Source organism: Diceros bicornis, chromosome 15, assembly GCF_020826845.1.
Source record: "Diceros bicornis minor isolate mBicDic1 chromosome 15, mDicBic1.mat.cur, whole genome shotgun sequence".
Classification (NCBI taxonomy): Eukaryota; Metazoa; Chordata; class Mammalia; order Perissodactyla; family Rhinocerotidae; genus Diceros; species Diceros bicornis.
This window is the reverse complement of record NC_080754.1, coordinates 16,400,338-17,553,770: the sequence shown is the minus strand read 5'-3', so window position 1 is coordinate 17,553,770 and position 1,153,433 is coordinate 16,400,338. Positions and strand designations below refer to the sequence as shown.

The 1,153,433-nt window shown below is 38.2% G+C and overlaps 4 protein-coding genes across 7 annotated transcripts; 3 read left to right on the top strand and 1 right to left on the bottom strand.

The window, feature by feature from the left end:
- Positions 1 to 458,386: 458,386 nt before the first annotated feature.
- Positions 458,387 to 994,315, top strand: ZBTB20 (zinc finger and BTB domain containing 20). The gene is made up of 12 exons (XM_058555832.1): positions 458,387 to 458,433; positions 530,419 to 530,515; positions 550,111 to 550,184; positions 550,408 to 550,504; positions 657,050 to 657,097; positions 768,843 to 768,942; positions 837,739 to 837,778; positions 944,267 to 944,367; positions 952,128 to 952,291; positions 952,662 to 952,849; positions 980,410 to 982,014; positions 992,716 to 994,315. Exons 9-12 carry the CDS (start codon positions 952,281 to 952,283, stop codon positions 993,135 to 993,137), a joined length of 2,226 nt encoding a protein of 741 aa, XP_058411815.1. The 5' UTR covers positions 458,387 to 458,433; positions 530,419 to 530,515; positions 550,111 to 550,184; positions 550,408 to 550,504; positions 657,050 to 657,097; positions 768,843 to 768,942; positions 837,739 to 837,778; positions 944,267 to 944,367; positions 952,128 to 952,280; the 3' UTR covers positions 993,138 to 994,315.
- Positions 994,316 to 1,021,468: 27,153 nt separating this feature from the next.
- Positions 1,021,469 to 1,040,560, bottom strand: TIGIT (T cell immunoreceptor with Ig and ITIM domains). 3 transcript variants are annotated; one of them, XM_058555829.1, is made up of 5 exons: positions 1,039,475 to 1,040,560; positions 1,038,118 to 1,038,447; positions 1,035,847 to 1,035,950; positions 1,023,579 to 1,023,807; positions 1,021,469 to 1,021,763 (listed from the first exon to the last, which is right to left on the bottom strand). In XM_058555829.1, exons 1-5 carry the CDS (start codon positions 1,039,536 to 1,039,538, stop codon positions 1,021,750 to 1,021,752), a joined length of 741 nt encoding a protein of 246 aa, XP_058411812.1. In that variant the 5' UTR covers positions 1,039,539 to 1,040,560; the 3' UTR covers positions 1,021,469 to 1,021,749. The 3 variants fall into 3 exon arrangements, with proteins under 3 accessions (XP_058411812.1, XP_058411813.1, XP_058411814.1); XM_058555830.1 differs by having other exon boundaries at positions 1,023,579 to 1,023,804; XM_058555831.1 differs by having other exon boundaries at positions 1,021,469 to 1,023,807.
- A 25,132-nt stretch (positions 1,040,561 to 1,065,692) lies between these two features.
- ZNF80 (zinc finger protein 80) lies at positions 1,065,693 to 1,067,009 on the top strand. The gene has a single exon (XM_058555535.1). The coding sequence runs from the start codon at positions 1,065,758 to 1,065,760 to the stop codon at positions 1,066,589 to 1,066,591; it is 834 nt and encodes a 277-aa protein (XP_058411518.1). The 5' UTR covers positions 1,065,693 to 1,065,757; the 3' UTR covers positions 1,066,592 to 1,067,009.
- A 49,619-nt stretch (positions 1,067,010 to 1,116,628) lies between these two features.
- DRD3 (dopamine receptor D3) lies at positions 1,116,629 to 1,150,751 on the top strand. 2 transcript variants are annotated; one of them, XM_058555534.1, is made up of 7 exons: positions 1,116,629 to 1,116,898; positions 1,126,804 to 1,126,916; positions 1,137,457 to 1,137,599; positions 1,144,681 to 1,144,877; positions 1,149,147 to 1,149,282; positions 1,149,382 to 1,149,429; positions 1,150,555 to 1,150,751. In XM_058555534.1, exons 1-7 carry the CDS (start codon positions 1,116,629 to 1,116,631, stop codon positions 1,150,749 to 1,150,751), a joined length of 1,104 nt encoding a protein of 367 aa, XP_058411517.1. The 2 variants fall into 2 exon arrangements, with proteins under 2 accessions (XP_058411517.1, XP_058411516.1); XM_058555533.1 differs by having other exon boundaries at positions 1,149,147 to 1,149,429.
- Positions 1,150,752 to 1,153,433: the final 2,682 nt, after the last annotated feature.

The window sequence follows — 1,153,433 nt, the reverse complement described above, 5'->3', positions numbered from 1 at the left end:
CATGAGGTGATATTTCATTGTAGCTCTGATTTGCATTTCCCTGATAGTTAATGATGTTGAACATATTTTCATGTGTCTGTTGGCCATCTGTATATCTTCTTTGGAGAAATGTCTGTTCAGGTATTTTGCCCATTTTTTAATTAGGTTGTTAGTTTTTTTGTTGTTGAGATGCATGAGTTCTTTATATATTTTGGAGATTATCCCCTTATCGGATGTATGGTTTGCAAACATCTTCTCTCAATTGTTAGGTTGTCTTTTCGTTTTGTTGATGGTTTCCTTTGCTGTGCAGAAGCTTTTTAGTTTGATGTAGTCCCATTTGTTTATTTTTTCTCTTGTTTCTCTTGCCCAGTCAGACATGGTGCTTTAAAATATGTTGCTAAGACTGATGTCGAAGAGCGTACTGCCTATATTTTCTTCTAGAAGTTTCATGGTTTCAAGTCTTACATTCAAGTCTTTAATCCATTTTGAATTAATTTTTGTGTATGGTGTAAGGTAAGGGTCTACTTTCATTTTTTTGCATGTGTCTGTCCAGTTTTCCCAACACCATTCGTTGAAGAGACTTTGCTTTCTTCATTGTATGTTCTTGGCTCCTTTGTCAAAGATTAGCTGTCCATAGACGTGTGGGTTTATTTCTGGACTTGCGATTCTGTTCCATTGATCTGTGTGTCTGTTTTTGTGCCAGTACCATGATGTTTTGGTTACTATTGCTTTGTAGTGTATTTTGAAATCAGGGAGTGTGACACCTCTGGCTTTGTTCTTTTTTCTCAGGATTCCTTTAACTACTCAGGGTCTTTTGTTGTTCCATATAAATTTTGGGATTCTTTGTTCTATTTCTGTGAAAAATGTTGTTGGAACTTTGATAGGGATTGCATTGAATTATAGATTGCTTTAGGAAGTATGGCCATCAAGAACACCATATTAAAGCATCAATGATCACAAGCTTGGAGCACACCTCACTTTAAGGAGACTGCTGATCCAGACATTTGGTCTTTCTAGCATAACCAGCAATTCACGAGGGTTCCATACGGCCGGTGCCATCACAGCGGAAAATGAACCCGCAAGACTATGTAGGTCTGCAGCATGCTCTCCTGTGTCAGTTTATGTAATTAACTTGGAATTGGCAGCAGTCTAAATACCCTCTTGTCATATCCATATGCACAAAGTTCTGTGTCGTCATCACTGATGGTCTGTACATCTAAATTCTATTTGTACAAATTACATAAATTAGAAGTATGTATAATAGGGTTATGGCTTTATAATCCCCATAATAAACATTGTATTACATTAAACCTGAATGTTATTTGATGATTTAATTTAGAAAACATAAGGTTATTTTAAAAGTCTATCTATCTATTTATTTAGTCAAAGTATAAGAGTTAACGTATGGATATAAGCCTATTTAAGTCTATAGAGTTTAGATGATAAGTATAGTCAAATATCCAGCAATAGGAAAAAAAAAAGACAAATGAAGGATGAGTCCCAATATGAACAGTATTTAATTGGAATGAGGTTTACTAACTGAATAAAACTGATCAATTTAGTGAGAAAGTTAAATGCTTGGTTATTTGATGCCAAACAGCAATTCAGATTCAACTAGCTATTTGTCTAAATATTTTCTAACTTAAAATTTTCATCTATTAATCTAAACATTTGGCTTTCTGACTACACATTAACATTTTAATAGCCACGGCTATTACATACATACATGGCTAGCCTTGTGTGGAAGTAATACAAGCAAGAGTGAAGACTCCAAAATAAGCATAACTTTGAGGCCAACGTGAAGTCAGAGAAAATTGATCAGTAGGGTTGGGTGTATGCTTAGGCTTGTCCTATCTACCCCATGGGACTTTGGTGCAGCTCCTCCAGCAGAGCTTCCAAGCCACATGTGACTCTGTCATGAGACTTGTAGTGTTTTAAGCATTCTCATTTCAATCTCAGGAAATTACATTAGATGAGATCCTACAGAGGACTCAGAAGGTTGAGGCCATTTTGGCTGAGAGAAATTGCAAATGTAGCTCCCAAGTCACATTTGAAAGGGACATGCCCAGAGCCAACTGTGTATGACTCAGTCCATTTTATTAAGCAAAATTTCCCTTTCATCTATAATTGATTAAATAAGAATCCAAACAGCTGTACCCTTCTTGGGTCCAGAGAAGGTGCCATATTTCTTTAAATTCAAACTCTGCAGTCCCAGGAAATCACTTCATCTAATCATTGATTCTATCTACTTTCATTCAGTCTTTTTTAAATGTTGGCTAGGACAGCCAAACTAACTTTTTCAATTACTCTGAGAAGCATTTGCCATATTCCCTAGCAGAAGAAATGAAAGATGTGTTTTAGAAGCCAGTAAATAGATCACAAAGACCCAGGCAGTCATAACCATTTTTTATTTATTATTTTTGATATAGCAGCTACTTAGTGCAGGAATAGACTTAGAAAAAGGTATAGATCTTAGTCAAGAAGCTAATGACCTATGTCAGACAGACAGAGCAATTTAGTCATAAAATACATCTGCAAAAAGGTAGATCTTAAAACAGGTTGGAGTGGTGCCTTGGATTCTTTTCAATTTGGAAGGGGTAGTGGAGGAAAAACTTTAATGATGGAGAATCAGTGATGCTATTCACCAAGGAAATAAGGAATTGAGTTATCCAGAGGGATCAGAAACTCTTTCATGACTTTATGCATTTATTTGATTCACAAAATTTATCACATCTTGTTCAACGATATGCTGATTATATCATATCTCCCTGCCCTGCTCCAGAATACACACATTATATATTGATTTTCTTAAACTCAGAGGCCAGATCTTATTCCTATCAGAGTACATAATACATAGTATATGCTCAGTAAATGCTTGTTGAATGAATAAATGAATGAAAGTATAGTTCTTTCAAGGATCATCTATACTCTGGGAAACAGAAGTCCTGAAATTGTTTTGTTTTTAAATGTGGTAAGAATGCTTGAGCAAGAAGAGTTAGCCTATGGAGAGAAAGCTAGCAAACAGAGATCCAGCAAGGCACAGGGCAAGGACATGTTGCTCTATGCCTTAAATGCAATTTCTCTTGCCACATTTTAGAAAAATTTCAACAAAAGTATAAACTGCTTTTCAGTGATTACATCAACACTGGCTTTGAGTTCCTTGTAAAGCTTGGGTTGGACATGAAACAGTCGATTTATTAGGGTCACACATATGCAAATTAATTTGCATTTTGCAATGTTCCTTATTTTAAAGATTACATGAAGATACATGTATAGCTACAGAAATGTTTCCACATTTTCATAATTCAATAAAAACAGTACTGTATAAGGTTCACCCCTGGAGCCATGGGAGCCAGCTTGGAGATGAGAGGGAAGAAGAGCAGCAGGATAGAGGAGGGGGCACCAAAAAGAAAAATGAGACGAAGCTAAAAATAAAATTTTCTGTCTCCTTAGTGGTTCTCCATGCTAGCCATGCACGTTGAAATTGAGTGCAAGGAGCTAAGGCGTGTGTCTGAATCATACGGTTAGCTCCTCTGTGATGTTCTAACACAGCCAGATCCCCATGGACTCATTGAATGTCAACATTAGCCATACTTCATTTGTTTTTCTGGGGTAAAATCACAAATTAGGCTCTAGAGGTATACTCGTCTGTACTTTGATTCCTATCCCCAGAATAGAACAGAAAGCATAAGCAGCCTAAGGAATCCACAGCTTGATTGGGTATAAAGATGAGGGCATAATGACAATAGTAAGCCAGGGCCCCAGTGGTGGGAAACAAGGTAAAATTGGATTGATTTCTCTGGAACCCTTACTGATGAGCAAACCTTTTAGTAACTCATTTTGCCTGTTTCCTACAATACATTTTTACAGAAATCTGGAGTTGAACCCTAAATATGTCTTCCACTTCACCTCTCCAACTAATTTGGTGAATGATGTAGGAAGCTGATTTGTGAAAATCCATCTGTATCTTAATACTATGTCAAGGGAATCTTGACTTACTGGAATATCAAATTCTGGTTTCTCCTCAGCAGGATTTTGACTAGAAATAACACTGTAACCATAGAAACACCTATTCAATGAATGGTCATAGGAGAAACGACATCACAATACCATTCAAAAAAGAAAAAAGGCAGAGAGAATTCCTTGCCAACTTTGATATAGAGGATTTTTCTCAACACAAAAGCACTGTAAAGTGCTTAGAGAGGAGACTGCAGCTTTTTTTCTGACTCACAACAAATAGACATCTTTTTACCTTTCATTCATTCAACAAATATTTTTTCAATGCCAACCACATCCCAGGCATTGTTATAGGCACTGCAGTAAACAAAGCAGACCAAGTGATAGATGCAAAGAATAACAACACAGGGAATGGAGATAGAGCCTTACAATATTATAAGAGGAAGCTATTTATTAAGAAAAAGCACTAAGAGACAGTGACAATTAAGCTGATACCTGAAGGAAGTGAGGAAACAAACATAGCAGATTTCTCATTCTGGCCAGAGAAAGTAGGATGTGTAAATACCCTGCAGTGGGAATACTTTTTTGGGTGTTGGAGCAAAAGCAAGGAGGCCTATGGGACTGGAATAGAGTGAAAGAGGGTGAAAGACTTAGGTGACAAGAGTGGGTAGTGGGCTCAGGTCATGTAGGAAGGCACAGGCTATAGAAAGGACCTGTGCTTTTACTTTGAGTGATAAAGGAATTGTTTGGAAGACTTACCCAGAAGAATAATATGAACTGTCTTAATTTTTGAAGAATTATGCTAGGTGCTATATGGAGATTAACTTGTAGTGGGGACTAGGTGAGAAGCAGGGAGACCAATTAAGGATGTTCTTAAAATAATCCAGAAAAGAGAAGACAGTGACTTGGGGAAGGCTGGTAACAGTACACAAAGTAGTAGTAGGATTCTCAATATATTTTGAAGGCAGAACTGACAGGATTTGCTGATGAAATGAATGAGAGTGCTAGCACAGTGCATTATTGGTGCATGAATGAATAAATAAATATTGATCAAATAAAAAACTCAGTCAAATCCAATTTGCTCTTTTTTTCCAGAGAAAATTGAAGCTGAGAGAAGCAAAATTACTACTTTTTTCATAACAGTGATAACATTTGCATTTACATAGTAGCCCTCTTCCATGGTGCTTATGACAATCTTTTGATGTGTCAAATTGTTTAGACTACAGTCGCCAGTTATTCCACTAACTGTGAAGGTATCTTGTAGATAAGATTAAAGCCCACAATACATTGACTTTAAATAAGGGCGATTATCCTAGATAATCTGGGTAGGCCTGATTGTCAATTGAAAGGTCTTAAGAGCAGAGCTGAGACTTCCCTGATGAAGAAGAAATTCTGCCTGTGGACATCAGCTTCAGCAGATGTCCGTGAGTTCTCAGCCGGTCCTTCCTCATGGTCTGCCCTATGGATTTCAGACTTGCCTAGCCAGACCCCACAATCACATAAGCCAATTTCCTGCAATGAATCTCTTAGTGCAATCTCCTACTGGTTCTGCTTCTCTGGTTGAACCCTGATTGATAATGCTGTGTTAAATGCTTCAAGGGTAAACTACTAAAGGGAAATAAATTATTAGTCACCTATTAGAGCTCACACTAACTCTTGTGTATTAAGTTTCCCACATATGTATTTTAGTTGCTTTGAACATATGTTGGATTTTCTGTTGTAATTAAAACTTGAACATTAAAACGAGTTCTTTGGGGTCGGCCCGGCGGCATAGCAGTTAAGTTCGCATGCTCCGCTTTGGTGGCCTGGGGTTCTCAGGTTCGGATCCCTGGAGCAGACCTATGCACTGCTTATCAAGCCATGCTGTGGCGGTGTCCCATATAAAGCAGAGGAAGATGGGCACAGATGTTAGCCCAGGGCCAATCTTCCTCAGCAAAAAAGAGGAGGACTGGCAACAGATGTTAGCTCAGGGCTAATCTTCCTCAAAAATAAAAGGAGTTCTTATACATAAAAAGATTGACATTGTACACCTTTCCATAGTAATCTCATCCTCATTCCCAGCTTTATTACCATCTGCTTGCCAATGACTCCCATATCTACATCACACTTACTAAACACATACGGATAGAGAAAGAAGCCAGTGCCGACTGCAGTGCCCTTCACTGGGGTTACTACAGTGATTCAGACACAATCTCTCTCTCAAGGAGCTCATAGTCAAATGGGCAAAAACGATGGATAAAAAGGCAAGTATAGAGTATGGTAAGTCCCAAAATAGAAGTAAGCCCAGAGGTCTGTAAGAGTCCAAACCTTAAGGAATTGGGCCGTGGAGAACTCAAAAGAAATGAAAGCTAGCTGATACCCAAAGGATGAGCAGATGTTGGTAAAGTCAGTAGTTTTCAACCATTGTTATGTATCAGAAACATCAAGGGAGCCTTTGAAAAATACAGATGTTAGTGTTCCATTCTCAGAGATTCTGATTTCATTGTTTTGGGGGTAGGTCCCAAGCATTGTTAATTTTTTAAAGCAAACTAAATAATTCTAATGGGAAGGAAGAGTTGAGTCACTGGCTTAGGTGAAGCTAAGGAGGATAGGCAAGGACACATCAGCAGAGTTATTAGCATGTTCAAAAGCCAGGAAGCAGGGATAGCATTTACCGTAGGTCCAATTGCCTAGAAAACAGACTCTGAGGCAGATATTTGCACGGAGGTTGTTTACTAGGGAGTGTTTTCCAGAACAATACCTATAAAAGAATGCGAGAGGCAGGACTAAGTAAAGGGAGAAATTGACAGAGACCTGGGGGAGCCCCGGAGCTCAGACCTGTGGGAGCCCTGAAGCTCAGACCTGTGGGAGGTCTGGAGCTGGGATATCCTTTCAGATTTATCCACATCAAGACAAGAAGGCTGGACCTTTGTACCCTGCATCATCAAGTCATTGAACTGGATTGCCCCTGGGAAAGGGTGTGGCCTTGGACAAGGCAGCTCCCCTTCAACCAAGGATAATTTCCAGGGAGCACCATGTCACGCTGTAGCCGCTGTACGTGTCCACTTCTTGACAAAATCAGAAGAGTACTAGTACATCACCTGAGCACCAACCTTATTCTTTCTGGACCCTGTTGTGCGACAGTAGCCTTACCTTCTACTGATGATCAGGATCAACTACCCCTACCAATACTGTGTTTCCTTTTTTTGTTTGCTGGACTCCTGGCATGAAGAAACTTAAGTGACCATGTAGTAGCCACAGCTTAAAGTTTAATGGGACTCTTAAAGGGAAAATAAGATCCCTTTAGGATTCAGGACCTAGTCTAGGACCTACAGAGCCTAAATGTTCATGAATGAGAATACATTCCTCAACTGAGTCACTGGGAGTGATGATAAGTGGAGCCATCCTGGACCCATTGGAGAACAAAACCAAATTGTCTTTGATTTAGGGAACATACTGCATCCTGAAAGATGGTACCCCATCCTCATAGAGTATCATCTGCAAGCCAGCACCTCAGCTGCTCTTTCAAAAGTCACTTCTACCACCTCTCAGACCTACAACTTCCAAGTAGGAAGAATGTAATAGGCCCAATGGATATATGGTCATGTGTCCACTGCTGCAACATCTTTGTCTTGTCTGAGGCTATGTTACAGTATATGGTATGGGTAGATCAAATATTCCTGTAAAACTTCTGATAGTGGTGCTGGCTGAAGCCCCACAGGAAGCAAAGGGAACCTCTCCCAGAATGTGTCTTTCCCAGTCAAAATGAATCACTGTAATGTACAGGATAGAAAGGTTCCAATGTAATTAACTTAGCAGCAAGTGGCTGGTTGGTGTCCTTGAGGGATGATGCTATATCAGAGACTCAGCTTTGGTCTCTCTTGCTGGCAAGCTGAAGAACTGGCAATGGCAATATCTTGATCAGCCTTGGTCAGTGAGGACCAATGCCCCTGAGTCAATTCCTTGACAATGATTAGTCTATTTTTGCATTTGTTATGCCAGCACAGGGGTGGCCAATAACAGAAGCTGAATGACATCAACTGGCTAAGTCATTTTGTCTACCTAGCTAGTTAGTGCCTCTTCCTTGTTTAATACTCTCTAGTGGGCATTATCAGGAGATACAAAGATATTAATACTTCATCTCTACTGCCATAGACAGACACACGTCTCTTCCCCAGACCTCCTTTTCCGTTATCTTTCTCCTACCAATTCCTCAATCAATCAGTCAAACTACAGGTCACTTCCTGTAAGTCTCTATTTATTCCTACTTCCAGTCATTTCTTTCATTTGTTTTTTCCCCCCAAAAGTGGAGAAACAGTTGTGACCATCTGAAGCTCTACTCATTGGGAGGATTTTCCCACATTGCTGACTCTTAGGGCACCTCTGAATGGGGTTGTAGTATAGTAGAAGTGCATTCTCAGCTTGGACCCCCATAGAGAGCCAATCCATCGATGAACCAGGTTTGTCCTTTTCCTCCTGAGTCAGTTGGTCAAAAGGATGCCCCCCACCCAGTACCCCCTGTAGCCACAGTGCGACCTGATAGAGAGATGTCTCTGTAACGGTAGTAGATGACATGGAGGTCTAGGATACCTGCAACTTACTTGTGCTTTCTTGCTCTCATTTCCAATCGTATATAGTTCTTCCATCTTACAATGGATTAATATTGGTTTGGCTGACTTTGACTTGGTAGGACTGAAAGACCTCAGATCATAATGGGCACTCCTGGCTCTGTGGTCAATTGATGTCCCATGATTTTCTTCTACAAGGTCCCAGAAACATGGCAAGAGTTATTTTGCAAGTGATAGTTTGTCTTTAGCTGTTTACTACAGATGGCATGGCCTTACTCTAGAATCTTATGTGGCCACTTTGCAAATTTTCTATTGGAGCTGACCACAAACTTCAAACATCCTTTCCCATGACAGATACCTACCATTAGTTCTGCAGGATCATATGTGCCAGACACGCCGCAGAGCCCTTTTCTGCTCTGGGCCTTAATCAAAGCTGGTAGCCTTGTTGTGTCACTCAGGGAATGGGTTGAGGCAGTATTTCCAAGTATGAAACGTGCCATCACCAGAACCCAAAGAGGCCTTAAAAACGTTGTGCTTCTTTCTTAGGGGTAGAAGATACAAGATTCATTAGTACATCTATTACTCCTAAAAACCTCTATTACTTCTAAAAACCTATATATCAGAGCTCTGAATTTTCATTAGATTTGTCTCCCATCCTTTGGAGTACATGTGTCTTACCAAGGCCTGCAGCATACTTGTCATTTCTTTCTCATGCAGTCCAAGTAACATGATGTCATTGATATGGTGGACAGATAATGTGCTGAAGAATAAAAAGTCTAGGTCCCTTTGAACTATATTATAACAGAGGACGGAACAGTTAACATAGCCCAGAGCAAGACCATAATATACTGCTGTCCATTCCACATGAACACAAACTACTTTTGATCCTTCTTCCTAAAAGGGATGACAAAGATCCCATTTGTCAGATTAATGGCTACATTTTACGGATCTGAGGCTGTGTTTATCTGCTCTAGCAAAGATACCACATCCAGCACAGCAGTTGCAATTGGGGCTACTATTTGACTGAGTTGGCAGAAGTCCACTATCATCTCCAAATATCCACTGTTTTTTTGTAGAAGACAGACTGGTGATTTGAATGGAGGATGTGATGTTACCCATGAATCTACTAGGTTGCTCATGGATATGATAGTAACCTTGCCTTGTTGGCAAAGGGATACGCCAGTGTAAAGGCCAAAGAACCAGTATAGCAATTCTTCCAGTGACCAAGTATGCCCATACCAATTTTACATTGGGGATCAGGGAAATGATGACATAGTGAGTCCATGGACCTATTGAACTCACTGTGAAATGGAACTAGACCAAGCTTCCATTTATTAATTGGCCCGTCTATGCTCCTACTCTAATTGACATCACAGTGATGTTTCAGGTTCCTGAATATCACTGTTAACTTAGACCCTGTGTACAAGACTACTCAAAATGACTGGATATACTCATTTTTCCCAGGGCATAATTATTCAAATAGTCACAGGTACCTTGAGGAAGTACTGAGGGAGTCGTAATCATATCTGTTTAATGTGGGGTTATGGGTGTCTTTCTCCTGGAGACCTGACTTGTCCTTCAAGCAGTGGAATCAGGCTGAGAACTGGCTCAGGTTCCAGAAACTGGACGAGGGATTTTGACTTTTTATTGGCATAAGTTCCCTCAACCTCTTGATTATCTATCTTTGACTCCTTTGATTGCATACATTGAGCATACCCTGTCGATTGCCTGTGGGTACGCTGTGTTCTATTAACCATCTCCTTGGGCATGGGTAGGTTCAGGCCTCCCTGGCTATTAATCACACTGGCCATTTATTATGACTATTGTGACCACCTTGCTTTTTATAGTTATGTGCCACCACCTGGTCTCTATTATTTTGGCATCCTCTCATTGCTATCAGGTCCCAATTCTAAAACAGCATCTTCCTCTGTCAGCCCTAGCCTGCAGAGGACAGCCACCACTGAGCGTCTCATTTATGCTGGTGCCCCTCTCATCAGTGCACTCTTCATCACTCAGGTAAATGGAGTATCCTATGGACCCTTAAGTCAAACACGGTTAGCAGATGGATTTTCTGCTTTACATAGTACATCCACTCTAGCATGCTCACTTCTTTGAACACTTTGATCTCTTTTTTTACCATGTACCATGGAAGTTCTAGTATTTTTAGTTAGTGTGGGCCATAGCTTCTTCTAAGCTTTTAAGAGCTATTCTAGCAGCATGTTAGCACTGTCCCCTGGGCCTTTGACAGGGTATTAAATCTTGCATCAATGGAGAATGTTCTCATATTAAATTAATTCTTCCTGATAAACAAACACATAGATAAGGAGAAGAGATTGGTGGTTACCAGAGGGAAAGGGGGTGGGAGAAGGGAAAAGGGGTAAAAGGGCACATATGTACGGTGACGGATGGAAACTAGACTTTTGGTGGTGAACACGATGCAGTCGATACAGAAGCTGAAATGTAATGATGTACACCTGAAATTTACACACTGTTATAAACCAATGTGACCTCAATAAAATATATTTTTTTAAAAAAGGAAAAAGAGAAAAAATTCTTCCTTATCCAAATTTATGTTTTGTCCTCAGTTCCCCTCTGCCCCCTCCTTGATCCAGGTCCTCAGGATCAAGTCCCATACATTCTCTCCTGGTCCTGTTGATACATGTTTCCCAGGTCCTGCAGAAATTTGAGTGTTTAGTTCCTTTCTTCCACTACTAGACAGACCAAACACTTCCCCAGCCAATTATGCTGTGACTTGACCTTAGTTATTGGTCTAGTGGACAGGAGGGAAGGTGGAGACAGGTGGAGAAAAAAGGGGAAGGGAGGTGTGGGAGTGTATGTTATCTTGCAATCTTGCAAGCAAAATAAAGTGATACCTTTTAGCAGGAAGAAATATGGCACTTCTGTGGTTTCAGAGGAAACTGAGGATTCAAGATTTTCAAGAGCATCAATCCAGATGACTTCATCCCAAGCCTCAGAGCCCCACTCCTTTTCAATTAAGGCCCTGACCTTGGTGAAGCAGATTTGCCAGGTTGACAAATCAATCTTTTCTGGAACCCTGCTACACTTAAAATCACATTCTGGGTTTGGTCCTCAGCGTTTCTGCCCTCAGGCCTTCTAGCTTTCTCAGTTTGCCCTCAAGTTGAGATTAATCACTCTCAGTCCTTCATTGCCTTTCTCTAATGCCTTGATAGCACCCAGCCAGAGCTGCCTGATTCTATGGTTTTTGTAATTACTACTTTCCGAGAACATCTCAAGTGACCAAGACAGTGCATCTGCCAGTACATTCTCTTTCACTGTCTATCCCAGCTTACCACTGATGAAAGACGTAACTTTTGCATTGCTACAGCGTTCCAGGAGTTATCAAAATTCCACCTACCACCAGTAACAGGGTCCTCACTGCCAGCCAGTCAAAGGGTAATATAGCTCCAAATCCCCTTTTAAAGCTGATAGGACAACTCTGGTACCAACTGTTTTAGGTCAGGCTTCCCAGGAAACAGACTGTGAAGCAGAGATTTGAATGCAGATTTCTCTTAGGAAGAAAAACACTTGTAAAGGGGTAATGGGAGAAGGATTAGGCAGAGAGAGAAGTGGAACAGCAATGCAGTTCCAACAGAGTCCTCAGCCCGTCCTATGGGGGAAGCTCTGAGTTGGAATGGCCTTCAGAATTGTTCCATTTTGAGGACTGGGCTTTATACTTCTGCAGTGACCAGTCATGGGATGCAGGCTGCTTCTGGAGTGGGGTAAAACTTTGTGCATGGCATCTCCCTTTGGTGGAAAGAAATCCCTTCAGAAATTCTCGGCTATAAGTAGGCAACAGCCTGCACTTCTGGCAGTTGTAGAAATGTATGCCTTGATGCCAAAGGAAAGATACATGTGGGGGACCACAGGATCTACCACAGCATGTGTTTTTGCCAAACTGCAAGTAGTTCAGGAGGGCGCAAGTGTAGAGTATGAGAGAGAGAGAGGTGTGTGATAAGGCCAGATGGGTAAGCAGCACCAGATCAGAAAGAGCCTTTGTCTTACAATGGCAACGTCCAAAGGGTAGCAAGACTCAACAGGTACTCAGACACAATATCTGGAGTTCAAGAGATCTTGATATAGAATTATCTTATGTCTGAGACTAGAGTTGAGAGTGGCTAGGGGAAGCCAGATCACCAGAGTTTGCATTCTAGCTCCATCTATGTTACCTTAAGTCCTCTCAACCTTGGTTTTCTGATCTGTAAAACACTCACAGGGTTGTTAGGAAGACTGAGTGAGATGACTCATTCAAAGCACTTAAACAGAGCTCTCTGAGAATGTTCAACCTTTGCATGGCCTACTAAACCATTTCCAACTTTGTTCTCAGTCAATCAAAGGATTAATCCTGAACTGACAAAACTTCTATCCCTATCTATCCTTTAAAAATACCTATGAAATAAGTGTGTGTGCAGTTGGAGGGAACTTTTATTATGTTACTATTGTCTTTCATAGCTGGAAAAATTGAAGGCTGAACTGTTAAGCTCTTTGGTTGAAATCCCACAGCAGGATGAGTCAGGATAAACAATTCAGATACTTAAACTCCTCATGCCACTGAGCTCTGTAACCACCACACTCATAACCTACTGGGAAAAGAAAAGGACACTGATGTATAATCTTAATCCTGTAACAGATGAAAGAAACTTCAGGGTCATCTTTCTGAAATCATTGCTCAAGGGGTTGGGCCCCAGGTGTTGAGAAGAGCAGACATTATGAGGTTTATTGAGAAGAATATGACAGGGATGCATTATCAGGTGACAGGGTGATGAGGTGGGTGATAGGATTGCACTTCAGCTCTGAGGTCAGCCTCGGGTTGAAGGAGGCAATGTGTTTGACTCTGTGGTGGGGGTGGAGAATGTTCAGTGGCTTCCGTCTGGAGTGAAGAGATGAGAGCTAATGAGCTTCCAGTCTAAGGCAGCAGCCTCTCCTGGGTCTGATCAGTTCTCTAAGTTTCCTGCCTTCCTCCTTTTAATGTAAATATCATTTCGGGAAGGGAGGGTGGAGAAGAAGCCCTGGAAATCCCATCTTTGTTAGTCGTGTTTAAAACAAAGCTACAAATATAATGCAGATGGAAAAGAGTGGGCATCCACCTAGTGCTGAGGGGGGATGGGATAGATACACTGAAAAGAGATGCATTGGCTGATGGGAGAAAGGAAAGAAGGGAAGGAGAGGTGTGACTGGCAGCAACTATCAAACAGAAAGATTTATTCTTTTCCTGAGAAGAGAGAAGACAGGTGAAAGCAGAGCTTGCTAAATATAAATGTCAGCTGCAGGCTTGAACTATAGGGAAGTGAAAATAGTCCTTGATAAAAAATAAAAAGAAAATAGTCATCAAACTCCCCTGTTGTCATCAGGGTTTTTTCATTCTTCTAATTTTTCTATTTGGAGTGGAGGAGGAGAAATTGGTAAATGACATAAATCAGGGCCTCTCCCTCTGCCCCCTAACCCAAGAGCCAGGAGTTAAAGATTTAGGAGCATACCACTGATAAGAATCATCTGGAAAGTTTGTTGAATATTCATATTTTTGGCCCATCTACAAAGATTCTAATCCAGGAGGTCTGGAGTGGCATCCAGGAGGATGCATTTTTAGCCAACTCCCTAGTGATGCTGATGTGAATGGTCCAAGGACCATGCTATGAAAAACACTACTCAGCATGGTCAGTGCTCATCCCATCTTTAACCCAATACTCGGGGGCATCTAGAGGAAATAAATCCACATTTGCTTGGCCAATCCAAATAAGAAACCAGGATCAGAACAGTATGATATGTACAGCCACTTCTCCTTTCCCTTAGAGGGTTTCTTCCAATCTAGGCATCTACAGAGGATAGCTCTTTCCAGAACAAACGATGGTCTGCCCCAAAGTTAATTCCCATTTCTAGCCCAGAAGGCAGAGATTGCTGGTAACTTTTTAAGTAGGAGGTTTTATTTTTTTACCTTCAAAAAATACTAGAACTTGGTTTGTACCCTATTAATAGGTATAATATCAGGTCCTGGCCCCAGAACACTTTCGTTATTTTCCAAAAGTGTCTGGAATTGCCACATCTCTTAACAAAAAGGGTGAACTAATTTTATCTCAAAATAATGGGAAATGGAAGGATGAAACAAATAAGATTGTTTCAGTAGGAATTATTTGTTTTTGTCCTTATTTTTATTTTTCTATTTGATTTATTTTTCAGTTAAGATAATAATATTAGGCTAAATTTAATTTCTGTTTTTTCGGTTTATAATCACCTAGGAAAGCGCTTTCTTCTTTAATTTGATGACTAAAACTAATATTGCACCAGCAGTTAGGCAAGGAAAGCCTGATTCTAAGTTAACCTCTTAACAACACAGAGTTGTTGGAGTTAGGCAATAATAAACCAAAATATCAATATCTAGTGGGCACACTATTTAGATTGTGATCTTCGGGCCCTAAAAAAAGTTCTCAGAGAGTACCTATCTACCTCTGTGCATCCAAGCCCTTCAAATTTGGGACAGGCATTGGAAGGCTCATGCTAAATCATTCCATTTCATATTAAAAAATGCTCTAGTATGCCCAAAGTGGAGGGGAAGGAAGTGGAGGAAACCTTCTCTTGAATCCAAATCCTCTTCCAAATACTACACCATTTCTTTTCTCTCTTCTACAGCCAAACTTCTTGAAAGAATTGTCCTTGCTTGCTGTCTCTCCTTATTGCCACCCATTTAGTCTTCAACTCAGTCCAGCCTAATCTGCAGCCCACCACTGCTTTGAAACCCCTCTTGCTAAGGTTGCCAATGCTGGCAAATCCAACCGTTACATCTCTGTACACATCTAACTTGACCCCTCAGCAACAGTTTCCTGTTCCCTTCTCTGATTGTTTGATACCATACTCTTGTTTTCCTCCAACTTGACGACTTTTCTTTATCAGATTCTTATTTGTTGGCATCTCCTCCTCTGCTTGCTTGCCCTCCTCTAAATGTGAGAATTCTTTGGCCTTCTGCAAGTCTCTGTGTACATTCTCCCCAGGTGATCTCATGCAGTTCTGTAATTAAAATACCATTGATAGCCCAGTTAATCCAAAATTTACATCCAGCTCTAACCCCTCTCTTGTATTACAACCTAATGTACTCAACTTGCTACTTAAACATAATATATCCAAATGAAACTCTTGATCCCCCTAAATATTACACTTCTATGTCTCCCCTCTCTATGATAGCCCCATTCACCCAGTTGCTCAAGCCTCAAACCTAGTTGCTAGCTTTGATTCTTCCTCCTCTCATCATTGCTCATATCCAGTCTCTCCAACTACACTGCTTCTCCCTAATTCAAGCTACCAGCACCTCTCAACTCTACTGCTGCAGTATTTAAAGAGATATTGGAGTCACTTGGCTTGTATCCTTGCCTCCTGATAATCCATTCTCTGCATAGCATCAGAGTGATTATTTTAAAATCAGATAATGACCTCCTTCGCTCCACACTAGCATCCAAGCTTCTCCTCACACTCTTCCAGACTCTGTGATTTTGTCCTTCCTATAACGCTTTCCTTCTCTTGCCTCAACCATATTAGTCATTTTAAAAACTTTTTCTTCAAAACTCTAAGCTCATTTTCACTTCAGGGTTTTCAATCTTTGTTTCTTCTGTCGAGAACCACCTCCCCCTGTCTCTTCATATGATCAACTCCTTCTCATCATTTAGATCTTAGTTCAGTTGTCACTTCCTCCAAGAAGCCTCCTGGCCACCCTAGCTAAGGCGGACTTCAGGCATCCCAGATATGCTCTCTCACATCTCCCTGTTTTGTCTCTGTGTACCACATATCATGACCTGAAATCTTGTTTATTTGTTTATGATGTATTTACTCCCCATACCCACTAGATTGTAAGTTCCATGAAGGCAGTAACTAGTGTTTAGGTAAGTGCCTGGCAGATAACAGAGGCATAAATAATAATGTTATGAATTTTAGGATGATAAACAAATTATATATTAGAGTCAAAGCCATAGAATGTTGGCAATGAATGAGTCCTTTATAATTTTTTTTTTTTGCTGAGGAAGATTTGCCCTGAGCTAACATCTGTTGTCAATCTTCCTCTTTTTTTCTTTTACTTGAGAAAGATTGTCGCTGAGCTAACATCTGTGCCAGTCTTCCTCTACTTTGTATGTGGGTTGCTGCCACAGCATGGCTGACGAATGGTGTAGGTCCGCACCTGTGATCTGAACCTACGAACCTGGGCCACCAAACTGGAGTGTATCAAACTTGAACCACTACACCATGGAGCTGGCCCCTATAATTTTTTTTTCACTTGTAGTAGTGGGTCCTGGTTGAGCCTTACTTGAAACTCATATATATCTGAAGGACTATAATAAGTTGGTGGGTGGGAACCTTCCTGGTGTCTGTTTTATTGATTGCACTAATGGAAGACATTTTTAAGAAGGAAGTTTGAGAAAATCCAAAGAATTCAGGAGCAGCTATGGAGTGGAAATAACAATGTAAAAGAGAGAAGACTCTAATTGTTTCTCGGTCAAATCACTAGGGATCAAGTCTATATGGAAGGAAGTTACCAGAAGAAGCAAACAGAACCATTTTCTTAAGAAATTTGGTAAAGCAGAAAGACACAAGCAATGTTGATTCAATATCCAGGTAGAAAAGTACACACTGTATTGAGAAAAGGGCATCTCAGCATCTCTACGCACCTGTTGCTCCAGCGCAGTGTGGAGAACGGGTGGTGATGATCCCTGTGACCTCTCTGGTTTGGAGCTTTGGGAGACAGTCCTACGGGCAGAAAGTCAGAGTTCTCACTTCTTGGCTCTGCTTTCTTAGGATTAGCTTTTGTCTTAGGCCACCATGTTCACAAATAGCTGTAGCAGAAACAGACATTACATCCTCTCTCATTCACATCCAATAGGAAGACAGTGAAAGTTTCTTGCTAGGAATCCTAAGAAAAACTCTCACTCTATCTCAACAACTTTGACTCAGTCATGGACCCATCCTTAAATCAATCACCTTGCTCAGAGGGGAGGTGCTCTGATAATGAGCCGAAGGCTGGGTACTCCAGGTCAGGGCTGGGCATCCCCTAAACTAAGATTGGAAACAGTGAGATGACTGTGGCTCAGAAAGTTGAAGTGATTTCTTTTCATTCATTCCTCAGCACTTATTGAGCACCCACCATATTCCTGGGACTCTTCTAGATGCTGAAGATACCATGGCGAACAAAGGACACGACACCTCTTCAATTGTAGCAAAATGCCCAAGATTTCAAAGCCACTCAATTACTTTATGGCTCTATGTTGGATAACCTACTCCTTTTCTGGAAATGGCGATGTGCCCAAGATGACTCTTTTTCACACCACAGTTGAGAGGAACCATTCAGCAGGGCTGTCAGTTCTTCTCATTCGTAAGTCTTGCATGATGTGATTCCCCTGCTACAAAAAGTTACAATCACCCAGAGCAACCATAACCTTTCCCCTGACCTCAGAAGTTGTCAGCTGCTGAAACTCTTTGTCTTCACCCAATATCCAAGCATATACACGGACGGAAAGGAGACTGTGAGGGCAGAAGCATGGAGGATGGGGTCATGGCTTCCTCTAAGCACCAGAGAAACTTCACCTGTGCCCTGCTGACAGAGGAGCATTCACTGAATTTTAATATAATGCTATTCTTTGCAGATATTTCATTTTTCGGGGAGTGGAAAAGTGAGGCATCAGAAGAAAGAATGCTGATGGGGGTTTGGGTAAGGAAAAGAGAGCTAATTAACATTTCCCTTCTGGGGCAATATGAAAACACCCACATTAAGGATAAATAGCTTGCTTGAGAAAATTCAACGTCAAAATTAAGTATGAATTATTGATGTTTAGTAAATCAAGAACTAACATTCTACTTTTACCCCCACCCCACGCTTTCTAATTTTGGCAGTAATTCAACACTGTCTTTCATGTCCAGAAGTCAGCCCTTCAAATACCATCTGATATTTTCATTTTATCTTCCTTTCTCGTTCTTATTCTCTCCTTTCTTATTTTTTCTCCTCTCTCCCCTTCCCATTCTCATTTCTCTCATTCTCTTGCTCCCCATCTTTTCCCTCCTTTTGGCTTTAGGGCGTAACCTAGCAACAGCTATTTCAATTTAAAAAGGATGGGAAGGGCCACCAGTGTTGCCAAGGTTACCAGTATTTCCTGCTGCCACTGGAGGAAGTAACTTGTGTGTCGATCATAATGAAATCAGATGCTCCAACACTTCCTTGCTCTCTGCATATATCCTCAACATCCAGAGATAACGAAAGAGTCTTCCACATCAAAAAGTTTTACCAAACTGCCTCACAGTGTCATGGACATTACCATTTAGTACGAAACTACTCTATAGCCCAGATGGTTATAGGAAAGTTTAGGGAAACATAAACTGGCAACAATGAAATAATTACAAATAATGAAATAAACATAACGGCAATAATAGATTTTGACATCATCTCAGAAGGCAGAGATTCTATTCATTTGATGTACTGTCAGATTTCCAATAACAACAGTTAAAAATATTGTAGCTGGGGGCTGGCCCGGTGGTGCAAGCCGTTAAGTGCGCGCGCTCTGCTGCGGCAGCCGGGGGTTCGCTGGTTCAGATCCCGGGCGCGCACCGACGAACCACTTGTCAAGCCATGCTGTGGCAGGCGTCCCATATAAAGTGGAAGAAGATTGGCATGGATGTTAGCCCAGGGCCAGTCTTCCTCAGCAAAAAAAAGAGGATTGGCAAATGTTAGCTCAGGGTCAATCTTCCTCACACACACAAAAAATATATTGTAGTTGGCCAACAGAGCCCATACTGTGACAATGACTCAATAGCAGATATATTTGCCTTTAAAAAATATAATAACCATAGTAATTTATATCTATATGCCATTATTTAGGTACTATATCAAACTTAAAAGATGAAAATCTTTTAAAAACTTCTCCAAATTATCCTTACCATTATAAAAAAGTAAAAATTCATTCAATGGGTTCTTTTCTGTTCATCATAAAAAGATAGCCATTAGTGTCCAGGAACTAATTCAAAGACTGCCTGACATCAAGCCTAGAGCACAAAGACGGGGCCCAGAAGACCTAAGACCAGCCTTCATGTGTGGCCCCTGTTCTGAACTCACATTCCCCAGACCAGTCAGGTTAAAAAATTTACAACTTTCCTACATCATAGCACCTTACATTGGCATACTCCCTTATAAAACCCTTGTCTTTCCTTATTCATTCCCACGACGGCTCTGTAAGGATGCACTTTCCCTATTTTATAGATGATCAAACTAAAAACCAGGGAGTTTGAGTGACTGAAGTGGCAGAGCACCCGACACCAGATCTCTTGACTCCTCTTCATTCCTAACTCACTGCACACCACCTTCCTTCCACCAGAGGCTGACGAAATGGGACCCATGCATGGCTTCTTCCTCCACTTCCTTACCAGTTTTTCCTGGGAGCGTTTCCTAAATGAATGATTCGCACATGATTCCTCCCCGGGGTCAATTTCCAGAGAACCCGGCCTAAGAAAGGCTACAACTCCTGTGGGGTGCTCTTTCTCCACGGCTCCAGCTCTCATTATTTCCTTCCCTTAACACTTCCTGCCTAGGATTGGAACGATTTCCACTGTTGCTAGTCCTGGGGTGCTTTACCAGTCTTGGTGGTTTCCTTAACCCTGCTCACACTCCCTCTGTAAGTCGTAGGTTAATTGAAGTCTCATGAGATGCCTTAGTTGGTTTCTGTTTAATGTAGACGCCATAAGTGATAGAGGCTCCTATGCATCTCCCCAATTTCCCTTTCACCCTTGCTTCCCTTCAATCCATTCTCCATACAGTGCCTGGAGTTATACTTTTTTAAATCTTAATTAGATCACATCACTCCCTCCTTAAAACCATCATTGAATCCCCATCATGCACATATAATGTTCAAGTTACCTGCCATCATATAGGATGTCTTTCATGCTTCAGCTGGTATCTTCAGCCTCAACTCTTACCACTTCCTTCCTAATACACTTATATTGCAGCAATACCCAACTACATGTAATTCCCAACACAGACCAGGCTGCATCTCACCTCTGTGCTTTGGTTCAACTCATGCTCCTCCCAAAGTGTGGCATGCCCTCTTCTCCTCCAAATATCACTAACTGATTCCTTCACTTCAAAGAAGTGTCACCTCTCCAGGAAGGAGTTCTGGGAATTCTTGGAAGATAGGGATTATTCATTTATTAATTTTTATACCCTCAGTTTCAGCCTGACACAGAAATAGAAAGGATGTTGAATGAATAGCCTTTCAAGGAGTGAAAATAGCTACTACCATGCTAAAGCATTTTGACAAACCCTCAATTATTATTGGAGATATCTTCGCAAAAGTGAACCAATAATGTTGATAATTGCCGTTTATTTGTGCCAGCTCTGTACCAGACACTTAACGCTTAATGTATGTTATTACTTAATCTTCACAACAAATATAAGGTATTATTACCCGTTTTTTACAGATGAGAAAAATAAAGCTCAGAAAGACAAGAAATATCCCTTAAGTCACAGTTAATAGGGATGAATTTCTCTCCTTCACAGAGAAGCATGTGTGTCATAACATGAAGGAGAATAGCGCCTACAATTTCCTGTGGGCACAGCCCTCACTCCACTTCCATTTACAGCCTCCTGATCAACGTGAAGATGGGGGATGCTTATTGGTTTCATCCATCCATGTTTACATTAAATTCACAAAACTTCAGTGGCATAATCAATACTTTATATGTACATCTATTTCCAGCTGTTTTAGAAGGCATTTTGTTTAGGGGCATTTCATCTGAAGAGATGGTAGAACTAGAGGCAGTCATATATTTACACAGGACGAATAAATCCTCACTCTATACTATATATAATAAAATACTCATGGAACATTACTTCCCTGCAAGAGCTACTACTACAGCTGGCATTCTTGTGAATGTGCTTCACCAGTTAGTTCTCTTTCGAACTCAGCAAGGCGCTGATCACACACACAGAGCCAGATTCAGACAATTAAAGTCGTGATTTGTTTTCGCTACCATCAAAACCTGATAACTAAATGGTAGTAGTAGTTAATGTAGCATTTTATAAGCAACAGTGAATTACCCATGGTTAGTGACTAATAATAAATTACAATGGTTATACTCAACACAACAAAAGTCTACAAATGGGAGATCATGTCACAAGAGTAAAAAAGAGAAAGTTTGAATCAGATTACACAAAATCACAGAATAGAAAACTCAAGAAAACAGCTCTGCCTCCTGTTGACTTGCCTATCTCCAGAGCTTGATTTTAGAGTCTCTTTCACCACTGTACAATGCGGCCACCACCACAGCAATATGGCTTTTCTCTGCACTCTCTCACCCCAAATAAGAGACCAACTTGTCCTGGTTCTGCCTAGCACTTGACTTGTTTTAGCACTGAAAATTCCACATCCCAGGCTTCCAGTTATGGTAATTGTGGTGGGCAGAACAATGGCTTCCCAAAGACGCCTGCATCCTAATCCCTGGAACCTGTGAGTATGTTACCTTATATGGTGAAAGAGACTTTGCAAATGTGAGTAGATTAAGGATCTTGAGAAAGAAAGAGTATATTGGATTATCCAGGTGGGCCCCATCTAACCACATGGGTCTTTGAAATCGGAGAACATTTTCTGGCTACGGACAGAAGGAGGTGTGACTCTAGAAGAATGGTCACAGAAACACAACATTGCTGGCTTTGAAGACAGAGGAAGGGGGCCTCTAGAAACCGGAAAAAGCAATGAAATGGATTCTCTTCGCATCTCCAGAAAGAAACACAGCCCTGCTAACACTTTGGTTTTAGCCCAGTGAGACCCATGTTGGAATTCTGATCTACAGAACTGTAAAGATAGTAAGTGTGTGGTTTTAAACCATGTTAGTGGTAATTTGTTATGGCAGCAATAAAAAACTAATACAGTAACCAGCTCATCCTGGTTTGCCCAGGACTGTCTCAGTTTTAAAACTAAAAATCCCACATCTTGGGAACCCCTTCATTCCTGGAAACCAGGACAATTGATTACCCCCATTTTTCATCCCCTAGTATTTGGGCTCTAAAATTCTCCATTGATACGTAGGTACTTTTCAGCTGAAATTACCTGGCTTCCCCAAAGATGCTCTAAAGCGGTGATTCTCCAACATTAGTGTGAAATCAGAATCACCTGGACAGCTTGTTAAACCAGATTGCTGGGCCTACCCCCAGGGTTTCTGATTCAGTAGGTCAAGAATGGAGCCTGAGAATTTGCATTTCTAACATGTCTGCAGGACATACTGATGTGCTCCTCTGAGGACCACACTTTTAAACCACTGTCCTAAGAGACAAAAACCTCTAGGACAACTGCAAATAGAATTTCATCTGTTTACCCACATGCTGGGCATAGAAAAAACTGAGATGTGTTTGTAGGCAGGCACAGATTATTAGATCTTTGACCTGCTAGAGCACCTGTGAAAATACTTCCACTATGATGTAGTGAAAGGGGTTCTGATGCCATTCTTGCCTTTTACAAACCTTTGGACCCTGGGACAGTTACCTACTGCTTTGACTCTCAGAATTGGAGCTAATCCATGTCAAGTGCCTGGCATGGTGTCTGGCATATGACATATGCTCAATAAATGATAGCCATGCAAGAAGCCAGGCCTTTCCAATATGTCACTCACACAGCTCATACAATCTAATGAGAATACGGAAGGGGAAAGTTTGCTGCTCAATCTTGGTGTGAGGCTTTGAAGTCTTGGTTATATCATTCAAATTCAGCAATATTCCCAGCATATTCCAATAATACAGGTTTCCTGAATTCTCCTACTTTTCTTTTTCTTTTTTATTTGTTGTTCCTTTTTTTGTGTATGAGGGAGATCAGCCCTGAGCTAACATCCATACCAATCCTCCTCTTTTTGCTGAGGAAGACCAGCCCTGAGCTAACATCTATTGCCAATCCACCTCCTTTTTTTCCCTTTTTCTCCCCCAAGCCCCAGTAGATAGTTGTATGTCATAGTTGCACATCCTTCTAGTTGCTGTATGTGGGACACCGCCTCAGCATGGCTGGACAAGCAGTGCGTCGGTGCGCACCTGGGATCTGAACCTGGGCCACCAGCAGCGGAGCTCGAGCACTTAACCGCTAAGCCATGGGGCAGGCCCCCTCTCCTATTTTTCATTCATTCAAAAACATGTTTGAAGCACCTCTTATGTACAGTTCTCCAAGTTAAACACTGTAGTCCCTTCTAAGTCTAGGATTTATTCATCTATTTATTCAACAAATATGCTTTAAGGACCTACACAGTATGCCAGACGCTATTGCATGCGCTGGCACTATAATGGGCAAGAAGAGAGAAAAGATCTCTGCTCCCAAAGAAATTATGTTTTAGGAAAATGAAACAGAAAAGAAAAGAATATAAGAGGAGAGGAGAAAAGAGAGGAATAAAAATGTCAGTGGTATTAAGTACTATGACAAGATAAAACTGACAAGACATTGCTTTATAATGAAAAGGTAATCAGAGACGTCCTCTATGATGGGGTGGCATTTGAGTTGAGATATGAATAACTGGGGGAAAATCACTGCAAACAGAGGAACATTTAGTATTATCTAAGAAGCAGTGAGCTTGGTATACACAAGAAGTAGCCAAAGGAAGAACAATGTGGATGGATCATAGACAGCAATGGGGAGAGGTATGAGATGGAAGGATTCTGTGATTCTATGATGTTGTAGATCATGGGATTTAGCTTCTGGCAGCAGGAAGCCTTATTAGGTATGAAACCACGGATTTTAAGGTGTATTTTGCATACATGGTTTGTTTCTTACCTCTGTGATTCTGATGGCCAATCTGGTTTCTGCATGTAGTAGACAGTGTTGTTGTTGTTGGGGTGAGATTCCAATCAGAGTGCTAGTCTAGCCACAGGAAGGTAAGTAATCTAGGCAAAACCAATCAAGAAATTTCCTGGGACTTTTCTAGCTGAAATTTATGGGGAACAGCTCTTTTTCTCACAAGTCATGAATCTTTAAAGACAAAATTCTGAGGCAGCTTATAGACATGGTTTCAGCCTCATGGGGAGTGCTGGAGTCAACGAGTGAAAAGAAAATAGAGAAGCAGAGTTGAAGTATGGGTAGACAGAGACAGACAGAGACCTGAGGCCTTCGTTTCCCTACATGAAGACCACCAGACCCTCTTTTTTCCCACTATTCCCTTAGTTTGGTTCCCTGAGACAAAAAGTTCCTCTATGGTTTAAGATAGCTTGAGTTGGGCTTCTGTCATTTCAATCAAGAGTTTTTACTGTTATGCAATTCATAGCCTCATCTTAAACCTGGGTGTTTCCCAGTTCCTGTCTTCCTGCTTCTTGCCCGCAGCCTCTTCAGACATCCAGCCTCTATCTACATTCAGCTTTCCTTGATTCTCTCAATCTTGGGAAGGGGTATGGCATAGTCATTAGGACCTGAGCTTGAAAGGAACAGACTTGTGGCTGAACTCCAGCTCACTTCAGACTACCTACCTGGCCTAAGTCAGGTTACTTAAGCAATCTGAGTCCCAGTTCCATCATCTGTAAGGAAATGGAAATAATAAGAGTGTTTACCCAAAAGTAAGCACACCCTCTTAAACTAGGGGAGGCAGGGGTTAAATGAGATGATGAAAGTCAGGCACTCAGCACTCTGCTCAGCACATAGTCAGTCTTCCATAAATGGCAGCCTTTGTTATAACTCAGCATTCAGATGCTACCAGTGCTCCTTAACTTCCCTTTGGGGTTTGCCTTCTGCTGCTGGCCAAATGGAATAAAATTGCTTTGTTCTTTTTCTTTTCCCTCCACTACAGCCCCACTGACTGGCTTATCAGACCAGATACTGTAAAAGAATAGTTGGACTGTGTGCCCATGCAGATCTAAATAAAACCTAGTTGTGTGACCCCCAGAGCTGGTGCTGTGTACTTGAGATCTCTGATGCTAATTGCAAGACATTGGGTCACTGCTCTGACATGAAAAAGTGTGAGATTGGCTGCACACAGTTTTACAAGCTGATAGGCTTTTGGAACTGAACTATGAAGCTATTCTACTATTGGAAGTATTGACAAGATAATATATGCAAAGCATTTGGTTTCCTTGGAAGACAGGTATGAGCAAAATACAAAGTAGGATTAATTATTGATTATCTGTGGGAAGGAGAAATGGGGAAGCAGAGACACATACTTCTCTTCTGGTATATTTCACATTCTGCCTTGTATTGCAATTATTTCTTATTTCAGACAGTAAGTTCCTCGAGATGAGGGGCTTTGCCTTATGAATTACTGTATCCCTTATAATCCCTGGCAAATAGGAAGTTACCAACAAACATCAGTTAAATGAATGTCAAGTGAATAACTGGAATACGTGGTTATTAACAAAACAACATTCACTTTGTGTGGAATAAAGAATAAGCAATTAAGGAGACGATGTAATATTGTGAGAAGAGAACAGGCTGTGGGTTCAAATTCAAGCTCCTCCATTCATCAGTTTTATAAACTTGGGTCGATACTTGATTTATTCATCTAAATAATAGGAACTTCAATGCCCATTTGGTACTGTTGTGGTGAGAATTAAGTATGACAGTGCCTGAAACTGCTCAATAAATGATAATACAATTATTAGTAGAATCCTAATGCTTCAACTAACTAACTTCCAGGTAGTTCTGTTTGCTTCCCTCTGGTGGACCAGGATACCTCTCTGAACTGCCTTGGTCAGAAGCTTCTTAAAATGTGCTGTTTTTCTCAATTATAAGTGGAGAACATTGCATCTTAAACTATTTTTCTTCCTCTTATTTGAATGTAATTAAATCAACATTTCAGGCCAAGTAAGAAAAAAACACTTCACACTTACTGTACTACAACTGGGCACATCTCCTGCTTTGGTCAGGGTTTCCAGATGGCTGCTGCATTCCCTTGGCTGTTCCTTTGCTTGTGAGGTTTTTTCTGGGATTGAGTTTGTTCTTAAGAGGCATCAAAGACTCTCGATGAAACACGGCAGGTGTTCTTTAAAATGCTTTTTAAATTTATTACTCAGTTAAAAAATGCATAGGAAGCAAATAAATCTGTTTGTAGATCCAACTCAAGAAGAAGCTAGAGTGATGGCACAGATAATTCACCCCTAAATCGCTCACCGGACCCAGCAAACTCCCAACGATTCAGTTTTTCGCTTGGATTTAAGGAAGTGAGCAACGTGTTTCTGCCCCCACCATCCGTGATGGATGTTCCATACAACCACCAAATCATCTAGTTCTTTATTCTAGGCCAATCTCAGAGAATTTTTGATGGGCTATTAGATGGAAAATTCAAGGTTTTGGATACGTGAGTAAGTGAGAGATGGAGGGTTTCCAGCAGCACAGCTCATAAAAAATAATCACATATCAATGGTAGGTCAACTTTTCCAGTGAAATGTCTTTTTTGTACCTCATTATGGCACAAAGAAGTCATTTTCTTCAACCTTGAAGTACCACACAAAAAGCTCCCTTATATAACCTAATGTCCCAAGTACTAGATAACAGAGCAGAAGGGAAGCTGTCTGTGAAAAACATTCCCGTGTTTCTCCTTTACTCTCACACAATTACCATGCAATACTTCTGACACCAGATGTGTGAGTTTTCCGCACATGAAACAGTTCTCCAACACCAGCTGGTGTCCTATAATTCAATTCTGACACTATCTACCTGGAGTTAGCATGGATCCCACAGGTTAAGGGCCCAGACTCACAAGACTGCCCTCACGTCAGACACTAATTGCAAGTCCCATGTTGTCACCTGTACTTTTGACCAACTGACTTTAAATAGGGGTTCCCATGACTTCCTGCTTGGGTTTGACAATTTGCTAGAATGGCTCACAGAATTTAGGGAAACACTTATTTATATTTACTGGTTTACTATAAAGGATATAATAAAGGATATGAATGAATAGCCAGATGCAGAGATACATAGGGATAGGTGTGGAAGGGACCTGATTGCAGGTGCTTCTGTCCCTGTGGAGTTGAGGTCTGCTACCCTCCTGGCATATAGATGTGTTCACCAACCCAGAAGCTCTCCATACCTGAACTTTTGGGATTTTTATGGAGACTTCATCATGTAGGCATGATTGATTAACTCAATCTCCAACCTCTCTCCACTTTCCAGAGGATGTGGGGTGGAGCTGAAAGTTCCAAACTTCTATTCATGGCTTGGTCATTCTGGCAAACAGCCCCCATCCCGAAGCTATCCGGGAGCCCACTCAGAGTCACCTCATTAGAGCAAAAGACACTCATATCACCCAGCAAATTCCAAGAGATTTAGGAGCTCTGTGTCAGGAACCAGGGTCAAAGACCAAATATTAGAACAAAAGATGCTCCTAGAGCTCTTATCACTTAGGAAATTACAAGGGTTTTAGGAGCTTTATGCCAGGGACTGGAGACAGAGACATATATATATATATATATATATAAATAATATATATAAATATATATTTTTTCTTTTATTTCACAGAATCTAACTACTCTATAAATAAAACACAAAAAGCAGTATTGATATATATGAAATGGGAAAGATGACTCTGGATTCTGCCTCCATATCAATTCTCCAAAAGTCAATCCTCCATGAGCAAACAATTGGCCAAATGACCAGCTAAAAGAATACCTGTGCAGGCTGGCTTTCATTTGGTCTTTATACAATGTTTTCAGAAACGTTCAATTTGTCTCTGACCAAGCTCCCTTCTACTGCAGCTGCAGACAGCAGAGAACAGTTATTTGGAAGGCTTCATGCACCACAGCAGTGACAAAGGACCTTTCCCATAGCCTGGAGCACTGTGGCCTGATCCACCACTGTCCCCAGCACAGTCATCATGGGTACAACTAGTCCACTCTTAGTGATAGGTGTCTTTTCCAGTGTAGTGTGTGGGCACTGCCTGCTTCCAGTTTGGTCACCTCCCCTTACCAGGCTTCCAGGGCTCTTATTCCATCCCCTGGCTACCCAGGAATCTCAACCACAGGTGTTCATCTGGATTCTACCCTCTTGCCATACCTGCCCATTTCCTTAGGCAACTTCCCCTCAACACCCTTCTCTCTCTTTTCCCATACCTTGGAACCTATCTGTTTTCCAAGGTGAAAGCTAATTAAATTGATAAACCAAGTGTATTATTTCTCCCAGGAGGCATATTCACGTTTTAGTGAGCGGCTTATGGAAGAACAGCCTATAAATACTAAAATAATAATAGCTCCCATTTATTGTGCATCTAATGCATATCAGGCACCAAGAATCACTTTACATCCATTATTTCTATTTCATGCCATAATCATAGAGGGGATATATTATATTTGCCATTTTACAGAATGAGGAAACAAGCAATTTGCCTCAGGTCATAGATCCAATAATGGACAAATCTAGAAAATGATTCTTGGTCTATCTGGTTCAATCTGATGGAGCATCTCTAATGCAGGACTTTAGGTCCAAAAATAATAAACAATAATCACAAAGCACTTTCAATGCCATAATAGTAAAGTGATTTGGGGGTAAATAGAGCTCTCAATGATCTTTATATCACACTTCGTTGTAGTTTCCTTCTCCATCTCAGCACATAGGCAGCTCTACCCATCAAGAAGACCTTGATCTAAACTAAATATCTTACTGGTCATTAATCCCAAGGTAAACAGATCTAAAGAGGTCTCTTGATCTCAAATTCTGGTAGGTCCTGAACATAGGGCCTCTCTCCTTTCTCTAGTTTAGCAATGAGGATCTCACAGGACAGTTCATAAAAGATTAAGGAGTAAGTTGGAAGACAGAATTCCACTGAAGCTAAAGATTAAGCCTGTTGAGCCCAAGGTGCAGCTCTCTGTGTCCATGGCAATGGCTGTGGAACCCAGGAAAGCACAGAATACAGGTTGGTCTCTGAAGAGAAACATGGTGAGACCTGGAAGAAGGTGGGCATGGCAAATAATCAGGAAGAGAAAGGTGTGGCCAAGAATAGCAGGGCAGGGTGTTCAGAAATGCTTAGTCTTCGAGTAATCTCCAAAGCTGAGAAAAGTTGGAAGTTCTGTCTATTTAGGTAACTGCTTTTCTGTTTTATTATGAACAAAGATTCTCACATCCCGAGTAAAGCAAGTTTATTATACCCAAGACAGTGCCATAAGAATATTTCTGTTGACACTGTACTCTAGAAAAAGTACAAGAGAAAGAAGAGTATCGTGCCCCAAAGGCAAAGCTAGAAGGAAGGGGTCCAAAGACATTGGGTTGTGGTAGTCAAAGGTTCAGCACATCCCCACATCCCCCTATGCACCATAACTTTGCATCCAACACTCCCACCCCTACACACACACATACACTCCCTTTCCCCATCTCACCCCAGTCAACTGGAATTCATTGAGCACCTCTTCCATGGAAGACCTTGTGTTTGCTAACTGTCAGAAATACAATGATACATGGAACACAGACTTGGCTCTGTGCTATTACCTCGACCCATAGAATCACAGAGCTGAAAGTAAAGGCCTTACAGTTGGACAGCATTTAAATCACTTTAAATTCTTGCAAGCCTTTCAAAGTCAATTTTTTTTTTTTTGGTGAGGAAGATTAGCCCTGAGCTAACATCTGTCACCAATCCTCTTCTGTTTTTTGTTGAGAAAGACTGGCCCTGGGCTAACATCCGTGCCCATCTTCCTCCACTTTATATGGGATGCTGCCATAGCATGGCTTGACAAGCGGTGTTTCAGTGCGCATGTGAGATCCAAACCCGGGGCCACTGCAGCAGAACCTGTACATTTAACTGCTATGCCACCGGGCAGGCCCCAAACTCTTTTTCTTTTTTTTTTTAAGGAAGATTGGCCCTGCGCTAACATCTGTTGCCAATCTTCCTCTTTTTCTTTTTTCTCCCCAAAGCCCTAGTACATAGTTGTGTATTATAGTTGTAGAGTTGTAGCTCTTCTATGTGGGACACCGCCTCAGCATGGCTTAATGAACGGTGAGTAGGTCCACGCCCAGGATCTGAACCAGCGAAGCCTGGGCCGCCAAATCTGAATGTGCAAACTTAACTGCTACACCACTGGGCCAGCCCAAAGTCAAACATTTTTCCAAAAGTCCTGCTGCTAAGTCTATGCACCTAAAAATAGCAGTCACTAACATTCTGGGACCACATACCCTACTGGCCCCTTCATATACATTCTTTAACCCTCACAGCAACCTTCTGAGAGAGGTATTATAATCCCTGTTTTACAGATGAGAAAATTGAGGCCTGGAAATGTTAATCAGTGACAAGGCTGGACTATGCAGGGAAGTCTGATTCCAAAGCCCATGCTAATATTTCCTTTATTCTACTGCCCCTCACTTGCTTTATACCAGAATGTGGCAAAAGCTGGTGGTCTGGGGTCATCTTTGTAACACTGGTGCAGAGCAGGTGCCCTGTGCTTCCCCTGAAATCATAGTGGGTAGAAGGATTGGCATGGCAACCTCCCCTTACATTCCACCAGGGGAAATTTTGATCTTTTTTAAAAGATAAATCTAAAGAGATGACAACAACCAAGGATATGGCCCAGGATTACAAAGTGAATGGAGGTCAGTCTATTTTCTAAGCAATAGTAAAATAGATCCCTAAGGCAGGTAGGATTGCCATGTGGAGATGATGTGTAACAGCTCAGTCTTCGAGAGCTGTCACAATGCAGTGAAAGGCAGCAGAACACCTTTTATTGAGTCCCTAATCTGCCACTTACTAATTGTGTGACCTTGGGCAATCACAGCCTCTTGGAGTCTCAGTCTTCTCATCTCTGAGATGGCCATCACAATGCCTCCTTCAGGCCTGCTGTGGAACTCAACAGAATAACATTTGCAAATCAATTCAAAAACTGCAGGTGTTTTCACAAAATGGAGTATTTTAAGTTATTTCCAGTTTCATGGAGCTTTCCTTTAAGTAAAATTATATAACTCTGTTCTTTCTCTCTCCCTGCCTTTCACTGTGCCATTTTCTCAGAAAGTCACAGTTTTCAGTATTCAAGGATAGAATGTGATTTCTTTGTGATAAATCATTCAAACAAGTGGATAAAAAATGTCCCTGAAAAAGAGACCAGTATGCTCAGATCGACAGCTAGTGGCATCTGTGACAGATGCTCAGAGCAGCACCTTCTTCTCACCATGGGCCTCAGGAATCCTGAGCTGGAGTGGCAGGCGAATCCTGCTGTGTCCTCCTGGTTTTCCTCTCTTCAGGCTGGTGCTCAGGGAAAGCAAACTCCTTCCCCAGTCGCCTGAGGGGGGAGATGCCTAATTACCATGTTTCTGATTTCCCTCTGGAAGGCTGGCGCCAGGGCCTGAACTCAGCTCTCCCCCAAGTCTCCAGAGACACATGCTCCTGGAAAGCCTCAGCCGTCGCCCTTCCCCCACCACACACACACACAGGCACACGCACACTCCCTTGAGAACACAGACAGACAATGGCTGTGAGCATCAACCCTGCCCCGCCCAACACCACCACCCTGAGACCAGGATGGAGACAGGAGGAAGACAGTAGGTGACTGGCAGGGGCGCTGCTCTGCACAGCTGCTCTGCACAGAATACCTCTTGAGGCTTGGACCAAGCCTGTTTCAAATATTCCATTCACATGGATATTCCACCACTGCACTGACAGCTTTTCCCTGGTGAGCAGGCCCCAATTTTCATATTTCTTCTCGTTGCTTTTAGAGAGCTTGCCTTGTAAAAAAATCTCCCCTCCCCCCACCCTTCCTGGTATTACTCCCGAGAACATTCCTGACTAAGGCTGTTTCCAGCCTCCGTTCCCTGCCCCCTCCCTTCTATTGCTTGGAGAAACTATACAGCGAAAACTCAGAAAATATTTCATCCCCCTTAGGAAAAAGCAGTTTGAATGTTTTAGCAAAGAAATCACTTCAAAAGCATTTGCTTCCACCCATCCCCTCCACCAGCCTGAGAAGTGAGGAAATGAAGCCATATTCTACAGTACAGACACCAGCAAGGAGTAAATCAGCAGCCCAGGGACTGCAGCAAGGGGCGCTCTGTTGCGTAAATACCAGCCACAGCCCATTAAGTGGAGCTAGTTTAACTGGATCACAGGACTTTCCTCCGGGCTTCTAACCCCAAGGGCTCCCATTACTCTGAGTGTCTGTCCACAGCATCTTTCCCTCTAGTGTCTATAGATTTCATCCATATGGTTTCCTCTTCTCTTTCACAAAATAGATAATGCGGACCCTGCTAAACAAGAAGAAGCTTCAGTCCAGTGTCGTGGCACCTGCTGGTAGCATCACGTAAAGCTACAGCTTGATTGGTTCTGACCACATACTACGTTGCCGATTGGCTTGTCTTTTTTCTTTCCTTCGCTCATCTTTTCTCCCCTTCCTCCCTTCTCTGCCACCCTCTTCCTCCTTTCTTTTTTAGAAAGGAGGAGGTTAGGAAGAGGTGGAAGAGATGAGTAACTGTAACTATAGTAAAATTATGAGCTGTTTCTTTCAGATCATTGGCTCCAATTAGCCTTCAAGGCAAGGACCAGTCTTAAACTCTCTTTGTGAAAGACTGTGGGTTTCTGTCACTGGGAGGGAGGGAAACTATGGTCCAGCAGTATCAGCATCCTCTGAGGAGTGAAGAGTCTCAGGCCCCACCCCAGACCTACTGAATTAGGGTCTGCACTCTAACAAGATCTCCAGGTGATTCAAATGCAGGTTAAGGTTTGAAAAGCACTGGTCTATAGGATGGTGACACATCACATTCGTCTACCAGGACTTTTCCTCTTCACCACAAATCCTCACTAAGTCACAGGGAACAAGCTCTGCTGCTCTGTGTGTAAAATTCCCAAGTTCAGAGGCTCCACTGACAAGATATACACAGGATTCTGCACAGGCTCAATGAGCTACAGGGAGCTGAAATGTAGGGAATGAAACACTGGGAAAGGGGTCCAGCGGCTTCCTACCTGGAATTCAGTGCTGCCCAGCAGCTCGGCTTCAGCTGAGAAAGGACTCTCCAGGAGGCTGCCTCAAGTCCAAGTCTTATCAGCTGCTCAATAGCCCGTGAGCCCCTTTTGATGCTGGCATCATGGAAGCAAACCTGGACCAGAAATGAGCAGACCTGGCTACAGTCTCTTTTCATCTCATCCTGGTTTTGTACAAGTCACTAGATTTATTCTCAAGTTCTTCATCTCTACAGTAAGACCACTAATACCAGCTTAAGCCTGTCGCATAAGTTAGTTGTGAGGATCAAATAAAATAACATATTTCAAAACACTGTGTAAACCACAGAGCAGTATTCAATGGTTATTTATTATTGTTAATTAATATAGAATCGTAGAACAGATGTAGCTTCGGATTGGAAGGAAATTAATAGATTTAATCTCCTTCCTTAAACAGGAATCCCTTCTTGCTAGTAAGAGAAATCACCAACTGATTTTCTCCTTCCAGTCCTATGACCTCTGAAAAGGAAGAGTAATAAAAGGATGAATGGCTGGATGGACAGACGGACAAATGGACATCTATTGAGCATGGACACTGTATTAGGTATTTTCACACATATTCCGCTCATGCTTACAAGAGCGTGAGAGCACACAGACATCCTGGGATGGATGCTGTGGTGTACCGCCCCCTTTGGGAATGAAGGACTTATTCTTCCAGCTACTGGGAGCTGCTGGCAGAAAACCCTCAATTATTAGACCCCTTTGGAGATTACTTTGGCTAAAGAGAGCTGCTTCATCCCAGGCTGCATCCAGTGACTGCTCAACACAAATGTATCAAGGCCCAGCCCTCTTCTCCAACTCAAGACAGCGCTGAAGGGTCATCTCATCTGTTTTCCATTGAGACTGCATCAAAGCTCTACTTGTCTCTCTGCTCAGTCCTGCTTATTTTCCTTCCCTTCCATTAGGATCCATCCCAAGAGCTAAGATCCATCCTAATAGACCACCTATTTGATAATCTCCATCTCAGGGCCTGCTTCCCAGGGTACCCAACCTGTGACACATCATCATACTCATTTCTTATGCTTTGAGCCTATCTTGTCAACCACACACATTCACTGAACACCCTTCAGATCAGAGACTATCAGAGACTCAGGAAAACAGAGACTATCCTATCAAAGCTGGAAGGAAACTTGGGGATCACTTCATCCAACCATTTCATTTAACAGAAAAGATTCTGAGTTTAAGTAATTTGACCAAGGTCACTCCGCTAGTTAATGGTAGAGCCAAAACCAAACCCCAGGTCTCCTGACTAATGATCCAGTATTTTTTCTATTGACTAATAATCCAGTATTTTTTCTATTGCACAATGACGTTGTCCTAGAAAGAGAAAAGGCCTATATCCACACCTGAGGTAGAATGTAGCACTCTACATCAACTCACAAAAGCGAACAACAGAGCATTCAGTAACTAACTCTCTTGCTGTAGGTTTTTGGCACGTTTTCACAAACAGATACATTAACATTTCAAAATGTTGCTGGTTTCCTATTCTTCCTTAAGATAAGTAACCAGATACTTTAGTCTTTCTGAGCCAAACTCTATTTTTTGTAACGTATTTGGGTTGGAAGATGACCCAAAACAGATTCAACAGGCTCTGTTCTGGGATCCCACAGGGGCTGTTCAAACGCAAACTTTAAGTTGCCTCAAATCATTTCTGTGAATTATCATCCTGATACTAGGCAAAATGATCATAATTCAGATGCTGGGTGAAGACACAGAGCAGGCCTGGAGGATGAGCAATGAGGGCTCCAAGGGGGAAATAAGAAAAGTAGAGATACATATGTTTCTTCTTAGGTTGTAAATAGGGCATGACAACTTTTCTTTCTGTAATAGCTGTGACAGTCTCTCCTCGGTATGCCCATAAAACCCTGTATAGTCTTGACTTGGGACTGACCACACTGGATTATGATTACCCTTTGTGGCCCTTTCTCCCCACTAAACTCTGAGTTCTCGGCAGTCAGGCACTGCGCCTCTTCACCTGAGTGCCTGCACATGATCAGCTCTGAATGAAATGTTTGCAAATGCATGAGGAGTTGAATGAATGACCACGTTGTGGTCTCCTTATTCTTTCCTCAAAACAGCTTGCCCATAAAAGCCTTATAAGGCCTGAGGATCTGAAGGGAGTCTGGAACAAAGAGGGGCTTTAAGAATTATCTTGTGTTATCCCAATATGTTGTATATATTAGGAAAATAAGCCAAAAGGCTGAAGGGGTGGGAGGATTGTGACCTTATGCTATCGAAAGAATCATGTTTTATTTGGGCTAAATGCTTAAAAGGAATAAAGAGGAGCCAAAGTTTTATTACTCCATACTTTTGCCACCTCCCCTATGTAAGGATTTTTAGCTCCTTCTTCTCGTGTTTTAAATCTCCCCATTGAAACCTGCAAAATGCCTTCTAGTCTGAACCTCAGGATAAAACTAAAGAAACAAGACCCAAAGTTACAGTCACAGGCCCCACTCTACAGAATAAGGGTCTTCAGCCACTGATCCTTCTGCTTATGTGAGATGGGATGGAGCGCAGCTGGGATGCCTACCTCCCGTCTTATTAAACAGGGTGCTAATCTGATCAGAGACTTGGCTTAACTGAGGCTGACTACATTTCCTCAGGGTTTTTGCTATCCCTGAGGAGCAAGGGAGTCAGGATGCAGATCAGAAATATAAGTGCTTTCACTGAGGCATGCCTAGATTTGCAATTCAATTCAGCAAGGGGGAAAAAAGATGAAACACGCTACTGGGCTTAGGCTGAATGCCACGGGGTCACTGGGTTCTTTAGCAGCAATGACTATTCAAAGGGGGAGGGAGTCAGGATCTAGGGCAGGGTAAGAAGCATCAAATGTATTCTCTGTCAGTCTGGAGAGAGAAATGCCTCCTGGGAAATGGAGAAGATTGCATCACCGACTTGATTAGCAGAAGGAGCTGGCTAGGACTAGTTGGCATAATCTTATGCACTGCGATTTTCTCAAACACCCCCATCTTCTACTGTTGTTGTTACTTCTGTGGATTATCAAACAGGCTATCAAACCCCAGCCAGGTGGAACTGGATAATCATAGAAATATCATCAGCCTTGTTATTATTTTTGTTTTTGTAATGCTACCAGTTTCCAAAAATGTGCTTTACATGAAAGTATTTTTTATTGTTAGCATTAATAACGCAACTCTGGGGAGCTCGAAAGATAGTGTCAGCATAGAATTAGCAGCAGATCCCTGATGGTAAAGCTCAGAACACAGGTGGGCTTAAAATAGAACAGAGGTCAGGCACTCCAGGGAAGTGTGAGATTCAGCATTAGAAAATGAAGAATTAAGAAACTAGAAGATGAGAGGGAAGTAGTACAGAAGCATCAAGAAGCCTACTTTTGGATTAATTTAGTGTGAGAAACAATTTAGGGATGATTTTTATCCAAATTGTCATTTCATAAAGAATTAAGTGGTATAACTTGGTTGCCTGATTATTAAACTCAGAGGTGAAACATTTTCTACACCAGACCAAATGTATATCTGATCATAAAACTGGAGAGATGAGGATTAAAATCCTCTGCTTGGGATATCCTAGAGCTGTAAGGTACACCTTAACTATATCCACCCAATGGGGCCAAAATGGTATAGGCTACAATTATCTCACTTTATTTAGGCAGGATAAAATACCAGAAGTATCCAGAATAGCCACCTAAATACCACAAAGCAAGTGTAACAAACTTAATTATGCCTAACATTTGAGTAACCCTTTATATTCTTCAAAATGCTTCTGTGGCCCTCTTGGCTTCTTGTAGTAACTGAGACAAGTATGACAGTATTATTATATCCATTTTGCCATTTCATCTCTTTTCCCTTACTGTCACATTAATTAGTGGCAAAAGCTACGTAGGCAAGCTTAGGACTCATATTTGCTAACTGGTTCTATGGATTGGTTTCATTATAACAGAAAGTCCAGAATTTCATTTTAAACATGTGCTTTTGGTACTCAAACCACGTTCTATGCACAGTGGAGAGTCTGTCCACCATGACAGTTCATCCTGGGGAATGAGGACTCTCAGGACATCTGCCTCCCTTCACCATTGATCAGTTCATGCCAATCACTGCAACTAAGTACAACCATAGAAGCCAAAGAGGACTGTGAGTGTTCCAGTCCCAGAGTCACACTATAACCAGCAGGTAATTCACATCACCCAAATCTGCCAAAATAGAGAATGTTACTCTTCATTTGTGTAAAAGTGGGCTTTTGCACAATCAAATGACAGGTCCTGATGCACAGACAGGGAGGTATAAAGGAGAGAAACAAACTGCCATCACCCCATTTCTATTTCATGTGCCACTAGATAGAACTGATTTCTAGAGAAAATCAATTTAAAGAGTCATCAGCCTCTGGACCACTCAGCATGACTCCTGCTGCCTTTAGAAAGGTCTCGAAAACTCTTCTATAAGACATCTTTCCTTAGATCTTTAGCACAAGAAAAAAAAAAACCTAAGAGAACCTTAAATATATGTCGAATATATTCAACATTGGCTATATCTAGAGAATAGAGTTGTGGGGACACTTTTCCTTTCTAATTATTACATGGTTCACAATGTTTCAATTTTTTTTTTTTTTGTGAGCAAGATGGTCCCTGAGCTAATATCCGTGCCAGGCTTCCTCTACTTTGTATATGGGATGCCGCCACAGCACGGCTTGATGAGTGGTGTGTAGGTCCATGCCTAGGATCTGAACCCGCAAACCCTGGGCCGCCGAGTGGAGCACACAAACTCAACCACTACGCCACGGGGCCAGCTCCCAATGTTTCAATTTTTACAGATTATGTATTAATTTTGTAATCAGAAAATATCAATAAAGACTAAAGAGAAAGAGAGACCATATAGGTTCCAGGCCAATGTTATCATTTTAGAACTAAAACTCAGTGTCAGAGAGAGAATTTGGTTCGTCAAAAGTTGCGTGGCTGGTTTTTGGCAAAAATAACTCATCTGGTTAACCAGAGCTATTGAAGCTTTTCCTCGGTGTCCTTGTGGTTAGAGCCTGGCAGATGACTTTGAAGATCTTTATTGGTCTAATAACCCACAGTTCTAAGAGTTGGAAGGTGTTTTAGGAATATGGTCTCCTTAGGGTGGTCCTATTATTTAATGCCTAAAATAAGACATTTTGCAGGTGACAGGGGAGTGCCATTAATAATTATTCCTAGGGGCCAGCCCGGTGGTGTAGTGGTTAAGTTCGCACACTCTGCTTCGGCTGCCCGGGGTTGGTGGGTTCGGATCCCGGGCGTGGACATATGTACCACTCATCAAGCCATGCTGTGGTGGCGTCCCACACACAAAATAGAGGAAGATTGGCACAGATGTTAGCTCAGGGACAATATTCCTCAAGATTGGCACAGATGTTAGCTCAGGGACAATCTTCCTCAAGCCAAAAAAAGAGCAAGGATCTGCACTTAGGTATCGGGTGCAGTGACTCAACCAGCCTCCTCAGGGGGAATGAACCTTCATAAGAGACCAAGACAAAAACAGGCTTCTTAGAGTTCTTACAAAATTCAATAAAGAAGCTTTTTAAAAATAATAATAATAAATAAATAATTATTCCTAGACATCAGGTAAAACCCAGAATCCTCTCAGCACACTGGATTGTATCGTGACTCTGTCCTTAATAGACAACTGATTTCCAGACCCTCATTGGGATTTCAAACTTTTAACTTTACACCCAGTTGCCAATATTATTGAGAGTAATAGGTGACACAGAAGGAAATAAACTTCAGCCTGTTAGTATCTTTTCAACATTTTTGGAGACATGTGAAATAGAGGAACAAAATTTAAAGAGTTCACACTCTTTCTGTTAAATGGCTAATTGAGGCCAGAATTAGAGTAAGATATTAAATGAGCTCTAGAATATCACCAAATGTAGTAAGGTTTGAAGAAGTTAAAGTAATGGTAGGGGAAAATTCTGGAAGGAAAAGAGAAGGATAGAGAACTGATCCATGATGGGTATACTGTCTAGTCACATGATCCTCTCAAAAGCAGTATTTATAACAAAAATAATAGTTCAGGCAACAAAGTAAGTGGATAACATTGATAAAATATTACCAGAGTAAACATCATGACTCGCTGTGACAAAAGTGCTGAAATCTAAGGATGCTATGCAGATATCACTTCCATATTTTCTGGCTTGCAGGCTGTTAAATTCCCAGCCGTAATAAGACATATTAATGGGAGGTTGGAAGTTAAATAAATATAATTTGAGCAAGCCAATTCTCTGTGGTATGCTTTCTGTAATAGATGAAAAGCTAACTGAAATGATTAGCCATTGTAGAAATAAAGCATTGATCATGTAATAATAATAAGACTTAGCTTCCAAACAGCATGAAGCACTATTTAAAAACAATCTAAGATACCATGTCATTTGGTCCTCTTAGCAGCCCTGAGAGGCAGAAATTATATTATTGTCCCAATTTTATAAGTGAGATGACCGTGGCCCAGGGCAATTAAATAATTTTCTTATTGTTTTACCTTTACTAGAGAAACTGTAACTGGAACCCACTTCTCCTGATCCCCCATTCACCTCATAATCCAGTGTTCATTGTACTTGAATGCCTAGAAAAAGAATTGACCTTGAGAAAGCTGTGGGTTTAGTGACTTCTAAACATCCATTTTGGCCAAAGTCCATCTCTTTGCTTTTCATATCCCCCAGGGATAATCTATCTCACTCGGCCCCTATCCATTCACCATCTGACCTGCCATGCTCCCTGAAAATTGCAACTGTGTTTTACCTTTGGAGTAACCAAATTCAATTATAGTTTCTGCCTTTGTGTTTCCTCAGCCTTTTTTCCTACACAAATTGATGGTGACAGCAGCGATACCAATTCAATTACATACCATCTTCTGGTTCCCAGTAATGATTCTGAGTAGGTCAACAAGGACCAGCTAGGAACAAGAATGACCGTGAATTAAAAGGAAAGGATAAGGAGTGAAAGCCTGAAATAGAAACCCATTTTCACCCACTGGGAAAATTTGAGCCAACTTCTCTCATAGAACAAACAGGGTAAATCATGGAAAGAGAAAGAAAAGAGTAGGTTGGTCAATTTAGGAAAGAGGATCTCTAGAAAGGATTAGAGAGCTTTACAATTATATTGTCCAGGTGAGCAAAACTTGAGGGGTACCAAACCAATAACATCCTATCAAACAGCTCAGTGTTATAACAAACATGTCATAGTAGAGTCAATTATTTTTGGCATTTTAATTCATTTAAAAAATATTTATGTATTGAGCTCTCACCATGTAGCAGGGTGTTCTAGACTAGAGTGTAGACACTGCAGAGAACAAAACAACAAAATCCCTGTCCCCATGGTGGTTACATTCCAGAGAAGAAGACAGATGGGTGATGTAAGTGACATGAAGAAAACAAAGCAAGGTAAAGGGACTGATGACAGTCATGTGATAGGGACATGCTATTTAGGTAGAGGGGTCAAGGAGGGTGTCTCTGCGGAGGTGCCATTTGAAAAAGTGAATGAATTGAGGCACAAATGTGTAACACACTGCCCAATTCATTGAGGGCCAAACAGTAATTACATCTAATTGTTTAACCTATGTGTATGTGTTTTAGTAGCACCAACTTTAACGGTTACTATTTTTTAACCATCACCTACTCTGGAAATGACTATAACAGGCTAAAAAATAATTGTTGTCTCTCAAATGCTAAACTGAATCCTCTATACAATGGAGCCAGTTTACCAAGTCAAGTAATTTTTTTGTTTTGTGTTTTTGCTTCCATGACAAGCCCTTAGAAACCAAGTCCCAAATAATCTTCCTCTTCCCCTTGTTCTCCTGCATGTTACCTGATTGTCCACTTCTGGTCAGCTACTTAACCTTTTGTGTTTATAGATTATTTTTGTGGGTTTCTAAATTGTTTTATATAGAAAAAAGCCAAAACAATCAATAATTTGTTCTGTCGTTTTTTTTCTAAAACAGAATTTTAACAGTCTAAAACAGAATAAAACAGTTTGTACTACTGATTTAAGTCAATTCAACAAGTATTTGCCATGTAAGCACTATTAGCAACCAAAATGGGAGCACAAAAAGGGAGAGAAAGATGACTAAAACACTGTCTCTGTTCTTAGACAACATGCAATGTAGTATAGTAGATAAGTACACCAATAACTATAATATGAGGAAGAATTGGATTTCTCTCTCAAAGAAAGAGAAATTTCTTCAAGTTGAGAGAAGTGTAGATGAGGAACATAAATGATTTCAGGGAGGAGGAAAGATTTGAGATAAGCCTTGAAAGCTGGGTAGGATTTCAGACTAAAAAGAGAACCAGAAGGCATTTCAGACCAAAGGAGGACTATCAATCTATTAATGAAGGCAGAAAGAGGTAAGGCACATTTGCAGAAGGACAAATACTCCAATTTGGTTGAAATGCATGTCATTAAGACTAAAGCAGTGACAAATAAATTAGACAGTAATAAATAGGCCAGCACAACATTATGAAGAACCTGGAATGCTGGAAGGCAATGGCAGCCACCAGAGAGTTTTGAATCGGGAAATGTCTCCAAGTATATCTAGTATGGATTGGGAAGCAGTAGACATAAGCTAGGAGACTGGCTAGGACCATATTTCTAAGATACAGAGGAGAGGTAAGGAAAGTCTGAAGTAGAGTGATGGCATGGGGAACAATTATTTTTGAAGAGAGACACAAACTTTTGACAGTATAATTAATGAGTCTTGGCAACTTGAGGCAAAATAGAGAAAAGTATAAAAGATTACTTTGAGAAAATAATGGCACCTTTTGTGGGAAGTTATTAAGAAGGGGCAATGAAGAGTTCAGGTTATAAATATGAAGGTATCTCTGGGACACGCAGGTGGAGATGAGTAGGTGGAAATCTGGGATTGGACCTGGGGGGAGATTTGGTGGAAGAAATCATTTCAAAAGTGAGAGTCATGGCCATGGGAGGAAATCAGAACATTAGGGGAAAAAGGGTAGAAGGAAAAGAGTAGAAAGCAGGGATCTAATCATAGGGGGATATTTTTGGGGGCAGCAGCAGGAAAAAGAACCAGAGAAGGAAGGAAATAAGAGCAGTCAGAGGTAGGATAGCAACTTACTTATGAAAACCAAGGGAAGTGACAGTTTCAAGAAAAAAAGCATAGTCAGTAGTATCAGATGTGACCTTGAGATTGAGGAGCCCTAGAACTAAGAAAAGACTGCAGGATTTACTACTTAACAATGGAGGAAAGCTTGTTTAGAGTAGGGCAGGTAAAAGCACATGTGTACACAAAGGAAAATGAACTAGAGAGCTTGTGTGAAAAGTGAAAGCAGGGTAAGAATTTTTAACACAGCACCAGGGGAAAGGAGTAAACTAACGCTTATCCCGTGGCTACTTTGTCCCAACACTGTGCAAGAATCATTGATGTTTTATTATTTATTTCTCACGTCAACATTGCGAGAAAGATGTCATTATTATTTTCCATTAAAGACGAAAATCTAAGGTGCAAGGAGGTTAAACAAGTTGCCTCAGGACATATACCTACATCCACAACAGGCCTGAAATGCTAACCCTTGTGATGCTAGGGCTGAAAGCCATGCTTTCTCCATGACACCACCCTGAGGCAGGAGGCCTGCAACTACATTCAATGGTTTCAACAGGGAAAAAGACCAGCACCTCCTCCTCAGAAATCGGAACAAAAGAAGGGGAAGATAGAATACGTACTAAAGGGAGGAGTCATCTGCTGTGGGTGATGGGTTGTAAAAATAGAAGGAAAAATAATTAGAAAATAGTGCAAAGTGAAGGAGGCAAGAGATCCTATAATGGTTGCGTAATTGAAACGACCTACCACAGACTGAAGAAGGAGGCATATGTGGCTAGAGCAGAGCTTGGAGGAGGAGGCGTTGAAGACTTGGAGGTCAGTTGGATAAAGAGCAGGTCATGGGAATAAAATAGAAGCAAAGGAAGGGCACGAAGTTGTGGTCAGAGTAGGGAATCGGGGAGTCAAGACCATGAGTGTGGGGCCATTGTGAGTGAGGTAACAAGAGTTTAGGAAATCAAAGAAGTATGGCATTAGGGTATTTACTGTAAAGTCCCAACCACCTAAATGGCCAAGTGTTGTAGAGGAGTAAAACACGAGAAATGTAATAGTCAAAAAAATACGAATAAGTAAATAATAAATAAATCACAAATAATTGTGATTCACATAGGAAAGAAAGAATGTAGCACAATCAAATGGAATAACCTTAAGGAAGATGTTACCATGTGAGAGGGGACTGAAAGTAACCACAGGGAGGCAAGGATATACTGACCACTGCTCCTGGTCATGAGAGACAGGGCAGATAAAAATCGACCTGGCTCCATCAGACAGGATTGGGAGAAAAATGGTGCCCCTGAAGAAAATGCTAAAAGGTTGTGCCAGATCTTTGAGGGAAGGTTTGAAGACAAAAAGAAATTTATCTACAATCAAAGGACAAAGGGGAAGGAACGGGTTGAGGGATGGATACAACATAAGAGGGCCTTTTAGATGCCACAGCTAAACTGAATAGAGATGTAGATATTAGGCAGCAGGATTCACATGCAGGGCTAGGTCAGGAAGTAGGCAAGAGGGGCTTCTTAGCAAACAGAGCAGGAGAAATCCAAGTAAATAATGATTAATGTAGGCAACTGTAGAACTAAATAGCCCCAGTTTTCTAATAGAAGAGGTAAAGCAACAGGGGAAGGGGAACCTGGTGTTTTACAAACCTTCCTCTGCAAGCGGATTATCATATCGATAAGGATTCACACTTCCTGCTGGGATAGGAAGGTGGATCAAGAAACCATATGAAGAGAACCACACAGCTGTTTGATGTCTCAAGTGGTTAGGTTAACAAGAACAAGGCAACTCTTCACGACCTCAGCTTAGGTCTATTTCCAAATGATGTCACTATTACTACTTTTCTTCATTGAACTTATCACAGTTAGCATTTTATTTACATTTGTTTGTTTGTTCATTATCTATGTCCACACCTCCCCCCCTCTAAAATATAAGCTAAGTGAGGTCAGGAACTTTGATTAATTTGCTGCTGAATCTCCAGCACCTAGAACAATGCTTAGTGTCTAGAAGACATTCAATAAATATTGATTGGCATTTGACTAAGTTAAAAAATAAATGAATATTGGCCAAACAATGGGCAGTAGTAATACAAAAATAAATGAGATACAGTCTCTGCTTAAAGGATCTCATGAAATAGAAGGAAAAACAGGTCAACAAATAATATAATACTATGGAGGCACCAAAGTGAGTATGATCAATTCTGGTTTGGTGGGGGTCACCATAGAAAACATTGCAATTAGAGAAATTGATCTTCCAAATTCAGTGCTCTTACCCAGGAGACACAAGCCAGTCCATGGGAGTAAAAATAAAACTTAAAAACTAATTATTTTTTATTTATATTTTTGTGTAGGTTTTGTAATTATATATGTAACAAATATACAATAATGAAAGTATATAATTTTGAATGTGTAAATTAGCATACCTAAATTTGGGTTGCATGCTCTTAATTTTTGTCTCATGGAGTACACAACTAAAATGTCACTTGCGGACTTGTGGATTAAATAAAGCCTTGCGCTGCATCTTAAAGATAACTGAAAATGTATCTTCCAGTCAGAAGTGAGACAGGGCATTCCAGAATGAAAGTAACAGTATTCTGGGAACTGTATGACATCTCATCTGCGTGGGCTTTACGATGAGCATAGGGAATTAATAGGAAACAGGCTGGAAAGCTATTGTATTGGAAAGGGGGATTATCAATGGAGTTATAAACAAAGAAATGGCAAGATGAGATTTTCATTTTCATTAGATTATTCACATCAATGGAGAACGAATTTGAAGGGTAAAGAACTGGGTTTGAACACAGGAAGCATTTTAGCAATTTGGGTAAGAAATGATTAGGGCCTAAACAAGTGCTGGGTTACAAGGGATGGAGAAAATGAGATAGATTTAGAACCTATTTTAAGGTAAAATTAGCAAATCTTGGTGATAACTAGATACAGGTTATATATAACTGAAGATAAAGTTTGACTATGAGAACAGAGACCTAAAAAATAAATAATTACAAAGAAGGAAGTTTACTTGTCTTGTATATAATAGAAGTCACTCTAGGACTGGCTCCATTCTCTTCTGGGACCCAGCTCCTTCCACGTCTCCGCTGTGTCATACTTGCTGTGGACTTGATTCCTCGGGATCAAAGATGGCTGCTGGAGCCTGAAACATCGCCTCTGTGTTACAAGCAGAAGAATGGAGGAAGGACAAAAATAGTGCATGCTTCCTGTCTTTAGAGAAGACTTCCAGAAGACTTCCGTCTACATTGCAGGTGCCAAAACTCAAGACACATAGCTAGGCCTAGTCGCAAGGTAGGCTGAGAAATGTAATCTTTATTCCAAGTACCAGAATACGTATTTTGGTTATTCATTAAAGAAGAGTAGATATTAGATGGCAATTTGCACTCTTTTTTTTTTTTATTTATTTTTTATTTTTTCCCCCCAAAGCCCCAGTAGATAGTTGTATGTCATAGCTTCACATCCCTCTAGTTGCTGTATGTGGGACGCGGCCTCAGCATGGCCAGAGAAGCGGTGCGACTGTGCGCACCCGGGATCCGAACCCCGGCTGCCAGCAGCGAAGTGCGCGCACTTAACCGCTGAGCCACGGGGCCAGCCCAACTAGCACTCTTTATAAGGGAGTAAAGAAAAGTAAAAATCATGGATAAATTCCAAGTTTTTAAGTTAAGTGATTGAGTAGATGATGGTGACACCAACTGAATGAGAGATTGTAAAAGGAGGAGGAAGCTGAACTCAATGATGAGTTCTTTTTTTGAAAATGCTGAGTTTGCAGTGCCTGCAAAACATACAAATAGAAATATCCCGCAAGCAATTAGTCACTGAAGAATGGCCTAGAATTAGATTTAGATGTCATCAATATATGAGGTAACATGACCAAAAAAGAGTGTATAGAATGAGAACTGAGAGCTGAGGATGGAACCCTGGTTGATGGGTAGGATGGGAAGAGGTTGTCAACATTTAAAAGACTCAAAAAGGAAAAAGAGCCTATGAAGGAGCCATAGAGGCAATAGCCAAGCTTTTCAGGAGAATATGCTGTGCCATAATCCAAAGGATGCAATGAGTGCCTCTGTGAAATGCAGCAGCGAGATGCAATAAAATACAAGGACTAACTGAAAAATAGCCATTGAATGTCACAATTAGAAGTCACCGGTAGCACTAATGAGAGCACTTTCATGGGAGTGGAGGGGGCAGAAGCTAGATGAGGTGTAAATCAGACTTGAGGAAGTAGGGAAAATGACCAGTGCTTCACAAACTTGAATGGGTATCCTAGTCACCTGGGGATTTGGTTAAAAATGCAAACTGTGAGGAAAGGCTCAAGATTCTTCATTTCTTACAAGTTCTTAGTGATTCTCTAGCTGCGGGTCTGCAGAACATATCCTGAGTATCAAGGTAGTGGACCAGTTGTTCTCAAACATTAGTGTGCATCAAGATCCCCTGGAGGACTTGCTGAAACATTCCTGGACCCCACTCCCAGACTGATTCAGTAGGTCCAGAGTAGGGCCTGGGAACTTGCATTTCTAAGACAATCGCAGGGGATGCTGATGCTGCTGGTATGTGGGGTCATACATGGGGAACCACTGCCAAGACTTCCTGTTTTGACACCAGATCAGAGAGACACGGGACCACAGCTAAAGAGATCTGGTATCAAGAGAGGGGAGAGAGTTTGTTGATATTTCTGTCTTCCTTTCACTGTTGATGGTAGCCATGCCAATGTATTCACACACTCATTGGATTAAAAACAAATGTCCACTATAGGCTGGTCTGATATATATTCTCAAGTTTCCTCCCTCTATATTTTCTCCACATTAGTCTGAATCATAGACATACTGCAATTCTTATTCAGCCAACCATCTGTACCTAGTTTCACAGTGTGTAAGTAAAATCAATATGTAATACAAAGAAATTAAAATATCCTAGTATTTCTAGCCAGAATAGTCTCCCCATCTTAAAGGGATGTTTTCTTCTTAGTTGGAAAAATCAACCTACTCCACTCAATCTCTTGTTTGTTTTCTATGTTAAAATTATTGGGTTACCTACTGATTACCAGACTTGGCCAATTGGTCTGATTATCTCATTACACATTTTCAACTTCTCCAGCTGTGAGTTACTCTTTATGTTGACTCTTTCAATAAAGAACTCTCTAAGCTTAGACAAATGATGTGTAAAGTGATAAACACCCACCAGCAATTGAACCTGAATACTTATTTAAAGCAGCGTACGTGGTACAACTGAGCCATGGATAGAATCCAGGAAATGAATTGGGGAGCTGTATCCTGAGGCTCTGAGGAAGTCCACAGCTCCAGACACATGTAAATGAAATCTCAGCGCTAATGTTAAATTGAATCCCATTACTATTTCAGGATATAGATATAGATATGGATATAGATAAAGATTAGATACAGACATAAGTAGATGGGATTACTTTGGGAAAATACCAAAGTAATGTCCTAGAGGAATAGGAATGAGAAGAAGAAGCTGGCAAAGACGTAAGATACACAGATAAATAAGACAAGCCCCCGTCACAAGAATATATAATCTAACATTGGCTGTCCCTTATGCCTACCTCCTTAGAGAGAGAGTGATACAGATGAGGTGTTGGTGTTTTTCCATAGTTCCGTTCTATGCTCAGTAGGCAGCATGGGAGAGTATTTGTCAAAGAATCCTCACAGTTCCAGCTTCTTCTATATGGTCTCCCGGTTTTTAATGGACAAAGTGGTTATGCTCCAAAGAGTCCCCCAAATAGAAAGAACTTAACCTACTACCTTCAGTATTTAATGCAGGCCACTTCTCTAGGCATGGTCACTTTAGGTTTTTATTGTCCAAAAAAAAAGCCACCTTAGAAGCCGTATGGGAAAAGAAGAATACTCTAGGATGGATTGGAAAGCTAAAAGTATCTTTATCATTGGGACCATGCCTGCATTAACAAGATGGTTGACAACCACCCTGTGCCTTGTTCAAAGCCTGTCATCTCTCCAGGCCTCCAACCCGTCCCCTCTGGCTTCTTCTCTGATCAGTGTGATTCTCTGTGTCTTTGCATAAAGGTCATGGAATCCTAACAGCTGCAAAACATACCGAAGGAGAATTAACTAGCTTGATTCCAACCTACTGGCTGAAATACATGACTCAGAATAAGAATCTCAGATTAGTAGTACAGATCGTCACCCCAGACGCTAAGAAATTGAGACACCTACATAACCTTTCTTGGAAAACGGGCTATCAATATCACTTTCTCAAAGCTCCTGGGAAGAATAAATAAACAATGAAGTGCTCAAAATTCCCTGGTGGAGGTGTTCAATTTCAGCCATAAGAGTTCTAAAGACAATTACAAGGACCAAAAACCATTTAGTGACACGTCTCAATTTTCTAGAGAACACATCTAAGATCAATGTAGGAAGAGATTGGATGTGGACAAAAGAAAAAAACACACAATTTGCTAAATTAACTAATTAATTGAAATAAACACATAAACCACACCTGGTTTCCAGTCATCTGGATAAGTTTGTGAGCACAGCTGGATCAGACAATTTGAAGTGTGGTATAGGCCTAAGGAGTTTAGGAGCAGCAACATGTTTATTTGTGCTTAAATAGAAACACAGATAGCTAGTCCAAGCAAGAACTTCCTCCAGAGAAAGAAACTACAAATAACCCATCCTTGGCTGCCAGCTAGACGCTATTTTAGACGGAGTAAGTCAGAACCGGCTGCCCGGCCGGTCCAGGAAAATTTAGAGGTGCTCCTCCCACACACCAGGCACTCATTAGCATGTCTACTCAGTTTCTCAATCATGTAACAGCTGAGAACAGACAATAGTGGGAAACTGTCACAGAGAAAGAAAAAAAGTACTAGAAAAGGCTGTTAATTAAGAAAAGATGGAGGGGGATATTTTTCTTTACAAAGAAATGCAACTCTTGGACAGAAGAAAAAAGTTTCATTAATAGAGTGTTTTGAGAGAAAACAACTCAAAGGAAAAGAAGTCATAGTAAAATATATTATCATCCTGCTCAAGAAGTTGAAACCATAGTCACTTGTTCCTCAAGCATTTATTGAGCTCTTACTGAGTACAATGTACTGTGCTAAGTCCTATGCGGGGAAGAGAAATGAAATCAGATAATTCCCACCTTTAGGCAATTGGAATTCAGTTGCAAGGATGGAATATTTTTATCCATAACTGCTATGCAAAATCAGGAGTGTCAGTCACCTGTGAAATGGAATATACCAGCTGTTCAAAACTGTTGCTTTACAAGGCACATTGCTAGAAGAGTAAAAGGATGATGAATTAAAATGCCATCCTTGACTTTAGAACAAAAGGAGTGTTAAATGTAGAAGGTAGAGTCAGGTTGATTGTCTTTTTCCACTTTCCTTTCCTAAAACCCATCAGCTCAGGAAAGCGCCCCTCTATTTACGGGCGGATCACTCACACCAGGAGCTATATGTCATTCACCCAGCAGAGAGTTCAAAGCCACCGTCTGGAATGGAGTTATCAGCAACATTAAGCAATGCAAGCCTGAGAGCAGTCACACAAGCCAGGTGGAGGCCAGTCCAAAGCAAATAGAACCAAGGAAAGCAAGACGTGCAACAAGGACTACTGGGGCAGCTAGTGGAAAAAAAAGTTGTGTACAAAAAAAGGGAGAGGCATTACCGAATTAAAAATCAGATCACATTTGATGAGAAACGGAGAATGAAAACAATTTACTGATTAATCATTATTACTCTCAATCACCACCTTATGAGGTGGCAATAGCAGTCCCGTTTTACAGAAGTAATGGAGACTTGAACAGATGCATAAGCTTACTATAGAGCACAGAGATAGGAGACTGTAGACCCACAATTCACTTATCAGCCAATGTGCTAACCACTATGCAATACTGACTCCCACTATGTGGAATAGATAGATAGCAAAGGGTTTCTGAGATTTACATCCTATGCTTGTGTTTCTTCACCTTCCATAGGTTTTAGGTTGAGCCATGTGTGTCAAACTTCTATAGGCAAAGAATAGCGCAGACTCGAAGCGAACGGTATGTTCAGTCCACAACAGACAGCAGACACTGCTATGCACCATCATATTCTACCCACCCAACTCCATTATGTCCCTCTTCTGGGAGTGTCATCCTAGAAACTTTGTTCTTTTGGATAGGCCAGAGTCACTTGAGAGAAACAAAGCTAAGCAATCACTAGCATTGCCCTGATGCACAGAAAACCAGACTCACACCTTCAAGAACAAAGTCCCTTCTTCAGAGCTGCTTCAGTATATCCAGCCAATAGCTACCTGCCCCTTTGGTCTCTGCAGGAAAGAGATTAGGGGCCAGGGCTCACGCTGGCCCTCAGTCAAGCGACTGGACATCCAAAAGGCTGGGGATGAGGAATACGACGTTCAGTTGGGGCACAGGGGCAATGCTGCCACTGTTTATTTGCAGGTTCCAATGACCTTCAACCAGCTAAGAAAATCAAAGTTGGGGACTGAGTAAAAAGCATGATGAGAAATATCCTAGTTTCTTAACATTTCTTAAGACCAGCTCTTAAATGTGCATAAATGTTAATTGTTTGAAAGGAGCAACTCCTGGAATTGAGGCTCAGTTTATTCCGTCATTGCTTTTAATCTCCGTGCTGAGTTTGCCTTCTAACACAGAGAGCGTATCCAAGCAGGAGGCCGAGAAGGAGAGCGCCAACAGAGCAGAGATGTGCTTAATGCAGACGCCATTAATAAATCACTGATAGTTAAGATATAGATTGGATGATGGGTGGCAGATGGGAAAGAGGTACGTCAAATTGCTTTTCTCATATAGATTATTGGATTAACAAGGAAGCAGCAGGCAAGTGGCAAACTGGTGTAACAAATTGCTATCATAAAAAAAAAAAATTGAACTTATCCCAGGGTGGTAATAAGTCTCTGTAGCCCATTACCCCTCTGGAGAGGTGCTAGAAGCCGGAATATCCCTCTGAGACGGTAATACGGAGAACACTCTCCATACTCCTCCTCTTCTCACTGCTGTACCTAAGCGCATCCGGTGAGGGGAGGGGCACGGGTGAGAGCCAGACTGCAGAGGGAAATGAATTAATGAATGTGGTTATTAGCAGGCTCATGCCCAGCCCAGTGATAAGTGGAGGTGCATATCACACCATTCTGGCAACCAATACTGGTTGCAATCAATACTGGTTGCAATCAATACTGCTTTCTTTTTTTTTGCCCCCTCCTTCACTTCCAACATGTTATTTTGAAAAATTTCAAACCTACAGAAAAGTTACACTAGTAGTACAATGAGCACCTGATACTATTTTGCAAGATTTCACCAATTATTAATATTTTGCCACAATTGCTTTCTCTCCCATTTTCCTTCTCTTTTTTTTTTTGGTGAACTATTAAGAGACAGACATCAAAATGCTTTATCCCTAAATGCTGTGGTATGTATCTGCTGAGAACAAGGTCATTTTCCTATATATCCACAGTGAAATTTATCATTTTCAGAAAACTTGAGCTTTGATACATGATATTATACAACATACATTCTGGGTTCAAATTCTCCAAATTGTCCGAACAATGTTTTTTATAACTTTTTTAAAAAAAAATCCAGGATCCAATCAAGAATTATGTATTGTTTCTTTGTCATGTCTTTTTAGTAATTCGTATTCTAGAACCATGCCTAGCCTTTTTTTTTTTTTTTTTAACTTTTAAGACATTGACATTTTGGAGTCCAAGCCAGTTGTTTTGCAAACTGTTTCTCAATTTAGATTTTTCTGATGGCTTTCTCGTGATGAGAATAAGGTTAAACGTTTTTGGCAGGATGAGTCCTTCCTAATGCATCACATCAGGAGACATATGTTGTCAGTTTGTCAAATTTGGTGATTCGAAGTTTGATCTTTCAGTCAAGATGATGCTGCTGGATTTCTTCATTGTAAATGTACCATGTTCCCTCTATAATTAAGAAATACTTCTGAAACTGGGTGATTATAAAGACCAATACTTTACACAATTGTTTTAGCAGGCTTTGATGATTTTTTGCTTGTATCAATTATTACAATGGTGACTGACAGCCTTAGAAAATCATCATTCTACATTTTTTTTTTTTACATTTATGACTTGCTATTCTTCTGTAATAATAACCTTTCCTTTCCTCTCTCCATCCACTCCCATTGTTTTTGGTACCATTATGGGCTCACAGAGCTTTTAAAGTAAGCCTATTTTACTTTATTATAATTATTATTATAATCCATTTCTGCCATTATTTATTTTGACACTCTAGTTGTCTCAAACTTGGTCAGTGAAAGCCCCTTTAATCTGAACTCCGTGCTTTTTTTGACGTTTTCCTATCAGCATTTGAGCACTTCTTTACTTTTTGGTGCAACTCAATGCTCCTAGCTTACCTTGTACTTCATTGCCCCAGACTTAGAATCAAACAGTTTTCCAGGGAGGCCTGGTTCCTTTGACTGGGAAAAGGTAATTAGAACTCAAGATTAGGACAATAGGTACATTCATTGCTACTGAGGTGTAATCGCCTCTGAGCCCTTGCACTTTACCCAGCAGGAAATTATATATTTTAATAAAGTCATGAGTTCATACTGATGCCTCCAATTTTAATCCAATACAACAGAGTTCTCCTTCCATTTTTCCTTAATTTTTTCTTCACTATCCTACCATTAGAACTCCATTCCCCTAAAACACCAATATATTCACTCATTTGCTCAATTCTACAATGCACACAAAATAGTTTCAACCTATTCCACTACCAACAATAGTTTCTTTTTGCCTTTAGAAAATATCCCACTGAGATTGGAATGCAGGGAGAGTACAGTGCTCAAAATTTACTTAAATTAATTCTGGCTTTGCTTCTTTGTGTCCATATTATCAATTTGATATATAGTTTAATTCATATGTTTCTATTTGTATTCAATTTTAGGATTTTTCTATATACTTGTGAATTAATATTCTCTTCTGAGTATGTAGAACATTAATGTGGTTTAAAAGTCAAAACTAGATTGCAAGGTAAACTTAGAAAAGTATCATTGCCTTTATTATTGTTTCCACTGTATTTCTACCCATCCCCAATAGTCAACCAATTTCTTTAGTTTCTGTGTTAACCATCCTGTGTTTCTTCTTGAAGATATTTGTATGTATGTATTCTTATTTCCTTTTCTTCTTACAAAAACGGTAGCATACTATTTTCACCTTGCTTTTTTTCACTCAGTGTGGTATTTTGAAATTAGAAGCTACTTTCTAAACCCTCTGGTTCTGTTCTACTCAACCTCTCAGGCAATGAAATCACATCTTAACTCTAGGTAAAATGAGTGGTTCCTTCAAAAAGGAGTGAAGAATATGAAAGACAGGTGGGCTGACATAATTTTTTAACTGACACAGGAATTTATGTACATGTCTTTCACTTAATATATTTCTAAGTGTGGTTCAAATGACCCCCCGAGTCTGAATTAGGTAAGGGTGCTCATTAAAAATTCTTATTCCAAGGCCCTACTCCAGACCTACTAAATCAAACTGTCTGTAGGGTAGAGCTCAGGAATCTGCATTTTAAAACTTCTGGATGATTCCATGAACCTTCAGAGACATTTAGGCTGTTATGAGTGAAATGAGTGACTGGGAAAACCACAAAGATGACTTATGACAAAGTTCTTTTCACTTGAGTGTCTAAGGCCACTTTTCCTCTGAGAGCATGGATTTTTTTTTTTTTTTTTTTTTTTTTAATGACAAGCTGGTTTCTTTTGGCGGAAGCTCTGAGCCAATGTCTCCTGATAAGCCAGAGAGATAAAGTCTGTATCCCTCTCAGATCTTTGACATGAATCAGACAGCTGGATGGAGCATATTAAAACCACAATGTCCCTTCCTCTAACCTCCGAATCTCAGGGTAAAGTTTCCAGGGAACACAGTGGCCTTCCAAATGTTCAGGTTCCAATCCATGCTACATTTCAGCCAATGGAAACAGAGGGACACAGGTGAGTGGTAACTTTAAGTATCACCAAACTTGAGCACTTCCATTGCTTCCCCCACCTTCCCTAACATTTTCATATTCTCCAAAAGTATTGTGATTCAAAGATGCCCAAGGACACACTGTCTCATCTAAAATTAACTGTTTTATAAAAAATATGAGATATTCTTGGGAGAAAGGTAGGAGAAATGAATCATCTACTCCATTTTAAAGCTGTGAAAACTGAGATGCAGAGGAACAGTGGGGATGAGAAGACAGCTGGCTGGAGCAACCTCCCAGACACTGGGAGAGCTCTTCACAACACTGTGAAGTGGGTAAACCTTGTCTTTAATAACTCACTTTTAATAGCCAGTGTTGATCAAGTACCTACTATGAGCCAAGGACTTAGCCACCTGCTTTACCTACTTTAGCTCATTTAGTCTTTATAACAACTCCATGAAGCAGATCCTATCACCATCCGTCTCTCACAGGTGAATCAACTGCAACTTGAAGATGTTGTTACTTGCCCAATCCACATAGCGAAGCAAAAGCTAAATCTATGTTGTTCTAACCAGAACTCAAGCCTTAACTGCTACACAACTGAAAAGGGCCTTCAGAAACATGATTATGAGTACTAACCTAGATGCTCAGTGTCTCAACCTGTTGACTGCCTGCCTAAGGATCTCCACTTAACACCCATCAGGATCTACCCCTCAAATTCCAAAGAGGCAGGGATTTAGGAAACTTGATTGTAACCTTAGCCAAGCCACTGTGCTTTCCTATGGTTCAGTGTCCTCATTCTGTAAAAACAAGAAGGATGGGTAAAAATTAAAAAAAAAATATATATATATATACATATACACATATTCCCTTTCACTTTTGATAGACTATAATCCAAATGTCATGTGCCTGATTCACATTTTTATATTAAGGTTTTAATAGTTTTGTTTTCTTCCTCTTTATTGTTTTAATATTTTAATGTACCCCCTCTTTATTCCCAGAAGGATTTGAATTCCAAAAAAGGCTAATATATTAACTCAAAGAAATGAGTCTCTAATAGTGGAAATTTTCAGGCAATGGAACCAATGAGCATTGGAAACCTGCTTTATCCTGATTATATTTCTTTTCCTGTTCTGAGAATGATTGTGTTCAGGAAATGCTCTCTGAGATAAGGCTGGATAAAGTGGGAACTAGGCCCAGCTCTCTTAAACTGGGTTGGCAGAAATGAGGTGAGAAAACAGGACCCACAAGCCAGCTGGCATACATGGCAGGGGTCCCTTCTAGGCATCAGAAATTCAGGGGAACCATAGAAACCATATGTGTGAGAAACACTGGCAGAGGAAGGATAGCAATCAGAATTGTCTTCACATTGGGGTAAATCCCGGGAAATTCGATCCGATGGCAGTTTCCAGGACACTTGTCTCCAGTGTGGGGAACAGAAACTCCTCTAACCTCCACCAGCTAATGAGACAAGAACCAGTTCCCTGGTCCTCATCCCTACCTGGTCTATCCTGGTTCAGGTACCCCTCAGTGGATGATTGGCTGACTAGATATGACCTGTGTTTCTGTCTACTGACTTTTTTTTTTTTTTTGAAGTAGCATTGGTTTATAACATTATATAAATTTCAGGTGTACATCATTATATTTCAATTTCTGTATAGATTACATCATGTTCACCACTAAAAGACTAATTACAATCCATCACCACACACATGTGCCCCATCACCCATTTCACCCTCCTTACTCCCCTCTTCCCTTCTGATAACCACCAATCTAATCTCTGTCTCTATGTGTTTGTTTGTTGTCGTTTTTATCTTCTACTTAGGAGTGAAATCATATGGTAATTAACTTTCTCTGTCTGACTTATTTTGCTTAGCATAATACCCTCAAGGTCTATCCATGTTGTTGCAAATGGCAAGATTTCGTCTTTTTTTATAGCTGAGTAGTATTCCACTGTGTATACATACCATATCTTTATCCATTCATCCATGATGGACACTTAGGTTGTTTCCAAGTCTTGGCTATTGTGAATAATGCTGCAATGAACATAGGAGTGCATATATCTTTACGTATTAGTGTTTTTGTGTTCTTTGGGTAAATACCCAGCAGTGGAATAGCTGGATCATATGCTGGTTCTGTTCTTAATTAGTTGAGGAATCTCCATACTGTTTTCCACAGTGGCTGCACCAGTTTGCACTCCCACCAGCAGTGTATGAGAGTTCCCTTTTCTCTACATCCTCTCCAACACTTGTTATTTCCTGTCTTGTTAATTATAGCCATTCTGAGGGGCATGAGGTGATATCGCATATTTGATTTGCATTTCCCTAATAATTAGTGATGCTGAACATCTTTTCATGTGCCTTTTGGCCATCTGTATATCTTCTTTGGAAAAGTGTCTGCTCAGATCCTTTACCTGTTTTGTAATTGGGTTGTTTGTTTCTTTGTTATTGAGATGTATGTGTTCTTTGTATATTTTGGATATTAAGACCTTATCAGATATATGGTTTGCAAATATCTTCTCCCAATTGTTAGGTTGTCTTTTCATTTTGTTGATTGTTTCCTTTGCTGAGCAGAAGCTTTTTAGTTTGATGTAATCCTATTTGTTTATTTTTTCTTTTGTTTCCCTTGCCTGGGGAGACAGACAGGTATTCAAAAAGATGCTGCTAAGATGGATGTTGAAGAGCATACTGCCTATGTTTACTTCTAGAAGTTTTATGGTTTCAGGTCTTACATTCAAGTCTTTAATCCATTTTGAGTTCATTTTTATGTATGGTATAAGATAATGGCCTACTTTCATTCTTTTGCATGTGGCTGTCCAGTTTTCCCAACACCATTTATTGAAGAGACTTTCCTTTTCCCATTGTATGTTCTTGGCTCCTTTGTCGAAGATTAGCTGTCCATAGATGTGTGTGTTTATTTCTGGGCTCTCAGTTCTGTTCCATTGATCTGTGTGTCTGTTTTTGTGCCAGTACCATGCTGTTTTGATTACTATAGCTTTGTAGTATATTTTGAAATCAGGGAGTGTGATACCTCCAGCTTTGTTCTCTTGTCTCAGGATTCCTCTGGCTATTCGGGGTCTTTTGTTGTTCCATATAAATTTCAGGATTACTTATGCTATTTCTGTGAAAAATGTTGTTGGGACTTTGAGAAGCATGGCATTGAATCTATAGATGGCTTTAAGAAGTATGGACATTTTAACTTTAATTCTTGCAATTCATGAGCTCAGAAAATCTTTCCATTTTGTTGTGTCTTCTACAATTTCTTTCAACAACGTCTTATAGTTTTCAGTGTACAGGTCTTTCACCTGTTTGGTTAAACTTATTCCAAGGTTTTTTATTCTTTTTTTGTGATTGTAAATGGGATGGTATTCTTAATCTCTCTTTCTGCTATTTCATTGTTAAAGTATAGAAATGCAACTGATTTTTGTGTGTTAATTTTGTATCCTGCAACTTCATTGTATTCATTTATTATTTCTAATAATTTTTGGTGGATTCTTTAGGGTTTTCTATGTATAAAATCAGGTCATTTACAAATAGTGACAGTTTTACTTCTTCCTTTCCAATTTGGATCCCTTTTATTTCTTTTTCTTGCCTGATTGCTCTGGCTAGGACTTCCAATCCTATGTTAAATAAGAGTGGTGAAAGTGGGCATCCTTGTCTGGTTCCTGTTCTTAAAGAGATAGCTTCCAGTTTTTCACAGTTGACTGTGATATTAGCCGTGGGTTTGTCATATATGGCCTTTATTATGTTAAGGTACTTTCCTTCTATACTCATTTTATTCAGAGTTTTTTATCATAAATAGATGTTGTCAAATGCTTTCTATCTATTGAGATGGTCATGTGCTTCTTATTTTTCATTTTGTTAATGTGATGTATCACATTGATTGATTTGCATATGTTGAACCAGCCCTGCATCCCTGGTATAAATCCCACTTGGTCACGGTGTATGATCTTTTCAATGTATTGTTGTATTTTGTCTACTGATTTTAAGCTTCATGAGGACAAGATAGACATTATTTTGTTATTCCTCACAGCTCATAGCTCTTCTACAGAGCAGGTACTAACCGTTATGTTGTATTCAAGGAAGAATAGAAAATAAAGCCAAGATTCCAAGCTGGAGAAACCCAATTTATATTCCATATAAAATGAGTCACATATAGACCTAGTTCTTTTTAATATTGCTCGTAATTCATTCAGTCATTCAACAAGTATTTATTGAGTACTTACTATGTACCAGGCACTCTACTAGAAGCTGAGGCCACAGCAGTAAACAAGACAGGTACCAAGTCCTGTCCCTTGGAGTTGATTACACATTGGTGGAGGTGGGGAATCAACATGTAAACAAACAAATAAGCATTTCAGATAGTGAGAACTGTTATGAATAAAATTGCAATATTGTGATATATAAGAAAAATATATATTTGGTTATCCAGATAATGAAAATATATTTTCGTATCTATTTGTCTTCCTCCAGGGGTACCTAGCTTGCAACTCCCAAAACTCCTTGGAATTTCCTAAGAGATGAGAGTGATAAGGGTGTCTTTTGTTATGTTAATGAGGTTATTTTTGGAAAACACTCAAGGATGTGGGCAGGTTGCCAGTGGAGCCAACCATGTGATTAGAGGGTTAGAACTTTCAGTCCTAACCCCTGACCTTGCGGGAGGGGAGAGGGGCTGGAGATTGAGTTCAATCACCAATGGCCAATGATTTAATCAGTCATTTCTATGTAATGAAGCCTCCATAAAACCCCAAAAGGATGAGGTTCAGAGAGCTTCCGAGTTGGTGAACACATGGAGATTTGGGGAGAGTGGTGTGCTCAAAGAGAGCATGGAAGTTCCACACTCTTTTCTCATGCCTTGCCCTATGCATCTCTTCCATCTATCTGTTCCTGACTTATATCCTTTTATAATAAACTGGTGATCTGGTAAGTAAAATGTTTCCTTGAGTTTTGTGAGGTGCTCTAGCAAATTAATCGAATCTGAGGAGGAGGTCATGGGAACCTCCAATCTGTAGCCAGTCTGTGAGAAGCACCGGCAACACCCTGGGCTTGCGACTGGCATCTGAAATGGGAGTGCAGGGAGGGGTCAGTCTTGCAGAATGCTTAACCTGTGGAATCTGATGCAATCTCTGGGTAGATAATGTCAGAATTTAGTTGAATTGCATTGCTTGTTGGTGGTGGGGGATATCACTGCCCCCCAACATTGGAATTGGGCCCAGGAAACCAAAAGAAAAATAAAAGAGGATAATTGAATAGAAAAAGATTCAGATAGAGCAGGGTAAAGTACTTTAGGCAGGAGAATCTGGGCAGGACTGTGAGCAGGTGAAGGGCTAAGGAATTCCGAGCATGTTGCACATGGCCTCTGACTTAAGAAGGATCTCAGTGAAGTTTGGAAACTATTTCTAAATTCATCAAGAACTTTTGATAGTAGTTATAAAAGCAATATGTACACTTGCTAAAACATTTTTATAGCATAGTAGGATATAAAAAAAGCAATATCCTCCCCCAAACCCTACTACTCAAAGCAATACTGTTAACCATTTTCTTGGGTATTCTTCTAAATATTTTCTATCTATGTATATATAAATGTATATATATGAATACCTTTATATACAAATGGCAACACATCAACTTACTCTGCTGAACCACTCAGATCTCCCTTCAAGAAAGAACTCCTTGCCCAGTTGCAAGTGATGTGATGAGGTGACAGCCTCCAGCTTTTAAGGTCTGCCTCAGCTTTTGGCTTTTGAGCCAATAGTGGTTTCATCAATGACTGAGCCAGACTATGGTAAAAAGACCCAGCCATTTCTACCCAATTGAGACTTCTCTAATAAGGCACATTTAAATTACATCTACTTTTGCTTTGCTTTGTTTTGTTATTAAAAACAACGTAGCAATTAGCATCTTCAAACATATATCTTCATGCACGGGTGAGTGCCCGTTTTTCTCCACCCTCTATCTAATACTGTTCAACATCTAACTTTTAATTGGTGCTGTGGGAGATCAAGATTTGGCCACCCTGAAATATATCTCTTTACCTTGATTGTTTTCTCTGAGGGACATTTGACCTCCCCCACTAACTGCCTAAAGAATTTGACATGGTGGCTCCTTCCTGGAACAGATCTTCTATCATGATGGCTGTAATGATAATGTAAAATAGATGTTACAATGGGAGGAGCACCAAGCCCCTTTTATCAAAAAACTCTATCTCTCCCTGACCACATTATCTATAGATGACCCTGAAAAGAATTCTCTTCTTGCCCTCTGAAGTCCCAGACCACTACCCACCCCCAACACCTTCCTTGCCTTTAGCTACAATACTTAAGCAAGCAGCTTAGACAGAGGGACGAGTTGCTCATTTCTGAGTTTCTCCCATGTATACATGGTATTAAACTTGCTGTTATTTTCTCCCGCTAACCTGTCTTGTTGATTATTTGGCCAGCCATAAGAACCTTAAGGGAAAGGGCAGAGGGGGATTCTTCCTCTCTCCCCACAGTGCCAATCTGATAAAAGAACAATAGCACTTCACTAACATTATAAAGAGGGTCTCAGTAAAGCTTGGAAACTATTAGCAACTTCCTAATTATGCATAGGTTCAGAATTAGTTTGTATCACTCCGCCATTTGTACTATCTATGAACTTCCTCTACACGTTCTTTGCCCTTTTTCTGCCAGATTGTTGGATCTTTTTCTTATTGATTTACTGAATTGTTTTGTAAAAGAAATGAACTGTTTTCCACAAATGTTGCAAACACTTGTCCCTGTTTGTGGTTTGATTTTTAATGGCATTTTTCCCATTCAATAGTTTTAATTTGCAACAAGACACATTTATCTATTTTTTCCAATATATCTTCTGGGTTTTGTATTGTGACTTAAAGTTCTTCTTAGCTCTAATAATATTTTCAAAATAGGTCCTTATCTAATTCTAATACCTTTAGCTTTTTTTTCCCCTTAAAATTTGAGTTTCATCTACAATCTATTTTGATATAAGTAGTGAAATAGGATTTCAGCTTTTTTTCCCTCACCAAATTATCCTCATCATTTTTGAATAGTCCATCTCTTCCACACTAATTCTAGATTTCTCTTTTATAATGAACTAAAACCATATATATCTATTTGGCTCTATTTCTGGACTTTATATTCTAATCTACTGTCCTATTTTGGTATTCTTCACTCATTCCAAACTGTTTTTTTATTATTATAGGTTTATCATCTTTTAATAGCTCTTTTTAAATTATCTTCTTTCTTTAAGATTTCTCTGGCGACTCACTCATGTTTATTACCCATCTTACATTTTTCTGTTATTTTCCACAGATATCTTTTGCTTTTGGGGGAGTAGCTAAAATGTGAATCTAAAATTAATTCAATTTCATCTTCAAGTTATTTTTTCAGGTTATGTTCGGGATTATTTCAAGTTCTCTTCCCCAGTTTTACTATCTCAAATGAGGTAGAATTGGATTTCTAGAGTAAACAAGCTTTCCGTATTATAAGGTAGTTTACAAGATGTTACCATGGGGGGGAAGAAACTGGGTAAAAGATACAGGGGCTCTCTCTGCGTTTTTTCTTACAACTACATGTGAATCTACAATTACCTCAAACTTAAAGTTGTGGTTTTTTTTTTTAGCTAGTACAATGTCTGATACACAGCAGACGCTTAATAAATGTTGCTTTCCTGCCTCATGCCCTATAGCCCTTCAACATAATTTTTTTTAATGTATTCTTCAGTTTCTGGGTAGGCATTCATAAACATGTCCTTAAGGCAAATTCATTTAGCTTTGAGCTAAACTATAAAATGGGTATTATACTCCCACATCTCCAGGAGACTGATTTGAAAAACAGCTATTGCAATTAATCACGCACTAAATCATATTAACCAGCTACTGGATCATGGGACCTTTTCTAGTAGGGCTTTTTAATCTTTTTAGCAATTCCTATCCTTAATCTCTTTTCTGACTTCGCAATTTCTCCACAATCACTAGCTTCGTCTTTCCTTTCTCAAACTATAAGAAATAGATGACATATGAGGATGCCATGTAGCTTTGCATGTGTATTTTTGAAACCAGAAAACCTTTATGCTTAGCACTGTTCCAGGAAAGACAGGTTACTGACAATGCTAGTCCTAGGGAAAATCAGGAGGTAAGTAAAACTTGCCTTGCACCCCAATCCCATTGCCCTTTCCAATATCCCTGCCCCCTCCAAGGAATTCCGGGGGGGGGGGTTGCTGTGTCCTTTTGCTTCCTAGAATCTCTCTAATCTCAACGCACTCAAACCAGCTCTTGGCTATGCTCAACATGTATCCCCACCTGCAATATTGTCAAAGCTTAGTTCTCTCCTGTCTGTGGAAATCTTATTTCAGAAATTGTTTAATTTTCTTGCTCAAAATGTTCTATGAAGACACAGAGGGCCCTTGAGCTAAAGCAGTGTAAATGTGAAACCAGCTGGTAACAACAATCTGGTAGGTCAATGGCCTTTCTATTATTACGTGTGAATCCATTTCTACGTGTTCTAAGCTAAAGGAGAAGAAAGTTGTTCTGCTCTTCTAAAGGGTGAGAAAGGATAAGAAACATGTTCAGCAGAAATGCATGTTGGGAAACTCCCCCAGTGCTGGCAGATTGGGGATTTAGTCCTGACAAGATGAGCAGTTGTGCCTGGTGCATCTCACAAAGGAAATTGGCCTTTGGACAGTAGGAGAGAGAAAACTAGAAAAATAAAAAACTAAGATCAGTGATTGAAAAATTAGATCCACGGCTAATAGGGGTAACTCTCTAATGCTGACATACATCATTTTAGACAGAGAGACAGAGAAGGTAAAACCACTTGCTCCTAAAAGAAAAAACACCAAGACCTTTGATACCAAGATAATCAAGACTAAATCTCAACCAAATTTCAACAAGGAATGAGATTCAGAGGAACAATCTGACCACAACGTATTGTTTTGTCAGGAGTAGATTAAACTATGCCTAACAATCATTAGGAGAGTGTAAGAAATGTTCTATTTTCTTCTACTGGCATTTATTTCTTCAGAAAAAAAATTTCAAACTTTTAAGTTGTTTTAAAATTGTTCTCTCTCACACTGGCCAACGAGTTCAAGTGCTTATTAAAGCACATTGCTCTTGATATGAAAACGCTTGATATGAAACATCTTTATCTCAATTTAATAAGTCCAAATTTTAGGTTCTGGGAAGACATGGCAAAAGAAAATAGTCTTTAGAGTAAAAAATCTGGTTTAATTCATAGCTTAGCTATTAACTAGCTATGTGATCCTGGGCATATTACTTAGACTATAAGAGTTTGTTCCTTAATTTGTATAATGAATAACATATTACTAACCAATAAGATTTTGTGAGGGAATTAGAGATAATATATGCAAAATGGTTAGCCCTATGCAGGCACACAGTAGGGACATAATAAATGGTTGTGACTTTTATGATCTTAGCACATTCCAATCCCCTGTGGCCAGAAACTTGTTTCCAAATTTAGCTTTTCTGAATCATAAATAAACCTATTTTCCAAATTGTTATAAAATTCAAAGGATATGTCACAGACAATGCCACAGTTCCTTTCCCTCAGAGATGACCCTCTGCTTTGCAACAGCGAAGGCTAAGTTCCTGCTGAGTTAGTCATGGCTTCAGGTGTTAGTCCTTCTTTTGTTCAACCATAGATTCTCATTCCTTCATTCAACAATCTATCTGCCATGACTCAGGCACTGCACTAGATCAGAGAACTCACAAATTAATGAGATCATTACTATTTTCATGGAGCTCATGAGTGCTCACAATGATTTAACATAAAGAAAAAAATGCTTATAGATGTTTACTAAGACATTAATTTCTATTAATGTATAGAATTAAATTTAGGTAAATATATATGTATATATGTTTTGTAGTAGATTCCTTTATGTCTCACACCATGGGTTTAGTTAAGAAAATAGAAACCATGCCGATTGTTTAATAGAGAGAATTTAATATAGGGATTTCCGTAGGTTTTGAAGGACTAGAAAAAGGCAGAAAAGAACCCTGAGTTAATACAGAGGAAGTGACTGCAGAATGCAGCTGCCACCCCTAGGGCTGGGATAACAAAAGGATATGGGGAATTAGAACAAAGAAGTTTGGAGAACGGCCCCACAATGCTGAGACCCAGAACCTAGATGACTCAGGTGCTCAGAGGAGGGTCCCTGGGGAGCTGGGAAAGACATTTGTGAGGAAAAGGTTGAGTATGAGAGTATGGAGAAAAAACTGAGAACTGAAACAAACTGCTGTTGGAACTAGCCTCCTGCTGCTAGGGCAAAGAACCATTGCTGACTTGATAGTGATAGGAACAGGAAGCCAACATGAAGAAGCATGACCCTTTTCTTTCCTTTGTCCTGTCTTCCCATCTCCCTCACGTGTTCTCCATTGGCAGAACCTCATGGGAGCCAGTTGGCAAAGCAGCAACGTGGTCTGCAGTGTCCCAGTCACAGCGTCAATGAGCAGACTATAGAAGAGTAAGCTTGAATTTGAAAAATAATAGCTTAATAACCGGCACATTATTTTGTTTTTAAAAGTCTGTTATTTATCCATAAATTCTGCTCACAGTTGTTTTAGGCCAACTTCAACAATAATATCTATTCATGTACCCATTAAACTAGGTGACAAAGGAGATTTTTTTTAAAAGACTAAATAAACGTCAAGAAACCTTGACTCTAGGATTTGCTCTGTCAGTATCCGGTATTAAAAAAAAAAAAACTAAGAAAAAGTAAATAATATAATTTTTTTGCTGTTTCGGAAGAAATCATAAAGATCAGCTAATGTTGCCCATTTGTTTTACAGAGTATCTTAGTAATTTTTATACAATAGAAATTCAATACCATCAATATTCCAAAATTAACAGGAATTTTTTGCCATCAAAGCAACGTATTTTGTTTTCTGTGAAATAGGAGTGCTGGACCAAATGACCTTGACTCTGTCCAACACGTGGTTTGTCCGTATCACCACTCTGCCAACATTCCCCCCACCAACTGCACCCAATCATTCAGTAAACATATAACTAAACGTTAGGCATTGTGCTAAGCCCTGAAAATGGAGTTCTTGTCTTCAGGAATATTATAATCTATAGAGAAAACAGAAAGACAAACAGCAGATTATAAAATAGTGTTTTAGGTGTTCTGATGGAGGTATGCACAGAGCATTAGGCAAGCATGGAGGAGGGGCATTTAATCCAAACTAAATGTGGAGCTTGAGTTGACTCTTGAAGGAAGAATGAGAATTAGAGAGTTGAGAGAGAATAGGAAGAAAAGGAAGGAAACAGGTGTCCATTCCAGGTTGGAGGAATAGCAGGTACCAAGGTTTGGACATGAGAGGGAGTTGTTTTCAGTGCCCACCAGGACAAGTATAAAGTCAAGACCGATCACAAGTGTGTCAGTACAGTTTCAGCTGCACTTAAGAAATTCCTAGATAGCAACATTTTTAAAGCAGTATTATTTCACACAACAAGAAATCCAAAAGAAGGCAGTTCCAGAATTGGTTAATTAGGCAGCTTAATAATATCAAGGCCCCCCCACCCCTTGTGATTCTTTGTGGATTCGCTCTTTTGTGATTCTCTGGCCTCTTTCTCCATGGCTCCAAGCATCATATCCTTAACACAATACACAAAAGCTAGAAGAAAAAGCAGACCTTTCTCCTTATACATTTCTCACCTTTTTAATCAGGGAGAATCATCTTTCCCAAAAACCTCTGTAGGAGCCTGCATTTCCCAAAAAAAAGAGAGCCTAGAGTAAATGCCTTGCGTGGAGGTAGATATTTTTGGGAGAGGGACTGGTATGAATGAAACAAGGGAGGAGCGAATGTCAATGCAAAGGTGCATTATTATGCAGGCTACTACCATAGAAAATTGTGGCTTGGTCCTACTGGAGTCCTCTAAAGAACCGTGTAGGCTTCCCTGAAGGGCTGTCAGGCCAAGACACAGAAGAAGGAAATGTTTGTCTACCAGCTTCGTCCCTCATTAGACAAGAGTTGATCCAAAGAAGTTAACAGTGTGTTGCATTTCCAGTTCTATGAATGCATGAATATAGCTGAGCATATTCCCAAAGTGTGTCCCATAGGGAGGTACAGAGATGGTCCAGGGCAGAAAGCAAGAAATTCACAGAGAGAAAATGCTGTGAGCTACAGTTAGATGCACATCCGCTTATAGCAATGGCCAGAGCAAAGAGGTAAGCTGAGAGAATGGGAGGCAGTACCCACGAGGTCTAACACACCTCCCAGAGGACTTTTCCTCAGTCTCCACTGGTAAGGATTACACCATGGCCCATCTCAAAAGCACAAAGGATGGTAGGGAGCAGTGATAAAAGAGAGCTGCAGACTTATCTTCCAAAGTGTTCCATCAATAGATAATGCCTAAAATTTATGCATGTTAGAGATACAGAGGTATATTCAAAAGAAACAGTTAAAAGTGTTGAAAGAATTTGCCTCTGCAGAGCAGGAAGTGGAGATGCAGAACACTGTTAACTTTTTTTTTTTATGTCTTACAGTCTTTGATGCCTTAAATAAAATTCATGTTTAGCTTTGATTAAAGAATAATTAAATTTAAAAATTGTATGTGGAAGCTAACAGACACCGTGTAACTTACATAATTCATATACTTTGTGCCTTCAAATGCCTTTGGTGGCCCTTGAAATGGCCTTAGAAAGAGCAGAGTAAGGGACCACCACTAGAATATAGTGCATAGCTTGTAGTAACGAGTCAAGAGATGCTTAAGAAAGAAATGGAGAGAGGGAAGGAAAGAATAGGGGGTAGAAGAAAGAAACCCCTGATTAGCACTACCGTCATCACCACCGCATGTCTTTGGTGCAATGGAAAAGAGTCCAGGGCCGGCCCTGTGGCGTACTGGTTAAGTGCGAGCGCTCCACTGCTGGCCACCGGAGTTCGGATCCCCTGCGCACACAGACGCACCGCCTGTCAGGCCATGCTGTGGCGGCGTCCCATATAAAGTAGAGGAAGGTGGGCACAGATGTTAGCCCGGGGCCAGTCTTCCTCAGCAAAAAGAGGAGGATTGGCATGGATGTTATCTCAGGGCTGATCTTCCTCACAAATAAATAAATAAATAAATAAAAAGAGTCCAAACACAGCAAGACCAGCCTGGAGTTTTCAGTTTAGGGACTTCACTATGAGATATGCTTGACATAGTTACAATAAAGACAAGAAGGGAAACCTCGGATTGATTTAGTTTTATCTTTCTGTTCTAGATTCCAAGTGGATGAATTTAAATAATGGTATAATGCTAGAGTCTTAAATATCAGGGTTGTGCTAAGCACATAAAGAACTCCTCTGATAAACACCTATTGTCCAGGCGAACGAAACACAAACAATCATCCCTGCTAGATCTTAGTCATTTAGTCTTCAAACGCTGCTACACAAACTCTTTAATAAACAGTAAATAAAAAATGAAAAAAATGACAATTCTCTTCAGCAAAAAGATAATAGTCAACGAATTTCTGAATTAAATATACTGGAATATCCTTTAATACAATGACATGCTAAATTCCATCTTTGTGTCCTTGATGCTTCCTATGATGCCTGGCATGTAGGAGGTACTTTATAAATTATTGCTGAAGTGAATTAAACTGTATTGAATAGTGGAATTTATTTGGCATGCTTCCCAGTTATTCCATCTCATATTTACCCTTGCCTTTATTTATTCCATACTCGTGTATATAGATTGGCACGTTTCCTGAATTCACTATTGCAGACCTCAGTAATGAAGGAGAGGAGAAAGAAAAAGGAAGAGGAAGGATGAAGGTGGGAGGGAGAAAGAAGTGTGGGGGAGAGAGAGGGAAAGGGGAATGAGGGAGGGAGTGGAGGGAAGAGAAAGGGGATTGAAGCTTTGAACAGGGTCCCTGAGGAAGAACTGGGGTAGGAGAGAATTGACTCAGGGTGATTAAAATGGCTCTTGCAACATTCTTCAACAAGTGGATTGAATCATTCTACTTCATTCCACTTCTACAACTTCTCAACATCTTCAAATTTCCCCGCCCCTTTCATATTCCTTTTTAAAAAATTTTCCCCATTGTGAGCTTTTATCTAAAAAAGAAAAAAAATTCAAACAATTGTCTTCTTTACATTTCAATATCTCCACGTCCTCATTTCTTTCATTATTTTTTGTGTTTTTTAACACAAAACTGATATCCAATAGGTTGGTTTAGATGTCATGGACATCTAATTTCCCAAGCCTGATTGACCAGATAAGAATGCTATCTTCAGCACAGCTAAATACATCAGCAATGGAATGCTGTTAGCAAAAAATACTAGGCTTTAGAAGACTGAAGCATAGCATATTGGATTGGATTGTAATCTCCTTTCTACTTTTAATATTCGTCTTTCTTTAGTGGAAAAACTGCTCAAATTTTGGTGCCACAAGTGAAATGTGATATGGGGTCCTTGGAGAAATTCTAGATGACAGAAACATAAATGATTCCAGATTAGTGGAATGAGTATCAGTGTGAAACCCCAAACGAGTTGAGATTATATGTCTTCAAGAAAAAAAAAATGTAGGAAAATTTAATTCGTTTTTGAGATATTATTAGCTAATGTAGGACTGATGGTGGGTGGTTATTTTCTGTTTCTATTAAGGAAAGAAAAAGTGGGAATAAGCTTTATTATCAACCAAAATGATATAAATTTGAAGGAATCTCTTAATTCAAAGGTTATTAAAACCATAGACAATTTTACCACATCAAAACTATCCAGGAGACCTGGTGATTCTGCCACAAATATCCAAGGATTTTGGATCACAGTCCTATTTCATATTCTACAGCCTCTGAGATAGTGAGTTAGCAGATGGCTTTCTTATTTAGCCATGTTATGTAGAAAGTCCACCTTCCTACAGAGAGAGGAATGTCACATAGGTAAATTAACCACCGTCTCTGGCTAAGTCATTGCGTCCAGTTTAATAAAGCATAACTCACAATAGTGAATTTTACAAACCCAATCTCTTTTATTCTCAGGATAGTTAGTCAGTTCATAGCCTGGGTTCTCAGGGATACTGTCTCGTTATGCTCCAGGTATAATTCCAGTCTCCACTAACAACTGAGTCTTGATTTACAAGTTCCCCTGAGTTTCCTACCCCAAAATCTTTTAACATGTCTCCCTCAAGTCAATTTTCTTACTTAAATCATCTACCACCATCATAATCTTCCTCCTCACACGTACAGAGTATTATATTCATTTAGTCTTTTTCTTTCATGTTCCGTTGCTAGTCAGGCTCATTATAAAATTCACATTTACAAACCCAAAATTTCATCTGCATGTTTTAAATAACTCACAACTAATGTGGAAGTAGGAAAATCCATCCAAGTGGTTGGTATTCTCAAGTCTTATCTTTATCCCAGGCTGCCATGTTATTCCACTTAAGCTCCAGGACCGATCTCATTTTCTCCAATGGCTTTAATTATTACTTGTTCACTGATGACTCTTGAACCTATATCTTCAACTTATCTCCTGGGTTCCTGATTTAAACATACAACTGAATATTTCAACTTGTATGTCTAACTGCAATTCAAATCCAACTTGTCCAAATTTAATGATTAGTCTCCATCTTCTTCATTATTTGTTACACCTTCTGTGTTTTCCATCTAGATGAATGTTATGCCGTTTCTACCCAGTTCTTTAACTCACAAACTTGGTAGTCATCTTGTATTCCTTTTTTCCCTTTTGCACACCTATATAAAAAAATCAACAAGTTCTATCAATTATACTTCTTTAATTGCTTTCAAATACGTTCTCTTCTCCTCATCCTCAGCATCATTATTTTAAATCATCATTACAGCAGTCTCTCACCAGGACCCCCTGCTCCAGACTTGCCTATATCCGATCCATTCTTGTCCTATCACCATTCATTCATTTATTCAACAAAAACTTCATAGGGGCCTACTATGTGCCTAGCTCTGCTCTTGGTTCTGGATTTTACCTTTGTATTCAATGTGACCCTACCAAAATGAAAATTTGATCATGTGAGTCTCTTGTTTCAAATCCTTTAATTTTCCAGTGTCTAGAAAAAAAATTCTCCAGTGCCTAGAGTCTTAGGATAAAATCTAAACTCCATAGTATATCTCCTTGTCATGGCCCCTGTCTACCTTATCACTGTCATTTCTTGCCATTCCGCCTTACCTCTACTTCCACTTTATTTTCCAGTGATATTTTCCAGTCATTTGCAATTCCTCCACTGCTCCATGCTCCTACTCACCTCCTGGTATCAGTTCTACCTTCTCTCTCTGTTTGGGACGCCCATTTCCTCCACTGGAGTGCTTAACTCACAATTATTCTTCAAAACTCACTGTTGGTATTTTCTCCCCTGAGAAGCTTTCTTTGACTTTGTTCTCCTGTCTAATCTGACTGAGGTGCTTCTCTCCACCTTGCTCCCATACGTCCTGTACTCACTTCTGACATAGCACATGCTATTGGTATTCGCCAATTTGCATGTCTACCAATCCTCTAGACAGTGAGCTCTTTGTGGGAACATGACTTATTTGTTTTAGCATCCCTGGTGCTTAGCACATGGTAGGTGCCTAATAAATATCTGTTAATTGAATTTTTGGGTACTTGGAAAGATGTCTATGAAAGGAGATTGTGAATACACATTCACTGTTTAAAAGGAGGCTGATTATTTTCACGGATAGTTTGAGATCAGTGGGAGAAATGAGCAAAAACAGATGGAGGAAGTGAAGCCATTTAAGATCACTTATCTTTTTTAAAAGAAAGTCACAACATTCTTGTGAAAGAAGTGGAAAAGAGGAAAGGGCACTAAGAAAGTAATTGTGACTTATTTTCACTGAGGTCTGAAGCAATCAGAAAATGCAAGGTATGGGCATTGTAATAGCCTGAAGGGGAGATGATATTGATGTTGTTATTGCTTCTTATATATCGAGAATGAAGGCAAGTGATTAAGTGATGAGGGAGAGGCAATAACTTTCCCGGGTTATGATAAGTAGGGCTGGGTGCCCCCGGTAACCTGATTATGGTTTTCTGCTATATTAAGTTGGCAGTGCTGAGCACCGTGCACCTGTTTTCCACTTCTTGCCATGACTAACAATTTGCCTCTTACATTCTAGAGACAGCCATTCTATAGAAGCACTTGATTAAGTGAGCAATGAACAAAATTAGATAATGATATAGCATCCAAATGAGTCAGTAAGAATTCAGCCAAACCACAGTCTAAACCTTAGGAAAACTGTTTGCAACAAACCATATTTATGAGGAAATGGGGAGGGGTAGGAAGCATAATGTAATCAGCGTTCAATGTGCTTGTGTTAGTTCAGGTAGGAAAACCTTACTAAGGGTGTCAGACGTTTCATCAACTGGGCATGAAGTCAGTCCACCCTGTTGATTCAGATCAGCTGATTCTGTAGAACCATAAACTCATGGAGCTGAAATAAGCCTCTGAGATATCCTGGTCCAATTCTCTCATTTTACAGGTGAGGAAATAAAAGCCTAAAGATATTAAGAAAGTGTTTACTTGAAAATTACTTTGCATGCTCTCCTTCTATGGTCCAGATTAATAAAAATTCTCTCTTTACATTTCAAATGCCCTAATCTTAGTTTAGGCAGTCAGGACACTGCCGTTGACAAAACCTCTCATGTCAGGAATCTCTTTTTTCTCGGCTCTCACCACAATAGCTACATTTCCAAGCTGCCGCTTTCCTGTAATTATCACAATAGATTTACGTACATTAAAGATTAACGTCAGACTAAATAGTGAGGCTGTGTGTGTGTGTATACAAGTCAGGACACTAAACATAGATGGGAAATTCTTCTTGTCTTTGAAGAAGTCTTTACCTCTAAATGCTTTAACCTAGTTAGCCTGTTACTTGGAAAGAATAGCTGAAAAAAGGAGTTCGTCAGATAAATATATGGATCTGTGAAGGTCACAGTGAAATAAAGTCATGGAATAAAATATCCATGGCAACTGAGTAGCCTCCTTTCCAGAACTTCTAAGAGACAGATGAAATTTCCAAAGAAAATATGTTGGGGTCAGAAATCAATGATGCAGCTATTAAAAATAATCTCAGCCATGTTCTTCTTCTTCTTCTTCTCTTAGGCTGTAGTGGTACACTTGCAGCTAACCAAGAACCAAAGGCACTCCTCTTAATTTTATTCTTCTTTTTCAAAATATATCCCTGGGAGAAGGATCCAGGCTAACTCTTCCTAGATTGGAGAGCCCTGGACATTAACAGTCTCGAGTTAGTGGGACACACAGAGCTTATCCTGACTAGCAATGAGTTTTAGGGAGTTACTCAAGCCAGAAAAGGCAATTTGGACTTTAAATTCTGCTGTCTGTCCAGGTAGAGTCTTTTCTGCTGAATCCAGAGAATTCTTGCCAATTTGGACAGTCACAGTTTGTAGTGTGGATTTCTGCCCAGGGAAGCTGGATGGCTACCAACTCCTGCTTCACAGAGAACCATCTACACTCCTGAGAAGTTTTCTCTTGGTCATGAACCACACAGAATGAGGTTTAAAAGGAAGTTTAACATGAGGGAAAGCAGCCCTGTGGGCAAAAGTTACCAATGGCATCAATAGAAAAAATGGACTACTAGATGATTTTGAGAAGTACGAGCTGGGTCAACCCTAGAAAACCTTTGGAAAGAGGACAGGTACAGTGGTGCAGGGAAAGTTGAGGTTCACCTTGATATCCTCCCAGTTCTGCCATTATACCTCTTTACTCACTCCTTTTTTTTTGATGAGGAAGATTGTCGCTGAGCTAACATCTGTTGCCAATCTTCCTCTTTTTGCTTGAGGAAGATTGTCGCTAAGCTAACATCTGTGTCAATCTTCCTCTATTTTGTAAGTGGGATGCTGCCACAGCATGGCTTGATGAGTGGTGCGTAGGTCCATGCCAGGGATCAGAACCTGTGAACCCTGGGCTGCTGAAGCGGAGCACACAAACTTAACCACTATGCCACTGGGCCAGCCCCTCTTTACTCATTCTTGATACCCTAATGAAATAATTAACAAAAGTTTATTAGGCATCAACTATATGCAAGATGTTGTGCTAGACAGTGCATGTAGAACTAAAGAGGTGTAAAAAAACCTCCTGCACTAAAAAAGCTTATTATACAGTTGGATAGAAAAGACAAGAAGGCAAGCAAAGTAGAGTGTGATAAAGACTAAATGAATTTTACAGAAAAAAGGTGTTATTCTACAAGAGATTATGTGTTTCTAGAAAAGAACCATGGGACTTGAACTAGGATTACAAGATGGTAGAGACACCAGTTGTCATTCAGTACCAGTTTTCCTCTTTATCTTTACTGAAAGAAACCTGAAATAGAATTCTATTTGTATGGAAACCAAGTCAACAGACAGTATTTCCCAGCATACTATACACCTAGTTGTAGCCATGTTATTATGTTTTGACCAATAATATACAAGCGCAGCATTGTGTAGACAACCAGAAAGTCTCCTTAAAGGGACATGAATCGGCATGCAGAGGCACCAGTTTTTATACTTCGTCTTTTCTTCTTTCTCTCACTTAGAACTTTAACATGATGGCTGAGCTACACAGCCATTTTGAACCAGAAGATGATAACCTGGTGGATAGAAATCACATTCTAGGATGGTGAAGTTAAAGGGGCACAAGAATAAGTAGAGAATCTGTAGTCTTTCAAGGTTAAAAGTCTAGACCATAGGTTTCTAAAATGGTGGTGTTGACCAATCATAAAAAAAGTTCTTAAAATAGGGAGGGACAAGCCTTTATATGTTTTAAATATAAAATTAGGAAAATATTCACCCTCCATCATCATCATTTCATATGAGTAAACATTTTAACATTAAAAAATAAGATACTGTGTAATTTCATAATAACCATAGTTGAATGAACTTAATGTTAAGAAAAATTCACATTTTATCCTTATTTTTATTTCAAGATGGACCAGCAACAATGCTTTCATAGAGGAGCAGAAGTCTACACACAAAGGTTTGGAAATTGTGGCCCCAGGCTTTAGAAATCTTATTCTAGAGTAGTATTTCCCCAAATGTGACATTTAAGATGATTTTGAGTGGTAAATGAGATGATTTGGGGTGGCATATGGAAAAAGTTTCACATTATCCGTAGACCAGGCAATAAATAACATTGAATCACATAGTGAAAAAAGTTATGATGTCTTTTTCTGTTTTCCTTCAGCTCTTCTGATTGGAGAGGGAGACTCAGTTTGAAACTACTCAGTCAGTGATCCAACACTAAGGTAATCTTCCACTTAATAAAAAGGAAGTGGATATTAATATCAGAGTCTGGCAAAAGTACAGGTAAGAGTAGTTACAATTTAATTAACATTGCTTTGTTTCCACTATATTTATAATTACAGTTACCTTCTTTTTATACTAAAAGGTTTTCCATGTAAACTCTTTCAAAAGTTTCCTTTTAAGACATTTATAAAAGGTTTTTAAAAAGTCAGTCTATATAAGAAAATATATTAAGTAGCTAATCATGTGGTACTTGAATATACCAAAACTCATGAAGATGTTACGTGAATTACTGAGTAGATGGAAACCCAACTCTTTGAGGGCCATGAAGACTTACCTGGTAGATGGCTTCACCCTGGAAACCTGGGTAATTAGTTAAAATGAAACAACTTGGTTCAGCCAGAAGAGCTTGTCTCGCTTTTGGGTTCTGTTTGGCATCCCTTTGGCCTGGCTTTTCCTGACCTCCATTGCCCTGATCTGGTTAACCTGACCCTAAATCTTGTCTAGTCTTATCTGAAACTCTAATCCATTTTGCTGTGAAACCTGTGCTCACTCTTCCTCCCTTGTCCAATCCTGGACTGCCACCAAACTGCTGCTGACTTACCTTATTCTACCTGGTAGACGGACTGTGTCCCATTCTGAGCTCTCACTGCCACTTTTACTAACATGCCCACTCCTCTTACTTAACCCCACCTCCATGCCAGGATTTTATTTATTATCAATCTGAGACCTAACTAGTATTATCAAACTTCCACTCAAAATTCTAAAGGACAGGTTATAATTAATGTATTTTTCAGAAAAGCAGAGAAAAAAACATTTCTTTCCATAGTCTACATTCTTTTTGAACCAATCCAGTTCAGCTTAGCCTAGTCATTAGCTGCATCATTCCATAAACTAGATATATTCCCCAAATACTATGTTTCTTATCAAAAGAGATTTTGACTTCATGAAATAAAAGATCATTACAGCTTCTAGAACCAAACCAAACAAAAATCTTCTAGTAGAGCCTAGAGAAATATTCACCTTTCTTCTGTTCTACGAAGCCCATTAAAACTTCAAGTTTTCAAATAGATTTCCTCTCAACGGTCGATTTTTCTCTCCCTTAAGAGTACAGTTCTCTGACTCCAAAATATCACATTTAGTTTACCAGCTCTTAAACAAATGTTGTGAAGGTATCAGGCTTAAACGTTGTCTAATTAACCCTCCATGTGATGCTTAAACTCCTTCTCAACGCAAAACCTCTACATGGAAATGGCTTTCACCTAAAAATGTGTTCTACTGCCTTGAAAGCTTTATAGCATTTGTTGTTTTTCTAAAAGTGATGAGATTGCACTGGGACGTCTGCACACTCAGGCTGAGGCCTATTTCTGTCTATCTGAGAGATAGATGGCCCAGGTTGGTGAGATGTGTTATCTGCAGCAATATAACCATTTGTCTTATTGTAGAAGTAACTGATCCATACAGAGATCAACTGATGACTTGGCCTCTTTATCACCCTGAACCAAGAGAATCATCTGGACCAAATACTAACAATTACAGTAGTAAAACAGTTATTTGGAGGAAGATATATGTCTTGAAATTAAAATTTTAAAAGAAGTCACATTAAGGTGGAAACATTAAGTCACTGCAAAATTGCAAAGTTGCATTTTAATAAAACTGTATTTGGCTACACCTCCTAGTTTCCATTCAAAAGAGAGTGGAAGGGTATTAACACTTGATAGATGTCAGTAATTATGCTAGGCATTTTCATCTACATTATCTTATTCAAGCATTACAATTCATAGAGATTCAGTTTGAAGGAATTTGCTCAAGGTCACACAGCTAGTAAGCAGTTGATCTGTGATTCAAAAGTTTTAGTAATGGTGGGTACATAACACTATAGATTTGTCAAGATTCATGGAACTGTACAACACAAAGACTGAACCCTAATGTAAACTATGGGCTTTAGTTAATAATAATGTATCAATATTGGCTCATCAATTGTAATAAATATACCACATTAATTCAAGATGTTAATAATAGGGGAAACTGTGAGAAGTAAGAAGTATATTGGAACTTTCTGTGTTTTCTGCTTAATTTTTCTGTAAATGTAAAACTGCTATATAAATAGCCATTTATTTAAAAAATAACTAAAAAATAAATAAAAGATACACACGCATTTAACTGTCCAATCATTCTCCCCACTTTCTCCCTTAAACTCACTCTAATCAGGTGTTCCATGGTCCCACTCTCCATGGACATTGACCTTCTCAAGGTCATCTGAGACCTACATATTGTTACATCTAATTCTCAATCCTCATGTCACCTGACTCACCAATAGTATTAGACACATTAATCACAACCTCTTTGTTGAAGCACTTCTTCACTTGGCTTCCAGGCATCACATCCACCTGGTTTTTCTCCTCTTCCCTGGCCCCTCCTGTTCGGCCTTTGCTGATCTCTTCTTTTCCCTCTGACCTCTTGACATTGACAGGCCTCAGAACTTAGTCCTTTTGGCTTCGTGACTTCTCTGTCTACCTTATTTCCTTAGTGATTTTATTTAATCCGATGACTTTAAATTTAGATTATATGTTGGTGATTCTCAATTTTGTAGGTTCAGAGACTTGGTCTCTTCCTAAACTCTACATTTATATAACTAACATCTTTTATTACTTAGGGTTCTCCAGAGAAACAGAACCAATAGGAGATATATATATATATATATATATATATATATATAATTTATTATAAGGAATTGGCTCACATGATTATGGAGGCTGGCAAATCCAAATCTGCAGTGTGGGCTGGTAAGCGGAGACCCAGGAGACCCAATGGTGCAGAGGAAGATGAATTTCGAAGGTGGTCTGCTGGAGAATTCCCTCTTGCCGGGGAAGCCGGTCTTTTTGTTCTATGCAGGCCTTCAACTGATTGGATGAAGTCTACTCACATTATGAAGGGCAGTCTGCTGAACCCAAGGTTTTCCAATTTAAATGTTAATCTCATCCACAATCACCCTCCAAGTTATCACATAAACTTAACCATCACACGTCTCACCCATAATATGACCAAATCTGCTCCACCTGTTTTCTTTCCTCAGCTTCACCCTTCCACTTGCTCATGCCAAAAACCATGTAGTCGTTCTAGGTTTGTCTTTTCTCTTATACCCCACATCCAGTGTTTCTTCTCTTCACCTCCACCAATCCTACCCTGGCCCATGCTGGCATCATCTCCTCCCAGGAGGACAGCAAGAGACTCTTAACTGTTCCCTGACTGTTTCTCTTTCCCTCCTCCTCAGTCTGTATTACTGTTCCTCAAACTGTATCGTGCAGAGAAATCACCTGGGGATCTTGTCAAAGATTCTGATTGAGTAGGATGGGGTGGGGCCTGAGTGTCTCCATTTCTCACACGCTCCAGGAGATGCCAATAGTCCTGGTCCACAGACAATACTTTGAATAGCAGAAATCAGAATGATAACTTTAGAACATAAATGAAATATCGTTTCTCCTCTGCTCAAAATAATTCAGTGGCTTCCCATTTCACTCAGTGTAAAAGCCGTACGCCTTGCAGTGGCCAACAATCCTAAATGATTCAAACTCCCCTCTTACCTCTTTCACCACCGACTACTTCTCTCCCCTTGCTCGTTCCACTTCAGCCACACTGGCCTCCTCAGTGTTCCTCAAATACTATAGCAAGATCCTATCTCAGGCCTTTCCACTAGCGCCTCTCTCTGCCTGGAAGGCTCTTCCCCAGCAAGCTTCAATAACCTTTATGTTTTGGCCCAATTGTTGCATTTCAGTGAGTCCTACTCTAACCACCCTATTTAGAATTGTAAGCACCTTCCCCATCCCCAGCACTTCCCATCTTCCCTGCCCAGCTTTATTTTTCTCCATAGTACCTTATCACCTTTACCCTACTCTATAATGTGCCCACTCATTAGCTGTATTGTTCATCCCCACCATCAAAGTATAGGCTCCTTGAGGGCAAGGATTTTTGTCTATGTACTCACTGCTGTATCTCCAGCACTCAACAACAGGGCTTGCACAAAGTAGATACTGAATAACCATTTATTCAATAAATGAATTCCAAAGGCCACGCTTGTTCCAGGACATTAGCCTGTCTCTCCAAAAAAAAAAATCTCAACAAAGCTTTAGAAGAAACATATTCAAAAGAAAGTCTTCATATAAGCTACATCCAAATGGAGAAATGAATACAGTTTTGATTTAGAAAGACAAGTGCAGGTAATGCTTGTTAAATACATATAACTAATGCCACCAATGTAGTATAATGCAATGTAGTATAAACAGTATAAGCTTGCTCTTATTAAAATATATACTGCATACAAAATGAGAAAGGAAGAAATATTAAATGTTAGCAGTGGTGAGCCCATGGGTAATAAATATTCCTATATTTTTCAAATTTTTTAATAAAAGTATAAATAAATCGATAGTAAAGATTTTAATCTATGCAATATAATTATATGTTTGTTCTACAGTGTCAAAGTGTAAACAATTATGGTTTCATTCGTAGTGTGCTAAAATAGAAATAAGCTGTTGTATTAATCCAGATTCTTTGTCTCAAACCTCAAAACCCACCTAGTTATTTCAAGCAGAAGATAAATTGATTAAAGAGGAGGATCATGGGATCTCCAGAAGCTCACAGCCAGAAAATCAGGCTGAGGCTCAGCTCTGAGGCGGATTAGCCCTGAATAAGAGCCAGATCACTGTCAGTTCCCTGAAGGTGTGATCCACCCATCGCAGGGCACAAGCAGACAGCTCAGTTCTCAAAGCATATGAGATCCAGAGGCTACCACAGGAGCAGCTCCACCCCTGCCCTTGACTCTCCATGCCCACCACACTCCACCAACCCTACCAGCCACAGGGATTACAAGCAGCAGCCCCTTCTTAGGCCATATGCCTGTGCCTAGTGGCAAGGGAGGCTGGGAGACGCATTTAGGACTTTTGTATAGGAAATTACCAAAATGTAAGAAAAGCACTTAAGAGGTATTGAGCAACCACACTTACGACACTGGTGTAAGTCAGACCTCAAACTCAGGTCTCTGGGTTCAAAGCAGTGGTATGCAAGAAAATGTTTAATGACTGGCTCTATGGCCTAGGAAATATCTGATTCCTAGCGTTTGTCAATTGCCATGGTGTAAATACTCCCCACATGGCTGATTTCTAGCTACCAACAGGACATCATTGAATTCAGAGTTTTGGGAAGAGATGCACAGGAGCATTCTATGCCAAAATATTTCCACCATACAGATATGATAGATATAAATATCCTCAAAGCAGAGCTAATAGTACAATGCAGTAAAACAATTGGGAACTGATAAGTTTGGAGTACTTATCATCTTTGCTTTAATATAATTTAATCAAAAATGTATATAATTTAATTTTTATTAATGGATGTTTAACAACCGGCTCACAGGATATGTGAACGTTTAAGAATTGGCTCTCATGAGCCGGAACAGCCAACTCCAGCATACCACGGGCTCAAGGTAGATATTTTTTTCTAACACAGCTGGTATCTTTACAGTCTTGGACATCAAAAATTGTACAGATTTGCTTTTTCTAAACTAAATTAGATAATCTCTTCATTTAAGTATAAAAATTCCTAATGTATTCTTTAAGAAGGGAAATGGAATTCCTGTTACCTTCTTTGATTTCTTCTCATTGCCATTGGGCATCTGCCTTAATTTTTGAGTGCCTCATCTAGGCTTCATCGTTAATGTTTAGCTTCAGAAGCTGTCATTCTATCACAGCTCTGATGGCAAGTCTCTCCTTGCCTATTAAGGCCTGCAGGGTCAGAGGTATACATAAACCAGTTAGGATTAGGGCCTTTTCTTTCCTTAGTATCCAGCTAACTTCTACTGATTCTCCAGGTCCCAGTTCAGACTTCACTCATTTGAGGAAGACTTCCTGGAGCTTCTCATGTCCTAATGCAGCCAAGGTTAGAGGTAGAGGTCCCTCCTCCGTGTTCCCACAGAAACCCACACTACCTCTACCATAATGCTCAAGACACTGATCATAATTTTTGGAGATTATTATTTTACTTGTCTGCCTTTATAAGCACTTCAAGGACAGAGACCTGCCTTATTGTCTTTCTATCCCCAGTACCCACTTAACACAGTACCAGGGATGCAGTAGACACTCAATTCATCCACCCATTAGTTCCTTCTTTCACTTACTCAACACATGTTGAGAATCTACTAGGTACCGGTTACTGTTTTATGTGCTAGACATATTACAGTGGGGGAAAAAAAACTCTTGTAATTATAGAGCCAACATTATAAAGGAGGTGTAAGTAACATACAGTGTGTTGGATGACGATAAGTGCTATGGAGAAAAAAGTGAAAAATATAGGGAATGCAAGGATGGGTGGGGTGGTGGTGATGAATTTTAGGTAGGTTTGTTGGAGAAGACCTCACTGATAAGTTGACCCTTGAGCAAAGACCAGAAGGAGGTGCGGAGGCTAATGTGAATAGCCAAATACAATTAGGTCCCTCTCTACTTTCACAGGACAGTATAAAATAGGATATTTTTGGCTAATGTTTCTGACATGGATTCTTGGATTCTAGTAGGCCTGCATCTCCAAACAGCCCCCAACCGCCAGAGCAGTTGCTATCTCCACACGTTAGTCTCTCCTTCCTCTACCTCCTTCTCCATTCAGACCCTGGCTCCTCTCACTCCTGTCTGACTCATCCTGCTGTTTCATTCTTGGTCATATTTCTGTGTTCTGACTCATTCAACTGTAATCAATGAGAATTTACTTCCTATGTGACCAGCACTATGCTAAGTGAGAGGAAAGATTATAAAAAAGCACAATGTCCTTGAGGACCTTCTGTCTAAATACAGACAAAAGAGACATAAACAAGTCCCTTTTCTTGACAAACAACTGTGTCGATGTGTTTCTACCTATGAAGTGATCTCTATTTTGCTAACAAAGAAAATGCATAACATCGTGTAAAAGGGAATATACCATGATATACATTGAATTGGGAACAGGTTTATTCATTATCAATGCCTATATCTTCTGATTGTTGCCCAAATACTCGTCTTAAAAATGACATTTTTTAGCAGACAGGTAGTAACCGGATATGCATTATTCATGTACTCAAAGCATCTACAACATCTGTATTTTGGCAAAATACCCACCTCTCTTTCAGATCACACTGTCACAATTACGGAGTGGCTAAGAAAAAACAACTGGGTCTTTGTTGTTGAGCAGTTAAAGTTTCCATATAGGTGAAGTTTATTTTTATTGATTTAAAAAGAATATGCAGATTTGTCCAAATTGGATTTTTATTTGTTCATGTTTTTCTGATATAAGGGGGCTGTGTTTTGCAAGCAGGGCTGTATGAGTCAGAGAGAACATTTCCAGCATCCTGTTTTGTTATAAAGAAAGAAGAAAAAGGATTAGCAATTGAACACCTGCCTGGTGCCAGGCACTGTGGCACATACTTCCCAATATACTATCCTATTTAACATATGCCGTCTTACGATCTGTGTGCACGTGCACACACACACAAATATGGAGGAAGGTTTAAATCAAAGGAAATTGAGTTACTGAGAGAGTTTGAATAAGTTTTTCAATAAGACATAGCTTGTGAGTAGCAGAAATGGGATTCCCATCTAGGTGTGTGTTTGACTCTGAGACACATGGTTTTTCCACGTTTGATGCTTCTCTCAGATGAGGGTATCATACTGATGAGGCCAAAGCCATGAGGTTGATCATTACTTTGTGCAACTATAGTCCAGGCCACAGTCTGTCCCCCTCCATTCTCCAGCTTCAGGCTACAGCTTTATGGATCCAAAGCACGGTTTTAAAAGATACCAAATGAGAACGTGTAAACTAGATGAGTAGAAACTCATACTGACCACTGGATAAACAAGGCTAAACTCATGCATTGATGATGGGTCATCAGTGCCATCTTTGTTGTGTTCAAAGGCTAACACAAGCTGACCTCTATCTTCTCATATATGTATGTCACTCCCTGTCCTTCAAATGGCAGGGCACTATCACTCACCATGTCAAAGGAGGGAGTTACAAGGATTCCAGCTGCCTAGATCAGGAGAGGAAATGGTCAGATGAATTTTGACTAATCATAGCCTTCTTAGTAGAAGAATAACCAGACAAAAATTGCTGCCCTTATGTGTCTGCTAATTCACTGCTGCCCTTTGGGGATCACAGTCGTGAGTTCTGAACTTCAATCTCCATCTCTGCTGCTTTAATGTAGAGGATGATGCTGTGTGTGTGCGTTTATGCTGATATCTGGATACACATATGGCAATGATTAGAGTGGTTAATTGATAATATAAACTGAAGGAGTTCTAGGGCTCCTTCAGGGGAGATTAAATGAATCTAAATCCTAACAAACAATAAATCAGTGGTCCTCAATCTGTGCTGTAGCTTATGTGTCCACCAAATGTTGAGCAATGTATAAAACTTATTTTTACAAATGAGTAAACACACTGGTTAGTAATATCTGCCAAATGGACCATTGAAATAGGTGGATTTTGACACATTTTGAGGAATGAGGTACAACTTGATGCCAAGTAGGAGATAAGAGGTTTAGCACTAAATCAAGCCTGTGGCAAGGAGAGACGGTTTGTTTCCCAGAAGATCTAGAACTTTATTACATGAGTGTATAAGACAGTGGGATCAGTTAGTTATACAATGCTAATGCCCAATCAAGGGCTATTGGAAAAAGAACAGAGGTAGAGCTTAGGGGTGAATCCAGAACCCACTTCTAGGGACTTAGTTCTATTTATTTATTCATCCATTGAGTCTATTAACAAATATTACTAAGCACTTACTATGTGTGATGAAAGGACCAGTCTCAGATAGAAATAATACTGGCAATAAATAGCTCTAGAGTTCAATCAGGGCCTTGAATCAAATGCGAAGAGCATCATAAATGCACTGCATTTTTCCAATTCAATGTATGTTTATCTCTCACCTATGCAGGAGCCACTGGGGACATTCAGTGTCTTGTAACTTTTAATTGCTGATGAGCCTTTGGCAGGTGTGGCTTACCCTAATGGACTGAAGATGTATCACGTGCTTTTAGTGATATCCGGAAAAGTGTCCCGGTTAATGGCAAACCTCTTTAATTGGGCTTTTATCAGGTCTTTCTCTGCTCCCTCAAAGAAGAGGAGGCTACTGCAATGAGATCAGTGCGGGTTTTAGGGAATGCTGGCACATGCTTCCGAAAATGAATAGAGGGGCAGCTTTTTTTGGTATCATTGAAAATCACTTGCTGGAATGAATTTGATATGGATCTGCCACAAGGGCTGTATTACTGATGGATGACACAAATGAATTCGTAGCAGCGTCTAAGCCTATTGATTCTATCTCCTCTACATTTTGAAAGCATTGTATGGCCAGTAGCCTGAGGCTTTGCCTCTGTGCAGGACATTTGGGAGAACTGACGACCCCAGAAAATGAATGGGCATCTGCTCACTTTACTACTATAGGTGTATTAGTTTGCTAGGGCTGCCACAAAAAAGTATCACTGGGTGGCTTAAACAACAGAAATTTATTGTCTCACAGTTCTGGAGACTAGAACAAGACCAAGGTGTCGGCAGGGTTGCTTCTTTCTGAAGGCTGTGAGAAAGAATCTATTCCATGCCTCCAAATCTCTTCTGGTGATTTGCTGGCAATATTTGGTGTTCCTTAACTTACAGAAGCATCACCCTGATCTCTGCCTTCATCTTCACATGGTGTTCTCTCTGCGTGCATGTCTGTGTCCAAATTTCCTCTTTTTATAAGGACAATAATCATACTGTATTAGGGATCTACCCTTCTCCAATATGACCTCATCTTAACTAATTACATCTGCAACAACTTTATTTCCATATAAGGTGACATTTTCAGGTACTGGAGTTAGAACTTCAATATATGAATTTTGGGGAGATGTGATTCAACTCAGAACAATAGAGAAGGAATAGACAAGAACCCCATATCCTGCTTCATGGAAAGAATATAATAGGCTATAGAACAATCCCAGAGGCCACAACCATGACTGTCACTCTATAGATAAACCTTACAAAATTTGCAAACCTGACTCAAATGTATAAGTAATACAAAACAAGTCATTTGCTCCATTCCAACTTGTCAACTCTGTCTTCTGGCCATTTTACCCAATCTGGGAGATCTGCTTATTAAGGTCTACTTGTAGAAACACTTAACTAAATAGATCATTGAGGTGGAGCAATTTGCTTTAGCAAAGTAATACTTAGATTATATCCTATTTTTCACATTAGTTCCATTGTAATATCACAGGAATATTTATGGAAAACACTTGTATATAATCAAGCAAAGTAACAACTATAGAAAATATTTGTATATCATATTTCTCAAAGAAAATTTTTATTAAAACAATAGTAAAATAATCACGAAACTCTAGTAAATTCGAAGATTCGAAGACACTAAAATGAAACTGTCAAGTCACACATGACATCCTGTGAGCAGATGTTATCTGCCCCATATGGCAGTCCTCTTAGCAATTTGGCTGAGATTGTCACCAGCCTCAAGCTACACTAACATTTCTACCTCTGCATTCAACATAGATATTCTACTTTTTCATATTTTTCTTTATCAGTTGAACTTAGTGGCTGCTTCCCCCAAATCTCTGCTTGGTGAGACTTAGAGTTGTGAGAATGGTCCAGGTGGAAGAGATAGGAAGATATAATTTAAGAGTTGAAATATCTGATCCTTGCTTATCATTGGAGCTCAGCCTAAAATCTGCTAGGACATGTGGTTGTCTAGCAACCAACTAACGTCCTGTAATGATCTACAAATTGATGCCTGTGCTGAATGAATGTTCTAGTCCAAACCCAAAGCTTTATATAGTTAATTGAAAGCTAATGTCCTCATTAGTGGCTGTTAGCGAGACTCAACAAGTGCAGTTTGCATGTGCTAAGTGCTGAATATTTATTAGATGTGTTGTTTAATACAGAGTGGGAGGAACTGAACAATCCATCTGGTGGCAACTAGGAGAATAAAATGGTGGTTTGGAAGTGCCCAACTCATAAATACATTCAGGACAGCTGAGGCCCATCCTCCTGTTCACCGCAACTGCCTTAATCTGCATCGCATCTTCCTAGTTCCTGACTTCTCTCTGCTAAGAGACTACCCAGTTCAGACTACTTCTGACCTCGCAAGTAGTGCTCAGACTTATTATATTCCCTGTCAGTCATCTATTGTTCATCATAAAATTAGCAGGAAGAAAACGAAGCTTTGTATATCTATAAGGCTCTTTTTGTTGACATTAAAATAAGGGTAAATTTAAAATAAAATTAAAACTTAAGATAATTATGTTTGCCTTAATTTCTACTCGCACAACCACCCTGAGCTTCCAGGACTCATCTTGACATGTTCCTCTTTTTTTTTTTTTTTTATCCTTTTTAAAAGAGATAGTTACTGTAAGAAAAATCCGCTAATGATATAAAAATGTTAAGTGATTGGTACTTGCTAAATTATTCAGTTGAAACACTGACCATCTATTGTGAATTTAGGATTATGTTAGAATCTGTGGGGGGTAAAGGAGAAGTATTCCCTGCAATTCTTCTTCCCCATCATCAAGGAACCACCTTCTTCTTAAGTGTCACAAACACAGAACAATTTTTTAAAAAATAAAGTAGGATTTCCAATTATTCCCCTTTTCTACTCAATTCCATAATAAACCACTCCTTTCACAGTGTTCCCACAGAACTTACTTCTATTATTAGTTCCATAATAGCCTGACTTAATTCTGTCTGCTCTGATACAGTGTCTTCAGGTCGCGGACAGCGTCGTCTTCTTTGTACCATATGGACCTAGCATGAGCAAACATTGTACCCAGAGCACGGTAGGTGCTCAATGAGTATTTGTCGAATGAATGAATGAATGATTAAGTGATTATTTTATATTGTCTCATTGAGTCCCTCAGTCTATTAACACATGTCTCTGATGTTCGTACATAAGTTTAAGGACATCTGTAGGGCCACTGAAGAGAAAATGCTATGTGAAATTAATGCCCTAGCTTCATGTCAAAACTCTGCCTTATTAGTAACTTCAACCGATCAACTTAGATATCAAGTCAGTCCATCAGCAAAAACAGATATCTTTTGGTAGCTTTGTATATGAGTACTATCCAACAGAGCCTTTGAGATGATATAAACTTTCTTTGCCCACACTGTCCAATATAGTATCCACTAGCCATATGTGGCTGGTATGACTGAGGAACTGTTAAATTTTATTTAATTGCAATTAATTTAAATTTAAATAGCCACATACCATATTAGATAGCACAGTTCTATATGGTTCAGAATGTGAAAGGACATTAAATACATCCCAGTGTTTTGCCGTTAAACACATCCTAAAGTGTTGCCACAGATGATAACACAATTTAGCTTCCTGACTTGTGATGGTCCATATTTCTAGTACATTTCTTTGTCTAATGACACAGAAATGGACTAAGAATGGATAGAATTTTTGCTTTACTATGGGAAACTTCCATTCTGAAGCCAGAATTTAGCATTACATTTACTAATTTCCTTAATTATCTGATGTCATTGAAAAGCACCCATGATTTGATGGCAGCTTTTCAGGAAAAACGAAAAAAAGAGAAAATCTCTACCATTTTTCAATACAACTTTCTACATTTCAGAAATACTATAATATGAAATATGTATATCTTAGAATTTTAAAAGAGATTTATTTAGGCTTCTAATGTAGAAAACATGTGACAAATTCACTGTGTCTATAATTCTGTTTAAAAATATAAGTTGCAACAGCTACTACAATCTTGAATAGAGGTTTTTACTCCTCTTTGAAAAACAATATAGTTTTCAAAACCATGTATGCTTCAAATGCTTGTTCTTTTTAAGCTTTAAACTAATTAGTATTTTTATTAAATGTGCTAGATTTTTAACACTTTTTTAACACTCAGAATTTCTGGAAGCATTGGTGTTATTCTCTGCCTTTCTCACTACCCTTTTTAACCTCTCATTCTCTTTCCTTTTACACGTGGCTCCTTCACTAAGTCCCTAAATTCTCTCCATCTCTAAGGGATATTTCTACTATTGATTGCATTATTTAATTACAGCTTTGTTCTTTGCTTTTAAACCAATAATTCTTTATCTCTTAAAAAATAACTAAATTCAGTTGTTTTTATAATTCACATAGCTCTCAATTAATTTTGTACTTCACCTCAGCAGCCCTCAACTTTTTTGTGTTCCTTTAAAAAAAAAAGTCCTTTCATAGCAAAGTCTTTGAGTGTAAAAAATTTATATTTTGCAAATTCAGAAAGAAAAAAATTTACTTCACTAAAGTAATAATTTGCTTAGACAAAAAAGAGAATTTTTTTCAGACACACCAGACCCAAAGGCCAAGTGTCTCTGTGGCTATTTTAACTTATTCCCTACCTTAAACACAAGTCCTAAATGTTACATCTGGCAATGAACTTGTGTTCTCCTAGAAAAAGGTAATAACACCAGTAATAAAATAATAATGTGCGTGCTGTGTGTCAGGCTTAGGCTCTCTGTTTCTGTCTCTCTCACACACTCAAACACACCACTGGGGGACACCATTACTATCATTTCTCAAAGAATAGAAAACAAAAGCCAGGAGTCACAGCCAGTAACTGATGGTGGGAGAAGTAAACTCCACAGACCTTACTGAATCTTCCAAATTCTCTTTAAAATAACCATCCAAAATTCCTTAGGACCTCAAATTCAAACTTCTAGCCAGTCAGCCCAATAAGATTTATTCAGTTTCCTTATATATACAGTACTATTCTTGGTCCTAGTACAGAAGGGAATCTGTATATTACAGGATTTTTCTTTTTACATGTAAGCCTACTTTCCTGAAAGCTTTTTTTTAAGAAATAGCTTTGTTGAGATACAATTCACATACCATAAAATTCATCATTTACAACATACCGTCTGTGGTTTTCGTATAGTCACAGAACTCAACTATCATCACAATCTAATTCCAGAACATTTTCATCACCCCAAAAGAAAATTCTTACCCATTAGCAGTTACTCTATTTTCCCTCTACCCCCAGCCCCAGGCAACCACTAATCTATTTTCCCTTTTTATGAATTTGCCTATTCTGAATATTTCATATAAATGGAATCATACAATATGCAGTCTTTTGTAACTGGCTTCTTTCACTTAGCATAATATTTTCAAGGTTCATTCATGTTGTAGCATGTATCAAGAATTCATTCCTCTTTATTGTTAAACAATATTCCATTGTATGGACACACTTCATTTTATTCATCCATTCATCAGTTGATGGACATTTGGGTTGTTTCAACTTTTCAGCTACTATAAATAATGCTGCTATGAATATTTGTACACAAGTTTTGTGTGAACATATGTTTTCATTTCTCTTGCGTATAGACCTAGGAGTGGAATTGTTGAGTCATATGATAAATCTATGTTTAACATTTTGAGGAACTGCCAAAACTGTTTTCCAAGTGCCCTATTTTACATTCCCACCAGCAATGTATGAGGGTTCCAATTTCTTCACATCTAGCAGCACCCATTCTTACATCTTATCACATTCTTACATCTTAATAAAGGGGAATTTCACACAAACGTGAAATTCAGAGAAGACTGTTCAAAGGTTGATTTGTAATGCTGGTAAATTTCTCCAGAAGGAAAAAGGAAAAGGAAAAGAAGAGTCCAATAAGCTAATATTTGGCCAATTTGATTTCTGGCCTGGAGAACATCTTACCTAAATCTTGATCTCAGAGTTTCTTTCTCAACATGCTCAAAATATATATAATTATTTCTATCATCATAGTCATTAGGTTATTTTTCATTTTTTGGTATTTCTTTTGCTGAGGAAGATTAGCCCTGAGCAAACATCTGTGCCAGTCTTCCTCTACTTTATATGTGGGCTGCTGCCACAGCATGGCTGATGCGTGGTGGAGCTCCACGCCCAGGATCCCAATCCATGAACCTGGGCTGCCAAAGCGGAATGCACCAAGAACTTAACCACTATGCCATGGGGTCGACTCCAAGTATTTTTAAAAAATATACCAAAACTAGTGGTCATTAACCATGTTGAAAGATTACATTTTGTCATTATCTGACCTAAAGATGGCCTTTCTATCTAAATTTTCTAAATGGTAGGCATTTCAAACAATATTCTCCACATTTCCCTACAAAAACAAATAAAAATCATCTCCAGGAAAAACTGGTCTTTTTGTACATTCTCAGCCTAAAACTTTGACTTAAAAATGTTTAATTTGTGTAATACAGCATATTCCATGGTGCCTAGAACAGTTTTGGACATACATTAGGAACTTAATAAATACTTACTCAATGAGGGAAGAAAGGAAGAAAGAAGGGAAGGAAGAAAGAAAGAAGGGAAGGAAGGAGGGAAAGAAAGAAGGAAGGGAGGGAGGGAGGGAAGGAAGGAGGGAGGGAGGAAAGAAGGGAAAGAAAAGGGAAGGAAGAAAGAGGAACAGATGGAAAGAAGTCAATTAAGAAACTTAAGAATGCCCCTGGGATATAGAAAAGTAGGTATTCTCTAGAGTATAAGAATATTCAGAAAGCCAGAGTCTGCACAAATTAAGTACCTCCAAAGTGTGTTGTATAATATCATAATATATGAAGCTTCATTAATATCTGCCTACATATGACCAGAGATGATTATAACTTAGTTTAAATATTCCTGGTAGCTACTTGTTTCAGTGACTAAATAGAAACCTGGGATCTAGAGGAATGTTGATATATTATTGCTAGACCCATCAGAGAAGCTTATAGGAGAGGACTGGACACCAAAGATAAACAGATAACTATAAGAAGGTGTCAGTGCCGAATGGTTTAAAAGAGAGAAAAGTTTAAAAAATATAATTCCTGAGAGCTGGTAGAAAAATAACTTTGCAAACTAAATTGAAATTCCCAGATATAAATCTGAGATATTCCAAAGGCCATCACCTTCAGTTTTAGGAAAGCTCTCACCATTAAGTTTAGCTCGTGTGAAGGGAGAAATACACATAAAGTAGAGGCACAATGATTAAGGGATGAAGAGACATGAGAGTAGAAGCCAGTTCTCCCAAATACCAAAACTACAAAACAGATATCATGAGATGACAAGTGCGACAGAACAAGCCTCTCCCCAAAACATCAAATGTCTACATCCTTTAAGCCAGTCTTCTCTTTTATCAACCTTCCTTCATCTAGAGTTCAAACTGGAAAGAAACCAAAGAACTAATCTGTATTAAGTACTATGTTTACTCCTCCCAAGAGTATTTGTATTTTATTTAGGGTCAGTCCCTTCTGGCCAAGCAAATGATACTCTATTGGTACTTGCCAAAGTGTTAGAGTCAGGTGACGAGATGCATTTTAAGATGTCTGGGGAAGGAGTGTGAAGAAGGAAGCAGAGGACCTCAGTAGCTCCTCAGTGCACACATCGTAGTTAGTCACCTTCACCACCTTTTGCAAAGTAATCTCTACACATATAATTAGGGGAAAATATGGCACATACCAAGTAGATATTGAAGCTATCAATTAATTGTACTATGGAGACTTGGTCTGATTTTAAAGGACCAAGAAAGTTTGAGAAAGTGTAGAGTATAGGCAAGTAGACTGGGTGATAATCCATGGTGTAAATTCTCGTTTCTGGAGTCAGGGTCAGGAAACATGGATTTGAATCCAACTGTGACAAAAAGTTTGTATAATTCACTTTCTCTTTTTTTTGTTTCATCATCTATGGTGTTAAAGCATCATTTTTGTCTTATTTGTGTGTGTGTGAGGAAGATCAGCCCTGAGCTAACATCCACGCCAATCCTCCTCTTTTTTGCTGAGGCATACTGGCCCTGGGCTAACATCTGTGCCTATCTTCCTCCACTTTATATGGGAGGCCACCACAGCATGGCCTGACAAGCAGTGCATCAGTGCGTGCCTGGGATCCGAACCTGGGCCGCCAGCAAGGGAGCACATGCACTTAACTGCTACGCCACGTGACCGGCCCCCTAAAGTATCATTTTTTAAAGGTAAAATCATGTTACTCATACAGATATAAAATGAACCATGTCCCAGATTTTAACGAGGAAACTAGTAAGATATTACAACTAGTTCAGAAGAGAACTCAGAGTGCCACACAAATGTCGGCAGATGAGGAATGCTGAATTTACAAGTGAAACACTAGTACAACTGATCTCTATCCATAGGGTGATAATCAATTGCACTCTATCAGATGCATTTCTATGGACAGGAATTATGTGCATTACTATCAGGTTTTTATAAGTTAACTTTTATCTTGGCAGAGTTGTAAAATATCCTTATCAAAGACAAGAACTAGTCAGGGCATCCACCAAATTTTAGTCTTTTAAAATTTTTCCTTATAATAGGTTAGATGATCTCTTAGGCTCTTTCCAATTCTAATATTCAATCAGTTTCCACAATCAATAAAAGGAAAAGTAGAGAGAAGAAAAAAGGGTAAGAGAGGCAATGAATTGAAAAGTCTGAAAAAACTTAACTTACACATTGATAATCTAGTCTTATCACCAATAACCTTCCTCCTGTCTCACATTCCAGAATTGTGTGCTTATTATTAATAGACACCATACTAGTTTAAACAGAAAAGGGGAAAAAACATAAATCACAAGAGACTCTAAATTTATTATATTGGTGGATAAATGGCAAAACCTTCATTGCACATTCACAGGATGCCAATGAAATACCATGATCCTTGGTTGAAGTAAAATTTGTTCTTGGTTAGACTGACAAGGGTAATTAATGCTTCTATAGAAAAGCCCTGATCCCAGTTACTTTATGTCACATGAAAGAAAATTCCCCTATCCACACCTCCCTCATTTGCGGTTAATATTGAGTTATGAATCACATAATGACAGCCCTGCAGAGACAGGCAAAGTGGGGGCTGAGCTTAGCCGGCAACATGAAGCATACAGCCAGGGCTGCAGGAAATAGCACATTCACCTTCCCAGAGCAGCGCTGAGCAGGACATCTTCCATAGGTTATGGTCCAAGAGAAGGATCTCCAGGGCTCTTCTGAGGCCACTGGTTACATTAGCATCTGTGCGCTATCTAGCCAGGTAGACCCCTCTCCCTCTCACACCCACCCCTTCTTTTCTTCTCTCTCTCCTATCAGGGCATGTCATTTAGAAGCAGGCCACACCATTAACGCTATGGCTGAAAGGAACAATTATATGGAACTCACACAGGAGTTATTTAAATGAGCATTTTTAAGTTTGCTAACATTTATTGAACATTTCCTCTATGTCAGGCACACTATATTCATTATCTCATTTAATCTACCCAACAAATCCATGAGGTAGACTCTGATATTATCTCATCTTATAAGTGAAGGTGGTAATTAATTTGCCTAAGTCCCATAGCTAATAAATGGCAAAGTCAGGGCTCAACCCTGCGTCTGGCTGATGCCAGACTCCACACTCTTAAGCATTGTGCACATAGCTTCATCTCCACCATTCTTCCCTGCTGAGCCCTAACCAGACTCATGAGTGGGTAAAGAGTGATTCTGCTTCCCTCAGAAAGATAAATGGTAGATTATTTTATACTGCCCCATGCTGAGCATGACCAGACACTCTCTCCAGGCTGTAGTAAGCTTAGATCCAGAGCACATGTGTGCAGGCAGAAAACTGAAGACTTTAGGACACACAGAACTGATGCTGATCTGCCTCCCACTGCTACTTATTTTTTTCTCAATGAGCCCACCCTAATCAAGAGAGGGATGCAGGATTTGCTTTTTACCAAAGTTTGTTCAGTAGGGTTTTCCTTAAGCAGAATACAGTGAGGTCTGAGAGTTCTTTGCAAGACCTCACAACCCCACAATCCCATCTATTAGAGTTCCATAATTCTCATTGTTAGAAATTCTCTCTACAAGAAATTCTTTCCTTTGTAGTAAGCATCACAAGGCAAAGAAATTAGATCAGGTTTTGAAGGAAAACAAGTCTCACTTGCATTCTTCTTTTTTTTATTTTGGTGAGGAAGATTGGCCCTGAGCTAATATCTGTTGCCGATCCTCCTCTTTTTGCTTGAAGAAAATTGTCCCTGAGCAAACATATGTGCCAATCTTCCTCTATTTTGTATGTGGGATGCTGCCACAGCATGGCTTGATGAGCAGTGTGTAGGTCCACGCCCAGGATCTAAATCCATGAACCCAGGCCGCTGAAATGAAGCAGACGAACTTAACCACTAAGTCACTGGGCCAGCCCCTCACCTGAATGCTTTGTTAACCAGGTAAGTTCCTGACCTCCTTTAAGCCCGTTTCTTCATCTGCAAAAGGACAACCTAGTGACCAAAAAAAGTTGGTTGTTTAAACTTACCCTTTTAAATGCAAAGTCATATGAAATTACTCTCCCTTTCTTGCAATTTAATTTGCAAGATAATCTTTGTCTTCAGTAGACGTTGGGAAAATCGTGGTTCTGGTAGAAAAAGGGAGACTCAAAAATTGAAATAATGAACATTAAAAAGAGAGATGAAAAAAGTACCAAAGACACACATTCCCTAATTCACAAAATCACCTCGAGAGGAGAGTCCTTTTCTTTAAAACCTACAACACAGGTGGTAAAGAGAGGAGGTGAGGGAAAAGATGTTAATACAAAGGATTTGACAATGCAAAGAACACCAAAGCATATGTTTATTGCCTGGGCAAAAATCTTTTCTCTCATGGTGCACCATTGCCTTCAGGCTTTATACACATCTTGAACACAACAGACTTTCAAGACCACACAAAGCCCTAGGGCAACATTATATGTAAATAGTCATCACCGCATCTTTAAACAGTACAAAATGGAGATGGTGCATTTATATTTCATTTTGTTTTTCAGTTACAAAAAAGACCTGGCACATCAACCAACTAGCAGAAGCTGTGAGTCAAAAGACTAACTACTAGCCCATAAGAATGTTGAGGTCAAAAAAAAGCAATATAGGAACCATTACCTGTCATTGTCTCTTCCAGCCCAACTTCACTCCCCACACACAAACACCCATGTCCAGTATGTTTTGTTTAACTTAACAAAGGAATAGAAGACACAACTAAACCATCTGTATGATTGTGTACAATTCACTTCTCTGTTAATTAAGACTGGTGCCTTGCATTGTTGGACTCACAGGGATTCCCTAAGGCCCAACCTGTCACTAGCTCTGTATCATTTCTTTTCTACTGCCCTGTGTCTTTTCTCTCTGATGCCCATATTGGAAAGAAATCTAAAAGTAATTATAATGGATGAGTCTATTTTGTTTGTGCTTCAAAGAGCTTCTAGGAACAAAGCCCACAGAGAAAGAGTATTTACTAGGATGATTCCACATTTAACTAAGCGATCTGTGGACTCCCAATTGAGAAAAATGGTTTAAACATCACAATGCATATTTATTGAGAGCTCACAGGTATGCTAATGCTGGGCTTTTGTTATTTTTCCTGGCAATCACAACTTCAGACAGAAAAAAAGGCACTTCTTATTGAGGAAAAGGCACAGGGGTAAAAGTCAAAAGACCAGGGATTCTGCTCCAGAATCTGGTACATTCTATTTGAACCCCTTCTGTGTTCTTCCCTCTGAATAGGGTTTGCTTGACTGCCTCAAAGCATTATGGTAAGAATCAAGAGAGATCATATATAAAAAAATGCTTTATAATCTGTTAAGTATTATATAAATATTAAACTATAATAAAATCATTATGTTAAAAAACAAACACACCCTGGAACTTGAATGAAACCAAGGTAAATCCCACTATTGCAATTAAATCCTCCCATCTTATAAAATGTACAACAGCAGTAGAGACAAAATAGATGTTTAAATAAGACTTTCAGGATCTGTGTGATTAGTTATGCTCACTCACTAGCAAAGCGTCCCACTACTCCACCTCAATCTCCCAGTACACGCGGCTCCAATTCACCCCTCAGCAAAAGTACAGTATATGTAATTTTTCGGTATTGCTTATGAACACAGAAACTGCAATGTCAAACCCACCCATGTCAAGAGCTGAAGTATGGCGGCAGAGAGGGTGTTTCCAATGACAGGTGCACATAGCACACAACGCCAAAATTTGTCTCCAGTTGCTTCCACCAGTCTAACCATTCCTGTCCATCTCACGGGTGTCACATAGTGTGACAGTACCTGGAAAAAAGGGAATATTTCCCACCTATCTCCAAATTTCCAAGGTGGGAACGGTGGGTATTCTAATTATTGGAAACATGTTAAAACTATTGAGAATAAATAAAACTATACAGACTGTGGTTAAATGCTATTTAAATTGCATCATTTAAAAATGCAACAGTTTAATCAAAATAGAAAAATTTATAACACTGAAAATTTTTAAGTATTTTAATATAACTTAACCAACAATAACACTTTAATCACACCATTTCCACCTGGCTGACATTTTTTGTGTGGTCTACACACAATTGTTGATGTATATCAACACTGCATCATTTTGCCTCACTTGTGGCATAGACTTCCTTTAGGGTAGCTGCACAGTTCACAATAATTGCTATTTCTCTGATAACTAGACCCAATGCACAGGAGTGGGTTCTATAAACTATGTCTATACTATGAGACCCTATCCCCAGTTCTATTTGATTGATCTAGAGCAGACACCTGTCTTGAAATTATCTCCCAGAAATTTATACTTTTGAACTAAGAGGCACAATTATTTTGGGCCAAGTATTGGTGCTTTGGAGAAGTGGCCCATTAACTGAAATCTCTAGAACTTGCCCAGAACCTACTCTTCCCAATGATTGGTTGTTCAATTCTTCCTTGGAATCTGAAAGATAGACTAGTATATGTCCAATGAATTCCTTTTTAGCTTAGGTTATTTAGAATTGATATAGCTATTTGCAATCAAAAGAATCTTAACATAGAAATTGTTACTCAAATTTATTTTTTCTTGGCTCATTGTAGTAGGCAGAATTCTAAAATGGCCTTCCAAGATTCTCACATCCTTGTGTACAATCCCTGTATAATTCCCTCCCCTTAAGTGGAGGTATAACCTGTGAATATGATGGAATATCATTCCTGTGATTAGGTTACTAATCAGTTGACTTTAAGTTGATCAAAAATGAGATTATCTGGGTGAACCTGACCCAATCAGGTGACCTCTTAAAGGAGACTGAGTCCTTTTTGAAGTTATAGAGATCTGAAGGGCTTATGCAGGGGGTCAGGTGACAAGGAACTGTGGTAAGCCTCCAGAATATGAGAGTGGCTCCTGGCTAAGAGCCAGCAAGAATGTGAGGACCTCAGTCCTACAACCAGAAGGTTGAATTCTGCCAACAAACATATGAGTTGAAAGAAGATTCCACACTCCAGAAAGGAATGCAACCCAGTCAACACCTTGATTTTTGCCTCAGGAGACCCTGAGAAAAGACCTAGCTAAAACCATGCCCAGACTCCTGATCCACAAAAACTGTGAGATAATAAGTTTGTGTTGTTTATAAGACACTAAGTTTGTGGGAATTTGTTATGCAGCAATAGAAAACCAATATAGTTATCCATTATTTTGTCTGAGATTACCTGTGGTTTCTCTCTTATATCTGCAATGATTTGAAAATTATCATAGCTCTTAGTGGCTATATCACTGGAACAATCTCTTATTTTCTGCTCCCTCTCTTTCCCCTTCTCCCATCTCTCCCATCAACACTTCTGCCCATACCTGGTTCAGCATTCCTGAGAGGCTGGCCCATCAGCCAGGGTTAGGAGAACCAACCAACTGTGGTTCAGAACCTCGGACAGCAGCCCACGTACTGCCTGCCGATCCCTTCCTCCACACCTGTGTTCTCCACCTTGCCTATCTAGTCATAGTTCTTTCAAGCACATAAATTATGTCGTACTGCCTACCATTCTTCCTGTTTCATGCCCTCTCTCCTGAATACCTACAGTCAGTGACCAATGGAGAAGTAAGACCACTACACGGATCAATGTCTGCTTCTGTTCATCGTTTATACCCACCGTTTCCAGGACATTTTCTATACTATTTCAGCCTAAACTGACCCTTCTCACACATTATTTTTTACAGTATTTGTATATATCATCAGCTCATGTAGATTACCTTAATCCTCTCTATCCATTTAATGTTCTCTTTTCCTAGCATGGTTATAACTAATTCCTTAAGGGAAAGAATTATATTTTGTACATTAGTATAACCTTGAGTACAGATCAATACATCCTTATTGGTTGATGGGACAATACATAACATCATCATCAACTTTAGTCTCAGAGAAAAAACTAAAAATTCGATGAGGAAGGATTTCCACCCACTGGTGTGCATTCCCTGTATAATCCTCTCTCCTTAAGTTCTATCTTAGACCCATGTCTGAAAAGATAAGGACTAGATGTGAGGAATTGTGGAAATAAAACTCATGGACACCGCTGAGTTCCATGCCCAAACTTTCTCAAACATCAAAATGGATGAGAACCACAAAGATAAAGGGTTATGTCAGAGTGAACAAAGCTCTCCAGGAACCCCTTCTGTTTCTTGGAGGCAGAGTATCTAGGGTAGTGGTGTTGACAGGCAGTCAGCATGGGGGAAGGAACCAGCCAGATCAGAGAATCTGAAAAGGACTCTCCCAAGATTTTATCTACCCCCTGTGGAAACGGCCATAAAAGTACCCAGAAACAATCTATGCTTCCATGCAGGGCAAAATTATGCTCCTTAGCAAGCTGCATTGCTAACCATTGCAATACAGCTTCATTGGAAGGGTTCTGGGTACTGAAATTCTTGCTTATGTGATCCCTCTATTTCTGAACCTCCAGCTCAGATTATGTAACTCTTTATGCAACCCTGCATTGCAGGACCTAAGAATTTTCTATTTTTGTCAATGTAGGGGCTTTCTGAGAAAAGGCATGAGTGTATGCTGCCACACTTTACAGAAGTCAGTTCTTGTTACTATACAATATTCTCAGCACTGACCAAAAGAAAAATAAATAAAAATTTGTCGTCAAGAGAAAGTGATGCATGTAAACATATAATTATACTACAACATGAGAAGTGACATAACAGAAATATCAACAAATTGCTATGGTAGAGACAAAGGGAACTAACTCCCCCGGGAGAAGGTGTTAGGTTGGAAGATAAATACCAGAACAAATTGGAAAAATCATACAAATAGAAGTTTAAAAAGTTAGATATTTTGTGGGGGATGGTAATAATGGGGGAAGCTATGTATGTGTGGGGGCAGGGGTATATGAGGAATCTCTGGACCTTCCTCTCAATTTTGCTGTGAATCTAAAACTGCTTTTTTTTTTTAAGTCTTTTTTAAAAAAGTAAATGAATAAACAATTAAATAGAATTAAATTTTAAGAAGTTAGACAATTTTACAAACAATACCAAACAGAAAAAAAAACTAAAACTTCTGGAACTGAAACATTTAATGTGGGGGAAAAACCTGGGGCTCATTAAAAAGACTGCATATGCCAAGGACTTACTAAGAACAGTGAGGGTCAAGAGTCACGTTACTGATTTTAGAGTCAGATGGCATTGTGTCTCTTTCCCCAGACCATTTTCCATGATTTCTGCTCTGCAGGGACAAATTTGAGTGGTATTTTATTTGCATGTCAGACTAGGATGACATTGATCCAAACAGACACCAACACAGAATTGCAGAGGAAGCCCTTCTGAGTCAGTACTGCCAAAGGAGGATACCAACAAAGGCACAAGTGAAGCCACGAAGTACAGGCAGTGTGTGGGCATAGGTATGTGGGAAAGGATGTCAACACCATGAGTCAATGCCTGAGGACAAGTGGAGGTGGCCATACACACAGGGAAGACAGAGGCAGAGGGCCCAATGTGGAAATGAAGGAAAGAGAGATGAACTGAAGCATAGATGTTAAGTTACATGATAGAGAAGGAAGGAAGAGAAAGAGAAACAAACAGAAGGCGAGAAGTAGATGGGAGCAGAGGTTCAAAAACAAAGAGACAGAGAGATTGTCCACAATGCCAGCTCAGTGGGCAAAACTCCACTGTTTGCTTCTGGATTTCACAAGACTGTCCATTCAGCATGTTCTATGGAACACCATGCCCTAGAAATATTTTCTATTTTTTTCAGAACAAGAAAGAACATTTCTCTCCCTCTATCTATCCTGCACCCCTTCTCCCCATTGTGAGATTTCAGCAATATTTCTCTGTATCTTGAAAGCATATATATAACAGATAACCTATTATCATCATTCCAATATTTTCAATGAATTTCAGAATTTTCTGATGGAAGAATTGGAACTTGCAGAAGGGAAATCTTGGGCCAATTCTTTAAAGGTAACTTCAGTCACCTGGGAAGAGACTCACATTAATTATACTCTTGTGATCAAGCAACAATCCCTGTTAGGATAGCCAAGAACTGGGCAAGGGATATCTGCAGCTATATTTAGCTAAGGGCCAGTTTCCACTTTGCACTCCAGTTCAGCCTGTAACACCAAAGAGGAATGTCAGAGCAGCACCATCAGGACTCCTGAATGCAGCTACAACATAAGGCTATGGTCAGACATAAGAGTCCCTTCTGGCCTTTGAAGACCTGCCACAGGAGAGTGGAGGGGGACCTGCATGCCTTCTTACTAACGGGAAGAAACTTAACTCCAGTAGAAGGAGAAAGGGACAATTTCTGTAGTCACCTTCTTCTCTCCCTAGCCCTTATTAGAAAAATGTGTCTGTTTTCTCTAAAAACTGTAAAATCAGACAATCATCTTCCAATTAGGTGGACCTATCTACAAAGGTCATTTAGTCCAATACCCAACTTATAGTGGAATCTCATCAAACAGAAAAGAAAAATAGGCCCATAAAAAAGAAAAAAAATGAGATTCCTCTATTGGCCACTAGATTTATGACAACATATTCTCTAATTCTTCTCCTAGACTAGCAGTTCCAAGCTGTAGGAAAGGGTCATGAGACTGGGCTGGACTCCAGATGGGTAAAATATGAGAGACATGATACTGCACATCCCATGGTGAAATTAAAACTAAGAGCCAATCAAACAACATCTCAACCCAAAAGAGCCGGGAAGAGAAGCAGAAACAAGATAGGAGGCAATAGGACCAAGAGAGTGGGGTCCATCCTAGGAGTACTTCCTCAGGGCAGGAACTCATGCCCCTAATCCACCTGAGCAGAGGGACTCTAGGAGCAAGGGCCAGGTGCCACTGCATCCCTGATCGGTGATTTTCCAGCCACTGGTTGAATCCTTTCAATGCCTGAAAAATTACAGCTTTGCCAAGCAACCTATTTCACTGCAGATTCCTCTGGTTACCAGAAAAGATAATCACAAGATCTCTGTCTCTCCATTATCTCTTAATATCACTTTTATCTTTCTGCAGCAGCAGGCTTTGCCTGACTTCTTACTCTTCTTCTTTCAACTCAAGCTCTTTTATTATTCTTAGTTTTTTTCAAAAATGAGCTCCTGCTGGATTTTTGCTTTCCTCAACTATTTTTCCAGGTGCCTGACACTCTTTTTTTGTATTCATTTTCGATGCTCCTCTTGCCATCTTGAGTGTGGGTCCATTAAAAAAACTGAGCTGGTAGGTGCTCTCTGTGCAGCCACTTGAGTTTCTAACTAGATCCCTTCTTTTCCTTCTCATAGAAATTATTCACAGTTGTATTCAGAATTTTATTTATTTTTCAAGTGTTTCAACCCTTTGAGCTATAGAATTATATTTTATCAGTGTGTTTATTGTAGAAGCAGAGATAACATTGTTTCACAGTGAAAAAGACCAGAGATCCTGAGGTGCACAGAAGGCATGCATTGATGGTCAAATGAATACCACAATAGATGCTCCCTTCTAGGTGGCCCCTCAGGAGAGTTACTGCATAGAACAGGAGAACAACAGCACCACATGAGAAGTGGATGCTGAGCTGGGCCCACTCACTGGCCAAGTGGTTTGCATTTGCTGACCAGGCTTTCAAGATGAGTGATTCTAATTTTTCCTTCAACAAAATCACAACTCTCAATGAGTCACGGATATTTGGGTGGCTTTAGAGTGGGTAAAATCACAGATGTCAAATCCACAAATGTTAAAAGCCTACAGCAGGGATCAAAACACAAATGTTTATAGGAGCCAGGAAGGACACATAAATGAATAACTCAAGGTGGATGTAAAACAATAGAGAGTGGTAAAGGCTATGTTTAATTGGGAAGGAACAATAATCACCATCATAGCAAACATTGATATGGCACTTATTTTGTAGGAGGCACAGGTTGAAAAGCTTATACACATTAATATATTTAACCCTCAAAACTACCCTATGAGTTAGGTTCCCTTATTATCCCCCAATTTAAAGGCAAGAAATGTGAAACTCAAAGCATTTAAGTTAAAATCACATATAAAGGGGTATCTACTACTCAAGTCCAACAAATTATTGCCTTTAAGATTAGTGGTCCAATGCTGTCAAATCTTGTGACTTTATAAGAGAAGCTAGGAATTCAAATTTGTATGTGAAATCTTAGTTTTAAATCATGGATCATGATCTTTAAACATATTTTATGGATCAAATATGTCCAGCATTCAGCCCAGAGGACACTAGTTTGTGTTTTCGGTATTTAGTACACTTTAATAAGGGGATCTTCCTCAAGAAAGATGTCTCTGCAGTTAGCAATTTCTACATTTTCTTTCTGGAAAACTATAAGGAGTGACAAGATTAAGAATTCCTTATGAACAATGGAATGAAATAATTAATTAATTAATTCCTGGGCCATAAATTCTTTGAGTAGATGCACACATCATATTGCTGCTATACAAAAGCACAGTTTCTGAATTCCAGAATGGCACACAGACACACACACACACACAAAAACTATGTGTACAGCAAATATAAATAATAAGCATCTTTTATAACTAAGCTTTTCAAATTCCTTTCTGAATCTCCTGCAACTCAAGTGCATTACAAGCATCCCTACCTTCTTTCCCTCCTCTGATCCACGTCCAAATGAGGTGCTGCTGAAGCCACAGCACTGCCTGTCAATTTACCTACAATTCCAGTCCACTCAACTGTCCCACGCCAAAAAAACTCTCAACCTCCCCAGGGTTCCAATAACATTCCAAAAAGTCCCTTCTGGGTTTCTCTACTATCTTTCCAGAGACAAAAATATTCCTCTCAGGAAAAGCATACAGTGTAAGAACAGTAAGTTCATAGAGTCCAGCTTCTTTCTTTTAAAGGTAAAATAACAAAGCCTTAAAGAAATAAAGCAACTTGTACAAGAGGTTATCCTAACAAGCAATCTGTGAGCCTCATTCCAGTGTTCTATCAGATGAAACAATTGGTTTACCATATTGGAAACTTCCAGAGTTTTAGTGTATCCTGAAAGCAAATACATACAAAATTTAGGTAGTTTTTGATTTTTTCACTTAATGCTTTTCCCTGATACCCGTATCCCCCTTTTTCCTCTCCTGTAACCACTGTTCTTTTGTGTTCTCTCTGCTAACTTTTATCAGCCTTCTCATCACGCTGGACTACAATGGCTCTTTAGGTGTTTGCCCTGCTCCCCTCAACTCCTTCCTCTTGGGGACGTTGGATGGGCCTTTTTAGTGCTGTGAACCCAGGGTCCCGCAAGTTACTGACAGATGCATACTGAGCTGTCAGAAAAAGTTAGTTTAATGAATGGATGAGTAGATGCCCCTCTATGCCCTTTGGGAGACACAAGGGAGAACTGATATCTCTACCAAGATGCTGAGTGTCTGAGGATGAACTCTGCCACAGAGGAAAGAATAAACTTTCTCAGTGACCTTTTCCTTTGAGAGAGGTGAAAAAGTGAATCTCTCTTCCTAGACAATTTCTTTCTATGATGATGGACTCTTAAGGAAAGTGTGATTGTTTTACCAAGGATGACTCAAGCACCTGTAATACCAATTGATTTTTACAGATAATCTGTTCTGTTTGAACATGGACTCTGGTAGAGGGGACACGGGAGGAAGCAATAAGAGGACTCTCTAGGTTTGGTCCTCATATAGGGTACAGATTAGAAATGGGCTTGCTTGCCTGCTAAGAATGAGGTTTTGGAGGGTCAGAAGCCTATACTACGTATGTTTGATGGTGTTTTGAGGCAGGTTTGTGTGTGTTTGCATGCTTTCTTTTCTTGGGTCCTTTAGCAAAATTCTTTTTCTAAAATTCATCTGATCTTAGCTATATAAAGGAAGAGAATAGTTTTCCCAATGCTTGTGTCATAAAGAAAGGGAGAGCAGCAGTGTCAGCAGAAATAATATAAAAGAACCCCAAGGGCCTCTATACCTATCCTTTGAACACAAAGAAAAGACAGATTAGAGATTATAGAAATGAGATTTCTCACGCAGCTCCTCAAAATGTTTCATATTTAGCAATTTCTTTCAATCCTTATGAGCACAACCTCAAATTAGAACCTCATCATTTCCAATTTGCATCATTTCATTATCTCCTCATTGGTCTCCAAGACTCCAAGTCTCACCCCTCCTATCCTCACATCTTCCAATCCATTCACCATGTTCTGGAGTAATCTCTCTGAAACATTCTTTTTTTTTTTTTTTTCTGATTCTGTCACTTTTTTTTTTAATTGATGTTTTAATAGTTTATAACATTGTGAAATTTTTGGTTGTACATTTTTGTTTGTCCATCACCATATACGTGTCTCCCTTCACCCTTTGTGCCCACCGCCTACCCCCATTGCCCCTGGTAACCACAATACAGTTTTCTCTGTCCATGTGTTGGTTTATATTCCACATATGAGTGAGATCACACAGTGTTTGTCTTTCTCTTTCTGGCTTATTTCACTTAACACAATACCCTACAGGCCCATGCATGTTGTTGCAAATGGTACGATTTTGTCTTTTTTTATGGCTGAGTAGTGTTCCATGGTATATATATATATACCACATCTTCTTGATCCAATCATCAGTCGAGGGACATTTAGGTTGCTTCCATTTCTTGGCTGCATAACGCTGCAATGAACACAGGGGTGCAAAAGCCTCTTTGGATTGTTGATTTCAGGTTCGTTGAATAGATTCCCAGTAGTGGGATAGCTGGATCATAGGGTATATCTATTTCTAATTTTTTGAGGAATCTCCATACCATTTTCCATAGAGGCTGCACCAGTTTGCATTCCCACCAGCTGTGTATGAGGGTCCTTGTTTCTCCACATCCTCTCCAACATTTGTGGTTTTTTGTCTTGGTGATTACAGCCATTCTAACGGGCTTGAGGTGATACCTTAATGTTGTTTTGATTTGCATTTCCCTGATGATTAGTGATGTTGAACATCTTTTCATGTGCCTATTGGCCATCTGTATATCTTTTTTGGAGAAGTGTCTGTTCATTTCCTTTGCCCATTTTTTGACTGGGCTGTTTGGTTCTTTGCTATTCAGTTGTGTGAGTTCTTCATATATTATGGAGATTAACCCCTTGTCAGATATATGTTTTGCAAATATTTTTTTCCCGCTGGTGGGTTGTCTGTTCATCTTGATTCTGGTTTCATTTGTCTTGTAGAAGCTCTTTAATCTGATAAAGTCCCACTTGCTTATTTTTTCTTTAGTTTCCCTAGTCTGGGTAGGCATGTCATCCGAAAAGATTCCTTCATAACCAATGTCAAATAGTGTGTTGCCTATATTTTCTTCTATGAGTTTTATAGTTTCAGGTCTCACCTTCAGGTGTTTGATCCATTTTGAGTTACTTTTGGGAATGGTGATAGCAGATGGTCCACTTTCATTCTTTTGCATGTGGCTGTCCAGTTTTCCCAATACCATTTATTGAAGAGACTTTCCTTTCTCCATTGTATGTTCTTAGCTCCTTTGTCGAAAATTAGCTGTCTGTGTATGTGTGGTTTTATTTCTGGGCTTTCAGTTCTGTTCCATTGATCTGTGTGTCTGTTTTTGTACCAGTGCCATGCTGTTTTGATTACTATTGCTTTGTAGTATGTTTTGAAGTCAGGGATTGTGATGCCTCCAGCTTTGTTCTTTTTTCTTAGGATTGCTTTAGATATTTGGGGCCTTTTGTTGCCCCATATGAATTTTAGTATTCTTTCTTCTATTTCCGTGAAGAATGTCATTGGGATTCTGATTAGGATTGCATTGAATCTGTAGATTGCTTTAGGTAATATAGACATTTTAACTATGTTTATTCTTCTAATCCATGTGCATGGGATGTCTTTCTATTTCTTTATGTCATCATCGATTTCTTTCAATAATGTCTTGTAGTTTTCATTGTATAGGTCTTTCACCTCCTTGGTAAGATTTATTCCTAGATATTTTATTCTTTTTGATGCAATTGTAAATGGTATTATCTTTTTGAGCTCTCTTTCTGTTAGTTCATTATTAGCATACAGAAATGCAACTGATTTTTGTAGATTGATTTTGTACCCTGCAACTTTGCTGTAGTTGTTGATTATTTCTAATAGTTTTCCAATGGATTCCTTAGGGTTTTCTATATATAAAATCATGTCATCTGCAAATAGTGAGAGTTTCACTTCTTCGTTGCCTATTTGGATTCCTTTTATTCCTTTTTCTTGCCTAATTGCTCTGGCCAAAAGCTCTAGTACTATGTTGAGTAGGAGTGGTGAGAGTGGGCAGCCCTGCCTCATTCCTGTTCTCAGAGGAATGGCTTTCAGTCTTTCCCTGTTGAGTATGATGTTGGCTGTAGGTTTGTCATAAATAGCCTGTATTATGTTGAGGTACTTTCCTTCTATACTCATTTTGTTGAGAGTTTTTATCATAAATGGATGTTGTATCTTGTCAAATGCCTTCTCTGTGTCTATTGAGATGACCATGTGGTGTTTTTTCTTTGTTTTGTTGATGTGCTGTATCACGTTGATTGATTTGTGGATGTTGAACCATCCCTGCATCCCTGGTATAAATCTCACTTGATCATGGTGTATGATCCTTTTAATGTATTGCTGTATTCGGTTTGCCAGTATTTTGTTGAGGATTTTTACATCTATGTTCATCAGCGATATTGGCCTGTAATTTTCCTTCTTTGTATTGTCTCTGTCTGGCTTTGGTATCAGGGTGATGTTGGCCTCGTAAAATGAGTAAAGAAGTGTTCCATCTTCCTTTATTTTTTGGAATAGTTTGAGAAGGATGGGTACTAAATCTTCTTTGAATGTTTGGTGAAATTCACTGGAGAAGCCATCTGGTCCTGGACTTTTAGTTTTTGAGAGGTTTTTGATTACTATTTCAATCTCTTTGCTTGTGATTGGTCTATTCAGATTCTCCATTTCTTCTTGGTTCAGTTTTGGGAGGTTGTATGAGTCTAAGAATTTATCCATTTCTTCTAGATTGTCCAATTTGTTGGCATATAATTTCTCATAGTATTCTCTTATAATCCTTTGTATTTCCATGGTATCCATTGTAATTTCTCCTCTTTCATTTCTAATTTTATTTACTTGAGGCTTTTCTCTTTTTTCTTAGTAAGTCTGGCTAAGGGTTTGTCAATTTTGTTTATCTTCCCAAAGAACCAACTCTTTGTTTCTTTAATCCTTTCTACTGTTTTTTTGGTCTCAATTTCATTTATTTCTGCTCTGATTTTTATTATTTCTCTCCTTCTGCTGACTTTGGACTTTGTTTGTTCTTCTTTTTCTAGTTCTGTTAGGTGTAATTTAAGGTTGCTTATTTGGGCTTTTTCTTGTTTGTGAAGGTGGCTTGTATCACTATGAGTTTCCCTCTCAGGACCGCTTTTGCTGCATCCCATGTGATTTGGTATGGCATATTTTCATTTTCATTTGTTTCCAGATAGTTTTTGATTTCTTCTTTGATTTCATCAATGATCCATTGATTGTTCAGTAGCATGTTGTTTAATCTCCACATTTTTGTCACTTTCCCAGTTTTTTCGTAGTTGATTTCCAGGTTCGTAGCATTATGGTCTGAAAAGATGCTTGTTATGATTTCAATCTTCTTAAATTTATTGAGGCTGGCTTTGTTGCCCAACATATGGTCTATCCTTGAGAATGTTCCATGCACGCTTGAGAAGAATGTGTAGTCAGCTGTTTTTGGATGGAGTGTTCTGTATATGTCTACTAGGTCCATCTCATCCAGTTTTTCATTTAAGTCCATTATTTCTTTATTGACTTTTTGTCTAGAGGATCTATCCACTGATGTAGTGTAAGTGGGGTATTAAGATTCCTCTACTATTATTGTGTTGTTGTTAATATCTCTTTTTAAGTTTGTTAATAGTTGCTTTACGTACTTTGGTGCTCCTATGTTGGGTGCATATACATTTATAAGTGATATGTCTTCTTGGTGGAGTGTCCCTTTTATCATTACAAATTTCTTTCTTTGTCTCTCTTAACCTGTTTTATCTTGAAGTCTACTTTGTCTGATATGAGTATGGCAACACCTGCTTTCTTTTGTTTGCCATTAGCTTGGAGTATTGTCTTCCATCCTTTCACTGTGAGCCTGTGCTTGTCTTTAGAGCTGAGATGTGTTTCCTGGAGGCAGTATATTGTCGGATCTTGCTTTTTAATCCATCCTGCCACTCTGTATCTTTTGATTGGAGAGTTCAATCCATTTACATTTAGGTTAATTATTGATATATGAGAGCTTAATGTTGCTGTTTGCTAGTTTTCTCTTTGTTTATCATATGTGATTTTGTTTTGATTATTTGTTTAGTGGTTACCTTGAGGTTTGTATAAAAAATTTTGTGTATGAGATAGTCCATTATCTAATGGCCTCTTATTTCCTTATACTAAGTCAATTCAATCACTTTCCTCTTCCCCTTCTAAGTCATTCTTGTTATACCTTATTCTATCTTGTGTTGTGGGTGTGTGTTTACAGTGATGAGGTTATATTTATTTTTGGTGAATTCCTTCCTTTGATCTTTGATTTTGGTATTTAAGTGGTTGCTAACCTATTCCTGTAAATATCTACTATTTTTCTGATTTTGTGTACCTATTTTTATCCTTGCTCCAAGCTTTGTATTCCCTTTCTTTTCTTTTTTTCAGGCCTGAGGGCCTTCTTGAGTATTGGGGGTCTTGTGGCCGTGAACAACTCCTTTAGCTTTTGTTTATCTGGGAAAGTTACTATTTCTCCATCATATTTGAAGGATATTTTTGCTGGATAGAGTATTCTTGGCTGAAAGTTTCTGTCTTTCAGTATTTTGAATATATCATTCCAGTCTCTCCTAGCCTGTAAAGTTTCTGTTGAGAAATCTGCTGAGAGCCTGATGGGAGTTCCTCTGTATGTTATTTTTTGTTTTTGTCTAGCTGCCTTTAATATTGTTTCTGTGTCATTGACTTTAGCCAGCCCTACCACTATATGTCATGGAGTGGGCCTTTGCCTGTTGATGTATTTAGGCGACCTATTGGCTTCACTTACTGGTATTTCCTGTTCCTTCCCCAGATTTGGGAAGTTCTCAGCTATTATTTCCTTGAATAGGCTCTCTGTTCCTCTTTCCCACTCTTCTCCCTCAGGAATACCTATAATTCTTATGTTACATTTCCTAATAGAGTCAGCTATTTCTCAGAGACTTTCTTCATTTCTTTTTAGTCTTAGTTCTCTCTCCTCTTCCATCTGGAGCATATCTGTATTCCTATCCTCTATAATACTAGTTCTTTCCTCCATATTGTCAGCTCTGTTCTTTAAAGAGTCCAGATTCTCCTTTATTTCCTCCATTATGTTCTTCATCTCCATCAGTACTGATTGGTTTTTCTTTATGATTTCAATCTCTTTTGTGAAGAAACTCCTAATCTCATTGAATTGTTTGTCTGTGTTATCTTGTATTTCGTTGAGGTTTTTTATGATAGCTATTTTGAAATCTCTGTTGTTTAGGTTATGGATTTCTGTGTCTTCAGGGTTGGTTTCTGGGTGCTTGTCATTTTTCTTCTGGTCTGGTGATTTCATGTACCTTTGCATGGTGGTTCCTGTATTGGCTTTGTTTTTCCTCATCCTGGAAACATCTAGTTGCAATTTCCACCCGCCGCCACCATATGGGGGTTAAGGGCTGTGTAATCTGAGCCCCCTGCACTCTGCCCCGGCTGCTCGCTGTGATCGGCCGGCCACTTGGTCTGGTCTGGTCAGCTGAGCTGCAGTGTCCAGCATGCGGGGAGGGGTGTTCTCTCTCTTTTGCCCGCTGGGTCCCTGGCATGTGGGGCTTCTCACTTGCCCCTTGTTATCTGCTCTCTTGGGGTGCTTAGATGTTGATGGTACCCCTGTAGCAGTTCTGAGTCTTCTGTGTGGGAGTTTCCCACTGGCTGAGAGAGCCCAAAGAGCTACGGTTTCCCTGCACAGGGGAACCTCCCCTCCCGCCCCTCCCCCCTCTCTGGGAGCCACGCAGACCAGGATTGCTGATCTGATGGAGAGGAAGAGGAGTTCTCCTTACCTGTCCCCACTTCCTCCAGGGGCCCAGCACGTTCCACTCTCAGATGTGCGGCATTGTGGATCTTTCCGATCTTTCTTTTCGCTGTCTAGGAGACTGTTGTTGGTCTGTGACTGTTCTTTTTGTTGTATCTTATTGGGGTAAGAGTTTATGGGAAAGTTCACTCCGCCATGACACTGACCTCACTCCTGAAACATTCTTTTATTCCTGACCAAGTTAAGCTTTAGCACTATTCTCTTGCTTAAAATCCTTCAATATCTTGTATGAGGCCAGTGTTACCTTGACATCAAAACAAAAGATATCACACAAAAAGAAAAGTACAGACCAATAGCCCATTTAAATATAGATACAGAAATCCTTAACAAAACACTAGCAAACTGAATCCGATAACATATAAAGGGGATTATACACCATAAATAAGTTGTATTCATCCCAGAAATGCAAGGTTGCTACAACATATAAAAATAAGTCAATACACCACATTAATAGAACAAAGGGCAAAAACCATAGGATCATCTCAGTAGACAGAGAAAAATCATTTGACAAAATACAACAACCTTTCATGATAAAAACATTTAAACTAGGAATACAAGGGAACTTTCTCAACCCGATAAAGGACATCTATAAAAAACTCACAGCTATTATCGTACTTAATGGTGAAATATTGAATGTTTTCAGCCTAACATAAGGAAAAAGACAAGGCTATACACTTTTGCTACTTCTAGCTAACATTGTACTAAAGGTTCTAGCCAGGAAAACTAAGCAAGAAAAGAAAATAAGATGCATCCAGATTAGAAAGGAAGAAGCAAAACTATCTCTATTTGCAGGTAACATGAGCTATTATATAGAAAATCCTGGAGTATTCATCAAAAAATTATTAGAACTAATAAATTACTTCAACAGTGTTGCAGGATACAAGATCAATATATAAAAGTCAATTGTAGGGGCCAGCCTGGTGGTGCAAGTGGTTAAGTGCACACGCTCCACTGCAGCGGCCTGGGGTTCACCAGTTCAGATCCCGGGCATGCACCAATGCACTACTTGTCAGGCCATGCTGTGGCAGCGTCCCATACAAAGTAGGGGAAGATGGGCATGGATGTTAGCCCAGGGCCAGTCTTGCTCGGCAAAAAGAGGAGGATTGGCAGATGTTAGCTCAGGGTCGATCTTCCTCACACACACAGAAAAAAACTCAATTGTATTTTTTTTTATTTTTTGAGGAAGATCAGCACTGAGCTAATATCTGATGTCAATCCTCCTCTTTTTTCTGAGGATGATTGGCCCTGAGCTAACATCCTTACCCCTCTTCCTCTACCTTATACGGGACGCCACCACAGCATGGGTCTACAAGCAGTGCCTCCGTGTGCACCCGGGGTCCAAACCGGCAAACCCCGGGCTGCTGCAGCGGCGCACGCACACTTAACCGCTTGTGCCACCGGGCCAGCCCCTCAATTGTATTTTTATACACTAGCAATGAACAATCTGAAAGTGAAATTAAGAAACCCAATTTTTATAATGGTACCAAAAAGAGTAAATACCTAGGAATAAATTTAACACAAGAAGCGTAAGACATGTACACTGAAAGCTATAAAACATTGTTGAAAGAAATTAAAGAAAGACTAAATACATGCATAGATATCCCACATTCATGTGTTAGAACTTAATATTATTACGATAGCAATACTTCCCAAACTGATCTACAAATTTAACACAATACTTATAAAAATTCAGCTGTCTTTTATGTGGAAATTGACAAGATGGTCCTAAAATTCATATGGAAATGCAACGAACAAAGTTGGAGGACTTAACTGTCCCAATTTCAAAACTTTCTACAAAGCTATAGTAATCGAGACAGTGTGGTATTGGCATAAGGTGAGATATATAAATCAATAGAATAGAATTCAGATTCCAGAAATAAACCCTTACATTATGGTCATTTGATCTTCAACAAGGGTGCCAAGATAATTCAATAGGGAAAGAATGTTCTTCAACAAATGGTACTGGGAGAACTATATATTTACATGCAAAAGGATGCTGTGGGAACCCTACCTCATTCTGTATACAAAAATAAACTCAAAATAGATCAAAAACCTAAATATAAAATCTAAAACTATAAAACACTTAGAAGAAAACAGAGTAACAAATCTTTGTGACCATGGATTAGGCAACAATTTCTTGGATACAGCACCTAAAGCACAAATGATGAAAGACAAAAATAGATTAAATGGAAAACCTTTTTGTTTTAAAGGACACCATCGAGAAAGTGAAAAACAGGGGCTGGCCCAGTGGCGCAAGTGGTTAAGTGCGCTTGCTCCGCTGTGGTGGCCCAGGGTTCGCCAGTTTGGATCCCGGGCACACACTGACGCGCTGCTTGTCAAGCCATGCTGTGGTGGTGTCCCATATAAAGTGGAGGAAGATGGGCATGGATGTTACCCTGGGGCCAGTCTTCCTCAGCAAAAAGAGGAGGATTGGCAGATGTTAGCTCAGGGCTGATTTTCCTCACAAAAAAAAAAGAAAGTGAAAACAACCCATGATGTGGGAGAAAATATTTGCAAATCCATACATCTGATAAGAGACTTGTATTCAGAATACATAAAGAATCCCTACAACTCAACAATTAAAAGATACATAACCCAATTTAAAAATAATGTTATGGACTGAACTGTGTCTTCCCAGAATTCATATGTTGAAGCCCTAACTCTCAATGTGACTGTGTTTGAAGAGAGGGTCTTTACAGAAGTAATTAAAGTTAAATGAAGTCATAAAGCTGGGGCCCTAATCCAATATGGCTGGTGTCCTTATAAGAAGAGCTTTTGAGGTGCATGCACAGAATAAAGGTTAAGTGAAGACAGTGATAAGGTGGTCATCTGCAAGAAAAGGAGAGAGGCCTCAGGAGAAACTCAACCTGTAGATACCTTGATTTTGGACTTCCAGCCTCCAGAACTGTGAGAAAATAAACTTCTCTTGCTTAAGCCACCCAGTTTGTGGTATTTTGTTGTGGTAGCTCTAGCAGACTAACACAAATGGGGAAGGGATTTAAATAGACATACAAATGACTAGTAAGCACACGAAAAGCCCAAGATCAGTAATCATAAGGGAAATGCAAATCAAAGCCACAATGAAATGCCACTTCACACTCACCAGGAAGGCTAAAATAAAAAAGACAGACAATAACAAGTGTTCATAAGCATGTGGAGAAACTGGAACTCTCATATATTTCTGGTAGGAACGTAAAATGATGCAGCCATTTTGGAAAACATTGTAGCAGTTCTTCAAAAAATTAAACAGAAAGTTACCATACTACCCAGCAATTCCACTCCTAGATATATATCCAAGAGAAATAAAAACGTATGTTCACACAAAATTTGTACACACAAGTTCATAGCAGCCCAAAAGTGGAAACAACCCAAATACCCACCAACTGATAAATGGATAAATAAAATATAGTATATCCATGGAATAGAATATTATTCAGCCATAAAAAGGAATGGAGTACTGCTACATGCTACAACATGGATGAACCTTGAAAAAATTATGCTGAGTGAAAGAAGCTAGTCACAAAAGACCACATATTATATGGTTCTGTTTACATAAAATTTACAGAATAGGCAAATCCGTAGAGACAGAGATAGATTAGGGGTTACTAGGGGCTGGGGAGGAGAATGAATGATGAGTGAATACTAATAGGTATAGAGTGTCTTTTGGGATAATGACAATGTTCTCAAATTAGATTATGGTGATCATTGCACAACTCTGTGACGATACTAAAAGTCACTGAATTGTACACTAAAAGGTGGATTTTATGGTACATGAATTATATCTCAACAAAGATGCTACTTTAAAAAAATACTTTTTAGAACCTCCCCTTTGACTACGATTTAAGTCAAAGCTTCTTAATTGGTCTTCTAGTCTTTGCTTACCTATCTCACCTTCTCTCTCACCACTTCAACATCCTCATCTATCTTCTCTTAAAAGAAGGCATTCCCTTCCTTATCTTACTGGAAATTCTTACTCATTCTTTCATACCCAGCTCCAAGGTCACTTTCTCTGCAGTCGTTCCAATCAGCAGATTTGATTACTATCTAATTTCTGCCCATGCTGTATATTTTGCATACTTCTGAGCACTTACGTTTTTTCTAAGGACATTAGAAAATTTTTCCTCTGTGGTCACACATACAATGGGATTGCTGATAAAGATGTCACCATTTTAAAAATCATGACATGAAGCCAGCCCTAATGGCCTAGTGGTTAAAGTTTGGTGTTCTCACCACTTCAGCAGCCTGTGGTCCTGTTCACGGAACCACACCACCCATCCGTCAGTTGCCATGCTGTGGCGGCAGCTCACATAGAAGAACTAGAAGGACTTACAACTAGAATATATAACCATGCACTGGGGCTTTGGGGAGGAAAAAAGAAAAGATAAATTGGCAAAAGATGTTAACTCAGGGTGAATCTTTCCCTGTGAAAAAAATAAAAAATAAAAAATAAAAATCATGGCATGTTAATAATTAAATGAAATGCCATGATGCTTGGCATTTGTTGATAGTTGCCTACAAATGACCACTTGATGATGCCATGGTGCCTTACCTACACAATAAGAACAGAGAGCATGGACTTTAATGGAGAGACTGGAAATAAATTTATCAGAGACTACTTCATTTTCTGAAAATATAAACTTCATGGAGAAAATGCACATGCCACTGAGCAGAAATAATTGTATATAAAGTGAAAAAAGTTGAAAGCTAAGATACAGAAAATTGGCAAATCACATATATTTTCAAAAGGTTTGTTTCATCACTTTCTCTTTGGCTTCTGCAGATGCTGTTCCAACAAATCCTGATCATATGTGGTTTCACCACAACTGTTATCTTCAAATAAATGGGTATTTTATGATAAACAAACATTCAATGTACTTTTTTAGTGCTACATTATGCTTGTTGCATTTTCCAGGAAAAGGATGTACACTATAAATCCTGAATTTTTGCTATGATAGTACATAAAATGTACTCATTATATTTGTGTCACTACATTTTTATATTTTTATGTAATTTTGTTTTCCAATTTCAGGTAAATGATGAGAAACAACTTATATTAATACATTTTTACTAATATTAATTTTTAATACATCAATTAATACAATTGACTTATATTAAATGAAAATCATCCAAGACGTAAATAAAAGTCCTTACGTGTGGCTGGGTAGATTGAAAATAAGAAAGTACTGATTAGTTTTCTGGGAGCAATCAAGATTAAGAATAGTCATAACACTAATTTTTCTTGGTGTGTCTTGAAAACAGTAATCCACTGATTCGTTGATACACCAACTATTTAAAAGAATGGAAGTAAGGAGATCTCAATTCCACATCTTCTCCAAGTGTTATTATTAGTAGTGGGAATATAACTGAGCCATGATAGGAGACACTGTCAATACTGTATATTAGGCCCAGAGGCATGTACAACCTATGGAGTCTAATAACAGCAAGGTAAACACAATTATAATTGAGATTGATATTGAACTTTAAGTTTAGCAGTGACTTTCACATACATTGTCTTTTTCATTTTCCTAATAGCCTCTGAAGTATTGAAGTTGGGTTCTATCCTCATTCTATAGGTGAAAAAGCTAAAGCCGGGAGGTTGAATAAATTTTACACGGTCAAAAAGTCATCCCCAGAGGCAGAACCCAGGTTTACTAACTCCTTTCCTGGAGCTCTTTCTGATTCTCCATTGTGAAGCTGCAGAGCTGCGTGAAATGGAAAGGATGGCGAATGTACTAAGGACACTAGAATTGGAGAATAACACCTAGAAATTATATTCAGGTACAGGTATCAAGTCCCTATGATTTGTCAAGCTCTGTGCTAGATGCTATGAAAACAGTGATAATAATAAGATAATAAGATGTAATAATATGCTCTTATGTTTCCTTATCCAACTTGACATGCATTATAATGGAAGTAGGGACGCCATGTACCCATTGACAAGTGATATTAACATATACAGAATATTGAAAGAGTGGTTAAGAAATAAAAGGTAAGCCAAGGGATATATATGGAAAGACTGTCCTTCTGCAAGACAGAGAGAGGAAAATACCTTAGAACCAAGTGCTTTCTGGCTGGACAGGATTTCCACTCTTGACCTAACACTACAAAAATAATAGTAAATCTTAAAATATACTGATATCCTGCCTACCAACAAATCACAAATTTGCTTTCCATGATCCATTATTGAAGCTACTTCTTTTTAGTTTTAACTCTCTCTTTTTGGACTATTGAGTTTTATAAGATTACTACCTATTCTGTGAAATATTACAAACTTTTATATATTTAAATTTACCCTTTTAAGTTTTAAGGATATGTCTTAGTTGGCTCAGGTTGTTATAACAAAATACCTAGACTTGATGGCTTAAACAACAATAAAGAAATTTATTTTCTCACAGTCTGGAGACTAGACATTCATGATGAAGGTGCTGGCAAATTTGGTTTCTAGTGAAAGAAATGTAGACAGCCAGCTTCTCTCTTTGTCCTCATATGGCCTTTCTTTGGTGCATGTGTGAGGAGAGAGAGCGAGTTCTCTGATGTCTCTTCTTCTAAGGACACTAATCTTATGGGATCAGCGTCCCACCCTTATGACTTCATTTAACTGTAATTATGTCCTTAGAGGCCCCATCTCAAAATATAGTCACACTGGGGTTTAGGGCTTCAATATATGAATTTTGGGGGGATACAAACATTCAGTCCATAACGGATACTTCCTCTTAAAATACTGAATTTTTTAAAAAAGTATATATTCAGCCTAATTCTGCTCTTCAAATTTTAAAGCTTTTGGTCTTATTTTCCCTCAGACTTCATCTTTCCAAGCTGGAGTCTAAGATTTACCATTCCTCTAAATCCTTTTGATCAATTTAGCATCCCTCCTCTAGATCTACTGCTTTTTTTAAAGTCAACTTCATTGAGATACAATTTACGTATAATAAAATGCACCTATTTTAAGTGTACAGTTTCATGAATGTTGCTAAATGTATAAATATGTATAACCATCATCACAATCAAGAAATAGAACACTTCCATCATCCTAAAAGCTCCCTTATACCCCTTAGCATTAATCACCTCACCCGTGGCACCAGACAACCACTGGTTTGTTTTCTCTCACTGTAAATTAGATTTACCTGTTCTCCATTATCCCACAACTGGAATAATATAGTATGTACTTTTTTGCATCTTGCTTCTTTCACACAGCATGTTTTTGAGATACACTCATGTTACTGTATATATCAGTATCTCTGTCCATTTTATTACTGTATCGTAGTATTCCAGTGTGTGTGTCATATATAGCTCATATATTTACATATATGTGTGTGTATGTGTGTTACAATTTGCCCACTAACATGTTGATAGATGTTTGGGTTGTTTCCAGTTCTATACTATTACAAAAAAAGCTACGATGGATATTTGTGCATAAATCTTTGTGCAGACATACGTTTTAATTCTCTTTAGTAAGTATCTGGGAGTAGAAATGCTGGGTTCGTTGTAAGTATAACTTTATAAGAAACTAGCAAACTGTTCTTGCAAAGCGCTTGTAGCATTTTACCTTCCCACTGGCATATATGTGAGTTCCAGCCACTGCATTCTCCACAAAACTTGGTACTGTCACTCTTTTTCAATTTTTAGTCATTTTAGTTGTATGTAGTGGTTTTAATTTGCATTTAAATGATGGCAAATAATATTAGAGAGTTTCACATGTTTATTGACCACTCACATATCTTCTTTTGTGAAGTTTTTGTGCAACTCATTTTAAATATATATCATGCACATTTGATATATGTATTGTGAATATTTTCTCCCAGTCTGTGGCTTGTCTTTTCATCTTATTATTAAGAGCATAAATTTTTAATTTTGATGGTATCCAACTATCAGTCATTTTTAGTTCATGCTGCTGTGTCCTAAGAGGTCTTTGCATAGTCCAAAGTAGTGAAGATTTTTCTCTTACTTTTTAGTAGTGTTACAGATTTTGTTTTTTTGTGTGTGTGAGTGAGGAAGATCAGCCCTGAGCTAACATCTGCCAAACCTCTTTTTGCTGAGGAAGACTGGCCCTGGGCTAACATCCGTGTCCATCTTCCTCCACTTTATATGGGATGTCACAACAGCATGGCTTGACAAGCAGTGTGTTGGTGTGTACCAGGGATCTGCACAGGCGAACCTCGGGCCGCTACAGCGGAGCGCGCGCACTTAACCACTTGCACCACCGGGCCGGCCCCAAGATTTGTTTTTTTCTAGAAGTTTTAGGGCTTTAGCTTTATTTTGGGTCTATGATAAATTTAGACTTAATTTTTATGTATTGTGTGAAGTGAGGGTCAATTTTATTTTCAGATAAACATCTAGTTTTTCAGCACCATTTGTTTAAAGGAGTATACTTTCCACCATTGAATTGCCTTGTCATCTTTGTGGAAAATCTGTCGAACGTATATATGTGAGTCTATTTCTAGTCTTCTGATCTATATATTCATTCCTACATAATACCACACAATCTTTATTACTATAACTTGATGGTAAGTACTGAACTCAAGAAATGAAAGCCCTATCACATTGTTACTTCTTTTAAAAGTTGTTTTGACCATTCTAGATCCTTTGCATTTCCACATAGACATTATAATTAGACTGTTAATTTCTACAAAACACTAAAGCAGTCTGCTAAAAGTTTTATTGGGATTCCATTCAATCTATAGATCAATTATGGGGGACCTGACATCTTATCAACATTGAGTCTTGGACATCTTTAGGAGGCCATTATTTATCCTTCTACGAGGTAGAAGTGAAATTTTCCTGCAGCTTTCTCTATCTTAAGCAGAAGGGGAAACTTTCTGGTTCTTTTTTATATCATCTAATTCTCTCCTTTCCATGTTTATGTCTTTTGTTTTTATTTAATCAGTGTGCATGTTTATAACTACTTTAAAGTTTTTGCCTGCTAATTTTATCTTTCTGTATCTCTTCTGTTTCTATTAATTTTTCTTCTGGTAATGGGTCAGTATCTCTGCTTTGTATCATATCTGTTAATTTTTTGTTGGATGGTGGACATTGTGTTTTACATTGTTTAGTGCCTGGATTTCTTGTCTTGCTTTAAAGAGTGTTGAAATCTGTACTGACAGGCATTAAATTTACTTGTGGGTCAGCTTGATCCTTTTGAGGCTTGTTTTTAAGCTTTTTAACAGTGGAGAGGTCTAGGGTATTCTTTACTCTAGGGCTTGTTCACACTTACTACAAAGTTGCAACTCTTTTGGGGTCTCTGGTGAATACCCCAGGTATTCAACAAAGACCCCTTTCTTTGGCTGATTGGAATTTGAAAGTGTCTCAGTTCTGTGATATCTCCTGGAATTGTTCAGCTTACGTCTCCCCAACAGCATTTTCCTGGCCATGTGGAGTTGTGCCTTATATCATGCACAGCCTCATATTCATCAGCATACATAAGGGACCCCTATGAAAATTTCTGGAGCTCTTTCTATACACAGTTTCCCTCTATCCAATTCTCTGCTCCACAAATTCCAGACACTATCTTCGTCTCTCCAACCTCTGATCTCTCTGTCCTTGACTCAGTGAGCACACCAAGCTTTGCTTTGATTTTCTCTTCCTACATTCTGGTCTAGAAGGTACCTTGAGGGTGCAAGCTGGGGCTACCATAGGGCTCACCTCATTTGTCTCCTTCTGTAGGAATCACAGTCCTATACTCTTGTTTCTGGTTATCTGTTGGATTACAGTGGGAGGGCAAGTTTAGAACAAGTTTCTCTAGCACAGTCATGGCAGAAGTCCTTTCAACTTGCCATCATTTTTAAATGTACACCGAGTAATGCAACAGTAAATGCATGATGGTTTCTTACTATGCTGAGAAAATATTATACTAAGCTTCCTAATTAAAAATTATTCTCTTCCAGATAATACCCAGAACATCATTGAAATTTTTGCCATATTTAAAGCATCATGAAGATCCCTTCAAGGAATGGTTTGTAGTATGTATTTTATTTTTTTAAGCTAGAATTTATTTGAAATTCTTCATCATTCATGAAATAGAATAAGCCAAAAGAGATTAAATTGTGATTCCTTCTTATAGTGGATAAGGAGCCAAAAAAAATCTCTTCAAAATCAGTTGTAAAATCTTCCTTAGAACAAAGGACTTTTTACTCTCCGAGAGTAGCCACCTTCGGAAGGGTAGCTGTAGGAACCCTAGAGTCACTAAGGATAGCCTGTCCTAGGAGGGTGATTAAATAACCCCACTGTTTGATGACAAATGAGTAGTAAGACCATTTTGTTTGGAAGGTTTAGGAAGAAGAGCATTCTGACACACAGGATAAGCACCAGAAAAGGAATCTCAGCACCAGCTAATCTCTAGAAGGTGATGTGAAGCTGAGTGCTAAGGCTGAAGCTTCAGAACTCCAAGCATGCGGCACCCTACTTTGAGCATTGGGTAAGCATAGCCAAATAGACTGTGTAAGACCAGTCTTCATCTGTGGACATATTTGGCAGTAAGAAGCAACACTGGTAGTGGACTAATCAGACTCCAATTCTTTTTCCATGAGAGAGTGGTGGGCCAGCTCCTCTTTGGGACTGTGTAAGTAGATTATAATGGTAAGCTCTAGTGATTCTGGGACATTTCAAGACGTCTTGATTTCCTGCTAAAAGCAAAGGTGGAGGCTCAAGTGGTTAATTCAAAATATAAAATTGTATGACCATATTTGTGCACCACAACTATAGCACATTTCCTATTACCTACAGACTTGACTATTTTTAGTGACATTATCATAAAGAGTTTTTCTAGAGTATTTATATGTAATTTTTTAAAAAAATCATTCAATTTACACACAAAAAATCTACAACATCCCTAGTAATTCATACAGCAAGTATCCTTACAAGAGTTAGCTCTGAAAAATATCTAACTTTCTAAAGCGAAAAACTTATAATTACATGCAGTACTATGATGCATATAATGATATTCTTTTTTTGATTTCTGTGATTATTTTAGCAGAAGGTCAGTCGGTACTCACGTCTGATAAAAAATAAAGGTGCTAAGAACTGAATGTTCAGATCCTTGTCACCTCTAATGAGAAAAAGCTACCTGGTGTGGATAGATATTATCACATTTCGCTTGTGTGTAGGGAAATGACTTCATCAAACATCATAGTTTTTAAAGAACAAATGGAATGATTTCCATTCAATGATATTTTGTATAATCTTAATTAACAAAGAGAAGGTTGAAAAATGGCAAGGAATAGTAATACTGTTTAAAAATAAGTCTCTGATCAATAAAATAGATGTCAGTATATTAGACACTCAGAAAAAAGTGTAAGTCAGATTTCTAACATTTACTCTCTAACTCTGTGATGATTACTTTCAAATGTTTGTCTCTTGCCTTGACCTCTCCCCTAAGCTTCAAATCCATACATTCACTTGTCTACTGGACATATGTACTTCGGCATATAACTGAGAACCTAAATTTAATGTGTCCAAAATGAAACTCTTAATTTTCACCTCTGCCCACACTACCCTAATTGGTTCCTCCAACAGTTTCCTGCACGGCCCCTACTTGACCAAGCTGAAAAACTAAGAGTATTCCTCAACTTCCCAGTGGAGATCATTCAATATAAGACTATTCTCTCCATCATGCTTTCCTCTTGGCTGCTTCCATTGTTAATCCCTAAAAAACTTCAAATCCAATTTGAATTTTTAGTGAAGAGAAACAACAGAGTCCTCTTCTAGTATCAAGCAGAAGATTTTCCATTTTCAGGACCAGAGTCAAGTTCAAAAGGCACTTATCCCCCTCTGATTCTATCAAGCCCCCTCAGCTAAATCAAGGCAGCACTTGAGCAAAACTACCTGCTAGTGCTATGTGTGTAGTGGTGTACTTTTGTTTCCTTTGATAGCTATGACAAATTACTCCAAACTTGGTGGCTTAAAAAATAGAAATTTATTCTTTCACAGTTCTGGAGGCTAGAAATCTGAAATCAGTTTCACTGCACCAAAATCAAGGCGTTGGCAAGGCCACCCACCCTCCAGATGCTGTAGGTAAAAATCCATTTCTTGTCTCTTCCAGCTCCTGATGACTGCCAGCATTCCTTGGTTTGTGGATGCATCACTCCAATCTCTGCCTCCATGGTCACACTGCCTTTCCTTCTTCTGTCTGTGTAAACCTCCCACTGGATAAGGGGGTTTCTCTATGCCTTTTTATAAGGTTATGTGTGATTGCATTTAGGGCCCACCTGGATAATCCAAGATAATCTCCCTATCTCAAAGTTTTTAATTTAATCACATCTGCAAAGCCGTTTTTTTGCCGTATAAGGTAAAATTCCTCTGTTCTAGGGATTAGGATGTGGATATCTTTTGGGAGGAGGCATTCTTCAGCCCACCACATTCATATAAGTATTTCAGGCAATGCCTTTAAACATATCACTGGATGAAGAGACCTAGGGTTGGATTACAAATCCAACTCTAATCATTTCTTTGTATATCTAGAGGCTAAATTGATACCATCTTTCCTAGATACAGTAGAATATAATCTTTTTAATATTTTTCCCAACCTGTCAAAACTATTTATTATTACCTATAATACAGTTGCAAATAATCAATGTTTATATTAAGTCCTACAAATAATTTATTCTTCCTGGAATATTCCAAGACTTGTCAGCTGGTTGTCACTGAAGGCATGCATATTGACAGACTCAATGAATTGAGTTAAAAATTAAATCCATCTTCTTTATCAACAGAATGTCTCACAAAGGATCTTTCTTGTTGATTATCTTCTATTTTTAGAAAGGAGAATTGCATCCTAGACATGGCATCTTATACCATCTGTGTTTTATGTTATTTAGGGAACCATAGTGATTTATTTATATTTCTAGTCACTTCACGGTCAGAACTTTCGAATGTCTACTTTTGAAACAAAGCTGTCTCACCCCTGCAAAGGGGCTCCTTTTTTCCACCTAACCACTAAGTTTAATGTTATGGATTGAGAAAGTTCAGTGCGGTGGAAAGATCCCAGAATTTGTGGTCATAGAACCAGGGTTTCACTTCTGACTATGCCATTTTCTCAGCTCAAGCTTCCTCATCTGCATAATGGAGGTGGTTACAACAAAATCGACAGAGCAATGTCGTTAAGAGAATTAAACGGAATAAGTATGTTTTGTGAACTATAAAATACGATTCAAGTTATAATTAAGATTACCTTTGAGACTTTTCCCATAGATGTCTTTGAAACAGGGTTTTATTTCAAATGATCCTCTGTTCATTAGTTTCCACTTAATCATTCAACACTTACTGAGTACCTACTGTATATTAGACACTGTTCTTGGTGCTAGAGAAACAACAGTAAATAAAGCCAACTAAGTCATTGCCTTCATGGTACTTACATTCTAGTAGAGACCACCAAGCTCTAAAGTCCTATCTTTAGAGACTTTTGCTAAGAAATTTGCCCTTTTAGGAGTCTGTTTTATTCTGGTTTATGGAGAAGTCATACATGGACTCATTTTCCATTCACTCAACAAATCATCGTGCATCTACGATGTGTCAGAATTTGCTATGGATACATTCCTAAAAATGACAGTCCCTTCCCTTGAATGGCTTAATTCAGTAGGTGAAATAAAGTGGCAATACTACTAGAAAGAGAGAAAGGGTGCAGCACTCTATAGGAGCTCCTAAGAGGGAGAATTCAGCCCAGGCCAGGAAGTCTTGTCTTTTCAGAGGTGATAACCTCTAAACTGGGTCTTGAAGGACTAACAGGATTGGTGAGGGAGAGGTGAGATAGGCATTCCCGCAGATAACTATCAAGACAAGTAGTTCTGTGGGCATATGAGCAGCCACAGATGAGAATATTGTGGCATGGGACCGCTCAATTACAGGGTGATCAAATAATATCCTCTACAAATTTTGGAAGGATTCTTCCTCCCATCCTCCTCAATAATAAAGTACTTAGCAGTCTCATTGTTAAATTATTTTTATCAGTATTTGATGCCTATTAGTTGACATGCTAGTAAATGTCCTCTTTATGTTCCAATTGAAGGACTGAATGGGGAGTCAAAATATTCTCAATCGACGGAGTAGGAAAGGCCTTTTTGACACTATCTTTGCTTGGTAAGACCAGGCAGGTTTTTCACTACAGAATTAGCTTTGACATTTGTCTTGATACTTAACTTCTAAGCGACTCGCCCATAGTTCTTATAATTCCCTTGACTAATAATAGAAACCGAACTGAAGTAGAGCTAAGAATGCTGATGGAAACTAAACAGATTCAGCTGTGGCTTTGGCAGCGGTGGGGACTAGGTCAATTGTAATGCCTTTCACTGATCAGGTATTTTTCATTTCCTATTTAGCCAATTCACCCTATTGAAAAGCTGCTGATTGACCTTGTATCACTGGTTCTAACCATTAATTGGGCTGAATATTTATTTGGGCAAAATATTATTTTTGTATATTAGCCCCAATCTTATTTTTGAATACTTTTCTTTTTCTTTTTTTTTCAGTGAGGAAGATTAGCCCTGAGCTAACATCCATTGCCAATCCTCCTCTTTTTGCTGAAGAAGATTGGCCCTGGGCTAATATCCGTGCCCATCTTCCTCTACTTTATATGTAGGACGCCTTTATATGTGGGATGGCTTGATAAGCGGTGCATATGTCCATGCCTGCGATCTGAACCTGCGAACCCCAGGCTGCCAAGGCGGAGCACGCGAACTTAACCACTACGCCACTGGGCCAGCCCCAAATACTTTTAATCATTTTATGATTCTTCACTTTAGACTAGACATATATTTTATGTTACAAAAAGCTATATATTCTTGTAAAATTGTCTGTAGAGTCACCAAAGTTCTATGTGACCAAAGTTTATCTTGCATGATGTCTGGATTTTCTGTTCCACAGATGCTTTCAAAGTGAAATCTTTTTTATGATGGTGTGTGGTTCTATTGCCCTTTCATGGCCTGTTTCTGTTGTACTGAGGAATATCAAGAGTGTGGTATTGGTAGAAATCTGATGGTTTTATTCTCTTCCTCACAAAGAGAGAATTTTCTCTTTTTATTATGGAAGCATGGGTAGTGATTACCCATTGGTTTGTTGACTGAATGTAAAACATGCCTTTGTTATGACTTCTGGCTTTTGGGAAGGTGTCATCCTTTGATTCAAACTTGAAGGGTGAGATTAAGCTAGTTAAACTTGGCACTATAATAAATTACTAACCCCATAAAGCATTCAATGAGGGGGGTGGTTCTAAGATAAGAATAACCCCTTTCCCCTTTAACTCTCTGTGGAGATGACTGTCATCTCACCACTTGAAGTATTAAGCATGGCCTTGGTTGTTTGTGTGATTTATCATTAGAATTTGTTCTTACTGCTCTCTCCACTACCTCTCCTCTATTATCAATTGATCTGACACCTCCACATTTTACTGATACAATTTGTTCCATTTAGACATCCCCTGAAATCACTACAATTAGGTTTCTTTTACAACTCAGCGGATTTAGGAATTTAAAAGTCCCCTCTTATTGATATAATACACCAAGAACTATGGTGCCAGAGCAGAGGGCATTTATCACAACAAAAAAGAACATCAATGCAGAATATTTGGATTGGACAGACAGAGAGCTATGATACCCTATAGACAGTGCCAGCATTTGGAGGAAACAAAATCTTTGGCGAAAATCATCTGATAAAGAGCCAGCACTGAAAGGCTATGTTTCCATAGTGACATCACAAAGATGGCAGAGTAGGAAATCCCAGCTTCTGTCCTCTGATGACAAAGATCAACAATTAGACAGCTATCCAGGAACAAAGATGGCTGTGGGACGGCTCTGCAGTCCACTTAAGATGCCTCAGCAGCATAACGGAACAAAAAACTTGAGAATAACTGCACAACGAAGGAAAGAAGAACAGCTTCATTTTGCCTGTATCATCCCATCCCCCAAGCAGGCATTGCTCTGCAACAAAAGGGAACTCCCCAACTGGAAAGAATTCCCCTCACAGGGAAAGGGAAACCGAGGTGAGTGACCAGGTTCCTCAGCATTTCCGGGTACCGCACAGAGAACCCACTTCGTTTTCACCCCAACCAGAGACAGGCAAAGCTGAGATGAACAGAGACAGCTAGGAACAGGGAAGAAAAGCAGAAGCTACCTATATCATCCAGCAGCAGAAGTGACTGCAGTTCCCAGCGACCAGCTCTGCAGACAACTCCGGTAGCTTTCACCATTGAAGAAACCAACAGCCAGCACAGCTGCTGAGGACCCCCGGCAGATTTCATGGGGGCAGGGGGATGTTGTCCCACAGATATTCACATTTGCTGATGCCAGCCACCTGAGTCCCTCCCTGTTCCCTCCTCCCCCACTCCTCACCCCACCCCAGCTGGAGCTTAGGACCCACACCAGCAGCCAGTCCAGGCCTCTGGAGCTGTCTGAGTGCAAGACGACAGCCTAGACCCTGGCTCCTGACCCTCATTGCCATTTGAGCACCCGTGGCAAATTCTGCAGCCATGGAAGTGCACACCAATATTCAAGACCTCCACAGCCTCTTTTGGGTCTGGATTCAGCCTTATCCCCTGTCACTAGCCTGCACCATTGGGCTTGCCTGCAACTAGCCCCACCAACTGTCCAACTACATGCCCCAGCCAACCCCCATCACTGGCCTCCACTGCTATGCACACTCCCATAGAAAGACTGCATGTATATTTGGTTCAACATATGAAAACCAATTGATGTGATGCACCATATTAATAGAATGAATGACAAAAGTCATATAATCATCTCAATAGATGCAGAAGAAGAATTTGATAAAACTCAACTTCTATTAATGATAAAAACTCACAATAAACTGAGTATAGAAGGAATATACCTCAGCATAATAAAGGCCATATATGACAAACCCACAGCTAATATCATACTCAATGGTGAAAGGTTGAAAGCTTTTCCTCTAAAATCAGGAACAAGACAAGGGTGCCAATTCCACTCCTATTCAGCATAGTACTGGAAGTCCTAGCAAGAGCAATCAGACAAGAAAAAGAAATAAAAGTCATCTAAATCAGAAAGGAAGAAATAAAATTGTCTCTCTGTTTGCTGATGACATGATCTTGTATACAGAAAATCCTAATGACCCCACCAAAGAACTGTTAAAATTAATCAATGAATTCAATAAAGTTTCAGCATACAAAATCAACATATAAAATCAATTGTATTTCTGCATACTAATAATGGATTGTCTGAAAAAGAAATAGAGAAAATAATCCCATTTGCAATAGCATCAAATAAAATAAAATACATAGGAATAAACTTAACCAAGGAGGTGAAAGATCTATACACCAAAAAATATAAGACACTGATGAAACAAATTGAAGAAGACATAAACAAATGAAAAGATATCCCATGTTTGTGGATTGGAAGGGTTAATATTGCTAAAATGTCCATACAACACAAAGCCATCTATAGATTCAATGCAATCCCTATCAAAATTCCAGTAGAATTTTTCATAGAAATAGAAAAAACAATCCTAAAACTCATGGGGAACCAAAAAAGACCTGGAATAGAAAAATCAATCTTGAGAAAGAACAAAGCTGGAAGCATCATATTTCCTGATTTCAAACTATATTACAAAGTTATAGTAATCAAAACAGTATGGCACTGGCATAACAATAGACACATAGTCTAAGGGAACAGAATCAAGAGCCCAGAAATAAACTCACACATATATGGTCAACTAATCAAGGGAGTCTAGAATACTAAATGGGGATAAGACAGTCTCTTCAATAAATGGTGTTGGGAAAACTGGATAAACACATGCAAAAGAATGAAATTGGATTCCTTTCTAACACTACTCACAAAAATTAACTCAAAATGGATTCAGCACTTAAACATAATACTTGAAACTGTAAAACTGCCAGAAGAAAACATAGGAAAAAATCTTGACATTAGTCTTGGCAATCTTTTTTTTTTTTTTTTTTTTTGGATATAACAGCCAAAGCACAGGCAAAAATAGCAAAAATAAAAAAGTGGAATGACATCAAACTAAAAAACTTCTGCACAGCGAAAGAAACAATCAACAAAATGAAAAGACAACCTATGGAATGGGAGAAAATATTTACAAACTATTTATATGAAAAGAGGTTAATATCCAAATTGTAAAAGAAACTCATACAGCTCAAGAGCAAAAAAAGAAACAACCTGATTAAAAAACGGGCAGAGGACTTCGCATTTTTTCCAAAGAAGACATACAAATGACCAAAAAGTAGATGAAAAGGTGCTCAACATCACTAATCATCAGGGAAATTCAAATCAAAACCACAATGAGACATCACCTCACACCTGTTAGAATAGCTATTATCAAAAAGACAAGAGATGCAAATGCTGATGAGGATGTAGAGAAAAGAGAATCCTGGTGCACTGTTGGTGGGAATAAAAATTGGTGCAGCCACTATGCAAAACAGTATGGAGGTTCCTCAAATAATTAAAATTAGAACTACAATACGATCCAGCAGTTCCACTTCTGGGCATACATCTGAAGAAGTTGAAATCACTACCTTGAGGAGATATCTGTGCTCCTGTGTTCACTGCAGCATTATTCACAACAGCCAAGATATGGAAACAACCTAAGTGTCCATCAACAGATAAAAAAAATGTGATATTAAAAAAATGTGATATTTATACATATATAAATATACAGATATATATAGAGAGAATGTAATATTATTAAGCCATAAAAAAGAAGGAAATCTTGCCATTTAGAACAACCTGGATGGGCTTGAGGGCATTATGCTAGGTGAAATAAGCCACAGAAAGAAAAATACTGCATGGTATCACATATGCGGAATCTAAAAAACAAAACATCAAATACTTAGAAATAGAGTGTAGAATGGTAGCTGCCAGTGGCTGAGGGGTGGGGGAAATGGGGAGATGTTGGTCAAAGGGTACAAACTTTCAGTTATAAGATAAATAAGTTCCAGAGATCTAATGTATAGCGTGGTTCCTATAGTTAATACTGTAGTGTCTACTTGAAAGTTACTATGAGAATAGAGCTTTAATATTCTCACCATAACAACAACAACAAAACGGTAATTATGTGAGGGGAAGGATGTGTTAACTAACCTTATTGTGGTAAATATTTCACAATGTTTACATGTATCAAATCATCACATTGTACACCTTAAACTCACAAAATATTATACATCAATTATATCTAATAAAACTGGGGGAAAAAGAATATAAATAATTAGCTAACTCCCTAACAGTGTACAAATGTATGTTTTGAAATTTTTCACAAAATGTTTGCAATATCCCTTAGATAAAAATATTACCAATGAAGGCTGGAATTGTAGACTATGATAAAAAAAAAAAGGGCTATGCTTTCGCCAACTAAAATTCAGCATGGTGCCAAGAAACAAGGGTGCTGAGTTAGCAGTTTATGCCATGGTAGGACAGAATGGAACAAGAATAATAAAGGATATGTAGAATCGGGTCCAAACTAGACAAGGACAATTCTTTTAGCTCCACTAGTGAATGGTTATCATTTGTTCTTCCCTGAGGAAAAACTGGAAATTTATATCAGATCTCATCACATATCCTTTAGTTTTCGCTGTATGGGTGTGTTAGTTTCCATTTGACACTGTAACATATTGCCACACACTTGGGCACTTGAAACAAATTTATTTCAAATAAATTTAAAATACGTAAAATAAATTTATCATCCAACAGCTCTGGAGCTCAGCAGTCAGGAGCTGCGTTTCTTCTGCGAGCTCTAGGGGAGAGTCCATTTCCTTGCCTCTTCCAGCTTCTAGAAGCTGCCCACATGCTCCCACCTTTGCTTCTGCCTTCACGTCCTCCTGATTCTGACCCTCCTGAGTCCCTCTCATAAGGACACTTGTGATCACATTGGGCACACTTAGACAATGCAGGACAATCTCCCAATTTCACAATTGTTAGCTTAATCACACCTGCCAAGTGCCTTTTACCATGTAAGGTAACATCTTCACAGGTTCCAAGGATTAAGATTTAGATCTCTCGGAGGGCCATTATTCAGCCTACCACAGTGGGCTGAACTCAACAGTTCTTTTCACAGATTGAGGGTTAGTTAAGAATAGTCAACAAACCCTTCTTGTCACACTTAATCCAATGCAGCTCTACCTGACTCAGATTCAATTGTGGTATCCAGGAGTCAAATCTGAGTAAGCAACATCCTACACAAAATTGTTTTAGTGAGATTTCTTTTACTCTAAAGCTCATGTGTGCTATGTTTTACACACTATATTCCTTCATTCAAGGCACCGGTATAAATTTTGAACTGCCAAGAACAGAGCCATTTTCTAGTCAAATGAAGACTTCCCGCCTTAAATGTTAAATAGCAGCTATTAGGCAGATTATCAATTCATTTATAATCCCTGAAGTTTTACCATTTTATCCTAAATAACATGAAGGAAAATGATCAGATCCTTCACTGAAATCAATAGGCGCTAGGTCAATGACCTTGCCTGAATTAGCAGTCAATCACTGCTTTAAAATGATATGAAATCAAAGTGGCTTCATTCATATTTGGTGAATGGATGTTGGTTTCTAGTAATCACCACATTCTTTTCTAAAGGTTCGCAAGACTTCTATTTAAAAGTTTAATCCCAATTGCTGATAAAAATTAAAATTCAGTTGTTTGGTTTATACTTTCTGTCATTAACATGTCTCTCTTTAAAAAGTGGAATAACATATTCAAGTCTTGAGTTTTCTTATACTTTTTGATGCCGTGGACCTATAGCTTCTTCTTACTCTACATAGCCAGAATAATCATTTTGGTCCTCTCATTTTTTTCTCTTTCTCTAAAGCTTACCTCATTCACTTCACCTGTGCTTTAGGCTTCTTGGTGTTTTTCTTATATTCCTGTTATTCTTTTATATTCATCTTTCATCATATGTCTCTCTTTGTATTTCTTGTAAAAGTCTTTTACAAACCTGGACTCAGAATGGAATATCTATGCAACTACATTATTTTCCTTTGATGTCTTTCCTTTTGCTTTTCTCATTGAACTTTTCATAACTTTTGTATAGTTCAAATTATATTTATATAACTTTCCACCCTCCATCATCTATTTGCCTTTTCAGAGTCTCAAGGAAGCATTTTAACAATTGGCTTTTATAGTCTAGGGCACATGAATAACTAAGCCCAGTGTTCCTTTTCTTTGGTATTAGGCTTTTACTGTTCCATGAATCAAATTTTCCTTCTTAGTTAAAATCAAGTTCAGGATGGTATTTGCCTATATCAAATCTCTTACTTTCTCAGTAATAAAATAGTCTGGTAGTCAAAAATTTATCAGATGCCCTCCTTTTGGCCAAATTAGGCTTCCAACAGATTTCAAGAGAGCTGAAGTCTCATGAAACACCAATATCTATCTTTAGAATCTGCCATATAGAAGCATACTTTGTTGAGGAAGTCTGTGAAACATCACACAATATCATTTCAATTTATTTCTCTTCCTATATTATCCAACTGCTCTCTGCCATGCTTACAAACTCAAATTCATAAATTTGCCTACAGTTGATATATTTTTTTCTGGGAGGAGCTTCTCTTCACCTCTTCTTTTTTGTCTATTTTGAGTTGCTATATTCCTGTCTAGAATCTAATAACACGCTTAGTAATACCTAAAATTGTGTTTACCTCCTTGACAACATATTGGGTTCAATTTATTACCCATTTTGGGGGTGCTAATTATGCATCAGTCTAAGGCCCAAGTATCTTTCAAGATTTGTTTCCATGCTGTTTTCACTTAATAATACCTGGTCTCAATAATCATTTTGAAAAAGAGGTATCATTACATACAGCTGATGTTAAATAGAATCCACACCCCAAAGCCTACCAATGAGGAATAAACAGATCCTGGCACATTTGCACAGTAGAATATTATAGCTAGATAAAATACAAGTATATAGACGTTGTCGATACATGGAAACAACTACAGCCTTGTATATGGAAAATGTTTCAGGAAAGAAGCAGATCACCACACTGATTCCAACTATGTGAAATGAATACATATAAATTAACAGCAATTAGATCATTTGGAGAATGTAAATGGTTGTTGTCTAGTCTTCAACAGCAGTTTGGGGTATGTTCAAGGTATTAAGATTTTAAAACCGCAACTAAGTCACCGAAGAGTCTATATCATATTTTTTAGATGTAAAATGAGATAGCTTTATCCAATCAAAGTCCACTCCAGTTGCATCATTAGCTAACCTAGATGTAATAGCTGAATCACTGAAATTCCTGTGAAGTGGCCTGGGACCAGAGCAGAGGAAAAAAGATAATTCCTTTGCTGTTTTTTGTCTTTTATATGTATGTGTATGTAGCATATATATTTTCCAGAAAGATCAAAGATTTTAATTGGAGAGTTCATGAACTCCTAGGTTTCTTAAATGCAGCCAAAACTAACTTGCATCAGACTCATCAGACTCATTTGGTGGTTTTGTAAAAAAGGGGCATTCCTGGTCCTTATCTGGGCCTATTCCAATCACAAATGCTGGGGCCTGGAGCCTGGGACTCTGCCTTTGTTGATAAGCACCTGCACTGATTCATAGGCCTAAATTTTAATGACTATAGATTATCATGAACGATTTCAAGGGCTTCATCAATCCCCAAATCCTGAGTGCTTGATCATTTTTCATGGCTGTCATTAGATTTTTAATGAGTTCCTGACTCCCAAAGCTAGATGGATCCAGGAGAAATTTTGAGATGCCTCTCTCACAAGCATGCTTTTCCGCAATAGATGTGGATAAGTTTTAGACGGCCCAGCATGCTTTGAGAGAGAAAAAATGAATCCCCAACTTTTTCTTGAAAGATATATTTGAGAAACAATCCTTTTCTACTTTTTGTCTCAAATAAGGTTTACTAATTGAATGAACCATCTGAAAGACCTATTTTCCACATAAACTGATCAAGTTCAGAATTAGATTTGATATTAACAGGCCTGATTTTCTACAATGATGAGTGCTGGTGATTAATAATGTAGGATGTGAGTTATGCCCACAGTCGTTATTTTACAGTAGATCTAAAAATCTTTCCATAAGTCACTGAGGAAAATCAGCCAAGTCCAATGCAGAGATTAGGCAGTAATGTGTGTCACTGAGGATATGAAAAAATGTTTCTCGTTTAAGAATGGCAATTCTTAGGTGGCAAATATCTTTAGCACAACTTTTCTAAATGGAAATGGACATGTTTCATTGCCAAGATTTCTATGGCAATGAAAATGATCAAGTTCTGTTCCAAGTTACACTGAGACTGTGGACTTCAAACTTGATAATGATGCTGTAATGGGAATAACTTTGAGGAGAGAGGGTGAGCACATTTTGAATTTGGAAGTCAGAGAATAGACTGTCATAGATTAAAAAATAGAGCCATAATATTTTACAGCCCTTATGGTCAAGAACTAGAGTCTATTTTCCCACTCTTTGGAGCTGGTAGTCTTATGACTTGCTTTGACCAATAGAATGTAAACAATTCTGGCACCTGAGCCACAGTTTCCATAATTGGAAACTCCACTTCCACGTAAAGAAAAGGCTAAGCTACTGAATGAGAGATCACATGAAGAGAGATACCCAGCCAACAGCCAACATCAAGGCCCAAGACATGTGAATAAGACCATCTTAGACCCTCTATTCATGACTGAGAGAGAACACAACTGCAGCTGCATGAGTGACACCAGGCGAGACCAGCAGAAGAATCACGGTTGATCTCAGCCAACACAGAGAATTTTGAGAAATAGTAAATTGTTATTTTTAAGCCACTAAATTTTGGAGGGCTTTGTTACATAGCAATAAGTAATGCATGTTGCAATTTTATTTTATTAAAGAAGTGGTAATAAAGACAGAGAAAGCACTAGAATATATTTCGAAGACAATAACTTATTGTGGTAGACAAGAATATTTGCTGCAAGACCACCCTTGAAAGAAGGACTTGCTGTTCAGCTGTGGGGCATGCAGTTAACAGACAGCCTCCAACTGCCAGCTCCTTCAGAGTTTACCTCAGCTGCTGACAAATGCCTCTTCCAAGATCTTGCCTTTTCTAGGGAAGCCCACATTCAGTGGCTGAGTGAGATGAGAATATAATGTCTCAGCAATTTCAGTCCAAAAGGTGAAATGCCGATGGGCAATTCTTAGCCAAGGCTTTTAAATAAGTTTGTGAGAATGGTTGTAGTAGGGAGTTTCTTTAAGACCATGAAGTATGATGGCAAGCACTAGCCCATACATGGTCAGCTTCTAGGTTCACTCTGATGAGGATTCCCATCATTACGTTCCGTCAAGACTGCTACTCCAGGTATGAGAGGGAAATGATGGGCTATGTCTCTCTTTACTGGTCAGTGACTGCCATGTTCTTGCCAGTTAGGCAAAGAAGGCAATTCTCACCACTTACCTGACCTCACTAGACTTCTTGTTACTCAAACTTCAGGAGATAAATGATAACAAGTCAGACCTTCCCTTGAGACTTGCATTCATTTGTTTAAAAATTTAGATTAGTTTTATTATTACAATAATATTGAACTACATACCCAGTGTTTTTCAAATCATTTACTCCTCACAAAGACTCATCAAGATGTGTGCATTATTCTCATCCTAAAAAAAAAACACTGAAGCTCAGTTACTCAAAATCACACAGGTAGTAAATGACATGGGGAGGATTTGACCCTGAGTCTGCCTGACTTTTAAACCCATGTTCTTTCTGCAGGGTTGCTGCCTCCTATAGGGCTAACCATTAATTGAAATAGGAGTACAATGTGACTGAAGAAAGGGCATGGCCCAAAGGCCTGCCATGTATGATTCTCCTTAGTACAACTAAGTGAGAAAGAGAGACAGAGACAGAGAGAAACGGAGCCAGAAAGGCGGGGGGGGGGAGGAAGAAGAAAGAAATAATCAGAATAATCAACTCCATGGGAGGAGAAGACTGGCCACGACATGAAAGGCTGGATAAAAGCCTATGAAGTCATTCAAAAGATGGAAAGAATGAACATGAGTGTCCCCAAACTCTGATATGTAAGGATTTAGATCCAACCCATGAAACTCGAAGTGGTTAATTTTAGGACAAATAAGAAGTACCACTTTATATGGCATTGAGTGAATTTAACAAACTCTTTTCCCCATTGAGATAGTATTGGCTAAAATTACAAGAGTTACAAGAAACAAATAATTTCATGAGCACCAGATTCTTAATAGTTTGGTAAAGGAACCCAGAAAATTTTGGGTTGGGTTGGAAAGAGAAACCCATAATGTTCAGTTCCCACAGCCCTTCTCTGATCCTTGGCCAGAGGCAGAATTCTGGACAGACCAGCCCTTCTCTGCCCCGGTTTAGCATTTCTTACATTCATTTGCTTGCTTCTGGGAGAAAGAATATGCTGCTTTGGCAAAATCTGTCCTGACAGGGCTTTGGATTCCATTTCCAAACACTGAAAATAATCTCCCTTAGAGACAGAGCTTCTCTCTTTGTCTCAAGGTCACTTGCTTGGTGTGGGGTGGGGTGGGAGTGGTCCAGGAGCAGTTGAGCCCCTCCCTCGACTCCCAGAGCAGTGTTCTTGTAAGCCCAAAGCCTCCTACTTGGGTTTAACTCCTAGATTTCTTGAATACAAACCTCATCTCTGCCCCTACATTGTACCTGCGGTGAAGGGGGTTAAATTTTTCATTCTCACTCTATCGTTGGTAGTTCAATAGATTTTTGTTCTCTCTTCATCTCCTGCCCCTCCCCTCTAGGGCTGAAGGCTTGAGGTTTAAGTCTCTCTTGAAGAAACGGCCATGCTTCATTTACTCCTTCTGCAGCCAGACTGCTGTGGATGTCATGCTTCTGATGAGACTTTAAATCAAGGTAAACATTAATCCCTCAGGCTGAAGCATCTACAAAGAGAAGAAAAATGTGTCTTCACCTCACAGGAAACACTGCAGTCAATCCAGGCCCTCTACTGTGTCCGCAGACCCCATACCCTCAGAGTTAATTATAAAGTGCTCCCTCTGGAATATATTAGAGGCCACATTTAATTTGGCAGGGAAAATATTTTCAAAAATCTTGCCTGAATACAAATGCTTGTGACAAGTAGTAGACAAAAATAAATAAACAAATTTGTGCATCAAAACAGAGTACTTTTGCTTTCAACAAAGAAGACCAATATAATCCATATTCCTGCATGACATGGGTGCAATGAAATGAAATGCAGACTACATGGGCCATCATGCAATCCAGTTAAATAAATCACATAAAAAAGAGCAAAACCAGTTTGAGAAAAGACTAAGAAGATGCCAGCTCAGGATTGCCGTTTCAGGCTGTCTTGTTCTAAATGTTTTAATTTTATCATATTTCATTCTAATTCACCTGGAATTTTGATGTTAGTTAAAGATATAATTTAATTCACTTTTTAAACTAATTTTATCAGCACCATCAACTGGAAAATTCTTTTTTTCATACTGATATAAAACATATATGCTAGGCCTGTGTCAAGGCTCTCTATTCTGTTCCACTGTTTTGTCCATGTTTCTGATACTCGCATCATACTGATTTGATTATTGTGGTTTATTGTATGTTTTAATTTCTTATAGACCAGGTTTCTTTATTTTACTTTCTAAATTTTCATTGCTATTGTCACCTATTTATTCTTCCAGGTTAAAAATTCACTGTGTCAAGTTCAAATAAACAAATCTTAATGGGATTTTCATTGAAATTAAATTGATTTTGGAAAGAATCGACATGTCATCTAGAAATACATCTCCACTAGATAAGTCTTTTCTTAAAATGTTTCTCATTCAACATTTGAGAACATCCCATCTATATTAGTCAAGACTCTTGGGTTGCCAGGAACAGAAACTCAAATTAAGTCATCTTTAAAAGGGGGGATCAATATACGCAAGAATTAATCCCAAATTGATCATAGTTTCATATGAACTCTAAAACTATGAATTGTTTAGAAAAAAAATAGGAGAAAATATTCATGGCGTTGGATTTAGCAAAAATTTTTTAGATAGGACACAAAAAGCATAAACCATGAAACAAAACAATTGATAAATTGAACTCGTTCAAAATTAAAAACTTCTGTTCTTTGAAAAACACCTCTAAGAAAATGAAAAGACAAGTCACAGGCTGGGAGTAAATATTTGCAAAACATAAATCTGACAAAGGACTTGTATCTAGAATATACAAAGTATTTTCACACTGTAATAATAAGAAAACAAACACAATAAAAAATGGGCAAAAGATTTGATCAGACATTGCACTAAAGATATGTGGATGGCAAATAAGCATATGAAAAGATGCTTAACATCATTTTTCATTGAAATCTCAATGAGATACCATTGCACACATATTAGAACTGTTCAAATTTAAAAAAAAAAAAAAAGAAAGAAAATATCAAATGCTGGTGAGCAAGCAGAGTAATTGGAATTCTCATTGCTGGTGGTAATGCAAAATGGTATAGCCACTTCGGAACACAGTTTGGAAGTTTCTTGGAACATTAAATATATATTTACCATATAACTTAGCAATCTTACACTTAGGTATTTACCCATGAGAAATGAAAACATATGTCCATAGAAAAACCCATATGCAATTATTTATTGTGGCTTTCTTCATAATCACCAAAAGCTGGCAATAATCCACATACCCATGAACCAGTGAATAGATAAATGAACTGTGTTATATCCATACAATGAAATACTACTTAGCAATAAAAAGGAACAGACTACTGATACTTACAAAAATGTGGATGGATGTCGAGTGCATTAAGCGAAGTGAAAGAAGCAATACTCAAAAGGCTACATACTTCATGATTCCATTTACAGGATGGTCTGGAAAAGGCAAAACTATAGGGACAGAAAATCATATCAGTGGTTGCCAGGGGGCAGGGTGAAGGAGATTGACTACACAGGGGCATGACAGAATTCTCTAGGGTGATATATCTTGATTGTGGTGGTGATTATACAATCTTTATACTGATCAAAATTCATGGAATGATTTAGCTGAACAGGGTGAATTTTACTACATGTAAATTATACCCCAATAAACCCATCTTAAAAGGGGGAGAGGTATTTATTGGCTCATATATTTAAGAAGTCTAGGTGTTTCCTGGTTTCAAGCATATTCAGGGCTGACTACTTAAGAAATATCCTTAGCCATACGTCTCCTGCCCTTCCTTCCTCCATGTTGGCTTATACTTTCCAAGTGGTGGGGCCCACCAGTTGCTCCCATCTTACAATGATCTTTACAACTCATAAACTCAGAACAAGATCCTCTCTCTCTTCCTGTAACAATAGCAATTCCCCCCAAAAGAACACTGATTGGCCCTACTGAGGTCTCATACCCACGTCTGGTCAATTAATACCTGCGCCCTGGGAAATGAGATACGGTGATCGGGCACCTTGAGTCATTTGCCCTCCCCTGTGGCAGGAAAGATGCCACATCAGAATTGCTTCATGTGCTAGAGGAGAAGTTTCCAAGAGGAAGGGGCGCCAGGCAGACAAAATAACAGATGTTCTGACACCCTCATTCTTGATTACCACGTATCAGTGATCTGTCTGCTGCTCTTGTCGCTCAACAATACTCAGTCAGTCCTCCCTCTTTCAAGCTGTGTTCCAAGGAATCTGCACAGCGTGTTTTCCAGATTTCCATCTTGTAGTTTTATGCTTTCACTTACAACACATCATCTGCTATGGATACTTCTCTTAACCTCCCCCTCTTTCCACATTGACCCCAACCCAGTGTCTTGGGTTGGAACGGCTCTTCCATATGCTGCGAGACGGACTTCAAGGTAGAATGTATTTGACTTCCAGTTGGTGATTGGACCTGCCACTCTGGTGATAGCAGTCCTAGGAAGTAACGCTGCTGCTCACACTCGCCTGGTTCTCAATTGACTCACTCAGCAGTCGCCCTGATACAGAGCAAGAGAGGACAAGACCAACAGGTGAGCTGGAGTCATCGCATGACTAATCTCACCATACAAGCCTAACCCTTGTCCAGTGCTGTCAGCCCTCTTTCAACTGCAGAGACTGATACACTGTCTGTGGGCTTTTTTAGGCCCCTCAGGAAGCAAACACTTACATTTTTAGAAGAAACCTTAGAGATGTTTAGTACAAAAGTCTAATTTTATAAATGAGAAAACAGAAACCCTGAGAGTTTCTTGGCCAAGAGCTTAGACTAGAACCTGGGTCTCCTTATTGACTGACCTTTGCCCTTGCCACTACTTTCTGATGCTTCTCTTTTTCTGAGATTTTCCTCTAGTTAATAATTTGTCTCTGGGGGCCAGCCTTGTGGCATAGCAGTTAAGTGCGCGCACTCCGCTGCTGGCAGCCCAGTTCGGATCCCAGGCGCGCACCCACACACCGCTTGTCAGGCCATGCTGTGGCGGCGTCCCACATAAAGTGGAGGAAGACCAGCATGGATGTTACCTCAGGGCCAGTCTTCCTCAGCAAAAAGAAAAAGAGGGGGATTGGCATGGACATTAGCTCAGGGCTGATCTTCCTCACAAAAAGAAAAAAAAATAAAATAAAAAATAATTTGTCTCTGGATATTTCTACCACAAATGAATATAAATGTTTTGAAATGCAAATCAGTCAAGGTTGCCACTCGTTTCGTCTTAGACTGTGATGTCTGCGTGTTATCCCGGGAGTATGTGCAGCTTAGTGAGCTTTAGAGTCAGAAAGGCTTGAATTTGCGTCCTGGTTATAGAAGTTGTTAGTTAGGTAACACTGGCAACTTATTCAGCCTTTCCTCATCTATAAAATGGAAACAATGATAGTATCTCCTTTAGAGGGATATTATGCAGAATAAGGTTTTTAAAATATTTAGCATAATACCTAGTGTGTATATACATATATACAGTCCTTACTTAGGAAAAGTAGCTATCTTATCAGGTTTTCTCTTTGGTCTATGCTTCTGCCCTAGTTAAGAGACAGGGTTTAGAAAGGAGGGAAGAACACAGAATTTTTGAGACAGTGGACCTAGTCAAACTAAAAGAGTGATTTCACTTAATGCTGCTTTAACGAAATATCAGTCTCTTATGAAAGTATTCGGTATCACTGTGACGGATATGGAAATGGGGAGGAAGAGGATAGTTTTAGGAAAAGAAAAGTAACTTTTGGGATTTCGCTAGGTAATATTGGAGTTTACTTTAGTCTCTTGGTCTCTTAAAACTCTGGGATGATACAGTAGAATGAAGGTCAGGTCAGGATTTGGGCAGCTAAATGACAGGGCGGGACAGGAAAGACTAGCCAAAATGACACAGGAGTGGAGAGTGGAGAGGTATTCATAGATAAGGTGAGAAAAAGGAAATGGGAAGGCATCTTGGATTCAGGCAGCAAAGTCTAGGAGATCAGCTGAACAGACAGCTGGTATAGGTCAAAGGAATGGAGAGTACAGTTGCAAGAACAAGTAGCAAGAATCAGAAAATTAATTGAAGATCTGAGTCTCATTATAAGGAGCTGAGACAATAAGCCATGGGATCAGGCGCTGGCCCAGTAGCGGAGTGGTTATGTTCGCATGCTCTGCTTCTGCAGCCTGGGGTTCACTGGTTTGGATCCTGGGTATGGACCTACGAACCACTCATCAAGCCATGCTGTGGCAGCATCCCACATACAAAATAGAGGAAGGTTGGCACAGATGTTAGCTCAGGGCCTATCTTCCTCACCAAAAAAAAAAAAAGAGAGAGAGACATCGGATCATATGATGGGGATTACTAGCAATGAGCCTGGGTTCTAAGAAGTGAACTCACCGTTGTCACTAAGGCAAGAATTCCACACATGTGCCCAGGACCAGGACTGAGGCCAGAGTACTGTAAAGCCTGCAGACGGGATAGAGGGGGGAAGACTGTAGGCCAGAACAGATAGTGAGGAAACAGTGTCCTGTTTATGAAGGAAGTCCTTCACAGCTTTCACACAACAACAGACTTTCACAATCCACATAACTTGAAATAAAGAAGAGGAAAGCACGATCGCAGAATTTATAAAGATATTTTGGTACATGAGCCCAAAGGCATTTAAAAAATATGGTCTTGTTTTTCAAAATTAAGAAAATAAACTGAATATATTAACAATAAATTTGGTATCACACTAAAACCCAAGTGCTATATTTGTAAATTATTTTCAAGAATACTCTATGGCTCTTAGCGTGCAGGTTAAATAGTCAAGTGGGAAGTATTCTTTGAAATATTCTATGAAATTCAGAAATGGAAAAGTCTACAGTCATGGGCAGTTTTGGAATTTCAAATTTGTAAGGATGTGTGAGGACCCTGAAAGGAACACCTTCATCCCTTGATACAGCAGAGTGTGTGTGTGTTTGGGGGAAGCAGGTAGAGGCATGGGTGCACTGTGTGGGCATGGGAACCACTAAAGGAAAATTTAGGGACTGAATATAAGGCCAATCAGTAATTACAGAAATCATCTAATGGTTTCAAAAGTGTGATATACATAGATCGAAAAACTCTGGGTTGGGGTGTCAGTGAGTAATCCAAGAGAAAGAATAAGGAGAAAGCTTAACCAGAAGCCCCTATACTCATTTCAACCAAACTGATTCTGCTTTTCGCGTGTGTTATGAATTGAGATTAATTCCATAGACCATTTTGTGTTAAACAAAGGACTCCAGTATTTATCTCAGAAAAATTGTAGAGGATTTTGAAATGGACTAGTAAAAGTAGCAATAAAATAGATTACTGGGTATCCTGTTGAGTACCCCTTTAATTGGAGAAGACTGCCCCTTTTATTGTCTTTGAGGTGTTTTACAATTCCATAAGTTATAAAATACTTACAATAATGCAAATGATTCCTGTCCATCGAAAGGCAAATGATTTTTTTTTGGTGAAATGTTGCCTTGTGGATATTAACCAGTTTTACATGTTTGTAAACTTATCTTATTACCTATACGTGTGTGCTGTTTGAACTATCTTGGGCACTGGTTGTCACATCTTACTGGTTCTCTCATTAATTAATGAGTTAATAAAAGTCTTTGACAAGTGTTCATTTTACATCAGTATAAGACTCATAATTTTATGTTTTTTAAAAAAATTATCCTTTAAAACTTGTAAATAACTTAAAAACTTTAATAATTTTATTCAATATTTTTAATTCAATAATATTTATAAAAAACTTATAATTGGCAGCTACCAATGCCAACACCATAATTCACAGATAAAGAAATTGTAGCCTAATGAATCTAAGTGGCTTGACAAAGTGACAGTCAACTGTTAGTGTCTACACCAAGACTAAAACTCAAATTCACAACTCTCTGCTCAGTGTTGATGCTGTTCATGTGAGAAAGTGACCATTGATATTTTAAATTTGATGAGAAAATTTAAGCTTATTAATACACAAAAGTTTACTGAATGTCAAAGTATAAAGATAAAGCCAAATTTTGTCACATACAACAAAATTAGCTTTACCTTATCTGAGAATATGTATACAATACCTGATTTAAACTTAAATAGGATATATCTAGATGGAAAACAAATTATTCTTTACCTCCCCAACGGAGGCCCCGGGTACCCAAGAACTCCTTGGGTCTGGAGGAATGACTCTTATCCTTTTTTCTGCCTCGACACACATGATGGATGAGAGTCACATTGTGACACACTCCTATGGGCAGAGATATGGTGGTCCATCCATTACATACAAATTCCAACACACTGGCTGTAACTTCCTTTTCTTTCTGCTTTCAGAGGGCATATCAGAATGAGAACAAATGGGTGACTATTAAGGGTTTATTCTGAAATACATATTTTAAAAAGGAAAATCATTGGTAGGATTGAATATTTACCAATTATTAGGAATAAATTATCTGAACATATTTCACAACCCTGGGACTCACTAGGGTATTTCACCTCCATGGTTGATAATCACTGGTTCAGAGAGATGTTAACCCTTCTTTTGAATAAAAAGAGCAGAAGTGAGTATCCACAATGAAAAGAAAGTGGAAATAAGCAAGGGAAAAAAAACATAAGAAAGAACAAAGACTTTAAAGGACATAATTGGGATTGAAAGCAAATAGATTTCTAAGGGAGGGTCCTAGACAGGAAAGGATTAAAGAAGAGAAGTAGAGAAAAGTAAAGACCAAATAAAGAACTTAAAGAACTGATTACAAAGTAAGTCTTTAAATATATTTTACCTTTTTGTGTTTTCTGATGTAGAAAGTCTATAGTTCTGTTATGGGTTGAATTGTGTCTCCCCAAAATTCATATGTTTAAATCCTAATCCCTAGCACCTCACAATGTGACCTTATTTGGAGATAGGGTTTTTACAGAAGTTTGTTGTTAGTGCCATTGAGTCGATTCCGACTCCTAGTGACTCTGTGGATAGCAAAGCTGAACCCTGCCTGGTCTTTTGCACCATCCTCTCACCTTCTGGTGCTCTGCTGCTATTCACAGGGTTTTCACGGCCAATTTTTCAGAAGTTTTTTGGAAGTTGGTGGCCAGGTCCTTGAAGGACTTCCTAGTCTGTCTTAGTCTGGAAGCTCTGCTGAAACCTATCTACCATGGGTGACCCTGCTGGTATCTGAAATACCGGTGGCATAGCTTTCAGCATCACAGCAACACGCAGCCACCACAGTATGACAACCAACAGATGGATGGTGTGCTTCCCTAACTGGGAACTAAATCCAGGCCATGACAGTGAGAGTGCTGAATCTTAACCACTAGACCACCAGGGCTGACTTTTATGGAGGTAATCAAGTCAAAAGGAGGTCACTGGAGTGAGCTCTAATCTGTACCCCTGGTGTCTTTATTAAAAAAGGGAAATCTGGAAATAGACATGCACACAAGAAGAATACCATGTGAAGATAAAGGCAGAAATCAGGGTGATGACTGTACCAGCCAAGAAACACCAAAGATTGCCAGAAAAGCACCAGAAGTTAGGAGAAAGGCATGAAACAGATTCTTCCTCACAGGTCTTAGAAGGAACCAACCCTTCCGACACATTGATTTTGGACTTCTAGCCTCCAGAACGGTGAGACAATTTCTGCTGTTTAAACCACCCGGCTTGTGGTACTTGGTTATGGTGGCCCTAGTAAACTAATACAACTCCGAGGCAGTTGCAGTGGCCTCAAGAAGATGGGCCCACGTCTATTCGGCAGGTAAGATGGCTTTCTCCGCTGAGGGTCTAGAAATTGGAGAGAATTAGGGACAGAGCAGACAGGGAACCAACAGCTAGATGGTGACTGCCTATTAGTGTTAATACAATGAAAAAGAAAGGAGGAAAATCAGACATTTTATTATGTATATCCAAAACACATTAAAATAATGAGAGGGTTACCAAGTGCTTCTAGGGTTCAGAATTATATTTCTGGCAACGAACAGGTCAGACAAGAGGGAGTATGAGATAAGCCTGAAAAGTCGACTCATCCAGCAGCCTGGTTCTCTCCAGGTCTAAAATACTGTCGAGAATGTGATGGCCTGCAGCTTGAATGGTAATTCTCTGGGTAAAACAAAACAAAATTAAAATGCATCTTAATTTTTAATTATTCTCTTTAAAAATGTGATTAAGTTCAGCCCTGTAAGTTTGCATGGGTAATGAATAAAGAGTTACCACGTTTTTTCTCACTTATAGGACCTCTGGCCTTATACACGAGTCTTCACATACCTTTCAAACAGGGGAGAACTGACTACTGGAATTAACAAAATTGTAGATTAAAAAATCAAATGTGTAGAAGAATATATGGAGGACAAAAAGGACAAAAAAATATATATGGAGGATAAAATAAATGGGCAAATGTGCCATCAGATTGTTAGACCAGTTTGACTATACTGCGCTACTATATTGTCATGTGAAAACTTCCTATACCATCCCTCCAGTCATCCCAGAATCTTGCTTTCTCATAACAGTTCTCTACTGTCATTAAGGCATGACTACTATTCCCTTATGCAGACCATGGCTAGTGGCCCTATGGAAAGAAGCGATAAGGGGCACACTGTCCTTCCTTGAAAGTAAATATGATATGATTTTTCTTGACTGGCAGTTGTTAAGTGGTTTTACCAAACTTGTATCACCATTCTGGTTATATGATATTCTCCTGTCTGGAATGTCCCCTTCTGGCATATTGCTTTTCCCTGGATCATCATTCCTCTTTGCTTTTCTCCTTACTTTGGTCTTTACTTCTTGTTCTTTGCTTCTTTCTCCCTTCTTCTTAGCTGTATTCACTTGCTAAATCAAGTGAATTTATATTTCATACTTCTGCTTCTGCAGAACATGGCGAAAGGTCCCACCACCTGTTCAGACGGACTCTTCCTTCTCACTAGGCCCAGATCTTATGTGCCTTAATCTTTCTTCCTCAGAAAGGACACTCTAATCCTGACATCCTTTATTCCATAGCTGAATAAATAATTGGAGTAGATGTGTCTGTTGTTGAGGAGGAAGTCAAGCTTCTTTCCAGTGTCTTCATAGATGCACAGTCCTACTCGTATCTTAAAAAAAGAATTAAATAAAGATATTTACTTGCCCATTTTCACCACATTTCTCTTCCCTTATTCTTGCTACTCAGTCACTTATGCTGTCAAAAAGACAATGAGACTAGAAATCAAAAACCCTGCACTTGAGTCCTAAACATTCTCTTGCTTTTTGAAAGGAAAATCTAGAAAAGTCATTTAACTTTTTAATATTCTTCCCTGAAAATGAGATGATTATCATCAACACTGACTACCAGACAAAATTATTGTGATAAAAGAATGCCTGATCTGACTGAAGTTAGCAAAATTAGCGTATTATGGATACATTAGACGTGTTACAATCTTGCCTGAGAGAAGTCCGTGAGCTGGAGATAAATGGGTGAACTAAACCTCATCTAAAAGGTTTAGAAGAAGCCCAGGTAAGATAATATTGGCCAGAAAATGGTATCAGATTTTGAAATGTTAAATAAATCAATGAAAAGGATTGTTAAAATAAGACTACCTGAGGACAGTTTGAGGAGGATGGTACCCAAAACAAACAAAATCTTCTGACCCTTTCTGGAATTCTCACTTCTCTCCTAATGAGCCAAATGTTTTTAACTCTCCCTGATAATTTCAGCCAACATTGATCTCACCTCTTCTTGAGTGCCCAGAGCACAGATGATCTATATCATTCACTTGGGCCCTTAATTAACAGGTTATTGCATACTGTCTTGATTTCTGTGCATTCTTCAATTGTTAATGTTCAACAGCTTCTTGGGTTCAGGGGATTTATACCTATTCGCAGGGCTGAGCACAGTGTTAGACACATATTAAGTGTTATCTCATTCATCTGCCTTTGCATCCTATCCTATGAGGCTTTCAGATTTCTGCTTCTCTTTCCTAGACTTTCTGCATTCTTGTATTTTCTTGGAAAAGCCAATTTTCTAAAATTTTCTTCTGGATCTTGCAAAATCCTTTTCAAAGTCATGCTTTTTCTTCTGAGTCTTCATAATAATTTTATTTCTCTCATTCTTTTGAGTCTTCACAATAATTTTATTCCCCTCATTCTGTAATATTTCTTTATACTCACCATGTTGGCTCCTACTCCCTGTATAGTTAAGTACTGGCTGAATCCTCTTCTTAGATATACAGCTTGGATTTCTATGAACTACTGGGTTGAAATGGACCACTTCCTGGTTTTCTGACACTCTGAACAGATGGAGTTCATATACACTGTACCCAGCACTCTCTCTCTTTTCTCAACTATTTACTTGTGAAGATTACACTTCCCATAATGCAATGCTCTAGACTCCACTCACCTCCTCATTCCTTCCCTTTTCTGGTGTTGTAGGTTCTAAGTCGATATAAAAAAAGAGATCTTCATAACAGTGTGAATATGCTTAACACTACTGAACTGTACACTTAAAAAATGGTTACGGTAAATTTTTAGTTATGTGTTTTTTTACCACAATAAAAAAAAAGAAAGAGGTCTTGACTGGGAACAAGGAAAAGGAAAAAGGGAGAAGACAGCATTATGGCTACCCCAAAAAGCAGCAGATAAGTGGTAGAGGGGTAGCTGCCCAAGTTATTACTTGAAACAGAGCTAGCTTTTGTGAACTAAGGGGCAGACTATGAGGGCTGAGGAAGGAGAGAGGAAGGTCTTCCTCAGTACTCTGAGTTGAGTATAATAAAGGTAAGCCACTAATTGTCTTTCAGTCTAGAACCAAAGACCTGTAGTAAATGGAAATTCCCTCAGATTCCAGCAACAAGTTGATTGTCAGTCATCATTTTCAGCGTCACTGAGAATTTCCACCTTTTTCCCACCTTCATAGGTATATTTGTAGGAAGACATGACAGAACCTTATTAGGAGCACTATCCAGGCGCTGGTTTACATGAGAAGCCCCATTTAAAAGAAAGCTCATTAAACAAATTTCAAGTCAACTTTCCATTCATGTTTTACAGTTTTCAACAAAAGAAAAGAAACATCAGCCTAATACCAAGCCCTTGAAAAACGTAGAAACTGATTAGAAAGGGAGTAGAAGCAGCTATGAACCATCAAGATGGGAAATGAGAGGTTTCAGGCATTTTTCAACATTTAAGGCACATCTAAGAACACAGAAAAAGAAGACATTACAAAGAGCCACCCTGGTAAGCTGGTTGCAAAAGAATTTTTAGTTAAGGGAATAACTGTCTTTAATACTGCGCTAATGAGGGCTAGATTGTTCATTAGCATATAACCAACATTCTGTTACAGTTTCCAGCTGTGCAGGAATAACTAAGAAAAGAGAAAACTAAGACAGCCCACTACTCTGTGGAATCATCAATCCATGTATAAAGCTTATAGATTCCAGAAAAAGATAATCACTCATTCCACAAATATTTACTATATACAGAACCAGGTCTAGCCTCTTGAATGAGCATAACAAGCAGCTTCTTCCACGGTGTATGATAACAGAGAATTTCAGTGCTCCTTCGTATTACTCAGATGCCTTCCTCTCTATTTCCTTTCTTTCCACCCAAAAGGCAATGTTCCCATTAACAACAACTCTTCCCATTAACACCTATGTTTTTCTCATATTAACTACCTTCAGAGGTAGGAAGAAGAAATCCAATCAAAAGGCAAGTTGCAGTAGGAGACATTTAATTTCCTTTTATTTTATTTAACTTCATTTTACTGGGCTCCTACTGTATAAAACAACCATGTAGGTGCTGTGAAACATGCACAGATAAACAAGACACTATTTTAGCCCTCAAGGGAGCTTTATAGTGGAGGGGGGAAAACTCACCTTAGCCCAAGAGTCTATAGGAAGAAACAATAAAAAGTAGGAGTTGATAGTGAACTAAATTGGGAGAAGGAGGTCTCAGGGTTCAGCCAGTGGCACTATCCCATCACTTTCAAACCCTGTCTCAGCAGTGAGGAGTCTTAGAGACTTGCTCTAATCTCCTGACTGGAGAAGAGGGTACATAGAGGGGTTTCTTTTAAATTCCATTCTGGATGCCCTACACATCTATATCAAAGCTTGAGGGCCCTCAGAAGGTCTGATCCTCTATAATTATCATTAGGAAAGCAGGAATAAGTCCTAACATAAGAGAATTGCAGCTACTTATCAGTTTTAGAAAAACATAAACCTGATTAACCCACTCATCTCTAAGTACAACAGAATGCAGCAAAGGCCTTGCAATGATGCAAAATTATGAGTGGTCTTAGGGAAAAGTAAATACTACTGTCCACTGCCTGACAAGTTGATTCACTTACTCATTCACAGTATTTATTGAAGACCTCTACATGCCAATCACTATTTTAAAAACTGAGCATAGATAAGATGGTATACAATCTAGATGACCAAACCCAGACCATCAAAACACATCTTCCCAATGCTTTGTTAGCTATGTGCCCCACTCTTACAGGGATGCATTTAAGCTGAAACAGTCTACATCTCAATGATCTGGGCCTATTTGGTCTTTGACCTCTGGCTTTCTTGTATTGCCACTGACATTAAAGATTCTTCAAGATATTCACTGGAGACTACCTCTATTATTAGAAACCATTACAATCAGAAAATTAGAATTCATTAACAGGCAGATAATGCCTGTTAATGCATTGCTACTATGATATATGGGACTATATTTATCCTGCCGTATAACATATCTGCTTCATCAGTGCAGGAACAGGATGATCTTTCATCTGGATGAAATAGCCTTGAAAGCTTCGTCACTGCAGTGCAGCAAGAAGCTACTAAAATGGTTCTTCCTAGCCTCTTTCTGCTGATTAAAAAAAAAAAAAAAGACTGCACCACCTCCCAAGGGCTTCGATGCAGTTGCTATAGCAACACTATATCTGAGTCAGAACTATTAACAATCACCATGGCAACAAGTGTCTCACTTGCCATTTCCAGAAACTCATTGCATTTGGACTAGAATCATCACACCATGTAAAAAGGGGTGGGATTTTCCTCTCACTAGGAAACTGGATACTTTTTTCAATAACTTATCCAAAAAGTGTTTTAAATAAAATAAAATGAAAGGAATTATAAGGGAATCATGCTGTCATAAGCTGATTATGCTCTTTTCCAAAATATTATAGTTTAATGGAAATAATGGTTAAAATGTTAATAATTGATATGATAGATTCGTTTTTCCCAATAGGATCCAATAAAATCTTTGGTATGTATAAAGTTCATTCCTATTTTGTAAATTCCAGTAACTGTTTTATTTCTCTTGCCCAGCTCTTTTTGTCTCTGCTAATTTCCCTTCCTTCACTCTGTCAGACACCCTCTTGAATATTTAGCAGAGCAGAATTCTTTAGAGATTTGTGGATCACACTTGTCAAGTTAGAAGCAGCAGAAAGGATCACACATATTTCTGGAATTGCACCAATAATGGAGTGTGTGGTACTCCATGAGAAGTGGTTACAGTAGAGCTTCAAGCCCATCCTATTTCCCTTCTTTTTTAAACACAAGGTGGTAAGATAGTAAGAATGGGCAGTGTCCAGATTTTCATCCAGAATGTGACCTCCACTGGTGATTGGACACTGGAACAGAGTCAACATATATAGCTCTAGTCTCTGAGATCTATTGGATCATCTTTGCTCTTGTGTCACCTTCCCTCCCTAGACGTCCCAGGGCACCTCTTCACCTCCTGATCCTAGTGCCCTCATCATACCATGTCATGTCACACAATGAGATTGTCTTGGGATCTTTGTCCTGGATCAGAGTTGCTATGGCCAGATAAGGTTGACGAGTAGCTTTCAGAATAGGTTTTCATGTGTACCAACAAAAAAAGGTGCAAAACCAAAACAAAAGAAATTTTCCTAAACCAAAAGCCAAATTACATCAAACTTCAAATCGATCTCTTTTTCTTTTCCAAGTATCTTGTTTAGTGAAAACAAAAATTCTGTGTGCTGATGTGCCCTTTATTCCCTCAGAGCTCACACCCAAGAGAATGGAGGCACGTTCCAGAACAAGCAAACTTTAGTACAGAGAACACAGCGCTACCAGTGATGGGAGAAGGGAAATGGAGGTGACCTTTCTTTTCACTGTGAATCCTAGGTTATTTGACTCTTCATGCTCAATATTTACTTAGAATAGAAGTTGGAGGAGGGGAGAGGCAGGTAAAATTAAAATGTCTTACTAAGCCAACATGATAGGAAGTCCTTGAAGAAGGACTCTCCAGCCTATTGTTGAGAGGTTAGAAGGACTGCAAGGTCGGGGTGACATTAGGTTGAAAGCTGAGAGCTATCCTGTAGCCCAGGATAAACAGTCATTCAGAAACAAAAAAAAAAGAGGTTGCATTTTATAATGAACCCACCTCTGAGTGACAGCCCCACATTGCTGCCTGGATTACAGCAGGCCCTGGATTACACAAGAAAATACAAACTAAACCTTCTCCAGAAAATGTGATACTGGAATGCTCAAATTTGTCAAGTTTTCTCTGAAATTCTATAATTTATATCCAGACTGCCTAATTGTTGATTTTTCAATAATTTCTTTTCCTGTGTTCTAAATGAAATCAATGCCCCTCTAGAAAAGAAACTTGCGGGCTTGTGACATGGTGTGGATAGTTAAGGGTTCAGCCACATGGTAGTCAGCGTAAGGGGCTTTAGCTGGGAGACTCATACTCTGTCATTTGCCATGGCTGTTTGGATACCAAACTGTAAGTAAATCGTAGAAGCACTAGATTTGAATTCAAAACACTTTTCCTCCCCTTATTAGCTGTGAGACAGTGATGAGTACATGACTTGATCACACTGACACATTTTTTCTCATCTTTGACATAGAGCTAACAACACCGAGTTCATAGAATTGTTTCTGTGATTAAATGAACTAATAGACACAAAGCACCTAATACAGTGTCTGGCACTCAATTAATACTATTATTATATTACGGATGAATTAAGTTTGTCCATATACTCATTGTTTCCTACTCAGATAAGACAAGATTTTTGCCTTAAAGATTGTTCTAACTTTATTCATTCATCTCATTATTCATTCAATAAACATTTATCTCTGAGAGGCAGAGACAAGATGTAGGCCTTGCCTTGTATTAGTTATAATTTACCAATGTTGAAAAGACTAGTAGGGGAGGGAACGCATTGCAAATGACATTTCAGTTTCGGAATTAAATAAGAGATTTTTCCCAGCTGGGTGAAGTGGTCATGCATTTATCTTTGTGAACTGCTCTCTTTCTCTAACACAACTTTTAATAGGTAAATATACCCATGGGCTTTTGTACTCCATTTGTGAAGCTATAGTATAGGTTGTTGCAATACTGCCATTAAAATTACCTAGTATAAAGTGTGTGTTACTCTTGGCTATAAAAATTAAAGTTCCCTATAGACTGGAACTTGGCAAACATAGTTTGATTAAGTTGGGCTATTTTTATTTTATACTCAAAGGGAAGTGACATGCCCTGGTGAATCAAGCTGTTTTGAAGTCAGAAAATTGGACCTCCCACTCCAAATCTGCCATTGAGTTATATTTGGAAAGTTCCTCAGTTTCTCCCCATTTGAAAAAAAATGGAGAACAGTTTCTGCCTCCTCTATTTTATTACAACGAAGGTGAGTACAAGTGTTAAATGTTATAATGAATCCCAATTCTTTCACACGCTATCTCAGAATGGGAACCTGGAAATATTGGTTCTACTGCTTTCTTATTCTATAAAATAAGAGCAAGTGAATACAATCAGTCCAGCCTGATTTAGCCATGTGCAAATAGACCTACCAAGCGTCACAGATTAAATCTTCTAGCAAACAGCCCATTCTAAAAGAATTCAGCCATGTTTGGCCACAATGAAAAAACGAGCGGACAGAGAAGGGAGCACAACCTCTGAGCCCCAGTTCAAACATTGTGTTTTGTTATTTGTACACTGCCATTGATTTTTCACAAATTTCCTCCTCACAACATTAGGAATAAATTGCTTTGAGATACATTCTGCCTTCCATTTCTGCTTTCAAGGAAGTTCATGCAAGACAGCAAATAGTTAAGTTTCTCTTTTCTTTACCACTTCCTTATGCATACAGACCCCTGAGGCTAAAATTACTTGGTTATCACCATCCTAAATCTTCTTCGGTAGAGGCCATCCTGAGCATAAATCAGCTGATGAAGTAGTGACACTGCCCAGGTCTAGCCTGCACTGAGAAGTCCTGTGATACCAGTTGGTTGCTGCGAGTCAGCAGTAATTCTCAATGAACAGAGTTCTGTTTTTCTCTACAGACTCTTTCCTGGTCTCTCCAGCTTGAAGATTTATCTTCTTTCTCATAGAACTTTCAAATCTGTTTATCTGGCAACCTCTTCAAAAAGGTTAGATGCTCTCTGTGGGCAGAAACTGTACCTTATGCTTGCTTTCCTTACAGCAGCTAAGACAAATCACTTGTATATTCTTGTTAACAAATGTTTTGATTTTAGAGTTCTATAAAGACAAATATTAATAAAATATTTCCTGACTGCTGCTGAGATATGGACAAGAGAAACTATTCCATCTGGGCACAGCGGTTGCAGCTTTCTTTGCAATCTTGCCTGTTGAGTATAGACAGTGTTTGAGGTATATATTGAGTCAAGACCCCTTGAGTAATTTTGTCTTATGTATATGGATCTTATTAGGACCAAAAGGCACATATGGCTCAACTCCAACCTAATTACTCAAGCTGTGAGAAGATAAAGTGAGAAAGACCTAGAAACATGGGCAGGAACCACCATTTTGAAGTATTAAGATTTTCCTTATGATTTAGATAATGCAAATGTTATAATCCCATATTCAAATTGACTCTGTTACTACCAAAGATCCACTCCAGACTTGGTGGTCCCTCTGACCCTCTGCTCTTATAAGAAGTGGGCATTCTCAGCATTTCAGGTTTAAAAACCTATTAATTAGGGTTCTTTGGTTGCTAGCAACAGAAACAACTCTGCTTAATTTGAGCAAGAATTGTTATTATTGGAAAGCTACTGGGCAATGCACTTGATCAAAAAGAAGGCTGAAGAATGCAACTTAGAACAATTAAAAACCAGGTAGCTCCTGAAGGTCTCAGCAGAATCTCTGTAGACACTCTTCTGCTGGAATGAGTGGACTCTTCCCCAACTCCCCCAGGAGAGAGTGATTAGCCAAGGTTAGGGCACATGCTCACTTCTTGGCTGCCCTGGAAAGCAAATCTGGCAGAAGGAACGTCCAAGGAAGCCCATGTTTCCATAGAGACAGGACAGGCAACTGAATTCACCTACCCACTAAGATCCACCCAGTGTAGGGAGATTTTAGAGTTCTTGCTACCCAATCTACCTCTTGCTACCCACCAAAATATCAAGAAGCTTAAAGCAATGGGAAAAGGATACTGGGTGCCTCCCAAACCACAAACATCCACTACAACCATTACCCCCATTTCTCTTCTGCTATAGAGTCATTATTAGATCTATTCTAAGTCTGTTAGCCCTTAATAGAAAAAGTGGAGAAATTACATATGCCTGCTGTTGAGAACCTTGCTAATGAACTTGTCCTGTCAGCTAGCCTAATTTTCCCAGTATACTACATTCGTATAAGTTTCTAAAATAAAGATTCTGCCTATTCTTCTGTGTCCCTATGTATCACAGCATGTAATCCAGGTGCTCAGTTGAGCAACATTTTGCAACATTGATACTATCCCCACCTGATTTGCTTGGAAGATGATGATAAGCAAAATGACACTGGCAGCTTTTAATATTTTCCAAGCTTAAAGGAAGAAGGATTCTGTAATATTAACATAAAGTTGGATTGGAATGAGCAGCTAAAGCCACTGGCTGTGCAAGGTTTATAATATCTAAACTCCCATCAAGCTGCCACCATCTCTCCATATGTCTCCTGGTCAATGAGAGCCAAGTTTAGGATTTATAAAAATCAGGGCAATGCCTTCTCTGGTCATGATACTTGTAAGTGAGCAAATGACAATGACCTACCCTATACCAAATCAGCATGTTTAGTAGCTGTCATCCAAAAAACACGCCAGAGAGCCAAGACAGCACTTGCATTCATAGAAGCCTTCAAAAGAAAGATTCTGCATGTCCATGTTCTGCTCTTTCTCTCTAATATTTACACACTATAATATGACAGCATAATGTATATTTACTCTGATTACTAGGTCATTTTCACTTCCCAGCTATTTGGCTGATAATTGCTATTCACTGTGTTTCCTAAATGCTAAATGAGCAACACACTAGTGCTGATGAAAGTTTTATGTGCCATTTTAGTGCTGTGCCAGGAAAAGAAGCTGGGACCACAGGGGTGCCAACCGCAAAGGCTTACTCTGTGCTGACCAAACCTTCGTTCCTCATTTTTTCATTCAACATTTCAGAAGTTATAGCTGCATTTATGTATTTAAATAGAAATAATAATTTTGTGATTTATTTATGCTGTTGGTTAGCCGACAAACTAAGTCCAAAAGATACTGAATTATCTATGTTTTAATTGGTTCTTTACAGTGAATACACAATCCAAATAATTGCCAATTCTTTCTTCTATCCTGTGAGTTTATAGGCCAAAAGTTTGGTTATCTTTCATGCAGGTTTGAAATGACTTCAGATGTCTATACCAGCTGTAGGAACACGCTGCTACTCTTTAAGATGTGGCATTTCCTGCCCGGTAGAAACCCTTTGAAAAAGTATTCCGCCTAAACTCCAATTTTAGATGTATCCTATCTGCAACTTTCCAGGCCTAGGCAAGAAAAGGAAGATAAAAGCTGAGGATATCACGCCTGGCTTTGTTGCCTGAGGTTTGGGGTGTAGATCAGCAACAGCACTGGAGTGACCTAACGAGTTTCATCCGCTTCTGGTTTCAGGCACGCATACATTCAGACATAGGTTTGCAGAGCTGTGTAGAAGAAAGAAATCAGACACTAAGGAGTTGAAGAGAGAGATTAAACTCACGTGTCTTTCATAAATAAAGCTCCAAGCTCACCTCTTTGGCTGCAGCCTTACTTTCCCCGTAAGGGGCAGAGTGCTATAGTGACAAGGGGACCCGAGTATAAAGGCAGGAAGGGGCCGGCCCCGTGGCTTAGCAGTTAAGTGCGCGCGCTCTGCTGCTGGCAGCCTGGGTTCACATCCTGGGCACACACCGACGCACCGCTTCTCCGGCCATGCTGAGGCCATGTCCCACATACGGCAACTAGAAGGATGTGCAACTATGACATACAACTATCTACTGGGGCTTTGGGGAAAAAGAGGAGGAGGATTGGCAATAGATGTTAGCTCAGAGCCGGTCTTCCTCAGCAAAAAGAGGAGGATTAGCATGGATGTTAGCTCAGGGCTGATCTTCCTCACAAAAAATAAATAAATAAATAAATAAATAAATAAATAAATAAATAAATAAATAAATAAAACATTTAAAAAAATAAATAAATAAAGGCAGGAAGGATAAAGAGGGCAAAGCGAGGCTTGGTATTCCACAAGTCTGCTCAAGGTAGGCTATGGAATGGATAATTACTCCCAGTGCTTGCCCCCTGGGTTTGCAATTTAAATTAGGTCGACATTGCTAGGAGGTAATTACAGGTGTTCCAGCAAAACCAACAGGGATGTTTGGGAGTTTCTGATTGTGCTTGTAGAGGTGCCTTGGCAGCAAGGAAAACTTAATATAATTATTTTTAAGCCACAGGAGAAAATGACAGACAACAAACAATTGTTTTAAAAGAGTGTCATAAATTCAAGAGTAAGTATTCTGTCATACATGCAGCTGGGAAAGTTAAAAGCAGAGTAGCCCTACTCAATGACAAGAAAAGCTATTCCACACCACCATCTCTTCCAATTTCCTCATTTCACCTTTGCTTCTACCTCCAAGTTCATTCCTTCTACAGCATTGTCTTACCTTGACCTACAGACGATAATTACAAGACAGCCAGACGTCACCATTTACTCTGTTTGGGGCTCCAAATATTTCTGGTGGGTATTGGTTTAACCCTCTGTTTGTCTTTGTTGTTGTTGGTTTGTTTGTCTGAAACTTCATGGAAAGATAACTGTGCTTGAGTAAGAACATTTGATTTCCATTCCCTTTTTACAAGCTAAGCAAGACATTAAACCCCCTGGGCCTTGGCATCTCTGTTTGTAGAATAACATCTACTATGCCTAACTCATAGGATGATTTCAGGAATCAAAAGACATGAATATAAAATATGCTTTATAAACTGCAAAGTGGAGGAGCAACGGGAGTTAATTCTTTTTAATTATTATTTTCCTGATTTTAGAAAATTTGAAAAACAGAGAAGTACAAACATGGACAAATTCCTTTCTCAGACTTACAGCTTTAAGTCGTGGCTAAAAAGTCTCATTCCTCATTTCTGTGTAGTCACTCACCTGGCAAGCCCCCTCCACTAAGGTGGCAGTATCTGTCACATTCATATGTTGGTGTCCAATTCTCTGAATTCAGAAAATACACAGGACGGGGCCGGCCCCGTGGCTTAGCAGTTAAGTGCACGCGCTCTGCTACTGGCGGCCCGGGTTCGGATTCCAGGCGAGCACCGACGCACCGCTTCTCCAGCCATGCTGAGGCTGCGTCCCACATACAGCACCTAGAAGGATGTGCATCTATGACATACAACTATCTACTGGGGCTTTGGGGAAGAAGAAAAGGAGAAGGATTGGCAATAGATGTCAGCTCAGAGCAGGTCTTCCTCAGCAAAAAGAGGAGGATTAGCACGGATGTTAGCTCAGGGCTGATCTCCCTCACAAAAAAGAAAATACACAGGAAATGGAAATTCCTGGCATATATTGCTACCCAGATTCTCCCTACCCTTTAAGAAGCACATCTTTCATGATGGAATGTGCCACATTAGTCTACACACCCATGCTCATGCAAATACTTCGTATTCTGATGTGCAATTGATTTCTGGATGCTCCCTCAGAATGCATATAGATGGGTTGTTAGGAAATTGTGGCGTCAATCAAGACACCACAAAAGGCAGCATTCTACAATGCACAGAAGAATACCTTAGATTTGTGGTAGGCACAGATCCTGGTGATTGGTCGGTATCTTTCTTGAGGTCTTCCGTGGTCTGGATCTATGATCATTTTGTTGGTTTGTTGATTTGTGTATGTGTGTGTTTGTTTTTCTTATTCCAGTTCCATCTGTGTTATAGGCAGTAGAAGGTATCCCCAGATATAAGCATTAAGGTCTTTATCAGTCTTGGTGTGTGGTCAAGCTGTGTTTTCATCCTTTCTTGTGTACTCATAAGTATTTTACCAAATTAAGAGACATAATATTTTAATTAACTAGTAAATGTCTTGCATATTGACCCAGAGGACATGTTTTATCCATTGGTTTTTATCCTGGCATCACTGGATCTGTAATGCCAGAGCATCTTTGTCCATGCACATTCTTCAGGATACCTGGACGGTGTAGCTAGGAGGCACTCTTGGAGTGGAGGCTGTGATAGATGAAAGAGTAGAACAGACATTGGAAACTGATAGCTGCACAAAATTCCCTAATGCAGTACCCCACTCTAAATTCCTGGCTCCCATTCCAGTGCTCTCTTACTATCTAGTTTCCATTTGCCACATGTGTCTCATCTATTATAGTTCCTTGCCTGAAAGAGAATTTCAAAATAGTAGGAGCAGAGAAAAGTTAAAGGCCTGATAATTATGTAGAAGGCAGGGTTGATGGTGGCAGGGAGCCAGCACAGGATAAGCCCTTGTGAGCACTTCTGTTTTTCCTCGAGTAGCGGAAAGAGCTCAATCACATTCATCAAAGATTAAAGTGCTTTGAGCTGCCCCTCCAGAGCACTTGGAAAGAGATGTCTTCTTCTCTCTCATCCAGAGCAGCTTAAGTTTTTCCAACCATCTATTATTTTTCTACATCTGGTACAGTTTTTCCAACTTTCCACCAGGAGTTCTTCTTAAAAACCCTTGGTCATTCAGAGACATCCATTTTTCCTTCGCTGAAAAAGCATAGAGAGGCTTGAAGGTCAGGAAGAGGGGAGTTTAGGGTTGATCTGCAAAAAATGTGAAGATAAGTTTTGTGTTCAGAACCCCTGGTTTCCTGCTCTGTGTCATGTGTCTGTGAGATGGTTCTGAAAATTAAATAGAATGAGTGTGGGAGCAAACCTGAATCACTCAACCCTGAGAGAAAGCATGTGTCTGAACCTGGTTCAACTCAATTCAACAAGTATTGATTGACTGCCTGGGATGTGCTATCACAGGGTTAGCAGGATAAAAAGCAGAAAACCTACAGAAAGGAGAGTGACTAAGGCTCTGTCACCTGCTGTCCTTGGTGCTGCCTTTTATATTACCTGAAGCTTGACTAACAACAACTCATGAATTAGGAAATTTTTGCAGTAAGTTTTTGCCTTCAGAAAGTTTTTACCTAGCCTTGGTAATGGGATACTGATTTTCTTTGGGAAACACTCTCTCTCACTTTCAGTCCATGACACTTGGTAAAACTGATTCCATCACCAGTTGCAGGAGAAGGCATGTGACACAGGCTAAGGCAATCAGAGCATGACATTCCCCAAGCTGCAGTGATTGGTCCAGAGAAGGGCACGTGATAATATCAAAGCCAGTCTCACATAATCCTGAGATTATTTTCCAGAGCCACCAGAAGAGAGATGCTCTTTCTCTGCTGAAGTTGCTGAAAGCAGAAATTAAGGGCTTGAAGCTGCCAGCAACCAAACTGACATTAAAAAAAAGAGATTGCCTCAGAAAAGACCTAATCCAGAGACAAGCAGAGCCAAGTACCAAAAGAGAGAATCTTGAAGCCATTGTTTAAGCCTTGAGATCCACCTTTTCCAGAAGCCATCCTCCTTGGATCCCAGTTACTTGAACCAAAAAATTCTCCTTCTTCTTAACCCAGCTTGAATTGGATTCATTGAGACTTGAGACTCAAAATTACCTGACAAATTTATTCCTATATTTGATGAATCATCCCAAAGGATACTAACTGTCCTTCCATTAGCCTTAGTTAACTGAAAGGAAAGATAATCATTAAGAAATCATATTTACGATTTTATGTATAACTTTATAAGCATGTAATTTATCTTAATATACCTTCCTATTGGGAAGGAACCCATAAGTGGATACCAAACTTCATTTATTAATTTGGAGTAAAGGGAAGAATATGCTTAAAACCATTGATCAAGAATGCAAGTTCATAGAGAATGGGAATGAATATTAGGGTATTGGCACATTGGCCAATGGTTTTGTCAACACCTTTTACCTGATACCGCCTGATAATTTAAGCACATGTAGGTACTCATCTCCGCCAACTATATGCAGTAAGGGACTAATCAAGTTCCAAAAGAGATCAGAAATTCTGCTTACCTGGTCTAAAAGATTCTGGGACAATATCAATCTCCTATTGCAGTAGCATAAATCTCCCGATCTCAATAAATCCACTGTTTATTACAGAGTATTTACTATCCGCCAGCCACCATGCCAAGAGCTTTACATGTTAAATATTTCATTGAAACTTCATAAGACCCTATTATGAATCCCATTAAAAATCAGGAAACTGGGGCCAGCGTGGTGGCATAGTGGTTAAGTTTGCATGCTCCGCTTCAGTAGCCTGGGGTTCACAGGTTCGGATCCCAGGCACGGACCTACACACCACTCATCAAGCCATGCTGTGGCAGCATCCCACGTACAAAATAGAAGAAGATTGGTACAGATGTTAGCTCAGGGACAATCTTCCTCAAGTAAAAAGAGGAAGATTGGCAACAGATGTTAGCTCAGAGCCAATCTTCCTCACCAGAAAAAAAAAAAAAATCAGGAAACTGAGGTTCCTGCAAATTAAACAGCTTAACCAAAGGTCAGCTATAAAGGGGAAGCTGAATTTGAAAACAGGTCCATATAATCCCAAACCTGTGACCTCAACTGTATTATTCTCAGCCCCTAATCTTCTCACTTTCCCATCCATTACACACCATCATGGTTACCAACTGAGCTCATAGAATCTTGAGTCAACTAACACAACTCAATTTCCTAAGGTTCTAGCCCTGCTCTGCCCCAAACTGCACTCTTTCCTCACCTCAATGCTAAGATTCCAACTGCCCAAACTCTGAGGATTTACTAGATCTCAGGGAGCACCTACCCAGGGATACTCAGCCTCAGTGTGAGAGAAAGGAAAGAGAGCATACAAGGAATCCTCTAGTCCCTTGTAACTCACCTGTCCTATTACAGACTCATCAGCAACCTCTTTAAACCAATTCCTCCCTTAAAACAAGCAACAAATCTCAAGTTATTGAGACAGCTTCCTCAAATGAAGTATCCAACCAGTTGCTAAATTCTGCAAATTCCCTCTTCAAGATTACTCCTGTTACTTTCTAATCCTTCTGCATTGTATTACCTGCTCTCCTTAGGACTATTATACGTTCTTCCTACCCAGTCTCTCTGTCTCTGATCTCTCCCTCCCTAATTCCTCCTAGAGATTAACCTAAAAGACCCTTTCTATCACGTTACTTACCAGCTCAAAAAACTTCATCTGCTCCCATTGTTTACTGAATGGTTTTAAAAAGTTTTAACATAGCTTCTAAGGACTTGCATAAACTGGCCTCTGTCTATTTTTCTCCCTCTTTGCCTCCCTAAATACACTTTTCTTCTAAAATGTTCCGGTTGCCAGCCCCTGAACTCAGCTTGCTTTCTCAGCTCTAGGATCCTGTTCACACTGTTTACTCAGCATGATATGTGCTTCCCCTTGTCTCCACCCACAGTGATTCTATTTCATCCTTAAAGACTCAGATTACATTCCACTTCTTCAGAACCCCCAACCAGAAATTACTCCTCTTCCTCTAAATACCAAAGGAGCTTACAGATATCACTTATTATTGATATTACCTTCTTTGATACTTATCATATACTGCCTTGTACTGCAACTATGCAAGTAGGGAGTTCATCCTCCCCACCAAATATTAAGCTTTTAAGAACAGAACTCACAACATACACATCTTTATGCCCTACTATAACACCTAGCCTAGAGCCTTGGCTATAAGAGATACTGCACAGGACTAACTGAATAAGTGAAATCTACGAAATGGGTAAAATGCTATTGTAGTCAACATCCAAGATGGTCCCCAAGGATCCTTGCCTTCTGGTATTCATGCCCTCGTGTTACCCCCCCCCACACTGAATAACCAATGAAACAGTTTAGAAATAACAGAATGTGACTTCCAAGGAGAAGTCACAAAAGATATTGTGAACGCCAAGAGTGACAATAATGTAAACTGTGGACTTTGGGTGATTAGGATGTGTCAGTGTAGGCTCATCAGTTGTAACAAATGCACCACTCTGGTGTGGGATGTCGATAATGAGAGAGGGAGGCTACGCATGTGTGAGGCCAGGGGATATATGAGAAATCTCTGTATTTTCTCCTGAATTTTGCTGTAAAACTGAAACTGCTCTAAAAAAAATAATGTCTTTAAAAAAAAAAGATACAGTAACTTTCACTTTGTGCTCTCTTCCATCACTTCCTCTTGGGGAAGGGAGCAACCATGTCATAAGGACACTCGGTTAGTCCTATGGGTTGGTCACATGGTGGGGAATTGAAGCCTCATGCCAACAGCCAGCACCAACGTATCTACTACATGAGTGAACCATCTTGGCACCCTTGCCTCCAATGACAGTCAAGCCTTCAGATGAGTATAGCCCCAGCCAACATCTTAACTACACTCTCTTCAGAGACCCTGAGACAGAATCACCAGCTAAGCTGCTCCAGAACTCCTGACCCATAGAAACTGTGTGAGATAATATATGTCTATTATTTTTAAGATCCTAAATTTTATAATTTTTTACAAAGCAATACATAACTAATACACAAGCCCATCATGGTAGCTGTAAACACAAGCATGAGAAAATTCAAAGAACTTCCACTGGGTTTGAGGAGAAGATGAAAAGAAAAATGGGAAGTAATAAAAGAAAGACTTCAAAAATTTGAATACCTGAGCTGTGCATGCAAGATTTTTCTGTTGCCAGAAACTATTAACAAAAGATTGTTTTCAGTATCCAGGTCTCCGTATGTTTCTGATCTGTGACCCATAATCTCTAGGTATGTTTGTAATCCCAATTACCATGCATATGATAAAGATTAGTGACTATCATCCATTAGCATTCCTATGGCCCAGAAACTCTTTTGAGATCTTCCCAACAACCCTAGGATATAGCTACTCTCATTATCCCCATTTTATAGAAGAGGCCACTGAGGCACACAGAGATTAAGTAATTTGCTCATGGTTTTAGATCGGGCAGGTGGCAGAGCTGGTTTCACATCCAGGCAGCCTGGATTTACAGCCCACACTCTGAATCACTATGCTATATGAGACATCATGCTTCCTTTAGGACTTGACATTACATACAACATTTCACAGAAATCACTTAAAGTATAAAATTAAAGTTTAGTTAAAATTGGTGACTATAACTAACTCATAGATTGGCCACAGCAATCCTCACTTGGTTACAAGATGGTCTTACTTTACTTCCTCTGATAGTAAAAATAGCGAAGTAAAGCTGAGAGTCTGTTTCATCCGGAACTCCCTCAAGAGACGCTCTCAAAGCCTTGAGTGTGTTTATCTCCAGCCTAGTGGGATCTGAAGCATCCTTCGATTCAAGTCGGGTGCATCAAACAGTGATGTTTGAATCCAGACTGCAATTGTTGATTTTCTAAATACAATAATTTATTTTACTCTTTTGTTGGAGTCTAGAAGGAATATGGTAAATAAGAAGAAAAGTACCCTTTAGGAGATATTTTTATTCAGCCTACTTTCACAAATGCTGTTCAAAATCCTGAAAAAGACACGAAAATTTGTAAAATCCTGCTCTTAAGGAGCTGATACTGTAATAGGTATAGATTGATTATAATAGTTTTTCATTATCAATAAGGATAAATTATATTGTAACAACTCAAAAAGGACATTAGGATATTTTTCACATCCCAAGCATCCAACAAAACCTTCCATAGGTTGGACCATAGATTAGAAGGTCAAAATAATAGAGCCCTTCTCCGTACCCTCAATAGAAATTTATCCAATAAACATAAAATATTTTCCAAATGTATTAACTTTGCTTTTTTATTTTTAAATGCAAAATAAATAAGCTATATACATACTTATTATAAGTAGAGAAAAAACGCAAAGATGTATTTAAAAACTTAAATCTCTTCCTTCACCCTTCCTCCATTCCCACTCTCCTAAACTAACCAGTTTATGTCTCTTTCCATACATTGCCCCACACCCATGCAAATATTTGTAAACATAAATAGAGTATTTTGTGGTGGCTGTCGTTTATTTTATAAAAATGGGATCGGAAACCCTACATACTACCTTCAACTGAATATTATTCCTTAATAATATACTATTACAGACGTTTCATCACGTCAATAGATGAACTCAAAAGAGTTAACTCATTCCTGGTAAAAGGTGCATAATGGTCCTAAACTACACGTCAGTTTATTCTACCACACTTCTATTGATGGCCATTCAACTCTTCTCTAGAAACTTTTGCCACTACACACAGCCCCACAGTTAAGCATTCTTGTACCAACGGCCTACAGTTTGCTTTTGTTTCTGTAAGATGAATCTCCATAGTGGGGTCATTGGGTCATGGATATACATTTTTAAATTTTAATAGAAATTTCTAGATTACTTTTCATAGCAAGGCTGTAGCACTTGACATTGCCAAAGCAGTCTGTGAGGATGTCGGTTTCCCTGTATCCTTGCCAGCACTTGATCTTCTAATTCTGTAGTTTTTGCTAATCTGATGGGTAGAAATTATCTTTTTGTAGCTTTAATTTTTACTTCCCAATTAATATGGTAAAGTATTTATACAAATGTTTACAGACCATTTAGATTTTTCTCTTCTCATAATTACTTATTTATATCTTTTGTCTCTTTTTCTATTAGGTCTTTTTTCTTATTAATATGTAAAATCAAATTGTATTGACTTTTTATCTGTAATTTGGGTTGCAAATAATTTTTTCCGGTTAACCCTTTATTTTTATAATTTTTTTATGGAGTCTATTACCATCCAAATACTTTTATTTTAATATAGTCAAATATACCTATTTTTTCCTTTACTGTTTCTCAGTTTGGTATCTTAGGTTCCTTCTAGCCCAAGATCATGAACGGTTTTCTAAATTTTCTTTAAGTATTTTATCATTTCATTTGCATCACATTCCTTTTCTTTCAATATGCTGGAGATATTGTTCCATTATCTTCCAGCCACCAATGTTGGAGATGAGAAGTTTCATGCTAGTCTCATTTTCTGTTTTAAATAAACTGGAGGGTCTAATATATTTAGGGTGTGTGTTTGCGTGTGTGTGTCTTTTGTTTTGTTTAACTATACTGTCTGAAATCTTGAAAATTCTCTTTACCTTTGTAATTCAATAAGTTCACCGAAGCATATCTAGGTCTGTGACTATTTTCATTAATCCTTTGATAAGCCCTTTCAATTTACAGACTTAAAAAGAAAAAAACAATTGCTTTTTAAATTTTCAATAAGTTCCTCTTCTTCTAACTCCCATTAGTTATGTGTTAGATCTTTGGGTTATTTAGTCCACGTCTCTCAGCTTTTCACTCATGATTTCTCTGTGTTTTTACTCTGTCGAGATATACCTTTTCCACTGGATCTTCCAAGTCATAAATTCAGTTCTAAGAAGTATTCTCATTTTTTTCAACAAGTTTTTAAACGTTTTAATTTCAAAAAGCATTGTTTACAGTCTTGTTGCATCTCTTTGCGAGTCCTTATTATATTTCTTTTTTAAAGCATCTTTGAACTCTTCTGTCTACCTGATTTATAGGAAGTCATTCACACTAGATGCTCACCTAGGAACCCCTCTGTGAGTGTCTTCTAGTGAAGATTATTGTTGTTTTTCCTGCTTATGGTTTTATGTTCCTTTAGCAGCCACACAAGTCAGATTATCCAAATTTCTCATCCAGGGGCAGACCACCAAGTGGGGAATCCATGTAGATTCAGAGGCAAATAAATATCAAATAGGGTCTCTGCTGAGCCACGGAGAGAAAGCATCTCTGAGAGCAGGTCCTCTCTCTATTGCAGAGATTGAGAGCAGGATTAAGAGGCCAGTAGGAAAGGGCTGCCTTCCCAAGAGGATGTGCAGGCTCTGCCAATAAATTCCTCATCATGGAACAGAAAACCAAGCCTTTCCAGAAAGCTCGCGATAAGGCAAACCTTTTCCTCTGCCGGTGGTCACCCACCCTAGCAGCAAGGAAAAGAAGCCTCTGCATTTGCTCTTCCCTGTACGTGATCCACTCCAATAGATCCCTGAACGATAATCCACCTCAGGACTTCATCAGGTTGCCTGCCCCAATACTGCATTGTTCCAGAGAGAGACTTAGTGGGAAAGAGGAAAAAGGGAATCCAGGATGTGTACTCAAGATAATGTATTCTTAGAATTTGATACTCAGCAGGGTTTTTTTTTTTTATATACCTTATAAGCACACATTTCTCAGGAAATTCTTTAAGAATATGTACCTCCAAACTATAGTGAATGCAGTTAATAAAAACCTGGAATATTCTTGAGCCAGCCCTGTTGGCCTAGTGGTTCAAGTTCGGCACACTCCATTTTGGCGGTCCAAGTTCGGTTCCCGGGCATGGAACCACACCACTCATCTGTCAGTAACCACACTGTAGCGGCAGCTCACATAGAACTAAAAAGACTTACAACTGGAATATAACACTATGTACTGGGGCCTTGGGAGGGAATAAAAAAAAAAAAGAGAGAGAGAGGAAGATTGGCAACAGATGTCAGCTCACAGTAAATCCTTCCTAGCAAAAAAGAAAAAAAAAAAAAAAACCTAGAATATTCTTTGTGCTTTTCTTTCCCTTGGATGTGAATTTCTCCTGGTCAGTCAGAGATATCTACATTTCCTCAAGGAGAATTGGGATGTTTATAGTAGCAGCACAAAGAGTTACGCTAGTCATTCTTTTTTTTTTTAACTTCAAAATGATCTGGTAAAGCCCCCTTCAAAAACAATAGTTTTGAGGGGGGCGGGGAAAACAATAGTTCTGACGGGAAAAAAAACAATAGTTTTGATTCACATGAATTTGGATTTGCAAAAGGTAAGATTTATTATGAGCAGAAAAGCTTTTGAAAAATACGCAAGGTATAGCTTTATACATAGCAATAGATGGTCAGACAGTAAAGACACCCGGAAGACTCTTGAGCGAGGACCTCTCTCTGAGGGGCACACTGATTGGCAGGTGCAAGGAGAATGGGATGGAGCGTGACCATGGATGAAATGGATAGAACCTAGAGCTGAGGGGAAAGACCTGGATACCCCTTAAAGGGGCACCACGTGGGAGCCAAACCCACATCTACATATGATCTGTGGCCATTCAACTGAGCACAACACACGTGCTGAGGTCCAAGTTGGACATTCTACTCCCTGCTATCAAGTGAGGTCCTGCATGACATCCTGAATTGTGCTCATATTTAACCATAACCTGAGACTTGACTGAATTCCATCTGAACTTTCTGGTATGGACTTCTCCAGGACACTTGTAAGCCCCTGAAATAGATGGTGTATAGCTTGATACCCAAAAGCTAATTGGTAGCAGTGAGCATGGTGAAGTCCTCAGCACTTGTATTTGGATGGGACTGAGCAGTGTAAAATCCACCCCGTCACATAATCATTTTAAAGGTACTTCTGATGGCCCATTTTATTTCCCCAAAAAAGAGTATATTACAAAGTAGTTTTAATGTTGTAAAGGCAATTTATTATTATTTCACTTTGAGTTTGAGGATTCAGGAATTCTAAAAGGATATAAATGTTGATAGTAAATAAAAGGAGTTACTTTTAGCATCTAGATATTATTCACTAGAAGGTACTAAGAATAGTTGAGTCACTGTCACTGATTCATACAGTGAATTAGTGTCACTATTTCAGGATATTACTCAAACTGACCCTTTTCAACTTCTAAAATACTTTTAACCAAATGAAAAAAAAAGTTAAAAGCAACCTGATGAAGCTAAAAAAAAATTATCATTATCAACCTTTATGTTCACAGTGTGTTTTTGGAGGAGAATTTTATTTTATTTTATTTTATTTTATTTTATTTTATTTTATTTTATTTATTTTAGAAAGTATCCTCTAATAACCAATGATGGATTGGGATTCAAAAGAAAAGATAATAAAAGAATGCTTCAACCTACAAAAATGTACCGGTCCCTGCTGTAAAGGAAATCATAGCTTGGCCTTGGCCTATATGATCATTCCAGTTCCAAATTGGAACACTAGACTACATTGTTCCTTATCTCTCCGTATGCTAAGAAACCAATTATGTTAAATAGTATTGCCTGAAGGGATTTTTTCAGAGCCGCTAGAGAAAGATCAATGCAATAACCTAGGACCTTAAACGTCAATATTTAGTTTTAGGAAGCACACAATTTTCAAAAATATAGTTTTGGTAAATATTACTTTTCATAACACAGACTCAATAATTAAAATTTTACAATAATATTCCTAGTGTGATCCTTTGGTGGACAGCAGCGGGACAAGCAATAAATTATAAATACCAAATATTTACTGAAATAATATTTCAAGGAAAACATAAGCCTCTTATCATATCAATCCAAAGGGACTTACTTAACTGACTACAACCTTTAATATAACCATCAATCGGAGGGGTTGGATATTCTCTCCCTCCATTTCCCACACACTGCAAAAAGCTACGCATTTCTCTGACTCAACATAAATAATAAATTGTGCTTTGTACAAAGATGAGCCTTTATTGTTCAATCCCTCAATCAAAATGGAAGTGCCAAATGGAAAACTATATCCCCAGGCAAGAAAAGGGTGCACTTCAGGAGATATGGGATTTAAAACAAAATTAATGTTGTAAAATAAGAAAGAAAAGCCTGAAATATATATCAGGGAAATAGTATCTAAATAACTTAACATTAGCAAAGGATCCTGTGAAAAAATAATGAGCTATTTAAAGCATATGTGCAGAACTCACCACAGGCAGCATTTCTTCAAAGGAAGGGGAAAAGCTTGATCTGGTTGGGGCTATGACCCTAATGGTGAAAGCTCCCGGTTCTGTCTCACATTATGCCATTGAAATTGCTGTGAGGATTTGAGCCACACACTGTGTCTGTTGGTGGGGCCTCAAGTATTTTCCATTCACCCCTTGTCAATATTCATCCACTGAATCTACACTATAATGAGGCCAGGGAAAGTCAGAAGCATAAACGCTTTAATAGCAGCGTTCTCAGTAGCGAATATCCAAAAAATACGGCCTATTTCTTAAATTTGCATTATGCCAAAAACATCATAAAATCTCTGGAGAGAATCAAGTAACTATTGGCCTCTTCAAGTAGCTTCTTGGTTGATAGAAACATATGGATTATAGCCCTTCCCTGTCTATATCCTCTCCATTGCTCTTTCCTCTGCACCCTCAAATAGGTGATGGCCTGATCTAAATTGGTCAAATAAGAAGACACACATTGGGCCTCAGCACCAAGTGTTGAAATTTTCAAAAGCAACCAGGAATGGCCTCAGGTTCCTTTTTGGACACTTATTGTTCCAGGAATTTGGAGATTTAAGATATGATCCAAAAATCCATACCCTGATTCACCTTAGGTCTCTCAACCCTGCGTTCCCTTCTGCTTCTCAAGGGTGTGTGAGGCCCAAGTTGCAATATCCAAGCCTAGCTTTTAGCTGGAAAGTGAAAACAAAGCAAGCCGGCCTTTCAGCCTCTTTGGTTTTAGGCCATTCAATATACATTGCTTAAGTAAAGGACTTCTCCATAGGGTCCAGCTAAATGCACTAAAGTTCTGCATTGGAGTTTGGATCCAATGCCTCAGGTGATAACAATTGTTACTTTTCATTGATTTACCTCCTCTGTGCAAATATTTCTTGGAGTCTTCCTATGTGAGAATGACCAGTAAAGATCTAGATGTGGATACTCTGGGTCTCTTGGCCAAACACCGTCATAATACTACCTTAACAACATAAAGGCATAGTCGCTTGCATATTGTTTTGACATGACTCTATTGCTACAAAAAGTACAAACTACAATGTCAGAATTTGAGCAGATACTTATAAGTCCTCTAGGAATTGTGAGTTGAGTCTACTGTTGTCTTAGCAATGAAGTTAGTGGGGAAATATTAACTAGTTTCTACCTGGATGGGAAAACACTTCTCTGCACCTTTTGCAGAGAGTGTAGACTGCCCGGGCCACTGTTTTGGCTAAGGCCATGAAACCAAAAACCATACCAGGGTTCAGATTAGGAACAGGCCAGGCTCAAGGGATCTACCTTAGCATCACTGTTAGAATTCACTTCTCACAAGTTCTGGAGACCCAGTGACCTCTGCTGGTCTAAGCTTCCCAGAGGTCCTTGTGAGGTCTAAATAGGACAAGAATTTCCACAGATTCTCAGAGTAACTTGAACTCCTTAAGCTATCCTCAGACCTTTCTTTACCTTTTGAAGAACATTGACTCATAGACAACTTGAAACAGGAGAATCTTCTGGATTAGCATTGGGTTCTGTGTGCATCACCCTTAATTTCTCTTCCAGATTACACTCTGCCCTGCCAACCACTACCACCAACTCTGCAGACTATGTCTTGTGTTTATAGCCGTGGACGTTTGACCTTTCTGGGGTTAGTGAAGTCCCTATAATTTTGCACCACAGTATGTTTTTAACTAAAAGCATTGCAGCAAATCCTATGCTTCTTTAAGTTACACAGAACATATGACAGTCTTAGGGGCAACAGTGGGACCCATAAAGAACCAGTCACATTGGCTAACAACATGCCTCCACTTAACTTGGTCTTTTCTAGAGAATCGTACAATTGCCAACCCCTTTCTGGTACCACCTTCTCCACCAATTATCTTATATGCAGATTTTATTCCAAAATCTCCAATCGCTGAAGGTCTAGTGTTCCTATGACTCCAGTCAATATGGTGCTGGTAGGAAGTCATCATCACCTCCACCAAATAGTTTCTATAAAAGCCAACTACAACTTCCAGTGTGGGGATTGACATGCCCTTTTCTCTTTAAGGCAATTCATATAGCAGAAAGAATCTGTGGCCTCCAAGTACAAGTCTTCTTTGACCCAATCTGATAGTTCATCATCTTGCTCCTAGAGCCTTGGATATTACTGGCTTCTAGCTTCTTGCTTTTTGGAAGCCTCTCAAATAGAACTCTCAGCATTCTTGACTGTACATTCTATAGAGTGCAGACCAACGTCCCCAAGACTTTTCACTTCCACAGTACACATTTCTGTCCATCAGCCTCCAACATTAACATCCCCAAAGTCTCCCTTCTCCTCATTGCTCAGCTTCCAAGTCTATTGGCTATTCCTGTTATCATTCTCTGGCTAAAGCTTAGTCTTCCTTAGCCTCTTTTAAGAACATGCATGTCCCTACTAAGTCTTCTAAGGGAGTTTGGGGGACACATTTTGCAATTATTCTTTTGGGAGTCATGAAGTGAAACAATTCCTCCTGGCATCATATATTATCACTTCCCTATGTAGGTGCTCCTCCTCTGGATACTGACACAGGCACAAACCTACTACTCTCCTTTAGGTTACAGTAACTCTTCTAGGCTATAGAGGTGCCTTGAAGGGCACTATAGTAGAGTCTCTTGCTATTTCTCAGCACTGTCCAAACCCAGATCTCTTAGGGACTGGGCAATAAGGCCTGTGGCCAACTGTTAGTTTTCCCCAATATCTGCTCTCCATAGCAATAGTTTTACCTGAGTACATGGCTACCTAACTAAAGACCTTCCTTAGCCTTCATTGCAGGTGAATATGTCCATATTACTGATTTTGACAAGTGGGATGTGAGAAGAAGTGATATGTGTCCCTTCCAGGTCTTGTTTTTAAAACAATTGGACCTGCACTCCCCTGACTCCTTTCTCCTTCCCTTTGGGAGATGGAAAGAAATGGAACAGCACTCTTGGACCCAGAGATAAAAGCCTGAGGTTGAGATTGGCAGAGCCACCTTACCACTCTGGACTACTACACGAGAGAAAAATAAATTTTGTCTTGTTTAAACCTCTGTGTTTTGAGCTCTATTTGTGACAGCAGTTTTAGTCTGTACATAGCAAATTCACCTCCCATTTATCTTCATATACAATACCCAAATCTCTTAGGTAGTAGAGTTTTCCAAGACAAACAAGTAAGCCCAACTCTAATAATAATCCTTGATTACACAATTCTATCATAAAGGACCTAGAAGGGGGCTAATAATAGTTTTATAACCCTCTGTGGTCAGCAAAGAAACAGACAACACTGCTTATAACTCTTTTGACCTCTATTCTGCATTTCGAGCTCAGGAAGTTTTCAAGAACTCCATCATTTCCAGACCTACACTTGGTCTAATTCAGTATCCCATGGCAGCAGAACTGTTCAGGAGTTTTCTTCACTAGCTATGATTATCTGAAGAGAGAAACAACTATGTCTCCCTTCAAAAGAAATATAGGTATGACCACCAATCATACATTCCCCAAACAAAACCTGAGAAGAGGAATTTGCTGAGCAGTTATGAAAATTTCCCCCTTATGGCTTCTAAATTGTTCCTTTACATCTCAGTCTGAGTATTAAGGTTAACCCCCAAGAGGAGTCCCACTGCAGTGTTGTTCTGTCTACTGGCGATAAGGGATGCTATTTTCTCTCTGCCGGGTACACAGAGAGAATATTTGCCTTAGTCCACATGGTTTATAAAATAGTGTCAACCACATATTCTCACCTGAAGTAATATTCTTTCTCAAGAACAATGATTTCACATCTCTTTTTACCCTTTCTGCTTCCTTCCTAGAGCGTCCTGTAGCAGCTCATCATGTTATCCCAAAACGGACCCATAACAACCATCAGGTAGGTTCTTCTGGAAGTGGAAGGAGAAAATATGAGGGGACTTTTATAGCAGTCATGATCCAGGGAATGATGGTAACTCTTCAGGCACGTGGTGGTGGTGGTGGTGGTCCTCCTCTGCCTTCTCCTCCTCCATCATCATCATCATCATCAAACATTACTATCAACCATCCTGTAAATCTTAATCTCCCTGTTTTAGGAATTGTGATTGGAGACAGAGAGAGAAATTCCTTACCAAAGAACTTTCAAAGGAGAGGAAATGAAATGTAAATTTGTTCTACATTTCTCAACATCTGCTTCAGGCATTTAAGATGCCTAGTAGGAACATGCTAACATCCTTTCATCTCTCTTATCAACTTATTATTATCTCATAACAACAGCCCAGAGTTCTTTTACTCATTCTACACACCATTCTAAATAAGCTACCCCTCCCTTTTCACATTCTCCCCTCCCATTACCTGCATTGTACAAGTACTACCCTGTTGTATATCCTATCTGAAACACACCGTTCTGTTTCTGTGCTGTCCAATCTATACCGATCACAATTGATACACATCGATTCCAATATGTTTCACAATCTGTCATGCATATGCCATTTAACTAAACAATCACAGTGAATAGAAGAATGGTACTTTCTTCTTTTTAACACTGAGTACAAGAGAACAACAATTATTGTTCTCTGGTTCCCTGTGTTATTGCTGACACGAGACATGGATAAATTAGTGCTCCACAGAGTTACACGACGCATTGGGATCATTTTGGAAAGCATACAAAAACCGTAAGTCAGTTCACTCTACCTCTTGCATTGCTATTAAACACCAAATCTTGGAAGCAGAAGGCTTTCTGACTGCTTTGATGTATGCTTCTTTCTGACTTAATTGCCCTAGCCCAATCATTCTAATGAAATGTTCCAAATCAACAGGAGCTTTGTGAAAGTAGTACCCTCATTAACACCAAAATGATTACTGTACCTAGTTTTACTGCCCATTATCCCTTAAAAGCGAACTGATAAATAATCAACCTTACAAAGTAGGAGAGAGCCTATATATTGACACACACACTCACAAACTTATAGGATTACTGTATTATTTGTTCAAGAAGCATTTACCTCGCATTCCCTCCCCCTGCACCAACCAGTGTATTCTGCTAGGATACTGAAACGCCGTACTCATTTAGCAATCCCAAAGCAACATCATCAGCCCTACAGCATGCTCTTTTGTTCAGCTCCTTTGCAATTCAGTGATATCTGAATAGTTTACTAGGTGACACCTGAAGGGAAAATAGAGAAAAGCAAAATTCTTTGTTTGAATTGTTCTCATAGTCCGGCTCATGTGACATAGAAATTAATGATCCTAAGGATTGTGTATTTTAATATATTATGATGTTGAAACGCTCAATTCTATACTGAGACACATAGGACTAGAATACAAAGTGTTTCCGGTAGAAATACGAAAGAGACAGAACACTGTTTTGCTGCTTTTAAATAAGCCAAATAGCTCAGTCTGAAAGGCTGTGTGTGTCAGTGTGAGGTAATCCTGCCCTCTCCCTTCCTCTCTCCCCCTTCTCTAGGGAAATGAGTCACACCTGTTCGCTGCCCTTGATATGATGTTTGATATTCTGAATTCCCATCAGCCCTGCACAGCTAGGATGATGTCAGCACAGTTGACATTGTTAGATCCCTGCTCTGCTTACATCAACTCCCTGTCGCTCGGGCATCAGATGAATGTGGCGAAGGGGAGAAGGCATCATCTTCTTAGCAACCAAGCCCACATACCCAGGATCCAGAAATGACATCTGGCACTTTGCTTTGGGGATTTCCAGCACTTCCCAGAATTTCAGCCAGATTGGAATACTGTTGCTCTGAGTTAAAAAGATATTACTTATCTTCCCATCAGGATGTGTATGCTTTTATAATATTTCAAATCAAAATGTTTATCACCAAAGCACTTTTTACCACAGTCCTCATCCCATATTTCCTCAATTCTTCTGAGATATCGTTTATTGACTTTTTAGAAATAATCTTATTTCTGGTTAAAAACAGGAAAGCTAAAATGAAACCCTTCTATCATCTTTCTACCTCAAATCAAGGATATGTATAATATAAGCAATCAAATTTGATGGAAAATAGAGATGATTGTGATAATTATAATAATAACCTCTTAAAATGACTCCAGATAAAGTATGGCAGTATTTCTGGGTCTCCTTTGCTAGATTATACCCATTTAACAAAAAATACAATAATACAATTAACTTAGACAACTGCAACCTATGCAGACATTCAGTCATATATTGATTATCTCAGGAGTGGGAGAGAGGAGGACTTTAGAAAAGATCTACAAGGATATTTTGGAAAGTATTGTGCTACATTGGAAGAACTGTGGTAGTACCATGCCACCCTTCCAGAGCTGTCAGAACTCAACAATGGAGATTAAATGTCTGCTTTCCAAGACCAATCTCTCCAAAGTATTGTAGGTATCTTGGTTACTTCATGTAAATCGTTGCAATTATTTTGTAGCTTTCTTTCTGCTCACTTACTTATTCATCCAACAAACATTTCTGGGTAGGATCCCTGTCTCCATGACACTTAGAGTCAAATAGGAGAGTAAGGTAAATAATCAGATAACCACAGTAGTATATCCTAAGTGCTCTCATGAGACCCCAGGGTGGGGGGCTGGCTGGGTGGCATAGTGGTTAAGTTCACGTGCTCCGCTTTGGCAGCCCAGGGTTTGCAGGTTTGAATCCTGGGAGCGGACCGATGCACTGCTCATCAAGCCATGCTGTGGTGGTGTTCCACATACAAAGTGCAGGAAGATGTGCACAGATGTTAGCTCTAGGCCAGTCTTCCTCAGCAAAAAGAGGAGGATTGGCAAGAGATATTAGCTCAGGTCCAGTCTTCCCCACCAACAAAAAAAAAAAAAAAGAGAAAGAGAGAAAAACAAAAAAAAAAGAGAGAGAGAAACAAAAAAAAACCAAGAAACCCAGGGTGCTGAGAGCAGGGAATTTTTTTCTCTAATGCGAATGATTTTCTTAAGTCCTGACACTTTATCCGTCAAACACTGCTTCTAACATTTTTAACAAGCATCTCCATTCAGTGCAGACAGTTCATTTGCCTCCTGACATGCCCATGTTACCTGGAGCATCGACATTCCACAAAATGAGAAGCAGGTATTACATCTGGCCTCCTGTGGCAGGGAAAATGAGAAGAGTTCAGAGAGATCTCTCCTCAAGTCTCAAGATCTGAATGGGTAGGGGCTAGTGATTGGGCAATATATATAGCACCTTGTAGTTCTCTCACCCCTCTCAGCAGATTCCTTTACAAGCTGTATTGTCACTGCTTATTTACTCCTCCCTCACCTTCAAGAGACTGAGCTCTTTGAAAGCATAATGTTTCTATCTTGTTTACCCTACAGTATCCCCACAGTCTGACCTAGGCCCTGGAACAGAGCAGGTACTCAGTAAATACTGTTGTTGAATGAATATTTTATGCTTTTGCATCTCTTCCTGATTTTAATCCTGGCTTTACCCCTATAGTTTATAGTTCAGTGTTTCCTACTCTTTTTTTATACTAAGCCACATAGGAAATGATAATATGTATAAGGCACACTATGGTAAATAGTGGGGGTAAATGGGGGAGGCTGCTCCAGGCTGCAGGCTATTAGCTCCAACCCTGCCTGATGCCCCAGGACCTCATCTTCCACAACCTACCTCCCCTCCCCCAGACTTAGGGGATCAGTATCAAGGTATATCTGAGACTCATTTGAGGCTCATCAAACGAAGCTCTTCTGATTTAGAGAATTAAAAAGGAAGAGTAAAATGTTAACATTCTTCACACGGCTTTTTGTACCCCAGTTTTCCTTTGCAACGTTTTGTAACATTTTTCCTGCTAACTTTCAGTTTTAAAAATATCTTTTTAAGAACAAATCCCGGTGCACTGCCGGTGGAATGTAAAATGATGCAGCCGCTGTGGAGAACAATATGGCAGTTTCCAAAAAAAAAATTAAACATAGAATTACCATGTGATCTGGCAATTCTACTTCTAGGTGTGTATCCAAAAAAATACCGAAAGTAGGGACTTGAACAGATATTTGTACACCTATTTCATAGCAGCAATATTCAACACAAGTGTCTACTGATGAATGCATGAACAAAATATGGTACACACATACAATAGAATGTTATTCTGTTTTAAAAAGAAAGGAAATTCTTACATATTCTACAGCATGGATGATACTTGAAGACATTATGATAAGTGAAATAAGCTAGTCAAAAAAGGATAAATATTGTATGATTCCACTTATATGAGATACCTAGAGTAGTTAAATTTATAGAGACAGAAAGGAAAACGGTGGGGCTGCCCCAGTGGCACAGCGGTTAAGTTCGAACGCTCTGCTTTGGCAGCCCGGGGTTCGCCAGTTGGGATCCTGGGCACCGACCTACGCACAACTCATCTAGCCATGCTGAGATGGCATCCCACATAGAGCAACTAGGAAGATGTATAACTAGGTCATACAACTATCTACTGGGGCTTTGGGGAGCAAAAAGGAAAAAAGGAGGAAGATTGGCAACAGATGTCAGCTCAGGGCCAATCTCCCTCAAAAAAAAAATCCACTCAAAAAAAAAATCCACTCAAAAAAAAAAGGATGCTTTAAAAAAAAAAAAAAGAAAGGAAAATGGTGGTTGTCAGGGGCTTGGGGAGAAGGGGCAAAGGAGAGTTATTGTATAATGGGTACGTAGTTTCAGTTTGGAAAGATGTAAAAGTTCTGGAGATGGATGGTAGTGATGGTTGCAGAACAATGTAAATGTACTTAATGTCACAGAACTGTACACTTAAAAATGGTTAAAATGGGGGCTGGCCTGGTGGCATAGTGGTTAATTTTGCACATTCCACTTTGGCGGCCCAAGGTTTGCAGGTTCAGATCCCGGGCACAGACCTACGCACTTGCTCATCAAGCCATGCTGTGGCAGCATCCCATATACAAAAATGGAGGAAAATGGGCATAGATGTTAGCTCAGAGCTAATCTTCCTCAGCAAATAGAGGAGGATTGGCAATGGATGTTAGCTCAAGGCTGATCTTCCTCACTGGAAAAAAAAAAAAAAGATTAAAATGGAAAATTTTATCTTATGTATATATTACCACAATAAAAAGTATATATTTTTAAATGGCATTATTCAAAACACTTAAAATGATAATGATTATTACTATATTTGTGGAACGATTAATGGAACGCTTGGATGCACTGTTGACTTGTTCAGACATCATGGAAGGCACTCTGTTTCTCATTTTGCAAAGTAAAGATTGTCAATAAATGTTCATTAATCCCACCCCTAACCCCAGCCCATCATTACTACCACCGGTATCTGTTGTCCAGATGGGTCCCTAACATTCCATACATTATGAAATCCTCAAGTCACTTCAGAATGGATTTCAACTTGACTTCTTTGTCACAAGCACAGATCCATACACTTTTCCATTCTCAGCCTTGCCTTAAATTTTTAATAAAATGTGATTGATTAACATTTAAATGCAAACACAAAAGCCTTGATCGACCTGCACTTACACTGATCAATGCTTCCAAGAAATGCAAAGGTCTAGTCCCTTGAAAATGGAACACAGTTTTGGACTGACAGATTTTCATAGCGTGCCGAGCATTAGATTAACACTTTTCTTATGATGTGTTTACACGGCACAGCATTCAACGTGACTCAAATAGCCTATCCTTTTGCTCATTTCACTCACTGTCTTTCCAAGGTAAAAATCACACATTGTTTTTTTCCCACTTTCATCTTAGACTATTAATTTAGAGTCCCTTTTCTTATTCTTGGATAAGAAAATCAAATTGAAGGCAGATGAAAGAATAGTCTTGTTGAGAGGGAGTAGAGGGAAGAAACTGGCCAACAAAAAGGGTCCAATTGTACAGTCACAGAGAATTCTATGATCAACTCAGGAAAAATAGTCAGAAGCATGATTATCCTATGTTGAAAAACTAAGTTTAGCATTTTAATCTCTTGAAGACAAAATATATAATTGAGACAAAGCAATTTGAAGCTTATATTTCAGTTGCCTCATCATTGTAGTTTCAACCCCTTACAAACTGCCTGGTACCTAGTAGGCCTTCAATTCTACTCCACAGCACTACCTTCTTCTAAATCAGTAAGTGATGCCAGTCCATGACAACAAGTTGCTTAGCAGAAGGGAATGTAGATGAGTAAAAAGTTGATTACAATACTTTCTACTAGACTGAGACTTGGCCCTAGGGGGTTAGGAAAGGTTGACTGGTAGAATTAATATCCACATTGAAAAATCATCATTATCATAATAAGTAGGAGAGGATAAGGAGGAGTCTGAGCTTTGTCTTGGGGCAATGGGGAGCTATTTAAAGGTTTTAAGCAGGAAATGGATATGATCAGATTTGCATTTGGAAAGATCTGCAGTTTAGAGATGAGATTGGATTAAAGGGAAAAAGAAGAGAGAATATAGTGAGATTAACAATTTTCTTAATCCCAGTGCCTCTTGGGTAAAGTTTTGAAAGATAAAATTTTGGCCAGGGAGAAGCCCTAAAGGTTCACTGGGTCCCGAGACTAATTGTGATCTCTCTCTGACCATAAACAACTTCAAATCAGAAATGACCCCAAACTAGACTTGCCCTGCTCATGCTCACTCTGCACCCAAAGCATTGGGCCAGCTCCTAGAGGGGCTCATTGCTTTCTAACTTCTTCTGAGAATCCCTTCCTGTGTGTTCCATAGATGCCCCAAATTCAACATGCCCCAAGCCAATGGCCTTTCTCTGTCATCTCTCTCTCCTTGACCACAGCGATGCATCCTTTATTTCAGTAAATAGCATTACCTTCTCTACCAGACACTTAAACCTAGGAATATTTGCTCTCCTAGATTTCTCCTTTTTCTTTACCATATACATCTATGTACTACTTAATTCTGTGTCCTAAATACCTCCTAAAAGTCTTGCTTCTTCTCTGACTTTATTGATTGTGCCATAGTCCAGACCCTGTCATGGTTTACTTCAACTGTTATAACAGCTGCTACTAGGCCTCACTGTGTCCAGACTCTCTACCCGGAATCCCCGCTTCACACTGTTTCTGCATTGAACTTTCTCATATGCAAACCTAATGATGTCACTCCCCAGTTTAAAATTAAAACTCAAATTCCTTCATATGGCTCTGTGTGGCTCTCAACCCCCTAGCCAAGCAGTTTGCTTAGCCTCATCTCTTGTCACCCCCAACTTTAGCATGACAGCCCTAGTCACCATCTCTTATTGAGACACTCTTACTTAAAATGTCAAACTCCACTTTCAATGTCAATTTCCCTGTGCCCTAGAAGAAATTAGCCCTTCTTTTGCTCTGTGCTTCAATAGCATGTGGTTTGGCTCTAACATTATTGCTTTGGATTGTAATTATTCATTTACATGTCTTCTTCCCGCCTTCTAAATCCTAGGTCTTAACTCTGGTTCTATGAGCTCCAGGATGAGTTTTGGGGGTTCTGTGCTCCTTCAAATAGCATGTGTAGTTCTGTGTGCGAGTGTGGGTATGCACATGCAGGTAATTTTCATCAGCTCTCAGAGATATCTATGACCCCACAAATGTTAAATATCACTGCTGTCCTAAACCACGAGCTCTTTAAGGGCACAGAACACATTGTGTGCTTTTTTCTCTAACCAGTTTATTGAAGAGTCTGATCTCAGTAGGGCATAAACATGAAACAGTTTTATTTTTCTCTAATCCTGACTTTGAACTATGTTCTGTCAAATCTTTTCTTCCTGCTCTTTAATGGCGTCTCAGACGGATTTCACAGCTTTCCAATCTCTTCCAGATATTAGAAAGACCAGTTCACTTGTTTGGCTCCTGACTCAAACAAACCAACTCTAAAAACACAGCTTTGAAACAGTCAGGGAATTTGAATATGGACTGGTATTAAAGAACATCATGAAATTATTGTAAATGTGATTTGGTGTAATCAAGTTGTGGATACACCTGTAAGTGCCTAAAGGTTAGAGATGTACGCAGAAGTGTTTTCAGACAAAAATTATATGATATCTGGGATTTGATTTATTACACTCCAGACAAAATGTCAACAATTATTGAAGTTAGGGAATGCGTACATAGTTATTAATATTATTCTTTCTACTTTTCTGTATGTATTAAATTTTTCCTAATAAAGTAATTTTTTTCTAAACTCAGTCCAATCCAATCTAAAACGTCACTCTCACTTATATCCAGTGATGTGCTGGCAAATGTTTAACAACTAGCTCTATGGGAAAAAAAAAAAAGCCCTGATTTGTAGCGTTTGCCAATTTCCATAGTGTAAATACTACCATGGCCAATTTCAAGTTACCAACGTGACGCCATTGAATTCCCAGAGTTGGGAAGAGATGCACAGTAACACACTGTCACAATAGTATTTCCACCATAACAATATAGCAGATGTAAATAATAGCATAAAGTAAAATGTAGTAAAACAATTAAGTGATGAGTTTTGAGTATTTATTGTCTTTGTTTTCATATAACTTATTCATTTAATTGTATGCTAGAATTTCATTTTTAATAATGGCTGTGTAACAACTGGCAAGATTCCTGAAAAGCTAACAATCTGCTCGCATGAACTGTTATGAGCCAGCTCCAGAACACCACTGCAACATCCTCCCCTTTCCCCACCACTTAAGGCAGCAAAAGTTGAGAATGACTGCTCTAACGTGAACAGACATATCTCCACTCCTTACTCATTACTGTGAACATACCCTCTTTTCAATCAGGCTAGGGAAAGGGAGAGGCAGATAAGTTACCCCATCTCCTGCTGCCCATCTCCCCTCATGCTACTCTGAATCCTTGACTCAGGGTTGCTCCTTGGATGACACACCAATTTGCTCCCTGTCTTCTTGAACACTGTATTTGCTTCAAAGTAGTTATGCACATAATTCTACAATATTTAAGCACTTCCATCTCTCATAAAGGAATAGCTTAATTTTTTTTTTTTTTGGTGAGGAAGGTCAGCCCTGAGCTAACATCCATGCCAATCCTCCTCTTTTTGCTGAGGAAGACCGGCCCTGAGCTAACATCTATTGCCAATCCTCCTGCTTTTTTTTCCCCCTTTTTCTCCCCAAAGCCCCAGTAGATAGTTGTATGTCATAGTTGCACATCCTTCTAGTTGCTGTATGTGGGACGCCGCCTCAGTGTGGCCTGACAAGCCATGCGTCAGTGCGCGCCCGGGATCCAAACCCGGGCCGCCACTAGCCGAGTGCGCGCACTTAACTGCTAAGCCACGGGGCCGGCCCCAGGAATAGCTTAATTTTTCATGGATTGTAGTTTAAAGCAAGAGGACAAGAGAAACATTTTTATTTCTAATAAACACTGTTAGGGTACGGATGCCTTAAATTACTGAGTGAATACACTCTTGGCTTAAGCTTAAGTACAACACATCCATTCATTACTAATGACCATTTCAAAATTTTAACTAGTCCAATCCCAGCTGTTACTGACACTTGTCTCTTCCGTACTTTAAATCACGTGACTTCAATTTAACAATGAAAATTCATAATATGTATTTTCATATCCCTGTTGAGAAGACTAAAGTTACTTTGACCACTTTTATCTCAGAAGAAGAATGACATTTTAGGAAGAAGGAACAGATAATAGAGTAATTCTGGCACAGCATTTTATCTTCACCAAAACAAAACAATTTACTAAATAGTACATACTGTACTTCCTGTAATCTTTACTCAACCTCAATAGTACAAATTTACATGGATTCCCAAGGTACAAATTATTTCTGACATGGCACCCCTAAACCACTTGGCTTATATAACAGATGACTCTTCTATGTAAAAAATAGGCTGTACTATCATAGTTGTAGACTGATAATGCTGGAAGGAATATCTAGCCAACATCTTAGCCCCAGAGATATTAAAAGAATTTCAGAGGCCAGCCTGGGGCATAGTGGTTAAGTTCATGTGCTCTGCTTCAGCAGCCCTAGTTCGTAGGTTCAGATCCTGGGTGTGGACCTACGCACCACTCATCAAGCCATGCTGTGGCAGTGTCCCATATAAAGTAGAGGGCCAATCTTCCTCAGCAAAAAAGAGGAGGATTGGCAACAGATGTTAGCTCAGGGCTAATCTTCCTCACAAAAACAAAAGAATTTCAAAGTTGCCACACACACACACACATCATCCGCTAGTTAGTAATAAACAAAAAGAACTAGTATTTATTGAGCTAGAACTAGAACCATTTGTATAAATCTCATTTAATACTTATAATTCTACTAAGTACTATAATACCCATTTGTAGACCAGGAGACCAAGATTCAGAGTATTTAAGAAATTTGGGGCGCCAGCCCGGCGTAGTGGTTAAGTTTGCATGCTCCGCTTTGGCGGTCTAGGGTTCGCAGGTTCAGATCTCAGGTGCAGACCCGTGCACTGCTCATCAAGCCTTGCTGTGGTGGCGTCCCATATACAAAATAGAGGAAGATGGGCACGGATGTTAGCTCAGGGCCAATCTTCCTCAGCAAAACGAGGAGAATTGGCAACCGATATTGACTCGGGACTAATCTTCCTCACAAAAAAAAAAAAAAGGAAATGTTCACCCATCTAGGAAGTTGAGAGAGCTTGGATGCAAATAAAATCTGTCTGACCCCAAAGCCTGCGATCGTTGCCCAAAATCATGCAGTCTTCCCAATCTGGGGCTCCACCCTGGTCTGCTGACTCTAAGGATCTTTCCACCATAACCCAGAACCACCTTAAAGCCCACACATAAAGCTTCATTAGTGCAAATCCAGGAGGGAGCAAGAAACAAGTCCTGATGCCCACCGAAGTAAGTAAAATCTTTCATCTACCAGCTCTCCTACGCCAATGTTGGAGACAAAAAAGCAGTGAGCTATTGAGATTCTTGCCTGTTACTACTACCACATCTGAAGGTGTCTATAAACTAATCCATACGATGCAGGTCAGGAGAATCTGTTAGCCTTTCCAGCCTCCAGCCTTCATCTCTGGTTCACTGCTAAAGCCCCATCACCTAGAATAGTGTGTGGACCATCAGAGGAGCTCAAGAAATGTGTTGACTGTGTAGATAGCTACTTTGGATGACTAGGATTGTGAACACGGCAAGACGTCTTAGTGCAAGATCCACAGCTTTTCTTGTGTTCTCCCTCGTACTGATTTAAAAAGGAAAAAAAAAAGTCCTTCACACAAGAGAAGGCAGTCATAAGCTAAACAGATGTGCTGCACTGCAGAAGTGCAGAGGTTGAACTGATAAACACACCAAAGTAAAAGGGGCTTCCCTTCCTGCAAATAAACGTTCCTTGCTTTTTGTGACCTTTAGGCTGAAGATTTTAAAACGTTACTGAAGAATGCAGGTAGGCTGCTGTGAGATAGTCATTCACTCATTGAGAATTCCCCAGAGGCTTCTAAACAAGTATGCACAGTCATTTTGTTTTATTTAGTTATTTATTTTTGATAGAGGCTTTCAAGGTTTGTGCCCTTTTCCTCAGCAATTTTTTAATTAGCGTATCTGTTACCTCCGAGTGGGACAGTTGCTACAACTGCCTGTGATGGCTACCTCATTGACATGCAGGAAGGATCTCGGAGACACTGAGCTTGAGAGAATCTGTAGCCTATCTGTCAGGAAATAACGGCGCTGAGTGAGCGCCAGGTTGTGGGCAGTTCTGCCGCAGAAGGTGGTGATGAGAATCAAGGAATGCATACATGTGAAAATACTCTGGAAACTGAACTGACTCAAAAAAGGAGGAATTGTTATTGAAGTGCTAATAATGGTGCCAAATTAATACATTTGCTATCATCATTTTTATAATTGAGTTTTTTGTCTTTTTTTTGGTTTTGAATCATAGACTAAAATGGAAACTTACGCTAACAGTCCAAGCAAAGTGATGTTGGGCTCTTATCCAAGCTGGTGCATCAAACCCTGCAGAGTGGCAGGCAAGTGTTCATTTTTCAGGATGGCCATGATGTCACTCATGAACAAATAATCACAGTGCAATTTGTCTGTGCTTTCCCTGTTTCAATAGCACGTCACCTATCAGCTATTTTTTACCTAACTGGAATATGGGTAGGATTGGCATGCACAGGGGACAAAAGAGCAGCCAAAGTCAACATCAGCAAATCCTATGAGCTACAGCATTCACCCAATCCTCCATCCTGATCGAACCTAATCACGCTCAGTTTGTGTAAAATTCTAATAAGCTTGTCTTTTTGGTTTCCAAGACCACAGCAGACTACAAGAAACACATTTTTATTACGAAGAGCACCTATTTGATCAGATATACTGTACAGTGACAGTAGTGAGAAAAGGTATGTGACAGTAGTGAGAAAAGGTATGTGTGTAGTGCCTGCAATATTAAAGGCAATTAAGGGTGGATACAAACTCAAAAATCATAGCAATCTAGGAAGAGTAATGTAAAAGCAAGCAGCCCCGTATACCCTGCCAGCCCTTGACAGCATCACTGCTCTACAGAATAATCATTGATGTGCACAATGATGACTTTGAGTCATCAAGAAAAGGTTAATGTTCAGCCTTCTTTAATTAAGAAGGCAGCAAAGTGTACAATCCATTTTAGAAATATATCCTGAATAAACACATTAAATTTTAAATAAAATTTTTAAGTAGACAAGGCTGTTACCTAAAATGACTATTTCCCTAATAGTTCTGACTCCCTGAAACTTTCACAAGTCCTATATCTTATTCTTCAATCTTCCTTACCCCATTCTCAGAGCTAAGACTACTTGAGGCCTTTCCAAGCATTTGAAACTAGTTCTTCCCTTCTTGGTTTACCTTTCAGCTAAGTGATCTTACCACGACCTCAAAACCCTTCCCTCAAAACATGTCCCAAGGCTCCTAGTGCTTGTGGCCACCAAAGCTCCAGGCTACACAGGTAGCCCCTACCTAGTACCTAGAGAGGCCTGAGAACTGAGTCAGTGAGATTAAGTTATTAGGGATACGAAGGAGGGTGCAGGGACCAAATGGTGAAGGAGAAACCAGGAGAATAATTATTCATTTTTTTTTTTGCTGAGGAAGATTTGCCCTGAGCTAACATCTGCTGCCAATCTTCCTCTTTTTGTATCTCAGCAGCCACCACAGCATGGCCCTTGACTGATGACTGGTGTAGGTCTGTGCCTGGGAACCAAACCTAGGCCGCTGAAGTGGAGCACGCCAAACTTAACCACTAGGCCACCAAGGCTGGCCGAAGAATGATTATTCTTGATTACAGCCTGCTATGGACTGGATTGTGTTCCCCTCCAAATTCATATGTTGAAGCCCTAATCCCCAATGTGATGGTATTTAGAGACGGGGCCTTTGGGAGATAGTTAGACATGAGGTCATAAGGGTGGGGTCCTCATGATGGGATTAGGGTCCTTATAAGAGACCAGACAGCTTGCTCTCTACCATCCTCCCACTTCTCCATCCCACAGGATGTGAGGACACAGCAAGAAGACAGCAATCTTCAAGCCAGGAAGAGGGTCCTCACCAGAACTGAACCCTAATCTCAGACTTCTCAGCCTCCTGAACTGTGAGAAACTAATTTCTGTTGTTTAAGCCACCCAGTCTATGGTATTTTGCTATGGCAGCCTGAGCCAACTAAGCCACAACCATTCTCCACCACTACACCTAGCAACTCTTGTTCACTGTTTGCTATCATCCCTTTAGGAAAGAATTTCAAGTTTTCACCTTTCTAACCGTGGGACAACATGGGAAGGAAACAATGTCCCCAGGGAGGGTGAAGGGCAAAGGAGTGAATGATGAGGCTGATCATTACATGCATATCTTCATCAACTCCTTGTTCCAGCAGGCTTTTGCTCTGCCCTGATATTCCCCCAGTGGACAACACCAGCCGTCTGGGCCTCTGTAGTAAAGGAGCTGGTAATAATTTTCTCTAACTATCTTAGGAGACAGGAAAGAGTAAAATTTAAACCACAGACAGAGACAAATAGTGTTTTTGGTAATAAGGTGGATTTCCACCAAAGACACCAGTTTTTTCAAATACGATCAGATAATCAAAAAGATTCCTGAAATGGTTTCCTTGCTCATAAAAGAAAAAATAAACTCAGCATTCAGGGTGCTCAAAGAAAAGAAACCAAAGTTCAGCCCAATAAACTCACCCTAGATGAGATCAGAGAAGGCTTGAAGTGCCACCGGGGAACAGCTGTGCTCAAGTCAGAGCTGAATGTTAAAGAGTCCCAATTCTGATTGGATCTCCCTGGAGCCTCCAAGATTGTCAAATGCTCATTCCCCCAAATATAAAATATCAACAAAACAACCAGTAACCAAGACTAAGCTTACTGTAGCAGGGAGAGCACCACCTTGACAGTCTTAGTAGCATCTTAGAAGGGAAAGAGAGAAGCTGGAATATTCATTGAGATTTTAAAGTCTGGTTTAAGGCAGGTCTTTCAATGATGAGGCTTGATTAGAACTGGGTAAGGATCATCATCTGATGGTTTAGAATTGGTAGACCCAGCAAGGCAGGTATCATGAAATGAGGAGTTGTGAGGTCTTGGGGTATAAACTGTTTTTGATGCTTTCTATTAAAGAGTTGATGGGTCTTTCTGGGAGTTCCTGGGATGAACAATAAATTTATTTGTAACTTTTGTCTTCCAGGGCAAGAGCATCCTGTGAAGAGTAGCAGAATATGCCACCGTAAAACATGCCGCTTTGGCATAAGGATTATTTTAAGCAGAAGGCAATTAAGAAGCAGACACAAAAAAAGCTCTCTTCCTTGTCCCTATTTGCCTAGAAGCAGGATGTAAATTTATAAAGTTATCCCCCCTCCACTCTCTATTGGGAAGAACAGAAGTTAATCACTGGAGACAACTCTAGACTCTTACTGGCCCAGAGATGGCACCAGAGGAATCTACATAATTTACTAACTAGCCTTCATTTTCCATTGGTTCCCCCGTATATATACCTTCCCACAATTTGCTGCCCCTAGAACTTCATAGTCGCTTTCCTTTATCTTGTCACTTCTCTAAAAATTCATTGTTCTTTCCTTAAGTTGCCATAGAAGCCCAAGTTCTAACCACGCCTTTGAGTTACTCACCTCTGAGTGCTCCCATTTGTAAGTGTGATGCACATGTTAAAAAACTCCTCTTTGTTTTTCTCTTGTTAATCTGCCTTTTGGGAGTCTAATTTACAGGGCCCCAGCTGGAGAACCTAGGCGGGTAGAGGGAACAAGCTTTTTCCTCCCCTACATGAGAATGATAAAGTAATATTGACGACAACAGTGGAGAGCCAAGTCGGTTAATGTAGCAGTAAGCTGTGTGGGTGGTTTCCATTCTCATGCCATGATGCCCCTAATTGTATTCAGTTGTGTCCATATCTGTTTTCCACCCATTTGTAGGCTCTTTCAGAGCAGATACTATATCTACCCCTGAAACATTGCCCATTGTCTTTTCTGTCTCTCATACTGTTTCAGCTTCAAAATCACTATCATCTCTAAGACACGTATATCTTCTAAAACTTTCTATTATAATTTACAACTCTTCTGAAGGCAAAAAGCTGCTAAACAAGATAATGAGAAACACCAGTCATGGGTTTTTCTAAATGAAAACTAAAATCATCTTAGATTCCCTGAGCAAGTTCAGTATAATTCATTCAGAGAGTGCCTGTTTTGAGTTAATTTTAACATGGATTGATTGTTAAGCCTTCTCAATTGTTTGCAAAACAGTGCTAAAATAAGATAGCTTGGGTATGTAAAAGTGTATTGTGTTTTTTTCCACAGCACTGTTAAGTGCTTAAGAATCACAATTGTAAAAATTCCATTTCAGTGTGTCTTATTTTTATTACACCAGTTTGTCATCAGCAAAACACTGTGAAGTTTCCTGAGGAGAGAAGAGTTCCTCTGCATTTGAAATGCCTCAGAAAGAAATGTTTTTAATTATCACTGGTATTATTTCAGATCCTATGTTAGTCACAGGTGCCCCAATGATGACCTTCCCTGTGAATCTGCTTTTATTTATATCTTGTAAAATGCCTTTGTGTTTTAGAAATGATGTTGCTCTTTCTTTCTCATTTTCATTGCATCTTATGTATCACTTCACCAAATGCTATAAGAAAGGGAATTTGAGGTAAACTAAAAGTTGATGGGGGGTTTCTCAGAGACATCTCTTGAAGCTGCGACAAGAATGCTCCAGGAACACAGCAATGGTTGGATCTTTTTACCGCTGTATTTACCATATCCAGCACTATGCCAGGCTAAACCTGTTTCACGTTCCGGATTAAAAAATGAGACCCTCGGGTGACTGGGCTGCTGAGAATGTGAATTTTACTTCTACCTCACATTATCACTCAATAACCCTTTATTTTCTTAAGTAATCTGTTTAGGTCTCTTCTTTGAGAGTCTCAGGCATGATTATAAGCCAAATGCAACACTGTGTTCTCCACAGTTGTCAAGTGATGAATTCCAGGGTCTCCTGAAGGCAGCAGAATGGTGTTATATGGGATTGCATAAGTCCAAATTGACCAAACCATGCCCCTGGCTCTTATATTTTATAATTTGTTTTCAGATCATGATCTGCACCTTTGTAAGAGTTAGAGGGGACAGGCTGAGAAATGCAGCCTCTAAAGATACGGGAGATAAGGTGAGCAGTGCCTTTTATCCAGCTATTAAAATCTCGAATGGTTTAACTACACTTAGGCAGATAAATGCCTACAGTTGTATTTCCCAAAATGTGGTAGAAAGTAATCAATAAATGTGTGAAAAGGGCACCTTCATTGCATACCTTTGAGAAAGCTGAATTAAACAAAGTTAAATAGATTTCTCTACTGCAGGATTTCTAGAGCCTTTAATATGTTCTGAGGGGGATATAGGATGCAATGTTTTCCCAGTTAAATGTTCTAGAGCCTTTAATATGTTCTGAGGGGGATATAGGATGCAATGTTTTCCCAGTGGAAAATAGAACACTTTTTCACAGAATATTTCTTAGGACTAATGTTCAAAGAAAAACCATTGGGAAATACAGGGCCAAAGAATTAATATCAATTAACAAATGGTTCCAGGTAGCTCTTTTCCAGCCTTTATCAAAAGCAGATGAAACTAATCTTCTCTTATTGATAATGCCTACCGAAGTCATGGGACTAATCTAAATAAATATAATGAGTTGTATACGTGTCCCCCACCATTTGCTGTGGCAAGGGAAAAAAAGAATATGCTTGTTAGATGGCCTGGGACACATGCCCATTCCTAATGTCCCCAACCTCTGGGAAGGTGGGAAAGGCAGTAGGGTCAGCTGCACCCACGTGGACTAAATGAAAAATCATTGGCTACTTCATTCACATGATGGTACCTACCTTATATGATTGTCAGGAGTAAATGAGACAATGTATTTAACACACTTTAGCACATTGCCTGGCTCATAGAAAGTGGTGAATTAGTGGTAACTGCTATTACAATAACAACATCAACATCATTACACCCTCTCTATTTGTTCAGGGCATGTCATCTTTTAGGCCTTCTAATCTAGAGCAACTTCTAATCTAGAGCAATCTAGAGTATCTAAATTATCTTTCAAAAATTCTTATCTGAGCATGCCACTCCCCAATCTCTATAGCACTCTATAGAATAAAGTTTAAAAACTTGAACACAGGGAGGTTTCTCTGTAGTCTGGTAAAAGTCTGCCTTTCCCAAGTTCATCTTCCACCTTGCCTGGTCCCATGGTCTCTACATTTCAGCCCTACCTCACCTTTTATCCCTGAACTCTCATACTTGTGTCTGTTTACTTATATGATGTGCTCCTGCTGTTCCCTCAAAATGGAATATGCTTCCCCTGACTCCAATTGCAAAAAGTTTTCAAGGCCAACTCAATTACTGTCTACCCTTGATATCCCCAGTTGGACTTAACCACTTTCCCCTCTCTGCTCTCATGCACTTTTTACCTCCATTATAGCACTTTCACACATCCTCATATAACAATGACTTATGCAAGTGTCTATTTCCATGCATTACTCTGGACTGTCTGTTGCAGGTGATAGAAAACTAATTTGAACTTGCTTGGGTAAAAACATGGAGACTAAATTGGAAATATCCTGGGTCACTCATGTAATTCATAGAATACATGAATAACTGAACTTCAAAAGGACAGAGATACATCCAGACTTCTGAAAAAAATTGCAACCACAGACAGAACACCACCAGAATTTTGTTCCAAAGACAAACTCACATCACAGTTTCTCTCTGTGGGTGGGGTTTCCTTTTCTCTGTGAAGTGTATGGAGGTAAAATTTACACATAGTAAAATATACCTTTTTAGTATACAGTTCTATGAGTTGTGGCAAACATATACAGTCATGTAACAACCATTATAAACAAGGTATAGAACGATTCTATCACCTTCCAAAACTCCCCCACGTCCCTTTGTGGTCTAACTTTCCCTGCAGTCTCAGCCTCTGGAAATCACTGATCTGTTTTCTGTCCTAACAGTTTTGCCTTTTCCAGAATGTCAAATGAAATAATACAGTATGTAGCCTTTTGAATCTGACTTCTTTCACTGAGCATAATTGCATTTGAGACTTATCCATGTTGTTGCAAGTATCAATAGTTTCTTGATCTTGCCTTATTACATAAACTAGGACCTCTAGCATGATGTTGAACAGAGTGGTATGAGTGGACACCATTGTTTTTTCCCAGTCTTAGGGGGAAACCATTCAGTAGTTCACTATTAAACAAGATGTTAGCTGTACATTTTTTCATTCATGCCCTTTATCAGGTTGATGAAGTCTCCTTCTATTTCTAGTTTGCTGAGAGTTTTTGTTGTTATTCTTGTTGTCTTAAACCATGAATGGATATTGAATTGTATAAAATTCATTTTTTTTTGCAACTCTTGTAAATAGTATATAGTTTTTCTCCATTAGTCTGCTGATATGATGAATCACACTGAATAATTTTTGAATGTTGAACCAGCCTTACATTTCCAGGATAAACCTCACTCAGTCATAATGTATTATCCCTTTTTTTTTTTTTTCCAGGAAGATCAGCCCTGAGCTAACATCCATGCCAATCCTCCTCTTTTTGCTGAGGAAGACCAGCCCTGAGCTAACATCTATTGCTAGTCCTCCTCCTTTTTTTCCCTTTTTCTCCCCAAAGCCCTAGTAGATAGTTGTATGTCACAGGTGCACATCCTTCTAGTTGCTGTATGTGGGACGCTGCCTCAGCATGGCTGGACGAGCAGTGCATCAGTGTGCGCCCGAGATCCAAACCCTGGCCGCCAGTAGTGGAGCATGTACACCCAACCACCAAGCCATGGGGCCATCCCCTATCCTTTTAATATATTGTTGGATTAATTTTCTAATATGCTGATGATTTTAGCTTCTGTTCATGAGGGATATTGATTTTTAATTTTCTTTATTTGTAATATTTTGTCTGTTTTTGGTATTAAGGTAAAATGAGTTTATGTGTTCCTTCTATTTTCTGGAAGAGTTTGTGTAGACTTGTTATTATTTCTTTCCTAAATGTTTAGCAAGAGTACTAAATTTCTTTGATACAGAGTTATTCAGATAATCTGTTTATTCTTGCCTGAGCTTTCTGATAGTTTCTGTCTTTCAAGTAATTTGTCCATGTCATCTAAGTTATTGGATGTATGGACATAGAGTTGTTATAATAATCCCTTATCCCTTTAATGTCTGTAGAATCAATAGCGATATTCCTTCTTTCATTTCTGATAGTAGTCATTTTTTGTCTTCTTTTTTTCCCCCTGTTCAGTCTGGGCAGAGGTTTATAATTATATTGATCTTTTTAAAGTACCAGCTTTTTGTTTCATTGATTTTATCTGTTGTTTTTCATTTCTTTGATTTTTACTCTTATCTTTATTTTTCCCTTATTCTGTTTGCTTTGAGATTTAATTTGTTTCTCTTTTTCTAGATTCTTAAGGCATAGATCATGGAATCGAGATCTTTCTTCTTTTCTAATATAAGCATTTAATTCTATAAATTGCACATATAGCACTGCTTTAGATGAATCTCACAAATTTTGATGTTGCATTATTCTCACTTAATTCAAAATATTTTCTAATTTTCTTTGTGACTTCCTCTTTAATCCATGGATTATTTAGAATCTGTGTTGTTTACTTTCCGAAATATGTGTGGATTTTCCAGATATCTTCTGTTATGGATTTCTATTCTGGTCAGAGAACATACCCTGTATAATTTCAATCTTTTAAATTTCTTTTGTTTTTTTTTTAATAGCCCAGAACATGGTCTACCTTGATGAATGCTGCATATGCATTTAAACAGTATTCATATTCTTTAGTTGTTGAGTGGCGTGCTCTATAAATGTCAAATAGTTCAAGTTGGTTGATACTGTTCATGTTTTCTACATCCTTATTGATTTTCTGTCTTCTTATGCTCTCAATTACTGAAAGTGTTGAATTCTCCAGCTATAATTGTGGACTTATCTATTTCTGCTTCTAGTTCTATCAATTTTTGCTTCATGTAATTTGAAAGTCTGTTGTTAGGTGCATATATATTTAGGATTGTTATGATTTCTTAGAGATCTAATTCTTTATCATTATGTAATATTCATGGGTAAGTTTTGAAGTCCATCACAACTTCATCACCCACAGAGATCATGAGCAACGCCAGATCCTGAGTTTCACATTTTGGCCCCCATCACCAGAGACTGACTGGTCAGTTTCCGAGGTAAACTTAAAAATTGACTCAAATTGATCCACATTTTAAGTTAGATACTCAACCCTGGAGCAATCAACAATGGCAAGATGGCAGAGTCTGTAAGAACATTGCATTTACCCCGTAAATTGCATGGTTGGAATGAGAGAAGGAGAAGTTCACAAGTGGAGGGATGCTGGGAAGACAGTACCAAAGGTGTCCACCATACTCTCTTCTAAACCATAAAAGTGCTGCAGGCATGACACTTGCCATATTGGTCCTGTTCAACCTATACAGAAGCTAGCAAAATATCCACCATGGAAGTTTTGGCCACGGCCTTCATTGTGGCTGCTTCCAGTCCAACTTCTCCCTCTGCCCAATCTTGTTTCTTTCCCTTCCCCAGCAGGTGTATATGCTGAGAGAACATCCTGGTACACTTCCCGCACACTCATCTCCGTTTCAGAGTCTGCTTCCCAGGAACCTGACTTACAACACAATCTCTTTTAAGAATCTAATAAAAGATATAGTTCTGCTTAGAAAAAATGACCACACAAACATTCAATTTTATGTAAATTTAGGACATTCACAGCACTATGATTCTCACCGTGGACCGAAAGAGAACAGCTTAAATCTCTCATTTTGCAGAAACCTAGGCCCAGAGATATCTGTAATTTGCCTAAGGTCATAGGATGACTCAATGGAAAAACTAGAGCTAAATCCTTGTTTCTAGTCACATAGTCAATTACATTTTCCACCACCTTGAGGAATTTGGGGCATTTGCCTATTTCTATATTTTTAAGTGCCCAAATTAATAACTTAATAATTATGGAACACATATGTTCCAAGTACTATGCTTAATGTTTGTCCCGTATTATTTCATTTAATCCTCAGAGGAAACTTTTGAAATAGACGCAATCATCCTCATTTTGCAAGTGACAGAATGAGGCTTTTTCAGAGTAACTTCCCAGAGGTAGTATGAGAGTCAACGTTTGGATCCAGTTGTCTTTCTATAGAGCCAGTTCTCATAACAGAAATACTATACAGCCGCATTGAAAATGTTTTTGCATATAATACATTTTATTGATTTTTCCACATATTACAGATCTATACAATAGGAAGCCTACACAAAATCTTGAAAACCTGAACTCATTCCAAATGGTTGGTTCATTAACTCACCAAATAACATTTATTGAGTGCTTACTACGTGCCAAGAGCCTCAATCAACAATGACCGAGAAAGATATGGTCTCTGCCTGTAAGGAATTTATAGTCTAGCAGGAATATAGACATTAAATTATTAAAAGTATAAATTTAGTTTCATTCATGCTGTTTAATTTTTGTATTAAATTATGGTAAAGTACAGAGTGCTATAAAGGCATTTAAAAGGGAGATCTAAAATAGAATCAGGGGGTTAGAGGAGACTTTCCTAAGGAGTGATATTCAAACTGAGAACTAAAGATGATTACAGGAGATTCAAGTGAAATGAGATGGGGTAATGTGCTTGGCAGGTAAAATAGGAATGGGACAGACAGGTCTCTATTTCAGTGGAGATAACCTTGTACCAGGGTTCTGATGGTTTTGACTACCCTTGCCTCCATCTGTTCTATTTTGAGCATGTTTTACCTTATTTGTACTATGTTCGTTATCTCTTCTTCAGTTCTATAATTATTCTCCTTGATGAATGAAAATGAAATATTGTTAGTAGTTCTCATTTTCTTTCTGGTACAGGCAATCATCTCTGTGGAATGACTTGAAGAAAATGCTGAAAGTAGTCTTTATCCCACTTCACCACCTAACTCATCAATACACACAGCTCTATAATACCTCCCACTCAGCCTCTTCATTTATTTAAGTAATTATGACCCTCCATGGTCCTCATTTGGAAAGGCAAATCCTCCTAGGAAAGACTATAAATGAAGCCCCTAAATCAGGCTGAATGATCTAATTACATTTTCTGCTTTCCTTATGACCCACATGAACAGGTGTCAGCAACATGTCCCCCACTTTTGAAAGGTTGTGAATTCCTGATGTAGCCCAAGTCTCAGAACTTAGTTTCCCCACCCCACCCCCCCATGACTGAATGCTTCACCTCTATCTTTGGTACTTTACAGTGCCACTTAAAAAGGTGTAGAGCAGCATTCAAGCTATTGCTAAGGGCGTTCTCCACTCTCCTGGAAGAGTAGCCAGACATTCCCACAACCAGCCAAGTGACTTTCAGATCTAAGAAGAACAGCTGCTCTTGGAGCCACTCAATCCCATGCTCAGCCCATTCTAGGCCCATTTGACGAGAAGGGCCATTTGCTTCTATTGCATGATCCTATGGTCCAAATTTAATATGTGACCTGAGAAACTGGGAAAAGACAAGACATTTACAAGAATTAGGGAGAAAAATGATAATGCAGAGACCTTAGGTAGATCTTTTAATTTCCATAGGTCTCACTTTTCTCAACTGTAAAATGGGACTAGATGGCCTAACAGATCTCTTCCAGCTAGGATGGACAACTTTTCTCAGTTTGCCTGAGACGGCCCTGATTTTAAAACTGAAAGTCTCACATTCTAGAGACCTTCTCAGTCCCTGGACACCTAAGGTAGTTGGTACCTAACTTTCTCCTCTGGTCCATGAGGAAGTCCTAACTCATCACTTGATACACATATATTTAAATTTACTGTTTGGTTTAAATGGTAATAGTCTCGACTTCATGAGAACACAAAAATGCAAATATTTTTGTCATATTTCTCACATGGGCTTTAGTCTTTTTATATTGTCCAATGTTTCATTTAACCAAATGAGTGCTAACAGAGTCAAAGGTTGAAGGTTTCTTTGTCTTCTGAAATTCTTGGATATACCACACTACTTGTTTTGACTCTGAGTTTGGCATGGCAGCTTTGTGTGTCATGACATCTTTCAAAAGTGGCAAAGCACAATGACATGATATCACCAGCCGTCTTCTCAAGAGCTGCTCTCCCAGCATCACTCATCTGACAAGACAAAGCACTTCACAAAATCTAACACTAAGAGTCACAGGTAATTGTAACTGCTACAAAAATTATCAGCTGTTATTTGATATTAATATTAATGTAATTATTTTTGTGACTCTTCCAAATTCATTCCATTTCTGGTCTCTGCTTAGAAAGGAAGCAATGACCTCATCCTTAGCTACTATTCTGAAATCAGTCATAGTGACTAAAACCCTTGTTTTCTTCACAAAAGAAAGAAATCAGATGACCTTTGCTCCGACCTTTGACTTGATATTTACAAAAGCTAATAATGGAGTGGGCAACACTCCTTTATCATTCAGGGACATTTGGTTAAGATCTACTCTTTAAAAAAAAAAAAAGTCATTCAGAGAGCTGTTTAGGGCTGTATACAGGAGGATGAAATCTAGAAAGGGACAGTTAATTTTGAATTTTGGCTGTCAACATCAATTTTCTCAAAACCAATCAAGTAGAACATGGAGGGGATATAAGTCAGTCACTAAAATCAGTGTTTGGACTAACAAAAGGGAATCAGTCACCTGGTGGTCTGGCGGTTAGAGGTCACAGAGATACAGTCTGACAGCTTCAGCATTAAGCCTCTCATTTTCCACTACCACACCCTCTGCTACTGCACCAGCAAGAAAAGAACTGCAGGCAACTGTGCATTAAACTCTAAAGGTTACTTGGCTAATAAAGAGAAGAATGCCCCTAAGATTGAGTGCAGTCATAGATCCCCATAGTGCATGTATCTTACTTCTTTACCCTTAAACAACCTCTATGCTTATAAAGACAGATTTTTAAAGGGCAAAAATTCAGAAGAGAAAAAAGGCATTTGGTAATTAAGACAATAATGGAGGCACACAGCATTCCTCTCTGTCCCCGGGGATCCCCTGGCAATCTTTTTCTCAGGGTATAAGTAGAGGTCTGATTCCTTTTGTTCATTCCAGCCACCGCCCTTTAGCAATCTGAGTCTGAGCAAGACTGCCACGCCCAATCATGGGACAAAGGCAGAGATAGGGGAACTCAGTGCATGAGGCAAATCTACTTTATTTATTGATGTGTAATGTGTTGGTCTCAATGACACGAAGGTGCAAATCATGTGTTATCTCTATAAACGAACAATTAAAACAGGGGTCTTAAAATATATGTATGCGCTAAAATGCTATCTGATAAAAGTATTCTTTTCCTAGAAAGAAAGGGATGCGGCCAAAGAGTTCTCTGATTTTCAGAAAAAGGGTGAATGCTGCCCCCTTTTGACTGTTAAGAGCTCTATATCCCATACAGCCTTAAACCTGAAACGTAATGCAATGGATGGAGTGTGGGAATACAGATCCCATTTCTGTAATGAGAAATCTGATTAAATCTTGGAAATGGGAAAGCAGAAGAGGGCTCAAAGTTTATCTAGTAAAACTCTTAATGGGACTTTTCTAGCTTCCTGAAGACTGATCATCTTTCATCCAGCCTCCTACATCATTTTAGTTGTGCCTCTTTCACAGACTCTTAATTCTGCCTAGAATAACCATTTGAGTTCACTATTCTGTTTCTCCCACTAGTAATAGATTCCTTCAGAGCCTAGGCCATGTATTTTTTTGCCTATGTAAGTGTCACAGTACCTACAAAGAGTTGTGCATAGTGGGTGCTCAAAAAATATATGTTTATTGAAAGCAAATGCTAGCTGAGGTCAAGATCACAGTCTAGTTATGAGTGATTCTCTGAGCCAAGTTAATGAGTCCACCTGGGGTTTAAACTCAGGATATTCACATAAGTGGTGTCATAATTTAACCTAGGAACTCTAAACATTTTGAGCACACACCCCCAATAAGTGTTATGCTCATTTATAAATTATATGGATCTACTACTGAACTATGTTATATACATCAAAAATACACGAAAAAATAAAAATTAAACAAGATGAAAAACTTAAGTCACACTACACAGACACAATAATGAGTGAAATAAACTAGACACAAAGGAGTGCATCCTGTACGATTCCATTGATATAAAACTCAAAAACAGGCAAAACCAATGTATAGCGTTTGGAGTCAGGCTAGATACCTTTGGGAGAATACTGATTAGAAGGAAGGATGTGAGTGACTTCTACGATGCTACTAATGTTTTATTTTTTGATCTTAATGCTGGCTGCACAGATGTGTTCAGTTTATGAAAATTCATTAAGCTATACACTTATGCACACATCTGTAAATATTATACCTCATTAAAAAAGATTTTTAAACAATATTTTTTTCAAACACCAGAAAACTGACTGGCATATTTCCCAGGGTACATGCCCCTCATTTGGCTTACCTCTGCTTAATTAATGAAGCTAATCAAACTCTTTCAGCTACTGGTCAGACAGGAAGACACATTCTATATATGGAAATTCTCTAGCAGGAATGTCTGTGCATCAGCTCCCAGTTGCTATAGCAACTACAGGGTACCTAACCTCCTTGAGGAAGAGTTTGTTCATCTTCCTGCCCCTCTCAGGTCCCTAAGATGTTATTACTCACTTGGGAAAGTCATTTCATGCATGTGAGCCTATCTTCTAGGGTGAAGGAGAGCGCTTTCACAATGAAGAACCTCATGTGCCTCCTACAACCTCAGATTTCTCATCTGTAAAGTGGAAAGTAGACTTCATGGTTTTGTAGGAAGGATTTACTACATTAAAACGTGAAGAAGACAGGACCTGGCAATTTGTTGACCCTTTAATAAATTTGTTTATTTAGTAAATGTCCTAAATTATTAGGAAAAATGTCCTGCTCTAGGAGTCAGAGGACTCACATCCTATACCCTTTCTGTCAGCCATTGCGTGAAACCTTAGGTACATCACTAAATGTCTCTCTGTCTTAGTTACTTCAACTGTAAAATGACCAGATGGTCTTTAAGTCACAAAAGTAAGCACTTAGATGTGAATAAAGACTAAAAGAACAATACAAAACTCTGCCAGCCAGTGAGCAGAAGTTCAATTTAATCCTGCTGCATGATTAGAATTTTATGACTTGCTGGTCAGTTGCTTCCTTGGCTTTTCACTTTATTACTACAATTTCCTGTGATAGTATAATTTCCTGTTTTCTCCCCTGCGTTCCTTTTACCTTGTTTAACCACATTGTGTTGTTGGACCATGAAGTTTTATGGAAAGGATTCCAAGGAGACATGAAGCCCTTTGTGACTGAGTGGTTAGCTCTGCTAACAGGACGCATCCTCTGACACATGGGAGGAAAATTATGGTAGTAAGAACAAACAAAAATGGTTTGGCCTGTGTTGAAAGGTGCAGCAAGAAGAGGATATTTTAAAAGGAAGGATGTCGTTATTACATTTGCAAAAGCAAAGTAGAACAATGCAAACCTACCGCTATAAAAAAATGAGCTGGAGATGATGTTATTCAAGAAAAATCTGTGGAATATTTTAAGCATAAGAAAGGCTAGTGAGAAAAACGGGAGCTTAGACCTCAAGTATAAGTCTGCTTTTAGAGAATAATCAAGTCCTCAAAGCAAGGAGGAACACTGCTCAAGGTAAATGGGCACAGCTCCAGAAAATATATTGATGCCTAAATGTAAATATCTAGTAATAATGCGTAAACGAAAAGATATAAAAGGGGTTAGAGGATATATAAAGATGCTATGCACTGTTCAAGACAGTGAAGAGAATAAAAGAATAAACAGAGGACTATGGAATTGTTGATATGCAGCCTTTCATATTTATCTCATTAATATTCTTGAGACAAGATCTGAGTAAAACTAAGATTAGACTACGTTAAGGACAGAGTGATGGATGAATATAATTGCAAAGAAGAAATACGAGAAAGAAAAGAAAATGGGAAATTAGAGTTAGCATTCAAAGACAATAAGAGTAACAGAAAAAAGCAACCCATGATAAGTATCCTTGTAGAGAAGAACAGATAACAAAAAAAAAGCAGATATTTTCATCTGAGGAAGGCTGAGAGGCCAAGGCAAATGCCAGAACTGTCCACGAGAAAGGTCAGGGCTATGATGAGTGAGGCTAGCTCCTCGTCGGGAGGGTGGTTGCTTTAAGCTTACTTTGGAGAATCCACCACCTGAATATCACCTAGATTCAGGTGCATAGATTTCTTTAACAAATGATGAAGATTTCTTCAGAGAAATTGACTTTGTCATGTAAGGCAAGGTTTTTCTGGCTGGCAGGAAGAGTTTATCAACTCCTAAAGCTGTATACTCCATTCAAGTACATATGTGAGACACTGGTAGGGAGATTCTGTGTGTCCTGAATGCAAAAGGAACTCTATTAGGTGAAATATCTCCTACATTGGTGCTTCTCAAACTGTATTGTAAATATGAACTACTTGGGGATCTTGTTAAAATGAAGATCCTGATTCACTAAGTCTGGAGCCTGAGATTCTGAATTTCTAAGAAGCTCCTGGGTGATACCCAGACCTGGGTAATGCCCATATCTGGATGATGGCCCAAGGGCCATACTTTTAGTATCAAAGTAAACAAGCACATTTTAAAAAGGGAAAGAAACATTAATAGCATGAGACATACGCCAAATCACTATTAATTGCAGCTAGAAATTGAATGGTTTATTTAATAAACAAAGATAACTAGATATAATTCCAGCCCTCCAGAAGTTCACTATTTGAAGAGACATTGCATTGTTTGTAGCGGTCCACACGACAAAGCACTAGAACAGAGATGTGAATATGGTGCTTTGTAGCACAGAGACGGGGGAGCTGACTGACAAAGTGGAGAAAGGAAAACAAACAGCTCGTACAAAAGCACAGAGGCGAAGAACTGCAAGTAGTTTAGTATTGCTTAAATGCAGAATTTATTTAGAAGAGGCAAGAAGATGATGATGAACAAGGGAGGCAGAGATCACTAAAGGTTTGGCTCTCCACCCTGAGGCATTTGGATATTATGTAATAAGCAATGTTACGCCATTGAAGAGAACAAAGTGACATAATTAGTTTTGTGTGTTTAAAAAGTTGTTCCTGCTACAGTATAGAGTATGGGTCATAAGTGTGGGTGGAGAAAGTATTGTAATAGTCCCAGCAGAAAATAATGGGGGCTTGAAATAAATGAATGGCAATGGGAACAAAGAGGGAGGTGCATATTCGAGATGTGTATTTAAGCAAGCTGCCAGAGTGCAAGCCAAGATACAAGATGAAGTACTTAACAAACCTCCAAGTAAAGAAAGGATATTCTTCCCATGCTTATACTCCAGAAGGAAGTTAACAGAGGGTCATACGTTTTAATTCGTGTCAATGATGTAACTATCTGTTTTGAGCAAGAGGATGATAATGACAAAATACATAAAATGAACTAATATTTTAAAAGAACTAGAGACATCACATGCTGTCTTGGCATCTGAAAAGATGGGATGGAAAGGAGTAGCCATTTTTTGCAACCTAAAACCAAGAAAATCTTTGTCCGAAGTGTGTAAGGGAAGTGAAGGCCTACTTCATAACACACTGCTTGGATAAATAGTGAGAGCCTGAATTAACCATCAAACAATGAACATTTTGAAGAAAGACAGAAAAAAATATGAATACATAACAGATGCTGCCCCAGGCTCCACTGATCTGAAAAGATTTCTTTCTAAAAAAATGTATGTGGGTCGTGATAGCAACCAAAAACTGCTTTCTGACTCAGGTTCTCATTAATATGATCCATGGAAGAGCCTTTCCCAATATCCTCCCGGAGGGCATCAGAAATAGTTCCTGAACAACCAACACTGGTAAATTCACCATTAGTGGGTGAATACCCACCATTAGTGGGTATGGGCCACGCAAATCCATGCCCTGGACTCTCCTTCATGGCTGCTTCCTTCTCTGTTAATATTGCCTGCCTCGGTATTAGCCTGTGTTACCAGCACTGGAGTTCATTCCCCAACTGGCATTTCAGCTACTCTCCCAGGAGCCAACCCTCCCCAATCACATTTAAGCATTGCTGTTTTCCCACCACTTCCCTGAGACTCCATCATTTAGGTTCCTGGACTCAATTCCAATGTTGGGGGGAGGGGTAGTTTCCCCACACCAGCAAGCAATTCCCCGACACCAGCTGGGTGCCCTATCATTCAACTCAATTCTGACACTATCCACCCAGACACTGCATCAGATTCCATACGTTAAGGGTTCAGTCCTGCAAGACTGCTGCCCCCTCCATCCCAACACACACACACACACACACACACACACACACACACACACAGACTTCAGACGCCAGTTGCAAGCCCAGGTTGTTACCTGTAGCTTCTGACAGACCAGCTACAATGACCTTCTCCAATTCAGGAGGCCAAACGCAAGTCCAGGTTGTTACTTGTACTTCTGACTAATTGATCAGAGGTTCCCACGACCTCCACCTTGGGTTGGATTTATTTGCTAGAACAGCTCATAGAACTCAGTTTACATACATTTATCAGTTATTATAAAAGGTTGATAAAAGATACAGATGAACATCCACATGAAACAGATGCATGGGGCAAAGAATGGGGAAAGGGAGGAGGAGCTTCCATGCCCTCTCTAGATACACCACTCTCCCAGCACCAAGTCTTCAACAACCCAGAAGCTCTCCAACCCTGTCCTTTTGGGGTTTTATGAAGGCTTCATTACATAGGCATAGTTGATTAAATCATTGGCTACAGACTCTGATTCAACCTCCAGCCTCTCTCCCCTCCCTGGAAGTCAGGAGGTTGAGACTGAAAGTTCTAACCTTCTAACCACATAGTTGGTTCTCTTGGCAACCAGACCTCATCCTTAGGTGAGGTCCAGTAGTCACCTCATTAACATAACAAGAGACACCTTTGTCACTCTTATCACTTAGGAAATTCTGATGGTTTTAGGAGGTTTGTGCCAGAAATGGGATGAGGACCAAACATATATTTCTTATTTTAAATCACACTATCACAGTCCAGAACACAACCATCAGCCTCAACTGAGCAGAAGGTGGGAGGAGTCCCCACCTCATACCACATGTAGACCTTTGCCCACTCTTCTCTGTCACGGGGCTTTGCTCTCACTGGCATTGTCTTCTTTTGGGTCCCATCCTCACTCCCAAAGATTTGCTTCTACCTTTACCACACTTCCCTGCCTTCTATCACCAGATTCAATCCCCACTCCTATCTCTGGTCCCTAGCTGCATAGCAAAGTGCCATAAGAACTGATATTGCTACCGCTGAGCCCATTTTGATTGGGAAAAGACCCAATACCCAACCGAAGTGCTTTAAGCGTGTTAGAAAAATAAAATGCTATCTATAAGAAATGCTTCATATTAAGTTAAGTCTACTGTGTGTTGTACTTCAAATCCAAGCTGTATAAGCCATGGTGATTACTAGAACTGGCCCTGGTCATGAGTGCACCTTACTCATTAAGGGGAAGGAACTTTCTCAAGAGTCAACAACTTCTTAATGGACAAGTGGAGCATCTTTTCCTTCTATGTTGGCTTTTGTGATACTACACTCTCCCAGTTCTCCTTCTGCATATTAGTTTTCTATCGCTGTCACAACAAATTGCCACAAACTTAGCAGCTTAAAACAACACCCGTTTATTATCTCACAATGAATGGGTCAGACGTCTGGGCACAGAGTGGCTCACCTGGATTCTCTGTTCAGGGTCTCACAAGGAAGAAATCAAGGTGTCAGCTTGACTCTTATCTGAAGGCTCTGCGGAAGATTCCACCTCCAAACTCATTCTAGTTGTTGACAGAATTCAGTTCCTTATGGCTGTAGGGACTCAGTTCCCTGTTTTCTTGACACAAGACCCCCTTCATCTTTAAACCAACAAGGCCATTTCTAATCTTTCTTAAGCTTAGAATACCTGACTTCTCCTTCTACTACCAGACAGAGAATGATCTCTGTTTATAAGGGCACGTATAATTAGATCAGGTCCACTTGGATATCCGGATAAGCACCCTATCTTAAGATCAGCTGATTAGGAGCCTTAATTACCTCTTCAAAGTCCCTTTTTTGTACCTAAGGTAAAAAATTCAAAGAGTATCCACAGGGGGTGAAGGTCGTCATGGAGGCCAAAATTCTGCCTAACACATCCTACACCACTGCAACTTATTGGATCCATTGTTAGTTCATCTCTACCTGTACTAAGGTTTTCCAACCTGACTACATATTATGATCACCAAGACAGCATTTAAAAAAAACTGAAGCCCAGTCCCTAAAACCAACTATAGTAGAATCTCTGGGCCTGGGGCCTGCCTCAGTAGTTTTTAAAAGCTCTCCAGATGATCCTAATGGCAACCAAAACTGAGAACCATTGATCGTCACTCTTTTCCTGGATCAGTTTATTAGCTGATATGCTTTTAATCATCACCACTATAATAATAGTTCTCTGGTCTACATCTTCCATCTCTGACCCCTCTTGCATTCCAGACCCAAATCTCCAAAATGCCTACTGATGAGGAAATCAGCCCCTCCATGATCATCAGACTTTCATGTCACATGTTCTAAAACTTTAAATCACAGCTAAAAAAGATCTTGACTATCTTTTCTCTCCTAGGAAACTACTATAACTCCTTTAGAGAAATAAAATATTTTTTATTTATATGTGGCCTTATAACATAACATACTTTTGGATGTATGCTATCAGTATTCTTTTCAGAAAGACGTTTGAAGTTTGCTCACCCATAACAAAGCCTCTATTCCTTCCCTGTTGAGTAGCCACTTGGTTCCATATTCCCCACCTGAACGTTGCACAAGACATTTCCCCCCTCTGACCACTAGGCAATTCTCAGAGAAGTCTTAGGATATAGCGTTGTATAAAATAAAGCATGTAATCTTGATGTTTTAAGGAAACAGGGTGTCATAGTTCCCAGCCTTTGGCTATGAATACGTCATTTCTTCCTTGGGGCAACGCCGGCCTTGTAAACAACGGTCTTGATTTTAAATTCTGCGTATACGTTTTCCCTCATAACAATCTAGAACAATTCAATGTAGGTATCCTGTAATGCCTTCAAATTCAACACATCTAAAATAAATTCGCCAACTAGTATATGGATTTGTTCAACTGTCAACTTAGACTACATGACTAAAAGATTCTCACAAGAGCTTAACTCTGCACAAAGCTCTCAAGTGAGCCAAATATTACTTGAAGAAAATAGGCACTCTCCACAGATACTATAGGTTTGTTTGTTTGTTTCAGGTTAAATCCTCAGAAAGTCATATATCCTCCAAGAAGCTAAGAGCAATTATTATATTCTTCAATTCACACTGTTTTTTTTACAACGAACATGTTAATTTTATAAACAAAGAAGCAGCATAGCCTATAGTTTGAGAAGCTGGTCCTAGAGCCACACTGCCTAGTGCAAATTCCAATGTTACTTCTTTGTGATCTCAGGCAAGTTACTCATTTTTCCAAGCCTTACTTTTCTCATATGCAAAACAGGATAATAATAGTAGCTTCTTAATAGGGTAGTTCTGAAGTTCTGCATAAATGAGATTATGCAGAGTAAAGCACTTACATCATAGTAGGCACTTTAAAAGGCTGGCCATTATTTTTTTTAAATAAAGTGGGTTCTTTTTAAATAAAATAATGTTACATATTGAGACTTCCTTAGTTTAACCCTATAGATACACTATCACCAAATTGGGAAGGCAGTCTAGCGCAGTGCTTAAAGAACAAAACAGCCTGCCCGGTTGTGGTCTTGGTTCAGATCCTAGCTGTGCTACTGAGTAACTACATGGCCTGACTTAAAACTGCTTAACCTTCTCTCTCCTGTGCACCTGCCATAATGTTAGAACCTACCTCATGGGGCTGTCATGGGGATTAAATCAGTTAATGTTTGTAGAGAATTTAGAACAAGACTTGGCACATAATAAGGACTATGTAAGCATTTAATAAATTTTAAAATGGTTACTTTAATTTGTTCCCAACTTTTATCAAGGGTTAATACAGCTGCTATAGTAATAACTATTTAAATAAGTTATAAATTCAAACTTATGAACTTAGTAACTTTTTAGTTACTTTCTTAAAAGACAGAGTTTACCATTTCTTTTCATATTCTCTCTTGTTGTTATATTTTGGAAGTTGGAAACTTCTTTTTTGAAACTCTTTCTCAAAGTTCTCATGATAAATCACCTAATTTAAAAATTAATGTTAATATTCTAATCACCTTATGAGTAACTTTGATTTCCTTTCAAGCTTCTATTTTTCCTCATTATGAACTTTCTGGCTGTGAGACTTTGTTGAAAAATCTCTGGAGTAAAATATATTTTCTACCTTCAGAAAAAAAAAGAATGTGTTTAGTTAAAATTACCTAAGAAAAATGGAACTTCATGTATTTTTTCCTCTTTATTCTGAAAATGAGAATCAAAATTATTGTGATTTTTGTATCTATAAATATAGTTTTCTTTATTTAGCAGATTGAAATATATCTTTTAAATATTAAAAATATAAGAATTGAATGTGTAGGAAATCTTTCTTTGAGAATATCCTCTGATTGGAACTCAAATCCTAAACTGAAATATCTTTTATCTCAATAAAAATGTTCTTTAGTGATTTCTTAATATGGTTTCCATGTTGCTAGAAATTCTTTTCTTGCTCTAGTATTCCCAATTATCTTCCGGTCAAAGCTTCTGGGGTTTTTTTGGTCTTTTTCTTTTTCCTTCTTTCTAGTTCTGTTTTTTTCTTGCATTAATTTGCTTTTGTAAACCAAAATGTAATTTTTGTTTAACAATAATCTTTCTATTTGTTTTAGTCCATGTGTAGACTTTCTTAGCATTTCCACTTTCTCTACATACTCAGCACAGTATTTTTGTATTGTGTACTTTGTATGACACAATATCAATTCTTCCATTATTTGATGATTAAGAAAACACTAAAGTTCAGTTACTTCTTTTGTTTTTTTTTAATTTTTATTTATTTATTTTTTTCCCCCAAAGCCCCAGTAGATAGTTGTATGTCATAGTTGCACAGCCTTCTAGTTGCTGTATGTGGGACGCGGCCTCAGCATGGCCGGAGAAGCGGTGCGCCGGTGCGCGCCCGGGATCCGAACCCAGGCCGCCAGTAGCAGAGCGCGCACACTTAACCGCTAAGCCACGGGGCTGGCCCATCAGTTACTTCTTTTGATAACATCACTATTTCTTCTTCAAAAACTTGTGTGTCCCATTATTGATACTTGTTTCACAGGTATTTCGAACTCTTTCACTTTACGTTCTTTTTCTCCTTCTCCTCTTCCTCACTTTTAAAAATGAATTTAGCCAGACAGGAGCACTTGCATGATTTATCACTAGATTACTCTTTCAGAGATCTAGCCCACTTTGCACTTTACTATTTAAAAGTTATAGATTCTCTTTAAATTCCGGGAGCATCTTCTCAAATAGTAAAAGCTCCAGAAGCAAATAATGGTAGTTTTTGAAAACAATTCTCTGCTTGTGGTGGCCTTCAGATGGGCCTCGCAGGCCTCCAACTATAGGACGTGTAACTGACCAAGGGTTCAGCTGCTGTGCTCTGAAATCCACCTCTCTGGTTACCTTGAGGCCATGCTTCCCAAGGGCCACTTCCAGCCATACTAAGCTAACAGGCCCATTGCTAGGAGATCCCAGATGCCTCTGAAGGCCAACTTTGGCTCTAGAACTCCCGAGTGGGCCTTGCTAGGCTGCTCTGTGGTCTAGCATGCTTCTATCCACACTTCTTTCCCTTTCTCCTGAACTCAGAGTTAGACTTGTATCTAGTATGATGGCTCTATCACCATCTTATCACACGAGCAATTTCCCTAATTAAGTTCATTTAATTAATCCCAGTTTGGCCTCTGTGTCTTAGAGGATCCAGACTAACACATTGCCATATATATATATTTAGAAATACCTGCTATGTAGGTCTAATGCCAAAAATAATGGGTTAACTGGAAGGAAACCAAGAAAAGTCAGGACATACTCTACAGAGCATGGGTCTACTCAGGTCTTCAGTTCACAATTCAATAAACCCATCCCATTCTAAATTAACTAGCCTTTTTCTTGTTTTTTGTTTTTTTTTTGGTTCCACTTGTTGTAGAGGGATGATGTCTGTATGGTTCTCCATCTACAAATCAGTCTTTCTTTTATTAGCTTCTGATTATGCTTAAAATATAAACTTCTTGGGGCCGGCCCGGTGGCGCAAGCGGTTAAGTGTGCGCACTCCGCTGCAGCAGCCCAGGGTTCACCAGTTCGGATCCCAGGCGCGCACCGACGCACCGCTTGGCAAGCCATGCTGTGGTGGCGTCCCATACAAAGTGGAGGAAGATGGGCATGGATGTTAGCCCAGGGCCAGTCTTCCTCAGCTAAAAAAAAGAGGAGGATTGGAAGATGTTAGCACAGGGCTGATCTATATATATATAAACTTCTTACCACAGCCACAAGGCTCTGCACAGATTGGAGCCCTGCCTGCTTCTCCAACCATATTTGGAACCATTACCATCCTCAATGTCCCAATCACATTGACCCTTCAGTCCCTAGAACACACTAGGCTCTTTCCCCCGCCTCAGAGCTTTCATCTGTGCTGATCTCTCTGTCTCAGTTGCTCCTGCCTCCACTCTCTCTGGTTAACTTCTACAACCTTCAGCTCTTAGCTTAAATGTTCCTTCCTCAAAGAGGCTTTCCTTGGTCCCCTCTCCCCACAAATTCAAAGTTATGAGCATCACATTGCTTTTCTAATAGATCCGCTTATCTTGACCTCTTAGCACTATTCACAATTTTAATTATTATAATTATTAATCTTTTATTGTGTGTTAAATGCACCACTAGATTATAATTAGTAAGCTGTCAGGAACCATGACTATTTTGTTTTCCCTTGTATATAGTGCCTTATACAGTTCCTAGTGGTGGATAAGTACCCTATCCATACTTGTTGAGTGAACTGACAAGAGATTTTCACATATTGGGGTATATGGGGTAGCTATCCTGGTTCAAAATGGATTCGGTTTGAAGGCTTGAACTAAAGAAGCCTGACTTATGGCCTACCAAATATACACTGTACATCTGCTTTAACCATTAGGGTAAAGAATGTACTCTTTTAAGATAAGAATGCATACTTTCCCTCCTACAACACCAGTATCCCTTAACCCACCCACACATATTAGGACTCCTGAAGATAAATTCCCTTTCCTGGACACCAGGGTCATGTTGACCTGCTAATTTGCAACTGAATACCTCTTTGAAACTTTGATGAATATGTATCCCGGGTGTGTTTAATGTATGTTCTTTGTTCTAAAAAGATATAAGACTGTACTGAAAACCATGTTTCTCCGGAGTGCTTTCTTCCTTTGTGGAAACTGACTTCCAGGGTTATAATCCTCACTCTGGCTCAAGTAAAACTCACTTTCTCTCTTATCTATAGAATGGGTTATTGACTATTTTGTGTCAACAGAACAAATAGATGAACGCAGGAACAAATTTCTTAAAACGTCTTTTGAACAACTAGGGTCATGTAGCTTGAGGGAGTATTGTTCTTTTTGTGCTCACTCCACTTTTTGATAACGAAGAAAGAAAACCTTAGTCATAGAATAAAATATCTTTTGACCTAAATCCTGTAAAATGTATACAACCTATATAACTATGATATCTCAGGGATAGATATTCTTCTTGTTAGTAACCAGATTACATGTTTCTATCTTTTCTGGCTTGTAACAAAGTGTTGGTCATTGTCACCTGCTTAAATCCTTAGGCACTACTTTGGAAAAAACTCTCCTGTATACTTATATCTGATTCCTTTTCTCCATCTCCCACTTGTCATTATTCCAGAGAGTAGACATAGCCTTCCAAACTGCTCTGAATTCCTTTATTAGCAGTGATAGATACTCCCTGATGACAGTAATTTCCTGAAATCCAGTATTAAAAGATCATTTTTCTCTATGGAAAACATTTTAACATTTCTATCAAAATTGGAAAAGCACATGCCCTTTGACCAAGCAATCCACTGAGGAATACTATACTGTCTTGTCAACTAATTATTTCCATGTGAGTTATTAAGTTTACTCTTTGCTGATGTCCTAATCCACAAAGGTCTCATAAGCACTCTGGAATTGTCTACGTAGCAACTCAAACAGCAGTCTTTCTTTCTGTGGCAAATGTCTATCCTTGTCCTCTCTCTCTATCATTTCATTTTTGCTAATGTTGTTAATAAATCAGTAAGGCTGGGTTCACTGGAACAAGATCCCAATCCTGTCATCTCTAAGAGAGAAAAGTCCCATGTAGAGGACACAAAAAATTTACTAGATCCAAATCTTTTGATTAATCTTAAACTGGATATTAGCAGTAGTCATCCTTCTATGAACATCAGAGATTTCAACTCTGAGAGAAAAAAGAATCATTCCAATTAGAAGTGTCATTCCAATTAGAAGACTCCTAGCCCTTCCATAAATCTGCATTATTATTCTATACATTTGAGAGTAGAGATTCTATCTCTACTATGACTGCTCTACTTGTAGTAAACCAACACGTAAGAACTTGGACTTTTGGAAATTCTCACAGACCCATATGGAACTTTTACTTCCACTAATAGTTTACCGCCTTCCCCAGAACACACAATTGTGTAATAGGTTCAACCCCACAACACAGCAGCATTCACAAATATCTTCATTATCTCATTCTTTCTCAGACCTTCAGGAATGTGTCCCAACCCATGTAGACTGTGCTCAGGCATGCTATGCTGTCAACAGTAGAAAAAGGAATGAAAGAGTTAGCCAGACCAGCAGACTTGGGGCAAAGGGAATTAACTTGGCTGTAGGGCTGGTCCCCAAAGAGGAGCGTAAATGTGAACCCAGTCCAGGCTTATACTGATATTCAGGGGATTCCTAAGAAGACAGGCACTATATAAAGAGTCTCTGGAAAGTAATATACTCATCATTGGGCAAATATTTGGGTTGCAGTTAGGTTAGCCCAATTGGAAAGAGAGCCTGAAAGTAAGGCCCAGCCCCCAGGGAAAGCAGATTAACAGGAAAAAGAAAGAGATCAGAGCACTAGGTAAATGGCATAGAGGTTACAGTAAGCCAAGACTACAGGCCCAGCAGGAAGCTGGATGGCACATCAACAAGGGAGCAGAAACCCTGGCACATGGACTAGTTACATATGCTGAGCATTACTGAGCAGATTGCCCCTTACCGCAAAGGCAGGTGGCAAAGGGCTTTGCCCAGGATGCTAAAACTCAGACTGGAGGCCACAGACTATTTCCAGACCCTATCCACTTGTTAATTTGCGCAATTAAAATTTGGTTTCCACTGGGTCAGGTAGTTGCAGAATTGAGCCTATAGAAGAAAGGTTGTTGGAGCTTCCAGCTGGACAAGACTGGGAAAGCAAGAACTAAGTAACATACCCCTGAGCAAATGAGGGCCGAAGGCCTAGGAGACACTTACATGCCTGTAGAACAGCAATACTCACAGATGCTACTCCACAGAAACCAGAATGCCTTCTTTCCATGGCAGAGGTGTGTTCAGTGATTAAAAAAAAAACCTTCTGTTCATTGTTTATTCCTTTGTCCTTGTGAACACGCCCACATCTTATTTTCAATCATAAAATTCCTCAGCTACTACTCCCTTATATAGTTTTTATGAATATTTTGTGTCTCTATCCCTCTCCTGAGAACAGGTTTAAAAATGAATGGCAAGCAATTCATTTGGTTAATTGATATATTTCAAGGTATCCACTTTAATTCCTTACTAAAGGTACATGAAGTATCTATAGTAACATCAACTATCTTAGTCAGCTCAGGCTGCTGTAACAAATTACCATAGACTGGGTAGCTTAAAAAAAAAACACATATTTCTCCCAGTCTGGAGGCTGGAAGCTCCGAGAATAAGGGGCAAGCAGATTCAGTTTTGGCGAGAGCTTGCTTCCTGATCTGCAGATGGCTGTCTCCTCTTTGTATCCTCACACGGCAGAGACTAGAGAAAGGGAGCAAGCTCTTATATCTCTTCTTATAAGATTGCTAATCTCATTCATGGGGGCTCCACTCTCAAGACCTAATTACCTCCCAAAGGCCTCATTCCCTAATACCATCATATTTCAACATATGAATTTTGGGGGACACAAACATTCAGTCTATAACAGACACATAATAATCTGTCTGGCTGCTTCCCTTAGCATACCCCTTCTACTCACTGCTAAGGTCACTTGCAGGCCACCAACATGTATATTCCTCTGGCTGGGAAAAATTGAGAGCCTCGGGTGACAGCCAACCTACCTTACTGCTCATCTTGCTCTAAGTTTATTGGGAAGGGCCTTGAACCTCAAAATTGGGGGTAACTTCATAATAGATAATTAGTGATATAAGTCATTAGTAGCATAAGTAGTTAGTAGTAATAACTGAGATCCTGTCTCACTTCTGTGACCAACCCTCACTTCCTACCAGAATTCCAGTGATTGGGTCTGTCTTGTTTACTGTGCCTAATTGATTGCATTGATTACACATTTCTTCATTCATTCATTTGAAAACTATTGATTGGAATCTACTCTGTGCCAGGTGTTACTCTACGTACTAGGAATACAACAGTGAGTAAAACAGACATAATTCCTGTCCCAGGGACTCACACTCTAGTTGAAGAGTTATCAGGGAGAGCAGTATAGCAGCATGTGCAAGGAGGAAGGTGGAACAAGACAAGGTGAGAGAGATTTAGTAAAGGGTCAGATCACATAAGGCCTTGTAGATCATGGTAGGGAGTCTGGATTTTATTCTTGGTGGTATGGGAAGCTACTGACCAGTTTTGAGCATGAAAGTAACATGATCTGATATACATTTTAAAAGAATCACTCTGGCTGGCACGTGGAAAAGCTAGAGTGGAAGCAAACAGGAAGACTAGGAAGCTATTGCAGTTGTACAAGGTAGAGATGGTGGTGGTTTAGACTAGAATGAGACATTTTAGATGGAAAGTGGGTCATTTCTGGCTAGATTTTTAAGGCAGAACTGACAGAACTTGCTAATGGATTGAACATGGGAAAGGAAAAAGAGAAATTGGGGATGATCCCTAGGTTTTTACCTGAGCAACTGCACGAAAAGATGTGCCATTTGCTATAGAAACATCAAGTTTGGGAGGTTCTGTTTTGGATTTTGAGTATGTTAAGCTTAAGATGCCTATGAGACATTCAGATGGAATAGGAAGGAATAGGAAGTTGGATAGATCCTGGAAGATGAGGGAGGAGTCATGCTGGAAAGAGGCATTTGAAAGCCACCAGTGGACTTGCGTAAACTTTTAAGGAAATATATTTATTACTGTGGTCCAGGGGAAGAAGAATTTATTTCCCCATGATGTAAATACAGTATGTTTCTTTGCAGTGCAACTTCCAACACAGAGCTATATTAGTTATATTCTTTTCTTATTTATTTATTTTTTGTGAGGAAGATTGGCTCTGAACTAACATCTGTGCCCAACTTTCTCTATTTTTTATATGTGGGATGCCACAACAGCATGGCTTGATGAGTGGTGTGTAGGTCCGTGCCCGAGATCCAAACCTGCAAAACCCAGGCCGCTGAAGCGGAGTATGTGAACTTAACCACTACACCACTGGACCAGCCCTTTTTATTTATTTTTTTGCTAGGAAAGATTCTCTCTGAGCTAACATACATTGTGGAAGGCTCTTTGGAAAATGATCACAAAATAGTTAAATTGTACATTTAACATATGCCTTGGTTATACACAGGTAGGTTATAATATATTGTAGAAACACGATAAACTTCTTGCTGTACATCTCATGACCCTTCTTATTGGGAAGTTCAGAGTTACTTTTGAGGCAAACTTCTACGCTGGTGATCAATATATTTATTGTATATCATTCAGTCTTTTAAGATGCATAGAGTTGATATTTTGATTCTGTCAAAGTGCTCTAATGTAGTCTTTTATTTACACCACATAGCTGCTTTCATTGATCAGGATTCTGCATTTGCAGTATTCTATTATGTATACTTTCTTTGTCATACTTTTATGACAATATTCTTGGGAGCTCACACTATCTACCTGTTATAAAATAATAATATTGAGAGGAAACCTACAAATATTAATGCCATTGTTTGAGGAAAAGGCATGGCAATTTTTATTTGATGGAAGTAAACATTGGCAGCTCATTAAAATTTGGGCTCAGAATTGTGGTCCAGAAAGCCAATAGGTCTTGAAATGGAATGTAATCTGCCTATGAACCCACAATCCCCCTAAATAACTTCATGACTTCTTAAATAACCTTGCCCAAAGAATTCTCCTAGAAGTGTATCTAGTAGATATGACTTAAGGAAAATCTGTCAAATTTTTAAAGATGATTACCTATCGAAACTTACTCATTAGCACTGTTTCTTGAAATGTGGCTCTTAAACCTCTTATATTAGAATCAGCTAGGAGGCTTATTAGACTACAGAACCTATGACCCACTCCGGATCTACCAAATCAGGATTTCTGGGGTGAGGTCCTAGAATCTGCACTTAAAAATAATTCCTTAGGTAAGTCTCACCACATTAAAGTTTGAGAATTACTGTACTAAACAATTAATTCTCAAGTTTGGTTTTCCATTGACATTAGTGTCAATTTCCAATGACTGAGCAAAGTGTTCACCTTTATTGTTTCACATTATATTTGCTCAGACTCTCCATGCTTCACATAGGAATGACATTTTGACAAGTACAGTGGCTAAATGTTTTTTTCTAGTTTTCCAAAGGCTTTAAACAAATACTTCTTGTTGACAACTCATTAAGATAATACGTATTAAGGTACAGAATTTCCAGAACACTTAAGAATATTGCCTTGGCCAGGATTGGGAATCACTTTTTATAGAGGATCACTGATCCACAGTACTGGGGGAAGGGAGGAAAAAAAGGAAAGTAAAACCACAAAAGGAGAGATCAACCTAATTTAATATTTTAAAGTAGAAAAGTATTCATCTGTTTTAAAATTTAAGAAAACTGTTTTCTCAAAATTGATAAGACTTTATTATTTTTCATAATGCATACTTGTTAAATCCACAATAAAGAGAAGGTGGAAGTTCTCTCATTATCTTATGCTTCGTATAAAATAATATGGATATCTCTATGGTGCCTCTACAGTGCTTAGCACATAGAAGGTACACAAAATATATATATATATATATATGGTTTGAATGAATAAGTGGCACATACAATATGTACATTTTCACATACTTTCTTGAAATCTATTTATTTTTCAGTTATCAAAATACCATAGAATTTTTCTGTAACAATAGAAATTTAATATTCTATTGTATTTTATGAATCATAATTCATTTAACCAATCCTCTACTAATGGACATGTACTTTCAATTTTATACTACTAAAGGCAACTCTAAAATAAACAATTGTACAATTGTCTGGTTATTTTTTGGGACAAATTCCTAAAGCAGAATTGCTGAATCAAAGCTTATATATATTTAAAACTTTAATACATGTTGTCCTCTTGAAATAGTAATTCAATAGCATTATAATTAATAACTGACTATTTGCCCACAATGGATTTTTGTCAATCTGATAGTCAATAAATATAATTTCATTATTTTAATTTATATTACTTAATTACTAGTGAAAATATATCTATTTTATAAATTTATTAGCCCTCTTGTATTTCTTTTATGAAATGCCTGTTAATGATCTTTAATTCATTTTTCTAATGGAATGAAATAGGAAATTTTAAATTCTAATTAGTAAAAATAACACCACAGCAAAACTCCAATGTTTCATAATCATAAAAGAAGGAAGACATACAGAGAGAACTGAAATCAAATAAAAATTGAGAAAGCCAGACATAAAATGAAACAGAAAGAAAGACAGCGAGAGAGAGAGAGGAACAAAGTCCTATAAGCAGCAGGATACATTGAAATGGACATGGAGAATACCAAACTCATATACATCTACAAAGGTAGACACACAGACACAAAGACACATGGAGATGTGCACTGATGAAGACACAGACAGAGATCAAAAGTAAATAGAGACACCCAAACGAAAAACAGACTGGGCACCCATGAAAAGGTACAGATCCATAGGCATAGCAAATGACACATAACCAGATGTATATATATATAGTGGTATAGAGAGAGAAAGTCACATAAAAAATACAGCACAAACACATGGAGACAAAACATCTACACACAAGAATACAGAAAACAGAGATGCAAGAAAAGGCATGCAGAAAGCCGACTCAGCACCATGGGGATAGACAGGCAGAATCAAGCAAGGCATTTCATGAGTTAAAACCCTGTAAGACGGTTTTTAAAGATATACTTACCAAGGCCTTTTAGATTTATGTGGCCTTATCATCCCTGGTGGCCAAAGTTAAGGTAATATGTCTTACTCTTTCTTCTGCAGATAAGATCATCTAAAATCAAGGACCAGATATAATCACAGAGTTAGATTCCCTTCTTTATTTTGGAAAAATACAAAAATGAACCCTACGAATCAAAGATACACAAAATAAAACAAATTCTTATTTTAGCTATTCCACATAAATGCACAAGTAATTTCTCCATTTTCTTTCTTCATTTAGACATAGTCATGGAATATGAAAAATAACTTTTTAAAAATGATGTAAACCCTATATAGAGAACCACAGGTCTCACTAAAGCTGCTTCTTTTACTAAACCCTAATGCCAAAATGATCCTAACAAATCTACCATTCTCTGAATTACTGATGGGAAGGAGATGAAGGAAAGAGTTAAAATAGCAACTGAAAAATAATCCTCTGAAGAAATTATGGTAAAGTTAATCTAATTTGTTTATTAAGTTCCCTTCTCTGAGAAGGAAGAAAGTTCAGAAACCACTGGTTGTTACCGTCACCTTAATATTGAGTTAATCAAATCAGCTGTGTGGAAATTCTATCAAACACTCATCAATCAACCACTATGAATGACCAAAAGCAAACAAACAAAAAGATTTAACTAGAAAACCATCAATTCAGCCTTGCTATACAGACACCGCCAAAGTATTGCAGGGACGCATAAATATTTTGAAATATGTTTAAATAATGTGTCCTGGCTGCCAGTAAAATTTTTCCAAGCAAATGTTATTGAAAATGTTTGGGCTATCCACAAATGTTTTTACAAGCATTCCTACTAGGCAACTACTGAAGCCTCAAAAAAATTTGGGCCAACAGGAGAATTCATAAGATAGAAGTGCTGAATAGAAGGTGACCTAGGGAAATGTAGGCAGGAATATTTGAGCTGTTGGGATGGTTCAAAAACAAATGCATGTTTCATGAAAGCTTTTGAAACAAATAGTTCTGGCTAAAAACAAACATTTGAACAGTGAGGACACACCTAACAAAAATGTTTGTTTGCTGATACTAACATTTTATTTGGCACATATTTGCCAGAGCAGAAGTGGGCAAAAATAAGATAAATGCAAGCATCTCACAGAAGGCAAAATTACAGTAAATTTCTAAGTGTAAGAAAGATGAGAACATTTGTTTACTGAACATAGAGCAAAAAATAGATATTTATGGCTTATTTAAAGTAATGACAATTTTACCAGCAGAAGATCAAAAGCACAAAAATATCCCTAAAGATTAATTATGTTGTACATTACTGTAGCTTTTATATCCATACAATGCTTCATAGTTCTTTTCAATTAACTCACATAACAATTCTCTGAGATCAGCTGACGACAAGTATTATTATCCCCATTTTACAGATGAAATATATTAGCTAGATAAGGCTGATCTTAGTACCTTATATCACATTTGCCTCCTGGCGTTATAAAATATACTTTAAAAATACTATATTCTTTTGTTGTTTTAGAAAAAAAGATTCATGGTATGCACTATTGACTAATATTAAGAAAACAACTTGTACGATAAAGGAGAAAAACTACGAATTGTAGGAAAATAAAGGTTTATTTATTGATGCATTTCTTTAATATCAATTTTTAGAACGCCTGCTGTCCACTCTGTTTTTAATCCTATATCACTGTCACTATCATATTCAGTCTTAAATACATAAAACCCTATTTACTTTTCCATTTTCTTTCTTAATTCCTTGATCTAACTGGGCTCAAATTCTAAATGTTCTATACAGAGGTTTACACTCAAACACAATTTTCCCCTTACTTGCCTCGCCTAAGTTTCCTGGTCTCTTTTCATTTCTTCTTCTCTTTTCCCTCCTCCTCTTAAATGTAGTCAGTTTCCTGGGTTCTGGCATCAGTTTGCTCTTTCATGCTGAGTCCTTTGCTAACTCCAATCCCCTGCAGGGCTTCTACTGATCCCACTAAGTGGTCATGGTGGGTTGGGAGGAGAGCGAGAGTACCTTTATTTCCGGCCCCACTTGTCTTACAGTTCAAATCCTAAATTTCCAATTGCATGATGGAGATCTCCACTTGGTATTCTCCATTAGTACATCTAACTCAAAATGTCTAAAAGAATATTCACTGATTTTCCCCACAGCAAGCCTAATTCCCCCATGTCTGTGGATGGCAATATCATCAACCATAGACTGAAAGTTTGTGTCTCCCCAAAAATCCATATATTGAAACCTAATCCTCAACAAGATGATATTTGGAGGTGGAGGCCTTTCAGATGTAATTAGGTCAGAAGGGTGAAGCCCTTAAGAATGGGATTAGCTCTCTTATAAAAGAGACCCCAGAGAGCTCCCTTTCCCCCTTCCTTCATGTAGGTTACCATGAGGAGACGGCAGTCTATGAACCAGGAAGAGGGCTCTCACTAGATACCGAATCTGCTGGCACCTTGATCTTGCCCTTTCCAGCCTCCAGAAATGTGAGAAATAAATTTCTGTTGTTTATTAGCCACCCAGTCTATGGTATGTTGTTAGAGAGCCCAAACAGACTAAGACATCACCCTTCTAGTCACGTTTTAAAAATCCCTCCAAATCCTGTGCCTATAGATCCAGCTGCTAAATTCTATTGATTTTACCTTCTCAATCTCTGCAACACACAACACTTTCTCTTTATTCTCACCAACACTATCCCAGCACTATCAACCACCAATTACCATCAACTTAACATTGGCTTCCTTGGGGCCAGCCCAGTGGTGCAGTGGTTAAGAGCACACCCTCCGCTGCAGCGGCCCGGGGTTCGCCGGTTCGGATCCCAGTCGCGCACCAATGCATTGCTTGTCAAGCCATGCTGTGGCAGCATCCCATATAAAGTAGAGGAAGATGGGCATGGATGTTAACCCAGGGTCAGTCTTCCTCAGCAAAAAGAGGAGGATTGGCAGATATTAGCTCAGGGCCGATCTTCCTCACAAAAAAAAAAAGAAAAGAAAAAAAAAAAACATTGGCTTCCTTACCATCTCTTCCGTTTTCCGTCTCTCATTTTGCTTGCTGTTGTCAGATTAACCATCCTAAAGCAATGCCACACATTGGTGAAGTAAACTGAAGCCCCTTGGACTGCTATTCCTTCAGTTTTATGGCAGTCAGGAGGAGTTAGAACTCAGCTTCAAGTACTTCTCATGTTTCCTTCTACTTCTCCAAAGAAGGATTGAGCAATCCAGCCAGCGGTGTGCTCTCAGGGGGTGGTCTTCACTATCAGAAAGGCTAACAGCATTTTATAATCTTTTCCCACAAGTCATCTTCACACTCTAGCAAACTGAACTCCTCTCTATACTCAATACATAGTCTACACTTTCTAGCCTCCATGTTTTTGCTCAAGGTGTTCACTTGAACACAGGAATGTTTAAACTCTCATCTCTAGTTGTCCAATTTTTTGCCTTCTTTATGATATAAACTAGTCCCTGAAGCTTTTCCTGATTTAGCCCCCAGCAGAAAGCAATCTCTAATGCCCACAGTATATTCTCTGAACCTCTTTCATAATTGTTAACAATTTCTGACACATAATATGTGCACATATCATCCTTACTAAAGAGTAACTTCTAACAACAGCTTTCAATCTTCCCTAACCTTATGATAGACATGGCATATAGATACTTGATAATTGCCAGATGAATAGATAAAAGAATGAAAGAGCTAGAATGGGAATCGGAGGATAACTAGAATATAACCAAAAAGCATAAAAAATGACTTCTCAAAACCTGTTTCAGGGCTTGTAATTTAATAGCCTTTATAGAAATTAATTGCAGAAGTTGTTGAATCTAAAAATACTACAGTTAAGTGTCACTTTGAGGAACTCTAGTGTATGTTGGGCAAGGAGCTAGGCACATTATTTTTGCAGTGGATCTTTATTGTTTTTGCAAATCCATTATTCATTCCTCCTTATTCTGGTTACAGCATCTAATTTTGATTTGGTATGCCTTCCCCCTTCAACTCTCAGTTGATGTGATTCAGATGGAGCAGACCCAGCTGTGTCTCAACAAAGTATATCCCCTCAGGCTACAAAATTGATGCAGCAATTAGAGTTCATCTCTGGACTTTTGTTTTAACTATTGGGAAAGAGGCACCAGGCTTATAAAATGTAAACCTGGAACTCCAAGGTCCAACTTGGCGACAGCTGCATGAGAATGAAATCAACACTAAGGAAAACAAAGATATGGAGAAAAGAGTTTGCAGAGGATGTGATCCAACTTGGATCCAGCTGTGTCTAAAGTTAAACTCTACTATTCCTTGCTTTTTTGTTTTTTTTTTTCCTTTTTTTCTAGCTATATGAGTCAATAAATTCTCTTTTGTTTAATCTAGTTTGTGCTAGGTTTCTGTCACTTGAAACCAAGAGTTCTAAATAATGCAATCTTATTAATTCTCACATCAGTCCTGCAAGGTAAGCCTTATTATTCCCCACTTAATAGACTGGAAAAAAACTAAAAACACAGATACAAAAAAAAACTCTTGAAGCTTTATAAATATGCCCAGAAAATTTAAGAAGAAAATTCAAAATTATTCCCCAAAATATTAATAGTATTATTCATGGGTACTGAAAATACAAATTATTTAATTTGTTTTTATTTTTAGGATTTTCTATATTTTCAAAATTTCTGTAAGAAACATATATTAGTTTTGTACAAAATAATTGTTTTAAAAATACATCATTATATATTTGGGATATTATTGCATAAACATTGTGTTATAACTTTCTTGATTATTAGGTCAGAAGTATTTTTCCATATCATTAAATTTTTTTAAAAATATCATTTTCATGACTCCAAGTAATTTCTTACTTGCCGTTATTTAAACATTTTCCTATTGTTGGGCATTTATGTTGGTAAAATTGTTTTTGCCATTATAAGTATATAAGCAATGTTGTAGTGAAAATATTTTATTACATAAATACTTCTTCACATCACAGATTAATTCCTCAGGTTAAATTTCCAAAATTATTTTCAGTTAAAAGGTATGAACATTTTAAATAACTCTTTATACATATAAATAGCCAAAATGTCTTCTATAAAAAGAGTTCAGATTTAAACTTGCATCAGAACTCACATCTCAGTTGTGAATTGACTGGTTTCCTCCACATCCTCACCAACACTGGGTATTATCACTGTTTTTAATTTGCCTATTCCAGAAGTTAAAATTAGTACTATATTATTTTAAAATCTGCATATCTTTGATTATTGATTATAAGAGCAATTATCATTGCTGAGTTTTAATATTTTTATGTTTCTCAACTGCTTGTAAATCTCATTTTACAAAATGCCTGTTAATGGTCTTTTCCCATTTTTCATTAGAGTATTCATCTTTTTTTTATTTTATTACAAATATTAACTCCTTTCTCTCAACTGTTTACCATATGCCTGAAATTTTTCTGTACAGAGGTAAAAATAAATTTTAATGTAGTCAAATCAAGTATTTGGCCTTTCTATTGCTACAATGTTTAGAAAGTCTTTCTGCTACTAAAAGGCAGGCCGATATTTTCCTAAACACTTCTCTTATTTGTGCATTTCTCTTTACCCTCACTCAAGTCTGTATCATCTATTCTTGCCTTTATCATCTTGAAATCTCATAATCTCATCTATTATTGCAATAGCTTCCTATCTCCTAGCATACCTCTGGCTCCATTCTAATTTATTTTTCTTAAAGAAATCAAAGTAATATTTTTACATGTGTTAATCTAACTGGGTCTTTCCCCAGTTTAAAAATCCCCAATGACTTCCCATTGTACTTGGTGTAAAAACTAAAGCCCTTAACAAGACTTTATGCAACACTAGCACTTGCCTAACTCTCAAGCTGCCGATCTCACCACTCTTCCCTTTAGTTTCTATTTCTAGTCTGCTAGACATCTTTCTACACATGGCCTTCACATGCCCTGTTTACTTTGCCCATCGTGGTCTTTTTTTTTTTTTTTTTTTTTTTTTTTAAAGATTTTATTTATTTATTTTTTCCCCCCAAAGCCCCAGTAGATAGTTGTATGTCATAGCTGCACATCCTTCTAGTTGCTGTATGTGGGACTCGGCCTCAGGATGGACGGAGAAGTGGTGCCTCGGTGCGCGCCCGGGGTTCCGAACCCGGGCCGCCAGCATCGGAGCGCGCGCACTTAACCACCAAGCCACGGGGCCGGCCAACCCATCGTGGTCTTTTAACTCTTTTCCTTCCTACACCCAGCTAGCTAAAATCCTTGAGGTCTTAACTGAAATGCAATTTCCTCCAGTAAGTCTTCTCTAATTCACTCTTTACACTTGTCTTGTAATTTTTGTAAACCATAGCTAACTTCTCCAACAGAATGTAAGTTCCATGACAGCAGGGATAAGGTCTGACTTCCTCAACACTATTCTTAGTGCCTACCAAAGTGATAGGTAGCATGTATTAAAAGAAAAAAGGAGAATGTATTATTTTACCAGTGCTACACTATTTTAATGGGTATAGCTTTGTAACATGTTTTAATATCTGGTTGGATATATCATCAAAGTTATTATTTTTAAAATGTAGTTTGAGTATCTTTGCCCATTTATGCTAATAGATAAGATATTTTGTCCCGTTCAAGGAGAAACATTATTGGTATATTTGGAATGACTGAAACAATAAATAAATGTGGGCAGAAAAGACAACTTTATCATATTTGGCCCTCTGATCCAGGAGCATGGCATGTTCTCCATTATTCAAGTCTTCTTTTATCACTTTGCTTATTTAGAAAATTGTTCATATAGATCCTGCATATTTTTCTTAATTTCTAAAAATTTCATAGTTTTGTTGCTATTAAGAATGAGATCTTTCTTCCCATATATTTTATAATAAACTATTTTATTTTAGAGAAGTTTTACCCCACACCCAGTTTCCTCTACTATGAACATCTTACATAGTTACTAAGGTACATTTGTCACAGTTAATGAACTGATACTGACATGTTATCATTAACTAAAACCCATACTTTATTCAGATTTCCTTTGCTTTTACCTAATGTCTTTTTTCTGTTTCAGGATACCACATTAAATTCAGTAGTCATGTCTCCTTAGGCGCCTCTTGGTTGTGATGGTTTCTCAAACTTTCCTTGATTTTGATGACCTTTACAATTGGGAGAATTATTGGTCAGGTATTTTGTAGAATGTTACTTGATTGGGATTTGTCTGATGTTTTTCTCATGATTAGTAGACTGGGGTAATGTGTTTTGGGGAGGAAACCACAGAGCTAAAGCAGCATGCTCAGACATCATATCAAGAGTATTTACTACCAATATGACATCGCTATTGACATTAACTTTAGTCATCTAGCTTGAGGTAGTGTTATTCAGGTTTCTCTACCATCAGGTTACTTTTTTTGGTCTCCTTTTCCATACTGCACTCTTTGGAAGATTCTCCCCTTATATTTTTAACTGCATATTTTTTAATAGGTGAAGATTATTGATTTTAGTATTTATATACTATTTTAAAGTAAATTATAAAGAACAGTCATCAAAACATTTATCAATTACAAAATATCAATAAAAAGAGTACTCCCATAAAAAATGTCCAAAAAACTCTAATTTTTTAACCTCATTTTATAAAAATACACTTACTTTGCTGTGGCTTAGCAGTATTTCTATAATTAATTTCTGGAAATATTGAAATTATAATTCCAACATTTTATGATTTTATAAAATAAGAACAGAAATTCAGAGCAAATGCCAGGGTAAAAGTACCATGAAAAGCCACTTGGTATAAAATTTGATTCATTTAGAAGTACAGATCTTGTATAGCCAGCTGCCTATCCAGCTCCATACCTATTGTGTTTATTGTGGCAGAATATTTGACTCTTCACCAAATATTTCAGTTCCTTTCTGTATTAGTTATCTATTACTGCATAAGAAGTTACCCCCCACAACTTAGTGGCTTAAAACAACAAGCATTTATTATCTCACAGTTTCTGTGGATCAGGAATGCGATGGCTTAACTGGATCCTCTGCCTCAGGGTCTCCCCCGAGGCTGCAATCAAGGTGTCAGCCAGGGCTGTAGTCATCCTAAGATCAACTGAGGGAGAATCTGCTTCCAAGCTCACTGCTTGGTTGTTGGCAGGATTCAGTTCCTTGTGGGCTATTGGACTCAATAGCAGGGTCTCAGTTCCATCCTGGCTGGGGGCCAGAGGTCACCCTCAGTTCCTAGCCACATGGGCTTCTCCAACACCGCTTGCTTCGTCAACGTGAGCAAGCCAAGAAGGCAAGAGAAAGAATGAGAACATGCCAGAGGGAGGGAGAGTGCTAGCAAGATGGAAGTAGCAGTCTTACATAACTTAATTATGGAAGTGACATCCCATCGCTTTTGCTGAATTCTATTTATTAGGAGCCAGTCACTAAGTTGAGCCCACACTCAAAAGGAGAGGATGACACAAGAGTGTGAATACCAGAAGGCAGCCACCACTGGAAACCATATCAGAAGCTGTTTACCACATCGTCCCTGTGATGTTCCTGCTGTAGGATGATTATACTTCCCTTTCTTGGTGAGCAGAGGAATGACCATGTGACTTGCTTTGGCTCATGAAATCTAGACAAAAATAACACACTTTATAATGTTTTAAAGCATTTAAAACCCTGTGTTATGAAAACTGCCTCAGAGAGGCTGGAAATTCTGGAATGTTGGAGTGAGGAGCTTAGCAAATCCTCTCACCAAAGAGCAACAAAAAAACTGGACACGTGAAAAAAAATTCCCAACTATGAAAATCAACCAAAGGCATACAATTAACTGAGAAACATCTATTCAAGAAAAACTACTGCACCTTGGGTAAGAACAGGTGGAGTGTATGGCATTTTAGCCAGGGGCTGCTCTGACACCACCCACAGGGCAGACGGGCCGTGGACACTACCATCTTTACTCCCAAAGCGGATTGACTTGATTTTAAACCGAGTGGAAAATTCCTATGTCCACGGCATTGTCAAAAATGATATTGATCTTGGTGACAAACAATCAGGAGGGACAATATCACAGGTAGCCTTAAATTGTTATTAAGGCTAGGGCAAGCAATAGACGGGCAGACTAGTCAGAAATTTAATGGGGAGAAATTAAGAATGAGACAGCTTTCCTCATACTAAACACAAAAATTAACTCAAAATAGACCATAGACCTAAATATAAGAACTAAAACTATAAAACTTCTAGAGAAAAACGTAATAAAAGATCTTCACGACCACAGGTTAGGCAAAGAGTTCTTAGATGTGACACGAAAAGCATGACTCATAAAAGAAAAAATTGATAAATTGGACTTTGTAAAAATTTAAAATTTTTTGTGTTTCAAAAAACACTGTTAAGAAAATGAAAAGACAAGCCATAGACTGGGAGTAAAGATTCACCAATCATGTATTTGATAAAGATTTTACCCAGAATGTATAAAGACTTCTTAAAATTCAACAGAAAGAAGACAACTCAAAAAACTGGTGAAGGATCTGAATAGATATTTCACCAAAGATATGGTTAATAAGCACATGAAAAGATGCTCAACTACATTAGTTATTTGAAATAGAAAATGTAAATTAAAAGTGCAATGAAATACCACTCCATTCACACTGGAGTGGCTATAATAAAAAAGACAAACAATAACAAGTGTTGGTGAAGATATGGAGAAAGCAAAACCCTCATATGTTGCTGATAGGAATGTAAAATGGCTAGTCACATTGTAAAAGTTTGGCAGTTTCTTAAAAAGTTAAACATGAATTCATCAAACAACCCAGAAAACTTACTCCGGGTATCTACCCAAGACAAATAAAAACATATGTCCACGCAAATATTGTATGTGGATGTACACAGCAGCTTTATATGTAATAGTCAAAAATGTGAAACAACACAAATGTCCACCAACTGGTGAATGGGTGAAAAAATGTGATATATCCATAAAATGGAAAATTATTTAGTAATAAAAGGAAACTACTGATACATGCTACAGCACGGATGAACCTCAAAAACATGCTAAGAAGTCAGACACCGAAGATTACATATTGCATGTTTCCATTCATATGGAATGTCTATAAAAGGCAAATTTTTAGACAGAAAGCCGATTAATTGTTGCCTAGGGCCGGGGGTAGGAATGGGGATTCACTGCAAATGGGATGGGAGATTTTCTGGGGGATGAAAATGAAATGTTCTGAAACTGGATTGCAGTCATCATTTGCAAAACTCTATAAATTTATGAAAAATTATTGAATTGTACTCTTAGAATGGGTGAATTTATGGTATGGAAATTATACCAGAACAAAGCTGTTTTAAAGAAGGAAACAGTCAGTGTATGGTTTGCGTCTCTCATTTCTGTGTCAAGATGACCAGTTATGTTCCAGATAAAGGCTGTTTCAACAGCCTGGGTCCCCAAATGAAGATACATGTGGAGCAGAGCTGCAGGCAAGCCATGATAGATGTGAACAAAAAAAACACCTTTGTTGTTGTAAACCACCAAGATTTGGGCATCATTTTTTACTCCAGCATAACAGAGCCTATCCTGACTGCCACACTTATCTTTCTAAGAAATAAAATGTATTACGACATATTTATATTAAACTCTTCAATGAAGAATTTCCATTTAAGGAGTAAAATTATTACTAAACGTGTTTTCTGTAGTTTCATAACGTAACTTTATGGTTCTTTAAAAATATAAAACTTTCTGTAACAATTTAGTGTTTCATGCAACTCTAAATCATGACAAAATTATTTATACATATTTGCATAGCACCTTACTTAGTGATGGGAATATCTTGATAAACAAGATCAACATGTCCCCTGCCTTCACAATGCTTATAGTCTAAAAAACTGCTTATTATCTGTATGCTTTGTATAATCTATGAAAAATAGATTATAATTTTATTTTCATATTCAATATCAATTCCTTTTTTTAAATAAAGCAACTAGATCATCTTTTCAGTCTAAACTTCTGTGACTATCACTTTTGACTTAGATAATTTTTAAAGTATTTTAATTTGTTGTCATTTTTATTTCCACCAGCAGGTGGAACCCTTTAGATTTAGTTTGTCTCTTACTTGAACACAGCAATATATAAGCCTTCGTGATTTCTTTTCATTTTAAGAATTATTTTTTCTTTGATTTAATATTTATTTCGAGAACAGAAGTTAAAGAAGGCAAGAATTGTCATTCCACATTCCAAAAAAATCTCTACATTAATGGAATCCACATCAGCATATTCAATTAAAGTTATAAGTTCACAGATACTTTGTCATAGAACACCTGTCATGGGGTAAATGCTTAAGATAGACTCTGTACTGCTAATGGAGACAAAATACGTATGCGCTAAAATTCAAGAGGTTTCCATCCTCTAGACCAGGGGTTGGCAAACTTTCTGCAAAGGACAAGGTAGTAAATATTTCAGGCTTTGTGGGCCGTAAGGTCTCTATTGAAACTACCCAAGCCCGCAGGAAGGCCTAGACCATGAGCAAGGCTGTGCTCCAATAACACTTTATATTTGTACAATAGGTGGGCTGATTTGGCCTGTGGGCCATAGTCTGCTCACCCCTGCTTCAGGCCTGTGGCTCCTACACTTGAGCATGCATCAGAATCCCCTGGAGGGCTTGTTAAAGCACAGATTGCTAGGCTTCATCTCTAGCATTTCTGATTAGGTAGGCCTCTGGCAGGGCTCAAGAATCTGTATTTCTAACAAGTTTCCTGGTGATGCTGATGCTGCTGGTCTGAGGGACACGCTTCACTTGGGAACCCCTCTTCTAAGCTATATTTTATCATTTCTCCTGCCTTGTTTTTGTAACATTTAAAAACAGAAGTAAAATAGACTTTTTCTTAACATGAACACTGTAAGATTTCCTAAAGAGATCATTTGGCAGAGAAAAAGGTTGGATGGGTGGGAAGTAAGACTATATTGTGATTTATCTGGTTCAATTATCACCATATATGATAGGGATGTTGTATTTTGTATTTGAGGATGATGCTATAAAAAACAGATCCTGCATAGGGTCATGGGCTGAAAATGTGCTGACTTCAGTATGAGAATGTGGCGAAAGAAGTACCCATGACTCAGAGGCAAACATTGCTTTCATCTTGATGTAATTCCTGTATTTTTAATGCCTATTTTTACATAGTTAAGGTCATATTATACATTTAATTTTGTAATATGCTTTTTTAAGCTTAGTGATCAGAATCATTTCCTCTTGTTATTAAAAACTATTTGTAAACATTTTAATGGATGTGTAATATTCCATTATATATGTATATAACCATATTTTAGAACCGTTCCCACCACCTCCATAATTCTTGGATATTTATTTTCTCCTCAGTCTTTTCCTGTTAAAAGCAATCTTGCAATGAACATCTTTGTGCATAAATTTGTCACTAATTTTCTTTTAAAAACTATTAATGGAAGTGGAATTTCTGGATATTTTTAAGGCTCTTGAGGGATATTGGAGTTATTTTGGTTATAACTTCACCCTTATTGTATAAGAGAGCCAGCTTCACTATACCCTATCCATCACTGGGCATTCCAGGCAGTTTTCCTAATTTATATATAAAACATAAAGTAGCAGTAATTGGCTCAATTTTCCTCATCAGATTAGAAAAGTTTCTGTTTAGCCCCTGTGTCTCCTGCACCAACCCCTTGTCCCATTCAGCCTATCTCATTTCCCCATCCTCCATAGAGTCACATATACAAAAACACAATTGCAAGATACCTGGATACAGGCCCAAATGCTGCCTAAGGCTGCATTCTCTAAGGTGTTCTGGTACTTGGCAGTAACACTTATATGCATCTCCGCGAATGTGCAGAGCAAATGCTCTACTCAAGGGCAAAACCACACCAGAGTGTGGCACTCCAAAGAATAGTCAAGAGACAGACCTCTCTAGCTTTGTGGCAGCCTCTCCCCCTGCATGCAACACAGCTTAAGTGAAGCCATGGTTGCTGAGTTGAAGCAAAACAGCACAGGGAAAAGGATGATTTAGCTTCTACAAGAAGCCACAAATGTGCTTCCACATCTATAGAAGCCCTCACCTCAAGTAAATTTCCCCCCCACCCTGAAGCTTGAGTGGAGAAGAGAGAAGCTTTATAAGCTTCCACTCTGCTTGGCTTTGAAAATAGTTTTTGACAAGTTTATGGAGAAAACTTGAAAGAATCTTATTGTCAAGGAAAAATAAAAACTCAGAAGTGTTCTGTGTTGATAGACAACTGAAGATCAGATGAGAAAGATGCTGTCCCTGAAGATGCCAGGACTGATAGATGACAACATATGCCAAATTCTCCCTCTACCCCCACCCCCCATGCCTTGGCATTTTGCAGGTCGTATGAACCTTGGACTCAAAACTGGGAGAACAGGGGTGTAATCCCAAAGTGATTGAGTTTCCACCACTCGGCAGAATGGGGTCTCAAAGTTGAAATTAAGTTCAGTTGAGAAATCAGAGATGAAAGTTACATTTTTGCAAGTTATGTGTGTACACTGAGACTCAAACCCAAACTCCTGTCATTTTCTGATACTCCACTACCAGGTATGGCACCAATTACGACAGCCTCTACCCTCCATGAAAAGGATATTCAGAATCGATGATGGATAAAATTGAGGTAAAAACATGCCTGTACAGTATGTATGTTTTCAAATAACAGGCTTATTGGTGAAAATAATATTGTATGATGTGTTCATCTGAGTTGATGGTTAAAGGAAGCCCAAATAATTGATCCACAAGCTCTCTATGATTATATCCTTGACAACATGACCAAATTTATAGAGAATAACAGCAGCAGATCCAAATTTCTGTATTTATATTTCTTGCTTGAACTTCATGATGAAAAACATAAAACTGTTCGGAGTTATTTTAACATTAAACACATTCATCCTTGGAATCCGAAAATGCTAATGCTTTCCTATGCCCATATGCTGAATAAAATTGAAAGTAAACAGAGCTAGCATATTTTGGGAATTGCTACTATAGTCATCAAACCAATTAAAAACTCATTTCAAGGTAGTTATTATAGTAGTATTTGTTGGTATTTATATGTCTGAAGAAGAGACACTTCTGTAGTGGTATGTTATACTACATATATTAACAATATAAAAAGAACCAAGAAAACTTATCCATTTCATAAATGCCAGAATTGGTTCATAAAGCCTAAAATTTTCAGAATCAACATCTTAAGGATGAAGTCCTTTCCGCACTATCATAAGTTTAACATTTTCAAATAAAATTATGTGTACGGTCATAAAAGTATAATAGATTAAGAATAATAATGTTGGATTGTCTGACTCATACCTATATAAGTATTCACTTATTTGACTAGATTGCCATAGCCTACTCATAAATTAAAAGGCTTTTAAAGAATTAATAGTACAGTTTGTCCTAGACTATAACATAGTTTACTGTTTCTAACATATTTACCTATAGAGAATGAGAAAAATTAAGTTCTATTGTAACAACCTTACCTCTATTATGCTAAATAGTATCCTAAAAGATTTTATAGAATAAGATTTTACTAGAAAGTTCCTCAGCCAGTTAACATTTTCCTGTAGTCAATAATTGTTTTTATGTAAGAATTTTGTCTTTTCAATCAGAGTAAGCACATAGAGGACGGAAAAATATTGTACATTGTACTTTATACCTCTAAGTGTGACACACATTGTAGATTTGAGCCATACCTTGTGCCTGGGAAAATCTCATTCTACATTTCAGGAAGCTTTACATGTCCTCTTCTCTTTTCCTTGAAAACACATTAACCGTAGAGTACCAAAAGAAAGTGTTATTTAAATAAAATCAAACTAAAATAGCTTGTGAGAGGCAAATCGCAGTAGTGGCTATCATGCTTACAAATGCCCCAAACATACTAATGGTGGTCATTCTTGCCCAGTGCCATGGGAAGTGGTGGATATGAAAAGTCTCTGTGTAGTCTCAACCTTCTCCAGGATACTGTAACAGCTACCCTGACATTCCCGGCCAGCTTCATGGAGCCAAGATCCTTTTCCAGAGGAAGTCCTGCTCCTGGATCCTGGGTTTTGGTACAAGTCACACCTGAAACTCCATGTGCACTTCCTGATCCTGTCAAATATCTATGTTGTCCTGCATTTTCTACAGCTGTCCATGAGAGTTTCTTAACATTACAGAAAAGTATGAGAAAGTCCCAGCTACCAACAGATTTGCTCTTCCAGTAGATGCCTGGGACACCTTCCCTTGCAGTTATACTGCCTGGCTTTGTAATCATTACATTGGATTTATCAACCATATTAGGACAGGTATAAGGAAGTAGATTCACAGTTGAGGAACAAAGGTTCCCATGGGGCTTTAACGTTTGGTTTTCATTACTTACCTCTATAAGAGATGATGGTTCTCTGAAGAGAGAACCTCTGAAGAGAGAACCATCTTCTTTCATTACTTATCTCTACAAGAGATGATGGTTCTCCAAAAAAGAAAATGAGAATCTACACAGATAACAGGTCCCTTTCCTTATATTAGAAGTCATGCCTCCCTTGAAGAAATGCACAAGGATGGTACAGAATATTGCCCAATTTCCAATATATACCAGAGGTCATGGAAAGGTCCCTTGAAAGCACAAGTATACAGTAGTTCATTATGGCACCTGGGGGATCCTACAATCCTGATCCATGTGGAGGACCAACCAGAATTACAGTCTAGGCTCCCCTTCAAACTTTCTTTAGTATTAAATCCTAGAGAACTTTGAGCTAATCACATCAGCAGTTCAGATTCTGAAGGAACGAAATTCGAAACTAAGCCCCATATGAGAAGGGAGGCTTGATATTTTCTTGGTGTGAGAGAGATCACTGAAATGAACATTTTTTGTTCCATCAGCTCAGCCCCCTTTTCCAAGTATTGCCTCCCTCAACTCGCCAAAACCAGAAATTTACAGAAATAGATGCCTCATTTCTAAAATGAGACCCATCTCCCATCTACCATTAATTTGTCCTGGGGTGCACATTTGGTCCTACTTGGGCAAATCACTTCTTGTCCCAAAAATTTGGCATCAGGGATATAAATAGAATAGTTTCCATCTAGGTGCTTGGACTAACCATAACAGGCAAGTACAAAGCTGTTGGCAAATACGGTTTCTACCAGTGGATGGGGAAGCAAAGGAAATTGATCTGTACCTTCCTGGAGTGGTATGAAACTGAACTTCCTAACTCTTTCTCTTTGCTAGGGATCCTCCCCTTTCTTCCCCTCTAGTTCATGTAAGGATGGCAATATAATCAGCGTATGCTTATCTCCACTTTGAGATCACATCTCTGCATAAAGACTCACTCAATTAGTGGGGGAAAAATCTGCTCCTGGCTTCACCTCCACAACTAGAAAATTAGTCCTTAATCAGACTAATTAAATGCTTTAAGTGTTTTTGGGCTCACAGTCAAATTTTTAAAGTTATATTAAAAATTTGTCCCAATTACTATGGGTAAAGATAAAGGCTGTTTTGTAGCTATTATTCAGGTGGCACAACACTTCTACATTAGAATCCTTCTCTTCCTACTCTCTACAACTAGATTCTTGCACACCTTGCTCACCGTTCAGGACACAGTTCAAATCCCTCTTTGCCATGAAGTCTCACTAGGCTATCAATTCCACAATGAGTACTCTTGCTTTGATCTCCCAGAGCATTTATTAGCAATATGCACTGCTGTTTTCATGTTGGTTATGGTGGCCCCTGCCACACACTTTCAAAGCCTTGTGGAAGAGGCAGCCCAAGGGAACAGTGTCCTTCATCACAAATTACTCCTCCTCCCCCCAACCCCAACAAACAGCCAGCTTATCTACCCTTTGACCAATGGCTGGCTGAGAAAAGCTCAGGCTAAATGAGGTTCCAATAATTAGCTAAGTCAAACAGATTCTCTCTCAGGAATTTCAACTTGAACTTTAGAAGAGAGGAGGAACAGAGGAAGATAGAGAGAAAAATAGACCCAGAGAGTAGCCATATCATATTAATGGTAGAGCATTGGTGCAGGGGTCCTACCAGCTGCCTTGAATCCAGGACAAGCCTCCAGCTCTTATCTTCCTATGATATCTTGGCATGGATCTTTATCCTGGAGCTCCATGAGATTCCATCTCTCTCATTGTTACATGAATTCTAATGAAAACTCCCAGTGAATTTCTATAACTGGAAATAAACATAACTAACTAAACCACTAGCCTTTTATTAGATGTTCTCTTTTGTCTCTTCTATGTTGCATGCCTGTCTATTTAGTGAGATTACAAGCTCTTTGAGGGCAGAGAGATTATGTATCTTCCCAAAGGAGCTAGCACAGTCTTCTGACACATTGAGATCCTCAAGAACATATTAAATTGGAGTGACATTCAATCCCAATAGTCTTTCTAAAATCAATTTTAAAATTATCCCAAATGTACTTGTTATATGCTATTTTCAATGACAGCTGAATTCTTTCTTTCAGATGTGGGATGTCCTACAAGACTTCTTCCCAGACAGCAGAAAGAACAGAATAGTTTATCTAATCTATTATTTTCTCCTGTATTTAATTTACCTCCACTAGAGACAGAGAATCATCCAGCAACTTTCTCAAACCACTGCTATGTATTCACAGCACCAAATGTCTGCTAGCAAAACTTTTTACCCCTCCGTTCTCTGCACAAATAAAAATCATATCTGGAGGTGAAAAATACTACGGAGAGGCAGAGTGAGAAACGAGGGTGAGCCAGAAAATACCAGGTAAGTGTATTGTCAGCTGTTTGAACGCCCCACCACTAGCCACGCCCACCTTGGGGAATAGAAGAAAGGGAGGTGGGTATTATCTCTCAGCATTCATCTCCACACTGCATTCCGACAGCACACTAGAGGCTCATTATATATAAGTATACAGAGTAACTCTACAAGGCTTAAGTTTTTCTCAAGTCTGTGATGTTTTGACATTTCAAACTATTAATCTTTAATAGAAAAGATAAATCAAAGGCAAGTTATCTTGGAAGTATTTTATTTAGCAATATTCTTAAATTACATCTCATAACTTTGATCCTTCCCTGGAAGTCTATACTTGAATCAGAAACTTTCACAAAATTTTAAAGCTTTAACTTTAAAAATACTCAATAAAAATGCAAGAAAGGCAGTAATATATTTTTAAATGTCTTCAGGATCAAATTACTTGTACTATTTTTTTCCAATTAAGAAAAAGAAAAGAATTGCGTAAATATGTCTCCTAACACCAGAGACTATCCTGTGTTTCTTTTCATTAGAATTAAGTCCCTGTATCAGCCACCCCTGCATTTGTCCTTTGAGAGCCATGCTAATTCTTACATTTTATGAAAGGATTGGGAGAAACTGTCTTTCTCCACCAATTTCTCTTAAAACATGATTTATTCTCTTGCAGCTTTCATTTCCAGAAAAACAGATATTGCTTCTGTCTATGTAAGAAATGCTATTGCTATAAATCTCAATTTTCCCCTCCCATTGGAAAATACTATCTAATCTTTTCATACTCTAAATAAAATTTCAGTTGTTAGTGTTCAAGAATTCTAAAATGTAATTTTTCTAGTCTATGTGTTCATGGCAGTAGACAAGACTTACTTCCATCCAGAATATAAAGCGATTGGAGATGTGATCTAAAAGTACATTATAGTACACAGCTATTGTTTGGCCTGCTCCCAGAACTCCTCTCTGCCTATAGAGACCCACTCATTCTCCACTTTTAGTTCAGCGGGGCCTGGATGAGCCTGAGACTTAAGTCAGCCAATGGAATTTTCTCAACGGGAAACCTCACTGGACTTTTGTTAGGACAATAAGAGAAATATGCATTCTGTCCCTCTATGATTGTGGGTATTACCTTTTCCAGTATGCATCTCACCTGTCTCCCACTATATGGCAAACTGGGTTGGGTGGGCCTGATACAACCCCCAACTCCAGAGGTGGGACCTGATTAGTATAAACCAATCAGTAGAGTTCCTTTCCCTCTTGCCCTAGATGTTGGTTCCAGGATAGGCCATGTCCTAAGTTGGTCCTCACAGAATGAAATACAGGACTTCTGTCCAACAGTTGAGGGCAAAGATTTGTTCTCTTGCTCTGACTGATGTGGTGTGCATCTGTGAGGGCTAGGACCATTATAGCTACAGCTGACACACGAAGAAGGGCAAAGAGAATCCTTGAGTTTGATCAAACCACATCCCAGTGCATCCAAACCACTGCACTAAACCTGGACTTCTATCTGTTATGTGAGCCAGTACATTTATTCTTTTTCGTTTTTTCTTTCTTTTTTTTACATATATTATTTAAACCAGTTTGTGTTGAAGATCATGTATACCTGAAGTTTTCATTACCATCTTTGCCATTACATGGAGACAGCCTGGCTGAAAATACAGTCAAAGTGGAGAAAAGCAGAGCCAGGAATGACAGCAGGAAAGACTGATGGCTGGGAACATCACTTGACATTCCTTCTTCATATGTAAATTAATAAAGTATCCTTTCTTATTTAAATTAACTTGAGTTGGGTCTTCTACTTGCAAATGGGAAATCCTGACTACTTCAACAGTATTTCTGGTTTGTAGAGTTTAGTGGCTCCAAAACTGTATTATTCTCCCATTGAAAGACCCATCATAACAACTAGATTTGAAAAGAAAATGAATAAATAAAACAAATATCATGATCTTTCAGAACTAAGTTAAGTACCTAACCATTGGTCAGAAAATCTTAATTTAAATTATTATTCAGACAGAATTATCAGTTTGCTACTTTAAAGGATAGTACTGACTAAAAAAGACAGAAAAAGCTCAAAAATGGTTTACATTCCATCACCCTATTAATACCTTGTTAGGTGCCCATTATATACGCTCCTATTGGGTGATTATTATCTGTATTACATTCCAGGCTCTAAAGGAGGCTGGCTCAAGCCTTCTTCTCTCTCCAACATCACCACAATAAAGAAAGGTTATATGGATCAAGGTCAAGAGTACTGCTCAGCTCCAGTGCTAAGAGCTAATCCTTCCAAGGATGTCCAAGAGGTTGGACATCCCTATGGCTTCATTCTTTTTTCCACACTGGTCATTTTTGAAATCGCCCCTTTTTGGCTGCTGTCTTTATGGGGGGATCCTATTCTCGGCTTTTCTCTTCTTCCATGAATCTATTATTGTCAGAGGAGTTGGGGTCCCTTCTTTCCAACAGTTTTTCTAGCTCTATCACCCCGAGGTCCTTACAAATGGACAGAACATCAGGGGAGTCAGATAAGCAGGCCATAAGTTCGATGGTTAAAATAGACATTGAAAGAGAGAGCAGCTGTATTGGATGATATTTCAACCAGCCTATCAAAAAAAAATCTCATGCATCAATTCTATTCCACAATAAATACCTCCACCGTAACCTAGATGTCAGTCGTAGTAAACTACTTGACATTCTCTGAATTCAGTATGCTTTCAACCTTGCTAAGCCTCAATTCCTCATCTGTATTAAAGGAGATAATAATTGTACTTAATTCATAAAGCTATTGGAGAAATTAACATATATATAGTCCCCAGGCACACAGTAAACATTCAATAAATGTTAGGTATTAAAACATAGCTCCAGGGGCCGGCCCGGTGGCGCAGCGGTTAGGTGGGCGCATTCCACTTTGGTGGCCCGGGGTTCACCAGTTCGTATCCGGGTGTGGACCTACTCACCACTCATCAAGCCATGCTGAGGCGGCATCCTACATAGAAGAGCTACAACTCTACGACTATGACACACAACTATGTATTGGGGCTCTGGGGAGAAAAAAAAGGGAAAACAAACAAACAAAAAGAAAAAAAAACATAGCTCCATCATGCCCCTTATTAGATTGTAATAGGATTATCATGTTTCTTTCAGTAGACTGTGTGATTCATGAGGGTAGGAATGCTGATGAATTTGCATTTATGCAAGCAATATTTAGCAAATAGGCTAAATATTAGGAAGTTCTCAATAAACATATGTTCAAGATATAAATAAATGAATGTTTAGAGTTCAGATTCCAATTGGCCTTGTGGGAGAATGGGAAAAAGACATTTCCTACAAATATTTAAGCCATATACAAATTATACCTAAATCATCATATATAAATGCAAATAACAATGTAATAATGTGCTCATTTTCAAGATATGTGCTTTGCATTCCTACCAAATTCAAATTTTATATCATCTCTGAATTTGAAGGGTAGGTAGTACAAACAACAAAGCAAGCAAGTACTGATCCACTGTGTACAGATTAAAGTAAATCAGGATGTTCATAATGAGAATCAGGAGATAGGTATAAATGTCTTTCCTTCTCTTTCCCTTGGTCTGCTCCTCTACGAAGAACTCAAACCTACATCAGGTATATGTACCACTTTTCTTACACTACTGATACGGGAAGCACTGAAATGTCTGAGGATTGACAGGAAGTAGAAGAGCTAAAAAGGGTTGTGATTATACGCTCCTGAACCTTCTATTTATAAGGTACCACTCCTTTGCTTGTCCCCCAAATCTAAATCATCCCAATTTCCTGAGAATATAACCACCTATTGCGAGTGTTTAGTTCTTATATGCTTTCAATGGTACTAGTCTTTCAATCAAATCCTTGAACATTTATAAAGCTCTGGGCTCCAAAAGCAGCCTTCTGCCCTATAGTGAGCTTATTAGTACTGGCCATAATGACAGATGTATATGGTTCCAATGAAAATTTTTAATTGAAAATAACAGTACTGCAGTCTCACAATTTTGAACATTATTTTCAAAGAGTGTAGCCTATGAAGGTTTGCAGGAAACGGTAAAATTAGAAGACAAGGAAAACATTTTTCATGATGACTCGTTTAAAAACTGGGAGGAAAAAACCTTACATTTTTAGGCGAAGTTTGTGATCTCTAAATAAGCCAAGAAAATCAAGTTAAACATAACATACTTGTATATTCTTAAACAACCAAATTTATTGTGTATCTGTATAAAGGTGCTGAAAATAGGCATCATATTTTTTTCAAAATATCCAGTTTTCATACTTTTATAAGTTTATTGTCATTTCCCCCTGTGGCTTCTGTACTTTCCAATGATTTTTATGAGGATGGTTGTTCACATTTGAATCTCAGGAAGACATCTTGTTTTGAAACTTAAAATTTCCTTGGCATTTAGAATATCATTCATTTGGTGCATTTCATAAACCTGGAAACATTAAAATTCTAACTAAGATGTTGAAGAAACACTGGAGTTACTAAAAGAGGTTTTAAACAAATCTTCTCTGGAAATCGAATCCAGAGCAGATTAATTTTCTGCACAAATAGTTTAGGAATGCACAGTTTGAAAACAGAAACTAATCTCTCAAATTTCCTTTTTGCTTTTTCCTACCAGGGGATGATCTTTAGTACTTCTTTCCCTGGAGGCATGATCCATTTTTGGCAGGGTTCACAAAGCTAGCGACTTCTGTCATAATGTAAAGTCATATTCTTCAAGAAAAAACAAGTCACCAAAGGTCCTTTTGTTCCTTTCTGCCAATTAGAAATAGGCAAAAAGTAAAAAAGCTCTCTATTAGAGAATAAGCCCACTGGATTTGCGGAGGGAAGCAAGGAAGGACCTGGTGGAGTTCACGGCCTTTCCTCTGACTCTAGCTTTCTGGCTGTGATTCTTGATTAGACGCCATTACATTTTCCATTGGCCTGTAAGAGATATGTAATTAATCTGTGATAAACTGAGCTACTTCCAGACTGAAGCCTGTTGCATGATTTCGAAAGATCTTAAAAAAAAAAAACAGATTTTAGGCTTGTTCTCTAAAAAACATTTAGCAATGTGGAAATCCTATTTGCTATCTCTGCCTCATCCACCCTAAGCCCCTGAAGGTCTACATGTTAGGTAATAGTTCAGAAATCCTTGAGCTATAGAAATTCAGCAGTTCAGTCCTTGGGTTACAGAATTGCTTTATAAGAAAGACCTACTCAGGATTGTTAAGACTTAGGGAGTTTTGTCCAGGATATTAAGTTCATTTTAAAAATGAAAGTCTTATACTCCTTGGACTTTTTTGAGAGTGTAATGATGAGAGTGGCAAGAAGTCTTCTGTGGTAGGATGAATAATTGCCCCTCTGCCCCAGAGATGTCCATATTCTAATCCCCAGAACCTGTGAACGTGTTACATAGCAAAAGGGAGTTTGCAGTTGTGACCAAGGATTTTGAGAGGGGGAGATGAACCATGCAGCCCAATGTAATCACAGGGATCCTCATAAGAGGGAGGCAAGAGGGTCAGAGTTAGAAAGAGAAGATGTTAGACAGAAGTACAGAGAAAGAGACTGGAAGATGCTATGCTGCTAGCTTTGAAGATGGAGGATGCGGCCATGAGCCAAGGAATGCAGATGGTCTCCAGAAACTAGAAAAGGCAAGGAAATGAATTCTTCCCTAGAACCTCCAGAAGGAACACAGCCTTGCCACACCTTGATTTTAGTCCACTGAGGTTGATTTTGGATTTCTGATGTCCAGAACTGTAAAATAGTAAATTTGTATTGTTTTAAGCCACTAAGTTTGTGATAATTTGTTACAACAGCAATAGGAAATCAATGCGTCTTCTCTAGTAGCTTTCCAACGTATACCAGGTATATGGACATTCTTTAACACTAAAAGTGGTCCTCGTGTCAACATTGAGGCATTCACTGAACAACAGAGCCTCAGAAAGGGAGAACCCTGCTGGGTAAATCACACTTAAATGATTGCTCTTTGGTATCATCATAAATTTTCCCAAGCTGAAATGTGATTTATCCAGTGATAGAAATTGCAGCAGACCTTAGGACAATAAGGGAAATAATTCCATCCTTACGTTTGCAGGAAAAGTTTGCAGGAAAGGGCTTGTTCTGGCCCAGCATGTGGGTAAGGCAAGAAATGCTTCTGATGCCACCTCCTATCCACTGCCTGGATGCCAAGAGTAAACTCTCTATTTCTCTTTTTTTTTCCTGAAAGATCTCTATAACAAAATTGCTGTAAGATTTGAAGCCCAGGCTTGTGTGCCCGCAAATGATATGAGCACAGAGAAAGGGGTTTTCACACTATGTTTGACCCCTAAGAAACCAGAGTGAGACCAGCCGTAGTGACGTATGTGTCAGGCACTAAAGCATTATCTACCTTGGAGAGAGACCCATCAGTTTTCAAAGCAACACTAGATGGAAGAAACAGCATCAATAGAAACCCTCCCCAGTGAATAAATCAGACATTCTGGTCATGATACAGTAAGTAGGAATGACCCCTCGGACTTAGTAAGTATCTCTGAGAATCTTAGACTCATCATTGGGACATTCTGAGCTGGGATGAAAGACACCCTTGCTCTATTAGATGATAGTTAGGAATATTTAATTCGAATGTTAAAAGACATGTGAGCTGGTTTTGTATGCTCAACTGGGCAAAGTGATGTATATTCATGCATAGCGGTTCCAGTTATGATGGTGTACCTTATATTAAACTGATTCTCAGCCAGAAATAACTATAAAAGCTGAATAAAATATAAACATATAAAATATTTGTTTGAAGACAACTGATACAGACAGGATTTGAGGGGCTATGATTCGTGAGAGAAAGGAAGCACAACAAAGAGAGCTCTAAAGTCAATCTGGCCTTTTCCCTGAGGGATTTGCGAATTCACAAAGTGAGGGAACAGAGTCTGAATAGAAAGCTACAGGCTCACGGGGTAGAGGCAAGAGAGGACAGAGTTTGCTCTGCCAAAGTGGTTGAAACTTGAGGGGTAAAATTTCAGAGAGGAAGGAATGACGGAGAAGAAAGCCCAACACCGTGCATTTCATGTCCCCTTAAGGAGTTTGTGTATATGCAAGAGAGTATTTAAGCTGTATATGCAGAGAGTAACTCCAAGAAATCCATCAGAAAACAGCAGCTACGAGGCTAGAGCCGAGCAGAAAATTCTTCCTTGGGAGACAGAGGATGGAGTTCAGAGATTGCTAAAATAGAGGAGAACCTGTGAATACCCAGACTTCCATTTGAGACTCCAGAAAGTCTATGCCTATGGAAATAAATCTGCCTGAAATAGACCTGCCTGAAGCAACACTATCACCAACCTTCATTGGGATCAAACTGATCTGCCTGCATTCTATCTGCCTCCCAGAAGAAAACTCTTGTTCTTCTCCAATGAAATTTTATTCAAAACAACCCTCTCCAATCTCCTCCTAAAACCTGATAAAAGTTGATCTTCCCTTTGTCTCTACACACTTGTCTGTGGTTCACCACAGTTTGCTTGTCCCAAATTGCAATTCTTCTGCTACTCCTGAATAAACTCATTATTTTTTTGAGCTGGCCTCAGTTTACCTCTTTATTTAGGTTGACATTACATGGTATCAGAAGGGGAATCCAAAGGAGGCAAACCCCTAAGGAACTAACGACCCTCGGAACCATGTGAGATACAAGTGAGTCAAGTGAGTCGCTTGTGCTCTTGGCTTCCACGAGTTGTGTTTTTTTTTTCTGGTTCAGTAAGTCTCCTTTCAAATTCAAGCTCCCTCCCTTTGGCTGAGCTCTCCAACTTTATTCAGGATCTGTTTCTGTTTTTATGAAGGCATCACCCTGCCTGGTGAGTACTCTTTTGTTTTTTATTCCTGTTTGTTGAAGCTTCCTGGTAAGTCAACCATCCCGTTCAAAAAGGAAAACAAGTGATTCCCAGTGTTTTAGAACAGCTGTTGAAAAACAGGCCCCCCACCCCCACAGTAAAGACGTTTTAGGGAATCCAAAGGCAAGATAGGCTCCACCTGGTCTATGGAATAAGCTCTTGTGCCTTTCTGGAAATGGATGAACTTTTGGATAATTTGAAATTGTACCAGCCGTTTTGGGGAAACTGTAACTTAGACAAATTCATCTTAAGGGGCACTCTTAGAGGATTCCAATCCTCTCTAGGCAATGAAATGCATTCATTGATTGGTATGCAAAAGCTTTTAAAAGATAAAATGTCTCCAAAAACAGTTCTAAAAGGATCCTTACAGCAAGCAAAAAAAAAAAAATCTTTAGTAAAAGACTTTGGCCATCTGAGCAAATAACCTTAACTTAGTCCATTTGCCAGAAACACAGTTTGGATCCAACTATTCTTTTGAGTTTCGTACCTGAGACATGGCTAAAATTTTTAAAACAAAAGCTATAAGATCTCTGTTTGTATCTATCTGTATGTTATATAAATCTATGTATATGTGTTATAGATATGCAATATTTTTCTATCTCTGGATGGTATTGCCAAAATTAATTTGTAAAAAGCTTTATTTAATTGGCTTAAAGAAAAATAGGCATTTATGTAAATTAAGTAAACTAACCCAAACATTTTCCAAGTTTTCACATGACCTGAGATAATCTTAGATAAATAAAAACTAATTTAAATTTATTGATTTAATAAAAGTAGGCATGTCTTCAAAATTTGTCAACAAGAAAAATAAGATGATGGTTAGCTATTTAATACCTAATCCAAGCATAATTGTTAAAAGCAAGTAATTTAAATAAATATAAATAAAATTGAAGTTTATACTAAGTTAAACTAAATAATGGATATTCATTGAACACCTAAATCATTTCCAAATAAGATAAACATTAAATGCTAAACATAAGTTTATCTACTTTTGGCTTTTTAATTTTTACAGAGAGACAAAATATATTTGGGTCTATTAATAAACATGTTTTATGCACATAAAAACTGTGAGGGGGCCAGCCTGGTGGCATAGTGGTTAAGTTCAACCACTCCTCTTCGGCAGCCCAGTGTTCGTGGGTTCAGGTCCCCCCCACAGACATATGCACTGCTCATCAAGCCATGCCGCACCAGCGTCCCATATATAAAGTAGATGAAGGTGCGCACAGATGTTAGCTCAGCGACAATCTTCCTCAAGCAAAAAGAGGAGGATTGGAAACAGATGTTAGCTCAGGGCCAATCTTCCTCACCAAAAAAAAAAAAAATTATAAGGAAAAGTATACTTCTAAAATTTTTGAAATGTGTTTATAAGTTTGCTAATTTGCTACAGGATACTAAGATATAATAATTCACAATTGCCTGCTTCCTAGTTTCCACTGGAAAGCAAAGATTACTAATAGTTAAAAAGGTTGGACGAAGAGCTGAAAATACAAAATAAATCAAAGAGAAAAATGTCAAAACACAGAGTAATAAGCATAAATTAACTCTGTGCAAACTGTGTGCACTGATGCTGAGAGAATGCAGGCAAAGCAACAAGTGCCCCTTTGGGAGATGAGAAGCAATGGAACTCTCACGAGAGCTTTCTGCTACTGTGGAAGGATTTACTACAACTTCTTGTTTTCACACTGTGGTCAGAGACCATTGGTGAATTATAATTAACATTTACTTAAATAGCAAATATACATATTGTCTATATTTGTCTATATGGACAAGTGGATAATATGTATATTCAATTTTATCTGTAATTTACAGGTATATTTATTATAGACATTTATTATCTATGTATAAATAAAAGAGAATAATTTCATAAAGTGCAAAATAGTGTGCAAAATATACTGAAAATGGGAAATACATGTCAGTTCATTAAACTTTTATTTCAGTTATTTATATGGTTTTATATGTATAGGTATATGCTGGGCCATAATGTACACTTTATTTCTTACTGTGGAATGATCCAACATTTTTGAAAGCTACTGCTCTTATGTCAAGTAAATTGAGCAACAAAGGGTCTATGTGGACAGTTGAAAAAGCCAATACAAGAACAGCCACCCTTTCTGCCCTGTACAAACAGTGATAATTCCCCAAGGCCAGGCTGTAACCACTCTTTGATAGGCTCATACTTTGCTTTGCCTTGTCTTTTCAGAATCACAGCCAGGCAGCAATCTTTTATTTAAAAGAACTTCCCCTATTTCTTATAACTATTTGCAAGGCTGGAAATTCTGGTGGTCATTTCCCAGATATTTATAGCTCTGCCATCAATAGAAGTTGTTGTCCCATCTTTCAGATCTTTATTCTGCCTGCTCAACTTCGAGCAGTGCTTTTCAGCAATAATGTGGTGATCTTGTTGCCCATGCCTGTTCCATCATTCCCATTTTAGCAGAGCAATGTCAGGATGAACCTATAAACACAAGGGAATCTCATGCTGTAATTTCTAAAAAGTGTGTGGTTTATTTTAACTATATTATGTAGAAGGAGTTTATATTCACTTAATGTAATGCATAGGCAATTATGCTATCCTCAAAGGTAAATCTGTAATTATTCTGTAACAACTGCCTTGCATCATTTCTTTTCTAGAAAGCTTAGTAAGTTTTTCAAATTGAGAAAACGACTATATATGTAGGCAAAGAAGGTAAGATGTGTGTTTTCGGTAAGAGAAGGTATGAGGAATGAGATGCATTTTTGAAGAAAAAAAAGAAAGTAATTTTGTTTGAAAATAAAATGATTGTTCCAGAATAAGAAAGAAAAAGAAAGGACAAACCCGAAACAGATAGTTGTAGAAGATTTGTGGAAAGTTGTAGAAGATTTGTGGAAAACGAATCTTGCAAAAGGAATTTTATGTTTGGTCAAGCTAAGATCAGAATAGATTTATTTAATTTAAAAAGAAAAAGAAAAAAGAGATAATTTTAATATCAAAAGTACACTGGTTCAGGAGCCGGCCCGGTGGCACAAGCGCTTAAGTGCTCGCGCTCCTCTGCGGTGGTCGGGGGTTCGCCGCCCCGGGCACGCACGACGCACCGCTTGTCAAGCCGTGCTGTGGTGGCATCCCCATATAAAGTGGAGGAAGATGGGCACGGATGTTAGCCCAGGGCCAGTATTCCTCAGCAAAAAGAGGAGGATTGGCCGATGTTAGATCAGGGCCGATCCTCACATTAAAAAAAAAAAAAAAGTACACTGGTTCAAAATTAGAATTTTGTTTTCTCTGTGTTAAAATTTTCTTAAATTATTGTTCTGCTCTTAATAAAAAAAAAGTAAACAAAGGTTTTTCTTTACCTTTAATGTAATTTGCCTAAAAGATTCTATGTCTTATGAAAATATTTCCTGTGCTCCACACTGTCTTATCAGATCTTTGATTACTTAGAAAAATTGAATCTTTTCAATATTAAATGAGATAAGGCTTTTTACAACTATATAACTTTCTGTTGCTTTTAAAATCTTTTAATTGTCACTTAGGTTTAATGGATAACTAAGTATTGTTTCACAGTGACTTATGATTCTTTTTGATCAAATGTTTTAAGCCTTTTGGTATTTTTTACAGGCTTCCCAAAAATCAAATTCTAAATGAAGTCTTGTTGATCTCGAACTAACTTTGGGATTTTTTCCAGGGGCTCCTAAACATCTCAAAAGACTTGTTCTCTCTCCTTATAAAAGAGAGATATTAAACTAATTAGGCTTATATGATATGATAAATTACATGGGAAGCATTGTCAAATAAAAAGTAATAGCAAGCCTTCTTTAAGTTGTGTCTGTATAGATATATAAGTATTCTAGAAATTATATGAAATTCTTAAAAATCTGATATATCTTGATATAATGTTATCAGTCATAATTCCAATTATTATAAAGTGTTGTATGTTACAAAAATAACCAAATTCCAAAAATAATGAATTCTCATCAGATCTTTACTAATGGGCATTTTTAAGTCTTTCGTCAATCATAGACAGTTACTGTTTTACTCTGATGCTTTGGCAAAAAATTGTGCCTGCAAAGGTGCTTCATCTTTAAAAGGATTCACAGAAAAAGACTTTGATAAGTACTCTGGAATACAGCTTTTGATAACTTTAAGATGATAACACTGAACTGGGTAAGAATTTCTAAAACTCTAATGGAAAATTGCTTTTATGTTTTATTTTCCAGATGTAAAGGACTCCTCTTTTTCTCCTCTCCTTTAAGCTACATATAACTTACTGCAATTAGGTAAAGTATATCTTTGCCACGAAGGTTGAAGCGTTTATCTTTTTCTCCCTACCTGATCCCTCCAGAATTCAGAAACTCTCAATGAGCATTCTTATTTCTATGGCAATATAATTATTTGCATAAGTTCAATAAGAATCTATTCTCCTTGTAGACAGGCCACTGCCTCCTCCATGGCTAAGATCCTGTTAGAAAGGATCATTCCTACCTGGAGAACCGCCCTTGAACTTTATAATGACGGGAGAACTCACTTTATAGGTCAAACGCTTCAACAGGTCTGTGTTGTTTGGCCGGTTTTACATTTTCACTGTGCCTACCACCCTCAATCCTTAAGGCTAATGGAACACACTAATGGCATCATTAAGACTCAATTGGCAAAATTTGTAGAGACCCTTCAAATACCCTGGCCAAAAGCACTACCATTGGTCCTTCTAAATCTCAGATCCACTCCTTTTGGAACCCATAAACTCTCCCCTTTTGAGATAATCACATGACACCCCATGCACCTGGCTCCTGCTTCTTTCGATCCACAACTGATAAAAGGAGATATACTTCAATATTGTAAATGCCTTACTGCTTCTGTTGAAAATAGCCATGCTTACTAGAGCCATCTTTTCGCAGCACACTCCCAGGAGACAAAATCCCTAAGCATCACTCCTTACAGCCCAGAGATTTCATCTACTGGAAAAGACACCTCCAGAAAGACTCTCTTCAACCTCCTTGGAAAGGTCCGTATCAGGTACTGTCAACCAACCCTTGTGCCACCAAACTCCAAGGAATAGACTCTTGGATTCACATGTCACATCTAAAAGCACCAAACTGTGACTGGGCCTGCACAGCAACTGGTGACCTAAAAATAAAGATTTCCAGGAATTGAAGCAATGACAGCTGAAAGGGACAGCTTTCCCAAGATGACCAGAATAGACCTGTCTACCTTCTTTCCCTTGCTCCTTCTCACTTTTTCTTCTAACCTCTCTTGTTTGGAAAGACAATGCTCTTATCTGTATTTCCCAATCTATTACAAAAGGGGAAAATCTCTCTGTTAGGTCTGTCACCAAAAACTCCAATCTGTTCACAGTGTCAGAGACCCGTCGGTCTTGTGTGCAACCAATTTCTCTTTGGTCCCAAATGCCACTGTCGATTATATCCACAAGCCTACGACTGTTACCTATTGGGTTAGGCTGTTACACACAGGTGTTCTCATACCTTGCTTCGACCTTTCTCCAACCATAACCATACTAGTTCAACTAAACACCTCCACCTTTGCCAATCATACAACATTTGCTTCCCCATGTTCTTTTCCTTATTTAAATACAACGTGTTCCCTGGCACCCAAGGAAAATACAAATGGGCTAACTCCTCTTTATAAGGCCTTTAGAAAGACCCCTTAGGATGAGATGAACTCTCATAGTATGTCATCCCAACTCCTCTGGTCCCTGGCTTGAAAAGTTCAATCAGGAAACTCTAGCTAATGAAGCTATCAATAACCAAGACTTAGCTAGAATCCTCTCTGCTCCAACTGGTTTTATCTTTGTCTGTGGTGGATGGCATTTCCCATGGGCATATAATTACTTAGATAGCTGGAGAATTGGAGGTCAGTGCTTACCGGCATGTTTAACTATAGCTTTTCATAATTATTTTTAAGCTTTCTATCTGTCTCCCTGTCAAATCTCTGCAGAAGTGATACCCCCATTAGGGTGATGCTGGCTCAAAGCTTCAAGATCATCTCCAACCCTTGCAACTTTGATAAGATATAGACTTGAGATGGAAAGTGCCTAAGAGTTCTCCCTCCTGCTCTTCCTCGTTACTTAAATGTGGTCTTGATTTCTAATTGCTGCGTACTTTCCCTCCTATGTGGGACATGACAGCCAGGAAAGGTCCTTCCTGGCACCAAGGGACAAAAGCTACTAAATGTGGACAACCTGACTCTTGATCAGCAATGCTTTCAAGGAAAGATCTTAATCAAAAGGGGAACATGTGAAAATAAATACAGGGAAACCTCATTTAACATGGAGTCAGGAAGCCCTGAAGGGGGAGCCCTCATGCGTGGACCACTTGTTGCAGCCTGCATAACCAGCAGGAAGAAGGAAAATAACAAGCTCTATTTGTATAGAATTCTTTGCATAAAATTCTCTCAGTCTCAGCTTCTAATATGTGATGACAAAAATGTTACTTTTCTTCTGGTACAAGGGAGGACATTTTTCACATGGGAATTTCATTTCCTGCTTTAAGAAAATGAAGGACAATCCTTCCCTGCCCCAGCAAGAATGCGCTAACCATCAGTTACAGCCAATACAAAACCACCATAATCTCAAACTCTTGTTCTTCTCCAAACTTTTATTCAAAACAAACCTCCCCAATCTCCTCCTAAAACCTAATAAAAATTGATCTTCCCTTTGTCTCTTCAGACTTGCCTGTGGTTCACCAGTTTGTCCTGAATTGTAATTGCTCTGCTATGCCTGAATAAACTCATTATTTTTTTGAGCTTGACTCAGTTTACTTCTTTATTTAGATTGACACACATTTTGAGGTTTAATTCAGTTTACTTCACTATGAAAGAAAGACTCATTTTTCTTTTAATATTCTTTCATTGGCTATTATCTCCTTAAGTTAATGGTGAGCACATGTATAGAAAAGTAGTACCTGTCTGAGTAAATGGCAAAAATATCAAGTGATGTATATTTCATATATGGCTGTGTGTGAAGAAAGGTGTAAGTTCTCTAACACCTCCTCCAAAGACCATTTCAAAAGTCACTTCTTCCATTAAGATATGTCCCTGATTTCTTACCCCTTACTCCTCAAAATGTAAATAGTATTTCTTTTCTATCTCCCATAGCACTTTATTTATTCCATCATTAAGAGTCTTCTCATTTTGGGTAGTAATATAGTTTTTGTATGTATATGTCTAATTAGTGCCCTTATTAGAATTTAAGCCCCCTGAGAGTAAGATGTGATATGATTAACTTTTGGATTCAGTATAGTAATGAGTTCAGTGTATTACAAATATCCCCAGATTCTTAGGAGTTAGGCATTCTCTCTTCCGTATTCCCATGTTGTATATACTACATATGTATACAGCATAGCAATTTGTTCTTTTACTTCTCTCCCAATACAGAGTGAACTCTTTGGAGAAAAATGCTAAATCTTGGGTATCTTTAGTTTCTAAGTTCCTGGCAATTTTAAATGTTCATAAATATATCTAGTATGAAGAATATGCACTTAATATTTGTTGAATGAATGAATGAGTAAATGGCATAGCGAAAAGAGGCAGACAGACTTGAATTTCAAAATAAGTCCTGCCACTTGTGACATGGATAAAACATTCAAAGCGTTAAGTGTCCTCATTTGTAACATACGAAGAATTCATTTACTACTAGTTTGGCTTCTTTTGATGCACTTTTCAAGCTTTAGGGACTGTAAACTATTTAGGAGCTATGAAGGCATTACATTAGGGTACTGACAGAAATTCCTTATAAAATCCTTCTCTAAGCAATCATCACTTTTATTTTCATTTTCTATCAATCACGGCTTTTTCATCACCCTTGCCTGCTTTCTTACCACATCATTCTTATCGTATCCTTTTTCACAATTCTGCTAATTGCTAAACCAAGAAAACATTTCTTTTGCCCCTTGACATAATTATGGAATTTTTGCTACATCTTTTGGGATGTTTGTATTTCTGTGTGTGTGGGGTTGGTGGTGGGGGTTTGTGCATGTGCAATGTAAATATAGAGATTGAGGCATTTCTTACAGACAGAAGCATTCTAACCCCAGATTCTAGCATCAGGAGAACTGGATATAAATAACCAACGTCTTAAAAAGGGGCAGTAACATTCAAGGCCTCACCTGATCACTAATATTTGAATTAGAATATTTACAGTTTTCCTAATGCTTTATCATTACGACCCTAACAACTTTCATGCCAATACGTTGAATAATAGCTTTAAAAACTGGTTGAAAAGGACTAGTTTGAAGTAGTACTTGGAGCAGCCATTGCCCCTTGGAAAAGTTATGGGATTAAGTATTTAAATAGCTTTGCTAAATTTTCCTGAATTTCCTCATGTGAAGCTGATTACTCCATATAAGATACAGACACTACATCACTTTTTAGTGAAGATTTATACATAAATTCTAAAATAATCTTCCAAACTCAATAGCAATTTGTACACTTCACTGAACTTCAAATTTGACATCTGATGCAATAATTTTGTGGATTCTGAGACCCTCCTATGTATAGTCCTTAAAAGATAGATCTAATGGTATTTATGAGGTCAAGGCCTTGCACATTTTTTTCACCAGGACCAATTTATTTTGCTTAGGTTCTGCCAAAGACCCTCTAATCAAAGGCATCAGTGTGCTTCCGTGTAAAATCTAGTTTTAGCAAGAAACCACTGTCAGTTTAGCAAGAGCACCCCCCACACCCCCCTGACCCCCACCCCTTCATGTGATCACCCTCAATATATGATCAGGTTCTTCAGCCTCCACCATCCCCCAAGTGATGACTGATAACTGTGGCCTGTGTTCAGCAAGAATCCTGTTATGTTGGTTTAGCCAAAACCTCCCCTTACCTTTAACGTTTCCTGAACGTTTCCTTTCAGTAATTTTCCATTCACTGACACGCCTCCCCCCCCCCCCCCCCCCCCCCCCGCGCCCTCCCTTGATCCTTGGCTAAAATTCCCACTTGCCCAATCTCTTCCTCATTGCAAAATTCTATCGCAATGGTCGGACCCATACCTATCCGATGATCCTGAATAAAGTCTGCCTAACCATCTTTAGCAAGTGTCACGGATAATTTTTTCTTTAATGCATGAGGTAAGTCCCAAGGTAGCCTAAAATAAAATTCAGAGGACTAATGCAAGTCTATTGAAAACTATACATAAAATGCATGTCCTATAAAAAATATTGTTTTCCAACTGCGAATACAGTATATTCTTTGCATGCATGGTATTTTTGATCAAGTCCCTTATTTTGTGATAAATGACTGCTGAGTTCCCTAAAAAGCGCAACTTTTCATTTTGGCAGAATTTTTTTTTCTTTGCATAGTGAAAGGGGAATTTTTTTTTTCCCATCTCAGCCCTTTTGAGGAATCCTTTTTAGGAATCTTCCCTGAGTTTCCTGCTGGCCTTGAGCCTCGTTTTTTTCCCCGACTCCTGAGTACTGCACCAACACTTGGTAAGAATCTGGCTCTGGGGAGTGCTCTGCTGAGTGACAAATGGATGAGGATGAAGGTTTTATTGAAGCATCTGAACCGCATTTAATTTTCCGTGTTGCTTTATTTGTTCCTTCCAGCCCTCAGGATATTGAATTTTGTGGGCTCCGGTTGGGTCGCTGGTACTTCAGGCGTCTAGTAATGGGAAACATAATCTACTCTTCCCGTTAGGATAATATCCTCATTTATATTAAGGGCGGCTTACTCTGAACTGTTTTACATACTGTTTTTCTAAACCTCTTGAAGGAGCGAATTTTCCCTTTAGGCTCTGGCATGGCTTCAGCGGCCTCTGGTGACCTCCCTGCTTGGCAACCTGCGCCCCGGCCCGCAGGCAGCAAGCCTGACCCAGTGTGGCCTCGCGCGCCGCCGCCTCGCCAGACCCTCTCTCTCGCCTCCCCTCCCACCGCCCTGGACCGGCTTCCATCCTGCTGCCTCAGCCGTCTGCGACAGCGACAACCCCTCCTCCTTCCCGTGGCTCCCCCCGCCAGCCGGCCGCGCCAGACAGCGGGTAACCGCCGCCTCCGCTGGGGACATCCCGGCTCCATAGGCCGAGCGCGCTCCAGACAGCGGCCTCTCACTGGCCCCTGTCGCTGCCCCTCACCCCGCGGCCCTCTCGGCAATTGGCCCCAGGCCGTGCTTCGTCATCCTCGGCCTCGTCTCAAGTCCCGCCTCCGTCGCCGGGTCATTTAAGTTTATCACAAATAAATAAATAAAGGAGGAAATAGAAATGCGTAGAAAGTAAAAGCAGTCGGGAGGGGGAAGGGGCGTGGAGGAGGACAGGAGGAGGGGCGGAGGAGTAGACAACCAAACCTGATCGTGTGTGTGTTGGCCAATCGAGGCTCACTCCAGTCCGGTCTGACGGGCTCTCTCAACCAATAGCCTTCCACCTCTCGGATCACTGAACAACGAGATACGACTGACCTTTCCAGAGTGGGCAAAGGTGCGGCAGAGGGGGGAGGAGTGGGAAGAATTTCGACCAATCGCCTGTTAACAATGCTCTGAGCGAAGTTTCCGTGCCCCAATGGCTGTTTGAGATAGCGGATTGGGGGTCTTCTAGCCCAATAGAAGGTGGTAGAGATGAGGGAAGAGACAGATGGGGGCGGGGACAGGGGAGGGGAGGAGGAAGAGTGTATTTTGTTTATGGGCGGCAACCTCACGAGGGGCGTCCCATTCTGATTGGCTGGCTGAAGCCAAGAGTGGCAAGAGAGCAACCCAATAGTGGGGAAAGATAGAGGGTTCGCCGCGTGAGGCGCCCAATGTGGGCCTTGTGCCGAAGAAGTAGGGGCGGGGGGAAGTTTAGGAGTTGAGGAAAGAAGATTAAAGAGCGCGAGGAGGTAACGCCAAAAACTCTAATTTGTTGTGGGGCGGGTGGGAGGGGTGTGTGCGTGCCGAGGGGGGCGAGGCGTCTGCGAGGCGCTTGGAGTGGGGGGCGGCGGGACGGGGAAGGAGGGGCGCGGGGTGGGGTTGGGGGAGCGAGTTACAGCGGCGAGCCCGCGGGCCGCCGGCCGGCCGAGCGCGCGCGTCCCCGCGCCCCGCCCCGCGCGCGCCCCCTCCCCCCGGGCGCCCCTGCTCGCGCCCGGCGGTGGCGACGGCCTCGTCCGACCCCGCGGGGAGGAGGGAGCGCGGAAGGGTCCCGGGTGCACGGAGCGGGCGGGGCTTCCCGCAGCTGGAAACGTGTGTTCTGCCTTCTTCTCTCTACTCCCTGCGCCTGGAGCTGCCGCTTCCAAGAAGAGGAGCTGAGGGGGACTAGCCGGGGCTCAGGAGCTGCTAGAGGCGCCCGCTTGTCTTCCGCCCCCTCCCTCGCGCCCTCCCCCGCTTGCCGTGGCTCTCGCGGGCTCTGGAGCGTCTTCAGAGACGGGGGGGCGGGAGGTGTCCGGGCCCCAGAGCCGCTGGACGCCCCTCCGGACGCCGGAGCTGCGGCCCCCGCCTGCTTCGCTGCTACGACTAGAGAGAAGGGGGCTTGGGAAGGGAAGACACGTCTTCCCTTCTTTCTCTCCTCCTTTGGGCCCCTTTTGGAAACATTAAAAAATGTTGACGCTTTTCGTTATAGCTGAGATAAAACGGTTGGAAGCTTTTTGAAAGTTGAAAAGAAATGCACTCGCTCTTACATCGTTTAATGCATTACTGTCTGTTGGGCTTCTGGACCTGTCCCACCGCCCACCCCACGCCCCCTGCTCCCCGAAGCTGTTATCCTTTTTAAGGATGCTGAAGAGGCAGGAGGCAGGGATTTTCTAAAAGTTCTATTGATAAACACACTTGCACAAACATATGCTAGGCACACGCATAAACTATAAACATTAGCTCAAAACACAATATGGCGTACAGCTACAGTACCTAGCATGGTAATCCGCTGATCTCTTAACACTGAACCCGGTTGAATGGGGTCAGTAGCAGGAGGACAGTTCTCCAATGAAAATCTGAATGAAACAGGAAGTAATTTGGTACCCTGTGGGTTAAGTACTGTCCTCAGAATCAGCACTGGCCCAAGCTGAATTGAGCGTGTTAACTTTTTTTTCTAGACAAGTGAAAATTGTCTTCACTACCTCTTACCATTAAAAATACCAAAATGATGCTGAAGTCGAGAGTGTTCTCACAGCGTGCTCATATGTAAGTTTCAGCTAATAAAATTAGCCGAGGTCACTCATTCCCCCGATGTTTTCAAGTGAACCCTATTCTAAAGTTACTATCATAACGTCTTGCTAATGAAAGTTTTAAAGCATAAATTATAACGCCCATTTTGTAAATAAATTCTATAGCTGTAAACACAATTTAAATGATAAGCAGTTATCATTAACAAATTTCATGGACGGTTTACTTTCCTACGTGTTGTTCTTAATCCCAAGTACCCTTTTGCTATCACGTGGGAATAGTTAAAATACACCTTCCCGCTCCCCACACACGTATAAATTTGACCAGTCCAGATTTGGCTACTTTCTGCATTTCTGCTTTACAACTAGGTATTTCTGTATTTCTAGGAAAAGAACAAAAAACAAGCAAACGAATTTACATTGATTTTTCATGCCTTTGTCATTTGCTCTTTGTCATTCTTAATCAGAATGTATCAAAGTTGATGCACATATAGTGCATGGTGATACCACTGTGCCCTCAGGAATAGTCTTCGCTCAGGAAAGCTTTTGGAATTGTCCTTGAAGAATTGCTGACGTTACTCATTGTTCAGTGCTCAAGGTTTAATTACTAAGATTGGGGTGGTGATTTCCATTGAGCTGAATTTTGGAGGGCTCTAGGCTTGAGGATACTATGCTCAAATAAACAGGTGAGAAGAAGAAAAGTGAGTTTTCTAGAAATATATTAGCTGCTCAGTGAGTCTAGCAGTTGGGTATTTTTGGTATTGTGCTTTCAGATCTCACAGACCAGTGGAATAAAGGCCTTTTGTGTATGAAGATCAGGTACTCGCTACCAGCCTCCAAAGCAATATATCCATTTCATGGTGAGGTCCTGATTTTAACAGACTAAAGAAAGAAGTTTAGAACTAAAAATTGTTAAATTTTATCCACTTCCAGGAAGAAGTCTTTATGCTTACCTGTCTAGTCCAGGTAGGATGCCAGTATTTTAAGATTACAGTCATGCAGCATAAGGACATTTTGGTCAAAAACAGACCACATGTACGATGGTGGTCCCGTAAGATTAGTACCATATAGCGTAGGTGTGTAATAGGCTATACCATCTAGGCTTGTGTAAGTGCACTCCATGATGTTCACACAGCAATGAAATCGCCTAAGGACGCATTTCTCAGGATTTATCTCTGTCGTTAAGTGACACGTGACTGTACTACTACACCAAGAAAATACAGGTATAGTTCATGTGTACACTGACTAGCTGCTGAAAGGCAGTGTGAGTTGAAGTGGAGTACTAGAGGAAAGAAAAACTTCCACGTGAGAGTTATGATTGGAGAGGCGGGTAGAACTACTGGTGGATGTGATGCCAGGTTCCCATGTAGTTGAGTCGCAAAGTTTTTGAGACCCACAAATATCCAACTACTTCTGCTGTCAAATTAATACGAATTTGACTACATGGTGTAGGAGTAAAATCTAAGAAAAAAGCCATTTTAAGTGAATTATTTTTATCTTGGTAGTGAAAGTCTTCAGAAGACTTTCTAACCAAATTGGACTTCCTAGAAAAAAGGCTAGACTGAATAATTAGATCATTTTAGAAGAGCAGTAAAAGATACAACTAAGTTCCTGTAAAGGATCTAAAATTTATAAATGAATTACAAGTTATTCCAAATATTTTAGAATGAGTGGTGAGGAGAGACTTCTTTAAAACATTTGACGTACAGAAGTGCAGCGTGTTGGGCTCTGCTTTATTCTCTGAAATAATCATGTTTTTCTGAAATGGATGTTTAAATTCATCAAATTGTTTTAGACGCTTGGGATGTAACAGTGAACAAGAGATAAAATTCTCTGCCCTTGTGGAGTTTACATTTTAATGTCACATATGCTTTGTGTACTTCAGGTTGCTAGGAGAAGAAATTTTTGGACGAAACTTGAAAACCCAGCTGTTTTCTTGTTTGAGGAAATACGATTTCAAAGAGCTTGCAGAAGTTTGAGGGGCAGGCGGATATTTACCAATTGTCAATGATAAGAAAGAAAGAGCTTACTTTATTTCTTATTTGTACCCTTCATTATTGTCATGAAACATTCTGCATACATTTCCGTAGGTCTTTATAACAGATAGGAGTTTTATTTTTTTCATAATTTTAAGCGTGCCTTTGAAATAAATAAAATGTTACTTTACATTAAAAAATCCGTGTCTTGAAATTTACTGTAAAATTCCCGTGGAGCTTTTGTCTTGTTAGCAAATTGTGTTAAAACATAAGCTAGAATATCTTAATTTTTTAAGTTAGAATTTGTTTTAGGAATATGTCTGAAAAATCAAGTGCTTAAATCTTTTTCAGTTGTGGTTTTATCAAGAGAAGATAGAACTTTGTTGTAATTAATTTATAGATGACATTAAAGAGAGAAAAAGGGGCCTGCAAAAAATGCTTTGTTATTTAAACCTTTCTTTCAAACTACAAAAGCATTTGATTGGCACTTCTTTGATTTAACAGACCATTTGTAATGCCAGAGGAACATTACAGAAGATTTTAGCATTACTTTAAATCTAATCATTTAGTCTGTAGGTGTAAAAATCCGAGGTTTCTAACAGAAGGAAACTTGGTGCCTGGTTAAGGGAGTATATGATTTAACACTGAGTTTATTGCTTCCAGTAGTGGGTGTCTCACCTTTCCAAAACCTAGTTCATAGTTCTCGAATAACAAGTTCTGATTTTCATTATTTTTCTCTGTCATGGTGAGTCTTGTTAGCCAAATACAAGTTCAGTTCTTAAGCAGGAGAACTTTTTTTTACACACAATCCTCCCACAACCAGTCCTCCCATCCCCTGCTGTGAAGGGCTTGTATTTCTCTGCCTACGTTAGGTTTCTGTTTATGCTAATTTGTAGCATAAGCACCTCTTCCAGAAAGGGTACATATTAATACACTTTAGGGAACATTGAGGTTGCCTCTGGCTATTTGTATACAGACCTGCCAGCATCTGAAAGCTGTAAATAGGAAGATTTAGGAAGAAAAGCAGAGACTATAACTAATGGAATATATTGTTTTAGCTGAAATCTTTTTTAAAGAGCCAAGTGGAAGAATGGTCCATAGAATGCTAAAAACTAAGAACTTTTCCTAATTCTAGTAGGGATGGTTGATCAATGTGTGTTTATGTGCATATGAGTATATGTTTATATATGAGCAGTTTTTGAATAAAGACATATTTCAGTACTGGATAAATTATTCCAGTCCTGCCTTGTGGTCCTCGCCGTGGAAGGCATTCAAAGTTCCCAGGTGATTTTTTTTAACTCACTTTGTTAGTTACCAAAACTTTGCTCTGAGCAACAAAGAAACACAAGCTAATTAAATCTTTGTAAATTTTTTAATAATTTTGGATTAAAAGTTATTTTGGAAGTTTTTTTTAAAGCATGATTACCAAACAGCCCGTAAAATGAATGAAATCTGAAGAGTTCTTAGAACCCTGGATCCACATAATAAGACGGTTGAGAGTTTCAAAGAGGTATTCATAGGGCAAAAGATAAAATCTTGACATCTGTCAAATTTTTATAGTACTAAAAAAGCATGACTAATTCTATTAATATTCATATTTTTAAGGTAAGTGTAAGTATGCGTACAGTGCATTTTAAGTCAAAATTTGGGGTGTTATTGGCTAGACACAGTCATTTCTTTGCCAGAGAGACTAGGCTGTGCAAGGGCTAACCATCTGTCAAGTGATAGAGACAAAGAAAGGTTTAATATACTAATCTAAAATTTCCACCAACTTGTTTTGAATTGTATTGTCATTTTGTTTTGGCCTTCATACTCTGTGTTGAGTATGCACTGGGTCGATCACCCCACTCTGTTTTATGAACAAACTATTCAAGGTCTAGATAAGGTTATTGTCACAGCTGATGAGATCGAGAGGCAAGATAAAATGTGTTTTGATTTTACTTTCATGTAATGATCAAAAACTCACAAGTGGGCCACCCACTAGCAGTTATACGAATGACTTCAAGCACACTTATTTTCACCCACCCATTCTGAATTTTGGATGTCTTAATTCTTTTGCTTTATCTGTTCAAGCCTTGTATTTCAAACCCATTCCTGAGCTGTGTGTGTGGGGGGAGAAAAGTGGCAACAGGAATCCAGATTGCCTGTTTTAGGTACAATATGGTGTGATGTGAAATTGAAACAGCAGATTGGTGAGAAACTTTAGTTTCAAACAAATATAAACTAGTTTGTTTAGTGAAATCATACACAAAACAGTAGTCTCCATTGACAGGGCAACGTTTTTTTTTTTCCCCAGTAATTTCCACATCGTGAGGTCACTGTGGTTCTTTAGGCCAGCAGTCTATTTCCAAGGTATCATATAAGAAAAGAAACCCTAATATTGCTGATTGTAATGGTATACTTAGATGTGGCAGGCTGAGGAATTATTTATAGCAGTGCTGATTATATCAGTACAAATAGCAATATTAATACTGTGAGTGTCAAACTCCACTCTTGACAGTATGAAGTAAACAGAGCTATAGTCAAGCAAAGCGGCCAGCCTGCCGCCACTGTCAGCTCATGGATATACGCTTCAGGGAAAATGCACGCACAGTTGGAGAATTGAGTGTACTGATTTACTCTCTCCTTCAATTACTTTTGACTTTTTTTTTTTAAAGATGTTCTTTATTTCTAATTCACACAGTATTGAAAAGACTTGGATTTTTAGTTTTGAAATTCTTGATATCCATTTTCTAACTGACTGACATTGGTAAGTTTCTAGAGACTTATTTATTTATAGTTAAGTGCTTTATAAATTATCAGAATTTGTTTTATATGTATCCCCATTTTTGGAACACAGATTACCATTGCAAAAGGAAACTGGAAGACCCTCTAACAATGTACAAAACAGAACAAAACAAAAACCACTGCTACCATGCATACACACACCTCATAAATCTCGGGCTTCTTTTAGACATTAAAAAATATTCTTTTCCATGGTTTTGATTTAAGGAAAAGCATAAATTTCCTTTGTAGTTTTCATTACTTCTAGTTAGTTTTTACAATTTTATGGTATTTTAAACTTACTTTACTAGGAATATAAAATCAAATAAGTACAAGTCATTAAATTCAAAGGTTTTTAGCTTAAGGGGACAACATCTAACCTTTCAGTCAACCCTCATATATTAGATTTAACTCTTTCACTTTACTGCACATTGTCAAAAATCTCAAATGTGGAGTTAGCAGAGATTATTCTAGTGCTGCCACTAACGTATGATCTTGGGCATGTCACATAATCTGTTTGGATCTCTGCCTTAGCTTCTTCATCTTCAGCATCCTTTTCAGCTCTAATAATATGAGCATATTTCTTTCAACACTTGAATATTTATTTTAGCCTCGGGTAATGTGACTGGAAGTGATGTTTAGGGTACCAGGAAAGAGTATATGTAGAATATTTGACTTTGCTTTTTACTTTTAGTTGTTGACGGAAGTTTTATTTTAATGATACTTGCTTTTGAATATGGCATAGTAGTATAAGTGTAGATACATAATATTAAGTACTTATAATCTTTTATAGTTGGTAGCTATAATACATTTATTAGTTTACATAACTTTTTCACCACTTCACTTATGAAGATAAATTGGTAATAGAATTTATAAACATGATTCTTTGCATTTTACTCCACATAAAGTTGCTTAACTGGGGAAAGCAGGTAATAACAGAATTAATTAATCACAGTAATTTTCTAATTCTATGAAATAATATTGATAGATAAATAGATGTATTTCTTCAAGGTGAGAAGGTAAACTTGGTTTTTGTGCCTAAGCAAAAAATAAATATACTTGGAGTTATCAGGAGCCATCTCTATATAGAGCTTATAAAACTGATAATTTTTAACTACTGTGTTTGATTATTGATCCTGCATTATACCCATCCAGGGACAGATTTACATAGGAGGGATGATAAGGTAGACAAAGTTGACTATTTGGATGAAGAGTAGTGGAAAGAATCTGTGTTAGTCTGTGTTAGAAAAGACTTTGCCAATGCTGCACTGGCATATATAGAAACAACTGCACACCATTTGTGTGTACTTACTTGATAGGTCTTTGTTTAATATAACCTCAAAGTTTTCATTTAAAATTAAAAATTCACTCTCAGTTTCTTTTTAGTTGATTCAAATTCCTTTTGCTTGTATGAACGGTAGTGAGAGGCTCAAAACCATCAAACACTTTACCTCTTCACAAATAGAAACAGACGGGAGAAAGCTATACTTAACAATCTCTGGATCCTCTCACTTCCCTACACTCACTCCCAGCTCCAGATGTTCCTGGTACTGATCATAATATTTTATAAATCGCCTCATAGACAGAAAATACAGCAAACTCTCCAACATATTAGGAATGCTAAGCTATCCTGGCCTACCAAATGTCTAGTTAGTAGGAAGAAATGGCAAGACAAGTTTTAGATCACCCATTGGGCATGAAAGGTGTTATGAGTACCTTAGTGCGTACAAATAAGGTAAAAAATATTCTAAGGAATATTTAGAAGGGAAGCTAAGTTTAGACTATTAGTTAACTGAAACCTAGCCACATGTGTTGAGGAATTATGTAGACTCTTTTCTAAAGACATTGGCACCATAAAGACTAGCAAAATTATTGGTGAGAAACAGAGTGAAAAGAAAATAAAACTCATTCTGTCCTTGTACTAAACAATAATACTAACGACAACAACAAGAGTAGTCAACACTTACTGAGAGCTTACTCTGTACCAGGCATTGGGTGTATCTGCATTTTCTCAGTTAATTCCATAATCCTATGTGATAGGTACTTTTATTTGCCATTTCTAAAATTAGGCTAAGGCTCAGAAAGGTTAAATAACTTGTTGAAAGTCACACAGCTAGTATAAAACAGCTGAGAATTCAAACTCAAGTCCAACTCTCGAGAACCTAAGCTCTTAATCACCACCCTATCACACCTCTATTCTGGGACCATTTTCACTCAGTGCTTGCCCAAATTAGTACTGGTCATTTTATTTCAAGAAAGTTATAGTGGATTTGGAGAAGGTTCCAGAGAAGGGCACAAGGTGAAAGAGCTGTAAGTGGGAGGAATGGTTGCTATGGTACAGTCTGTTTTTAAAATTTAACTCTTCAGTCTAGAATTACAAATACTGAGAGGGAATTTGTCTAAAGGTTTTACAGTGGATGGACGGGGTAGATGCTGCCTGATTTGGTTCAATGAGCAACAGTGGAGCTGGGTAACAGATGTTACAGCAGGCCGAGACAGTCATGAGTAGGAACAGGTCAAAGGAAGCAGTAGATACTGGGAGTACTGGGAAGGGTGAGGTAAAAAAGGAAAACTAAATCTAAGCAGACTGAGTAACCCCTGAGAACTAGGGATCATACTGGAAAAAAGAGTGAGGCAGAACAGAAACAGAATATGTTAAAAACTGCAGCAGATCCACTGACTTTGGAGGCCCTTAACGTTTATTGTTTGTGCCCTTACATTTGTTTCAGAAACCAACAGCTAGCTTAAATAGCTTAAAATCCCAAACTCTAGGGCCACCTAGAGTTTGGGATACAAAGACTGCTATGGCTTGGGCACAAAAAACATGATCATCAATACTTAGAATTAGGCAGTAAATTTAGGTGCATTACAAAGAAATGCAATTTAGCACAAAAGCCTATGTTGTAAACCTGAGAATAGCTGTCATTTATTGAGTACTTACTGTGTGTCACTCAATTCTGAAATCATTGTTTCTGGGGGCATTTATAATATAAGTTGCTCTCTGCTGTCCAGTTTTCAAATACAAGAAAACACCTCCCAGCTTTCCTGAGGATTTGATGAGTGAAATAAATTATACCTTTATTTTATTTCATTTCATTATGTAATTTAGCCATTGATCTCCTTCCCACACTCATGGAGTTTTAAACCAGGCTCCTCCAGGCTTAAGGTGGAATAGAGTCTAGACTTCTCTTATGTAACTTTAACTTTTCCTTAATTTGTCACTCTACTGAAAGAAAGGTTCATTTTTATTTGACAGGGTGAATGCATTTCTGTCAGAGTAATAGGCTCAAAGGATCAGCCCAGGTAAAGTCAGTGTACTTGAGTTTGGATTATATTTAGGATAAGCAGCATGAGTTAATGAAAAGGGAATTATAGAAACTTTTAAGGTGAATTTTTGTTATTTCAAATAATGTTAATGACATCAAACCATGTACAAACAGATATGTATGCTATGTATACATATATACTCATACCTTTGTCTACAAGGTACTAGAGACTTCAAAAGTTTTTAAGAGATAACATTCATTATTGAACTGCATTTATATATATTAGTTGGATCATCTGAATGGAGTCAAAGAATAATGAAAGATGAAAGTGCTATACAATCACCTATGTGACTTTACTTTTCCTTATGACAGTATATCTGATCTTTTCTTTGGACTCTTATTTTTAGTACATTAGGAAATATGGTACAATAATCATTTTGTATATTTCAAATAGGTACATCGCTAAGAAAAATATGTTAAGTTAAAAAGATGATCAACATTCAGTTTATGCATAACCCCTTTCCCCTTCAGGTTCAGTGTCATTGGTACTCTTTTGTTCTTGTTCTTTTGACTTCTTGTGGTAGCTAATCTTTTTAATAGCTGTGTTGTTTGCATCTCACCTTCCTATACATATCTGACCCTTAGAGAAATACCTTTGAAAACTCATGCTGTCAATAATTTTTCTTGTTCTGGTAAAGGGTCGAGAACAAAGCAATAGTATATTGAAGGAGTGATTTGAGCTGAAAAACAATATGGAAAAAAATGAACAGAATTCCAGGCCCTTCTGATTTAGATATTCTACATTATAGTCTCAAGATTTGTTATAAAGTGAATTGCTAAAGTATATAAAAGCCAAAATAAATGTTTTTTGTTATTCCATAATTTCATGTTATGCATACCTCTGTTTCTATCTATTATTTGTGTAATGATGAGTTTTATTATGCAAAAATGGGTGCATGGAGTGTAAAGTGAATTTGATTCCTTTTGGTGCTTTATATGCAGTTTAATTCATGACTCAAATTCTTTGACATTCATCACTCAAGAAAGGTAACATTCAGAATTGTACTACACTGAACTACAGTTCCTTAAGAGCGGGTACCATGTTTTACTAATCTTGAAAGCCTTAGTGCTTAGCATTGTACCTGGCACACTGGAGGGAGTCAATGTTGATCAGGCCCTTTTGTAGCTGTCCTAGGAAGATTACTTTGGTGCTTGCCTACCTGGCTATCCATTCCTGTATTTTCTGTTGACTGGTTCAAATTTAGCATTGTTACAATTGTTATTACCTATAATTGCCCTTCTCTGTACTTTTCTAAGACCCAAACATTTTTACACATGCTCATGATCTTTTATCCTTTTAGATTCTTAATGAAATTCTATCATGGCAGAAGTTCCAATAAAAAATTATATTTACCGTGATTCAAAGAAGAATTATATCAGATATCGTGCATCAATAGTAAAGCAAATCTACTACAATCAATTCAGGATATTGTGTTGAATAGAGTACACAGAATTACATTACCTAGTGATTCAAGGATGAAACCCAAATTTCATATCCTATATGATTCCTATCTGGATAGCAGGACAAACAACCCACATTATTTTTTGCACTTAATAGATTAAAATTGAGATTTTGAACATTTTATATGAGCTTCCTAATTCTTAAAAAAAAAGTTCATAGAATTTCACACAATTTAGCTAAAACTAAAATAAGTTTTAGCTTATTTTACCTTATGATCTACATTGTTTAGAAGTCTAGTCCAGGGAAACACTTTAATGTTAGGTGATATTATATCCTTAGCTCTTCTAGAAAGCAAAAAGAGGTAATTGGGCTGTGAACAACATAGAGGGTGAACCACTGTGCAGGATGCATGTTTAATTCCTATATAACAGCTGACATGCTTTCTCATATTTATAAGACTAGCTAGTTAGACACTGGGAAACTTACATGATTGGCCAAAGTCATAATTTGTCTTTCTGCTAACTGAAACTACAGCAAATTGATTTGAAGTTGTTTCCAAAACAAAATATAATTGTCCTAGAATAATTAAAACTGGGATTGCATTAACACATACTTCAAGTGATTAATAGCTGTAGTATATTTTGGGATCTGTATCTAAGAGCGTAAAGAGAACATATTGTCATTTTTATATATTCAGGAATATGCTTTCTGAGAAAAGTATTGATTCTTGGGAATGATTATGATGAATTCTCAGACACACCCCAGACCCACATATCTTCCCTCCCTCAACGTTTTTAACATTAAGGATTCTGAAAACAAGGTGACCTATGTTTGTCTATCTTCCCCTTCACTTCCAATTCCTGGCTGCCTTTCTGAATCAAATCACTGCTAAGATCTGTGAACAATTGCCGTGACACCTTGTTTAGAGAAACCTTGCTTTGAAACTCTTCTACCTTCAGTTGGGCAAGCAACTAGAGAACAGCACTGGAGTCCAGGGATAAAGATCAGAAAACAGTAGACATTGGGAAGAAGAGCTTGAGCTTCAGAGGTCTGTGAACCACTATGGGAGATCAATATTTACTTCTTTTAAGTATCCAAGTCTCCCCAACTAGCTAAAAAGCTAAGGTAGCTGAATATGCTGACTGAGTTTTCTTTGTCGCTAAGGCTGAAAAGAAATAGAGAGGACCACAGACATCTTCCTCCTCATGCCTTGGCAGGGAGCTGACAGACAGTCTACCTTTGCTTTCACAAGTCTGATATTTCTGTCATGTAGGATACTCCAACCACCACAGCTGAGCTCCAGTGAGTTTTCAATGAAAAATAGCAATCCGTTTAAGGGGACCCAGTGGTGAGGGAGGGAGGATCAGGTAGGAAAATCAGAGTACATACTCCAAGCAGCTAGTACTACTCACACAAATAAATGAAATCTGAATTTGAAAAAAAAAAAATTAACATTTAAGGAAATTCAAATACAGAACAAAAAAGAATTTCAGGTGCTAAGAAGATCACATCTCAATTGAACAACTCGCTGGAAAAGTCAAAGGAGAATATTGTTACTGTTGAAACATGCATCAGTGAACTGAAAGACCAAGTGCAAGAAATATATCAAAACACATAGAATACAAAAATAAAACTTAGGGGCTGGCCCCATGGCTTAGCGGTTAAGTGCGTGTGCTCCGATACTGGCGGCCCGGGTTCGGATCCCGGGCGCGCGCACTGACACACTGCTTGTCCAGCCATGCTTAGGCGGCATCCCACATACAGCAACTAGAAGGATGTGCAACTACGACATACAACTGTCTACTGGGGCTTTGGGGAGAAAAAGGGAAAAAAAGGAGGAGGATTGGCAATAGATGTTAGCTCAGAGCCGGTCTTCCTCAGCAAAAAGAGGAGGATTGGCATGGATGTTAGTTCAGGGCTGATCTTCCTCATAAATAAATAAATAAATAAATAAATAAATAAATAAATAAAACATGATGAAAATCTCGAATAAAAAAGGATAAGTCTTGGAGGAGAGATTAGAAGGCAAAACGTGCATAATAGGAATTATGGAGGGAAAAATAATAACAGATGGAGGAGAGGTATAATTAAATAATAGAAGAAAATTTCTCTGAGATTAAGAAAGATCAGAGCCTGTGGACTGAAAAGGTTTACTGATTTATGGTCTTGATTGAAAGAAAAGAAACACTTAGGCATATCCTGATAAAAGTTATGAACTCTAAAAATAAGTTGAAACATCTTACAAGCTCTCAAATGGAAAGAACAAGCTCCTATAAAGGGGAAAAATATCAAAGCATCATAGAACTTCATATCTGCAACATAGGAAGCTAGAAGATAGTGGAAGGACATCTACAGATTGCAAAAGGAAAATGATGACAATCCAAGAAATTCAATGCCAAGAAAGTTATTGTTTGCTAGTCAAGGTGAAAGAAATACATTTAGGGATAATCAAGGAATCAGAGCATATATAATTATTACACCCCATCTGAGAAAATGCCTGAGAATAGATTATAAGCAAACAACAAATTAACCAGAGCAAAGACTTCAAGATAAGGAAGATGAAGACGAGAGGAAATAGTGGTGAATAATGAGCATTTATATATAATTGTGTGTGTGTATAATTTCATTTGAGATATAGATGGCTAGTAAATATGTAATAAAATAGACAATTTCAGGCCTTTGAAATAAAAGGATCACATTTCTGTAAGTAAATTTTTAAAAGGACTGAACCATCTCATCAAAACTTAGTTAATGGAGAGGGTGGGCAGGAGGAAAGTAAAAAAGGAAGAAATGAGTGGTGGGTGATGAGAGGAAAGGAGAAAGAGAAGATGGAGGGAAGCGAATGTATCCTGAAGATCTCATTTATTTAGGAGAAAGGGAAGAGAGGATAGAACCTCTTGGTGGGGTAAAAAGTGTCTCTCATATATATATGTTCATTAGAGTAAAGAAAGAAAAGGTTAATGCAATAGAACATCATGCAATGGAACATTCCATATTAGCAAGAAGAAAATAGAATGCAGAGCCACTTGATCAAAGAAAAAAATGTGGAAAAGGGAAACAAGGAAACAATAATGTAAAATAAGAAAAAAGTAAAAGTAATTGGAAGATATAACATTGAGCACATCAATTATGTTTAATATAGATGGAGTAAATTCTCCCATTAAAAGACAGATGTCAGATTGAATTTAAAAACAAGCCACTCAAATTATAATACAAGAAAAACACCCATGACAAAGTTATAAAGGAAGGTTGTTTGTAAAATGGTGGGCATAAAAGACACCAGGCAAATGCAAACAAAAGGAAAATAGAAAAACATGAGTGACAACATGGATAGCAAAAGGGATACTATAATGAGAAAAGGCACAGTTTATGAAGAACCACATAAATCTGTACACAGCAGGTTTATTTATAGCAGATAAGAACATAAAGCAAAAACTATTGGAAAGGTCCAGACAGCTCTGTTAAACACATAAAAACAATGATTAAGAGAAATGAATAATTCATAAATTTAATGTATATGTAGAATCTGATATTCTTTAAATATTATTTGAATATCTCTGTGCTTGGCCACAAAGAAAAATTTATAAATTTTAGAAAGCAGAGATTTTACAGGACAATCTCTCATTATAAGCCAGTATAATTAGAATTTTAAAAGTTTTTGTAAAAGGTGACAAAAAAATTCTTAACTACTTAGAAATTAAAGAAAACACTCCTAAATAACTCTTAGAGAAAGACGAAGTCACTTAGAAAACAATGAAAGGAGAGTATTTTACGTAAAAATCTATGGAAAATAGCTGAAGGGGTTGTCAGAGGAAAGCTGAAAACCTTAAATGCCTTCACTATTAAGGAAGAGGAAAATAAAGGGTAATCTACTAACTTTAAGAAATTAGAATAAAGAATAATGCAAGATAGAAGAAGAGGGCATTAATTTTTTAAAAGATGAAGTTAATGCAATGGGAAACAAAATACAATAAACTGAAATCAATCTAAAAGGTGGATCTTTGGAAAGACCAATGCAGTACATAAACTCCATGTGTAGAAAAAGCAAAGAAGAAAATGAGCCCAGCAATTCCACTCTGAAGTGGAAGAGGATTGAAAGCATATGTTCACACAAAACTTGTACACAAGTGTTCATAGCAGCATAATTCATACTAGCTAAAAAGTGGAAGCAACTCAAACGTCCATCCACTGATGAATGGATAAATAAAAATGTGGTGTATCCACTCAATAGAATATTACTCACCCATAAAAAGGAATGATGTACTGATACAGGCTACAAGGTGGATGAACCTTGAAAACATTAGCCTAAGTGAAAGAAGCCAGACACTCAAGGCCACATACTGTATAATTCCATTTATATGAAATGTCCAAAATAGGCAAATCCATCGACACAGAAAGTAGATTAGTGGTTGCCAGGGACAGGGGGAAGGGAGGATGGGGAGTGACTGCATACTGGGTATAGGATTTTCTTCTGTGGTGGTAAAAATGTTCTGGAACTAGATACTTTGTGATGTTTATACAGCCTTGAGAATGTACTAAAAGCCACTGAATTGCACACTTTAACATGGTTAAAATTCTGAGGTTTATGTTATATGAATTTTATCTCATAGTAATAATAAAGTTTATGGAAAAGAGAATGAGCAAAAATAGACACTAATTAGGAATGAGACAGTAGACAAAACAGGAAGATGAAAAGAATTTTAAAAGAAATCTAAATGCAACTGTCTGGCAATAAATTTGAAACCTATGAGAAATGGAACACCTTTTAGTCAAATGCAAATTATAAAAATTGACCTAAGAAGAAGTAGAAAACAGATACCTATTAGTATAGAAGAGACTGGAAAGTTGACCAAATGTAGTCACTTAAACTTTAAGGAATAAATAATTTTGATATACCTTAAATTATTCTAGGCCATTGAGAAATATTGAAATCTCTCCTAATTTCATTTAATATCTAACACAAAGATTGTACAGAGATAAATTATAGTCCAATATTATGAAATAAATGCAAAATTTATATATAAAATATTAGCAAATAATATCACCAATAGATCAAAAGAATAATACACTAGGACCTAGAAGTTGTTCTTTTTAAAAAAAAAATAGAAATTGAAGCATGACTCAACAGCAGGAAATATAGTTCATTACATCACCAAGTTAAAAGAGAAAAATCATACGTTCATTTTAATAGATAGTGAAAAGTAATTTGATACAAATCAATAGATCTTCCTTTAAAAATCAATGAAAATAAGAATAAAAGAATTGCTTAAATATAATATTTTCATTCACAGCCAAGAGAAAATATAACCGGAAATGGCTAAATCCTAACAATATTTCAATTAACATCAAAACTAGACAGGAATCATCTATCAAAATTATTTAACATTAACTAGGAAGCTTTAGCAAATATAGTAGGCAAATGATATAAATGACATTAACATTTGTAAAAATAAGCTTAAAGTGTCTTTTTGGCTGATATGATCTGACCTACAAAATTGTAGAACTCTAAAGATCTAGAAAAATTAGTAAGAAAAGTTAAAAAGGTAGTTGGATAGAAGATAATTAGATGAAAATTTATAGCTTTTCTCTGGAAGTAATAGGCATCTAGGAAACTTTTTTTCCCAATAGGAAAAAGTTATTTTATTTCCCATAGAAACATAAATTAAAAAATGCTTAGTAATAAAATTATCAAGAATGATACAGAACCAATATGAAAGAAAGAGGTAATATCTTATTAAAAGACATAAAACAAGATCTGATTAAAGAAAGCACAAATTATGTTTTTGTATGGAAAAATAATAGCAAAATGTTAATTTTTCCGAAGTTAATATACTTAATGCAATTCCAATTAGATTCTCAATGGGGATTTTTTTTTCTGAGTTAGGCAATACTATTTTTAAATTACATGGAAGATTAAGTGCTAACAAAAGGCAAGAAAATATGAAAAAGAGCAGTGAAGAGGGACTTGCATTATACATACTAGAACATATTACAAAGTCAGCTAATGAAAACAATACAGTAATAGCATAGGAATAGACAAATAGATCCATGAACAGATTGGAGAATCCTAAAACAGATGACAATTTAGTTGGAAAATGATGGATCATTTAATTAATGGGATTGGCATAACAAGTTATCTTGGTGGAAAAAAAATAAAAGTATATTCTCATCTTGCATATTATTCAAAAATAGTTAAGATGAAAGGCTTAAATGAAAAAATAAAACAAAAAAAACTTGCCCAAGAGATCTAGAAGACTATAAAATCTTTTTAACAAGAATGAAAACCCAGAAAGTTTAAAATAAGAGTTAACATAGTCAATTACATAAAAATAAAAAACTTTTATATAAAAATTATTAGGAAAATATAGATTTGGAAAAGGATTTGTAATACATATTAATATGAAAAGTTAATATCCAAGAGTTCTTAGATATTTCTAAGAAAAAAGTTATGAAACAACCCAATGTAAAAGGAAAAGATAATACACAGAAAAGTAAATTTTATTGGTTAACATATGAGATGTTCAAATTCACTAGTAATTAGGGAAATTCAAATTTAAGTAAGAGTGAGGTATTGTGTCTTAGCATTTAAGGATTTTGTTAGTCTGATGGGTTTAACATTTATTGCTAGTGGTGATGGGGGAAAAGCGACTTTTTATTTGTTACTGGTGGAAATGTGATATGTTTTAACTTTTTTGAAATGCAATCTGATAATACCTATTAAAAATTGCAATTCAGAATATCCTTTGATTTAACAATCTCGTTCTTAGGAATATATCCCATAGAAATATAAGTATCAATATTTAAGAATATTGTATTTTTTGGTTTCAAAGATGTTACAGCTTGTTCATAGTCATAAAATAGGAGGAAAAGTAATTCTATTAGTAAAGTAATGCTAATAAATAATGGAAATTCACACCATGGAATATAATGCAGTCATTAAAAGATTTGAATTAAAGCTACCTCAGGTGATCTGGAATAATTTCCAGGAGTTATTGATGAGTAAGAAAAGCAAGTTATAGAAAAGTGTGTATAATATTAAATTTTTGTAAAATAATGACAACAGTCCCTGAATATGTATTTCATATGTAATGTATGCATATGTATATATCTGCTTTATGGTAGAGTTATTTGCAAAAGGGAGAATATGGAAGGGTGCAGCCTAAATTGTTAAAATGGATTATTTTGGATGGGAGGCAATGTAGAGGGAAAGGAGCAGAGAGCCAAGCAATAAAAGGAAAAGAAAAATTGCACTAAAAACACATTCAGCATCTTTTCATGTGCTTGTTGGTCATCTGTAAATCTTCTTTGGAAAAATGTCTGTTCAGATCCTCTGCCCTGTTTTTAATTGGGTTGTTTGTTTTTTGTTGTTGCTGTATGAATTCTTATATATTTTGGATATTAACCCCTTATCAGACATATGATTTGAAATTATCTCCCAATTGTTAGGCTGTCTTTTCATTTTGTTGATGATTTCCTTTGCTGTGCAGAAGCTTTTTAGTTTGATATAGTCCTATGTGTTTATTTTTTCTTTTGTTTCCCTTACCTGAGGAGACATGATATTCAAAAGGATACTGCTAAGACTGATCTCAAAGAACATACTGCCTATGTTTTCTTCTAGGAGTTTTATGGTTTTTAAAAGCATTCAAGTCCTTAATCCATTTTGGGTTAATTTTTGTGTATGGTGTAAGAAAATCCTCTACTTTCATTTTTTTGCATGTGGCTGGCCAGTATTCCCCATACCATTTATTGAAGAGACTTTGCTTTCTCCCTTATATGTTCTTGGCTCCTTTGTCAAAAATTGGCTGTCCATAGATGCGTGAGTTTATTTCTGGGCTCTTGATTCTGGTCCATTGATCTGTGTGTCTGTTTTTGTGCCAGTACTCATCTGTTTTGATTTCTATAGCTTTGTAGTATATTTTGAAATCAGGGAGTGTGATACCTCCAGCTTTCTTCTTTTTTTTCAGGATTGCTTTGGCTATTCGGGATCTTTTGTTGTTTCATATAAATTTTAGGATTCTTTGTTTTATTTCTGTGAAAAATGTTGAGACTTTGATAGGGATTGCAGTGAATCTGTAGATTGCTTTAGGAAGTGTGGACAACATGAAAAGCTGTTCAACATCACTAATTATTAAGGAAATGCAAATCAAAACTACGATGAGATATCACCTCATGTCCATCAGAGTGGCTATTATTAAAAAGACAAGAAATAACAAGTGTTAGAGAGGATGTGGAGAAAAGGGAACCCTCACACACTGCTAGTGGGAATGTAAACTGGTGCAGCCACTGTGGAAAACAGTATAGAGATTCCTCAAAAAATTGAGAATAGAACTACTGTATGCCCCAGCTATTCCACTTCTAGGTATTTATCCAAAGAACATGAAAACATGAATTCAGAAAGATATATGTACCCCTATGTTCATTACAGCATTATTCACAATAGCCAAGACTTGGACACAACCTAAGTTCCCCTCAATGGATGAATAGATAAAGAACATGTGGTGTATCTACACCGTGGAATACTACTCAGCCATAAAAAAGAATGAAATCTTGCCATTTGTAACAACATCGATGGACCTTGAGGGCATTATGCTAAGCAAAATGAGTCAGACAGAGAAAGCCAAATATTGTATGATTTCACTCATACGTGGAAGATAAAAACAACAACAACAACAAAAACACAGAGACACAACAACAAAAACACAGAGACACAGAGAATAGATTGGTGTTTACCAGACAAGATCGGGGGAGGGGGAAGGCGAAAGGGGTAAAAGGGCACATGTATACAGTGATAGATGGCAATTAGACTTTTGGTGGTGAACACGATGTAGTCTACAGAGAAATGGAAATATAATGATGTACCAGAAATTTATGTAATGTTATAAACCAATGTTATCTCAATAAAAATTAAATTAAAAAAACATTCAAAACCCCACTTATGCTTTTTAATAAAATGAAGAACACTTGAATATATATGTATAAAGAAATTAAATTAAAATGTTTAAAAATAATTATGACTACTTTTGGTGGTAATAATTTCGTATTTCTGAATATTGGCACCCAGGAAATGTTTTTTTCCTCTACATTCGCGGTTTCTTTAATTTTGTACCACTTGCTACCAGAATTTTCTACGTGTTCTAAAAAATGCTATATAATCTTCTAGCATTTCAGTCCAAATAAACTTATCTACAAATGATTTATAGTTGAGATCAAATCACACTCTATGAGTCATACCCATCTCAGGGCTGACATGCAGTCAATACCCTTGGCAAAGCTTTAGGTGCTCTGTTGCAGTTTGTTCAGTGTTCACTTTCTTTGGTTGGTACCTTCTGTGTCAGTTCTTAAATGTTTCTAATGTTACCCCTATCAAGTTACAAATTAATTATAACTACAATTATGCATGAATCGAAGACTTGCACATAGAGCTGGCTTAATAAATACTTGCTGATTTGATGTATTAGATCTTAGGCACAGTAATGATTTTAACAAGGTAACAAAATGTAGAAATGAAAGCATTTAAGGGTATTTAAGAATAAAACTAGAAGTCAGCATATGCTATGATTTTAGGCAAATCACTTGACTTCTGTCTCACAATCTTAATTTTTAAGATAGTGTATTTTCCTCACTTACTTCACACAATCTTTGTGAAGGTCAAGTGAAGTAATAAATGTCTAAGTGCTTTGAAAAACAATGCAGTGTGCAAAGAATGAGGATGATAACGAAATCTGAAGAAACTCATTTTATACACTTAATGGACATATATTTTATTTTATATATATGTTTCAAGTTACATGTTTGATAGTAAGCCTCCTCACATATAATGATAGAACATAGTACTGATGAAGCTATCAAAGCCTCAAACAGACAAAACAGTGGGATCCATGGAAAGTGTGAATACACTTAATTGCTTAAAGTCCAAGATGAGTCTCCAGAATTTCTTTGTTTATTTTCCTGGTCATTGAGGGAAATTCTTTATTCAAGTATATCTCCTGATGACTTCTTGTTCTAGTATAGAGATATTAATGTTTTGTGGGAAGTCTGGGCCTTCATCACATCTGGACAAAATGATAATGTGTTGTGTTTTGACTTAATAAATGGCCTTGGACAGCTAAGCACAGCTGTGTAATCTGTTGTTATATTTCAGTAGAAATTCTCTTCTTGTAATTTGTAACTGCAGTTAATAGTGACTATAGCATGAATACTTCAAATGGTAAAATATTTATCATCTTTTAGTAACCAGACACCAAATTTACCTTTGGCTAATTTTGGGGGAGTGTGTGACTCTCAGGGAATACCTATATTATGATTTATTGGTTAAAACCAACACTGCAAAAGAATAAAAACATTTACGTTTTTTTATTACAGAATCATAGGTATGATCTTAATACTCTAGAATCTATACTGTACTATTCAAGATACCTAGATTCTGGTTGGTGGAAAATGGAATGGATGAACGTGTTTCTCTAAGTCTAAATAAATGACTATACCTAACTCCAAGAATATGTCCTCATTTTAAAATTTTCTTGCCCCAGTGAGGCTTTTACTTTCTCCATAAATATTCTTGCTATTTCACTGGTCTAATATCCTTCAGTTTCTCTACCATTCTTCCAGTAATGGTGACGATGTTATAAGACAGCTGAAAAGATAGGTCTTAAAAGAGATAGTAATCTTTCTTTGCATTTCTTCAAATAGACCTTACTCGAGGCTAGTAGTAAAAACTACCTGAAACAGTTCTATTTGATATTATGTATTTCACTTAAGGAAATCATTCTAATCAGGCAGATTTGTACTTTGCATTTGTGTATTGATTATCTTTATTAAATATGAAATTAACAGCAATTGTGATAGATAAATATTTTTTAATATATCCTTCACTCTTGCTTAGCAATATTAGTGTTACTAGAGCAGTAGGACTTTTTAGAATACACTGTATGCATTCTTGGATGTATATGTCATTGCCAGTCATCTTTTATTTCTGTTCTTTTTCTGCCTCCTTTCAAGAAAATTTGTAACCACCAATGATTGGAGCAAATGTAAGTTGCAATTTGATAGAGAACAGCAAGGAAATCTTCAAGTTATCTGTTTATTCTGATCCTCAAGAAACCAAAGTGATCTTCCTTTAATTCTAAATATTCTTTCAGTTTCTTGTAACTCAGGAAAGAAGTTGCTTTCGCTTCAAAGTAAACCCTGAATCCCTGTATCTTCTGTCAATCTCTTCTGCTTCACTTTGGAATGGGCTGGAACCAAGTCATTATTTCTTAACACTGTAATCAACTTTCCAAAATGTGGCACCTATCATTCCATTCACTGGTCAGGCCAGTTTATTTTGTTTATCCTTCCAACTCTCTGAATTTCTTGGGTCTCTGATGCTTTATCTTAAAACCGTGGTGGTTTTTATTTTTTCTGTTTAGTTTTTTTTTTAAACTAAGTTTTAACATGACCAAATAAAAATGCTTACTTGGTTTTTTGTTTTTGTTTTTTGTTTTTGTTTTTTTTTGCTGAGGAAGATTCACCCTGAGCTAACATCTGTTGCCAGTCTTCCTGTATTTTGTATATGGGTCACCACCACAGCATGGCTGCCAATGAGTGGTGTAGGTCCATGCCCAGGCACTGAACCTGGGCCGCCAAAGCAGACCATGCTGAACTTAACCACTAGGCCATGGGGCTGGCCGAATGCTTACTTGTTTAAACGTTTAAATTTCAGGCTTTACATTTACTGTTGCCTCGAATAGTATCATTCCTTTTAGCTTCCCTTGGGCCTCGTCTTTGGAAATCAGTGGATAGTATAGAGTATGGTCTGTGAAACCAGCAGCATCCACATGCCTGGGACCTTAGAATGCAGAATCTCAAACCCCATCCCAGACCTAATGAATCATCATCTTCATTTTAATTCGATCTCAAGCATTCATATGTACGTTAACATTTAAGAAGTACTGTTAAACCATTTGTCATTTTTTTAAATTGGACTTCAGTTGCACAGAATTGGTTAATTATAATACAGTTCATAGTCATTGTTTCATTTATTACTCTCTTTTATTTAATTCTTTCATTCATTCATTTATTATTTTTAATCAAAATAAATACCTGTGAACTCAAGACCCAACCAAAGAATTAACAGCAATTTCCACCTATGTACTCTTCCCCTACTCACATCAATACTCCCCCAACCAGAGGTAACTACTATTCTCAACTTTATGTTTATTGTTCCATTGTTTTTTCAGAAAGTATTGTATATATAGGTATGCCACATATAAATGTGTGACTAAATGATATATCAATATCTTGCTGTATTTATCTCCCAGAATTTGCTTTCTTTTCTGCTCTCAACATTAAGTTATTAAGATTCACCCATGCTTTTGTGAGTAACTGTAATTCATACAGTTCATTTTCACTTTTATATGATATTTATGACAGTACCACAGTATATTTATCCTTTCTCCCATTAATGGGCATTTGGATTGTCTCCCATTTTTTTGCTAATATGAATAGTATGAATAATATAAACATTCTTGTATATGTCTCTTGGTGACATTTGCAAGACGTTCTCTTAAGTGTACTGAGATTGCAATTGCTGGATCATAGGGTATGTAAATGCTCAACTTTGCAAGAAATTTCAAATTATTTTTCCAAAATGGTATTACCCATCTACTCTCTCATCAACAATGTATAAGATAGCTCTGTTGATCCATATTCTCTTTAACACATGGTATTGTCAGAATTGTTAATTTTTGACACGTGAATGGATATCTTATTGTGGTCTGGCTTTGCATTTTCTGTTTACCAATGAAGCTGTGAACATGTATATGTGTTTTCTCTTCTGTAAAATAGTTTTTCATGTCTTTCACCCATTTTCTCCTTTCTTTTAATTTTTTATGGGTTTTTTTTTTATTTGCATGAGTTCTTTATATATTCTAGATACTAATTCTATTTCTTCTCCTGACTCATAGCTTGTCTTTTCACTAGCTTTCGGGTATTCTAATGAATAGAAAAATCTTAATTTTTATGTGGTCATACTTATTATTTTCTGTTATGATTAGTGCTTTTTCTATCTTCTTTTAATAAATCCTACTCTGGAGTTGATTTTTGTATATTATGTAGAGATTAAAGTTTAAGTTGTTTTCTAATGGGACACAATTTTCTAGCTCCATTTAATATTTGTTCTTGTCTTTCCTCAGTAATTTGCCCTGCCCCCTCTCATATAGCACAGGTTCATATAAGCGAGGGTCTGTTTATAGGCTCTCTTTTCTGTGATCTTGGTTGATTTGGTTATCCCTATGCCAATAACACATTTTATTAATTACTAGAGCTTCATAATAAATCCTTATATGTGGTAAGGAGAGTCCCCAAGCATTCATTTTTTTAATTCTACCTTTTCCTTAAATGTCAGCCTTTTCTTCTCTCCAGCTAAATTTTAATTTAGAAACTATATGCTTCATTTTTTATTTATGTATTTAACCTAGTTATCAATACATATATTTTTTAATATCTTCAAGTTTATCCAAAGCATTTCTTACAGTAACTGCTTATTTTGGTTTACCGTTTGTTAATGCTGCCTGCATGTGAAATCTAAAAGCAAAAACCCAACGAAATGTAATGCCAATCTTATAATAGTCAAACTAATTCAATTTGAATACCACTCCAAATTCAATTATTTATCTTAGGATTTCAAGTTGATATTGTAATTTCTTAATTTAACAAAATAAAAACCATAAACTACTCACTTACATTACTTTTAACAGTTTTTTATAAATTTAAAGATAAATTACCCTATAGAATCACATCCATTCAGGGATTATTATTATTGTTTTTAATTAACTCTTCAATCACTAAATGTCAGACAATGTTTAAGTACTTAATATTTTTAAACTCATTTGTTCCCTACAACTCCATGAGGTAGTTAATTTATTATTTCCATTTTACAGATGAGGAAGCAAAGGTTGAGAGAGGTTAAGTAGCTTCGTAGCTTGCTTATTAGGGCTTCAGATGGTATATCTAGGTAGTGCTAAGAAATGTTTCCTTGTGAAAACTTCATTGGGCTAATTTTATAGTAGTTAGATACCTCAGCCCCTCAGTTCTGCCTCAGCGCCAAATATTTTTATTCAGGAGAATTAAGTTAAAAACATTAACATCAAAGCCAATCTGGAGAAGGAACAGAAGATATAAAGTACATAGCCTTGAGGAAGTACGTAAAATTGCCTTGGAAATGGGGTATTGGATGTATAGTTACTGTACTAGGCTAATTGTATATGTGATATGGCATCAGGTCACAGGTCAGACTTAGCTTTGGCTAGTGAAAACTTCCTCACTCATTTTGCCTTTTTCCTTTCTCAGATGTCCAGAGCCTGTATAGCGGTATATTTGTCAGAGGATTGACAAGTATTCTGCTTAATGTTTCTAATAAAGACACATGCTTTGACAATTTAATCTGCCTCCATTCTTAATCCTTTGTGTTTTTAGAATGCTTACTTATTTTGTTTTCTATCTTTTGTGTCTATTTTGATTTTTAAAATAAAAATATATGATAGATAGGTAACTGATTGTGTGTTTTATTAATGTCATATATTAAAACATATTCGACTATTAATCTGCTATTCTAGGTATTATTTATTAAATTATGTGAAAGGCAAATGTTAAGGAGAGAGAAGTTGCTGTGAGACGGAATGAAAATAGGTGCCCACAAAAGAATTAAGAGATGGTGACAAAGAGCTGACATATGAGACTCCTAATATTTCTACTGTGTGCTGACCAGATATCTTAGGGGGATGTAGATTTAAGAAAGTACAGGAAAGAACCTTTGCTGACCTGGAGAGGATGCAATAGGGAGTGGTGCATGATGGCGCGGCGCACAGAGTTAGCCTGTGACACATCATTTGGAAAAGAGCAAGAGTTAGAACTTTATCGAAAAGCATACATGTTTTTCATAATGATTGGGTTTTTGAAATAAATTACTAGGCTCTGACCTTTTACTTGATACATTTTTGCCTTAAGGGTGGGTGTTTGATATTGGAAATTAGTGTGTAGAGAAGGCATAACTTAGAGGGGAAGCAGTAGTAGGAAAGTGCTCTAGCTATGTGAGTGGAGGCTTGTGGAAAGGTGATTGTCAGGAGAGGATGGACACCGAGGTATTTAAAATGAGATATAACCTATAAGGGATAGAAATATGTTAGTCAGAATGTATAGCAATTGTAGGAATGTGTGGTCAGAAAGAACGAAGAATAGGATGTGTGTAGATAGTCTTTACAGACAAAAGCAGGGCACACAAAGGCATTATGGGGCTGTGATACCTTTTGAATGAATTAAAACCTATGGAGAACCAAGGATCTCCTCAGAGATATAGGATTGTGCAGAGATATAATTTAGCTTGATTTACATGAAACATAGGAAGGAATATTTTTGATTGCGGAAAATTTTTTAAATTTAAGGGACAATGGAGAGCAAGAGAGAGCTGTATGCTAACATTTTGCTAATGAAGATAGAGGAGAGAATTAGACAGTCTCTGTTCATTGGATTTGTGACCTAAAGTCACTCAATTTGTAACTTTAGGTCATAAATCCAATAAGTTGAGAGGGCCCAAATTTTAGAAAAAGAATGTGTATCTTGATATTTAGATTCATGGTTTAAAACTTTAGTTGGGCCTCGCAAGTTATTTTTTAACTCCCCTCTCTCCATCATCTCCCATCTCTACCTCCTAATTTTTGCCTTTCATTTCATGATTAAACTTGAGACAGTTCAGCATGACGTTGTTCACATATTCTTTTCAATGAAGATATTTTAGATATGTGTGTATTTGCTGCATAGCCAGCTTCTAATAGTCTCTTCCCTCAACGTTTAGACAGGAAACTGAAGTGAGATTCTAAATGCTCAGAAGAATCCTCCAACGTCTAGAAATACATAGATTCATTAAGATTACAAAGAAGACCACTGAACTCGACAAAGTCACTTTATGTTCTAATTTAAAATTTCAAAATAAAAAAATGGGAAAACTTTTTCAAACACAACAAGAGATATCATGGAAAATAAACTGTTTTATTTATACAGTAAAAATAAACTTTGAGCTTTGAAAATAAACTGAGACTTGGTGATATTGAAATTTTATAAATCGTGCAAACTGGTCTTTCTATAGGTACTTATTGGAATATGGTAGGTTAGTGATGATGTGAATTTAAACATGATGAAATTAATCTTTATGTTCCTCAAAAATAAGCCCATTTTTAGAAACTATAATCTCAATGAAGCTTTACAATTTTTCTTGCCCCACTTCTTTGTGTCAAACTAAAAATGTTGGAAAATAATTCTTTAAAATATCCTCCTTCCCCATAGACAATAGTTCCATTGATTGTCAAATAATATATTTAGATTATCCCACTAACAGACTTTCACTTTATTATCCCTGAATCTTGTATTTATTTGCCTCACAGTCTGGAATCTTTCTGGTTCAAGTCTCAACGGATAACAGACTGAAAATATTGCTTCCATCCTTTCTTTTTATCTTTTCCCAAAGATGGTTCTGTTCTTCACCTTAAATTAGTTCAATCAGCAAAAAAAAAAAAAAAAAAGGATGCTGATGACAGTAGGTAAAATATGAAAGGTAAAATGTGAATTATTAAAATTGGATAATAGATATGAGAATTCATTCATTATACACTATTTTTGTATGCTTGAAAATGTTTATAATAAAAAGATTTTTAAAATGCTGTCAGAAAAAGAAAAAATAAATTAGCCCAACCAACAAGTAGATTTGTTGCCCAGTTATAACTAGATATGAATTTAGGGAATTTCAGGGCACAGACTATAAAATTGACTTTATCTCAACAGGTTATAATTTTATGTTATTTAGTATGGTCAGTCCAGGCTTTAAAGCACTTTGAATTATTACCTTACAGGTAAAAGCTTAGATCTGAAGCTACCAAACTGGAAAACCTGTCATCACTTCTCATTAATTCTGGTTTCAGCCCTTTTCAAATCTCTAGTCTATTTCTTTCTCCTCTGGTTAAAGCCGTTTTGAAATTGTGGCTATTCCTTGCCATACCAGCTAGGATACTTGAATCTGACTCAAAGATTTTCCATTTTGTACCTTTTTCTTTTTTTATTCCTTCAGTGTACTTAACTACCACCTTGAGTTAAATATGTTCTATTGTGCCAATCTGTTATAGTAGAAAGAGCACTGGATTGGGAGTCATGAGTTATTAGTCCCAGCTTTTCCATCAACTAACGTGATGATTTTGGGCAATTAGTTCACTCCTTAAAACCTTCTAATCTGAAATTCTCTTCAATTTCTCATTTGGGGATTTTTTAACCATTCAAATCTATTAAAAAAAAATGCCTTTCCTAGATTAAGGCACTGTGACACTCTGTCATTTGCCCCTGTCTCTTGATGGTCTCATCCCCCTCAAGTCTTCACATTGTATCTTTGTATTCCTAAAACAACTCCTATTGACTTTTTTTAAACTGAATTTCTTCAAATAGATGTTAGTTTTTAGAGCAATTTTAGATTTACAGAAAAATTGAGAACATAGTACAGAAAGTTCTATTATCCCATACCCAGTTTTCCTTATTATTAAGATTTTGCATTAGTATGGTATATTTGCCACAATTTATGAACCAGTATTAATATGTTATTATTAACTAACTAATTATTAACTAAAGCCAGTGGTTTATTCAGATTTCCTTAGTTTTTACCTAATATCTTTTTCTGTTCTAGGATCCCATCCAGGATACCACATTACATTTAATGACTGTATATATGTATATTTTTTAAGTGGGAACTCCCCCTCTTTTTTTTGAAGAAGATTGTCTCTGAGCTAACATCTGTTGCCAATCCTCCTCCTTTTTTCCTTTTTTCTCCCCAAAGCCCTGGTAGATAGTTGTATGTCATAGTTGTACATCTTTCTAGTTGCTCTATGTGGGATGCCACCTCAGCTTAGCTCAATGAGTGGTGCGTGGGACCGCACCCAGGATGAACCCCAGGTCGCGGAAGCAGAATGTGCAAACTTAACCGCTACGCCACTGGGCCGGCCACGAGACTTTATGTTTTGAGCAGTTTTAGGTTTACAATAAAATTGAGAGGAAGGTACAGAGATTTCCCATATACCCCTCTCCTACACATAGCCTCCCCCATTATCAACGTCACTCACCAGAATAGTACATTTTTTACCAAGGATGAACTTACATTGACATATCATAATCACCCAAAGTCCGTTTTTTACCTTAGGGTTCACTCTTGGTGTTATATATTCTATGGGTTTGGACAAATGTACGGTGTCATATGTCCACCATTACAATATCATACAGAGTATAATTACTGCCCTAAAAATCCTCTGTGCTCTACCTGTTTATCTACTTCCCCCACCTGCATTTGCTGGCAACCACTGATCTTTTTACTGTCTCTATAGTTTTGCCTTTTCCAGAATAATATGTAGTTGGAATTATACAGTATATAACCTTTTCAGATTGGCTTTTTTCACTTAGTAATATGCATTTAAGTTTCCTCCATGTCTTTTCATGGCTTGATAGCTCATTTGTTTTTAGCACTGAATAATATTCCATTGTCTAAATGTACCACAGTTTATTTATCCATTCACCTGGTGAAGGACGTCTTGGTTGCTTCCAAGTTTTGGCAATTATGAATAAAAGTGCTATAAACATCCATGTACAGGTTTTTTTGGGGGCCTAAGTTTTCAACTCCTTTGGGTAAATACCAAGGAACATGACTGCTGGATTGTATGGTAAGAGTGTGTTTAGTTTTGTAAGAAATCACCAAATGTCTTCCAAAGTGGCTCTACCACTTTGCATTCCTACCAGCAATGAATGAGAGTTCCTGTTGCTCCACATCCTCGCCAGCATTTGGTGTTGTCTGTGTTCTGGATTTTGGCCATTCTAATAGGCGTGTGGTGGTGTCTCACTGTTGTTTAAATTTGCATTTCCCTAATGACTTATGATGTGGAGCATTTTTCATATGCTTATTTGCCGTCTCTATATCTTCTTTGGCCTATTTTTTAAATTGGGGTGTTTGTTTTCTTATTGTTGAGTTTTAAAAATTCTTTGTATATTTTGGATAACAGTCCATTATCAGATGTATCTTTTGCAAATATTTTCTCTTGATATTATCTTTCACAGAGCAGAAGTTTTTAATTTTAATTTTAATCAAGTCCAGCTTATTGGCTTATTGTGGGAGCCATGACTGTATCCCCTGGAGTTTTTAACTCTCAGAGTTGTCCATGCTGAGCCTCTAGCAATTGGCCAATTACAGTTCAGGTTTCCTACCCTGGCACTGGTTCCTGTGACAGTTTCTGCTGGTGAGTCTCTGTTCCTGGAAGTTGTGACTCCCTGTGTTCGCCTGTCTCTCCAATTTTGGCAGCAGCTGTTTGCCCTGTTTTCACTTCTCTCTTATGGATCCAAGAAGAAATGTTGATTTTTCAGTTTGTTCAGCGTTTTACTTGTTATTGGGACAGAATGGCGACTTCCAAGCTCCTTACGTGTGGAATCAGAAACGAGAAGCCCTCCTACTGAGTTTTATTGGTTAAATGCCATATACAAATCTGATCCCTATTAGTAACCCTAAATAAGTAATTCACAATTTAGCGCTCCCGTTCCCTCTCTCTCCCCTTTTCTCTTCTCTCTCACTCAATATTCTCTTTTAGAATGGTGGTGTTGAGTAGGATAAGAGCAAGGAATCATGAAATTGTAATATTTGAGAACTACTTCATTCAATTTAGAACTGTTACATAAGAAGTTGACACCCAGGTAAGGTAGAAACAAACACAATGACACAACTAAGACTTATTAAATGCTCACTATATGCCTGGCATTGAGCTCATTGAGTTTAGCATCTAAGGGTTTGGACTCCAGAATTAGTCTGCTTGATTTAAATCTTGGTTCTGGTGTATTACTTGGGGGACCGTGGACCTCAAATTTCTCATCTGTAAAATGTATAATAATAGTACTTATAGGGTTTTGTGATTTTTAAATGAGATAATATATATAAAATGTTTAACATTGTCTGTCATATGGAAAAATGTTTGGTAAATGCTGCTTGTTACCCATTCTTGGATTACCTCATTTACTCATCATAAAAGCCCTGTGCTATAGGTACTTTTATTTCCCCATTTTAGAGATAAGTATGAAAAGCTTAAGGATGTTAAGGTATTTGTCTAAAGAAGTAAGGCCAAGACTTGAACTTAAGCAGTCTGAATCCAGAACACACACACCTTTAACTTTCATGCTCTATTTCCTCCTAATTAGTAAGAAACGGATATAAGAGAAGCTAAGGACTCAAATTATTCTTTTAGTGTTGTCTTGAGACTCTTGTGGTCATCTAAGTGATTAATCAGCTGTTTTGTTAGAGTTGGCTAGATGAAATGGTGATCTTGTTATATTGCAACACCCAATATTTTAGACAGCCCTATTTTTCCAATATTATTTTGTGAGTTTTTTTTTTTGGATGAATAGGTAATTATTTTATTAAGATATTTTTAAAACTATAAAATATATATGTACTATATAGAAAGTATTGAAAATACAGAAAAGTACACAGAGACAAATTATATGATTCCAATACTCAGAGACAACTGCTTCTTTTATGTGCACTTTTTATTATTAAAAAAAATTTTTTCCCCAGTTTTATTGAGGTGTGATTAACAAATAAAAATTGTGTATATTTAGGTTGTACAATGTGAATTTTTTAAAAGGGTACAACGTGATGATTTAATATATGTATACATTGTGCAATGATTGCCACAATCAAATTAATTAACACATCTATCACCTTACATAGTTACCTTTTTTTTTTTCCTTTTGTGGTGAGAACACTTAAGCTCTACTCTTAGCGAATTACAAGTATAGGATACGGTATTATTAATTATAATCACCATGCTGTACATTAGATCCCCGGAACTTATTCATCTTATAATATCACTTGGGAATAAATAAACTGATTACTGAGGAAATTTAGTGTATTACTGGAGAATATAAAGTTAGACCTTAAATTTTATTTGAAAGTCATTCTCCACCTTGAATGAACATAGTAGCTGTTATAAGTTTTCATATGGGCATATTTTCTTTAATTCAATGTTTTTATTTAAAAAGCTATATTCTAGGAAAGTGTTAACAAAAGTATTTGGCTGCACCAACTAAATTCTCAGGTCTTAGAACCACCAGTGATAATGATGTGAATATGTCCTTACTTCACTTTGAGCCTAGGTAAATAGTTTAATAAACTTTATTATCATTAGATATCACTTTCTTAGTATAAAACATTGTTAGTTCTGGCTAGGATTTCTTTTTTTAGTAGTTGGGGAACCAGGCTTGATGGAATGGTAGGTGCAAGTTAAATTTTGTAACTTACTACTTGCAAGATCTTGTGCAAATTATTTACTCTCTCTAAAGCTCAATTTATTACTGTGAAAAATGAGGATAATGTCAAATGACTTCATAGGGTTGGCAGTGAGGATTAAATTCAGTAGTCGATGTGAAGAGTTTTTTTAAGCTGTTTTGTGACAGACGAATATAAATTGTTGATGTAACCATTACTAGTTAGCAGAGATCTATAATGCAAAAAAAAAAAAAATTGAGAACCTCTGGTTTAGGAAGAAAAGAAGGAAATGTATTATCATTAATGAATTTTTGCTATGAGTCAAACACTTTATATCTATTTTCATTTAATACTTTTCCCCATTTTTCCTAATGGGGAAACTGAAATTCAGGAAAAACGAGTAACTTGTTTCGGGTCACAACTAGTGAATGTGGAAGCTTGATTTAAGTCAGGTTTGTTTGACTTTAAAGCCTGTGTTCTCTCTACCACAACACCCTGCTTCCCCTACACCTAGAGATGGAGTGTATCATCCGTGAATAATTAAGAATAAGATGAAAAGCTAATCTTTCAGGTTCTCATTAAGATACAATGATGCCTTACATTTATTATTCCTCCTTTTACTTTCTCTAAATATTTCAAAATGATTTTCTTAATTTTTCTTATAACAGCACTATGAATTAGGTAGAAAACTTTGTGAGATTTCAGATGTGATTAAGTAACTAAATATTGTATATCACAAGCTAATTTTTCTCTACCTCAGGTCACTTGTCTGAAAAAAGATTCATGCAGAACATTAATGGTTTGTAATGCAGTTCACAAGTGAATAAAATATTTTATAAAAAATCAAAATTCTTAATTTTAGTGAAGCAAATGGCATATTTCATAATATATTTCAATTGATTTTTTATAATACCTAGGCAATCATGATTTCAAATTCATTGATGAGCATTGCCCAGTTTATGCAGAAAATATCCCTGTGGAAACCAACGTTTAACCATTTCTTATCCTCTGGGGAGGGTCTGAGAGGAGGCAAGTTCCATGTAGTTTAAGTGATCGAAGTGGTATAGGTTACATAGAGGAATTAATGATAAAGATCACAGAAAATAAATTGCATTCAACTTCCTTCTCGGTCAGCTTTTCATAGTATAGCTTATTTTGTTGGAAGTACATTCTTTTTTACAGAACATTAGGCATATCAATACTCATATATAAATATGGAAACACATTTCAAAATCCAAATAGAAATTATTTTTGGATTATCCATACTTTAATTTTTATCTGTTAGTACAGATAATCGAGGGTTATTGTATTTTCAAAAGCTCTGGAGAGTATTATCCTTCCTGCAAAGGTATAATGGAGTATGTATAAAAACAGTAGCATGTTTTGCAATGCTTGTGCAGTTAATTGATCATTTTTGTCAATAATGGAATTTTCAGAATTTTTACAAACAGTAAACAGCAAGTTATGGTGACCTTCATTCCACATTTATTTAATTATGGAGCACTTAATACATTCAAAGCATTGTACTTTGCACTCTACTAAGATACAGGGATGGATACAACATGACTTTGCCTCCAGGAACCTTAAAGATTTGTGGAAGACAGGCATGTAAACAACCAACTCTATTTACCCTAACAAATATTCTTCATCTTGTACAATTAATCTCTCTCTTTTCTGGGGAAGCAAACTAATTTTTATCAGGTGTTCATTATGTGTAGACACTGTACTCAAGAATTAATACACTCAATGTGCTTTGAATAGTGCCTTGTACTTTGTAAGTGCTCAAGAAATATTATGTGTTATTATTATCAATCTAATATAATCACCAAAACAACTCTGTGAAATAGCTATTCTTATTCTCATTTTATGGGTGAGCGATACGAGACATGGATAAGTATAACTTACTTAAGGATACATAGCCAATAAGTATTCAGATCTTAGTCCAAGTACCATGTCTAGAGCAGTGGTCTCAAAAATAGTGTGCGCGCACTCTACGAAATATGCAAGATGACGTATTAGGGTTTGAGAGGATGTCGAAACTTTTCTGTATATTTTTCATTTAAGAAACCCAAGAAATAAAAGTTTACTAACCTTTAAGATGTAAATTGTTGCTGGCAATGTACAAGCATCATTTACATATATTGTGAGTTATACAAAGCACTCTGAGGGAAGAGTGAGAGTTGATTTGCTTTAAGATTTGGAAGTATTGAATTTTATCTGTGCCTTGTTATGAGGAGTCACAGATTACATTATCTAGTTTTAACTAAACCAACTCTTACAAAACACTGACTGAAAAAAATAGCAGAATAAAGATAATAATAATCTAAGCACATTTGAACAAGAATATCTCCAGTACATATTATAAACATTTTGTCAGCTACATCACAAAGTAAAAACAATGATGATTTAATCACGTTTGGCAATAAGTCAACCAAAAATAATAATCAAGAAGTCTATTTGAAATGTGTGTTTATATTCATTTCTCATTAAGGACAAACCTCACCCTTAGTGTATAGCATACTTTGAAGTATTTTCTAATGATGGTGGAAGGCCGTCTCATTGGTAAGGCATTAAAATCTAACTATCCAGATCATGAAGCAAGCAGTGTTTAACATCACATGATACTTAGTCCAGACTTTACAAAATCCTTAAATCAATGTTTAAAAGACTTTTGGGGATATTTTTTTACCTGAATAGGAAAAGACAAACACATATACCATTGGAAACACTGTTCTTCCCTCAATAGCAAATGGCGGAAATAGTGCATGAAAACATGACAACAAATTGTCTCACATTTATTTGTCAGCAAATGCTGTTAGAAGATGCATAGAAAACATTCCTGAAGATTTGGAGAAACAAGTGTTTGAACAAATTATACAGTGTGAAAGGTTTACTATATGTTAAATGAAAGTACTAATATTTCAGCCAACGGTTTTTGTTAAGTTCAATTTCAGCAATTGAAGATCTATGCTTTTATGAATCACTAAAAGGATTACTGGAGAAGAGTCCTGCTCAACATCAAAACACTCTCTAATTAAAACAATGCATTCTGAAAAAACTATGTTAACGTAGTTTAGAGTGTTGGAGTGGTTGGTTTGGTTGGAATGGAAAAAAGATTTCTGGGTAAGAATATAGAGCTGCTTCTACACATGAAATTCATTCATTCATCATTTATAAGCAATCTATTTTAGCAAATCACTGGAAGTCAAAAGTATACAGAAGTGCTGTAGAATGTCATTGGTATGATTAATTTGCTGCTGTTTTTTTAACAAAGCTTTAAAATGTAGTAGAAAACACAGAATCAAATATGAAAGAACCTTAACATTTTAGTAGAATTTTTACAGTACTTTTGTAATAAGATGGAGAGTGGCCATGAATATCGTTTGCACCACTCAAGGTTCACTGGTTATTCAGTGGCTGACTATTGAGAAGCAGTATCAAATTTACGGCAGTTGTGCATTTTTCTTTTACACAATGACAAGAGTTCTAATTTTGCTGACCTTTTCTGTGATGACAGGCGGCTGACAGTATCATGCCCTGTAACATATATTTTTGGAAAAAAAATAAACATACTCGATCTCTTTTTTTATAGTAGTGATACTAACAACGAATGAGAAGGTAACTGCTTATTGAAAGACTCATAGTATGGAAAGAATATTTTCATATTGAATGTTTTTAATTATTTTCATTATAATGTGATTCTGTTGCCAAAACCAAAGTAATTGTAAAATTCGTTGCTGCATAATTTAAAAACTGTACAGAAAATGTACCTGAATATTTTTTAAAACTCAGAGCAGAATTTTATAATTTGTTTTAAAATGAAATCTTCCAAATGAATTCTTTAAACAGGTTTTAAAATTCCTTTGTTAAAAAAATAAAAATGCTACATGTATCTCTTAGTTTATGAGAATGACTGACTGACATCTGGGAAGATGGAAACTTACTAGGCAACCGTCAACAAAATCCTTTACATAACTGATGTTTGGGACTGAAAATTGAGTACTGTGATGTAAGCAGCACAGCCAACGATGCTCTTCTTTCATTTGCATCTACTATTTTGTGAGGTTTTCCTCCATCAGGACAACCGTTCCAGCTAAGTATCACAATCACCTGAACGTAGCACTAGATTTTCAAATGACTGTTTCACTGAGTGTAAAACCAAGCCAAGATATAAAGAATGACAAATCTTTAATCAAATTACTTTGTCTAAAAATTTTGGTTTTTTAGTGAGAGCAAACATGCTTTAAAATTGTTGATAAATATGGCAAAATTAAAATTCATTTTAAATATTGTTTATTTCATCCTTTAAAATGCCTATTACTTCATACATTCTGTAATATATACGATATAGTAGTGTATATCTATAATTTAGAAATAATTATATATATATATATATATATATACATTGATTGATTGAGTGATTGGATTACGGGCTTACATTCCTCAGTCCCCAGTCAGAAAAACAGAAATGACTCAAAACAGAGGGACTTCAATCCAGAGAATTGGTTACAAAAGTGTTGGAATGTCTGGTGGAAGAAAAATGTGGCAGTGTTATTTAGCAACGAGTACCTGCATAAAGCAAGAGAAAGTTTTGTTACTCAGAGCTTACAAGCACTGTGCCGCTGAGGCAGCTAGACCACTGCTGCTGCTATAGCTGTTGGAATCACCACTGCCACTGGTTTGCAGGAAGCCAGGCGCCCGCACTCCTACTGACATGGCAAGTGCCCAGGAGTCCACAGTCCCGCCGATGCTGTTGTACTTGCCAAGGCTGCTAAAGCTTCCAGTCACCTGTGATGGCTGCTGCTGTTCTACAGCTGTGGTACCACTGCTGCAGTCAGCAGTCCTGAGAGCCAGCTGCCAAGAGCTCTGTGCTGCAGAGGCTGCTGAAGCACCATTGCTGAGATTGCTAGTGCCAAAAGGAGAAGGAAAAAAAAAATTCTCCTTTGATCTTCTCCCAGTGCTTCCCATTCTGGCAAAGCAATCTGGGAAATGTAGTTTTCAGCTTCCACTGCAGAAGAGAGCATGGAAGGGGTGGCAATGGAGTTCAGAACCAACAGACCAATGATCTACATTGAGTTCAAAATATTTTAACTGATGGGATGTATAATTTTTAAAAATTGGAAAATCCATTGCTCTAGAGTATAGAGGTAGTAGCTCAGTAGTAAAACTATATCTTATTTCAAATTTTATTAACTTGTTCTAGACAGTGGATTCTGGTTGTCTAAAGCTAGGGGTTGTTATTTAAGAAGCACACGCTGGTCATATATCATTCTTTACAGCCGGTATCTGTTTTAATTAGTTACAGTAACATTTCTTGCCGGTCTATGCCAATGCCTTATCAGCATATCACCCACCACTGCCTAAAAATTGCTCTGATTTATTTATTTCTCCACACTTATTAAATTAACTTTTAAAATAATAGTAATAGTGAAAATGTGGCACCTGGAAAACGTCATAATTTTCTTTCTTTATATCTAATGTTTTATTTTATAATATTAAACATTTTATAATATCTATTTTATTGTAAACATATTTTTAAACATCTGATTAAACTGCTAAAGCTCAAATGATTATCGAGTGGCATATGGAGCTAAATGCATTTATTGGTGGAGGAAATTTAGGTAGGGAAGTTTAGTTATTTTAGGCAAAAAGCACATATATTAAAATATTAGTTTAGAGTGGTTTATAGTTTATTTTAATTGCAGACTTTTAGATGTGACATCAGAAGAAGTGTGTATTGGAGTCCCAGACCATTAAATTTTTAAAATGAACTCCACAATGATGATGTATTTCTTTCTTAGCCCTTTTTATAATGAATACAGATTTAATTATGGGCCATATTCTTCTCTTATTGATTACTAATAAAAGTATTTCCTCAACTGGTGAGACACTTGTTTTATGTTTATATTCTACATAGGCTTAAATGATGTTAGGAGTATTATTTGTGTTGTAGAAGGTCCAATTATTACCTTTTAAGTGGTAAAATGTCATCAGTTTGAAATAGAGTAGGACATCTTATTTAATTTATTGATAAGTCCAAATTTATGAATAGTCAACATGAAGTAGAATTTGTTTTGATAATTTTGAAATACCCAATGTAATTATTGAAACAGAATTTAATTCATTTCAAAATTTTAATTTCACTAGAATCCTGTAAAACTTGTCTGATACATTATACTTTCTGAATGTGTAAACTCTGATTAATGAGGTTTTTCTGTACTTTTTATGAATAGAAATGAAGAAGATTGAGATTTGATGTAGATTCTTTTCCAAAAACTTGATATGACCTTATATGTTTAAAAGGTTATGGTTGTAACCCTATAACTTATTGAGGCTAAATGAGCTTTCTTAAACAAAAATAAAAGATACTGTTTCTATCCATTTTGGATCATTCCTATGGCCTGTTGCCTCAAAGGAGTTAGCAAGCTGCTATCATGCTGACTCTATTATTAATAACTGGCTTCAAAATTACTGGACAGATTGTTATTAATGTTTCCAACCCTTTAATCAAACTGGTTCATGATATGTCTCTTTCGTCACTTTTGAAAGTTATTTATTTGTATGCTGCTTTCCTTCTTTATCCTTTCTTAAATTTTACTTTGAGACACTTAATATACTTTTTCTCAAATATATGTAAAATAAGTATTGGAATTATCTGGGGAATACATATGCTTTCAGACCTGTTCCTATCATTAGTCTTTTTCCAAAATTTCTTCCTAATCTCATCAGTTGTTTATTCTAGAAATTTTTTGGAGTAATTTTGTTAAGCTTTCCCCCTCTATCCATCACAGATTCCATTTGGATTGAGTTGAGGCCTGACTTCTACCACTTATTAGCTATATGACTTTGGGCCTTTGTTGCCTCATTTACAAATGAAAACATTAATATTACCATTCTGATAATGCTGTTGCGAGGATTAAATGAGATAGTATCTGTGGCGCTAAGCACAGTTCTTGACACGTATAGTAGTGATCACTTTTATTTTAAGATTGCATCCTTGCTAATAGTAGCAACTTTTGTAGATTGGAAGAATGTGAAGACTGGGTGCTTGCATGTAGAGTCACCAGGCAGGACAGTAGTGATGTCCCCAGTCTGCTGGACAAATATCTATAGCCATTCAGGTGCCTCTTTTATATCTTCTATGTGACTTGTATTTTTCCTATATTATACACTCTGTAGTTTCTGTTTCTTCTTCCTAGCATATTTAATATAACCTGTACGTATGAATAAATTATTATGTAAGTGTTGAAACTTTAAAGACAGTTGCTAGCGCTGTCCTAGATTGTTTAGCAGAGAAGACTGAGCAGGGGGCAGGAAGAGTTCACAGAGTATATATGTCTAATACATTTTTCTAGAGCCAGGGACATATTGCAAGTGCTATTTTTATGTTTTTATCCTTTGATTGAAAATTTATTGATTTTGAAAGTACTTTCTTTCCCTACACTTCTAAAGATATTCATATCATTTAAGATCAGTTTATAGAGGCAGTAACAACAACAATAGCCATAATAATCTTGTAATTCAGACATTAATCTCTATGCCTCCTCTCCACATGCCTGTATTTCTCCTGTATATCTGAGGAAAATGATGATTGACTCATATCTGTATCTGAGTCTTTCTATGCTAAAGATACTTTTGATTTTTAACTCCTCACTATTCGCCATTTACTGGCCACTATTAACAGCTCCACTGGTCCCCTCCTTGGAACTACTGGAGTATTTTCCCTCTCATTAAGAATCTTCTGTGTTTGCGAAGGCTACAGTATAAGGGTGAATGTATGGCAGTACGTTCATTTTTCCATCCTTTTGTTCCTCATTACACTACTAAACAAGGCTTGATAGAATATATCAAGAGATCTGGAAGGTTTGGAGAGAAGAAGAATATTTGCATGGCAAAAATGCAAACTGCTTAGAATTAAGTATTAGGCATCACTCTTTTAAAAAAATCTTTTGGCCGCCTTGACGTTGGGAACTTCTCACTGCCCACATTTCTTTCCCGTCATTCTGGTCTCTTCCTCCTCCCCTCTCATCCCTATGCTCCCCTACCTTCAATTTGTTATTCATTTCTTATGCAGCACATTTTAACCTGACAAGAAGTGTTGTTCAGGCCCCACTCTCTGACCCCAACCAGCTTACCAAGGTGTTTTCCTCAAAGGAGATGGTTCCGTTCGTATGAGGAACACTAAGGCCAACTTCAGATTTATACTTGAACACTTATGTTGTAGATGTGAAAGAAATAATGGATAGGAGGCCAGCCCCGTAGCTTAGTGGTTAAGTGCTCGTGCTCCACTACTGGCGGCCCTAGTTTGGATCCCGGGCGCGCACCGATGCACCGCTTCTCCGGCCATGCTGAGGCCGCATCCCACATACAGAAACTAGAAGGATGTGCAACTATGACATACAACTATCTACCGGGGCTTTGGGGAGAAAACGGGAAAAAAAGAAGGAGGATTGGCAATAGATGTTAGCTCAGGGCTGGTCTTCCTGACACAAAAAAAAGAAAGAATGGATAAATGAAATGTAAAGGCAAGCTGAATTTTCTTCTCAGAGATGATGTGAATTAAAATTCTGCTAGCTATAGGGCAATACCTTTCTTATTCAACATTTTGTTATGAAATTTTTCAAACATACGGCAAAGTTGAAGAGTATTATTTTTTTGTCTACTATAGCCATTTTTGTTTTTCACAAGATCCTAAAGTAAGAATGTGTTTTATATGTGATTTAATACATTTAAAAAATATTATTTACAGGTTGTTTATATCATCCTTAGAACTCAAATTTATTAAAATTTTTAGTTAACCAAGGTTTATAAATCCCATGTTTTGTTGCTTTGTTTGTTCATTTCTTCGTTCATTCATTCAAGAAAACTTTGTGAAGCTTCAACTATATTCCAGATGTTCTGCCAGGTCTTAGACTGACAAAGCTTAATAAGTAGAGTCTCTGTTCTGGAGGGCCCCTCAGTCCAGGAGAGAAGGGAGGCACATTAAAGGAGAGATGATGACAGCACTGCACAGGGCATAATAAAGGTACACCCAGTGATGTAGTTTATATGTAATGCTCTGTTTTTGTTTTAAACGTAAATATTTATTGACTGGAACTGAAATTAGATAGGCTCTCTTCCCATATAAGGATCACACTACTGGTCTACTATTAGTAACTGATTTATCTACAATCTCTCCTACTTTTTCTTGGGGCTGATGGGATACAATTGTAAAACAGATAACCAAGATTAAGAATTATTACTTAATTAGGCCATATAGAGTTGACTTTATGACGGTGGCCTCAATGGCAAAGTCAGTGTACTAAGTAGTGTGGCACTTATCATTTTGACCCACGAATCTCAGACTTTGCTTTTCCATCCACGTACAAGGGCTAAAACTCTTGTTCTGTCTGTCATTGCAACCTGAATCTTATTTTCCCTCCTCCTCCTCCTTCTTCTTTTTAACCTGGGCAATAAAATTATCTTTTGGGAATGTTCTTGTGAACAATCTTAAACTATGCCAACACTTTTTCCTGTTCAGCCTCACATAATATAAAAACATTAGTGATGACTGAGAAAAGACTTGGTAAAAGTATTCTTGGGATAGTGGTAAATGCTTTTGAAATTAGTTGACATTCTTTCCTTTTCAAAATTAAAAAAAAAAAATCTCACCTTTCCTGTACCTTTAGAAGTATTCATTTGCCAAGACAACAGTCTCTGGTCAAAGTACATTGTAACTCTAATGAAATTTTGTGCTCCAGGGCGATAGCTATCATTGATTTCCACAATCAAAGGCTAGGGAAGCCACTAGCCATATGTGGCTGTTGAGCACTTGGAATGTAGCTAGTTCAAATGGAGATGTACTATAGGCATAAAATAAATGCTGGATTTTGAAGACTTGGTATGAAACAATAATGTAAGATATCTCAATAATTCTTATGTTCATTATATGGTAAAACGATAATATTTTAGATGTATTGGGTTAAATGCAATATATTATAAAATTAAAAAAAAAAAGTGCATGTACTGTGTACTTGTAGAAGACCCTTTACTAGGCACCTTGGAGACAGTGGATAAAATATACTCAATGGGTCTATAAACCACACTGTTTGAGAATAACCTGTTTGTCTCCAATCTAACCTCAGTACCTCCTGCTGTTCCATGAATGCATGTGCATACACACAGGCACACACCTCTTTCATAAGCCACATTTTAAATTTAGTTGTTTATATTTATTTTGTTGAATTTCATTTTTAGCTTTTTGAGGAAGGAGCATGAAGTTCAGGGCACTGCATTGTGTGGAATATCACATTATGTAGTGGCAAGATTATTTGCTTGCACTAATGTTGTTTACATGCTTGTCCCCCACCAGCCTGTGAAGTCTTCAAAAGCAGAAACTACGTCATATGTTTTTTTACCCTTTCCCCTCCCAAGTATAGTGTATGGCGCACAGTGGGCACACAATACATGTTTCATTGATGCACAAAGATCAGATCAAGGGTAAATTCTTTCTTACAGAATGAGTCATTAGTGTCTTTAGAATCTCTCTCTGAATAATTCAAAGTTAAAGCCAACTGTATAAAATCACATGATGGTATTATTCAGCATCTCTTACAAATCATTTATAATTGAATCCTTGCTTTTTCCATGACTTTCTCAGGCTATGGGAAACAGGAAATTTTTTAATTGTATTTTATTTATTTTTTATGTATTTAGTTTTCTAAACAATTATTTGCATAACATTAGCTATTTGATACTTCTACTAAGAAAACTTTAAGGACTATGTAGGGTTTTTACTTTTTAACACAGAGCGTTCAGGAGAATAATGTATGGGAACTATATATAATGCAAGTAGGCTTTATAAATTGATAACCTTATTGATTACAGGTTATTTTCCAGTTCAAGCAAATGGAAGCACATATTTATGAACATTTGGAAACAAAGAAAGGTGATTAAATGGATTATGTAAATTTTTAAATAGAGTTGTTAGACTCTTAAGCCAAATGTATTGAGAGCTCTGGGTGTAAATTAGAAGAGCAAATATGCACTATGCTATATTAGTAAGCAAGGTATAGTGGGGAATCATCAGAATGAGTTGGATTTGACTATACCCACAGAATCTTATGGCTAGATGGGACCTTGGCTATCATTAGATTTTGGGAGACAGTATGGTGTCGGGATTAAGCACATGAGCTCTAAACCAGACAGGCTGGGTTCACATCCCATTACTGCTATGCTATGTGATATCAGCCAAATCACTTAACCTCTCTGTTTCTTCACCTAGAAAATGCGACTAAAAATAATCCCGGACTCTCATAGGGTCCTTATTAGGATTTAATGAGTTAATAAATGAAAAGTATTTAGAAGAGTGCCTGGCACATAGTAAGCACCTAAGCATTAGCTATCATCATAACCATCACTATGTTATCCAGTTCAATTCCTCCCTTTAAAATATAATTTTAAATTATATATTTTACATATAAAATATAAATATATATATATTTTAAATTATATATATAAAATATACATTATATATAATAAAATATATATAATAAAATATATAATATATTTTATTATATACAAATATATAATTATTTTATAGAAAATATATAATTATATATTTATATATATATTTTTTATATGAAGAAATGGAAGCTGAAGATGGTTACATGACTTTTCCAGGGGACACAAACTACTTGTGGCGATGCTGGGACCAAATCCAGTTTTTAACTTCCTCTTTAGACTCTTTCTACAGGATGAAATTGCCCCATGGCATATCAACATATGAAACAATTTAATTTAATAGCTTTATAGCTTCCAGAGTCTGATAGTCAATTAGGATTATTGTTTCACGTGAAGCTATGGTTAATTCAATACATGGGTCTCTAGTCCCAACAGGGAGAGTGTATCTTGAACTCCAGAAAGTACTGAGAATGTGCTACTTACTGTGCTTGGAATTTAGTAAAGTGTGCAGAGATGGAGAAAGTGTTGAGATGTTATGCATTTTTTACTAAACCAAAATATTTGTTTTTCTTTTTTAAATTCAACTAGCTAGTTGCTCTTTAGAAAAGGTGAATAGCCTTCATGGTCCTTTGCATTCCTTTTGACTCCTGCTAGGAGAAATCATGTACTGTCTTCTTATTCTCCTTGGGTTAAAACAAAATGAAATAAACAAAAAATACCTAGAGCCATATTTATAAAAATCAGGACATACTGATGTCTAATTTGAATCACTCTGTCAAGCTGTGAGGCTTGTGTGCTTTTGTTAAGTGACATTTTCCTTCATACATTTGAATAAAGCTTCAGAGAAACAGTGGGCAATACTAGAAAACCAGAACTGCCAGGCTGAGCAGTAAGGGGCAAGATGGGTGCTGGTACCTTAGGCGCACTAAGTTTATTTTAGAAAGCGTTTTCTCAAGACATGTGACCAAAAGGAGGGGTCTGTTACATCCCCCTTCATGTATGTCTGTTCCCTCCTTATTAAGCAACCACTCTTGACAGGGGTAACACACTAGGATTGGTGGTTTACAATGAGAGTGGAGGGTCTGAGAGTTTTGGTTTCTTATTAGAATTTTCCCAGGTCAGTTTGCATGTGTGGCTAGACAGTGCCTTCTAATTTCTGTCCTATAGGTTATCTACCCTTAAAATAGCTAAAACTATATTGATCTCTGTTCTGAATATGACCGAAGGTTTAACTGACATTCTAAAAGATTTTCATGAATCAGGGGAAGATATAGTTGATCTGTAAGTTGTATATTGAAGTAATTAAGTTGTTTATTTTATTAACTGAAAACTGACTTTCAAAACTGAGTTTGTGCTTATATAGTAAAGTAGTTTTGTTTATGCAAAGGAACACTTTCTAATTTTTGAAGCATGGTAAAACACTAAACCATATAAAAAGAATGATTTTACAATTAATATACTTAATATACAGTTAACTATTGGTGCCCAAATGCAGGGTTTGAGTAGGTCAGATGCACTCATATTTTTCATTTTTACGTAAATTTTCTCTAGACTATTTAACCTCTATTGTGGTGTTCCTAAGTCCTATCTAAATGACTCACAGCCAAACTGTATAGAAACATTTTAAGGAGGGTAGCTATCTCAGTAGACAAGTGGAGTCTAGTTTTAAAAAATTGAGGGACAAGGAGAAGAGCCTGAAACTAGTTCTGTTTTCTGATATTTGTAATTCCATAGCTGCAAATATATCACTTATAGGAGAAAAAGCACCTGGGAGTCGGGAAAAGGGGCGGGGAGCACACGATGGGATGAGAAGTGTCATGCCAGCATTATTTTGGTTCTAGCACGTGAAAAAAAATTGGTTAGAGGTATCAGACAAAGAAAAACAGGTTTTTTTTTTTTGTCTTTTAAGGAAGATTTATTTAGAAGCATTGCTTATTTTTATTTTTCCCTCCTAATAAAAGAACAAGGGGTTTCTGCTATGGTTTCAGACTCATGTTCTATGAAATCTTGTCCTGCTTGTCGTGGACGCTCCTTATGGGATTTATTTCTGTTGTTGTAACACTATGTTGTATGTGCATTGCACCTGTTCATACAGAGTACATTGCATTGTGATGTTTGTACAGATAGATGCTTCAAATAAGAAACCAATCTGCCTTCTTCTAGACTACTAGTCTATTAGTTACTTAATTAAATTTAATTCTGTTTTTGTCTGCAGTTTTGTGTATAGTCTTGATATATTTACTGAGCAATGATTTCTTCTTTGCAGTTATCAGTTTTGTCTGAGATCAGTTTTCCTATTGTATGGAGTCTGTTTCTTTCAGAGCCTCCTTTAAGACTGCTCTGACTTTAAAATCATTACTAGGCTTTTGTCAGAGCAGATTTGTTGACACTCTTCTCACATTAAAACGATAAATTTAAAAGATTTCACCAATAAGCTCTGCATCTCACTATTTCCTGCTAATATGCAAAAAATGTATTTATGATAATTACATGTACTGTGTTCCAGAGCTGGAACAATACATTCCTCATAATGGAGCATAAATAAAGAAGGTGGAGCCAGCTGCTCTTAAACTGTTTATTTGCAAGCAGTAATGATATAGAGACTATACCTTTTTCACTGTTAGTCTGGCAATACTGAACCTGTTGCTGCATTAGACGAGTTGCATTTTGCTGGATAGGGGAAGGAGGGCTGTCTGCTGTCTGGTAGGAGGGCTTTGTCTGTGCCTTTCTCTCTCTGTTTCTTTCTGTTTTTCTTTCTCTCTCTCTCTCCTCTTCTCTCTCTCTCCCACTCGCTTGCTCTGTCTCTGTCTCTCTCTCCCTCTCTGCCCCCCCTCTCCCTCCCTCTCTCTTGCTCTCTCTCTCTCTTCCCGTCTCTGTGGTTTGTAAGGTAGGTTGCAGTGTGTGTATATACACAACATCAAGAGCAGGAAAATGGACTCATTAGGGAGGCAGGCAGTCATTACCACTCACACTGTACTTCCAGGGAGACACCGATTATGAGAAGAGAAACTCAGCGCTGGGGAAGAAGGTAGGGCAGACAACTTTCATAAAAAAAAAAAAAAAAATCCTGCTTCCTCAATCCCCCCTCTACCTATCATCTCCTTTAGCCCCCAATGCTTTTATTCTTTCTCCCTTGAATTTTAATTTCCAGATTTAAGTTTGACAGTGCTATTGCTAGCTTAAAATTTGGAACATCTATAGGAGGCCTATCCTCTACTATCTACTAATTTTCTTTCCACTTATTTAAGGGTGTGCCCTTGTGATTCAGTTTAATTACTTTAAAAATAATTACAAACAAACCTATTTTTCTCACTAAAGTACCAAATAAATCAGTATCTCTCACTCTTCTATAACAGACCCTTCCGTATGTTTGTTAGTCTCTTTGCTTTTCTGGTCTGTTTATGCAATTCCATCTGTCTGTCTATATATCACGTTGTCCTTATTTATTGCTAACTGGGTTTTGTTAGTTATGTGCCAATGAGTTTTAGCTGCAGTGCCAGTGTGGGCATTGCTAAAGTGAGACTCTTGTTCTTTGTTTTACATTGAAGTTTAAAGTCCATATTTACAATTTAAATCCTTGAAGCAGGTTGAATACTTTTTGCCAGCATATTTATTTGATGGCATTGGCCATAGGTGAGTCGTAGTCAGTGAGGGTGGGTAAGCATCTAGTAATTATTTTTATCATCCCGAACTCTTCTATATTACATCTGGGGTGTGTATTTTGAAAAGAATAAGGGTACTCTGTTTTGTAACTTTTATTTTGCAGATGGACTTTTACGTTTGTAGGGATATCACTGTGGTTAGTAAGAATGCAAAGTTTCTTAACAAGCAGTTTTTATCCTAGGACAGTTTCCTTTTAGTATGTTACTGTTTGTTTATGCTTGGGGAGGGCTGGCCATCTTTTTACAAAGTGGAAGCTATGAAGTGTATCAGGCCATCTTGTGCAACAACTGTAAGTATTCATTTAACATTTCGGGGACTATAAATAATGTATTTGTTATTCCAAACATAGTTTTGAGGTGCTTTCTTTTTCCTTTATTATTTTTTTCTTTTTTATGGTGGGAAAAGTTGCGTTTCACAACTAGCTGACATTGTTGAAGAGCTTTCCCAGCACAGTGTTCTTCGAAATTCAAAGGAGTAGTTACATAGGTCCATTTGAAACAGACTCCTTAATGGAGTTTTACTTGGACTTGTCCGAAAGTAAAACTGCTATTCATTTGATAAAAATTAAGTCAGATAGTAAGATACGCAAATGTTGGCAGCACATATATGAGCAATGATAGAAAATGGATGCTGATCTATAGAGATCTTTGATAGTAACAATCACCTTTTTCATAATAAATTATTTATTTAATAGAAGTGGCAGACTTTTTTTTTTTTTTTTTAATTCCATTAGGCCTCTCTGACAACACAAAGAAGTCCATAAAGCAATATTCTTAACCCACCTGGGACGCTAGAGCAGATTCCCAAACACATTCTCAAGGTTCAAACCTAGTAAAATGTTTATTAAAAATCCATTATTCCAAGAGGCTGGTGAACTGCTGCTGCTGAAAGTCTTTTTTTCCTTTCTTTTAAAAAATTTATTCAGAGACTTTTAATTTGCTTATCTTGCCTAAACTGTCTTTGAGGCTGGCAAGGCCAGCTTTGACCAAGAGTAGTACAAATACTAAGTATACTCAGGTCCTGTCAGAGATTTTTTTCCCTCTAAAGGTCTAAAGGGGAACTTTTGGGGGACTCTATTGAAAGTATATGTTAATATGGTACACAGGATATGGTGTTCCAAATGTGATTTCCTCCATTTCAGACTCTTGACCTAAAAATTTGTTTTAAAGTTAATATGTCAAAAGTGTGCATGTCTCATGCACCTGTCATTTTCTACATTAGCATTGTGAGGACTATCTAAAATTCTACCCTTTTCTTCAAAAGAAATCTTTCACATATGTCTTGATCAGCAATTCTTTTCTGTATACATGTATGGGTGAAGATATCTGTGTGCATATGTGTACATTTATGTACATATTCTCGTACATGTATGGATAAAGAAATCACGGATTCTTTGCAGATATGACATTTAAAAAATTTCTTGTTAGGCCTATTTATGTTAGCCAGAAGCAAACAAAAAATGGAGAGGCTTTTAAGAGAAGATGAAAATTTCTTTTAACCTTTTGGAAAGAATAAAAGAAAGTAAAAATTCAGTCATTTTTATGGTTGGCTTGATTTTTAGAATGTGTATATATTTTCTTTTGAATTATAATTCTTAGCCTTCATTAGATCAAAAATATTTTTAGTATGAAAAATAATCTTGGTCTTTTCTGGAAGGGATTGTCACAATCTAAATACAGCAGGACATTGTACAATGTACATAAGCAAACTTAAAACCAATGTACTCTGCTGTATAGGGATTTGGAAAGCTGAAAGGCTTGCGTCACAGGAGGGCTATAGAGTGCCAGAAAAATCCATTCACCAGCCTTACTGGTTATGGTGGACTCTTCCTATCAGCACATGAAATCTGCCTGTTGAGCGCCCTGAAGTCTTGGTCAGGTCACAGTGTGTTTCATTTTAATCTTGGAGCAGACAGTTATCTAATGCACTCACATGAGGAAGTGCTCTAAAGCACTTATTTCATGCTTTGCCATGCCCTGTAGCTAAAACAATTTGGTACTGAGTGACGTGTGTGCGCTTTTTAACTCCTATCCGATGAAAATCAGCTTTGGCTCCTCGAAAAGGACCAAAACAGTGGAATGCAAGACAGTATAATTCAAATGTTAAGCACATGCCAGTTTAAACTTTTTTTTTTTTAACTTAAGGAGAGAATCACTATGATTATTTTTAATATAAAGACTATATAATAACTTCCTGGATTTTTACTCATTAAGATTTCAAAAGTTGTGGATCTTGTCTGCTTCACATTTTTCTCCAAAAGCCTACATTCATCAAAAGGATAGCAGCTGCATACTTTTCTCTGAAATGTGAACAAATAAATGGCATTCCTGTTTATTTATCTATTTTTGAATTTTAATGATTAGTCCTTGTGCTAATTAACAAATTCCCGTATTCATAAAATCTGGCACTTCGTAAATATCCAATTGTGTGATTATCTACACATGTTCTGGCTTTCTACAAATATAGAAATTATCAGTGGATGTGTTTGTGGACGTGTTTATGGACTTGCCCAAGCCTGAGTAGTGGCTGGTCATGCTGCCACATAGGAAACCAAGTTCAGACCCTGAGCAAATGTGTTGCCCCAGGGTCTGGCAAGGTGTGTGGAAGCAGCATCTGGCTGATACTGCTAATAGTGATCCTTTCTGGCAAAGGAAGGACTGATGTTGACATTCTTTGAATGCCGCTAGCTCCAGCCTTCCTCAGTCGCAAGGGTGGCCTCTTTAGGTTTCAAAGTTAATAATGAGTATCAGAGCTGACTTGTCTTGGAGGCCACTTTAGAAATTTATTTTAACAAACTACATTTTTCAGTGGAAAATATACTTGACTGAACTTCTACAAAAGAAGTAAAATAGTATACCCATCCTAAGTTCCTTAACCAGTGAGGATCTAATTAGCATGAGAAGTTATAGTACTGAAAAGAAAGTCTAAGTATTTTCATTCGTGTAGTTGTGTAACTATCGCAAGCAAATTATAGAAATCAGACATTACTGACGTAGGAACAGCTCACCCTACATCAGGGACAATAAACACCAGCAGTTGAGCAAGTGTGTACATGCAAGAGTTATTAAATTAGAAATCAACCCTTTTAAATGATTTTTTCATATTGTATAAGCCATTTTGGTTACCTTATACAATCCGTAGGAATTATATACAGTGCTCCTGGAGTCAGCACTGGCCATTTGATTTTTTGCTTCCAACTTTCAAATCACATATAGGATTCCTAGGTATTTGGCAAAACTTGAAACTTGTAATTTTCTTGAAAACCTGTGTTTCATGCTTTTCCATTGCTTAAGTAATTTCTAACATTTTACACAATCCTTAGGGATTATAGCCAATGTCAAATAACTAGCAAAATCCTTTTAAGTCTTTACCAAAAACCCAAGGGCAATATCTATATCTTAGAATTCTAGAGAATGCCTGAATTCATATGTTTTTCTGTAACATAGATATTATACATGTAATCCTCAAATAACATTGATGCCAGTTATGTTTAATGTATCAAAAATATATTCCTTGAACTCTTTTACTCCTAATTTCAGCATAAGCAAGCTTCTAAGGCTGTGGGAAGAAATAATGCCATCTATTATTACTATCATGTATGTAGTAACCACGACAGCAGATGTTAGAAACAACAGTCAAGGGCCTAGAAGAAAAAAGTGCTTTTCTGCCACTCTAGCTGTTCAACTGTAATAATGAATAAGTGGCGTGCTATTTCTGCACTAAACTGTGGAAAAATTATGCTTGACTTTGGCTTCATAACCTCTCTTCTACTCCAGGATGAAGCCTTTTGGTGATTCTACAGTTCACTTGAAAGTAATCAGCTTGAGGACATGGAGCTTGCCTTTCTGGAATCTTTTGACACTCAACTGAAGCTCCAGCCTGGGGTGTTTTGTAGTTCAATTAACCAATGCAACCTTATATAACTGCTTTAACTCAGGGAAAGCTAGCTACTGACTTCCAAGTGAGAATACTGAGACAAGGAGCAAGGGCTGAATTCGTTGACCCATCTAGTTACCGGATGCAGACTGAAGATATTATTATTAATTTCTGAATATTCAGTCTTACCTTTGAAACTCTGATGGAAAGAGTGGTCATTATAACATAATGTCTTTACCTTCTTGATTAGAAGTAATTTTTGGCACTGAATCCTCTGTTGTCTCAAAGTATGATGAATTTAACGTACATGTATATATACACACATTATGCATGTAAAATGTTAAGAATCTATTTTAAAACTTTCCATATTAAATAACTAATGTAAGGATTTGCATTCACTAAATATAAAACTGTTTAATGGAGTTTGGGGTTTTTGGAAATTAAAAAGATGTCCAATAAATTGAAACTAAAAAATGGCAATAATTATGGATCTTATAAATCTTACAAAATAATACTGTTATGTTCTTCGGATATTCTTAATCTAAACTTTTTTAAAAACCATGTTTGAATTTAAATTAGCTAAATTTTAATTCTCTCTAATGTTTAGAAGGCTTTAGTTTTTTACTAAATGAGCCTGGATATTTGCTATTTTTACCTTTCCTTTCAGAAATGTTCTCTGAATTGCTGTTGTAATCAAATTGTGATTTGTTGTTGGCAAATTCCTTTTATAGTATGAACTTCTTTCCAGTAAATGAAATGCAACTGGAGAAAATTAAAATAATGTTGTCAGTTTGCTCAGGTACCAAATTAAAACTTAGTAAAAAACTATGACTGTTCTAGGCTATGTAATTTTTCTAGTAGATGTATGTACGTATGTGAAAACTGTATGGCTATTATTGTAAACAAACAAAAACATTTTATTTAGACACCAAGACATTTAAACAGTGAGAATATGATCTTCTCTTTTATTGTTTCAACAGGAAATAGGTAAATATAGTTGCAAGGGTGGCTTTATACTGTTGGGTTACTTTATTTGTTTGTTTTTAAATATTGGACACACTAAAATTCCTTTTGGCCCAGTAAATGTACTCTGGGTCTGCACATATTTACTAATGGCTCCATCTTCTTGGCCGTTTGCACCTATCACCTGGCTTTAGGTTGGGCAAAAAGAACTGCAATAGTTCTTACTTTTTCTAGCTTCTCAGATCAACAATGGCTTTATCCCCTCACCTCACCTCTAGAGGGGAGAAGAATAGAAATCATTAAGAAGCAAATAGAGATAAGAATATAGATAAATCTGATGGTGAAGGGAGTGGGTGCTTTTGAAGCTTCTAAATTTATAAGTATAAAGAAAGAAAAAGACTTTTTCCCCTCCCCGTCATGAAAGCCATCCAACCTGTCTGGCACAGCACTATCTTCTCCTGTTCCTGTCTGAAGAGATCTGCCTAAATTCCATCTCCACTCCAAGACAGATTCCAATGGTACCACCAAAAGAAGATGATAGAAAAGAAAGTCATAACATCTCACATTTCTAATACATTCCCTGCCAGGGTTTCTTCATACCTTTTGCCTTTTAAGCCTTGGGTTTGGAGTTGTGAGCAGATTTTCATAGTTGCTGGACAGATTTCATTTGTTTTGATAAGAAGTCTTCCCAACAAAGCGTTCCCAAGGCATGCTGCAGAACAGCATTGCGAGTTTAATTAAAACGGGTGAAGTATTGACTGAACCAGTTTGTGTATGAGTGTGCTTCCTCTCTAAAAATAAAGTCAAATACTTTTTATATAAAACAAAACAGAAAACAACTCTAAACTTCCTATCAGTCTGAATGAATTCAGGTTTCTTTTTACAAAATGGATTTTCTGAAACAGTGGTTTGACCAGCACCTTCTACTCTATCCCCTGCCCACTTGCTGCTTTGCTTTCTACAGGTTCTGTGAATGTGAAGAATTCGTTAGTTAAAAAAAAAAGGCATGTTGTTATAACAGGCTCAGAATATACCCATGAATATGAAGATGTGCTAGGATTTATATATAATAGTTTCAATCCTATCAACTTAGCATGGAAATATGTGAATAAAAGTTTTAGAAACTAATTCTTTTCCTACTATTTTGAGAGCAACTCTATGGTGTGGTAAAACAAACAAACAAACAAAAAAACAACTCTGCCCTGGAGAGCAGGAGGCATTAATTAATGCCAAGAAGGATTTAAAGTGGTTCAATCTGGAGGCCTGGTTTCTAGTCCTAACTGACTATGTGACTTTGAATAAATCATAATCTCTCTGTTCCTCAGTTTCCTTGCCTGTAAAATGAAGGGAAAAGCTCCTTTTCAGATTTTCTTTTATCTTAAAGAATGCATGATTTTATTTTAAATAGCTGTATATGTAGGTAATTCTGCTTGCATTTTCTACCTATAAACCGCAAATGTTTGGAGAGAAGTTTAGGTTGGTGATGATAGAAGAATAAAGGAAGTTTAGGCGACCTGAGAGAGCACACGTACTTTAATTTTTTGGTTGTTGTTGTCCTCAGCTTAGTAGATGTCACAATATATTATTGGGTCTATTTAATGATTCAATGAATGCAATAAACCAAAAATTGTCATTTGTCAGACAAGGTGACATAATGCCCTGTGGGTGGTTTGATAATAGAGCTGCTTTTAACTGAGTGAAGCACAACATGGTTACTGTGGCTCCATTCCTCCCCACTGGCCACTAGATGGAGAGGCGGTCCATGTCCATAGATGGAGAGGCGGTCCATGTCCACAGACTTGCCCATGGTAAACAGCACACTTCTGACTTTCTGTTGGCAAAGCTGCACTGTGTGCTTTTGGACATTTCTATGAACACACGTGATATTTTGCAGAAACCATCAGAGAATATGTTCTCTTCTCTACAGGCATGAAGTGATATTCATGAAATGCAAAATGTTTGCACCCTCTACAGCCACTGTTAACCCTGGTAGACCATGAGAAGGCCAGTATTACAACTCCAGTTTCAGTTGTCACAATAGGGCCTTTTGCCTCTTTCCAATTTGTCCATTTAGCAAGGGCCCTGAAATGAATGTCAGCACGACAGTGCCACCTTGTGTCCCTGTTGCTGTGAGAATAACTGATGCATGAGCCAGTGAAAAGGAAAGAAAGGACATTTACAAAAATTTGGCAAATTGTTTCAAGGTCTGATTTTGCAGTAGCTGCACAAACATCTATGTTTTAGTGTGTTTGGCAATTCTTACCACCCAAGGAAAAGTTAGGATGTGTGCACTTTATCCCTTCTCTCATCTCAGTGTATATTAAAAATACTTTAAAAATTCCAGGCACAAACAGGGATGTATTCAATTTAGAATTGGGGATGAAGAAGGCAGAGATGCTCAGAGATAGTTACCTAATTCTTACCACTTGTGAAGCCTCAAGTCAGTCATTGCAGAGAGTGAAGTGCTCCTTCCTGCACATTCTCAGAACAGCTTTTATATGCATACCTTGGTAATACCTCTTTTCACGTTGTATTTGCCATTGTTTGTGAGCGTATCTTCCAACCTAACCTGTGCTCCTTGAGGACAGTGTGTGTCTTGTTCCTCCTTCTGCCTCCAGAACTTTCTATGGCATTCAGCCCAGAGTCACTCAGATGTTTGAGGTCTGAATGAATGATTTTGTCTGGCTGCTTTATAACTTCTCATTTATTTTTATTTTTTTGAGTTTTAAATAACTTTAGAGCCTTTTCTCTTTGGAAAAACACCTTCAGATACCACCACCTCCTTTCCAGACATCCCTTTATAAATTTACTTTCTCTCACATAGAACGACCGTTTCTCCTTTTGATTATGAAAACCATGTCTTGCCTATTCATGACTATATATTGTAGTTGACTTTGAGGTAAAGATACTTCATTTCTAGTTCTAGCTTTATAACAAATTTGCTGTGTTGTCTTGGGTAGACACTTATCCTCTCTAGGTCTGTTTCCCATGCATGAAATGAGCAGGCTGGACTAGGTGATCTTAAGGTACTTTTGACTTAGGGTTTTTGTAGGGATTGAACACGTCAGTATTACTCTAGTTATATGTTTGGTTTAACAGTTTTTAAAATACTATGATAACTGAAAATTAAATTGCTAGTCTTTGAAAGTACTATTCGATATCCCATGTTGTCGAAGAGGAAACTGAGGCACAGGGCCTTTTCTTGTAGAGGGTTGACCTGCAAATGGCACAGTAAATAATATTATAACTGATGGGAGTTCCAATTTTTTGTTTGTTTTTAATTTATTTTGTTTGATTTTGGTTAATTGAGCTCTACTTTTCTTCTATCCTTTAACCATAAAATAAATAGACTACAGTAAATTTAATTAGCAAGATGAATCCATGCTTTGGTATAGGACTATCAACTACTTGCAATTTAGAGACTCTTTCATGCTATCTTGGCTTTTTTTATAACACTTAAAAATGAGTGCTAAGTTTTAAATTTCAGAATTTTTGCATGGAATTTATATCTGGAGTTTTCAGTCCACATATTACCATAAATACTAGCAAACTGTATGATTTTGGGCAAGTTGCTTAAGCTTTTTAAGCTCACTTTTTTTGTGTGTGCAGGAAAGTGATAATTAACATTAATAAATAACATTTATTAGTAAATGTTACCCTTCCTATTTACCTAACAAGGTTATTATAAGGATTAAATGAGTTAAGGTGTATGAAATTTCTTTATAAATAGTAAAACACTATACCAATATTAATAATATTTATCGTTACTACTGCTCTATGGTTAGTAGAAACCTGTCAAAGCAAAACAAACAAATTTAAGAAACACCGAAATTTGTGGCATTTCTAGTTGGAGTACTTCTCAGTTGTTGTAGGCTCTCTGGAGATGACTTGACATGTTTGCCCAATTTCTGATTTTTGGTTCAAAAACCTGTAAGAATACTAATAATGATAATGTTTATGAGCCTAAAGTTAGTGTTTTCTTTAGATAAAATTTTTTACCCATCAGTCATAAGTTCATTGTTGACAATGATATTTATTACAATAGAAAGTAAAAATTTTAAAATAACCAAATATGATGAAAAATATTTATATACCTTTTTGATATTGGAGTGTTGGACTCTAGTCCAGTGGTTCTTAAACCTTAGTGTATTTAAGAATTGCTTAGGGGGTTTGTTAAAATTCAAATTTCTGAGCTTCATCCCTAATGGGTCTGCGGTGGAACTCAGGCATCCTGGGTTGTAGGTGGTCCACAAAGGTTAGAAAATGCTACTTTCCTTGTCTATTGTACATCCTAATCAGCGGGGGGATTTTTAAATGCACAGATTTCTAGGTTCTACTCCCAGATATCCGAAATCAGAATCTTTAGACTGGTATTTGGGCATCTATATTTTACAAAAACTTCTTCATAGATTCTAATAATACCGCAAGATTGGAGAATCACTGCTCTTGTTTTCAGGGTATGTTGTTAAGAAATACTTACTAAATTCACCCTGATGGTTCATATTATTCCTTAACTGAATATAATCTCACTTTTCATAGAAGGGCAAAGTTAATGCTGCTATGCAAGAGAAGTTTAGGCTTGAAAAGCAACAATTACTACTCTTGCCCTATAACCCCAAAATTAGGAAAAGAAAAGTTACTGAGCACCTTTCACAAAAATTGCTTAAGTTAGTCTTTACACAACTCTGTTGTATATCTTGGTTTTCTGTGTATGTTACAGACAAAAAAACTGAAGCTCATAGAATAAATGCCAAGTTCACACAGCTGTTAAGTGTCAAAGCCGGTATTCAGAGCCTATACTCATTCTACTATATCATGTTATTTTTTTCCCTAATTCAGTAAATCTTTACCAGGTTCTTATTATGTTAAGTGATAATGTCTAGCTTTGAGGGCCACAAAATGTGTTACTGATATGGTATAATAATGATTGCTTATGCCATGTAAAATAAATAGAAATTCTTTTTCTTATTTTTCCATTAAGAAATCATTTTTAGCTGGAGGTAGAATTCAAGTTTTCTGAACGATCAGAAAGGGTCTACGTAGTAATAATAATCATAATCGTTGAACTATTGTATATGGGATCTCTTTTAACACCCAAGCCTTTGCTATGAGGTATTTCTTAACCCGGTTCACAGATAAGCCAGATTTGGGATGGTTAAGTGACTTACCCAAGATTGCAGATCTAGTAAGTGGCAGAACCAGATTGAACTCTGGTTCAATCTGACTTGAACAGCAAAGTTAGTGTTCTGAACCACCAGTATATGCAATTTCTAACTCTGCTTTACAGTTAACCTTCAGAATCGGCTGTTCCTCCATTTGATAAGTACAAGCCACTAAGTGCTAATTAAACTTTGTGGGACTTAAGTTCATTTCCTTTGTAGGGAACAAACCATTTTGCCATACTTAATCAATCCAGTAAATTTTTTTAAAGTCTAGTAAAGTTTGGTGTTAACAATGTATAATGCTTTAGGGAAATCATTAGAAGTGAACAATCTTTTATTTATATTTTTATTTGAGACTTGAAACTCTTTGATGGGACTGATTATTTGAATAAAAATTTCAATCTTATCTATTATGACATACCATGAAACACAACAATTTCATGACATAGCCATTGTTATTGGTCTTAAAACAATTGATTTGCATTTAAAATCCAATGAAAGTATTAATGGAATCAATGCAGCAGTGCTTCATAAAGTCTAAAAACTGATTCTTGAACGTTCCTGATATTCTTGTTGAAAAAAAATGCCTCCTAGTATAAAATGATAGCCTATGTATGCAGTATACTGTGCAAACTAATACAATTTCTCATTTACCTGATATATGAATTGCTAAAGATGTTGGTTTATACATTTTTATAGATTTAATAGTATTTTAAATACAATAGGGGTATTAACAATTTAAAGGAGCTCTGAAACATCTTTTAGGTGTGAAAATAATTATGATTTTACAAATTTTGATATGCATATATTTTGGGGATATTCTTAATGCCTCAATAATTATGTATTAAAAGATACATTTTTTAAAAGATGCACAAAGTCACTAACCAGGGGATGTAGTGTTGTCCTTAGCCGACCTAAAGTTTATTGGAAATTTGTATTCTATTTCAACTTTCTTTTCTAAGGATGGTCTTTTCCCAAATGGCATTCTTTTAAATTCTATCAAGTGAATGAATGCTAACCATGAAGAGAGAAGGGTGAAAATATAAAGTGAAGAAATTTACTTATACTCCTTTTTCAGACATTGAAATTAAAACATGAGTTTTTAGAAAGTCCCATTTAGCAGCAGAGCATAAATTGGAAAATTTGGTCAGCGATTTATTTAGGCTCCACAGGGAAAATCCTGTAGGGTGTTTTTGAATATCCTAAATTTATTTTGATTTGAGACCAGCTTAAAGGGCATGTCTATCTTAAAACAGTTCTCCATTTTCCTGAGAAAAATTCCAGTGGAGCTAGTTGTGGGAGGTAGTATCCCAACAATGAACCTTTTGGGGCCAAATAAGCACTTGAACACAACTTACTCCATCCCTTGCCTTAAACCAAAGCCTGTCTTGCCCACTGGGCTTGTTTAACTTTGACTGCTAATTTTATTTCTCTGCAGAGGCAAAGGAGACAGGAAAAAGGAGGGAAAATAACTGATGGCATGTGGGTGAGGTTTTGGCTCGGGGAATAAATTTTAAAAGATCCTAGCCAGTGTAGGGATGCGGAAAGCAGTTGGTGTCTGAAACTTACCCCTGTTTTGCAGATTAAGAAATAGAAACCAATAGAGGTTAAATAACTTGCCTAAAGTTACACAGCAATTTCCAGTGCGGGGGTTGGTCCTGGGAACTAGGGAACTCATTGCTTTCATAAAACAATTGGACAATCCAGCTTCTCTGTTGATCAAGATGTGCTTCTAATATCCCTCTCCCCTTTTCCTTCCATCTTTCTTTTTGCTACTGCTTTTTAACATCTAAAAAAATCATTCTGCTTATAATTTCAGGTTTAGAAGCTGGTTCAACAAATATATTTTGACTATTATGGTCATTTAGAACTAGCTGAGCTGTAAGGACAGTGTGCGTCATGTTAAGCCTTCTGTTTCTATAGTATTGGGATTTTATGTAAGGAATGAACATGGAACCAGAAAAAATAATGGCTTTGAATAAATCAAGTCTGAGCTCCTGGCAGACTTCTAAACATGAAAAATGTGGTGGGCACCTAGGGAAAAATAGACCATTGTTTTTTTAAGTCCTAATTGCAGTTGATCACAAGATTTTGAAATTAAACATATGCTAAGTTTTGATACTTTTTTTCCTAAAATAATGTCATTATATGGATTTAGGGTGGATAAGGGGACCATGGTAGAAATATGAATCAGTACTTTAGTCTTCCATAAAGGATTTATAACTGCCCCAAACATCCCCTCTGTTTGGACACTGTGGGAAAATTGCTTCTTGGCCCTCATATCACTCTGTCGAAGTTGTGAGTATATATGTGGAGTAAATTTCTCACTAATATAATAAATATTTGCTTTAAAAATTAGGTAAAACTTTTTTGATGTTGAAATGCCTGATGAGTACTACCATTTACCTCTTAATGCCATTAGTATGGTTCTAGAATATGAGTTTTATTAGGTTGCCAGCAACTAACTAACTGAATATGCAGAAGAGCTTATAAGTGATGCCATCATATTAGACATGGTAGGAATAGGCCCTACTGCACTAACAGATCCTCTAGATTTTTATTAGGAAATATTTAAGAGTTATTCAGAGCTCCAAAATCCCAGTGGAACTCAGGTAGATGTCCTCATATTGACCTATCTGCAGATTTGGTTTCTGTTCTAAGAATTGCAGTTTGAATTAACTGAGGTCAGAAGCAGCTACACATGTTATTCACCAAATGTATCCTATCTGCTTGCAAATAGCAGCTTGTTTCCTTTTAGGGTCTGACGGGGTTGTTGTTGTTTTTTATGTCTTAGTAATAGAGTCAATGGCAGCAGCACACATAGGCTAATTGTTAGAATTATAAGGCTTTGTTAGAAATGGAACATAGGCTTTTGGTAATACTCTTAAATTCACACCAATTGTCAGGAAATTAAATATGATTCTCTGAGAAATATATCACAGAAGGCTTAAACTAGAAGTTGTTAAAAAAAACCCAAAGACCTCTTCACAGGCATTCAGTTATTTTTGACCCAAAAAAGTAATTTTACTTTTATCTAGATCTTTCCTAAGACTTTAAGATGAAAGAGGAGAGTGACAGCCATAGGATGACAGTGACCTAAAAGTGTAAAATTATAGTTAGTGGAGTTTGTGTAATCCTGAGGACAAATATAATCCAGAATATCTATTAGTGAGCTAAAAGGGGAAATGCTGCTTTCAGCATACTGCAAATAAGATGCTTAATTAAAAGTCCCTAAAATATAACAACTTGTTCTTAAGAAATTACTTTGTGTCTGAAAAAATTGACAAAAGAAAAAAAGAAAGAAAGAAGCTGGTGGTGATAAATTTTTTTCTTACAGTTGGCTCTTTTAAAAATTATTTTTATAAATTCCTAAATTTGAGTGAAAGGGAGATGAGATTAGATTAATTACCATTTAAATATGCAGTTCCAGATTTGTAGGCATCTTCCTGAACCAGTATGGAAAGACCGTAGAAAAAAATCTAGTGTGGAAATGATATTTCATGTGGTGAAACAAAAACGCAAGAAGTTTCCTGTGATAATAAGGTGAAAGTGGTTACCAAAGAAACAAAAGTTTCTTATCACTCTGCCTGAGGCAAATGTGGCATATTAAGCTTAAAATGAATTCTCCTCTCCTGAATGCACACAACTCTTATTAATGTCTTGGAAATTATGCACACATAGGAAAAGAAGAATAAGATTTTCTGGATACGTTTGAATAAGCATCCATTGGGATATGGGGGCTATCTAATATCTATGGCTACTTTAGTGCTGAACTGACCAAAAATCAGTTTTTGCTATTTTACCTTTTACTTGGGTCTAACTTTAGACTGAATGACTTGTTTTCATCTTAAAAGAGGGCTTTCTTTCAGCGAGAGTTAGGTTCCCTGGTGGCCTGAAAGAGTTAATGCTGTTTCCAAGAGTGTCCAACTTACTTCCAGGGAGTGGTGTGTGCATGTGAGTGTCTGGCTCCAGGATGTTTGTTCACATCCCAAAACCAATTTGGCACAACTTAAAATGTCTGCTAGGGAGAGGATTCAGAGTGTTGTTAGGCCACGCAATTAGTGCTTTATTTCATGAGCACCAAATTCACCCAATAGTGTTTTGTTTTAAAGAAGAGCTTGAAATTCACAATAACGGGTTTCATTTATCAGAGCCATATGGGACTCACCATCTTTGGATATATTTGTAAGGCTTTCACAAAGAAGACTCCTTAGGCATCTCAGATTTCACGGATTGGAGGGCAATCTGGATGAATATCTTTTTTGGAAATGATGAACTATCTTTTTCATATGTAGTCTCCAATTTCAGTAATCCTTGAGAAGCTCAAAAAAACAGGAAAGAGTTAAGTAAACCTCAGCTTATTAGCTTTTACTGGAAAACAAAGACCATGATTCTTAGATCTGGTTCAAATGCCAAGTGTACCTTTGATGTTGCAATTGGGCCATCTAATCTTTGCAGTTTGTGATGTGGCATTTATGAGAAGGAAGGTGGGTTCTAAGGCTCAGCCTATTTTTGCACTTTTTGCTAGTTCTGTCATGGTCATATGTCAATGGTCGTTGGGAAGTTATCTGCAACATAGCAGACTGATAATACAGCATTGTAGTTTTTTTGATGTTTACCCAAGATTATTTCTTTGCTGCCTCCTCCTTTTCCATACTTCTCTGATCATTAGGGATCCATCTTAATGCAATATGTGCTTGAAAATGTCGATGTAAGTTGATTTTTTTGATAAATCTCATATTTTTCCACTGATCTGTAAATTTAGAGATTTAAAAATAAAATCAGATTGATCTTCATTTGGCAGCGGTTGCGAATACTTAATTTTTGGTTCCCAAATTCTGTTAAGCTATTAGTGACCTATAAACAAATATTTAAGTGTTTACTAATTAAAAATGAATATATTTTTAAAGGATAGAGTGCTATTGTGTTATGACAGGCAACCACTATTTTTTCAGGTTTCCAAATTTTTGTTTTCTCAGTTCTCTAGGCTTTCTTGTAAAGGGCACACTTGATTCTGTTTGATAAATCTGGTAAATTGGAATATTTGTGAGTCATAAATAGTACTATAACAATTACTACTGAGCTATATAAAGTCTAAGTAAACTTCGTAAGGATGGTAATTTCAGTTTTATTTTAAATTGTTATGGTAAGTTGGCAATTATTTGAAATAACTCTTGCTCATCTTTAAATACTCTTTTATTGTATTCAGCCTTATTTTATTATCCTCTAGTTTATTTTTTATAAAAACTTTTAACACTTCATTTGCTAATGATGTTTATATTAGCATGTTTTAGGTTTCCCAGAGAATGTCCACTAAATTTTGTTCAGTTATCAGCATGTTGAATTAAAATAAAATTCAGTGTATTCTTGGCTACCATTTAAACTTTATATTGATACAATGTCATATATTTTAAATACTATTTCAAAAAGTTTCAAAAATCTACTGCCTACCATCTGTTTCTTCTCTGATATGCATTATACACTACAGAGAGAGCACTTAGACCTTCATTACATAGCACACCTGTAGGGTGCACACTTGTATTGCTATATGTCATTGACCCCCACTGCTATAGGCCAATGAGGCTTCTCAACAATAGGTAGAACATTGGAATTATAGAATGAGCTATAACTGCTTAAATTAACTTGAGCATTAGTTGTGCTGGATGGCTAAATGTCTGATATTCTCCCTATATTTCATTCTTATAGTCAAATGTTCTAAAATCATTTAATGAGTATAATCAATTGTTAAAATACTCTTGGGATTATGTTATTTTTTTTTCTTACAAACATAGGTATTGTGACCCAATGAGGTTAAGTGTTGTTTTTCACTGAAAAAGTCATTTTGGAACTAAACATGAACGGGTTTTTTGGGCGATGCCTGGTGTTTTCCATAGGAATTTTGAAATATTTTATTTGGGAAAAAGATATAATGTTAGGATAGTGGTCAAAGGCAAAAAGAAATGAAAGATGGCAGAAAGACTCAGGATAGAATGTGTGGCTATAGATACAATGGTGTTTCATAGGTCTTTGGATTTAGTATATTGTGTAGGTTGTGAAGAGAAGGTAGACACATGGATTGAACAGGAAAATGTGGATGTAATGATCAACAGTAAATTTTTTTATGACTATTCCCACTAAAGGACAGATGATGTGGGAAAGAAGGACATAATTTGATGGAGTGTATGTGTGAATGGTAAAATAGTTGTATGCTGAGAGGAGAATGTGAAGAAAAGAGATAAAGATTATATGTAGTTATGTGGCTATAACTGCCTGGTTTTCTGCATTTTCATTGAGTTTCTGTTGTAGGGATGAATGGCTCCTATATATAATGTTCTTGGTATAAATAGAATCCATAAATCATTTGGGTTGAGCAGGAACTTTATTTGCTTGTGAAGATAGACCTGTTTGATTTTGAGGTGTGGTGTGCTATTATTCTCACTTTATGGGCAGAGTAAAGTTTATATTGTTTTTTTTCAAATTACAATATGAGTATAATTACGAGGAGCAGACGTGTGTGTGTGTGTGTGTGTGTGTGTGTGTACACATGTAAAGTAAAGAAGGACACTTTCATTTCTGTCTCTTTGTTTTTCTGTCTCTTTCTGTCTCTCCTGTCTGCTGCTTTTTGCTTGCCAGTTTTTCTTTGTCTCTATCATTTTATCATTGAACCCATCTGTGTAGAAAACAGAATGCTTGGTTTTCCAATTTTTAACGATTTTTTATTTTTTGTTGTTTTGTTCTCTCAACTTGTTTTCACCTCAAGAATTAAGGCTCAAGTATAAGGCATTTTAGTTCTCACATTCGAGAGGTGTTTCTGCTTTCTTTCCCGTCCGTTTGTCCATATGTTGACTGGTCTCTGATAGGCTGTGCTGTGAGACAGCAGTTTCCTCTCTGTGTGTGTGTGAAATTAGCTAATTGGTGTTAGTAGAAATATTTTCACATGTTTTATAAGCAAAGTGCAGCAAGGTATATAAATGTAGATACGATCCAGACACGCGCACGCTCACGACTGTCACTGCTCATGCATAGGCGCTCAGAAGTAATTAATGTTAATAAGATTTTAATGTGCTTGTGAGATCATAATGAGGAGAAATGAATGCTCTGATTAGGAAAAGGTAACTGTGTGTGTGTTTTGGCTTAGAACGAGATTTCAATTTTTATAAACCGCAATTTTAGAACTTGTTTGTGATTGCATCAATTGGTTTTTATTTTCAAATTAGAGGTCTGTTTAGCCATTTGAATGATTAACCAAATAAATGGGTGAAACCCTGATCATAAGGAATAGTGCAGGTTTTCATTTGCAAGGCAATGTTAGTGTACAGCAAGGCTGTGATCATGTCTTCTGCCAATGTACCATTTTTATGTTGTTTTTTTAAAAAGCTTTTTCAGAAGCTACTTGTGGAGATAGTACTTATTTTTATAAATGTAGATGTTATCTATATGTTCTGGACACACCAGTCAGACACTGTAACATTGTGTCTGAGATACATTCCTGCCAGTTAGTAATGGTGTATTCAGTGTCCAAAGAATCTATATCATGCTCTTGAAATGTTTATGGGGAAAAATGTAAAATAACCAAGATTTTTTTTCCTAAACATAATTTTTACAAATTTTAGAGGCTTGACATTTTTAATGGTAAAGAAAAATATCTCCAAGTAAGCAAAGATGCTGTCTCATCATGGGCTCAAATGCTATGCAGTCAACAGCCCACTATAGACTGGCTGGAATCCAGCTGGACACCAGGGGTCCTTCTCCACAACAAATTTTTTGAAGATATTGTTTACAGAGCTTTGGCATACATTTGCATTATTATTTTTTTAAATTATAAGATGAATTTAAATATGTATTAAGGGCCTTTGCCCTGTAGCACATAGAAATCACTTATGCATTTTTTAATATAAGTAGTGGATTAAGATATTCAAGGATTGTAATCTCTTTTAAAAGTAAGTATAGTACTGAAATGCGAGGATAAGTCTTGGATGTGAATTGGGATATGAGGTAGTGCAGTTTATTTCCAGCTAAATTCTACAGACGTGGTTTAGGTTCTCCTAAGTTTTGGTTATAATACTACAATCTTTCTGCTGGGGTTTAAAAATGATGATGAAGAAAGAGAAGGTGTTAGAGTTTGTTCTACTGAATGATTCTGCAATTTCTATGATTCCTAGAGGTGTGTTGGATTTTGCTTTCCCTGGAATCCATGGGAATGATGATTATCTGACCAAAAGAGTCATTTACCTTTAATATTGTTTAGTTGACTTTATTGGGTCTTATGTCATTGAGGCATAATTAGGAAAAATTTTCCCACTTGCAGTTTGTAAAGGAATTCATCTATGTTTTCTTCCGGTACTTACACAGTTTCCTATTGTAAATTTTCCCATGTGATCATGATATTTTTAGATTTTCTATTCTGTGCCATTGGTTTGTCTATTCATATGTCATTATCACATTATTTTAATTAGAATATGTTTTAATGTCTGAAGTGTTAGCCTCCCTCCCCACCCTCGCCATTGCTCTTCTTTTTCAAGATTTTCCTGGCTTTTCTTGCTTACTTGTTATTCCAAATGAACTTTATAATGAACTAGCAGACCTCAAGGGGGAAAAAAAAACCTGATGGTATTTTTATTGAAATTATGATAAATTTGTGAATTAACATAGGGATAATTAATATCTTTATGAGATTGAGTCTTCCTATCCAAGAACTTGATTTTTCTCTCCATTTGTTCAATAACTTTTGTGTCTTTCAGAAATGTTATATTGTTTTCCTTTTAGAGTTTTAAACATTTGTTACTAAGTTTGTCCCTTGGTGTTCTATTCAGTTATTTATTTACCTGTTTACTTATTTTTTTACATACTTAGTATCCTAAACAATCTTCTCTTCTGGAATATTTTCTAACCGGCTTTTTGTTTCTATATAGGAAGGCTATTGATTTTTGTATGTTAATTTTGGCCAACTCCCACTTTGAAAAATTTTTTTATTGTTTCTGGTAGCCTGAGATGGATTTGAACCCCCATCCTAGCACAGTGCTTGGTATCTGTGAGACCATGGAAAAGTTATTCTGACCCATTTTTCTCATCTGTAAATTCCAGATAAGAAAACCAAACTCTTAGAGTGATGGAGAGTAAATGAGATCATATAGTAAAGCACCTAATATTTTGCCCAGCACATAGTTGGCACTCAATTACTGATATCCATTAATAATGGAATGCAATATGATATGGTTTTATTCTTGTTTTGTAATATGTTTTTTTCATTATCATTCTTAAAGTATGGCTAATGTGCTACTGAATTATTGAAGGTTTATCGTATCAGAGTTTTTACTTCAAGAATGGAGTGAATTAAAGAAATGAAAAAAACTTAAACTTTCTGATTAACTTTTGTGATTTAAGACATTAAGGACTGAAGATTAATTCTGAGATTAGGGCATTTTGTAGCTTTGCACATATATTTCCATTACTTCTGTTTTATAATTATTGCTTGCAAGATGCCTTAGCTCTGGAGAGTAAGTGGAGGGAACTTCTTGATCACCTAGAGTGATTATTCAAAGCAATTTTTTGAGTGCATTGATTGTAGCGCTTGTTAACTACGTAAGTGGATGTGAGCAGCTAATTTAAAGTCCCATAACCATTATGTTCTACCTGGAGAATCTGGCAACCTGACTACAATTTCTTAGTAAACAACATACTAACTTGTGAATGAGCTCGTATGGAGTAAGTATTGAACATATATGAACTGATGGTGGTGTTGATGAGAATAATACCAGAATAATAAGCAGAATAATAGTGCTTGCCAGTCCATTGTGTAACACTTTTGATAAAGTTGATGAAAAAACACTAATTGACAAAAACATAGTCCAGTTTAGTAGTCTCATGACTTTTAAGCTTCTACTCTAATTTAATAAAATGGATACTAATTTTGCAAATACACTCTTTTAATTCATTTGAAACATCTGTTGTTAAAAAATGAGAATGCCAGAATTTCAGGGCTCATCTTATTCCTACCTCATGTTGTGTTGTGAGGTTAAGTGAGATAATGCACTGACATTATAATGTCATTAATAATAATGATAATGCAGGTGCCTGGCTCATAGTAAGTGCTTGAGAATGGTAGTTATTTTTTTTTTTTTTTTTTGGTGAGGAGATCAGCCCTGTGCTAACATCCGCCAATCCTCCTCTTTTTTTGCTGAGGAAGACGGCCCTGGGCTAACATCTGTGCCTATCTTCCTCCACTTTATATGGGACGCCGCCACAGCACGGCTTACCAAGCAGTGCGTCGGTGCGCGCCCGGGATCCGAACCAGCGAACCCCGGGCCGCTGCAGCGGAGCGCGCGCACTTAACCGCTTGCGCCACCGGGCCGGCCCCTAGAATGGTAGTTATTTTTAATTGCTATTATTTTATTATTACCTTTGCTAGTTCTTCACTCCCACTCTCACACACATATTTTCCTCGTATATATATCCTTACTAGTAGTGTTGTTCTCTACTTAGAATAAATGTATGAAATATGTCTCATAATGTTAATTAAAAAATAAGCATAAAACTATATATCTATCATTTGCCAATATTGAAACTAGGTAAGGGTGAAGTAAGACTCCATCCTTGGAGCCTGGGAAAATTTTAGTTGCTTGTGGATGAAATTTCTGAGGAGCTGCAAAGGTGAAGATTAATTTCTCTCAAAGAAGTATAGGTACATTTTGTCCATAGTTTGGAGTTTCCTGGAGTTCTGGCTCAGCACTCAGTGTAATTACTCCTCCACAGCCGCATGGTGCTCCTTGGTTATTCATTCATATGGAGAACAACATTGAGTACCTGTGAGGTATGAAACATTGTTCTGGGTAGTATGAGATGTACAAATAGCAAGATTAGTTAGATGAACTGTCCCTATTCAAGAAGCCTAGTAGACGATTCAGACAGGAAACAACTAGGTAATGTGCAAGGACTTTGGAGCCAGAGTACTTGGTTTGAATCCCTGCTCTGAAACTTACTAGTTGTGGAACTTTAGTCAAGTTATTTAGCTTGTCTCTGTTTCAGTTTCCTTACTGACAAAATGGGGCTGAAAATAATACCTACCGGATAGGATTGTCCTGAGGATTAAATGATTTGGTACAGTTACAGCATTTAGAGCAAAAACATAGCAAGCACTCAGTAAACGTTGGTTAAAATTAATATTATTCTTAGATAAAGAAGAATAAAATTAATGCCATGAGACAAAAAAACAAAGTAATGCAGTATTATAGAGGATGATAATCCTAATTTTTACTGGGGCTAGGGGCAATGGAATTAAGGGAGCTTTACTGGATGAAGTAATGTTTTAACTGAAACCTTGAAGTGTGATTTATAGGGCAAGGAAGAATAGAAGAGGAGAGATGAGTTGATTTCTAGGCTGAGGGGATCTTTGTCTAAGCGAAGATTTAAAGGTGGTAGAGCAATAAACATGAAAACTTCTGGGGATTCTGCAGTCAGAAAGACACATCTGAAGCCCAGCTCCGCTTCTTCTTAGCAGTGTGGCCCCGGGCAAGGCAGGCTCTGCTTGGGTCCTCCCCGCCAGAGATGTGGTCGGGTGGCTCTCTCTGGGCAGTAAGCTACAGCAATTGTGGGGCCGACCTCATCATGTGCCGCCTCTTCTCTAATATCTGTAAACCATTATTTTGCCTAGTTTTTAATGGACGAAGGCAGGAGGCTAAGTCCTGTTTCTGTTGCTCCATCATGTTCTGAAGCAGAGGACCAACATCTTACTTTCACTTTCCTCCTCGCTGAGCTGGAACTTATCATCTCGTTCTGCTAGCACCCTGTAGTTAGTTGCCGTTTTTGTACTCACTACACTGCATTACAATTTTCAGTTTACTTATCTGCCTCCTCACTATCCTGGCTTCTTTGAGAACGGGGACTATGTCTGGTTCATCTTTATCCCTGCTACCAACCCACTACTCTGTTTGGAGTCTGGAACATAGCAGGCAGTTAATGAATATCTTTTACGTTCAATTTAATTACTGCGAATTTTAGTTTAGTGCCATACTGTGAAAGACTTTGAATGCTATGCTAGAGTTTGGATTTAATCAGTAAACCACTGAGGATTTTTGAGGAGGTGAGGGAAATTCTCTGAGCCTTTTTTTTTTTTTTTTTTTTGAAGAAGGTAACTCTGGAAACCTAAAGATGGATGACAGAGGTTAGAGGTTGAAAATAATTAGATAACTTAGGATTCTAGGAATAACAGTGGGATACAAAGGGAGCATTGACAGGATCTGGTGATTGTTTGGGTGGGTGCTGCTAAAAGGAATGGTGAGAAAAATGATGACTCAGATTTTCACAAATGGTTGATCAGTTTCTTTAGAATGAAATATTAGGTTCTGTCTTCTTTGGCACCTAAATAAAGGATTTTATTATAAAAATTTGTGAGTAAAATTTCACAATGTAAAGAAGTAATTAGTTATAGGGATTTATCTAAATACTGTTTTAGTTTTTTACTAGAATAAAGCTTGGATTTAGAATATTTTATAATTCTTAGGGGAAAATGAATTATGGGTTTTATTTTATCATGGACTGATAATTTTCTATTGTACTACAAATATCGTTGTCTTTCTTTGTATACATTTTTCCTAATTAAAAATCACTTTCCTTTGGATGCTACATTTATATATGTTTTTCTTTCCCTGTTAGTTTTTAGGTTTTTCTGAAAGATTGCTTCTTTTAGTCTTTAGAATTTTCTGGTAATGGACTCAGGGCTAAAAGTTCATTTTGTGCAATTGAATCGGATAGTACCTGTAGAATGACCTAGAGTGAGGATTAATTTTTCTCAAATATATGTTAACTTAGATTTTGTAGCATCAATTTTCCTCCAAATTGTCTTCTGTTTTTGAGAGAAGTTAGAAGAGCTACTAAGAGAATAGAAGTGGTGGAACAAGAAACATTAAAACAATTATGGAAACCCTCCAATGCCAAACATTTCAGTATGAAATATAATCGTAACTATTGGAAAAGTTAAAACACTTGTAACAAGAACTTGTTTATAGTGGTCTGCAGGACATTAATTACAACTAATGGACTGAATATGTGAAAAGGAAATATTTCTCCCAGTGAGTTCTATTCACTTTGGCATAATCCTCTAAGGAAGTGCTGCTTCGTGTAAAGTGTGATCTAACCTGAGAAAAACGACACAGTGTCTGAATCAGCAATAGCATCCTGACAAGGTAGGGGAATATTTTTTATACTATATTCCATTCGCATTTCAGTTTCTTACGTGAACTATTTGTTACTCCTGTTATAGAGAATGACAGACAGTGACTACCATTTATTGAATCACCTTTTGTGCTAGTAACTGAGCTATGAGGTAAATATTATGTTATTATTCTTCACAACAATCTCATAAGGCAGATATTATTTACATTTTATCGATGAGGAATCTGTGGCTACGTTAGATTAATAACTTCCATAAAGGTACACATCTCGTTGTGGTGGCGTTATTCAGAATCAGTGATGTAATAGGTAAAAATGGATTGCTAAGTCTAAGATGTGTACTGTTATGTGCAATGAAAGGAGTTTTCTCACTTTTTTCCAGTAAACAGAGGAAGATGAGCTTTTTGGAACAGGAGTGGGAAAGGGGCAGTGGGGGAGGGCAAACGTTTGTGCTTTTGACTGGGAGGAGTGAGTTTATCAGAGAACAGAAAGCTAATGCCTCACTGTGGCATGTCTTCCCAAAGCCCCAGGTGCTGCTTTCGGCACCCCAGCGGCCCTGATGTCCAGGGCAGCTGAAAAACTGCATTATGCCTTGCTGGAGCCAGTTAAGGGACCAGGAACCACGGTGGCTGCAGGGAAGGTTCTTAGAACTTTTAACTCTGTCTGGAACACCTTTTGTGGGCAAATACTTACCACACCTCTTCCAGACTAGACTGTCAGAGCCCATGGGACCCAATGCCATGTAATAAGTGTTGCTTCAGTTTCACTACTGATCTGACCTCAAAGCCTATGGTCTTAAGCAGTGGGCTGTTTTGTATAATAAGCATATTATTCAGTGTACCTGCCTCAATTGCAGACAAACCCAACACCTATTCCTGCATACAATTTTCAACTCTGAAGTAACCTTTAGCTCCAGCCCAGAGGAAAAAACAAAACAACCCAATTATGTAATATGATCTCTTACTATAAATGGGGAACCCCAAACGTGTATAACCAATTAGGAATTCTCTAAGTTTCTTTTAATTGCAGAAATATTCACACCTGAGTGAATTGCAGAGCTAAAAACCCCTGACTCTCCCAAGTTCTGTTATAAAGAAGTGTAGTTATTTGCCTTAGTTTCAAAAGAATAATTCCCTAAGTATTTTAAAATGTTCAACTGGCTGCCCCAGCCATTCTCTTTGGAAGCTTCTTTCTCATACTCGTGGCACATCCCTCTGGCATGCATGACCAGCTGCAAGCTAAACCCTGTGGAATAAGAATTCTTTCATCCCTTTGTGTGATGTGTTTCATTTTCAGAGTTTGGATGATCCTCCTCGGCAACAGCAGCAGGCATTGTTAGTTTCAATAGGAGGCCTGGATGCACAAGAACAGCCATCATAGAGAGACAGGCTCTCAGGGTCCGTTCCTTCGTGCCGTGGTGCTGTGTTAGATCACTTTCCCCTACTGGATTAATGACCAGAAAAAAAGGGTAACAAACTATACCCGAAGGAATCCAATTAAAGTACTTGAACTTCACTGAGGTCCATCCTATTGTTTTCTTAACTTCCTAACCTCTGCTTAATTATTCTGACCAGTAGAAAGGAATAGCATAAATGAGAGAATTATCTCAAATTCCCTATTTTCTTTAGTTTGAAAAGGCATCAAAATTTTGTTGTATAAGATGAAAAATAATAATCTGTGTTTCATCTTGTTGAACTTTGTTGGGGTTAATTTTTCTATCTGTTCTCTAATATCTTCACCAAAGTCACTGCCAGGACTGGTTGGTTATATGAAACTGTTCCACCTTTAAAATTGCAGCTCTGTTCACAGTCTACACGGCAGCATTAGTTCATTCTGGGCACTTCGGCTTCCTTGAATCTCCAATTGATCCCACTCCCATGACGGTGATATTATTTTCCTGGTTAATCAAGAATTTATTTCTGCTCTGTCATCCATGCCACTTTAAGTGGGAAAGTAATTTAGGCTTTTAGCTCTCAGCCTCATCATTTGTTAAATGACCTCCTCTGACTCTAAAGTTCTGTGTCTAAAATACAAACTAAGATTTCTGGTAATCATAACTTACATTTGTGTGATGCTTGATAGTTTGCAGAGTGTTTCCATATGTTTTATTTTATGTAATTCTGACCATAGTTCCGTGAGATGGGGGAGAACAGGTTTTATGTCTCCCTTTTCAGATAAGGATCCTACAGCTCAGGGAGGTGAAGTGACTTAATGCCACATCAAGTAAGCAGTAACTGGCTGAACCTGAACTTTAAATTCAGAGTTTTTCCCACATAAGGTGATGGTTTCCACTAGTAGGAAGTTTCTTTTTTGAAGCCTAACTTTCTTCCTTTATTAATTATAAGTTTTTGTGTGTGAGTGTGTATGCTCATGCTCTGGGAAGGGGCTTCCTTATACTTAAAGGAGTTTGGGACAGAATTTTGTGACTTTGGTTTTTATCATTGAAGGAGTCTTCTAGGATTTCTGAGTAAGAAAGATAAGAAGGAATGTGTTACCTTTCTAGTATGAATTTTGGTGTTATTGTAAGCTCCCCTATCAAATTTGATTGTATTTTTCAATTGTAAATCCATTCTTCCAGAAGTCTAATATACCTACTAGATATATTCTTTGGGATTAGGAAAGATAAGAATATGGTAGAAGCCCTCTTAGCCAATCCCGCTTCAGGACAATGGGATACTCTCTGAAAAATAATGCATTTCTGTTTATCTGTTTACCTGCAGGTATGCTTACCTAGACTCATTTGTGTTTGTTTTCAAATTTATTTATGCCAGTTGAATGTGCAGTTATAACTTAATTATGCAAACTGATGAAATATGAGTAAAAAGGTATAAAAGGTTGTCGATTTTATGAAATTTAACTTGAATGCTTTGAAAAGACTTTTTAAAGGTGAATCACTAAAATCAATTACAGTCTAAATAGGAATGGGCTAGATAACTGTGAAAGATTTCCTGGAGTGGGGGTAGGAGATGAATGTAAAAATTCTGGAAGGCTCCTGCATTTAACTTACTTAGCAGATTTCTTTAAGCCTCACCAACTTTAAATAAATCAAAACCTTTAAACTCTCGCTGACTTTAAATAGATGACACATTGTGGTACGGTTTAAGCAAGAAGAATAATGTGACTTAGCAGATCAAGAGTCAATGACAGCCTTTGGTCCTACATCAAAAGGTTGATCAATAGGGGTAAATTTTATGTTTTAACTCTAAATAAGCTAAATATGTTAAAATTGCTTTAACCAACTTCTTTCTGTGTCTCAGTATCCTGTGTAAAATGAAGATGAAGGGCCGGCCCCGTAGCTTAGTGGTTAAGTGCGTGCGCTCCGCTACTGGTGGCCTGGGTTTGGATCCCGGGCGCGCACGGATGCGCCGCTTCTCCGGCCATGCTGAGGCCGTGTCCCACATACAGCAACTAGAAGGATGTGCAACTGTGACATACAACTATCTGCTGGTGCTTTGGGGAAAAAAAAAAAGGAGGAGGGCTGGCAATAGATGTTAGCTCAGAGCCGGTCTTCCTCAGCAAAAAAGAGGAGGATTAGCATGGATGTTAGCTCAGAGCTGATCTTCCTCACAAAAAAAATTAAAAAAAAAAAAAAAGAAGAAGATGAAAATAATTTTACCTAACAAGGATTTTTTTTGAGTGTGCGAGGATTAAATTTAAGAGATAATACATGCATAGCATCTAGAACAATGCCTGACACAAGTACTAAAAAAGTTAGCCATCAGGGCCAGCCCCGGTAGCCTAGGGGTTAAGTTTGGTGCCCTCTGCTTCGGCAGCCTGGGTTCAGTCCCTGGGGGTGGACCTACACCACTTGTCAGCGGCGATGCTGTGGTGGTGGCTCACATACAAAATAGAGGAAGATTGGCCACAGATGTTAGCTCAGGGTGACTCTTCCTCAGCAAAAAAAAGTTAGCCATCATCATCAACATCATCATCATCATCTGAGATTATCAGCTGTAGGGCTTATTATATACACTTATATTTAAAACATAATCTTCTGGGTCGCTGCTACCAGGTATTGGTAGCAAGACGTAATAGTTCCTTTTGGGTTGACAGTGAAACTATCCATTTCTACCCACACCCTACCGTTTTTTTAGGATTTATGAGAAGAGGAAGTTTGACTTTAACTACCTATTATCAGGAAACACTGAAACCTGAAATTGTACGTGAAACATAAGTGAAAGCGCTAGGTGTAATCTCAGCTGAAGACTAACAAAAGGGTTGGGATATGGAGAGTTTAAGGTGTATTGGTGGAGTTGTGTAGAATGCTTACACTGAGCCTAGGTCTAGCCAAGGTGTTTCTCACTTAAATGAACACTAAGCTTCACATAGTTCTCTGACAATTGTAAATAGAGAACAAACAAAGGGAAAGAAAAAATAATCTTGACCAAAAAATCTGGTAGCTAAAATTGAATAGTGTGATAGTCGAATACTGATTATAAGGATAGGCATTGTACTGTATGCCATCAGTTCCTGAATGCCTCTGCTGACTGGTAGGTTACAAGTTTTCATTCATGAATCCACATTTAGAAACTGCTTTTCGGAGGAGAACAAAGCTTTTACCTGCTTTCTTTCTGAATGCTGCCGCACACATTTTCATATCATTTCACATCCTGTTTCTCTACCTAAGAATGTGCTCCTCATAGGAAAGAGGCTCAAACTTCAGGGTCAGAGATAGCATCCACGCTACAGATAGTTTCCTACTTGGTTTGAATGTTATAATGGTTGATTCAGTGCTGGTGGTATTAGAATGAATGCACTATCAATGTTCCGTTTTTTATTATTATTCAAATAAGTGCTACTATTCACCTTCTGTAGATTATTTACATAGCACTTCCATAATTTTTATATTAAAACAAATAGGTAGCAAAGTGGAATTTAAGACATTTTCCAAAGTTGAAAAATTTTTTGAATGATATAATCTAAAGTTATAAAGTACCCATTTGTGTCCTTAAATATTACAAGTAACATCATTGGTCACTTTCTATGCCTATTATGGAATTTAAGTCTATTTGTTTTTTATATTGTAGTCCATCCTTACCTATCATAGAACTTTTGGATAAAAGAAATATCGTCTTTCTACTTCATGGCTCATTATAACATTGAGATTCCCTTAGTTCAGATAACATACATTTTCCTACTCATGAATATTATTCAAATTTCTCCTCCACTCTGTCTTTCCTGGGTGTTCATTTCAATCATTATATGTCCTATCAATTGTGGCTGTCCTCAGCCTTTTGCCCTCGGGTGTGGCTTCGTATGTTTTTCTTTGCTCTTCTGTATGTCAGCATTTGTTAACATGTATCCCTCTTTCTTATTTTTATTTTCTTTAAATTATTTATTTATTTATTTATTTTCCTCCAAAGCCCCAGTAGATAGTTGTATGTCATAGCTGCACATCCTTCTAGTTGCTGTATGTGGGATGCGGCCTCAGCACAGCCGGAGAAGCGGCGCGTCGGTGCGCGCCTGGGATCCGAACCCGGGCCGCCAGCAGCGGAGCGCACACTTAACCGCTAAGCCACGGGGCTGGCCCCATGTATCCCTCTTTCTAAACTACACTTTTATTCCTTAGTTTGTTGATTTAAATTTCACGCATTTTTTTCTTTAGCTACACCATATCCACACAGTTATTTTATATGGGGACAAGAGTGGAACTTATAAAAACTAGGCAGTATTCCAGAAAATAGCAGTCTTTATACTGAAGTACAATAGGCTTGGTATTCAAGCTTCTACCTAGTGAGGATCTACCTATTATGCCCTTTTCTTATGCAAGATATTTTTAAGGAGGTAGGATTCAAGAGAATTTTCTTCTTCATACGACATTCCTGTCAGTCAACATGATATTCAGAGCCCCTTGCTAAGCACCTTTCTAGGCAAAGAAAAGAGCCAGTCTCAGTTTGGAGATGTTCAGAGTACTCTGTTCTTGATTCATGTCCCTAGGGCCCAGCCCCTTGATGTTTAAAATTTCAGGTTGTGGATCAGGGCATTTCTGTCACTGGCCTGGGATGGTGCATTGCTAAACTTCAGATGATGTGTTAGTTACCTCCCCAGCAGTGTTTTGCTTTGACAATAAAATTGAGGTAGGCAAGCAAGTTGGCTTTAGTGCCAAACAATGGTCAGAACATCGTGGAACATGAGGTTGACGTGGTAGAAGAAATGTACAATTAGGTATATGTGCATGAATAATGGTGCTGTTTCTATTTTGTTTAGAAGGCAGTTTGGATATCAATACAATAATATGAAAGGCAGTAACTTGATCAAAATTCTAGCTAGGAAACTTCTTATTTTCTCCATTGGAGAGATGTGTGGAGGACAATCTAAAGATAAGATTACTGATAATGGGAACATCTTTATTTTACTTGTTTTTCAAATAGTATATGTTTTTTGGTTATATTTAAATTTTTTGCTATGTTATCCATTGAATGATTTAACAGATGCCCAAATAAAGATCAGACTAATGTTCCATATAAAGACCTGCTGGATTTATATAAACACACCTTTTAAAAAAATATGTGTTCATGACATATAATAATAAGGTCCATTGAATTATTGAAGTTATCAAATAGCAGATAAGCTATTTCTGCCTGGGTTTGTTGGCCTGATATTATCTATAATTTTATTTAATAATTCATTCATTCATTCAATGGGCATCTGTTATGTTGGGGATTATATTTGGTACCGTAGGGAATGCAAAGATGATTAAGACATGGCCCCTGCCTACTAAAATTTGTAATCTAGTGGCTGTTGTATAAAATGTTCTTAGATTTGGCCTTTACTATAATAATGTGTTAATCCCTTAATTATTTCACATGCAAAAGGTCTAATTATTATTGTCATGATCAAGTATTTAATTTGCATCTTCAGTGTTCTAGATGCTGAATTTAAAGTACTGCCAATACCTTTAAACACATTATAGTCCCTAAAAGATAACATAAAATATTATAAAGTATTATGGTAAACAGAACTTTATCAAATACTTTTTATAGGGTTAGTACTGGTTTTTAATCATATGACCCTCTTGCCTTACATCTGATTCCTTCTTTATTTGGGAGAAGAGATGGGAAAGGACAGTTGGCATTTGTTGGTGAAAATCCACTGGAAATCGAAAACCCAACAGAAGACTTGATTTCAACCTGGTTTCTAGTTCAGTAAAATGCAAGGTGAGGAGGAGGTGAAGACGGAGAGATATGCAGGTGCATACCCTGAAGCACCTTATATATGCCGTGCCAAGGAGCTAGAAGTGAGCTGGGATCTACTAAAAAGTTTTAAGTAAGGAAATGACTCCTTAGTTGTGTTGAGAAAAAACACTTCAGCAATTGAGTGTGGAAGAAGGACTGTAAAGAGAAGAGACTGGAGTCTGTGAGACCAGTTAGAGGACAATGAGTGGTAATGAGGATGAAATACAGTGAAGGGCCTGGACTGAAATAGTACTTGTGAAGCTGGGAGAAATCCATCAAGAGGGACGGATTCAAGAGATTTTTAGGTGGTAGAATTGCCAAGATTTGGGCACTGCCTAGATGAAGGGGTGGGAGTTGGGTGCTGTTAAGGAAAAAAAGAAGTTTAGGATGAGTATCAACATTTTTTGCTTGAGTATCTGAGGGGTGCTATTCATGGAGGAAAGGATTATTTTAGGAGAAGCAGGTTGCTGGCCAGCAGGAGGTCAGGGAGAGTGTGAGGGCGGGAGATAAGGAAGGATGTAAATAATTTGGTTGAATTTTAAACATAAATTTGCTTTGAGAAAACATGGTGTGATCCTGTGACCTGAAAGAGTAAAAATTAGGGTAAGTCTGCCATGTTGAGGCAGGCTTAGGAGAGTGACTTTCACGGGAGGGGATTGATTAGAGAATTTTAGTGGAAAATAGAAAGTTTGGAATCAGATATTTATTCTTAGAGTCATGGTTTCCCAGATTTTCTTTAATGGCAGTGTCCCCCCATTTTGTTAACCAAAAGCTATACTGGCTTATTCAAATTTTTTTTTATTTTTTTATTTTTTGTTTATTGCAGTAACATTGGTTTATAACATTGTAAAAATTTCAGGTGTACATCATTGTACTTCTATTTCTGCATAGATTACATCATGTTCACCACCAACTTGAACTTGAAAACACCAATTTGTAAAGGTACATGCACCCCTGTGTTCATTGCAGCGTTATCCAAATGTTTTAACCTTATGATGTGTCTGGGAGTCTTTGGAGAGTAGCTACTTTAAGGGGTTATCTATGTGAGGAGGCAGTGTGGTAATGAAAGCAAGTTCAAGTACCAGATGTATGCATGGCTAGTTAAATCACCTTGCATAAACCACTTAACCTTTTTGGGTTTCCATTTTCTCACCTCTAGAATAAGAGGATTGAATCAGATGATCTCTGAGATGCTTTCTAACAGTAAAAACCCTATGATTTTATGACCCTGTGAATAATAGGATGATACCTGTAGGATTAACATCTTTAGAAGCTTTAGCAACAGACTTTCAGTTAAAACTGGTGATCGAACACATGGTTTTCCTTGTTCCTCCCTACAAAGGGACTAAAAGTGTGAGTAAAAGACTGAAAAACATAGGAATCTACAAGCGTAAGGAAGAGGAAGCAATATATGAAAGAAATACAATTTTTGGAAGATGTAAAGTGGATGGAGGAATTAGCAGAACTGAGAATGCCGAACACAAGTGTCTCATTGTGCCAATGAGAAAGCAAGCCAGTTCATGCTCCAGATCTGGCTCAAAAATTGGAGGCAGTACTTCCTATGGAAGACAATAGCTGAAGTAAAAATAAATTATAATTAATATACTCAGAGAGATAGGAGAAGATAGTACTTCCACGAAATATGATAGAATGATATCAAAAAGGAATAATCAGAGAATAAGCACTCATAATAGCTGAAATAACTTTAATAGAAGGATTGAAATTTTTCTGAAAATAGAGCAAAAGGTCAAATAAATGGAAAATAGGAAAGAAAAGATAACATCAAGCAAACAGTTTAACAAGCCCAAAGTTTGATTAATGGGAGTTCCAGAAAACAGAGGAGAGCAAAGAAAATGATAGAGAAGAGATTATCAAAAAATTATAAAATAAAAACTTTTCATAACTGAAGGACGTGAGTTCCTAGTTTGAAAGGGTCTGCTGGGTGCCCACAAAAAATATAAAGCAGGTCTATATTGAAGAACATAACTGGAAAATTTCAGAATACCAGTAATGTATAGATGATAATAGAAGCTTTTAGAGAGAAAATATAAACCCTACATAGACATTGGCTCAAGAATCAGAATGGTATCTGATTGCTTAATGGTAACATTGAGAGCTAGAAAATGTGACTTTAAAATTCTGAGGGAAAATTACTTTTAACTTGTAGATCTATACCTAGCAAAACTATTAATCAGGTGTGAGGGTAGAAAAGAGACATTTTTAGACATATGATCCTCTAAATTTACCTTGCATTGTTGCTTTCTCAGGAATCTTTTGGAAGATGTGCTATATACAAATCAGGAGAAACTGAGGAGAAAAAAGGAAGACAGAGGAATCAGGAAATAAGTGATGAGAATGAGTTAAGAAAGGGGAAGGGAAGTTCCTGGGCAATAGCTGGGCATTGATCTTAAGAATAATCCATCCTTAATTGAGCAGGAAGATGGGAAACTCCGGAAAGGGATGTGTTCAGAAGGAAGAGTTGAAATTGATAGAATTCTTCATGTTTAAGAGTGTAAGATATTATATACAGAGAGATTTTACATTCTATTGCAGAGCTGGAACAGGGGGCAAAAGTGGCAGTATTGACTCTAGGAAGAAAAATTGTTACTCAAGGAAGGAAATGTATTAAAAATATACTAATTGGCTGAATATTGGGAGGATGAAAGGAAGGGAAATGGGTGATATAAGAGAGCTAAATCTTCATCTTCCATGATAGGAAATTTATACAGTATGTCTACAATTTACAAATAAAAAATAAGAATATAAACATATTATTTAGACATAAAGAGATAAACAGTAGAAAGAATTCTGACAAGGTGTCTCAAAGGTTGGGATATGGGCTGCTTTTTTTTAAATATGTAAATATTGTGGTACTGTTTAACTAGTAAACTATATAGATACATTACTTTGAAAACAATGAGATGATAATTTCAAAATTCTAACAGATTAGGAATATAAGTAATTTGGATTTTGATTTTTCAAATAGAAGAACAACTCCTGTTGAAGCGTACATATTTTAGTTATCTGGAGGTATTAAATGGTTTATACCCTGGCATTGCCGAAATTGAGACCTTCTGTCTCTTGAGAATAAATATTGTTTGGAGGGGTTTCCTCTTATCCCTTTAAGGTACACATGTTCTTTACATGGTAAAAGCTATGGTGAAGTGTCCAGCCCAGTAATGTAGTGGTTAAGTTCACGCGCTCCACTTTCGTGGCCCAGGGTTTGCGGGTTCGGATCCTGGGCGCAGACCTACGCACCTCTTATCAAACCATGCTGTGGCAGGCATCCCACATATAAAGTAAAGGAAGATGGGCACCAATGTTAGCTCAGGGCCAATCTTCCTCAGCAAAACAGAGGATTGGCAACAGATGTTAGCTCAGGGCCAATCTTCCTCAACAACAACGAAAAGCTACGGTGAAAAATCTAAAAGTTGTTGCTAGAATTCTCAGGCCTGAAGTATGTGTTCCAAATAAAAGAAAGCCATTAACTACTAATGACTAAGTAGAAATAGAAAACACATGAGTAAAGTTTCATTTGATTTGGTAGGTATAGTTATATAAGACAAATTAAACATAGTTTAACTTGTTAAACAAAGAATAGCTTTCCCTCATTCCAAGTAATGTCTAAATACTTAAGATTTTTTCCTATCAAAAACTTCACATGGCTAGTTCATGCATTCTCATGGAATGCTTTTAACTATTGACTGACTCATTACCTATTCATCTATGGTTAATGTAAAACCACTTTTGTTGTGGTTTACAAAAATATGGAGGTTATGTGATTCAGTACATGCAGTTCAGAATTTAGATTATCTTTCAGCAATCAAAAACATGCTTTGCCAAAAAATCCAGTATGAGTGTGCTCAAAATATCAAGTGCCTTTTGAAGTTTTTAAATAAAAAACTCCAACAACAAAAACCTAACAACAAACAAACGAAACCCCAGAACACGTCTTGTAAACAAAAGTGTTTAGCAGACATCCTTAAACCTCCTTGAGAGAATTTTTAGAGCGTAAGAGAGGCAGAGACAGAGACCGACCGAGGTAGGAAAGGAGGAAATTTCTCCTTGAAAATTTGTTTTTAAACCAAGGACATTTGGTGTTGAGAGGAGAAGGAGGAGAGGAGAAATGAAGAAAGAACATGATTTGTCTCAAAGATTTATTTTGTAATTGATTGTAGCTTATAAAGGTTTTCATTGATAGTTGTATGGGAGGGAGAATTCTAAGTCTCAATGCTGACACTTTGAAGAGTTGCCCTGTTGTTGCAGCTGCTGGGGCAGCCTTGCTCAAACATCAATGGTGCATTGTGGCAGCTTGCTCTGCCTTGCTGTTTCTGATGGACGTTCTCCAGGCAGTGAAGGGCAAAGGGGCTGGCAATGCTGGTAACTGGCATAATAGAAGTTGTTGGACCAGTTTGGAGAGTATGTGTGTGAACTGAACACTTAATGACAGATTCTCTGTTATGGTCAGTGTAAGTTCAGGGTCAGAAAGTACTTTGTGGTCAATTAATAGAGCTGGCAATATATATTTTTATGTTGTCTTTTTGTGTCGTAGAGTACATATTATTGTTTTTATGGAGAGGTTAGTAGAAGGGACTAATGTTTATGGACTGAAAAAAATTTGGTGTGTACTTAGATATAACTACACTGAAATTTTTCATCGTAAAATAAATAATTTACTGTTCATAATACTTAATTATGGATTTTTTAGGCTATCCTAATTAAATATTTTAGGCAATTTGTGAAAATCTGTTCCATTTTTTTTTTCAGCTCTCTTTTTGGTATGTCCAGTAACACCTCTAATTTACTCTTTTAGAATTATAAACTCTTAGAAAGGGTGTGAAACGTTACCTCATACCGAATAGATAGAGCCATTACCTGGAAGAATATGACATAATGTTAGGAGGTGATACAGAGCAGGAAGAGGTGACGAACATGTATTTTGCTTATATTTTTCTCTGCTAAGAGGAATAATCCTCAAATTGGAAGAAGGGAATAGAAATCAATGATTGAATTAGTTAGTAAGAAGCCATTATGGCAAATTTAAAATCAAAGTCCACAGAGTTTGGCAAATTTTATCCCAGAATGATAATAACCATAATTGGGGGGGGGGACCCTACACACTTATGTAATGTGTGTCTTTCAAAGCATTGTCAATATATATTTTCACTGGATCCTTATGGTAACCCTGAGAAGTGAGGAGGGATGATTATTCTCATTTTATAGGTGAAGAGACAGAAAAGCAAGCAACTAAAGAATTTTGAATAGTAGGCACTAGGTAGGTCAGACTCTTTTACTTACTCACATTTAATGTTCACTATACCCAAGAAGATGCTATTATCTCTATTTATAGATGTGTTAACTGAAAGTAAATAATTTTTTCAAGCCACACAGCTGTCCGTCAAAGCACCTGGAATCCAAACCTAAAAACTTTTGCTTTAAAGCCTGTGCTTTTTCCAGTGAAATTCATAACTTTCAAATATGATCACCTTTGGAGAGTCAGAAAGTACAAAATACTGTATATAAGCAAATGTGTAAAATCTTAAAGATGAAGACGAATTCTGTAGTCTACAGAGTTAACTTTGTTTATCTTCAGCAAAATTCTGAAATGAAATATTGAATAGATTATTTGTGAGCACGTGGAAACCAAGGTGATTATTAAGAGCCACATCATTATTTCAGCAAGAGCAAGTTATGTCATACTAATCTCATTTCCGTTTTTTGATGAAGTTAACTAGGTTATTAGATAAGAAAATGTTGCAAACATGTGTATTTTGGTGTAAGCAAGGGATTTGACAAAATGATGGCAATAGATTTAGGTAGATTCATAAGCTATTTGAAAAACTTTACTTAGATAGTCAGGTTTGATTTTACTTGTTTGTTTCTTTTGGGCAAATATTTATTAATGACCTACTTAAGAAAGCATACTCTCAGCTTAGATCTAGGGGAAAAACTTCTTGTAGAGGCGGCATTTTAACTGTACCTTGAGTTATGAATAGGATTTGTATATAAAGAAATAGGGAAAATGTTTGTAAGTCTAATATTTATTGACTATATACTCTGTTCCATTTATTCTTCAAACAATCCTTTTGAGGTAGATTCTGCACTATTTATTCTGCCTATTTAAAAAAATGATAATAAGGTACAGACGGTTTAAGTATAACTTCCTCTTTAAACTGTTGGAGTCAGGATTTGAACTTAAGCAGTTTACTCTAGAGTCCACACTCTTAAGAAATAGAACCAAGAAAATGGGTGTTAAGAGGAGGTTGTTTGAGTAATGATACACAATTCAGTATGGCTAGAATATAGATATGCCTAGGAGAAGATATTAAGTGATGTCTTTGACCTTGTTGTCGTCAAGGTTGTCTTTATGTATCAGTGATTTAGGTGAGAATATAAGGAATTTCTAGATTATTTCTAGATTATCTATAAAATTTCTAGGTTATTCAAAGATGAACTTTATAGGAATAAATATACTTCCTATATTTTGCTTCAAAATATTAATAACATCACCATGTACCACATGAAAGACATGATTCTTAAAAATAAACCTTGAAATTTGTATGAGACAATAGAGAGAGGCATATTTAAAAAACTAATGCCATCTTCTGCTGCACTGAAAGAATTATATGTTCTGTGCCTGGATATACTTTCCTGACCATGATGCAGAGAAGGGGAACTGAAGAAGAGCACAGTGAACACACTGAGTTGAGAAGACAGAAATTGAAGTGTGGGGAGACTGAGGAAGTGTAATTAGTAGGGTAGAGTACTGGAGGGGGGGGAGCTATGAAGAGAAAGAGCTCCAGAAATCTGCAACGCATTACCTTGAGTCTGTTGCTGAATACTAAGCTGTGTATGCCTTGGGTAAACCCCCAGGAGGCTGGGCAAAAAACAACCAGAGAGCTGCAAGATGGACCACTCCCGGAGCTTATACAGGGGGTGGAGATGTTTTAGTTTTGTTCAGCCGAAGCAAAAAGACCTTGTTAATAGCTGGGGAATAAGACACCAAAAGGACCACCCTTCATAATAGGGTTTAACAAGCTCTTGAGTAAGGCTACTCTAGACCTGTCCTAACAGAGCTTAAGAACAAGACTCCAGAGGACCAAACGGATTGACGAGCTGTTGAGCAGCCTTCCAGAAAAGCGTTTAACACCTTTGAAAGGAATTCAACAAAATCCAGCACTCAACAACATAAAATTTACAATAACTGGAATTAAACTAAAGTTTATTTTATATGAGAAGAAGCTGAAAAATGTGGCACATAACCAGGAGAAAAATCATCAATGAAAACGGACCCAAAAATGATAGACATAGTGGAATTTGAAGAAAAATGTTTTAAAACAACTATTAGAAATATGATCGAAGATTTAAAGGAAAACATAACTCTGAAGAGAAGAGAAATGGTTGATAGAAAAGGGAACCAAATGGAACTTTTAGAACTGAAAACATACTTGAAATGAAAAATTTACTGTATTGGCATAACAGGAAATTAGACACTGCAGAAAAACTATGAGTGAATGTGAAGATATAGCAACAGAAACTATTTAATATGAAGCACAGAGAGAGAAAAAAGTTTGAAACAAACAAGGAAATACAGCTTCAGAGACCTATGGGACACTATTCAGGAGTTTAACACATATGTTAGTCTCAGAAGGGAATGGGGATGGAAGGCATAAAAAATACTTGAATAATTAATGGCTGAAAATGTTTCAAATTTGATTAAAAATATATATCCAATGATCCAGGGATCTCAACTAAAAGCAGGATAAAAACCAAGAAAATCACATTAAGACGCATCATACTCAAATTGTTGAAAATCATTAATAAAGAGAAAATCTCAAAAGGAGACAGAGGAAACAGATGTATTACGTACCGGGGGAAGAGATAATTATCAAAGATTTTTTTTGTCAGAAATAACACAAACCAGAAGCAAAGAAAGTCAACCTAGAATTCTACAAAATAAAGACTTTTTCAAAGAGAAGCTGAAAGAGAAATCATCACCCACATAAATGAATGCAAGAAGTTTTAAGGGAAATATGTCAAGAAGGAAAATGATACCAGATGGAAATTTTTAATAACAAAAAGGAATGAAGAAGATCCTGGGAATCCCATCCCCAGGAATGGGAACTAAATGGATAAATATAAAATACCTTTTCTTCTTTTTAAATTTTATTTAAAAGATAACCAACTATTGGTAGGAAAAAAAACCCTACTGTATTACAGGATATGTAGAAGTAAAATATTTGACATAAATTACATAAATGATGATAGGAGCAGGGGAATGGAAGTATATTTTGTAAGAGCCAGACATTATATGTAAGTGGTATACTATTATTTCAAGGTAGATTTGATAAGTTAAAGCTACATGTTGTAAACCCTAGAATAATCATTACAAGATAAAACAAAGAAAAGACAAAAACAAACGAAATAAACAACAAAATAACAAGGCAGAAAAAGAGAAATAAAAGAACAGATGGAACAAATAGAAAAGAAATAGCAAGATGATGGACTTAAAGGTACCCATATCAATTAAATATCATTAAATACTTTAAACTATCCCATTAAAAGACAGAGATTGTCAGACTGGATAAACAGTAAGACCCAATTATGTGTTGTCTATAAGATTCCTATTTTAAATAGAAAGATATAGATAGATTAAAAATAAAAAGATGGGAAAAGGATATACCATGCTAACAGTAATCATAAGAAAGCTGGAGTGGCTATATTAACATCAGAAAAAATACACCTCAGGACAAAGAATATCATCATAGATAAAGAAGCTGTGTTATAAACAAATAAAGGTTAGTTAATCAAAAGATATAAAAGTCCTAAACATGTATGCATCTAATAACAGAATTTCAAAATAATTAAAGCAAGAACTAATAAAAATGAGAGGAAAAATAGATAACTATACTTGAAGATTTCAACACTCTTAGCAATTGATAAATATACAAAACAACCAGTGAGGATGTAGAAGACTTAAATAACACCGCCAATTTGACTTAATTAACATTTATAGAATCTTACACTTACCAGTAGCAAAATACACATTCTTTTTAGGTACACCTGGAACCATCACTAAGGTAAACTATATGCTGGGCAATAAAACAAGTCTCAATCAATTTTAAAAGATTGAAATTATGCAAATATATTGTTTATACACCACAGAATTAAATTAAAAATAAAAAAAAGAAATTTCCCTCTAAGGAAATATTGGTAACCACTGATGTAAATGATACACCATAAAATTGAGGAGGTAAGATTGGCTATGAAAGAGCTAGATAGGTGTGTGATTTAATTATCTGGATATAAACTGAGGATTCCTCCTAATACTCTCCTCATACCCATAGATAACATTATTTATAGCTTTATAAAAACATATATAAATTTTGAAGAGAAAGTACTTTGTAAAAAACCAAAAATTTCAGCATACAATACATGTCTTTCCATAAACTAATTTAAAAAAACTCAGCAATAGAAGAGACATGTTTGTCTTTCAAGGATATATGTGTATCATTGTACGATACATATGAGACTCTTTGCACATTTGTGTGATTATTTCTTAACAATAAAATCATTGCCAGGTCAAGCAGGGGTTGGGGGCACATACTAGATTGTGATATATACTGCCAGAGTGCTTGTCAGAGTATCTTGGCCAGTTTACCCTTTCATAGGGTTGTGGTAGTTTCTCCACCCCCTCATCAATACTAAATATTTTCAGTCTAAGCTGGGTAAAAAAGTAATATTCTCTGATATTTGGATTTTGTATTTCCTTTATTTTTTGAGTGTCTCTTTATGTTTACTAATCATTTGAACTTTTGTGAAATTTTTATTCACTTTTTTTTTATTTCGCTATAAGAACTCTGTTTTACACCCTTCCCCCCACATACATACTCACTCATATATCTCATTATTTTGTAAGACTATTTTAAAGACATTCACTTTTTGTCACATATCTATATAGTATATTGTTACCCTTTTGTCATTTGAATTTAACTTTTATATAAAATCATTTACTCTGCAGATAGTTTCAATTTTTGTGTAGTCCTATCTCTCAATATTTTCTAAGATTTCTTACCTTGGCATTATGCTAAGGAAAATTTTCCTACCTCAAGGCTATAAAAGTGTTTTTAATATTTTCTTTTAATGTTTTTATTGTTTGATTTTCTATAATTAATTTTAATTGTCAGTACTTATTTCAGTGTATGAATTTCACCCACTTAGCTAATGAAGTAAACATGAGCTAGCAAAATATTAGGAAACATGATAAACTTCTGTGATTATTAATGATAATTTTATGTTATTATAATAATATTAATAGAGAAATAACAAATAACATTTATTGAGCTTTTACTTTGTGCTAGTCATGGTATTTTTACATTTTTTTATCTCTATAATAATGCTATGGTTAGATAGTTAACGTCTATTATTTCATAACAGTGAAGAAACAGATTCAGAGAGCTACATAACCCACCTAATTTCTCATAGTGGGTGTTAGCTATCTATTATCATGTAACAAATTACCCCAAACATAAGGGCTTAAAACAACAAACATTTAATATCTCACTATTTCTATGGGTCAGGACTTTGGGAGCTGCTTAGCTGGGTGGTTCTAGCTCCGAGTTTCTTATGAGGTTGTGGTCAAGATGTTAGCCAGGGTAGCAGTCTTGTAAAGACTGGAGGATCTGCTTCCATGATGCCTTACTCACATGGTTATTGGCGAGAGGCCTCGGTTCTTTGCTGACTGTCGGTTGGAAGCCTCAGTTCCTCACCACAGAGGTCTCTCCTTAGAGCTGCTTGAGCATCCTTCTGACATGGCAGCTGGCTTCTTCCAAAGCAAGTGATAGGAGAAAGAGAGAGAGAGAGAGAAATTGCAAGGAGGTAGCAAAAATTTGTTAAAATTAAAATTGCTTTGTGGCCGTATATATTAGTGATGGGAAAAGGAAAGCCAAGAAACTGAGACTTGCATTTTGTACTTGGCTCTGGTCTCAGGGAGCCTCTGGAATGTTCACATGTTGTCAGGAAAACATGAAACCCTGTAAAAGCTCAGCCTTGAGGTTGAAGACCTTCAGCATGGACTAGCATGAGAATTGCAGCAGGTCCTAACGGTTCTTATAATTAGTTTCTATGTTTTTCCAACGCTAGTAACGCCTTATAAGAATAAAGTTATTGAGTGTGAAAAGGATAAAGTACTAAGAAAATTCAACAAGATTGCGTTACTTTTAGGAATAATTGTAGTGATAATAATAATTCCTTTAGGAGCCAATCTGGGAGCCATTCCTAGTTTATTTTAGGTTTTTGTATAGATCAGACTGTCAAATCAACCAGTTCTGTGTTATCCAAGTAATTGTTGTTTGCATGATAATGGATAACTTCAAATACTACTTCTGTTTTGGCAAATAATTAATTATGCATTGTTAATTTTCACTTGAACTGTGTAGACTTAGCCTAGAAAGACTAAACATAGAACATGATGCAGTGTTCTAATGGAACACCTGAGTGGGAAAAGATTTTGGGTTCGGGTTCTAATGCTACCAAATAGCTGCAAAAATCTGAGGTAATTCATACAATCTCTCTGAACCTAAATTCTCCACTTTTAATATTAGGGATTGGGTGAGAAACTCACAAACTTGCTATGATTCCAATCGTCGAGCTTAAATTAACAGAGCTTAAAGAATAAACCGTTATGACTGTTGCGGGTTATTTCAGCGCTTCCTTGGAAAGACAAATGAAAAAGAACAACCTATATTGAAAGTTGGAATGGTGTCTTTTATTGCTCATTATGAACAGATTGTTTGATATTTTTATCTTAATATGAAATTTTTTCCTGTCCAGCTATTTCTATGTAGTTTATTTCTTCATCAGTTGAGTTATAGGCTTTTTGTCTTGGGTGTATGAAAAATGCTGTATATTTCAAGGCCTTATATGTTAAAATTCTGAATATTTAATTTTACAAGGCAGATATTGACTAATGGAAGACAATGGACTATGATTGTTCCTATAGAGTAAATAACTAAGCAATTGAGCATGAAAGCTCAATTGAATTGAAATTACAATTATTAGTAGTTTATGGTAAAGATGGTGTTTTTTTTGGAGTATAGTGCCAAACTGATCACAAAATAAAGCAAATAAAAACTTTGCAACATATTCTGATAACAATACATTCTGTTATAGCTATTTTCATCTTCTTTTCTATTTGTTTTCGTGGGTGTTAACATATTGTATCTCTTAGAAGTTTGATTCGGAACTTAAGTATAAGGGACTGGTTCAGAGGACACTGAGATAATTTAAGTAAAGAGGAAGAATGATTCTCAGCTTTCAATATGGAAATTCCTGAATTATAGAATGAATATACACTGCAGTGAAAGGATGAAATACAGTGGAATCTTGTCAATAAATGTAAGTTAATATAAGCATATTAAATTTATATAAATTTAACCATATGCATTCATTGAAAGAAAAAAAGGAAATGTGTTTCTAATACATATTCCACTGAAATGAGCTCTTGCTCGTTAGTGAGCTCATCACTCTCTGAGAGAGACAGGAGAACGTGGTTGGCTTTGATCCCTGTATTCTTCCCATGTGAGCATCTTGCCATTCTGAATGATTGTAATATTTCTAATATTTGATGACACTTAAAAAAAATACCCCATAGCCCCTTAGATCAATCCAGCAACTTCCTATGGTGTTGAAATGAAACAAAAAGAAAACAAAACAAACAAACAAGAAAAACAGTTCTAATGATGAAGGAAGAAAAGACTCTGTTGAATTTATAGAAAGGAGGTGTATAGTCTCCAATGAGCTGCACATTTTAAAGGGATAGATCAAGTGACTTGGATTAGTGTTTCTCTTGTTTGGAGTTCACATGAAAACAACATAGGCTTTGTTTTGTACTTTTTTATCTGTATTAACAATATTTAGTTTAAGGAAGAATCACTATTCTCGAAAAGAGAGCCAAAGTGACTGAGAGAATCACGGGCACTGATTTTAGCATTCACACTGGTCTTTATTGTAGATTTATAGAGTAATAAAAATGGAATAACTAGAGAGATTGAGTAATTATAAAGATTTTAAAATTTAATTAAAAACTCAATTAAAGAATGAAACATTATTAATAATAACTAAAAACGATCCAAACCCCAAAATGTTGACAGGGCTTGGGATTCTGAACGTTTTTTTCTTCTGAAATTTCTGTCTTTTACATTTTCTAAATTTCTTAGAAAAGTATTTATAGTTCTATAGTGAAAAATTAAATATACTTCAAAAATTATAATAAAACTCTCAGAAATTAAAATTTATGAATTTTTAAATTGAATTAGGTGTTTTGCTTTTTTATTTGTTTGTATAGGACAGTCAGTGGTAGGAATGAAAGTTGGCAAGCTTCTTCCAAATAGAAAGTTCATTTTGTAGTTAAACTTTGCAAGAGGAAAGATGATGAATTCCCATTTAATAGTAAAACATAATTCTAATCTCATCTTTTTGACTCCGTATTTCTTTAGTACACAAAATAATACTGTGGTCCACGCCCTTCCATCTTTAGAACACTTTGGTATTATCAAACTCTGATTAAGCCTCATCCACTAAGATATCACTAATTCCAAATTTATGATAATTGGAAAAAGAACTTGCTGAAATTTGACTTAGGAAAAAGGAGTTTGTGAAGCACATTGAGATTATGACCAATATTACCAGAAAAATTTCTAGCCGAGTTAGGAGAACAAGCTATCTTTAAGATATTACTTTAGCACACTAATTTCTATTCCAACAATGAACTAACAGTTTATTAGCCTATATATTCATTTAAGAAAGAACCTCTAAATCTTAATACTGGCCCCTACCAGCCTTAATTTGCCAGCCCCCAAACTCCTACCCATCCATCACATCTCACCTTAGACATTACTTCCTCAAGGGAATCTTCTTGAGCATATGTCAAATCCCTTTCTCAAATGCTATCATAGAATCTCGTTTTTTTACTCCAAAATCTTGTCCCTACTGATAGTTATATAATCGTTTGCATGATTATGGATTAGTGTCTGTCTCCCACTAGGCATTAGTTACATGAAAACAGGGATTGCGTCTGTTTTTTTCTCCTCATTTTTATTCTAGGAACTAACATAGTCCTCAAAATATAACAGGTTCTTAATACTTATTTACTGAATTAGTATCTAAGAGTCCTGAATGAGTTATTACGCGAGGATACCCGGCGGAAAATTTGGCCAAGCTGCTTTAAGCTTGAAGCTTTAGCATTATAAAATTTGAATTAAATCGTTTATAGTTTAGATACCACCAGTTTGGAATTTCTGAATATTGGGACAGAAGTTTATATCTGAAATTGAAGAAAGTTCTTGCAAATGATAGAGCAACATTTAAAAATCAGTATTCTATAATTTTGTCTTCCTGTGATTCTGGATTGACTTTAGCTTTCTGTTGTTCTAATTGAGTTTTGTAGTAGCTTTCATTTTATTACCATCTTTTTATTGTCACTCTTTTCTGTAGATAACACTACATGGTGATATTCTAGCCATATGTCCATATCAGTTAACATATTGATCATAGCCTTTAATCAGAACTGGCATCTGTACATAAAAAATTTCGTTGAAAAATTCCCTAAGTTTACATGCCAATTAGCCTATATTCATGAGACCGTATGTGCTTGACTACTTGTGACAGGAATTATGGAAAGGGAAATAAAGTCAAGAAACCATTGTGAGATGCAGAAAATCAATCGATGTATGCATATATTCCCAAGTTATCTTAACATGTAAAATATATTATAAGTTGTTTTTACATAAAAGTATTTGATAGTGTAGTACTAGTTTTGGTTTCTAAGAGAAGATGGAAGAGAGCTTAATTCATTCAGTAATCCATTAAATCATACATTTATCAAATTCCATACATATCCCTAAATAAGATAACACTGATTATAAGTCAGTGGATTCTCTACTTTATCATAGAAAAAAATCTTTTGGGGGAGTTTTGGATACAATAGAAAATGTTTACTTATTTAACTTGGTAATTTTTTAACATATATATAATAAAAAATAATGTCATATAAAATAATATTTTAATTTACTAATATTTTTTCAGTCCTAATTTTATAAACTAGTATTATTTATGTTTTTATATATATTTTTAAAATTAGTATCTTTTTCAAAGTTTTCTGAAGCACATAATCTTAAATTTTATCTGTTATTTTAGTTATAGCGTGTTTTGAATCCAAGTGTGATACTGTCACTTAAAATTTCATTACAAGACACAAATTCTATTTGTATAACAATAGGAGATTTTTTGTAACATTTGTCCCTTACATATTTACTTATGACCTTTATGATATAACCATATGATTTTTTACTTTTCTAAGTGATCTTTGGAAACCTTATTGACATTGGCATCTAATATTTTCAACTGTGAATAAAATTGCCAGGAAGAAACACTAAATTTGTATTGATTTTTTTTGCCTCCATTTTTAACTGTTCTATCAGAATGACCTGTAAGACCATTCAAAACCAATACTGATTAAGGTCATTGCTAGCTAATACATCTTTCCCGAATAGTCTTTTGTTGTTTAAAATAAAGTAATTGGGAAGGTGACCCATAATAGGGAGCCTCCCTTCTGAGAAATAATATTGAGTAGACAGTTTGCCTTATATTCTGAAATATACTGTATTTAGTCAAAACATCCTATTTGTCTAGATGCTAGTGATATAAAAGTAATCATCAAATACGTCCTGTTCTCAAAGAACATATGGTATAGAGGGGGAGACACGCAGGTATCACACGTTTTCAATACTGTACAATAATTGCTACTGAAACAAGTTACCACATAGGGGTATGTAGGTGTATAAGAGGGGCACCTTACCTAAGCTGAGAAAGGCTTCCTGTAGGATGTGATGGGTAGGATGGCAATGAAAAGGTGAATTGGAGTTAGCCAGAGGTAGAAGTGTAAAGGGTATTGTGGGAAAAGAAAACAGCTTGTCGAAAAGCCTGGAGGTTAAAAAAAAGTGTGTGACAGGTCCATGGGCATGCTGACACTTCATTATGGCTGGAGTGAAGTTTGCAGGTGAAAATGTGTGTACCTGTGGAAGATGAAGTTGTATAGATAAGTTAGAACATGCATGGATTATTATAAATGCCTTTTTAGATTGAAGTCTTTAGTACATACTCTTTGGTAGATCATCCAAAAATTACTATTTTAAAACAGGTGCTTAAGAAATGCTCAATTAAGACATAATAATAATTCAAAAACAGTCACATCTTTATAAAGAAAGGAAAGATCATTGGTTTCACTTCTTGTGTGTGAGCAAAGACTGATGGATGACCTTTCATAGTAGGTCCTTAACCCTTAAGCTCTGTGAGAGTAACAACCGTGAATTTGATTCATTTTGTGAAGCTTATGTTTGCTTTGAAATGTACACAGTAATAATCATCTCAAGATTTGTTTTAATTTAACTGAGATTATTTATCTTACCTGAAATGACAGACACTTCTGTTGGGATATTGTTATAATTATCTTTATGATTTATCAGTATAAATCATCTGAACCCAAGGCCCTGATTTTGGCATAGGATTTAAACCACGTTAAGTAGGCAGGCCTTGAGTTGGTCTCGAAATGGGATGTTCCACAGGCTTTTGTGGGACCTTTTCTATCTTAGCCAAATGATTCAGGAATAAAAGACTAATTGGATTGAAGTAGAAATAATAGATTTTTCTTGTGTGTATAGATAGACTTCAAGTAAAAAGAGAATTGGTATTTGATATAGAAATTATATCAGCTATTAATAATTATTTATTTTGTTTATGCCAACATCATGATCGTACTATCTCTGGAATCAGGAAATTGCCGCAGTTTCAGGTAACTGCATAGGGAACAAACCTTGTAAACACTCAATTCCACCATATATAAGGTAAACTTATGCATGAGAGCAAGCGGTTCACCACCAATTAAATCATTATTTGGTGTTGAGTAAATTATGACAACATTCTGACAGCTTCAGATTCTTCGTGTTTCTAAGCGTTTCCTATAAAATATAATAATTCCAACCATATATCAGAAAATGCTCAGATTTCAATAACTAGAGAGATAAGTTATAGTCTGTACTCGAGCATATATTTTTTCTAAGGAAATTTTGGTTGCAATATGTATGGAGTAAGTAAACTCAGCAGGAGAAGAGCAGGAGGTAGCTTCTCCATGTTATATTTGTCCACCTTACAAGCCTACAGAAAATCCGTACATGAGGCAGAAATGTCTGGTGTTCCCAAAAGCAAAACCTTTTATGGTGTCCCTTTAATGAGTAAAAACAAAGTTATTAGCACTTCAGATATTATGTCAATACTGCAGTAGAAAAAAGTGAAGAATTGTTGAAAGGTGATAGCAAGGAAGAAGGAAAGACTTATTGGTTTTGAAAGAACCTGTGTTGCATATCTGTAATCTTCATTCCTCTTAGTTCTACTGTCAGACCCTCCTAGGCCTCTCATTTTGCATTATGTTTAAAGAAGTTGTGGTACTGGGACTGACATCTATAGCCATTAGAAGGTGGAAATTTACAGAAGGATTTGCATCCTCAAGTGGCACACACATGTGTGAGCTTGCTGTAAAAATAAAATGAACATTTAGAAAGAAAATCTACTGAAATCATATCTACGATGTGGTATTCTGTTTTGCTTGTTTGTTTGAGCTATTGCTCAAAAGAGTCATTTTCAGATGCCATCCAAGCCATTTTATCCCAAGGAAGCCCACATTTATACAACCTAGACTGTGCTTCTGAGTTTTGTTACTCAGGAGATCTTTTGAATGTGATCATGGCTGGTGTTTTCTTTCACAATGTTTCATAATAAGGTATTTGGATAAAGCATGTTTTTCAGTCACAGATGAAGGCAAGGAGGATTGTTTATGACGTGAATGGATTGCTGTTCTTGAAAGTTTCTCAATTACTTAGTTAGAGTAGTTTTCTTATTTGTAATAAAGAGCCATCTTTGCTGCATCACCTGTCCCAACTCAGACTTCTGGTTTTTGTTCTTTACAATAGTGTTTACCTAATTTGTTGCTTGTGGACCTGTTAGCAAGGGGCCCAGGAGTTTTGGTAATTTTAGAGAAACAAAAAGCAATGAAATTATTTGGTTCACACTCATTTCACAACATAAGAAATTATATTTTCACAAACTTTTGTACTTCAAGTTCACATATATTGTAGAAACAGCTTATCTCAACCAATAATCAGTTAATAGGATATAGCATATGATATGTCTTGGCTAATATATTTTTATATAACTTGCACTTTGAAATATAAAAGTATTGGTGAAAATTTTAACTAAATAATTCACAATAATATTGTAAATATAAATAGTCAATATTCTGGAGCAATACAGAACGTATATTTAATATATGCTGAGAAAAGTAAATATGCAGGTGTGACTATTTTATACAAGAAGTTTAAAAAAAACAGGTAGAAAAGTCCAATGATGAATACCGGCAGTCCTTTCCGCTCACAGCTCCTAGTGTGTTGGCTTTTCTCAAACTTTGTCAAAGAATCAAAGGAAGCTATTGCAGCTTTTTTGTCATTTTTAATGCTTTCTGGTACAAAACTTGATGACTTTTGTTGCCAAGGGTGAAAAGATCAAAACTACAAAGGCTTAATTCACAGTTGTACTCCTCAAAGCAAAAACAGATAAAAGTAATGCACAGGATTGCTTTAAAATTGGTAAATCAACCTTAAAGTTAGTGAGAAATATGCTTAGAGAGAAAGTAGAAGAGACTATTGATAAAATTCCTTTACCAAACCATATTGTTTGATTTTGGAGTATGTCAACATAGTGATACACTGTGGAAAAATAGATACCATCTAATGTATGTGCTAGCGGATAATTAAATTTTAAGTTGGGGGGTCTAAATCACCTCTTGGCATTTGTGCCGAGAACATCTGAAGGAGAAGTGCTTGATGACTTTTTGTTCCACTTATCACTAAAAACTCATATTCTACAGTAGAGATTTGTGTTTGTTTATTTGCAACAATTATTTTCTTAGCTGTGATATTGACTGGAAAAGTGTCATTGTTACAGTATGGGGAACCAGTCTTGTCCACAGCAAAATGGGGTTTTGTTATATGTGAATCAAAATGGTTTCTCTTGAAAGGCAGTTCATAAACTACAACGGCAAGCATGAATGAGGGATGAGAGAAATATTTCTTCCTAATACTTATAATGCCTATAAAGGCTTTCCTATAATTGCAAGGAGACTTGTCAAGTTGTATATATCAGTTCTTAAATAACCTTAACTTATTAATTTAAGGGCAACATGATTTTTTGTTGAGATAAGATAGCAGGATTTCTTTAGAATACAAACTCTAGTGCAGACGGCTCCATGATCACCGAGAATGTGACTCTTGCCCAACATTTGATGTGTTCTTTCATTTTGGGGGCAGGAGATTGATGCTACATTTTTAATGTGCCAAAGGATAGATTAAGAATCCATTCTTCTCAACATTCCAAGTTGAAACCTTCAGCTTTTGAGGTTTAAATAATTGTTGACTTAGCATCTGACACATGCTGAAGGTAGTCCTCAATGCGATGCTCCATAACCTCGGGCTTAATGGTTATTACAAATTATCCAGAACCACCTGACAGAGCCACATCTAACTTGCTGCTAACCCCAAAGACCTATAATTGTAAATCATGATTCTCTGATCAGTTAAAAAAAAGGAAAAAAAATTTTTTGTATAAAATTTTGCTTGATAAATGACTCAAACGACTTGTCATTGAGCCGGATAAAGACACCTTGATGAAAGATGGCAAACAATAGCATCTTCCAACTGAAATTGGTGATCCACAGGTTTGAAACTTCGTCAAGTGATCTAGCAGAAGTCAACAGTTTGAAAAACAATCTTAGAATCTTACAATATGAGAAGAAAGAGTAGAGAAAAATATTCAGATCAGAATTTAAATTTAGGGGAAAAATATGGAAATGGTAGGGAAAAAGAAATATCTTTATCCTGAAGATTTTTCCTAATTTTCTGAAAGGAAGAATTAAATCCTATTTTCATATCCCCTTCCTCTCTTATTTAATTTTCTATTCCTATTATAAAGCTCTTCCCTATTGGTGATATTCTGGAGAATTGATAGCACTATGAATTTGACTGGATTGATCACATTTTAGTTGCTTGCCAGTTTTTTTTTCCTTTGAGAAAGTGTAAAGTCAGTGCATACAATAAAAATATCAGTAGACGAATTTATTCTGTACAAATGTAGTTTTAGAAAAGTGTAGTTTCTTTGTATTTTTAATGGATATAAATTTTATTTGTTTAACTCAAATGAAAATAGCTCTATTGTTTTACTTATCATAAAAGTGAAGTATGCTTATTGTAGAAAATTCAGCCACTGCAAAAAAATTATATAGACCAAAGAAAAATCATCTCACTGTTTTAGTATTGTATATATGCATATATAAATATGTACTTATGTTTATATGCACATATAAATTGGATCATATGCTACATATTTTCTAGTTGGTTGGAATTTGATATAGAGAAATTGAAGAAGAATGTTCAATATGACTGACTTAATGAATGGATTGATAAGTTCTTACAGGAAAGTGAATGTTGGATTCCACAGAGCTTTTTGTGGTCCTTTGTGTGGAATGAGGATACTTCAGTGAGGGTAACATCTATCAGAGGAAGCCCAAATATGAATTGCTTTTTTCCCTGTTTCTCATGGGTATAGCACATTGCTTGCTGAGGTTGATGTTGAAAGAATATTCTTCCTTCTGATTTACAGGCACACCATTTCCCTCTGTAGCCCCTATAGGCTCTACCCATGCAGAGCACAAGATCTCTAATAGCAATAGCACCAACAAATATTTGAGTGTATACTGTGTCCCTGTTCTAGGTTCCTTACAAGCATTATTTCATTTAATCCTCACAATATCCACATAATGTAATCACTGTGCCCATTTTGGAAATGAGGAAACTGAGATTCTTATAGGTTAAGAGCAGCCTGTGTTTTCAATAACTCTGCTAAATAGTCAACAATAACAACAACAAAAATGCTATTCCAGGTATGCGTTCAACTTGGCACTGCCAATTGTAATTTAATCAGTGTAGGGTGGGGCTCTGGCATTGGGATGTTTTAAAAGGTTCCAAGTGATTCTTAGGGTTAGACACAATTGCAAATCACTGACATAGATAATGACCAAAGTAATTCCCTTTTTTACAAGATTTTAATAAATACTCGTTAAAGTCCAGAAACCAACATCATTTAGTGTAGCTGTCTTTCATTATTTTTATTCTTTCATTTTTAAAATTGTTGTTTATTTTGCCTTTCAGGTTAATCAGGTAATAGGACTGAGCCACATTAGGCTCTAACTTTTCATTTAAGATCTGAAGCTTGGAGAAAAGTTTGTGTGACTTCTAGAAATAAAATGACTACTTACCTTTATGTATCAAAACCAGCTTTATGGATTAAGTGATTTTTTTTTTCTCACTAGAGAATAACGGAAGGTAAACTTAGGCTGGCTGGCAGCAACATGCCAATGTTTAGTCTTATATGATTTGAAACCTTTTGAAAAGTAAATCATGATTATAGGGCTTATAAATTCAAGGAAGTAGAAATAATAGAGGAGGAATAAAGAGATAAAGAAAATGTGAAATAAAACTATATCTCAAAACTACTCCTAAGTAGTTGATGACCTCTTCTTTTCTGGTCCCAACTCCATTTTTACAATTCGTTTAAGGAAGTTATAAACTCTTTCAGAAAAGATATTTTCAGGGTTAAATATTTGTTTTTAAATTTAGCATATGTGAAATGTGCTGATTCGTTCTCATATCATAGAGAATTTATAAGTCAAGATTTGAAACATTGGCAGCATGAGACTCTATGTGTAGAAACAATATTTTCAGGGTAAGGCAAGGAAAAGAATGTACATTTCTAGAAAGATGCAGCCAAGAACTGGGAAAATCAGAATTTCTAGAGATAGAAATTAATGAAAAATTTTCACATGACATATCTTCGGTTAATTAATTTTTCCATTTGTGTTAAAACCAAAAAGTTAGGTTTAACTTTGGATCACAATACTTATGACCAAAGATATTAGTCCCTATTCTTTTGTATAACTTTTTTGTTTGGTTGGTGCAAAAAATGGCGTATGATGATAAAGCATGGAAAAGATATGGTTTCTTGGTGTAGATCTCATGGACGTTTTTCAAATTTGCAAAAAAATTACCTCTCATTGCTAGAATAAACTGTATGAGAAAAGGAAAACTCTTATATTCTCATAATCCATGATGAGTTATAATAGCTTCTTCCCCTTAGGAAATAGAGGGAGGGAGACCTTCTACGCTACTAAATATACAATTTCACTGTTAAATGTTCAAACTTTTGTGCCTAATTTTAAAAGTATGATGACACGGGGCAAGCAGAACTGATTTCTCTATAAGGAATTTATAGCCATTTGAAATTTTTTAGGTCCTAAATTAAAAATCATTTCTGTGTTTCTTGCTAGTCATCTCGTCGACAAATTACTAACTCCAACCAAAAAATGTAAAGAGCTTCTCCAATGTAGATTCCCTGGTGGCACTAAATATTGGTCATCATTTTCTTTGGCATGCAAATTCTTCCAAAATAATTCTCAGAAAAGCATGCAATCCAATTTATAGTATTTGCATTCTCTTTCCATTTTTCACAGATTTGCATAGAATCATCTGGTTCTGTCGTCTCCTTGTCTTAACCTTGTCCTAGTTCACAACTGTTTTTCAGTTGTGAAATATGACAAAGTGAACCAAGGACTGGACTTATAATCAGAAACTGGAGGTTGGTTTTGGCACTATCATTTATTAATTGTAACATAGAAACTGGGCAAGTAATTTAATTTATCTGAGCCTCAGTTTCACTCCCGGTAAAATGGGAAAAGTAATGTTTGTTCATATGGTCATGGTGGAGGTCAAGATGGAGAGGAGAGATGATAAATATGAAATGGCTTTACAAATTTTACGTGGTATACACATTTATATGTATTATTATTTCAAAATAAATGGCAACTTCTGCAAGAGAAGTTTAAAAGCACATTGAACTCAAAGTTGTACTTTTAATTGGATCTCAATATTTTTATCCTCCTTAAGTTAATGGCCTTTTACCCATTATGCACCAACATTGTCTTTAACTCTTTAAAAATGCTTATTCCTTTTACAGTAATCTACTTCATACCAATCAATCCAAATAGTGTTCATTCATTTAATGGAACTTTTGAATAAAGGAGTTATGTCAGAAGTATAAGCTCAGAAATAATAACTGACATTACAAAGAACTGGGCGCTCTATGCTGCCATTTGGCACCTATTAACTTACTCTTCCTGATGCCAGTAGCTGGAGGACTGAACTCTCCCTGAAGTGTTTCAAAGCAAAAACTAATATTTGAAAGAAACGAATTTCTCACACTGATGCTTATAAATTTTCTAAAATGCAAATCTGATCATGTCACCCTTCTACCTGGAAACATCTTCCCTTGGTGCTCAAGGTGAACCCAATTCCTTATACTGTCCTCAGGGATTTAACCACAAACTACTTAGTGAATCCTACTTTCATTCTGTCCTCACTCTACGTCTCACACTTCAGCTTTACCAAATTTGTTCCTGTTTCTCCCAAACACACCCTGTACTTCCATGTCTCAGAGCACATGGTGCTTCCTCTGTCTAAAATGCTATTCTCTCCCCTTACTATCTAGTAAAATCCTAGTAATCTTTTAAAACCTAGCTCAAATATCACCTCCTCTGTGAAGTCTTCCCTGATTCTCCGGGGAAAGTTAAACACATTTTCAGTATGCTCCCAGAGCACATGCTTATAGAATAAGACTCAGTACTTTATAAAATGATGACTTTTGCGTGTGTCCACCAAGCGCAACAGATTATAAGCAGAGGCGCTATCTTGTTCTCTCTTTTTGTCCGCCACTTTGCAGTCTTTGCACATACCAGGCTCTGAGTAAATATTTGTTGAGCGAATGACTGAATGATTCAGTCAGCGAGTCATTTATCACTTTGTCAGGCCATTCTATCTGAAGTAAAAACAACTTTTGAAAAGCCGTCACCATTGCATAAAATATTTATTAAATTGGGAAAAAGAACAACTTTTTAGTATTTTGCTAATAAAAATCAGACAATAGTAGGTTGATAACTGCAGATTCTAGGCACCCTCAGAAAAAGAAGTAAAGCTCAGCAAGATAAATATTTCAGTTGTTAGCTCTGAGAAGAATCATAGAATCACATGGTAAAATTGCTCGTAAGGGTAATCTAGTCCAACTCCCCACTTTTGCAATAAACGCTTCCAGTCTTCCTATGCTCACTGAAATCTCAGGTAAGTATCATCTCATCTGCGGGCAATTCTGATGTTAGGTCCTTATTTACTTTGAGTTGAAATCTGTATCTAATATTCTTAACTCATTATTTTAGTATATCTCTTGAGACCATGCAGAGTACATCTAATATGAAGCTTTCAAACATTTGAAAACTTTCCTCCTCTAATTATTCCCCCAATCCCATAAGTAGTAACATGCGATACCCTTGATTCTTCCAACCATTCCTTGTGTGTTATGATTCTAGTCTTGCACCCTTCCTTGTCCCCTTTCTTAGAATATTATAGTGATTCTGGGTCATTCTGTATCACAATATTGATCATGTCATCTGACCATTGCTGACGAGAATGGGGCTGTTATCTCCCTCTTTCTAGATAGTACTGTTATTCTGTTAGCACAGTTTAAGATTTAATCTAATTTTTTTAATGTTCATATCACATGTTTGACTCGTGTTGACCTTACTGGAGATACTATCTCTTCCTATCCAAGGATATGGCAACAGGTCACTGAGATATTATCTAATAATGATGTCAGAGAAGAAGCTAGTAATATTCAGTAAAGAAGGAGAATGCAAAAACAGAAAAAAGAATTAAACAAAAGGGTGAAAATTGTGTGAATTAAATATAAACGTGATCCAATGGCTAAAAGTTATTGCAAATATTGTGTTAAAATGCTAAAACTTTAGATTTTGCCACTTTCATATTGTAGACGTGTTAAGCAAATGTTGACAGTATTATAGTTTTTAGAACTACAATATAATTTAAATTTCAACATTTTTAGCTTTAAATATAACAATAATGTTAGTTTATCAAAAACATTTTTATGAAATTTGTGATTTCTCTAAAAGTGGATGCATTCTTTATATTTAGAGATAAACTTGTTTCAGGAAAATATACCTTTGATTTTATAATAAAAATTCAAGAAAAATGTGATTTATGTAGCAAAAAATATATTAAGAAAACTTCGTTGGGATGACTTTAGTCCATTTAACAAGTGATGCATGTTATTTTCATTTCTTACTTTCTTAAGTACTTAGTAATTTACTAAATAAGTACGTACAGTATATTTACTGATGTGAGTGGTTATGTTTCCATCTATTGATTTGTGATTTTTTAACTTTCTATTTAGATTGTAAAACCTGTATAGCCAATTCAGTTTTATTCTTGTGTTGTATTTGCTCTTATAGTCTTTTACGGTGTTATTGCACACACAAGGAACAAACTTTGTTACTGAAAATTGTTAACTGGGTTTGTGAGTACCTTCAGAATGTAGGTTATGTAGTACTTGCCTTGCTCTTAACAAATGCGTTTTGGATTAGTATGTAGTGGTTAACCCACCTTAAAGCTTACGTAAATTTTCCTTGTAGGTCTTTGAACTTGTGACGTTCATGGTCATGCGTAGGCTTTGGATTGGAAGTTTAACCCTGAAAAGCTGCTTATTTCTTTTTATACATTTGGCTATAACTTGGTAATATGTGACTATGTAGGTGGTAGTGGCACCTGCGTGAAACTTCAGTGTTTGAATATAGCCAAGTTTTCTATAGTTAGGATAACTGAGTTAATTATTTAATCATGATTTTCAACTCATTTGTGCTGTTTAGAAATTAAAATAGAATTCTCTGTATTAAAAAGACAAAGAATAAGTGTTTTCTAGTAGATATATTTATTTAAAAAAATAACACTCAAAGCAACATTTAAAGGAGTAGCCACATCCAGATACAGTTATGTGTTTTTCATACTTATCTTCTCCTATCAATCACTGCTTAAACTCCCTCTCCTCACCCCAGATTAAGTCACCCAATGTATTCATACCTCTGCTGAAAGCCTGCTAGCTTATATGCAGCTCAGCTTTAGTTGTTCTTTAGAACACTTTAGTTTCAGGTGTTCTGGCAAGAGGATTTTTACTTTAAACTACCAACTTTGTCTTAGTTTTGGAGATCCTATTCGCCTAGTTAAAATCCTTGACTTTGCATTCAGATAGATGTAGACTTCACAACCGCTCTGTGTTTGTGACTTTGGTCAGTTTTCTTGATCTCATGATCTTTGTTTCTAAAATAGGCAGACTTCATCAGGTTGTTAAGAGAAAAAATTGTGATATTTTATAAAGAATGATGAACATTGTGTTTGCCATTAGTAAGAGCTCAATAAATAGTAATTATCATAACTATATATTACTCTCCAATCAAATTTCTCGGTGTCATCCATTTAAATCAGTAATTCTCTTGTCCCTTAAAGATTGTCTTAATTGTAGCCTTAGTTTCATTGTAAACTTCCTTCAGGGATGAGGCTAAGTGTTATTTTGGATTGCTTTCTGCTAATCCTAGGGGATGCTCTTGGTTTACTTTTCATGCATTCATGATAAGTTCTTTGAGGGCTTAGAATTCTTCCATAGGATTTCTTTTTTTCATTCTCTTGGCCAAATTAGAAAAGAAAGTCATTACTATTTCTTCAGCCCAATGCTTTCCAGGGTGAGATTTCCATACTTTTGTTTTTTAATTTTTTGTTTAGTGGGGAAAGGGCAAGCAAAAGTTACAAAGTTTTCCTACTATTTTTTTCCCATTTTTAAAAATTGTGGGAAAATACTCATAACATGTTTACCATATTAACCATTTTTAAGTCGCACTCATATTTTTGAGCAACCATCACTGTCATCAATCTCTAGAACTCTTTTTGTCTTGAAAAACTGAAACTGTATACCCAGTAAGCAATAACTTCCTATTTCTTTCTCTCCCTAGCTCCTGGAAAATACCATTTTACTTTATGTCTGTATGATTTTGACTATTCTAAGTAGGTCATAAAAGTGGAATCATACAGTGTTTGTCTTTTTGTGATTGGCTTATTTCACTTACTGTAATATCCTCAAGGTTCATCCATGTTGTAGCATATGTGAGAATTTCCTTCCTTTCTGAGGCTGAATAATGTTGCATTGTATGTATATACCACATTTTGTGTATTCATTCATCCATCTGTGGACACCTGGGTTGCTTCTGTGTTTTTGCTATTGTGAATAATAATGCTATGAACTTGGGTGTATAAATATCTCTTTGAGACTCAGCTTTCCATTTTTTTAGTATATACTCAGAAGTGGAATTACTGGATTATATGGTAATTCTATTTTTAATTTTCTTCGGAACTACCATACTGTTTTCCACAGTTGTTATAATATTATACATTCCCACCAATAGTGTACAAGGGTTCTAAGTTCTCCACATCCTTGCCAACACTTGTTATTTTCTTTCATTATTTTTTTTCTGATAGTAGCTATCCAAATGGGTGTGAGGTGGTATCTCATTGTAGTTTTGATTTCTATTTCCCTAATGATTAGTGATGTTGAGCATCTCCTCAGATATTTAGTGGCCATTTGTATATTTTCTTTTGAGAAATGTCTATTCAAGTCCTTTGCCCATTTCTGAATCAGGTTGTTTGTTTTTTTTGTTGTTGTTGAGTTTTAGGTGTTCTCTATATATTCTGGATATTAATCTCATATCAGATATATGATTTACAAGTATTTTCTCCCATTCTGTGGGTTCCTTTTTTACTCTGTTGATAGTGTCTTTTGATGCACAAATTTTAAAAATTTTCATGGAGTCCAGTTTGTCTACTTTCTTTTCTTTGCCTTTGGTGTCATATACAAGAAATCATTGCCAAATTCAATGTCATGAAGATTTTACTTTGTGTTTTCTTCTAAGAGTTTTATAGTTTTAGGTTTTGCCTTTAGGTCATGGATCCATTTTGAGTTAATTTTTGTATATGGTGTTAGCTAAGGGTCCAACACAAAAACTCCATTCTTTTGTGTATGAATATCCAGCTTTCCTAGCACCATTTGTTGAAAAGACCATTTAATGGTCTTGGCACCCTTGTTGAAAATCATTTGACCGTATATACAAGGATTTAATTCTTGACTCTCTAGTCTATTTTAGTGTTTTATATATCTATCTTTATGCTGCTACTACATTGATTTTAGTGTAGCTAAAATCACACCGTAGTTTTTCAGTAAGTCTTGAAATCAGGAGGTATTAATTGTCCACCTTTGTTCTTTTTTGTTTGGAACTATTTTGGCTATTCAAGGTCCCTTGAGATTTCATATGAATTAGAATGTGTTTTTCTATTTCTGCAAAAACATCATTGAGATTTTGATAGGGATTGCATTAAATATGTATATCACTTTGGGGACTATTGCTATCTTAACAATGTTAAGTCTTCCAATCCATGAACATGGGAATTCTTTCCATTTATTTATGTCTTCTTTAATTTCTTTCCAAAATGTTTTGTAGTTTTCATTGTACAATTCTTTTACCTCCTTGATTAAGTTAATTCTTAAGTATTTTATTTTTTTTGATGTTATTGTAAATAGAATTGTATTCTTAATTTCCTTCTCAGATTGTTTTTTGTTAGTGTATAGCAATGAAACAAATTTTTGTGTGTTGACTTTGTATCTTGCTACTTTGCTGAATTCACTTATTAGTTCTAACAGTTTTTTTGTGTGGAATCTTTAGGATTTTCTACATATAAAGTCATATCATCTGCAGAAAGAGATAATTTTACTTTTTTCTTACCAATTTGAATATCTTCATTTATTTTTCTTGTCTAATTGCTCTGGCTAGGATTTCTAGTAGTATATTGAATAGAAATGGTGAAAGGAGACATCCTTGCTTGTTTCTGATCTTAGAGGAAAAACTTTCAGTCTGTCACTGTTAAGTATGATGTTCCCTATGAGTTTTTAATATACAGCTTTTATTATGTTGAGGTAGTTTTCTTCTATTCTTAGTTTATTGATTTTTTTTAATCATGAAAGGGTGTTGAATTTTATTAAATGCTTTTCCTGCATTAACGGATATGATCACGTAGTTTTCTCCCCCTTTATTCTGTTACTGTGGTGTAGTACATCAATTGATTTTCCTATGTTAAACCATCCTTGCATTCTAGGAATATATCTCACTTGGTCATGGTGTATAATCCTTTCAACATACTGCTGGATTCAGTTTGCTAGTATTTTGTTGAGGATTTTTGCATCAATGTTCATAAAAGATATTGTCTGTAGTTTTCTTTTCTTGTAGTGTTGTTGTCTGGCTTTGGTATCAGTAATAGAACAGTTTAAGAAGGATTGGTGTTAGTTTTTTAAATATTTAGTAGAATTCACCAGTGAAGCTATCAGATCCAGGGCTTTTCTTTGTTGGGAGATTTTTGATTGCTGATTTTATCTCCTTACTAGTTATAGGTTTATTCATATTTTCTATTTCTTCATGGTTTAGTCTTAGTAGGTTTTGTGTTTCTAGAAGTTTGTCCATTTCATCTAAGTTATCCAATTTATTGGCATACAGTTATTCATAGTACTCTGTTATAATCCTTTTTATTTCTGTAGAATCAGTAGTAATGTCTCCACTTTCATGTCTGATTTTAGTAACTTGAATCATCTCTCTTTTTTTCTTAGCCCATCTATCTAAAGATTTGTAAATTTTGTTGATTTTTTTGCAGAATCAACTTTTGGTTTTGTTGATTTCTCTATTATTTTTCTTTTCTCCATTTCACTTATCTCTGCTCTAATCTTAATTATTTTCTTTCTTCTGCTAACTTTAGGTTTAGCTTGTCCTTTTTTTTCTATTTCCTTAAGTTATAAAGTTGGATTGTTAATTTGAGATCTTTCTCGTTATTTAATGTAAGCATTTATAGCTGTAAATTCCCCTCTTAGTTTTTGGTATGTTATGTTTTCATTTTCATTCATCTCTAAGTATTTTCTAACTTCCCTGTAATTTCTTCTTTGATCCTTTGGTTGTTTAAGAGCATGTTGTTTAATTTTCACAAATTTGTGAATTTTCTAATTTTCCTTCTGTTATTAATTACTAACCTTATCTTGTTGTGGTCAGAGAAGATACTTTGTGCATATGATATCTATCTTTCTAAATCTATTGAGACTTAATTTGTGGCCTAACCTATGGTCTATCCTGGAAAATGTCCCATGTGCACTTGAGAGGAATATATATTCTGTTGTGGTTGAGTAGAATGTTCTGTATATGTGAATTACCTCATAATTGTTTTTTGTATTACTAATAACAAGTGATTTTTATGGTTTTCTATACTTCAAACATCCCTATTTCTACCCTAGCAAATATCTAAAATATTTTGTGTAATTTGTTCTCTTTGTAGCAACTGTATAACATATCTCCTCCTACCTCTTCCCCCTGCCCATATCTCTTGCATCTACACACTTCCCTTTCCCCATTACTCAGATTTAAAAACATAGGTTCCTTTAAAGACCTCTAAAGTGATTTCTTCATAATATCTGATGATATCACTCATTCAATCAATGATTTATTGTGTGCTTACTGTGAAGGCCATTTTATAGAGCGAACTCAATCCGGACCATATTACATAAAACAGATGCTATTATCTTGCCTTTTATTTCATGCTAAAAATTCTATAAAATATATATATTTTAAAGGATTAGGACCACCAAATAGGCCTGAGAAGTCATGATTCTTACCACTGGTTAATTTAGCTCATTTAAACAGTTTGAACTTTCCCACTTCCCTTGAAAGCTCATAGAGAGACAATTTTGTCTTGATGATAGGACACTAACTTATCTTTTGATAAGGATGTTAAAAGCAAGCAGTCTGATGTACTCAGGGTTGGATAGCATGCCCTAATTTTTGTTGACTAGTGACCTCTAAAACTTATTACATTTGAGCCTACTTAATATCAAGTCACCTAATGGAAGCACATTTCTTTCCACCAAATCATTTTGTACTAATTCAGTACAATTTTGCCCATTTAATATCAATTGACACTAAACGATTTCCTGTGCAATGTCAATTGAAAATCACTGATTTCCTGTTAATACAGCACTTAGTGTCAATTTCTGTGTGCAGCAAAAGCATTTTTTCAATTAACTACACCATATAATTTTTTGTTTTTAGTTGTTTGCATGGCCTGTTTGATAACAGGTTTGTGAAACAAAGACATAAGAAGGAGAAAAACATGACTTTCTTCCTTGGCATTAAATAATTTAAGTCTAATGATTTTATTTTCAGTCTATAGGAGGTGAAAAAGCTTACTGGAAAATTTGGAATATATCAAGCAATGTGGTAGTAAATTGACATTAGCTGTAAATAGGATTGTGTGTTTTTGGACATTGTATGTACTAAGCTATACGTAGAAAAATGTTTGACTACCAAAAAAATTTTTACTATCATCTCCTCTTATGATTTAGCTCAAGAAGACCTACTATTGAATACTTATTAATGAAAATTATTCTTTTTATTGTAGAGCGATGAGCTCATTTAGATGTCCTCACTACTCTTGCTAGAAAAGTGAAACAGCACCACCTTCACTAATTCATGAAAATTAGGAAAGCTTTGCAGCCTGGCACAGCTAGGAGAAGTACAGCTAAAGCTGTTCTGATTAGATAATATCAGGCTTGCTCAGTAACTGCAAGTATTCTGTAATACTTAGTATATATACACCATTCTGGGTGGTGGTGGGAAAAGAAGGAAATTGGAATTGACTCTCACTGTCCTAGAGAATTATGAAGAGAAGTATGTATATAAAAACATAGAAAATTATTGAAACATAAATAAAATAAGTATATATTGAATGTCTATTAAAATACCAAGCTGTTTAGCCAAGCACATTGTAGGATACCTAGCTAGAATAAGGCATCTTCCTATAAGAGAGCTCAACATCTGATGAGACAGGAAAGGTTCATAAATGAGAGATAATTAATTAACAATAACCTTGAAGTGATAAATTGTGGGACACAGTCTGTAAGTGGTGTGTGTCTTTAGATTTTTGAGAAGATCAATATATACCTGGGATACTCTAGGGCGAATCGTTGAGTTGTACCCTGAAGGAAGCTTCTGGTATGTCTTGGTTAGGAGTACAGAATGAATTCTCATTACGTAGCTATGTCTTTTTTTTTTCTTTCAGCCTTCTTATACTGTTTGATTATTTTTACATTGTTTGGCTCCCTATTGATATTAGCTCCGTTTTGAAATAATCCTGATTACAAGAGAATTCAGCAATAATTCAAACTAATGTATTTTGAATGTGTACTACATGATAGATTTAGTAATAGGCACTGGGGATGCAGAGAGAAATAAAATATAGTTTTTTCTCTTGAGGAACTTTAATCATAGGAGTAGAGTGATATATATGTATGTATGCATATATATATCTATATGTATATACACAGACAATATTAATATTATATAACAGTAATTTGATAGTGTGCAACATTATGCTATGAGCAAAGAGAGGGCACCTATTGCATGCTGGTAATTCAAGCAAAAGTTGTTGATATCTGAAATGATACTTGAAAAATTAATAGGTGATGTCTAGACAATGAGAGGGAAGATCTCTTTGGTCAGAGGGAACTGCATGGGTAAAAGTATGGAGATTATAAACAACATAGTGTATGTGGGAAGTCATTACACCCAACCATATATATCTTATAAAGTTGGGATCATAACGTATATACTGTTTTGTAATGCTTTCTTCGTTTATCAGCATATACTGATCATTTTTCCTAGGTCCTTAATTATTTTTCACAGGGCATTTTCTAAAGATTGCTACATGATATTCTGTCATATGTTTCAAATAATTTTTCTGAATTTGTTGTTTGCCTTTTAATTTTGTTTTTGCTATATAGACCTTTTCATTATTTTATGTGTTCAAATCTACTGTTTTTAAAAAATCTATTACATTTTCCTCGGTGGCTTCTGCCTTTGTTTTTATGCTTAGAAAGACCTTCTTCAACTCAGATTAAAAATTCTCCTATATTTGCTTCTAGTTCTTTTATAGTTTCAGTGTTTACATATAACTCTTTAAACCATCTGGAATTTTATTTTGATATACAGTGTGAGATAGGCTCTAAATTTACTCTGTTCTAAATATTTAACCAGTTGTCCCAGCACCATCAATTGAAAAATCTCTGTTTTCCCTGTTGATTTGAAATGCATTATTTATCATATGCTAAATACTTAATTTATAAATGGGTTTGTTTCATGCCTTTCTGCTCAATTTCCAGCCTTTCTATTTTTTTCTTCAGTTCTATCAATTTATGTATTCTTTACTTGGACTATGCTATTTTAATTATTGTGGCTTTTACAATACAGTTTAAACCTGTTAATGAGAGTTTCTTTTTATTGTTCTTTATTTTAAAACATTATTGACTACTCTTATCCAGTTAATCTTCCATAAGAACTTTCAAATAATTTAATCAAGCCCCCACTTCCCTTTCTGCCCAGACTTCTATTTCATTGGCTTCTGATAGAGGTTGCACTAAATTTATGAATTGTTTTGGGGAGAATTGACATATAGGTTTTTTAGGTGGAAATCTCAGGATTCAAAACTCTAAGTGATGGGTTCAATTTAGTTATATGTAACTATATATATTACACGTGGAAAGAAATGCCTGTATTTGACAATAAATATTTTTTGTTATTGTTTTTTGGCGTTTTTTTTGCTACTGTTATTGTTGCTTTTTATTCTCTGTATTTTGTTTTTTAAAAACCCACATCTTCTTTTCATATTGAAAAGTAAATTCTTTGAATTTTTTCTTTATTTTATCAATGAACAGAGGTGAGAAGAGGAAGGATAGTTGTTGCTAAAGGGAGGCACAGTGTCAGGGGAGATTTGCATTAGGATGAGGGTGATTTACATGTTCTGAAAAATACGGAGCCAGTAGAGAAGAGGACATTGAAGATAAGGAGAGAGAAGTGACAATTGATAGAGCAAAGTCCCAGAGACTTTAGGAGATTACAAAAATCAAGTATACAAGTGGAGGGGTTGGCGATAGTGGGTTGATGATAAATATATGAAACTATCACATGCATTGAGTCCAAGTGATTATCACAACAACTCTGTAATATAGGTATTATTGTTCTACACATGAGGAAATTGAGTTTTAAAGATGTTAGGTGAAGAACAATTAATTTCCAGAAAACTTTGGTGAGACGAGATCTGGAATTTGTACATTCGAAGTAAGCGAGGCGTTTATATATTTAGATGAAGTGATTTCAAACTACCAGGAGTAATTTAGGATAGATTGTCCACAAGCACAGTACAGTGAACGTGCAGAAAGTGGATGGGGGGAGCTGTCAGAAATAATCCTAGTCAAAATGGACCTTATTTAACTTACTTCAATTTTCTCCATTTTTAAAATTCTTGCCTTGCTCCGCAAACTAAACATTAGTTACTTATTCAACTTTCCATAGAGCTTTGAAATCTATAAAAATACTCATTCCTGGGTCTTCCATATCTCTCATTAAATGTCTCCAGATATTTAGATATATTGCTGACTGTGCAACATTCATTTACAACAATGTGTTTTTCTGTTCATAAAATCTTCAGTCTATCCGGCTACATTTTGTTAAGACACTTACTTTGGGTTAGGAATTGTTAGTATAGGGGGCACAAATATAAAAGAGGTTCCTATTATTTATACCAACTCTTTAATTATGACATTGCAGAATCTATAAAATTTCATGTCGTGCAAGAATCAGGAAATATTTATGCAAACTATTCACATATGTATCAAACCCGGAAGCAAACTTAGAGTATATTCTGGTTTAAGCCCTTCATTTTACAGGAGAGGAAACCCAGGTCCACAGATATTAAATTATTTTTTCCTATATAGATTATATTAAATAATCTGTTTTCCTCAATAAGTACAGTTTTGATTATGTGATTCCATGAATCATTTTTCTTGGTATATTTAAATATGTCTGATTTTGTTTTAGTCATATTATTGTGAGAATCATGCATTTCCAATTAGAAAACAATCCTGGGCTATTTTTTGTATCTGAGGTAAACCTTCATAATAACATTGAAGAATTAGGCAAACGTTGATAATTTTAAATTGATATAATCCCTATTTTAGCAATAGCGGTTACTAACAGTAACTACTACTACTGCTACTACTACTAACAGTAGTAATTAGATTGACTTGTGTTTTCTAAGTGAATAAGTATATAGCATGCTATGTTTAAAAAATGATAATGTCAAAGCATATAAAGGGAAGTTTTATGTGGAACAGTTAACCCCTTGCTGTTGTGATTGAAGTGTATGAGAAAGTTCTTGCTAAAATTTCTCTCCTAACAGCTTACTATACAGTTCTTGAAATCCCCACCATTAGCAACTTCTTGTTTTCAAATAGTGACTTGTTAAAATGCAAGAGAGATATGATGTACATGCTTTACCCTTTTAATATCCAGTATGAGTTTATTTGTGAGATTATTTTCCCGAGAGACCTGTCCAAGAGGTGTGCCTTGAGGGAAAGTGGGCTTAACCAACAGGTAAGTTTTAATGAGGAGGATAGAGAGGCGGGTTGAAAGTACAGGGAAAATCCAAGGAATAAAGCTGAGCACCCTGAGAAGCCAGATGCATAATGAGGATAGCAATCTGTTCTTACTTCCCATTAAGGGCCTTATCAAATTATATTGCAGTTACATTCCTACCTCTCCACCTAGGTTGTAAACTTTTCCATGTCAGAGAAGGCCTAATTCATCTCTTTATCAATAGCACTTACCATACACGGTTCCTGGCAAACAGTTAGGGTTCAGTAAATATTTATTGAATGAATAAAGGAAAAAAGGGAAACTAGGAGATCAGGCTAATTACATGGAAGAAAATGGGAGAGTCTGAAGACAAACATATCAGGTCCATTTTTTTGCCTTGACCAACATTGCCTCCTGCCAACAGTAGCCCTGTGATTTAGTTCCGCAAGAAGTGGAGAGCTATAAAAACTTTCTGCATGCTACAGATTAGACTGTGTAATAGTTGGGAAACAGGATGTAGATATCAAATATAAATGACTAGTTTTCTTTAAAAAATAATTTAATAAAATATGTTCATCTCCAAACTACTTGTCATTTAATATTTGATTCAGAAAGGAGATATAACTTGGAATCATCATTAAAACCAACGGAACTGGCATGATTGAGCTGTTAACGCTTGGAAGTACTCTTTAGTAATGATCTGATTGAAAAGAACACTTGCTTTATTTTAGCATCACTTTCCCCCTCTGCATCCATCAGCAGTATAATGTAAAAATCAGGAAGGAGAAAAAGAAAAGAGATAAAGGGAAAAAATGGGTAAAATTTGGAGATAGTGCAAAGAAATAAAGTGAGAGAGAAGAAAAATAAAAAAGGAAAGAAAGAAGTACAAAGGGTAAGGAGTTGTTGAAAACTCTATTTTGTCAGAGTTTACTCAAGTTTGGGTTTGTCTATGAGGTATTTTCAAACACCAAGTAAAAGGTGCCCTTTCCTCCTTTTGTATATTGCTTGTCTAATGGAATTGAAAATAAATACCTAGAGAACTTTACTCATTGTGAACAACTAGATGGTTTAAATTTCTCCTTTCAATAGTACAAACAAATCTTTGGAAATCGATACGGATTTAAAAAAAAAACTCTGGAAAACATTAGTTTACATCTACCAATATTATTTCTTCATTGTTATATTCATATAGCCAAAAGTTTAAGGTTATTTATAAAATTTTAAAAGTCTGTGTTTTAGTCGAAGATCATGGTCATTTTAAAAATAATGGGGCTGTTAAGACGAAGGCAGAGCTCTAACAGTTTTTAAACAAGCTGTTCTAGCACTTGAGCTCACTGAAGAATTTGGGTCTATACTGTCAGGAGAACTTGGGGGTTGAATATGTTTCATGGGTTCAGTCTCTACTTGGCTGGCAAGGAAACTAAATTCTGTGCTATTGCCCCAAACTAAAACCCAACATTGGTCACCTGCCTTGAAAAGAGTGTGGAGGGCTCTGCATAAATTCAGCATTACCATGGTTTACAATGACTACAAAAATGTCTTATCTCTAATCTCCATTATATTATATACACTCCAATAAATTATTCTGTGATTAAGAGTCTAATACGTGTATTTTCTCCTTGTCTCTCTCTTTCCCTCCTTCTCTCTTTCTTTCTTTCTCTCTCTTTTTACTTTCTCTCTCTCTGTATTTCTTTCTTTCTAACGTAGGACTACTTTGCAGCATAGGAGTAAACAAATATTCTGTGTTATATGGTCAGTGGTGTGGGTTTCCCAAATAATTGCTTTCTCTCTCTCTCTCTCTCTTTTTTTAAGGAAGCAGTGTATGTGGATTTCACTGGAAGAGGGCTATTTGGGCATTAGGTGGCAAGATTTGACATTGACTCTCAGAAACAAGTTTCTGTGCAGTGTAATAAGCCCTAGGGTTTCTGTTTCTTTCTTGTCTCAGTTTTATACTGAATCAAGGAGACAAAGAACAAGAAAGTCTTTCCTGTGCTGCAGTCCCCTCCTTGAGTGCCATTCCTTTCTTTGTTCAGAGACGAAAATTCGGTGTATTCTTCTCACACAGAACACAGCCAGTTTTTCTTTTGCTCTATTTTAAAGGGCATGCTATTTCTTGAACTGAACATTTATAGTGTAATTCCAAAATGAGATTTTTATTTACTCATTTTCATAGAAGATTTCTCTAAATTTTTTGCAAGAGATTTTTGGCTATAATTGGTCAAATTTATCTGTCTTCATTTCAAGGATCTCCATGGTACTGAAATTTCCTTTTAAAGAATCTGAAGAATGTTCAATTATATGTTGCCCATGAACATATTTACTTATCCCCCTTCTATCATGTCAGCTCTTCTTTCCAAGTGTTAAGCAGGGTTGCTAAAAGCTGTGTGTGTGTGCGTGTGTGCGTGTGTGTGTGCGCGCGCGCTGATGGAGGAGAAGCAGAGACAGAGGGAAAGTGGGCAGTCATTGCATTTGAGCCCATAGACCCATTTCTAGGGAGAGGGATTTTATTCTGCAGAATTTGTTTTTAATTCTCTGCTTTTAAATTAATACGTTTTTAAAAGACTTGATACAGTATGGTTTAAATTAATTTAAATAGAAATTTCCTCCTGTTTGGTTTATTTTTTGTTGTAATCAATTGGACGTTGAATTAATATCTATATAACTTTTGTATAACCCCAAATATTTCATGAACCAAAACATAAACATTTTCCTCTGTTATCTCAGAAATTAAATACATGTTTGAATGCCAAACAGTTCATAGCTGAGTGGATATTTAGTTGCTATCACTATTTTTAACTTGGAGTAAACTTTATTTTTAAATAAGAAGTTATTCATAGTGAACTGAGATTTATTGCCACCTACCTGATGCCCTTTTTTTTTTCTTGTGAGGAAGATCAGCCCTGAGCTAACATCTGATGCCAATCCTCCTCTTTTTGCTGAGGAAGACTGGCCCTGGGCTAACATCCGTGCCCATCTTCCTCCACTTTACATGGGACGCCGCCACAGCATGGCCTGACAAGCAGTACATCAATGTGCGCCTGGGGTTCCCAACCCCGGGCTGCCAGCAATGGAGCACGCGCACCTCACCACTACGCCATGGGGCCGGCCCCCTGAACATCTCTTTGCATTAATATAATTAACCCCAGTTTATAGAAGATGAAATTGAGGCCCAGAGAGAGTAGTTAACAACTAAGAGGACTTGGGACCTAACTGACAAATCTCTGTCCACTTCTCTGCATCTCCACTACTGCCTTCTTAGTGGAGGTTCCCATGATCTCCATCCTGGACCACTGGATTAGCCTCCTAACTGCTCTACCCACTAAACTGCCTTGTGCTTCCAATCCCTTCTGCATCAGAAGCAGGTTTATTGTTGGATTTTGTCATACTTCAGCGGCTTCTCATTTCGCTCAGAGTAAAATTCTGTAATATCTCTCCCTCCATTTCTCTTTAAGCTAAATGATTCCCACCAAGAATACAAATCATAAAATTGTTGAATCCAATAGAATATATTCAGTTTTGACCTTACTTTATTTCTCGGATGTTTTTAATATTTTTGACAACTCCTTTCTTTTAAAAATCTGTCTTCCCGTTGGTTTCATGATATTTTTTTGGTTTTTCTCCTGACTCTCTGGCCTCTTTTAACTTGCCTTTGCAGGCTCTTCTTCTTCCTGCACCTGTATGTTTCTTCTTCCTCTTCTTCCAACTTCCAACTTCTTCCCTCTCCCTTTCTCTCCTCGTCCTCCTCCCCCCTACCTCCCTCTTCCCTCTCTTGTTCTCACATCATACTCTTCTTTGGTGATTATATTCACATTTTTTGTTCCAACCATCATCATCATTTTGAACACTCATTATTTTGATGACTCTCAGATCTGTTGCTGCAGCACATATCTCAGTTATTCCATTTCTCTCCAGACTTCTACATACAGCTGGGCGCTGGATACCTTTAGCTGAATGCTCCATAGGCAGTTCAAACTTAACCTGTCTCAAACTGCAGATTTTATCTTCACTCTAAAGTGATACTTCTCCTGTCCTTCACATCTCTTTGAATGGCAACATCCTCCACCAAGATGGGCTGGAAGGACTTTGAGTTCAAGCCCTTCTCTTTATTCTCCTCCAGTTGCCCTGTAGACCTGTATGCTGGGGTTAAAGGCAGAGCTAGGAGAGAAAGTCTATCTCTATTAGAGGAAATTTATCATCAATACCCACCAATACTGGAAAAATAACCATGAGAATGCTCCTGATAATGAATAGGTAAAGTACGAAGGGCACGTCTTTGTAATTAACATTGAACATTTGAAAGGTGGGAAGGTCCTTGAACATTCTAAAAATCTCAAACATTAACCTTACATGTGAAGAAACAGTCCTAGAGATGGGAGGTGAATATCTAAGGTAATTAAAATCTAGATTCACTTCTGTAATTTTTGTGTCTCTTTGGTATTAGAAGTAACTAACTCTTTCTTGCCCCCAATCTATGTGATGCAAAACCTTTTTTTTTGTAGAAGATAAATCAGGGTGTAAGAGTGTAGAAGTCAAAGTCTAAACAAAGTATATATGTAATGTAAATTTCTGCTAGTGGAATTTACCCTACATTTAAAAATTTGAGAGTTATTTCTAAATTACCCTCCAAAAAATTAACAGCATTTACTTTCCCACTCACTATGTAGGTCTGTTTCCTACATAGTCACCAATGCTGAATATTATCCAGTTTTCAGAATTTTGTCAGTTTGATAAGGGAAAATGGTATGTGTGTAAATAAGATTGAACATCTTTTTACATGTTTCTTGGACATTTAGATATTTTTTTCTATGAATCATGTTTTCATATCCTTTGACTATTTTTATTTTGGGTTATTTGTATTTTTTCTTCTTGAATTCTTTTTTGTTTGTTTCTTGGGTTAGATTTTCTTCTGGAATGTATTCTTCAGATATATTTTTTCATGCTCATACTTTTCTCTGTACTTTTTTCACATAGTTATTTTATTTAATATGAAATGTACAAATCACTATATAACCCTTAATCTATATATTTGAAAATTGTATGGGTAAACATGCCTTGATGCTCTTTCCACTCTGCCTGAATCCAAACTTGTTGACTTATTTTCTGAGCTTTTGTCTGAGGAATTTTCCTTAAATGGAGCCAATCAACACAGGTGCTTAGATTCTCCTATTCACCTTTTCTCCCCACTATACTTTCTCATCCCTTTTCAGGCAGTGAAGACAAATCAGGTAAAAATAATTAGGTTTTGCTATTACAATATTAGACAATGACTTAGTCAGCTTGGGCCACTCTAAGAAAATACCATAAATGGAGTTGATTATCAACAATAGAGAGTCCGAGATCATGATGCCAGCATTGTCAGGTTTCAGTGAGAATCCACTTCGGGTTGCAAGCAGCTGAGTTCTCCTATCCTCACATGGTGGGAAGAGCAAGCTAGCTCTCTGGCCTCATCTTATAAGGGCACTGATTCTATTGATAAGGGCTCTGTCTCATCACCTAATTACCTCCCAAAGTCCCCACGTTCTGATACTATCATACTGGGTGTTAGGATTTCAACATATGAACTTGGAGGGGCGCAAACACTCAGTTCATAACAATCTAGGACCAGCAAGTAGGGACTATGTTTGTGCCTGTTCACATGGCTCTTCCTTCCAGCCTCCTCTTTCCTCAGGGGACTGTGTACTGTTTATTTTTTCTCTTTAGCTTTATATTCTACTAACTGCCTATTTATAACTAAAGGTAATTAGCCTTGGGAAATTATCATGGTTTTATCTTCCCTTTCCTACTTTCTTCCCAGTAAAGAAAAAACAAAATGACAGGAATTGACCATTTACTTTTCCCTGCTAAGGAAGTCTCAGGGCTTTCTAATCTTGTCCTTTTTTTATAATACCCCTACTCTCATCTTAGAGTTTTCATACTTAGTAAATATTTCTCCAAATTGGGGGCTGGTAGTAAAGCTTTTTCAGGATTTTGTGCACTCAAAAAAAAAAATCTATTTCTAGCAGGAGAGAATGTTGCAAGTTAGGAGTTATATCAGTTGTCTCTCTCCTTCCTTGGCTGCTACTTTTCTAAAATTATGGAAGGAATTTGTGTCCCTTCCCTTTATTAATTATTGCTAGCAAGTTTTTGGGAGGGAGGTAGTTGAGGAAATTTCTGTTAGAAACCTCCAAAATTTATTTTATTTTATTTTGAAAATAATAAAAAGCATAATATTGTGTGTGAATTCTCATTTTTAAAAAAAACTTTACTATGGAAAATCTCAAATTTGCACAAAAGAAGAGAGAATGATATAATAAATCCCTATCTGTCCATCACTTAGCTTCAATAATTATCAATGAATGGCCAATAAACCACATCCACCCCCAATTTTTTTTTTCCCCGAGGAAGATTTGCCCTGAGCTAACATCTGTGCCAATCTTCCTCTATTTTTTTGTATGTGGGATGCTGCCATAGCATGGCTGGTGAGTGGAGTAGGTCCATGCCCAAGATCTGAACCCGCAAACCCGGGACGCTGAAGCAGAGCCCACAGAACTTTAATCACCCAGCCATGGGGCCAGACCCCACCCCCGATTATTTTGAAGCAAATTCAAGATATCATAAAGTTTCATTCATAAAATGTCAGCATTTCAGGTATAGTTTTTAAAGTTCTTTCTTGGTCCTAAAAAGAGGTTTCTAGAGACATTCTCTTCGTTGGCTTTCTTTAAATTAGATTACCACCCCGATTCATCTATAGCCTAGTTTACAATTTTGTCTAATCAGAATACCCAGAAAGGTAGAGAAACAGAGAGCATTTGTAGTTTTGCTGCTTTCGTCATTTAGGCCCTGGTGTGTTGTATTTTGTCGTTAAATTATGTACACAAATTAATTCAATTCAATAAATATTTATAGAGGTTTTGTTGTGAATCATACAGTGACCTAGGTACTGGAGATGCTGCAGTGAACTAAGAAAGTGCTCTCATGGAGTTTATAGTCTAGTGTTTAAGAGGTGGCTCTCAAGTTCCAAGTGTCTGTTTATCAAAGAATGTTTCTCAGTGTCTTTTTTGTTTTTTGTCTCTTTGTTTAATTTTTGTTTTTCATTTGAGGATTAAAACATTTCTCATTAAAATGTTAGTTTAAGCATCTTATTGAGGAGTCTGGTGAAAGAAAACAAGACAAAACAAACCAGCTCTTTACTTTATGGCTTCACTTATAAACTTATAAAGTTGCTGTCACTTTATAAGAGCCTGAGGAAGTGATTTCAATGAAAACCTTATTGGCTGTTTTAATGACATCACATCTTGTAGTTCTTTTATGAGGAACATAACATGGAAGGAGTGGGGAGAAGTTTAGCTGGAGCTATGCTTGCTTAACTGCTGTGTGATGGGTCTCCGATGCCCTATACACTATTGCAGGTAGAAATCATTGCTTATTATTTTAATGTAAGTCTGATTGGAATGTGACTAATTACATAAGAGAGTTACACAAGAAACATAAAACGGGGATATTCTAGATCTGCTAATTAAGATGAGCAGTATGAGGTAAAAATAATGTACGGTTTGTGCACAAATAAGGAAACGTACTTTTCATTACTATATGATAGGGTTGATAAAGTTATTTTGGACTGAATTGTCAGTAAATATCTTCAAGAAAAGTTTATGGTATAAATTATTAGCTTAAGATGGCAATTTTGATTGCAATAGGCCAAGAAAAAGACAGTACGTTGTCACAGAGAGATGTAAATTGAACTACCTATTGGGGAAGTATGTTATTACTAATGCTGTCCCATAATTTCTTTTATATTATGGATCTAAAATGTTTAAATTGGGGCCGGCCCGGTGGCGCAAGCGGTTAAGTGCATGTGCTCCGCTGCGGCAGCCTGGGGCTTGCCGGTTCGGATCCTGGGCATGCATCGAGGCACCACTTGGCAAGCCATGCTGTGGCAGCATCCCATATAAAGTGGAGGAAGATGAGCACAGATGTTAGCCCAGGGCCAGTCTTCCTCAGCAAAAAAAAGAGGAGGATTGGCAGATATTAGCACAGGGCTGATCTTCCTCACAAAAAATAAATAAATAAATAAATAAATAAATAAATAAATAAATAAATAAATAAATAAAAATAAAATGTTTAAATTGTGTTATTGCATTCATCTTGTCACCTACTTATAATTTATTCAACAAATACATGTTGAGTAAATGCTATGTTTCAGGCATTGTGCTGGAATTTGGAGGTACAGTGGTGATGAAATTAAGCATGGCTCATGGATCTTATAGTCTGAGATAGATATGTATATATACACACACATACACATATACACATGTATACGCACACACATAAATATATTAAATAATCACACAAATATAAGAATATTCACTTTCAGACAATGCTACTAAATTGTGGTTAGTTTTGTACTGGCAAGAAATACTCAGTTTGTTGAAATTTATATTTCAATGACTTTTTCCAAGTTTAAACCGGTTTATGAGTAAGGTTTTTCTTTTTTTTTCCTCTTACAGTTTCAATTCCAAATTGAATCATTGCTGATTTGTATCCATGAAGACTTCTTATTTTGCAGGAAGTTTATATGTGCTAATATTTTCCATTAGTGCAATAGATTGAAAGATGCCTCAGTCGCCTGGAATTTATGCCACCAAGGGAAAACAGTGATTAGTGAGTTAAAAGTGTTAGGTCATTGGGTTAATCATGTTCTGCCAGAGTATCATAACTATCTTTTAAATAAGAAAAAATTTTAAGTTAGTAAATTTTTAACAAGTTAAAATTAACCAGGGACTATAACGGAAAGTAATTTCAGTAAGATTATTTATGCCCTCAATCAAAGTTTAAAACAAACAAACCAAAAAAGGTGTATATGTGACATCTTATTTTTTGAAGATGATTCTTTCCATCCTCTGGTCTTTGATCTCTAGATGAGCAGAAGCACATAAAGTGGCAATGGGGCCGAGGGTGCTAGATGTCTTGGCACTCATTAACTATGGCAATTAGCACCATTTAGGTTGACATATTTCCAAGATGAAAACATGAGTTGGACCAGACAAACAAAAAATGATGACAGCATTTGTGAAGATGAAATGACATTGACCAACAAGAAACAGAAAAGAAATAGCACTCACCTTTAGAAGACTTGGAATATTTGAAAAATTGATTATGTGATAAGACAGTTTCAACATAGCTACAATTCCCCCGGGACTTATTAATGCTTTGGTAGCATTAAAGTAAAATGAAAGACACCAGGGCAGTCCTCTTTAATAGCTTGCTGGCTTGAACCCCGATACATAATGTTCTTGTAATAGTTTATGGGTGACTACAGTAAATTGGTAGCGAATGTTTTCCATTTTTTGGCTCTTCATATCAGATCTGTTCTTAGAGAACATTCTGTTCTGAGAATATTATGAAGGCAATTGATCTAGTTTAGAAGTTGCCTGACAATTTTAGTATAGTGTTAACTTTTCTCCCCTCCAGATTGTGTGATTTTTGTCCTTTGAGCTCAGGTCAAATTATAATTAGTTTGGACTTCAACAGTTTATTTATTTATACTTCACATACCGTGACTAAATATTTTGTAAGTACTGCCACAAAGAAAGAAATATCTAGATGTTTTCCAATGCTTTTGTTATCTTTATCTATTTAAGATATCAGTTTAAGTCTGTCCTTTTTGACAGGGAAAACAATTTGAGACGGATTAATTTTGAGCCTAAGTAGCTTATTGATGAATCATTACTGATCATATTCAGGGGTTGTATTTGAAATAAGAGAATTATGGTGTACCAACAGAAATTACTAAATTTCAAACAAAATGAAGGCTGAGAATTGTCTGGGATTTAGTGAACTGAATTGTTTAATATGGGATGCCCCGAGGCATCGAGGGCATGCCCTATCTGTTTTTCAGTTTTTCAGGAAGCAAATATTCATGCTGCACATACAATAAAAACGAGTTACAGACTTAGAAATTGAAATGGGCTCAGTGTTAACATTAGACCCATGAAAAATTAGAGAACATCTGAGTACCTCATTCATTCTTTTAGTCTTCAGTGTGCCTATGAACATTTGTTTCATATAAAAGTTATATTACAAAACTAATGGACTGAGGGCAGAAAAAGAATGTGGAGAAATGTGAAATAAATCTGGATACATATGAAATGCAGGTGGAAGCTGTTTGAGGAAAATTCGTGGAGCAAAGTGCAGTCTCCTCCTACTGAGGTCCAGGCATCCAAAAACGACAGGAAGACTCAATGTGTTCCAAGTTATAGAAACCCGCAAAGAAAATTCTGGTAGGCCAGAGAGCTCCGAAGAGGCAGCGATGAAGCAGTGAGAGGAAAAATTGAGCAAATAAAAAAAAAAATGCAAAGAGGAGTTAGAAATAATTAGAGAAGAAATAGAATGCCTCAACAAAAACAGAGCTACAAAAATTCGGGAGATGTCAATACAGAGCAGCACAGCTGACAGAAAAGGATTTGAAAATTGTGTGTGCGAAAAGCAGACAACATGATTGGAAATTAAGTATTTGCTATTTCCTGTACCAGTTGAAGGGCAAGACATTCCTGTGCAACACAACTCTGCACTAGGATTAGTTGCACTTTCCCAAATGTATTTTGAAGTAAAAAGCTGAAGCCAAATGTCTTCAGCCACCTGAAATATCCAGGGTCTTATGTAATACACTGCCCATAGTGTTTTATGGCTTAGGAAAAAAAGACAAATTATATGTTAAAATTGATATGTGTGTGAGCATGGTTATGCTACACCTATGGGTTACCAAAAGTAATACCAATAGCAGTCAATCAACAAAATCACTTTAGCCTTAGTATTTAAAAAAACCCTTCAAAATATTTTGTTAAATCTCATGAAAGTGGTTTCAATGACAAAGGTTTCAGATCTTTGCAAATGATAATGAATTCGGAGACGTGTAATGAGAAACGCTGTAGTCAGGTCTAGACAGATTTAGATAAATTAATGACCCAACTAGTTGACGGCAGCCACAGTCTTTAACTTTGAGTAAAGGAATCTTAAAAGTAGTTTAATGAAGAAATATTTTTCTTTCCTTTTTCTTTTTAAAACATTTAGTTGTCTTTTTTGAGAGTGATAAAGAAAAGATGAAATCTAGAGGGTTTATTGTACTGTACTCATTATATTCTCTCTTCTGCCTTATACATAAATCTATTTTGCCTCTTCACATTTATTCATCTCCTTTAAATAAACGTATTGTACATGTAATATATATACTCTTTCTGTACGTATATGTGTGTGTATAATACACACACGCTCACTTCCATTTATGCTCATAGGGTAAGCCTTGTAAAACGTTTGTTGAAATAATTGTTTTGGTGGATTGATTTTACATCAAATAGTTTTATTACAAATGAAAAACTTTCTATTAAATGGAGGCTTCTTCTAATACTAGAATGAGGCAGAACATTATATAGCTACAGTATAACTTTATATGATTGGATGTCCTATTGGTTGTAGAACTCTTAGTTGATTTAAATTTTTACTATTAGATGCAGTCATGGGCTGCAGGTTTTTCATCCTTTAGTTATTTCTGTAGTTTGTATTTTACATTAATGGACAATTTTTATCTTGTGACAAAAGTCAACTTTACATATTGAGCGTTATTTGATTCTTCCCTCATATATTTGGAATGCCATTTTTAATTTAGAGTGTTTTTTAAAGGAAGTCTTTAACTGTTCTTTTCCTGGGTGATAGCTTGCATGAGTACAAAGATCTTGATGTTTGAATTTTAGATATAATCATCCTGATTTCTGCCTGAAATCAGGCCTAAACCTATGAAATTTAGTAGTAAAGATACAAGCATCCTTACTGAAAAAGCACTATCATTTTCTAACAAACTTACCATAAATATGGGGACAGTATATATTTTTTCCAATATTTTTTATATATAGCATATATGTGTACACAATGCGCATATGCAGAAAGTTCATTTATTTAAAAAACCCACTACACTTATGAAACATTAAAAATATTACTAAGTAAAGTTTCGTGTAATGAAGCTTTTCTTTTCATTGATGTTCTATATTGTGAAAATTTGTTTAAAAATTTTTGTACGATGAATGCACTTGAATCACTTTCCAAACGTGGATCTCTATTAAAATGAACATATTTGCATGTGTTCTGCTATACAAACTGAAGAGGTCTGTAGAAAGAATAATGCCATTATCTGTGTTGTTCTGTCATCAAGAAGTTCTACTTTACAATTCAAACAATCTACTCTTCTCCATATTCAAAAAAAGTCACCATCACTTAAATAGGTGTATTCTAACAGTGGAAATGTTTGTATCTTTGTCAAACTAAATATTATGTTGAAATATTTCACACATTTCCACAGAGAATGCTGTTATTAAAAAAAGACTGAGTAGAGACATTTCAAAAGTGGCTGGACTTTCAGAGCAAAATAAATATGCAATTTACATACTAGTATAATGATTTTGGGAATTTATTGCATTTTGAAAATTTTTTCTGAATAATAGCAGTGTTTTGACCTTTAAGACACATTTTTCAAAATATTTTGAATAAAAGTTGAGATATTTGTCCCAAAAATTAGAATCTGTCTACATAATAATTCAAGTGATCTCCCTTTTTAAAGACCTAATTTATGAAAATTTAGAATTTACAAAAAGAGATAAATTAAGGAATGATGGTTTGCTACATGGAAGAATTATGGTTTGCAAAATATTTTAAAAGAAGAATTTCTTTACAAAATTTGGTTTACACTTATTTAACATATAAAAACAATCAACTCCATATTCTAAAACTCGTATATTTTTTAAACAAAAGCACTGTCTATTATGTAATGGACTTTTATGCATCCAAATGAGTATTATTCTTTGCAAAGTAGTCACCCTGGGAGATATTTCTTCATTTAAGTAGTACAACCATTGCTCTAAACACTGTAATGTGTTGGAATTGCCTTCGGAGCCAACAACATATCTTTTTGAATATTCTCATTGACAACTACCCTTTAATTTGATTTGATTTTTAGAAATAGTCAAGAGTAATTTAGAGCTATGTTTACTGAATAGAAACAACTTTATTGCCATAGTAAAACCAGGTCTGTTCTGACTGGTACAGCTATCTAAACCCCTTACCTTCATTTCCTCATCTCCAACTCTACAACTTACTCCAACTTGGTGTCCTTTGCCCTGTCCACTCCATTCAAACTACCCTTTCTAAGCCTATGGCCTATCTGTTTTGGGTTTTCAAGAGGGGCATTTTTTTTAACATTATGGAAATAATAAAGCCGTTTATCTTGTGTGGCTCTGTGCAGTCTCTAAAGGCAGTTCCCAAAGAGAGGAAACTTATAGTACATTGAGAATGGTAGAATCATTGGACTAAAGATATTACCTCCACTGTGACAAACGGTACTTGAGTCTTTAACTTTTGGATGTCTGATATGTATCTTCAGTTCAGTGCAGTAAATATTTATCGAGCACATATGTTATGCAAAACACTGTAAGAGACGCTGAGGCAAAATGCAAAGATAAATAATGAGCCCAGCCCTGACTCATAGACAAATAGGGAGGGAGGGGAATACCCTTCAATGACTCTACTGCAAGACAGATTTCAGTGTTCCCTTGGAGTTGCAAAGGACTACATAAATACAGGAGAGAGGGGGATTCATTTGACCTGGGGCGTGACAGTTAACTTGAACCTAGAAGGATATAGAGTGAAAGCTTGACAGGTGGGGATAGAAGAAAGGACATTCTAGGAAGAGGAAATAACTTGTTCAGTTGTAGAGCAGAGTTTGTGTCTTTAAAAAAATGAACATTTTACTTTCTAATCACAGCTTTCAAGGTAAAAACTGTGCTATTTTTGACTTGACCAGCACTATAGGATTTGCCTAGATTTAATTCAGTTGAATCTCACAAACACTGTTTGTCTTTTGTTTTGTCTTTCTGTATGTGTGCCCTGTATGTTTTTCTTAGTGGTCATGTCTGTGTCTTTCTCTTGCTGTGTGTCTCCTTCCTTTCCTCTTTATCTTTTTCTCGCCTTCCCTATCTTTTCCATTCCCTTCTCGCAGTCTTCCTTCCATCTTTATTGTCTGTTATAAGGAATTGAAATATATCTGTTAAACTTAGTGGTTTTTTGTTTTAAATGGCCTTTTATTTTTTGGTGAGGAAGACTGTCCCTGAGCTAACATTCCTTGCCAATCTTCCTCTTTTTGCTTGAGGAAGATTGTCACTGAGCTAACATCTGTGCCAACATTCTTCTATTTTTTGTATGTGGGATGCCTCCACAGCATGACTTGATGAGTAGTGTGTAGGTCTGTGCCTGGGATCCGAACCCGCAAACCCCAGGCTGCCGAAGTGGAGTGGGCGAACTTAACCACTATGCCACCAGGCCAGCCCCCTAAACTTAGTAGTTTTATGTTTCCTGTTCTTAATTTTAGAATAGGTGAGTTTAACTTTGTTTTTCAGTTAATAGACTTTATTTTTTAGAGCAGTTTTAGGTTTACAAAAATATCTGAGCAGAATGTACTGAGGTCCTAGATACCCACTCACCCCTGTTACTCACAGTTTTCCCTATTATTAGCTAGCCTCATAGATTGGCATGGTAGATTTGTTACAATTGATGAACAAATATTGATACACTATGATTAACTAAAGTACATAATTTACATTAGGGTTCACTCTCTGTTATACAGTTCTGTGGGTTTTGACAAATGCATAATGCTATATGTCCACCATTTCGATATCATACAGAATAGTTTCACTGACTTAAAAATTCTCTGTGCTCTATCTATTTATCCCTCTCCTCTACACTCCTCCCTCTCCTGCCTTCGAACCCCTGGCAATATTTTTTACTATCTCTTTAGTTTTACCTTTTCCAGGGTGTCATATAGGTGGAGTCATATGGTATGTAGTCTTTTCAGACTAGCTTCTTCCATTTAGCAATATGCATTTAAGAGTCTCCCGTATCTTTTTGTGGCTTGATAGCTCATTTATTTTTAGTGCTAAATAATATTCCATTACAAACTGTATGTACTACAGTTTGTTTACCCATTCACCTATTAAAGGACAGACAACTTGGTTGCTTCTAGCATTGGCCATTATAAATGAATCTACTATAAACATTCATGTGCAGGTTTTTTTGTGGACATAAATTTTTCAACTGATCTGGGTAAATGCCAAGGAGTGTGATTGCTGAATCATATGGTAACACTATGTTTAGCTTTGTAACAAATTGCCAAACTGTATTCTAAAGTGGCTGTACTATTTTGAATTCCCACCAGTAATGTATGAGAGTTCCTGTTGCTCCACATCCTCACCAGCATTTGGTGTTGTCAGTTGTTTTGGATTTTAGCCATTCTAATGGGTATGGAGTGGTATCTCATTCTTGTTTTAATTAGTAGTTCCCCAGTGGCTTATGATGTTGAGCATCTTTTCATATGCTTATTTGCCATCTGTGTATTTTCTTTGGAGGTGTTTGTTCAGATCTTTTGCCCATTTTTTAAGTGAGTTGCTTTTCTTACTGTTGCGTTTTGAGTCCTTTGTGTATTTCGGGTATCAGTCCTTTATCAGAAATGTGATTTGCAAATATTTTCTTCTACTCCGAGACGTGTCTTTCACAGAACGGAAGTTTTTAATTTTAGTAAAGTCCAACTCATCAATTATTTCTTTCATGGATCATGCTTTTGGTGTTCTATCTAAAAACTCATTGCCAAACTCAACATCACCTAGATTTTCTCCTATGTTATCTCCTAGAAGTTTTATAGTTCTGCATTTTACATGTAGGTCAATAAACCATTTAGAGATAATTTTTGTGAAATGTATAATGTCAGAGTCTAGATTTTTTTTTTTTGCATGTGGATGTCCAAGTTGTTCCAACACCATTTGTTGAAAAGACTATCTTTGCTCCATTATATTTCCTTTGCTTCTTGTGAGATTAGTTGACTATATTTATGTGGGTCTATTTCTGTGCTATTTTGTTCCAGTGATCTATTTGTCTATTATTTCACAAATACCATAGTGTCTTGATTACGGTTGCTTTATAGTAAGTCTCGATATTGGGTAGCGTCAGTCCTCTGGCTTTGTTCTTCTTCTTCAATATGGAGTTGGCTCTTCTGGGTCTGTTGCCTCTCCATATAAACTTTAGAATCAGTTTGTCAATATCTACAAAATAACTTGCTAGGATTTTGATTGGGGTTGCATTGAATCAACAGATCAAGTTGAGAAGAACTGACATCTTGACAATATTGAGTCTTCCTATCCATAAGCATGAACTATCTCTCCATTTATTTAGTTCTTTGATTTCTTTCATCAGAGTTTTGTAGTTTTCCTCATATATATCTTGTACATATTTTGTTAGATTTATGCCTAAGAATTTATTTAATATTTTGGTGCTAATGTAAATGGTGTTGTGCTTTTAATTTCAAATTTCAATAGTTAATTGCTGGTATATAAGAAAGCAATTGAATTTTGTATGCTTTTAATGCCTGATTCTTGCTTTCTCTAAAAAAAAAAAAAATCCTAAACTAGTATAAATACGTTAAGTTACTTTTTCTTCCACATGGCTCCCAATTGTTCTTTTTTATGTGTGATTAGAAAACAAACAGCCTCCCAGAATAAATTCATAATACTGCTATTGGTCATAAGCTCATATTTTCCTTCTCATTTTGGGACTTTATTATGGAATGTATATCAAATATGGCATAATGTGTTTCTAACCACATTATAAGTTTCATTCTTGCATTCCATTGGAAATAAAAGAGTAGTTCTGACATTATTTTTTAAGATTAGAGGGCTAGAATTTATCTTGTAGTGCTTTACTTTTAAATTTTTTAAAAGTATTCATTTTAACAAACCTGGAAAACACTGAAGAGTATAAAAATTGTTTTCAGAATCCTACAACACTGGTAATGTTTTGGAATATAGGGTTCTGTGGTTTTTTGATTTGTGAGAAATGACATCAGGATTAGAGAGGGCCACTCTAGATATCATTTCTTCCTAGTAATGATCAAGGGTTGGGTACACATAAGATGAAAATTTATGCTAGTTCACTTATGGATAGACGTAAGTAGGTCCCTGCTGGTATTGATAGAAGGGCTCTGTTACCTTATTTCTTTTCAAAATCATTGTTTTTATTGTTTCTACTTCTTGACTTCTTAATTCTGTTTTTTTTTTTCCCCTGGTGTATTTTTTATTAATTTATTTTTTGTTAAAGTAACAGTGGTTTATAACATTATATGAATTTCAGGTGTACATCATTATATTTTGATTTCTATGAAGACTGCATCATGTTCACCACCCAAAGACTAATTATCGCCACCATACACGTGTACTCTTTTACTCCTTTGCCCTCCCCCCCCATCCCTTCCCCTTTGGTAATCAATTTAGTCTCTATATCTATGTGTGGCTTTGTTTGTTTGTTTATCTTCCACATGAGTTAAATCATACGGTGTTTGCTTTCCCCATCTGACTCATTTCACACAGCATAATACACTCAAGGTCCATCCATGTGGTCACAAATGACAAGATTTCATCTTTTTTATGGCTGAGTAGTATTCTAGTGTATGTGTGTATGTATGTGTGTATATATATACACACACACACATATATATATATACCACTTTTTCTTTATCCATTCATCTGTTGATGGGTACTTAGGTTGTTTCCAAGTCTTGTCTATTGTGAATAATGCTCCAATGGAAGCAGACATACAGGTGCAAATACCTTTTCAAATTAGTGTTCTTGTGTTCTTTGGATAAATACCCAGCAGTGGAATAGCTGCAGCATATGATAGTTCTAGTCTTAATTTTTTGAGGAATCTCCAGATTGTTTTCCATAGTGACTGCACCAGTTTACATTCCCACCGTCAGTGTATGAGGATTCCCTTTTCTCCACATCCTTTTTAACACCTGTTATTTCTTGTCTTTTTTTTTTTTTGTGAGGAAGATCAGCCTTGAGCTGACGTCCATGCCAGTCCTCCTCTTTTTGCTGAGGAAGACTGGCCCTGAACTAACATCCGTGCTTATCTTCCTCCACTTTATGTGGGACTCCGCCACAGCATGGCCTAACAAGCTGTGCGTAGGTGCGTGCCTGGGATCTGAACCTGGGCCGCAAGCAGCGGAGTGAGCGCACTTAACCGGCTGCGCCACAGGGCCGGACCCTATTTCTTGTCTTTTTAATAGTAGCCATTTTGACAGGCATGGGGTGATATCTCATTGTAGTTTTGATTTGCATTTCCCTAATAATGAGTGATGTTGAACATTTTTTGATGGGACTGTTAGCCATCTGTATATCTTCTTTGGAAAAACGTCTGTTCAGATCCTTTGCCCATTTTTTAATTGAGTTGTTTGTTTTTTGTTGTTGAGTTGTATGAGTTCTTTATATATTTTGGCTAGTAATTCCTTATCAGACATATGATTTGCAAATATCTTCTTCCCAATTGTTAAGTTGTCTTTTCATTTTATTGTTGATTTCCTTTGCTGTGCAGAAACTTTTTAGTTTGATACAGTCCCGTTTGTTTATTTTTTCTTTTGTTTCCCTTGGCTGGGAAGACATGGCATTCAAAAAGATGCTGCTAAGGCTGATGTCGAAAAACATGTTTCCTGTGTTTCCTTCTAAGAGTTTCATGGTTTCAGGTCTTACATTCAAATCTTTAATCCATTTTGAGTTAATTTTTGTGTATGGTGTAAGGTAATGGTCTACTTCCATTCTTTTGCATGTGGCTGTCCAGTTTTCCCAACACCATTTATTGAAGAGACTTTCCTTTCTCCATTGTATGTTCTTGGCATCTTTGTCGAAAATTAGCTGTCCATAGATGTGTGGATTTATTTTGGGGCTCTTGATTCTGTTCCATTGATCTTTGTGTCTGTTTCTGTGCCAGTACCATGCTGTTTTGATTACTATTGCTTTGTAGTGTGTTTTGAAATCAAGGAGTGTGATACCTCCAGCTTTGTTCTTTTTTCTCAGGAGTGCTTTGGCTATTCAGGGTCATTTGTTGTTCCACGTAAATTTTAGGATTCTTTGCTCTATTTCCATGAAAAATGTTGTTGGGACTGCATTGAATAGGGATTGCATTGAATCTGTAGACTACTTTAGGAAATATGGACATTTTTAACTATGTGAGTTCTTCCAATCTGTGAGCATGAAACATGTTTCCATTTCTTTGTGTCTTTGATTTCTTTCAACAATGTTTTATAGTTTTCAGTGTAGAAGTGTTTCACCTCTTTGGTTAAATTTTTTCCTAGATATTTTATTCTTTTTGTTGTGATTGTAAATGGGATTGTATTTTTGATTTCTCTTTCTGCTATTTCATTGTTAGTGTAGAGAAACACAGCTGATTTTCATATGTTGAATTTGTACCCTGCAATTTTACTGCATTTATTATTTCTAATGGTTTTTTGGTGGATTCTTTAGGGTTTTCTATATACAAAATCGTGTCATCTACAAATAGTGACAGTTTTACTTCTTCCTTTCTAATTTGTACCCCTATCATTTATTTTTCTTGCCTAATTGATCCGACTCTGACTTCCACAAATATGTTTAAGAGTGGCAAAAGTGGGTATCCTTGTCTTGTTCCTGTTCTTAGAGGGATAGCTTTCAGTTTTTCACTGTTGAGTATGATGTTAGCTGTGGTTTTGTTATATGTGGCCTGTATTATGTTGAGGTACTTTACTTCTGCACCCATTCTATTCAGTTTTTATCATAAATTGATGCTGTATATTGTTCAATGCTTTCTCTGTGTCTATTTAGGAGATCATGTGATTTTTATTCTTCATTTTGCTAATGTGGCATATCACATTGATTGATTTGTGGATAGTGAACCATCCTTGCATCCCTGGAATAAATCCCACTTGATCATGGTGTGTGATCTTTTTAATGTATTGTATTTAATTTGCTAATATTTTGTTGAGGATTTTTGCATCTATGTTCATCAGTGATATTGGCCTGTAATTTTGTTTTTTTTTTTTTTTTTCTGTATTGTCCTTGTTTGGTTTTGGTATCAGGATAACGTCGGTCTTGTAGAAAGAGTTAGAAAGTGTCCCCTCCTCTTCAGTTTTTGGAAGAGTTTGAGAAGGATATGTATTAAATCTTCTTTGAATGTTTGGTAGAATTCACTGGGGAAACTGTCTGGTCCTCGACTCTTGTTTTTTGGGAGGTTTTTGATTACTGTTTCGATCTCCTTACTAGTGATCAGTCTATTCAGATTCTCTATTTCTTCTTGTTTCAGTTTTGGAAAGTTATGTGAGTCTAAGAATTTATGCATTTATTCTAGATTATCCAATTTGTTGGCATATAGCTTTTCGTAGTATTCTCTTATAATCCTTTGTATTTTTGAGGTGTCCATTGTAATTTCTTCTCTTTCATTTCTGAGTTTGTTTGGGCCTTCTCCCTTTTTTTCTTAGTGAGTCTAGAAAAAGTTTGTCAATTTTGTTTATCTTTTCAAAGAACCAGCTCTTTGTTTCATTGATCTTTTCTATTGTCTTTTTAGACTGGATTTCATTTATTGCCACTCTGATTTTTATTATTTCCTCCCTTCTACTGATTTTAGGCTTCATTTGTTCTTCTTTTTCTAGTTCCTTTAGGTATATTTTTAGATTGTTTGAGATTTTTCTTGTTTCTTGAAGTAGGCCTGTATTGCTATAAACTTCCCTGGTAGTATCACTTTGTCTGTATCTCATAACTTTTGGCATGTCATATTTTCATTTTTATTTGTCTCCAGGTATTTTATGATTTCTCCTTTGATTTCTTCATTGACCCAATAGTTGTTCAGTAGCATTTTGTTTAATCTCCACATATTTGTGGCTTTTCTAGCTCTCTTCTTATAGTTGAATTCTAGTTTTATACTGTTATAGTCAGAAAAGATGCCAGGTATTATTTCAATCTTCTTAAATTTATCAAAACCTATTTTGTGGCCTAATAGTGATCTATCCTGGAGAATACTCCATGTGCATTCAAAAAGAATCTGTATTCTGAAGTTTTTGGATGGAATGTCCTGCATGTTTCTTCTAAGTTCATCTGGTCTTATGTGTCATTTAAGGCCAAAATTTCCTTATTTATCTTCTGGATGATCTATCTATTGATGTAAGTGGAGTGTTAAAGTCCTCTACTATTATTCTGTTACTGTCAATTTCTCCTTTTATGTCTGTTAATATTTTCCTTATATATTTAGATGCTCCTATGTTGGGTGCATTGATATTTATAAGTATTATGTTCTCTTATTGGATTTTTCCCTTTATCATCATGTAGTGTCCGTCTTTGTTTCTTGTTACAGTTTTTGTTTTAAAGTTTATTTTGTCTGCTATAAGTGTTGCTAGCCCAGCTTTCTTTTCATTGCCATTTGCATGGAGTATCTTTTTCCATCCCTTCACTTTCAGTTTGTGAGTGTCTTTAGGTCTCAAGTGTGTCTCTTTTATGCAGCATATACATGGGTCTTGTTTTTTCATCCATTCATCCACTCTATGTATTTTGATTGTGGAATTTAGTCCATTTACATTTAAAGTAACTAGTGATTAGTATGCACTTATTGCCATTTTGTTACTTTATTTCTGGATGTTTTTTAGTTCTTCTCTGTTCTTTTGTTCTTCTTTTGCTCTCTTCCCTTGTAATTTGATGGCTTTCTTTAATGTTATGTTTGAATTCCTTTCTCTTTATTTTTTTATGTATTTATTATAGCTTTTTTGTTTGTGATTACCATGAGCTTCATATATAATAACCTATGTAAATGGCAATCTGTATTAAGTTGATGGTCTCTTAAGTTTGACCTCTTACTAAAAAGCCCTACACTTTTTATCCCCCTTCACATTTTATATTTTTGATACATTTTACCTCTTTTATTTTTGTATATCCCTTAACCTCTTATAATTTCAGTATTTAATCTTTTGACCTTCATACTAGCTTTATAGGTGGTTGATCCATTACTTTTACTATATATTGGCCTTTACCAGTGATATTTTTTCTTTAATAATTTTCTTATTCCTATCTGTGGCCTTTTCTTTTCCACTTAAATAAGTCTCTTTAGCATTTTTGGTAAGGCCAGTTTGGTGGTGATGAACTCCTTTAGTTTTTGCTTGTCTGGAAAACTCTTTATCTCTCCTGCCATTATGAATGCTATCCTTGCTAGGTAGAGTATTATTGGCTGTAGGTGTTTTCCTTTCAGCACTTTGAACATATCATGCTACTCTCTTCTAGCCTGTAATGTTTCAGCTGAGAAGTCAGCGGTGTGTTGGTCTGTGAATTTTGGCAATTTCATATGGTTTACCTAATATTTTCTTTTTCTTTCTTTTTTATTTTTTTTTTTGGTGAGGAAGATTGGCCCTGAGCTAACATCTGTTGCCAATCTTCCTCTTTTTGTTTGAGGAAGATTGTCACTGAGCTAACATCTGTGCCAATCTTTCTCCACTTTATATATGGGGCACCACTGCAGCATGGCTTGATGAGTGGTGTGTAGATCTGTGCCTGGGATCCTGCAAATCCCAGGTGGCCGAAGTGGAGTGCACAAACTTAACCACTATGCCACCAGGCCAGCCCCCTTATTTGTCTTTTTAAAGAACCAGTTTTGGCTTTGTAAACAACTGGTTTTGGCTCTCTATTGTATATTCATTCTATGTCATTAATTTTTGTTCTAATCTTTATTATTTATTTCCTTCTCCTTTATTTGGCTTTATTCTGCTATTATTTTTTAACTTACTAAGTTAAATCCTTAACTAATTAATTTTATAGCTTTTTAACATCTAGTGTTTGCATTTAGGGCCATAAATTTTCCACTAAGTACCTCTTTAGCTGCATCCCACAGATCTTGATATGTAGTGTCTTTATTATTGTTCAGGTTTAAATATTTAATATTTCCATTAAAATTTCTTATTTGAGTCATGGAGTATTTATAAATTTGTTTTTAGTTTCAAAATATATAGAGATTTTTAATCTATCTTTTTGTCTTAATTTCTGATTTTATTGCATTGTGATCAGATAACATGGTTTGTATGATATGAATTCTTTGGTGTTTGTTGAGACTTTTATGCACCAATAATTGTTAAATTTTATAAATACTACACATTAGTTTAGAAAGAACATGCTATCCTCCAGGGGAAATGTTTCTACACATCAGTTAGTTCAAAATTATTAATTATATTGTTTAAATCTTATGTACCTTTACTAAATTTTTTTCCTCACTTCTTGAAGTATCTTCTGCCTGATGATTTGCTCCTTCACTTTGTTCAGAGTTCTGCTGGAATTTCACCTTCTTAGAAAGCCTTTCTGTCAACACTCCATCTAAAATGTCTGCTTCTCCATATCTTCACTCTCTTTTCCCTTATCCTGCTTTTTCCTTGAGGCATTTACTATACTGGACATTATGTTTTATATGTAGGTGTTCATTGTCTCCCTTACTAGAACGTAAAGTCTCTGAAGATGTTTTATTCACTACTATGTCTTCAGGTCTAAAGTAGTACTTGCCTAAAACATACATTTAATAGTTTGTTGAATGAATGAACAAAAGAATAGCAGTTTCTGATATTATGGTGAGCGCATTTTTAGTTGAAGGAGATTATTTTCTATGTGATTTCTGTAGGTCATTATGAAGTGAATTAGTGTTTCCTTCTATCCTATGATCCAAAATTTGTGCCCATAAGAATCTAAGGAAATCCTGATTGTTTTTGTGTCAATTTTTAAACCTAGATCTTCTGTCCCAAAAATATAGTGTAAATGCTGATTCTTAAGGTGCCCATGTGACATATCTGGTTTCATATTTCTCTCATGAGACTTTTTACCACCCAGAGCCCTAAGAAGAATTCAAGTTTTCCTACTGCTTCTCCATGCTAGTCTGTAGATTTTTTCTACTCTGAATCTTATGGGTGGGGCATCTATTAATAAGCATGTCTCAGCTGCTGCTCAACCCCCCTTACTGGCTTTAGGTCTTGTCTGTTGTCCACACGCTGGTGTTAACACTCCGTGTATCATCTCAGATACCTGGGTGTATGTAAGTATGATGGCCGAGGGTCCACCAAGTCTTCAGCCCCACTCTCAGCTCTAGCTTTGAGTTCTCTCTTCTTTTCCAACACACGGAGATTTCTCTTTCTCTCTTTCATTCTGACTTGGTCCAGTTTTTAATTATCAAAATTATCCTAAATATCTGTGTATTTGAAGTGAAGGAGAGATACAATCACATCAGTGAAATCTGCCATATTTACTGCAATTATTACCGTTTTGTAATAGCCTGTCTTTACTTCTGGTAGGTCCATTAGGATCTTTATGTGAATCTTTATTAAGGTTGTTTATAGCATAGTAATCCCCTTACAGAAGATGCACAGTAAGTATATTAATGTATCTAGTGCTTAATTTGGATCTTGTTGCCCTAATGCTTCAGTGGTTGACATACTTCTGTCCTGTCATATCAACAATTGTATGTGATTTTTTCAAAGAGAATATCCTTTATGTTAACAGTTAACGTCATGCAGTGTGCATTTGTTTCTGTGTGTGTGTGTGTGTGTGTGTATGTGTGTTTAATGAGAGGGAGGAAGAGGGAAAAGGACAGGATAAAGAGTTTAGGTGGAAAGTGAGACTATTATGAAGAAAAATATAGTTTAAGAGAGGATGAGGAGTGGGCAAGATTGTGTTGGTAAGATAGCTTGTACCTAAACAAGACAAATCTTTGGCAAGGTTGGTTTAATTCTTTTCAATGAGGTAGATGAACTGTAGCAGAGGCAGATAAATTATTCTAATTCCAATCTGCCCTTCCCTTCAACTCCTTGGAACTGACTTCTTTTCACATGTAGCTAAACTGGTGCTTTTTGCTGATACCTGGGTGAAGCTGAGAGATTTGCACTTACACTCAATTTTTGGCACTTTATGATTTGTGGTGTACTAATGTCTGCAGGGGAAAATTGGTTCCTCTGAGTACAGAGTAAGTGACTGTCAGCTTGATTGTGTGTGAAAGCTCCTATTCTATCCCATGATATTAACAGGAACCCAGGATCAGCAAACCTGTGTTCTGGAAGTGCTTTTCTTCCACATTCTCAATACAGAGCAAGAGCATAGGTAATAAAGGTATTCACGTCTCACAAGTGAGACGTGAATACTTCATTCTCTTTTGCAAATATTGCAATGTTTTGTGATTCTCCTTCATATCAGGAAAGAGAAAAAATCTTTCCAATTATTTCTTTAATGAATCAGTTACTTTACAGAGCTTTTGAAAATGTTATTTTTTAGATAGATTCAACAGTCTTACCCCTATTGTGTAATATAGCGGTAAGCTTTCTGCATTCATCTCACCTGGGAAGGTCAAGCATTTTATGACCTCAAAAAGCCTGATCCTTGTTTTATACAGACAATTGCCTAAATGTTCCCATTATTTACAGTGGATATTTCAACCATCTCAAGGTTTACTTTTACTAGGATTCTCAAGTGTTTGCATTTATTGAGTACTGAGTCCAATTGAAGCAGCTTTTATAACATTATCTAAAATCTTATATTTTCTCATGTTATTTTAAAATTCACGGCTGTATGACACACTGATGTAACTTAATAGTAAACTTTATATTTAGACATTATAGCTTTATAATGTTTCCTTCTATCCTATAGATTTTTGCAAAAGCCTAGTTGAAGCTAAAAAAATATTTTGACATGATAGGCTCTATAGATTTATGTAGCCAGACAGATAAAGCAGAATTGGATGTCAGAAAGGTAGAGTACAATTTATTGATTTTCGCCGATGGAAGGGCTGATAATTTAATGCAAACTAATTGGCAGTAGAATTTATTATAGCAACTGTAAGATGGAGAATAGAAAATGTTAGTGTTACTAATTTATAAATAATACATCTCGCAACAATGTGGATCAATGTACTATTATTTAGAAGCTTTACCAACCAAGTTTTAGTTTACTTGTGTAGCTATTTTGGTGTTGGAATACAATTTTGAGAAGCATAAAATGAGTTTAAAATACCTTTTGAAAATAGTTATCAGCCAGAATCAAGTAAAGGGGTAGTTAGTACTTTAGATATATGAAGGTATATTCTAATTGGGCAATTTAGAAGACCTAAAAGATTTTGAGGAAAACACAATTCTTATAATAGATACAATGAAATGTAACTTGAAATGGCCTGACAACATTTTCAATAAAACACTGGAAGAGAAATCAGTAAACATCTTGAAGACAAAGGAATCATGAGCAATGAACAAGATGAGTTTATTACAAACAAATCATGTCTGACAAAATTAATAGTTGTTTAAAATAGAATTGCAGAATTAGCATAGATAAAGGGAATGTATTTCTTTTTTAGCTTCAACCAAGTAGTTGTTGTAGCTTTTGAAAAATAATTTTGAAATTAGGATACAAATAATCTGATGGATTGAATATTTATGGAAAGACAACAAATCTACATAAAGCCAAAATGTAATGCCAAGAATATCCCCAAATTGATTGTGGGATTAGATGGCAGTGACAAGAGTGGCATGAGGGGTTTATGTCCCCCATAATCTCCATCAATTCCCCCAAATACTCATACAATTCATGTAAAAGCAACATGCGTATCATGCAAAGGCAGCTTCTAGCGCCCCTTCTAATCCAATTTTATTGCTAAGTCTCCTGTATATAGAAATTCCATAGGTTTCACTAATGGGTTTAGATCAGGGGTCAACAAATCTGTCCCACTCTGTTCTTATTTTTTTTATTGACATGTAATTGGCATATAACATTATATTAGTTTCAGGGGTACAACATAATGATTCGATATATATATGTATTGTGAAATGATCATCACAATAATTCGAATTAACATCCATCACAATACATAGTTATAATTTTTTTTCTTGTGATGAAAACTTTTAAGGTTTGTTCTCTTATCAACTTTCAAATGAACAATACAGTACTATTAATTATGGTCACCATGATGTACATTACATCCCCAGGACTTGTTTATTTTATAACTAGAAGTTTGTACCTTTTGACCCCCTTCACCCATTTTTGCCCACCCCCTACCCCACCCACCCACCTGGCAACCAACAATCAGTTCCCTGTATCTATGATTTTTTTTTATTTTTTAGATTCCCTAAGATTCCATTAGATATAAGTGAGATCATATGGTATTTTTCTTTCTCTGTGTGACTTGCTTTACTTAGCATAATGCCCTCATGATCCATCCATGTTGTTGTCAATGGCAGGATTTTCTTCTTTTTATGGCTGAATAATATTCCATTGTATCTATATATATACACACACCACTTTTTCTTTACCCATTCATCCATCAATGGACACTTAGGTTGTTTCCATGTCTTGGCTATTATAAATAATGCTACAATTAGCATGGGGGTGTGTGTATCTTTTTGGGTTAGTGTTTTTGTTTCCTTCAGATCAATAACCAGAAGTGGAATTGCGGGATTATATAGCAGTTCTGTTTTTAATTTTTTGAGGAATTTCTGCACTGTTTTCCGTAGTGGCTGCACCAACTTGCATTTCTACCAACAGTGCACAAAGGTTCTCTTTTCTCCACATCCTTGCTAACACTTGTTATTTCTTGTCTTTTTGATAATAGCCATTCTAACATGTGAGGGAATATCTCCTTGTGGGTTTTTTTGTTTTTTTTTTTTGGTGAAGATTTGCCCTGAGCTAACATCCATGCCAGTCTTCCTCTATTTTGTATGTGGGTCACCTCCAGAGCATGGCTGATGAGTGGAACAGATCTGCGCCTGGGATCCAAACCTGCGAACCTGGGCCTCCAAAGAGGAGCATGTGGAACTTGAACCACTCGGCCATGGGGCCAACCCCCTCATTGTGGTTTTGATTTGCGTTTCCCAGATGATCCCACTCTCAGTTTTTGTAAATATAGTTTTATTGAAATATGGGCATGCTCTCTAGTTTATGTATTTATTGCTTATGGCTGTTTTCATGCTGCAATGGGAGAGTTGAGTTGAGACAGAAACTGTATGACCTACAAAGCCTAAAATTTTTTTATCATTTGGCCTTTTACAGGAAGTTTGCTGATCGCTGGTTTAAATGAATGAACTTTTTTTTTTTTTTTTTTACCTTTAGAAGCATTGGAATTGTTGTCAAGTCAGGGCATAGGTAGATATTTGTATATTGTGTGAAGGAGGGAGTAAATATGTACATTTTGCTACACTTTAGGTTTAGTCTTACCCTAAATATTCCATGTTTCATGGAGAGTGACCCATCCATCTCAGCAATGAAGATCAAAAATGAGATATGTGACACTGTTGCTGCCTTCATTCAGTTCCATTCAACTATTCTTGACATCATAAAAGTTAATGATGACATATCAATAGATTTAATGGGTGAAGGGAACTGTGGCTGAGAAAAACAATATTGTTAGTCTTAAGTCTCAAGACATTTAAGGCCTAATTCTGTGACAATCAATTTTGCTTAGAACTCTTTCAAAGCGTCATCAAATTTATCTTGGACCTTTCTCACAAATGTACTTATGTTAGAGGCAGAGCATTCCTCAGACTGGGATTCTACTTAAAAAAAAATCACCTTGTGCATTGTACGTGCTTGATATATATTTATGGCTCGAATATTAACTTCATAGTTATTTTTTTATTTATTCAATCTTCAGATATTTGAGTGCTTACTCAAATTGAGTGCCAGGCATAATGTCTAGGGGCAAGTAATTCGGCAGTGAATCACCTGTAGCTAAACTGATAGGGTCCCTAATGTAGGGAGATAGACGATGAATGAGTTTATAAATAAACAAAATGATTGCAAGAGTGATGACCTGTGGAGAAAAGAAAACTAGATAGTGGAATAAAGAGTGACTTGGGTCAGAAAGTGTGGATAGTGAGATACACAGTAACAAGGTGCCATTTGAGCTGAGACTGAATGATGAGAAGGGGAAGAAGCCACCGTGAAATGATCTGAGAGAAGAGTCTTTAGAAGAACAAGTTCAAAAGCCCCAAACAAGTGTGGCCTGATAAAGGAATAGAAGAAGACCAGTGTGTCTGGACCCTAGTAAAAAATTTTGTATGCGTGTATGGTGTTAATTTAGGATCCACCATGTTTTGTTTCTGTGTGAGACTGTTAGTGGGAACAGGGCATAAGCTTAGCCCTTTGTATGTTTTCTTAGGTATCCAAATGATCAATATTTTCTGATCAGAAATGTGGGTGTCGGAGCTAAAGTGAGAATGATTGAATTGATTGAATCAGTTTTTGTTGAATCTAAGAGAAGGCCATGCATAGGTGTCTGGATAGGAATAAGAGAAGAGGGAGAAGGGAGAAAGCCTTGAGATAGTGCGAGTTTTGGAGAAATTGGAGATTAGCACTGGTTCTTTGGCTCCATGACCATGTTGATTTCATTTACATAAACACTCCTTGAATACATTGTAGGCCCTAATAAATGTTTGATGAATCAATGTATATTGCTTTAAAATCTTATCTGATTGGACCAGAGGGTACAATTTCTGCATTATTTGAAAGAAAGGATACATAATGGAATCAGATTATGGAGGACTTTGAAAACCAAGCACATAGGATTTAATATTGTAATATTTGAGAATCATTATTGGGAATAAGATAATAGCTAAATAACTTCCCAATATTGTTTTATTATGGTATGTAGGATGATTTAGAGACAGAAGGAGCCAGGGATGATATTTTATTCCAGTCCTACTTTCTATTTTAACCAGGTTCTCATTCCCAGCCTGGGTTGGCTGCGTTGGAGTCAATTACTCCATGAAAGTCCGGGGTCTAGTGATGAGAAGCTGCCTCAGTTACCAAGGTTCTTTCTTGTTATGTAGTCTCACATCTGTTTTCTTATTTGCCTTGTGCTGTACTTTCTTTCCCCTATATCTGATCTTTAACTGTTTTTCAGGACTCTGAACATTCTATCTTATTTTACCCTTTTATATTGGTGTCTCACCAGTACCTACTTGACTGCATTTATATGTAGGGAGTAATTCAATAAAAATTAAATGGAACAAATTTATAACTGAAAACTTTTCTGTACAAACCATAAGGATGAGGTTTTTTATTTTTTTTCTTTTTTGTTATCAGCCTTTGCTTTTCATGGGACTACTCAAAATATAGAGATTGGTACACTAAAAGCAAATCCTGAGATACAAATTTGTTGCTATATCTGGGAACACTCAATCTGTCAGTGAGAAGGATATGCCAAGAAAATTTTCACGTGTTGCAGCTTTGGTCACTTGAAGCAACTTGCCTGCCCTCAATAAATATGCATTTTACTTTAATATTTTATTTCATGGAAACTATTTAAGACTAGAAAGTAAAATTCTTGTAATCTGGTTTGTTCTTCTCTTCGGACAAATTGGGAATAAGAGCAATCTCACCTTTGGGAACTGTTATGATAATATGGCCATTTATCCTGTTGTCTTGGTTGACCCTTAGAATGTATAATAATTCAATTTTGTATCTCATCAGGACTATTTCCAAAAAGGAAATGAGGGGTCAGCTTTTATTGTAGGGTTCCACATTTACTGAGATAGCGGGGTCTTATTTTTCCATCTGGGCATTTGACTCTGGGAAATTTACCATGGCATATAACTGCCAGCTGCACCAATGTGCGGCCAGTTTTGTTAGCAACTTACGAACAACTCCTAAATGGACATGTATGGGCAAAACAGTATGAATGTTTTTTTGCATGGTGGTGAAGAGGTGGACTTCTGTTCCAATGTAAAACCACATAAGAAAACCCATCAGCTCATGAAGGATTGAAACCGGAAATGTAGTATGGTTTGTAGGAGTGTAGACTGCAGCCAGATTGACTGAGAGTGAATTCTGGTTCTGCCACTCAGTAGAGAGATGATCTTTGGCAAACCACTTTATCTCTCTGTGCCTTAGTTTACACATTAATAAAATGGGGATAATGATATCTGATATCTAGGTACCTGCCTCCTAGAGTTTTTGTGAGGTTTAAATAAGTAAATATACATAAAAGTACTTAGAACAAAACCTAAATACAGGGCATGCTTATGTATTTGCTATAATCTGATAATCTGTGGAAGTAAAGTTGAAAATGAAGTAGCTTTCTCTCTGACCCTCCATCCTCTAAGAGTTACAAAAGTATAAGAAAATTATTGCCACTTCTAGAATGTGGAATGATTTGAAAACAGCACTATTTTGTTTTCAAGCTCAAAGCACTGATAGTGCAATTGTCCTAAAAGGAGACATATTTAGCCTTTAACCAAGACTAAATTAAGCAGAATTGTTTTTGTACTCCCGTTTTAGAAAAAAGGAGACAAATCATAAGAAAATAATTCATTATCAGGGGTATCTTCAAAAAGCAACTTTAAACATCCTTGTTATGTTCTGGGGTTACTGTGTAGTCAGTACAATATCCTATGTCTACGTATTTAGAATTCTGTAAAATTAGAAGGCATGTGCTCTTTATGTGGGTCTCTGGACTCCTGGAAATTTTATACAAAATTTTGTGAACATACATGCTTTTCTAGAGAAAAAGATCCTTGGTTTTTATCATCTTCTCAGAGGGGCTTATGATTCCCCAAAACATTAAGAACCATCCTCTAAAGCAGCATAAATTTTTCATCTTTAATGGAAGATAAAATTGTAATACTCTATTTACCAAGGTAGAAAAATCTACCAGTATATCTTAGATTTTTAGTTAAAAGGATCAAAACAAAAACTTTATTCTCCGTGGTGAACTTTTAGCTAACCAGAAACTTGAATTCATTGGCGTCCTAGGTAATCAGTGTTTACTTGTGTCGAGCAGCAATCATTCTTCAGTATATTAGTTGAGCTGGTATTTTGTCCAGAGAAAATGATGACTTTTTTTTAATTTTATTTATTTTATTTTCTTCCCCCAAAGCCCCAGTAGATAGCTGCATGTCATAGCTGCACATCCCTCTAGTTGCTGTATGTGGGACCGGCCTCAGCACGGCCAGAGAAGCGGTGCGTCGGTGCGCGCCCGGGATCCGAACCTGGGCTGCCAGCAGCGGAGCGCGCGCACTCAACCTCTAAGCCACGGGGCCGGCCCGAAAATGATGATTTTTATCTACTATTCATTCTTTCTTTTTGTCCTTCTGGTTTCAGAATTATTGTCCTTCATAGTTTCTTAATTGTATATTTCTTATGATATGCTTACGAGTAAGAACATGCTTAATGTATAAATGCTTGCTCCCAAACCTTTATTATATCAATCTCATTAATATAATTTAGTACAGGATATTTCTACTCATTCTGTCCAAATGTATTGTGAAAAAAGTATCTGAAAAAGGACAAAGGCAAGTTGGAAGGAATGGAATTTTACTGGCCTCCAAAATCTTAAAAATGTGTTGTATTTCCTATGCACTCATGCAAATGTTTAAATTCCCACTTACTCTGGTGTTTTTTAGTTGCTTTTATTAAAATGGGTTAATAGAATATTTTAAAATTATTGTTCTGTGGATCCTTAGAAGCTCAAAACTTTAAAGTTTTTAGTTGAGGGAGATTAAGTAAATAATTCAGAAATGCATTCTGTTTACCTGTTAATAATTAAGCAGGTTAGACTGTGTACTTTTTATAGTCATTGAGTTTTAATTTATTTATTTGTTGGTGTGTTGGTTTTTAGGAATTTATTTAAGTCATTCTGCTATTGGGAAATAAAAATAAACAGAGTCAAGCTGCACGTAATAAAGGAAAGGGCTTGGGTTACTTTTAAAGAGACAAGAGAAAAAAAGAAATCGATTGGATTTTAGGGTTAAAAGCAGTGTTTAGTACATAATCTTTCTGAACTTTTCCCCTCTGTTTGGAAGGGATACTGAAATACCTAACAGCAAGTATAATTTATTCAAGTGAATGGTCTTTTTGTTGTTGCCCGAGCGCTCTGGCTCAATGGAATTTGATTTGATTTCAGATGGCTTCAGCATGGGGCTTAGCCAGGTCACTTGTATGGATTCTTGGAGAAGTCTACCATAGAACTTAACAGATTTCTCTGCTGTGTTGAAAACTCTGATAATACCCAAAGTCAGAATGGATACCTCCACCTTAAGAAGCACCATTATGGATAGACTGGAACTAAATAATCTCTTCCAGTCTTAGGGGGAATATATCTTGTCCTCTTGGCTACGTATGTGCAAATTCTTTCTGATGTTCTGTAAGGATTATAAATTGGTCTTCATTTGCCATTTTTGATGAGGTACAACCAAACTTCATATTTAAATTTTTATTTAATGGAGACTTGTTTTCTGTAATTATTGATAGAGAATAGCCCTTAGCAGTTTAATTTCATTGTGTCCTAAGGTGTTATTTGCTTTCTTTTAATTTTTACTTTTTTGAAATTGTATTCCTCCTACTTCCAAAACTGAGCTGGTGCAGCTTTATCTGTTCTCATGGCGTATTTTATTCGTCTCTCTACAGTGGTCCTATCACTGAAATTGCCACATGTTTTATCTGTTTTCTCTTATAGTAGTATGCTACCTGTGTAAATATAACCTCAAACTTCTTAAGTTTTATACATTCTAGGCTATGCCTTTCTTTGAAAATTTAATTAAAGATGTGATCAATTAAAATTTGGCTTCCAGGAATCTAATAGATACTATTATAGGTAGTTTCTGGGTTTTTTGTTTGTTTTTTACAAATCTTATTTGTCTTTCTTTTTTCTTTTTTTTCCTGTGTTGTTCTCTTTCTTCCCTCCTTCACTCCATCTTCTTTCCTTCTTCTTTTTTTAAATCTATGCAGTTAACAGAGGTGGCCTTCATCAAAAATAGAGACAGATAGACATTTTCAAATCACTTTGTTAACATTCAGAAAATCTAATAATGTACCACCTAAATTTTTTTTCTGCAACATAAAGTCGGTGTCTTGTTTTAGTGCTGTTTATGTTTATAAAAAGTAATTTGTGTTTGTTGTAGAAAATTTGGAAAGAAATTGTAAGATGAAAAATATCTGCCATAATCCTAATATCTGAGATAAGAACTAGGAATAATTTAGTATACAGGTCCTTACATGCTTTTTCTAATACATACATGTTTTTTCTAATACATACACACACACATACATACAAATCTACATTTATATATGCGTATGACCAAACACTGTGCATACTCTATGTATACGTATATATTAAATATCTACAAATTACTAAAAATTGACATCTTATTATTATTACCATTTTACAACTTGCTTTTTAAGCTTTATGGTGTATTGTAAATTTTTACTTGCCTTATTTATTAAAAGCTTATCATTGGGGCCGGCCCGGTGGCGCAAGCGGTTAAGTGCGCGCGCTCCGCTGCGGCGGCCCGGGGTTCGCTGGTTCGGATCCCGGGCGCGCACCGAAGTACTGCTTGGTAAGCCATGCTGTGGCGGCGTCCCATATAAAGTGGAGGAAGATGGGCACCGATGTTGGCCCAGGGCCGTCTTCCTCAGCAAAAAAAAAAAGAGGAGGATTGGCGGATGTTAGCTCAGGGCTGATCTCCTCAAAAAAAAAAAAAAAAAAGCTTATCATTACATCATGTATAATTTATTTAACCAGTTCACTATTATGGAATATTTAGGTTATTTTAATGTGCATTTCTTTCTTTGCTATTACAGATTAATATTATTTCATATGTATCTTAGCTTGTGTTTCTTCTATTGTGAATTGCCTGTTCATTTGCAAAAATGAGATACTTGTTTCATCTATTTATTTATTTATAAAGACTATTAAACCCTATGAATATCATATACGTTAAAAATATTTATCTTTATTTGTTGTTAGCCTCTTAATTTTGTTCAAGGTATTTTGGAGTTTATAAAATCTTTTTATTTTAAATAGTTAAATTCATAAATCTTTGTGTTTATATATAGATACTACTGCTGATGTGCCTCAAAAGACCTTCTCATCTTCTAGTTCAGAAAATTATATCCATATCTTTTCTTAAAGCTCTTTGGTTGTTTTACTTATTATATTCAGATATATCAATGTGATTTATATTTTGGCACCTTATAAAAAGTAGAGAACAAAAATTTTTTTTCTCATATAATTAGTCAGTTATCTCAACACTGTGGAAATGCTGCCTGTAATATTTACCCCACACTGGACTCTCTATGGTCTGTTCTATTGATCTGTCTCTGCCACTGCCAGTATCACATGGTCACTTATATTTCAATCTTTGGTAAAAACTAACTTTTTTCTCTACTTCTTTGCTCTAGGGCCAAAACCTAACACTTGATATTCTTTCTGTTGTCACCTCCTATTTTGTTTTATTATTATTTAAATTTGAACTATTTTAAAGCATCAGAACTACTAAAGATAATTTTAGTTCAATTCAGTTAAACAAAGATTTATTGAATATTTGTTATATACCAGGACCTGCGTTTGTATTAGGAACACATAAATGAATCACATACCTGTGTAATAGAATCCTTGTGCTAGGAAAATGTATTAATCCGATAGAGGCAGATAGATTATGTAAATGGTCAAGAGAGTGGCCAAATATTGATAATTTAATTTTTTCTTATTGTTTCTTCTTTTTTTATCTATGACTTATTCCTCTAGACATTTTATATATTTTTCTCCTTTTTCTTTTTAATTCAGAAAAGATTAATTATTAAGTGATATTTATTTAACAGAGTTGGATTGACTCAGGCATATGAAATATGCTGACTTTTTTGTATTCATATAGTCTATTTACTTTTTCTAATTAATGAACTGATAATTGTGTCTTCCTGTTTTCAGTTCTATAAATGTTTATTGAATTCTTGCTAGGCACTATTTAAGGAGCTATAGAGAAATAAAAATGAATGTATGATAAATATATAATCTAGTGGGGGAATTCACCATTTATAAAAATAATAGCAATATAATAAAATAATGGTTATTGATAATACTGTTTGCTGTGTGCTAGCCACTGTATTAAGAAAGGTAATATGAAGCTCCTTTAATCCTTACAACAGCCCATCTGCTCCCCTAGATATGTTTTTGACGCTCTCCTTCACTTCACTCAGGCATTTTCTTATTGTCACCCCTTCTGAGAAGCTTTCCTCTCCAAACCTACCTAAAATATCAGCCCACGTAACTGTCCATGGTGTTGCCTTGTTTTGTTTGCCCTCATAGTACTAATTATGACATTATAAGTCTAACAAGTTATTTGTTTATTGTTCGTTTTCTCTGCTAGAATGAATATTGAATGGAAGATTAAACAATGGGTTGTAGAAGTTGAGAGTTGTAAAGGGCAAATTTTAATTTACTATATAACGTTTAACTTCTTTGACCCCAAATTTCTTTATCTGTAAATAGATGCAGACTTAGTGGCTGTTTCATAGGTTGGTCAGGCTATTCATTCTTTCATTCAATAAATATTCAACGATCTCCTATGTAGCAGACACTATTCACGGAAATGGGGGATTCAGTGAAAGAGACAAAGTGCCTGCCCTTGTGGCATGTCCATTCTAGTGAGGGAGACAGACTATAAATAAATAAAAATTACTTTTATAGCATAGTGTCCTTGCCCACCTCATCCCTACAATCTGAACATTTTTTCTTTTGCATTCCCAGTTATCCTCTGTTTATCCATGATTAATGGTTCTGATCTCATCCTAGCAGATTCTAATTTTCAGTGCCTCTTGTAAAGTTTGTTGTTGCAGAATAAGTGTGACATTGCTTATATACCCTGAATACAATAGGACTATCACCTTCATTTCCTGGATCCTATTTTTCTATTAGTACAGCCTAAACTCAGGTTTGTTTTGGTTTACTGGTATGGTTTGTTGTTTAATTCTCTGTTTTCCCTTTGTAAAATATTGTCTATGCGTATTAAAGATCCAATCAATTAAAATTCTTAGACCATTTTTATTTTAATGGGTCTTGTACTGTAGATGTACTGGTTTATAGGATTGGCTTATGTTTATGTATGTGTTTCCATTAGTAAAACTGCTTTTGCGACTTGGAATGGCTGAATCTCTGTGGAGACTGTTAGTAAATATGACATCAAGGTCATCATTGAGATTTCATAGCAAATTTAGAGAGATCACTTTCCAAGGGCGTAAAATATCAAACTCAATTTTTAATAGGAGAGTTGTTTCTAATTAAATCATTTTATATTCAAACTCACCAAATTGTCTTTAAAGGCACCTCAACACCCTGCCTGCTTTACTGCTCCCAGTTCTAGCTTTGATTCTATACTGTCAAATGCACTTGGATGGAAAGGAATTTATAAGTGACTCATCCCTTTGTTTGACATCTCTGCCTCCAGATCTGAGTAGGACCCTACTATTAGCCTTGCTTGCTAAGACAGGAAATATAAAGCCGTGTTCTAATGTCGGTGCATGAGGTACTGTAGACCAGTTCAAGCTATACTGAAAATGGTACCCTCTGCTCCCTATTTCTTTCCACCCATTTACTTTTTATTCTCTTTGGATTATCTTTTTTTATGCAAATCTCTCCAACCTCACTCACTATTTTGAGGATAAGGCCTGTGTCTTATCTTTGTATACTTCCTAACTCACCAGTGCTTACCAGTGTATTACACATAGTAAATCTTTGAAAAATCTCCGATAATTAAGAATAAACAAATGAATAATATAAAGGCTATTTGGGATTAGTTTTTTTAATTATAAAAATATAAATGTAAAATCTTTTAAATGTGTAAAGTAAGAAAGCTTCTAATAATACTATAAGAAATACCCTGTTCTCCATCTAAACCCTGTGCCCACAGTGGTTTAGATTGTATGTTTGTGCCACATTTTACTGAGTACTTGTTCTGCACATACACAAATGAACATGTTAGCCTTTATTTTTCTTTTAAAACTATAGATATCATTGATTGACATACCCAAACTCAGCTACCCTCTTCTCATGACTAGTCATAAAGGTATTATGGAAATATAAATTGTTTCCTTGGCAGACTTCTAATTTTAAGCATTTCTTTTTTATGGTCACACAGCAGAAGTGCTAAGAATTGCCCTTTGAGACTCTGACTGCTGAAGGTAATATCCAAGGATATTTTCTTGAATGAGTTTTATCTTCTTAAAGTATTTCATAATATTTAAGGCCTTGGGTTTATGACCTCAAATCTTTCCTTTATTGCCTTTTAACACATTAAATATATTTTCTATGTCTGCCTAAAAAATAATCTGAAATTAGAAGTCAAAAAAGAAGAAATCTTGTGTCATCTCAGAATATCTCAGCCTACTTGGGTGTTGCTATTCCCCTTCTTCTATCTATACGGGAATGTATTATGGCCTTTCCTCTTTTTTAAAATGAGTTTGGAACTCTTCTGATTTTATACTTTACCCTTTTCTTAAATAGACATATTGGCTTAAAGGCAAAAAATCAGTACCTGTTCATCATCAGGAAGAGCTTTTCAACTAACTACAAGAATAAAAATGCATTTGTTGGGGACAACGAAACCATTCAGATGAGATTTAGTGGCTACTGATGGTCAGAAGTCCAGAATTTGAGGCAAGAAGTTTATAATAGACTTGTGTTGCTGCATTGTGTATAAAGAGCTCATAGGGATTGAAGAAGTTTTCTTAGACAAGAGGGGGCTGTAATTACTTTGCTTCTTACATGCATGGTTAGATCTTCCAGCGAGAATAACATGGTAGGGTAATTTATTATAGAAGAGTAAATCACAGATTACATTGGAGGGGGATGGGGCGGTGTGATCCGACCATCAGTTTTGTGAATACATACACTTAAGCATGTGTGATAGCTTGTTTTTAATTTCTTTACACCAGTGCACACCTCAAACATTCCGTTTAGCAGTGGGATATGCAAATTGTTCCAAATGCAGCAGCAGTACTTTCACCTGAATGTCAAAACTGTCAGAGAGCTTTAAATTAAATCTCTGTAACATTTTTTAAAAACCAGCCAGCCCCAAGATTGAGGCACCAAGCTCATTGCAAAAACTTGATTCACATACTTTCAAAAAGCTCCTGTATGTCAATAGGGTAATGTCAAAGTTCTAATTCACCTGCTTTCTAATTTTAACCTTTTAAGGATTTTATTTTATTTGGCTTAATTATGATATTTTCTACAAATTAATGATAAATGCCTTGATTAATAAAACCAAATGTCAGAGAAAATGACAACTTGATGAAAAATTAATAATCGGCAATATTTTAAGGTACAGAAGCACTAAAGATGTACTCTTAAACCCCAAACTTCATCAGCTCTTTTTGAAGGGAGGTAACCAGAATTCTCCTTGCACCTAAGTTTTCATAGCCACACGTGTAGGTTCATTTTAGCAATATAATTTTCAGCTGTTGTTTTTACTACTAGCTGTTATAGATAGAACTATATTCTTAATTTTTATTTCTCCTTTGCCCAATAATATTATTTATTTATATTTCACAAAAGCAAGGTCGTATTTTATATTTTGGGTTGGTTATAGAGATGAAGCCACCATTCTGAGAGTCCAAATACTGTGCTTGTGTGTGTGTGTATTTCAAGAGATCTTGTGGTATAAAATGTAGCAATTGCTGATTGGATATCTGCTAGACTATTAATTCAATGTTTATGATTATTTCAGCTGTTATATTTTAAAATTATTTAGTAAAAATAATATATACACAGAGAGAGCACAGTCTTTCAAAGAGAAACAGATTTTAATATGGGAACTTGCTCCTTTTAAAATATATTTTTTTCCTGAGATTTCATTGAAAGACCTGAATACCAGTAAAGAGTTGTAGCTTGCTTTTTTCCTGTAAACTGTTAGTTAAAAAAACTGAAGAATAAGTAATATGACTACTTTATTTTTCTCCTTTTACTGGACATCATGGAGCTGAAAGATAAAAACAAATCCCATGTATTTTTCCATCTACAAATATCAGGATGATTTTTGAATACGAATCCTTAAATATTCGATTAACTGTTATGTGGAAATGGTACTATGCAGGATTATAGTCCATGTCGGTTTTTTATCTTTGTATTTCACAGATAAAGCTGCCAACCAAACGGGGGAAGGCACAATGACCTCTTCTGCAATGTGCTTTTGTTTGGTTTGGTTGTTCAGGGATAAAAAGACCCACATAATATACTGTCAGTGAAATGGACTCACTTGGACCATCTGTTCATGTAACGACATGGTGATCATACCTATCAACAGAAATTTTTGCCAAGTAATGTTAGAATCACTTTTTTCTGTAATATACTGGGAATTTCTAGGTAGGTGTTTCAAGGGTGCTATACGTAGTAAGATAGAGGTAAATGTTGGTTAACATTCTGTAAATACAATGTACGCCTATTCCAAGGGAAAACATTCTTCAATGGAGATTTCTAGTGCTATTTAAAATTGGAGATGGATTGTGCTGAATTTTCCCTTAGCTGGCTATAGGTTTTATTTTTTATGTGTCTTGCCTGGTTCCAGGCATCCAGTTTGTACTGGCAAAGCTGCTTGATGAGGAGAGGCCACCAACGTCGCTGCCCTGACTGCTTACATACCTGCCATGAATAATAGATCTGTCAGCTAGTTAATCATTGCATTGTCACTGTCTCTGTTCCTTCTTAGCTGATCACTGCCCAGAGGAGTTCAAGCTCCGTTGTAACACAAAGCTTCTATTATGTTTCTATACCTGCATTTATCTGTATGCAAAAGCATCCATTCTTCTTTTTTCATATACCAGTAAATAAGACATACCCCACTTCTTTGACAGTTCTTAAATTACATATTAAACAATGTGCTTTTTTCCCCTGTTTATTCTTCTTTCTCCTTTCATCAATTTACTTCTGCATATGAACCAATTAACTTTTACCCATTAGTTACAAGATTTGGTTAAGGAAATACTAGTAGCTACCTCACAATCCTCAGTCTTATAAGTTTTTAGTTAAGATTCTGGTTATTTGGGATAAGTACTATGTCATCCTTTCCCCAAAATGTCTATGCATAAAGGAGATAGACTGAAACCCAAAATAATCTCTAAAAGGCTTTTGCTGAATTCTACATTGTTTGATCCTAGAAATGAGGACAACTAACTCAACTTTACACACAATCTTTAGTTTCAGGACGTTGAGTTATGATATTTTCAAGTTGATGCTTGAATTAACAAACACAGAACAATCAGCTGATGTTCTTTGAAGAATCTAAACCTTACGGAAAATTAAACAGTATTACAGTATTTCTCATCCAATAGGGAAAAAAAAACCTAAAAATAAATGTGTTTTTTAATGGACTTAAAATACATAAATTCCCAGTTTTAATACTTATAATTAGACCATATCTTCTCTCTAAGTGATGTTTTAGCACCTTCAGAAACTGCATTCTCTCCTTTAAGCCTACAGTATTTTATTCTGCAAGTTCAAGTAATTGAGACCTTACTGGTTTGAAAAGATTAATGCACCTTCCAAAGTTGCCTAATGTGTCACTTAAGTACCAGTAGAATGATCAGTTCTTTTAAATAGAATTCATTTACCCTATTTGTTTCTTTCGGAAGCTTGTGTTTATTAATTGAATAAACTATGTTCATGAAACATACTGATAATCAGAGCCATCAAAAGATATCAAGAAAAACCATGACCATTATTCAAGATGTGAGGGGATTTGTATTTCTTGCCTAAATGCTGCATTCATTCTTCCTCCCTATCTACCATTCCCCCAAATACCCAGGTCTCTCTTTGTATCCTTTAGTGATGACAAGATGTTTTTTATTCCTCTAATGAAGTGGGAAGCAGATTAACGTGCTTTCTTCTTGGGAATCAGAGTACTTATTGTAGTATTGCTCAACATATCTTTGTAATACTCCTCAACACCTACCCACAACTAATTAGTGACTTCCAGAATTAGGGAAAATCTTGGTTGTGTGGTGGCTCTATATTTACCAGTGATCAAGGAAGTGTTACTAATACACTTGTCAGTATTAAAAAAGAATTAAGTAAATAAAGGGCCAGATGGTTGAGCCCAGGACCTATCAAGAGCCCAGTATGTGTGGGCTGGTCCAACGGAATGACAGGAACATATTACCAGGCTAAGTGAAATCAGAGTTAGGCTTTCATTTATGAGAAAAAGGATATTTTTCAAATGTATTTTCTTACAATATAGTGATTTACACGATCAGATCTGATTTGTACTAGTAACATTTGAGAACATATATTTCCCCATGTGTGAAGAGCCAACAGTGTTTCCATGTGTCAGAAAACTCTCTTGGAACACGACATAGTGGCATCAAAGTAAAGAAATTACCGCGTAAGCATTTTTGCTGATTCAGAGAAGAATCCTGCTTTGTTCTCTCGCAAAACCTATGTTTTTACTATTATAACTCACTTACTACATTTTGTTATAATTGAATACTTATCTCCTCCAATAGACTCTATGGCTCATGATATAAGGAACCTGGTTATGTAGTGTTTGCTATCGTGCATGGCCAGATAAGGAACTAGTAAATAGTCTCTTAGTGTTTGTTATAATAAGAGCATTATAATAGTGGTTATAATAAGATTAATTTAAACTGGAGAAATTAAGAAAGCAAATTTCCTTCCTTTCTTATGATTTAATTGTCTTTACATGTATATAGATGTATATATATATGCATAAACATCTTTTTTCCCCACTCTAATTTCCATCTTGTTCACTTTTCATCTATTTTAATTTATCTTGTAACTTTGTATTTTTGGAAGCTGTTTTATATCTTTTTGGGTTCTGGGAAAGATAGATGGATCAGTGAATTACTGGGTAGGTAAACTGACGAAATAGATTTTTTCTCCCCACAATCACATGAACAATACTAGAGGAGATTAGTTAACCATAGGCCTCCCAGCTTCCTTCTCTCCATCCTTCTTCTCATCCTCCAGCAAACATTTATTGACAGTCTGCTGTGCCAGGAACTTACTAGGTGTTAAATATAACTGTTGAACAAAAGTGACATAGTCCTTACCCTTGTGGAGCTTACAGCCTAATAGGAAAATATAATAAACATATAAATAAACATGACAAACATAGATTTATAATGAAATGACTTATTTTGCTGGACTTTTAATTCTGGCATGGGTTAGGGAATTCAGTCTACAGTAGAGAAATTATCTTCAATGGCCTTCCTTATTAATAGTGGATCATTTCTAGATTAATAAAATGCAGGCAGGTCAAATTATTTCAGATTATATTTTAAGGGATGGGCGGCCTTGGGATGAAGATAGATGAAGCAAGGTGCTTTCAAGGTGAGTCATAAAGAGAATAGTTGTGTAAACCTGGCTTACTGTGTATAATATACGTGACCTTGATTTGTATTTTCAAATTTCAGATTGAAAAATCTTGAGAATTTCTAGTATTTTCTAAATTACAAAAAATTATTTCCTTTAAAGATTATTTATTAATAGTCCAGAGTTTACCTGTGAATTGGGTTGTAGTAATAGTGATGAAAGAGCAAGTGATGGAAATGTATTTTTTTCCTGCCTCTCTACGGACATGTGTGTGGAATATTTTCGTCTTTTGATCAGATTGTTCGTTATGCTCCCTTTGGACATGTGTACTGTTTAGCCTTCCAGCCTTGCATGCTCATTCAAAGGCATTCCAAGTCATTATGCTGGACTTCAGCCTTGTTCAGTAAAAGGCCATTTCCTCCATCAGCTGTCCACTTGGATATACATTCTTTTTCCTCTCAAAATGATTTTATATGCATTCAGAGTGTATTAGATGGATTTGTCAAATTACTCACAGGTAATCAGTTTTTTAAAGTTATAATTTGAGCTATGACCTCTTAAACTGTGAATTATAAGGTTTGACCCTTTGGTTTACTGTTTGACACAGCAGCCATTAATTACAGTTTTTAAAGGACATTTTATTTCAGTTAGAATTTGTGTTATGAAAACAGTTTAAGTATTTTTCCTTTAACTTTCAGGAATAAATGCTAAAATGTAAATGCATGTATATATATATGATATGTACATTCAAATATAATATGTAGCTGTATTATATGTGCATGCCATATTCAAATACATTTATGCATATTTCCAGCAGGACATTAAGTCTGTTATACATACGTGTAGAGATTTCTATATAATAACCTATGAGTTAACACCAAGATCATACTTATAGTATCAGCATATAGTATCAGGGTTAGAGAGACTTTATTGTTATTTGAATCTAAGCTTTTCCCTTTTGTTTTTATTGAGCATGGATACAGAAGTAGGTGCTTATGAATGTCCAGTGTCTGACAGTAGTTTGAAAGTCCTCGAGATGGTTTGAAGTAGCGTGGTGGGGAAGAACAGAATCTAGTCAATTGGTTTTCACAAATGCGCACAGCTCAAGGTACTGAGATGGAAAGGACATAGCAGAAAGGTTAGTCTAGCGAAGTGCAGAAAGACATCCAGATGTATGGATCTTTTTCAGATTAAGTATATAGTTGAGATTGCATTCTTTTTCGTTTAGACCCATTAGTATGTGGTTTTTAAGGAAATGTTTGTCTATTTTCTAAAAGCAAAAGTAAAGTCAGAATATACTAACGGTAGAATTTTCAAAAGGCAAAAAATTTCTGAAACTAATTGTAAGCAAGTTTTTATTTCACAAAGTATGTTTAATCACCTGCATATTTCCCAGAATGCCCTGCGATATTAATCCACTAGCCTTTCTCTCTACTAGCTTCTATTAGTATGTAATCATACAATCTTCTAATCTCTTAGATAGACACATTTTAGGAACTTTATTTTCCCATGGCAGAAAACTAATTCTTTAAACTAAATGTAAGGACTTTTAAATACATTATGGGGATTTTTAAATTTGAAAATAGTTTTCAGAGATTAATAGGCTTAGAAAAATTCAGTTTAATTTTCAGGATTTATACTAACCTCATCGTTGTTTGGTAAAGCTCTCACTTCACTTTTTCCTATTCCTCATATTACTTAAAATTAATATTAATACAGGCTGACATTGAAAATTCTTTTTAATTTGTTTCCAATCTACTTTTTGAGCCCCTAACTTCCAAACTTCTCTCCCACTCTTCCCCTCCCACCTCATCCCCTTTCCCTCAGCTCGCAGTACTTTCTGCCCACACTGCACTGTTTGCGTCTTAGCACACAGTGTTCTGCCATGCTTTGTGCCTTTGCTCTTACGGTTCACTCAGCCCGCTATGCCCTTCATGTGGCCCAGAAAAATATTGTCTCACTAGTGAAAGCCTTCTTTATCCTCTAATACAGAATCAGCACATCTTTTCTTAGTATCTCCTTTGCATTTACTCACACGAGTGTAACACTTATCACATTGTGTCATAGTTAGTTTTTACGTATGTCTGTCTTCTTTCCCAGATGGTAAGCTTCCTGAGGGAAGGGAATATGCCTTCTTCTTCACTTTTGTGCTTAGATCAGACCAGGTACTCAATAAATGTTTATTAACTTAAGTAGCCTATCAATACACTTAGAGAAATTATATCATCAAGTGCCCTCAGAATTGATCCACAACACAAACATAGCAAAAAGAGATTCCTTAAAAAATATGTGTACTCAATTTCCTTTGGGTCACTACATGATTTCCTTCATGTCTGGGTATATGTTTTGCTGCTTGTTTTTATAGCTCAGTAAGGAAACAAAAGTTTTGTCCTGTAGGCTGCAATAAAATTAAATACAATATTAAGACAAACTACATTTTTTAGGCAAAAATAAAAAACAACCAAACCAGTGACTTGTCAAAGTAGATTTAGATCTTAACACTTGAAATGATAACATTGAAGGATTAATACAAGAAGTCTTAGAAATGTTTAATACTCTACAATTTTATACTAACTACCATTGACGATTGTACTTAGTTTGAAACAGCTTTTTATATGTATAGACTTACCTAGGATTTGAAATTTAGGCAATAATTAGCTTCTCAAATGGATCTATTTGGAAAGCATTACAAAATAATAGCTCTCTTCCCAAAGAATGATGCAGTTGTGTTAAGGCTACATTCATTTAATGGTGTCTCAGCTGAAACAGGTGCCTTACCTGCCTTATTCTCCAGGAGCAGCTTTATAGATTTAAGCACTGAGTATACAGGACACAGTGGCACTATTAACAAATCAGAATGAGGCCAAGGGAAAACTCTTCTAGGATCCACACACCAAAATGCAGTTAGTAAACAGAGACACTAACTCTCATTAAGCATAATTAAGCCTAACATTGACTGTAAACTGTTACTTACCTTAAACTTCTCTGTAAAGAGTGTGGAAGGGGATTAACCTAGCAGACTGGGACATTAATTACTACCTCTTTCACATTAAAGTTACCATCAAGAAGGGCTATATTCATAAATAAAACATAGAAGGGATTGAGAGACTGAAAATATGTAAATTTACTTTAGAAAAAGGAAAGAAAAGCCTAAATTAAAAAAAAAAGTAAGTGAGCTGTGAGTGATGCCAGCTCCGGCAAAATGGAACTCTGGCTAATTACTACAAAAAAATAGTCTGAAATAATCACAGAAATGTGTCCTTGCCTCTAACTGACAGAATCTGCTTCACAGGAGACTCCAGTTCAGCCAAGTCCACTCTCTTTCAAGCATAGCTTCCATTACTGCTGAAATTAATGTGGGGTTTGAAGAGAGGGTGAAGGGCCTTGGGAGAAATAGAACTTCTTTCCTTTTTCCCCCAGTCATTAATAGCCCTTTATTTATGAAATTGATTATACTGATTGTATAAATGTTGTTTGATCTGTCAGCAAGAAGGCACAGTGCTGTTTTTTTTTTGTTCAGTCAAAATGGTCTGGTAACTGGTCTCCTGCTACTATTTAATAATCTTCTTGGGTGCAATCTAAAGAGTATGTTGTGAAGGATATAAAAATGTCAGCTAAATTTAAGGTCGACTGTTAAGTTTTTATATTATACTACTGCCCCAAGGGGGGAGGCCAGGATCTGGGAGATAAGAATTTAAAGAGAAAAGCAAAGAAATGACAATATAAACTTACCTACCAGCCTTAGAATCATCTTCAAGATCTATCAGCCTGTCTGTTTGCTGTGAATGTATGCTGTTATCTATTACTGGTTTTCTATTTCCTTTCTAGTAAGGAACCATATACTTGTTTCTGGACTTTCTTGTTATTTCACCAGGGTTGGGTTCTAATTTTTGGTACTGAATCCCACATGCAGTTTTGCTTATGGTTGTAGTACTAAATCACAATTTAGGTTTAACATATTGGGCTCCTAACCAGGTCTTAGTGCTGTCATGCTAAATTTGATCTGTCCGGTGTTCATGAGCACCGGAGTAATACAGTAGTTGTGCATGTGGAAAAGGGAGCTTGGAAATTAAGCCTGGAGCATGTATTCAGTTTTTTAGAGGATGTGAGGTTTAATTTTAGAATAATACCCCGAGTTTTTCCTCCTGAATTTAAAGCTAGTTTCACAGCTCATGAGATGAACTAATGAAACAGAAATAATTAATGGACAAAAATCTATCCTTCACTTCCCCCATTGAACAAGAATTCGCAAACTGGTTGGATGACAGAGGATGAACAAAAACAGAGTAAGAGTACTTCTCTCCTCTGTTCTTGTAACAATCGTGACATTACGAAATAACCATAACAATGGCACTCTTATTAATCAGACATATTTATACAGAATTAGTGTTGGCTTCTGCTCTATATTACCTTGAGTTTCACATGAACTTTTATTATCCGTGCATATCAAAAGAGACATGGTGAATGAACAAAGAAGCCCTGTTATGAGACAAGTATTATTTGACATTTTGGGAAGCTCTTATTATAGGGTTTCCTCTTAAGTGAGAATAACGGGAAGGTTGTCATTAGTTCCACTATTATAGACACTCCGGATTTTTAAAAACAGAAATGGAGCCCACTTTTTTCCTCAAAGAAGATTCATCAGTTAGAACAATTCGAATGTTCCAAGACTTCGAACAAAGACTTTTCTCCCTAATGCCCTTGTTTTATCCTGTGAAACAATGACCCCATATGGCATCTCTTAAGATAGTTGTTTTTCCCTTGGTTTATAGACCTAGTTAGCTGTATGGTTCTCTTATTTTTTTAAAGCTACATAATCATCTTTAGACTTCTGGAAAATCTCTGATTAAACCAAAGTGCAAAAGTCCTTCAAAATCTATAGCCCTACTGCAAACGGATGCCCTCTGTTTTTCGTCCTTAAAGAGGACAGCTCTAAGGAAGTTCTCTTGAAGTCTTCTTCCCAGGCTTATGACAGGTCTGCTTGGGAATTGTGGTGAAAAAAAGCATGATTATGGGTAATATTGAATCTCCTCTTAAAATCATTGTTCCTATATTTTCAGAGACTGACCAGTTGTCATGTATTTATTTTTTCTACAACTTGGGATAAAATTTTAAGTCCAAAGAATAAAAATAATACTGTTGAAAAGAAAATAGGTGAGTCACTACAGCTGCAATACATCAGCTGCCTGAATAAGAACAGCAGTGACTCTCAACGTAGAGAAAGTAGAGATCAAGACTACCACCTGTGGTCTTTTCAAATCAACCTCCTCCAAGTTGACAATTATTTGTATAGACGCTTGTCTAAGAGCCAAAGATACTAGAAAAAAGTTTGATCAATTGATAATTTAGCTGCTTTTAATCTTTTGAAATTTAACTATAGAAAGTAGAATAGAGATTTGATAATCACAGAATTTTCCCCTACCCCCATCATATCTTCCTATTTTATGTTAACAGACACTGAGTTTGGGGGTTCAGTGAAAAAACAAACAAATTTCCCAAATAACATATAAGCCCCCAGGAAGAAAAAAGATTGCCAAGTTTGGGGTTTAAACACATGTAAAAGCAAGTCAAGTTTTCTGCATAAGCCACAAAAAATCATTAAACTCCTCCTAATCACTCATCTATCCTGCTTAGCAATAGGAAAGGACAAAACTGTTTTGTACCTTGAAATAATTAAACTGAATCCTTTTAAAAATTATTCATTTACTTACCTGTTTGTTTTTAATTTCTAATGTTTTCTGTTATACATTTTAATTGGATATTAGAAAGATAGGCAAAGTGATTTTACCCGTAGCCATTCTACTATCTCTAAGTAGGGGGACACTTAAAACCTATTTCCAATAGGCGAGATCATCCTTGTGTGGAGTCAAAAGATTCTTTGGCTTTGAACTCGAGCATGAAATACCTTCTCATTTTAGGGGAATTAGCCAAACCATTCATTTAAGACAGGGTCTCTCTATGTACCTTTATTGCTACTTATAAGGCACTTATTGCCCAAATAGCCCTTGAAGGTCGTTCAAAGCAGTGTATATTTCCACATATCTTAAATCCCCCACCAGATTATGAACTGTGGAAGCAGGGAATATATCATTTATAACTTTATATCCTGTTTAGTGCTTTGGATATTATGGATATGCAGTGCATTTTTTAGGAGATTCTTGTTTTTTTTGGTGAGGAAGATCAGCCCTGAGCTAACATCCGTGCTAAACCTCCTCCTTTTGCTGAGGAAGACAGGCTCTGCGCTAACATCTATTGCCAATCCTCCTCCTTTTTCTTCCCCCAAAGCCCCAGTAGATAGTTGTATGTCATAGCTGCACATCCTTCTAGTTGCTGTATGTGGGACGCGGCCTCAGCATGGCCAGAGAAGCAGTGCGTTGGTGTGCGCCCGGGATCCGAACCCCGGCCGCCAGTAGCGGAGTGCGCGCACTCAACCGCTAAGCCAGGGGGCCAGCCCCTAGGTGATTCTTGTTTTAAATGTGGACAGGCTGAGGTCAGCGAGGAGAGTCACCAAATTGAAAGGTAGTACGGTGAACTTTTTTTACATCAGAATGTGATTCATCTTAATTCTCAAATACATAAAATTTTCAAGGAAATAAATTCACCTGTGACTCACAAATCACTAGTTTCTCCTAGTAGCCAATTATGTATATCCCACCTATGATGTAATCTAAAGCTAGTTATAATTTGGGTTTGTACCATGTCTTTAGTAACAAATCCATCCTTTCATTCACTTAAAAAACCATTTATTAGTGCTGTGTGCAAAGCCTAGAGATATACAAATAGAGGGTATATGAAAATATAGGATGTCTGCTTTCAAGAGACCTATGGGCCGCTGGGGTCTCAAACACAATGGAATTCTGTAAGTATTAATACCTTAAGAGGGGCCTAAAAAAGTTACTGTGGGAACATGACATCTGCTTAGGAGATGAAGGAAGGATTCATAAAGGTAATGCTTGAATGGAGATTTGAAAGATGAGTAGGAATTTGGTAGGTGAAGAGGGGGTGGGGAAGTGGTTGCGTTGGGGAAGAACAATCTAGGAAAAAGTAACAGTATGCATGAAGGAATGAAAAAGCCTGGCTCATTCAGAAATGGCAACTCCTTCAATGTGGCAGCATTTTGGGTGGAAATAAGAAGTAAGGCTAGATGGGCAATGTTGGCCAGATTATAAAAGGCTGTAAATCCTATAGTAAGGTGATTGGGTTTTATCCTATCACTGTTGGTGAGTCATTGGGTGATGAATGTAAGAGGATATATTCAAGAGTGTGGAGATATACTCTATACAACATAATGATGAAATAGGTATAGAAGATGATGGAGGAGTCACAAATGAATCAGCTTCCTGTCTTTGGTGAGTTTTAGTGTTACTCATAAAGATAGAAAATACTAGTAGCTACTGCCTTCTCTCTTTTCTCTGTCTACACTCAAATTTCTCCAAAGAGATGTTTATACTCTCTATTTCCATTTCCTCACCAATCCATTCATCAATTGACCCTATCTGCTTCTGAGACCTCTACCACTTCACCAAACTCTTATTGAGATCTCATTGAGCATTTGACCTTGCTGACCGTTTCTTCCTTTTTGAAGTGCTTTCGGCCCTTATGTTCCATGGCATCATGCTCGTCTGAATTTCTTCCTATATCCCTTGCTATTCCTTTGATATCTCCTTTGCAGACATATTCTCCCATATCAGCTATTAAATGTTGGAGAACCTCAAGGCTGGATCCAAAGCACTTCTGTTGATCCCCAGGATTTTGGACATCTTTATAGCCACAACATATTGAGATGTTTTCAGGGAATATACTATAACTCTTTTAAGGTCCTCCTTTGAAGACCGTATTTCAAAGGTTATATTTAAGTACATACTCTTGTTTTTTTGGTTTTTTGTTTTTTTTTTTTGTGAGGAAGATCAGCCCTGAGCTAACATCCACGCCAATCCTCCTCTCTTTTTTGCCAAGGAAGACTGGCCCTGGCCTAACGTCCATGCCCACCTTCTTCCACTTTATGTGGGACGCCGCCACAGCATGGCATGACAAGCGGTGTGTCGGTGCATGCCTAGGATCTGAAACTGGGCTGCCAGCAGTGGAGCGCGCGCACTTAACCACTACGCTACGGGTCCGGCCCCTCTTGTATTCTTTATTACTAGTGATATGTGTTACTCAACACATGCCCATAGGAGAACTCATATGGCAACTTTTGTTCTAATTTGTACATCTTATAAAATTTTCCTGACATTTGTTTTAACCTTGGGCAATTGTTAATCCTCCTTGAATCTCAGTTCCTTAATCCATAATATATGGGAAGCCATCCCAGCTCCTCAAGATTCCCTGATGCTGTGGTTTAATGTTTTACAATCCTGAAGGATGTGCAAATGACATTTTGAATTCCATAGTCAAAATTTATAAAAATGTTCACTTGTCTTTTCCACATCTACACGTCACACTTTGCTTCCTATATTTAAGATAATTCCATGCTTGTGCAAATACGTTTTACTAATTCCATGTTTACTTAACATTTCTTTGCACAGTTTTTACTATGAAATTTTATCAAAAGCTTTTTGAAAATCTGAATAGATTGTGTATTCTGGTTACTGCACTTACAGATGCTGTTTAACCCCACAGGAAGCCCAGATGCGAGAGGCTCAATTAACCAAGCGGGGCTTAAGCTTTTCAGCAATCTTATGCTTTTGTACATATTCCCCATGTTTGTCTTCGGTTACCAAGGCTGCTTCTAAACCCTTTTTTGTGGTTGGGTCGCATTACCAATGTACTTTCAGTATTCTGTGAAAATGGCCACTTTAAGGACAGGTTAGTTAGTTATTCGGGGCACAGTTTTATTCTTCGTCGGTGCCCATTTGATGCTTGTGACTTATCTACTTCTAGCTCATTAATTTTAGTATGACCTTTGTATTTATCATTATTTTAAATCTAGAACCTCCTAATTCGTGTGCTTCAAAGTATACTTGAGGCTTGGGAGTCTCCTTAATCTTTTCCCAGTTTGTATACGTGTGTGTGTGTACATACATATTTTTTCAATATTAACTTAGTAAAACTAGTCTTTGAATTTTCCTACTTATTGCTAGCTGATTTATTATCTTGGTATACAAAAAAACCAAAAAACAGAAACAACAACAACAAAAGAAAACCTACTTGGTATTAGTGTTGGTGTCCCTTCCAAATTGGGCTTCATTTTTCTTCTTATTTATTTATCTTACCCAATATCTAATGGATTTTCTTTCTCCCTTTGGATAATTTTTACTGAATACTTGCAATGTGAAATCTACCCGGATTTTTCCCCCAGACCTTCCACTACCTTACTTTTTACTCATTTGAGTAATCTTTCTATTTAAAAAAAAATGGTCTTTTCTCTTATTTCTTTGTTCGCTTTGTTATTTAAACATACAGTATGATAGTCTCCATTTCCACTTTCTTCCTTAATGTTTATTTTTCTTGTTTCTTGATATTTTATCCAATAAAATGCCTGAAAGTGAGCCTTGAGCAGCCTGTGTGATTTTCTGTTTTAAAAACACTCCTTTGGGGCTAGCCCGGTGGTGCAGTGGTTAAATTTGAGTGCTCCACTTCAGCAGCCTGGGGTTCGCCAGTTCGGATCCTGGGCGCAGACCTACTCACTGCTCATCAAGCCATGCTGAGGTGGAGTCCCATATAGAAGAGCTACAACTCTACAACTGTGATACACAAATATTTCTGGGGCTTTAGGGAGAAAACAAGAAAAAGAGGAAGTTAGCTCAAGATGAATCCTCCTCAAAAAAACAAAAAACAGAAAACACTCCTTTAAGGTTTTCTTATCCTTCACAAACTAACTGTCCACTGGTGCTCATTAGGGGAAGTGAGAAATCAGTGCAGTTTCTCTGGGGTTCTAGAAGGAAAATAAGTGAGTAATTAAGGGTATTTGCAAATTTTAGTTTTTGGTCTCCTTACATCTTGGTTACACATAGTTTGGTCCCAAGCTAGCCAGAAATGGGAGAGTTTGTGAAAAATTCAAGTGCAATTTTACCATTTCTGGGTAATTTATAAATTTAGACTATTTCTCTAGATATCTTAAAAATGTATATTATTTCAAACTTGGGAAAAATAACTAAGTTTTAAAAATCTGTAGAATAAAGACTGTATTCTGGTCTGAACGAGAAAAATTCCCCCACTCAAGTGGAAGTGTAATTATTGTGCTCTAATAGGGAGCTACTAGCTGATTTTATCCTCATTTTAACAATTTTCTATAGTATACTGTTCCTAGACTCTGTGGATAAGGATGGCAGATGAAGCACTATGAGTAGTTTATCACTGTCACACAAAGTAAGCCACAGAAAGTAAGAAATATCTGGACTCTAAAGAATATAATAGAAATTCTTTAGACCAGAAACCATGGTTTCTCCTTATTGGCTCTTGTCTGTAGAATAGAGGATCCACCAAAGAGTAAATGTTCAGTCAACATAAATTGATGGTAAAAATTCCTAAAGTTTGGCATTGAAAAGGGAGCTTTATAAAGTATATGTCTTTGCAGCTTTAAGGAAAACCTCACTCTCAAAATGCTATGTATTGAAAAGCACAGATATCTGTGTGGAGACACTCAGAGATGAGTCCATTTTTAGTACATTGTGTGGGGAGTGACATGCATGGAACTCCATTAATAGCAATGTATGTTGTGTTCTTTTCATTTCATTTTGCTAATGAATTTAGTATCAGATTGATGGATGCTTGGAACAGGAGACTTAATTTGGAGAATAAATAGAGCAATGTACAGATCCTAAACATAAGGGCCTACAAAGCTGTCTCCATTGGAAGTCAAGCTCTAGACACACAAGGATACTTGGAAACACTTGCTTCTCATCAGGTATGAATTGAGCTAGCAACCTTTTGTTTGTGGATTTGTTTTCTTTATAAAGGGTGACATCACCTCCCAAGTAGCATTTGGAAATTTGTAGTTGTTACAGTGACCAGCGAGTGCTATTGGAATTTAGTGGATAAGGGAAAGAGATGATTTTAAGTCCTGCAATATGTGGACCGATTACTTAGAAAGGGAACTTGACCAGCTCCCAAAGCCAATAGCTTTCCTCTAGAGAAATGCTATTTGGGCAATCAGATAGGAATCCTTTGCAGCGGTAGTTTTCAAACATTTCATAATAACCCACGGAAAGAAATGCATTTAAATCATGACCTAGTACCACATGCAGACATATATAGTTGAAGCAAAAATTTCACAAGACAATATTTACCCTTCCTATGTGTGATGCTTACAAATATTTTCCTCTCTAGCCTGTTTTATCTTATTCTATCCCATCCCATCCTATCCTATCCCATTCCATCCTATCCTATCCTTTTATTTTAAAATCTACAACACACTATATTAATTTCAAGACCACTAACAGTATACTCTGCAGTTTGAAAAACAGTGTTTTAGAGATCTTTAAATTTCCTGCTGAGAACAGTATAAAAGACAAAACAACTGAAGAGGTGGTTTTAATATGACTTAGTTTACTTTCACCCTAAGCAGACCTCAAAATTTCAATGTGTGACTATAATCCACAGATCTTTTGGGGAGACGCCTGGGCCCGTATGCCAGCAGTCCAGGTATAAAGCCTGACTTTCACCTTTGCCTTCTGTTGCCATGACAACGAAGGAAGAGAAAGAGAGAACAGTATCCCAGATCACTAATGGCATTTGGGTCCAAAGACTCAAAGTTGCCTCTGTGGCGCATATTAGGAATCATGTGGTGTTATATTAAAATGAACAGGGTTCAGTGAGATGAGAGTGAAACATCCTGCTCTTGCTGTCGAAGTGAGCCGTCCCTAAGCTGTGAGATGATGACTTGGCATACTGGGCCTCTTCCGTACATGTTGTTGACTGAAGCAAATGTGGAGTCGGTAGCCTGCATGTTTTGGTGCACTGCCCAGTTTATCATGGTTGTACAAAGTTAACCAAGACTCTTGGCTTAAAGACTATTGTCAGAATACTGGCTTTTCAGAGTATTTTTAAGGGACATGATTGCTGATGGCAAGCCTACCATTGTACCTTAATTTTCTTCATGTCCTTCTTTTGAAGTGATTATACTTAAATCTAGTCCACAGTTTTCAGCTGACGGAGGGAAAGGTTAATTTGAAAAAAAGCTTCCCTGGTGATTTCAATATGTCTTCCTAGTAGAGGACCATTATTTGGCTACTTCTAGGCTGCCTGCCCTGTTCTCTTAAGTCAACAGAAAGCCTGCAGAACAGAGTTTAGTCAAACAGAGGTGAGCTGAGCGTGGGCCGTTTCGGCTGTCATCTTCCTGGTCCATGTGCTATTCTCATAAGTACTTGTCCACCTGTTTGACTGAAAACATTAGGATTTACCTTCATCCCTTGCTTTTGTTCTGTTTACCCAGTAACAATTACAGAATGCCTTGACTAATGAATTGGAGATTTATATTTGGGGGGTGCGTGGAGTTACAATTATCTCTTCTTGTGAGCTGAGTTTGATTTACATTTATGCACGCTTTTGTCAGTATGGCTGGTTGTTCAGAGACCTTGGTCTTATTTCCAGTAGTACAACATATTTAGTAGTAAATCTTTAGCATTGTACACGGATGATTCAGATCCATCTATAAAGTAAACTAACACTATTTGGCACCAAACTTTAAAATGGATTTAAACAATTAAACTTAGTTTGTCACAAAATTTGCTCTTTCCTGTTCTGTTTTAATAGAACCCTCTCCCAGTTATTTTCCACTCATATTATTCCGTTTATGGAAACATGCACATTTCCTTGCAAACAAAACAAAATAAAATGCATTCTCCTCCTTCCAATTTTTTTGTTCAACTCAACCCAGAAAAACAGTTTTCCTGGAAAGCCAAAGTCAGAGATGGAGTGATGGAGGGACAGTTGTCTTTCCCTTTCCTCTTTTTTTTTTTTTTTTTTTGTGTGAGGAAGACCAGCCCTGAGCTAACATCCGATGCCAATCCTCCTCTTTTTTTTCTGCTGAGGAAGACTGGCCCTGGGCTAACATCCATGCCCATCTTTCTCTACTTTTTTTTTTGTGTGATTATTTATTTTATTTTTTTTTGTTTATTGCAGTAACATTGGTTTATAACATTGTATAAGTTTCAGGTGTACATCATTATACTTCTATTTCTGCATAGATGACATCATGTTCACCACCCAAATACTAATTATAACCCATCATCACACACATGTGCCGAATTATCCCTTTCGCCCTCCTCCCTCCCTCCTTCCCCTCTGGTAACCACCAATCCAATCTCTGTCTCTATGTGTTTGTTTATTGTTGTTATTATCTACTACTTAATAAAGGAAATCATACGGTATTTGACCTTCTCCCTCTGACTTATTTCACTTTGCATAATACCCTCAATGTCCATCTGTGTTGTCACAAATGGCTGGATTTCATCATTTCTTATGGCTGAGTAGTATTCCATTGTGTATACATACCACATGTTCTTTATCCATTTGTCCCTTGATGGGCACTTAGGTTGCTTCCAAGTCTTGGCTATTGTGAATAACGCTGCAATGAACACGGGTGTGCATGTATCTTTACGCATTGGTGTTTTCAAGTTCTTTGGATAAATACCCAGCAGTGGAATAGCTGGATCATATGGTAGTTCTATCCTTGATTTTTTGCATCTTCCTCTACTTTATATGGGATGCCGCTACAGCATGGCTTAACAAGCGGTGCCTGTGTGCATGCCTGTGATCCAAACCGGCAAACCCCGGGCCGCCACAGCGCACCCACTTAACCACTTGCGCCACGGGGCCTGCCCCTCCCTTTCCTCTTTGGGAGCCATCATTTCTTATTTGAACAGGGTGACTTACTAATGCCTTAACCTTCCCTTACAATCAGGAAAACATTACGTGGGAGACATCTCTGTGGGTGATTTCAAGGTTGAGTACAAGAGTTAAGCTAATGAAGACTTGACCCACTTGAGTTGGGCAGTGTGAAAAGAAACTGATTTTTTTGTTTTGTCAAAGCCCTTAGAGAGTGGTTGTCATTAAGTCAGTGAAGCCAAGACCAGAAGACAAACCCAAAGCACAATAGTGCAACTAACAAGTGAATTCATTTCAAGGGTTATGACTGAAGGAAAGCATTGTGGAGAGTAAAAGAAAGAAGATTTTGGATGAGCTCTATGAACAGAACTCAGGAAACTGTACCTTGTTTATATTGGTCCTCAACCACTTGAAACATGGCTAGATATCTGTAACTTTTAGTGGGAGTGTCTAGGTAGATAGAAGGAGGCATGGCTATCCTGTCACTGGTTACTGCCATTTAGGGACTTGCCCAGGAGTCTCTGGGGCTGGAGTTGTCAGAATTCATTCACAGTCATGGGAGGGCTCATTTTGCTGGTTACCCTGGGCCAGTGAGGATCTGAATGCTTGATCTCCAACTTCCAGGTAACCATAGTAGCAGTAGTACTGTTTACCTCAGGATCTACCTGTTCTGGTAGGACAGTTGTGTGGGATGAAGTGGAGTCCCAGATTTGCACTTGGCAGCCATGATAAAGGCGATTTCCTTTGGAATGATTATTAGTTCTTCTGTGGTAGAGGAGCTTTGTCAGCGGTAATGGCAACTCCAAGTGAAAACATCTTTGTTTATGTTGTTCCCCAGTATTGGTCAGGGCAGGGTGGGATCTACCTAGCTTCACAAGATGTTGTTCTAGTCAGGACCCGGTGAATTTTTCTATTCCTCTGGTATTTCACCCAGGGAGTGATTGGCCTGTAGTATTTAGTATTTAGTAGTATTTGCTGTTAAGTGCACTTAAGGTGCCACAAATCTTATCTTACTTTGGAAGAGACCTGTGACTATTTACCTTCACTTTCTCTCAGAGTTTTCACTGAAGCATGCTGGCACTGGTACTTCTGAAATCACTCTTTACTTGGTTGGGTCCTTCTTGACTCTGTAGTCTTAGTTTAAATGATACATCTCCAAATCGCCATTCTAAGATCATCCTATCTAAGGTAGGACCTTCTTGTTAATCTATACCACAGTACCATGTTTATTTCCTTCTTAGCATATGGTTCTAGGAAATTATAGTGTGTGTGTGATTAAAATAGAAACAAGAAGGAAACATTACATTTACTTCAGACTCACTCTCTGATTTCTTTTGAGGATGAATGTTTAGTAAAACATACTCTTTATAGCTACCTACCTACCACTTCACTGATTTTGCAAGAAAATATTGGTTTCCTATTTATTAAGTCCTTTCACATTATTGAAATGCCTACTTTCTGATTTTAGATTATTTTCTTAAGCAAAAATCACATACGTTTTTTATATAGGGTTCTAAAGTATTGATAAATGGATTTTAAAACAAATATTTAAAACTAATATTTACCTTCATTGCAGTCAAAACCATTTGTACTATGAAAATGTTTAAACAAACCATCAAGACTGTTTTCTAAAAGTATGATAAACTAATGGCACTTTCATAGGGAGATCAGCAGAACTTCATTACTGCAAGGCTTCATTTTCAATTTATATCTTACAAAGGTGTGAGATTCCTTCCTCAACTTTCTGCCTCTGCTGTTGTCTGTCTTATCTCTAAACAAGTAACCTTTATTCTTACCAAAACAGTAGTTGCCTATATTAAAAAACCACTAACCATACTCATATTGTTCTAAAATTTTGGTAAAAATGTGATCTGTTAAACAAACACTTGATTTTCTCTAATTATCATGTACCTTTTCTTATAACTCTAATTTTCCAGTTCTATATCCTTACTGATTTTCTATCTGCTAGTTCTGTTACTGAGAGAGGAATGTTGATGTCTCCCACTACAATTTTGGATTTGTCTATTTCTCTTTTCAATTCTGTCAGTTTTTGCTTCACGTATTTTGAAGCTCTGTTGCTAGGAACATATGCATTTTAAATTGTTATGTCTTCTTAGTGAGTTAATCCTTTATCATTATATAATGTCCCTTTTTATCCCTGGTAATTTCCTTTGCCTTGAAATCTATTTTGTCTGATATTAATATAGATGCTCTAGTTTTATTATGATTAGGGTTTGTATGGTATATCTTTTCACATCATTTTTCTTTTAATTTACCTATATCATTTTATTTGAGGTAATTTTCTTGTAAACAGCATTTAGTTGGGTCATTTTATTTAATTCATCATGACAATCTTTGTCTTTAATTGGTATAATTAGACCATTTACATTTAGTGTAATTATTGATATGTTTGGATTTATGTCTACCATTTTATATTTTGTTTCCTGCTTGTTATCTCTGTTTTGCATTCCTCCATTTCCCATTTTCTGCCTTGTTTTGGATTATTTGAACAGTTTTTTCTGCTATTTCATTTTAATTTATCTAATGTGCTTTTGACTATATATCTTTGTATAGTTTTTTTAGGGGTTGTTCTAAGGTTTACAATATACATATTTAAAATTTTATAGTCTTCTTTGAATCAATATTTTATCACTTCAAGTAGAATATAGAAATCTTGTCCCATATAAGTTCTTTTACTATCTCCATTTTGCATGATTGTTCATATATTATATCTACATACATTGAAAACTCTATCAGATAATATTATAAGTTTTGCTTTCAACTGTCAAATATATTTTTAAAACTCAAGAGGAGAATAGTTTATTATATTTGCTCATATGTTTATTCTTTCTATTTCTTTTCCTTCATTCTTAATGTATAAAGTTTTTTTCTTGTATCATTTTCCTTGTGTCTAGAGAACTTCCTTTAACAATTCTTTTACAGACAACAAATTTTCTTAGTTCTTTTTCATATGACAAAATCTTTATTTCACTTCATTTCAGAAATGAAAGTTATTTTTGCTGGATATAGAATTCTATGTTGACAGTTCTTTTCTCTCAGCGCTTTAAAAAAGATGTATCATTTCCTTCTGGCTTCTGAGGTTTCTGAAGAGAAATCCACAGTCATTTGAATCGTTGTTCTCCTGTAGGTAATGTGTGATTTCCTCTGTATGCTTTTGAAATATTTTTTCTCATCTTCAATTTCCACAGTTTAATTTTGATGTGTCTGGACATGGATTGTTTTTGTTTTTATCCTGCCTGAAGTTTGCTACACTTCTTGAATATATAAGTTTACATATTTCACAAAATTTGGTAAATTGATAGCCATGATTTGTTTAAATATTTTTCTGCACTTTACTCTTTCTCCTTTCCTTTTGGTATTCGGACGACGTGAATTCTTTTTATTGTCCCACAGGTCCCTGAGCCTCTTTTAATTTTTTTCTCTTTGTTGTTCATATTAAATAATTTCAATTGATCTGTCTTAAAGCTCAATGACTTTGTCATCTTTATTTTGTTATTGAGAGCATCCAGTGCTTTTGTTGTTGTTTATTTTTCTGTTTCAAGCCCCTTCCTTGTTGGAGCACTTTTGTAATAATGAATTTAAAGTCTTTGTCAGACAATTTCAACATCGGTCTCATTTCAGTGTTTGTGACTGTTAATTATCTTTTCTCATGTGAGTTGAGATTTTCCCGGTTCTTCATATGCCTAGTAATTTTGGATTGTAAACTGAACATTTTTAATCTATGTTATGAGGTTTTGAGTCTTAATTTCTATGGAGAATGTTGATATTTTTGTTTTAGAAGGCAATTGATGTGGTTAGGTTCAGATTGTAAGTTACAAGCTGCCTTCCGTTGCCAGTTTTATGTTTAGTGCTTTTCAGATCTGTCCTGTGTGTGTACCAGTGGCCAGTCTTGGACCTAGGCACTAGTCTATCTGTTAGCGTATTTTATATGATGATTAAAATCAGATCCATGTATGTGCAGCTCAGGATGAGCTCAGAATTTCATAGCAATTTTATGGGGTTATTTTCCTGAGCCCTTTTCTCTCCATAATATCACTGGTATTTTTCAGTTCCCTGGAGCTCCCCTTTGTGGTCCTACAGCCAGCAAGCTGTGGCTTTATTTACTGCCCTCTGATGCACATTTCTGTGATTATGCCCATGTTCAAGACCAAGTGGTGAGAGGACAGAGAGAGAAAAATGAAAGCAATGAAACTTCACCCAATCCTCTTGGGACCATAACCATTTTTAAGCTAATTTTTAATTAAATGTTTTACAGCAATAAAATATACATATTAAAAAGTGTAGAAATCATAAGTATATATCTAGGTGAATTATCAGAAAGTGAACATATCTATCTATGCGGCACCCAGACCAAGAAATAAAGCATTGCCAGACCACAGAGATATCTCTCCTTCCACTCCCTACTCCCCCAGGGAAAGCAATACTTGGCTTCTAATATAATAGCTTAATTTTGACTGTTTTTGAGCAATACAGAAATAGAATCATGTAGTATATCTTCTTTTGCTTATGTTTGTGATATTCATTCATGTTGTGTTGCATCTGTGTGTAGTTGTGGATTTCTAAAAATTATTCATTGCTTTATAATATTCCTGTGTATGAATATATCACATGTTTTTTTAAAGCTATTCTATTGTAGGTGGACATTTGAGTTGTTTCCAGTTTAGGGCCATTATGAATAGTCATTGCCACAAACACATTCTAGTACATGTCTTATTGTACATGTCTAAATATTTCTGTTGGATATTTACCAAAGAAAGATATTGCTGATATGCCTATGTTCAGCTTTAGGAGATATTCCCAAATAGTCTCCAAAGTGATTATACCAATTTCTACTCTCAGTTTCAGTATACGAGAGTTCCAGTTGGTTTAATTCTTGACAACAGTTAGTATTACCTATTTTTTTCATTTTAGCTTTTTTGATATGTGTGGCATGGTAGCCCATTATGGCTCTAGTTTGCATTTCTCTAATGGCTAGTGAAGTTAAGCATATTTTCATGTGTTTCTTTTCCATTTAGATCCTCTTTTGTGACATGCATGTTGAAGTTCATTGCCCATTTTCCAGTTGGGTTTCTTACTGTTTCTGTTATTGACTTGTACGTGTTTCTTTATATAGTCTGCATGTATGTCCTTTGTCAGATATACATATTACAGATATCTTCTCTTACTCTGAAGTTTGTCTTTTCATTTTATTGTAATTGTCTTTTGATAGACAAAAGTTTTTTATTTTATTGAACTTCAACTTATCAATCTCTTCTTTTATACTTAGTGTTTTTTTATGTCCTATTTTAAAAAGAAAAACCTGTGCCTGCCACAAGATCGTAAATACATTTTTCTTTGTTATCTTCTAGAAGCTTTATTATTTGCCATTAACATTTAGGTCTACATTTCACCGGGAATTCATTTTTTATGTCAGGTGTGAGGTGGGGGTTGGAGTAGACAAGATTCATTTTATTTTATTTTATTTTTTTGATGTGGGTGTCTAATTGATCAAGCACCATTTGTTGAAAAAGTGATTCTTTCCCCAGGTGCTTCAGTGGCATCTTTATCATAATTCGAGTGCTTACATATTTGTGAGTCTATTTCTGGACCCTCTATTCTGTTCCATAGTCTATTTGTCTATCCTTGTACCAACAATATATTGCTAATTAGTGTAGATTTAGAAGAAGTCTTGTATCTGGGATAATAATTCCTTTAGATATGTTCTTCTTTTATATTGTTTTGGTTATTCTCAGTCCTTTGTGTTTCCATAAAAGTTTTAGAATATGGAATTTCCTGGAATTTTGATTGAGATTGTATTTTGGGAAAACTAACGTCCAATCTATAAATGTATTATATTTCCCACTTATTTTAGTCTCCTTTGATTTCTCTCAGTAATGTTTTATAATTTTCTGTGCAGAGGACTTGCATACTTTTTTGTTAGATTTATTCCTAGTATTTGGTTTTATTTTATGCTTTTGTAAATGGTGTTCTTTTAAGTTTTATTTTCTAAATGTCTGCTGCTAGTATATAAGAAAATAATTCATTTATATATATTGGTTTACCTCGTAGCCAGGGATATTGCTAAATTCACTTATTAATTCTATTAGATTTTGTGGGTTCTTTTGGAGTTTTTAGGAATGCAATCATGTTTTCTGTGAATAATTACAGTTTTATTTCTACCTTTCTGCTCCATATACCTTTATTTTATTTTTTTTTTCCAGTTTAGTGAGATATAATATACATATAACATTGTGTAAGTTTAAGGTGTACAATTTGATGATTTAATACCCTTATATGTTGTGAAATGATTACCACAGTAGGGTTAGTTAATACCTACATCACCTTACATAATTACCATTTCTTTTTTATTGGTGAGGACATTTAAGATTTACACATTTATCAACTTTTAAGTATATAATACAGTATTGTGATATTACATCCCCAGAACTTATTTATCTTATAACTATAAGTTGTGCCTTCCATATACCTATAATTTCTATTTCTTGACTTGTTGCTTTAACTAGGACCTCTGGTAAGGTATTGAACAGAAGTATAATATTTGCTTTAGGTTTTTTTTTTTTTTTATTGTAAATGCCCTCCATCAGATTAAAGAAGTTTCTCTTGATACCTCATTTGACTGAGTTGGTTGTGTTTTTGTGTGTGTATGTGTGTCTGTGTGTTTAAATCATGAAGGGATATTGAATTTTATCATGTAATTTCCTGGATCTATTGAAATCATAGAATTTTTTTCCCATTAGTATGTTAACATGATAAATTCAATTAATTGGTTTTTGAATGTTAATCTACTCTGGCATTCCTAGAATAAGCCCAATTTGATGTTGACGTAGTAGCCATTTTTTGGTAAGGAACTGGATTGAGTTTGCTAATATTTTCTTTATGATATTTCTGTCTGCATTCAAAAGAGAAGTTGGCCTATAATATTATGTTTTCTAAATATTCTTGTCAGATTTTGGTTGCATACTTATACATTCTCATAAAATGAATTGGAAAGTATTCCTCTTTTTCTGCCCTTGGAAGAGGCTGTGTATGATAGGTGATATTTTTTTCTGTAGATATTTGGAACAATTTACCTGTGAAGCTATTTGGGCCAGAAGTTTTCCTTGTGGAAAAGTTTTAAATTAAATACTCATTTTCTTTATAAGATATAGAACTATGCAGTTTTTTCCATTTCTTCCTGTGTCTATTTTGGTCATATATGTTTTTCAAGAGGTTTTTCATCTAATTTTTCAAATTTATTGATATTAAATTTTCACCATGTCCTCTTATTATCTTTATAATGTCTGCAGCATCTATAGGAATGCCTCATTTTTCATTCATATTAAGTTTTATTTATGCTTTTTCCTCTTTGTTTTAAAATTTGTATTTCTAGAGAATTATTACTCTCATTTGGCTTTTCAAAAACAACTTTTGAGTTTCTTCATTTTATCTATTACTTTCTTTTAAAATATTTTGGATATTTTGTTATTGATTTTGAGTTTAATTAACTATGGCCAAAGAATGTATGCTATATGATTTAAATACTTTGAAATTTATTGAGGCTTGCTTTATGACCCAGTTTAAGGAAAGTTTTGGTAAATATTTTATGTGCACCTGAAAATAATGTATATTTTGTGTTTGTTGGGTGTAAGGTTCTATACCTGTCAATTAGATCAAATTTCTTAAATCTTGCTGCTCAAATCTTTTTTTTTCCTTTTTGTGAGGAAGATCAGCCCTGAGCTAACATCCTTGCCAATCCTCCTCTTTTTGTTGAGGAGGACTGGCCCTGAGCTAACATCTATTGCCAATACTCCTCAATTTTCCCCAAAGCCCCAGTAGATAGCTGTGTGTCATAGTTGCACATCCTTCTAGTTGCTGCATGTGGGATGCCGCCTCAGCATGGCTGGACAAGCGGTGTGTCGGTGTGCGCCTGGGATCCAAACCCGGGCCGCCAGTAGCCGAGCCTGTGCACTTAACCGCTAAGCCACGGGGCCAGCCCCCTCAAATATTTTATTTATCTATTGACTTTCTACCTTCATGTTCTATCATTTACTGAGACAGACATGTTAAAATTTCCTATTATGATTGTGGATTTGTCTGTTTCTCCATTTAGTTCCATCAGTTTTTGCTTTTAAAGCTATATTATTAGTTGTGTACAGATTTAGAATTGTGATAACTTTCTAGTAGATTAACTAGGACAACTAACTAGGAATGCTAACTAGATTACTAGCATTCCAAAAGAAAATGATGTTTGATTGGTAAATTTTTCTTTTGTTCTTTTACTTTCAACTTTTCTGTATGATCGTATTTAAGGTATGTTTCTTGTGAAGAGCATATTGTTGTTTTTAACTTGCAGTCTGAGAGTATCTGCCTTCAAGCATAATATTTAGTCTGTTTGCATTAAATGCAATTAGTAATATTTATGGATTTAATTCTGTCACTTTACTATATTTTTCTACTTTTTCTGCCTGTTTTATGTTTACTATTTCTCCTTTCTTAACTTCTTTGTTATTAGTCAATCTTTTTACTTCACTCCTTCCATTTTACCTTGCTAATTAAATATTTTAGTTTTTTAATGGTTACCCAAATAAAGCCTACTATAAATTACAGCTTTTATCTCTTTCCAGCAAGAAAACTGCTTTTGTTCTTCTCTCACTGTTTGTGTTCTTGTTGTCCTGTATTATAACCCTTCAGGTGTTCTAATTCCTATAAGAAATTATTGTTATTGATTTTTTTCCTGTCAGTATATGTATTTTTATATTTACTCAGATATTAACCTTTTCTGATGAACTTCATTTCTTCCTGAATTTCCATGTCACTGTCTGAGATAATCTTCTCTCTACCTGAAAGATATCCTTTAGTATTCTTTACAGTATAAATCTACTGGTGAAATTTTTTCTCAGTATTAGTTTTATGAGAAGATTTTTCTTTTGCCTTCATTTTAAAGGATAGTTTCATTGGGTATAGAATTCCAGGTTGGTAGTTACTTTTCAAAAGCACTTTAAAGATATCATTGCTTTGTTCTCTGATTTCCATTGTTTTCCATGAAATCAGCTATCAGACTTATTTCTCCTTAGAAAGTAATACATTTTTATTCCTCTGGCTCTTTTGAGATTTTTCTTTTTGATTATTTTTTATTTTAAGCAGTTTAAAGAAAAAACCTTATGTCCTTTTGTATCAGTTTTTTTTGTTGTTTGTTTATCCTGCTTGGAGTTCTTAGACATTCTTGAATCTATGGCTTGATATCTTTTGTCAATTTTGGAAAATTCTTGCTTTGAATTTTGCTTCTGCCCTTTCTCTCTACCCTTTCCTTCTGAAACTAGAATTATTTGTATGTTAGGCACTATTTTTTTCTAACCATGTCCCATATATCTTTTTTCCTTAAATTTTCCATTCTTATTTCTCTCTTTCTTTTGGTCTGGCTATTTTCTATTGACCTATTTTCAAGTTTATGAATGTCCTCTTCTGTTGTGTCTAATGTGCTGTTAAATCCATCTATTGAGTTCTTAATTTCAGTTATTTTATTTTTAGTACTAGAACATAATTTGATATTTTTTATATATTCCAGTTGTCTGGTAATTCTCAATCTTTTCCTCTACTTTTTAAACCATATTAATCACTGTATTTAAAAGTCTATGCCTGATAATTCTCTTATCTGTATTATTTTTTCAGTTTATGTTTATTTTTTCTCTTTGTTTTTAGTTATTGATCATAATTCCTAGTATTCCTGGGTGATCTTTACATGTGAAAAATTGAGAAGCTTTGGTGATATTGTACTTTTCCAAAGAGGATTTATTTTTCTTGTAGATAATTAGAGTAATAGTAGTCTACCTTGATCTAATCAGGAATTGAGATAATCTGAAGTTGGGTTTCTATCTTTGTGATGGTTAGTCTCTTTCTGTTTTGCCGTTACTCCCATAAATAGTGATTTAGAAGTTCAAATAAAATTCTGGAATGCTTTTCAAGTGGTCCCTAAACTCCAATTTTTCCCTCCTTGACACCATAAGAACATAAGAACTAGTTACTCAACATTCTGTTTAATTTTCTAGCATCTAGCTTGATGTTTTCTGCTTGTTTGTTTTTTGGGGTTTTCACCCCATGAAAGGGAATCTGCAAATGCCTCAATGGTTAAAAGTGAAAAAGAATATATACTTTACCTCATTGCATTGACCTTCTGTCTAGGATCTTGGCTCCTCATATCATAGTTATCTTGACAGCTCTGAAGTAAAATTTTTGTCTTTCTCTCTCCACTGGACTACTTAATGCTCTGACTGAGAGCTTTGTGCTCAGTCTCTCAGCACTGTGCTACTTAGGATCACTAAATGTCTTGAGTGCAAAAGTAGTAAACATCATAAGGCTTACTTCAATATTTTTTCCTTCTTTACAGAATCTTGAGTTTTAAGTTGAATACACTTTGGTTGATCCATGGTGCTTTCAAATAGTTTTTAAAATTATTTTATTTTATTCAGCTTTTATAGTTTTTCTCAGCAGGAGGGGTGTTTTGATATAAGCCCCTGTATCATGTTAGAATTGGAGGTTCTCTTATAATGCTAACTTGATTAACAGGTTATTTGGGGGTAGGTAGTTGACTACTTTTTTTGTGTGTGTATGAGGAAGATTATCCTTGAGCTAACATCTGATGCCAATCCTCCTGTTTTTGCTGAGGAAGACTGGCACTGGGCTAACATCGGTACCCATCTTCCTCTACTTTACATGGGACACCGCCACAGCAGGGCTTGACAAGTGGTGCATTGGCCCGCACCTGGGATCTGAACCTGCGAACCCCAGGCCACCAAAGCAGACTGTGTGCACTTAACCGCTACACCACTGGGCCAGCCCCAACTACTTTGTTTCTATACAAAGTAATTTATGAAGATATACTGCTTTTTCCAAATGTATTTTCTACTCACCTTTATGTGAATTCCTTACATATATTTGAATCTAAATATTATTCCTCCAATATTTAAAAGTACAATAAGAGTTTGTTACTGACATTCATTTTGCTTGCACGAATTGATCAATCTTCATTTAAAAGATTACATTAATCTCCCTAAAGATATACTGTTCTGAAATTTTTAAAAAATCACCAAAAATAACATTGTTATTTTCTAAAAGAAAGCTAGTTATTCTTGGTGAAAAGGAAATCTTCTAATTTAGGTAATTACATGCATTCTGAGAATCCAAATAATAACGATAGTTTTAGTAGGCTATAATATCCGTCTTCAGTTTGTGTACTAAACTATGATTAATGTTTTCCTGTGTCATAAACTGGTGCCAGTTTCCTTTAACAATGGGTAGAGGAGTTTATAAAGGGAAGTCAATGTTATTTAAAACTCTGATTCATGAGTATCTTGTGGTGATAGTAGTGAATAACTAGGCATAAAAAGTAGTTTTGTAAATGGGGTATAAATAGTTTTTGAAATTATTTTGATTTCGTGATTTTTTTTCCTGAAATTTTCCTACCTCCCTGGGTAATGTGATGAGCCACGTATAATGTAATATTCAAGTAGTAAAACCAGTAGCAGCAGATATATATCAGTGTTTGTCCTAGGACGTCCAGTACTGGAAACTTGGATAAAATGAAGCAGTTGTAATGGAAGTTAGTTAGTGAGGACCTGGATAAGCATACCTATTTAGACAACATGGAGATTTATTTATTGTTATTAAGAATCCATTGTAGGGCCGGCCCGTGGCTTAGCGGTTAAGTGCGCGTGCTCCGCTGCTGGGGGCCTGGGTTCGGATCCCGGGCGTGCACCAACACACCACTTCTCCGGCCATGCTGAGGCCGTGTCCCACATACAGCAACTAGAAGGATGTGCAGCTATGACATACAACTATGTACTGGGGCTTTGGCGGAAAAAATAAATAAATAAAAAAAAAAAAAAAGAATCCATTGTATTTTATAACGATGAAGGTCTCAAGAATTAAATACTTTCTGAAACAAAGAATGAAAAATAAGTAAAGGTATCAATTAATTATTCCAGGGGCTGTAGAATTCCTAAATATCTTTTGACTTATCTTCCCTTTTGTCTTGCCAATCAGAGACGTATCTTTCTTTCCAACTTCTAAATTGTTTATCACACACCTTCTTACCAATTGTCTATATTTCAAACTGCTATGGTTGATAGAAATTTATGGTTCTGAGTGGTTTGTACAAAATTTAGAAAAACACTACAAATCATGGATTCTTGTGATTCGACTGTATTAAAAAAAAAACCCTGAAGAACCTAGCCCCAGTTACATGTTGCTGTCAGGCAAGTGTCTTATCTTCTCTGGACTCTAATTTCCTCCTCATAAAGTGAGACACGGTGAAGCATTTACCTTAGTTTCTTAAAGAGTCATTATGAGGACCAAATGAAACGACGTATGTGAAAGTCGTTTCTCAAAGTAAAACTATTCTGCAAATGTAGGAGCTTATTATTGTTCTTCTTATCATCATTATTGGTGCTGATGATAGTGGATGATGATATCACTGTTCAGAAGCATAAAACAGTTTTGATACAAATTTTCTCTCATTTTTATGATGATATATATGAAGTCTGCCTCCCTATCTGTAACTTGTTAGCATGCTTTGGGTTTTTGTTTTTGTTATTTTGTTTTTTAAAATGGCATCAAATTTGCTGGATCTGTGGATTTTAGGAGATCAATCCAGTAACAAGCTTGGATTAATTCCTTTGTCAGTAACAAAGAGTTATAAATTCAGCGAATTTAACAAACTGGGACAGGATTTTATCTTATTAAGAATAGGTCCCCTAAGGTCCCTGAATGCATTTTACTTTATTGTTGAGCGGAGAAATAATAGGCTCCTTTGGAGTAAACTTACTGAATTACAAAGGGGAAACAGTTTATCTTTGAACCGTTATGAAACTAAGGGAATGGATGATATTCATCCAAGGCTAATTTTGTAACATAAACATAGAAAATATTAACTCCTGTAAAGGGATGTGCATTATTTTAATTCATGTAATCATTAAGTTAATTACTTGAAGGTCACAGATCATTAATTGATGGATTTTAGATGGAAAAAGAAGTATGCATAAGCTGAGTAAAAAGATAGGTATGCATTACATCAGAAATGTCATTCAACTAGACCTGGAAAACATGTTTGTCTAATTAGGGAGCATGACAGCAGTCTATAAAACCAGTGCTTGTGAGTAAATAGAGTTCTACCCTGAGAAGTTTTGGCACACTATAGCAGGATTCAGGTACTTTCCATGGTCCAAAGAGGCTGAGAAATGAATAGATAATGTCCTTCTTTCTTCATTTATATGAGTTAATCAAATTGTAATCAGACTCTGTCACTCATGTGCATATTGAAGAGAGTCTGAAATGCACTGTACTCAATAGACAGATATTCCAAGGACATGAACGTATATGTACTCCCTATAAACAATTTAGGAAACAGGGTTAAAACATACATTTTATCGTATTACACTGTGACCTTTGATTTACTTACACAGTGCCTGTGTAAGTATATGGTGTAAGTACGGTAAGCCTGTGTAAGTATGGTATATGGTGACTGTCAAAAAATTGTTCAATTGTATGTTGAAAAATTAATGCACTAATGAGCACACACGTACATATGCAGAAGACACTCCTTATGCTGATGGTGGAACACCTCTGCTGAATAGTCATTCAGACTATTCAGAAGAGTGACTCTGCTGAAGTCTCTCTTCAGTGTATGAAGCATCAATTTTCATTCAAAAATTTTAATACCATGATTAAAATAAAAACCTACCCCTTTCAATTCTCATCTTTGGCTTTGTTTAGTGGTATGTTGGATCCATGAAGCTGTTTTCCAGAATTCTTAAAGACAGTATTCTTCAAATTATTTTTGGTCTTATCTTTTGTTTTCTCTACCATATCTTCATGTTTTCCTTCCTTACTTTACATTCTCAATCTTTTTAAATGTTATACTTTTTTTCTTTTATTTCTTCATACTTCATTCTTCCAAATAAATGTCATACACTTTATTAAAGAAAATTTGGAAAATTTCAAAAAGCTTGAGAAAAAAAGATATTCCTATTACTGTATTGGTTTACTTTTTTCTAGTCTTAAAAATGTATCTTTTCAAAGGTTTTAATCTTAATCATTATACTATGTTTCATCTTAATTTTTAATTTTACTTAAAATATAAGTACCTTTTCCATTTTAATAGTTATAACATATTCTATTGAGTAGATAAACCATAGTTGGTTACTCAATCCTCATGCTTGGACATTTAAATTGTTTCCAGCTTTCAGTTATTTTTAAAAAGATGATGAGCTTCTTTGTGCATAAAACTTTTTTTTTCTAGCAGATTATTTTCTTGGGATAGATTCCTAGACTTGGAATAAAGCCATACATGGTAGACATGTAAATGCCCTTCTTGGATTTCCTTTCAAGAGAAGCTATTGTGGAGAGCATAGATGATTGACAGCCTCCAGTTACCACACCTTGGATCCACCATGGCATTCAGGCATTCACACTGAAGCTGTGCTTCTACTGGGCTGCTCCCAGCCAGTGACTGTGCATGTCGAAAGTACTAGAACTGAGACATTCCTACACAACATGAGATTATTCTAAGGGGCAACTTTGGCTGAAGGATTCCCCACCAATTTGGCTGAGACTTTCTCAGAACTGCTCTGCATGTGAAACTCTTCCTTTTCTCTCTCCTTTCGTAGGTGTCAGACTTGCATTGTGGTCTGAGCACTCTCCTCGCTTAAACCCCTCACGCTTTATCATTCACAGGTTATTCCCCCAATAAATATCTCACACACATAATTGCTCTTGGCACCAGAGGACCCAAGCTGACACAGTGTCTAATCGTTTTTCAGGCTCTTGGTACGTAGTACTCAATTTTCTTTCAAAAAAATGTTGCACCAATTTACACCCTCACTGCAGTGTAGCTTTTCAGCACTGGATTTTTCTTTTTTTATTTTAACTTTCATTGATTTGATAAGTGAAAGAATGGTATTCCACTTAAAATTTCTATTTCCTTCATGAGATTTAACATCCTTTATTTTCCATTTACGATTTATTAAAATTTATTCATTTTTTTCACTAAGAAACTTTTCTTATAATTCATAGTTATAATTATAATACTTCTTTTTTGTGGCATTTTTGACAGTGTATTTGAATGAGGGTCTCATTCAATATTCATTTACCAGGATTTGGGGTAAATTAAGAATGTAGAATAAATCTCATGACCACTCATTTACTCAAGGCTAAACTAAGACCATAGATACTATTTATGATTTGCCAGCAGCAATAGTAGTAGACTCCAGGCCTCCTGTATGTCTCTCAGGAAAGATGTATAGTTTTAACATTTCTGTAATTAAAATACGTGTGTGTGTTTATGCATGTACATGCATGAGTATGAGGATCTGTATAAGTGTGTAGTGTTTGTTCAGTGAGAGGTAAGGCTTAAAATTTCCTCATTTACCTGTCTTATATTTTTCTGTTAGTAATCTTGTTTTTCTCTTTTGTTTTTTCTCCACTATCTTTTTCCCACCTTTATTTCCAAGGTGTCCCTGATCATCTGATACTTATTAGGTAGTTAAATTATGCACGTGCCAATCTCTGTGTCCCCAAACAGACATAGCTAATCAAGAATAAAACCATTTATTGTAAATTTACCTCTAAAATGAGTCCTCCTTTCTCTGATTTTGAGGATGGATAGATGCTCATTATGATTTGGTAGACAATTATAACTTGCACATTTAGAGTGTAGGTGGATAGAAGAGTACTCTGTGTTAGGTGTTAAGACTTTTATTTTACTCATTTAAAGACAAAGATTTAAATGTGCTTGTTTAAATTCAACAAGCCCTTAGAGCCATGAGGCCTTGGGGGTAAGAGGTGCTTAAAACCAAATAGCACAAGAGCTAAAGAAGTAATTATATGCCAGACTGAGATAGAGCTGAACAAAGAGTGAGCTGATCTGGGAATAGGGGATGCAAAACTGAATTACGTCCCAGGTATCCACAGACCGAGAAAACAGGCTTAGAAACATGCTTCTTCCTACATTTTACCAAATTTTATAAGACAGTGCTTTTCAGATGATTTGCTAATCTGATTTCACCCTTCTTTTCTGCATTTTTGCTTTAATCTAAATTTTTAAAAATCTTAATTGGAAGGATATTTTTGATGAAGAACACAAAGACTTCATAATATCACATGTAATCCGAATTTGAGGTGGCAGGAAATAAAAAATAATTGGAGGGAAATTTCAGTGGTCTTGTTTCCCTGAAGAATAACCTTTAACAGCCTCCTCACCTCCTTCACCTCTTCAAAAAAGTGGCATGGTGGAGAAGGGGGAAGGTGGGAATCACTCTGAGCAGATTTTAGGCATTCTAAAGCAGTGGGATTAATATTATATAGAAGACTTAAAATGTCCCACATACCCCATTGCTGAGAATGTGGTAGGGGGAGGCAAAGTATGTATTCTTTATTCCCAATCCTTTCTTAGGGAATCAGGCCTATGGTTTAACAAAAGACTCCAGGACTGCGTAGTAGGGCTCAGAAGTGACGGTAAGCCCAAACTGATTTTTTTCATTTCTCTTAAAGTTGACGGCTCCTTCTTTAATGAAAATAAAAATCATACCTATAAAAACTGATATTGATAGACCCGTCAATCTGATTACAAAAAAAGGTTATTTTATATTTCTACAAACATTTTTTTAAACAAGCTCACTCTGAATAAACAAGTATGCATTTTTGCCGATGAAAAGCCTTTTAAAACATAAGAAATTCTGAATTTTGAGTGATGAGAAATACGAATTCTATTTTAGAAGCCAGTGTTGAAATCTGTTTCTCTGTAGCGTTAAAATAAGACAAAAAGTTCCAAGTTAGCAATGGATTCCTGAGATTCTAAGCAAGTGCATTTTGCACTGTTACTTTTTGCTAAACTGTATGCAAATTGAAAAGGGACTCAGTGTGCTACTTTATAGAAGGCTAAAAGGAAAGAAAGAGAATGAAAAGAGGAAGGGCCACAGTGTGCTTACATCAGTCCTGCATGCAGCTTTCACCAAAGTTACTCTGGAACGGTGAGGAGGGGAGAATGAAAGGACTCCATTCATTTATTTATTCAGTAAATATTTATTAAGCACCAACTGAGTTCCCAGCATAGAGACTGTGGTTCAAAAATTTATAAGACAATACCTGGTCTGGAGAACCTTACATTCAGTGGGAGAGGAAGGGGAATATCAAGAAAGGGAATGTGCAATTTCAATACAGAGCGAACTGCTCTGACTGGGGTAAGCATCGATTTGGGGAGTGATGGGCAGCAAGGTTAGAGAAAGCTTCCCTAAGGACTTAATAGCTAAGAAGAGAGCTGGAGGATGAAGAGGAGTTTGCAGGGAACAGTCTAGGGGAGGAGTGAGGAAGAAAAGAGTACATTTCAAGCAGTAGGAACAGTATGTCGGATTTCAATAGATCAGTGGCTCAACGAGATTCGTGTGTTAAGAGAGACAGACAGGGCAATCATATAAGAGGGGCAAAACCCCTAAGGTGGGGGGCTCTGGTGATGGAGAGGTGGATAGATTACTGCTGGATTAGGGTTGATCTTTTCCTGTGGTATTTGCAGGGGAGAAGGAATAGATAGATATGAATGCAGTTGTTTGAATGTGAGGCACCAAGAAGTTGATCTAATGGCCTTTATTTTCTCATTGGAATAGATAGCAGATTTCTTTGCAGGTACTGAAAAGGAAGGGGTAGAACAGAAGATTTCAGGAAAGAAGGAGTATTTGAAATAGATGTCATATACAGAAGTAGAGTGAGAGTTGATTCGAGAAACTTGGAAGTATTATTAAGCAACATTTAGGGCCCAGCTAAGTTGGGAGGCTGAGCGTGAGTAGTGGTTATAGTCTGTGAATTTGTGAGACCCTCTTTAGCTTCTGAAATCTAGAAGTGGAGCAGGCAGATAGCTGAGCTGCTCCAAGATTGGGTTTTCACCCATGTTGGTGCTCTTTCTGGTTTTCCCCACCACTCATCTCTTGTCACTGAAGACTTCTTATGGCTGATACTTGCGACTTTCTGCCTAAGGGCCTTTTTTCTGGATGTTGAGCAAGTTTGGTTCAAGTGTTGAGTGGACTTGAAGTGCCAAAGAGTTAATGTCACTAGAAGAAGCCTTAATCAAATAACTGGTAGCAAGTTAGTGGATAAATACCCTAGAATCCTTGGTCTTTATATGGGATAACTGTTAGGCATGTTTATGTTGTTTCCCAGAATAGCCCAGTAGGGTTGAGCTCCAGTTACCATAGCCCTAAGTTGCTTATAAATGCACCTCTTATTGACTTCCTACCTGTTTCATTTATGGCTTAAGTTTTAAGCAAACTTAGTTTCTGAAAACAACAAGGATTTATTATTTTTCACAATTCTGTGGGATGACTGGACTTAGCTGGGGAGTTCTTCTGCTCTGCCTAGTAATACCAGAGGTCACTCATGTAGCTGCACTTGACTGGGAGCCTGTCTGGGTCAGGAATGTCCACAATGACTTTGTTTACAGGTCTGGAGCGTCAGTGAGAGGGGTGGGATTATCAGAGACTGTGTGGGCCTCTTTCTCTCCACGTAGTTTCTTATCGTTCACTAACCTAGTCAGAGCCTCTCTACATGCTGTCTGCATCCCAAGAAAGCAGAAGAAGAGGCTGCCAGGACTCTTCCAGCCTTGGCTCAGAGCTGGCACAGTATGACTTCTGCTGCAACCTATTGTCAAAACAAGGTACAAGGTCGGCTCAGATTCAAGATGGGGAAACGAATTCTGCCTCTTGATGAGAGGGGCAAAATGCAAGAACAGAGGACTAGGAACCATTGATGGTTATCTTTGTAGAAAGTCTATCTTATTTCCCTCCTCTGCCTCACTTCCTTTCTCCCTTGCTGGTGTTTCCTGGGATCATCTCCCAGATAAACTGCTGACACTAAAATTCTCATCTCAGGATCTCAACCAAGAGAGGTAAATGGGATAGAGGAAAACCAAGAAGTGAATTGAGGGTATTAGCAAAAGAGTAAAATGATGAGCCCTGGGATTTGGGCTGGGTGAGAAAGACAATGTAAAAGAGGTTCAAAGAGCAGAAAACTAGAAAGACCTAATGCTTGACAATATCTATGATATCAAAGAACTAGACGTGATGAGTTTGACAAGGAGAGAGGCCTGGAAAGAAAGGAGACTCTGGTTACAGGTCCAACAATGGCAGAGTGTACCTTAGAGACTCCAAGGAGCAGAAACCAGTGGGGCAAAGACAAGATTTCATCAATCAGCCTATGACAGGCTGCTGTCACCACCATCGTAGTGAGACCCATCACTTTTGAAATCAATTTTCTGGGTTATACCTTAGGCAAACCCTCCTTCAGCTGGTTGTGTTACAGATTATCCATGACACTAGGAGCTGCAATCCTAGGGAAATATACTATTTTTTAAAACTGGGACGTGAACAAAAGTAGATGCATGGGCAAGAACAGAAGCTTCAGAGTGAGATTGCAATCAAGTCATGGTGTCACTAGTTAGGTGATACATGATGCCACAAAAGTAATTTAGCCTTTTGCGCCTCACTTGTTTCTTGTATTACCTGGTGTTAATACCTCATTTGATTGTCATGAGAGTAAATGGTAAAACATTTGCTAAATGCCTAGCCAAAAATAGGGTATAACTGAATATTAGTTCCTTTTTCTCCTTCTCCCTTCCACCATCCTATAAACCAAGATTCACAGGCAAAGTATAACATACCTTCTCTTTCTACTGTTGTAACTTGTTTGAAAAAGCACAGAACATGTGATTTTGTATTGTACCCTAGTGGCCAAAATATTCACTCCGTCTCCCTTATTCTTGTTCACTACTAAGCAGTGACTATGGAGACTGTAACTTAGTTGTAAGTGCCCAATCTAAGGACATGTCTTTTCAATTTAAATGAAGGGCAGGAGGATTCATTTGTACTAAGTAACCAAAAAATCTGCTTGGAAGGCAGATCTGGCATTCATATGGATTTTGGCAAGAAATAAGCTTCATCTGAACTCTGTTACACTCTTATTCATTTTGTTAAAGCGGATAATCAAAAGATTAAAGTTATATTTAAGTAAGATTAAAGGAAATTTTCACTATATAATTTATGTTTGTAGATTTTTGTGAATTGTAAATTAGACTTGGAAGCTCTTGGCTAAAGTATTTGTCTTTTCATTTCAAAGGAAGGAATTAAAAGTTTTATTCTTGTCATTAGTATGATTATAGATGAATTCATTCTCCCTGCTCTTTCAAAACAGAATGAAGACCAGTGATATTTGATTCCAACCATTTCACACTTAAATAGAATGATTTAGAAAGGATACAACTCAGTTGCGCAAATGAGCTATATAAATAGCCTTTTAGGGGATAGCATAGGAAGTTATAAACAGGAGGTAACTTTATCCTCATCTTCAGGTTTAATTTAGCCTGCCAGAGTTTGTAAACTCATAGAAATTGTTACTTTTTCAGATAATTTTTGCTTATATTGACGTGTTCATGAGGTAGAAAACTAGAAAAAATTCAAAATTCTTTCTTCTGTGGTTTTGCTCTTGGTAGTTCCCCAACTTCGAATACTCTTCTTCCCATAACAGAATACTTACTCCATTGCTCTCTTTTCTCAACTCCCAGTTGCACAGAATCATCGCTGGATTGACCTTCTGCCCAGGAATTAGATCCTGTCATTCAGGCAGGCGCCTATTAGATCTTCAACTGACTACTGATCTTCTCGGCCCATAGCTGTGCCCCTGCTTCTCCAGGGTCCCCTAGCCATTCTGTCATCTCCTACTTCCCCCGCCAGCTCTGAGTGTCCTGCATGCTGTGGAGTCGGCCACCTCCTGCGGTGTGATCCCTGCTAGCCTAACTCCCTGCAAGGAGCGAAGCCTGAGGCACAGGGCTCTCTCTGTTCCTCATTCATAATACTTACCTCTTCCTGCTACACACTATTGTTATTGGCTTATGTATGCCATCTAGTATGTATCACTTTTGGTAGATTATAAACTCCCTAAAGGCAGATATAAAAATTCTTTCTTTTTTTTTTCTTTTGAGGGGAAGATTCGCCCTAAGCTAACATCTATTGCCAATCTTCCTCCTTTTTTCTTTCTTCCTCTTCTTTTCCCCTGCAAAGCTCCAGTACATAGTTGTGTATAGTTGTAAGTTCGTCTGGTTCTTCTATGTGAGCCGCCACCACAGCATATCTACGACAGATGAGTGGTGTGGTTCTGTGCCTGGGAACCGAAACCCGGGCTGCTGAAGTGGAGTGCACTGAACTTTAATTGCTAGGACATCAGGGCTGGCTCTAAAAATGCTTTCTTATATGTATGTGTCTCACAGTGGTCAGTACAGCACCTTGTGCTGTCTAGGTGCTTAGTAAATGTTTATTAAGGTTATCTGAATGGATGTAATCCAGGCAGTTGTGAAGAGCTTTGCACTACTTATCCCATTGTTTGATTCTAAGCAGAGTTTTTATGAGAAGATAGATCTCAAGTTCTTAGAATCTTAATATTACAGCATCTTTTTCTTAAAATTCATGACAAATGTCCAACTGCTTAATCTTCAAATTTAAAATTATTTTTAACACACCATTCACAAAATCATGCCACTCACCTGAAGTACTGATGTAAACAAGCTTTTCATTTCTGTGGGTATGACAACTTCAGATGTCAGTTGATGCTTTACTTGAGATTGTCTGTGGGAGCCTGCACTTTTTTCCTTCACTTTTCTGAAAGGGATAATCTATCTCTTCTGAAATCTTTTCCATGGGCCTGAGATCTGAGGAATTTGCCAGATCTGTTTTGTAGAAATCATACAATCAGGCCTCAAACATTGAGGAATCCGGAAATAAGGCTACTTACATAGTCATAGAATGGTACAACTGGAAAGTAGAAACCATCTGTTCTAGCCTCACATTTCACACAAGTAAACTGAAGGGAATTGTCCGAGGTCCCACAGCTGCTTAATGGTGGAACCATATCTTGTGATGGCTGATGTGAGGGAGGTGTTTTTTGCTGTAACCTAATAGAATTAGATCCAGAGGCATACCGAAGGAGAAAAAATATAATTAAATTATTTCAAATGATAGATCTCTTGCAGAGATTAGTTTCTTGCTGAGTTTTAAATGAGATTTTTTTTTCTTACTCTCTGATGTTACCATGTTCTATAATGCATCAAGTCTGAAAACAGATCTTCTAATAGTAGAGATTTATGAGCTCTATTTTCATCTATAAACTGAATGTGATTTACTTCATTTTTTAAAAATTTTACTTTTGAGTGTGTGCTTGTTTTTAATTTAGAAAATATAATTTAGCTTGGAACTTAGTCATTGCCAGTTCTTGAGAGAGTTTTTTAAGCTTCGAGATGTGTTGTGGGTTACTGTAAATCTTGGCAAAAAACTTTGGACAGAAGTTCTTTTATTTATTTGTTTTTCCTACTTTGATTCTGAGATCTGATGAAGAGTGTTGGTCATGAAACACTTGACTGATATTTTTTTTCCATTTCCAAAATTTTTGAGGATTCGATGTATATAAATTTCACTTTTATTCTTACCCATTTGGTGGCATGTATTTTTAAAAATTTATTTATTACCCACTTCATTACCCCTTTTCTTCATGTGTTATTGTTCAGGCCTCTCCCAGAAACAAGTGACATCTTTCTAGCCCATTTACTACAATTTTTATCTGTACTTCTTGATACTTCTTTATAGCCTACTGTTCCCAGAATTAATCTTAATACAAGAGTTTTGCTTCTGGTATGGAGAAATAAACTTCTAATCAAATAACCCACCTGCAAATAACAATCATAAACTCTGAACAAAAACAAAAAACAAAAGCAAAACAAACAAAAAAAACAAAATATAATACAACAATCTGAGGGTTTTGGAGGATGAACAATAATAGGAAGATTTTAGAAGGGAGTTGAAACTTGGATTGAGCAACTGGCATGGGGTGGGGTGAGTTTCACATTTTTGTGGCTTTTCCTGAGGGTGTCTGCAGTTGTAGTGACAACATAGGGCAACTAAACTCCAAAAGAAAGCCCACTGCTTTCTGACTAGAAGAACTCTGGGAAAGAGCAGAGATGCCAGAGAGTGAGGGGTAACTCAGGAAAGGAAAGAGACAGAGATGGGGAAACTCAAATTCTGTGTGCAAACTCTGCCTAACTCTTTGGCTAACTCCTGAACCACACATGTATCCGGCAGACTGAAAGCAATAAAACTGAGATCTCAACAGAACAGAGTTTGCAATTTGAGACTAACTAAGTTAATGGCCTGCTGAAACCAAAATATCAGCACTCTTGGACTCTATATAACAGAATCCAGAGTATCCACAATTAACATTGACAATGTCCAAGATAAAACCCCAAATTATTTCAAATACAAAAAATTATTAAATTCTAACCTTTTCTCAAGGGAAAAGAAAATCAACAGATGACAATCCTGAAATGACCCAGACGTTGGAAATCTCAGGCAAGAAAATTAAAGCAGCTATTACAACTATGCTGAATGAAGTAAAAGAAAATATTGTTGAAATGAATAAAAAGATAGAGAATCTCAACAGAGAAATTAGATATATATATTTAAATTAAATTATATAAATATATATATTTAAGAAATAATTATAATTATTTTTATAGTTATAATTATAAAAATAGATTAAGAAATATATTTAAGAAATTAAATTATATATATATATAAAACTAAATGGAAATTTTAGAACAGAAAAATATATTATCTGAAATAAATAAGTTACTGAATAGGCTTAATAGCATAATGGAGGTGGCAGGAGGAGAAGTCAGTGAACTTGAAGATAGATCAATAAAAATCATTTAATCTGAAAAGGACTGAGAAAAAAAGAGTGGAAAAAATAAACAGAAGCTCCGAAGCCTGAAGAACAATTTTAAAAGATCTAGTATATAGGTAATTGAAGAACAAGAATGTGCAAAAAAAATATTTAAATATTTTAAAGAACAAAGGTCAAAGCTTCCCAAATTTTGGGAAAGAGATACAGAGATTCAAGAAATTTAATGAACCCCAAACACAATAAATTTGAAAAAAAAAAAAAAAACAATGCCTAGGAATATCATTGTAAAATTGCTGACAGCCGAAAATAATATTGCATTCAAAATTGGATTTAGTGTATGGAAACATTATGGTGTTCTATTTGAATATACTTTTGAAAAGATGAAGAAACAGTAGAAGTTAGCGTTTAAGTCAATAGGCTTTAGTCTCCTAACATCAAGCTCTGCCGTTTATTAGCTCTGTGACCTGGAGCCGGTTTCTTTTCCTTAAGCATCACTTTCTTCCTTTATAAAATGGTGATGAAGATGAAAATAGGGGCCAGCCCTGTGGTGTAGTGGTTAAGTTTGCACACTCCACTTCAGTGGCCCAGGGTTTGGGGGTTCGGATCCCAGGCATGGACCTGCACACCACTCATCAAGCCATGCTGTGGCAACGTCCCACATACAAAATAGAGGAAGATTAGCATAGATATTAGCTCAGTGACAATCTTCCTCACCAAAAAAAAAAAAGAAAGATGAAAACAAAACTATTTCACATGGCTGATGTGCAGATTAAATTATATATGCAAAACTCTTAGCAAAGCACTTAGTAGGAGCTAAATAAATGAGCTGTTGTTATCTTTTTTTTCCTGAGTGTTCTTTGCTTGAACCTCTTAATCCTCATTATGGCAAAGAATTTTACTTTCTCATAATGTCTTTGTCTAGTTTTGATATCAGTGTTCAATAGTCTTACACAATGAGTTGTGGTGCTTCCTGTATTTTGTGGTACAGTTTTTATAACATAGACAATAACTTGTTTTTGAAGGTTTATTAAATGTTGCCTTCAAATGTATTTTGGCCTGGTGTGTGTGTATGTGTGTTTGTGTGTTTATATAGATTTCTAAATACTTTTGTAATATTTTTATTTATAATAGTCTATTCAGATTTTCTAGTTCTTCTCAAGCCAGTTATATTTTTCAACAAAATTGTCCTTTCATCTAAGTTTTAAAATAGCTTGAATATTTAGTTCAAATAAATAGCATAAAATTGTTCCTAGTATTCAGTAATTATTCTAAATCTCTAAGCAGATTTGTTTTTTCCTTTTTAATGCTGTTTATTTGTACTTTCTCTTTTTTTATGGTAAAACTTCCCAGTAATTTGTCTATTTTATTAGTGTTTTCAAAGAACCAAGGTTTTCTTATATTGACTGTCTTTATGTCTGTTTTTTGTTCACTTATTTCTGATATTATTTTGCTATTTTCTTGCTTTTATATGTTTTTGGTTTTATTTTATTGTACTTTTGCTAACTTGATAGTTTTTAGTCTTTTCTTTTTAACATATAAATTTAAAACTATACATTTTCCCCTAAGAACTGCTTTAGCTGAATCCCTTGAGTTTTGGTACATATTGTTTTCATTGTTATTGAGTTCTATATATTTTCTAATATTCAAAATTTCATTAGTCTTTGGCTCATGATTTATATTACGGTTTTAATTTAAAAAAAATTCCAATTATTGGATGTTTTGGGGGAGCAGGAACATATACTTGTCATTAGAGTCTAAATTTAATTGTGATTAGAGGAGATGATATAATGACTTTAATTCTTTAGTATGTGTTGAGACTTAATTTGTGTCTGGATATAAGGTCAATTTTTGTAAATTTTTTATGTTTGCTTGGAAAGTATGTATATCACAATTCTTAGGTGCAGGGCTTTATATTGGTTAATTAGGTCTGCCTTGTTAAATTATCATTACATTTTTTGGGGGCCTACTTACTCTTTTCAATTAATGATAAAAATATGATCAAATCTTCCGTTATGTCTGAAGATTTTGCCATTTGCGTTTTATGTATCTTACATCTATGCTGTTAGATGCTTAGAGGGGCAGTTTCTTGTATCTTACTGATGAACTGTTTCATTTTTATTATTTAATGACTATCTTTTTTTAATAATGGTTTTATTTATAATCTAGTTTATTAGGCATTAATACAGCTACTTCCTTTTTTACCACTCTTATACTTTCAAACTTTCTGTTTCATGATATTTTAGCTGAGTCTGTCATAAACAGCACGCCATTAGACTTTTTAAAATTCAAACTGTTCTTCACTTTTAACCAGAAATTTAATTGGTGTATAGTTAGTGTGATTACTTATAAGTTTAATTACTAAAATCCTATTTTTGTACCTTCTATTTACCATGCTTTTTAAAATTTTGTGTGTGTGTGTGAGGAAGACTGGCCCTGGGCTAACATCCGTGTCCATCTTCCTCTACTTTATATGGGACGCCACCACAGTACGGCTTGATGAGCGGTGTGTAGGTCCATGCCTGGGATCCAAACCTGGAACCCTGGGCTGCTGCAGTAGGGTATGCGCACTTAACCACTGCAGCACCAGGCCGGCCCCCCAAATTTTTTTATTCTTTGCTGTGCACTGTTGTATTATTTGGGTTAGGTTCCTTTCATCCCTCTAGCAATTTGAAAATTATGCATTTTAGTTTTACTTTCTAACAAATAGTGATTACCTTTAAATATTTTATAATCCTTCTTGATTTGACAATATTAGTGTCTCTAGCCTCCTTTCAAATAATATAAAAAGTTGAGTATACTTTATTTTCAATCACATCTGCCCCTACCTTTCATGTTAGCGTTGTCTAATATCTTAAATCCAACTTGTTTTTATATCCCGTTTAGCAATTAGTATTGTTTGATTTTTTATGGTAAAAATTTATTTAAGATTCATTAGGTCGTTACCAATTTCCAGCGTGCTAGGGCTCACTCATGTTAACTGGCAAAAGCTGATTGTATGTATATCTTTCCAACTCCTCATTCAGTGACATTATGTTTGTAGTTTGAAATTGGCCATGGTGGGAGTATTTATTCAATGGAAATCAGTAAACACTACAAATCTGGGCATTTTTTTTTTTTTGAGGAGCCATAAGTAGAATATTTACCAGTATACCCCTGCCAATCTTCTTGGTTCCCATTTGATTTTTCATCCAATCCTTTATTCTGGGTTAAATTTACTTATTACTAATTTATATTCTTTATATTCTTTTAATGAAGGGCAATGATAAGTAAACTCTTGGTGTTTCTTTGAAAATATACTTTAGTCTCACTTTAAAAATTTTTTTTTTGCTGAGAAAGACTGGCCCTGAGCTAGCATCTGTTGCCAGTCTTCCTCTTTTTTTACTTGAGGAAGATTAGCCCTGGGCTAACATCTGTGCCAATCTTCCTCTATTTTGTATGTGGATCGCTGCCACAGCATGGCTGATGAGTGGTGTAGGTCCAAGCCCAGGATCTGAACCCACGAACCCAGGCTGCCGAAGTGGAGCGTGCTGAACCTTAACCACTATGCCCTGGGCCTGGCCCCTATTCTCACTTTTTAAATGATAGTTTAGTTGAATATATAATTCATGGCACTTGTTTATTTTCCCTCAGTACTTTGAAGATAATATTCCATTGTTTTCTAGACTCTATTGATGCTGTTGAGAAGTCAACTATCTATTTAGTTGAGTTTCCTCTGTAGATAATCTGTCTTTACTCTTTATCTTTGGGGTTTGTACATGTTGTGGACTGTTTGGCTCTCAGATTCATTCTACCCTCTTCTTCTTGGTTGTCTTTCAAGAGAGCTGACCATTTCAGGCTGAATTTTCTAGGCTCTCGAGTCAGTTTTATTCTGCCTGGGCTCAGCCAATAGGAATCGTTGGTGAATCAGAGGATAGAAGGAAAGGAGAAATGAAAATATTTCTCCTTCGTCAGCCTTGAGTGACATATCCAAACACAGCTACATCTCTGCGGTGGACCCAGCTCCTGATGGAGGTCCACCAGAACTCCCCATTTCACCCCTCTGTATCTTGCAGTTGCTAATCCCTGGCTTGTTTCACTATTCCTTGGTTCACTTATCAACCTCTTGGTTCACTTATGAAGTCAATTCCTTGGAATTATCTTTCAGTTCAATAATTTTTCCTTTAGCTGCATCCAGTGTGATGTAGCCTCATTTCAGATATTAATTTTAATGAAAATTTTATTTCTACAAATCTCTCTGTTTTTATCAAATATGCCTTTTTCATATTTTTTCTCCTTATTTTTGCCTCTTTCTTTTTAAATTTCTTATTTTAAACATCTTGTCCTACTAAAGTCTGAGATTAATATTCTGTTACTTCAGTTCTTAAGATTTTTCTGTGTGCCTTTTCAAACTTAAGACTCATATTTGATTTAAAGCACTTTTGTGTCTGCTGACTCATTTATGGAAAAACCTTTCCTCGTGTGTTTGATATTTTTGATATGTGAGCTCTTCTTCATTGGAGTTTGCTTTTTCTGTGAGGCTCTCTCATGGCCTGGGCTGTTGAAGGTGTCCCACTAGAGTGGATTTGTTTCTTATAGGTACTCTAGGTATATCACATGGTTGCCATTCTCTGTGATTGCGGTTATTGTAAATCTGCTTTGTGTCCCGAAGTTTCCCTGATTATTACCGAGTTGGGTAATACCCCTGGTGTTATGGTAGCATCACAATAATGCCAAATGTCCTGTCTTGCACATCTCTTTTTGTTTCTATCTTCTTGGAATTTTAATTTGTTTCTTATGAGATCAAACATTTAAAGAGTTTTGTTGGGGCTGGCCCAGTGGCGCAAGCAGTTAAGTGCACCCCCTCCACTGCGGCAGCCTGGGGTTCACCAGTTCGGATCCCGGGTGCGCACCCACGCACCTCTTGGCAAGCCATGCTGTGGCAGTGTCCCATATACAGTGGGGCAATATGGGCACGGATGTTAGCCCAGGGCCAGTCTTCCTCAGCAAAAAAAGAGGAGGATTGGCAGATGTTAGCACAGGGCTGATCTCCTCACACACAAAAAATAAATAAAATAATAAATAAATAAATAAATAAGAGGTATGTTTGTATACGTTTTTGTATGTTTTCTCTTTTAAATGTAGCACCTCTATGTTTTAATAGGAACATTTCCGTGTGAATCTAGCCTGACATTTTACAGGAAACAGAAGAGCATAGGGGGCCTCCCAGGGGACATTTGTAGCTCCCCTTCCTTTTGTTTGAATGCCTTTTCTCCAAGGATATCTTCCTAACTCATCCCTTCATTTATTTCCCATCTTTTCCTGAATGTGATCTTTTGATGATTTCATCACTGGTCACCCTATCTAAAATTTCAACCCCGACTCCCCCATCCCAGTATTTATTTCTCCCTGCGTTGCTTTATTTTAATTCCTTAGCATGGACCATTGTCCATCATTCTATATATTTGACTTGTTTTTCTTGCTTGTTGTCAATTGCCCAAACAAAATTGTAATCTCTGTGAGATCAGAAATTTTCATTTGTTTGGTTCATTCCTATATCTTCACCAACTGGAACAATGCCTGGCACATAGTAAGTACTCAATAAACATTTGTTTAATAAATGAATGAAATATTCAATGGCTGTGTATCGTGTGCCTGTCCCTGAACTAGGCGGTAATGATGCAAAAGAAAGAAAAATAGACAAGATTCTAGCTCTCATGAAGACTACAGTCTTATAGAGAACATAGACTATTAAACAAAGCAGTTTATCACTACAGGTGGACAAAGGCTATGAATTCCAATGAACTCTGTTGATGAACTTATTGGTATCAGAGTGGCATTCCCTGAGGCAGAAGTATGGAAGCATGGTGATTACTTTTGGTACGCAATGCATCGAAGACCTCTTATCCTCTTTGTTTAAGAGCAGACCAAAGAATATACATGCACACACATACATACACACTCTCTTTCAAACTTACATACACACACAGAGACTAGAAAGATAATGATTTAGACAGAAAACGATCTTAATGAGGGAGCTGACATAAGTTTGACGAAAGTAATGAGAAAATGAAAGCAACTAAATGTGAAAAAAAATTCATCCAATCAAGTTTTCATGATACCAAGTTTCTCTTCCAGTGTTGGTAGCTACAATCTGATAAGCACAAAATGCAAAGAAAGGGCCTAACTCTGCATTCTGCTGGCTTGTAATTGTACCTAAAGAGCAAGTACACATTTGCCTTTATAACTTTGCAGGTAGTACATAGCAGAGGATATGCTGTTACTTTATCATAGTAAATAATAAAGTTCATGGCTATATTTACACAGCCTGAGTTTCCAGCATGTGAAATCATGTGAAGAATGTTAAATCTCTAATATGTGTTTAATGTACATTTCAGTTGATTTTTCTCCTAACTATAATAGTAGCAATTATTTTATTTATGTGTGGGGAAGGCTGTGTCACCTAAGGGAAAAGCTAATAGATTTCTTGGCAATTTTTCTACCATGTTAAAATCTCTTTCCTTTTCTAACTGCTGCTGTACTTCTATTACTCTGTGTTATGTTTTTTTTACTCCTTGTCTCTAACACCTGCTTACTTTTTTTCCATGTTTGAGCCCTTATTTCTTCTATTTTTCTCTGTCTAGAATATCTGCTCCTGGGCTTTTAGTCATATCATATCTCTATCTTGCTGCAGACATTGGCTAGCCGATGCAAAGCAACTAATTTGTAGCAAGCCCCTTCTCCTAAATGCTGTGAATTATACTAGCTGCTGCTTTCATATATACAATCTCATTCAATCTCCATTAAAAACTCTGTGTGTTAGATAAAATCCCCCCATTTTAAATAAGAGGAAACTGAGTATCAGGGAGATGACATGTTTCCCCAGGATACACGCTTAGGAAGCTGGAATTCAAACTCCAAACTTCTAATTGGAAGTGATCACTGTTCTCATTCTAATTCCATTGCTTCTCCTAGATATTCTACTTTCAGTCTACTTAGAATTGCTTTTGAAGTTTTCTTGACTTGCCATTGGTTGAATGGAATTTACAGTGAGAGAGTAGCTATGATATTGAGGCTTCCGTGTGGTAGGGTTGGAATGTAGAGAAGACAAGGGTAGGGGGAGCTGTTACCGACCATTTTTACAGTTTCTTTTGATTGAAAGCTGCTGCTCCAAACCTCATATTCATAAATCTGACCAATACTTATTGAGTATTTACTGTGTGTCAGGCACTAAACTAGACCTTGGATATAGGGTGCCGAACAAAATAAAGTGGCCACTATGGAGTGTAAAACCTAGTGAGGGAGAGAGAGGATAAACACACAAACCGATAATCACACAAATAATTCAAACTGTCGTAAATGCCACAAAAGAGTAAAATAATGGAGGGATCTGTCTCAGGAACAATATAGTCAGAGATGGCCTCTCAGAGAGAGTGGAAGAAGCCACAATTGGTTAGGAACTGTGGAACTCGTTTAGAGAACTCTGTGTCTCAACCTCTACCACATCAGGTGTCTGTTAACAAGGGATTGGGGTCAGTCACCCGGCCCACCCTGGGACCAAACCAACCAGGCTTTCTAATCTGTTGTAAACATTTGAGACTCAGATTCTCATCCTTCAGTTTTGTACTGATGAAGAGGAAAAGTAGGAGGGAAAAGGGAGAGAAAAGAGGTTGGAAGATTAGTTCTTCAAAGATTGAAGAATAATTTGTTTAGGAAGGTAATTCCTTAATTTTTTTATGCAGTGTGAATTTTCTTAATCATCAGGAATAGATGGTAGCACAATTCATTCAACATTCCCTTGACCAATATTGAAGCCATAGTAAGGCTTAGATGTGTTATGGACCAGAGATGTAATGGTGAATAAGACAAAACTCCTGTCCCAATGTTTACAGTCTTATGTGCAAGATAATTATAATGCAGTGTGATGATTATTATGACAAGATTAAGCACAGGACACCAGATTCTGGAGGAGGTAATATCTAAAGGAAGACCTCACGGATGTGTATAAGCAGGTCAGCAGAACTTTCACATTCCCCAAGAATAAATAATTCCTTTCCACAGTCATGACTCTAAGTTGAAAGTATTTTGAAAATATAATTCTTAATGTTTATCTGAATTCTGGTTTTGTTCGTTTTCTTGACTAGCTCTTAAACTTTCATGTAAGAAGTTAAGTTTTAAAAAAATCATTGATTTTAAAAAACTATCTTCTTAATACACTGTGAAGTGTGGATTACAGGATAAACAGAGTTATTAACATTTAGTGTGTTGTAGATCAGGTTTCTACTTGAAAGAGTTCAAATTCATCGTGTTTACACATAAAATATGATATTAAATGGTCTCATTTTAAGTAGTAGCTATTAATAATAGAAAATTCAAATACAGCATTTTTTTTATAAGCTTAGTTTTTCATGCATTTTGTGGTTTTATTATAGCTGGTCTGACCTAAGGTCTAGATAGACCAACTGTGCCCTTGGGTTAACGGGTGTTTATCATATGATTCCCTTTCCTTCCTTATGGCCTTTTATTTGTTTCCAGTTCACAAAGATAATAAATAGATAACTGTTGTTTCTCATACTTCCTCTTTCTGATGGGAAGATAGATTTTTTAAGCGTGAAGGGCTAAATCTAACTTAGTAATTTACAAAAATAAGCATAATTAACAAGTTTTTCAAGTCTACTTTTAAAATTACAATTCCTCTTACTCTTCATATGCTTCCTGTTCAGATAAACCACAGAAGTTAGGCTACCTCAAGTTGAAAAAAATAAATTGACTTTATTGATGATTAAAATCTACATTTTATGACAACAATATAACAGTGATAGAGCACCTAGCTCAGTAGTGGGTCTAGAAGAAGTAAATACATATTATATAAAATAACAATATTTTTGATTACATAGTGTCTTTTCTCAAAATGGGTCAAATTTGAAATGTAAAGCACTTTAAATGTTCCTAGGGATGCTTACTCTGTCATGGTGGAAATGGTTTTTAGTCTAAATTTAGGTTCAGAGCTCTTTTACAGAGCCACTGGCCCTGCAGACCCAGCCAAGGCCCTTTTCAGTGTCCTAAATGATTTAGCTGTTAGATTTATTAGTGGCTCAAGAGGCACCATTAAGTAGTCCCCTCTTCCATCTCTAGCCAGGCCCAGCAAGTATGGAGAGAAGATAAACTTTCCTGCACTTCACAACATAGAGTTGGACCTATTCAGTTCCCACCAGGGAACACAACTGTGCCAACCTAGAAGTAAAAAAACTTCACAAAAGTTCGCTATAGTATATCTCCATTTGGGATGGTGCCGACAGCATCTTCACCCTCATGTGACCCCAACAATTCTAGGGATTATATAATCTGTGTGGGAATATGAAGACACCGTTTAACAATTCTGGATCTCTACTGTCCTCCAAATCAAAACAGAAGGACTAGAACAACATCTGTGTACATTCATTTATGGATTTCAAGCCCTGAGAGAAAAACTGACTATAATATTTTTTGCTTATATTTGCAAACTTTGCATTATATGTGAGCTTAGGTCATTTGCAAGTTCTCTTTAGAATACATAAAAAGGTGATACTGCCCACATTCGATGTTTAAGGAGCCCACAACACCTTGGCCTAATTCCAGTTGAAAAATTACATTCATTTTGTCATTATTTTCTATTTCCTGATTGTTTCAGTTAACTGCGCAAAATGATCCTTTATTTTTCACTCAGAAAAATGGATAGTATTGCTGCACGTATTATTTAGAGCCTACTACTTTCCTCTTCAGTAATAGGAATGGTGCTTTAAAAGGCTAGTTAGGGTTGCTTGTTGTGGCATTAATATTGTCATTGTGTTTCCTGATTTAGAGATGTTCTGTGAATGTCCAGCACATGACTAGCTCTTGGATAAACTGTGGAATATAGAGTGATAGCTTGAACAAGCCGTCTTTCTATCTCCTTACTCCCTGCTTGGCTTAGCCCCTTAGCTTAAAGAGACAGACATCCTCTCTTTTCTCATACAACTAAGACAGTACTAATAGCTTCCATTTAGCAAAGCTTACTTTATAGCAGGCATTGTGCTAGTTCCTTTACATGCCTATAACATGTCATTCACACAAACAGTCCTATATAGTAGGTAACATGATCATCATTTTACAGACAAGGAAAATGTAACTTGCTCAAGAGCACACAATTGAAGAGAGGGAGCTGGAATTTGATTCTAGGTTTGTTCCCCAGCAAAAGCCAATCATTTAACCGCCATTCTACCTTATATAACTTTGCTGCTGTCTGGAACTCTGTGAGCCCCAGACCTACGGATCACTGATCACATGAATAGCTTCTCTTAGTGCTTGGCACCACTTCACACGGGCTGACCCCATTGACCAAACCTCAGAACCATCATGTGTCACTAGTTTCAGAGGGCAAATGCTGATTATGGTTACAGGCCACAAGGAAACTGAATTGCTATCAAGAGAAACTCTATATTGCATCATTTTATCTGCACAACAAAAATGGTTCCTACCACCCCCACCACCGCCACCTTTGGTTGTTAGGGATACCTTCAGCGTTTGTCTCACCACTCCTATCGCCTTTTCTTTCCCTGGTGGTGGTGTTCTAACAGTGTCTTTGGCAGGGTTAGCAGGTAACTCACTTATTTACTTTGGTTGCCAATAAATAACTATAGCCTGTTAATAATTGTGCATATGTTTTATGTGGCTTGTGACAGTGTGAGATAGTCTTACACATCTGGCATCTGAGATTGGATCAATAGCCCTTCATACCTGGTCTCCTATTATGTAACTGTCGATTAACCAAAAGTGAATCACATAAGGAAAAAAATTAAATCGTTAAAGTCATTTATTAGGGCATTTTAAGGTGATGCACATTCATGTACTCATGACTTTTTATTGAGTGTTGCCTAAATATCAGTTTTTGCTCAATGATAGAAAGGAATATACCCGATATATATTTTCTTGCTTGAAAGTGTGCCAGATCTATCACAAATGCCTTAAACTGTATTGTTGTGTTTGCATCTTTTTGTGAGCTGTATGTATATATTTTGGGGTTTTGTTTTTTTTATTTCAGACTTTTTTTAGAAAAGTTTTAGAACAAAATTAATAGGTAGGTGTACGTATATATTTTTAAGCATTTTTAAATAGTTCTATGAAGGTAAGATGTGTTCTAATTTATCTTTTAGCATATCATAATGCCAAATACAACACTTTACATGTAATAGATGCTCACTAAATGTTGTTGACTTAGTGAATAAATTAGTCTGTAATAAGTTGAACATATTTGCAGTCTTAAATTCTTCTTGCCATCATTTCACTCTGCATAATTAAAGAAGTTTTACTAAGATGATTAAAAATGTGTTATTAAATTACTTGTGTAGATTCTAAAGCAGTGGGATGAGAGAGACCCTGGCTATACCTCTATGAGGAAGCAGTGAGGATGAGTTTCTCACTGTAGGTACACTTAGTGAATTTTATGTGTGACTGAATTAATTTGTTTCACTTAGGAAGGTTAGATTTATGATTTCCATATGGCACTCCATAACTTTTTCCTTTTACCCCTACCTTGCCAAATAATATTTTTTTCTATTATAAAAGTGATGGTTATTGTAGAGATAAACTATATGCAAAAGTAAAAAAAAAATTGAAATCATCCATAATCTTGTTATTCAGATATAATCACTCAATATTTTTGTGTGTTCTTTGTTTTTCTTCCTCATCCACACAATTTCATTTTGTCCATGCAATTAGTACCATATACATTTATATAATATAGTACCACAATTGTGGATTGTTGCAAAATTTATTCCTTTATGTAGATGTGCTATGCTTTAATTATTTTTCTACTGTTGGACATTTAGGTTGCTTTAAGTTTTTCTCTATCATAAAAATTATCTTTTTTACTTAAGTCTTTGCTGGTTTTCCGTGATGTGATGTAAGATAGATTCCTGGAACTAAAATTACTGAGTCAAGATTTTGAACTTAAGTTCTCGATACATATTACCCAATAGTGTTCCAGAAAATTTTTAGCAATTCACACTTCCATCAGAAGTGTATGAAGATGGAGTTGCATTGAGTCATCATCAAAGTTGATTATTTCCTCTACACACTTTTAAGCAAGTATTATCAACTAGACCTACTGACTTTAATGTTACCTTTATCAACTATGCCGAGAAGTATATAAATTAAATGCTTCAGTTTGCTTTCAGAATGAATTATGAAACATTTTTAAGGGTCAGAGTAGTTCAGAGGCTTCATGTTGCAATGCAATTTCCATCTACATGCAAATATTTTTCAGGTCTAATTGTAAACTCTACATACTTTGTTTCAGCTCGACTTCCGTTGTCTTCTGTGTGGATACCTACTTCATTGACAGATTTCTCAAAGTGTGTTGGGTTGAGGCATTACATCCGGTGTGGCTTTCGTTCTCTCTCTTGTAGGGATCAATCTCATTTCTATTTGCTGTTGTAACTTGAAGTTAAAGAACATTCAAAGTTTACTGTTATTTATTTATGCATTTTTTGTGGACTGCTCTACAAAAGCACCTTTCTTCCTCACTAATATTCTATCCAAACTGAGTGCAGATGAGTCTGAGTGGTTTCATTTTAGAGAGTAGCACTCATATTTGTATTAGGAAGGCAATAGTCTTGGAAGAATACCAAAAAAAAAAAAAAAAAAAAAATCATTTTTAAGTGTTTGCCTCGTCCTCTAGTGAAAGCATTTTCGTTTCAGAGGCCATGGTGAGTCTTAGTCCCTTGCTGGTACTTGTTTTTGATAACACTGCTAAAACACTCTATGTGTGTGTGTATTTACACATGTGAATTTAGAGTGATCTGAAATATCCTATGGGGAAAATATAGACATAAAACTCTTTAGGGACTGCAGTCTTTTCTACTTCTCTGCAGAAATTGTCTCAGCATAAATACTGGCTCCACTTTGAAAATTAATTTTTACTTACATAATATATTTGTTTTTCATTTCAGAGTACCCGATAAATTGCAAGTCTGTCTGTGCCCCATAGCTGCACAGGTATGTATATGAATTACCTATAGTTATGTCAATCTATGTATTAACTGACAAGTTATTACAATTTGTGTATTAAATTTGCCTACCGATTTCCTCATGTGAAAATGTTAATTTTTGAGTACTTATAAATATTGACAGCTTCAAAGGATAGTACATTTTATACATACCTTGTGTTTCACTCTATTGTAAGAATCAAATAAACATTCTAAGATTTGATGAGGCAGAATAATTTTAATTACAAAGCATTCATCTGGTGAAGAGATTAGAGAATGTTTTATGGAAATGTACTATTAAAGCAACTGGTGATACGGGGTCAGAGACTATTGCAAAATCACTGTTTCTGACACTATTGTTTTATTTTCAAATTTTCAAATTTTTTACTGCTTTTGAGTTTTTTTTATGTGGTGGTTGCTTTAGGTAAGGAGTGGTTACAGATGTACAGTCTGCTGTACTGTCTCAAGCACTAGAGGAATGGAAAAAAATGTTTGCACCTGTTTAAAATCTCAACTGTGCAATGTTGTGGTTCCTGGGCAACAGGCAAGAATTCTCAAAAGCTTGGTTGCACCTGCTCAATTGTTGCTTGCAGCTGTGTCCTATGAGTGAGCGCACAGAGAAGCTTGTTAGCAGTTTGCTTGCGCTGTTACGTATTTTGTGTACTCTGAGTTTGAAAGATTTTTACTTCATGTAGACCTTGAACTATTACATTGGTTTGTTATAAAACTCACTGGTTTTAGCTCCCAAATATTTTTTACAAATCCTTTGTTCTGAGTCTCAAATATTTTTTTAGTAGCTGTTGCCTGCCCTGGATAATGTGTGTGTTAATTTCTCTAAAGGATACCTGCGGAAAGTAGATCTCTCTAGATAACTGGGTTGATGATTATTTTTGTCTTGGTAGAGACATTTTGTGTTTGGCTCAATTTCACCATGTTGGCAACCCCACTACGTGAGGCTGGATGTAGTTATTGATCCATTTAGCTGAACAGATTTGAAAGCATTTGGCTATTAGTGGACACATGGGGCATATTAGGAAAATTTAAGGGTATATTGTAAGATGATTTCTTGATTTGTGAGTGTGTCTCTGTTGCAGTTGGGTGGAAGTAAGAGAAAAAGTGAAAATTAAATAGTAATCCTACAAAAGGGGCTAAAATACAGATGTAGTTTTAAGGCTGGAATAATATCCTTTACTTTCATCAAATCCTAGTCACCTGTTATTTTTTACTGAAGTGTTGCTGTTAGTGATGTTGTTTATTTAGTTAATAGCTCTGTATATTTTCTGACAAATATCTATATTTCTACTGTAGACAAGCTATTATAGACTGTATCTTACACTAGTTAGGTGAAGTTCTATAAATGCAAACTAAAAAGTCCTAAAAACTTGTTACTTATTATACATTTTGGATGGGCCTTGATGGACTTCCTTTAGTTCTCGTACTGCTGATTAGACAGAGAAATGAGACTACTGATAAATTCTGTCCTTAAAATGAGAAAAGACTATGTAACAACTCATCCTCATTATAATCAAGAATTGACATAACACTCTCTGCAATATGCTTTATGTTAATTTTTGCTGACTATGAGAAAAGTCTTTATATTATCCCTGTTTTACACACAAAGCTGAGGCATTCAGTGACTAAATTACTTGTCACCTTGGAAATACTTTGCAGCATAGGAATAAACAAATCTTCTGTGTTCTATGATCAATGCCATAGGTTTCCCAAGCAATCGCTTTGAACAGTCTCTCCCTCTCTCTCTCTATCTCTCTTTCTCTGTCTCTCTCCTTCCCTCTCCCTCTCCCTCTCTCCCTCTTTCTCTATCCCACTGAAAACATAGACATAAAATGTATGTTGACTTTCTTTGGGTCAGATAAGATCAGATCATATTGAAAATCTGTCACTGTTTTTGCTAAACAGAAGTAATGGGCCCTGTGTTTACTGTATACATGTTTATAATTATTATTTCTATTATTCACTAAATTATAACTGTGTATAAGTAGAGATAAAGCCAAATAGAGGCAGAGTCAAAATAAGGTAGTTAAGACCTGCTTTAGATAGGCCCCTCTAAAGTTCCATTTTGTGTGGGCTGAGGCAGTCACATAAAATGGCAGAGGTTGCGTAATGAGCCAATATCTATTGCCTCAAAACATCTTGTTTAGGCTTCTCAAATTTTAATACCACTGGTTGGTGATATTCATAGGTACCACTAGAGTTAGAAGTACCTTTCCTCCGGAAACAGTTTTTCCTTCACCTTAGTTTACACCAGTGGGTGAGAGGCCAATATCAAGGACATTATTTTCTTCTAGAACCCTAGTGTGGTAAAGTGAACTATAGTCCTCTGTTAGTCTCAATTAGGAATTAAGAGATGAGCCAAGAACATGTATTCACTGGAATAATAAACCAAACGATAGCAACTGCTTTAGTGACTTGTACCAGGGATTGTAGTATGGAATTCCCAGGAGGGAGAGATCACCAAGCCCTAGGATTCCTGGGCATGATTGCAGATTTCCCTGTGATTTCAGGGTTAAAGAAATAAAGGAAGAAAATCAACATTTATTGAGAACACAGCATGTCTAGATATAATTTCTTTCTTTCTCCCCTTCCTTCCTTCCCGCCCTTCCTCATTTCCTTCCTTCCTTTTATTCCACACAGTAAATAGATGCCTACTATTTGCCAGACATGATGCTAGGCTAAATAAATAAAACAAAGTCCTTGCCCTCAAAGAGAATAAAGGCCAGTAGGAGACAAAGATATGTCAGCAGAGCTCTTTTTGGCGTCATCACTTGTTATTAGTATGGACCCAGTCAAGTTACCTAATCTTTCTATTCCTTTGTGACTTCTTTGGAAAATTGGAAAAATAATAGTATCTACCTCATATATTGTTGTGTTGAGTTAGATATAACACAATACATGTAAAATTCTTAGTTCAGTGGTTGGCACTTAGCAAGTACTCAATGAATCTTAGCTACAGTATTATTTCTATCATGACCATCATACAACTTAGATACTGAAGAAAGACCATCTCATTGTCTGAGAGCAGGGACCCTGGTCTAGAGGGATCTTGGTCTGGGCATTGTCACATAGGTTGTCTTAGAGGTTCTATCCAAAGTTGTCTCTACTTCTAGGACTTCAGAAGAGATTCTAAAAATCATACAGTGTTAGAACTTGAAGGGGCCTTAATGATCATCTAACATCTTTATTTTATCCATGGTGAGGAAAAAAGTTCATATACTTGTCAGGGTTAAACAGTCTAGTAGGTGAGAGATGCAGGATTTGAACCTAGAACTCTTGATTCTTGATTGAGTGTAAGATACCTCATGAGGAAAAATATTAGAGTTAAAATTTTTTTCCTACTAGTGATTGGAGAGTTGATTGCTTATCTCCAAGGAGTAAATGGACTATGTCAAGGTGCTGAAATACTAACCATAAGACGTGCTATCACTGTACTGAATCTAAAAGACCTTTAGGTATTCTTATAATGTGATTAATTTCATCTAAATGGATTGAAGCCTTTTAGTTTGTGTTTGTGAATAACTGGTTTCTTCCTAAGGAGAATAAACTGAGTCAGGTTTATCAAGACATCTACTATCTACATATGTGACTTCAAATGCTTTAAAGGAGTCTGTAAATACCTTAAATAAATCAGCATCTTGGAAGCCAACGATGTTTTCAGGATATCTAGATTCTGAGTCTCTTGCCCGAGTTTGAATTTAGGAGCTTTGGAGTCCAAATGACCTGCACTGATATCCCAGTTCCACAATTCAGTAGCTGTGTGACCTTATTGAGGTTGCCTAACTTGACTAAGCCTCAAGTTTTCTTATCTAAAATATGATGGTAACAACATCTATCTTTTTAAGGATGGATGTGAGGATTAGAGTACATTAGGCATACAAGATACTTCACTTAGTGCATAACGTCCACTAGTATTGCCTATATATTAATTTTTTCCTCTCTGCTCTTATTAAAATATAAAAGTTGTTATGATGGGCAGTATAGGAATTTAGAGGAAGTGTGGGATTCACTCATTAGGAAAGTTAATTTTGGCAAAGTTATGTCTTTGATGATAGCCGTTGAGTATCTTGGTTCAGTGTGGTTAGACTCACTATTTCTAACTATGCATGCTACGTGTCTATAGAAGGCTGGGCTATTTAAAGAAAAACTTAAGAGGAAGATAAGAACATCCACTTCAATATCTGTTGATTATGAAAATGTGCCTTGTGATGGAAGGGCTGTTGATACCACTCCTGGACAACTGTCGTCCCTCTTTTGAAAGTCAGATACCCTTAAAACCAATTTCTTGCAAACAACGAAGAACCCATACTCGCCAATTAAACCATGTACTCTTTACATGCATCCTGGTGAACTGAAGGTGGTTCTATTGGCAAAGTTGTCACAATCTAAGCAGCCTCAGGTTTAGTGAGCATAGTTGGCAATAAGTAAATGGCTGTATAAAGCTTTCTTTTTTTCTTGAGAAGGAAATTAGTGTGGTAAAATGTCCTGATCTCCTCCTATGCAAACTCTCTCAACAGTAGAAAACTGGATTTGTGAATTTGTATGTATGATTTTTCACTAATTATCTTTAATAAAATCTAGATGATCTTAATTACAGTAAACCAGATTTTTTCTACCAGGTTGTTTATATTGCAGCAATCTTCCTGAACAGCAATCGGAAAAGAAGTAAGGGAAAAGGCACTAGAGAATATATGAAACAGATCATTACTCAGCAGAGTTGATAATCTTGACTTACCTAATGTCAAGTGTATAGTTTTGACCATGATGAGTCAAGGTAAACATGGATAATTAATGAAATTCTTATTTAGTTGGGTATTAGCTTGCTAGGGCTGCTGTAACAAAGTATCACAAACTGGGTGGCTTAAACAATAGAAATTTGTTTTCTCACAGTCCAGAAGTCTGAAATCAATGTTTTGACATGGTTGGTTCCTTCTGAAGGCCGTGAGAGAATGATCTGTTCTAGGCCTTTCTCCTTGACTTGTAGATTATAGATGGCCATCTTTTCTCTGTGTCTCTTCTCATTGTCTTCTCTCTATGCATATCTGTCTCAATGTCCAAATTTCTCTTTTTTATAAGGACACCAGTCATATTGGATTAGGACACTCTTTAATGATCTCATTTTAACTTGATTACCTCTGTAAAGACCCTATCTCCAAATAAGGTCACATTTTGAGGTACTTGGAATTAGGACTCAACATTTTTTTTGGGGGGGACACAATTCAACTCATAACAGTTGGGTTAATAATAGTTAACATTTATTGAGTGACGTGTTTCAGATGTTTTATATATATTATTGATAATTCTTATAAAAACCTATTAGGTAGATGTTATTTTGTCCATTTTACAGGTGAGAAAACTTAAACCCAGAGAGAATAAGCAATTTGTCCAAAATCGCACAGCTAGTAAATGTTAAATGCTAGTATTTGAACCCAGAATTCCATGCTGCTTTTTTAAGGGATAAGCTGCATAACAACTCGTCAAAAGCCCCCAAAATACTTTGAGCATTTAAGGTGTTTTTTGTTTGTTTTTTTGTTTTGTCATTAGAGCTTGTGCCAAAGGACATTTTATCCATCAAAAATGGTGCATTATGCTATTGCATAAACGCCCAACATTGACTGCCTACATCTTCACCCCTGAATATTTTGCTGACAGTTGCCTTTGAAGGCTTAGTGTTTTAGCTCTCCTGCACCTGATAACGCTCTTGGACAGGACGGATTCTGAACATAGACTGCATGGGTTGATTCTGGCCCCAGTTAGCGTGGATGGCATTGAGAGCCAAGTCATGCCCAGGGTCTGCTACTCAGCACATGTGCACTCTGCTCTCCTTTTCTTTCTCTCTCCCCTCTCCCTCATCTTTGTTTTTTACTTTTAACAGGTAGTTTGTGATTTTTTTCCGTTTTTTACAATCGCTGCGGTGAGTGATAAACATTGAAAGGGACTAGGTGTGAAGAATAACAAAATGGGGACTATCTCTGTGAACGTGAAAGCCAGTGCTCCTGTGGGTGTTTACTGTAAAGTGGCCGCAGCCTTGTTGTTACTCATTCGTGCTAAAGAGCCAGGGGCCTTCTGTACCTTCTCTAAGTTTCCTCTCTTACCAATGGAACAACTGGTTTGTTTCTCGCTTTGAAGTTTTAAAGCAGAGCTTGCTCATGACCCAATTTCACTAATAATTCTCTTAAGTAACCCTTGTACTCATTTATAAGATTTTTTTTTCCACCCGCTGTCTGTCTAGCCTGGTTTTAAATTTTTATATATGTACTTTTAAAAAATTGATTAGCTGGAGAGCTGCCCATTCCTCTGTGCTGTATAATAAGGATTTAAAATCTGCACACTGAATTCTGTATAGTGTAATTAAAACTGACCCACATTTGGACCTGAGTACACCAGGACTTAGCCAAACTTGCCATGAGCTGAGTTCTGGTGGCAGATGGGAACTAATGAGGACACACTCCACTCCAGAATGTCCCAGCTGCTTGGCCCCTTTTTGTACAAACAAGGTTTGGAGCGAAGTCCGGATCCCAAGAGCACGTTCTGTCAATGTGCTGTACCCAATGATTTGGGAAATGTTCTCACAAAATCAGGCCATTTTAAGTTATCCTTAGGACCTCAGCTACTGTCAGATTTTAAACATGAAAATTCAAAGAGGCCTTTTATGCTCTCTCCAACTAATTTTTAATTTTAATGTGAATTAAAATTACATTTTCCCCCTGTCTTTTTTTCCTGTGCCTGGGGATAGAATGATCACTTATATCCGAACCTGGCGATTTGCAGGTGGTTGTCTCAGGATACACTAGGTCTCCTTGCAACCCATGGATCTCTTCAACTGGTTTGATGTCCTGGGACTATTCAGGCAGATGTAATTGAATCCGTTTGAAGCAGCTGTAGCTGGCATGTGGTCTCTCAGATTGCTAGCACCTGCTTGTTTTTTTGCAACTCACTAGAGTGAGAGAAGTGCCAAAACCAGCATTGGTCTTGGAGCAGATAAAGCACTTCAGATCCTATATTCCAGTCTCCTTCCAATCTAGCCCCATCATCATCCGTGCCTGAATTAACAAAACCCCTTTTCATGATTATGTCTGAGGTATACTTTTCCTTGTCTTTCTTCTGAGTATTGAGATCCTGACAGTACTGACCATGCTGGTCCAAAAAAACAAGGGAGTATAATGGTGATCAGGTGGCTTTGGGGTTCTCTTATCATTAGACAACTGGGTAGCCTGTGGTTTGCAGAATCATTTAAATGAACGCACCAAATTCATTTGCTGTTCCAGCACAGTCTTATTGGCACAGAGAATGAGCAGTTAATGTATAACAAACTGTGAACTGTTATGGAATATGATAAATACATTTGCTTAGCAGGGGGGAGTGTAAAATGGAACTATTTCTCTATGTAACTCTAAACTAATTGACATGGATTTCTTCAACATTTACTACGTGCAAGAAGATGCAGTCTACTAAAAAAGGGATAAAAATTCTAGGGCATACTAAATATGTAAAATATATTTTAAAAGATTTAGATTTGGAATCTTTAAAAAAGATTTAAATTCACTTAAAAAATGCTTACTTTATCTTCTCTTTGTCCCATAATATTATTTGGCAGGCATATATTTAATCCTTAAATATTATCAATTTCCTAATGTTTAATTTGAACCTGGAGATGAAAAAGACAATATATTTACTTAAAATTTATAGGTTTTGCTACAAATTTCCTTTAAAAGGGTTTTCATATTGATAATCTTTTGAGCGAAGCCAAGAGATACATTGAGTTTATGAATAATAGTAATAAGAGTGAATTCTAAAAAAGTCACTTAGTTATCAGCAGATGCCTATTTTGCAAGGCATGACTAGATGCAACAGACATAAAGAAGTATATATGGGGAGCCGGCCCGGTGGCGCAAGCGGTTAGGTGCGCGCGCTCCCCTGCGGCGGCCCGGGGTTCCCTGGTTCGGATCCCAGGTGCGCACCGACGCACTGCTTGGCAAGCCATGCTGTAGCGGCGTCCCATATAAAGTGGAGGAAGATGGGCACAGATGTTAGCCCAGGGCCGTCTTCCTCAGCAAAAAAAAAAAGAGGAGGATTGGCGGATGTTAGCACAGGGCTGATCTCACCAAAAAAAAAAAAAAGAAGTACATATGGTCCTTGACTAGAGGAATCTTGCAGTATACTTGAAGAGACATTATGTAAATTTTTTAAAAAATAACAAGACAAGGCACTGTTAGTATTAAGCGCATGCTCTAGACCTGGATTTGGTGTCAAATGAATGCTATAAAAGTAAAAATATCACCACTCTTGTTGTCAAATGAATGCTCTAGACCCAATGTTCCTCCACTCCTCTTCACTGCCCGTGAAGGGCATCACTAATCCACCGTGGTTCTTTCTGCCACTAAACCAGAACTTGATCTAAGAATCCTCCCGAAGACAATGCTTTAGATGACCATTACCAACTGAGGGAAGTTGGGTGTAAGATGAGACCCATTTGCCATTGCTGAAAAAGTTAAGTGCTAAAGAGATTCAGTGGAGGTAGAGAGCTCAGTGAGCTGCAAGTAAGAAACAGGACTTGAGCCGGGCTTTGAAATAACATGGGGCATAGGGCTTCAGTAACTAGAGAGGAGAAAGGAGATAGTTTTCAGGCTGAGGAGTAGTGTCAACAACTGAGTTAAGTGGAATTGTGTGGTTTAGTCAAGGATAATGAATAGAGCTCAGTTGTAAATAGATAAGTGGTTATGTAGTTATTAGTTCAATGTTTTTCTTCTCTCCTACACTGTAAGTTCTGTGGAGTATTGTGTTATTATTTATTATAAAATATCTCCTCAGAGAGAACTTCACTGACTCCTCCTATCTGAATTAGGTCTCCCATATGTTTCTATAGGTTCTCATTCTTTTCCTTCATAGCATACAATTCACCTGACAAGTTTGGGAGTACTTTCTCACTGCCAAGATTCTATATTAAGGATTGAGGGAGATTCATAGAGGATTTGTCCTCTATAAATTTATATAAGAGCAATAATTTTTAAAAAGCTGATTTTTATTTTTATAAATACTGTGGCACTCTCGACACTGGTTTTGGGGATGTCTATTTTAACCATAGTATTTAAGAATTTTACTATATACTCTTCATTTCAGGGAACAAAAAGGCAATATATTATAGTGGAAAGACTATGGGGTTTAGAAATAGAAGATGTGGATTTTAGTTTCTGAACTATAATTTATTGGCTATGAGATATGGGGCATTCCCTCACATCCCAAAGCACCTTGAAATTACAATTAGTTCTTCTTCCTCTCCGTCGTCTTCTTCTCCTCCAACCCCTCCTCCTCCTTCTCCTTTATTATCATCATTGTAATTCTAGTCTGAAACCATGTAATAAAATGTTTAACATGATCCACTGTATATATCCTTCTTTCTCCACCACTTCTATTATTTGCGCTGGCTTTTGGAGATTTACTGTACACTTTGAATAGAACATTACACTTTTCTAAAAAGAAGCAAGAATTTAAAGAACACTCCATAGCCTAGTCGTTACTAATATTCGCTATTGAATCATTTGCTCCTCAATAACAATTCTCTCTCAATTGTAACATAACTATTTAATATTAATAATTTTTATATTTAAAGTAACTTTTATGCTGATCCATTTTAAACATTGCCCTTTTGTTTTATTTATTGATTAATTCATTCATTCAATGCAAATTGGTCTATGGACATAACTGGATTCACTTTCCATCTGATTATATAAGTACCTTAATCGTCCAAATCTACATCTTACTGAGCTTGTAAAGTGTTAGGAGACCAATGTCTCCAAAAACAATTCAAATATAAGCAGGTTCATCTTTGAATTGTAAGAACCATATATTTCCACCTTTAGAATATTTGATGACTAGAAGGTTGATCAGAAGGTTGACTAAATCTTATTAATTACAGAAACAATTTAATTTACTAATAGTGATTAGTGCATCTCTCTTAGGTTAAAAAATAATAATATTATTAAAATTAAAAAATAAAAATAATAATAATTGATGTTTGCTGTTTCCTAGAAAGATAATTCCTTCAGTATTTCCTGCTTGAACGTGTAATGTTTAATGATGAATATCTACATGTATCATCCTTATGCTTTTGAGGGTATTCAAGGGAATTTGTGAAAATAATTTCTAATTTTCTAAATGTATGACTTCCTGTATACTTAGGGTAAAATTGTGTGAATAGATCTTTCATCCCTCAAAATATAATTTCTTTAAAGTATTTGAACTTTTCATAGTATTTACTATTCTCGCCTTTTGTTAAGAATACCAAACTAGGAGTGTATTATAGGTCATGACTTTTTAAAGATAAAAAATGTAAATGAGTTAGAGTCTTCTGAATTTTGAGATTTAATAAGTGTAGATACATGATATGTACAGAAAAAATAGGTAAACTGAAAATTAACTAAAAATGTTGCTTTTATAATGTGTCAACTTTATGTAGCAAAGAGGAGAGCTGAGTTGAGTGTTACTTTCAGAAATGGTTAATTTTGGATATTAGGAGACCGTTCCAACATAATCTTTAATCATGCTGGTCTGACGCCTCAAGCAGAGCAATGTATACTTCTTAGAGTCTTTGCCAGTGTCAAGATAGGATATACCCTGAGCCAAAATAAAATTGATTTTTTCCCCCGTAAATTTGTCATTTGATATCATATTTAAATTTCCATTGATCAAAAATAGGTATATTTACTTTCTGAATCCAGTTCTTCAACAACATAAATGTTTTTTCATTTGATGACTGATGTAGATTATGTTCAGTTAAGTGATTTCAAGAGTTCCTTTGCTGTTGATCATGTTCTGTCATAAAATATTTATTAATTATTCATGTCAATGTGACACTTGGGATTTTTAAAAATATAAATATCATAATTTTATTTAAAAAAATGACCAATACCTATTTAAGACCAGTTTCTGGCATTTTTGAAAGTAGGGGATTAGAAGATATTATATCACTTTTGGACGGCATCTGTCTATGGATTTAAGAGGGAACAGCTCGGGGTAGAGGGCAGTATATTCCTTTAAGGTTGACTTACTACTGTCAGCCTCCATCACTACAACCTTCCAGTAAGTTTTCTCACTGATCTCTCTTTGTCCTCGTATGGTCCTATCAAATGGGGACTTCGAGGTCACCACTTAACACTCACTGAAACTGCTCGTCCACGTTTTTAAACCCGCTATGTACTCTCATCCACATTTTTACACCTGGAGATAAAGAGAGAGTGTGTTAGTTTCCTAGGGCTCCTGTAACAAACTAGGTAGCTTAGAACAACAGAAATTTATTCTCTCACGGTTCTGAAAGCCAGCAGTTCAAGGCACAGCAGGGCCACAGTCTCTCTGACAGCTCTAGGCAAGAATCTTTTCTTGCCTCTCTCAGCTTCCGGTGGCCCCAGGATTTCCTTGGCTTTTGGCAGCATAAACTCAAACTAGGCCTTCATCTTTACACAGCCTTCCCCTTTGTGTGTGTCTCTCCGTTCCCTCCTCTCTTATCAGGACACCAGTCATTGGATTTAGGGCTCACCTTAAATCCAAGATGATTTCATCTCAAGATCCTTAACTAGTTACATCTGCAAAGACCCCATTTCCCAATAATGTCACATTCTGATGGTCTCAGGTGGGCATGAAATTTGGGGGCACGCTAGTCAACCTACTATAGAGATTAACTTTATTTTTCTGAAGTAAATATCTGTGGAAAACTTATTTACATACTCACACATTAATCCTTTCTCCCCTCTGTAGTTGACAAAGTTTTTCTGTTCAGCATTTATAGAATACTTGTTGCCTTAGCACCCTGGTATTTTTTATGGATTTAACTGAATTATGAGTCATTCTCTTTCATACTCTTTTAAACTACTGAAACTTCTCTTCATTATAGATGCTGAAATTGAGGCACAGAAGAGGTAACCAACAGGGTTATAGTTACTCCACATATGCAGTGCAAAATTAAAAACTGACTTTGGTATCATCCAGCTTTTCCTGTGAATCCATGTGTGTTAAGATACCAAATATACTTTTATAGTCCGTACTTTCAAATATCTTTGCTCATAACCTAAATTATGAGTTATAGAAAATCTCTTCATAATGATCTCCAATTACTATAAGCCAAGTATACACCTGAAATTTAGTGTCATAGAGTGACAAAAGCATTGTGCTAGATGATTGCTTCTTGAAACCATGAGATATGGTTTAATATGTAGCACAGGCAAGGTCTTTATTAGAGAATTATGAATCTGGCTATATATAAAAATACACATCCAGTAAGTGATAACTGGAAGTCATGAGTATTCAGGACCAGATTGAAAAAGCTCAGAGAGGTTAATTTCTAACTTTACATAGCCAGTAGGTGGCTAGATAGAATTTAAACTCAGCTCTGCCCAAATGAAACACCTGCATTCTTTTTACCTCTCCCAAGTTGATTCTCAAGCTGTTGAAAATGTTTTTCTTTTCCTAGAAGTAAGGAGTAGACTACTATAGGGTGAGGGTAGACAGTGGGAGCAGACAGTAAAGTAGAGCCATTCCTAAAAGAATTGGAACATTTGTTGGTGCTTTGCACCTCATGATTGTGGGATATTACAGATGTGTTTTCTTTAAGAATACTCAATAAACCAGAAATTTGAATTTTGAAAACAGATAATTAGTAGAATGATTATATGAATTATGACAGGGCTTATCTACTGAACAATTCCTTTAAGTTGCAGCTCTTCTGATGCTCTTCTGTTCCAGATAACACATAATTGTATGCTCATAAAACAGAAAATTTAGAAGTAAGCATTAAACTTCCCTGCCAAAAAAAATAAAAATTAAATAGGAATGAAAGTGAAAATTAAATAATCTGTGAAATGGTAACATAGTTAAATGTGAAAATGTGATTTTGATATTAAAAACTATGATTTGCACCCAAAATACATTAATTGAATTAATCTATTCTAGTATGTCTTATTCCTGTTGCCATATGAACAAAGAGAAGAAAGTATTCTTTTGCTAAATTGCAGATGTCTCTCTGGTATGGATCACTTATCCACCATGGGTGAAAGTCAGACCTGGTTTCAGCCAGCGGAGATAGAGGTTTGAACAAAAAGACCAAGATCCTGTACCTCACGGAGATAACATTGTGGTGGGGGTGGTAGTGTGTGTATGGGAGGAGACAATAAACAAATTAGCAGACACACAAATAAGATCCATTTGGAAAGTTGTAGGTGCTATTCTGGAAGTACAAAAGAAAAAGTAGGATAGAGAATGGCTGGTCGGGGGGTGGCCATAGGCAGCCTTTCTGGGGAAATAATGCTTGAACCAAGAGCTGAATAATATTAAGGAGCCAGTCAAAGGAAGATCTGGAATATAAGAAATTCTATCTGTATATTTTTACAGTTCGCAGAGTTGTGTCCCTAAGGTGTGTGTGTATTAGGGTAGAGGGGCAAGGGGATGATGTATGTCCTGTCTGTAAGCTATTAACAAGGTATAATCAAGAGATCTGCATCAGGGGCAACCAGTTGACCCTTTCTTTATCCTGGTAGTAAACACAGCAAAACTAAGCACTCAGGAATGGATTAACGATGCTTAACTATATTTCCCTAAAATTTTACTTGTTATTTGTGAAAGCCAAAGTTCGTTTGGCCACAAAGAGAGGGACTGGATTCATTGTTACTCTTAGCTGTCCTTATCAATTCCATTGCCCGCTCTGGTGCCAGAGATTAGTAGGGGAACCACAGGGATTCTCAAACCATCATTTCGTTCTTTGGCAAATCATCTTTTCTAGGAGTAATATCATCCCTTTTCCTCTTTTTCTGTGTATCAAGGCTGTAAATGAAAATGGAAGGTCAAATTGAATATCCTTAGATTTAATTTTTTTTTTAAGTGTTGGTCTCTTAGTGGGCCAAGATTTAACATAGACCTTTTTAGGACTATGTAGTTATCTTCCCATTTGAGTTGAGCATAGGAAATCTGTTATTCTCACCTCTACTTTCATCCTGAAGAAAAATTTCTCCAAATGCCTCATTCAACATTAAATTGTTTATCCATAACTAGACAAGGACGTGTGGTGGTAAATTATTGAAATTGATGAGATTTGATTGAATTTTCCTGAGTTTAATGTGTCTAATCAACATTGCACTGACGGCATTATTATTTTCCCATTGCTTAATTCTAATACAGATGACAGTATTATCAGTACCCAGGCTGATACTACATGAAAAAATGCCCAAGGAGGTACAGAGTCTACTGTGAGCATTTGAAAAACAGAGCCAAATAACAGTTTCAGAATTAAGTTTTTAGACGAGAGAGTTTAAAAGTTTTCTTTCACTAGAGAAACTAAAAATCTCTCGATATAATTTTTGATGGGCTTTACCTACATTATAATTTATAAACCAAACTATGATGTAATTGATACAACAACATTGTTATGACTTATAGCATTGAATCTTACCAAGGAAATTCCCATGGTTCTGTTCCATCACAATAATGGAAAACAGAAATGGAGGAAAGAACTTTCTTTCTCGGAAATATCGTAGCACAATTTCTATGTAACTTAGGTGACCATATAATTTGTCAACCAAACCATGACAGACATTTTGCTTTTAAAAACATCTATCCAAGTGACAAGAATATTAAGACACAATGGAAGAAGGTCATTTCATACTGAAGCCTCAAATACCACAAATTAAAAAGATATGAAGTACTTATAATTTGTGAACATGCACTACAATGTTGTAGAATATCACAAACTTTTTAAGAGTGCTTTGGCAATATACACCTGAATTATAAACCAATTTTGACATTTTGTTCCACTTAAGTTGTTTATTTGAGAGCATATATCAAGAATAGATTCAAGAAAACACCTGGGCCAAGGCTAAAAGTTGGCAGTGAAGTATATAAGAAATACATTTCTGATCAGTCTTGTTTGGCATATTTCAACACCTTGGCACAACTAAACTGTTGAGAAGCACTACAGTACTTGCACAGTGAGTACAGTATTTAAGATAATATTTAGTTCATTCAGCTTGTCAAAATTTTCGGCATATATATTGTTTTTATTGTCATCAAGACATGACTACAGTCTGTCTACAAAGTAGCAAATAGAGGTGTGTTAATTGTAGTGGCTGTAGATGCTCAAAATAGATATTTAAGTCTCAAACATATTTTTCCACTGTTCTGTATTAGATTATTAAGACAAAGAATTGTAAACTGTTAGAACTATAAGGTAATTTACACATTATCTTTTTTGTGTAATTCATTTATTTTGAAGATGAGGAAATGGAAATACAGTGAAGTTGAATAGCTCTAGACAAGCACAGGGTAAGGAACCGAGCAATGCAGTCCTCTACTTCCATATAGTATACTTTTCACCATTTAACACTACACGGAACATTTTTTTCACTATTTTTATTTTAAAAATACCTTCACATGGTAAAAAAACTTAAAAAATAAAAATGGTACACAAGGATATAAAATGAAAAGTATATGTTTACCAACTTACCTTACTATTACCAGAGATAAACAATTTCAAGTGTATTCATGTTCAGAAATGTGTCTGTATACCTGCATTTTTAACAGAAGAGAGAGGAAATCATACTGTTCAAGTTTTCTTTGTATTTTATTTTGATTTTTTCTTTTAATGCTATATCTTAGAGATTTTATAGTATTTATACTATAGTATATTATGATATATCATCTTCTCCTTTTTAAAAACTGCCTAATATTTCCATTATATGGATATAACAAAATGTATTTAACCACTGCCTAATTTATGGATATTTGGTTATTTCCAGTTTCTTTCCTATTCAAAAAATATTGCAATAAATAGCTTTCTAAATACGTCTTGTACTAATTTTAACATACACATAGCATATTTCCTAGATATATTTGTATAATTAAAATTTTGATAGCTATTAAGACTTTCCCTTCAAAAAGATTGTTTTAATATATACTTCTAACAACAGTGTATAAGAATTCCTGCTTTCCCACAGCCTCACCAATACTGGGTTTTAACAATTTTTTTTTTCTAATCTGAAAAGTGAAAATGATATTTCATCAGTTTTGATTTGCATTTCTTGATTTATAAGTTAGATTAAACAACATTTTAAAATTTTACAGCCTATTTGTATTCCTTTTTTTGAGAAGTGGCTGTTAAATACTTTTCCATTTTTTCTACAGAGTTTTTTTTTTTATCTTTTATTGATCTGTATGACCTCTTCACATGTCATGGAAAGTAACCCTTTTTCTGTAATATATATTAAAATATTTCTCATTTTTTAATTTGCTTTTGACTTTTGCCACAGTCTTTTTATGTAACTGCATTTATCAATCACTCCCTTTATGGTATAGAAAACTCATATCAAAAAAGTTACCCATATTTTCTTCTAGCACATTAATGATTCAGTCTCTTTTAATATTTACAACTTTGATTCAACTAAAATTTATTTTTGTATATTAAATATTTTTAACAAATTTATTAACACATTTTTGGGAATGAAAAGAAACAATTTTACTTTATCATTTGAAATAAAAGAATTACCTTTTTTGTCCCATGAACTCCTTAGGAAGGCAGAGGTGAGCACTAAGATAACAAAAGTGCTAGACTGAGAACTGAAATGTCAAAATTGACATATTTGTCTTTATTTATCAATCACTGATGTCTATTGTTTATGACATAGAAAAATCCCAAGACACTTTTTTACTTATGAGAATAAATTATTATATTTTGATAATCTAAGCAATTATTAAATCAGTGAAGGCATTGTAGAATAAATCAAACCCCTAGCGAGATACTTTTAACAGCAATTCCAGTTCATATGGTAATGTTAATTTTTACTTAGGAGAAGTACTTACTTATAAGTAAGACCCTATAACTGTACAAATAAAACCAAAACGTGAATAATGTAATTTAAGCAGGATGCAATGACCAGGTGATAAATAGATTTATTTGTACCTTGGAAAGTTGGCTTCAAGTGGTCATCATTACTAAAGAACAATTACTTTGTACGGTTTTTCTAAACTTAAAAAGCTGGTTGGAGGGGCTGGCCCAGTGGCGGAGTGGTTAAGTTTGTGTGCTCCACTTTGGCAGCCCGGGGTTCACAGGTTCGGATCCCGGGTGAGGACCTACACACTGCTCATCAAGCCATGCTGTGGCGGCATCCCACATACAAGGTGCAGGAAGATGGGCACAGACATTAGCTCAGGGCCAATCTTCCTCACACAAAAAAAAAAAGCTTGTTGGAGACTCTAAGGGTTCTGATGGCTGACATCTTTGTAAGGTTTGAAAATAAGTAAAGGATCCATTCAGTTAGAAAAGTTGAATATTTAGCAATAAAAGAGCATTATTAAGTTTATTATCTGTTAGATTTATGACTGGAATTGGCCACGGGACAAGTAAGGACAGGTGAAATGTAAAATCTACGTGGGAGAGAGGGAGGAGGAACTGTAATTCAACTTTTTCCTCTCCTTCATTTTGTTTTTAATAGAATATTCTTTTTTCTATTATAAAAGTAATACACCATCATAGCAAAACTATTTGGAAAACACCAAAAGACAGAAAGAAGACAATAAAATCACCGTTGATATTACTATTACCACTTAGAAAAAAATCATTATTAATATTTTATGGTGTATGTATGTGTGCATGCAAAGCATAGGATTATACTCCATGTATGATTGTGGATTCTGATTTTTCAACAAGCAGTATATTATGAACATTTGTTTCTGTTAATAAATAATTTTTCTGTGGCATAATTTTTATTGATTATATAGTATTCCATACAATGCATGTGTTATAATAATTTAGCCAATCTCTTATTCTTGGACATGTAAGTTGCTTCCAATTTTTCTCTATTAAAAATAACCTATGATGAATATCATTGTGCAAACATTTTCCTGAACATCTCTCATTATATACTTAGGATAAATTACTATAAGTAGAACAGTAGAGTCAAAGACATATGCATTTTTCAAGATTTTGATCCATTTAGCTATACCATTTTCACATTCCTATGGCTTTACCAGCAGTCTCTGAAAGTGTCTGTTTCCTCATATCCTTATCAGTTCTTGGCATACAACTTTGTATATTTCAAAGAAAAGCTCTCAGCGTGCTGCGCAGGATGAGTACAAAGAGGTGGGAAGAGGTCAAGCATAAGTAAGTGATGTCTCTGTCGAAGAGATGTTGCAGGCTGCCATAGGCTGTGGAGAACAACTTTCTCTAGAGCGAACTTGCATGTTCTGAGACGGCTCAGTCTCTGCGTGTTAATGCGGCACAGTTGAAATATCCCTCTTTGCTTTGAGGCAGTGGCCTGACCCTTCAGGCACACCCCATGTATTCAGTGATTGAGATCACTTACTCATACTAATCATTGCACACTGAAAATACATAAAAGATTTGTATTCATCACTCAATATATTTTGCTCCTCAAGTGTCATGAAACATTCAGGGTATATTAACTGGCAAGTGCACACCTGGAGTATGTTACTTAGCTTTAGAAACTGCTAATTTAAAAAAATCAAATATTTAATTTTGAGGAAAAAAATCAGTTTTGGATTTGAAGCCTATATATCATCTTTCATTTTGGCCCAATTAACCCAGCAGGTGTGTAACAAATTAGGTCACTACTTTGTCACCGTGGTAACATGCTTTGGGGAGGTGGATCTTAACCACCTCCAGCACAGGTGATGTTGGCTGAGTTAGTATTAAGGGATGCTTCACAAACAAACAAGGCAGAATTTAATATGTTAGAGTATAGAAAATAGGTCTGGTGCTGGGTTTCAACAGATAAGATTCTATGACATGAAAATAAGTACTACCTCAAATTTATATCAACAACAGAGATCTAGTGAGCCTTAGAAACAGAACTTTCATGTAAAACTTGCTGACAATCTCTGAAAGGGCAATAAAACTTACTAACAGTCACTCATGAGGTGATTGTCTCATTCCTCATGGAGCAAGGGGTTTGGGGGTCGGGGTCAGGTTCCTTGGAATTTAAGGATGTTTTTAGAGCTAAGCCTTGGTTTTCAGAGGATCAACACCTTCCTGCTTACTCATTCTGATCACTAGAATCTAGTGAAAAACCTAGAGGTTTCTAAAAGTACAGTATCTAATCATTTCTTTTAAGTGCTATTTTTGATCATTATGCATAACTGCTCATGGGTTAAGAAGTTGGCAGACTTGATCTATGCCAGCACTCCAGCATTAATACAAGTCTCTAACTCAGGCTTCTTCACACCAGGTGGAAAATCAGACACGCTTCAAGATCGCTGGTGGAGATTGTGCAATCTGTTTGGCTGCCGAAGGTTCCAAATCATGTGGGCATTCCGCAGCCCCACAGAGTGGTAGAATTTCCTCACTTATCACTGACAAGTTCACACCTCTTTTGGTCATTAAAATTGTAAATCTGCATGATCAGATTCAGAAAACAGGCCAAATTAATGATATGAAATATACTTCCAAGGAAGTGCATCTCCCATGACCACTTTCAGCGCCCAGTCACAGGTGATATTTCCATTGAGGCTGTGGGGGCAATTCATAAATGGCTTTATGTTTTTCAGGTTGTCCTAGTATACTGCCTTATATTTATATCACTTGTTATGATTTTGAAGCATTTTTGTATACCATATTTCATTTTTTGTGGTATTTTACACATGGCATTTCAGAAACTTGAATCCCTCTAGTGTTTATTTTCAGTTGGTTCGACCTCAGCTTTATTACTTATTTTGTGTGTTTTCAATAGTTAATATTTACAAAACACTGAACAAACTCCTCAGGATTGCTTTCCATAATCTCCCTCTCCATGCATCAAGGATGAGAGATACAGGGAAGAGTCATAGTGACTTACCCTGTGTCACAGAGTATGTGAATTCACTTTCAAACAAGAATCGAGGGCCCTGGTTTTCAGTTCTTTTTTTTCTTTTACTCTTCTAAGAGTCTTCCAGGTTTGGAGCCATACAAAAGGAGAGCATTGCTAAGTGGAGAAATAGTGGACTCAAGTACCCTTTTCCCTCTAACTTCTCTGCCACCATATACTCCCTCCCTGTGTTCAAGTCTTCCTTTCCCATCTACTCCTCAGTAGACACTGAAACCATTTCTTTTGAAGAGCTGGTTTATAACATAAAGACCTTAAGTCTGAGTAAATCTATTAACTTGCTAAGGGTAAGAGTATACATTGTTCACTGGAGAACAGTATGCCACATTCCACCCTGTCTGTTTGGGGAACAAGGTGGGTGGCAACACAAATTAGCATAGGAACAGAGCTTCCTCACAGTGGAATCTCAGGTTGTTTTAGGAAAAAACTCGAAACAAAAATATGTGAAGGGATTGAATCCATCAAATCTAATAAAGGAAATTGTAGTAGATTCAGGGAGTTTGGACCCCTGAATTGTGGAGAGGAAGCTGGAGAGGAAATGGGCAGTTAAACAAAGTAGTGCTGTATTTTTCTTTCATTGTTTGATGAAATAATTTTTGCCCCTTTTAACTGCTATGTTAAAAAAAAAAAAAAAAAGAGCGTGGTATATCTGAAACAAAAAGCTTACACAGTCACTGAGCTGGTTGGTTTTTATACCTTCCTTTACTGAGTATTGTCCTTCAGTACAATACAGAGCCATTTCTTTGTTCTCAGAAGCTAGCAGTTAAATTGTATGTAAATGTATGCAAATTAGATGCTGTCTAATAAAGAGAGTCATTAGATGGAAGAAATATTTAGTTTAGGAAAAAAAAGCAGGTGTATTGTGTAAAAGAAAATGTAAGGCTACAAAAAAGCCCAAACTTTTGTGGACAGTTATAGAAAAAAAAATATTAAAATAGATTTTTAAAAGACTTACGTCTTCCTGACCTTTCCTTTGTGCTTATATATATGTGTGTGTTTTTAAAATATTTACATATAAAACTAGGGGATTGGCTTCTTTCCCAGAATTACTGGAAGCACCTTCACCAGGAACATTTGGACTTGAATAATCTCCACAGCAGCATTTTCTTTCTTGAATTAAATGAATTGTAAATGGATGATTGGCCCAGGAACACTGACTGCTTCTTTGGGTTCCTTTCCTTTAGGTCGATAGATGCTAAGTGGCTCCATGGTGGGTACCTTGCAGTTGATCATCTTGGCTACTTTAAGGTTCTCCTTCCACACTACCCCACCCCAGCCTCTTAAAGGCTCCTGTAGGCTCCCTTAAAAGATATGTAGACTATAAGCTCCTTGAGAGGAACCAACAGTTCCTTTCGAACTTGATCAATGCTGTATTAAATGTTTAGCACAATACCTAGCACTTACTAGGCATTCACATTTATTTTTGAATGGTTAAGTGAATGATTGAATGAATAAATAAATAAAACATAATTCCACATATATTAAACATTTTAATGGTCAGTAAAGTGGTTATGGGTATGTGAAATACTTTTGTAGTCCCCAGCAAATAGTGAAGCAATTCCTCAGGTTTGCATGTAGCAGTTACATGGTAAGTGCATAGTGAAAAAAATACTTTGTTGTCCAGTTTCCTCAAGCCAACTATAACAAATGTGTTGAGTGCTCACCATGTGCATCACTGACTATGGCAGCTATTGTGAGGGCAAAGATGAAGAGGCATGGTAGTTTCTCTCAAGGAGCTCCTAGCCTTCTAGAAGAGTCAGACATACACATACTTAATACATAGCAAATTGTACAAAGTAGAGTTACAGATAAAATATCATGGAAGAATGAGAGAGAAAGAAATTCTGATTAACGAGTGTCTGAGATGGTTTCTTGGAGAAAAGTGGAACTGAACTAAGCCTTGAAGGTCATAAGGACCAGATGGCTCGCTGTGGTGGGGTGGAGAAAAGAAGAGTTGCAGAATTCTCTAAGATGCCGTCCCAAGTTAATAGAAATATACTAGATTTTCTTCTATTCTCTTATGAATTTCCAGCAACAGCTTGATTATACCCTCTGTGGAAACAAAAATGAAGCCTGCGATGGATACAATAATGACTAAGGTTAAATTATAACTACAAGTCAAAATTTTAATCACATTTAACCATTAATAGGAAATAAGGTAAAGTATGCAAAAGAATTTTATAACTTTTTAATTCTAAGGCAGTAAAAGTATAAAATTTTATTATTATTCATAATGTGTAAAGTTGTCTGTGGTATGAAATAAAATTTAGGAGATAAGAGGTTTAGGGACCTAAATAGGATACCTCATGTGTGCGTAGTGCCTTACAGTTTACAAAGTATCTTCATAAATTACCAATTTATTTTATTTTCGCAACAACCCTTGAGGTTTCAGAACCAGCACTATTATTTCCATTTTAAAGGCGAGGGAACTGAAGTTCTGAGGAGTTAAATGACTTAGCCAAGGTCACACAGTAAATGTCGGAGCCAGGTTTTCCTCACGGGTTGTCTAGTTCTTTTCGTATACCTCATTATCATCCAGAAACAGCACGTGAGAGAATTATATAGCTTTAGAAGCAGCAGACATCTTGGTTCTAACTTTCTTCCAAATATTTTTCACTGATTTGGTTTCATATCCACATTTTCTCCATTTTGGCACTGAAACAGAAGGAGAAACGCATGGCAAGAAGAGCATATTTTGATAAGTGATATGGATATGAAAATCATGATGGGTCTATGGATTGAAAGCATTTTAATTTATTTTCTTGACTTTTGGGTTAAAGAAAACATTTCAATGTGAAGGTGCAAAATACGCTGCACTGAACTCATCTTGGAGGTAGCCAAAGGGCTGTGGGACTAACAGCTTTTGATACTACTCGGTGCTTATTATTGTTATTATTATTATTTCTTTTTAATTATGCAAAGTGCTAATCAGTTTGATTATGCACAGTGCTAATCAGGTTAATTATGCAAAGTGCTAATCAGTTCTTCTTGAAGCACGCAAGGAGAGCAGAGGTGCTGGCGGTGAATGGTGTAGCTAGATGGGGGTAGTCACGGCAGTCATTCCTTATTAAGATAGGAGTAGACAAGATAGCAAGGGGGATTTATCAATAAAAATAAGAAGGAAGGGAACAAGAACTGTGAGCACACAAAAGATTGCGGTTTTGGCAGGACAGTGCTTATGCATAGAAAGCTTCCCCCCCCCCATTGCATAGTTTGGTTGGATAGTCTCTGCTACATTTTGAAGGCACTCATTTGAAGCCAAAAAGACTGCAGAGGGAAAGAAACAGAGTATTGTATAGCTAGACAAGTTGTCAAAACAACTTATTGTAGTTGGCAAGCACCAATTCCTGGGAGGACAGTAGAGGAAGTAGAATCTAATAGACCTGTACATGAAAGAGGACATCAATAAAGAGAATTGAAAAATTAAGGGAGTGCCATTCTGATAAAATAAACAGGGCCATCTCACCACTGTATTGTTATTGGGATGGCCGTCTGTGCAGTGTATTTCCTGAGGTGGACTGAGGGCTTCTTGGTGCTGGCAGTGCTCTCTATTGAGAGCGCTGATGACGAATATGACAATAAGGGTTTTATGTAATAGCTCCTAGTTGGATCAGCTTTGTTGCTGCTGAAATCAAAGTGAATTTTAATATTAACTTGCAGGTCTGTGCTTATTAAGCTGAGTGACTTCCTGTGAAGATGAGTTTATAGCAATATGTTCATATGTTTTTATAGAACAATGATGGTGGAGCTCCCCTAGGAAAGCCCTTTTTATTCGGTCCTCCTTTCTATTCTGTGGTCTGATAAGCTATCAATGAAATACTGCGATACCTACTTGTTTGAATGTATTCAAAGAGCAGAAAGCATTTCAGGATGACTAAGTGAATATTCACTCTTTTAAAAAAGTGTTTTCAGTCCCTGTGACTTTTCCTTTCGTCTGGAATTTGAGCAGGAGATTTATAAGTCATTTATAAAAAGGAGGGTCTGCTTTCCCCTTTATAACCTGACAGTGTTTATGTACCTTCCTTTTTTAGGCCTATGTCTAAACACAACTCATCTTCACAAATGCCTGTAGTGAGCTTCATTTCTGGAAATGTCCAAATAATGGTAAGAATGCTACAGAGGCAAAGTCATTGGTGATGTCTTCTGAATAGGGTATATTAATGAGGTATTCGTCCAGGCAGCATTGGTACTTGGAATAAAGACAGGCTTTCAGTTTTCATTTTTATTTTAACCAGGACAAATTTCTTTTTAAAATATGAAAAGAATGACATAAATCTTTGGTTTCCAAGGAGAGTCTGGAAAGGAATAGATTGTTAGAGGACAGCGCCCACAAATTGAGAAAGCCTGTTGGGGGCCCTTTGAGAATTTGGCTGGAAAATTCCGTTATAAGCAGTCCTTCTGCTCAGCTTCATGGGAACATGGTTTTAGAAATGAAATATTGCTTCTGTGTTCCCTACCCCCTGAAACTAAGATAAGGATGAAATGTTCATATTACCACTTTATCAAAATCTTTTCAGTTATTTCTTGATAAGTTTAAAAAATTTTCTTAATGATTCATCAAAGGACACCTTGCAAATTCCATTCATTCATGGTATACTAAACTCTTGATTCCTCATGAAAGCATTTGAAACCAAAGACTTTGCTATGTAAGGCATTTAAAATGCCACTGGAAAGTGTCAAGGAGAAAATGATGTGATCCAAATGGCAAATAAAAATTAATTTAGTAACATCTAACTAATATGGCCAATCTCCTGGCTAACTGCACACTTGCACCGACATCGCACACGCTCCCATACACAGGGCCGCTTATCCCTTCATGTAACAAAGATTATTTGAGCACGTCCTTTCATAAAGTGTGTACTGTGTACAAGTAACAACTATTTACTGTCCTAGATAATAGAGATACAGTTAGCCAAAAAGGGTCAAGATGCCTGGCATTATGGAGCTCACCTACACAGGAGGAGACGGTATTTTTCTCATGATCTTCAGCCTTAGAAACAAAGATTTTGTACTTTATTTCTCCTCAGAACTTCTCTCCTTAGTAATCTATATGATTCAAATAGAATGCCTTAGTACCTTCAATATTTGCTATGTTAAGAGGTTGGACTAGATGGTTTCCAAGGTATTTCATCTCAAATATGCTATGCTAGTCTATTAGCTGATTATAATATAAAATGAATTTATTCTTTATTACCATGTGAAGAACTTTAGGATCATACAAAATCTTTCTTAGATTTTGGTCTTTGAGGAAATGTAATTTCTGGCTAATTCTGTGGATGCAACCTCCTTAGATTTAGGCCAAAATTGAATGTGTAAAAGGTAGGCTTTGGAATCAGTTCTGAGTTTGAATCCTGTCTCTTCCAGTTACTAGCCAAGCAAGTCATAACTGTTTTGAGCCCGTTTCCTCATTGTTCCCATCTCACAGGGTGGTTATGAGTATTAGTTGAAACAAACTATATAAATCACAGAACTCAATGCCCGTGGCATACTGGAGCATAGCTTTGCTCCGTAGTCAGTCCCTTTATCATTTCTGGCAACTATAGCCTTTCTGTCTCTTGCTACCAAAAACATTTTGAACTCATTCAACTTCCTTTCCCCAAGCTCCTTTTTCCTGCATTAAGCCTGTACTTTAATTAACTCAGTATTTTTTCTCCCATTATATCCTCATAGTTTATTTCTCCTTGTTCTCCTTTTTATGTACTTTGACTGCTTCCCTGCTTACTCTAAGTAAATTTTGGGGTACTTATATTCATCATATGCAACATAGCGTTAATTACAACCACAATAAAAATGTATACAACTATAATTCAAGCTAATTACATAGAAATATGCTGTCTGCATCAGAGCTGGACTTTGTTGTTTAAGTTTTTGACCTCCTGACTATACTGGAAACTTCTTGAGGGCAAGAGTAGTGTCTTTAATCCCTGTATTCCCAGTATTTAGCACGTGCTCTATCTGTAAGAATCCCACAGTCTAGCAAGGGACAAGAAATTTTAAAGCAGTAGCATATATGATCTACTAGTGGGACAAGTGTTGTGGAAGGAGAGATGTTGAAAGCTTCATGGAGTAGATATTGGGAAGGCTTCCTGGAGCAAATAATGTTTAAGTTTGACCTTTAAAAAAAAGCACTTAAATTTTTTTTCACTTGTGGAAAAAGGGACAAGAAATGAATTCTAGGCAGAGATAAGTGCTCACGTGTACAAAAAGTTGATTGGTAGCTGGAAGGAAGGGGATCAGGTGACACAAAGGAAGACTAGACAGGTAGATTGGGAGCATATTATAAAGGACCCACGAGCTGTTGAAAGCCTTGTGTGAATAATCCTAGCTTTCCAAAATAAGTGTATCTTTGTGGTAAAGATGACATTGCATTGCAAGAATATGGACATTGGCCATTTTTGTGAAGAAAGAAATAGCAAGATTTAGCAACCAATGAATACAGGAAAAAGGACAATGAGGGGTCATGTCAGAAAGAAAGTCCAAATCTGAGTCCAATCTTTACTCCACAATTGCCTCATGACCTTAAACAATTCACATCACCTTCCTGAACCATATATCCTTGAATATCACTCACTACCTCTTATTTAAACTTATATGAGTTTAAGTCACTTTTATTGATTATAATTAAAGAGGGCTCTTACTTTGGATGCTTTGGATTTCAGAGCTTTAAGGTGATTGCTCTTGTTTAACGAGAAAGATAAATTTTGTACTAGTAGCATATTTAGCGTAAGCCAGTGGTAAGATATTTCAGAAGAAAAGGAAAATGAATAAGAACAATATTGTTCTGACCAGAAGGTGAAAAAGACCTCTAAAAATAAAAGTAAAGTTATGGCTCAAACTATCTAAGAAGGCAGAGATACCGAAAGATGGATTTAGCATATTTTTGCATTTGGGGGGTGGACATAGACCCATCCACCTGAACACAAAAAGAGACCATGGAGTACCTTAATTTCTCTACCTTGTATGTTGAAGTTACTTCTATGATTAATAACTAACCAAAATATGAGATGGGAGGGGAGATGTGCAGAAGAGTTAATAAGAGGGCACTGGCCAATGGTTTCCAAGGCTTTGAGGTCTGCATATTTTCATTTGAGTGTTCATGGCACCCTGCCCCACTTTTTCTACCACAGAAGAACTCTGTTCATGCCAGCTAGGTGTCAGAGCTTTGGTAATGTAGAATCAGGGGAATGGGAAACAACTGGAAAATGGACCATGGTGGGGGGAAGGGATGATGACTCATCATAAAGTGCCAGAATTTTACTGGAGTAAGATGAAAAAAATAGAGATGTAAAGAAAAATGAACAGGGAGCGGGGGAAATGCTTGTTTGGGATAGATAGGATGGAGAGAGGTTTGGGCTGGGAGGTGAAAGTAAGAGTAGAGACATTCTGAGGCACAGTTGCTGTCCGTATTTGATGTGGCCAAGAGAGAGGAAAGAGATTCTTCTCTTCCTCGTTTTGCTATTTTCTTGAGAAACTGAACAAAGATTGAAATTGTTTTTTAGTATGTTTTTATGCTTGGCTGCTATTTCTTTGGATCAAAACTAGGTATAACCTGGGCCACAGCTTTGTTGCCACGTTCCCACCTCATCACCAACACAACACAGTGAAGAAGTGAGGCTCAGAATTGTTCTAGTGTTTCATAAATAGTCTGCAGAGTTCTTCTGTGATTTATGCTCTGTTTTTCAGTTGTTCTTGATGTTAAGTTTAACCCCATAAAAATATAGGAGCGGAGGGATGATGGCCAACCAGTGTGTGATTCATACTAGACAGCGGTCCCCTCAAGATGGCCTCATTTCTAGTGCATTTCACCTACATGCTGATCTTAATTCATGTGTTTTTACTTAGGGGTCAGATCTGCAAAGCAATTTCATATTAACCACAAGAAATTCATGCTTAGGTTCAGAGGAAAGAACTCTACATTTCAGGCATTATTATGTTTTGGAATAATCTTTGGAGGATTAGATAGCCAATTAATCAAGATTCCTATAAGAAATGTTAGCAAGTAAACATTATCCAATAAAACACTGTTAGTCATCATTGTTATTTAGGAATTAAATACAGTTCAACCAGGGTAACTGTTGAGTCATGAAATTGTTCTCTGTGAGATTGACCACTGACGTGTGTGGATATGCTTCAATTGCCGAGTCTGGGGGCTTGCTGCCACCCCAGGGCTGGGATTTCAAGGTCTGTGAAGGCTTCCTGACACAAATAACACACGTTTTATGAGGTAGATTTTATATATTATCTAATGTCCATTTTGGAAGCTTTCTTTTGTTTTTACTTTTGGCATTAGAAAAGGAGTACAGTTTCATAAATCTACATTTATTTTATTGTTTTTAAAAAAAGGAATTCCCACTGGATTATATAACATTAAGCATATGGCTACACAAAGATTAGAAAAGCTGTGGCCATCAGGAATAAATATTGGTAATAACACTGATGGAATTTCACACATGTAGTTTATTATGAGAAAAGTAGAAAGACTTGCATAGAACTTAGATAAGGAAATAAGCTTGTTTTTTAATAAAAATATAAATGGATGCATTTGTTATTAAAATGGTAGCCTTTGAAATTGGCTTCCTGCTTTCGCATAAGAGGAAACACCTTAAGTCAGCTGATTTTTTTTCTCTGATAAGAGTGAAAAATAATCAAATAAATCTATACACATTTTATTATGAAAAAAATACTTGGATGAATTCTCTTGGTATAATCTAATGCAAGATGATAATTTTGTTTATTGAAAAGTGTTTTGAATGTCCGCTTCCATTGATCACGTGCAGCTGGTTTAAACAAAGATCCTGTGTATGGTAGAGGGCTTATATTTGCATTCCTTTGCATGTTTAGGCATTCTTTAGCAGGACTCATTTTTCTGTTTATTGACGGTACTCCTCAGACCTTTGTACCATTATAATGTGTGTATCAGCAGCGGCAACATTTGAGTGTGCAGTGAGGTTAGGTTCTTCAGTCAATGTAGCCAGAACAATATAAAAATTCATGGTATTGGTTATGATACTTTCGGTGAAATAGGTTGCTCCATGAGCTTCCCATTGCACAAGATAGAATGCTGTGCTCAGGAGACGTGAAGGCAGCTGAAGACTCAGGAAAGCTGCAGTGGCCTTGTTTGGAGAGTGCCTGGCTTTTCTTCTGCCTGGGAGGGGAGCAGGCCTTATTGCCAGTTGTCAAATGCTCTGATGCTGAGAAGTGTGTCAGCTGTGGTTACTCTCGGGATTTTGGCAACGATAAGCACTTTTCCTTGAGAAAAATCAGCATAGATGCCACACATTGGAATTGGACGAATTGCTTTTATTTTCTATTTTCTTTAAAAATCAAATTTGCTTTTCCTTCCTTTCCCAGCTGTTGCAGCTTCCTTGGTTTTTAGCTTAAATGATGGGAGAAACACATGTTGACTGAGACCCAGAGGGAAGCTCACTTATTTCCTTCCTATGTGAACTCCTTGAAGTCACAATACTGGCCAACCCCAACTGAATAATGAAATTCAGAATGAGATTTTTCAGCGAGGGGTGTTCATGGGTGAGGAGCACAGCGGGTGGGGGTAATCGAATCAGTGTTTCAAGGATATCAATGTAAATCATATGCTTTAGGAAACTTCAATGTGCCATCTCCAGAAGGTTTTTAGCTGAAAACCTTGGGGACCTAACCTGTTTTGTAGAGAAGTCTTTTTATTCCTTATAGTTGATAGCTGGGAACAAGATGCAAATGGAGGAGTTGGATTGGTTGGATTAGCGCACTGTAAGTCAGGCATTAAACAAACCTGACCTTTTCTGTTAATTCTTTCACTTTCCCTGTGACTTCTTATCTCTCAAAGGGGAAGGTCACCTCTGTATTCCCATTGAGCTGCCATCATGGTAAAGAACCAAAATTCCCTTCCAGGTCAGTATAGGGGAGGATGTGGGTAGCTTTTATTCTTAATGTCCAGATCAAACTAGTTCCTCTACCATCTCTTAGTTTACATAGAGAAGCTGATCATCTGACCTAACTGCAGATTGTCTTCGAAAATTTGTCCCCTCCTTTCTTAAGAGCCCAGTGCCCACGGACTATTCATCTTCCTCTGGACCTATTTTTGCTCTCATTATTGAAGGAGGCTTTGCCATCCTGTAATTCTTTTTCTGTTGGGTTTTCTTGGGAAAGCAATTTAAGAAACAATTATTGACTATTTCTGTATGTCAGACAATAGACACGTGTTACATGCTGTATTCATCAGGGTTCTCCAGAGAAACAGAACCAATAGGATGTGTGTGTGTATATATACATATATGTATGTATAAAGACATTTATTATAAGGAATTTGCTCACACGATTATAAAGGCTGACAAGTCCTAAGATCTGCAGTTGGCAACCTGGAGACTCAGGAGAACTGATGTTGTAGTTCTGTTCCAAGTCTGAAGGTCTGAGAACCAGGAAAGCTGATGGTGTGTTCCAGTCCAAAGGCCAGTAGGCTCAAGACTCAGGAAGAGTCAGTGTTTCAGTTCAAGTCCGAAGGCCGGAAAAGACTGATGTCCAGCTCAAGGCAGTCAGTCAGGAGGAATTCCTTATTGCTTCCAGGAGGGTCTGCCTTTTTGTTCTATTCAGGCTTCAACTGATTGGATGGGGCCCACTCACGTTAGGGAGAGCAATCTGCTTTACTCAGTCTACCAATTCAAATGTTACTCTTATCTAGAAATGCCCTCGCAGATACACTTAAAATAATGTCTGACCAAATATCTGGGTACCCTGTGGCCCAGTCAAGTTGATACATAAAAGTAACCATCATGCATGCTTTACCTTATTTAATCTTGACCAAAACACAGCCAAAAACCCTATGAGGTAAATACTATTGGTTATTATCACCAAATTTATTGATTAAATGTATGGTTTCTGGAGTGAGATTGCCCTTCTTCAAATTCTATCTCCACCACTTACTGTATAACAATAAGCAAATTACTTAACCTCGGTTTCCTGATCTCTAAATTGAGGGTGATAGTACTACATACCTTGCTGAGTTATTCTAAGAATTAAATGAAATAATATATGTAAAACACTTAGTTTTGATGAGTGGTACATAGCTTAATATTCACTGAAGACTAGCTATACTTTTTATATGCACAAGGAAATAAAGGTTCATAGAGGTTAAGATCCTTGCCCAAGGTCGCACAGCTAGTAAGTGGTGAAAATAAGATTTGCTTTTATGCTGTCTGACTCCAAAATCATGCATTTAACCATTCCTGTCTATTAATCTCTATTTTACAGGGAAGCAGCATGATGTCATGGTTAAGGCTCTGGTATTAGACTCCGTGGGTTCAAATTCTGCTTCTTTCACTTACCAAAAGAATTTAGGCAAGTTATTTAAGTTCTCTGTACCTTGGTTTCCTCTTCTCTAAAATAAGAATAAAATAGTTCCATTCCCAGAGTAACATAATTGAATGATTTCTTGTATACTGCCTTCACCTAAGAATTTTAAGTGATAAAATTTCAGGCACAGGAAGACTGTAGAGGAGAGAGTTCTTCAGTTGTCCTCAAACTGTACCAGTTGGTACTGGGATGGGTAAGATTTCTGAAATCTAGAGAAGCATTGAAAGCACACTAACACATTCTTAATATCACAGATAGCCTTGTTTTGAACGAATTTCTTAGGAAATATTTTTTGAGAGAGAGAATGAAAATGATGGTTTTCATTCAGAATAATTGTATGTATCCTCAAAATGAAACTGAAACCAATGGATAGGAGGTAGAAGGAAGCCAAGGAGGAGACTATTACAGGATGGAAACCCTAGGGCCTTTTTTTTGTGACTCTCTTGCCCATTTAGTAGAAGCCATGTAAGATCCACTACCTGGGACCAAATATTTTCTGCTCCAGTATATGAGACAGGAAGAATCAGAATTTTGGAATGTTGTATCTGACTTCTCATCTGTCAACCAAAAGCAGCTGAAAAGGCGAGAGCCCTGGAGAACTGTTTTCCTACATATGTATTTGTTTTTAGACAAATGTGTTTGTTTGAAGGTCTAAACACCATGGAAATGGGCACCATGGAAATGCATAGTTGGGGGTGGGTGGAAGCCCTAGAAGTGTTGACTCAATCCTTGATCCTTCTGTGTGATGGATTAAATGCCACATGCTCCAGTTTGCTGTGTGTGAGGTCTTTCAGCACAATTTTTATTAAGTGGCAATCCTGTATGAAGGACATAAGAAACTTATGATTTTTTTTCAAGAGATTAATGGGAGGTAGGCTGTCATCTGGCCATTGCTTATGGAAAGAGAACTCCAGAGAAAATCATATTGTGTATTACTCTCCCCCACCCAAAATGTTTACAAACACAGAAAATCAGGTTAAAATTAATATTAAGAGCAGCCTTGAAGAGGAAACATAAAATCTATGTGCAGGCTGAAGGGAGTGTGGAAATGAAGGGGAAAAATGTAGGGTTACCCTCTTGCCTAAAGTGGTAGAAGAAATCGTAAGCTGATTGTGTATCATCCTCAACACTTTTGTATGCTCCTTAGTTCCTTTTTAAATTTAACTCCTGAAGCCATAGCTAGAAATCTGTCTTCCTTACCAAGTTTCTCCTTGAGTTACCTACCCCTCATCTGCCTCCTGCAATTTGGAATCTTCTCAAAATAGGTAAAAGTTGTGGATATTATTATGTGAAAACTATTGTAACATCAGATAGAAATGTCCTCTCTGCTATATGATAGAAGTTACTTTATTATACTCTTTTTATTTTAGTAGAATTACAAGGATTCCTTTTTTTGGCAATTGATATGAACAATATTACTCAAAGCAAAAAAATACTTGAGAAATAGGAGACCAAGAGAGAAAATGTCTTTGAGTCTGAAAACCCTTTTTCCTCAGCTAAATAAATAAGAAATGATAAGGAGTACAATACAATAAGAGATGAGAAATATTGAAGTTCAAGTAGACTGTTTTATTTAACTCCATTTAATTTTATTGGATTGCATTTGATAGAGACAGTGTCAATGGATATGTGCAAGAAGATTGGTCGTGGAATGCCTGGGGTTGTTGTGTCATCGACGTGAACTTGTATAAACAGAAAAGCGATATTGAGTAATTCTGAATATAATAGTGATTTTAGATATCAAATTTCAGTTTATAAATGTACAGACCCAGCAGGTTGGAGCAGATCTGTCACCTGTTTCTAATTCTTCGTTTCAATATAGTGAAAATCAAACACATCAGTATTGTATTTTTTTCTCTTCTTCCTTTGCCAACAAGTGTTTAGAATGTCTTCCCAGTATTGCTGAACTCCTAGCTTAAAGATATATTTCAGCTTAATTTTTAGAGAAAGAATAAACCTTAAGTGGGCTGCTAGCAATGGTTAAACATAAAACTTAGGTTGCCTTGGTATCCTTGGTTTTCTTATAGAGCTAAGCTTACATAGCATACCTAAAGAATCAATTTACAAGCAGAAATATTTGCAAAAGCTTGATTTCATGTCCTAAAAGTGAAGACAAAAAACCAAGATTATTTTTGAAAAACTGAACATCTTAAGTGGATTATCAGAGTGAAATAATTTCAATTATGCATACTCCTCAACAAGCCTTACTTTGGCCAGCTATGCTTTGAAAGAATTTCTGTAGTAGATAGAGGTAGCACATGTTATAGTCCCACAGGGTGACCACAGATGAGATTGCCAGCCTTTGTAGTAATAACTTTTCTAATTAGCACATGTGTGATAGGGAGTTTGTAAGACCTTATTGTCTTCTAATATTTTGTGCACTTCTTTATTCTTTTCATTGAAATGGCATCGTTCTTGAACTTACCCCTTAATAACTGCATTTAGATTCCAATTTGGGGCAGCCCAAGTGAAGCTCTAGAGTGTATTTGTGTAGATGAAGTTGAGAATTAACAATGTGGGTATCTAAAATAAATAACTCAGGCCTCTCAGAACTCGTCCTGATGCCTGAATTAACTTTTCATACATTGATCAGGTTGTCTAGGCAATTGTCAGATAGCTACTTCACTTTATGGATATATGTTTTAATTAATCAGTCCACCTACATTTTGCTATAGTTTACTCACAGACACCCGGAAAAAGACTCAGCAAATTAAGATGGCAAAATGGTAAAACACACAAACAAGAATCACTAGTTTATAGAAAATTCTTGCCTCTTATTGCATTATATACAAAGACACCCTTCTCTCAGACACATGAACAATCATTTAAGCTCTGCAACAATAAAGGCCTTGTTTTTATTCCTAGAACCTTTTACAATACCTGGCATATAGTGTGTGTTCAATAAATATTTGTTAAATAAATTAGCTCTGTTATAAAGAGGCTCACTGTTACCCTAGATTTAGTTACACGCTGGGTCATATCAAATTTCTTCCTTTCTCCTCCACTTCCAAGAGCCAGCATTTATATAGGCTGTTCGCAACTTACAAATAGGTTGTGTTTAAAAATTCAGACAGTTTAGTCATTTGGAACCAAGAATGCTTCTCTTATTCTCACATTTATTACAAGTACTGAGTTAGCATTCATTCTGGCCCAGGCAAAGTTCTAGGCTCTGGGGATACAGTGGTGAACAAGACACAAAGTCCCAGTTCCTGCTAGTTCTTAGAACAGTGCCTGGCACACAGTGAATGCTCAATAATTGCTACTACTATTCATAAAGATTGACCCTACTATTTTCAGGGATGTCATTTAGAGCCCTTAGCCTCTCTACTGAGTTATCAGCTTATTTCATTTCCCAAAACAAATTCAACTGGAAGCACTATATAAGAAAAACCAGGGCAATTTTAAATATATTCTTAACTTATTTCATTGATCTTCCCTGGGCACCCACTTTCAAAAAGGAAGGATCTGGCTCTTTTTTAAAAAATTTTCCTTGCTATGTGGTCTTAGCAAGTCATGGGCCCCTCTGTGTGATTCTCACCTGAAAATAATGAAGATATGATAATATTCTAATTCACACGGAGAACACAGCAGAACTTAGTAAATTAATGTTTGCATAGTACTTAGAAATCTGAGGTTAAAATTGCTAAGAGAAATGTACTGAACTATTATTGCCACTAAAATTATGGCCAACTTTTTTTTCCTCTACCAAAAAATAACTCCGTTATTTGGTGTTTATATTTTAAAAGTTGTATGCCACCTTAAAGAAAATCTTCAATGTTTATCTAAAGGAAAAACAAATATCATGTTATTTCATTATTATGTGATATAAAAAATTTCTAAGGAATCACTAATTTGGGGTAAGTAAATGGCATTTAAGACCTGATGATTCACCAGTGTGGACAGATGGATGACTGCCTCTGCTTACGTAAGCGACAGGTGGCAGCTCCAGTGAAATGGCTTCCCAAGGTCTTCTGGTTTTTGCCTGTCTTCTTTAGCTGTTGTTGGCTTGGAGTAAAGGAGCAGTGCACTCCAATTCCAAGTGTAAGTAGGGTTTTGTTTGTTTTTTTGGTGTGTGTGTGTCTTGTCAGCTCTTTGGTTAACCCCACCTATTCAGTGGTCCAGCTAAAATGGCAGACAATAAATGCCCCATAGCAACAGGCTGAGATTTGAAACCAGGTCTGAACACACTCTTTCTAGAATAGTGATTCTTCCCTGTTGACTTCATGTATTGTCTAGAGTGTGAGGGGTCATTGTCATGATGCCTTCTCTTGTCAGCAGAAGATGAAGCGAGTTTAAATTGCAAAATTTAAAGCCGAGTATCTTAGTCCTAAGTTTTATTTATTTGTCAAATATGTAGTGAACACCTACTATATATTAGCCATAGTTCTGGGCGCTAGTGATGCCATGAGGAATAAGACAAAGTCTTTGGCTCACAAAGTTTATATTTTAGTAGGGAAGACAGATAATATGCAAATAAATATATAATTTCAGGAAAGAATAAATAGGTAGGGTGGAGGTGACAAGCAATTTTAGCTATGATGGTCAGTGTAGGTCTCCTGAAAAGGTGACATTTGAGCAGAGAACAGAATAAAGAAAGAGAGTGAACGTGCCAAACTCTGGAGGAAGAACGTTCCAGGCATGGGCATAAAGAAGTCCTCAGGCCCTGAGGTGGGACTTAGCTTGGTGTGTCCCAGGAAAGAAGGAACACTTTATGAACTTTAACCATCGTGAAAATCCTGAAGATCCAGGTAGAGACTGGCCTGTATGATGCGCACTTATTTGCCTTATACGAGCTGCATGGCTGGAGGACATTAAGGCATCCACACAACCTGATTTCCAGTCTTACACTTTAAGATGTCTTCATGATACTTTTGACTTTAATAAAACCATGAAAGGACTAAATATCTTTGGTCAAGTGGCACAGGACTAAATCTATTCTGATAAGACCTGAAGTTTACTCCTCCAAAAGTGCTTTGAGAGGGAATGCCATGAGACGGTTAGAGCACACCAGTGAGAGATGCAGGGTGACTGCGAGGGCAAGAAGCAAGACGAAAGCACAGCACCGTAGGTGTGGCTTTATTGGCAGCCTTCCTCCACTTAGAAGGCATCTGCCCTCACAGTCACCTGTAGGCACCTCCTACCCGTTGGTTTAACTGATCTTGCTAGGTGCATGAGTATAAGGGGTGTCTATGGTAATGTTGCAATCCATAATGTTGTTCCACCTCTGGAAATCTCGGATTGTTCTGAAAATACTGACATTTCTTATATTATGGCAAGCTTTCTTAAAAAGGCTTACGAAGACAAAAGAAAATTAAAAATTAAACCACAATTTTTGACATCCTTGTAGTTGCCATCCCCTCAACGGAGGCCTACGGCAAATCATTCTGTAAAACACATGATCAGATCCTAATTTTGTTATAATTTCAGAATTTGTATGTTGAGTGTTCGTAGTGACAGACCTCTGTAGAAGCAGTTTCTTCTCCAATGCCTTCTTTGGTATCGGAACATGAAAGATGAGTTAGTCCTTGACCTTGTTTTGTCTGTAAGATTGTTTAAAGCCTCAGACTAGATATGTAGAACAGCAGGGGGGATGAGCTCTGTTAGTGACACTGTAGTTGTAAAGTGCAGTTCGACCCTTTGCTTTAGCTATGCCTGTACTCACTGTCATTTACTCTGTGCCTTTACAAACATAATTGAAAAGATAGTTCTTCACCGGCTACTGCAGTCTTTTGTAAAAGACTACCTTTGCTGGTGACATCACAAACTGCTGTGTGCAGGATCGGAGGCCATTAGAGGAATGTTTGGAAATAGCTTGATCCCTGAAGGATATCTATAGACTCTAATTAGAAAAAAAAGAATGCCGTAAGAAGTCATCCAAAATTTCCCTCTAAATCAGTGCTTTGAGGAGTAAAAGCATATGGATTCTGAAATAAAAATATTTCCTTACTCAAAGTTTACCACCACCTCCCCCAAATTAAAGAAAAGAGTGAGAGAGGGAGGGAAGGAGGGAGGGAGAGAGGATGGAAGGAAGGAGGGAAGGAAGCAGGGAAGGGGAAGAGAGGGAGAGAGGGAAGAAAAGGAAGGAAGGAAGGCAAAAAGGGAGAAAAGGGAGGGAAAATGCTTCTCTTGGCATGTTTTAATGCTTCTATGAGATTCTTCAGACATTTTCTGTTTTCTTAAAAAATATTATTTTGTCTCATTGTACAACCTTGAAAGTTTAAAATTGACTGGTTTACAGTAAGAGGCATTAAGTAAATGCAATTTCTATTTTTAATAACGATAGCTCAAATTTCATGTGAGCTCACACCAGCCCCCCAATGTAATTAAGTTTATGGTTTTCTTATGCACTTCAAATACCCACGGTGTGTAGTTACTGGTACTTTTTTAGAGAACCACTAGGACACCACACCAGTGATGCTGCAGTAGCTGGTGTCTGTAGTCGAGTAGATGCCACCAAGTAATGGAAATTACGAGCTATTTTGGTATAATTTGTCTAAAAAGTTTCATGACAGAGAAGTCTGTTTTGGCTAAATGTCCAAAGGGATAAAGGGCTAATGTGTTTGAGTGAAGGAAAGGATGCGAGACAAAGACTGTGCTCGGCCAGCCGCAGACCCTCTGCACCACGCAGGTATTCCTAGAGGCTTCCAATGCCACATGGTAGGGAGTGTGTACTTGAGAGGAGACTGGAAGCTCCTAAAGCAAATATGATGTCCCATGATTTCTTTTAACATCAGAAGAAGAAGAAAAAAAAAACCCACAAGTAGAAACTGCAGGTGCTCCCTTTTTATTGCACTATGTAAAGAGAAAATGTAAAATGGACAAGCTTTCGACAATCATGTTCTCTTCATCAAGCTGTTATTGTTATTTTAGTGAGTCCACTAAAAGGAATTATCTAGAGCTTCTTGTTTTTACTTCTTTGTGTACTTGATGAATATGATTACCATTTTTACCTCCTGTATTTAAACCCCTCTGCCATAAGCCCATTTTCTGCCTAAAAGCCACGTCTGTGGGAGCTTTTCCCCCTTCCCTGCAATGGTTTTTAGGGACATGCCTGCATTTTAGCAGGTGCAGCAAATGCATTTTTGGCGATTTTCACTGTCGTGTGCAAGTGCAGAACGTCTGACATAATTAACCCGAGATTAATAGAGACCATTAGTAAAATAAGCTTGTTTTATGAATGAAGACCTCACACTCATTGGACATAGCCTTTCTTTGACAAGTGCCCTGCATTCGCTTATGTAGCACAGCATTGTATGCCTGGAAAGTGAATAAACATTTGTCAGGCTACCTTCCAGAGTTTTCCATTAACCGTCTTCTAATTCCCTTCTTGTGGTCTGCAAAGGGAGTCCGATTTTATTTTTAAATGGAACAAAGGGATTGGCCTAGCACCACAAGGGCCAGTGATTGTCAGAATCGCGAGAAATTTTTAGTTAATTTTGGCCCTGAATGGCTCTTAGTCCTGTGTTTTTCTCACTTTAGAATTTAAAGCATCCTATTCAAAATGGCCACCACACAGGGGAGGAGGGAGCGAAGGAAAATAATAAAGAACAGTGGCAACCGAGTTGGTGCTGTATAAATAAGCACATTTGCTGTGTCTCTGTTCTGCAGTTTTTATGTCCCACTGATGAGAGAACTGGTTTGAGATGTAAATTGCTTCCCTTTGATTGAACCAGGGAGGAGATGTCATGTAACTCATCTCATCAGCATAGAGCATTGTGCGCCTTTGGTGAATTATAGGACAAGGGAGCCAGAAGAATTCCTTAACCTCTCTGCAGCCCTGTTCCAGTGTTTAATAACCACCCGAAGGAAGTCCTTCCCTTCAGTTCACCTGAAAACCTTCTGTGGTTTGAGCTCATTGCTTCTGATCCTGTCCTTAAATATTTCGTAAAGAATCACTGGGAAGTGCCGCTGTTGTAACGTGCCATGGGTATCCTGTAAATAAAAATATGAAGTTCTAGGGAGGGTTTTTGCGTGCTTATTTGTTTTAGGTGGAGAGCATTTAAAAGATTGCTTTGGAAAATGAGAAAGGGGATGAAGAAATGGCCTGAAGGCAATATTTCCATGGTGCATCTCACTTGGCTAGATTTAGCATGAACCGGTCGGCAGTCCTTCCTAAAACTGAGAATGGAGGAGGGGGTGGGCGGAGAGGCGGAAGTCGGGGGTAGAAGCCCACTGTGACACCCGTGAGATGGTGTGCTGTATGAGCAAAGAATTAGTAAATGGATTTAAAACAAAAGAATTGGAAATAGGCCTGCCATCAATCTAGCCTGGTACCTCAACAAACCAGGGACTTTTTTTTTTTTTTTATAAGAAATTCAGGGCAGATATCACAGCCCTATCCTGACAGCCCGGCCTTTTCTTCCTCCCCTTCTATTAAATCTACATTTTGAAGGTGGATGGTGCTGACTCATAAATTAAATTGGAGTAATACATACAGTGTATATATATTTCTGTCACTTTGTCTCAAATTAAACACGAACCTTCTCCCCTGACAAGATGATAGAAAAGTTAATTGCTCGCCCTGGCTTTAAATTGGAATTTGAATTTGCAAAATGCTAAAGGTTTATGAGATCTAAATCAGGAGGAGCTTAAATTACATTCCTGTGATAAAATATTAATAAATCAATTAAAACATAAGCCGAGTATAATATTACTTTTTTTTTGTAGGAACCTTGAACACAATAATTCATTAGGGTGTAGTGCAGTAACAATTATTGTATCTTTTTTTAATTTTCTTTTTATTAGTTTTTTTTGATAAATACATCATCAGATAACATTCCACATGGTGGATTATCATTACCCCGATGCAGCATCCAGAAATTTTGTTGCACCCCTAGACTAGAGCTCACGGCCTAAATCATCTGCTGTTACTTCTTGTTAGCATCAGCTGTTGCTTTTACTGAAGGAGTATTTCCCTCTTGGGAACATCTGTTCGATGCCAACTCTCCCATTTTGTGGCTTCTGGATCTCTCCTCTAAAAATGGGCATAATCATAATAATACTACCTCAGAACTGGCACGAGGACCAAATTAGATAATGTATGTGGAAACCATTTGTAGATGGTAAACACCATCAAATGTTAATTATTACTATCGTAAATTGGGGAATTTTTATCTCTAGAAGAGCTCTTAGGCACCACTTAGTAATCAATCCCCTCATTTTAAATATGAAGGATCAGAGGTCCAGAGAGGTGTAGCCACTTGTCTGAGGTCACACAGCAAGATAGTGAAACTGCTAAAACTAAAATTAGGACTCCTAAATTCTGACTCAGGGTGTTGTCCACTCTGTACCCTAAGCCTCCCTACAAAAATGCTAGGCAGGTCACATCAAGTTTGGTATGTTATTTACTCTCTCCACATTGTTTTCCCTTTGAAGTGGGTTTTTTTTGACTGACTAATAAACATTCGTGATTTTAGGGGTAATTTTCTAAGATGCCTGGTGGCACAAATATATCCCCCCAGCTGTCAGGAGGGGGTTCGTTTGGCTAAGAAGACACTGCCTTGTCCTGCCGCTCCCCAAATGAAGACTCAGCAGTACATCTTCCTCTCCAACAGGGTCCTGGAGGAAGCCTCAGATGAGGGAAGACAGTGGCCTTCCTTTTTAGATATTTCTCCCGTGTAATGATGGATGAGGATTCACCCACCACCAACTTTATCTCCTTCACCTCCTCCTTTTTCCCTGGCCCTGGCCTGTGGTTTTCCTGCCTCCTCCCCACCCCAAGTCCCAGCAATCACTGGGATTTGCTTTTTGTTTATTTTGAAAATAAAGAGAACTATCTCTTTAATACCAAACAGACCTTTTCCAGATAATAATACTTGGAAATGAATAGATGTGTTTCTTCCTCTGATGCTGAGATAACTCTAGCTCAACAGGATATCAGCAGATCAGAGAAGAGACTGAGTGCTAATCCTGTTTTTCCTGGTGGTATGGATGTGATATCTGACAAGTTTCATCATTCCATCCATGTTTCCTCTTCTCACCAACAGTAATAACAAGATCAATTTATTCTAGTGTTTTGAAGACCTCCAATAAATGATTATGAAATGTTTGCAAAATGATAAAGGCTTATATCGGTGGTATCTAACAATATTCTGTGATCTTCTAGGAATGAGCTCAGGCAGCGTGGATAAATTCTGTGGAATCCATAACATTCACATATGTAATCATTACTTAATAGTGGTGTAGTTTTTACAGAATGTTCAGTGCATTAGGAACAGAGATGATATCGTCTCTGTCCTGAAGGTTTAAGATGAGAATATGTTATTTTACAAGAGAAAAAAGAAGTTAAGACAAAAAGAAGCTAATTGAAACAGAGAAACTGTTGGAACTACAAGATTAGTCAAAGACATCAACAAAAAGTAGATCTTAAGGAAAAGTAGATTTGATGGAGGCATTTGGAAAAAGTGACCTGGTTCATGGAATAGAGAAGCTGTCGATCAAAGTACAGCAATATATCAGTTGTCAGTTGTCATAAAACCTCAAGTAAGAACATAGAAATAAGCAAAATGTGCTTTTAAGAAAGCAAATGAGATTTGCTAAAATACAAGAAATTTATATATTAGATAGCCCTTCAGGGTATCTCTAGTTTTAAAATCCATTTATTGAGCCCATACTATGGATCAAACATTATGTAGATGTGATCTAATTTTTTTCTTATAACAATACTCAGAACATTCATTTTACAGATGAGGAAACAGACTCAGGGTTGTTAACTGATGAGCACAAGGACAGAGAGCCAGGATTCAAACCAAGTCTGTCTGACTGCAAAGCTTCCTGTTCTTTTCATGACTCTATACTATCTTTCACCTCAGATTTAAGGCGTTAAAAAACACAAAAAACAAACAAACAAGAACTATATAAATGTACTGGGGAAGAGGAAGCAGGAAAGAGAGAGTGCTGTTCCTGGAGGCAGACTCCCTGAAAGCAATGAGAAGAGAAATGGCAGTTCAGAACTTAGCTGAACGATTAGAGACACCACACAAAAGCCTATCGTGTTGCGTAGGATAAACTGCCCCACATACCTGTATTATCTTTGGAAGTATCATAATACCTTATTTTTATCTGGATCATTTATTATTATTATTATTATCATTTTTATTATTTTTTTTATTTATTATCATTATTATTATTAATCCATATACTTTTCTGGTTGTTTATTAGTTTACAAAGCATTTTGATATACGTTGTTTCATTTGCCACTCACAGAAAACCTATGCAGTAAGAAAAGAAACATTGCTATTCCCATTTTACAGATGGGAAAACTGAGGCTTGGATAGGTTAAATGATTTGCCAAAATTTTATTTCTCCACGGAGCTTGAGAATCCAGAACTTCTTGTGCCAGTATATTTTCACTCTATTGAGTCATTTCTTTGTTGTAGAAATAGGAAATAATTATAAAGATTTCTGCCTTAATGATTAAAAGAAAAATGTTTAAACAGTTAACAAGAAATTTACTTACTTTCTCCTATTATTTTCCTATTCTAGAAGAGATTGCAGTAGCAAATTCTAGAGATTAAAGCAGTTTAAACAGAACTTTATTACTTACCCACATGAGATAATTTTATAGATACTACTTAGGATCCTCTAACTTCTTTCTCACATCTACCAGATTACTTGTCGCCTACAACCATAGTTTCATTTCATAGCTTCATCTGGAAGTCTAAGACTTAGTCTAGGGTTTAAAATAAAGTCCCTCATTTAAATGCAAATATCCTTATGAAGGCAGACATACAACGGTCAACTAAAGTGAATACTGTAGTTGATACTTTACAGTGGATTCGTCCAGTTTTGGGGGTGGGGATGGCCAAGCACGTAATTGAGGGAGGGGTTGGAGAGGAGCTAAAAAGTGAAGTCCTGTTTTTGCCAGTTAAGAGGAGATAGATGAAAAAGTAAATGCAATTCTATTTTATATCTTCTTGTGCAAAACCCAATCAAACAAGCAAACAAATAAAAATGACACTTACAAAAGTCCTCTTCCTTTAGGAGGCAGGCACAATCTCAAATCACAATCCATGGAACACTATGAAATTTATACCAAGTCAAGGGGGGATGCTGAGGGTATGTTAAATATGCGCAATAGGCAGAACCTCCAAAAGTAGACGGAATGACCGTGAGGGACACGTGCCACAACTATTTACATGGAACAGGAAAGTCTGAGGCCATCGGTGGTCTGTGGAAGTATCCCTGAGCCCTATTCTACCACAGAGGTTACCTGAGAAGCAGGCAGTGAATGAGGAATGGCACCAGCCTACCATATGTGCCAGAACCCGGACATGAGGGTGGCAAGGCGTAGATAATAAAGCACATCAGCTTTCGCCGTGTTGACCACGTTCAGGAGAAGAGAGAGAAACATTAAATCATGACCAGTAAGATGTGTAACATACAGGAATTCATGCAAGTCCTTTAGAGCTCCCACTAACCCAAGAGGGGAAGTCACTGAGCAGAGGCATAGTCCTTGAGCAAAGTGCACAGTGGAGTTGGTGAGAAAGGGTATAATGTACCAGCAAATATGGCATCAAATGAATTCCCTTCTGCCATCTCACTCCCTCAGCCTCTTGCATTCAGCAAACAGCTGATAAAAGTAACTCATTGAAAAATGATAAATAATCAAAAAGAAACCAGCATTGGACCCATGCTTAGCTAGTTATAAAACAAAAGTAACATAAGAAAAAGCAGATCGAAATATATACCAAAAGAAGAGTTATACCAGAAAATAATATACATTTTCCACAGCAAATAGAAGAAATTGAGGCATCTTGAAAATAAGAGGTCAAAGGTTAGATATACAGGATCAAAAAGATAAGACAACAAAAGGAGACATAAAATGAGCTGTGAGAGAACAAGAAAGAAATGGAAGAGAAAAATAAAACTATTATAGGACTAAAAGCCACCTTAGATACAGAAAGCAGCAGAGGGAAAGAACTTCTAACAATACTACCAGAATTGTGGATGAGAAAAATCGAACAATAAAATTTTAAATATAGTTTTAAAATAATATAAGAAAGTGATAATTATGATTGGAAACTCATATCTTGGATAAAAAGTATTATCTCTCTAATAAATCAGAGTTCCTGCAAATTGGTAAGAAAAAACACCAACAAATCAATAGGAAAACTGGCACAGAACATTCAAATGATTCTTAAACATATTAATAGATATTCAACCCATACATATAAGAGAAATAAAGATTAAAATATGGATGATAAGAGAAGTGCAAATTAGAAATACGCCAAGATGCATTTTCATCTATCAAAATGCCAAAAATAACAACTTCAAGTGGAGATAAATTTCATAATATCTACCAAAATAATAAGTACATATGCTCTTTGACCCATCAGTTCTGGTTTTAAGAACTTATTCCACATGAGTAAAATAATATGTGCACAAGATTATTCCCTACAGCATTGTTTGTTGTTGGAAACATTGGATACAATCTAAATCTTTGTCAACAGGAGATTGGATTAACTATTGGATATCCATCCAGGATATATATTTTAAGTGAAAAATGCAAGATGTGGAGCAGTGTGTATAATGTAAAAATATATACATGAAGAACTATTTTTATTTTTACTGGCATATCTATTCTTTGAAAAAAAAAAATAACTATTGGCAGTGGATACCTATCAGAGGATGGTGTAAGAACTGCATAGATGGAAGGCAGGATGAGAGACTTTTTGCTGTATATCATTTCATACGATTGTATTTTGGAATCATGTAAATGTGTTATCTATTAAAATCGAAAAAATAAAATTTTATGTTATACTTTTGGAAGACAAAGGAAATATAGGAACAACTGATATTTTTGAAGGCAAAAAAGAACAGAACAAATGGAAAACAATTTCAATGTGTAAAATTTTTCTGGAATAAAGGTAGTCCTGAGTCTTTGTATTGAAAAGGGCGCACTATATCCCAGGGAGACCAGACTGCTGAGCAGTAAGCTCTGAGATCTATCTTGATGAAGTTACAGAACTTCAAGCTTGAAGAAAGAAACCTGGAAAGCATACTGGAAAAAATATCAAAAGGGGAGAAATTGGATTTGGCCCCAAATTTTAAAATACAAGAACTCAGAGACTAAAGCCATGAACTATTCTGGTAAACAAGCAAAACAAAACAAAATGTTTTGTAATGAATCTAGTCTATCAAAAGATTGAGAGAAGCCATGATAAATAGTAAATGTTAGTGAATCTCAAATCAACTTAAAAATAGACATGATTAAATGGGGTGGGGGGGTGGAGAGTATGTTACAGAATAGAATTTAAATAGTATAAACCTTGATGTTATAGAAATAATAATATGACAGAACTTGAGAGGTTTGAAAGATAAAGAGCAGGTGGGAGGAGGCAAGCGTGGATGAATTTCCCTGTGTTTCATAGCAGAGGAGCCTCCTCCTCTGGGATCAATATTGTCTAAAGCAGACTGAATCTTAGTGGAGAGGGATGAGATTTAGTGGAAAGGGATGAGATTTGGAATCTGTATTTTTAATACAACCCCTAGGTTTGAGGAACACTGCAATAGAAGAATTAACAATCTATGATAAAACTTCCAATCTATTAAGAAGAAAATTCACAGTAACAAAGCAAATCATTAGAAAAGAAAGGGAGCGATTTTTTAAATAATATAAAATAAGATGACAGAACCAAGATCAAGCATATGTTTTAAAACAATAAGTGTAAGGCTAAAGTCATCTATTTAAAAAGTATGATTGGGCCAGCCCGGGTGGCCTAGTGGTTAAGTTTGGCATGCTCCGCTTTAGTGGCCAGGGCTTGGTGCCCGGGCACAGACCTACACCACTCGTCAGTGGCCATGTGATGGCAGCCCACATACAAAAAATAGAAGAAGATTGGTGACAGATGTTAGCTTAGGGCAAACCTTCCTCAGGAAAAAAAAAAATATATGGTTTATTATTAGGAAGTCTGCTAATACAATTAGCCATGTTAATAGATCAAAGAAGAAAAAAATATAATGCACAAAAGACGTTTGAAAAAATTCATCCTACATTCTATCACAGTGTAACCAATTGGGGATTAATATTGGGAAGAAAATATTAAAATCATATCTCTGTGTAAATTAAACTCTTAAAATCCATTTTTGAATTAAGGAGAGATTACAGAATTTATAGAAAATAAGCACATGTGGGTATAGATAGAGCAGTGCTCAGAGGAAAATCCATAGCTTTAAATACTAATATTATGGGAAAAAATAATTATAAACATGGTAGCATTCATCTTAGGAAGTCAGTTAAAAGAAAACAAAACAAATCTGCAAGGCAGAAAGAATTGATAAAAGTAAAATAAAAAATTAATGAATTAGAAAACAAAAAAGAGACACTAATAAATCAAAGAGTTGGGTTTTTGAAAGAGAATAACAAACAATAAATAAACATCACATGATTGAATTACTAAATGAGGAAGCCCACAAATGCACAAAATTAGAAATACAAAAGGGAAAGTAACCAAAGAAATAGCGGAAATTAAAATAATTATAACAAATACATATAAATTTGAGAAATTTTGGACACAAGGGATGATTTCTAGGTAAATATAAATTACCATAAGAGATCCAAGAGAAGTAGAAAGAAATTTAGGAAGTTTTAAGGCTACCACTAAATAAATAATTAAAGTGCATGTGTATTTGCTAAATGAATGGATCAACTTTGTGACGAGTCCCTTCTTTTCTTCTTATCTCTTCTTAGAGTGTCCCCAGCTCTTTCCATTAGCACTGAATAGTCAAGAATAGACTCTGCTGGAGCTTCTGTTCTTTTTGCAATCAGACGTCTTGTCTCATTGCTTTGCTTCACTGAGTTGTGGGGAGCTGTGGAGAGGGACAGATAGTCTCTGTGTCCTTCACTCAGGTTTCTTCTGCCTCAAAGGCCTGCCACCTGAGGGAGTTAGGGCTGAGAGAATAATGAAGGAGCCCTGGTTTCTAGGCTTGATTCTTCTACTATTTTCTGATAATATGTAACAATTACATACATTGCTTTATGGCTTTATTTTTTTAATCTCTCAATTGAGAGATTTGGACGACATTCATGGTTCGTATTCTTTTAATCTCTCAATTGAGAGATTTGGACGACATTCATGGTTCATATTCTTTTCTCAGAAAAGTGTATCCATCCACAAAATTTCGAGGCTTCACAGTCTTCCTAAACCTCCCCACTCCCCACCTGGAGTTCTAGAACCATGCGCTAGATAATTCTGAATTGCTTCAGCTCTAACATTTTACAGCCTCAGGGACATCATAGTTTTAAACTGAACACACACCTCGGATGGAATGCTCTTCACTATGAAAAGCAGAACATGGCGATCACTATTAAACTCTGCCTTGGGCAAGTTACTTAACCTCTCTGTGCCTCAGTTTCCTCATCTGTAAAATGGAGGAAGTAATAATACTCCCTTTGTAGGGTTGTTGTGAGGATTAAATGAGTCCATCCATAGAAAGCTCTTGGAAGATTGTCTAGCGCATATCAAGCTCTCCACAAGTATGAATTGTTGCTAATGTCTCTTACTAGCTGTGAAGTATCTTAGCACAAAGATAAACACACACCACTTGTCTTAATCTACTCATTGTGAAAAATCCCTGTTCATATTTTGGTCCTGGCTGAAATAGCACCTTTTCCCTTGTGAACGTATGATTGGATCCATTGCTCTGCTGTTAACTAGTAGTCGTGAGCTTCTTTAAATGCAGGATGCTCTGGGAGAAGCCTCTTGATTTTAGAATTAACTTCCTTAATTTGAGGCTGTTTACAAGCATATCTGATCAGTAGAGGAAGTGATTAAATTAAACTAGGGATTAACCTCATCCTAAATAGGGAATTATTTTTTCATACTTTCTTTGTTTTTGTAAGGTTTTTTTATGTATGTATATATAATCTACGACCTAAGGACAACCACTTTCTTTGAAAACTACAATAAAATGAAAAATATAAAATTATGACTTTATTTAACTATACTTAGCATATATTGTTTTCTTTGAGTGGCATTTAAAATGGAAAGATTATTGAGGAAAAACGAACAGTATTTTGATATTTTAGCATATAAATATCAACTGTCAATTAAAAAACAAAAACACAAAAATTAATACATACAGTTTCAGGTAAGAAGTATCATTTGCTTTGCCTTTATCCTCATTGGTAGAAAGCATTTTGGTGATTTACTCCTGGTCGTAGAGAAAGTGTATCCAAGGTACAGTTAAGTTTCAAAATACTGAACTAGCTTTCATGGAGCCAATTTTATCTCACATTTGTAAACAGTTGTATAGAACAGAGTTACATAAAGTACCAAAGGCTGCCTTGGTGTATATTGAAGATAAAAGCCAAGGTTCTTACACTTAAAAGAAATGTTGATTTATGTTGAATTTCAAAGGAAATGATTAGATTATCCATGTTGCCTAGTTATCACAATTGTCTCATGTGCTCTGACCTTAGTATATTTTTTAAAAAACAGTTAGTGCTTTCCTGAGGAACCAGGGACCATCTTGATACTTACCATTTTTACATTTTTATATCAAATTTAATATTTTGAAAATGTATGAACCCAACATGACTACTTTCTCTACAGGTTTTATATTGGGCTGGTGCCATCTGTGGTTCTGAAGCCAAGTGTTCTGTTGGGGCAGAATAATCAAATCAAAGTTAATGGGGTGACCATCTAAGCAGGGCTCTTTGTCATTAAGGTCCACTCTTGTGATAGTAGCACATTATCCTGCTGATTGGATTTGTAGGAAGGCATCCACCTGTGGCCCACATTGGCAGAGAAGAGACTTACTGCAGAGGCAGTGCTGGCGAAGTAGGAGGTAGCCGTCCTGGGCAGCAGATTCTTTTGCTGGAAAGCCAAAGCGTGCTGGACAGAAGAAGCAATATTAGTAGATGGGTGATTCACACGTTATTTGGTTGATTTAGGTCCCAAAGTAAAGCAACCAAAAGCAGAGGAGCAGAAACTAGATTATTAAAGAGGAATGACTGGTCTTGAGCAAGGGAAAAGCAAGGACGTGTAGAGACATAGCAGATGATCAGACAAAATTTAAGCACGTAGAGCCCTTTACTTCCATCTCAGGAATGATTTTCTCTGTTTGGATGAGAGCTATTGTAAGAATTTCCATGTCTGTTGGGGGCACTGAGGTTCTCACAGACTATGGTAAACACGATTTGGCTCACACGCTCTTGTAATCAGGCTGACTTGCACTGAAACAGAGAGTTCTCTATAGCAGTGCCAGGCCTCTAGCAGTACCAACTGTTAAATAATAAACAGGCCCTGTTTGTTGGCAGCCTCTTCCCCTCCCGCCAACATGGAGTGCCCATTCTCTGGGTTTACCTGCCTGCATGTGTTCAGACACTCAGAACAGTGTGCGTGTTGTGTGAGGTGGTGGTGGCGTGGAGGCATCAGTCTACATCTAATCTGCTTAGTTTATTATTCTCCCAGGACCTCGGGTGAGCTAGCAAACATGCAGGGCGCTGGCAGCCCGAACAATGGCTATGCTGTCATTCTAGATAATGTTACAGGCTTTGCAGAGTGCACTGGCTAATTGTTTTTTCTTAGGTTCATTTTCTCTTCATAATCTTTCTCTTCCTTTCATTGGTTTGAAGGTAGTGGGGTTAGGAAGGGTGAGAGGGGTTCTGCCACTTCGCTACTTTACTTCCGGGAAGTTAGAAAGTATTTGTGTTGATTGTTTTATTTTAATGGAGGAGGTATGTGGTTTATTCACATCAATAGTGAGTCAGACATTCAGTCAATCAACAAATACTTACTGAAGACCCACAGGGTGCATAGAACCCTAGACCAGAGGCTTGAATTTAACTCATTGTGTTTATTTACTGTGTTCCTCTACAACTGCTGGAGTGAGGTCAGAGTTTTCCCTCAGATTCCAGGGACCAAATGACTGCAGCAGATACTGGAAGAACAGTTCAGTTAAGAGCCACGCCAGAAACACGTACCCACTAAAACCTCAGAAGAAAACGATTCCTAAAAGTCCTCTATTTGACCGTGGAGAATTTTTCCCATTCATTAGACCCAGGAAAAAGACCCTTGGTTATCTCAGTTTTATATTGCTTTTTTAGCCAAAGGAGTCTGGTATGCCTCACAGATGCAATGGTCAAAAATGCTCTCTTAATTCCCATAAACCCTCTCCAACCCCTGACTCTCAGCAAAGCCCAAGGTAAATAGGCCATGACACCAGTCTCTAGGAGGAGGCTTTTCATTGATCAGTGTAAATGAGGCACATTCCAAGTAGGGTGATCAGGGGCATGTGGTAGTAGGAGAAAGGTTTTTGAAGCAAAAAGACTGGTTTTTCTAGTGCACTAATTCTAAAGGCAATGCCCCAACTTTCACGTAATGACAGTATCCCCAGAGTAAGTTTCTACCAGGATGACCACTATGAAAAATAGCCCTTATTGGAGGTCTATGTTATAATACACTTGTTTAAAAAACTCAGTAGCATCCCTTTATAACAACGGCTTCCGCATGATGAAGCTATCCTTTGGTTGGAATACTAAAACTATATGCTTGAGCTCTTTCAGATCACTAAATATGCTTTTGACTGTGGGGTACTCATTCAGTTTCTTGGACTAGCATATTTTTAGTTCAAGAGGACATATTTAAATTAAGAACTCTAGTGACAGCTCAGGGAGTATTGCAGCAAGTTTGGATAGTAATCTCATATTCAGCCTAACTTTCCCTAAGTTCATGCCTCGATGGTGTGTAATGGATACATTTGTGATGATGTTATTTTCCTTTTATGGGAAATGCAAGGCCCTATCTTCTCGTTATCTTTTAAGAAAAATTTGGCTGGTTTATAGTGTCAAAATTAGTTTAAAAAATTCAGGCAGTCTTGAATTCACTCAGGATAGTCCACAAATAAGCTGGTGGTAAAATTCATAGGGAAACAATCATTTAAAAAGCAACAGCAGGCCGGCCCCATGGCTTAGTGGTTAAGTGTGTGCGCTCTGCTACTGGCGGCCCAGCTTCGGATCCTGGGCGCGCACCGACGCACCGCTTCTCCAGCCACGTTGAGGCCGCGTCCCACATACAGCAACTAGAAGGATGTGCAACTATGATGTACCACTATCTACTCGGGCTTTGGGGAAAAAAAAAGGAGGAGGATTGGCAATAGATGTTAGCTCAGAGCCGGTCTTCCTCAGCAAAAAGAGGAGGATTAGCACAGATGTTAGCTCAGGGCTGATCTTCCTCACAAAAAAAAAAAAAAGAAAAGAAAAAAAACAACAGCATTATATAACAATAAAGTGAACTTGTAGTCACCATTAGTCTCCTGTTGGGTCAATATCGCATTGTCACTGAGTTCTCAAAGGCTTCATACAAAGGAATTAGACCCAGATTAATTACCCTGCATCCAAGAAATTGTGCCCATTTCCACTGGACTTCCTCCTAACCAGCCTCAGTGCCCCACCAGGTTACTACCTAGATGGACCCTATCAGGGCTCTCATTTCTTCCTACATCAAGCAGCTTGCAGCTAGTACCAATCACAGGCTCATCTACACTCCTGAATTACCAATGTTTAATATGTTGTAGATGGGAAAGCAGATACCCAAAGTTTTTAGAATTGTGTCTAAATGGAGAATACATAGGCTCTGAATGAGGGCCTGAGGAACCCTCGTAGGAATAAAGCTCATCAATGTAATGAATTCTGTTGGCTGCTTGACCATTTTGTCTCCTGTATTCCAGTGACTTGAGCTTTGATTTCATACATACACACACACAGACACACACACACAGACACATGCTATGTAGGCATATATAGTTACACATACAACACATATTATACACTATATAGTATGTATGCCTATAACATTGTGTGTTTATCTGTAATCTATCCACCTATGTATATCTCTGGTAATTGTTCCTAGTGATTTAGATGCTAAAATCTATGAAAATAAGCTTCTTTGTGTGTGTGTGATGGGGGGAGGTAGATGCCTATGTAAGCACCTACATATCGGGAAGTCCTCAAGGTGGGTGCTTATAAGATTCCACCAGACTGCAGAGTCAAGACATGTGCCACTGAGGGCCAATATAGTACATTACCTTACTACTTATTTTAAAAAAAAAATTTTCACTGCCTAATTTAGTGTTTTGCAAAATATAAGAATGTTTTTGGTGTATTTAACAGAAAATATATATATAGTTACAGTTGACTTTGTTGGTTGGGAAAATGGGATTGCTGGAACAGCACTTAAATAAAATGAATAGTACTGACCTACTTAGAAAAATTAATTATGAAAGAAAAAATAATGGATTATAGTTGCAGATAATGGTTTTGGGGACGCTGCTGGTTGAAATCCATCCTGAGGCTTATTTATAATTGGCACAATTAGAGTTTTCTAGAATTCAGCAGCTTTGATTTATTTACAGGGATTCATATAGGATTTCAGTTATTGGGGAGGTAGGGGTTGGAGAGGGGTAGGGGAGTTATAACTTTACATTTACGTTCTATAGAATTTCAAATTCATATTTTGGAGGAGAAAGAATTATCTCTAGTAAAAGAACACCAGGTTTTTTAACTGAGGATATTTAATACATTTAAATTTTTTTAAATTTTATATTAGATCATATAAAAATTGAACATGCCTATGCACTTAAGACTATTTTATTTTCTATGTTGGCCACAAACTGTTTCCGCATTGTACTTCTTAAAATTTTTATTTATTCATCAGATGTTTATCGAATACCTACTGTGTATCAGGTACCATTCTAGGCACTTGGGATACATCTGTGAAAAAGATAAGTCAGTCATGAAGTACATTAGGAGATGATAATTACACGATCCATTTACTAATGATCCACAAAAGAATAAATCGGAATTCATCAAAATGAAAAACTTCTGCTCCTTGAAAGCATTATTAAGAGAATGCAAAGACAAGCCACAGACTGTAAGAAAATATTTGCAAAGAATATATCTGATGAAGGACTTGTATCCAGAAAATATCAAGAACTTTCAAAACTCAATACTGCAGGGAGAGACTGGGTGTGACTTGTTACCTCCTGTATTCACAAAGTAGCTTAATAACTAATTGTTGAGTGAATGAACAAATGTTTTTAGAAAAGAGGAGAAGATAGAGATGGAAAAGTTCTAATTCCCCCACTAATTAGAATGGCCTTACATTGTACTCCTACATGTGTGCCTTATTCTTATTGATTCTTTTGCCTAAATCTGTTTTAAAATAGGGAATGGTATATCTCATTCAAGGCTGTCTCTCTAGTGCCTAACACAATATCTGGTATTGACTAGGCATTTAATAAATATTTGTTGAGTGAATGAATGAATAAATAAATTTTAACAAGCCACAAATAATATTATAGCTAATCTATTACAGTTTTTCACTTTAATTTTTAAAATTTTTTTGTAATATTTTCCCAGTTTGTCACTAGGAAAGTAAAAAAACAGCAATTCTTGAAAATTTATTTCACTTTTGTTGTATGTATGTTGAATGGCTCACACTAAAGTCTCAATTTTCTGGTATTAAAGAGTTATTCCAGAATATGAGATACCTGGACTGCATGATTCCTATATTTTTTCCCTAGGAAAATTATTCTTAGAGCTCCTTTTGTTTGTTTGTCTACCTTAATGTCAGGAGTAACTGAGGGTGTCTGTGATTGGTATGAATTTGACAACTTTGTCCTAGGAATTACTATGCTGTTGTCAGTTTTCTTAGACTAACATTTAGGAAAATTCTATTATCACAATCTTTGCCTCTGTTTCTGGCTGTCTTAAGCCAAAGCTAGAAGCAAACATGTTCCAGTAATACTCTGGCATCGCTTTCCTTTAGTTGTCTGTACGAAACTAGGGAAGATATTAACGATGAGGCAGTAAAGGAACCTGTCTGCATATGGTTCCTCTGAGGAGGCAGCTGAAAATGGCATGAATAGTCAGTTTGAAATAAAGGTTTGTCGAAACATTTGGTATTGCACAACCAGTTTCCACATTAATTAATCCCTTATGCTCTAATTAATACCTTGATAAAATGTTGATTCTCCGGGAAAACAACAGTTTTTAACTTTTATAGATATGTGGCACACTTGTGAATATCCTATTAACAGGTTAATCGAGTATTGAATATTGAGCAAATAATATTCTGCTCTTGGATTGCTTATGGCGAGTGAGCTACTTAACATATTTCCATACCCCACAGTGATCCCACAATGAGGACTTACTATCATTTTACTAATGAGGAACCTGAAGATCAGAGATAGAAAGTAACTTGCTTTTTTATGTCACACAACTTGTAGAGAGAAAACCTAGGTTTAAATCTGAATCTATCTTGCTTAAACGTTCTTTGTAATCTGCTTCCATTACCTCTCTGTGAAACAATTCCTTGTTCTGGATATATTAGATTTTCAGGGTTGCCATAACAAATTACCACAAGCTTGTTGGCTTGAAACAACAGAAATATTCTCTCACAGTTCTGGAAGCCAGAAATCTGAAATCAATGAATCGGCAGGGCCACACCCCCTCTGAAGGCTCTAGGGGCGAATCCTTCCTTGCTCGTCCTGCTTCTGGTGGCTCCAAGCATTCCTTGGCTTGTGGCTATGATAACTGCAGTCTCTGCCTCCATCTTCTCATGGCCTTCTCCTCTGTGTCTGTGTCTTCTTCTCCTCTGTGTCTTTTAAGGACACGTCAATGTATTTAGGGTAATCCAGGTTGAGAAACCTGGATAATCCAGGACAATCTCATCTAGAGATCCATAACCCAATTAGATCTGCAAAGATCGTTTTTCCAAATAAGGCTACATTCATAGGTTCTAGGGATTAAGATGTGGGGATATTTTTTAGAGGGCCACCATGTAACCCATGACACTGGGTATGGTAGGAACCATTTTGCTCTCAAAATAGTAGATATCTCTTTGAAATATTTAGTAGTCAAAGTACAGAAAGCTAAAGTTCATATATATATGTATAGATAGATGTTTGCAAATGGCTAGTTAATGCTGATTCTCCATCAAGACCAGCTATAGAACAGTGACTGTCACTCTGTCACTAACAGGACAAAATGATTACATCTGATATGGATGATGCTCATGCTTTTGGAGTGGCTTTGTTACAGCTGTGACTCATCCTGCCTATTTCGTTGCAAATAGAGACATCAATAAATAGGTTGAAAGACATCTGGTTTTCCTTCCTGATGCCAACCACCATCATAGTCTTTTTCGTTATGTCTTCTGTCTCCGTAACTTCCATAATGACATTGTGTAATAGATCAGGGTTCAGTGCCCTTCTTTTAACTTTTCGGAAACTTTAACCCCAAGTCATACTGTGGATCTTCCACTTCCAAAGCTGTGCATATCCCTCTCTATTTAATCTTTCATGGATTGGACAGACTAGAAATGTATCATTACACATATTCAAAGATGTCATAATTTTACATAAAAATAGAAAAATCTTTTTAGCTTGTTTTCAGTATACTAACGAGTCCCAACATTTTATTAGTCTTTTTGGCTACAGGTTCATATTAAGCTAATATCATTAGTATACAGTTCAAAGTGATTCATAGACTCTCTTTCAAGTTATATCTGATATCTCAAACGTCATGATCCTAAAAATATAATTTGTGCTATTTTTTCCCAAAATGCTTGCCTTGTATTTATCCTCACTAAGAATAATAACTAATATATATCTAGTGCCTTTAATTTTTGAGGCCTTATATTAGATATTCCATATGAGTTACCTCATTAAATCTCCAACAATGTGGTACAACTACTTTCCATATTTTGCGGATGAAGAAATTGAGGTTGTACTGCTGCTTTTTGCTTATTCACACAACCTAATCTTCTTACTGGTATTGTCTTTGGTTTGAATGGTTTCAATGTCACTACTTTGACTGAAATTTTATTCACTACTTTTCTTTATCATTGGCAAAGTATTGAATTAGGACAGAGTCCATTGCTAATCCATGGAAGGTTCATTTTTTATTTATTTGTTTACTAAATTCCAGGAATTATTGTGCACACTGAGACTCCAGTGACAAGCAGTTGTGATAGGCAGCTTCTAAAATGGCCTCCAATGATCTCCACATCCTATATCCCACCTCCTTGTCCAGTGTTTTCTCCTTTAGTATTGACTGGACCTAGTGACTCATTTCTACAAAGGACAAAATTGATAGGATGTCACTTCCAAGATTAAGTTAAAAAAAGACTGTGGCTTTCATCTTGGGTGCCTCTCTCACACTCTCCTGCATTGCTTTCTCTGGGGAAAGCCAAATGCCATGTTATGAGGCAGCCCTGTGGCGACACCCACTTGGCAAGAGACCAAGGCCTGCCAACAACCAAGTGAGTGAATTTAGAAGTGGATCCTCCACTGTAGTCGAGACTTCAGATGAAACCACATCCCTAACTGAAAGTTTGATCACAACCTCGTGAGAGACTTTGACCCAGAAGCACGTAGCTATGCTGCACCCAGATTTCTGACCCACAGAAACTATTAGATAATAAACGTTTGTTTTTTTAAGCTACTAAGTTTTTGGATAAGTTGTTATGCAGTAATAGATAACTAATATAGCAATATGGATAAGAACCTCACTCTCATGGAATTTACACTCTGATAGAGACTACAAACACACGTGCGCGTGCACACACACACGATATAAATGAAGAAGATACTAGTAATTCGTTCTAATGGGAAAATAAAGCGGGACAGAGTGAATTGGGGATGCTTTGGCCACCTTGATCAGGGAAAGAAAGACCTCGCTTGAAGGTAAGGTTTCAGCTAAGAGTCATGAGAAGGAATCAGCCATGTGAAGATGCAGGGGCAGGGCAGTCCAGGCAGAGGGGATAGCTAGACCAGGGAGAGTAGGAACAGGCTTGGCTTGTCTGAGGGACGGAATGGCTCACTGAAAAAGAAGCACAGTGAACAAGGGAAGAGTGGTAGGAGATGAGATCAGACAGGTGGGCAGGAACAGATAATAGAGGGACTTACTGTTCATGGTGTTGAATTTGAATTTCGTTCTTATTGCAACATATATCCATTGTAGATTTTATACAAGGGAATGACATGCTCTGCCTTGCATTGCCAGACCACTCTGGCTTCTGTTTAGAAAATGGATTGTGAAAGGCAAGAATGAAAGCAGAGAAATCAGTCAGGAGACCAGATAAGATATTATTGTGATTTGGGTTGGCAATAGCAGAGATGGTGAGAAATGATTGGGTTTGGAATGTACTTTTGGGGTTGAGTAAATGGGCATTATTGATGGATTAGATGTGTTGAGTGAGGCAAAAGATATTCCAAGGCTCCTAATGTTTGGCCTGATCAACGGGGTGGATGGTGGCACCTTCACTGCAACAAGGGAGATGCAGTTTGGTTGGAGGTAGAGGTGGCGACAAGGGTGCTGTGGACTCAGGAGCTTTGTTTTGGGTGTATGTTAGTCTATAGTAGGTAGAACCAACCAGAGCAGTGCCCACTAATCTCTATTCTGGGCTTTAACCCAGTCTCTTGCTCTGAAAAACCACCTGGAACATTACATAGTATGTAGTTTCCTGGTGAGTTTTATTTTTTTAAATCTTTGGGGTGGATTTTGTCAGAGGCTATTTGAATGCTTAAATAGCAAACATTCACTTCATCCTTTCAATCTAGTGAGTTAATCAGACATCATTTCTCTTACGGAGTGCTGCAAAATCCACTGAGAAAAAAATGAGTGTAGTATTTTGGTTATAATTTATCATAACATAAATATCAAATACAAGATAACCTCTGCTCTCTCCTTGATTCAGACTTTGTTATAGCTTCTAATCATACCTTTCTCTATTCATTAGTAATTCATTCATGCCACCTCACTCACCTTAAAAGTTTGAGGCAGCTTTGTTCTAAGTCCTATAAGCGCAGTGGGGAATTTGAGTGGATCATTGTTTTCCTTCCTCCACAAACTCGATGGTAAGAATAAGTAACAAGAATAATTATGGTTACATAGATGCATTTTTCCCATAAGACAAAGTGATCAAAAAATTCCAGAGGAATTACTAATAATACCAATAGTGTTTTATAATGAGAGGGTGAACAACTATCAAACTCAATGTCTTAGAAAATGAAAAAAAAAAAGAACAAGCTAAATATCATCCAGGCTAGTTGACTTTCAGTGCCCTGCATGAGTAGTTAGTAAAAATGTCTTTAGGTGTCTATGTGCTGCTAAATATGGAGAGATTCTCTAGCACACTGGAAAATGTAGCATTGCCCTTCAGATACTAAAATATGAAGCTGAGGGGCATAGACTTGATCTGCTAATTCTGAGCCAATGTATTGCAACTGCTGTGCATTGTGAGATACTAGTATCAACTGGTATATTATAAAATTAAATTGTATTGTATAGTGCATTGTATTGTTCCATCAGATTTTGATATCCTCGCGTTAAATAATTCATGGGAAGAAATGATCACTTCATAATGCCACAAACTCACAGCAGGCAAAACTAATTTTACACAATATGAAAACAGATTTTATTTATTTAAAAGGAATATTAAAAAAACACAACAACAACTTTTTTGACACCAGCTGCTGAGAAATAAATAGAATAGTTTATGACAAGAAAATCTAAATCTATAAAAGCTGTTCCTGGGAGACCAAGTTGAGAATTGTAAAGATACATTTAAATGCCCTGGTCAATGCCGTAAGCCTTATTTTGAGGGAAAAGAACCCTTCCATCTTGCTTACTCCCTGTGGGGATAAAACAGTACTGGGAGAAAATTAGCTTTATAAAACCCCCTCTGACCCCTACAACATAATGCCAATCAAGTGCCAAGCTTCAGGTATCATTCCAAACCTTCCCGCATCCCCCCCCCCCCGCCCACTGATTAGTCCAACTAACGTTTATAGCTAAACGGTAACTAGTGTCCCAAAATACAAACTAGAAATTATTGCTTACTTTTGTCCAAATTAGACCTTAACTAGAAATGGAGAAGAATGTTTTGGAGTGACCACAACAATTTTCCTTTCAATGTGGCTTTAAAAATGGAATGAGAAAATAAGGTGAAAATATAATGAGACAATTTTCTTTGGTAGAGTTTACTGGATGGACATTTTTAATACAAATATACAAATATCATGCATTTTTTATACAAATAGTAAAAAATCCAGGCTTGCTGTTCCATTTGGTAATAACTCCATATCTGACTCAATCATACGCTGGCTTCAGACAAAGAACGGGACCCATGCCATGGCTGGATCTGGGTTTAATCTCAGAAGCGTGAGGGTCCAGGCATCCAGGCAGTTTGCAGTCTTCTTCCCTAAAGCCTCAGGGAGAGAACAAGTGTGGAGAGGGGGCAGGAGTTGGAGTGAGGGAGCTAAGAGATGGACAAAAGAGAGAAAGAAGAGAGTAAAGTCTAAAAAACTCAGATATTTTAACACCAAAGCAATGAAAACACGTTCTGTTGGTAATATAAATGTTGTTTATTGAATTTTTACTTTTAAAAAATGTTTAACTTAAAAACTCTTGCTGACAGTGGGAATGTAAATCTGAGGCTAAGAGACTGACTCACTGGCAGAAGTTTATTATTATCTCTGATAACAGCTGAATTCCAGTCCTCTTTGTGTACTGTAAAATGGGGCAGATTTGTGTATCCATGGCATCACAGGCACTGCTGGAAGGGCTTTGTCTCTGGTTTTGTTATAAGTTTTCGTCTTGAGGGGTTATAAGTCAGGAGTTAGAAATTCATTTTAGATTTTGAAGGGTTACAAATTTGGAGGGACTCAAATTTGGTGCCATTATTCTTTAACTTTTCAAGATTTAAAATACTTTATAATGTACCTGAGATTTAAAATTGTTCAGTGTTACCAAACTCTTTGATGGGATGATGTTTTTAGTAGCTTTCTGTATTTTCTGGGGGCAATAGCATATACAGATTCAATGGGTTTTCTTTATCCTTCAGGTGTCAGTGCAGTCTATATACATTAACAAAGTTTCCTTGGGAATAATAAAAAGAGTGCTGGATTCCAGTACAGAAGTTCTAAGTTCAAAGTCTGGCTTAATTCCACTTGCTAGTTTTTGACTTGATGCAACTCATTTTAACTTTTCTGTGCCTTATTATTTTTTATCTGTAAAATGGGGTTAGCAATACCAATCTGTAAGGTTCTCTTACCATTCAGAGAAATAATGAAGTTCTTAGGAAAGCTTAAAGTGCTATAAAAATGTTGATTTAATCCTTTTAATGAATATTATATAAATGCTGTCTCTCAAAGGCAACAGTGTTGCATTTTAAGGGATGATTTTATGTATGTAATGTAATATATGTAAAAATGACTCCTTTTCTGCTGATGGTTTTGCTATAACACAACCAGAATTATCATGCAAACATTAACCAAAATCAATGCTGGTGTAGCAATGTTAGTATCAGACAATCTGAGTAATATTGTCATGATTTTCAGTAAATCAATATATATGGGCCAAACTATTTTCTTGTATATACAAGGAAATAAAACCAGAAATTCCAAAATTTCCAATTTCATTTCCGTGATTTTTCTAAGATTTCTACCTTCTAGAATGTAAAGCTCATATCCTTTTTACTGAAATCTTTACTTCAGCATCAAGCTTGTCTTTGCAATGCAAGGGCTACAGATAGAATAAGAGGTAAACATTCTTTAAGCAGAATTATTTAAAGGCCATTTCAGTGTTATGAAATTGTAGATATCCTGAAATAAGTTGTCACCTTTCTACCTGCTGAGACAGATGCTATAAGTCAATCATCGAAAACAGAACATTGGCCTAAAATAATCATCCGTTTTTATGTAGGAACATGAATGGTCACATCTAAGTCGGGGAGGGGATGTTTATTCAAGGCACAAATTTAGTATATAAGATTTGAAACAACATAGCTGTCCATACAATTAAGAACACTTAATTAAACTTACATGTTGACTTTGAGCATAGAGAATTTTAGAAATAGAAAAGATAATGTTTCATAGTTTTAGGAATACAATGACATCATTTTTATTTATAGAAAAATGCATTATGCTTAGTTACAAAATGTCAAAGATTTTGTCTAAGATTAGTGAATTTGGAATGGTTGCCCCTCTTCCCCCTTGTGAAATTTACTTTGCTGGAATAGATTGTCATGCTCTTTGAAGACAATTGCTTTGATATTGACACAATCACCATGCTTTCATTAGATCTAGAGATGAACAATAAGGCGTATGAGTAGCACTGGCACATTTGGCCATAATAAAATTAGCTCAACATTATATATATATCACAGAATGAGGTGATTCTTGGTAGGGAAGAAGTAGTCCAACTTGGAATGTACTTTTGGGGAAAAGAACACTTAATGATTGTTGTATCAACTTGGCATTCCATCTAAACCTGGAAATTATGTTTATCCAAAGGACTGCTCTGAGATTCAACAAGATGACTGAGAATGGACTGAGCCAGGTAGGGCAGAGAGAGGGCAGGACTCTACCGACCTGGCAGAATAGGGCTTTGAGTTATTGCCTCAAAAGTAGCATTAAATTCCTTTCTATGCAATTATAACGTCTTTCATTTTCAGGAGACTCTTCTATAGAGTTTAAGAAGCTTATTCTTTTTCATGGAAATAATTCAGTTAAGCTGCTTGAAATCTCAACAGATTAATATAAATGTTCCAATAAAAAGTTAGTATTTTAGTGGTAGTCTTCAAACAATTAGTAATGAAGTTTAAACAGGGACTGGGAGAATAGGATCATAGACTCTTAGAATCCTAGAATAAAATCGTATCATTTTAGAAGTAGAAGTATAATCCTATTCCTCTGTGTAATAGATGAGGTAGGTAAAGTGACTAGTCCAAGATCTCTAAGCTGGGGTGTGTGGAAGAGCTGGGACTAGAGGCAGGTCTCTGGTTTCCAGTCAAGTGTTTTTTCTGGTAAACCTTGACTTCTTTATGTCTGGACAGTAAAGACAATCTCATAGAATGACATAGTTCATGTTTTTTTCTAGGCAGGTAAGTGTTCATCCACTCCTATGGCATCAATAATAATGGCAAATATTTATAGCACACACAACTTCTAGGCAGAACCCTAATTGTTTTACTTATAGTCTCTCTTTTAAATCTTCATAAGACCTTTATGAAGTAGGTACTATTGCTATCTTCATTTCATAGTTGAAGGAGGAAACTGAAGCACAGGAGATTAAGTAAATCCACCAAGGAAATAGATCCATTAAGTGGTAAAGCTTGGATTTGAACCCAAGCAGTCCGGGTTCCAGACTTATACACTTAACCACTATGCTATGCCACCTCTCAAGCACTTGTTAATTACATGCCTGCTTAGAAATGGCATGGATACGTTCTCAGGGCTCTAAAAGAACCAGTTATAAGAAAGAATAAAATATATGTGAATAGCGTACCCATTATATAAAATAAAAGGTTGGAAGAACTGGAGAATTTTACCTAGAAAAGAAGAAACCATGAGAGAAATAAGATAGCTACAGGGAAACAAGTTGTAATTGTTTTCCATGACTAGGACCAATGGGTGAGAATTGTAAGGAAATACGTTCTGGTTAATATAGCAGTGCAGTAGTCAGAATCACAGCCTTCTTAGTGAGTTCTCTATAGCTGTGTATACAGGTTGAATGGCTGGTCCCTGACGCTGTAGACAGGATTCCTGCACTGGGATAGGACATCAGTGTACAAATATGCTCAGTTAGGTGAAAGGTAAGGGATACTGTTAGATTTCATCTGAAACAGTATTGTAAGGTATGTGAGAGCAGGAGCTCTAGACAGACCTGGCTTTGAATTCTGGCACCATCATTTATTAGCTGCATGAACTTAGTCAAATTACTTAACTCTAACTTCTTTGAGTCCCAATTTCCTCATCTATAATTGGGATAATCGTATTAATCTCCTAGAGCTGTGGTGAGGAGGAGTAAGTGAGATCATTATGCAAAATGCTTAGCACTGTGACAGGCACAAAGTAGTGCTTAGAAGATATTAATTTTTTCAGGAGTGAGAGATTCATGAATTTTTCAAAAATGAACTACAGTGCTAATTACTCTTTCATATGGAAAAGGAAACTTGGCCTAGCAGGTAATAAGAGGTGGGACTTTATGCCCACCAGCCTCTCACTACCTTTGAATACGAGACCATGGACTCTGGATTGTGAAAAGTGCTTATAAAAGAAGCTTTGTAAATCAACTTATGTAAAATGCAGTAGAGCAGCTTATGATTTAAAAGCATCTTGTGGTGAATCCTTTTATAATGTGAGTAATCACCCCCTAATTTATCTGTTTGGTAAGTTTAGAATTTGGCTTATTGAGTCTCCTTAAAGGAAAGAGTACACCTGCACTCTTATTCCCACAAAGTAGGCAGTATTTTCATGCTGGGCTGACTTTCAGAGAAATAAGGATGCCTCTTGGATTCAGCATGGCACAGGCTGGGTAACTGCTGAAACATTCAAGGTCGCTGTAGTCAGTGAAAACATTAATTGCACTTTGTGATGCATACGTTTTTAATGAGCATGCAAGCTCACATAGGTCAGCTGACTATTAGACCATTGCACGTAGGAATGTTGCCTGAATTGAAGAGTTGGATACTTAAGAGTGACTTTCCCTTTTCTCTTTTTCTTTCTCTGAAATTTCAATGGAAATCAACATGCAAATATGACATGATACATAGGTCCTCCTGGAAAAATCAAATAGCATTAAAAAGTTATGCAACAGGGAGAACATTGGGTTAGGAACTCTGATTAAGACCTACCATGTGCTAACCACATGGCATAGGATAGGATGCCACTTATATTTCTGTCTTAGTGTCCTAATTGTAAAATAATCAGGTTAAATTTAGATCTCCTGTGTATCTTCTAGCTCAAAATTTTTAATGCATCTGATTCATAAAATGAGATGAAACTATTTTGTTTCTCTCCAATAGAAAGAATAGAACAGGAAATCATAGAAAGAACACTTATGAATAATTAAGAGGTTTTCTTATTCCCAATCAACAATACTTGTCACTCTGCCTCAGCTTGAACCCTCTTTTGCAGATGTGAAGATTTATAAGACATTTTATTTTGCTATGATGTAGAAATGAATATGAACATGGGCAAACTCAAACCAAATAGATCTTTTCTCCCATCAGCCAGCAAACATTGACCTATGTTGGGAGAAACTTGAATGTGTTTGAGAGAAAATGACCTCATCCACAAATTAATTACATTTAGGGCTAAAATAATTATATCTTTTCATTGATTCCCTTTATTTTCACAGTATCCATGGGAATTTTGCCAATTCTTTATAGAGTACTTTAAGCTTATTTATAACCAAGTTGGATGAAGTACACTTTGAATACATGCTGGTAAATCTGTGCTCTGCAAGTTGAATGGGGGAATAATATGCACCAGATGAGCATGCTTAAACTATGTGGTGCTTCTCAAAGAGGGCTCCTTAAGAGCTCAGGTGACTACTTTACAAGAGCTCTGAATCCACTTCGAATTTTCCCAACTTTTCATGCTGGTTGTAATCCATGCAGGATGTTGCAAGGAGCTGGAATTTGTAAATGACACTGGGTTATCTTTTATCAAATGAGAATTTAAGACATTTTTATACAGATTCATGCATTAGAAAGGTGTACTATCCAGCCAGGAATTTCTTATTTGTCAAAAGCTTCAACCTGAGCTTTGAGAGAAACTGTTAAACTTAATTCAATTAAGGAATAATGAAACTTCAAATTTTACCAAATTGGAAATGCAGACAAAGCCTTAGTATTCCATAATCATCTCCAGAATTACCCCATCAACCCTAAAGATGTTAAAGCCATCAAGATTGTAAGCATGTGTGGTGAGGTCGCCATGATGCCAAGCATAATGGCCAGTGGCCATCAGTGGCTCAGAAGAATCTTTACATTCTGAAAATGAAGACAACTTTTACTTAGTCGTCCATTTTGATTCTTAAAAAGAACATTGCTGTGTTTGGTTATATGCCATTGCCAATCTTTTAATAGGCAGACAAAAAATCTGCTCTGTCTTCCTAATAAATAAAAAATAAACATTAAAAAACTAATCACATGACAGAACAATTTTCATGTTCTCTTTTCTCTTAAGAATTTAGCAAAAACAGAAAGCATATAGAAAGCAGATATCATTAGAAATAATTAGAATAAGTCATTTAATATAAATTCAAGAAAGGTGAAACTATAGTTATAGACAAAAATTTTTAACATACAGAATAGAGATTGACTTAATTACATATATGTCATTCTGTCAAGAACATAGTACCGAAATTTCTGTATGCAGTAAAGGATCAAGAAATATTTATTGAGTACTTATTCAGTGCTCAGTATTTGATGTCATTATAAATATGAATAATAAATATGTATATAATTGCTTGAGATTGATTCTATTTGACAGTAACATTTTCTTTACAGGTCCTATAGGATAACAAAATCTTTTCAGTAGATACATAAAATATGAACCTATTATAAGATTAAAATATGTTTGCAAAAAGTAGCTTCATCAGTTAACCCCATTCATCTCACGTTGATATCTCAGGAAGTTTCTGTGGTCATCTAATTAGAATGTAGACTTCTGGAGACCTCTAAGATCTCTTGTGGGTCTCACATTTGTGAAGCCTACAAGTGCATTACCAGTAGAAACAAGGCAATTACCAAGGAAAATAAGAACCAGTCTCTACGTCTGCTTGAGATATCCTTACATCTATATTGAAGTAGTGAATATGGGTTCCATGATGGGGTCCAAGTTATGCTAAGGCAGAATGTATATTCTAAATGATACTCGGTTTTCTTACTGGAGAATTGACAACTCATAAAAGCCCAAGAGCACCCTCTAGTGAAATTTCTGGAGTAGGTCTGAGGGGCTTACTCTTGACCTGGGCTCTCCCTTTCAAATGACCTTTGATCACCCAGAATATAGAAGCTATAGTGGGAAGCATGAGCAGTGTGTTACTGGATTATGATACTCCTGCCCGCCCCTCCACCTTTCTCATGCCTCTCACTCTTGGACCAGGTACACTTCATTCAGGAACTTTTTCAGTACTTGGCAATATTATAGGTCAAGTGTAGCAGGCTGAGATTTTAAGTAGATGTCAAAAATTATAGGGGGGGGTGTCAAGCAAGGTAAGTCTAGTATTTATGTACTTCAGAGTTTTTGTATTATCTGATTATTGCAAAGATATGTTTTCACTTAAATCTTGAGCAGAAATGAAAATGACATATCCCACAATGTTCAAGATAGCACCTTATTATATTAGAGCTTCAGTTAGAGAGATGATTACAAAGCAGGCCCAATCTCTGCTGTACATTAGTGAAAGCTGTGAGTATAATACCATTCATTTAGATTAGTAACTGTTACATAGTAAAGGAAATAAGGTAAATTGTTGCTTAAGTTTGTAGGTAGCTTAGTGTAGAATGCTATTGTTGGAAGGAAACTTTGAAATCTAAATATCCCCATTTTAGGACAAAAAAACTGATCTACCTAAATGTTAAGTAACTTGCCCAAGATGATACAACTGGATATTGGCAGCTTCAGGACTATAATATAGGTCCCTTGTGCCCATTCTAGTGTTCATTATGCTATAAGAACCCACTTATTAAAGAGCTTGCAATGTAATTTCAAACAGTTTCAATCTCATTGGTTATTGGTTTTTATGCCTCTAATAATTTGTGGATATGTCTTCACACTTATAATGAGAAAAAAGTGTGCCTTGCAATTTCATCTCTTCTTTAACTCTGCTTTCATATATGGAAGAATGTTACTCTTGTGGTTACTATTAAGAAGAACACAAAAACACGCTCATTTGACATGAGTCATATTTATTTGAAACACTGTGCCACACTGAAAAAAATGGGGGGACCCATAAGTCAGATTGATATTCTAGCATGACTGATAACCACCCCTATGATTCAGTACTTCAAAATCATGTCTCTGTTCTAATAGTACTTACCTCCTAACGTTGATGGAAGGATTACATGAGTGAAAGAAAGTAAAGCACGTGGAACATGGTTGCAATTCATTAAGTGCAGTCTCTGTATTGAATATTCATGCCTAATTTCAAAAAAAGAAGAACACGACATTCTTAGGATTATCCAGTAGAGGTCAGAGCTATGAACTCTGTTAAGCACTTTTTTAGAATTGTAGTCTAATTTCTTGAAAATAAAAACAAAAAACTCCAAGATCTCTCCAAGCTGTTTTTAATCGAGAATGATTGTATAAGAAATTGCCATTTGTCAAGGCATATCACGTACTGGTTCAATGGAGATTTATACTTCATTTCTCAATTCATTATTATAATTTTAGTCTTGGCTTTAACCTTAATCTTACCATATGTGACTTTAATATTCAACCTTTCATTCATATTATTGATGATGTTTAATAGGTGAGTTTGTTGTGTATGGCAATTCAAGGCACAGTTATATAGCTTCAATTTCACTGGAAATTTAGTAATTTAATGATAGTTGTGTTCCCTGTTCTTTGCCTACTTTGCTATTCCTCAACAGATAGTGTTGGTATTTAGAATCATAAAAGCAGCAAATATTAGAGGTAGAAGGGATCATAGGTATCAATAGGTCTGATTCCTTCATCTTACAGATGGAGAAACTGATACCCCAATAGGGAAGATAACTGAGTTTCATTCTATATACAGACTGAGTTTCAGTGATAGGTCATATTTCCTTATTTTTCTAAAAACAATTGGATCTGTAGAAACAATTGACTGTTTAATTTTACCCTGATACTCTAAACCAATAGATTGACAATATAAATCAATGTTATCTACAAATAGACAATACACAATATTTTAAACCTATCCATTCAGTAGTACAGTATGCCATGTAAGCCTGCCAGCTTTGTAATTCCTGTCACTTTACAATGATGTTAAAGCCCACACTGAAACTCCTAAGTGATTATCTTTAAGGATTTTCTTCTCTAGCTATGTAACTAAACAATCTGAGTAGTGAGACTGCGTGGTCTCTGCATGGTCTACTAAATACTTCTAGGAAGTGGAACCCCCTTCTGGAGTTATGAGAGAAACATCACTTCTAAAATGCCTTTAAAAGTACTCCAGCATAAACATTACGCTGGAACATTTCATTAGCTTTTTGAGAACAATAAAGTAATGTGGAGCATAATAGGCTAATATGTTTAAGTGGCCTTGGTAGAACCCTACTTAACTCAGTGGGATTTTCTGCAACATGCAGAGGTGGAAAACCATTCCCTACATATTTATTGTGTAGGACTGCCTCCTTCTTTATTGCATGCAGTTTATATCAAAGAGAAGTGACTTTCCACCTGTAATTCTAAAATGAAGAAAGTCTCAAAATACAAGTTTTAGAAGAATCAATATTTAGATATGATGATCGGCAACCAACAGTGCTGGCTTTTGGCACTTGGGATTTGTCAGTAAAGATGGAAGAGGGGCCAAGTGCAATGTCAGTATTTCCTAGCCTCTTAGGACTTAAACAGCCATCCGGGTATTAAGATTTGTGAAATCCCTAAATTCCTGAAGAAAAAGGCAAGATGCAAGCCAAACCTTATTGATCCCAAATTACAAAAACTAAATTAATAAAATTTTCCGTTACTTAAGCCAGCAATAAAACTTTTACGCACAATATTTTGAATAAAGTAAAATGATAAATTAATGAAAAAGGATGGAGTGGTCATTTTTATGGTTTTATTAGGATTCCAAGTTACTGGAGTGAGTATACTGCTGGACTTGCAGTATGATCTTTGCCAATACTCTTTATCTCTCTGATTCCATTTTCTCTGACATAAATTGGGACTCATTAATCTTAGGAATACTGCGATCATTGTGATTTCTTGAGCCTTTAGGAAAAAGGGGTGTAAATTAAGCCCACAATTATAATATTTTAAGTAAGTTCAAATAGACATACGTGATGACAAGTTATAAGTTTCCCTATAGGTATTGGTTTCTATAGACAGGTTGTCACCAAAATTTATTGAAAAGTAAGAATTCCTATTTGTGAGGCATTGAATTAATGATACCAAAAAAAAAAAAAAGCCTCTTGAATGACAGCTCTAGTGGCTGAAGTGGCATATTTAAACCATTATGTTTGTTTGTTTCACTTACTGTCAAACTGTGTCTTAGAAATACTATCAACTGGTTATATTGATAGATGGAATCTGTCTTTCAGTTCCAGGATGTGTTTTGTATCAGTTTCTCTTCATTGGTTTTTGGAATCTATAGGCAAAATAACACATAAACACGAATGTAAATCCCAGCTGTAATTGTTTCTCAGCATTTGGTGACATCATAAATCTCTTAAGATTTATACTCATACTGTATTGTAAATATCACCAGAACCATTCAGTAGGAGGATGAAAACTCTAAACAAAACTTGAAAATAATGCATATGCTTCTTTCTCACCATGAGGAGCGTTTCCTAGTTACCCTATGTACCCCAGTGGAATTTTACAAAAATGTTCCTGGCGCTCAAAGTTGATCTAACAAAGAATCAAGTAGGCTTATTTTAAAATTCACCCCTAAATATGTTTGCTGGTTTTGAAATTCTGATTTTGTGCTTATGTAATACAAAAACAGCTTTGGTTTTAAAACAAAAATTGGCAAAAATACGTTCATTATGTGTTCTAATCACGTATGGTGTTTTGAAAAAAATAGATTAGAAATTGACAAGATTGTTTCATTGGCATTGCAGTTCAAATGCACGGCTTTTCTTTCTCACAAGTTGCATGAAATAAAAGTAAAACCAACAGATATCTCTTAAATGAGTACTATATGAACTTAATTGATTTTCATAATATATAGTCCAACAACTGCACTACAGACATACATTTTCCTTCCGTGTTTTTGCATCCTTTGTTTTACAGAGTTTACTATGTTTTAGTTTATGGTTAAGTCTGTAATGTGCTTTTGCATCAATTTTAAAATATCTGGGGTTCTCAAAAAAGTTTCTCCCAGTGATATGAATAGTGCTCAAATTCTACTATCAATGGCCCTGCTTCTTTTGATTTTTCTTATAAGTGCTTTTTTTGGTAAAATGTATAAACTTAGAAACAGAAGTTTCCCTGGCTCATATTGCACTCAAGAGACAATGATGATGCTGAAGTCCTTTTATAATCAGGGCCTTTGTAGAGATCGTCCAGGTATTCTTAGCCAAAATATCCCTCTCATTGTACGCTACTCCAGGGCAACATGTGGCTTGCCAGCTGGATGCCCTCCCTGCATGCCTCAGGTGGCCACATTTCAATGGTGTCTATAGAGCACAGGCCAAATTCTCATTCTCTGTGTTAATCAGTGGGAGAATTCCCATAGAAAATGGGATGGGAGCATATTTTAGGAAAATTCAAAGAGATTATCCAGATGATTAGGCCAGGACATTGTAAGTTGGGGTTTTATGTAGAATTTCTATAGCATTATCTTATTTGACCAAAGAATGCTAGAAAATTTGGAGATATTTAGAAATTAAAAATAATCATGCTTTTTATTCCACTGTGATTTCTCCAAAAAGAATCCTACAAAAATTTTCTTTAGATATAATAGAAGCTCATCTTGATTCATAACATCAAAGACAACTGATGTACCTAGTAATATAATTCGATTGAACTTTTTCCCATGACCTTGAAAGGATCTGAGTTCTACTTATGGAAGTCTCATTATACCTCTCTTTTCAATTAAATTCCAATCAATCCCACAAACATTTACTAAGTCCTTACTATGTACAAAGCACCATGATAGATGCTCTGGATAATTCTGTGTATGACGCTTTATGGTGTATAACATATTTTCACATTTATTATCTCATTTGTGTAGTAAAGAGTCACCTTATAATTATTGCTTATTTAAGTTGCCTAGAGTTTCAGATGATGCTATATTTTGAATTTCGGGTACAGTTTTTGTTTGTTTTATTTTTGGTGAGGCCAGAGACCTTTCTAGAAATATGTTTAGCTTCCCTTGAACAAAAAATAAAGGCATATCATTGTATCATCATATTGAATTGAGTTGAGTTGGAACCAGTAGTGTTTCCTGAAATTTTCTGCTTGTTTTATATGCCATTAAGCTCAGTCTAAAGTGAATTTTTAATGACAATTGAAAAATTTTGTCAATATGTTTACAAAAAAATAATTTTAATTACTACTTTTAAGGCAATATTGGTTTATTGTATTCATATAACATCTTTTTTTAAGATCAAAAAAATTGATTTCTCCAGAAACTAGTCATATTTAAGATTATGTCAAATTCTACTGCTCTACCATGAAGTCTGAAAGTGCTGTATAACTTTTGGAGAATAGATCTGAAAGCTGTTATTCTCTATTTAACATTTGCAATATTCTCTGATATTGTTGTATCTAAAACATCATGAAATGTTCTACTTCTATATTAATATTACAAAATAAAGTCTCATTTCTACATATTTCTGAGATTTTTTTAGTCTTTCTCTCAAACCCATTTTGTAAATACTTAAAAATAACCCCAGTTTTATTTTTCTTCATTCATTTTATTTCTCTTGCCCATAGTGTTGAAATGGAATTTATCCTTTAGCATTTTTAACATTTTCAAAGAATTTAAAGGGGAATCATCCTCACTTTAAGCACTGAACACATCGCTTTTTTCACAAACCTGAAACTCGAAAACTGGTAGGAACTTCTTCATTTGCTTTATTTCTAACATCAAATTTGCAAAAAGGTGCTCTCCGGGTAACCCTTTCAGCTGTCACCCTGGGTGTTTGGCCAGAGGGCAGTCGTGTTGACCCCATCTGCAAAGCCTGGCTAAACTAGAATCTTGGACTATTAGAATCCCATTCATCAAGGTCCACATAAAGTAAGGTAGGTGGGAAGCAGGAGGACAGATGGTAGGGTCGGCAGCAAGAAACTTGTTTATTGACATTGATATAGACCCTTCTTCTTGCCAGAGTGACTCCATGGACTTGTTTTGGCATGGAAGACTAGGCCAAAGCTATCGTCTTAATAGAAGGTGAGCTGCAGGCAAACTGGAGAGATCCATGCACAGTAGGTATTTAGGGTTGGCTTAGGTTTTGTCTATCAGCTTGACTGTCATACATACTTGATTGATGTGCAGTGGGGCTTGAAAGTGCTGCATTGATGTTGAGGACTGTGTCATAAGGTTCCTGATATGGTGCACATGTCTGAATGGAGTTGGACATTGACTGTCTTTGCCTATGCCAAGCAACACCAGACTTGAGAGCATTATTCTGCGGTTGAGTAGCAGATGGTGAGTGCAGACGTTCAGAGAGGGGGGTGTGCCTTCAAACACAATACGGAGCCAACAAACTTACTTAGAAGGTTATTGCATGTCTTGACTTTGGCAGCTAGTATTTAAGCACTGATGAAAAATCCAAGTCCCATTCATTGTTACTCTCAGAATACTCAGCATGGTTGGTGTTCCAGGCAAAAAAAATGTGAAAATCAAATGCACTATTCACCGTGTTGGTCACAGTTGGTTGAAGGTTACTTCTTTGGTGTTGGCTAAATGGGCTGAGTAAACATTCTCAGACTGAATGTTTCTGAACTTGGTATCAAAACAGTTATTAACAAAATAGGTAAACTTTATCTAGAAGTGGTCAGAGGAAGGGTCATCAGAGCACTGGAGAACACTGTGGCCAAATACCCTACTTAAGAGTGACTTTATATTCCTTGGTTTTTAATTCAAGAAAAGTATTATGTTCTTCAGAATTAAACATAAGAAAATCAAATATCTCAATAGATGTCCCTTAAACATGGTATTACGGAGATTCACAGATGAATGAGCACAGTTCTTCCACATGTATAGGAAAAATGATTTTTATAAGTGTTTGATTGTTTTTCCCTTGAGTGGATTCTGCACACATAGAAATTCATCTTAGGTTTAAAATAATTTTTTTCAGATTAAAAGATAAAATATGTTCATCAAATATAATTATGGAAATAAAAATTTGTATTGCAAATAAACTTTAAACCAAGGATGAACAATTCTAAGATTTTGCTCTGCCTCCTTCCAATTTTATGTACATTTCTAAGTGTATCTGTGTTTATATATATGTATGTATGTGTTTTTTTAAATAAAAATTTGGATCATATAGTCTATATTCTGCTTTCTTCAATTAGCATTATCTTCAATTAATTAGCATTAATTATATTATTGGTTCTCAGAGTCATAAAATACTCATTTTTAATGGCTGCATAATATTGTATCTTATTTATGAACCAAAAAGTTTTAAACTCCTCCATACTGGACATTTAGGTTATTTTCTACATTATTCCTACTGCTCTGAGGACCATTCATATACATAAATTTTTATCTGCATATCAGACTATGTCCTTAGCATGTATTCTTAAAAGTTTGATTTCTGGGTTAGAGGATGTAAACTTCTCAAGATTCTTTTGATAACTCCTCCCAAATTGTACATGACATCACTTTTCTAACTACACTTTTACCTGCTTTGAATAGTATCATTTAATAAATATTTGCCAATTTGGCAGGCAAAAAAATGACTTATTTAGTTTTATTTGAATTGATTTAACATAGAGGTGGAATATTTTTCATATGCTTAATTGCCATTGTTTTCTTCTTTTTATAAATTATTTGCTCATTTCCTTTACTCATGTCGTCTTGATGATTTGTAAGATTTTTTAAATCTTGTCACTAATTTTTTCAAACGTGTTGCAAAAATGTTTCTCTCAGTTTTCATACGCCATTAAATTGTTTTTGCTGTTGTTGATATGAGAAAATTTTAAATATTTGGATGGTCAATTCAATTGTATTTTTTTCTTTATGACTATGGCCTTTGTTTTTATCTTCTTTTTTAACAGCTTGAAATCTGATAAATATTCACCATTTTTATAGTATCATCATGATTTTATTTTGTTTTTAACTCTCTATTCCTTCCAGAATTTATTTTAGCTGAAGGTATGAGATAAGTGCCTCACTTAATTTTGTTCCCAATAGTTAACCAATTGTCCTAGCACCATTTCCCCACTGATTAAGGTGCCATCTTTATTGCTTACTAATTTTTATCAACATTAGGATCTATTTTGGACTGTTGTTTTCAGTTCTTTCACTGGTTCCATAGTGTTTCCGTAAGAACTTCACAGTAAGCTTACACATCTGTTATGTCAAATCCTTCCTTATTTTTCCTTTTTCAAAAATTCTTTGGCTATTGTCACCTACTTATTCTTCAAGATTAATTTACGTCATTGAGTGAAAAATGTTCCATTGGAATTTTATTAAACTAGTAAATTAGTATTGGTATTTTTGCAATATTCAGTCTGCACATTCACAAGCATCATGTGCTTCTATTTATTTAATGTTTCATACATAAATAAATTGTGTCTTTCTACTCACATAGGTCCCCAAATTCCTTATTATGTTAACGTATAGTCATACTGTGTTCTTGTTATTGTCCTTAATTGCTTACGTTCTATTTTCTAATTGATCAGTAGAAAAGCCATATCTTCTGCTTTATAGTATTTATTATCTAGCTATTTTATTCAACTTTCTTAATTAATTTAATAATTTTTATAAGTTTTCTCGAGTTTTCAAGGTCATTATATTATCTGCAAACAATGATGACTTTATCTTCTTTTTTCCCTCTTATTTCTGTTTAATGTCTTATTTCATTGACTAGAATTTCCAAAACAGTTAAGTAATCATAGTGATAGGATCCATCCTTGTTCTTGACTATATTGTAACATCTGTTTTTTTTCATAGTTAAGGTGGATATTATTTGTTGATTTAAGTCAGATAGTCTTTGTTATATTCATAAAGTGGATTGGAATACAATTCCCTAACCCTTTCTTTGTTTATTAGGAATGAGTGTTGAAATACATTGCATGCCTTTTTGGGTAAATATTGTCAACCTCTAGTTGATGGACATAGACTTTTCTTGTGATGTCTTTTTTCAATTCAGATCAATGTGTGTTCAAACACACATTTATTCAGCACTTACTATGTACCAGAAATTGTTTACTAGGCATTGGAATTCAGATGCATTGCTTCTTCCCTTAAAAACATTATAGAATTATTTGGAAAATGATAATTCAGCAAGGGATTTATAGTAATTGATTTCCCACTATTAAATTGCCCTTTCATTACTAGAAAAACTTTACATTTAGGATTTTATGAAGAACATTTTGAAGGCTTTTTATAACCTAATTGTATACCATGTCAAAATGTGAATTTTAAAAATTGCTAAATGTAAAATCATGATTTACAATTCCAGTTGTGAGTTTTTACATCTGAAGTGATAGTGTTCATATTCTAATCAAGAACGTCTATAAAACTTGATAATGTCTCAGAAAATTCATAGACCTCTGTAATATAGATCATTTACATTGGAATTTCTAATCATACCTTATCACTTTTTATATAGTATGACAGAAATGATATTTGATATTGGGGCAAATCACTTTCATGATCCCATCATTGTGTTTTCATTTCTCTGGGAGTCTTCTGTATTATCTATAGGATTTAAGTATGCACATACATTGATTTATTTTCAGTTAGAGGGGTTTTTTGTATTAATTTTATTGCTTCAATGTAGTTTAGCATAATCTATACTGTTTCCTCATCTATTGTTATAATTTATTTTTCGGAATCCTTTATTTTGTTCTTTTATATAGTATGCATGAATGAACATCTAATATTTTTAAACTCTACCGTCTTGACAAGATTCTTTATAGTTCACACAAATCAAAGCAACAAATATTGATTGGGAATCAATTTTCTACTCAACGTCATGCTAGTTATTATGAGTTATAGTCCAGAAAAGCATAAATCACATACTTTCAAGGAACTTACCTTCTAATTGGTAGATAAGATATAAATAACAAAAAAATGCAAAAACAACAGATCCTAAAGAAATATTTATTCTTTTGAGTGGCTAATATAAATACAGTCATATTCTTATTCTATATTTAAGCAAATGTATTAAAACTCACAGGGGCTGGTCCCGTGGTGTAACAGTTAAGTGCGCGCACTCCGCTGGCAGTGGCCCGGGTTCGGATCTTGGGTGCGCACCGACGCACCATTTGTCAGGCCATGCTGTGGCAGGGTCCCATATAAAGTGGAGGAAGTGGAGGAAGATGGGCACAGATGTTAGCCTGGGGCCAGTCTTCTTCAGCAGATAGAGGAGGATTGGCATAGATGTTCGCTCAGGGCTGATCTTCCTCACCAAAAAAAAATTTTTAAATAAAAATAAAAATAAATAAAAGAACTCACAGCATGCCTTTTGTATATTGACCTCACCCTGGCCTCTTCATGCTTTTCCTATCGTTATTGTACCTTTACCATTACAATCAGTCCCTGACTTAAACAACTTAAGATTTTTCTGCTTTACGATGGTGCAAAAATGATATGCATTCAGTATAAAACTGTACTTTGAATTTTGAGCTTTTACTGGGCTAGCGATTTGCAGTGGGATAGCCTCCTGTGACGCTGGTCAGTGGCAGCTTCTCTGGGTCAGCCACGTGATCATGAAGGTAAGCAACCAATAAACTTGCAACCATTGTGTCCCCATACAACCATTCTATTTTTCACTTTTAGTACAGTATTCAATAAATTACATGAGATATTCCACAATTCATTATAAAATAGGCTTTGTGTTAGATGATTTTGCCCAACTGTAGGCTAATTTAAGTGTTCTGAGCACATTTAAGGTAGGCTAGGCTAAGCCTTTTTGGTAGGTTAGGTGTATTAAATGCATTTTTGACTTACGATATTTTCAATTTACAGTGGGTTTATCAGGAAGTAACCCCATCATAAGTCTAGGAAGATCTGTATTTTCTCACTTGCTGCTTAAAAATTGTATTTACTTTTACAAGATTTTTTTTATTCTCTTTGGAACAACACCGGATAGACAAATGTCATGCACATTAATCTCTGAAATACCACTACGAGTAATAATTTGTCTCACACAAAGGTGACTCTGCTCAGAATTTGGAAATAGGAACAGTGCAGGCTACTATAATTGTAGACTGAAAATCATTGCTTTCTGAATCTCTTATTTCATTAAAGAACTTGCCCTGATTTTTAGAACCATTCACAAAAGAATTAACACACAAAGTAGGAGGAATCCAAATGCTAACACGAAGTTAGCACCTTCACTAAAATGAAATTTTAGCAGTAAGCTTTGGTGTATTAGGGAGGAAGAGTCCCATCCTTTGAGTTTTGATGAGATTTTTATATCATAGGGCCATCCATTTTAAACTTTAGCATTTGATATATGTTCTAAGTTATAACCTTAAAAATTTATCATGTTTTGGAAAATTTATATCCCCCCTCCTCAATTTTTAATGCCTGCGTTGAATAATGTTTGTCATGGGCCACAATACTATCCCTGTGGAACTGTTATCCTATCTTAATTCAGAAGCAATACTATTGATTAAGTAATTCTTAGCTTCCAAACTTCAAGGCATTTTTCAGCCACCATTTCTCGCTAACCTCACTATGAGCTTCCTGTGTGGTATCATTCATCTGAGGTCTTATTAAAATGTAAATAAATTACACTCAGCACACTTTCTCTATTTGCCCAGCTTGTTACTATATCGAAACAACTGTCTTAATGAAACACATATTGATGTATTGTGTATTTCCGTGCTAAACCAAAGTGAGGAGGAAGTTATATGAATATATAACAGAACCTACTTTGTAACAGTTTTTGTTAAAGCATTTTATGAATTGGAGATAATCTGAGCCATGGGAAATGATGTAATTCTACATGACAGAGTTCACAGAAAGAGGATAGCACCTCAGACAGAATTGGATTGGACTCCTGAGAGACTTGCATTGGGGCATTTATGGTATTTTACCTTTATAAGCATAACTCTCAGTTTTCCATACAAATATTGTGTTTCATGGTAAATATAGTAAAAATAAAAATAAAGAAAAAAGAGTGTTATCTGAAATAATTTGTCTTTGGCCTCAGTATACAATATTTGACTTTTTAATATCAAATTTACCACTTTATTTTTGTTTTCTGTGGGTTAATGAAGCCGTCTATAAGCTCCATGTAATGAAACAGAAATGGTCTAACACTTGTGTAATGTCATACTTTATTACACATAATAGCTAATCTTCACAGGGCAGTATTGGGTAAAACCTAACTAATGTAAAAATGAGCAACAATAATGGATAATAATAAAAATGAATAATAATCAATAGCAGGTCTATGAAATACGATAGTACTTGGTTTGTTACTAAATTACTTCATAGAAAATAATTACTATTGAAATGTTTCAATTGCCCGAATACATACCAAATAGTGTCTTTAGGAAGCAACTGAGTGATGTGCAAGGGGAAAAGGGGGAAGCCAAACTGAGATGAAAATTTGTCATGTTTGAATGAAAGGCTGAAGTGCCAGTAGAGGTAGATTGTCTCTGTGTGATCAGACTATTGGTGCTTGTAATTTTTTCTCGTACTTTTCTGTATTTTCCAAAGGACATGTGTTGATTTTGTAGTCAGGAAAAGTGCATGTAAAAATGTGTTATGCATAGGGGCGAGCCAGGTGGCTTTGTGGTTAAGTTCACATGCTCCACTTTGGGGGCCCGGGGTTCGCGGGTTTGGATTTGGATCCCCAGCGCGGACCTATGCACCGCTCATCAAGCCATGCTGTGGCGGTGTCCAATATACAAAACAGACGAAGATGAGCACAGATGCTAGCTCAGGGCCCATCTTCCTCAGCAAAAAGAGGAAAATGGGCAACGGATGTTAGCTCATGGCCAACCTTCCTCACCAAAATAAAAGGTATTATGCATAGCCCACTTGCAAATAATTCATTAAGAGTTAACTGTATAAATTCTTCTTGAGAGAACGGAAGCCACAAGCTAAATTTAAGGGCAAATTATTCCATTATACAAATAATCCATTGTCTCAGAACTTACTGAAGTTTTGTTATTTTTCTCAGTGCTTGAAAATTCCAAACTGGAGACAATAATAATAATATGAATAGCATTATGCTCAGCACCCACTTCTCAAGTCTACCTAGGAAGAAAAGCCTTTAGTGTGCTGAGAATATGATCTCATATAAGATGTGCTGTTGTCATCTATGGAGAAAGACAGTATTAAGAGCATCCTTTTCCTCTTATTCTGTTTCAAAGTCAGTCTGCATGAGGAGAACCGTATATTTACTAACACTTTGTTTTTAAAGCATTGTTTAATCCGAGTCATGGAGACTCAAACTCGTGTTGCGAAATCATTACTAGGAAGCTTACCTGAATATTTATGTGACATGTAACAGCTGGAGAGCCAGCTAAATATCAGTGCAATTAGTTATATTTTGTTAGAAGTACTAAAGAAACAAGTTATAGAGGGCTTGTGTTTAATTATATGGAAGTTTAGTACAACTTAGGGAAAGGCACCCTCTTTGGGCATCTTTGTATAAATTATTAAAAGAAACCCTTTGCTTCTTCTGATGTGGCGTGGGTCAGGGAGCATGGCTTCTTCAATGGAGCACATCCCTGGACTGGGTGCCCTTGTGCGGAGCACAGACTTCATGATCAGTCGTGGCTGCTCTACATTATATGCTTTATTAATGAATTGAAAATAGTTGCTGTTGCTCCATAGGTGCCAAAATTGTTCCATTTTTGCACAGAAAGCCAAGAATCACCTTCAACTGACTTAGCAAAAATATGCTTATCTAAGCTTTAAGTTACTCTTGGACTCTGATAATACAAATCTATTACTTTGCTTCAGACATCTGATTTGAATAGCATTGAGGGTAGAAGAAAGTGAAGTCAAGTCACCACAAAAGCATAGATGAGTTTATCAAGTCCAGCTCCTAGAAGATCTAGGTTGACATTTTGAAATTGCATCTAAAATTTTGGGGTATTCTATAGTAAATTTAGATGACTTGATATATGAAAGAGTAGATAAAAAGACAGAGACAGATGAACATCTCTTTGTTCTAAAATGAAATAAAGATAGTTTAAAGGGATATATAAATATATAATATAAATGAAAGTAAATAAAATGTATAGTATAAATGAAGTAAATGAAAATTAAAATGGATAAACAAGGGAAAAACATGAGAAGAGGGCAAGAATTAGACCTATATAAAAAGAAAGCATCCTATATGGAATATTATACACATTTACACATTCGGTTCCTACCATATGTTTTGAAGAATTACATTGCTGATAATAAGACTAGAAAGAAATATCTTCCTCTGACACCTTTCAGTATATAAAGGGATCACTATATTATATCATGAATATCATGATCAATATTCACTTTCATGAGAAACAAAGAATATTTTATAGGTACACTTCTGTTGTAGCCATCAATATAGATTGATAACATCTCAGTAATGTGCAATTTGGTATTCTCAGTCTTATAAGATACAGACCAGGTAGAACACACTCCATTTTGGTAAAATTGAATGAGAGATTTTAGAATATATCTAGATGCTAAACTCCAACGAAAGGATTGCACATCCTTCAGGCAATTTTCTATGTGTACTGTCTCTCTAATTTATGCCTTTGATTGTTATTGGATGACAGTGAATTCCAGACTGTATTACTGGAAAACACTTGGAATACAGCTATTCTTTGTCAATTAACAGCAGGAATAGTAATCAAGTTAGGGGTTGGGTTGAAATTCTCTGATAGAAATTGCAAATCCTCACAAAAACACACAGATAAAAAACTGTCCACCCCCTTTACCTGAGAGATTAGCTAGAGAAGTATCATTTCATAGGACCAAAAAGTCTCTTTAAACATTTGTTTTTATTCTGTTCTAGTATACAGACAAATAGGAGCTGGAGGCTCAAAGTTTATTCTTCATCATAGTCTGGATATTGCCTAATTGATAATCTCATACTACAAGCTGATGGAATTTCATCACATACTTCATCCTCAGACTTACTCATATCCTTAGGCAATTTATGTGATGTTTCCGTGCTTTGCTTTATGGATTAGATTTCTTGTTTTCCAAATATAAATAGTAGTATTTACTGTTACAGTTTCCTGGGTTAAAGGTGAATTATTATGACATTTTAGCGAGACGAAGTTTGGTGAATACTTTGCCACTTAGTAAATGTGAAGCATTAATGTTGATCCAAAAACATCAGTAAGATATTCAAAGTTAATGCATCATACGTTCCGAATTTCTACTGCACAAAGTTTGCTGATTTTCCCATTCCTTTCAGTCTCTTCGAAGCAAAAAAAGTTTTGAAAATTCCTAGAAGTAGATACTACATGTTTATCTCATTTTATGTGATAGAAGTGATTTTGTAAATCTATTCATAATTTAAATGCTCTAGGAGAATCTATTCTTGAGAGAATTTTATTGTGGATCATCATGTAAAGCAAAAATCATTTTTAAAGTGCATATCACTCCCTATTTCTATAGGGGAACTTTCAGATTTACAAGAGTTATTTAAACTCCCAGAGGAGTGTATCCCTTTGGTATGTTCCTGAGGAGGTATAACCTAGGCAGGACAGAAAACTGTGAGGGAGTAAGTTGATAAATACTAACCTGATCCAAGTAAGTATTTGAACCTCTTTATAGAGGTATCTGAGCTACTGTTTTGTATGAGATTGAGTCCAAATGACATGTTCTCCACAATTGCTTGGAGTGAGTTTATTCCAGCTCAGTCCAGCTCCAAATTTCCTAGCAATCCATTATGAACCATGTAATTCTAGCTCTTCTCATTGACTGATTCCTCTCAGTTCTGTAAAGTAAGGCAAAATTCTTTATCTCCCATGGGAGAAGTTTGACACCCTCATCCTCATCCTCCTTCCACCTCCTAATCCTCATGGTCCAACCTAACCAAGAGTTTTCAGGATTGACAGACATTCTTAATCTCCTAAAACTTTTGGATTTTCCAGAGATGTAGTGGGACAGGCAGTTGAGGATTTCCTATACACATGTAACTGTCATGGAAACTTGCATTCAATGGCAGTTGGACTTCCTCACCCACCCACACAAACATCCCTGCAGCTGGGCCTCTGATTCTTGAATTACGAGGAAAAGAATTAGGCAATTGTCATTTGCTGAAAGAATACCGTAAGTTGTTTATGCTCACTATATAGAAGGAGATCATAGATTATATCACCCAAACTAGATACTTTTGAGAGTAAAAGTGGCCACACTGTAGATTATGATGAGACAACAGGCATAAATGAAATCTGATAGTTTAGCTAGGACTACCTCTACCCCTTACCTCTCCCCAAACTTCATGGACACAGTAATTCAACCAGGGCAGGGCAAGCCATGAAAACCCACAACTCTACTGCTGAAAGGGGCTAAATTGATGGAGTAGAACATAAAAAACTACATGTCCCTAAGCGTTGTCAGAAATAGCAGTCTCAGTGATAAACAAACAGGGAGGGTAAACATCATAGCTAGCCTGAGGTTGCAATTCAGCTTGGGGCAGGCAATAGATGGGCATATTAGCCAGAAATTTAGCAAGAAGAATTGGATAAGGATACTGTCATAGGAGGCCTTGATAAACTAATACATATCCCTGGTGGTTTGGAAGTCTGCTCACATATTCCAGGGAAGAGCAGAAAGTGTCCAAGATATCCACATACTCCAGGCTGACCCTAAGGCCTTGGGTAGAGGAGATAAGAGAAAGCTCAGTGGATAGTAAGAGCCAAGGAACATGTGTAAACTTCCTGAATTTTAAATGCATTCCCCAACCCATACACATATCCATTGGTAAAGGGTGTTAGCTTATTGCCCAAGCTGTTTGACTACAACTTCTGGCCAATCATTGGATGTAAACTGCAAACTGTGCTGACACCGGGGCAAATCTTAGCTAAAACATGAAAATCGAAATTATAAAAACTAACCAGAGACGTCAGCAGCTGTACAGCATGAGGCAGACAGACTCCACAGAATTAGACTGGTAAGTCACTAAACAAACACACAAATGAATAGTGATAATAGCAACAACCTCTAGGCGGAAAAATCAGAAGACAGAGTTGCTATAATATATTATATAAAATGTCAATTTTCAAGAAAAAAAAATTATGAGACATGTAAAGAAGCAGGAATGTGAGCCATAGCCAGTTAAAAAGCAGTCAGTAGAAACTGTCTCTGGCTTACAGAGGGGAGAGCAGATGTTGAATTTAGCAGACAAAGACTTGAAAGCAAATATTATAACTATGTTCAAATAACTAAAGGAAACCGTGTTAAATAATTAAATAAAATATTATTATAGTTACTCTTCAAGTAAAGAGTATTGATATAAAGATAGAAATTATTTTAAAAAGAAACATAAAATTCTGGAGTTGAAAAGTACAATAATAAAAATGAAAAATATTCTGGAAGTATTTTGACATGGCAGAAGAAAGAATCAGTGAACTTGAAGATAAATCTGTAGAAATGATCCAATCTGAAGAACAGAAAAAAAAAAATAATGAAGAAACAATGAACAGAGCTTCAGAGATCTATGAGACACCATCAAGCGTACTAACATAGGTATAATGGGAGAAGAGGAGGAAAGGGAGAAAGAAAGGACAGAAAAAAGATATTCAGAGTAATAATGGCCCAAAACTTGCCAAATGTGGTGAATAACATTAATCAACACATTTGAGAAGCTCAACAAACTCCCTGTATGATAAACACAAAAAATCCATACATAAACACATTATAGTCAAACTTTGAAAGACAACAAAAAAGAGAAATTCTTAAAAGCAGCAAGAGAAAAAGGACTCTGAGACAACAACACTATGATTAACAATTGACTTCTCACCAGAAACAACTGAAGTCAGAAGGCAGAGAGATAACATATTTGAAGTCCTGAAAGAAAAAAGATGGAACAACATGGCAATCAAGAATTTTATATCCAGCAAAACTGTTCTTCAAAAATGAAGGTGAAATAAAGATATTCCAAGATAAACAAAGACTGAGGCAATTTGTTGCTAGCAGACCAGCCTTATAAGAAATATTGAAGGAAATCCTTTAGGCTGAGAGGAGATGACAGCAAGTGGTAACTGAAAGCTACCCAAAGAAATAAATAGCACTGATAATATAATTATGTAGGTAAATATGGATATGGTATAAATATATAACAAAACTCAATTCAAGAAGAAGGAAGGAAATAATAAAAATTAGAGTGGAAATCAATGAAATAGAAGACAAGAAAATAATACAGAAAATCAATGAAACCAAAAGTTGATTCTTTGAAAAGATTGACAAAATTGACAGACCTTTAGCTACACTGACCAAGGAAAAAGGAGAGAATATAATAGATTGACAAAATCAGGAATGAAAGAGGGGACATCACTACCAACCCCACAGAAACTGAAAAGACTAAAAGGTAATACTATGAACAAATATATTCCAAGAAATTAGACAACTTAGATAAAATGGTCTAATTCTAGAATGCACAAATTACCAAAACTGACTCAAGAAGAAACAGAAAATCTGAAAAGATCTATAACAGTAAAGAGATCGAATTATTCAAGTCATCCCACAAAGAAAAGTTTGGATGCAGATGGCTTTACTGCATCTTATCCAGTATTTAAAGAAGAAATGATATCAATCTTTCACAAACTTTTCCAGAAAATAGAGGAAGAAGGAACAATTTTCTATTCATTCTGTGAGAACAGTATTACCCTGAGACCAAAGCCAAAGATATCATAAGAAGAGAAACCAGTATCCCTCATGAATATGGACACCAAAATCCTCAAGAAAGTATTCACAAACCAAAATACAGCAATCTGTAAAAGTTTTATACACTCTGACCAAGTAGGATTTATCCTAGGAATGCAAAGTTGGTTTAACATCTAGTAATCGATTAATGTAATACACCATTATTCATAGAATAAAGCGGAGAACCACATGACTATCTCAATAGATATACAAAAAGCATTTGAGAAAATTCAATATCCATTCATGACAGAAACTTTCAACAAACTAGGCATAGAACAGAACTTCTGTAACCCGATGAAAGGCATCTATGAGAAACCTACATCTAGCACCATAGTTAATGATGAAAGACTGACTGGTTTAACCCAAAGATTGGAAACAAGGCAAGGCTGTGAGATCTCATCTCTTCTATTCAACATTGTACTGGAGTTTTTGTCCAGAAATATAAGAAAAAGAAAAGGAAGAAAACAAGGAAAGAAAGAAAAAAAAAAGCAGATCCGAAAAGAAAGAAATCAAAGGCATCCAGATTGGAAAGTAAAAAGTAAAACTTGTTATTTGCAGAAAATATAAGTATGTAGAAAATCTTGAATGCATTCACACACTCAAACACAGACACCCACATACGCACACGCACACACACACACACACACACTAATAAATGAGTTCAACAAGTTCATTGGATACAAGAGATTTATACAAAACTCAATTGTATTTGTATATACTAGCAACAAATGATGAAATTAAAAAAAAGTTTTATTCACAATAGAATCAAAAAGAATAAAGGCATTTTTATAGAAATGGACAAGTTAATCCTACAATTTATATGAAAATAGAAAGGACCCAGAACAGTGAAAATAATTTTGAAAAGGAGAACAAAGTTAGATGACTTACACATTCTGGTTTTAAAACTTACTATAAAAACTATAGTAAGGAATAGAGTACTGCCCTATAGATCAATGGAATGACATTTTAAGTTCAGAAAATTAACCTTTACATTTTTGGTCAATTGATTTTGACAAAAGTACCAAGGCAATTTGATGAGGGAAGGAATAACTTTTTCACTAAATAATGCTTGGACAGTTGGTACTAGGACTATGTGAAATATAAATGAATAACTATGGTGCTAGGACTATATGAAAAAAGAAAAGATTTTAGATTCTTACCTTACACTATACACAAAGATTAATTCAAAATGGTCATATACCTAAATGGAAGAGCTAAAACTATAAGACTCCAATAAGAAAACAGGAGAAAATCTTCATGACTTTGGGTTAGACAGAGTTCTTAGATATGACACCAAAAGCATGATACAAAGAAGAAAAAACTTGATAATTTGGATTTCAACAAAATTTAAAACTTTTGCTCTTCAAAAGATACCACTAAAGAAATAAAAAGACTGAGAGAAAATATTTGCAAGATTTGTGATTTGTAAATATATATCTGATAGGGCTGGCCCCATGGCTTAGCGGTTAAGTGCACGTGCTCCGCTACCCGCAGCCCAGGGTTCGGATCCCGGGCGCGCACCGACGCACCGCTTCTCTGGCCATGCTGAGGCCACGTCCCACATACAGCAACTAGAAGGATGTGCAACTATGACAGACAACTATCTACTGGGGCTTTGGGGAAAAAATAAAAAGGAGGAGGATTGGCAATAGATGTTAGCTCAGAGCCAGTCTTCCTCAGCAGAAAGAGGAGGATTAGCATGGATGTTAGCTCAGGGCTGATCTTCCTCACAAAAAAATAAATAAACCTGTAAATATATATCTGATAAAGGATTTTTATCATCATAATATATAAAGAATTCTTCAATTCTATAACAAAAGGACAACCCAATTAAAAATTGGGCAAAATGTTTGAATAGATATTTCACCAAAGAAAATATAAAAATGGCTAATGGGTAAATATGCTCCACATCATTAATCCTTAGGAAAAAGTAAATTAAAACCATAGTGAGATACTACTTTATACCAACTACAGTGGCTGTAATAAAAAAGACAGGCACTAAGTGTTGGTGAAGAGGCAGAGAAATTGGAACCCGCATACATTGCCAGTGGAAATTTAAAATGGTACAGCCACTTTAGAAAATGGCTTGGCAGTTCTTAAAAGTTACCTTTATGACCCAGCAATTCCACTTCTAGGTAACTGCCTAAGAGAAATGAAAACATATGTCCACACAGAAACTTGTATATAAGTGAATGTTCATAGCAGCCTTATTCATAATAGTAAAAAACTGCAAAAAATCCACATGTCCATCAACTGATGAATGGATAAAAAAAATGTGTTATATCCATACAATGAAATACTATTCACCAATACAAGAGAACAGACTATTGCTACATATCACAACATAGGTGAATCTGAAAAACATGATAAATGAAAAAAGCCACATAACAGGAGACCGCATATTATATGATTGCGCATATATGAAGTGTCCAGAAAAGGTAAACGTTTAGAGACAGAAAGAAGATTTGTTGTTGTCTGGGCCTGGGGGTGAGAGTGGGGATTGGCTACCTAGGGACATAAACGATCTTTCTGGGGTGACAGAAATTTTATAAAATGGATTGTGGTAATGATTACTCAATTCTAAATTTACTTAAAATCAATAAATCATACACTTACAAGGATGAGTTTTATGTTATGTAAATTATACCTCAATAAACTGTTAAAAATGAAATTATGCTTATTAAAACTAAGAAAAGAGAAACCTGGCAGACACTCCTTTAACCAAATGACCATGATTAACATCCCCAGTGATCTCATCTTGATATCATGTACCCGAGATATGATGTTATATGAAGAACATTTCATGCTTTTGCCTTTTTCTCTAAATCTATAATCCCAATCTAATTATGAGAAAACATCAGACAAATCCAAGTTGAGGAACATTCCACAAAATATCTGAACACTACTCCTCAAAACTATCAAGGTCATGAAAAACAAGGAAAGACTGAGAGACTGTCGCAGATCAGAGAAGATTTGGGAGAAATGACAGCTAAATGCAATGTGGTATCCTGGATCAGATCCTTGGAACAGAGAAAAGATATTAGTGGAAAAACTGGTAACATCTACTAACTAAAGTCTGTGGTTTAGTTAGTAGTATTGTACCAATGTTAATTTCTTAGTTTGCCAAATTTTCCGTTCTTATATAAGATGTTAACATTAGGAGAGAATAGTGAAGGAAATACGGGAATTCTCTGTACTATCTTTGCAACTTTTCCGTAAGTGTGAAATTATTCCAAAATAAAAAGTTAAAATTAAAAAAAGGAAGATTGTCTTTAAAATGAGCTGGTGGAAGAGGCTGGCCCGGTGGCATAGTGGTTAAGTTCCTGTGCTGCGCTTCGGGGGCCCAGGGTTCACAGGTTCAGATCCCAGGCAGGGGTTTGGATCCCAGGCTCAGACCTACACCACTCATCAAGCCCTGCCGTGGTGGTGACCCACTAACATCTGTTGCCAGTCTTTCTCTTTTTACTTGAGGAAGAAAGTCCCTGAGCTAACATCTCTGCCAATCTTCCTCACACACAGACAAAAAAATATCTGGTGGAAGAAAAAGTGGATGAGAGTATAAATGAAAAAAACATTGACTGTGGGTGATGAGTACATGACATAATTTTATTATGCTCTTTACTCTTGCATATGTTCAAAATTTTTCATAATAAAGTGAAAATAAAAAAAATAGACTAAGAGAAATAATTTAAATATTATAATTTGTCCTCTGTGCTTACCACAGACATGGCATGTCTCTTAAAAATCAAAGCTGAACAGTGTCAGAATGAATAAATCATAGAGAGGTGAGCAAACTCTCAAAAACTATCTGAGCATGATAAAATCGATGCTGAATAGTTGGGAGAACATTAAGAGAAGTGCCTGACTAAGCATAGACCTCCTAAACTGGAGTGCTTTGTTGTTCTTTCCTTGAAGTTTTGTGACCTGGTGATATCTAAGACTCCTATCTATGGCAGGATTTTAAAAAGCGGAGTGTGGTCAGAAGCAGTTCTTTGTTCCCAGTCTATGTTAAGATCTATAGTTCCTCACCCCATTTTGAGTTTTTTATTGTCTGAGGGCTTTGTTTTTTGGCCTTGTGACTTACAGGATAGGTTACTGTAATATAATGCGTTTGCTGGTTCTCTGGAAAGCCATTCAGAATCTTTAACTAGTGCAGAATTTACAACTCTTTTGCTAAAGAGTCTCTGCCAGGAGAAGCATTCTTCCTCTTCCGGGCTTTGTAATTTGCATTGATTACTGAGCTGTTTCCCAGTGCATCACTGGGTGTTGACTGTAATCTGTAAAGCCTTTCATAGTTTTGCCCTGATTAAAGAGGTCTGACACTGGTGGTCAATTTTAATAATGACTGAGATTGATCTGGGTGACTTGAAAAAATTTTAACAGATTTTGGGACCTGAAATGTCGGGAGCAAATTATTCTTATTGATGACACATACTCTGGAAATCTACCATTTTAAAGGTGGGTTCAGTGTACAGTACTGAACTTGAAAAAAACAGAAAGTTGAAAAGTAGACAATAGCGCCCAAAGTAAGGTCCTAGTCCTAACTTTCTGCTTGTTAATTTAATCCAACATGCCTTCAGAATATTTCACTTCCTTGATGACCATTCTTCCAAGCAGTTTCTCCCCGGTACTTAACCCCACATAGTGACAGAATTAATGATTTTCTCATGAGGCAGATATGAATAGGAACATATTCATATCAAAGACAACTAGTCCCACTTCCAGGTCCATCTTTGGGCCAAGATATGTAGTCGCCAACAGTGACTTGGCGACCGTATTTTTTTAGTCCTGGCGCAAAGTAAGATCCATCTGTTTTGCCCAGCCGTTTGCCTGAGTGCCACAAAATGGTCCTGTTATTAGTCTTATTTGTGGTCCTATTTGAGGTTAGAGGATAATGTAAATAAACTTCAGTCCTCCTTGTGATGAACGTAGCATGGGAATTAAAAGTGGTGGTGTTGGTAGCGGTAAGTGATGTTGCGTCTCTATTTTCTCAATTGCTCTGTTTTCTTTGGATTGGGAAACAGACATTTAAGAATGAGTTTGTCATCTGGAAGGATAGTTGTGACCAAGTTTCCCTCAACAGGATACAAGATGTTATTTTTGAGCTTCATTACCCTCACCAACGGAAAAAAAAAAAAGAAAGAGGGGAAGAATAAATAAGGAAGAAAGTGAAAGTAAGGAAGAAACAGAGAAGTGAAGAGAAAGGTCAAAGAGAAGGAGGAGAATCTAACTTGGTAGACCGTCTATTCATAGAAATGACTTTATTATTTTGAACTGATAGTTCAATTCGCTCAACATCTGGTGAATTAAGGAAAAGAAAATCTGACTGATTAAATTGAACTGCTAGTTATCGGTTAAACAGTTTATATATAAATATGCAGCCTAGTTTCCATCACCTTCTCTTGTCTGAACTAGACAGCGAATCAGTTTCACTAACCATGTCTGAACGGTGAGTAGAACAATACCAATTGGTGATTCAGATTTATAGGGAGGTGGGCAGTTTTTGTATTTCTGAATCATTTATTGGGGATTATTGTTATTCCATATAATTTCTGAGCATTAGTTATTTTTGTCAGTTTCTTTTATGAATGTTTTGTTGCCTTATAAGGAAATATGAGCACTCCCCTCCTCTCATTCAGTTGTCCCTGGTGACGCCTCCATAATTTCTGTCTTTACACTGGTGCATTTTTAGTCTAATTCAGGCATGTGAGAAGCTTGGAAAAAGTTGAGTTAGTCAACGTCAGTGAATTTTTTTGGATCCATTCATGGATAGATTTAGTGAATCCGAACCAGTTTGCATTTAAAATCTATATGTATGGAAGAGACACAATACCCAACATATTCCTCCACATTCTTCAAGGGAAAAAGAAAACAATTCACAAGTGAGAACTCGATGCATTTTCTAATAATAGATGTAATTTCAGGGATGATTTATGATCATGCTCTCATATGTGGAGATATTAAAATATTACCTTGCACAAATGTGAAGGTGGGCATAAACATACCACATTTAGTGCTACAAATACATTAGAAATGTACTGCCATGCTGTAAAGTAAAAGAAAGATAGTTGTATTATCTTCATTTTACATTAAAAATATGTATTTTTATAAATCTTGTCATGTCAGTTATTTGAAGCTAAGAATAGGGATGACTTAATCCAGTCTGTTTTTTTTAAAACTATTATCTTATTTATAGATGGTGTTGTATGAAGAAAGACAGGATTGAAAAAAAAATATGACATTTTAAGCCCAAATATTTATGACATACTTGGAGATTTTAATGCCTGGACTCTTAATTCGAAGATTAAAAATACATATTATAAAATATGGTTACAGTTATTTAAACCAGAAGGTCTGGTTCAAACCCCAGTGATCTTCCTGTGCTGTTTCAAACAGCAGTGGCTGCATGGGATGAGATATACAATATGATGTGCTATGGGGCACGCTAAACCCACAATACACTGCAATGGGCATTTTCTGCTGCTAAATATGTCCATTTACCTCTGCTTCACCATCTGCCCCATCAACAATGTGGTCATGTGAAAGTAGCAGATCTAAAATTTTTTTCCAAATCTATTTGAAGTTAGAATTTCCCTTGAACATGTGTATTCAGATCATAGATTTTCTTCTTTATTCTTTGAATTTAACATTTTATGTAATCTTTAGGCTGTAAAATTTTGTTTAGGGTTTTTTTTTAAATCAGATAGCGTATAGCAAAAATTCAGAGGCACTGAGCTTCTAGTCATATCATTATGAAGTCCTTAACATGGAGGCATATTTTGTTTTTCAGAATTGCTTTTTTTCCCTCTTTAGATCCTTTTCTTTTCATTAAAAAACTACTCTGGGAAGAGGGTTTTTTTTTTTTTTTTCCCTTAACGGAGGAAAAAAAAAGCCACGCTTGACTGATAATGCATTGCTTTGGATGGTGAAACATTATGAAAGTTTAATTTTTAATTAAATCTGAAATACCAATTATAACTGAAAGAGATTTTAACCTGTTTCTTTTCAGACTGCCTGAAGTTACATTTAGAGACTGAAATCACTGCACCTTAAAAACAAAAGATTGAGCTGCACTGCATTCCTGTAAGTGAACGCTCCCTGCACCTTCCTCTGTATTTTTGTGACCAACTCAAAAAAGGACAAAAACGTTGGTAACATAGAAACCAGACATGAGTAAAAATTTGAATGTCTCTGAAGAAATATATGTTTAAGTGATTTCCTTTTTTAAAAAAAGAAAATTTGTTGGGCTCGATATTCAGTATGTCTTTTTTATCCAACCTAAATTGTGAATCCTTTCTTTTGGCAGGTTTGAATTGCGTTAGGGAGGGTGTCACCCACTGTGCATCAGTGACATACACCCTGTCAGGAAGGATTCTTGCATTTTTGTACAAGTCTCATTGAAGGTAACAGATTTCTTGTGGAAGCAAAATAGATCACTTTTTCCTTTATGATGTCATTAGAAATTTTTAGCCTTTGTGTCAATGGAAATGGAGAGAAAGAAAGTTCATGATGACATCACAAGATTTGGTTGCCTTAAGGACTTTGGGCAAAACTAAGTAAAATGCATAATTCCCTTGTGTGCGTGTGTTCCCCATTCTGCTATGAAGCAGTCAAAATAGCACATCTTATGTCTTCCCGTGAGCTACAAGGCTGTCTCTCAGAGCCCCATTGTTCCATAAATGCATGTCAGAGTCTACCACAGTCTGGTCTACCCTTATTTAGCTGCTGTTTTGTCAATGTACTTGGAAGAACAATTAACATTTGGGATTTCAATGTCTGAATAACAGGCAGTGAATAGAACCCAAGCATATAAAAGATTCAGACGCCCAGGGTAAGAAAACAGAAGCTTATAGTTGGTGGGGGAAAAAAGAAAAGCATTTTAATGCTGTCCTCAAAGGTTGTGAAATACTACAAGGAAAGTCAATCTGTTTGTTTGGTTTTTTTTAATTTTAGATCAAAATGTACATTTTGGTAATGAAATCCAGAAGGTTATGATATCTTCCTAAGTTTTGCAGTTTAATATTTTGCAAGGTCTCTAGCTAGAGAGTCTTAAAACATTTAAATAACATTCATCTCCTTGAGTCATTGTTGGAATGCCGGATGTGGGGAATACTGCATCGTGGTTTTCAGAGTGTCACAGTGCCTATACAGCAGAGTACACGAAAGGTGGTTCAGATGATTTCTTGCATTTTCACTTTGGTTCACTGCACTCTGTCATTATTGACTATAGTTCTTGTGTGTTGACTGTACACAGTCCTGAAGTTGTTTAAATATCTCTGCCTATTGTCTTAATTTCTGCTGGGTCTATTTTTCTGAGAGATGATGCATGGACAGAGCAAGATCACCCCACTGTCCGGGTATCCAGTGAACTGGAGGGAATTTAGGCAGCTCATGCATGTTGCCCACTGAGCACAGTGCCTGGCTGGTATGAGTGAATAAATGATGATCATTGTTATTTTTGTCATAACTACTACAGTTCAGACCCATAGACAGTAAAGTCTCTAAAAGCAAGGTCTATTTCTTATTCATTTTTGTAATCCCCAGTGCTTGGCATAATAGTAATCAAGAAATAGCTGCTGTTATTAATACAATTACAAAATTTGTTAAAAGTCAGAACTTTAGGATTCATTCTGTTAGAAAATCCTTTTTGTGAAGAGGGGTTGAATAAAATTTTTGACAGTCAGGAAGACAATTATAAAGGAATTTGTCAAGACAAACCTGTCCATCATATTGCGTTAGGCGTCAGTTTCCCAGTCTTGCTCCTCTTTGACTTGACACGTCTTTCTCCCGGCCAAAATGAGAAGTGCCCATTCGTATCAGATCCTTTTCATCTGTGAAATGGTCTTCAGTAGTTTTCCATTTATGTCGTGTGTCTTACATCCCATACACTGGAGTTGTCTCCAAAGATGAATCTACTTGACTCCAGGATGGATGGTGCTCTGCACTTGTTTGTCTAGTTGCCATGCAGTGGATTATGCTTCAAGGAATTGGGGCAAATGGTACAATAGGTATTGGGCCAAGAGGCCAGGCACTTGGGAAATTGCCATTAGAAACTTCTACTTTCATTAAAATCCAGGACCAGTTTCTCAGCACTACTAAGACCATAACATTTTTTAGAACTCAGAACCATTGGACCCCTTCTAAGGTTAGCTGCCTGTGTTTTTTTTTTTTTTTTTCCCATAAGGTTCTCTGCCCTTCCCTACCAATTTTAATTTATTCCCAAAAGGGTTCCCTTCATTTTTATTAAATCAGCTTCTGGTGATGCAAATTAAGGCTCTCATAAAGCTTGGCCTCTGAGGCAAAACTAAAATGATAAAATTTAGACTTAGTGAATTGTACTGTTATCATGTTGAATAATATTTAAGGACATCAAAGAACTTTATAAACACATTTCACATACGGTATTTGACCTTCTCCCTCTGACTTACTTCATTAGGTAGTAGATAATAACAACAATAAACAAACACATAGGGACAGAGATTGGATTGGTGGTTACCAGAGGGGAAGGGGGGAGGGAGGAGGGTGAAAGGGATAATTCGATACCTGTGTGTGGCGATGGGTTGTAATTAGTATTTTGGTGGTGAACATGATGTAATCTATGCAGAAATAGAAGTATAATGATGTACACCTGAAATTTTTACAATGTTATAAACCAATGTTACTGCAATAAACAAACAAACAAAAAATAATAAAAAAATAATAAAATAAATAGTAAACACATTTCACATTTTTTAAGATTAAAAAATTGAGGTGAAAGGGATTTAAGGGCAGAGCACCATCAAACATTATAGGTAGAAAGCATGTAAGAAATAAAAGGCCAGTCATCTCATTCTGAAATAAGGAAATTGAGGCCCAAGGTAGGGCATGCAGGTTACCCAACTGTAATGACCACCAATGCAGAGCAACCTTAGACGTCTGCATGAGAGTAGACCTGAATTTATACTCTGGGGCTTTGATCTTTCCTCTACACTCAGGGGTCTGAGCTGTGTTTTCTGAGGAACAAATTGCCTTTGGCTCATTTTATGAGACCCATTGAAGTGTAGTCCCCTCCACTCAGTAGTCCCAAATTCACATATAAGAAGTATTCTGAAAAAAATTTATTGTTATCAGAAAACTTTTTTTTTTCATTTTTCCTGTATATTTTGATATCATGCCTCTGGTTGTGCAATAAGTCAAATAGAGGCAAATTTATTGAGTTGACTTAATTTTCTTTATGATGATTTATAAAGTGGACAGAAGACCATTAGAAACTTCAGTAGTAGTTTAATTGGGCTTACAGTCATGATGAAACCAGTAATCTGAAGAGAGCCATTGTGACATGGAATTCAGACTTCCCAAGAGTGTGCCTCACGCATGGTGTCAGAATGTCGCTGTTGCCAGGGGTCATTTCCATCAGAGAAAAGTTTTCCAGGGACTGAAATAAATGAAATAAACTTTAATAATTTAAAATGAATTACTTGCCCTGGTAATTTATTTCAGGTTGCCTTTATTGGATTCTGTCATTTAGCAATCCAAAGAGACCATGGTAGGAACTTTTCTATTATTTTACCCAGAGCTAAATCCTGGGTACATCTTAGTTTCTTCCTCAAATTTATTTTATCCCCTCCTGACCTTCCTACTCCCAGCCATGAAGAAGCTCAAGTCACTATGTAAAAAGAATTAGTGGCCTAAGTCTTTGTGTCCCAAGTAATGAGACAATATTCTGCCTTAAAAAATTCCATGGAAGCTTTGGCACGTAGAGAAGAAGGGAAAATAAAGATGCCAGAGCAGGGCCTTGGGTGTGGATGCTCAACAAGGTTCTCTCCTCAGACCTCTTGCCTCTTTTCTCTATAATAATGAATTAAAATTTACCCTACGCTTCTTGTGAACAAATCATTTTGTCAGGATTCATAGATAAATAACATCTGTTTTCTATCATCAAGTAGTTCATAACCTGTTTGGACAATAACTACATCTTTCTTATAGACAAAATGTTAAATGGATGTTAGAGGGAAGTAAATGTTTATCATTTCTTCTGAACCATCAAGGAATAATATGATATTAACAAGCAGCCCAAGTAGAGGAAGTAATAAAAATGAAATTTGAGGAAACAGTGAGTAGTAATGGTGTGATGTGGGATGTAGGGATGTTGGTTGTGGCCAGTGTTTTCCAAAGTGTGAGTGTCAACCCATTCATAGGTCATGAAATCAGCTTTGAGGATCACAGTCAATATGCTTTTAATGAAATAGAATCAAAAGAAAAAAATTATAAAAAGAGTGTGTTATATATTTTTGAGGTAATGGATTGCAAAATATATTTTTTACTAGGAATCATGCCACCAAAATATGAAAGCAGATGATATTAAGCAGTATTTAAAAGATGATAGGTCTTTTAAATACTTAACTCAGAATGGCTATTATCAAAAAGACAAGAAATAACAAGTGTTGGCAAGGATGTGAAGAAAAAGGAACAGTCGTGCACTGTTGCGAATGTAGATTGGTGCAGCCACTATGGAAAACAGTTGGAGGTTCCTCAAAAAATTAAATATAGAGCTACCGATTGATCCAGCAATTCCTTTACCAGGCATCTATCTGAAGAAAACTGAAAACACTAATTTGAAAAGATATATACACCCCTATTTTCATTGTAGCATTATTTACAATAATCGAGATATGGGAACAAGCTAAGTGTCCATCAATGGATGAATGGATAAAGAAGATATGATTTATATATATATAATGGAATACTACTCAGCCATAAAAAAGAATAAAGTCTTGCCTCTTGCTACAACATTGGTGGACCTTGAGGGTATTATGCTAAGTGAAATAAGTCAGAGAAAGACAAATACTGCATGATTTCACTTATATGTGGAATCTAAAAAACAAAACAAAAACAGATTGGTGGCTGCCTGAAGGAAGGGGGTTAGGGGGGAGGCAAAATGGGTGAAGGGGATTAAGAAGTACAAACTTCAAGTTATAAAATAAATAAGTCGGGGATGTAATGTAAAGCATGGGGAATATAGCCAATAATATTGACTTAACTTTGTAAGGTGAAAGACAGTAACTAGACTTATTGCGGTGACCATTTCACAATGTGTACAAATGTTGAATCACTATGTTATACAACTGAGACAAATGTTATACAACTAAAACTAATGAAACTGTACGTCAATTATACCTCAATAAAAATAAATAAATAAATAAATAAATAAATAAATAAATAAATAAATATTCTACTCATGTAATCCTGACTAAGGGATAATACTATTTTCCCTCTTTTTGTATATTAGAAAGTGGAAGGATTAAGCAATTTGTCCCAGATCATAAAACAGGTAAATGGTAGAGATAGGATGTAAATATGTCTATCAAACTCCATAGTCATACTCTTCCCATGATTTGACACTGTTTTCCAGGGTTCCATGACTTCAATTATTTCACTATTGATAACTCACATATTTATATCTCTAGTCCTGATATCTTTCCCAAACTCTAGTCCTACATTTCCCATGTCTTTATTTACATCTTCAACTAGATATCACACTAGTTTCTCAGTCAGTATATCAAAATTGAATTTATCCTTCTAGTTAAAAATCATCTTCCTTTTGATTATCTTAATTTTCTTCATCTCAATTCTCCAGGTCATCTTCACTCAAAATATATCATTCTTCACTCTCTCACGCTTACCCCCCACAAGGTGTCCAATAAGTGGCCAAGTCTTGTTAATTCTTCTTTGCTACCTCTATCCTAGTCAGGCTTTCATCTTCTCCTATCTGCAATAATCTCCTAATTGGTAGAGACAGGGGGAAGGGAGACCAGCTCATCCTAAACACTGTTGCACCATTAGATTTCCTAAAGCAGGAAGCATAAGATGATGTCACCTTTGTTCAGACAAAACTTTAATAATTCTATGTTAATTACCAAATGGTTCCTAACCAATATTCATGACATTCTAAAATCTAACTCTAACCCCATTTCTGACTTAATCTTATGGTATAATATACCATACACTCAGGTGAAATTCCCTCATGCACCTTTATTAGTGTTGTTTCTGCCATCTGGAATGTCCATCATTCTGTTTTTCCATATGCAAATCTAACCTATCCTTCCAGGTCTTCAAATGCTACTAATTCCATGAAACATTCCTCCCCGACTTAGCCAGAAATAACCCACCCTCCCCTACCTACCAAACTCACCTAGCTCCTGTAGTGGCCCTGCCGACAATTTGATTTTGGATTTCTAGCCTTCAAAGCCTGGGAGAGAATAAACTTCTGTTGTTTTAAGTCACAAAGTTTGTCATAATTTGTTACAGCAGCCTAAGAAACTAATACAGCATTCATCTACACTTTTTTACGAGACATGAATTACTTTCTGTATTTTTAAACAATATTTATGTACATGCCTTATTTTTTACTAGGAAATAAATTCTTTAGGGATAGAATCCCTATTTAATTAAAATTTCTAAACCCTACAGAGTCTACACAATAGAATCATTAATTCATTATTCAACCATGCTTAATACTGGTAATATAGAAATGATCCTTTAGGCTCTCATGGAAATTATAGTCTCCTAAGGGAATCAGACATTAAGTAAACAAATGATCACAAATTACAAATTGTAGTCCGTGAAAAGAGCTAATAGGTATGCAAGACAACAATGGCTGAGGGAAATCTATTATACTGCCCATCGGTGCTCAGGAAAGAGTTCTCATAGAAAGCGTCATTTGAGAGTTGAAGGATAGGAAGAATTAGCCAGGTGAAGAATTTGGGGTGGGGATGGAAGCATGAGAGGGAGAGAAAATTCCAGACAGAAACAGCATGGACAAAGCCTTAAGGCAAGGACAAATGTTGTGTATTCAAGGAAATAAAAGAATTCCAGAGAGGCTAGAGCAAATGAGCAAAGGAGAGTGACTGGAGGTAAGGTCAGAGAAGTAGCCAGGGTGAGGAATTTAGATTTTATTCTGAATACGTTGGAAAAGCACATAGTAGATGCACAAAAAGAAAAATAAATAAATATATGTATGTTGAAGGATAGCTCAAGAATAGAACAAACTCAAAATAACTCAATGGTAAATAGTATGCACAAGTTCATAGCATCCATACGTTTATTTTGAATCCTCACTGAAGGTTTACTTCTGATTTTAAGTAGAGTTTGGACTTCTGAAACTAAGACCTAATTGTTCACAACATGTTTCCCATCTGCATAACCAAAGGAGATTTCTGACAACCTTCTAAGATAAGGTCAAGTTAATTTTATTTCCTTTCTGGTTAATAATTATTAAAATTCTGTTGTTGGTTAATAGTTCTCATATTTTTATTTATTTTTAAGTGCTCGTTGTGAATTGTAGGAATGAGTACCAAAAATGTGTTTCACTCCTAGAATGTATTTTTAACTGTTAAACCTTAATCTTATTTTTAATTTTTGTGTATTTTATCACGTGCAATGACCAGGGGCCTGGAGGCATAGAAAGCCTTGGAAATGAATCATCATTATCCTCATTATTACTACCTACAATATTACTGAATTTCTGGATTAAAAACAATCCAAACTGTTTTAAAGTATGATGCATTAATATCCTGGAATACCACTAAGTCAGAATACAGAGGTATTAGTTTGTTTGCAAAGTGGTGGAAATTATTCCTTTTTACAATTAAAGAAGAAATAGAGCAGAGGGAATGTGAAGATTAAACCATAGAGAAATAGGTTAAGCTCTAAAGATATGAGGATTTATCTACTGTAACTCAGTAAAAAGACACTAGAATCATAAAATATTATAGCTACAGAGAACCTTAGGAATTATTTATTCCAACCTCCTCATTTTGGAGATGAACAAAATTCAGGCCTAGAATTCCTATCCAAGTCATATAGTTAAATAGTTAATGGCAGGGCTGGAACTGTAACCCCAATTCTTAGGAGCTAGATTAACACAGCCAAACTGGTCAATCTGTGATTTAAGCCCCTACATCATAACTCTTTCAAAGTTTTAGGTGAAAGAAGGAAGAAGTACAGGAGATGAGTCTACAGACAAGCTTTAATTAATAAAAATCTAAACAATACATATTACTCACAATCTGTTTACTTAAGGTACCAGATGCTTTATAAAAGTTTTCTCTAATCCTTGCTACCACACTCAGCAATCACTCCACAAAGTAGGAATCATTTCCATTTTATAAGGAGAATACTGACTTCCAGAAAGATTAAGTAACATCTAAGATTTCAAAGACTGTGTGTCTGTACTGAGGCCAGACCTAACTGATTCAAATTCTATACTATCTCCTGTTTGGTGTTTTCGTCTGTTGCATTTTGTTATTGCCTTAGCTCATGTGGTCACAGAGGTCATTAGTTTTCTAATAGCCCAAATATCTGAAAAACTTGGAAGAAAGTTAGGAAGGTAAGGAAGAAAGTTACAGTTAGCAGGTGCCCTCTCTGCATAAAGCTCTTTACATTTAATTCTTACAACAGTGCCTCAAGGTAGACGTTATAATCCTTAGTTTACAATTTAGAAAACTGAGGCAGAGTGAGATTAAATTGCCCCACACATCTTAGTAAAAGCCTGAGCCAGGATTCAAACACAGATCTGTCTGACCCTCAGTATTCTTCCCATTATTCCACCACCTCCAAGTCTGCTCTGCTCCTGGATACTAGTCTTCTATGGTCTGCACACCTCAGTTCCTTATCTGGCAAGGTAGAATTGCAATACAGGTTCTCATACACCTCCCAAGAAGAAAGAGAGTGTGTTGAGAGGGTGCTTTTATAATTTAGTTATATCATCTTATCTGGAAATAAATACAATACCCCCTATATGTTTCCTTCTTTGAGAAATGAGGAGCTGGGAAGATTAGTCAAATCCATGACATCAGTCTTTCATATCTACATTGTCTTGACTCACTGTGTGTCTGTGCCCAAGACCCCAGTTGTATCACAGATAATGGTACCATTAACCTAGATCCTACCTGAAAACACCTTTGAAAAGTGAAAGAAGTAAAATCATTGTATTTATTAGACTAATAAGAAGGAATAAGGTTTGCATTTTCATTCTCAAGACTAACTTATCTGAAGGCCTTATAAGTCTGATCACAGATAGAGGTCAATGAAGGTGCTCATCATGCAAAATTGAAAATCCAAACATACTTATGAACTGTTAGTATCATTTTCGAATGACCACTGAGGACCACATTAGAAGTGAACACCTTGGTAAAAGCAAGAGATAGACAGAGAGAGAGAGAGAGAGAGAGAGAGAGAGAAAGAGAAAGAGGGAGAGGTTGAAACACTTGTTGTTGGAAATTCCCACGGCAAACATGATCCTGAATTTCTTTCTGTGTGTCAATATTAGCAGCACTGCATACATACACTTCCATTTCTGAGGAGGTCATTTTCTATTACTGATACACTTGAACAATTATTCTAAAACCGGCTGTCACTGTAGAATAGCACCAGTACTCATAACAAGTTTATGGTAATTAGAAGTAATGCCTACTTGTTATGGTTCTGGAGTTGGTGTTTTTTCCCTCCTACTTCTTTTTTTTCTTTTTCTTTTTTTTTTTTTTGTGAGGAAGATCAGCCCTGAGCTAACATCCGTACTAATCCTCCTCTTTTTGCTGAGGAAGACCGACTCTGAGCTAACATCTATTGCCAATCCTCCTCCTTTTTATTTTTCCCCAAAGCCCCAGTAGATAATTGTGTCATAGTTGCACATCCTTCTAGTTGCTGTATGTGGGATGTGGCCTCAGCATGGCCGGAGAAGGGGTGCGTCGGTGTGTGCCCGGGATCTGAACCCGGGCCGCCAGTAGCAGAGCGTGCACACTTAACCACTAAGCCACGGGGCCGGCCCTCCCCCTTACTTCTTGAGTTTGACTTCCAGGTCTTTCTGTGTGAAAGCCCTTAGCAGTCCATTTAATCTTCTAAAATAACTCAGTGAAAAACATCCTTCCTCCTTCACAGAAGGGACTTGGTTCTTCGGTTCAGCTTTGCTCTTTGCAACATGTTGCTCATAGCCCTAAATCGTAAAGTGCAATACTATATCCTTTGAATTGCTGGGTCTCCACAGGAGAAAGAAAAAAAAAATTTTTAAAAATCTTATAATATTTTGTTAAAAATCCAGTTCTGGTTCAATGTTTTGTTCTCAAAGGAATTTTGAATGAAGAAAAAGCTTTTGCAAGAGGGAGGAAGCTTATCTAATCTCTTCAAGACTGATGAGAAGCAATCAGGAGACTTGTGACTCTTTGAAACCGTAAATTTCCAGGGAATTAGGCACACATTTCTCAAGAACAATGAAGAGTGTTACACTTCAGGTGGCAGCACGTCGGCTGGAAATGTACCTCTTCATGTATCCCAAACGGCAATTTGAAAGCACCATTCTTTGAGTCAACTGGAAAAGGGAGGAGGCCATGCTGAACTGACACTCTTTCAGGAGGTCATGAGAAATTGACTACAGAGTGAAGTCAGTCTTCTGATTAGTATCGGATTCTCGGAGTTATAAACCTCTTATGATGAAATGTCTTCAAAGATGTAGGAAAGTAAGTTCACTCCTGTGATCATAACTAGGTATTAGAAGATCTAGATTTTTGACAAAGTTGTTTACTTGTTTGCACCTGCACTAACTGGACCATATGAAATTTGTTTAACCTTGGCTACGATTTTACTGAACTTACTGATTTTACTGATCTTACTTACTTTGCTTACCTTATTTGAATATTGTTGGACTTTATTAAATAATCAATAATCAATATATGTCTAATATTGTTATCATTGCCATTGTTGTTACTATCAGAGTTCTGTTCTCTTCTCTGGATTAGGGCTGGCAGGAACAGCCCTGGGCCTGGGTTACACATTTGTGCTACCTCTGTCTTATCCTCTTGTAGCACTGGAAGGTGGAAGGGACCAAGTAGACTGGCTACTCAGTAAGTTAACTTGGACTCATCTCATCTGGAAAAATTGTCAGCAAAGTTTTATTTATAAGCCCTATAGTGTGCATGAAAAGCTCTTGTTTTTTAATAAGTACTGACTCTATCATGCTATATGAGACTCTCAGATTGATGACATAATAGTATCCACATTGTCATTACAGTTAGCACTAGGGAGGCAGGAACTGTAATTGAGTGGAGACTCATAGGGCTGACTATGTGCAGACTTGATTCCGGCGTTGTCAAACAGTTTTGCCTTAAGATAATTTTTCTTTTCTGTAGGGGACACTTTTCTCTATTTTACAGACAGTATGCAAAGAAGTCAAATGATATATATGACGTATTTAGAGTTCATTGAAATAAAGATAGTTCATAAATATTATGTATTATTATTACAGTAAAATTATTAGTAGAAGTCGCTTTGAGGTCTCAGGAGTAAGGTGCTTTATCTGAGGTCATAGTGGTTAGAAATTAGTTTGTTTTTTGAGTTGCCATATAGGGAAATACATACTCTGTTACTGCTAAGTACTGTTCATATTGGAAACAATGACTAAGAATGAATTGCTAGTGATATATTACTTCTTTTAAAGATTTATTTTAAAAACATTCTTTACTATAAATTTTCTGAGCAGGTTGTCTCAAATTAAAAAAAAAAAATTAACTGTTTTCTCTCTCATAATAGACAGTGAATTTCTTGAAAGAAAGGACCAGGAGTAATTTACTAATTTTCTCAGTCACTGAAACTGGCACCAGATAGGTGTTCAGTAAGTGTTTGTTGAGTATCCTGTGTAGAAATTTGGTAAAATTTTAATAAAATTTGTTTTAAAAAACGGATAGTGAATTTATTAATTTAACTACATATATACCATGTGATATGGACAGATGTTATTGAAGATCACACGAACATTAGAAAAAGAATGAATTACATCCATCGCTATTGACCTGGAAGGATGACCATAATTTATTTATTAAGTGAAAAGAACAAATTTTCAGGGTAATGAATATTTATGAATAAATATGTTGTGCATGTTGTATGAACATGAAAAAAGCTGTAGAAAAATACACACCATATTCTTCACAATGGTCATCTCACAGGGTGGGGGACAAAAAAGGACTCAGGAAGGATTGTTAATTTTTTAAAACATTTTTCATTGTTTCACTAGTTATAACGAACACCTATTGTGAAAATGTTTGAAAATGAATATGTAAAATTATTTTTTAAATTACTATCTTTTATTTTTTGGAAAAGTAGCCTGAGAAAAATAATCACCATACAGAAGTTTTAATTTCATTGTATTGCCCCAACTTCTGCAATACAGAGTAAAGTACAGACTTTAAATAGATTGATTCATTTATTCAATAGATATTTTCTGAGTTCCATGATGGCACTAGTTCTTGTGAACAAGTATAATGTGTATATGTGTGTGTGTGTGTAATGTTGGGCCCTTTCATGAGGTAACTTCATACATGCAATCACATATGAAGAACTAATAGTTGAGCAACCAAAAGTTATTAAAAGTAATTTGATTCTCTATTATAGTCTCTCTGAATATATAACCTACAAATGGACAAAAAACTTCTCAAGAAATTTTTTTTTGCCATCTCTCTCATCCACAGTATATTTCCCCATTATAGCTACCCCCAGTGTTTCTCTTACCTTTCTCCACTCTCCTCTTCAAGAGCTCTCACTAACCCTCCTTGGCCCAGGTCAATTAATTTGTCTGCTCACTTCCAAACTCCTTGCTGGTTCTGCCTTATTCTTCTCTTTCTGTTGTAAATTGCACTAGACTTTCTGGCTTATATTTCTCTCACTTACTGAGGAAAAAAAAAAAAACCACCTCTGCAAGATAAGGTTTCAGGACTATATTCCCAACAGAAAATTCATAGGAGTTTAAATAATCGAAGGGGCAGACCCAGAAGCCTTACGTGAAAAACAAGCATCAAAGTTCCCCTTTAGAATGTACTTGAATAGACTTGAGCCAATGAGATGGGCAGGAAATCTGAATTGGAATCAGGCAAGAGAGGATTGTACCATCTGAGGTACTATATTTCTCAGAGTCAGTACATTCTAGATCCCATTACAGAGTAATCCTGACAATGGCCTGACCTTTATAGATAGAGGACAGAGGTACCATGAGCTAAATTTACAACAGGAAAGTTGTAGTATGATGAACATGACTAGTCATAAATAAATATGCTTTACTTCACGTTATAGGCAGTTTGATGAAGGCTTTAAGTAGAAGGAAGGAGAGAGAGGGATCGAGGAAGAAGGAGAGAGAGGGTTGGAGGGATGGAGAAAAGACAAAGCGAGAGAGAGAGAGAGAGAGAGAGAGAGAGAGAGACAGGATCCCTACTCCCAAATAAAAAAGGAGAAAGGGTAGAAGAGTGGAAGAAGGTGGTTGGTTAGGGGATTAGGGAGCATGAAACAAAAAATAAAACGTATTTTGACACCCAGCCCTTTACATCTGCACAAGTGTTCCCTGGTCCCTCATGAGTCCTACCCTGGGTGGGCTGGGTCTGCTTGGCACTTCCAGCCAGCCAGCTGTCCTCTCCGTTTAGAGACTGCTGACTCAGAGTGAAGCATTTACAGTTGTAGGGAAATCTCTTCAGAATATGCTAACAATTACGTTTGTTGCTCTTAACTCCAGGGGGCTGAAGAAGTCAATAAGTGGCTTATTATGGCAAGTTTGCCCAAAGATGTAGGTCCCCTACTCTGCCATATGCCTTCAGTTTAGCGCATGTATGCAGAAAAGAATGTGAATTCTTATTTATGTTATGTGACTCCTACCTTTGCCCGATAGTCTGGTGAAAACAGTAACTCTAGCTAGAAAGATGTCAAAAATAGAGGTGTGGTTAGGAAAACAAATAATGTTTATGAGGAGATTTTAATGAGATAAGAAAATGCTTATATAAGGTTAAGGAAAAGAGCAAGATACAAAACTTACATGAAATATTAAGTATTCATTTCCGGGTGGTGGTTATTCATTTCTCTTCCATTCTTTTCATTTTCCAAAATGTCAAGAAACGGAAGGATGCTCTTGGGTTATCCTTCCTTTTTGCTTTTTTGTTGGTTTGCTGGTTTTTGATCAATGAATTAATTTTAATGGTGGCATCTTTTCTAAGAAAGAGATTTCACCTCAGGTTTGAGTGAAATGATGTTCTTGCTGAGAATATTTTTTTTCTTTATAGACTGCTATTATGGTGTAATATTCTGGTCATTTTTAATGCTCAACGCCCTTCAGCTCTGGTAAAGTGATTGGAGGAAGAAGGTTGTGAGGTAGATGGTTCATTATCTAATTACTGTGATGGATTAGTATAGCTCAAACAGAACTTTTGTCACTTCAAGTATGAATAGCCAAGAGAAGCAAGGTAGGTCAATGGATATTCAAACTATGCTTTTGTATATAAAATAGATGTTTACTTAGATGATAAATTACTTCACATTCCACTTATAAAGCTCAGTTAGTACAAACATTTAAATGGAACAAAACTAGAAACACTCCAGAAACTGGATATTTCCAAAACTCAATAATCTCCTATTCTTCTGAATATTTACCTATTTATCTTATTGTCGCCTTATGACTTCCTCAGACCATTTTCATGGCTTATGTTCTAGTTTAGGTTCTGCAACTCTTTAGAATCTAGATGTAAATATCCTTACAATTGACACCTCTTCTGCTTTTAACTAAAAGGCTACTTAATTTCTCCCAGCTTGAGTGGTTCTTCCGCCATTTACAATTCTAAACGTCTCTTCCCTTCCTCTCTGTGTGCTCTGCTATAGTTACTTTCACTTGCTTACTCTTAGCTCCCCCTAACTCAGGATCTCTTCCTCTACCTCGGAGGTTCCTAATCCTGGCTGCACATTCAAATCACCTGTAAAGTTTTAAAAAAAATACCGATGCATTGGCCCCACCACAGATATTGTTTTAATTAGTTACAGGTGGAGGTTAGCTGCATGCTAGACTCTTACAGGAACCAAACTCTTATTTCACCTGAAAATTTTTAATTCAGTTAAGTTTAACATGCGGCTTCACCCTGGGAAACTATTTTTTGGGTAATGACTACCATCCTAGCCAGATAATAAGAAAGCTTTAACATTATACATAATACAGCTCCATCTATGTATCATCACCCAGACATGCATGTGACACACACACAAGCACACATTAAGTTAACAACCAAACGAACAAATATTTGATAAACACAGAATTGCTATTACCATAATAATTAATTAGCAACTAAGGATAGCTGACCAAATTTTAAAATTGTAAATGAGATGTCCCGCATTGCTAAAGGGTATCAGAATACTCCTTGAGTTTCATTTGTAGGGGGCAGAAATGGCGGCTGACAACAATTTCAAAGGAATGCACAATTGATAGTCAAAAGGTGGAAACAATCCAAAGGGCCATGGATGGGTGAATGGATAAACAAAATGTGATATATACATACAATGGAATATTATTCAGCCTTAAAAAGGGATGAAATGCGGACACATGCTACAACAAGGATGAACCTTGAAGATATTATGCTAAGTGAAGTAAGCCGGACAGAAAAGGACAAATATTGTATGATTCTATTTATATGAGGTACCTAGAATGGTTAAATTCATAGAGACAGAAAATAGACTAGAGGTTGCCAGGGGCTTGGAGAAGGGAAGAGTGGGGAATTATTGTTTAATGGGCACAGAGTTTCATTTGGGGAAGATTAAAAAGTTCTGGAGATGGATGGTGGCAATGGTTGCACAACAATATGGATGTGTATAATGTCACTGAACTGTACGCTTAAAAATGGTTAAAATGGGGGCCCAGCCCAGTGGCGCAAACAGTTAAGTTCGTGTGTGGCCCGGGGTTCGCAGGTTCGGATCCCCCACGCACCCCGATGCACCGCTTGTCAAGCCATGCTGTGGCAGCGTCCCATGTAAAGTAGAGGAAGAGGACCATGGAAGTTAGCCCATGGCCAATCCTCCTCAGCAAAAAAGAGGAGGATTGGCATCGGATGTTAGCTCAGGGCTGACCTTCCTCACCAAAAAAAAAAAAAAAAAAAAAAATGGTTAAAATGGTAACTTTTATGTTATGTATATTTTACCACAATAAAAAAGAGGAATGTAATTGGAAAACTTTTAAGAAATTTCAGTGAAAATGGATTGCAGTTACAGAGTTCAGAGGCACAATTGAACTGAGTAATTTATTCACAGAATCATTAGGGCTTGATGAAATATAATAATTTATTAGTTTAAGTAATAGGCTTTACTTTGCTGTTGAGGTCTGTCATGCTTATGAAATTCAAACACTGGTCTTATCCTTGATCCACAAGCAGTAATGGATTGTAATAAACTATAGAGAGCAAATTTTACATAAACAGCATTATTATTAAATGCTCATAGCTATACTAGAATCCTCATTTTGGTCAGCTGATAGCAGAGGCAGACCTGCAGGTTTCTCTTTCACCAACAATACTATCTCTAACCAAATTATCTTCTTGGTAGAAGAAGCCATGGCTTTGTATGTGTCCATATTTTTCAATAATTCCGTTTGTAAGCTGGTTGCTTCCTTTTTTTCCCCCTGAAAATGTTGAACATTTTTATTGACTTTTTACAGTTCTATGAATTTTAATGCGTGAATAGATTTGTGTAACAACCACCACCACTGTCAGGATACACAGCAGTTCCATCACCCCAAAGAATCCTTTATGCTATCCCTTTATCCCTCCACCAACCACCAACCCCTGACAACAACTGATCTCTTCCTCATCACTATAGTTTTGTCTTTCTGAGAACTGTCATGTAAATGGAATCATGTATTACATAACCTTTTGAGGCTGGCTTCTTTCATTCAGCATAATGTATTTAAGATTCATCCACATTGTTGCATGTATCAATGGTTTGTTTCTTTTCCTTGCTGAGTAGTATTCCTTTGTACGCATGTACCACAGACTGTTTATCCATTCACCCATTGAAAGACATTTAGATGTTTTTCCCCCTTTGGGGCAATTATGAACAGAACTGCTATAAACATTTGTGCACACGATTTTCTGTGAACATAAGTTTTCATTCTCTAGGGTAAATACCCAGGAGTCAGATTGCTAGGTCAGATGCTATATGTATGTTTAATTTTGTAAGAAGCTGCCAAACTGTTTTGCTGAGTGGCTATACCATTTTGCATGCCCACCAGAAATGTGTAAGTGCCCCAGTTACTCCACATCCTTGTCAACATTTGGTATTATCAATGTTTTTTATTTTAGTCATTGAAATGGGTATGTAGTGGAAACACTTATTTTCTTTTAAATACATTTTTTTAAACTTTTTAATTTATTTATTTATTTTTTCCCCCAAAGCCCCAGTAGATAGTTGTATGTCATAGCTGCACATCCTTCTAGTTGCTTTATGTGGGACGCGGCCTCAGCATGGCCGGAGAAGCGGTGCGTTGGTGCGCACCCGGGATCCGAACCCAGGCCGCCAGCAGCAGAGCGCGGGCACTTAACCACTAAGCCGCGGGGCCGGCCCTTAACTACATTTTTTAAAGCTATAGACAATAAGGTGATTCTGGGGCCGTCTTTCCTGGCTCCTACTTTTAGAGATATTCTATTCCTACATACTTTTTTCCACAGGGGGAAAAACTGTGATCTATTATTTTTGTATTTCTGATAGTATTACTTTTTTCCTAATTTTCTCAGAATTACTATTATTCCCTATTATAGCATGTTCATTTAATTTTTCAGAAACTGCTTTCTTGATGATCAAAAAAAGTCTTTTCTATGTTTAAATTCTAATGTAGCTTAAAACAGTGTATGTACCTTTGTAAATGCTAAATATCAGGTGTAAGAAAATTAAGTACTCATTCAGTACATGTTTGTTGAACGCTTGCTGAATCTTGGCCAGTTAGGTGAGAAATACATGCTATGATAGGAAAGGACGATGTGAAAAATATCCCATTATAGTTCTGTTTGCATTTCTAATATTGAGGCAAATTATACTGAGAATGTGGTTGCTGAAATAAAATTCTTTGAGATCAGCACATCAGGTGTTGAATGGGTCTTGGTCTCTACTTTAAAATAACATTTTGAAAAAATGAAAAATTTATGTCAATAAACACACATTTTCTTTTAGAGAAAAGAGCCCTGTCCAGGGAGTTAGAAGACCCACACTACAGCCCCACTTCTACCATTCCATAGCTTTGGAGCTCGAGCAAGTTATTCACCTCTCCAAATTTGTTTCCTTGTCCTTAAAATTAGAAAGTTGGTCTAGATGATCCCTAAAATTCCTTCCAGCTTAAAAATTAAAAACTCACATTGTGTCTTTCCAGGATTTACATTTAGCTACCAATGATGGCAAGAAAGGCAACATTTTTATCGTTTTGAACAAATAATGACTTTATATCATAACATAACATTAACTAATTTGTTTATTATTCTTCCTTGCCACAGGACATTGTCTGTACTCTGATATAGACGCCTATTCTTATCTTACCCAACCTCTCAGAAGCATTTCAAAATGTGATCTAATCCTGTATTGTTTTTTGGTAATGAGGTCACCTCTTGGCTTCAATGACCTCACTCTCTTCTGATTTTCCTCTTACCTTGCTGAATTATCAATCTCTTTTGTTAGCTCCTCTTTCTCTGCTCCATTGTACACCCTAGATGAGCTCATCCAATCCAATAGATTTAAATACTATTTATATGCTGTGACTCCCAGATTTTTATCTCAATTCTGACCTTAACCTATCACCTGAGCTTCAGACTTATAAATGCAACCGTTTACTTCCTGTTTCCATTGGACGTCCACTAGGCATCTTAAATTTAGTAAGAGATCTTGATTCCTCACCCCATCTCCGTGAATAGCACCATCCTGCTGGAAGAAGCCTACTCCGATTATGCTCTATCTCATCTTTTGTCTTAGTCTTATGTCTTTGGCAATACAGTTCCCTCAAAATCTTAGTTGGCTACTTGTTCATTTGTTTCAGGTCATTTCCATATGTGAGTAACCATGCAAAAATTCTCAACTAGGCATAGTTTTTAAGCCTGAAAACACTGTGTTTATTTTTTAACAGGCCCCATGCTCTCCCTAACCTCACCTCCTCCAATTTAATAGTGACTATCTGGAGACTATTGGAAACAATAGGCAGGATCGGAAAGCACATACTTAACCTGCTCTTGCTCTGAGTAAGTTGCCATTGTCTGTCTGACAGATAATACTTGAAGAAAGGTGCTTATCTGCTGCTAAGGCTGCCACTTTGCTTCAGTTTTGGCACAGAAGAAGTTGGCTCTGTGCTAAACCTTTCTAATGTTAGCCCTCTGTAAGGACTGCCCTCCGTTGTCTGGTACCAGACAATAGATACCATTTAATATGGTACCTCTATATATCACTTAATATGTTCTAGATATTATTTAGATCTCTAGATACCATTTAATATGTTCCCTCTAGCTGGCTGGATTTCTTTCCTCCCTTCCCTTCTTAGAAATGATTTATTCCAAATGAGGAAGATGGCCCATTCTCCTACTCAGAAACTTTCAGTGACTCATCTTCATTGCTTACAGGCGTATAATCCAACTATAAAGTGTGACAATTAAGGTCATTCAGAATGGGACCATCAGAATTTCTATATATAATAAATGTTGTATATTGAAACACATTAATGCATTTAAAGGGCATGCCACACTGCCTAGAATGTTAGGCGCTAAATAATGATAATTATTTTATTAACAGAATTACTTGGTGTTTTAAATGTTTAAAGAATTCACTTTCAAAAAAAAGTTTTTTAAAGGAATATATCTCAAGACCTAGCAATCCACTTCTAGTAATCTTTCTGTAAGAGATACTTGCACATGTATTACAATAATTTTTATTGCAGCTTTGTTCATAATAGCAAAAATTTCAAAGTATACTAGATTTCCATCAAAAGATAAATGATTTAATACATTTTTGCATTAGACTATGTCTAGCTATTACAAAGCATAAAATAGATCCGTATATACTGCTCTGAAAAGATTTGCACAGTATGTTTTAAGTTTAAATAGGAAGTTGTAGGGTAATAGAGGTAATTCTCTTATCTTATACTGATACAGACTGAAATACAACTGTCTTAAAGAAGGGGAAGAGAATACACCAAACTGGTTATCTTGCGGGTGACTGAAGAAGGTTGCAGGGACAGAGGGAGGTTCTTTCACTTCTTATTAAAATTTATTTTTAAGTGGTAGGATTGTTTACAATTTTTTTTTAATTTTATTTTGTCTATGTTTGTGAGTGGAGGGGCAGTTTCCAATTAAAAATTTTTTTAAGTTAAAAAAAGCCCCTGTAAAAATTAAAAATGTTGCCTTGGACGAACCATTAGGAACTATATACAAAATAGCATTAATTGATTTGTTGATTCGCTCTTACCTGGGAAAATAAAATGTAGTATTTTGGAAAAATATAAAATAGAATTTGGAAAAAGTACAGCTTTTTGAAGACTTGACAATTTTGCTAGGGCCAGCCTTATTTAGGACCATCAAGGAATTTGAATACTAGCACTACTTTATAGATCTTTAACTCCATCAGGAACTGGGTGCTATATTCCACCTGTAAGTTTCTATAAGGTCATCCAGAATGGTTAGTTAATTTTTCTATTACTTGAGTTATTACAGAAGTGTTCAATTATACCTTAAATAATTGATAAATTATGTGACAGTTGACCTCAAATATCATAGGTTGACTTTTTAAATTTTTTTTTGAAAATAGGCAGCTGAGCGTAAATGAATGTGTGACAGTAAGTTCTTGATATTTTTGCTCTAAGTAAGAGCAAGAAAACTCTACTTCCTTTTTGTGTGTGTTGAAAAGAGTCTATGTGTGCTGGAAGCCATCTGTTGGCTATGAAAACTGTCAGTGCCTCTAGACGCTTCTTGAGAAATTTCCATGACTAACCATAGGAGTTTCAATAATAAAAATAATAATAATAGAGCAATATAAAAGCCACAGTTTGCAAATCCAGCATCAATTTGTGTGAAGTATGAATTTATACTATTAGTTTAAGGTATCGAATATTAGTATAGAAACACAGAATTAAATCATACAAAGATTCCCTTCAGTAGGAAAGCTATCCGTATGTTGTATTTACTCTTGTTTCACTGTAAAGCTATGCTGATTTTCTCCCTGCCTCTAACATACCACTCAAATGCCTTTTCGAGAGAAAGCTTGTTCCTCTGTTATGACATTCAAAGGGTCCTGTGGAAATGCAATAAAATCTAAATCGTCCTCAGAAAATTAAGAAAACAATAATCTGTAAGGCAGACATAAATATTTGATGCTGCAGTTACATCCATCCATTCATTTAATTATTAGAATATGTGGAGTATAGGGTTTCCAGATTTAACTTTTTATCTAAACGTACTGAAGGCGTTGAAAAGTCGAAATAATTACGCTTGTAAAGTAAGGTAGTACCACAAAACCTTGAAGTTGGAAGAGCTCAGAAATCATCTAGTACAGTGCCTTTGTTTTCTAGATCAGGGGTTGGTAAATTGCAGTCCTCGAGCCAAATCCAGCTTGCTGTTTGTTTTTGTCTGGCCTGTGAGGTAAGAATGGTTTTAACAGATGAGTATTTGCAATTGATTTCACGATAGGGGCACTGTCTTTGAATCTCAATTAAGCCAATGTTACCCTCTAAAAAATAATTCTTTTCTTGTCATTAGGAGACCTGTATTCTAAAAAGAAAAAATTGTACTCAATTATTATTGTAGTTTCAATTTTGTTAATAAAATAACAATGTGATTTATTTTAAGTAATTTTATTTAAAATTAAAATTTTAAAATTAAATATTTTAAAATTAAATTATTTTATTTTATTTTTTTTTTTTAATTTTTTTGGTGAGGAAGATGAGCCCTGAGCTAACACCTGTTGCCAATCTTCCTCTTTTTTTTGTTGAGGAAGAGTGGCCTTGAGCTAAGATCTGTGCCCATCTTCCTCTATTTTGTATGTGGGTTGCCTCCACAGCAGGGCTTGATGAGCAGTGTGTAGGTCCACGCCTGGGATCCAAACCCGCAAACCGGGGCTGCCAAAGCAGAGCACGTGAACTTAACCACTACACCACCAGGCCGGCCTCAAATAATTTCAATTTAATAAAAATATAATGCCATTTGCTTTCTCCCTTGGTATATAAGTACCTACATAATATAGCATTCCTGATTTTGCCTCTTAACCCACAAAGCCTAAAATATTTATGGTTTGGCTTTTTATAGAAAAAGTTTACTGACCCCTGCTCTAGATGAAGGACCTAAATTCCAGAATAACTGAATGATGTTTCCAAGGTATTGCTTGGATCCCTTTTATCTCTTCGAGTCAGAATATTCTAATATTGTATGGGCTCTGGAATGTCTGATTTGAATCCTCACTCACCCTTTACTAGCCTGTTGACCTTGAGCAAGTTACTTAACTTCTCTTTGCCTCAGTTTCCTTATCTGTAATATAGTGTTGTGAGCATTAAATGAGATAATATGTATGAAATGACCACAGCAGTGCCTTGCACATGGTTAGTGCTCAATAATTATTAGTTATTGTCATAATTAGTGTCAGTGTGTTTAATTAGTAGGATATCCTAAAGAGAAGGGATTAATCCACATCTGATCCTGTCTTTCATTTTCTTATAATAGAAGTGAAGGTATCTCATCTCAGATCTGGGGAAGAATTGACATTCATTCACATTCTCATGTTTGCAATGTGATTTGTTCATTTTCTTTACCATAGCTCCATGAGTTAATCCAAAAAAATATCTACTTCTACAAACATTCATGCATAATTTATAGTATTGATGGGAAAACTTAAACAGCCCGCACTCAAATTACAGCCACACAGCACACCTGCCCTGAGTCCAACAGATGAGAATGAGACTCTTTTGTTCTCTCATCCTGGATGTCCTGATTTGTCACCATATTTAAGACTACCTGAATTGATTACATTTCCTTCAATGATGGAGCAGTCAGCTGCTATTTTGTTTTTTTTGTTTTTTTAAATAATCATATTTAATTGTATTCTGTGCAATGGTAAAGTGTTGTATTTCTGTTCATCTTTTTTATGCTACTCACATAAACCATTATTTGTCCAGTTTATTGATGCTTTTCATCTTCTGCTTAGATCCAAAGCCATGATGCTGAACTAGATGAAATCCAGTGAGACAAATGCCCTGTGTGTTGGATCATTTAGTATTTTACACTGTTAGTCCTCTAGCTTGTGGCAGCTCTAGTTAACTGTATTTTTCATGCAAAGAAAAAAAAGAGGACAGTTTTATTCCTCCCTAAGAGTTGAAATGAAAGAGAGCAGCATGTTTTCTACTTTAATAAATCTAGAATTTTGGTTTCTAAAGCAGACCCGCTGGGCAGGTGACAATTTTTAGGGAAATTTTTTTTTTTTTTTTTGAGGAAGATCAGCCCTGAGCTAACATCCATGCCAATCCTCCTCTTTTTGCTGAGGAAGACTGGCCATGAGCTAACATCCGTGCTCATCTTCCTCCACTTTATGTGGGACGCCACCACAGCATGGCCTGACAAGCGGTGCGTCGGTGCGCGCCTGGGATCCAAACCCGGGCCGCCAGCAGCAGAGCACGCGCTTAACCGCTACGCCAAGGGGCTGGCCCCTTTAGGGAAATATTTTTTGTTTGATATAGGTTATTGCTTGGATTTGAAAAAGAATCACAACAAAAGAACCATCTCAAACTTTTACTTATTAAAATGATAAGAATTGGTGTTGCCTATAGTTGCTTCCTCTGTGACTCCTATGTTATGTTTGTTCAATTTACTGGTCCAGACAAGAGTTTACTTTTCTCAGTCCTGTAGATATAATCTCACAAAAGAGAGCATATTTTTTCTGTTTCATACATCATCACCGTCATCTCCCTGAGGTGGCTATTATTTATAATAAAAGATGTACCTTGACAGAAAAAGAAACACTGAGGTAGGCAAAATGTTGCCGTATTTGGTCTTAAAGAAATTAAGAAAACAAATGTATTTGTGCTTGATGTATCCATAATTAGAGGTAGTTCAAAAGGCAAGATTTTGAATAGCAAACAGTGTACGTTAAGATCCACATGTGGCAATCTACTCTGTAGATAAACAAGACCAAATCAGAAGAAATTCAAAGTCAATGAAAACCACTAGCACTTTATATTGTCCAAATATAGTTCTGCCGTATTTCTGGAATGAGTTAAAGTATAAATAGCTTACAAGTATGTATTCCCATAACATTTAGTACCTTACTTAACATAGAACGTAACACATTATAATTATTAATTTAATTTTCTGAATCTGCTTCTTGGGCAGAGAGCCTATTCTGTATTAATCACCGTGATATCCAATACAGTCAGCACAGTTCAGAATCTGATAGGCAGTAGGTCCTCACATTGGATTGAAAGAATGGATGAATGCATATTCGTGAATGAATGAATTTTCTAAGGAGCATTATTATTATTTTATTTTCTGGACTGATTGCCATTACAGGGACAGATGCATCAACTAATAGCCAGATTTTCAGGTATATCAATACTTTGAGTTGGGAATGCCTTTGATGTTTATGTCACCCATTCACAGGTATTTCCAGTCATGTCTGCACATCAATCAATTTCCAAATTAAGGTATAATGCTCTATTTTCACACATTTAGCTTATTTGCATCAAGATTCAGCTCAAGTATTACCCCCTCTACAAAAATTACCTTAATTCCCTAAGCTATGAGCAATTTCTTATTCTCCATATCACACAACACATTACCTAGGCTTCTTTTATTGAATTTACCTTCAGACTTTTGCCATGGCTTATCAGTCTGATTATATTTGTATACCACATTACACTTAGTTCCTCTGCCTTGTGAAGTGCGACATACTAGATTCTCAAATATTTGTGAATGTTTTTAAAAAAGAAAATTACAGTAAAAAAACTCACAATAATGCACATGTTTAAACTTCAAAAATATTCTCTGCTTACTGGGAGCATTTATCCCCAGCACAGAGATCCGCGATCCGTGCCAGTACCATAATGGTCAGTCCTTTCTCCCTCAGCATTTCTCTCTATTGTGTAGGATCACCTGTGAGAGTCTTGGCTCTCCCTTTGGGAACTGCTAGCTAACCTCCCCTATTGTAGTAGTGTTATGTTATTCATTAACTAGTTAAATCATTCATTCAGTGAATATTTTACTAAGCAACCATTGAACAAAACTGAGTGGAACAATTTTTGTCCTCAAGTAGATCACTGTATAATAGAGGAAAAAATATATGTAAACAGATCATTATACAGTAGAAAGTTAATTACTTTGAGATATGCATAAAATACTGTGGGGTCATATAAGTGGAGCATTCGCTTGCAGAAGTCAGCACCTCCATTTTCCTCTGTGAGTGTTCTCTCGTGCTCCCCACAACATCAGAAGACATACGCATCCTGCTAAGCTTCTCCTGTTCCCTCCTTTTCTCCTTTGCCTTTTAAGAGTCATCTCTCCATTGCTTTAAGCCAGAACCGAGTACAGCCTTTTAGTTTATTCCTTTTAAAAGGATGACAATTCCTGTCTCAAACACATCTAAGCAAACCAAACTGAGGCTTTTCCTCATTCTATTTCATTATTCATCCTGAGATGGAATATTGACCTGAATTAAATTAGGCAACAAATTGCAAGACAGAATACTTAAACAAATCTCATTGATGAGATTACCCTTACCCCTCTGAAAATGTTTAACAGGCTTGTACATGTTAGTAGTAACAGCTAACATTTATTGAGTAATTATTATGTGCCAGTTCCTGTTCTAAGAGATTTATATGTAAAGTTATATCCTCCCATCCTCACTACAACTCTTTTAAATAGTCACTATTTTTATCCCAATTTTACTGGTGAGAAAATTGAGGCACAGAGGGGAATAAATTTGCCCAAGGTCAAGTAAGTGGCAAAGCCAAGATTCAGTCACCAAGGAGTCTGATTCCAGAGCCTACACTTTTAACAAGTTTACATTCTCTTTAGTAGCACGTCTCCGAATTAAAATTTAATTTTAAATGACTCTGAAAAGTAGTCACATTTTCTCTGTTTTTATGAGATAATCTTTATTTTGAAATAGATTTTAACAATAGTCATTGTGTTTCTCTTCAATTTGCGTGTGCTGGGGAAGTAAGAGGTGACACAGTATAAATGAATGGACAGTTGCCATGTTAGAAATACAGAACAAGTTTGTTTATTTGTGATGAGTCATGTGATTCCCAAGAAGTAAATCTGTCTAAACTGTTTGTTTGTTAATAATCTAAGCAATTCTTTAAAAAATGAATGCAACCATCTTTGTAATATTTAAGCCAGTCTCCAGCAAAGACCTGGATGAATATTAGAGAATGTATCTCTGCTTAATGCTTTACTCCACTGAAAGAGCCCTTCTCTTTTTTTTTCCTCTCTCCTTCACCAACCTTCTACTGTTAAATCTTTCTTTTGCTTCTCTCTTGGCATAAAAGCCATTTTGTTTCAATGCAAATCTTAAAGTAGGTTTTATTAAAACACTCACATATTGTTTATTCATCTGTAAAATGAAGGATTGGATTAGATGATCTTAAAGGTCCCTATGGGAAGACTCTATGGTCTATCTATATATTTGATGGAGATCCCATTTTATTAAGAAAAAATATATACTGTAATCTGTAATCATGACAGTCATTGATGAAGAACATTTGTATCCAGGATTTAAAGTCCGATTTTCTTCTTTATGGATTTTTGTTAATTCATTAAACTGCTTCAAAGAAAAAAATAGTAACTTTACGTTTTTTGTGTATGTCATTTGCCTGTGTAGAAGGGGCTGTATGGATTCACCCACTTTGAAGATTTAAGGGTATGATCAAGGGGTGTTTATTGGAAAATTTATACTAAGTAACTGATAACCTGGGACTTTGCTTAGTTCGAGTCCCAGAAACATGATGGCTAAAATGCTAGAGACAATCCCTGTTCATTTGAAAGGTACCCAAGTACATCTTATATCTTCCCAAATATCCTTGATTCTTGATTTTTAAAGCCCCATTCATCTCAACCATTTCTCCATCACAGCAAATTATATCATACTAAACTCATCCTCCTATATTTGTTATGGTACAATATATTTGTTATGGAACAGTACAAATTAGTAGCTTTCAAGATCATAATCTATGCTAAAGGAGTTAAGATAAGGATTTTTTTTTGATATAACTGTTTTATTGAGATAAAATTAATATATCTTACAGTTCACCCATTAAAGTATAGAATTCAATGATTTTTAACATAGTCACAAGAGTTGTGCAACCATCACCACAATTAATTTTATAACATTTTCATCAACCCAAAATGAAACCTTCTACCCTTTAACAGTCATTTCCCGTTTCCCCTCAACCCTGCCAGCTCTAGGCAACTACTAATATATTTTATGTCTCTATATTGGTCTATCCATACAATGGAATATTATTTGCAGAAGAAAAGGAACGAAATATTGATACATGCTACAATGTGGATAAAAACACTATGTGAAGTGAAAGACGCAAGTCACAAAAGATCACATATTGTAGGATTTCATTTATATAAAATGTACTGAATAAGATAAGGATTTAAAAACATTCTTTATGTTTTATCTCTTCAGCACTCAATGTTTTATTACAAAATTTACAAAGCCAAATGGGCCAATCCCCACTCATCCTGGCCACCCATTCTCCTGTGCCTTGACTTATATGTCAGCTAGTTACTCCTTAAGAACTTATTAGGTGTTGTAGAGCGAATGGGAGCTGGCTAAAAGAAAAACATATTCCCTGCCCTCTAGGAATTCATAGAAACAGGTGGGATGGTGATAAATTGGAATGTTAACAATTGCCTTCTGGGTTGTTGGAAGAGTTAATAAATGAGTAAAGAGTAACTATAATTATATGGTACTATGAAAACCTGCACCACACAAAGCAAAGATATGCATTCTGTCCTTCCAAAGATAAGGTGTACCAAGTGTTAAAGCAAATAAAACAATGAAACACTGGAGTATGAATGTGGAATTTACATTGATTTCTCTTTCTCTATATATAGTGAAACTCTGAAGTCCTGAGACCTTGAACTGCTTCAGGTCAGAATACAGCTGGTAGTAGTAGGAAATGGAAAAGGCAATGCAGTGAAATTCTCACTATTCATGCTTCTCCAAATGTAGGTGCATGGGGATAACCACCAATTTCTTTAGCCTCTTGCTACTTTGAATGCCTTAGGATCTATTTCTTTAGTGCAATAGTTGTATTAATCATCAGTTTCTCATTTGTTTATTTAGTTAGTAAATAGAGTATTGTGTTCTTTCTGTTTTTAAACCTACTGTCAAATGAATGCTCAGTGGTAATTATATAAAAGTAGCAAAAAATAAATGGCCATCTTTTATGTATTGTCTCATTGGAGTGTTATCTTCCAAAGGAAAACTCAATCTCTATTTGCTTTTCAAAGGTACTAGAGAAGAGAGTCAGCATTTCTACTTGATTTTCACAGTTCCTCTCATTTGCTGATTGATCCAGAACCTCTTTAGGCTCTCCGGAACTTTACTTCTTCATCTATATCGGTGGTCTAGGTCTACTGACCTCATGTTGATGATGAAGATTAATAGTGTGGTTGTTGAAAAGCCCAGTAGCCAAAAAGAATCATGGGCATTGAGGAATCTTCCTTGTCCTTTTTAATCATGCAGCTGCTATAGATTTTTAATGATGAACTACAAAAAGCGAGAAACAGCATCATCTGGTTACATAATAGTCATTTTGCTATTGGACTTTTCCAGATTTAAGTTATTGTTTTAATACATTTATTTAAGAATTATTGAGTTTACATGCCAAATTATCTTTGGGTTAATCTTTAAAAATCGGTTATCCTTTGAAGAACTAAAGGAAAGTTACCTTAAGTGCAGACAGAGGATCTTAACTTTTATAGCATAGTATATATGTACCAAGTATAGTATATACATGCCAAATCCATTGTCGCTAAAGTTCATTATATTGACAATTGTTTTAGGAGAAAAATGACATGATACGTTATATATAAACATTTATTTTAAAGGGAAAATATGATAGATTTGTTCTGCTTCATAAAATATGCAAACTAGTATTAGAAAATTGGAGCATTTACTTTCACAATCTGTAGAATCTATTAAATGCCCTCATGTACTCTCTTTGCCCTGTTTATTTTTATTCTCAACTTGCTGTAGATCACAAGTGCCCTTAAGAACTTCAGCATCTCCACAAAAAGTTTTGTCTTCAAGTTTTGGCACCCTATTTTCCGCTCCTCCTTCAACCTGAGACTGATGATTTCAGAAATGTGCTAAACAGTAAGGTCTTGAAATAGTTACCATCTGTATTAGTTTCCTATAACTGCTTGACAAATTACTACAAAGTTGGTGACTTAACATAAATTTGTCCTGTCACAATTCTGGAGGCCTGAAGTCCAAAATCAGTATCTCTGGGCTGAAATCAAGGTGTTGGCAGGGCCGTATTACTTCTGGAGGCTCTCAGAGAAAATGCCTTTCCTTGCCTTTTCCAGCTTCTGGTGACTGACAACGTTTCTTGGCTCGTGGTTACATCAATTCAGTCTCTGCTTCCCTGGTCACATTGACTTGTCTTCCTCTGTCTGTGTGACATTACCCTCTTACATATGAGGATACAGGTGATTGCATTTAGGACCCATCTAGATAATCCAGGATAATCTCCCCGTCACAAAATCCTTAATTACATCGGCAAAGTCTTTTTTTGCCGTGTAAGGTAACATTCACAGGTGCCAGGGATCGGGATGTGCCTATCATTGGGGGCAGGGAGCATTATTCAGTCTAGCACACATCTTTACCTGTGCATCTACTCTCAATCACCTGCCTTGTCCTCCCTGCCCATTTCTGCTAGCACCCTCAGCGAGACCAAGAAAATACAAGAGGTGTCCAAAGACTTCACTTTCCTGTCCACTCTTTAGGTGGAACAAGTATTAAGACTTTATGAAGTTGGATCAGGCCAGGTCCATAAGCAGTGGTCTAAAGATTTGTATATTTTGTTTGGCCTAGTTCACATAAATTCCATCTTAATTCCAGGGACACTTTCCTGAAGAGACCCAGTTCTGCCTTCCTCAGTGTTAACCTTCCTCCATCATTGTGCCTAAAGCAAGGACAACCCAACAGCTCCATCAAATGTCAACTCACTGTCACACTGCATTCAGGAAAACTGTATGCTGTAGCAGTGGGTATCAAGTGTTTATTCTCATGATACATAATGAAGAGGGACATTGCAGAAAGGTGGCTGTGGGGAAAACATCTGGAAGAAATAAATTTCCTAGGATCAAAGACCTCCGTGTGCAGCCCAGAGGGTCCTCAGGGTGCTCCTCAGAGCAAACAAACAATTCTCTTGATGAGTCACTGCAATTTTTTTTCTGCCAAAAGCCCACATGTTTTGCAAGATCTCAAGGAAAAGGGGTGGAGTAAGGAGAGAGAAGGAAAATTAAAGAAGGCAACAAAAGTGATTTTAAAAAGATCTTAACAATATGAATAAAAGAAATCTCAACATGATTACAATCCTTTAATATACCCGCCATCCTCAATGTTGTATCATGTATTGCTGCAGAGTGAAATTAAGTATAACAAAATATTTTTAAAAACACAAAAAGCAGTGGGGCAAAGACAGAATGTTGGGGAAGAAGATAACACTCTGAAACAACATACTTTTTGCTTTAACACATATGAAAATTGGCAGAGGAGGGTGAAGCCCAGGACTATGTCCCAAACCCTAGCCAGTAGCATTTTACTGAGACAAAAAAAGTTATTTATGAATCAGTACAGCCATGCTTTGTTCTGCATGAGTGTTTTAATAGAGCGAGTGTAATATAAGGATCAGGTGGGCTCGTGGGAATGGAACAAAAGGTTTTGTAAAATTAAAGCAAAATAATTATAGCTCTAGGTGCAAAGCGAACACACTCCAGCAGTTGGTAGCAAGAACCTACTCAGAATGGAGAAGGGAGGGGGCAGGCTGGAAGTTTTTTCTTTTTTTTTTATTCGCTAACAAAGGCTTTTAATAGGTAACAGTTGTAAAGCGTCTTTGAAAGTAATTAATGCACCCACACAAAAATTTATTAAAATGAAAATTTAAGGAATTGTCTAAAATGAATTAATTAACAAAAAAAAAGAACATCATGCCTTTCTTATTTTTTAAAGAAGGAGAGAAGGTTAAGCAAAGCAGATTTTTGTGAGATTGCATTTTAAAATGTTCTCAGTTTATTTAGTATCTGAATAGCCCTAAAAAAGAGAGTTGGTGGGATTTATTATTATCCACTCCCTTTAGAAATACTAAATTGGGACAGACATAAAATGGGGATTAATTTGCTGTGTTTGAGCCTCAGAGCCCCTCAAAATTATGATATCGCCTTATAAAATTATCAAAGTTTTTAGTAAGTTTTCAGAGACCTGTAGGAAGCAGGATGTGGTGTTCCAAAGAAGAAAAAGGTGAGTGTTTTTTCTCACGTGGCCTTCTCTAGCCTGGAGGGCCCTTAACCAGGCCAGGAGAACGTCACTTCTCTTTGTAGCCTCATGGAATACAAAAGGAAAGTTGTAGAGTGTGGTGTTTGTTAGTCATTTTTACCTCAGTGTATTTTCTGTCTTTGCAGAAAAAAAATTAACTGCGTTTACCCTGTTTCTTAGATAATTTTTAATCACTGTATTTGTTTTTCCTCCTGTTTTCTTTTGTATTATTTCGTACTGTGATATAATTATAAAGTAGAATATGTACAATCTGCTGAGAATTTACCCTTTACCGTGAGAATCATTTCTAGTTGATTCAGAGAAGTGTCCATTTTCAGCATGTTGTCGTGATACCTCAAAAAGTTTTAGGTTCTGAACTTGAGTATATCTTCAAAGGCCAGGTCCTCTAAACCTTCCATGCTGGAAAATCATCAGAAATTGCTGCCTTTCTTCTAATATTTCTCCTTCTGTCGAGGCCAGAATCTGGCCATGTAAAAAATGTGAATCAGAAAGAAAATTAATTTTGGAAGGTACATTTGAAAAATAGCTCTGGTGATGCCATATAAAAATACACAAAGGTATTTTGAAAATAATTTCCTTTAAATGTATGGTAAGACAACTTGTGTAGTGGGAAAAGCACACCCCATATACATATGATCTGTGAATGCTGGATACGTTTGCTTGGATTTTCTTTGTCTTCTTTTAATTCCCTCTTAAATGGCCATTATCATCATGTCTTTATAATCCTTTGAACTATTCTCAGATTTTTCTCCCTTTTCAAGACAGTGGATTTAGTTGGTATGAGTAATGTCGTACTATTAGTGCAGTATTCTTGCCCGTGAGGAAAAGGCGTATTTGTGAAGTTCCTTGGTGAGGACACTCTGCATTTAAGTAGATATACACTCCTCATGATCCTCGTCCTTCAGTCTTGTGTTATTTCATTTTCTCTGGAGTTATGGCTAAAAAATGGAAAATCAAGAAAAAAATGTGTTTGTAGCACCAAGAACTTTCTGTGTTCACAGTAGTGGTTCCTGTTCCAACTCTTTTACCACATGATTTTAAACTATTGTCTCTATTGGCCATTGAACTGGAATGGTATATTACTTTTCTATTACTACTGTAACAAATAATCACAAACCTAGCAGCTTATGACATCACAAATTTATTATTACATAGTTCTGCAGATCAGAAGTTTGCGTTTACTCAACCGATTTATCTGTTCCAGGTTTCACAAGACCTAAATCAAGGTGTCAGACTGCTAGCCTCTTAACTGGAGGCTCTGGAAAGAGTCTACTTCCAGGCTCATTTAGTTCTTTGTGGTTGTGGGACTAAGGTCTCCATTTCTTTGCTGGCTGTCAGCTGGAGGCCGTCTTTAGCTTCATGCACATGGGCCCCTCTATCTCAGTGCCAGCAAGAATGCCTCAAATCATTATCACCCTTAGAATCTCTCTGACTTCCCTTTATACCACATCTTTTCCAAATTCCAGCCAAAAACGTTCTTTGCTTCTAAAGCAGTTAATTGCGCCCACCTGGATAATCTGGGATACTCTACCTATTTTAAGGTCCATGACCTTAATTACATCTGCAAAGTCCCTTTACCATGTAACATAATTTTGCCATGTACTAGAGGTTCTGGGTAATAGAGAATGTACATTTTTGCAGTGCCATTATTTTGCCTACCACAAATGAATTCTAGAAGAATGAGTCACCTTCGTTATATATTTCTAGAGTACTCTGAATATTCTTTTTTTTGCTGTAGAAGTAGAAGGAAAGAGTCAGTATAAATACTTACATAATCTATTAGTAGATTTTCTCCAAAAAACTTAAACATTTACCCTTGTATATCTCATGGAACTTGGTAAACAGTGTTTTTTTCTCATTGATAAATAGAACAAAGGCACAGGAAAAACCAAGTTGACCATTAGGGCCTGAGCTGGATGGGAGGTTTTCTGGCTCATGGTATAGATTTTATTCATTAACACCTTTATATTCTCCACAAACCATGCTAGAACCATAGTGGTAGCCCAACTGGAAAAGGGAAGCAAGCCAGGATTGAGTGAACCAGAGATGGAATTACTAAAATATTAGTGGAGATGACTTACGTGGAGGGCTGAGGTTAATGCAGTTATAACTTGTCATGAAATAGAGAAATCTCAAGTCTCCCACATGTACTTAAGAGAGTGTGATCTGGTAAGTGAAGGCCTGACACAGGCATAGTGAAATTGGTCAGATAAATGGCAGCATTTTGATTCAGGGGTTGGCAAGGTGGGCTAAGGGTGCAATAGTAGGAATCCGAGTTGAATAAGGATCTCAGTTTATAGTTGAAATTAAAGAGGACGGTTCTAGCACCTTAGGGGAAAAGGAGCAGAAGTGAATCTTTTGATAAGGTTGAAGGAAGAGTTAAGAAAGTCCAAAGGAAATAAAGTCAAAAGGAGATAAGGGAGATGAACTGGGGACAAAGTTCATCTACACGTCCCAGTCACAATTTTGCTCAAGGTAGATTTTGATGTCTAGGATATAAGAGTTGCCTTGGGTATGAAGAGAGAGATACAGGTAAATCCACTAGATTGTGATTGCTATTATCCCCTTCCCTTAAGGAGGACATTAGCTCATCCCAGCAATCTACCATCTTATTTGTTTTAAAATAAGACTATATGTCTCAGATTAAAAAAAAAAAAATAGGAGAATCTTCCAGCTGAAAGACTCATTTCCCAAGTGAAAATGGAAATATGAGAACAATCAAATTATAAAACTTTAACAATAACTAAATTTTGGACTCCATTTAATTACAACAGAAGGTTGAAAATATACTCATGTATTTTTTTAAAGTCAGTTTTTACTTCTAATTTAATAAATCTGATTTAAGTAATCACTTATCAATTAACAGGAAGGATAGTTGAAGGTTGATATATATGCATTTATATTTTTTCTTTAAATATGTTCTACTATGCTGTTCATGTATTTATATTGTTTTAATTTATAAATATTTGTCAACATGTGCCACTACTAAATGCAAGATTAATAATAAAGTACAAGCTTACCTTGACATCCCATTATTGTTTTCTAATGGGATGAATAAACACACATTAGTTTCCACACATATATGTATGGACACACACATATAAAAGTACCTATATAGAGAATATCCACGACATATTCAGTGTACATGTAAATATATCTATGTGCATCTCTAAAATAGCTAATATACTTTCTGCTTCACCGTATGCCATCCACAAAATCCTAGTGTAGGAAACAAATTAGTCATGGATATGAACTCATTTCAGGGGATATAGCATTGTCCTGATCTCCAAAGTAGGAGAGCATAAGTGCCTAAATAAGTTATATATAATGAACATTTTTTGAAGGCAGTATAGGATAGCAGAAAAATTACTGGGTAAGTATCAAAATTCCTGAGTTCTAGTCTTTGCTTTGCCACATGTTAGATATGTGATACTAAGCATATCATTTAATCCCTTATGACCTCAATTTCCTCACTTGTAAAATAAAGATAATATCTCTCCCATTTACTTTCCAGAGTTGATGTCCAAATTAGATGAGCTAAAGATACCTTAAGGCATTTAAAGATTATGAAATACTATGAAAAACATTACTATGTTTTAAACAAATATAAACAATTCTCATTTATTACAGTTAAGGTATGGTATGTGTCCTCAAATATATGCATTCTAGTTAAAATTTTAAAACTATTTTATTATTCTTTATTTGCTTTTTTCATATCTGTTGCCCAGTCTCCATGTCGTTTCTTGTGTGTCTGATCAGTTCTTATTCACAGTATTAAGTAGTGTCAGTTTTCAATGTGATTGTATATGTTAGAGCTAATTTTCAAAATGAAAACAGTGTTAGATGTCAGTGCACTATCGAGGCAACTAACAAGGAGGAATGTAAAATTAATGATGTAAAAAATGAAGAGTCAATATAATATTATATATGTTGCTATATGCTTTTCTTTATTTTTGTTAAATAGTTCATTAGTCAATTCATAGTTTTCCTTGTTCTCAGTTTCAAAAACAATGAAAAGAGTCAAAAGCTTAAGGATTGACTTGGAGACAAGGGACACCTTTTTTATGTGTGTGTGGGTTTGTTTGTTTTATATTCCATTTCCATTTCTCCAAGTCCCTATCCTCACCTATTTATTCTGGCTTGGTCCCAATTCTGGAGCCAATGGTCCTTTACATGGAGCTAATGGATGGTTGGAGAGTGCAGGGATCAGTTTAGAGTTTATGTGAGCCCTCTGAAAATGTACACAAATATACTTTGTATGTATGCATATGCATATGTATATGTATACTGTATAGTATTTGTAAATGTGAACTTTCCTTCTCCCTGGGAGAGGTTCATAACTTTCATTTGTTCTCAAAGGGCACATGAGCTCAAAAACACTTGGACCTGCTGAATTACAGATATTGGTACCTAAGTGAGCGTCAATTGAAGGGAGAAACCCAGTTGTGCACCAAACATTTGGGTTGCGGTAGGTAGTAGAAAGGAAGATTAGAGGGCCAGCCAGTGGGGAAGGGGATGAGACAGTGCCTCTATAATGGCTTTCTCTCTCTTTCCTTCTGTCTCACCTTCTTGCTTCCTTGCTTTTTTGCTCAATTGCTCCATCATTTTCTTGCTTTCCTTTCCTCCCTCCCTCCCTCCCTCCAGTCCTCCCTCCCCCTCTTCCTTCCCTCCTTCCTTCCTCTTTCTCTTTTCAATTACTCCTCTTCAAAGGAGAAAGTTTCAGCAGCATTATTTTGAGTAAAGGCCACGGTATATATATGTGTATATATATATATTTTTTTTTAATGCTATAGCATTATGCCTTTCCTCATTCCCTTCTCATTTCCCTTCCCACTGATGTGAATTTATTCATTTTACTACCATCTCAGTTTTGAGAGCACCGGTTCCTATATACCAGAAGTAGTAATGCTCTGCAGAAGTCATTTCTATAGCAGAAGTCATTTAGAAATCAGTAGAAAGAAAATATAATACCCACAAAAAAATACCTCTCACCTTCCTTTTCAACATTTTGGCTGCCTACTTAAGCATCATCATCTAAGCTAAAATTTCCCCCAAAGAATGAATAAAACAAATAATTGAATTGATTTGTGAATTAACATAGAAGATAGATGAAATTAAACTGTATTTCATCTATGTAGTGGTATAATTGAGTTATTTTAGAGACATGGACAGGGCCTTCTCCAACTTCCAGGAAGAAGAGAAAAAGATTACAGTTGACCGTCTTGAGCAACGACTTCCTATTACCATAAAGAGTGAATAGCCCTCTTCACTTTTTTATCTCATTCAAGAATATCTTTGTATCATCATTAATTTTTTTTTAGAGAGAATGAGTTTGGGAAGGGAAGAAAAAGATGAGTCTGTTATTATGGATTTCTGTTGTCAGTTTAAAATGTTGCTAAGCAGAGTTTTCCCTACGCCCTATTCTTGTAGGATTTGAATTTTCCAGTTGGATTGACTTGGCTGTCAAAAAGTCAAGTTGATTTTTCTTTCCTCAGATTAAGTTGATAATTGGCTGAATAAAATGTTAAGAACAATTAGGAGAGGTAGGATTTTAAAGCTTTTTAACACAACAAACAAACTTTGTGGGGCTATTCTGTCCTGTTTTTTTTTCCTCTTAACTTCTCCAGAGACTAAATTGTATAAAGTTATAGCTTCCTGTTCCATAAAATATTTCTTCCTTGACCCACCTGCCATACTACTTAGCTTACACTTAAAGAAAAAACAAGTTCCCATTCCACTATTGTATCTTTTTAAAGAAAAATCAAGGTACAGTCTTTCTTTTTCACACAAAAGCATTCAGAGCACTGGTTTCAAAGAGAGCTTAATTCTGGCACTAGATGTCTTTCACTCTCGTCTTGTTCAGAATACAGGAATGCTACCCTCTCTTGTTTTTCTTAGCATCTGCAGGACTTTTTATCATTCCTGTGCTCGTTTCATATTGTTTTGCTCTCAATACCAGCTAGTCTCCTTCCATATTCCTTCTACTGTTATGTCCACCCCTCCTCTTTCCCCCAGTATTCCTCACACTTAGAATTGTCTGTAACTTCTCATCTGGACGGATGCCTCTTAATTTTGATCTAGACTCAAATCCCATTTCTTAAATTTCTCTTCTGAGTAGGCAGCCTCTACTCTACCAATGTCTTCTCTAGGTAACCATTCCGCCCTCATTAGGCTATGTATTTTAAACAAATAAAAATAACTTCATATTTATCTGTCTTGCTAGTCAAAATGCTTCTTAGAGGTTGGGGACTCTTCCTTTGATGTCTTCTGTAGAGTGAATATCATTTTGTCTTTTTAGGCAACATCTCATTGAATTAGTAAAGATTAAAAACTGTATGTTCCATGTATATTAGTCATCTAGATACCACTCAAACATTGAGTGGTTTATTTATTTAAAACATATTAATGATCCTTTTTCTGCAGTGAACTTTATGTTTTTCAATTTTCTTAAACAAAATGTTCTGAACATGATTTAATCTTTACATAATGATTCCCTGATCATCATTGTTGTATTAGTTTCCTAGAGCTGCTGTAACCAAGTACCACACACTGGGTGCCGGAAAAAACAGAAATGTATTATGTCAGAGTTCTGGTGGCCAGAAGACTGAAATCAAGGTGTTAGCAGTGTTGGTTTCTTCTGAAGGCTGTGAGAGGGAATCTGTTCCATGCCTCTTGTCTAACTGCTAATGGTTTGCTGCCAATCTTTGGTGTTCTTTGGCTTGTAGAAGTATCTCTCTGATCTCTGCCTTCATCTTCACATGGTATTCTCCCTGCGTACACGTATGTGTCCAAATTCCCCTTTCTTATAAGGATACCTGTCATACTGGATTAGGGCCCCACCCTACCTATGACCTTATCTTAACTGATTACATTTGCAATGACACTGTTTCCAAATAAAGTCATGTTCTGTGGTACTGGGGCTTAGGACTTTAACATATGAATTTTGAGGGGACACAATTCAACCCATAACAGATATGAACATTATTTTTTTGTAGAGCTCTAGCATGTTGATTTCTGTGGGACTCAGTTATAGACAGGTTTGCAAGCTGTACATAATTCTCATCCTTGGGTACTTCATCTCTCTTCTCCTCTCTTTGCCCCCTCTTCATTCTGAGATACAGAGTGGTTATTTCATACAGTTATCATTGTGTTTCTTCTGGAAGCGTCCCATCTTCCCATCTAACATGAATGGAGGGTCTCAATAACTATGTATTATGGAAGAATATATTAGTTCCAAGTTAAAGTCTCGCTGATGAGTAAAGATGTTTGGGCAATAGTGTGTACTTTATGGCATCTTTTTTAGTTTCTCAAAGACTCTATTTTCTATTTTCTGGGTTCTTGACCATGTTAAATCAAGATAGGCCTATAAGTGAATATAAGAATGCTGGATAATTGAGATATTAATGTATTATTTTCTCGTGGCAGATATGAAAACTAAAGATATATATCTGATAAAAATATTAGACATTGAATTATCTTGTCTACTAGTTGCCCAAGATTTTATCGTTAATGTAGGAAACTCAGAGTTCTCCTTAGAATCCTGTAAAGTGTGAAATCTGCGTGGAAAGGAATTATGTTTTTGTGTGATTTGTATAGTGTCTATCACACTGAGATCATTCAATAAATGTTATACCAGCTCAGAATTGTGTTGAAATCAAATGCTGTGAGTGGATAAGGCAATGTGCACATTTAGTCCTAGCAGGTAGTTCTCCTGAGCAGGAAGAGGAGCCTGCGCCCCAGGTGCTGACCTGCCAGGAGTGGCTCTTGTGGTTCTCAGGGCGCCATGCTGATGAGCCACCCTCTGGTGTTCCAGTGGCATGCATAGCCACGTCGGCCCTTTGATCCTTGGAGTGTCTCCTGCCACAGTGAGTGCCTCTGTTTGTTTTGCCCTTCTCTTTGGTCATTACTCCCACCTGGCACTATAGAACTGAAAAAATGAGTGGTGGGAGAGTATTGTGCGGGGACACTTCAGGAAGACGACTCTGCCAAGTATGAAAAGCTGAGTTCTGATTCTAAAAGCACATGTGTAACATTTCTGCCAACCCATTAGTGAATACATTTTATTTTCTATATCATTCAACAGTCTGCTAAAAATCACTTTCCCTGATTCCGTTTTCTCATTATGGGGGTCCTGGATCCACCATAAAATGCAGCCAGCCACACGAGTAAAAGGCAATATTGCTCCCTGTCTTTTAATAGTCTTCCTTCATAAGTATCTGAATATACTTGGAAACATTTACTTCATCTTATGCCTCAATATTTTAAAATCAATTCTTCTACTATATTTGAAAATTACCTGTAGTGGCTGCATTATACTGCAATTTTTTACATTGTATGAAATTTTTGTTGAAAAGTTTTAATTGATTATGTAATACTCTCTCCATTCCAATACATATTTGATGAAAAATATACACATGACCGTACCCATTTTATAGCTGAAAAAGTAGACACCCTGAGGTGCTAAATTTGTTATTTAAGACTGTACAGGGTATTAGTGTCATTCTACCAATTTGATACTGGTAGTATCGTTTGGATACGGGATTTAAGGCTTTAACATATGCTCTATGAGATGATCAAAATATTTGTTCCATGTTACCTTGCTAGTATCATTTAGGCATCATAGATAAGAAGACAGAAAACTGAGTCATAGGGGGATATTAAATGACTTGTAGCAAATCACATAGCAAGGTCACGCGACAGCTGATAAGATCTTGGTATCCTTCACTCTGTGAACTAGCCATGACTAGTTTTCTGACAAGAAACATTTTTCTCCTTCAAGAATTTCAATTTTCACATGTGTGAAGGTTGGAGACTTTCCTTGAAAAAGCATTGCCTCAAGGGACAAGGAACTTTTGAGAAAATGTAAGGTTTTTAACCTCAACCTAGTACAGCCAAATAAATTGATCACCACTTAAAAATTTTAGAATATTAGAGTATTAAAATTCTTGTTTAGACAGAAATCTAAATTTGAAACTGGAAATAAATCACCTTTCCCCTCCTTCACTGTCTGGTAACCACTTAGTAAAACATTTAGGTATCAGATATTTATATATGTATGTAAAAATGCATAAGTTTGGGAACTGTAAAGTATATGGAATTCATTTGGGGAAAGGTTATAAAAAATAGCATCTACTTTGAAATGCTTCTGTAATAAGTTCTGCTTGTCATCATTTTCAACCAGATGATTAAATTTCCCTATGTAAGGCTGGAGATTCAGGCAGTTAATAAGGAAGCAGGGACCAACCAGGCCAAAGTTTTACTAAGTCATTGTTACTAATGCAGGTATCCCCGGAGAAAGAGTACATGAAGTAGTCTTTCACACTTTCACTTTCTATCAATTAGGGTTTCAAGTTGAGAAGTAAGCACATTCTAGAAAGCTCTGGCTGCCCAGAAGATTCCACTCAGGTTAGTGTGGCTCAGACAGTCCCTAAGCTCGTTAGCTGATCTGCTGATTTCCCCATCTGCTGATCTCAGCCAGAGGCTACAGAATCAGGACCAATAATGGAGATCCAGGCAGTCCCTTATCCCAAAGGAATCCCCAAAGGAGAAACTTCACATACACACTCAAGTAAATGCGAAGAGTTTTTGAGAAGCCCCTCCGGTGACCCCCTCCATGAAGAAATACCCCATTCCAGAATCAGCTTTATCACCATCAGTAAATGTGTGTTCCATTAATATTTGGTCTATACTTGAAGTCAAGAACTGGAGATGGCTGGACTTAATCAAGGTCAAGAGAGAAGAAAGTATGAAGAGAGGACATCAGAGTGCCTGGAGTTGGAGAATGCTGCTAGTTGGCTGGTAGTTAGTCAAGTTAGCAGCATCAGGTTATCTGAGGAGAGCATACGATTGTACTGAGTGGTGGCTTCCCCAGTGAGTCCCAAATAAGCTTTTCCACCTCCATTTAATAAAATGTAATATTGTATTAATCACTTGGAAAAGTAAGAATTTTTTATATTATTGACTGGTAAATTCCTATGTCATCTATCTCTATTTTGTCTGTCCGCTCTTTTCTCTTAAACACAACCATTTCAGCTATATTATTAACATTCTCAAAGGAAATTCTACCAGACTACCAAGTCCAGTTTGCTTTAGCTAAGACTTATTTACATTTATTGTCTAAGGCAGGCTTAGATAATATGTGTGTCATTTGGTCTAGAAATGGTAAATCTTAGTTGTATGTGATAAGTTTTAACTCTGAGTACTTCAAATGCCGTATATTGTACACGTCTTCTGGGCTAGTTTCTATGCTATGCACCTTATGTACATTATCTCCTTTAATTTTCACAAGAAACCATTTTAGAGATAAGAAAATTGAGCCTCAGGGAACCTTATTACTTTGACCGAGGACATATAGCTAGTAAGTGGCCAAGCTAGGTTTCAAACCCAAGCCATTCCAACTCAAAGTCCCCTTCCTCCCTTTTTAAACCACTATCTCATCCTGCTTTGCAAGATGTAGAAGGTTCTGAATTACCTTCCAACAGTCTATGCAGTTTAATATGGGAGAAGGGGGCTGCCATAGCATGTGGTTCTGTGGTACTAGTTTTTACCATCTAAAACATGCCCAACTCAAGCTGGTTGCCAACTTGTCTCCCAGTACAACCTACTAGGCTATTGATACCATAAACACTATTTTCCAGTCTCATTTTTGTGAGACAGGCCTCTCATTAGATACAGGAGTTTAGCTTAATTCTCAAATTTTTAACCTCAAAATCACCTTGATTTTGCTACATTAAAAGTAATCCCAAAAGCTTATGTTTGACTATGTAACTATAAAGTAATGGAACTGATTTTTGGTGGGTATTAGTGGCACTGGTCTCACTATTTAGAACGAATCCACATAGTACATATCCAGATTCACCACTTGTGAGTTTCATAAACTATTAAATGGAGATGGTAATAGTACCTAACTCATCATATCATTGTGAGGATTAAATGAGATAATATATGTAAAGTTCTTAGATCAGTTCCTAGCATATAAGAAGCACTCAATGAAGGGTAACTATTATTATATATAAGCATTACTGAAATAAAAAACAATTACTGACAAGTGCTTGGTACATAGTAGGGGCTCAATAAATATGTACTGAATGGATTAAGAAATTGTATCAGTTCTTCAAATTGGCTAGGTGTTACTGAACTACAGTCAGTGCAGTACTCTGGCTGCTGCCTCACAGTGTTGAATTTAGTATAAAACAAAGTGTTCAATGTCATTAAGAACTCTATGCAATTTTCAGGAGCATTAACTGACTCTGAAAGAGGCTTTTTTTGGGATTGGGGGTATCGTTTCTTTTCCTCATTTCGTTTCATTTCCTCAACATTTTCACCCTTACTACAGTATAGTGTGCACTCTCTGGCTAGAGTTATACATGTGACCACTAAATGGATGTAGATTTTCCCCTTCCTGTAACGGTCACGCAGATATGATTTATCTTATAGTACAATGAAAACAGAAACTGTACAAGTGTGTACATAGGAAAAGAAGATAAATGGGCTAGAAAAAACAAAAAGGCAGCATGTGTCACGAAGCTTCCTATTTGCCTGAGAAAACTGAAACACATTGAAAGTAAGAAAGACCTATATTGTCACTGTTTGTACCACTTCTGGAGGTGCTGCATACTTTTCTGATGATGTCAAGATATTATAGTTTTGAGGAGCTTTTTCCTTAAGAAATTTATTTTTAATTCCCGAAATGTTTACCATTATGGATCTGAAATTATCATGCTTTAAATACCATAGTTCCTAACTGGTAATCTAATTTCAGTAAGAGTTTTAGAAAGGGTTCAAAGGTTGCCCTTCCCTAGAATGTTCTTCCTACCAATGATACTCCTACTCTACCTTTAGAAAGAGTCTGTTCCTCACTTCTAGGAGCCCTGCCTTGTACTTCTATGCATATTTGTGTCATTGTTCTTGCTATATTGTATTATAGTTTTCTGTTTAGATATGTATTGTCACTTTTAGTGTCTAGTGACTAAATTGTGAGCTTCTTGAAGACAAAGGCTCTGCTTTATTTATCTCTGGATCCCCAGTATTATTCAGTTCCTAGGACAGAGTAGGTGCTCAATAAATATATATCCAATAAATCAATGAACTTGCAGACCTGCACACACACACACACACACACACACGTATGTGAGAGCAGGGACATGAATAAAATGTCTCATATCTTTGCATGTCCCTCAAGTGCTTGTGAACCTTGTAACATTGCTTATGAACAGGCTGGTATGCTTCTGAGTGTTCTAGTCACTTCGAGGTAAATTTTCTGATCTTTAAAAAAAAATTTTTTTTTCACCTGTTCGTATTCTTTGCTTTTACTCTGAGCATCACTTTCCACTTGGACTTAAGCGTGCTGTCAAGTGCTGATTTCTTAGTTGAACCACACAGACAGTGTTATGAATTTTCACTTTTATTTGCATGCTACCTGTTTGTGGCTTTGCTCAAGAACATTATCTGCATGTTCAAATTATCTGTATGTTCAAAAAAAATACATAGGTTGTGTCAGTTAACTGGAAAAGTCGCACTTTCAAAAAAATTCTCAGCATTTAATACAGTGCTTGGCATATAGTGGGGATTCAATAAGTGTTTGTGGAATGCATGAATAAATCAGCCATTATTGTTAACTGTTTTGAGGATGAGGTATGAAATTAAAAAAAAAGACTAAATGAAATGCCCAGTATCAGACAGCAGGATAAGTGTAAATCTGACACTCGTAATCCTTACCTCTGTGTTTCTAGACTGTTACACGGGCTCCATGAGAAGTGCCCTATATGTCTGATTTCTCAACTTCATGCTGCAGTAAAGTTTTGCAATCTGCAGGCTAGAGCTCTCTTTTGTAAATGTTGTCTGCCCGATGACTGTGTTGGCACCGAGGAGGCTTTAGCAGATAAAGTGGACGAACATATGGCTCCCATCTGAACACAAATTGGTGGACATAGCGCGGTAATTCAGCTGAGATGTCCTCTATATTGTAAACTGAAAGAGTATGATTAGAGGTGTTTATAAACGGCGTCTGAATTCCCTGCACACCCCTCCCCACCCCTTTTCCACTGTAGTTTTATCGGCCTGAATCACAGCCATCTAGCGTCCCAGCCTCACTGCGTTATTTGTTAAAATGGCCAGCGTGAGGAATTATTGATTAGAGCTAACAAATCACCCTGGCGAGCTGTGCCCTGGCATGGCGGAAGGTTGACTGGCCAAAGTGTTCTCCTTTGGAGAAAAGACTTTTTGTGCTCGTGACGCAGTCAGGGACGGATTATTGAATATGCAAGTTAGAAGAAAAATCACAGGACAAGCAAATTGAGTATTTACTGGCAAATAATTGCTCCCTTAAGCTGTGGCTCTCTTCCTAAATTCTTAACATTCCCGAGGGTTAGAAAGAAACACAGAAAAATGCATCGGTACAGAGTGCATTTCAAAAAAAATACATAGACTGATGTTTCAGGCTTGTGCAGGTAAGTGTGATTGTGTGTGCATGGAAAGTGAAAGAACAAGGCGAAGCAAGGGCAGGATGGGGGAAATTTTTAATCTGGTTGGTTTTTAAAATCAATTTGTTGTTTATTAGAATACTGGTCGGTATATTTGTAAGTTGACTGAGAATTTACTTTCAGTGCTGCATTTATTGTGAAAGTTAGAGAAATGCGAAGGAGGGAGGGTTTTCTCAGAGTTAATTTATGTTTTTATCAGCAGAAGAATATGTTAATGTTTTGCCCCAATAGCAGTTATAAACTTTGCTCAGATACTGGTGGATATATGTGTAAAATTATCACTTGATTTAAGGCTCTTTGGTTATTCTCAACATTGTTAATTATGACCTGTCTTAACAGTGTCCCAGACACATTTGGGTGCAACTATTGCATTTGTTTTTCAAAGTAAACTCTGTTTTACATTAGCACCAAGCCAGTCCTTGTTCAGGATTTCTAAATGGACATTACAGTTTTGGAATAGTTATGTAAACTTCTGGCTTCGATAATAACCAAAGTGTCCTTATTGTCAATTGTGTGGTCTTTTTATCTGAAATGTTGATCAGACTATGGAGTTTTGTGGACATTGTAAGAGAAGTGAGACTAGTTTAGAGGCTTTCTCGAAATCAAATTTAAATACACAAAAGTATGATAAGTGTGGAAATGAAGGCTCATTCTATGTATAAAATGTAGACGTTATGAAACAGAGATACTCTCCTAAGTGCAGCTAGGTTATGTGAACAGCATTATCAAAACACATATATCCACTGAGAATGAATTTCGTATTCTGTGAAAACCTGGAAAATGTGCTTCCATCGACAACAAACTGTTTTTGAAATGAGAATAATTGGCTGGTGAAATAGCATTTCAGGGTTGTAATAACTATGAATAACATAGATTTAAAACAAAGGCATAAACATAATTTAAACTAAATTAACTAATTAATAATTGCAAAGTGCTTTAACAATAAAACATCTAGATGATAGTAATAATAATAGGAATAATAATAAAAATGTAAAATCTGGCAATCACCCAGAAATTAAATCAGATGACTCTCGTAAGCTTTTAGAGAATCAGAATTTTAAAATATAAATACATAAAACTTATATTTTACCTTCTAATATGTTCCTTGAACCATGCAATATTGTGCTGGTTAGGATTTTTTCTTACTCTAGCCTGTTTTATTAAAAATATAGTTTGTCTTAGTATATAGAATAGAGCTCATAAGAAAGTTTAGAAAATATATTTTTTAAAGGTTTAATTCCCACTGGATAACATTCTGTCCTCAGATTTCAAGAGGCAGCCTCCTTCAAGTTTCTTGTGACTATTTGAGGGCACAATTTGGTCCACTATTTTGAAATAGCAAAGGGGGCATTTAAAGCATATGTTCAGAGACTAAACCATCTGCCTGCTTTATTATGAATACCACAGAATTGTGAGGACTTGGAAAGGCTCAATAATTGAACTGGAGTTCTATGCAAGATTTAAAAAAATTTTTAAAGCACTTTGATTTTAAAAATGTTTTGTAACCACTTACTTTTACTAAATATTTCATTAGTCGTCTGTGGGAGAATAGTAGAATAGTATCATCACACCCTCTTGATATATGGGGAATGAATGGCGAAGTGTCATTGAGTGACCTGAACCCATGGCAAGTTAATGGTAATATTTTCTCTCTGATTCACCCACTGAATTTAAATACCTTTTGGAATTTTGAATTGACTTGTCAATGGTGAAACTCGCAGAGAATTGGAGAAGCATAAAATGGTGACTGTAGAAACAAAAATGAAGTCCAGCTGCTAGCTTCTGGACTATCTTCAAGTGAGTTGCAAGAGACATGTGGAGGTCAGACTAAAGAGCACATCTGTAATCCAATTGTGATGTAATGGAAGTATAAATCAGCTATTGGTTGCCCATGCTGGGGGGAAGAAAAAAGATAAAAAACAAACACAACTTGGCATTATTCCAGAGTGGTACTGTATTCCTTTGGTATCTGGAAGGACATGAGATCCAGAAATTAATACAAGAACAAAAATCATATTTGGGTACCAAACATAATACTATATGAGCCTGGAGTGGTCATTTAAGGACAAATCAAGATGAGTGTCGTTGTTAAGATGTCTAGTGCTCAATTAGGGTTCATCTAACTTACTCGAGTTTTACTAGAATCAGAGTGAGACTAGCTGGATCATTTTCTGAGGAAATGCAGAAAACAGACTAAACCCAGCCCGAATATAAGCTTTCAGTGTTGAGATGACTTATCACTCTTTGTTGCTTAATGAAAATTACTTAAGAGAAAACAATAATGGAGGCAAAAGACTGAAGTGTTTGGTTTGAAGATTCTAACTAAAATATAATATATTGTGTGTGTAAAATACATATAAATAATATATATACACATATATTAATACATGTATATATATAATTTTTTTAAAGAAAAAATGTTTTCAGAATTGTACACTTTGTTAGGCTGATTAAGCCTAGGACTATTTTTTTTGCTACAGTTAGTCTAAAGACTAAACACACAGATTTTAACACAGCTCTAGTTGGCTTTCAGAACTGAAGGATGTTAGAATTAATGACCTGGTGCTGAAAATACCTATGTCCAATTTTATATGGATCTTCTCTTAGTAGTATTTTATGCCTCCCTATATTGCAATCTTGCAAATAATCAAGTGAATCTAGTAGCCCAAAGACTACAAAATATCTCCATTATTTCGAGAGGTTAGTTTTTATTTTATATTTTGGATGGATTTGATATATATACCTTATACACACACACACTTTTGTTTTGTTTTCTTCATTTATTTCTTCTACCTCGTTCCAATAAGAAATTAAAATGGCTGACAAAGAAGAAGAAACAGATAATAGTGAAATACAAGAATTAGAAGTATATAAGAAAGATAAAATACAACAAAGCAAAAAACAAGGGCACGAGCATAAAAATGGAGTCAGGAGTAAAGTCAGCCCACAAACTACATTCAGTGAAGTGCTATCCATTTTGGCTTTAAACTTTCTTGCAGCCAAGTCAAAGAGAAAACCATGACAAGTTATGCAATTTACAACATTCAGAAGAATAATAAAATAATTTCCATCGTTCATAACTAAAGCTCTTGAAAAGTGAGACTCTGAGTTTTTAGAAAACTCAGTGCTAAGACAACTCCCATTGAAAATAATTATAGGCTGCAGAGACCTAAAGGTGAGGGCAGAAGCAGAAGCAATACCTTCCCTTGGATATGTGTGAAGGAGTAGACTAGAATAATCTCCTTTCAATCCCAGGGGATAAATTTCTGGGGGGAAAAAAGTTATGATTAGTGCAATGATGTTGGCAAGACCAAGATCTTAGGAAAAAATAGGGTATTAAGAAGAGAATTTTAAAAATTATTTCATGTAAATATATCACTATTAAACAGATATGTTTTAATAGCAAATCAAAGATTTAGAAGGCATTCACTTTTATAATAGCCATTAAAACACATTTTGTCAAATAAACTTCTTGAATCAACACTGAATCCCTAAGTTGTTCATAAAACATTGCTGTACTGCTGTCATTCTTCTCCCACTTTTGCTTGAAGCACACTGTCAGTCTTTGTGAAGTTTGAAAAAGAACTTTTCTGGCTTGAGATTTAATGTTTCTTGCCCTTGTATCCTCCCTTGGTTCGTTTTCAAAAGTCTTAGCAAACTGCCTGGTCTTTTCACAGGTAGTTTTGATAGTTGTCACATTGAATAGGCTAGTCTTTTTTCCATATTGAAAAGGTAAAGCATAAAGATTTCTTTTCACATTACCCTTGTAGTCCAATCCATAGTAAGTAGTCCAAGGAGCATCTGTACCAGAATTACCTAGGGTGCTTGTCAAAATGAATATTCCTGGACCCCATTCCCGAATTTCTGAATTAGAAGCTCTGAGGATGGAGCCTGGGAATCTGAAGTTTAGGAAGCTACCCAGGTTAGTTATGCACACTACCATTTGAAAACTACCGTTTCAAGATTGTGACTTTAAAATTTCTAGTATATGAATATAAAATGGTAGGATTTCCATAACACAGTTGGTGAGGGTTTATTATATTAACACTAACCAAACCACTAATGCATGTTCAATAATAAATGATGATTGCCTGCTAATAAAATTGGAAAGATCAAGCTTAGAAAAACACTCTGCTTATGTTTGAACCCTTTTAGCTATATTTCACCACTGTTGAAAACATTCTTTAATTTTTTTAGTTATCATTTATTGACAACTACTATATGCTAAGTCATATGTTGGGTCTGGGTACTAGATATACAAAGATGAAAAAGAAAAAATCAGTGTGTTGTTTGAAAAACTCATAATCTAGGATAATTTCTTATTACTAGGATATTATTTTCTCCATACTAGGATAAGTTGAATTGCCACATAATCTCCTCTTGAGTAAAACTCAAGATTTCCATTGTATTATATCAGTGTAAGTATACATTTGTTAGTAGCGATTTCATATAGTAGGACCCTGCTACAATTTGGAAGCTGCAAAACGTAAGAAACCCTTGTAGGATCCTCCTTCTTCCTCTCAGCAGGAGACTGGGATAGGAGGTATCATGTGGACCTTCTATTTCTCCCATCATCAATCAGCAATTTGTTACTGGGATCCTTTTTGAGGAGAGGAGAGAAATGTGTCTGTGAGTGCAGCTGACGTGAGGAAGACTTGCGTGTCTCTTTCCGCTGCCCCTCTGGGGGCTCAGCTGACCTGCAGGAAATGCTGGAGCCTATATGGCAGCAGCCTCCCTAGTTGGCACATGGGGCAAAATATGGAAGAGCTCAAACTGCTCCCAGCTGGTACTCTGCTCGCAAGTCTCAGCAGTGCCAGAAATTAGGTATTGAAAGGCTAGAAGGGACACGTTGTGCATGAAGGAATTTGGTAGCTGTTCTGAGGAACAGGATGAGAGCTTGCAATTTCATTGGTCATTCATGTTTTCCTGGAAAAGTACTAGAGACACCCACCCCCTTTATTATTTCCGGAACTATAAAAGAAATATTATGAAAACTTCCATATCTTTTTTTCTTTTCCTTCCCTTCTTTTCGACATATATTTATTATTTAGCACAGTGCTCTATTCTAGGAACTAGAGATACAGTGACGAATAAAATAAAGTTTCTACTTCCATGAAGTTTATATTACATTATATAGTGTATTAGGGGTAGAAAGGAAATGAAGTTAATAAATATAAAGTAATATAAAAAAATATAAAAAATAATATGCTTCGTTTTGGAGACGTTGCCAATAGCATTCTCCATGACTTCCAATTATATTCGTGTTATTTCAAATGTGTGTATGTATATGTGTGTGTGTAAAATATATATTCCTTGGTGCATTTATAAACTCCTCTGGGGAACAGACCAGCCAATTCAGGACACTCCTTGTTGTGGGAAGCTCTTTTTCATGAGGACCTGCACATAATGTAAGGGGAGAAACAAGCCAACTGTAAGGACCAAAAAGTGTGCACAGTCAACCCAAGATCATTCTTTATCATCTCTTTGCTTATTCTACTGTGTGTGTGTGTGTGTGTGTGTTCTGCTTTTTTTTTTTTTTTTAATGAACTGACAGCTAGGCATTCAGGATGCCCAGGGGTCTAAGAGGTAGATAAGTTATGGAGATAATCTTCAAGGGATAAAGATAAAGTGGAGCAGACAAACAGTTAACAATAGTATGTGGCTCTGATAAGATATTATGGAGAACTCCGTAAGGAGTACTATCCTAGAACAAATTAGACAGTTGAGCAACGGGAACTGTTTCCCAGAGGGAGTCACATTTTAACTGAGACTAACAATCTAACAGTAAAAAAAAATACGAAAGATTTTTTTAAGTAAAATTCCAATTTTTCACCTGATCACCTAAGTAATATGTGCCCTCGATGAAAATATTTTAGACAAATAGGACATCATATTTTTTTTCAAAAAGGGCGAGGAGGGCAATCACCTGTTAACATAGCACTTAGAGAAACCATTGTTAACATTGATCAGATACTTTTTCGAGCATGTATTATGTTCTAGGGTTATGCCAGCCAGCCACTGTCTTCTCAGAAGGGAGCATTTTAATTGGCAGGCAGTATCAATAGCAGCAACTCAAAACTTTAACTCCTGTTAGCTGTCTTCAGATTTGGTCTGACAAACTGACTGGGTCCCAACCCTAGTTGATGTAGGTAGGACAGCACAGATGCAGTATACTCCTGACCAAATGTCATAGCGCCTGCTATAACCCCCGCCTAATGTAGGTATGAGAGTCAGACTCATTGGGTTCACATCCTGGCTCTGCTTCTTCTCTATCTGTGTGATCTTGGGCAAGTTATTTGACCTCTCTGTGTCTCAGTGTCCTTCTCTGTTAAAGTGGATTATTAACAGTACATACCTCATGAGATATTTTGAGAAATGAATAAGATAAGGCATGTAAAGTGCTAATCACAGTACTTGGCACATAGTAAAGTATTCAGTAAATGCTATCATTATTATGATGCTGATTACTATTATTATTTTTACTATTACAGTTATTTTCATTACCAAGGAAACTTGCCGAAAATATATTTTGTCCAGCGCAACTCCATTATCACTACTGACAAAATAACTCAAAACACATTTCCTACTGAGGGTGGGTCAGAGATATCATCTCTGTGACACACATTAAGAATCTGGGTTTATAGCTGAAAATTATAATATAATTTAGCTCAGTAGAAAAATGATATTATGCAGAATAATTTTCTGTTTCTAGGTAGAAATGATATTTAAATCTGCCTTAAATGCCCTTCATGTTACAGATTTAGTTTCAACAATTTGTGACTAACTAGGTTTGTTTTATTAAAAGGAACTTTTAAATCCAAAGCCCTAATGTTTTTCACATAGTGCCCCATTTCTTTATACCACCAGTGACTGTAAAGGATTAGAAATACAATTTTACCTAAAGAGGCATCTTCAGGAAGGAGAGGATTCTACATTGTCAAAATCTATATTTTAAGATGATAATGAACAAAGATATCTAGCTTAGCGGGTGCTACATACTAGGTGCTTAAGGAATTTTTTTTTTGAATTGAATTACATTTCATAAGAAAAAGCATGTGAACAATCAACGTAGATATTCTGTAGAATTGTAAACAATTTTAAGAGAATGATGATGCAATGGAATGACAACGTATTAGAAGAAAGTTGTGTGGAATCTTGACATGTTATGTTAACTTTTTTAAACTGTAGGCTTGCCTCGGTATGAAAAGCAGTACTATATAGTGAAAAGAGTGTAGACTCTGCAGTTGCATAGCCATATATTTGGTTATCACCTCTATCATTTACAAATTATATGATCATGGACACTCTATTTCTTGTGTCTAAGGCCTCAAATGGAAAAAGAGCAATAATAGTCTCATTGCATGGTATACATGTATAGTTCCTAGAAGAGTTCTTGGACCATAATAGGTACTCGATAGATGATATCCATTAACAGCAGCAGTAACAACAATAAGACATAAAAGCCTTGTGTACAATGAACATAAGCTCATTATATATCGTATGCATATATAAATATATAATATATAATTCATATATATAATACATCAATACTAATACTTGAAATTACCTTGCTTAATGTGTGACACACAGTAGGAACTCTACATGTAAATTTTACCTATTTAAATGCCTTCATGAAAAAGATTTGCTTTAGCTATTCTAGTTAAATGAAAACAGAATTCGAAAATCTAAAACTAACTTTATCTTTTGAAAAATGACAATAAAAGCAAAAGCTACCAAAGGATTTGTTACTAAAATAGTTTGGACTTAATGCAAATAAAGAGCAAGGATAACACTCCACTTCAAATGCTAGAAAAAGTGAATTAACTTGAGAAACTCTTAGGTGACCCCTAATTTGAATAGTATTAATTGGAAGTATTTTAAAGATCAAAAGGCTGTTATTGCTAGTTGCAGTGGTTGCTACATATGGAAAATGGCTGCAGAGATTCTCAATACAAAAATAGTTCATTGCTAAATTCGAAATTCTGTTAATGTCACAAACAGTGGGATGTGAAACACACATGAATTGTGATGACAGTTGAGTCCCAAGCTGCCTATTTTTTTTTTTCCCTCAGAGCTGCCCATATTTGGCTTTATATTTTTCTCAGTCCTGATTTAACCCATCAATATTTGTATTTTTCTGGAGCTAGCACTACCTTGGAGCATACACTTAAGGATTTTATTCCCCGATGCATCTCAATTCCTAGGAATTTTACTCTCACTAATTTTCTTCCTACAGATATGTATTCTTGAATCTTTCTTTACCTCTCACCTTAGAGTCAGAGTTTCGATCACTTTTAACGTCCGGTCTTCTAGGGCTCGATACTGCTCTCACTCCTCCATGTCTCTCAAGTGTTTAAAGTGTCATTCCATTCTTCTTCATCAGCAGGCTGTTTATACAGGGCATATTTCTTCTGCATGTTGCTTTGACTTGGGGCACTTCCTGTCATCCTGATAGCCTGCGTTCATTTCCTACTGTAGTTTTTAAAAACCTGGTTTTCTAAATGTTCCTCTTATCCTTTATGGTAGAAGGTCTTTATGATCCTGGATTTAGGAAACAAGACTAGAGACACTATTTTATGAACTGAATAAAGCTCTTTTTTAAATACAGCAATTCTCTGTAACCATAAGCTAGCTTGACTTTTGGGAAATGTCATTTTAAAAAGTCTCTAAAGAGTATGCTAAAATGACCAAATTATTTTGGCTTAATGGATTTTGTAGCATGGATACCAGACCTACCTCACAGGACAACAGTTCTGGCTAAATAGGTTTTATCTGGATTTTACTGCAAGCAGTGATTTGGCTGCCATTTATTGAGAGACCTCTCTGCACCAAGCATTTTACTTTTAATTCTTAAAGTAATCCTGTGAGATAGGTACCATTATCTTCACTTAATAGGTGAGAAAACTTTGACTTAGGGAGGTTAAATGACTTGTCAAGGGGTGGAAATAGGATAAAAACCCAAGGTTCTAAGACTCTAAAACTCATCCTTTCTTCATTACCACATGCCTGTGGCTGGTTATATATTTACATTAATGGTAGTGGGAAAGGAGTTTGTAGTATAATTTAATTGGGGGCATAGCCAAATTTATCAAAGGAAACAAAGTGGTGATGAGATTTTACTGTGTTATCATTTTTATAGAAATAGGAACCCAGGGCTACGGATTCACAAGCTCTCCAGAAGGGTGAAGTGCAGTATAGGCAACTTTCTTTACTGCTCCCTTTGGTTTCAGAAGACAGGTTTTTATTAGTTCTGGAGAAACTGGAGCTTAAAATGAGTGTTTCATAGACCAGGGGTTTCTGACTTCCCCTCAAAAGCCTCTTATGACTTGTCCTAGCCTTTTTCTCCTGCTGACTATTCTCAGCAAATATATTCTGTAGACCTTTTTCCCACCAAATTTCTGAGGATTTAGTAGTAGTAGTAGTACTAGTAGTAGTAGTATTTAGTACTTTTATAAAGCAAACATTTAATACACTTTTAATCCATTGATCATCAACCTATGTGTTTCTCTTATGAGGCATTAATACCGTTTTACTTTTATATAGCACTTTACAGTTTGGAAAATATATACCAAAAAAAAAATAGCACATTATGTCTTTCTCAAGGTCACCAAACATAGAGATATATAATTTAGCCGCAATTTCCACATGCAGTAAAGCAGTGATAGGACCACCCTTCAGATAGAGAATGTTTATTTTCCAGGGTTGCACTCAGGCCTGGTTTTCCAGTTTGCTCTTGTGCAGTTGGACCATTGAGTTCGCCAGTTTACACCCTAAGCCCCAAGACCTTTCTGTGAGCAAGGACTTGGGGGTTAATGTAGATTGGCTTAATTTATCACTTTGCCACAACCACTTACTTCATTCGGGTGAGAACCTCTAAGAGGAGCTCCTGAAATATCCCAAGAATTTAGAGTGAAATTTTAGCTAAGAAAAAAGAAAAGAAAGAAACTACAGCAAAAACTCTAGAACCATCTTTCTTCAAATAGTCCCCCGAAAAGAAAAATATAAAAATGTTATTGTATGGTTCTGGGTTTTGTATTACACATAATGAGTGCTTTTCCTGGTTGTAACTCTCATGCTCATCCTTCCTCTCGTCACAGTGAATGTTCAATTTCCTTCTCAAACTCTGGCCATTGCGAATTTTGACATGCGTCTTCACTGTTACTTATTACTCTAAATTTAAAGTGAGTTAGATGTTTTACTCTTTCACTTTTCAAAGATTCAGAAATTGATTGTGTATTTATCAAAAATTACTGTAAAACTCGGCCCAATTCTTATTTTTTAAGCAAATAAATATTGCAATTTTCTACAAATCTGAACACCATTGACTATTTTTACCCTTTTTCTTAATCCCAAAGTTCTTCAACTTCTCTTCTTCTCTGTAAAGTATTGAGTCCTGGAAATATAAGTGAAAATTAACAATTCCAGATTAGCATAGGAAAGTTTGCTATTCTCAGTTATATTCAAAATGGACTTTCTGTCATGCTGTTTCTAACCTATAATGTATCATTTTCACAAATGTAATATTACATAGGTATTAAGGTATATTCACAGATACTTATCAAAAATATGGAGGAAAATCCCACATGTAAATGTCCCATCTCCCCTGCTCCCCAAATGAATTTTGGACGTGAGAAAATATCTTTCCAACAGGGGCATATCAAGTTTACTTGGTGAATTTTAATGTTTGTATCCCTTGGTGTTCATGTTTGTGAAAAATATTGAAGACTTATGACCTTTTATTCCTTTTAGCTACACATGGCTCAACCTAATAAATTTTGAATATAGATTCAATATGGTTATAATCTCAATTATACCACATTTAAAAGCAATGTTCTAGACTGTGTTTCTCTGCCAGCATGACTCCACAAAGAAACCGAAACCAACCCTAACAAAACTCTCCTTAAAATCCCCGAGAGTAAAATGGGGCTTGCAAGAACTGTTTTGAGAAATGGTTTGAACAGTGAACAATTTTTCAAACACTGTTGTAGTCATTTCAAGCTGTAGAGTGGACAGTGCATGGGAAAAATCAATAAAGGGAAAAGATCCCTATCTGTCACAGATGAAACCTAAAAATACCATTAAGACCAATTCCCTCTCTTTGCATCTATTATTGCATACCACTAAAAGGTGTTGAGAAAAATCAGCCAACTTCCACTAGAACAAAGTGTCCAGACAAGCAAGTCTGTAAATAATTAAAAGAACAAACTAGAGTAGAAAAAAGGGAATTGAGGGGGGAGGTGATTAAGTACTTAAAATGTTGAGTGTACCAAAACCAGAAAACTCAGGGAAAGAACTTCCTCTTCAAAAGAAGATGCTTTCCATCCTTCACCAGTAATGCAAAATTGATAGTCTGATAATAGAAGCCCCTTGGGTAGGGATGGTGGGAAGAACACTGTCTTCACAAAAGCTTCACTAGGTGTTCAATTGCCCGGGGCAATCTGATCAGCTCGTCCTTGTTTCTAGAATTGAGTCAGGATGAGCAAATATGGTTTAATAGTTAACTTTTAGAACAAGGGACAGGGAGATGCTTTTATGCCTCGGTCCCAGCGTTCGTTCCAATCTCATTACTAAAGCTGTTTTGAGAGCATTTACAGCTTTCCAGAGAGTCTGACTTTGGCTGTATCCTGAAGATAGAAATGTAACCCTAATGACCTCCCTCTCCTGGAGTCTCCCTTAATACAGGTGAATCTTTGTGATGAAACATGCTCTAGAGTCCAAAGTATTGGTATTAATATCGTCATTACTAATATTATTATTACTCATTTCTTATGTTGGTAATTATCTTTCCATTTTCCTATTCTAGGAATAAGTGAAACTTTTGTGAATATACAGAGTTGCGTTCTGTAAGTTTCTCTGAGAAAGTTTATGTGTCTCCTTCCAAGTTGGAAATTTGAGATATTTTGGAATATAGCTGGATGTGCAAGTCCAATCATGCTTTTTATGACCAGGGACAGAAAGATCCTGGAAACAATCTTTTATTTGACAAAGGAAAAGGACAAAGGAAGGTAGAGAATTGTATATTTTGGCTGATTTGGTCTTCAGTGTTCAGTAGTCTTTTTATTAAGGTCTCTGCTTTCTTGGAATCCTAATCAGACTCTTCCCCTATGACCAAGAGAATCTCCCCAACTCTTAGCATCTTTACCATCTCTTCAAAAGTAGAGTAACCATAGACTAGGATTTAGTATACCTAATGAATGGGCATTGGGTTATGAACAAGTACTAGGGGAAAATAACAAGAAAATTGAAGACAAATTCATGATAAGCCCTGAGGTCATGGAACTGTTGGAAGAATCTGGTATGGAGTTGCTGTAGTGATGTAGATAAACTAAACAGCAACAATAACAACAGACAAAAAACCATACTTCTCCCTCCCTTCTCCCTGATTCCGTTTAAAAACCACCACCACTGTGAAAATAGCCCAGCAGATAGAAAGAACACGTGTCTATATTTTGGTGTATGGCCATATATCTTCATTATAGGTCCTCTGCCACATATTAACAGAGTTATTATCCCTGATACTTCTCAAAGATCACCTTTGTGCATGTCTCCATAGCTGTTTTAATAGTGTTACTATTTTCTCTTCTTCATTCTCTCCTTTTATTTGAGCTCTTTGTTTCACGTGTGCAAAGAGGCTAGAGAAAGACCCTCTGCACACGTTCACCATTTCACTAGGACAGATGAGTTTTTCTGTATGATTCTTTTTAAAGTGATAAGATAGCAAGAATAGATTTTGAACAATATTTTACCTGTATTATTGAAAAAATAGCAACTGTATATTCTAGATACACACAGAGAAGCTACATGAAATGCAAATCCTATTCATAGCTGATCTCTTCTGCATTTATATAGTGACTATTGCTGTAGCATGTAGGCACTTTACGTTATTTCCTCTTATTATTATTTACCACCTGATCGTTCCAAAGTGCTTTTTACAATCAGAGAATTTCATTAACAACCCATTCCCTCGCTCTTTGTTTTTCTGCACCCTTGCATGTAAAAGTATCAAGCATCTTAGTAGCTATATCAGATAAATTACAGTAAAAAGAGAGTGCTGCTGACAGCAGGGTGGGGGGAAAAATCCTCCCAAAGCATCTCCTAAAATCCAGTTTATGTTTTAGAGTATCAAAATAATAATATTACAGAAGTCTATATATAAAAGTGAAAACTTAACCCTTAGATATGCACTGTTATTTAGCATGGTTTCCACCATTGCAGTAATCAGAAATGTGAGCTGAGCAAGAGGAGTATGGTCTGCACGTCACATATAGAGAGGGCTGAGCAATTGCACCTTCTCACTGTAGAAAGCTTGTGATTTCTTATTGCTTCTTGAGCTGCCTTTAGCCCAGAATTATAGAAGTCAATCCATTTTAAAATCCAAAAAGCTACTGTTATATTTTTTTAAGCTAAGAGGATAGAGACTTGTTTATAAAAAGTTCCATTGTGATTATAGATGAAAGTGCGTGGTTGGTACCTTAACAGTTTGATTGAATTAAAATCGAGTTCACTCTGGGGTTTCCTTCTCAGCTCTACTCCTTGCTTTCTCTTTGACTCCAAGCTAATTGCATAACCTCTGGTTGACTTGTGCCTCGTCTACACATTCAAAGTGAAATTCAAAAATGAGGTTATTAATCTAACTAATGTAGGCTATAATATTATTTCTCTAAATATTTCTGCAAGAGAATTGAGAGATTTCTGACTTAGGCAGATAGTAATAAAGACTAACAATTTTATGCATAATCTCCTTGTATTCTTAGACAACAATCCTATGGAAGTAGATGCATCAGAACCACCTGGAGACGATCAGAATCACTTGGAGGGCTTATTAAAACACAGATTGCTGGGTCCCACCCCCAGAGTTTCTGATTCTGAGTCTAGGGTAGGGACTGATAATTTGCATTTCTAACAAGTTCCCAAGTGATGCTGATGGGGCCACACTTTTAAAATCATTGCACAAAGGGAAATGTCGCTTAAGCACAGAAAGCGAAACTGAGGCTGAGAGTGACCTCAAGTCATGGCAGTAAAGTGGCAGAGTACAGAAAAAAACCTAGGGCTTCTGACTTGAAATCTTACTGTCTTTCTACTCCACACATTTTCTCTTTACTTCTACTACTCTTATGTTTTGAATGACTTTCAGTTGCCTTGAGATCCTGAGTGAAATAGCATTGTAAAGGAGTAGTAATTGGATCTTTTCCCCTTGGATCTAGTAGCTACTCTTATCGGATTTGTGAAAGCAGAGGAGGAGACCATTCCAAATTTTAGTGATTAACTTTGGTATGAAGGGCTTTTAAGTCCAACCTTATGCTTATCCTTTTGGGGATGAGAGCAATAAATCTGAGTCTTCTTTGTGTTCATTCATCGTAGCCTGTAATAGATATGAATAGGCTTCTCTTTGGTGACCATATTCTGCTGTGACAATGCTTTGTATAAATTTCCACGTGTATTACTTCTCCAGACAGTCATGATGAAAGAACATGGAAAGGAGTACACGGTGGGGCAGAGGAAAAGCCACTGCAAAGAGATTGAGGACACTTGATTCCTAGTGCTGCCTCACCCTGCACAGTCTACTGACCTTCAAGGGAGACAGGACAGCATTGGACAGTGGTTTGCAATCCAAGCTGTGTTATAGTCACCCAGGGGAGCTTTGAAACAAACACCCACGTCTGGGCCACATGCTCAAGAAGTTCTGATTAACTGTTCTGGGAGTAGAGTCTAAACATCAGTAGTTTTTAAAAGCTTCCAGAGTGATTCTAATGTGTCATCTGGGTTAAGAACTGCTGGCCTAGTGGTTAAGAGTCTGGATTTTGAGGTCAGGCAGACCTGAATTCATATCTTGGCTCTTCCACTTGACTGTGCAATCTTGATCAAGTTATTTAATCTCTGTCAGCTTTAGTTTTTCTCGTCTGTAAAATGTGAATAACAACACTTGGCTTGTAGGATATTTTTGAGAATTAAATGAGATGATGTATTTGAATGTTTGACATAGTTCCTGGCTTGTGGTACGGATCTATTACCTTAGCTGCTATTATTTTTATCATTCACTTTGGTTTCCTTATTTGTAAAGTGAGGAGGCACTTTATGAAATGGAGGACGAATATCTTAGGATTCTCTATAGACACTTGTCTTTCACCTTATCCAGAGTACCCTGCTCAGTTCCATCTTGCCCTTTCGCTTTCTAAATATACGTATTTTGTTAGGCATGGTCTTTGACAGACTCAACTTTTATAACCATATTTTACCAACTACTGCTGCTCTGTCCTCCTCCTTCCCATCAAGACAGAAAACTTGAAAAATAAAACAAATCCACTGAAATTTTCATATGGGGTAATGGAGGTTTGATGTATGGTTGGCATATAATTTTACGAAATAAATGGCAAAGCTTTGTAAACATGTACAAAAGCTAATGTGGCCCTACAGTTAATTGCTATTTTTCTGCCATCACCCACTCTAAGAGTTCCGTCATTGGTAGCTTTCATCACAGAGGAGGAAGGGTGCCCCCACCCCACTTCTTGAAGATTATTGCAATTGTTGATTCCCTTCATTTTCCCTGATTTGCTCCTGTTAAGTCACAAAGAAGCCTTCATACGTGGATGAATAGTAGTATCAATTTTTTACAGCAGTCATGGTTTTCTAAGTCCATTTGCTTATCTCTACTGATGTTTACTAGATTATACTTTTCAGATCATTTTATATCACCAATTTTAAAAATTAGATCCTTTTTGAGAAAACTCCCCTTGTATCTCCCTTAAATTATACAAATTATGTTTTTGGATGGACAGAGAGGAATTATTTGACTGTCCAATAAAAGTACAGATGGTTCCATTTTCCTTGACTCATCTCACAGCATGCATTAGTCAGGTCACATGCCTATTTGGGCATTTTTGTAGCGCTAGGTCACTTGCCGAGCTTTGGGGCACATAAAAAACTATTTGCCTGGCTTTTAAGTTTGTGGATCTTACACTGTGCCTGGCATGGAGATAGGAAGGACATTTTTTTTCCATTAAGCTTTTTCACTGTGTTTTGAAAGGAAAAGCTGAAACAGAGTCCCTACTGAGCTTTTAACATGTTCCATGGTGGTAACCATAGGAAATAGGGAAACAGAAAATTTTTGGACAGAAGGAAGCCAAGGAGTCCATCTCAGCCTGTCCTCACCTCTCAGATACCAGTTGGACTCTACAATATTATTTTTATCTAGGTGTACATCTAATGCTTTGTAGAAATACAAAGCATTAGATAGAAGGGAAACATTTCTACCCATCATCATGAAAAGGATTGCTCTCAAAAGTGTACCCAGTTCCTTCTTCTGGACAAATCAATGGAAGCATTCATTCAGATGTTAATAAAGCTAAATTATGGAAGTTTTTATTTGGAAAAATTCATTTTGATGTTTAAAAGGATTCTCAAAGGGTGTTATGATAGAGCCTATGTAAACGCCAGTTATGGAGAAAAGTACTTGTTTCACACAAAGATATATAAACACAGAATAATGCCATTTTTCTTCATTAAATTCAGGGTGCTTAAATTCACAAAAGCGCACTTGCGTGCACGCACACACACACATACACACACATCCTCCACCTACTCTCCTCTTCCTCCGCCAGCCCCCTGCCCTAACATCTGGAGATCAAAAATATTGAAACCTAAATCAACTCCCATTTCCAAAAGACCCTATAATGCCATTTAAGTAAAAGTGCTTAAAAAACAGATCTATTGATATTCTTCCCTGAAAACTTAAATATGAACATGTTGATGTATGCTTATGTGTGTGTGTGTGTGTCTCTGTCTGTCTGTCTGTTTGTCTGTGTATGTGTTGTTCCTACCTGCAGGGAACACGTTTCAAATAATCTTGTCCAATAGAGCTCTACTGCAAAATCACCATTTCATTAACATTATACCTATGCTAATTGTTTCTATTTCCTTTCATTATATGACAGCTGTAATGAATGAGATCCTAGAACACCACTTCTGATAGTTACATTCTAATAGTGAAATACAGCTAACCAAGTCAGAGTCATGGCTATTAGTAATTTTTTGATACACATTCAACATGGCAGCAGTTACATTTTCTTTCCCACACTAGCACCAAACCTTAAAATGAATTATGAAAATTTAAAATGATAAGTTTTTTTAAAATCTAGCTATTGCCAGGTCAGAAATAGTACCTCACTAGACTGGCATTAGCATCATTATTATTGCCATTTTAAACTGGATCACTTCAGATTGCATAATCCTATACTAATACACTAAAATTAGGTTTCTCCATAATCCATTTTTGAAAGATAAACGCTGGGTACACATAGGTATAGATAAATATCTCAGAGATACAGAGGCATAACATGGGCATATTCCAGAAAGGCAGGGGAAAGTTTGCTCAGGGAGCAGGCTGAAATGCCGGGTGGTATAATGTCAGAAAGCCTATGCGTAGTTCAGACTCTGCCACTTAATGAGTTACCCTTAGTTAAAGTATTTAACTTCCCTGTGCATCAGTTCCCACATCTGGCTCAATGTCAATGTACAATCTCCTACATTTTAATAACAATAAAAATAATTATGTTCATAAAATTATTTTGAAGTGTTCAATATTATATACAAATAAGGTCTGTTAATGGTCATGTTTTAAATGGGGATTGGGACCAAATTGTTGAGAAATGTCCGTTGTTCCAAATGTTGTAGACTAATTGAGTGATGTCAAAACCTCAAAGATTTGCACAGGTTGACAGCAAAGGTACAGCCAGAGAGAAGGGGCTGGCTAAAGTAGGACATTGACAGTGGACTATGGTTTTTAAATTCATAGAAGAAATGGGAGACACTGGAATCTTTGAAGAAGCATTTAACTTGGTCAAATGTGTTAAGTCTCGTGAATTCTCTAGGTTTGACACAAAGAATGAATTGAAAGGGCTTATTTGACAACGAGAAGCTCTGGTGAGATACAGGGGTTTTGCTGTAAGACTGTTCTCAAATTCAGTCATCCCTCACCAGCTGGCTTAAAGTGCAGATTTTAGGGCCATGTCGCTCAGAATCTGATTCCGCAGTAGTTCTTGGGTGGGCCTGTGATTCTTCATTCTAACCAGCTCCCCTAGTGATTTGGGTGCTAATGTCCTGGAGACCACACTCTGAATTTTCTGTCGTAGCCATTCAATGCTGGAGCCTTCAGATTATGTGGCTTCTGGTTAGGGGAAGAAGCGAAGGGGTTATTTAATGCTTTGTAAAGCCCTACAGAGAACTTTTTTTATTTGTTTCAATGGAAATTCCATATCTTTGAAATTTTCTCTGTTTGTTCCTACTAAATTTGCATGTTTTAGCATTTAGGAAAGCACACAAATAGATCTGTTTGGTCAGAATTTTTACTTAATTGGCACTATAGGATCTATCAGAATAGGGAGTTTTTCACAAATTTTGATATTTTTTGTCCTCTTTTTATGCATGTGCCCAGCTGTCTTCCCAAAACTAAAATGAATTTTAAAAATATAAATGAACAGTTCCATTTAATATATTTATCACATGTCATATGAGGTAATGGTGCCATCTGATCTAACCTCTCTAAAATCCTAGAGTCCATAGGGGTAAGCAAGAAACATCCCCATTACTAAGAAATTTTTGTCATATGAGAGAAAATCTCTCTATCTTATTCCACATATTCAATTCCCTTGTCATTTTACATTATAAATAAATAACAAACTAATTTGGCACATGCCCACCGATTAAAAATAAAAGTTGTCAGAGTGAGAGGGGAAAGACAAAAATATGAATTATTAATTATAATATTAAGCAGCACAAAAAAGCCTAACATGAAATGATATCACCTAAAAGAGATTTTATCAAAATAAAAATAGGACAATGATATAGTCTTCATCATAAAATTTGCATTGTTGTCATTTTAAGCCAGAAATATATTTATCATATCTAGTGCATTTGTATCAAATTTGATGAAACAATACTTTATTGGTGGCAAAATAAAGAAGTTACTTATAGAATAGTAGCATAAAAGGAGAGCTCAATTTTAAAGTCATACATTTAATTATCATATTGACTTGGTGGCTATATTTGCTATATTCACTATAACATGATACTCTTGCATATTGTTGTTTTCCAAATGTCCAAGGCCGGAAAAAGCCAGAATACTTAATTAGAAGAAAGAGTTATGTTTTTCTTTTTAAAATGATTTTAGAAGTTTACATAGTTCATATTGGAATGAGAAATAATGTGGATTTTTTTTCCTAAATGGAGATTTCAAAAGAACATACATTGAATACTAGTTTATAACTAAATATAGATTTGCAGCAGTAGAGTGATTTCATCTCAAGAAGGAAAGCTATCAGGGCTTTAATGGAAATATTTCCAACCATGTCTCCCTAAATCAGACATCCAACGATTGTCACTGACTTGAGTTTTCTTTTCTTAAATAGGCTAGCCTTTTGTTTTTGGTAATTTAGACGTTTTATTTCTGATAAAGTTTCATTTGTTTCATGAAAAGTCTTACAATTTCACTTGGAAACACAGGTAATTCTAAAAAAAAAATCCCCACATTTGGAGTAATCTCATAGGAGTTTCTCACATAGATTCTGAGACAAATTCTTCACTTGCTATTCCCATGAATAGAGAGTGTGGGTCTGTTCAGTGGTGTTTTTACTTTAGCGCCATAGAAAGCTTCCTTGACTTGTGTTAGGTTTGCTTGTTCCATTTCGGTTGGTTTTGTTCATCCTGTCTTGATAGTTTATTCTTTCAGGCGTGATGTTATATTACCATCTCAATTTCCTTGGCAGTATCTTTGTTTTTAGATTTTCACTGAATTTAGTGTTCATGGAAGTTGAGAGGCAGGTCCATATCCAGGCACAAGGCAAAAAGCCATACATCTGCATGCATCTTTGCAGTAAACCAACTATTTTTTTTGCTGCCTACTTGAAATATTTTTCAAACAACTAAATCCTTAGAGTCCTATTTAAGAAAAGCTTTTGTGTCATAGAATACACTGTCCCAATGTTTGCCAACATGGATTCCAATTTTAATTTATCTTGTCCATGAATATCTAACTTTGGCTCTTAAAAATATATCTCCTCATTGCTATTGCCATCATCACCAAGCATTTTTTTAACATCCCATCTATGTTAGTATACACAAAGATATGTCCCCTCAATGCAGGTTATGCAGCAAGGAAATCAAATACAGTGAAAATTTCCATTTGTCTTCTTTCTCATTCTATTCTTACTGGTAGTTCCCATTGATCAGAGAACATCAGTTCTTTCAGTGTTACTGTCTTGTCCAAATATTAATCCAGAAGAGATTTTCCTGGCTCCTGTAGTCTTCAGAAGCTGTTCGTTAAGCTTAGGTTTCCCTTGCAAATCGTGTAAGTTTCATGGCCTTCCAGTTTTTTTTCTTTTGTTTCTTTGGGATTCACTGTTTCTTTCGGATTCTCACCATGTACAGCCATTTCACAGCTGCTATCATCAGCTGCTCTCCTTTGGTGTGATTTATTTTTAATAACATCCCTTTTCGCCCAACTTTGATAACCATTAGTCTTAATAAATTCCTAACAATGTTTAGTCCTTCCTTGAGTTTTACTTTTTAAACCATAGAGTAGGAATGAGAAAATAACACAAGCAGTGACAGAAAACCAAATACTGAACTACCAAAATAAAGCCCAGCAATCCTATCTGATGATTGGGGCAGAGGTGAAGAGCTATTAGCCAGAGAACATTCTAGAAACAAAGAAAAATAAATCTAAGTAGAACATCATCCCAGAAGGGAAGAACATATAGTCAATAAATTATGAGTAAAATCAGGTCATAGAAAAAATTAACCAGAAGAAAACAGTTGCCTTTTAGGTATTTAGCAATTTTAATAATTACAGTTAATAATATGTACTGAGAGGTTACGTGCTAGGCAACATGCTAAGTAACTTTAATTCATTATTTTATTTATTCATTTATTTCTTACTACAAATCTACGAGGGTAGGTATTCTTACCATTTTCTCCATTTTCCAGAAATAAAAACTGAGGCTTAGACAGTTTAAGTAATTTAGCCAAGGTCACATAGCTAGGACTTTGGTGCCAGAAAGAAACTGATGTGCACTCTTAACCTTTATACTGTGGTACCTTTCAAGTGACAGCCTTCAAAAAACAAAAACATACATAATTCTAGTTTGACTGCTCTATGTAGAGACCATGAAAGACCCCAAGTCAATTTATTCTTCACTTATACGTACTTCAGTGTTTTAAAGTTTGAAATGTTTCCATAGTAGAGCATAGTTCAAGTTTGGGAAAACAGATCTTTCCTCAGGTTTGCTAGTTTCATTCTCTGTAGCGGTAGACTCATTTTTAGCTCATTCTTTCCCTAACTATAGATAATAGCTGATTAATGTTAGGAAAAAGTCTTCTGGAGTCTTTTGATATATTTTGAGTAAATGTAAAATAAATGAATAAATGTCCATGTATTACATAATTAATATAAGCAATGCTTCTTAGATAATCAAAGAGGTGTCCATTGACTTATTTCTTGGTTACTACATGTTAAATTTGAAACTAATATATTAAATTCTGATAACCTGGCATTCTCAGAATATCTCATAAATTTCATATACTGGGGAAGTTTAAGACAAGGTGACCTCTTTCAACATGTGATGGTATCGTGATAAATAATCAATTTCTCAGTGTAAAACTATTATCTTTCTTAAGTTTGAAGGAATAGTAGCCAGTATACGGAATATAACTTGAGCCCAATATATCTGCTGTATACACTGGTTGAGCCAGGAAGTCTGCAAGTCTGTAAATTCAGAAACCAAGCAGCCTAGAGCCAGAAGCATGAGAATCATACTGCTTTGAGTTGGAGGGTTCATACAAATTATTTGATCCAGAAACTTTTCATATTTCTTTTAAAGAACAGAACCTTCTTTTCAAAATAAATCTTATTGAAGCCTTTACATATGAAATAATAAGAGCAGTATTTTATTAAAATAAATTCATTTTATAAATTAAATTATTTATCATACTAAATATTATAAAGTCAATCAATAATAATATAATGATAAATATACCAAAAAATAGAAACTCAAGATTGGATTATTATATTGGCTTAAGCACTCAGAGTATTTTTGTGTGAGGAATGGAGGATGATACGGTGTCAAGAAAATCATGAGACACAGATAAACAGTTGCAAATATTAACAGTGTTTTGATTTTTTTTTTTTTTTTTACACAGCTTGCCTTCCAATCTCAGGGCCTTAATTTGAGGCCTGCGTGAAAACTAGTTAACCTTATTGTACATATTGAACTTGTAACAACACATTGGTCTCCAATGTGTTTTAAAACTTTATGTAATACATTTAAATTTGCATGTCATTTTTATCACAATTTTAAATTGATACAAATATATAATTTTTTAAATTTACATTTTAATTAAATACTTAACTGCTCAATCATCTCTTTGTAAGCTTGGGGACTGTGAAGCAGAGTTTGAAAACCACGAATTTAGTTCAAATGTTTAGGAAGTAACTGTATTTTTCTCTCTCCATTCCTCTATTAGTTAAGGACAATTCAGCCCTTTGGGGATGCTTTTTTCTTGTGGGTTTTGGTATATTTGAATTACTTCTTCAGCTAGGGGTTAAATTCCCAAAGGATGAGAATCTTGTTTTCATTTTTTTGCTTTGTTCTCTCCATGAGCCTAATATTACACATTGTACATGGACATTGGGTTTGTCCAAAGTCATTTAGTTACCATCTGTGTGCACTAGAGAATTTGGAAGAGGAGCCCAAATCTCAGCCTCAGTCCTTCTCCCATCTACTACTCTATGTTTCTGCCTCTGCTTCTGCATGATGCTGTTGGTAGCAAAAGCAATCCAGGGAATTCTCCAGGCTTTCAGTTTCAAAGCTCCCAAGGTGGGGCTGTGAATTGATAAATTGTGGCTTTCAGAGGGTGGAGCTTTGACAGAATAAGATTGGCAGAGTAGTAGTTCAAAGTTCTGATGAACTAAAGCAAAGGGAAGGAGGGAAAGAGGGCCAAGAGGTGGAGAAGAAGAAAAGGGTAGGTAAATGCTAGTGTAGAAGAAAACCATTTATATGGTGGAAGCGAGGTAGTTCTGGTACCATCAGTGCCTTCTCTAGAAAGCCTTGAAGTGTACAAGAGTGATCAAAAATCAGAATTGACTACCTTGAAAAATCAAGTCCAAAGGGAGAATGTGGGATAAGCTGTGATACCAACCAAATGACATCAGAGCCAGAACTAGAAAAACTTGTGTAGAACCCGGAATACTCTGCTGCTTTTCAACTTTCCATCAGGTTTTGTGTATCCAGGTAGGCTTAGCCGTTGGGAACTACCTATTATGAAAGTCAAGCCACACTGAGACTACTACTTGATGAGCCAGTGAGGAAATGAGAGCAAACATAGAATGCTACGAATTCACAGAACCCCAACTAAGTCTGTTTTTATAAATGGGTAACATTCCCTACTACCTTATTTGAAAAAAATCATCTTTACAATATAGGTGTTTACCTAAAACCAATAAAATAGTGTGTGTGTGTTAGAACATTTTGCTTTTATGTCTGGTAGACCATTTACTTTACCTCCTCTTCAGTGTCTGTTGGAACATTTATTTTATGTTGTCTATTTCATTCCTGTTGGAGCGTTTATGCATGATTTGTTTGTTACTTTTATCAGTTGATCTTGCCCTCCGCATATGCTCATGTCTGACTGGCCTAGTTTCCCACATTCAGTATGTGATCTCTAGCCCTTCTTAAATATTAATTAGTGTAATTGAATTCCCTCCAGTATTTCTAACCTCAGGCACCTGAATCTCAGTGTTTTTATTAGAACTGATTTGTGCATTTAAAGTCCAACCTGCCTCCCTATCTCCTATCCCCCAAACAACTTTTCTTGATTAGGTAAAGGTCGGGTACATGCCTGCCTCAGAGAAAGACTTCATGGGAAAATAAAAGCAGTATATATCACAATCTTTTTCAGTTAAAGGCTGAAAAATACAAAGCTGTCTTGAATCTTTGGCTGAGGAAATTATCCAGAGTGAGCAGGAAAAGGATGTAACTCTGTCTAGGTACACAGTTAGAAGCCAAGAACAGAAGTCAGGCAAATCCCTACACAGAGATGGGAGCAAAGTCTCACCTAGTCTTAGCCCATTTGCCTCTGCCAGTGCAGTGAGGCCTAGGGACAGCACCTCCTTTAAGTCCTCTCTACTCTTCCAGTTTGCAGATCTATCTCTGACCAGCATACCGTGTCCGGATGCAGTCCATGATTACACATGAGTGACTGTATTCCTCGGAAGGAAATAGGAAAACAAAAAAAGGAGAAGAGCCTGCAAATAGGGCTAGAGAACCGTAGACTAGTGAGAGGATTTGTCAATAAGATCATCAATTCCTGCCAGTCATATCTGAGGAGAAAAGATGTTAGACAACTAGAAATGTAAAAAATTTTCTGATTTTAGAAAGTATAAAAAGGCAGTTTATAAGAACAAACAGCTTGATGTCAGTCCTGAGCAAGTGCCCAGAATGTATTATTAAAACAATAAAGCATAAAGCAATGGTTTATGATCCCCTGAAAGAAGTGATGCTTGCTAGAAACCAGAATGGCTTCAGTGAAAGCATGTCTACAATATACGATCTGATCTCGCCTGGGCTAGATGTACAGATAGATTAGTAACTAATCTAAGTACAGATTGATTAGTAACTGGTTGAATGACCACACTATTAAGTGCAAATAAGAGGCTCAGTATCATAGTAGAAGGGATTCCTATGGTATATTTCAGGAATATTCTAAGCCATATCTTGGCCACCATTTTTTTCCAAAGAAAAAGCATGTTCATCAGAGTTGCAGATGACGTGATCCAAATACACAGAAAAGTTGTCGAATGAAGAAATCAAGTTCCAAAGACATCTTGAAAGACTGGAATGATGGGCTATAGCCAACCAGACACAATTTCTAAAATGAATAAATGCAAGATTTTGTCTTTATATTTTTAAAAGACTACTCATGAATGATATAGGGGAGATATGACTTAACAAGCCCGTACAAGAAATCTACACAAATAGGAACCTTTTCAGGATAAGTGACGAGGATGGTTGGGAAATGAAACGTGTGATATGAGGAATGGTTAAGGGAACTGGGATCATTTGGAAATTCATGAGGAAGGAACATGATAACTATGTTCAAGTATATTAAGGACTGTCACATAGAAGATAAATTGTGTAGTTTTTTGTGACTCCAAGTAGAACACAAGCCAGTGATGAAATATACAAGAATAAAATATTCAGGTCAATATAAAAACTAACTTTTTAACACCTTTATGTGCTCAAATGTGGAAAACAGACAAGGAGGAAAAAATATTGGTCTGGAAGATAGACCTAGGTTAAATCTTAGTTATGCCGATTTTTGATTCTGCGTCTCTTGGGACATTTCTCAAATCTCGTGTAATCTGTTTCTGTACCTGTAAAGTAGCTTTAATCAATTCCTACCTTGCAAGTTGTGAGAACTTTAATACCTGTTTTAGTTCGCTAAGACTGTCATAACAAAATATCTCAGACTGGATGGTCTAAACAACAGAAATTTAGTTCTTAGTTTTGGAGGCCATAAGTCCAGGATCAAGGTGTCAGCAGGGTTGGTTTCTCATGAGGTTTCTCTGACTTGCAGATGACCTTGTCGCTGGGTCTCCTTGCATGGCCTTTTCTCTGTGTGCTGTTATCCCTAGTGTCTCTTCCTCTTTTTATAAGGACACCAGTCCTACTGGATTAGAGCCCCACGCTTATGACCTCATTTAACTTCAATTACCTCTCTAAAGGCGCAATCTCCGAATACAGTCACATTGGGGTTAGAACTTCAACATATGAATCTAAGGGTGGGAGGCGACATATTTAGTCTATAACAGTCCCTAATATCAACAAATATTAATTCCCTAAGACCAAAGTGTTTAAGCATGGTCAACCACTTTCAAGGATGTTTTATAGGGTGCTTAAGCCTTAGACAGATGATTGTAATATATAATTTTAATGAACTCCAACACTAATATTCTTCATTGTAAAAATAAAATACCCAGGATAGCATCAACTCTGATATTCTCTAGAAATGCTCAGTAACAAGGCAGTTGTTCAGTATATGCAGTGATCTTCTTTCAATAAATGTTTTCATTTAATATTCAAAAATTCAATCTAATTTCACAAATATTTACTTATATACCAGACCACCCTTAATCTCTGCAGCCAAAATTCCCATAGTTTCACCTTCTAGGAGAAACCTCTGTCTCTTTTGTGGGAAGACGTTGCTTTGCCATTCCTTTAAATGCTCTAAGTCAGATATTGGGCATACATAAGTGGAGGGAGAATATGACTTATCCTAATACAAAAAAACAAACAGACAAGTTGTACAAGTAAATAATGTAAAAAGCACAAATTATACATCAGTTGTACAAGTAAGTGGATATAAAAAGTCTGGTAATTTGGTCAGGAGGTTTCAAACTCTGAATCTATAGCTTTGAGACTTCTGAGTTCAAAACAACGAAGGGATGATTTATTTTGTTCATACGTCCTCTGCTGTTATTCCTCATTTTAATATGCATATGTATTAGCCACTTATTTTAAAACTATTTAAAATAGTTTAAAGCCTAGGCCAGAATCTAGCCTTTGAGGTTGGTTAGTCTTTTGGTTTGTCTTTCTTGTAATGAGTATTTTGGTGGAAATGGGGCTGTGTTGTCTCTTGTGTCTGTGGGTAGTTGGAGTGACTTTTACAAGTCAGTATTCTAAGCCAGTGAAATAATACATTATCTCCTTTTTCTCTTGATAGACTAAGTAATAAAAAGATGTGCATCTTCTCAAGGAGTGTGTACCTGTTTTGTCAGGCTAACTAAAAACAAACAAAAAACTTGAACACTAATAGTAGTTGTAGCACTTGGCAATTGAACAAGCCTTCTCTTGAGAGGGCCAGTTACTATAACTATATGTTTACAACTGTGAGTCCAGTCTATGGTTTGGTGGAAAAAGCACCTTGGGCTGGATTATCTGCATTCAAATCCTAGCTCTGCCATTTTTGACCTTGGGCAGGTATCAGATTCTCTGAGGCTATTTCATGTTATGTAAAACTCTATATTTGGGCTTCTTTTCAGGTCTACACAGAGTTTGACCCAATGTAGATATTTAGTAAAGATTAATTTATTTCCTTCTTCTCTCATCCTTAATTCTCTCAACTTCTGATGGGCATAATATTAATACTTTCCCTACTTACCTATCCCATAGGATTGTTGAGACAATCAAATAATATGATGTTTGTGAAAGTGCTTTATAAACTGTAAAAACACTGTACCAATGCTATTTCTTTCTTCTTATGAGTGGATGGGGATGCTTAACTAGAAATGGAATTGGGACCAGCCAGGAATTAATGTTGATACTGTTCCCTAAGAGACGTTAGAGACCTCATGTTGTTGTCTACTTAAATTGCCTGAACTGATCTGTAAAATGAAGATCTTTAACAAGAGGTATTAAAGTTTATTGTCTATTTTTCTGTGGTATTTTCCAGGGAGCATAGGAAAGATTTTTTCCTTTCAATTTTTTTCCCTGTATTATTGGGCTGCTGTCTATTCTTGAAAACACTGAGACAAATTCTTATCCTTTATAACTGTGGAGATCTGGCCTATGGTGCTTACTATCATTATTTCTGTTGTACTTGTGGTAATTGTTATTAATTATACTTGGTAATTATATAGGTTCTTATTTTAAGGAAAGATAAATGGCTAGGAAATAAACAAGCTGCTGTTATTGAGAGACGTTAGGAGTTTTGAACATTTTAAATCCACGTTTGACCTTTTGTCACGAGACTTCTACATGAGTCTTCAAATACAATATTGTTTTTTGTCTGCCATTAAAAATAAAGTAATAACTTGTGAGAGAGCGCCCCTGGAGTCAGGCATGAGAAAATAGAGTCTCTCAGAGCATTTCATTTTCTCTTTATGCCTTTTAAAATGTTTCTTAAAGTAGAGTTACTACATAGTAGAAGTTTGTTTTGGAGAAAGATTTTGAAGCAGGAGAAGGAGATGCTTAGACAGTGACCCATGCCTAAGTAGAGAGAACTTGTTCTCCCTGCTCAGTCCTGATTGTCTGTTGAAGAAAAGAAAAAGGTATACATCACATCCTATGGCTTATTTATAGCTGTGCAGCATAGAGAATATAGCCAATAATATCGTAATAACTTTGTATGGTGACAGACGGTAACTAGACTTTCGTGGTGATCATTTCATAATGTATATTAGTATCGAATCGCTATGATGTACACCTGAAACTAATAGGATATTGTATGTCAATTATACTCCAAGAATAAAAAAACCTCCATCTTCCAGAATATGCTGAGTGTGTATTCCAAAAAAGGTTTGCACTTAGAAGAAATATGTAAACAAATGATCAAAGAAATAACCCAAATCAAATAGTACACCTTAAATTTACCTAATGTTACATGTCAGTTATATCTCAATAAAGCTGAAAAGAAAAAAAAAAAAAGAAAAAAATGAATGAAGGCGAGTTGAAAACAGTTTGTGGGTCACGGGGCAGGCAGTTAAGTGGAACCCAAGTACAAAATGTCCGGCACGGATTGATAGAGGTTCTTTGGAATAATAAGTCCGCCCACCCACCTTCTTCGATCTCTTAGCTCTGTTATTTTCAATTCTTGAATATCCTTAATGCTGGTTACGTCTTCTTTAAGTGCCCAAGCTGGTCGCCTGGAGTCCTCCGATCATGGATCTTTTCATTCCCACAGTTAAAGACTTGAACCCAATAGAGAGATTAGGAGTCAAATTAAGCATTTTTTTTTATTCCTTAGGTAATTTCCATGTAGGTTCTTCCATGACTTGATATGAAAATGGGGACAAAATTTTACAGGAATAAAGAGGGTTATTCAGTTATTCAATTTTTTGTTACTTTTAGGAAAAATCTCTTGCATCCAACTCTGTCTTACCATCTTCTAAAGCAGCGGTTCTCAAAGTGACCAGCAGCATTACTATCACCTAGGAATATGTTATAACACAAACCCCAACCTACTGAATCAGAGATTTTGGGGTGGAGTACAGCAGTTTGTGTGTGAATAAGCCCTCCAGCTGATTCTGATGCATACTAAAATTTGAGAACCACTGTTCTAAAGACATGTTGAATTACACTGGGAAAATTTTTGAGCAATTAAAAATTTTACCAAAAAACCAAAGTGACTTTTGGAATTCAGAACCCTCTGTTGTTTTACACCAAATTATCTTTTACAGTTTTATCCTAAACTATTTAACAGTCCCTAAACACTTTTTACCTCTGACTTGCAGCTCATATCAACACCCCCCCCCAAGCACAAAGTGATCTTTGTCCCTCTGTCTATTTGAATCTTACTCATTCTGAATTATCCAACTCAAATACCACTCCTTGCAAAAACCTACCAGTCATGCCAACATTCTCTTAATTTTCCGTTTCTATAGCTCTCCATGTCTGTACCATTCATTTAAGTCTTACCTGTGACATATCTTGTCAAATAAACTGTCAACTATTACAATAAACAACAGCTTGCATTTATTCAGTACCCACTGTGGTCACCACAAGCCTCTCAAAGAAGTACTGCTTCTGAGTTTCTGAGATCTTAAGTAGCTTACCCTAGCTCACACAGTATGTATTAAAAAGAAGATTCTCCTTCGGTCTCACACTTGACCACTAGGCTATATTGTCTTGTAATATGGATAACATTTTCTCATATTGGTATTTTTTTCTCCCTAGCTCAACTATTTGCTCAGTCCAATTAGAAACTATAATTCTCTTGTTGTCTTGTACAATAACTTTTAGAATATAGAGAGTTAATGCACATCTGTTGGCATATTATATTACAAACTCTAAACACATTTTTGAAATCTATCTCACTGTTTTTTTGTTAGGAAAATCTTGAAGGTAAAAATGTTTAAAATTTCCCCTTAGATCCAGAATAATTTCCATTTATAGGTTGGGTATCTTCATTTTAGCAAATTAATTTATCAATTGCATTTAAAATATTCAACTCACAATTGTACATTGATTTTTATCATCAATTTTGATTAATGCACTTCAAAACTACTTTATTTCATAATGCATTTAAAGGAGGAAATAGCTACTTTTGTTTATTTAAAGAATTTACCAATTTTCAGAAAGTGACTTTATTATTTTGTAAGAAGACAAAGGATGAGTTGATAATGAATCTGACCCATGGCTGTATACTTACATGTACCTAACGGTGATGAAAAAATTGAAGATAATTTTAGTGGCTAAATGATAATTATTCAGGAAGTGTATTTAATTGGAGAAAAAATAGATTTTTTACTCTGTGAGCATAATCATACTCTGTGAACATGTTATATTTGTGCATAACTTAAATTCATCTAACTGAATTGTGACCCAAGGAACAGAAAGCATGGCTTCGGCCAGGTCAGGCCACACCTGTGGTTAATATGAAGATAAATGTTTGGAGAGAAATGTTTATATTGGGGATAAATAAAATTTGGGGGATAAATTAGAATAACTAATTTCTATTCCTTTATACCTGTTTTATCGAAGTGAGGACCCTTGACCCTGAGTCCAAATCACCTGGATGGTTGCTAAAATGCATATTCCTGGATTCTACGCCTACACGCTGAATCAAAATCTCTGGGGTTGTAGCCCAGCAATTTGCATTTTAAACAATCACTTCCAAGTGATGCTTATGCACAATAAAATTTGAAAGCCATTCCTATTTGGATTCATTCCCTTTTTCCCTGGTGGACCAAATCTTATAGAAAACTAATCTCTAAGTCTCAAAACTGATGGTTTTTAGGTACAGAGGCTCGGTGACATCCTTAGTAATTATTGTATTGGCCTTCAATAGACTTTTATTGAGTTCTGATACTTTTGTTTACCAGGCACACTTATCTAAATTAATCAATATAAAACACAAATAGCTCTGTGAGATAAGTATTCTTGGCCTCATTTTAAAGATGTGATTATCGAGGCTTAGAGAACTGAATACTTTTCTGAAGGCCACCTAACTAATAATTGGATTCAGTTTGACTGCAGAATGTGTGTTCTTAAACTCTGCAACAGGGCTGAGTCAGAACTTGAAATCAGATCTTTTCAATCCTGTCTTTCTCTTTCTAAAACGACAGCTGGATTGTGAAGGAGTCAAATTAGATAACAGCTAATTCCAAGTTTGTGTCCAAACTCTGAGATTTTACGATGTTAGTCAACAGTCATCTTAAATTATATGGTTGGTAGCTACAGTGTTATCATATGATGAGCTTGATCAGTAAACCATCACCTTCAATGTTATCAGATGGATCAATGGAAACATCATCAACATAAACCTGTCTGTTTTATAGTCTTCCTTGTCTTCCATTGCCCTTAAGAGACCTCATGTATATTTTTCTATGCAAAGGTTACTAGAAAAAGCTTTTTATCATTTTATTAAGAGATTTTCCACAACAATATCAGGCTTCATTTCCCTCACCAATGGCTTGTTTTGATAAATCTTTTGCAAATACGACTGGTACACTGTAGAGCTGACTCAGTGGTTCTCAACCCTGGCAACACATTCAAATCACCTACGGACTTTCAAAAATATACAGATGCTTGGGTCTCCCTCCTGCAGATACTGAATCATTGGGTCTGGAGTCGGGGCCAGAGGGCTGATTGTTTTCAAAGCCTCCCAGGTGCTTCTATGGGCATCTAAGATTGAGAATCAGTGATCCAACTCATTACTTGGTAAAGAATTGGGGAATATCTTACACATTAAAAAGAGAAATTGAGGGAAGCAAAATTCCTCCATAAATCCTACAATGAGTCCTTTGAAATAAAGATGGAAACTGAGTAGCTTGAGAAGCTGTTGCTTAGGCCATTCAAATATTCAGATTTGAGTCTCAGATAATGAAAAAGCAAGAAATAAGAAGCCATTAGAGCATGGTGCTAAGTGGAATTATGAGAAACCATTTGTAAAATGCTGTGGGCTTTGGAAGGACTTGTTCTTTTTAATAGACACTTTTGTAATAGAAAACAGGATAATGGAAATGCCAGCATATTTGAATCTATCTGCCTTTCCTTCAGATAAAAATAAAAGGGAAGGGTATAACCTTGGAAATGTCTCTTGATCTGATATTATTTTTGGAAGTTAGACAGATATGGGGCCACCAGTCGCCCCAACTCAGGGCTAGCTATCAAATCAGAGCTCACTCTTCAAATCCCAGCACTAATCGAGACGATAAAGAGCTACCTTTCGATTAATCCTGCCCTGGACTTTCGGTGCAAGATACTGCAGTTTAATTACTGAGTGAAATTCACTTTGTCTGATCTGCGTGTCTTTGCTGTAATGTCATAATATAATCAGCATCACCCCCATCTGAAACACGGGGCTGTGAAGTCCAAGGACCTGTGTGATTGGAAGAAATAAAATGATCCTCAAACAACCACCAGCTGCAGTGCAGCAATTATTCAAACCTTGTTTTCATCTGTGTGTCATTCTCCCATTGGCTTGTCCTGACAGCAACTGAGAAAGGGATGGGAGAGAGTGTGATTGAAAAGGAGATTGACCTGACGGAATCAGACTAGGTGTGGGAGGGAAGAGCCAAGCTGTATAAAATCTTAAGGCTAATTAAACTTGGTTTTTCTCTAATATATATCCCACTGGCAGCTCCTGATCCCACAAGTCCATGCTAAACCATTCAGCTGATGTCTCCCCGCAATTAAAATCTCCCCTTCAGTTGAAACTCTATAAAATAATTTTACTTCTCTGAAAATAATTTATTTTTCTTTTTAAAACTGGCAATTACTTGACAGATTTTTTTTGTATAGGTCTCAATGTAGTTTTTGTATGTTAAACTCAATAAGAGAAGAAGGTTGCAGATTTTCTTCTGTCAGAGATAATGGCCTTTGAGGGCATCCTTTCTAGATTTTCATAGACCCACTGCCTTACATAGAAGCACTGAATCCAGAAAGATATCTGGTTTTCCCATGAATTATTACCCCATATTCTACAAAATGTTTAACGTAACCTACCCTAGGTCCTATATTTGGAAAGTTGCTGAGCCAGGATTTATCTTATTCTGGTTCATACTCTTCTGACTCTACTATCCTCCCTCTCTCTCTCTCTTTTTTTTTTCGTGAGAAAGATTAGCCCTGGGCTAACATCTGTTGCCAATCCTCCTCTTTTTGCTGAGGAAGATTGGCCCTGGGCTGATATCAGTGCCCATCTTCCTCTACTTTATATGTAGGACGCCTGCCACAGCATGGCTTGATAAGCAGTGCATAGGTCCGCACCCAGAATCTGAAACTGTGAACCCCGGGCCTCCAAAGCGGAGCATTCGAACTTAACCACTATGCCACCGGGCTGGCCCATACCCTCCCTCTCTTTATTATTATTTATGATTAATACCCCTCTAGTGATTCATTTAACACATTATTATTGAGCATCTCATAGATACCAAGCACTGTGCTAGACTCCACATATACATTAGTCAGACTAGGAAGGAAGAATCAGCTGGTTTCTATCTTCAAAGGCTTTTAAGTTTGGTAGTTCAGTTGCTTTTGTGACTTTTATGGTAAATTGACATTTTAAATCCAAAAAGCAATTGGACAATTAAGAACAAATGTAGAATATGAAGTCCAGAAGGTCTTTTTTATTTCTCTGTTTTTATTCATAGTATTATTCTACCCATCACCCAAAAATCTCAGAATCAAGATTCCCAAAGAATCTCAGGGTCCTATGACTCATAGATAATCAATCATCAAGTTCTATCAAATCATATCACATATGATCCACTGCCAAGACCCCTGAGCCTATGCTCAAACAGTAAGCACAGAGGTTAAGCAGGCAGCCTCTGGAGTCAGATGACCCGGGTTTGAATCCTGGTTTATGACTTATTAATTGTATACGCTTGAGGAAGTTGTTTAATCCTCATCTGTAAAATAGAAACAAAGTTACTTGCCTTTTAGAATTGACATGCAGATTAAATGGGTTAATCCACATAAAGCACATAGTACAGTGCCTGGCACTTAATAGAGGTTTAATGAATATTAGTGATCATTTCTTCCTTCGCAATGTCTCGAGAACATTTCATTTCCTTTCTATTTCTATTGACACTACTGAGGTCAGATCTTTATCTCATAGTGCCTGGGTTATTGCAATGGATCTCTCTCTGTCTCTCTTTCTCTTTCATTATGTCTAGGCTTTCCCTGTTTCAATTTATTCTGCCCACCATTCCCAGTTACTTATACTAAAGTACCACTGTGATGGTGCCAGTGCCCTACTTGTAAGCCTTTAATAGACTTCTTTTGCCCACAGAATACAGCAGATTACTTGGACCAATATTCAAGAACCTCCTTCACATTCCAGGCTCAATCTATCTTTCCAACGCTATTTTCCTATAGTAATTTCCACTAACTTATTTGCTGCTCCCAAATATATCTTGCAGTTTGCTACTTTCATGCCTTTTCGCCTGCCCTTCACATCACCTGATTCTTATCACTTCCCAAATCTTACACATTTTTCAAAGTTCAGTTAGATTTCTTCATTGTAGTGAAGCTTTCCATTGTCGGCTGAGATATGTGATGGTTTTCTCTAAACCCCTATTCTGAATGTCTGAATTGCCTTGTATTATAATTGTTTTTGGACATTATTACAATAATTAGACATTAAGTGCCACAGACACAGGACAGTGTCTCAATACACAGCATTGATTGCCCAAGAGCATCTAGAGAACCTCAAACGTAGTAGGTACACAGTTAATATATGCCAAATGAATAAGTGGTCTGAATTTGGAGTTTTGTCCTTGCTCCAACCACTTTTTCTTTCCCACAAATCACTCCGAATTTTGCCCTTTATTCTTAATGCTTGTCTACACTTCCTTTTGAATATTTTGAAACCTCTCTTTCCTTGACCCGCTCCTCTGATCATTCACTTATAGTCTTTCCATTCCTCAGTCATCAAGCTACCCCCTCACTCATCATGTCCACAATAGTCAGGCTGCTAATGGGTCTTGTTTCCTCTGTTCTAGTTCATTCTGTGCCAACTACATCAATGCTCGAGATACTTGCTTATCTATAGAACAGATGATAGAACCTGCTCTTTGTACTTTTTATTTTTTGGAGGTGACAGGAAAGCTAATTTTTATGAAAATATTTTATAAACTGTATAAAGCTCTACAAGTATAAGGTGTAGTCTATAGTGTCTAAATATTTTCCAATAAGCATGTATTCATGTATTAAATGTATAATTAAAAATATAAAAAGATCTGATGAGCTGTATCATATTTCTTGAATCTAAATAAGATATACATGTGTATCTCTGGATTGTTCCTTCTACATTCATGTATCTTCTCTTTTTTTCTATCTCATCCCACCCCTCACTTGAGCAACTCACATTGTTCAGCCTCACTCTTTCCATCTACAGGGCAAATGCGAGTCTTTCTTAAAAGACCTATGCTGAGAACGGTTTTAATGATTTTTTTTTTAAATCAGCAAGCAGGGCTGATCCTTAACAGACTGACAGGAAGAATCTTAAGTTTCTAACCATTCCTGAAACAGCGTTAAATATAAATCAGTTTTATCCTATACCACAAATATCAAGATTGTGCACATTATCTGGCCATGTAGATTTTAATGAAATTTTTGAGTCAAAAACCTAACCAGAGGACAATATTTATGGTAACATTGTCCAGACATCAGTCTACTGCCTAGATCCAATTTTTTCTTAGGTGATATGCTTATATTAACCATGGGGTGAATTGATGGACAATTTGATGATGACTTAGAACTTGAAATCATAGCCCCTAACAACCCAGTACTGGAGAAAGACATTTCAGCTTTGTTTTATTATTATCAAGACGAACCAGAACAGGCAGATCAGTCTTCATTCCATTGTTTCTAGTGGTCCCAGAATACTCCATATGAGGTTCAGTGGCAGGCAGGCAGTCTGGGCCAGCCAGTCTTGTATTGGATAGCTTACCTATGTTGATTTAAAAAAAAGGTGTCCATATTCTTGAAGCATAGCTTTATCGTCCCTGAATTCCTATGGACATCATCAGTGGATTCATATTCCTATGAATTTTCTTTTCCATGAGGTCTGACGTCATTACTCTAAGTTTTCAGATTTTGATGATAAGCAGTAGGCGTCGTCCAGGCTCCTCTCTTGCCTCCCCCATCAGCTGCTCCCATTCCTACACATCGTCCAGCTGCCACCAAAACACTCCCTTGCCTGACTGTGTCACTCTCTTCCAGGGGAAACTGATATACCAGAGGCAGCAAAATCTTTACTCCTTCCTAACTGGCCTTTTGGCTCCTCTTGCTTGTTTGGAGTTTTGAGTTAAATTTTTCAAGTTAATATTTAACTCATGAGATAACTGTTTACAAAATTGTTAGTTGATAGTCAGGGATTTTTTCCCCCTGGATTAATATGGTTAAAGTTTAACTTAGTGGAACAGCTCATTAAAAAATAATAAATATATATGTATATAATTAAATAAAAGTATTAACTCTGGGAATTTTGTTGATATGTTCTCATGACTCAAAATGGAATATTTGTTCTAGTCTAGATAAAAGAAAGACCTTGATTATAGGCCTGGCAAGCTAACTCTTGGGAAGAATTTGAGCAGAAAGGGGAGCCAGAGTCTATTCCTGGGTGGCAGGTGACATGCCAATCATGGGAATATCTCTTTTTTTAATAATAAAATACCCTTTATTCATATTCTTGGTAATATCACATGCAAAAGAAGTTTTTGGGATTCTCTCCAAGTAGTATATTTGGATAATTTTAGGGTTTGATCAGTCCTGTGCTATCTTGTGATATTTTATAATGCCAGTGACCTTATATGTTACAACATGATCAATTCTTAGATACAGACATAGGGTGAGAAATCACTCTGTTCAGGTACTGCCCTCCAGCCATATTTGTAAGTCAGGAAGGACTGTTTCTTCTCCTGAGACAAAGATGAACTCAAGCTCCATCTGATAATTCCTAGAGTATACTTATGTTCTTACAAGAAATCTTCATGCTCTTGCTAGGGTTCAGGGATACAACCTAGCACTGAAACCATATTCACGTTACTTTGGTTAACTTGGGAATGGTTTTCATCTTTACTGCTTGCAGTGTGGACCTCAAGGAACAATTGTTGGAAGAAATTGAGTAGAGCAAGTAACTGAATCTTGTAGAACTATGAGGTGCTGCATATATGTGAATTTCAAGTTCAGTATGGAGGTCTCTGAAATTCTGTGCCGTTGAAGACACTCTATGTTCCGCCTATATGTAGAAATCTGTCCATTTGGCCAGTTCCTAGTTAAAGGATCATTTATAGATGTTCAAAAGTTAGTTGCTAATAATTTTTGCTCTTAGAATAAACAAGCTTCAAGCCAAACCAAGAACCAGATTTTCTGCTCTATTCTATTGCATTCAAAGTCACAAAGCCAGACATTCAAACCTGGATATCTCATGAGCACCTTCTAAGAGTTCATTGTTTTGCCAAATATGCTGTATTTATACCAAATCAGAAGTAACTTGAGATTCAATTACTAGTAACAGATTTCGTATTTAATGAGACTTAAATAGGTCTTAAGCGCCCAATAAGGTAGTAGGAAAAACTGGAAAGAGAGGTGTCCCAGAAGATAGCCACAGTGTTTCAAGTAGGAGGAAGTGGTTAACCTTGTCGAATTGCTGCTAAAGAGCTGAGTAAGATGAGAATAAAAATGTGACCCTTGGATTTGGCAACAGCAGATATGGTAGACTGGAATGGATGAAAGCCTTGTTGGAATGGGTTGAGGAAAGAATAGAAAGCGAAGATATGGTAATAGCTAATATAGACAATTCTTTCAATAAATTTTGCTATGATGAGAACAAATGGGAAACAACTGGAGAGAGACTTAGGATCAAGAAAGTATCATAAAGATTTGCAAAGCATGGTAGTTTTTTGTCTTATTTTGTGTTGTTGTTTGTTTGTTTGATCTCCTTCCCCAGTTGCAAAACAATGTGAACAAGAATCAAAGCCTCAAATATGGAGTAAAAAGAGATATGGAAAAGGCAAAGCCTGTCGGGTAAAATATAAAAAATATTGGCTAAGATTCAACAGATCTGGGTTCTAATTCAAATTCTACCAGCTGCTGGTAACACAGCCCTAAATAACATTTCTGTGACTATCAGTCTAGTTATTTATTGATAACACCTAAAGTCCATTTGTGATACTCTAGTTCCGTGAAGGGAAAAATAACAGGCATATTTCAGAAATCTCTCTCTAGTAGAAATAAAATTTATATAATTTTTAACCATTTATAAAACACTTTATTATTTAGAAAGCACACACATCTTGTTAGTTAACCCTCCCAAGTCCGCTATGACGTAGGTGGTTATATTATTTTATGTAACAGAAAAGGAAACCAAGGCTCTGAAAGATTAAGTAACTGGCAAAATCATACAGTGTGCTGACAGCAGAGGCAGGGCTTAAACCCAGATTTTCAGAATATAATTCAAAGGTTCTTCGCACCACACAGTGCTCTCCCTCTGCTTCTCTTGTAGTCTGTTGTTTTGCTTTGTCTCCTCATTCTTCAATGAATCCCCTTTTTTTTCATTTCTAGTCCAAGTTTCCATTATTTTTCTTTCTTTCCATTCCACTTTCTGCTAGACTTTTCAGATATGGTCAACTACCTAAATATCTGCATTTCTTCATAAAACAGAGCCAGGTGCACAGGGTTGGGGATCTGTATTAACTGCACAGGAAGAACAATCCCACGCCAAAACGTTTTACTAGTCTAATGAAATTGCATTTCAAACAGCCCATGGAAAACCAACGCTCTGACCACAATGGCCAGTGTTAGCAGTAGAAATTCCTTCGTAGTATCTTGTCATTGGGCTTACAAGCTTTTAAAACCAGAGAATGGAAAGGGAAGAACAAGAAGGTAGGAGAGGAAAATGGGAAAGGGGAAGTAGGAGAAGAGATGGCACCGAGGGGTACAAGTGTTGCTCAGTGTAGGCCCTGCAGACCAAAAATTATTGTGTTTCTAACACTATTGATTTTTTCAGCAGCTGATATTTCAATCTGGGTGCAGTGTGTCTGTGAGTCTACGCACACTGTCAAGAAGAAATATGATAGTGTCTTAAAAGATTAATAATATCGCTGGTCCTCTGGAGGCCTGTCTTAATTCACTGGCCTGTTCTCTGGCATGTACTGTAATTTATCTAGTCTGATTTGAATAGCAAATGGCAATCGGCTGCCATTAGGGAAATGGGCATCATTCTTATTGATCCAGCATGGGCTGGATTTTATTTAAGGAGAACTGCAAAATGTTATTACCTTCAGGAAGAGAAACGGAAAAGGGAGTTTTTCCCTCACGTATTTTGGAAGTATTCTACCTTAAAAAGGAGAATGGATTGTGGATTTAGGAGAACAGAGGGAGATGATGATCCTATTGTGTGAACAGGGATATGTACAGGCTGTTTTCAGCATAGTTGTTTACCAGCACGAAAGAATTCTCGTGGTTATGAGAAAGAGGCCCTTGGCTTCAGAGGTTCCAACATTGGGGAGTTAGTCAGATCTGACCTCTTTCATTGTCCAACTTTGTGAAAAGTCCCTAGTTGCTCAGAATCCATTTGTCAGTCTGTAGAATGGGCTGAAAAATCTACTGGCCACATAAAAGATTTATTTAGTGTTTGTTTCACATCCTGGGAGCCTTGGATAAAGGGTGCTATGGAATAAGACAGAAAAAACAAAGAGAGCCTATTTAACATTGGGGGGTGAGGTTTCAATATTTATTATTGCCCTTTACTTAGGACTCTTGAAGGGACAGGTTATGCACTGAGTGAAGCATGACTAACTAGCCTCATAATTCTCGTTAACCAGAATGGGCATCTCTCAGGTTAGCATTGAATATATTGACTTGAATGTTCACCTGTTAGTGGCAGAGCTAAACCTGTGCTTTTACCTTGTTTTATAGAATCAAGGAAGGCTGTCAGCATTATGGTAGCAAATATGGGAGACAGTCAGACCTAGTCTTTCTGTCTATCCGTCCCCCTCAGCTCTCTGCCACAGGAAGAGGGTCTGAGTGTGCCATTCCCAGTAGAGCTTGTTGGAGATTTGCTGTGGAGGAGCACACACATACCCTATCCCTACCCTTCCTTAGCAGCCCCAGGAAGGGAGAAAGGTATGACAAAGGTGGCCAGAGGAAGTGCTTATTGCTACTGAAATTCTTCTCCATTCTACCTCGGGTTGTTATGGAAAGAAACGATAATGTGCTCCAGGAAATGGCCAAGTATAAAAGCAATAAAATAAATTGAAAATGACTTTGTTTTTTTGAGCGGCAGTAATTGCTATATGTTGTGATGTTTGCATAAGGAATTAGTTAATGTGTAGCAGAATGGCATGTGATACTTTTTATTTGCCTGATGACTATAGTCTCTGAGTGAATGACTTATTAAGGTTAATAAAGAAAAATTTGCTTGTGACTTGTAATGATCCAATTGCTAGAATTTAGCATCCCCTTATGCATTGTTGCCTAAAGGGGAGAAGGAAAAAACCCACACACGTTAATGGCCGACTGGCTATGATTTTTTATAGTGGTGTGAGAACAAACAATGTCTTCTAAATTGTTGGTCTGTCTATCTTTCTGCCTGCCTGGGCAGGAACGTTATGGCTTTCTTAATTCTCCTGTGTGATTTATCATCCTAAATTCATTGTTTTGCATAACTCTGCTCAAAATGAAGAAATGTCATTATTTTGCAGCGAAAAAGTTGTCATTTGCATAATGCCTGCCATTAATTATTGTGAGACTAATGCAGTTGTTGATATTTTTAGGGCACAGTGGTACAGCCTGCACCTTGTATAATGTCATTCTGAAAACATTGGTAGTTAATAGGTGCCACAACATTGCACAAATGGAAAAGAAGATGATGAAGAAGAAGGGGACACAATGGAACAGGCTGTGATCTTTATTTAGCTTTTTTTTTTCCCCCCTGAAATGCTTGGTGAAGAAAGACTATAAAAGGAAGCGAATAGAGCAGGGAGCTGTGACATCCAAGAGAACAAAGGGATTGAAAAGCAGAGGGTTTCTATTTAGACGGAATTAGTACAACCTGGGTGCCAGCCAGTTTAATGGAGGAAGTCATGTCTCCTCTGTTTTGGCTTACCTACCTAACCAAAGCCCTGAACAGAATGTAGGGTTGGGCTTTTTTAAACCATCAATTAGGATAAGGGTTTGCTCTGAAACAGGCTCATCTTGTGGAATAATTCTCTTAACTGGATGCTTGGCCACAGTTAGGAGGACACATCATGGTTTCATGGAGGAGAGCTGAGGACTATGGTTTTCAGGTTTTGGTTAATCAGCCTTCTGTGCTTCCCTTATTTCAGTATTTTTATCTAGGGCCATGGCTTTCCTTTTCTGCAAACAGGGGAGGAATACAGTAGTAGCATATTAAGATGACAATTTTTTTCCCTTCTGTTCCTTGCAATAGTACTAACTTTTGCATCTGATTCTTCAGAACAAGGATCTACCAAGGCTTTCTATTTCACAGGTAAATGAAAGTCAGTTATAAAAATTCGATCAGAGATGAAACTCATTACACTGAGTCTGGGAGGCATAAATATTACAAATATAGGTAAGTGTTGATCTTTTTAGTCATGGGAGCTTAAAAAAAAAAAAACAGCCTCACATCAAATAGAATTTTTTTCCTAATTTCACTGTTTCATGTATATTATAAATTTAGATATTTCTTCTTTATCATTAAATTTAAAAGACATAAAAGAAATGGAGCCTCAAAAGTAGGTCTAGTTGCTAAGACTGACCAGAGATATTTAAAAAGAAGATATTGTCCTTCAATGTTTAAAGCCTGGCATCATAAACTCTGGAAAAGGCAGTATTTTTCAGACTGTAATCCAGATTCTGGTGGCTATACTGTGCCCAAAGACCAACTATTATTTTGGAGCCTCCTTAAAGCCAGATGATGCTTGCGAAAGGGCCAGAGGATATGGAGGAGTCCATAAGGGGCTGTCCCAGTTTGTCTTATAATAAATACCTCAGCAGAATTAGTCTTGGAGATAGTCTGAGATAGTCTTGGAGATCTCACCTTGGATTTTGGACCTTAATCTGCATGTGTTCCATTCTGGAACTCGTAGAAAACATGAATTCTGGATTAGGAAAATTTTAATTCCCCACAGTGATGTCACCATTATAAATTGCCACATTTGGGGTTGTAAAAAACAAATGAACCCATGCGTCAGTTGAGACCAGTCTCCACTGCTGCTTCTCGCTTTTCCGAATCTTCTGAAGAAAAGGAAATTGTTCTTTTTACTGCAATAAAATCACTAGAGGCATACAATTTAAAAACACAAGTAAGAGGTCCAACATGGGGGGAAATGGAGAGGAAATGAAAGAAGGGATTCGCACTTCATGTGGTGTGCTAGGACAAGACTCATTCTTAATCTTCTTGTGTTTGTAGCCTAGTAATGCCTAGTTGTCTATCATGTATTCTACGTCTAGATATAAATCCTATGTATAGATACATATGGATATCTGATGATTAAATTAGCAAGTTTTACCATGATTGGGGTGACCAACGCATCTTGACCAGAATTTTCCCCGTTTTAACACTGAAAGTCCCACATCCCAGAAATCTCAGTCTCATGCAAACCAAGGCAGTTGGTTACCCTAACCATGATGGATACTTACAAGGCATATTGATTTAATAGTTGCATTATATATTTCATCTTATATTTGAAAAGGCTTTCATATTTAGTGAACAAACTGCTGTTAGGAATCTTTTTTTATAACATCCATTTGCTAAAGCATTTTACCTAACTGTAAGAGAGAGTTGAGTAAAGAGGTGTAGATTTCCATGCATTGAGTGTCTAGCACTTTGATCAGCAATACTCTGGAAAGTAGCAGTCTCATAGTAAATAATCAGCATCAGCTCTGATCCCCTGTGTTCAGGAAATAATTTTAGAGCTCCAGCCTTCCATAGAAACAGGGTAGGAATCCATATGTTAGTTGGCATGATTTTCACCACCTAACATCTGATAATCATGTCAGACTGGCATTCTTTAATATTCACTGATTCCTGCCAGGACTTCTAACTTCTCTATCCTTTACTTTAGAGTTTTTCTCCTTTTACAGCCAGACACTGTGCTAAGAACTGGGAACACAAGATGAATAAGACACGGTCCTTCACTATGAGTTTTTCAATCTAATCTATGAAGGGGAAAAAAAGCTGCCAGAATGAATTTTATATAGCATATGTCTAATTGAGGCAATTGCTTTATTCGCTGAGATTAGTTTACACTATCACAAAGCTTAGACATAGAAGAATCTCACTTAAAATTTTGTTATTGTTTGTTTCATGGATCAGTTTGTTCATTTGTTTAATAAACATTTATTGAATCTCTACTATCTGCTCAGCAGTGTTCTGAACATTGTGGATACAAAGATGAGTTATGTTTGGTACTTTCACAAAACAAAGAGTATGAAAGAATCCCTCACTCCCCCTCCAGATTGGGAGTTCCTCAAGTGCAAGATTGCCTCGGCAGCGTTCCATGCCAGTCCAAGTCCCCAGGACCAGTCGGGCTGCAGAAATTCCTACCTTTATAGACTCGAAGGTGACGTTATTTCTAGTTAACTATCTAATTTGACTTTACTTCTCCCAAGGCCTTTATTCTAAGACTTGAGCTGTACCGTGCAGGTGGGTGCCCAGATTGGCCTGTGCAGTCAGATGGAAAGAACAGAGGCCTCTGGGACAATCCAGAGCAGCCACTACACCATGCAGAGTAAAGATTTTCTATTTAAAGTTGATGTGACTGGGATGAGATGGATAAGTACGAGAACACTTTATTCATCTACTTATTAATTCTGTCATTTAATATCTAGCAACCACACATAATGTTTCAGACATTGTTCTAATTATTGAGAAGATGGTGAGAAGTTCAAGTCCCCTATGAAACTCATTTTATAGTGGAAGGAGAGAGAGCCAACAATTAAGTAAGCAAAAGATATATCATTTTAAATAATGATAGGATCTGGGAAGAAAATAATGTAGGGTAAGGGGGTAGAAAATAGGGATAGATGATGGAGAAAGTGCTGTTGGAAATAAGGTAGGTAGGGAAGGTCTCAGTAAGCAGGAGACATTTGAGCAAATATTTAAATAATGAGAAGGAGCTAAACATGTGGTGATCAGGAGGAAGAGGATTTTAGGCAGAGGGAATAGATGTTGTAAAGTAAGAATAACATGAAATATTCCAGGCAGAGCAAGAAGAAATGTGTGGCTCCACTGGAGTGAAGAGAGAATGACCATGTAGCTAGGTAGGGGCCAGATCCCTTAGGCCATGCTAAAGACTGACAGGAAGCCGTAAGAGGGTTTTAGGAAAGGCAAGTGATCTAATTTATAGACTAAAGGAGATCTGTGTCTACTCTGTGGAGAAGAGACTGAAGGGGTAACGGATGGAGCAGGATGACCAGGTAGGAGTTACGGTGGTAGCCCAGTATGAGATGGGCAATGGCAGGGGAGAGGAGGAAGCGTGGTTCAGTTCTGAATAATTTGAAGGTAAAAGGAAGGCAGTTGCTGAGGGACTTGATGTGGAGTAGATTAGAAAGAGAGACATCAGGTGTGATGAGTCCCAGCTGTTTGGCCTGAGCAACCGGATAAATGGCAATATTAGCTTCATGGAGTTGGGAGCAATGGGGGATATGGAGGAAAGGGCAGGTTTGGGGCAGACATAATTATGAGTTAATTTGGGGACATGTTGACTTTGAGATTCTTATCCAAGTGAAAAAATTGAATAGGCATTTGGATATATGATTTGGGAGCTCAGAGGAGGGATTAGGGCTGAAGATGCAAACTCTTTCTTTTCTTTTTTTGGTTCCTACATATGTACTGTACTTTGTTTAGAATGTAAGCCTACAGAGTGCAAGGAATGGACTCTGAGCAGTTTTTGGAGGTAAAGATGCATACTCTATGTTATTTGATGATGAATATACAGGTGCTACTTTCATTCATTCTATCTTTGGAAAGTCCTGGATGAATATAGCAAAGAGGTACTAACAAAACCATGTGAACACTTCCTGAGAACACATGTGGTTTATGATCTCACTGAGATGTAAGACAAACATCAATTATTGTTTCCATAATGATATAAGACAGAGGGGAAAACACATATTCTGTAGTTTATTAATGTGAGTAGAATCAATGTGAGTTAGAAGAGGGGAGGTAAAACTTGGACCCAATTTTGGAAGTGGAGAGGATTTAAACAGGCAGGGCATTCCAGATAGGGAGAGTCAGGAGCAGATGTATAAAGACGTGAATTCACTTTCTCTTTAGGGGGAAGCAAGGATGCAGAATAAGGAGACTGGCCTGGCAGGAGCAGTATTTTTGTGTTTGTGAAACAAGGAGATGAATTTATAAACATTGAACTTACCCTGTAGCACGCTGGTCCTCATCTCTAGGGTATTTCAGAATCACTTTTGGAGCTTAAAAATGTGGATGCCTGGATATCACTTCTGGAAATTCTGAATTTATAGGTCTTGGAAGGGCCCTGGCATTTGTACTTTTCACAGGGAGCTTGTTCCAGAACATACGTCTCTCCTAAAACTGTGATTATTTACTAGAGTTCATAGTCCTACTGGACGCCTAGGTAGAGTTGTTTCCAGTCACCATTCTAGTGTGGGCCCCCAAGCTGCCTCTTCTGGTTTCAGAATGTTTATTTCCCTACTTACACAGAAATTGAAGTTTGTAGCTTTCTCTGTCTTTTAGTTATGCTATAAGCATAGGTTGTGGTTTTATTTTCTCTCTTTGTTGATCTACATTACTTCTAGAGGGTATTTGGAGAATTCAAATTTAGTTTGCTCTCATTATCCAGTAGGAATCTAGAAGCCTGCAAATCGGTTTCAAGAGTAGCTTCCTGCCTTTATAGATTGTTGCTGTGCAGTTGTATATCATGAACACCTAAATTTATAATCCCATAGACCCGACATGTAAACTTCTGATGCTCCACTTTAGTGATTTGAAATTTCCATGGTAAAATCAGCAACTCAGGTTTAAAAAGATTCTGTGTTTTGGATTCTAATGAAATCTCAAAGTTTGGATGTCAAATGTTATTGTTATTAATATTACTTTATTTAAAGGAGTAGAGACTCACTCAGCTTGCTCAAGTGAGGGGGATATGTTTCTGAGTCGTATGTGGCACCATAAAGGAACTCTAAGGAGAGGTTCTAGTGAGGTCATTCCAGATCTAGGGCTGCTCCGGGGACTTTTGCCACAGGAGTTCCTGGAACTTTAGTAGACTAAGTATCACGGGTCAGCTTTTCTGCGTGTCTCTGCCTAATTCTTCTTTTAGTACTAATAGACTGTACGTCATTTTCCTGTTTTATAATGTCCTGTCATGGCTCCTCCATTTTCTTTCTACTCTATGGTCCCTTGCACAATCACTTACGGCTGGGTGTGGATGTACGGGTGAATAAAAGCTGTGGAAGGGGCCGTCTCTCTTAACAAGGAGCTTTGGGTACGAGAGGTGCTGGGATTATTACACCAAATACAGCACGGGGAATTAGACTTCATCGAACTAAGCTCCTGCTTATTTGACCAAATCTGTGATGATTTTTCCTGAATGATTCACTCTATATGGTTCATTTGTTCTCTATAGCATCAGCATCTGTTAAACAGATATAGCAATGGAGAAATAAACAAAAGAGTTTGGAAATCAAAAAGAGCAGAAGTGTTATGCTGTGGGCCTAGATAATATAACTTAATATTCGTGGCTATTATGGAGCCTCAATTGAAAGCAAAATTTAGGAGTTTAGGAGAAATAGTTATAGAAACACTCTTCTAATTCTTAAGATTCCATATTATTAACTCACAGGCCATTGGAATTTTTTGAGGAGGAGCCTAAGATTAAAATCACAGGGCTATGAAAGGTTTTTAATTTAAGAGGCAGAGTATCTGTTATAACTACATAGTCTCAAACACTTAAGATTTTAGAAAGCAACACGTACTATCTATAAAAACAGAAGAGAGAAGACTCTTAGGAACAAAACTGTCTATAGGAAGCTACTTTTTAGGCCTTTAAGGAAGGACAGTTTGTGTAGATTTATATTTTAAGTAACATTTTCTATAAAATTAATGTGCTTTCATTATGGAAAATTTCAAAATAAACAAAAATTATTTAAAATTCCTCTGCCCAGAAACAACCACTTTTAGTGTTTTTATACATATTTTTCAGTCTTTTTCTACTGTATGTGTACACATCTATCATTTCTTAAGCAATATTTAACTCAGCAATAGTTACTTAAACATATTCTTGGTTAATATGCCTTTTTATTTAACAGTATTCCAAAAACATTTCTTTATGTCACTAAGTGGTATTCCAAATATGATTTTTTAATAACTGCATAGTAGTCCAATATATGGATGTATTGTTATTTATTTAATTAACCTTCTATTGCCAAAGTTTCCAGTTTTTCACAATTGTAAGTAATGCCATGATAAACACTCTTCCTTTAAATCTTTGTGTAGATCTTTGATTATTTCCTCTCGATAAATTCCTAGATGTGAAATTTCTGGGTCAAATAGTATTCATATCTTTTTAAGTTTTTGATGCATATTGCTAAGATGCTCTCCAGAGTTGTGCCAATTTTATTCTTTCTGTGTTAACATCTTAAAGTTTCCTTCCAAAAGAAACTCGATTTGAAGCTGTGCCGTTACCCTTCTCTGAGTCCTCTGGTCCACCGGTTACAGCCTCCTCAAGTTAACTCTTACCTCAAGGTTATACTTATAGTAACAGAAACATTTTTGTAGCTTATTTATGCTGCAAATGAGACAGTTTAAAGAATATAATTTGTTGGTGGGGTTAGAATGTGTTCGTGTCTTATGCCTGCTCTGTGCAAGCATTCTGCTTATCCTGGATAACAGACAGACAAAGAGCAAGAAAGACACAGAGAGAGAGAGGGTGGGGGGAAAGGAGGGAGGGAGGGAGGAAGGGAGAGGGAGAGAGAAAGAAAGAAAGGAAGGGAGGGAGGGCGGGAGGAAGGAAGAGAAAAAGGAAGGAAGGAAGGGGAAGGAAGGAAAGGAGGAAGGAAGGTAGGAAAGAAAAATCTTACCTCTCTTGTTTGGACTGATTGAGCACTCACAATGTGTGCTCAAAACTGAACATGCATGAGACCTGAGTGCTGCCCTCTGAGACCAGGCAATTCCATGTATGGCGATTCCTAGGCATAATCTGAATTGTGGGCTTCTAGGACAACGCCCTATTGCTAAAGTGCTTGAACCATAGGGTGCAGGCCGACTACAGGACACCTGTGATCCACACTTGCAGGTGGACTGTGTAAATAAGTCTTAATATCTGTGGAGTCTGGAAGAAGGGGAAGTTTGGGTATCTGTTTCAACTCTAGAATAATACACAAAACTCAAGTGTTTCCTGCAGGGATAAATGGAGATAAGTGGCAGACTAGAAATAGGTGATGAGATGAGGAGAGAAAAAAAATCTACTCTTTCCCACTTCTCCCACTGTGTCCCCTCCAGGGGAGTCTGTGCCACTGGTAGGAGGCCAGGTTCCTCCATGTGGTAGCTTTGAGTTCCTGAGGTTTTCAAAACTGCTTTGGGAAGGGTATAGCATGAATATAGAGACTATTTTCTTGTGAGGACAATGGGACCATATTGGAAATTGGGCCTGTCATGAATAATCAGAAAGGTTGCTGTGGACCTGGAACCTCCTGGAGTGCTGGAGCGAGGTGGTGCGGTTTGTCACACCGTGGGGAGGTGTCATGGGGGATGGGGATTGCTTGACTGAGAGTTAAAGAAGCGAGAGTTTCTATCCCACTGCCTGGACTGAACAGGCTTTCCGACAGTTCCTTGGTTAGCTAAAACTGGCATGAGTTAGAGGGACAATTGTAACAGTGACATAAAAATTCCAAATAGCCCTTCTGAATAGATCTTCACACATTTAGAAAATGCATAATAAATGACATATAGTGAAAATGTAAACAAGCCATTTAATAACATTTTAATGCTTGATTCTGATCTCTTAATTAAAATGTGCATAAAAGAAAACAATGGTGGAACATCTGTGTGTGTTATTGGGCTAGCAGGATTTATGCTGCACCCTGGGCTTTTTTGTTCCCTTCTCAGTGTGTGCGAATGTGGGAGGGTTTCCTCTTTGAGACACAGTTACCCTGTGGGTAACTGTGAGCCCCACAGGGTCTGTGTTCCCACCCACCTTCTCTTGGCTGAGGTTGTGTCCCCTTTTTTTTCCTCTTGTATTAAATACTGTGTGGCTTGCTCTCTGCTTAAATTAAACTACTCTCATCATTTGATCTGAAAGCCACTCTTCACCCCACCCCTCTAACCTGAAACCCTGACCTAACCCTGACTCACTCTTGTTATGTCAGCACATGTACACAGCATTACCTAATGTTTTTGGCCTCAGTGAATAATCTCAGAGAGCTTTGGGGAAAGCATGGCCCTTTGTATCTGTGACCTTGTAGCGGTTATTACTCAGCTGGACACTATGAGGTTTAGATGTTCAAGACAGACATTCTACTCACTCCTGCTGGTGATTTTTTAAAAATTATTATTCACTTGGGGGATGTATTTCTGAGCTTCATTTTGCCCAATTTTAAATGACAGTACCAGCAATCACGAAAGTCGAGGGTTATTAAGGGCTTTAAGATCTTCCAGAGAAAATGTTACACCATGAAATGCTTTTATTTCTATCCTTACGTGGAACATACCTGATCACCAAAAAGTTTGTCTTTAATTAAACTGGCAAAAAAAATGCCTTCTATCTTCTTTTACTTCCAGAAGAATTCTGTATCATTTATACAATAGAAAGTCACAGCCTTCTTAAACATATAATAATTAATATTTAATGTCCCCGTTTATGAGGAGGACATTGTACTGGGACTATCTCTAATCTTCACAATGTTCCTGCAGAATAGGTGGTTTTATTCTTCATTCCACAGCTGATGAAACTGAGATTCGGAGCCGTTTAAGTGACGCACCTAAATCTGTATTGTTAACAAGTGGGAGACCTGGGATTCGAGGCCATAACCTTTCCACAACATCAGGCCCTATCATACCATAGCTCCCATTTCTTGTAGACAGGAGCTGATGGTGTTCTGAAAGAGTTAAGTAAAATGTATCCTGTTTGTGACAAATGTCTGAAACTTGTTTTTATAACTTGGATTTAATTCACAAATAAAGAGTAATTATCAATATGTCACAGATGAAGAGCTGCATGTATGGATCTGCGTGATTTCTGTTGCTGGCTTAGGGCTGCGGTGTGCCCCAGGGAGTTTCACAGATCCACATGGCATCCCCCAGTGCTGGGTTCTGTGTAAGTGGAACAAGTGTAAAACTCCTGTGTGTTGGGATAGCTCATGAGTGGTTACTATCTGAGGAAATTTGCAAAAAATTACCTTACCATATGTAGACATAGTTTCTTTTCTGAATTTATTCTTAACACGTGAGTGGGGGCAAAATACCAGTTTTGTGTACAGGTTTTGCATTTTTTGATGGATGTTTGTTTCGGGGAGTGTTGCCCCGAGATAGGAAGAAGAAGTCGGGGTGTGATTCTCTCCTTCCTCTACCTCTATTTCCCATCCAATTCAGTTTTACCAGTTTGCCGTAATTCTTTGATGAAAAAAATGTAAAACGTTCACAGAGTAGAAGTTATTAAGACTTTAAATCACACAGGACTACCCATGGGGTAATTTTGGGGGCCTGGATTTTACATATTTAGTTTTCTGGTTGAGGGTATGCACTGCGTCCGGGGATGTAGACCTTAGACCGGTCCCACAGCCCTTTGTTTTCCTCTGGGTCTGAGATAACCTCTGCTTTAGACTTGTTATGTATCCTGAAACAGACTGGTTGTTGGATTTATATGATGGTTAGGCTGTGTGTGGGGGGAGGGTCATAGGATATTCAGGTGTGTATTAAGGAAAGCATCAGGATCTAGTGGGAAAAACAGGCACGTTGGAGTATCACAGGAGCTCAACTCTTTTGCTTACTAGCTGTGCAGCTGTGGGTCAGTTCCTTAACTCACTGAGCCTCAGATTTATCATCTGTAAAATGGACATGAATAATAATACCGACTTTGTAGAGATATCGTGCAGATTAAATGAGATGGCACATTTAAAACATTTGGGCCAGTGCTTGACGCTCAGTGAGTGTTGGTTGCTTATATTTCATGCAGCGAGGAAAGGGAAAAATAGGAAAGAGTTGGAAACTAGAAGATGATATTGAGTTTGAGAAAAATGTTTTCATCACTTCGATTCAGCATAGTAGAAAGAGTGTCTCTAAGGCAGAGACCTAGGTTTTACTTCCAGCTCTGTCACAGGAAAGCTGCAAAATCTTTGCTCTTAGCCTCTCAGTGTCTCGGTTTCCTCGTCTTTAAAAGGACTAAGTCAGAATGCATGATCTCTATTTAGTTATATAGTTTTGCCGTCAGATTTTTCTCCCTCCCAGAGCAGTCTATGGCTGTCACTCAACAGTGTGCAAGCCTCAGAGGCCAACAGCCAAGTATCTAGACAGGCCTATTGTTAAGATATGCTTTTCCTTGTGCAAGTATGTTTACATGTGCTTTTATGTTCTTTGTGTATTTGTCATGTGTCTGAGTATTTATGCACCTGCATGCTTGTTGACTAAGCACACTAGCGCACATTCATACATTTTTTTGTGGATATGTGTGTTTATATATAACCTATATATATACAGTATGTGTGTATATATATAAATATATGTCTGTGTGTATGAGAAACAGATGCACTGTAGGCAGATAAAGCAGATAAATATAGATCCAAATAGAAGCAAAGCATATAAATATAGATGTTATATAGAGTGAAAGCAAGCAGATCAGCACCATTTCATTATTGCTTGAAGTCTTTGTAATAGAAGAGTTGAAAATCAGTAACTGACATTGAAATTGTTGATTGAATGACACTGTCATATCAGAAGGCACAGTATAAGGTAAGAAAATAACCTTTCTTTCAACTTGGAGAAGCAATTAGCAGGAAGATTTATTACTTTTAATTATTTGATTTATGAAAGTTTTTAGATGCTATCTAGTGTGATGTTTTTAAGAGTACAAATATGTCACCTTTCCTGAAAATACTACCAGACAACACAAAATAATACAGTCCTGAGAAAGGACTTGACAAAGGTGACAAGATCCCTTTTGTTTGCAGACTATGATTGGCAGCTCTTTCCTGTTTCTAGTTGTGGACAGATGAGTTGGTTTCATTCTACATTATTTTTCACAAGCTCTCTGAAGTTTTTAAGGAAACCCACCTAAAGGAGATATTTTGAAACACAAGGCCAAAGTCACCATTGTTGAGTTATTTTTGTGGGGACGCTTGCAATTGTGTTTAGTGAGTGTGTTGTATGAGTAAAACTGGGCTTCCATCTGTTACTTTCATGTCACTGTTTTCACCAGTCAAAATAATCGGTCATGAGTTTTTGCTTTATTTTGTTTTGTTTTCATGGAGAGGGTATTGTGAGTTATTTTTAGCAGATTCGAGTTAACTGTGTAATTTTTTTTATTGTTGCAAGTTATATCTTGGTCATGTGTTCAAATACTATTTGAAAATAAGGAGTTTCTCCTTTTTTCCCCCAAATCTCCTCTATTTCCCTAAACACATCGTGTCTCTCCTTCAGCTTTGTTGTAAGAACATCCAGAGAAGCTAAAATTTGAAGAAAGCCCTGGAAATCGTGCAGACACAGATCCTGCTTTTGCTTAATACCACAAAACTGCCGAAGTTGTTGTTGTTGGTTTTTCTGTTGTGTGGTTTACTCTTGCTTTTCCTTATAAGGATGAGAAAAGAAGTAGAAGAAGGTGTTCTAGTTCTCTCCTCTTTTGTGCTTCTTCTAAACCAGAAGTTAGTGTTTCTTTCTTCCTGCTCCCAATCGAGTTTAGACTTGAGAAAGAGAAGGAGAGAAGGACAAGGCAATAAGGACTCATTAAAAGTTGCGGGATAAATTAGAGCTGCCTAAGGCACTATTAATTCTTTCTTTGAAATCTGTTTGGCTACTATTACTTTTTTATAAGTTCTTTGTCACGTTATGATTTTACAAATATATTTTAAAAAAGTGTCCTGGTGGTCTTGAGAATAGTACATCTCGTACACACGCACACACACACACACACACACACACACAATCTAGACTCAAAGCATTATGACCTATTTAGCTTAAGAAATATTGAAATATTTTAGGATTAAAATTCTGAGAGAAGTTATATACACAGACAGACACACACACATATACACACACACACACTCCTTTTCTTTTTTTGTTCTGTGTTTCTTTCCTTTTCCCCTGGCTTAAGATATTTACTATTCAGCTTTTGTCAATTTTGTAGTAATTACCAGAAATTTTGGCAAGGAGAAAAAAAATCGTATAGGCACACATACACACACACATGCACATACACATACACACAGACATATTGAATTGTTAATGTTATATTAATCACCTGATTTTTTATGCATTGTACTTTTTTTTTTTTTGTGAGGAAGATCAGCCCTGAGCTAACATCCATGCCAATCTTCCTCTTTTTTGCTGAGGAAGACTGACCCTGAGCTAACATCTGTGCCTATCTTCCTCCACTTTGTATGGGATGCCGCCAAAGCATGGCCTGACAAGCAGTGCATCGGTGTGCGCCCGGGATCCAAACCCGGGCCGCCAGCAGCAGAGCGTGCACTTAACTGCTACACCACGGGGCTGGCCCCTATGCATTGTATTTTTTAAACTTGTATCTAGTATAAATCTTTAAAGGAATTTTTATAAATAATACTCTAATATCTGGTCTGATTTAAAGGTTCCTAGGAGACTGTGCTTTTCCCTACCTATGACAAAGAACATTTTCCAAATATGCATTTGGAAAACAGGGATTTATCAGAGCCAAAAGCAAAGCACGAACCTCCTTCTTTTTGGGAGTCATTTACCCTTCCCACCTCCTACTTGGAGCATGTGGTGGCTCTTGTCATTGGCGTGGAGAATTCTTTTTGGTTAGGTGGCTTCATGTTCTGCTGCTGGTTTTGTGATGCGTTACGGTACATATGGGCCTGGGAGAAAAACAGATCCTGATCTTCGCCCGCATAAATTTTTAATTAGCTCTGTATCCTTAAGCAGGTTAGCTAATGGCTCTGTAACTAGGTTGCTAATCTATGAAATTTAGACCAATCTTACTTACTTCGCAGGAGGTTTGTATCAAATGGAATGATATTAATGAAATATGTGGCACATGATATGTACTCAATAAATGCTAGTTTCCTTCTGGCCTATTAATTTTAATGTATGTCTGCGATTTTCTCTTCCTCTGCCTCCTCACCACTGTTTGATAGCATCACACTGTAGCCATTAGAAATTATAGCCAATGCTAGAGAAACAGGAGCAAGCGTTTTTAAAAATTAGCATCTAATACCCACCCTGAGAACGGACTTATGAAGAAAAAGATCTAAGGAAACCTTCATGAATTCTTGCCTCCTGTAAGAGTGATGTTTTCTACTGATCAAACAGGAGTGGGAGACATTTCAACAAAGTGTTGCTGAAATCTTGTTCACGTCAATAAAGTGGAATGAAATATCCGTCCAAGTGGTGTACACTAAGCTTTTAAAAATACTAGGACATACTTTTATTGCCCGTTCATATACCAAGTGAATGTCCATCATTCCACAGTGGATGTTGTTCACCTTACGTCCCTATAGATTAGGCTCCTTAATTAGCACCTACTCCTTTTAGGGAAAAATGTGTAGTCAGAATCCAAATGTCGTTGAAGTTGCTGAATAGTTGCTGTATGTTTTCTTTTTTAAGGAATAGGGAGGAAAAAAAAATACCTCCCACTCTAAGATATTTGGAGCTGCTTTTCATCCTAGAGCTGATCATTTTAGCTGAAATGTAAACCCCATAAGAGTTAAGGTTTATAAGGAAAACAATGACACAATCTTAATTACAATGATTCTGGCAGTGATGTCCCTGTTATCCAGAGACCTCTTTCTCATGTCTGAGTTTCTTTTAACCTCCTAAGACTGCACTTTCCGTGTAACTGCAATTTTAGTATGCAACTCTTTCTGACTTTTTTTGGAATTGAGGGTGTTTGGCCAGTATCATTAAGCCACATGAAGCCACTAGGATTTCTCTGGATCTCCTCCTGCTCTGCCATAATCAGCCTTAAAATAGTTGTATCTGTGGAATGGAAAGAAAGAAAAGAGAAAAGAAAGGTGACCTGCCGTAGTGGAAAATGAGTGGTCTGGAGACTGTGAGCTTCTGTCTCTATCTTCCATGAGATGCCTATAACACTCAGCCCCAGCTCCTTGTTGACAAGACAGGGGTCTAGACAGCTGTAACATTCTATGGCAAAGCCTATAAGTTGTCAATACCTTGTTGCAATTTTTTTTTTAATTTAAGTGTATACTAAAGGCCTATTTATTATATAATACTAAATTTAGATTTTTTCTTCCTTTATGATTTCTAAGAATCTCAAAGCACATTAACAAAACAATGATTTTTATTGAGGAAGAGGAACAAATAAAAGTTGGAGAAATAGATGAAAAATGAGAGAAAGGGAAGCATTTGAGGTCAGGAATGGGTATAAATGAGCTAGAAACAGAATAAAAAGTGACTCCATCCAAAGATCCAAAGAATAAGAGGAGGAAGGAAAGGAAGAGGAAGAGAAGACTTAGAATAAAGATAAAAAATTAAATATCAGATAGCTTTGAGGTGAACATTTTTGTATAATGTGAGGGGTCCTTATCTTACAAAAGGGAATCTTTTGAAATCTTTCTATGTGGCATTTAAAAAGAAATTCAATTTGTACAACTTTGACTTATACTGTGCTGTGGAGAAATGAACTGTGAGCTTTAGATGCTAGTCCCAAGTCTGTCTCAAAATATATATCCCAAGAAAATTATCTTCTGAGCTTCAGAATCTTCATATATAAAGTGAGGGGGCCAGGCAAGTTCTCATCCGCTTTTAAGAATCCATGAAATGAAATAGCACATGGGATGGTCTTGTTGATGTACTGCCAGGATTCTTATTGAAGGAAGTTGCCGAAATTCATTAGATTATACCAACGACCGGTTAAAAAAAAAAAGAAAACTTTTTGAAGGTTTTGACTGAAATGTACATGCTTAGTCCTAGATGAGTTAACAAGATGGTAGCCACATGTTGTAAAAAGTACTACGGCTACCAAACATGCTTTTAGTTGCATCTTCAACTGGCATTTTTGAGAGATTATACTTGCAACTCTTTCTCTAAAGGTCTCATTCTCCAATTAACTAAAAGATGGCATTTCCGACTTTCTGATCCAGAAATTTTTTTCTCATAAAACTCCTGTTTAACCAAGAAAATGGAAATGAGTACATTCTTGGTTGCCCTTCTATTAATTTAAATTTGCATAACCTAATCAACACTCAACCTGCCTTGCCCTTCAACAAAAAGTTATATTCTCTCCCCTTGCTAAATGGCTACATTCTTCTCAGTATTTTTTAAAAGATGAATTATGTTGCTATTCCATGACTTTTTCTTTAGAATGTGTCCGTGGAAATTAGAATGGACTTTTCTGTGCCCAAGACTGAAATGAAAAATGGTCAAAAAGGGCTGGTGGAAATGAACACCAAACTTTGCTGATGTTATCAGTATTACAATTTTTGTTAAGCTTTTTTCTAATAAAATGGAACTGAAGTCAACTGACCCCCAAATAACTATCTGATACTTCCTCTACATCATTATTTTGTGTCTACAGATAAATGATAGAGTAATACAGCCTAAGATTTCCTGCAAATCATTGGAATATGTTTTTCTGAGGCTTTTCTAGTGCACTTTCCCTACAGAGACGTTTCTCCTGTAATCAATTTACTCTTTCAACAACTGTTTGCTAAGGTTAGAGAATGTACCAAGCTCTGTGCTAGGTGCTCGGCATACAACCATGTGCACACGGCCATCGGTCATTAAAGCATCCCTGACAACTGGATGGAGTCGGCATCTGTTTAATATTTTCTAAGCTAAAATGGGTGAAAAGAGAAGATCATTGGATGATCAGAAATGAAACCGCAAACTCTTGTTCTTTCTTTTGGATGACCTCATGATTTTTTCCAGTCACGATTTACAAACTCACATTCAGGAAGGAAACAAGCTCCCTGCCTTGTTCTCTAGCTGGCTGCTAATAAAGAGAATTTCTATTTCGTTCTCACCTTCGTGGATGTTCTTAGCCATAGGAGGGCAGTCAGGTACAGGAAGGTCCTGTGCCTAGCAGCAGAATCAACCTCACTCTTACTTTCTGGCCTAAGCTTTGGGAACTCATTGTAAGGCACGGAAGCACTGGGCAGCCTCAGAGGACTGGGGATGTCTCTAATCATCCTGATCAAAAGTTCAATTTTAAGTGCTCTCCATAAGCATAATATAAGAAATTACAGTTATTTAAATTTCTTTTACAAACATTGTTCATCAGTTTAGAGTCTTTCCTCATTTTGCCCATCTCTCTTTCATTAGCCTATGTAGGCCTGTTCTGTTTAGCCAAATAATTTGTGGCATATCTTCTTCCAGAGTAAAACAGCATCGTATTTAAAGATTTCTAAATGCATTCTTTATGCATTTTTAAAAGAGGTGGGTAAAATAGAACGTATTTCCCTTTGCCCTGATGAGATCCCTGTGTGTCTTTCAAATAACATTTGCAACTAGGTAAACTAGTTGGACCATAGTGTTGGCTATTGCAGATGCAGGTTCACAAATGCATAGAGAGAAGCATAAATAGGTGCATATGGAGAAGGCTGACAGTTTCGTGGAATTGCTTTCGAGTAATTTGACACATTAGTACTTTCAGACATTCACCTGCCAGTAATCCTCATTAGAAATAAGATTGGAATATTGGGGTCACTGTCTCCAGACCGTTTTTCTGAGACCCGAACAATAACCAAAAGTCAGAGCTAGAGGGAATAAGAACGAAACCATTGCAGGCATTGAATTGTTTCTCTAGATGAGCTCTGGCTCTCTCCCCTCCATTCCTCCTTTCTTCTGGCCCTGTTCCTCTCTTTCTCTTTTTTCCTCCCTCTCCTCCCGCTCCTTTCTTTTCAGAGTTCTGAATTCATTAGATGGCATAGTGTAAATCAATAGTAAACGCTTCCCGCCTACTCTGTACTCAGTTACGCAACATCACATAACCGGTACACAGAGACAAAAAGGGAAAAAGCACACACAGCCTTTACATTCAAAAGCTCTTGCATAATTTTACTTTTCCACAGCCAAAAAGAAAAAAAAAAGGAAATAACAGATGGAGAAACTTACAGTTTTTTTTTTCCCTTTTCTCAGACTGTTGAGAAGGGAGTTAGTTAACATCCATGGCCATTTCTAGTTGCCCTAGGCTGCAGCAAAATATCCCATAATTGTCAGTGCCTTAACTGGCTTTAAAACAGGATTTTGTGACTCTCCATGATGTGGTGAATTTTCCAGGTAATATAAGACTAAAATTATTCTGAGGTGTTTAATGCTGACTTGGTTTTTACTTATTTTGTGAAAAATCAACAACATTTAAAGTATGAAATGAATTTTAAAATAGAAAGAGGATAAGAAAGATGGCTGTGTCTGTGTGTGTGTGTGTGTGTGTGTGTGTGTTTTCATTTGAAATGTATCCTGATGTAATATTTATGTAAAAAGCCAGTTATATAAACCCTGTCTTCTGTTGGCTTTTACTTTGGGGGCTGCATAAAGCTCTAGTGTTTTTTGCTCATGACAAAGTACATTCAAACCCCAAAGTCTTACGACATCTAGATGCCACAGCAGAGACACTTAATTCAAACTCCCCGTAGCATTCACTCCCTAAACAACAGTTCCGTTTAAGAACCTGTGGATTCTGGAATTCTCATTTAGGACTTTCTGTCACACTATTCTTTGAAACACCTTTGGATTCATTGCATTGCCTGTAAGTCTCAAATGTATAATAAAAGTCATTGTTTTTCTCTTTCTCTCTTTGTAGCTCTTCTTTCCCATACCCTCTACTTCTTCGTTGGAGTGACTCCCTTCCCGACTTAAATGGGAACACACTGAGATTTGTATGAGGTTTATCAGTTTTCCTTCCCTGTTACAGTATTTTGTTTCACTTAACTGACTGATGTCCTCTGGGAACATCTGGGAACAGGCAGTTGTCTGATGAGAGAGGTTGGAAGGCATCTGGGGTTTGTCCTTCCTTTTAGTTTCTGCCCATCAAATGGTTAGAAAATGGATACAAAATGATAGGGAGCACAGCAATAGGAATTGTTAGGTATCTTCTAGAAGAAAGTAAGATGGAGTGTGTGAGGGGTGAGGTGGTAGTTGTTCTGATTGTTCTTAACGCCGTCAGAAAAGGTACAAGTGGCAGGAGAGAGCATGGATCTGAGTAAGATCTATTGAGGCCTTCATCTCCATGTATTTGGGATCAGTCTCATTCCTTTAGGTCTTACTTTACTTCCAGAGGGTAAGGCCATATGAAATTGGTTCATTTGATTTTACTGAAGGTGAGAGGTGAGTTTTCCTTTACTTTTAAAGAAGATTTAGGCTATTTCCTAAATTGTTTAACTTTCCCTTATGTGTTAGCTATTGAATTTCAGATTGCTTTTATATGGAAAAACCTGGTGCATAAAGATAAAAATCAAAGCCAGGAGAGTTTTGTCTGGTTTTCAGTGTCATTGCCTCAATGTGAGGGCTTCTGTTGTAACAGCTGAATGATCAAGATCATTGGGATTATCATGTCTCTGTATTTATGATGGTATGGAGACATCTTTTGCTGTCTTGATGTGAATAATGACTAAGCTAGTATATATATTTTTAAGTATATTATAAATACATTTCCTTTCAGCTTTTTTTTTTCCTAAAAAGAATCTATAGCTCAGGTAGATTTGTTTGCAGAAAAATAGTGAAAATTTGTCAGAATATTCTAGTCTTTAACCAAGAAGTCATATTCACACGTATATTTTTTCTAAGTATCCGTCTACACAGGTTATAGCTGAGTTTCGATTCCAATATGCAATTTTGTGTGTATGTACCTGATGATCAAAATGAATTCTGTGCCATGTAAGATACATTCTTTATAATGTAATTTTAACATCTTTAATGATCTGTAACTGAGCACGTATTTTTGATGTGTAGTTCTGTATACAGGAAGTCATTTAGAGTAGCCTAATTTTCAAATGGGTTGCCAGGATTTAAAACAAAACTTAGAACTCTATAGAGGAAGATTTTCTTCATTTTCAAAAATAGTTGGAGGCATCCAGTTATTAAAAAAATAGACAAAATTGTCTTTGAGTAAAACATGTTCAAACTTTTTGCCTGCCTCAGTTTGTCAAAATAGCTTCCATTTTCATCTCGGTGGGTTTCTGCACTCTCGGAACCATACTTAGGGCAGAATTGACCTTTCAACACCCAATAGATGCCAACCCATTCTGTTCGGCCCTCATTTTCGGTTGTAACCATGGCCCTGGAAACATCTAGACTCTTCTAGTTTTTCTTCTACAATATGGGATCCAGGCTTAGGAAGGGCTGGCAGGCCTAAACTTTCTATTTCCAGGGCGTGCAAGGAGCTAGGGAGAGTTTTAAACATTTTCCAATTTTTCAGAAGGCCTTTACAACTCTTTCAACTCAGCTTTTCATTGCTGTTGGCAGTAGTAAAAGATATTTTTAAATGTTGCAACAAGAACTTACTGACTTACCTTCTTAAGCAGAATCACTCTAGTTGTGCCTGGCACATAGTAGCTGCTTCGTAAATATTTTACCATGTTTTGGTGAGCTGCTGTGGCCATTCCCACATAGCGCTTATGCAGGTAAGCGGTAAGCCATGCGAGTAGTAAAGGGGCAAGATGAAATGAGATACAGAGCAGTTCAAGCTTCAGCAATGGACAGATCATCCCATTTTACAAGAAAATCTTTGTCTTTATAAAAGTAGCAAACTGCAGAAGGCAATTTTATATCTTTCCTAGAGGTCTTTTTTAAGGGTCAGTGCTGCATAGACCATTGGCTCATTTAGAAAACATAACTTTTGGCAAGCTACTTTGGTGATCCTCATTAAGTTTCATATGCAAATGTGTTAGGTACTTGTGATTCTGGGTCTCAGATATACTCCTCTTGGACTCTGCCACAGGGTCCTTTGAATCTTGGCTTTTCTCATGTTCTCTGGAAACTATTTTTTAGACTTCTTTTTGTAGGTCCTAGGATGATGACTATAGACAAATTTTAAATAGAGTTATTCTTTTATATAGTATTTTATTACTTTTAGCTACAACAATTCCTGATCTTTCTAAATCAGTTTTGGCTTAAGTTAGTTAACTGGTTATTTTCAAGGCTTCATTCCCGTGATGACATTGGGGGGGGTGTGGAGTGATCGCTGATAAAACCACCTATGGCTTCTAAATTTTAAAAGCAACAAAAAGACAAGCATGTGGAATTATTGATAGACTGCTGCTTGTTAGGCAGGCAGTTTTTAAAATGCAGATTATATAATATTTGGGGATTTTTGTTGCTCCACAATAGAAGCTTTTAAAATGTTAATTTGGTGTTTGTTTTGTTGCTCTGTGACTTAGCATAAAAGGTTTTGGTTTTAAAAGGTTTCAGTTCACTCGTTCCATTTGTCTTACAGGACTTGGAATATAATACTATACATTTATTTATACTCATGAAGGAGGATAAGGCCAGTAACTCACAACTCATGAAACCAGGGGTAAATAATCCATAGCTTGTTCTCCCACCCTTGCCGCAATATTTATATCCAGAACACGAGTAACAAACAACCAAAAACAGGGAGAAACCAGTGTGTTTTTATTTACAAAATGTGTCATCAAAAGTACAGTAAAGCTCAAATGGAGCTGCAAATCCTGGTGGTTCACAATGGTTTGATTTATTTTTTTAAACAGACCATGGATAATTAACCATAAAACATAACTTTCTCAACACAAGTTACAGTGAACTACAGAAATGGGCAGCAAGTCATTCACAACTGGTTAGAGCCTGTGAAGTTAAACATGCAGGCACTTACAAAAGCCACTTTCTCGGTGCACAGTTCTATTTTCATTCCCAAAGGGAAGGATCCTTTACTTTTTATATAGTGTCACCAAGTCAGTGTCCCAAAGTGAGAAGTAAATGGGTTATTTTCTATGATCACCATGTTGTCATACATTTATTAAATACCTTGCATTTACGGTACTCTTTTCATTTCAGAATGTTTCACCATCGCTAACTGGATATTCCTCACGACACTGCTGTCTGGTAAGTAGTTTTCGTTATCTCCAAATGGCGCTCCAAAACATTGAGGTGCAAAGAAGTCAAGTATATTTCTTCCAACCTCAGAAAGAGTTAGACTGAAGGCGTGGTAAGTCCACCACCTCATGTACTAAATTTGAGCAGAACATATTTTGATGTTGGTGAAGGGTACATATTTCATATCTTAGTTGTTCATTTGAAATACCATCATTTGGAATGATGAGAAACACGATCCCAAGAACCTATTATCACAGATTTCGACAAATATTTTACAATATTTTGCTACACAGGGGTGGAAGTATTCAAAGGACTTGTTTGGAAGACTCTCCAGCAGAGATAGATGTATTTCCAAAGGAGATAGCTGAGTGGACAAGAGAGGGTGATAGGGTGAAGTTGGGCACTGATATTTCCTATGAATATTAGATGTTTTCGCATTAAGCAAACCACCACAAAACTCTCCAAATACATTTTGTGATGCATTAACTACCCATTATTACTTTATGACGTGCTGAAAATTTGAAATGCATTTGCTTCATTTGGATCAGTCTTAAAATCAGACATGATTGTTCTTGTGAATGCACACAAACAGAAGGGAAAATGCCCTTTAGGAACATAAATATAGCCACCCTCCCTTTACCAGTTAAGTAAGAGGACCAAGACCCGGGCTGCAGGTGAGCCTAGGTTTGAAGCTTTGAGGTCTATGTGTCTTTTAGTGAAAATTTGTAAAGTTTCAAAAAAGTTGGTATTGTGGCCTTCTAGAATTCTTGAGATTTCGGTGGCTGGGAGGAGAGTGCAGGTCAGGACTGATGGTATATTGGGTAGAGATTCATCAAGTCAGACAGAGCCCGAAAGAGCTGAGTTTGCTAGAGGTTGGCCTGCGTTGCAATGCATTGGCTAATATACCAGAGAGGGAGGAGCAGTGAAGGGGCGACTTGCCTGGCATCTGATGATATTCTGCCTGGCTCCAGCCTGGCCTATTTAGTCATGAACATCATACTCATCCAAACCTTTAAAAGTTACACTCTTGACTTCACTTTATATGAATGTGCATAAAATGAGGAAAATAATCTCTTGGAGTAATAAAGATAGCTTTCTAACAGGGACTTTCTGTATCCCTTGCACATAATCTATAGTTGTCACTGTATTTTTGTTTCTAATTCTGTTGCACATCTATCTCCGTCTCTCTGAACGTATCCATCTCGCCAGTGAAGGCCACAAGACTTTAGGATTGTAACTTCCCCTCCCTCCCCTCACACTCCCATGCTTTACTTGTTATGCTGCCCAAAAAGAAACTCATATCAGCCTGAGTGTCAGAAGCGCAAGGGACAGGCTTATTTGGTAACTTGAATTTGTGGCTCCCTTTGCACTCATTGCAAAATGATCTCATCACAAAATGGCCTGAATTTCACACTCTTTCTGGCTTGCCAAGAAGCCAGTTCCTACCCTCTTTCTATCCAACACACAGAAAGCTCTTTATGTTTCTATGATCAGATAAAATCTGTATTGACGTTTCTTTTCCTGTGGGCGTATTTCCCTTCTAGGTATGAAAATTTAAACTATCAGGGCAATGCTGTGTGTTTGCAGTTTCTCTGTTTTAGCAAATGAAAAGCTCCTTAGGAAAAGAGAGCACATCTTATCCACTAATGAATAAATATTTATTTTCATTTTAAAATGATACATGCTCATTAAAAATAATTTGGAAAAACACATAGGAGTAAAATGAAGAAAAATTAAAGTAATTATTTCTATAATTTAAATCCAATCATTAATAACCATCTGATATATTTCCTTACTTTCATTTTCCCCCAAGGATATATTTTTTAAAACATGCTGTAATCATACTTTCTATATAATTTTGTGTCCTGCTGTCAAATTTAACCGAAGAATTCTACATGTAATTACACAGTCCTTATAAACATCATTTTAAATAAATATATACTTTTCCTGAAGAGGAATAGCTTACTTGACCTAAATATCCAACAAGAGTATTGGTTTTTGATTTTTGGTTTTTTACTTTTTGCCTTTCCACAATATCTTGCATATAGAGAGTAAATGAATCTATCAATAAATAATGAGTAAATGAATGAAAGTTCAAATAAGTACATATTTTTAAATTTTTTTTTATGAAAACTTTCAAATACACAAATGTAGACAGATTATTACAATGAACTCCCATGCGCCCATCACCCAGCTCGCACAATGATTAACTCATGGCCTATCATTTTCCCAGGCTACTGCCGTGTTATTTTGAAGCAAACCCAAGGCACCATAGCATTTATTCCAAAATTTCAGGAACATCAGGACTTTTTTACATAATAATGTTAAAAACATTCAGATAAATAGTTTTAATCATTGTTTATAGGAGTATTTTTCTTCTGAGTATACGGCCATCATGTTTTCTAAAATGTAACAATTGATCATAAAATCTCATCAGTGTGTTTCACAATATTCTTAGGCATATCTGTAAGCCACAGGGCCATTTGGTTGACTAGAGAAAGTTCACAGATTTGGCCAGGTTTCTTGGAGGAACTATTTTTTTTTGGCACATTTTTTTACTTGACTCAAATTTAGGATGATAATTTGCATTCCAGATCTATGCAGCATTAATTATAATCATTATTGGATATATGCTGTGTTATATACAATTCTGTATCTGAAGTGAAAGGAAAAGACAATCCTCTGACTGCTTAGAAGTCCTGTGTGGCTGTAGCTAACCCGTACTGGATAAATATGGTGAACCTATTTAAACCAATGTAACACTAGATTTAAAAGTTTATAGTTTTTTAAGGTTTATTGGCAGACACAGAAGGTTTCTTCCTAAGGGGGCACTTAGGAAGTCTGAAAAGGGAGGAATTATATATTAACAGTCTGAATAGTTTTTGTAAAAAAGCACTATGTTTGTGGAAGTGGGGGTGGAGGGAGATGGTGCATTGCAGAACAAAAGGTACTCCCTGTGTGCCTGTATGTATTGCTCTAGTCTGTTCTAAGAATACTTAAAGAAACCTCTATGAGCCAGCTTTCCATGGCTAGACTAGATCTTTTACACAGAGAGCTCCACAGATGAGGAATGCTCTGTGCAAATTAGGGTTTCCTTAGAGGATCTATACTTAGGGTTTTGTCCTGCCTCTCTGACTTTACAGGTCGGTGACTGTTCAGTAGCTGTGTGTTGTGCAACAGGTGTATTCCACTCATCAGAAATTCAGGATGTGAGTAACTATGTAACATACTGCATCAGTATAAACTGAATTTATGTGTTACTCAGGTCTATTTAATCTTAGGAGCACATTTTCCATTGGCCTGGAAAGTGAGTCGCTAGAATATTGATGCGCCTAACCCTTGGGGAAGAAGAAGAAAAAAAGAGCTTCTCCACCACACTAAATCGCTAGAAAAATATGAGGGTATACAGGATGGACACATACAAAATATTTTCAGCCGAAGTTGGTAAAGGAAAGCACATGGAAAAAAACAAAAGAAAGAAGAGAAATAACATAAGCAATAAACTATCCCAAGCAAACAGAAAGCATCTGTAAAATTTGCCAGACTAGATGGTGTAAACAAACTCTTTTTTTCTTTCCATTTTGTTTTTTCTTCCCCTCAGTCTTCTGATCATTTCCATTTCTCCTTTACCCTGGCCTGGCATTACTATCATTAAAACGTCCTCAAAGTGTCAGGAATGGATCTGACAGCCTGGTGTTGAGGCAGGCATTTCAAGGAGAGATAGGTAGGAACTAGCCACTGTACTATTTTAAAACTGCAAGCATATTTTACCATAACCCGTAATACCCATATTTTAAAACAGCTCACCTTTTCGTCATTATTTTAAGACTGATATTAACAACACAACAGCTGAGATAAAGACATAAGTCTTCACTTCTTCCTGCATCCTTTTCTTACTTACAACATCTTGGGGTGTTGGATTATGTAGCTCATGTCCTGTAAACCTAGAATATAAACTGCCTTTTAAAGAGAAGAGTTAGTTTACCCATGGTTTTTTCTAGCTAATGCATTATACATTACACCCAAGTGAACTATCAATGCCTCATCAGGATAATAGCTATAATAATAATTATTATTATTAATGGTAGCATTTGCTTCTTGGTGTGTGTGTGTATGGCGTTTCCTTATGATTGGCCTTTGGCTCTGGTGTTTGTTCAATCATTGTTACATTTGTGACCTTATGTATGTTCAAGCTATAAAACAACGTTTCTTGGAATAAAGTAGTATTCCATATCCTTTACCTCCTACCCCCTAGCTAAGTTCAGAATCACGGTTGGATGATTCTGCTTATATAGGACAGGGAATCCTTCGCAAATACCCCCGTCAAGCCAGGATTTTCGTTTTAGACCTAAAGACAGAGATAATTGCAAAGGAAAAAAAATCCATGTTTCACGAAGTTGGCATATTTTCTGAATAAACTATTGGACATGTGACACACCATCACGAACAATTACCATAAGGATGGGAATTATGGGATTCCCTTACTGAGATAACTTTGTTAATTCTGCTTCACCTGGAGTGGTGAGGGAAGGATGAAAACCCCACTCAAGGCAAAGGTATTCAATAAGATGATTTTGCAGCCAGCTCAGTCCTTTTAGATTAGAAATGCTGAGAAGTCTTCATTTTTCCCCCTTCACTAGAGATTACTCAAAGCCTATGGTATAAAGAACATACTTTGGAGATGGCCTTCTCTTTTGGGGATTGTCCATTAGCAAACCATGCTAGGCTCCATGGAGAACTGGTTCTGTTTGTTGCGTCCTACTCTATGAAATATTCTTACTGTGCTGTTGATGTATACTTTTTGGTCAAGTTTTCTGCTTTCTTGGTTTTTGATGGCCACTCTGTGAATCAACCTAATGTATCTGTGGTGTGAAGATCCCTAACTTCTGAATACTAAGTTTAAAGACTTACTTTTATAATTAATTTTTTAAATACATTTTAGCCCTTAACTCTTCCTCTCTCTTTGTTCACAAAGAGTTGATTGTTAATCGTGTCTTTATTTTTATTGTTGTTGCTGTACACATTGCACATAAAACAGGAAAGAGAGAAGGCTGTTTGTAAGAGGTAATTACAATGGCAAAATTGTGCTTTCTCTAACTGTTCTCATTTTCTAATGTTTGATTACAGCAAGACCTGCACTCCAAGAAGTGTGTTTCAGTTTTGCTAAGAAAATGACAGAGGAGAAAGAAAAATTCAGTTCTATAAAGTGATGTCAAGCACAACTTGGCACAACTACAAATATCAACAGTTCCTTCAAAGCCTATTCCTCCACTCGTGGGGGACTTTGATTCTGACCATCCTTTTATAACAAGGGTCCAGAGCAAGGAAGAAACAGGCTACTTTTGAGACACTTGGAGGTCTAATCTTTTATGAGGACATGGTGAGTCTAGTGGATTTTTAGGAGCCTGAGTTATTTCTGGGATGGCTTATCCATCCCTTAGAATCAGAACTCGCAGTTTTCTGCAGATCAAATAAACAACTCAGCCACTAAGTGAATTTTTAAGATTGTCTCCAAAGTCATTCTTTCAACAAAATTTGTTGATGTTACTATGTGACAGGTAAATGTGAACTCATTTCTTTTTTATACCTTCTAACTCTTTTTACTTTTTTATTTTTTTCATTTAAGCAGGGAGCACTCTCCTTATAGATTGCTAAGGGCGCCATGCATATTTGCGTGTAGCCAAAGATTCAGTCCCTTCCAGGAACTCTGGTTGTCATACGATGATCTTGCCTTTGTCTTCCTCATAGTTCTGCCTGTGGCGCCTGTCACTAGCAGTCAAATAAGGACAATTTTACCATTCTCTCCTGCTGCTCTAATTTTTTTTAGTGCCGGTACATGAATTTGTTATTCTTTATAATTCCCTTTGAAGTTGGAAATCCAAGGGGAATCTAAAACCGACCAGATGTTTCTGCTGCTGGAGAGGGAAGAGAGTAAGGATTAAGTTTAACAAAAACTTGGTCTCCAGGAAAAAAAATCATTTTAGCTGGAAATCATCTTTAAATGAACTCATTTGCTACATATCTGTTAATTTACATTTACCTGTCCTTTGTAGACAGTATCACCTATCAATTTACTCGGGGGAAAATTCATAAATTTTGTGAACAATTACACACGTCGTGGTTTGCAAAGGCCTATTTCTCTCTTGGAGTTTTAGCTCTATTGCTCTACGTAATATCCTCTCGTGCTTTTAAGACAGTTTTCTGTTATTGTTATTGTCGTTGTTGTTGTCGTTGAAGGATCCCTATCATGTCATATCAAGTTGGGAGGCCAATTCTGCAGACTGTTCCAAGAGGGTGAGGTCAATCAGCCTGCAGTTAGGGAGGGAAGGAGAGGAGATTTGCCAAAATGCTTAACCTTTAAGAAGAACTTCATCCTCTTTAGAGATATGTAGATCAAAACAAGAGTAAGAGTGATGAAGACTTTGGGGTGAAAAAGGAAAGTCTTGTGGTCTTTCAAGGATTCAGATGATATTACAGACAATGTAAATAAACAGGTTAGGAGATGGAAAATGGTAGAGAAAGTTGGGTCTATGAAAACACAAAAGAGAAAAGGGCATCTGTGAGACGGCATTCATGGGGCCTCTCAGCCTGGGTGCCCAAGGCTTCAGGCCCCTGTACAAGAGGGAAGAATGATTAAAAAATCAAATTGGAGAAGAGTCTTAGAAACCAATCAGAATGTTTTGGTGGTTTCCTTAGTACTTCACAAAAGCCTTGGATTGCAGAGATGGATTTTTTATTTGCTTGCTTCCTGCACCGCGTCTGTCACACTATCCCCTTACACTGCTCTGTGGATTTCCCGGGTTTCCCTAGGTTTCCAGAAGGACAGAGAAATCTGTGAATAACTACTTTGCACACCTTACCTTGCTCAGTGGATTAAACATTTGGAAACATTTCCCACACCCCACGAGGGATGAATATTCACAACTCAGAGTTTCTATTACACCAGCCCATCTTATTTTTAAATAGAAAGTCTGAGTCCTCTGTAATTATATTAAGCTTCTTAAGCAGCACATATCAATTGCATATACCATTTTAAGAATTTTTTCAGCCTTTCGAGACGGAGTAGGGGAAGAGACAGAGAGAAATCACTTAGCAGCTGATTCACTTATTTTAAGCAGCTTTCCCCATTTTAAAATATAAAAAATTCAGGTCCTGGAACATTGGGTGATTTGAATGTTCTGTAAGGATTTGAAAAAAGATTTTTTAAAAATCGTATGTTCTACATTCAGGGGCCCGGATTTTCAATTTAGTCCTTTAAAAAAAAACAGGTTGAAATAAGAGAATTTCAACCTCAACAGTTTCTCTTCTTCTTTTTCATTCATTTATGATTATTATTTATTATTTTTGGGTTTTTTATCAAAGCAGATGGTATGAAAAGCATTTATGTTGATCTCACTGCTGACAGAGCTTAACCTAATAATCCAAGACTTGGAACTTGGTGTTTCAATAAAGGAAACACTGTTTGAGGTATTTTCCATTCAAACCAGCATCAAAAGTTTTTAATTAACACCATCAGAAATTAATGGGCTAAATGCAGGACAGGGTTCCTACATAGCCCACTCCTGGAAACAAGACAGTAAGAGGGGTCCATGGTGCATGTTTGTATTTTATAATGTATTTTTATTTACTTACTGAAGCAGAGTCCCAGCTGCATATTGCCTGGCAGAGCCACGAGAGTGAAACATGCAGAGGGCTGCTTCACTCCGGTGGTAGTTCCATTTTGCTCTCTGATTATTGTCCCGAGCTTTTTGTGATTGTAATTGGCTAGAAAGTTTGAAATTAGCAAGTCCTTGTCAGCCCATGAAAGCTTTGAAATCATGAGGCTTGATACAGCTATCAAGCCTGCTGAAGCCTAATCGCTCAGAATGGTGAGCACTCTGCGTCCTCAGGCTTTGCCCCAGCCACCATCCACCACCCTCTGGAGTTCCCTGTCTTGGATGATGGCTTTGTTTGAGGCCTTTCTTTTCCATCACTGAAGACTATTTCGGGATGAACAGATAGTGGACTGACTAATGGGGTGAGGGAAATGAGAGCAAATGGGATAAAGAGTAAAGTCGAGGATCAAGGGCATAGGGAAGAAGGAAAAGAGGAAGAAAAAGCATAAACGAAAAAGGAAGCGGGTATAAGATGGAAAGAGCTTTGTAAATATTGACATTTGGTTTCTGTGCAACTGGGTTTGATGTCTTAGGATGGAACTCACTGACAGAGCCAAAATCGTCCCTGGGACTCTTTTTTTTTTTTCAGAACTTTTTTAAAGACTTGCCCACTCATTGTCAAAGGGAAGACACATATGTTCATATATTGTCGCATAATCTACCCAGCACCACCGCCACCACATTTTCTAGAGATTAGGAATACAGTCCTTTCCTTTATACTTTGTAATAGAAGAATGAGGGGTTTATCATTTCTTCTCCTGTAACCATAAAGTCTATTGTTTTACCTTATGCTCTGGGCTCCCAAACCAAAATTCTCCAGAAAACTCCTATGCTATTTGGTAAATTGCAAAATAAACTCACCTTCAACCTTACAGCAATGCAGAAACTTCTTGGGCGGGGTTAACTGAAGTAGGTATTGTCAGCAATAATGAAATGTTTATAGAAGCATAAAAGTCTTAATAACTTTCTATAAACGTCTCATTTATGTTGAAAGCCTTCAAGCTTAATACATTTAGGTGCAATCCTTAACCTTGCCTATTTCTCCTCTACTTTAATACAAAACAAAAAAATACAAACCAAATACAACACCAACACAGATATCGTTGCCGTGAATTCAGAATGTCAGGAAAATTTTCAGTAGGCTCAGTCATGACAAAATGATGCAAAGATACATCACCATTTTTGGAAAAGCTCCCTAAAGCAGTTCAAAGATTTCTTCCCTGAAACACAGGGAAATCGATATCTATCAACTTCTAGAGGATAATTGGTGAATGAGTGTCAGGATTTTAATAAGACCTGCTAAGAGTCCAATCTTGACATCATAGCCAAAGAGTCAGGTAAGCAGATTAGCAAATCATCATTTTTCCGTTTTTTAGCTGGACAGTGTCGGGATTCACTGTCCTAGAGTTTGACTTCTTGCAGAAGTCAGAGACAGTTTATATGGAATATAAGTTAGTAAGAAGATGTCAGTCTCACCTTTCCCCAGACCATCCTTTAGGGGCTGCTAGATCAGATTGCACAGTGTATTATGCCCACCCACCCAAGTCTCGATAGGTTACTCCAGCGGATGTGTCTGGCATTCTGTCACCGTCCCTCAGACCACCTCTGATTTCAGCTGCACCTGAAGCAGTTCCATGTTAGCCCAGACTCCCGCCTCAAGAGTGCTTTTCAACATTTTGCCCCAGGACGTTTGCCAATGCTGGGACAGCTCAATAAATCTACATTGGATTGCGGAAGCGGGGTTGGCAGCTTAACACCCTGTGGGGGCAACTCTCAATCAAAGGAGGAATACTGCTGGAGAAAAAATGTTCCCGCCTCCGTTGCTTTCAGATGGACACTTGTAGAGGCATTATGTACAAGTCTCAAAGATCCTGGTAGAATTGCGCTCCAGTTGGCACGCTGGTGGCCTCTTTGACTCAGCCTTGTTATTGCCTTTTCCTCCTCACTAACTCACTCTCACCACTCCTTCACTCCTGCCATCTGAGATCACCTTCCAAATTGCTACCTGCACCCAAGTCCTTGTCTCAGACTCTTCTTTGGAGGGAACCCAAAAGGAGACAGGTACTCAGATTTTTTGTTTGTTTGTCTTAATCAGTCAATTCACAGCATCTTCTTCTTCTCATCTACTACCCCCAGTAAATTATTGCCCATTCATAGCCTGGTTCCCAAAGCTGGATAGAAGCCCAATTGCTCACATCAATAGGTTGTAACATTTGGAGGAAGAGACATTGTGTTCATCTGTGGTCTCCTGTCTGCCTCCTCACTGCCCTGACACATTGTAGGTGCTCAATTAATGTTTGTAGGATGAGTGAATAAATGCATAATCCCTACCAACGACTTTTATTGCCAGTAATAAGAAATACTAGTGTATTTCAATCAAGTATGAGATATGTTACAACAAATTTGTTATGAATAATAAATTTATGAAGTATATGTATATGATTTACTCTTTTAAAAATTAAATTAAAACAAACATAAGATTGTTCCTATAATAAAGTTACACTCATACACTTGTGTTTTCTAATATGCTTTATTAAGTGGGAGAAAATGGATAATGTTTTAGGTTGTACTCTAGAAATTGCAAAAGACCGTAGGTGGCAGATACTACCACCGTTTGAAGTATCTGGTCAAATTCCACAGGTTTTTGAATGACCCTTGTTTGGGGATATTTGCTGCTGTGGTTATGTGAAGCCAGTCTGGAATGAGACATGGTGAAGTCTTGGTGGTGCCTGTTCTCTAGTCAGAAATATAAGATCCATTCCCTCTATAATCAGCACCAGGGAAGAGTCCACATTCTGTGAGAGAGATCAGCGAGGCTCCAGAACACAAATAACAATAAGATGGAAAGTTTGAAACTCTCTTCCTACAACTCAATGTCCAAGACATGGATTTTTTAGTTATTTCCAGGGTGTAGGGACCAAGATGATCACCCTAACACCACAAGCCTCCTCCTTCTTAACCAATGAATGAATGTCCCAGTCTGGACTGAAGAAGGTGAAAGACGAGGAATACTCCAGGAAAAGGCCCCTTAATTTTCCAAGTAGTTTATTTTGACCCCACATGAGTACTAAAGGGCCTGATGTTGCATGTTAGCTATATTCCTCTGGGAAAAAAACATTTTCTTCCCTACTTTTAGAAAAATTTTTTGACTTTTATTCCAGGAATATAAACTATTGATAATTACTGCTTTTGTAAAAAATGAAAAAAGGATCCTGTTTCAGGAAGAAATGATGATTGCCATTTACTTTCTTACCATTCATTGTGACACTAGGAGAACTGTAAAAGTATAGGCATTTAGAAACATTCCCTTTAAGAAAAGTCAACTATCTGATCTACTATTTTCTAAAGTGGACTTATCTGGAATTTGTACTATGCCTTTCAGCATAGTTTTCTAAATACCCTCATCTTTTCTGTGGTTATTGATCAACTCCTAGGAAATCCCTATCCACACTAGTGTTTTCCAGAAAATATCAGTTCAACTGTGAAGGATCCAAAATTAGAGTCAGAGATTATAATGGTCGATGTTCTTTGTGTTCTGAAGTTTGTGGTTGTGGCCAGTGTGTAGTTTTCCAAACTATGTGGGATGGTTATTGATCCCCTCAGGGAGGCCTACTAGCAGCTGGAGCCCCAGGGGTTAGTCATATCTAGCCTAGCAGATCCTCCTCCAAAGCTCCAAATCCCTCCCAGTTTATCCCGGCAAGCAGAACAAATATTTCCCTTTTCTATGTTTCCCAGGACATGAAAATGTTTGGGAAGTACTAGCGTTAGAGACTGAATGTTGATGTCCCCTCGAAATTCATATATAGAAGCCCTAACTCCAATGTGATGGTATTAGCTGGTGGAGCCTTTGAGAGGTAATTAGGTTTAGGTGAGGTCATGGGAGTAGAGCCCCTGTGATGGAATTAGTGTCCTTATAAGAAGAGGAGGAGAAACCAGAGCTTCCTCTCTCTCCATCATGTGAGGACACAGTAGGAAGGCAGCCATCTGCAAGCCAGGAGGAGGGCCCTCACCAGAACCCAACCATGCTGGCCCCTTGATATTGGACTTCTCACTCTCCAGAAGTGTGAGAAATAAATTTCTGTTGTTTAAGCCACCCAGTCTATGGTATTTTAATATGGCAGCTTGAGCCAACTGAGACAACTAGTCTAATGGATTTTAGTGAAGAGTAAATGTATTAAAAAGAGAAAATAGACAAATAAAAGTAAAAAGATAGAAAGCTGCATTTCAGACAGTGAACTTATATCCATATGACAGTGCTGCAAGATCACAAGTTTATCAGTTCTTATATTCAAAGAGGATGCACTGGGATGCTCCATTAGTGCTGTTTGAGGGGGACTCTAGTCCTAGTCATTAGCAGGGATGTGTATGTGTGTGTCTGGGAATGTATATTCACTGTTAGCATGAGGGCGGTCATTTGATTTGTTCGTAGGACCCATTTCCTTTGACTCTTCTGCCTTTTATCTGAATTGTTTTATTATCGGATATACATGAAAGTTTTAATCAAAATTATCTGCATTGTTAGTTGCTTTGTTCCAGATGATGATCTTCCCTGTTTGTGGCTGATTCCAGCTAGCTAGTCACATCATTGGAAGCTATGGTTCCCTTCACCTTTCCTTTTCAGTTTGCCTCAGTTCAGCTCACTGTGCCCATGTGGCTACCATCATCCGTCCTTTGTGCCTTTGCTCCTCAGAATGCAGTAGGATTAGTATTAGTGCCACCTGGGAACTTGTTTGAAATACAGAATCTGAGGCCCCACCCCAGACCAACTGAAAAGAATTTGCATTTTAATAAGATCCCAGATGATTTGTCTGTTCAGTAAAATGTGAGAAGCATATACATGGCTGACCAAAAAGCTTTGGTCATGTAGCTTCCCCACTTAGGAACTTTCAACTGACAACCTTCTTTAATATATATGAAACATATTCATGAATATATGATAGGTATGATACATATACCAGGAAAGAGTAGAAAACATGCCACCACAAATAGCATTAATAGTTGTTTGTATATTAGCTATTGCTGTGATAATGCTGCCTAACAAACAACCCCCAAATTTAAGGGGCTTATGACTATATTTATTTCTCACTTATAGGTTTCTGTGGCAGCTGGGTACCTCTGTTTCAGGCTGTGTTTGGGTTCATATCTTCTCCACATGCTTCCCATTCTGAGACCCAGGATGAAGGGCCCAGATACCTGGGACAGAATTTTCTTATTGCAAATTCCAGGAGCATAAGACGCCAAGCCAGATTACACAATCAAAATTAAATCTCTGCTCATGTCATGTCTGCTGACATACCATTGGTAAAAGCAAGTCATTTAACCAAACTCAAAGTCAAGGGACAGAGATACATACTCCACTCCCCACATTAACACACACTGTATCGAGAGTTACAGTAAAGTCATGTGGTAAAGTGTATAGATGTGCATAGTAAAGTATATAGATGTACAGTTCTTTTATACAGGGAGTGTGAAGAATTAGGGAAAATCATTCTACCACATTTAGTATTGGTTTGTACTCAGAAACAAACTTACCTTACCTAGTTGCATAAGCAACTTATGAAGCCTAATGTAGTAGAGGGACTTTTGTGTGTGTGTGCTGATAGCACATTGCAGTCACAGTATTTCTAACTACCCTCCCGAGGTCTTCTTCATAGATTACTTCTGAATTCCTCAATAATGATAACCACCAATATAATGTCAGAGAAAACACACTAGGTTAGAAATGAGGAGGCTTGAGTTTTATTCAAGCTCCATCTCTAAATAAGTGTGGATGGAATCTCACACAATTCTACTAATGTTGTGGCTTAGTATTATCATCTCTAAAGTAGGAATGTTCCTGTCTCAGCAACTATTCTTTTTTTTTCATTTTTCTTATTATGAAAAGCATATATTGGCGTTGTAGAATAAGTAGAATAAACTATAAGAGGACAATGAAAATCACCCACAACCATCCAGATATAATCTCCTTTCAAACTTCGGAGATAGACCTTTCCAGTCATTTTTTTTTATGCTTTTTTATTTTTGGTAAAACACTGGCACACTGTCTTGTATCCTACTTTGTCACTTAAATATATATTATTAAAGTAAGATTCTATACTGTTAAATACTCTTCAACACCCTTTTAATACTGGTTTACTATATTCTACATTCGCAGTCCTATTTTTGTGAAATCAGATGTTGTAAAATCTTTAAAAAGCAGGATATACTTTAAAAATAAAGGTATTATTATTATTGTTAAAATTATAGAATTTGAGTGATTGAAGAAAAAGAGAGAAAGTAACTAACATTTAATAAAAGCCTACTCTGGGCTGTACCCTGTGCTTGGAACTTTATTTAAGCCACCTCATTTAATAACGTTTCAGCCTAATGACCAGCAGAGCATGATGGTTAAATTCTGTGGGCTGTAGGCAGAGAAGTCGACTACACAGCCTCTCACTAGCTTTGTGACCATGCGAAAGTTTATCATCTTCTCTTTGGCTCAGTTTCCATACTATAAAGAGATAAAAATAATAATAATAAAGCACTCACCTCCACAAAGATTGGTGTAAGGATTAAATGAGTGAATACATCCAACATGTTTAGAACAGTGGTAAATAATAAATATTAGCTATTACTTTCTATCTGTCAATGCCTACACTAAAGTCTCACTCTTTATGGGGACTTTTTTTTTATTCCATAAATCCTTCCATTAAAATATAAATCTACATTGATTTCAACTTCTTTGGTTTAGAAATAGGTTCTAAGAAGAAGTAATATTATATAAATGGAAAAGACAAAGGTCTCTAAGCTTTTTAATTCTGGCTCCCCAGCCTCCTAATAATGCAGCCTCTGGGAATTTAGTGAAGATTCTCAAACACAGTTATGTTTTTATTTAAAATGGATAAATGCTAGCCATCTTGGTGTTTTTATGAGGATTTAAATGAGATAATATATGTTTGGAGTCTACTACATTGCCTAGATAATAAATGGCTTTGTAAATGTTAGTCTTTTCTCGCTTGTATTACTATGAAATTGTTTTATTTGTTTTAACAACTAGTATCTCTGAGCAAGTAATTCATAGACTTTTGCCATCCCACAGGCACTCACTCACTGGTATGAGACAGTCCATAAATACCTATAGGCTGTAGAGAGGCACTGATGTTAAATGGTGAGCTGGTACATTTCTCAGTTTTCACCTAGTAGATTCACCAGTTTTCCTGACTCTAGCGTGGTATGTACTCTTTAAATGTTTCCATTGTTTGTTTGATTCAAGAACAGTAATTATCGTATGATAGACTTCTCTTTCTTAGCCTGCTGATTTGTAAATGATTTTTATTCTAATGAACAGAAAACACCTTTAGTTCCTTCTATCTATGAGCATATAGAATTATTGAATGAGTGAAAACATGATTGACTCGATAGTTGAATGACTGACTCTGTCTGATTCACCTAACAGTTATTGAGCATTGGTTATGGCAGGGTAGCATTTGGACATCGTTACTTGAGCAAGTATATCAATACACTATGCTTCTTTTCTTTTTTTGTTTATAAATCTTAGATGAAAGATTTAAGGCCAATACCCTGAGGCTGTTAACCATATAGATTCTAGAAGGAGAGAGTCTTGGAAACAAAGAGCTTTAATATAAAGTAGAATGAAAAATATGTTGTTATAGAAGAATAGGCAAAGTGCTGTGGGAAACCAGAGAAAGTGGTTGATTCTAAGGTGAATGAGAAGGAAAACTTTGGAAAGAAAGTGATCTTTCAAGTAGATGTTGGAGAATGAACTCAGTTTTTACGTGGTAGAAAAAAGGAATAAGGCAATCTAAGCTGAAGGAACATCAGGAGAACTGAGGCAGGAAGCCGCGTTAGAATCTGGTGTGTTTCAGGAATGGTGAGGAGACTAGTGTGGCAAGACCTTAGGGCATTATCGAATTTGGTGGGAGATGAGGCTGTACAGTTTCAGGAGCAGATCATGGATGTGTCAGAATGAAGTTCTATTGGTTAGTTAATAGGGATCAGTAAAGGTGACTCTTTTAGAAAACAAAGAATAGTGACATCCAATCTATGTTTCCCAGAAGCCAGATATTGCTTAATTCACACTGGGCTTCAGGGTTATGAACTCTGAATCAGTTAGAGAATCACACAGTTCTACCCAAAAAAAACATATCCTTGTAGGTTGGGCATATTAGCCAGTGAAAGTGGTACTATATCAAAAGTGAAGGCAACACCAAAGTTATCTTTCTAAAACAAAAATTTGATCATATCGTTTCTCAACTTGAAAATATTTTCTCATTACGTATACAATCTAAACTCTGTTGTATGTCATTATAAAGCCCTTTACAATCAATCAATCCTTTAGTTTTCTCATCTGTGAGAAGATGATGATACCTACCCTGCAGGTTTGGTGTGAATGGTTCATACAAAGCTCCTAGCATATTGCCCCCATAGATGATAGACCCTCAGCTCAGGGCAGCTATGATTGTAATCACTTTATTATCCCATCTCTGTTATTTCTCACCAGCTCTATCTTTTTTCCTGATGATTGATTGCTTTTCAGATCAAGTTGATTGCTTTTTGTATTTTCATTGTCCATCATAATTCCTAGCACATAGGTGCACAATAAATGTATCATTAATGAATTAATAAACTACACTAACTTCCTAAGGTCACTCTTATGCTCATGCACTGTAGATAAAAATAAAATGCTCTTCTTTGCCATTGCATTTTAAATAATTCTGCATAATTGAGCCATTTAATGACAGAATTTTAGGAGGGCTTTCTTTTATGGAAAATCCCTCCTCTGAAATTATCAACTCAATACAACTTAAAGTCATACATGAGAAACAATGATTCTGCAAGGATACCTGAAGACCACTGACTTTAGAATTATCTACTTCAAACCGTTAAATGGATATTATTTAAAATCAGACAAAATACCACCCATACCTTCAGTATGGAGCAGAAGGAAATATTGACAAGATCTGCTAGCTGACTAGAGAGTTTGTTACAGCAATGGTTTTGATCTTCTGTTGCCCTTAACCTTGTTCTCTCCTTAAGATAGCAGGCTTGGTTTTCAGTGAGTTCTATGTGTGCATTTTTCATCTTTTATTTTAGAAAAAAGAATAAAAACAGTTTTCCAAGTGATGTTGATAACAGTTGATGATGCCAAGGCACCAATGAAGAGTGTATTTTTTAAGTTGAATATGTTCTTATTTTCTTGTTTGTTGATTTTAAAGCCAATCTAAACATGTGAAGGAAAAAAATCAAATTTTGCCAATTTGAAAAGAACAAAAACAGCTAAAACCTTCTTTTAAAATTTCTAAGCTATTATGAGAATATTACAGACAAAAGATTGTACATGAAAGAATTTTTTTTAAAAAAAAATCAGGTTGCTCTGCTTTTCTTTAGTCACTTCAAAAGTCTTTGTCAGATATGAAAAAGAAATAGACTCAAAATGAAGGGTAAATATAATTAAAATGGTCCCTTGCCTTGACATATAAGCTCCTTATGGGCAAAAATCTGTATAAATGTAATACTCTGAAACTTGGGTTTAAAAGAAGAAATAAGAGTGGGCAGGGAGAGAAAGGGAGAGAGGAAGAAGTTTGATTTTTATAAAAGTAGACATAGAAAATAATGGTAAGTGAAATTACATTAAATCTTTAATTGCTTTTGATGAGAAAATTTTAGACTCATAGTATTTTTTTTATTGCCAGTACTTGGCATGTACCTGGCACAAAATAATATCTTTTTAATACTTAGCTACTGAATGAGTGATATTGCATAGACTACATTAGTTTGCTGTAAGCGCAAAGATTTTGGTAACAAAAATAATTAAGAATTCAATTAATTCATCATGAAGACCAAATATTTATTGAACACCTACCTTAAATTCATTCTTTAACAGGTAGTATAGTGTTGGGGTTAAAAGTTCACATTCTTGAACACTTAGCTGTGTGACCTCTGGGACCCTAGTTTCCTCCTATGTAAAGATTCTGCAAGTCCCTAGTTCAGAGGATTACGGGGAGAATTAAATAATGCCATAATGCACTTGGCAGAGTTCCTGGCACTTAGTAAGTGCTCACTAAATTTTAGATATTGGTACAAATGTTACATTACTTATAATATTATAAATAAATATATGGCCTGATAGAATTTTTATGAAGATTTAATGAGTTAATACATGTTATTACAGTGGTACCTAGGACATCTAAGAGTTCAACAACATATATTAAATCTGGGAAGCCCTAGAGCAAACAATGAGGATTCATATTGATAATTCCTCTGAAAAGAAATGCGATCTAATCCGGGGTAGGGATCGTATGTATTAAGAGATAAAAATCAGCAATAATGAAGCTAATGTTTACTAAGCATTGACTCTCCATTGAATTCTAATGTGCATGATCCAATTTAACCCTCACAACAACTACATGAAATCGGGATTATTATTCTTGTTTTACTCAAGAGGAGACTGAGGCACAGACATCAGAGCACTACACATATCTGGAGTTAAACCCTGACATCTGACTCCAGAGCCTGAGGTTTTAACTACTGTGTTATTTAAAACAGGCTCTGTGCAAACAAGTGTGTAAGTGTTCAGAAGGGAAAGTGAACCTCAGGAGCCAGTCGGTTGGGGAAGAGCTTAAGGGGAGGTAAGGAGCCTGGGTCTTATGAGACCAAATATTCATCGTGTAGCACAGTCTGGCTCCCTCGGTTTGAATCCTGACTCCTCTACTTACTGGCTATGTGATCTTGGGCAGCTTTTTAATCTCTCTGTGCCTCTATTTCCTCATCAATAAAATGGGAGTAATAATAGTAGCACCTGGTAGAGTTGTCACGAAGATTTAATAAGTCGATACGTGTGACTACAGTTGTGCCTAAGAGGTTGATAAATGTTAGCTGATATTAATATCATTATTGTTATTGTTGCTGCTGCTGTTGTTATTAGTGACTGCAATAATTTGAATTTTTTTCCTTTTTGATGAGTTAGCATTTACAATGTAAGGAGAAGCTAATATTGCAAAGGTGTAGATCATTGGAAGACTTAAAGCATGTTTTTTCTACTTTCAGACCCAGAACTAAGCTTCAACCTAACATGATGAGAAAAAAAAAAAACACATTATGTCACAGGATTCCATAGTATATTTAGCTGAAAGAAAGTCAGTAAGAGAGTATGTTTGCATGCCCAGGTGATTCCTTTTTGTTTTGCTTTGTGACTGTCCATTGATATTTCTCAGTTAGCTTTCTTAAGAAAATAGTAATATCAACTAAAAAATTATTGTCATTTTTACCTCTTCTGGACATATAAAGATTATTTTTTAAAAATGTGCACACAGAGGCCTTAAAAGAGAGTCCTGGGAATGCTAAGCCACAGCCCATGCTGTCAGGTTCAGTCCATTTCATTAAAGGAACAGTAAAGTGTCTAGTGGCTAAGTGTGTCGAAATCCAAAAAAACAAAGTACAGTAACCTTATTCGTGAGAAGAATATGATAATATTCATTGACAGGAGAACTACAAGGAGCAATTATCACAAGCTGTGTCTTTCAGACAATGCTGTCAGTTTTTCCACTTTGATGAGTACAGCTGGGCTTGTGACACGAGGGCGAGAAATTCCAATGTGGCCAGGAGACCAGGGCATTGGCTACCATATTAGCTCTCCCGAAGGAAAAAAACTATCTGTCAAGGAAAGATGGATTTTAAAAATGTTAGTAATAGAAATGATTATTGGCAGCATTTTGCTGGACTTGCTCTCTGCAAGTGACCCCAGCAGAGGCAGTTTATCAGACACCGTTTCCTTCTGCCCTTTTCAGAGGCCCTTTGAAGCCAGAAAGCTAGACTAGAACACCCATATTTTTGACGTGTGTGTGTGTGTGTGTGTGTGTGTGTGCCCATGTGTGTGTGTTTAGTAATGAATGTGTTTAAACACACATCACATTTGGAATATTTTGCAATGTTGGGTATTATGTATCACGTGACTTTTTATAACTCAAAAGGCATTTCTAATATTTTCTACTTCAAGCAAAGAAAATCAGTTACAACTCTGGCTTTTAGATTTTTTAACTGTTTTTCTCTTCCTACCTTATAGACAGAGTAAAGCTTAATTTCAGTATTTACAAGATAATTTGAGTTCTACTGATTAGCTTTATTTTCCGGAACTCATTCACCTTAGTCTACACCCGTTTTTACTCACTCAGTATTGAATTTTTTAAAAATGTAAATCTTTGAGGCTAGGAGTTAATAATTAAAAATAGAGCAAGGTATTGCATGCTCATTCCCCTCCTTGCTTGCTTTCTTTCCCTTTCAGAATATTCAACTGCAAACTTGATTGCGTGGAAGTACACTACCTCCTTGCATGCACATCGAAACTACTTTGTGTGTGAGCTATAAAACAACTAGAATTAAAACTTGTCCAAGGCCCCAAAGCCTGTTCCTCACAAAGAACCTTTCTGCCCAATTTAGAAAGTGTTTTGAATGATGCCTGACTAAGTAGAATAACGAAACAATTGCTTTTGAGCATCTGAGGCTTGCCCGTTAAGATTTCTATAGCCTTTTCTTTTGCTTTTTGTGGTTTAAGAAGTGATTCACGTTCAATATATGAAAGTTCTGGGTTCAGCCCCTTGAGCTTTTAGTGGAAGGGTCTCCATGAATCTAATAAATAAAACAAATGTGTAAGAACTGAGGGCAGTTGAGCTTATGTGGTTTATGCACCAAAATATTTTCTTCCTGGGAAGAAAAGGTATCTCCTGTATGTTTTAGTTTCCTAAATTCAGATATGGAAATACACTCTAGTTTCCTTAGGAAGATACACAGGAGTCAAGTTGATTACAATCAACTGATTCAAATATACCTGGAACTTCACAAGAATAACATCAATACTTTTCAGATAGAAAAACCATTGCCCACCAATAGGGGTGAATGATGAGCATATTTTCCAACTAAGCAAAAGCATAGTCAAGTGCCTTAATAATGCTAAATTTTAGATGTTGCACTGATGAGATATTTTCTATACAAATAAAAGACCAAAGTGTATAAAACCTCAGGATGTGTGCCTGAGTTAGAATTACAATGCATCTGTCATTTTTGCATTTTCTGGCTTTCATGAAACATTACTAGTGATCCTGTGTCATTTAAATCAGTGGAGAACATGGATTTATCTTAATTTTCACCCTTTGTTTCCCCTTTTTGTGATAACAGTTATGAGATATGATGATGTAAAGTGTTTCTTCTTATAATGGTTTCAGCCTTGTCCCTTGGCAACCTAAATCTTCTGGCTAATTCACTGATCAGTTAAATAGTCGAGGTTATTATTATTATAATTATTATTTTACATTTATATAACACTTTCCTCCAAGGGGCTCAAGGCATTTTACACACAGTAAATTACCAAATAGGAATTAATCCTTATATCCCCCTGTGGGGTAGGTACAGTCACATAAATGAAATTCTACAGAAGTCCCGCCTCTGTCACAGCTCTCAGCTCTACTCCCCCCTAGCTCCCAGTGAACCCACCCTGCCGAACTGAAGATAAAGCAGAGTGCTGTTGGCATGACACTTCGAGGGAATGGCTGGAAGCAAGATCTTTGGGACAGTGGTCCCGCGTCCATGCTTTGGTGCTTTGAGCTGCCCTGGAAAATATCGCTAATGAGAGCAGCTAAGCATGGATGTCCTGATTTGTGTTCACAGATAAGTTTCTGCTACATTGTTTAATTTAATCCCGACTCACGACAAGTTAGGATATAGTCCTAAAACTTTAGCATGTGCAAAAATAATCTGGAAAGCAGGCTTCAAATACAGATTCCAAGCCTTGCTAGCTCCCACGGAGTCTAATGTAATAGGTCAGAAAGGGGCCCTGGACTCTGTATTTTCACCCCAGGTGATCTTGAGGCAGGTGAGGCTTACCCAGGCTCGGAGAAACTTGAGCTAATGAAGGAAGAATTGTTAGTCCCCATTCTACACATCAGAAAAGGATGGCTCAGGAAGGCAACAACATGTCCCAGTATTTGGCAGAGCCGGTACTAGAAACCAAGTTTTCAAATTCCAAAACCCATATTCTTGTCATTATACTACAATGCTTCCCAGAAAGGGAAAGCAGAGAAACAGAACAGGATTGAAATGTAAAGAAAAGGAGAGAATCGTTCAATGAGCGTGTGAAACACTTTGCACTATTATGGACCCTCCTTTGGGGAGGGCTTCTTCGGAACTGGAGTTGACTTGTGACGTCTGGACGGATGGAGAAGACCATCATCCATAGGGCAGGGCTAGCCTGTTCCTTGATCTCAGAGCTACCTTGTTCCCTCTAGTCGACGAGTCGGTCAACTAACCCTAATCCAGTGGAGGCCTGAAGGATTTGCAATGTTTAGTTTTTCACCCTGCCCACAAAAAGAGTTCTCCTCTTAATAGGTGCTGCCACCAAAATAAAAAGTGAGCTTTGCCAGGAAACCAAGAAAAGCTCTTTTAATAAGCTTCCTGTTTACGTGAGAAGGCCCTTTATGGGATGGGATGGGTTTTACATTTCTTATTTGAAGCATTCTTACTCCATTTCCAAGAGAAAGAGAAAAAATATAACAGGAAACGGTTATGAACAATTTAACTATTATTTTTCAATTTAGTATTCCATTTGGGGTAATTTCATTCATTTTTTCTTGAATTAATTTTTATTCAGTTTTCTTCAAAAACTTGGACAAGGAATTATAGGAAAAACTGCAGACAGACATCATGCATCCAAAGTTTGTATTTTGTTCTGAACTTCTTACTCAGAAGTGTCAGAATTCCATGGTGGGGTTTAGAGGAGCTTGTGGGATATATTTGGGGTTTTCAGAAACCAGAAAAACGGACACGTGGTGTTACTCGTGGTGAAAATTCCCACACTCTGCATAAACTCACCACGCTTTTCAGTAGATACTACTGTAAATTGTACTGCGAGAATTTCCACGTCCTTCCTTTTCTCAAATGCGTGTATCCCTTAGCTATGAATAGTACTTATTTCTGTTTTAGTGAAAAATTTTATGAGTCTCTCTACTGTACCTTTTTCTTCTTAGAAATTATCTTCTGCCTGTGAATTTTTCATCTTTTAAAAAAAAAAAAGAAAAAAAAACACTGATTATTCCCAGTCATTGAACAGATAGATTTTATTGAAAAGAGTCTGGTAAACGTGTAACAGTGGGGTGAGATGGCATTTATTCTTTGGCAGGGGTGGAGGACAGCAACGATAGGAGGGGTATATTTGGAAATGTAATTTATATGATGTCTTGTAAAAGTACATTTTGTGTCCTGCTCAGAATTGGCCTTTTGGAACTGTCAGTTTTGATCCCTTCAAGATTATTTTATACCTAGGGTAGATCAAGATTTTGCCAGAGGCTTAAACTATTTGGAGGACCCTCTTTAAGTAGAAAAATACAAAATTATGATTACAAATTAAGTACAGGGCCTTGGAAGGGGTCGTGCAATTGATGGGCCCTGAAGTTTAAGCTCCATTAAATTCACAGTAAATCCACCTCTGCAGACCGCCATTTTGGGCTTTGCAGAGGCACTCAATAAATATTACTGTTTCATATAATAACAAGATTATTTGAGGATAATACTCTACTTTAAATGTCCAGCTTTTAGGTTAAATGTAATAAAGCATTGTAAAAATAGTGCAAGCCTACTTACAAACAGTCTGACTAACTGGTTCCCTGTGGTGTTCATCTCTGTTTATTCAGGCTAACCCTAACTTAATGCAGGTCAACAAATACCATTAGAGCAGACATCTCTGCATGTAGCCTCATATTTCAAGGAATACTTGAAACAATAAACTACAGGGCAGCAAAAAATGTCAACAGTTCCTTGAAGTTCTTTGTAATGGGATTATAGCTGTATTATGAGACTAATATCAGAAACTAGAGTAGGTTGCATTTGACACATCATCTCTTTTCTCTGAGTTGGAAAAGATGTAAGAGACACGACTTCCCCACAGCATTTTGCTTTTACTACTCATTTTTACACTTTATTATACTATTTCTTCCTGTTCTTCAGTTAATTTAAGTAGATTCATTTTTTTCTCTAGAACAAGATTGTAACCATCTTGAGAGCAGAAATCAGATTTTTTTTCTGACTCTTGCATAGTGCCAGAACATTGCTGTTTCCCTCCTATTATTTTCCTTATTTAAATCTCTCTCTTTGCCTTTTTCTAGAAGTAATCTTTAGTAGTGGGCTTTTGGTAGAACGTACTTAACAGTTTTGAATTGACCTGCTATGAAAACCTAAAACCATCTCTACCCTCCCCTCCACCATCCTTCTGACCCCAAAGCAAATGTTTTGGAGCTAAATCTAGAAATTAATATTAAGAAAAGGAGAGCAAAAAATACTGGCAGCTCAGAAATTAGTGAGTTTCCATTCCCTGTGAGGCTAAGCCAGCGATTTTACCCTTTGTTTCCTCATCAGTAAGAAGGGACTGCCTAGGAAGCAACTGCTCAGGGTTCTCAGAGGGAAGAAATAAAAGCCAATTTTTCTGAGGCGCTCAATACATTTTAACTCCTGGTACCACTAACCAAAATAAAATTCACAAGCAAGAGGGTAATTGCAGAGTTGAGTAACTCCGTGCACCGTCACACAACAGTAGTGTGCAAATGGTCACCTGAGTGTCAATTTCAGACACCCCCTTTCATCAGAAAAATATGTCTTGCCTTTGACAGGGAAACCCTTAAAAAATAAAATGTCACATATTTGAATTTTAGCCATATTAAAAATAATTTTTACATATTTTATTTTCTTCATTTTCAAATTTCATTTACATTGGTTCTTCCTTTCATAAGTAATCAACATTCTTTAACAGTGGCGTGGTGCTAAGTTAAATGTTTGCAGAATAGTTGTGGCTTATTTAAAAAATAAATTTCACACCTACCTTAGAGCTCATGTTGTGCTCCCTTAGCTAAAAGTGACTTACAGAAATGGTTCTTAAACTCTGAGCTTTGGCCTTATTTATCTTCAGAGAGAAGTCCTGTTAGAAGTGTGGAGCTGTGATCTGTACAAATGAATGTTTGTGATACGTATGGAAAACACTATGTGTAGAAAAAAATAATCTGTCCTAAAAAAATGACTCCTAACTTTTCGTAACTCATTTGGGCTATCATGTTTTTTTTCCAATGTGTTCACTGCTTTTTTATAAACCATTTCAAAATATCTCTGTGTCAGGATAACGTTGCATAGTCTATAACTTCATATTTTTAGGACCCCGGGAATTAAAAAAGGGTATTAGTCTGGTTGACTCAATATTATTACCTGTTTATAATATTTGGCATAATATTATATATATAGCTATCCAAAACAACTACTTGCTTTATCAGTTCTTTCCTTAGTACTGTATCCAAATTTGTCAGGTTATAGATTTCAAGCGGTGTTCCTTCTAGGCATATTCTTCAACTGTTAGACTATCCCATAGACTGAGTATCTGAAATGTTGGTGTGGCTGATGGCTTAAAGACAGTGCCTCCGAGATGTCAGGTCATACAAGTTTTTTCAACAGCAGCGCTATTGATATTTTGGACCAGATAATTCTTTCTTGGGGGAGGTGGGTGCTGTCCTGTGCATTGTAGGATGTTTAGCAGTATTCCCGACCTCTACCCACTAGATGCCAATAGCACCTTGGGTTATCATCATCAAAATTGCCTCCAGACATTGTCAACCGTCCCTTAGGGGTGGGGGGTGGGGGGCAAAATTGTCACCCAGATGAGAACCACTGGATTAATAGTATACATTACATACAACCAGAACCACTGTTTTTGTTGTTGCTGTTGTTCATTTGTTTTTGTTGTTGTTCTTAATGGAGTACAGAAAAATCTGATGTGAAGCAAGTCGATAGTTCTCAGCTGTGAATTTCTTCTGTGATGGGTTCCGTTTTAAATGTCAAATTACATAGCAGGACTCAGAGTTTCCTTTAATGACTTATGTGTTAGAGAAAGGGTTCTAAGATTCTGCGTAGGTGTATATTTTATTCGTTTTATTTATTTATTGGTCTCCTTATTACGGCGATCTTTCTGAAAGGCAGACCAAGCAAGCACACTGCTATTGACTTAACTAAACTCTCCTTTCAACATTTACTTGCTTCAAATAGTTTAATAGTTGATATTTTACCTTTAGCAGCTAAAGAGAGATCCAGTGAAAACTAAGACCAACAGGTAAATCCTACTTGGCTTCGAGGCAGAAAGATGCCAAATACACAAGCAGGAATTCACTTTACTGATTTTAGAAGGTCGGAGGCCAGAAGTGAAATTTGGAAATCATTAGCCAAATAGAGTGACCAAAGTGTGACTTTATGTAACTAACCTGATTTCAGCTGCCTCCAAAGACTCAGCAGGAGCTTCCCTTTGACTGCATGAAACTCATCAATCCTCATAGTCACCATGGGAGGCAGATACTGTCATCCTCACAGATGAGGAAACTGGGCCACTGAGAAGTTCAGTAGTTTGCTCAACATCACACAGCCTGTAAGAGATGGAGGCGAGTTCCAGATTAGTCAGTCTCCAGGTTTGTGATTTTCTAAAGTCCTTTAAAATATGTCAGAATCTAAAGGGAAACTGATGAGCTAGATTTCAAGCATCTATGAACAGGATATTTATCCAAAAGAATAAATGAAGAAAAGAATCAATCCTTCAGATTTAAGGGAGGGGTATGATTGGAAAAAAAAGTTTACATATTTAATAATAAGCTATGTTATAATTGTACTATACTAATTTTAAAATACATAACACAAAATTTCATAGAATATCTCAGTTCTGTTCACGGAGTCTGAAATTATTTTATAATCTCTCATTTCCATTTAAGGATTGAGAGAATATTATTTTGCTCATAAGCAGGGTGGGCCTACAACAGATTATTTCCCCTCTCCTTCACTAACTGTCGGATAATGCTACCTCTCATTAATACTTTTTCCAGAAAACACAAGAGCTTAGATCATAAATAAATCAGATGTCATTATTTTTTTTTAATTATCCATTTCTAAGCATTTTTTTATATACTATACCCACTAAAAAAATTCCTAGATCTGGAATACTATAATTGAAAAATCATCTTGATACTTATAATTTTCTAAGCATCAGTATTAGTTAACAGGTAAATGCCCTTAGTTTTTGATTTATACTCTGATAATATTCACTAAAATATTTGTGTCACCTCTTTCAATTATTTGTAATTTTTAAAAAATAATGTTTCACTCAATTCTCTAACTTGTTGGCTGGAGGTTAGGCTGCCATAAATCTGTGGTGGAAGAGGAGGGTGGGCAGTTTGAGAGGTGTAGGATGGACCCATTTCTTTCCAAATGTCTTTAATTGCTGCAGCCTGCAGTTAGATCACAGTTTGGTTGGTATTAGAATAAATTGATTCAACCACTGGTTATCTTCAAGTCTAATGACATCCATGTTTCCAGAAATGATGAAATTATATATGTAGACTCATTCTTTTAAAAATTATTTTGCTTACAGGTGTGCTGTGCTTATCTTCATTCTTCATGGACCTAGCAAAGTTACTTTTGATATACATTTTAAGAGGCATGATTACAGTATAGGAGAGAAAATCTGATGCAGCTTAAAAAAAATAGAGAATTTTTCATTTTATTCTTTTACACATTTCGTATGTAATCTAGACTATCATAGTAGCTTTTATTTTTTCTACCTATATTTTAAAATTATCTTGCCCTGCCCATATCTGTTTTTAGTATTTGCATCTCACTGGAAAAGGTTTTGGTAGTACGTCTCTTTGCAAAGGATTGTTACAGATGGGGTTTCCACCCACATTCACCATTGTCTGTCCTATTTCTAAAGAGAACCTCATGCATAGATTTTGAAAAGAAAGCCAAGAGTTTATCATGTGTTCCAGATACTCTAAGACCCCTTTTAATATGCCTGCTTGTGCCCTGCAAATGCAGAGAACAATGTCTCCTCTTTTATTTAAGAAATCTTGAGGAATTTACCAATTCCTAGCCCATGTAAAATCATGGAAGAGAGTCACTGTTTGCAGATTCTGATCTTGGAGTACCTGATAATTGAACCATGGTTGCCAAACAGGAAAAGTGTTTTGAAACCTATCACCATTTACCAGAAGTTTCTATAAGCAAAGAAAGATCATACTTCTTCCTTTCTGCATATAAAAAGAAGTGGCTAATTAATCTTTGTTGCCAGGTGAATTAACTGTATTCAGAGGAAACAGGCAACTTGTAGAAAGAAAATCTAACAGGTATTTTAGAATTCTGTCATGATAGGATTTAGTAACTGATGTTGGTGAGCAGATTGCTATTGTGGTTTATAACAGGAGAACCACTGTTAACGTGTAATATACTGAGGCAAAGGAAATCAAATCATTCCTTGATTGTGGAAAACACATTCTAGCTCTTCAACAAGGCAAGATGTTTCGGGCTGATGGAGCTCCACTCTAGCTAGCACTGTGACCACTGCTAAGAACTACATAGCCTCTTGGCTCCTTATAGGAAGATGGACATAGGGCGAAAGGAAATAAATCAAGAAAAATAGGAGAGAGGAGCTCGGATCAGGGATCTGGATGTGCAATCATGATAAATAACCCCCAGTAAAAATCAAAGAATGCAAGGGACAAAGGAAGCATGGGATCCATTTAGGATAGCATCAATATGTAAAGGACCCAGTCTGATCTTACCAGACTGGTACAGCTGGAGGAAGCCCTCAATAAAAGTTTGTAGAGTGGATAAATAAATGTAAACACCCAAAGCTACAAGATCAGTAGTCCATAAGCTCAGAGAGTGGGGAAAATTAGACTTATTAGGAAGCTGCCATGGTAGCCAAGTTACTAAGAAATATCAATATAACATCTGCTAAGTAATATTTATTAACAACCATGTTTGTTTTCATTTTTGTCATAGTCAGTGAATTATGATATCACAAAATAACTTGTTCTCTACTAACTTACATTATATCAGTCTAGTTTGAATTCTTTAATGACTGCCCTGTGTAAGAGACTCTGGGAGGTTATGTCATAGGTACATGGTACTCTAAGGGCAGATGCCTCTACATAAGTGTAGAGTGTTTAATATAAGGAAAGTATGACTTTTATTTTCATTACTTCTCTTAATAATGGCTAAAGTTTTCAAGGCCTTTTTGCCTGAAAGAGCCTAGTGGCCTTCAAGTCCCTTTCCCGGTTAAGACTGAAAGCTGTCCTTTTCACATATTGGCATATTTGAGTCCATGTTTATACTGCCATCTTTCTGCACACCTGGACAAATGCTGTGCCCCATCAGCTTAGCTTTTCCCTGCTCAGGAAAATTTAATTCCCTCCACATATTGGATAATTTATTGTACACTCCTCGTTTCAGCTTATTCATTCAGCAAAAATTAATTGAGCTTCCCATATGTACCAGGCATAGTGCAAGACACTGGGGAGAGCAAGTCATTCATAAAGGTGTTAGGCAAGGTCAGACCTGTTACCAATTCCTAAGGAATCCTAACTGGTTCTCTACATTCACCACTGTCCATTTACCTTTAACTTACTCTAAGCCTGTTTCCTTTCCTTGTAATATTACACAAAAACCATGGCTATGCCAGTTTTCTCACTTTCGTCCATCTACAGTGTGTATATAAAGCAGGTGCTTGGTGGCTCACAGATGCAAATTTAACACAGGAGCCACAGGCCTAGTTAGTACTATGTGTGTATATGCATGTGTGTGCCTCTGTGTGTGCGTGTATGTGCCTGTGCGCGCACGCGCGTGAGTGTGTGTGTGTGTGTGTATGTGTGTTGGAGAGAAGGGTAATAGACCTGGACCTTGAGAACTGTTTCCTACAGATCCAATTCAAGTAGGGTTTCGAGAATTGTACACAAAAGTATCTCCATTGGCGCTGAGGCTGTCCTTTGGTTAGTTTGTTGGAATGACTGGCTGCGTAGTAACGTATTGTTACTGCACCACTTTTGTTTCTAAACTCCAATATTGTTTAATCCTCTTCTCCTTCTTGAGGTTGGTATATTTACAGCCTCTTAGTTCCTTGGTTTTCAGCATTAATCCTAATGTTCTGTCTAAAGTATAATAAGGTTTCCTTGTACTTCAGGTCACTATAGTGCTTGAGGGGGAGTCACCAGAAGTAATGATTTTGCTCTACTCCTTGGCAGTACAGGCACAACTAGACAGTGGGTCCAAATCGCAGGTTTTACAAGGGATTGTGAGATATATGCAGCCTCAGGGAACTGCTGAAATGCTCAGATTAATTGTCTAGATACAAGTTCACGAGACTCATGAGCATTTACTTTAGAGTTAGAAGAAACTCTAAAATCCTTAAGTCACTATTAAATGTCAGGGTAAACCACTTGGTTTTACTGGAGGAAAATGGCATCTATGTAAGAAGCAAAATCCTAAATCTAAGATGAAATTAAGATAGAATAGCAAGGCAGCATCCGTGATACCTGTGGCAGCAATTTTGGCTTCTGTAGACTTTGTTCCATGTAGCTGCTCTTTGCTTTTCCAAATTCACATTATAGACAAATTTTTGTTTATTCACATGGGTAGACAAACTCATGAAATGGTCTCAAGCAGCAAATGGTTTTGGAAGCCAGATAGGGTGAACTAATCTTTGTTTATAAATATGCCGTGTTGCTAAAGGAATGGCAGCATTAACAATCAACTTTAACAAGGAATCAGGGGTTTGAGGATAAGAAGCCGAAATGGGTAAAGAAGAACAACAATGCTAAGAGCTAATGACATGCCTGAAAAGTAACCGTCTTCATTTGAAAGAAGATTATGCAAAATCCAGCTTGAAACTAATGAATAAGAGGGCCAACTTGGTAGGTTTTAAGGATAGTTGATTGAGATAAGGCCTCAATTTGGCTTTGATAAGGCTATTGATAAATGTGGGGAGAGTGGGGTTCACATTGCCAAAAATCACTTCTTTCAAACTTTATGTTGAGCAAAGATAGCAAGAAGGTACATTTTCCTTCCTCATTACCAGACCTTTTTTCTTTCTTTCCTTTTTTGTCCTCAGACTATAAATCAGTTAACTAGGTAGGGTCATTTTCAAGAGCTTTCATAATGCCAAGAGACACCAAATGGTGAGGTAGATCAAAGGGACAAAGAATTATGGAGGCATTGAGCCACTTTCCTTAGGACCCTGGGTACAATGTGAATAGTCTACTTAGCTCCAGGCCCCAAACCAAGTATTTTGCAGCAGACCCAGTCTGGATTTCTTGGGAAGTTCTCTCTGTTGCTTTTCATAGTTTAGATAATCCACATGAACAATCCTGATTAAATCAGTTGCCCCCAAGCTATGGGCAAAAGCATAAATGGCTTTCAGAAGGAAATGGTCCAAAAGCCTGCCTCTCTCTTCCTTCTTCTCTCTTTTCTTTTTTCTATCTATATATTTTCTTGTTTTTTCAGTTACTCAGATTCATCTCTTTTTCTCTAAAATTCTCTCTATCCAATGTAATGTAAGTAGAGAGTATTATTGAAAAGGTGCTGTTCCCATCTTCATTTCATGATTCAGGTTTTGATTTTGAATTACATTGCCTGTCTTGTTGTTCTGCATATGAACAGTTTTTTGAAAGGCTGTTATCTAGGCTGTGGTTATCCAACAACATTATGGAAGGTCACCAGGCATTTGTTTCTCATGTCTGATTCCTTTTAAACCAGGCAATTACTCTATTATTTAATAATCCTTACCTCAAAGTTCACTTGAAAGAAAGCTCATAAGATTTAAGGGAAAAAAAAAAAATCCCTAAAAATAAAAGTTAGGCTAGGCTAGGCCAGGGTGGGAAATTCCATTGTGGCTAGAAGCCCATGGCAGGTAGAGTGGAATTTAATGAAGGAAACTGCTGTGTTTTTGTGTCTTTCTGTATGTTTTTCCTTTAAAACCAAGAGCTGGGCAGGCATCCCATTCGACCTGACGTGACCCAAGCAAATTGCTTCTTATATAAAAACAACTGCAGACTTTGAGAATGTGAAAATGCACTGTATCCTTCTCCAACTGAGAGAAACGAAAGCCTGAGAAACAGGACGGTCCTGTCAATACTGGTTGAGCAGAACTATCACTCAAACCTGATAAAGGAAGATTAGGACAGGCTTCCTTATGCCAGAGGGATTCATTATAAGTTGGACTTCTTTATTTATTTTTTATTTTCTTAAACAAGCACAAGTAGTAGATGGAAAATGCATTTTTAAAAGCATGTTTTACATATAGGAAACGATAGTATGCACAATTTTTAAACGTCTTTTCCTAGAACTAGCATTTTTAATTTTTTTAAAAAAAATTAATATTATATTAAAAAAAGACAAAAAGAAGCATTTTCCTTTCCTATGACAGTCTTGGACAAGCAAAGAAGAGATTCAGGGTGTGTCCACTGATATTGCATTCAGATGTGTTGTCTTGGCTTGTGTACTGACAGATTTATTTAAAAAACAAAGTTTAAAAAATGCATTGTGTGCTAGTGAAGTCACTTCATAAATCTTTTCCTTTATGAATTATTTTGATCACAAGGCTCGTTGTTTGAATCACTGAAGGACTATTCTCCCTAAAAGAAAAATGCCTTCATTTCCAAACTGTCAGTTCAAAAGCCAGCAACTTCCCCTGAACAGCATGCAGGGATCCAGAGGGGCAGAGAAAAAGGGACCACATGAGTCCTGACTCTAACATAAGGTATAATCCAGTTTAGATTTGCTGTGGTTCACGGAAGAGACATGTTTTGAAAATTTGGACCCGCATCCTTTCTTTTCTAATAGATGACTTAGTTTGAAATGGTGATTCTGCTTCAGGAAAAAAACAAACAAACAAGGGAACACAGCCTTTGATGCAGCTGGTCCGTCAGAGGGCGGAAGGTTAGAATTAGAATACTCTTCAAGCTGTTGCTGAATAATGAAGGGTAGGGCTTCCTAGCTGGGCAGTGACCACAGTCCCCTGGGAGTAGAGAGGACAAATATTACCTAATGTGTACAAAGACTTTAAAAGTTAAGTTGATTACAAGCTGAGAGAGGAAGGTTGGATGAGGCAGCGAGGACTGAGTTGTACCAGAGCGACCTGATAGGAGCCGCAAGGGCTCCACTCAGCCCTCAGTTCTCAGGTTTAAAGGGATGGTACCAATAGGAAGTCAGTTAGGTTCTTGAAATAAATAGCCTGCATGAAATCATTACAAAGAAGAGGGCAAAGCAAAATAACGTATTGGAATATATGCATACCTAGAGATTGATGTGATAAACTGGATGAAGACTATTCTTTAGATGACTTTGATGGGTAAGAATCTCCCCAACCAAAGTGTAATGTGCTTGTAGCTAGGGACCTTTTCTTGTTCTTCACTTGTTTTCCATAATCACCTAGAACATGGTTGTGACATACAAGTAAATAATTAATAATTGGTCTGTTACATCAATTTGCCAAGATCAAATTGGTCCGGTGGAGTGGTTGGTGGTTCCAGGTTAAATACTGGAGGCTCTCTGGAAGAGAGGAATTTGAAACTGATTTTTAAAGGACAAGAAGGGTGGACAGAAATGGAAAGACTGTTTCAGGTTCCTTGATTCCAGAGGTATTTCTTGACCATTTACTGCTTCAATCTGAGGTCTCCATTTTACTGCTGCTCCAGGAAATGAGCAAGTATCTACTATAAAACAACACTTTTGATAGAACAGAAAGTTCTGGTTTTGGTAATGGAGGAGTAACTCGTACTATTCCAGGACAAACATTTCTGTAGTTAACCATTTTAAACTTTGGTTATGATTTTTTAAAAACAACTAAACTACAATTAAAAACTAATAAACAATTATTTGAAGGCATTGGAAAGTGACCAAAAGCAGACAGAATCTGGAGTGAACTGTACTGGGTGAAATCCACATTTATTACAGCTTTTCCCCTCAAGGAACTCCCCAGTCTGTGTGGTGTGAGACAGTTAGAATTCAAGCAGCAAGCCACAATCTTATTGGTTGGAGGTGTCAGAGGATGGAGTTTGGTGTTGGCAGAATAGCTGAAATTGAGGGAGGAAATCTTGGAAAGGATGGAGCCAAAGAGGGAGGGCACCCATAAATCTGCATATAAACTCTCCTTATGTCTTGGCTGACTTGTGAACTGTGCATGTGGAGGGGAGTCTATAAGGACATGGAGAAAAGGAACAACTAGAAGGCTAAAAGAGCTGAGCAAATATATCTGATGAAAGGGAGACAAAATTAGGAGTTTGATTTTTAATAAGTTAGAAAGGTTTGGTAAACATCTAAGGCTTTACTTAGGGCCGGCCCGGTGGCTTAGCGGTTAAGTGCGCGCGCTCCGCTGCTGGCGGCCCGGGTTCGGATCCCGGGTGCGCACCGACGCACCGCTTCTCCGGCCATGCTGAGGCCGCGTCCCACATACAGCAACTAGAAGGATGTGCAGCTATGACATACAACTATCTACTGGGGCTTTGGGGGAAAAATAAATAAATAAAATAAGGCTTTACTTAAAACCCAGTAGGGCTACGCCTTAGGAATATAGATGATGACCCAGGGCTAAGAAATTAATTCAAGAAAAAGGGATAGAACTGCAACATTGAAAGGCCCTAACAAAGCATGAAACTAAGCTACCACAATATCAAAGTGATCAATCAGTAATTTAATTGCCTGCTAGAACAAAAATCCATTCTTTAGAAGAAGATGAAAGAACCCAGAAACTCTACAACATATCATACACAAAGTCCAAATGCAATTAAATAATGACTGGACATGGAAACAGGAAAATGTGACTTTTAACTAAAAACAAAAAAAAACAGAACAGTCAGTAGAAACAAATCCCTAGATGATCCAGACGTTTAAATTAGCAGACAAGTACTTTTTTTTTTTTTTAATTTTTTGTTTATTGCAGTAACATTGGTTTATAACATTGTAAAAATTTCAGGTGTACATCATTGTACTTCTATTTCTGCATGGACTACATCATGTTCACCACCAAAATACTAATTACAACCCATCACCACACACATGTGCCGAATTATCCCTTTCACCCTCCTCCCTCCCCCCTTCCCCTCTGGTAACCACCAATCCACTCTCTGTCCCTATGTGTTTGTTTATTGTTGTTATTATCTACTACTTAATGAAGGAAATCATACGGTATTTGACCTTCTCCCTCTGACTTATTTCACTTTGCATTATACCCTCAATGTCCATCCATGTTGTCACAAATGGCTGGATTTCATCGTTTCTTATGGCTGAGTAGTATTCCATTGTGTATATATACCACAGCTTCTTTATCCATTCGTCCCTTGATGGGCACTTAGGTTGCTTCCAAGTCTTGGCTATTGTGAATAACGCTGCAATGAACACAGGGGTGCATGTACCTTTGCAAATTGGTGTTTTCAAGTTCTTTGGATAAATACCCAGCAGTGGAATAGCTGGATCATATGGTAGTTCTATCCTTGATTTTTTGAGGAATCTCCATACTGTTTTCCATAGTGGCTGCACCAGTTTGCACCCCACCAGCAGTGTATGAGAGTTCCCTTTTCTCCACATCCTCTCCAACACATATTGTTTCCTGTCTTGTTAATTATAGCCATTCTGACGGGCGTGAGGTGATATCTCATTGTAGTTTTGATTTGCATTTCCCTGATAGTTAGTGATTTTGAACATCTTTTCATGTGTCTGTTGGCCATCTGTATATCTTCTTTGGAGAAATGTCTGTTCAGGTCTTTTGCCCATTTTTTAATTGGGTTGGTAGTTTTTTTGTTGTTGAGATGCATGAGTTCTTTATATATTTTGGAGATTAAGCCCTTATCAGATGTATGGTTTGCAAATATCTTCTCCCAATTGTTAGGTTGTCTTTTCGTTTTGTTGATGGTTTCCTTTGCCGTGCAGAAGCTTTTTAGTTTGATGTAGTCCCATTTGTTTATTTTTTCTATTGTTTCTCTTGCCCGGTCAGATGTGGTGTTTGAAAAGATGTTGCTAAGACCGATGTCGAAGAGCAAACTGCCTATGTTTTCTTCTAGAAGTTTCATAGTTTCAGGTCTTACATTCAAGTCTTTAATCCATTTGGAGTTAATTTTTGTGCATGGTGTAAGGTAAGGGTCTACTTTCATTTTTTTGCATGTGGCTATCCAGTTTTCCCAACACCATTTGTTGAAGAGACTTTCTTTTCCCCATTGTATGTTCTTGGCTCCTTTGTCAAAGATTAGCTGTCCATAGATGTGTGGATTTATTTCTGGGCTTTCGATTCTATTCCATTGATCTGTGTGTCTGTTTTTGTGCCAGTACCATGCTGTTTTGGTTACTATAGCTTTGTAGTATATTTTGAAATCAGGGAGTGTGATACCTCCAGCTTTGTTCTTTTTTCTCAGGATTCCTTTAGCTATTCGGGGTCTTTTGTTGTTCCATATAAATTTTAGGATTATTTGTTCTATTTCTGTGAAAAATGTTGTTGGAACTTTGATAGGGATTGCATTGAATCTATAGATGGCTTTAGGAAGTATGGACATCTTAACTATGTTAATTCTTCCAATCCAAGAGCACGGAATATCTTTCCATTTCTTTGTGTCTTCTTCAATTTCTTTCAGAAATGTTTTATAGTTTTCAGTGTACAGATCTTTCACCTCTTTGGTTAAGTTTATTCCTAGGTATTTTATTGTTTTTTTTGCAATTGTAAATGGGATGGTATTCTTAATTTCTCTTTCTGCTACTTCGTTGTTAGTGTACAGAAATGCAACTGATTTTTGTATGTTGATTTTGTATCCTGCAACTTGACCATATTCATTTATTAATTCTAAAAGTTTTCTGGTGGATTCTTTAGGGTTTTCTATATATAAAATCATGTCATCTGCAAATAGTGACAGTTTCACTTCTTCCTTTCCAATTTGGATCCCTTTTATTTCTTTCTCTTGCCTGATTGCTCTGGCTAGGACTTCCAATACTATGTTAAATAGGAGTGGTGACAGTGGGCATCCTTGTCTGGTTCCTGTTCTTAGAGGGATAGCTTTCAGTTTTTCACCATTGAGGATGATATTAGCTGTGGGTTTCTTATATATGGTCTTTATTATGTTGAGGTACTTTCCTTCTATACCCATTTTATTCAGAGTTTTTATCATAAATGGATGCTGTATCTTGTCAAATGCTTTCTCTGCATCTATTGAGATGATCATGTGATTTTTGTTCTTCATTTTATTAATGTGGTGTATTACGTTGATTGATTTGCGAATGTTAAACCATCCCTGCATACCTGGAATAAATCCCACTTGATCATGGTGTATAATCTTTTTAACGTATTGTTGTATGCGATTTGCTAGTATTTTGTTGAGGATTTTCGCATCGATGTTCATCAGTGATATTGGCCTGTAATTTTCTTTTTTTGTGTTGTCCTTGTCTGGTTTTGGTATCAGGGTAATGTCAGCTTCATAGAATGAGTTAGGGAGCTTCCCCCCCTCCTCAATTTTTTGGAAGAGTTTGAGAAGGATAGGTATTAAGTCTTCTTTGAATGTTTGGTAGAATTCACCAGGGAAGCCGTCTGGTCCTGGACTTTTATTTTTGGGGAGGTTTTTGATTACGGTTTCAATCTCCTTACTGGTGATTGGTCTATTCAAATTCTCTACTTCTTCTTGATCCAGTTTTGGAAGGTTGTATGATTCTAAGAATTTATCCATTTCTTCCAGATTGTCGAATTGGTTGGCATATAGCTTTTCATAGTATTCTCTTATAATCTTTTGTATTTCTGAGGTGTCTGTTGTAACCTCTCCTCTTTCATTTCTAATTTTACTCATTTGTGCCTTCTCTCTTTTTTTCTTGGTGAGTCTAGCTAAAGGTTTGTCTATTTTGTTGATCTTTTCAAAGAACCAGCTCTTGGTTCTATTAATTTTTTCTATTGTTATTTTGGTCTCTATTTCATTTATTTCTGCTCTGATTTTTATTATTTCCCTTCTTCTACTGATTTTGGGCTTTGTTCTTCTTTTTCTAGTTCCTTTAGGTGCATTGTTAGATTGTTTATTTGGGATTTTTCTTGTTTGTTGAGATAGGCCTGTATCTCTATAAACTTCCCTCTTAGAACCGCTTTTGCTGTATCCCATAAATTCTGGCATGTTGTATTTTCATTTTCATTTGTCTCCAGGTATTTTTTGATTTCTTCTTTGATTTCTTCGTTAACCCAGTCGTTGTTCAGTAGCATTTTGTTTAATCTCCATGTATTTGTGGCTTTTCTGATTTTCTTCCTATAGTTGATTTCTAGTTTCATACCGTTGTGGTCGGAAAAGATGCTTGGTATTATTTCAATCTTCTTAAATTTATGGAGACTTGTTTTGTGGCCTAATATGTGATCAATCCTGGAGAATGTTCCATGTGCATTTGAAAAGAATGTGTATTCTTCGGTTTTTGGATGGAATGCTCTGTATATATCTACTAGGTCCATCTGTTGTAGTGTGTCGTTTAAGGCCAATGTTTCCTTATTGATCTTCTGTTTGGATGATCTATCCGTTGGTGTAAGTGGAGTGTTAAAGTCCCCTACTATTATTGTGTTACTGTCTATTTCTCTTTTTATGTCTGTTAATAATTGCTTTATATATTTAGGTGCACCTACATTGGGTGCGTAGATATTTACAAGTGTTATATCCTCTTGTTGGATTGTTCCCTTGATCATTATGTAATGCCCTTCTTTGTCTCTTTTTACAGTTTTTGTTTTAAAGTCTATTTTGTCTGATATGAGTACTGCTACCCCAGCTTTCTTTTCATTGCCATTTGCGTGGAGTATCTTTTTCCATCCCTTCACTTTCAGTTTGTGAGTGTCTTTAGGTCTGAAGTGTGTCTCTTGTATGCAGCATATATATGGGTCTTTGTTTTTTTATCCAGTCAGCCACCCTATGCCTTTTAATTGGAGCATTTAGTCCATTGACGTTTAAAGTAACTATTGATAAGTATGTACTTACTGCCATTTTTTAACTTTTTTTTTTTTTCCTCAGTGTTTTAGTAGTCCTTCTCTGTTCCTTACTTCTTCTATACAGAATTGATGGTCACTTTAGTTTGACCTCTGTCTAAAAGCTGTACTCTTTAACTCCCCTCCTCCCTCCTTTTATGTTTTTGATATCATATCTAACCTCTTTTTTGTGCATTTGTATCCATTTCCCTCTTATCATGGAAATAGATCATTTTTCCTATTTGTGGTCTTCTCTTTTCCCCTTAAATCAGTCCCTTTAACATTTCTTGTAACACTGGTTTCTTGGTGACAAACTCCTTTAATTTTTGCTTATCTGGGAAAATTTTGATCTCTCCTTCCATTTTGAACGATAACCTTGCTGGGTAGAGTATTCTTGGCTGTAAGTTTTTTCCTTTCAGCACTTTAAATATATCGTGCCATTCTCTTCTAGCCTGTAAAATTTCTGCTGAGAAGTCAGCTGATAGCCTTATGGGGTTTCCTTTGTATGTAACTTGACATTCTCTTGCGGCTTTTAGGATTCTCTCTTTATCTTTAATTCTGGACATTTTGATTATGATGTGTCTTGGTGTGGGCCTCTTTGGGTTTATCTTGTTTGGGGCTCTCTGTGCCTCCTGTACCTGGATGTCTGTTTCCTTCCTTAGGTTAGGGAAGTTTTCATCTATTATTTCTTGAAATAGATTCTCTGCCCCCTTGTCTCGCTCTTCTCCTTCCGGGACACCTATAACACGGATGTTAGTGCGCTTGATGTTGTCCCAGAGGTCCCTTAGACTGTCCTCACTCTTTTTAATTCTTTTCTCTTTTACCTGTTCACCTTGGGTAATTTCTTCTATTCTTTCTTCCAGCTCACAGATCCGTTCTTCTGTATCCTCTACTCTGCTTTTGAGTCCCTCTAATGAATTTTTCATTTCCAGTATTGTATTCGTCATTTCTGATTGGTTCTTTTTTATATCTTCCATTTCTTTGTTGACATTCTCACTGAGTTCATCTATTCTTCTCCCCAGATCAGTGAGCATCCTTAACACTCTTAGTTTGAACTCTCTGTCAGGTAGATTGCTCATTTCTGTTTCACTTAGTTCCTTTTCTGGCGTTTTGTCCTGTTCTCTTACTTGGAATGTATTCTTTTGCCTCCTCATTTTGCCTCTTTCCCTGTGCTTGTGTCTACGTATTAGGTAGGTCAGCTATGTCTCCTGCTCTTGGATAGGTGACCTTATGTAAGTGATGCCTTAGGAGGCTTCCAGTGTGCTTCCCTCAGTTCTCAATGTTCCAGGGGTGGCCCCTATGTGGGCTATGTGTGTCCTTCTATTGTGGCCTGTTAGCTCTCCCTATAGGCTCCCAGGGAGGCTGAGTTATGCTCCTGGCCAGCTGTTGTAATGCTCAGCTGCTTGTAGTTGTTGTGGGCCCTTCAGTCTCTTTATCAGATGTGGGGAGCCCCAGCACAGTTGGCTGTAAGCTCTAATACCACATTGATGTTGCAGTATTTCTTTTAACTGAGTAAGCCCCCAGCGTGGCAGGTTGTTAGGCTCAGGGCCTTACAATTGCTCTAAGCCTCTAGCCTATTATGTCTCTTGTCAGCTCTCTGAGGATTGCAGCTGGGTGGGGCTGGCCTCAGGCACAGGAGCACCCAATTGTTTCAGGCTTTGGAAGGTGGGGCAAACCTCCTATGTGGGTCTTTGAGAAGCACAAGTCTTCTGCAGCTGACAAGCCCTGTTGCCCACAGGTCCACACACGCAGTCAACACAGTCCTGCCCCGTGTGAGCGCCCCGACCTCCCCAAGCAGACCCAGTCTCTCCACGGCGGGAGTCCCACACACTCCGCCACCCGCCCCACACTCTCCACCCGCTCCTTGTGCACACCCTGCCCTGCTCAAGTCGGCTCAGTTGCCAGGTTGCAGAGAATCCAGTCACCAATCTATGCAGGCCCACAAGTTGCCTGAGGGCTTGTTGTTGGGTGGGGCCAGTCTCTAGGGTGGGCTGCCTGCCCTGGCTGAGCTGGATTAAATCGGTGCTCTAGCGGGTGGAGCAGACCCTGGGCTAGCAGGCCTCAGGGAGAACTCCAGTGGCGTCTGTGTCAGCACGCCCACACCAGGCCACAACAATGGCCGCCGCCAATGTCCCAGTCCCTGGAGAGGTCTCACCCCTCACCGAGATGCACTCAGGGCCTATTAGGTGAGTCTCTTTTCACCAAAGCACTGTGCACCTTTCTTTCTGGTGATTTTAGGATGCTTTCTGGAACGGGTGAGTTTGTGCGTGGGCCCTTTAAGAGCCAGTTTTAGTTTCTTTGTGAACCGGGTTTTCTGGGGGTGCTCCCCAATGCTTTAGTAGCAGGCAAAGTCAGATATTATGCCGCTGGTCTCGATTGTGCTGGGTCCACAAAATGCCCACAGCAGGGGCGCTCCCCGGCTCAGGACCCTGTGCCTCCAGGGAGGGTGCGTACCTGTGAGCTGCTCCCGGCGGCCGTGAAGCTGGTGGCTTGTGAAGGCGGCGTTTTTCCTCTCCGGAAGGGAGTCTCTGCCTCTTCTACCCCAGTTAGGATTGTCCATTGTTGCAGGAGTTCCTCTTATCCAGTTTTCAGTTCTGTCTCAGGGGTAATTTTTCCACGAGTAGTTGTAAATTGGCTGTGTCCATGGGAGGAGGTGAGTTCAGAGTCTGCCTACGCCGCCATCTTGACTCCGCCCCAGACAAGTACTTTAAAGCAAAAGTTATAAATATACTCATGACTTAAAAGAAAACATGGTCATGATGAGGGAACAGATGAAGAAATAAGCAGAGAAATGGAAATTATCAAAAGAACCAAAAAGTTAAGGTACAATATCTGAAACAAACAAAATAATTTGGGAGGCTTAACAGCAGATTGGAAATGGCAGAAGAAAGTGTCAGTAAACTTAAATACAGATCAATAGAAATTATTAATATAAAGAACAGAGAGAAAAAGGACTAAAAAATGTGTAGAGTGTCAGTGACCTGTTGAATGATATCAGTCTAATATTCTTTGCTCAGAAGAAGAGAAAATTAATGTAAATATTAAAAGAACAAAAGGGTTGACGTACACTATCTGAAATAAAAATAATTCAGCTTAACAGTATTGGAGATGGCAAAAGAGAAAATGGGACAAAAATGATATTTGAAGAAATGATAGCTTAAAATGTCCAAAATTTGGTGAAAAAGCAAAATTATAGAAGGAAAATCACATGTAGACATTGTTTTCAAACTTCTATGAGCCAAAGATAAAAAGAAATATCCTGAAAGCAGCCTGAGGAATGTGAGGGAATAGATTGCCAAAGAGGAATAATTAAGTAACTGTCAACTAATTCCTCACCATAAATGATAAAGGCTAGAAACAATAGAATGCCATTTTTTAGATGATTAAAAACTGCTAACTCAGACTTATATACAGCAAAGATATCTTCCAATAATGAAAAAATAGAACTTTCATATAAACAAAATTTGTTATCAGCAGAACTTTTACAAGAAATGTAAAAGGAAGTTAGTTCTTCAGGCTGAAGGGAAATAACATCAGATGTAAATTTGGTTTAAAAAAAAGAATAAAAAGCACAAATTGTAAATATCTAAGTACATGTAAAAGAGTATCTTCTGTTAAACTTTTTTTAGAAAACTGACTGGTTAATGCATAATTATAACATTTTATCATGGGTATATAATATTTATAGATTTAAAAAATATAAAAAATACTACCAAGGACAGAGTGCTGGTAAGTAGAATTATACTCTTGTAAGACTCATAAATTTACATGAATTGGTACAATATTTTGCCCGTATTAACTCTGAGAGTGATACATTGAAGAGGCATATTGTAATCCCTAGGACAACTGCTAAAAACTAACACAAGAAAGTACAGCTAAGAAGCCAATAGAAAATTTAAAATGGAACAGTAAATTACCAATTTAACCCATTAAAAAAAAAAAGAAGAAAAGAAAGCAGAGACACCAAAAAAGGAAAATATAGAAAGCCAATAATGAGATGGTAAATCTAAACTCAACCATAGCAATAATTCCATTTAATGTAAATAGTCTACTATAATTAAAAGACAGAGACTATCAGACTGGATAAAAAAATAAGATTCAACTGTATATTGTCTACAAGGAATGTGCTTTAAATATGAAGATATGGATATCTTGATAGTAAAAGAATGGGGAGATTTATACAACACAAACAGTAAGCATAAGAAAGTTGGATTAGCTGTATTACTATTAGACAGAATAGACTTTAAGACAAGAAGTACTGTTAGAGATAAAGAGGGATATTTTGTAATGATATGTGTCAAATTATCATGAAGACACAAGTAATAAACATATATGCAGAAACTGACAGAAAAATAGAGAGAAATAGAGAAATCCATAATAACAATTGGAGATTTTAATACCCTTCTCCCAGTACTTGATGTAGAATAAATAGACAGAAAATCAGTAAGGATATACAAGATATTAAAAACACCATCAGACACCTTGACATATTTGACATTTATAGAACACTATTCCCACCTGCAAAATATGCGTTCTGTACAACCACACATGGAACTTTTGTCAACGTAGACCACAATCTGGGCCATCAAATGAGTTTTAAACATTTTCAAAAGATTGAGATACTGCAAAATATGTTCCATGATCATAATGTAATTAAGTTAGAAATAAAATATCTAGAAAAGACCACTTGGAAATTGAAGAACAAACTTCTAAATACCCCATAGTTGAAAGGATAAAGTCATGAGGGAAATTATAAAATATTTTAAATCAAGGTATACTGAAAATTAATATTTTGAAATTTATGGTATAGGTTAAAGAAATGCTTACCAGAAATTTAGAGCTTTCATTTCTAAATCAGAGAAAAGAAGAAAGGTTTAAAATCAATATGACATAGGTTTCCACTTTAATAAAGTAGAAAAATATGGTCATATGAAACCACAAAGTAGTAGAAGGAAAGAAATAAATAACAAAAGCAAAAATACAATAAATGGAAAACAAATAATAAAGATTTACAAAAGCAAAACTTAATTCTTTGAAAAGATAAATAAAATTGATAAGCCTCTAGCAAGAACAATCAGGAAAAGATACAAATTACCAATATCAGTAATGAAAGAGGGGATGTGGTTACATATCACACAGATACTGAAAGGATAACAAGGGAACATTATGAAAACTTCATGCCAATAATTTCAACAACTTTGATGAAATAAATTCCTTAAAAAATATGTTGCCAAAACTGACAAAAGAAACATAGAAAATCTGAATAACCCTATGTTTATTAAAGAAATTGAATTTGTTATCAAAAACATTCCTAAAAAGACAACCCCAGACCCAGATAGTTTCCCTGGAGAATTCTACAAAACATTTAAAGAGGAAATAATATTAATCCTACACAAACTCTTCCAGAAAATATGGAAGGAGAAAACACTTCCTGGCTTGTTTTATGAGGCCAGCATAATATTCTTAGCAAAAACTGAAAAAGATATTGTAAGAAAAATACAGGCCGGTATCCCACATGAGTCTAGGCACAGTAATCTTTAAAAAATAATAGCAAATAAAGTCCAACAATATGTAAAATGCATAACATCTCATGACCATTTGGAGTTTATCTCAGGAATGCAAGTTTAAGTATTTGAAAATAAATTAATGTAAATTCACCACATTCTAGAATAAAAGAGAAAAATATGATCTTCTCAATAGATGCAGAAAAATCATTTGAAATAATTTAACAGGCACTAATAATAAAAACTCTCAGAAAACTAGAAGAGATAGGAACTTCCTCAATCTGATGAAGGGCTTCTGTGAAAACCTACAATTAATACCATACTTAATAATAAAAGACTGAATAAATACTTTCCACCTAAGATCCACTACAAGGCAAGGATATCTCTTCTTACTATTTCTGTTCAATATTGTACTAAAGATCCTAGCCAGAGTAATAAAGCAAGAAAAATGAATTAAAGCTATAAAGATAGGAAACAAAGTAAAACTGTCTTTATTAACATATACCATGATTGTTCACATTAGAAAATCTTAAGGAATACACAAAACAACTACTGTAGCTAATAAGTGCATTTAGGAAGGTCACAGGACCATTATTCAAAAATTGATTATATTTTTATGTAGTAGGGGCAAATAATTTGAATATGAAATTTTGAAGTCAATTTACAATAGCATAAAAATTCAAAATACTTAGAAATAAGTTTAACAAAGGAATATAAGGCCTCTACTTTCAAAACTAAAACGGCTATAGAGAAGTATACATTGTTTGTGAATGAACACTCAATGTTGTTAAAGTGTCATTTTTTTCCAGGTTGATCTATAGAGTCAACACAATCTGAGTCAAGATCTCAACTTTTTTTTCTCATCTTTAGAGAAATTGTCAAATTGATTTTAAAATTCATGTGGAATTGCAAATAACCTAGAAAATAAGAACAAAGTTGGAGCACTCATACTATCTAATTTCAAAACTTTCTATAAATATACAGTAATAAAGACAGATTATACCTCTCCCACCAAAAAAAAAAACACAAATAGGTCATTGTAGTAGCATAGAGAGAGTGTCCAGATATTGACTCCAAATAAGTAGTCAATTGATATCAACAAAGGTGACAACATAATTTAACTGGGAGAAGGAAAATCTTTTCAACAAATGGTGCTTGAACAACTAGCTAGACATATGGAAAAAATTATACCTTGGCCTCTATCTTACACTACATGTTAAAATTAATCTTATATGTATTAAACATCTACAAGAACTAAGATTGTAATGCTTCCATAATGACACATGGGGGGAAAAATCTCATAACTTTGGAGTAGGCAATTGCTTAGAGGACATAGAAAGCCTTAGACCTAAAAGAAAAAATTGATAAATCAGACCTCATCCAAATTAAAAACTTCTCATTAGCAAAATACATTGTTAAGAAAATGAAAAGGCAAGCAACAGACTGGGTGAAAATATTTGCAATACATATATCCACAAAGAACTCATATCCAGAATATGTAAGGAATGCCTACACATCAATAACAAATAGACAAAATTTTAAAAAGGGTAAATGACTTGAATAGGCCCTTCACAATGGAAGATCTAAGAATGGCCAATAAGCTCATAAAAAAGTACACAGCATCATTAGTCATCAGGGAAATTCAAATTAAAACCACAACAAGATCATAGTTCATGCTTACTAGAAAGACTAAAATAAAAAAGACTGACACATTCAAGTGTTGGCAAGGATGCAGAATGCTTGGCATTCTTATAGTTAAAGATATACCTACCCTATGACTTGGTAATTGCATTCCTGGGTATTTACCAAAAAGAAATGTAAACTATGCCCTCAAAAAGACTTGTACAAGAATGTTTATAGTATCTTTATTCATAATTGCCTAAAAATAGAAACACTCAAATGTAGAAAATGGACATACAAAATGTGGTATATTCAGGGGGCCGGCCCGGTGGCACAAGCGGTTAAGTGCGCACGCTCCGCTGCAGCGGCCTGGGGTTTGCTGGTTGGGATCCCGGGCGGGCACCAACACACCACTTGGCAAGCCATGCTGTGGCAACGTCCCATAGAAAGTGGAGGAAGATGGGCACGGAAGTTAGCACAAGGCCAGTCTTCCTCAGCAAAAAAAAGAGGAGGATTGGGGGATGTTAGCACAGGCCTGATCTGCCTCACACACACAGACAAAAAATGTGGTATATTCATAGATTAGAGTACTAATAAGGAGACAAAACAAAATGGACTATAACAGAGACAGTAATGTGGATGAATTTCAGAAACATATTATGCAAAAGAAGCCAGGACCCAAAAGACCACACATTGTATGATCCCATTTATATGAAGGCAAAACTAATCTATGGTGATAAAAATCAGAATATTCCTTGTTTATGAGAGGTGGGAACTGACTGGAAGTGGGCATAAAGGAACTTTCTATACCTCTGTTAGGATGGTGGTTACACAGGTGTATACATTTATCAAAACTCTTTGTATTGTACACTTTAAAATCCATGAATTTTGCTTTATGTAAATTTTACCTCAATTAAAAAAAAAATCTGTTTTAACCAAATCAACTCTCATCTGAAGTGCTTCATCCATTTTGCTAAGTTTCCCTGGACTCTGTCCTAATTAACCTTCAAACCTATGTTAAAACTTTTCTGCATGTTGCCTTGATTCCAAGAGATGTGGTAGCACATACATTGTCAAGATTTGGAAACCCAGGGAATGTTCAGGGTTAAGGAAAGAGGTATCTAATGACAAGCCCAGATATGGCCTTGGGCAGGCATTGCTATTCCGGGCAAGTTTTCCCTGCTATATTCAGTTTTTTCTTTTGTAAATGATATTGTTTTGTAAATGCGCTTCATTTCTTGAGCAAGAGGGAGAAAGTCCTTCACATTTACTTTTTGTTTGATTACATATTGCAAGGTTAATAGCAAACTCCAGATTAAAAACTTCAAAGAATGTCAAGGCTTTTTAATTTTTCCTTCTTACTGCTGTCCAAGTAATACTTTTGTTTATTTTCTGGTTTACTCTGTACTTTTAAATAGTCATAGCCAAAGAAAAGAATAGTTGAATATTCAAAGCTGACAATAAACGAGGTTTCAGTTTCCTTCCAAATGTGGGCTTTTACCATTTCGCTGTGTTTAACTGTGAAGCTGGTGTTCTGGCAGTATTATCATACGATTGAGAATTCTGCTTCACCTAAAGCACTTTTTTGTTTTTAGCTTATACAGGTGTCGTCAAGTCTTGTCTTATTTTACTCCTCTCCACTACCCCCAACAAATATAGCCCAAGTCTGACTGTAATGCAGCCCTTCCTTTGTATTGAATATTTATTAAAGCACTTAATACCTGAATTATGAAATGTAGACAAGAGCACATTAACCTGGCTGAGTTATTTCCTTTCCTTTTTTTTTTCTTTCTGACACATATTCTAGCCCAGTCTATCAACGCCAGATGGCAATTACATTTTGATACACTGAATATTTACTGAGTCATGTGGTGTGCTTTTGAAGTATTTTTTTCCCGTTTCCATCAAATGAGCTGACTCATCCCTCATTCATTTATTCCTGCTTTTAACAAGTTGCATTTTTAGAAACTTGACCTCAGCTTTATCAAAATGATAAATGATGTTTCAAAATGATGCATCAGAAGTTCTGAAGGCCTGACTACATCTTACATCCTATGACTGCCATGTATATTGTTTAATTTTTAAATGTTAATAATGTACCAATTTCCCTCATATTTTAATGAAACTTCACTCCAGCTACATTACTGTGTTAGCATAGAGGAATGTGGTGGGAGTATATTTGTACTTAGCTTTAGGATATTCAGGAAATTAAAGCATTTATGGCTGAAATAACTTAAAATGACCATGAAAATAGCAACTGAGCAACTGATATTTATGCCCAAGTCCTAAATAAAGAGCCTTATATTTCAGGTCTAATGAAAGATGCAGTCTATTAGAAATAGGCAGTAGGCCTAATAATAGTAATAGTAATAAGAAAAAGAAGAAAACAAAAGGACTGCAGAATGCTATGACTCTCACATTTTCTTCTTGTTTTTTTGGTCTTTGTAAGAATATGCATTTGTGGGAGCAGTCTCAGGATATTTCTGTAAATAAATGCAGATATTCCTTAATCTAGGGATATGAAAAATAACAGAAGAAAGTATTGATGGATGAAAGTAAATGCCATTGAAAAATGTGGGTGGAGGCCAAGGCATATTCTAAGAATTCTTCCTGGCCTATTGATCTGTGAAGACTATTTTCAGTTATTATTTAAGTTTTTATGGCTACTTGTCAATGATTTTTCAGAAATAGCGGAGAGTATTGTGTGTCTTAAGAAGTTAAGAATCAGTACTTTAGATAAAAGAGTGGGAGTTTTCTTTGTGAATAATTTTTTCAAAATTATTATAGTTTTTTTTTATTTTTAAAAGCAGACATTAGGGATATTTGGAGAGATTCAAACAAAGAAATATGAAAGGACTTATTCGGTTTTTACCAAAAATCTCCTATGATACTCTTATCCATTATATTTTCTAGCTCTGTTGTGTAATTAAAATTGCTTCTATCTTTTTTGTGTGTGCGTGACACATTTTGTATAGTGCCTAGTCTGGGGTAGATTCTCATAAGTATTGATTGCTTTGTTAATTTGTTAATGCATATAAAACTCTAAGCACATGCATTATGTCTGATACATAGTGTGTATTCAATTATTCATTATTATTGTATTAATATTGCTGCTGTTATTATTGCTACTTTAAAAAGGAAATCCAACTGCCCTTTAGAAGTTATCTCATTTAGCCTCTCCTTTTATGAAATATTTGGGAACTATACAATTTACTTAGTGTAAATTTAAAGTAATTTGAGTTATATTCTAGAGGCAAAAAAAAAGGGGGGGGGCATTCTAGAGGCAAAACACTACAACGGTACTGAATTCATTAAGGTTTGGATTAGAATTAGTTTTTTATATGTAAACAGAACTTGAGGTCAAATAAATGTTATCCCTGTGACACATGAGGAATTTCTCTCTCTTTCGACTTGGTCAGCTTACTCACCTACATGACTCTCTAAAAGAGGAAGTACATCCTGATGAAGTATACCCGTGAGTCACAAAGCAGAGCCTTAAGTCCATTATGCACCCTTTCAGGTTTTGTAGATCTATAACTTTGTTAGTGCTTTCTTTAGAAAAGACTCCCATGGAATTCCTCATTCTCTTATTAAATGAGCCCAGAAGAGCTTCTACTAACCTTTCACTATTAATCGACCTTTTGTGTGTAATCAGCTTCTCAAGAACTGGAATTTCTGGAGTCCATTTATCTTCTTTATTTTGTGAATTTCACTTGAATGTTTCTAACTTGGTGGAGACTCATCTGATTGAATGGTAACATTTTGTGTTCAGTCAGCAAGCGAGTTAATAGTAAAAGCATTGTAGAGGTCACACACACAAAAAAGGAAGGTTTTCCATATAGTTTATATTGTATTCCTTTCCCTGAGGTAAAGTAACAACGAAAGAATATCATATCTTAGGCTCCTTTGCCAGATTAAACTGTAATTAATACAATTAAGTTATTGTATTATTTGGGGAGATAGGAAATGGACGGGCATAGGTTAAATTTTTGAGCTGTGAGCCACTTGAAATATAATGAGGATCGTTTTATCTGGTAACATATTGGTCAACTGCTTAAAGTTGTATTATTTTCAATCTTTAAATATTTAATTTCTGAGCCTACTGGCTAGCCAAAAAGAGTAGGAGCTGGAATAAATCATAATGTTTGCTTTACTTTTATTTTAGGAGGCACTACTTTCTGTATCTGTGTTGCTTGCGTTTGTTGCCTTTGGGTTGAAACTTAATGATAATCCTCTGACAACGCGAATGATCTTCACCTACTATATTTATGAACTTTGAAATACAATGGGACAAATTCCAGTCAAGCTCAAATGTTTGGTTTTTCTAAATTCTCTCTGTATTTCAGATGGAATTTCATTCCTCTATTCAGCTGTTACTCTAATGGATTATTGAGTATACTTTATCAAATGCTATCTTTTAGAGAGCATCCTTTCAGTCCTGTGTAATGTAACATTATTGTTGCATACAGCACAAATTAATAAAGTAGTTAACTGTACTTTTATGAATGGCATTTTCTAAATTTAAGATATTACCATTCTGTTCTATCAGACTTAGTAGACTGGATACAGTGAGTTTTCCTTTAACAAGAAAAGATTATCATGTCTCCTCATTTATCTAACGGTGCTTAGCTCATTAGGTCTTTGAAAGTATTAACTGTGAAAATATATATAAAATGCTTAGCAAAATGTGGTACGCCATAAGCATTCAATTAATGGTTCCTATTGTTATTCTACATAATGTTTATAGCTATTAATGATATTAAAATACTAATAATAGTGTGATTAGTACAATGTCTAGTATGTAATAAATAATAAACATTAATTATGTTAATTAATAGGTTCTTTAGTAAATTTTTATTAACTGGGGTGCTAAGACAATAACAGAAGGAATGTCATAATTAATTCAATACTACAGGTAGAACAACTAGTCAAAACATAGCACAAAATTTAGCTAAAATTTACATGTAAAGCACATCTTTTTACCATTGTGATAGACAACCATATCAAAGTACAAGTAGAGAACATGTTCTATAATGTGGGAACACTAACCACCATAAGCTTGTGAAAAATCTCTAAAAGATTAAAAATAATCTAGTATTGTCTTCTGTTTCTTAGTTCTGATCCTCAGTTTTCTTCAAATGATAGAAGTTAGAGAAGTTCTAAGAATAGAACTTCAAAGGATAGAAGTTAATCCTTTTTGTTCCATGCTAACATTTTATCAATTATCAAATGAAGAGATATCAACAAAGTACCATCTGGTCAATTGTCCAATGATTGTTACAGACAGAGAGTGCTCTCAGGATTAAATATCTTTCCTTTCTCTCACATAAATGTCATGATTACTAGCTGCTTACTCCAAATCCAGTTTAGAGAGATACTAGAGAAGTTCTGAGTACTTACTGAGTACCTGCATAGTATATATAAGACAGGTTTCATAGGTAATCATCACTTTAGAGATGAATAAACTAAAGTTTAAACAGGTTGGCTAACTTGCTCAAGGTCATGCTAATAATGTTAGTGGAGTTTGGTTTCAAATTCATGGCTGTCTGACCTGAAATCCCTGCTTTTCCTAGCATATCGCATTGTTTCTTTCACTCAAACTAAGTAAATTGCCAAAAGCTTTTCCCAGAAGCTTAACCACTTTAGACTTTTGAGACCTCCCAGCTGCTACCTCTGGCTTCCTATTCTTAGGTCCTTTACCTTTCAGCTACTGAAGGAAGAGCTACAGAGATAGAGGGAGGAAGAAAAGGAAGGTTGTAAGAGAGGGAATGATGAACATTCCTCTCCAGCCTCCTCTCCGTAATAACTCTTACCTTTATTCCCAAGAGGGGAAAGGTACAACTCCTCCCTTCTTGGGAAGTATAAAGCTACCTTGACTAAGTTCTTTCCAATCAGTGATTCACTAGCAACTCTAGCCCAGAATTCTAAATCTTTTCTTTTCCTTTCTGAAGGTAACTCTTAAACCTTCCCTTTTACTTAATCTGCATATTGTACTGAGGTTATTTATCTTCCAACGTTTTGTAGGTTCCCTTAGGAATACTCTGAGCAACTGACTTCCATACAAACTGCCTGGGAAAGTTTAAGGGGATCAAATCCCTTGTAACTAAACAAAATACATGAATGGAAATTTAATAGCAAATTAGATTGGCATCATTACAGGAGGATGAATGAAACTTTTGTTTTCTTTACATTTACGGTGTAAAAGTCAACTAACTCTCCATTATGCAATAGACTGGAAGAAAGAGATTATTCTAATTTTTTGGCATATTGTACAATATAGCTGGTTTTCACCACATTCTATCAATTCAACCTCCAAAGCAAATCTTAAACCTGGTCTCTCTTTCCCGTTGCCACTGTCTATTGCCTGTTGCCTTGACTATTGCAAACGTTCTGAATGTTGTTTTCATTAGGAAGGAGAAGTTTTCACTAGAAGGAAATAGACTCTTCCTTCTCCAAATACAAACACTAGTAGGAGGGAGAAAAGATATCCTTTTCAATCTCTTTAAACTAGGCCTTCTACTTTTGTTAATCCCCACATAGAAGTTTTCCAAACCTCTTCCATCCACCATAATCCTACTGAGAGGGGACATCAAGACAAAGGCTGGCTTGGGGAGCCTCCTTTGTGCCCCAGACTCCTATTCTCCTCCCACTTAGCTGCTTTTCATATAGTCCTTCTTTCCTGCATACAGATTTTTTGAAAACTGAGGAATTTGAGAAGAATTTATTCCTAAAATGTTTATGCCCTATTTTTGATAAAGAGCCTTAGAAAAATGACTAAGGATAAAAATGTAACTCTCCTCTATCAGTATTTCTGATCACCTTCAGCAATTCTGCTAATCTTTTGCATTCTTTTCTGACCTGCTCCATGCTTTGGACTTTATGCCGTAGTTGAGGGCTCTGTTACATCAATGTTTCCTTTCCTTCTATTCCTCAAAGCTACATAATCTGTTTAGTGAAGGACTAAGAATGAAATATTTTCTGCTTTATAGTTTTTATACACATTCTTTGTAATTGTGTCAAGTCAGAGAAGCGTTTGTGTCTATTTGGTAAATCCAAATGGTTAAATAAATCCCAATTTAATGGATAAAATTAATTTGTCCACTCCATAACAAAAGTCTATTTGTACTAGAAGTCTATTAGCTTAAGGAGTCATATTAAATCTCCATGACTCAGCATCCCTCTTTGAGGCACTAGGGAGGAAAGTGAGTAATGCAGGGAAACTAGTAATAATACTACAATAAAATAACTTTTACATTCAACAATACTATCCATTGTAAACTGATGCCAGCCAGAAAGATATCAGGAAACAGCTGGCTGAAACAAATATAGTTGAAACATTTCTGGAATTAACAAATGAAGCTAATTTCCGGATAGTGCTATCAAGACAAAGAAATATAACCTTTGAGTGACTGGGAAGAGAGTGAGAGGTGAGGTTGAGAGATCTTCACCATTTGGCTATAAAATTAATTAGATTTGTCAGTAATACTTTAGATTGTATTTATAAAGATTTGAGGTGGATATTAAGTAATCATATATAGGAATTCTTTGATAATGTATATGCGTTTGAGAACAGTTGGTAGTAAAGAAAATTTTTGTACATAAATATTATTTACATAAAAATGTATAATATGAATTCTTAAAGAAAAGAGTAGATGATCTTTGGTATTCACTCACCAATGTAGTCTCCTACAATGAGTCCTTTAGAACACTAACATTTTATTTTTACATAGGCAACTCACTATATTTTCATAGGTCTTTGAGCTTTGTAATATTCACTTGAACTAATATCTCTGGGGCCCATAGTTTGTGTGTGTGTATAATAAACTGTATTATATTAACAGTAAATGTATATGGTTTACTAATATATGCTACTGAATATCCATTATCCATAAGTAAGGAAATTCTTTTAAAATTTCTAAACTAATTTTCTATCTGTTTTTTCATTTCTAGAGCTAGTGAACTCATTTAAATTATATCCTAAATATGCTTTATCCTGCCTACCCACAACTACATAATTCTGTGATATGAGGGCTTATTAGTCCCATTTTTCTGTCTTACTGACCACTAGGCAACATCAATAATTAGACACAAAATGAACTGTAGTGATATGCAACAACATGGATAAACCTTAACAATATCATACTAAGTGAAAATAAATCCCAAAACATTATATAGAGCATAATAGCATTTTATAAAGTTAAAAGCAACAAAAATATATACATATTGTATATATACACACACACACACATATATATACAGAAACATAAATTCAAGAATATGTATAGATGTGATAAAACTACATGAAAAAGAAAACAAAGAAATGATAAATGTAAGAATCAGCATAATGGTTATCTTAGGCGGAAGAGTTAAGAATATAAGATGGGGTAAACTATATGGATAGATGTAGGTTAATATAAAGCTCCTAGCTCTTCTTTCAAGGACTTAGTTTGATGGTTTATTAGTTCATTAAAAAATAACTATGTGAATAAAATTAGGCCAAGCATCGACCAATAATGAGTATGCATCATGTTCCAAGGATTATGATTAATCCAGCTCTGTGCACTTGAGGTACAAAAAACAGAAAGCCACAATCACTGTATCAGTTTTCTATTGTTACAAAAAAAAATTTACCTCAAAACCTAGTGACTTCAAACAATAAGCATGTATTATCTCTCAGGAGTCTCTCATGATCAGGAATTCAGGAGCAGCTTAGTGGGGTAGTTCTGGTTTCAGATCTTTCATGATGTTGCAGTCAAGATGGCAGCAGGGGTTGCAGTCATCTGAACGCTTGACTGGGGCTGGAGGATCCACTTCTGGGGTGGCTCACTCACATGGCTCACAAGTCCATGTTGACTGATGGCCTCAGTTCCTTGCCATGTGGACCTTTCCATAGGGCTGCTTGACTGCCCTCATGACATAGGGCTGGCTTCCCCAGAGTGAGTGATTGAAGGCAGTAAGGAGAAGTAGTAATGGCTTTTCTGACCTAGCATTGAGAGTCACACGCCATCACTTTTACCATATTGTATTGGTCACCCAGACCAACCCTGATACAGTGTAGGCAGGACTATACAAGGGTGTGAACACCAGGAGACAGGGATCATAGGGGGTCATCTTGGAAGCTGGTTACCACAGAAACCAATCTGGCTTACCTTGACTATCTAGCTTTTTTATCTACTATAACTCTTAAATTCTGAACATTTCTCCCTATTCTGCTCTTGGTGCATTGGAGAATTTGTTCTTCTCTCTAGAGTTGGAGCAGAAAGAAATAACTTTCTGGCTTTTGATATAATGAAACCAACTAGCATTCTGATTTCAGTCTTTCCATTTAATTTTTTGATAAACAATATTTTAGCTTCCTTCTGCACATGCTTTCAATTGTGTTGAGCTGTAACATTGTTTTCTTTTCTGATTCTAGAATTTCTCATTTTTAACCTTCTAGGCTTTATCCTTCCTAAATATCCTTGGAACTATTAATCATTTTGTTACTCTCATGGATTTTTTCCCCAAAGCTGTAGATTTATTAATTTGTTTACTTAAAGGTTTCCCTGTGGTCCACTTCATAATATTTGCCCAGGTTGTTTTTCGTGCATTCTACAAGTATTTCCCAGGTTGTTTTTCATGCATTCTACAAGTATTTATAGAGAACCTATCATATGCCAAAACAATAGTCTCACTGTCAAGCAGAATTGGGAAGGTATGGGAGTAAAAATATGTAGGAAAAGGAGGAAGAGTGTTATAAGGAAGGATAAGGGCAAAATATAAAGTAAGAAATAAAATTAAGTAGTTGGAAGGATTCTCAATTATTCTACAATATCCCTCTATTTGAAAGAACTGCACCTCAACCATGCCAGTTTAATAGTTGACTATTACACTCAATGATCAGCTGAGAATCATATACCAAAACTGCAAGGTCAGGCTTTGTGAAATTTTAATACCTCTGGGACTTCTCATTCCTCCTTATGGCTGAGATATTTTAAAATGGTGGTCATTGACCTGATGGAACATAAAAGTGTGTAGATTTATGTTTAATAATAAGAAAAACTTGTCTAGTACTTTATAGGTAACTGAAAATTAACCACACAAATAATCCCTTTCCCACTATTGCTTCACTACTTGTCAAAATGCATTCAAGTGAATAAAGCACAATGGGATCCATTGATTGAAGAATGTGCAACATAATGTTTGCTGTCCCCCTGTGTCCTATATCAGCTCCCAGCCCACATCTACAAGAAACAGATTTTCATTAGAGGGTTTCTTTTTTTTTCTTATTAGAATTCATTTCATTAACAATGGAAAAGGAAGAAAATTATTTAGAACAAGAAGCCATTGGCACAACAAAATAGCACATGGAACAAGTAAGGAAGATTTTGCAACCTCAAAAGAGGAACACTCATGAAGGAATAAGCATGTTCCAACCATATGTTTTCGTGTAATAGTTTACAAATGTATCCAACCACACAAAAACTAAAATTAGCCATTTTGGCGGGAAAGATGACCCCTTTTCTTAACAGTGAAGATTTTAGCATATTTGTTTTTCATATAAAAGAAGAGGTGACTAATAATGTTATAAGATGTCATAAAATATTTTTTCCTTGAATTTGTGTCTGGCTTAAGTCAGATGTCTTGTAGCTTAAGTCAACTGAAGTCTACTTCAAATTTTGTAACCTTTTGCTATCAGATCAAGTGACAGTTACTAAAACAGATATAGAAATAATATATCATCTTATATGTTTCTGAAACTGCTTACAGTATGTTCTAGGATTACCTACCATAATCTCCAAAGAAGTGAATGACTAGTGAGACAATGAAAAAGGACTGAACCACATTCATTGTTTTTTGGAATTCATTTATCAGTCGAGCATCAAACCTGGGAGGTTGAACCAGATGAGTCTTAGAATCTAAGGTTGCCGCGTTATGGAGATAGCGACAATTAGCTAGAAAGGTTTCCAGGAGAAACTAAACTCAACTTGCCATGGCTAATTATTTAAAACTTGAAGTTTGCAGGCTTCCACACCTGTTCTGATCTCAGCCAGACATTGGCAATCAAGAAAAGTGCTCATTTTGTGGTACCAGAGCTGCTGTCACTCTCCTAGACAAAACCGCAAAATATTAGTATGCTCTATTGCCCACAAATGAAATCCTTACCTTGCCACCTCCAGCCCCACTCCACCAAAATTTCCCTTTTTCCACCCTGAGCTATTTGTTCATTCCCAGATTGCCAATATCAGTTAAGTGTTGATCATATTCTAGAACATCAAAGTAATTAACAATAAGGTGTGAATGAGGTTTACAGGTTCACAAGGCAGATTTGCATTTTAAAAGAGGGGCTTGTTAAACACAAATGAACTTCTAATAGATGGAATGTGTGAGAGATAGTTTTATCCCAAGGGATGGGGGAAGATTTCTAGTGCTCTTTTTCAGCCCAGGGATACCAAGTACAGTCTTGTTGGCATTCCTTTCTCCTCTGCAGTCTCTTGCCATTCACTCCTGTTTTTATCCTACCACCTTGGCAAGCAGAGTATATTTAAAATAGAAAGTCATTAGTTAGAGTGTTGCTTGATAGAACATTGTACAAACCTAAAGATCTTGAGCTCTCAAATTAGGTACTAGAGCTCTAATTCTCAGAGGAGTCAACTTAGACAAAAATGCCATGCATTACTGGATTAGCTCTCCATTTAGTGTATTTACCTGTTTAATTATTTGGATGAAGGATAATTTATAAGAACTTTTCCTACAATTACTAAAATCTCTAAAGAAATGTCTTTTAAACAAGACATGTCAAGACTTTTTAAAAAATAAAATCATTTGATTACATTCATATGGATGAAAAACTAAAAAACACTTTCCATATAATTTTGATGTCAGGTAGATTAAGACAATTAGGTCTGAACACCTAGATTTTTTTCTGAGCCAAAGAATTTAGAATTTCAGAGAAGAAAGAGGAGAACATCAACAAGAATAAAGTGGAAAATGTCTGCAGGGATCCAGGAATCTCTCTTAAAAATTTAAGAAGAAAAATATTTCTGCTCCACAAACTAGACTTTCAGTCCCAGCTGCTCTTATTCCCAAGTTTCTCTTTCCTTTTGAGGACAGATTATCTATATCAGAAACTCATGAAACCGCTAACGAAACTTTTGACCATAGTTGTGTACTTTCAATTTCAGCCTTGCATTCTCTGGCCTCAGTGCACAAGGTCCATAATCTTTCCTCTTTAGATCTTTGGGGGCCGTTAGTGTGTCGCACAGGTGTCATCCAGAAGTTGATGAAGCTGTGTCAGAAGGAGATTCTAGTGAAAGATCCCTGCTCCCACATGTGTGGCTCAATCTTAGCTGCTGTGGGTAATTTTTCTGCAGTCCATACAAGTGTCCCAGAAGTTGAAAAGGGGAAAGTTGTCTTTATTATAATAAGAAATAATAGTAACTATGTTGAAATTATGTTCCCTTTTTACAGTACGTATAGCTTTTCATTAAGCAGTTTAGAAGGGGTTAATAATAATGATGTTCACAGAGATGATTTGAATTTGCCAAGTGAGCAAATAGTTGAATTCGGATTCAAATCCAAGATTCAAAGAATTTCGTTTCAGATCTCGTGCTTTTTTTCATTACAACAAATTTTAAGGGCAGATAGGTCTTCTTGTATGAAATACGGCTTAAAAAAAAAAAAAAACCAATACCTGAAGTTAGGAATTGTAAATAATTTATAGAAATGTGATTTTCCAAAATTATTCTCATCTTAAAATAAACTTTTAGATGGCAAGATCTCTCTGGTTAAAATATTGAGATTAAAGTAATAAAGTTTTAGTTTATCATCTCTTTCTCTTTTCAGAAGTTGACCAATAGTGACTCTTTTAATTTGTCCTAAAGAGAGTGATTATCACTGTAAATGGTGTTATAAATAACTTTTTTAAAGTTTATATTTAGGATAACCTCATAATTTATCATCTAAACTGGGGCACTTTTGAGAGTGCAAGTGGCCACTATTAATAATTGTGCCTGGAAGATTGGAGCTGGAACTATGCTGAGTAAACTGGGAGACACGGTTACCCAACTTTTAAAACATAATTCTGAGTCTGCGAGTGAGGCGTTTTGAATGAAAAAGGCCAGCAGAATGAAAATCTGTACACCTGACCTGTAACTTGCCTTGATTCCCAGTTCCCATGAAGATGGTTCTTAGGCACTATAAGCACTATTGAATGCTTCCGTCTCATGTTCTGCCCAAGAGATGACAGAGTGTTGAGGCATCCATTTAAGGCCAGAAGGAAAAGTGTTATCTGCTGAGGTTCAATCCCCCAATTTTTTTATACCACTGTGTAGTTGGGAGCTCCCATCTGAACTTTGACTGTGTATAACCCAGCCTCTCAGACCAAAAGACAGGTTGTATGCAGTATTCTCCAGGAAACCTCAGTCACTTTCTAGGGGTCTAAGTAACATTAAACCAACATTTGAAATGTTAAAAAGGAAAATCTATTCAGCAGTTAAATTATCTTTATAGCTGATCAAAATAATATTATATAATGGCAGGCTCTTAAGTTAGTAATTGACAAAAAATTAAACAGATAAAAAATATATTTTTATACATCAAAGCTAAATTTGATAGCATAGGACTGTATTGAATCTTAGACTATCCTCGTAACAGGCACAAAAATAAATTTTATTTTGAAAAAAGATACTATTAATGAGAATGTATCGCTATGTACCATGCATGCAACATGCTCTCTTCCAATTTTGCCTATAAAATTCTGCATTGAAAGGTTACCCTAGTACCAGCACCAGAAAATGACAGATCAAGAGAGAGTCTGACAATTATTGCTGAATTATTCAGAAATTCTTCAAACGAGGTGACTGTTGTCCTCCTAGCTTAAGAGGTGTTTTCTCAGTCAGTATAAAGTTTGAAGTATTTGATTTGGTTCCTGAAAAAATGTCAGTTTTCTTGCAATTTAAACTTTTATTTGAGGTTGAAAGTTTCCCTTCTGGACAAGTTGCAGCCTGGAAGTGGTAAAATATTTAGGGGAGAAAAAACTAATGAAACTTTGTTGTGGAATAGTTCACAAAGGAATACAAGATGCGTTACATAATGCAGCCCTTTGTTTGTGGAGCCTCTGACAGAAGCCTGCCGGTTGAGCTCCAGCTGAAAGCTGCCGCCCAAGTCCTCCCCAACTCCAGGCGGCTCTGAGTCTTTCCCCACCTCCTGCCGTGATTACTCTGGCTTCTGATTAAATCACACCTTAGATTTAAGGTCACTAACCTAAAACGACCCAAAGCTACTTATTTCTCTCCTCAACAGTTCCCCATTACTTGTAATATTTGGAAGGCTTGAAAATAGCTTCTATCCCAACTCATGTAGTTTTTCTCCAAAAGCAAGTGCTATAATAGTTTCCTCACTCGTGGGTTCAGACCTCAGGTGAAAGATTTGGGGGAGCTAATTAGCATGCTAAGGAGTCTGGAGCATTTGGGTGAGTCACAGTCATGTTACCTGAGGGACAGTGATTTTTTGACAAGTGCTGTTTCCTCACTCAGTTGTGAGAGAGCTGGAAGTTCATAGCGTTCTCTTCTCTATATTTAAGAGAAATCTTGTTTATATCACCTCGTCTTTAAAACATCCATCCCTTTGGGGCTTGCTCTGTCTTCTTACTGAAAATACATTTCTATTCATTTTGGAAAACTTTTAAGAGTTTGCTGTTATTGTATTAATAACGAAACTAGATTGTAACAAATTCTTGTCATAGAACTTCTTATTTTAGACTCAAATTTTTATTTCTTGACCTGATTTAATCTTCTTTTCTTATCCTAATACAAATTTCCCCCTTGCTTTCAGAGGATTTCATTACATATATTGAATGTCTAGTATATATAATCAAGATATGAAGCAAATGAATATTTATTTATTAAGTGCCAAGAATATGACCGATGTTTGCCATCCAGTTAGGAAGAACAGTTTGGATAATTCAAATTATGAATGCTATTTCTTGGTTAGAAATGTGTTCAGTGGCAGAAATGCTGACTTGAGTGGCTTAAACAAATAGGGATTTGTCTTTCTCACGTAACAAGTCCAGGGGTAGGGAGTTTGTGTGTAATAAAGTCAGGGCCAACGTCTCTGGAATTGTCTTTGCCTTTTTCTCATGCTTGTTGCTTTATGATCACAAAATAGCTGCTGCAACTCCAAGCATCATGTCCATATTCACAGAGGAAAGAGGAGGGAACCAGAAGGATTGCCTTTGACTCTACCTTTATCAGAAAAGAAAAAGCTGTCTCAGAAACCAGCCTCTCAAGCAGATTGCCACATAGATCTTATTGACTACAACTGGGTCCCAAGGCCACCCTTGGTTGCCAGGGAGGCAAGGAAATCAGGGAACAGATTTGTCATAGTTGGCCTCAAAATACCATAACTCATCATCCAGGATTGAGCACATTGCCACTCTGAACAAAATAGGGAACTGTAGCTTGGAAGAATTGGAGGAATGGATATTGGGTAGGCAATAGTGTCTACTCCAGCTGTACGAGTCAAAAAAAAAAAAGGATAACTGATGTGGACTACAAAAACTAGAAAATGATTTATGGTGGAGGTAGAACATAAGCTGGACTACAAGATAACTAAAGCAATTAGATTGATAAAAGAATATCAATAGGATACTCCAACTAAGGAAAGAACAAAAGCTTAAAAGCAGGAACATATATGCTGTGTATGGGAAGTAGCCACTACATTGTGAATTCCTTAATTCTTTGAAAGCAAGAAGTAAGCCTCTTCCTATTTATTTTCCTAGTGTCTCACACAGAGTAGATGCTTATTAAATCGTAGTAAATGAACACATAATATTCCAACCCAGAAGTCCAGACATGAGTTAACAAATCATGGAGTTCATAGAACAGAAAATTTAAAATGTAGAACTCCCTTGGCAATACCAGGATAAAGAGAAACACTAATACAGTCTGGCTACACTCCAGAATATTTGTTGGGAAGAACTGGAACCTGGGACGCCTCAGCAACACAAAGCAAGAAATAGAGGCTGAGATTCCAAGTAAATGATTTGAGTTTGATCTGTGAAAACTCGATTACGTTTCTGGAACCGAGTGTTGGTAATACACAAACAGTCTCCAACAGGCCCTCCAACTGTTAGAAGCAATCAAGCCTGTTGCTGCCACGTGCTCCCCTTTTCTCCAAGTTCTGCTCTCTGTGACCTTCAGGGATTTCCGATGTGAAGAGTAATGCATTGGAGACTACTTGATTCCTGCTTTACAATAGTTGAAATTTTACATTTATTCAGTTTCTACGCCAGTCACTCTGCTGCAGTTTTTAGGAGATTATTAAAATAACCCTGACTACAAATTGTTTACATTCTAATAGAGAATGTAAAGGTCTTAATTGATTTAAGATAGAGGAAAGGAAAAAAAAATTTAATACTGTTCAAAAAAAAAAAATCAATTCAGTCCAAAGGATATGTGGACTGGCTTTTATTGTCGTGGTACTGATTTGACCAGACAACTCAGCCAAGAGTCAAACACACTTGTTTCTGCAAATACCACATGAGTAACTTCCACTAAAGAGAAATCGCCTTCCTCACTATAGGCCTGCTTATTTTTTATTTAACAATGATAAAGTGTCTTGTCCTGTTTTGTTTCTCGAACACTGGAATTTAAATTTGGCTTACAGTCTACAATATGGCTTAATAGTAGACTGAAATAATAAATGAAACGAATTTCATTTTTGAATTGTGCCTCTATGAATCCCACATAATTTTAATGAGTTGACATTACTTTTTGTTTTTATGACCTTAATTTTACCTGAAAAATATGCCAATGGACTGGGGGACGGGCACAGTATTGAAATGCGCAACCTTCGTAACTTGGCATTTCTGGCACAATAATGGTCATTTAGTGAGGTTTACTTGTTGCCTTAGTCTTCAGCCTCCCTGGTTAGATTAGAATACTTCAGATTATTTGAGCTGAAGAGTACTTCTTATTTTGACAAAAGAACATCTATTTTGTTTTAATAGATTGAGGGATATATTTTCAGTGGCAGATCTTTAACAGTTCCTTTAAAGACTTGTAACATTATTAATATTGCACTTGGATAAGTTACTTAATTTATCTGGGCATCAGTTTTATCATCTGCAAAATGAGGTAACTGGACTGATATGATCTCTGCCTACTTTCAGCTCTAAAATTGTGTGATCTCATTTTTCAGTTCAATTCAACAAATATTAATGGAATACTTACATAATGCAAACCAATATGATAGAACCTGGATGGATACAGAGATGAATAACTTGATCTTTTTGTGCAAGTATTTATAATTTGATGCATTCAAGATTGAGATGTATATTTCCCAACACATCTTAGCTCCTTATATTTGGGGTGTCATTTATGAATGAGGGTATATGATTTATTCCCAAAGGGTGGAAATTCATTCATTTGTTAATGTTTCTCACATGGACTTGGAGAACCAAAAGAGGAGTCTGAACTATCATTTTAATAATACCATGCATTTGTATCCTACCTTCATTGCAAAGAATTCAGAGCATTCCAGCACCATTCTCATTCATCCCTAAAGAAGCCCAATGCAGGTAGAAAAGGATAAATACAGTTATTCCCACTTTAGTGATTAGAAAACTGGACCCTAAGTTTCCTGGAGTTAATAATGAGCCAGTGAGGGAAAACAGGTGAAAATGTAGGAGCTCTCATCTCTAGGACTGCTCAGCCAGCTCCCTTTGTGTGTGACAGTTTCTTTTAGCAAGTTCTGCAGAGCCTGATTGCTGAACCAACTTTCACACCTAATCCTTCCTTATTCCCAAACAGCAGCTTAGTCATTGATGATTTCAGACGTAGCAACAGGAAAAAAAAAATAAAAAAGGTGTAGGGGAAGAATGGAATGTGTGCAGCAACAGATGTGATATGCAAGCTGTGATACAGTGATATAATGTTACAGTCTTTGGTTTGCATTAAATTCGAAGTGAAGAAAAGTTGGGGACTCCTCCATCAATCTAATCCATAAACATTTGACTATAGGCCCAACAGCCGTAAAGAAACCTGCACATTCTAAACATGCCACCCTGGAAACTCTGCCTCAGTGCTTGGTATCACTAGAATTTTCCTAGCCTGCCCTTGAGAGGAGTCAGGAACATAAGAAATTTACTTCTTTTTACAAATCTTATAAGCGGCTCCTTGGAAACAGGTGATTATATCCTTCTTTACCTAAATCTTCCTAGGTAGTAAAAAAAATTGTATCCCTGTTTCGTCTCATGGTTTCCTTAGTCAAAAAATTTGCATCTGAGGCCTAGGAAAATGTTTAGCCTTCACAACTGTATGTTTAAACAAGTGCACACTGCACTGGTCTGGCTGAGGAAAGGTGGTCTCCTCCTTCTGGAAACCCTGACGTTAAGAGAATGATTCTTGTGGCGGCTTTCACAAGTGCTTAAGAAGGAAAGTTCAGGTGATTCTCAAGTCTTATTACCTGGGTACCAACCCACTTGCCTCCCTCTCCCATTCTGCGTTCTCATGAAGAAATTGATTGAATAGATTCAAGAAATTATTGAATACATTCCGCATTAATATTATATGTCCTCTTTGAATCCAAGTGGCAATACAATAGAATTTCATTTTATAAATAACACCTTTCAAGCTAACACCACAGGGCACAGTACAAAAGAATCAAAATAGAACACAAATGCTGTAATCAAATGCAGACCCCAGGAAGGCTGATTAAAAAGGCATGTTGCTAGTAAGAGCAGCCGACAGGGTAAGTATAGTGGGTCAGAGCAGAAAAGCCAGCCGAACAGAAGGGCGAGCGAAAATAAAACAGACTTGCCTGCCTGATTCCGTGGACTTACAACTCCCCTTTGTTATCATCTCCTTTTGGACTCAAGAATGGCAGGGGAGCAGGGTGTATATGTGTTTGTTGGGGAGGTGGGGCTCAAATGTAGGTAGGGTCATTAGCTTTATCCTCAGTCCTCACACACAGCACAAACAAAAGAAAATCCTCAAGACAACCGCCTGCAGCTGGCAGTGATGCCTACAATATGGTTGTGAGACAGCCCCACAAGGCTTGCTTTGCTTGATAACAACACTGGTTTTCAGAAAACACGACTCTAAGGAAGCAAGTAGACCCTTTCCACAATAGCGAGAAGACAGTGCTGCTTATGGCCAGGCAGAGGTAACCAAGGATGCCTGGGTGAGAAGGGTGCTTTGGGGTCTTAGCCTCATGGTAGCCTCCTCTTGACAGGACCCTCCTCTTACTCAACTGCTTTCTGTGCTTTCAGCCTCTCACCACCACCTTGTCTAGTGTCAAGAGTTTGTGATTTAAAACCTACCTCTAATTATAGAATAAAAGGTTCTGTCCCCTTCTTAAAGGAATAAAGGAATTCTGCAAAAAAAGGGGAGGTATTTTGGCATCTACCTCCCCATGGATATGTAAAACCAGTCCTAACGATGTTACCATATACCTTGAGGAACGCACCAAATTGATCACTTGCTGATGCCTATTTAATATTGAGGGTAGAACAATATAGGATAGGGATCATAGGAAAAATTCTCTACTAATATATGATATATTTTTCTGAAAAATAGCAACTGTCATTACCAACCTCCCAAAAAATGAATCGTAGAACAGCAAAATATGGGTTCTAGAGTTAATTTAAAAAAAGAGAAAAAGGAAAAATGATAACTGAGGCAATTTTTACCTCTCTTGAAGCTGTGGATTATTTGTAATGACTCTCCTGATTATCCACTTAGTTGAAATCTGGACTGGCATCACTGATGCATAAATTTACATCAATAGTATTTCCGTACATCTTTTTTTTTAATTTGTAAATTTTAAACAATTAAAACATGTGGGCAGCACTTGGGGGAAAATGTTCTTGTACAAATACTAGTATTGCTACTTGTATTTAATAGAATCTAATTTTCCTTAATTCTGATAGTATTTATTTAGCTATGCAGAGAGTCAATTTATTAGTAAAGATGAACAGTAGCATAGTAAATTGAGAATTACTGGATTATAATCTCCAAAGTGAGTTGTTTCATAAAGTGTGTGAACAAATAACGATAACTGTGTCAGTTATCAATGTATTGCCTGTCAGACCCAAATTTACCCTTCCTTGCCTTCTCTACAAACATGTATCCTGGTCCTTTAAGTATTTTTCCTTTCCTGGCTGATACGAGTGCACTTTGTCAGTAGAGAGTTCGGAGAGACATTACAGGAAGAAGAGGTTTTTTTCCTGGGTCCTGTGTACTCCTTTGCCAGGCTCCTGCAGTGTGCATGGTTTCTCCAGGGCCTGGTTCCTGCAGCACACACATGCCTTGGTGCCCATAGCTGAAGCACAGGTAGCTTCCCCAGTGCCTGGCAGTCAGCAGCTTTCCCCAGCACCCACCACACATGCACGTGTGCACACATATGCACACCTACACCCATTGGATGGTTTATGTAGCAGAATGCCTCAAATAAGACAGCTCCCTGTGAACAGCTTTCCTGGAACCCTAGAGTACAGATTTACAGCAAGTTCTTCTGACACAGCTCCCCAGCAATTTCTCTGCCAATCATTCATTCAATGGCTGTGGCTGGTCCAACAATGTCTTCATCCCCGTCCAGGAATGGAGGGGACACTTGCTTGGGCACTCTATCTCAGCTCTACAAGTAGTGGTTGCTCCTTATAGTTGCCTATTCTTATAAAATTTGAATTCTCTTTACTTGTTACTAGCTACTCCCTCATTACTTCAATCCCCTGTTACAGTTAATAATTCTTTATGTTAAACTTTTCCTGTTCAAATTGCTGCGTGATTTCTCTCTCCTGATGGACCCTGACTGATACATAACTGAAAAATATTAAAATAATCTGTGTTCTTTGGGAGCAGGGGAAAGTAAATATGATAAGTCATCTCTTTATGGACTTAATTAGCAATGGTACAACGTGTCTCATCTAGGTCTGGCTATTAGATGAACAAAAAGTTATGAGAATTTGATGCTTGATTGAAAGATGACATAATAATGTGGTGCTATATACTATTTTTAACTATACATATGGTTTTAAGGACCAATTTTTAAATATTTTACTGAGAGTTTTTAAAAATGTAAACTATAGTAAAGCAAACAACAAAAGTCTGGACTCAAAAGTAACTTGTTGGCCTTGAAAAGATATTGCAAAATAATAACCGTATAATGTGAATTGGTAGATTTTTTTTTTTGGTGAGGAGATCAGCCGTGTGCTAGCATCCACCAATCCTCCTCTTTTTTCCCTGAGGAAGATTGGCCCTGGGCTAACATCTGTGCCCATCTTCCTCCACTTTATATGGGACGCCGCCACAGCATGGCTTGCCAAGCAGTGCGTCGGTGCGCGCCCGGGATCCGAACCAGCGAGCCCCGGGCCACCACAGCGGAGCGCGCGCACTTAACTGTTTGCGCCACCGGGCCGGACCCTGAATTTGTAGATTATTAATGCTAGGGTAATAACGATACCTATCATTTACTGAGAACTCAGAAACTCCTCAGCGTTTTACATTAATTTACTGAATCTTCATATCAATAGAGGTAGATGCTGTTATTATCTATCAAATGGGAAACAAATGGAAAAACAGGCTCAGGAAGGGTAAGGAACTGGCCTAATATGATACATGTAGTAAGTTTCAGAGCCAGAATTTGAACCTAGATCTGCCTGTGAGCCCTGTGAACACTGCACTCTTCTCCCAGAACTCGACCACTGAAGCAAACAGCAAGTTACCTGGGAGAACAAACACAGAATACTTGTTTTTGTTGTTTTTCATTAAAGATCCAGAGAAGGGAACTCTAAAGTATCCCTAGGATGTATAGCACACCCTGAGATAGTTCTGAGACAGGCAGTCTGTTACTTTTCCCTAACAGGATATGGACAGAGTTCGGGAACACTGGTGATCAAATCCCCAGAACCAAAGTGTTAACAGTGTATCAAAAACCCAGCAGCCTTTATTCAGAGCTGAATTGAAGGCAGATGAAATATTAACAGCAGTTCTTGCAGCACAAAATGAAATATGAGATCCTGTATCAGAAATTATTAGTAACCTGTTAAAAGAAATGCTGAAAAATGGCAGTTACCAAATTAAAACTGGGAAACAGAGCCCAAGTGGGAAATTTCAAAAAGTTTGGAGGAAAATAAATGACAGATTGTCCTCTTGGCTCTTATTACCGTGCCATCCTAAATCCTACTTGGCAGTCCATGGTGGAGGTGAAATAAGCACTGCATCCCTGCCAGTGCTGGTCCTCAAATTCGTAGTCCTGAGTGTCTGTGATGGTGTCTGGGATTGATTGGAAAAGTAGCTGGAATTTGGTAGCATTTTAGCTTGCTCTAAACTGAAGAGTCTGGAGACTCTTATTATGAAAGGCTTCCTCTCATTTGTGAATTGGCCCCTCTGCTCCACTTTTGGATGGCTGGCTTCCTCCATGCCGAGCTACACTGACTGCTCTACATGGGAAAGCTATTCTCCTTAAACGCCTTCAAATTTAAAGCATCTATCTGGATATGTTCATGTTTATGACTCAAAATATCTAGCATCAAAGAAAGAGAGAGAGGTTACAAATACTAAATACCGGGTAGTAAATGAAGGAGATATTTTTCCATCAGTAACTGAGAACAGAGAAATGACTACACAGAGTTGTTGAGCAGTTCATGCCAGAGAGAAAAAGGAAATGAGCTATAGAACCATAGAATCTTGGTGTTGGCAGAGACTATGGAGTTCATGCAGTCCTACCCTATCATTTTTCAATGAAGAGACTGAGACATGGGGAGTTAAGGGACTTGACTTGCCCTAGACACATAGTTGTTTACTGACAGGCAGGCCAAAAGCATTTCCCAACTCCCAGTCTGGAACTCTGTCGTTCAGCATGCGACTGCCATCCTCTACTGAAAATTAACACTAACGCAGCCTGGAACACAGAAGAATTCAGCCTATGTGGGGAGCAAGAAAAATGATGCATTTTGAGATGGAAATCATTCTGGGAAAAGGAGGGGAAATGGATGGTTCTCCTTCATTGTGACTCATTGGTGAAGCTTGTACAAGATATTTTGTGTCAGTTTACTCCCTCATGCTTCCCCCCAAAATAGTAAAATAATTTGGTTGTAATTCCCCAGGGTTTATATTTATGCATTCAGATTTGATTTGCTTAGAGAATTCTCCCACATACAGGTTATATCCAGGTGTAGAGTGGTTTGTGGGTGGCTTTGCTATTGATCCCTGTTATTTACATAAGCCTGACTTCCTTTCTAGAAGTGAAATGTGCTCCAGAGTTTTTATGTGGAGAATCTTCTCCATGGGACTGAGGATCAGATGTAGGTTTAAGATGCAAGAATTATCTTCTCTTAACCCTTGTATTCTATTAACCTCATGGAGAACTTGAGCCATATGTGAGCCTTTTAATCAGGCCCATGAGTTAGGTGAAATAATTTTCTTTGTTTGGAAGCACAGAGTAATTTGAAGTAAACTAGTAGCAAAGAAGATACAATAAAAATGTCTCCATAGAATCCCCTGTGAAATAGCAGTACAGGTCTTTTAGACCAGTCAAATATTTCTCACAATAGAGCAACCGGAAATGAGAGAATCAGACAGTATGATGAAAACTACAGATGGAATGCTTTGCATGGAAAGTGATTATATACAAGAGAGGGCTCAGGAGCGGGTAGGCGTAGAGTTAGAAAGGAGGAGGTAACTGAAATAAGAGCAGATAATGCTTGACCAGGTCTAGTAAAATATTCCCCGCCACAACCACTGTTCCATGAAGAGATTGAGCCAAGAGGCCTGAATAAACTAACCTTAAGTTCAGAGTTGCCATTATTGTGGGAGGCATCAGGGAGAGCACATCCGGATTTGTGTTACACAGTAATCACTGCTGGGTGTCAGCATTCATCAGCCAGATGGTCAGACCCACAATTAATCAATTAGGCTGGATGATCAACTGGACTAAGTTTTCCCCTTTGGTAAAAAACCCTCATCATGCGGTCGAGGCCAATAGCACTTTTATCCTGTTGCTTTTGGAGAAGCTTTTAAAAATCTCTCTTTTCTTTTTTAGGCCTCTAGTTACTGGACGCTGTTAAGCTCCAAGCTGCTTTGACAACATAGATACCCCAAAATCAAGATCTTACCGTAATAGATTTTCAACATCCTCTGTGTTCAAGTATAACGTTCAACATACCCAGAGAGAAATAAGCTTTTTAAAGCAGCATTCTATGAGAAGTGCTGCTCAACTGATTTTGCTAGAGTCTTCATATTGGTACTACTCAATTCAGTGGAACAACACGGGAAATGATTCTTTCACTGGGCACTTATGAAGAGGGTATGATAATCAAATAAAAATAATAGCAATTTATTGAATGCTCACCATGTGGCAGGAACTGCTGTGATAAGAATTGATGTTGATACAGTCCTTATAATAATTCAAAAGAATTGATGTTGATACAGTCCTTATAATAATTCAAGTAGGGTAATAATATTGCATTTCAAAGAAAGGGAAACTGAGGCTAGAAAGTCCCTTCGTCCAAGGTTAAGCATTTATTAAAGATGTGTTAACATGATTTAATACTCTCTGGAATGAAAACTAAATAAAATTTACTCTACATTTTCTTATACATCGTACATATCTGTGTATCTCCTAGGGGTAACAATTAGGAATATATAGTGGGTCCTTGTTGTTCCTCTTCAAAGAACTTTAAAAAAATGTTTCACTAGTGTTTCCCAACTCTGTTGATTTTATTCTCTTTTCCATGCCATTCTTGCTGCACACTCTCTAACTTGAAATTGCTTTTTTCCTTATTTTGGGGCCATCACTACTGTTTGCTGCTAATTCTCTGTCTCCACCTCAGTTTCCTTATCTAAATAGGGTTCCTCTAAGTTTGTTTCAAATACTAAGACTTTTCTTTATCAGTTGGCTTAGAGAGTGATTTGCCTCTTCCAAAACAAAATATCTGTTACTGATTTATTTTTTATGTCGAACCTGGTTTTTCCCTCTGACTGTTTTATTTTCCTTCTCTTGTTATATTGCAATACTACTGCACAGGGACAAGTGCTTGAAAGTCTTCTTGGTGGGACGCATCACTTCCTGATAGAAATCTATACTGACCGCATTGAGTAGAAATATGGACACCATGTCTTATTTCCCTTATGTTTCGTCACTGAACTTGTGCCTCTCTTTTCCCTTAGCTCTTCTCTACTGCCACCCAAGCTCAATTTAAGGAGAGCTTCTCTTTAACCATTTCATGACCAGTGTTTTGCACACTATACAAGAACACTATTGACCCAAATGTACAGCTTTGAGATATTAGGCTTTTATTTATAATTACATTACTTTATGGAGTATGAGGCTTCTTCTTGCTATTTAAGTGCAGTGCTTTGCTTTTATGTGTTTGTTTTGCTACTTATCAAATTGGGAAAGCAATACCAAAATACCAGGATAGTCTATAGGTAACCGTTGTTTCTTAAATCAGCCTTGGAAGCAATGGAAGAAAAAGTATTCCAGAAAAACGTATTCTGACTGTCGTACTCTAATTTGTTCTTGCTGTGTTTGGTAGGCAGCTGTTCTAAGATTTTCTCTTGCTGCTCCTTTTCTACAATCCTACAATCCTCACCCCAGAGCTGATGAGGCTCTTTCATTTTGACCTGCAGTATCTCTGTGTGCTGCAGAGCCGAGCCCTGCCATCTAGACTGCCTTTCTGCTTCATTTTGCTCCTGACCTAAACCCCCCTGCTATTCCAGGCCTGGCCTCTCATGACCAGAGACTGCTGACTCATCCTGGCCTGTGCCAAGCTGTGCAGTCGCTTAGCGATGTGGACAGGAGTCGAAGGACTAGAATGAGATCACTGAACTCATTTCACTTGTTGCTTACGGTACAGTCCAGCATGAGCTGGAAATGTAGGAACCTCAGCCTCCCGAGCAGAAAGAGTAAGTAGATTAAACACATCGCATCACCAAGTCCTCAACAAGCAGTAGACGGGTGGCGGGAGGGGGCTCGCTTTCTCATGGCCGTGGCTAGGGCATTCTGGTTCATCAGGAGCGTTCCTTTGTCCTCTCTTCTTCCTCTCCTCCACAGTCGCACCCTCCCCCCCCTCCCTGAACTTCCCTTCTGAAAATGTCCGGATGGCACAGCAATGATCTGGACAGAAATGAAATTTTACTAATAAGCAGTCTCCGCAAGAAATCCTGGAGCAGTGACACTGTTGAAACTGCTGGTTTAGTTTGTCTACTGGGAACTCACATGAACTTGCCAACAGAATTCAAGGGGATGAAAAAAATCTTTTTGTGTTCTCCTTTTCTTCTTGATTCTCTTTTTCTTTCTGTTTTGAGGGAGGTAGTTTCAGGAGACACGGCTGCATTTTAGTGTGGTGTAAAGTTTTCCGTCGGGAGACAATAATGTACATTCCTCTGGCAGGACGGGATGGGTTTTTTTTTTGTTTCTCTTGCTGTTGTTTATTTATAAGACATTTCCTCTCAGTTAGTGGAAGTTAGATCGTAAGAGGCTCCAGTGATTTTCCTTCCACCTCCCCTCCCTAATTTCTGTGCTTCGGCGCTCTGGAACACTGTGAACTCAACACACTAATCAGAGCAGGGAGCTTAGCAGCCAGGCCTGGACACTCGCAAGAGACTGTGCTGACTCGCAGGCGACACTCCTTGGATCAGGAACCACAGTCCTGGTGAGTGGTGAGGTTCCAGAATTTGATGTGTCAAGGATTCTATTCTTGGTGTCTCTGAGGAAGTCAGGAAATAAAGGGTGTTTTTAAAGAGGAAAACAAAAATACATTTTTTAAAAAAATCTACCAAACAATCCAACAGAATGATGAAGATTTTAGTGTGCACAGCTGAGAGCACTCCATGGACAATGGCAGAGCCTTGAGTCTATGCTCAGGAGGGTCCTGCAGGCATAGGTTTCCTGCCACGACTGATGGATGTCAGCCTTGACATGCCTAGAAACATGTTTGTGGGAGGAGGAAGATAGGTGAGTGAGTGGGGGTGGGGAGGGTAGGATTTGGGGTGGGAGGAGGGGGAAGTGAAAGTGGGATTTGCCGTTCATTTGGAGTTTCTCTCTACCAACTTCATGCATCTCTGTTCTGAACATTTACATTATGCTCAGAATACTTCCGTACCCAGCTAAGCAGGAAAGAAAAGTGGATGCAAAGCAAAAGAATATCTTGAATACTGCTCTTCTAAAGATCACTTTGCTAAGAACTGGTTGCTTTTAATTGTTCGGGAACCTCCCTCCACCCGACCTTCAGAAAATATTATTTGTCACACCCTCCTCTTTATTCTTCTGCATTCATGATATCGAACAGAAGAATGCAATGAGAATCCTTATTTGGTTCCAGGGAAATTTATCATTCTGACATAGGAAAAGTAGATGACTGTCCTCACAGTATTAAACCCAAATATAGTAGTGTCCTCAATATAAGGGACTCTAATTGAATGTGCTCTGGGAAGTTGTCGAAGGAATGGAATGGGGGTGGTTGCATCCTGTCTGATATGAAACTAGCAGAGGAGTCAACAGACCAACTTTCAGAGCCAATATGTGCCTTCCATGTCCTTGTTAATAGCTCACACTCTCCATGTAAGTGGAATTTCATTGGAATGTGTATTTGTCCGTTACCATCAGGTCCCTACTTAGTTGTTCTCCCAGAGGTATTTGATTTCATCGTGTTTTCTTGTCTTCCTTCCAATTTGGAGAATCTGGCATGTTCCAAAATATTGAGTGGAAAAAACAAAAAACCATGGTGGCCATAAAAGCGTTTGACTATATGGCAGCATCTGAAGTGAATTGCTCCTTGGACAGAGGAAGGAGTCTTTGATGTCCCCAATATGGTTCTCATAGGCTGCAACTTCCAGGAACCACAACCAGGCCTAAGGGGCACTTACTCGATGTTCTTAAATATTTGGAAAGAGATGCTATTTTATTGTTTTAGCTGTCCTTTCTGTTAACACATTGCCAATAGATTTCTCCTAAAAGCTGAAAATGCTTTGGCAAGAGTTGATTTTACATTTTACATTTAACTAGCTGTGTATATTCCTGTCCAAGCTGGTACAGTCACCCAACATATTACATTGGGTACTTAGCTTTGGAATTCTGTTTGCTACTCTGGGCGATACAGATTCTTAACCATAGAGCTCACTCATGCTCATATATCCCAAGTTCCCTACAGAGACTGACCCCAGCTATAGCCTCATCAGAGTCTGTCAGTGACCTCTAGAACAAAGAATCAGCTTCCTATCACAGTTCCTATAGTTTGTGAGGCACATCAAATTCCTGAGCTGTCGTTGTGATGGGATGCAGTCTCAAGTTTTACTGGGGCCAGTGCGCAAAGTTTAATGGTATATAATGGTCAAGTTTGCCTAGTTCAATTAGGCACATTAGTTATGGCCATACTATTTGCATGTATAATGTTTCTTGGGGATTTTCCATTAGTTCTCTTGTTTTCTAAAGGAAGAAGTTGAATGGGAAAATAATGTTAAAGTTTTAAAAATATGGTATAAAAAATGTAACTAGCTTTTAGCCCATTATGACTAAGACCTGCATGGAGACCATGCCTCCCACAGTAACATTCAAGCTGCACAGACTCCCAGGAGAACTATCTGTTAGTGTCTGGTAGGAATGTCAATTAGGACAACAATGAAGTCAAGCTGGATCTCTAACACTTTGAAAACACTTTATTATTGAAATCTCCTACATCTGTATATAAAATTTTGTAAGCATCTTTAAGCAGAGAGTAGGTAAACACAAATATCTAAGAGTATATCCCAAGAGATGACATTTTAAAATTATAACCTGTCAGAGAAGTTTTCCTTATTGTTGCCAAGATCTGGAGTTCCACGTGGCCATGGAAGAATTCCACAGCTAACCTGGAGTATTAAGTCAGAATTTAATCAGTAAACTCTGATAGAAAGGCAATATAATGATGTATTTTTTTCTGCTTAAATGGCTGTATTAATATTACCTGATTTTTTTCAATGCCTGTATTAGAAACCTGCATAGTGTACTATCAATAATTAAATTTTCCACTGCTCATCCTGAAAATTTTAGTTTCGTTTCAGAGGATGCATGTTGTAAAATGTATATGTTCTTGCATGTACATTTTAGTTGTAAGCACTTCCTATATGTTATATTCATTTAATTAGACAGTCACAATTAGACACAAATGACATTGCTAAATAACAGAATTATGACTGTCCCAATAAGAAATTATTCTTTCTTATTTGTATGGAAATGCTTTTTGATACTTATATAATTCCTTTAAAAAGATACATATTTTTAAAAGTTAAGAGGGGTTGATTCATTATATCATGTGATTGTGTATGTATGTTAGCTTGTAAATACATATATACTTGCATAATCACATATCTATATTCAACTATTAAACATATGACCAAATACTAGCTAGGCTTACTTGCCTTTGAATTCAATCAAATTTTTTCAAATTGACCGTAAGTGAAGTATAGTTGATATTTTATCACACTGACAACACAGAAATTTTATGCAAATATTATGAACAGTGCCTACAAAAGGTAAGATTTGGTTAGCTGATAAAATTGTTAATCATCCTTCATCAAATATACATGTTAGATTATAAACCTAAAGTCTATTATGCACAACTTCAAAATATTAATTGCTATATGTATAAAGTAGTTTAAGTAGAAAGAAATTAAATTGATATTAATTATATTAAAATTGAGAATATATTTAATGAATTCACTTTATTTTATAAGAATGAATTTGTATACAAATGACCCAGTTTATTCTAGTTTCTCAGTTATTTAGTTGTACGTTAAATACTTTGATGCTGTATTTACATATCAGCATCAGCAACTCTAAATTTCCAGATACCTTTTCAAGATACCCAGCCAAGTCACATCGTTGTCAAGTCATACTTTTTTCTCTGAAGCTTTCCTTGATAACCTAAACTGAAAGTGAACTTCCCTTTCTGACGTTGATAGCATTATAAAAATCTATCGCATTCACTGGGCACTTATCATATACTGCTTCAAATTGAAGGTTTTTGTATGTATGAAACTACAAGTGGTTAGAGAGCAGGTACCGCATTTTATGTTTATCTGTCTCCTTCCCAACCAATGTCAAATGCTTCAGTCTGAGGGGAGGATCAATGAATAGATGATGAATGAATGAATATCTATACGTCAATGCATTGACAGTGAGTGCATCTTGCTTATCATAAAGAAAGAAATATGTCCAGGAAATAAATCAATAGATTTTTCTATATCAGAGCCCCTTAAACTCCCATATTAGATCTTCCACCTAGCTATCAGCATCTCCAGACATTTGCCGAGGTAGCTTCTCTAATCCCCACAATGCTCAGGTGATTTCTGATGGGACATGGGGTCTTGAGCTTGCAGTGGTTCCAGTTCATTTTCCAGAACTCTTGAAGTTGGCCAAATAGCCAGCTTGGTCTGCTTGTGCAGTCTGAAAGTACCAGACTCATGTATAATTGTATCATATCGACCAAAGGCCTCTCCACCTTGTCAGTACTTGCTTATAGTCAGTCAGTGGTTCTTGCTTTCCTCAAACTCAGCATCTAAGGAGCTCAGGCTGATGTTAGATGCTGTAAGGCATAAAGACTGCCTATGAATGCCCCGCAAACTAGACAGAGGAGGGGAGGGGATGACAGCACAATAAAGAGAAAGGCAATAGGACAGGCAGCCAAATCATTTGCACTATCTTAACAAACACTAATTAAATGCCCTGTTTTAAGCAAATAATAGCAGAAAATAGCCAAGTGCAATTGTTTCTCATGGATGAGTAGAGAAATTGGTGGGATCACTGGGTGCTGCTTCAGTCATCAAGCCGTGGCACATTGAGGCACTGAGGCACCTTCGGTACTCTGGGGCCATTGGAGGAAAGGGGCCCATTCCAGCATCCTAAATGGGACCCTGCTGACATGAGTCACATCTAGGGAATAACTTTATATACTACAAACTGACCCCAATAAACAGTAATTAAAAGAAACCAAAATATTGTGCAAAAAATGTGCTTTAATTACATCTGTTATCAATCATCGATCAACTTGGCAATCCCCAATCTACATCTCATCTGTCTCCTACACTGAATTCTTTTCTAAAGCTTCTAATATATATAAATGAAATGTACTCGTTTCATTTTCATCTCTTTATTTTCCCTACTTATCCTCTAGTAAACTGAATTCCTAGATGTAAGCGGCCAGAGGGAGAAAGAGAAGTGATTCACATAATGGATAATTAACCCTTGAACAATGTAAAGTTAACTCTCCATAGATATGCCAAAAACTGAGATGTTTTGTTGTTGAATTTGTCCTCCTTTGGGTATTAACACGTAGAGGACATCTCCATTAGCACAAACTTGGCACTAAACAACCTGTTCATCCTCAAGCTACAGATGCTATACACCTTGCAGTTCATTCTGGCAGGATTTGTAGCATGATGTCCTCCGGGGTAGTCATGTACAAGCCACTCTGAAGGGCAAAATTGTATGAGTGCCTAATCCACTTTTGAAAATGAAAGAAAAGGATCTGTTTTATGAAAAGCGCCTAATAAGGAAAGACACAAATTGTAATAAAAAGTATTAGCACCTTGCACCTCCGTTAATTGCCTTTCTAGTCAAGAGGAACCAAAATAGTGTAATAAATGTTAGAGCTACATCATGAACAGAGTGCAGAGAATTGTCTCTACCTTTTCATAGTGAATTGAAAAGAGTAGCCAACTTTAAACTACCCATGTAGCCTTAGCTTATGCTCCTAACCTTTCTGGGACTCACCAACTTCATTTATCTAATGGAATAATAATATCCATTCGACTTACTCATCAGTGTTGTTATGAGGATCAGATTACAAAGACTGTTTCTTCATTACATTCATTAAACATGAATTTAACACTAGTTCATTCATTTATTAATTCAAGAAACATTTTTGAACCCATATTCTGTGTCAAGTATTATTCTAGAAGTTAAAGATTGATTCACTTATTAACAAATATTTATTGAGGAGCACATGCTATGCACTTGGCACTGGACTGGGATACTACAGTAAAGAAAACAAGGAGAAGTCTCTATTCTCATAATGCTTACTTTTTAGGCAAGGGAGAAAGATGTAAGATACACAGCATGTTAGATAGTGATATGTGCTATGGAGAAAAGTGAAGGAGGAAAGAGAGAAGAGAGAGATTGAGAGAGAGCAAGTGTGTGTGGCAGGAGTAAGGTTGTGATTTTAAATTATATATAGAAGGAATGCCTCATTGAGGCGACAACATTTGAGAAAGATGAAAAGGCAAGTTTTTTGGATATCTAGGCAAGAGCATTTTTGGCAGTGGAACCACCAGATGGAAAGGCCCTGGACAAGAGTGTATCTGGTAGGTTTGAGTGATAACAAGGAAGTCTGTGTGGAAAGATCAGAGTGGGTAAGCAGGGGAATGGTAGGAGATGAGGTAGGGGAGGTAGTGGGGGCCTAAGCACACAGGCCCTTATATGCTGTTATGACGGTTTTGGGCTTTGTCATCGACAATGCAAAGACGAATAAGACATGAACTCAAGGTGCTCGCTAGAGGAGAGTCAGATAGAGAAACAAGTTGGGATAATGCCATATGCTGTATCATAATAGAAGGATGTTCAAGGAGCCCTGGAGGTACAAAATAGTGAGTGTTCAGCTGAATGTATCTTGGGGTGGAGGATCAGGGAAAGCTTCACAGAATAGCTAATAAATCCATGCTGTGCCTTAAAGGATTTTCCCAGATGATCACAGGGAGGAAAAGCATTCAGTAAGAGGACCAGCAGGGGCAAAGGCCCTTAAATAGGAAATAGCTTGGCAGAATTGGGGACCAGAATCACTGATGTTTAGTAGAGGAGTGGGGAGAAATGACGCCGTAAATGCAGGCAGGGAACAATCATGTTGGGCCTTGATTGCCATGCAAAGAAGTTTTAACTTCATCTTGTGGCATTTGGGGAGCCATTCAAAGGTTTTAAGTAGAGAAGGTTAATGATCAAACTGTGTAATCTATAAGCCTGGTGAAGGAGAGATTGGAGGAATGGGAGAATAGAGGCAGGAAAATGAGTTAGGAGGCAACTGAAATTGTCCAGACAGGAAACAATGAAGCCCTGAACTAGGACAACAACTGTGGGAATAGAGAGGAGGAGACACATTCAAGAGATAAGAGGCAGAATGGACACAATTTAATAACCTTTGGGCTGGGCATCGAGAGAAGAAGGAATTTTGGATTGCTCCCAGGTTTCTGCTTTATACAACTAAGCAAGAAAAGCTATGAGGAGGAAAAGCAGGTTTTGTAGGCTAGGGCGGAGATGCTAAATTTGCTTTTGAATGTGCTAATTTTGAGATATTGGGGGAGCAACCAGACTGATGTCTGATAGGCTGTTGTATTTGGTTAGGAAAGCGGGAGGTAGGTCCAGAATAGAGATAAGTAAGTTTGGCAATCATCTGAATTGTCAGCATCATGGTAGTAGTTAAAATTATGAAGTGGACTTTTCTCAAGGAAAATATATTGACAGCAAAAGGGAGCAGATCCTTGGAGTACACCAGGTTTATGGAACAGAGAGGAGGAGGAGCCTTAGAGAATAATAGTATGAGCAACTATTATGTGCCAGTCATTGTGCCAGATGGTGGAGGAACCAAGAGGATGGCACACAGATGCTGCCCTAGAGGTATCTATAGTTTGTACAACTATAAGTTATTATTACTATCACTGTCAACCATGGGACAGTGCTAACAGTGGGCATGCTCAAGCATAAAGAGAAAGTCGTGCAGAATATTTAATTAGCATCAAGGGAGATTATTATAAAGGCAGGATCCTGGAAAGGTTGCTGCATGCATTTTTGCTATACAGTTCTTTTATGATTTCTCTGAAACTTGTATGTGTATGTTCCAGTGTTAGCATGGGTTCAAGCTATTGGCAAAACAAGCCAGGTGTAAATTATGGTAGAATTGAAATCGATAGTGCTTTGAAGGACTGGAGTGCCCAGTTCACATCAGGGCGTGCGTCTGTGTTCACTGAAACATGGCTATCAAGTGCACCCCGAGTCATTAGATGTGTTATCCAGTGAATAACAGCGTAATGATATTTTAGCAGAGCAGCCTTATGATAAATTCTACTTTAGTGAAACTGCATATACAGAGCAATTTCTCCTGGCCGTGTACATTGCATGGCAAAGAAAGGATATCCTGCTGCGTATCAGAAGGCTGTAATTTCATTTAGGGGTTCTATTGACATTGTAAACTGCAAGAGCAGAGCTCAAGTGGCTATTTAAGTCATAGGAACTTCAAGCTAAAATTACTGCCTAGTCCTAATCGCCACCTCCAGGGGTCTCCTGCCTATACATATGTGCTTTATGTATCTATCTTTGTGCCTATAAATACTCAGTCACTCCCAGGGCTGAGGTAATAAGCTGTCCTAAAATATGACAGGTATCTGTCACCTTTGCAGCTGGCAAGGCTAAAGGCTAAAAGCAGTTATATTATTCATTGAAGGTCAAATGCTGGAAGGGGCCAGAAACCCCTGACAAGTTCAGACTACAGGTGTTCCTGTTTTTCTGTGTGAAGACATTTTCTACTCAGTTTAAGATCAGAGTCTTCCAGCATGTTAAGGCTGGAAAAGTAGGGACTTTTAGACTTACCTGTACAGCAGAGTTTGCAGTCAATGAGTCTTTGCCCAATACATTCCCCTCTTTGCCTTGACCCAGCTCACTTGTGAAAATAATAGTCCTAGATAGCCTTAGTATCCAGTAAGGTACGGGTTATACGGTGCTCCACGAAAATGATTCCCTAGATGTCAAAAGGGGGCATTCTGTCTTGAGATATAGTCGAGCTGAAAATTGGAAGCCATAATAATTGACTTGAATGTTTATACTCTAAGGAAAATAAATTTACATAAAATTACAAATTGTCAAATAGTATTTATTAGAAGATGCTTTGAAATTGACTCCAGGAGACCAACGAGGAAAGATTCAAAGCTAAGTATGTTTCTCCTTGGTTTTTAAAGAAAATTTCATGTTCATGCGCCTACATTAACGATCAACTTTGTCAAGAGTGGACACTGCAAAATTGTACACTGGAGTCCAAACTTCACTCATTATGGTGCTGATGTTTTATTTGGTCACGTTCTTTCCTGGGCTTAGGGGTCATCTGTCTACATGCTGTCTTAATAAGAAATCCCAGCAGAATTATCATGCTTCAGAAAATCACAGTAGTAATAGAACTTATGACTCTTCATAAAGTAAATGTGTTTTATAGTCATTTTATTAACCCTTATGTCACCCTGTAGAGAAATGGAGGATGGAGAGGTAGGGAGCTGGACCCACACTTAGTCGCTGACTGAGACTAAAATTTTTACTTTCCATATTAGCCTGTCTATTGTTCTACTGCTTCATCACAATATTTCTTTATTGCTTAAATAGTATAATTAAAAATTAAAGTCTGTAAGAGCTGAATCTCTCTCATCTGTTACCATGATAGTTTCATAATATGCCTGAACAACTTAATATGCCATTGTCACATTTCTGAGAAGGGCTACTGCTCTAGTGAGAGTAGCCTCAAATCATTTCTCTCCATGGAAATATACAAAAATAGGTATTCCGGAGACAGAGAGAAGCTCCGACATGAGGTAGTATAACCCTCCTATTGTTCTCCTGGATTTAGGCCGCATAGCAGAGTGATGAAGACTGCAGGTCACCTGGGTTCTACCACTTACTAGCTGTGTGACCTTGGGAAAGCTATTTAACTCTCAGTGCTTCAGTTTCTTAATCTGTAAAATGGGGTTGATGATGATGATACCTTCATCATAAAATTACTGTGAGGAGTAAATGATAATAAATGTAAAATATTTAAACCAATACTTGGTATATAGTATATACCATACTTGGTATATAGTAAGCACTCAATAAACATTAGCTAATGTTTATAATGATGTTATAATCATCATCATCATCATCATCATCACTTATTCCTATGCTGTAAGGTCATGATTAATAACTGTTAGGAAAAAAGATACACGGATGCATGCACACACACATACACATACACACACACACCATCCACCTAGGAATGCTTGCTTACCCATCTCTGGGCTTAAGTTTCACCTACACGTTAATCTCAATGTCTTCCTAAACTGAGGACATATGAAGAATCCATGCTTTGGATGAGGTAGCCTTGGTACTGAGTTCAGCCTTAACAGTGGTTTCAAGTACTTAATGTAGAATTACTCAGTTGCTGGGCTTCGCTCCTGTTACCTACTCACTCTGGTTGCTCTCATCTCATCACTTAAGTCCTTCATGCCTCTCTTCCCTCTAAACTACAAATTCCGTTAAGCATGGACTAGTCCAGATCTATTGTAGTTCCCGCTCAATAAATAAATGTAGGATAAATGAATGAATGAATGAATGAACATTCTTCTATTTTCAGCCTCTTCATTTAGGTCCTCGTCCTGGTACCTGATATTCTAAATACTGACTTCATTGTCTACACAGGCCACTGTATTCGCTATCCCTAATTATTATTCTCAGTATTCCAGTCCAAACTCTCCTAGGTATTTTTATCTTCTTGCCTGATTTAAAACTCTCAATACTGATATCCACTCAAGATAGTAGGCCTACCTTCTATCTGCTTCATCTTTTCCTTCATGGAACCGTGGACACCATCCTTAGAACTGTTCTTTATGCCTCTACATTTGCCTACTTCCCATTTGAAATTTGAACTTGAATCCTACAAGTGATTCATTATCCATTTGCATTTTAATCTGATCACCTTGGTTCTAACCTTGATTTTGATCTTCACATCATGTTATTCACATACCAATTTCTATATTTATCGTATTTTGAAAAAAAGACGCTTATATCAGTAATAAGTAAGTGAAAGCTGATATCAAGCCCTATCTGCAAGAAACAGCATTCAACAACATTGCAGACTATGTGTTGTACCATTTCTTATGCCTCACACAATGGTCCTTATCTCAGCTCCTTGATGAATATCAGAGAGCTTATATCCTGAACCTGGTCTCAGTTGCCCTATACCTGACCTACCCCTAGGCTGGTGCTAACAACATCCAGAGCTTAATTAATGTAAACTTTAATTGGGCCATGTTGGCATTAGTGTAGAGTTTCTCTAATAGTGAATATCATAGGTAAAAAGGAGAAGAACTAACAGTAAAATGCAACATTGTTGCAGCTGATAGAGACCACTGACTACTACATGTTGATATATTTACTGTGTTTCCTTTATTTTCACTATTTTTTTTTTTGGACTCTTACAAAAAAGGGAGAAAGAGGTTTTTTTTTTGTTTTTTTTGTTTGTTTTTTTTTTTTGCTGAGGAAGATTGGCCCTGGGCTAACATCCGTGCCCATCTTCCTCTACTTTATATGGGACGCCACCACAGCATGGCTTAACAAGCAGTGCGTCGGTCTGCACCCGGGATCCGAACCTGTGAAACCTGGGCTGCTGAAGCGGAGTGCACAAACTTAACCACTACACCGCGAGGCCGGCTCCCAAAAAGAGTTTTTAAAAAGAGATACAATTTAAATTTAGAAACAAGTATGATACTAATCTTAATTAGTATCTTTCCCTATAGGTTAACAGTGTTACTGATTACCAGAGACATAATACCTGCTTACAAGGAGCTTATAGTTTGTATAGTTTTATTGCAGATAATAGTAATTTCATCCTACAGTTAATTAGGTAGAAATTACTAGTCTATTAGTGGACACCAAAACGAGCAGTAAAGAAAGGCGGTGAGTGCTACAAGAATTCACATCAAAGTGGCCTCTAAATGTACATGGAAGGCTTGTTAGTAGAGGGAGAACTTCAGCTGAGATGTGAAAGCTGGGCATTGAAGGATGAAGGGAAAAGGGTCTTTTGGAGAGAAAGTAAGATGGAATGCAGTGGTGTGAGATCGGAAAACAAGGAAATAGGGAGAATGAAGAAAAATTTCACCCTTAAAGAAGGCATAGCAGTGGGAATGAAGTTGGTGTGTGCAGGAGGTAATGAAATTAGAGATGAGATCCACGTTGGTGAAGATTAGGATGTGAATTTGAAAGGGCAGATGGTGTCCAGAATGTATTCTTTGTGAGTGATGAAAACAATGGCTGTCGAATAGTTAGAACTCAGTCAGGGTTTGCTGAATAGTTGACACATTTTAGAGGGACAAGGAAAAATAATGAGAACAGCGTGTTAGGAGTTAACCAGGTTACAGTGTACAGAGTGGACTGAGGGGTGGAAGCTAGTCCGATGCCAGCTGGTAGGCAAGTGCAGCCATTCAGATGTAGAGCAATCAAAACTCAAATGCAGTCATGACTGTGGAGATAAACAAGGGACATTCCAAAAAATGTTAACAGCGCTCTCCATGTCTCTTCCCTACAAACTGTAACCCTAGCCCAACCTAACCATAACTTTAACTGGAAAATCTTTCTCAAATGTGGGATCCTCTTTGCCTTGTGATTTGTTTTTAGTGAAGTCTGTTACTGCTTACAGGGCTGGGGAGTGGGCCCTCAGGCTCACTCAAGCCTCTAACCAGTCATGGCTTTATTATATTTTATTCCTGAACAACATAATATGCTCTCCAAGTTTGATTGCTTGGGGCATAAACTCAAGGGACACATCAACTCCTCTGGGTTCCCATTTATGAATTTCTGATACACAAGACTCTGTGGGAGATCTCCCATATCATAGAGTGCTGATCTGCTCAGGGGGATTCAGGAGGAATCCTAGGTTCTTAACTATTTAGTTCTTAACTCTCACTGTCTGACTCCTGAAATAGCGATAGAACCCTTCTCCTGCATTTTCTCCCTTCCTTCTTCAGTTCAGCCAGATCAGCACCAAAATGCAACCTCAGGAGAGACTACATGCCAGCGGAGATTTCAAGACCATCCCAAGCTCTGTCATTACGCCTGAGATGGTCTCAGAGATCCCAAGAGTGTTCTGGGACTTGGTTGTGGGAGACAGAGCTCATTAACTTGTCTTTTGCTGTGTGCTTAGTTCACCCATCATTGTCTATCATGCACTTAGTTGGCCTTTCTTTGGACAGTTCTGACATTTCTTGAAGGGTAACAATTTGGCCAATATATCACGTCTATATTCAACTTGCTCTTGACCATGAATCGTGTGTACATCGCTTTGTTCCGTTCTTAAGGCAAATGCCCAGTTTTGTATCGTGGTCATTTGAGTGAGTGCCTTTTCCTGCCCAAGCAGAGCTCCTCGAAAGGACCATGCCTTACTTTTCTCTGTGTCTTCTGGGTTCAGCATAACATATGCCCCACATAGACCACCAGGACATTTTTAGACCCTCCCGATTTTAGCCATTTGAACAGGGACAACCGTCTATGAGGTTTGCATCCTGAGTTCTGAGTTTCTAATTTGGAAAATACCTCCTAAGTGCCAAACTCTCTTGCCTCCCCAACCAGTGAATCCCAGGTACATACTAGGCCTAATTTTCCCAGCAGTTGGCATAGGGAGTGTGAAATTGATGGCTCTGCTTGTCAAACCTGTCTGTCTGCACAGCATAGAGTAGCACCATTTAGAGGAAGGGTGCTTGGAAAATTAAACAAGGACTGTCTGAATAGGAGACCTATCGGCCTGCAATGGAATGACAGGTTTCTGCCCACAAACTGGGGTTAAGACCTGCATATTGATGCTTATTTTCACCCATTTGTGAGTAATGGGTCTCACCTCATTAGAGGGTAAATGTGTTACACCACTGGAAGCTGTTATGCATTCTCTGTAGGTCTGTATGAAGGAGCTGTAGATATAGATAAATATGTACTTGCCAACAGATCTCTGTATTTATCCGCCTGTCACTGGGAGCAGACAGGGCGGAGCTCTTTGATGGGCAAGAACTGCAGGTCAAAGCCATGCTCTTGCTGCTGCTGCTGTGATTGCTGAGGCTTTATCATTTGAGTCTCGAAGGAGGCTGGGGCAGCTTGTTAGTTGTTGTTCCAGCCTAACCTGGGAGGCTAGCTCTGGTCACTGACATAATTAAAGAGACCTTGCAAATGTTGGCTGCCAATGTTGCTGTGGCCAGTGGAGATGGATTCTTAAAACCACAGTCACCCACCATCCGTAATCTTTCGATTGTGCCCCAAGAGTCCACACATCTCTGCTATCTCCAGGCACTACCTCTAACGTTGCTGTGATGCTGCCTGATCCTCCTGGATTGTGCCTGTCAAGTGTATTTCCTGCTGCAGCCTGTACCATTCGCTGTCTCAGCCTCTATCCCACTCAAGAGACACACTCTCTCCCAGTAGGAAAAAATTACTGTACTTCCCGCTTCTGAGGCAAATAGTCTACTAAAGTAGGTACTTATTTTAGCAACAGTCATACCCCCACAATTATATACATCATTGACCTTGGTGTTTATCATCTCAATATGCAATATGCCCTGTGAGGAAAAAGATTTTTTTCCCCCAAAGTGAAAACATGCTAGTGATGGCAAACTGAATTTATGATTACTTTGTATATAACTGAGGAAAACAAGCAGAGCAAACGTGTTTTTAATCTAGGCCCGTTTACCAGTTTAATTTGATAGTGGGAATTAATTGTGCAATTCTTAGTATAACTACAGTACAACCACAATTAACAGACACTCTTTTTAGTCATTGCCCCTCCCTCTCATGCTTAGAAGAGGGCATGGACCATTCATTTCCCCAAAATTCAATTTTCCTCGAGGCTGTGGAGTTATTGCGAAAGAAGTGACAGGAGTATTTTTGTTTTTTGGTCAGTTTTCTTGGGATCCATTTAATAAAAGTCTGACTGAGAGACACGAGGAAGTGAGCTCATCTCAGACAGCGTTTCCTGATTGTGTCTTTCTAAAAGGTAGGTGGAGGAACCGGAGAGTTTTGTCTCAGACGGAATTCGGAAGGAAATAGACTGACTTATCAAAGAGAGGTGAGATGATGTGAAAGGGCTTATTTCTATGTGTCAAAAAGGTAGAAGACAGATGTTTCACTGAGCAGGAGGGGGACTGGGCTCAAATGTGGAGGTTTCTTTTCCTAGTTATTTTTGTTGGCTATGCTTTCTTCTTATTCCTATTGTTAATGTCTCTGGGATGCAACAAAGGCAGACTGATTTTTCTGAGGATCACCTCCAACAGGGTAGAAATTAGTAAATTCATCAACCAGATTGACAGACAATGAAATAAAAGTGAAAAAGTAACCTTGTGTCCATTTAAAGGACGCTGACTGAGCACAGGCCTTTTTTCTTTTTTAAAATAAATTAGGGATTGATACTTGGGAGTTATAGGTTGACGCTTCTGTGGGAGTGAGCTAGTTAAGAACCCCATTTGACTTTTTACTATTATTAAAAGCTCTAAAACTCAGTAAATATATCTAATGTTATTTTAAAGGAACATAATGAATTCATGGTTTGCTGTGAGGGTCTGCACCCGCTTAAAAGGCACAACAGAAATATTGAAAAGAAATAATTCAAAGAAATGAAGAATTTTTTAACTGCTGTGGCAAAGGTTTCTCTAGGATAGTGTTTCCCAAACATCCCTGAGCCTAAAAATCATCAGAATCACCTGTGAAATATACACATTTCTGGGTAACCCCCCCAGACCTAGAGAATCAGAAGCTTCCATGGAGCAGCCCTGGCATTTGTATCTGAAACAAGAAACCTACTCGATTGTTATAATAAGGGAAGTTTGGGAAACACTGCTTTAAGCGATTTTTTGAGAGCGCATAAAGAGGGGGAATGATGTATATAAAAGAGGTCCTATATATGTATACACATTTCTCTTATGTTCTTCTCGGGAATTCAGAGATATTTCAAGTGAGTAAAAGAAGAGGCTTTCTCTAGACCAGTGGTTTTTTTTCACATCTCATCTCTCTCCTTGTCCCTCCATGTCAGTGACCTTAAGACTTTGTATTCCCCCCTTTCCACCCCTCACCCCTACCTAAAAAGTGGTCATCACATAAAGTAAAAGTCCCTAGATTAGAAATTTGGAGCTTGAGTTCTAGTTCTGGCTGGAACTCAGAGCTATGTGACCTTGTACCTTCTAATCCTTTTAGTTGTCACATTAGAACAATGATGAGGCTGCACGAAATGTTATTTGTAAACCATGCCGGCTCTACGTTGTTATAAATATTAAATAACTTCTACAACTTTGTTTGGAGACTATAACAATATATGATGATTTTTGTGCTTATGAGAATGTATGTTCAGGTTTAGATATGTCCAGAAGTATTATTTACAGACTTTTACCTATTTCTGAAACCAGTTTGATATACAGTTTAATCTAAGATAATAAACTCTTTGGAAAATTTATTTTCTGCTTCTCACTGTTAGAAGCATCTTCCAGGGGAATTATTGACAAGAGTTTGTCATATTAACAGCCACATGATGGATAGTGATTTGTTAAAAGAACAAGAGAATGAATGAGTGAATGAGTGAACCACCTAGTGCCTGTTCTAGGTGCTAACACTTTCAAGTCCGTGGAGGCAAGGAGAATTATACTCTTGAGCTAAAGTGTGGGGACTGGTAGTGAAAATAACTTTTTAAATACATATAAAGGGCCATGGCTTGGGGTTGCTTCAAAGCTGTACGGAAAGTACTTGGCTGAGAACAACAATGAAAGTAGGAAAGAAAAGAAAGTGCCGTTCCAGCGATTCAGAGATGAAGATGCAGAAGACTATTGGAGAGGTTTATGTTTCCTAAACTCCCTTGTCCGCTCAGCATGTCCTCAGTGTAAATACACATGTGACAGTGGCCTATGCACTCATTCACACTTCAGAGAAGCCCTTGGTTTCCTTTTCTCCCTCCATTTTAGCAGTGGGCAGCCTGCAACCTTTTGATCAAGCTGACTTTGTACATTACATGACTGAACTCAGCTATGCCAAACATCCTCGAGGAAGTTGACATTTGTGTACTTTGAAAGAAAAAAAAAGAAAAGTGAATCCCAACTGCTTCCTCCTGCCCTTTTGATTAAGAGAACGGTAAGTCAGCAGGAGAGGTGCTGCTTTTAACAAGCAGGGGTGTGCAGAACTGATTGGTATCTTTCTTTGAAAAAAAGTAGAAAAGATTGATGTTAAACAACACTAATCAGAGTTGATTACAGGGACTGAATGAATTCATTGATAGGAAAGAGCCATGGTTCCAGAGACAACAAAAGAGATTAGATAATAGTCAGGGGAATAGTATTTGGAATAGTTCTGTTCATCTCTGACAACCAGGAATCAGTGCCCCTAGCAATTTAACCACTCCTTGGAATAGACTGATCTGTACAACTACACGCAGTTCTCTGCTGGGAATGTTCTCCCTGAGCTTTGCATGGCTGACTCTTTTTTCTTCATTCAGGTCTCAGCCTTCCCCGATCACCTTCTCTAAAGTGGTACTTCCATCACAACCGGGGTGGGGGTGGGCCCTACCCACCTCTGAAATCTCACTTCGCACTGTTCCCAAATATCACCCAGTGCTCTGTGGAACCGCTGGCAGTTCCCTGAATGGACTAAACTCTACCTTTCTCTGTAATTTTTTTTTGCTGTTGGCTCTACCTCGTGTCTCTTTCCATCCTCTCTAGTCTTTGCCTGATCAACTCCTCCCATCCTTCAAGTTTCAGCTCAGGCATCATCTCCTCCAAACTTGTTATTGAGCCTCTTCATCAAAAGTCAGGGTCTCGGGCCGGCCCCGTGGCTTAGCGGTTAAGTGCACGCGCTCTGCTACTAGTCGCCCAGGGTTCGGATCCCGGGCACGCACAGACGCACCGCTTCTCCAGCCATGCTGAGGCTGCGTCCCACAGACAGCAACTAGAAGGATGTGCAACTATGCCATACAACTATCTACTGGGGCTTTGGGGGCAAAAAGAAAGGAAGAGGATTGGCAATAGATGTTAGCTCAGAGCCGGTCTTCCTCAGCAAAAAGAGGAGGATTAGCATGGATGTTAGCTCAGGGCTGATCTTCCTCACAAAAAAAAAAAAAAAAAAAGTCAGAGTCTGATGCCTCTGGTTTCTCACAGCTATTTAAGCTTAAGTCAATTATAGCAGCTACCACCCTGTGATATAATTAGTTGGATTTTACTTTCCCTTCTCCCCAGTAGACTAAACTATTTGAGGGCTGGGAATGTGTCTTTTATCTCTGTATCTTTAATGCTAGCAAAATACCTAGAACATATTGGGTATTTAATTAATAAAGAATGAATGAATGAATCAATCAATCAATACTTCCTACCTACCTCCGTTTTAAATTTTTTTAATTTTAATTTTTTTTCCCTCTTTCTCCCCAAAGCCCCAGCAGATAGTTGTATGTCATAGTTGCACATCCTTCTAGTTGCTGTATGTGGGACGCTGCCTCAGCATGGCCGGAGAAGCGGTGCGTCAGTGTGCGCCCGGGATCCGAACCCTGGGCCTCCAGTAGTGGAGCGCACGCACTTAACCACTAAGTCACGGGGCTGGCCCCCCTCCGTATTTTAAAATAATTGCCTAAAATAAATAGCAGAACCCAGAAGAAGAAATTCTTGCACAGAATGGATAACTCACTGGTTATCTGTCTACCAAAAAAGTAGTGGGACAAAGGAAATGGGGAATCAAATTTAGGAGTGTTTATCCCTGCTCTCTTTTGTGACTTCTCGGTTATTCTAGATAGCACTGTTGTCTATAAATATGAGGGAACTTTTGGGGAAACAGCTTGTTGGACTGATGCTATAATTTCTGACCAGTGAATGAATGTGTTATTTTATAAAAATTAGGCTGCTGCTATTAAATGTATTAGCAATTACAACGCACTGTTTATATAGGCTTCTCCTTTAGGAACCCCCAAGTACTCAACATACATCATCAGCCCAATGCTGAATTCTGTCTCATGTTAATAATCTTATGTGTACTGATTACATCACCTGAGCACTTTAGAATCTTGATAAATCTTATCTAATGAATGAATATATTATACTCATTATTTTTAATAATCTCATACATTTAAACTCCTAAAGAAATGTGTTTTCTTCTTATATAGCAACAAGTGTTTAACCAGATCATCTCCACTCAACACATGGAAAGTAGAATTTATGGAGAATCATCCTAAGCTTTTAAATGGGATTTATCCCAGCTAATTCATGGTTGCAACATTTTAATGTCATTTTAGATTTTACTAGTAACTCTACTGGGTTTAGAAAGGAGTAGCTGTTTAATAACATTGAAAGAATGCTGCAGAGCTAGAGAGGGAAGAACAGGAAGCATATTATGGTCCAAGGTGATGGAGTCCCAAGGATGCCAAATACTGTTTTGCCGCGTTTGCCCAAATGTTGGGTGCACCAGTGGCTAAAAGATGGAGGAGCACAGGAATCATTTTATCATTGTTACGACATTTTCATTTTCTCTTTTATGTGAGATTATTCTTGAATTAGTCAATCTCGTAATTTTCAACACATTTCTCAATCTTGCATTCTCCAATATATCTTGGAAATCTTTCCATATCAGTATATAGAGAGCTGACTTAATCTTTTATTCAGTTGCACAGTATTCCGTTATGTAAATGTATCATAGTTTATTCTACCAGTCCCTATTTATAAACAATTTTTGTCATTCCAAACAATGCTCCAATGAACAACCTTGTACATAAATCATTTCAGAGATGCGCAGGTTTTCTGCGGGATAAATTCTCAGAAGTAAAATTGTTGGTCAAAGGGTTATATGCATCTTAAATTTTGAGAAATTTTGCCAAATTGGTCTCGACAGGAGTTGTATCACTGAGCAGTCCCATTGGCAATATATGAAAGTGCCTTTTTACCCCAGCCTCAACAAAATAGTGATCTGTTAGACTGGATTTTTGCCAATTGTATAGGTAAACGATGATATCACAGTGTATTTTAATTTGCATATTTCTTATTGTGAGTGATATCAAGCATCTTTTGACATGTTGAATGATTTTAGTGTTTATTTTTCTATAAGGTACCTGTTTTTCTCCTTTTCTTTTTATTTTTTTTCTATTAGGTTCTTGGTCTTTTTCTTATTGATATCTTTCTATTTATACATTAAGGTGATAATCCTTTTACCTATATGAGTCACAGATATTTTTCCCAGTTTGTCTTTTTTAAAAATTACTTTGCTGATGGTATTTTTTTTTTTTGCCATACAGAAGTTTGTTTTTAATATAATCAGATTTATCAATCTTTCTATTATGGTTTCTAGATATTGAGTCATAGGTAGCAAGTCTTTCCCCATGCCAAGATTATAAAAGGATTCACAGATGTTTTCTTTTAGTACTTTGATAGTATCTATTTTTATGTTTAAAAATATGATCCATTCAACGAGATTTTTAATGCAGAAGATATTTTCAGGATGAAGGAGAAGCCATAATGTTCCCAGAGTTTGAGCAGACGTGGCTGACCTGCCGTTATTTGCATAGTATACTAAGTCTCAATCTTCTCTGCCAGTAGGATGCATTACAATTATGATGAAACAAAACAATCTGGATTTTAAAATTAAAACTAAGAATAACCATGCTTAGCTTTTTGAAGTGTTCACCTTTCCTCTTTTTATGTTGCTGTTTCTTTGTTTTTCTTTGTTTCTTTGTTTCTATGAGCAGGCCATATACTAGCAAAGAGGCCGCAAGCTAATAGCATTATTTATTGGTTCAAATTCTAGTATCCTATGCAATTCAGCACTAAAGTCTCATTAATTATGAAATACAGACTGGTATAAAATAGTGCGTAGAACCTAGCCCTTGGAGTCAAAAGCCCTGAGTTCACGTGTTTTACCCTAGAGCATCTCTCTTTGCCATGATTTCCATCTGTATAAAATGGAAAGAATGAGACTTCTATAACACTAAGAAAGCAATTAGATACATTTTAAAAAGTGCTTTGAGTTTTACAGAAAATTAATTCATGAACTTATTAGTTAATGATATTTTCAAATTATATGATATATGAGTTTTTGGAGGGAGGCTTTACGTAGAAAGCTTTTTTTCTTCCATGCTCCAGTTAACATTTGCTTCCCCTCTTTTGTAATTTCCCGTCATTGTCTTTCAACAAGTATCTGTTCTAGGTGCAGGGGTTACAACAGTGAACAAAACAGACACATACAAAGAATCCTTGTCCTCAAAGAGCTACATTCAGGGGGCTGACTCGGTGGCCCAAGCAGTTAAGTGCGCGTGTTCCACTGCGGCAGCCTGGGGTTCCCCGGTTCGGATCCCCAGTGCGCACTGACGCACCGCTTGTCAAGCCATGCTGTGGCGGCGTCCCATATAAAGTGGAGGAAGATGGGCACGGATGTTAGCGCAGGGCCAGTCTTCCTCAGCAAAAAGAGGAGGATTGGCAGATGTTAGCTCAGGGCCGATCTTCCTCACAAAAAAAAAAAAAGAGCTACATTCAGGGCGGAAACTCAGAAAGTAAGCAAATACATACACACATAAAATATAAAGCATATCAGGGGCTGGCCCAGTGGTGCAGTGGTTAGGTTTGGCACGCTCTGCTTCAGCGGCCCAGGGTTCGCAGGTTTGGATCCTGGGTGTGGACCTACACCACTCGTCAGCAGCCATGCTGTGGCGGTGTCCCACAAACAAAATAGAGGAAGATGGGCACAAGATATTAGCTCAGGGCCACTCTCCCTCCAGCAAAAAGAGGAAAATTGGCAACAGGGTTTTAGCTCATGGCCAGTCTTCCTCACCAAAAAAATAAAAAATAAAAAATAAATAAAGCATATCAGAAATCAATAAGTACAATAGAGAGCGATGAAGAGGAAGGCGGATTGGAAGTGTTGGGAAAGGGGCATTCCCATGACGACTAGAATCAAAGAATCCTACACATTTAGCAGTGAACCTTCAAAGATGTGTAAGGATATCTCAGGATCTCAAACACAATGAAATGGCTTTCCATATCAGAACTAGACCTATGTAAGTTACCAATCATTTAGGAACATATTGGCTCTATTCAAGGTCAAATGACAGCTTATGTCAAACCATTCTACAGACACTTCCCACGTGCTCGGGATACTCACCTCTCTCATCTCAGACAGGCTCACCATCAGCCTTTAGGCAACTCGATAGAATTTGTTACTGAGAACGAAGGACCAATGCCTGTGTCATTAGGAGCTGGTAATAGTCTTGTTTAAGTCATGTGATATGATTAACCTCAATAGATGAAGCGTGATAATCTCAGCTGGAGTAAGACTCATCAGATTTGAGGACCTTTTCTCTACCACTAATGTAGCATCTCCCCTGTGGAGCCCAATGCCTCAGAGGCTGTGATGGATTACAATATTCTCTACTGAAATTATGGCGCTGGTAGTTGTTTACTGAACTTTATTCAGACCTAGATTATTGACAGAGTGATGCTCCTTGTTTGGCACTCAAGTTCCCCTGTGAGCTAGCCCTAATTTACCTAAAAATTACCAATTTTATTTCTTGCTACTTCTCTTACAAACCAAAATGATTTGCTTTTCCCTATGCACAATAACCTTTTTGTTCATGCGATTTATTCTGCTTAAAATGTTTTACTTTCCTCTCTGTACTTCAAAATCTCATCTATCCTTCCATACCTAGTTTAAAGGTATTCCGTCTGGAATCTCCTTCCTTAGCCATTTCTTGAGGTCATGACTCATATATTTTATCTAGCTAACTATATTTATCTATCAATTGATCAATCTATTTATCAATCATCTATCTATCTACTCATCCTCCTAAGATACTTGATATTTATTGTATAATGAAAAAATGAATGAATGGTAAAGTGGAGGATAGAGGACAGATATGGGAATATGAACAAGCAGTAAAATAAAGGTAGTCATGAGTAGATCCTATAGTCTGCTTATGACAAAATATTAAATAACATATATATGCACTTTGAATTGGTCTAGAACCAAAGAGGCTGTCTGGTGGCTTCCCAGGCTGCTGTCATTTGTGAGATAATCTGGAACAAGGTCTCCTTTTGGAATTTATGAAGAATACATCTAGCTGATGTGCCCAAGCTATCTCATAAGGGTGTAGACTATGCTGACTTCTCTCACTTGATACCTGTTGGCGTGTTGAGGTTAGATCTTGCGTCCTACCTGAGCTCTAAAGATAAGAAAGCTAATACATTTAATAAAGCTTTTGTGCCCCTGATTAGTTGAATCTGGTGTTTTCAAACTTAACTGCTTTTCCCAAGGTCTGGGCAGCAGATGGTTTATTTTTAAAATTCCATTCTTTCTGAATATTTTCCACAAGCAAAGGATGTCCTGAGAGAAAAAAAAATGAAGGCATTAATTTAAGAATAAGTCCTGGTACCTCAAGAAAAGGCAGGCACCACGATGCAGCTGGTTGTTAGAAAGAAGTGAATTGTGGGAGCATATAGCTTGGCCTCGGTCAGTAACATGACACACTCATATCTGATGAGACTAGAGGGAGAAAATAGCGCTTCAAGCCCAGAGTCAAGTTTAGTTATGAGTTAGAGGTGAAGTCAGTACTATTTAAAGTTTCTTTTTATTTATAGGACTTACTAGTAAGTGTAGAGTGTCCAAGAAAGTAGAAGACATGGTCCTGACTCAGAAGCCTTTCAATATAATGAATATGGTGAAATTAATGCAAGTATTATTAATACATATGACTGAACTTATAACCAAACATACAGAGTAAGTGGAGCACTGATGAATTTACCTAATTGGAAATCGCAAATTAAAGGAATTTTCTAACGATTCTATATCATGTGTGGGATAGGGCCACCAGGTGAAGAATTATTGTTGCATGCAAATTCCATTGGATCTCATAACCAGAGAAAGGGAAAAGAAGGAAATCATCTCTGGAAACTGCTAGGGTATATTCAGGAATTACCAGACCAGGGAGGCTGAGGATAGAGAGATAAGAGGATACAGGAAGTGCTGCCAACACACAGCTTGCTCCCAGTATTACACCGATAGACCCAACCTCCACCTGAACCCCTGCCTTACATCAAGTCTTCATCTCAATCTGTGAGGAATCTTTTTCTATGATTTTATAATGTAATTGCTCTGTGATTTGGTAATAGAAGTTAAGGCTATACATTTTCATAATCACCTTCTCTAGAACACATCCGTTATGCAAAGGAGGGAAGGAAACTTGTATAGCAATAATGATAATGCTTTATTTTAGGTGTACTAAGTGCTTTCACTTATATTATCTCATTTGGTCCTACAATAAACCTTGAAGGTGGGTGCTATCCATTTCAGAGGTGAGGAAAATGGAGTCCTAGAGAAATTTTATAACATTTTATATTTGGAGTTCTCTTTCTCTACTTTGTCTCTCTCTCTCTCTCTCTCTCTCTCTCTCTCTCTCTCGTGCGCGCATGCACGAGCACAAACACACATCCAGTAATAGGAAGATAAGAAAGCTCTGGGCATGGTTTGCACCTCTGAGTAAGGAGTCATTTAAACTTAATCTTGAAAATGATCTCAAGGAAGCTTTAGAATCAGCCTGAAGTAGATTTGAGTCTTCATCTGCCTCTTAATAGATTTGTGACATTTGGCAAGTTTTCAATATTTCTAAGTCTGGGTTTTCTTGTCTATAAAGTAGAAATAATCATAATAACAACAACAATAGAGTTATGTTGAAAATTAAATGAAAATAGTGTAAATAAATGGCCCAACCCTTAGAAAGCAATCAATGAGAGTAAGCCATAATAAAAATAATGATTATCATTATTATCTTATTTTCAATAACAGCAACAAAGTGGGAAAATTCTTAAATTTGTTGAAAGGAGGATAGGTACTTAAAAGATGGACAGTAACACCCAGGTGTTTGCATGGAAGAGAGGGTTAATACCCTTCTTCAGAAGACGATCCTCAACAAATAAAGTATTAAAATGTTATAGGTCAGGGGCTGGCCCGGTGGTGCAAGCGGTTAAGTGCGCGCGCTCCTCTGCGGCGGCCCGGGGTTCGCTGGTTCGGATCCCGGGCGCGCACCGACGCACTGCTTGGTAAGCCATGCTGTGGCGGCGTCCCATATAAAGTGGAGGAAAGATGGGCACAGATGTTAGCCCAGGGCCGTCTTCCTCAGCAAAAAAAGAGGAGGATTGGCGGATGTTAGCTCAGGGCTGATCTCCTCACAAAAAAAAAAAAAAAATGTTATAGGTCAATTGCCTAAGAAATAACACCAAGTGTATCACCTCTCCATGTTCTTCCTTCAACTTCCTTAGCTTTTGAAGAAGTTCAAGGCCGAGTACCTTGCAGAGATGCATCTCTGTGTGTCCAGAAGAACAGAACATTTCTAAGTCCTCCAGAAACTAAGTGCAAACACCATAATAATTGTAGGGCATAATGAGGCCACCTCTGCTCCAACTCCATGCTCTGCTCCGACTGCTCCAACTCTACTCCAACTCCATGGAGATCATGAGATCTCCATCATGAGATGCTATGTAGTCTTAAGAGGTAGCACAGGAATTATGCTTCTCAGGGAGCAATACCAGAAGAAGGAAGACCTGTGCAGTTTTGAGAAGTGTCACTATAGCCTCTGTGGCTCCAGCAATGTCCTAGCAATCAAAAACAGTGTGCTGGTGGAGGGTGTCCAGGAGGGTATATAGCAGAACAGCTCGTAGAGCTGTTTTGAGTCCCTCTGCCTAAAGGAATGAAAATGATCTTTCTTACTCCCACAGTGGAGGGGAGAAAAGATTTTGTAAACTGAACACGACCCACCAAAAGTTCGACATTGGTTATTGCTGGGCCAGAGAATTACAAGGTTCTTTTTTTTGTATGCTTTTTTAGTGCTTTCAAATTTCTTGTAACTAACATGAATTACTTTTACATAATTCATTTTGGAGACATTTTCTTTTAAAATATCATATATTGTTTTTTAATTAATTAAATTAATTAATTAAGAAGAAAAAATTCCTCATAACCTTGCCATTCAGATATCCTTATTGGCATTATTTTTTAAACATATGATTGGGAAATTCAAACAGAATAGAAAAATATACAATAAAAGTAAAATTCTCCTATCCTTCCAGTCAAAAGTGTCTTGTATATCCTCCAGAAAAAAATGTTTATGTATATGCCAGTATATATACATATATGTCCTCATTTTATTCATACAAAAGGGATTATACCATATATGTCTCTGTCTTATCAAATAGCATATAAATCTACCTTATTCTTTTTTAGCAACTTCACAGTATTTGTTGTAGGAGTGTACCACAGTTGTTTAACCAGTCACTGAATATTTGGTGAACACTGTTCCTTTTATAATCAAAAAAATATTTAATACTCTTTTTTTTAATGTGTTTGCTATCCCTTAATCTAGAGTAAACCAAAACCTCTCTGCTTATTATACGGCCACAGGAGAAAATTCAGTGTGTGTGTGTGTGTGTGTGTGTGTGTGTACTTGTGTGTAACGTATTAGAGACAACAGCCTTGATCTACAATTTTACAGTGTAAAAATTTTACAATATAAAATGTCAGAATGGCCATGGGCACAGGCAAAGTGGATAATGTCTCTTTGTGATCCTGGCTGCGTTGTGGCCTCACATGGAAGTTGGCATACTTCTTGAGAGTTTTAATGCAGTTACTGATTACAGTGTCTGAGATTTTACTGCAATTTCCATTTGAGTTAAAACTGATTTTGTCTTCAAAATAAAAGCCTTTAAAAACAGAGAAAATAATTATTTTTTCCCGTGGCAGGAAGTCTCAATCCTTTCAGTTTATCTCCTAACATAAAAAAGAAAAGTACTAAGAAATTGAAAAGTTAATGCAGAAAGAAAACCTCTTTTGAATATTTGAGCTAAGGAATTTTATTCTCCAAGTACCTGCTAATGTCCCAGGTACCCAAGACAGAGAAAGGCAGATGAAGAAAAATAATTTATAACAAGACTTATTGTGATGCAAGTAAAAAGGCAATTGAGGCTTTTCGAAACCATGTTGCTGCAGGTTAAAAAAAAAACAAAACAAAACACATTTATCTGTGTGATTTTGAATAGAAGGAAGAATTTTGCTTGTGGGTATTGGCATGATTGCTCTGTGTAAAATGTAGAGTTGCACAACTCTCATACAGGAAAGTAAATGCACAAGCAAGCCATGTTCTATCCTTGAAAATGTGGTTACTTTTAATGACACAGTGCATCAAGGTCAAGAGAAGGTGCCCTTGGCAGATGGAAGACTTTCAAAGTGAAAAGGCTTCATTTACATTTAAAATATATTGAGTTACACATAATTTCTAAGGAACACTTGGTTGTTCTAGTTATGACCATGGCTCATTTCTGTTATCATGTGTCAAGTAACTGACTCACCCCATGTATTTCTCTGGCAAGTGTTTTATGTGGGAGGGGAGGGAGACAGAGGTGAAGGAGAAAGGTATTCCTCAATATCTTGTTATAAACCCACTAGGTGTCACTGCTTTCAGTCGGACTCTGGAAAGGAAACTGTCAGAGGACACATCTGTGCCTTGGCGACAAATGGATTTCATGAATTTTAACATCTAATATACATGGAGGACTGTTTAGGAGACTTTCTCATGTTTGTTTGTGCCTGTGGTTCCCTTAGTTTATTTTATTTTGAATTTTTTTTTAAGATTGAGTTTGTAATATTTATATTTAAACCATATTTTGTTCAGAAATATTTTGTTGAAGCTATTTTAGAACATGTTTCTCCCTTACCTTTTTAAATACACAATGAAATGATTGAAGGTGTTTGAGTGCTTTGGTAGCACAGAATGCATTCAGAAGGCTTGATCTCACATCCTTTGTAAGGCACTTTAGAGAGGAGATGCCACATGCTTTCATGTGAGTGATATGGAAGTGATTTTGTTCTTCCTTTTTTTCTTATCCTGCCTCTCATTCTGTGTTCTTTCTCTCTTCTTGCTCTTCCTTTCTCTCTCCCAGTTTCATGAAAATTCATTTATCTGTGACATTTAAAGACTCTGTCTGAGAGGTGTCTGGAGCTGTGGCTGGCTGTGTACATCAATAGTTTCTTAGAATCTGGCACTCTGTCAATATTTGGGGGCCTCAGTAACCACACTTAAATGCAGTGCCTGCCAGCCATCATGCTCTTAGTGTCTCAGTAACGAGTCCGAATGAATGGATATTAGCATGTCAAATCCTTTCGCAACTGGCAACACTTTGTAGACAGTATATGGCCATTGTGCATTCACCCTTTGCACCTTTCTGTTTGTCTGCTTTGTTTATATGATGTCCTTTTTCCCTCTATATACAGAAATAGGAATCTACAAAACACACTATTATGAAACCGAAGTAAATAGCATCATTATACAATCTTGATTTGGTGGGTTTTGTAGGATATTGCCAAATACATAGGCAACACTTTTTTTTTTTTTTCATTATATTCTAGGTGTTTCTTTTTGCTTTGGTTATATTTGGACCAAAGTCGTCATTGCTCTTTTATGGTGGAAATATAATATGTTGAAACTTTCTAGGTGAAGTCTCCATAGTTTATGTATGAACCCCTAGTGTGATAGAAATTAGCCACATTAAAAAGAAATATTAGTGAGTTGGAGAGATAAGATTGTTCTCTGAAAAAAGACTATTTACATTTTCAAACATTTCTCAGTTGTCCTCCCTACTATGTCAGTGAATGGCCCATTTATAAATTGAATCATTAAAGCATTTTTATGTCAACTTTCCCATGAACTGCCCCAGATAATAACATATTGGCCTTTCAAGGCTTGTAAGAGAGAAGAATATTAGGGTAACATCTTAGTTACTGAACTACTGTGTGCTCCCAACCCATGTGTAACCTTGGCCATCTCTTGTAATGAGAATACATCAGGAAGCTGAACTTTAAAGAAAAGAACAAGGAAGATGAGAGTTTACCAGACACCAGTCATAGCTTGGAGATCTGCATCCAACCTAGGATAAGTAAGGAAGGATTTACCAAGCTTTAGGTCGTGCTCAGATCAAATAATCCAGGTGTCCAGATATTCAAGAGACTGTCCTAGAACTCTTAATGCCCCCTGATGGAGTCATTAATAACCTCTTCCTTAGACCCAGTGGACCAGCAATAACTCTTAAATTGAATGAACTCACTCAAGCTTCATCTCACTCACAGATCTTTCCCAGTCTGGATTTTCAATTCAGGTCCCTAACATTTGAGTACTTGCTTCCATGGGGGCTTCCAGGATCTGCTATACACCATAGAAGATTTTAAGATGGTTCTAGTTGGGACTGAGAAAAGAAATGCCTGATGACCAGCATTAATGTCGTTTCCATACAACAACTGAAGACAAACTCAGGACCTTTGGGCTTTTAGTTATACTTCAGAAAGGGAAATATACATATTTATTTGCCTCATAAAATGAGTCTTTTGTAGGGCTAAAAGTTCATTTGACCAGCTATAAATGCTACCTCCAGGTTTTTTGTCATAATATAGGAGTCATCATTTTTTTAAGTCCAATCAGTCACCATCTTTGGTAGGAGGAAGGCCCCTTGAGAGTGTTGTATTGAACCAGACAGTATGGATGAACAAAGGGAGGTCACGAGGGCTCCAATCACCAGAAATCATCTGGGAATATAAGGGCAGCCCTCATTCAAAAAAGAAAAATGGGGGGGGCCGGCCCGGTGGCGCAAGCGGTTAAGTGCGCGCGCTCCGCTGCGGCGGCCCGGGGTTCGCTGGTTCGGATCCCCGGCGCGCACCGACGCACTGCTTGGTAAGCCATGCTGTGGCGGCGTCCCATATAAAGTGGAGGAAGATGGGCACCGATGTTAGCCCAGGGCCGTCTTCCTCAGCAAAAAAAAGAGGAGGATTGGCGGATGTTAGCTCAGGGCTGATCTCCTCACAAAAAAAAAAAAAAAGAAAAATGGGCATAAAAATTGAGAGAATGGGAAAAAGGAAAGCATGTGCACATGGATTTGTAACATGGCCTATATCAAGAGACTTGGTATTTTTCTTTCTAATTCATTTACGATAGAAAGGGTAACATGCACGGCTTCTAATGAAGAAATAAACATGCTCTCCTGCCTCTGTCTATACTTAGATCTGTTTTTGTGGTCCCAGAGAGGAGGGAAAAAAAACCAATATGCAGCATTAAGCACAAGATTTTTATACAACCAAAACTTCATCTCAAGATATAATAGAGAACATTTTCAGCACCTTCCATGGATGAATTAGAAACGTGTCTCTATTACTGTCAGTAAGACTCATCTGCTGGGCTAAGAATTTACCCTCCTTTTGCTCTGGATTCAAAATTTTATGAGTACACATCATATCTGTTCTTTGTTGTATACTGTTTGTTTAATGTTAGACACTAATCCTTTCTGGGGCAGAGGAAGAAACAGGAATGAGATGAGAACCTAGAATCAGCCTGCAGAATTTACAGCTAAGGACAGCAGGAATTTTGTTTTCTTTTGGATCACATTAGACACACTTTGGAACTGTATTTGAAATTTGATGGGCTGCAATTTAACCATCTCTTTTTATTAATACTAAAATGTTCTTTTGCCTAAGGCAGGCAAGATTTGGGTTCTTCTTCCTTAGAAATCCTAGCAATTTCTTCATCTCTTACTTCTCTAGTGTATACTTTGTCTACTGATCACTGAGTGAAATGAGAACAGCGGGACAAAAGTGCTGAGGGTGTATGTCTGATCCCTCCTCAGCAGGGAAGGCACATATATTGACTCTTTAGCCTTGGCTGTCCCTGCCAGAAAAGAAATAGCTGCCCCGCTGTATGGCTAATAACCAACAGAACACTTGAAGGGTTTCTTTAAGGTCTTTCTTAACTTGGAGTAAAATCTACTGTTACAGAGATGAGCTTTGTTGATGCCTCTGTGATGCCTCAGTGACGGGCACCACTCAGATGGAGACCCACAACACCCACCACAAAAGGCACAGAGGTAAATAGTCTATCTAGTTCCAGTTCTATGTTAGGTCCCAGTCACACGGACACCTTTATTCAGAAATTTGTCCCCCTTCACTTTTTGGCCAATAAATTGTCATTCTTGTTTTTATTTTATAAATGATTGGATGATTTTATAATGATTTGTACCTCTGCCTTCCTAAAAAGTCCACTTCCCAACTTTTAACTCAAAAGGACCCCACGTAAGAGGTGTTATTACTGCGAAAAGAGTCCTCTTTAGTACTCGCCTCAAGATCTACTTAAAAAGAAAAAAAAAGCTGATACTGAATTTCTGATGTACATACACCAGAATAGGGGCCATTACCTTTGTTCTTTTTGAAGAAATGAGCTTTTGAAATAACTGTATGCTGCTCCATATGCAAAGTCCTCTTTTCCCCGGTAATTATAAAGCACACATACACTTTTCAGTTTCTACTCGTTTAGTAGTCGCCTGGAAATTACCTGCTTAACTAGCATTCATGGACCCAGTGACCCTTTGTGTGTCCAGAAGTAATGAATGTTGAGTTATGTATGTGAATCTCTTGGAATTGTATGCTGAGAGTAGAGTAGATTGGGTAGGTATAAGAATAGATTAGGCTGGTAGAAAATGTATAATATAGATATTTATAGAATAAAATTCTATAATTTCTATAGAAATTATATAGAAGCAGTAGTCTGGTCAAAAATAGAGAATAGATTGGACAAAAGAATAGATTGGACTAGTATTTTAGAGGAAGATTCTCCATAAAGTTAATAAATGAGCTACTTGTTAACAACAAGTTATGTTATGTTTATACTCAGCACAATTTAAAACTGAGGTCAGTATAGAACTGCAAACTCTTCCATAAGTGGTGCTCCGTGACTGAACACCCAGGAGGCTGCAGCTACACTCTGGCTCAGCTCTCTGGTTTGTGGGTGATGATACTTTCACATTTACCTTCATTGTCTCTTCTCTGCCAAAATGAAACTCTCTATTTGGGACACTGCACTTGAATACAAACATTTTAATACTTCTATATGCAAATTATAGACATGGAAATCCAACCTGCATGCAATGAAATATCCCAGGAAAGCCCCAGTAAAACTTATTTGGCAATCCTTTGATGATACCAGGACACTAGGTAATAACCAACACAATGCCGTGCCAATACATTGTCTTCTTTCTTGGCCCAGTGAGAGCTCTGATAAAGTAAGGCAAAGCTTGAGTTGTGATTTGACTCCACTCAACTAGCAGAGCTTTTAATTTTGTCTCAAATGACCAAAACAAAAAATTTCGCACCTATTTATTTGGTGTCAAGCACTTCAGAATTCTCAAGAAATGATTATTATGAGATCAGAGTCAATATGGAGAAATGTAGAAATGAGATGCCATTGGGGTCCGTCCTGGATTCTGGTTTTTGATTACCTTAGTTATCTAGACACGTGTTTCCCAATATTAACAAACCCAGTGTATTCTAAATTATAGCAGCATTTCAAAATCTCAAAACAAAATCAATTTTAAGTTAAAATTATATTTTAAGAAGGAGTAGGCAGGGAAGAGTGATCCAAAATCACATTAACAATAGGACACCAGCAATTCTAAACAGTTGTAAATCACTATTCTAGATGTTGAGGACAGGGGATGGGTGCTTTCAGAGTACAGTGCTTTTAGGCACAGTGTCCAAATAGTGACAACTTGAGACATGGGTATAACCAACCATGTCAGAGGAAGGACAGTCATTCTAAATGAAAGCTCAGTAAAACAGAAAATATACAGAATGTAGTTAGATAAAAGTCAATGTTAGTATTTTTTAGTAGAGAAAGCAAACCTCACAATGGCAGTTCATCCCACTACTCCCTCATCACTGAAATTTCATATACATAGCTGTATTAGCTTGCATTTGCTAATAACTGCTAAACTGACACCGCATACCTGAACATGCATAACATGCTGCTTCTTTTATGTGGGATTGTCTTCTTTCTCCATAAATTTAAGAGTCTGCAAGGGAAGACATATAATTTTGTTTCTTTTGAATCTTCTTGCAACTCTTGTGTTTTCCATTACCCATGACAGTTTGGTAAATGTCATCGATGGACTGCAAATAAAGAATGACTAGCTCTGTGGGCAAAATAGCATCTAGAAATAGAGCTCAGAAAGTTAATCAAGAGTGTGAAATGTAAAACTGAAATTTAAAAATAGCTGTAATAGTGGAATATATAAGAAGCATGCAGAATATAGACATTTCTACTATTTCCTCTGAGCACAGATCAGACACTTAATCATGCTTGTTCTGAATTCAACTAAAACTGGATGTGAGTATCTTGGAGAGAAAGAGTTATAAAACCCCTCCCATAAAATTTAAATTTAACCTTTTGAGAAAAAAGTTCTTTAAGGCAAAGTCAAAGACATTGAGATTTTTTTCATCTTGGAAAAAAGAATGTTGAGATAATGAGCTAACAGTTTTTAAACAAGTTATGGGAAATAAGAAATGAGCTTGTCTCTCTTTTCTTCACTGAGGCCCCATAGTGATGAAATATGCTTATACTGCAACAGAAAATCTTTAGGTTTGGTAATGAGGCTTGATAAAGAGGCTTCTAAACACTGAAAGAGAAGTTTTAGGATTGTCCTCTATGAAGCTCTTTAACTTGAACAGGATAGACTCACATCTTTCTGGAATAGTCTAAATGTGTCAGGGAGAAGGGAAGGAATGATTTCTTTAGGTGGTTCACATTTTTCAGGAGTTTCTCTTGTTTCTCTTTTTTAAAGTCATTGTTAATCAGAAGCTGCTGAAAGTCACCAGGACATCTAAGTGTGCTTGGCCAAGATGAAAGCAATGAATTGCCATCATGCTTTAGTGGAGAATTCTCAGGAATCACACTATGTTACCCTATGTTACATATGACCGCATATGTAACCATCACACTATGTTACCGTCACTTCCTATCATAATTGATAACTACAAACTGGAAATTGTGAATACAGCTGCTGAAAAGATTCACTTATGAACAAAGAAATTAGGGCATATTGTTCAGTGGTCTGTAAAAATGTGCAGTAAACTTTTAGTGAAAAAGTTACCACATTTTCCTCTCTGCGTGTTGCTGTCAATATTCTAAGTCAAACCCATTACCACTAAACGCAAACCATTCCCCTCCTATGGCACTAAGTGAAATATTGTTGATTCATTTCTGAAAATATGAAGTCAATATATGTTGGTGGTATTTGCTATTAAAATGAGAGGAGAGGTGCATAGGATGCAGTTAGGGAAAAAAACATCCTCAATTTAAAAAAAAAAAAAGTATCTACAAGCTCTTTTTACTTGCCAAATACTTTTTTGGAACTGGTGGTACACAGGTAAATAAGTTTCCATCAGTAAAGAGTGCTCACAGTCTAGTGGAAGAAGCAGACGTGGAAACAGATAACTACGGTGCAGAGAGATAGGTAGTGGGGCTCAGGTTTGTGTGAGGTACTGTATAGGTTTGCCTGCGACAATGCTGCTTTACGCCTGTGATCTTGAAATAATTATTCATAGTGCTGTTTACCCTCAAAAGTATACCTGTTTGAGGCCGGCCCCATGGCCTAGTGGTTAAGTTCAGCATGCTCCCCGTCAGCAGCCTGGGTTCAGTTCCCGGGCTCAGACCCACACCACTCGTTGGTGGCCATGCTGTGGCGGTGACCCACATATAAATAGAGGAAGACGGGCACAGATGTTAGCTTAGGGCGAATCTTCCTCAAGCAAAAAGAGGAAGATTGGCAACAGATGTTAGCTCAGGGCAAACCTTCCTCAGCAAAAAAACCAAAAGTGTACCTGTTTGGACAATAAATCATATGGTCACCCTATAAATAGCTAGAGCAGTCAGATCTGCTTCAGGTTGTCTAGCAAGATGTTCCACAGAAGAGGACAGAAAATCAAAGAGATTAAGAATGCTTTGCCACGTGTGTTATCTGCATCTAAAGAGAAATGAAGAACTGGGTAGACTGACTGACTTTCATTTCTCCCAAGGTTGTCGAAGGGGTAGAGCGGGAGTCTAACTCAAGGGGGGTAAGAGAAGAGGGACAAGGCAGGCAATCTAAACCCCTTGTTGGTATGTGGTCTGCACAAGGGTTGTCATTAAATGAGCCATTAAACTATGAATTCCCTGAAGCTCTCAAGATTGAAAGGTAGGATCAGAAAGAACTAGAAGCCATGGGGGGAATTTTAGAAAGATAGGTTATGGTTCAACATAACGAAGGACACTTTGTGCGAATACGTGGGTCCTAACGCAGGATTGGGTGGCCTGTGAGGTTGAGAGCCCCATGTCCCTGGTGGTGGGCAGCAGAGGCTGAATGGCCAGCACGAGCTAACACAGGCACCAGACCCAGACTCCGACTACAGGTCATTTAGACTTCTTTACACATCGCCCTGTGATCTTATGATTCTACGTCATGCACGGTGTCTGAGTAGCTTTTAAGTAAGAATCCTGTGCTTGGGGAACCAACCTCTAGAAGTAAAAAAATGTAGAAATATCATGAAAAAAAAAACCCAGTTTGTGTGAGCTAAACCCTCTTGTGATGCACTCTGAACACACACTAAAAAAAGACCAGGGAACGTCGATGCAGATTCACTCAGCTTATTCTTTGCCACTCATACAAGGAAAGCAGCCATCAGACGCACAGTCAGAAGACATGCCTCGTTCAGGGGTTTCTGCCTCTCGGACACGGATTCATTTGAAGACAGACTAGCTGCGAAGTCTGGTGTACTATTTGATTTGCATAGCTCTGAGTTACGTATGATTGGGACCTGTGGCAAAACTATCATTAAAGAGAAGCAAAGCAGAAGACCGAACAGAGGATACGTTCTGTGCAAAGTTTGAAGTTTAGACTGTTTCGGTGATCCTTGTCATGGTGAGAAAGACATCTGCCCCTTCCCCCACCAAAAAAGAATAGCAGACAAGTAACAAAAGGAGGCTCCCTGGAGGTAACATGGGAGCAAAGATTAGGGGGAACCAAAGACTGTACACGTGAAGAGAGAGAAAGGAGTTGGCATGGACACGAGTGGATGCGGCCGAACACCCTGCATTCACAGCACAGACGTATGTGATCAGGCTAGAATCCCTTTCACCTCTTCCCAGTGTATTCAGGTAGGGATAGGTCAGGCTGGGCAAAAGAAATGATATCTTGATGAAGCTCAGCTTTCCCAGAGGCCTAAGAAGGACGGCAAGACAGCCAGAGTCCGAATATTCTCACTGGCCCTTTTATATCAAATCCTTGAATATCTACATTTACAAATTAAAATGTTTTCCAGTAAACTAGAGAGAAAAGTCTCCTGGAGGCAGTGGAAATGACGTTAGTTCTTCAGTGGTTAAGAGCATAAAGGTTTTGGAGTAGGGGAAAACTGGTTTCAAATCTCTGCTACTTGTAGATTTATGGTAAAGTATTTAAATTTCTCTAAGTTTTAATTTCCACATCTGAAAAAAATATTTGATAATACATATACCATAGAGCTGTTGTAAAGATTTTATTACACATGTAAGTTGTGTAACACATGTAGTGTCTGGCAAATGATTATTAACAATAAAATTTTTATTCGGCAAGGACTATTACCCATTTCTGTAACATTCTCTAGTCACCCGTACCAAGCTCTGTCTCTTTTAAGATCATTACTTTCTGTCTGGTCCTTGCCATTCCACCTCTGTTCTAGCTTTGACATGCTTCTCCAGATATTGTGAAAGTCTGTCTCCTCGCTTCAAAACCTCATGCTTCTATGATCTTTAAGAGGTATACCTAGAATTATTTATAAATTCAGTACCAAAAATGGACAATTTTAAATCATAAAAACAATACATGACTTTTAGGAAATACTGTTCTCGTTCTTGAGTTCTGAAGGGACTCTTCGTCTTTTTTGACACTGACTCTGAGACCATTCGTGTCAGGTGAACAAAGAACAGGTATTATTGTTTTGTACCCTCCTCCCAGGAGGTTAAAATGACTCACCAAAAGTCACTCGGTGATCTCAGATGGAGAATCTAATGAGACAACTTTGAACTCTGGATCTGAAATCTCCCAGGGTCTCCATTTACTATAAAAATTCAGCCTAAAGGGGATGATCTCAAGTGTTAATTTTAGATTATGATATTACTTTTTACCACACACTTAAGATGTTTTCTGGATTTGGATTGGCCCTCCGGCTACCCACAGAACACAGGGGGAAGGCCTTGTAAATTCCCTTCTCAAAAGTTAAAGCAGTCCTTGTCACCAAAACTATCGTATGTTAGATCACATGTCAGTGTCTGTGACACAGTCAGGCCTTGGCTTCTCAGGATCTACTCATTACAAGTGATTTTATGTGACTTGAAGCATATGGCCTTGATATATGATCCCAGAGCAAAAGAGCAAGGTATTTCAAGCTGGCCACAATTTTATTGACTCTCACAGGCTTGCTTTGTAGTCATTCCAATAAACTAGATGAGAAATTTCTGATGCTCCAAGCTATCCAGTCCCCAGGACTCCATTTCATGACTCAGAGTCCAACTAAACAACTCAAGAGTGCTTTTGTGTGACATTGTGACCACAGGGATAAATAATTGCTTAGTAATTCTCTTTGAGGCAGAAAATTCTAAACATGGAGGAACCATTTCCCCTTAATGGGAGCCAGAAATCCTGTAAGTGCTTGAAATGGCATTCACAAGTCTGAATGGTAAACAGATAAAAACAGGAGCGCACCAGTTGCACAAGTGACTTGCTTGTCACAAACTTGTCATTGCAGTAATCTAACATTTCTTTCACAGAGCCCAACGGAAAGTATGGAACAAACAGGCCCTGCTGACGTTTTGGCTCTGCTAAGCCTTCCTCCGAGCTGAAGCATCTGCAGCATCTTCCTGTTCTAGACTCTTTATCTGCTGAAGTTAGCCGATATTGTACATGTCAAACAAATGTTTGACTATTGCATTAACAAGTTGATGACAAGCAAGTTATTCCTGCTACCGAAATACTGCTGCTGTTAGCAGGCTGCCATTTTGACCTTCATCTTATTATACAGAAGAACCCTAACAGAGCAGAGCTAGGAAGATACCAGTATTGTTGCCCAGGCCTGCACAGATAAACAAAGACCACCAGTCTAGGGCTTAGATGTGGCGGTATAGTGGATGCGCCAAGTGGTTCCATCAGGGTTATGGATGGGATTTCCTGGTAAACCATAAATATTGCAAACACATTGGGCTGTCCTAAGGATTCTTTTGCTGAGATAAAGGGAGCTGCACAGAAATTCATTTCCCTCCACCCCACACACACGTGCACACACACTGGCCTGTATATACTTTATAAAATGTTAATAGCTAGAAAAGTTAATGAAAATTGTATACCAGCTTTACATAGTTTTCACCAGTTCTTGGAGTTCCTCCTATCAGTAGCCTCTCCTAACCTCCTTCTCATTCAGCATAACATCTGGAACCATCTAAACCTGGTGGGAACCATGCTCATATCCCCTGAAAGTGAGGTATGTCTGTTAGCCTCCTCACAGAAACCTTCGAGAGCCCCCTCTAGGACACTACCTGTTCGTCTCCAACCTCAGCTGCCAGCAGGGAGTGCTCATATGCTGTACAATTTCCACCTCTTGCCTCTCTGGTTGAGGAGCCCTCCTCCCCTGGGGGCCCACCCTCCATGTTCCCTGAGTGTGCAGGCTGGTGGTCCCGGGCTTATCAGCATACAGAGCCGAGCTGGAGCCTGTAACAGGAGCCTTGCCTGTTGCTCTTCATATTCTGCCTCTGCCAGTGCCTTTGGCATATCAGCACTTGGAACAATGGAGCATTCGCCCTGAGACTGGCCTTTTCATAAGGCTGAGCCTCTGTTATTCACCATGGTGTCAGGTGCCCTGTCTTCTTTTTAGACCCTTCGTTAAGGGTACATCAATACTGTCTTACCTGGTTTAAATATTGACATGAAAAACTTGCCTTCTGAGACTTATTTTCTGGCTGGTGCCCCAGGTGCTTTCATTTCTTAAAAGTCTTGTGTAAAAATGATTTTCATTGTTCAGCCACGAGAACCCAAATTTCTTGCCAACATAGTGATGGGGCTTAACTTTCTTTTAGATTTGGGAAATCGACCACAGTACTGTCTCCCAGATGAAGTGTTTGACTCCCATCCCAAATATCCCGTGCTGTAATCTAGACCTCAGCTTTGCTACCTCAGCAGCCAGGTGGGAAGGGTGTGAGGAGAGGGTCCTGTGTTTACACAGTTAAGGATCTTGTCCCTGGAAAAGGAAGGGAAGGTAGTTTCAGACAACACTTTTATTTTCTGTAAAAGAAAACACGTAAACGAACAATTTGAATTTTAAATGGAGTTTTAGTGACTTTTTCTTTCCTTCTAAAGTTCCTAATAGGATTTCTGTAATGATTTTTTGTTTTCTTTCTTAATAGAACTTGAATGGCAGAGAAATGATATGCTATTTTTGATTCAGGAAAAAAATAAAAATCTTTTCTATAGGAACTCTCTTTTTAAATACGCATTAGGGAATAGATAATGACAACAAAAAAAATATTCTCTCTTCCTATTCAAAGGGATAGCCGATTAGGATAGTGTATGTGTTTTTAATATATATTTACTTACCTATTTGATTGTTTATTTGTCTATTTATTTTAAGAAAGCAAGAAAGGAAGGAAAGAAAGAAAAATTCTTCTACTGGAGTAATTTCATTAGATTCATAGAATTTTAGGGCTGGAAAGAGGCTTGATGACAGGGCTGTGACTTTGTATCACAGTGGAAATTGAGACAGGTGGATACCGAGGCCCAAAGATGTTTAATAACATGAGCAAAGATACACCAGGATTGTGCCAGAGCTAGGCCTAAGTTGAGATCTGACTTTCAATTCAGGCAATACTCTTTCAGAAATTACACTGTTTTTTAAAACTTTTTTTAAACAAAGACAGTCTCATTTGAGTAATTTACATTGACGTGCTTAAATCAAGTAGGGCATTTGCTTTTGGAATAACTGGAGCTGTGTACTGGCTAAGCCAACTTAGGGATGCACATTGCAACAGTTGGGAGACAGTTCTTCCTAAGCTGTATTTTTTTCTGAGTTGCGTAAGAAACCATTATAATTTCAATTAATTTTTTTCTCTTACGAGATTTCAAAGAAACACTGTCTCCATTCCCATTTTGGCACCTGAAAACATATAGTTTTTAATAGGTCCACTCCTTTAATAAGTATTCATTTAAGTAGGTCATATTCTAACATTCTTGGAGATAAAAAATCTTTTATCAAATTAAAAGAAATCTGTTTTTTATTCCCACTTTTAGCCATGTTTGAGTTGGTCCTTGTAATTGTCAGTTTCAGCAAAACACTGATTAAGTCAAAACAGCAATGATTTTGTTTGTTTGGGTTCTTTTTGTTTAACACAAGGAGAAAAATAAATGCATTTACCTTTTTGCAGCTCTGATAATTATATACTCTATTTTTCATTTATGCAAAACTTATTTTTGAGGGTTTTCTTTTTGTTTCATTTCTCTGTTTTTGCATTTTCCAAACATCTGTACCGTGGCTGGTGACGAGAGTAGCAGTGGCTGGCACTTTTCCTCCACGTTTTGAGAGAAGGAGAATTGGCTGGAATAAAACCTTGCTTTCCATATGGTCAACTTGAAATACAGCATTGAAAAGGTATCGTCTCTTTTTCTTTTCTGAAACCAGAGGTGAAACCCACAAACAAATAGCCATCTTGATGCCAAACCACCTGTTGATTCACATCAGAAAAGTCCTTGGCAATGCATCCCCCACTTCATCAGTTGAAAAACCTAAATGAATGAATGATCTTTGTGCGATGGTAGCATCATATCAACAATATATGCTGCTGGTCACTCACTTAAGAAAGCCTAGATTCTACTCGTAGTCAAGAAATGAATTGAAAGTTTTGCTTTTGATTCAACAAAATGATCACTTTGTAAATATGTGTGGCTGTGAAGTGCTGATTGATTCCTAGAATATTCAGTTCTATTGTCAGGGACAGTAAAGAGAAGAAGATGACTCTAGTGCTTTCTTTTCCTTTGAGTAATTCAAGTTAGGAAAAGCAGTAGTCATTGTCTTATCAATTTTGTTAGTGTCAAATATTTCAAACATATAAAGTATAAAGAACAATATGAATCCAGCACCCAGGTTAAACAAATACTAATTAATTTGGACCGTTTATTTCTGAACCTGTTTTTATCTTCTGTTATACCATTATAAGTGACATCCAGTGAAGTAGACAAATTAAGTGTATAGCTTGATGAGCTTTTATGTAAGCATACATCCATGTGATCACACCCAATCTAAGATACAAAACATTCACAATACCCAAGAAGAGTCCCTCATGCTTCCTTAGAGGTGATATTCTCCAAAGCTTTAACAAAAGGTTAAAAATAAGCAAAACTATTCTGACCTCTATCGTTATGAATTATTTTTACATAAGCCATATCTTATGGCTTATATATCCTACTGTACTTATCACTGAAATTTACTTATTGAGTCTTGTGTTGTTAGACATTATTTCTAATGTTTCCCCTTCACAACCAATACTGCAGTTAACATTTTTATACATGTTTATACATAGAGGAGGAATTGCTAAACTGTAAGAAACAATGCATCTTCAACTTACTAGGAATTATAAAATTTCTCTCCAAAGTGATAGTACCAATTTATATTCTCATTAGCAATCTATGAGAGTTTCTCCATATGCTTCACAACATTTGGAATGGCCAAACTTTTTAAATTTTTGTCAGCCTAATGGAGATTAAATAATATCTCATTTAAAAATGTTTTCACTTATAATCTACTGGGATTTCCTCATGTGTGTTGCCTATTTGTATCTTTGCCCATCTTTCTATTGGGTTATTTGCTTTGCTGTTGTTATTTTAGACAGCTTTTGGTTCTGGTTTTGGTTGTTATTGTAATATTCTGGATTCTCATCCTGTGGGCAATATAGATTGCAAATATCTTTTTCCAATTTATAGCTTCTCTTTTAACTGTGTCTATAGTAGCATTTATTTTTAAAGCTTCTAATTTTAATGCAGTTTATTGATATTTTCCTTTATGGTTTGTGCTTTTATGTCATTTAAGAAATCCTTCCACATGACAAGGTCATCCTACATTTTCTGCTATAGTTTTAAACTTTTGCCTTTTACATTTAGATCTCTAATCTTCTTGGCATTTATTTTTGTAGATGGTATCTTACATGCACCCTATTTTATTCTTTTTCCATGTGGATAACTCAATTATCCCAGCACCATTTAACAAATTAGTCATCCTTACCCACCAATTTGTAATGCCATCTTTTGCCTACATCAAATCTGTTTTTGATCCAGTGGACTGTTTCTCTGCTCTTGTGCCAACACCATAGTGTCTTAATTACCATACTTTTATAATATTCTTATTATTTGGTAAGGTAAATCTCTCCACACTGTTCTTCTTTAAAATTCTCTTGGCTCTTCTTGGCCTTTAGCTATTCAATATGAATTTTATGGTTGGTTTGTCAAGTTTGGCAAAAGCCCTTCTGATTTTTATTTGTAATTACATTAACTTTAGAGAACAATCTGGGGGATAATTGACTTTTTATAACATTGTCTTTCCGTCAGTTAACAGACTATATTCCTCCACTTAATCAGATCTCCCTTCATGTTCTTTAATAATGTTTTATAATTTTCATCATAATGGTCTTACTTGAACCTATTTTGTTTGATTTCTTCTCATATAACTTAGGTTTTTGTGCTTTTATGTATAGAATCTATTTTTGATTTCATTGTTATTGGTTATTATTAGTGTATATTCAGCAACTTAGCTGAACTCTCTTATTAGTTCTAATGGCTAAACTGGAAATTCTCTTAGGCTTTCTACATGGACATGTGTATCATCGGTAAATAATGACAGCTTTTCTCTTAAATTCTAGTTCTTAAATGTTCAATTTCTTTTTCCTGTCATATTGCATTACTAAGACCTCTATATAGCATTGAATAGAAGCAGATATTAGGAATATCTGTTCTGTTTCTTACTTTAATGGAAGTGTTTTGGAAATGTGATATTTGCTTAGGGTTTTGATAAATCAAAACTATTGTGTTAAGGAAGTTCCCACTATTTATTTATAGTTTGGAAAGCATTTTTAATCAGGAATACTAGTTGAATTTTATCTAATGCATTTTCTGAATCACTAATATGATAAAATTTCCCATTAACATGATAATAATTTATGTGATATTAATACATTTTCTGATATTAAAATTTTCTTATATTCCTGGAAAAAACTTCACTTGGTCCAGTATGGTTTTTTAATCCACTGTTGAGTTTAATTTGCTGATATTTTATGTCCGCAGTATGTTTGCATAGGGAGATTGGTCTTTAATTTTCCTTTCTTATATTGTTATTGGTGTTTTGGTGTCATGGTAATACTAGCCTCATAAAATAAGTTGAGCAGCATTCCTTCCTTCCTTCTTTCCTTCCTTCCTTCCTTCCTTCCTTCCTCCCTCCCTCCCTCCCTCTCTCCCTCTTTACTTCCTTCCTTTCCTTTTTTCTCTATTTCTAAAACAGTTATTATATTATAAGGATTACCTATTCAGAAGATTTGGTTAAACTTGCCTCTAAAATCATTTGCACCTCGTGTTTTCTGTCAGTAGGGCGTAGGTAGCATAGGGTGAACTTTTGGTTATCAGTTCAATTTCTTCCATGGTTATTGGTTTATTCAAGTGTTCTATTTCCTCTATTTCCACTTAAGTCAATTTTAGGAAGTTTTTTTAAGAAAAATATACAATTAAAAGTTAATCAATCTTTTCAAATTTATTTGCATAAAGTTGTTCATAAGAGTCTTATGATTTTTAATTTTATCTATAATTGGGTCCCCTCCTTATTACTAATATTATTTATTGGAGCCTTTTCTCTTCTTTTACTGTTTAATATTTTTCTGTTTCATTTACTTTTTTCAAAAACTGACATTTTATTTTGCTTATCTACTTTATTGTGTCTTTGTAGTCTATATTATTACTTTTTTATTTTATCAACATTATTTTCTGCATTCTACTTTTTTATAGTTTAGACCATTTATCCTTTTCTAGATTCCTGAGTTGAATTATTACTCATTTAATTTCAATACTTTTTATTATTTTTAAAAATGAATTTTAGTCTCTAAACTGTTTTTCAATTTAGCTACATAGCATGTTTGATAATGTAGTTTTGTTCGATTTTAAGTATTTTGTAACATCTTTTATTTTTAACCATTGAATTATTTCGAAGTGCATGTTTTTACTTTCTAAACATATATTTGCTCTATTTTTATTACTGATTCTGAATTTAATTGCACTATACTAAGAGATTATGTTTTACATAGTTTTAGTTGAAAAAATTTTTTTGAAATTTCTTTTGTGACCTGGTACATGGATTTTACTGCTGGGCTTGAAATCTATGGGCGGCTTATCTGTTTCTTTAGTGTTCATACTAACATTTTTGTATGTATACCTAACTACATATTGTTCTAATTAAAAATAAAATCCTCTTCTTAGTATTTCTGGCTTTCTCCTTAATGTAAAAAAAGATGCTTAGCGTATTTATCTACTTACTAAGTATCAATCTTGTTATTGTAATTGTTGAATGGAGTTTTAGTTTTACCTATTTGTTTTAAACTTATACAAAAGTGGTTATAATTGATTTTTTATAGTCAATGCTTAATTATATTTACTCATATATTTTAGTCATTACTGTGCCCACTATTATTCTTGGATTCTGTGGCTTCCTTTCTAGGTTCACTTTTCTTCTTGTTGAATTACAGGTGTTAGTAATTCGTTAGAGAGGGCACTGGGTGGTACATTTTGTATATCTAAAAGTTTCTTTATCTTTTATCTTAAATAACAATCTGGGTGTTTTTGCTCAGCATTCGAAGATATTACTCAATTATACCTTAGGCTGTTGTTCTGTCAACTATCATTACTTAAGAGAAATCTGCTATCAGTCTATTTTTCATCTCTTTGTAGGTAGTCTGTCTTTTCCCTCTGGTAACTTTTAAGAGTATTTCTATATCCTTGCTTTCTTATGGTTTCTTTGAAATGTGTCTAGATGTGGATTTATTTTGAATTATCAGTCATGAACTCAGGGTATACTTTGTATTTTCAGGTCTCTAATTCTAGAAAATTCTCAGCTATTATCTTTTCCTTTATTGTTTCTTTGTCATTACCTCCATTTTTTTTCTTCTGGGATTCTTATAAGATATGTATTGGTGTTTCCTAGTCAATTTACCATATCTCAACTGCTGTTTCATTTTCTAAAAATATATTTTACACTCTGTGACTTTTTTCCTGAGTGAATTCTTTAATAGTACCTATCAACTCACTTAATCCTCTCCTTGAAATTGCCTAATTTTAAGTTATGCCATCTCTTGCATTTTTATGTCAATGAACATATTTTTCATTTTTAAGATTTCTGGTTGTTTCTTTATTCACCTATTCTTATCTTATTGCTGTCTGTTTTTATTTAATAGTTTCTTGTTCTTTTAAATGATTGTTTTATCTCTGAGCATTGCAAAGATACTCATGCTGAGGTCATTGTCAAACAAGTCTATAAAATCAAATTCTTTTGCAGTGAATGTTCCAATTACTGATTTTGTTGGTTGTTTTTCTTAGCATTAGATTTCTTGCTATGTTTTAGGATTTTGTTTTGTAGGTTAGTGTTGGTCATAAGGCATTTTTGTCTTGTCTCTTGGTTTTCTTTCTCTCTCTCTCATTTTTTTTGGTGAGGGGGGAGGGGGAGTGAGGAAACTAGCCCTGAGCTAGCCAATCCTCCTCTTTTTGCTGGGGAAGATTGGCTGTGGGCTAACATCTGTGCCCATCTTCCTCTGCTATATATGTGGAACACCTGCCACAGCATGGCTTGATAAGCGGTGCATAGGTCTGCGCCTGAGATCCAAACCTGTGAATGCTGGGCCACCAAAGCAGGGTGCAGGAACTTAACCAATAAGCCACCTGGCCAGCTCTTCTCTCTCTCTCTCTCTCTTTTTTTTTTTGTTCATACATCCCTGATTAGTGGTTTTGCAGTTGCCTCTATCTGGATTCCTAGTTCTAATCCAAATCTTATAATGGTAGCTTTCAGCTTCTTTCTTTTAAGAATATTTGATCATGAGGCTGTGTCTTTATCTTTCCACCTCTCAGTGTCTGCAGCTCTATATATGCTATTGCCCCAGACAGCAGTTGGCCAAATTTTTTGCAGCCTCTGCTGAAGTAGTGAGCTGGGCTCAGTTCCATAATTTCATATGGAACCTTTTTGGCTCCATTACTCCAAAGAGCTAGACTCCTAGCCACCTCTGTGTGCTTCTGGATCCAGATTTCATCAGGCTTATGGCTTCAGCCCTCTTTGCTGCTTTTAGTTTCTTTGCAGAAATGATTACCTTCTTTTTAAGACTCACTCTCCCTCTTTGGTTTTCTCATTTTATATTCTATCAATTTTTTCAGCTAACAATACATCTTGAACAACACTCCTTTGATTTTTACCTCCCTTTTATTTAGATATATCACTTTTAAAACAAATGTTATAAATAATAGTTATTATTGAATGCTTAGTTGTGCGAGGCACTGAACTTTATAGATATTATGTTATCCAGTCGTCTCTATGATCAGTTATTTTTATTCCCATTTTATAAACTAGGAAATTGAGCTGAATAGGCTAAATAAATTCCCCCTTAGGAAAGAGGTCATAACTAGTAAATGATGGAAGTAAGATTTGAACTCGGTTTTCTCCATTATCAAAACTTCTCCACTATCAAAACTAGTGCTCTTAAGGTACTACCCTATGATTAGATTTTGTGAGTATTTTTAATCCTATGTTATAGTGCTTATTTTTAATGCTAATTAAATTAATTACTATTTATTGTTGTAAAAATATATCTGGTCTTATCTCAGAAATTTTATTTAATATTTTCTGTGTTTTTATGCATCTTTGTCCTCTCTCTTTTTCTCTTTTGATATGTGACTGTTTTATTGTTATCAGTCTAGCAATTTGGAATTTTTAAAGCATAGTTTATTCTTCTAGTAATGATTACTGTTATTTACTTAAAATATTTAGGCCTATTTTCTTTAATTATCATTATTAATGAAACTGTATGCTGTATGAAATAAGAAATTTAGAATGTTGCTTCTTCATTCCTCTCCCCCTACCCAATATCTCATTTTTTGTTATAATACATTGTGTCAGGTATAGATCATTAGTTGTTTTTATGATACAGTTGTGGAGAGGATAATCAAAAAAGCTGGATCATTTCTTTAGGTATGAAAGAGCTTCTAGCACAAAGTAAGTGCTTAATAAGTATTTGCTGAGTATGAAATGAATGGACCTGTTTTGTGTGCACACACATGCACACAGAGGAAAAAACAGAGCTGAGATCTCTTTAGAGTCTTCCTCTACTGCTGGATGACCCACCTATTTATTTAACCCTTAGATTTTGTAAACTGTTGAACTTCCATATGATTTAATAAATACTCTTTCTGTCAATACTTTTGTTAGGCAAACAGGCTTTGTGAACCAACCCTTTACAATCAATGAGCCCCTATCAAGTTAGTCCCATTCGTAGCTATTTCCACATTTGCGCCTTCTGCCCACCCTACCCCTACAAATAATAAATATATTTGGCAACTCCCATTCTCACATCAGTGACTACTGTTAAATTTTCATTTGGCAGATACTGTGTGATTCTTGAATATGAAATAGTGATTAAATAGCAATAATTGCATCATATTCAATTGCTAATAGCCCATGTTCTTCCAGAACATTTCCTGTTGTTTACTATTTAAATAGAGACATTTTGAAGTAGTTCTTATTGTTTTAGTTTTTAAGGGTAGTTCTTAAGATCCTCAATTATTGCAAAAGGAAATTCTTTATAGAAATTGCTAGAAAAATTGGATTTTCCGTTGAATACCACTAAATATTACCAAGAAACTTAATGATGATCTGCAACATGCTAGAATAAAAATATGATGCTTCTATTATAGCAGAGCAGATTAAAGAAAACAATGTAGATTAACAAGAAAAAAGCAAACTAGTATAAACTGGGTCATTTGCTGATGTGCAAATTTTATGGAAATTTTAATGACATTTGATCGATTTATAAGAAGTACATATTATTTGTTTTTATAAGAACATTAAAGCTTTCTATGTGGCATGATTTTCACAATCTTTTTTACATAAGAACAGATTGAAATTAAACTGTCTTCCTAGCTGTTTCTATTTTTTGAATTGTAAAAATGATTTTCATTATTCTCTATTTAAAGGGCACTGAACAGGGAATCAGGAGACTTGGTTTCTAGTCCCAGTTCTGTCATTTAACCAGCTCTGTGACCTGGGGCAATTTATTGAACTCTTTGAGTCAGTTTCTTTATAAACGTAGAGCTGGGCTTGATGCTCCATAAAGCCCCATCTAGTGCTCGTGCCTAGTGTTTGGCATTGCGCCTATCTCTCTCTCTCTCTTTTATATATAAATACCCACATATAAAAACTTAACTGCTTATAGGTTCCATACATCAATAACCTAAGTTATTCAACAGAATTCATAAGGAAATATCCAAGAATGGAGTTAATTTTCCCCTGAATAAGGCAGTTGAATTTAGCCAATAGATAAATAGCTGGGAGCTACTGTAGGTTCTTGATCAGGACTGACATGATAAAAGCAGTATTTTCAAAAGTACTGTTAGGCAGCAGTGTACAGAATGGATCAGAATGGAAGAAATCTAGGATGCAGGCCAGGCAGGATGAAGTAAGGAGTCCAGAGTATAGTGATGGCATAAGAGGTGAGATGGAAGCAAAAGATACGAAGATAACTGAGATATGTATTTGTTCAAACAGAACATCTAAGAAGATTATAAAAAGGAAAATCATGAAAGAGGAAATACAAATGAATAATAAACGTATGAAAAAGTATTTTAACTCACTAGCACTCAAAGACACGATTTATAATAATAATAATTCTCAGGGCTGGTAAGTGTACATTAAACTGGCACTCACATAATAGTAACAGTGGGGGGTGTATATTGAAGCAAAATTCTGCATAAAAATATGGCATTATATTATGAAGAACCTTTCTTTAAAAGTGTATCCTTTCGCCCAGTAATTTCACTTCTAGGAATCTACCTATAGGAAATAGAAACTCAGACAAAGATTTATATACAAAAGTGTTTATCACAATGTCATTTATAAAAGTGAAAAAAGAGAAAAACAATCTTTAATATTTAATCAGAGAAATTATTAAACAAATTAAGGACCATCCATATATATCATTGCATATAATAATTGTTAATTGTATAGTTATTAAAGATATTTTAAAGAATTTTCTACTAGGAAATACTCATGAAATAATGTAACTGAAAATACTTGATCCAAATGAAATTTGTGTACCTAACATGATCCCAGATTAGAAAACTGAAAGTATTTGGTTACAATCGAAGGAAATCATTGAAATGTGAACAGTAGTTACCTCTGTATAATGGAATTAAGTGCTATTTTATTTCTTCTTTTTATTAAACTTTCTAAATGTTCTAAAAATACTCTAATCATTGGAAAAATAAAAATTTTGAGCAAACAATGAATAATCTAATTAATTAATTCCAAATTTAATGATAATGCACCTTAAGAATACATGTCTACTATTTGTCACCTCTTAAAGGATCAAAATGTTTTGCTTTTCCAATTTATTAAGCTTCTGAAATATCTGAGATGTAGATATTCGGAATCATATCATATTGAATATGATATGACATTTTCGGAATCATATCATATTGTTTCTATTGCCTAGTGTTTCTCAGAGTCTCTCTTTTTCTTATTTGGATCCTTGTACATTTGCCTTAGGTTAGCAGCCTGCGCTTTGACTTCCCAGAACCTTATTTTCTTCACTCCATCAGTCAGTTCTACATTAATATACTCAAACCACATTTACGTGTATTTGAGGTTATCACAAGAAGGAGAAATCTAGATCACTCTTTATATTTTCAATTGTTTTTAACTTTTAAATTTCTCAGTGTAAAAATTTCATAATCTAATACTAGCATTTTGAGTAATTGAAACAGATGAAAATTAAGTAAAGGAGACAGCCAATATGTCACTATAGAGTCACTTTTATTGGGTGAAATGAACTACTACTGATAAAATTTATCAGGCACCCATCTCAAGAATAGAATCTCGGCTGCTCTATGTAAGAATGAATAAACATAACAACTTACTTGGCTCTGTACCCAGAATTTAGCCAAAAAAGAAACCCAGTTGGATGCCAGAAAGAATGAACCAGATAAAGTTTTATCGGCTCAAAATATACAAGTAACTTAGTCTGCCCTGTGTCTAACAAAACTGTATAAGTAAAAATGTAATCTTTAAAAATCTAAATTTTTAGATTTTTTTTGCCAATGGCAAAGTGCTGGAGCAACAAAAAATTTCCAGACCGCACCCTCTTTCCCTTCGTCTGCCAGGAGAATGAACCTCTCTCTCTCCAGCTCCAGCCTCCACTGACTACAGGTTAACCCAGAACCATTTGTACACAAGCTCGCCTCTTTTTCAGACCTGCAAGTTCAGTGAATACAGAAGCTGTGTCCTATTTATCTTTGTTACCTCAGGTTCTGGCAAGGTTCATGATTGTTGAATGAGCTAAAGAAAGATTAAGCAACTTAGTGTAGATGATTTTAGTATCTATAAAAATAATCTAAGGAAAAAGTTACTTGGATAGAAATGCTCACACCCTATGTCTTATTATACAACCCATCTTACTAGTATTTAGGCAAGTTTCTTTATGATGATGCTGTCAACAAATCATGAACATTTTGGGGAGTAAACATCTTTAAAGAACATATTTTTCTGCTGGGCTAAGAGTTAAACTAGCTCTTAGTAGTTCTAAAGAGCTCTTGCAATGATGAGTGTGACACCCACAAGAAGTTACTAAATCGCTCTGAATCTCAATTTCCTCACCTGAAAGATGAGAATAGTAATAATACTTACCTTATAATCCTTGCTGTGGGGATTGGATGAAATCTTGCATATGAAAACAGCATCATGCGTGGCTAAACCCTTGGGCTATTATTAGTAGAATTGATGCCTCCCAGGACGACTGGTTGTACTTGCACATGCATCTTGACAATTGGGACAGAAGATACCAGTCTATCAGCAGGGCTCTCACTAGATATAGAGTCAGCGAGTTTAAGTGCATAAGCCAGTGCTTTTCAGGCTTCGGCAGCATAAGAATTACTTCGAAGTTCATTTAAAATGCTGATCTTTGAGTTCCACCTCAAGAGATACTAATTCAGTTGATTTGCTCTGGGGTGAAACCCTGAAATATGTCTTTTTAACATGCTCCTCAGGTGATTCTGGTGTAGCTGGTCCCAGACCAAGCTCTCAGTAACCCTGGCATCAAGACTCCATCCCAGCCCTTGACTGTGGATTACCTCCTGCCTCATGCCATCGTTCCCCAGGACTCGCCCTGCTCAATACTCTCTGGCTTTGCTGGCCCCCACCTCCCCACCCCCCCTGAAAGCAGAAAAGAATAGGGAAAACAAGGTCGATTGGGAAAACTTGAGTAGCTGCAGTAAATTATCTGTTATTTTGTATTATTCAGACTAATGATCTTCTGCATTAGTCCAAAACTGAGCTGACTTGAGTGGTAAGCTTGAACTTTTGAACAAGAGTTTTCCCCCAATAACTGTAGAATGACTGGCTATAGTAAAGTTTATCTCCTGTTTTTTCATAGAATTTCTACCTATAGAATTTAGATGAATAAGCACAACTGAAGTGCAAAGTGTTAAATGTGTGCTTTGATTTAGTCAATGCATTTGCACATTGAAGTAATTAGGATATATTTAAAAGCATTCTGCTTGCAATACTTTGTTCTCCATTTCCTACAAATCAAATTAGTGAGGGGTAGATTTGATTTTGACATCATTTTGAAAATATTTTCTTTTTCTTTTTTTAATTTTATTAGTATTCCATTTTTACAAAGTTCAAAACACAACCAACTGTGACTAAATTCATAAAAACAAAACAAAAAGTCCAAAGTGCAAGAAAATGAAAAACAGCACAGAGTAATATGCAGTAGAACAATGTAAATCATAGCTCACGGATATAGTTCTAACAACACACCTTATCCATGTCTGATCAATTAATGACAAATACTTATTCACAGAACAAACAGCTCATTCTTTTACTTTGATTGAGAGCCCCAAATCCAATTATTCCTCTCAGTCCAAATAAATATGAAAAGGCAGCCGGATCTACTTAGAAAAATCTTAACCATCTCCTGTTTTCATTGTACTATATGTACCGTAATGAATGACTATGAAGAAAGAATATAAAGGATGTTTTCCTTGTTTGCTAACAAAGCATTCAAACAAGATTATTTATTTTTTAAATCAAGTTAGATTTGGCAGAATCAAGAAATGTTTATGGAGCTGTGCGGCACAGACAAAGACAGACCCGAGTTTGAATCCCAACTCTGCACACTGTCTGTGTTGTCTTTGACAAAGTACTTCACCTCCCTCAGCCTGTTTTCACATCTGTCAAGTGAAGTTAATAGTATCTACATGGCAGAGTCATCTTCTTAATATGCAATAATGTATTTGAAGTGCCTGGAATTAAAATGTACTCAATAAATGGCAGTTATTATTATTAATTCGGGAAGGTTTCAGGGATAAGAACCCAAAATCCTAGGAGGAAAAAAGGATACACAGAAATACCCTGCGTTCTCACTTTACGGAGGCTAGTTACAGGAGTCACAGGTGTTATCCTAGGATTTTATCAGGATTCCTACAGAAGGGATTGTTTTAACCCTATCATCTTCTTGCCACCCAAATTGTTGTCCTCATTGTAAATCAGTGACCTAAAACTACATGTTGAGAAATACCCCTTATACTATTGATGTGTAATTTTCTAATACAAATTATCATATTCTTTTATTGAAGATAAACAGTACTTTGGACTGGGTGCAGATGACATAGGTCTAAGTCCTCTTATTTTTTTCTGTGTAATTTTATAGTTTTAGAAGTATACACATGTATGCATAGAGTGAAGGGGAGATAGAGAATAAACGAGAACAGTAGATTTATTTATGCTTAGGAAGCAAAGATGGTATCCTGTTCTACCCTATCTTCAGTGACTAGCTCTGTGTTTCCTCTGTAGAAAGTGCTCATAAAATGTTTGTTGGATTAATAAAATAAGGAGAAACACAACGCTGAGAAAATATCTATATAGCATAAAGGAGCCAGCTCAAAAGTAACATATGCAGGTAGTAGGCAGAGATCTTAAAACTTACTCATGGGTATAAACACCTGTTTACTTAGGATGGCTCCATGTGGAACTGCAGTCACTTTTATTCAGAGACTAATTCTCAACTGGAGGAAGCAGCTCAACTAGGAGAGCCAACTGACCTTCAGTCAGAGAGCCATGACATGACCTTCATGTCAGAGCTAGAAGGAGCCATAGAGGTTTTCTAATCCAAGGGCCTCATTTCTCAACTGAAGGAACTGAATGACTTGCCCAAAGACTTGGCAACAAAGTTTGTTGATACTCAAACTTTGGTTTCCTGACTCTGGTCCAATCCATTTTATATTCTACCATGTTGCCTTTGTGTCCCCAGACTGTCCCCCTGGGCGTTTCTATATATGCACAGTAGCTTCTCTTTCTTTGACCAGGACAGTGCAATGGAACATCCATCAATGCCCCTGATTAGAATCATCTCACCTATTATGGCATTTTCCACAGAGCCTAAAAGGCCACAATGAGGAGATTCTGCCTTTGACTCTCAAGTTCAATTTTTTTATCAAGAAATAATCTATATTAAATTATTATCAACCCTTAACAGCATATCCAAATTACTTTAGCGCTCTTTCAAGTGGTTATTAGCTGGAGCTAAAAGGAATGGAGAAGAAAGAACCATTATAATTTGAGTGGGGAGAAAGTGAAGGAAGAATTCTGCCCTTGGGTTGTCACCTACGGGAAGGCAGGTGATGGGTATATAGAGGGGGATGGGTATCCAGAGTATCCAGGAAGTCACTCAAGGATTTGAATCTTAGAGAAGGAGAGGGGAGACAAGAAGAGGTGAAGGAATACAAGAAAAAGGAAGTAAAAAAGGGAGAGTGTACCGCAGGTAGACAATAATTTGGTCTTTTGGTTCATGATTGCCTCTACTTGTAACCCTTGTGCTCAATGGAGAAGCCTTGTGTTCAGGTCATGTGTGTCCTGTCACAATGTATATTGCTACTGTCAAGTAATGACTAGAATTCCTTGAATTGAGTAATAGCGACATCCATGAAAGAAGAAATAAAGCACTTGGTAGGTAAATCTCTCCCCCATCCACCTAAGGAATGGAGGAAGTGTTGATGGGATGTTGATGGTGAGTTAAACTGGCATACCAGGAATTTTTATAAATGGTTTTCCCATGCTCCATTGAATCTGTGGCTGAGACTTTAGTTGTATACCAGCTGTGCGTGCAAAATCTCATAATTATTCTTACTGTATTAAGCATTTTATAGCAATTTTAGCTCTAAAATGCTATGCAATAGTTTTTATACAAGTGTACCAGACATGTAAGCTGTTCCAATGAAAACATTTCCTTTCATTCAGACACATGGTTTTAGGTTTCCAAACTTAGCTCTTTGCATTGACGGAACAATCTTTAGGACAGACATCAGGTTTTCTGGTGGGGGAAGAGGAAGTAGTTGCATTTTCTTGCACAGACTTTATTTCTTCAAGCAGCCTCATCAGAAAAGGGGCATTTCGCTAACTGTACAATACTGGTATTAGCAAATACTGCCGCTGAGCACCAGCTCCTCCACAGCCTGTTCTGTTGAGAAAGGCACTGGAGAGGAAGCTCGGGTTATCTCTGCATCGCTCTGGGGTGTGATGACAAACAGGCAGAAGGACTTGGACTTAACCTCTCTGCAGAAGGCTGACGCCTTTAACACTACTGCACATGCTGCTGCGCCCTGCAGTGGTAAGACTTGGGCCTGAGCCCAAAGCTGGTGTGGAGTTTGAACCCTTGGTATTCTGGCCCAGGGCCAAGTGCTATCAATGGAACCCCACTGACACCTTTAGTTATTCTTCCTAGATTAGGATAGTAATTTACTTGTCTCTTTGATTTCAAGTGTCTGGTTTTGTTTCCAGATGCCTCCCAGCTCATCTGTATTCCAGGGGTTTCAAAAGACTTTAACCTCATTGGTTCTTTCCTCTGTCAGTTCCATTTGGTGAACACAGGAGGTATACAGAGACTGGAGAGAGGCAAGGGAGGTGGTTGTGCGTGTGTGTGTGTGTGTGTGTGTGTGTGTGTGTGTGTGTGATGGAGGAGGCCTTAGGGGGAGGGTTTGGTGAGACTGTAGGAATAAATGAAAGGCATATTCACTTTCAGAATATCAGCTATTATACCATAGCAAGTCAGGATGGAGTGTAAGAGGTGATGTGTAGGACAATGTACTGAAAGTGTCATTAGATAGATTCATGTGTAAAAGCCCTCCAACCAGCAGTAATCTCAAACTCCCCCAATGATTACAATATATGAAAGAGATGGAGAGACCATAGAAATTTTATCCCAATGCCAATAGGTAACGGCACTTGGATTTTTATATGCTATGGTAGGAAAAGGCATTTATGCAGGGGTGTCATTCCATGTTTACAAGGGCCTGTCTAGCACTGTTTATTGATTTTACTGCATTTCTTTCCCCAGGACCCTGTAGATAGATAATTGCTAGAAATGTCCATCATTAGCAGAGCAACGAGTGCGACCATTGCACTAGGAAAAAGATACACAGAGGACCCTGCAAGCAGGCATCAAATCGGGGGGGAAGAGTCATACAATAACACGTGCAGCTATAACTCCAGGCAAACACACACACAACACCCTGTGTAGCCATTGCACTGAGAAAATACACAGAGCCCCCTGTGCAGCCATCACACATCAGGAAAATACACACATGACACTTCTACGCAACCATCACACCAGGCAAAAGCACAGACATAAAATGCTAAGTCAATAGGAATGAATAGCTCATAAAAGCCTACTGGAATAGATCACATCACAGCCAGGTACATCTGTTCTCAGCACTAACCATTATCGTTAGCTTAAAATGCTTAAAATCACTGTGCATCCTCAGGTCTAGGGACAGATTATTCCAAGAAGATTCTGCTAAATAGATTTGGCAATGCAGTGAAGGGGACCTCCACTACATTAAAGTGATGCATTTTGCATCTCAAAGGCTGTCAACTGTATTTAGAGAACCTGTTTGATGGAAGAACAATGCTCTAGGACGGGAGAGCAATTTTTCCGGCCCTTCTAAATCTGGGGGTGATTTTTACCCCAACTTGAGTTAAACGTACAATTGAATGGGCAACGCTCAGATTGGGAGGTAGCTAATACAAGCAGAATTGGAAACAGCTTTCATCGGTGCTGCAAAGGCAGTCACTCCAGCCTGTTTTTGACTGGAACTCTAAGGTGGAATGGCATATCTAGAGGTCTTAGTGAGGTCGGACTTCAAGCCATCGACTCGAGATACATAAGTAGTAACTACAGTACTTGCTTCAAAGGGTTGTCTGCCCAACTGGGGGGAATAAAGGAACCACCCACCTCTTCTTTTGCAAATGCCTTCTCTTTATCCCCTTGCCTTGATCTGTGATGTTATCCTCACTGTGTGACACAGGGGTTACAGCACTGGGAGGGAAACTCGGTTGTGTCCTTCTGAAGAGCTGCCCCAAAAAATAGTTAGAAAGAGTTTCAAGCTTGTAGTTCCATGCTTCAATTACAGTGGCGTTATGTGTTTCTACTGAGTGAGACAAGTTTCAAGCTAGCTTGTTAAGAATGATTTACACCGTAATTCTAGGGAAAAATAAATGCGAGTGACTGAGATTTGAGAAAGAAGAGTAGGGAGGAAGTGCCAGACTAAACGAATCCTAAGTAAATAGGGTGGGGCTGGGTTTGAGTTTGGCGTTGTTTTTTAGTGTTTTTTGTTTGTTTGCTTGCTTACTTTAAAAAAAAAAACAAAAGAGAAAATATATGTATTGTTGGTAATGACTTCTCTCACCTGGGTGGAATGAAGCAAAAGAAAACAGAATCGCTCCATTTGCTCTGTGTAAAAGCAAATTTTAGGGAGAGGACAGGTGTTTCTCTTAAATTCGCATGACAACATCTTCCTGGGAATGAGCAGTACTGGAAAGGAGAACTAAGAATTCCACTTCTTTTTTTCCCCAAATGTGGCAGAAAAGGTTTTGTTAGGGTGAGATAAGCATTTTCCATAAAACAATGCAGTGGTGACATGAGGTAATTACATGGTGACTGGGACACACCGCATGGCATACTGGAGAAATTACATGATACCTACGTGATAACTATGGTAACTCTCATTATAGCTACTGTATTATCTCCTGATAACTATATAATTAGTTTGTGTCACCAAAGCACCCTAAACGCATGCCTGTTCCAGCTACTCTGGTAGAAAAAAAAATAAACTTTTTTGCAAGGGGGAAAAAAAGCTAATGAAGAAAGTTGCCAAGAACAGATATTTTGTAATCTGTGCTGAATCTCTGCTGGAAAACATGAACAGTAACGAAGCTGAGAAGACAGTAAAAGAAATTCGGGGCAAGGTGCCAGACGCCCAGACGGAAGGAGAATGTGGACCAAAAGATTGCGACAATCGGGTAATTATGGTTTATGAATTTCAGCTTTAATCTGTAGTTCAGTGAGTCCTGATTAAATATCTGTTAAACACAATTAAAGTTTGTTTTTGTATTTCACCGTCTTGATCAGAATAATTAGAGACTGCGTGTTTCATGTCAAAAGTAGCAAGAGGAATTTTAGTGAATGAACATCGTTTTTAAAAGCCATTTGTAGCACCAGCTGTTGGCATTATTTTATATTTTAGTGTTATCAGCATAAAGATGGTCCTCTGGATGCTGAATAGTTTCCAGCAGGACAAGGATGTTATGCTGTCATGATGGGCCTGTGCTGATGAGGCTTAAGTGCTTAACGGCTAATGTTCGCTGGAGATGGTGGACAGGGGAGACGTAGGTCAGGGAAGCAGATATTTTGGTGAGAGAAGGAAGACATTTGAGTTAAGTTTACCCAAGCAAGGAGCTGAGGGAGGGAATTTCTCATGGTAAAGTCATTTGTGTGAACACCTGCAATGCTGGTTAGCTTATTAAGACAGGCTGTATATAGTGCCTGCAGGGAGGGCACAAAAAAGGTGTGATGAGAAGTCCTGGAACTTGGTCCTGGTTGGTTCTTGGCTAAAAACCTGTGTCTTTTATTCCTAGAGTTAGAAGAAAACAGTGCTGAAAGAACTTACCATATTAATAATTCTTTGGCTAGGGTTAGCAGTATGAATTCTGCAAAAGGACAAGTTGGAATACAAGTAGTATTAACTGAAACTAGGTAAACGGGTAAAATAAGACTCTACAAACCAAAACTGAGACTATGATTTCCGTACACATGTGCCAAAAGTGGGGCTAGAGAGTTGTAAGTTACTATCTCTTTAAAAATTATGAAAGAGGGTATGTAAAAATTTCTATGCAGCTTACCATGATATGAGCTTTAAAGAAATAAGATGCTGTTTTGCTTGCTATTTGAAATTTGAATACCTAGAATATTTTGGTCCCTCTGATAGAATGATGGACCCCACGCCCCCAACAAAGATGTCCATGTCCTAATCCTCAGAACCTGTAAATATGTTGCCCTGCCTGGCAAAAGGGACTTTGCAGATGTGACTAAATTAAGGATCTTGAGATGGGAAGATTATCCTAGGTTATCTGGGTTGGCGTAATATAATCACAGTGTTCCTTGTAAGGGAAGGCAGGCAGGAGGGTCAGAATCAGAGAAGATGTGATACTGGAAGCAGGGTCAGAGAGAGAGATTTGAAGATGCTACCCTGCTGGCTTTGATGATGTAGAAAGGGGCCCTGAGCCGAGGAATGCAGGCAGCCTCTAGAACCTGGAAAGGACAAGGAGAAGGATTCTCCCCTACAGTCTCCAGAAAGAACACAGCCCTGCTGACACCTTGATTTAAGGACTTCTGACCTCCAGAACGGTAATAAATTTCTGTTGTTTAAGCCATTAAGTTTGTGGTACTTCATTACAGCAGCAATGGGAAACCAATGCAGTCCCCAGGAACCTGCTCCCTGGATTTGATATCCATTTAAAAGTTGTCCAGTTAAAAGTGCATCTGGATGCGAGAAAAACAATAAGCCTCTATGAATTTAATCTTCTAAGGCCCATTCTCCAGGCTGTCTCTATAGTATCATTTGGAGACACCTGCTATGGTAAGAATTAAGAAAGCCTATGTATTATGAATTAAAATCATGGACAAATTCAACCCTATCCCCCAGCACCACTTACCAACAATATATTCCACGAGTAGAAATGTTTACGGGAAGGGAGGATTGTAGAGTGAGAATCATTTCTCTAACAACAGTAGCATTTAACATTTGAATACTTCACCACAGTTTAAACCATTTCGCTTTGCCAATATTTGGCCCTTTTTGACCTAGAGAAATGGCAATTTCATATGGTTCAATGTACCAGGTGTTATTTAAACTTTCTAAGACTTAGATTAAAAGGTTTTCCCAAGATTATATAATTAATAAATGTGAGAGTTATGTAGAGTTTAGGCTAGGAAAATGCTTATATGCAACATATTCAGGTAAAAAGAGGGTCAAATCCCAACTGGCCAGAGATGTTTCAGCAGAGTTGAGGATGCAGGTGTGTGTTTCATGTGCCATTCCAAAATGTGACAGTTTAAAAATCATAAGAATGCTGTAGGGTAAAGTAAGTATAACCCAAAGAGACACAGACAATGATTGAAATTTGCTACCTAGCATTTTCGTATTCCAAAGAGCATATTCTACCATGGAGGAAAGTGGGATAGCACAGTGCTTTAGAATGGTATTGCTTATAAGGATTCCTAGCCTCTTTTGATTTATAGCTTTCATTGATAATCTGTTGAAAGCTGTGGACCCTCTCCCCAGAAAAGGACACCGTACCTTTTCAAAGGATTCGCAGAACCCCTCAAACCTCTTGGTGGACCTCGGATTGATTATCCCTGGTTTACAGTTGTGTTCTAATAAAAGCACAGTGGGACTGCCTGGTGTGACGTGATTGGAGATGAGAATTGTGCAATACTTATTTGCCACGTGATTTTGGACCAGTCGTTAATGTACACTGAGGTCCAGGCTTTTAATTGGTAAAAATTAGTACTTTTGATGCTCAAGTGCTAGGAAAGTACATTTTGTTTTTAAAGCATTTGGGGGTACATTTAAAGAACAACTGCATGAAAAGCACTGGTATTGCCCTTGTTTACTGCTCATTCTTTTATCGTTTAGTCATTCATTTATTCAGCAAATATTTATTGAGCCCCTACTGTTCTAGGCACTGGGAATATGGCAGTGAGCAGGACTACAAGACCCTCTTTCCACTACAAGATTCTCTTTCCTCATGGAACATTCTAGTTAGAAGAGATAGTAAATATATAAACATACTAACACACATTGATGAGTAAAATGAAGAAAATACGAGTGTAACCTAATAGAGATAGCACAGTAAGGAGATAATATGAGCTGAGACTTGAATGATGTTGGAAACCAGCCATATGAAAATCTGGAGGAAAAGCATTTCAGGCGGTTGGAATAGCAACTGCAAAGACTCTGAGACTACAGTAAACTAGGCTTGTGAATTATGAAAGGAAGTCAGCGATGAAGAAGTATGTTGGAGATGTGATCATAAAAGGAGTCAGGGCCGGCCCCGTGGCTTAGCAGTTAAGTGCACGCGCTCCGCTGCTGGTGGCCCGGGGTTCGGATCCTGGGCACGCACCGACGCACCGCTTCTCTAGCCATGCTGAGGCCATGTCCCACATACAGCAACTGGACGGATGTGCAGCTATGACATACAACTATCTACTGGGGCTTTGGGGGAAAAATAAATAAAATAAAATTTAAAAAAAAAAAAAAAAAGAAAAGGAGTCAGGAACCAGGTTATGCAGGCTTCATTGTGATAAGTTTGAATTTTATTCTAGTTGCAGTGGGCAGCCATTGGATATTTATGTAGTAGGATCTGATTTCACATTTAAAGAAATCCTGTAGTTGCTGTACAGAGAATGGAGTGTAGGGGAGCAAGAAGAGAAGTGATCCCAACTGATTCGTTAAGAAAACGGCCAAAGCTGAAGATAGAAAGTAATCTCATGACAGTGTAATATATTGCCTCGTAGAGAACTTGAGCAACTTTTGTGTTGAGCAGCCAAGAGAGTAGAAACTGATTTATGAAGTATAGCGTCTCATATGTCTTTGGTCTATTAAAGGATTGTTTTGGCCTAAAAATGTTCTTCCTGAGAGGAAGAGGAAAAGGAAATGTGAGCACAGTCCAATGATGTTTGTAAATGAAGCAGAGTTATTTGGTGGGAAAAGACTTGTTCAAGTAACTGAGAAAGTCACCAGCGATCTGGAACTTGAATAGATAAGGGAGTTATTGTGAGTTGGGGCCCATTTTATTAAGGCTCATCACAAGTCAGCCTCCTCTGTTTCCTAAAACCTGCCTAAGATCACATGTCATTTAAACTCTTCCTATGCCCGTTTGAAATATAGGTTTAAATGCCTTGCTTCTTCACCACCATCTGCCCCTCCAAGTAGTCCACAGCGACGATCACCACAGTGATTGGGGCAAATGTGATGCAATTTGAATGAATATCAAGAAAGGAAGAAATTCTGTTATGTTTATAGGTATATCCCAACAGAATTAAAATGTTAGGTCCAGGGGTAAATATTAGTGCAATGTATTTGGGGCTTTAATGAGCCACCAACTTTGCTTGCGAGAAGTTAATTCTATTATATTTTGTCAACCAGTTAAAACCCTTAATAAATGGTAAATCATATTAAATATACCCAGGAAGAATGCTTGTGTAAAAATAGTGATTTATTGTTAGCTTATGGACAACTTATTTTCACTAATAAACTAGAAAATTATGTCAGTCATTTCTCCATGATATTTATAAATAATGCAAATTGATACAATAATCAATTATATATGAAAATATATGTAGAAAATCATTCAGGAGGCAAGGGGCAGAAGCCTTTTCCAAAGAGGCACTCCTGTGAGACTATAGGCTACAGCTTCAGGGTAGAGGGAAGAGATGGACAGAGATGAGAAAACTGCATTAGAGTTAAGGGTAACTAACTGGAAGTGAATTTCATAATCAGAGTTTCTAGAATGACCTTGCAAATTATATTTCCAGGGAAATGTGGGCATAATAGTATAGTATCATGGAGTATCCTTATTGCATGGACCAAAAACAATTAGGTACTATATAGAAAGACATATTATAAATGCTAAACGTACTGAGCTTATTTAAATGAAAGCTTAACAACTGGTTATTATTTCATTGTTGTTTTAATTAAAGTTGAAAAACCCTATAATAGAATTCCCTGCCCTTCTGCCACCCTAGGTCTTTATGCTATCTTAAACCCTTCCCTCCCTTCAGTTCCCAACTGCCCTTTCTCTGGGGAACAGAATATAAATTATCCTATCTAAATTTCAAGAATGACTATTCCCACATGAGAGCATATCAAAGCTGAGAAGAGAATACAGAACTCTTAACAACCAGTACTATTCACATCAGCTCATCTGCTACCTCCTAATAAAACTGGTTGTTAATCTTCCCTGATTTGTCTACATCTTTCAGGTAATAAAAGTGTCTAAACCGTAATGCATTCTTCCAGAGAAGATAATCAGGTAACTTAATACTTCTCTGCTCAGCGACACAATGTCCCTTTGTATCCAGTCCCTGAATTGAATTGACATTTCTAGCTGACACTTTACATCAAAGGTCATTTTTTTCAGTTCCCTATCTGATCTTTTTTATTGTCTTCTAGCATATTCCTAATACTTAAAAAGATTTCTTCCTCCCCGGCAGTACACTGAAAGCTTCCAATTTCATTATCTCATTGGTATATTTCATTAATTATTAAGATCTCTCCAAATGTAAGTTTCTTGTCCCAGGAAAGTGGCTGAGTCCCATCATTAGAGATATTAATAGACAGAATATTGTGAACACCAAAAGCATAGTTAAGTTGGGCATAACCCTGAACTGCCAAAGGAACAAAGATCTCCCAAGTAGAAAGAGCTCTCCTAACTATAATTATTTCATAAGGGCCATTAATTACTTAGTAAATTTTCTTAAAAGGGACTGAGTCAATGTGAGTAAAAGATTTGGTTTCCTTCATTTATTTATGTTGAGCCATTCAACTCATACAGGTTGGAAAACAATTTCCGAGGCAAGGCCAACTAGTGTTTTGTGACTTAATATAGATACTGCATCCTGAAGGTTATCTTTTATTTTCCCTTAAATTTTGGCTATTTCTACTTTACCCTCCTAAAAAAAAAGAAAAGCATAAAAATATTATGATCTGGTAAAATAACAGAACTTCCAAAAATTATTTACTAAAAAATAAACTTAGCCATTAAGTGTCGAATGCTATCGAGGTTATTGCCAAAAAAAATTGGATGGAAATTAAAAATCAGAAATAACATCACAGAAATATGAAAAATATGGTGCCCTGTCTAGAATCTAAAAGCCCTGAAGATATAGTACTGCTACCAGAACTAAGGGAGACAGGATTAAAAGAGAGATCACAAGAGAATATCCAGCTTTAAAAAGGATGTCTGAGAGCTGAGGAAGAGATATGTTTTAGATGAAACTTTAATAGTGATAGAGCATTTACCAAGGCATAAATAGTCTATAGAGTGCAAGTTATCCTATCTCCCAAGGAGATTTGATAGTAAACGCAGATGAGATTGTGAGAGTAGGAAGGATTTAAAGGAAAAGGTCAATATAAGTTAGATGAGAAAATAGACGTGTTGGGAGATATTTTGAAAATCATGAGTTCATACCACGTAACTCTTTGTCTTTATCCCTCTTTGTAGAAACAACATGTGAACAAATCCAGAGATGAAGGGAAACCCACAGGAAGGAAACAGTTAACTTTTCACTGGCATGCTTATTCTATTTTTTTTTTAAATTTGTGTTTATATTAGATGGTGGGATGTTGTTGCATTCCATTGATAGAGAGGATAAAAAAAGAAAAAGAAAAAGGAGTGAAAGGCACAATACCTATGTTATCTCCCAATGTATTTTTGAATGACTCTGATCCAACTTTCAGTTTCAAGCTGTTTAAATCCATGTCACTGATGGGTCCAAATCTAGTGCTAACATGTTTGGGACAATTAAAGTCAGCAGGGTTTTTGGCAACCTAACCCAGGCTTTATTGTATAAGGGGTAAACAGCCACTTGTAATTTAGTGAGTAAGTGCATGATGCACATACTAGCCCCACTGAAAACCGATCAATTTCTGTGCTTGGCAGTGGCATTCATAAGGCCCCTATGGAGCATTATCCCATGCCTGAGGATCATTACTCTTCCACAGAAGCACTGACAGATGTGATGAATGGCAGTACCTGGGAAGAGGAGTGTTTGGATGTTTAAACAGATTACATTTTCCTTTTAGAGCAGTAGACATTAGATCACATCTTAGACTGTCTACCCATGCAGACAGTGAGGATGAAATCAGGGCAACTTACGTGTGAACTAGTGAGATTCAGGTGCACCAATCATTGTTTCTATTGGGGGAAATGGACTTCACTTTGCATCCTGTCACAATATTATATGTGCTGCAAGCAATGGGTTATAGCCATATACAGCTGCTGGATGCTGGGCTGTCAACAGGCATGAGATTCCGTCCATCACTATTATCTACAACAAGACTCATTACCTGCCAGCCAGTAAACATCCCATTTACACCATCTGCAATGAATTAAAAAGTGACGAAAAGAATCAGGATCTGTTTGAGTTGCAACATGATTGTCAAGTTCATTTTTGTCTTTGGAAGCCCTTCAGTTCTTTGAGAGACTTTAGGGAAAAATATATGATGGAGAAACCCAGGAATAGCCTGGCAGTGACAATGGCCGATAATAATTGGCAGGTTTTTAACCAGGAATTTACAAATGCAATTAGCTTCTGAAAGCCTAGACCTTTGTCAATTCCCCTTTTCAGCTCTTCCCTCTCTCTGGTTTTTTTGGTGTGCTGGAACTGGGAATCAATGTTGGATACTCCTAAATTGACACTGACTACAGTGAGAAATATTTCATAAAAATGTATATTTCAAGATAAACTCTGAGGCAAAGCTGCCGCTGTATCCAGAAAGGGAGTGATGATTAATTTCTAATTTACCCGTGCAGTGATGCCTTTGGCAAGTGTGAATTCCATGTCCTACGGTAAGGTTCTCTATAGCGGTTCCTACTTGAAGCAGTTACTGGAGTATTAAAAAGATATAGAGGTCTACTGGCACTTCAGGGTCTTTAATTTATATATAAGCAAACTCGCTGTCTGTCCAGATTACACACATGGGTCATCCCCTCGTAGACACTGCAGAGCAAAGGATCAAATAGAAGTGTCACATACAAACCACGTGAGAAATAGCAGGATTTGACGTTTATTCATACACATCACCTTTTGTTAGCAGAATCTCTTATTTTTTCATGTTCCGTTTTCTTCATCCTATATTCCAACAACAAGGAAATAACTTTCATCCTCACCTAGAAGGTGGGGGTTCTTGGTGTGGCCCAAGGTACTGCTCTGAGCAGGGAGACCAATTCTGAGATGAGGATATTGAAGATAAGCCCTTCTGAAAATAGCCCTGGCTAGGCAGTGGGATTTCACTCCCAGAAATCCATCTCTTCCTCCCACAAATTGCCCTTGTGGTAGTAATATAGGAAGGTGATTGTCTATTACCTCATCTCCTTACAGAGAAAAGCACAAGTGCTATGGGAAAGCTTTGTTTCTTTTAATCATTCCAGGCATCCCTGCCTTCAATATTTCACTAAAGAGGTCCTCAGTTGCCTTTAGAAAGACACTCTAGTGAAAGAGGAAGAAACAGAGTAATGAAAATGATGACCTCATCTGGAAAGGCTTTCTAACCAAAAGGGATAAACTAGCTGTGACCCCTGTCCTTAAATCTGAGAATCAGACAAGGATGGGAAGGTAGTGTGAAGTTGTGACTACTTCTTCAAAATTTTGCTTGGTAACTGTTTTTTCTGATGCCACAATTCAGCAGGACATATCATCTTTTTATCACATGCTCATCTTTATGTTTTTAGAGGGAAAGATGTAAACCTCTATGTAGAAGATTTTTAGGGCTACTGACTTTATGCTAGAAATAAGGAAGAAAAATGCCACATTGTGGGAAGACGGAAGCTATTTTGCAGAACCTAGCAAGGGAGTGAGTGAGTTTCATTCTCCCTTCCTCTTCTCATCCACCCAATCCTGAACTTATACACTGTATTAATTCCACTAAGACAAAGTTAATTGCTGATGGGGTCACATAGAAGTGTACACGTTGCTTCTCTAAAAATTAAATCTGATTATATTTGAGTCATTTTAGTCCTGAACAGCACATTTTCAAACTACAAGTAGAAGGAATGTGCCAGATAAATTATACTGTGAATTTATCGTGTTCATTCTAACTAATAAATTTGACCAGCCTAATACTAAAGTTAGGTTAGGAAAGCTATAATCCATCTCTAATAGCATCAGAAAAGGGAAGTCCAGTATACTTTTAGTAAATGTACATATAATCAAACATAAAATCTTGATTTTTCACTGATTGCCAAGGATCGAAGAAATACTTTGAGAAGGATGGTAATAAATGTTTGGGAAAATTGGAGCTAAATTATATTTTATTACATAAGTAATAACTTAATGTACATGCAAGAAATTAGTATAAATTGAGTTACTATGTTCATGAAGTGTTAATACTTTATGTACCACGTCATAGATATATACAGAATACAAAATGGTGGAGTTCTTCAAGTCCTTTTATATGTCACTTATATCCAATTGCTTTGGCAGTCTTATGGTAAAGTCTTGGAGTGGATTGCTTCTCAAGTCTAAATGCCCAAATAAACATGAAGCGTTATTCCCAGTCGCTGTCTTGGCAAAACACCGTATAACTATCACACGAAATAAAACTAGATTTGGAGAGAAGAGAGTACATTTTTGAAGCTACATTGAGGTGTGACCCAACATCAGTCGTTCAGCTTGGACTTATATTTTATGTTTATATAAAATAGTGTTGTTGAAAACAATAATCCTGAGGGCAAAAAAAGTGTAACACAAAGTAGTAGGCACAGTCTTCACATGCCTCAAACTTCTAAGCTACCTCCTTTGTCACGAACGAGCAAATAGAGAGAGAGACCGTATTGGAATACCTGGCTTTCGTGTGGAGCTTCGTCTTGCCCTACCAAATACAAGGAGGTTGTGTGTGTGTGTGTCTGTGTGTGTGTGTGTTTTAAACAACAATCAACATGGATCAAATGGCCTGGAAGTAGCTTGGTGTAGTATAATCTCTGGTCACATCTGCAGCAAAGACTTTTTTGTGGGAGCTCCTAAAGCTCATAACTGTGGAGTGCACCATAATTATGTTGCTTAGAAATCCATGTGAGAGAAAAAGCTCTTTTGACTTGAACCATGTCCCCCATTAATTTGGGGCTATTTGGAGATGGGCCATACGAACATTTACTGAGTCTCTGTAACTTTTCTATTATTTCAATGGTTCTAAAGTGGAATTGATTAGTAAATGACTAAGGGGCGTAAAAACCCAGGAAGATGGTCGAGTAAAGAGTTCACGAAGGTGCCGCTGTCCTTGACTTCATGATCTTTTTGGATTAGATTTCATATCCCTTGATGTCTTCTCCTTTGATGAGGACTCTGGGACTGTTCCCAGAGAACTTTAGTTACAGACAAAATAATAAGGAAAAACATAGTTAAGCTGTAATAGGAAATGGACACTTGAATATCTAGACTCTCCACGATTTTAGCTGAAGATGAGTTTCCATTTACTTATAGATTAAGTGTTCTAGAACAATGAAAGTTCTAGAGCTTTATTTCTTTGAAGACCATATTGAGAAGTTTACAGAAACATCTAGGGTACAATCAGGGTATGTCCAGTCACAATCTCACATTTACTTGCATCCTTTCTGGCTTCAAAAGTAATGTACCCGGGCCACCCCATGGCTTAGCGGTTAAGTGCACGTGCTCCGCTACTGGTGGCCCGGGTTTGGATCCCGGGCGTGCACCGATACACCGTTTCTCTGGCCGTGCTGAGGCCTCGTCCCACATACAGCAACTAGAAGGATGTGCAACTGTGACATACAACTATCTACTGGGGCTTTGGGGAGAAAAAGAGAAAAGAAAAAAGGAGGAGGATTGGCAATAGATGTTAGCTCAGAGCCAGTCTTCCTCAGCAAAAAAAAAAAAAGAGGAGGATTAGCATGGATGTTAGCTCAGGGCTGATCTTCCTCACACACACACACAAAAAAGTAATGTACCTTACAGGCGAAGAGAATATTTTATACTGAGTATCATTGAGTACTATATAAGTGGCAACTTTTTTTTTTTTTCTGAGGAAGATTCACCCCGAGCTAACATATGTTGCCAATCTTCCTCTTTTTGCTTGAGGAAGTTTCACCCTGAGCTAACATCCATGCCAATCTCCCTATGTTTTGTATGTGGGTCACTGCCACAGCATGGCTGACGAGTGGCATAGGTCCGCATCTGGGATCCAAACCCAGGAACGTGGGCCACTGAAGCAGAGCGTGCCAAACTCAACCACCGGGCCATGGGGCCAGCCCCATGAGTGGCAACTTTGCTTAGAATAGTTTGTAAGACTAGAATCTGAAATGTTATCTATGATTTCCATAGAAAAGCATTTTTTTTCCTAGAAGAGCCCACTTTTAATCTAACAGTCTTTTCTTTACTTGGTTGCTTATATATACCCTATCTTCATTTCCATCTGTCAAATATGATTTATCCTTAAGGCCCATCTCAAATGCCACTACCTTCATGAAGTCCTTCTTGCCTACTTTTCTTCACCTCTCTCTGCAGCAAAGGTCATTGATTCCTCCTACAGACCCCCCAACAAACTTTTTAGTGGCTCTTTTATGAAACTTAGTGCTTAATTTACATCATTATCTGTGATTTGTCTAATCCCTCAGCTAGGTGTGAACTCTTTAAGTGAAAGACTTTACTGGGTACAATGTCTTAGACATAGTAGATTCTCAATAAATATTGTAACTCAAATTAAATCTCTTTTGTTATAAACAGGAAATTTTTCTTAGAATTTCCTCTACTGCTTAGAGAAGGACAGACTGATATGTAAAAGCCTCTCTATAGTCAAAATTAGAAAGACAATAAAAATAATTTTTGATCCTTGTAAGTCTACAAGCTCCTTTTGTTTCAGATGCTCAGGCATCTTCTACTCCAGATCTTTTTTTAAAAAATTTATCTGAGGCTCTGTATGTTCAAAAGATAACTCATAAATTATGACTTTTAAAAAGGAGGACAAATATACAAACTGGAAGAAAATAAAGAGATCAAGGATGGAACCAGAAAATAAAGAATTATAATTTTCTTCCAAAAGAGTGAATGAATGTCCATAAAGACAATCAAAACAAAAAAATTAGAAAGCTAGAACAACATGCTTATTGTCTTCAAGACTTCCTCCATAAGTGAAGAGGAAATAGAGTTGAAGAATGGCAGTCTTGTCCAGCATTATGCTTACATAAACCATAGACAAATGAACTCACAATTTGGACTTCAATCTATTCACAGTGAATGTGAATCAGTTTGATAAATTTATACGCTCCATGCAAGTCATCAACCAAACTATGGGATGAGTGATGTAAATACAACTAACACTGAACCAAAATGTGCTCAGGAAATATTTTAATTGCATGAAAAAAATAGGATCAAATGTGATAAATGAGGAAAAAAATAATTAAAGAAGATATAGTTAAGTAGAAGTAGAAAGAATATTCTAGGGAGGGAAAATTGAGGAAGCACAGTGAGAAAAGCAAAATAGTAGAAATGCGATAGTTGGGGTCGATTGTCATGCAAGAGAAATGTCAAGTACAAGATACACTTCTTAACTAATAGGTTCATCAAAAGTCTAATATCAGCATCAGATAAAAAAAAATAGTCAACTTGTAACTCGTTATGAAATCAACTCTGCCCACAGCTTTCTAGGAAAGAATATTCTTAGTATGATGATTAGAGAAATGAACAAAGAGAAAGGCTCAAAGGAGGACGGTAGTAAATTGTTTACGTCCTAAATTGGGCATCATTAGCACTTTTATAGTTTGGTGGAAATTGCTGTGTGAAAGCCAAATTTCTGTTTACAAAAAGAAAATGATGCTGTAGTAGAGACTGCATGGTACTGCATAGATTTAGGATATGGGGAGCCATTGTGGTACTGGTAACAGTACCATGGTGAAAAAAATTCGCAGTGAGGATATACATTGAACGTTTAACAGGATTTTGCCATTAATTTGATAATATTTTACTAAGGGAAATAGAAATATAAGACTGCTGGAAGAATTGTTGTATATTATTGTCCCACTCTACTGGGTCATATACTATAAAATTAACACTGAGTCCATCTGAAAGAAAGTATTTATCGTACATAACACCAAGGTGGCCCGCTTAAGAAAAGGTCTCATTTATAGTTATAAGGACTGGTGAACAAGACTACCTAAAATAAAAACACATAAAGTGCTCTTTGGTTAGATAGATATTTAGTGAAATATCATAAAAAGACTTTGTTTCCTTGAATGAGAGGAGCATCTGCCATTATATAGAATAGCTATAGAATTGTCATCCTTCATATTTTCTCAGTAGCCAAAGGTCAGAAATAAATATAGTAATACCTTGGTATATTAAGAGGCTTTCATATGTTTGTTTATTTCTTTGGGTACTTTTTTCTTTAACCACTGTGAAGGAGTTATTTTCTTATCCGTGACTAGTTTTCTTCAAAGTAGGTTTTCAAGTCTTAATAATTATGAAGAAATGAGATGCTTACATCCATTTTTTGTGCTCCTTTTGCTTTATATTAATGTTAAGAAATAATCCAGCCGTGTTTTTAAAACTTGATTTTCTTTTGGTGCACTTGTAGGTGAACTCAGTTCCGAGACTAACTGATCTCCCCGGGCCCTTCAGTTCCTTAGATATTGGTGGTATGAGAGAAGTGAGATGATATAAGAGATCAGTACTGCAGGTCGACTCCCCACAGGTTTCCATCGTCCCTGAACTGAGGAATGAACAGAGGCCACAGCCACTGGATCCCTGCGCAGTATTTTGTGCAAAATAAGTGAATTTTCCTCTCTCCTCTCCCCCCCCAAATAAGCAGGAATTCACAATATAATTGATAGTAGTTTGATACCATGGTCATAAGGCCAAAATCTGAGTGTGCCATAGAATATGTCCATACACATGTATCCCTTCCAGAAAACCACGTAGTTTTCAATCAGGACAGATCTGAGTGGAAATTTAAATCTGCTGTAACCAAAAGCCATTGTATTCACTGGCTTCATTTAAATGCATAAATGCTATTTGAGAAAAAAGAAGATAGCCAAGTACATGAAGAAAAATTACTTGATTATAAATTGTGTCGAGATAGCACATCTATCACTGATGAAAGCACTGCTATGTCGGTGGCCTAAGAATTACAAACAATAGAAAATTAATATAAAATATGAAAATGCCCCCTTTAAATAATGTTGCAATAAGGTTTAAACAATTTTGCGTTCAGTGATGGATCTTTTATGTCTCCTTATTGTAAGCCTTACACACAGTCTTATTGTAAACCTTCCACATAGTAGGCCGTTAATATATACTTGTTTAATAAAGAATTGGGTAATTGAATGAAAGTTGTAAGCTGTTATGTAACATTAGAGGAAAAGGGGCATTACTCCTAAATCTGCATGTCTATAGTTTACACATGCACAGACAAACACACACACACACATCTCTAATCATTTGGATGTCCCATCACTGCCCAAAACATCTTCCACTCCAGCCATCCATTTTTTTCCCAATCATTGTCCATGGGGGTCTTCCCTTGGGTCTTAGCACTAGGATCATTTAGAAAGTCTCTTCTTTTGCCCTTCCCTTCCCATTCGGTCACCCACTAAATTCTGCCGGTTCTCCCCCAAGGATATCTCTTCAGCTGGCCTCTGTCTTCTCTTTATTTTCAGGACCTCACAGTGGGCCTTGAAAAGGATGGCCCTATCTTCTTTCTGAACAGCTAGAAACAGGCCATCCTTCCTTCAGGCTGTTTTAATAAAACAATCCTTTCAAGCATCTAAAATAGTTGCTCCCACCCATCATTTTCCTCATCTCGTTTCATGGCCTGGGATTCTACACTACTTCTTCTCTACCTATAGATTACAATCCAAATTCCTCGTCTGGCTGTAAAGCTCCTCTACTACCAATTATTCTCGTTGGCCTCTTTTTCTTCCTCAACTCCAAGGTCCCCACGAACTTCCGTTTCCCCGAAAGTAGAATGGACAGGGGCTTTGGTTTAGCATCTTGCAGTCTTCATGAGCCAGGTGAGTGGGTGCCTCACACAGCTCCATGCTCCTCCAGTGACCTTGCTCTTTACTGCCCTGCTGTCTCCACTTCAGCCACATCAGTCTGCTCGCCCTCTCCCTCCTCCAGGCCCTTGTTTATGCTCTCTCTCCATTCTGTGATGCTCTTCTCTCTCACTTCGGAAAATGTATATCCATGACTCACTTCCACATTCTTTTTTTGATCTATTGATTACCCTAAGGTCTCTTTATATTCTGTGTGTACCCACTTTTGTGTTGCTCTAGAAGCAGTTTTGCAGTTAAGCAGTTTTGCCTCTATAGGTTTTGTTGTTCCCTCATTCCCAAAAAGACTATAAACATCTTAAGGGAGTAAGAGCATTTCCTCAAGTATGCTACAGAATTCTCCACATTGAACTTCTCCAGTAAATGTTTGCTAACTTCTGAACGAAATATGTGACCACTAGATCTCAATAAGACGTTGGGATTCTCCATTCATGATTAAAAATAGTTGTATGTTGGGGTCAGCCTGGTGGCTCAGTGGTTAGGTTCACGCACTCCGCTTCGGTGGCCTGGGGATCCTGGGTTTGGATCCCGGGCGAGGACCTATACACCACTGCTCCTCAGGCCACGCTGTGGCAGCATCCCACATATGAAAAATAGAGGAAGGTTGGCACAGATGTTAGCTTAGGGACAATCTTCCTCAAGCAAAAGAGGAAGATTGGCAACAGACATTAGCTCAGGGAGAATCTTCCTCACCAAAAAAAAAAAAAATAGTTGTGTATTGCAAAAGGACTCACTGCACATCTGTAACACACTGGTCTGGGCCAGGAGCTTGAGAATGTTTGAAGAACAGGTAAAGCACTCAGGACTCTTTGCAGGTGTTTAGTTGGAAGGTCTTGAATGTGTTCTACCATGTGAAGGACATTAAAGGACCTATGTTTCCCAGCCAAGCAATAGAAGCATCTCAGAGGCAGTGGGCCAGGTTCGCCATTCGGCAGAGGAAGTTTGCCAAATCTTACAATATTCAAATGGGTTTGTCCTTAAATGAGCACATCTGATGAGTATCCCCACCCAGGCTGCTCTCTGAAGATGTAAGTGGGCAACAAAGCACGAGTGTGACTCAGTCAGCTGCCAGAGACTGACTGGCTCCAAAAACATGCACACCCACCGCTTTACACTGTGCAAGATGTACTGTTTTACTCTAGTTGTGCCAGCCCAATGTTTGCGAATTATCAATGAATCAGTGAGGGATAGAGGCCATCAAGATTTTTCCTATACTTGTGGATCTTGAAAATTCTTCCTTAAACAGTTTTAACTGACTCTCTGAAGGTTCCATGGGGACAGCCATTATGTAAGGAAATCTCCTTCTGACTCTACTTTAGCCCACCTAATAAAATCTGATGGCAGCTCATGGGTTGCTTCAGGCAACATGGTTTCAGGGTTAAAGAAGACCTAGAATTAAATTTTATATCTTGCTCGCAAAGAAGGACTGTCTCTCTGAGAGTATATGGAAAGGCCTTTTTTGGCCATGAATTAAAGAACCATTTAATGAAGATGGTTCAGATCTAAGATCTGAGGACACTATTACTTTAACTAGAGGTTGGATTATGTACTCTTAAGTAATGGTGAAGACTCCTTCCTCCGGCCTGATGAAGAGAAGCACACTATTGAGAAGCCCTTGGTGTCCCTGCTATGGGTTAGCAATGATAATAACACTTTAACTGCACCATAGTAACCTCTGCCTCACTGCAAGGTAGGTATTATTATCTCCAATTTACAAATAAGAAAATCCAGGCTTAAAATGATCAAGCAGCTTGCACAATGGTGTATGACTAGTAAGTGACTTTGGTAAACACCCTGATTTCTCTGGTGCTAAAGCCAGTGCTCTTAATCCCCACACTGCTGCCTTCTAACTAAACCACACAATGCACTTGGAAGCATTTTGTAAACTATAAAATCCTATACAAATGGTAGTTTATGTGGGAGACAGAAAGTCCCAAGAAGGACATTTTCCAGATTACCCTGAAGAGAGAGTAAATGGTTTTTATTCTGAACACTCTAAAGATACTAGTACCCCTTTTGGTTATGTACAATAGGCCATAAGTTCTTCTTCTGTGGCATCCAGAAGCATCCAGTAAGAACAGAGTTCCTAGTCCTTTTTGACTAGCCTAGCCAGGAACATAAATATCTAAAGCAGGTTTTCCCTCCTTCATATCCTGGGATGCTCATGGATAATGCCAGCCCAAGGAGAAAGAAGAAGTGTGAGCAGAATTCTTGTATTTTAATATATGCATCAACTTCATGAGCCATTTTATTTTAGTTTTCTGACAGCGTTTCTTCATGATAACCACCACATGAAACAGGTAGTCATTCTTCTAAATTTATTGATGGAGTAAAATTAGCTCCTAGAGATACTATCTTCCATGTTCTAGACACTAAGTAAATACAGACTGAATGAATGAGTCACAGTTAAAGTGTTTGAGATAGCTGGGAGATCCCTTACACATTTGAAAATCTTGTTTTTAAGAGCACTTCAGGTAATCTTATTGGCCTTAGGTAACGTGTCTTTTTCTTATAAAATGGATTTCTTACCCCATATCAGTGTAGTTTTTTCTATTGATTTGTTTTTGTTATTTCAAAAATGGCTTTAGTGGGCAATTCTCAGCATTTTAGCAGGAAGGTAATTTGTAATAGACATAAACTATTATATCAAAAATTCCTTAATGAAATGAAACTTAAATGATCACTGTTTTGAACTTTATTAACCTCCATGACCAAATCCACTAAGGCTGACTAGGGCTAGTCTTCCCTTAATACTAGTGGGAGAGAGTGTTATGCACTGTCTGTGAGAGCAGAAACCCAGACCCTCTTGTTCACTGCCTCACCCAGCGCCACACACAGTATGGGTGCTCAATCAATAGTTGCTAAATGAATTAATGAATGAATTACCTCTAATTTGTTTATTATTTAGTTTTGTGAGGTTTCCTGGAGTAGGAAGGGAGGCATTTAAATTAACAATATTTGCCTATTTCCTGAGATTTTCCATGCTTACTCTCAAAGCTAAATTTTGTAGGAAAATCTGTCAAGAAAAAGACTTCCAAACTTTTTGAGTTAAGCTATTAGAAAAAGAAAACTCTTTCCTTTCTCAGAAAATAGCCATTGCTTTAATTTTTGTTTTCATGGCCATTGAAACTTTAGCTTTTGTCTTGGTCTTAAAAGTGTAAATTGTATTATTATAAATATATGCTGCATGTTGTTAAAAAGCTTGGGGAGTATAAATCTTTGGGTGGAGATAGCTAGGGTCTTTGGCTTATTCTGGAAACAGCCCGTTTTCTAATAGAATTTATATTAGCTAAAGGTTTTACAGTCAATTTGTTAATTGTTGTTAAGAAAATGAAGTACCAAGAAGACAGGCAACTTGGTCCACATCACAGAAGTCAGAAATACGTGACACTGAGCTCACGGATCCAACTACTCCCCTTCGAAATCTCATCTACACCATTGATTTAACATAGAAAGAGCCGATAAGACTCAGAGATTATTAGTTATTTGTGTTTTTCTGGGTATTATATGTGTGTGAGATTTTTTGGCTTCAGTAATTGTTTTCGCTTGGGATTCATGGTTTCAGTATAGATCTCTCCACCTATCATTTAAATCCATTTGTTGCATTGTAGTACCCCCAGGAACAAATCCTGGCTGTGAATGTGCCAGGAACTGTGCAGAAAGCTATCAGTCTGTTGAACAAAGCTATTGAAGAGTCAGTATTGATACCTTAGGAAAGGAATTTGGTATGTTATTCTGAGTGGGTCTGCTTCGCCTGAACCCTGCCTGTGTATCTCACTGCCAGAGGAGAAAAACCAAGTAGGTGGGACACATGTACCTTTTGTGTACCAGTCTGCTAGACCTCAAACGAGATTACTGTTGACAGGGAAAAACAAATTTCCTTTTCATTCCACAAGGTAACTTAGCTACTTTCAGATGCAAAAGCCTTTCCCCTCCAACCTTTATTTTCCCTCCCCCAGCGCCTCCCCTTTAATTCCTATCTGGAATGGATTTCTCCCAAATGAGGATAATCCTGCCTAGCTGTTTACTCACTTGGTTACTTTCCTGGGCTCTGCACCGTCCACAACAGGCTCTGTTGCTCTTATTTATTCCTGCCAGAATGCACTCAGGAGTTTTTATTATTGTTTTGGTTGAGGTGGCACTTCAGCTTTAAGCCCTTATATTTATGATTTATAACTTTCTCTCTAAATTGCATGTTGGACTAGAATTTCTCAAGCATATTTTCTGTTTAGACACAAATGTTTCGTCAAATTTGAAGAAAATATTGGGCATGGCAGCCCATTATCCAAGAATTCATTTCACTCTGCCTTCAGAGTTAGCTGAGGTACCTCAATGCACCATGTATTGAACATATCTGGACACTCAGTAATAAGCTATAGACACATCCCTAACCTAAGGCAACTATTAGGAAAAGAAACCAACTCTATGTACCTTTCAATAAAATGAATTGTAAATGATCATTGTTTTGAGTTTCAGAAATACCTATGGACAGCCAAGTGATGATTAAATTATGGTTATTCATTCTTTAATGGTAATGGTTGATATGGAGCTATAAACTGCAAGAGAGCTTTGCAAAGCCTGTGTTCCATGTATTACTTCATTTCATCTTCATAATAACCCTACGAAGTAGGTATGATGACTCTGATAATAAAACTCAGAAAGGTCAAGTAATGTGCTCAAAGTCACCTTAGCTACTAAGTAGCATTAAAAGGATTTGAAACCCTGTTTACCCATCTCTAGAGCCTTTACTTGCTCTATTAGATGTGCCCATAAACCTGAAGATTCTGAGTTATTCTCTTAGGTAGCAGTCCCACATGAATACCTTTTGTCATATGTTGAAAGAACAGGCCCATTTGTACCATCACAGCCCACAGGTCGTTTTGTTTGTTTTTGCATAAATTCTCTTTCCTTCTCCAGGGCATGGCAAGTTTGTAATCAGAAGTGATGGTTAAAGGATTAATAGGGGATATGGACAAATTCCTAAACAGGAATAAGGTGATCACTCAAATGGGGCATTGTAATTTAAAAATAATTGTACTTTTCCAGTATCGTTGATTATATAAAACTCTAAGTAGACATCTACAAGATGAATCTTAATCTATCATGCTTTATATTCTTTCCTAGGAACTCTGTCACGGACACATTTAAATTTAACATATATTGTACAAAATCATGTGAGGAAAATTGTAAAACTGACAGAGAGTGGCAGTAGAAACCTTAATTTTAAATTTCACGACTTTTGTGCAATTAGAAGCTCAACCTTAACATTGCATTAACTTAGCTTTTTTGCATTTAATTATAGATATTGGGTTAAAGCTATGGAAGTTAATATTTTAAGCCTCCATTAATGGTTGTAATCGATTATTTTGTATTATTTTTTGCTATAATAATCAAAAGAGCTCTTAACCTGGACAGGAAATAAATCTGGGATTCTAGAGATTAATATTAAATCTGCTAATGTATTGTCCAACCATTCCCTGGAGCCTAGGTTGTCTGATGCTATATGTAAGAGCTTACAGGTGACGAGAGTCTCTGGAAAATGGCCAGGGCTTCATTATTTCTATTTGAATTGTCATAGTAGCATTGTTTTTTTAGTTTCACAATGGGATGTATTTTAAGCAAATGGAGGATGAGGATTCAAAGATGAAAGGCATCTACATAAAAACTAAAGGAATTGCTTAATTTGTCAATTTAACCCTGTATCATGATTCTTCATTAGGGATATTTGCTATACTGATGCAGTACCAAGCACAGGGGGCAAATGGGACAGAAACAGCACTAACTGTATTGAAGATGGCACTAGAAATTTGGAGGGCTCTTAATAATTAGGTACTTAAGCTCACCTAGAGAAGTGATTAGTGTTTAGGAGTGGAGACATGGCTACAGGAACACAGATAAATTAGAAAGGAACAAAATGTCCAGTTTGCCACTGTTCTTTTAAACAATTGTACCTGCACAAGGGGTATGAGAGTACTGTTCGTGTTGCCTACACAGCCCCCACAGTCCATTTGGTCCCAGTACATTTGGCTATGGTGGGACAGAGGAATCCTGAGCGTGAAGTTCCCTGGGTTGTTTTGTTGTTGCTATTTTTTTCATATCTCTGTCACTGACTCGCCAGATACTTTGAAATAAACCATTCAGTCTCCTGATTTTTTCATTCTCCTATGTGTAACGTGGATAAAATGCCTTCCTCTCAGATAATACTAACACTTATAACATATTCTTAAAAATCGTGGATTGAAACCAGTTTACAACTAAGAGAAGATGAACATTTGTAGTACAGAGTGACTTGGCAAATACGTGGTGGGATCTCACCAGAGACTAGAAATACAAACGTGGAAGAAGTATCCTCCTGGAGTAGCTCACAGTCTAGTGAGGGCTGGGGGGAAATGGAAAAGTGAGTACCATCTAATAAAGAGATCAATTAGAATATGACAGGAATGATATTAGTGCAGTGCAGAGGAGGACATGATGGTTAGATCTTTGAAAAGCAAGAATAAGTATGCAATGGTGAGTTAACGTTAATAATAATGTGATGCAGTGGAAAGAACCCTGGAGTAGGAGTTTGTCCTGGCCTTTCTGCTCACCATGTGTGATCCAGAGTAATACTCTCTGTTCCTGTGTTTCTTTATCTGTAAAATGGGTGTAATATCTGATTGCTTATGCTACAACGTATATTAAGAATCAAATAAGAACTATGTGGCAGCACTTTGAAAACTTTCCAGTGCTAGCAAATGTCTAGCAATATAACTATTATATCACCAAAAATGGTGGAGAATCAACATAATTAAATGGGTGATTCCGACCAAAACTCATTTCACCAAAAATTTCAAATAACTGTGGCAGAAGTAAACTTTGATGCTTAAATTGTATGAATGATGCCTCTGACAAAAATTTTGTTGTATGGAATTGATATATTCTGGCCACGAACTAGCAAAATAATTGTGACTTTCCAAAATTATAGTCTTCTGAAGCTAGGAGAGAGAAACTTAAAATTGGAAAAAGCCTGGACACTTATACATTAAAAATGACAGGATGAAAAAGAAGGAGGATTGTGCTTTTCCAAATGTCAAAATTTAAAATGCTAATAAAATCCAATAAACAGGATATTTACCATGGCTACAACAACTAGCAAAGGTTAGCTTGGACAGGGACTGGGAACCATTGAAGGTGCTGAGGGACAACAATCAATGAGAATGCCAACCCGGATGAGTTTTAATCTCATTGGCATGTGCTCAAGTCATAGAGCTGCTTCTTTCATAGACTGAACCCAACTGTAATCATTATTTATAAGAGTTTTTTAATGCACATATTATTTTACAACTGCTTTTTTTTTTTTTTTTTTTTGCAAAGCAGAAGTTACTTTTGAATCAAATTGAGAAAACTGTTCTTACGTGATTTAACTCCAACAGTTTCCGTAAGATGACAGAATGCTCAGACACAAACAGGACCTGTCTCTACACAAATCTTAGACAGAGAGCAGAATATTCAAACATGTGTATCTTGCACTTAATTTAAGCTGCGTGGTTGGTTACCTATCTCTTTGGCAATTCAGTATAAAGTTTTATTACTGTGAAATAGAATAGGGTAGGGATTTATGTCACACAAAAATGAATTTCCATGGATGGGAACACACATGAAATAATTTAGGTAAGCAGTATGTCAAATGAAAATTTAAGATGTTAGAGCTGGTGGTTCAAAGGGAGGAAGCAAAGAGGAGGTTTGTATAATAGATGATAAATATATCACCAGGGAAAGAAAAAGGACCACGGTTGCTATCGGAAGTTATTACTAATGTTGAAAAATTGTGGAAAACACTGAAAAATGAATTTTAGGACCAAGAAATCAAAGCAACTGATTAGATGAGAAGGAAGTCTCGTTTGAATGTCAATGGAAAATATAACACTTAAAATAAATGTGAGCCCTTACAGGTATACCCAGGAATGAATGAAAACCACAGGCCTAGAGTTTCTGTAGGTTTAACCATCAGGGACTTATTTTAACTTTTCTTTGCAATGAGCAAAGCTCCTGTCACCCCTGCAAAATCCTTTTTTTCCATTGATTCATTTTTGTTTCAAAGCAGCCCAATTGTGAGAAATAGAAAGTAAGAATGGCCACTCTCAGGACAGCTCTCTTGGTTCTCTGTGGGTTTGTAGTGTCACTCGGGTATGATGGAAGGGTAGGAAAATCTTCTTTTTGTCATTCTGTACTTCTGCTTTTTTTGTATGTTTGTGTGAAGAAATTCATAGTAGTAGGTCTCTGACATTGAGTTACAAGAGGTCCTATTTTTAATCTGCCTTCACTTCTCTCGTCCTCAAACTTAGGCTGAAAACCTCAAAAGAACTGTAAAAACATGATAAGATTTAGAATTTAATTAGCTAATTTAGATAAGGGACAAAGAAGAATGAGAGTTTAACATAACTTGATGTCATCTACCAAGACAGGGAACACAGGAGGAGGAGGAAGAGGTTTGCCAAGAAAGGACAAGTGATGCTTTGGATTGGGGACCTGTTGTATTTAAGGTGGCTGCAAGATGTTTAGATTTTCTTAAAACAACCGTAGACAATACAGGTCTGAAGTTCTGGGCTGGAGTTAGAGATTTGGGACTGGCTTGTGAGGAAGTGGTAAGTGAAGCCGTGAGACTGGATTAGATGACTCAAGCGGAAGTTGTGAGGAAAAAACTCAGAGCAGAATGCTGGGAAATTCCAATGCTTCCAGAGTGGACGAGAAAGAGCAGCCAAAGAAAAGAAGAGAGGACTATTAGAGAATAGGAAAATCAGGCCAGCACTGAGGAAACCAAGGGCGAAGTGTTTCAGGGAGGGGCAGCGGTGAGGCCAACAAAAAATAAAACAGAAAATGTCCAAGGAATTTGGCTCAAAAGAGGTCAATACTGACACTGAGAGTAATGCACCCAAAGTACGGGGATCTGTTTGAGATGATAGTTTATAGCTGTAATTTCATGAGTGGTAGTGGTAGCCCCATATAACTCATGACATTTTTTTAAAATCCCCTAGTTCTCATATTTCTCAATTCATCTGTTCACTTAACCCTCCCTTCGGTATTGTTTTAATTTTTGAAAATATTTAATTTGCACTTTATTTTGGGAGCATGGCCTTTAGGAAGGCAGTACACAAAATATATTAAAAGGCTATGGTTGTCACAATAACATTTCTACACTGAAACTCATCATCCCTGCCTTCTACCTAAATAGGACAAGACAAAATTTAGAATTTTTTTTTTAATCACAACTGCTTTTACAACCTTCTATAATTTCCAAACTAGCTACATTTTATAGTCAGCATTTATTCAACTAGCTAGAGTTCTGTGGGGGGGTGAGAAAATGAATAAAACATGTACCGCCCTAAAAGTTCTTAGATATCAGTAGAGAGTTCATTACAAGGTGAAAACATGGTCAAAGAGACATAAATCAAGCGTCTTAGAAGGACAGCCAATCTCTGGTTTAGGGGGTTCTTAGTTAAGGTAATATTAGTTTCTATAATACATAAACCTCCAAATCTCAGTGGCTTAGTATAATAGAAGTTTCTCTTTTGCTCATGTAAAGACGGGTCGGGGATCCAGGTTGGCAGAAGCTCTGTAATCTTCAGCATGTAGCTTCCAAGGTCACCTTGGGTGTGACATCCAGCCAGAACACTAGGGAACAAAGAGAGTGATGATTGCACAGGACCTTTTGTAGGCCAGGCCTGAAGCGGTACAGGTCACTTCTGCTGATATCCCATTGACCGGAATTTGGTCACAAGGCGGTAGTCATCTACAGGGAGGGCTGGGAAACAGAGTTTAGCTACATGCCCAAGAGGAAAGTAAGGGGTTTTTTGGATAATTAGCCAGTGACTGCCTAGGGGTCAGGGAGGCCCTCTGGGGTGGGATTTAGACTTATGGACAATGAGGAGGTCGGTGGAAGAGTGAGGCAGAATGGGAATGAGGAGAGTTGAAGGAAGAATCAATTCCAGCTTCCCCTCCACGAGTAGGGCCCACAATGTTGGTAGGGACATGTTAGCTTTCAATATAAGCTCCTTAACAATATTGTTCTCTCATCTGAGAGAATTAGTCTATTTCAGAGAAAAAAAATCTGCAATGCATAGTAATGCACTTAACTGAATATTGACCATTAAAACAGAGAGGAATCACAGACTTTCTCCTTAAAACCCCTCATCTCAGAGATGAGAAAGAGGAGCCCAGGGAGGCCGTACCCTCTGGATCTCATCCTGTGAGGCATTGTTGAAACCAAGATAGAAGCCAGGCCTCAGCTGCCGTTCCAGTGCTCTTTCGGTGAGGGAGGGACAAGTTTTAGCATTTTAGGGGGGACAAGGAGAGGAGGTTAAATTTCATTCACCACAATTATGTCGAAATAACCATGGGGCTTCATCATAAATTGTTTCTGTCATCGTATTTTAAATGCTACTGCCAAATGAAAGGAAGTCAGCTAGTGTTGATGTAAAATTTCTTCCGTGGTAATAGTATAGTCCGTCTTTATTCCTTATGGAAAAAAATCTTGTTTTTTTATTCTGAAGAGCTGTGTATATGTCCTCTTCTTCTTGTGTCTGATGTAGACATTTAACAGTCCAAATATACAGAGCAAAGGTAGATGAAATCAGTGTTTGCTATTATGCTTTTACCTAAATTTTAAAAGAAAGAGGGAACAAAAGGTGAGTGATGAGTGAGTTGTATGGCTATAATTGTTTGTGTTGCTTTCTTTGTTATAAAATTTTAATTGGCATGGATGCTTAAATGTATATCAAAATGCTTGTCATGGCTTTTGTACAAAAATAAATTTGACTTTAGAACATATTTTCTGAAGTGAGAATGATAAATTATCTCAGAGCTTGTGATTCTTTACTTTCAAAAATCATAAGGTCAATTCTCTTAATTAAAAGATAAAGAAAAGTACTCAGTGTCCCTGTAGTCAAATCATTTATATCAGGATAATCCAGTAACAAAGAAAAAAAAAAAAAGAAAAAAATTATGAAGGGAGAGATGCAATCTATCTTCAGAATAATTGGCCTAAGCATGACTTCTATAGTCTCATAAGGTCCACTTCTAGAAATCTGCCATTTCAGTCCAAAACAATGGAAATGACACTGGATACAACAGAAAATTTGTTCTAAATTTACTCATCAGTTTTGCTCATGGGGCTTAATTATTTTTTTCCATTGAATAAGAGATCTCTTATACATAAACATTCTCTTTTCCAAAACAATTAACGTGAATATATGGTTAGTTTCCAGTATAGGAAATATGTATATAAAATACTAAATTGGAATTACTGGTAAACACATATTAAGTGGTACACAGTACAGCTATGTATATCCTCACGCCAGCCGGACAGTCTTCTCCATGTGTTTCTACAGAGGCAGATTAGACAACCACTTTTTATACCCCTGAGGTTATGGCAAGGTATTGCGAAGACCATTAGGTAATGAAATACAGCTGAACATTTATAAAAACCAGATCTGAGAATGTCTGTTGGTAGAAGTCTAAAGATGTGTGAGTATGTGATGACAGTGCTCTACAAACCTAAATATCAAAGGGCTTCCTTCTCCCTGCAGCCCGGTGAAGTAGTGTGGATATCGCCTTATCCACCCAATGTTGCAGCAAACAGCAGAGGCTTATTGATAAACCAGCGCTGGATTGAGCGCCAGAAGCATTCTCCTTCCCATGCAACTGCCCTCCAGTGACGCTCCCATCAGATTTTTGGACCTGCCATCTAGTGGCCACTGCAGTAACAAGGCAATTGTAACATTTGGGTCTTCATTTGAAATCTGGAGTTTAAATGTGGCTCATCTGTGGATAAATATGGAGGCGCTTCTCCCATTAAGCTGCAGTCCCCTCCTCGTTCATTAGACACACTGCCGTTTTCATAGAGCAGCTTCAATCAGAACATTTGTTATATTCACAGGAAAAACAGATTTTTCACGCGAAATGATACACTTCCCACCTGGAATTAAAAAAAAAGAAAGAAAGCAAGTCTTCCATTATTGAAAAGAGATTTGGAGTGGCGAAAGGAAAGGGGAGGGGGAGAGGGAAAGCTGGAGAGCAGGTATATATTCTGTCAAGTAGTTCTACTTGTGAGACTAATTCTTACAAACTATGCACCCAGCAGAGTAAACCTCTTATTTTGCTGCTTTTGCTCTGATCCCCCACAAAGCTGTAATGTTCTAGTTGTTTTTCCCTGTCCTATAAATCACATAGGCATTTGATATGATATGCAATGTTGGCAAAGGAACAATTTACAAATGACTTAAGTAGGTAATTATTTATTAGAATATAAGTCTATAGAAGTCTAGGTTACTGTAGCAAAACCTGGTAAGAGGTTAGTTTTGTTTCAGTGTTTCTATTATAATCCCTGGTTATTAGTTTTCCTTTTTCCAGGAACTTATGAGTGGAATGTAAAAATGCACAGTGGGCTATTATTATTATTCATTATTTGTCAAAGAAACATGAATATACAGAGCAAAGGCCAGTTTGTGAACCACGTGAGACAGTCCCCAGCCTCAAAGACCTCACAGTACAACTCTTAAGCAGGTCCTGAAAAATGCAAGACAGAATGAAAACAGATGGATGGATGATACTTATTCAATATCTTAAATATAGAACTTAGTGGTGCAGGTGCATCTTCAGATGTTATTTGAAAGAAGAGAAAGAATATCTTGGCATTGTGTCATTTATTCATAAATATTATAAATTTTACATTATTTGAGAAACTATTCTAAATATACAGGGTGGTTTGAAAGAAGGTGTGAAAGCCAATTCCCTCAAATGAGACAAAGGGCAAATTGAGTGAGAAGTGGGGACTGAACACAGAGAAAGTGGAGAAGAACCAACCCAAGGATGGAGCCAAGGAAAAATAAATTTCAAGGGGATACATAAAGTTTGATGAAAAAAAATTGCAAGGATTTTTTTTTTTAAAGAAAGAATCATATCAACCAAGAAGAAAGATGATCTTGGCAACTGTGTCCTGAATATACTAAAATTGTCAAGAGACGCCAGGAACAGTGATGGCAAAACAATGATTTAGTTATGGAAATTACAATGCAAGGATGTAGAATTCTCTGTGGTGGACAGAGGGCATGGTCTTGAAGATGATACAGATAAAGCAGGAAGAATAGTCAGATAGTGGGAGGGGAGTCAAGTTTGTCAGTTTGTTGAGGAAGACGGAAGTCAATGAAACTATCCAAAGAAGCCACGGTATTTTTTTGAACATCCATCATTTGTCGTACATTATATTAGTTATTATGGAGTGTACCATAGACATAAGTCAGGATCCCGGAGCCAAAAATAAAACCTATGTTCAAAATGAAAAGATAAGATGAACACATCTTAAATAATTAGGAAATATAAGGCAGCTGACATTATTAGGCATAGCAAGATTTTCAAGAAGGGAGAAATCAGCAGACCTCAGAGTAATCATGGAAAAGCCATCCAGGAGATGAGACCCACGCTGAGCCTTGAAGAATTAGTGTGTGGGGAACTGACATTAAAAACAGGGGAGAAAAATGATGAAATCATCAGGATAGGAATTAACAGGATGTTTTAGAGGAGCAGTCAAACGCCCTTACTGAGTGAAATGGATGGTTTGAGCAGGAAAATAAAGAGAAAGTGGTAGACTGGTAAAGTGAGGCCAGCCTGTGAAACTGAGAAAATCAGGATTCATCAGCATGTGATGGGGCCGTTCATTAATTCCTTCTAGAAATATTTATTGAGGGTACACTGTGTTTCAGGCACAAGATAGACAAGGCTTTTACCCTTAAGGAATTTACATTCTAATGAGGGGAAATAGAACCTCCCTCCAACAAAAAGCAAGCAAATAAATGAACAAGATAATTTCAGATACTGATTCGTGCCGTGAAGGACATTAAACTCAGTGATAGAAAAGGGAGTGACTGGCAGGAGAACGTAATGGCCCAAAATGGGGAGAAAGGAGAGTAAACATGTGAAAATGGAAATTCTTAGGACTTGGAGATAATTCAAATAGAAAGGACAAAGGGACTTCACAGGTGATTTATTGTTATCTAGTTGGGGAAATTAAGAGTTTACTAATGCCAGTTACATAAACTGGGAAGGTGGAAAGTGAGGGAAAGGAAAAGTGCAGAGGAAGTAGGAGAGCTCAGTGTTCCCATAACCACTCCGTGTTGCAGGGATCTACGAAATCCTTGGTTGCCACTCCCAATTTTTGCAGATTTTAGTCACTGGCTCTCTAACGCACTTTCTATTTCTACCTCATCACAATTCTTGTTCATTTCAGTGTCTAAATATATAATCCTTCCAATACCTTTCCTCTCAATTCCCTGATTTGCTCATAATCTGTCCTCCACCCTACCACAGCTACTCACTCCCATGGTTATCCTTTTGACCTTTTAATTACAACTTTTCCATAATCTCACTTTTGAACATCCCACTCTCCAACCACCACCTAATATTTTCGCAACCCAATCCCTCTGTTCCCGCTATTACAAAATTCCTAAAGCCTACTAGGACCTCTAATCCATCCATTCTGTGTGTAGCCACTCATGTTTTTACTACCTTATCTAGCTTAGATTCTGTGGACAATGATTTTAATCATTTCCTTTCGTACACCCTTAACTCCCTTGATCTTCCTTGCTTCACTGTCCTCTCCTGGCAAATCTCAACCATAGTGATCATACGCAACTTCCTACCTATTCCATGCCTGCATGCCACCTGAATGTGGCTGCAGAAAAACACACAAGTAAACCGATGATTCTCTCTTTAAACTCATGATCACTCAAAGAGGCTCTTAGTACTGCCCTGCAATTATATTTTGCCTCCCTGCCCATTCGCTTTTCCATATCTCTACAAAAGTATTTCATATGTTTCGCTTTCTCAACCTTCCATCTCCTCCCCTATTCTTACTTGAGACTTGAGACTTATGACCCTCCTTCCTACTTCACTGAGAAAATAGAAGCAATCAAAAAAGAACTTGCACAAACATTCACTCTCCAGCACACCTACCCTCCCATCTGCATCCATGCCCACAAACTCTCTTTCTCTCCTATAACTATGGATAAACTCTGCATGCTCCTGCCTCAGCCCACCCCTCTGTGCATTACATCCCGCCCCCTCTCACACACTCATAAACAATGCTCCTGAAAAAGCTCCCCTCTTTCTTTTACTTTATCCTTTTTTTCCTATCTACCAAATCTTTCCCATCAGCATAAAATGTGTTGTAATTTCTGTCATCCTAAAAATACCCTCTTCTGAACCCACACTCCTCGCCAGCTACTATTCCATTTCTTTGATTCCCATTGTAGCAAAACTTCTCTAGAAATGTTTATAATCATATAGACACTCTCTAATCCTAGTCTCTAATTCTTTCTTAATCCTTCTCTAGTTAGCTTTTGTACCCATCAATGTAATAAAACTGTTCATGCTAAGATCACCAAAGATTTCCATGTTGCTAAATCCATTAACCAATTCTCAGTCTTCATCTTTCCTGCTCTCTCGGCACTGTTTTACATGGCTCATTATTCTTTCTCCATTAACACACTTTCTCCTCTTGGCTTTCAGTCCCCCACACTCACCTGATTTCTTCCTACCTCACAGGCCATTCCTTCTCAGTCTCCTTTGCTGGTATATTCTCATTTCCTCAACGTGTAAACACTAGAGGGTCCTAGGGCTCAATCCTTGAACCTCTTCTCTTCTTTATCTCCACGCACTCCCTTAATATTCACACTCAAGCTTCTGGCTCAAGCTTGTATCTCTGGTCTAGGCCTTTACCCTGAATTCTAGGCTCACGTATTCAGCTGCCTACTCAACATCTCCTAATGGGCATCACAAACTTAACATCCCCAAATGGAATTCCTTATTTTACCCAACAAACATGCAGTCTTCCTCACCTTGGTAAATAGCATCTCCATCCTTATAGTTGGTCAAGTCAAAAATTTATTTCTCTCCCAGCCCTTTATTTCTCTCACAAATTCAACTTATCAACAGATTCTGTAGTTCTACCTTCAAAATATATCCAGAATCTTACCACTTCCCATCCTCACCGAAGATACTCCCCTGATTCTAGCTACTATCATCTCTTGTCTGGATTGTTACAATAGCCTCCTAAATAGCTTCCCAGCTTCTGGAGTTGCCACTTACAGTCTGTTCCCAAAACGGTAACCAGAGTGATTCTTTGTAATGTATGTAACGTAATTTAAGTCAGACCACATCACTCCTCTGCTCAGAACTCTCTAATGACTCCCCATCTAATCAAAAGCCAAAGCCTTTACAATAGTCCAAAAGGCCCTACACATTCAGTTTCCCCTGTTACTTCTGTGTCTCCATTTAGCCCTTGACCCCTCACTCACTATTCTCAAGCTTCACTGGCCTCCTTGCTTTCCTCACCTACCATACATGATTGCACCTCAGGGCCTTTGCACTCACTTTTCTGCCGTGCTTTCCCCAGGTAAGGCTTGTTTGTTCACTGTCTTCACGTCTTTGCTCAATTTCCACTTCTAATTAAGGCCTTTCATAACCACCATATTTAAAATTGTACCCCCTCCTTTGCTTCGTTGTTCTTCATAGCAATTGTTCCCTTCAGATATATGTTTTATTTACATATTTATTTCCCTTTGCTGTGTAATGTAAGCTCCATGATTGCGGGGTTTCGTTTTTGGGTTTTGGGGGTTTTTGTCTGTTTTGTGCTCTAAGAAATCCCCACTGTCTAGAACAGTGCCTGGCGTGTAAAGGGTGTTTAGTAAATGTTTGCTGGATGAATCGAAGAAAGAATGAGTGCTTCTTTCCCTGAATTTGCAGGTGTTTTTATTAAATGCAAAACTTAATGTTGTGGTATGGGCCCCATGATTCTCCATGGCAAAATTTTCATATTCTTCAAAATTAATTTCAAAAGTAAGAGCACTTTATGTAGGTTTATCTAGAGTATTAGATAGGCCACTATTTCTGTTCAGCACCCAAAGCAGCAACATCTAAAGCATTTGTTTGTTTTGTTTTTTTTTCCTTTGGTAAAAGTTGATCAGGGAATATGGGTGTTCTAGACACAGGTAGTGACATGTGCAAAGGCTCAGAAACATAAGAGAACGTAGGACAATGGACTGTTACAATATTACAAGTGACAGATAATGGAGGTGCAGTGGGAACAAGAGACCTGGAAATGTGAGAAACGTCAATAAGTAAAAAGGTCACTGGAATTGAAAAATCTAGTTGACAGGGAAAACAAAATACTGTCTACTTTTATTAGGCTAGAAAGTGGAAAGTGATTATAAAAGAATTAGATAAAAATGGAACTTGAACATGGGGGACGTGAGTTGTAAAATTCCCTTCATAGGATATTGACTTAGAATCCCTCATTGTTGTAGTTACTATAAAAATATTCAGTGTGTTCATTGGTGACCCTGGTAGCATCATTCTGGAAGGTGTTCCCAGATCAGACCCTAACTCTCATTCTTCCAACCCCCTGACTGACAGTCGAAATAGTTTGGGTCCCAAATTTTCTACCTAGTAACCTCACCCTTCCTGAAAGTGATTCTTCTTATTTTATACAGAAATTACTAGATTAATAAGTAGAATAATGTATATGTATATAGATAGGTACATACACACACAATAGTTTAAAACCCAATTAACTGTAAATATTACTTTCTATGCACAAAAGCCTCCTTCGATTATTAAAAGAAATTACATTAGAATTACAAATCTGGTGATTATTTGAGAGGTGATGAAAAAGCAAAAGAAGACTCCAGGTCTGGGGCTTGGGCAGATGGGTGAATGGTGATGCTATTTGCTCACATAGGGAACAGAGGAAAAAGAGAAACTTTGAAGGAGAAGATGATGTAGCTTTGGACATGTTGAGATATCCAATTGGAATTGTCCAATAGGTCATTTGCTATAGAGGGCTGGAGGTCAGGCGAGAACTAATGGCTTCAGATGTAGATATGAGAGATATTGACATATCGATGATAACTAAAACTGGGAGATCTAGATGTCCAGTGGGCAGTAGATATGTTAGACTGAAGCATGTGTAATAAAACATTACCAGATATAGACCTGGATACCAAGGAACTTATAATCACTTATCTAACATTTCCCTACACTGGTTTTCTCTTAAATTCTCTCCCACTCATACCCTACACCAATCCACATCCTATCTCCAGCCTTCTTTCTATTTAAAAATATGTATTATTCAACACCTGGGCCCTTTACCCTGCAGACATGCCTTGATCTCTGTAATAACTGTATACCTCAAAACTGTATGCGGAGAAGTATGTACATGGAGATCACACTGTCAGTGAACTCTAAGCGCTCATTATTTTAAGAACCTATGGAATGAGCCTGTTTGCATTGTGAACAATGTCCCTAATTTATGTATCCCCTAAGAGTTTTTGTCAAAATTTTTTTGGCACGCATCCTGTTCATCTGTTATAACATCAAACCATTGGGATGTTTAAGGAGACCCCTGTTAAAAAATGAGAGGGAAGTCATCTTTCTTCTTTTCCTATCCACTTGCGGGGAAGGAAACAGGCACTCAGAACTTAAGTTACTCCCTGAGGGCCAGCCTCTCTGTAAGTCAGCCAGCCTACAGAAATGTAACTTTCAATTTTATTGTTCTCTTAGATTGCTTTTTTTCCCTTGCCTTGAATTGTTTAAAAATGTTTTCTTGCCATACCACTTTTGTCACCTCTCTACCTTGGTAGCTTCATTTATTTACCTTTTTATTTTAGAATATTTTGTATCTGTTCTTTCTCCTCCCATTTGAAATTTTCCTGACAGAGGCAGCCTTTGAGTGGAAAGTTTATGTTGGATTTATAGCAGTAGTTGTATTCTCTGTTGTCCTGAATTTCTAGAATCTGTGATCGTCAGGGACTTCTCTTTGCTGTGCCTCTTTATTGGCAGTCTCACTTTCTTTCTTGTGTCTTATCTTGATCCCTCCAAAAAAGCTTCTGCAAAATGTGTCTTTCCCACCAATCATAACGCTACACTGTTAGCGTGTGCCGTCTCTATGGTAACTGGGACGCATGCCACAAAACCAAGATTACTGGAGCAACCATCGTAGTGGGGAAATCGGCACATGTACTCCTCTGGCACCACGGAAGTTTCCCCATTGAGACCAGAATCAGACACTACTATTTTCATATGCAGGGCAAGGAAGGGAGCAGAGGAAATGCTATAAACCCAGACTCTCTGCAGGCACACTATTGAGTTGTGGTGGAACTTTTGAAGTTGATGTTATTTATCATGAATAAAGCTAGACTGGTGTGCAGATCCAGACCAGACATGGGTAAATGGGCCGAATTAGGGGAGGACATTCCTGTTTCTTACAGATACATGACTGCTCTCTAAACAAGCTAATTTTACTGAAATTAGGCTATATTCTTAGGTAAGCAGGGAAATTACCAATATGCTGTAAAAATTATTCACTGCCATTGGAGAGACAGACTTTTTCAGGTGGTTTCCCCAGCAACTGCATATCGACCTGGTGGGGGCAAAAGGTGAGAATGGTTGTCTCTGAACGTGCCTTGGAGCAGGGGCAGTTCTGCTGGGTCATGAAGGGAGTGAGAATGAAGGAAGGAGCCTGTTCCAATTTCTTCCTCTAGGACTGAAATATATGAAGGATCATGCTCCCAGGTCCAGCCCAATAGAAGCAAAGGGCCTTAAGCAGAGTTTTGCAGCCTTGGCCCTGTGGAGATTTGGAGTCAGATAAATCTTTGCTGTGTGGAACTATCCTGTGCATTGTAGGATGCTTAGCAGCATCCCTGGCCTCTACCCATGACATGCCAGTAGCAACTTCTCCAGTCTTGACAACCAAAAATGCGTCTAGACAATGCCAGATGTCCCCTGATGGGGGCAAAACTTGCCCCAGGTTAAGACCCACTGGCCTAAAGCAAGATGTGGCTTGGGTAAGAAAAGAGAGTTGGAGAATTCCTTCAAAGGCCCAGAATATTCATTCAGTTAGTCCTTCAGCAGGTATTTATTGAGTCCTACTATGTTCCAAGCACTTTCTGTGTATCAGGGATACAGGTATGAAGAAAGCAAGTCCCGATCTCCCAGAGCTTCCGTTCTAGTGGGTGTAGCCACGTGTTTCTGACCGGCTGACCCCTGTCCCTCCACACAGCCTAACAGCAAAAGCTTCAAGCCAATGGAGGGCCACGAAAACAAAAACACAAGTTCATGTCTGAAGACTCTTTTTCAATTTATGAACCTCAAAAACGGCTTTAACTTATAAACGAAACTTGGCAAGTGATTAGTTCATATGTTTTAGTTTATAATATGTTTTAATCATTTTGGGTGTTTTCAAAACAAATGGTGAGATTAGGGTTTTTTTTTTTCCCGTCTATTTTTGGCCCCTTTCCTCTGGAGAGTCATTCTCTTGTGTTTAGTTTTGGTGTTCTTAGTATATTTGAAGAATGCTTTTAAGTATTTGAAATGTGGACACATGGATGAAAGGAGATGAGGAAGAAGAAACAAGACTCCATGATCCCTGCTCCAACAATTACCCATACCCCAGCCCCAGAGCTGTGTTCAGGCATCACTTCCTCAAGGAAGCCTCTAACACAGCCCTCAGGGCAAAGCCCCTGACCCACATGCTCTCCTAGCTCTCTTTGTATATCCCTATCACAATCATAATTAAGGAATGCACTGTGAAATCAGTTGTTCTGGTGTTTCCCTTTAGAATGTAAGCTCTTTAGGGGTCAGCGCCATGCCCTCTGTGTCCACAGTTCTCCTATCTTCAGCTCAGGGGCCAGCACACAGTAAGCGCTTAAGAAATATGCATTGAATGACTGACTGATGGGGAAACCCAGCTTTTGGGGTGTCCTTCCCAAACACTTTCAACCTGTGCACTGCCTGTGGATTACTCCACCCTCAGTCTCAGACTTCATGTGTTGATCATGGTTTTGTAGATTTCCCAAATCATGCTTAAATCAGAAAGTCTAGAGAACAGCTTAAGTTCATTAATCTTAGGGATATTTCAGGCTTTTATAGAGATTGCAGGAATGTAAGGGAAATAACAGGGCATAGTATTTAGGAATATTTTGAAGTACTGCTAATGCCCTGAGCATTGTTCAAGAGTTACAGGGTTTAGAGGATAAATGCTTATGATTGTCAGTATGGGCATAGAGTGAAATTATATAATTTATTTACTTATTTTCTTGTTTGATGTCTATTTCCCTCACTAGAATTTAAGTTCCATGAAGGTAGAGAAACTGTCCTATCAATAACTTTATTTCCTGGAACGGCATTTGACACATAGTAGGTATTCAATAAGTATATGAGGAGTGAATGAGCCAATTAGCATTCCAATATACTCAAAGATAGTTTATTTACTAAGTATATTGGTTTACTGCGGCTGCTATAACAAAGTACCACAGACTGGGTGGCTTAAACAACAGAAATTTATTGTCTTACAGTTCTAGAGGCCAGACATCCAAGATCAAAGTCTTAGCAGGGTTGGTTCCTTCTGAGGCCTATAAGAAGGATCTGGTCCATGCCTCTCTCCTAGCTTCTGGTGGTTTGCTGGCAATCTTTGCTGTTTCTTGGCTTGTAGGAGGGGCACCAAACTGTATAGTTTTGTCATTTTTCTCCAGCCTTGCTCAGCAGCCTGGGAGTTGAGGAGAATGTACATGAACAAGTTCATCTGGGCTAGGTACAGTTGAGAACCATAGTTGAGGGAATTGATGGAGCTGGTAGATGTCTTTAAAGTTAACAACCATGAGGGTCCAGACTGGTAAAGAAGAAATTGGAGATTAATAGTCTAGGCGAAAAGAGAAAACAAAATGAAAATCAAAAAGTCATGGTGAGAAGGTAGAGTACTTGTTTTCTGGAGCCACATCTATCGCAATAAGGAAGCCTGCCCCTACCACACTTATCTTTTGCCATCAGTCCCAGAGAAACCACAGAAAGTAGACTGAACCCTTTGGAGGACATAGACTGGACTCAGAAACATAGCCTAGAAGTCAAGGTTTTATTCCAAACTTTGCCAATAACTTAACTTAATAGAACTTAATAACTTTGCCATCATTACCACCATTATCACAGAATGCTTAGGAAAAGAATGCATTAGGAAAAGAATGTTACCTGTGTATGTAAAAGTAGAAGAAATAGGAATCTCTCATGGGGCAATGGTGATAATTGACAAGAGGCAAATGTTTTTCCTTTTTGCTTCAGATTCCAAAAGTATACTAATGTTTCCCTCAAAGCATGCTCTTTTCTTTCTCTTATTTTAAGATCCTCTATTTATTCTGTTAGCGAGTCTCCAGAGCTGGCACCCTTCTTTGGCACTCACTCTCTCTCTCTGTGTGTTTCTTCTTTCTCCTTGCTTCCTCCTGTCTTTAGGCATTGAATGTTGTCATATGCCTCAGCATCCTTCCCCCACCCAGTGACCAAATAAAGTATTCCCATAAGCTCTGTACTGGAATTTTTTTCCAAGAAGACACGGCTAAAAAGTTGGTGCTTGGTTACAGAATACTTTCAGGTACCTCACAGAAAACACCATGCAGCTAATCCCTCAGGCTCTGTGCATTCAGATGAACCTGAGTGTCTCTCTCTGGTATTCATAAGGAGACGCTTCCTCCTGTGGGCCTTGCCTCCATATGTCAGACTGGCAGAGTAACCAACCATGTTGTTCACTGTGAGATACTATGCTCTAGTTATCCTTTACTTGCTTGAGTGACTGTGATGAACATAATACACAGGATTTAGTAGTTTCCTAAACCCTTTGAGACTTCCTAAGCACCTTCTCTTAATATTATCTACGTTCAAAAAATAATTTGGGGGGAATTTCAATACACAACTCTAAAGAAGTTCCTTTTTCTTTGCAAATATAAATTCTTGTAAAATTCCATTTTTTTTCCTACTCATGATTCTATTATAGCTCTTTCCAGCAATGCTAAAAACCAGCTGGTCTGGAGACTAATATGACCAGACATGCCATGAATTTTTTAAATCTCAAAAGTCCCAGTTTCTAGTTCTTGGTCAATCAAATATAGGTTGTATTTTCTTGTATATATAAATGTACAGTATATTATCATAGTCTTTTCTAAATTCTTTTTTTTTTTTTTGGTCTCACTGTCCCCTAAAACTGTTCCTAAATTCTTCTTTGTTATAAAGAGGCAGAGGAAAGAACCTGAAGAAGGGAGGGGAAAAGAGTATGAAGTGATGGAAAGAGAAAGCATGCTAGGGAGGTAGGGAAACCAATGAGGAGATGGAAAAAGGAGTGATTTCCCTTTTTCCTCGTCCCTTCAGAGTGCCTCTATGTTTGGTTTTGATATTCCTCTTACCTAATGCCCCCAAATGACCTCTTCCTAGCAATTTGTTCTACAAAGAAATATTCCTGTCACTGCCAGCAAATGTCTCCTACCTACCCAACAAGTCGAACTCTCCTGCCCAGCAGCTTACCATCCTCTCCAGCCTGCCAAACCCCTTACCTGCTGACTCTGGGGTCTTGGACCCCTTGCCATCTGTCCCTCCCTCTCCCTCCCCGATGCTGGCCTGGAGAGTGTTAATGGCTGACGTAAATCTGAAAAGAACTTAAGCAATAATTTGCTTTTACTTTATTAATATTCAAAATACAAACAGGTAAACTGCACGTTGAATTCATTAATCTTTCTTCACTATTCAGAAAGATGAAAACTGCATTTTTTAAAGAGAGATTGATTGATGTCACGTACATATTCATTATTTCTGTTTATGCAAGATAATAAGAGTATTAACATGGAGGTAGAACAATGGTATTTATAATACCATCACCCCTGTTTATATAAGAAGGAAATATCTGAAAAGAAATGGGGAGAGAACATTTGCTGCTCTGTACACATATTAAGTTCTTCCATTTTTGTTTATAAGGCTTATGAGGAAGAAAAAGTTTAACAAGTTGCGGAGGAGTTAGTGTTCTTTATACTGTGTTCACTGACATTGACCTAAGAAAGCTAAGTTCAGAGAAGAGTAAAACGTAATGGAGGGCTACCTCCTTATAAGGAGCATAGGGACTGAGACATGTGCTCCATTAAATCCTCTCTGAGACTGAGATTATCTGAGTAAGATTATGACCCTCTTTTGGGTGCTGAAATGTTCTATCCCGCAGAGTAGCGAGTGCTGTGTCTGGGAGACCATTGACTCGCAATTTGCCTGTAACTTAAGATATGCTTCCTAGGGGCTGAGGCTCCATTAATTGTTCCAAAAAAAGAAAAAAAAAAAAAAAACAAAGAAAACAATGGCATCTTAAATAAGGTTGTAAGAACCCATTTCAAACACTTAAATAGTTCTGATCAGACTTTTATAATATTTCCTTGGCTGTTTGAGAAAGAAAATGTAGTTGGTGGTGGGGAAGGGGTTTCTTATCTAACTAGAAATTAGCTGAGTTAATAATATGGGCCACAAAGGGTCAGATCATTCCTGAGGGCTTAATGGATGTCAAAGGGCAATTGAAAAGAGAAAATAAGGAACAGGAAGAGAGGTTGTTATGGGCAGGTTGTTATGTTTATGATAACTTAGCTAAGTGGGCTAATAACCTGTCAGTGATAATGGAGACATAAAAACTCTCTATAACATACATTAGAGTGGAAGATCCTTGAGAGCAGAAGGGAAGTCCAGTTAGCAGAGTAATTAATAATAGACTCTGAAAAAACATCTGTTAGATTAATGAATGAATACATGCCTCCATCTGGGCAATGCTTTGCATGTTCTCCCTTATCTAATGAATTCTCGAGGAAAGTTCAGAAACTTTGTTAGGCTCAGTTATAAATACAGGCATCTCTCCAATAAGAAAGTTGAATTTTAAAAGGGGCATAAAGTCACTAATTTTTATTGATTTATTCATTTTAATCCCCATTCACATTCCTATTCCTATCCACCCACATATGTAACCATATTCTATTGCCAGTTGGAATAATTTTGCATGAAAGTAATGGAACATTAGGTCACAGAAGTAGTAGGGATTGGGCCTCATAGACTGTGATAAGGGCTTCAGAATCCCAACCATGAGTGAGCCTGAAAAAGTCTGATGGGTAGGAGTCTTTGAAATCACAACAACCCTGTTGCAGGATGAGCAGATGAAACAGTTCCAGCCAAAAGCTAGAGGCACAGATGTAAGAGCTTGATTTACGCTCTATGTCAAATATAAAATTTTTGACCGGTGTAAATAAAAACAAACTCTGCCTCATTGGACCCTCTTTTTTGCCTGTGAGCCAGTTTTACCCACCTCACACTTCCAGTAGGCAGCCATACCTACTAGAAGCGTAGGAAGCAATAGAGAATGTGTTTTAGAACTTCCGTAAGGTCTTTAGTTCCAAAGCATAGAATTTAAGACACTTCAAACAAGAATTTTAAATGTTAGATAGGTTTCCCCTTGTACTGACTGTCCACTGTGCTAAGAATTATAGAATTCCTGGGCATTTAGTAGTCTGTGCATAAATTACTTTGCAAGAGAAAGAGAGATGGAAAGTTCAGACAAGATGTGCATGCTCTATGACCAAGTCCTACCGAAATGAGCCACATATACTTTTGAGAATGAGAGAGATATGATAGTTTGCCTAAGAAGGGTCATTCAAGAGAGGTCATTTTCTTCTCCATTATGTATAAATCCTTAAAACTCTGAAGCCATGTACTAGCATAACTGAGGGAAATAGCCCAGAATTTTTCTTATCATGTACCAGAGATGACAGACTTAAAATCTGATGGATCTTTAGATAGCTTCTAAAAGAACTAGAACTTGTCTGGCTCCATTTGTCTAGCTAAGATGTATTTCTGTGACTTATCTGTGGAGATTTTAGACAGAACCTTACACTTACTGTCTAAATTAATGATATTCCTTTCTTTTGGCATGACAAAAACCACTCTACGCTATATACATTATGTTATAGATTTTTTATTTTAGCATGTGGACATATACTATAAAAGCTTTTTCATTTTTATCATATTGACAAGCTGATTCCATTGAATCACCCACCATCATCATGTTTACTTTTTTTCTCTTTCTTGAAAAGTTAGGAAACAGTGATCATCCTAGAGTTTTCAAGGCATTCACTTTGGCAAAACTAAATCTGGAAAAACGTGACCCTATTCCTTGGAATGGAAAAAAAAGATGAGTTATGTCATTCTTCTCATTGGCCCTTCTCTTGTAGCTATTAAAAATAGGGAAGAAAACTGTGGGTCTTTTTTATTTTTTTTTCAAGTAAAATGGAATTTTTAAAAAATTTTCTGGATATAGATCAAACTTCCCTACCTCAATATTTATTATATATTATTTGTTATTTAAAATAAAAACTTCAATAAGTTGGATGAATAATATGAACGAGTTTAATGCAAGTGTTTTTTAGCATTTCTGCACCCTCTGATGAAATGTTATTTGGTGCTGTATTAGGGTCACACTGCTGTTTTGAATCAGAGCAGATATATCTTGGCTTTCCTCACTGAGAAGAAAACAAATCATCTGATCATGCTACTGCTGAGTCATTTAAAGCATTGAGTGAATGTGTGAAATGAGAAAAAAAAATGCTCAGTATGGGGTTAATGAACTCTGTGGAGTTGTGGGTGGGTCACTTCCTGAGGACCAAATCATGCAGGAGGAACCATGCATGTGCGGACTTATAAAATTAAAAGAAAGCTATGAACTCTCAGAGTCTGGGGCACAAACTGATTGCCTTTGGAGACAAGAAAGGAACATTTTTGTGCAGTGAGTACCTTGGGCTTCATTGGTCAGAGGCGAATGGACTTCTCTTGAAGTGTCTCGTGCAGTCCGCTGTCAGACACTGAAAATGAATCTGCAGTTTGGGAAAACCCTGGCAAACTCTGGCACTTCTTGAAATTTACCACTGCCGTCTCTTTTTTTTTTTTTTTTTTTGTGAGGAAGATCAGCCCTAAGCTAACATCCAAGCTAATCCTCCTCTTTTATTTTGCTGAGGAAGAACGGCTCTGAGCTAACATCTATTGCCAATCCTCCTCCTTTTTTTCCCCCAAAGCCCCAGTAGATAGTTGTATGTCATAGTTGCACATCCTTCTAGTTGCTGTATGTGGGACGCGGCCTCAGCATGACCAGGGAAGTGGTGCGTCGGTGCGCGCCCGGGATCCGAACCAGGGCCGCCAGTAGCGGAGCGCACGCACTTAACCACTAAGCCACAGGGCCGGCCCTGCCATCTCTTTTTAAAATTGTATTTTGCTCAGTTTCTTTTAATGTGCCTTATTTTCTAGGTCTCATCTTGGAAACAACTTAATTTCCTCCTGAAAGTATGGGTTAATCCTTTCTATTTTCATAATTGTGTTCCACAGACTGCCACGGGTTCCCTACCTGCTGGGATCAGCTCAGCCGTGGTGTGGCCTGAAGGATTCCCGCCAGGTTGTTTACAGTCTAATCTTTTCGTAAAGTAGGAGGTGAAAGAGCAGACAGAAAACATCCTCGATTCCTAGATCATTGATAGGTGAATCCGAGAATTCAGGTATTTACAAGGAAATTGCACAGGCAGAGTTTTCTAGGGCAGAAAGATATTGTGCAAAAGTCTCCTTGAACATATGCTACAAAGAGCCATGAACCAATGGAGATTCACCCTGAGGAAATCACTAATGGAGAATATGTTAGTAAAGTTTCAGTGCAAATCATTTATGTTTTCTTATGTTTTTGCCTAAGTTACCCTGACATCAGTAGGAACGACACTTCATAGACTATATGGACAGAAAGTCCCAAAACGTTTATAACTTTTGAAAGGAAAATTATATATATGATGTATGCATGTGTATATATATATATATCTTTATTTACAGGTTAACTATAAGCAACATTGGCTTCTTGAGATGGGGAAGCAAGTGACCCCCTTGACAGTAAAATTGAAAAGTTTGAAGAGTCCAGAGCAGATCCACCACCACCAGCACCACCACCACACACAAATACGTAATCACCAAATACCTCCCTCAGTACCTGTGGAAAGACAGGTTTTTCCTACAGAATTTCCTACAGAATTTTGATCTTGTACAGACAGTTAAGAAAATGCAGATTCCCCTAAGAGGAAGTATTAAAGCAACTGAATTAATAAATTTTCAGATAACTGAGAGCAAGTTGAAGTTGGGGAGAATGGAGACCTGATTGAGAGTGTCCCCAAAGAGGCAGTCCCGGTCACATTTGTTTCTTTCTCCTCCACTGCCCAATGATAGGAATGTGGATGTGGAAATATAAAGAGAGGGAGGGAGGCCGGGAGTAAGTTTTATGAATTCTAACAACTTACGTTATCAGCTTATTGAACCACAGCTTTTCAAAATTCAAGTTGTTGGTTAGCTTGACTCCTTTGCTGTTCAGTTCATTCCTGACATTTGAAACAACATAAGCAATGGCTACATACACCAACCATTATCCTAGTTAGGTTACCAAAGTTAGCTTAATACTGACTTTATTTTCTGTTGTAATACTGAACAAAATGTTTCTTTTGAAAGGTCTTAGACCTCTATCCTCCCTACTCCTGATCACAGTAATAGCCAGCCTGAAGAAGTCATTAGTGAAGACTAGAACAATATCCTATAAGAAGTCAGCTATGAAGAAATTGGCATACTTTATCTCTTTGATTTGTGTTCTTAGGAAAATAATGGGTTGCAAAATAAAACTACATTTCTCTCTCTCAATCTCTTTTTTTAACTGGATCTGTAAAAGTTACATTGGGACTGATTATTTTTTTTTTCCTAACAAAGGTTGAATAACACTAAAAGGCTTTAATAGCCAAAGTCCATCTTTAGAAATAGCTTTCTTCTATAATGTACTGCCAATTTCTTATGTGTGTGTATTTTGACCTTCCTGATGCCTCTGCTATGGGCTGCCTGTTGATTGGTACATGTTAGTGCTTTGCTTATAAGAGTTGGGCAATAGTTCAGTGATCCAGTCCAAATCTGGGCCATAGATAGAATGGACTCATCTTCTATTTAAGAAATGTGGCAAACTGCTTTAAATGAATTTGGTTCAGACAAGGTCATTGGAACTGTTCATCTAACCCTGTGTGCTGTATGTAATGGACACTTCTGCTGAGCTCCAAAGCTGCAAGGTAAATAGAGAAGAAAGCCAGTAACTTGCCATCCCTGTTAGAGCTTTTCCTGAGTCTCTTATTAGATGTACATTCTTAATCATATGGGACCTGTGTTGGCCATTTAAAAGGACTTGTTCATTGGTTCTTCTGATGTCTTTGAAGGTAGTCCTGGGAATAATCATAGTGAATTCTTGTATTATTTTCTGGTCTTTTAGCTAACTTTTTAAAAATTAGTGATTGGGTTTATATGCATATTCATACCAGGTTTATGAAATATTCAGCTAAATTTCTTAGATGTGAAAGAATTAATTGTTAGAATGTTTTACTCTAGCTAATCATTATGTTAAAACTATAGTAGATTCAAGTACATTTTTCCTCAATTCTATTTGTGTCATATGCGCTTGGCAAATTGAATCAATATGTAAGCACTATATGTACTATTTTGAATTTAGTAACTTAACAGATTTCCTGTATTGCCTAATCTTCTTCAAACCATAGAATGTATTTTACTCAACTGTGTTGTGATTCTGTACAATTTTTAGGGTCAGCATTTTACAGGATTCTGTAGTAATATAGAGCTAAACAAGATGAGAGGAGTTATTGAATTCATCATCCTGAATAGAGGCAGAACTGCATTTATTCCATCCAAAATAGATGAGGATCTTTCCTATTTTTAAATAGCCAGGAAGATAGAAATTTCATGACCACTCTTAGCAATCTATTTGGATATTTATCTCTTGCACATTTAGGATGTTCATCTTTAAGCCTTAACTTAAATTCTTTGGACAGTTTAATATCATTGTGCCCTAGGACAAAAATGCCGATCGTTATCCTCTTTATAACAACTCTTCTTATAGTCAGAAAACTATGAAGATACACCCCAGATCTTTCTTTTCTAAGCAAAATTATCCCAGTTTTTTTAAACATTTACTTTTGTTTTTATACCTCTTTCTGTACAAAAGTGGCAAAGGGGACTATTTTTAAAAGTTCTGTCATATATGATGTCTCTGAGAAAGGCACTGCATATTTTAATTTCACTGTGCTGATGTGGAAATAGCCACAGCTTTTTCATTATACGCTGATGGACAGAGCATTTGTGTTCATTTAACCTTGAGGTTGAAACTTGTTCCCAAAAAAGTAACTGACTCATAGCATTGGCTAAACCCAAGAATCAAGAGCATCAGTTTTCCTAATCTTAAAGCTCATCTAGCCCCCACTCCTAAAAACACTAAAATTAACTTTTCCTTGACCTCTCTCTGGTGCTATTTATTTACTGATTTAACAACTTTTTTCTATCATCTTTGTCTCCTAAAATAGACGGACAGCATTTATTCAACAGACGTTGAAGTGTCATGCTTTGTTTAGGACACTGTGCTAAGGCTCGGAGGATTCAAGTGTGAACCGTTAGCAAAGGCTCAGAGACAAAGATGTTCTGGGCCTGTTCAGGGAAGAACAAATAGCCTGTCACAGTATATAGGGAAGCAGCGGTGGGGGGCAGGGGGGACGAGAGAGGTGGATGGGGGCCAGATTGTGAAAGATCTTGGAAGCTCTTAAGCAAATAGTTGGTGGTGACAAGGACAAAAGTAACATTTTCCAATCTACATTATGGAAAGCTCTTTCCAAGTCTTTAAAACACAGACTGAGCCCATGCTGTCCTCTTGGTTTATTATCTAGCAGACCATAGGGTACAAGTACCTGCTTAATTTATATCTTTTGATACAAATTTTGTGTCATGATTTTCCCCTTTGTATTAAAAAAACACACACACACACATTTGAGGGAACCATTTGAGTAAAGGCAGCCTTCTGTTCACACTGATCTGGATGTTTCTTTCTCCTGCTGTGCCCATATTTATTCCAAAGCCCTCTGTACCACTAACATGTTACTTTCTGTGTTTATACACTGAGGAGTCTCGGGATGAATTTTCCCTATAATGTGCACAATCTTTTTGTACCAAATGGCATTAATGGTAGGCGGTGAGCAGCATTATGACCAAGTGTCTCTAACTAATTGGACCACACGACAGCAATGCCAGACCTTTTCAGCATCCCCTAAAGAATATCAATTTACTATAGTCAAAGGTCCCGGTACACCAATCCATTTGGAATCCATCAAGCTACAACTTTAGGAGTCTGAGATATGGAGAGAAAAGTTGCTTGGGATCAGATTGTAGAGAGATCCTGAATGTCATCGTGCTGTAGAGTTAAGTCTATTCTAGGAGCTCTAAGAACTCATCCTGAATGTATTAGAGAAATTGAGTCCCTGACACTACACCCCACCCTGTCCGGCCACCCCTCCCAGCACTACAGCTTTTACTTCATTCTAGTCTCTCAGGCCCCATACCTGAAAGAATCAGGAAGGCTTAGCAGGACTTGTGTGGGGTGGGGTGGGGTGTCCAGTTGTGGCTCAGCAGTGTCTCAGGCTCAGAAACAGTCCCAGGCTTAATTACTGAACTTTGGTCCTTGAATCCTCTCTTATTGTTGATCATTGTTTCATCAACTAAATTCTGAAGGTAGACATCCTTTAGAGTTGTTATGATAGCAACTTAAGGAAAGGTAAGGCATCGCTGTGATTTCCTTATCATTATTCTCAAGATAGATCCAAAAAATGGACAGTCTTGAAAAACAGACCCCAAGATATGAATGACCATTTGTGGCATTTATAGTCTTCTTAAGACTGACCAAAATGAATGGAAATACTCCAAGAAATTTGTCTGCACAAGACCCCAAAATACCTACTGGGAGATTGCACATGCTCTGTGTGCTCATCTGGCTAACCCTTCCATCTGACTTAAACCTTTTGCCAGATGGAAAATAGACAATTAAAAACCTCCAAATTCAGGGTGCATGAAATGTCATTAAATCTAGCATAACGTTTCTTAAATCTGTCAGATAAAGGAAATTGTGTATCCAGAGTGAAGATGGAATATCAATTGACAGGAACCTATGAAGCTGACACTTATTCTGAGAGACATATGAATCTAAAAATCCAATAGTACCTCATCCTTTGAAAACACTAGAAGCCAGAAAGGTATTAGGAAAATCAATAAGGTAAAAATCTTCATCCTACGATTTGGAATGACTCCCACATAAGAATTAATTAACACAATACTTCTAGAACACTAAAAGAATGTTAAAATGTTATCTCTACCCATAGAAAACAAAGGTATAAACCTACTTAACTTGTAGAGAGAGTAGTTGAAGAAAAAAGATTGGAAAGATGAAAGACATGTTTAAGAGGTCATTTCTGTCCCGTTGTCGCACCGTTTACCCTCTTCAGATAGAAGGATAAGTGTTGAACTTCAGTTCATCTGAATTCCTCAGTTCTGTCATCAATGCTGTGACACATTCTAATTTTCTGATTCATTAGTGATGAATAAGCTCTCTCTTTTCTATTCACAATGCTAAAAGTAACCATTTTTTGTGAGTGTTATGATTACTTATTTTCCATTTTTCATTGCACTGTTATTTCCTCTTAGCAAAGTTTGTCTCACTCTTTATCAGCCACAAATCAGTGTGAATCCCATGTGCAGAAAGGCCTGGACAGTCCCACTGCTCAGGCTTGGAGGTAGTGAAGAGGAACAAGAGACTGACGACTCGGATTCCGTTTTTAACCCAGCCAGATACCTCAGCTGGCAAGTGGCTCAGCTTCTACACCATAAAATGGGTATAATAATAGCTTTCCCTTACCACTGTGAAATATTTAGAATGCAAATCAAGCCAAACATGTCTCCTTCCAAAGGAGAAGCTTAAACTAGCCTACAAAATCCTGAATGAGCCCACATTTCAAGGGGAAACATAAAGTGGGAAACACCTAGAGGCAGTGTAATTGAGTGGTTAAAAATATGTAGACTTTGGAATGGTACAGACTTATTCACATCCCAGCAGCTGTGTGATTTAGGGTAACTTTCCCAATTTCTCAAATCTCCCTTTTTTCTCTAGCAAATTGGAAGTAATGGTATTTACTCTTGTAGTCAGGATTAAATGATATACTGTTAATGCTGCTTTTCTTTTTTTATTTGTTGAAGTTCAGTTGACATACAATATGATGTTAGTTTCAGGTGCGTATCCTAGTGATTCGACACATACGTACGTTATGAAACGATCACCCTGAGAAATCTAGTTTCCATCTCTCACCATACAAAGTTATTACAATATTGTTGACCATATTCCCTATGCTATATATTACATCCCTGTGACTTATTTATTTTATATCTGGAAGTTTATACCTCTTCATCCCCTTCACCCATTTCACCCAACCCCCCACCGGTCTCCCCCTGGCAACCAATTTGTTTCCTGTATCTATGAGTCTGTTTCTGTTCTGTTTTGTTTCTTAGATTCCACATATAAGTGAAATTATATGCTATGTGTCTTTCTGTCAGACAAAGATTAGTGCTGCTTTTCAAACTCTTCCACATAGGTGATCCTCAGGGTGCCCGGAACGTGGCCTGAAGCACTCTGCCACAGGTGAGACTTTTCAGTGAGGTCTCAGGTTTTACCCAAAAATACACACAAAGTTCGCAATCTACTCCTCCATATATTCTTGTTTGTTTCATTAAACTGGAAGTTCCACGAAGACAAGAAGAGTATCTGTTTTATTTCTTCTAGAACATCCAAGAAATAGTTACTGGATAAATGAATACAGGTACAAATAAGAGTTTAAATTACTTAACCATAAGGACAACTGACCCTCCAAAGAGACAGCCATTCTTTATTAATTATTTTGTGGCTTTGTGTCTTCCCATTACACTGCTCCACATCCCTGGGTCTAGCCATATTCAGAGTTAAGAAGCATTGACTTAGTAGGATGCCTGAACCCACAGAAAGAGCTCAGTAAATAGGGACTCTTATTAGCCTTTCTCTGTTCACTGTTCCTCTCCGTTATTGTTCCTAAGGTTCTATGAACTTTTTAAAAAAGAAATTATAAATAACTAGGAAAGTCAGGGTCTGGGAGGCCTTTAAAAGAAGTCTGTGTGTCTCTAGCCACACCCCCCCCCCCAACAGAGAGGTCTACTGTCTATACATTTTATTTACTCCAGGCTTCAGCTTATAGCAACTTGTTAAAACTTCCTAGAGGTGATGAGCAGTGGGATTGAAAGAGCGTTTTCTCCCTTCTTCCCCTAGGCCAAGGGGTACTAACCTGGAATTTGTGGATGACCTTCACGGAGTATGGGAGCTCCTTGAAACTTGGTGTTTTTGAGGAGTTTCTGGGGGGAGGGATTCTAATAGGGATCTGCATCACCTCAAAATATCAGGAATCGTTGTCCTAGAACATTACATAAACAGAAATCAGAATTGACTAATCTTTCAGATTCAGTTAATAATACTTTTAGTTCCTTGGAGATTGATACTACATAATAATTTCCACTCGGAAATCACAACACTAAGAGCAGACTTCACCACAAGTCACCCTCCTCCCCCTCTCTGCTCTTGCCTCCCCCCCATGTTTTAAGGTCCTGAATTATTTGGACTTTATAGTTATATATTCCTTGCTAAATATTTGTGCTTTGAACCTAGCATGTTTAATGCAAATGTTTTTAATCTTAAACTATTATAGATAATTCTTTGCATTTCAGATGAAAACAACTTACAGACATATAAGGTGAATATCACTTAGTTGGAAAGGGCGCATGTCAATAAAATAACAATTTGAACTGAACAAAAATAAATCTATGTAGATGAATACATATTCTGAAAATTGCCTAGCAGATTGTAATTCAATCAAGAAGTAGGGGCCTTTTGACGTTTATGAACGTTTATGAATTGTGTAAGAACTCTGAGATTAAATTTTTAGCCTTAATATTAAATTTGGGATTGGTATTATTGTTTTTCATTAATATATAAAGGCAACAATTATATCCAATAAAATCTTCAATTTAACTTGGCTTTAATTTGTCTTAGACTGTGACATATACACTGTGATTTTTCTCTCCATCTTGGATTCCTATCATTGACAGCCTGTATGTCATTTGACATCCAGGAAAGATAGTTTTTCATTCCAGGCCTTGGATGTATTAGTCAATCTGGGTACAATTTATATTGATCTCTGTTGATCACATCAAAAATTTAATTTTGGCTGATTAACTTTTATAAACCAATGCTCCTTGAAATTTAGAAAGGAAATGTGAAATAGAAATATATGTGTGGTGGATACAAGAATACAAATTCTGAGTATAGTTTAAAAAGAGCATGTGTTATAGAGAGTTACTGGGTTTATAATATGGAACAGAAAAATAAGTAAGCATATTTCACAGATAACGACTAATCATATTTTTCATCTTTTCCTAAAAGGTTGGGAAAGAGAGCAAGCTCAAAAAACGTTGTGGGGCAGGAAAGGAAGGAAGGAAGGAAGGGAGGGAGGGAGGGAGGGAGGGAGGGAGGGAAGGAAGAAAAAAGATTTAAAAAGATGCACCAGTGCAATGGTCTAGGATCCTGGCTTACAGAAGAGACTAGAATGTAACAAAACTTAGAGCTTTAAAGTCTTTGAAGCCTAGTCAGTCTTTTATATATATATATTTCAAGTTTGTATGTACTTTCAATGAATCATACATAATCTAATTAGCTTGCTTAGAATTTTCATTAAACTCATCAATTTCGTGAAACGATTTGAAAGCATTGGTGACCCCCAACCTCTCTTATGTTAGCATACATTATGATCCAGGCTACAGATTTTCATCTCAACTCTTCTTGTCCAAGGAGGGGAACACCATTCTTCATACTTGCTTGTGCATGGACCAGGTTTCACCTTGGCCATGAAGGGGAACATTTTCTTTGGAGGAACCTCTACAATGGTGCATTTGTCCAGAAAACTTGCTGAGAAGTAAAGTCTCTTTAATTGCCCCTTTTCTGCTTTAGCCTTATTGTAATGCCAGGTTATTTAATCAGATCTTTCTACTTGATCTTTTTTAATACAGTTTGTTTTGCATATTTCTGGAGGCCTTATGTGAAGTGGTTAAAATCATGGTGTAAGAGAGACAAGAATTCAATCAGCGTATATTAAGTCCTTGATATATTTGAGGAGGGGAAGGGGAAACCCACTTTGTTTTCTCAACATCTTTATTTTGTTTATTAATTTCTCATGGATCTTCTGTTACTTCAGTTTCATTCTTCTATAAGAGAAGCTATCAAAACAATCATAGACGGGCCAGTTCCATATTAGTTTATGTGGCTTGTGAGTTGACGATTACAAAAGAGAATTATTAGATTTGAAATATGGAAGGAGAACCTGTTAAGGTCAATTCCCCCCAAACCTGAAGTTTTCATTATTAAAGATGTTTTTTGGGGGACAGATGCTTTGGTTTAAAATCATTTTGTCAGAGAGGACATTCCTAGGCTGATGAGAAGGGTTAGATGAGGTAGTGTCAGGTCCTCAGCCAGCACCAAGCTGAGACGAGGCAGAATCAAACTATATCCTCAGCTGAAGGTTAATAATGCATGGAGGTGTTGAATTTATCCAGAAGATCTTCTGGACATTAAACATACTAAATTTACCCTGTAAAGAGCCAGAGTTTATCAGGGTTTCACTTGTCTTTGTCAAAATTAGCTAAAATTCATCACGTACTACACGGTAAAGCTTTTACCTAGTCAGTGCTGCCCAGTAGATACATTTATGCAACGATAGAAATGTTCTTTCTACCTATAAGGCACAGGTGGCTATTGAGCACTTGAAATGTGGCTAGTGTGACTGAGGAATTTAATATTTTATTAAATTTTAATTAATTTAAATTTAAGTAGATAAATATGGCTAGTGGCTACTATATTGAACAGCATAGCTTAGAAAATGCTCATATGATTCAGATCAGAATGAAGTTGACAAGGAAAGAGGTTGGCACTCTTTGTGCCTTGGTCATATAGCAGAAGGTCACACCTTTGAAAAATTGGAGGAGGCTGGATCTCCTTTTTCTTGGGCTACAGGTGACAAAATGGGCTCCTACTGCTCCTCCTTTGGGAGCTACCAGTCCCATCTATAGTATCACTGGGTCTATTTTTAATTCCTTGTTTTTTCTTTGATTTTTCAGTTCCTTGACCATCAGTCTGTGGCCTGCCCCTTCTCTTTATGTAAGTAAAAGTGGTTTCTTTACTTTTCAAAAAGTGTCAGTTTTGATAAATTTGGGTCTTTGTTGGCATGTTTTCTGGTTGACTTTGTTGTGGTTTCCAGCACTTCTTCAGTATGTATGAGCTTCTTTCGAGTTTGGAGTTGATGCTATTGGTGATAGTAGTAGTTGTTGTCCGTGAGGGGGCTGAATAGACCAGCCGCCCCAGCCACTGGACTTATATAAAGACTGCCTTTGACTTGGCCGCAGCTGCTGTTTGCGAAAGCCCCTGCTCTTCTAGACTGTAGCTTGCATTCTTCAGCCAGACACCAGCAACAGTTGGGGCTTTTGCTCCCCTGTCAATCAATGGGCAATTATTTATTCTTGAGTTATACACCCATCTCTAGGTCCAATCATTTTTAATTTCAACTTGTAGATCAGAGCTTTCATTTATTGACAAAATTTCTAATATCCTTTTACTAAGAAGTACAAGACTGAAGCACAAGACTTCAGTCATTTAGGCTAAAATTGTGTGTGAAATTGTAAAGTCCAGAAAAAAAAAGAGAGAGAGAGAAACCCAGGATTACATGTGCCAGGGTGTTTATAGAAGGTGCCATTCTTTTTTAGAAAAGATGGGAAGTCGTTTGGAAAAAAAAAAAAAAAAACAAAAAACTTGATATCAGATGAAAAGAGAGATCATTTATTATTTAAAGCTCAAACCAGGCTGCACTGAGTGGATTTGGATAAATTTTACCTTGAGCTGCTTGAAAGAGATTCTGGGGCAGTGAACCCAAATAAACAAAATTACTACATGAGACACCACCTGAGAGATGCCACAGGTAGAGGCAGTCACCGCATGTGATAAATAATCATCAGCATCCTTCCAGCTGCTTCTCACTCTCTGGTGAGCACTGTCCCTTATTCACAACATTCTATCTTACTTCATTGGCTCCTCACACTCCGAGGGATTTCTTGTGTTGTAATCATTTGCACAGAAAGGGGGTTCCCATGGCTCTTTTGCTTATGTGTGGCTTCCATTAACATTCCTAGAAGCTAGTTGCAAATATATTTAGGGGAGCAGAATCTTCCAAAGGATGCTAAGGCTAAAGTCTAAAGTGACAGTTATTTGACAGAGAAAGGAGATTGATTAAACTCCCCAAAGACTGGTGCTGTGGGTAATGCATTTATACAGCAGGGTTGGGTCCTCCCTGCCCCTGATGAGTCTTGTTATTCCTTATTCTCCGCGTTGATAGAGTGGGTCTGTCAACGCTTTGGAGGGTGTCAGTATGCATGCTTGTGGTTACCACTTTATGTCTCCACATCCCTACCTCAGTTACCTAGCACTGCATATTTCTAGTCCTCTGACTGGCAAATCATTTTTGTTACAGTTCTTTTGTGTAAAAACAGTTCACATAATAGCTCTGTGTTAGACAAGGCATTAATCCTCACATCACCGGGGATGAGTCAGCACAGTGCACTCCTGCCCGCACGGCTCAGCTATTATGACGTCAGCACTGTAGGGCAAGCCTCAGACACAAGCAGAACAGGGGACTGGAGACCTGGGTCGCAGATTAGAAATTGAGGGGGAGACCTTTGAGATAAAAAACGCAATTGAAAGGCTGTCTCAGGCTCACAGGAAAATGTGAAACTGATTCTATGCTGCATCAACCATCAATCGGGCAGCTTCTAGAGAGATCCTAGTTTTTAACCAGAGATAAGGCTGGGAGAATGACCTGTAATGGGCTGATAGCTCATTCGTCTACGCACTAACCTTGTCCCACCCCTGGGCCAGGCTTCGTGTTTGCTTGGATTGTTCCAAATCCTGAAGCTGCCTTTATTTCAAGGGTGACAGGGCCTGTAACAGTCCTACTGTCCTCAAGTGCACCACAGACACAGCTGATGGCTCCAAGGGTGGTGCCCCAGAAGCCCATCAAAGGGAAAAGAAAACTTCCTTGGGAACAGATCAGAACATTATCTCTCCTCTGCTTCTAGTTTCTAGTGCCTTCCATGGCCTCCTCCAGACAGGTGCAGAATTCTGCCTGTTGGACCTTCTTTCCTTGGCACTGCATTTAGTCGAAAGTCCCAATCTGGATTTGACACAGATTCCATTAGGAACTGAATAGCTTCCAGATGTTCCCCCAAGAGTTTGCATTCCATTACTCTTTAGCAGAAACAGCAAGGAGCCCACCATAACCTGCTGTGCTGCCTTGAAGCAGGTCACGCAGACTTGCCCTATTTGAGAAACCAGGTTCTTGTAAGTTAGAACTCTCTACAATTCAGACTCAGATTCATTCTCAGAACAATACCTTGCAGTATTGAAAACTAAATGTAGAAAAGGCTGAAAATTCACTGCCTCAGTGACATACTCTATTAACAAGACATTCCTCCATCACATCGTCTATCCCTCACTCTTACTTTCACCCTGTGATAACCATCAGAAAGTGCCTTACTGTTGGGATCTTCTGCCTTCATTAGATGGCTAATAGGCTCCTACCATGCTTATAGAAGCTACTACTACTGCTTGGCTTGGTTTTGATTAATTATCATGCACAGCTGTTTATTCAGTTTTCAGTCGACAAACATTTATGGAAAGCTAGTCACTATGCTTGGTTCCTGGAACTCCAAGATAAACAAGAAATGCTCCCTGTTGTTAAGAATCTCACAGTCTGGTAGGGGAGATAGATAGTAAATACAGACTGGACCATGTGATAGGCGCTGGAATGGAGGCGTATACAAGGTGTAGTGAGGGGAATGAGGAAGGCATGCCCACCTGCATGTGGAGAGGCACCCAAGCTGGGTCTAAAAGTCTGAAGAGTGAATTGCAGTTTACCAGGTGGCTGTCGGGGAGGGGAGGAAAAGGGGATCATAATCAGGATAAAAGCAGAGTATTTACAATTTACACAGTCGGGAGATGTCGGGCAGCAGCCAATGTTGCTGGAGCATGGCGGTTGAAAGGGAAGCCTGAGAGATGAGCCTGGAAAGTGGGTAGGAGGCCAATCACAGAGGGCCTTGTATGCTGTGCAAAGGAGTTTAGACTTGATGCTGCAGGCTTGAGGAGGCTTTGAAGAATTTTAAGTAGATTTACGTTTTAGAAAAAGAACACTCTGGTGACAGTTGAGATGGCTGACTGAGAAAAAGGAGACCAGGTCAAAGGTGAAAACCAAGGGCCTGAACAGTAAGTAGAGGTGGGAGTGGAGAGGAGAGGCTATTTGGCAGTGTTGACATAGATGTTGACATTTGCATAATACCAGCATGTCTTGGCCCAGCGCATAATCCTTGCCTTCTAGGTGAAAAGCTGATGTGTTGTGTGGAGCCAAATTTCAGACCAAAATACATCTTTGTGGGAGCTTCACAAGAGACCTCCATTTGAATCTGACCTCACTTTGAGCTGCTGCCTACTGGTCTCCAGTGATGTGTGTCTCCTTTTCCCATAGTGGACTTGGGGGAACGGCAGGCAGATAAGAAGACATTCTCAGTGTCCTGCTTTTCTCTTCTTTCACCTGAAAATGAAACAGTTTCTCAATAATATCCCCCTAAAGTCAATCACTGCCCCAATTTCCTATCATTTCTCCATTGCTGCCTTTTTCTAAGGAGTTCCAAGCCATTGGGCTGAATTGCAGCTTATGCACAGCCGGGTGTTGAAACAATTCAGTATATTCATTCCTTCTTTCTGAATTAGAGTTCACCATAAGTGTGCTTTTCTCTTGTTCACTTTGGGCTGCCAGGACAATTTAAAGGAAATTTTCAACAGCTTATGTTTCATGTACCATGTTCTCTTTTGCAAATGGAAGGATATACGTGGGTTTGTTTAAGTCTTCTCTATATTACTTTCTGGAGAAAGGTTTGAGAAGATGAACAAGATGAGGAACAGGGACCTATTGAAAGCCCAAGTCCCCCCAATGACCTGAGAGCAAAACGTAGGCTGGTGATCAGATGGTCAATTATGTGTTTGTCAAAACACAGTGGGCTGCATTCCAGACTGCCAGCTTTGGAGGCCCAGCTTCTGCCAACCAAATGTCATCTGGGAACATGCAACACTGGGCACTGTGAAGGAGTTTGAAATAGACCATGCCACAGCCAACCTACTGCCAGTCTTATAGCACCAATATGGCATGCACAGCCGGGCCCCATGTTTCAGAGCTCAGGAATTCACTGTACTAAATTCAAGAGGTCAGATGGGTTCATGTTTTCAAAGCCTATGTTCTCTGCTTTGAACATTGTGACTTGCTCCTCAGCGATTTCCAAGTGATTTTTCCAGTCACATCTCTGTGGAAACCACTCTTTTTGTGATGGTTATGAGAGCCTTGTAAATGTCCCAGAGGAGAGAAAAAAAATAAACTTGCTCTGACAACGACTGTGATTCCGACAGAGGGATTCCAACTCTTAGGAAATTACATTAAAGGTGCATAGCTTTTAAAATATCAGGAACCACCTTGGCAACTTATAAAAAACAGAAGGGCTTTGCCTATTTTATAAAGTGATTTGCATATACCTGCATAAATAATGTCCCCACCTGTACTTTTATGCATTTAGGTTGAATAAATTAAATTCAGTGATCTTTAAAATATTCACTGTCTTTCATTGCTCAGATACCATTTTCAGGACCCTTCCTCCTCATTTTTTTTCCAGTGGTAGTAGTGGCTATTTTTTTCAATCTTTTACTAATTCAGAGAATCAAAACATTCTGCAGACCAGTCTATCACAGCCAGGAGCATTACCTCCCTCTGCTTGCATTTCTCTTAGCCTTTCTACGTATCGGACCATGATGCTTTTCCTAAAGGAAAATGGGGGAGTATATTACTAAGATGAAAACACAGCACATGATAGGATTAAGCTCCACTACCTATACATATATCCAGACCTGCACTGATAGGCATCTCAGGGTCACACACACATATTAACCTTTTCTTTCTCTGGCCACTGCCACCACCCCTTCAGAAACCATCCAGCCACTAAGCCATATCAATTGTAACTTGGCCCTCAAATCAAAGCCTGGTCAGTAGGCCAGCCTCAAGCACAATTATCCCGTAAGATATTATTAAGCACTAACTATATACAAAGAATCATCTTTAGCAGGGAGTTAAAACATAAATCTAGGACATTGCCCTTGCTTTCTCTTAAGGAACTTAAAATTGAGTTGGGAAAAGAAGTTATACTGTTGAGTGTCCCGTATGTATATGAGACAATAAATGATAATTCCTAAAGGAATGATACAGCCCAGTAAGTGCCATAGGATTTCATTTGTGAAAGAGAGCTTTGAGGGCCAGAAAGCTTTATGTAAAATGTGATTTAGCTGGGGCTTGAAAAATGGCTAGAATCTAAAAAAGATGAAGAGTAAAAGAATGATGTTCCAAGCAAAAGCATAAACCTAAGTGTTGGAATCTTTGAGGGGGTCCAATAATCGCACTGTTCTTCTCCACTCAAATTCTAAACCCATTGAAAAATAAGACAAAAGAACTGATAGCTGGGAAACCAAAATTCTTTATAAAGTCTAGGTTGAAGGATGTAGCTTAGTATGAGAGGTAAAATGGACTCACCAACTCCATTCCCTTCAACCTAAACCTTGGAAAAGCTCTCCCAAGGGAAAATTTGGATCTGCATAAGAGCAGTGCTTTTCCAGGTCACTAAGTCCCACTAGTCAAAGTAGGAAAGGAAGGAGAAAGAGGATGAACCCCTGTGCTTACACATTTTGACAGATCAGTTCCACCTAACTGACAAACATGGACCAAGGAACTGTCTAACCGACAGGATGATTCACCTCATGGAGAAGTATAAGGCAGCAAGGCAAGAGGCAAGGCCTATTTAGAAAACTTCCTTGTGGAAACTAGGAGTGGGGAAGAGGCATTCCTACCAACCCTAAGATCCACAGGCTGGAAAACAAGAGGAGGAAGTTCTGAGAGAGACGAAGATGGGAGCTGGAGCCAAGAGGCCCAACAAGGCTCTCATTTGTCTAAGGGGACATACCTGGGTTGAAACCAGTAGTCATAGAATTATCAAATATCTAAACTGAGGGTTCCTTTTCAAATTCTCCAAGTTACCAGAATCACAACCCTGGGGGAAACAAGCAATAAATGAAGACAATAGACTAAAACTTGGTTGGGAGAAAAAATACAAAAATTCTTATCCTTTGTTAAACTAATACAAATAAGAAATAATGTTTGTTGAGTGTTTGCCTTGCTTTAGGCACTGGACAAAACACTTTTATTGTCTATCTGATTTAACCTTTAAAACTACTATTATTAAGTAGATGCTGTTGTAATCCTAATTTTGAAGATGAAACGGAGATTTAGCATGTTTGAGTAATTTTTCCAAGAATGCCTAGTAAGTAATAGAGATAGAACTCGAACCCACAACTGTCTTAAAAGCCTTGGCCAAATTGCATTTTATACAAAGTGAATGTCTACTAAATGCTGAAGAAATAATGGTGAGCAAAACAGACATGGTCTCTGCCCTGCTGGAGCTTACCGTCTAGGGGATGAAAGGCAGATGTTAATCAAATGGTCACACAAAAGAACTTATAATTACAAACAGTGCTTACTGCTGCAAAATAAAAGTGCCAGGTGCTCTAAGAACAAATGTAAGAGAGGGATCTAAGTGAGTCGGGAAATTCAGGAGAAGCTTCCCTGAGGAAGTGACATTTGAGCTAACATCTGAAGATGAAAAACAAGAAGTGAGATTAAGTGGTGGAAGAGGTTTCCAGGCAGAGAGAACAGCATGGGTGAGGGCCCTGAATATAGCTAGATAGAGAGAGTGAGGTGAAGAGCAGCCCAGGTTGAGGCGGAAGAGAGATGTAGGGCCTGATGATGGCGGCGTCTTTGTAGGCCAAGTCAGGTCTTTCCTCAGGGCAACGGGGAAAGCAATCTTAAGAAGGAATGTGGCTGATCAATTTTGTATTCTAAAAAGATCATGCTACTCTTATACATTTATCCCAGATAAATGGAAACATATCCACACAAAAACCTGTACACTAGCGTTCACAGCAGCTTTATTCGTGATAGCCCCAACTGGAAACAAATTACCTTCAATGAGTGAATGGTTAAACAGCCGTACCATGGAATACTCCTCAGGACTAAAATGTAATAAACTCTTGATACATACAATAACTTGGATTAATCACAAAGGTATTATGCTGAGTGAAAAAAGCCTATCTCAAGATTACATACTTTATGATTCCATTTATATAGCATTCTTGAAATGGCAAAATTATAAAGATGGAGAATAGATTGGTGATTGACAGAGGTTAGGGAGTGAGGGAGAGACAGAGCTGACTATGACTATAAAAGGGTAGCATGAGATATCCTTATGATGGAACTGTTCTATATCTTGATATATTTTTGATAGTGGTCACATGAATCTATACATGTGAGACAATTGCATAGATCTAAATACACACACGCGAGTTACATATAAAACTGGTGAAATCCGAATAAGGTGGATGGATTGTATCAATGTCAATTTCCCGATTGTGATATTGTACTATAGTTACCCAAGATATTACTATTGGGCAAAACTGAGTAAAGGGTATACCCGATCTCTCTGTATTATCTCTTACAACATGCATGTCAGACTACAATAATCTTGAAATTAAAAGTTAAAAAAAAAAATCAGGCTAGCTTCCTTGTGGCAAATGGTTTGGAAGGAGCAAAAGTGAGGCTATTGTAGTAGACCAGACAAGAGATAAACTACGGTAGTGATGATGGGAATGGAAGAAAATAAATGGAGCTAAGAGATAATTCAAAAGCAAAATGTGCAGAGTTTTCTTATGAATTGGACGTGGGAGATGAAGGAGAGAGAGGTAGCAACTATGACTACTGGTTTTGTGCTTGTAAAACTTGATGGAGGATGGTGCCAATTACGGTTATATGAAACCCTACAGGAGAAGCAGAGTAAAGGGGAGATTATAAGGTCTGTTTCGAGATGTCTTGTGTGAGGTGCTTTTGTAGAGATAAGTGAGCATATTGAATAGGCAGTTAAATATATACAACTGGAATTCAGAAGTGAAGTGAAGGCAAATGAAGCTGTTGGCATGGATGATATTGCCTAGGGACCAGGTTAGATTGAGAAGAAGGCCCATACAGAGACTGAAGAACTCTTAATATTTAATCAGCTGGTAGAGAAAGATGAGGTTGTGAAACATCCTCAGAAGGAAGAGCTGAAGCGGTAGTGGAAAAATCAGAAAACATTGGCACAGAAGCCAAGAGAAGTGAGGGTTTCAGAGAGTGGTCAGTGTGAGAAGTGCTGCTGAGACGTCAAGCAAGTTAAGGACTAAAACATATACATTTAATGTATTAATTTGGAGGTTGTTGTTGACCTTAGCAAACACTGTTTTGTTGAAATGGTAGAAGCAGTAACCTATTTGTAGTGGGTTAAGGAAAGAGTGAGAGGTGATGAAACACAAACAGCAAGTGTGGATAGCTCTTAGAAGTTTCATTGTAAAGGAAAGGAAAACGAGCTAGAGTGGTCTCTTGGAATGGCGGAGTGAGGTCAAATGAAGGTTTGAAAAAAATGGAAATATTGGTGTTTTTATATGCTTTTGGGAAGACTAGAGAAGGGAAGAGACATCCAGTGTACAAGAGAGAGAAGAAGATGGGGTGATTGGTAGTATAAGATTCCTGGTAAGGCTAGAGACATGGAATCCTGAGCGTAAGTGGAGGGACAGGAGGAGGGCCATCTCTTCTATTGTTATGAGAAAGAAGAAGGAAAGGAGAGGGCAGAGGCAAGCCACGTGTAGTTTTGGTACTGAGAATTTGGGAGGTTTCCCAAATGATGACTCCTAGGGGCCAGGGTCCTGCTAAGAATAAGCAAGGAGGAGATTTGAGGAAAGTATAGGTCTAAAATAGTTCTTGGCACAAATGGGGCAGTAAGTTGACCAGGGAAACAGGGTGGGATTCTCCTTGGCGGTGTGGAAGGCCCGGGTGAGTCTGATGGGTTAATGTCGATGCCTGTCTGCCTTGTGTGATTTTCTCCAGCAGTTCAGTGACCAAGGTGCAATCTCAGAGGAGATGAGTATTTGAGTTCAAATTAGGATGACATCTTACCAGTATGTGAGAAAAGACATTAGAGGTTTTAGCTTCTTTTTGGTTCTAGCTGAGGCCAGAAGGAAAGGGCAGTAAATGAGCTCGGTTCAATTCTCCAAGTATCTGGTGAGCACCTGGATTGCACCAGGCACTATGTTTGGTACAGAATAGACAGAGATGCATAAGGTACCATCCCTGCCCTCAAATAGCACACAGTCTAGGGAAATGAGGAAGTCCAAAAGAGCCAGGAACAAGTGATTAGATAACCTCTGTCAAGACACAGAAACCCACGTCATTCCTTTTCTTTCTTCTGCTTACTCCTTCCTCCCATCCCAGCATTAGCCAATTATTTTCTTGCTTTCTCAAAAAATATCTACTGTCTGCCTTATTGCCAAGCCTCTAATATGCATCATACATATATGAGGGACAATTCTGATTTTTCCCATCATCATTTTGCTAAAATATCATCATTTAGGAACAATCAGATCATCTACTTGAAGTGTGATATTGGTACACTGTGAATTTTCTCTAAATTTTAAGAGCTGGCATCTAACTATACAGAAAGGCTGTTTATTTAAAAGACGGAGGGAGAGAGGAAGAGTGGGTAGGTAAGAGAGAGGAAGAACAGAGGGAGGGAAGGAAGGTAGTGAAGGAAAGAAGGGAAAGAAAGCTAATTAACTACATAAGACTTTATGTAGCAGATCATCCTTGTTATTCAAGGGAACTCCCATTTGAAATGAGTAGACGAGCCTCCATTCCTAACTCCATCGGCCTCCAAAAACAGCTGCCAGACCTGGAGATATACCAGAGTACTATGGATTAATTAAATTTCAGCTTCTGAAAACATATGAGAAGATATGAAGAAGACCTGAAGAAGGTGGAAATTCCTAATTACTGTTGAAAGTAGGATTCCTCACTGAGATTTATTCTAAGCATTATAAAATGGTGGATTAGAAAGAGGTGGTGGCAAGGCCAGCTTTCCTTTGTTTGAACACATTCCAGTCTGCTAGATTCCCTTTAGGAAATGACATTAGGGCCATTTGAGTCAAAACTACATTGTAGATACATCTGGGGTAGAATTTGGCAGCTGTTGAGCAAAGCAGCTGTATTTTTTTTAATATTTACTTCTTTCATGATTCTATAATTCACACTTATTGTAAAATATTAAGAAAGTATAGAGTAAGGAGAAAACATTCATAATTCCACTACATGGAAACAGCTATTATTAACAATGTTTTAGATCACCTTCTAGTCTCTTCTCTGGATTTTAACATAATTGAGCATACATTGTATGTATAGGGTTTTACCCTATTTTTAAATTAAATATTATATAATTAGTGCTTCCAGTATAATTACAAACTCTTTATAAATACCACTGTAGTGTCTGAATAATTTTCTATCGTATAAAACCCCCAGAATTTACCTAAGCCCAAGATATAGATATTTGGGTTATTTCTAGTATTTGAGCTTTAATGTCCTGTAAGGCAAGAACTACATGCATCACTTGAAATTGCCAGACTTGGAGGAAACTTGAAGCAGGCAGTGATGTCACTCATCAGGAAAAGGGTCAGGCCATGACGTCACCCTGTTAAGAGAGTTACTAATTGCTAATGATTATGAAACTCATATTTGAATTTTTTTTATTTTGTGAGGAAGATCAGCGCTGAGCTAGCATCCATGCCAATCCTCTTCTTCTTTTTTTTTTTTTTTTGCTGAGGAAGACTGGCCCTGAGCTAACATCTATTGCCAATCCTCCTCCTTTTTTTCCCCTTTTTCTCCCCAAAGCCCCAGTAGATAGTTGTATGTCATAGTTGCACATCCTTCTAGTTGCTGTATATGGGACGCCACCTCAGCATGGCCCAACGAGTGGTGTGTCGGTGCGCCTCCGGGATCCGAATTCTGGGCCGCCAGTGGCAAGAGCACTTAACCGCTAAGCCATGGGGCCGGCCCCTGAATTTTTAAGTAGTTGTTGCAGGGTTTATCTAAGCTCTTTTCCCCCAAAAGTAAAAGTTCTAATTTTTATTTCTAAAAAGTATACATTTAGTTTTGTTTGAATTTGTTACAATGGTGATGTATAAAGAAGAAAGTAAAATTCATTCAAAATCTCACTGCCCAGAGATAACCACTGTTAACACTTTAGGAAATATATTTCCATACACATCTATTTATCTGTCTCTTTTTCTTTCTCTTTCCAAAATGAAAGGAAAAGCTACTTGCTATTTTGTAATGTGCTTTTTCACTCAACATTGTAGTAGGCATTTTATATTTAATAAATATAGATCTACAGTCTCTTTTTGACAGCTACATTTTACTCCAGTGTATGGATAATTTATTGACTCAATCACTTATTGATCCTAAATCCCATTTAGGATATTTGGAATTTTTTTCTAATCAAACAATGCTGCAATAACTGTCTTTATTCACATATGCATTTTTTAAATGCTTTGCCCCGATTATCTCCTTAGGGTAAATTTCTAGCAGTGGAACTGCCAAAGCAAAATTTATCTATTGCTAAACTGACCTCCAGTAAAGGTATATCAAATTATACCTCCACCAACAAAGAAAAAGAGTACCCGTTTCTGTGCATCTTCACTAATTTTGTAATTGTCAGTTTTTGTAATTTTTGCACATAAGTGAATATTTTCATATTGAGGATGTAAGATGCTTTTTCCAAGCATAAAACCAAAGTCAGAAAACTTAAGAAAAATATATTTAATTTTATTACATGAAAATAAAAATCACTATGATAGAAAATATTTTTTTAATAGGGGAATAATTTGTGACATATCCCTAATATTTGAAGAGTGGTTATAAATCAACAATGAAAAGGTGAATGACACACTAAAAATTTGGAAGGGCAAAGGAGCAGTCTAACACGTGTTTAGTTGTTTAGTCTCATTCTTACTGAAAAGGCAGTGCTCCCTGAAGTTCAGCGAGGTCGCCTCGAGCGCAACACCCACCCTTCTTGCCCTCCCGGGAAATGTTGAGGAGCGCAAAACACAAGTCAGGGGACCTGCGGAGTTTCTGGGTCGGGGATGGTTAGTACTTCCCCTGGTTACATATATTTATGTTTATTTGGCATCACCATCCTCCAAAGAGGCAGGCTAATTGTTCACTCACGTGAATGTAAAAATGTTCCTCTGAGCTCTGCCATCAGACTCCAGAATCAGTAAATTATTGGGAAGGGAAAAATACACACTGGCAACATTGCCTGATCCATGTCTCCAGGGCAGAATTGACACTATTCTTCTACCAGATGTAGATAGAGATTTCTGGATGTTCTCATAAATAAAGTGCTAGAGGCCATGTCATCAGTGTCCTCCACCTTCCCCTCTCTCTCTCTCTGACTCCCATGTGTATTGCTACATACTTAATGAAATGGAATATTTTTCTGCAACTTCAGGGAAAGTGAAAGACGCCAGAGAGGCAGAAATGCCACACTGACAGCAGCAGCTCCTGCCTCCACAGTACAGACTGTGACAGCCCGTCTTCCCTGTGTTTTGGGGTAGGGAGTGTCTGGGTTCTCGGAGTGAGGTCCCCGAGTCTTTCAGAGGGACAGGAGTTGTGCAAAGCTGTTCTGAGTGGTAACTGGAGCATTCCTTCAGCACGAGAGGTTTATTCGCAGATGATAAGGGATGGCATCTGCTCTGGGGCAATCTTTCTCCCTCTTTGGTAGAAAACTGTGCAACATAGTCGTGTGTGCCTTTAATCCTTAGTGTCCAGAAAGGAAGCAGAAGAGAGGTAAAACACGTTACAGATTGTATGGAGGTCCCTTTAGGCCAACCACAAGCTAAGGAGAATTGTAGGAACCAGACCTAGTAAATGCCTTGTTTTCCACCTGAGCAGTCAAACTCCCCAGGAGGTGTAAGGATGTGGGTACCCTGGTGCTGGCAGAGGCCAGGCGGCCAGGTCAGTGACCCAGGGCTCAGAGTGCTGAATGTCTGGCTTTCTTAATGATGCTTTTAGAAAACTTCACATATTATACACCTGCCTCTGTAACATAGCTTATACTCGGAGGCCAAATGGAGACACAGTGTTGATGATTAACGTTGAGTGTTATTAATTAACAGTATGAGTGTTCCTCATGTTCCTTCTCACTCTTTTCTTTTCTTCCCCAAACATGGTTGCCTGTTCAAAGCTGGGGAGGGTGTATATATGTGGTATACCTATATATATAGTACATACACAACCTACTTATTTAGAGAGTCTTTCTACTAGGGCACTTGCAGAGGCGTCTTGTATAAGAAGTCTTTGCAGTGACAAAATTAAGATTTTTTTCTTTCATTAGATTCTTCTTTTATGCACTCTTTCTCTGGTCTCTTTGTTGTTCCCCATTCCTCCTAGTGCGAGGTTATTGAAGACAAATCAGGCATACCTACCTTATCCCAGAGAATAATTTCCAGATATTTATTTAGGACAGACCACCTTACCTCTCCCATTTTGCTAGACTAAAATGGATTCCACTTTTAATTCCTCCTTGTACATTTCTAGGCTTTTTGGTACATGGGGCATAATGATCACCTCTAATTTTAAATTAACCCTATATTTTGGGTGAGAGAAGCATGTGTCTCATGACAGAATTTGAGTAAAAGGGACACCTAAATCCTTTAACAATGTCCCTCGGTCTGGTCCTTACAAGCTAGTCAAGGATGCATAAGAGAAGTAATAGGAAATCTCCAGTTAGAATCATTTTCTGGGATTTTTTTCCCCTGCTTTTTCCCATCATCACCATGCTTGAATAATGTCCACTACATTGGTTCTTCACCAATAGGTTCCACATACTCCTCTACCTGTTTTATAACAGTACTTTTCAGTAAAGATTAAGAAGAATCTTAACACTGTTTACTTTTCCCAAAATGCATGAAGTATCTGTTGACAGGGTGTCTATATACTATTTATCCATTTACTTATAAAGAATCAATTTCTTCATCATCTTATCACCACCAATCATCAGCATCACTCATCTAGAATAGGGACAGAGGCCAGCCACCTCACAGCAGGCTGTTGTTCACCACTCCACCCTAACTCTCTGATATACCTAGGAAAAGAGTTTCAGAAATGTGCACTAACATCCAGAAAACTCCTTCAGAGTTCTGAATTCTGGTGCAGGAATGCAGGAGAAATCTTATTGGCCACTAATTATTTGGAATTTTTCCCTTTTACCCAAACAACAAAGAACTATAGCCAAAACACTTAGAAGAATTCCTTTTGAGCCATTTTGGTGTTGGATTCTGATTTATTCCTTCTTAGAAAATGGAGGATTACGTTTAAATTCCAGATAAATACTTTCATCTAATAAGAAATAAATGTATAACGTTTGGCTGGTGTCAAAAAATGATCTTTCGTGAAGCGCAGCATGTAACACTCATCTCCACTCTAGCTGTGACCAAGAGATAGAGGCCTTCATCAGAGAAGAGACAGGAGCTCTGTGGGTAGCCCCTCAAATGGAGGCAGACTTTGAAACAGGAGGGGATGCAACTAGAAGCCAGGAAAACAGTGGAGAGCTGTGTGTACATTAACAGCACCAGCCACCCTAAAACGAGTTAGGCTTTAGTTAAGATGGAATTAAAAACACGCACTCTAGATATTCATCCATTTCTAGGGTTTTAGTTTCTTCTCGTCTCTTAGAAAAAATCTTTTTGTAAAAATAACTTGATCTAAGAAGAAAGATTTCCCCATACCACAGTCAGATAATTTCATGGGAACAGTACACCCCTTGGCAGACCACACCGCCTTGTAGACCAGCCTGAGGATCCAGGGAAAATAGACTGAGTGACCCAGAGGGACAGATTCAGTGCCAGCTGTGGACATGAGTCTTTACCATCTTCCAAAAGCTACCCCAAATCAGCTACTTATTTCCTTTCTCAACAATAGGCATTGGAAAACTTAAAGATCAAAGTTCCTTTTAAGGCCTGAACTGTTGATGTATTTATATAGATATTACTTCTAGGTCAGCTACAGCTACCTTTGTCTGTGGCTCAGGACCTCAAAGCACCCCTTACAGGAACGTCTGCACACTCATACGTGCATGCACGGGCTATTGGTATGGGCTTTTCCCTGACTATTAGATGCATTACAAATTTGCTCTTAATGGGGCCTCTCTGCATTCCAACAGAAACATTTCTGGAGCTCTCCTGGCTCCCACAATGTTTGCTGGGTGCACATTTAATATGTTTTAGCTTTACTGCCTGAAGATGGAATCAGGGACATCTACCTGCACATGACAGTGCTTTGGCTCTTGCAGCTGCAGAACTTAATGTATGTATCAGTAATGAAAATCTTAATTAAGAAAGCTGCATCATTGTCCATGAACACTCATTTTTCTCCCCCTGCAAAGCCCTTTGTGTATTGCAGTATATACCTGGTCCAGACAGACAGAGCCCTCGAAGAGCTTGTCTGGCAGATCTTCTTTTGATTATTAACAGCTAGAGAATGACAAAGTCTCGCTCTCCTTTTGTCTTGAAGCTGAGGCTTGGAACAGCAGAGCACACAATGTACTGTAGGGTTTGTTTGTGTTTTTTTAAACTTGCTTTTATTACGTTGGTGGGTTTAAAAATCCGACAGTGTTGATCAAAACTAATTTAGGTTACTTAGAGTTGCCAAAACACTAGCAGATGCATATTTACACATATACTCTCAGAGAAATGTAATTTTCCATATAGAAACAATGCACAAACCTAAGAAGGGACCATTTTAAGCCGTCTGCCCATGTTTCTAGCACCTTTGGCCTCTGGTGCTTGAAGCCTGCCATGTCCCTACTTATGTGACCTTAGCAGTTACTTTTTTCCCTGCGCCAATGTGCGTGTGCCAATTTGTCATTTGTGCAGAGAGGGAGAAACTTTGGAAGATGGAATAACTTTAGGCAACCAACTACCCATAAAAAACTAAGTTAGTAAAAAGGTCTTTTGAAAAAGTGGCCTATAATTATGTTTATGAAACAATGTCCAATTGTAATACTTTAATAATGCCTAAATCATAATTCCCAAAATAAAAAGTTAATTCATTGAAAATTCTCTTAAAAGCCTCAAGCATTTCACTCTTAAAAAGTAGCAACCCCTACTATTAATTTCATGACCTTGAACCATGACCTGCATCATAAGAAGAGAGACTGATGTCTCATCCACTTGTACATTATGCAGTCTTCTGCATTTTCTAAGTCTCTGGTCTACAGTGTTAACTATTTTCTGGAAAAGCCATGTAAATAATTGAATTGGGCTGTAGCCATATACTTATATAACACTTTCTACCGGAATAGAAGGACCTACCCACCTAAAGAAGGTCTAGTAATAAGTATTTAGAACCTGTCCTCTTACTGTACATATACTGTCCTCATCAAGAGGGAAGCAGACAAGACACACTGTCTCTCATCATACTAGTGTGATCTGTGTGTTTACTTCTTAGAACTTAACATGCTTTAACGCATTTATTTTCAAAATCACTAAAAAGCAGGTAATGGTTAGTTTTCTGCATATCTGTAGCATGAGAAAATGGGTATAAATATTCTCTATGTATTAGGCAAGATGTGAGGAAGACCTTGTTATGGGAAAATTGTTTTCAAATACTCAGACATTAAAATCTCATGGTAGCACTCAACATTTTTAATTAAGGTTACATATGAAAAGTACATAAAAACAGACACTATTTTATACTAGAACCGTAATAAGACGTTAGAAGAGATGCTATCAGGGCTCTTGTTTGCTTAATAGGAAACACTATGAACAAGTTATTTTACTCTGAAAGGTTCTCCTTTTCAAGAACCATCTGACAAACCCTGCCGTGAATCCTAAAGCAACTGTAAAGTAACTGGTCTAGAAATAGGTTACAGGTATATAGTGTAAGGCATATAGGAGGCTGTCAATAAATGTTTGGAGAATGAATAAAATAATAAATTATGAACAAATAAAGGAAAGAATGAACATAGTTGGCATTTCAAAGACTAAACCAGAAGATCTGGTACTTTTCTTAATTTTGGAAAGTCCTTGGTTAGAAGTTTGAAGTGTGCTGAATTTCTAGACATTGATCTTCAACTTTCCAAACAATAAAATACTCAATAGAATTATGAAGATTCTTAAGGTTTAATATTTGGGTAAATCAGTTACTTTCTGCCTCTGGAACACACTCACACACATACACACATATATGTGTGTGTGTATATATATACATATACATACATACATCCTTATTTAAAGAAGATGTGTATATATATATATATATATATATATCTCCATGTATGTGTGTGTGTGTGTGTGTATATCTCCATGTATGTATGTAAAAAATCACAGGATCACAATGTAAAACATGCTTTTTACTGTGAGTTGTGAATAAAAATGTTTAAAACCAAAATAAAAAATTGGGTAGATCAAGATAATATCTTCTCCTATTCAGCATAGCTACAATTTTCTTAAAATTAAAGAGTGACTAGGCCATTACAAATGGCAAGCAGCAGGCCTTCTGATGATTTACCCTCATCTCTGCCTCTCTGCTGATACCTCAATGTGTGTCCTCATCATTTTTGTGCTTGAAATACCATATGTGTATCAACTTTGTCCCAGTCAACAAGCTGAGGAATCAAGTAAGTTTAGAGCCAAGAAGTATCATGTAACTGGAGTAAAAGGCCTTTCGAAAGTGTACTCTCTGACTCTAAGGATGCTCTTCAGTTCAAACCTGGCCACCCTTTGCCCTCACACTGAAATATGTCCACTAGCAGTGTCATAAGTGATCCTGTCAGCAAACATGTGCATCAGTGGTCCTCCAGAACATCTTATTTATGTTCATGCCTAATGAGATGTTCATAAAGCAGTGTGCAGTTTGTTATATTTAAATGCCTATGACTTCCTTATTTCAAAAGCAAGTACCTTTAAACATAGTTACAGCATTTCTCTATATGCAAACCTCTGTACATAAAAAGGTTTACATTTTAAAACAAACATGTTTTTGAGTTTTATCCAAATTCAAAAAAAGCATCTGAAAAATTTAACAGCTGAAAAACACTTTCTCCTTGCTGGGAAAACTTAAACCTTGCTAGGCTTTATGCAACTTAAAAAAAAAATCGCTTCTGTGCTGAGAACTAGCATGAGAAATCTCAGCATGAAAGGTTGTTGGAATTTTTTTTCTTCATAGAGCTAAAACCAATCGTTGGTTTTAGAGTGATGCCACAATATGCATATGCTTTGTTGGGAACAAATGTGATCTAATTTCAAGGGCATCTTCAACAAAAATTGGGGGAAATGATAAAGGCTACTTAAGCAGTGGTCCAGTGTCTGAAAGCAAAGGTTGAGGACATCATTGTACCATCATGGTCTAGACACGCTGCTAACACTGAACTGGCGGTTACTACTTGAAAAGCCTACAGGTGTTCGTTTTACTATTGTCTCACTCAGTCCTTACTTAGCCAAGAGGACCTCACAAGGGAAGCACTGCTCTGTGATGGAGCCCCAGACTTTGTTTTCTATTTGTTTCAGCCCTTCAGTAAATGGTGTGTTACCTGCCATTATGACCTGCATGCATTTGCTGAGCAGCTTTTCAAATCAAAACAAATTATGTGGCTGTGTTTCTAGAAAGCTGAACCATTTTCAAGATAGTATGGAATTGGAAACACACACAGACATGGCCATACAATTGGATGTTTATACTGGACACATATGCTCAGGCATATTCAGGAAATAGGAAAAAAGAAAATAAGACTGGACAATACAAATATGGAAATACAACCTGTTCCAGCATTGGTAGCCCATGCTTCTAACAGTGTACCCATGTAGAAGTGACTTTGTTAAGGCACACACTCAAGCATGCTCCTCTTAATACTCTCTTGGAAATAAAGAACACAAAGTAATATTTTAGTGTCATACTGGCTACCTTTAGAGTATGGTACTTTGAGGGGTGACTTAGGGTCCAGAGATGGGAGAAGAGACAACACCACCATACTTCTATTATTTACAGGGTAATTTTTGAGAGAAACAAGTCCTTCCTTGAAGACAGGCTTAGATATTTCAAGACCTCCTCAGAAAATTTTTTCAGCACCTTCTGTGCTCCAAATTGAGGCAGTTTGCATCATGTTTCAGTATAACTGAGTAACAGGCTGGCAAATTCCCTGCTTTCCTGTTCACCAAAATCCAAAATAGAACTCACAAAAACTCCCTCTTTCAAACTTCCACCCCACAAAAAACACCCCACGGCGGCCCCCCGGGGAGGAACAGCCCAGTAAAAAGCAACCAGTAAACAGAGCCAGCCCTGGAAGACTCATTCCCCGCTGTAACTGTAGCACTTTGCTCGGTACTGTGAGCCTGCTAGAGCTGGCACGTTTTTTATAATACAGATGCATAAATGTGCTGTCTGCGGCAGAGGAGTGGCAGCGTCTCCTCTGCTGTTTCTTGTCTAGAGTATGTTGCACAGGAGTAGCCTCCCCAGACCCAGAATAAAAAACTTAATTTGCCATCGGACTATTTTTTTTTTATGTCCTTCTGCGACTTAATTTTTCATCATGTTTGTAGAAAACCACTTTCTTCAGACTTCCGCAGCATTTTCCAAATTCAGACTTTCGCTGTCTGTGTCGTACTCACACATACACACATATGCACACACATTTACAGATTGCATATTTAAAGGGATCTATGTAAATATGGACCGCTTTAAAGGTTTTCTGAAGAGCATGTATTTGTGCGTGTTTTTGATAATGAATTATTTTGCAGTGAACATAAGATATTCAAACCAATGGGAAATCATTGTTCAAAACCAAGAAGGATATTAATCTTTTTGGACCATGAGATATGCATTTTTAAAGAACAGCTTATTTTATGGAGAACCCCTTCTTCTCTAAAATTATTTTCTAGAATAAAGTTTTTTAAATAAATAATACTGATTAAAGTGAAAGGAAACAAAAATATGGTCCAATCAGAGGTCCAGTTAAACTTCCAAAATTGGGCCAAAATTTTGTCCAGAATTCACATCTGGCCACTGAAGGATAAAGATGAGAAACACTGAGGTCTGTGCACAGGAGCTCAAGGTCCAAGGGCCATTTCCAATAGCTCAGGGAGGAATTCTAGGGGTTCAGAGCTGTGTTTGACAACAGGCCCTGCCTTTTCCTGTGTCCTTTGGGACAAGTTAATTAATCTTTAAGGCTCAATTTCCTTAGCTATAAAATAAGAATAGTAATAGTAATTGCTTTGGAGAACTCTTTTGAAGATTAAATGAGATAATACATGTGAAGCCTGTAGCCCAGTATCAGCCACATAGAAAATACTCCATAGTGGTAATTATTAATCTAAATTATTTTGGCACTGGCAATGTCTTTGGAATAAGTGCCTCACCTGGAAATGGAGATAACACTTCAGTGTGTTGTTTCTGGCATGTCTCTCAGTTTATACGTGATGATTTTTTATAACCACATTATCCATAATTATGCAACCAGCATTTTGTTTTCTCAAGGTGATAATTATTACCCACTTATAGTGTGCCAGGCACTGTGGAAGGCATGTGATGCACATCATCTCATATGATCCTTACAACAGCTTTCTAACTTACCATTATTATACTCATTTTTCAGATGAGGGAGCTGGAGCTGAGAAGGCATCAGCAGCTTGCCCACAGTTGCCTAACCAGCTAATAATGGAGTCAGACTTTGAACCAGTCAGCTAGTACTAAACTCAAAGAAAATAGTTACAAATAAACAGAAACCATTGTACACAGGATGTTTATCATAGATAAATATATTTTTTTACCTTTTCATTGCAGACATTTCAAAAACGTATACAAAAATAGAAAGAATGTCATAGTGAACCCTCATGAGTTCCTCACTCAGCTTCAATGATTATCAGCTCATGGCAAATCTTGTTAGACATTTCTCTATTATAAAACTGGAAACAAGCTATGTGTTCAACTCTAGAGGACTGGTTAAGTGTATTATGACATATCCACTAGACAGACTATTTGAGCTATTAAAATGTTTATGAAGAGCTTATAATAACCTGGACTTTTTATGCTCTGTATTAATTAAAAGGCAGCATACATAATTATACATATTGTATAATCACAACTATTTTTTTAAATAATAGATTTTGGATCTTGGAAATCTAAGATTTTTTAAATTTTTTGTCTTACTATTTTCCTACATTTCCTAAATTGTATATCATGAGACTATTTTATTTTTAATGATACAAAAATTATTTCCCTAATATTCAGAAAAATATATATGTGTACTCCTGTGTAAAGAGAGTTTATCTGATTTCACTATGGAAATCAGCTTATGTAACAGAATATCCCATATAATAGAAGTTTATCTCCTCTTAATTATCAAAATATATTTTTTTATTTTATTAAGTTTTGATGTATGGTGTCTTAAATTTATATGCATATCCAGCTGTCTTTGAATATACTTACCATAATCCAAACTTTTCTAAATGGCTCAGGTCATCCTCTTAAACAGCAATTGTGCTGTGTTTCTACTGATGCCAATGGGGATGTGGAAGTATAAAAATAATACTGTATATTTGAATATTGTTTTGTGGTTTCCAAGCAGTTCCATGTGGCATTAACCATTTCGTCCTTAGGCTATAAGATTATTTGCTTCTGTGCTTAATTACCCCTAGACTTCTATAATATTTTTAGTTCTCATGTCTTCTTTTTATAGGTTTTATTTATCTTCTTTAGCTATCAAGTTACTTCTTGTTGTGCAAGCCTCTAAGATCCTCATTCCTTCTCTAATGCACTACTTCTAATCTGTTTTGGACTAGGAAAACAAATGACCAACATTGTTTAGGTCACATACAAAGTCCATCATTCACTTGACAAATGTTTGTGAGCAGTGCACTGTGTACTCAGCACTGGAGAGGATACACAGGTAAACAAGACACCAGTCCTGCCTTCAAAAAAGCTTTAATCTAGCAGCAGAGCTGAGACATGTGCCTACCTTGCTAGAATCCACAGTAAAAAGTGGTACGCTCTATGACGGTTGTGCATGTAAAGGTTTATTGGAGTTCAAAGGAGAGCTAACTGGGGGCTTTACCAGAAGAGGTGACACTGGATTGGGCCTTGAAAGGCAAGGAGGACTTGAGCACACAGAGATAGAAAAAAGAACATTTCTGAAACCATCAGCAAAGCTCCAAAGAATCAAAGAGTAGAGACTTTGCAAAGAAGTCGTTGAGTTTAACTAGAGCGTGGAGCGTGTCAAAGCGAGTGGTGGGAAATAAAGTGGTAAGGAAGATTGGGGCCAGAAAGTGAAAGGGCCTGATTACCAGGCCGAGGAATTTGGACTTTATTCAGTAGACAATGGGGAGCTATTGAAAGTTTTTAGTAAGAGAGTAACGTAATCAGAGCTGTGCCTAAGAAAGATTAATCTGGCAACAATCAGTCAAATGGATTGGAGTAGGGAGAGGCCAGAGGGCACAGATCAGGTAGAAGACGACCACAATAGTCCAGGAAGAGGCCGCGAGGGCCCTAAGTAGGGCAGGGGCAGAGGGAACCACCAGAGCCAGGGAGCTGATTTATGAGACTTGGCAGAAGGAGAATTAATCCGTTATATTTGGGGAGCAAGGGAGAGGAAGGCACCAAAGGCATCGCTAAGATTTTGAGCCTGAGTGGGGCCATAAACACAGGCCGAGGGCAACAGGGCAGGAGCAGGTTTGGGAGGGGAAAGCACGGGTTTAATTTTGAACACACTGAGTGAAGGTGCTGACTGGTCCACTGGGCTTTTGGAGACATGAGACTACATTGCCGCAGACAGGCCGGGCTTGGAGATGAAGATTTTGAGTTGTCTCTGTCTCCAAGACAAAGACAAAGAGGCAAGAGGCGTAGCATATCAGAGAGCCTTCGGGGTTGCCAGTTTTGACCTGACGCCAGTTTTGGCTGCTTGCAGGTCTCGCACTTTCTTTCTGCTCTTAACCGGTTGTATGTGGAATGCCACATAAGTGGCTTGCAGAGAAGTGAACTATTGCTTTACATATGGAAACATGCAAAATGTATTCTAAAGCAATGCAGTAATGTGGAATATACTGATAGGTCAATTTCACATTATCCACAGCCTTTATCTTCACATATAATATATTCCTGTATGATCTTAGAGAAGTCGCTGTACCTCTCTGAGTTTCAGATCCCTCATCAGTCAAATGAAGAGGTTGATTAAGATCCTTGGTCCCCATAACTGGCTGCAAGCAGCCAAAACTGACGTTATATCAGAATCACTTGGAGAAGGGAGAGGAGGGGGCCAAGGCTCAGGAATCTGTATTTTTTAAACCTCCCTAGGTGATTCTGATATGCAGCCTGGGTTGGTAACCACTGGGCTAGACATTCTGGCTCTTACATTCTAAAGCGCTATCAATATTTAGACAAAATGTGCCTTTTTTTGCCACAACTCACAAATAAGAGAATATATCCAAAATAAAAAATTTACTGTCCAATTCAGTTCATATGTAACAAAATACTCCCCCTCTCCCCTTTAAGTTAGGAGTAAGATATAAAGTGTATTTGAAAAGCACTATAATTTGGAGGTCTCCCGTGATGTTATAGAATGTGAAAGGTATGTGTGGGGGGAAGATGGAAGAGGAAGGACACCAGGGAGAACGAGACTGTGCACACATACAGCACGTGCTTCTCTGGCCACATCCGGGGACTGTCCACGTACCCATAATTCACCCATGCCTGTGCTCTACGGTTGATTTTAATGCCCCAGCTGTGCTTGTTGAGGCATGTGGTCCTTGCGCTGCCTTTGGTTGTACATGTCTCATTTTACATATAAGCATTTCAGAAATACCTGCACTGACTGTCTTAGTCCATCCAGGCTGCTATAACAAAATACCACAGACTGGGTGGCTTATAAACAACACAAATTTATTTCTCGCAGTCGTGGAGGATGAAAGTCTGAGATCAGGGTGGCAGCATGGTCGGGTGAGGGCCCTCTTCTGGGTCACGACTTCTCCTTGTATCCTCACATGGCAGAAGAGGCTGGGGAGCTCTGTGGGACCACTTTTATAAGACTACCAATCCCATTTGTGAAGCCTCCACTCTCATGACCTAATCACCTCCCAAATGTCCCACCTCCTAACACCATCACATTGGGCATTAGGATTCCAAAATGTGAATTTGGGGGGACATCAACATTCACACCATAGCACAGACCCAGCACAGGTCTAGAGTGGAATAAAAGATCCGATTGAGATTCCAATGGGGGCCAATAAGCATTTTCTTTAATGGGCTTGTCTTTAAGATACTCCTTTGTTCATTTTCATCATACATTTCATAATTTAACTTTTACGTAGCTCCGTTATTACAGCATTGCCTCAGCATTCATAGGAGATACATTCTGAAGGCCCCGCAGAATCTAGAGCATGCTGTGCTGGGCCACATGGGTGGGAAGAAGGAGAGCACTGAGGTATCAATTCTTTCTTCACTTTCCATATTCTTTCTCCCTTCCTCTCATTGAGGAAACAGTTTGCTGAACTTGGCAGGTTGGGCTGAATTAACCTAGACTGGAAAAACAAGTTGGAATTTGGGAAATCTGAAAGTTTCCAACTTCTAAGTTAACTTTGACATCCCATTTGCTCAACAAGTATTTATTGAGGAGCTTCTATAAGAAGGGCATTCTGCTCAGTATTTACATCAGAAATTAGCAACCACTTGTGATTTTGATTGCACAGTGGCTACTACCAAAATTCTAGACACAAGTGCAGAGTAGAACTAATGATAATGATGATGCTAGTACTTTACATTTATATCGATCTTCACAGTATTTTCACAGAATTATATTTGGGTCCCTCCCGCTCCCCTAGGGGAATCCTTCTCTCACCTTTATTTGTGTTACCACCCATCACCCTTCTTCCACTCTTCAGCTCCCCGTTGATCCACTCCCTTTCCCCAAACTGCAGCTTCTTGACTTGAAGTACACTCAGGTGGTCTGGTAACCTCATTCAAGTAATTTACTCCAAGGTGTGAATGAGGTTTAACCATCTTGGAGAAATTTGTATTTTAAAAAAGAAGCTTGTTAGACAACTGTTTTTTTTTTTTTCCTCTCCAGTTAGTGACAAGTGAAGAGAGATGTTTTTGAGTAGAGCTCTCAGACACATCCTCTTTGACCCTGTCCACAAACTCACAAAGCTTTATATACATTTGTAAAAGAGAGTAACATAGGAAATTAGCCAAGCTGCGATTTATCTATCTACCACCCCCCACATATTCTCTGTCTCTCTCCCTCTCAGCTCTGCACATTGCTATACTTTTAATGTAGCATAACACCCCTGTGTATCAGACACCTGTGGCCCCCACCATGCTGGACCCGCCACCTTAGTTCCTAACCTGTTCCCACTCCAAATCCTGATCCTTGGTTCCATCTTCTATTTATAATCTTATAACTGCTCCTTAAATTTACTGCTTTAGATTTTGTTCCCCTGCTCTTGGAGATAGTTTAGTAAAATAAGTGAAGCATAAGCACTGAAGTCAGATGCCACTTACTTGGCATGTGAACATAGGCAAGTTATTTATCATTTCTAAGCCTCTGTTTCCTCATATGTAAAATGGGCATATTGTAAGGATTAAATATGATATATAAAGTGGATCAGGAACATTTTTTCGAGAGTTCAATACGTGTAGTTACTATTATTAATATTGTTTATTAACCCCACTCCCATTAACAACTTTAATTTGGATTCCCTCTACTGGTTCCACCTTGGAGGATCTAATTCTTGAGTCTAGTTATGTGCTGGTCAGAATTAGTCTCCTGGACTGATCTTTTCACCTGCAGTTCACACACAAAGTAAATAATGATAGAGACCATATTTTTTGAACAAAGACAGGACATAATTTTATACATACAGGCATATTTGTGGGGATAATAAAAGGCAAGATTTGAAACCAAGTTCTGTCCAGGAAATCAGAGACTTATGGCTTCTGTACCTATTCTTAGAACGTGAATTTTACACTCTGGATGAAGATGAATGTCAGAGTCACAAGGTAGTGCTAAAAGTAATTAAGAACGTGACCTCTCTGATAACCCATTATATTAAGAAAGCTAGGTGGATTACACAGGGAAAAGTTGTCTACATTTCAGGGAGGTCTTTTTCTCCCCCCAAAAGGGCAAGCAGAGGCTTTGAAGTCAGATCTGAGACTGCATCCAAACTCTACCACTTAAATCCGTGGACAAAAGACTCCACAGCCCCCATCATTAATCTGTTACTGATAAGGAAACTGAGGCTCAGATAAATCAAATAATTGGACCAAGATTAATGATACCCATCTTGCAGACGTATTATGAAGATTAGAAATTATGTATAAAATACTGGCATATTGTTTGGTCTAACTAAATACATTTCCTGGAAATCTAGAGCTGGGTTTCTCTTCAGGATGGAAAGGGACTCAAAATATGCCCACCTTCCATGTAACCAAGCTCTCTATTTAAAAACAAACAGAAAACTATCTAGCTACTATAGAACGCGAAAATAAACATTTTGCACATTTACGTCTTTAACCCCAATTTGTCCAATAAGTCTTTCCAGATAGGTTAGTTATAAACTAAGTACATTTTCAACATTAATTTCTAAAAAGGAGGTTTTCAAAGGATTCCTAATGTACTTTAGCAGTATAGAAGTGTCTCTTGCTATTATATAAGGGAAACATAAGATAATCTGAGGCTGTGTCATAGAAAAAGCCATAAAAAATGATCACTTAATATTTTATAGAGAAATACGGAGGCACTTAGTGAAACCTCACAAAAAAGAGACTCCATATTTCGATATGTTTAATGCGAATTTCCAAATAGAAATATTACTGTTGTCTAAATAAATCTTGAACGTTTTAAATAAGTTGAGAAATTGTATGCTGAGTATTGTTTGTTTCTTATTTCTAATGAATCAGTAATTTTGACCTTCGTTCCATATGCCTCTTTAATTTATGGTGATTAAAGTAATACTGAATTTTCAAAAATTAATACACAATCTCAAGTCACCAAGTTTCCAAATTACGATATTTCCAATGGCAAATGAAATAACATGCCGTCCGCGCAGTTAGTAATTTGAGGCAATTTGAACATCATGATAAAGGAGGGGGGGGGGTTACAAGCAGTGTTATAATTAAAGGTCTGTTGATTCTTCAGTTTAAATGCCATTGTTGAAAGATTTTTCACTCAGATGTCAAAGTCTGTGGCCAGCCAAAACTTGGCATGCTAGAACTCAGCCCAGGGAAACATTGTGTTCTACAGACTTAAAAACCAAAATCTGTTAAGAACAGAAATGTTGGGCTTGGGCTGATTTCTCGTGAATCAGAACCAGAGCATAGCCAAATACCACCTCCTCTTCACGAAAGGATGTAGTGCAGGTGGATGCTAATGGGAAACGTTTGTTCAGATGGAAAATGAAGGGAAATTATCATTAGATGTCATCATACAGAGCACGGGGTTAAAGTTCTATATAATTAAAGCATGTTTCTTTGAGAAGTTCGAAACATTTTAGAAGCTTTTTCTACTTAATCTTTTGTGGGTGATTAAACGGGGGGCAGTATTTACCCATCTTCCAAGATTTGTGTATTGAGGTTCGGTTTCTCCACATCGCATCCCTTGTTACAGGAAAAACTTGAAGCAAAACTTTATTTGCTTAACTCCCTATCTAGAAATATATTTGCAAGCACCATATTTCCCCTTCTTTAATTTGAAGGTTACAAACCAGTGGCCTGTGAGCTGCATCTAACTGGCCCGTAGAATTTTTTTTTTTTTTTGGTCCGTAGAGTATTTTAAAATAATTCGACAGTTTGAGCCAACCTTTAAAGATCAAGAAATCTCACTGAAAAACCAGATTTTTCCAGCTTCTCTTGGAAATTTGGAGATCTGGCAATCTTAGGCCTCTCTTCTTACATGGCACCAATATCTGGAACTGAATAGTGGCTGCTCCCTTCAGACAAGCCATGTCCTCTCCAGTTTGACAATGTCCCTATCACCCCATAGTTTGTGCCACACCCACTTCACTCATATGCTCTACCATGCTGGCTGCTAGAGGCATTTGACTTTTCTTTTTTTCTTTGTGGTTGATATATTAGGCTTACTTGCTTTCTTTGCTTGTGGTATTAAGTTTTAAAGCTTCCAAAAATTTCTTTTCAATAAATAATAGCATTGCAAAGGCTATGCACAGTGGTGCTCACCATAGCATTATTGAAAATGAGAAAAATTGGAATACGAAATGTTGAAAAATAGGAGATTGCTTAAATGCATGTTGATATATCCATTGAGTGGAATACTATGCAGGACTTAAAAATATGTGTCCTGAGGAGCCAGCCCAGGGCCATAGTGGTTAAGTTTGCACGCTCTGCTTCAGCAGCCTAGGATTCGCAGGTTTGGATCCCGGACGTGGACCTACACACCGCTCATCAAGCCATGCTGTGGAGGCAGCCCACATACAAAATAGAGGAAGATTGGCACGGATGTTAGCTCAGGGCCAATCTTCCTCACCAAAAAATAATAATATATATATGTCTTGAAAGAATACAGGTAGCAAAACAATGTACGCAGTAAGATTCCTATTTTGTAGGAGAAAAAATATTTATATGGATAGGAGACAGGTTAAAGTGATGTCTCAGGAAAGTATTAGAAAAATATATACACATACAAAAAATATATACAAATAAGTTAATAAATAAGCCCCAAGGGTAGCTTTTGTAGATCCCCTTTCATATGGCTTCCTTACTCCATTTTGACCCAACAGTTGGAATATATCCTGAAGCTATTTTTCAATTCTCTATCTAAAGCCGATTATTCTTCTGGCCTTTATTCTTTAGAGGATACAGTCAAGAATAAGATTTCCATAGTTGTTTTAAATACCTGAAAAAGCATTCTCGCTTGCCCACGTAATAGACTACCACCATGGCAAAGCCAGAGAACCAGTTCCTATGTTGGCCTGGAGTTGGTTTGTACTTCTAAACACCTTTTGCTGATACCAAAAATTATTCAAAACTTGTTAAAAGCGTCTTGGAACAGAAAAATTACATATAAATATGCACTTAATAATATGTGCACAAAAACTCTTAGGGGCTGGAACTGAAACTCATCATCACAAAAGCATCAACTTTGTGCCAACTGTAGGAAGCAAAGCTCACAGGTAAAGGCCATCTAAGCATTTACGGACATTCTTCTGATCCGGGCACTTAGCGCAATGCCTGGCAGGCAGGAAAGGCTCCAGAAGTCTTTGTTGAATAAAACATGAATAAATTTGCACTCCCACAAAGAAATAGTTGACCTGTGCGTCAAAAAAGTCAGTCATCTCTTAATTAAAACTCACACAATAAAATTTGGACTTTACTCATAAAACTTCCATATATAGTTTGAGTGCTTCAGAGTTAATAGTGCCATAAATTTTTTCCCAGAAAAAAAAAAGGTTTGTTTATGTTCATGGTTGAATGCCTGTATGAGTTTGGGGAAAGAGTGAAAAGGAGTAAGAGGTGGTCTTTTCAATGAGGGCAGTGATGTAGACTCCAGCTCTTACACATGCCTCCTCCTCCCAGCAGTGCTAGCTTCACTGTTTCTGATTTGACTGTTTGGACCACCTGTCCCCACTTCTCTAGAGCATTCTTCACCTTTGGGCTCCATAGCATCAGTTTTCATGATTCTCCTGTTCATCTGAATGGTCCTTCTTGCTTCTTCACCCTATCTCCCTTCATCTGCCCACAAAATGTAAGTTTGCCTTTCTTTCTTCCCTCACTTGATGTCTGTGGGCACTTTCATGGAACCCATGCAGCTGCAACCAGACGTTCATATCACCTCCCTGAAGGCCTGAGTAGCTAGTCCTGACCTGTAGACCTGGTGCTACACACATGGGTGTCCAGCCGCCAACTGGACTTTTCCATCTGGATGATTCACCCACAGCATCTCAAACTCTGACTGCTCTCCTCTGAGTAGTTTAGAAGCTAATCAAATCAACTCTAAGTATGCTTTGTGCTTTCCTATTCCCGAGCTTTTATCCTGTGCCTCTTGCCTAAAACCTGTCTCCGAATTCTAACTTTGGAACTTTTCCCATATTCCGAAGTCTATCTCAAACATTGCCTTCTTCAGGTAACTTTTTTCAGTGTCCATCATCAAATAATATTCCTCAAGCCGCCGAACCTACAGAATTTTGTTAGCAACTCTTTACCGTTTTCGCCTTATTTTGCACTGTTTTACTTATGTGGTGTTTATTTTCTCCCATATTCTAAATATTAGGTTTATGGCTTCTTACTTATCTTTGTAGCTATTTTCTAGAGCTTAGGTCCTAGCAGAGTACATGGCTCATAGCAGGTGCTCATTAAATATATATTGAATTAAATTAGGTTTATGTATTGATGGTTGTACATGTGTTAACGATCCAGAAAGGCCGCCTACCTAAAGTGTCTCCCCTACTTTCCAGGCCATAGTTTCTTGCTTTGGGGATTTTCTCTTCCGCAAATGGGGATTTTCCACTAAGTTGTATCTTTTTGTTCTCTAGCAAGTAAACTAATAACTAGTTAATACTTGAGCTCCCCCACCTTCTAATATCCACTCATTATCACCTAAGAGGTCAGGTATGTTCTCAAGGGGGTAACAGACAGGAAAAGGTCCATAGAGAGGGGGGTAATGGAAAGTATCTCGGGCTGTGCCACTTACTAGTATGTCTTACTTTTCTCATCTGTAAAACTGGATGATAATAATTTCTACTGTACAAAGATGTTATGAGAACTAAGTAAATAGTACTAAATAATAAATAATAAAGTACTTAGAGTAATATCTGGCACACTGCAAGTGGTAGTAAGTATTGGTTTTTATTAAGTATTCATATATATGACCTACACATAGTATATATAATCATACGTATATTAAGTATATACATGTATATACTTAATAGATACTACGTGTACATATATATTTAACAATTATTATAATTGTTGTAATTGTTATTTCACCTCATGAACCTGATGGCAGATCCCAAAGAAACTCCTGAATAGCCAGAGACCTTAAATGTCTGGGGATGGAGAGTGTAAAAGAAGAGAGAACAGGCTTTATAAGACAGATGGGGTGTGACACACAGCTCTGCCACCTCTCACCTGTGCCCCCTGGGGAAGTTACTTAACCTCTCTGAGCCTCAACTTCTTCTTCTACAAAACCCATGCCTATCTTTTACACTGGCTTTGAGGATTAAGTGAGCTTTTGTTCTCCCTAATAATTTTAAGATTGGCTCTCATTCTTTTAATGATTCCTATCCTTTTTCTGAACTTCACGTTTGTTTTCTTTACCAAATTAGATTCCAGACTTTTTGTTTTGAACCAAACTTGGAAGAAACGGGTGGCACTGTTTCAGAAAAACCATAGCAGTACCAGTTAATCATTTCAAATTGTTAATAATTTAATGCAGTAGTGAAATGTTAAAATATGTACCAATTAATATGCACCAAGCCTAATAGAGAACAAATACTTACCAAACTGTGGCTAATTCCTTAATCTAGAACAAACTTACCAGTCAGGCCAGGTTTTCTTTTTTTTTTTAATAAAATATGTTCTACCTATGGGAATAATTAACTGTACTAATCCACAGGTTTTATAGTTGGTCATTTTTTGAAAGCACAAGAATTTAGATTTTTTACTGAAAACAGAATGTCCTTGCCATAGTTCTATTTGAAAGGAGCATGTGGGGGTTGGGGGGGAAGAAAGAAAAACAAAGGAGAAAAGACGGTCTTGAAAATACCTACAAACTCTTGGATATTTGGATCTGAAAGAAAAAGCACCTTGTAATGTACCTTCTCACGTTTAGGCCTGTTCTCGTAGCGCTGTGATGTGGCACTTAATGCTCCTGGGGACCTGGAGCAAGTGTTACAAATGCAGCCCAAAGTCTCATGAAAATGAGCCTCTTAACAGTGTGTGAGCTGGTCTGCCATGGCCTCAGGAAATCCCCCCAGCTATTCACGTCCTTTTTATCCACTACATTCTCTGACTCAAAGGGAAACCTCACTTCACCTCCTTGACCAGAATTGAGAAGACATTGATTTGGTTACCCGTGCTTTATTTATTCATTTATTAGTCTTCATCATTTGTGTTCCACTAGAACAAAAGAATATATCTTTTCTTTGCATTAATTTAAGTTTGAGGATGTGCAAATGTGTGTTTGTGGGAGAGTGCATATTTATGTTTATGTAATTTTATGGGTAGCTTGCTTTAGTTTAAAATATTTTCCGTCAAAGCTGTAGTCCATAGAGCCTCGCCATCACCGTCACAGTGCAGAATGACTCTGCTTGACATATTAGCTGAATTCCTGAAAATGTTGCACGTAAAGTGAGCTTTTTAAAAGAGAATCATGTTATTCTATTCACTTCTATAATTAGTCAGGTTATGCATCACATGGGAAAAATAAGTGGCCCGATGCATAATTTAAAAAAAAAATTAAGAATCGCAACTTTCACCTCAGTGATAATGATGCATTTATCTATGGGCACTTTATGTGCCTTAATTGCCCCCAAGAAAAGCCGATAAGAAATGAATCCAATTAAACAGCAGATATTTTGGAAGCAAATGCTATGTGTAAACCACAGTACTGGAGGCAATGGGAAATTCAGAGAAGTATAAGTCAGGGTTTATCCTCAGGGGGCATATAGTCTAGTTAAAGACACACGGACAGAAAAGGTGGAATTGTATGTACCAATTAAAGATTTAAATAATAGTTTAAGATATTCAGATATGTTCTTTGCACAATTACATTAATGATTTATATTAAAATATACCACATACTATATTTTTGCCTTATATACCACACAAGATAATTTCCCTTCCATTGAAAGGACTCATTGATTGGCTATCAGATATTCTTATAGCTACCTAAATAGCAACAATGCATGAGATCTTCATCTGAACTCCACTCATATATTTGTTTAAACAAAGTTTGGGCAATTCAAGCAATAATAATTTGCATTATGACAGAATACATGCTCCCGTCCTTTTAAATGTTGAACGTCCAGTAGTTTTACTACAAATTTTCCTTCAGGAATGCTTCTTGCACTAGTAGACATTGCTAAATAGATGTATGATGTTAAGCAATCAAGGAATGGCCTTTGAAGATATTTTCACTCCTCAATACCAGTTTTGGATGCCATGCTTTCTTCAATTTTATAATACTGGATTTGTTCTTACTTAGGGAATATGTTCAAAGTAGAGTTGGCCAGAACACAACCACAATAAATTCTGCAGCAGTGTCTATTTAATGTATAACTGATCATAATCAACCCAGAGATCATATAGGGACTTAGAGGAAATAACATCATTAGTTACTGCCTTAGTTATAACCTGACAAAGAGATTAATGTAGGTTCAGGGGAAAACCATAGAGATACGTACAACTTAAATGTCTAAAAGTAGGCAGGCTACCAGACCCAATATTTCTATATATACCTTTACTCTTCTGCTGAAGTGTAAATAATAATAGCATCAATAATACCAAGCAAATGGGATCTTTAGTTTACAAAGCGTTTTGGGTACATCATTCCTTTTGATCCTCAGCTTCTGATCTCAACAACTTGTGAGCTTGGTAAGGCACATATTATCCACATTTTGCAAATGAAAAACCTATGAAGTAGAAAAGGACAGATGATGTGCTTAAGGACACAGAGCTCTTAAAATGTGCAGCTGCGTCTCATGATGCACACATTGTGACTGGCTCAGAGGAAGCAGTAACCAAATAAAATCTCTGCCACACCACATCTGTCCGGCAAGGCACAGAAGAGTTGCCAAAATGCAACCTGTAGACTTTAATCTTCAGAGGAAGGAAGAACCCTCAGGCCAAAAGGCATACTTGCTATGATTTCATGCAAGAAGGAAAGGGGAGGGTTAGCTATCTTTTATGAGGTGTTTTCCCCACTTATACAGAGCCCTTGGTAAATATTGTAAATTTTCATTACTCAGAGATTGGATAAAATCCTGATGATTGTTCATGAAAATCATAGTTGTGTCTAATCTGGTTGTGTCAGAGTTTTTTTTTCAGTTCCCTAAGAGCTTGGACTTTTAATATCTAAAAAGGTCTCAATTTTGATCTGGACAGTCTTTCCCACCTACCAGGATTTATATCTTTTCCATTGAAAAATCTCTCAGTATAGTCAGATGTCTTTGAGCTGGCTTCCTGGAGCTTCTTACTTATTTAAGAATATGGTGTGGAAATGATGGGGATCATGGGCCACTTTATTGAAACTGAATGTCACTGGGAATTGATAAAGAAGTGTGGTTCTGAATTCCACAAGCCACAGGCTTTCATTGGCAACATAGAATTCACAGCTGTCACTAAATTTTGCTGTCTGATGAATAGAACGGTAGAGTTTCAAACCAAGAAATTCAGCACTTGATTCTAGAAACTAATGGCAGTGGGTCCTCCATTCAATATCACATCCTTTAAAAGCCTACAGACTTCCAGCCTTCGTTTTGGCTTGGAGAATTAGACCTGACATCTTGAGCTTCTTGAACATTTTTACTATTATTACTTCAGAGCCTCAGTTAATGTGAGTAATATTACAGTAATATCAAGGCGATATCCCTAACACCTTGGTCCCAGGATATTCGCAATCCAAATTAATGTTTCTTCCATAATAATAATCCTGCAGTTATAAAGTGTTTTCATATTTGTGATCTTATTAAGTCTTACATTAGCCTTTTGCACAGACAGGCCAATTATTATTATTATTATCATCATCATCATCATTCCCATTTTGTAGATGAGGAGATAAACAGACTAAGAACGTGATCTAAGGTCATGTAGCTGGCAACAGAGCCACAGGTAGACCCAGGTGAGCAGGTGATCTCATTCATAGTCCAACATGTCTTTCACTAGCCTTGCTGAGCCTCACAGATTTGCCTTGTGACAGTAGTTCTGAGCCAGGCTTTAAAATTACCTAAAGTGATTTTTATTACTTTTTATTTATTTATTTATTTTTTATTTTTAGTTTATTGCAGTAACATTGGTTTATAACATTGTATAAATTTCAGGTGTATATCATTGTACTTCTATTTCTGCATAGATTACATCATGTTCACGGCTCAAATACTAATTACAACCCATCACCACCCACATGTGCCAAATTATCCCTTTCGCCCTCCTCCCTCCCCCCTTCCCCTCTGGAAACCACCAATCCCATCTCTGTCTTTATGTGTTTGTTTATTGTTGTTATTATCTACTACTTAAAGTGATTTTTAAAACGTAGCCTCTCAGATATCTACCTACAAGAGTCTGATTCAGTAGGTCTGCAGTAAAGCCCAAGAATTTATTTTTCTAACAAGTTTCTAGGCAATGCCAGTGCTTCCAAGGACCGCCCTTTTCAGAGCACTGTCCTACAGATTGTGTGCAGTCACTGAACGGCAATGATACATTAAGGCAAGATAGTCTTCTAAAAAAGAAGTTTGTTTTGCATGATGCTGCCTCATGCTGCTTCTTTTCTCCATTTCTGACCTCCATTGGGAAAGAGCAGAACAAATGTGGGGTGCAGGCTAGCAAGAGAGCACTCACTGTTTAGAATGAGTTTAAATCTTCTAGCGCTCAAGAATTGGAAGGCAAAACCCTTCAGTTTGCTTCTAACTAGAACCTACTGTTGTAGATTAACTTGGAGATATGATTGTCAACCCACCAATGAAGAGCTGCTATAAGACTAGATATGACCAAATGTGATTAGATGGATCTGTAGGTATCTGATCCATTAATCAATAATCTTTAGATAGATTTCTCCATGTCAACCCAGAAGGAAGTTCTTATGGCAAGAGGGAGAGATCCATTCTTGATCTATCCTAGTCAATATTTTTCTGAAGACTGGTAAGAAGTTCTTGTCTCACAAGCTCGGTTTGAGCCAACAAGATAATATATCTGCTTTAAAAAAAAAAAAAAAAGCAAAGATATATTTCAGCTGTGTTGTGAGATAAAGTCTAGACCGAGGTAGCTGATGGTAGCCTGGTTCCTCTGGAGGCTCTAGGGGAGAACCCATCTCCCTGCCTTTTCTAGCTTCTAGAGGCCATCTGCACTCCTTGGCTCATGACCCCTTCTGTGAATAACTCCAACCTCTTGTTTCTGTCACCACATCTCCTATCACCAGCTCTGATCTTCCTGCTTCTCTCTTATAAGAACCCTATGGTTACATTTAGAGCCTACCTAGATAATCCAGGATAATCTCCCCATCTCAGTGTCCTTAATTTGATCACATTTGCAAGACCCTTTTGCCATTTAAGGTAACATTTATAGGTTTCAGGGATTAGGACATGGATATCTTTTGCGGGGTCATTCTTCAGCCTACCCCAGTCCCTTTGTGGTGTATTTATCAGACTGCATTAGGAATATGGTACTTCTTTCTCAGCACCAGAATTTAAGAGGTTCTTTAATAAAATATGTCCAAAAGGCAAGTGGCCAGGACTGTGAAAGGCAGGAGTGTGACACCATCTTGCAAAGTGTGGCTGAGGAGGGCATGGGACCAGGAGACAGAAGAACTGGGTTCCAGTATGAGCTTTGCTTCTATCAATCTGTGTGACTTTAAGCTTGTCAGATAAAATGTCACTGCCACTCAGCTCTTTTCTCTAAACTGAAAGAACCAGAGAATCTCCTAAATACCTCCCAGGTCTAAGATTCTATGCTTCTATAAAATCCATTAGGCTGTTCCTGGATGATATTTAAATTTAAAACCAAGAGCTTGCTTACTATTCCTAATAGTCAGTATAAATGTTGTCTACTTTTCTTTTGAATTTAAAATTCACTTGAATTTTGAATTTAGAATGTGTTTTCCAAGGACTATTTGCTGTAAAAATAGTGGTGAGGCTATGAAAATCTCCAATACAAGAGCTTTTCGCTAGCTAATTCTTAAATATCCTCCTCAATAACACTACTTTAGTCGATGCATCAAATCACTAGTCTTAGGGTAAAAAAAATAAATTGCAATTGCATGTGAAGAACTTAGAGAGTTACGAGTTGTTCCCTCCAGCCTTTCTGAGATATCATCTACCACTATGAGCAGGTGTGATGCCAGACAGTACATTAAATATGCCAAGCAGAGTGTAAAGACCTTGTCCCGAAGATCTCCGTCTCAAGGCATGAGTGACAAACTAGAGGACAGTCACTGAGTACTGCTGTCATTATTACAGAGGTCAAAGAGGTGGGAAGGGGCTGGAGTTTTATTTATTTTTTTATTTAACTTGGCTTGTTCTCAGGTGAGGGCATGGACCTTGACCACTGATTCTCAAAGGGAAATAAGGCTAGTTTGATACAAGTCTCTCTACAGCATTAGAGTCATCCTACAAACACCAATTTTAAATAATGATTTACAGAGGGCCACGAAGAATAATTTGGAGGAGTTTATAGGAAGGAAAGATTTGAGAGCTGAACCAGAAAAGGTGCTTGAAAGTAAATCAAATTATGGCATACATTGAATTATGCCGTTTGTTATTATGTGCAGAGTATGCATGGAATTTTGAACTAAAAGCTGAGGAAGCAAAGGTCTAGAAACTCACATGCATAGTAAATAAATTAACCCTTTATTCTCTTACTTTCTATACTCCCTGTATTTGGTGACTTATTCATACAAATGTCCACTGAAAAGGAATAATAAACCATGCACTTCCATGGGTGCATTTAACTAGTTGTACACATGATTAAAATATATGCCTCTGGGAGATTTTCTTTGGTACAATGTAGACACAGTCAGTATTTCAAAGGCCAAGAATTCTTTGGGAAAAGGAGAAGGGTTGAGTCTGTTTATGACTGTCAAACTTTCCTAAGCTTATTCAATTGGGATCTCTTGTCCTTTCTGTTTATAATTTGAAGATTATTCTAGTAATATGTTTGGCAAAGAAAAAACCTGCCAAGTAGTCAGGATCTAATGACTGGATTAATGACTGTTCTGAAACCCACGAGTTTAGTATACTATACCGTTCAGGACCTAGTCTCACTTTCTACTTTAAAAGATTAGCTTTCATTGCTATTTTTTATGCTGGAAACTGCATAGTATAAGGAAATCAGCTTATCATGAGCAGGTCATCAGCTCATGAGATATCTGCCCATAAGAAAAAAATATGATTGGAATCCTGTCACCAAGGAAATGGTTTAAAAATCTGTTTATTTCAGTGCCAAAAGAAAATCTTAGCTTCAATGAGTTATCTTTATTTTGCAATGACTTTAATTCTTTTGCCCATTCATTCATTACATGGCTACTATACACTAATCATTTAGAGAAAAGAACATCCTATATGATTATACAAACCTTAAACATAACTATATGTTTGAGTGTGTTCATATGCTTTTTTAAAGAGCACATTTGTGACAGGAAGTGAAGAATGGCATAGTCATGGAAGAATTAAAGAGACATGATGTAATTATCCAAAGTGGAATTAAGCCAATTAATAACCCATGTGCTAACACTACCCTCAAAGTGCGGAAAATGCCATCAGATCTTTAAATGCCCTGAGTGGTCATAGCCAGCTAGCTTCACCTCATCCATTTCAACATCACGCGAGGGCTTGGCTCACCTCGGCTTCTGAGGAAGGACTCCCCCCTGAAGTGAGCTACAGACGAGGTGCAGATTGTGTGATCCAAGCACAAGACTCTCAAGTGATTGTGCACAGATTTTCACTTATTTACTTAATGAAATCAAAACACTGGTATTTTATGCATTCGCTCATTTATTCAACACATATTTACTGAATACCTGCTGTGTGCCAGCCCAGCACCACGGCTGAGGACGCAGGCTTTAGAGTCGAGTGGCCCGCATTCTTCTCCAGCTCCACACTTATGAGCTGTGTGCTCTTGTGCAAGTTACCTAACCCTTCTATTCCTTGATTTCCTTTTCTGTAAAATGAGGATTGGTAGTACCTAATCCATAGGGTTATTATGACCCTAAAGTACAATAAAAAATGTAAAGTACTTAGCAGAGTGCTTAGCACAAATCAAGTGCTCCATTATATCTTGGTTATTGTTGTTGTTGTTGTTATTATTATTATTATTATGAGCCAGAAAATATACCACAGTCTGAGAACACAGAGATCTAACAATCCTCAGATGATCCTTGAAGTTTAGATTCTAGAAGTTTGGGGTTCTAAACTTTATAGTCTCTACTGCCAACCTTTTCCAATAAAAGTCTGTATATTAGGTCCTTGCTTTGCTGTGTGTATTCCTGTCTTGAACCTGCACACTTTGAGAGCACACTTAGCCCATCAGAGTGTGCAGTTTTGTTTATTTATGACTTCTTCAATAATAATTACCATGTAAGGACCAGCCATGGACTTTATATACGTTAGCTCGTGTCATCCTCAAAACACCCTGATGGGATCAGTATTCTCACCTTTTACAGACAGGAAAAGTGAGGCTCTGAGAGTGGCTGTGGCTTTTATTTTTTATGAAATTTTATAGAAGTCCATTTAACTCCAAAGCTTATTCCCCTTTTTACTCAGTCAGCCAGCTTGCATTTACCTAGGGCTTCACAGCTCTGCTCTGGGCTCTGGCCTATCAGGTGCAGTGAGACCTGTAGGAGGACTTCCCAGGGTCAAAATCACTGATCCCCCCTCCTCCTAAATTCATTGACTGTGGACTCTGTGTTTTAGACGTGTCACAGCAGCTATTGCTAAAGAGGTTGGTGTGCAAATAAACGAAATTACTCTGGCTATGACTTCCCTCAGATGACTTGCCTTTGAGTGGGCTCCCAGGTGCCTGGCATTTCTTTCGGTTTCTTCTTTCACTCTAAGTAGCAACGCTGTTGCTGAAGCATGACTGAGAGAGAGTTTTCGCTTTTATGTACACCATGATTCCTGTTTTAGGACAAGAGACTTAATCTCTCTGGTAACATCTGATGGCACTGTTCTCTTCATAAGCACCTCTTTCCCTCTTAAAAAAAAATTTACCGTCAATTATCTGTTCTCAGGAGGGAGATCCTTACTGAATATCATCCTATGTGTCCAAAAGAAACCATTGAGTACGTGGATAGATAATACAGTTTCCCCTTTTTATTTTAGTAGATCGTTTCAACTGAAATGTGTAGGAAAGTTGCCCATAGCTAACTTTCCAGGTAGAAAATGTCAGCAGTGATATAAAATGACACTGTAAACTGAGGGACTCGATCTCTTTCACCCACAGTGTGCCTATATTTTAAAAGTGAGTTGTATGGGAGAACCACGTCTTTTTTCATGGTGATATATAGCAGACAATATTCATAGAGAGAATTGCAAATTCTGGGGGAGGTCTTTGTAGGTCCAGCCACTGGCCTTCGCTAGCTGGGAATGAGGCACCAGCTATACCTTGCCTCTACAATGTTATATTTTTCTGCTTTTCTCTGAGAATGAATTAAGGACTTAAATCCCTATCCCTAGAACTCAAAATGGACAAAAAAATATTTCCACTTAGCTATTTAGACCTTTTTAAAAATTGGAGGTGTGTGCACTAACTGTATAGATGAAGAATCTTGTTATTCTGGAGACAAGGGTGATTTCCATACCTGTTGGGCCAGAACCTTTAAAGAAAGCTGGAGATTAGCTAGTGCGATGGAAAGGACACTGGCCTGGTGGGCCCGTGGAGCCCTGGGTTCCAGTCTGGACACTGCTATTGCCTTTGTGATTTATTAGCCTGCGTCTCTGGGCCTCAGTTTCCTCATATGCTAAATTGGGGCGTGGAGAGATTGATCTCTGTGGCTTTTCCCAGCTCTAGTATTTTCTCTGGGTCTGCAGATCGCCTTCAGTGTCTGCCATCGTCTGCCTTGCCAGCTCTGTTTGTCACAAAGATTAATCCATTTTAACTGTACCTTGGAGTGCTCCCGGGAGAGGAGGATGGATGGGTTGTTTTGCACCTATTATTGCATCAGAACTTTTGCCTTTTTAGACGAGATCGTGCCATGCCTAAAATCTGTCTGCCTGTCTGCCCACTGACTTTGTCTGTGCTGATTTCTTGCCACAGTGCCTCTTCCTCCAGCATCCATCTCCCTCCAAGATCTAGACTCGGCATCCGACTGTACCTGTCTTGTTCTCTGCAGCATCTGTCTGCTACACTCCTAGACCATCGTTAATAAACTTTCACACATTAAACGCAGACCCTAATATGTTGGCACCTGCACATAAATATCTACCGTTCATAAAACTAGGGGGGAAAACTCCATTTTTTTAAAAGACCTCTATCTAGTGCCATTTGTATTTGCACTTTTTGTTTAGTTGTAAGTTTTAATAGTTCCCCCTTTGAGGATTTGTCAGTACGAGCAGTATTGCTTATCAGAACACACCAACAGTCTTTTTGTAATATTCGCTTTTCCCCTTTGGTTCAGCCGAGCCTGCTGACAGATCATTCAAATTCAATTGTTTTATGTCTAAGCCGAACAGCTAATTAAAGTAGGGATGATTAACCTGACTGGCAGTGTCGCTCTCCCTCTCACGCTCTCTCCCTCTCCCTTTCTCTCTCTCCCTCCCTCCTGTTCCAATCAGTCTTTTTCTCACACTCTCTCTCGCCTTCCGTGTGTCTGTCTCTCTCTCTCCCTCTCTCTCCCTCTCTCTCTCTCTCTCTCTCTCCCTCTCTCTCCCTCTCTCCCTCTCTCCCCCCTCTCTCTTCCTCTCTCGGTCTCTCTCTCCCTCCCTCGGTTGGTCTCTCTCTCTCTCTCTCTCTCTCTGTCTCTTGCTCTACTGTTTTTTTTCCTCTCTCTCTCTCCTAAACGTGGTCTGCTTGCTGATGGCAGAATGGCACTCGGAGATTTGTGCATTGTGTCTGGTTTCCTACGGGCAGGCTGACCCAGTGCCTCCAGGGACTTATCAATAGACCACTCAGAAGAGACACAGACAGGAGAGAGGAGGAGGGGTGGGGGGAGAGAGAGAGAATCAATATCAAGAATAGAAGGAGCTCCGAAGCCATTTTTTTTTTAAAGAAGTATCGGGACTTGGGAGAGGGTGACAAAGAAGGTTTTTCAAAGAGGCAGTGGAGGAGGTTCTAATAAATTTGGAAGGAAACAGTTCCCTGTCTTGGGAAAAGGAGAACTCCTGACTGATTAGCATTCACACCAGGTATGAGATGTTCGCTACCCCTTATCACTGTGTCGCAACCGAGATGGAAAAGCCTTTTTTTTTTTTTTTTTTTTTTTTAGGAGACCGAGGGAGCATGTATTTCGCTGTGTTTGTTGTTGGGGGGTAAGGGGGGCGGTGTGAGATCTGTGGGCATTTGTGTATGGGAGCAGAAAGAATGGAAGCAGTACATCGGGGGGTGGGAAAGAGTATGGAGTATGTTACTGTCTTCCCTGTCTTTGTGCACCCCTGGGGGGTTACCCAAGTTCATTTCTAGCAGGTGGATTTAGACGGGAGTTACTTAACGCTTGACCGCCAGTTTTGAAAAAAAAGAAAAAGAGAAAAAAAAAGCTGCTTCCTATGTCTATTAAAGGAAGCTCCAATTCCTCTCTCTCTCTCTCTCTCTCTTCCCCCCTTCTCTCTTCCCTTCTCTCTCTCTTCCTCTCTCTCTCTCTCTCTGCCCCCCCATCTCTCTTCCCCTCTCTCCCTCTCCCTCTCTCTTCTTTTTTTCCTCTTCTAACCAGACAGCGGGAGGGTTCCTGGCTCCCAGCCAGCCCAAAAGCCTCTAAGTGTTTTGCACTTGTTTCAGGGAGTAGCTGCCCGGGGATTTTTCAGCATTTTCACTAGAGAACAAAGAGTTCTTTACAAAGGGAAGGGTGGGGGGGGAGTGAGCTTAATGTCTGATATATGTTTTTCTATTTTTATTAGTTTTTCGCCTAAAAAGAAAGAGACAGGAACAGAACATTCACTCTATACAGACACAAAGACATTCAAAAGAAATCCAGTTATCTTTTCTCCCCATCACCCCCATATATACCTAAAAACATAAAAGGAAAAAGACTAATTAAGTTGAATATGTTGCTCTTTTCTCCTCTTTTAATCTTTCTAAATCCAACTGTTCTTATGCTCACTCTATGCTATTTTTTTTCTACTCACAATAAAAGTTGCTCAGGATGCATCTTCTTTTATCATCTCTTTACCCTTTCTGGGTCCCCAAAATCCTGTGGTGGAGAGAACAAGAGTCCATCAAATAATTAATTTAGTGGCGAGAACATCTTCCACTTTGCCACTTGGGTAAAAAGTTAATTATGGAATTTGGGTTCCCCAAATACCAGTGGGGTACATTAGTTCATTCGGTCTCACAAGTTTTTGCATCCATCTGTTTAAAAGGTACCGCTTGTGTCACTCGTCAGTTTTAAGAAAGGTACTAAGGGAGCAGATATTTGTATTTTATTTTTGTTTCTATCTAATTACGTAAATGACAAAACCCCCAGAGAGATTACTTGTCCCATCCGTGATATACTAGTTCAAGCAAAATACAGTCTAGACAGAGATTTTTCAACGATTCTGATTGCCATGTACCTTTGTCTTCTCCATTTGATTTTTTGCTTATGCATGTATATTTTTACCATGAATTTGTGTTTGTAGCAAACATCCCAGAATGCTTATCATTTTCAAATTAATCCTCCAACAAAAGAAAAGAAATCAGCACGTGAGCTGTGTGTGCAAAATGTAGTAAACAATTCCGTCTTTTATATATGCTGTACATTTATATCTTTATACTGATATCCTTGCATTATAAACCCAAGAAAATGTTTTCTTTCTAAAAGTTCTCCTCTTAATGCATTTATATTTTGATTGTCATTTGGAAATCTTTTTAAGGTATACACACAAAACTGAACAAGGGGAAAAATTCACCAGCCCCACAAAAATACTTAAATATATATTATGCACAGTACTTAACCACAGATAACTATTTTACTAAGTGGAAACCAGCTACAACAGTTGTTTCAAGATTAAGAAACTCTTTTCTTTTCTTTTCTTTTTTCCCATTCACTGAAAATATAATCTATTCCTGTCCCTGGGGAAGAAAAGTGTAGGGAAAATATAGATATATACATTTTCCCATATTTTTAGCATGCATTTATATAACTGCTTCTTAGGAGTGTAATGCATAGCAGGGCAGAGGGTGATGCCTACTCAGTAAACCCTTCTGGCTGGGAGGTGTGAGCGCCTTGTGTTTGAAGTAACTTGATAACAAGGAGTCTTTTCGGAAACCTTACTGTGTATGTGTTGCCTCAGTAATGACCCTCAGAGAAAAAACAAGAGCTAGGTGGCCGGTGTTTGCACTTGAACTCGCTGAAAGACATTAGAATTAGGGGAACTTTTGGCAAATCCCAAATTTCCTAGGGTAGCTCACTTCTTACCGTTATGTGTTTCCTTCAGGAAAATTCTTGTATTGCCTCCAGAGTTTTCTATATTTTGGTCGAGATTTTTAATGCTTTTAATAGTGCGTAAGGAGAAAAGATCTTTAAAAGGAAAGTCATCAAAATAAGAGAAAAGAAACTCGGTCTTTAAAAAGTTTTATATTGAAGGCAAGAGCTTTTTTTTCCCCTTTTGGCTTGTTTCTGATTTTCTTCCCCTGAACTCTTTTGTTGCTGTGGGCTGTTGTGCTTGCATTTTTGTTTTGTTTCTTGCTTTTCCTTTTTTGGGGGTCTATTTTTGATGTGACCAAGGGGGTCTCTGAAAGGGGCAGGGGGCTGAGGTAAGAGGCTGTTACTGAAAACTGCTCGAGCCCCTCTTGATCCCAACGCCGGCAGCTCCTATCAGCTAGCTGTGCCGCCAAGCGTCCAGTGAAAGGTGATAGCTGTCATTCTGGGATTCTTCGTGGATCTGACCTGAGAGTAACACATTCGCAGTCGAGGAGAAAAGGGAAAAAAAATAGAGGAGGAGGAAAGAAAAGCTCTTTGAGCTGGAACACACTGGCCCTTTCTTCCTGTAGGCAATCCGCTCCAGTTCTTGGCGACTTGTCCTGCACTATCAGATATCATATGACTTTTTATTTAGATTCCTTTTCGGAGAATGGCCTGTCAGGACTCTGTTTGTTTTCTTTTATTTAATTTCCTTCTCCCCTCACCCGTTAGTTTTGTGTATCTGTGTGTGTGAGTGTGTGTGTGCACGCATGCATATGTGTGTGCAATTTTTATCCTTGTTTTTGTTCTGTTGATCTGATGCTTTATTTAAGGACAAAGCTTTAATTATTTCAGTATACCGGTTTAATCATTTGCCAAAAAGAAACCTCATTCGAGGCTTTTTGGGGGGTCCGTTTTTAAACACGTCCATTAACGCATGAGGCTGGAGATCCTAAATGCTGGATGGTCGGCCCTTGGCCCACTCTCTCACCTTAATTTAACTCTCCCCGCATCAGCAGGCACAGGAGGAGAAGTTAGGAAACACCTGTGCTGAGTTGAGAGGGAAATAAAAGTAGAAGCAACTTCTTCAAATCTGCACTCCTGGTTTCACTTTAATAAACTTTTTTTAATCGTTGATTGTTTTTTTTTTTTTTTTGGCACCCTCTGCTGAGCTTGAAAGCATCAGAGATACTGAAGGATGTGTCTGTGGAGCTTTTGCGAGGCCAGCTGAGCACCCCTGGAAAGTCGAGCAGAGGCTGAAAGTCATTCCGAGACTTAAGAATTAAGTGAGAGATTTAAATAAGATCTGTGGGCTGTGCAGGGTCTGGTGATAGATGGTAAAATGGAATACTTAGGGATACTCAGGGAGAAGAAAGAGAGAAATTCCCAGCTAGGAGTAACACAGGCATTCCTGCTGCAATTAGTACTTTAAAAACTGTATGTAATCAAATTTTTATTTTATATAACTCAAAATTTAACCGACTGATATGTGATTGCCTTCCTCTCCATGCTTACTATGTAAACCAGAGGAATTAAACTGACATTATTAGTGGGTTTCTCCTAAATTTTTGATGTATTTCTTTTTCAGTTTTGAAGAGTGCAGATTTTAGTTAGCAAAAGAAAAACATAACTTCTCTAGGTATGCAAATGGTCGTCTCTACATTATTCTTATCACTGCGTAACTGATCTATACATAACATAATATATCCTGTTTGTGTCAGGATTTTTTTATATCGTAACAAACGAGACTGCTTTGAAGGTTCAGATGACCATTGCATTCTCTAAACCCATCATTCTTAGTTCCTTGTTACTTTCTCTCAAATTATTTTTTACAGACCTTAAATTTCTAAAGCCTTATCTTAGCCGGAGGTGAATTTTGTTGAAACTTGGAGGAAAATTTATTCCACCCCTTTAAGAGTACCCAAAAGGGAAGGGAGAACTATTTTTCGTTCAACAAAAAATTTTAGAAGCCTTTTTTTCCCCCAGCAGAAAACTCCAAAACAGCTTTGTCTCAGAACGTTAAACTTGGCATGGATAAGAAATGTGAGTTTTGCTTTGTTTGAGGAAATTTGTTTTTGAAACAACAATGTTATAAATATTTTTAAATTGCCTGCTGAGCATGCGCTGTATCTGACTTGATTCATAGTTTTAAACACACACCAAGGTGCAGTCTTCTGAATGGCCACAGGTAAGGCTGTTGATTTGTATGATCTTTCTCAGAGCCACCTTCAGTGAGTCTACTCAGTTTTCCAGAAGGGAAAAGGGCGAGAGCTGAGTTTAGACCTGGACTCCTTTCTAAAAATCATAGAGCAAGAGTAGATTCCCCCATTAAGGCTTGCACATTATACTTAGGGTAAGTACTATTCAACTTTCCTTTCTTATAGGAGTCGCCTGCCTTAACTTTTCGGCTTAATACTAGCAGAGCAAATTAAGAAAAAATTTAACTCAGTGAGGTATTTGACTGAAGTAGAAAATTTGCACATTTTTCAGGGCATCTATTGTGCGTAAATTTGGGGATAAGAGAATTTGCCAGTGAAATGATAGCAGCTCCGTGCTTACAGAGCAAAGATGTGCTAGTCTGAACATGCCTGATCTCATCTGGAATCGAAAGCGAAATCTAGGTGGGCCTGTAAGGATACCAGAAAAGGAACACATGTATCTTTGTGTAATGTTTTTTTTTTTTTTTTAAGCCACACTTCCAAAGGGAATGACAAAGAAGTAGGTTGTCCTCTTGCTTAATAAGTAGTCATACTTTGCTTCTGGAGAGATATATTTCCAGTTGTTTCGGGGTGTTTTGTTTTGTTGTGTTGTTGTCATCGCTGTTGAAGTATATTCTTTCCTGTCAGTGATTATTACCATTTTCCATTTTTCAGAATGCTTTATCTCCATTAACTCCGTTAGGCGTTTCTTCACTTGGTTACCTTTCTCCAGTCTGCGATGACCCTCTCTGGCTTTGCAATTCTTACCGATTCTTACCAGAATATATTTATTCATTAGCTGTTTGTTATAGTTGTGGTGGAGATAATCTCGTTTTTCAGGCCTTTATAACTATCCAAACAAATTTCATTTTGAGGTGAAATTTCTCTTAGTTATTCTTGACTCAGACCTGAACTTGTCTTGCAAAGGCTCGAAGAAAATCCAATTAGTCATTTTTTGTAGCAGTAAATATTCTAATAAATGCAAATGAATTTTTTTACAAAATACATATTATATGCAATGCTTTTCTAATTTTTTTTAATCTTGTAAAACAGAATCTGAAAATTAAATGTATAAAAAGAAAAAGAAGAAAACCTGCTAGGTTAGTGCTGATGTTTTAAATGCCCAGTTTAGAATAATTCAAAGTTTTGATTTCTGTGCAACATATCACCTTTTGATGTCAGTCAGTAATATTTTGTGCAAATATACATATATATACACATGCACACACACAGAGACACAACTCCACTTTCATTTGTATTAATTCTATTTTTACATATAAGAGGATTAGCATTAATGCAAACTTTTATTAATCTATTATATTTTATTATTTTTCCGTAATTCAAAAATCCAATTAACTGTTGCCTCCATTTGATTATGTAATATATGTATATACTTATTCATATCTGTTTGTATTTTAATAATTTATCTTAATTTATAAAGTATTTTTATAAGTTTTACACACTCCTGAATTTTATGCAGCTATATTAACGTTCAAGTTTATTCAGATAAGATTTGCTTTGTTCCATATCTGTTGCTGCGTTAAGAAGTTTTTTACTTTCCCGATCTAGAAAGACTGTGGTCATTTTTTCCTATTTATTTTTTCTATATGTCTTCAGTATTCTGAGGAAGAAAGTTTTTAACCTTGTGATCTCCTGGAAAGCTTTCAAACAAGTGGGAGAAGTAATCTTTACCTTGCTCCTCCCTGGTCTGTTTGCCCTCACTGTAGTACCCCTCACCACCAGCAACCTTGCAAAAACAACAGTAATAAACATGATATGATAATTTATCTGATCACAGACCCAGGAAATACCAAGGAAAATTGTGGCATATGTAGGAAGATGCCAAGAGCTTCTCCAGTAAGATCAGCTGTTTTTGTACTTTTTTTCTCTCCCGAATTTTGTTTGTGACTTTTTTGGCTTGCTGAAGCATATCCCCATAATCTTACGAAGCCACAGCAAATTCCCAATGCCACAACAACACTGTGCAGCTGAGGCGAGCCCAGAAGAGCTGATCCTGGGTGGCTGCAGACTTCCCCGGCAATGATGCAAAGCGGGAGGAGTAAGTAGGTTTCTCTTCTCTTGGCTTCTTACCTGGGCTGCTCAGCGGCCAGGTAGAGCGATTTTCTTTCTGTAGCTTTCTCTTCAGCTATCTGAAGCTTTGCCTTCAATAACCAATGGCTTTCTACCTCTTTCCAGGGATGGTTTATATAGCAAAGCATCTCATTTTTCTTTTATATTGAAATATGGAAAGCTTTGGAGATTGGGAAGAGCAAAGGGATGGGGCTCAAGGTATCTGGAAAATATTCAAAATGGCATCAGACTCAAAACTGCTTTTTGGTCTGTAACTTTTCTGTTCTCTCCAGAGCGTCTAAGAGGTTGAAAGCAGTGAATGGGATAACTGTAGGGTGCAAACTCTGATCTAACTGATTCAGTAGATGGAGCTCTTCCCCCTAAGTCTGTATTTAAATTAACGTCCCACTCTAGTTTGTGGGGCTTTCTGTTTCAAGGTGTGTCATATTACACATGCAAAATCAAGGGCCGAGATAGCTGGAGAAGAGATTTCCTGGCGCTTTTCAAAAGAGATGAAGCATTTGTTCTGAAACACAAAACATAGTGCAGGAGAGAAGGGAGGATGGGGTGGGAAATTAAGCTTACACATCTAAATTTCTCCCTATGTTTGTTGATATTCCGAAGTAGGAAGTTAAATCCTAGCACTTACTGTACAAGTGATTATTACTGTAAATGTAAAAAAATGCATGGAACATAAAGGATTTGGGCTGTATTTGTTGCAAATCTTCCAGGCTATCTGAACTGTGCACATCTTCTCTCATTTGATTCTGTAAGGAATCTTAATACTGTAATGCAATTGTTTCATCCAATTAGTCTAGAGAACCTGGCTGAAATGCTACAAATTCTGAATTGTGACAGCACAGAGGAGGGCAAACCAGCTGTATTAGTAAGGTGCCTTTATGGAAGCCAAAATATTTTCTGCAATAGATCTCCAGTATCTGTTTTGATATGGAAGGAACTACTTGTTTATTTCTTTTTAAATTAATTGAAATGAATAATTGCCATAAAATTCGTGTTAGTGTTATATTTTTCTCAGTACCAATGGAATAAGTTTGATCACATCCCTCCCTGTACCAGGAGGGAAAATATATGCATACTGTATGTAATAAATTATCTTCCTCAGTAGAATGTCTTCTCACAGATTGGAGATATTACTGAATATCTCTTGTTAAATCTTGATAAGATCATTTGGCCAAAGTAGAACCGGGCTTGGCTTTAGTACCAAAAGAAATAGCATTTTTAAGGGACTTGGATTTACTTTGCATACCGCGTGTCTGAGCCCAATACAGTCCAGGAAAATAGAGAGGATGAGACGAAATTATTCCTAAGCAGTCGCCGTAGGCCAAACACTGAAACAGTGCCAACCTGGACCAATCAGGCCGGCTTCTCAGAAGACACATGCTCTTATCGAACACTTAGATGAAGAGAAAGAGAGAGGAAGCCCCTGAAATCGCGTTCGTATGAATGATTCTTCACTAATTTTAATAAAGTCCATAGTAAAAAATTCAATGATTTTTGTTCTTTTGGACAGTAGGAAATGTGAGTTTTCTTGTCCAGCTAAGGATCTCTAAATGTTGTACTCTGACATCTTTCAAACAAAAGTATCTATCCTTTTGAATTTAAGTGAGTGAAAAACTTCTCACAGAGAGCAAAGAGTAAAATTGATGGAAACTCAAAATCAATTCCAAACCCATTTCTGGCATGATGAGAATAACATTTGTGCTGTGTTTAAAGCAGTTTAAAACAAGAAAATGATAAAATGATCAATATACTTAAAGCCAAAAATAACCAGGAGAGAACAATCTGTAATCTATTCCCAGACCTGAAACCCTACACTTTTGATTGAACATGAAAATAAACGAATATATCTTTTATAAGGTGGCATTGTAAGCCGTATAATATAAAGCAGTGATGAAATGCCAAGTTTTCAACTCTATTTAAGCTATGTTTTCAGAGTTTAGCCAAACAAAAATTCCTAGACTTAAACTATTGAGGATTTATTTATTTGTACATACTCTGACCATAGGAAGAGCAATGTTAAGGAATATATAGAAGTCAAGAGAGACTTTTGTAAACCTGGGCAAAGCAAAAGTTAAGGAACAAAAAAGAGCAAAAGTTAAGGAATATATAGAATGGTACAATGAACTACATTGCCACTTCGCAGTCTATGTACTCTCTTCATTAAAAACAAAATAGTTTAAGCTACAGCAAAAAGAATATTTTAGGCTATATCTAAAGTTAGTGAATTACTCAATGTGGAGCAGACTGAATGTTTCTTTAAAAATACCTTGACTTTTCACTAATTTATTAAGTTCAACACACACATAAATATAAATCATGCATATTTTATACTTATTGCTGTAGGAGATTAAAAGACCAAGTTGACGCTGATAAACTTTGAACCTGTGGATTCAATGTCAGTGAAATGCCACTGCCCAGGTTTACAAAAACCTCTCTAGACTTAAGATTTTGCCCCAATCAATGATTTTCTACCAATTTGTGCAGTGTCATTTGACTGGCTAGTTATTTATTGATCAGATAAAATAAAATTGTCCTTCTGGATGAAGAAATCCTAGCCGAAAAAATGAAAATGACAACAAATTGCATAAGCACATTTAATTTCGTTGGCCTAAGGTACAATAGGAATGATGATAATTCTAATGAGCACTGTGACGAATGTGACTACAAAGGAGCATGTGTGATTACATCAGTAGGAGTGAACTCGGTGGGCAAGGTCAGAAGGGTGAGACACAGCAGCCGTGACAGTGTGGGGGCTAATGATTAAAGTTATTGGAGATGTTTAAAGCCTGTGGCTGGCTGCAAAATTAACGGATACCAAAAAGAAGAGTCAATCTACTTTTGAAAGTAGATAGAAAGGCAGTACAGTACTTTTTTCCCTATAGGATAGACTCAACTGTAGAATTCACTTTTGCGGAGAATTTTAACAACCTCATAAGCTTTGGCTATCCAGTGTCATAATAGTTGTAAAGAGCTGTTATGCACATCTGCTTAGATTCATATAAGTGTAATTGTTATAACAACTTGTTATGCTATTGTTTGAAGTTGAAAAGCTCTGCTTTAAGTGTCGACAAAGCGAATGTCAGCATCATAGAATCATAATCATTGCATCTTAGAGCTTGAAGGAGTCTTAGGTAGCTCAATACGGGTGAGGGGGTTAGCAAACTCTCCAGAAAGGAATATGGGAACGTCTGATGCAGGACCATGTAGAATTTGAAAAAATATGTATTTTGTATATTACAATGACGTATTTGGAAAACACAATTTAAAAGAAAAACTTAAAAAAATAGAGAAAGTTAAGATCCATAAATTCATCTTGACTAGTGTTGCTATGTACATTGGATTCTGTGAACCAGGGGTCCTAAGTAGGGAAGAGTGGCAGAATTTACAGAAAAGCAGAAGGTTTTATTTTCATCAAAGGGGGCAGGGACTAAATGCTATTTGGGCTTAAACCATTCACTTTGCCATTAAGAAAATTTAAAGAGAAAAGTGACAAAACTTTCTCAAGATGAGAAAGGCAAATTATATTAGAATGCAAGTTTTCTGGCTACTACACCACAAGCCTGACCCCTAAAACAGATTTATAAAAATAAAAAGTGGATGATATTTCAGAAATAATTGAAGAAGAGAGCAAAAGAACCAAGCCATTGGGGTTCCTATTTCTGTACGAATAATCCCCCCTTAGATGGAGCAGAAACAGATATATGTGGTAGAGATAAGTCCTTCTGGAGAATGAAAGAAAATGCACCCAGACCATGCACTCCCTGGACACCCTCTGCTGTTAATGCTGCTCCCCTGACCCCCATAACCCCTCCAAGGTAACCTTGTATCTTGTTTCTCTTCTTCCTTCTACCTCCACCAAAAAAGAGAAAGAAAAAAGAAAAGAAAAGGAAAAAATTTGGGGGGACATTATAGTCAGATCTTTTGGAAAGAAGTCCTTCTTCTTAGAAATCTTCCTGTACAGATCAGCATATCTTATTATCTTATCAAGGTATGAGTTCTAATCAGAGGGTGCTGATTCAACAAGTTTAAACACATTACAAACTGAGCTGCTCCTGGTTTTCTAAGCACGCACCACATTTTCACATCCCTATTCCTTCTCCCCTGGTGTTCCCAAATAGAACAAATTCCCAAATTCTGCCTCTTTTATTTCTACAATAATCTTTCTTTTAATGGCTCTTGTCATGGTCTGTCTTAAAGAGTAGCCATTTGTATGTTTATTTGTAATATAAGAAACAGGTCTATGTAATTTTGGGCAATGCCCTTAATTTCATGTGGCCTCACTTTCCACATCAGTGAATAGGAAAGCGAGAACTACCTTGCTGGGCTATTGTAAAAATTCCATGATGGTGTACATAAAGTGCTTAGCATGATGACTAGCACGTGGTCATCACTCAATATTGTTGTTGTTGTTGCTACTGCTGCTACTGTTATTAATATTCCCCTGCCTCTAGATCTTTAAACAATATTCTTCTTGAGGTCATAGATTGATCTTGAGTTCAATATCTCCTCAAGTAACAAACATAATGACTTTTACATAATAGAAACTGAATAAAAATATATTGAATCTTTTTCCATAGGGCTTATTACTTCCTAACAAAAATTCTTAAATTCTTTCCTGGAAGTTTAGAATAGTGGATGGTCGACCACTACTGCCAACCTATGTTCACCATGAAAGATATCAGTATTGCTCACTATAGACTATCAGTGCCATCTTCTCTTTGAGGTTCCCCCACACCCCCCAAACACTTAGGATTGCTCTTTGCAGCATCCCCAGAAGTGTCAGCTTATAGTTCTGGTTCATATGATTAATGAGCTTGTTATATCTCTGTCTGTAGCCTGAACTAGAAACTTTCACTTTGGAGAGCCGGTCAAGATATCGAATTTAATTTTAGTTGCATCTGTTATAAGCCAATTGTGTATTCATTACATTTATAGATTCCCTCTTCAGCCATATATTTTCATGACTGTTGAGAGCACCTGAATCTGTGTTGAATGCCCTTAGATTTTACTTTGGGGACCTGAAAATGAGGCGGTGAGACATTTTTGATAGCTAGCTGTCATCTTTGGCATTTCTCCCCTTTAGTATCTAATCTGGTCTGTTTGAAGAGGGGGGCGAGTATAGAATTTTTATCCAACTTGAGTATGGCATGGTAATTCTGTATTAATGAGGTCTCTGGTCAATGCACTTCATCTACGCATTTATGTTTTTTCTGGCATGCAACCACATTCTGTGGAAAAGGGAAACTTCTGAAAAATGGAAATGATAAAATAACTTGAGGCACACAAGAGTAGAGATATAGCATTAAATACACAGGTTCGACTGTAGGCAGGTCGGCGTACAAGGTGGACTCGGGGTGTCTATGGATCTTGCTAGTCCTTCGAGGTTACAGTGAATAATGAGAAAATGAAAAAAGGGCAGATCACATGAACATGGCCGAGAAGAGGCTGACAACAGAGTGTGCTCAAGTCAGGAAGAATATTGCATCTTAATCAGCCAGAAGTTCCATTTATTTGAGAGCGAGCTGGTATTTGCGAGGGGAACAAGGTCACATTTAGTAGAACTGGTAATTCAATAAAGGGTTCTGACTTTGCCAGAGTAATGGTGTTGGCATCAAGAGAAGAAAGTTTTGCAGATTTCTGTGTGTGCACTTGCTGTTACTGGTGTTCCTGGTGGGTGGCTGAATCATCCTGATGGCATTCAACAGGAACCAGCTGCTGAGAATATTAAAATGCAAGCATTTATTCCTCTAGAGAGACAGTAGCATCTGCAAAGTTTTCCTATCTTGATAGTACAGATAATCCCAGGGAGCATTCTCTAGTAGTTTTAACTCCCTGTTCATTTATACATTTTCTTTTTATCATTATCGTCAGTATCTCAAGTTCTAACTGGAGAGAAGAGTGCCTGAGTGCACACCAGGTTGTAGAGACATATAGTAAACACTTGGCCAAGGACATGGTATTGCCTCATGGGCTTTCCATTGAATTATGATTCTCACGAGGAGAAATCCTCATGTCCCTCCCTTGGCCTGTCTTCACAGCAAAAAGCCACCCATACTGTTAGTCCTCCGTGAGCGCCACCAGAGGGAAGGCAAAGCTTTGGACTCCCCCACTTTCAATACGGGCTTCTTCGGAGCTTTCCTTTTTACTTGTAAAACTTGTGGATTTGTTGCTTTCCTTGTATGATTTGCTGTTGTTTTTGTGTTTTTGAGCTAGCATCAACAGTTGGGGGAAAGGGCAGTGCAGGAGGGAGGTTTGGACTCGGTAATCTACTAGGTCTTTTCCATCTCTAATATTTATGAATAATGTATTGAACTGATGGGAAAAATGTTGAATATGTTCATTATGAATTATATTCACTGGTGTGTTGCCTAGAATATAAAAGAGCAAGGAAGTTGCAGCATAACTAGTTCCTTACAATAAACGTGCTGGTACAACAGAGCTCTGTATCCTCTCCTATTCCACTGCGCGTCGTCCCCAAACACACGCTCTACATGTCTGAGTGGAAACTGCAGACTGGGTACCTGAGGGGATGACAGCTAGCCGAGGTTTTGACGGGAACAGGGACATGCGTCGTGGAGTCTGGGTCCTAAACAGAAGCAGCTTTCTTGAAGTTATTGCTAGTGCAATCTCCTTGATGAGAAATCACTGAAGCGAATTCCACGTAGCAGATGGTACTCAGGTGCTATCATGCTGCAGGGGTTACAGTTCTTATGATCAGGAAAAAACAGTTACAATTTTGTCCCTACATTTAAAAAAAAACTCAGTATGGATAACTAATTTTTTGCCAATGTTACATGCTGATATAAATGAGTAAGAGTGGCAGATATTTCAGAATTAAGTAACTTATTACATTTAGCGGCAAAATTCATTATGTTTTTCTCTATTGGTTTTCTTTCACAATTATATTTTGTTTAGGATTTATTAAAATAAAATTGTATTTCCTAAGCCTTTACCAGATAGCTTTGGGAAACATTAACCAGAAGCATGACAAGAGGCAAGAAATCTAGGATTTTTTTTTTAATTCACACAAGTTAATCAACAAAATAGATAATAAGGAGTTAAAATAATACCAAAATAGTCTTTCCTTGGCCAAATAACAGTCAGGCCCATTTTTTATCAAATATAGCACTATAATTGACATGCAAATATGTACCAAAATAGAGAAAGACTATCTAAGGTCAGGAGCTTAGAGGATAGCCACAACGTACAGTAGAGAACAGTTCCGAGTTGAAGCGGTTCACAACAAGATGCAGAACGCTCCAGCCCTTGTCTGAGATCCCAGGAGGACAGGAGAGTATTGATGAGTGAGTTCCGCCTCAGAGAAGCCTCTGCTACGTACTGTATCACTTCAAAGCCAATGGATTAGCTCTTGTGAAAGGGGAGTCCGAGACCTCACTTGTACCAATACCAACTTTTATAGTGACATTAATTCAAACTAACTAACTGACCCAGCATTATTTATCATTATCAGGTCGCTCAAAAACAATGATGGCTACCCAATTCCAGAGTGGTATAATATGAGAGCAGATGTGGCAGGGTTTTTTTTTTCCCAGCTCCACCTTTCCTTACAGGACGAATCACTTAATCTGTCTATGTAGTGGTGTGTTTGTCAAATAAATAGAAAACTATCTATCCTCATCTCCTTCACAGCGGTATTGCTAAGGCTGATCGTGCACACATATATAAATGTATATGTTATAGCCGTCTATTTACAGCAAGGGAGAATGATTTAAAAATACATAAATCAGGATTTTGCATATGCATTTGTTATGAAGGTCAATCACTTTTTTTTTAATGTTAAGACATCCTCTGCTAATTACCAATTGTTAAAACACTTGAAAATGATGAGTTAGCCTATATCGCTTCTGTGAAATGGAAGGCTTTTTGAAATCTAAGCATGATTGTAGAGATTCAAACACATTTCCATCTATTTATGGACCCCAGTGGCCTTACTCAAGACAGTACAAACTTATTAAGCAAAATAAAAGATTAGCTTTGCCAATAGATATCTAAAAAAAATTCCTATATCAGGGTCTAGTATCAAAGTATAATTCTGGCTGTAGGAGTGGACTGGTACTCTACATTAGACACTTATTTTTTAGAAAATGGGACAAACATATGTAGTAAAGAGAGGAGAAGCTTCAGCCTACACAAAAATCCTAGGCATCTGCCCAGGCTGCTGGTCTGTCCCAACAAGAATCAGGCTCAGTATATATAAAGCCCCTAAGATCATTGGAAAAGAGGCCACACTCATCTATTTTGTACTGCTGTTATTCTTTTCATGTTCATGTTGGCTGTTTAAGCTCTGCTTTCTATATACAGACCTCCGTGGAATGATAATGACATGAGGAGGGCAGGTGAAGTTAAATAAATGTGATTTTTTAGACATGACCATTATCCTCTAATAGCTTTTCTCTGGTCCCTTCCAAGCATCCAGGATAGAGAAACTTAGCTTCCATGGAGAGTGAAGTCATAGCACCAACTTAGCATAAGAAGAAGAGAGCAAGGGAGCGAGCGTACTGTTAGTGAAACGAGTGAGTTTCTGCTGGGCGATGACCAGGTTCTCCTGTTTCCTCTATTTTTTCCCGTACTGAAAAGAGTTATTGTGGTAATTCACCTGTGCTTCTGAGCCTGTGTGCACATGCCCAAGACCTGCTCAAGGTAAGGCCAGAAAGAAAGCAGGGACAGGACTTACAGCCAGGAAATTCAACTTCTTTTTAGTAACTTGTGCTGGGTTGTTTTTTTTTCCCCAAGGAAATTTGTGTTTTTAGAAATATGTTTCAATTGCCAGACATTGATATCCTGGGCATCTTTAGGTTGTGACAGAAGTGGGGATTAGTGGCTGTGACAAATGTAGCAGAAGCCAGTGCAATTGCAGACTATTGAACATTGGCAGACCCCTGATTTTTCTGATCTTTGCGGCAGAATTCCGTTGTGTCCTTACCCTAGGAAGACAGGGTTAACTGAGAGCTTTGAGGTTGGTGGTACATCTTTCTTAATTTTAGTCTTGGTAACTATGGGACTGGAATGCCTTGGTAAAAGCAATAACTAGACTCAAGACCACCTTCCTGGGGGTACAACCTGTGCAGTTGCACAGGACCCCTTAGAAGGGCCCTATGCTTGGTTTAATGCTCTGCTGTTGCTGTCTTGAAATTCTTAATGATGTTTTAATAAGGAACCCCACATTTTCATTTTTCCTTGAGCCCCACAAATTATGTAGCTGGTCCTGCATGGAACTTATCTTTCCCTGGCGTGCCAACTGAAGATATCAGTCACATGTCTTCTTTAACTGAAAATGATCCTCTTGTTTGATTCCTCAGAAGCTCATTCCCGTGTAAAACTATGAAGATTTCTGTCCATACAGTGTGGTTCGGAAGAAGCCACCTCTCCTTGCTTCCTACAAACACCTTGAGATGATTATAATCGAGATGGTCTTATCTTGTAATCAGAAACTCTATAGTTGTCTCAGACAAATATTTTTTTGCTGGAGGTTAATATTGGGAGAACTAGTTGTGGTCGTGAAGTCTTTGCCCTTTATTGAATGGTTAAAATAGGCTTCAACCATTAAATTGAGATTTCATAAAGAACATCTAACGTTCAGGTTATTTTAGACCAGGACTTTCCGGCCGTTATGTGATCAAACACATCAGTGTATTCTGAAAACAAGTTGCTCTCCCAGCCCCGCTAGGCTTCTGTCCCTCTCAGACTCCCACCCTTGCTGCTGTGAGCTGTGAGTTCCATGTCCTTCTCACGTTTTCTTCTGCCTTCAGCTGATATCAATTCTTTCATCCTTCTTCCTCAAAACTGGCCTTAGGAGGAGGGAGTTCCTCCCTTTAGTCTACCTATGGCATCTACTGAGAATAATTCTTGCTAAGTTTTGTGCCATACATACACACCAACCCCTGGCACCACCTTGATGAGTGTGAATGACAGAATTGTAAGGTCTGAATTAGATCCTATAGGGGTTCATGGGCCTGTCCACTGTGGCAGTTTGTTAGGACCAAGCCTTAAGCACAAGAATCCGGGTCTCCTGACTCCAGGCAGATATGCCTTTGATGACTTGGGGCATCCTCAACATTCCTAAAAGATACATCTGGATACTGGCCCATAAGCCAGTTTTTAAGCACCCATAACCAAGAGGAGGAAATGTGCTAGAGGAACTAGGAGCTGGGGGAGTCACATAGGAGAAAGAACCTGACTGGCCACCTTAAACTGGTTAATTAGCTTCTCTGAACCTAAAAAATACTTCCTACCACTGAAAATGTCTCCAGGGTTGTTGGCAGGATCGAGAGAGATGCTCACCTAACACAAAGCCTCCCTCATAGCAGAAACTCAAGAAGAGTCAGCTTCTTCCTCCTCCCCCTCCTCCTTCTCCCCTACATTCTTTTGCCCATCTATTCTCCCTCCTCTGTGAAGGGAAGGAAAGCAGGAGGAATCCAATGGAGGGGTGCCAGACTGTGTAGTCTTGTGAGTTTAAATTGTAGGAGACTAGAATAACCTGTCTTTGCCTGAGCCAGGTAGGCTGAAGTTTGCAAGTTTTTTAATCAATGCTGACCTCCTGTCTAGCAACAGCACAACCACGGCACAGCAGAAGAGTCAAAAGCATTTCTCATAAATGATGGCATCTCCCAAGGGACTATTTGGTGGTTCACCAGCTCCAGACAAAAAAACGGCAAAGGAGATTGAATCCTTTTCAGCTGTGGCCACTCCTTTCCTCCTGTCCTCTGCCTCCAGGGCCCAGAGTCCTGCTGTTAATCTGATTCCCTCTTTCAACCTCCCCTGTTCCAAAATTATCCCTATCCCTTCCCCCAGCTCTAACTTAGAACTGCTTTACACTGAGGTACCCTTCTTGGGGTTGAAGTGATTAGAGGATGGAGGCATGAATGGCTTAATCTCACCACGGGACGTTTGCATCTCAGAAGTGTTGGAAAGTGAAATGTACCTTATTAACAAGGGGGCTTCTTATGCTCTTTGCTTACCGTAGGTGGCTGTCCCTCCTGAGCCAAACCAGTCTGCCTAGAATCAGCCACATCCTGATGCAACTGGCGCCCCCCACCCCGCTTCGTTATCTTTGGTCACATATGTGATGTGAACTCAGAAAAGCAAACTTTCTTCCTGGGAAAGAAAGAAGGAAAAAAGATGAAGGTTTACACAGTGAATAATCAAACCCTGGACGATTGCAGAGGGTCTCTCATAGAAAAACATGCCACAGTATCATTTTTTTTATATGAAAATAAGTTTCTATCTTGGATGGCTAAGGCCCTAATGGGTATGGTTATGAAAGTAGTGTAAATAAGTTTAAAACCCAACTGCTTTGCAACAAGTCAAGGCTCCTACCTCCTGTGAACTCTGAGCATTTTACAAATTTGAATAATCAGTCATCTTGAGTTTCCTCTTTTTACAGAGGAGGGTATTAAGGCTCAGAGGAGACAGGGCCTTTTTTTCCTGGTCGCCCAACTCACCTGCGGAGCTGAGTTTGGGGCCCTCGGCCCCCAGGGAAGTTTAGCTTTTATATCGATCGTTAGGGGAACTCCTAAGAGCAACTCCATCCACCACAGCCAGCTCTTCCGTCTTCTAGTCATTTCTCTTGACTAGTTGTGGCTCCTGCAATGCGAGAGAAAATGTAGCACGAGAATCAAAAGGAGGCGAAGGAGCATTAGGGGAACATTAGCAACTATTGAAAAGACATTTTGACCTATTTCTGTAGTTATCAATGTAATAGTATTTGTTGCCAGGAAATGCACCGAAGGCGGGTGGGAGGTTGAATTACACTAGCAGCCTGCTCTCAGGGGCCCTCCAGTTACAGGAGGTGGTAATTCTAGTTAATAAAAGGGTGAACTTCAAACACATTTTAACCAAATCAAATTGTAGCGGGAAATATCATATTACTGATGTTCATGCCGACTCACAGCTGGTAACATTAGTCAGTATAGAGGCCCCCAATTCTGACTTTTCAGCATTTTCAGATGAGTTTCTGGCAGTGGGAGAGTTCCCCAGGCACATTGTTATGTAGGAGAAGGAGATTTTTAACTAACGTAGGAGCTAGCCTACATGAAAAATTCTTTATTCTTGTTAGACTTTTTATAAGCTTGTCAGATATTCAAATAATATGTAACCAAGCCAAACTTCAGGTGGTTGATAGGAAATCTCCTAGAGCCAGGAGTTTTAATTTTTTTTGTTGTTTTGGTTTTTTTCTACGACATGTTGGCAAATGATAAAAGCGATTCGCTCTGCTAACCAGAGATGCTGGGCACAGTTCCCCCAACACTGATCTCATGCCATGAAAAGCACGAGGCGTGGCGGAGAGCACAGACTTTGTATCCATCCTACCGCTTGGATTTGCATCCCAGTTTAGCCCCTACTTGCTGTGTGACCAGAGGATATTCACTTAACCTCTCTGAACCTTAGGGTCCTCACATAGAAAATAGGCAAAAGATCAATCCTTCCTAGTTGGTATGAGGACCAAATGAGGTAACGTGTAAAGAAATCTATGTATAAAGAAAACGTGCTGGGCATGTACCCAGTGTTCAAAGGTGATCATTGTTAACTTCTATTCTTTTTGCTTCTATGGTTTGCAAAGCTCATTTTTTAAGAGTTAATTTTTTTCCAATAAAATGCACCTCTTTTAATATGATAATAAAAGGAAACACCGCTATCGATGCCCGGCAGACTGATCTGGCCAGTCCTTCTTGAGCGAATAGCTGTTGGCCACGCACTTTTGCCCCAGTGAGCCTAGACTTCCCTTTATTAGCCTCCTCCACGTTCAGGCAGTCAAACCATAGGACAGATTTTAACCAAATCCCCTGGACCCCTGGTAGCACAGATCCGAGTTACATGGGCATAGGTGAGACAGTGGATCATCTGGCAGCTGGAGCTCCCCATACCCCTTCCTCACCTGTCCTACTCCAGTTCACCTTGAGTTAGGAGAGATGTCAGAACCTTTCTGTGGGATTGCCTCCTGCTCGGATTTTTTCCTAAACTTTTTCCGTGTGCCTGAGTCTCCGTTTTCACAGAGATTAATTCTGATTTGGTTCGCCTACACTTTTGAAGCTCTAAAAGCTTTCCATTGTGGGCAGATTGTCTCAAATACTGTATTTGAGGATGGAAAAAGAAAACTCTGCCCAAATGTAAGCACCATTGAATCAAAGAAACAGTATTTTTTTTCAATAGCATTCTTTGAGGATCCAGATAACCTTGAATCCTTTACAAAAGCACATCAGCAATGCCATCCTCCCTCTTAAAAAGACACATACGCACACACACCCCCTCCAACTACAGAAGGCCACTATTCATGGTGTAAAGGGATAGAGTGCCCAAGAGGAATACAAATTGAAAAAGAAGGTGATTCTATAGATAGAACCCGGACCTAGAAGCCAGGACATCCAAATTCTGTTTTCTGCTACATGCGAACCTGCCTTCCGGTATGGGTCCCAACATATCGGCTGCACCCCAGCTCCATTGCCATTATTTCTAGGGAGCACGGATTCTGACTCATCTTCCTTAGGGGTTATAGGGGAATTCATTTGTTGCTGTTTTGAACGACATTGTGATACCTGTACCAAAGGCACTTTACATGGGCACAGTGTTTTCCTCACTTGGAAGGGTGAAGCCCTGAATTCTACCTCCCGTCAATCTGGAGTGGATAAAAGACTGAACATTTCACACTAGTATGGGAAGAAAATGATGTCATTAGAATACCAACTTCTAACAGGGTATTTGTAATCATCTTAATATCTAGGGCTGACGCAGACCCACTGACCTGGCCTCTCATCCATGTTGACTCCTCTTTCATCCATGGGTGCTTTTGATAAGCATTAATTATAGGACAACTGAGTGTGAGAGGTGTTGTGGATACAGAGTGCATATCCCTCCCTTCACAGCCTAGCTAAACCCCTATGTACACTGCTGGCTAGTTGACTCAAAGTTTGGTACAAATCCCTTCCTTTTTGTGCATTGAGCCATTTTAGTAAGTCTGTGGACAGGCTGTTCCATAGCCAGGAGGTCTTGCTTCTTCTGAACTGTCAAAGCACTTAGTTATATGTCTCATGTGGCGTTGATTACACACTGCCCTATACTAGAGTATGTTTATATGTGTCTCATTCCTCCTGCCACCTCCCAGTAAGCTTCATAAACACAGAGATTGTATTTACACAGAGTTTGTATCCCTTTCAACACCTAGAATGTACCATCAGAAATAAAAGGTACGCAGTGAATATTGGAATTTTAATGAATGAAATTAACAATGGCATATGAGTATTTGGCAACAAACTGTTTTTTCTGAACTCCGTAAATGCCTACCCAGAAGCTAGGCTACAGAGAACATCACTCAATTATATCTGTAAAGCTTAAGGATTTTATTTTTCAATTTAATATTTATAGGTTTCATTCTTCCCTACTCTTGGCTGACAGTATTTACACATAGTAGGTTTTTAATAAATGGTTATTGATTTATTAATTAAAATCATAGAATAAATAATTTCCTATCTCTTTATGTTAAAATAGTTGTTTTGATTCCCATCTACATCTTTGTCTTTAGACCTTGTCAACCCCTGCAACACAGATATCCTAGGATTATATTCCAAGTGGTAACTGGCTTTGGCTTAGAAGTGGTCCTTATTTTTAATTTGGCCTTTTTATCAGACCTCTTAAAGAGCAGAAAGAAAAATTTTGTTTTCTGCCTCCTCCTCTTCCTCAAAGGACTGTTCTATAGTTGAATGAGGCTTCTGTCTATATAAAAATCTTTTAATTCCTGGAACAAATGTAACATCAGACTTGTAATGTCAGAGTGAGGAAGCTTTGGCGTTTCAGCACACCAAGTAATTCTGGGCGTCCTCTGTGGTGAGTTTATTCACGGACCTGAGGGATGGGTGTTCAGTACTCTAAGCTGTTAGGTTAGGTGCGTATGATCTGTACCAGCTGCATTAACTGCGTCCTCAGCCCAAATGGGACAGCTGACTTCACAGGTCCTCTCCAGCCACACAAAAGCTTCCTCATTACTCCCCAACCTGATTCAATCCTAAATTTCACCCACACGAAATGATCTGAAGCCAATTGCTTTTGTGCTAGGTCACAGGACGTGATATAGCAGAGAGTTCCAAAATAGATACATTATTCCAGTTTTTCCTTGGTCCTTCCTCAGAACGTCTGTCTCACAGAAAGCCGGGGAAGCCAGTCCCTCCTCGGCTAGACATTCTGTTGAGTCATGTTTACTGTCCCCCTCAGAAAGGTTCCAAAAGCAAATGCAAGAGGTTGCCGAATGCAGGGACATGTGGCGTGCGTGCTACTGTAGTGCGAGGCATAGCACACACCTGCTTTTTGGCTGTGGCGGGCCATCTTGACTGTGCCATGCCACAAGTTAGCATTTTGGATGAGCAATTGCCATTCTGTTGTTTTCTTCTCAACACATGGTGTTCAAAAACAGTTAAAAGAAAACTGTACCCATTTGCTCATCCCAGAAATCTAAAATTTCAGAGAAGCATGCCAAATTAATTTTCACATAATATTTTCCAAGCTTTTTCTTTGCACTGAGAAATGATATTTCACTTTTTGAACCCTGGGGTCCCGGCCTGAGGTAAATGGGTGCAGTTTCTCTTTAAATGGCGTTAAACATATCAAAGCAGGATTATATCTGTCATTGTCTTTTTTTTTTTTTTTTTCTAATGGAATCAAAATCCTTCAGGGAGTGTCCCAAATCCACATTAATGTCTTTGAGTGCTAATGTTTCCACTGGGACTTTTACATTAGCAAAATACAAGTGTGTGGTTCCCCCCCTGCTGTCTGTATGAGAAAGAGACAGAGACGGCTGCACATCCGTTATTCTCGGTGGCCTTCAGCTAACCTATGTCATGGTGGTAGAAGATGACTGGAGATTTTTGGTACTAATGCCTCCTTTTCTACTCTTTTCCTCCCATGTGTGGCTCGCGTGCCATGCTCATGTGAGTGCTGTTTCCAGCATGGGAGAATCTCTGGCATCCCGGCCACAAATTTTATTCAAAAAAAACTAAATTACAGTATCCATCAATACTATTTATTGAGGGCCTATTACAACCCAAATTTCACCTTTGGTTCCGATTCTGGAAAAATTAGACAAACACCCATGATTTTAAGACCTCACCATGGACATGTTTGTCATTGATTTGGGGATATCCTTCCTGGATCCTTATTATTGCAATACAATTCCTGTCTGCTTCAATCCCACTTTGTTGTTTCTTTAACAAAGCAATTAAAGTGACATGTTGTCAACTCTTGATTATCAGGTGGCGATGAAAGATTTCAGTGTCATAGATAGATAATAATTATAAATAAATAATTGTAACATGATAATAAATAATTAATAATTCTCACATCACATTTAATCTTAGAATGCACCTTTTTCTTGCCTTTAAATGTACTCTGGAAAGTTATAGTATTTCTAGAGCAACTGTTTTTATATGTAGTGTAGAAGGGGCTGGAAGCTCTGTAGTATCTCTCTCCAACCCCTGCCTGGCGTCTTCCTCCTTTGGGCGCCATCCTGGCCACAGAGGGCTTGAGTTCTGGAGCTGATGGAGAAAGCCATCCCTGGAGAGCTGGGAGGTGCCTGCTCTCTGAGCTCGCTCTTTGCTTACTTTCACTTTCTGGAGCACTCTGGAGAACGGCAGACACTACTTCCTTAGACACTCTTCCTAGCCCTTCCTCTTCTACACCCTTTCCTGCTTTGCTTTTTTTTTTTTTCCTTCTGTTTCTTTTTCTACCCCGCATGAAAGTAGGTGAGGAAGCTTGAACCGGCGTGTATGTTTGTGTGGATGGTGGAGCCCAGGGACGAGGGAGATCTCCTAATGCCCGAGCCTACCACTAGGAAAGAAACTCAGTGTTTTTATTTAAACAACCTTTCCCCACAGCTAAGCCTTCATATGTGGAAGAAAAACTCAAACCTTTTCCCTTTCCACACTTTACGGAAGATAAGGTAAGCAGAGGCAGTGATAATGTCAACCCTGGACTGAAAACGAAGCCTTTATGTACAAACTATGTGCTCACCTTTAAATATTTTTTAGGATAAATCCCTATTTGGCAATTAGTGGAGAATCGACTGTGCTAGATTTTTTGTGAGGATTGTGCATGTTTTTCTGGTGTTGAAAGAGTCTTGGAGTTTTGTGTTGGTTTTTAAGTATTAGTTTTACAAAAGCTTTGCAATGTCAGGTAGACTGTTTTCTGTAACTGAAAAAAAATACCCTTTCGTACATGAGTTATTTGAGTTTTCTACATTAATATTCTTTTTGGTGGGTCCAATGTCAGTTTGTTCGTGTTAGCATATTTAAATGTCAAGGTGGCAGAAAATGCGTGTTTATATTTGTATAAACTTCTGCACACAATTTAGCACCATATAGCAGATCCTCGCAAAAAATATTGCCTCTGCGTTCACAGTTGTTTCGTCTTTGGGTTTCCTTCTTAGCAAACTTTGGCCAAGAACACGGGCTTTGTAGATGGACAAACTTGGATCCGCCCATGAGGGCCATGAATTACTTCCTACTTTGTGAATCTGATCAAACCACAATCTTGCTATGCTTTAGTTTCTTTACCTGAAGAAATGGGGATAATAATCTCTCCTCTGGAAGGTTTTTATAAGGATTAAATGAGATGATACATGTTAATACCCAGCATAGTACCTGAAATGTGGTACGCACTCAAATGTTATTTCTCTCTTCTGTTTTTTTTTTTTTTTTTCTTAAACAGAAATGCCTGGTTGACATGATCACTTCTTTGATCTAAACTTACTATTAGTGATTTTTCTCCATAATCAGATTACTTGAACCGGTCACATTCATTAGGTTGTAGCCACTCAATTTTTGTGCATCTTGAAGGAAGTCATTGTGCTCTGCCATATCCTAAAATACAACTGTGAGTGAAATGACTTGGAGAGTAGGTCGTGTGTTGGAGCTGGTAGATGCGTGGCCCAACCAGGTTCTTGGCTTTATCCCCAGCTCCACCCTCGTCCTTGACCTAAATACCCTCTCAGAGACTGGGCAGAGCCGAGAAGCAAGGCCCAGAGATCCCTATTTCTAAGCTACTTAAGGCATTGAATTTGGGGTGGATACTGAAAGAAAACACTTATGCAAATTCATAGAACAGCTGAAGTCACTGGCTCAACCTTTAGATTTGGGGTACTAGAAATATTCTGAATATTTCCAGTCTCTGGCTAAAATACAGTACAGAGTTGATGCCTTCTCTGCTGATTGAAAATTAACAATTATGTTTTATATTCATCCAATGGGAATGGACGTTTGGCTACTCAATAATTTTAGCTGGTTGTGTTGCAGATGTAAAACAACCATATTGTAAACTCTTTGGAAAAGCAGAAACCATGTCTAATCATACACTTTTTACTTTCATAATACTTGCACATAGTTGGAGCTCTAAATAAATGTTTGTCAAATGAACAAATACATCTAGCCAGTGGCTTTTTGACCATGATAGTGAGAGTGCTACAACATGGGATCCTGTTTTTATTGCCCAGCAATATATTTTATACATACATATCTGTATCTATAGCTCTCTCCCTCTCTCTGTATGTGTGTATGTATTTATATATGTTTTTATATATAATTATTTACATAAAAGGCCTTAAGGGACCCAATTCCATTGGATCACTGATAGCCCTGAATCCATCTGTGGACTCATTACAGATAAAATTGCCAGCTGCACAATTAACTCTGTGACCATTGCCAAGTCCTCAGTTTCCTCATTTACAAAATGATGATATTAAGTAATCACTAAGGTAGGAAACCCTTCCAACTCTGTAATTCTATTCTTTCTCTCTTGTGAGAAGTGACATATGTTTCTGAGAGGTATGCTATTGTTTGAATTTATTTTTTCCCCTAATGCAGGAATCACACACGAAATCTATTAGGAGGCTGGGGACTTTTACTTGCTTTTAAGATTCTTTCAGGGCACCCATTGAAATAGGTGTCTTTTCATTTCCATTACTTATCATTTAGATACAGGGACTCCACATGGTGGGGCCAACCTGACCCCCAGAGGAGCCTGCCCTGGTTCTGTCATTGCAAAAAAGAGACTGCGAGCTCTTCCAGATCACCCCTTCTGGAATCCATAGGGGACTTCCTCTTTCATGGAAATGAGGCCTGATAGTTCCAGTCTAGCTTCATAGATGCTTTTCTAGACTCACAGTGTGTGCTCCATGTTAAGGACACAGTCTGCCTTAGCCAGCCTCGCCATTTCCAGAGTGAGGTGTTTCTGGTGATTTACGTTTTTTTCCTTTTAATATCTGCGTATTTAATGTTGTATGTGATAGAGCCTGATTGTCCCCATCAGGAAAATAGGTTTTCATGTCATTAACATGCTGATTTAGTTCATGAAAGAGAGAGTAAACTGCCAGTATGGTGCAGTATTTCTGGGTGTTGTTTCTCCTTTTTTTCTCTTCCTTTTACAAAAAGAAAAAGACCCAAAATTGTGCCCTTTGGATTATCATCTTCTCCTTTTACATTTAAACTTCAAAATCCTCTTTAAATGAACAGTTAATTCTCAAGGTCTCCATTAGGACAGCTGCCTTTGGGTGTGTCCCTGGTGACTTTATGGCTGTGGATACTTCTTCCTTTGAGCCCCTTGTGAATATTCTGTATCCTGGCCGTCTCTCTGAGTCACACTGGTGTTCAGACAATACCCCCTTCCCTAGTTGGTGTTTCTTGATTACCGAACTGACCACGCAGCCTCTATTGCTTTACTACTCTTCCAGATGCTCCACACATTCCTGCAGAAAAAGATAGTCTTAACATTTAATTTCTTACATGATAAATTTTGATAACGATCCAAGTATTAAACTTTGATGAGTGCTAAGGGGAAGATGCAGACAACAGACACCAAATCTTATTTTTGGAGATGACTTGACAGTATAAATGTGCAGCACTTGGGGGTAGCCAACTCTTACACGTTTGAATGAAAAGAACAGTGTTGTTGCCTTGTCTGTGTCAGGATTTCCTCCTCTTTGATCTGCAATGCAGTCCTGCTTTGGTTTAATTAATCCATTAAGGTCTATCTTAACCCTAGTCAGTAATGATGGAGGGGCTCACCGGAGCCATCTAGAATGGGAGAAATTAGATGGATAATGATTTTTGTGCTGATGATGTGTTCTGTCTTTTTATATAGTTGATCCCATGAGGGACATATTTCTTTGGTGTATTCCTGCTGATGTTCTCAAGACAGATATATTACAGAGAAATAAATCAGACTATGAGATTTTGCTAGTGTCTAATTCTTGGTGTGTAAATTTAGTGTTTTAAAATCAAAGCTATTTTTAAAAGGATATTTTTATCAATGTAATATTAAATAATCAAGAGGATGAAAGATATGTGAGAAACTCTCATTTGGGTATTATTTTTTATTACACATAGATGCTGTTATGGAATATTTATGTTAATAGTCTTCTTCTGATTACTCCCTTCTCCATGAGTAAACTGTTTAAGATGATTCCTCCTCAATCCAATTCAACAAGTGTTTACCGATACCTACCACATGCATAGCAATTGGCAGTTCTCAAAAATCGGGAGACTTAAATGGCCTTATATGTCTTAAAGTGATAAACCAGGACACTTGGGGTTTTTTTTAATATAGTTATTTGAAATCAAGACCTAAAGCTACAAGGCAATAAATTAATCAAACTGTATTTGTTGAATACCCACTATATTTTTCCTACCATCAGTGGAATTTATAAGCAGCTACAATATACATTTAAAATACATTTTTTTAAAGTATGGTAAGGTGGATGGAGTGGTTTTTACCTTGTTTTAGAGCGTTGGCAATTGCCTGATAGAAATCTTCAAAATTTCTTTAGCAGAGTTCCAGTTATAATTTGAAGGAAGGAAAAATGCATGAGGGATTATTCCACAGATGAAGGCTTGTGTGGGAAGGCTCAGAGATGTACGTTTCCCACATAAAGGGAAAACTCTCAATGGGAAGAAGCCAGAAGGCAAAGGAGATTTGCTCAGAGGATGCAGGTGGGCCTTAGTGGCACATTTTCTAACAGATTAGATGAGCAAACCTACAGAGGGCTTTCAGTGCTGTGAGTTTGCAATTCACAATTGATCTGAAGTAGGATGGAAACCTGCTAGAGGACTGAAGAAGGAACTATGACAGTCAAACCACTGAGAATATGTTTGGAGTGAGGCAATTTTCATATCCTAGGTACAGTGTGATCAGAAGCTGACCAAGGATAATAGAAAAAAATGTATATTTGAGTTCAGATCATTATAAGAAATTTCTAGACTTAATAATTGGCTATATATAAGAAGCAAAACATTTTAAAATGTGAAAGTTTAGCAGAAGTTTGAGGCATTGGATGCTGTCATGGACTGTGTTTATATAGAATTTGGATAGCAGAATGATTTAAAAGGAAAGAGAATGCTCTCTATGGAATTTGAAGCGCTAGCAGAAAATCTAATCAGAGATATCCTAAAGAGGAAGTGCTAACTAAGTTAACTTAATTAACCCTAACTAAGAGAGGTAGGTTACAGAAAAAGATGGATGAGTGTATCAACCCCTCAGATGTATGAATATAAAAAGAAAAAACTATATGCCTTAAGATGGTGCCTTTTGAGGGACAGCATATTTAGGAGAAAGTGAAGAATGCTGAGTGAATCATTGAAGGAATAAAATTGAGCTAAGGTTTTAAACTACAGGAGCCAAAGACAGAGAAAGAAGCCATTTTGAGGACATTTTTAGGGAAACAACAACAGGCTTAAAGGAACTTTACAGGATCATCTCAGCCAGTGCCCAAATTCTGTGTATGGGAAAAGGAAGCCTAGAAGAGATAAGTGTCCAAGCAAGCAGAGCCAACTTGTAAAAGAACGAGGACTTGGGCATAGGGGTCTTTGATGAAGGTCAAGTGCTCCCTCCACTGTGCTATGCTGCCTCGGTGAGGGACTTGTCCACTCACCTCTTGGAAATGTCATGAGTTAAGCAAAGAGAATCTGAATTTGCAGTGGGCCGGGCTGACACAAACCGACTTGTGTAAATCTGTTGATGAGAGAAAAGGAGAGGGTTTCAGCTGTGGCCAGGATGGCCAACAGAAGAAGGCAAATGAATAGTTTTGAGTATTTCAGAGCAACTTCTCACTGCCTGCTATGTATCAGAATCACCTTGGTAAGAGGGCCACTTGGAGATGCACAGTTACACAATTTTGAAAGTGTAGAAGCATATCTATATTTTGTTTAAATATCAACTCTTTTCCATTTGGTCCTTAATATTGAGGGAAAAATCTAAAATTGAACCAAGACTTTGGTTAAAAATAAGACCAAAACTGAAGAATCCTTCACTCTAACCTAAACTGAGAGGCTGGTTTGCTTTGGACTTTGAATGACTTTCTTCAGTACAGCCACGCAAAGACTTGGCCAGTGCTAAAGTCCAGAAAACATGCCGTTCTTTGCTTGCTAAATATTTTTAAATTGGCCCCTTGTGTTCAGGAAGACTTCCTAGGTTTTGCCCGAGTAAGGACCATAACCTTGAGCCCCTGCTAACTACAGCTGTTGAAGTCTTGTGAGGGATGGAGGAGATTCTGTGCAACTGTGACATGTTGAAGGGGACTCCCCTGCATAATGTGATCCATGTCTTTAGGAATAGAGCTTTGCTCCCATGTTAATACGTTCTGGAAATTGCTCAAGAGGCAGCTTTGGCATTAGAATAGCAACTTTCAAAGCAGTGAACGTCAGCACTTCTATTTCTCCTTCTTCTTGGCGTGCATTACATGAAGCTGGAAAGACTAATTGGCTAAATGAAGGGACTCAGTGTCGCAGAGTTGAAATCCTGGCATATAAATGGAGAGGTGGGGAGAGACTTTGCATGCATATCTATATGGCCTCCCTTTGTGAATTATCATAATAGAAATGGTTCTGCCTCTTCTCTAGTTTCCCTGCGAGATGAGTTGGGGTGTGCAGTGCATGGCACAGAAATTCACCATGCTTTGTATCTATGATTACTTGTCTCTGCGTGCATCTTTTCCTCTCCTAAATTGCATGTTTACCTAAGGTTGCTGAATAATACGTTGTTTTAAAAGATGTGTCCCTAAATTAAGGTTATTATATGACAATTATAATATGGCTACATGCAGCTGAATACTATAAAGAAAAAAAACAGTAACTGTCATTTTTAAAAGCAAACAAGGAAATCTCTTAGGTGTTTTATAGGTGTTAGATTTGCTTCCTTGACCTCTGCCAAGCGTTTATAAAGACTGATCAATAATGGAATCAAACAATTCATATGAGATTGGTTCCCTATGGCAATAGTCAACTTAGCATATGGGGTGTTTCAGTGGTAAAGAGTTGTATCACACATACATTTTTTGTGAAAGAGTATTTCAAGATGAGCTCTACAAGCCATTTTTAATTTTTATAAAAAGCCAAAGTCTAGAACTCTTTTGGTTCACCTGTTCTGCCTTTTAGCAATGCTTTACCTAAATTGTCACAGACAAATGTAGACCAAATGTATTTCATAAAACTTATAATAGGACATCACAATATTTCATATGAGGATTTAACATCTGAAATACGTCAAAATTTTATAACTAAACTAAATCATTGATGCTTATTAAGCCCCCCTTTTTAAGGTTTAATCTGAATTATGGACAAAAAACATCTATTAACACATCATCTTACTGATAACCATTATCAAATCAACTCTTAATATACTTTGGGCAAGGGAGGGGGTAGAGTTCTTTGACCTTTGCCCGGAACTCTCTCTAAGCTTTTCACATTTCCGTTAATTATGGAACTTTGAATCCCGAGGTTGATACAAAACATAGTGTGAATTTAAGTTATCTACATCTTTGCTAACTTTTGTCATCATTTTGTTTTTAAAGCACTCTTTATGCTTAGTGATACTGATGAGACCCAAATCTGACATGGTGATGGTCTGTAACATAAACACCTCAGAGACTAATAATCATTAAACTTTTGATCATTGAGAAAATCATTTCAAGTCCCCGGGTACCACTGCGTGAAATTTTGTGGTTAAAGAGTGTTCCATGGAAGCTTGATGCTGAAAGAGGGTCTCAGTGACTCAACTGACAGCTAGGTGAATTTTAAACATTGGTAAAACCAAATTTGAGGATGCCAGATTTGACTCAAAGATCAAATATTAAAATGTTGCCCTTGGGCCATGGAAGAAAAGGGTTTGCCTGGAGAAGACCACGGGTAGGGCTAGGCCCTTGCAGCTGATAGAGAGGAAATACCGTTTCCATGTTGCATTTTACCCAAGAGGGGATAAAATGCAGTGGACTTCGACTCTTATCAGTCATCAGTCATGCCACTCTAAACATGACTGACCTTAAATATATAAAACATAACATCTTTTGTCCAGTAGCTTATCATATAATTTCATTCATCTCACCAGTAAATGAATATAAGTGAATATGGATGAATATAAATGTACAGGTATCATTCTCCCCAGATGTGACCTGGGAGAGCTGCGGGTCTATAAGGGTAAGCACCTTGCCTGTGTTACTCTTATAATCAGTGGTAGAATCAAAACCAGAACTAGGCTTGATGTCTGGAATCTACAGAGCGTTGTTTTCAGGGCCAAGTGGAGCGAGTTATGTTTAGCTTGATTTTAATCCATTTCAGAGCCTGGACAACATCTTAACAAAATGTCTGATTGTATCCTGTTTTTCCTGTAGATTTCTAGAAAGGAAGCTACAATTAGGGGTGGAGGGTAAATCTTTTTTCTGACAACGACGTGTTTTCACTCTTCCAGTCTCATCAGCTGAATTACCAGAAAATTCATACTCTGTGTCAAACTCACCTAAGGTCAATAATGACAGGTAGCAATATGTTCACAAAATGTACCTTCTTGCTGTTTGTTACTCACACGCCAGACTGAAATGGCTTTTACGAAGCTCTAACTGGTGATTACATAAGGTCCTACTTCACTGCCACGAGGTTTGAGGGCCTTTGACACCAGAGAAGCGGCAGCCACAACTCCAAAGGGCCTCTGCCCTTTGTTGTCTCAGAGCGGCTGCCAGGTGCGCTTTGAATCCCATCACGAGAAATCCCCGAGACCAGGTAGGAAAGCCACAGTGTCAGCAGAAGATGCAGTGGTCTAAGCCAAAAGTAGTTAGTCTTTCATTTCTCTCCATTTTTTACTCTGCTGTCATTCCTGAGGGAGAGAGAAAAACTGATTTAAATAGAATAAGAATTCCCCCAAACTTCACCTACTTTTGTGTTCATCAGGGCTGGAGAGGGGGCTGCAGAAGAAGCTGTGGAACAGAGATATACTCCTGCTCAGCCCATGCTTGCAGCAGGTTCAGGGTCATTCTGTGAGAGATTGCTCTAAGATATGGCCAGGAAGAAAGTGAGGTGCCGGGGGAGAGAGGGGAAGAGACAGGCTGATGTCAACCAGATGAGGGACATTGAGGGAGACGGAAAATTTTCCCTGAGAGGTTCACCAACCACAGAGAGATTTAAAAAAAAAAACTGTAGTCTTAAAATGACTTTAATGTCTTATTGTTCCCTTCATCAGGAAATTAGCATTCCGAAAGTTATGTTTTTGAGTGTGTCTTGATGTATGTCTAAATCAGAAGTGCATTTTTATGGCTGGGTTATAAACCCATCATAATCATGAGGGGTTAAAATGGGATGCATTCAAAGATAACCTATACCTACTGCAGGCTTGAAACTCGATTAGCCCAGCTATTAAAACCAGGAGGACAAACTGTTTCTTCCCTTGATACAAAAGCTGTTAGGCTACGACCTGACCCAGTACAAAAGTTTTCTGAATCTCTCTCCACTTTACAAAACGTCAGCTCGTTGCTGCCGTCTGCAGCGAAGCTGTTTACAGCTCTGTGCTAAGTGGAAAGTTCAAATCAATTATTGTCCATTAGAGTTTAGGTATAACTGATGAAATATCCCCAGAGGAGTATTGTAAATGTATCAAGACGTCCTTCCCCATTATAGAAATGGGGACGCAGAGTGAATTACTTACCTTCGCTCTTACCCTTAATGCCTCTGGAAGGCTGCTGGGCAGACAGAGCTTATCTTGTCTTGCTGGGGTTTCAAGTGAGGACTTTACCATTTGGCGAACATGTGTAGCGAGCCGACAGATATTCCGGGTTCCAGCTCCCCTTATACCCTCCCTAAACTCCCTTGTGGACATAAAGGCCTAAGGACAAAAGATATACAAGAAAACCCTAAAAAATGATTAAAACTGCAACCCAGAAGTTCCCAGCAATCAGATTCTTTTAGAAATAAGTTTCTTGTTAACAATCAAATAGGAAAAGCTTTGACTCCAAATTTTCAGCAAGTGACAGTAAGATTTAATGCCAGATACTTTGTGCCTTTCATAAAACTAGGTCTCTACATCAAGCTTCAGCAGGGCAGAAAAGGAGACCCCACTTGCTGCTCAAGAGTGAGAGGGGTTGCATTAATTTCCCAGAATCGGTTATTCAGTTACAGAATTGAACAGTGCCTTTCACTCCATAAAGACCAGAAGTGAGAGGAAAAGAGGGTCTAATTTGTGATCTGCTATGACAGGAGATGGAATAGAGGTTCATGACTTCTTTTAAAGTTGTCTTTACTTATTCTCTTCCCTTAGTTCAGCCCCATAGCAATCTCTGTGCCTTAGAGATCCTAGGGCTGAATTACATGTGGACTCATCTTGTCGTCAGAAAGCCTGGGTATTATTCCTCAGAGTACTGTGATTTTTCAAAAACCAGAAAGTGACAGAGAAAGGTCAAGGAGACATCATTCTTCTATATCAACTTTTCCTTCCTCCATGTGCACAGGTGGGCAAGACACCTTTTTATTTAGAGCTAGTCCTGTTCAGCTCCAATGGCTGCACTGTGGGGGCGCAGTGGAACACAGTTCCAACACAATTCCACAAGCCAGTCACACTGGGGATAAGAAGCATCTTTAAAATACAGCACTAATTTCTTTGTGTTTCTTAATGCCAAGGATAACTCCAAAGATGTTTCTTCCTGACAGCTCTGTCCGTGGTGCTAAGTAGGAAATTGGCTGTATTTCTTCCCGGTGGTCCATACAGCTTACCCCCCACTCTCCTGTGGCTTCCAGTCATCTGTCTATAGAGATGCTAATTGCTGTCCAGTAAATCTGGCTGAGATGAAAACCAAGCTTCCAGGCTATTTATTGGGTCAGATTTTCTTCTAGATGACTCAGGTAATGAGAGATTTCATGTTGTTTTTCACCTTTTTCTAGGTAGGTCTGTTGCTTTTTTTAAGTTGACAAGGAGAAGTCCTCTGAACCTTTGATTGCTAAACCATCGCATGTGCTGTGAAAACTGTCACTCACTCAAAGGGAGCAACCTGGCTCCATGCCCATCCAGATCCCCCTCCCCTCAAATATACATCTAGCCCCATAGCACTAGCTTCTATTAATTTATGATATTTAAAGAATTAGTCCATTTCTCTCCCCCACCTTTGTAGTAATGGCCATCGGCCTGCTTCATTCAGCATGCATAGGATACACTTCTCTTCATTCAAATTTCATTTATTCTACCTGGCATATCAGTTGTTTTGGCAACTTAGATTGTACAATTGTTTCCTCTCAGTATTTTAGGAGAATTATTTTACATGCTAAGTTTGAGAGTAACATTTACTGATTAAAGTCTAAATCCTTTAAAATAATTAATATCATACAAAGAGAACTGCCTTCAGATTTATGCCGTGTCTTAATGACAAAATGCTAAAGAACTGTCCAGATCCCTATCTTTCTCTAATGGAGCAGAGCATCTGGATTCTACACCTGAAAAGCAGCCTAAATATGATAGCATTGAATATATACTCACAGTACCAAATGTGTGTTTAGACTTATTTTCCTGCTTTGTTACTATAGGTAATAGTATGTTTAGTTGGTCCTTTCCAAATCAGCTTTCCTGATTTGAAGCCCATTTTGCCTGCCCTCCTCTGAATATCGGCCAGCACACCCATAGATTGCTAATGGGCCTGCTCAGATTTAAGGAGCAGTCCTGATTTTCAAGTTTCTTCTAGCTATTATTTGTGTTCCAAATTATCTTACTGCATCTGTATTAATTTTCTGTTTCCAAAAGTAAACTCTGTGTATTTCAAGGCAGCACGGTTTCTTTTTTACATTTTCCAGGGAACTGGTGTTTTTAATGTCATGTGAGGACAACATTACACAATGGATCTTTGGCAGGGATACACAGAAATGAATACCGTGTGCGAACAAACATTAAATGGCAGTCTTAATTACAGAGTTTGACTCTGTTGTTTTTAATGCCCTTCAATTTTATAATTTGATGGAAAATGCATCAACACAGCTATTTTCTTTCTACCCTAAATGATTAAGGATTGATATACCCCCAAGCCCCATAGTAGCTTGTTAGATCCGTCTGATCAGGTAGGTCTCACATTTCATCCACTAGAGGGCAGTAGGGATACGCATCCACACCAACCAATATGTGCAACATATGGTCGATGTGGAAACATAGTAGCCATAGCTTTCCTGTGTATGAAAAATTCCCATTACAGTGTTGCTTCACTTATAATTATATTGAAAGTAAACACTAATTCACAGACGGACTATGCATATTTTATTTCAACATACCCCACTAGTGTTTTGTCTATGCTAGTTTAAAATTCCCTGAGTAATGAAATTTCCACTACTTCCCTTGGGAAGCTGTATCAAAACCCAACTGTTTTCACTGCTTGAGTTTTTTTTTAATATACTCAAGATCTAATTGTCCTCTTTCGAGTTCATTTAGAACTCTATTACGTACTTCCTTTTCCCTTACAGTAAGGCTAGTTCCATGCTGGGAAGCAAATGTTTATTGAGCTCCTACTACGTGTAAGGCTTCACTAAGTGAATGAATGGCCATAGCTGACAAGGGTTGCTGCGGTGCATTAGATGGATTTTCGTGAGTCAGAAAGCTAAAGGAGCAGCTCTCCCAGGCCAAACAGCTGAAGAAAAGTCGGTCTAAGTTCTAAAGTGAGTGATATCCATAAAGCTGTCACAGCTTGGGGAAATTTTTATTTGTGCTTAGGTTACTGTATCAGAACTCAAAGGGTATTACAAAGGCACAGTAATATCAAATATCACCAAGAGAACAGAGAGGTGTGCAGCTGACACGGCGGTGGGTTCATGCCAAGGAAATGACCTGGATGTTTAGTGGTGAAGGTTTGCTCTTTCTTCCTTTTGCAGCTGGTTGTCAGGTTAGTCTAGAAGCTGCAGAACCTATACTAGGGTTCTTTACACCCATTTATGAGGGATAGGAAATAGGTCTGTGAGTGTCTCCAAGGTAGCAGCTCCTTGCTATATATAGATCATATTGTTTTGTCTACTTTCTATCACTGACTTTCTGGGTCCAATCTTGGTCACACTATGCATGCTACACAATGGGAAAGAGGTCCAAGGTCATGTGCAATGCTCTGGTTTGCATCATTAGTTTCTTGGCATATACTTTGATTATTAAGTACCTGAGGGGGAGGGTGGAAGAAATCCAAGCCAAGCAAGTTCCTTTAAGGCTAGAACTCACAATTACACAGTTGTTAAAAAGTCTTTTTTTCCTTTACAATAGAGACGTAGCAATATTTTTTGCTCTATTGGGTATATTCATCCGGTAGGATTTCCATAAGGCTGTCCTGATCACCAGGAGCAATCTCCAGATAGACATGTATGCAAACAAGAACTGCTCAGGCTCCAAGAGCAAAAACTGAACATTGTGGAAATTCTAGAAATGATACTATTTTTTTTTTTAACATGCTTTGAGCCTCTGCATGAAGTAACCTATTCTCCAGAGTTTTTGAAATAAAGTGCTTTCCTTCGCCAATTAAGACAGCAAGAACGTGGTTTCATAGGCTGTCTTTCTTTAGGAAAATAGTAGGGAAGGGTACAGAATCGACACAATTCCTTAGCCCAGGTTTTCTACCACAAACGAAGCTTAGATTTGAAATTTATGTCACCTGTAATAAAATCCACACGGGTATTTTACATGGAAGTAATTAAGTGTAAATGTGCAACAGCCATTTTTGTGTTTTTGTTTGTTTCAAAATATCAGAGGTGATTAGGCCATATTATGAACTAATTACTTAATTTATTTAAGTTGAAACGAGTTTTTGAGTTATACGAGGTCCAAAAACAAGAACTCATTAATCCATTCTGCACATCCCTGAAAGAAACAAAACAAGGATGTTAACGCCTTTATTTTATTATGTTATAACACACCAATATTTTGAACACTGATGAGGACCCAAGTGGTCAAAACATCTGTATTTGGTAAGAAAATAAAACAAATAAACTCTGTTTTTCCCACCATTTCATCCTTTCAACGGTGTGCTGAAATTCAGAATGAATTACTAAAGGTACTAAAATGGCGTGTCTTTTTTAGTACATTTTCCTATGGAAAATTTAAAAGACTCTTCAAGCATATTTGAAAACAGTAAACAAATAACCTACAAAACTCAATATTTTCTTAAATTTGGAAGTAAACCACAGTCATTCTGGGGCTTCGGACTCTGTATACCAAGTTTCAAACCAGAGCGTGTTTTGGTATTTTGATGGTTGAGTTATAAGCCCCTGAGAAGAGGGACTGCTTGTGTGCAGTACGGACAGCTGCCCGTGGGACTACAACGGAGCTGCTAAAATAAAACCAGTGTTTGCTTGTCACTGCTGGCCGGGAGACGTGGGACTCAGTCGATCTGTTCTGTAGGCCATAAGAGGAGCTCTGTCAGCGCTCTGTGATTGGGTTTCACCCTCCACATCTGTGCTTGGCCAGATTCTGGAAGGAGAGGAGAAGGGGAACACAATATACTCAAGGACCCAAAAAAACAAAAGAAAAAAACCCTAGATGCAGAAAGCAAATGGAAGCTGTCAGAGAACATTTATGGCCCGAGGTTACTTGTTCTCATGTTCGATCCTTCATCTTCCAGCTTCTAATCCCTCTTTTTAGTTAGTTTTTAAAGTATTGCTAAAGAATTCAAATTACGGTATAGCTGACCACACTGATCAGGTGGTTGATATTATTGTCTTCCTTAATTTATATTTTGACGTATCGTTTTAGGACATGATGCTCATCATCTGAGGCAAAATTCTGGCGTGTGATCGCCGCCTACATCACTGGGTATTCTACACATGGGCAAAGTCCGTGCGCAAATGTTTTACGAAGGGGTAGTGGCTCAATCTTTAATACTGGTAAACTTGTTTCCCACTGCTGTAGGAACGGGGGTGACCTGCAGCGGAAGCAGGCTTCTCTTTTTGCACATGAAAAATATCTGTAATTTTCATACCTCAATGGAATGTGGTGAAGATATGATGAGCTATTTATGTAATCTTAAATTCAGGGAATTCTTTTAGGATTGATCTCTCTTTGGAGGAGGGCTTTGGGAAGTGCACTCAGCTGATTTGCAGAGTAACAAATGGGAATCTTGTTCTTGTACCTCAATACAAGCTATAGCAATACCCCTGACTCAGCATTAGTCAGACCTGTGTTCTGAATTATTTTGCCCAGGGGCTCGGATGCATTGGTATTAAGCCCTAGGTGTCTCTTGGCAGCTCTCCATTTTAACCTAAATTAGAATCTTTGACTATGAAATAGAGTTTTTCTCTGTACCAAGACATTTATTCATTGAGCAAATATTTGTTGAGCAAGTACTGTGTGTGGAGCACTATACAGGGCCATCTTATTTGTATGAGAACTGAATTTATGATGTTAACCTTATTAAACCCATATTCTAACCAAGAAAACCAGCCAGATGAGACTCACAAAATCTGAACTTTAGATCTGAAAGGAGTCCTTCACTTTACAGATGAAGGCATTTAGGCCTAGACTGTTCAGTCATTTTGCCCAACTCAATACATTTAATTAGTATCAAGAGTCAGACCCAGAGCTCAAAGCTGCTGGTCGTCACTCTAAGGTTCTGTCTACCCTATGCTCCTCCTCCCCCGAGGCAAAGGGCACGAGCCCAGCAGAGGTCAATCTCAGCAATTTAGCATTGTCAGGATTAAACCCGGGAGGCTGAGCTAACCAGTCTTCATTGGAGTTTCACCAATAGGAAGAGGCTATGAAAATCAAGTATTAAAGTCAAGATTGCCACATGGAAGGAAAAGAGAGTCCAGTCAATACGTGATCATGCGAGTCTTTCAATACATATAATGTCCTTGTTGAGAAGTTTTTCTCTGGATCTAGACAATAACCCCTGACATTTTCCTCGTATCCTCTTTCTTCTTTGGCACTTCTCAGTTCCTTTAATTCAGTTAAGCAATGACATCATGACATAGCTTTGCCAGGTTCAGTAATGCCACCTCCCCAGGTCTTATTTGCAGTAAGCTTGTCAAATTAGCATTGTGGGGGGGCAGCCCAGTGGCGCAGCAGTTAAGTGCGCGCGCTCTGCTGCAGCAGCCCCGGGTTCGGACCCCGGGTGCACACTGACGCACCGCTTGTCAGGCCATGCTGTGGTGGCGTCCCATATAAAGTGGAGGAATATGGGCACAGATGTTAGCCCAGGGCCAGTCTTCCTCAGCAAAAAGAGGAGGATTGGCATGGATGTTAGCTCAGGGCTGATCTTCCTCACAAAAAAAAAAATAGCATTAAGGGAAAGTAAGTCTTTAGATAGGAAGTGTTCTTAAATAATAAAAGAATTTCTGCCCAGAGAATTATTTCAGTCCTTTCTAAATGATATCAGACCACACTGACTTTTCACTGGCCAGTGATAGTGACTATTTGGGTAGTCTATCTCCAAGGGAATATTTGTGAAAGCAATGAGTTGCCCATCAGCGTTACAGAAACTCCTTACCTCTATGGCTAAAATCCTGGAAAAAAATAAAGAAAAAGGAACAGAAATGTAAAGAAGGAAGAGGAAGAGAACCCTGGGAAAAAATTATAAAGGACTTTACTTTTACCTCAATTTTTAATAATACACATAAGTAGCTCCTATTCACTTGTAAATATATACAGTAATTCTGAATATAAAAAAAATAACTGGCCCCATTTTACAAGGACAGAAATTAAGATACAACTATTCACCAACATATTCAAAGGCGGGAATAATTCTGAAAGGCTTTTATTTTTGTTATGAGGGATAGAAAGCTCCTAAAATATGTTATCACAGCCTTTAGGTTAGCAACACTCTTGTATCACAAAATCTCCTGCAACTGAATTTAAACTCTTCAAAATATGGAGGAAATCAAGCTCATGAGGTTTAAATCACCCAGTGTCTGGGAAACTAAACTCTAGATTTTTCTCTAATTTCTCTCCCCCTCTTCACCATGCTTCTTCTCACCACCCAGATATTTCTTGCATTTCTCATCTTCCATTTTGATAACCCATTCAACATTAGAATTAGTAAGGCAAGGAAGTTGTTAGAGTCCCTGATAGTCATTCACTTCTTTGATGTTACTTTTATTGAAATATGTGAGTTTCGATTAGGAAAACTAGAATGAATCTTTAGATGAGCTGACAGAGAAGAAAGAGTTGCTGTTAATATACGTTGTAGTCTGTGGTACTCTATAGTAATACAGAGCTGCATGTGTTGCTAGCCATCTGTCTTTACTTTCTCATGATCTGCTTGCTTCTTTCGTTCGCTCTTAATGAGAGCTGGAGACATCTTAATGTAAAGCTGTAGATGTTCACATGGGTTCTTGGCAAGAAGCTACTGCACCCGCTGTTTAGATACTGAAGGAAATAGAGAACAAGACTTCATATAGCTTTAACAGGTTACCCTGGTCATCTTAAGCTGTTAATATATCAGGCGACCAGGCAGAAAACAGCAGCAGTGGGACAGCATAGCTTTGAAACTAGATAATCCTGAGTTCAAATCCCAGGTCTGCCACTTACCAGCTGGGTGACCTTTGTTAAATTACTTTTCCTCTCTGAACTTCTCTGATCCTTAGTTCTCTCATCTGTAACAGGGAGACAATAACTGCTGCAGAGAAGGAGTGGCATGAACTGACTTAAGCTGTACGACGTGTGTGACTGGAAGTTCAAGAATTTGTGGCACTGCTGGGCTCAGCGTACCTAATGTCAGCTCTACATTGACCCCTAGTTTCTTATGAGCATTTGGTTAAAAGAAAAGCCCCACTGGGTTGGGCCCATGGAGGTTTCATCTCAGCATTCACCTTCCTATCACAGAACCAGGAGATTGTTATAGAGGACACAATTGTCCTCGTTGCTAACTTCAAGAATTAGAGTTACTTTCCTCCAGACATCCTAGTTTTCCTCAATAAGCCAGATGGAATTATTATCCAGGAATTTAGCTAAGCCTTTGGGATACTATTTGTCATCAACTTTTAATGAATTTTGTGTTTCCTGCCTGCTGTGTAGTTTTTTTCTGTCTTAAATAGTTTCTTTTAAAGAGTAACAAGATGACTTCTAATTCACATATTCTAGAATTTGGTAAGCAATCCATGTTCACCTTCCCCAGGCCTTTCCTTTCTTTGAAGATATTTACCATATCCCTTCCTGGATTTGACCATCATAAACCTTATATCGCGGCTATTTTAATCGATCCTGAGCTTTCGCCTATCCTTATTTATTTGCTTATTTATTGAAGTACTTCATCGAGAAACAGTGTCCCACACACGGGCTGCCATTATCTTCTACTAGAGTTGCTGTCATTTAACTCCCCCCTTTCTCTGTCAAAATTACATCCTAAGTACGCTCTGGGCTCAAACCAGAATGATCTTAATGAGAACGCAATTGTATTTGAACCAAGGTTCAGCTCAGAGGCAGCTGGCAAAATGCTCAGCAAACAGGACCAAAAGGAAGAATTGTAAACAGAAAATGTGATTCTGTCGGGAGCAAAGTGAGAAACTTGCCTTAAGGAAAAGATAGAGACTGAAATTTTTACTCATTTTGGAGATCCTAAAGAAGAGGTACAAGACAATGCGGTTTATTCCAATGGAGCTGGAACTTGGCCTTGGAGCACTGGTGGGCCCAGAACCAAGTCTAGGTTGGGCTGGCTGGCCTTGGTTGCTGTGAGAAGCTGGGGCTACCATTTTGACAATGCCAGCAGAAATCTGCAACTCAAAAGCCTAAAACTGCTTACCTCTACATTAGCGTCGCTAGCGCAAAGTCAGATTTGAACTTTATATGACTCATTGTGAGTGGGTGGCAACCTACCATGGAGGCAATCTGTGAACCCAGGGTCAACATCCCCGTGAGAAATCCCTGCAGTTAGTGAGTGATGCAACCAGTCAGCACCGAGAGGGGAGATCCGCGTCCTCCTCAGCTTGACGAAGCCGACAGGAGCATTTCCTGCTTGGTTTCCAATCCAGTTTCTAAGGATATTTGGCACATCGTTTGGCCTGTACTTGGCACCACAGTCTTCAGGAAATAAGAATACCTTACGTTTGTACAGTGCTCTAGAGAACACTTCCACATAGATTATCCCACTTGATCCTCACAACTCTCTGTAACTGTTCATGTCCCCATTTTACGGATGAGGAAAACTGATTAGAGTAAATTGTGTGTGCAAGTGTAGCTAGGAAATTCTAGAGAAAGGACTGGTCTGATGATACCAAGTCTTATGTCCTTTTCATGTCACCACCACAATGATAACCAGATCATCTCCAGACACCATCCTAAAAATGTACTTTCTTTCCCCCAAATGTATTGCATTATACTTGCATATACTGAAGTTGAGCTCAACTGTTTTGAACAACAGCAAGGCTCGTGAGATCATCCTGAAGATTCGGCCTTTTAATACCCAGAATACCAGTAACATAGAGATTCCCCTGTGTTCTACAACATGCATATCATGTGGATGCATACCCAGCACCGACCTTATGTCTGGACGTTCAATCCAGAGAAGAGGTCATTGATCCCAATCTTTTCTTCTTTTCCTGAACTTCCTTTCCATGTTAAAATCCCACTCCCACTCCTTAATTAAAATGTGCTCCGATATTATTTTAATAACTCAGTGGCATCTGTGTCTTACATCTTTCTGTACCCTTCCCTTCCTCCTGAGGGGCAGAATCCCTGAATGATCCTAGTGAATTCTGAAAAGCCTTAGCAGACTAGAAAATGGGTAAAGATCATTGCATTTCAGCTCCGTGATCCATTACACTCCTGCCTTTCACCAGCGTGCAGAGCGTTGTGTTTTTTTTCCTAACCGAATAAATTAAATATGAAAGAGAAGGACTAATGTAATTCAAATAAACATGTTAATGACCCTATTTTTCCATTTGGTAACTAGACCGGATGTGGTGGAATGCCAGTTTTTTACTGAGCCTGTAATTTAAAACTTTCAACAAGGACACTTTTTTTCCCTTTTATTTCCATCCTCCACTCCCACCCCCGTTTATTCTTACAGACACTCCTTACTGTCCAATTAGTTTTGGAACATGAAAACTATCCTCATTGCTGCCTGGAGTCATAGGGGACCTGCGGTGGTTTATCTCTGTGGGACGGCTTGTAAGTTTCCGGCTTTACTGGCGATTATCCCGCCGGAGCTCTGCGCTCTTCAAGGGTGTGGGGAAGGAGGTGACTGGCGCGTTTCACGCGCCCCCTCTCTGGCCCTGAACCCCCATTTTGTGGATTTTTGATGTTTTCCGTGTACATGTTTGCTGCTGGAGGCAGTACTTTCGCATTCAGATTTGGGAACGGAAGGGCCCTCAGTGTGATTTTACCCCTGTGAGCAGCCGTCCATTCCGGCTTCATTTTGTGTAAGAGTCAAAGCCACGTCTCGAGAGCTTGTTGTCATCCAAACTGACACCCTAACTGACTCAGTGCGGCTCCAGACGACTCCCTAGTTTATTCCCTCTCCTGCCCTCCTCGAAGCCACTTGTCTCCTACACCCCAAGGGTAGTCATTTGCCGCAGTGCCCCCATCCCTCCTCTAGAAAATGGATGGCCCAAAACTAAGCCCTTCCTTTCCTCCAGACTTCAAATTTGCCACCTGTCTGCTGCATCCGTCATTAGTGAGCTACAGAGCCTGACTTTTCTCCAGACTGTGTGTGTTTAATCCCTAATTTCTCTTCCACTCCCAAAATATGATATTCCCTTGGCATCTTACCTGCTAGAACCGGCTCTCTCTTATTTCTTTTACTTTGGTCACTTTCCAGTGTTTGAAGGAAAACTTTTTGATCTGAACACATTTCTGGGTTTTTTTTTCTTCATTTTACCCAGGAGGGAGGGATGGAGGGGAGAGGGGACTCTGGCCCCGTTACTTCCTGTTTGTTTTCGTTCTGGAGAATGCGGACCATCTGTGTCTCTCAGAAGCTAGTCTACAGCCATCGCGCTGATTATGATATTTAACTTCTTGGTTTTCGCCTCGTGTCTCTCTAAGTAATTTTCTATTCCTCCTCCAAAAACTCCTAAGTCCCTCATTAAATCTTTCTGCCTAAGATTTCTTACCTTAATAATACCTCTGGATTTAGTTCCATCCCCATTAAGGCCAGGATTCAAATTAAGTAAACAATAATGGGAGAGGAAAAAAGGAAGAGAGGAAGCAGTAGACGAAAGAAAAAAAAAAACTAAGTAGGTTCGCTTTTTAAAAATGGATTTCACTAATTCCCAGATCCAATTCCCGTGTCCGCGGACCCATTGTTGAACTATGGCCTCACCTGTTAGGTGGACTCTGCGTTTTTCTGAAGCAACATCTGTGGATGCTGGGTCTCTGTAAGAGTGGCCTGAGAGAGTCCTTCCCTAGGATATTTTTCCAGCCACACGGACTTGAGTTAAGGTTGTACTTTCTCATAATAATCAAGATAGTTACTTCCCAGAACTAGTAGAGACGCTCTTACTTTTCTGAGGGCTGCCTGATGAATGCCAACATAGAGTCACCCTATATCAAAGGCCTGTATTCTTTCTGTGTTTCTTTTTCGTGCAATTTCACCAACCAAGGTCTCTAAACGACTAGATCCCCTTTTGGTAGATGACTCTAACTCTGTAACTGATGAAAAGGTAACTTTCATAATACGCTTAAATAGGCTGGTTCTTGAGAAGCAGATTCCCATCTTCCGTTCAGATGTCATTGCAGTTTAAGACACAATATTTCCCCCATCTGTATTTTTTAAAAATCAAAGGACTTTGATTTTTTTTTTCTTTCATTCTTAAGGTCAGAATTAAAAAGCTAAATGAATTGCAGGCTTCAAACTCCCCGAATTATACTCCTGCGAGTTAAAGTCTAGAATGTGCTATCAGCAGTCCACTGGTGAAGTGCTGGCCGTCTCGGCCCTCGTGGAGTACCAACCACGGCGTCAGCCTGCAGGCTTTCTGGAGCTGGGGCCTTTGGTCTCCCATCCACATTACATCAGCAGCTTCTGCTTGTTCCTGCCGTCGTGCCTTCAGCCATGAACACGCCATTTAATCAGTGGTGTATTAAAATGGCCCTGGTACAGTCAGCAATAGCGAGGCCAAAATCGATTGGCTATTTTTAAAAGGAAAAAAAAAGAGGACGGAAAATTGCTCTTTTAATCTAGGTAAATCAAATCGTGCCTGCGTGCTCTCTACCTGTAGCTGAGTGTAGGCAAGAGCATTGGGATTGATGAGAGTGCTTCTTTGTGCTTCTTTATTCGTGCTTATCCACTCGGGGTAACAGCACCAGGGTATCTTCAGAACGGAGTTTTCACATTCACATGAGAAAGCTTGTCTTCTTTTTCTCTTCCAAAAAAAAAAAATCTTCCCTTTTGCCCCCTCTTAGAAGCTTTGAATAAAAAGCAGAATACATTCTACCTTCTCTGCCTTTTTGTTTTTTTCTAGCTGTGAAATCATATCTGACTGTGACATCACAGTGTGTGGCTCTGGGCAGCCTTGTGATGTATGACGGCGAGGACCTTGATTGGGTTAACGGAGCACATCAGGAGCAGAGGGCAGACGAGCGCTGCTCCCCGACTAGGCAGTCCTCTGCTCTAGGCGGTTCCAAAGCAGCAGAGACCCACTTGGGAGGAGTTCCTTTTCCCACGGATTTTTTTTTAACTCTGAGGCTTTCTCTTCTTTTAGTATATTACCAACCAATGAAATTAATTTTTTAAGAGAAAACTGAGCTTTGTTTTTCAAACTGCAAGGGGGGGGTGGGGAGATGGGAATGTACTGGCAGGTTTGTTCTATAGCATTGATTTGTAACCAACAAAGGAAATGTCTACTTATGAGACACAAATCAATGCAACCAGACTGTGAAAGTGCAAACAGAGATGTGAGAAAATTATTCAATCGTTAGTCTTCCAAGGAATTTAAAAACATGGAGTCTTTTGATTGTTCTAATACCAAAAAGAAAAAAAGTGAATAACTAGAAGAAAGGAAGGCAGGACATGACGACTGGTTCTAATTTCGTCAAGGTTTTTCTCTCGTGATGATGGAAAGGTTAGGCAAGGTCATGAGATTCCTAAAAGATTAGCAATGTTGTGAATGAATTTCAGAACTCATTAACCATGTCCGCAGATGCTGTTGTGGAAAACTGGTAGAAGACCAGTTTATTCCTAAACTGCTTTAGTCCGCAGTATCCTTGGCTGCTGTAAAATTGACAGTTTCTTGCAAACTCCCTTTATCCAAAAATAATCTATATAACAAGTAGAGCTAGCACTTACGTAGTATTTTTTATCATATAAACACGTTACAAAAATTAACAAATAAACGAGTAAAAATGTAACTCTAGGAAGCTAAAGATGTTTATTTTGTAAAATTTCACCAGTTCAGACAAACTGGGAAAGGCAACCCATCTGAATTAGCTGAAAGGATGAATCATGGAACATTTTTATGTAGTTCGAACTGAGATTTCAAAGTGTTAACAAGTAGAGTTTCTTGAGCACTGGCTTCAAAATAAATCAGCATTATTGGTAGCTTATCAGATATGTGTATTTTAAAATATTTTAAAAGGTTTTTTCCCTTCATATAGGTTAAACTTGGTTCTCCCTTCTCCCTCCCCTCAAAAACCTTAACACTATTAGTTTGCTTAGAAATCCTATTTTCAGAGAGAGGGAAAAGGTAAATTTCAACACAATCCTTATCCTATCTATCACAGATTGTGAATTATGCTGATTTCTCCTTGTGGGGAAAGGGAGAAAAGATGATCAGATGTTACTTTTCTGAACACTTAATATTAATAGCTTCACAATATTTTTTGTTTTCCTAATGTCCAGTAAGGCCAGAGTCCTGTTCAAAATCTAGAGACAAATTGGAAGAACAGAGAAATTTTCTAACTTGACTATATACTTCTGCTTCCGTCCCTATGATAAAGTCAATTACCAAAACTCTCTCACCTTATCCTAAAAAATATACTATTTCTTTCTTTCTCAAAGTTATCACGTTAGTTACATTGCCTGCAAAGATCAAGAGAGTGAGATGGGATGGATCAGAGACCTACAAACAAAGTAATCAAGAATGGATTTCTGGGGGGCCGGCCCAGTGGCGCAAGCGTTTAAGTTCGTGCACGCTCTGCTGTGGCGGCCCGGGGTTCACAGGTTCAGATCCCAGGCATGCACTGACGCACCGCTTGTCAAGCCATGCTGTGGCGGCGTCCCATATAAAGTGGAGGAAGATGGTAGCCCAGGGCCAGTCTTCCTCAGCAAAAAAAGAAAGAGAGGAGGATTGGCATTGGATGTTACCTCAGGGCTAATCTTCCTCACAAAAAAAGAAAAGAAAGAAAGAATGGATTTCTGAGAAACCTCTTTGAAAATAAGAGATCCCACAATACAAGAGCATCAATGTCATAGTCTGTGTTACACAATAGTACCTTGAAGTCTAATTTCTGGCAATTGAGACTTTTGAACTACAACTCTGAACAAAAAAGTAAATGAAGACCTTCAAAGGTCCACATGAGTGTCCCAAAGTCTCTGGCCAAACCCTGCTTTCAAGTAATATTGTCTGTATAGCCCTCATTTATCTGATTTTCCAATCCAAAGCAGGCTAGAAAATATACTTAACATTTAGGGTTGGAAGGAGATGACTCTTAAAAACTGAGACAGTGACACCAGTGAGCCATGGCAGTGAATAGTGGGCTGTAGCTCAGCCTGTGGCCGGTAGACTGAGTGGTGAGGGAAGAGGCTGATTCTCAAGAAAAATAAAATGTATTACTGAAGAACAGGAGCAGTGAGTATTCACAAGGATGACCTTATATCATAAGAAAACATGTAAATGATATCAGCATATTCAGTTTAGGAAAACAGGGATATATAAAAGTTTTCTATTAAAAAAAGTATAAAAGATATTTTACTTGCTTCAAGTCGCAAGTTTATGTCATTAAAAAATTATATATGGAAGATTTCATTCCCTAGTATAGCTTTCTTTGTTGTTCTTTTCTTAATTTGGGAAAAATTAGAGATGGTTTTTTAGTGACATTAAAAACCAATCTAGCCAAAACTACCCAAGACCAACACCTTAGAAGAAAGGATATTTATTTTTGAATATTTTTTCAAGTCCAGATCTCTTAAAATAAAGATGTTCTCTATCATTGATCTTAGTTATATAATGTATGTTTTCATCCAGAGTAAGGCGCAGTTGCTCACATTTAGCTGCTTTACTTTGTAACGCGTCATTATAAGTGACCAAAAGCATGGTACAGGAAGCTGTTTGTGTGTTTTTTCATTGCTTATGCAACTTCCAAGCAGAAAATGTTCTTGAGACCAGATGGTAAAGAACAGTCAATTGCAAGTTCTACTCTCCAGATGTATTGATGTTTCATGTCTTCTGGAAGCCAGTTCAAACACATTTGTAAATTCAAGTCTTAACTCTTAGTCACCCTTTCACTTCTGCTAGCCCCTATTTCAAATGACAAAGAATTGGGCTAGAATATTTAATTTCAGGGTCTCTGAAGCCAGCTGTACCATGGAGTAGCAATGCCATGGCAGACATAATTCAGCCAGTTAAAAGTGCATCTCACGTGCTTTTGCTCATGTCCCTATGCTACAATGACTGCTATGTGTTTATGTTTATGGTACCAAACCTCTTTTCAACTTTATCCTTTCCAATAGTGCACTTTGTTAAGACAATTAAAAAAAATTTACCCAGTGTTTCTAATTGGCATGTAGGTTTTTTTTTTTAATCTGCTCAGCAATTTGGGAGTTTGCTTAGAACACAGATGAATTAAGATAAAAAGCTATTTTTCAAAAAATGTCTCTAGTAAGTAAAAATGAAGATACTATATCTGAATGAATGTGAAAAGTTGTCCCCTTGTATATTTTTAAAGCTTCCCAAACCATCCCTAATTCTCAGCCAAGTGCAGCCTACCCAGATTGTCTTTAGGAAAGTAGCAATTCACAGAGATTTGCAGTTAACCGTGTATCAAACTGCACTCTCTCTTTAGTCCCTGCTCACAGCTCCACCATTTTAGAATATGGTGAGATATGCCAGAGCCCTACCATCTGTTTAATGGGCTAATTATGTTTACCACATGCCTACTTCACAGGAATACCATGAGTGAGGTTGCCAAACATCATACAAATATATATGTTTGTATATATAGATATAAAAATATACACATAAATAAAATTATATACATGTGTAACAGCATCCAGCATTTCTGAGCTTCATTCTATCTTTTACTATCAGAATATATCATGGCCCATCATGTAAGCCCAGCCAAGCACTATCAGGGTTTATCATAATGCATGGTGTAGCCATCAGACTGAGGGGGACTGGGATAGGTGAAATTCAGATTCTATGCACATATCTCTGTCTTTGCCTATTTTAGCTGTGCTCCATAGTTTCCCTTTTAAAAATATTGAAATTTTAGCTTCATAATTAACATAATCAAACTTTATGAGACTGTATATTGTTATATCCAATGTCTTAACTCCTTCTTTTAAGATATTATATCTCTTTTCCTATATTTAAAAAAAAAAAAAAGTCAGGCCATTCTAAAACAATCTCTTCTGTACAAGGCTACAACTTTTCTTTACAAAGGTACAACTTTTCTCTTATGTACCACAGCTTCTGTATTGGGCTTGTTCTTCAAGCTAGCATTTTTTTTCCTTTTATGAGGACCCTGCAACTCTTAACAGTCTTTTTCCCTGGTGTTCTCTGAGCACTTGCTGGATATGTATTCTCAGTGACCCCAGTTATCACAAGGGCTAATGATCATCACTTTCTAGCCATGAAAATTATCACTGGTTCCCAAGATGGGTCAACCTAAGTTGCTTCTTGGAAATGGGGCTTGAGCTAGGTGGGTCTTGAAATATAGGGGAAATTTTGAGCAGTAAAGGGAGGTGAACAGAGGGCATTCTAGGTGAAGGCAATGAGACCAGCAGAGAAGCAGGACAGAGATGGAAAAGAGCAAGTCATGAGTAACAGGAGTGCCTCGTCAGGATATGATATAAGCTCCAGGTACTGCGTTTTCTGTGTGGCTCCTCTGTCTATGTAAAGCCGCCTCGGCAAGCTCTGGGCCTTCTTGGCTTCAAGGATACAGTGGCCTGAGAAATATTGGGAGAAATATCCAAATCTGTACACCAGACTATAAACCTAATATGTAGCATTCTCTTTCTGAAAGACAGTTACTGAAAAACAGTACTGAAAAACAGTAACAACATATGAAACTTCATTGATATAACATTTTATTACGTCTTTTCTAAGACATAGCAGTATTTTTAAAAGATTTTATTTCCCTGAATGTTAGAATGTTTTCTTATGCTGCCTTCACTGAAGTAAATTATTCAAACGGAGGTGTTTTGTTTTATTTGTTTTTGTTTTTGCAGCTTTATGCTTACCAGGTATTTCATGAACAAGTTGGAGGAGAAAAAATAGCCAGGATGTAAATATAGAGATAACCCAATCAGATAAGCTTGCATGAGCATGAGTGAGGGCCTGTGACAAGGATGAGGAAGAGTTTTCGTCAGTGCCAGAAGGATCGTGTCTTTATCTTAGGCTTGTAAGTCTGACTGGAGAACAGACATTGATATAGAAAGAAAGAGAGAATTATTCCTTTATTATTTTCCCTTGTATACAAGGAAAAGTGACTTGAATATTTACTCTGTGATTTTCTAGAACCCAGAAATGTAAAACCCAATGCAAACCACATAGACACAGATCAGGAAAAATCAACGTGTTTACCAATAGGAGAGGAAGGGAGAATTACTGTCATCTTTTCTTACTTAAAAATCGTCAGTGTTGTGGCCGGCCCGGTGGCACAGTGGTTAACTTCGACACCCTCCGCTTGGGCGGCTGGGGGTGCGCAGGTTAGGATCCCAGACATGGACCTATACCACTCATCAAGCCATGCTGTGGCGGCATCCCACATACAAAACAGAGGAAGATGGGCACAGATGTTAGCTCAGGGCCACTCTTTCTCACAAAAAATAAAAATTAAAAAAAATCATCAGTGTTATAACTAGAAAGAATCTTAAAGACCACCCAATCCAACACTCCCAATTTACATATGAGAAAAGTGAGACTCAGGAGAGGTTTGATGATCATGCAACAGTTGACAAATGTGGCTGGGGACCCAGATCTTCTGATTTACAATCAGATGCCTTCCAGCCAAACCACTCTGTCGTCTCTTCCATTTCTCTGTAACTATTTTAGAGAACTCTAACTTTGCCTTATCCCACCAATGTGGCTTTGTGTATCTTGATTGTCAACAAGTTTCTCAAGTAATTGCCCTGATTGAAGTTTATTTTAGAATAATAAATTGTCAGATTCTTATAAATGATTCTAAAAATTAAGATGGTTCTCAGAAGTATTCTGAATATTCTACAAATGCAGAGACACTCACTAGATAAACATATATGCCTCTTTTTCATAAGAATCCTATCATTCTTATAAAAATGGGATAATCATATTATTAGATTTTTCGAGGTTTCTAGTGTTCCACACATTTGTGGGAAGGCGTAAATAGGTCAGACCAGATCTGCTCATTTACCCCCTTTGAACTGTCCCTGAGATGCTCTTAGACTGCTGTGCCTTTGTAAGGAAATAGTTCCCATTGCTATCAGTGTCACCAGTTCCTACTATCATCAGCACGGCTAGTTACTACATACTGATTGCCTATCAGGTTCAAAAAAACCTGTAGTACTTGGTGTTTTATTGATATTTTGTTCAGTGTTAGAGGAGAGAGAACATGGTGAGAGTCTGGCATAGCCCAGCTCCCTTCTGTGAATAAAGAGTCCATCACTGACAATAGGCATTCAATAAATGCTTATTGAAAGGGGGAAAAAAGCATCCAACATTTCTCTTTTTCAAAAAAAATCTCTGGGTCACTTGAAAATATTAACTCTAAGCTTCTGATACAATGTTGTGTGGTTTGTTGCACCACCTATGGCTATTACGATCAACTTGTCAGCAACAATCCAGAAATACTCTTATTGTTTGCAATGCAAAATAATATAATCATCCACTTTTACGTTTTAAATGTGTCTGGCCCAAGTCTTTGCTCAGGTGCCAAACACACCACTGTGAAGGAACTGGCTGACATAGTGCCCTGAAATTTCAGGGCAGTGTAATCACCTCACAGATGCTCTTCCAGAAGCAGGAACCACTCAGCAATATATTCAGAGTAGGTAGAGGGAAAAGCCTTTGCGAAGAAAACTGGTGTCTCGTGGCTGTTTTTATTAAAACATTTAGTCCACCAGCATACCAACTCTAAGAACAATTTAATTCACAAAGCAAATGAAATGAGCAGAAGACTCTAGTGCCATCAGCCACATTCCACCACTGTGGTCCTGTTGTTATGTGGGGCGATTTAATGGTCAAGATCCCCAGTGTTCTACATTTGGATATTTGTGAGAAAAACCTAGAACTCATTTCCTTCAGAAACCACATCCATGTGGCACGTAGCAAAGGCTTCCAGAGAACAATAGTAGAGGTGTTGTTATCAGCTCCAACCAGGTTAGCGGGTGAGGATAACGGGACATTAGTGATTTTCCTTTCTTTTCCTCTCTCCTCTCTTCTTTTTATTCTTTTATTCTTTTTCTTTCTCTTTCCTTCTTCTATTCAACACTTTTCTTATGAATTTGGAGAGTATTCCAAAAGGAAATAGGCAGAGTAAGTCCTATTTTGAGAGAACACACAACCATTTGGACATATAACGATATCCACATGCCTTTTCATATTCCTAAACAACTGAAGAGAAGCATAGTAGCCCAGGTGCTGGTCTTCAAAGTGGGTGTGTCCTAGGACATTCTTGGGTTTGAATTAGCCTCGTCCACTGTTTCATGTTATTGAACAATTGAAACAGAAAAGAAAGTTTTCCTTCTGCTACCCCAAATGAGTGGCAGAATGTAGCCTCCATCTGTAACCTTCCGTAAAATCCCCCCCCGGTCCAATTCACATGCTATCTAGAGCTAGTGGGCTCCTGGGGATGCACACTCAGAACACACAGCCTGCGGGGACTTTTCTTAGGATGGCCACGATGAGACGGTGAGGGAATGGAGACATGCATGTTACAAATCTGTATTATTTTTTCCTCATACATTTTTTTAACTTGCTCTCTAAAGCCTATTGTTTTTCCTCAACCAAATGAATGGTTTAAAGGAAAACTTACTTTCATAATTTTTTGAATCATTTTTTCAGCCTGTTCTACTTTGCTTTTTGGTGATCACCTTAACGTGTGGCTAAGTGGGGATCATGTATGAAAAGACCTCACTGTGTCTTACAAGCAGGAGATTATGCTCATGGGAAACATACAAGTCTTCAGATGCAGGTTCTCTCTCCCAAAGAAAGTGGCTCAGATAACAATGAGCTATACTGCCTGACACTGCATAGCCTGCTGCATGGTGGGACCCTGCAGCCATGTTTTCAGTTGCTTTTCACTCTGGAATTTTATGCAATGACTGTAGCCAAGAACCTTTGGAATATCTCTCTCTGGTCAGACAAAAAGGAGAGGAAGGAAAGTCCTTTGAAAATGAAACCTAGCTGGTGTAAACCAATCCAGTGACTCCTATCCTGCCTCCTACCCATTACACCCTCCCCTCCCATTTCTGGGGTTTGAGGTTTTTATACAGTAGTAGACTATTAGAGAAGGTGTCTGTGGTGTGTTTGGGGTTCCTTGCTGTTTCAAATACTTTGAAGAAGAATGTTTGTTTTCTATACTTTATTAAACTAGCTCAGTTACACATATTGGTCATCAGGCCCTGTGATGCCTTTTTTGGAATTTTAAAATTCCAAAAAAAAATAAACTGTGCTGTCCTCTTTCTCCCTCTGCCTCCTCCCTGTCTGTCTCACTTTATTGTGAGGCACTGGGAGTAGAGCGCGCGCACATGCGAGCGTGTGTGTGTGTGTGTGTGTGTGTGTGTGTGTGTGTTTGTGTGTGTGTGTGTGTGTCTGGGAGGAAGACAGACTCCCTACCTGTAAATGGCTTGCTATTATTAGACGTTCAGTTACCAAGGGTTATGTAAGACAATTGAAGCTCTGTTTTTTAACAGAGACATGATTCATGCTGCTTGTAGTAACAGTAACCACCTCCAAACGAGACAGAAACCAGACGCAGACAAAGGCTGGAGAAATCAATGCCGACTCGGTACAGCCATTCTGCTGATACCCTCTGCCTTTCAATCCGAGCACTTAGGTTATCAGGCAAGGAGGCTCCTGCTCATTCTGGGTCTCCTGGGTCTGCCAGGTGAAATCATGTGGGCTAAAGCTGGTTGCAAGAGAAAACCGGCCTTCAGGAGCAGTGATGTCTGACCTCTGTCCCCAGCTCACTGTACATCCTTCCCCAGGGTCTTCCCAGTGTTTCAGACACACCTGGAGGAACAGTGATTGTCACCTGCACCGTGGCTCGGAATTCTCTGTAGCTTCTACTCAGAAAGGTTGGAACTGGAGTGCTTGGCTCCCCCACTCAAGTAACTTTGCTCGAGTGACGCTCTGCAGCATGCTGGAAGAAGACAGGATGGAGTGGGATTTGAACTGCTGCCAGTGCTTTATTACAGCTTCTCCCACAACCTGAATGGAAGTGGACTGGCTGTCAGCTCCCACACACACACCGGGACCCTTTCCCAATTCCTCCAGTAGTCATTCTTTGAGACGACATTGATTCAATACTTCACAGAAGGCAAAGCACTGCCACGGGTATCAGCTTATTTTAGCCTCACAACTTTGTGAGATAGGCGAAGCACACATTATTAATCAATACCTTTTACAGGTGAAAGTTAATTACGCCATGCACTGATTTCTTTCTTGTGATTTTAGAATGTTCAGAAAACCTTGGCGACTTGACCATGGTCACATGGTTACTTCTTATCATCCAGGAAGACAAGGCGAATCTTCTGATTCCCATCCAGTGCTCTGCTTTTCAGATTCCCTACAAAGCTTGTTGGCAGCCGTGGCATTTTGGGGGAAAAAAAGGATTTTCTGCCGAAAACCTTGGTTTTAGATTAAGCAAGGCCATTAGCTGGGCAACTTAAACCTCCCTCTCCCCTTCAGACTTCTCGTCTATGTAACTCATCATGGCGAGAACCCATTTTGAGAGAGTGTCCATGAAGGCACCACAGAACCGTCCATGTAGTTAAATCCATGCAAAGCACTGCCAGTAGCATTTCCGCGTCTCCCCCAGGGGTGGCATCCGGGAAAGAGAGGCAGAGATCTCAGACTTCACCCAGAACATAGGAGTAAACTACCTATTTTTACTACAAAAAGAAGAAACTAAGCTACTTTACCGCAGAAACTGCCCATGGCTGTCAGAAAACAGCAGCCTTGACCCGGTGGCCTGTTACACATCCAAAATTCAGGCCAGCCTTCATTTTCATTCTTTAATAATCAAATTGTCCAGAAAGAACTCTAAACAGGCGCATGACAGAAAATATCTAAGCTATTTAGTTTCACCCACCCAATAATCTCCCACAATAAAAATTCCAGTTGTAAAAATACTCATTTATTGATTACTACTAATAATAAATACTCTGATATGTTGTTATGAATTATAACTAAGGACTAACACAGATTTTTTTATTACAGAATTTTTACCATTTTCCTAGTATTTTCACACATGACGTAATACAGTCTATACCTATTTTAAAAGTAAACATAAGTAAACAGTCTCATTTATTAATAGTTTTTAATTAAATCTTTTGTTTGTATTCCACTTTTTATCCAGGAAAGTAGCAAAATACTTCACAGACTGTACTTTAAGGAAATGCAAGTTCTCTTCTGCTAAAACATGAAAATCCTTTGTTGCTGCAGTTTTAGGGAAGAAAGCTATACTCTATTCTTTCACATAATAAAACTCCCTGACTAGGCATCAAGAGACCAAATTTCTAGTCCTAGCCTCACTACAAACTCACTATTAGGGAACCCATTAAGTCCCAACTTCAGATAACATCTAATCTGAAAAACTCAAAGCCCCTCAATATCTGGTTATTGCACACTCGCCCGAGACTCACATCTGCTCTGTGCTCTTACGTGTTGTGGCAGTAAAAGACCTTTATGGGAAAGATGGAATTCACTGGGGGTTACATGTTGTGCTTGAGGCAGCCAGGCTGCCTTGACTTCTGCAGCGTAATGTGCCCTCAGACTGACCCAAAGAGATGGAGGTTGGAATATGACTGGAAGGCAGGACGTTCAGTCCTTTGACATTCTACAAATGGTTGATACATACTCTGTATACCAGGCACGGTGATAAGCAGTGGATCCTTGCACCAGACTGCCCCTGACTTCCTTGTGTAGGGAAACAGCCTTTTCTTTTTCATCAGGTTACCTTGATTTAATGATCATGAATGTAATCTCATCATTGGTAGAAAGACATCTATTCCAGGGTTTCCTTCCGTGAGTCCTTTGATGTTCCTAGATTATTTTACCCTTCTCCCCATTTGGTGTCGACTAATGCAAATTCTTATTTTCACCTAAGAACAGAGCTGCCATTGCTCTTCTAGATCTAGCCTTCATCGCCCCAAAACACAGATGTTATCATTTGCAGAGGTGATGACAGTGACGGTGGGTGGTGTTTCTTCCCAACAAGGTGGTGGTACATTCCACCTGGGCCTATAGCATAATAACTGTCCCAATAACTACAGAAATCAAGTTTTGATCTGCCATGCCCCAATGTCATCCATGTCTGTCTATGGCAGCTATTAACATGGTTATAACCCATACTGTACACAAAAGACTACACTAGGTGCTGGGGTTTCTGTGACGTATAGAACAAGGTCCATGTCCTAGAGAATTCTCATTCTCACCAATGATATAGAAAACAGGCGTTAAACTAGAACTATTTATCTAAGTGCTAAATGAGTGGCAGAGGTCAATATGGGCCAAGGCAGTTTTCACAAGGAAAAGTTTCATAAGGGATACAAGATTTAACATGGGCCTTGAAAGAGGGGAAAGGCCTAGATGAGAAAAAGGTGATCAAAGCATTCCAAACAGCCAAAATGGTATGTTCAGGGGCTCAGAGATACAAATGTGCTTAGTCTTTCTGACACTCTACAAGTTAACTGGTTTAGAACAAATGAAGTATTGATGGAAAGGAAATCTGAGAGAGCTTATTTGATATAGATTCAATGAACTTACATACCCAAGCTCAAGAGTTTGGAACCAGCAGAAATCCATTAAAGCATCTTTTCTCTAAGTATATTCTGAGATTAATGTATTCCATTAAAAAGGGCAGGGTGTGGGGATGGGGTTCTGTAAGCCAATAAATTTGGACAATGCTGGGGTCTTCAGCACCTGTAATATCCTTATGTGCATTATGAATTTGTAACAGGGACATATATTATGCAGTGTTTCCTATATTTTTTTGACCAAGGAACTTCCTCTTGAAGTTCTAGTGTTCTATAAAACTCACTTTGGGGTATACCACCTGGAAAGATTTTGAAGAGCAGGAGTTGAAGGAAGAGCAAAACACTATATTGTGATGATTAATCTAGTACTATTATAAATAGATATGTCATCAACTACACAGAAGACAATATCACTGGTGGAACCAAAGGGAAAGGATAAAGATCAGAGGTAGAGAGGATAACCTCCAACATATGAAGAGAATGTGGCAAGAGGTATAGATATATCTTGAGGAAACAAAATGATGAAAATTCAGAGATATTGGAGAAGGAGATGAGAACCAATGAGCTTACCACACTGGATGGTCTAGATCCTCTTACTAATGTAGAAGGCACGGTCATCAACTGAAAAAGAGAATGGAGAATGGAACTTGGTAAAGTAGGACATATTAAGAAAAACTACTGTAGGCTTGTACTTAGAAACAATGCTGAGCAGAAGAGAGGGTCCAGATGGCATGCATATGTAGGGTTTTGTACTGAGAGTAGGAGGGAATGGTGAGTAGTGATATGGATTCGTGGTTGAAGAACATAAGAGGCCCTGTATGTAGAAGGTTAGGGAGCAAGGAAATCTGGAGGGTTATTGAGAACAGTGTTGAAATGCTTGATCATGGGGTAAGGTCAGACTGGACAAAGGCATCCAGTGAAGCCAGCAGGAGTCTACTAATGGACCAGGTAAGAAGAGTAGGTTCCTTAGGCATTAAGGAAGGGGAGTTCTCAAGCTAGTGTTGGAACAGTTGGAGTCAAATGTGAGGCCTTGAAAGAGTAAATTGGAATGAGGATGAGGGCTAAGAAGTAGCTGGGGAAGATAGTGGTAAAGGTCTGTTGAAAAAAATGGTAAAGAGTTTTTAGATTGAAGTATTAATCAAAGTGGAGAGGAAAAACATAAATCAAGTGTAGAAGGTTTGGAGAAGGTTAAAAACAGGTTCAAGAAGGCATTAGAGAACGATGATGAAGAATCTGGTATAAGTCTGTGGTTAGGACCTCAGATGAACAGGAGTGGAATGGAGGCAGGAGATCAGTGGTTTAGTGATGACAAGTGAGGTGTAGTTTAAGACGAAGAGCATTGTGGTTAAAACTTGGCCTTAAAGCCCTGTTTTGCTACCCTCTGGCTTCATGATCTATGGCAAATAACTTTCCCTTTCCCAAACATCAGTTTCCTCATCTGAAAAATCAAAATATAATTTCCACACCTAAATAATGATTATAAGAAATAAAGTTAAATAATGTATGAAAAGTGCCGAGCACAATACCTGCCACACAGTAAGCATTCAGTTAACTGCAGCCAAATTTCTATGGAGGTGACGGGAGCAGGAAAAGGGGAGTAAGGTTCACTCTGGAGACAGTGAGTGTGTTCTCTGGGGTAATGCCATTTTAATGTTTCTCGGTACCTGCTTTTCCATTTAACTACAGACTATAATGAATAGTCCAGAAAACACACTCTGTGCAAGGAGCAAGGTATAGAGAACTCTGATACACCTCCAAATAACATGCTGCACCATAAATCGTGCTCATGTTGGAATCCTCATTACAGAATTTAAAATGACTTTATAACCAGGCCCTGGGGCAAGCTTTCTGGACAGGAAGATTCTAGTGTCAAGCAACTTAGAGAAAGGGTTCCCATCACCAGGTATTTATTAAAACCAGAAATATCATCATCATATGTGTATATGCATCTGTATGTGTATATTTGGATACATATATAGCTCATCTGATCCCAAAGCTCTCCTATTTTAAAAACAAGAATCAACTGTACCTGATAGCACTGAGGCTCCTGGGATGTGCAACTCTTATTAACAGAGTTTGTGAATTGTCAAAGAGGAATCAAGAGGTCTCTATGGAGAAAATTAACATAGATTTAATGTGACAAACAGTGGAACCTTCTATTGGCAGGGCCATCCCAGGGGTCTTCAAGCCATCAGAGGTATTTCTTCTGGACATGGGTATTAACTAGTGGTTAATTAAGGAGCTAAAAATTTTAAAAGTAAAACATTTCTTCTAGCATCGGAAAGCTGAAGACAGGCTTCCTGATTAGTTTGGCCACGATGCCTTTGGTGCCGTATTCATTAAATGGTTTTCTCACCAGTTTCCAGAGAGGTGGGATTAGTGATGTAGACTTGGGAATTCGTTTCAGGTAATTAGTTAAAAAGTTAAAAGTCAAATAGATTTCTTTAACAGGTTTAATGGTTTAACAGGTTGATGAGCTACTTAATTCCCACATCTTTCTTCTCAGGGGACTCTTAGAGTCTTTAAAGGGACCTTAAAATCCACCTCCTTTTCTTACAGATGGAAAAGCTGAGCCACCTAGAGGTTAAATGACTCATCCAAGGTCATCCAGCAAGTTCTATGGTTTTACTTTCTCTTTTCTTACACTTACTCCCTTAGTTCTCCCTCCTTTTTTCTCTCACCAACATTCTGTGCCCCCATCACCATCTCTTTGCTGATTATTTCTTGGATTTACCCTTGCTTTACAAAATTTCTTGTTGCTTAAATTACGAGACAGTGAGTCTTTGCCGATTAGTAATCCGTCAGCATGAATTCATCGCTACATTTGGGGCAAAGAAAGGAGGGAAGTGGAACAATTTTAAATTTACTATGATCTTTGAGACAGCTTTATCTGCACCTGGGAATTGCTGTTAGACAATTAAGGTTAGTAAAGCTCATTGAATTTCTCAGAGGAAAGGTGTTATTTGAATTATTACCAGATAATTATTGTTAAAAATAACAATAATGTAAAAAATAGGAACTTTACATGTTAGAGACATTATCATTTTAATTTCCAAAGGGGAAGAGAAAAGCCCTGGGGGATCTAGAAACTTTTTTTTTTCATAATGTGCTCTATGCCAGAAACTCCTTGAATTCTGTCTAATGCCTGATGGCCTGACAAACTGGCCCAGAATCAGAAGCCAGTCGTGCCGTGTGAGCTGTTAGCCAAGTTATTCAGGTTGAACTGCTCTTTCAAAAACAACCCTGGGCAGGAAGGCGAGTGTCAACCTGTGGTACCCAAACCAGTGACATCAGCATCACCTGGGAGCTTGTTAGAAATGCAGAATCACAGACTCCATCCCAGACATGCTGAATCAGAAATCCTAGGTGATTCATTTGTTCATTCGAGTTTGAGAGACCATTATAAGATGTTTGTTCCCCTCTTCAAATAGAAAGGAGCTAGGAAGGAGCGATACTTACTGGTAATTTCTGAAAGAGTTTTGTCACCTGAGGTCTGTGCTCCCGGTTCCTTCAGTGGCTCTGAACCATCATGGAAATAGCATAAACATCTTTCTTGTGCTGAGATCACAGTGGGAACTAGAAATGTGTCCATGCTGTGTTGGAGCAGGTGTTGTATAGTGAAAAAAGCACAGATTTAGACTCAGAGAAATCTGGGTTTGAATTCCAGCCTCACTATCCACAACTTTCTAATCTTGGAATGGTTACTTGAGCTCTCTGAGTCTCACTTTTCCTCATCTGTAAAATGGGTATACTAACACCTACAGCATGGCATTGCTGTGAGATTAAATGAGAATGTATTTACATATAAAAATTCTTCATGCAGTCCCTAACAAAATTTAGACATCTAACGAATGGTAGCTATTATTGTTACTATTATTTTTTTTGTAAGCTTTAGTCATGAAGTCCACATCTGTCATTTGAGAATGATTTGGTGTGCTTTCCAAAGAATGGGAAGGGCCATATTGAAATAAGGCCTCCGCAGAAAGTTCCTTACAGTGATATGTGGCAATGTGTTACATAACAGCTCTGCTCTCTAAGGGCTTCCAAGATATCTGCAGAGACATCAACAATAAAACAGACTGGAATGGAAATGACCTACTGTCTCCTCTGCCTCTGACACCATCGAGAACCTTGCCAGCAGGGTTCCAAGAGCAGATTCTTTATTACAGTGATGATGCAAGAGGCAGAGAAAACAGCTGGATTTCCAGATTCTGAGAAGAATGTGTGGCACCAGCAGCCTTGCAAAATTATCCCTTGATTTAAAAACTGAGTACACTGGATATGGAAGTCATTGGAAAAGAATAAATATGAACCCTCATGAAGTCATTTTCACTGAGTCTTTTGAGAGTGTAACCACCCTTTAGGCAATAAAACATGACACCCCATGCGGGAGTTCTGATTAATAGACCCTCAGGTGTGTGCTAAGGCAAGAGGGGGAATAAGAAGAAAAGGATAGGTGACAATTTGCCAAAAAAAGTGAAAGGAAGATCATAGCAGCAGGATGTGGGGCTGTGAAAGAGGAATTTGATTAAAGGACGGAAAGATTATGTCTCCATTTAATTATAAAATGCACAATTTAAATCAAATGTTAGGCATATTTAAAATTATCTAGTTACACAATGGATTTGTATGCTTCCAGGTGATTTTGCATGGCAATGTACTAGACATATCGATCATGATTTCCTTTATCGTTTTAATGTAGTTGACGGGGGGAGAAAGAGAAGAAAGCTCTGTCTGGTGAAGTAATAGCCTGTCCAGCCATGTGATGGTTTAGTAAGAACTATGAAGAGCTCTAGAGCCCAATTTGCTGTCTATGTGGCTACTGGGGTATTGCTATTTAATGGATGTCTCAATGCATAGCACGGCTCCACCATACTGGCCAAAAAGAATATGATTAATAGACCACGCTTTTCCTCTGGTGAGTAACAATGAGTAGAGTGCTCACCTGGGAGAGGCAGATGGATCTTGCAGTAACTGTAGGCTAACACTTAAGAGCTGAGTTTTTCTGGCTAAGTAAAAACGCCTGAGATCCCCTGGAAAAGTCTGTTTTTCTCACCCAGGTAAACACTATTATCCCCACGACATGTTTTGTTGGGCTTTTCATCTTTGGGTGAGAGAAAATGATTCCATTTGAGGATGAGAATAGAGAGAAGATTAAACAATTAATGTTCCTTCTACCCCAAGAGGAGAACCGGGGAAGAAAATTAGAACCGACTTGGGAGCAGTCATCTATGCATTTCTACAAGTAAATAAGTGATATAATGAAAAAAATAAGTAAAAATTTAAACAAACTTGGAGGATAAATGCTGGGCAAAGCTAAGTGGAAAAAGAAGTGTTGTTGTGGCATACTAGCAAGATTGCCAATAGCCTATGTTTCTGTGAGGTAATGAATTTAACCATAGAATTACTGCACCATGTTCTCACCAAGAACTTCAGCTGAACCCACTGCTTTTCCAAGGCGTGAGAAATTCCTTCATTCTGGTTTTCACCCTGAGTTTATCACCCCACTGGTATTTGCAACATTGTCATAATTGTTTCTGTGGGCAATGTTAGAAAGGGTTGCTTCCTTGTTCTTTAAATCCACCCTCATTTTTTGGACGTCATGGAACTATAAAAAGATATTTATAAGTTCAGTTCGCTGAAGTGAATAAGTGAAACAAAGTTCTTTATTTTTTGGAAGCCAGTATATCCTTGCAGGGTACGCACCCCAACCTCTCACTCTTTCTGGTCTGGTCACTATTGATGGTCTGCTCTGCCTATTGGTGCTAAGCAAGAGCTGAGAGATATTTAGGGATTTGTGACCTTTTCTATCAGTTATCGCTGCTCAGCCACTAACAAGGATGTGGCCTTGAGCAAGTCAGTTCCCTTAATCTCCTCATCCGAAAAATGAGGGGGTTGGAATAGATGAGCTTAAGGTCTTTCCAATTCAGTCTCAGTTTCCATGACTCTAAGCAAGAATCTTTATTCCTTTTAAATTCGGTTCAGCAGACATCAGCTGAGCGCTGACCTGTGTGCAAGGCATTGCACACTACAGGTTATGCAAAGTAAAAATTGTCTCTGGCTTCCAGGAGCGTATAGAGGGGGGCAACAAATTACACAAATAATTATTAGAATCCATAGAACGTGCAGAGGGAGTAGTGCAAAAAGTGTGTAAGGATTCCAGAAGGGCTCTTTCCTTTGGGAAATGCTTCAGAAATGAAGTGGCATTGGGATGACTCTTAAAGAAGCTATATGTAGACATTGGGAAAAGGGATGAAACACCAGGCATGTGATGGGAAAGAGTGGGCCTTTGCTGCAGTGTAGAATAGATTGTAGAGAGAAGAATAGGACGTTATATTGGGGCTATATTATAGGAGCCTTGAATGCCAAACTGAGAAGTGTGACTTTAATCCAGTAAAGAAAGAGCAAAGTAGTGATATGTTTAGAATACCCTAGAACAGTTAATGTAGCATTGGTATAAAGAATGGGCTAGAGGTAAAGAGAATCTGGAGGCAGGGAAGCCAGTTAGGAGGCTCTCCCAGAAATCCTGGCAACAGGTGATAAAGGGATAAATAGGTGTTGGGATAGAAAGGTGCTGATTCAGGAAACACAGCCTGAGTAAAAACCACAGGGCTTGGCAGCTGATTGGATATGGGAAGCAAAACAAAAGGACTTAAAGATGACTCCTTCATTGTAGGCCCAAGTAACTGGATGAAGATGGTGCTAATGGCAGGAAATGGGAAGGCTGGAGAAGGAATATATTTTGAGGGAAAGGCAATGAATTCTGTTTTAAACTTTCTGAATTAGAAGTGCCTGTGCAGTATTTGATGGAGAGGTGAGCTTCTCAAAGTTAGAGGCCCCACCTTATTTGTGTTTTCCAGGTGCCTCATAGATGCTCTGTAAACACAGAATGAATGAATGAATAAACAAGCAAATGAATTAGTGAACCAATAACCAGAGTTATTTAGAATGTGGGTCTGGAGCTCTGTAGACAAGCAAGAACTAAAGATAGCAATGTGGGTGTTCTTTATGGAGAAGCAATTGCTGAGGTCAGGGAGGGTGGGTGTAGGCAAAGCCTGAGGAGAAAATCTTTAGGAATATCTACATTTAGGGAAGAGGAGAAAGAAGACAAGCCAGTGAAGGAGGCAGAGGGGAGTGCCGAGAGGTACGTGGAAAGTCAGGATACTGCAGTGTCCCCGCGAGAAGGGAGGAGAGTTGCAGGAATAAGTGATCACTGGAGCCCAATGTGGCCACAGGGGCAAGGCCTGGGAAAAGACCTCTGGGTTCGAGGTCTGAGACAGACAGGAGTCAATTCTGTAGCCCTAAGGCTGAACTCCTCAGGGTTGGAGGATATGGAGGAAATGGAGACTTCGTAGTGAAGGGTGGAGAGAAGGCAAGAGTTCAGAACGTGGCCAGGTCAGTGGGCGTTTTGAGAACAGGTAAGAACTGAGCACTAAAGAGAGAAAGACGGCAGTGGAGTCAAGAAGGCTGGAAGAAGAGTCGGCTGTGGTCAAGCTGAAGGACACCGCCCATTCCCCCACCCTCACCCTTGACCTCCGCTTCCAGCTCAGAAGCACAAAGTCAACTCCATGTGCACTAACAGGGTGCTGCTGATGACCTCAGACTCTACAGGCAGTCAGGTAGCAGCACTGAGAATGGAGCCTGTTCTCCCTTCTCTGATGCAAAGGTGCGGGACCAGCCTCTCAACCAAGCCCCCCAGTTCCGTCTCCATCAAAATGAATGATCACCATCACTTATTCATCTTACAGCCTTATTTTTGTTTGTTTCTTCTCTGATCCAGATGCAGCTGCTCTCTGTTCCCTGCCCCAATGAACATCTGCACTAGGCCCAAGCCTTGGAGTGATTTACCTGAAGAGTGACACCATTTATTTGGAAACTACTGTGAGTACATTATGCCTCCAATGAAAGGCTTCTTAGTTCACTTTGCTTAATTAAAAAAAGAAAAAAAAAAAAACCCACACAATTGTAAAAGCAGGTGAAATTTGAGACGGCTTCGTCTCTTGGGTGCAGCGAGATAACCAGACTCAGTCCCGAGGTGCCTGCATTGGTTCTAAGCTTCCAGCCCGCAGCGCATGCCCTGCACAGCATCGTGCCCTCCTCGCCAGGCGGCTGTGCCGAGCTGGGTCTGAGCACACCTTGCAGGGACCGGTGCTGTTCTGCTTGGTCATCTGTGGCTGTACCTGAAGCAGTGGCAGCTGCAGCCCTATCTGTCTGCCTCTCATCACCCTTCCGTGACACTCGATTGAAGCTCCCTGCAGCTTGTCATTTCATGCCACCCTGGTCAAATCCGTGAGCCAGCTTTCCTCGCCCGTGTCTGCCTGTTGTCAGTTGCATCTCTGTGCCCGCGCTGCTGCCTCCCTGCTACTCTAGGGACCAAGGCCCTCCCCTTGGGGCTCTGGGCTCCTTCAGCCACATCTCTAAGCCATTGTATCCAGCTCAGCTCTGCCCTCTGGGTGCATGGCTCTGTGTACCTGGTTAGTTCCCTCCATGTCAGGCATTATGTAGGGGAAGTACAACCCTTGCAAGGCAAGGTGTAGAAATAGGTCAGGGTAGAAGATATAACGCCTGCAGGAAAATACTGATGAAAGGTTGATATCAACTATTCATTCGTCATTGCTAAAAGTAACAGGTGAATATATATTTTTTTTACTAGAAATGCCAGACATTTAAATTATTTAGAGGCTATGCATGCAAAATTACCTAATTATACATTGGAAAACAAAAACTCATTCTAGCTGTTGTATCCACACGTTTTCCTATATGGTGTGAGGCAGGTAACAAGATGGTGTTTCACAGACATCTCTGTTACTGGAAAACACTAAACCTGGAAGACTAACATCCCTCTTAGGCTTCAGGTAGGATTTTCACATTCATGTTTTCTATGTCTTTGGCTACTCTGGCATACATCAAACCCAAAGGGGTGAAGCTCCAGTTTTTGTTTTGTTTGTTTTGTGTTGCTTTTTACCTTTGATGCTTTCAGTGACCTGCATTGTATTTGATGGCAGCGGATGTGTAGATGATAGGCAGGCCTGCCTGGCCAGAACGGAGAGGGGGACCGTCAGAGTGTTCTGCAGTACTGAAGGGTTCAAGTGACTGGGGACTAGCCATGACAGAAGGTCAAAAATTGAGTTTCCTCATTCCATACCCGTGCAAGGAACTAACTTGTGTAGACAACTTCCTTCATCTTTAAGGTCAAGTGCAAGGAGTGCCTTAGAAATTTCCACATCTGGATAGTTGTCTGAGTTTTTCTCCATCACAGAGTAACTGTGTGGGTGCAAGCAGCACAGCTGTACCAACGTGCAGACAGGCTTCAAAGGTCCTGTATCCTTTGGGAGAGGAAACAGTCTTGACCACTGCTACCTTCCTGTGCTGCAGAGAACCCAGATCCAGACCCAGAACCCAGGACCTAGGCTTCCTGACAATCACAGGGAAGCCCCCAGTGAGCATGTGTTTCTGCCATCGGAGAATTTCACCTGTGCAGGATGCCAGCGCCTGCTTTCACAGTTCACAGGTCCCAGAGAGGGGACAGACTGGGTTCTAACCCTTGCGGTCTCTGCTTTTCAGAAACTCAGCTCCCTCACATATAAAACAGAAATAATCATAAACCTTAAAAGACTTGCTAGGGACAAAAACCAATAAGGTGAATCAAGTATAAAAAGGTAGACTAGTTACAAAAATGAGTCCCTTCCTGTGGGGTTGATAATGCCCTGGACCAGGTCTCTGAAGGCTTGGGGGTGGGTGGGGAGGGGGCGAGTGTTAGATCCTAAAACCTACCCACTCCCACACCACTTGGACAGCCATGCTCAGCTGCCCTGCCTTCTGACCTGGATTGTTGTGATCATTAAATGAGATAATGTACATATAGTGTCTGGCACAGCAGAGGTGAGCAGATTTACTCAATCAGCTAAAATTTACTATGCGCTCCACACTGTTCTAGGCACTACCCTGATGGCAGCAAACAAAACAAAAATCCCTGTCTCACAGAGCTGACGTTCAGTGTTCTTCCTCCGCAAATGGCAAATAGACAAAATAGGAACATGGATGCTAAGAAAGAACTGATTTCATTTTGTTTTGCTGTGACTTTCCTTCCAGAAAGTAAAATTGAGAGGAAAAGTGTGAAGGGAATGGGGAAGGGACAGAGCAGGTATGCTGATTCGTCTCCCCTCACCCCTGACACACACACACACAGCCCTGGAACCATCCTCTGCCCTGATCGTGTCCCCGGAGGCGGCCCTTTCTGGACTGCATTACTCAGGCTCTCTTCTTCTCTGGCTTCCCTTTGAATTTGGCCAAAAGGAGACATCAGCTTGAGATGAGAGAGTGGGAGGAGAGTGAGGTCACAGCATTTATTAGTCCAGCCCCCCTTGCAAGTCCAGTTCTGACTGGACTTAGAGAACACCCCGCCTTCCCTTACTCCTTCCGTTTAACAGTTTAAAGCTGAGATTAACAGCTTTCCACTGCTGCGTCACCATCCCCAGAGGGTCCCTTAACCTCATCTGCCCCTCAGTCTACAGTCCTTTCACTAAACTCTCTTCAGTTCAAACCTTTGAGAGAGCCGTCTGTTTCTTGCCAGGATCCGGACTGATACAATGAGGGAGAAATACGCTGAAAAACATTAAAAATCAGCCCTGCCAAGAAAGTTAAAAAAAAAAATTGGGAGAATAAAATGTTTTAATCACAAAAACAGCTTAAATGGATCTGAAACATTAGACCAAGTAGTGAAAGGTTAAGTTGTAAGAAAACGTGATGAGCGAGAGTGTCAAAGGTTGGTTTCAGTGAATAGACTGTAGTGTTCTGGCACGAAGGGCTTCTGGGGGCCAAGTGTAGCTTGCTGGACCCTCAACTTCAAGAGGAGCTCTTGGTAGAGCGGCGGCAATGACAAACACGTGAACAGAAAGAAGATATCAGGAGGGTAATAGGGTAAGATCAAAGTGTGAAAGAAGAGATGGCTTATCCTAGCATTCTTTCTGCCTTTGCTGCAATTACAATCCATTTACCCCTGCCCAAATCTAGATATTAAAAAGATTACTAAATAAAGGAAGTGCCTCCTTATACCTGAAATGACAAAAACCACGTAACTGATGCCCTCTGTGAAGAGAACTCCCATCAGTGGGCACTGACCGTGTGCCATCACTGTGCCAACCACTTGACACGAATTATCTCATTAAATCTTCACATCAGCCCTAGAGGGTGGGTATTATTATTTCCATTTTACAGATGAGGAAACTGAGGCCCAAAGAAACAGAATAATCTGGCTAGGGCACACAGCTTCTCGATGGTGAAGCTCAGTTCAACCACCAACCCCTGTTGGGGTAGTTTGTTACCACCTCTCCTTTGCCCCCCTCCCCAAACACTCTACTAAGCCTTTTCCATGTATTATGGGGAAGGAGAGTAAGGAAATGGTTATCATTCCAAAAAAATTGGGGGAGGACATCATTGGTCTAAATTATCATGATCCAAAGACTAAGTAATTATTTATCAAAAGGAGGTTCTGACTAATTCTTTCCTATCCAACCAGGCTGGTAAGTGGAAGGCAAGTTAATGTGCAGGAGAGGGTGGGAGCCCAGTGAAGGGAGAAAATTGGGAGACGGAAGTCGAAGAGAGCACTCTCCTCTGAACAGCCCCTGGAGCCTGATAAGAGCTTACACAGATAAAATATTTATTTTCCATATGCTGCAGAAAGCATTGCCATCACTGTATGTGTGCAATATGTGCAAAGAAGTGTGAAATATATACATCAAATGCCACGGATCTGGTTAATTTCCATGCCTTTAACATGCTTATTACCTACCATGTCATCAATATGTTTTAATGCATCTTTCCACATACAATATGGTCTACTAAGCAAAGCGCCAACATCATACACAGCCTTATTCACTGCTATGTTTCAGCCCATAACTTGTTGCCAGGGCCGGCACAATGCGAGTTAAAAGCCAGTGGGTCCTGCTGGCTAACTCGGCCGCCAGTCACCTTAAAAAGCCTTCCTGGTTCTTGAAGCAGCCTTTTGCTATTCACAGAGATGTTTGCAGTGGGGAGATGAAAATGTTTTTGTTCTCTTTGGACAATTGGGAGAAATTCAGTTAGAATGTCAGAACTATCCGTTGAAAGGCAGGTGCCTGCGGCCACAGTTTTGTTTTTTTTTGTTTTTTTTTGAATGCAGAGCTCCACCAATGTGGCGGGAGGAAGTGCACAATGATTGGTCTGTTTCTCTGTGGAAGTGTTCGGGGTACACCCAGTTTTGCTTTGCATATATTTACAAAACATCTGCCCTTTTCTCCTTCTGAAATCCTTCCCCCTCCCCAGCCCCCTTTCCCCTTTCTCCTGGTTTCTTTCTTTGTTGTTATGGGCTTGTCTAACTTTCTCATTGGAGCTTTCATTTTCCGGTTGAGGGGCGACTTCATCAGAGTGTATAATTTTAACATTGAGAGAGGGAGGGAGAGAGAGAGAAAGAGAGAGAGCGAGAGAGAGAAAGAGAGAGAGAGAGAACAAGAACTGAAAAGAAAGAGGCTGAGCGGCCAGCGCTTGGCAAAGCAACCTTTGGCATGGTGACCAGGAGGAAGGTTCTGGTCTGGTCGGGAGTTTGCCTCTCTGAAATGCTGCCTGGACTCAGCTGGTGTGCTGCTGCCCTCTAAAGGCTCCAGGGAGAAATGCAAGCCACGGAGTCGGAGAGCCGCCCTCAGATGTGCCATGTTTATATAATTCTTTTGACACAACTGAAAAAGGTATTTTCAATTAATTACTACAGGACTTGCTCTTTCCTCCTTAATAAACTATGAACTGCAAAAATGGGGTCAAAATAACAGGTCTACAGACAGCTGCTCAGTTTTAGTGTTTCTCAGCTCCTGAAAAAGGAGTCCAAAAGAACTATCAGAAAGAGTGAGATGGAAAATGAATTGCTTCTAAGGACAGTGAGTAGCTCTCCATTATCTCTGCAGTTGGGACACAGCCCCATGGTGTAAGGACAAGTAAAGTGATATTAGGCAAATGAGGGTGTGAGCCAGAAGGTTGAGTTTTCGATATTTTCTGTTCATAGAGGTGGTTCCAATGTCTCTGTGCTATGAATGTTCTCCAAAGATGATCCTTGAGACAACAAACAGGAGAGTGTGGTGCAAGATGTCAGGTAGGAAGCAGGATCAAATCTAGGGAAGAAAGCAAGGGCATTTGTATAAAGAACAATACAATTTTTGCAACATTAAAAATAAAACAGTAACATTGGTTGTTTGGCCGTGTACTCATGTTTGAAAGAGGGCTTCCTTAATTTCCTGAAGCACACATCTGAAACTAGCCCAGGCCTTGTCAATGAGCATCAGAGATAAATATTTTTTTCTGTTAAGTGATATCTGTCATTCGTGCTTCATCCCAATATTTAAATGAACCGGGAGGACCAGTCTAGCTTTCATGAGCAAAATGGCCCTACTCTTATCATGCCCTTCGTGGATTCAGAGGAAAAGCAGCCAGTCAAGGTAGATTTCACTGCTGCATAAAGAGCAGGAAACTTAATTGGGATTCAGACTATGACTATTCTCAAAATATAGTTTAATTTCAGCTCCATTTCATTCCATCAGCAAACATATGTTGAATGACAGCTTTGCCTAAGCTACTCAGCTTAACGGTACACACTAGATGGCAAACTCTGGGAGGGCAGAAACCAGGCTTGTTTTATGCCCTAACCCATGCTGGCCTATCATAGGACATAATAAGTATTTGTAAAATGAATATGTGAATAAATGAGTGATGGGGGGAAGGATGAAGGGACAACGAACACAGGGAATTCAAAAATAACTAGAACATTTCCTTACCCTCAGAGAGTTTACAGTCTCACGGGAGGGCCAAGCGCATCAACAACCATTACCTAAACAAAATTTAGTGAGTAAAATCAGAGAAGTAAAAAGTATTTGGAGATTTCAGAGAAAGGTGGGAGGGAGGAGAATTTCAGAGAGAAAGAGCAAGTGAGTTCTTTCTGGTGGAGAGGAATCAAGACAGTCACAAGATGGAGACAACATTTAATAAATATAAAGGATACGTATGATTTCAACAGTTAGAACTGAAAAAAGGGCATTCAAAGCAAGAGAAATAGCTTGAGCAAAGATGTAAAGCCAAGGATGTAGATTCCCCAGGATGTTCTGGGAATATTCAATAAATCTGAGAGTCCAGTATGGCCAAGATGTAGGGCACGTGAGCTAGGCTAGAGCAGATACAGAACTCAGCTTGAGTGTCAGGCTCACATGGTCATCTCAGATTTAGTGACTACAAAGAAGTGGGACTAGAGTAGTCGAGGGGGATGGAGAGCCAGAAAGTAAGCAATAGTCTCAATAAAAAGTGTTAAGGTGATTGCTATGGAAATGGGAAGGAAATATAGATGTGAACAACATGAAGGAAGCAGGATTGTCAGGACTTAACAAACTGGCTTTAAGGCAGAGGAAGGTGCATGACCTTGAGGCTTCCAACCTGATGACAAACCTGGTGACAGACAACAGTGATAGAAGAAGGGACCTTAGAGGAGGCGTTGGTTTTTGTGGAAAAAGGAGTTGGGCTTTGGGGACTTTGATCTTGGATACTTTCTTAAACTGAAAAACAGAAACCAGCTCCTTGGAGGTCCATGCAGACGCTCAAAATTTGGGGGTTAGTTCCATAGTCGCCGATTCAACAGTTGGTAAAGCATTGCAGTTTGTTGCTTCTCTTATATTGGCTTCCTCCCTACTGAAAACTATGTCTGAAAGCTTCCCCTCTATTTTCATCTTTCGATGCCATCTCTGCCTCCTGCCCTCTGAAAAAGCAGATTTGATTTCACAACCTGTTGGACCAGAAGCACAGCATGCTAATCATAACACCATATTCTGCGAGGGCAGATTTAACTACCCAGTACAACAAATTTCAACACAAAATACTCTGTATAACAAGTCCATTGCCATGCTTGTAGAAGCAAGGAAAACACAGAGACAAATCTACTTCCAACAACTTCTGTACCACACATAATCTACCAAAAAATAAAATAAAATACTTTCTCTGGTCACCATGCACATAGTGATAGAAAAAGGCACAGAGCCAAGGAAATTGGGGAGAATGTTCAGGGTTTGACTAATAATCCAGTTTGTCTGGGTCCTCGGATATATGCAGTGTAAGCTAAGTATTTGTTCCTTTATTACCTGTTGCCTTGTCCTGGGGTTGTCCTGGGGTCAATAGCTGAGCTCCTTGACTCCCTATTCCTGACCCCAAATAACAATTAGCAACCATTACTTTCTAATTCCTTTTACCCATCTCTTCCTCACATCCCAAACACACAATCAGACTCCTATACTCCAGGATCATGCGCTAAATCAAAAAACAAAGGGAATCTTAAGCTTTGGATGAGTAAAGAGTTGGAATAGAGGCTCACTCTGTGACACCTTCCCTCTACCTCTACCAGCAACTAAGCTCTTCTTTTCACTTTTCATTTGCTACTTTAACAAAAATCTCCATCACTACCCCCTCTCATCTGGACAACCTGCAAATTTAGATTGTGATTTGAAATTATGTGTTGATCCAAAATAAAATCTAATAACAGCAAGAAAGTTGAATGTTCCATGATGTGTTCCATGAATAGAGACTTAAAGCTGGAAGGAACCTTTAAGGCCTTCTAATCCAAGCCCTTTATTTTACAGATGAGGAAACTGAAGCCCAGAGAGGTGAAGTGAGGTGCCCAAGGCCACACAGCAAGTTAGAGGCACAGCTAGTACCATAGCTCAAGTCTCCTGACTCCCAGTCCAGTGCTCCTCCCATTACTCCACGGGTCCTGTCTCTAAGCTTCCTGACAAATGCTAGAACGGTAAACCTCCACTAGTATTTTTCCAGACCATGTTAAAACTCTTAAGGGGGAGAAAAAAAGGATGCTTTCTTGGATAATGTCAGCCATACGTAGCTCAAGCTGTCTAAGTTCTGGGACAGGGTCTTTTTATGCAGCCAACAGAGTCCAAATGTGGTGCTGTTTGCTTGGCCCATATGCTTTCATGTGTTCCCAGTTAGGCCATTACTGGAGGGAAAAAACAAGAATCAGCTTGTTTTAAAACAAGGGACATACTGGACTCCCTCCCATCCCCCCTCAGAAAAAAAAATCAAGTTATCTTTAACAGATTCTAAAAATGCCTTTTCCCAAATATGCAGTCAGTTCCTTCAAAGGGCCCTTTGTTTATTTTCAGGAAGAAACCCAAGACAGCTGAAAACCAGAAGGCATCTGAGGAGAATGAGATTACTCAGCCGGGTGGATCCAGCGCCAAGCCGGGCCTTCCCTGCCTGAACTTTGAAGCTGTTTTGTCTCCAGACCCAGCCCTCATCCACCCAACACATTCACTGACAAACTCTCACGCTCACACCGGGTCATCTGATTGTGAGTACACCAGTAAGGTGACGGTGTCTTCGCCGCACTTGCAGCATGCTTCTCCCCTGGGTTCTGGCTTTTTTGCGTTCAGAGCAAACTGTTTCCATTTGGTCTTATAAAGTAGCCGGAAGTAACTTGCCACCATTTTGACTCAGCCAACATCTATAGTTTCAAAACTAGAACGTGTTTTACAACCAGGTGACCAGTCATTTGGCCTCAAAAGGCTGATTAATTACATGAACCACATTCTCTTTCATAACGTTAACTCAAAAGAAGTTGTGTTGCTGCTTTCTAATTATTCTTTTGTCCCCGTGATCTGAATAACGGTACCTCTACGAGGACTAAATTGAACCACCAAATATGGACCGCAAAAGACCAGTTAGACACCAGGAAACATCCATTTTAAAATTACGTAACACAAGTCAGCTTTGCATTCGTTATTGGAGTCTCATGGAACTTGGCTGAATTTCTGTCTTTCCAGTTTTTAATTTATTTTGAAATGGTTAAATGATAGCATAAAATTTACAGAAGAAAAGAGAATGGCTTCCAAGAATTCAGAAGCCACCCAGACTTCACGTAGCCAATAAGAATTCAGGTTAAAAATATTTTTTAATTAAAAAAACTGCCTACAGGCTAAATTTGGAAATGGGCAGCTTAATGAGATTGTCGCTATTGAAATCACTCCATTGCTGTTTATTTTTGCTGTCTTCTCACTAATCTGGGAGTCACTTCTTCAAATTCTATTTTAAGAAAGTTGATAAATCACGTTTAGGAGATTTTTTTTCTGTTTCTGAAATGTAACCCAGTACTTCAGAGAGAAAAAAAAACATGTATGTTGACAAAGGGAAAGAATGGAATAACTTTGGGGTCCAATTCAAGAGAATATTCCTTTTAGTCTTCAGATACCCAACAACTATTCTGAACTAATATCCATAAAGGATGTCTGGTAACAGGCAAAGTTGGCATGTTCTTCTTTAGAATGAGTAAGATAAGACCAAGAAAGTTTTATTTTCAAAAAGGACTCCATTTTTCCTGTCCACAAAGACAAAAATTATTAATTAGGAAATGAGATTCTAAATGTCCTACTGTTATTATTCTGACAAAACAAACGTCGAACTCTGCAAAGAGGGCAAGGGGTGAATGAGTCTGGGAGATTCCATTCTCTGCTTGCTTCATCATAATCATCTCTAGATAAAGGGACAAGACCTAGGGGTTGGGGTTGGGGTGAAGGAAGCTTGTTCTACTCGTGTCTGGGCTGAGACCGCACTCCAGCTGTCGCTAGAAAATGAAAAGAGAAGTAACGAGATCCAACTCTCTACAGCCCATGTGATTAGTACAAAGTTGCTGCTTCCATAGGGAAACCTGGAGGTCAGAAGCGAGGACTGTGTTTTGTGGACCATCGTAAGAGTAACATCCTTGGCCCTTCTTGCCTGGCAGTCTCCAGCCTAATAGTAATTACAGGAAGAATTGGAAAATAGCATGGCACAGTGCCCATAGACATGTGCACACTGTCCCTACCTACCAAGAAGGTAGCCTGTTCCTGCAGAGAAAGGCCTGGAGCTCCTGCACACAGACCTTCATCGTCTGGCTTTCTGCCACACCTTATGGGGAAGATTACATAGAATGGCCTTAGCCCAGAAATCCCCTGTTGCAGCCAAATGAATGTTTTTCTGAATAGAAAAAGCACTGGGCTTCATTTATTGTACGTTACCATAAGCATCCTCTGACCAGGCCTTGGGGTTAGCGTGGAATACATACAAGGGCTGTAGAAGCCTGGTGCCACCACACAGCTCCTTGGTGACCCCGAGGAAGCCTGTGGATCTGAGCTCAATGTCTGAATGCAGTTGGAAGGAGAACAAATAGGGAGGAGAAACCTAATCTCCAGCTGTTTAGAAAGTCATTTTGATTTTGCCATTAAGATGCGTTAAGTCTTCTCTGCTCCAACCTGTTGTGTAAATTGATTATACTGTTCTCCAAATATATTTGGATTGTAGTTTGTCCTGATTTGAGCCTACACTTAGAAGAAAATTGTTTTTAGGAAAGATTCACAGAAATCTGTCCATTTGGAGATTGCTTGAGAGAAGACAGGAAAGAGGTTTATTTTAAGCTGTTAAAATTTTTGGATGCTCTTCTTGCATTCAAGAGGATTTTTTTTTTTTTTTTTTTACTTTCAAATGTCATTCTTACCATAGATTAATTTAAAAGCCTAATTTCTTTAAGGTAAAATATTCAGTTCCTATTTAGAACTAGCAGATTTGGGGCATTTAAAAATAGTGCCCTTGACTTGCTAGTGTCTTTAACTTCAAAAACATTCCACCAGTGTGTGGTGTTCCAAGCTTTCACAAGTGCCTGAATTTTTATAGCACCTTTTTATTTGTCATGTGTTTAGCAAAAGTATTCTTAGTCATGCCTTAATGCCCATTTCCTGTCTGTCATTAGAATTCTTCCCAATTTACAGATGAGAAAATTGACACCCAGATAGAGAAATGACTTGCTCGGTGGTTAAATCATTCAGACACTGAGGGGTGTTTATGGATTTGCTCTCACTGTGAGCAGCTGAATTCCGTTCCAAGCCCAGAGATGTCATTCTTGGCTCTAAATAGGCATCTTGAAAACGTGCAACCCCTCATATAGGTGACCAGGTTATAAAACACAATGGGAAAGCATCCCCACAAAAGAAGAATCAGCTCTGCCTAGGAACTGGGGAAGGCGGGTAAGCCACCGTGCTCTTACATCTGAAGGGCACAGACCACGTTTTAGAGCACAGAGGACAAGTCTGACCCCGTAAATTCTCAGTTGGCTATCTAACCTGCTGAGACACTTCAAATTTGGTGAAAGATCCCAGTCATAGTCAAAACCAGAAAGAATATGGTTGAGAAATGCCTTCCTTTGTGAGATGTTGAGGTTAAGATAGCTACTGAAATGCGTGCTGCTCTTCGCTAACAATTTCCTTTTAGCAATGTTTCCCCATTACCTCCCAGCTTGTCACCTCTTCACCATTTCTAAAGCTAATGGTGAACAAACTCAGATGCTGATAATGGGAGGCATTAAGATGAGTTGCGGAATGCAAAGGGTGCAAAACCCCTACGTATTTGACACAACAGTTCCCTGCGGAACAGGCTGAGGATGAGCTGAGCTGAGATCTCCCTTCAAACGCTGACACAGGACTAAACCAAGTCGGGAGAGCAGACAAGGCTCTCCCTATGAGACCCTTCTTGACGACAATCAAGCTGCAGCACAGCACAGTCACATAACATATGATAGATGCGACCGCAACTTTTACTTGCATCTTTCTCCCATTTTGTTTTCTCCCAAAAAAGGCTCCCCTTGAAGAGAGAAGGGATTCTCCCCCCCCCCCCTTTGACATCCTCCTTACTTATGGCTGTGGATCTACCTGTTCTTTTGTTGGAAGCTGACTTGCGTGGTTACTTACCTTCCCATGTTTTGCTCTGGCCTCATCTGCCTGTCTCATTTTTTGTGTCCTTGCCAAAACGCACTTACGCATTAACAGTTTTTATTTATTTTTAATTTAACCTTTACACATTACCAAACTGTTGTGTGGGTGGGTCTAACTTGAGCTTCGTAGGTAGCATGACTCTGCTGGGGCTCAACACTGTCGAGGAGGCGGAGGGGGGGGGGGGGGGGCTCTTCCTTCTCTCTGTCTTGCCATCCGCCTTCATCGGCCTTCCCCCTCCCAACCCTTTGCTTTCCCCATCCAAGTCCCCAAGATTAAAAATTTGAGTATGCTTGGTTCAGTTTGAACTTCGAAGCAATTTTTTAGAGAACAAAACAAAGAGGATTTTTTTTACGGCAAACTCCATTAATGCCACATTAAGACTGACATTTTAATTACCCCAAAGTCAGGAAATGCAAAGTTCAGGTTCCCACAGCAACAGAAACTGTCCCCTTGAGTGCCCGTATCACAGCCGAGTCTTTCATTCCTTGATTGCACAACACCCGGCGTGGGGACATTGTTTTCCATTCACGTATGTGGAAAGGAGCACAGCTTTTATACTTTGTTTTTTTCCTGTAATTACAGTTGAGGATATGGGTCTTTAGCCTCCCTCCCCAAAACATCTATATGTGTTATCCTGGAACGGAAGACGATGAGAACTCTACATGTACACACGGACAGAATTAAAGTTGCTGTGGGAACATTAACTCTGATTTCCGGACTTCCGTGCCAGTCATATTTAAACCATAATGTTGTAATTTTTGGCATGTAATAAATGTGCATTTCATGTACACAGACAGAAAGAAGCATAAAATGTATTTTAAAGAGCAATTAATTACTAACTTTGTGATTAAAAAACATTTGGTGCATGTTCCTTCCCATTTAGCATCAGCTGCTGGTCTTAGCCAGGCCTAATAGATGACATACTGTGTCTCATCCTGTATCTCAGATGTACTTACTGTATGTTCCTGTTCTTCTAGATAATTAATTCCCTTAGTAAAGCTGCAGGGGGAAAACAAAATGGAAGGAATATGCAAGCATGTAAATAGGGTAAAGGATATTTTGAAGGAAATGATTCATTTCTGCAAATAAACCTCTTAGTCCCTGACAAAGGGCCAGAAATCTGCTAAGTGGGTGTAGACAAAGGTTTCTGGCCACCCTAGAGCATCTGGTCCAGGCCATAAGAACAACTTGAAAGCAGATTTCCCCCTGAATTCTGAGCACGCCTGACATGGGAGGGATTTTACTATATAATAACTTTTCAAGCTTACGGCTTAAAAAGTTATTTGACTCTCTAACAACTTTTCAGTTTATGTTCAAACTGGAACAGAAAAATTGTAGGGAGGCAGCTAAGATGTGGGTTTTGCCAACAAACCCCCAATTTGAGGAGTAGTGGGTTTTTTCTTCCTTTAGCTTTGAATCTTGTTGACCTATTTGTATTAGAGAAGGAAGTGTTTCAAAATAACTGAACAAGTTTGTGAGTAAAAGGAATGGGTAGCAATACTCTAAGGTACAGTGTTTTAAAAGGCAAATGCTTGAGTGTTTATTTGAAACTGGGTGAGATCAAATTTTACTGAAAGGATGTGCAGCTTAAACTCGCAGGTCAAGCTTTAAGTTTTAAACTTTAAGGGGAACACGCTCATGAAGAAGTTGAACCTCTGTTCTTGCTTTTCTTCATGATCTCTCCTGTCATGTATTCCTTTTCGTTCGGTGTGGTGGCGTATGGTATTTAAACTTTAAGAAAGATGCTTCGGTTTTCCAGGGCTCTGATTTGCTTTCACTTGGGCTGTCTGTATGTGTGAATGTATGTCTGTATGAGTGAAGATTGCTCAAGCAAGTCTGAAGGTCTCTTTGGCAAATTTGACTGCGTGTTCAGAAAGTTTCCAATCAGAAAGCTGATTCAGTGTAAAACCTTCCAAAAACTTCCTGAGGCACCTGTTCACATGAAAAGATTGAATTTCTGCTGGAGGTGCTCAGAAGGCAGTGTTTATAACTGAAGATCTCTGTTTGGAGTGCCAAAAAATGAAAAACATTTTGGCCCCAAAAAAACCTCCGTAAATGTTCAAAATGTATAATCAAACAAAAGCTTCATTTGGATTCAAATGCATGTATCTCAGCAGATGTGTCTGAACTCACTGGAATCCCACAGGAGCAGCTGAACTGGATTTTGGTATGTCTTGATAACTGAAAGAGTTATTCTTAGACTTTGGAAGGACAAAAATGGTCCATCTGTGAAGAACCGTAATAGAGACATGGCGAAAAACAACATCCTCTGAAAGAGTTTATTTATGGAATTTAGGACAAGTTGAACAATCCTGAAAACATTTTGGGGTCACACTAATTTGCAGAAGAAATATAGCCAAAATGGGGTGGAATAAGCAACCGCAGATAGTTATTATCCTATGGCTTACCATTCATTTTCTAATAGATTCCATATCAGTTAAACAGTAAATAGAGCATCTTTGGTACAACTAAGCGCTCTCATTGTCCCCAAAGTGTCCTACATTCTCTTTATTCTACTTCCTATAAAGAATTCTATATTTACATTTTCATTGCTAACACTTTAAACTATTTTCTGCTCTTTCATTAACCAAGTAAACCTCTTACCTATTAAGTGTGGATTCATTTCTTTAAAGATAGTATTTCCCTTTTTTAAAAGTCACCTTTCTGCATCTGAGTTAATTGATACGCGATCTCTTTGGAATTATTTTTATTGCCTTTGATGCCCTCTTATTTAGAGGTTTTAGTGTTTAATCCAGCACTTAGACATTGGAAGGCCAGTTAATTTTTTTTTGTTTGCTCTAATTTCCCAGAGTTTCCACTTTGTATATCTGGGGACACATTTATTTTTAAAAGTCATATTTCTTAGAGTTTCATGTCATAATCTACCTCTTTTTATAAACTTGTCCCTTTTTTAATAAAACTTGCCCTCTCCCTACAATGCTAATTTAATTGAATGTCTTCCATGGTCACTTGATGCAGTAATTTCTGGTAGTTGCTCTTATCTCATTCATTCATGCATTCATTCATTTAGTCATTCCTCGAATGTAATGGAACCCACACTTCTGCCAAGTCCTCAGCTAGGACTAGGGATAAAGATACAAACAAGATGCCGACCCTCACTTTAGGAACTCACAGTGTTCCCAAACACTTTCTTAAACCTGTAACCCTGTAAACGGGGACATGAAAATGCAGTATCATGAGGAAAAATGCAGTAAAATGCTGGATCATGAGGAGTAAATGCATGTAAAGTAGAAGAGGGAGGGAATGGCATTCTAGGCAGAAGGAACAGAAGCAAATCCACAGAGGCACAAAAAGAGCATGGTGTTCTCAGAAAACAGAGCATTTCAGTCATGATACTCAGGCCTTCTTATGCCTCATTTTAATCACAGAACAGTTTGTATTTGGGTAACATTGCCTGTCATTAAAATTCAGCCGGACTGAACTGTATGTCCCTTTTAGAGACATTTGCTTTCCAAATAAATAATAAAGCAAGACACCCACTTATTTCCTGATGGGCAAAGGTACCCTTATTTCCATGCTATCAGGAGAGGAAGGAAAGTACCATGAGAGACCTGGTGATAATTTATTGATGAACAGATTTCAAAATAACTTTTCTCATTGAGAAAGGTTCCTTCTTGGAGCCACAGAGTCACCTATAAGTGTCATACTGGACCTCTGTCATTGACTCGTAGTCTCCCCAGATTCTAGCAATCTGTCCTCTTAAGAAATCCTCCCAGGTCCCTTGGCAAATCTGGTCTCATGGCGCATTGCCTCGAGTTATGCCATGCCATACTGCTCTCTGAAATATTGTGTGAATGTGCTTATGATTGTCCACATATAATTATTAAGACCAACTGCTGCTTTTCAAGGCTCTATTCTTCATCTTGCCATCTCATATCTTGCTGGAGTACATCTTTAATTCTTATCTGCAGCTGCTAGTGACAGTTTCATATGTGTTTCCTCTGCTCGTGGCAAATTTCATTATGTGAAATTAGTGTTCCTCCATATCTGTCAGGGCTTCTCACATCCTGACTTAAAAAAAAAACATGTACAACTGCCCTCAGAGATTCATGAAGATTCTAAGAATTCCTTGCTTTAAGGAAATTTCAAGTCAGATCCTTCCACCAATCACCTCACACCGGGTACCACAGACAAACCCCTTATTACCTCATCAGCTGAATAAGCACTTTCTCCTTTCTTTTTTGCTTTTCTTCTGCTTCTACATCCTTTGTTCTCTCTAAGGATTATGTGCCAGGTAGAACTTTTTATCAGCACTGAAAGAGATTAACAGTTACCTAGTCTAAACCCACTGTTATACAGATGAGGAAAGTGAGGCGCAGAGAGGGTGAGTATTGTACCAGAAGGTGCCCAGCAATAGCGAGTGGAAGGGCCAAAAATAGAACCCTGTTCCTCCTCCCACCATACTACGCTGCCTCTTACTGAGTCTGCTTCTAAGAGAACTTATGTTTTCTGAACAAACAAACTATTCATCCATCAATTTACTGAATGCTTTCAGTGTGGAGGACCAAGCTAGGTATTGTGCAGGATGCAGTTTTATAGACTGGAGCCCTGTGCTCAGAGACTTGGAGTCTCATAGAGAAGATAAGATACATTCACAAACAGCCGCCCTGCAGGGTGCTTAAACATATGCCCCGTATACCTGTATGCACCAGAGCGTTGATTCACTCATTAGGCAAGCACGTGTAGAGTATGTCTTATGTGCCTGGCACTGTGCTGGGTTCCGTAGGAGTGCAAAAGTGGAAACAAACAGACCCTACCACCAAGAATCTTACAACTTAGTACATGTCCTCAAATCACCATTATCTTAGATAGAAGTTAGAAAGTTCATAAAATACATTATAATCCAGTCAATCGTCATATCCAGTTCACTTTATCAGAGAAGGTTCCATTTGAGCTCTCTTGAAAGATGAATAGAATTTTATTGGAGGTGAGGCATTAGGGTAAGGCGTAAGGAGTTTGCATTCTGGTGCAGAGCTGTGGAAGGGTTTTAAGTAGGGGTTGCCATGATCAGGACTTTGCTGTGGGAAGATCTAACTTAACATCAAGGGTGTGGAGCGTGCATGGATGTGGGAGGGGGTAACTGGAGGGAAGAGAGAGCCTAGGAAGCTTTGTCAGTAGTTCAGACGATGGGTAACCTGAAGGGGGTTGGTGGTGGGGGGAATAGGGAGGAGCCAGGTTCAACGGACTTTGTGGATGAGAGTGGACAGCTCTGGGAACTGACTATTAGGTAAGAGAGAGGAAATTATCAAAGATAACGCCAAGATATCAAAAAGAGAAGATGAAGAGGAAGTGTTTCGAGGAATAGAATACAGTTCAGTTTTATACAACGCTGAGTTTGAGATACCAGAGGTAGACCCAGTGGAGACAACTAACACTGAGTTACAAATAGGGTGCTGGAGTACAGCAGAAGATTTGAAATTAGGGCTGGGAAACAAGAGGCCAAACTTTAAACCATGAATGTAGAAGTAAATTCAACAATGACTTTGTTGAGAGAAAAAAGGAAAATAGAACCTTGGGGAATATTTACAATGAGTGATAAAAAAAAAGAGAATGAAGTACTGTCAAAGGAGGAAAAGAAAAGAGGGTCTGAGATACAGGAGGGAAACCAGGGTAGTGCAGAGAGGCCATCAGGGAGGGGCGGGGTCAGCAGTGTTGCGTGCTATGGGGGCCAAGGATTGCTGGCTTCCTGGAGGCAGTCAGGAGAGCAGAGTCATGCATCACAAAAACACCCTCAAAAGGGGTCAGGAGCAAAGAGAGGATGAACGGGAAAGCAACAATTACGATCTACTTTTTAAAGAAGTTTAATCCTTTAAAAAAAAATAATGAACAGGTAACGCAAAAGCAGGTTAGTGAATATTTTTATGATACAGGGGTCTCAAGCTCATTTATAGACTGAAGAATAAAAACCAGTGTTAAAAGAGACTCTGCAATTAAATAGGCAGGGTGAGAGAGAATTAGATCTCCCATTTTACAGGGCAACTGGAATGATAAATATATGTAAAAGAAATTTAAAGTCACTACTCAAACCCAAGGAGTCAGTAATTCTATTGTGTTAGTTCTTTCTCTACTTCTTCCCAACATTGCTTTCTCTTCCTTTAAGCTAATAAGAACTAATGTTTTGAAAGAACTGTTACATGTCTTCTTCAGATGCCTTCACAAATATTCACTCACCCTCAGTCATCTCTGAGAGATAGGCAGAGGACAGGTATCACATAGTTTGAGCATTTACATTTTAAAAAAATTTTTAAAACAAGTTATCTCAAAGCATAATCCTTTTAAAATGCCACATTCTGTGAACTTCTTTCATGATAGGTCCAATTCGGGTAGCTCTGTAGTTACTAATAACTAACCTATGTGTTGTTCTCATGTACTCCTTCATTGTACATCCTCAAAGTCATTGTTTGTGGGGCTTTTAAAATTCATTTACTTAGATGGTATTGCTCTCTTTGATGGTTAAAGACACCCCTAAGGCCACCGTCACCTGGACGCACAATTCTGCAGTTACTTCTACTTCAGGATGGTGCTCTGGAACCAACTGAATCAAATGTTACTTTACTCTGCTATTAAATAACCTGTAAATCTAAAGAAGAAAATTATTTTATCACTACTAGAAGTTATATAAACAATCACATGGAAGAATTTTGAACGTGAGTCTTTATAATTTCACAAGGAAGAATGAATTCATAGTTGACGTCAACATGGACCTTGAGGAGATTTTCCTCTCCTCTCCCACCCCAAAAAAGAATTTCCTTCCACTCATTTATTCTCAGTGGTTTTGGCTAGGTTCATGTTATCAGTTTTATATCAAGATCTCATACAGTATTAAACCAGGGCATACGTAATTTTTAAGAAAGCTTGGTGTGGCACGTAGACAACCACATGAAGAATTTCAAGAATTAACAAATTAACTTTGTCATTCAGATTTTTGCTGTAATCATTTCCTTTCCCATATAATTACTTATTGTCTCTTTGTATCATATCTCAACTGTGTACTTGGATATAAGGGGGATAATGGAAGAAAGGTGTACATAAATTTGAGCTACAGAGCATAATTCCATGTCTCATGGAAAATATGCATGCAAATTCTGAACTTCAGCCATTCGAAATTAACCCCAGGAGAAAGGATGGAGGGAAATACTTTCTTCAGGGAAATACCATAGGTCTCTCCAGGCAGACCGGGGTGTTGTTTTCCAATTTTCAGAAAACCCCCAGAAATCTAGCCAATTCCGTTTTATTCCTGACCTAAACATCCCAGAGGGGTGACTGGATCCCAGGCTCCTGAAGCAGCCCTGTAATCCTGGGTTAAATGCTGAGAGGCGTGCCAAGCAGACTTGATGTCCTTGGGCAGTGACACAGGCAGAGAGTAACCCCGTCCCTCCAGAGGAGGAATTCTTGACCTGGAGGCCTTAAACTCCACTGGTGCCGTGACTGGGCCTCCCTCTCAGAGTCCATGAACTTCCTAAGATGTGCACACACGTATGCATGCCTGTGGGTGTGCTGTTCTGGGACACGAGTGTGTAACTTTCATTTAATTGGAGTTGGAACTGAAAGGATGACAGAACCCCTTCCCCAGGGCATATCCCAGTCAGAGCCTGCATCCTCATACCTGGCCCCCAGAGGAAACTCAGAAGCAGGAAGGAGAAGTCCCATGCAAACATCCAAGGCAGACTGACTCCTGTAGCTCTTTCAGCTCCCATCAATATGGCCGCAGGTCAGAGGCAGGTGTGATAACAGACATCCAAAGCTATTTCTTGAACATGTTGATAATGGACTAAGATTTGGACCATGTGTTGCCCAGCAAATGTTTTCTCAGCCCCATGGTCTAGTTATTTGCCCTTTCCAACGTTAACTTCAGCCTATGAATGCATTTTACGTGCCTTTACTTAGGCTCCCTATGTTCCCATTTCCTCATCTACACAATAAGAGTGAAAATAGTATCTATGTCATTGGGTTATTATAAGCATTCGATGGAATGCTTTATGTGCAGTCCCTAAAACAGCACCAGACAGACCACCAGCACTCCGTGAATGTGAGCATTAGCTATAGTTTAAGCATTTTAAATTATTAAGTAAATGTGTCTTAAAATTGATGCAGCATAAATGCAGGTTGTAGCAGGTTCTTCCCCCTGAGAATGACTGAGACAGAAGCCCTGGCTCTGTAGGAGGAGAGCGTATGGGGAACAGTTACCCTGCTCCCAACAGAAGGCCAGTGCCCTCCTGTCCGTTCTGGAATTCAGGCCTGGGTAGACAGGGAAGCCTCTCCATTATCTTTTGGCCTTCTTTTATTACCCCATTTGTTTTTTTTTGTTTTTTTTGTTTTTTCTAAAATTGGAAGAGAATAATATTTATTAAGCATCCACTCTGTGTCAAATACATTATATCATTCTCACAAAACACCCCACTTTACAGATTAGGAAACTGTGGCTCAGAGAAGTGAAAACACCTTTCAGAATGTTCTCTTCTTGGTATAGGGAAGGTTTTGAGTATTATTGACATTATATTGTAGTATTAACCTATTAAGTTCCTTCTTGTCCTCCAGTGCAGTCTAATCAATGAGAGACTTCCAAATTATAGACAATGGACTTGTGGGCTATCTTACCTCAGACTTCATTGTAGAACATGTGCATGCCCCTACTGTGCAGCCTTAGATGTCCACTCACTGTGGCCACCTTCCAGCCCTAATGCCCAAAGAGACCAAAACATCAGGCCTTAGAATGGGCAACCTGCTGGGCTGCCACACCAGAGAACCCCTTCCAAAGAGAGGTACTTACAGCGAAAGAAATGCATCTTTTATCTTTTTGAAAGACAGTCTGCCTGATGGCTTCAGAGTATTTTGAAATAATTCAAAATAGAGGTAAAGTTAGGAGAGTAAACGTGTTTCACTGCAGAGGAGGATTGCTCTTAACCACCAAGCTCTCTTACCTTCTTCCATTCTGAAGCAGTTTACAGTAGTTGGGGGAAAAGAATGTAATCTTAAGAAACTCAGTAAGACTTGCTGGCTCATTCTGCTAGAGAGCCTTCCTGTCCCGCGGTGCCCATGCGGGTTTTGGTCACACATGGAGAGGACTTCGGACATTTGCTTCTCAACTCCAGAGCACTTTTGCTGCTGAGTATAGAATTCCAGAGACACACGAGTACGGAACTTGAGCTACAAGTCTCTTAGTAATATTTGCAGATCAAATGCTAACCTTGATTGTGTGCAAGTCTGTATAAATCCCAAGTCAGAGCTTGAAAATAATAACTTACTGAGTCATGAGTTCTGCATCTCATATGCAGTATTCCTTAAATCACATGTTGATGGCTAATCAGCAGAATCCAAAGACACAAATTAGATGGTACAATATTTACAGAGAAAATACATGTGTAGTTTGAAGTAATAATCCTCAGGTCCCACCAAAAAAAAAAAAAAAAAGGTAGCAGTTGCAATCTGAACTCGCAACATTGTAGCCAAGAAAGGAATGAATATAACAATAGAAAGAGAGGGCTTTAAAAGCCAGAATTTCTTGGTAAAAGGAGATTTCAAGAAATATGTTTGAGAAAGATTCAGAAGAAATACTAGGTAAGATGAATTATTTCTGTTCCTCAAATAACATTCTAGCAGTTAAATTATTAAATGCTTATTTTGGCCAGGTAGAAGAATTCCTGAGGGCAGAAATCCTCTCTATTTTGTTCATTGCTGGATCCTCAGCACCTAGCACAGCGCTTAGCCGTAGTAGGTACTCAGCAAATATTTGCTGAATGAATGGATGTGGTGGGGAGAATGAGCAAAAGTATGCCTATAGTGCATTTGTGAGCATTTCACCCATCTGTAAAAATAGAGGTACTGATGTCTTACCTGGTATTTTTCATTTGGCAGACGTTCAAAACAAAGAGCATCCCAGATACCCTCTGGTTTGTATGCTGGGAAAACAGAATCACTTTCTGTTGAATGTAGGCTGCTACATATTTTGATTCTAGTAGCAATATGGCAGGGTTAAGGTCAACTTTGTGGTATAATCTGGTGCCTGCTTTTGATAGAATATCATGAAAATAGATACTTATTTTCAAGATGCTCAAACAGATGATTAGGCGAAAGCTCCAGCAAACCTTGAAATAACAAAAAAGGAAAGGTTTCCCCACTCCTACTTCCATTACTGGGCCATCCTGCTCCGTTTTCTGCAACCCCATACCCCACTCCTTGTTTCAGCCCTCTCCGGGGTCTAATCTTTGTCTGCGGAACACAGCATGTGACTGTCAGTCTAGCAAGGAGACAGTTCTTGAGAACTCCACCCGCCACACAGTGCTCCCAAGCTCCTCTCATAGGAATGGCAGGATTTGATCAGTAGCAGGCAGAGCTGGCCCAGGAAACAAGAACTTGGCATAGAATCTTCGTGCCCTCCCGCTGGAAAGGCCCTCAAGAGAGTTCTTCACGCCCACCCTCCCTCAACTGGCTAGACAGTAGACGGATGTGTAGGAAAACAAATTCCTGGCTGAATGAATAGAGGATTAAATGAATGAGAGATGAGTTCACCCCTCCAGAAGTCTCCGCCATCCCACTTGAATAGAAAGCTAACTTTGAAGCCACTCTGTTCTCCACGACATGATTTTGTACATACTCAGCTTTGGAATATGGTTGCCATCTGCTGCCAGTGCATAGAACTAAGGAAGTATTGGGGTGGGTAGGAGGAGGCCGGGAGGGAAGAAAAGAGACACTTAAAACGAGCTAATGATCTCCTTTGTGTTGGAGTCTAGGTTTTAGAACATCAGTCCTGTACTTCAAGAACAAAACACCAGTGTGTCTTAGACCACACCAGGCGCCGGCACATCAGATAAGACCTGCGCTGTGTGGTGTTCAGCCACCGAGCCTCAAGAAGTTCTGAAAGTGAAATTAAAGGAGAAAAGGCTTAGGGGAAAATGCAATCAGGAGGACTCTGCAGATACGTGTTCAGGGTTACAGTGGTTCAAAAACGAATCTGCTAATTAAAGAGCCAGAAAACGCTATACATCCCAGGAATTTAAGGATCTTTAGAAGAAATGAGACACTTCTCCATAAGCTCTGAGTGCGTTGTGATCCTTTAGTAGAATCTCGGGGTGAAAGTGACCTGGCTATTGTGCATTGCTGCAGATTTAAACAGTCGATTAAGAGTTACAGACGACTATACCAGAGGCCTAGGAGAGTGGTCGTTTAAAAACAGAAAAGGCTGTTAAGCAAAGCCAGTAAGACCAGAGAACTTCTCTGAAAGGCGGGGAATAGCTCCTGAAGCTTCCTAGTTTCCCTGATATCATCGGTATAAATTGTTGGTCATGGCACAGAATAATATTGCTAATTTATGTACTGAAATGACATACAAGAGAATAATTATTAAGCTGGGGATATACACTAGTGAAACAAATATTACGGTAAAGTTAACCTTGCTTTTGAACAATGTTAGCTAGTTGGTTAAGTACGACATTTGAAGGCAAGTATTGTTATATATTCAGTAGTAGTTCTGTATCTCAAGTTTGAGAATTTGCAAGGTGGGGAGGTGGAAATCTTTTTGGCCGTGCAAGGAAAGAACCTCATCAGAGATGTATGTAATGTGAATTTAGGAGCATTGACAATCCTAGGCGTGCAAAAATCACTTTGGGGGTCACAAAGTGATTGCCCAGTAGTGCATCACACTCAGTGCCTTGGAGTGGTTGAATCAGTAAATATTTGTTGGCTCTGGCCTTGACTTCTGTCTACCATCAGGGACAAGTCACACAACTGTGACTCGACCACAGTTAGAATATGCCTTCAATCTATCTCGTGTACAGTTACTCTTCCTAGGAACCCTATGTGCCTCCATATGCTATTTTATTTGTCCTACCACAACCGTGTGAAGTACAGGCATTTTCATTTTACAGGTGGGATAACTGGGCCACAAAGGAATAACTTAATTCTTTGTCTTTAGATATGAAATGGTTGATAATCATGATATGACCCAGCTCGTTGTACTCTCTTTCACATCATTTCAGGTTTCCCAGGCAAAGGACATATTTTATCTTTCTCATTATTATTTTTAATTGGTTTTCAGAAAAGTTGAGATAAAAACAGAATCTAACAAATATCCCATAGAGATATTTGGTGTTCTCTTTTCTTTCAAGAATAAATTAAGACCTTCTCTGCTCCTCTCTCCTGGCTCTCTCAGCAGATAGTCAAAGTCCCGTGCCAATTTTCAAATGAATAAGGGCTCATTCTAATAGCTGGATCACAGTCCTCTCTCTTGAGGAAACTGCCTTGTAAATTCATGTCTGGAACCTGCAGAAGTTACTTTTGGTTATAAACTTGAACAGTTTGACATGAAGGTTTTTAAACAGTACTAATATGTGACCTGGTTGTGAGTTCAGCAATAAATTTATAACCAGTATTTGAAAGGCCAAAGAGTAAACTAGTGTTTTTTTATTCTCTCTGGTGACCTACACTAAATATTGCATATTTACTTTGTAAATGAGGACACCCAGTGGCCACCAAGTGAAAATATTCTAAACAATCCCTGACACTGTTTATGCAAATGTAAATACCCGTGATCAAAGCTGATTGATGGATGTCTCTGTGACAAGCAGTGTAGCTTCCTTAAGTCAAGCAAGAGTGGTGGGAGTCGGGCCTGATCGTTTCCATATCACATCACAGATTGGTCGTCTCTTCTCACTTTGGTTTACAAGGTGTGGTGAGCTTTGATTTCCACTGAATCTTCAGCTGACAGGAGGATCCAGTGAGCTGTCTCTTGGGGGAAATGGAATCAGGAGGATGGGGACAGTATGGCATATGCCAGCAATCATAAATGAATGAGCACAGTTTGGGGGAAACTCAGTGAACACATTAAAAACCAACTGCCTTAGACCTTAAATTCATACTGAAAATAGAACTGTGGCTATTCCCTGATGAGAGGGGTAGAGTAATAAAGGACAGGGAGAAGACCATTCAGGGACGGAAAGACCCCCTGGGGGTACAACATGTAGACATATCTGAGAAAAGGTACACCTAAGGTTCCCACTTATTGTCAGCATGTTTGTGAAGAGCAACGGAGAGCTGACCAAACAAATACTCAGACAGGACCTACTCAGTGTAAAGAAATATGTTGGGCAGTGTGAGGGATCCAATAAGTTGTAGTTGTGGTTGTAGTTATAACTAGGCAAGGTACTAGCCTTCAGGAAGCTTAGCGTCTTCTTACAGAGATAAGACAGACACAAGTGAAAAAAAAGAAGAAAAGGGACAATAAGCAATAATATACTGTTAAGGATTAAATTGTGTGATACATGTATTGGAAATTCAGATTTATTTCACAACATTCAGGTGCAAGAAACATTTCCTTATTTCTCTAAAGAAAATTAAACCCGAGGCCCCTATCGCTAAGTTAGCAAGAAATTCGGTCAAGTTTCAGGGTCCCCTTCCCTTCCCTAGACTTATAGAGGACTCATGAAATCTAGGGAGGGGTCAGATCCTTGGTCCATGGTGGTCTCCATCATTGACATTGCTTGTCTACTCGACAAAGATGCCACTGAGCCTCGTCCATCTGACTGCCAGGCACTGCTGCATTAGTTGGGTTTAGAGATGCCCTTCACAGTGGTCCTCGCTACTGAGCATGGGCCTAGCCCCACGATCATCATGTTCCTCTCAAGACAGTGCCTTTTTACATCCAGCCTCCTAAAGGGTGACAAGCAATTACCCCAACTGGAGTTGTGTGCAAGTGGAGACCTCAAACCTTGGCACCTTCCCCATTTGAGGGGAAGTTGATGATTTTTCTCCCCTGTCAGCCCACCTTAATATAATTCTGGAGAACCAGCCTCCCCCTCCTCAGCCCAGAAAGGGCCCAACTTAATTCCCCTTAGAGGAGCTAGATTCAAAAAACAAAGCCCTTTGTCTTGAGGCTTTGTTTTTGGGCTTTAACTTCTGATTTGGGCTCTGAAGCCACAACTCCCAGGGGGAGGGAGCCCAGAACTGTGTGCAAGGCTTGGCCTTTCTTAATTGCCTATTATTATGAAAGTTTTCTAATTCAGTGGGGAAAAAACAGAAAATAATGTTTCAGTTTATTACCTCACCAACCAGTGGAAACTAGGAAAGGAGAGAAGTCAGGACAGACTCCAGTACCCAGAGAAGGCTCTACAGAAGGAAGAACTTTGAAGAGGGTTCCCAGATGGTACCTAAGATTTGATAAGTAGAGAAAACACAATAATTTCAGAATGCAGGACAAATTCAGCAGAAGAAGAGAATTGAGAATGAATGCAATACATTCAAGAGACGGCATAATGTCTAACTTTTTGGATTGGCACAGACTTTTTATTTGGGGAAAAATGAGAAATGAGATGAGATAATTAGAATGTAACCTATAGCTATAGAAGACTCTTACAGCTTAATATATTTTTCCTATAAAATGTAAATAATATGTTAAAATATTATTTAAAAGAACAAATAAAGAATATAATAAAAAATAAACAAAATAAAAATATGTTACTCCTTATTAGAATAATCACAAAGTATGCCTTCTACTTCACTTATTCACCAGTGCCTCCCGAGGTTTTAGGTTCTGACAACACTTATTTAGGATCTGCTTCATCTCAACATGAGCCAAAAAGGAACTTACATCTTATTGTTTTCTAAGGAAATCCTGTGCCTAGTTCTAGAATGGAGTTCCCTAGGTGGGCTGTTGAAATGTAGTTTCAGCTACTTTCTTAAACTGGCCTACATCAGTTTAAGATGCTTCAATTGTGCTTCCATCTTAACCAGTCATCCAGCAAAACAAATTTACCTTTTTCCTTGTTGCTTTGAGATGGAAGGCCTTCATTCCTCAGTAAAACAGTCTATCATGGCTCAAGTCTGCAATTTCCTGAGAGAAACAGTTTAGCGCCCTCCTACCAACAAAGAGAGCTATGCTTGAAACCAGTTGTCATAGTGGAAGCAACTTATTTTTTCCAGGAAGACACAGCAAAGAGAACATTTAAGCGTGAATCTGAAGGTCTGCTTCAAAAGCAGTCTCAGACAGTGCAGCCACAGAGGACTAAAGGAAGTTCTGTGAATTGGGAATCTCTGTGATTATTTTAGTCAAAAAAGCTTTTTTAAAATGACACTATGGGGTTCTGTTTTCTCACTCATTGAAGTTCAGATGAAAGTTTTCCCAAAGTCAAAAAATTAATTTCTTACCTAGCTATACTTCATCACCAGTTGATAATATTTTCCAAAGGAATGCCATTTCTAGGAGTTATGCTGGATCTTTGAACTCAATAACATTAAAAATTTGTTTTTCCTTTAAAATAAGTATATGATGATGTAGAGATCAAAAGAAGAACAGGTTAGTAAGTAAGGAGATGCTGGTTTTTATAGAAACGTTTTAAATTCATAATTTCTTTTCAAGCCAAATAAAGAACGAACTTATTAACTGTATATTTGAACACAGAGATCCTTCTTCAAGCTATCCAAAGCCAAGTTCAAACTGCATACTCGGTGAATTTAAGTAGATCCTTTTGTTCATTTTTATATCCCACCCACGGATGCAGCATCTCTGTGTTTTTGTTCCCCAGAATTAGTGAACAAAGGAGAAGGTTACAATAGGGCAGGAGCTAAATTTGTAAGGAAAGAGCTTTAGAGAAAAAAAAAAATCAAACCCCTAAAAGGTGTCTCAAAGGGTTTATGATATAAGAGGATTTAAAGGCATCAACCTCAGATTTCGTTGACTTTTCTCCTCAGTCCCAGCAGGTCCTCCCTTGTCAGGAAGAAGCCAGTTCTTTTCAGCTTTGGAATGAGGGCACAGTTGTCTTTCAGAGTGTTGTCTAGAATTACAGCTATCCAGTGCCTTTGTTCACAGAGTTAAACCTTAGCTCTCACAAGGCTGGACTAGAAGAGAGTAAAGAATGTGTTTGAACTTGCAGTGTTTTATTCCGCTGGAATCAGATGCCCAAAGTATAGAAATTCATAAAGCATGTGGCTTGATAATACCCAAAACTGAAGCTTTAACTTATGTTGAGAATTGGTTCCATAAAGTTGATGTTCAATTACTTGTTGATTAATTGTTTGATTATATCCTCACCTCATAACTAAAGGGATTTAAGTTGGCTTGAAAGAATATTCAATACATTAATAAAAATGTAGAAAAATATATTTATATATAACTATAAAAAAGAAATTGGAGTAGAAGTAAAATAAGGAATTGACAATAGAATGAGGATGGGGGCAAATTTTACATAGAAAAGCAAACCATGAGGTCCTATATAGTTGCTAAAATATGGCCTAAATTTGGATTCAGAGCTCCAGTTATGATATTCACAGGGTCCAAAAACCCAAATGGAGAAGTTGATTGATTAATGTACATTTCAAATATCACAGGTCCTTATGGATGAATTTCTTCCACTGTTTTATATTTCAGATCATCTCTGTCCTTATGGGTCCATTTACACTGGGGCATTCTCGGTAAATGTTTCACTAATGAACTGGTGAAAATTCAAGAGACCCAAAGCAACTTTACCCATAAATTAGTTGTATTTGCAATGTCAGACGTGTGGTCAGGCATTTCTTAGTCCCTTCTTGAAGATAACAGCACACTTCATTTGAAATCAGACAAACCAAAGACCTAGGCTGGCAGGGAAACTTGAGAGCCATCCAGAGCCCAGTGAAGAGGCTTCCCTGGAATTACTTCTTCCTCTGGACCTGAAAATCCCACTAGTATTATCAATCTATTCCCAGCCTTCAGACAAAGTTTAAAGCTCTTGCTTTTTGGTAGAGTGAAGAGAGGGAAAGGAAGTCAGGAGTGGAGGATCAGTCCAGATCTGGGGATGGGCCTGAAGATCGTGGAGCAAATGCTTCCTAGTTCAGAATTTTGCCCCCATGTTCCCCACAGTTGAAGCTGAGTAAAACTTAATGGTGTAACAGGGAGGAAGGGAAGGAAGGAAGAGAGGGAGGAAGGAAAGAGGAGGGAGGGAGGAAGGAAAGAGGAGGGAGGGAAGGGAGAAAGGAAGGAGGAAGGAAAGAAGAAGGGAGTGAGGAAGGAAGGAGGAGGGAGGGAAAGGAAGAAGGAAGGAAGAAAAAAGGAAGGAGGAAGGAAAGAAGAAGGGAGGGAGGGAGGGACGGAGAAGGAAGGGAAAGACAAAGAAAGAAAAGCAGGCTGCCTGTTTGAAGCACTACAGAGCTTTCGGGTGAACTCCATCTTGTTGGCTGGATCAGAAGTGTGTATCAAGTTTGTATTTACTTTTTATTCAACTTACACCGCAATATCTAATTTTTAACAATCAAAAAAAGTTAAAGGGTGTTTCCTAGTTCTTCTACAGATTTGTGTTAGCTGTCAAAGGGGACCCACTCTGATAAAAAGCTGATTCAAACCAACTTTTGCTAAATAATAGTTGGCCTCAACAATTGTAAAACTATATGGCCCTGTTACATTCCTCCAGATTTCAGCCAACGTTAGTACTTTATTATCTACCTTTCTCTTCTCTTTTTTTCTCTCTTCCCTTTCAATCCTATTTTTATTTTTAAGCCATTCTCTTCTGAAAGGTAATTTCTGTCACTTTGGCTACGATGGTCGAGTTTGTCATATAAAATAAGTTCAGCTCAACTTCCCCAGCTCAATGGGAAATATTAGCTGCACAGGCCTGATGCGTGTACTGCAAGTTGCATCAGTGTCCGAGGCTGTGATTATTGAAAGTAATTGAGAGCAGCTTAAAGAGAGATACTTGAATCTCAATTCATATGTCTTCATTTGAGGGGAACACAGACCTCTTTGAGAGCCTAAGGAAAGCCACTGACCTCTTATCCCTATGAAAGTAGAAACACGCCCATTCATGAAAAAATATAGATATCTCCTAAAGCTTACACATGCACTTCTCAGGGACCTTTAAATACTTAAAATGTGCTCCAGAATGAATGAAAATTCATTACATGTGTGAATTACATGTATGAATGCGAATTCAAGTAATATAAAAGACGTACCCAACCTCAGTGTTGAGATCATAAATAGAATGGTGTTGTAAACATTTTAAACAAATTAGTAATTTTAATACCTCTGTCCAGTTAAAATAATAAGCAGTGACTATAAAAGTATATACAAGCTGGTCCCAACTTTCATAGGTGGTGTATTCCTGAAAATATGTTTGAAAATCAAATTTCTGAGAGTTGAACAATTGATTTATGTTTTTTGAGAAGCATTCTGTTACCAATGATTAAAAAAAAAAATAAACATGACATCTTTAATGGTTCCTGTACCCTGTGCTTAGACAATCTGGAAGATAGAGGAGAACTCGCATTGGGAGATGGTGCAAAGCACCCCCCTTTTCACCCAGGAATGGGTAAGTAAAGCAGTGCTGCCCTCCTTCCCATAGGCTGATGACCCTCCCATGCCCTCCCATGGTTCCCCTACACCGGCAGTGACAGCTGGGATGTGCCAGGTCTATGGAGCCAGGGAAGGAGAAAGAGGTCTTGTTCTGCCTGCCACCTTCCATTTGCTTAAGTGATTTCCCCAGTGCCCCCAGCCACCCTCCAAAGATTGTGAAGATGCCAGTGAGATAGAAAGAGAAGGTAGGGACGCGCAGGGCCATCTGCTCTAGATGGCAGAACCTATGAGAAAGCAACCTCTATCCTTCTACAGTGCAGAGGCTCAGCACGTCCCCCTTAGCATAGAGGTAAAGTAGACACGAGTGAGGTCTTGCCCGTGGCAGGGCAACAGATGTAGATTTGGGAAGTAAGAGGCCTGAGTGGCCACATGCGTCCCTGCTTTCTCCAGCAAGGACTGGCTCTTTCCTAGTGTGAGCAACTTGGTAAGTAGCACTAACGTGGATAGCTTAAGATTATCACCAATCACTTGATATATGAAAGCGCAACCTCAGCACCCTAAAGGTATCAAGGTACTGGGTGGAAAAGAGTGTGATATAAGAGGCCGGGCTGTGGAGGCCTGGCCACCCAGCTCTATTTCATGTGCTGACCCACTTAGCTCAAGTGAGCCTGGTGGCCCAGATTGAAAGCTCATGGGCTTTTCAGCCCTGCCATTTGGCTTAGACCTGTTGACTTGACCGATATTCATATTGGTTTTAATTTGAGAGCTGGTGTTCCCTCCCAAGTCACAGACTTCAAATTCCCGTCTCCCTCTGTAGCGCCACACCCCTGCACTAGTCTCATTTTATATATCCGGACTGAGAAAGAACTGGGTTTCACACCTAATTAAAAGAGATTGTACTGCCTGCTGTTTCCTTTCTTGTTCATTTTCTCTTGTGCACAGGCAGCTTTTGATTCTCATGCTAAGTCCTATCTCTGGACCCCCACAGCGTAAGGGCCAGGCCGGAGCTGGGTTCCTACAAGACAGAGAGCCAAGCCCTCTATCACCTACTTCACCACGAGCAGATTTCCCTCCAGTACTCACTCCTGCGTCAGCCCCATCCATACTGTGCTCACTCACAGAACGCAATCACTTAGAATACGCGATCGCTTTCAGTAGTAGAATTCCACGCGTGTGTCTAGCAAATACCATCACAGGCCAACTATATATTTTCACTCCAGTGGAAAGGAGGTAGGTTGTTACTTTAAAACACACAGAGAACTATTTTTATCACCTTTTTCATTTTACTCCATCAGTTCTATGGTCACACCACTGTGGAGTTTTTCTGGAGGGTGAGGTGGCATCCCCAAACACACATAATCTTTGTAAAGTTGTATGGTTTTGTAGAGTTCAGGGTTTTTTCTTTTTTTTTTTTTTTTTGAATAGCCCAAATGCCTATTCAGTGCCAATCTAGGAAAGAATAGAGTGAGCATTTTCACACCATTCCTTCCTATACAGTCCCTGAATAACCATCTAATCAAGATTTGTTTTCAATGGGGGACAAATCTTCTACAGTAGAGTATTTCAGATTTATTCCATTGGAATCTATACATTAATGCCCATTGGATGAAAAGGACCTGTTTCACAAAAGCCTGGACATTGCCTCACTGTGGCAGAAACTTTTTCCCACTGTATTAGTGTTAAAAATAAAAGAAAGCCTGGGAAAGGAATTGCTTCAGCATTGTGTGTTGAAGGAACGAGGCGCGCTTGAATGGACAGGCAGGGTCCCCCATCGCCTCTGTACCCATATCAGCAAAATCCACTCAGCCTTTCAGGGCTGCTCACTGCAGAGCAGGACCAGTGTGCTCGGGGAGATGTTTAAAATTGTCTATACAAATCCAACTAAGCTTCTCAGATTAGACTGTATATGTGTGCAGGTTTGAGTCTGTCTCTGTGGTTTTAATGAAGTTGGTGACAACATTACTGCAATAATCATAACTCGAACTATTTAACGGACAATTTTTTTGTGATTATCTCTACAAGGTTTCCTGATTCTTTAGATAGATTTGACCAGTTTGGTCAAAATTCAAACAAGCAGTTTGAATTTTTCTCATGAGATTGTGTGTGTTTTGTGTGTGTGTGTATGAATGTGTGTAATATGACAGCTTTTGCTGTTGACCATTTCCGTCTCTAAAGCAACCTCCATCATCACTTTCACAGTCTTCGTCTTTTCTTCTATGTCCTGAGAATTAGGATGGCCCTACGTCTTTGGGCAATCTAAGTTTCATTCCTCAGAGATCCAGTGTTATGCAGTGAAAATAGCGTCAAGGGGCATGAGTTCTAATCCCAACCCTGCCACTTACTATCTGTGTAAAACTTTGGGCAAGTCATTTTTTTTTTTTTTTTGTGAGGAAGATCAGCGCTGAGCTAACATCCATGCTAATCCTCCTCTTTTTGCTGAGAAAGACTGGCTCTGTGCGAACATCTATTGCCAATCCTCCTCCTTTTTCCCCCAAAGCCCCAGTAGATAGTTGTATGTCATAGTTGCACATCCTTCTAGTTGCTGTATGTGGGACTCAGCCTCAGCATGGCCGGAGAAGCAGTGCGTCAGTGCGCACCCGAGATCTGAAGCCGGGCCGCCAATAGCGGAGCGCGCACGCTTAACCGCTAAGCCACAGGGCCAGCCCGGGCAAGTCATTTAGACACTTTGAGAGCCTCAACTTCCTCTTACATCAAATAATAATAATAGGACCTGTCCTGAAAACATATAGGATTGTGGTAAGGAGTAAATGAGATGTTACATGTGAAAGAGTTTGCACACTGTAAAACACTACATGGGTATTAATTAGTATGATAATTGTGATAGAGCTTCTTCCCAGAATTATCAGAAAGAAGACAACTCTTTGTCATAGATGACATCTCTAGTGATATAGTTGTGACGGGTGCTATGAGCAAATGTGTGTTTAAAGAGTGTTTTCACCTGTGTGGAAAAAATTTTTAATAAATCCATCCTACTCAGATATGGTGATTTTATCGGAGACTCAACCATTTCTGGTGCTTACAGTTTTACTTAAAAGAAAGGGACCTTGGTGGTAGTAAAATTGTATATAGAAAACTCTACATTTTAGTGCCAGGACAAGTTGTTTTATCTCTTGCATCGTTCCATTTATAAACTTAAAAAACGATGTTCTTTAGTAGATGACTGAGGCTGTGTTGAGTCCCAAGGCCTAGAAACATGAACGCCATGCTAATTCATGGATAGGTATCAAAGCAGCTGAAGGGCATACTGGACATGCCTTTCACACAACTTTACAGCGGACCCATGGCCACCTAAGGGCCAGACTTCATCCAGGGGCAAGGAATGCAATACAGTGGAGCAGAGAAGAGTGTGAACTCTAGAACCAGACTGCTGGGTTCAAATGCCAGCTCTGCCACCAACTGCCTATGTGGCCTTGAGCAAATTTATTAATTTCTCTGGCCTCAGTTTCCTCATTTGAAAAATGAAGACAATAATATTACCTATATCATACGGTTGTTGTGAGGATTAAATGAAATAATGTATATAAAGCGGTCGGAACAGTTCTAACAGTAGTTAGAACTTGACACATGGTAAGCTCTAAAAAAATATGTGGGGGCTGACCCCATGGCATAGTAGTTGAGATCAGCATGCTCTGCTTCAGCAGCCCAGGTTCTCGGGATCGGATCCCAGGCGCAAACCTACAGCACTCGTCAGCCATGCTGGGGCGGCAACCCACATACAAAATAGAGGAAGATGGGCACAGATGTTAGCTCAGGGCAAATCTTCCTCAAGCAAAAAGAGGAAGATTGGCAACAGATGTTGGCTCAGGGTGACTCTTCCTCAATAACAACAACAAACATATGTGCTCTTGTGATTATTATTGTGGTATACATGCATAAGGAACTCAGCAAGAACTTGGAATTTGTCTGCTGACTCACTTCCTGAATATTCCTTCCTGGGTTATTGGGGCTTTCCTCTGAGGCCATATTTTGTATTAGCACAGTTATAGAGGATTCATCATGATTCTTTAATCTGGCAAAGACAATTTGATTTACATAAGTGGAAAAAAATAGAAACAGTAGCCTAATGAAATATTTTAGGCACGTAACAGACCTGATGGAAGTCGGAACAAGAACGAATTCTCTTATGTAAAAACTCGTGCAAATTGTATCACTGAAACTGAACATAGAGCCTATAGGCATTTATTAAGTTAAGTGGATATATGTGGGGCTGACTAAATGTAAAGATGGGAACAAAGGAAATGAATGAATTATAAAAGGGTGTGGTCACACCAACTGAGCTCAGACAGCTGGAGGAGACTGAGTGATGTAGGTAGAAAATCTAGTTGAGCTCAGACTCCCCTGAGCAGGACCTCTCCCCTGAGGCAGAGGAGAAAGAACCTGAGAAGGCGGGCTTTCCTCCTGTCTGCAGGCCATTACCTCTGGGGTTACTTCTAACAAAACAGGGATCTGGGTCACGGGCCAACAATTAGTACTTGGGCCACCTGGTTTTGAAAGCCCACTTACTTGGCCTCTCTCAAGCTGCTTGTTCAGTTGTGAAGGCAAGAATGGGGAATCTCACTGAAGAATGGCTGGAAGAGAGAGATTCTTTAGAGCCACTGGAGAGGTGAGGTAGAAAACTAGGAAAGCCCTAAGACTTAGTGTTATAGCCACCTGTTTTCTTCCTCAATCTGTGATCCAAATGTTACCAGCATTATCCCTTGTCTGCACAGCCCGGGATATAAGGGTGGCAATGGGTCAGGCTACCCACGGCTTCCGTGCAGCTGACTGCTGCCTCCCCACTGGGAGCTGTTTGATATGTCCCTCTAACAAGCACATGGAGCGCCCAGTTACCTAGGGTGAGCACACGTCCTACTCCTAATTTACTCCTGCTGTCCTGACCTACTGATTAACAGTGCTCCCTTCACTCCCAAAAGTGCCCAGTTTGAATGATAAATATGATCACCTACTGTACTCCAGTGTCCCAGGTCAACGCTGCCGTCTCTGACCTTTTTAACAGTCCTTCTTCATTAAGCTTCAGAAAGTTCAGAAAACCACCATATCACATACAAGCATCCTAGAAAGTACTCAAACAGGTTGTCAGAGATGACAAGAAGAACACAGACAAGAAGATACAGAAAGGAGCAGGCAAGTGCCCCTGTAGCTAGCAGGTTGCATTCTATAGCCCATCTCTCAAACGGAAAACATGGCGGCCACTGTTTGGTGGACATCTTGGGGTTGAATTCTCCAAGAATTTTTGCATACATGGTGTGGATTTAGGGAATATTCCATATAAATTAATAGGAAGGGATTTTTTTTTAAATGATGAATATTGTTGTGGTCTATGAATAAAGTAAGGAACTTTAATTAATTTTCAAATAAAATGTAAATTTCAGATAAAATGTAAGCTTTCCCAAAGGACCTGGGCTTAGGCCTATCTGAAGTGGAGGTGGAGAGTTCCACGAGAACAAGTCTTCCCCTTCCCTTTCAGTTGTCATTTGCTGAAGTTGTAGGAACAGCAGGCAAGTGACCCACTGTTTATTAGGCTGGTCTACTTCAACGGACAGCCCTGGCTGAAGCTCTAGGGGATTAATATGGATTCAATACCCAAAATAGCTGGGACACTGTTGGGACAAAATTCAAGGCCTTGTTCCCACAGGACATCATACCCACAGCTTGACCCCTGCGCAAAGCCTGTCCATCTCACCACAGAGCCCACTTGTGTCTGCAAGATGGATGCTTCTAGGAGCCATGAGTTTTACCCACCTGAGACCTGGGTGTTAGGAATGCAGTCAGCTAGCTCTGACCCACACCCTGTTTTGTGTCTCTCTTGCTGTGCAGGTGACATCAGTTGCAAGGGGATGACCGAGCGCATTCACAGCATCAACCTTCACAACTTCAGCAATTCCGTGCTCGAGACCCTCAACGAGCAGCGCAACCGTGGCCACTTCTGTGACGTGACGGTGCGCATCCACGGGAGCATGCTGCGTGCACACCGCTGCGTGCTGGCAGCCGGCAGCCCCTTCTTCCAGGACAAGCTGCTGCTGGGCTACAGCGACATCGAGATCCCGTCCGTGGTGTCGGTGCAGTCGGTGCAAAAGCTCATTGACTTCATGTACAGCGGCGTGCTGCGCGTCTCGCAGTCAGAAGCCCTGCAGATCCTCACGGCCGCCAGCATCCTGCAGATCAAAACAGTCATCGATGAGTGCACGCGCATCGTGTCGCAGAACGTGGGCGATGTGTTCCCAGGGATCCAGGACTCGGGCCAGGACACGCCGCGGGGCACTCCCGAGTCAGGCACATCTGGCCAGAGCAGCGACACCGAGTCAGGCTACCTGCAGAGCCACCCGCAGCACAGCGTGGACAGGATCTACTCGGCGCTCTACGCGTGCTCCATGCAGAACGGCAGCGGCGAGCGCTCCTTCTACAGCGGGGCGGTGGTCAGCCACCACGAGACTGCCCTCGGCCTGCCCCGCGACCACCACATGGAAGACCCCAGCTGGATCACGCGCATCCACGAGCGCTCGCAGCAGATGGAGCGCTACCTGTCCACCACCCCCGAGACCACGCACTGCCGCAAGCAGCCCCGGCCCGTGCGCATCCAGACCCTGGTGGGCAACATCCACATCAAGCAGGAGATGGAGGACGATTACGACTACTATGGGCAGCAAAGGGTGCAGATCCTGGAGCGCAACGAATCCGAGGAGTGCACGGAAGACACCGACCAGGCCGAGGGCACCGAGAGTGAGCCCAAGGGCGAAAGCTTCGACTCGGGCGTCAGCTCCTCCATAGGCACTGAGCCTGATTCGGTGGAGCAGCAGTTCGGGCCCGCGGCGGCCCGGGACGGCCAGGCCGAACCGGCCCAACCCGAGCAGGCCGCGGAAGCCCCTGCTGAGGGCGGCCCGCAGCCACACCAACTAGAGACAGGTGCCTCCTCCCCGGAAAGAAGCAACGAGGCGGACATGGACAACACGGTCATCACTGTCAGCAACAGCTCCGACAAGAGCGTCCTGCAGCAGCCTTCGGTCAACACGTCCATCGGGCAGCCATTGCCAAGCACCCAGCTCTACTTACGCCAGACAGAAACCCTCACCAGCAACCTGAGGATGCCTCTGACCTTGACCAGCAACACGCAGGTCATTGGCACAGCCGGCAACACCTACCTGCCGGCCCTCTTCACTACCCAGCCCGCGGGCAGTGGCCCCAAGCCTTTCCTCTTCAGCCTGCCACAGCCCCTGGCAGGCCAGCAGACCCAGTTTGTGACAGTGTCCCAGCCCGGCCTGTCGACCTTTACTGCACAGCTGCCAGCGCCACAGCCCCTGGCCCCATCCGCAGGCCACAGCACAGCCAGTGGGCAGGGCGAAAAAAAGCCTTATGAGTGCACTCTCTGCAACAAGACTTTCACCGCCAAACAAAACTACGTCAAGCACATGTTCGTACACACAGGTGAGTACAGGCACCCCTGAAGGCCTGGCAGCAGGGGCAGGCGTGCCAGGTCTGTGGGAAGGGAGGGCAAGACAGCAGGTGGAAGGAAAGGTTTGGAGTCATCGTTCAGATTTTAAGAAGACCCCACTGTAAGCCATCTTCTAGAAGCCACAACTGTGCCCCCATCATAGGAACGAATCACCCTGCCCCCGAAAGACAAAATCAGAAACGCTTTATGGAGAAGGACCAAATGGGAAAGCCTGATAAAGATTTTGCAAGCACAATATCCCTTAAATACACTGAACTTTGTAATACATTCTTTGATCCTAGGTGTTTAGAGCTGGAAAAGTCCTTGGAGATCATATACTCCAGCCACCTCATTTTATAGACCGAAGCCATATAGGCAGAGCAGGGATGAGGGTTTCAGTATGTAAGTAAATTCTATATGAACCATCGGCTTGAAGAGGCCACAGCAAGGCTGATGCAATCTTCAGCTGCATTTGTGGTCCCTGAAATGGGGAGGAGTGAGGGACTCACTCTATTTTCTGTTGCTTAGTCTCTGTTTTCCACATCTTGAGACCACAGTCTATTCTGGGTATTACCTTTTAAAAGGACGATAGACTAATTGGGACACACTCAGAGGAGTATGATTAGGATGGGGAATGGACACGAAGCCATGGCAAATGAGTCATTGTTGAAGGTCCTAGGGATGTTCAGCCTCAGAAGAGAAGATTCAGGGCATCATATAAGCCATATTCATGTATTTGAGCCTCAGGGGGAGCGTAACATTTTAGCCAAACTGGAGCTCTGGGGCCACATTGCCTGGGTTTGAATTCAGACTTAGCCACTACCGAACTTTGCACCTTGGGAAAATCAATTAACCTTTCTCTACCTCCATTTCCTGTCTATATAAGGGGAATAATAGTGATACATCTTTCTTATAGTGCTGTTTTGAGGATTGAATGAATTAATATATATGAAGTTCTTAAAACAATTCCTGGCACATAATAATCACCCTATAAATGGTAGCTATTATTAGCACTATTAGCATTATTTAAATGGTTGGGAGGGAAGAGACTTTAAGCTTGTTCTGTTTGGCTCCAAAAGGTAGAAGTGGACCAATGATTGGAAGCTATAAGAATCTTTCAACTAAATAAAAGAAAATGTTTGTTGACAGTCGGAGCTGCTCTAAGATGCGATAGACTGCCTCCAGAGGGAGTGAGTTCCTCTAAATAGAGGTGTTCAAGGAGCAAATGAATGATCACTTCATAGGGATGTTGTAGAGGGGATTCAATCTGTTTCATCCCTGGATTCTATGATTCTGGAGCCAAGATCTGACCTCCAAGCCAGTGCTGTTTCCTAGCCCCATAATGGGACAGACATAGAAGTGTGAACTCCACAACGCTCTTCCGTATAAGTGACCACATATATGACATGATTCCACATAGATTCTCTAGTACCTAAAAACACCTACCCCAATGATGATCACCATATTTGAAATTCCTATTATGAGACTCACTCTTCTGGTAAACCTCTGGTTCCAGAATGCCCCTGTTAAATGACAAGTAAGTTTCCAGGGAAAAGTTACACACTTCAATTGTACTACATGAAAACAAATTAGTTCCTCTAAGCTACCTAGTTTCTCAGATCACCTAGCAGGAGTCTAGGGGATAGGACATAAAGCAGATAAATTTCAATTGGAGAATAGAAGGAAAGGAGAGCAACAGACACTGAGGCGAGGTCCTCAACATGGAAGTGAACTACTGAAATAGAACATTTCTTAAAATGAACTTTGCCTTCTTTGAAGTTCAACTTAAGTCAGGACACTATATAAATCCACATATGTGCCTTTATGTGAATCAGTTGTTCTTAAAGATGAGTTTTCACACTTCTGAATAAGCATAGTGACTCATTACAGAATTTAGGAAGAAAATCAGGTAGTAGTAAGTCACTGTGTTTACTTGGGGTAGATGGAAATGTACTAATACCGAGATCAATCAAGGGAAATTTTCCATGCGGTAAATTAATCAAATAGTAATATTTTTATTTATGTGGCAATTTATGGTTTACAGAGTCCTCTCACATAGTTTATGTCCTTTCCTCCTCTGAATAGCTGTCTTATAAATCATCAAATTAAAGATTAGGGGAAAAAAGAGACCATTTGTGGAAGTGTCTTCTTAGCCAAAGTTGACTTTGCTGGTCTTGGATCCATAATCATTTCTACTCCCCCTTTCTGTGCATCTCTTCCAGTGGACCTACTGGACATAAAATTCACACATTCTGTTAGATCACATATTGAAAGAGGCTTTAAACTTGCAACATAAAATTTTTAGTGTACTACTAATCTTTTTGGTGTATAAACATATTTATCCAATGGATTCACCAAAGGACTTTGTGGTTAACCCAAATAACTAGATTTGCCCATGAGAAAACCAGCAATGGGTTTACACATTTAGACATAGTAGATACAAAAGCTACAAGTAAAGTCATTTTATAAATCTGAGTTATGCTCCAAGTGTAGCCTTCAGATCTCTAGTAAACTACAAAGGTCCTCAGTAAGTTATGAAGGTTTTTGTATTGAAGTGTATAACATGGCCACATCTGGGAACAATTAATAACGTACATATATCAAGCCTCTCATTTAAAAGAAGCAACACTCTTCCCTTTCACCCTAGAATTATTTGGCAGTGGCAGTCTGGAAGGGCTATCTGTCTATCAAGACTTTTGTCAAAATGAAGGAGTCCAAAGTTTAAAAACAATTGGTCCACATTTCCAAAAGGCAAGACAGCCTGAACATATGGAAGTAATTCAGAACCTGGATACACTATGGCCCACATTTCAAAACAAAGTTCTCTCCAATTTCTTGGGAAAACATCAAAAAAGTGGGGCCTCCCAACTTTACAGGAGCCCAGTGGAAATGATAAAAATCCAGAGCAAAATGTCCAAATGTTGGTCTAAAAAAATTCTAGAAAGTAGTGGGGATGCTTGGAAGAGTAGGGCTGGATTTAGTATTCTCACCTATAATCTAACAGAAAAGAATCCTACCAAGAAAGAGTGGTTTGAGGGAGCTAAAAGGAAAGAAATTTGGGTTCTCGGCCTCACAGATTCTATGCATAGTAACTGGCTTTGCATTTCAGTAACTCCAAGGTTTAATGTAAATGTAGCTCTATGTTAATGATCCACATATTCATTGAAAGGAAGTGTTTGAGACAAATAAGTAGTCCATCATATTGACTTTGGAGCTAAGCTCTGCTTTAGAGAACCAAGGAAACCGTGGTTATAAAGCATATTCTGTAATGATTATAACACTAAAGCATAGATTGGGGACATAAGTGAAAGATGATCGTACTGGAATTAGATTATTTGGATTCAGTTTTGGCTCCTCTAATTGGCTGTGTGGCCTTAAGCAAGTCACTTAATTTCATAACCCTCAATTTCTTTGAGTTTAAAATGGAAATAATAATTTTCCTGCCTTTTAAGTAGCTGTAAAGGTATGATGCATGTGAGAGCTTTTCATAAAAGGGGAAGAACTACTTAATGGTAAAAAAAAAAAAAAAAATCATCATCTTATTACTTTAGCCCCCTCCACCCAGGAGACACTGAGTTTCTTTGCTCTGTCTCCCATCTCTGCATAATAAGATCTTGACGTGCTTCCTTCCTCTATGGAATTCTAATGCTGAAGCAATGTGATACGTCTTGGGTTTCCCTTGAACTCCCTTCATAATATGAACTTTTTTTTTTTTCATTTCTTAATCATTTTTTTAATAGTAAAAGAAAATTTCTCACCTAACCATTCTGTCCACTGCAAAACAAACCACAGTAAGACTTCATCTCTTCTAGGAGTTTCTCAAGGTCACTTTACTGCAGCCTCATAAAAGTTGTGAGAAAGGAAACCAAGAGTTAAGGACATATTTGAAAACAAGAGAATTAGAGAGAAAACAAAGATAACACAAACCTTCCTGTCATGGAGCAAAGCAGGGCTTCTCTTTGCCCCCTCTCCTCAAGGGGAAAAACAAAAGTCAAAGGAATGAGAATAGAAGAGAAAGACAGAGGGCATAGAAGGACCAACCTTGGTGTCAGTGTGGACGTGGAGAGCAAGCAATAGGGAAAATTCAAAGATAACCCTGAGCAGTGGTTCTCCAAGTGTGATCCCCATACCAGCAGCATGCAAATCCTCAGGCCCATCCCAGACCCGAATCAGGAACTCTGATGATGGAACCCAGCAATTTGTGTTTAATAAGCCCTGATTCACACAAGTTGGGAATTGCTTCCCCAGAGGGCCTGAGTGATGAGGAGGAGGATGGCATCAGGTTGCTTTTGTGACATAACATTGTTCTCTAAAATTCTACTCATAAGAATCTCTGTATTTAGAAAAAAGCAAACCAGAGTTATGGATAAAAGCTGTACTTCATAGTGGATAAATTATATTATGGAAGCTAATATCTTGCATATGAGAGGTGAGCTAGGTCTCTCAAACTGCGTGGGCACCATGGCCAATGTTCCCCTTCTGGCACTTAACAGTACTGACTTGTACTGACTTGTATGTGGGTGTCTTTACACCTTCCCATTAGAATGTAAACTCTATGAGAGCAGAAACAATTATATATATGTATAGATAGGCATAGATATGAATATAGCTATAGATATAAAGATATATGTAGCTTATGCTTCTTCAATATACACAGCATAATACCTTACACATAATAAGCATACAATAAATATTTGATCAATGAATTAATTGAATCTTTTTCTAGTGATCTCTAATTGCTTCCGAAAGGATCAGTGTTCTATTTCCACAGAGTTGTTGGTAATTTATTGTACAATGTAGCTCCATGGAAGTAATGCAAAAATACTTTGCATATTTATATATTAAATACTTTCTCCAAGAATCTGAACGTGTTTCAGGTACCACGTTCTGTTTGTTCTTACCTTGCTCTGTATAACAAAAGAGCACACATATAAGACCGATCAGGATGGGCATTCGGGATATTTATTTACCACCAGGTATAGAGTTGTTAGATTTAGCAAACAAAGATACAAGATGCCCAGTTAAATTTGAATTTTGGATAAACAACAAGTATATTTTTAGTCTAAGTATGTCCCGTGCAATATTTGTGGCATACTTAACATTAAAAAATTATTCGCTGTTTATCTGAAATTCAAATTTAACTGGGTGTCATGTATTTTATCTAGCAATGCTATCCAGTTAGTAACTGGAACTTTCTTATAAGACCCAATCCTAGGACTTTTTGCTTTAAAATCTATAGATGAATACAAGCTAGCATATGTAGTTGCTTAACAAATATTTGTTGAGTAAGTGAATGAATGTTCAAAAAAGTGAGCATGCTTTCCAGGAGAATTTAATTCAAGGGACTTTTACATAAATGCATTATTTTCTCAGCAAGACTTCAATTTTTTTTCTTTTCCTTTTTTCATTTGCTAAAGACTGTATTGTACCTGTGTTCCTAATTGTGTTTTATTACCCAAAAAATGGTAGATATTTGGACCTTTTTCTGAACCCTATTATCAACAGTCCATTCATTGGTGACTATTTTTAGCCCTTTAAGTGTCCTCTGCACAAATGATAATTTTGTTTGTTACTTTGAGAACCTCAGCTATTCAGCCATGAATTTGATATAAATAGATATAGCAATAATATTAACATAATGTCATCAATAGAGTAATAATACTCAGATCAAGATAATAATGTGATAATCTTCATATAGAGCTTGGTCTATTAATTATATCAAGCCAGTGGAGTAATGAATGAGTACAAGGTTTGAAGTAAGAAAGCCTTGGTTTTACCACTTTCTGACTGAATGACTTTAGTAAGTTCTATAATCAGTCTGAGCCTCAATTTTTTGCCACAAGATACAGATCTTAATAGTACTTACTTTACATGGTTGCTCTGTCAAGTAATTTATGTGAGACCATTTAACTATAAGATTATCAAAGCCATTTAGGAACATATATGTTATGTTTTGTAGCAGCATTATACATTTTGCAGCATAATCCAGAGAGCAAGAAATTGTTAACAGGAGAGGGAAGAGATAATCTAGCTGGGCTGGTGTCATACTCACAGCGATTACTGGCTTGTTGAGTGACCTTCAGAATGTTAGTATACATCTCTAATGGAGATACCATCTTCTGGGGATTTTAATATCTACTCCACTCATAATGTTGTAAGAAAAGTCAGGTAATTTGGATGAAGTTCCCTGAGATCTTAAAAATTCTGCTTAACACCAAAATATTTTAGTTGTCACTGAAGCCACGGATGTTTTGTGAATGCAATGTGTCCTCCATGGGCAGTCCCCCTTAGACAGCCTCATAGTCCAAGCTGGCACCCGGATCACACCTCACGAAGTGGACAGAACGCTGGGCAAGCGGTCACACCAGCCGTATCTCCGGCGTGTAGGTCCTCCTTCAACTAGACTTCTCCGTGGTACGCTAACTCTGCAGCCAGTGAAAGCTCTGTGTAATTCCATCTGAGCACACTTCCATTGTTGTCACTAAAGTTTCCCATCTTGATTTTCCCCATTCAGAGGACCTACAATTTTAAGGACCTCTTCTGCTTTCCTCACCAGTAGCCACTTTTGCTTTCCCATACCCGTTCTTCCTTCCCTGCTACCTGCCCTCTCACCAAATACTCAATCTTGGTTTTCTGACACCTCACTGTCCTCACCCGAAGAGGAAATTGTTGTGCTAGAGCAGATGATAGAGAGGCAGAGAGAATGAGAGGGACAGGTGAGAACAGTGCTTCTGAGAAACGTCCTGGTAACAGCATTCACTGTCCTTTCTGCAGCCCAGGAGAAGCCTGGTTAGAATGAGAAAGAATCAGCAGAATGAGTTGATTCTTGCTGAGCCCTCAATACAGAGGTCACTGTTCAGATCTGGGGTGGCTCAGCCCATTAGGACATCTTTTTCTTGAACTTTGGGCAGACGCTCTGCATCTACTGACTTAACAGTATCTGTCTTCAGTGCTGCTGCACAAAGAGTTGCAAAGTGGCTCTTTATAGAGAGCAGGCATCAAAAAATGGAGAAAAGTCTAGGCGTTCACTACTTACCCACCCTTGCAATTGTAAAGGACATTGCCTCCCTCTCAGTTTCTCTGTCTGATTTCTCGGCCTCCAGAGCTCAGTTGCTGTTTGTTAGAAAATCTTCTCTCTGTGCTATTTGCTGACATTTTATTCATGGGACCACTTCTTTCCATTAGCATATGTAACGGAGAGTAGACTGTCTATAAATTAATTCTGAATTACGTAACTGCAGTATAATCACTTGTTTTATTGATTATCTGAAACATTTTTTTTTCAATCCTGACTCAGCTTCCTCATGCCACACAAGTCATTTCTCAGTTGGCTTCATTTATCATCAGTTCCTTTGTCCTGAAGGGAGCAGTTGAATTTTTTCTTATAATGATCACGTACTCTGTGCTAAGTGCCTTATCGCTTTAATTTTCAAAATACCCTCACCAGACAGGTACTTACTGTCTTATTCTCAAGTTACAGATAAGGAAACTGAGGCTTAGGGGGGTTAAGTAACATGCCCAAATCACTCAGCCAAGGAAATGGAATTCCTATCTGACTCCTGCATCCGTATAGCCCCAGAACGGATCATTTCAAAGTGAAAGGGCTTATATGAGCTTCCCCCTCGTGTTCTAATTCTAGTATCTGCTTTGTACTTTGTGTCTGTTTCTAACGAATCAGACTTGCCATTCCTGGCTAAAAGCTCAGACCAGGAAAGCCACTCACTGCTGTTCATCTTAACTCTTCAGTTCTCCACAGGGAGAGCAACAATCAGCAGAGCACGTCCATTTCACGTATAACGTTGAAAGCCCTTTTAGGATCATTATAAGTAATATGCAAAGGACAAAGGAAATTAACGGGAGAGAAAAATATTAACTTTCTACTGAGTGATATTGTTTCAAACCTACATGTAAAGAAATGAAAGTTGTGGACACCTGACTAATCTGAAAATACACCCCATTTAGTAAGGCGGTTCCTGAAATGCTTATACTCTGTCAGCACAGCACCTTAATAATTATAGAGAGCACTTTCCTTTAGGGAGCTCCCAAGTGCTTTGCAAACATTTTTCCTCATTAACTATCACACCATTTTTCTGTGGCAGGGAAGGGTACAGGATACTTTGTCCTATTTAAAATGTGCGACTGCTGATGCATTGAGCAATTTAAGCAGGTTGCCCTCGGGTCGTGAGCGGACAAGGCCTGGACTAGACTGTTCAGGGGGTGTGGGCCACAGTGGCAGAAGGCCATGAAATCTGCAAAGGGCCATGGCAAGTGCTTGGTCCAGCTCCTCACTTACAGCAGGGGAAACAAACCCAGAGAGATGAAAACAACTTGGGAAGCCCAGGGTCACACAGATAATTAACAGCCAGACCAGTACTACGTGCATACAAACAACGTAAATATATATACCATAGAGGGAAAGATGACAACTGTGAGGAACCCATTTATAGTCAGATGAGAGGGGTGTGAGAGTAAAAAGCCTTCCTCAGTGACCTTGCCTAGAGGAAAAATACGTTATAAGAAGGTGAAAGTTTCAAACTGGAAGAGCATTTGACATAAACAAAGTTTCACCTTAGCAGCTAAAGTACCATCTGGAACTTAAGAGGGCACACTTCCCATTAAAGGTGACAGGTGGCCATGTATTAAAAGTTAGTTGGCCGGCATATCATAGCCTCTAGAAAGTGTACTGAAGGCATGAAGACAACAAAGACCAGCTTGAGTTCCAAGCATGTTTACAGCTGACAGAAATGTTCCAACTAAAAGTAACACGCATGACTGTCTTTCTTAGGGAATCTCTCATTTCAACAAAAGGTACCATGTATAGACTGAACTCTTCATTTAGGAATGAGGCTTCCCTAAATTCCCCTCGTTTAGTCTAAAAGTGAAATTCTGCTTTTCTAACCCTATGATCCTATGGCTTATACTGTCCCGTCAGTGAGAATGAAGGGAAAGGAAATCAGAGGAGAGTTGAGAGGAGAAGGAGCCAGGCCAAAATGTTTGTGAATAACTAAAGGAAAAGAAGTTCAAAGATCAATGAAATTGATTTAGAAACTTGTGGAGTAATTCCTGAACAAAACAGCCATTTCTTACAAACGTGTGCTTTAAAACATATACTTTTATGTTTACAAACACAATGAAAAAGCTTTCTGATGACATCAAGTTTCATGAAACAGATCACGAACATAAAGCATGGACACTGAGCCTGGCACAGAGTCACCACTCAATACGTGGTGAATGTTTTCATTGCCATTATTACCATGACACATCAAACTTCTTCTGTTTCATAACGGAAAAAGTGGAAACACAGTCAAGGCACATATTTGAAATGAAAGTTAACTCAGATTTAAGAAATAGATTTCCTACCCTGACACAAAGTCCAGATGTTGAAATATTACCCAAGAGAGTTTCAAAGGCTTTGGGATTTAGGCTAGGAGAGATGGAGATACCTTAATGAGGTTCATCTTACCTGTCAAGAGCTGAGAACAAACAGCACCAACAAAAACAAGTCTCTGACTATTTATCCAAAGAGACGTCACAGGCCCATGGATGTTACTTATAGAAGAATTCCTCACAGGGTCATTCAATGACCATATTCTTACTTACCTTGCTGTTTTTAACAAGCTTGATTGTTTAGTTTCTAAGCCAACAACAAACCAAAGCAGTAAACTGAGAAGAAAGAAGGGTTTCAGCCAACAGAGTGAGAGCAAAGAAAGAGAAAACTGTATTAAAAATTGACCCAGGAGATCAAAAAAAACATATGGAACCGTTTAGTGGGAGAGAGGGGGGAGGAGGGGTAATAAAAATACCATGTATGTATTCCCACCACTCCTGGTGGTCTGCAGAGTGATTTCATATGCATTTTATGTCAACAGCAGCCCAGTGAGGTAAGTAGGACTGTGTGCCTCAGAGGCATTTGGAGATTTGTCAGAGTGGTGTGCCTGGGTTCAACCAGGACCACTTGACTCTGAGATCACTGTGTTGTTTACCACCGACTCAACCTCCACACTTGACAAGGCCAAGGGCAGCGCACTGCAGTCAAGAAGGAATAGCCAGTTAACTCTTAAGTTACATTTTAGGAAGATTTCTGTCTAAAACAGATAAAATTGAAAGTGTAGCTCTTCAGAATGACTTATTCCTATGTTGGCCAATATTTTCCAGACCTATAATGAAGGCATGAGTGCATTTACTAGACAGAATGCTGGAAATGGAGTCTCCAAAGAGCCAAGCTATGAGACCTCCATGCTTAGTTCCCAAAGATTCTAGAGAACCTCATGTCTCCAAAGATCTTTCCTCTCTCTTATTTCTTATATTCGTTTGATAATGTTAATGGGAAACAGAGGTAAATCCCCTAATGATGACCTGAATGACCCCCTTAAAGTAACCCTCCCTTTTCTCCAAAGAATGAGCTTTGAAGACTTTTAGTGGGGAATATCTTGTAGCTTTCCAAGAGAGCCATTATCTGGCACGGGGAAATGGAAAACTAAACTATCCTGGCATTGCCTTAATGTAAGATTTCTGAGAACATGAGAGGCAAGGAAGGACTGGATCTTTCTAATCAAGGGTGATCCATTAACCAATCAGATTTTATTGTTTTAATTTTGTTTTTATTTTTTGTTGTTTTGTTTTTCTGTCTCTCATTCTCCCTCCCTCGCTCTGCCCCGCTCTGCCCTGCTTGCTGTCTCTTCCCGCATCCACAGGTGAGAAGCCCCACCAATGCAGCATCTGTTGGCGTTCCTTCTCCTTAAAGGATTACCTTATCAAGCACATGGTGACACACACGGGAGTGAGGGCATACCAGTGTAGCATCTGCAACAAGCGCTTCACCCAGAAGAGCTCTCTGAACGTGCACATGCGCCTGCACCGGGGGGAGAAGTCCTACGAGTGCTACATCTGCAAAAAGAAGTTCTCCCACAAGACCCTCCTGGAGCGACACGTGGCCCTGCACAGTGCCAGCAACGGGACCCCTCCCGCGGGCACACCCCCGGGTGCCCGCGCCGGCCCCCCAGGCGTGGTGGCCTGCACGGAGGGGACGACTTACCTCTGCTCCGTCTGTCCAGCAAAGTTTGACCAAATCGAGCAGTTCAACGACCATATGAGGATGCACGTGTCTGACGGATAAGTAGTATCTTTCTCTTTTTCTTATGAACAAAAGAAAACAACAGAAAAGAAACAAACAAACAAAAAAAGCTATGGCACTAGAATTTAAGAAATGTTTCGGTTTCGTTTTTACTTTCTGTTTTTGTTTTCGTTTCGTTTCTTTTTGTACTACATGAAGAACTGTTTTTTGCCTGCTGGTACATTACATTTCCGGAGGCTTGGGTGAATAATAGTTTTCCCAGCCTCCCTCGGATGGTGGCCTTAAGGCCTGGTAGTGCTTCAAGAGGTCCACTGGTTGGATCTCTAGCTACTGGCCTCTAAATACAACCCTTCTTTACAAAAAAATCTTTAAAAAAAAGTAAAAAAAAAAAAAAATTTTTTTTTCACTTGTGAAGAGCACTACAAAAATATATAACAAAATCTAAAAGGCCTACTGTCTTTAAGTACACCGCTTGCAGTGTTTCAGTGGACATTTTCACAATGCTGGCCGCTTGGACTTCACAGTAACCAGTCAAAACTGTGGAATATATCTTCTGGTTGAAAACCCAGAGGAAAGGCCCTACTGTTTTCCACCTACCACATTGTCTGATTTCATAAAAGGGCTGTGGGAGTGGGAAGGGGCAGTGGGTTCGGAGGTGTGGGAAAGGCAATGGCAGGCTTCTCTCCCAGATTCTGCTTGGGTCCACACACCCTGGCCCACCTCCTCCATATCCCCCCTCTCAGCAGAAGCCAGGAAGACTTGGACGAGCATCAAGCAACAGTGGCTATCGTATTTATTCAGTGTCTTCGCTGAGCCACAGCCTCAGCACAATCAAGAGGGACTTTCATGAAGGCAGGAATGCAGATAAAACAAAGATATCAGAGGTTTGCACCTACATTTCTAGGTACAAGAGAAGGATTATTTCCAACAATCTTTGCAAAAAACAAACAAAAAAGTGTCAGGATATATTCTTGTGGAAGGAAAAAAGAAGGAGAAATGGAGGGTGGGGGGGAGAATAAAAAGTTCTTGAGGCTTTTTTAATTCAAAATTTTATAGAGGGGCAAAAGTGACGTTTACCAGATAGAATGCTGATTTTTTTAATATATTTACGACAGTATTTGTGTAAAAAAAAAACAAAAAAAGTGAGATTGTTAAAAGTAATTTTTTTTCTTCGTCTTGGTTTTGCATACACTGCCACCAATCCCTTCTCTTTTATTTTATTTCACACACATATATATATTTTTTGGTAAGTCAAGACTGTTAAGGTTAGCGATACTGCTTCCAGGTAGAAAGAAAAAAGGCAATTAAAGTTATATTTGAAAGAGAGGAAGGATATTTTCTTCATATTTTTTTTTTAATTTTTCTTAATTTTTATTATTTTAAGTATTGCCTGGGTTGATGAGGGCCTCTGTGGCCTGCCCATCCCTGCTGTAATTTGAACTGCTGCTTTGTATTTTGATATGTAGTTCTTTGACTTTTAGCAAGCTTAGGTTGCTCCACTGAATATTTTTTTTCAACTGATCCATCTAGAATTCTGTTCTTTTTCATGGGAGAGACTTTATCTTTCAGAAACAGAGTTCTTGCTTCTCTGAAAGTTCATTGAGATCTTATGATTCTAGAATTTCTATTGACTTTACTTTTTTTCTTTGATGAAACACTAGGAGTCTAGGGGTCTTGACAAATGGATTCTTTCCTTTTGTGGTCAGCTAGGAGGAGTTCACACAACTCTGCCATGCCTCCTCACGCTTCACAACTACCGAGAACAGCGAGAACAGCGTTACCAGAAGCCTGTTAAGATCAGGATGCCTTGATGCCAAAATTATTTTCTTCCTTTCAAATATCCCCTTCTGACTATTTCCACCATGGTCAAGAGGGCTAAATAAGATGATCGTTCTTTAGATGATTTATTAACCCTTGCTTTTTGGAAAGGTTTTAAAGAAATTAACAAAAATTTCCCAGATGCCAACATCCATCATTCAAAAGACCACCAATCCATTGCATCATCCTAGATGCCACTCTCTCTTCCTAGTTGAGATTTCTCTCCTCGGTCCTGATCAAAGTATTGTAATAGAGATTTTTCCATTATAGACAGTGTCTTGAAGAGATTCCAACTCAAATATAGGAATTCTTAAACCTAACGAAAACTCCAAAGGTAATTTCATTGCTGGGCAGATTTTAGCGCACTTAAGGGAAAAAGGAAATCTTTAAATAAAGCAGAAACACCAAACTGCAGTGTAAAAGAAAAAGAGAGTATTTTAGTTTCAAAATTACTTTGCATTTTAATTTTCCTATCAGCAACTTATTTACAAAAACTGCAAGAAATGAGGAGAAATCTTCCAAGGGCAGCAACTCTATAATGACTACGTTGGTTTTACTTATATATTTTAGACATTGGTTAACTTGGGTCTTTTCCATAAGTTCTTGGTGATGTTTGGTAGGGTTAGCGCAATTGGAGTATGTGTGTGTTTGATTTGGTCCTGTGGTCCTTAATTCAGTAAATATTTTGCTAGAGATTTTAATGTAGACTTGGATGGTTAACTGCCTGAGTATTGCCCATCGTGATTTCTAAGAGGAGTCCTGCCAAGCACTATGTGTCCAGAATTGACCTGTTTTAAAAGTTAGTGGGAAACAGCTTTAGAAATAAGAAAAAGTCCATTTTTCTCTCGCTAATTTTGCTTTTTAAAATACCCATGTTGTGAGACTCTAATATTTCCACTTACCACCAACAGAGGGAGCATTAGTTAATTAACCATGTCATGGAATTGTTTTGGTATTTTGAAAAGCAAGTCATTCAACCCATGATATAAAAAAGAAAAAATTGACATTAAGAAAAAGATGTTTTTAATCCAGAGGAAAATGACATGAAATCACTCAGCATATGTTGCAAACGAATGAAGACCAAAAGCCACTTTAAAATATTTTAAATATTTGACAGTAGCTGTTTTAAAATAGTGACCTTATTCAAACCTTACCAAAGTAGACAGAATTTATAGTACCTCCAGAAAAGTGGTTCTTGGGTGCCATTATGGGCCACATTTAGCTATCTGCTTCTCAAATCTGAAGGAGACCCATTTGCCTTAAGGCTGATTGGCCACGTAAAAAGTTAAGCAATTGGGTTCAAATCCACCTTTTGTTATAGAACATGTAGGGGAAAAAATTCCAGTCGGGTTTGAAACCCTAATACTTATCCGTTCCCTTCAAATAAAGTATCTCTTTTCTAAAAATGTTGGAGGATTCCCAAAGAATTCTTGGTGAGGTGATATAATCATTATAACAACGTGAACTATCCAGGTTTGCATAGCATAGACTTTTTCTTACTGTATGTCTGTTCCTCCCAAACATCTCATGGTCTAAAATGGTTGACAGATTGTTCTCTGGAGAGAGGAAGAAGCTAGATTGGAGTGGAAGATCTAATCTGGGGAGTGACAAACTTGGCCATTACTATATGTTCTGGTCTCTAAAAGGATTGCTTTCCAAACTCACCTACATTTTAGAAAATAAACCAGTCTGTACCTATTTTAAATGGCTAAAGATGCCTTTAGATTGTCAATCCTTACTTTTAAATTAAATAATCACCAACATCTTAGGAAATAAGGAAACGTATTTTGCTTCAAGGATAGAAGATGAGCATGGATCCTTTTATTTTTTAGTTTCAAATCCAACAATCTTCTTACATTTAAAACTTCGTGCCAGGATGCTGTGAGTGCTAACAAAATTTTTTTCAGTAGCCAGGGGAAAAAAAATAGATAAAATGGAGGCCAGTGTTCCAGATTTAAGACCTTTTAGAATGAGTACAGAGTACATGAACTGGTATGGAAAAGAACATTTTTTTTTTAGCAATTTACGGTTTAAAACTGGGTTAGCTGAACAAGGGAAAGGAAAAAAGTCAAAGGGGAATATTTTTCTCAACACATTTAGAAACAATTTCTGAAAAATAAAATTCCCTAGCACTAAAAACATTGGTAGCATCTCAGCATAGTGGGCAGTTTTTCCCCCTATTAATATAATAAATGCCAATGTTTATACCCCAAAAACCCCCAAATGTGTAAAATATAGCCCTAAAAAAGGAAGGAATTAACACATGGATCTGATACAAATCTACACATGGGGCAAGATTGAGAAACAAGCCAGGAAAAAAGAAATCTGAAATGAAAGTCTCTATATCAAAATATTTTTTACTATATATTTTAATTGAGTTCTAAACTTTAGCTCCTACTAACAGTTTTATAGACTTTTTCCTCTCTAAATTCCTAATGCTCTGCCTCTGTTTGTGCCATGAGTCCGTGTGGTGGATAATTCCCGGCTCATGTTCCAGCTGTGGTCCATTCCCTCTTCCTGGGCATCTTGGAGGTCACCATGGCTCCTGGCCTTAGAAAGAAAGACTTGGATTTGCTTTGTTTAAAAGTCATAGGGGTTTTATTTTGTATCATCCCAATATTCTATAAGGACCGAAAAACCCTTTTCAACCCATGAACAGATAGACTTTGTGCATTCTGATGTGAAAAGAGAAGAGATTTCCGCTGGGTGTGTTTGTCTCACATTAGTCCTAATGCCTCGACCTACATGTGCTTCCATCATACAAGCATACCACCAGTTATGTGCCCAGCCCATGCCCCAAATCAGTGTTTTCCTTCAGTGCAGAAATTGAAAATGAGGTGTGCCCCTGAAGATTTTAATCCCTCGGATCCCAGAGAGAACATAATAGAGGGCAATGCTGCTTCCTAGTTGTGGCTCCTCCATAATGCTCCCAACATCTTTGCCCCTAGGAAAGCGGGGAATGAGGTAGATAGGCCAGGATTCACACTAGAGATGCCCTTCTGGAGCCTTCCTCTGTGGTTATAGATGTTATTTAGTTAGTTGTGATTCTGCAGGAAAGGTATCAGATAACCAAATCAGGTCTGCCTCTGCTATAGCTGGTGTGCTGCTACCGCACAGAGAAACAAGATGAAGGTGCCATGTAAGACACAACCCAAGATGCCCTCGGGATCTAGGAGAACGAGAGGATGCCCTTTCTGTTGTGACCTGACTCTTAAAAGAAACCTTCTGAAAGAATTCTTTAATTTAGTAGTGAGTTGAAGTCCAGGGTCATGGAAGCCCTGGGGAAGAGAACAAAAGGATCACAAAATATATTCAGCACCCAACAATGCGAAACCAGAAAACATCCAATCGTGAAACTAGGCAGTTTGGCAAGGGGTATTTAGAGAAATCTCTGGGCTTTTCCATGGGTAGGGTCGACAGACTTTCTTTTGAGTGATTTCTGGCTCTGAGAAACCTCTTTACTCACTAGAAAAGAACTTTATTTAAATGGCCAATTTTGTCCCCCAGAAAAAGAAATTAAAAAAAGAAAAGAAAAATAGGACACTAAAGACAGAACCATGTGACTTGGTGACAAACAAAAGGAAGGGTGCACTAGAATTTCAATAGACTCCCTAATTCCATAGAGAAAGCCAGGCGACCCAGTGCCTCTCCATCTGCAGTGTGAAGAGAGGGCTTGAGCTGACCCTACCACGGGCTTTCTGAGGCTGGACAGAACTTCCAGACTGGGACATGGCAGCCTCTTTCTCCTCTCTGTGTTTTCATAAAGAAAAGGGCTGTTCTCTTAGGTGCCCAGGAAATTGATTACGTGGGGCAAACTTTCAAAAGCAATCTCTGCCCTGGTGCTCAGGCTGCATATGGAGGCAGAAGAGCTCTTGTTCTGAGAGAGACTATTTTCACATTCCCAAGGGCTCTCTGTAGAGTTGCCGTTTCTGACACCGCTTAAACCTCCACAAGAGGAAAAACTGCGGTGACTCAGTGTTCCTGTAAACACAGAACGTGGAAATTACTAACCCAAAGTATCATTTCTAGCATTAGGTATGAAGATGATCAGCTTGACTGAAATACCCCAAAGATTTTTCTAAGTTTCTGAATATTTTTTCTTCCTTGAACACTGAATCCGTAACAGCCAGCAGTATACATTCACAGATCCCAGAAAATGGTGTGGAACACGAGGGTTTGTTTTGATTTTTTTAGGATGAAGAGGTAGAAGGTGAGGGCTGCATAGCATGGGTTCTTTTTCAGAACTATGTGTGTCACTGAACGAGGGGTAAAAATGCCCTGGGTGGACACAAGAAGCCCTGTCTTTCCACACCACGGACTGAAACACCTGGATTGCACTGGTTTCTTCCGGGCCAGCCTATTGCTTCATAAACTGAACACTTTCAGACTAAAATCTAATCTGAAGTGACCTCAATTAAGGTCTTTTCACAAGAAGCCACTTAGAGTAAAGAATTGTTGCCTTAAATCAGAAAGCCCAGGAAGGAGGACAGAGATAGAGAAATCAGAAGGGTGTGAAGACATAGACAATTTTTGCTTTTTAATGGTTGCATTATCACACAAATGAGCCCTATTCATGACTGAGGACTATGGAAACAGTGACTTTTGGGGCAGGCACCAAACTTGTCCGGAACTGGCTGCTGTCAGGAAGTGGCTGCTATTTCCTATCTATTCTATTTCAGTGATGTGGGTCTGGGCTGGGTGTAAAATAGACATCATATTAGCTAGATAGTGAATCCCGTTAAGACATGATCACAGGTGCCTGAGATGCCAGTTTTAAACATTTCCTCAGCAGAGAGGACAATCTCAACAAAAAGCTTTTTTTCCCTCTACAGTGTATATCTCTAAACTTTTTTTTTCTCAGTTTTAGAGTGCATCTGGTTTATCTGGTGGTTCTTTGTTTAAATGCAAGCTCACAACTTTCGAGTCTTCAAAGAAGGAGCATAATCAGCAGATCACAAGGAAAATCTAGCTACAGTTATGGGAGTCCTAACTTTTGAGATAATTAGGGTGTAAAAAGTCCCTACTAGCCCTCTTTCAACTTGAGAGCTTTCTTTTGTTCAAAATGCCTCAATGAGATTCTGATACACCCAAGATAGAAAAAAAAAGAAAAATTAACCGCATAGGAGACATCTGTTTCTACTCCTGTTGCAACAGAAGTTTCTTATTGCCCAGCAAAATCGTTGCAATTTGTACGTAGATTCTAGTAATGAAAGGGACTTAACCCGCCTAGTATGTCACAGCTACTGTCCAAAATGTCTGTAAATGAGTATACATTATGCATGTACACACGCAGCGTGAGGTGCTCTCCGTACAGAACTGTTTCCCATTCATCTTCCCCAGTGACAACATGATAGATTCTGGGATTTCTGGTCAGTCAAAGGTGTCACATATCTGCTCCTGCTCTGTTGCCTTAGTTGGGTGCATCGCTGTCGTCCACTCTCTGTGAGGAGGCCATAGGGCATTCTGAAGAAGCCCAACCATCAGTGATTTCTATGACCCTTTTCATGAGAAACTTAAATGTGCTTGTGTGGAGTAGAGTGCACTTAACAAACTCTGCACTTCAATTGGATTTACTGACGTGTATGTCTGTGTGTGTTTGCGTCTGGGAGTGTGTCTGCTTCTCAAACGAAGCACACACAGGCATAGGTCCTGGTGCATAGATACAGTTGCCTCTTCCCACCGTTGTGCTCAAGACTGTGGCTCCCTTCCCAGGAAGCAGTCACCTGCCCACTCTGTTACTTTTTGTAGCGTTTCAGAGTTGGGAGAAACAAAGGCAGCTTGTTGGATCCACAGCAAACCCACAGTGACAGGCTGTCTTCCTCCAGAAGAAGATAGAACAGAAGCACCCAACTGGCGAGCAGACCAGGGGGAGCAGCAATCTAAGTCACCTTACCCGGTCTTCGGGGATGGAGCGGGCCCAAGACCAGGCAGGCAAGACCAGTACGAACTTTGACCTGAGCCCTCCCATACTCTATTCCTTTCCTCTATGCAACCCAGTGTGCGCACGCGAACACCCACCCACTTGTAAATTTGACTCCCAAACTAAAGCTTCCTAATCCTGCCTGCATCTGCAGGACATCGTCATAATTCACAAACTGTCTCCTGAAACCAATGTGGCCTTTGCCGATGTCCTTCCAGGAGTGAGTTGTTTACCATGTCTAGCAAACCAATAGACTCTCGGGGGAATACTTTTTGGCAATCTCTAAGAACTGATGGCTCTTGCCCGTCTCAAACGTTAAGGTAGGATGCCACTCTAGTGCACTATTCTGAATGAACGGACCTGGCTCTCGTAGCTGACTTTGAAGGGTGGCCTGGAAACAGTCAGATTCAGTTTTCTCTCTCCGTTGCCCTTCTTTTACTAGATGGTTTGTTATTTTTTATGACAGGTAGATTATTTCTGCTAATTTACAGAATTCAGAGGACATTTTCTTTCCTCTTCTATTTTGGTGACTTCTCCTCTCCCTGATTAAGTAAGGCTACTTACAGTTGCAATTTTTTTGTTGTTATTATTTTTAAAAATGTATATTGTCTTTCTATATCCAAAAGAAGTCTGTGACTGTAACCGTAGGTATTTCTTTTTACTGGAAAAAAATGAGTTGTTTTTTTTTTAATTAACAGTACTAGTGACTTTGTGGAAGAATATGAGTTACAATTTAGGTATGCTTACTTAAGTACAGTACACTACATTGCAGTATTTCTGAAACCTAGAACATGCACATTATATATAACAACTCTATATTGAAATATATATTACATTATATTCATTTTAACTTTTGAATCTGCCTATGATCATGAGTCGATTGAAATATTATTTCTTTGCATTTATCACCCATCACCAACCTGCTGCAGTTAATCTGGTGCGTTTAATAATAATCATTACTGCTCTAGCTTGCTCTTTATATTATCAGCTTCAGTATTGTCTTTACAGGATTTTAGAATTTTTTTTTTAAGCTCAGACTTAGCAAATGTAGGAAAGTGAAAACTTTTTTTAAGAAAACTTTCTTTTTTGGTGTGGCTGATACAAAGAGGTTCATATTCAAAGTCATTTTGTTTAGGTGACCCTCTTGATATCTGAAGAACAAAAGAAGTGCATATGAATGTATCTGTGATTTTCCCCTCTAGGACTGTCACTGTCTATATTTGCTTTAAAAATATGACCAAGGGGCTGCTTAACCTCCGTATGATCTGACCAACAATTACAGGCTGCATTTCAGAGGGCTGCTCACTTGAGAAGCATAAGGCAGTGAATGCCTATACTTGCCCCAACTGTATTTTCAAACATTGATTTTTTAAAATACTGATTCTTTACTGACTACTTTGTTTTCCGTATATTTACAATTATTTTAGCTAGCCTTCAATGCTTCCCTGGAGGCAGCTTGGCAATTTGGTGTTCATTTTTCTAGGAGATTTTTTTTTTTAATAAAACCAGAATTTGAGGAACTTTTTCATGACGGAAGTTGATACAAATAGAACTCAGAAATATCTCTCTCATTTTTTAGTCTGCGGAATCCATCAAATGGTGGCTCTTCGGTATCTGGCCCTCAGTATCTCCATTGGTCTGTTAACTTGGGGGTGTGGTGCCTTTCTTCGTAACGAGGCCATCATGGAACCTTCAGAAATCAGGCATCCTGTCTCCCTAACAAGAAATATTTCAGGTAGTATTTTCAGATAGAGAGCTTCTTCAGCTTCCCTCAACTACTCGACCCAGTGCCTGGAAAACCCCACAGCTGGATAAACTTTACATCCATCCTTGGGTGCCTGAAACCAGTCTCATTCTCTTGGTTCTACAATCAGGACAAAATGAAAATAGTTGTTTATAATACTCAGCGGGAAACCCCTTCCCATGCTGGACCAATATTAAGGCTTCTCAGTGTGAACAACACCAATTCCTTCCTTTCATCTTTCCTAATAGATTTTTATTTTTGAATCCCATCCCATTCAGCTGTGCCTCTCCAACAAGTCTTTCCCCACCCCTCTTAGCCAAGGTCCCCTTGATGAAGCCTGGTAGTCAGTAAGGAACTACTTCCTCTAGTCTACTTTGAGGAGGCTAATAGAGAGTCTAATAGCAAAACTATCAATCTCTTTCTCCAAAATTTTCAACTAAATATATTTCTACTAGACAAACATAATTGTGAATTGAGAGTTAGTGAGGCTTTTCCTTTTCCAGTGATCACATAATACCCAAATTGTATCAACATCATTATTTTCCTCTTTCGTTTTCCTAACCCTTTCTCCCTTTATCTCTTGCTTCTCCCCTCTTCCTCTCATGACTGCCCAAAGAACTCTCATAATGATGACCCCTGAGCGCTCATTTCCCTTCCTTCCCCCACCCTGTTCTGAATGTCCCTCTTTAAGTTTTATGTAGTTAGAGCATTGACATGAGTGAGCTCATCAACTTGAGACTCGTAGGCAGAGTGAAACACATATTCACTGTACCTTCAGATTTTAAAAATTATCAATATTCTTTTGAGAGTAGGAGGACCTGAGTCACAGGTTTAAATGTCAACTGTACTAGCTGAGGTCATTAATTCCTTTCACCTTCACATCTGGCCAAAGATAAAGAGAAAAATATTTTCTGTTTTTTTTTTCTCTTTAAATAGCACAATGCTTAAATTCCTGCTATGAGTAGACCACTTCTGAGGGAGAAAAAAAATCATCAGTGTTGACTATTTCAACTCCTGCTAATATTTAGCCAAATGACATAGTATGTACTAGATACTAGATTTACAGATATCTAACAAAATGGATAACATTTCAAAATAATTTTGATAACTGCTCAAGCCTTGGTGAGCTCTTCTAAAACAAACAGTCCACTTCTACTCAAACACAATGTAGGAGACAATTAGGAAGAATCTTTCTTATTTATTATCTTTTTGAAACACAAATAATTGTTGATTAGTTTAGAACTTTAAGCAGTAATTTACTAAGGGATGAAAAGATTCGAGAAGTTTCTTAAGTGTCTATTTGGCAACCAGCTATTTTTTAAACATAAACTTAATATATGTTTAAAAATAATAATAAGGAGGAATAGATACTTGAAGGGTCATGTATACATTCCCCAGTACCTAAATACTCACCATATAATTTGGTTATCATGCCAGATCTCATTCCCATGAGTTGCAACTGTCTGATCGCCAGAGCGTTGCTCAAAGACCGCTGCTGTTCTGGGTCTATCCCTTTATGGGATGTTTATAATGTGATCTTCACAACAACTCTGTAACACAGGCTTTTCTGACTTCCAGTCCAACACTCTTGCCATGATACCACATTGCCTCTCGGCTCCTGTGAAGACAAATTCTGTGACATTTACAGTACTGCCTGGTTCTGAGTGCACAGGGATGTGTTTCCACTTCTTGCTTTACCCATTGACAAACAGAATCAACGTTTAATATCAGAAATGTATTCTCATTTGACTTGAGGCTTGACCCAGCTTTTATCTTAATCAAACCAGTTTATAACAACAACTTAGACCATAGAGAGCAATGAAGTAAAGAGAAGGTTCAAAAGCCGTCCTGAGTCCCACATCCAGGAGGAAACCAACAATTTGTAAAGCCAGTATTTATGTTGCTTGAGACTGTGATCTTCACTTGGCATGTTCTCCCAATCAATCCTGTGTCCTCCTCTTTCTTTGTCCATTCTGACTCCCTCTATGTTTTTTTAAAGTACTCTTCATCTAAAGTACTCTTCTCCTCAGGCGTTCTCTTCTGAAAGAACAAATGGCTCTCTTTTAAGTCCTAAATACTATTATTTAAAGTGTAACGTGGAGTAGGAAAGGATCTGGTTCTGGTAGAACCATTTGGTCCAGTTAATCACAAGGATTTCTCCAGGATGCCTTCTTGACATTGTTCCTTCTAGTTCCCCAAGAAGACCTCTAACCCTGAGACCCAAAATTTCTCACCACAACCTCTACATTAGTCTAGATTAATGTCTAAATGCTGTTTAATATTCTAGAGACTCCAGGGTGTGAATTTCTTATTGCTTATGAGCCTCCTGCTTTTCCAATCTGACACCTGTCAGGAGAACCAATAGCCCTAACAGTAACTAATGCAGCAAAATAATGGTCAGAAATATTTTGGTATATGTTTGGGAGGATAGGAAGGCATTTCTTTCCTCCACCCCCACCACAATGCATTTCAAAAAGTCTGCATCTCATTTTACAGATATGTAGTTTTAGGATTTGCAAATATAGTTTAGGAAACGTTCTGAGATTGAGGCTGGTATCAAACCAGCTTATTTTCTGCACTGGACTTTAGGACAAGTGTGCACAGATGCAATTCCTTCAAAGAAAGTGAAACTAACATAGTAAAGCAAAGGGATAATACTTTTACACATTAAAACAGTTGTTTGCTATCTGTAAACCTTGGTTTAAGCATAATTATTACTTTTTAGAAACCTGAAACTGGAGGAATGTGTATTTTAGTAAAGTTTGTTTGTTGATTTGTTTGTTTCCCTTTATCTCTTTCTTCTCAAGATGGTAAAAGATTTTGATTTTTTAATTTGATGCTGTCCATAGCCACAGGCTTCAGTCAAATGACTTACTCCTTTCCCTCTTGGAATGAAAAGCCTTCGTTCTACCATTAAGGCATCTTTTCGCCGTGAAAATTGTATCTTCCTTTTCTAGTAGCACTTGAGAGTTTTGAGAAGACAAATTCTCTCTGCACTTTGAGGGTAGAATAGTTAAAATAAAAACTATTCCTTGAGAAAGAAACTCCATTTACCTAAACTAACAGTTATGGGGCCAAAGAATGGGAATTGATTGCAGATGAAGGTCCTGCAGTTTACACTACAAATCTCTATTGCCTCGTCAAGTTTTTGGAATAAAGCTGGGAATAAATTAGTTTAATGAAAATTCTCTTTGGATGTTGCTTATTAATATCTGGTGTAGAATACCCATAAAAGAAAAAGAATGGATGCTACTAACTTGCCAAAATCAATCTATAGATTTCTATAATTTTTCAGATTTCTTTTCTATTCACTTCAAAACAGTATGTGTTCATTAAATCTTCAAAAGAGAAACATCCACTTCTCCATTGTTTCTCATCTCCCCTTCCTGGCACTGGAGGTGATAGTCACAGAGGGAGATGGGCACTGCATTGCAGGAACTTCACCATCCATATCCCCCCACCACAACAGAAGGAAAAACCAAATTACAAACTTTATAAAAAAAAAAAAGAAATCATAGTGCTTCATTCGAGTATATACTGTTTTCAATTCAATTTACAGATAGCCTGCCTTTTTATAACCTGTTTTTTGTGCTATAATTTGCATTTTAGTTCAATCTTTAAAATAGTTGCAATTTCAATGAAGTGAACAGAGGAAAAGCAAAGAGGGAGAGGGAGGGCACAGTTCTCAGGGTTCCCAGGGAAAGTTAACACCACTCACCCTTTGTCACTCTTGCCCATCTCTCCTATTAGAGTCCTAAGAATTAGTTAGATAACCTCACATCTTTGTGACTTAAGACTTCTCTTAATACTATCAAACCCGTATAGAGAAATTGTAGAAATCCTTGACTGCTCCTGTACCTAATCTGCTCTCCAGGGCATATGCAGAGAGAGAACTCAAAATAAAATAATGGCCCAGATTTGACACAAGAGTTAGACATAGTCTAAAGTTCTCTGTGTGTGTTCACTGCCAGGGAGTTCTGAAAAATAAGGCTACTTACTCTGCCCCTGCTCTCCATGGGATAACCTTTGATTTGGAACCATCTATATATAGATTTGTAGGAGAAAATTCTCAAAGGCGTTTTCAGCAGTGATACTCCTTCCTCAGTCCCATTGATTTGAACCTCAGTTTTCCTGAGGGGCCTATTGAAATATAAATTGAGTGTAACTTTCACATATCTAATGAAAATTATTATTTGCACTATTGTTGAAAGAATGGTGGTTTCAGAGTAAATGAAAGCAGTCTCTTACTAATCCTCATCATGGCAAGCAAAGGCAAGAAGTTGATAGTATAGAGAAAATCTATGGTAACTTGATGTTTTAAAGTAATTTGAATGTGTTGACCCCACTATGCCAAACACCTTTGTTTCTATAATCTATTCCTAACCACGCATTGATTCTCCTGAGACTTCCAGCATGAATGTGTGGGTATGGGCAGACAAACAGATTTACATTTGGAGGGTGGAGACCCACACAAACTGAACAGAGAGATTCTTGAGGATTATCAAATGCAAAGCATTTCTCCAGAATCATTCCATACTGCCATATCCCAAACTAATTATAGATTAATCTTAAGCGACAAGTAAGCTCCAAAAGATATCCTACTATGAATGTTTTTTCTTACAGAATAATACAAGAAGAGGTACAATGCAGACTCTTAATTTTGGTGTAATAATTCACTTTTATATTTAATAATTGTACTTTTCGTGTGAATGTGTCATTGAGCTATTTGTACCGATTTTCAGTCTATCATCCTGAGAGGGGCCTTGAGAATTTCTGTGTATGTGTATGTAGATCTGTATTTATGTGTAGTCAGAAAAAAAAATGGATAGGAGAGGAATGAGGTGAGGGGGAAGGTGGTCGATGTGAAAAAAGAGCTCCTGGTGTCCCTGTTATGTTAGGTAAGGTGGCTGCTGCCCGAAGCCCTCGAAGGATAGCTAATTGCACTATTCAAAAATAAGAGCCCAGCACTGTTAAATTTAAGACCGTGTTTGGGGAAACAGGAAGCTTTATCTTTTTCTGTACCCATTCCCTTTAGCATCGGAGCCATTTGACGTGATGAAAACCATTCAGTGAAAACCACTACTGACTTTTGCATTAAATAACTATTTTCCTCTTCTAAATACTACCCCTGGTTTCAGCTCAACTATTTCCCTGTATTTTCTGCCTATTGGCTTAACATTTTCCAGAATAATACATAGGTGCGTGCTAGTCGTTTCTCTCCTTTGAGCTGAAACAAACAGGGGCAACAAAAGAGACAACTCACAGAAGTGTGAGCTAAAGACTGAATTTCCCGCTTTTGTGGCACTGGTAACCTTTAGTAAGAGCTGTGTAGGGTTGAGCTTGGGTCTGTAATAGGGCTTTTTGTTTGTTTGTTGTTTTTTTTTTTTTTTTTTTTTGCACTAAATATGACTGCACTGCATTGCACTACTGAAATGTATTTACTTGTGCCGGGAGAGAGTGTGTGAGGTATGGTAAAGAAAGACGCAAGTTAAGAAACTAGAAGCATCACAAAAATGGAGGGTTAATTTCCGCCGTGCTTGGTCTTAGCAGGGTTGGTGAGAATCCACGGAATCTGCCAACTCTTGACCAAGCTTAGAAACTGCCACGCTGACTTTTTATTATCAAGAACCTGGGTTAGTGCAGTAAATTGAAGACTTTTAAGAAGTTTGCCCAATGTTGTCTCCAACTAAGCTTTCAGTAAGAGTTGCAATGGTGAGGAAGCCAATGGAGGTGACTTGGAAGTCTTCACCTTGGCCTACACCACAAAGCCCCTTGCTGATGTACATTCCAGTGTGGCAGAGGCCAGTGGTAGGTCCTCTCTCAAAAAAACCATAACCTTGTCCATATTGCAGATATCCTTTCAGCCTGAGCATGCTTCTCCATCCCTGGGTGAAACCTAGATCAGGCTAACCAAAGAGGAAGGCCATGCATGTGGTGAAATCCTTTAAGATGACAGTAAGGGAACAGTGCAATAAACACTGAAAACCAGTGAGGTGAACAGTTTATTTTGAAACAAGCTAGGCCAACTTTGAATTTGGAGGAAGGGTTGCAGGATTGATCAGAACCTACTTAGTAGCTGCTCCGTCATAGAGTATCTTTTATTAAGCAGAAGACCTTAACAGTGCCTAAAAGTTTAGTTTTGAAGTTGTTGAGTTTTTTTCAATTTTCCTTTTTGGATTTATTTTCATTGCCTTTTTAATCTTAGAAGTAATCAGAGTTTGACAGCTCTTTAGTGACTATTCATAAAAGAATCTTGCGTCGCAGGAAAAGCAATAGATTGTATAGGGAATAATAACACAAGAGTGAAGATGCTGAAGGACTCTTCTAGAATCCAAGGTGACAGCTTTGAAGATTCTGGTTCAGTAGGAAAAGGTCACAACTCATATAAATGGCTAACGTTGAATTTCTCTGAACGCTATCTCATGTGGGGGCATTGATTTGGAAAACTCTCAGTTGAGGCCTCTTTCCTAAGATTACAGCATTGATGCCTATCTCTTTCTCTCTCCTCCGTAGCTTCCGTCAAGGTCTACTATTCCATGTCAAAAATTTTTTAAGGAAGCTGTCACCCTTGCTAGTCAGAAAAACTCCATTTAGAGCTTTTGGAACTAACATAAGCGATCCCTTAAGCACTCAAAGCATTATCTTCATTTTAAATAAGAAACTCTAAATTCAGAACTCTTAACAGGTACTTAGAGATGTGTACTGGATGAGCCCTAAGAGGATGCTGACTGCACCAAACCAAAGTTACAGAAAGAAATAATTGACCTTTTAAAATATATTCACATTAACTCTCCTAGGATACTTCTCTTGAGGTTTTGAGAAAACAACTTCTTCCTTGAAACTTGCATACCCACTCCAGTTTTGTCACCAAAGATATTAATCTCCAGAGCCCAACTTCCTCTCTCCCAGACAAAAGTAATACCGCAGGCTCAAGGGATATGCTTTGGTGGTCAAGGGTTGACATTTTGGTTTTCATTTGGTTCACAGTGATATTTACAGGAGACTTGTTCTTGGAGGAGCTACTGAACTGTCTTTATGGCTTAGGGTTTGGTCAGAGGTTCAAAAAATAGGAAAAAAATAAACAATAGTACTTGACACTGTAAACTAGTCTTTAATAGAGTCATGACCTGGAGACTGTTGGAGAGAAAGAAACTTCCATGGAAGAGAGTGAGCTAAACCATTTAGAACCAAACAAGGATCATTGATGAAACGTGGGGCAACATGGACACAGAGCAGATCAGTTCTCTGCGTGGCCAGAGCCAGCAGCAGTGGCCAGTGGGGGAGTCAGAAAACTGGCCAGTAAATTCAAGTACTCAAAAAGCCACAGTCTGGGTCTCATTGTGGTTGCTGGAGTGGCTAAAATGTCCATGCCCATGGCAAGGAAAATGCTCGAGGCTGATCTGTTGTGATAGTGCCTTCCTTGTTGTAGCGAGTCCTAGGTTAATCATTTGTTCGGTTATGCTTTGCTGGACCATTGCCCCCAGTCTTCTGAGGAGGTCTGAAGGGATAGTATTCAGTTAGGATGAAGGGATAAGATACTGCTCCTGGAATGCTGTGATTTGATGATATTTGCACTAGATTCTAAACTCTACCTTAAACTGGAGCAACTGAATTAGAAAAACCAAGGATGGTTCGAAGTTAAAAGAAACCAAAAGCAGTATTTTCTGACTGATGCCCTTCTTTTTCTTCTTCTTCTTTTTCTTCTCCTTCTTCTTCTTTCTGGAAGAAAACTTTACACTTGTTGATTACCAAGCTCAACTCTTACCAATTTTTTTCCTTCATTATTTTTCCACACTGAACCGTCGGTGTGACTTACCCATCAGGTAGGGCTGGTTAATGTAAAGGGCCTCTGTCATTACAACTTTGCACCCCTCCTCTGTTTCTTCAAGGGTACAGGACATTGGGTGGCGGGGATCCTCCAGAGGCACCTCGCCCTTAGGAAGGCCAGTAGGCATAGATATCAGATCGAGAGCTGAGCTGACACATATTTGCTCAGAGGACACTGGAGCCTGTAGCTAATCCTGAAGGATGCTCAGAAAGATAAGGAAGCCAATGATGAAGAGAACAAAAGGAGGTGGTGCCTGAAGTTTGCCTCTTTCTCCCCTCTCTTCTCTTTTCCACCTCACCGCCATGTCCTCTCTATCAGAATTATATTTCATGTCATATGTTGTATGTTACTAGAAGAATTATTATGTTCCTTGGTTTCTCTCTTTATCAGTGGGCTGGGAACTCCTCCAAAATTAAAAACAGATACCATCAGCAGCTCCCCTGTGGCCTACCAGTTTCTCGAATGCTGTCTACCTGGTCTTGACCAGTCAACTAAGATAACTTGGAAGGTTTGGCTGGCTCAACCACTTGTCCACTTTATTTTCATTTTGTTTCCATTTCCATTTGAATTTTGAGTGATCCTACGGAGAGGTGGAAATCATGGGAAAGGTTTGGAGGTTGCAATTCTAGGGCATAGCTTGTCAGGAGTTTGTATAATCCAAAATATACCTTTCTACGCCCATTTTCAGTTTAATCTGTTGCCCTGATTTTAATTTCTATTATATTTGTGATTATTTTTATATGAATAGAATCCATTTGCTATGTCTATTTGCGTCCTTTTTTTCTATTTTCCCCATATGGATGCAGTACCAACCTGTTAATGAAATATCTTTTTATTATATTATTAATATGTAATTCTACTGTAGACCAAAAATATAAAAACAAATTTGTTCATTTTAAAGTTGTAAAGAACTAGTGAGTAAATGATGAAGAGTTGAAGGAAAAGACAGAAGAGCAGTGGTTAACTATGTTGAGTTAGAAATCTAAGAGTAGCCTTACCTATTTTTTAACCAGTGCTTGTCAATCATGCCATAGTTGGGATTATATAGTCTTGGCTCCTTCATGCTTTATGTTCGATAATTCTTGTTTGTCTGTGTATTTTTCTTTGATGTAATTGAGGTTGCACATCATGCTATTTTTGGCAATGCCTGATTTTTATTATATTGTACTTTTGTCAGTCATTTCCTTTAGAAGGATGGGGGGAAAAGTTTTATTTCTTCTTTTAATTTAAAATTTGTTTAATGCACTGGAAATACAATTGGACACATTTCACTGTTTAAAAAAATCAGAAACAAAACAAAACAAAAACCACAAAGAAAAAACCAGCAACCAAATAAGCCACAGGAAAAACAATCTACGGAAAAAAAAATCTATTTGTACTGAATGTACATACAAAATACATCCCACATGAAAGAGAAATACCATTAAATAAGGAAAATATATCGTTTCAGCTACAATGCTGAAAATATCAAAGAAACCTGGGTTCCATAGGGATGGGGAAATTAGGGCATTCCTTTGAGATCCGAGATCTTGTCACTGTTCAAATTCATGCCCAAATGGATTCAATGTGGGAGAGGTGACAATGGAGGAAATAACCCCAGCCTTCCTCATCCCACTGGAGCTCTCCATTACCTTTCATCCTATGCTTGAGCTCCATTTTGAGGAAAAAAAAAAAGATGTGCTATGGTTGAGAAAGTGGCTTGTACAGGGGTATGTGTAACAGTACACACGTGGACACGGTTTAGTCCTCTGCACTTGTACCACCTCCCGAGTTTCTTTTCTCCATAAGGATAGACCCTCAACAAGGGAGACTGACAATGACTCATTAGAACATCAGCTGATGCTAAAGAATCTCTCGGCTCCACCCTGGTCTCCCTTCTTCAGCATTCCCAGATACCAACGGAGCCGGTTAACCCATACAAATGCACAGTGAAAGGAAAGACAGATTTCTCCCAGCCAACTGGCTGTATCATTTGTTCAATGTTTGCTGGGTTTTTCTGGGTTTGTTTTGTTTTAGAATCGGGGTGGGAGTGGCTGTAACTTCACAATCTAATACAGTAATTGTTTTGCATCTTCCATGTTTTATGCAAAAACAGACATTTAAATCAATAAATAATTGTGCCCTAGACTGAAAGTTAATGTTTAGGAGAGGTAAAAAAATTGTTGGAATTTTTTCTACATTTTTTTGTGAAGAACCTTTTTTGGAAAGGAAGGATACATATTTTTGTTGTGTAATATTTTCTATTTTTGAATGCATTTTATTGGTACAAGACTGTTTTTTTGGTGAAGACATTATTTAAAAAAAAAAAAGAAAAAAACTAATCGAAAAGTTTGCCCTTAAGGATATGCTGCAGTTTTGAGGTTAAAAAAAATAACTGATTCAAGATGCGTGTTAAAAGTTGGGATTATATTGTTGTTTTTTGTAATTGTTACAAGAAGAAGTTTGTACCCACTGCTGTTTATTTTGTTTCAGATGAGTAAGTAAAGGGATTGTTCTTGTTTTATTCTTTTTTTAGAGAAAAAAAAAGCTATTTATGAAATGTCAAAAACACTGGACTGTGAGTTTAAGTGTGGAAGCATTTTACCACCCTGTGTCTTCAACCAATTATGGGAAACCCCTTTTCTCTTCCCCCCGCCTTAGCTTTGCCAAATGAGACAAATATAACAGCTGTCAGATGATTGAAGCCACTGAAGCCCTGCTTTAATTTTTATGGTTTGAAAAAGTTGGAAAACCAAAGTTAAATTTGTTTCTGAAATCCCACTATCCATAGCCCTTTTTTGTATGACACAGCCAGTTGACTCTGCTTCTCTATCTTGGATCATTGCCTTCTTAAGGACTGGGGCCAACTCTGATGCAAAGAGAGGCATGAAGGTGGTGAGCCTGGGAGTTGAGGTCTCATGGAGTATGATGTGAGTGTGACTTCAACCTCTCAGTGGGCAACCATGCTCCCACCCTGCGGGCCAGGCTGCCAAGAGAGCTCACAGCTCTGCTGTCTGAGAGCCTCCCTCCCATGGCCTCCACCCTGGGCTTCTAAGACCCTCCTCTTACCATGGCTCTCCAGAATGGCTTTGCCTTCCTGGGCAGCCCACATTCCATGGATGGGGTGAGGGGAGGAGCAAGCCAGTTGAAAGAAATGGCTGTGAGTGCTGGGAAGGCACCCCCAGCCAGGGGAAGGTGGGGCAAGGGACCATCTAGCACAAGGGATCTTGCCTGCCTCGTGTTTGATTCTGTGGATTGTCCATCTATCTGCTCACTGTGAAGATGGAGAGGCAGAGGGCCCTACGGCTGTTAAATAGCTTTTCCATATTTTTTCAACATTGAAAAAATAATTTTTAAAAACTGTGATTGTTTTTAAAAAAAATCATTTGGCTGGAGGGAAGGGAAAAGGGAAACACCAAAAGCTGTAACATGATTAACTGGAGATATTTAACTGGGGGCACTTTCTAGACCAAGACAAACAAATTCCGTTCTGGACCCTAAAGCAGCCAAATCTTGAGACTGTCGATGACAGAAAGCTGAAGAGAGGCCTCCACTTCCTCCTTTCTCCTTTCTTCTCTCTGTCTCAAAATTCTCTCTTGTTCTCTTTCTCGACTTCCCTTGGACCACTGCCCCAATGGCCCTTGGACTCCCATTTCACATGTGTGTGCGTGCACACGTGCGCGCACCCCACACACACTTGCAAAATACCATTTTTCTTAAGGATTGTGGGACCGAATAAAATCATGTGCCTTCATTTTTTTCCTTTTATAGTTAGATGAACCTCTTCCTTTTTACAATGTTTAAAAAAAACAGGGGAGGTTGAAGTGTTAGTGGAGGACCTGGGCATCATTTGAGAAGTAATTTTTGTTTAGCACATTCCCCCTAAACATTAGACACAAACATTTCCACCCCTTCACAATGCTCTTTGGACATTTAGAGCATCAAGTAACCAGATACATGACAGCCTAAACCCATTTGATTTAGAGCAATTCCTGAAAATTCTATTTCATGGACTTCTTTGATTTTTATCAAAAATGAGGTGAACAATGGCAAGCAGCCTTGTTCTCCTGATTTGGTGCTTTTGCATGTGGCGTGCAGTGGGCATGGGCGTGGGGGAAGTGGGTGTGTTTAGACAAAGGGTGCATTCCTAGAGATCTCTGGTGCTGAAGGGCCTCGAGTTCCTTCCAGAGACTGCATTTGACACACTTTAAGTATACACAAATGAATGGTATCACATGCAATATTTTAATGGAGCAATGGGAGAGACTCTTTGAAACGGAGTTTTGCATCTTTTTGTAACATTTTGATTTCTCTGGTGCCTTATTCCTACTCGATGCTGGCACTCACATATCGACAGGGAACTGACACGGAAGTCAGCCTTGGGAGTGGGAACGCGTGGGCAATGCTTGAGCTGCAGGGGCGTGGGGAGGTTGGTGTCAGTTGGTGGGGAGGGGACTAGATGGCATCTCTTAGCTGGAGCCAAGCAGGAACTGCACAAATCCATACAAAGAGAACAATTCCAACCTGTGCACACACCGCAAACTCATCCTTCCTCATCTGAGCTCTCCTTCCTTCTTCCTCTTCTATCTCTGCCTTCTCATAAAGGTGCTGCTGCTGCTGCTAAGGTGCCCGGAGTCCAGAATGCCCAGTCATCACTCAGGCACAAGCCTGGCACTGCCACGTCAGCCCCTGGCACAACCAAACCCAGGTTTCTCTTGCTTGGGGCTGAGAACCGTCAGATTTTTCTCATCAAAAATGTTTTCCAAGGAATCAGTGGATTACAGTTATTCTGCATTGAAAATGCACTTTAAAAAATAAATAGAAGCTCCAGACTGTTTAAAATGTACAGAGGGAGCAGGGGAAAGATAAACACATGCTAGTGTCTGAACCCAGTTCAATTTATCTCCAGTTGAAACAATATACACTATATTATGTATAAATGTATACACACATCCTATATATATCCATATATATAGTGTATATATTATACATGTATAGGGTGTATATGTGCATATATACACACATGCACATAATGAAATCAGAAGCTCATTACAAATCCAGATGCTCATTACAAAACCAGATGCTACACAAACAGCAGCAGAGGAAACAAGGTTGGACTCTTGCAACAGATCACAAAAAATAAAAACAGCCACTTGCAGTGACTTTGGTCATTTCTGTATGTTCACAAGGAATGGATTGTAACAAAGAAAAAAAAGGAACAGTGTTAGCGAAAGAGGAAAAATGGGCGAAACCATCTTGATCCAATGGGAATGCAGTAATGTTCTCTACCATTTCATCTATTTCTTTTAGTCATGTTGATTTGATTTCAGTTTTTGGCTATTAAAAATTTTTTTTAAACTCAAATGACCCACAACAAACTGAATAAAACAACTACAGTGAAAGCCCTTTCCAATGGAAGAAGTCAGAAATCTCAAAACCCTTGGCCTGGCTCAGAACTACCGTGTGCAAATCAGTACTCTCTTACTGTTTGAAATAAAAACTGAAAAAAAACAAAAAAAAAAACTTTTTTGAAGCACCTTAATGTGGCCATCCATTCGAGGAGTGGGTGCCACTTTTTCCTTTGAGCACCTTATTGACGTGTTTTGCTATCTGCTGTCTTTCTGTTACCTGTTGGCTGAATGGCTAGCTGTTAACATACGCATGTGCACAGACTCGACGTCTGGGCATGTGTGTTCTCAATGAAGTTTACTGTGGTGACTGCTGAAAGGTGAACCCATTTCCTGATTTTCCCGCCACAGTGTTGTGATAAGATTCGAAGAAACCCTATTCCCTGCACAGAAATGTTTCTTATCACATTGTATCTTAGTATGGAAAGGAATATGGTCCCTTTTTTGCAATTGCTACTGTACACACACACACACACGCACAAACAGATTCATTTGTCTAGGTGGTATTTTCAATGTCTGTGTGGGTGTCACTGTTTATGCAGTTTCTATTTCCCAGTAAATTTTGAATGGAGGGCAACTTTTCTAACCAGATTGTCTCTTCAGACCGAAGACCTGGGAATTGGGGAAGATTTTGGAAAAAGGGAGAGGCAAGGAAAGAAAGAGCTTTAAATTGAAAGAATCATTTCCCAAAAGAAACCTGGGCTTAATGACTGCAGAGACTGTACCCTCTGATCTTTGCAGGTGGGCGTGGAACACTGCTTGTATCCATCCGTGTACCTTATAAACCCACGTAGACACAAATACACACATCCATCCATCAATATATACGTGGTTTGGGATGAGCAGGTCAATAGTTTTGAGAGGGAGTTTGTTCCTTTTTTTTTTCCTCATTATACTCTTAAATCATTGTCAGTTATCAAACAAACAAACAAAAAATTGTTTTGAAAAACCTTGCATACGCCTTTTCTATCAAGTGCTTTAAAATATAGACTAAATACACACATCCTGCCAGTTTTTTCTTACAGTGACAGTATCCTTACCTGCCATTTAATATTAGCCTCGTATTTTTCTCACGTATATTTACCTGTGACTTGTATTTGTTATTTAAACAGGAAAAAAAAACATTCAAAAAAAGAAAAATTAACTGTAGCGCTTCATTATACTATTATATTATTATTATTATTGTGACATTTTGGAATACTGTGAAGTTTTATCTCTTGCATATACTTTATACGGAAGTATTACGCCTTAAAAAATACGAAAATAAATTTTACAAGGTTTCTGTTTTGTGTGGAAGAGTAATTGATGTTGCTAAGAATGATGTTTGTTTTTTGGGGTTTTTGTTGTTTTTTTTTAAATGTTACCAGCACTTTTTTTGTAAGTTTCACTTTCCGAGGTATTGTACAAGTTCACACTGTTTGTGAAGTTTGAATATGAAGGAATAATTAAAAAAAAAAAAAACTCTTCTCTTGGTTTCCTATTGTGTCTTCTTTATATTGTGACAGTGTTTCTGTTTCAGGCAATCCTCCACATTCTTTCATACATTGTGGTCTGGGTCTAGTCTGAGATCATCCAAATTCTGGCTGAAAGGCCAGAAAAATTCTCAACGTATCAGTCCTCTTGATACAAGAAGCAAGAATTCCAGGCTTGATGATATTGACATCACTTTGGGGAAATGTAAGGCAAATTTGGGCATTTTCCTTCTCCTGTCCAAACCTCACAAATGATCACATGGCTCATTTACTGCTATCTGAACTGATTCACCGTTTTTTTTCCTTCCCTATGTGCAAATCAGTATCCATCTGCCTCCTGTGGAAATACCAATCCCATATGACACTATGCCCAGCTATCCTTGTATCCAAGGAAAGTTCGTGGCTCAAAATAGGTCCCCATTTGATGACTTTGGAGACCCCTAAGGGAGTCCTATTTGCTCCATAGGACTTTCTGGTATGCAACTCTACCCATAAGGGCTCCCTAACCTTATCATTCTCACAGAAATTACTAACGTGACAGAGAAAACTTACATCTTGTTTGTCCCTGAAGTCGACTCAACTGAATTAGATTTGCTAAGTCTTCAATAAGCATCTGTATTTCACTCAACACTGCAGTGTATGAAGAGAAGGGAGGAAATTGCTTCAGCCCTGGTAAACCTTAAAATCTAACAACTATAAATAAAGATTCATATAAAATTAAGAGCTGGCTTGTACTATTCAGACTCTCAGTGCCACAGGAGTCGATAAACTGTCAGAAAGAGATATGAACAGGATATTTCAAGGAAGCATCCAAGGAATAAGCAGTCTGGTTTGGGGACTCCCAAGGATAGGCTTTGGTTGGAGGAGGTGAGTGTGGATGGACATTTCCACCAGTGTGATGAACTCAAAGTTACCTAGGAATGGGCTTGGGATGGAGAGGGTCTTAAGGAGAACGCTGGGCTGAATGATGACCTCTATGAATTTAAATATTGACTTCTTGCAACTCAATCACTGAACCTGATATTCTAGGAAATAGAAAATAAAGAGGAAGAAAACGTTTCCATGATGCATGATTTGTCTGTAGTTGATTACTGTGAACTTGAGCAACATCTCAGTGATGCCAGGCAACTTCACCTAGAGTCTTTGATCTCTCTGTGCTCATCCACAAACTCTTGAAGCCTCTTCTGTGCCTGTTGAAACATTGTGGTGTGGTTTATATAGAGATGGGCTATAATAATAGTAAATGGCACATAGGCTATTCGTATGGCACTTAACAGTTTATGAAGTTTCTCCTTCATATACTTTATCCATCCTCACAATTACCCAGTGAAACATTGTGAAGTAGTTATTATTACACCAGTTTATAGAAACAGAGAGTCAGAAGTATGCATTTTTCTCAATATAAAACAATTAATAAACTAGTGCTTGAAGTCAAGTTTTCTGAAATCCAATGATATGTATACCACACCAGTGTTTCTCAAACTGGAGTCATGTATATACCCTTATAAAGGGAAAAAAATACTTCTCACAGACTGCCCCCCATGGGATGGGTCTGAGATTATTTTTATTATAATGTTTATAAATAAATTAATAATTAATATAAGTATAGTTATTTTTATTATAATCTTTCTTAAATAGGCTCAAACATAAAACCTAGCAAACCTATTATGCTTATAGCTCTAACAGAATTATAAAACAACTAAAATAAATAAAAGTAAAGAAAAAATACACATGAAAAATAAATACAAATAAAACTATAAAAATTAACAGTTTAAAATAACAACATTAATTTAATATATTGGTGACACTTTGCTGAATCTAAGTCACTGCTCACACAGCGAGGTATTCTGCTTGCTTCGGCACGTGTCCTCCTGAGAGCAGCATCCCCACACGACAGTGTACAAAGTGAAGACAGTTCTCCCACCACTTTCCTAGTATTTCAACTACTCTTGCAAAACCTTCCACTGCTCTGCCCACCTGGAGCAAATGAATCATTTATGAATTAAGCCTCCATGCCCTGAAATCAACTTAATTATAAACACAAATATGGAGACAGAAGACCATGACAGCACTCTGTCATAAGAAGGTCATTGATATCCAAGATATGTTTGACTTTTTAAAAGATAATCATCTCAAGTAAAACATAAAATTTTTGAATACAGAGAACTTGGAGGCCCCAAGGTTATCTGCAACGCTTAGCATTCCTTAAATCCCAGTTTTTAAGAGTTTGATAATTCCAGATACTTTGGTTGCTCCCAACAAGTGTTGATGCCCCCTGGGGAACTCTGTGGCATCATAAGCAGTGCCAGACACACATGCTTGTGGGACATAACATAATAATAATAACATTAATTCAGCATTTTACAGTTTACAAAGACTCAACCACATTATCTTACTTCATCTTCCCAAGAACGTTATAAAGTAGTATTAGTAGTATTAGTAGTATTAGTATCACCATTTTACAAATAGGGAAACATTTGCAATGAGGATTGAGAGGTTGAGTGGCTTATCCAATGTCATGAAGCTAACTGGCAGCGCTGAGCACTTGGAGCAAGTGTCCTGACTGCCAGTCCACAAACCACCATAGCTACTTCTCTTTTGTTCTCTGTGAAATTAATTTGACTGACTTACTTTTAACCCCAGAGGAGAACTTTTAGAATGTTCTTCACAGCATTCTGACATGAAGTCGGAATGACTGTAGTCCAGGGCAAGTCCTGTGATGCAAGTCTATTCCTGCATAACATATACGTTGCAAACTTCTTGATAGTCCTGGCCCTGTTTATGTGAACTTGACCACTGGGCTAGCTCAGATACCTTTTGGGAAGAGTCTGAAATGGATAAATGCACAGCCTGCTTTTGGCTTCATGCTTTGTCTTGATCAAAGAAGGACACAGGAGAATAGAAGAGGACCTCCATGTTTCTTCCTAAAGGTAGCCCTTTCAAATGTGTAACATCTGTAGAGCCATCCAATGGCTTATAAACACACCTTTCTATATTTTCTCCATATGCAAGGCAATTACTAGAATTGTGATGTCTAATGTACTAGCCACCAGTCACAGGTCATTATTTACCTTTAAATTTAAGTTAATTAAATAAAATTTAAAATTCAGTTCCTCAGTTACATTAGCCACATGTCAAGTGCTTAATAGCCACATGTGGCTAGTGACTGCCATATTGGACAACACAGATATAGAACATTTCCATCATCACAGAAAGTTCTATTGGATAGTATTGTCCTAGACTCTACCTTATGCGAAAAAATTCAAACATCAAGGTACATAATTCTGACTTCCAGAAAGCTCAGGGTCTCACACACATAAGGATCCCCTGGGCCTGTTGGCAGGTGTGCTTTGAAGTGGATGTGGGTGATTACTAACTACAGCCATGAAGCACAACTGGAAAGAACCAGAAGACTGAACAAAACTCACACCCACAGCCGACAGCCACAGCCACGCTGCTGATTCCCTCCTCTGTGTGGGGTGTGGCATGCTCACCAGAATGCTGCCATTCGTGTGCAGCACACACAGCCGCCCTGCCTGTCCAGCTCAGCACTAATGGAATCTGTATGAACCTGAGTGTGTGATGATTCATTTCCAGGGCCTCACCAGGTGAGAAGGGATAAGTTATGAAATAAAATTGCATATGAAGGTCCTCTCCACTCGTGAAGACCATCTACCTCAAAGCCTCATGTCTCAAAATTTCTCTTGTTTAGTATAATTCTTTGGATTATAGATCAGACTCTATATGCCCAGGCTTAGAATGTGGAGTGATTGATAAAAAGTAGGAAATCAGTAAATTTATTCCTCCCTGAACTCTCATTCATTGATTCATTTATTCTCCCCTCCTCCTGTCAGAGAATCCAAGAGGAGATCCAAGAGAGCTTAGGGTCTGTTCCTGTCTCCACTCAGTGGTCCCCCACTTCAATCTCCCCTGTGATTCTTCGCTGAATATTTCTCAAAAGACATAATAAGAGGGAAAAGCTTCCTCAAACCCTATTTTGAATGCAACAGAAAGAGACAGAGACCACCTGTCAGAGATAGACACCCCACCCCAGGTACCAGCTTGGCTTGGGTCTAGAGCTGCACAGCCCAATAAAAACATAATGGGAACCATATACGCAATTTTAGACTTTCCAGTAGCTACATTAAGAAAGTAAAAAGAAACAGGTGAAATTAATTTTAATAATATATTTTATTTAACCCAATATATCCAAAAGATTCTCATTTTGACACATAATCAATATTTTTAAATTACTAATGTGATAGTTTACATTCTTATTATTCATATTAAGTCTTTGAAGTCTGGTGTGTATTTCACACTTACAGCACAGCACATCTCAATTTGGACTAACCACATCTCACGTGCTTGATAGCTACACACGAAGAGTGGCTTCCATACTGGACTGCGCGTGTCTCCAGGAATCTGGCTTTTAGGGGATTTTCTTCTTTGGTCCTCCAAGGAAAATCTAGTTCAGTGAATTCCATTTTAAAATTTATTTCCTGTCAAATTCAAATTCACTTTAGTAACCTGACCCATTTACAGTATCTATGGGTCCTTTTGTATTTTTATCACCATCCGAATGGTATTTGTAAACATTTCCAGTTACCATAATCACGTTAAATAACACCCAACTCTCAGTCCAGCCTCGGCCCAATATATCTCTCCACCAAATCAAAACACCACTCTCTTATTGTCATTACACTGTAGCTCATTTCCAACTTGTGAATTGTGTTCTACTCCCAACCAATTTGAACTAGTTTTGCAAGAAAAATGCTGTGAACTGCCTTGGGAAATAGCATTTTACATGCCTCTACCTCTCTTCCAAAGGACTTGGCATTCTGGACAGATTTCAGCTCCTTGCGCTAACTAAATACCTGTTGGGTAGAAAAGTGAGAAAAATAAAAATCCAAAGAGGAGCAGGAGTTGAATTGTCTTCTGGCTCCACCAGCCTAATTCTTAGGGAGCAGGGCAACGCTTCACTTTAACAGTTGGCAAAAGACAGGCTTGCTTCACCTTCTCTCTCGGTTCCTGTGCCCATGAAAGAAAACCAGTCACCTGTAAACCAACCTCCCCCCTCATTCCTCTGAGAGAAGTGGTGGGAGAATAAAAGCCTAAATGCCAGTTGAACAGAAATGAGCAGCTCGGATGCCAGCCCAACGCCTGCACAAAGAGGTCAGGCGTGAATTTAAGGGTTCAGAGAAGCCAGTTTGAGGGTGTTCGTTTTTTAAACCCTCTATCACTCTCTCTTTTTTTCCCTAGGAAAAGTCTCGACTTAAAAATCCAGGTTTTTCTTTTAGTGGAAAGCCGACTCTTTCTTAAAAGGCTCAACGGTAGATTGATAGAGAAAATGTGGATGGATTATGGCCCAAGGTCTAAGATGCAGCTCCTGCACTATTGGTGGACACGCACCATTTCTGTGGCTGGAAGAGCCTAGAGTCTTCTGTATCAAACCATCACTGGACTCTGAGGATATCCAACACACGGAGACTTGAATTGCTTGCCCAGAAAATAAAATCTGAAGTCTTTTTGGTTCCCTTGGTGCCAGGGTCTTCCTTGTGGGGCTTTTAGCTCCCAACTTTAGTTTCTACGAGTCCCCTAGAGAGAACTTCTGCTCTCAGCAGACCAGCCTCACTGTTCCCTTCATCCTCGCAGGCCACCTCACCACAGATAAGCCTATATCTCAACCACCTCACCTTGAACTGACATCTCTTCCCAAAGGCCTGTGTCTTGTATCCTTATCTCTTCACTATCTTTTAATGTAAATGTTGTCTCCCCACTTAACTGTAAGTTCTCACGTGCCTGAGACCCAAGAGCATGGTTTACTCATCCTTGAATCTCCCCATTGAAGCTAGTACCATGCCTTATTCATAAAGTGCCTTGAATGTATGAATGTTCACAAAAATGACAGTGAGAAATGAGATGAGTCTGCAGTCAAACCATAATCATTTTCCACCACAAAACCCTGTAGCCCAAAACCCTGCCCAGTGCTACTAGGAGGAATTCGTTTCTCAGAGCCACAGAATCTGCTCAAACTGCCAGATTCAAAACCAGGTCAAGTTTTTTTTTAACATTGTATTCATAACCAAGACACAAGCTGCTCATCCCGTGTCTGCCACAATGGAATGGAAGGGAAGTGTAGAAGAAACACAGAGAAGAGGATGACATTCATTTACTCAAGTAAAGACACACACACACACACACACACACACACACACACACACACACAGCAGTGATGGAGAGTGCAGATGCTTTTTTCTCCATCTGTGATAGCAAAGACAGGACTGTATCTCCAGAAGATGCCTCTAGGAGCTAACCGGTCTCTGCTGGGAAGAGGAGGCTCCCGATGCTCCTGTAACTCAGGACATTGAAGTAGTCGTGCGGCTCGGCATAGTCCTCTCCCCTCTGCTCTCTGCAGAGGCTGGCAGGCACCGCTTCTGCCTGGACACTGCTTTCAGGGAATGATGGAGCACTGGGACTCCATTCCTCCTGTTCTGATGGTGTCCTGATGCCATTTTCCGCAGAATGGATTCTGAGAGATTTCTTCTAAAAACAAACAAACTACAAAGTGAGTATATGGAGTTGTTATTCAAAAGTTACTCACCAACATGACAGATAGTTAGAATGATCTCCCTCTTCCTTTCTTACACACACATGCAGGCAAACTTACGTTCTTACCAACACTGATTCCCTAATCTTTCGTTTCTCAGCCTTGTCACAGCTAGATTTCGGTACCAACCACTCCACTGAAACTACGCTTATTACACAGGCCGTGTGCCCCACACCCTGGGACTTCTAGTCACTGAGCCTAGTGAGCAACTTTCAGTCCCAGTTCTCTCTTACTCCTTACTGCATCTGAGACTGTAGACCTCTACCTTTTTGAAACGTTCTCCTTCTCTGGCTCCAACGACATCACTCTCTCCTGATACTCCTCCTCCTCCTGTGAATCCCCACCTTCACCTTCAGCCAAGTCTTCTCTTTTCTCTGCTTACACATCAGCTCCCCAAATACAGGGGCTCCCCAAATTTCTGCCCTCTGCTTTCTCACACTCAACACTCTCTGAGTCACTTCATCCATATGTACATCTACCACCATCTGTCCATGGAAGAGTCCCAAATCTCTGTCCAAATTAGACCAGGCTTCTGCCTTGAACTCCAGACCCAGATGTCCACCTGCTAACTGGGCATCACCACCTGATGACCCTCAGCAAGCCCAGGATCAACCCGTCTCACACAAAACCATCATGCTCCCTCCTCCACAAACTGCTCCTGCCCCTGCATTCTCCATTCTGGTTTCTGGCACCAGCAGACCAGAAACCTGGAAGCTAATGTTAAACTTTAATTGGTCATAAGATCCCATCTAATTTTACTCCTAATTAGCTCTGAAATCTCTGCCCTCTTTTCCACCCCTACTTCCATGTCTTATCTCTCACCTGTACTTCCACACTTGCCTGCCTCTAGATTCCCTCTTACCACTGGTCCAACTTCCACATGGCCACCAGCAAAATGATTTTTCAAAAATGGAAGTTGGATCGTGCCACGCCTCTGCCTAAAATCCTTCACTGCCTCCCATTGTCCACAGGAGGGTGCTTAACCTCCTGTAGGAGCCACAGGTGGACCGCAGGGGATTTGTAAAACTGCTTAAATGATATAAAAAACATTGTGTAAGGGTGCATTCTTCCGGGAAGTAAGTCCCTAATTTCACTACATTACTCACAGAAGACTATGCGTGATGTCCCTCAAAATGTCCTTTGTGATTTGGGCACACTCACCTTTCCAGCTTCATCTCCCATAGTGTTTCCTCAACCAACACCCCAACTTCTGGTATAGGGCCTGGGTGCCAGAGAGGTACCGTTTATTGAGAATCTGCTATAAGCACACACTGGGCTAGCTTCTTTATGTAATCTCAGCAACAACACTACGGAAGTTTCTACTTTTGAATGAGGTAGTAGGCACAGCCAGGTGAAGTCATTTGCCCAAGGACGAATCCAGTTCTGACTTGGGTTCGTCTGACTCCAGGCCATGCTCTTTCTCCTCAGTCAAGTTGCCTCTCGTCTTGCACCTTCTTGAATGCCATGCACTGTTTCCTGCCTCCCCGATTTTGTATATGCTACACCCATTGTCCCTTCCCCACAGTTCCCTGAAAAGTTATCTGCTCATTCCTCCAGAATCAGCTTCACAGCATATTGTCCAAAAAGCCTTCTCTGACCCTTCCGGGAACATTATGTTCTTCCTATGTGCTAGAATATGGTCCTAGAGGTTCTCTGTTGTAACATTCAGTGCTGTCTGAAACTTACTGATTTACCCTTCTGTCTTCTCCAGGCCCCAAACTTTGAGTTCCCTGAGGGAAGAATCCAAGCTGTATTCCTCTTTGTAAACTCAGAGCCCATAACACATGCTCAAAATATGTCTTAGGACTGAAATGCGTGCACACACACACACACACACACACACTCTTCCTCAGCTCCATACCTAAAAGAACAGGATTTTCTAAATCGAAGTAGGAACTCCTGGTCAGACAACTACAATTACACTTATGGGACAACAGGACAGACAGCGAAATCTGTTTGCAACAATCAAGGATGTGAAGTCAGCCGTCACATCTATATGAGAGCATCAGAGGTGAGGGTTGTGCTAAGGCAAGGAAATTGAAGAACAGCAGGCGCAAGCAGGATGGCAGAAGAGGTGCCTAATGACACCCAGTGCAAAGCTGACACCCTCTTAGCCTTACTGAGACTGCTCTAAAGCATGTCACTCACCCCTACCATAGGTCTGAATGACAGAATCACAAAGAATCACACACAGGCTTGGAAAATAACAACAAGCACAAACCAAACCTCATTCTGCCCGCCCCCCCCACTTCTTCCAGGATAGGAAACAGCAGCATCACCATTGGCTAGTGTCAAGCTGAGCAGTGCGCACATGTATGCAGGGAGGCTGGAAGGGAGGGTGGATGGGGCCGCATGGATGTGCACCATAAACAAATATCAAAAACTAGGGGTGGCAAACACTGCAGGCCCTGAGGAGCTGGGCCTAGAGAGAGGCCACAGTTCCAGAAGCACACACATGAGTCAGGAGGTCACGCCACATGCACTGTCCCATTCATGCCTTTTCAGTAGATGTGGCTGCACCTTACCGTAGGTATGAGGAAAAGGGTGGTTATCAGAGATCAGGACGATGGTGTGCTTAAAGGACTACATCCCTAGATGCAACTCAATCCATTTTGGCAATATGAATATCCAATTCTTTCTCGAAGAACTGACTGTGACCTTTTGTGTTGGTGTGTTCTTGTTCCCATTCTTAGACTGGCCACCCTTGCCTTGGAATCTTAAGACTATTTGGCTTCCAAAAGTCCTCTGGGAAATGCAAAAATGCCTGAGATGGGTCCCTCAGCTGTTCCGTTTTCATTCCCTCCCTCTGTAATTGTCATCAGTGTAAAAAACAAGTCTGGAATTAAGGCACTGATGTTGTCCTAAAGGACCAAAGGGAGCTACGGCGACTGCAGCTGGGTCCTGCCAGGACAGACATTGCTCTCTGGGAGGACGTGAGGAAAACAGACAGTTGGCAGTCATTATCCTGGAGATGGACATACTCATCTCTCCTTTCCCTCACAGAAGGTCCCTGCGGCACTTTTCCCAATAGCTGCTTAGCAAATTATATTCATGCATTTAGTCATAATAAATCCATGCAATATAAATATTTATTGATCACCAGGTATTATGAGGTGCTATAGTACATAAAATTTATGCTAATTTTAAGAAATAAATAATAGTTATTAATACATGCTTGGAAAAATACCAAGTGCCTTACATGAGTTATTTGACTTAAGTTTTCCCACAACCCTATGAGGGCAGCACCATCATTATTCCCATTTTACAGATGAGGAAGCTGAGGCTCAGCAAAATTAGGGGACGAAGCTACTCAAGCGGTAGACCCAGGATCCAAACCTAGATCTGCCTGATTCCAAAGGCCATGCTCTTAAATGATGCCAGCTACTGGCTCTCGGGGTCTGTAGAGTACGCTACGGATGCTCTGCTCAGATTCTCTCTACCTGGCCAGGGTTCCCATTCCCCAGACACTGGGAGTATAGGCTGTGAACAGCTCCTAGCTGCCCCTTCGCTGAAGAATTTCTCTTGAGCCCTCCTTGGTGAGCAGCCAGCAGTCAATGACTGACTGAGGTGGGCTTCAAAAGGCCAGCTCCCTGCTTTGAGATGCGGCCAACTTTACACACAGTTCTTGCTTCAGGCACATCTCCAGCTGAGATCACATCAAGCTGAGCTTTCTTCCCTTAGCCCTACTCTGCTTCCTTCACTACCCTTCATCTGACAGCCCGTCCTGATAAATCCGTCTCACCAGAATTCCCATGTCAGGCTCTATTTCTGGAAACCTGATCTAAAACACTTGTTCCTGGGACAGGCCCTAGAAGGCAGACCCTAAGGATGGGATTGTGGAGGGGAATCCTTCACCAGCTGGATGGGAATATTGACCCCACCACTGGTGGTGAAGTGGGATGGGACACAGACAGAGGGGATCATGAGCTGGTGCAACATCTCTGACATTTGAGAAGTATGGGGTAAATAGTGATGATTAGGACTGTGGGATTGGGCGACTTTTACTAAATTCCACTGATACACTGAGGAGAGAAGACGAAGACGGACAGGCTCAAGATCTATCAGCATCTGAAAGCAAGTGTGAGAGTCAAAGCTCCTCCTTGGAAGCATTTAAAGAAACCTCACCCCCAGCACTGAAAACCAGGCACAGGACCTAATTGTACGAGAGTCAGAACTACAAAGAAGGTGGATTCTAAGCCTGAGCAAGTCTCCGATGCCAAAATCAGGGTCTTGGTAGGAAAGGAGGAATCTTTGTGACTTGGGAGGAGGACCTCTGGGTAGATGGACTTGAGAGCCTTGAGCCACCTGCTTCTCTTGTATCATCCGGAGCTGCAGAAGTGGCCCACTCCCCCTAGATGGGAGATGGGGCCCTGTCAGGACCTCTACCTCCTCTACTGGCCATTGGCCCCATAATTAGGGTAAAATCGCAGCCTACCCTAACAGAGGGAATGCTAAGCATGTTAAGGGAGGAAAGAGCTTATAACTAGGACCTGACTAACATGTACTGGCAGGAACCGGGAAAGCATGTTTGGGAGTGAATCCTGAGGGTGATGGGTCAGGGCTGGGTGAAAAGAATATGAGACTGAATGAGGGATAATTTGTTGATATTGGAACACATCCCATGACTCAAGATTTAACACCCTCACAAGGGCCCCAGGAGACAAGTCTAATATACTGCTGTCAATAAAGAGGCCAACACTGCTTTGGCAAACTATGGAAGAAAGAAACAAAACTCTCAGAGAAGTGACAATGCTATAATGGACCCATGTAAAATAATAAGAAACATATATAGTGGTCTCTACCCCCAGTTCCTTCTAATACTTGGTCTTTAACCCCAGTTCCTGACACAGACCTCCTTAAATCCCTATAATTTCCTGAGTAATAGAAATGTCTTACACAGGGCTCCTAAATCCCTTTGAATTTTCTGGGTGATAGGGGTGTTTCTCGTTCTAATGAGGCAACTTTTGATGGACTCCTTAATGGAGACTGGTTACTAGAAAGACCAAACCATGATTAGAAGCTTGGAATTTTCAATCCTATCCCCCATTCTCCAGAGACGGAAGGGAGCTGGAAAATAGCATAATAATCAATTATGCCTACATGGTAAAGTCTCCATAAAAAACCTAAAAGTATGGGGTTCAGAGAGCTTCCATGTTGCTGAACACATCCACATGCCAGGAGGGTGGCACACCCCAACTCCATGGGGACAGAGGCTCCTGTGCATTGGATCCTTCGAGACCTCACTCTATGTATCTCCTTCATCTGGCTAGTCATCTGTATTCTTTATTATACAACAAACCAGTAAATGTAACTAAGTGTTCCCCTAAGTTCTATGAGCTGTCTTAGCAAATTATCAAATCCAAGGAGGGGGTTATGGGAAACTCAATTTATAGCCAGTCAGTCAGAAGTACAGGTGACAACCTGGGATTTGCAATTGGCGTCTGAAATGAGAGTGGTCTTGTAGGACTGAGCCCTTAACTTGTGAGATTTCCAAGTAGATAATGTCAAAACTGAATTGATTGCAGGACACCCAGATGATGGAGGAGAATTGGTCAGTGTGGGAATAAACCCACACATCTGGTGTGAGAAGTGTTCTGTGCAGTGTTAAGAATAGAGAAAAGGAAAAAAACAGAATTTTTCCTGATATAACTACTAAATCAGGGATTGGCAAACTAAGGCCCATGGGTCAAATCTGGCCCACCATGGATTTTTGTAATGCCCATGAGCTAAAAATGGTTTTTATATTTTTAAGCAGTTAAAAAAATTCAAAAGAAGAATGACATATGAAAATTATATGACATGTGAAAATTACATGAAATTCAAATTTCAGTGTTATAAAGGCTTATTGGAACACAGCCATACTCATTCATTTATATATTGTCTATGGTGCTTTTATGCTACAATGGCAGAGTTGAACTGTTGCAACAAAGACTGGGTGCCCCACAAAGCCTAAAAGACTTACTACCTGGCCCTTTATAGAGAAACTTTGCCAATCCTTGTACTATATAATTTTAAAAATCCAACGTTGATTATGTTTCTAGGGAAGATCCAGAGGACATGCTATGGTGGAAAGGAATGGGCTGATGAGGGGACACCAGCATCATTGAGAAGCTCAGTGGTTTCTCTCCTCTGTAGGCTGGAGCTGAAGTAGGAAATGCTTTTATGGAACTGGATCTCTAGTAGCAACAGGGATGTGGAGATCCCAAAATGATAGAAGGGCAGGTGGCAGCATGTAAGAAACAAAGTAGATGTAATTAACGCAATGGCAGCCAAGGAAGCCTGACCCATGGGTATATTAAGATGGCTAATAAAGCAAGTGTTCCTAGGAGAAATATAGATGAACAGAGTATTGCTTATATATATAATCAAGTGATTAAGAATACATGAGAGAAAGCTGAGGCCAGCACCCCAATGGAAAGTCAAGACCTCTTGCCCAGGTTCCAGGTCTATGAACAGTACTGGTGTGGATATTATTCGTTCACCCCGTCAACTCTACTCTCCAACCTAGTGCATCGTATTCTGTGCCCTAAGAAAACTGAACTACATGTACTTCATCAGTGGGTTCCCTTGCTCTCTGGCTTGAGTTTGGATTCAGCCAATGCAGAGCAACAGTAGGAGAATGGAGAGAAGGGGAGTGAGGTGAGGGTATATATTCCCTCGGCATGCTCTCTGCAAGGTGGCTGTGGACTGGCTGTGACCTTCCATCCAAGATTAAAGCGCTTCTCAAGGTGGTCCCCTCCATACAACTCTCTCTTTCCAGGTTCTGGTAATCACCCTTTCCCCTTTCACTGAAAGAACTAGGAGTGGTAACAATACACTGCTACACTCCCCCTTATGGTTTTCTTATATGCTGCCCAGTCCTTTGTAAATCTCCTTATTGAACTGTCCTCAAACTACCCAACTTGAGAGTACTTTGTGTTCCCTGCTGGACCTTGAATGATACGACTATAAAACGCATTTGAGCAAGGAGAGAGAAAAGATGGGAGACTATAGACAAAGTACATGAAAGAAGCAGAGGGCCTGAAATTAGACAGGCAGCAGTGGAAATGTCAAAGAGGGGGCTGGTGAATAAAACATTATAGAAGGGGAGCCACAGGACTTGATAGCTACTGGACTCTCTCTTTTCACCTTTTCCCCATCTCCTACACAAAATGACCAAAGTTAGTCTGGGTTACTGGCATGAAAATTAACCAGTCTTAATCCTTAATAAGAAAATTTGTTCTGCTGTTTCTAAAGAGCCTTCCATACTTCCATTCCAGAACTGTAGAACACTGGTGACAACAGAGGACATCTGTTCACCAAACATGATAGCTGCTCCCTTCCAAGCTCAGAAAGCAATCGTCATTCTCTTCACCTCTCCCCTCTAGTCAATCACTTCTCTTATCCTCATTTCCCCCAGTGGTTTCATTTCCTAATCATGTCTACTGTGATAGCCAAGACAAAAATGAAAATACTATGGGTCATTGGCTTCTTCCATAGCATGAGCCACATCTCAGCCACTGCTGGATCTCCAGCACACTGTTCAACCATGTCTGTTGAATGATAAAGAATAAGTGGCCACATGTCTATGAACCAGGTAGGTCATCAGTCTCAACATTTGCCTCGTAAACCAAGAAGTGAGGGTTTGAACCATGTGACAACAGAGATTTTTGCAGGTAAGTTGGTGGACCGAGGAGTCATCTGCTGGTGTAAGACCATATGTAGCTTTCACCTATCACGTGAGCTTTCCTACCATCTGGAGGATCTCTTTAATTCTCTCTGGACCATATTAGCAAGATCCAACAGGTGCTTCAAGAACTGTTAGACCCATGACTGGAGAAGACCTGGGAAATTTATAACTCACAGAAGGGAACATGACTTTGGCTCTGTTACCAAAATACGTTTCCCCATCCTCGCTCCAATCTGTTCTCAGTGAAATAAAGTTAGAGTAAGGGTTCTTGGACTCTCTTCATTTGTAGATCTGGCTAAAGATAGAATGTGTGTCAAACAGAGCATGTTATTGTTACATAAATACCCTTGTTATTGATGGTAGTTAAGGAAAACAAAATAGGTTTATCTACACAGAAAACGAAGAGAATTTAAGATGTAAAGTATTAGGCTAAAAGTTCAAGATTAGTCACTGAGAACAGATATGAGTATGCAGGAAAAGTAGAATTCCACAAGCAGAATTAACAGTAGGAAAATATACACAAAGGGATCAAGGCAGGGATATAGAATTCCAGCTGTTTAAAATGCAAGTATCATGAGGTCTACGCAGAAGAACATGACAATGGCACTTTCTTATTAAGCAATTCCAGTTTGTGTAATTTATCCTAACTTTGAGGCCTGGAGAGGGAAACAGGTCTCTATGGTCTTTAGGGGAGTGACAAGAGTTTAAAAAGTCAAATAGATGTTAAATAAGAAAGAAGAGAAAATCAAAGAATGCTCTATTTCTAGAAGAGGGAGAAAGAGAGAAAGAGGGCAAGAACTCACAATCAGCAAGCAAGATGGAACCAGAGCCTAAGAACACAAAGCTGTCCAAATCTTCACCCCCTCTCTGCGACTGGCAGTGACCCAGCCAGATGCAGGCTAAGTGGCTGGTCAGGAATCAGGCATAGTGGGACTAGAACTCAGGTGGGGGGGTCTTGACTCAATATAGCCCAAGGTACAGAGTGGATGGGCTAGCTAAGCCTGCCCTGCTTGTAAAAGTCAACCTTTGAAAGCTGATAAGAAATACAACATCAAGGAGTTCTGCTTCTGCTAGAATTATGATTGACTATGTTGCTTTGAGCCAACACTTCCACCGAGAACAGCTAAAAAGTTGAAGCAAATGTTAGAAACAGCTATTTGTAGTAATCAGAGATCTACAAAATCAGTGAGGAATTTGTGGGCTGGGCAGCAAGATCCAAAAGAAGGAAGCCCAGAGAGATGAGATGAGCATTTGGGGACATTTTCTCTGGGAGGCAATTGCCTGCAAGTTATGGCTGAGAGGCTAATACAGCAGATAACACAGAGCTTATGGCTGGATGGACAAAATTTGGAGTTTGGAAACCACCAAGGAGAGGAGACTTCGGCAAACACCACTGGCTTTTAGTTGAGTCCCCAAAGGACTACACTCTATGAGTAAGGAAGCACTAGAAATTAAGTCCAGCTTTACATCCTCTCACTACTGATTTAATTAAGGTGACTTGGGAATGAATGTGCCTCCAGAGTAGTCACCTGATAGAAGCAAAAAGGAATCCTCTCTGGAGGAAAATGATATTATCTAGAGCCTCATAGCTTTCCATGTAGAATATACAGCACTCAATGAAAAGTAACCAGATGGTCAAGAAGACAAGATAGGAGCAAAAATACCAACATTAAAAGACCCACAGAGGACCCAATTAATAGGATTATCAGGCACAAACTTCAAGATAACTATAATTAATATTTTCAAAGAATTAAAAGACAAGATTGAGAATTTTGGAGGACTGTAAACTATTCAAACAAAGAACAAAATGGAAGTCCCAGATCTGAAAAATACAATAACTGAAATTAAGAAGTTAATGGATGGGTTTAACAGAAGATTAGATACATCAAAGAAAATACTTCGTAAACTGGAAGGTATATCAAAAGAAAACATCCACTCTAAAATTTGATGAGACAAGTGGATGGAAAATACAAAAAAAGAGGATAAGAAGAGACATGGGGAAAAGTCAAAATGTTGAAAATACCTGTAATTAGAATTCCAGAAGAAGAGGAAAACAAGGATGAAGACGTAATATATGAAGAGACAATAGCCTGGAATGATCTAAAACCGACAAAAGACATTAAGCCACAAGTTCAAAAAGCTCGCCAAACCCCAACAGAATAAATACAAAGACAGTTATATCTAATTATATCACTGAACAATTGCTGAACACCAGAGAAAGAAATTTTTTAAAGAACCACAAGAAAAAAACATAACTTCAAAGAAGCAAAAATAAGCCTCTCACACAGTTTCTCAACAAAAATAGAGGAAGCCAGAGACAAAGGAATCGTATGTTCCGTGTGCTGAAAGATAGTAACTGCCATCATGGAATTCCATATCCAGCAAAACAAATACACCATTTTCACACTAAGGAAAAATACAGAGATTTTCAGACAAACAAAAACCAAGATAATTCATCCCCAGCATACTTGCACAAAAGGAAATATTAAAGAATATTCTTTAGGTAGGAGGAAAATGACCCTAGTTATACGAGAGGACATGCAAGAAGAAATGAAGAGTAACAGGGTAAATCTAAGTGAATTCTGACTCACAAAACAAGAATAATTTCTTTTGGGGTTTAAAATGTGGAAAGAACTAAAATACTGGCAATAATAGCAAAAGTTGAGGAGGTAGGTAAAAAGAGTTAATGTGTTCTAAGGTTCATGCATAATCCAAGAAATGATTAAAGTACTAATATATATTAGACTTTAATAAGTCACAGGCATATTTTGTAATCTCTAGTGTAACCACTAAAAGAATAACAAGAAAAAATGTATAACTACCAAATAAATCTTTTTAATAATAAAAAGTACTTAATTCAAAAGATGGCAAGAAACATGGACGGACCTTGAGGGTATTACGCTAAGTGAAATAAGTCAGACTGAGAAAGATAAATACCATATGACTTCACTCATATGTGGAAGATAAACAAACAAACAAACACGTAGATACAGAAACCAGATTGTTGGTTACCAGGAGGAGGGAAAAAGGGATAAAGGGGCACATATATATGGTGACAGATGGCAACTAGACTTTTGGTGGTGAACACCATGCAGACTATACAGAAGTTGAAATACAATGATGTACATCTGAAATTTATATGTTATAAACCAATGTGACTTCAATAAAGAAATAAATAAAATTTTAAAAATAACTATATTTTAAAAAAGGTGGCAAGAAAGAATAGGAGGAAAAAAACAGGCAAAACAAATAGGAAAAAAAAAGGTGGTAGCTGTAAAGCCACATGTTTCAGTAATAACAGCCCCAAGTACATAGTGCAGAGAGAGTAACATCAGGGCTACAGAGATGAGTTGTTACTTGAGTGGAACCAGAGCTGGAGGGACAGTGCATCAGGAACCAGGGAGACAGATCTAGGATGAGGTGGAAAACAATGTTGGGAATCACAGGCTTGCATTCCCCAGAATGTTTGTTTGGTGACGTGAATTAAGGCAACCTGGGATGGCTTAAAAGGCCCAAGAGGGCAGACAAAACAAGGAGTGGAGATTCTTTCACTCATCCTAATCAACAGCTACCAGTCTATGACACAAGGATGTTGATATATTTCTGCATTGTTAACAAAGCTTTCACATGCAACATGCCGCCTGTTCATCACAACTCTGCGATACAAAGCAAGCAGAATCATAATCACCATTTTGTACATGAAGAAATGGAGACCTGGAATATTATCAACTTCCCTATGATCACACACCCAACGCTGAGGTTAGAGACTAAATCTTCCAGTTCCCCATCCAGGACCCTTTCAGCCATGTGACCTGTTAAGCTAGAATAACAGAGGATTTACATCCTACTGTTGTTGCTATGCACCTTTTACCCCTAAATTTTTGTAGTGTTTATTTCTTATCCTGCAAAAGTGCCGGGTAGCCCAGCACTCCTGAAGCGTTGCTAAAATTGAATGAGCTGATGTATAAAAATCCCTAGCATAGGAGCAGATACCCAAGAGGCATCAAACTCATAGCAGATAAGTCAAAGTCTCAGAGGAGTGGCTTAAGGGACAGGCAAGAACTGGGAACTGTAGCTGACGGTAAGATGGGGAGGATACAAGTCCAACCTTTCAGGAGCTTTCAGACCAGGGAGAGGACAAGAGAACAGCATAAACAGCTTCACTAGGAGGCAGAGCAAGGACCATGAGAAAGGCACAAAGAGCAGTGGGGGGATCACATCTAGGCCTGACAGAAAGGGGACCCGAAAGGACCAGGGTGGCAGGGGTGGACTGCCCATGCCTGAGATGCGCAGCCAGAGTCATTACCTTTCTGGCCAGTGAGACCACAAGGACTGCTGTGCAGATGACCGCCACCACTGCGGCCATGGCTCCAAGCAATGGGATCTGGATCCCAGCGCTGTGCTCAGCCACTAGAAGGAGGACAAAAACAGAGGTGAGTGGGCAGAGGCCAGAAGCACAGGGCAGCCATTCCCCAGGGAAGCCTCAGCGTCAGGGCACAGAGGTGGGGATCGGCCAGGCCTTTCTCTAACCACAGGACTGTAGTCCTAAAGCCCAGCTCCTTGGACAGCAGACCTTCTGCCTGGCCCACCATGAAATCAGTCACCAATCTCTCAAGCAGAGGTGCGCCTCACACATTTCACACCAGAGCAGACCCATTGTTAACACTCCCTTCCTCTATTCGACAAAACCAGTTTCAGTAAAAATCATGAAATGAAACAAATAATAACGTCCAGGAAAAAACCCAGAAAGTGAACTCTTTCTTTTATTAAACTTCATATTTATAATCATGCTAGTAAAAAAAAGTTTAAAATAAAATTAATATTAAAATACAAAAAAGAAAAAACCATATAACCTTTCACCTTAGGCCTGTCACACTTATCCCAGTGAGGCTGTGAGACCCTGGAGGGAGGAAGGTTCTAGGCTTTATCCTTGGCTGTTTTCCCAGCGCCTGGCACACAGCAGGGGCTTAACAAATATTTGTGACATGAACTAAAGCATGAACAAGGGAATTTCTATTAGGACATAAAATGTAACTGGAAAGAGGAAGAGGCAGGAAGGGCATTTTGAAGAGATGAGTGATATTTGATTCAACAAGAGTGTGAGAGAAACGGGACAATTGCCCAGATCTGTGCTGTGCTGTAGGTGTAAGGTTCCCAGGCTGCTTCATCCCATTCCCACCTCCTTCCCAGGAGCTTGGGCAGAACCCAGGAGTTCAGGAAAGTCTTGAAAGGAGACGGATGTAGCCGAGGCCAGGCCCTCTTCCCTCTAACCAAAGGCTTAGATTGCCAGAAAGGTGGCTAAGAGATGCAGTCACTCAGGATAAGGGCAGTGCCCACGGCACCCACACAGTACCAGGAGAGGAAGGGGAGCCCCAATTCCCCAGAATGTGTTCCTCCTGCCCTGAGGATGCAGTCCTCCACTTTGGCCACAGGTGGGAAGAAGGCAGACAGGGGGCAATGGGGTCATAGAGAACACAGCTGCAGGGGGTCAGAGGAGCTGCAGAGGGCTGTCCATAGAACCAGAAAAGGTTCTTACTGCACCCTGCATGGGCCTTGGTGGGAGCCTGCCAAGAAGTAGCCTTTGAAAAGAAACTCTAAGGTAACCTTTTATCTTCCCAGTTTGCACATATTTTGCTAACTCATAAAACTTGATCTCCAACACAACTGATAGCTCTGAGGGCATGGTTTAGTGGAACCAGAGCACTGGCATTAAAATCAGCCCTACCGCTCTGAGCACCACCAAGCTTCAACTTCCACCTCCATCCAACAGTCAAATGGGAATCGGATTCACAGCTAAAACTTGCTTACTTAGTGCTTACCACGTTCCAGGCACTGAGGGAAGGGCATTTTCTTGTAGTGAGTAATTCAGTTCTACTTTAGCACCTCATCAGGTCTTACATCAGCCCTCATTTCACAGATGAGAAAACTGATGAGAAATGCTAAGTAATCTTGTGTGAGGTCAACAGCAGCACCAGGATGGGGACCCAGGCTGTCTGGCATTGGTCTGAGCCCATCGGCACTCTGCTGTGCTGTCTCTAAGGTATGATAATAATCCTTCCCACCTTCCAAAGAACTGGTTTAAGTGTCCAGGTGGATAATGAATGTGACAGCATTTTGAAATATGAAGTCCCACATAAATGTAAATTATTGGACATTTACACACTGTACACTGTGCTCTAATCCTTGATCAACTTAAGGGCTAATTCTAATTTGCATGATTGATACTAAACCAATGAATGGGAACCCTTCCCAAATGACCTTAACAACCGGTCTTCCTCACAAATGTACATAAGATGTGCTCCTTACCCAAGACAGTGGTTCTCAATCCCGGCTGCACATTTGAATCCCTGGATCCCTGAGGATGCTTTTAGAACCTATCACACTTGGGCTCTGCCCCTAGAGATTCTGACTGAATTGGTCTGGGATGGGGCACCAGCATCAGGATCATTTAAAAGCTCCCAGGTGATTCGAATGTGAACCAGTGTTGAGAGACACTGCTCTGCAGAGTGTTTGGGAGGAACGCATTTTCTACCCTAGAGGATGAGGTTCCTCAGCCACCCTGCTCCAGAGGGCATACCTGAGCTTTGCAGGACCTCCAGAAAGAGTGTCCCTTTGTAAATCCCGTCAGGGTAGGTGTAATAGATGCAGAAGTACTCCCCTGTGTCGTTCACGGTCAGTGACTGGAGGGTGAGGCTCAGGTTGGGGCCCGGGGCCACTCGCTCCTTGAAGGCTGGGTAGATGTGCCACCCGAAGCTAGAATGATGCACGGCCAGAAGATGGTCCCGCTGCTCCCAGTTGACCTGAGTCACTTTGGCAGCAGTGGAGGAGAGCTGACACTGTAAGGTAACAGAGCCACCCTCCTCTGCAGAAATGTTCCCCACTGTTACTATTCTGCCTGTCACAGCTCCTAGGGAAGGGAAAAAGCACGCATGAGTCCTGGGTCACACACAGCTGGCCTTGAATGTTCCCGTAGAAATTCCAAGGGGCTTTGAGACCAGAATTGGTATTTGGAGTGATAGTCTCTCCAGTCCATCCTGTCACTCTCCCAGGTAGACTATAATTGCTACACAACGTAGCCCTTCACCCTCTAAGGGTATTCTGCTGTAATATAGTTTCACGACGAGCTCATTGACTATTTCCGTATACTTTATTTTTGTTTCCCTATCTAGAACATAAGCCCTTATCAGCCACCACGTCTGTTTTATTGTACTTCCAGCAGCTGGTCCTATGCTGGGCACATTATCCTTTGAAATAAAACCTGGCTGTTTGGTTGACTGTCATTTGGGGCACCTGGAAAAATCTTCAGGAAAGCCACAAAATCCAAAAAAAGGAGCCTTGGAGACAAACTCAGTTTCTTCCAGGCAAAACCACCCTCCTCAGCGCTGACCACCCCCGGCACCCGTGGGCACACCCTCAGACGGTTCAGAAAGCAACAAATACTAAATTATACTATAGTTTTTAAATATTTGTGCCCCCCTCAGAAACATTTGTCTATGATTTTTAATATAGAAGGAAACCGATTTAACATAATTTCAGTCTATAAGGGTAGAATCTCTGGAATCTGTGAAGAAGACATTTTTGACCCACAGAAAACGTACAATGTTTTTCTAGAAGCTTCCTCAAGGACAGAAGAAAGGACAGTGCAGCAGGAGTGAACTTCTACAGGCAAACTGATCATTCCTCCTCCTCAGTCCCTTTTTCTGCGCCTGCTTCCTTTCTCGGGTTGGCTGGTCAGGAACCCCTAACCCCAAGGGTTAGCTTATCTGCTGCCTGAAACAGAACTGCTCCTTCTTCTCAGAGATCACCTTTTCTCACACAAGGGGACACAGGACTCTGAAAACTGTGTTTCCTTCCTCAAGAAAAATGTGGCATTCATTCCCAGCCAGCCCTTTCCTCCTCCCTGCTCTTCCTCCTTCTCCAGTTCCAGGCCTTACCTGAGGCGGGGAGGGGGGCCTGCCTCAGCCCCTGGGCCCAGATCAGGAGGAGACACCACTGCATGCTTCTGCCCAGAGGGCCTACAGGAAGCAAATGTGGCCTCTTCTGCCACCGAAACTGGCCGACTGCAGATGGTGGTGAAACTGAGCCTATGAGGAGAGAGGGTCTCGGAAAAACCGAGTTCAGCAAAAACAATGTCGCAGACAGATAAAACTCTCGACAAGTACGTAAACTGCATAGGGCGAGCCACAAGAAAGACCATGAAGGAACACATCAAAAAATAAACAAAAATGTGGTTAGAGGTACAATGGTCTTTGGATTACTATTAGTCAATCTACTGTTTTTAAGTTCTGTCACAATGCACTTTTTTTTTTTATCAGTCTTTATCTAACGAGCTCAAGGGCATCTGTGTAATGCTCAAGATGCTGAAGAACCTGTTACCCACGGGGTTCACCGGGCTCGCTGGTATGGCCACCCACTCAGCAGTGGCCACAGCCAGAGCTGAGCAGCACAGCTGTGAGGGGCAGGTCTGGACTGAGAGCTCCCAGGGCCACTCTGAGCCCCTGCAGTGCAGGGTGACCTCTGTGATCAGTCAGGAGCTGACTCACATTTCCACTTAAAAGCTCTAAAAGGAGCCACCATATTTTTTCTCCCCCGACTTTTGAGGTTGTAGGCTAGGCAGCTCTGGCTGGCCTTGAGGCTGCTGGGTGGCTGTAGGTGCTGGGGAAGGGAATCCATTTGCCTGTAAATGGGGAAGAAGTGCTGGCCTAGAATGTAAGACACTCCCCAGGCTCCTCCAGTCCTTCCACAGCCCAGCCCTCCCCTCGTCCTGCAAGACCCACACCAGCCCACAGCCAACTCCACCGGTTCCAGTCAGAAACCTGTGACCCGGCACAGATCCCAGCACTGGACAAAGGGGGCTGAGAGTGGTCGCTCTTTCCACAGGCCTGAGACTTGTCCCCAGGAAACACCACCTAGGGTTCTCTCAGGGCAGAGCCCAATCTCTCAGCAGTGTCTTTGAGATTCCGCCTATCCAAAGTCTTCCCTCTGGCTCAGCAGTGGTGGGTGAGCTTCTGGGATATCACAACTGTCTTCTCCCTCCTCTTCCCCGCCTCTAATCAAGTGCAACATCCTGCAGCTGCAAGGCTGTGACCTCAGCCAAGTGCTCCCACTCTCTGCCTCGTGGACTGGCGCCTCCTGGTGGTGGGCTGTCTTGTGGCCAAGGGGGCAAAGAGACCCCTGACCCCTGCAGGTCCACAGAGGGCTGAAGGAGCAGGGAGACAGGAAGCAGGGGAGAGAAGGGTACACGGCTGCTCAAGGCATCCAGAAGAGCCTGCCCTGTGTCCCCTCACCCCCATCCACCATCTGCCATAGCAAAGCCACCTCACAGTGGAGCCATCTAGCAGTGGGCAGGTGTTCCAAAGCCTCTTGTGGTGAGAGCTGCCTCAGAAAATCAGACTCAACGCGTGAAAGGAATGTCTATGACCTGAGGCTTTCTAATAAGTCTGTGAGCCATGGGGCTTGTTGGCTGAAACTGACTCAAAGCGAATGCAAATGGGGAGAATTTGGGGTGGGGTTGCTGACTATTGTTAGTTCAAACTCCCTCTGTGAGGTGACTCTGAGGACCTCCCAGACAAAGGCTGCCAAGGACTTCAGTGGACTATGGGAAATTCTTTTGCCTTCCCAGCTGTGAAAATAGGACAGAGACCCCCCCCCCGCCCCGCCCGGGAGAGGTTGGAATGCAGAGTGAGAAGGAAAGTCTTGAGGAAGAAGCCGCTGACCTCTCCTCAGCTTAAGCCTCTCCTGCAGCCTCTCTTCAGAGACCTCCCACCCACCAACATCGCTACCCTCATTTTCCTCCCCCAGCCTAGATGAGATTATACTATCACTCCATCCCCTAGTCCCATCTGCTTCCAGAGAGGTATCCTCTATCCTGGAAACTTACTTCCTACTTCCTACTTCCTGGAGCCCTCAGCATTCAAGACAACTTGCATTGGAAAAGAAGTACAAGTAAACATATCATTCAAGAACCTCTCAGTCATCAAGGGCTCTTCCACCAACAAAAAGAATGCCAGGCCTAGATGCTTTCACAGCGGGACTATAACAAACCTTTAAAGAGCAGATCATTTCAATGTAACTTAAAATATACAGACATAGAAAAGAAAGGATAACTTCCAGATTAGTTTTATGAAGTGAATTTCAAATTGATGTAAAAATGGTTAAGATTACACACAATAAAAGAAAATCAGATCCTGATCCTACGTACAAGTATTGAGGAAAAAACTCTAAATAAAATATTGTCACATACGGGCAAGCCCGGTGGTGCAGCGGTTAAGTGTGCGCGTTCCACTTCAACGGCCCAGGGTTCACGGGTTCGGATCCCGGGCGTGCACCCATGCACTGCTTGTCAAGCCATGCTGTGGCAGCGTTCCATATAAAGTAGAGGGCATGCATGTTGGCCCAGGGCCAATCTTCCTTGGCAAAAAGAGGAAGATTGGCACTAGATGTCAGCTCAGGGCTAATCTTCCTCACAAAAAAAATATATATATATTGTCACACAGACCCTAATAGTATATTAAGCAAAATACATAATGACCAGGTAGAATTTATTCCAGGATTGCAAGAATGATTCAATACTAGGAAATCCATTAATATTAAATACTAGGTCTACATAGAAAAAGCATATGGTCATTTCCTTTCATGCTGAAAAGAAAATTCAATCCCCATGACTGATTTAAAAAAATCAATAAAATAAAAATCAATGAAATCTTTCTTAACATAATTATACACATGCATACACGAGCCCCAAAGCCAACATCTCTTTTGATGGGAAAACGTTAGAGGTACTCCCACAAAGGAAAGGAATAAGACAAGGATATTCACTATTGTCACAACTAGTTAACAACTTTTCAGAAGTATTAGCCAATTCAATTAAGTAAGAGAAGGAGGTAGAGCCATAAGAATTAGAAATAAGGATATAAAACTCTCTCTCCTTATTGATGCTTATACATGTGGAAAACTCAAGCGAATCAATGGGAAAACTACTGTGGGAGATCAGAATTGGCCACTCTAAAATATGTCTCTTTGGCATGAGGATTATTTTGGGCTGGTTACTTTTAAGAAATTGCAGAAGGGAAAGAAACTCTAAAAAGTAGAAGTTACTCTTTGTAAGAAATGTTTACATTTAGAAGGAAAATCTCCGTTTGTAAAGATATCTCCCTCTCCATGCCAGGAAGAAGGGAGGATGACATTGTCTGTAGAAACTCTTATCAGTACAGAAGGTGAGGATTTAAATCCACATACTCTTGTTTACTGTGCTTTCTGTTAATCTCCCATAGCTCACTCCCCCAGGCCCAACATCCTCCTTTGTCTAGTGAATATGCTATTTAAGGTAAAAACCTCCGCCGTTTGTCCAGAAACTCAGTTCCCCTGGTTTCTCCCATGTATACGTGTTATAAAGCTTTGTTTGATTTTCTCCTGCTATTCTCTGTCATGTCAGTTTAATTTGTAGCCCAGCCAGACAGGACCCAGAGTGGGTAGAGGATAGTCTTCCTCCCCTTCACTACCATAAACAGTAGAATCCTGCAAAATTTGCAGGGTACCAAATTAATACAAATAGACAAATAGTCTTCCTACATACAATCATTAACCAGTTGGAAGATATTTTGGAAGAGAATCCCATTTACAATGGCAGCAAGAAAAGATAATATACTTAGCAATAAATTTGACATGATATATGCAAAAGCCATGTGAAAAAAACTTTACTCCAATCAATCAGCAGCTGTCCAAATATACTTTTAAATGAAACCATACAAATACGAAAAGAAAACATGGACGAGTTTCTTTAAAACCTGGAAGTAGAGGGGCCGGTGTGGTGGTGTAGTGGTTAAGTTTGCATGCTCTGCTTCGGCAGCCCGGGGTTCGCAGGTTCAGATCCTGGGTGTGGACCTACACACCACTGATCAAGCCACGCTGTGGCAGGCGTTCCACATGTAAAGTAGAGGAAGATGGACACAGAATTTAGCCCAGGGCCAATCTCCCTCAGCAAAAAGAGGAGGATTGGCAACAGATGTTAGCTCAGGGCTAATCTTCCTCACCAAAAAAAAAAAAAAAAACCTGGAAGTGGAGAAAACTTTTTTAACTGTGACTCAGACTACATAAAGATTTTTTTAAAGGCTTTTGCACTTAAAATAATCATAATGGTCAGGGGCCGGTCCCATGGCTTAACGGTTAAGTGCGGGCGCTCTGCTGCTGGCGGCCCGGGTTCGGATCCCGGGAGCGCACTGATGCACCGCTTATCAGGCCATGCTGTGATTGCATCCCATATAAAGTAGAGGAAGGTGGGCACAGATGTTAGCCCAGGGCCAGCCTTCCTCAGCAAAAAGAGGAGGATTGGCATGGATGTTAGCTCAGGACTGATCTTCCTGACACACACAAAAAAATAATCATAAAGGTCAAAAGACAAATGACAAACTAGGAAAGAATATTTGAGACTTATTTCACAACCAAATGATTTATCTCCTTACTGTAAAGAGTTCCTAGAAATCGAGAAGAAAAACACCGACAACCCTAAACAGGTCAAAATACATGAACTGAATAGAAAAAGAAATACAAATGTTCCTTAAACATGTGGAAAGTTTCCCAACTCTGGTCAGAAAGAGAGAGAGCTATACATTAAAACTACGCTGGGATGCCATTAGTCCCCCACCAAATTGGCAAAAATCAAAATTTTGACAATATAACTCTGTTGGTGAGGCTGTGGGGAAATAAGTCCTGTCATGTATTTTTGTTAGGAATACCAAATGATACAACTCCTTTGGAGGAGAATTTGCCAATATCTGTCAAGATCACAGCTGTATTTTCCCTTTGACCCAGGAATCTCATTTCCAGAAATCTATTTTAAGGCCATAACTGTACAAATATGAAATGACATATGCACAAAGTTATTCACTGAAGCCTTATATGTACTAGCAAATAAACATGAAACAACTCAAGCGTCCATCAATAGGGGCCTGGTTGAATAAACTCTGACATCCAGTCCCTTACTGAATAAACTATGGTACCTCCACATGATGGAGAAGTGGGGAACCACAAAAAGTATGAGGGCAATCTCAACATGTTGCTACGGAGTGATCTCCAGAAGACATTGTCACATGAAAATGCGAGATACCAAAGAGCATACATAGTATGCAACCTTTGTGGATAAGGGCAAAAGGGAGTAAGAATACAAGAACAAATTTGCCTATATTTGCAATAAGAAACACTGTAAGAATTAATCAGAAATTAATTTAGGGCTGGCCTGGTGGCACAAGCGGTTAAGTGCGCGCGCTCCGCTGCGGTGGCCCGGGGTTCGCAGGTTCGGATCCCGGGTGTGCACCAACGCACCACTTGTTAAGCCATGCTGTGGTGGCATCCCATATAAAGTAGAGGAAGATGGCCATGGATGTTAGCTCAGGGCCAATCTTCCTCAAGAAAAAAGGGGAGGATTGGCATCAGATGTTAGCTCAGGGCTAATCCTCCTTACCAAAAAAAAAAAAAAAAAAAAGAAATTAATTTAAAATTACATTCATGTTGTTAGAAACCAAGCTTTTCAGCTTGAGAAAATAGAAGTATAAATTAAAATAACTAAGTAAAACCCTGTAACGTTAAATTTGAATTTGAACTATTGATATATAGCCATGATTCTACAGAATGTATATATTGTCTAGGTTGGCCCATTGAAAAAGACAAAAAACAACAACGTTCCAGTAGCAACGAGTGTCCCTGGAGTCAGATTATGATTTCTAAAACCATTCTGCATTTGAGGAACCAGGGCTTCTGAGAGAAATGGCTGACTCTGGCTTTGGGGCAAGGAATGTACAAGGCAAGTGTGGGACATCTCATTCTCACAGGAACTAAGGAGTCTTTCCCAGATTAATGGGGTCGTGTCAAAAAGACCAGACCAATTTGCAGGGGCCACAACTGGCCAAAGTTGGGCCAATTAGAGTATAAGAAAGAAAAAATGGCTATAAGAATATTAAAAGCCATAAATCTGTAAATGACACTCCAAAAACAGAAAACTCCAAACAAAACAAATCTCATTTGTCACTATTGGAGATAGTTAGTATACCAACCCTTTGTTCTAAAAATTGGTAATTAAAGTTAAAAGCATTTATCCTGTCTTTCCATTTGGAACTGTATTTAAAGATAACTAAATGGCCCCAGTTGATGAGGGAAAGCCCTTCTTTACAGAATAATTCCAGCTAATAAATATAGAATAAATTTTGTAAACCCTAATGCAATAGTTGATTTAGTTAAGGATCATCCATGGAAATGAAAACCGCTAGGTGAAATATGATGGCCAAGTGGATGTTCCAGAGTCCTAAAGCCCCCACAGATTGCTTGTTGGTCACACGGGAGGAAATTAAACTGCTCAAGGGAGGAATCAAGCTGTCCCCACTTTATCCCAGTGACTAATCTAAACATCACTTAAATTTGAACAACGAGACATACTATGCCTCCTAATAGGAGCCAATATGAAGTGTGCAGTATCATCCATGAAATATTCTTGCCTAATATGTTTAACCTGAATCTAATCAGGCCTTTAGGCCTAACATCTAGTTTATAGGAAACCCGGTACAGCAGGTAGGTAAACAAGCTAAATTACTACACTACAAAGCAGAGAAAAATGCAAAATGTGAGGCAATTGCTCCAACAAGACAATGTCATGGAAAAAAAGAGGGGAGGGGGACTATTGTAGATTAAAATAAATTTAGGTGACATAGTCAAATGCAATTCACAGTCCTTGATTGACCCTTAGTTTGAACAAAGACATTTTGGGGACAACTGTTAGAAATCAAATATGGATTGGGCATTATATTATATTGATAAACTATTGTTAGTTTTGATTAGTGTCTGTTGTGATCTGAATTGTGTCCCCCCCTCCCCAAACTCATATGTTGAAGTGTCAATCCTCAGTACCTCAGAATGTAACTGTATAAGAGATAAAGTCTTTAAACAGGTGATTAAGTTAAAATGAGGTCTTTAGAGTGGGCCCTAATCCAATATGATCGATGTCCTCATAAGAAGAGGAAATCTGGACACAGCGAGACACACATAGACAGAGGGACAACCAAATGAGAACACAGAGAGAAGGTGGCCATCTGCAAGCCAAGGAGAGAGGGCTAAGAAGTAACCAAACCTACTGACACCTTCGTCTTGGACTTCCAGCCTCCAGAGCAATGAGAATATAAATTTCTGTTGTGGTATTTTACTATGCAGCCCTAGCACACTAATACAGTGTGATAACGGTATTGTGGTTATATAGGAAACATCTTTACAGATTTCTACTAAAGTTTTTAAGTGTGAAATGTCATAATGTCTATCATTTTTAAAACCTTAAACAATAATGAAGAAAAGGTGGCAAAATGTTGATTGTTTAATTTAGATGATGGGAATATGGGTATTAATTATTTTCTTCCTACTTCTCTGTAAATTCAAAATTCATAGTAAAAAGTCAAAATTAAAAGAAAGGAAACATTCAAGTGCAGCTGGGAGAAAGAGGGCAGCAGACAGGATGCACAGGCAGGATGCACAGGCAGAACGGGGGAGCATCAGGATGAAGAGCCCAGAGGGAGACCCCTTACAAGGAGACCCCTGTCTGTTGTGGGATTGAACTCAGGGCCTCTGCCTTGTAACCCATCTGAACATGACACCAGGTGATTAGAATTCAAGTGCACATTGCATCCGAGGCATTGCCAACAGTAAGGCTAGGAGATGGAAACAATTAAAAATGAATTTGGTTTGGCTGTAAAACATTACTAATTTCAATCGCTTACATGAACTACTAAACATTTAAGTATAAATACTGTTCAGCATAATAATAATTATGCATACAACTGAAAAATACAGTTGGAAATATATAATTAATGTAAAATGTCATAATAATTAAAGGAGCTTTTCAGCATTTAGCCAAATTCCTCATATTGGCTAGGCAGCTCCTCGTCTGAGCTAAGGCTGCTTGATTCTCTGTCATAACAAAACTAACAGCCCTAACACATTTCTTCATGTCAATCAATCAAGAAATATTGAGCACTTACTTTGCAAAACTGCTGTGCTAGGCATTATGGTTGATATGAAGAGGAAGAGTCTACTCAAGGAGTTCACAATCTAATTAGGAAGTTTCATACCCAAACAAAAATGATGTAAAATATAGGATAGGCTATAAGTGTGAATGACTGGTACAGATGAGCAAAGGTCAATTTACAGGATAATCATTCGTATCAGGGAAAAGGAGAAGGAGGTAGATGAATGGATGGAGCAAGGATGTCTAAGCTCAGCAAGGAGATGTATCTAAATAATATAAAGGCAGATGCAGAAGCAGTAACAACAGATGGCATGCAGCCAATGCCTGGACAGAGTCGCAATGACAGTGTTAACCCACATACCTAGAATCGTGTGCTCCCGGGCAACATCTCAGAAATATGATGAGACACTCGGGCATGCTTAGACGGAATGTTTACAAACATATATTATGAAAAACAAGACATATTATGGATGTGGATGGTGTCGTGTCTCCAGGGAGGGTATGAACAAAGTCTCAGTAGAAGAGGGGGCTGTGGAATCCAAAGTCCCTGCCTGGTCTCACAGGGTTGATGTGCAGAGCCTGCTCTTGTGGCCAAGCAGTCAGGTGGTAAACACAAAGGCTAGATGCTCCTGTGAACGTGATGAGGGAGACCGTGCCTCCCCTGGGGCTGAGGGGCGGCTGGAAGTGTCAGACTGTGCCCCACTATCGTCCCGGCTCAAAACAGACACATGTTCTCTTTGTTTTATGGAATTAAAGCTACCTTTCCAGAGTGTCTGAGAAAAGACTTCAAAATAGGAGATGAGACATGCTCTGAGGTATGAATAACCAAGAGCTTGTAGAATTCTGCCAGAGGGAAAGAGAGGGGTCAGGACTGAGGTGTGGCCTCCAGAGCTCTATTTGGCTCTCAGTGAGACCTTTCCCCTACCCCTTCCACAAAGCCAAACCACCTCCCACCTCACCATTACAATCTGCTGTAAAGACCACCACCAACGAGGCTAAGTACAGCATGGCTTATCTTTCTGCTTATGTTAACCAGCACCAGAAGTCCAAGCCTCCTAGGTCAGTGCTTGTCACCTAGGTTCCCTTCCTTTAAGGCTCTCATCTGACCCAATTTCCCACTCTTCCTGCCTCCCCCACTCCAGACTTTCCCATTCTGCCCTCTGAGCCTCATGGATTGTCATCAGCAATCTTCCTTTCATCTTCAAACTCTTCTTTAAATCACTGTTTTTCAAAGTGTGGGCCTGGACCAGAAGCATCACATGGCTTAAAAACTTGGAAGAAATACACATTCCTAGGTCCCACCCCAGACCTACTGAATCTTAATCTCTAGGGGTGGGGCCAGCAGTCTACACTGTGACAAGCTCTCCAGGTGACTGAGCAGTTGTGCAGTCCATCTGCAAGGACTCTCCTTCCAGATCCTGGAGGAGCAGCCTGTCTCACTGCCTGGATCACTGCAGTGCCCCACCTTCCTTCTTGCATATTAATTAACATATCCCACCCAAAAACAGCAATGAGACCACCTTTTCCATCCTTTATCTTCACCTCTGACTTCTAATGTCACCACCCACCCCACTCCACCCCCCACACACACTACTTCTGAATCATCCTGTCTGAATTTCTTAGAACTAATTCTCTCTTCTTTTACCCTAAAACAATAGTCTCCACATTTTTTCCTTTTAATTTCATACACCAACAGTTAAAAAAATTTAAGAAGTGACCTCCCAAATGTGTATATTTATGTGAAGTATGCAGACATAGGGCTGTAGTAATATATTTTATACATTGTAAAACAAAATCTGAGAATACAAAATAATTAGAGATTAGGTAAAAATATTTCAATAACAAATGTAGGATCTTCCTTATGTACCCCAATGACTCATCTTGTGCAAATTATATTGGAGACATCAGCTTTGAAGGAATCGAGACACAGCAAGGGCTGTGCTTCCCTTACAAGTTTATAGACCAGAGACACATGGGCCCTCGGACTAGGACCACTGGTTAGATTTTTGCAGTTGTGTGATAGTGAATGATCAACAACAGATCTCCTAGAAAAAAGACCCATGTTTGTAGCCTCTGTCAATGTCAGTGGTGTAAATTCTCCCGTTGTGATGATTTCAGGCTACCAACATGACGTCACTAAACATGAGTTTGGGAAATGCACAGTCCTCTCGAACAAGCCAGTACAAGCCAGCTCCAGCACTGGATTTTTGCACCCGAAACTTCCTGATTAAGGTCTATTTTTCAGTTATTTCCCTTTCTCCTAGGGCACTGTTTTCTTAACTAAGCATTTTCTAATTAACTTGCTCCCTTTTAATTTCTCAAAGCCCCTGCTACGGCTGGGGTAGCTTTTTCATCCTTCTGGCTTTGGTGGGGGCCTCCAGCTCTGATACAGAGGCCAGATGGTCACCTGGGATTTGTCCACTTGGGGGTAAGAGTAGAGGGAGAGAGAAGCAGTGACAGCCATGCCTTGGAAGTCCTTGTCACATGGCCCTATGACAAAGGCATGGACTTATGCAAACTCACCTAGCCTATCCACAGGGAAGCTGGGATTTAGATCTCTCCAAAACCCATGCTCCTTAACTACAGTAGTCCCTGCCTCCGTGCTCCCCTCTCCACATGCAAACCCCAAACTCAACAGTAGCGAGTAGCTGGGGGCTTTCGAACTTTTAGCGCCGAATGAAAGTAAAAAATGTTTATTAATGTGAGTATTTACTAATGTGGATGGAGCATTTACCTGATGCCAGACACAGTTCCAATTGCTTTATAAGGTAGGTTCTATTAGTATTGCCATTTTGCATATGAGGAAACAGGTTTGGAGAAGTTAGACAATTGGCTCAAGGTCGCATAGCTAGTAAGAAGTGAAATCTGGATCTGAACCCCACCAGGCTGACCCCAGAGCCCACGCTCACAGTGACTCATGTTCTACTTCTCACCTCTTCCATCTGACGTCTTCTGGGGGGCTGGTACGGAAGTGGGCCTTGCATGGGTTAGAAAACCAAGAAAAGTGTACCCCTGTCCTCAAGGCACTTTCCAAAAGCTGACAGGCTCCTTAGGAAAGCAAGACTAATGTAATTGAAGTAATTAGAAAATCTTCACAGACAGCCTATAATTAGCTGTAATGTAATATCCCCCACGGCTAAGAAAAGTGCTTCCTGGTGAAGGCCAGGAGACCTGACCCCTGCCTCCAGAGCTATAATCACTCTTTTAAAAAATCAGAATCTAGGTCGGACGGGGCCCTCAGCCCACAGTCTGGTCCTGTAATTCTCTCTCCCAATGAATCCCACCTGACCAAATGACATATCCATAAAATAGCCATATAAAGCTGCATTGCATGCACAGTTTTTTCAATTTTTCTCAGACTAATGAGGAAATATTTTTAAACCTCTGTTTAAAAGTTTCTGGTTCTCAAGTGCCATAAAAGCCCTAAGTCTGGGCTCTGGCCTTTCACCCCATCCTCTCTGGTGCTATCAGTTCTTCAAGGTTGCTCACTGTGGTCCATCCTAAACTGATAATGTGGATAGAGAATGAGACATCCCTAGGGAAAGAGGAACTTCAGAAGTCCGAGTTTGTTCCTGTTCCCATTGCTGTGGAACAAACAACCCAAAAACTCCAGGACTTAAAACAGCAGCCATTTTACTATCTCTCACAATTTCTGTAGGCGACAAATTCTCAGCTGGGTGAGTGTACTAGTTTGCTAGGGCTGCCACAAAAATTACCACAGACTGGGTGGTTTAAACAACAGAAATTAATTCTCTCACAGTTCTGGAGGCTAGAAGTCTAAGACCAAGGTGTTGCCAGGCAAGTTGATTTCTTCTGAGTCCTATTAAATTAGCAAGATTAGGCCCAAGATGGAGTTGCTCATGCTAAGACCCACATCAGCAAACCAAAACTTCACTAAGTTTCTGTGCACAGCTATTCCAGAAAAGGAAGGCCTAGGTCAATCAATTAGTGCTTGCCTGCTCAGCTCAAGTTACCTTACCTCCAAGACTTCCCTTTGCTCTGTATAAAAAAGTAACCCTGCTTTAACCAATCAGCAAATGCCCAGTGTAACTCCCTTGTTCCTGCTCACTTTGGTCTTTAAAAACCCTCTTGCCTTGTACAACTCTTTGGAGCTCCTTTCTCTCAACTAGATTGGATGCTGCCTGATTCATGAATCCTTGAATAAAAGCCTACTAGATAAGTCAATTGTGGAAATTTTTCTTTTAACTGGCCTCTCTCCTTGGCTTGTAGATGGCCATCTTATCCATATGTCTTCATGTGGTCTTCCCTCTGTGTGTGTCTGTATCCTAATCTCTTCTTCTTATAAGGACACCAGTCATATTGGATTAGGGCCCACTCATATAACCTCATTTTACCTTAATCGCCAATTAAGGCCCTATCTCCAAATACAGTCACATTCTGAGGTCCTGGGGGTTAGGATTTCAACAAATGAATTTGGAGGGAGCAAGGGATAAAATTCAGGCCACAGCAGTGAGTTTTTTGCTCCTTGTGCATTCCCTGATGTCACTCAGTGGAACTCAGTTGGCAGATGGAATGGTCTGGAGGGTCGAAAATGGCTTCAATCACATATCTGGTGCCTTGGTGAGGATGGCTGGAAGGCTGAGCTCAGCTGTGTCTGTTGACCAGAGAGCCTTCACACGGCATCTCCATCCTGGCCATCTTGGGGTAATCAGATATTTTACATAGAGGCTAGTGCCTCAAGAGAACCAGGCATGACCTTTTATAACCTAGCCTCAAAAGTCATATAGTACCGCCATGATCTATTGGTCAAAGCAATTACAAACCTGCCCAGATTCTAGAGGAGGGGACATGGACTCCACCTCTCAATGGAAGGAGTCTCAAAGAATTTTTGCCCATTTTTTTAAATTGCTGCAAGTTGTTTATAATTCAGCCATATCATCCACAAAGTTTCGTACCACTCAGTCATCTTGACCCAGATGAGAAGAGTTCAATAAACACCACAGTTATTCTCAACCCTCTGGGTTCCGCCCTGCTTCTTAAGGGCTGGCAGAGGTGGCTCAGGTTTGTAAGAACCAAATGGTCCCTTTCAGGCCTCACCTGCCATCTGAGCTCATTAATCCTTCACATTCTTTTCTAGTGATCCAAACACTCCAACTTTGGCATTGTGGCTTCTTCTTTCCTAACTTGGCTGCTGTGCCTGGTCATAGGAAGTCCTGACTTCCACAGTCTCCATTCCCACCACATCTCTCCACCATGTCTGGGAGAGATTTTGTGATCCCCTCTGTTTCCTTTTGGAGCTATTTTACTGGGCTCAGACCTCTCACTCTTGCACCTTAGAGCTCCCATTTTTTATCTTGCATGCTACTTGCCCTGCTCCCATCTCGGCTCCTTCTTTTTATTGTAAAAATTGGAATTTGGGTGTGTCTGACCCAGATGGGGTAGGCCTGCCAGAAACCTATTTGTTGGAGAGCCTAGAAAACCCAGGAGACATCCCCTAAGAGAAGACAGCACGAGGCACTGACAGTCTGACTTAGGAACAAAGCCTCAGTTCTCAGAATCTCTGCTCCTGTCAGATCCTGAGTGGCAACAGTCACTTGGATCCATCCTAGCTCCCATCGCTTAGACACAGTCTGGATCCTGGATCTTGATGAGAGACAGGGCTTTAAATAAAAACTGAAAGATCTATTTCCCTCCCTACTTTAAGACCACCTTGTGACTGAGCGTATCACTGAGAAAGGGGATGTTCTTCCCTTTTCCATGGAGGAGGGTTCCGGGGTACCATGGGAGATGCCTGTTTTCACTGGCAGAGACTCCATGTGAACCCACCCCACCCCCAGAAGGGCTTCAAGAAATCTCTAGGGGAGAATGTCCCAGGGACAGGAAGCCTACACCAACAGGTAGGGACACACAAGAGTGAGATTTGCATTATTAAATTAATCAGTCCCCCTTTGTGTCTACAGAGGAGGCCTGGAAAACTCAAAGCAGAAGAGAACAGTCACTGCTTTGCCTCTTCTCCTTGCTTTGCTCTCCTTTTCCATCCCCTAGGGGGGCAAGTTCTCTCGTGGCCTGGTGGTATTTCCTTGCGTATTACCAATATACAACTTCCAGGAGACTTGGCCAAGGAGGTGTGAGTCCTTGCACAGACCCTGCCACTTTTAAATCTCATAACCTCCGCACTAGGAGTTTTTGAACAAAGTTTCTTCATCTGTAAATTGTGAGTTATACCACCTACTCATTAACCTCAAAGGGCTCTTTTAAGAATCAAACTTTTTGAATGACTTAAAATGAATAGAATCACTACACAAATATAAGTATTCTAACTATCTTATGTCTTTGACTATGTCCTTTGTGATAGTCAAATGGCATGGAAGGATTTTAACAGCAACTTCTAGACTTCACCTCCACCTATGTACTTATCTCTCTCCCCACCACACTCTAGACCTTTTAAATGTAGGGACAGTGTTTTATGCCTCTTCATATTCCCTAATGCACCAATTGTAGAGCTTAGCCAACTACTGGGGCTTAATAAATTCATAACCAACTTAATTTTAAAACCTCCCCACTCTATTCTCCCTCATTCTGAGGCATATCTTAAATTCATAACCAACTACCTTATCTCTTTTCTGGATTAAAGGATAGCATTAATGATTAATTAATTAAATTTTACCATCACCTCTGCGGGACTGTGGGGCCTGAGGTTGTATCCTTTCCCAGTGACTGGCTTTATTATCAGGGGTTAAGAGTATGAATCATACTTTCCCTGCTCCTGCACACAAAGGAGTTTCTGCAAGGTTTGGAAGCAGAAATCCTGGGCTGTTAATTTGACGTCTGCAGATCTGCAGATCCGAATGCTGCCGGCTGCCTCTGCAGAGAGGCCTGGTAATCCGAGCGGATTTGAGATTGTCTAGTCTTCAGAGAAAGGCACATTGTCAAGGCTGTTTCTCCATCCCTGTGGGGAGAGCAGGAGGGCTGGGAAGTGAACACAAGCTGAGTGTTACCAGTTTTCTTTCATAGGCAAAAATTCCCTTCTTCCCTTAAGTCAACTAAAACTAAAACTAGTGTCCTTTCCAGCTCTCATTTAAGATGTCTGGTGTTGCAGCCATGACTCATTCTTTCCCTCTCCTGCCAGATATTAGAAGGGTATTTTGGGGGGGGTGGGGTTGCTCCCATTTGGATGGTCTTAAAAAATCCTTACCTCTGTTCAAAGGGTCAAGTTAAAACAGGAGCTCCCTGAGAGTTCAGTTTAATCTAAGTAAATGTACTACATAGATACTTGCTGCCCAGGTCTTTAAAAAAAAAGAAATCCTGGGCTCTTTCTTAGATGTGTAATACCAGGGAGAAAAAAAAAAAATGTCTGAAAGGATCTGATTGAACCAAATAACTCTCTGCTCCAAGGGAAAATTACGGGTGAGTCATGACCATCACCCAGACTCATTTGCATAGGACTAAGAGTGACATGATAATTGGGTACTAATCCACTTCTTCCACGCAGACAGTTCCCTTCAGACCTGTACAACTGATGATGTGGGGGAATCTCCACCTGGATGACCCACAGGCACGCCAAACTCAGCACGTTCAACGCTGAGCTCAACATTTCCAACCCTAAACACACTCATTCCCTTGTGCTCTCTATCTCAGTTGGTGGCATCTCATCTACACAGTCATCCAACTTAGAAACCTTGAAGTCATTCTTGACACCTTGTTTCTTCTGCACCACCACCCGAAACAACCTATTACCAAGTCCTTAAATTTTTAGACTCTTTCCCCACCTTCACATCTCCAATGTCCCTGCCCAAATGGAAGCTTTCACCACCTCTCGCTTGGGATACTGCAATTGCCTCCCCTTACCTTTTCCAGTGATCCACCGAAAACTCAAATCTGAACCTGTTGTTATTTCCTTAAATCATGTCCGTAGTTCCCCTCACTGTATAATATAGAGTCTGAAGATTGTTAACAAAGGTGCTTCTCCTGGCATTCAAAGTCCTTCACACATGAAGGCCCTGCCTACATCTTCAGTCTTGTCTCTCTTCATTCACTCTTGTACTTTATATATGTGTTATATATGTTGATCATTGTTTTACCTTTGGTATTTGGCTGGAGTAAGCCCAGTATTATCAAAAAGATTTTCTGTTCTACTAAGCTGCTCTGTTTCCTAGTCTTTTGACCAGAGAGAGAAGAATTTTCTTGGGGCTTTTTTATGTCTTTGCCTGTTGGGGGTTTCAGGTTGAAGACTTCTCCAGCACCCTGTGGTTTGGGATATATTTAGAGGCAAAAGAAAAACACAGAGAACTCATCATTGTGTCATACTTCAAGTCCTGAGGTTCCAGGCAGTACACCTTTTTCTTTTTACCTTTCAGAGTCTTCTTGTGTTTCTTGTGTTATGTCTGGGATTTTTTAGTTGAAAGAGGGAAGACTAGTGAGAAATGGAGCTATTCTAGCTTGGCCAGAGCCAGAGTCCATCAATTAAGCTTTAATGAAATGAAAAAGTCTGCTTGAGAAATACTTAGGGACCAGACCAGTTGGGTATTTTGAAGGATGTATACTCCTCTATTATGGAGAATGTTGAAGAGGGGGTTCCCCAGGGAAGGCCTGCTCTGGGGTTCTGGGATGAACTCTAATGTTGAAATGATGAAGAGTTATTCTCTATCAACTCCTAGGGAAGAGTTTCAATCTGTGGGGCACAATAAAAACCTATACAACTGAGCACTGTCTTATGAAGAGTCTGGGGAGAGAGAGTGGGCTGGGATAAATCAGGATGTCTTATGTAAGGCTGATTCCAGAGAGCAGCACCGTAGTAATCAGTCCTACCTCTACCAAGGGTCAAAAAAGTTCTAGGCATCCCTACTGCCCTTGCGGAAGGTAGGCTGAAAAATCTTCAGAGGGACAGTTGAAGTTCTCAAATAGTAACAGCCACACCTGCCCAGCCACTAATAGAAGAGTCTTCAAGTTGGCAGCTTTCAGTAACAATATGGAGCAGCCTTTAATTGGACAAGAAAACAAGAAGAAGCTTTAGGCAAGGGCTAGGACAGCCCAGAATGGGAGGGCATGGTTTGGCAGATCCTCTACTTAGACTTTGGTGTGGACTATATTCAGGATCTCTCCTTCCTAACCTTAGCCCACGTCCGGTGGCTGGGAGTGGGTTTTTGGGAAGTGTGGGAATGGAAGGAGTTACTTAATGAGTTCTTAGAGATGGCATGATCATCCTTATCCAGACACTTGAAGACTGCCAAGATTGGACCGGACTTTTTGGCAAAGGGCTTTGAGAGTTTTGAGGTAGAGAATACAGAGATGTACTAAATTAAAATGGAACACAGTGGTTCATTTGATATTTGCCCTTTAAATCCCAGATTGGAGTTATAAATGTAATTATAGTTCTATGAATTCACAAACTCTGTTTCTGACAGCATTTTCTCTTTAATATTCCCTTCCTACCCTGAGATTTATTAATTTTCACACTTGGACCTATATGACCTATACCCTATAAGCTCACTGTAGACTGAGAGAACCTAAAAGTGGTAAGGAGGAAATTCATAGATCTGGATAGTCTGATCTAATCCCTCACTTTCAGATGAAGAAACTGAAGGGTAAAGTGAATTTCCCAAGGTTATTCAACAAATCAGTCCTATCTCAAACCTAGGCCTCCCCACTTTGAGTTATCAAACCCTCGTAGACTAAGAAACGATGAAGCTTTCTCTCTCTTTCCTACTCTTGAATGTTTTTCATGGGACATCGCAGAGTGAGACTTTAACATCTCATAACAACCTCTGAAGGATTTGCTGTTGGTCTGGTAATGGGAAACATGCCAATAAATAAATAATTATTTATTTATACGTAAATATGAATAATTGAGGAGTCAGGCAACCTGTCAGCAAATGGTAGACAAGTAGAACAGACATGAAGCACATGGGAAACCTCCAGTCAGAAAGAATATTTTCTGAGAAAAACAGAAACTCATCCTTCCCTACAGCAACCACCATGGGGAGGCACTTCAGCATGCACTGGGCATCCGAGAGGCAGGTGTTGAGCTCATCACAGCAGCTCCAGGACCCAAAGGCAACTCCCACAAGCAGAAAAGGAGGAGGATCTGGTCCTAACACTGTGGCAGGAGTAATGAGTTGCTTCTGTGTTGAAGTGGACTGCTCCCTCCTGAGGCAGAAACAGAGCTGTCCCACACAAGAGAAGTCCGCTCCCCAACCAGATAACCAGTGGATATGCTTTACTGAGTTCTGTGTTTTGGTTTCTTTGTTTGTTGTTTGTTAGGCTCTATATTGTTCAAAGCAGTAAAAGGTGATGAAAGAATTCTACATGGGCAGGTCATTCTCGTCAGTGGGCCACACTTCTCTTAGTCAGTCAAAAGGGTATAAAACACCTTTTTCTAAGTTATAAAAGGAATCAAATTAGACAAGACATGTATTCTCTTACAGACCACATGAAAGGCACAGTGTTTCTTACTCTGGAAGAATAAAGATGAAGATGAATTCGGCAGGAATACTGCGCTGGTGAGTTTATGGTCTGGGGACAGTCCGGCTGCACACACCATTAATTAGCCTTATCACCAGGTGGAAGATGGAAAATATGACATAAGATAAAGGATAACGGACTATGGAAATACACAGGAGAGTTTATTCCTAACATAGAGAATCAAGGGGAATCCACATTTTTAGAGAAAACGGCATTTTAGTTGGACCTTGGACATTGACAGAAGGAATAAAAACATTCCAGGCAGGGGTAAGGCACAAGCAAAGAAGTGAAGGCAGGCAGGCCTGGATGAGTCTGGAAAGGATGAGCACTTCAAGAGGCCTGTCCCACAGGAGAAGGAAATTGAGTTAATATGGTTCTAGAATCTGGCTGATGACCAGAAGCGACCGGATGATTTTGCTGTTGTTTCCTTGTTGGCATTTGCTTTAAGTCCAGTCTTAGGCTCCTACTGGGCTCCCCTCCCAGGAGCCTGGGATAGGGGAGGGGAGCAACCAAAAGCCCCCCAGCACTTATAGCTGTTTTAACTCACCTCTAAAAATAGTCCAAAACTTTTCTTTTCTATTGGGCTTGCTTTTTTTTTCCTTGTGAAGGCAGAAAATGTACCAGCATTGAAATATATCACCTATGTCAGTATCTTTCAAAGTCATTATTTTGATTTTCATTTTCCTGCCTGCATGTCATGGGACCCTGTTGCTAAGAGCCCAGGGCCCATTAGCTTTTTTTGTTTCTCTTCCGCTATCTCCTTGTTGAAGACTTGAAAGGGCCAGCTTCACGTGCTGGCTATGGTGGGAAGAGTGGGACTTGACTGCATCCAAGGTATCCCTGGGATGCAACTGAGGGCAAAAGTGGTTGTGCCACGAGGCATTTGGTTGTGGGGTTGGCAGCAGCAGGAGGGGAGTATCTGAGCAGGGCTGGGTGCCATCTAGCTCTCTTCCATTTCCCAGACCTGTTCCTGATCCCTGTGCTCCCCTCCTCTCAACCAGCCCCAGGGAGGAGAGAGGAGGGTGCGGCTCCACAACACAGGCCTGGATGTGCCCACACATCCTCTTCTTTCTCCTCCTTCTCTCTGCTTTACACGGAGTCATGGTAGATGAATCCAACGCTGTGAGGGAGCATCTCTCAGACCTGAACATTTGTGAAGGACAAATTTGGAGAAGACTCTAGGCCTATCAGCACAGATGAAGCCATGAAGTACATAGCACTGGGTAGGAAAGAAGTCCAAGGGCACATTGCCATGCTCAGGGCCTTCACAGGTGGAAATGACCTGCTCCAGGTGTTCTCAGTGATGGAACTGGGATCCTTTGCTGCTATAGCTGGACTTAGGGACCGGATTCTAAGACAAAATGATGAGAATATTCTGTTTCTGCTAACTGGCAACAGAACAGATTTAGAAAATAAAACACACATTTTCTAGAATAGGTAAAACACAGAGCTCACAGTGGAAAGTTAGCCATATGGAAACTCCTCCTAGAAGAAGAGGAGACCACAAAGAAGTGAAGGTGCTGAAGCAGCTGTGGCTCCAAGAGGATAAATTTCCTGTGTGATCCTGTGGAACTTCGTCTGCATAGCAGACCAAGTTCCACCTCAACACTGTGTCTGGAGAAATGTATCCTTTCTAAGGATAGATATGGACTCTTCAAAGCATTGCCGTCAGAATGATCTTCACCTCTCAGGAGGTGAAGGAGATCCCCACAGGGCTTGTGGAAACACAGCCTGGATTACACTGTGGATGTTCTATACAAGGTGTTATTTAAAACTGAACAAACTAGACTTTGGAAAAGTTAAAAATGAAATGGGTGGGGCCAGGCTGGTGGCGTAGTGGTTAAGCTCATGTGCTCCACTCCAGGAGCCTGGGATTCACGGGCCTGGATCCCAGCCATGGACCTACACACCGCTTGTCAAGCCATGCTGTGGCAGCGTCCCACATACAAAACATTTAGCACAGATGTTAGCTCAGGGACAATCTTCCTCAAGCAAAAAGAGGAAGATTGGCAATGGATGTTAGCTCAGGGCCAATATTCCTCACCAAAAAATAAAATTAAAAAAAATAATAAAAGGAGTAATATGTGAATATAAATATTATATACTGTTTATGACTGTATAATTTCACTCATATGTGGAAGATAAACAAACACATGGATAAGGAGAACAGATTAGTGGTTACCAGAGGAGAGGGGTGTGGGGAGGAGGGCAAAAGGGGTAAAGGGGCACCTATGTATGGTGACGGATAAAAACTAGACTGCTGGGGTTGAGCAGGATGCACTCTACACAGGAACTGATATATAATAATGTACACTTGAAATCACACAATATTATAAACCAATATGACCTCAATAAAATAATTAAATTTAAAAATATATATTTTTCATATACTGTTTGTGGATAAATATAAATGTTTTTGTAAATATATATATAAATACAAATGTAGCAGAAGAATGAAACATTCAAAAAACAATAAATATCAAGTTTACATCTAGTAACCAACCTACTTCCAAAGGTGGCATAAAGTTAACTGAATCAGGAAGGAATATACAAGAGGTTTCCATTGTATCTGTAGGATTTTCTTTATTAAGCTGCATGGTGAGTACATAGCTGATCACTATATTATGGTATATAGGCCTGAAATTAAATGTTCTTTGAACATTTAAATATGCTTCTTTAAAAAAAAAATTTTATTGAGGGGCCAGCCCCGTGGCTTAGCGGTTAAGTCTGCACACTCCGCTACTGGTGACCTGGGTTTGGATCCCAGGCATGCACCGACGCACTGCTTCTCTGGTCATGCTGAGGCCGCGTCCCACATACAGCAACTAGAAGGATGTGCACCTATGACATACAACAATCTACTGGGGCTTTGGGGGACAAAAAAGGAGGAGGATTGGCAATAGATGTTAGAGCAGAGCTGGTCTTCCTCAGCAAAAAAAAAAAAAAAAAGAGGAGGATTAGCATGGACCTTAGCCCAGGGCTGATCTTCCTCACACACACACAAAAAAAGTTTCATTGAGATATAGTTCACATATATAGAATTCACCCACTTAAAGTATACAATTCAATGTTTTTAATATATTCACAGAGTTGTCCAACCATCACCACAATCTAATTTTAGAACATATTCCTCATCCCAAAAAGAAACGCCATATCCATTAGCAGTCAATCTCCATCCCTTCCTCCCACGCCCAGCCCTACTTTGTCTCTATAGATTTACCTATTCTGAACAATTCATATAGATAGAATTATACAGTATGTGTTCTTTTGTGACTGACTTCTTTCACATAGCATGTTTTCAAGGTTTATCCATGTCTTAGCATGTATCAGTATTTCACTCCTTGTGGCTGAATAATATTTCACTGTATGGATATACCACATTTTGCTTATCCATTCATCAGTTGATTAATGTACTTTTGGGTTGATGGACTTTGGGGTTGTTTTTGCTATTATGAATCATTCTGCTATGAACATTCACGTACAGATTTTTGTGTGAACATATCTTTAAATTTCTCTTGGATTTCTACCTAGGAGTAAAATTGCTGGGTCCTAGGGTAACTCTATGTTTAAATTTTTGAGGAACTACCAGACTGCTTTCCAAATGTCTAGACCCACCAGCAGTGTATGGAGTTTCCAATTTCTCCACGTCCTCACCAATATTTGTTACTTTTGTGTTTGTGTGTGTGTGTGTGTGTGTGTGTGTGTGAGGAAGATCAGCCCTGAGCTAACATCTACCACTCCCCCTCTTTCTGCTGAGGAAGACCGGCCCTGGGCCAATATCCATGCCCATCTTCCTCCACTTTATATGGGACGCCGCCACAGCATAGCTTGCCAAGCGATGCGTCGGTGTGCACCCGGGATCCAAACTGGCGAACACCGGGCCGCCGCAGCAGAGCGTGTGCACCTAACTGCTTGTGCCACCAGGCCGGGCCCCCCATCTTTTTAATTTTAGTCATTCTAGTAGGTGGGAAGTGGTATCTCATTGATTTTCACTTCCCTAATGGCTAATGATGTTGAGCATCTTTTCATGTGCTATTGGCCATTTGTGTATCCCTCATGGAGAAATATCTATTCAAATCCTTTGCCCATTTTAATTGGGCTACAAAAAGCAGGTGTTTGTCTTTTGATTTTTGAGTTGTGTATATATATATATTCTGGATACAAATCTCTTATCAAATACATAATTTGCAAATATTTTCTCCTATTCTGTGGATTGTCTTTTCACTTTATCAGTGGTGTCCTTTGAAGTACAAAAGTTTTTATCTGTGACGAAGCCCAATTTGTTTTTTCTTTTGTTGCTCATGCTTTTGGTGCCATGTCTAAGAAGATATTACCTAACCCAAGACCACAGAAATTCACTCCTATGTTTTCTTCTAAGAGTTTTATAGTTTTAGCTCTTGCAGTTGGGTCTATGATCCATTTTGAGTTAATTTTTGTTTATAGTGTGAGGTAAGGATCCAAGTTCTTTCTTTCGCATGTGGATCCAGTTGTTACAACACCATTTGTTGAAAACACTATTCTTTCCCATCATAATCACTCTTTTTAATGAAAGAAGCTTTTTCCTTTTTTCTGAAACTTTTTTATAGGGACATAGTCATATTAGTCTAGGGCTCACCCTAATGACTTCAACTTAACTTGATCATCTGCAAAGACTCTATTTCCAAATAAGGTCACATTCACAGGAACTGAGGGTTAGGACTTCAACATCTTTTGGGGAAGATGCTGTTCAGTAACAGCGTAGTGTCAGTACGTATACTGTAGTATGTGGTATACGTAACATAACAGTCAGTACGTATGTCTTGTAGAAATGTTGCTCTATTATGTCCTAACAGGATGTACTGTTATAGACATAAGGTAAGGCCAATACCGTGTGAATGGGGGTGGAGTCTCCACTAAAGGAAGTAGATACTATACCAATCAGTCATCCTTAAATGTAAAAGATGGGAACAGAAAATGGGGACCACAGGCCTGAGATGGGGTTGAGAAGGAAACTTCTTCCTCTCTCTGAAACTTGACTTGGGCCTAGCCTCTAAGGAATTGAGACATGTTTGAGGTGTTTCTGGGTAGTAGAGGAAACCCAGCCTCTTCCTTAAGGGGGCTGTAAGAATGGCATTCCTTAAGAATGGGCTGTAAACAGAAAGGCAGTCCTATAGAGGCCCCAGGAGGACAGACTGGGAACCGAGGGCCCTAAGAACACCCATAGCTAGTAGCCAGTTGTAAGTTATTCCCTGTGTTGAAGTCCCTCTGCAATCCCCAGCCTTCAGCAAAGTCTTCATAAACTCACGTCCTTGTCTAATGTTAGAGCAAAAGTCTATGCTCGTGCTTGAACATAGTGCTAGAGGGAGGCAGAAGAAAGGTGGTGGACACTCTGCCCATGGGTGTGTCCAAGGACTGAAAATTGCAGGTGACAGTCTACATTCACAATGGTTAAGTCACCTGCAGTGGCCCAGGCTGACACAGGAGCTCTCGTGAGAAGGCCCCCTGAGAACGCCCAGATAGCAGACTCTCAGTACAGTATAGCTATTGATGTGACCTAATTTATACCAACTTCCTGCTGAGATATTCAGGTCACTTAAAAGTATTGCTACTGATGGTTCAAATGACTGAAAGTATTAATCATTTTGGAAAGTGTTAAATATCACTAAAACCATATACTGAAAGATGAATTCACTAAAGAAATAAAATTAGACTTTTCCAAGAAGCAAAGCCAACTCATTTTGTAATTGCCCACATTATCATGGTTACAATGCTAGTATTTAGTGATCAGCCTTCCTCGAACTCTTAAAAGTGGACACAAGTGAGATCAAGGACTACGCTTGAAGAACCACTGCCAGAGAAAACTTTATGTCTAATGCATAGCATCTTGACACTGATGGAGGCACCTGCCCCAGGCGAGATAGTCCAACACCTATTCAGACCAGCTCATGCACAACTGCCTAAGTCATGGCCAGCCACTATTGCCTCCCATCCTGGGGAGAGTCCTGCTTTCTGGAAAACACAATTGAGCTCTCTGCCTTGTATCCTGACTGTATTGACTTCCACCAAACCCTTTGGGCGAGAAAACTGTTGGATTTTCACAAGTGATGTGTTTGCCTGGTCTTTCATTCCTCTGACCCTAATATTTATACATATTGTGAAAGTGATCAAGCAGGTGATACACAAAAATCCACACTAAACACATTCTCAAGTATGAAATATTAGAAGAAGTTTTTGTCAGGAAAATGAAAAGAGCATCTGCTATCATCCCTCCTCTTCAACATTGTAGATGTAGATTCTGGCCAGCACAGAAGACATAAAAATCAAACAAAGTTTAAATATTCGCTGAAAGTCAACCTGCCAGGCCATTTCACTGGGAGACCTACAATGTCAGTATCTTTAGGTGTCTCCTCTTGAGCTGGTCAGATTCTCAGAGAAGAACATTCCAAACAGCTGCCAGGAACAGCAAAGACGGTGGAGATCCCAGCACTCAGAGTGTCAACGACCATCAAGCCTCTTTCCACCGCTTGCCAGAACCTTCAAATCTGCCTCTCCTTCTCTAGTTCCAAGATCCTCTCTGCACTTTAATAACCAGCTCCAGCTTGGGCAGGGGAGTGCGGTGGATCAGGGTCTTGCTCAAACCGCTGTCACTATCCTCTACATGATGGTCTCCCCTCCTCACCAGTTCCAGAGGAACTTGGCACACCTGGGCGGTTAATTTTTGAAGATTCTGCAACATAAATTGTGATGCTTCCCATTCTCCCGCTAGCAGGGGACTAGAGCACTCCCAGGCTGCTGACTAACGCTCCATTCTGTGGAAGAGCCCTTGATTCATCCTCTTTCCTGGACTCTCTCCAGGTGTTTGCTATTATGAACATTCTTGTACATGTCTCCTGGGACACATCTAGAAAAGCTTTTCTTTAGAAAGACCTTTAGGAGGCGAGGCCAAACCTTTCAATATGGTTTTACTAATGACAGAGAACTGTCTGCAACGTAAAAGAGATCCTGAATTTCCATGCCTTCTCCAACACTCGGTAGTTGGACTAGACTGACTTGAACATCCAGCCCCTGGGTACAGTTTGATGTGAGTCAGCGGGTAAAAAAACTATTAAGTAGGGCTCTTTCTCTCCCCACACCCTGCGTGACCAAAATCCTTGCACGCACGTACACGTTCGTGTTCGCGTGCACGTTTGCAGGTTTTCCCTAACACAACCAGAGTAAACTTCCAACCACACAAGTGAACTTCTTTCCAGAGTTATGGCAAATTCAATTCCCGGAAATAAAAAAGTGAAACTGAGGCCTCTGGGACTTGTAGTCCACCGGCCGCGGCTGAGCGCTGTGGTTTCTGTAGTCAGAGGCGCGCTCTGCGCAGGCGGACGCCAGTGGCGCCTGGACTTTTTGTCTTGCTCGCTTGCAGCAGCGTCCCCAGCGGCAATATTGGATGTGTCCGTGACCTTCACTTGGAAGGAGTTGGGGCAGCTGGACCAAACCCAGAGGACCCTGTTCTGGGAAATGATGCTGGAGACTTGCAGATTCTTGGTCTCGCTGGAGCTTGCGGTTCCCAAACCAGAGTTGATCTAACAGCTGAAGCAGGGGTAAGAGGGAACAGAGGCCTTTGCCGAAGCACCTGCCCAGGTGACAAGTAAAACCCGAGACCAGCCAGCTTTGTCTTAGGGAGCCTTGCTCTGGGGAAAACTGACTCAAGGAGCCAGAAGGTCCTGTAGCTTGGAGCAAGCCAGACATCAGAAGTGTTGTTGGAAATGCAGGAAGGGGCTTGAGGCCAGTTACAGCCTCCCATGAGGAGACCCTCCCTCTGAAGATGAGCCTTGAATGCAACGGGCTGGGGACAGATGATAATCTGCACTCAAGGGTTTTACAGAAGCAAGACTCTGCAGGAAATGCTCTCCATGAATGTGACTCATGGGGACCAAGTAAAGACACCTTGGTTCATGCAGGGAAGACCCTCTACAGATGCAAAGAATGTAGGAAAGCGTTTAACAAGAATTACCTCCTTGTTCAACATGAGTGGATTCACGCTGGAGTGAAGCCTTATGAATGCCAGGAATATGGGAAAGCCTTTCGGGAAAAGGTAGACTTGGGTCAGCACATGAGGGTTCACACTGGGGAGAAGCCCTATGCGTGCATGGACTGTGGGAAGGTCTTCAGCCGTAGGTCACACCTCACGTACCACCAGCGGATCCACACTGGCAAGAAGCCCCATGAGTGCAGTGAGTGTGGGAAGACCTTCAACTACCACTCTGTGTTTGTCCGGCATAATATGACCCACACTGGAGAAAAACCCTTTGGGTGCAAAGAATGTGGGAAAGCCTTTCACTACAACTCTTCCTTAACTAGACACATGAGGATTCACACCAGAGAGAAGCCCTACAAGTGTGGTGAATGTGCAAAGACCTTCACCTACCACTCTGTTCTTTTCCAACATGGGGTGACCCACACTGCACGAAAGCCCTCTGAGTCTAAAGAATGTGGGAAAGGTTTTTACTACAGCTATTCCCTCACTCAACACACAAGGAGTCACACTGGAGAGAAGCTGTATGACTGCGGTGAATGTGGAAAGGCCTTTGCCTACCACTCTGCTTTTGTTTGGCATAAGAAGATCCACACTAGAGAAAAAACCTTTGAGTGCAAATAATGTGGGAAAGCCTTTTGTGACAGCTGTTCCTTCCCTTGACACTTGAATCATGCTGGAGAGAAGCACTCTGAATGCGTTGAATATAGGAAAGCCTTAGGCTGCTGCTCATCCCTCACTTTGCATCGAAGAAGTCACGCTGGAGAGAAACTCACTATGAGTGTGAGATATGTGGGAAGGCCTTTTGCAAGCTGGCCTACGTCAGCCAACATCAGAGAACTTATGCTGGGAACAGACTTTTTGAATGTAACTACTAAGGAAAATCTTTTGGCCACGGGAAATATCTTACTTGGCATCTGAGAATTCATCCAGGAGAGGGACCTCTGGGTTATTGTGCACTTAGAAGAAGTTTCAGCCACAGCTCTCTCCATAGGTTACATCACTAAGCCATCTCAGGAATATTTTTAAAAGAATGAGGAGGAGGGTGCTGTCAAAGAGAAAAGAAAAGAAAAAATGCACAGCTTCTTTCAGACTTTTCTGAAAGACAAGCCTATGAAAATTTGAATTCAGTTCTTTATTTTGGGGCTATCTGAAAGGTGAAAGGGCCTTGCCCCATAATTTGTCCTTTATATAAATATTCACTTCTGTCTAGTGACCAGAGAGCTGGGCAGTTGAGGGCAGCTCTGTAAAGATTTGTTGAAAGCACTCTTTGTTCCAAATTGTCTTTGGTCTTGAGGAGCATAAATCTTTGTGAGAAATATGCAGGCTTAAGTCATGAAATACTTGTAAGAAATTAGAATATTAAAAATACTGCCACATAAAATTATTTTATATTTAAAGAGATAAGGATCTGCATATGAATGGGCACATTTTGCTGCGTCATTTAAGGCTTTAATTTTTTTTTAAATCTCTTTCTTCATGTGGTTTTGAACATCCAGCAGTAATTTTTTTCTTGACTTCGATATCCTTGTTTGTTTTGATTCATTGTCTTCTGGGCGTGGGGGTGATCATGTAGCTATGTGGCTCTCCCAGGTGAGCCTTAATTCTTTCCTGAGCAGTTCTCAGCTTATTTTGTCCTCTGTAGAGGGGCTTCTCCAAACCATGACAGCAGTTTTCTAGAGGTTAACCTAGAGCTAAAACAAACTAAATAAAATACAGCCAACTTAAATTAATGGAAAACTCAGGAAAAAAATTAAAATTTTTAAAAATAAATACAATATATTAAAATATAAAATATGTAGATCCTTTGACATATTAATTCAATTTATAGAAATCTAGCCTAGAGAAATATTCTCACAAATGTGCAGAGACATATGTACAAAAAATAATCACTGTAATTTTGTTTTTATATATGAAACATTGGAAACAACCTAAATGTCCATCTATAAGGAAACAAATTATGGTACATCTGTTCTATGAAATACTATGAAACAGTAAGTTACCTCTGTATGTACTGATGTTAAAATATCTTCCAGATATAGTGTTAGGCAAGAGAACAAGTTGCAGGAAATAAATCTAGATCTGGGATAATGAATCTAACACTGTTAACAGTGGCTCTCTAAGGGGAATGGGATGGACCAGGGTTGTAGGGAACTTTCAGTTTTTACTTTATATACTTCAGTATTGTTTGCATTTTTTAAAATAAGGAGCATGTATTATTTTTGCAATAAATGTTTCAAATATTTTAATAAAAATGGCACCTTGGAATAAAAGTGACTCCTATCATTTTTTATAAAGATTGAATTTTACAGGATTTTTAAAGTCCTGGTGTTATTATGCCTTAAAAAAGAAAAACTGAGACCAAGGAGTCAGCTGCTTGGCCACACTTAATAAATCATAAGGTAGTTGAAAAATGATGCAACATATACTTAGAATAATACATGTAAAAAATGAGAGTTCAGCATAGGCACTCCTCAATGAACACTCATTTCCTTTAAATTCCTAGTAACTTACAAATGCCCTTTTGCAAATGGCTAGGTTTTAGGTGTCAGGTTTTTATCTCCTTGGAGCTGATCACAAGAAAACTACTTTGATTGCTGTTCATGTTGATGTATTGTGTGTGTACACACACACACATACACACACATTTGCTGGCTACAGCTGATTTCTCTATGTTTGCTGCTGAATGAATGTGGTTTGTTTATACTGGATTTACTTTCAGACTTCATGATATATGTTAGTGTTCTGAATGAAGAGAAGCCTAGCTGCTATTTTCCAACATGATATTCATGCCGAGCAATCAGACCTTTTTTCCAGTAAGCAAAACAAGTTTGATATCCTGATTATACTTTAGGATTTGCCTGTGTTCACAATATATGTGAATATTTGTTAACATCATTTCATTGGGATCATATACCATCAGAAATATTTTCCCTAGTTAGAAATAAACAAAGAGTGGGATTTTCATACGAGCAAACTTGTAACCCACAGGTAAAACCCTGTTGGGATATTTCAGTTAGATTAGTTTGCCCCATAGAGTTGCCCCACAAGAGATTGATTTTGTGAGTTTTGTTCTCCTTTAGCAAAAGAACTTGGCAGCTGCGTCATAATATAAGTCAATTCTGCCCATTTGGTGTCAGTTCCTGCTGGTGGACTGTGTAAGAGAAGTAAACCGTATTGGCTTAGGAGGACGTCTTAGTTCGGGCTGCTGTAATGAGATACTATAAACTGGGTGGCTTATAAAGAACAGAAATTTATTTCTTACAGTTCTAGAGGCTGGGAAGTTCAAGATCAAGGTGCTGGCAGATTCTGTATCTGGTGAGAGCGTGCTTCCTGTTTCACAGATGGCTGTCTTCTCATCGTGTCCTCACATGGCAGAAGGGGCAAAGGGCTCTCTGGGATTGCTTTTATAAGGGTGTTAATCTCAGTCATGAGGGCTCCATCCTAGGACCTATTCACCTTCCAAAGGCCTCACTTCCAAATATCACATTGGAGATAGTGGTTCCACATATGAATTTTGGAGAGACACAGCCTATAACAGAAGAGAAAATATCACCTTGAGATCTCCTTCCCGTGAGATTCATTGAATTTTCTCCCCTCGTCGTATAAGTGTAGACTAAGCAGGCTTTGGAGTAAGTGCCAAATATTCTTAGACAATTCAATTTAAGGGGCATGAGAACTCTCAGAAGAAGATGCTGAACTTCATGATAATGAGATCTGTAGGACATATGAGTGATGAAGTGGCTAACTGTAAAACTAGGGGAAATGTCCATATTTAAATTTCAAGTTTGTGGAGCAACTCATTCAGACTACACTTACATGACTTAATGTAAACTAAGCGTTGCCCTGGGAGAGATGAATAGAAGACCATTGGTGCTTCCTATGGTTTTAAAATTCTGTGTCTACGCTGAGAAAGAAAGTGGCCACCCTGAGAAGTAGGGACGGTAATTTTGCATCTGACGGTGGTGGTGGCGGTGGATGTGATGTACTGCTCCCTGGGAGGTTATGATTGCCACTCAAGAAAGTTGTAATTTAAGACACCCCAAGCAGGGTATCACTGTAATTATGCGATGATCTGAACTCATCAAAATGTCCTTGTAATAGCCAAGTATCTATGGAATTTTTAAGGCAAAATTCAACTGCAATATATATGGCAGAGAAAAAGTAACTGTACCGGGTGATATAAAATGACCAAATTCCGTTTCCCTCTATGTTTGGCATTAGAAGAGAACTAACTCACTTTGCAGTAAGTGCCCAGTGTTCTTATGTCCAATTTAAGGGGCATAAGAACTCTCAGAAGATGCTGAGCTTCGTGATAATGAGGCATGTGGGACGTGCGAACAAGTGGCTAATCGGAAAATAGGGAAAAAATGTCCATATTTAAATTCTAAGTTTGTGAGGCAATTCATTCCAGTTACAGGTGAAAGGTGCTTTCTTAAGGCTAATAAAATGTAGGCCTTTTGGAGATGTGATTCTTTGGATTTGACATTTGGCTTGTTAACTATTTTTCAATGAAGGATTTTGAATATGTATTTCTCATTTCCATTGATGCTGTTGAGAAGTCAACTATCAGCTTATTATCATTCCTTTATAGGTCATTTTTCTTTTCTCTCTAGCTTCTTTCAAGATCTGTTTATCTTTGATAGTCTGTGATTTCATTATGGTATATCTAGATGTTGTTTTCTAATTTATCATGCTTGGTACCCATTAGGATTTCTGAATGTGAGGATTCCTATATGTCATCAGTTCTGGGAATTTTTCATTCATTATAACTTTGGATATGCGTTTCCTCCATTATCTCTATTATTACTTTCTGTGATTCCAGTTCGATGTGTATTGTACCTTCTCATCTTATCTTCCCCTTCTCTTACCTTACCTCCCATCAATCTCTTTGTTCCTCCATGCTTTCAGAGTAATCACTTCATATCTATCTTCAAGTTCATTAACTCTCTTTTCACTTGTGTTAACTGAAACTTTTAAATGCTAGTGGTTATATTTTTCACTTACATTTTTTCACATACTTTCAATATTTCTTTTGTTTTATATTTTGTATCCATTTCTCATATCGGAAGTTTTTATAGTTCTGATTCTGCTTCTTGATGTTTCTCTTGATTTCTTCCCATGACATCTTATTTCCTCATTTATTTTGTGATTTTTAATTTTGACCCCTCAAAGAAAATTTACTTTTGCTCCTATCGGGCACCTGGAGGCACTTCCCAACTCAAACTATTTTGAATTCTCAGTTTGGGATTTTTCGGCTCACATTAGTAATGGGAATTCCAGCCTCAAATCCAATGAGAGTGACTCATGGCTATGAATTTCTCAGGAGAAATTTATCCTTCCTAGCATCCCAAGGGTAAGACAGGCACTTGTATTTACTGGGCTTCTTTTGAGTGGCTCTTTTTTCCTATTTCCTCTTTTCACCAAGGATGTCCCCTTTGGGAGCACTAGTTAGGCAAGAGTCTTTGATCCTATTTCCCATCTTACTCACACCTTGAGATTTTTCTCCTCTCTTCCAAATGTAGTTTTCTCTGATTTGTGCTTTCTTATCATTTTTGGCTTCTAGGAATTTTCCTTTCTTGCCAATACAACTATGCATTTTTTTAAATATATAATTTTTCCAATTTTCCTTTCTTTTTTAGGTGCTTTGCACCAGAATGATTTTTTTAATACCTAGTATTCCATATTGCCAGAAAGAGAACTTCTATTTTTCATTTAGTTAGCTATATCGGGTTTCCCCAGCCTTTCGAATTTACCAAATGGTAAATTTTAAGAAAAAAGAATTGACAGACATAGTCTTGCCAACTTTTTATTTTGTGAAATAACGTTTAAAAACAAACAAACAAACAAAAACCTAACTACCTCCTACCAACACCATCATTCCATAGTGGAAAGTTGGGAAGACAGATTATGAGAGAAACAGCCTTTAACTTAAATTTACTTAATTTTGCATTTTGCTGAGACTAGTGACAACTTTGTCATACACCATCATTGGTTCATGGACTAGCATTTGGGAACCACTAAGCTATGTCACATGCCATGAAGACTAGTCTATCTGAAAGTGTAAAATCTATTAACCAGAAATTCCAACGACCAACATTAAGTCAACTGCCACCAGGACTAATGCCCTTAAATTTACTTGTTTGCAATTGAGGAAATAACTCCCAATTTATAAAAGAAATAAATCATGGAATGTGAAGTCCAAATCTTGAGTCCCACCTACACTTGGGAAAATCACTTAATCTCTTAGCTCAATTTCTTCAGCTGAGACAATAATATATTACTCATATGGATATTTTGAGGACTAATAGGAGGAGTATTCATTGGGGTTATTAACTTCTCTATTATTCCCCTCACTTACAAAATACAAATTGAATTCCTCTAAAAGGAGTAAGCTCCAAACTCCACACATTAGAACTTTCTTTTCAATATGGATCTAGAACAGGCAGTGTGTTCCATTGGTTCCTTTCATTCCTATCATGGAGGAAGAAGTTTGGGCCAGCCAAGATCTCCAGGAGACTAAAATTTGCTAAGAAGAAAGGTAACCCCATCAAAATTTAAGCTCCACGGAAGCTGGGACTTTGTTCATGGCTGTATTCCCAGTACCCATAACTGTGCTTGGCACATTGTAGAGTTTCAATATATGAATGAGGAATAAGAAAACAAATCAGAGCCCTATAACAAAATGAGCCATAATAAAACTACTACCAAAGTTACTCAACAAGAGCAGAAATCCTGTGTTCCACTTCATAGTCTTGCCCCTCATCAATCCTCTTCCCCCTCCCTACCCCATCCTTCCCACCGTGCAGTGCTTCTCCAACAAGTTCTGTACAGTCCCAGAGGCAGAACCTGGCTTTGGGAGAAAACAGGCAGAATTAAATTCAATATGTTGAACCACCTTTTCAGAGTCCTTGCAATCTGTGCACAAGTCTGTCAGACAATAACTGCTTGTACAGTGCTCAGTGCTGGCTCCGAAGGCCCGTAAGAGCATCAATCAACTCTATAGAAGATGGTCAGCTCAAAGCTGTGAATAATAATACTAGTTAACATTCATTGAGCGTTTTCATTATGCCAGGCTCTCTGCTAACGGCCTTATATGGATTATCTCATTTAATTCTCAGAGCAACCCATCAAGTTAGGTACAAGTTAGGTACCATTTTGTATACAGTGAATCTGAAGCTTAGAAAGGTGAAATAGCTTGTCTAGGGTTACACAGCTAATACTCTGTCTGCAAAATCCATGCTCTTAACTATGGCACTACATATAATACAGATTTTATTCCATTTTGAAATCTTTGGCATGGGTTATATGTAAGCATATCCATATTGCGCTGTGACTTTTCTTAATCTATTCCCTCTGATTTTCTTATACTAGGATATAAGTTGAAAAGATAAATATGAAGAAAGAAAACCAAGTCTAAAGGTGAAAATAGAGTTTGAAGTGACTAGAATAGAGAGAAAAGAACAAAACTGCTCTTCTTTCTTGGATTGTTTTCTTCCTCCTCTAAAGATCTCTTTCCTGTCCCTTCCTCTTCTTTACCACCCCCACCACCCTCTGTCTGATTATTATCATTTCTTACCTCCACTACGACTGCAGAGGCTTCCTAACTGATCTCCGTGGATCTACTTTTGCCCCTCTCTATCCTTGAGATCATTTAAGAAAGAATAAAAACATGAGATATTTTAAAAATTGTAGAGCAGCTTTTAAGCACTGATCTGATCATGTTCATCCTCCCACCTAAAACCCTTTTCAATGGCTTCTCTTTGCCCCTAGGAGAAGGTAAAAGTCCCTAATGGGGCTAACGCAGCCTTGTTGGCCTGGCCCCTGCCCACCCCTCCAGCCATGCTGCCTCTCGTTACTTCCACTTCAGCCCCGACATGCTTTTCCATCGCTTCTCCGTCTAAGAGAGTCTGACTCATCTCTTAGACTGCTTGCCATTGTGTCACTGTGCAGGTCACACCCATGCCTGCTGCAGGACAGGGGCTCAATAGATGTGGTAAAGTGAGTGAACAAAGGAATGAACCCATGGTGGTCCAGGTATCAAGTCTATTGGCATCTAGTTCTCATTTTGAATCCTCCTGAATGATGAGGCTGGAGCTCTTTCCCCTCCTGCTTCTGCCACAGTTGGCTCAGGATCTGAGTCAGATTGGGCCTGCAGGTGGGTCTCACAACCCAATCCCACCAGGGAAGACAAAGGTAAGGCCTACCTCAGAAGGAAAGCTGCTCATAGAGGTAATCCCATTGCATGACCTGTGTCTCTCAGGAAATCTTGAGGCTAAAATCAGCCAATGAGTGACACTGGGAAGCCAGTGAAGCCAGGAAGACATTGAGTCGTATGCCTGGACCATCCTGATTAATACAGTAATGGAGAAACATCACAAATTCTAGCAGAATCAATCAGAATAACCAGGTGGCTGTTCCTGAGTTCCTGCTCTTGAAATCTCAACTGCTTTCTCTGGCCACTGAGACTAGCTACCTCTCTAACTCTGTACCTCCATTACTCTCCTCACATCTCCCATTGCTCTCCTAATACTCTGTTGGCTGTACATGGCCCTTCCCATCACATCCTCATCAACTCCATGGCTGTCCTTCTCCAGCTCCCACAACCTTTGAAAGAGGACCCAAGATCCCGCAAGTCTCAGACACTCCGGTGCCAGCAGGACCAAATATTCCATCCCCAAGGCCCTCGTTCTATTAAGTAAGAGTGGGGGTTGGGTATGTCCTTTGGGCTTCAAATCTCCCAGTAGCACCTGATTAGACCAAGAAAAGATATGCACATTGGCAGACACTGTAATTAGCTTGCTCCAAATTTATTCTAATCTCCTTCTAGTGTGTCTTCTTATGGTGAAGAGGCCAGAAAGCCAAAAACCACATTTCTCAGACTCCCTTGTAGCTAAGATTCCAGAAACACTCAAGTTTCACCAAGTAAACTTAAAAGGTGTAAAATGGAGAGACCCATGCACTTGCTGGCATGGATTGAGACAGAGGCAGCATGTTCTACCACCAGTAGCTTCCTAATTCAGTAGCCTCCTGCAGCAGAGATGCTACTGTTCTGATTATGGCTGAGGTTTGCATGACTTTGGGGTCTGGGAGTATTCTTGGAAGTTTTTCCTAGAGCCAGCTCTTCCAACCCTCAAATAATCTTATAGCCACTTAATATCTGATAATATCAGTATCTGGTAATATTTCTGCTTAAGTTCACTAGAGTGGTTTCTGTCATATGAAGCTGAATCCACCAATATAAGGCCCAAGAGTGAACTGTGAGCCTCTGAAGCACCAGGATGGACGTGTTCAGTCTACCTGGAGGCCTTGTTCCAGGCCCAGGCCATTTTGCATCTGTGAGTATTATTAGTCCCTGGGAAGCCCCCTTAAGACACCATATCACACGGCAAACCCATGTCCAGCCTTTAGTGACACCAGATCATTCTGATTTATAAAGAATCGTTCATTCCCAGGAAGAGCGAGTCATTCCCAGAGGCCAATCCTTAAACTGCTGCCTCTACTTGACTTTTTTGCTGTCCCTATTTACTGACTTTGCACTTCCTCTCTTGTTTGTCCCACGAACTCTTCCAAAGAACTCCTCATTATCCCTACTTAGGCCGTGAAATAATGTATTACACTACTTTTACCAATAGCTTCAAATGTTAATACGTACCCCTCTTATGTGTTCCATCGCCCTCTGTATACACTCCCAGGTAGATTTTGTCACACTTATTATAATTACCTGTTTACTTTTCTGAAATTCCCACTTGACTGTATCTACAGGAGAGTGAGGTCAGGGCCTATTTTGTGGAGTGTTGACTCCAGGGCTTAACACTGTTCTTGGCATACAGCAGATGATCAACGAATAGACTTTGTTAATGAATATGCAAATGTCTCATGTAAGTGTGGTGCTTCTTGCTAAATCCCAGGGTCTTTCCCTAGCTTCTCTGACTAAATCCTCAGCCAATCAACAAAACACTGTTACAGGGAGAGAGAGAATTGCCAAAAGTCCACTACTTGGACAAATAGACTATTCTGGAATTGATCGATTGTATAAAAATTGCATAATTTCATGCTTCCTCTGGGAAATGTCAAAATTCAATAAAGGTGAGTTATTGTGTAATCTCTGCAAAGCCCTTTCCCCACATTATGATTTTCTTGGGCTTTGAATTGAATATATTTCAATATTGTCTATAAAGGTATCACTGTAGTAAGATTTCTGAAATGCAAAATAAAATTCTTTGACCATATCAAAGTCTTCCTTGGCAGCTCCTTGTCTTGAAGATTGGCATTCACAGATCTCCAGTTCCACCCATGTTCCCTGCTCATAGCAAGCAACACACAAATGAATAGCAAATGGTGTCAGAAAAACAAACCTGAACACCTGTGTGTGTTTGTTTGCTGTTGGCATTTCATTCAACTGCTAGCTATAAATTAATTATCCCAGTCAAAATGAATTTCTCCCTCTTCTGTTGCCCAATAGTACTGTCATTATTCTGAAATTATAGCCTCTAACACATTTTCCCATGAATTTCAGAATCCAGTTCCCCAGTACACTTGTTTAGGAACTGCTACAACATTTGTTCAAAGACTAGAAGAGAACCACAAACTCATTGAGATGAGGGTCCTAGATGGTTAGTTAGCTCCTCTTACTAGCTAGTGACTGGTTCTCACACAGCAGGCTCAAAGCACTTGGATTGAAGTTTGTCCTACAACAATATTATAGATGATATTTATTACATGCAAATAAACTATGTTTACTACACTGTTACTCAAAGAGTGTGTCTCTGACCACTTAAATCAGAATCACCCAGGGTTATAATTAATTAACACATGCAGATTCCCAGGCTCTGTGGTAGAGCTACTGAGTCAGAGGTCCCATCTGGGAGAGAGAACACAATAACCTGAGATACATGCTGGGACCCCATCTATTTGGCCGTCCACTATTTTTGCAATCCTAGACCTGCACACCATAGGCGTTCAATAGATTGTTGTTGCTGCTGCTGCTGCTTTTAAATTCTTTTGCCCACTGAGATTTGAGAACTAGTGATTAACTGTATAACATGCCACAATAAGAGAAGTAAGTAAAGATAATAAAATAATAAATGAATAAAATAACAGTAAAATAAAAAAAGAAAAGAAGAGAGATAAGTATGAACAGTGTTAGGAAGAACCAAGGTGGATACCACCAATTCTGAGTAGAACGCTCTGGAAAGACATTATGGAGCAGATTGCAGTTGAATTGGGTCATTCAGAATGCACTGGAAATAGCCAATCAGAGAAGCAACACAAAAGCACTATGGCTGGGAGAGCATGAGCTGGCATGGAGAGGCAAACATGTCTTGAGTGTCAGAGACAAGCAAGTCTCTCACGACCGCTTAGGCGGGAGGGGCAGAGGTCAAAGACAAGAGGAAGGGAAGTTAATTGGCTGTAATGACTGGGGCCAGACTGTGAGGCATCTTGACCACATGTGCCTTCCCCTGAATTCTCAGAGCTGTAAAGGATCTTAAGAGGCAAACTGGCATAGCCGCAGTCTAACGTAGCAAGAGGGAGGGCTGCTCTCAGACATGGAGCTTCCACACACTCAGTTGTTTCTGCATGTCCTTACGTGGCCTCTGGGTGACCATTTTTAGTTACTTTGGAAACCTTTCTGTTACATTAACCGGTCAAGACAAAGAGCCTAACCAGGCTGAGATCTACATTGACCACTGCAACTTTCAAACACACTGTACTGTGTGGCTTATGATTTATCTGAAGAGGAACCACAAATGGAGTCATGAGTTATGTTCAGCGACCACAGGCTTTAGAGCCCAACAATAACTTCTGAGAAACCAATTTCTCCTGTGGGCAGAACCCAGCTCCTGGTCTCTGATCATTTGTTTAAGCTTCAGAATGAAGGAAGTTGAAGAAAGATTTGGTGACAGGTCCAGCCTGACCAGACTTGCTAAGGCGGTTGCAGATCTTGGGGAAAGGGTGGGCTCCCTTGGTCCCTGCCTCTCAGTGGAGTAGAGTGAGGACAGGCCCTCCACTAAAACATTCAGACTTCATTCCCAGAACACCAGTCAGGAATGGGGACTGCAGGAGGGAGGAAAAACCTTGCTGGATCACAGAAAGGTGGGCAGGAACCCAAACCAGAGAGGGATTCTGGACCTTTTGCCTGGAGCTCTACTGAGAGAGGAAAATCTCCCTGAGCGAGGTCCCACCACTACTCTCATCTTCTCGTCTACATGTTTCTGCCTCCAGTTGGGTCCTGTCCCTCCAATCTCAGATGAAGACAGCAAAGCACAGGCCTTTGCTCAACATCAACCTATCTGCCCGTGCCCCTGAGCTGGATCTTTCTTGTAAGGAGGTCCACATTCAACAGTAACGGCCAATGCTTCCTAAATCCTGACCACGCCCTTTACACAAGGGTCTCACTTAATCCTCCCAACAATTTCATGAGATGCATGCGGTTATTGTCTCTGTGTTGCAAATGAGGCAACTGTCACAGGGAGGTGAAGTCATTCACCCACAGTTATCATCCACTGCCGAGCAGGAGAGCTGGGCTCTGAACTCAGGCGATGGACTCCAGACCCCATACCCTTGGCCTCTGCACTGCTCTGCTTCCCAGGGAGAGATGAAGCTTGATCATAAAAGCAACACAGGTTCATTACAGGAAATTTGCAAAAATATAGAAAAGGAAATAAAGATCACTCACAATCCCCCACTTCACTTTTTGGGGAAGGGTATAAAGTAAAAACTGAAAATTCTTTCTTATTTCTAACTTCAGCTCTCAAAGGTTTCCACAGCCCTTCCCAACTTTTTTTCTTTAATGTTTACACAAATATGTGTAGGCATATACACACACAAACAGTGCTTTTTAAATAATAATGACTGTGTTCGCACATTGCACAATAAGATTATTTTGCATATTGCTTTTTTTACTTAGTATAACATCGATTCAAACATTTTTTTAGTGATTGCATAATTATCCACTGTCTGCTGAAACATAATTTTTTCAACCAGTGCTATAATAAATATTTGTGTCCCTATCTCTTTACACACCCATGCTAGCAGTTCTGTAGGACACTTTCCAACAAGTGGCTCATAGAGCATGGGCATTTTTCACTTTGCTAATTGTCAAATTACCCAGTGGGTCTTTAACTCTTTTATAATGGCTAAAAGGGGGTTGTTGATAATGAATCTACATCACGTAATGAAAATCACATATAGCTTATTTAAGCATAATAGAAGTGATATAAAGGAGTTTCTCATGTACATTTCAAACTCTTCTTCACTAAGAAACTAAAGGAATACCTCGCTTGTTGTGGGTGAGAAAATGTGTCTCTTTCAGACCTCTCTGGAACTCTCCTCTCTGCTAGGCTCTGCTCTTGCCCCACATAAGTCCACACTGGGGTGTATCTTTCTTGTATATGTGACTTTATTTACTATTTTCTGAAAATGTACATTCTTGATTCCCGTACTTGTTCAACACGTATTTCAAATACCAAACCTTTACCAACAACGCTCCTCAAACGGCTGCTCCCTCCATACCCTCTGCACAATGCTTGCTGCTGATTTTTATGTCCTTTTGCCTGGCCTGCCCCTCTGCTCCAGAGCTGCCAAATCTGATGGCTCCATGTACTCTGCTCAGTGAGAGGGCAGCGTCACTGTTTTTTCCAGAAAGAGTAGCTTCCAGATTGAGTTGGGCTTGGTCAAACTCTTGAACTTCCCTCTTGACTGCTGCCCATTGTTCCCCATAGCCAGCTCCCACTCGCTGCCCTGCCAGCCAAATGCCCATCTCCTCAGAGACCCGCTGCTGTCAGCCAAGTCCAGAATGCCCACTCTTTAGACAAACACAAACCCCGTTACTTAACACATACCTCCTTGTATTAATTACTCCCCCTGCCTGAGAGGCAGTGTAGCCAAATGCAGAGCATGTGGGGCTTTGGAATCAGAAATTTGGGGGCTTGAATCCTGACTCTCAACCCTGTTGGCTGTGTGATGTTAGGCAAGGCATCTAACCTCTCTGTGCCTCAATTTCTTCATTATAAAATAGAGGTAATGAAAAAAATAAACGTACAGAGCTGAGGAAAGCACCCAGTATACAGTGTTTGGCACACACAGATGTAATAATTTGTAGCTATTCTTAATATCATTCCACAGCCAAACTTCTCAAATGAGGCATTATTGGTAATGTCATATAAAATTTTAGGAATTTTTGGGCCGGCCCTGTGGCTTAGCAGTTAAGTGCACACGCTCCGCTGCTGGCAGCCCGGGTTCGGATCCCGGGCGTGCACCGACACACTGCTTGTCCAGCCATGCTGAGGCCGCGTCCCACATACAGCAACTAGAAGGATGTGCAGCTATGACATACAACTATCTACTGGGGCTTTGGGGGAAAAAAATAAAATAAGTAAAAATAAAAATAAATACATAAATAAAAAATTTTAAATTTTAGGAATTTTATCAAATTTGGGAATTTTATCATGTTTCTTTCATACACGAGCCTTGAAAGAGGCTCCGAACCTTAAGCTTCTTTAGCCTTAGAGTCAATCCTCCCCTCTGCTGGTGACATGGGAAGAAGTGGGACACTAAGGCATAGCATGACTAATACAGCCCTTTCAGAGAGAGTCACATCTCCAAGGAGGAGACAGTCAGGATCTGCAATCTTCAAATACTTGTTCACTGTGAGAGCTTGCTCTGACAGCCTCCCGCATCCGAGAACCAGCACTGGGGAGTGACCCAGCTGAGGCCAGGCAGCCGGTCAGCTAGCTGGTGTGCAGGCACATGTGCAGGGAGGACATTCCAGGCATGTTGCCCCTCATACCGTGGCTCCCAACGTGGGGAGGTTAAGAGTGTGTAGGGTCTTTCTGGTTATTGCAGTGCCTGTGACAAGAGAGGGCACATTTAGTGGGCAGGGGCCACAGGTGCCATATATCCTGCATTGCTTGGGACAGTCCCACCCAGTGAAGAATTGTTCGTCCCAAAGTGCCAGTGACACTCCTTTTGAGAACCATCTGTAGGGCTTAGACCTCAACAAACTTTTAACATTGTTTCCCACCTGGTGAACTGGGCCAGAAGAGCATGGGGGGAACTGTCACGGCTCCCTTCGCCCTTTAGCTTGGAGGCTGGGTGGCCATTATAGATGTCCCACCCCATGCCTCCTTCCCTGGGCACCACATCAGTGCTCACTTAGCTGCCCGTGCAGAGGGGGCAGAAGGCAAATGCATATGGTCTGATCTATAAAGCCTTGACTTCAAATCCCTATGTAGTACCCTTGCTGGTGAACTGCCATTTGGTATCTTGGCTACAGGCTTATGCCCAAAGAAAAGCCAATTCAAGGAAAAACTCAAGCCATTGAACCTTGGGCCTCCCAAGGGGAATATAACCCAATTGCTCCACAGCCCAATACTGCCACTGACTGTCCCATAAGTTTACTCCCATCCCCAGGGCTTGGAGAATGCCAAATACGGAAGGCCCCTAAGTCTTATCAGAGAACCCAAGAAAATAATAATTAATGTCAACCTTTCTGAGGGCTTTCTATGTGCCAGGCTCTGTGCTAAGCGCTTAACGTAGATTATCTCATTTAATCCTAAGTGACATAAAATAAAGCTTACATTAGAAAAAGGCAATGCCATCCCTGCTAACCCCATCCCTCTGCCTTTGTGGGTGAGTCACTCTTGAGCTGAAGCTGCACTCTGGGCGTACTGCACTCCCAGAATCCCTCAGGCAGCTCCGCGGATCTGGGAGGCAAAGCTGCTAAATTCATGAGCCGGGAGCCCACACAGGGAGGGTTTATCTCTCATATGTCTTCTGCCATTAACAGAGATAAATCCAGTGTCGTCATTACGGTAATGGCCTCTGTGACTAACAGGAGTTAAATAGAAAGTCAAATATCTTGAAAAATCTATTCACCATGAAGTCACCTTCTAATGTATTCTGAGGAAACAATAACATCCATTTTCACTCCAGACACTACTCTCTGTGGTAAATAATATCACTAGGTGACTTTATCCTGTAAGTCTCCAGAAATTGTTTCTAATTATTGTCAGAGGCACATCAGTTACCAATAGAGCCTCCAGGCAGCACTCGTCAGGGCTCTGATTAGAAACGTGCTTTACTTCCATTTCTTCTGTCAAGCCTCTCGGCCCTGTACATATTTAACTGCTCTGTCTTGGCTGTGGGCCTGCTCTCCTCAGCCTCCTCTCTGAACTGCACCTCTCATGGCTGAGTTGGCATCTTGATCCAGTCTCGGCCCTGCACCTCACCCTCCTTGAGAAGCTCCTCAGCACTTGCCAAGGGCTCATTCTACCTCTTCAAATATACCTGGGCTCTGGTGACCCAGAGAGCTGATAAAACTGCTTCATTATAGAAAATAAAAACACTCTGGGCCAGGTGCTGTGATAAGCACATTTTATACCTTATCTCTCTGAATCCTCAGAACGACGCTGTGAGGGAGGTACGATTACTATCTCCATTTTACGTTTGGGAAAACTGGGGCACAAGGAGGTTAAACAATTCCCCCAGAGTCACATAACTAACAAAAGGAGGACCAGCTACCACCTAAAGAGAATCTATCTTCTCTTCCTCCAGAGACCCTGGGCCCAGGGGGGAGTTGAGCTTCCTCCTTACTGTCCCTCCCCCATCCTCATTACTGACCCCTGAGTCCCTCGCACTCATTCCTTGGAGATTTTAGTTTAGCTGGACTCTTTCCAAAGCTCCTTCTATCATAGTTCTTGGTGCTTTCAATATCTAGCTCTACGTCAGGGAACCAGGCTCCAGAGGCACCACCCATGTAAACGACAACAGCAGGGTGGCCCTGGAAGTGTAGTTGCCTTGTAGGAAGATGCTCCTCCCAAAGTGCTGGGCCCCAGTTATTTCACCTCTTCTCCTCCAATGATTTTGTTCTACCCTTCCTCAACTAGCCAGCCCATGTTCACATCCCCTCCTAGACACCACCAACAACCAGAACTCTATTCTCTGTTTCAATATCTCCCTCTCAGACCACCACCCCCTCTTTCTGGCTCACCTTTTCTAGTCTCCCAGCTCCAATAATTCTTGGACCACACCAGGACCTGCAAGCCATTGTTCCTGGCACCTTTTTATTGTCCCTCACCCCTTCACTACCTCCTGCCCTCCTTACCCAACTTAGATTCCATGGGCCATCATTGTGTTATTCCCTGTGTACACCTTCAGCTTCCTCAACCCACTCTCCCCTCATCATACTCAGCTGGAAAAACCCTAAGCCTATTTCAAGCTAACTCTCCCCTTACTCCATGCCTGTACCTGAGCAGCTAAACCTGACTGAAAAAATAACCATGCTGAATGGTCTCACTTTACTCCTTGTCACAGACCTCACATGGGCACCCAGTGCTGCCTGGCAGCCTACCATATTTCCCCAGTCCATTCACTTTCCCAGGACTATTTCATCTGTTCCTCTCCCTCTTCAAAGTTCCAACACCTTCTCTTGCCCCTCAGGAACTCTCAGCTTATAACACCGCCTTCCACTTCACTGAGAAAATTGGAGCAATCACAATAAGAATTTGAAGGTGTTTCTACCATCACATCTATCTATCTTTCTGCATTTATGTCCATGTACTTTTCCATCCCTCTTGTTGCTGTGGATGAACCATCCATCTTCTATCTAAAGCCAATCCCTCCACTTTGCACTAGATCCCATTCCCTCATGCCTACCCAAGGGCATTCTTCTAGCATCAATTTTCCTTATCCACTCAATTTCTATACAAACATAATGTTCTTTCTTCAATCAAAAACACAAACCAACAACTTCCTCTGACCCCACATCTAAATCAAACTACTATCCCATTTCTGTTTGTCTTTATTCACTGTCTCCAATTCTTCTCTTCTGTCTTTTCTTGAACACACCCCAAGTAGGCTTTTGTTCTCTCCATTCTACTGAAACAGCACTTGTCAAGGCCACCGATGACAACCCATTGCTAAATGCAGTAGTAAATTCTCATTCTAACTTCCATTGTCAGTAGTATTTGACACACGTGCTCACACCTTCCTTCTTAAAATGCCTTCTTTCCTTCCCTTCCAGGACATCACTCTCTCACCAGTGGATCATCTCAGTCTCCTCTGCTTGTTCCTCCTCATCTTCCTCAACATTTAGATGTTGGAATCTCCTAGGGTGTCAGTCTTCAGATCTCTTTCCTTCTCTAGCTACAATCATTCCTCGGGTGACAGCTCCAATCTACACCTCTTCTTTGACATCCAGACTCGTGTAGTCAACTGGCCTCCTCGCTGGGACTCACCAAGCACACTCCTGACCCTGTGTCTTTCTGCCTGCTGCTCTCTCTTCCAGATTCTTTCCCCGAGATGGTTTGTTCTTTTCAGTCTCTACTAGAGATTCCCCTCAGAAGTGAGCCCTACACTGCCTTGTTGATCTAACGTTGAACCACCATTACCTTCACCACCCATTCTCCCTACCACCCACCCCAATGTATTTTCCTCCATAGCATTTATCTCTATCTGGAACATTTTATATTTAATTGTTTATTTATTTATATTGGTCTCCCTTCACTGGAACCTAAATTATATGAGAGCCTGGACTGCTCTTTCCTCAGCATCTAGAATAGTGTCAGTCTCATAGCGAGCACTCCTTTCACATGTACTTTGAATGAATGAATTTGGGATTTGAACCCATGCAGTCTGACTCCAGTGGCATTGAGTCAGAAGAGTAGAAGAGGGGCATCCTTGTCCCCGGGGACTCTAAGAACTATTTGAGAATTTGAAGGATTGGTGGTCCCACCTAGTAAGGGCAGAGCCAGAAAAACAAAAATTATTTATCATAACCTTATATTTGTCCCCTCTCTGGGGGCTGAGAAACCCAAGTTACACATCTGCATTACTATGAGAGATGACAAACACCCTTGTATGCTGAGAACAGGTGGTTTGACCTGACATGTAACTGCATCCATAGATCACTACAGGCTTCTCATGATCCTTTTATTTATTTTTTTATTTCATTTATTTATTTATTTATTTATTTATTTATTGAGCAAGATTAGCCCTGAGCTAACACCTGTTGCCAATCCTCCTCTTTTTTGCTGAGGAGGATTGGCCCTGGGCTAACTTCATGCTCATCTTCCTCTACTTTATATAGGATGCCGCCACAGCATGGCTTGATAAGCTGTGCATGGGTCTGTGCCCGGGATCCGAACCTGCGAACCCAGGTCCACCAAAGTGGAGTGCTCGAACTTAACTACTATGCCACTGGGCCGGCCCCGATCCTTTTTTTTTTTAGCTCACTAATTTCTCTTCCAACTGCCACTTGCTCACCCCACCTCTTACCCCTGCCCTGAGGAATTATCCCCACCTGAGAACATCTGTGCCCAGCCATGGGTAAATCTGTGCCCATGCAGAGGGTGCCATCTTGTCCTACTTAGTTGGGAAATGTGTCTGTAACACTATAATCACAACTGCCATCTGAGCAGAGCTAGATGGTATCAGAGCACTGGTTGGCCTATTGAAGGACAGATGGGCTTTTCAGCCCTGCTATCTCTCTCTCTAAAAAAAAAGAAAAAAATAGCTAACTTTTTTTTTTTTTGCATTCACCTAGCTATTCAGTGCCAGGACTTGCATGAGAAAAACACTTCTTTCTGACCCCTGTTGTGATCAACTGATGCCCTGAAGCAGGAAATTTGATTGCCTTCATCTCAGGCTGTCTCTGTTTTACCAATCACAAAATGACTCAACCCCTTTTTAAAAGCCAGCTGTGACCACTGACTCTGTGACCTCCTGTGGTGGTGAATTCAGTTTCAAAAATAATCATGATAAAATAACACAGGTTATCGAAGCTATTATGCTTCAGTTCTCAACCCTTTGGGGGCTGGAGGAAATAAAGCAAGTTGGCCAGACCCAAGGAGCTGATAATACACATTTCCCCCCTCTAAGAAGCGTCTTGTAACTTGCCCCACACCAGCAGCGACTTCCCAGTACGGCTCTTCTCCCTGCTGGTCCCCATCAGCCAGCACGTGCTGACACACAGGCTGATGAGCGGCACCGAAACTTATCGAGTGTGTCCTTCCTGCCTCGAACCTCACAGCCTGTCATGGCCTATTGTCAGCCGGCTCTTGCTCATTCACTCGCTGCTCGCACTCATCTAGATGATCAAAGAAAAACTCCACTGACTCACCCCTGCCTAGACCAGCACGGAGATTGGTCAAGCGTGAGCGTGAAATATTACCAGATCCTAATCTATTCTTCTCACCCAGCTAGTGGGCTCACCCGCTCACACTCTCTCTCTCTTCCTCGCTCTCATTTTTCAAAACATAAATAAATGAATTCTGGGTTGGCTGAAGATTTCAGCAATATGACTGCTGTGCAGATGGATCCTGCTGAAGCTGGTGCTGGCTCTCTGAGGAGTACCATGAAATGCTGGTTTTCAAAACCTGAGCAGCGTGTAAATGGCAGCTAAAAAGGAAATGCAGATTGGTGCTGAGTGTTAATTGTCTCTTCCTCTCTTCTTCACACACTTCAGAGATGGTGTGGTGGCAGAAGACAGGAAAACAGTCCTGCCCCCTCTCGGGGTGGGCTTTTCTCCTTTCAAGCTGGACCGAGAGAATAACACCTAGAGTCCAAGTCAAAACACGGAATGGGATTTTTTTTTCTCTTTTCTTTTTTTTCAAGTTCTCATCTGATGAAAGTCAGGGAGGTGGCACCACGTTTGTAATGAAAGTCAGATTCTGCTGAGAATGAGTCGATGAGATGTGACACAGAAAGGGGAAGCAGGATGTCTTTGTTTTGAAATGACAGGCGATAAACCGTGGGGGGGCCTGGTGAGATTTTAGTCCATAACTAGGTAACAACCTGTCAAATGCAGGCCCCGTAAATGCAGCACAAGAATTCTCACTTGAGAGGATTTCAATTCCAGCTCCGCATGTGTGAGTGTGAGTGTGTGCACGCAGGCCGAGCACACATAATTGAATGCCACAGAGCCCTGCCATGTCCTGTTCAGGGTACACGTGTAATCACACTGGAGCAAGGGCTCTAATTCCTGCCATTGCCTTCCTTGCTTAGGTGGTGACAAGGTCAGCCTCGTGCCGGCAGCCCAGGCTTACAGCCATTTATTTTCATCCCTGAAGACCGTGTTAGCTTTCTCCCAAGACGTTAATCAAGCAGAATCTTGATTGACTGTCTTTTCTTTTTAGGTTTTTTGTCTAGATGATGTGGCGTTACTTGAATCTGTGCAGTTTTGAATAAGATGGAGGTAATAGAGAAGCAACTGGGAAAATTGACTATCAGTTGGCAAGGAGAAAAGAAGGATCTGCAACGTTTTTTTAATCATAAAATCCCTGTGCCCCACCTGAGCTGTTGTACCCTGTACCTGCTGGTGCCCCGGTTCTCCACACGTTTATGAAAGGCTATGACTCCCGCTGCTGGGGCCAGAGTGCCAGCTCCATTCCAGCTTGCTAGCGGAAGCAAAGGTAAGTAATCACAAATGAAAACAGGTAATTGACTGGATCCATTCTCTCCTTCTTGACCAGGAATGTGCAGGTAAACTGGTCCCTTCCCCTGCATGTCACTGGCATGACCAAGAAGGGTGCGTAGTGGACACTTTCCAAAGAGATGGCTCCCTCCTGCTGCTGTCCCAGCTCAGCTAGGCAGCGTGCTCCACACTCCAGCCTCTCCCAGCCCCTTTCCGAACCAGGGCAGAGAGTGATCTCAGCTGAGGATGGGAAAACCATGATCTCGCTCCAAGTACAAAGGGACTCACTCAAGCTGTGTGAGTGAAGGAAGGAAGCAGACACACAGGTAATGTCCTTTCAAGGAACTGGCAAGAAGGTCAGTTGTGAGGGGTGGGAGGGAGACCATCTTGGTTGGCCCCACCCCTCAAAAAGTTTCCCTGGCTAGAAATGGGGCTCAGGATTGGGACACAGTACTGGGCAGCCAGGCCTCTCTCCTTAGAAGCACCTCCTGACCCTGAGTCTAGTCACTTACCTGCCATCTTCTGGTTATAGTCTGAATTCCCAAACCTATTTCCCTCCCAAAAAGGGAGCGGCCCCCACTTGCAGGTCACCTAGACAGAATCACCACAGTGTCACCACTAATAAATGGGAGTAGAGGTGGTTGCCATTGAAGACGATGATGTTGGCTAACGGGATTTAGGGCGTGACTCAGTCATCCCAACCCTATGTGTGAGGGAAAGTCTGTCCCTTGAGGGGGAACCCCAGAGTAGATGTCTATGTGCTTATAACCCACCCTTCCCAGAAGTAGAATGAGATGGGGCTGATGTCTTATTCTGTCTCAACGTTAACTTGATTCCAGCGGTATGTTATGTACAAGCCAAAAAGAGCCTCGGGCAAGGTCTCAAAGCTGCTTAAATGTCACTTGCTACCTAGTGAATGCAGAAAGGATCTGTTGTCACAGAGAGACTGCCTCTGTTTAGTGACATAAACTGGCAGAGCTATCCAAGTGGCTCACACATATCCTGGTTCCAGGTTGACCGTGACAACCAAAAGAGATGACACAGTCGCTGCTGCCAGTTCAGCCCTTCCCAGAGGTGACCAAAACAGAATCATCTTTAGCCAGTTCTCCAAACTTAGGGGACAGAAATCAGACCTGAGGTTATTTGGCAGGAAGATGTGAAGGGGGACAGATTGATTGAGAAGGGACATGAAGCAATGGAAATGTTTCTGGAGCGATGGAAATGTTCTACGTCTTGATCATACGTGGGTTATATGAGCGTTGGCATTTATCAAAACTGATCAAACTGTACTCTTACTGTCTGTGCATTTCAAAGTACATAAGTTACACTTTCATTATAAAGAAACGATTCTCTTTCTCCTACAGGAGGACACAAAAGGGGAAATTCTGATAGTCTTCACCTCCAACCTACCTTTCTGGTACCAGTTAAAAAAAGGGCAGCCCAGAAGTCCCATTCCTGGTTCCCTATTCCCCAGTGTGCATAATAATAGATCACACCTAGGTCTTGGAATCTAAAGCCTGCATCTGAAGCCCTGCCTACCACTCAAAGAGCCTGTGATTTTTGGAAAGTCCCTTAATCTCTCTGAGGCTCTGTTTCTTCATCTCTAAAATGGAGGGTAATGATCCCTCCCTACCCTAAAGATCATTTGCAGGAAACAAAAAATAATATTTTGTAAACTGGGAAGAGCTGCAGGAATACAGATTATACACCCTCTCAAAAGGATCATCACTGTTTACACACATGCGTGAAATGGACAAGCTCCTTGGTGTAGTTTTAAAACTCCAATTGGAAAATCTGTTATGAAAACCTCCATAAACAAGATATAACTAAATAATCTTAAGTAGTGGTATGGATTTTGCTCCACAGTACCCAGCTATGAAATAGTGTTATGTTTCCTTATTTATTTAATTATATAATCTATTCCAAGCTTCTACTGGCCTGAGAGGCAGGAATTTCACTTTCAATTAGTTTGGGAGTTCCCTGATCAACTCTAAACACAGACATTGCTGTGATATCCTCAAATTAATCATGTACTATGGGACCGGAAAATATACGTTCTTTACTCTCTCTGTCACCACTCCTGTGATGGGGATGGTAGAATAAGACTTTACAACAGTCCTGGCTTCTCTTTACAGGATGGGGAAATTAGATGTTAACACTTGTCAGTAATGGTATAGATAAGTGTGTATAAACACAATATATGTAAACATACAGACATACATGTATAAATGTAACATTAGCAACATCTCCTCCAGCATCTAGAACCTCCCACCCATAGATCACAGTCCAAACTGGTGGAGGAAGGTAGACTTAATGGATGCAACTCATTTGTGTGAGGTGAGGAGAAAAACACTCTCCCTAACTGTAGACAATCAGATGCTCTCAGGTTGGATGAGATGAGGGGGCTCAAAAACCTGACATGAACAACTCTTAAGGTAACTTGAGTTGAGAGCTGTCTTCAATTATTGGAACGACTTGCAACATAGGAGAAGAAAGAGGACAACTCTAAGATTTCCCTAGGGTGAGAACAAAGACCAATTGGTGGAAGTCACAGAAAACACAGAGAACCTAAAAGCAAAAAAGATATTTCCAACAAAAGTTGTCCAACAGTGGAATAGGCTCTTTCCAAGGGTGATAGAAATTCCTCAACACTGGAGAGTTTCAAGGAGACTGTGACAAGGTAATATAGATGTTGGACTAGAGGTCTTCTTCATTCAGTGCTAATTGTTCATTATTCTGACACTAGAGAAGAGGTTAGAATTTGAGTCTCTTCTTGAAATTACCAGATATGTTTAAGAGTAAATTGCTCTAAGCGAGCAAAGCAACAACACAGAGGAGACTCACAATGGGCCAGCAGGGAGAGGGATTTAGACTCTACTGGCTGGACAAGAGGTCACATTAGGAGGGTGTCTGTCCATCCCAGGCACAGTATCTTGAAAGGCTATGGCTTCCTTGGGCCCAAGGTGAGCTGCTGTCAGTATCCAAAGGGTCCAGTCTGATGATCTGAAAAACAACAACAGGAGGCTGTAGACAGCATATATGGTCCATCCCCATCTGAGATTCAAAAGAGGGAGAATGACAGCCAGAAGTAGGCATGTTAATAAGAAACCCAAGCAGTGGTTCTTAACTGTTTGAGGATCTCAAACCCTTTGAGAATCTATGAAAGTTATGGCCCTTCTCTGCAGAAAAATGTACATTTGCACAAACACACACCACCATGCTTATAATTTCAAGGACTTCTTTGAACCCTCTGCCGTTCATTTAAGAACTACAGGTCCATAATACTAGGCACTATCAATAGTTGTTACTGATGTTGATGATGACGATGATGATGATAAGGGATTGGCTTTCTTGTATGAATCAGTCTTCCCAAAGCCTGAACAACTCTAGTAAATGAACATTGTGGCTGCAATCCAGCAAGTTCTAAAGTAACAAAAAATCATAACCCATTTATCCCTTTCCCTGGTACACTTCTGCCCAGTGGAAGAACAAAGAGAAGCCAGGGAAGTAGGTAAAGATATCTCAGAAGATAGCTCCTCTGTTCTCCTAGGGGAGAGTAGGCTGAACCTGAACCATCCAAAGGTCAATACACAAATATATTTTCAGTATACTATTCACAAGCACAGAGAGGTTGACTAGTCCCACACCCCAATTTAGCCCTTCCTTCAGGCTGACCCAGGCTGCTGTGCCCAAACATGTCCAGAGAAAGTGCTTGCTTTGTTATCTTCTTTTAAAATGTCTTTGCCTGGCTCTAAACCAATCTGAGGTTCTTACCAAAAGAGCAGTAAACATAGTGTGTTAGGTGTAGATTGCTCTACTACAAATTATGCCAAAACTTAGCAGCTTCAAGCAGCAAACATTTATTATCTCGCAGTTTTTGTGGATCAAGAATCTGGGCACAGCTTAGCTGGAAGCCTATCTCTCAAGGTCTCTCACAAGACTACAGTCAAGGTGCTGGCTAGGACTGCAGTCTCATCTGAAGGCTTGGCTGAGGGAGAATCCACTTCTAAGCTCCTCACCTACTTGTTGGCAGAATTCAGTTCCTCACAGCCTTCTGGACTGAAGGCCTCACCTTCTTGCTGGCTGTTGGCCAGAGGTCTCCTTCAGTTCCTTGCCACATGAGTCTTTCTATCACATAGCTTGGCAACTAGCTTCCTTCAGAGCTAAGAAGGAAGAGAATGAAAGAGAGCAAGCAAGACGGAAGTCACATTTTTTGCAACCGATTCTCAGAGGTGGCATCCCACCTCTTTTGTTGTATTCTATTCATTAAAGATTAGTCTTTGCCATCAGCTCACACTCAAGGGGAGAGGGTTATATAAGGGCATGAACACCAGGAGCGGGACATCATGGGGAGCCACCTTAGAGACTGCCCACTACACATGGGTTCAAATTCTGGCTCTGCCACTTATTGTAGGATCTCAGGCAAGTAATCCAACCTCTCTCAGCCTTGGTCTTTCTCTTCTGTGAAGTTAGGGTAAGAATGCCTAATTTGCAGGGTTGTGATGAAGGTTAAAGGTAATGAATGTAACTTCTACAGCTCGACAACGAAAAGGCAACAACTCAATTAAAAAAATAATCAAAACACATGAATAGGCATTTCTCCAAAGAAGGCATGCAAATGGCCCACAAGCATGTAAAACGACGCTGAACATCATTAGCCATTAGAGAAACGCAAATCAAAACCAAAATGAGACACCAATTCATACCTACTAAGATGGTTATCATGTTTTAAAAAAAAGGAAACAAGTGTTGGCAAGGATGTGGAGAAATTGGAACCTTTGTACACCGCTGGTGGAAATGTAAATGGTACAGCAGCTGTGGAAAAGCATTTGTTCCTCAAAAAGTGAAACATAGAATTACCGTATGACCCAGCAATTCTACTCCTAGGTATACACCCAAAAGAATTGAAAACAGGGACTCAAACAAATATTTGTATGCTGATGTTCATAACAGCATTATTTACAATAGCCGAAGGTAGAAATAACCCAACTATCCATCAGCAGAGGAATAGGTAAACAAATTGTGGTATATACATACAATGGAATATTATTCAACCACGAAAAGGAAAGAAGTTCTGAAACATGCTACAACATGGATAAACCTTGAAAACATTATCATAAGGGAAGTGACCCAGACACAAAATGACAAATATTTTATGATTCCATTTATATCAAATATCTAGAACAGGCAAATTCATAGAGACAGAAAATACATTAGAGATCACCAGGGACAGGGGAAAGGGAGGAACGGTGAGTTATTGCTCAAGGGGTACAGAATCTCTGTTTGGGATGATGAAAGAGTTTGGAAACAGATAGTAGTGATGGTTGTACAACATTGTGAAGGTAATTAATGCCATTGAATTGCACACTTAAAAATGATTAAAATGGCAAATTTTATGTTATGTATATTTTACGACAATTTCTTAAGAAGATAATGAATATAGTATAGTATAGTATCTGCTCAACAAATTGTAGAATTAAATACTTAACCATCAGCAGAGACCACGCATGTAATAGTTTGAATGCCTTGGCCTATGGCCCTGCCAGATCTGGGATGTAAAAGGGGTTGTGGGAGGCGGAGGACAGTTCAAATTTGCTTCCACCAATAGCTACTTCCTTGGTTGTCATTTTTGAGACACTACATCTTCTACAAATTCTTAGCTCTAACAATGTGAGAAGGAATTAGGGGAGAGATGACTTTATTCCCTGTGATAATTTGGAAGACAGACATATGCTCATGGTCTCAGGTAAAACTTATAAATAGCAAAATTTGCCTTTGTTAGATCATCCTCAGTTCCCCTCAGAATTTGAAGTGATTTCACAATGTGTTCTAAAATTGCTCAACTGTCTTTCTATGGTGGCTACTTTCTTATGGCAATCTAGACCAGGGGTTAGGGGCTCAGGCTTGAAGCCAGGTGCCCTGGGGTTTGAATCCCAGCTCTGCAGCTTCTTGAGAGAGTGATCGTGAGCTGGTTACCCAATGTCTCTAATGCTTCAGTTTCTTCCTCCGTGAAATGAGGCTAACAATGCCTACCTCACAAGGTATTGTAAAGTATAAATGAAATAATGCATGTAAATGATTTAGGAAGGGGGCTGGCACATATCAAAGTGCTCAATTAATGGCAGCTAGTATTATTTTAAGAGCACTATTACTTTTCTACCAAAGCTTATAAACATCTGTCTGTGCAATTTTAAATGAAGCAAGAATTATTTAACTATGGTTTCCAGGTATCTGATGAATAAAATAGACCATTCATTTCTCCATTCAAATATTTAATGGACACTAACTATTGAATGGTATTCTATTATACTATTATGCAATCTTGCTTCATTCAACGGATGAAGTAGAGGCAGGGAAGGGAGGTGTGAATTGGAAAATAGCCATGACTAGAGTCACTGTAAGAATTAGACAAATTCCTAGCGCAATTAAAATCTTCCATGTAGCTTCTAGTGTCCAGTTCAACTTATGTTACAAATGTTTTTGAGAAGTCAATATGACTGTGCCAACATCTTTAAATAGAGCACATTGCTTCCTGAGTATGACTAATTGTGATGACCACGTCTGTTCTAACCCTCCTTAGGGGGAAATAAAACTCATTTTGATACTGTTAATGACAATTATTCAATGGCTGGGCCAGAAGACAAAGGAACACCTGTTTGAGGGTCCAATTTTCTAACACTCCAAGAGACAACTTTTCCTTTAAGAACATGAAGAAACAGCAGGAGAAAGATGCAGAGTTGAACATATGAACCCTTCTAGGTTCTGAGGGCATGCCATGAGCCATCCCATCCTGGTTCAAATTTCTCCTACAGGGATAATTTCAAATTATTTTAAAACAGGTACTGTAGTAGCCAGTTTCCTATGCTGATTTTTTCATATAACTGATTGTAATAAAATAATTGTTTTTCCTTTAAAATATCCTAATACCCTATCCATGCCTCCTTCCATCAAAATATTCTAAATCAAAGACATTAGACAATATTTACCCTAATTCTTAAATTCTTGCTCTTCATAATGCAAAATGTACCTTCTCATACCACAGAGAAAACTCTCTTATAATTCATTCATGTAATGAATTCAATATTTGTGCGACCTTTAGTTATTGAGTGCCTACTATGTGCCAGGGAGAAAACAGTGACATATTCTCCCACTACCCCTCATAATAAGAGTAGAGGTAATAATATTCAAGTATGGATGATCATTAAGCTTCCACTTGAATGATTCCAGTGATAGGTAACTCACTATTTATGAAGCATAAAACTCAGTTTTAGCAAGCTCTAATTGTTAGAAAGTTATTTCATGTACTGAGCTCAGTATAGGTGAGGCTTAGTTCCAACATCACATCTGGCATAGGGTTCCCTGCCAGGCAAAATTCAATGACATTGCCAAGGCCATCCCATACTAAATACAGAAGAGACACCCTTTGGCACAGAACAAAATTCCCTACATAGTTGCTCCTGGCTCCAGCTACTTCCCCTCTCCCTTAAGCCTTAAGCGTCTCTACATTAGTAACACAGATTTACAAAATAAGTAAACTTTCCTTTTATACTTTTTCTTTCATTTTGGACTTAGGGTTGAGAAACTGACTACCTCAATCTCTTAAAGAACCCATTCCAACTCTTATTTTACAGTGAGCTAATAATTGTCAAGAATAAGTTGACTTCCTATAGATAAGTAAGCAGAGGAAAATTACTAGATCTTTGTAAATGTTCTGTGATTCAAAAGAAAAGAATTTAGTTCCAATGCTGTTATGGCAACGTAAGGTCCAACTAGACTGATTCTCCTGCAGCTAACAGCTATAACCTTTGCACAAAATACCAAAAGTAAACTATCTGAAAGTACTAGAGAGTGAACAAAAGCAGGTAGATTCTGGAGGAGTGCTGAAACTTGTAAAAAGGAATGAGCAGGAGGTGAGTTTTTGGTTTTGTTTTGTTTTTTGTTTTTTGGTTTTTTTGGTGTCTATCTTGAAGGCAGTCTACAATCAGTAGCTGATCAAAGCAGCTAAAGCTCCAATAGAAAATTATAAACTATCTGGTCTGAAGAACCAGATGACAGTGTTGGAGAACCACAGCCACTGGAAATTGAGGGATGAATCCCAGAAAAGAAGGAACCACAGAAAGGGAACCCCAATTTCCATGTATAAATTCTGCCTAAATCTCTGGTTGACTCCTGAGCCACACTCTTTTGGCGCAAACTCCAACTAAAAGTAAAAGAAATGAATTGAGATTTGAGTTACCACCTCAAAGACAAAGTTTGATTTTTAGTACAATCAGGTCAATTGCCCAATAAAATAACAGCAGTAAAATAAATCTTTAGAAGACTATGACAGAATCCACACTTACCATTCACAATGTCAAGGATAAAATATAAAATTACTCAGCACACAGAGAATCAGGAAAATGTGACTTATTCTCAAAAGAAAAAGAAATTAATGAGGAGCAACTCCAAGAAGACCCAGAAGTTGAATTAGCAGCTATTATAACTATGCTTGATGAGTTAAAGAAAATTATGTTTGCAATGAATGAAATGATAAGAAATCTCAACAGAGAAGTAGAAACTATATTTTAAAAATGTAAATGCAAGAACTGAAAAATTAAACATTTTTAAAAATCACTGAATGGACTTAACAATGGAATGGAGATGACAAAGGAAAGAATCAGTTAATTTGAAATAAGTCAATAGAAATTATCCAATCTGAAGAATTAAGAGAAAAAGAATTAGAGGAAAAAATGAACAGAGCTTTCAAATACCCATGGGATAATATGAAAAGGTCTAGCATACATATAATTGGAGTCTCTGAAGGAGAAAAAGGTAAAAAATGGTCATAAAAATATTTGAAAAATAATGGCCAAAATTTTCCCAATTTTGGTGAAAAACATAAATTTACAGATTCAACTTTAGGCAGACTCAACTCTAGGCAGAATAAATACAAAGAAAATTATGTGTAGCAGCATTACAATCAAACTAATGAATATCAAAGATAAAAAGAGAATCACTTTAAAGTCCTGAAAGAAAACTGTCAGTCCAGGATTCTATATCCAACAAAAATAATCATTAAGATAGAAGGCAAAATTAAAGATAATTAAAAAAATTAATTGGCAGTAGACGTGCACTATCAGAAAGACTTCATAAAGGAAGTCTTCAGGCTAAAGGAAAATGAAACCAAATGGAAATAAAATCTTCAGCAAGGAATAAGGAGCATCAGAAATAGTTAACACCTGGTAAATACATAGGACTATTTATTTCTAATTTCCTTAAATATTCCATAGAATTATTTAAAGCAAAAACAATAACATTACCTTGTTGGAGTTTATAAATGTATGTAGATGAAATACGTATAACAACTACAGCATAAAGGATACAAGTAGGAATAAATGGACCTTTATGGTCAAAAGATTTTTACATTTTATGTGAAGTGGGACAATACTACTTCTAAACAGACAATGAAAAGTTACAGACGTATGTTATAAACACTAGAGCAGCCAATAAAATGTAATACAAATAGGTATAGCTGAAACATCAATATATACATTAAAATGTAATTCTAAAAAATATGTAAATAATCCCAAAGAACAGGATCACTCTAGTAGAGAAAAGGTATCTTCTTTGAAGAAGAAATTTCCCCAAAATGTTCTTGTTTCTTTTAGAATTCTCAAGAAAGAACATTGTATCTAGGAAACTAAAACTAATAATAAAAGAGAGAAGGCAATATAAAAAAAGGAAAGATTTCATGGAGAATTAAAACAAGCCAATCATTATTGTGAGAATTAAAAAGATTCGTCAAACAAATGAATAGCAGATTGAATACTTGCAGAAAACTGAAGGACAAAATTGAAAACATTGTGACTAGAAGAGACGAAAATGGTGGTGGCATTTTGGAGGAGAAATATGAGGGCAGATCTAGGAGATTCTATCTAGAAATAATAAGGATCCTGGAAAGCAGGAGTGGGCAGAGGGTCAAGTTAAACTGTGATGCATCTCCACGTCTGCTTCTGAGAGATAACTACCTACAATATCTTATAATAAAAAAGAATTGCTATTCACTATTTTAAAAGGTAATAATAATGCCAAATGTAATTCTTTAGGCAGAAAGATGATAAATAATCTAAAAGATAATAAAAATATTCTGGATATAAAATCTCTGATTTTGTTAATAAAATCTAGGACTTTGGAGAGGAGACAGGCGAGGACGAAAGAAGTAAATGAATAATAAATTTTTTACCCAACACAGAGACTATTGATATATATTTCTTTCCTTTTTCAATAAAAGCTGTGGGATATAATTTTATTTGAATATGACAGGAAAAACAAACTAAAAGGAAACTTTAGTATCACTGAACTTCAGAAAATTATTTCTTTGAAACAAGAACTATTTCATCCAAAAATTTTTCTTTGAGGTAAAAGAAAAAAAATTAAGAAAAAACATTAAGTCAAGTGGTTGTGTGAGAGTTTTTCAATATGTTCCTTAATGAGCATAAGTTTAAGTTTCCAAGAGGTAATACTTCATCAACTGTCTCCTAAGCATCTGAAGATACCACCAAGGCTAAACAGCAAGAACAAAAATGTTTTTTTAATTTAAGAAAAAGAACAAAGTTTGAAACTTTGGAGGAAATTAATAGGAATAGGCTGCTCTGAAAGGAAAAATAGCCTATAAAAAAGACAAATTAGTTTCAAGGTAGGAAAACTAAATACATCACAGGAATATGATTAAATCTAGTAATTATGCCAAGCCCAAAGAAACTACACATGAATACAAAACATCAGTTGGTCCTCTTCATCTTCCTGAAATATCTGAAATTCTGCTTCATTATTTCAGAAAGTGCTGCTTCTTTGTTTCCATCAATTGCTCAAATCATACAGTGTAATTTACTCCATTTTTATAACATGACATTCTCATATGCACTTAGTTTTCTCTGAATTTCCAATTATATTTCTTTGTTGTTGTGCTGTTGTCACTTTTCATTCATAGAGATAGTTTTACCTTCCTCTCAGCAACAGCATACTTTGTATTTCTAGGTTCTTAATGATCAATTTATAATACATATACCTATCTTTGAAGACATTTTCCCATGGATCTTCTGATTTTATATTATAATTTAGACTGTTTAATTTTAGGCCTCCTAATCAGTTGTTAAACTAGGAAATTTTTTAATCTCATTCAGGGGTTAATTGCAATAGTTATTAACTCCCCATAATGAGGAGGAATAAAATCAATCAAAAATGACTCACAACGGGTACAGATGTTAAATTTGGCAGATAAGGACATTAAAATCATTATTATAACTGCATTCTTGCTATCCAAAAAGTTAAGTAGAGGCATGCAAAAGGGAAAGGGGATCCAAATTGAGTTTCTAGACATGAAATCACAATATGGGAGCTGAAAAATTTGTTGGGCAAGATTAATGGTAGGTTAGACACTGCAGAAGAAAAAATTAGTGAATTTGACATAAAAACAAACTATCAAAAATGAAACACAGTAAGAATTTTAAAATATATATATTATTAAAATATAATTTATTTATTAAAATATATTAATAATTTATTAAATTATTTAATTTGTTAATAAATTAATAATTATTTATTAAATTATTTAATTTGTTTAATTTATTATTTATTTATTAAAATATATTTATTTATTAAAATATATATATTATTATATATATTATAGAGAGAGACAGAGACAAGAGACACGGAGACAGAAAGAAAGAGAGAGAGAAATAAAAGCCAGATTTTCACTGCATTAGTCCTACTCATGGATACCAATCCCTCCACCACCGTGGTCATCCTGCCAAAATGTGCTCTTGTTCCACAACAACATTCCAAAGGTTCCTGGATGGTCTGGAGCACAAAGGGAATATTCCCTGCCTGGTCTCGTAAACTTTTGTTCAGACAGCTTAACGTTGCACAGTTTTGAAGTTTTGTGGACTTTTCCTTTATTTTAGTCAGGCTGCTAAATCTTTTTAAACTTATGATCCGATCAACCATTCCCCCTAAGTCTTAAGTCCGATAAGTATATGGTCAAGTCAGATCACCAGATCCTCTACTTAGATCAATTGGTATTTTATGTATGACTAAGATATTTTATCATTTTAAACTGTTTTATAGTGTTATAAACATAAATGCTTTCTATTTAACTCTTTTGAATCCCACTTGCACTGTCCAATGTTGCAATATACCAGTTATTCCTCCCTCCTTTGAATTAACTTCAAACCTGAAAGTAGAACTATCTAGATTTTCAACCACAAGACCAATAACTTTTCAAAGTCACTTTATGTCTTATTGTCTTTATTTGCCAGTCTCTGTTATTACATGAGTAATAAAGACTACTATAGAATTTAGTTACTTTGCTTAGCTAACTTGTGAATAATTGAAATATTTTCATAATGTCATGCATTTTATTTACTGACTATGTGATTGCAGATATTTAACATTGTCTCATTTCGGAGTTCTCGCTTTTGCTAGGGTCATCATCATCCTACGGTGATTATGTGTGGGCCCACCAAAATACAAGTGACAGTGGCTGACTCTCTTACTATAGCAAGCTCTGAATAAACAGCCTTTGGTTTTCTCATAGTGGTTGGTCTTTGTTTAATTCCGCAGTATGCTTACTTTGTTTGGAGAACTCAATGCTGTGATCGAGATTCTGTAGCATTTCAGAGAAACCAGCACCTTCTTAATAATTGAGTTCAGGGGCCGCCCCGTGGCTTAAGCGGTTAAGTGCGCGTGCTCCGCTACTGGCGGCCAGGGTTCGGATCCCGGACGCACACCGACGCACCACTTCTCCGGCCATGCTGAGGCCACGTCCCACACACAGCAACTAGAAGGATGTGCAACTATGACATACAACTATCTACTGGGGCTTTGGGGAATAAAAAGGAGGAGGAATGGCGATAGATGTTAGCTTAGAGCCAATCTTCCTCAGCAAAAAGAGGAGGATTAGCATGGATGTGAGCTCAGGGCTGATCTTCCTCATAAATGAATAAATAAATAAATAAATAAATAAATAAATAAATAAATAAATGAGTCCAACTCTGTCACTGTTTTGGCAACTTCGTTTCCTCATGCCCACATCTAATCTATTGGTAAGTCAACTCTATATCCAAATGTAACCCAAATGTACTCACTTCTCCTCCATTTCCAGTACCACTACTGGAGTCCAAGGACTACCGACATGCTTCTAGATTGCCACACTGGCCTCATCACTGGTCGCTGCTTCCTCTCTTGCTCCTACTGTGATCCATTCTCACACAGCAGCCAGGGGATCTGCATATTAAATATATCATTTCTCTACTTAAGCCTTCCAATGGCTTCCATCCCACTAAGAATGAAACCCAAACTCCTGTACCATCTGGCATATTCCCTCTCCAGCCTCACCTTGTTCCACCCCTCCCGTCATTCACTACACTCTGGTGACAGTGGCCTTCTCAAATGTGCCAAACATGTTTCCATCTCAGGGCCTCAGCACCAGCTGTTCCCTCTGCCAGGAATGCTCTTCCCCCTGATCTTTGCACGGCTGGCTGCTTTTTGTCGTTCAGATCTGAGCTTAGCCATCACTTCTTCAGAGAAGAAAGAGAGCACCTACTCCATCATAGTCACCCAGTCACCGTCACATCCCCCAGATGCCCCTCTCTGCATAATGCTCATCACTACCTAAGACTTTCCTTTGTTAGCTGGCTTTATTCTCTGCCTCCCTTATCAGAGCAGGGATATGTCTGTCATGATTATCCACCATATCCCCACTCCTAAAACAGGGCTGGCACAAAATTGACGCTCAGTAAGTATTTGTTGAACAAATGAATAAATGCTTGAATGAATGAATAAATGAATTATTGAACTACCTGAGACTTTGGACTCCGGTAGGTGAAACTATTCTCCCCTATCATCCCCTAGCTCGAACCTCAGGCCTCTTCACTGTAATGTCCAAATCTGGGAAAACTTCCTTTTCCACTCAGGTGATATGACTTTCCCTCTTCCTGACACACAGCTGTCTGACAGACTTGTTTGGATTTGACCATATCCTACCTTGAGGACTCTCTTGTAGCCTGCCACCTAGAGTTAAACTCTGCCCTTGCTCCTTAGCTTAGCACATCTTACATGTTCTACCCACCCAAACACACTTCTTTGTACCATCTATAAACAGTGCAGTGAACATAGTGGAAACTCCATAACTAGTTTGTTGAACAAATTTTTAAAAATGTGTATCGGGTAAAATTAGAATAACATGATGCTACGTGGTTCAGGACAGAGCCAACAACGAACGAGGTTAAAACAGCGACCTCAGAGCACTTCCTTGGGTCCACATGAACTCCCTGTTGGTGTAAATGGCCCCATGTTTCCCATCACCCATTCATTGGTTTGCTCTGTGCGAAGTCCATTTCATCTCTTTTTTTCCCCTCTAGGATGCATTCAGTGCTCCAAAGGCAGTGCTATGCATGGATTGGGATAACATTCTCTGGGGACAGGCTTATATGCCCAGTGGGCAGCCAGCCAGGAATTGCAGCTTGAATGACATTTTTTTTGCTTCACCACCCCAGAGCTCAAACATCAGCTCACCTGGTTGGTGAAGGCTTCTTGCTATTTTATTGAAATTATCCTCCTGAAAACTCATGTAGTATTCGCACCGCTAGAGTCTAGTTTGTGATACTGGCTCTTTCCAAAGTATGTAAAAGAGCTAAAATAATGTTTTTAGGAGTGAATTTTCAAAAAGAATCAGCAATTCCACAGGTTACTCCGGCTTTTTTCCCCATCTGCTGTGACAGCAGGTGTGATTTCACAAGCCTACTCCCATCAATCATCCTCTCCAACCTGTCTCTGGTGCCTGACAAGGTGTTTATGTGCATAACATGGAAACCATCACTAGATCTTGCGAACAAATAAGGCTGCCTTTCAACAATACTCTGAAGGAAGACTTCCATGGAAACCTAGGCGCTGGGTTCAGGTGGGTGATTCATTTGATCGCCACAGTCTCACCTTCTTCCAGGGGTTGCAAACTCAAAACCTGTCAGGGGCAAGACAGGTACAATGAAAGTATGAAGTATCCCAGTGTGAAACAACAGAAAATGGAGAAAATCGCAGCCTAAATGAAAAGTGCATGCTCAATCTAAAAAGTATTTGCATTCACTTTACATAAAAATGTGCTGGCTAAACCCAGGTTTCTACAGACAAACGGTGGCCACCAGTTTTCAATCTCTGTGCCTCTATTAAGTTGGTGTTCTAGCCTCAGGCCCAAGCGCTTATGCTTTTCAAAGGATCTTAGAATTCATAAAATTATGGACAACCAGAGCTAGAAATGATCTTAGAAATTATTTATTCCAACTTTATCTTTTCTAAGTAAGGAAACTGAGGCCTGAAAGATTGATAAACCAGTCAAAGGGCACACAGCAAGCATGTGGCAGAGTTGAGACAAAACTCTTGCCTCCAACTCGAAGTCTGATGATCTGTCAGCTGCTTGCCGTTGCTTTTCCTAATGTGTTAGTAACAACCTTACACTTCATGTTTGCTTAATATAAATATTCCCTTTAAAGGTTTATTGCAGTAGTATGAGTAAAAGTAAAGGTTCAAATGATAGAGGCTGAATTAAAATGTTATTTCAACTCAATAAAAGAGAATTTAGTCATTAAAGATGGTAACAGTAATGTAAAATGTGTATTAGCAATTATTTTACGTGGTAAACGTAGACTACAGAAATAAGATTTCAACTATGTAAAAGTATGTGCACACGTGGACAAAGACTAGAATGAAATTTGCAAAATAAAATTAATTAGAGTGCATGCATTTTAATGCATGATTGTTGTTATCCTTTTTGAAACCATTTTAATGCTGCTATAATATTCTTTACAGCATTTTAGATGATTCTCTTTAACATGTGGGTTCTTTTTAATCTCAAGGGTAGCCATTTGCCAGTTGCTACCCTCTTCGTTGCTAGCAAAACCTCATATTTTGTTCAAATATCCAGTCTTTTCCCTTGTGACTCAGGGGAATGCCCTGATAAATCTGTCAATAGCAGTATTCCCATTCCTTTTGCTAGTGCTTGGTTCAAGTAGGGATATATGAGAGAAATCTGGCAAATAAAACAGAAAGGGAATTTCCTGAGGGACTCCTGGGAAAGGGTTTCCTCAATCTTAAAAGCAGGTCCCTTCTCCACCTCTGGATGTTGTTGTGAGAATATGAAGACCTGGAGCTGCTGAAGCCATCTGCAGCCATCTTGTGACCAAGAGGCAGGCCAGCCTGAGGACAAGAACTATATGCTGAGATTGGCAGAGCAGAAAGATAGAAATGATCCCTAATGAATTGGCATGAAGTCACCTACCCCTGGACTTCTCATGTGAGATAACCAACTCCTTATCACTTAATTCAGTTGAGAAGGGAATTTTCTGTTGTTTGCCAAAGGCATAGCCAAAACAATAAACTTGATTCTCCCCATTGTGTTTTGGACAGCACACTTGGACATCTTTATGGAGGGGGGGTACAGTCACGTATTTTCTTCTCCTTTTCTCTTCCTAAGGCATAGGCAGCATGACTACATTGAAATTCTCTAGTGTCTCATTTCAGGGGTGTGATCAGGGTGGATATAAGCACAATCCATTTCCATGAGCTGCCAGTTATGGTTCTACTAAGTACTCTAATATGACCAGAACCTAGTGACCATCAGCGCTTTTATATGGCATCTTTAAAACATAAGAGAGTTGGAACCAGCTTGAGAGATAAATCCCCTCTTAAGAGAAAATAAGGTAGGAAAAAGAAGGAAATGGGCATTTCTAGGAATAGGGATGCCATCCCAATAAATCTGAGTTTTTTAACTCCCCCAAGAATTCTAGCGACACCAAATGCCTTTGTTTGGATGATTGTATTATCCTTTTTCAAACCAGCTACTTTGTAATAATTTCTCATTTTTCTGTACTCTGGAAGTGACCATATTTCAATCACAGCAGTACAGTAGGATATCTGAACATCAATGACAAGTTTGCAAAGCAGCTGTGGAGGGGACAAAAGCTACCACTGAATGCAAGATTATTGTCATTAACATACATAGTTCTACAAGTCCAGTCTGCTGGGGAGAACTGAACTTTTGAGGATTAGAAAATATAACCTGTAGAGAACGGGCTGCAGATAGACTTTATACACGCTGAGCATCTTGAAAAATCAGATATGAAGATAAAGGCGCTCCTGTGTGCTCTAGGGCAGGGATCAAACCATTATAAAGGCACTTACCCAGGAGAGGCATGATGTGTGAACACTCAAACCCCAACTTATGGCAACAATAATAATAGTCCATTTCTAATCGTACAGAACATTTCCTCCAGTGAAATCCTAAAGAGCTTTAAAAAATTTTTTGTAAAATGAACATATGTATTTTCATATGTATTTAGGCATTTGCAAAAAAAAAAAAAAAGCGTAGCCTACTCTATGATAGAATGTTGTCAGCTATGAAAAAGTTGAAGTATCTCACCTATCCTTCCATTTTATTCCCCGATAATGTCCCTAGCCCCCTAGAGTAAAACAATCGAAACATGCCTCACCCAGTCTAGGGTTTCTTGGCCCCTTTTGGCCTCCCAGATGCTTGCTTTCCCAGCCATTTCTACTCCTGTCATAACACTTCTCTACCTCTCTCATCCTCCAACCCACACATACAGCCTCCCTATTTCCAGGGGGCAATACAAGCAAATGGAAAATAATAAGTTCTTTGTCTAGTGTCTAGAGCTGCATCTGTTTTACAGGCCCGTTCTTTACACCAGTGTTTCTCAAACTTGAATGAATAACCTGAGCATCTTGTTAAGATGCAGATTCTGGATTCAGCAAGTCTGGGGGGGTAGGGGGAAAATTCTCCATTTTTTACAACTTCCAAAGTGAATCTGATGCTGCTGGTCCTGGTCCATGGTCCACGCTTTGAGTAACTAGATTTTTAAAAATTTGTAAGATAGACAGCATCTGAGATTCAAACAGAACACACTAAATAATAAAATGGCAGTTGCTACAAAATGTGATGGGATTTGATAGAATTTGAGATGTGCTCTTTCTGAACACTAAATATGAAAAGTTCTAGAAAGATTGTCTCAATGTATCTATTATGTAGCAATAGTTAGATAAAAAAATTATTGGCTTAAAATAATATCAAACATTTATTTTGCTCATGAATCTGAAATTTGGGCAGAGCATTGTAGAGATCGCTCCTCTCTATTTCACACGGCACCAACCAGGACAGCTCAACTGGAAATTGGAGGAGTCACTTTCAAAATGACTCACTCTTATGGCTGGCAAGTTGATGCTGGCTTTCAGCTGGAAGCTCAGCCAGGGTTATGGGACAACCGTCTCGGCTCCTCTCCATGTGGGCCCCTCCAGGAACTGCTTGGGCTTTCTCATAGTGTGGTGACCAAGTTCTAATAGCAAGTGTCTCAAGAGACCAAAATGGAAATACATGGCATTTTTATGGCTTGGTCTCGGAAATCACATGGCATCACTTCTGCCATACTCTATCAGTGAAGGCAGTTACAAAGGCCTACTGGGTTCAAGAAGAGAGACATAAGACTCTACCTGTTGATAGTGGAGTGGCAAGATTCTAGAAGAGCATGAGGAATGGGAGATAAAATTGTGATCATCTTTGGGAAATACATTCTGCCATCGTCATCAATCCCAAATCCTTTTTGAACAAACGATAAATTAATTAAGACACAAATTTCTCTAGTTCTAGCCTATCTCTATTTCCATTTCTATGTATTTTGAGGAAAAGAAACGTAGAATAGATTAGAAAAAATTGAGGGAAAAGTAGAAGAATAAGAGATTATCTGATGGAGGGTAGGAAAACAAACAGGAAGAATATAGGTATAAAAGTGAAGGGAGTATAAAAGGGAAGTAAGACACAAGCACACGGAAAAGTAGAGGCAAAAATGAAGACAAAACTCACCTATTTACTTCCTTCCCTACCCTTACTGCTACCTGTGAAAGAGTGGAATGGGTAGGAACCTGATTTGTTGAGAAGCCCCCTCTGTTATTTGCTGCCAGTCTCTGGTAGAAAGAAAGCAAGATTGGAGCCCAGTACCGGACAATAATAAATGAATTGAGCTAATTTTTTCTTTCAATAGATTTATTACAACAGCGAAGTGAATTCAAGCGTAAAACCTAGGGCTTTTTCAGATAGTTCTCATCTCTGGCAAGACCACAGTGTGGTTGGACAGGAATGGGGGCTGGGGTTGGGAAGAAGCAACCATGTTGCCTGGTCCACTTACTGCATTTGCCAACTTGCATTTGCACCTTACAACTTGAGGTCTGATTCCAGTGAAAAACACACCGACGGGCTATTCTTTGGACTAGGTAGGTATCCATGCAATTTGAGATTATCGTGATAATCAAATCTACCAATTCACAGTGAGAAATGCTAGTTATGGTGAGACATGGAAAGAAAATGCCCCTCTTTTTGCACAGAGCCCTGCAAACTGGCTCTCCACACTGCCTCACTTGGTCTCCACACTGTCCTGCTGAATGTGAGCTCTGCGGAGGTTTAAAGTGGTGTGAGAAAGTCATGTCGCACTCAGTGTTTGGTGCTGAAGGCAAGACTCCTGTGATGAGACCACAGAATTGCTACCCTGGAGCAGCATTTCAAAGACCAGAAGGGAATATTTCCACCACAAACTTCACACCAATTCCCTTTTAGACAAAACCGCTGAGCATACCCATGTATCAGAAACCCACCACCTCTTAACTCTTGCTCTAACCCTCCCACTTTCCATTCCAAGGATAAAGACTTCCCTGATGAAGGACTGTTGGCTGGTACGTGAGAATGTTCTAGTTATCATATTGAGACGGGTTCCTGGAAGGAGGATGAGAAAAATGGTCTGCTGTTTCCTGATTTCTGCCCAAGCATGTCTGTTCTGTAGGCGTCCTGGAGTTCTTCCCAGACGGCAGATCTCAAAATCTTCAACGCCAATCATGAATAAGAGTTTCGTTTACTTAAAAGAATAAACTTGTTCAGTGTTGTAAGTATGAATGAAAAGTGCCAGATTAAAAGGAGCAATTGCTGATCTTCACTTACACTAATGTCCTGAGAGAAAGGACCACCTCATTCACCACTTCCCTTCCGTTCCCTATACTAATCCCTCCCCTTTCACCAAGGCAGTCAGGGAGTCTACCAAAGACACAGCGGAGTCAAGGCTAAGTTGACTGCCTTGATGTGTGACTTTGGGCATGTCAGTTAATTTCTCTCTCTATTTGCTCCTATATAGAATTAGAATAAGAGTCTTTATCCCTCTTTACTTTCCTTTGAATTTTGCCAAAAAAAGGCATTACAAAAATGCTGAGGAAAATTCTGCCAGCAGCATTTATAGCTGCCCTGTGAGGGAACACCGTATGATCTCAACATGAAAAGTCTATAAATATGGCCTTTCCTGCTACATTCATGCATTATCAGGGCAGCATTATCATTAGACACAATATCATCAAATGTTAAATAAAATAAACATAGGATACTCAAAGGTGGAACCATGATGCTGAAAATAAGCAATTAACACCCTTAACACCTTAATACGACTCTGCTTCATTCTACTAGGACACGTTCTCCTTTTACATATCAGACATACCAATCTCTGACAGTGCATATTCTCTTGGTCCCCTAACCCAAGGGAAGAAGAGCCTGGGGGTTCACATTCAAGCTGGGAGGTCCAGTCTTAGAGCGTGCTTGATATAGTTATGTCACATAACAGTATACTTATGCCCTATAAGTCATGAGCAACCTTGGATATGGCACCTACTCTCTCCAAGCCTCTGTAATAGTTTGCTAGGGCTGACATAACAAAATACCACAGATTGGGTGGCTTAAAAAACTTAAATTAATTTTCTCACAGTTCTGGAGGCTAGAAGTTCGAGGGCAACATGTCAGTGGGTCTTGGCTTGCAGATGTCTGCTTTCTTGCTATGTCCTCATGTGGCCTTTTCTCTGTGCCTGTCTCCCTGGTGTCTCTTTCTCTTCTTATAAGGACACCAGCCAGATTGGATTAGGGCCCACCATAATGGCTTCATTTTAACTTAATCACTTGTTTAAAAACCCTATCTCCAAACATAGCCACATTCTGAGATTAAGCTTCCAAATGTGAATTTGGGGGGATAATTCAATCCATAACAACCTCTGTAAACATGAAGATATATGTAAGATGTAGACAAGAACATGAATTACAAATGTTTTATAAATTATACGTCACCATACAAATGTTGTATCATTGATATCATTTTTGTCATTATGGTTATTACTCTCTAGGACATATTGTCAGTCTCCTGTAAGATCTAAATTCCCCACATTTGGAAGAATTATAGCATAGTGGTTAAGAGAACATGCTCCAGAATTGATATGTCTAGATCCAAATCCTGGCTCCACTTCTTGTTAGCTGTGTGACCTTCAGAAATTATTCTAACTGCTCTAAGCCTCAATTTCCCTATCTATAAATTAGAGATGTAAAAATAGTACCTACATTTTAGGATTGTTGAAAGGATTGAAGGAAAGAATGCATTCAAGTGACTAACTAATAGTATGTGCTCAATAAATTTCGGTTGTTGTTATTAATAGCAGTACTTAGACCTTGTTGCTGCTGCTGCCTCTTTCTCAGCTGGCAGAGGTCTCCAACATAGTCAAACTAGCACTAGCCTCCCATGACAGTCTGCACTGCAGCTGCCAAACACATCCACTGTTGGCAGAGAAAGTAGTGAAAGAACTGCCACCCTGTGTGAAGGAAGGAGAAGAAATCAAAAACAAGAGAACAGGGAATAGTTAGGATTCCGTGGTAAAATGTTGTGTGAACAGGTGACCATGAATTAAGACGGTCTAAGTTCTAGGGCTGCTTCAGAGACTGACTTTCACTGACATTGCCCTCACCTCACCCCACTTTAGTCAGTTCTAAAGTTGAGTCAAGAAGAATTATTCACATATATCTCAGAGGAGCAGTAAGAATGAATTGGAAAATGTCTTCATAAAGTTCTCTGAAAACAAGGAGTGCTGCTAAATAAACATTTAACATTTTTTACATTATTAAGTTTATTTCATCTTCATTCCCGGTTATACTCCATTCCTCGGTTTTGCTTCCACTGTAATATATTTCCTTGAACCTTCTTTTCCCAGACAGGCTTACACCTCCAAGTTCAATTATTCTGTCAATTGTGTTTTAAATTGTACTGATTTATATTAACCATTTGTGGTATCAATTTGTTGATCTGTTCCTTCTTCTGAACCAATCATCTTTACACCCACCAAAAGCTGGAAAGACAATTAAACTGAGGAAGGTAAGGGTTATTCAAGAGAAATTAAAGCATAGAAGTAAAGACAGTGGGAAAACTGGGATTAAAAAGAGTACTGAGGGAAAAATACACATGCACTAAAAAGCGAAGCACAGAGCAGATAGAGGCACAGAGGGAAAAGAGGAGAGCAAGGTAGAAAACAATCCGGCTTCTGCCCACACGCTCTCTCTTTCAGCACCAAGGACAGAGCCTCTGAAGGGCTGACCCAAGCAACATTCAGTTTAGGGTTCCTCCCAAATCCTCTAGGGAAAACGGATGCATTTGAAAGCAGCTAGGAAACATGCAGTAAGGTCTAATAGGGAAGCTAGAAGAGCAGCACACAAGTGATTTCACCTTAGAGGCAAAAATGGGTGATTTCTTTCTGTTCATTTCCACAGTTTCTGTGTCCTGGGAAAGGCAAAGTTTGCTTTGCTTGGGTATGTCTTCCGTCAGTAAAAGGCTGCAGGAGCGGAGGTGCTAAACTCCACAGTCTCCAGAAATCAGAAGAAATTTTCAGGGTAAGTAATTTTTCTTTTTGTTTCTAATTTTATACATAGTGTTTTCGTGGAAGGTTATTTAATCAGCTTGGGGTTCTGTGGTTCTCTAAGAATACGCATTAAAATGCTGTGCCCACTCTTATTTAAAAACCTGAAACCCTGAGGAAACTGTTTGCATTTTCCTCATTTTTTGCACAGTAAAAACCTGTTCTCTTTCTCTTTTTCTCCCCCAAAATTAGATCCTCATGGGCTCTAGAAGCTGTATCAAGGCAGAATTAAAAGATGGAAAATAAAAAGCTGTTACTATTCCTGGGATTTGTATGGAAGTTGATTGTATTCCTCTTAAGGGTTTTACTTAATTGTAAGGGTCTGTTATTTTAAACTCTGCAATTCAGCCCCCTGGTAATCCAGGGCTGAGGGTTTGGAGAAGCACTGTTTTCAGTGGTCTATTTAAAGTCAGGCTGTTTCCAAGTCAGAATCCAATTATTCCCAACAGAGATATGCAGTACTTGAGATGATGATTGTGTATGTTTTCTTGAGTGATGGCATATGATTTCAAGGGTATTGTTGTTGTTTAATTGTGGGACTTTCATTACTTACTGGAGCTTATTGGGTCAACGGAAGTCGTTGCAATTAGACATTTGTTCCAGTCCATGCATTTAATTTAATCGAATATTATCAAAATGCACACACAAATAATAATACAGCAATAACAAAGTGGAACTTAGATTCTAAACTCATCCTGCATGCCTGTTTGCACTTTATAGGTGAAGCCCTTTGCTTACTGATACTAAAAGGTCAGTAAGATGTCTGTTCTTGGGTAAGAGTGAAAAATCGCTATTTGAGACAGCATTGGGGTCTCCTGTAGCCAAAGAGAAGCAGATACAACGTGAGAAAGATTCTTACTCAGACATTTGTTTATTTATAGTTAAATACTTTCAAGAGTTTGCATGGCTAGCAGTGAGCAGGGGTGTTGAGCAAAGAAAATACTGACAGTATCCAAATGAATGCCTAATATTAAAGCATCTATACAGAAGGCTGCTTATTATGGAATATGAATTAAAGCAAACACCAAATAGATTTTACTCAACATTAAATTCAATTTCTAATGCACTGAGGTTTATCATTGATTAACATTTGCTTATTGATTGACTGACTGATCCATTGAGTTTCCCATTTTATCTCTAACTAGAATGGTAGGATGCTCGGTTGTTAGAGATTGTGATGGAAAGTGAGGGTGCTCTGCTCTACTGGGTAGGTTTAATTAGGAAAAAACGTATATTACCTTAGCTAGTGGATCTCAGTAACCAGCTATGGTTTTCCTCTGTACATTTGCCAACAATGTAAATGTGCCCAAATGTATAAATATGCTATGTATTTCAATGCGCTTGTGAATCTTCATTAGGCAAATAAACTAGACAGCAATTTTCAAGAATAAAGTGCCATAGAAATGCTAAAGACTACCTCTAATAATAACGACAATGCAACTCCCACTGGTTCCATGTGCAATGTGCACCTGCATTGACTTCACTGAGTTTGGGTCAGGTGATGTGCACGAGATACTCTGAAAAAGCGAGGTTCTAAAACTAGTCCCCATTTCAGGTTTGTGTCCCTCACCCCAACAGTGGAGTAGTTAAGAACATGAGCTCTGGAAACAGACAGATCTTGGGGTGAATCAGCTCCATCATTTACTGGTGTATGATCTCAGCAACATACTTAACCTTTCTGTTACTTCTTCATCTGCAAAAATGGGGATGATAATAGCACCTACTCCCTTCATCTGGTTCTTGTGAGGTTTAAATATGATGATGCTTATAAATGTTAGCTATAATTATTAATTTTTTCAGTCAATATAGCAAGTCTGCATTGAAGCTCAAAACGAGAAGAGCTCTGGAGGCTAGAGGTCAGGATGCAACTGAGTGAAAGGTTAGAGACAGCAAAAGACAGGGATCTATGATGCAAGTGAGTTGGTCATGGAACCCTGCTATTGAGGTGTTTTGTTCTGGGTTTAGGAAAAACCATTTCTACCTGAAAATGACTGCGCACACCAACTTCTACACCCAGCATAGATACATTAAATAAGTCACAAGTTTTGGATTTAGGGAGCCTGAGAATAACCTGGGCTCAAAGCAGCCCCTTACACACTGGGTAGTCTTGAGAACGTTGCTGAACCTCTGTCTGTCTCAGTTTTTTTAATCTATAAAAGGAGGATATCAATATCCCCCTTCAGGGCTGATATAAATATTAAAATGAGATAATATGTGTCAAGTACCAGTGCCTGGCATGCAGGAGCAGCCAGAAGTGCTTGTGACTATTGTCTTCAGAAGGAGGTTGAAAACTCAAGGTCCTTTTGTTTTTTTGTGTGTGTTTGTTTTTTGCTTAACTCAATATCCTTAAGGAAAAAGAACAAATAATTAAAATCCTATAAATCTTAATGAGTGTCTTCCTAACAAATTCAATGGGAGCTTAGTATGGAACCAGGTGCCAAAGAGGCACCCCGCAAATGTTCCTGGCAGACTGTAGTTCAGTACTGAGGGATTGAATATCAGCAAAGCAGGATGTATGTCTTAGCTGATGGGAGCCTGACCACTCTCTGTCCCTCTACTTTTTAAAATAGATTATGCACTCACTCCAAGAGATGCTAGGATAAACTATAAAGACCAAGATCAGTCAACACTGTAGGAAATTAATTCAAAGGCTCATTAAAATTCATAAGTAGTGTTATATATACTGAATATTAAAAGAGTAAGTCTAGCATAATCTTCTAGTCCTTGCCCTCTCCACTTTCTCACCTCCTGTCCACGCTTAACTACTAACACTCTTTGCTGGGGTCAGCAGTAATCTCCTAACTCCCGAGTCCATTAGACGCTTTGCAATCACATCTTATTTGACCCCTTCGCTATTCCCACTTTCCCTTTAACAATAAAGGCCACAATATTTCAAGTACTATGTGCCAGACATTATACGAGATCCACGATTCTCAGTAAGGAGAGCAATTTTGCCCCTCAAGCGACACTCGACAATATCTAGAGACATTTTTGATTGTCACAACTTGGGGAAAGAGGAGAGCTACTGGCACTAGTGTGTAGATGTCAGGGAAGCTACTGATCATCCTCAAATGCACAGGACATCCCCCCATGACAAAGAATTATCCAGCCCAAATTGTCAATAGTGCCCAGACTTTACATTTATAATTTTGTTTGATCTTCACAATAACCCTATGGAGTAGATATGATTATTCTCATTTTGCTGATGAGGAAACCAGGCTATCGTTATGAATTACTTAGAGAGTGATTAAGTTAATGAATTCTCCACCGGGCTCTTTGCTTCTTCCTACCTGAGACCAGTTACTATCTGTTATCATATCTATCAGAGGGGGAAAGAAACGAGAAAGCCCAGCCCAGCTCTGTGTTATATAAGCAAAGCTGGTTTTAAAAAAAAAAAAATCTAAGGAGGGAGGAAGTTGAAACAATTAGCTGAGAGTCGGGGTGTAATCCAGCATCTCACTCATTTTCTGATTTCATCTCCCACACCCACAGCTCATCAGGAAATCCCTGGACAACTCAGGCTTACCCCCACTTGCTGCTATAAAGAATCTAAGACCAGAGACAGTACAATGTAAAAAAAAAATAAAACAGATCAGAAATCTATGCAGTTGTGATTCCAATACCCGGCTCAAAATTGATTTTCAGAGCTGAGACTTTCCCTTCATATAATTAGTCATTGACACTGAGCTGTGCTATTTTTCAGTAGCTGTCAAACCTCAACAGAGCAAAATGTCCAGCAAGATGGTAACAAGTATCCCAAGGTTTTAGGTTTCCTTCTTACCTGACAGGTGAGATGAAACAAAGGCATCATTAGCCAACTGCAGACCCCAGGAAAGAGTGATTTCCGGCCACTGCTTCCCAAGGTAGCCCAGTTGCAGGAGAAAAGGCATTCTGGGAAACATCCTTGAACAATCAGAAAGCATTGTGTTTTTCCAAAAGCTCTTGGCAGCGGCAGTGCTATCTCCTGGGTAGTGACTGCCCTTCTCCAAATAATGAGAAAATTATAATTATTATCAAAAATTATTATTATGTTTTAAAACATATTGAGTGCACACAGTGTGCCAAGATAAAGAACTTTTTTTTTAAACAAATCTGTGAATTCACTCCAAGTTGTTCGCCTATTATAATCATTTGTTCATTTTAACATTTTCACATTCCAGGCTGAAACATTTCAAAATGAGGCACAAAATGACAGCCATGATGAGGCCAATCTCCTAATCGAAGGAGAGCTGCAGATACCAGATTGAGAGCAAATCCTGGCTACCAAGCCAGCCTCCACCTCTGCAGGGGCTTGGAGCAAGAGTTCCCATGGAGGTTCATACACTCCATGTCTAAATATTTTAGTCAACACCAACAAACTATTGAGTAAAATGTTTAATCCTGCTGCTTTGACAAATACACCTTCATAGCAATGTGGAAGGCCAGGTTTGAATTTAGGATTCCTGAGCCCTTAATTAAGAGTTCCATACAAAATGTGAGAGGGCAAGAGAAGCCATCCCCCAGCCCCCATCCTGTCCCAGCAACACTGTCCTCTTCTCTCCCCACTTCAGGCTACATACAAGCTATTCATCTGAGCTCCCCCAAAGAGCTACCACTTGAGCCAAGTGGCCCCACGTGTTCATGGCACAGTCCACCGCCAGGGTGACCAATCCAGAGCAAGGCCTATGCTGCCCTGGAAACGGGATCCAAGCAGTTGGGGCAGAGAATTCTGTGATCTTCGTACCCAGAGTGCAGTCTAGAATGGGAGTGTGGGCTCTGGGTGGACCTGCTCCTTTGTAAGCTACAAGACTTGTGTCTTCCCCCAACACGAGGCTTTAATGCACTGCTACCCTTGGCATACAGGCATTTCCATATTTTCCTTCAGGACATGGTGACTTTTGTCCTCCATAGATACCTAAGACCTGGGCTCTAATTGCCCAGAGCCCCTTCTTCAGGGCTGGCCCCAACAGGCTAGTGTCACAGGGACAGCTAATGGGCTCTGATGCTTTTCTCACTCTAAGTCCCAGGTCCCCACAGTTTGAGGATTGGCTCTTCTCAGTGGGATAGTGACATGACAGTTGTTATGGCTTTCAGGTGCCAAAGGACAGCATTGGAAGAATTAGAAGGCCTGCATGGTAGTTCTGCCACTAATAAGCTGTGTGACTTGAGACATGTTACTTGTCTCTCTGGGTCTCGATTTCCCTCTTTGAAAAGTGAGGGAGCTGGACTAGGTCAGAGGTTGAAAACTGGTGGTGCATAGGTCATTGGCCCATGGATGTGGGATTTTTTTGGGGTGGGAGGGGGGACTTCATAGGGCTTAAACATTTTTTTTAATTGGTAACCAATCTTTAAAAATTAGGAGATGTCAAATAAAATTCCACACATGTATTTTCTCTAAGTATAAAAACCACTGTACTGCCTCTAGACTCCATTACTCCTGAGATTTCTCACTCAACCCAGTCTCCCCAACCCACCATGCCCAATGGAAGATATGAGAGAGAGAATGGGAGGCTGAAGGAAGTGATGGGAGACAGAAGGAGGTGGCGGGGGGAGGCAAATGGGGAGAGAGCATGAGAAGGAGGAAACAGGAAAGGAGGATGAGAAGCTAAAAGAAAAAGACCAATAAGAGAAAAAGAGCTAACATTGTACAGCTTTCTAGGTGTCATGGCTGTCAATGTCTTACATATGTAATAGCTCATTTAATCCTCACCAAAACCCTATGGGATGGGTTCCGTTATTTTCCCCATTTTACAAAGGAGGGAAATAAAGCTCAGAGAAGTGAAGCAACAAGCCCAAAGCCCCCAGGAAGTGGCAGAGCTGGGGTTCTAATCCTGACAGCTTCTCACATCACTCAGAGTCCAAGGGCAGTTCTTTCAATGGCCCTGCACAACCTCTCAACCTCACCCCCTTCCTCTGCCCCTGTCTCATTTGGCTCCAGTCACACTGGTCTCCCTGCTGTCCCTTCCACACACCAGCCTGTCCTGCCTTTGTACCTGCTGTTCCTTCTGCTTGGACAACTCTTCCCCCAGATAGCTGCATGGTCGGCTTCCTTGGGTCCTCCAGGTCTTGACTCAATTTTCACCTTCTCCACGAGGGCTTCCCGACTACCCTAGTTAAAAATTGCACTCAGACACCCTACTCACACACACACAACGCTTGCCTTCTCCTTATCCCTTTCCTTGATTGCTTTTCTCCAAAATACATACCGTCATCGGAATATGACATCTTTTATTTACCTTGTTTATTACTGTCTTCTGCTCTAGAATAGAGGCTCCATGAGGGCAGGAATTTTTATCCGTTTGTTCATTGCTGTATTTCCAGTGCTTAGAACAGTGCTCAATAAATATTTGTTGAAGCAATAAGTCAAAACAGGTACCCAAGCAGCCAAGCGCCAAAGAGCAGATTTTACCGACATTGTTTTCTGTCTCCTCCCAGGAAACCTCTTGGGGTCACACCTCTCCCTCTGGGCTATGGCACCTCTGAGCCAGCTGAGTGGCCACATCAACTCCACCTGCTGGGCAGAGAATTCCACGGGAGACAGCCGGGCCGGCCCACACTCCTACTATGCCCTCTCCTACTGTGTGCTCATCCTGGCTATCATCTTCGGCAATGGCCTGGTGTGTGTGGCCGTGCTGAGGGAACGGGCCCTGCAGACCACCACCAACTACCTGGTGGTGAGCCTGGCCGTGGCGGACCTGCTGGTGGCCACCTTGGTGATGCCCTGGGTGGTGTACCTGGAGGTGAGTGGGCCCCAGGTGCAGGCTGCCCATGCAGTAACTGTACTTATCTTTGTCTTCCCTGAGCTCCTGGCCTTCTGCGCTCAAAACGCTCCCTGCCATGATCCGGGGACTGGGGAAGGAAGGAGAGCTCCTGTCATCCTCCCTTTAACGAGGGAACTGAAGCTCTTGAGGGCAGCTGCCATCCAGCATTACTTGCCCACATCAGAACCTGGGAGCTGGGAATGATTCTGTTCCCAGGTCTCCAGCATCCAGGTGACTGGATGTGAGTGATGGTATACTCTCTCTGCCAGTCATGTCTCAAAGATGTGGGGGATTGAAGGAGGCAGTCCAGTGGGCATCTGCATCAGTGTTTCAATGTATATGGGGTGAGGGTGTGCAGAAAGGATGTTGGGGTGGCGGTAGAGGGAATTCTAGAAAAACCAAAAAAAATTTTTTTTAATGAACGAGAGGAAAAGAGAGAAATACTTTTTGTTCAGTTGCCTCAGTTTTGGCTCTTTCCTCCTGGATACTGGTTCTCCACTGACTCTGCTACCAAAGAAACAAACCAAACCTTTAAATTTATATTTTTGACGCCCCCATTAATAGTACAGAGCCCTTGCCAGTCAGATAATGCAGCAGACCCTGGAGAATTCTTCTGCAGAGAAACATTTCTTAAATTTGAAAGTATTTTCATTTGAAAATGCAAAACAGAGTCAGGAGGTGATCAAGACAAAACATCCATCTGCTAACAAGGAAATTGGGGTGCTTACACCTGCTCAAGAAACAGATATTCTTAGCAGGGAAACATGCAATTACTGAAGAGGTTTTTTTAAAAACACCTTATATGCTATTAATATTTCTCCTCTGCACTGTGTATCACTCTAAAGAGATATACAATGAGTGATCGAAATGATGCTATGATTAATAGAAATTAAAATTCATCAAATTAATATCTCAGTTAGTATTAATAGTGAAGATGACAGTTAATTAAGTATGACATATCACAGGAGAGCAAAAATCTCGAGCATAGACTGCCTAGGCTAGTACCCGTATTAAAGAGTGACTGAAAACTAAAATTAGATTTGTGATCTCAACAAGGAGACATAAAGGAGAGAAATCAAGAAAATAGAAAAGAGAAGGAAAAGAATAAAAACAACTAGGCTGATTGGGATAGATTTAAAGGCTAAGGGAATACTCAGAGAAAAAAAATATGCATTTATTCTTCCCAGTTACGACAATCCTGATGGCAAAGGATCTTGTCATTATCTTGACTTTTCTGTCAACCCAGTTAGGCTTGAAATCAGAGGCTATGTCTTTGTTCTTTTTTTGCTGTAGTCCAAACACACTACCTGGTATATAATATGTGCTAAATAAATATTTGATACATGAATGATTAAATGAATCTGTTCTGCAATGTATGCATTAGATGGACAATTCCCACTTATATCATCTGCTGTATATCTATTGTGACAGTGAATTAACTTTTTTTTTACAACCAATAGTAATGAGATTGAAAAGGAGTTAGAAGCATGTGATATTTCTGTTCAAGAGTGAGGCAGACTTTAAATACCACAAACCAGAATGGATTAGTCAGTGATTCATAACACCACCACCATCCCCAATGTGTTTTTGTCCATCCCTATGCATGACAAGGATTCTTAAGTCTTTCAGAAGAAATGCAGGAAGAGGACCCTCACTCTAATAAGCGTTTTAATTGCCTCTGAAATAAAACCAGGCTTTTGTTGTCTGTAACAAAGCCACTAAGGGGTACTCTTGGGGTGTCCATTTGTGACTGCTTCCTGAACTCTAGATGGGCCACATTGGAAAACTCTGTAGATAATGGTATAGGCAATGGACATTGTGACTTTTCCGCACAGGACACCCGTGGCAGCCCCTTCTAGCCACAACTGCCAATACAGATGATGCCCCATTCTACTGATGAGCGTAGAAGAGCAACTGAGCCCTCAGAGAGCTGGCATGAAATCTTGCCAAATGTTTAATGGACTCTGCAGTTTGGATCCACGGGTTTCCCTCATCAGACGAATTCTGGTGGAGCTCTTTGTTTCCCCTCATAAAAACCAGCATGCCCTCTGTCCAACGGGTGATTTGGTGTAGGTGTTCAGTAATCAAGAGCATGGTCAAATAAACCTACAATCACCTGAAGATGATTTGGGGGAGTAGAGACATCTCTCCACTAGAAAATGGGCATTGGGGCCTCTTTTTGATCCTACCCACTTGCTTCAAGGTTTTAGTTAATGCAACTTAATATCTCTGCATCACTTTCTCCAACAGTTAGCCAAGGGTATGTCTCAATAAAAGATAGATATGACTTATAGTAGTCATCATTAACTGATGACCAGTTAAGATATTAGAAAGTTCTAGTCCAAAGGACCAAGTCCTCTTATCCCACCCCAGTATATACTTTTCTTAGTCTTAAATGCCTGCCTGTTTGCATGGGCCTCAGAAGCAGATGGGGTACCTTAGTGAGAGAAAAGAGCACTTTGAGCTCTTAAAGGGACTGTGAATATATAAATCCATGTGTTTCAGGAAGAGCAAATTGTTACTCTCACTAACTTGTCCTAATGATGGTGCAGTCTGAGTAGCTAGTCTAGTAATTACATTATTAAACCTAAGAACCCTTTGAAAAGAGGAAACGAAGTAGTGTTGACCACAGAGACTGCTGTATGATCAGGACCCCAGGAGGAGAGGGCAAACATGAGAAGAACACCATGTGCAGGCCAAATTAGCTGCCAAATTCAGAGCTTCCTGTGCTTTGATTTCAATACATCCGTCTTCTGTGAAGGGAATATTGGCTCATATTGGCCAGACACCTTCCTTCGAAGGAAAAATTGGCTCATTTTTCCAGACACCAATATATATGTGTTAAGAATGTTTTGGCTGTAAGCACGGAAAATTTGACTAACTATGGCTTAAACAAATAGGAGTCACTTTTCTCACATAACCAGAATTCTGAAGGAAGGCAGTTGTTGATTAGGTTGCCCCACGGTGTCATCAAGGACCAGGTTTCATCCATCCTTCCTGTTCACCATCCTTGGCAAGCTGGCTTACTTCCTCTTGTTACTCACAAGATGGCTGCCATAGCCCCCAGCATCATGGTTTTATTAAAAAGTAAGATGGGTGGGGACAGCAGGAAAGAAAAGGAAAAAAAAACCCTTTCCCTGGAGTGGCTCAAGGTATCTCCCTAAGGGACTTCACTTAAGTCTAATTGTCCAGAAGTGGATCATAAGGCCACCTTTAGCTACAAAGGGAGATAGAAAAGAAAAGTGAAAATGTGGGTTTTATTAAAAAAGAAGATGTGGGGGTGAGGAATCGCTGTGAGGTAGGCAGTAAAATGTCACATAACACTGTGTCTCTGCTGGGATTCACTGGGAAGAATGTCATTCCATCACAGAGCTGTGCTATGAGAAAGACTCAGAACTGGGAGTCAGAAGACCTGGAATTAAGTGAATAAAATGGAGGCGACAACTACACATTCCCAAACTCACAGGATTGATGTTAGGCTCAACTGTCATCAACTAGAAAGTTCTTTGATAACTAAAAAGTGTGATCTATAAATATCTCAGTTAAGACACTTTCAGTTGTATGCAAATGAAAACTTAACTCCAATGAACTTAAACAATAAAAAGAATGCATTGGCTCTCACTCTAAGAGCTTTAAAAGTCCTGTAGAAGGGTGGGCTGCAGGCACAGTTGGAATAGGGCTCCAGCTCCATCTCTCTACAATTCTTTCAGCTCTGCCTTCTTCCATATATTGGCCTTATCCACAGTCAAAGGGTAAGCTATAGGCTTCACATGTGCACACCACACCATTCACAGCAAGAGAGAAGGGCCATGTCCCAGAATTTCTAGAAGCGTCAGGATGTACTTTGACTGGACTAACTTTTGGCACATGATTTTCTCTGAACTAATCACTGCGTAGAAGGGTTGGTTTAGCAGAGGTTATGTGTTCCTTCCATGGAACGCATCAAAGATTTGCTCAGGACTCTCATGGATTCCCAGTGGAATCCAAGGACTACCGGAAAGAGGGAAGAGGACAGTCAGCAAGTACACAGCACAGTGGTTTTCACTGGTACCATTCTCATCGTTAAGGCACCCAGGAGCCTGGGCTTGGGCGGTATATACAGGGGGACCAGCCGGGGCCAGTCACTGACGCTCTTCAGGTTTCTCTATCCTCAGACCTAGCAGAGAAGTTCAGGACAAAAACCACGCAGGGGACCTCAGAGCAGATTATATTCCAGAGGGCCCTGGCCTGGCTGTCTCTTTAATCCAGTTTGCAGCATTTTCTCAAAAACTCTTTTCTGTGCCATACCAAATAGTTCTGTGTCTCATTGCTTCTCAAGTTTTTAATTTCCTGCTTTAGAAGCTGCAGTCTGTCTGGAGCTCCCTCTCCAAGCACAAACATCTCATTTTGTTCCACTTGGTTAAGCACCTTTTGTGATGTTTAATGCACTTATATCAGGGCAGCAAGGCAGCAGGAGCAGCCAGGGAAACATTTGGAATACTAAACTCTGAGTACTTGAGTCCCAGTATGGACAGGAAAAAAGACTCAAGGATTAAGTAAAGCAGACAAGCAAACAAGAGCAGGGGGCGTTCAGGCAGAGAAACTCCCACCAAAAGAGTGATCAAGGTCAGGAAAAAGCAGCACTGTTTGGGGAGAGAGGAGCCTTTCGCCTTGTAATGATACTGATTATTAAAAATAAGAGCCTGCTTTTAAAATAGGCTCCTCCGTGACTCTTATGCAACTAAACTTTGAGCGGTTCTGAGCTAACCTTTCATCACAGGGAGCTGCTCGTTCAAAATACACACAGTTGAGTCTACCCCAAATCTACCAAAGTGGAACTTCCTGGGCTGGCCCTGGGAGTCTATAATAATTGTGACCAGCCCCCAGCTCCAGCCCCACTACCACGCCAAGTGATTTGTACCATCAGCTGGCCACCTGGTACCAACTGCCATTGAGGAACCACTAATCTGTAAGACTCCCCTTTCACAGATGGAAAAGTTGGGATTCAAGGAAGTGAATCCCCTATCTTGTCCAACAGCAACCCCCTCCTGCAAAAAAAGAAAAAAAAAGATTTCAAATGTGGCAAACAAAAATGGAATGAAGAGGCTAATTAGAGAAGTAATTCCATCTTTGCCCTTTGGCTATCTCCCCAAAACAACTAAAAATCCATTCCTTAGAGCAGGAGTTCTTAATCTGGGGAGTCCATCAACTCGGATGTAAATAAAATTACTTCTTTATTTTTACTAAGCTAAAATTTAGCACTCCTTCAGTTATGAATGTAGGCATCAACCTACAGCAGGAGAAATCCTTAGTGTCGCCAGGAGAAAACACAGATATTTATATTTTCAAATCGCATTATGGTTGTTACAGGCACCATTTACACTCATCAGCACTTTTCAATTACAGGAATTTTGGACCTGCTGCTAGGTCCTGTCATTTAATGCATTATTAAAGAAGCATGTATATTTAAAATACTTTAGTGACTAGATTTCAATATAATTGGTATCCTTTGTTATTCATTGTATTTTATTTTATACATTTTAAAACATTCTTCTGAAAAGGGGACCATGAGGCCAAAGGGATCCATGGGACAAAGCATGCTTAAGGAGCCCTGTTTAGGGACAATCATTTCTGAAGATAATGTCATGACCCCCGCACCCCCCTGGCCAGAGTTTCCCAAACCTCCTGGGCAGTAAGAATCACTGGAGGGGCTTATTATTCTGAGTGGGGCCTGAGAATCATTTTGTTTAACAAGAGCCTCGGGTGATTTGGGAAATGCTGCCTTATAATCAGTAAATTTGGGAAATGCTGCCTCAGGCTGTGTCTGTTGAAAATCAATAGCCAACTTCAGTACCTGAAGACACTCTTCTTGCTTACTCCCACCTTCTGTATTGCCAAAGGGAGTCAGTTATATTCATTAGCAAGTGAGAGTAACACCACCTGGCTGCTGTATAATTCTGAAGTGAGTTATTCATTAGAACTTAGGAGAAAGGTAGACTCATGTCTCTAAAGAGCCTTAAATCAATCAGATTTTTTTTTTTTTTGCTTTTTTCCTTCTCTAATTTCAAAAATCACTTCACCTTTCATGTTCTCCCAACACCTTGTACTTGTCGCACTGTCAGCGTGTATCGCATTGAATCATAGTTATTTTCTTAGTGTCTATCTCCTGGGCTCTCGGTGCGCCCACAGCCATTCACACATTACTCCCCCTTACACGTGCACACTATGTTCTGAGGCCCTGGTGACAAAAACAGGTCTAATTCATTTCAGAACACCCACCCAAGCAAAGTATCAGGCATATAATGGGCACTCAGTAAATACTGGATATATGGGTGGATGGAGGGACAAATGCCAACTCTCCTTCCTCCCATGATATTAGACCGAAGTGAAATGCTACATTTCCCAGAAGTGGCGTGTCAAGGTGCTGACCTTTGAGAGGTAAAAGAGAGTAATCGTTAATATTAAGGGTTTGAAATTCCAGCTCCTTTTCCTAGCTATGTGTCCTTAGTCAAATTACTCAACCCCTCTCAGTTTCCATTTATTTATCTATAAATTGAAAATAATACTTACCTCCTCGGGTTGCTATGAGATAATGTGTGAGAGTTACTTAGCTCAGTTCTTGGTCCTCACTGGTCTTTATTGATCACTAACTGTTATTGACTTGGTGTGGAGGACTCCAGTAAAAAAAAAAAAAGTATTTCCATTACACATCCTGCCAATTAGAGACTGATTTTAATGAGTAAACTCCACGGAAGGCTGAGTGATGGCACCTTAGTGGGAATTACCTTAATCAGCTAATCAGATTGTTTTCTCCTTGACACTTAGCTGAAATCAAAGAGAGAATGGGAATTTTGACGGCAGAATTGGAGACAGGAAGATGGGATAGCCAGAATGGGGTGGCACGGTGGGGCCGGGAAGCCAGAGGACAGCTTGAGGGCTTTGGCCATTGGCGGCTAAAGAAGCAAAGTACCCAAGAAACCTGCCAGGTGGGTCCTTCCACAAGGCTCCAAAGTCAGCAGCCACCACTACGTTGCACTGTGCTTTTTGCAACCCTGGGATAGAGGCAATCAGAAGGAGGGTGTCTCATTCCCTAGAAGGGAGATGATGCATCTGTCACACAATCTTGATGAGCAGCTGGTTTTCTCCTTTTCCCTTGTGTCCACCCATTTCCATCCCTTTCCAACAGCTGCCCTCTCCTTGCTTGACACTTCCCTAGAGCAGAGCGGGTAACAACTTACATTCCAATGTCCTGTCTGCTTCTACTAGTTGTGCCACCTTGGGCAAGGTGCTGAACCCCTCTAAGCTTTAGTTTCTTTCTCTGCAATGAAGATAAGAGTAGTCCTCTCTCATAGGATTATAACCAACAATAGACGCCATGTACGTAAAGTGCTCTGCAGAACGTCAAGACTTAGTAAGCGCTTGATAAATGTTAGCTATCAGTATTAATACAGATTATGCCAGAGACCATTCATTCTTTCAGAATATATCTGCATGCCGGGCACTGCTCTAGGAGCCAGGATGCAGCAGCAAAGATGTAAATGTCCCTGCTCCTAGCTGATTAAGTAACAGTCATTTAATCTCCTATCAAGTGATTGTATAATTTACTCCTATCAAGTAAGGGTCCTCAAAAAGCTTTAAGAGCAAATACAATAAAAAACAAATTCAGTTTTCAGAATCTGAAGTTTCAAAGTTATAGAAATTGCTGGAATGGGTCATGTGGGTCAGAGACCCATGTAGAGTAAGTTCTCAATAAATGTCAGTTTGTATTAACAATATTAGGATCTCATGATGATCTCTAGTTGTTTTATTGAAGAATGCCTTGCTTCTCCAGTTCTTATAAGTTCTTCAAGGACAGGACCTGAAGTATACTTATTAAAAACCTCTTAAAACACATAACATACCCTCCTTCTATGAACTAAGTATTAGGGGCTTCACAAGTACTTGCTTTATGAACGAATGAAGGAACAAACAAACACCCATCAAGCACTGGAGTTTGCTGTTGTTCTAACTACCCTCTCTCACCTACACTGCCTCCCCAACACACATACACAAACAGGCACTCAAAATTTTGCAAAAAAAAAAGTGGTTTAAGACATAAATTACACAGTAGACCTACGTCAAAATGAGATTTAGTATGCAAAACTCAACTTCTGCAGGAAGCTTTTACAGCATACAACTCTCCTGTGTACTGAGCAAAACCATCTTTTATTCTCCTGGATCCCTTAAATCATTGTGTTATTATGACTATACATCTCCCTTTTAAAAAGCTTTTCACTCTCAGAATTCCTATAAATTCATATTCGGCCTTTATTTATATAGAGAGCCAAATGGTTGAACTAAAAGAGAGAAAGTAAATCCACAACCAAATGAACAAAAGTAATGATTTCATCGCTAGTTTGAACTTTTCATTGTTGCTTTTAAGCAAAATATCTTCAGTCAGAGTTTCTCAGAATAGAGTCTGGAGATGACCATATATAGGAATAAATTGGGATGCTGAAAAGAAAATAAATCCAAAGGAAAAGAAGAGATTAGGGAAGGGGAAGGAGACAGAGCCTTTCAGAGCCTTGCTTTGGTGCTAAGGATAAATCAGGAAAGAATAGTAAAGCGGGCTGATCATATAACAAGAATCTTGGATGAGAACAACTAGACGAGGAGCAGCACTATTTTGCGCACTATTTGGACAACACCTGTTTTTTAACTTGAGAAGCTACTTCAGAGGCTACTGTACCTATTTTTTACTCCCCTTCCTCTTAAGTAGCCATTGGGCCGGCCCAGTAGGAGTATCACAAACACCCAGCCATAGCCAGGGCACAGAGTTTCACAGGTTTCTCCTTGAGAACCACGGTCCCCAAGAACGCAGCCCCACGGGTGGGAAGCTGGCAACGCACAAAAGCCCAGGGCCCAAGTGGGGCGTTTGTGGACCTTCTGAAAGTGATGGTCTCCCTGACACATCTCTCTGGCTCAATTAGGTTATGGGAAAAAATTTTTAAATACAATAGAAATGTGCTAGAATATAAATTCAATTACCTAAATTGCTGACTTTTTATAGATGTTACTCAGAGGAAATTATGGAGCTTGGAACACACATGTAAATGCATGAGGTCAGAAGCATCCTCACTGATTCTGTGAGCAGTAAAGAGGATCCAGGTCCTTTCCTGGACCCAGCCTTTCTCCCCACCTCTTGCTGATTAGGACCGGGGTGTTGCAGGCAGGCCCAGTGGCTCACACTCATTTTACACAGGCTCTTGTAGATGTTGTTCCGGGGTGCTTCCAAGCTTGAAAACCAGAGCAGATAGATGTTCATTTTGGAGTTGTTGTATGAAAAATGTGTTCTCAGCTTATTTCCTGGGTATGTGCTGAGCTCTCCACCGGGTGGAGGGTTCAGAGAGGCAGGCCTGGTGCAGTGCACAATTCTGGCGGTCACCTGGGCTCTTTTACCACCAGCTGGGCATCTCTGGGCATATCACTTACCCACGATGAGCTTTACTCGCCTCCTGAGTTTGAACTAGATCAGTGATTCTCAAACCTTGGGGTGATGGGGTTGTTTTATTTAAAAATGAAGATTCATGGGCACCCAGATCCAGAGATTCTGCCTCAGTAGGTCTAGGGAAGGATTCAGAAATCTACGTCTTTAACCATGGACCACGCTTTCAAAAACACTGGACTGATTTGGAAGATGCCTTCCAGCACTAACGTTCTAACATTCTGTGAGTTTGTCCTCTGCTGGGTGACCAGTCTTAGGCAGCTTGGGACTCCCTGGTTGTGTGTCTGCCCTTGGTAACAATGATGTATCCAACAGGGAGGGCGTGTCAGCCTCTGTATGGGGCAGCCTAGGGAAGGCAGTAGAATTGATTGGCTTGTCCCTTCACTGGGGAAACGCTAACATCCTTGTCTCTGACGCCCAGGTGACAGGCGGAGTCTGGAATTTCAGCCGAGTTTGCTGCGATGTTTTCGTCACCCTGGATGTCATGATGTGTACAGCCAGCATCCTGAACCTCTGTGCCATCAGCATCGACAGGTAGGGCTGGGCTTCCCCTTCCAGGCTTAGCGGAGAGGTGGCCTAGACCAGGTCGTGAGGGAAACCAGCCTCGGGCAGCTACATCTGCTGTATTTGAGGCAAAGGCTTTGCATTTGAGGACTCCGGGGTCACTGCCAAATAGAACTTACCACTGAGACACTTTCTTTCCTCTCTTTCTTTTAAACTATGGTTTGCAGGTGAGAAGAAACCTCTGTGGCAGGAGAGAAATAATTATCCTATAGGCTTTCCTTTCCCCCAGGTCCCTAAAGAGGGTTCAGTTTTGTTCTTCCACCATCCTTCAGGGCTTTTGTGATTCCTAACTGGCAGAAAGGGGGAGGGGGGCATGGCAGAAAGGTGAGATGGTTGGGAAGGAGATTTCCTGTCATTATTTTGTTTGTTTTTGGCAAAGGGAGGGAGGAAAGGTAGGAGAGAGAAAGGAGAGAGAAAAGCTTGGGAGAATTTGCAAGGAGGGAGAGAGGAGAGAAGTGGATGGGGGAGAAAGGCAATTTTAGGAAGTATGGCTATGATCTATTTATTTATTTCCTTCACAGAGTTTAAAGGAAACAAGTAAAGAATGATGTTTTTTAGAATTGCTTTTTGGTTGCTGGAGTGGATTTCTGTGATTTTGACTCGACTCTGTGCATGTTCCACCTGAGTAACATGGCTTTCTCTCCCTAAGACGGCACTGTCCTGGCTCTGGGTCCCTCTGCTCCTCACTTCCCCTCTTTTGGCTTTCTCTCCTCTTCCCCTTTCCCCTGCCCAGGCTTAGATTGGCCATGGCTCCCACGGACATCAGCAGGCCCGCTGACAGCCCTGGGGAAAAGAAGTCGCTTTCTAGCCTATGGCCTCTGTCGCCAGTCAAAAGCCTTCAACCTTACCTCCTCTGAGTCCCCTCCCTGCTCCCTTCCCTTACACCTCTTCTCTTCCTACAGTTTCTCTCAGTAATATCATCCATCCACTCCATAGATCTACCAGGTGACCCCAAATAAGATCTGCCATTTATTGAGAATTTTCCACATTGTGCTGAGGCTTTGACATGCATTAACTCATTTCGTCTTCACCACAACTCAGCTACTATTATTATCTTCATGTCCAGCTTCCTAGGGTAATTAAGGAACTTGCCCGAAGTCACACAGCTAGTATGGGGCAGTGCCAGGATTTGAATTCATGTCTGTCTCACTCCAAATTAATAAACTCAGGCTTCGTGCTAAGCCTCCTCAAATCTCCAGCTACACCCCTAATTTCTCCCAAGTTCCAGACCACATAACTGCCTGGAGATCCCCTAGGCTCCTACAAGGCAAAATGTTAAAAACCAAGCCATCAAACCATCACAGCACCAAACCATCTTGACTTGATGATCTCTTATTGGCAACATCATTCTTCTGGAATCTTGAGTTTTGTTTGGCTCCTCTCTCTCCCTCATCTCCTACATCAAAGCATCCAATACTTATAGATGCCATTTTTGAAATTTTTTCCAAATTTGCCCCTATCTTTCATTTCTTATTGTGCCTGTCTATTTTAGTCTCCTATGATCTCTTGCCTGGACTTCTGCCACAGCCTCCTTACTGGTCCTCCACACCACTCTCAGAATTATTCCCCCAGAAGTAAAGCCCGAATGTCCATTGCCATACTCAAAAGCCTTCAGTGTCTCTTTGGCCCGTGGAATAATTATTAAAATTGCCTTCACAGCCTAGGTTTCAAAGTTTTCCACAATATAGCCTCCATCTACCTTTTCAATCTCACTCTATCTGGGTTGCCCTATATTCCTTTCTTACTCCAAGGCCTATCACACCTGCCCCTTTTCCATGAAGCCCTTCCAAATGTGTACAGCTTAATTCAGTCTCCCCTGAACTCTCATAGTCTTCCTCTGTGACTACATCAAGGCATCTCCAGCCTGCCTGTTGCTGCAGGTCCTAACAGCGGTCCTCTCCATTCTCCACATTTGATGTTCACATGAGCCAGGGCTGTGCCCTCCATATCAGCAGCCCTAAACTTCCTTTCATGTGCTGAAATGAGAATTTTGAACAATAACCAAAGAATGCACATGAAAACCCTATCCTATAGTGATACTGCAAACCAACCAGTCAGTTGGATGCTCTTTTGACTTATCATTTGATTGGCTACCCAACTGAGAAGGAAAATTAAAGAACGTGTCCATAATGCTGGAACTGATACCATTAAAGAATGTGTTTAAAAATAAAGGGATATGGTTATAGAACTCTGTAAATATACCAAAAAATATTGACTTGCACCCTTCCCTTTAAATGGATGAATTGTGTGGTATGTGAATTATATGTTGATAAAGCTGTTAAAAAGTAAAGGGATAGTTAGGGATTTTATAACATGTAGCTCTCTGGGAACAGAATTTCTCTTATAACATCTAAGTCTTTAGTGTGATTTCCGGACATTTAGTACATGATTTGGGGAATATATTATTTACAGAAGAAATGGACGGCATCTGGTTTGCAATATCATCACTTCCACCACCTCCTACTCTTATACTAGTCCTGCGCCTATTACAGAGCCTTAAACAAAGAACGTTAAACTGAATTCAGTGATTCCTGCCTGAGGGTAGGCAATATTTACATTACAAATACGCACCTTCAGAAAGAACGTGGGCCAGTGGGAGAAGATCAGCCTTGGAGGAGGGAGAGAAGACCAGCATAAAGACAGCTTCTAGGAGATGCTCTGGGATAGCCCCCTCCCAGCCTCCTACTTCCTGACCCTACTCTCGATCCTCTTTGAGAGTGTGTCTATATACCCTACCCACACAGATCACACACATGGGGCTAGCGGGTGAGGCCATGCGGATTGTGCCCTACACTGGGGTGTGGGAACAGAATTCAGCCAGTGCTTCCTTTGCCAAGCCCTGAGTCGACCAAGAGAGGGTGCCTTTTTCTAATTTGCAGAGCACCACTTTGCTGGCCGCAGCCATGCTTAATACACACTTCTACTTGCAGCACTTAAGACACAACCAACAAGAATAAACCTTGAATTGGCTTCTGTCCTATTCAGGAAAACTCGCGGAATGCATAGCACTCACCTACCTGAAACCTGAAACTGGAGGCCAAGCCAGGCCCTAGACCCCAGTGGAGAAGGATGCTCCCTTCTCCGCTCGTATGTCTATATGAACCAACCCCCACCAAACCTCAAAATGGAGCCTCCTCCCTATTCTAGGAACGAAAATTGGCCTTGGAAAAGCTGTCTCCATTATCCTTCACAGCAGTTTGCAGTACACAGCATTAAATTCTGTTCATGTGATGCCAAATAGCTGGTCAATTCATTAAAAATGCAGTCATTCACGCAGACCTTTGGTCTTCACACAATGCTAGTCACCAGTCTGACAAACTTGACCAAATGGATTCAGCATTTTCTGGTCATGAAGCCCTGGTCTGTAATAACAGGGTAGTAAGAGATAGGAAAGAAAAGGAAATGATAAAAAGGAGTTTTGAAAGCAAGTAATACTATTGTCATTAGATTCTTAGGCACAGCTCTGGAGGCTTGGATTAATGCCGCCTTTTCTTTTTTAAGAGCAGAGTGGGTGAGCACAAGCCCCCACCACCCCCTTGGCTCCTTGCCTCCCCAGCTGGTCAGACCCCTCCCACCGCATCCTGGGTCAGAACTAACTTGGGGAGAGGGCTGAGAAAGTGTCAGAGGAGGAGGACACGATCCGGAGCAGTGAGAATTAGAGTCCTCCTCAAGGAGCCCGGGCATAATGCAACCAAATTCATTCACCAGGGAGTTCTTTAAGTGGCTCTCAAATGGCACCCATCACATAGGCAAGCCTCCGCGTCTTTGCAGCGAGCACAATAGGTACCAGATGAGTCACAGGCACCTTGGATTTTTCGTTTGCATCTAAATAAGCACTTTATATTTGCAACAGGCTTTCCAGTCATTTGCAAAAAGCTTTCTCCCTCAACAATTCCACGAGGGGAGTCCACAGAACTAAAGATTTATTGAGCCCCCTGTCTGACCAAATAAAAGGTGGTGAAAAGCAGCCCTCACAGAGCTCTGGGGCTCATTAAACCCGGGGCGGGGGTTAGACTCAGGGCCTCCCACCCAGCCCAGCCTCCTTCCTCCCCAAGGCCAGCTCCCTCAAGAGGCACCCTTGTCAGTTCCCCCATACACCTCCCACCCTGGGAAAGGGCTCCAGGAGGAGGTCGTATTCTTCAAGGGTCCTGAGACCTTCAGTAGAACGACAAGCCCACAAACCCCAGTCACAGAATTGGACGTCAGAAGGGGCATCATAGTTTAACTCTTTTGTGCAGAAATGTTACATGCTTGCACCGGGTCCTGCAGACTCTTAGACAGGCCTGGGACTACAATCTGAGTCTCCCAACTCCCCGGCTAGCCTGCTCCAATGAGTGGCTCCTTCACTGGCGAAGGTGGGGATGGAGCACCCAAGGATAGTGGCCTTGGTGGCAGCTATCTCTCTGGCCACGCTGGCAGCCCACCTCTCTAGGTGCTATTTCCTTGGCGTAAACCAGATGCATTTCCTTTGTCTTCAATGCCCTGACTACCTCCATGCTAATCCTAATTTGCCTGAGTCTAAAAGCGACAACAATAAAAATGGCGACCATTACCATGTGCCAGGCCTTGAGAGCTTTTCAGTATCGCTCACCCTCACAACACCCCAGTGCAGTAGGCGCAATATCCCCATTCTGCAGAGATTCTGAGGCTAGACTGTGTAGGTGAGCTTGCCAACATCATGCGGCTGGCAGGTGCAGGAGCAGGGATTCTGTCAGCCTCTTCTACCCCAGCACACCGCCTTACACAGAGACCCTCAGCCACACTCTGGGCCCCGCAGCTCTGAGCCACACTGCCTGGCTGCAAAGCCTGGCTCTAGCACTTCATAGCAATGTGACCTTGGGCAAGCCAATTAACCTCTCTGGGCCTCAGTTCCCTTATCTGCTTAGTGGAAATAATAGCAAAAGAGTTGTTACGAAGACTAAATGAGTTAATATTTGTAAAGCACTTCAAACAGTTGCCTGGCACATAGGAAGGGCTATCTACTTATTTGTTTGATAAATAGATCAATTTGATGTTCCCTGAAAATCAGGAATAAGGAGCAGACATCCATAAACTCATTGGTATGAACAGTCAAGATCCCTTAGACTAGCACAATAACAATAATACTGTTTTTTTGAATGTTTAATAGATAACAGGCATTGTGCTAAAAAACTTCACAGAGATCATCTCATTCAATATCCATAACAGCTCTATCAAGAGGAATCATTATCTCCACTGCACAGACGAGGAAACTGAATCTTAGGGAACTCAAACCTCCGGCCACGGCTACACAGTTATGTGCGAGCTGGGATTCAGACGCTCATGAGTCTGCTTCCAACACTCACGGACGTAACCGCGTTGCACACTGCCAGTGTTGCAGCCACGCCAGAATGGGGCCAGAGAGCTAGAAGGCCAAACACGAGGGGAGGGGGCCTGGCGAGGGAGCGACGGGGGCGGCGAGCACAGAGTGTGCCTGGAAGACGCCGGCAAGCGCAGTGACCATTCGGAGGCGGTCCCAGCCTCCCGCTTGCGTCCACGCCCAGCCCTGCCCTCGCCTGCGATGGACCCGGGAGGAGCCCAGAAGCTGAGCAGCCTTAGGAATTCAGCGGCCCCGCAGGGCTCCAGGAACCAGGGGGCCGCTCTTCCCTCCCTGCCTGCGCGCGGGGCCTGCAGGGCCCCCAGGTGAGCAGTGAACTCCTCACCCCGGCCGAGCTGGCGGAGTTCTTGCTGCATTATGGTGCCCTCCGATGGCTGATTCTGGAACAGCCTCTGTCTCAGCCCTTGTGGCAAGCTTCGGGCGGGAAAAACCCTGGAAGCAAATTTGGGGGCCTCATTTATTCTAAAAGTTCAATCAGGTTTGAAAAATAATGAGAAAAAAAAATGTAACAGTAGTAAATGTTGTCTCATCTCTTACTTCTTACCCAAGTTAACATGAATTTTTGACACAGAAATTTTCCCTAATGTGGACTTTCTCAAACTTGTCTAATCACAAGATGCGCTTGGTTGTTAAAAATACACATTTCCATGTTCTACTCCAGAAGTACTTAATCAAAATAGCCAAGGGCATGGCCTGGGAATCTGTGTTTATTTGTTTATTTAATTTTTTTTTTGGTGAGGAAATTTTGCCCTGAGCTAACATCTGTTGCTAATCTTCCCCTTTTTGCTGAGGAAGATTAGCCCTGAACTAACATCTGTGCCAATCTTCCCCTGTCTTGTATGTGAGTCACCACCACAGCATGGCTGACGAGCGGTGTAGGTCGGCGCCAGGGATCCAAACCCGTGAACCTGCACCACCAAAGCAGAGCAGGCCGGAATTAACCACTACGCCAGAAGTCCAGCCCCAGGAATCTGTATTTTAACAGGACCTCCAGGCAATTAGTAGAATCAAGCTAATTGAGGAAACTCAGTTCTGGGCAACCACAGTGCTCTCGAAGTACAAACCACCCTTCAGTGTCACCTTTCTTGAGGAATCCCTTGTCCCCACAAGACCTCAGAGAATTGTCAATGCCCTTGAGAGGGAGTGGAGCACCCAGGAGACATGCTGACCTGGCGTATGGGAGACCTGGCTCAGCCACACTAGCTGAGGGACCCTGGGTCATCATGTAACCTCTCTCTGTCTCTGATTCCTCCTTTAGAAAGTGGAGCCAATGTTCCCTACATTCGCTGGCTCATTAAATTAATGCGAGCCTCCAAGGAGTTGCTGAATGTTAAAATGTACTTAGGAAAGTATCTGCTCTTGGTGGTGGGCTTGGAGCCAGCTTGTAATGGTGAGTGAGAGCTGATTGGCAAAGTTTTAGGAATTTTTTGAGCCAGTTAATAAACCTTTGGTGTAGCTTGAAATGGGCAATGGTAGAAGTATTTGCACTATGGAAATTGAGAAGTGGTACAAATTAGGGTTTTTTCACCCGGAGAACTGGTTGTTAGCCATTTAGCAGCACGCCACTGAATATATGGGATGGTCAAGCTCTTTTACACCAAAGGACATTATGTAAATGGAAAGCCTGGGCCCAGCTGCAGGTCTGGACAGGAGGAAGTGGGTCATACCTTCCCTCCTCAACCCTCCACAGCTCTTTGGCCATGACAGCTGCAGGGCTCAAGTCTCAGCCTCTCCCCCAAGGAGACACATTTCACTTGAAGCCCCAGCCCACTGCCCCAGAAGAGTCTAGCATCTGAGGAGAGTGACAGGCCTGGAGGAATATCGGATGCTACTTGCCCTGCTCCTTCATCGCCAAGTTAGGGATTCAAGGGAGGATTTGTAATCTAAGTGCATCAAGAGAAGGGAACTGGGTCGGGTCATCATGAGCCTCCCTTGGAGTTGGTGGTGGGATCTTAATTGGATCTTATTAAATAAGGACCTCTATTCCTTCCTGTTGAGAAAGAAGCCACCTCTGTCACACATTATGGCACCAAGGCCACGTTCTGCAGAGTCTGCCTCCATATTAGCCCTCAGAGCTGACTCTCAAGCTGCCCTTTGGGGAATACAAATGTTAACCCATGAACTCTAAGGCCAGATGCCCAAGAGGCAGCTGATTCAGGCAGGCTGGTGCATAAAGGAGGAGCATCAGGGAGCACTGCCCCAACCCCTGCAGCCCAGGGTCTGTCTTTTCCTTCCTCAGCCCCAAGCACTAAGGTGCACAGGAGGAGCTAAGGAGGCTCCTGCTCTGAATCTGGCCTCCAGGTCCCTGGACACTGAGAAGACAAAGAAAAATTGAGTCTATGACCCAGCTATACAGGTTAAATCCCTTGAGGCTGGCTAGGATTAGCGTTGTCCTCTTGTGGGGAAGGAGGCCTTCAGGACCCATGAGGCAATCAATCAACAGCTTCTTACTGCTTGCTTTGTGCAAGGACCTATGGGGAACACCAACGCTATAAGATGATTTGAGCCATCAAGTAACTTAAATCATATGGGGGCTATTTCTCTCCACCATGAGGCAAGTTCAATAATGAGGCAAGACAACTGCGTGCAAAAGAGCAACATGATTGATTGACATGGGAGTGTTATGCATCCAGAGTTAGAGGTCTCTGTAAGATGGAGAGGATGGGGAAGATTGTTGGAAAGCCGATCTGAGATGAAGGGACAGCAAGATTGAGCTCCTCAGGGAAGGAGAAGGGATAACGGATTGAATAATGACACCAGTCTCTGACTGTTGAAGAGCACCCACCCCTGGGCCAGTTTGGCTGGAGTTATGGTAAGAGTCAGGGACCACTGAGACTGTCAGGTTGGCAAGGAAAGTTGGAGTCATGCTGGGGAAGGCTGAATGTTGACAGGGTATTTGTTTTCTGTTGCTGTGTAACAAATTATCACAAATTTAATGGCTTAAACCATACCCCTTTTAATCTCACAGTTTCTGCGTTCAGAAGTCTGTGCACAGTGCAGGTAGGATCTCTGCTCAGGGTCTCACAAGGCTGAAACCAAGGTGTAGGCTGGGTTGGGTTCTCAGCCAGAACTTGGTGTCCTCTTCCAGACTCATTCAGGTTGTTGGCAGAATTCAGTTCCTTGCAGTTGTAGGGCTGAGGTCCCCACTTTCTTGGTGGTTGTCAACCAGACACTGTCCTATAGGCCTTGTGCTGTTCCCTGACAAATGACCTTTTCCAAATCATGGCAGCTTGCTCCTTCAAGGCCAGCAAGAAATTTTTTCATATTTTGAATGTCTCTGAATTCAGGAAGAGCCTAGTCCCTTTTAAGGATTTGCCTGATTATGTCAGGCCTATTCAGGACAATCTTCCTTTTGATTAATTCAGAATCAATTGATAGGAGTGATATTACATCCTATTCACAGGTTCAGCCTACATTCAATGGGAAGGGATTCTACAGGGCAGAAATCTTGGGGGTCATCTTAGAATTCGGCCTGTCTCAGACAGTTTTCAGCCGGGTGGTGAGGGGGTGACGTGATGAGATCTATTTTTGGAACTTAGCAGTAGAGGACCAGCCAGGAGACTCTGGCCATCACACAGAGAAGGTAGTAGGAAAGAGATGCGTGGATAAATGTGGAGGACATCACAATGGGCAAATTACGGGACCTGCTGTCCATCCGCCAAAAATGTCCTTCCCCTACCTTACCTCATAGCTGGCTCCCTCTTACCCCACTCATTTCTCTACCCATTCTGTGTTGGTTTTCCTCTTCCTTATCGCGTCAATTATCCTCAAACATGTCACCAGCTTACTTCTTTCATGATACTCTTAATTTTATATTAATTATTTTTTTCTTTTGTCTATCCACTCCACTCAACTCCAAGCTCAATATGGAAAAGAACAATGTCCCATTTGCACGTCTCTATATTTCCAGAATAGGGCCTGGCATATAGGAGGGGCTCAATAAATAGTGAATGAATGCAAGATTCAATGAATGAGTGAGTAAATGATGTGAAAGGGTCAAGAGAAGATCAAAAGGCCTGAATACTGGGTCTGGATGTCTTGAAAAAAAGCAGGAAGTGGGACCAGATTAAGGGATGTAGGGATATAGGGAGATCTATTTCAGATAACTTGAGTTTGAGACACCCGTGGAACAATTGTTCAGGTAGGTCCAACAAGCAGCTGGAAATGTGTGTGAGGAGTTGCCACAGAAAAGACAACAATGTCCAACAAGAATAAGGAACTGTGCTTTGACCATGGAAAATCATGTGCTGTAGACTGAATGTTTGTGTCCCCACAATTCATATGTTGAAATCCTAACCCCAAAGTGATGGTATTGGGTGGCGGGACTTTGGGTGATGATTAGGTCATGAGGGTGGAGCCCTCATGAATGAGATTAGGCCCTTATAAAAGAGACCCCAGAGAGCTCCCTCACTCCTTCCTCCATGTGAGGACACAGTGAGAAGATAGCCTTCTGTGAACCAGGAAGTGGGCCTTCACCAGGCACCGAATCCGCTGGCACCTTGATCTTGGACTTCCCAGCCTTCTGAACCGTGAAAAATAAATGTTTGTTGTTTAAGCCACCCAGTCTATGGTATTTTTGATATAGCAGCCTGAAGAGACTAAGAAAGTATGAAAACTGGATTTTAAAATAAGCCTTCATTGGTATTACTCACCTCTCTCAAAATCTCTGCTACTTGGAAAAGTTGTCACTACGAGGGTTAGAGTTTATTTTAGGATACAAATAGGAGTAAACATCCTCTCTGGGCACAGTTCTATCATCTTCCGAAAAACTATGGGAGAAAGTAAAGGCACACAGACGAGAACCAGAGTCTTCACGGTTAAGAGTGTGTGAATACAAGGCTCAGATATGCTGGCCCATCAATCAGCGCTGGTAAGGAACTTGCCAGCAATTCAATGCTGCTGTACTAACTTTTTTATTCTTTCTCCCTCTCTCTGCTCAGCTCCCTCCATAAGTTCTTCATCTGTCTAATCTGAACCTTTCTACTATTTTCACTCAAATACCCTTTTCTCTCTAACTTTCTCCAACCAAATTATTTTTCTCCTGCCACATGTGTCAACCTGATTCTTTCTCTAGTAACCTCTTTCAACTTGTCTTTTGAAGAGTTCCCCCATCCTTCTGCATCACATCTATCCTCTCTCCCCTTCCTTTTACAGGTACACCGCGGTGGTCATGCCAGTTCACTATCAACATGGCACCGGACAGAGCTCCTGTCGGCGAGTGGCCCTCATGATTACAGCCGTCTGGGTACTGGCCTTTGCTGTGTCTTGCCCTCTCCTCTTTGGCTTCAACACGACAGGTATCAGTGACAGCCCCACTTCCCACTCCCATGTGATTCACAGCACACCTGAGTTGCTGTGCATGGTGCTCAGCCCTGAAATTTCTGACCCTGGTCAGCGCCCTTTGTAATCAAATGTGGATGCCAGAGACTGCAAAGCTTTGGCCTTTGTTGATTATAAATAAAATACAAAGAAAAACCCCATCAATTTTTGGCACGGGATTAAAGTTCTGCCCCAATTAGTGAAAAATCTGGTTTATCCCTATTTTGAAAGAAATGTCATTATATTCATTTGAAGAAATATGCCAGATAAAAAACTACACTGTATTAATAATTCATGTGAGGTTTGCTAATGAAAAGATGACAATTCATAAAGGACTTACAATGCAAAAAATCATAGCATAAAAGCCCTCGAGAAGGATATAGGTTTCTAACTTTTTACTCAATAAGAATCATCTGACATTTAGAAATAAGTATGGATTCCCAATTTGTTGGAGGATGTATTTCTTATATTTTAATATACAGAAATTCTGGCCATGATGGTTGGCACATGGTACATCTTCTTTTGGATGGGTGGATGGATGGATGGATGGGTGGATGGATGGATGGATGGACAATGTGTATATCTGAAATGTTTGGGATATTAGACATAAGATGCTGATCTAAATTTATACCTCATATGGGTCAGGGCCTTCTGTGTCTGTTCCACATCCATCTTTCAGCCTCAGGAAATTCATGTGTTGAATGAAAACGATTAGCACACATAGTAAAATTATGAGTATTGACAATAAACACTAAGCGTTTGCTAAAAGAGAACTGATGGCCTCATCCTCTAGTGTTCATCTGGATTGGTTCATTCAATTCCTACTATGTTGCAGGTTCGTGAATTTCTGGTATATATGTACAAGGCACATAACGGTGTGTTTATGTGTATACAGACATTATATGTAACATATTATATATAAATACAGGCAAATCCTAACCTATAAATAGTCTTCAAAGAGTCATTTTCTGGACAATGGTTTAGAAGTCAAAACTTCCTAAATTTAGGAAGACAGAGGCTCTGAGGTCAGAAAAACCTAGATTCGAATTCTGGTACGACTACTTACCAGCTGTATCTCCTTGAACACGTTACTTAACTTTTCTGAATTAAGTTTCCTCATTGATAAATTTGGGATAATAATACAGTGGAGCATATACCTGAGCAAATTCAAATATATAGACCCAGGCTATACATTTAGTTAGGAAGTTTTCAATATTTACTTTTATATATGACCCCTTGCAAATGAGCCCAGCAACTTCGTCTCTAAAGTCACCTGTTGCATTTGAATTCTTTATCATATATGACCTGTTACTGTATGTACCATACGTGTTTGCTTATTGCTGTTCAGAGCTTTAATAAAACCTTGTATATCTTTATATGTGATTCAAGGGACTTTTCAAAGCAAATTTCAACTCTGTATAATTTTCACTTTACTCACTGACTTTAGAATCTAACCCTACAAATGATATAACTCTGCTCTCCCTCCTTCATAGAGCTTTTTTACAATTAAATGAGGACTAAATTGGGATAGCGTACGTTGACATACCAAGCACACACCATCTGCTCAGGGTCAGGCTGGTTTCTCTGCTACATTAAAGGTTAAGTAGCCAACTTATCCAACAAATATTTGCCTGGTTAACTCAGGCTTTTCCTAAAATATGATGTTGTTATCATCTTTGCATTACTCTTTACCATTAGTTATTTTAACTGAATGACATTTTATACACACAAACACACACTGACATACACCCACACGCCAAAGAAACTTTCCCTAACATGGCTATAGAGGCTGACTCTGGCACTAAAATACCATCTTTGATGAGTGTTAAATGTGCTTTTGTGGTTAGTCTGATAACTAAGCCACCTTCTATATCCTAGTTTCTATACAAAAAGGCACTCAAAGTCAGAATTTGTAGCATGGGGCGCTACCACTGCTAGGCCAAGGCGCTGCTTACCCCCAGGCCAGCAGCAAACCCCCACTAACTTTTGCTAGGCTGAGTGGTTCCTCTTACTCATTCTTGGAGGCTGGTGGGGGCCGTCCTACTCACTCTCACGGACACAGACGGGCACACACCATAGTAACAGTTAAAACAGTCTCCAATTCTGACATGAGACAGAGTCCCCAGCTAATGTCAACATCTAAAGTCAAGAAGAATGATGAGCTAATTGCAGTGTTGTTGCCACCCATGAGATCATTAATATTCCAGAAACAAAACTCAGATAAATCTTTCCGAAAGGATTTTCAAATATAGAATTGAGAAGGCAAAAAATGCCCATGACTTAGCATGTACATGCTCACTTCTCTCTCATCTTTCTCAGTCTCTCTCTTGCTTTCAACTTTGTTAATAAGACTAGAGTAAGCTCTCCACTTATTCATATATTGTGTCCAAGTGTCAGGTCCATTGTAAGAACCCAATAGATATGACCTAGTGTTATAGTTATTATTATTAGGGATTAGAAAGTTTTCTGCACCTCAAAATTAACTATGCATCTGCTCCAAGGAAAATCTAGACAGTGGTAGCCCTGCTGGTGGACAGAGAGACCAGTCACCTCATCCTGGAGCACGGGTCAGGAAATAGCGAGCAGAACTCAAGGCAGGCAAGCCCAGCCGCCCTTCTCTGCCTCAGTCTGGCCTTCACAGTACAGCTTCATTATCTTGATAGATGTGGGTTCCTCCAACATCTCTTCCATCTGTAAGGAAGTTCCCAAGTTCATTCAAAGGCCCAATATAAATGACTTCTCTCAGCCATTTTTTCCTACTTCTTCTGTGGAAAGCAGAGGGGAAAAGGGCAGGATACTCCAATAATACCTCATATTGCAAGTGGCTGCACTTTCACTAAATGCCACACAAAAAAGAACTTTCTGGCAGAGCTCTTCTTTTAAAGAAATGGGCTGCCACATGGGATTGTGAATTGTCAGAGAACAAAAGGTAGAGAAGAGTTGCAGTTCAGTTTCTTCCAACTTGGAGTTGCTGTTATTGTCTAGGAAAAGGGCAACATGCATTTCTGGGTGCTCACATAAGGCAGGAGCTCGAGTCACAGAGAGTTCCAAGGCTGTGGGGCCTGGCTGCCCGGTGTTGCCCCAGTTCCCAGCAGAGGCCCAGCAGTCTAGCCAAATGCCACATCAGCAGCAGCCCCTGACAGCAGTGGACCGTGGAACATTAGTGCTGAAGGAAACCCTGAAGATCCCTGCATGAGCAACCCAACCCTTTCATTTCACAGATAAGAAAAATAACTAGTAGTTAAATTTCTGCTAAATCGGATAGCTATTGTGTTATAAAAAATTCTAGAATGAATAAGCAATAGCTGGTGACAAGGGTTTAAGAAACCTTCAAACGAGGAAGAACTTAAGGTTTAAAAAATCCTATCAGCTGTCTTAATTGTCCTTTGAAACAAGGAAATGGGGGAGAGCTATTTAGATTTTAGCAATAGAACGCCTGACCTGGCTTTCAGGACACTGGAGCTGGCAGGAGTCTGTTTGAGAAGCACAAAATTAAAAGCATAATAAGCTCATCCTAAAATCGGATGCATCAGGATCTCCTGTCTTTGGAAACAAATTGAGGACAAATCCTTTAATGAGCTTGAAGTTCATGAATCTCTCCAGTCAACTGCTTTTGGCCTTGCTGTTCACATCGCTGCTGGACTCAAGTTCCCAGGCTAGCCCACGATAGCCTCTTAGACCCCTTGGTAGAGCTATTTAGTGTTTTCATCACCCAGCACAGTGCCTTAAACAGAGGAGGTGCTCTGTAAACTTTTGTTAAATGAGTAAGCAGATGTGTCCTCATCATCGTTTCCTTCTAAAATGTTGAGATTAGTCAGAATAAACATCCCCGATCTCGGAGAATAAGGAGTAACTCCCCGGCCTTCCCCATTATCCTCCAGCCTGTGACTGCCTGTGTGCTTATGTAAAAATGTTCATTTGTTCATTCTGCTTGTTTACTCGTCATTTGTGTATTCATTCAATAATTATCGTGCTGACGGCACAGTACCATTTTGGGTATACAATCAAGACAAGGTACCTCATCTCCTGGGGAAGCTTCAGCTCCTGGGGGGCCTCACTGCCCTCACCACCTCCTCTGGACTCAGCAGAAAGAAGCTTCTGGAATTGCTGGTGTGTAGTGCTTCACTCTGCCTTGCTAAGAAGACACCCAGGCAGGCCTGGTGGGGGCTGGAGCAGGGGCACTCACTGGCCAGCTGCTTGCAGTGTCACTCTACCTGCTGACAGGCCTCACGGGACTGCATGACGCGGGGGATTCTGGGAGAGGCTGCAAAGCCCGACCTCAGGACAGGCGGCAGTTTAGTGGGACAGAGGGGGCGGGAAGGGATGACAGCACTGGGTCAGTGATCGTGTCTGACGCCCTCGTTGGCCAGCGACCCTGAAAGAGCTGTGTGCTCTCTCTTCACTCTCTCTCTCTCTCATACATGTGCATTCGATGTTTTTAATGGAAATATAAATACTCGCACATGGTAAAACACAAAGTGTAATGAGATACATACACACACTTATATGTAGGTCTCCCTTCTGCCTTAGATTGCTAATTCCCCTGTCTCCCTGCCTAGAAGCAAACACTAATATTCTTGAAAGATAATGCTAGAAACAAGCACATACCTACACATGTGCACACATACACGTGTGTGTGTGTGTACGTGTATGTATCCATTCTTACACAAATAGAAGTATACTGTACCCATTTTTGCTCCTGGCTCTTAAAAGTAGTAGTTAATATATAAAATTTAGAGGTCAGCCTCCCAGAACCCAGAGGAGGATAGAGAAGGGTAGAAGGTGTATCTGGAGGGACAAACGGGGAATATCTGACACACCAAGGATGGCAACAAGTCAAGTCACGGGAAAGTAGCCCTGCCACCCCTATGGCCCCCTTATCACGAGCAAAACACGCTGAGACGCCTCCTCATCCTAGGAGGCATTTAAATCCTGGTCACATTAAATCCTGGCCACAACAAGGGAACTGATTTCAGGGGAGGGGCTGATCCCTCCAGCGTGGTTCCTTATAGATTTAGATGGCTGTCCTCCATCCCTACCTCCAGCCCCATCCCCCCCTCAGGACACCAGAAGATGCCAATTTGGTGCCCACTGCTCAAAACTTTATGAGCCATTTCCTAAAGGATGCTGACACAGGCTTTGGTGAGTTGACATTAATTTTACCTGAATTTTACTCCCTCCCCAAGAGAATCAGAGAATTTGGGAGTAACTTGTAAAGATTCTGGTGGCAGTGCTGTCACTAAACTGCCTCACCGAGCACTGAGCACAATCTTTTTTTTTTGTTTTAATTTTTAGCTGTTGCTCCCTTCCTCCCCCACAAATATTCTTCCCTATAAGTCTTTCACCAAATTTCCAGTCTAAATGACACCTTCCTTTTTAAACTCAAAAAGTTCAGAGGAGGTAAATAATAAATAGTAATAGTAAAGAATAAATAATAGTTACAATTAACTCATTAATTTTCACAACCACTGTATGAGACAATATTTTTATCTTTCTTTCACAGATAGTGAAACTGAGGCTTGGCATAGTTAAGTAACATGCCCAAGATCACACAGTTAATAAGTGGCAAATCTGGGTCTCATAACTCAGGCTTCCTGGCCTCTGCCTACCTCAGAAGACCAAGAAGCAGAATGAGGGGTCCATGCGGCCACTGCCCTCTCCCCACCAGTTCACACCTGAGGCTGGGTCTTCTGAGGCCAGATTTTCAGTTGGAGAATCCCCAATCCTTTATGAAGATTGGCCAAGTGTGCCAACAGTTTTGTTGTTAATGCTGGACAGAGTGCAAATGTGCCATGTTCCAATAGTAGAGGGAGGTGGAGAGTCAAAAATCACAGAAAGAACATTGGTTTGGATCAGATTGACTGAAGGAAAGCATCCAGGCTCTGCCCCTTTCAGGCTGTGCGATGTTGGACCACTCACTGAACCTCTCTGAGCCTTGGTCTGCTCATCTGAGAATAGAGACAGTAATGGCACCTGTCTCACACAGTATTGCCTTAATAATTAGGTTAGATGATGTGTATAAAGCCCTTGGCACAACACCTGGAAAATACTAGTTTTCTTCCCTTTTCTCTTCCAAGATGGGGCAAGTTCTAGGCCCTATCCTGGGCATTGGAGGAAACTCAATATCTGCTAGTGAGGAAGGCAAGGCTACAGAGCCCTCCTAAAGAGGAGTGGCAGGAGCATTTCAGGACACGAAGCAGGGACAAGGACACTGTCAATTCACGTTGTCTATGGTGACAATATCCTTACTGGCCCTCTTCCCATCTCACCCTGACCAGTGCTAGGATTCCCTGAAAGATCAAATGCCTGTCTCATACTCAGCCACCACCTGCCCCGTATCCTGGATTCAAAACTGGAGACCTGGCGTTCTCAGCAAAGAAGGCTTCCTCCATCCCTTGCATTCAGCAATCCTTTAATGCCTCCACACAAGCCGGCCCTTTTCTGGGGCTGCGTCCCTCCCGGGAGCCTCTGCCCTGTTGCTCTGTGACACTCTCCCCAGCCTCCCAGGCCGCGTTCCTCTGTGACACTTAGCACAGCATATGGAAGGGATCATCTGTCTGTCTAGACTGTGAGCTCCTTCAAGGGCGGACAAGGTGTCTTAGGCATCCTTGCAGCCCCAGTGTCGAGCAGCGTCTGGCATGTAATCTTTGGTCAATTTTCTTCTTATGTGAGCTGTGAGTGACACGAAGACGAATTAGACCTCCTACCCTCAGGGAGCTGACAACATCAGTGTCTGAGACTGTGCCCCCCACCCTCGCAACTTAACACTCAGGCGTGTGTGCTAACCACACAAAAGAGGCAAAAGTTAAGGGCTATGGGGCACAGAGGAAGTCAGAGCTGCTTCTGACTGAGCAACTCAAAGAATCCTCCCCGGATGAGGCGGCATGTGAACTGGGACGTGGTGAGGGGGTAGGTGGGAACAGCACCCCCTGATTCTCAAAGCTCCGTGTGGATTAGACGGTAGAGATAGCACATGTGATATGGGTCCATATTGTATGCTCCCCTTTGAGGTCTCACACTTGGCAAACTGCTCTGCTTTCTCCCTTCTATGGCTCACAGGGGACCCCAGCGTCTGCTCCATCTCCAACCCTGATTTTGTCATCTACTCTTCAGTAGTGTCCTTCTACCTGCCCTTTGGTGTCACTGTCCTCGTCTACGCCAGGATCTATGTGGTGTTGAGACAGAGGAGAAGGAAACGGATCCTCACTCGACAGAACAGCCAGTGCATCAGTGTCAGACCTGGCTTCCCCCAACAAGTAAGCACCCTGGAGGGGCAGAGGGAAGACAATATCCAACCCTGAGGCCTCCCAGCCTTGTGTCCAGCAGTGTGTGCTGTACCTGTCCTCCTGTACTGCCACTGCCAGATTGATGACACCCATCTGACACCCACCTTTTAATCTGCTGTACTGGCCATGCTGTAGAGGTAGGAAATCCAATCTCAAAGTGCATTGATCATCTTCCCTAGAGCACACTTCACTTGGCAAGATGATAGGATAGTTTCTGGGCTTGTTCTGCTTCCTTTCAAAGTCTTTCATTGCCCCCCAATGGCCAGCAGTTCAGACATCGCATAGGGTTATAAGTTTTACTGTAGCAATTGTACCAGAAACTGCTGATAGATTCCCAGGACTGACTTTTTGGCCAGACCACTCGTTCTAAGAATCATTGGGGTCCATCGAAACTTCTTTTCCTTACTAAATCTGCCTCTGTGTCAAGGCACTGACCAGATGGTGAAAGGGGATGCTGATGATGCATTTTATTGAGTCTTTCTAGGCTCTGAAAAGGAAAGCCATTGCCTCAACACTGATCTTCCAATTGCTTGGGCTGTAAATTCTGCTGATCTCAGTGCCTGGCACATGCTTCAGGATGTACTTGAAGCATGAGTGGATGAATACCAGTCACTTGCAGTCTGCTAGGGAAGGGACAGCAGGAATATTATCCAGCTTCCGCCCTCCTGGAGCTTAGAATCTAGACAAGCAAATAAAGCACACTTCCACCCAAAGTTAATGAACAGCCCCAAACTGAATGGAATGTTAGAGAAATGTGAGATGAAGACAATAAGCACCTAAATAGTAAGTGCTGTGGAGGTTATGAGAAGAGAGAGCTCAACATGCTCAGGAAAGGGCTTCATAGACAGAATATGTGAACTGAATTTGATCTTGAAGGCAGATCCAATCTGAACGTCTAGATCAACCTATAATGACCTGAGTGAGAGTCAGACTGTTGAAGTCCAAGTCCCAAGATTTGGACAGAGCAAGAATATTGGCACCCATGAAATAGGAAATCAGGACCTGAGGCTGAGAATATGAACATATTGTATTCAAAGCATTGGCATCTATATGGCTCAGCTATGTAGAACTTAACCCACAACTGTTTCTCCTTCAACTCACCTTAGTCTTCCTGTCTAAGGCTGCACCCTATTCGGCAGTTTTCAATAAGGGCCAGATTTCCATCAGATGCCACAGGGAAAATGGTAAGTAAGCCATGTCTTTAATTGTAGGAAAAGAATAAGAGAACTTTTCTCAAGATGCTGGCTTGACTTGATTCCACTTCCACCCCAAAATGGGATCAAGCCCCAAACCCACACTGTATCTATAATATATGACAGACCTGAGATCCTGCCTGATTTGAGCTTCAGAATAGAAGTCATCAAACGATATTCAGAAAGCATATGACTATTGGGCTAAATCTCAATGACTTTTGGTTGTGGTGTGAAGATGCCATCCAGAGCCCCCTGTGTTAGAGGGAAAAGGGCATCGATGAAACATATGTGCGCAGAGCCAAAAAAAAGCAAAGAAGGAAGCCTAATGTGAGATTTTCAAGTGCCCTATTTGCCATTGAATGTGGAAAAAAACAAGACAATTTCATGGTCACCCTAATCCTTGTCCTTCCAATTCAAGCCACCTCTGCATCCCTAAGCAAGCCAAGTGCAGAGTGGAGCTTGAAAGTGTTAAATATGAGACCAGTAATCCTCTCCCTGAACCCGACAGCCATGTAAATATTAGGAATAAAACTTCAAAACCCCATTATGATGAAGATCTAAGCCTTGTTTGATCTCTGTATAGTTAATTAACCACTTTTTACACAGTCCTGGTGCCTGTGTTAGAAATTCTTGCTGTAAATGACTTAAAAAATAAATAGATAAGAGGTTTAGAGTTGCCTATCGCGGATCCAAGGTCTGAGGAGGTTCCAAGGCCACAAGGAGGAAAATTGGTGATGACTAAGGAGAAACTGGAGAACCAAGAGGCTGGAAGTGCCAGGAGTGTGGAGAAATGGGTTCTGTCCTGCCATCTGGGAGTGGAGGGCTCTGGCAGCCAGACCCAAAGGAACCCAGTGTTTCTCATGCCAGTCACAGAGGTAGTGATAAGGGTTTGCAGAGAGAGCTGAAAAATACACCCACCAATATATAATCTTGGAAAAATCACTTTCCTTCTATAGGGGTGAATTTCCACATCTGTAAAATGGAGACAACACACACTAGACCAGTGTTCTCAAATCTGAGACTTCATAACGACTCTCAAAAAATTTGTCCCCAGTCCCTTAGTTTCAGAAATAATGCATTAGAAGTTAAATATTGTCACTTTTAGAGATCGTTAGATGCCAGCACAATCATAAACATAATCTTGGTTATAAATGGCCATTCAGATAACATATTACATGTTTATATTAATTATTAGAAAACCTCATCAAAATAAAAAACAAAAATTTTAAAAATATATTATACTAGAATCCATATGAATAACTCTGTGGAGTATAGTTTTAAAAATACTATATCACCTTGAAGGCCCCTTGCATTCATGTATTCAACCATATGTCTGAGTGTGCACAGTGTACTAGCACTGTATATCTGGAAGACTGTGGTTCCTTGAACCAAGGAGAGAGTAGTGAGGGTCCTTGGTTGCTGACACTAACTAACTTACATGGAAAAAAGAAATTTACTGAAAGGATATCAAGTAGCTCAGACCCAGCGAGAAGGCTGAAGAATAGCTTCAGAAGATGCCGTTCATGCCTAAGGAAGAATCTGGTTAGAAGACTTAGGACACTGGACATTGACTGTCACCACTGCTAGATGAATTCTGAAGTCTCCCTGCTTCACTGGCTCTAACTCAAGGTCTTGGGGGCAAATCTCCAACTGACTGGGCTTGGTTCAGGTGCCAGAGTTCTAGCTGCCCAGCGGGGAAGTGGGGGAGAGTGAATATTTGGCTTTTATGATTTCAGTAATGGGAGTCAAGGGGTCCTGCCTGCTACTCAAGATTGACATAGTGTCTGATTCTTCAAACATGGAAAGAAGTTCAGATGTTAAGCACACACACATCTCCCCAAAATGCCAGAAACATCTACATATCTTCAGACTCTACTCTCAGAGTCTACTTATCCCAAACCTATTTTTCCCAATTTCTTTTCTGTTTTACAAATGAGGCTCAGAGACATTTAATTAACCTGCCCAATTATGTCTACTAAGTAGGAAAACTGAGATGAAAATTCTGAGTTTTCTTTTTTTTTCTAACTTTTTATTATGGAAAATTTCAAAAATAAAAAAGTAGGAAGACAAATATAACAAATCCTTCAGTAGCCAATCAGCCAGCTTCAGCAATTATCAACTCATGGCCAATCTTAATTTTTTTTTTTCCCCCCAAAGCCCCAGTAGATAGTTGTATGTCATAGTTGCACAGCCTTCTAGTTGCTGTATGTGGGACGCAGCCTCAGCATGGCCGGAGAAGCGGTGCGTCGGTGCGCGCCCGGGATCCGAACCCGGGCCGCCAGCAGCGGAGCGCGCACTTAACTGCTAAGGCATGGGGCCGGCCCAACTCATGGCCAATCTTATTTCATCTACACTCCCACCTACATTCACACCCCCATTGGATTGTTATGATGCAAATCCCAAACATCATATCATTGCAACCAAAAATATTTCTGTAAGACTCTCTAAAAGATACAGACTCTTTTATAAAACACGTAACCACAATACATCACACTAAACAAATTAATAATTCCGTAAGATCAGTAAATATCCAATGTTCACATTTTCCCAATTGTCTTGTAAATTTTTTATAGTTAATTTATTTTAACCAAAATTCAAATCAGACCCATGCTTTGCAACTGGTAATAGTTGTTGTTGTTGTTGCACTTTATTTGTTGAAGAAACTGAGTCATTTGTCTTATAGAGTTTCCCACATTCCAGATTTTGCTGCTTATATCCCAATGGTGTAATTTAACGTGTTCCTCTGTATATCCAGGCCATTTTAACTCTGAAAGGCCAGGCTACAATCCTGTGCTACCCTCCTTAAGGAATTATTGTGATTCTCAAATGTTCTATATCTGGTAGGTGCTTTTTCATTGTAAAGTCAGAAGCAGATTTCATTTACCTTAACTTTCCATGGTCCCACCACTCTCAGATGTGCCCTCAGTAGGTTTCACACAATGTAGGTTTCCTCTTGTTTCTTTGCATTCTCTTTCATTTTCAGGAACATTCAGAAGATAAACAATATCCCCAGAAATGTCAGGACCCTCTCTTGTCGCACCTGCAGCCCCTCTCCCCTGACCAGGCACACATGGAGCTGAAGCGCTACTACAGCATCTGCCAAGATACTGCCTTGGGACGACCAGGCTTCCAAGAAGCGGGAGGAGAGTTGAAAAGGGAGGGGAGGACTCAGAACTCCCTCAGCCCCACCATGGCCCCCAAGCTCAGCTTAGAGGTTCGAAAACTTAGTAATGGCAGGTTGTCGACATCCCTGAAGCTGGGGCCCCTGCAACCTCGGGGAGTGCCCCTTCGGGAGAAGAAGGCAACCCAGATGCTGGTCATTGTGCTCGGTGAGTTTGAGTTGGGTCAAGTTGGGTTGGATTGGATTAAGTTGAGTTAGGTTGAGTTCAGTGGAGCTGGCAGAGGGTACTAAGGTAACCACATTTAACAGAAATTGGAAATACATTGACTGTAATATTTATAAATGTTTATAATACAGTTGAAAAGGGCTTCTGTGTATGTTAACTCTGGTGGAAATTCAAAAGACCTAGACTGAAATTTATGAAATATGAAACTGAACAAGTAACATAATTGAGCTGTGTTTATCCATTGTGTTTGTTGTCTATCACATGGAGTTATAATGGGTAAATCAGATAATAAATAAGATAATGATTCAATAAAAGTGGCACGTATTGGATATTTAGTAAATGCTTACTTGTTCTAAACTATTAAGTGAAAAAATAGGGATGCAAAAATCTACTGTAATATGGTATAATACCATCTAGCTTATTTTAAATACAGAGGAAAAAAAACCCTGAAAATTAATTCACCTAGATGTCAAAAGTGATTGTCTTGGAGTGGTGGGTGGTGATTTTTCTTCTTTCTACTTTTCTGTATTTATCAAGTTTTTCATAATGTATAAAATCACGGCTAGTTTTATAGTATAAAAATATAAAATTTATTTAAATAAAGAAGAAAAATGGGTAAGTCACAGGCACCATATTGAGTTAGTGAAGGCAATTCTCCTGTTCATTGTCACTGAAAAACCTCACCTTCTCATGTCTTAGGGACTTTATGAGAACCCTTAGACGTAATCTCCTCACCAGTAGGAACTGTGTCAATTGCATCTTTAAGGTCTTCTTCCCTATCAGCGTCTAGGATCATGTCTTGTATGTCTAGACATTAAATAAATATTTGAATTGAATTGAGAAGTAGAAAAGACTACTAAAGTACTACCTAAAGATCAAACTAGAGCAAAGGCCTGAGATGAATGAAAGACGTTAGCATGTAGTTTTCTCATCCAAAAAAAAAAAAGTGGCTAATCACACCTACTTCATACAGTTGGTAGAAAAATTAAATGGGTATGTAAAACTTCCAGTATAGTGGCTGGCGTAAACAACCACAAGTCATTTTCATTTATAATGAAAGGAGTGAGCAAACCCCTTACCTGGCTTCTCTGTTTCTTTGCAACCTAGGGACCTTCATTGTCTGCTGGCTGCCATTCTTCTTGACCCACATTCTCAATGCCCACTGCCAAGCATGCCACGTGTCCCCAAAGCTTTACAGCGCCACAACATGGCTGGGCTACGTGAACAGCGCCCTCAACCCCGTGATCTATACCACCTTCAATGTTGAGTTCCGCAAAGCCTTTCTCAAGATCCTGTCTTGCTGAAGGAGAAAAAAGAATGCTCTCTGTGCCCACCGTCAGCTGCAAGGCCAGTGAGCCACTGGCCAGAGTCTGCTCAGAAAGACCGTGCAATGTCCTCTGGCATGTGGTGGGAACAAGATTCCTGGAGCCAGGACATCCCTGAGTGGCAGGTGTCACCAACTGCATCCTGCAAAACAGAATGTTCTACCTCCCCAGCTAAAATCTGACTTTATCCTCGCAATCTTCAAGTGGTTGAGGGGCCCCTGAGTGATAAGCAATAATTCAGAGAGAAGCTGATAAAACATGACTCTACACACACACAAAATTGTCATCAGAGGCATGATTCATTACTCTGAAGGAAAAATGAACAGATCTCATAATTCTCAACTTGCCAGTGGTCCTTGAAATCTCAGCCAGCAAACCATCTTGCAGAACAGCCAGTCTCTCTTCCTTCAAACCTCTAATTAACTGTCAGGCTAACCTTGTGCTTTTGTGGGCCCACTCTCTTTTGGTCATTCCTTTTATTTATTGTATCTGGAAATGTAATGGCGAGGCCAGTGCTTCCACCTTTCTGTAGAATCTGATCAGCTACATTTGCTGAGGGAAATTCCTCACGCTCAGGGGATGTTGTCCCACATTGGGACCTGGACTTCATTTCAGACCTTGCTACCCTTGTATTTTAGCTCTAGCTAACAAGGCCCTTTCATTCCATTTCCTTACTCTCAGAGTCTCAACTCCAGGGTAATTCAAGATGAGGATGTTAAGTGAAAAGGGAATGTCAATTCCCACTGTAGTATCACTGGTGAACCTTGTGGTTCAGAACATGCCTTAGATATGCCATTAATATCACTATAAGGTTTTTCTACCCAGGCATCTCCATCTCCTGCTTAACAGAGACCTAATACTTCCAGACTCTGAAACCCATTAAGTGTATACAAAGTGGCAGTCACCTCCCAGGTTCTGGATATATGACAATGAGTAAGACAGCTCCTGTCCTCAAGGAGCCCACAACCTGCTCCTGTGTTTGCCCATTTACTTGTTGGGGGGTAGTAGGGACTCACCTAGACTGCCAGAGAGCCTCAGAACTGAAGGCACCAGGCAGAGTAGCTGTCCAAATCATCACATGGACAATCTTCATAAAGTCCTAGTGCAGAACCTAAACATCACCACTCCAACAACTGAGATTAAAGGTATAATAGAAATGATGTGTCAGTGTTATTGAAAATTGCATTTAGCAAGAACTTGAATATTCTCACCATTTACCTTTTCACCCACAGAAGCTATTTCTTACTGATTACAGAATCAAGATACAATTTATGGATAATTTATGAAATGTTATCATCCTGAACTTCAATAAATTTACTGTTAAGAGCTGTTAGTTCATAGGCATGACAGATAGCTGCTGCAATGCTGTTAAAACTTTAAAATGCACAAGAACTTTACAAGGAGCCCAAGATTTTCCTGGCCCCATCTTCATTCCTCTCACCCTTAAGTGTGTAAGAAAATATATACCCCTAGTGAGCCAGTTACCTGTTACTCCTGAATGCTTTCAATGCCAGCATTTTTTAAACGTTATTGTCTATAACAATGTTTATGTTGTAACTTGGTGGGAAAATTCCTTCTGCCCACTAGTTCTTGGACTTTGTGCCATCTAGCTCAGTAGATTGATGGTGCGAGTAGAACTAGCGACTAAGACAATTAAATATCCGAGAAGTAAAAGTATGCAATGCCTAGGCTTTTCCAGACAGCCAGCAAACAGTTGGGACAGTGGGGTAAAAGATCGTAGAATTCCCGGTCAAAATCAGAGTTCTAAAGATGGAATCATAAACAGCATCAGTATTAATAAGTTTGTGAGGAATGTTAGCAAATATTTTGTATCCTTTCTTTACATCAAGTTATTAAAACCTTATGATATCCTTAGAAAGATAAACTCCATTTTGTAGGTGAGGAAATTGAGGCAGAGGGAGGTTAAGAAATTTGACCCAGGTCACACCCAGTCAGTAAGTGGCAGAGCTGGGATTCAAATATACTTCTGTCTGATTCCCAAGTCCATGCAATTAACCATGGCACACTGCCTCCCACCAGAGAGGAAAAGAGGTGGGGAGAAAAAATGGGAAGAAAAAGATGGAACAAAGATCCCTGGGAAAGCCTCACCCTACCCCACCCACAGTCCCTAGACTCTCCTAAGAACCCAGCCCAAGGTATTACTCTCACTCTCGTGCCATGTTCAATTTCTGAAACCGTCAAGTGGGAAATCCATAACCCTTTTTATAGAATCGTGGGACAGTGCTTAGAGAGTATTTGGTTCTACCGTCTCCTTTATTTATAGAAAAGGAAACTGAGGCCGAGAACTATTGTCCCACAGTTGGTTAATGACAGGCAAGAACTCAAATCTGCTGAATCCTAGTTCAGTGCTCTTTCTACTCTACCACACTCCCCCAGAGCACTGTAAAAACTGAAAACTCTATACAGATACGAGGAGAAAGTCATATTGTCACCTCCACCATTAAACTGAGTGGCACTTTTCCCCTAAGCTGTGTCTATTAGGATGCCAGGTCTCCTTCCCAGAATTTTTTTCTGATCCAGGAAGAGCCTCCCAGGGGAATCCCAATCACATCTCCCAAGCACTTATTTTAGCTTCTTCATCCTGGGATTCTTCATCCATCTCCTCCACCTCTGCAGTTCCCACCATGAACCAACACGTTT

Bases quoted from the DNA above. Each gene is read 5' to 3' on its own strand.
- ZBTB20 (XM_058555832.1), top strand. The intron at 952,850-980,409 runs GTGAGTACACCA...CTTGCTGTGCAG, and splicing joins TCACACCGGGTCATCTGATT to GTGACATCAGTTGCAAGGGG. The intron at 982,015-992,715 runs GTGAGTACAGGC...CCGCATCCACAG, and splicing joins GCACATGTTCGTACACACAG to GTGAGAAGCCCCACCAATGC.
- TIGIT (XM_058555829.1), bottom strand. From the start codon at position 1,039,538: ATGCAGTGGTGTCTCCTCCTGATCTGGGCCCAGGGGCTGAGGCAGGCC. The intron at 1,035,951-1,038,117 runs GTATGCCCTCTG...TCCTCCTTCTAG, and splicing joins GGAGGTCCTGCAAAGCTCAG to TGGCTGAGCACAGCGCTGGG. The intron at 1,023,808-1,035,846 runs GTAATGACTCTG...GTTTGTTTTTAG, and splicing joins TGGTCTCACTGGCCAGAAAG to AAGAAATCTCTCAGAATCCA.
- ZNF80 (XM_058555535.1), top strand. From the start codon at position 1,065,758: ATGAGCCTTGAATGCAACGGGCTGGGGACAGATGATAATCTGCACTCA.
- DRD3 (XM_058555533.1), top strand. From the start codon at position 1,116,629: ATGGCACCTCTGAGCCAGCTGAGTGGCCACATCAACTCCACCTGCTGG. The intron at 1,116,899-1,126,803 runs GTGAGTGGGCCC...TCTGACGCCCAG, and splicing joins CCTGGGTGGTGTACCTGGAG to GTGACAGGCGGAGTCTGGAA. The intron at 1,149,430-1,150,554 runs GTGAGTTTGAGT...TTTGCAACCTAG, and splicing joins GATGCTGGTCATTGTGCTCG to GGACCTTCATTGTCTGCTGG.